This window comes from Spermophilus citellus, assembly GCF_964194105.1.
Source record: "Spermophilus citellus genome assembly, chromosome: 7".
Classification (NCBI taxonomy): Eukaryota; Metazoa; Chordata; class Mammalia; order Rodentia; family Sciuridae; genus Spermophilus; species Spermophilus citellus.
In genome coordinates this window covers 68,853,271-70,006,703 of record NC_138188.1, presented here as the reverse complement: position 1 = coordinate 70,006,703, position 1,153,433 = coordinate 68,853,271, and the positions used below count along the sequence as shown (strand labels likewise).

The following is a 1,153,433-nucleotide window of genomic DNA, read 5'->3' as shown; positions in this document are numbered from 1 at the left end:
TTCTTATCCTGATGTTTTAATTAGGTACAGTTTTGAAATAGAGAAAAGTAAGATGACTACAAGAGGTGTAATTTGGGCATTCTTCACTCTGGTACAATTTCCATTTATTTTAAAGTTTTATTTAGTTTGAGTTTTTGGCTGCTTTCTATATTTAAAGCTGAGTAGTCTTGCCAGAATAAATCTGACATATGAAATAATTCACATTTAATATTTGCTTTTGATATTGTTTTCACGATGATAAAATACACAGTTTGAAATAAAAAATAATTTTGCATGACTATTAAGAGAAACAAATAATATGATTAAGATTTGTAAATACCACGTGTATACTAATTATGTCTGCTTCAGTATCACCACAGGTACTTATTATCCCATTAGCTCTGCGTTCACCTTGACACTGTAAGATTCAACTCAGTGAATAAATATTTAAACTTTGTACTATGTACAACATTATGCTGTGTTGAGATTATTGATGGTGTTCTAATTTTGACCCAGAACAAAATCAATAAACGGATGCTGTGAATTAAATGGTATACACCTTTGCACAGGAGTGCACTCCAATCATCAGGGTAATAATTGTCTTCACTTACAGAAGTGAAACATCCTTCACTTGAGCTACATCCAATAATAAAGGTTAGAATAAAAAGGAGGAGCTACTTTTGGAAAAAAACAGAACTGTTTCACAACAGATGGAGAGCAGGCTGAAGTCTCCAGCCTGGTCAGTCCAAACCATAAGCACCTTGGAGTTCTTGGGTTCAGTGACAGGTGAGCTTATTACATGCAGTTGGTAGATGTCCAGCATTTCTTTATGAAATATAAAAATGAATTATGGGCAAAATTAAAAATTTAAACTGTCATTCATTTTAAAATGACAAATTATTTTAATATTCTAACCATGATATCCAAAGCATAATCATGTTTTTAAAATCAATTCAATATCTTTGAGGTTTTTCATGATTTAGAAACTCAAATTAAACAGGAAACATATTTCTTTTCAAATATTCAAGTGCTTCCAAATGTGGAAACTATGGTAATATGTTGTGCATGATGTAATCAAAGGTATATTTAAATATGATGAAAAGAAACAAAAACAAATTTTGATAAAACTGACAAATAATAAAAGGAATTACCAAAAAGTTGCATTTTTATAATTATATATAATAGTGGGATTCATTATGCCATAATGAATTTTGTTTAATTTTGATATAAATCGTGTGGTTTGGGTTTTATCTTAAACCAGCTAGCAGAAAACCTTATGTTTCTAAGGGGAAAAAAAGGGAACAAATTGTAAGGCATTTAGATTTACACCTATAGAATAATTATGGTCTTCTTAATCATTAGCATAGTTTAAAATCATTAGCATTTTAAAATTTTTCATATATAGCTGTGTGTGTGTGTGTGTGTGTGTGTGTGTGTAGCATGATACCAGACAATGATGAATTGATCATGGTAGATGTTATTGACAAAGAAAAAGAATGTGACAGTCATTGAATTTTTTGTCACAGGTACAGGTTCTCCTTAAGACGGGTTTTAATTTTCTGCAACATGGGCTGGCCCCATCTTTCTCTGCTTCTTTTGTCTGTCTCTTGTCGTTCCTCCAGTCCTTAGTATCTTCTACCTAACTGGCTTCCTTCCAGCAGGGCATTTGAACATTTTGTTTCCAAAGACATATTCCTTTTCTCCTTGCCTATTTAGTCAAGCCCATCCTTTGGATTCTAGGAAACCTCTCCTACCCCCATTTTTAGATGATTATTAATTGATATTTTAGTCCCCATTAGAAACCTGCATGTCCACAAAAGAGAATATGCAGATTCTATTCTTGTTTCTCCTTACTCATAGAATTGCATTTGAAAACATTTTTTTTCATTTAAAAAACATTTCTACAATAAAAGAATGATCTATTTGCACTGTGTATAATATCTTTTCTTAAATCTCAAGATCAGAATTCATGTAATATTATCATATTGCTTTATTGGTTGTATGTCATTTTGCAAAATTGTCTTTAGAGCAGTGATTTTTTTCTTTCTTTGATTAGTGCATTTGAATTATACAGAACAATGGCTTCATTGTGGCGTATTTGTATATGCACAAAAAAGACTGATCACATCCATCCCCAAATTACTCTCACTTAACCTTACCTCCCCTTCTCTATAATTCTTCAGGGCAGTAATTTTTAACACAGCACAAAATATTCAATACCATTTGAGTTTTAACTGCCAAATTTAAATTAGATAAGAAAATGAGATTAAACTATTAAAATTATGCATTTTTTCCTAGGATACTGGTCAAGTAAATAAAAAATCTATAATTCTTCGGCCAAAATCAAGTGTTCTTTCTGGAATCTTTCTTTTTTTCTGAAAAATGACAAAAAAGTGAAAAAAAATCCAAATATACTTAAAGGACTGCCCTACTGAGGCAGGAGCTTCACCTTGAGAAGAAACACTACAAAATACCTTAAAAAAGAGAATGCAAAAGACAAAACCTCAAAAGTTGTGGCCATTCAATATCTATGAGGTTTTATGATTTAGAAATTCAAACAGGAAACATATTTCCTTTCAAATATTCAAGTGCTTCCAAACACGGAGACTACCATAATACGTTGCACATGACATAATCAAAGGTATATTTAAATATACTGAAAAGAAAGAAAAACAAGTTTTGATAAAAGTTACAAATAATAAAAGGATTACTAAAAAGTTGGGTTTTATCATTAAACATAATAGTGGGATTCATTATGCCATAATCATACAAGCACATAACATAATTTAATCAATCTTATTACCCAGTACCTTCCCTTTCCTCCTCTCCTCCCTTCCCTTGATATACTTGCTCTACTCTGCTGGTTTTCCTTCTATTATTATTGTTGCTGTTGTCATTATTATTATTATTATTATTATTATTATTTCAGGTAGTGTATTATCTATCTCTCTATAAAGCATATATATACACATACATAGACACACACACACACACACACACACATATAAACAAGTGTATGTGATTCTTTGTATTATATTTGTACATGAACATAGCATAGTTGGCACATTTAATTCCCAGGTTCTTCCCCGAGTCCTCCCCTCCTCTATCCCTCTGTGTTGAGAGCCACAGTGAAGGGGCCCCAGCAAACTTCCAGCTGCCAGCAAACTTCCAGCTGCCAGCTGATGATTGGCTCACAGAGGCCCCAGCAACTTCTAGCTGATTGGCTCCTCTGCGGTGATGCTCATTTGGCTGTTTCCCCGCCTTTTCAGACTACGGAGCTGCTCATTGGGGGACTTTTTTGGCTCCGCCCATGCGACCCAGCCAATCGGCCTCAAGAGCAGGAGGAGTGGGGGAGGTTGAGAGGCTTGTGAGAAGCCGGTGGTGGCAGTTGGGCTCTGAGGGTTTTTCCTGAGGAGCTGTGTGGTGCAGTGTGTGGTTCTAAAAATAAAGTTCGTTTCTTTTGACAAGTGGCTCCTGAATTGTGCCCAGCCAGACTGCGGCACCTCTGGATCCTCTTCTTCTACTGTATTGGCCTCCCTTCTATTTTGGGGAGATCTCCTTTTTTTTAAAATTCAATTTTTCCTTCTCTCTCTAGCTTTCCCATGTGAGAGAAAACATTTGAGCCTCGACTTTCTGAGTCTTCTTTATTTCAATTAATATGATGTTCACCAGTTCCATCCAATTACCAGCAAAAGAACTAAATTGTAAAGTGAAATTCCTGGTTATCTTAGTGTGTTTCAAGAATGAGGAATTTTTTTTTAATGCCTCATTCTTGAAATGAAAAAGAAAGAAAGAAAGAAAGAAAGAAAGAAAGAAAGAAAGAAAGAAAGAAAGAACAAAAAGCCCACTATCAACTGATGTAGTGAAAATGGTATGACTACAACAAATGATCATGATCTGAAGATTGGGTACTTTCGATTTTAATGCTTTTCAAATATAAGAATAATGACTCTACTACAGCATTTTGGATTACAAGGAAGTACATAGAGATTTTGATCTCTAAAGAAATTTCTAGTCACAAACCAAAAATATATGTTCTTAATAAATTAACAAAACATAGGAATCCATGAAAGTTGAAATAATATTTTAACTCTTGACATCTTGACTTTTAACAAATTTTATAAGTGGTCAGAAATGTAAATTTGTCAGATTGACTACAACAAATATAATGGGAATGAACTAAATAGTACCTTGTTCATCAACCATTGTTTAAAACAATATATTTTATGTAATATTATGGCCAACCTACATTCAAACTCCCAAGTTTATTTCTCCATGCATCCAATGATGGAATGTCATTTCCCCAACCACAACAGCCTGGGGGTGGGGGAATGTTAAATAATAATAAAGAGGTTGAAGGAGACACACAAAGGGAGGCCCTTTTCTTGTAAGACAGAGAAAGTATGTTCAGTTCCATTATTTCTGCTGTAAGTTTATTTAGTCCTCTCATAAAGCACAGGGAGATAATAACCATTGTTATTTCTACTTCAAAGGAACTAACATTTACATAGATAAAGAAACTCCTCCAAGAAAATTTGTTATTGTGTAACAGAATAAATATGGGTGGGCGAGTAGAGAATTTGTAAGACTCTAAAGCACATACATACATAAAACTAATTTCTTCTGTATTTTGACAAAATAAAAAGTTTTTTGAAACAAATAAAATAGATAGATCTATAAAACATAAGTAGCATTTCCCACCCACTTTGATACATTTAAGTAACTAGTGGGAACTGTCCACTGTAACCTCCCATGCCTTATTTAAACTCCAAGAATGGGATCATTCATTGGTCAGCATAATAATTTAGAAATAATTTTACATTTAATGTTAAAGCATTCCATTTTTTCTTTTCTTTTTTAACCAGGGATTGATTCCTGGGATACTTACCTACTTACAGCCCCTCTTTTATTTTGAAACAGGGTCTCACTACATTGCTTGGGGTCTCACTAAGTTGCTGAGGCTGGTCTCAACCTTGCTGTCCTACTGCTTCCATCTACTGAGTTGTTGGGATTACAAACGTATTCTACCACGCCTAGATCTGTCTTTTAAATACAACATGTCTTTATATAAAACAAACATCTACAATTATTCAAATAATTTCTATACTTTAATAATATTCTTAAGTGAACTTTGTGATCCTGGGCCATTTTTATAAAATTTCTTTTTTAAGTGTTTTGTACCTTTTGAAAATTAATAAATTTGTTTGCAAGTTTTTTTGGGAAGGGTACAGGGGATTGAACTCAGGGACACTGAACCCCTGAGCTACATCATCTCTCTAAATAAAATACAATATTTTGTATTTTATTTAGAGAGAGGGCCTCACTGAGTTGCTTAGCACCTCACAGTTGCTGAGGCTGGCTTTGAACTTGCAATCCTCCTGCTTCAGCCTGCTGAGCTGCTGGGATTACAGGCATTCACTACCTAGCCTGGCTTGTTTGCAATTTTAACATTTAAATATTCGTGATAATAAAAAGTAAAGATAGAGATTTTTTAAAACTTTCCCCTAAATCTATTTACCTTACTTGTTTATTAGTTGTAATAGATGTTAGTTTCCCAGATATACAATTGAATAACTGAAAATTCTCTCTTCTTTCCCAATATTGTTGCATTTTATTTGTATATATGGTGATTACATTAGCAATAATCTAAAACCCATTAATGAATAAAAGACATGATGGTTGACATTTGTATTACTTTGCTTCTGTTATAATGGCAAATGCATTAATATTCAGCCGGTATAATGAAGTCAATATTAATTTTTATAAAAAGATTTTATCATATTTAGGTAGTTTTTCTTAATTTATATTGCCCTTAGATTTTAAAACTCTAAAGTGTCCATGTATTTTATAAATTACTTCCAATTTTCATGTATATATTTAGGTGTTTGTATGTTAATTTGATGTTATAATAGATTATCCTGATGGATTTCTAATTTTCTGTGTTTCCAATATGAACCTATTTTTCCATCACCAGCACATACTCTACTAAACCTGTTATTAGTTCAATATATTTTACTTACATTTTATTTATTTAAAATTAAGAAGTTTTACAGTGTCTCTGAATTTCAAACATTAACTGTAGTAAGAATGTCTAGTATAAATTCATATTTGTTTAAAAATCTTCTGTTCTATGTGTTTTACTCCTTTCATGTCTTGACTTTATATTTTTGTTTTGTGTTTTAAAGTTAAGGCATTTTTTTCTTCAAACTTACTGTATATGTGTTTTAATATTTTCAAGTTTGATTGTATTTATCCTTTCTATACATTTAGTTTTACATAAATTTTAGTTGTGTCTTTTTAATTATTTCTACTTTCTTTTACTTTATTGCAATGTACTATCCTGGTTTAGTATAAGTTAGAATACCTATATTACTCATTTCCTGGCAATTAAAAAATAAATATATGAGATTACATACTTTCTCTCAGTACAGCTTTAAGCTATATATAATTGGTAATATATTACTTTACAATAAAATATTTCATTTGTCATTGTTCCAAATTCCTCAAGGTGAGAGTTTAGTAGAAAAATGTTGACTTACTTTGATTCCACTAAATTGAACCTAGAGGTTATTTTTTTATGTTGTCCATGTGTGTGAAATTAATAATTTCATAAAGATGAATAATGTGCATTCATGTTAAAATTTGAATAATGATAGTTATAACATGCGGCAGTCCGCTGCAGCAAAATAACAGGGGGGGGGGGGAGGTGATGAGCAACTTGTGTACATTGATTCAGCAGGAATGGGAGCCGTTTATTGTAGGACAACAGAGGTTTTTATACATTCCACACAGCTTATCTTAATTAGCATAAACTAGATACATCAGTCAACCAATAAGAAATCTCCACACTTAATGGCTCGCTGGCCTTACTTCACAAACCACTCCCTCTGGCATTTTGCCAGGCGCCATCTTGACTTGTTTACAGACCCTAACATTTCTCTGGCAAAATGCCAGGCGCCATCCTGACTTGTTTACAGACTCTAACATTAACATATATTTTATTTTCTATTGTTAATTTTCTCCTTTAACTACCAGCAATTAATGTCAATAAGCAAATATACAAATTTCATATTTCATATTTCATATTAATGATAAAATCAGGCATATATTTATTTTAAATTTTTACATTTTCTTCCTTGTAAGTATTTATTCTGCATGTTTTTAAAAATAGAATTTTAAAAAATAAATAAATAAAAACAGGATTTTAATACACATAGTTTTCTACATCTTAATTTTCTCACTCAAAAAGTGCTACATGAAGACTCCTGTATGAGTAATTATGGCATATGTCATATTTTTGTGGCTGTAGGATATTGTATGATAAAGTATATTAATTTATTCTAACCAGCAACTTCCAACAATAGACATTTATTTCCAAACTTTTGCCACTAAAAGCTTTACCACAGTAATCATCACTTTACATGTATAATACATACAAATGTGCTTCTAATACATTTTTGCTATGCAATAGAGTGCCTGGGGTGAAACTTTGTAATTTTTTCAAGTTTTTGAATATTTACATATTCAAAATGAGACATCTTACCCAAAACTAAACAAAAAAATTCCTTTGTTTCATATATATCATATATATATATATATACATATATATATATATATATATATATATATATATATACACACACACACACACACACACACTATACACACACACACACACACACACACATATATGGAATATATTTTAATATGATTTGTTTAAAGAACACTTATTAGGGTACTAGATAAGTTATTTATGGTCTTATTGGTGCATTACAATTATTAGTGTGATTCACTGTAATATATTCATATATGTATATAATATAATTCGATCCATCTTATTCCTTGTACTTCCTCTTTCACTTCCCTTCTCCCTCCGCTTACCCCTTTATTCTCCTCTACTGGCCTCCTTTCTAATATTACTTTTAAATTAGTGCATTATAATTATAATTTATAAAAAAGGGATATAAAAACATTATTGGGATATATTGGAGTTTTACTTAGCCAGAAAAAGAATGAAATTATATCATTTATTCTTAGATGATGGAACTAGAGAATATCATGCTAAGTGAAATGAGCCAGACTAAGACAGTCAGGGGTCAAATGTTTTCCTTCATGTGTGGAAGCTAAAGAGAAAAATAAAAGGAATAAAAGAGTATCACATGAAAATAGAAGGAAGATCAAAAATAGTAAGGGAAGGGGATCAGGAGTAAGGGAAGAAAGGAAGACATGGGAATATAGTGGGGAATCAAATCAACCAAATTATACCATGTTTATGTACAGCATGGAGAGGATATGCTTTGATGAAGACCCATTACTTGAGTTCAGGTGTGGAATTTTCCACTTGCATCATGTCAGCACCCAAATAGTTTCAGATTTTGTAATACTTTACATTTCAGATTTTTAAATTAGGAATTCTCAAACTATGAATTAAAAGAAAAGTAAACACACTTCAAATAAATAGCAGTTGAAGGACAGAGCTAACTTTGCAAGAGTAAGAAAGATCTAATAATGTCTGTGATATACTATCAGACGATTGAATATTTAGAATATATGACAAGCAGTTTACTAAAGAGGGTCAGTATTTAATAAAAAAGTTGCAAATTCACTGACAAAGTGTAACAATTCTAAACTTGCATGCTTTTACCAACATAACTAATCTATTTAATAATGGCCCAGCAACAAATGGACAAAAGACCTGCACAGGTACATTGCACCAAAAGAATCTGGTCAAGCAAATATACATAATAGGAAAATGTTCAAACATTTTGCCGATTAGGGAAATACAAATAGAATAAAATGACTGGCATAAATGAAGAAATCTGATTATATCAAATAGTGGTAATGACATGGAACAATTTTAGCATTGCTGACTTGGAATATAAATTTGTACAACCGCTTTGGAAAAAGTATCCTACCTGTACAGCAGAGTGTAAGCATAAATGATTACCTTGTAATTCAGCACAATCTTTAAGCTGGAAATTCTGGAATGATACAATTCCCGATTTTACTGTCTAAAGTGGCTCCTGAGCATAGCATAAAAGTGTTGCTAGTGTTCCTAAATGCAAAAATGCCTTGATGTATTTTACAGAGAAAATGTGTATGTTAGAAAGCTTCATATATGTAAATAAACCAATAATGTATATTAAATAGGGTGTCTTTAAACAGAAACACTGTAAAACAGGGTCATGCATTGATTAGTTGATGAAAATGTTGTGACTAGATGTTACAAGAACCTAACCTCAATATTCACTAATTAAGTGTCCTAGCTGAATTAAAAAAAAAAACACCATATCTATCATGAGTAATAAGAATCAATTGCATTTAAGAATATCATAGAGGGCTGGGGATGTGGCTCAAGCGGTAGCATGCTCGCCTGGCATGCGTGCAGCCCAGGTTCGATCCTCAGCACCACATACAAACAAAGATGTTGTGTCCACCGAAAACTAAAACATAAATAAAAATTCTCTCTCTCTCTCTCTCTCTCTCTCTCTCTCTCTCTCTCTCTCTCTCTCTCTCTCTTAAAAAAAAAAGAATATTCATAGAAGGACTGCCTACATTAGAAACACAAAATGGAAAAAAATTGAATACCCTAGATACAAGAAAAGTAAGTCTTTAGTGGTATACTCACACTGTAAAATATAACACAGCTGTGAAAACTAACTTCTGTTACATGCAATAATATGAATGACGTAAAGATACAATGTTCAATGAAGGAAAAACGAGGACCAGGGGGAAATTAAATGTGATTATAAAGTCCAAAAGCATACAAATTAATGTTTTGCTTAACAGCAAAAACATGTTTCCAACCATGAGCAAGGAAATGATAAAAGCCAAATGCAGAATAGAATCACTGCAGGACCAGGCGAAGTCAGAGACATATTTGAGGAAAAGCATTAGCATAGGTATGAATTAAGTAGTGAGTGGAAAAGCATTCGTGGTATTATTAAAATGTAGAGGCAAAAGGATGATATCTAACCAGATAAATGACAAATAAAGACAATTAAAAATCAAGAATTTTTACAAATCTGATTATATATTACACAGGGTTTTTAAAAATGTTTTAGTTGTAGTTGGACACAATACCTTTATTTATTTATTATTATTTTTTAATTTGGTGTTAAGTATCAAACCCAGGGCCTTGCACATGCTAGGCAAGTGCTCTACCACTGAGCCACAAACCTAGCCCTACATATTCCACAGTTTTAAAAATTGGAAATTTACCTATTAAACATTAAAATAGAAATATATTGCTTATTAACTTTAGTTCATTTTTTAATAAACATTTTTCTTTATTGACTTATATGATAGAAAAATTTAAAATTAGAAGACAATTATTTGGAAATTTTTTTTTTTTTGGAATGCAACTTTGAGAAGTATTAACTTGAGGTATATGTTAACCAAGATTTAGTGAAAGACAAAGATCACACATATGGAATATTATCAGAAAAGAATACTGATATATTATTTTGTGATTTAAAGCTTCTGCAACTCTTCTCTATATATCGTCTCATAAATCTATTCTCACGTATTATGATTGATAAAGAAAAGATCTTTGAGATGTAAAAAATAAAATCAAACTACAAAAATTAGGAATCAGATTCCAAACTGTGTTTGGAAGATTTTATTTCATATGATCTAATAATATGAAACTCACATAAAATGAATACTGGCTATGACTAAATCAAAAATAATATATGCAAATTGTTTATATCAAATGTTGAACTAATTCCAAAGATCATTGTTTTCCCATTGATTGACTAAAGGCTTGTCACAATGAAACCAACAAAGTTCCCACTATTTTTCTGTTTAAAATATATTTAAATCATTGAAGATTTTATTAGCCATGAAACTTCAATCAGTGAAGAGCACTGATTCACAATTGGTCAATTACCATGAGTTAACCCTCAACTAAAAGTATTTTATATGTCATATAAATCCAAGATCAGCTTCAAATGCCAAAGTGGCTATCAACTATATCAAATCATTAGATCATAGTGCCTAGTCTGTCAGGAAATGGAATACAAATGCTTTGCTCTGACTATAGCCAAATGATGAGACTGCTGTACTCAAGTAACAATAAAGGAGATATTTTTTCTTTTTTTCTTACTGAATTAAAAAAAAATACGAGTCATCTAATATTTCCAATTCCTTCTTTTTTAGGAGGTTGTCTGTGGACACTGGCATTTACTGAGCTAAATAGTATTGTTCTAAGTAAAAGCCTCAATAAATTACTGAAAACAATGTTAACATAAATGAAACTCAGTAGATTTACTGAAAATATTTTTTCCTTCACTTAACATGGTGATACAATGTGTCAATTATCTAGTCATTTAGAATTCTCAGGGAAAAAAAAAGGAAACAACTTTCTCTATAGAGAATCAGTTGGCTTTCATAATACTAAGAGAATATTTGCATAATAACACTGCTACAGCTGCAAGGTTAAATCCATTAATTTATTGGGAACAGAACAGGCTGTTCTGGTTGGCTGTTGCAAAAATTGCTTTTTGCACTTGTCTTCTCCACCATCAAGTATTTGCTGGGAGCACACAATTACTGCAGCAAAGCCTATGTTGCCAAGCAAGGAACCTTATTTAACATGGAAAGTGGCGAACACTTCACTTTCTGAAAATGAAAAAAATTAATCTTGAAAAGCTTCCTAATTAACATTTTCTCCTTCACCAGTTGTTTCATAGGATAAAGTAGAGGATGGCAATTTGGAAGGAGGTTAACTGGGTGAACCCATTGCTGCAATAGCATTCAAGTACAAGTGTCATGCCTGAGCACTCTCTTCTCATAACGAGGAATAATCTCAAAGTTTCCTTGGGTATCTTCCCCCATAAACTGGTAAATTTAAAATAGAATAGTTATTTCCAAAATTCACAAATGTGCAAACTATCTCTTGAAGTTAATTTTATACTGAAGAACTGCTGTTTAATAAAGATAAGACAAACTTATAGCATTTTATTAATTCATAACAAAAATCATTAAAAAAAGAAAACATTAAATCAAAAGTTAAATCACAACTTGAAAACCAACTGCATTCAGCCTAACATCATTAATGTATATAATCTAACTTAGATGAGAAAATTTTTAGTATCCAGGATTAAAGACCAGAGGAAATAAAATTAATGAGAACATTAATAATTTTTTTTAAAAAACTACAGAATGTATAATGTTTATCTTGTTAAAGAAAGAATTAACATAAATATTAATTTATAAAAAATTTTAAATTCAAGTCATGGAGTGAATTCTGTGGTGAGAGGAGAGAGAATCAGATAAAATAGCAGAGACCAAGAAAGAGTAAGGAAGAAAAAATTTGTGTTTCAAAAGATGTTTAACAGACATACAAACATCAATCAAGAAAAACAAACAATTGCTAACCTACCAGAATGGCTGAAATAAAAATCCTGACAATGTCAAGTGCTGAAAAGGAAGTGACATAGTTGGAACTATCATATATTGTTGCTTGGCAGGTCAATTTAGAAAACTCCCTGGTATCTTTGAAAGCTGAAAATACACATGTAACCAAGATTTCTCCCAACATGTATACCAAAATACATATAATGCTCACTGTAAGACAGACACACAAATATTCAGAACAGCAATATTCACAAAAACTATTGAATAGCTGAAAACATGATAAATAAACTTGTCTATTCTTTCAACATAGCATGTGGCCATGTAATAAATGGACTATCAATCTAGCAGAAATGTTGCATGAATCTCAGAAACATAACTTTAAACAGGTGAGGTCAGATAGAAAATACATATATTGAAGGCTGAGGATGTAGCTCAGTGACAGAGTGCTTGCCTAGCATGGGCAAGGTCCTGAGTTCTATCCTTCCCTCCACTAAAACATAAAAAAGAATATATATATATATACACACACACACACACACACATATATATATATAATATATATCGTATATATATAGTTATATAGATATATAGTTTATATAATAACATATATAGTTATATAAGCTATTATATATAGTTATATATATATATGTATATATACATATATATATATAAATGAGTCCATCTTTATAAAATTCTATAAATAGCAAATCCAGGCTACTATGTTACACATCAGGAAAATGGTTACAATTTGAAAAGAAGAAGGATTTTTGGAGCTACTTATATTCTGTTTTTCTGATGGGTGGAAGTTATTTGAGTATAGTTTTTACTTTGAAAAGATCAAACTCACACTTTTAACACCATGGACTATATGAAAGTTATATTTCACTAAAGTTTTTATTTTTTTAAGTTTACTTGCTGTCTGTGAAAATGGAGCAATCTGTGGAAACCCAGAAAATAATTTCTATACTTTCTCATGTAATCCATAAAACAGTTCAGCAAAGGTAGTTCTAGTCCTTGCAAAGTGTTGGAAATATAAAACATTAACACCTGAAGGACCATAGAAATCATCTGCCACAAATTCAGGAGTGGAGGATAAGAGAAGAGATAAAGGAAAGAAACTGAGGCCCAAAGCAGCTATTTCTCCTAAAGTACATCAGTAACTAAACATAAAGCCAGTCCCAAATCCCAGGTACCTGACTCCTTATCTAATGTGTTCCTTCTACCTTTGATATCTAGGATTTTCCTTTCATAATTATAGATTTTTGTTCTATTTGTTTTTCCTACTGTTGGGAGCAAATTTCCACTTAATGTTCATGACAATTCCAGGGAAAATGCTTTTCCTTTAATTTGTGGATCTGAGAAGTATAACTCTTTCTTCTCAAGTCTACTGAGAAGTACTGCATAAATGTTCAAGACATGGACACAATTTCCACAAGACTGAGTTTACAGTCTACCTTGAAGTGAAAAATGGTGCTGATATTTAGAAAATGAAAAATAGTGAGCTAGCCTTGTGGCTGAGTAACTGAACGTTCCACTATGACACAAGTTGCTTAGTATGCTATAAATTCTTCCACCCTAAGCTCTGAAAGACAGAATGAAGACCTGGGGGACTTTGTTGGTTCTAGTGATCTATCAAATAACTTCAGGAAAGAGGAAAATTTTGCATCATTTGGCATGTATAATGCCAGACACATTCAAACTAGGGAGATAGTAAATCAATATTCCTCTTAAATTATGAGACAAAGCAGCAAGCACAGAAGCATAGCACCTGCCACAGCTAAGAGCCCAAGCAGAATTATCAAACGATATCAGAAGCTAAATGTTCACACCATTAATACTACCCATTGTCACACACTAAACAGATAACTGGTAAAACATATATAGGTTTACACATCTAAAAATATATATGGCATTTAACTGATGCCACTAATACAAGCACTGTATTTTAATAAATTCAAAGTTTTAGAATGAAAGATTTATGACTGCATCATAAATCTGGTTCTAGTATTTGAAATTAATTATTAAAAATAATTAAGTACTTACTAGTATGAGACCCAGTGCTCTTAAAAACCCAAAGAAGGATTGAATTAGTTCAAGATTTATGTTTTGATAAAGTGTCAGTAAATATGAGATTGTTTGCTTAATCACAATTTTGCCATCTTAAGGGCAATATATGAGGAGAGAATAAGAATATGTAATTGAAGTTTTGAAACATTTTTGATACTGAAATATTTTAGAATTATGAAGAAACACTATCACTTGCTAATTGTCTTGAAATTTAATTTATGTGTATTTTTCCATTTAATTACAATTACTATTTCTCATGTTAAGATAGTTTCCCAGCAACAGTGTATTTCTCACTTGTAACAATTGCAGAGCAGTAAGCTGAATTGCAGTTGGCCAAGAAACACAGAGAATATTCAAACAAAAGTCTATATTATTATTCAGTATTATATTCACAGCGGATATATACTATTTTAAAATACCCAAACTTATAAAGATTTCAATTCACTTCAAATTTTTAAAAGGAATTGAGATAATGTGTTTTTTCCAATGATTCACTAATGTATTGGATTGATATTTATTTTTCACTTTTTCAAAGTAAATGAATCAGTTATTTTTAATGGTAATGGAAGTATCTTTAAACAAGTAATTTACATAAAGATAAAAAATTTGTAAATGATTATAATTTCTATAGAAAATTTTAGTTTTAGATAATAAAATTATAGCAACATTTCTTTACCTCAAAATCTCTCTGGTTTTGTTAGATGAGTGCCACCTATGTAAAATGTATAGAATAGATTATCACTTACAAGGTTGTGAAACTGAATTCTTCCTGAGATCTGTGACTGTCCCAACTGTAATAGCATGAATCATATCCAATGGCCATATGTAGTGGTCCAAACACCACGGCAAATAATTCAAATGTAAGAAGACTTAACACAGCCAAGCTAAATTTTCTATAAGAAGAATTTCTTCATACATCATAAATTTAGGATTTTTTTTTACTATTTTTCTAAAGACCACCTCATCACATTAGGTTTTCATTTATCTATTCTTAACTTTTCTCTCAGCAGGAATGTTTTTATTAACTCCAGGCAGGCTATCTTGCCACATCTATTTCTCTGTTGGGGTAAATATTTTTTCGAATCTCAACAAGCCTCAGGACACAATCACATGTGAGCAAAATAATTGAAATGTTTCAAGTTTTTTGAATGACTAAGAGAGAATTTTTAATTACACAATTCAAAGTTTTCCCTATGAGTCCTCATGAAGAAGAAACTATACTTTTGATAATATGCTTAATAACATTTTGGTAATAAATATAGAAGGAAATTTTATTCTGCTCATACTCTTCATTTCAAGCTGAAATAATAACACTAAGCAGGTCAGCAAAAGAAAATCTGAGCTAATTTTTAAAATATGTATTAACTGCAAAACAATAAAATTGATTTATATATTGAGTATTTACAATACACAAGCTACTATGCTAAGAGATTTTGATAAATTATTTAATCTTCATATACAAAATATACATAAGCAAATTGTGGCTTTCTCTGAGTTTTAGCTTATGACATCATAATTACTATGTCTTCATACTTGTCAATTTAGAGGGAAGTAGAAAGACCATGGAAAAGCCCCAGGGCCTCTTATAAGAAGTACAAAGTTCCCAACCTGCAGATGTGCTTTATCTGGAGGTGGCTTTTCTCCTTCCTCTAAGTCACTATTGTAAATGTTAATGAATTGGAGATTGTTCTGTCCCTCTGCTTTGTTAGGTAAGAATAATGTTAGAATCAGCATGAAGAACTCAGAAAAATTAATAAACTGCCTATCAGTCAGCAATTATCTTTTGAGATTAAAATCATAAAAACAACTCCCCCATTTGCAAAAATCAAACAATTATATATTCCAAAAATTAAATGCAATGTTCAATGTTATTGGTTAAAAAATAAGTAGATGGACTCTAAGGTTAACGTTAAAGACCTTTAATCAACTCCCATCCTGAAGTGGTGCCACCTGAGGTAGTAACTGTGAAGAAGGCTGAGTTTCCTCATAAAATAACTATAGGTATGTTCTGATCATGAATGAACAACTTAGTTGCCAAAAACCTTAATTAAGCTGAATTTTTAATTCAAACATACTAAATTGAGGGTAAGACCTCTATACATGTAGCAGCTACACTTTTCCCTATCGAATAACCATCAATAATGATACACCATTTTTATCTTACTCATAAGTGTTTCAATATTGATTTTCTTGACACTTCTAAATAATGCTTTCACATTAATAACCTTGAAAGAAATTACAGGCTTTCATATAATGATTCTTTTTAAGATAAACTAATTATATTTATAAAAGAGCCTCTAGGTCAATGGCTTTTTTATTTAACCCAGAATATTACTGCTGCTGCTCCAAATATGAATGCACTTTGCTTTAACAATAAAGAAAAAATTATGTTCTTCTTGTTTATTAAAAAGTATAACTTATTTTCTTTTTAAATAAGTGTAACTTATTTCTTTTTTCTTATTAAAAAGTATAACTTATTTTCTTTTTAAATAACCTTCTTTCAAGGTTATTAATGTGAAAGCATTATTTAGAAGTGTTAAGAAAATCAATATTGAAACACTTATGAAATTATTATTCATTTCAGATGAATTTCTCATGATGAGGCAGAAAAAAATAAGAAATGTCTATTACCTTTTAAAATTGTAACATTTGTGATAAATCATCCTTTACATACTCAGAGATATAGCTCATTGTTATTATGATAAAACAGGTATCAAGATAGCTGAAAATTGGTATTAAACACTAACATAAGCTTTTAATAAATATTATGATTTTGAGCAAATCACTTTATATCTTGGTGACTTTCTACATCTTATGTGTGTATATATGTATATATGTGTGTGCATATAGTATATATATATAATGTATATATGTGTATATATATGTAGATATATAATGTGTGTGTGTATGGAGGATTTTACAATATAAATATGACCAATCAGGGAAAATGGTGATCCTCGCCTATAATCCCAGCAGCTTCAGAGGCTGAGGCAGTAGATTAGTGAGTTGAAATCCAGCCTCAGCAATTTAAGAAGGCACTAAGCAACTCAGTGCGAACCTGTCTCTGAAAAAATGCAAAAAAAGGCTTGATATGTGCCTCAGTGGTTAAATGCCATTCAATACTCAGTACCGCCCCCCCCCCAAATAAGATAGATAATCTGGTAATATCTCAAAATCCTATAATAAAAAAATAATACTGTTGGAGTGGTGTCTGGATTATGGGTCTTGAACTGTCCTGTGACAGAGGCAATGTCTCTCTTTGGAACTCTCAGTGCAAAGGCATGGTTCAGACCTCCCAATTGCTATGGTGATGCCCTGTTCAATATAAGGTTCTGTGTATCAGCCACAGAGCTATTCAGTTCTTGACTTTGAGGTTCAGACACTGCTTAGGGGGTATAAAGTTATGGACACAAGTTGATAATCATAAACAGGGTGCTTATACCTATGATATTTGTTCTGCTTGCTTTGAAGAAACTTTCTCACAATAACCCTTTCGATGTTAAAACCTATATAATAAATGTGCTAAGCTGGCTCTGAGTCATCCATCCCTCATAAAGGTATGGAGAACCACCAGGCCCCAGCTTTTTCTCTATTTGTGTGTCTGTCTGTCTTTTCTCCATCCACTCATTGCCCCGTCTGGTACCTGAATTAACAGCCATGCAGGTCTCAGCACAATACATATTTTAATATTGGAAAAATTATCTTTATCCAGTGAAAATTGCATTTTGTTGGTCAAAAGAGATAGCATAAAAAACATTGGGGAAGTAAAAACATCTGGCTAATCAAATTCACACAATTTTGAAATAAACTTTCCTTCTATTAATATTTTAAAAACAAAACAAATATATTTTCCTATGATAAAAATGATTTGTGAATATAAAATATTTCAGAAAAGTAGCTACATAGTAAATTCCTAATGACTTACAGTTCATGAAATGCATTTTTCTATCATCTTTTTTCAAATGAAAATGCTTATTGAATTCTAAATATTCACATTCTAAATCCATTTCAAAATATTGTCTCAAAGAACCTGGATGAATACCAACTGTTTCCAGGGATGACTGGAAATAAACAGAGGCCATACTCAAAGAGAGGTGAGGGGTTGCTTAGAGGAACCAACAGTGAAGCATACAGGGACTAACCACAATAAAAAGGACAAAAGTGAAATATTGTATAATGAGGGTTAGTAGTGAATTCTTACAACAGGATGACTTTCCCTCTAACTGCATTTATATATTTTTTTGTTATTTTTAATGCTATATTCATCAACTAAAGGACTCCATTAATTTCAGATACACCATTTTTTATGTACCAGTATAAGAATGAGAAATGATTATCAAGCCATTTTACACTGTTTTCTATCATTCATAATTTTCACTTTATATATATATATATTTAAAAACTATTAATTATTCATAATTGAAATCTCTCTAAATATAAAATATGTAAACATCTCTAATTTTCCACACAATGTTCTATTTTATCAAATGCAATGAAAATGATTGCAAAAAAATCTGATAAAGGATTTTTATGCAAAATATACAAAGAACTCTTAAAATTCCATGATAAGAAAATAACCCAGAGAGACATACAGATGGCAAATTAGCATATGAAAAGATGCTCCATATCATATGTCCTTAGAAAAGTACAAAATAAAACAACAAAGATATCCCACTATACACCTATTCTAACGGCAAAAATCTAGAGACTAGCATCAACAGATGTTGGTGAGAATGTGATACAATAAGAAATCTCACTCATTGCTGATTGGACTGCAAAATGGTACAACTACTTTGGAAGACAACTTGGTGGTCTCTTAACAAAATCAAAACCACCCTAAGATACCATCTCACTCCAGTAAGATTGGCAGCCATTATGAAGTCAAACAACAACAAGTGTTGGCGGGGATGTGGGGAAAAAGGTACACTTGTACACTGCTGGTGGGGCTGCAAAATGGTGAGGCCAATTTGGAAAGCAGTATGGAGATTCCTGGGAAAGCTGGGAATGGAACCACCATTTGACCCAGCTATTGCACTTCTCGGACTATTCCCTGAGGACCTTAAAAGAGCGCACTATAGGGATACGGCTGCATCAATGATTATAGCGGCACAATTCACAATAGCTAGACTGTGGAACCAACCTAGATGCCCTTCAATAGATGAATGGATAAAAAAAATGTGGCACCTATACACAATGGAGTATTATGCAGCACTAAGAAATGACAAAATCATAGAATTTGCAGGGAAATGGATGGCATTAGAGCAGATTATGCTAAGTGAAGCTAGCCAAGCCCTAAAAAACAAATGCCAAATGTCTGCTTTGATATAAAGAGAACAACTAAGAACAGAACAGGAAGGAAGAGCATGTAGAAAAGACTACAGTAAACAAAGACGAATGGGGGGAGAGAAACGGAGAGAGAAGGGAAAGCATATGGAAATGGTAGGAGACCTTCAAGGATACATAAAATTATAAGAGGCTATGAGGGGCAAGGGGGAGGGAAAAAAAAGGGAGAGAATTGAACAACAGCAGGGGAGGTAGAGAGGGAAGATGGGAGGGGAGGGGAGGGGAGGGGGGATAGTAGGGGATAGGAAAGGTAGCAGAATACAACAGACACTAATATGGCATTATTTAAAAATGTGAATATGTAACAGATGTGATTCTGCAATCTATATTTGGGGTGAAAATGGGAGTTCAAAACACAATTTGAGTCTAATGTATGAAAGATGATATATCATGAGCTATGTAATGCTTTAAATAATCAATAATAAAAAAAAAACTAAACATACTCTTACCATACAACCTAGCAACCACCACCCTTAGTTTTTTCCCGAGGAATTATAAACATGTCCACAGAAAAATGCATATTCATGGAAGTTTATGGCAGCTTTATTTATCACAACACAAAAGTGAACCCAAAGGAAAACTGTGAACTTGTTGGGTGATAATGACATGAATATGTAACTTAATCGATTGTAACAAGTATACTGCCCAGCTGTGGGGGTTTGGTTTGGAGGAGGCTATTCATTTGTGGGAGCAGGGGATACATGGGACATTTCTAATTTTCCCACAATTTGGCTATGTACCTAAAACTACTCTAAAAATAATGTTTTAAAAATCCATTTGTGGGGCTGGAGTAGTGGCTCAGTGATAGAGTGTTCTCCTAGCACATTCAAGGCCCTGGGTTCAATCCTCAGCACCACATAAAACAATAAATAAACAAAATAAAGGTATTTAAAAAAATCATTTGTAAGAAAATTAGGTAAACTTGAACTCTGGGTATTTGATTTAAGGAATTTTTAATAATTTAACCATGGAAATTTCCAAAATAAAAATTAAAAATGCAAAAAGGGAGCTGGTGGAAAGGAAAGAAGACAGGAGAGAAAATGGAAACAGCAGACAAAATACAATGTGCTTTAAAAAATAACTTTAGGGAAGGTTATATTGATTTTTTTTATCATATCCATGAAAAACTAAACAGTTTATCTGTAATCTTAAAAAACAAAAACAGAAACAAAAAGACTAAGTAATGCTGAGAATGAATTTCTGAAAAATATGCTTCCCTTTTTTCTCTGGGATTTTCTTCAATGTGTATTTGACTGTACTCATGTTTGCATTTATTCCCAATTAAATCACATCTTGCTGGAAGTAAGCAGCTTCTTCAAAGTAATTAGGAAATTTGTTAACAGAAGTTCAATAACAGGCAGAATGCATGAATCAATCATATTATACTGCTCTGAAATTTATTTTATCTATTGTGAGGGATTTAGCAATTTCTCTTTTTTTCAGTTCAGTTTTTCTGAGCATCATGGGTTTGAGTGAATCTTAGAAACAAAATGTAACAGAGATTTGCCTGCTTCGGGGTGTTTTTCTTTCCTGATCTATGTAAAACACTTGACAGTTGCTTTGCAAGGAAATTTGAACTTGTGTTTCTTCCTCTAATGGCATATATTTGCTTCACTGATACGTATGCAGAATTACTCTTTTGCTGTATCTTTCCATTTACACAATTTTTCCTTTCAATGCCAAATCATAGCGTTATGTTGCTGAAGATTTTTAAATAACAATTAAACTCAACATGTGTAGAACACCATTATACACATAGCTCAATTGTAGTGATGATAACGTGAACAGCTACGACAAGTTTATGCATGCACTGGCAGGAACGACTATATTGCCACTCAGGCCTAGATGCTAGTGATTGTAAAAGAATGCCCTGGCTTAAGAGTATTGAAATGTTTAAAAACATTTGTATTTTAAAAATAATAAAATAAGGTAGCATAAGTCTTCCTCATTAGTTATTAGTTGACAGTTTTATGATTAGACATATATTTCTTCAATATACAGCAAGTCATATTAAATTCTCTGAATTTCTCTATTTTTATATTAAGTGCAGGTTATGTTACAGTTAAGTTTTTGTAAAAACTATAGAATTTTAGTTATTTAATTTGAAAAAAAATATTCAAAGGGACATACCAATGAATGATTAAAACATACAGCATTTGCTGCTTACAAAAGCGCCTCATTATTAATTTTCCATGATGTAATATTTTCAGAATCTTATTTAATATCATAAAAAAGTCCTTTTTGAGAGGACACCTATTAAAATTTCCCTATCTAGAATTCCAATTCTAAAGCAAATATATAGTGATTCTCTAATAACATCAACCACCACTGTTTAACTGACTGATGTTATTGTTCTAAATGTATCAAGGAATCCAAAAACTTACTCTTTGGTAGTTATTACTACCTTATAATGTCTTCTCAGATATGCTGAATTTCCTTTGATGTAAATTCTGCCAATTTTAAATTAAAAAATAATATATACGCAGTCAATCAATTTAGTACTAGGTGTGGTAAAATAAAATATAAAATGATGTTGAAATCTTATAAATAATGTAATTAGAAAGTTCATAAATTGGTCCTGGAATTAATTCAATTTGAGCCACAGGAAAGATAGTGGGACATAGGAGCAATTCTCAATTTGAGATTTTTGAAGGACAGCAATTACTTAGATTCACATGTCTGACATGCTTACTAAAATATCAAAAATCACTTTTATTTATTTTTTTGCCAGATCTCATGTAGCTGAAAAGTTTCTGCTGGTTATTTCAGAAGAATAATTGTAACACTAGAGAGAAACAACTTTAAGTGCCATTTTAAATCTTTCTGATTCAATATGACAACAAGATTCTTAATTAATTTTAGGATGGTCAATTCTTTCATTATAATAATCTCTGATTAATCTTAATTTTAAAAATGAAATAACCAACAGCTTTAAAAGATAAAGCTTTTATAATTTTTTATTTCTACTATTAATTTTAACTTTTATTATGATAATACTTATTGGATATTCAAGTATACTTTACTAACTCAGAAAAATTATGGCACACAGTGAGTTTCTGAGGCTGGCTTTGAACTTGCAACCATTCTACCTCAGCCTCTTGAGCTGCTGGGATTACAGAAGTCAAGTGCATCACCATGTCTGGCTGTTTGCAAAATTCATGTCAAGATGTTTGTTGAATAGTTCTCCTCTACTTTTTAGCTGCTCTGCTGTTGCCCATGCACATAAATGCTATTATTGAGTCAAGGATCAACTCATATCCTACCTCCCCTGTGAAGCTCTACCCAGTTTCACAGTGAGGAAAATTGCTTCTGTGCATGAGTTTCAACCTATCTCTCAGTACTTACACATTATACCTGATATTAAAGTATTTCTTTTACATGCTTCTCTCTCCTACCAGCTTAAAATTTCATGAACAACAGATAGAGATCCTTACATAAAGATCCTTAAAAATTTATCCCATGGATTGATTGCCCTATTCACTTACAAAAACAAGCAAAAAAAGAACATGAGAATGAGAAAGAGCCCAAATATAATAAAAACTAAAACTAAAACAAGGAGTGTGTATTTTAATTATTCACATCATTCAATTGTGTGAGTCATCATTATTTATTTATTTAATATTTGACTGTGGATGGACATTTGGGTTGTTTCCAGTTTGGAGCAATTAAAAAACAATACTGCCATGAACATTCTTATATATGACTTTGGAGAAAATGTGTATGTGGAACTTAGGATATGCCATATTTATGTATTGTATTTCCAGTTTTCCCAAATGTGTTATTAATTTATACTTCCTCAGGACAGTATGAGTTTCAGTTGCTCAATATCCATGCTAACATTTATTGTCTGTCTTTTCCATTTAATCATTATTGTGAATATGTAATGTCTTAATGTGGTTTTACTTGCTTCCCTTGATAACTACTGCAAATGAGCAATTTTTTTTTTTCAAATTAATACCGGCTACTTAAATATTCTATTTTCTAAACTATCAATTAAGTCTTCACATTTTTAAATTGGGTTGTTATTTTTCTTTCTGATTTTAGAAATTCTTTACGTGGGCTACATATGCATGATTTGTGGATTCTATAATCTAAATATCTTCTCTCATTTAGTGGTTTTCCTTCTCACTCTCTTAGTAATATCTTTTAATTTATTGTTCTTATGTGATTCATCTTTTTTTTCACTTTATACTTATTGTTTTCAGTATCCTAATTAAGAAATTTTGACAAAAAGTCATGAAGTTCTTACTGTGAGGTGCTGTCATGGCCACAGATCTCCCACTCTGAGGAACACAATTAAATGTCAGCCCAAGCTGTTGTACTCTGATGTATATCACTGTATTTAGAGAGGCCACTATTGTCATAGTGTAGTTCCAGCCAATGACTGACTGGCAGGGATACTAAAGCAGACCTGCTCCTGGAGCCATGAGATTCCTCTGGTGGGTGGGTTAATGTGGAGGACTATATCAACATTGCTGATTTCACAGAACTACACTGACTGCTAATATTACCCCACCCAACATGCCTTCTTTCCTCAGGTATAGTGACAGGGACTTCTGGAATACTACAAACATACTCTTTCTTCATTTGGGTGATATATGATCTTCACTGTTTTATGAAGTGAGCTGTAAGAATTTTTGTTTTTACCTTCTTATACTTTTACATTTGTTATATTCTAATATATAAATTCAATTTAAATATTCATTTAAAATAAAGATGGGGCAGAAGGAGCAACTAATTCAAACTTGGAGTGACTAGAAAATATGTGCTTTTCATATAATTTGAAAGACACAAAACTTCAGAAAAAAAAAAAAACACAAATAGGAAGTAAAATATTTCAGTCTGAGCTTTATCCCTTTATGAATCACATGTTTGGTAAATCAGTGCCCCAGTTTTTTCCTTTCAAACAGAGTAATATGGCCTAATATATTGCTTTAATTAAAAAAGAAAGAAAGAAAGCAGGTTTTAAAGACTGCCATATAAATGCAACAATCTATCAGCATAAGACATTCAAAAACTATTTTTCAACTTTATTTCAATGACTTTTCCTATCATTGCTTGTCCATATGCAGTATCGACTGTACTACAGCCTGCATTTATCTACCCAAGGTTTAGTTTGCCTCTTGGATAGACAATACTATTCCCCTTAATTGTTAACATTCTGAAGGGCTGAGATGAAACATCTAATAGCTTAGATGAAAATAAAGGTAGGCATTAGACAACAATTGTTGTGTCAGTTACTAAGAAACTTAATTACAGGCACTGATATCAATGGAGCAGAAAATTTTGGTTCAATGATACCACTAGAACATATCATCAAATTTCATGAACAATAGTCCTTAAATTATGTTCTAAATAATAGCATTCAAAGTGATAAAATGCTAAAAGAAAAAAAAAGACATATGAGCAAAAGTTACAAAAAGTAGCTTTTTTTGTTTGTTCTTTTTATGTTTTTGTTTCTGAAGAAGGTAAAGGTATATAAAAGATTTTATTAAAGAACCTGATCAGTTCTTTTTTTTTTTAAGAGAGAGTGAGAGAGGAGAGAGAGAGAGAGAGAGACAGAGAGAGAGAGAGAATTTTTAATATTTATTTTTTAGTTCTCGGCGGACACAACATCTTTGTTGGTATGTGGTGCTGAGGATTGAACCTTGGCCGCACGCATGCCAAGCGAGCGAGCTACCGCTTGAGCCACATCCCCAGCCCAAACCTGATCAGTTCTTGTGGTAGAGATGAAAAAGGAAAGAAGGCCAAGTGCAGTGGGAAGAAAATAATTAAACTAAACATAATGAAGTATTTTATTTTACTTTTGCAGGGAATCACAAATGATCAATCAATTTTGCTAAGACATTTTTGTTTAGGTCTTCCATATTTTGCATCCTTATTTTTGCATTGTTAATTTCTTCTACAAATAACTTATATTCTCCCTACTCATCATCCTATAATATAAACTAATTTTTCAAAAACAGCCAGAAGTTACAACCATTTGTTACACATTTGCTGCTACAATAACACTAAAAAGAAGCAAAAAAAAAAAAAAAAAAAGAGTTCACCATCAGAAAACGCATACCCTCAAGACTGACTTTTATCAGTGACTTCTCCTGCACACTAATTCCAAGACATGTTAACACATCTATTAAGAGTCAATTGTCAAATACCGTAGGTGAAAAACTGGGTTAAATTCAACAACTTCTTAAAATATTGGTAGATTTTCTGAAAGGTCTTAATATATTTATATAAGCTGTGAATCTAAGAAAGGAAATGCATATATAGTCTGTTGCATACTTATTTGATTACCTTTTTCATGGAGCATCTGGGAGAATTTTATTTAAGAAACCATATATTATAAATATTCAGAGTCCCTCATAGCAATATCAGAGACAGGGATACACACAAATAGGTGCTTAAAACTGAAAGCAACTTTTGGATTAATGTTTAAACCAACCAATCCTACCTGGACCATATACCACCACCATAAGAAAGTTCAGTTCATATACAGGATGTATAAAAATAGTTTTAAAAAGATTTGTATCATAGCTATTATTATTGTCTTATTATTACTGACTTGAAGCTTCTGTTGAAATAGCTTTATTACAGTGATTTTATATATTTTTCCTTCATCTATGTGATTTTACAAAGTATCTTTCTAATTCTCAGAAAATGTGCAAGAATAGCTTTGTCATACCTAAGACAGATATAAGCAAAGTCTTGCCTGAGAGAAATGCAAAGGTTTTAATATTCAGTGTAAAACAATGTACTATTGATGACTAAAAGAGGCCCAAGAAATGAGAACTCTAGGACTCACTTTCAGCTCATGCATGACACTTGAGGAAAAAAAGGGACTAGAATATACTCCACTCAACTGTGTGTGTGTGTGTATGTGTGTACATGTGTATGTGTGAGGATAGTGTATTCCTTTCTGTCATTTTTTCCCCCTGTCTTTCTAGCATATTTTCAATAATAAATGTTATGGTGCCCACAATAAAGATACTTTTAAAATTATTGCAAGTACTTTAACATGAATAATTTAAGTAATCAAAAGATATGAAGAGCAAAGATTTTATATATGTATGGTTTGTATAAACATGTAATAGAAGGGTGTATAACATAAAGGTGCATTTATATAAAATATAATTTTTAAAATGGAGCCAAAGAAAACTGTAAGTACATCAATCTACTTATTAAGAATATATCAAATCAGGTTCTGATTTCTTCAACATAAAGACAAAAAAAAATTACATATGTTATAGTTGGTTTTCATCATTGGATCTAGTGAAAGTCATTAAATGATGTAAACCAGTCTCTTCCTATGCATACACATGCACATACACACACACGCACACACACACACACACACACACACACACACACAATCTCTACAGATACAACCATGCAAGAATTAAATATACAGAATTTCAACTTTTAATGTACATTTCATATCTTCATATTTCAAAGAGAAAATGTAGTTTGGATAAGAGCATATGTACAAAAGCCCACTATGACATAAAACAATTTTAAAAAGTATTGTCAGAAAATATACAAATTTAGAAGATACAGGTTGTGATTAAGTATTAATAACAGATGGTAAATCAAGTGTTATCCTAATTTCATGGGAAAAAGATAGTACTATACTAAGCCATTTGTTTTAATAAGTTTTTTTTTTTTCCCTCTTTAGGGTTATCTGTATGAAGAAGAAAAAAAAACATTTCTAATATATATTTTTTTAATTTTATTGTTGGTTGTTCAAAACATTACATAGTTCTTGATATATCATATTTCACACTTTGATTCAAGTGGGTTATGAACTCCCATTTTTACCCCGTATACAGATTGCAAAATCACATCGGTTACACATCCATTGATTTACATATTGCCATACTAGTGTCTGTTGTATTCTGCTGCCTTTCCTATCCTCTACTATCCCCCCTCCCCTCCCCTCCCCTCCCCTCTTCTCTCTCTACCCCCTCTACTGTAATTCATTTCTCCCCCTTGTATTTTTTTCCTTTTCCCCTCACTTCCTCTTGTATGTAATTTTGTGTACCCCTGAGGGTCTCTTTCCATTTCCATGCAATTTCCCTTCTCTCTCCATTTCCCTCCTACCTCTCTTCCCTGTTTAATGTTAATCTTCTTCTCATGCTCTTTGTCCCTACTCTGTTCTTAGTTACTCTCCTTATATCAAAGAAGACATTTGGCATTTGTTTTTTAGGGATTGGCTAGCTTCACTTAGCATAATCTGCTCTAATGCCATCCATTTCCCTCCAAATTCTATAATTTTGTCATTTTTTAATGCAGAGTAATACTCCATTGTGTATAAATGCCACATTTCTTTTTATCCATTCGTCTATTGAAGGGCATCTAGGTTGGTTCCACGGTCTTGCTATTGTGAATTGTGCTGCTATGAACATCCATGTAGCAGTGTCCCTGTAGTATGCTCTTTTTAGGTCTTTAGGGAATAGACCAAGAAGGGGAATAGCTGGGTCAAATGGTGGTTCCATTCCCAGCTTTCCAAGAAATCTCCATACTGCTTTCCAAATTGGCCGCACCAATTTGCAGTCCCACCAACAGTGTACAAGTGTACCCTTTTCCCCACATCCTCGCCAGCACTTGTTGTTGTTTGACTTCCTAATGGCTGCCAATCTTACTGGAGTGAGATGGTATCTTCGGGTGGTTTTGATTTGCATTTCTCTCACTGCTAGAGATGGTGAGCATTTTTTCATGTACTTGTTGATTGATTGTATATCCTCCTCTGAGAAGTGTCTGTTCAGGTCCTTGGCCCATTTGTTGATTGGGTTATTTGTTACCTTATTGTCTAATTTTTTGAGTTCTTTGTATACTCTGGATATTAGGGCTCTATCTGAATTGTGAGGAGTAAAGATTTGTTCCCATGATGTAGGCTCCCTATTTACCTCTCTTATTGTTTCTTTTGCTGAGAAAAAACTTTTTAGTTTGAGTAAGTCCCATTTGTTGATTCTAGTTGTTAACTCTTGTGCTATGGGTGTCCTATTGAGGAATTTGGAGCCCGACCCCACAGTATGTAGATCATAGCTAACTTTTTCTTCTATCAGACACCATGTCTCTGATTTGATATCAAGCTCCTTGATCCATTTTGAGTTAACTTTTGTGCATGGTGAGAGAAAGGGATTCAGTTTCATTTTGTTGCATATGGATTTCCAGTTTTCCCAGCACCATTTGTTGAAGACGCTATCCTTCCTCCATTGCATGCTCTTAGCCCCTTTATCAAATATAAGATAGTTGTAATATTGTGGATTGGTTTCTGTGTCCCCTATTTTGTACCATTGGTCCACCTGCCTCTTTTGGTACCAGTACCATGCTGTTTTTGTCACTACTGCTCTGTAGTATAGTATAGTATAGTTTGAAGTCTGGTATCGCTATACCACCTGATTCACACTTCCTGCTTAGCATTGTTTTTGCTATTCTGGGTCTTTTATTTTTCCATATAAATTTCATGATTGCTTTCTCTATTTCTACAAGAAATGCCATTGGGATTTTGATTGGCATTTCATTAAACCTATAGAGAACTTTTGGTAATATCGCCATTTTGATGATGTTAGTTCTGCCTATCCATGAACAGGGTATATTTTTCCATCTTCTAAGATCTTCTTCTATTTCTCTCTTTAGGGTTCTGTAGTTTTCATTGTATAAGTCTTTCATCTCTTTTGTTAGGTTGATTCCCAAGTATTTTATTTTTTTTTGAGGATATTGTGAATGGAGTGGTTGTCCTCATTTCCATATCAGAGGATTTGTCGCTGATATACAGGAATGTCTTTGATTTATGCATGTTGATTTTGTATCCTGCCACTTTGCTGAATTCATTTATTAGCTCTAATAGTTTCTTTGTAGACCCATTTGGGTCTGCTAGGTAGAGAATCATGTCATCTGCAAATAGTGATAATTTGAGTTCTCCTTTTCCTATTTTTATGCCTTTAATTTCTTTCATCTGTCTAATTGCTCTGGCCAGTGTTTCGAGAACTATGTTGAACAGAAGTGGTGAGAGAGGGCATCCCTGTCTTGTTCCAGATTTTAGAGGGAATGCCTTCAATTTTTCTCCATTCAGAATGATGCTAGCCTGAGGCTTAGCATAGATTGCTTTTACAATATTGAGGTATGTTCCTGTTATCCCTAGTTTTTCTAGAGTTTTGAACATAAAGGGATGCTGTACTTTGTCGAATGCTTTTCGTGCATCTATCGAGATGATCATATTGTTCTTATTTTTAAGTCTATTGATGTGGTGAATAACATTTATTGATTTCCGTATATTGAACCAGCCTTGCTTCCCAGGGATGAATCCTACTTGATCATGGTGCACAATTTTTTTGATATGTTTTTGTATCCGATTCACCAGAATTTTATTGAGGATTTTTGCATCTAGGTTCATTAGAGATATTGGTCTGTGTTTTCTTTCTTTGAAGTGTCTTTGTCTGGTTTAGGAATCAGGGTGATGTTGGCCTCGTAGAATGAATTTGGAAGTTCTCCCTCTTTTTCTATTTCCTGAAATAGCTTGAAAAGTATTGGTATTAGTTCCTCTTTAAAGGTTTTGTAAAACTCTGCTGTATACCCATCCGGTCCTGGGATTTCCTTAGTTGGTAGTCTTTTGATAGTTTCTTCTATTTCCTCAATTGATATTGGTCTGTTTAGGTTGTCTATATCCTCCTGACTCAATCTGAGCAGATCATATGACTTAAGAAATTTATCGATGCCTTCACTATCTTCTATTTTATTGGAGTATAAGGATTCAAAATAATTTCTGATTATCTTCTGTATTTCTGAAGTGTCTGTTGTGATATTGCCTTTTTCATCCCATATGCTAGTAATTTGAGTTCTCTCTCTTCTTCTCTGGCTAAGGGTCTGTCGATTTTATTTATTTTTTCAAAGAACCAACTTTTAGTTTTGTCAATTTTTTCTTTTTTTTCGATTTAATTAATTTCAGCTCTGATTTTAATTATTTCTTGCCTTCTACTTCTTTTGCTGTTGTTTTGCTCTTCTTTTTCTAGGATTTTGAGATGAAGTATGAGATCATTTATTTGTTGTTTTTTCTTCTTTTTTTAAGGAATGAACTCCAAGCAATGAATTTTCCTCTTAGAACTGCTTTCAATGTGTTCCATAGATTCCGATATGTTGTGTCTGTGTTTTCATTTATCTCTAAGAATTTTTTAATTTCCTCCTTGATGTCTTCTATAACCCATTGATCATTCAGTAACCTATTGTTCATTCTCCAAGTGATGCATGATTTTTCCTTACTTCTTTTATCGTTGATTTTCAGTTTCATTCCATTATGATCAGATAAGTTGCATGGTATTATCTCTACTCCTTTATATTGTCTAAGAGTTGCCCTGTGACATAATATATGATCTGTTTTTGAGAAGGATCCATGTGCTGCTGAGAAAAAAGTGTAACTGCTTGATGTTGGGTGGTATATTCTATAAATGTCAATTAAGTCTAGGTTATTAATTGTGTTATTGATTTCTATAGTTTCCTTATTCAACTTTTGCTTGGAAGATCTGTGCAGTGGTGAGAGAGGTGTGTTGAAGTCTCCCATGATTATTGTATGGTGGTCTATTAGACTCTTGAACTTGAGAAGAGTTTGTTTGATGAACATAGCTGCACCATTGTTTGGGGCATATATATTTATGATTGTCATGTCTTGTTGGTGTATGGTTCCCTTGAGCAGTAGGTAGTGTCCCTCTTTATCCCTTTTGATTAACTTTGGCTTAAAATCTATTTTATTTGATATCAGTATGGACACTCCTGCTTGTTTCCGAAGTCCATATGAGTGATATGATTTTTCCCAACCTTTCCCAGCCATTAACATTTAGGGTTATTATTGAGATATGATTTGTTCTTCAAGCCATATTTGTTTATTTATGTTACTAAACATGGTTTGTTTTCCTCTTTGATTATTTTCCCCCCTTTACTGTACTACCTCCTGTTGTTGGTTTTCATTGTTATTTTCCATTTCCTCTTCCTGTAATATTTTGATGAGGATGTTTTGAAGAGATGGTTTTCTAGCTGCAAATTCTTTTAACTTTTGTTTATCATGGAAGGTTTTAATTTCATCTTCCATCCTGAAGCTTAATTTCGCTGGATACACAATTCTTGGTTGGAATCCATTTTCTTTTAGTGTTTGAAATATATTATTCCAGGATCTTCTAGCTTTCAGAGTCTGTGTTGAAAGATCAGCTGTTATCCTGATTGGTTTACCCCTAAATGTAATCTGCTTCCTTTCTCTTGTAGCTTTTAAAATTCTCTCCTTATTCTGTATGCTGGGCATCTTCATTATAATGTGTCTAGGTGTGGATCTCTTATGATTTTGCACATTCAGCGTCCTATAGGCTTCTAGGATTTGGGATTCTGTCTCATTCTTCAAGTCTGGGAAGTTTTCTCGAATTATTTCATTGAATAGATTGCTCATTCCTTTGGTTTGGACCTCTATACCTTCCTGTATCCCAATGACTCTTAAGTTTGGTCTCTTTATGTTATCCCATATTTCTTGGATATTCTGTTCATGGTTTCTTAACAGTCTTGCTGAGCTCTCTATGTTCTTTTCAAGTTGAAATACTTTCTCTTCATTGTCTGATGTTCTATCTTCTAAGCGTTCTACTCTGCTGGTAGTATTCTCAATTGAGTTTTTAAGTTGGTTTATTGCTTCCTACATTTCTAGGATTTCTGTTTGTTTTGTTTTTTATAACCTCTATCTCCCTATATAGTTGATCTTTTGCTTCTTGGATTTGTTTATGTAATTCATTGTCGAAGTGATCTTTCATTGTCTGATTTTGCTGTCTAATGTCTTCCTTGAGACTCCAGATCATCTGAAGCATGTATCTCCTGAATTCTTTATCTGACATTCCATCTGCTGCAGCTATTACCTCTTCTAAAGTTGAGTTGACCTGCATTGCTTGTGGTCCTTTCTTTCCTTGTCTTTTCATACTGCCCGCGTTTCTTTCTGCTTGGTGAAACTGTTGTGTTATTGAATTTTCCCCCTATATACTTATATTGCTCTTGTATAGTTGAAAAGTCTCCCTTGCAGGGGCGGGCGATGGCTGTGCTCCTCCTCCAATTGGGGTGATCTGTCTACCACGCTGACAGGCCGCTGGGCCTTTTCTGCCGGTTGGTCGCAGGTCTGCCTACCTTGCAGGCGTGGGCGGCAGCTCTGCTCTGCCCTTACTCCAATTGGGGTGATGTGTCTACCACGCCAGCGGGTCGCTGGGCCTGTTCCAGGCACTGGCAGCGGCTCTGCTCTGCCCTTACTCCAATTGGGGTGACGTGACTACCACGCTGGCAGGTCGCTGGGCCTGTTCCGGGCGCAGGCAGCGGCTCTGCTCTGCCCCTACTCCAATTGGGGTGATGTGTCTACCACGCCAGCGGGTCGCTGGGCCTGTTCCAGGCGCGGGCGGCGGCTCTGCTCTGCCCTTACTCCAATTGGGGTGACGTGACTACCACACTGGCGGGTCGCTGGGCCTGTTCTGGGCGCGGGTGGCGGCTCTGCTCTGCCCCTACTCCAATTGGGTGACATGTCTACCATGACGACAGGTCACTGGGCCTGTTCTGCTGGTCGGTCGCAGGTCTGCCTACCTTGCGGGCGCGGGCAGTGGCGGCGGCTCTGCTCTCCTTTTCTAATATTTGGAAAGTAGATTCACACAAGGAATAGGACTCTAAGGAGCCATATTACAAAATAGCTATACAGATTCAAAGCAATCCCCATCAAAATTCCAATGACATTCTTTACAGAACTAGATAAAAGAAGTTCTGAAATTCATTTGGAAAACTAAGAGACCCAGAATAGTTAAATGTATTCTTAACAAGAAGAGGGAAGCAGGAGGCATCACAATACCAGACCTCAAATTATATTACAGATCTCTAGTAACAAAAAGCAGCATGATACTAAACATCAAAATAGGTATGGTGACCAATGGAAGACATAAAGACAAACTCATATAAATATAGTTATCTGATACTAGATAAAAGTGCTAAAAACATAGTTGGAGAAAAGATAGATTTTTTAAATAAATGGTGCTCAGAAAACTTGCAATCCAAATGTAGAAGAATGAAATTTAACCCCTATCTCTCACCCTGTACAAAACTCATCTCCAAGCAGATGAAAACCCTAGGAATTAGATAAGAAATGCCACACTTTGCTAGAAGAAAATGTAGGCCTCGCTTTCCATCATATTGGCACAAAAATTGAGTTCCTTAACAAGATTCCTAAAGTGCAAGAAATAAAATAAAAAATCAATAGGTGGGTGGCATCAAAGATTCTGTACAGCAAAGGAAACAATCAAGAATACAAAGAGAGAGCCTACAGAATGGGCGAAAATCTTTGTAACCTGCTCCTGAGATAGAACATTAATATCCAGGATATATACAGAACTCAGTAAACTTAACACTGCACAAATAAATAAATAACTCAATAAATAAATGTGAAAAATAAGTAAACAGATATTTCTCAAAAGACATACAAATGGTCAGCAAATATATGAAAAAAATGTTCAATATCTCTAGTAATTAGGAAAATGAAAATCAAAACTACAATGAGATTTCATCTCATTCCAGTTAGAATGACATATTATAAGGAATAAAAAAAAATGTTGGTGAGGATGTGGGGAAAAAGGTACACTCATACATTGTTGGTGGGACTGAAAATTAGTGCAAACACCATGGAAAGCAGTATGGAGATTACTCAAAACACTAGAAATGTAACCATCATATAACACAGCCATCCCACTCCTTGAGATAAAAATTAGCACACTACAGTGACATAGTCACAACAATGTTTATAGCAGCAAAATTCCCAATAACCAAGCTATGGAGCCAGACTAATTATATCTGAGCCAGAAAATGTGATATATATATATATATACACACACACATACATACACATACACATAGAATGAAGTATTACTCAGCATTAAAGAATGAAGTTATGGCATTTGCTGGTAAATGGATGGAACTGGGGGCTATTGTGCTAAGTGAAATAAGCCAGGCCCCCCCAAAATTGTCAAAGATAGATAGAATATTTTCCCTAATATGAGGACACTAATTTGAAATAAGGGTGAGGATTAAAATCAGTAAAGGAAAAGAAAGGTTAAAAAAAAAGGAAAGGGAAATTTCATCAAAATAGAGGAAATGTCAAAGTAGAGTAGACAAAGGGGATTAAAGAGGAGGAATGGATGAGAAAAGGGAAGAACAGTGGAATAAATCTGACCAAATTTTCATATGTGTATGCATGGATATGGCACAGTTTGTCCTGGAATTGAGTGTATCCACAGAACACTAAGTGAAAAAAATAAATAAAATAAAATGTAAATGGATTGAAGAGGGATGAGTAGAGTGGAGGAGGAAGGAGAAGTGCTGGAGACTGGATTGAAGCTGGTGGTGTTCCATGCTGGCAGTGTTCCATGCTTATGTGATTATGTCAGGGCGTATCATGGTCTTGTATATAACTAAAAATAATTTTTAATAAGTTGAAGGATTAAAAAAACAACCTAAAGGTGAATCTCAAGAACCTAGAAAAGCAAAAACAAATGAAAAACCCCAAATTAGTAGAAGTAAATAAATAAATTCCCCCAAACTGATCATGGACAAATATTCTTACACAGAGTAGGTAATTTTATACTATATATATATATATATATATATATATATATATATATATATATATATATTTATTTATTTTATATTGCTTTCAAGAGGGATATATATATATATATCCCTCTTGAAAGCAATATAAAATTCTGTGAATTATATTAAAACCTATGAAGATGACTAAATTCAATGATTGATATTTGTTTCATTACCATTATGGTATATTGTATAAATTCTTTAATTCTTTTGTTTAATCACAAATAGTAAGGAGCAATTTGATTGCAAAGAGAGCCATTTATGAAGTATTTAATTTCAATTTCCTTTGTAAACTAAATCCAAACATTTTATTTATTTATTATATTTGATGTTAGATAAATTTTGCATAACATTTATTAAGAAATAATAATGTTTAAGTCAAGGACTTAATATTTAAATATCATAAACATCCATTTTTATGAGTATGCAATGGTTTACACAAAAATATTATCTAGTAATATTTTCAAGACTATATATATTCTGATGAGTACAAACTCTCAAATCCAAACCCAGAAGCCTGACACATGAGGTTGGTCCTAAGATATCATTTCTCCTTTTATACTTATACAACCTGCAACTACCCAGACTTGGTAAACAAGGAGAAAAAACATAGATTTATAAATATGTACACATTACAGTTTATATTTATGTAGTAGTCCCTTCATAGACTAATTCATTTTTTACATGTTGTTTCCCACACACACACACACATACAAACACAAATATGTGATTCCTGATTCTGCATAATAATAGTGATACACACAGTAACATTGTTGACATTAGGAAGTAGTTACTGAAGTTGAATACTAATTGTATCTGAGCTTTTGACAGCCAAGAGAAGAAGGAAAATGATGCTGGGTTCTATGCAGCCATCATTAACTCTTTGGTTTGTCATTGTCATTATAATCTAAAATATTTTACAGATTTCTGTAAGCATTCAGGCATTACAACACTGTTCAAAGTTATTGGGTATTGCCTACAAAATACAGACAGAAACAACAATTCAATAATATTCAGGTAATTGTTTAAAAATTATTAGGAGAAGCAGTCAAAATTAACACAAAATGATTCCATAAGTGAGTTGGTGATAGAAATATTCTGATTTAACAAAAATGGGTACGTTTCACTTCTATTTGTTCTAGAATCATACTTGATTTTGTGGGTTTACAACCACCTGCATCTGGGTAAAAGTAAGTAAATAATAATTGCTTGTTACCTTGCAGCCTGTGTGAGGTATTTACATACTTGTAGTCAACACCATACCAAGGATTTATGAGGAAAAATGAAAAATAAACAAAAGATAATTTCTGCCAAAAAGTTAGTGTGCTATTTGAAAGGTTTACCTTGTACATTATGCAGCTACTGTGAAAAACAATATAACAGTTGCTCAAATCAACTAAAAGTAGAATTAATGATCTCATGATATAGCAATTCCATTAAGAGTTTATTCCCAAAGAATTGAAGTCAGGGACTCAGATATTTGTATCCTGATGTTCATAGCAGCATCATTCACAGTAACTAAAAGTTACCTGAACAAACCAAGTGTTCATCAACAGACAAATAGACAAACAAATATGACAAAATATTATTTGGATAAATATGACAGAGTATTATTCAGACTTATTGAATAATGGAATTCTTACCTGTGTTACAATATAAAGAAGACATTACATAAAGGGAAGACATTATATAAAGGGAAATATGTCCAACATAAGAACATAGAATAATCAAACTCATAATACATAAGATAAAACTGAGACTGCTACAAGATGGGAAGGAATGTGGGAGTGTTGTTCAATGGGGTACATAGTTTTAGCTTGGAAAACAGAAAAAGTTCTCAGATGGATGGTGGTGATGGATGCACAGTAATATAAAAGCGTCACTAGACTGTAGAAATGGTTATGTTATAATGTTATGTTATGTATATTTTATCTAATTTTTGAAAGATAGAAACAGAAAAAGAATACTGTATATTCTTTTGTACTTATTATTCAATATTTGATAGCTTTGAAAGTATCAATGTTTTCATGTGCTCCTTCAACCAAAATGGGTTTTAAAATGAAAGAAAATGCTCTTGTTTCTGTTGTGTTTCTATTTCTAGCTCATACTCCTCCATGACCTCATTTAGTAGTGATTTCTAAACTGGATTTATTTCAAAAATTGTAGTATTCAAGTCCACCTGAGAACTATAGAATCAGTATTTTGAATGGTTCTACCCAATATTTTCCTTTTTAAACTGCCCAGTGACTCTGATTATAAATCTCCTTGGAACTACTTTAGTATTTTATTTGGTGTGTGGTTTCAGCTGAATGATGATAAATGAACTTATTCATGAGGGCTGTTGAAATACCACATTCTAACTTTTGCTTTAAAAACAAACACATTTAGGAATGAGGAAATATTCTAATATTTCTTTCCACATTGAATAATATAATCTGAAAGCTTGCATTGCCTGTCATCCACTGTCTGGGCCCTTGTCATTAGCAAAAGGAAATAACATATTCATTTTATACCTAAGGCCTTTATAAGAACAGCATGGTTCCAGAAAGTGTAATAATCTCCATTGATCCATAAAATTTGATGGCAGTATCATTATGAATCCATCCTAAACTGTAATTCCCTTTAGAATATGCATAAATTATATATTCCAGACATATAAGGTTGAAATTATCTTAGGCTGATATTGAAAATTATACCTATTTAGCTTATAAAGTCATTGCAAATATGTTTAAATTGACCGAGGTTTTTATAAAAATTATCTTTAAAAGTTCTAGAGTATATTAGAAAACTATCTTTCTATAGGGAAAAAAATGGCTTTTTGTAAGGAGACAATATTACCAATTACATAGGCATAGGTCCTAAAGTTTCTTCTCTTCCAAACATATTTTTCACAGAAATATCAAATAAATTTTCTTGATATACCACTGAGTAAGTCATTCTTGTGATTCAAACTACAACATGAAGAAAAACTACTAATTCCTCAGACCTTTTATCTGTTAAAACCAAGCCCACACTCCTTAGTCTGACAGTAAATTTGTTAAAAAAATCTGACCCCAGCTATGTTGAAGACCACATTGTATTTCAATTGTTTATTATATCAATGTCAAAATTATAAGACACCAAGAGGCTGTGTTCTACTTTTCATTTAAACTTTCCTTAATATGGTATCCAGTAATCCCCAGATATCCCAGCCCTCTTCCCACCTTCTATGAACCTGACACCAGAGCTGGAGCTGCTTTCTGCACAACCGAAGAATGGGCCAGGGTCCCCTTGCTTTATATCCCAGGCTCTGTGAGACTGACACGGTGAGAGAGACGGTGTCCTTTCCTTTCATTTCTTTCCAGATGGCCCAGAAAGTGGTTCTACCTTGGCATCCAGTCACAACTCTTTGCCCAGAGCTTTTATAATGTGTTTGAGAAATGTAATTTTTAAGTATAATTGTTAAAACAAGCATAACTTTAAAACTAAGAAGTATATTCAACATGGAACGTGCAGACAACACTTTTGCAGATATAAGAATTATTTTTGAACTCCCATTTTTACCCCGTATACAGATTGCAGAATCACATTGGTTACACATCCACTGATTTGCATATTGCCATACTAGTGTCTGTTGTATTCTGCTGCCTGCATTCATAACCCACTTGAATCAAAGTGTGAAATATGATATGTCAAGAACTATGTAATGTTTTGAACAACCAACAATAAAAATTTTTTAAAAATCGAAAAAAAGAATTATTTTTGAGAAGAGGCACAGGTATCTTCAAAAACCTTACATTTAAAAAAAAAAGAAAACCACATATTAGGTAACAGCTTTAAAAATCCTGTCTTCATCTCATAAGGAAGAAAAAACATTATATGGAGGGTCTCATCAACCATAGTATCACCTAAACTTCCCCCAGTTTTTTATATTCTTCCATGTATCACTTCCACTTATCACTGCAGGCATGGTGGCTAGTAGATACTTCCTTGTTAACAGATTTGCACTTCATAACTACATATTAATCTCACTCTATCTGAACCTCTCCACTGGTATCTCTGATAAAACAATCCTCCTTAAGGTCTTTCTCAGTCTCTTCCCTTCCATGATCCTTTCTTTGGTCTTTCCAACTGGAAATAAGCTCCCCCATCTGAAAATTCTTACCACATTTTATTTGTGCCCCCATTTTGAGCCACATAAACATTATCTTACTTGGAACAAAGAAGTTTGAATACAGATTGCATACCATTGGCAATTTATAATCTCACTGAATGCAGACATCTTGTATTACTTATTTTGGCCAATTCATACCAATATATCATCAATAATTTTGGTAAATAAATGCAGGAATGTTTAAAAAGAAGTTAATCCTAAAAAGTTAATCTTATTAATATCAACATGAGTGGATCTTTTAAAAATAGAACAAAATTATATCATGAACTACTGCTCCTGTAGTGGTAATCCTAAATTTGATACACATTCATAAACTAAGCTAAAGGAAAGTGTCTGTGATCTGTAATGAAATTAAAGAAATACAGAATCTCTTCAACTCTTGCTCTTTTTCTCTATAGTCTTTATTAAATATTCTGCTTGATTTAACCACTGTTAGTTTCAGAGACTATCATCATTAGACATTCTGTGACTTCATTGTTGTAGCTAAATACCAATATTACATTCCAATCCTTCAATACCAAAAACTTGGAATTGACTTCTAATTCTGATTATGCATACACAATAATGGTTATTTCCAAAAGTGATGTGCAGCAACAAAACCAAATCATTTTATAGACAATTTCTAATATTCTAAAGTCAAGACACTATAGTCTTTTTCTATGTTCCCTTCTTCAAACAATACTTAAGTAAATATTATCATATCTTTCAAATAATTGTTTGATTTTATATTGTCTATTTTCAACTATATTCACTCAATCACCACATTGCTACTAGATTGTAAGTTCTATGAGAGTAGTGATTCTAATGCTTAGGCTGAAAAACAGTGTCTGACATTACAAGAACCAATGCATAAACTTGAATGATTGCATACTATAATGAACAACTTTCTTTGTTAAACTAATAGTTTCATGACTCTGAATGATACATTTATTCAAGAGTTATAATAATATAAATGTCTTTTATTGAATCAAGCAATCCATACAGCAAGAGTTCTTTGTCGGTGATTCTTACCCCAGGGAAGAGAGAGGGGAAACACAAGAAGCTTTCGAAATATGCTTTTGCAGGTGTTCATCACTCAGGGAGTTCAGACTGTGGGCTGGATGTGGTATGTGTCTGTTTGCATATTTTAATAGCTCAGGGTCAGAATTTGAACCCAGGAAACATCATATCAATAGTTAATGTCCTCTCCTGTATATGCCATGATTTTAGTCTCCTCTCCCATTAACAGCAAGTAATGTCCAGGCCCAGTAATTGTCTTTCCTATACTGAAGGCCCATATGCAAAATTCAGAACATGTAGATTCCAAGATCTGGCCCTGGCATTAGAAAAGCTAAAGGCAAAAAAAATCCTTAAGTACCCCACATGTGGGCCAGGTTGGCTCTCTCCAGGCCCTTGTGAGAGTCCTATCTTGAGAGGAGCCTTGGGGCCTTGGCCCATATTGGCTTAGCCTAGCCAGCTGGTCCTCATTATCAAGGCCAAGGTGGTTTGGGAACAGCAGAAGCCCATTCTGTAAGGCTCCCTGTAGGTGCAGGTCAGGTGTAAGATCATTCATTACCCCTCCTACACACTGGTCAGTCTTTTATAGAAACTCTGGATGGAGCATGCCTATTTACAGATTATAGGTAACTGATGACTAGTTCTTTATACATGCTTATAGAATCCCTGGGACCACACAACCTTTGAGAGTTAGACATCTTTTTTTTTTTTTTTTTTTTTTTTTTTGCGGGGGTGGGGGCGGAATTGGGGGTTGAACCCAGAGGTAGTTAATCACTGAGCAACATCCTCAGCTCTTTGTATTTTGAAACAGGGTCTCATTAAGGTAATTAGGGTCTTACTAAGTTGCTGAGGCTGACCTCAAACTTGCAATTCTCCTGCCTCAGCCTCAGGAATCACTGAGATTATAGGTGTGCACTACCACATCTGGTAGGGTTGGACCTCTCTTACATTTCTCCTCTGCAATAGTGCTAAAGAATCCATTCTCTCTTTCCTAGCTGGGTACCCTGTAACACACATTGGTATACATAAGAGGCAGCTAAGGGCATGGACTAAGAACAGGGAGCCAACTAACTACACAGGATATTCTGAATCATGATTGAAAAATCCTGCAGGGGCATTGGAATTACTTAGTGAAATCAGATTGTATACTAACTTTCCTCCTAACATGGTTTTAAAAAGTTAAGAAATTAAAAAAAAAATCTTGGTAGGTGGTTACCAAAGGAGAGTCTGAGAGAGAATAGTGAGATTTTCAATACAGAAGCTTCAGATGTCTAACATAAGTTTAGAATAAAAGAAGTGCTAAAAATTCCCAGTTGTTAAGGAACTTGATCAGGTATTTTTATATGGGTGATGGTAGAATCAATTTACTCTAATATTTAGATTCCATTGTATACAACTAGTAACAATATTGACAATACTTAGGAATTATAACCTTTACCAACAATAAAACTTCTGATGAAAAGTTTAGATATAAAGTATAAAATATGTAAGAAGGTATGTGATTTTTCAAAATTCTTTTAGGGAATACATGAGCAAAGCCAGTTGAAGGGGCTGGGGATGTGGCTCAAGTGGTAGCGCGCTTGCCTGGCATGCGTGCGGCCCGGGGTTTGATCCTCTGCACCACATACAAACAAAAATGTTGTGTCCGCCAAGAACCAAAAATAAATATTTAAAAAATTCTCTCTCTCTCTCTTTAAAAAAAAAACAGTTGAAGATTACTAGACCTTAATATACAATTCTCATTTCTTTTTTTTTCCTGCATACTGAAGGAAAAAAAAAAACAATTAAAATAATGTGCTGAAAGACATGTTTAACCACCACCTCTCTGAGGGATGGGGGAAGCCCCAATTTCTTAACACTTCTACCAAGGTTAACTTCACATTGCCAGTATTATTATGAGCATGAGATCACTGTACAAAGTTGGGAAAGGACTCACATAATGAGGTCTAGTCACCTGGTACCAAATTGTTCCCACACATCCTGGGTTCAAGATTGAGTTTTATTTTTACTTCATGATATGGAAATTTTCATTATAAGAAAAAACTGTGAAATATATAAACAAACATAGGTAAATATATATATTTTTAAAAGCATCATGATTATCTAGAATTAATTCATCCTGGGATATCACACAAAACTAATCTAATAGAAAATAAATTACAAACATGGCACCATGGTGCATGCCTATAATCTCAGCTACCTGGGAGGCTGAGACAGGAGGATCACAAGTTCAAAACTAGCCTCAGCAACATAACAAGGCCCCAAGCAACTTAGAAAATCCTGTCTCAAAAATTTTAAAAGAATGAAGTTTTAAAAAAAGGACTGAGGAGGGCTGGGGCTGTAACTTAGTGGTATACATGTGAGGCATTGGGGTCGATCCTCAGCACCACATAAAAATAAATAAAGATACTGTGCCATCTACAACTAAAAAATATTTTTTTAAAAAATAAAGGACTGAGGATGTGGCTCAGTGGTTAAGCACACCCTGGGTTCAATCCCTGATATTTATCAATCAATCAGTCAATCAATAACAAATTAAAAAGAAGGTTTTTAACCAATGAAAGGAATTGTCAAAATTTTCAACATTGATAAAATCATAGGTTCTAACTACATGAGAGAATGGCTACTAATCCAACAACAACAAGTGCTGGCGAGGATGCGGGGAAATGGGTACACTTGTTCATTGTTGGTGGGACTGCAAAATGGTGCAGCCAATTTGGAAAGCAGTATGGAGATTTCTTGGAAAGTTGGGAATGGAACCACCATTTGACCCAGCTATTCCCCTCCTCGGTCTATTCCCTAAAGACCTAACAAGAGCATGCTACAGGGACACTGCTACATCGATGTTCATAGCAGCACAATTCACGATAGCAAGATTGTGGAACCAACCTAGAAGCCCTTCAATAGATGAATGGATTAAAAAATGTGGCATTTATACACAATGGAGTATTACTCTGCAATAAGAAATGACAAAATCATAGAATTTGGAGGGAAATGGATGGCATTAGAGCAGATTATGCTAAGTGAAGCTAGCCAATCCTAAAAAACAAATGTCAAATGTCTTCTTTGATATAAGGGGAGTAACCAAGGACAGGGTAGAGACGAAGAGCTGGAGAAGAAGAATAACATTAAACAGGGATGATAGGCGGGAGGGAAAGTGAGAGTTAAGGGAAATTGCATGGAACTGGAAGGTGAGCCTCAGGGTTATACACAATTACATATAAGAGGAAAGGAGGAGTAGGAGAAAAATTATATAAGTGGAAGAAACGATTTATAGTAGAGGGGATGGAGAGAGAGTAGGGGAGGGGAGGGGAGGGGAGGGGTGAGGGGACAGTGGAGAATGGGATAGACAGCAGAATACATCAGTCACTAGAAAGGCAATTTGTAAATCAATGGAAATGTAACTGATGTGACACAGCAATCTGTATACGGGGTGAAAATGGGAGTTCATAACCCACTTGAATCAATCTGTGAAATATGGTATAATAAGAACTATGTAATGTTTTGAACAACCAACAATAAAATAATTAAAAAAAAAAAAACAGATACAGGACTACTAACCAAAAGGGAAATAGAAAATGGGGAAAAGTGCTATCTATTATAGGAACTACAAAAATTAGAGTAATACAAGACCATTAAAAGAAAAGACAAAGTGTTCTAGCTATCTAAATAGTCCAGGAAGATGTACTGTGTTATATATAGCAAAGGGTAAAACAAATATTTGATAATTATACCAACTCCAAAATGTCTAAAACAAGCAAAACAAAAAAATGGGGGTCACGTTCTTTATACCATGTTTAATACAGAAAAGAAATAGTGAAACATTTGTATCAAGAATGAATAAATGATGGCACATGCCTGTAATCCCAGCGGTTCGGGAGACTGAGGCAAGAGGATTGAGAGTTCAAAGCCAGTCTCAGAAAAATCGAGATGCTAAGCAACTCAGTGAGACCTTGTCTCTAAATAAAATACAGAATAGGGCTGGGGATGTGGCTTGGTGGTCAAGTGCCCCTGAGCTCAATACCTGGTATCAAAAAAAAAAAAAAAAAAAAGAATGAATCAATGAAAGAGTCTCTTAGAATATTCATTCATGTGGGAAAATTTCCTTACAAATATTTCTGAAGTACAGTTAATATGGAATATGCTAAAGCATGCTTTGGGTATTGCATCACACCTTATGCATGGGGGATAAGTTCTAATGCCCCAGGTGGTGCCTGAAGCCACAGATGGTACAAAACCCTATGAATGCTATATTTTTAGATGTGAATTGGTTTGAACATACTTTATATATAAACAGAGATATGAAAATTGTGCTCTATGTGTGTAATAAGAATTGTAATGCATTCTTCTGTCATTTAGTTTTTTAAAAAAATCAATAAAAAATAATTGTAATGTATTCTGCTGTCATGTATTTAAAAATAAAATCAATTTAAAAAATTAAAAGCTATTCCTACATAGTCTCCTTAACTGATTGTACTTAAAAGTGTTCATAAGATGGTGTGGACAGCAGTGATTTGAATCAAATCATGACCTCTGACTCTCTCATGGTTACTTTTGCCCTGGGAGCTGACTGTGAGAAAGTGCAGATAGAGATGTACCAGTTTCTATGGTGATACTGGCCTGAAAAGGCTCTGTACAAAAGTACACACCTGTTATCACTGGAGGAATTGAGTTCAGGCACCAACTCCCTGGGAGAGTGAATTCTGAGCAAAACAAGATGACTCCAATGTCTCACCAGTCCTTCATCCTTCAGATTGCCTGCTTTGCTGAAACTTTCCCACAAATAAACGTTTAGATGAAAGCTATATAATAAATGACTGAACTAGCTCTGGTGTTAGTCTTCCCCCTTCAGGGGTTGATTGAACCACCTGGCCCCACCTTTTTCCCTATGTGTGTCTGTTTGTCTTTTCTTCATCCCTCATCACCCCTCTTCTGGCTTGAATTAAAGCCCAGGCATGAGGCCTCAGCAAGATGGCTTTCGTTTTCTAAAATGTGTGATCTTCCTTCTTAATAGCACTTGGTGCCATGGTTGTATCTCTACTCATGCCACTATCTGTAGAGAACATGCCCCTTACATTTCCTTCATCCTTGATGTACATTAACAGTTTCAGCTTAGAGGGATCATTCTGTTTAGCTCTTCTTGGTGACTCCACCCAGAGTTAGGATCCTTTGTCCCTATGTGTACTTCTAATATTTTAATGATGAAATACTAAATTACAAAATTGGTGGTCATCAAATTGGTGGCCTTAATAAAAGACAATTCTCTTTTTTTTTCTATCTCAGCAATCTATACAAGAACCTGATATAAACTAGACACTCCATAATTACCTACTGAATGAAAACCATGCAGAAAAGTCTTCAATCTTTCCACTGTGAAAAAAAAAATAATGCAATAAGCTCATATTGTGCAATTTAGAAAGCAAAAACACAGCAGATATATTTTATTTGAATTTCATCTATATGGCAATAAAAGGCAGTCTCTTTGAAGGTGTGAAATTAAATCATCACCCTGTTACTATGATTTTATTTGAAAATGTATTTATTTATTAAATATAAATATGAGCATTTTGAACATTTAGTAATTTAAAAACTGACTACTCATGTAGATTATTCTGGCACCCTACTCACAAAAGAATCATCAAGATATTACAACAAAGCAATATTATATGAAAACATAATTTTAAAAAATAAAATTATTTACAGGAAGAAATCAAGTATAATTTAGGTTTATGAAACTCTGAAATATGTGTATATAAATGTGTATGTGTATATATATTTTACAGAGATATATAATTTTTAAAATTGAGGCCAAACTCCTTCAAAAGACTCTATTACTGTGCACAGTAGTTTCAATGTAAACTTCTACTCTCTTTAATGTATCAGATGATTTTTTTGAATTAGACAGATATCTGAAACACAAGATTGTGTAGGTAGAGGTTTAATATAATTACTTCCAGAACTATAAACTACTTATGATAAAAAGAAAATTCTAAAGAAGAAACAGGAAAGGCTATTAATATTTCCTGGGTCCCTTCTGGAACTGGTATAGGAATTGCAACAGCTATGCTTGAATCTCAACAACTGAACACCTACATATTTATTTTGTAACTTGAGATATTTAATTCATCTGTTAAATAGTAAATATTAATTCTTTGACATCAAAAAATAAGGTCCAGATCTTTACATATCATTTAATTGTCTGAAAAACTCAATGAAGCTACACTTATTATTTTTATTTTACAGGTAAGGAAAATGAATTCCAAGATTCTATTGGATAATTTATCCAGAATCATATAACTAATAAGTAGTAGAATCAAACGCAGATCATTTTATCTCCATGTCTATGATGTTTATAATGTACCCCACTGTCTCCCATATGGAAAAGCACATACTTGGCAAGACTCTACATTGAATGATGAATGATGGACAAAAGCTCATCAAGGAAACTCTTTCAGCATGTAAAGCATCAGGATTCAGTAACCAATCACATCACATCAAATCTCACAACTCTGGTCTTTCTGAGGAAACACTGGCTTCTGGGGGTAAGGCAGCAGATCCCAATGTAATTTGCCTCTAAAAGGAAGTAGTCTATTACCTTGCCTTAAATAATGCAGCATTCAGTTATTACTTCTCACCAGAATGACAGTTTAAGCACAGGGCATTAAAAAACTGTTTTCTCCTGTTCTAGCTGTCTGTTATTTATTGCCTCATACACTACTTGTCTGGAAGTGATGGATAAATATTTGAAGGGAAAGATGCATCATTCTGGATGTTCCATGAAATTCAAAGATGGATAAAAGTCAATGTTTCAGGCTCATCTATTTTTAGCTTTTATTTTCTATAATAAGGTAAAATCAAACTTTTTAAGACTCCTTTATTAAAAATAAAATATGGTTTATTAGTTCCTATATTATTTTTTAAAGAATAGTTCTATTCCAATATGTTAAGAAAACTTTTTCCTTAGGAAAAAATGTATTTGAAGCAATTAGGTTATCTTTTGGATCATAGATTTTGAAAATATGTTTTATTCTTGAATTATGTTTTCACATGACAAATGACAATAGAAGAAACCAAATAATGATAGTATCAGCTCAGCGCATGCCATTTCTATTTTACAGAGAAAAACCACAAAATTTAATATCAAAAAATCTCTTTTTAAAACCTAGACAAAGCTGATTTGTTTTTAATAATACCTATTCATTAAACACTTACTGAAGATTAAGTCAACAATTGAATTTTTAAAAAAGTAAAATACATTTAAAATGATAGTTCTTCCCTCTGAAGTCTAGTACTTCCCTTTAGGTCTTCATTCAAAATTACTGTCTCAATAAAACTTTTCCTTATCACTAGACTTAAAATTGCAAAAGTTCTTTCCCAGCATTTTCTTTTGTTCTTCATTTCTTTGTTTTTGTGACATTTACAAACATCAAACATAGTATATATTTTACAGATACACTTTTTTAATGCCTCTCTCTCCAAATTTAAATGTAATTAACCATAAGAATTCAGATATTTTGATTTTTTATTATTAATAAGTAAATGCTATATCCAGAATGTTTGTTAACAGTCCCTGGCCTATAACAAGTACCCCAAAATATTGTTTTAATGAACGTATTCAGTCTCTTTGCAAATAACCCTTTGTGATAGCATTAATTAATCTGGTTAAAGAAACTAAAGCTGAAAAGATAAAGTGACTAAACAGAGTTATAAAGCAATTACTCACTAGGTTTGTGGACCCTCAAGGTCAAGCCTTTCTATTCAACTATATTGCTAGAAAAAGGAATCACCCCATTTGTGTACTTGTTCTACAGATTTATCTATCTTTAAATAAATTCTGAGCTGATATAAAAACTATAGCAATGAAATATACCTTTTAAATACCCTTCATGACTGGTTCTCTTTCAGAAGGTCATTCACTTTGGATGAGCACATGGCTCTGGAAGGGACATCACTGGGGTGGTAAGGGAGACTGGGGATCAGCTCAGACCATCTGTATCAACCCTGGAAATCAGTGTGTTGACAGATGTCACAGCCAGTTTTCCCTCATATCCAGTAACCTGAATGTCATGAAACATTTGCTAAGACAAAATAAATTATACACAATATTTAAATTTATCTAGGGACATTATCTGAAAGAAAAATAGTGAAAAACAACAGATCTTTGAAGTCTTCACATCTCATATATTTATTGATATTTAATGATTTAATATTTAATGATACATAGACTTACTCTGCAACCTATGTTTAAGTCTTGTTCATTTCATTTTTTCTACCTTTATTCCACTAGCCTATTTTGAAAATAAAATGAAATAATTCCATTTCCCATTACACACACTACACATACACTTTTATTCTTTTCCCCTCCCCCTATTGACTGCTTTCAAACAACAATCAGCAAGTAGAGATTAGTCTGCATTTGAGGAACTTGATGAGGAAAATGCATTTTGACAGAACAGAAAGAGAGAAACTCAGCACCTAGTTCAAAGTTAATATCTTAACCATAGGGAATGGGTGAAAGAATAATACTTGTCTTACTGCTACTACTGTTTACTTCCAACCACTCCCATATACTTGAGTGACAAGGGTATGATAAAATTGGTGGGGATTTTAATAATTTTATAATTAATACAGTTGAATAATTTGCATAAATTATTACATCTATTCTTTCATATACAAATGCTTCTTTTGTTCTTTACAATCTATGGCTTAAATCAGAAGTAAAATTTACCAAGATACATAAATAATATATAATCCCAAGAAATAGCATCTGGCCAATAACGGATGCTGATAATAAACCAGGGTTCTATGATAAGTGAGAATGATTATCAAGTAGACTTTACACCAGTAGACCAGTTACACAAATGAATATCATGCCATAAGAAACTCTTCTGGAGTAATGAGTACAAGGTGGAGCCAAAAAGAACCCTAAACTCCTTCTGAGAGTGAAAGGAAGTTGAATGAATTCTTTACCCAGGAAAAGTGGAAATTATGAGGCTACCCCCAAAGCATTTTTACCAGGAAGACTCTTATTTAATTTTGTGAGCTAGTAGATCTCACTGGAAGCCCATGGATCTGATTGTTAAAACGAGTAATGTAAGGACAGATGAAGACAGGCTACAGCTTCCAATGTCTGATATAATTTACCTCCATTATTCTGTTTAACAAAGTCTTCAATAAATACAGACAGAACTATTGAAGTGATAAAACAATTATTTGTGTCCCTTGTTCATTCCTCCAACTGACTTATTTATTTAACACTAAATTTGGGATAAGTGAAAACCTTGGCCAAAGTGGTAGGTGAAAATATCAAAGAGGAATACAGTCTTAAAAAGGAACAGTAAACTGTGATTCCAATGTTTGAATATTTTCTTCTACTCTTGCCTTTTGAATAGGGTAAATATCAGAGGAAGTGAGGATATATTTTTAAAGCATAAATGTATCAAAATATACATAGGAATCATGTTAGATTTTAAACAAGTTTTTAAAATATATTTTCACATTATAATATGGCAAAAAATGGTATCATAATATCATATGGTAAAAGTGACCCAAGTTTTACCCAAGGTAAAATATGTATGAAATATATAAGTAGTGACTTCCTGGCAAGTCACTAAATGACAAATAATGAAAATCATGATTTAATAGTAATGGTTTTAAATAGTATTATGTTTTAATCAACAAAATCAAAATGTACAAAAACATTTGTTCCAGAGATAAATGTAGTTTGGTTTTTAAATAAGTGTTATAATGTATTATCTTTCATCAACACCACAGGAAAAGGTAATTAAAATGTGACCACTATTACATAATGTACTTAAAATCTGCTCCAAATGGTGTACTATATTCAAAGTTTGAGAGTGACTTCCACCACATTCCTTATGCATAGTATTATGCTAATAAGCAACTACACTTTGAACTTAGAATTTCGGAGCTAATTGTCACTTTTGGTTCAGGGTGAAATTGCTCACTCTCTTGCAGACTTATTTGCATGCAAAGGATTCATATAGACTCTGTAGCATATGCATATGTAAATGGGTAAGAATGGATGAAGAAAGGGAACCTTAAACCAGATTATATAAGCTCACTATAGAGATAAGGGATAGACCCTGCAGAAGTGAGTGGATATTAAATTTTAAAAAAAGATAAAATGGGATCAGATTTAGTATCTGAGAACATATGCCTTATTCCTAAAAGATGATTGTTTTAAGTGATGATTATTTATTAAAATTACATTATAAATATACTACAGTATAAAAGAATGCTTGTTTCTTCCTGTCTCTTCATCTTCAACCATACAGACATTTATGACCAATTAACAGAAATCTTACAGATGCCCATAAGAACAGACTCACCTCTCCCTGCACATAAGAAAGTTCCATGGACAGAGTATATATAAGTCAGAAGAATTAATGGGCAATGAAGAGAAACAGTATGCTTCAAAAGGAGAACAAGGTAAACTCTCAGAAATAATGCAATAGTGTTACAAAAGGTTGAAAGAAGAAGAAGTAATAACAACCCTATCACCATGTGTCTTTCTTCATAACTATAGGAATACCTTCATAGGTCAAAATATAGGTATCATTTGGGAATACAGGAATGAAGGTTTTAATCCAACCTCTGAAATTAACTCAAAATATAGTCTTTACTAAGCCATTTACTGTGTTCACATCACAATATTCTTATTTGTAAAATGAGGGGCAATAATAGGCAGTCTTCAAGATAATATTTAACTCTATGATTTTTATCTTCAAATGAAGGTTTCTTTTTTTAAAAATTAATGTTTGTAAGGAGAAAACTTCTTTTTGCACATAAATTTAAATGCCCTCAATTTTGAGATCCTTTAAGTAATAAACCCCAAACCATAGACTGATACTGAACAAAAGAAAGAGAAAAGGAAAATAAGTGCAAATAGTTCTGGGAATAAATGAGTCCAACTTTGTAAACTGTACACATTTGGGGATTCTGCAATTCTTTAAAAATTATCACATATACTGAAAAATTATATGTGATGAATTTGAATTTTGAGTCAACAATTTTAAGAACATTATTTAAAATTTGGTATTAAGAGTTCTGAAAGTGCTGGGCACAGTGAAGTATGCCTATAATCCCAGCCACTTGGGAGTCTGAGGTGACAGGAAGATCAAAAATTCGAGGTTAGGCTCAGCCACTTAGTGAAACTCTTAGCAACTTAGTGAGACCCTAACTCAAAATAAATAGATAGATAGATAGATAGACAGATAGATAAACAAATAATAATAAAGGACTAAAAAGGGCTGGGGATGCCATACAGAGGTAAAGAGCTCCTGTTTCAATACCCAGCACACACACAAAATAGAGTCCTGAAAATAACATAATATCAGCATTTTTAAATTCTTACTTTACTCATTTAAGCCACAGAAATTTCAAAGAACTAAAAGCCTTATTGGTTAAAATAAAATACAAAAATACTAGGATACATAAGTAAAAATTTTTGTATAATCTGGTGATAATGGCTCTTTGAAACCTCTTCAACAACCATGAAAAGCTTCACATATTTAAATATTTAAAATTTTCTAATATCTGTATGAGAAAATGCTGGTATAAATAAGGCTTTAAAAATAAAAAGTGGAGAGCCAGGCATGGTAGGGTACACCTATAATCCCAGTGGCTCAGAAGTCATGTAGGAGGATTGCAAGTTCAAAGCCAGCTTTAGCAAATTAGCAAGGCACTAAGAAACTTAGCAAGATTCTGTCTCAAAATAAGAAATAAAAAAGGCTGGGGCTGTGACTATGTGTTTAAGCGCCGCTGGGTTCAATGTCTGGTACTAAATAAATTAAACAAATAAATAAATATCATAAAATAATAAAAAGTGGAAAAATGAGCTCACTTGATAGAAAGGTTTCTTCCCTGTAAGATGATAATAAAATGAAAATTTAAAAGACTCTTGTAAACCAATAGATAAAAACTCAATATACTCATTGGAATTAGGTAAAGGCATAAATAATTAAGTCATCAAAAATTCTGGACAATTAATTAAATTTAATTTAACTTCATATCAAAGAAATAAAATTATTTCCTTATCACACAAAGATGAAAGTATTACAATACTCAGAATTATTGAACACACGATAAAATTATGCAGAGTTGTTAGAATTTTTTAATACTATATAATACCATGTATGCAGTATGTTCAAATTCAAAGTTGACTTTAGCATTCTGACCCCAAATTTCATTACTAAATCTAATAATCTCACAAGTGAAATGCCCATCAAAGGGAACTTATAGTAAATTTAAGAATTTTCAATGCAGTATATGATTGTTATTTTGATGAGCTGACGAATAAACACTAGATGTACATACATATGATATAGGTATCCAAAAGTACAGAGTAAATATGTTTGAATCAATCAGATTAATTTTTCATATTTAAAAATATTTTATAAAATATATAAATTAATTTTAATTATAGTAAATTTTAATAACATGTAATAATGTAAATGATGAAAAGACCTAAACTCTTAAGGATGTTAACTTTATGGTTGGTAGTCTTCCAGCCTTTTTTCAAATCAAGTGTGTTTGTGCACAGTTTGAGTACACTGCACAATGATGGGGATGTTTGAGAGATGCACTGTTAAGAGATCTTATTGAAGAGACATCACTGAATGTATTTACATGAAGTGTGAGATGTCTGAGGCTGCTACTGATGCAGCATGATGTACTGTTTTACAGTAAACTTTTCAATAAATGTAATACAGCCTAAAATATCAATTAAAAAGTAAGTAAACATATAAATCAATACCCATCATTTATTATCAAGTACTACACATATGCATAGGTGCTATGCTTTCATAGTACTGACAGAAGTTTAGTTCACACCAGCATTACCACAAACCCATGAGTAAAGCATTGCACTTCAATATGATGATGGCTGTGACAATATTAGGTAACAGAAACTTTTCAACTCCTTCATAATCTTATGGGACACTCTGTAGTCCACTGTTGACCTAACGTCCATATGTGTCACATGACAGTATTCATATAAACCACAATTGTAATTAGATGTACATGTAGTTTTGCATCATCTTCTAACATAACATATTGTGAACTTTTCTTGGTTATAAAATAGTCCTTAAAAGTTTTATTTTTTTAAATTGGATAATTTTCATCATATAGATTTACTGTTAATTATTTATCTGTTATACCTGGAAATTTTTTACAAGTATACATATAAACAAATAACATAAGCATGTTTGCATATATTTCTGATTACTTAGGATAAAAACAATTTATTTTAATGTTTAAAATATTTTTTTAAATATTACTAAAATTAGTTGTAACACTTGGATTTTTTCAGGGTAGCTTTGTTTTAAAAAGAAAATGTCCTCAAAGGAAAAAAAAAATGAGACCAATTTTTCAGTATTCTATGGACTTTTGTTTCTAGTAATGGTAGAAATTTGATAGCTGGTAAAAAGTAAAGATTTAGAGTTTCCATTTACAAGCATTAAATTTAAAAAGATTGTAGAAATAAAATTCTGAGGATCTTATCTAGATAATTCAATCTATATATATTAACTACCTCAGACCTTATATGAAAAAGTTGTTAAAAGAGAAAGACTTTTTTAAAAGATTCCAATAACCTACTTAGTACCTAGTAGCCTGGAAAAGAAAGTAAAGATTACCTCCAAAAATCTTATGACTATTATATCAAGGCACTTTTCAAGCTAAATTATATAAATCATGTTCTTATCTGTCAAAGTCTGCAATCCAGGTAATTATTAGTCATTCCAAAATTAAGAGTTTACGCTTCTGACATAGGATCAGAGTAATACCTTATCCACAGGATGTCTATGTTTTTATATCTGATGTTCAAAGTGGAAAAATTATCATGGAATGAAATAATACTGTACTTAGGAGATCAGAATCAATATAATTCTTCTAAAATGGCATCTGGCTCCTTATGTATTTCTTTTTTCTTTCTTTCCTATTTTTTTATTTTATAAATGCTTAGAATTATATTATTATTATTATTATTATTATTATTATTATTATTACTATTACTACTAATAATAATAGTAATGAAGAGATGTATATGTAGAAGTGTCTCTTCAATTGTAAAATCATAAAAAAGGTAAAGCATATTTAAAATATCTTGAAATAAGTGTTTTCTGAATATGTCAAACTATGTTCAGTGAAATATTACTAAAAGTGAATTAATTATATTCTAATTTTCATTATTTTGTGTTAAACACAACCCTAACCCAAATTTACAAGTATATAGGCCATTCCATTTTTCAAGTAAATTTCAATAGATTGCACTTATAAAATTTTGTGTAAAGTAATTTAGTTCTATTTCCATTATAGAAGGATATTTTTAATCACTTTCTATAAAAAATCCATTAATAAGATCCTTTAATCAGTTACAAAATTGATGTTAAAAATGAAAATAATATTGGTTTATAACGAAATCAAAAAATATTCAAGAAGTTGACTACAGATTTAGAAGTCAGAACAATTTAAAGAGACACTTAGAATCCAAATATTAATGCTCTTCTCTGTACTTAGCAAATAGTTACTGTGATAAAATCACATATGATCTCACTTAATCCTCTTATTGGTCCAAGAAAATAGGTATTATATTCAATTTAGAGGTGAATAAATAAAGGCTTATGTTAAATGAGTAATATAGAGAGCTATGTGAGAGGACATAAATTGCCTATGTCATTGTTTCAAGACTCTGTACTAAGAGGACCCTATTTTATCTTCTGTAAGTACATGTGCCTGGCTAAAGGACAACATAGCCATGATTTAAGTTACAGCCACTGACTATAAGATGATGGTGCATAGAACTTCAGGAAACCTCCTGTAATGGGTCCTGGACAGCTGTGTCCTGCTTTTTTTCCTTTGGTGGACTCCAGTCTGAGTTGGATGGTGAGTGCTTGAATCAAGATCAGATCTTGAGAGTAGGATGAAAAGGACTAAGAAGCAGAATGCTGAAAGCTAACAGAATTATGAAGCCACTTTACCAGAAGAGGTCTGCAACTTTCTGGACTTCTTTCTAAAAACAAACAAACCAAAAAACCCCCAAATTTTTATTCTATCTATATTATTGGTGTTTCTTCTACTAACAGTAAATGTGACCAATAAACTTATTATATAAGTTGACCTAAGTACTTTGCCTATATTGTCTCATTTTACTTTTCTAGCTAGGGAAGCAGAGGCTCAAATAGGTTAAGGACAAGTTTAAGGTCATACTTTAATAAACTGCAGAAAGTAAGGTTGAGTTTATATCCTTTTAATCAATGTGATATTTCCCATAATTCCATTATACTCCTTCACACATACTTATATAGACCTTCAGTGCAATCATGGATTTCACGAATACTATTTTCTCCTACATATAATCTTCCTAAACAACCTTTCATATTTTCTTATCCTTCATTCCTTCAGAAAAGTATAGTTAAATCTTAGCTCTGAGATAATGGGAGCAAGTCCCAGTGCTAATCTCTTTAATCTTTTAGATAATGATCCAACTGCTATTTTCCATTGATTCTTTTTTTTTCCTTTGAAAGCAAACTTGTGCAATAAAAATTCTTCCTCTTGTCAACAAATCCTCTTAGCATCACATAATCATCTTTTCATGAAAAAGTAGCTAAGGAAACACTGTTAGCAATGTATACATGTTCTAGGCCTCAAATTATTAGAAAAGCTTGTGGCAATTCTGAGCTAGTGGACACTACAAGTGACTAGACACTGGACTGTCAAATATACCTCTCCCTCACACTTACAGGTATTTTTCTATTAGATGTCTACTCATCTACTGAAATGCTATAATCACATTCTTCAGGTGACAACATAATATGCTCTTCCTATTCAGTATATTCAGTTTGCCTAAGGTTAAAGATGGTAGAAAAAAGCATTGAAAAATGCCATCTTCAAACTAACAGTATTGATACCTCTTATTTTTATTAGATTTAAGCCAAGTTATATAATTAGCTCACTAAAAGAAAAGCAAATTGACCTATTTTCTAAAAATCTTTTACAATGTGAATTCAATTTATTATCCTGAAGCCACTCAATCTCATTTAAATGATATTTTAAAACCTTTGTGAGTCAAATGAATCAGTATTTCTCTGCACCCAATTGGATTTCATTTTCATAATCAGTTTCATAGTCCATGTTGTTCTTCTGCCCTGAGATCCTACAGTCCCCTAGTTCATTTTTGTTTTGGGGTTCTTTAATTGCCCTGATAAAAAATATCAAATTGCCAGACGTTCTCAAACCTCCTCTGTTCATGGCATCATTAACAATTTTTTCATAGATCCAGGCCAAAAAAAAAAAGTAAATAAAGGTTCTATTATTAAGAGGTTAGGTCTAAATAACTTGAGAAATATTAGAGTTCATTTGAAAACAGACACATAAATTGAATGTTTATATATACATTCGATGTTGATGTGTGTCTCATAATAATTTTAAAATTCTTGTAGCACTTTGTACTTTAATTTCAGTAACTGAAGTTACTTGGTGCACACTTTATTATCCATGGTCTTAGATATTGTTAATATTTTTATTTAATTCATCTGTGAGCATCTTGAGGGAAATGACTAGATTCATACACATTTGTATTCCTAGATCCTTGACAATGTCAGGGACATAATTGATGTCAATTAATATTTTCCAAGTGAAAGAGAAGTGAAGGAATGAACAAGGGGATTAATGTTGGTTTAAGTAAAATCATTATCTGTGGATGGGGTACCTTGTACTATAGCACAGTGATAAAGAATGTGGGCTCCATCACTTCTGATTGTGCTTCTCTCATTTATAAAATGTGAATATAATAGTATCTGCATCATAAAATTAACAGGAGAATTAAATTAACAATTCCAAACATAGTGTAAAGTACCTCATATAAGTATTTGGTAAATGATGCTGTTACTATTGTTCTGCAATTTTATGCTTCCGATAGGACATTCAACTCCAGGAATAGTGGATAGAAACAGAATAAAAACTGAAATATTAAGATGACCAGTGAAATAATTGTGTTTTAAATGCCAGATGTGCTTACCAAAAAAAAAATAAATAAATAAGAAAGGATGATTACTATGCTTGGAAAACACAGTCAAGCAACAGGCTTCTGGTGGCCAGACTCAGGAAGCTACAGTGTTACTAAAATTTGTAGTCTGCCAAAAGTGAGACAAACTCAAATTCCTTCATTTCATGGATTGAAATTGAAGATCAAAAGCATCTCTTATTTCTAATCACATTCCTAATTACAGAAACACAGGCTAGCACCCCTGTTGTATAAGGGGCTGCCAGTATTTCCATTATCAGTTCCCATTTTCAGGGTTTATTACTAACACACACACTCCAGGGAGACTGTTGGCATAGAGGATCTCAGCATGGAAGAAAACGTGTTTTACAAAATTTGGCATCAACTTTTCAACTGTAAATACAAAAAGATAGAAAAGCAACAATAAAGTCAAGAAAACCCATGGTGCTGAGATTGGAAAGGTTGTTCAAGCTAATTTCAAATGTAACTTATAAATTAAAACCCAGCTTAGAACACTTAAAGAGAAAATACATATTTGAATTTAAATAATTTTACCAAACATCTGAAATAAGAGGATGGAAATAATATGATTGACCCATCTGTCTCCCATTAGTAAAAACTAATTTAATTTCAATATCTTTAAGAGATTGCTTCTGCTTCAATCCTGGCCAGAATATTGAAGGAGGTAACTTTTGTTATTGTTTTGAATCATCTTCACATTAATCTTTTAAAGAATTAGACTCAGAAATCATTATTTAATTGCAAGCTTTCTGTCATATTCATTGAATGGGAAATGTACTTATTTTAGTCTCTTAAAAACCTTTGCTTTGACTTTCATTTTACTAAAAATGGTTGTTAGCTTTTAAAACTGTCATTAATACAAGAGGTTGTTACAATTACTTAAGCCAATGTGCACTTTTAACAGTTGTTCTTATAACCAAAATAACTTATGAAAATGAAGTCTTAATGTAGAAGAGAAGAGATATTTTTAACAAATTATACTGAACCATTCAAGGTACTTTGAACTTTTATTTGATTATGATCACCAAAAAAGTAGAAGATATAAAGATGGCTTTAAAAGTTTTGGCTAAAAAAAGAAAGAAAGAAAGAAAGATATCTACTCTTCTTAGCTATAAAACTAGAAACTTTCAAGTGCTTCTTGATATTTTTAAGTGGATCAACCCAAGATTGAATCCTGGACTTGTTGGTTCATATATTCCTTAAGGCAAGAAATAATTGCTTTAACCAAAAAGGGTTTTTTTTTTTTTTTAGGTACTGCTGTGTTACAATAAACAAAGGTGTATTCATGTCTGAAATATTTTACTAAACACAGTAAGTGAAAAAAAAATTAAAGACCCATAGATGGAGATCATGGAGAGTTGATAAGACTTTAATATTTTGGTACTTTACTCATACCTTCTTGCCACAGTACAGCATCCCTGAATTTATGAGAGTCTTTATTCAACCTTCTCTCGAGGAAATATAGCAATTTACTAAAAGTGGACAAGCAATTTATGGAACAAATTTAAAAATGTGTAATGAAAGCACAGAATTATGGAGCAGTATTGACCTCTGGAAATCTGTGTATACCCTTTGAGAAATGACTATACCTAAACCATCCATGTTGAGTTACTACTATCTATTACATTCTTAGCGACATCCAGAAAGAAAAATGTGAAAGCTTTTTAGATAGTTAGTTTAGGAATTAATGCTGTCAAGAATTTCCTCTTTATGTCTAAACCAGTTTTTTCTTTCTACAATATAAGATGTTCTCCTCTTCTTTTAACCTCAGTGAAGATGGAGACAAGTTAATTACAATCCTTTTTAGAAGATAAGTTCATATCATAGTTTCCATTTTATCAGATCAGATTCTGGACTGTATAAACATATTTATATACTAATTGCTTTTAAAAAATTTTATCTGAAAAGAAGAAAATAGATCAACCCCACCCAGTTTATAAATTACCCTGGTAAATCAGCCCTAATTCTTGCACCTGCTAAATTAGTAGTATTTTATGCAATGCCACAAATGCCTATTTCATTTAACTCTTCAGTGGACAACAGGATTCCCTGCTATCTCTTGTAGAAGAAAAACAAGTCTGAAGACATACTTCTAATTAATAGTGTCAGAATTATTTCTTTTGAACGTCATTTAATTCCATTATTTACATAGAGCTTATTTTCAGTACTTCCTCAAATTGAATTGACAGATACAATCAATCCTACACTATATAAAACTCCTTTCCAGGTCAGGCATGGTGGTGCACTCCTATAATCCCAGCTGCTTAGGAGGCTAAGGCTGCAGGATCACAAGTTCAAAGCCAGCTTCAGAAAAAGTGAGATGCTAAGCAACTCAGTGAGACCTTGTCTCTAAATAAAATACAAAATAGAGCTGGGGGCTGGGGATGTGACTTGGTGGTCCGTCAAGTGCGCATGAGTCCAATCCCTGGTACCCCCCCCCAAAAAAAATACTTTCCCATAAAGAAGCTTGTTTTACTACCATAAATGTTCTTACACTAAATAACAGTCTTTCCACAAGTGTACTTGTATTTCCTATTCTAATAAAATCCTACATTGAAGAGAGTTGTATGATATTCCTAGAACTAAACTTATGATTTTCTTTCTGGTTAGTGTTCATTTTAAGGTACAAAGGCAACACATATCTTAGTACCATAATACATAATTTATTTTTAAAATACATTAAATTAATTCGGTAAGTAAGGAAAAATACTCTGAGTTATGTGGACTACATTTAGTCAATCAAATTTACCTGTTCAACAAGTTAAAATGATAAAAGAAAAGATTTTTCCACTAAATTTACTACTTTAATGCAAGAGCTATATATCCTTCATTTTCATATTCCTGGGTAGATAGTAGCCGAATATCTGACATCCCTAAGAAGTTGACTAAGGGAAAGGAACCAAAAATCAACATTTTATTATTTTAGTCACTTCTTTAACCTTGATTTTGAGACCAACTATTATTTCCATATGATTAAAATGTGAATACTAAAACTATAACATGGGTATATATAATTAAGTCTAAAAAGATAAATTTAAGTATCCTTAAGTTTTAAATATCTGTACAAATAACCAAGAATACCAAGATACCAAGAATAGAAACCATTTTTTTTTAAATGGGAACACCTAAATTTTATACTGCAATCTTTGGAATTCACTTTTCCATCATAGGGCTTTCCTAGCAGGATACTTCCTAGTATCTTCTTTTTCAGCACTCTCCAAATAGTGACGTAACAGATAAGGAAACTCATGTGCTTTTGGCATCAGATTTAATATGCAATCAATGTGTACTCTGGAGATTCATTCAATGAGGGAATATGCACACATCACTTAGTAACCGAAATTGCTACTGCCAGCTGAATTGAGACCACCAGTAAACACATGGTCCTAGAATAACTTGAAAAAGTCTAATTTGCTGCATGAACAAAATGCCACAAATATACTTTGCTATTCCTAATCAAACAATAAACATGCAATTGCAATAAGGTACAGTACAGAAAAATCTCAATCTACTTCCAACTTCACTTTAAACTACCCTATATAAGTATCCTTTCTTTTATAAATAGAATCTATAGTATTTGAAGAAATTCTTTAGTAAAAAGCAGTGTTAAAGTTAATGATCATTTTATATTTCCCATGTGGCCTATTTATGCCTTTAACAAACATGTTCCTCCTTACATTTGCAAAATCAAGTACTGTGTTATATAACATGTGGGCACTCCATAAAAACTCTAAGACTGGCATCTGGGTACAGGAAGGCAAAATAGGTACTCTTTGAGTAGAGAATAGTTCCCTTATATTCACATGTAATTTATATTGTTAATAAACAACTGTTTCAAGTGCAACATAAATTCGTTATACTTCCTTCTGTGCTTTAGGATTAATCTTTTACAGAACTGTATAAGATTTTAGTTCCATATTTCCTAGATCATTCTTCTAAGATATAGAGTCTTGATTTGATTTCATAAAATAAAATCTATGGTTCTGTTTACTCAATTATTTAATATAACTACTACATATGAGGTATTTAATATAAAAATGTATATTTCAAAACCTATAGACATTTCTCAAAAGAAGACCTACAAATGGCCAATAGGTATATGAAAAAATGTTCAGCATCAAATCATTAGAAAAAATGCAAATCAAAACAACAATGAAATCTCAACTTACCCTAGTGCAATGGCTACTATAAAAAGAAAGACTAAAGATAACAAGTTCTGGCAAGGATGTAGATAAAAGAGAATCACTGCACACTGATCATGGGAATGTGAGTTAGTATGCCATATGGAAAACATTGTGACAGTTCCTCAATAAATAAAACAAACATGATCCAGCAATTTCATGCCTCCTTCATATACATATATGAAATTAGCTGTTGAAAAGACATCTGTATTGACATGTTCATTGTCACTTTTCACAATAACCAAGACATGAAAACAATCTATGTCTATGAACTGGGAAATGAATAAAGCAAATGTGGTTCATATGCACAACAGAATACTACTCAGCCATAAAAAATGAAGCTCTATCATTTGTGACAACATGGATGGAACTAGAGATGACTACATTAACTAAAATGAGCCAGGCACAAAAAGATGAGTTACCACATGATCCATTCATTTGTGGATTCTACAACAGTTGATTCCATAAAGTTGAGAATAGAATGGTGGTTCCCAGAGACTGGGAAAAGTAAGGGAGAGGAAAGGATGGGGAAAGGTTGATCAATGATATAGTTAGAAACAAGAAGTTCTAGTAAACTATTGCACAATAGGGTAAGTGTGAATAGTTTAAAGAGTTAACCTGTACATGTCAAAACGCTAGAAGAAAGAATAAAGTTTTTATCGTAAAGAAATATTAAATGTTTCAGGAATCTTTAATTTGATATAAATATTACATAATGTATGCATGTGTCTAAACATCACATTACCTCGTTAATACACATAATTGTGAGATTCTTATGGATGAGCTAAAAATGAAATTAATTAGATAAAAAAGTGATGATAAACTTTCTAACACTGATTCCATGTGGCTAAGAGAACAAAAAAGAGAAAGACATAAAGATAGAGAAAGAGGAAAAAGAAAAAGTCAAAGAAAAATGGCTGGAGATAAAAAGGGGAAGAGAAATGGAAGGAGGGAAAGAGGCAGAAGACAAAGAAGGAGGAGAGAGGGAGAGGGAAAAAATAGCATACACAAAGGGATTCAGGTGACATAAGATTGGCTAAAATAATCAATGATATACATTAGGTCCCTAAGAAAAGCAAACCAGACTCCTTTGTAATATTTTTCTCAAGTAAATAATTTTCCTTAATACTTCAAAAGATTCCCTTTAAATCTTTTCAGTGATATTGCTTTTTTTTTTTATTCTTCTCTACATTCCCACAGTCTTCCAACTCATTTTTGTCAACAGAGTGGAGGGAGAGAAAGCCAGCTCTAAAATTGCTGCCAAAAGCTACATTTCAAAGTCAACCATCAGCAGAAGAACTTAGAGCAGAAAAATTTGTGGATATCTGTCTACGCTATCACTAGAAGATGGCCCTCCAGTCCTCAAAGGAGAATGGATCAGGCTTCGGTGTTCCCCTTAAATATGCGGCTACACATTTCATTCTTTTTTTGATTCATTGTACATAATTTCAGCACAACCTTTCATTTCTCTGGTTCTATATGATGTAGTGTCACATTATATGTGCAGTCATACATGTACCAAGGGTAAAGATGTCTATCTCCTTGCCTACACATTTCTTTAAAGTCATCTAATAGCTTCTCCTACCTCAGCTACAGTTGGATCTGTTGGCAGCCCTTTTCTGGGTTCACTTTCTGATGAACACAAACCTTCTTTTCTCCTACAATAATAAAGAAAAATTTCCTTGACCTATGTAACTTTGACTGAAACATGACCTACAGCAGGAAAATAGTCCCCAGTACGAGGTAAATGCACTGTTATAGAGTACTAAGTTATTTGTAAAATTACTCCTTTCAGGTTTCTAATAATTGCCTATGTGGTTTAAAGAGTTAACAAACTTTACAATAGTATAAAATTCCCCCAACCCAGTTGAATAAAAATCCTTTCATCTTTGAAACATTACTTCAAAGGGTAATGATGCTCTAGGACAAAGATAACAATACTCCAAGGATTCCTCATATATAATAAAAAATGTACTTCATCACCATACTAAAGATTAAAAAGCTTTGGGGACAAGAGCACAACTTAATTTCCAAATCAGTAACATCAGTAAAAAAAAATGTCTTAAAAATAGTCTGAAATTTATTTCACTGAAACATGGTTAGGCATAGGATATCGAGTGAGGCATTCATCAAAAGGTGCTATATCTTATCAGGAATAGATGGTTTTTTTGGAAAAAATATACATGCTTATCAAAAACAATACAAAATATTATAAATAATACTATTCCTACTTTCAATTTCTTCCAGTTAGCACTGCATTCTTAAAATTTCTGTCAGGATTAATGTTCAACCTTGCAAACACTTTTGTCCTTATTTGTCCTTTTCAAAGACTTACTTCGTCATCAATAATGCCCAGTGATAACAGAATATAAAAGCTGACTACAAATAAAGCATGAAGGTTTTCATTGGCTTTTCAAGTATATTTTTTAAGGTATATGTTGACAGAAGTGGTCTTCATCACACCTAGAAAATGATTATCACACACTTTTTTTTTGAGGTAGGAGAAGAATAAAGAAGCATACTATGTGTAAACATACGGTGCATGAACATAAGAAATAGCCTAAAGGAATTCCCATTCATATAAAGGAGAAAACAACTCAAAGTTATATTTTCCTCTTTTGTTGAAAACAATCAGGTATCAGTATCTCCAATGATGTAGTTTTGCTTACAAAACAAAAGGAAGAAAGTATTCATTCACTTTCTCTTAAATGCACTTTCATATACTTAGGAATGCATACTTTTTGTTAGTGGACAGACTCACCCTCCCACACACACATACACACACACACACACACACACACACACACACACCCATACACGCTTGCATATAGACATTCCCACACAGACACTCCTCTCTCATGTTTATGTCCTTTGTACCAAGGGCCTATGAATAATTGTGTACTGGGGGAAAAATCAATTTTTTTTCATCATCTAAAAAGTCGGTTTTCTCCTATTTAGGAATATTTTGGCAGCCTAATTTAGAGTAAGTAGCTGTTAAAAGATATCTACTTTGAAATAAATTCCATCTGCCTATCATAGCTATCAGCCTTGTTGCCACCCTACTAAAACTATAAGATCTACTACCTGTTGATGAGTGAAAGCACTGAGTCGAGCAATCCACAACTGGAGAGGATTAGCTTACAACTGCTGCCACTATCAGCAAAACAGCAAGAAGCAGACAGTTCATTTTACAGAAACTTAATGGAGTGTATGGCTCTGGCTGTTTAATACAAGCACTGTCAAGGCATCTAAGCAAAAAGTCTCAGCTGTCATCACTGACAAGCTGAGTGGAATTATTTGTCACAGTAGACCAGATAAGGCACCATTAGAATGGCATGGTGCCACTACCATCATCTCCATAATTTAGCCAGAGACAACATGCTCATGGTTATCACATACATATGACATTGGCATGTTCCCCAAAGACTTTTCATCATGTAATAGATATGACAGTTAATATTCCACCCTTAGCATGACAAAAATGACAGCAACATTAAAAGCTTGTTAATATCTTCCTAAGAATATCCATTTGCTAAACAATCTATATATTTATTTTACATTTATAGTGAGAAATTACACAGGCATATACATACAATCATATACATAATCTAACAATGTCTTTGAGTAAGGTTCTCTTTGGGGAACTTTTGGAATCTGAATATAAAAGCCTTTGATTTAACTATTATTAAGATAAAAACTAGTTACTTCTGAAGACCTGACAAACACTAAAAATTGTTTATCATGAATAAATTATATATTCTTATGGTTCTTCATCAGAACCCTGAGAGTATATATCTTTGCTTAATAATGATAAAAATATCAAAATACTGCTTCAGATAATTAATTTGTTTCTGATATGAAGAAATAACAGTTTCTTTGGCTAGGCAGAAATCTACCATTTTTCACTTATCTTAAAAATAAGTTCTGTGTATATAATTTAGCAAAGCACTAATTAGGCAACACTCTCCATTGAAATGTGGTTTTAGAAGGAGAAAATGAAAATAAAAACCTCTAAATACTTAAAAATTGATGCAAAGAGTAAAAACAAATGCACTTAGTTCTAGTTTCATTAACTCAAACTATCTGACTAGACCTTTTAAACATTAAGGACTTGTAATTAATTTCCACTTAAATTCCTTTTTTGCTTCCTTTAGTTTATTTAGATTTTGTTCTGAATAATATTTACATACTGCTACTCAGAAAATTAGATAAATAATATTTCAGGATAAAATATAGGCCATTAGTTTTTACTTTTAGTTAAGTTCATTCTTTCATTCAACTTATTTATTGAAAGCTGAGTGCTAAATGTGGAGCTATTCGAGATAAATTTGAGGAATAAAGACAATGAGAGATGGATGGCTTCTTCAAAAAGCTTAAAATACAGAGATAAGACATGTACACAAAAGGCTATAATACAAGAGAAGTGTTAAGTGTTTCAAGAAGAAAACTTCAATTGTTCAGACAGTTCAGTGTCAGTGCATATATAAACTCTGTCTAGAATCTAAGCAGCATTCAGTGGGGAACTCCTGAGAGTTCTAAAGTTAAAATAAGTGAGTGGATATTTTATGTTACAAACTCAGAGCCCATTAATTACAACAACTATTATAATCTCAAAGACTTCTTCCAATAAACCCCTTTTCTGTCATTTATCAGGAATTAGAAAAGAGGCACTGCAAGGAGTTTTAAGCTAAAGAAGACCAGATTTGTATTTTAAATGCCTCACTCAGCTGCAGTTGTGAAGATGGAATGAGAAAATATATACATAAAAAAGCTCTGTAGAAGGAATGTAGAAAAGAGTTACCATTACAGGCCTGAAACTGCTGTTCTTACAAAGGACTGCTGGACAGTTTGTTCCTTGCCCAGTATCTAGTAAGTTAGATTTCAGAACAATTCCCAATATGTCTTGATAAGTATAGTTCACTGTGCCTAAATGATTTAAGCAAAATTGTTCATGGTGAACACTGGTTTCCTTCTTATAGACTAGAATTTTGGTATGTATTAGGCAAGGAGGGCTGGTTTGGATCTGGACTATCCCACAAAAGCTCATTTATTGAAGGCTGGGTCCCCACTGCAGCAATGTCAAGAAGTGGCGCTTTTGGGAACTGATTGGATCATGAGAGCTATGATCTCATCAGTAGATTAATCTGTTGGTTGCTGAATGGCCTTCTAGGAGGAGGTGGAAACTGCAGGCAGGTGGGGCATGTTTGAAGGAAGGAGGGCATTGGGGCATATTCTTTGGGACTATATCTTGTCCCTGGCCCATTTCTTTCCCTCTTCTCTCTCTCTTCCTCCTTCCTCCCTCCCTCTCTCCCTCCCTTTCTCCCTCCCTCCATCCCTGCTGCCATGAGTTATATAGCTTTCCTCCACCACATGTTCAGCCACATCACTGGCCCAAAGCAGTGAAACCCATTGTTCATTTGAGCCAAAATAAACCTTTTCTTCTTTACATTCTTTATGTCAGGTATTTTGGCTAGAGCTAAGAGAAGCTAACAGGTCCCTATGCTATGTTATCAGACTACACTGAAAACCCTGGGCACTGAATATCCAATGAACTTCTATCTGAGCATAGTTACAACTCATTGCTGAAAGATTAAGCATGTGTTGTGTGAATGTGCTAGTAATGTGTATTTGTGCCTGGGTTCATCTAAACCAGGTTCAATTTACTTTTTGCCAGTATGGATTTTGTTTGGTATACTTTCACTGTAATAAATCATGACCATAAATACAACTATATGTTGAGTCCAACAAGTCCTCCTAGAGAAACTGGACCTGAAAATAGAGTTGGGGATTTCTGGTGCAGAAGACTTCATCTTCCCAAAGATGAAGATTTGAACAAGGCAAATCATAAAGAAATAAGCAGCTGATTATGGGTAGTGGTTAAAACAGGAGCATTTGAATGCAACAGACAGGATTCAAATTTCAGTTCCACTACTGCTTGTCCACAGGCAAGACATTCCTTAGGAATTTTTAATAGGAGATTTTCAGCACATAGTTGATTATTCTAATCTGAAGTTGTTCCTGAGGATGAAAGAGGTAAACATTTTTAGAGTTAGACAGTATAATCCATTGAAATCATGGAAAAAGATGAGTTCACCTAGACAAAATACATTTAGTGACAAGAATAAACCTAGATATAAAGTACAGACCAAGTTGGGAAAAGTAGAATAGGAATTCAAGATGGATTTAGAACAGTTATTCTTGATGTATAGTTCCTAGGGCAGCAGTATCACCCAGAAAATATATTTTCATTTCCTAAGGTATATAGAATCAGAAATTCTAGGATTCAGCAACCCAGGTTTTAAAAACCCTCTAGGTGGTTTAGTTCATGTTAAAATTTGAGAACCACTAATACCATATGAATAACTCCAACAGATAAGTCTGAGTCTAAATAAAAACTTAGAAAGCTAAAAAAACCCAGACCAATTATGTGCATAGAAATGGGTAAGAGAAAATGGTCATGGAAATTTGGATTGCCAGTGTAAATAGCAGTAAAAGGATTTTTATGTGCCTAATGTATTTGGTAGTTTGTGACATTACCAAAAACAATTTCACTAAAGTAGCAAAAGCAGAAGTCAAATTGTAGAGGGAAAGATAAAATTAAGGGTGGGGAAATTAGAACACAAAAAACGAACTATTCTATCAAGAATTTTAATTGTCAAAGAATATAATTCAATGAAATTCTGAGACAGTCATGGTGGTTTTTTATATAATTTTAAAATTTTATTTTAAATAGGGGAAACCTAATGACGTATTAGATCAAAACAACAGAAAGAAAGATAATAAAAAGATGTAAATATAAACATACTTATAAAGTCATGGATATAAAGATAACATAAAGAGGAAAGTAAGAGGCTAACCTAAAAATAGAAGACAAAGGAATCTATAGAAAGATGAGATAAAGAAAAAATTAATAGGAAGTACTGGAAATTTCAAATGCAAGTGTCAAACACTCATTTGCAAGACAGTCATTTTTTCCCCATGTTGTCTAAATTTTGATCTATGTTGCTCATCTGGCCAGATACAAAATACAGAGGTTATCTGTGAAACAACGGGGAGAGAGAAGAAAGAGATGAGGGAAGGATAGAGGAGAAAGGAGGAAAGATAATGCTATTGTATGTAAAGCTAGTTTCAAAGGAATGGCTTCCTCCAGCTCATAAGAGCTGGATATATGCATCTCTTTCCTAACTGTGCATTCAGTAACAGAATTTGGTAGCTTGAGATTGATGATGGTGAGTATATTTACACCACAAAAATAAGAAAACATAAGGTTTGCTATTCTGTAAGCCAGTTGTTAAATCTTACCAGTCCAACACTAGGAAATACTAAGAAGTGGTACATCAATGAAGCAAGAAACTGACCATTTAATGTTTGTTTACTCTGGACACCATCTGCAAAACTGACAGCTGTACTAGGCAGTTATAAACTAGGACTCAGAAAGTTAAATAAGCACACATCTGATAGGTGGCACTGGGGTCTTGATTCAGATTACCAAGTCTTTCGTTTATTTCCATGTGTCTCATGCTAACATTATCACCAAAATCATCTAGACTTTTGGTTAAGACATATACTCCTATATTTCATTCCTGGTCAAATTATTCAGAATCTCTAGGAAGGGCCTGGAAATCTATATGATACTTATTAGCAGGCAAGTCTGGAAAATCCTATACTACATCACACAGGCTCTTCTTTGGTTCACTAGTCCAAATTGCTAGCTGAAGAGCACTCAGAGCCACACCAAATGTGAAATAAAAACTAGACACTGGGTATAACATACATTATAGTCCTCAGTAAAATGACATACATAAAGTAAAAGGAAGAAGAGCCTATAAATGTCAAGGAGAAATTGCCTGAATTAGGGGTCCTTCTCCATGTCCTCCTTTGGTCAGAGGTATGAGGAGTTACAAATCCTCCTAACAATGTCCATGAAATCATTTCTGTTTCACAGTTGAGGAAAAGAAGGCTAGGAAGATTTACAGAACCTGCTTGGAACCTCGTGAAGATAAATAATGAAAACGAATTATACTGAATAACTCCATGTTCCAACTACTTCACCAGGATTTTCATTTCTTCCTTTCATGGATTAAAGTTTTAGAAAACAAATTTCGGTACTGGCAATGATTACATCAAAGAAAGTAAAACTGGATAAGGAGTTTTTCTCCTTTAAGCTGTAATCTAAGGCAGCTGATCAAATAAAGAAGAAAAATCCTAAGTAAATCTAATTAGATATTTGCAATCTAAAACAAGTGAATCAATAAACTTAGATATCCATATTATGGAATCCTGTAAATATCACAGTAAAATCAAGAAATCAGTAAACTACTTCATCAACTACAATAGCAATAACTATTTAAAATGCTAGAGCTCTCAGAACACTGCTGGCATCTGGCGGCAATTTTCTTTAAGCCTTCATGTTACTCTCAAGTATTGTTTATCCATCATTACTATTTAATGTACTAACATGTTGCCTATGCCCTCCATCAATACAGGAAAGTGTGTTAGGTAATGAGGTATAATTAGTTCACAGGCACAGGAGTCCATGGAAAAGAAAATGTACTACCCCAAGATAGGATATATACAGAGGATATCTGATCATGAATTTGAGTGGTATTAATGAAGAATGGAGTATCAACTTCAGAGTAAAGTCTGGGATCACTTTAAAGGTATCTCTAAATAAGAATCCAGCATTACATACTATAAAAAAATCAGCTTTCTCCCTTTATTCAGGAAAGAAAGTTAAGATAATAGTTAAGATTGAGGGCTCTGAAGCCAGACTGTTTGGGCTTTGAATTTCAGCCCTGTCATTTAATAGCTTTGAGATCTCAGGAAAATTTTCTTTGTGCTCCAATTTATAGCAACACCATTTCTCACAAGCAAAGACTGTATTAACTAAAACTCATAAAACACTTGTATCAACATGTTCTTGCCAAGTACCAACCACAATGAAAAAGTTTGCCAATAGCTACTGTATTACACTGGCAAAAAAAAAAAAAAAAAAAAAAAAACCACTGTCCCTGAACCTAATTATACCATATGAATTAGAAAGCTACAAAATAAATTAGCAATTTACAGTTAAAATAATTCTTCAGGAATATTAATAAAGGAAGAAGTTCTTGAGAATGTACAGGTTTAGTATCCCTACCTGAAAATCCAAAATCCAAAATACCCTAAAACCTGAAACTTTTCCAGCACTACCATGACACCACAACCACATTTGAAAGAAAACAGTCAAATTGCAGGCTTACCACACAAGTTTTGTCAGTGTTCCCAGGGGAAAGAAGACTCTCTCACCCTTCTGCTGCTGCCATGTGTCTCTCCTGAGCACACCCAGATGCCCAGGCACAGCATGCTGCTGTGGTGCTTACTAACCTGAACATGTTATTTTTTTTCAGTTATTATTGGGATGTAGTTGTTTTACTGTTAAAGACTTATGTGTGAATTATGTAAGGATGTTATTGTTTATTAGTAGTATATAAATTCAGAGTCAGAAATGATGGTGATGCTGCAGGTGAACCACAGACTCTCCATGTGAGTGACTGAGATAGTGACAATTTTCTGGCAGTTCACTGTAAAAAAAACTTGGTTTCATATATGATATTACTTAAACTATTGCATAAAATTATTCTAAGTCCACGTAAATAATGTATACATGAAACATAAATATATTTTTTGTCTAAACTTGGGTATCCCCAAGATATCATATATATATATAGATAGATAGATAGATAGATAGATAGATAGATAGATAGATATGCAAATATATCAAAAAAATTTTAAAAATTAAAATCTGAAACACTTCCATTTCCCAACCTATAGTAAATTACCTTTTAAGACCCAAGAAAAATATTTGACTATTCAGATTGTCCTACAGAGAATTTGAAAACCTTGAGTACAGTGAGAATAAACATTCTATAGCCTCCTCACCTGTTATCTTATTGATTGCTTAGAGTTGGTGAAATTAACTGCAGGAAACCTGAAAAATCCCTTCTCTGCCACTCTTTTCCTCTCTCATTCTCTCCCTGTATGTCCATCTGTTTGTCTGTCTCTCTTAATACAGCAAATACAGTTACAGTTAAACACAATAAAAAGAAATATATTGCTAAAAATTTACAGTTGAAAGAAAAAAAAAATAGCAAGCCATAAACCTACAGGGATGGTTTAGACATAGCTCTCAGGGCTTATGAATTCTGTTGTTTTAGGGTCATTGTCATTCAGACAATTAATGGAAATAAGCAAAGATCTTTGGTAATGAGGAGTCAAATTAGATAACTTTGCAGTTCTAAAATGAATGTTTCATATGTTACAATTTCAAATATTCTCTCTAGATGAAATCAAATTAATGTATTCACCTGATTAATCACCTCAAGACAAAAAAAAAGGCTCTCAGGGAAAATCTCATGATATCAGAATTATGTAAATCATTCTTGAGCACATGCTAACTACAAATTCTAATTACTTTCTCAGGTATTACTCCTTCAGGAGGGTCTAAAAAACAAGCCTATTGCCCCATGTTTAAAAAATGAATACTCCATTCTGAAATTTAAATTCCATCAGTCCATATAACATAAAACTCGAGGCCATTTGTTCTTCATGATGAATTGAAAAATATCTCTCAATAAGTCAAATTACATAATGAGGATTAGAGAGTGACATTATTATGCCTATCATATGCTAAAATCTCATTTTAAAAAAATAACACACAGGTATGACTCATTCCTTAAAAATATTATTAAATCAACAATAAAATGTTTAAAAATATTTAACCTCATTTCAGCAGAGAAAATAAATATCTTGATAATTGGAGAAAAGTACACAGAGAATGTCTAATGGGACATTATTGTCAAGAAAAAGTAAAAATTCTAGAACAACAACAACAACAACAAATCCAAAACACCCAAACTCACAAACCAACTAATCAGCAAAAAAATTAAAGAGAGTTATTCTTTTTCAAAATATATTTATGTATTTTATACTAACATTTCATTCTAACATAAGAATTAAAGACTCATGTATCAAAAGACTGATATCAGTTGCTGAATTCATATTCAAAAAGTGCAACATGTGTTATATTACAGCAGGAGAGTGTTCAGAATTCCTGTGAAGGCCTTTAAGTATGCAAGGTGAAATTTGTACTTCTATCTTGGTGCATTTAACTTATCCAATATCATATGCCCTTATAAGAAAGATAATGATAAGTTTTCAATCCCATGCTCCATCCATCAGAGGTGCTACAAAGTTCAAATGGCATGGTTTCCTTCATCCAAGTCAATAGAGATGCCATCTGAACCCATTTTGCTGTGTCAGACAGTAATTTTAAAAACTCATACAAACACATTACTATAGAACCATGAGTTGGGAAATCTTTTTATACGTTACTGTGTTTTGTTTTGTTTTTTATATCATGGACTGTTCTATTTGTCAAGCCAATCTAAACACAATTCCCTATTTAACCTTCTCCCTCTTAGAGACCTAGGAAATACATATAAAAGGTAAGGTAGATAACAACATACTGCAAGACCCTATTGTCAGAAGACCTCTTGAAGGTACATGGAGGCTTGCCCCTCTAAAGATTAATGAGCAAAATTATTATTGAATGTCTTTCAGTTTTCCTATCTCCAGAGAATCAGACAAGGTTCTTAGTCTATCAATTTCCTTCACAGCCTTCAGATAATGAATAACGCCTGCAGAATCAGGGAGTCCCCACTTGAAGAGATGTTATTCTGCTTTCTCCTCAATCACAGCTGCTGTTGCTATGGTTGTATTATTAGGAGGGGAAATCTGTTCACCTTTCTGGATTCGGTATCAGCAGCAACTGTGGAGAAAGGAAACACATGATACTAATGCAAACCTGTTTGTAGTTTCTATTTTCTTTTTTTTCCCTACATTTCACTGCAATTGCTATGGCTAGTATTTATTGAATATCTCTATCCTATTAAATAATGCTGAATGTTTCCATGCATTATCTAAATTAAATTTTTACACTCAAAACATCAACAGCAGCACTAACAGATAAAAATGGCTTTATATTAGAGACTTTCCTTTGAAATAAAACAATTTCTGGGAGTTAGTTTGTAGGAAGTTAAATTACATACTGAATCTTCAAAACAGATTGCATTTGCTTGTATTTCTTCTTTGCCCTACACTTTCTGACCTTGTCTAAGGTAATAGTGGTATTAAAATATGAGCCTAGAAGACTAAAGTCAGAAATTAAGAACCCAACCAATATTGTATATTACTGAAAGGGGTATAGTTACTGTTCCATTCAGTTATGTAATTGTGAATTTTGTGTTGCTGACATTCAATAAGCCACAAGTGCCACTTTTATTAAATGTTGATAAAATTAGATACAATGAATAAGAAATTGAAGTTATTCTCATGTAACTTTTAAATACTTAGATAATTTATAAATTACTCATATTTTTTTCTGAGTCAAAGAATCCAATAAAGAAAAGCCTTACTTGGTATCATTTAAATCTAACCTATTAGATAGGTAGTAAATACTACATTCTTTAAAATTCCTAGTTAAAAAGTAGAGTTGTAACTTTATACTTCTACATGGCCCCAATAATGTATTTACTGTGTTGTCTTTTCATATTTAACATAGGATGAGAAGGATATAGTTTGATTGATTATCAAAATTGCCCTTTGAAAGAAAAAAAATCTATGGCTCTTATTAATTAATTTAGAAGGAAGACAAAAGAGAGAGGGAGACAGGATCAATATTACAGACAATAGGGAGCTTTAGAAAATAAACCTAGTTTCCAAGAAATGAATTTTGCTTTTTTTCCTTTATGTTCTAATTGCTAATCTCTCCGTTAAAATGGAAAAATCTAGCACAAACAATACAAAATTGATAATTAATATAAAAATACAAAGAATGCTACAATCACTAAGTCAAACTATAGGATTTTTCATTTCTCATTTTCAAATATGTAGATATGTACTTACCTAAAACCACCCTATGAGGTAATACAACTGTTAAAAACCTATCATGGGCCCCAATGCTGAATAATCAAGTATTCTACTGGCACCATAATGAAAATATTTTAGAGCATTTTGACTTATTGATAGATTTTCATTGGCTTTTCTTTTCTAATGCCACATCTTGTATGAAATGCTGAAGTTGTCCCAAAGCTCCTTTTGGCTCAATCAACTGCACTTGTTAAAAATCTTTGCCTTCCCTTCTCATTCACTGCTGCTGTAACAAAACTGACCCAACCTTCCTAAATGTTAATTGTCAGTAAAAGATAAAAGCCTTTCAAATCTGTGTACTTTTCAACCCAAAATTTTCTAGAAATCTGTCATAGATGTGTACCCATAATTAGCTACATTGTTGTCTTATTTATAATATTTTAAAAACTAGAAAAATGTCTAATGTGTACCACTACATAGTTGATCAAATAAAATGCAGTACAATATGGATAACAGACTATTCTATCTTTAAAGAAGTTAATGCAAAGTACAGTGCTTATCCCACAGGCAAAAAAGAAGCAGCTAATCCATAGATTAATTAATAACCATTGAAATCTATGGAAACAATTTTAATTTGCTTGAACTGACTTTATCCAATATTTGTTAATTGTGTATTATTAACCTAATATAGCTATCATGTATACTATGTGCAAGCTGCTATTTCAATAACATTATGTATATATTAATACATTTAATCCTCATAACAATCCAATAGAGATAATAGTATCATTACCCTGACTCTATAGTCTAGAAAATAGAAGCTTAGGAAGGCAAATAACTTCCCAAATCTAGCCCATGGCAAAGTGAGGATTCAAAACTAGGCAATCTGTCTCCAGAGTCTAACCTCAGACCAAAAAATATGTTTGTCTGAAAGTCTGTTCAACAAGACAGCAATGTCGTTATTTCTGCTTCTGAGATCACTCTTATTACTACTATTTACTGATATTTTCTCACTTTCTACCATAAATATGAAGTGCAGAAAATATTTTTGCTTATTAAAAAAAAATTACTACTATTACTACTATTTACTGATATTTTCTCACTTTCTACCATAAATATGAAGTGCAGAAAATATTTTTGCTTATTAAAAAAAAAGTCTTTTGATTGCATGATGAACTATAGTCAAGAACACTATGAAGTTTCTAACTTAGAATTACTAACACAGACCCAGGGTAAGCATTCTGATATTGCATAACTTCACATTTTAGATGTCTCAAAATTGACAATGAATCCAGGCAATGACTCCTTCTGAAGCTTGTTATCTCACAGGATAGAAGAAAACTATTTTTCTAATCTATAAATATTGCTTACTTGCTCATACCCAGTTGAAGTCACATTACTCATGTCTATTTTCTCCATTAAGGGTAGTAGAAATATTTTTATGCTTCTGCCCTGCCTTTCACTAGCAGAAGATCATAATTGATATCAATATTTTTGTAGATTTCTATGATATCATGAGCTTATCAGGTACTCCTGTAATATAAACTAATGGAGTGGTCCTCAATACAGGCATTTGATTTTTAAAAACATTTCACAAGTGACTCTAATGCATAGCCTGGATCAAGAGTTTCTCCAGGGTTTATATAATAGGACAGCTTAACATACTACTGTGATACTTCAGTGATCAGAATCATGGTATTACTAAATGAAATTGAGTATGTCAAAGACCTGCATGCATGGCCATGTCTACTGCAACACCACTATAGCCAAGATATTGAATTAAGTATCTATAAATGGATGAACGGATAAAGAACTTAGTAAAAAGTGGTCTATTATTAAGATATAAAAAGCATGAAATCCTGTCATTTGAAAACATGGATAAGCCTGGTGGATATACTGCTAAGTGATATAAGCCACCCACAGAAAGAAAAATATCACATGTTCTCAATCATATGTGGAAACTTAAAATGTTATCTCAAAGAAGGAGAGAGTAGAAAAATGGTTACCAGAACCTAGTAAGGGAATGGGAAGTGAGGGATGGGAAGAGGTTTGTTAACAGGTTCAAAATTACAATTTAACAGAAGAAATAAGTTTTAGTGTTCTCTATACTTGTAGAATGACTACAGTAAATGATAATTTATTGCATAATTTAAAATAGCCATGAGAGGATTTTGAATGTTCTTACCACAAAGAGATGATAAGTGTTTGAAGTGATGGATATGCTAATTATATATACATGTCACTCCATAAATATGTATAATAATTATGTATCACTCAAAAATACATTTTTTAAATTTAAAAAAAAGCCTAGATAAAAATAGATTTGGATCAGAGATTTTGCCTTTAACATAAAAGAAAAAATTCTGGGAGAAGGTCTGTAGGAAATTAAATACCAAATCTTCAAAACAGACTACGTCTGCCAGTGTTTGTTCTTCACCTTACACCCAGTGACTTTTTGTGTCTGTCTGTGTGTATTTACTTGCTTTTCATTACTTGGGTTGATAGTTTAGTTAAAGAAGAATTTCTCTGATCACCTTATTTTTGAATATATTCTTTTCTATAAATGCACACATGCTAAGTTCTTCAACCCCTCCACCACTTGCTCTTTTGTACTCTTTCTCAGGTTATTCTTTTTTTTATTGATTTTAAAAAATAAATAAATGACATCAGAATGCATTACAATTCTTATTTCACATATACAGCCACATTTTTTCCTATCTCTGTATATAAAATATGTTGACACCAATTCCTGTCTTCATACATGTACTTTGGATACTGATGTCTCTCACATTCCACCAAACTTTAACTGGGGGGTGGGAGGGTTAGGGAAATACTGGGGAATTGGATTGGCCAAATTATAACATTATATTTTGTGCATGTATGAATATATAACAACAAATCCACCATTTCTTACAACTATAATGCACAAAAAATATGAAAAAAGAAAAATAATTTAAGAGGTTATACTTTATATCTTAGACTGCACCCTAATGATAGTCATTATGCCTGTTATCTGAGAAAAAGACAATCACCTTATTAAAATATGCTTTTTTAAAAACATAATAAAATAAATCAGTGAATAAAATTGTGTCGAGTTGAAACCTTCTTATGGGAAAAATAAAAGATGTGATGTTCATTAATTTTGAAGATGGGACTCAAAAGAAGTACATGTGGTCCTTGTGATGTGTCTCTTGCGTCCAAAGACCTAAAACATATGGAAGATTATTCCCCTTTCTGTAATCTCCCATTAATTTTTCTTTCATATGATGTTCATTTCAACCTTTAAAACTAAGTTCTAAATATTCAAACAAAGAGGTGTGTAAGTTCTTCCTTTTCCAAGTAATATGTAGACTGTAGACAAAGCATTAAAGGAGAGGAAAAAGAAAAAACATAATAGCATTCAACCTCTATGTGTACCCAAAATGCTACAGCATTACCATAATGCCTCTATTATGGCAATTGCTAAAATTAAATGCCTGTGGATTTGACCCTAAGGAGTATAGGGCAGTGTTTGCTGTAATAAAACACTGTAAATGCTTAACCTTAAATAGGTTCTATATGCATACACTTCTACAATAGCTATTCGACCACTGCCATAATATATTTAATAATTGGCCTATTGAAATATCCCATATTACATTTTTGAGTATCTGGAATACCTTTCTTCCTACTTGGAAGTGTATATTGTTTTCCAGAATATTTATTAAGATTTCCCATATACTATAAAATACAAATGGCATGGTACTTTTATTAGTATTCAAAATTTAAAGAATTTGATGACAAAAATTATTCATGGAACTGCATGTTTAAAACTATACACAGATACAGTTTCATAGATTATATATGATTCAAAATGAAAAATATCATTGGCCTCAATTATTATAGATTCATGCTGGTCTTTACTATCATTTTGTATTACTGTTATCTCAACTGATCACTATCAGTATATCATTTTATTTTATTTACAGGTAGCAACCAAAAAGATAAACAATAATAACAGGAAATGTGTCTAGCTTGCAGTTTGAATGATATTTGTATTGTTATCCAAATGAAATATAGATATTTCCTGTTTCTAATCTTAAATCCAAATTTAGGAAACTAAAAATACTTTGAAAAGTAAAGAAATATAGAAAAAAAATGCTGAATTTATGTCATATAAGTTAAACAGAATTTGTGAAGGAAGTCAGAAATGACTGCAGTCCCTATTACCCAATGAGAAGTCTTCATTTCCTAAGGCTGCTTGTATATTAAATTAAATGCAACCATGGGTTTGTGTATAACTATTAAATGCAGCCATAGATTTTTTTCTTGTTTGCTATACATTCATTTCACTTTCTGGTAATATAGTATGTACAATTTTCTTAAAATAAAAGTATATATACTTGCATTTTGCACCATCAGGTATTCCATAGTCAACTACTATACTAATTATGCTGCTGATTTCAACACTAGTTATCTCTACTTCTTTATCCCCCATGTATTCTCTGGTTCATCAACATACTTTACTTCCTGAACATTTCACCACAACCTTCAGGATCTCTTTTAAAAATCACAAATGGCAATCTAACTATTAAGTTCAGTGACTAAATCTTTATATAACTCATTAGCCTGGATTTCTCTTTCTCCCTCTTACTTCATGTTGTTAATAAATTGCAAAATCCTTTTGATTTGATAACTTTACTATCTATCTCAGCCGTAAGAGATTTAATTGTGTTATAATCATCATGGCTTAACACATAAGATAATAGTCATTTGGAAAACCAAATACTGTATCTACCATACTGGGTATTACCTATCACTATGACAGAACAAACAGAAACTCTGAAGAATTTTGTATCAGCATGCAAGGCTCCAAGCCAGTGATGAAAAGCATCAGTCTTTGAACAATTCATTGACCAAAATCAGTAATAAGATTCCACTAAAGCACAAAAGACAAGAAGAAGTATAATTCTATCCTTTACCTGGAAAGGAAATGAGAAGGGGGAGATCTGTATAGATTTGACAGAGGCTACTAATTGTAACATATCAGTGCTCAGAATAGTTCAATGCTCCTTACTATGACAAAATCAAATCTATTATCCTATTCATTATTTCTTTTCTGATTTCTTCCCCTCCTTATTCCCTTCACTCCCACCACTCAAAGTCTGTGTTTCAGTGACACTGAATTACTTGCAGTTTCTTTAGCAAATGACATTCTCTTGCATGCATGCATCATTTTGTATGTAGTATTCCATCTGCTCCTCTGCTACTAGAAAACTATTCATCCTTCTGATTTTATTTCAAAATATATCCCCCACTGAAGTCTTCCCTGACCCATTTATATCTTGTTTCCCATTTTGTACATATTTTCATTTCTTAAAAAAAAATATGCTTTGAACCTTTTACACATCTACCTACAGGACACACTAGAATCAAGAATACATCATTTCAAATATAGGTTATCTGGCAACTGAGCTTGAACATAAACTCAAAAACATGCCATGACTGAATTCTACCTGACTTCTCTATCATTTAACCTATTTGACGATAGATTAAAGTTGTTTGTTGAAACTATTTCTACTCTTGGGTTCCGTGACATAAATTTATTTATATATTCTTCCCATCTCACAAACAGTGAGCTTCCTAAGTTTATTGCTTCTTTTTCAGAGTGGAAATAAATCATCCTTTAATGACTGACACAAAATGGAGAACTCTAACCTCATGCTTTCTAGAATGGTCAATACCAGTGACTTCAATGATCATCTATACATATACAGATGACTTCTGAATCTAAATCACATGTCCAGTTATTTTTCTTTCATACAAAAATGTATATTAGCAAGTAATAGGCATTTTCATTTGGTCATTCCACAAGTAAAACTGATGAATTCAGTCTTATCCTTGAATTCATTTCTCTTTCTTCCCTTTCTCAGTTTATTATCATAAACTTCTACATATGACTTGAGCCAGGACCTGGGAGTAATCCTATGCTCCATCTTCTCTCTCTCTCATCCCAATATTCATTCAGGGACAAATGACGCTGATTTTACTTTTTTAAGTATCTCTTCTATTCTAGGTCTGCTACTTCTTGCTTACAGGACTCCATCATTTCTTGCTTTACCACTTATTTTCCTAATATATCTCTTTATTTTCAGTTTTGACCCCTTCCTATTCACCCTTTCCTCTGCAGATTTCTTTAAACAACAAGCTGTATCACTCCTGTTTGCAATCTACCAGTGACTTGTGGGTTTACCCTTACACCTAAGGCACACCTGTCCAGGTTTTAGCACACTAGTTCAAATGACTTGTTGGCAAATGAAACTATCTTTTTAACCCTCAGTGCCTTTTCATGTGATATTTCCCAACCTTCTTCTGTGCCTAAGAAATTACCACTTATCCTTCACAATTCAGATCTAAAGTTCCCTGTTCAAAAGAACTTCTCCAAAGAACTTTTAGTTTACACATTTCTCTACCCTAGACAAAAAATTCCTTAAGAGATAAAGGGTATAACTCCTCAGTGCCTACATAGCACAATGTCTATCTTACAGGAAATTTTCAGAATTTTAAATACATTTGTATGCTATGAAGATAAAAGCATTGATGCAAGAAAATGGTCAAAAGGAAAATTAAGAAATATGACAAAAACATTAGAAGACTATGGAATAATATCATAATTCAAAAAATGGCAAATTAATGAATAAAGTAAACAGATGTTATTTTCTTGATTTAGATTAATTAAGGCAAGGACAATTATATAAGAAAACCAAACCAGGAGGAATATGACAGAAGAATATCAAAATTGATCTTGACAAATCAAAATGGGAGAAAATCATGTAATTTTATCTTAGATTATGCTGCTAAGCAAAAATGAAAAAATATCAAACGCTTTTTAAACTGAAAGACCAAAGAGCAATATTATGCTTGCATATTAGTACTGGTGGTACCAAATAGCAATAATAAATCTTTTCCTCTCCTGACAGAGTTAAAGAAAATATTTTTTTTTAAGAGTCAAAACTAGTGAAGTCCAAACATCATGAAGCGATTGGCCATGAGAAATTTAAGAACAAAAATCAATAAAAACATTTGGATCTTAATTTAGAAAACAAAGTCTTCTATTGCCTCTTATTAAAAAAAAAAGAACTATAAACATAAAGGTAAGATCAGTGGCCGTAGAATGAAAAAGCAAAAAGTCCAAACATACAGGAACAAGAATATATGTAAAAAATAGTTCACATAAAACTAAAAGTTTGGGGCTGGGGATGTGGCTCAAGTGGTAGCGCGCTTGCCTGGCATGCGTGCGGCCCGGGTTCGATCCTCAGCACCACATACCAACAAAGATGTTGTGTCCACCGAGAACTAAAAAATAAATATTAAAAATTCTCTCTCTCTCTCTCTCTCTCCCCCCCCCCACACTCTCTCTAAAAAAAAAAAGTTTGTTGGAAAGATATATTTATTTTATTGAAGAGATCTGCTCAGTTGTCAACAGGGATAATATTTCAGGACTCACTTAAACTGTTTGAAATACCCATGAAAGTATCTACCAAAGAATTTGAAGTAAAATCAAATATATCTGAAACAAACAAGAAGATATTCAACTCCAAAGCACATAAAGATATTCAACTTCATGTAGAGAAATGTATTTGAAATCTATAACAATATATTATTTTCACATCTACTGATTGGCAGAAATACAAAGTTTGACAATACACTTTAAAGGCTTTGTATGAGAAAGCAGGCAGTCTCATGCATTGTTTGGAATTATATAAATTGATATCACCAGAAAGAGGCAATTTGGTAATATCTATCAAAAATGCAATATACTTTGAATTAATAATCCTATCTCTGGGAATTTATCTTACTGATATACCTGGCATGTATTAAATAATATATGAACTTCAAAATTGTTTGTAATGAAAAAAGATTTCAAACAAACTAAATACCTAGAAACAAGTACTGACAAGTTAACTGTAATATAGTTATATGCATACAATGAAATATCATGCTGCTCCAAAAATAAAATATTCTGTTTAACAATACAAAAAATCTTTGAAATGCATTATTAAAAGAAAAAATAGAAGGAATGGACACATGCTTTAGTATGCTGACTTTTGTATACAGTAGGGATAGATATAATAAAATACATTTTATTTCTTGTATATGCAGAGAGAAACTTGGCAGGGAACCTAATAAAAGTGATACCATGACAGTGACAGAGAGTCTGGATGAATGAGTAATGGTGGAAGCAGACATTTTATTCTGCTTTTTATTAGAAAAAAAGCAGCTTTTTTTCTATTTGATTTTGGAACCATGTAATCATTTTACTTATTTGAAAAATTAATTAGTAAAGAATAAGTAAAAATAAGAAAAAAGTAATTTACTTTTGCCCAAATTCTTTACTTCCAAAGCAACATTCTGAATCATCAGCTTTCTAGATAAAGTAATACAAAGTAAGAAAGTTCTCAGAGAAGACTGATGCCTCTGTTTTAATACAATACACAAATTGGATGTTTACTTCATAAGCTTTTTCTAACTTAAATATTTGATAGATATGAATCTGACTATGTAACACCAATCAACACTGGGAAATTGATGTGACACAGCTCTAGAGGTACAGGTATAGAATTTTCATCAAGATAAAGCTGAACATGCTGAACCCGTGAGGTTTTTTGAATAAATAGCCATTCAGACTTAATCTGTTATCACTCAGAACAAACACACATATATCTAGTTAAGTATAGTTATTGTTGTATGTACAAATCAAGTCCATAAAAATTGTTAATTTGAACTGTATAGGAGCATTTTTACCTTCTAAATGCCTAAATATTTGAAATATAGAAAATTAAACTGTAAAGTAAAATCAATTGTGTATTTAAAACTGTTCGTTTCCTCTTCCATGGAAAGGATACTGATGAAGGGCATAAACATAAGACTTCATATTTAAATTTAACCAAATCTGATTTGTTTCTGTAAACTAACATTTCTCCTTTTTCTTCAACCTTTAGATAAAATCTAAACTTCAACCAGGAGCTATGGAGCACTCCTAGAATCCCAACAGCTCATGAAGCTGAGCAAGAGGATCATGAGTCCAAAGCCAGTCTGAGCAACTTAGTGAGGCCCTAAGCAACTTAGCAAGACCTTGTCTCAAAATAATAAAATAAAATCACTGTGGATGTGGTTCAGTGGTTGACCCTTGTTACAAAAAAAAAAAAAAAAATTAAACTTCATTTTTATTATTATTTAATTTTATCTTCCATTATTCTCATTTAGTGCAAGTTATAGAAATTCATCTTCTTGTTTTGTAGAAAATGGCTTTAAAAATGGCTTAAGAAAAAAACTTCTTCAGGAAATAATTAAATATAAAGTACTCATATTTGCAACTAGTTATGAATAAGTAATTGCCACACTGTGGGACTAATCATTATACAGCTTTGTTGTATGGCAATAACCTCAATTTAAAGCAAATCAAACCCCAATAATTATAAAACCTAAATAAACTTCATTAATGTTATCACTTTTTTAAGTTAAAATACCTCTTCTGAATCTTTCTAAAATTAGTTTTGAGGTATAAGAGAGATGTTTATCTAATGCTTTGCAATATATTTTAAGATTCTTGGAGGATAGGAACCCTTATAGGTATGGATACACCAAGCAAAAATCAGCAAGAGACAGGAGTTTGTCTGCACCACACACCACCTGATCTCATCTCCAGACTGTGAATGACATGAGGCTAGCCCTTCTGTAATACACAAAAAGGCCACAGCTTGCTCACACCCATCCTGTGTTCTACAGTGAAGGAGCTTTGTTTATTGATATTAAGCAGAGCAAGAACCAAGACAAAAGACTGAAAGGTCTCCCTTACTTCTCTCCATAAACCTTGAGCAAAAGCTGAAAATGATTTCTTCTTCTTGTATAAAATCAAAATTTTAAAAAATATATATTTGATTATGGAAAGTCCATGTAAATTCTGATTTTCCCTAAAATGCCTAATCATTTTACTTTAAAACTTTTTAATGTTTTTTTCTTATTTTTTATTTTTAAATTTTTATCCAAATTACTTCTGTACCTATTCCACATAGTGAAGACATTCAAAATTGTTTTTCTCCTTTCTCTCAATGAAAGACCATAGAGGTGAGAAGAAAGGAGGGAAGTGGGACATAATTTTTAAAAGCCGAACTTCCACAGTGAATCTGCATTCCTTCTGAAAAAAAAAAAAAAGCAGTGGGGTAAAAGTACCTTTTCTTAAGGAAAACTTAAAAAAAATTAATCAGGCTTTTAGAATTCTAATATAATATGTATGGAGTTGAATGAAAATGATGGAAGTTTTCCAATTATAACTCTACAAAAGCTCACTTTTTATTAAATTTCACTTATACTATAACTATTATTTAAATTGCCAAACAAATGGGATTAAAACAATACAATAGTCCAATGTGTTTATGGTAAAGGAAATGATGTAAGGAATCAACATGTCAAAACAGAAGAATTATCGATTCCTTCCAAAGCCTAATTAAGTAGTTAATTGGGTAGTTAGCTGACCAATAAACTACCTAATATGATTTATTTACTGTGCTTTTTTTAAAAAAAAAATTATACTGAAACACACAAGCTCCTTAAGATTTGAACCTCTGCTCTGTCAGCATTTCTTTCTAAGGAAATGTGGTTCTGCTATATTACTCAGACTGGCTTCATAGATCTGTCCTCTTATTGGATCCTCCCATGGAAGAAAGGGAACGTAAGTTCTATGCTGTCTTGTTTAAAAGGGCACCAACCCCATTTGTGAGGGATCTAATCACCTTCTAATACACATCAGGGTGATGAAGTTTCAGAGTATGAATTTGAGGGGATGACAAAAATATTCTGACCATAGTAGCACGATAGTCAAATTCCTTCCAAGGAATCCTTACCTCGGATTTCTCAAATGGGAGAAAATTAAGTCAATAAACACACAAACCAGAAAAGGAAAAGAAAGAAAAACAGAAATGTACTAAAAAAAACTTATAATTTGTTTGACTATTTAATATGTAGTTTTGATTTTTTATATTTCTAGCTAAATAATCTATCAACATCAATTACATTTTAGGGTTTTAATTCCTTATATTTCATTAAAATATTTGCAACCTAGCATGATTCATTCCTTTGAAACTTGCAAAAGGCCTTCATTTTCTTGCTAGAAAGAAAATTACATTGTAACTTGTATATATAGCTACTATATTTCAAAACAATCTCATTGTCCTCTTAAATATAAGGTTCAGTTTTTGAAAAGCAATAAGCAAAGATACAAATGATATCTGCAATATTTTAAAATAAAATATTTTTAAAAATTAATTGCAGTAAAAGAAATTAAAACATAATCCAAAGAAGAAATAGCAATTTTTTAGAAAAAAACTAATAGAAGAAATTTTACTATCTTCTAAAGTGTTAGAATAATATTACATACAAGAAAAACTACTTATATTAAACAAAATTCAATACTAAATGATCTACTTTCTCAAATCATGAGAAAAATACAAACAGCAATGGAAGCAAATAAATAGTACTAAACATAATTATGTCAAAGTCTCAGTTAATTGCCATAGATACCTCCAAAACCTCCAAAGCAATAAATTTTTATCTAGCAGGTAAAATTCTGATTTGACTTTTATATAATACTCATATTTCAATGTGAACAAACACAAAAACCTCAAAAATTTGGGATATCCAGATCACAAATCCTGCCATCTTAACTGAGACATTTTCTCAGGTCATATTTCTATTTGAAGTTCAGGGTTTAAATGACTTCAGGAATAACGTTACACAAATACACAAACACACACACACACACACACACACATATATATGTTATATATATAAAATGCCATAGCTATCTAACATGTATTATATGTGTGTATGTATGTGTGTATATATATATATATATATATATATATATATATATATATATACACACACACACACAATGCTATAGCTATCTAAATACAGCCTAAATAAAAATAAGTAAATACGACCTACATCATCTCATTTAATCCTCAGAACAATCCCATGGTGGTAAATCAATTTGACTCATTTGAAAAATAAGTAAACAAATTTGACACATTCCATAGTTCATGGGCTAATGGATATGATATGAATTCAAGAGATACAACATTAAGCTTTACCTTTCAAATCTCATGATCTATTTCATTTATACGTCTCATTATTCCCATATTGATTGCTTTGGAATGGTACTCTAGTTTTGTTTTTCTTATTCTCATTTATTTGTTGTCATTGTTTGTTTTTTCTTTCTTTTTTTTTTTCCAAACTGGGACAAGCCTCAAATTCCTGGATTTGAGTTACACTCCTCATCAGCCTCTTGAGTAGCTGGGGCTAGAGATGCATGCCACCACACCAGGCTGGAAAATTAGTGTCTTAAAAATATCTGATCCATGGGGCTGGGGTTGTGTGGCTCAGCGGTAGAGCATTCACCTAGCACATGAGAGGCCCTGAGTTTGATCCTCAGCACCACATAAAAATAAATAAAATAAAGATATTTGTGTCCAACTACAACTAAAAAATAAATAAATATTTTTTTTAAAATCTGATCCATGAGAATTTAGAGTTATGAAGCTTACAAAAAATAACTAGGGTTTCTCTGTAAATCTCCTTTACAGTTCTAAATAGTGTACATTTGAAGGTTGCATAGGCTTTTGGGCTACTCTCAAAATATGACCTTCTGGAAACCATCAATTTTCAATATTACTATCTAATCATGATAATGCAAGGATGTGTAGTAACTACTTTTCAAATTTTTTTCTTTTGGGAACCACTTTTAAAACTACTGAGAATCCCCAAAAGTTTTTGTTTATGTGGGATTTTTCTAAGGATATCTACCATAATGGAAATTAAAGCTAAGAAACTAAAAACATTTTTGTCATTTTAAGACAGCAAAGAGAATCTAATTCATGTTAAAATAAATCATACAAAAAATAAACAAATAAAAAAGAAATATTGGATACACAATATCACAGAGATAATATTCTGAAAAAATAAATCATACATTTTGATGAAAACATTTAGTAAGAAGTATGGCACTGATTCATAATTTTGCAGATTTCTATAATAGCTAGCTTAAGAGAAGACAGCTAAATTCTCATGTTTGGTTCAGATTCCGTCTGTTGCAATACATTGAAGTATGTATTTTAACTGTATCCCATATGTTCAAAAAGTTAAGGACATTGGAAAGTATATGAAAGGGCACACATCAAACTTCTAGAGATAAAAACTGCTATATATGAGGCAAAAAGTACAATTTATGAAATTATTGGCATATTAGACCTACCAAAGAAAATATTAGCCAACATAGGAACAGAGAAATTCTAAGCAGAAAAGAAAATTTCAAAAACAATTAATACAGCATCAGTAAACTGAGGGTAACTCCAGGTCAGCTAAACATAAAAACTGAATTTCTCTCTTTCAGTGATGGGGATTTTTTTTTCAGTAATGAGAATTGAACCCAGGAGTGCTTTACCCCTGAGCCACATCTCCAGTTCTTTTTATTTTATTTCTTTTTGAGATAGGGTCTTGCTAAGTTGCTTAGGGCTTCACTAAGTTGCTGAGGCTGACTTTGAACTTGTGATACTGGGATGAGGCACAGCCTCCAGAGCTGCTGGGATTACAGGCCAGCACCACTACACCCAGCTGAAATTGAATTTGTGAAAGTAGAGAGAAAAACAGGTATAAAGATTTGATAATTTGAAAAAAGTTTTGAAAAAATAATGGCCAGAGTTTTTCCCAAATTTTTAATGAAATCTATAAACCCACAAATCTAAGATGCTCCAGAAAGGAAGGCACAAGAAATAGGAGGGAAAAAAATAAACAAATGTATTAGCAAGCTATAAGAAGTTTGATGGCAGCAGGATATTGGCAGCCTGAGAATGTATGGGAGAAGAGAGCACATGGGAACTCAATATACCTTCTGTTCAGCTTTGTTGTGAAACTAAAACTCTTCCAGAAAACAAGTCTACTTAAAAAAAAAAGAAACAAAACCAAACATACAAAAACTATGAGAACTGATTATATGTTAGAAAGATTGCAGGATACAAAATCAATATGAAAATTTATTTCAAAATACTACAAACAATTAAAATTAAAATACCATTTAAAGTAGCATCAAAATGTACAATATGCTGGGGTAAAGCTAATAAAAAATGTGAAATACCAGTATGCTCAAAATTACAAAGCACTGCAGAAAATAAATTAAAATTACCTAAATAAATGAGAAGACATTTTGTATTCATGGGTTAGAAAAATAAATATTCTTAAGATGCCAATTCTCTCAAATTGATACATAGATTCAATATACTGCCAATAAAATACCAGAAGATATCTTGTAGAAATAAACAAACTGATTTTAAATTTCATATGAAATGGAAACAACCTAGAATATTCAAAACAGTTCCAAAAATAATAAAGTTAGAGGCCCAATATTACAGGATTTTAAGATTTGTTATAAGCTACAGTAATCAAGATTTTGTATATGGTCATTAAGATTAAAAAATAGTTCAATGGGAGAAAACAGTCATAAGTTGACCCACAAATTTATTAACAAAATTATTTATGCCAATGCTGTAAATATAATTCAGTGAATAAATAGTTATTTGATCATACGAATACACAATTCCATAACCATATGTAAAAATTAACCTTCATTTATAATTTACACATTATTTTTAAAATCTGTTTAACTTGGAATCTAGTCTAAATTTAATATAAAATAGAACCTTTGATATTTTGGATTAGGCAAAGACATAAAAATAATGATCAACAAAGAAAAAAAATGATAATGTGGACTTCTTTAAAATGAAATACTTTCTTCCTCTTGAAAGATGTTGTTAAGAAAATAAAAAGACAAGACACAAAACCAGGATAAAATACATGCAAAGTATGTATCTGATAGAGTACTTATGCCCTGAAACAAAAGGAATATTCAAATGCTAATATCAAGAAAACAACATAATTTTAAAATGGGCAAAATTATTTACAGACTTTATCCAAGAAGATACGCAGATGGCAATCATATGAAAAATATTCAACACAATTATAATTAAGGAAATGCAAATTAAAGCCACAATGATACATCAGTGCCTCTAGTAGAATTGCCAAAATTAAAAACACTAACTGTAACATATATTGGTGAAGCTGTGGAAGACACGGAACTCATACACACTTCTTTCTGATGGGAATGTAAAATATTTCAACCACTTTGGGGAAAAAAAATTATTTTTTTGCCCTTCCCTAGACATAAACCTACCATACATACATCCATTCCAATCTTGGGTATTTCACTAAAAAACATAAAAGAAAGTGTATATCCATATAAAAATCCTGTATTTAACCAGGCATGGTGGTGCATGCCTGTAAACCCAGTGGCCAAAGAAACTGAGGCAGGAGGATCATAAGTTCAGAGCTAGCCTCAGCAACTTAGTGAGGCCCTTAGCAACTTAATGAGAACCTGTCTCAAAATTAAAAAAAAAAATCTGAAAAAAGGCTGGGGATGTAGGCCAATGATAAGCACCTGTGGATTCAATCCCTGATATGAAAAAAAAATCCTGTATTCAAATATTCACAGTCCAAATATTAAAATAACCAAATATTTCCATAGACATATAGATAAACAGTTGCGGCAAGTGTACAATGCAATACTACTTGGAAATGAGAGAGAATGATGTACTGATATTTACAAGAACAAAAACGGAAGGAGGAAGCAAGATAAAAGTGTGTGTGTATTCATTCATATATATATATATAAGAAATTATATATCATATAGTATACTATATGATTACATTAATATCAAATGTCAGGAAAATGTCCATAGTGACACAAACCAGAGGAGGAGATGATGCTGGGGGATCAATAGGTGGAAGAGGGAGCATGGGAGAGAAGGATTAAAAAGAGTGATGGTCATGATAATCTTTACTGTAGTGATGATTTAGCAGATGTGTACATGAGTTAAAATCACAAATTGTACCTTTAAATATGCACTATTTGAAATATGCTAAGTATTCCTCAATAAATCTTTTTTTTTTTTAAGTTAAGTGGATTTTCTAATGTAAAACAAATTTAGCCATACATTTGTTTCTCATCTTGGAAATATTTTTGACATAATTTTTAGAGGAAAATAGCAATTATTAAAATCTGAAAGCTTTTCCACATGAAAAAAATATTACAAATGTTTTAATAGAGTATAACTTTTTGTTACCATGACTACTCAGTAGCTCATAAAATGTTTTTTGTTAAATGTACTTTCAATTATATATGTCTGCAAGATTAGATACTTGTGTTTATATCCTTACAAATTTCTCATTTCTTGCAGGAAAAAAAACGTCCAATACTCATCAATGACTTCAAACAAGGATGTTTTCAATGTTCAATCATTTTAAAAATTAATAGTTTCATTAATCTACTCACGATTCAGTATAAACTGCATGAATAATTATCTCAGTAAAAATAATCTGTAGAGAAATTAAAATTTAGTATCTAAAGCTTAACTTTTCTGATTGTTTTAATTTTATTTGCTTGAAGGAGAAATATATATAGATTAATTATTTCTGAATCACTCTTCAAGGTGAAATGTCATCTTAAAACTAAGAAATTAGTTATTTTATGTTAACACTTTTTATTAGAGTAAAAAAAATCTAGAAAAACAACATCGTCTAATCAAAGTTAACTTGCATTATATAGAGTTCAAGATCATCCTCATATGAAAATAAAAATGTAATTAAAAACTGGCATCTTGATGTTCAAAAAATGATATACAAGCAGTTGTAAAACCTGGGTGAAAATCAATTGTGTAGCATGCATCGCTAAAAGGATGATAACGAACTATTAAGAATAACTAATGCTCTATCATCTTACCTTTTCCTTTTAATTTTCAACTATGTGTCTGGATTCAAATCAGTACAATAATAACACTGAAAATTGACTATTTTGGGTACCAGTTCTGAGGTACAATAACTTATTGTTAGGATTATCATGATTTCAAAATGACTTGTGCATAGGTTAGCTACTTGTATGAGGTTACTAAATCCACATAAGAGTCAGAAAAAACTTCTAAGTGAAATCTTATTCTATTCTCCATCCTCTTGGCCTTCTTTACCATTGATATTGAGACACACACACACACACACACACACACACACAAATGATGACACTTGCTGCTTTCTTTTAAATTAGGTGGCCAGTATAAATTAGGAACAATAAACTTTTAAATGGGTATGAGTAGGTTTTCAAGTGAAATTGTTTTATAATATGTGGAAATGTTAGATAATTATCTTTAAGAAAGAAATTACAATTTTATTTTTTAATCTTATTGGACATACTATCAATAGAGCACATGGGCTTCTAGCTCTCACACAATGTATTATGTTTAATCAAGGACAGTTAATAAAGCCATATCTAAGGATATGAGCTATGACTCTCATCCAATATACCACTGAGTTGTAAAATATTCATATGTTTATATCCAGGCACTGTGACAATTTTTTTTGCAGCAATCATTTCACAAAATGGTACTTCGGGGGATGTTTAACATTCTTTTTTATTTATTTATATATCTTTTTTCATGTATATTTTACAGTGAAAGACCAAATGTATGATTTGATGAGTTCTGACAAGCACATTGTCCATGTAATCAACATACCTAGGAACAGAGGCATCAGCCATAAATTTCCCTCATGCCTGTGTATTCTTCACTGGCATTCCTCTATGCATACATGCATTTGTAGAGTTCATCATAGGTTATATTTGCATGTTCTTCAACTTTATATAAATGGAAAACAATAAGTATTCTTGGAGGTCCAGTTGCGTTTCTTTAACCTCATGATTCTGACATTCATCAATATGTTGCATTTATTAGGAGTACATTTCTTTTTACTTCTGAGAAATTTCCCAGTGCATGAATATATGACAAATTGTTTATCTTTTCTCCTGTTTAAAGATATTTGCATTGGTTCCAGTTTAGGATCATTACCAGTTAAAGCTGCCATGAAATTCATGTACACATCTTGTGGTAGATATAATTTTTATTTTTCTTGAGTAACTGCTTGGGAATTACTGTTCCATATGATAGGTGTTTAACTTCATAAGAAAATGCCACCACAGCACTGGAAGGCATTGTACTGTATTACCCTCGCATCAGCAACCAATATTTGGTGTTGTCATTCATTTCTGCCATTCAAGATGTATACAGTTTTCTCTACATGATTATTTTATTTCCCTGATACTGACTTTATATATGCATAGTTTTCTTTGTAAAGTATACATTATTTGGAAATGAATCCTTTGTCAAATATGTATCTTGTGGCTACTTTTGTCGAGTTTGTGGCTTTCATAGTCACAGTTTATTTCAGTGCTGTGAATTGAACTGAAGGTCTTGAGCATTGCCAACCCCTATTTTTCTTACTAAAGAAGGTCATGCTACGTATCCAGGCAGACCTCCAATTCACAATATTCCTGCCTTAGCCTCCCAAGTAGCTGGGACTACACACACTCATCACCACACCCAACTTACTTTTGAAATGAGATCTTTGTATTTAGTTTTGATGAAGTCTAATTTAGATAATTTGTGTTCCTGACACTTTGTGTCCTAACTAAACCAAGTCAGGAAGTATTTTATGTCTTTATATGACTACTAACGAAATTAAGACTGCTATTTTATATTTTATACTTACATACAAAGTACCTACATTGTAATTATTCTGCTGCTCTTCATTATTTCCTGTAAATCAAAATTACCCTCTGTCATCAATTGCCCTCAACCTGAAGAATTTCCTTTAACTTTTCCGAAGGTGCAGATCTGCTCTTCCCAAATCAATCAGCTTTTTAAAGTAAAAATATTTTTACCTTGAAGTTGAAGAATATTTTTACTGGTATATGACCTTGAGGTTGACAGATTCTTTTTTTCTTTCAATACTTAAAATGAGTTCTTCCATTGTCTGCTGCCCTCCTTTTCTCCTGATGAAAAGTCAGTAGTGACTTTTATTATCTTTTCCCTGTACATAATGCCATCTTTCTCTAACTATTTCAATATCTTCTCTTTGTTATTTGGTTTTTAAAAGTTAACTTATGATGTCTATAGGTGAGTTATTCTTCTTAATTAATTTATTAGTGCACCTGTTTAATTTGAACACTCTTTAATTTTTAAACTATTTCATTTATTTATTTACTTATTTATTTTTTCATTTATTTATATTTATTATATTTATATTTATTTATATTTGATACCTGCTATCAATGTCATTTTCTACACTACTCTCAGCAAAACTGTAACATCTCTGTTTATAATAACATTTCTTAAATAAATATTCCTTTTAATTTGTATTAAACAGATACTTGATTTTTTAAAAGAAACTAATAGAAAAAGAAAAAAAAACATTTTTTAATGTCCCATTCTTCAGATTTTTCTAATCAAATGTGCTATCCTATATACATTTTAACATCCAAACACTTTACTTTTCACTTTTCACCAGAGAGTTGACTGTCTAATCATGGGCTAACGTTTACAGGAGACCACAGGAGGAACTTAAGCATTTATCCTGAAGCTCACTGGAATGTTTTTATACTTTCCTTATGACAGGCATATCTCCATTTGAAAAAAAAGTCTCTTCTGATTAAGAAGCACTCTATTTTACTTTCTCACACTGAAGAATGCAATTGACTGTCACAGTAAAGGAAATGGCATACCAATGAAATGAGAACATAATTATTTTTAGTTTTCTTAGAATATAAAGCAGGCTATCATTTAAACCTTACATCAGATATATTACATTTAACAAGTTCTCTTGAGAATGTGGTGGCAAAGCTATTAAGCTATCAACCCAACAGAATGGCTATGTTCCCTGACTGTTCGTTTAAGTTTAAAGTAGATAAAAATTGTAAAGAAATATAACACAATCAAGTAAAGAATGCTCAGGATACCTGTTAAGGATTCAGCAGTAAATATATATGAGTACAAAACTATTTGAAACTGTATATGTATATTGGTTATACAGTTAATATGTAAACAGAAATATTAAATATATATTTTATTTCACATAGTTCCTTAATTCTTAAGGAACTCAAAACCATTTTATTATTTAGACACACACATTAGACTTATATAAACAAAATACTGCCATGTTCCCCTTACAATCTAATCCAAAAGTATATCTATAAAATATATGCACAAATTAAAAGTACCTCCTGCATATAACACTAGCACATAAATTTTCCTTTATAGTGTTTATTTTAAGTTCTTATGTTTTGCTTGTATGTCTGTTTCTTTCATTTTCAGGTATTCTATTTTCCTTTTAGCTCAGAGAGCAGATATATTTAATTCAACAATCTATAACAAATGCCTGATTCACTATTGGGCATATAATAGGCATGTAATAACTAAACACTGAATTACTGAATTAGTCAACAAATAAACACATGGCAACCTACTTTTTTTCTCATATATATCCCTTCCAAATAATCTTAGATCATTACTTAATCACAAAGGGCATATGTAGGTTTAGTTACTGTCACTAAGCTTAGAAGATTCAAATCATAACATTTCTTGAGATTTACATTCATTTTTTTTCTGAAATTTCTGTCCATTTTTGTGCAAAATCACTAACTTATACATCTTTTTACAGTATTCATGAACGCTTCAAAATTAGACGAGGAAAATCACATATTTTTAATGATATAAACACCCATAGAATCAGAACTTTTAGGCCAATCCATTCAATCCTTGGGTTTTAAACCACATAATCAAATAGACATATGGTAAAAAATTGGCCACCAAGTCCCAAGCCCATTGAAAATGCTAAATGACTAAGGAGAAAGTAACTGAGTTCACTTAGTGATTTTAGACAGAAATCTTAAAAGTGATTACTATCGTTTTGCTAATGATATAATTTTGTTGTCCTCTGGTAGAAATAAAGACTGCATCTTTTGAATTTTTTCTCACATTAAAAGAAAACCTCCTGAAATTTCATTACTAACAGTGATGTTTGCTATAAGATTTTGGAAAATATATGAAATTAAGAATGTTGCCTTGTATCATAGTTTTCCAAGAGTTATTATGATGAAATGCTATTCAATCCTATCAAAATTTATCAAGTTCCATTGAAACTGCAATATTTCTTGTTCTTTTAAAATATTATTTGAAAAAAATCATCTTAATATACTTTAAAATATTAAAACCTTTTGGTTCCTAGAATGAATAGAATTCAAGAATACTGGATGTTTGGCAAAATAATATTTAGAATTCCTCTATGTTTATTAATAATTTTGTTCTCTAATATTTTCCTTGACCAGTTTCGCTATTACAGTTATACTAGTATCAATTAAAGAACTAGGCATCATTTTGTATTTTCACTTTCTACAAAGTTAGCATTCAATGGGGTTAAATATTCTTTGACGGTTTAAAACTTGTGGTAAAACTTCTAGAACCTAGATCTAGAGTTTTTAATGATGAATTCAATTTCATTACTCTCTCTATGTCATTCCAAATGTATGTGTGTGAGTGTGTTGTGTGTGTGTAAAATCCCCTACACATCCAGCACCATCTCATATTAAGTATGTTATTTCTGTCTATATGGTCTTATCTTTGTTGCTTGAAAGCTAAACAAATAATGTTATGGCTTATTGTCCAAATTAATAATGCCTCTGGCCTTAGAAAAAATTCAAATGGAATTATTTCTACCTTTTCTCATCTTCCAGGAAAGATTATGAAGATACTAAAAAATATGAAAAATATTGATAAAATAATGTTTAGAATTCACCTATCTTCATTGGTGAATTTGGCAGGTATTCTTGTTTATACTAATGTTCTTGCCCAGTTTTGCTATTAAGGTTAGAATTGTCTCATAAAAGAGATGGGCAATCTTTTTCTAATTTTGTTACCCTATTTTTTTAACCTGGCATCAGAAAATATTATCAAACTGTTCTATTATTACAAGGTGTTATTTTGTGCCATGTAAAAAGACTCCACAGTATTTCCCAAAATGACTGTATAGATCCGTGCTGCTATTCAAGGAAAGCAATGACATCATGTGAAACCTAACAAGAAATGTAAACTCTAAGGTCTCACCCCAGTCCTACAGAATGGGAATCTGCACTTAATAAGATCACCAAGTGCTTTATATACTAATAAAATCTTCAGACACTATTATAGATAACTAGATTCACCAGGTTATATTCTTAATAAGCATTGAGTCAACAAGGATTTGTGGCTGAAATATACCAGAGAAATGCTGAGTAACTTTAAGTTAAAGAATATTCTTTACTATGGTGCTTTACAAACACATCTAATGTGGGAAAAGAAATCATACAGAATTACTCTTTCACAAACATAATTCAAAATCACAATATTGAAGTAGGCAAGATGGAAATATGATTTCTTAGAAATGGGGTCTTAGAAGATGTCTTTATAGCAGAATTGAAGAGGAGTAGTATCCAATAGGAAAAGAAATACAGAAAGAATCCTTCTTAAAATTGTAACCCTAAAGGCAAAGTTCTGAAAGAGCTTTATATACCTAAGCTATACATGTAATTAAAAGCTACGTTCTACTTTTGAATTCCCTAATGTGCTTTGTGTGGGCTTAAATACATGTTATTCCACTATTTAATTTGACAAAGAACTGTAAAGATTCCAAGAGTTATATTAACACTTTTTGTAAATTTTTTATACAAAACAATCTAATAAAGGACTTATATAAATATTAATCAACCTATCAGGTCCTATTTATTTATGTCATTTTGGGCTCAATTTAACCTATACTCAGGTAACTATACTAATATTATAAGCACCCACATTTATCAATAAAGCATGTTTTTAATTTAAAAAAATAATGGTGATCATATGCTATAAACCAAGAGAAAGTAAGTAAAGCCAGACTTGCCCTCCCATGGTTACAAAACAAAGCAAAGCAAAACAAACAACAAAATTCATTTGGAAAAAAAAAAGATTTAAAACAAATTATTTTCAAATACTGACAACAGGCAGAGCAGGACTGTGATCCCTGAAAAAAAAAAAAAATACAATATGATCCAATAGTCATCCTAGTATTCTGCCTGCAAGCACTTCCCAGATGCAGAGAAAGCAGTCTCAAAGAGTGGAAGAAACAGAGGTTTGGATTTGGGGAGGTTGAGGAAGTCAACATGTGGAAGGCAGAGTACCATAACTGATGCAGCTACCCAGAGAAAGAGCTCTAGGGGAGTACACAACAATGAAGCTTTCCCATACAGGATGGAATTCAATGAGGCTCAGCAAAAATGAGGAAAGGAGAGGCAGATGTAGCTCAGTGGTAGAGCAGTTGCCTAGAATGTGCAAGGCCCTGGATTCTACCCAAGTACCACAAAAACAAAACAAAGAGTTATAAGCTGAACAATTCCCAAAGCACTGACTAGCCTAGATGTACAGACATCTGTGAATACCTACACCATTCAGTTGAAAACCCCAAAGCATGGTATTTTAGCAGTCGAAGTAACCTTGCCTGAAATAAACTACAGTTCAAACCACCTGTCTAATACAGCTGATCATAAAAATTCAACAATCTCTAAAACAAAACAAAACAAAACAAGCACTCAGCAATTTATCACTCACATACACACCTAATCAAAGACATCAGACATGTGAAGAAGCAGGGAATTAAGATTCATCAGACAATAGAAAGAGATCCTGAAATGACTGAGATGAAGTAGCTCAGCAGTAGACCACTTACTCTACCAGAGGATTAGCACAAAACACTTGTAAATATGTGGTGGTAGTTATCACAGTACACATATTTACCAAACTTCATTCAAATGTAAACTTAGAATGGGTTCTTTTTATATGTAAATTATTCTTTGTTCTTTTAACTGAAAGGCTAAATACTTTTATTGTCAATTACACTGACAATATTATTCATTTCACATATTGAAAGAATTAAGCTTAGATCAATACCAGCTCCTTATAAAAGGAGAATTTCTTACAAAGTATGATATACAGATGTATTTTATTTACAAATATAATGTATATAATATGTACTTTTCTGAAAAAAATTTAGATGAACTTACAATTTTGCAGTTTTTATATAATCTATAACATTCATGATAGCTATATAATCAAGGATAATAATATTTTGATGGATGAAACTGAGTAAAATTCATTATTAGACTATAGAGATACAATATAAAAGGTGTAGCTTACATTAAACAATTTTTGCACAGGAATGATGTAACATACTTAGAAGCATTTCAGAAGAGACTTAATAATAGTGTAATTTAAGGGAAATCCTGTGTTAAGTTTATTTTTATCCTAGAAACATGTTTATCTTTTTTAAAAAGATATATTGTAAATGAAGGAATAACATATTTGATATTGCTAACGAAACCACAAAACAAGACACAGCTTCCTTCTCTGAAATGTTAAAGCCTGATAATGCATGTTATCATTAGTTAAGACATGATAATGAGCCCCTTTCTGATTGTTTTACCTTTTTTGGACTGTTGCCAAAGCACTTATTTCAATTAAACTATATGGTCAGAACAAGGATATATTTCATGGTAAGAAATATGATATAATAAAAAAAATTCATTGAAACTAATTCTTTAAAAATTAAGCTCTGTGAGGCACAGAGGCATACAACTGTAATCCCAAAGACCTGAGAGGCTAAGACAGAAGGATCAAAAGTTCCAGTTTGGCCTAGCAACATAGCAAGGTTCCTAAGCAATTTTGCAAGATTTATCTCAAAATTAAAAAAAAAAAAATTAAAAGGGCTGGGGATGCAGCTCAGTGGTTAAGCACCTCTGGATTAAATCCCTGCACACACACACACACAAAGAGAAATTTTAAAAATGAACAAAAAATAAAGCAAAATAAAGTTCTAGTTCTAAACCAAGTTGCTATTCCACTAACAAATCTTCCATGCACTTCGAAAAAGCATGTCTCCTAACAATTTGCAGAACTTGGGATGTTGATCTTTTTTGTTTTCAATTTTTTTTTGTTTTAATTTGTTATACATGACAATGGAATGCATTTATGCACTTTGATATAGCATACATAGATGGGATATAAGTTCTTATTTTTCTGAGTGTGCATGTTACATAATTATATTGGTCATGTATTCATATATATATATATATATATACACACACACACACACACACACACACACACACACATTATTACTGTCTTTGATTATGTATATATACATACAGTAATAATGTCTGTTTCATTCTACTATCTTTCGTATCCCCACATTCCCTCCTCACCCCTCCCATCACTTCCATCTACCTAATCTAAGGTAAGGCCATTCTTCCCTAGTGTCCCCTGCCTTATTGTGAATTAGCAACTGCATATTAGAGAAAACATTTGGCCTTTGGTTTTGTGAGATTGGTTGATTTCACTTAGCTTGATATTCTCCAACTCCATCCATTTACTGGTAAATGCCATAATTTCACTCTTCCTTAAAGCTGAGTAATATTCCATTGTGTATATATACCACATTTTCTTTATCTATTCATCTAGTGAGGGACACCTAAGTTGGTTCTATAGTCCAGCTATTTTGAATTGAGCTACTATAAACATTGATGTGGCTGTGTCAATATAGTATGCTGATTTTAAGTCCTTTGGGTATAATCCAAGGAATGGGATTGCTGGGTCAAATGGTGGTTCCATTTCCAATTTTCTGAGGAATCTCTATACTGCTTTCCATAGTGGTTGCACCAATTTGCAGTCTTACCAGCAATGTATGAGTGTACCTTTTTCACCACATCCTCGTCAACATTTATTGTTGCCTGTATCCTTGAGGATTGACATTCTGGATGGAAGTTAATGAAATTTTAGAGTAGTTTTGATTTGCATTTCTCTAATTGCTAGAGATGTTGAACACTTTTTCATATATTTGTTGATCAAATGTATTTCTTCTTTTGTAAAGTGTCTGTTCAGTTCCTTAGCCCACTTATTGATTAGGTTATTTATTTTTGGTTTTTTGGGTGTTAAATTTTTTGAGTTCTTTATATATCTTAAAGATGAATGCTTTATCAGGGGTGCATATGGTAAAGATTTTCTTCCAATCTGTAGGCTCTCTCCTCATGTTATTAATTGTTTCCTTTGCTAAGAAGAAGCTTTTTAATTTGAATCCATCCCATTTACTGATTCTTGATATTTTACTTCTTGTGCTTTAGGAGTCTTGTTAAGGAAGTCAGATCCTAGGCTGACGTGGTGAAAATTTGGTCCTATTTTTTCTTCTATTAGTCACAGGGTCTCTGTTCTAGTACCCAAGTCTTTAAACATAATTCATCATATTAATAGACTTAAAAACAAGAATCATGTGATCATCTTAATAGATGAATAAAAAGCATTTGACAAAATACAGCACCTCTTCATGTTCAAAACACTAGCAAAACTAGGGATAGTAGGAACATACCTCTCCATTGTAAAAGCTATATATGCTCAACCGAAGGCCAGCATCATTCTAAATAGAGAAACATTAAAAGAATTCCCACTAAAATCTGGAACAAGAAAAGAATGTCCTCTTTCACAACTTCTATTCAACATATTCCTTAAAACTCAAGCCAGAGCACTTAGACAAGAGAAATTCAAGAGATACACATAGGAAAAGAAGAACTCAAACTATCAATATTTGCCAAGGACATGATTCTATATTTAGAAGATCCAAAAAATTCCACCAGAAAGCTTCTAGAACTAATAAATGATTTCAGCAAAGTATCAGGATATAAAATCAACACCCATGAATCAAATGCATTCCTATACATCAGTGATGAATCTACTGAAAGAGAAATTAGGAAAACTACTCCATTCCCAATAGCCTCAAAAAAAAAAAAAAAAAAAACCTGGGAATCAATCTAACAAAAGAGGTGAAAGACCTCTATAATGAAAATAATAAAAATTACAGAACACTAAAGAAAGAAATTAAAGAAAACACCAGAAGATGGAAAGATCTCCCATGCTCCTGAACAGACAGAATTAATATTTTTAAAATGACCATACTATCAAAAGCATTATACAGATTCAATGCAATTCCTATTAAAATCCCACTGCATTCTTCATAGAAATAGAAAAAGCAATCATGAAATTTATTTGGAAAAATAAGAGACTCAAAATAGCTAAAGCAATCCTTAGCAAGAAATGTGAAGCAAGAGGCAATACAATACCAGACCTTAAACTATACTACAGAGCTATAGTAATAAAAACAGCATGGTATTGGCACCAAAATAGACTTGTGAACCAATGGTACAGAACAGAGGACACAGAGACAAACCCACATAAATACAGTTATCTCATACTAGACAAGGGTGCCAAATACATCCATTGGAGAAAAGATAGCCTATTTAACAAATAGTGCTGGCAAAACTGGAAATCCATATGTAGCAAAATGAAATTAAACCTCTATCTCTCACCCTGCACAAAAATCAACTCAAAGTCTGATGGTGATTTTTTACAGAGTATGTTTTCAATCAATATGTATATGATTCATTAAATTATTAATTGTTGCACCAGTAAATTGAAGTTAGTTTTGACAAATTAAAGACATAAAATAAATTAATGTATTTATGAACACTAGATCCAAATGAATCTACTTATTTTTCCAAGATGAAACAAACTGTAGCTCAGATATAAAATACATACTTAAAATACACTCACAGGCAGATACTACTGCATCATAATTCTAACATAAAAGGAATTATACCAAATAATAGCTATAAATGCCTACTTCCAACACTTAAAAATTATATTGAATAAATAGCAGTAATCGTTTTTATTTTGTGTTTTGGTTTATGTAATAGATTTCATGTGCCCTTCAAAGGAAAATATTCAAATGATGTAAAAATCTTATGCCTTCTCTGAATAATAAAAATAAAACAACTATCACAATTGCATTTATTGAGATAATATTGTGTACCAAGTACTATGAAAGATTCATTTTTTTCATTTTGTATTAACACCACAATTCTTATCTTATAAATGACAAAACTGATATTCAAAACAACCAAAAAAAAAACTGACAGAGAATTATAAGTATTTATTTGCTTATTTTTAAAAGTAGTATGGTTTAAATCTAGGCCTGAGAGCTGAGGGTGTAGCACTGAGGTAGAGTGTGCCCAGCAAATATGAGGTCCTAGGTTCAATCCCCAGCACCGCAATAAAAAGAAAAATATTTTTAATAATTTTTAAAATAATCAAACTAAGTCTAGGTCATTTGACTATAGTTGACTTCCTCTTAATATTATTGTCAAATTAGATAAAACATATTATTAAATATGAAATAAATCAAAATATGTATTATTCTCAAAATAAAATGGGCATGACAATACTTGAAACACATCAGAAATAAAACCTACAGTAAGTTTTGCAAGTCAATTAAGCATAAATATGAGCAATTAGGGAAAAATCTCTAATCAGAATATTAGTGTCTGATATCTTATTATAATTATAAAATTGATAGAGTGTACTATATAAGCAATAGTTATGTATTTATTTTTTAATTACTAACTATTAATATTTAAAAATGAAACATTGTAGAAGAGGAAACCCAATATTGATTTAAAGTTATTAATTTTTCTTTAATATTACTTAAAATATACATAACATAAATAAACATGTATATATTTAACTTCGTCTAATGCATAATATAATTACAAATGTTAACACCAATTGCCATAGGTCATGTCAAATTGGATTAGCTATTTTATTCTCTGAAGATTTGACACAATTATCAAATTATTTGTGGTATAACATAACCTTAATATACTTATTTCTGCCACACTTCTTTTATATTCTGGAAGAAGAACCTAAGTAATTATGGTACATAATAATAATAATATAATATGCTCAATTTTCAAAGCATTGGAAAATAAGATGGATGTTGAAAGTGGACACAATAGTGTTTGTATACTTGTATGTACCTAAGTGGAATTTAAGGATGGGGATAGTCTGTTATCAGTAAAACATACCTTTGTTTGGTTGCTTTTTAAACTAATTATATAGTAGAATCATCAAATCATATAATAGATGTCCAAAATATTCAATATTTGAAAAAATAGAACTTTTGGAAATAAAAACCATTGAAAATAAAATAAAAGTTGTTCAACAACATATTAGAATTGAAGAAAGACTCAAGAAGATAGAATGGAAGAAACTGAGCAGTTAAATCACAGAGAATGCTATGTGTCTACCAAAAGTTTGTATGTTGCAAACTTACTCTCCAAATTAATAGTATTTGGAGATATAGCATTTGGGAGATAATTAATATCAGATAATATCATATCTCCATAATGACATTAGTGACTTTATAGGAAAAGGAGGAGAACCCCATTTGGCACACTTTCTCTGTCTTGTGATACCCTACATCATGTTACGATAATGCAAAAAGTCCCTCACCAGATATCTGTGTCATGCTTTTGGACTTTCCAATGTCCAGAGTATGAGCTAAATAAACCTCTATTTTTTTCAACAAATTATCCAATCTGTAATAGTCAGTTATGGCAACAGAAAATGGAATGCTGCAGTCTGGCTGGGCACAAAATCACGAGCCACTCAAGCAGGAACAAACTTTATTTCTGAAACTGCCGCCAATGCCCCATACGCTCCTGGGGGAAAAACTGCCAATCGACACACTCGGCATTCTCCCGGACCCCAACAGGAAGTCCCTCCTCTGGAATTCCCTCCTACTGCACTTCCCCAACCAATGGGAACTCTCCAGGAGTCCTTTAGCAGGCCGAGGTGGACAGCAGGGGTCTAATATCCATAAGAATGCAGATCTTAACATAATCATATCATCTCAATGGCTTGCTGATGTCACCATTCAACCAAAAATGTCATGCATCATACTACTTGGCTATGGCTCTTAGCATCTCCCCCCTTCTGTTTAATTAAGCAACAAGCAATGTGGCTAGGTTGTTAGGTTGTCCAATTCAACATATGGTTCTTACCTGTCATCGGATGAACTGACCTCTAGGCGTCAGCCTCCTATCTTAGGTTGATACCACTGCAGTTGGATCATACCCGTCACTGACTACCGGTCTAGCATATAGCCATACTTGTGGATAGGCCTATGCACCAGTGGGGGGGTGAGGTTCTTTGCCTCACCTCTGTTGGCCCCAAAATTAAATCATCACTAGTAGAAGGGAGGAGGATACAGAAATGCCACGACACCAAGCCAATTGATGGCTCCTTTGGAAAAATTGCATCACTGGTGACACATCAGCAAAGATACGCCAGCACTACCATAATTCGCTGCATTAACAGATAGTTCACAATGCATACAAGTGATACATAGTCCAGGCAAGTTCTGCAAGCAGTTCAAAGCGGAGGAATCTATCAATATGTCCATTTCCTCCCAAAATAAATTGACTCCTTGATTGAGCATTACTTGTTAAGTTACTATTCATTGATGCATCAGTTTATACAGTTTGTTGTGATAACTATCGAAGAAGCTGTAGTTTGGTTTCATCTTTGTCTTTGCTGGCACTGGGATGAAAATAGGAATTCTGATTGTCTGGAGTCGGGGTTCTGTTTGTGTGTTTCCACAGGGAGAACAACAGCCGATTTGGATTCCAGAGAGACTAACCAAAACAATTTCTACAGACCAAAAAGAAGATGATTTGACTCAAATCCATAACAGCTGATATCCAGAGCTCCAGCTTGGCTATTCTTACATCTTCGACAGCGATTAACCAGGATGCTTTTTTCAATATCTATTTTATTATTGCCTTTTCCCACATCATAAAGTTCTATTTTATTTTTGAGCTCATACAGACCTAGGTTAATGATTTTCTGATCAGTTTTATTTTTTGACTGTGGAGTTTTTAAACATTGCAATGGAGATTTCACCTATGTAAAGCTACAAGGCCTTTACTATTGTCTTATGTGTTGTATGTTATGTGTGCACACTTCTGTTTTGTGTTGTATGTCTGTTTTTGTGTATGTCCATATATCATATATGAGAGCGCTCATGAATAAATGGATCTGAATTTTTTTTATTATTCACGTGATTTTAATGGTTTAATTTAAATTGGGTAAACAGCTGTTGAGGATTGTTTTAATCTGTGAACAAATAAGGAGGTTAACAGATCTGTTTGTTTACTTTCACCTTTCCTTTTCATTATATTTAATGATTCTGTTCAGGATAATGTAAATTGTTCAGAAAATTGTTTTCTTAGTATCTGTTGAAATGTTACATAATTTTTTTTTAGCATCATTGTCAGAATTCCTATTTTCATCCCAGTGCCGGCAAAGACAAAGAGAGATATGCTTGAATGAACTATCCTTCTGGGAAGGTAAAATAAAATTTAAAATATTTATAATTATAATAATTTTTGTTACAGAGATATTTTAAAAGAAAATGAAATACAAAGAAAAAGTGAAAATTTCAGGTTAAGAATAATTCTCACCTCTAAATATTCTAAGATCCTAGTCCTAAATTGCCATTTAGCTTTAAAATTTAAGCATGTATGATTATTGAAGAATAACCATCAAAATAATATTTATATAGTGCATAAATTCTAAAACAAAGGAGGGAGAAAATGGAAAAACAATTATACTAAATGAACAACAATAACAAAAAAGACTAACAGAAATAGCAGGGCATATGGACAGATTAAAAAGGACAGGATAAGATGAATAACAAGAGTCAAAATAAATATATTTTTCCTTTTCACAAAAGGAAATGTCTGATTGGATATTTTTAAGATTCTTAGTAAATTCCAGAACACTGAGGCCATCAAATACTGGAAAGATATAAAGTAAAGGGAACTCTCGCTCACTGCTGATGGAAATACAGGATTACAGTCATTATAGAAGGCAGCTGGGCTGTTTCATATGAAATTAAGCAAACTCTTACACATCCACCAATCTTACTGGTATTCAGGATAGAACATATAGACTCAAGAATGAAACCTACTATAAATTATGGAATTTAGTTTATAATAAGCTGTCGGTATTGGCTTATCAATTATAACAAACGCATTAACCCAAGATGTTAATAGGGAAAACTTGAGGTAGTGAGGTGATGTATTTAAACTGTACTTTTCTCTCAAATTCCCTATAAACCTAAGCTTTTCCAAAACATAGTCTACTGATGTTTAAAGTACATAAATAAATAAATATAGCATTTTTACACAAAAATAATCCAGCTCTAGCAATTTGTAATGTAGGTAAAATACATAGATTTTGAAACTCTAGGGGAAACAGATGGAGAAAAAACACAATGCAAACACAAAACAAAGGAAATCTAAAATATCCAAATATATTTCAGACAAAATATAATCAAATTCTTACCAGAAATTAGGAAAGTATTTCACTGTAAGAAATCTTTCAATTCACTAGGAATATAAAACAATTTTAAACTACATGGACATAATTAATTAAAGAGTCCCAAAGTAGATATAGTTAGCATAAGCTGAGGGGGAAAAAAGGAGAAATTGAGAAATGATTGGGGGAGATTTACCTGCCTCTTTTAAATACTAATGGGATAATTAAATTGATAGTTATAAAAATTTACCACAATAAAATTAACAAAATTATTTTAATGAATTTCATTAAAATATGCAATCGATTATCAGGAAATATACATTATTTTTAAGCATTGTAGGGCTTTCAGTCACCCACATCTACCTCTCCCCCTCCCTGAAGGCCTTCCTCCTTTCTTTCTGTGTTCTGACCTAGAAACCTAGAATGCCTTGACAGCTCTGAGACCTCCCAACTGCTTGTTTTCCCCATGTAGGCTGGAACCCAAGACTAAGCCTTGAAAATTTCTATGCACTTAGACTTTCCCCCACAAAAACCTTAAGAAATTGTCCCTATTGCTAAACAACGTGAAACTATCTTTTGAACTAAGACAAATTCCTTTAAACTCTCATATAAACTTCATAACCCAAACCTCTTGTGTCAGACTCACCTAAGTAGAATATCTTTCTCTCACTATCTGTGGCAAGGATCAGTGGAATGCCCTGTCAGTGTATTTCCCTAATAAATGCCTTTGGTCTGATCTCCTAAGTGTTTAGTGTTTCTTTGTTTGGAATCCCAATTGGCCCCAGGTCTGAAATGGTCAGGACACTCACTTATGGGAACTCTCTTGCAGCCACTTTTGGTGCAACTCCCACCATGGGTTTAGCTGGACAGAGCAAGCATACACATAATACAATCTTTGACCAGATACTAGGCCAAACAGATAGTCTCAAGAAATTTCAAAATATATGAAGCTAATCCACCCTCTCTGACAATAATACACTTAAATTCGGGTGTGTAAAAAATAAGCAAACCTACAAACTACAAACATACATTTTGAAAAAACACATTTGAATAACACATGGAACAGAAAATAAATAAATCATACTAGAAATTTAAAAATACAAAAAATTAGTAATGAGGAAAAATAACTTGTAGAACATAGCTAATGTGGTATCTAGAATGATTTTTGTAACTTTAAATGCTTGTATTAATCTTAAATTTCAATTAGATACAGTTTCATAAATTAATTCAATTAAATCTTTCTAACCTCCAGAAGAAAATTTCCCAAATTCCTTTGGAATATCATTTGGATTTATAAGTAATGGTGGCTGATGAAATAATATCAGTATAATTCAATTTTTATTTACCATGAAATTTCTAAGAGTACATTATAAACTTATTTGTTACTAATTTTTTTTCTTTTAGGATATGTGTGATATTGCCAAAATACATATTCAATGTACTCACAAATATCTGGGAAAGAAATGTGTGCTAAAGATATGCCTAATAGGCAACTCCAGAAAAATAACTGTAGGATAAGCATTTACAAATAAGAAACTAATATTCAAATAGATAAAATAAAAAAAGAATCTTAATATTACAGAAACCCTTTATATGGAAAACTCATGGGGGGGGTAATTAACATTTAAGCCAAAACAATATTTACATAAATGTCTATTTTAATCTGCTATGAAAACTACTACATCATTGTAAAAATTAAGTTGTTATATCTTAAGGTATTTATTCTGAGTTTTTCAGAAATGTGACTTTGTGCTTTTGTATGATAATTAACTATGCCTGAAGATAGAATAACCTTAGTCACTACCAGCTAGTCAAATGGTAAAACATTTGGGTCATCAAATAAAACTAGTTCCATATCAGTAGTAACTGAAATACTTATAATTTATATAGAATTGTATCAACTTTGTATATGTACATGTATCAATATATATAGTATGTCACCAGATGTCAAACAAAATCACATTTTCTGTCATCATTGCTTTTCTTTGCATGGGGCCAGGAGATAATATTTACTTAGACTGTATGGAGAATGGGATTGATTGTAAATGTAGCTCAGAGGTAGATGGTGTGGTTAGCATGTGAGGCCCTGGCGCCACATAAAAGGAAGGAAGAGAAAGAATGGAATACATTGAAGTGTGTTATAGTCCTTCTGATAGAAATCTTTACAAAAGCAATGAAAATGTATTATTGATTCTAATTATTAACAAATTCAAGCATGAGGAACATAGACATAAATTAAAATCATCGATCTACCTAAGCTCTTATATCTTACATTACCACTGTGTTATGACTGTGGCTCCACTGGAAAATATGCTTCCTATTTCACATATAATCCTTTTTCTTTTCCTTTTTCTTAAACTTAATAATTCTTTGAAATCTTTACAAATGATGTAATATCAACAACGCACCTTTAAGTTTACAAGTATTTTAAATTACAAACTAATCTAACACCTTCTTTTATAAGCCTATAGCATCAAATTTGCATTAGATTTTATCCTAAAACTCCAAATTACATGGTAGTTAAAAATGTCTCCTTCAAATAATACTTAGTAATTAAAAACTTAATTAACTTGTTAAATATGATATTGAAATTATAAATACATGATTCTAAATTATAGTTTCACTGTCAATAGACACTATTTTAAGTATAGAATATTTTTCAATATGCAATTAAATACACTTTTAAAAAATAATTTAGTAGGTACTTTTAAAATATCAGTAATTTAGTTATAGTGATGACTTTCCATGTTACTGTAGAAAAATATTTTGAAAATAAAATGATTAGAGAAGAATCTTCCAAAACAGCCAGAGAACTTTTGGATAAAAATAAATTCTCTAAGTGCACTTGATGAGCTATACTTTAAGTCCAGCTTACTGAAAAGAAAATGTCAGTACAGGATATATAAAGCATTGTAAGAAATAATAAAATAGCTCCATAATTCTCTTTGATTTACAAGAACAATTGAACACATTTTTCACCAGAGTGGTCACCAATCTTCACTGAAAATGGAAAATTGCTTCATCTTACTCTATCATAAGAATTTCTTTGAAATGGTGCTGTTTTGAAAGCTTCTTTCTCCAGGATGGATGAGAAGAGGTACAGATGTACTCTGTTCTAGACCAGAATGGCACCTGAAAGCACACCAGTAGTCCAAATACACATCATAATTTACCAGGGTATCTCTCGTACAGGAAGAAAGAGGAGAGGAGTGGCTAGAATAAAGGCAGAAATCTTTCTAAAGAGAATAGCCAAAGGCAGGTCCTATATGAATCAGAAACACTAAAGATAACTGCAGAAACCTTTAATCAAAATACAGCAAAATAGCAGAATGAAGATTCTTTGAGGTCTAAGTTCTCAAACATTTTTGTTGAATGAGATAATGAGTACTTTGCTGAGTTGAAAAACTATCATCTAACATTTATTGAGTCATTCTTATGTTCCAGTCACTAAGGATAACAACATTAAAAAAAAATCTGTATTTGCTCTTAAGAACTTCCTGTCAAGTAGTTAGAAGAAATTATATTCTATTTAGGCTATACTTTGTATTAGCTATGCATTTATTTACAAATTGGTTATTCTATCTAAATTATCATGCCCTCATCTGTTAAATGGTGAATAAGTATTTGCTCTGTCATCTTTCCTACCTATGGTCATTAAGGATAGGGAGTACATGACTTAATATTTTCCTCTGGATTTTTGCTATAAAAAACACAACTTTATATTTGGAACTTAAAATCATGAAAGTAGGAAAAATTAAAATAGAAGTAAATTAAGTGCACTAGAAACCTCTGAGGTGCATCTACAATAAATTACTATTGGGAGCTAGAGAATAAAGCAATTTAAAAATCCCATCATTCCACATAAACCTGGATACAAATGCATATAAAATGTATATAAAACAAACAACTGGAGAATTAGAGGTTATTTTCAAAATTATCTAGCACAGCTTTTATTTAAGATTTAAGATAGAAGAAAACTCAGATTTGGAAAGGTAAAGGTGATTTGCTCAAAGACTCAAGATTACAAAGTATTACAACAGTCTCAATTTTTGTGTCCCCCTAAAAATTCATATGATGAATTTCTAACCCTGTTTGATAGTATTAGCAAACAAGGTTTTTGAGAGACATCCCATGTTTACTGTGTTTCTTGATTGTATCATTTTCTCTTGTGTTGATTTGATCTCATGTTGTTTTGTTTATCATGTTCCAAGAGCAATGAACTATACCATACAACCTAGGGGTGGGTAGGTTATACCATCTAATTTTTTGTTAGTACCTCTGATGGTCACACAAAAACAAAGTTGCCTAATGACACAATTTGGGGGGGGGGAGGACCAATTGCTTCTCTGAGAACATTCTCTCAAACTGACCTTTTATCAAAAGTTTGAAGGTAAAATGATAACAGTGTTTGAAAAGACTGATGAAAAGATTTCAGAGGAAATGAGCACGATATAAACAACGTTGTAGACTGTGCAAAAAAAGAGAGTTAATTTAGCTGACCTGGTTGCTTTTCTTTGAAAGCGCTGGCACAAGTTGGCCCTTGATTGGCATCTGGGAATTTGGATATCATCAGGACTCTAGCTATTCCCAGAACTCAGAAGAGTGGGCTCATTTTGTGCCTAAACTATTAATACAAACAATACAATTTGTGCTGAATGCTTGCAATTTTTCTGAGAAATTGGAATGTGGGGACACACAAGACAGAGGGTACCTAAAAGACCACCTCTAAAAAAAACACCTTGGTACTCTAAGACACATCAGTGGTGGAAACATTTCACACTTGTCACAACTCATTGACAGAGAATATATCCTTCCTGTGTCACTCCATGGAGGGAGAACTCTGAAAGTTTGTGCCTGGTTTCCCCTAGGGGATATTGCCCTATACCCACTTTTCCTTTTGTTGTAATAGATCTTAGCCATGAGTATAAAAATATGATGAGTCTTAAGAATCCTCCTAGCCAGTCATCAAACTTAGGGGTAAAATTGGGGTCCTCTCAAAGGAAACATTTAAAGAGGGAACACAAAAATTGATTCTAGTGGTGCAGATTATTACCCTCAGGATGTTAGAAATCAGCTAATGAGTGAATGAAAACAATTCTCCATTGAGAAAAATGTGACAACTTAAAAAAAAAAAGTTATATTTACTAAAAACCGAATGAAAATATACCTCTTAAAGGAGCCTTTTGAATTAAAAAATGTACATTATGGAAAACAATCAAGGAAATAATTCCCAGAGTTTATAAAGATATCTCAAGGAACCAGGTACTGTGGTACATGACTGTAATCCCAGCTACTCAGGAGGCTAAGGTGGAAGGATCAAAAGTTCAGGGTCAGCTTGAGAAACTCAGACCCTGTCTCAAAATAAAATAGAAAGAACTAGGAATGCAGCTAAATGGTAGAATGCTTGCAATAGCAAGCATGAGGCCCTATTATCAATCTCCAGTACTATACACATATAAAAATTAAAAAAACTAGCTACCTCAAATTTTATCATAGATACCTTTTGTAAGATGATAATCAAATCCATCAAAAGTGCAAGAAAATTTTGAGATATTGAAAAATAAATTTAACAGATATATCCAAGATGAAATTCACCTCCCCAAACAGCTAGGTGTTATATTTTTAGTGGTAATATTCATAGATTTAAAAATAGATTTTTTTTTTCAAAGTGAACACAAGAGTGTTGTTTGCTTATAGATTAATGATTAAGAAAATCAGGGCTGGGATATAGTTCATGGGAAATTGTCTGCCTTATATTTGCAAAGCCCTGGGTTTGACCTTCAGTTCAAAAAAAAAAAAAAAATCAAGTTTCTGTTATTAGGATAAGATGGTCAAAACAGAATGTATGATTCATAACATGTTTTAATTATTATTAACATTTTAACAAATATAAAAACACATGGATTTGAAAGTTGTATTCATAGAGAAATTATAGACTATTATACAACAAAATATATTTCTAAAAAATAAATTTTATAAATTACCTAATTTGTAAATATTTGTATTTCAAAAACACATTCTTATAAAGAGAGCTTCAGAGATACCATGGTTTCCTTAAAATAAATTATTTACTGGAAGAGTAAAATTTACACAAATCTATAGTGATATTTTTTATATTATGAAGCATAACTGCCAGATTTGAAAGCCAGATCAATATCTTAAAACAGCTTTAATTTCTTAGTCATGAAAATACATACTTTTTTATTGAAGAAACAGATAAAAGTATTTTTTTTCACAATTATATGGAACAAGCAAAAGAATAAAAATTTCCCTATCTTTCGGACACTAAAATATTCAAATAGGGAATAATAATACTAAAACCTAGGCCAAAAAAAAAAATTCAATTGCTACACATACATGCTAAAGATACCAGAATATTCTATATAAGTCTCCCAAATATTCAAAATATTTATTAATATAAAGATAAAAAGGAATTTTGGTGGTGAATCATTCCAATTCCTGCCAAGGACCTCTTTACCTGAATTCCCACAGATTCCTTTTCCTGATACATAAACTGAATATACTTATGATTCCAAATAAGGCAAATCACATACTGAACTGCTCAAGATTTCAAAAACTGCAATCAATTATCATCTTGAATTTGAATTGTATTAAGAGAAAACTTTATTTAACTACTGTTACATATGACAGAGAAAATAAACTATTAAAATAAAAATATGACTTGATGGAAAATTTATGTTAACTGTCTAGAAACTTACAGAGGCTAGGGCTTACAAGACTTAAGGCAGGAACTCTGTTTCCTTTTTTGCCTCTGGAGCTTCTTCATCAATGATAACAATTTCTCTTTCAAGAAATTTTCTATTCAACCGTAGTAATTATACTATTCAATTACAGTGAAACTATTTTTTCTTCAAGAAAGGCAGTATACTTACTGGTTAAGACAACAAGCTTAGAAATCATAGGCAACTACCATTAAATCCCATCTTTAAGCCTTAATTTTAGTTTCTTTATCTGTGAAACAGGATAACACCTGTAGCTTCTATGTCATAAGTGAAGTTTAAATAAATAAAGCTTGTAAAGCACTTAGAAGAACCTATGAAATTCTGGGTTTTGTTGTTGTTGTTGTTGTTTGGTACTGAGGATTGAACACAAATGCACTTTATATCCCCAGCTTGCTCTATCTATCTATCTATCTATCTATCTATCTATCTATCTATCTATATTTTGAGATAGGGCCTTGCTATGTTACTTAGGCAGGCTGGAACTTGAGATTCTCCTGCTTCAGCCTCCTGAGCCACTGGGATTACAGGCATGTACCACCATGCCCAGCTAAAACTCTGTTTCTTATGATTAGCTGATAACATTATTATAGTAGCAATATCTGGAGTATCAAAGCCTAGTCCAGACTAAATTCTATTTGGACCAAAGTGTTATATTTCTAAAGATGAATGTAAATGCTCTTCAACTTACAATGGGGTTACATCCTGATAGACCCATGGTAAATTGAAAATATTGTAAGTCAAATGCATTTAATACACTTGACTTACCAAACATTATGCATTTAATACACTTGACTTACCAAACATTATAGCTTAATAATACAGTTCATTTTAGGATATCAATCTGTTGATCACCTGGCTGACTGCTGGTTGCAGCTCATTCTTGCTGCCCAGCATAATGAGAGAATACCATACCAGCATGTCACTGGCCTGGAAAATATTAACATTCAAAGTATAATTTCTGCTGACTTTGTGTCATTTTTGCACAATATTAACATTGAAAAAATTCTAAATTAAACCATACTAAGTTGGGGACCCTTTTACATGAAATCAAACCATGACAGTAGTAGAAGGAAAACACACACACACACACACACACACACACACACACACACAGGATGAAGCTTCTCTAAGCATGAAGCATGATGTCAAAATCTAATAGCACTGATGGGGTGCAGAAAAATGCTAACCATAATATGGCTCCTTGGAAAATGAAAAAACAGCAAACACAAGTTTGTTCTCTAACTTCCTCCTACCTTTCATTCCTGAAATCTAACCATAAAATAATTCTCTTACCCCCTTTGAAATTGTGTCATAAGACCCTCCTTCCACAGGGTCCTGACCTATCTCTAAGGGAAGGAATTTTACACAGAGAGGCCAATAAGAATTTGGACAGGCCTTGATAAGTTCCCTAATTTACTACCATTAGAACATACCATTTTTTACTCCAATAATCCTTTTTCACAATTTCTACAAAAAAAAAAAAAAGTTTTCCTTGAATCTTTGAGTCTTCATTTCAGAATGCTCCTGTGTCATGCAAAATTTACATTAAATAAATTTATTACCCTTTTCTATTATTAATCTGCCTTTTGTTAAAGCAGTCTTAGCCAAGAATCTTACAATGAGGAAAGAGCATATATTTCTTTTTTTTTTGTTATTTCTGTGGGCCAAATATTTATGTGTCCCAAAATTTTACATGTAGAAAACATAATCTCCATGATAGTAGTATTAAAATGTGGGACCTTTAATAGGTAATAGGGTCACAAAAGCAGAATCCTTATGAATGGGACTAATGCCCTCCCTTATAAAAGAAGTTCAAAGGAGCCTTTTTGACCCTTTATGCCATGTGAGGAAACAGAAAACACCATCTATAAAGAATGGGCCCTCACCAGATGAAATCTACTGGTACCTTGATCTTGTACTTCCCAGCCCCCAGAATTGTAAGCAACAAATTTAAGTTGTTTACAAATCACCTTAGTCTAAGGTGTTGTGTTATAGCAGCCTGCGCACATTGACACAACCACATACCATAAAAATGGTAGATATGACTACACAAAAATAAATATTTGAAATACAAAAAGCACTATAAATACAGGAGAATGATTTGGAGGAAAATGCAATAGTACTTTAAAATACCTTTAAACTTGCAGACTCTTTAATTTCTCATTTCACATTTATAAAATTATTGTAGAAAAATAATAAATAATGTGCACGTAAATTTTAGTGAAAAGAAATTGTCTCATATTTTAATGGAAGGGAGGAAGGAAGGAAGGAGACAGCTTCAATGTTCAACACTAAAAAATGAGGTAATTTGTGAAATTTATTCCATAGTGTATGTATTAAATTGCAGCCATTAATTTATATTATAGAATACTAAATAATATTTAAAGATATTTATAATGTATTGTTAACTTAAAAAGTCAAGTAACAAAGTCAAAGATATATACTCTTTTTATATAAAGAAAGACTAAATAAACATACTAGTGGATGGTGGAAAATAGGTGATGTTTCTTTTTCCATTTGCTTTCTAGAGAAACTATAAAGTTTTAAAAGATATTTGTAAAATATAATGTGAGTGCTGGGCATGTGGCTTAGTGGTACAGTTCTTACCCTTCATGTGTGAGACCCTGGGTTCTATCTCCAACACTGCTAAGGAAAAAAAAGTACACACACACACACACACACACACACACACATATACACATATATACACATATATATACAGAAACACACATATATACATATATATGCATATATACACATATGTATATATAAAATAAGCCTTATCTAGAAAGAAAAAGTAGTCATATCCAATTGTGCAATTGCATAAACTGTCAGTTAGAATTCTTCTAAAACACAGAGATTTGTATTTTGCGGGTAAAATATTGAATGGAAAAAAAGTTTTCAGCAAAATTAAAATGATAATATTTAGCAATTTTATCATACCTAAGGACAGAAAGTCTGAAAACTTTAAGTGTAAAAGAAAAAAAATTCCCATTACTGCAAAGAATGTACATGGGAAGGCCAGGCCAGTCATTTCCTGAATTACAAGAAAAGAAAAATGACTCCAACTCCAACATAGACTCAATTTTTTTCAGGAACAGATGAAAGCAAAGGAAAATTTTATCTTCTTAATGTAGTATGTAACTAAGTATCCTGGATGAAGATAAATACATCAAAGGTTAAAGAATATTATTAAGACTCATTAAATCTAATTCCAACCAAAACATAAGTGGAATAAATTATGACACAGAAGTAAGTTATCTACTTTCTAAACATAATGAATACATGAGTGATTCCACTAAACCTCAATACCTAGTTATATTATCTTGCGTAGGCTGGAACTTATTTATCTTAATAAAATTTTTAGACCTGATAAATATGTGTCATACAGAATGCTGAATTGCTAATTATTATTAAGAAACTGAAATTTCCTTGTGCAAAGAGCAGAAATCTAAAATTAGACATCTAGGATCATATTTTCACTTCATAATTTACTAGTTATTTGAGTTAATCTCCCTGTTACCTTCCTCATTGTATACAAGAGGCACTAAGAATAACAACAAGATGACGCTCAGAGCTTTGGGCAAAATTAAACAGGTTATATAACAGCAATTGAAAAACTAATGTAATATTATTAACTTTTACTTAGTTATTATAGATTATCAGTAATCAAAATGGCTTTCACTAATATAATGATGACTTATCTAGAAGGCACTATAATGTTTTATTTCTATTTTAATAAATCTGAAAGACAACTTCAAAAGAAGTATCAAGATGAGTATTTTTTTCTTTTTTTTTATTGGTTGTTCACAACATTACAAAGCTCTTGATATATCATATTTCATACATTAGATTGAAGTGGGTTATCAACTCCCAATTTTACCCCAAATGCAGATTGCAGAATCACGTCGGTTACACATCCATAATTTTACATAATGCCCTATTAGTAATTGTTGTATTCTGCTACCTTTCCTATCCCCTACTATCCCCCCTCCCCTTCCCTCACATCTTCTCTCTCTACCCCATCTACTGTAATTCATTTCTCTCCTTGTTTATTTTCCCATTCCCCTCACAACCTCTTATATGTAATTTTGTATAGCAATGAGGGTCTCCCTTCATTTCCATGCAATTTCCCTTTTCTCTCTCTTTCCCTCCCATCTCCTGTCTCTGTTTAAAGTTAATCTTTTCTTCCTGCTCTTCCTCCCTACTCTGTTCATAGTTGCTCTCATTATATCAAAGAAGACATTTGGTATTTGTTTTTTAGGGATTGGCTAGCTTCACTAAGCATAATCTGCTCTAGTGCCATCCATTTCCCTGCAAATTCTATGATTTTGTCATTTTTTTAGTGCTGTGTAATATTCCATGGTGTATAAATGCCACATTTTTTAATCCATTCATCTATTGAAGGGCATCTGGGTTGGTTCCACATTCTAGCAATTGTGAATTGTGCTGCTATGAACAAGGATGTGGCAGTATCCCTGTAGCATGCTCTTTTAAGGTCTTCAGGGAATAGTCCAAGAAGGGCAATAGCAGGGTCAAATGGTGGTTCCATTCCCAGCTTTCCCAGGAATCTCCAAACTGCTTTCCAAATTGGCCGCACCAATTTGCAGTCCCACCAGCAATGTACAAGTGTACCCTTTTCTCCACATCCTCGCCAGCACTTGTTGTTGTTTGACTTCATAGTGGCTGCCAATCTTACTGGAGTGAGATGGTATCTTAGGGTGGTTTTGATTTGCATTTCTCTGACTGCTAGAGATGGTGAGCATTTTTTCATGTACTTGTTGATTGATTGTATATCCTCCTCTGAGAAGTGTCTGTTCAGGTCCTTGGCCCATTTTTTGATTGGGTTATTTGTTATCTTATTGTCTAATTTTTTGAGTTCTTTGTATTTTTCATATGGAAAAATAAAAGACCCAGAATAGCAAAAGCAATTCTAAGCAGGAAGTGTGAATCAGGCGGTATAGCAATACCAGATTTCAAACTATATTACAGAGCAATAGTGACAAAAACAGCATGGTACTGGTACCAAAACAGGCAGGTGGACCAATGGTATAGAATAGAGGACACAGAGACTAATCCACAAAGTTACAACTATCTTATATTTGATAAAGGGGCTAAAAGCATGCAATGGAGGAAGGATAGCATCTTCAACAAATGGTGTTGGGAAAACTGGAAATCCATATGCAACAAAATGAAACTGAATCCCCTTCTCTCGCCATGCACAAAAGTTAACTAAAAATGGATCAAGGAGCTTGATATCAAATCAGAGACTCTGCGTCTGATAGAAGAAAAAGTTGGCTCCAATCTACATATTGTGGGGTCGGGCTCCAAATTCCTTAATAGGACACCCATAGCACAAGAGTTAATAACAAGAATCAACAAATGGGACTTACTTAAACTAAAAAGTTTTTTCTCAGCAAGAGAAACAATAAGAGAGGTAAATAGGGAGCCTACAACCTGGGAACAAATTTTTACTCCTCACACTTCAGATAGAGCCCTAATATCCAGAGTATACAAAGAACTCAAGATGAGTATTATTGTTCTCGTTTTTCATATTCTAAAATTGAAGTTCAAGCACTTATGAAACTTCTCCAAGTATACATAAATGTAGCATAGAAGAATTTAAACCAATAACTATGGATGCCAAAACACATGCTCTTTCCATCATATTGGATTATCAAAATAGAGTACAGGCATCTCCAACTGAATGCTGGTAATTTAGCTCCTAAAAATGAGCTATGAAAAAGCTAAGTGGATATTTCCTGTTGCATTAAATAAAAAATATTAGTATATATCATACATTAACCCTAATATGCAATAGATTTCATAAAGCACATTAAAATCTAAGCATCAAATTATAAAATTTGGATATAAACTGCTTAAAATGCTGCTTCCTGATCAATAAACAATATGGTAATCAGCAAGTACCTGAATTGGATGTAGTAGTGTGTTCAGCCTGGGCTTTAGCCACACAAAGCATATCACTTTTGTTTATATAAAATTTGCTTTTTGAAGAGACTACATCTGAATCTGACAATCTAACAACTATATCCAACCCTTTTTCATACATTATTTTATTTAAAGTATGTTGTATTCAGATAAATAATTTTTTCAATATAAACATTGGTTGAAAACTCTATATAAGAAATATATATATGAAGTCTATAACTTCTGTAATATATTAGTTATCTAACCATATATTAACTTTGGAGATGATTTATGGGGGTATCTTATATGTCATACATCAGCCCCCAAAGTTAATATTATTAAATAATACACTAATAGAAAACCAAATGAACTTATTTCCATTTAAAGGTAAGGACAGACTGAAATCATTTAGATTTATGAAGAAAGCATATAATGTTTAAAATATATGTACACTATGGAATTCTATATTCAAGTCATAGCTTTAAATGGTAGGTCATAGATAAAACTACAAAGAATGGCAGGTGTGGTGGCACATGTCTGTACTTCTCAGCAACATGGAAGGCTAAAGCAGAAGGATTTCATGTTTGAAGCCAGCCTTAACAATTTAGCAAAACCCTGTGTTTAAAATAAAGAACAAAAAGACTGAGTATGCAGCTCACCTGGGTTCAACCCCAGTACTGAAGAAATAAAAAACAAAAATAGACAATGTACAATATTAATTTTATCACATATATTTTATGATTATTTAAATGCTATAAAGTTTATATTAGAATCCCTACTTATTTTAAGGGGAAAGGGTAATATGCACCCCAGGAAGATGAACAGGACAGTCAAATTTCTTTTCTGAAATATAATGCTTAATTGGACACACTGTAAGCACATTCTAACCTATCTTATACCTCATTAGAATTAAGATTTAGTTGAATATCTCTCTTTATCCTGGATAATAAGAATCGATGGTCTAAAGATAAAGACTTAGAACTGGGCACGGTGGCACCTGCCTATAATCCCAGCAACTCCAGAAGCTGAGGCAGGAGGATCACAAATTAAAAGCCAGCCTTAGCAACGAAGCCAGGCCCTAAGCAACTTAGCAAGACCCAGTTGCAAAATAAAAAATAAAGGACTGGGGATGTGGCTCACTGGTTGAGTGCCTGTGGGTTCAATCCCTGCTATCAAAAAAAGAAACAAAGATAAAAAAATAAAAACTTATTTCATGACTTATTTTCCACTGTCTTCTTTACATAAAATAAATTTCATTTAAAGAACTCTTGTTTCCCTTTATATACAGAAGAAGTAAAAGGAGAAAAGCAGGAAGGGAAGAAGAAGAAGGAAAGAAGGAGTTACTTAATAAAGGGGAAAAAGCATTTTCACCAAAGGAAAACAAGTCCCAGTTTTAATGTAATCCTTTCCTTGAACTATGTTGCTGTCTGAGATCATTTGAAAATATTTGTTTTGATTTTGTAGTTTTTTTGCTTTGATGGTATAAACAAATTAAACCTGGAGATAAATTCAGAGCTTTGAGAAGATCAACAAACAGGAACATAGTCACATATCAAATTTGGGCCAGGAGAAACTAGAGTACGTGATAATTTAAAAAAGCCTTATCCCATGGCCCCTTATTTGACCCTGTCATCTCAGTGGATGAAATTTAGATTTGTCTAAGTTAAATCTGTATTAAAAATAAAAAAAAACTTACTTGCAAAATTATAAACTAATAGATAATAATAATTAATAATGAATTCAGCAAGATCAAACATAAGATTCCTTAATCTGTAAGAAGTTATCAAAATTAGATACAACTGTCTGTGTCCTTTAGTTCACCATATCTCATAAATGAAGCTATGGCGAAGGTAATTCTTGCCTCTGATCTTAGGCACTATTTTAACACTGTTGTTTAATGATAGTAATTTTCCAAAATTTCATTAAAATCATATAAAATGCCAGCCAATATGTTTAATAATTCCATTTTTAATAGCATAAGCAAGGTTTTGGCCCTGGATGCTTAAAAAATTTTTGCATAGCAATTACATTAAAAATATATACATAGTTGCATCTATTAAATATTTCTGAATATTTTATTTCACCGTTATAAAAATTAAATATTTAATTTGACCAATTTATCTGTGCTTTGAATTTAAATTTTATATATGTTTTAAAATACTCATGCAAAAATATTCTGTCATTAAAAATTGTATCCATAGAACTGGCAGGGCAGCTATAAAATCTCTAGAAGAATTCAGTATAGTTGAAATTAATATAGGTATAAATTTATATCTAGATCCTACCCATTTCATTACATTTCAACATTATGCACGCATCAATTCTTATTTTCTAAAGATTTTTACAGATGCTGCAAAGTGAAACCAGGTGTTTAAAATCACTGTAATTAGTAATTAAATTACATAAAAATGACTGTTTACTTAGGAAAATATCTAAAAGCTAGATCAATATTAATTATAGGAAATCAGGATGATTTTCCTTCTTACTTTTTATTCACTTTTTTTATTGACTATTTATTAGGTGTATGACCCAATTAGAAACCTTCAGCTTTTCCCACCTAAAACAGTTGTCATTAGAAATCCTTTAGTAAATTTTTTATAAAATATTTCAGACAGCAACTCTAGCATATAACTCATATTTATACTATACAATATACAGCAGCATCATGAATAAATTCATTGGTGAATGAGATATAGAAGATGGGAGAATGGAATCATAAAATTAAAAAAAGAGGGCAGTATAAATATAGTCAGTTGCTTACCTAAATTATAAAATTGTTAATAATAATTCAGTATAGGAAAGAGCTCAATTCTATGCCATTAGCTCTATCCCCAAATAGTAATGTGAAGGTAGAAAAGAAACAAAAAAAAGTAAACTACACTTAATTTTACCAGCAAGATACCATTTTTTTCTGTTTTTCTTTTAAGTATTTTTAAAAACTATATACTTTTCATACTATTAAAGTGATATATAGTTGTTTTAAGAAATCTGGAAATAATAACATCCTAGAGAACATTTAAAACATCTTTAATTCAACAATCCAAAGACAAAGACAAATCCTATCTATAGTTGTTTCTTTCTTCTATTCATTTTTCTATACAAAAAATATGTAAATTATAACCTACTTTGTAGTATGCTATGAGTAAAATTTTCTGTGTGCTTCTTTCATTTATCAAACTACATATTCCATATAATATTTAGTATAATATTATACTTTCAAAACATTTAAGAGCTATATAATACTCTATCCTATTGCTTCATCATAATTTATTTAAAAGTTATTTCATTAAAGGAATTTAGGCTGTTTACAATTTTACACTTGCATAGACAATGAACATCATCATTTTGAAGATTTATCTTTGTTTTTTAATACATTTCAGATTTCCTTCTTTAGAAGATATTTCTAAGAATAGAAGTCTTCATTAGAGGTATCAGTTTTTTAAAAGGCCTTTGATATGCACTGTCAAACAATTTTCCCATAAGTTTGTACATATTTATGATTCATAAATTTATGAAGGTTCTTAATCATGCTCTAACTTTATGCTTCAAGAGTGTGGTAACATCAGCAAAATACAATCTAGTGAAGCAATTTTAATGCCTTTGCAATTTAATATTTTTATATTTAATTTAAATGCCATATATTGAAAGGCTTGAGAGATCCTGTCAAAATGTATTCACAATTGTTATTTCCTCTACTTTTCAGTTAAAAAAAAAAAAAAAAAAACCTGTGACTATCTTCTCCAATTTTATCAAAATGCCACTTGACTCAGAACTGTAGCTCCACATACAAATTAAAAAAAAAAAAAAAGAAATGATAATATCAGAAAGTGTAGGATTTAGGCTGGGGCCAAAGCTCAGTGGCAGCACACATACTTAGCATGCATGAGGCCATGAGTTCATTCCCTACCACAAATGAAAGAGGGAGGGGGGAATCAAAGAACAAAAAAGGAAAGAAAATATGGGATTTAGAATATTGGAACTCAAAAAGTAATACCCCAAAATATGACACTTCAGACTTCCTGCTTAAAGTACATGGGGAGCAGCAGATGCATGGGAGGGCTTTCTCTAAAGTCCCCTTATCAACCAAAAGACATTGGCAAAGATCTTGTCTAGCTAGACACAACACCCTGGGTTGGATCCCCAGCACTGGGGGAAAAAATCTCTTAGGGGAAATACATCACAACAACATTAGCAACCTACACTAAAGCCCAGAGGACTGTTGTTCTAGGCCATTGTATTTACTTTGGTCCCTGTTACAGTTTATATATTAGATGTCCCCCAAAAGCTCATGTGTGAGACAATACAAGAAAGTTTAGAGATGAAATGATTGGGTTATAACAGCCTTAACCTGATAAGTTTGTTAATTTCCTGATAGGAATTAACTGGGTGGTAACTGTAGGCAAGTAGGTTGTGGCTAGAAGAGATGGGTCATTGGGGACGTGCCTTTGGGGTATATATTTTGTTTTTGGAGAGTGGAAGTGTCTCTGTGTCTGCTTGCTGGGGCCATCTCCCCAGCTGTTTCCTCTGCCAGGCTCTTCCATCATGATGTTCTGCTTCATCTCAGACACAGAGCAATGAAGTTGGCCATCTACTGACTGAGACATCTGAAACTGTGAGCCCCCAAATAAACTTTTCCTCCTCTAATTGCTCTTGTCAGTCTTTGGGTCACATTGGTAATAAAATCTGCTAAATGGTCCCAGTGTTTCACCATAAAAATCATTCACTAACCTCTGAAAATGCCCACATACCCAACTTCCCAGGATGGCCAGAAATTTCCTCACAGGAGTTTGAGAAGTAAATCAGAGGGGAAAAAATCAAAATAATAATGATAACAATAACAACAGAAAATTACCAAACCATAGATTAGCTTGAAGAGACACACAAATATCTAGAAAAGAGATCATAAATTTTTATGAGAAAAGAGACACCATCAGAATGGCCTTTGACTTTTCAATGGAAATATTATAAGAATTATAAAGGCTTCAAAATTCTCAGAAGAAGCTGCCTATGTTCAACAAAACCATCAATCAAGCATCAGGGCAAAATAAAGATGTTTTAAGCCTGTAAGGAGTCAAAAAACTTTCCCAGGCTTTCTTTACAAAAAGTACTGGATGCAGGTGACATAAAATCCTAATACATAAAAGCAGAAAAGTTCCAGGGTGACAGTTATGTCTGGCCTAGAAACAACAGATGAAATTGGTGCCAGACAATGAAGAATTACAACAGGAATATCTCCAGGCCAAAAACAAAAACAAAATCATAGGATGGTTAATATAGCTAATAGATTACTGTATTAAATAGATAATTTAGAAAATTTATTAACAACCATTTAATAGTTTTGTTATATATGTTATAGGACATTTGGGAACAAATAGCAATAGATAAAATAGATATACAGAAAACAACAACCACCAACAAAACAAACAAACAAACAAAAAAACCTAGGAAAATATTAACTCCAAAATATTTTTTAAATGTGTAAGAAAGAATTTTTTTTTAATTGTTTAAATTTGTTCTAATTAGTTATACATGACAATAAAATGCATTTTGATACATCATACATAAATGCAGTGTAACTTCTCATTCTTCTGGTTGTAGAATCACACTGATCATGTAGTCAAATATGCACATTCTACTATCCTTCCTCCCCTCCATATCCCCTTCCCTCCCTTTGATCCCCTTTACCTAATCCAAGTTTTTTAAAATCACAATACATGTCTTGTTTCAAACAACAGTCATATAAATATTAAAAATATAAATACCATTAATTTCACAAACAACTGTGAAATCTTCGTAAGTAAAATACAAGAAACATACCTGGGACTGCTGAGTGTGACACCTTAAAAAATTAAATTTTCAACCAAGAAAACAATTCATCAGTGAATAATATAAACCCTTTCAAACAAGAAACAAGAAATAACTATAAAAGCACAGAACTGACAGCAGAAAAAAAAAAGAGCAGTTAAAAATGGTAATTATTAGGAGCAGAATTGGATTAGGGTGAGGAGAATAACAGAGATTTTAGAAGCCTGTTTCTTTTCATTCTTATTTTCACTTTAAAACTATATCTATATAATACTTCTGTAAAATAATTATTTTTTTTAAATATCTTAATAAATCCCATCCTAAAATTTTATTCTTTTATAAGTCAAAATGGGAGAGAGAAGGACAGAGAACAAAGGCAAGGGAAGTGACAGGAGGGGGAAGGAATGAAAGAAAGCAGAAGAAAAATAGGGAATAGTCTATAAAACATCTTAGAAAGCAGCTTTCTTAAAATGTTTTTAATTAAATGTAAAAGAGGTAATCAAAGTAATTTAACCTGATTGCTAATTACTGTCTCTGGAATGAGTTAATTGTTGTACTATATTTGTAAATAAGAAATAAGTATCAGTGAAATATAGCTTAATTACTTAGACTGTAGGTCTTCATTTACTCACCCTATCACCACTGTAATTCAGTCTACTTCATCTCGTGCATAATGTCCACAACTACTAAGCCAAGCATCCTGCCTCTACCCAGCTCAGGTTGATTTCTCAGAAAACCATGTAATCAAGATGGCACTCCCAGCTTAAGTATCTGCAACAGTCCATCCCCTGGGTTTAAAGGTACAGCCTGGCTTTGAAGACCCTGACTCTACCTACTTCTCACATCAGATAAATCTGAACAAATCCTTTATTCAAGTCATTAATGTCTTCTTCTTACACTGTCATTCTCCCTAACACAACCTAGAAAACAACCTCTATGGATCATGATGTTTGGTCATCACAGAAAGTTTTCTATTTTTCTCTTCAATCTCCCTAAATTCTTCCCATCTATAATAATCCAACTCAAGTGTATCACTATAAGATGTCTTCTATGAAAACTATACTGCATATGTTTAACCCTTTACTAAATTACTCACAAACAATATCTTCTCCTCATAGCACCTATTTAAACATGCTCCTATTCTCTAATTTTGTATTGTCTTTTCACTATTTTATTTTCTTACAATTGTGAACAGTTGTAGATAGCAGGAAACTTAATGAATTCCTCTATATTCATAGAGATTAAAATCATAAATGAATCTCCATTAATGCTTTCTGATTAACTGTTTTTTAAAAAATGTTTCATGAATACAATGCATTCTAGTGCACATGCCACAGACTCTGGAAATGTTGAATGATTGATTGATTAACCCACTTTAAATTTATTGAATAAACATATTATACTTATAAAGCTGTCAGATCCCTTTATTATAGCCTTCATGTTATTTAACCATCACTTTTCATCTTTCTGATATGAATCTTTGCTTTAGCACATATCAAGATAAGTTGTCTCACATTCCAATTTTCCAATTTAGAAGAAAATAAATCAGTACATAAAAATTCTTAAAAGACTATTTAGATATATGGGTAATAAAAACGTCCATACCAGAATTTGTCACTAAATTTTCTTCATAATTTATCTCTCACTTTATTACCAATTAAAATAAAATGGAATTTAAAATGTGGCATAACAAGTATTGAGAGAAAGGGGCTTCATAAAACATTTCTTTGAAATTCATGTTACATGAATTTTAATATTTCAGAAATAAATATTCAAACAGAGTTTTGAAATCAAGAAGAATACTATGATAAGAAAGAAATGTCAGAAAAGCTTTGGTTTTACTGGGTGCAAAACTTTGTTTCCAGTAGAACAAATATGTTCCCCAATCAGAAACTGTCATTCTAGTTTTGAGGGATGTTTTATTCTAATTCTCCCCTTCTGTCTCCATATGACAAAAGTTACATAGATGGGTTGTAGCTACTTAATCTATTTTAGAGAAATTAAAAATATCTCTCATTTAGAAAACTGGCATGTAAGGTCCCTTGTCTCCAGGCAACAAGTTGTCGGGAGTCACACTGTCTTTCTGGAAAGAAACTTTGTCCTAAAGCAAAAGAACTGTTTTTGTCTCAGTTCCTGGAAATTTACATAACTATATTAGGGAAAACAGAAGCAAAATTGAGTAAATTAACAGGAATAGAGTGGAGAAGATTTATGTCCCCTTGAAGAGACAATTAAAAACAAAGTTTTTTCTTTGTCAACAAGCCAGCTTCCATGTTGTATATAAAACACACAATTCTTCCTGCTAGTAGTGTACTTGACTACCGTAGCCTTCATAGAGCAGTCTTGTTTTGTCCCATTTGCTCTGCACATTTTTTAAACAATTACCTGTAGTAACTTAAAGAGAAAATTTGGCACAGAAAGTTTGTTAAAATGTACATTGAGTCTTCCTGCCAAGGAAATGCTATAGAACAGGTGCTGTCAGAGTCAGGGGGTGGAAGCAAAAGAAGGGAACTAACAGACAGTGTAAGCATAGGAAATGACCCCAAGCAAGGGAGTCTGTGCCTCCTACTGCTCCTACCACCTGGGCCCAGCCATCAGCCAGCCCTGACCAAAAGCCCAACTCACAGGTGTTTACAGATCCCTCTGGCAGGACTGGCCACATCCTCTGCATTTTTCCCCCCTTTTACTAGAAGACACTATTTTGTGAACTTGTGGTTAAATTTCCTAACCAAATGTTGAGGGAATTAGTGGGGATTTTCTAATTTGTTTGAACTCTTTTTTTTTCTTTTAAGTAAGTTAAATAATCGTTTTTGTCTTATATATTACAAATTCTTATTGAAAGGTGTCTTATCTGATGAGATACTGTAATTTCTGAATGGTTTATTTGGGCTCTTTTACATTAAGGAAATAATCGAAGCTTTATTTTAATCATTAAAAGTCCATATTTAGGGCTGGGGATGTGGCTCAAGCGGTAGTGCGCTCGCCTGGCATGCGTGCGGCCCGGGTTCGAGCCTCAGCACCACATACCAACAAAGATGTTGTGTCCACCGAGAATTAAAAAATAAATATTAAAAATTCTCTCTCTCTCCTCTTTCACTAAAAAAAAAAAAGTCCATATTTACTTTTAAAGACAAAGGGTCATGTTTTTGCTGAAAAAAAATGTGGAATTTTGAAAATGTTCCAAATGTCACTGTAATTTGAACTTTCTCATTTGTAAGTTATTTCACCTGGACCAGCTATTGACAAGAAATGCATTGCAGTTAATAGATCAGATGCCATGCGTTAGTTCAGACCAAGTATTGATTTTGGAAGGATAGGGACAAACTCCTACACCAAGTTTTCTTGGTAAAGTCCTCAGTGCTCACTGTGACTTTGCGTCATGGAACACTAGGTAATTGACACAACCTGGTTCTATTATTCTTATTTCTGCCTCCTTTTTTACTTTATATTACACTTTTAAAAACCTGGCAGTTCTAATCTGTATTTTAACTGATTGCAAGCCAAAAAATGCCCATTATTCCAAAACAACAGGCAACATGTCTTTCAGAACTGTCTCCTCTTCACTTGGCAAAACATTAAGATTACCCCTGTGAACAGCAGGGCAATGATCAGTTACTCTAAATTTAACAGATGCTTCTTGGCACCCTTGTTCATCTTTTCTTTATTGCTTGAATAGTCTATACATCTAGGTGTTTTGTTTTTAAGAGTTATTTGCCTTTGGAGAACAAAATATTTTAAGTGACCTTCCAAAACTATTGAGTTTATTGAAACTACCAGCTTATGACTCTTTATCCCTGTGCCACTAAAAAAAACCTGAGAGCTGATATGCTATTTTCAGCATTCCAGGAGAGAGTTCACAATCCTTCCAGAAATTAATGTGCATGCATACACACACACACACACACACACACACACACAAACACACATACACTCTAATGGTTTCAGGGAAAATCTGGCAGTAAGGTGGTCATAAAATAGAATATTTTAAAGAAATAAACCCAGAAAACTGTGTCAGAGAAAAGTCTCTAGAATGGAGAATTTTACATGGTCAGAAAGATAGGGTCCACACTGAGTTTAACTAAACTCAAAGTATTCACACTATGTAATAAAATAATTTTGTATTTCATGAATTATAGTACTATATTTTTAAAGGCTAGTCATTCAATTATTTTTTATAAAAGAAGTTAAATTTATCTGCTCAGCCTAATATCTTATCATATCCACTTAATGATCATTACCCTTTCATCTTTGTATAGAAGAAAGCTTTTGTTACTTATTTTTACTATGTATTTTTTACTATGTATTTCTAGAGTGAGTTAAATATAAAAATTAGATATACTGGTTATTTCTTCTTTTGCTAAAATTACCTCCAATTATTTTTTGTTTCCTCCAAACTCTTTTCACTTTAAGAGATCTTATTGACATATAATTATTTTTAAATTATTTTAATTGAATTTTTTATTCATTTTCTGTGGTAGAGATGCTCATTGTGAATCTAAAAGTAAAGAGGAGATGTGGAAAGGAACTTTGCCATTTGTGATACCTGATCAGAGATAGGAGAGTACAGGTCATATGTAGTCAACTTTGAGGGAAGTTTAACCATAAAACTCCATTTTATGGTTCCATGCTATAAATATTGAGAAGCTGCTATGTACAAAACACTGCAACTGCTCTTGGGAAACCAAGATGAATTAGACCACGTCCCTGCTCACACAGACCATATATCTAAGAAATAGATTCTATTTATATTGGTGTAAAGGAGGAAAAGTAGCTCAAATTTCCTATTTATCTATCATAAGCTGGAACCAAAAATTTCATCAGTCTGTCTTGAAGTCTTTCCAGTTTACCTCCCAATGTTCATGATAATATCTGAATTCCTATATATGGCTCATGAGGATGTGATTTTCCTTTCCTTACTTCTTCAGATAATGTTCATTAACATAACACTATACTTCAGATATCATGATCTACTTTATAAGCAAACTTTAATATTATTCTACCTTCCTGTCCCACATCATACCCAGCCTGAGCAGGGATCCCTAGACAGGATTAGGTGCCAAGCTCATTTCTCATATCCCATATTATCCATACTGTTTTACCCATCATGCTATGTCTTACATGCCTCTTTTCCTGACTGATTCCCACTAGACTAAAAAAATTTGAGATGGTTAATATTCTTCACAATTGCATCCTCAATATAAAATACCTAGCACTTAATAGTGCTCAATAAATATTTATTGAATGAATGAGTGAACTGCTTTCACTTCTGTTTTCCAAGAGAAGACAATATTGCTAATTAGTCTATTCCATGATCTTTCAAGTTAAAAGTAGTAAGCTAAATAAATCTCAAATGATAGCACAATCTATAACTAATTATATTGATTAAAATCTCTTAAGTATAATTATAGGAAGATTTAGTTTAATTTAATATTCATAATAAAAAACTGCTAGCAATTTCTAATTAGTTTTTTTCAAATCCATATTAACTTAGGATTCAAACACCACTGTGATGCATTTGCATAAACTAATTCATACAATTTCTTAGCAGAGTATATGGCTCAAAGTCTTCAATAATACTAGTATAATAGCTATAGTGCTAGTGTAATGGTTTACAATAATGGCAATGATGAATGTGTATCAATTAAATTGATACAAGCTATAAGAATTACATGTATTCAAGATGAATTTCCACACATATTAAGTTCTTTCAAAATATAGGAAAAGAGCCAAATGTCTTCTTTGCAAATAATACTGTTATTTGTATTATAAATTAAATATAATATCAAACTATTGTATTGGGGATAAGAATATAAAATACAATTGTATAATTTTCTGAAGCTTTTTAATGCATGGAATAATCCCCCTAAATGACCAAATATATAATCAAACAATTGACTATAAATGCTTTTGGCAAAAACAGCAGTTACAGAGAGTAAAAGGAAAAAAGATTTCATTTTCTGTAACTGTTCAAATATCTTTACAAATATTTATAAATGGTCACCAAAAGAGGACTTACCTGGGGTCACATGGAAAAGTCCCTACACCATCAAAAGTTATTTCCAATGTCCAGCTGGGAGATCTAAAATAGAGAATAACAAAGACAGTTTGTGACAAAGCTGACACACAGTATTCTGGAAGAAGTGAAATCAATTGTGACATTTTTCATTTATTTGTAAATGCCTCTTTGGCAGTACACTCACTCAAAACGACAGTTGCTTCTTGCAGAAAAAGGGAGGTGATGGTAAAATAGAGGAATCCTGACAGATGCTTTAATGAGATTCTGCATTAGGGCTATTCTAACACTGTCACCCAACAAGGAGCTTGCCCTTCATTTTCAATATCATAATTCAGTAATTTAGAAAATGTTATCTCTATAAAAACTAAGCCAGCCAGTTCTTAATAGCCACCACTAGTTTATTTCCCAATATCTTTCAATTGAAGAAAACATCCTAAAGCAAGTACCTAAATGACTGTCAGCTACACAGACTAATTACCTCTTCTCATTAAAAGACTACTCTTTATTAAAAAGAGTAATATGGAGTGTGACTGAACAACTGAATACACACTCTCCAGTAATGCAATATTTTCTTAGAGGTATCTTTAACGCCATACTTTCCGCAAAGGACAGATCATCCAGACAGAAAATCAACAAAGGAACAAAGGAGTTAAAATACCTCTTATACCCAATAGACCCAGCAGACATCTACAGAACTTTCCACCCAAAAGCTGCTGAAAATAATTTTTTTCTCATTAGCATATGGAAAGTTTCTAGGATAGATCGTATGAGAGGCCACAAAAATGTCTCAACAAATTTTAAGAAGCTGAACTCATATTTGGTATACATTTTAACCACAATTAAATATAACTAGGTATCAATAACAAGAAAAATTGTGGAAGCTATACAAATGCATGGACATTAAACAACTTACTTTTGAAGAAACAATGAAGGAATCAACAAAGAAAAAAAGCCTTAAAATTTCTTGAAACAAATGGAAGTGGAAACACAGAATACCAAAATCCATGGGCTAAAATAAGAATAGTATTAAGAGGGAAGTTTATAGCAATTGTTGGCCCTAGTAAAACGGTAGAAAGATCTCAAACAACCTATCACCACATCTCCAGGAACTAAGAGAAAATAAAAGTAAAACAACATTGGTAGAAAGAAATGAATAAAAAAGATCAGAACAGAAATAAAAGAAACAGAGACTAAAGAAACAATACCAAAGATTAATGAATCAAAAGGAACAAGATTAGAATGTTGAAAAACTATCTTCACTCCTATGTTTGTTGCAGCATATTCACAATCACCAAGAAATGGAAACAACCAAAGTGTTCATCAGCTAAAGAATATACAAAGAAAATGTGCTAGTAAATATGAAGGAACACTATTCAGCCCCCAAAACAAAACAAAACAAAACAAAAAAATGTGAAATTCTGTCATTTGCAACAACATGGACTAAACAGGAGATCATTATGTTAAGTGAAATAAACCAGGCACAGGAAGACAAAAAAAGCATCATATAGTCTCACTCATATAAAAATCTAAAAATGTTGATTCCCTAAAAGTTGAAAACATAACAGTGGCTGGAGAGAGTAAAGGAGGGGAGAGGGTGGGAAGGTATTGATCAATGAGTCCTGAGTTACAGTTGGGAACAAGAAGTTCTGGTGTGCTAATTCACAGCATTGTGGCTAGAGTTATCAATAGTATACTGTACATTTTAAAAAACTAGAAGGAAGGATTTTTCACCATAAAGAAATGACAAAGGAGATGGAGACTAATTTAAACAATATACAATGTATACATGTATTGAAATATTAAATATTTAATATTAAATATTAAATATTACTCCAGTAATATTTTTTGTTTACACATAAGATAAAATTAAATTTATAACAATTTTAAATAGCATCTTGACCAAATACAAGAACAAAAGTATCAACAGCAGTAGAATAAAGAAACTCTGTCTTTAGTTCTATCTCATCCAATAATGGATTTTGTAATTGAGTTCTCTTATCACAAAAATGAGATTAGCATTTCTTCCTTAGTAAGTAGAGCTATTAAAGCTGTTTTGATTCTTAAAATACCTGAGTATCTTATATTCTCATAATATTTCCAATAAATATGGCAATAAGCACAATTTTATTTTCATAGATTACTTGTGGTCTAAGATGGAGTGTTGGTAATTTTGCTCTACTAGTCAATTGGCTAATTTTCAAAAATTGTTCAGTAGAGCTCATAAACAAAACTGCTTGAGAAGCTCAACGTGTGCAAACTCACAAAGGTCCCCAATGCCTTATGCTATCTTCAGTTTACCTACAGCAGTAATTCTCAAACTTACCTATACATTAAAATTACAAAGAACAATTTTATAAATCTAACTGCAGACCAATCAAATCAATACATATTTTTAAGAGCACCCCAGGTGATTCTCATATACATGTAGGGTTGAGAATTATTGACCTAGAGTCTGATTCTATTTCCAATAAACAGCTTCACACTGAAATAATTTGTCTTTGCTTGGCAGAGTCCTACTTCATCCTCAAATCTTTTTTCTTTTTCTTTTTTTATTTCTTTCTTTTTTTTTTTTTTTTTTTTTTTTTTTTTAACCAAGCAACTCTGAAGAGGAGGACCACATGCACAGATTCAGGACAATCCTGATTAGCTCAGCCAATCAGTGGTATCATTTTCTCTGCCAGGAATTGATTTAGGGGTATATATGTTAACTGCATCTAGCCAGTGATTTTCTGGGGGTTTCTTACCAAAGTTCCCTACCTTCTAACAAAACCTTTTTGCTCTTGCTGTTGTGTACGAATGTAATGTGTGGAACTACTCTAGCCACCTTGTGAGTATGGATGAAGTTGGTCTGAGGACAAAACTAACACTGAGGATTCAAAGGAAAAAGACAGAAACAATGGACTCTGCAACAAGGCAACAATGTTATACAGTTACCAAATTAGTGTATCCCACTTCTGGAATTCACACACTACAAAGCACTTTGAAGTTGGAGAGCATCCCAAACACTAAGCCAGAAAAAAAAAAGTAACATATCTCCAATAGATTTTGCTACAGGACTTTAAAAATAAAAAGACTCTACACATACACTCATACACAAAAGGACTATATCCCAATCCTATGTTAAGTCAAATATTTCTTTTTTGTTTACACTTTGAAATATTAAAGTATTATGCAAACTGATAAAAAATTGTTCACTTTTTACTACAAACTGAATATTATCTTTTATTTAATTGATACTATTTTTTACTAAGAATATTGTATATATACAATATAAAAAGTTTAGTAGTATTTTCAGTCCTATATTTTTTTCAGAAGTACTACTTTGTTCTAATATATGTATGTGTGTGTGTGTGTGTGTGTGTGTGTATACACACACAATGTACATTAAAATATTTTCTATGGCATACAGAAATACACCCATTTGATTTATGAAATTTTTACCATACATATAGTTTGGTTGGTTTTGTTTCTGTATCAGAGATTGAATCCAGAGGCTCTCAACCACTGAGTGACATCCTCAGCCCTTTTTATTTTTTGAGACAGTCTCACTAAGTTGCTCAGGGGTGGCTTTGAACCTGCCATCCTCCTGCCTCAGCCTCCTGAAACACTGAGATTACAGATATGCACCATTGTTCCCAGCAAATATGGAATTTTAAAGTGAAGAGAAATGAGTTTTAAAAAATATTTTATCACAACAATCTCATGACTTCATAATAATCTTGTTTCTAATTGATTCTGTGCATAGCTTGCATTTCTTTAAGTAGTATGTTTTATTCTCACATGTCTAGATTACAATTTTGTTTCTGAAATGTATTCTTTTCTTTAAGCAATAATTTCTTGGATCAGACAACACTGAGGATACTTTGAAATGATGCTTTATTATAAACCACACAGTTGGGATGAGATTAACTGGAATTTATTCTAAGATCTACCATGAAGTTTTAAAATGGTATATACACGGTACTCACCATGTTCTAATTTGATACTATAAATCTGTTTACTTCCAAACTCTGGGTTCCTTTGTGTTACTTATACCTCTCTCTACATCCTCTGTGATTCCTATATTATTTATTTAATAATATAAAAAAATTACCAATATTTTCATGGAGAAAGAGGAGATTAAACTACCTTTGGTGGATGGGATTCTTTTTATAGAGCAGAGGACAACATGCATTAGGAATAGTAGAATGTACAAGTAAATAGAAATGATCAAACAGGGAAAAATAGAAATTGTGAGGGAATAGTGAGAGGTCTCCATGGTATAATGCTTTCTCCCACAACCCATTAAATTTTCAATTAATTGATAAATTTATAACTGTCATGAAATGTTTAATGTGACAAGTTTCTTGCAAAAGACAAATGGGGAATACAGTTTGGTATAGGACCAACTGAGGGTGGAAAGATTAAAACTAAGGAGGTACAGTGAAGAAGAAAAACAGTGTTGGGAAAAAAGAAGGGCTGAAATTCTAATTTTTGTGTGTGTGGCGGGGGGACTGGGAATTAAACCCAGGAATGCTTAACCACTGAGCCTGTCCCCAACCCTTTTTTATGTTTTATTTTAAGACTGGATCTTGCCAAGTTGCTGAGGCTAGCTTTGAACTTGCAGTTCTCCTGCCTCAGCCTCCTGATTGGGCTAGGATTACAGGTATGCACCATCATGCCATGCTAAAGTTGTAATTGAGATTGTAACTGAACCTTGGATAGGTCAGGATGAGATATGGGGGAGGGGGAGGGGGGTTGAGTCAAGTGAATTTTCACACAGTATAATTTTAGAAACCTTGGTGTACATTTCTGTCTCCCTTACTATTCTATAAGCACCCAAGAATAGTGTTGCATCATTTACTCTTTGAATTATATCAGAATTCAATAAATGATTGAATTTGAGTAGAAGAGACTTTTTAAAAATTAGTCAAGCTCTATGACCCATTTCCTTTTCTATTCAAGTATTTATAAAACTTCTCAGTAATGATAAGGACTTCTAAGAGCTTGAAATCTCATGAGCTGAGTTTGGTTTGGAATCATCTCTGTTTTTGGATCACTTTCTTCTATGCAGAGGTTCTAGGGTCAGCATCCTACTTCTCAACTTCTATTCATTAACACTGTTTTGGCAAAGATTACTAATTAATAAGACTAAGAGAGGTTCTATAAATTGGAAATATTCCAGTATATTTTCTTGACCTCACCTGGAGCTCTGAGCTCCTTTCTGGTATTCTTCCCACTCTTAAAAAAAAAAGGAACTATTATGACATAGAAATAGATCTCCATGCTTTAAAATTTATAAGTGTTCATTTCTGACTTCAATCCTCTTCATCCAAGGACAGGGACCTTACATTATATCTACATACACCCTTACCCAAGGCTGAAGAGGACTTTCACAAAGTAGAAACATAATAAATGTTTGGTGCATTGAACTAAATTATAAATGAAGTACCTACAGCTTGTTCTGTTTCTATTATACTAAAACTACCCTTATAATGATTTCATCTACTTTTTGGAGCTTTAAAGTATCCATTAGAGTCAGATACTTTATATCAGAGAATAGAATGAAAACTGATTTTTAGAGTTCTAGGAATTTTTAAGAAGAATTTAATATTTGAAATGTATTTCTAAAGGTAAGTCTTTATTTCTTGCGAATCCCATGTCATTCATAGAAATATATGAAAAGTCTTAAGAACCATCACCATTTCAATTGTAAACATTAAGGAATATTGCATTCCAGTATAGATAGGTAATTTGGAAGCCCAGAAGAGCAATAATGATTAACAACACACTCTAGAGGGAGTATAAATTTTAATGGCGTAACTCATAAAATCCATGTTTCAAAGGTTACAAAACAGAATAAAATTTACCAAAAAGCAAATAAATCATTTTACTTTGTGGTTTCTTTCTTCATCTCTGATTTTTAAATAATCAACATCATCCCCCAACGCAAATTAACTATATTTACCTTCAAATAAAGTACAGGAATTTCTGAATTGATTAAAAAGGACTAATTCTCAATTAATTCTCTTCCTGGTAAGTTCTGCCCTCAGTGTTTATTCAAATTTACTTTTAGGAAGATAAAGCAGGATTTAGGGAGGTAGCCTTTACAAGAATTTTATTTGCTGATGATAAGGATTTTATTTGCTGATGATAGTGATGCATAATGCCTCTTGAAAGATGATGAGTGAAAAGGTAATCCCAACATCACTCTAGCATTGATGGAAACTATTTAAGTGCTGGTCTCAATTTCAAACTCTGAACCAATAACAAAGAGAATGGAGAAAAAAAAGAAAAAATATAAAGAAAAAATGCAGAAAGCCATGAAAATGATAGAATAACAACTAAAAAGACTAGAATTTTAGAACTAAATGAGCAAACATGAAAGAAAATGTAATGAACATTGGGAAAGAATACTAAGGATAAACAAACATCATTCATATAAACACAGGGCCAAATAATCTCAAACATCAATAAACAAGTTTTTTTTTAATAACAGTAGCTAGATGATGTTTTTGATAACGTATTTGTTTAATGCTTGGTAATAACCTCAAATTGTGTTCTTTAGGTCACATGAACTATGAAAGTCAACGTGCCTTACCTCAATAAATTACTTAAACAAATTTAGTCAGTTTCACAAAATAACTAATCATACAAAAGTTGAGCAGTTGTCTGGTTTCAAAGTTTAACTTGGTTTCATATTTTATAGTTTATATGCCTACAATGCCAGGAATACTGTGGAAACCCATAATCTGAGAGAACAGAAAAAAGTTAACATGCATGAAAGAGTAAACAGGCTTTGATCAGTACTATTGATGCTGTTTATAAAATTTAGAGGGGAGAAGGAAATCTTTCCTACAGAGAAAATATAAAACATCAATTTGAAGTAACCTCTCATGTGTGAATTTCGATTTGTCTATTCAGTGATTGGCAAACTTTTCTGAAAAGGCTTAGAGAATAAATGTTTTTGGTTTCTTGAACCATATGGTCTTTGTTGTAACTATTCAGATTTACCACTGTAATGTGAAGACAATATTAAATAAATGAGCAGGGCTGTGTTCCAATAAAACTTAAAAAAAAAGTGATGGGCCAGATTTGACCTGGGGGCCATAATTTGCCAAATCTTGGTCTAGATCTTCAATTTGAGAAATGATACATCATATTTTCAATATGAAATAGGAAGAAACAACTCAAGCCATGTATGATTTTTGTAACTATATCCTGAAATCTCAGATATTTCAATATTACATTTCAATATAATTTCAAACAAATGTGATACATGTTTGTACTGCCAGTTGTTTCATATTCATATAAATTCTTCATTCCATTAGTTAGATTGTTTAGAATCTGCCAACTAGGCAAAGCTTTTCTTATCTTTTGTAATATATCACAAAACATTAAAAATCATGAACAGAATATGTTAGTAATTGCTGTGTCTCTCAGTTATTTCAGCAATAAACCACCTATAGAACTTTCAGTGTTATAAGATGTAATTTTAAGCATTAGTGAGCAATTTTTAAAAATTAACTTAGTAAGACCAACTTCTTTTAGTCATGACTAATAATATTAGTATATAATGATTTATATACCTGGAAATATGTCAAGCGTTATACATCTATTTAGCTATTTAATAGTCAAAGCAATTGTATATAATGTCGGTATTATTGTTATAGTTACGATACTCTAATGAGAAAACTAGGTCACAGAGAGATTATACAGCATGTCGAAAGACATACAGCTAGTTAGTAGCAGAGCCAGAAATTAAAAGTTGGTGTTGTAGGCTTCAGATGCTAATGAGACCAAAGCCACGATTCAGTATTTGCATGGGCATGATTGTGTACTGGTAGTCTGTGCCCTATACTATGCCTGGAAACCATCATTGCTAGAAAAGATTATGGTGAAAGAAGAACTGGAAGTCAATGCAGTCATACAACTAGTGGGCGTTAAGGGAGGGAAAAGCTCCTGAAAACCTTATACTTAAGGATCCAAAAGTCATCCATTCAACAAATGCTACAGTAAGCACTCCTTACAGACATGGCAATTACACTGATTTTAGGCTCTGGAATCTGATCAATCTATGTTTAAATCCTAGCTCCACTATCTAGTAGTTTTAAGACTACTAAAAATTATTGACACTCAGATACCTCTTGTATAAAATTAGAATAACAATCCATATCCCAGGGTTATTATCAGGTGAGCTATGAGGGCTTGGAACATCATGGATGTCCCCAACATGGCAGCTGCTATTATTATTTGGAGTTTTATCTGTTATTAATTATAGAAGTGACAAATATTGACCATGTTAACAAGTCAAAAGATAACAGCCATCTGATTAAAAAGATATAAATTTATCCAATCATCTGAAGGACTTTTCTATTTGATTTGAGGCTTCTCAAAAATTACTGATTGTCTACCATGTTCTAGAAAACTCATTTGAAAACAAAGAGTGATGATTAATCATAAAGACAAACTCTACAGGTGATGGACTAAATTTCTCACTTTCATTTGAAATCATCATATGTGCATAACTATTAAGGCATTATTTTTTTCTTCATAACTCTGTATATAAAGTATGTTCACACCAAATTATGCCATTATACATGAGCTCTCTCTTTTTGCATTACAACTCTTCATACACCTTTATACCACAATTTATCATATCTCTGTTTGTAAATAGGTATGTTGACACCAAATTCACATCTTCATACATGTATTTTGTATAATAATGACCATCTCCTTCCACCATCCATTGTTGAATGGATGACTTTTGGATCCTTAAGTGTTAAGTTTTTCAGGAGCTTAAACCCCACTAGTTGTGGTACATGTCTGCATTCACTTCCAGTTCTTCTTTCACCATACTCTTTTTAGTAATGACGTTTTCCAGGCATAGTATAGGGCACAGACTACCAGTACTCCCTTTCCCTCCCACCCCTATTCCCTCTCTAGAGGTAATCTTCCCATCTGCTTACTTCCAATTTAAAGCAACTTCCTTCATCCATTTCCTGCAGTGTTTCATATAAATATTATCATTTTATAATTTTCTGTGTGTGACTTAATACACCAAAGTTAGAACTGTATTATTGAATGGCATCTTACATTAGTTATTAAATGACAATCATATTTTAATGTAACTAAATCATACTTCAATACAATTTTTAACATGATATTAATAAGTGGACAAACTTTCAAGGAGCTTTTGTTAATTAAAGAGCAAAGATAGAGACATATATATAGGTCAAAAAATAAGAAATAAAGAAACCAACCATAATCATAGAATTCTTTTAATTTTTAAAAATTTTTGTTAAGCAAGAAAATGAGGTACATATCATAGTTACTCTATACATTCACAATCTGAATTTAAAAACAAGTAAAAAGCAAAATGTTATACAACCATTAGATTATGATAAATAATAAACGTAATAAAATAAAAATAATAAAACATAATTATGATGCAATAATTAAAAGATAGCAATGATCTGGCTAGCAGTTTAAGAGTAGAAAAGTCATAAGTAAGGAAAAAGATATTCCAACAGATGAAATAAATAAACCCTATAAGCCTCAGGTGGGTTAAAGTTAATGCACTTCATTCCAGTAGGCAGCACAATCCCACGAGACAGGCTTTGTATTTCATTTGTTTTCAATCATCCAGCCAACACTAAGCAGTTAGTCTTCATGTCACCCCATTGTTGTCCTGTATATTCTGTATACAAATTTAAACCAACTTACTATATATCTTTGTTAGAGGAAAGCTTAAACAAAGTATATTTGTATAAGAGACATAGACAAAAATTTCAGAATATTTCATTTGTCAACTAACATTGAACTCTGCTTTTAATGAGGTCATTTTATGTAAATTAAGCCAAAATTACACTGAAATGATTAAAAAAGGAATGTGTATATAAAAAGCTGTATTTATTAAATAGAATAAGAACTAATGTATACAAATGAGTCTAAATTGATTCAAATATACTATTATTTTATAAGTATTTTAAATAAAACAAATGAGAGTTTGTTAAACAGCAGTCTCATCAAATGACAAGGTTAGCTGTCTCCAAGTTAAAGGTCAGTGTGATATGACTATCAAAATAAATTGTCTTAGTCTGTTTAGGCTGCTGTAACAAAATACCATAGATTACATTGTTTATAAACAACAGAAGTTTATTTCTCACAGTGTTGGAGGCTCGGAAGTCCATGAGCAAGATGGCAGCAAATTTGGTTTCTGATGAGGGCTCACTTCTCGTTCATAGGAGGTGCTTTCTCACTGTGTCTTCACATAGTAAGAGTGAAGGATCTCTTTGGGGGCGGGGGTATTTTTCACAAGGAAACTAATCCCATTCATGAGGGCTTCCTCTCTAATGACCTAATCAACTCCTAGAGCATTCATTTCCTCACACCATCACCTTGGGGGCTAGAGTTTAAACTTATTAATTTTGGGTGTTGTAAAATATTCAATATGTTGTACCAGCTAATTCAATTTTTGAGTTGAATAAAGCAGGGGATACAAGATATATATACCTCTCCACTCTGGGTGACATATAGAGTACTATTGGAACATGACCTTTTTTGAAAGAGAAGTTGAAAATAGGAGGGTAAGAGAAGGTCAACAGAAGAAAAGAAAATTTTTTTCAAAAATTCCTTCATTGACTCACTTCAACAACTTTGCTGAGTGTTAACTTTGATCTTAATGTTTAAGCTTTTGCATTGTCTTGTGTTTCAAAGACCTAACAGAAAAAGATTTGTGTTGAAAATGCTATCCCTGCATTTAAGAATATACAATCTGTATATTGAGCACAATCACCAAATGTTGATTTGAACAATGATTATTTCTTCCAATAAAAAATCTTTTTGATAGTTTTTTTTATTTTTTTTGATGTGTATGTGTTATAGGTGGTGGGTGAGAAACAGAGATGAATAGACAAAAGGATATATTGCTGTCTTAAAGAAATAATGATATACTTTCATAAGGTAGAGAGATTTTTCCATTCTGGGTAACTCAAAACACTGAGCCTTTGCCTTGGAAAAAAAAGAAAAAGAAAAAACCCACAAAATACAAAGAGATTTATGGTCTGTGAACAGATACCTTTGCTTTTTTAAAAAGTAAGTGGAGTCTGGGGATATAGTTCAGTAACAGTGTGTGCCTAGCATTCTTGAGGTTCTAGGTTCAAACCTCAGCATCCCTACCTACCCTTCAACACCACCAAAAAAAAAAAACAAACAAAAAACATTGAAAAGACTTCTCATCTTTAAAAAAGTAACTATGATATGTGCTCGATGAAATTATAATAGATTTTAAATGTTAATAGTCTACTTACTGTCTTCTTCATATATCAAAGTGACCCAGAACAAACAGGAGAAGAGGCCTGCCCTGGAGGATAATGTTTATAAAGGCCCATAAACAAGAAAATCCAACTGTTGATGGAATTCATCTGGCTAAAGCATGGAGTATGAAAATGAATACCAAGATTTGTAGTTTAACCTGTAACAAAAGTCTAGATAACAAGGGAACTTAAAGAGCCTGTTAAGGTGATTAGATTTTATTTTGTGATTAATGGAGAAACCTTGAAAGATCTGAAGAAGAACTGTGTTTACTTCATATTTAACTCATTCCTCTGTCTGACATTTGAAGAAAGAATTTGGAAAAATCACAAGCAAAGAGGCCAGTTAGAAATCGGTAACATTCATTTGATAAAAGATGTATTTAAAAAGCTGAAAAACAAAAAAGAAAAATGTATGTAAAAATTGTTTTGTATTAAAAAGTATTGCTTAACTCTTACTACATGGAAAATTTTATTTTATGACAAACATTTAAATGAAAGATTCTAAAGCCTTTTGCTCAGAGGTAGCTGATATGCCAGTATAGGTTCATAAATTATTTATAACAAAAATTATTTGCCAAAAGAACTAAACAGACTCTTCTCAAAAGAAGAAATACAAATGGCCAACAAATATATGAAAAAAAAAATACTCAACATCTCTAGCAATTAGGGAAATGTGAATCAAAACTAAACTGAGATTTCATCTTACTCCAGTAATAATGGCAATTATCAAGAATACAATTAATGTGTTGATGAGGATGTGGGAGAAAAAGTACATTCATACATTGCAAATTAGTGCAATCACTCTGGAAAGCAGTAGGGAGATTTCTCAAAAAACTAGGAATGGAACCACCATATGACCCAGTTCTCCCACTCTCTGGTGTATATCTAAAAATTTAAAATTAACATATGATAGGGATGCAGCCACATCAAAATTTATAGCAGCACAATTCACAACAGTCAAGCTTTGGCACTAATCTAGGAGCCCCTCAACAGATGAATTGATAAAGAAAATGTGGTACATATACACTGAGCCATAAAAACAAATGAAATTATGGCATTTGCTGGTAAATGGATGGAATTAGAAACTATCATGCTAAGTGAAATAAGCCCTATACTGAAAGTCAAAGGTTCAATGTTTTCTCTGATGTGTAGAAGTTAGCCCAAGATAAAGAAAAAGGAAAAGAAAAGCAGAAGATTACATCAAAATAAAGATCATTGGAGCAGAGGAAGTGGCTAGAGGAGGAGGGAGAAGGCATAGGATAAGGGAAGGACAATGGAATGAATGAATCAGACCTAAGTTTTTTTATGTACATAAATGAATATACTACAATGTATCTCACCATTATGTGTATCCACAAGGCATTAAAAAAAATGTAAATGAATAGCAGAAAGAGCAAAGGAGTGGAGGAAAGGGAACAGGGGAAGGGAGGGAGAGGGGAAATACTAGGAATTGAATAGAGCAAATTATATTTAAGCTTTTGTGATTATATCAAAATGAAATATAGCATTATATATAACTAAAAGAACCAATTAAAAATAAAAAAAATAAAATAAATATTTGCCAAACTTTAAAAATCAAGAAAATAAACCCATCCTGATATCAAACTTCTTTAGATAACTATAATATTTGGATTTCAAACTTCACAAAATTAGCAAATACAAAATCAGCTATTCATTAACTACCTACCCCATGTAGATTTTCTTCAGATATATTTTTTAATTAATCAAGGAACAGTATAACACCCAAGGAAAAACAGAAGCACTTGCCATTTTTTATTAGCTTGCTAGAAAAGCATCTTAATATATTCATCAACACTATTCTAACTTAAATCTAACAGGCAGTGGGCTGGAGGTGTTCTCAGTATTGATTACTTGCCTAGCATGCAAGAAGTTCTGGGTTTGATCTCTACCTCTGAAAAAGCAAAATAAAATAAACTTAATATGCAAGTATAATTTCACAAAATATGAAAAGGATGAATAATTAGTTAGGATGATTTTTTAGAAAATGTCATTTAAAAATGAAAATACATAACACTTTATTTAGGCAAAAGAAGATTTCTTTGGCACAATCAGTTGTTTCTTTTGCAGCATTATTAATAATCAGAAGATAGTAAGTAAAAAGCAATAACCAAAACAAGCAAAATACTATCACTGCATCACGAAACTCAGAGTATTAAACTTAGTTCACTTTCTCTAAAAAGAATATAGAGAAATCAAATAAAATGCAATCTTCTTTCACATCATAATCTACACTGAAAATGTTTTATTACATGAAAATAACATTCAATTAAAATTAATTTTAAAAGTAAGTACATATTAAAATCTGTTTTAAAAGCCTGAGGAGTAGTTTAAATGTTGCGGTAAACATTGTCAGATATTCATTCATTCAAATTCATTAGTTTTTTTATTTACTTCAAATTTCTTAATTTTTTTTCAATTTTTTTTAAAATATCACTGTTCTTTGAGTGAACAACACCATTACAGAAATTACTTAGGTTTGAATTTTGTTCTCATTACAGAACAACTCTTTCATGATTCTTCTCTAACTTTCATAGTGAACAAAGTAATAGAAATATGGCAAAAATACTACTATATATTAAAGGAATGGTTTTAAGCAAAAGTAATACAAAAATAAAACACTCTTTTAGACAAGAGTCTATAGATCAATTTTTATAATTTTTGTTGAATGAATAATTTCACAGTGTGTCTTTCAAATTAATCCCAATGCATTCCACTAAGATATAAATTTAATGTGATTTTCCTAAGGCAACTGTGAGAAATAAGTTAGCAGTTTCAGTCAATTCCTAAAGGCCCTGTGAGTTCTTCCAAAAACAACTGTAGGCTAATAAAGGAGAATTACCAGGTAGAATCAAAGTGTCTACAAACAGAAGGTGAGTTACTGTGTATCATGAGAAAGCAGTAAGCTTACTTCTCTCCTAAGAGGAAAAAGAGAGTGACACTAGGTAGGTAGTATTTCTTTCCATAAGTACAGTGGAAGGTCATATGGGTACCTGCTTAACTGATATCTGAACACAGATGAATTTTTAAATGAAATTATTAAATATCATTAACAAGTAAAATTGCCATCATAACACTGAAAGAATACAGTGGACAAAAACATGCTTTCAGCATTTTAAAAGAATTTGCTCCTAGAATATAACATTTATAGCTCCACTAAGAGAAAACAAAGGGAGATAGTATGGGAAGTCTAAAATACTATAATGCATTTCTGTTTACAAATGTACTTGTAGTTTAGTATGAAAATTAATAATAAACATATTGTGGCATTCTGGTAGCAAGAGACCCTTGGATCAACCTGTCATTTTTATTTGTTTTGTTTTGTTTTGTTTGTTTGTTTTGTTTTTTGTTTTTCTTTTGCTTTGTTTGGGGACAACATCTTACTATATTGCCCAAGATGGTCTCAATTTGCCAGGCTCAATAATCTGCTCAATCTACAGAGTACCTGGGATTATAGGCAAGAGCTATCTTGTCTGCCCTTCAACTGCCATTTTATCTCTATTTGCACTCTGATATACTTCTTTCTCCTACTCCGTTGACTTCTTTTTTCTCATCTCTTCTGTCCATACTTAATGTCTTTTGTTATCTCAGCCTGTTATCACTCAACTAAACATGGTTCTTCCCTCTTTCTAAGTATTTTATTAAACAATTTCCTGGGTAATCTTAAACAACTATTTCCAGCAATGTTCCCCAAACAAAATTCTATTATTCAGAATAATTACATCTTCCCTGAACTCTACTATGTTTAAAATTTCCCTCAAATTGTCATTTCTATGATTTCCAGTAGTTACTTATCCAAAAGTTTCTCTAATTACTGTGCTATAAAAATCAATTGCATACATGTATTTATCAATATGGTGCCTAAAGTAAAAAGGTGTCCCTTTCAAGAGTTATAGTCTAGCCAAATAAGCACTATAAAATGTGCTATGTACTGTTTACATACAGTACTCTTATTAAAAATTACAATGTGGGATCCAACATGGCCGCCGGCGAGGAAGCAGCGATTCCAGTGTCTCCACATTAACGGGATCAGAAAGACCCATTGGAACAGCGGCAGTCTACCTACTGAGGAACTTCTAGCAAAATTCCGTTAAGAGGGGACCTGCCGGGAATTGGTAGGTTTATTAGAAGTGTCAGTTTGTCCCAGACAAGTGGATCTTGGCCGGCCACGCAGGCGCGGAGGTCCAGTCCCGCAGTCACCAGCCGCTTCAGAAAGCGGCCGGCGGCCCCGAGCGGTGCGGCTCACCCGAACCCGCAGACAATACCCGCCATTCCACCGTTCCGGGAGGCCCCGCTCTCGCTCAGTGAACGGCCACCCCGCCCGCCTGGATCTTAGCCACGCGGCTGCAGCTGCCCGGCTCTACAGGCAGCCCCCAGCGGCCCGGCGCAGTGAGAAGTGTCCCCACCTGGCCCAGCAGACAGCCCGTGCCCTCCCGGCTCTACTAACAGCCCCGTCCACCCGGCGAACGGCTCCCCCCCCCCCCGAGACAGCGTGAAGGGAATCTAACCAACCCTTTAGGAAATAGCGAACTGGGAACTAAAACCAGAGATTGTGTTAGACCAGAGACAAGCCAGTTCCACCCCTCCCTTCGGACACTCCGGCAAGGAGCCAGGGGCCCGCCATAGCAGAGAGGGGAAGTCAGCAAAGTTCGGCCAAAGAGATTCCTTCCCAGCGGAATCTACTTTAGCAGGAGTGTGACTCCCACCCACACCAGATACAAACAACCAGGAAACTTCAAAATCTCTCCGTGGGCGTGACCGTAAGGGCCAAAGGACTCTCAACCCCCAACTCCCCCTACTGCCAGTGACGAGGGCGTGACTGTAGGGGCAGAGGGAAGCAGAGAAGACTCCCCACCCCCAAATCCCCCAACCGCGAACTGAGAGGGTGTGACGGTAGGGGCGGAGGGAAACAGAGGACACTCCAGACCCCCAACTCCTCCTACCGCCAGCAGTGTGGTTGTGACTGTAGGGGCTAAGGGAAGTAGAGGGGATCCTCAACCCCCAACTCCTATTACCACCAGCAGCAACACCAATGGTCTTAGCTGCCAGATTCCGAAAGTGTGCCCACCAAAGGGGTCCAGAAAAATTAAACAATTGACTGCCAGACACAGCTCCACAGCACTGGGGCTTAGATGAATGACAGCAAGAGTGCTCAGTAGTTAGGGAAATAGAGCACTCGGTGGGGCTGAAAGTGTAACCAAATCCTTGGGGAACTGCCTCCGGTGAGCAGGACCTGGCTGGCTGGCAGGAGGAAGGGGAGGAGGGGCCGTAGAAGTGAAACGGCTCTGGACCAACAGGATTGAGAGACTCCCAGGAACCGCCTTACAGGGATTGCTGTTGACACATTGAGGGCAAAACTCAGCCCAGAGGGCAAAGCTTTGCCTATGGGAAGAGAAGAAAATGGATCTCTAAGACCTAATTTTATTTCCTATTTCGTTTTAATTTTTTCTCTCCCTTTTCCCTCTCTCTCTCCCCTTCCAAGTTTTACTGCTCTTCCCATTCTCCTCTATGCTATCTATCTCCCTCTCCTTCTTTCTTTTCAAGAGCACCTACCTTCCCCTTCCCCCCAACTTTCATCCCAAGCATTACGTCCTCCATTTCGCGTAACTGTCTAAATACAAATAGGTGTGCGCCCTCCCACCGCGCCTGCAAGGTAGCCAGACCGGCAACCCACCAGCAGGTCAGGCCCAGCAACCTGGGAGTGGCAGAGCCGCCCCACGCGCCTGCAAGGTAGGCGCACCTGCTACCAACCAGCAGAACAGGCCCAGCGGCCTGCAGATGTGGTAGGCACAGTGCCCCAATTGGAGGAGGAGCAGAGCCCCTGCCCACGCCTGCGCGGGAGACTTTGCAACTATACAAGAGTAATACAAATATATAGGGGGAAAATTCAATAACACAACAGTCTCAGAAAGCAGAAAGAAACGCGAACAGTATGAAGAGACAAGGAAAGAAAGAACCACAAGCAATGCAGGTCAACTCAATGTTAGAAGAGGTAATATCTGCAGCAGATGGAATGTCAGATAAAGAATTCAGGAGATACATGCTTCAGATGATCTGGAGTCTCAAGGAAGACATTAGACAGCAAAATCAGACAATGAAAGATCTCTTCAACAATGAAATACATAAACAAATCCAGGAAGCAAAAGATCAACTATACAGGGAGATAGAGGTTATAAAAAACAAACAAACAGAAATCCTAGAAATGCAGGAAGCAATAAACCAACTTAAAAACTCAATTGAGAATACTACCAGCAGAGTAGAACACTTAGAAGATAGAACATCAGACAATGAAGACAAAGTATTTCAACTTGAAAAGAACATAGAGAGCTCAGCAAGACTGTTAAGAAACCATGAGCAGAACATCCAAGAAATATGGGATAACATTAAAAGACCAAACTTAAGAGTCATTGAGATACAGGAAGGCACAGAGCTCCAAACCAAAGGAATGAGCAATCTATTCAATGAAATAATTCGAGAAAACTTCCCAGACTTGAAGAACGAGACAGAATCCCAAATCCTAGAAGCCTACAGGATGCCGAATGTGCATAATCATAAGAGATCCACACCTAGACACATTATAATGAAGATGCCCAACATACAGAATAAGGAGAGAATTTTAAAAGCTACAAGAGAAAGGAAGCAGATTACATTTAGGGGTAAACCAATCAGGATAACAGCTGATCTCTCAACACAGACTTTGAAAGCTAGAAGATCCTGGAATAACATATTTCAAACACTGAAAGAAAATGGGTTCCAATGAAGAATTGTGTATCCAGCAAAATTAAGCTTCAAGATGGAAGATGAAATTAAAACCTTCCATGATAAACAAAAGTTAAAAGAATCTGCAGCTAGAAAACCATCTCTCCAAAAAATCCTCGGCAAAACATTACAGGAAGAGGAAATGGAAAACAACAATGAAAACCAACAGTGGGAGGTAGGACAGTAAAGGGAGGAAAATCATCAAAGAGGAAAACAAACCATATTCAGTAACATAAATAAACAAATATGGCTGGAAGGATAACCCATATCTCAATAATAACCCTAAATGTTAATAGCTTAAACTCACCAATTAAGAGACACAGGCTAGTAGAATGGATCACAAAACATGACCCAACAATATGCTGCCTACAGGAGACGCATTTGATAGGAAAAGATATACATAGACTGAAGGTGAAAGGTTGGGAAAAATCATATCACTCATATGGACTTTGGAAACAAGCAGGAGTGTCCATACTCATATCAAATAAAATAGATTTCAAGCCAAAGTTAATCAAAAGGGATAAAGAGGGACACTACATACTGCTCAAGGGAACAATACACCAACAAGACATAACAATCATAAATATGTATGCCCCAAACAATGGTGCAGCTATGTTCATCAAACAAACTCTTCTCAAGTTCAAGAGTCTAATAGACCACCATACAATAATCATGGGAGACTTCAATACATCTCTCTCACCACTGGACAGATCTTCCAAACAAAAGTTGAATAAGGAAACTATAGAACTCAATAACACAATTAACAACCTAGACTTAATTGACATATATAGAATATACCACCCAACATCAAGCAGTTACACTTTTTTCTCAGCAGCACATGGATCCTTCTCAAAAATAGATCATATATTATGTCACAGGGCAACTCTTAGACAATGTAAAGGAGGAGAGATAATACCATGCATCTTATCTGACCATAATGGAATGAAACTGAAAATCAACGATAAAAGAAGGAAGGAAAAATCATGCATCACTTGGAGAATGAACAATATGTTACTGAATGATCAATGGGTTATAGAAGACATTAAGGAGGAAATTAAAAAATTCTTAGAGATAAATAAAAACACAGACACAACATATCGGAATCTATGGGACACATTGAAAGCAGTTCTAAGAGGAAAATTCATTGCTTGGAGTTCATTCCTTAAAAAAAGAAAAAAACAACAACAAATAAATGATCTCATACTTCATCTCAAAATCCTAGAAAAAGAAGAGCAAAACAACAGCAAAAGAAGTAGAAGGCAAGAAATAATTAAAATCAGAGCTGAAATTAATGAAATCGAAAAAAAAGAAAAAATTGAAAAAATTGATAAAACTAAAAGTTGGTTCTTTGAAAAATTAAATAAGATCGACAGACCCTTAGCCATGCTAACGAAGAGAAGAAGAGAGAGAACTCAAATTACTAGCATACAGGATGAAAAAGGCAATATCACAACAGACACTTCAGAAATACAGAAGATAATCAGAAATTATTTTGAATCCTTATACTCCAATAAAATAGAAGATAGTGAAGGCATAGATAAATTACTTAAGTCATATGATCTGCCCAGATTGAGACAGGAGGATATAGACAACCTAAACAGACCAATATCAATTGAGGAAATAGAAGAAACCATCAAAAGATTACCAACTAAGAAAAGCCCAGGACCGGATGGGTATACAGCAGAGTTTTACAAAACCTTTAAAGAGGAACTAATACCAATACTTTTCAAGCTATTTCAGGAAATAGAAAAAGAGGGAGAACTTCCAAATTCATTCTATGAGGCCAACATCACCCTGATGCCTAAACCAGACAAAGACACTTCAAAGAAAGAAAACTACAGACCAATATCTCTAATGAACCTAGATGCAAAAATCCTCAATAAAATTCTGGCGAATCGGATACAAAATCATATCAAAAAAATTGTACACCATGATCAAGTAGGATTCATCCCTGGGATGCAAGGCTGGTTCAATATACGGAAGTCAATAAATGGTATTCACCACATCAATAGACTTAAAAATAAGAACCATATGATCATCTCGATAGATGCAGAAAAAGCATTTGACAAAGTACAGCATCCCTTTTTGTTCAAAACTCTCGAAAAAATAGGGATAACAGGAACATACCTCAACATTGTAAAAGCAATCTACGCTAAGCCCCAGGCTAGCATCATTCTGAATGGAGAAAAATTGAAGGCATTCCCTCTAAAATCTGGAACAAGACAGGGATGCCCTCTCTCACCATTTCTGTTCAACATAGTTCTCGAAACACTGGCCAGAGCAATTAGACAGATGAAAGAAATTAAAGGCATAAAAATAGGAAAAGAAGAACTTAAATTATCACTATTTGCAGACGACATGATTCTCTACCTAGCAGACCCGAAAGGGTCTACAAAGAAACTATTAGAGCTAATAAATGAATTCAGCAAAGTGGCAGGATATAAAATCAACACGCATAAATCAAAGGCATCCCTGTATATCAGCGACAAACCCTCTGAAATGGAAATGAGGACAACCACTCCATTCACAATATCCTCAAAAATAATAGAATACTTGGGAATCAACCTAACAAAAGAGGTAAAAGACTTATACAATGAAAACTACAGAACCCTAAAGAGAGAAATTGAAGAAGACCTCAGAAGATGGAAAAACATACCCTGTTCATGGATAGGCAGAACTAACATCATCAAAATGGTGATATTACCAAAAGTTCTCTATAGGTTTAATGCAATACCAATCAAAATCCCAATGGCATTTCTTGTAGAAATATAGAAAGCAATCATGAAATTCATATGGAAAAATAAAAGACCCAGAATAGCAAAAACAATGCTAAGCAGGAAGTGTGAATCAGGTGGTATAGCGATACCAGACTTCAAACTATACTACAGAGCAATAGTAACAAAAACAGCATGGTATTGGTACCAAAACAGGCGGGTGGACAAATGGTACAGAATAGAGGACACAGAAACCAACCCACAAAACTACAACTTTCTTATATTTGATAAAGGGGCTAAAAGCATGCAATGGAGGAAGTATAGCATCTTCAACAAATGGTGCTGGGAAAACTGGAAATCCATATGCAACAAAATGAAACTGAATCCCTTTCTCTCGCCATGCACAAAAGTTAACTCAAAATGGATCAAGGAGCTTGATATCAAACCAGAGACAAGGCATCTGATAGAAGAAAAAGTTGGCTACGACCTACACACTGTGGGGTCGGGCTCCAAATTCCTCAATAGGACACCCATAGCACAAGAATTAATATCTAGAGTCAACAAATGGGACTTGCTCAAACTAAAAAGTTTTTTTCTCAGCAAAAGAAACAATAAGAGAGGTAAATAGGGAGCCTACATAATGGGAACAAATCTTTACTCCTCACACTTCAGATAGAGCCCTAATATCCAGAGTATATAAAGAACTCAAAAAATTAGACAATAAGATAACAAATAACCCAATCAACAAATGGGCCAAGGACCTAAACAGACACTTCTCAGAGGAGGACATACAATCAATCAACAAGTACATGAAAAAATGCTCACCATCGCTAGCAGTCAGAGAAATGCAAATCAAAACCACCCTAAGATACCATCTCACTCCAGTAAGATTGGCAGCCATTATGAAGTCAAACAGCAACAAGTGCTGGCGAGGATGTGGGGAAAAGGGTACACTTGTACATTGTTGGTGGGACTGCAAATTGGTGCAACCAATTTGGAAAGCAGTATGGAGATTTCTTGGAAAGCTGGGAATGGAACCACCATTTGATCCAGCTATTCCCCTTCTGGGTCTATTCCCTAAAGACCTAAAAACAGCATGCTACAGGGACACTGCTACATCGATGTTCATAGCAGTATAATTCACAATAGCAAGACTGTGGAAGCAACCTAGATGCCCTTCAATAGACGAGTGGATAAAAAAAATGTGGCATTTATACACAATGGAGTATTACTCTGCATTAAAAAATGACAAAATTATAGAATTTGGAGGGAAATGGATGGCATTAGAGCAGATTATGCTAAGTGAATCTAGCCAATCCCTAAAAAACAAATGCCAAATGTCTTCTTTTATATAAGGAGAGTAACTAAGAACAGAGTAGGGAAGAAGAGCATGAGAAGATGACTAATATTAAACAGGGATGAGAGGTGGGAGGGACAGGGATAGAGAAGGGAAATTGCTTGGAAATGGAAGGAGACCCTTAGGGTTATACAAAATTACATACAAGAGGAAGTGAGGGGAAAGGGAAAAATAATACAAGGGGGAGAAATGAATTACAGTAGAGGGGGTAGAGAGAGAAGAGGGGAGGGGAGGGGAGGGGGGATAGTAGAGGATAGGAAAGGCAGCAGAATACAACAGACATGAGTATGTCAATATGTAAATCACTGGAAGTGTAACTGATGTGACTCTGCAATCTGTATACGGGGTAAAAATGGGAGTTCATAACCCACTTGGATCTAAGTGTGAAATATGATATATCAAGAACTATGTAATGTTTTGAACAACCAATAAAAAAAATAAATAAAATAAAATAAAATAAAGGGCTGGGGATGTGGCTCAAGCGGTAGCGCGCTCGCCTGGCATGCGCTGGGCACTGGGTTCAATCCTCAGCACCACCTAAAAATAAAAAAAATAAAGATGTTGTGTCCACCGAAAACTAAAAAATAAATATTAAAAAAATTATATCTCTTAAAAAAATAAATAAAATAAAGGTACTGTGACCAACAAAAAAAAATAAAAAATAAAAAAAAATAAAAATTACAATGTAATTAACATACTATTTGCATAGTTCCATTGTTAAAGACATTACAGGTATCATTTCATTTCATCCTTAAGGTGGGTAATCTTCTCATTTTTAAAATGGAGCTTGCTCAGCATCACATACCCAGTGCCAGTATACAGTAAAGAATTTGAAGTAGTATTTGTTTGATTCGAAACCTAGGTTTTTAAAGTTACAACTCTTAAAAGAATGACTATAAGCCCAATGCAAAAGGGTTTATCCTTTTCCTATACTGTGCTCATATCTTCCTATTTGCCTTCTTCCCACCTGAACATTTATATACAACATTCCAAATACACTTCACAAATCTCCCAATTAATACAGCATCAATATGATTGCTCCATTTTTCTCTCAAATCTATTCAAGGGATTAAATTTAACTCATTGTAGACATTCTTTATAAGTAACTTCAGGGAGGGGAGGGGGGATAGTAGGGGATAGGAAAGGTAGCAGAATACAAGAATTACTATTAGGGCATTATGTAAAATTGTGGATGTGTAACCGATGTGATTCTGTAATCTGCACTTGGGGTAAAAATTGGGAGTTCATAACCCACATCTAATGTATGAAATATGATATGTCAAGAGCTTTGTAATGTTGTGAACAACCAATAAAAAAAAAAGAAAAATTAAAAAAAAAAAAGTAACTTCACAGGTGAATATTCTAAGACCTCTACTCCATATTAACTCCCTTGGAAGGTGGTGGCAAACCAATATTTCTTTCAACTATCCATATATACCTTATGTAGTAATTTGCTAATAGTGACATACAGGTAATTCTTTCTGGAGCACAAGTCAATGAAACAGCCTTAGGGTGAAATACAACACTGCTGTTTTCCAAATTGTCTTTATTTATTTTTGGAGAGATTGATAATGAACCATCATGTGCAGATGATCATAAGACCATTTATAAAATCTGAACAGATAAACAATAAAACAAAAGTAAACATATGTATGAAAAAGCAGTATGCCAACCTTTAAAAAGATCAATAATAATTTAACATATTCATGTGTACATTTTAAATTTAATTTCCCTAAAAAAATACAACCACTTAATAACTATTCAATGACTAAGCATACTTTTGATAGACAAACAAGCAAAAACATAGATAATCCTCAATTAGATTCATGGGTATAGGTAAACATATAAATTTTATATTTATGTCTTAAATCAGAAATTTTACATAGTATGGGTTCTATATTGCTGATATTTTTCATGTGACTGTTAATAAGATTTTTTTTCTTATGAAACTTAAATAGCAGAAGTTTGCTGCTATTCTTGCCCAAGGGAATGCTAAAGATAGCAGTTTCTGAAGTGCCAACATGGTCACTGAACCTCAGAATGATATAAAATTAAAAGGCAAAATACAGAGCATAATTTTATAGAGGTAGTGGTGTGGATAAAAAGGTTAACAATAGGAAAAGGACCATTCTTACAGAAAGAATTAACTTAATTAGAAAAAAGGATTTGATAATTCACTTGGGGCAAAAGTAGGACCAGAGGGTCTGATATTGTAGGTTCTCATATCAACAAAAAGACAGTTAAATGTGTCCACATTAAAAAAATGATAAAAACTTAAATGGGGTGGGGGTATACTGGTAGAAAAAAGACTAAGAAGGGGAAAACAGGACAAAGGATACTGGCAATACTGAATTAGGCAAAAGCAGGACATGAGTCAAAAGGATGTAGTAAAATAAACCTTTGTAGTTGGTGAAACAGAAGAACTTTCTAAAACAGGGATGTGTCATATTTCATGTGAAATTATTTGTATTGATATTTGAAATTATTTGTATTGACTGTGCTGTCCCTCCAAACCATATATTAAAGAAAGTTTAATTTCATACACCTTTCATTAGCAGATTTTGTAAATAGGATAAGTTTTAAATCTTGGGACAACACAATGGTGAAAACACTTAGCAAGTACAAGATGACAAGGGAATCTCTAAACTGAATTTGTTCAGTAAAAGCAAGGGCTCACAGAAAGAAAGAATATTTATAATATGAAACATCTCTTTCATCCCACATCTACAAGAGATTTTGTACCTCCTAAGGATGATCTGGGGCTCTAGTTGTTGTGATATATATATATATATATATATATATATATATATATATATCTCACACGCACACGCACACACACACACACAGACACACCCCTTAAAGAATATTTGAAAGATTCTAATTACATAAATACAAAACTAAGTAAAATAAAAATATAATACAAATATTGATATTTATTAAACTACATAAAATAATAAGATGGGTAGAATATTACAGAATAATAAATAAATGAATTAAATATATACTTATGATGAATAATCCAAAACCAGATGTGGTATATAAAGCATCTGTGTACCATTGGAATTCAAATGTATTTTTTGGCACTGGACATTTCTGTTCAGAAATTACAGATTTCTATTTCAATGAAGGTGAAGCAATAAACACCAGACTTATATTCCCACCTGTTATGGTTTCGTCATGAGATGTCCCCTAAAACTCATTATTAGGTTGTGAGAGCTAAAACAGAGTGGATTAATTCACTTGTTGGATTAATAATCTGAAAGGACTACTATATTAGGTGATAAGTACAGACAGGTAGGGTATGACTATTGTAAGTGGGATACTGGGGACATGCCTTTGGGGCATTTATTTTGTCCCTAGCTCCTCACTTTCTCTGATTCTGGGCTACCATGAACTGAGCAGCTTTTCTCTGCCATGCTCTTCCTCCATAATGTTCTGTGTGGTTCAGAAGCCTTTGGAATGAAGTTGGAAATGCTTGGAGATTAAGCTGGAGAAGTATTAGAATGTTATAATAGAAATTAATAGGCAATGGTGGTGGGTACTCAGAACACCAAAATGCTGAAAGAAATGCAAACAGTAAAGTCAGTGTTCAGGAGGGTTCAACGGAACAAGGATTGTATTGGGAACTCAACTAGAAGACATTCATGTTAGATCCTTGCAAATAACTTGCCTAGATTTTGCTCATATCCTCAGACTTTGTGTGATGCCAAATTTAAAGTGATAGATTAATCTGATGGAGGAAATTTCAAGGCAGCACAGCATTCAGGTAGTGGCAGTGGCACTGTTTGCAGTTTTTAACCAGGCTTGTTGTGAGAATTAGGAGCAGAAAGCAGATAAGAAAGATTTTTAAAACTTGCAGTTTGAACAGAGAAAAAGCACATGTGAAATTAGGAGCCAAGGAAAGTATGGTTGTTGAAGAGGTTATCTCCACTACAGAGAAGCTAAATACTTTGCACACAGATAATCAGAAAGGTTTCTTTAGGGCAATTCTGATATCAGCATGATCACACCTATGAAAGGCTCAAGGTTTAAAAGTGAAAACTCCTTTGAGAGGATCCCCTGGGGTTATCCTGCTCACACAGGGAAACATAAAAAGCTGTTTACTCACAATTTATTTCACCATGATACACCACCCAGGTACTCAGAGGCCATTACAGCCATTGTTCAAGTATGCAAGTCTACTCCTTAAGCTGACAAAGACCTTAATGTCATTCAGGTGGTCCTTTTCTAGCAGGATCTGAAGTTAGGAGGTCACTAAGGCTTCCACTGAGGTTTCAAAGGAAGGCCTGGGAAACCAGGCAGAGCATAGAAGAATAATACTTCCTCAGAACAGCCCTTGAAAGGGAGATATATAAACCTGTGAGAATGAAGCCAAAGCTGGAATAAAGACTTCAGAGATTAAGAAATGCCAATAATATGAAATGTCTTCCAAGGAAAGCTTCTGGCTGTGGAAAAAGCCAGCCTAAGAACTGCTATGTGGATTGCAATTTTGTAAGACTATAAGGATGGGGGGGGGGGGGAGATTGCATCTCCTTATCAATTCCATGTGCTTCAGATACAACATGGAGCTACAGGGTCTAACGTTTGCCCAAGTGGGTTTTGGTCTTGCTTTAGTCCTATCGTTTCTTTCCATGCTCCTAATTCTTTCCTTTGGAATGAGAATGTTTACTCTGTACATTATATATTGGATCTATAAATTTGCTTTTGATCTTTATAAGGGCACACAACAAAGAGTTTAAACTTGGACTTTTGAGCAATTTTGGAACAGTTAGGAATATGGGTACTCTTGGATATAGACTAAATGTATTTTATATTGTGAAATGAACATGCGTTTTGGAGGCCAGGGGTATGATTTTACTGCCCCATATGAGATGTCCCCTGAAAGCTCATAAGGAGATTATAAAGCCATAACAAATCAGTGGATTAATCCATTTGATGAATTAATAATTTTAAAGGACTACTGTACTGGGTAATAACATTAGGCAGAAAGGATATGGCTGGAGGAAGGTCCCTGGGCATGACCTTTGTGGCTTATACTTTGACCCTGGAACCTCTGTCTGTCTCTCTCTTTCTCTGCTTCCTGTTATAATAAACTGAGCAACCTTCTTCTGCCCTGTCCTTCCTCTGGGTTACCTCACCTTAAGCCTAGAGCAATGCAGTTGGCTAATAATACACTGAACCTCTGAAACCGTGAGACCAAATACACTTTTTCTCCTCTTAGTTATTCTTGTCAGGTAATTTGGTCACAGCAATGAGAAGCTAACACACAACCCTAAAGTTATAAGTGAACCAAAAAAAAAAAAAGAAAAAAAAAGAACCATAAAAATACCGTTTTCAGACACTGAATGGGTAGTGCTGCATGTTATTTCTGAGAAAAGGGAACCAAGAAAGATGAATTCCCTAGGATTGTACCAGTTTGTTGCCTTAAGGCAGTTACCTAGGGGTAGCTTATCAAGAAGCCAAAAAAAAACTATATCACTGAGTTGGAGAAAGAGAGATTAAATTAGAGATTCAAGAGGCCAAGGCAGCTAGAATCTGTGTGAAACTATACTGAGGATACCAAGGCTGTAAAAGTAGGGATATGTCTTTTAAAACATGCATGAAGCTCCTTCTAGGCATTAACTGAAGTGAACTTTCCATGTATTAATAGAAATCACTAAGGAAAGAGTCACTGGAAAACAGCAGGACAAACTATTTTCAGAGCTCACAGTACTTTGGGAGAAATATTTTCACCACTTAGAAGAGAGAGACATCAAGTAAAACCTATGTAATCTCTGAAAAATGTATAGTTAACAGCATTATTATATGATGAAATGCTGAAAATAATAAAAGAAAAAAACAGAATTTGGCAGAAAACTTCATTAAAAAATAAAAAAGGTAATGCAGTGGCCCCCAAGGAATCTACAGAACTAGTAAGTAAGCTTAATAAGTATACAGGATACAAAGTTGATATGCAAAAATCAAAAATGTTATTTCTATATGCTAGCAATAGATATAAGAAATTAAAATGTATAAAATAACCACTTCAAATAACATCAAAATCTTAGGGAAAAGTATTTTTAATATATGCAAGATTTATACCCTCCAAAACTTTATACAAACAATTTTAAGATGATCTAAATAAATAAAGGATATACTATGTTCATAAATTAAAGGACACAATATTTTTATGTCAGTTCTCCCAAAATTGTTTAATTGATTCAACAGAATCAAAATTCATATTTCAGCAGGTTGTTTTGTAAAAGTTTATATTAATCATTATAAAGTACAAGTTAAAAAACACAAAAAGAAACCACTACATATCCACTAAACAGGTTAAAAGTAAAGATAATGACCATACTAAGAATTGGCAAACATGTGAAACAAACTAGAATTCTCAGACATTACTAGTGAGAATGCAAAATAGTATAGACACTAAAGAAAACCATTTGGCAGTTTTTTATAAAATGATACATGCAAACATAGACTTACCATTCAACTCAACAATTCTAGTTGTTATTTACTCTGGAAAAATGAAAACACATTCCCACATAGAACTGTATGAAAATTTTCACAGCAGCTATGTTCATAATAGTAAAAATACTCAGCTAAATTCATGGTACTGAAATGTCCATATTGGAATGGATTGAAAAACTCATCCATATAATTGAATACTACCGAACAATAAAAAGAAAAAAAAAATCATGGATAAATCTCACAAATATTATGCTTGGTTAAAAAAAAAAGTCAGACATAAAAGACTACTTGCCACTATCATTTCATTTATATCAATTTCAAGAAGAATATAAACTACACTATAAAAACAGCAATTGTTATCAGAGGCCAGCAGAACAGTAAACTTTTCTGCAAAAGCACATGAGAGAGGCTGGTGGGGGGATAGAAATATTCCCTATTTTGAATATAGTGGTAGCTACATAAGTATTGGTGCTTGTATAAAAATTATATTTCAACAAAAATGATTCAAAAATCAAGAAGAAATTATATTAAAATGTATTTTTTAATTATTAGAAAAAAATCACGTTTCAATAGCAGCCCACGGCAATCTATAAAGAAAATCTAATTGTTTAGCTTAAGTTTTCAAACAAAATGATCTAAAGGGACATCATACCTAAACCTCCTTAGAATATAATTTGAACAACTATTATGATAATTAAGGCCTTTAAAATCAATAAGGAAGGATAGGCTATTCATTAAGTCATACTGTTATTGGACATAATCATGCATAAGAATAAATTCCTTATAGATTAAACCATTAAACATCAAAAACATAACAGAAGAAAAATTTAAATAATGTCATTTATTTACAAAAATTTAAATAAAATAATTTAAATATAACTTTGTATAAGAAAAGAATTTGTAACTATTACTCCATAGTCAGAAACCAGAAATAAGGAAAAGATTAACAGATATTGAGGGGAAAAATACTTATAATTGACAATTCAGAAAAAAAAAAGATTTAAACAGGTGGGGTTGTGGCTCAGTGGTAGAGCACTTGCCTAGCATGTGTGAGGCACTGGGTTCAATCCTCTGCAACACATAAACAAATAAATAAATAAATAGTTAGATAAATATCATTTTAAAACAGGTATGATAAATGATTAGTATCCTTAATAAATACAAAAGCTTATTAAATAGAAATGATAAAAGAGAAGACCATGACAATAGAAAAATGGGCAAGAAACATGAACTAGATAGTCACAAAAGAGAATGTAATGTCTATGAATATTTGAAAATGTATTCAACATCACTAATAAGTAAATTGAAGTAAAAATCCTAATAAAATATACTCTTATTGTAAGATTGTGATAAAGGTACACACTTTCAAATAATGCTGATAGAAATATAAACTTCCATTTTCTAGGGAGTATTTTATAATAATTATTAAATGTCTACATTTTCAATGTTTTTACTTAAAACTTTTATTCTGCAACCTAATAAATATTGAATACTGTATTTATTTCAGAATTGTTTACATGGTGAAAAACTATTCTAAATGTTCATCCCTGTCAGAAGTTACAAACACATTATGAAGTCTTTAAAAATGAAGATGTAAACCAATACTTATTGACATAGGTAGATGTCCATGGCAATATGCTGGATGAAATATGATTATATTTTCAGTGTAAGTTCATTTTTTTTAAAAATCAATTTTCCTACTTATATCTACCTATCCTTCTCCTCCCCCCCTCCCTCCCCCCCTCGCTCTTCCAAATACTACACAAACACACAGATATACACAAGCGTCTGGAAATTATATGCTAAAAGATCAATGCAAGTTATCCATGAATAATAAAATTAAGGGAAAGATTTGTTTTCTTACATTTCTCTACATTATATGAATTATTTATATGTGAAAAGGAGTTTTAAAGACTGCTTATAGTATAATTTCAAATTTGGTAAGAGAAAGTAAATTTGAATGTCTTCTAGAAGCTAAAAAAATCAGTTATAGCTGGTTGTCATAATTAATGTTTACTTGAGATCTAGAGTGATTGTTTTAAGCTTCAGAACAAAATACTATGAAAATTCATTGGGGATGCTACTTAAGAACCTGTTAAACAATGTCCTTCTATTACCCTTATTCCAAATGTCTTACCTCATGATGACTTTTTATCTCCAATAAAAAATGGAACCGGAGCTGGTGTTGTGGCTCAGAAGAGCACTCACCTAGCATGTGTGAGGCCCTGAATTCAATCCTCAACACCATGTATAAATAAATAAAATAAAGGTATTCCATCTAACCACAACTAAAAAATAAGTATTAAAAAAATAACAGGCTTGAAATTTCTTTCTTTGAAAGTTATTTTTTCTGCTAGATTTTAGGACAATAAAGTGAAACAGTGGTTTGTATCTTATTTGAGAAAGACAGATAACCTTGAATCTTAAACCTTCTCTGGCATTTTCTTGATCTTCACTAACCATGACCAAGGTTGAATGGTCTCATCTGCAAATTACTAAAAATAATCAGCTCTGAGAAGTGACCTTGGATGAAGCAATGTTAAATTGGCCAGGAAATTTTTTTGAGGCATCACTATTATTAACTCGCAATTTTTTCATTTCACTTTGCCACTGATGCTTGGCAGGTTATAATTTTTCATTTTCGCACTTGGATGAAACCCAGTGAAGTAGAGATTATGGAGATAGTGGTGAAGAATTTTTACAAAGGGATTTCCCCCCTCACTCCATAATATTAAGATACAAAATGGATCTCTATTTGAGACAACTTATGAGCTGAAGATACATAATCAGACTCTTAAAGATAACAGTAATGACTGACACCATATTTTAAGTTTTTTAAGCTGCTGCACTCTGTATACAGAGTTGATGTTATGACCAATTTATGTACTTGGAAACATTTCCTTTATAGAGATGGTTTAGGATTCTCCTTTGATAACTCTCTGCCTTCAACCAATAGTTTGCTGGGATTAAAGCAAATGTCCCTGAAAATGGAAAACACTTCTCTATCAAGATGTGTCCAGTGATATATACTGGAAATAATCTCACACTACTATTAATGAATGAAGAGCTAGCCTGTTATGTATCAGATGTGAGGAGTCCCTCAAAAGCTTATGTGAAACAATGCAAGAACATTCAGAGGTACAATAACTGGATTATGACAGCCTTAAAACAGTGAATTAAGCCCTTGGTAGGGATTAACTGAGTGATAACTGAAGGTGGACAGGTTGGGGCTGTGAGAGGAGGCTCATCGGAGGCATGACTTTGGGATACATATTTGGTGAGCTGAGCTCAATCTCTCTCAGCTTCATGATCATAATGTGAGCCACTTCCCTCTGCCATACTCCTCTACCATGATGTTCCCGTTCACCTCAAGTCCCAAAGAATGGAGCCAGCTGTTTATGGACTAAGCCCTCGGGAACTATGAGCCCCCAAATAAACTTTTCCTCCTTTATAATTAGTCTTGTCAGGTCTTTTAGTCACAGAAGAGAAAAAGCAAATTAAAACAAAGTCCTAGGTAGTTGGCAATTGTTTTCAATGCATCATGTCTCCTCCCTCACCTCTATAAGACTAGTCCCAGTGCCACTAGTCAAGTATAGTGATGTCCACCTATACTCTTATGGTTTCAGAAACTCCTTTCAGGATGCTGCTTACTGACATGCTTATAGTAATCATTGATTAAGTACATTTTTCATTCTTCAACAGAGGATAGAAATACAATTCATATTACAATAGAAGGTACAGTAAATTGAGAAATGCAATAACAAATGTGAGGAGTTCTGCAATGATTCTCTGAAACAGAAGACAATATATAAATAGTTAGGATTGAGACCTACAGACCAGTCTCCTTTATTCTGAAGAAACTAAGAAATGTCCATTTAAATCTCCAATTCCCTTATTTTAATTCCATCAACAGCATCCAACTGCATGTAGGGTAATGTCAATTTTGAATACCAAACTAGGAACAACTAATTGCTACAAAAACTGCTAAGTATCTACAATGTATCATCGCCACATAAGGGAAAATTAAATTACTATTCTACCCACAGAATTTTTTGCATTTGGGGGCTTTGATCAAATTACAGAATAAAATAGTTCCCTTAATAAAATTGAACTATATATTATTTCAACATAGAATGTTATGATTATCTCACAACAAAATTGAATCAAGTAGAACATTCAATGAACTATTATTTATCCAAGTATTCCCAAAACTAGTAAACTTAGTAAAATGGCAGAACAGCTACATAGTAAGAGTGACATTACACTAGAATTAATATCTCCTCTATTAATCTGTATATTTTAAAGGCATCATTGCAAGAAGGGTTCATTATATTCTAAGAAAAGAAAAATTCTGTCAAAACTTGAAAATTTTATATTTTTACAAAATTAATAATATTTGAGGTAAACCTATTTTATCATTCTTATATTAGAAGACAAGATTTTTTTTATTCATATCAAGCCTGTAATCTATGTTTCAGAAACATAAGGTTTAGAAAAGTATGTCACTGAAAAATTAGAAAAGATTATTCTCCCTTGTTATCAGGCTGTCTTATCTAAAATAGAGAAAATTAATAGCATACAGGCCAACCACAAATATTCAGAGTAAAAACTAATGAGAAACCTAGTTTAAGAAAAGAAAATATATGGAGTAATTTAATGACCATAAATGATATGCATAAAAATACTGTATTAATATTTATTAAGTCATAGAATATATGTATTTACTCTAGAAGTCAAAGTACTCCAGGTCCTTGGGAAAGCTGAAGAAATTTGACACAGTTAAAACAAGTTTAAAAGAACTGCCTGAATGTTGGCAGTTGACACCAACTATCATTATATTTTATACAAAATAATAAGTGTTCATTTAGATCAGTGTTCGTTCTCTAACATAGCTAATTTGAAATAGAGAGAATATACACTTTGTAGTTAGACAGAGTACGTTTGTAACAGTGGACTGTTTTCAGGCCAGCACTGGAAGGTGACGTAGGGAAAACACTCATCTGCTAGCATATGCTACAGTCTTTAATTCTGTTCCAGAGTAGCAAAGAGTAACTTTCTCTTACTGTTTCTATAGTTCTCTTCTTAACCTACATCAAACTCAACATGACAACAAAATATATTTTATAGAGTAATCTTTAATTTTAAATATTAAAAAATTCTATAAAAAACAAGAAACAAGTAAGAAAGCAGGAAATTAAATACATAAAGATTCATCTCACTCCAGTCAGAATGGCAATTATCAACAAAACAAGTAACAATAAATGTTGGAGAGGCTGTAGAGGGAAAAGGTACACTCATAAATTGCCGGTAGGACTGCAAATTGGTGCATCTGTTATGGATTGCAGATGAAGATTATTCAAAAATCCTGGAATGGAACCACAATTTGACCCAGTTATCTCACTTCTAGGTTTATAAACAAAGGACTTAAAATCAGCATACTACAGAGACGCAGCCGCAACAATGTTTAGAGCAATTCAATTCACAATAGCTAAACTATTGAACCAACCTACATGCCCTTCAAAAGATTAATGGATAAAGAAAATGTGAGATATATATGATGGAATATTACTCAGCCTTAAAGAAGAATGAAATTATGGCATTTGTCAGTAAATGGATGGAATAGAGAATATCATGCTAAATGAAATAGGCCCATCCCAGAAGACCAAAGGCCAAATGTTTTCTCTAATATGCAGATGCAATTCACAACTAGGGGTAGGAGGAGGAGCTAGGGAAAAAATAGAGGTACTCTGGATTAGGCAGAGGGGAGTGAAGGGAGAGGAGGGGGCATAGGGGTAGGAATGACAGTAGAATGAATCAGACACTGTTACCCTATGTGCATATATGATTACATGACCATTGTTATTCTACATCATGTACAACCAGAAGAATGAGAAGTTATACTCCATTTAGGTAAGGTGTGTCAAAATTCATTCTATTGTCCTGTATAACTAGTTAGAAAAATAAAAAATCCAAATTAAACAAAAGAAGTGAGATAATATACATGAAACCAATGAAGCAGAAAAAGAAAACAATTGATATGAAAAAGAAAACATTGATATCAAAATCTAGTTCTTTGAAAAGATAAAGGGGTAAAAGATAAACTTAGAGCCAAAATGATTATAGAAATACAGAGAAGACACACATTACCAACATCTGTATAAAGTAATTATACCATAATGAATAGTTAAAATTAGAGTATAAATAAAATACTATGAAAAACAGTATGCCAATAAATTCTACAAATTAGAGGAAATTTTAAAAATCCTTCAAAAACACAAACAACCAAAACTCATTTTACAATCATCATTTATATCTCTGCCTTTTAGAGAAATTTGAATTTATAGCTAAAACTTTTTCCACATACATACACACATAAAAAAGTACAGACCAAGATAGCTTCACTGGAAAATTCTTCTAAACAGTTGAAGAACAAGCAATACTAAATTTCAAACCTCAAAAATCTTTCAGGGATTCAAGATTGTAGCTCAGTGCTATTGCACTTGCCTAGCATGCATTAAGCCCTGGGTTCCATCACTGCATTGCTGGTGCAGGAAAAGAAAAAAAAAAAAGTTCCAGGAAACTAAAGAGGGAGGAATATATCCCAATTTATTCACCAAAGCCAACATTATCCTACTACCTTACAGTATAAGAAAAAAGCAACTTAGGCAAATATGCCTTATATAAATAAATGCGAAAAATAAAAACAAATTTTGGTCAAAACAAATTTTAAAATTCAATAATATACATGACCAAGTTACATTTATCCTAGAGTGCAAGATTAGCCTAGCATTCAAACAGTAAAATATGATTCACTATCTTAACAGACTGGGAAAAAAACATGCAATCATTCCAATGGAAGCAGAAAAAAAATCATTTGACAAGATACAATATCCATTCATGGAAAAAAAAATCTGAGCACAGTAGGAATAGAAGGGAACTTCCTCAATCTGAAGTTCATTTTAAAAAAATCTCTTTTTCACCATAATATTTAATGGTGAAATATTGAATGTTTTTCTCCTAAGATCATGAACAACTTAAAAATATCTGCCTGAGAACTTTTATACAACATTATAATGGAGGTTCTTTTTTGGGGAGGGAGGGGGTGTACCTGGGATTGAACTCAGGGGCACTCAACCTTAACCAATGAACTACATCCCCAGCCCTATTTTGTATTTTATTTAGAGACAAGGTCTCACTGAGTTGCTTAGTGCCTCCTCGTTGCTGAGTCTGGCTTTGTACTCTTGGACCTCCTATGTCAGCTTCCTGAGTAGGTGAGATTACAGGCGTGCACTACCACTCCCAGCAAAGGTTCTTGCCAGAATATTATCTGGATGTCTGTTTGAGGTAGTAGAGACAGAAATTTAAGATTTGGAAGGAAAAACTAAAATTGATTTTTATAAATGATGGCATAGAACATGATTATATAGATAATACAAGGGAATTTACCCCAAAAAATGCAACTAGAAAAAAAATGAGTTTCAGTATGATTGCATGATATAAGATCAATATAATACATAATAATTTCCAAATAATCAGAAATTCAATCATAAGGAAAAATGCCATTTAAAATCTCTTTGAAAACATGAAACTTTTGGGATAAATTTGACAAAAGACAAATGAGACATATCAAGTGAAAACTACAAAATACTGAAAACAGAAATAAAGAAGATATAACAGGTATGCCTATTCATAGGTCAGTAGATTCAATTATGTTAAGATACCAATTCTATTCAAAGTGATTATAGATTCAACATATATTAGACAAGTTCCCAGAAGAATTTTTGAAAAAAATTTAAAAGCTGATGCTAAAACTTATATAGAAATTCAGAGGACCTAAAATAGCCAAAACAACTTTGAAAAAGAATAACAAATTTTTATGGCTAACTGTATTTTATTAAAGCATTATAAAGCAATAGTATTCAACAAAGTACAGTGATGACTCAGAGATAGCCAATTGGATTGATGGAATAGAGATTCCCACACATATACAGACAGACAACACATGTTTAGCAAAGGAAAAATAAGCAATTCAATGGTGATAGTCTTTTCAACAACTGATGCTGCAACAACGGAAAATCCATATGCAAACAAAAAAAGAAAAAGGAACTTAATTCCTATCTTACTACATAAAATTACTCAAAAATTGACCAGAAATCCAAGTTAAAACTCAAAACTATAAGTCCTTTAAAATAATACGTAGAAGAAAACATTTGTGGGGTGGGATAGACAAAGATTTCTTGGTGTGATGACACAAAAGCACAATCCATAAAAGAGAAAGATGACAAATTTAATTGCATCATAATTTAAAATTCTATCATTGCTATAGACTGGAGATATAGCCAAATGGTAAAATACTTGCCTAGCATGTATGATGCCCTGGGTTTATCCCCAACACAACTATAACAAAATAAAACAGAAGACACTGTTAAACAAGAAATAGGCTATGGGAACATATTTGCAAATCACACTCCTAATAAAGAATTTGGAACCATAATGTACAAAGAACCTCCATATCTCAATAATAAAAAGAATTCTCAAAAGTCAACAAAACTTGACTGAAAATTTGGTAAAACATTGATAACAGATACTCATCTAAGAAGATATATGAATGAAATATAAGCCAATGAGATGATGTTCAACATCAATGATCATTAGGGAAATGCACATTAAAACCATGAAACCCCTATTTTAATGCATAAAATAGACCATAGGAAGTCTTAGCAAGAATGGAGAGGGCCTGAAACTCTCATTAGAATGTGATACAATCATTTTGGAAAACAGGTTGTCTTTAAAAGTTAAAAAATAATTATAAACTATGCAATCTAACCACTCTGCTCATATGTATTTCCCAAAGAGAAATGGAAGCAGAGGTTCCTATATAATTTACATGAGTGTTCATAATAGCTTTTGTTTGTGAGAGTCCCAAATATTTATCAACAAAAATTAGAAAAATTATATCTTATCCATATAATACTACTCCACAAAATAATAAATTATTAGTACAGTATGCATGAATCTCAAAACTATGATTACTGAAGCCATAAAAACTATATAATTCCATCTACATAAAACCATAGATATGAAAACTAATATATATTAATAAAAGATCAGGGTTTGCCTGAAGGTTAGAGGAAGGAACCAGAGGGATGGATTATGAAGAGACATTAGTAAACTTTGGGGGGTGATATGATACCGGTAATGAGAATCAAGGCCAAGTCGGATTTCCCCAATGGGATGATTGAATACGCCAAGTCAAGTGCAGAAAGCAGGTTTTGTTTAAAGGGTAGAACAGAGATAGGCTTCTCTGAGAGGTACCAGAGCTGGGTGTCCAAAGAAGTGGGGGTGTCCTGCCCCTTTTATACATTTTAGTTTCCTTTGTTCTCATGCTGCCTCCTGCCACACATCCTGCCACTAGTCATAGTGACCAAAAGGTGGACTAAAACATGGAATGATCCAAGGGCAGGAGCCAATCAGAGGTAAAGGCAGGATAGCAGTAGCCCAAGAGGCATTCATTAACAATCCATTTCAGGGAGGAACAATTCCCTGGAGGCAAGTAACCTTGACATCATATTGGAGGAGAAGTGCTTTGAAAGTATTAGCATTTTATTTCCTTTCTTTTTGAAATATGGGGGAAGAACCCCCCCCCATATATCTGATCTGATCCAATCGTTTATTACCAATACTGACTGTCCTTTTGTTGCCTCTGCCCCGCATCTCAATTACATGTTCACTGGATTGATTATGGTGATGGTTTCATGGGTGTGTATGGGTGTGTGTGTGTGTGTGTGTGTGTGTGAGTGTGAGTGTTTTGGGCCAAGCTATATGGGCAATGACTGAACAGATTCCATTTTTCTCTTAGACTCTATGCCATGTAAGAAATGCTTCTCCCAAAGGAACACCCCAATTCTGTAGCTATCAATAGTTGCTTAGCATAGCATGTCTGGCAACACAAAATGGCAATTCTTATATAATGTAAAATTGTTTTCTTTTTGGTTCTCATTTTTCTTGGACAGTGTACCCTGTCAGAGAATGATTGTCTAGATGTTAGTAACCATTCTTTAATTTGTACTCAACTAGGGTCATTTTGACCCAATTCCTTTTTTGCTTATGATTTGAGATCTTATGATGTTTGTTTATGGTCTTGAATCATAGCAACAGCCACTTATGATTAATGTACTGACATGCTTTACTTATAGTGTAAAAGACATACTCAAACTCCAGGAGGGGGTAGAAGAGCTGCTTGGCCCACCAGCTGGTGAATCTGGACCCCAGCTGGTGAATAAAGATGGTTCTGTCGCATGCTTTAAGATGGACTCAGTGATTTAATGAAATCTCACATAACATATATACATATATACATGTATATATGCTATTATGAGATTGCATATATGTTACAGATATATATGTGTGTGTGTGTGTGTGTGTGTATGTATGTATGTATGTGTGTGTGTATATATATATATACATATATATATCGGAACTTCACAGATTGTATACCCTAAATACATGCATTTATTTTATGTCAATTGTACCTCAATAAAGCTGTTGTAAGTGAGAAAGAAAATAAAGCTTCCAAAATGTTAGCATCTATCATGGTTTAGAAATGAGATATCCCCCCAAAACTCATGTGTGATATAATTCAAGATGGTTTAGAAGTGAAATGATTAGGTTATAAGAGCCTTAACCTATGATCAGTGAATTAATTCTATGATAGGGATTAACTGAGTGGTAACTGAAGGTGAGTAGGGTATGGCTGGAGAAGGTGGGTCCCTTAGGGTGTGCTTTTGGTGTTAATATTTGTTCTTGTTGAACAGAGCTTTCTGCTTCCAGATTATTATGTCTTGATCCCTTTCCTCCACCATACCATTCCACCATGATGTTCTACCTCTGAGGTCTGGAACTAGCTGTCTATGGACTGAGACCTCTGAAACTGGAGCCCCCAAATAAAATTTTACTTCTTAAAATTCTTCTTATCAGTTCTTTTGGTTGCAGCAATGAAAAAGGCAACTAAACAGCATTTGATGATTTTTACTTGAACCAACTAAAATGTTTAAATTGAAAATTATTAATTTTATTCAAAATATACTACTTATCAGGTTTATCTGTCATATTTTGATATTAAAGACTCTAGCACTGAAAACTGTTAGAATTTAAAATATTGGAATAGCAGATGGGAAAAGGGGAGGGAGGGAAATGATGTTGTCCATATTATATTGTTACATTATGTGCATGTACTAATATGCAACAAGAAATCCCACATTATGCATAACTATAATGCATCAACCAAAACTATGGAAAAAAAAAAGAAGAAAGGTTGTGGGTGTTCACATGCAAAGCAAAGAGAGATCAGTGGAAAAAAGGAAAGGACAAGGGAATATGAGGAGAACAAGGACAGAGAAGTTCTGGGGAGGGATACTGACCAAATTATTTTTTAATATTATGTACATGTACTAATATGTAGCAACAAATCCCACCATTATACACAACTATAATGCACAAATAAAAAACTGTTGAAAATTTTTAAAATAAATAAATATATTGACATATATTTTATTCAAAGCCCTTTAATCCAAAACCATCAAAAGCAATCAACAAGGAATGGAACTATCATTCATTCATTATGAAATATTTAGTGAGTGTTGAGAATCCATGCTAAGTTCAAAATATAAACAGATAAATAAGAATGCTTCTGACCATAAAGAATTTCATGCTATATCAGGGAAAATAAACATTTATGAAGATAATTTTCAAAGGACATGGGATGTACAAAATATAAAGAAATAGAGGTATGTCCAAGGCATAAGATGACCAAGAATGAAGCATACCTAGGGAGTTCAGGGTAAGAAACACAATGTGGGATAAGGGAGTATAATGACAGCATTCATAACTAAAGAAAATGGATGGTTCTAAAAACTCATTTGTTTACATACCATCTGTACTTTCAGAATATTAAAATATTGGACAAAATAGTTGTTATGCAAATATTAAGAGAAGATATAAGAACCCAATGGTACAGGATTTCATAAACAGCTAGCTTAAATAGATAATCACACTTTTTAATTGATGAACATGTAATGCCATGTACAAATAGTGAGAATAGAACAGAGAATGCATCTGGATGCTGGCTGTTATTATTTTTATAACTTATGATGAATTAATTAATGCACTAATGAATATATTCAGTATAGATCATATTTCTGAAAACATTATATTTAACTTGATGTTTTACAGGCTTCAAAGAGTTTCCCAGAAATTGTCCAGGTTAAAAAGTTAGAGAAGAATAGTTATAGAAGTTTCCTAACACAACTGGGTGTAGTGTTATTTAATTATTCTGTCATTTCATCATCCATCATAATAGAAGAACTGTGAATGACCATATCAAAGTCAAGAACAGCAATAAGCTAAGATGAAAACTTTTAGGATTTAACATTGCTGTAATGGAGGATACTCTAAAGATGGATAATTCCAACCTTGAGATTTGAACAGAAGAAAACATAAATAGGAGGTCGAATAATCTTTTCCTTTACCTAATTCTTTTATATAGAGATATAAAAGATAATATATATAAACATACACATGTGCATGAAAACATAAACTGGCATAAGAATTCACTAACCTATAATCCAGGCAAGAAAAAAATGAGCCCCCATAGGTTAGATCATGAAAACAACCAAAAAATGACCAACTATATTAATATCTAATGTTAACATAGAGACAGCCAAAGTACTAACAGAAGTTATATTTTCTTTTTGAAACACTCAGGACTTTGAGATGTACCCATTTTTCATAGTATGTCAAACAAGAAAACTTCTGAGTAGCAGAGCTATAGTGTGTACATAGACTAAGCTAGGAAATACTAAGGGATGCCTAATGAGGTCAAGGAACAAATCAACACAGATAGCCTGCTGACTGTTCATTAGCCACCCTGGAAGAGCCAAAGGTGCCCCACCTCTAACAAAACAATAAGAAAGGACCACTGGAGTTCAAGCATGAATATAAGGACATTTTCGACCTGAAAATTCCCTAAGAGGTCATGTAGTTCAGTGTGCACAAATCGATAGACTATTAATTCATTTCAAAGGTTGCATGAATTTTTGCAAGTTTTTGTGTGAGCATGATTAAAAACTGAGGTAATGAGGGGCTGGGGATGTGGCTCAGGCGGTAGCGCGCTCGCCTGGCATGCGCGCGGCCCGGGTTCGATCCTCAGCACCACATACCAACAAAGATGTTGTGTCCGCCGAGAACTAAAAAATAAATATTAAAAATTCTCTCTCACACTCTCTCTCCTCTCTCACCCTCTCTCTCCTCTCTCACTCTCTCTTTAAAAAAAAAAAAAACTGAGGTAATCAGTCACTCATTTAATGGATGCGAAAACCGTTTCAATGAGATTGAATCACCGCTAAGTAGTTCTAAATAGAAGTGGGATCGCTATTTGTCTTTGCCATTACACTAAGCAATCTCCTATTAGGTATTAAAACTATTAACTATAGCAGGAAAAAGACATACACCTGGGGTCTCCAATCCCTGATTTTCTAAAAGACTTATCATCCCCTGTGTAACCACTCCATAAGATCTCTGTGAGCCCATGTAAAGTGCCCTCCTTTGTCAAAGTGCCACATATAATCTCTGTGATGTCTATGTTCTGGCAACCCTTACAACTGAAATAATTAACTCATGTCCTACAGATATCTGAGAAACCAAAAGTAATCTACCAGAATACTCAAGGGGGAAACTAGAGGACATAAAAATATTTTGAGAATATAAGTATCTAAGGACAAGCCTATGTAGTTACTTTACAATGCCTAGTATATAGTTGGTGTTCACCAGATGTTTGTTGAACTGAATTGAACTGTCATATAAAGCACCAAAAAGACTCTAAATGAGGAGACATTATTACCCAAGAATTGCTTTCCTACTGTTAATCACAGTTTCCTTAAACAACTCCAAATATTCATCAATCTTTCAGTTATTCTAAATGGCTTTAAATTTACAAATAGATGTCAGCCTTTTTATATGCTCAATAAATTAGTGCAAGACTGTCTCTCAATGTTTCTGTTATAAAATTAATATCTCTCCAGTAAGATATTTTGGCTAATGAATAAGAATCTCTCATCAAATTAATAACACCATTAGATTCACTTTCAGATGGTTTAACAGTGGTCTTTGGGGTCTAATAACATATTGCTGGCTTGGGCAAGCTGCCACTGGACTGAATATGAATTTGTACTAGGCAAATTCTCCATCTGAAAATTCCATAACTACCTGAAACTAATTGTACAAAAATCTAAATAGTTTTCTCCTGCAAAACCTGTTTCTTTTCCTATATTGCCATTTATAATTAGCAGCATTATAATCTAACCATTTCCCCAATCTAAAAGGCTTATAAAACTTTCTTCTCCTTCAATGAAAATATCCAATTAATAAAATATCCAATCAAATACTAATCTTATAAACAAATATCATATTAATGCTTTCCTCTTATTCCAATGCCCATTGCCTCATCACCTTGTGCCTGAGCTCACAGTTCTCCCTATTTCTAAGTGCTCCCTATTCTAGTTTTAACTTCATATGACATCAAATCCATGTTCAAAAAAAATCAATCTGATCATTTCCCACTCAAACTCTTATCAGTGTCATCCTACTGCACTCAAGGAAACTTGGATGTTTACCTAAAAATACAAGTCTTTTGATTCTCATCTCCAGGAACCCCTAATATCTCCCCTAACATGCTCCTTAAAGCTCCTATTTGACAGATCTTATCAAGGCCTCCATGCACTACTTATTTTTTGTTTTGTTTATTCCCTTAACTTTGATCATATATTGTCGACACTTTCTCCATCTGGCATGGAAGTTACCTTTCCTTTAAGCTAAATCAAAAGCTGCAAAAATCATTTTGTCTGCCCTATATAAATTTAATTGTTTGCTCTCCAATTTGGCACATCTTCCCCATATCTGTATCATAGCATTTTTCAAACAGATTTGTCTAGTTTTTTATCTCCACCATTTCAGTCTGGCCTTTTCAAGGGTATAGAATCTACCAAATTTACTTTTTTGCTTATGATATCTAACAAAATAATTAGTACATAATAAGCATAAATATTCACTGAAGAAATAATGAATGAATGAAAAAGTACAGAAGAACTAGGTTCCCCCTCCTTCTGTTCATATAATTGGTATAATCATATGAATTTTTCCCTTTTTTACTTTCTAGGCCTTTATAAGATATTTGTTCCTACATACTTTAATCCAATTTAATAGAACTAACTTGCTATTACTGTCACAGGTGCTAACTTGCTATTACTGTCACAACAAAGTATCACAAAGTAGGTGGCTTAGCAACAGAAATTTATTTCCTCATATTTGTGGAAAGTTCAAGGTCTCAGTTTGGTCATTCTGAGAGCTTTGTGACCTTCTTTTCTCCATACCTTCGCATTGCCTTCAGTCTCTTCCCTCTTTCCATTCTATGGTCCATGTCTAAATTGTCACTGCTGCTGGTTCTTCTTTCCTCTTCTTCCTCTTCTTCCTCCTCTTTCCCTTCTCTTCCTCTTCTTCTTCCTCTTCCTATTCCTCTTCTTCTTCTTTTTTTATGTTGTTGTTTGTTTGTTTGAGGATCAAACCCAGGGCCTTCAGAGTGCCAAGTAAGTACTCTTCCATTGAGTTACACCCCTATAGTTTTTTAAATTTATTTTAAGGCAAGGTATCACTATGGTATCCAGGCTTGTCTCAAATTTGCAGCCCTCCTGCCTCAATCTCACAAGTAGCTGGGATAATAGGTATGTGCCACCAAGACAAGCCAAGTAGCCTCTATTATAAGGACACCAGTCATACTGAAAATGGGTACACCCTAATGACCCCATTTTAACCTAAGCACTTCTGTGAAGAATCTATCTCCAAATAAGATCATATTCTAAGGCACTGAGGAATAGAACTTCAACATGCTTTTTTTTTTTTTTTGAGTGGTGGGGGCACAATTCAGCCCATAATACCTATCATCATTCAAATTTAGAAAAACTGTTTTGATTATAGTTTTCAAACTTTTCAGAACACTTTTAAGTAATGTATATTTTCAGAATATTTTCTATTACCTTTAAAACATTGTATAGGAAAAATACCTAAAATTTATAATAGTGGTTTTGAAATTCAGTCTTTTCATCAAACACAGATCTTCAGATAAAGCTAAATAAAAATTAACTGGACTGATTTTACTAGTGTCTAAGACATTGACTATTGAATTTTTCCTGAGCACAGAAGTTAAATTATCACTGCTTCAATTCCTTACCTGGAAAAGTGGTATGTGTTGGATATTTAGAGGACTTCAAAGATCCATGGAGTAATGGCTTATTCCCTAGGGTTCAGCTATTAAAAGGTTGTAGATAATTTAAGAGGTGAGACCAACTGAGAGGTCTTTAGTTCATTGAGAACATGACCTAGAAGGGGACTACCGGACCCCAGCCCCTTCCTCTCTTTTGCTACCTGCTTCAACAGGAGGTGAGCAGTTTTTCTTTGCCATGCACTGCCAACATGATGTACTACCTCATTGCAGACCCAAAAGCAATGGGGCCAGTTGATGATGCACTGGAACCCCTAGAGGTGAAATCCAAAATAAACCTTTTATCTTATAAGTTGATTATCTCAAGCATTTGGTATAGTAACAGCTGACTAACATTAAATATTTGTACTGGGAAGTAGGATCATTGCTACAAATATAGGTGATAATGTGGAAAAGATTTGGAATTGGTTCACAGGATGAATCTGGAAATTTTTGAAGGACCAAGCTAGAAAAAGCATGGAATGCTTTAATGAGAACTTAATGAGCAGTTCTGCTGAGGGTTCAGAAGACCAGAATGCTGATAGGAATGTAGTTATGCTGATGAGGTTTCAATGGAAATAAGGATTCTACTAGGAAACAGACTAGAGGAAATTCTTATTATGACATAGCAAAGAATTTGAATGCATTTTGTCCATGACCTGGGACTCTGAGATGTTGAGCTTAAAGGTGATAACTAGTTTATCTCGCAAAGGAAATTTCACAGCATTCATGTAGCAGCATGAGTATTAATAATTGCTTTTAACCAAATATACTGTGAGAATCAGGAGCAGAAAGATTTGAAAATATTGCAGCTTGGAAAGAAAAGGAGCATGCATAAAGGTACACATAAGGAAGAGACAATTATTATTGCTGAGAGTACAACTATAACCACTCATTTTTAAAAAATCCAAGTGCTTTGCACCAGGACCATAAAAAAAGATGCCTTGAGGGCATCTCAGGCATCTGTAAGGCTACTCTGACCATCACAGGCCCAAATGTGTAGAAATATAAGTTTGTTTCAAAGACTTTGAGAATAGAGCTAAAGGAAAACCAACATGCCTGAAAGCACCTCGGTATTTATTTCCTTATGTTCAGATGATAAGGCACTCAGAGAAAACTGCAGCCATGGTTCAAGCAGGCACAGGTACATCTTATACTAGTGGCCAACAATAGCATTGTGTGAATAACATTAGTTTCGCAAGCATGCAGAATACAAGTGTCATGGGAGCATAGCTGCTTCCACCTGTTATTGCTTAGATGTGAGGTATTCCCCAAAATCTCATGTGTGAGACAATGAAGAAGGTTCAGAGGAGAAATGATTGGGTTGTAAGATACTTAACCCAATCAGTGATTTAATCCCCTGATAAGGATTAACTGAGTGGTAACTGAAGTGGTAGCCTGTGGCTTTGGTGTATATATTTGTATCTGGAGAGTGCAGTCTCTCTCTCTGCTTCCATATCACCGTGATGTCAGCTGTTTCCCTTTGCCACACTCTCCCACCATGATGTTCAGCCTCACCTTGAGCCCTTCTATAGACTGAGACCTCTGAAACCTTGAGCCCTCAAATAAACCTTTTCCCCTCTATGGTTGTTCTGGTCAGATCCTTTAGTCACAGCAGTAAAAAAGCTGACTAAAATACACCCATACTTCCAATGAAAACCTAGGAGGTTATTGTGTTGCAGTTTCAGATTCTCTGCAAGCAGCCCCTGAGAGGGTCATCTGTGGAGCTATAGAATAATAAAGCCAAAGTTAAAAAGGGTGTCCCAGGGAAACACAGAAATGCCAAAAACATGGAATGTCAATAAAGGGAAGCCACAGACAGCATGTAAAGCCAGCCCAGTGAGTGATTACATGGGATGCAACTAGCAAAATCATAAGGGCTGGGCTATCCAAGTCCTTTAGAACCTAAATCCCACCACAGTGTGCCCAGGATGATGGTCATAGTGCTGTAGGATTTAATGTTTACGCTGCTGAGTTTCAGTCTTGCTTTAGACCAATCCCTCAATATTTTCCTATTTCCCCCTTTTAAAATAGTAATGTTTACCTTGTGACTGTCCAACCATTGTATCTTGGAAATATGTAACTTGTTTCATTTGACTTTTATGGGGGCTCAAAGCTGAAGTGGCCTTGAGTGTCAGAGTTGGACACAGACTCCTCATCAATGTTGAAACAGTTAAGACTTGGGAGACTCCTGGGATGGGCAGAAAGCACTTTGCCTGATAAGATGGACATGAACTTTTAGGGTCTAGAGGAAGATGCCAAGATGCTTAAGTATTACTCAAAAGTCTATGTGATAAAACCTTGTTTCCCATGGCTACACTATTAGGAGATTGTTGAAACTTTAAGAGGTGGAGTCTAATGGTAGGTCTTTAAGTCACTGGGGGTGTGCTTTATTTCCGAGTACTGGATATTGAACATTGTGGCACTTTATCACTGTGCTAGATCCTAAGCCCTTTCCATTTCTCACTTTAAGAACAAGTCTTGCAAAACAGTTAATGCTGGCTTCAACCTGCCATTCTACTGCCTCGCCTCCTGTGTATCAAGGATTATAGGCATGCACCACAACACCTGGCCCAGAGTTGTACTCTTGAAGGGGATTAAAGGACTCAAGCCTCTTCCTCTTCCTCTTTTGCTTCCTAGTTTATTATGTAGTGAGAATTTTACTCTGCTGTGCACTCCCACCATATGTGCTGCCTCATTACAGACACAAAAGTAATGAAACCAATTGATCATGGACTTGAACTTACAAAACAATGAGCCAAAATAAATCTCTAAGGTTATTAGCTCATATATTTGTTATAATAACAGAAATGTGGCTAATACAAAAGTGAAGTGGGTTAGACTGACTTCCTCTATGATTGTAGTCTGCAATTCCAGGATCAAAAATTGATTCTAGAGAGGAGAGCTGAAGTATCCACCGCCACTCTCTGACAGATTGCAACAACAAAACAGGTGTGTGTCACTCAGTTCAGCCCCCATACATAGGGGGATTTCGCATAAAATCTCTCCTAGACTTTCAGGGGAAGGGTGTATCACAGTGAGCCTGCATAAAGACTAAAGGAGAACTAGAGGCACCTGACCTTCAACCCCCCCTCCCATCAGCAGCCAAAACAAAACCTGTCTAGCCAGCGCTGGGGGAGGGACAAGCAGAAAAAATCAAAACCATAGAGTGCCGGGGATCCCAAAAGCCAAGGGTGTGACCCCGGAGATCCAGGCTGTCTGATTCGCGCGGCCTGCCCCACAGCTACAGAAGGCGTGGCGCCGCAGAGAAGGGATTAACTGGTAAGCAGGGAGATAAGTGGCTGCGACACGGTGGTATCCCACCAGCCAAGCCCGCACTGACCCCCGGGCTGAGTTCGGGATTGCAGACGGGGAAGGAAGCGGTACAGTCCCATCCCCCACAAGGGACACTCCACTAAGCCAACCACACTCCACTAAGCCAACCACGGCCACCATCTTGGAGATCTGAAGTATCCACCGCCACTCTCCGACAGATTGCAACAACAAAACAGGAGAAACCAAGACTAGCAGGGGAAACCAGGAGACTAGAGGCAAGGCCCTCGCGACTGGGCAGCTGTAAACTGCAGGCCCGCCGGCGACAGTTCACCCACTGCCCACGTAACTGGGCGGTAGGAGAACGCTCATATGATAGGAAAAGACATACACAGGCTGAAGGTAAAAGGTTGGGAAAAATCATACCACTCACATGGCCCTCGGAAGCAAGCAGGAGTGGCCATATTCATATCGAATAAAATCAACTTCAAACCTAAGTTAATCAAGAAGGATAAAGAAGGTCACTATATACTGTTAAAAGGAACCATCCACCAACAAGACATAACAATCATCAATTTGCATGCACCAAACAATGGAGCTGCAACGTTCATAAAACAAACTCTCCTCAAGTTCAAGAGTCAAATAGACCACAACACAATAATTATGGGTGACTTCAACACACCGCTCTCGCCATTAGACAGATCCTCTAGACAAAAGCTGAATAAAGAAACTATAGAACTCAACAGCACAATCAATAACCTAGACTTAACCGACATATATAGAATATATCAACCATCATCAAGTGGATACACGTTCTTCTCAGCAGCACATGGATCCTACTCAAAGATAGACCATACATTATGCCATAAGGCAACCCTTAGTAAATATAAAGGCGTGGAGATAATACCATGCACCATATCTGATCATAATGGAATGAAATTGGAAATCAATGATAAAAGAAGGAAGGAAAAATCCTACATCACATGGAAAATGAACAATATGTTATTGAATGATCAATGCGTTATAGAAGACATAAAGGAGGAGATGAAAAAATTCTTAGAATCAAATGATAACACAGACACAACATACCGGAATCTATGGGACACAATGAAAGCAGTTTTAAGAGGGAAATTCATTTCTTGGAGTTCTTACCTCAAAAAAAGAAAAAACCAACAAATAAATGAACTCACGCAACACCTCAAAAACCTAGAAAAGGAAGAGCAAAACAACAGCAAATGTAGTAGAAGACAAGAAATAATTAAAATTAGAGCAGAAATCAACGAAATTAAAACAAAAGAAACCATTGAAAAAATTGATAAAACTAAAAGTTGGTTCTTTGAAAAAATAAATAAGATAGACAAGCCCTTAGCCATGCTAACGAAAAGAAGAAGAGAGAGAACTCAAATTACTAACATACGGGATGAAAAAGGCAATATCACAACAGACACTACAAAAATACAGAAGATAATTAGAAAGTATTTTGAAACCCTATATTCCAATAAAATATAAGATAATGAAGATATCGATAAATTTCTTAAGGCATATGATTTGCCCAGATTGAGACAGGAAGACACACACAATTTAAACAGACCAATAACAAAAGAAGAAATAGAAGAAGCCATCAAAAGACTACCAACCAAGAAAAGCCCTGGACCGGATGGGTATACAGCAGAGTTCTACAAAACCTTCAAAGAAGAATTAATACCAATACTTTTCAAGCTATTTCAAGAAATAGAAAAAGAAGGAGCTCTTCCAAATTCATTCTATGAGGCCAACATCACTTTGATCCCAAAACCAGACAAAGATACTTCAAAGAAAGAAAACTACAGACCAATATCTCTAATGAACTTGGATGCAAAAATTCTCAATAAAATTCTGGTGAATCCAATACAAAAACATGTCAGAAAACTTGTGCACCATGATCAAGTAGGATTCATTCCTGGGATGCAAGTCTGGTTCAATATACGGAAATCAATAAATGCTATTCACCACATCAAGAGACTTAAAGACGGGGCTGGGGATGTGGCTCAAGCGGTAGCGCGCTCGCCTGGCATGCGTGCGACCCGGGTTCGATCCTCAGCACCACATACCAACAAAGATGTTGTGTCCGCTGAGAACTAAAAAATAAATATTAAAAATTCTCTCTCTCTCTCTCTCTCTCTCTCTCTCCTCTCTCACTCTCTCTTAAAAAAAAAAAAAGAGACTTAAAGACAAGAACCACATGATCATCTCGATGGATGCAGAAAAAGCATTTGACAAAGTACAGCATCCCTTTATGTTCAAAACACTAGAAAAACTAGAGATAACAGGAACTTACCTCAACATTGTAAAAGCTATATATGCTAAACCTCAGGCTAGCATCATCCTAAACGGAGAAAAACTGAAGGCATTCCCTCTAAAATCTGGAACAAGACAGGAATGCCCTCTATCACCACTTCTATTCAATTTAGTTCTCGAAGTACTAGCCAGAGCAATTAGACAGACAAAAGAAATTAAAGGCATAAAAATAGGAAAAGAAGAAGTTAAACTATCGCTATTTGCGGATGACATGATAATATACTTAACAGACGCAAAAGAGTCTACAAAGAAGCTGCTAGAGTTAATAAATGAATTCAGCAAAGTGGCAGGTTATAAAATCAACACGCATAAATCAAAGGCATTCCTGTATATCAACAACAAAACCTCTGAAATGGAAATAAGGAAAACCACTCCATTCACAATATCCTCAAAGAAAATAAGATACTTGGGAATCAACCTAACAAAAGAGGTGAAAGATTTATACAATGAAAACTACAGAACCCTAAAGAGAGAGATAGAAGAAGATCTCAGAAGATGGAAAAATGTACCCTGTTAATGGATAGGCAGAACTAACATCATCAAAATGGCGATATTACCCAAAGTTCTCTACAGGTTTAATGCGATGCCAATCAAAATCCCAAAGGCATTTCTTGTAGAAATAGACAAAGCAATCATGAAATTCATATGGAAAAACAAAAGACCCAGAATAGCAAAAGCAATTCTAAGCAGGAAGTGTGAATCTGGAGGTATAGCGATACCAGAGGTCAAACTGTACTACAAAGCAATAGTAACAAAAACAGCATGGTACTGGTACCAAAACAGGCAGGTGGACCAATGGTACAGAATAGAGGACACAGAGACTAATCCACAAAGTTACAACTATCTTATATTTGATAAAGGGGCTAAAAGCATGCAATGGAGGAAGTATAGCATCTTCAACAAATGGTGCTGGGAAAATTGGAAATCCATATGCAACAAAATGAAATTGAATCCCTTTCTCTCGCCATCCACAAAAATTAACTCAAAATGGATCAGGGAGCTAGATATCAAATCAGAGACACTGCGTCTGATAGAAGAAAAAGTTGGCTCCGATCTACATATTGTGGGGTCGGGCTCCAAATTCCTTAATAGGACACCCACAGCCCAAGAGTTAACAACAAGAATAAACAAATGGGACTTACTTAAACTAAAAAGTTTTTTTTCTCAGCAAGAGAAACAATAAAAGAGGTAAATAGAGAGCCTACATCCTGGGAACAAATTTTTACCCCCCACACCTCCGATAGAGCCCTAATATCCAGAATGTACAAAGAACTCAAAAAATTAAACAATAAGATAACAAATAACCCAATTAACAAATGGGCCAAGGACCTGAACAGACACTTCTCAGAGGAGGACATACAATCAATCAACAAGTACATGAAAAAATGCTCACCATCTCTAGCAATCAGAGAAATGCAAATCAAAACCACCCTAAGATACCATCTCACTCCAGTAAGATTGGCAGCCATTATGAAGTCAAACAACAATAAGTGTTGGCGGGGATGTGGGGAAAAGGGTACACTTGTACACTGCTGGTGGGGCTGCAAAATGGTGAGGCCAATTTGGAAAGCAGTATGGAGATTCCTGGGAAAGCTGGGAATGGATCCACCATTTGACCCAGCTATCACACTTCTTGGACTATTCCCTGAGGACCTTAAAAAAGCGCTCTATAGGGATATGGCTGCATCAATGATTATAGCGGCACAATTCACAATAGCTAGACTGTGGAACCAATCTAGATGCCCCTCAATAGAGGAGTGGATAAAAAAAATGTGGCATCTATACACAATGGAGTATTATGCAGCACTAAGAAATGACAAAATCATAGAATTTGCAGGGAAATGGATGGCATTAGAGCAGATTATGCTAAGCGAAGCTAGCCAAGCCCTAAAAACCAAATGCCAAATGTCTGCTTTGATATAAAGAGAACAACTAAGAACAGAACAGGAAGGAAGAGCATGAGGAAAAGACTACAGTAAACAAAGACGAATGGGGGGAGAGAAACGGAGAGAGAAGGGAAAGCACATGGAAATAGTAGGAGACCTTCAATGATACATAAAATTATAAGAGGTTATGAGGGGCAAGGGGGAGGGAAAAAAAGGGAGAGAATTGAACAACAGCAGGGGAGGTAGAGAGGGAAGATGGGAGGGGAGTGGAGGGGAGGGGAGGGGAGGGGGGATAGTAGGGGATAGGAAAGGTAGCAGAATACAACAGTCACTAATATGGCATTATGTAAAAATGTGAATATGTAACAGATGTGATTCTGCAATCTGTATTTGGGGTGAAAATGGGAGTTCAAAACACAATTTGAGTCAAATGTATGAAAGATGATATATCATGAGCTATGTAATGCTTTAAATAATCAATAAAAAAAAGAAGAAAAAAATTGATTCTACTTTATTTTGCAATAGCGATTGGCACTGATGGAGGTGATTGAGAAACAAATGAGCATTTATTCAAATGAAGAGAATTTATATAAATTCAGTTGAGTTTAAAAAAGTTTACACAGGGGCTGGGGATGTGGCTCAAGCGGTAGCGCGCTCGCCCGGCGTGCGTGCGGCCCGGGTTCGATCCTCAGCACCACATACCAACAAAGATGTTGTGTCCACCGATAAAATAAAAAATAAATAAATAAATAAATATTAAAATTCTCTCTCTCTCTCTCTCTCTCTCTCTCTCTCTCTCTCTCCCCCTCTCTCTTTAAAAAAAAAAAGTTTACACAGCTGAAGACCACGAATTTACAAGATTTCTTAGCTAAATTGCACCAACTCTCTGTGGACAGACTGCTTTGGGAATTATAATGAACACTGATGATGCTTTCAGCACACAAAACCAAAAACCTATGGTAGGTGTCCCTCATGGCAGTACCTTGTACTACTTCAAAATTATACTGTTCAAGGTTGAATATTATAGCAGTCTTCTGTTTCTCAAAAATCAGTCTCAGAAAAATTCTCACTAGATTCTATAATAAAATCCAAAGCTTCTAATTTTTCACATACTAAATGTTGTCCAGTTACTCTGAACTAGTGAATTTAAAAAGTCACACATCACTGTATCTATTTTCAAGTACATTCCCAAATAATAATAAAAGCATCTTTATTAATACAGTAAAAACAGATATACATTTGAAAATATTCATTTTTTTCTTAACAAAAGTATTTTTAACACTCAGATAAAAAATGTACCTACCATAAGTTTTGGGGAAAAGTTTTTGAAGAGAATGACTCCTATAAGAATTTCCTATGAAAAATAATTATGGAATATTACAATGCAGACTGCAAGATATGTTAGGAAAATTTAATGTAACATTGATGCTAAAACAAAAAACTACCAGTATTTCAGAAGATAGTTTGGAAAAAAAAGAATTCCTTAGAAGGATCATCTTTGCTAAATTACCAGCTGAGACAAATTTCTGATTTATATGCCAAGCTAACATTCATTTATTTAAACCTATGCCTCATGTTAGAAAACAAGTAAGCTGACATTAAAATATAATGGCTTTAATATTCAACACTTGGCAATGATGATGATCCATTATTCAAAGTCCTATCAATGTGAAACATTAAGAAGAGTATAGAACACTTTTATAACAATGTTTTCAGTATATTTATAGAGTTGTAAAAATCAACACAATAAATTTTAGAACATTTTCATCATTCCCAAAAGTAACCTCATATGTATTCACAATCACTAATATTCCCCCTTCTCCTAGCACTTAGAAACTAATAATTTACTGTCTCTGTAGATTAACTAAATCTGGCCATTTCACATAAATGGAATAAAAAAAAGCCAGTCCTTAGTGACTGGCTTCTTTCACTATTATGTTTTCAATGTTTATCCATGTTGTAATTTGTGTTAATACTTTATTCCTTTTATGACCAAGTAATATCCCATTGTACAGCTACAGCAAATTTTGTTAATTCATGAGTTGATAGACAATGGAATTGCTCCCTTAATAACTTAAAAGTTATTAATAATAATACTATGGCTGGACATGGTGGTAAACACCTGTAATCCCAGAGGCTTAGAAGACTGAGGCAAGAGGATGGCAAGTTCAAAGTCAGTCTCAGCAACTTAGTGAGGCTCTAAGCAATTTAGTGAGATCTTGTCTCAAACCAAAAAGAAGGTGGTGGGGGTGGCAGCACTGGAGATATTACTCAGTGTTTAAGCTCCCCTGAGTTCAATCTTTGGTACCAAAATAATAACATTTATGTACAAGTCTTTGTGTGAATTTTTATTTTCCTTTTAGATACATACCTAGCAGTGGGACTGCCAGGTTACACTACATATAGATTTACAGATTTAAGGAACTATCCAACTGCTTTCCAAAATAGCAATTGCAATTTACATTACCTTCATCAACATACGTGGGTTCAAAATTGTCTGCATCTTTATCAGCCCTTTTTAGTACCTGACTTTTTGTGACCCTATTGAGTGTGAAGTGATAGCCACAATGCTTTTGACTTGCAATTTCCTGATGTGCAATAATGGTGAGTTTATTTTCTTGTGCCTATCAGCCATTTGTATATCTTCTTTTGAGAACTCTCTACTCAGATTTTTTGATAATTTTGGTTATTTCATTTTTTTAGTACTATGAGTTCTTTGTATATTCTAGATACAAGTCCCTTATTTAATGATTTGTAAATATTTTATCTTATAATGTGGGTCATCTTTTTACTTTTTTGATGGCAGATTAATAACACAAAATTTTTTATTTTGATATATTTTTATGGACAGGATATGAGGTGTACCCCCAAAGCTTCTGTTAATGCAGGAACATTCTGAGGTGAAATGATTAGATTATGAGAGCTGTAACCTGATCAGTCCCTCTTAGTTTGCATGCACTGACTGGATGGTAACTGTAGGCAGGTAGAGCTTGACTAGAGGAGGTGAGTCACTATGGGAGAGAGCTGGAAAGGTACATCTTCCCTGTGGGCCTCCCCCTGCTCTGCTTGCTAACTCTGCTAAGACCTGAGCAGCTTTTCTTCACTGGGCCCTTCCTCCAGGTTGTTTGTTCTGCCTCATCTTGGACCCACAGCAATGGAGTCAGCCTCTCACCAATACCTCTGAAACCATGATCCCCAAATAAACATTTCTTCCTGTACATTGTGCTTGTCAGGTCTTTTGGTCACAGCAACAAGTTGACTAAAACATGCACTTTATCTATTCTTTCTTTTGTTGTTTGTGCTTTGGAGGTCAGAACTAAGAATCCACTGCAGAACCCAAGATAATAAAAATTTATTCATAGGTTTTCTTATAACAGTTTTATACTTTTTATCTTTACTTTGAGTTCTATGATCCATTTTTAGTTAATTTCTGTGTATGATGTGTGATAAAGACTCAACTTCTTTCTCAGCATATGGCCATTTAGATGCTTCAGTATCACTTGTTAAAATAATTTTTCTTTCTGCATTGAATTATTTTGGCATCCTTGTCAAAAAGCAACTCACTATAACTTTGCATTCAATAATACAGAATTTATTGACCTGGAAAATACAGAAAAATGTGACTTGGAAAATTTCCAAGATATCCTATAACCATAATCTGATAAGATTTAGTCAGACAGGAATAAATTAGAGAAACACCTGGCCAAATGTTACAGTTTGTATCTTAAAAGTCCCCCAAAAGTTCATGGGTTAAAGACTCAGCCACAAATATAACAGTGTTCAGTGGTAGAACCTCGGGCAGATGATTGAATCATAAGGGCTCTGATCTCAGGAATTGATTAACCTATTTATGGATTCATCATAGCTTAATGGTCTTTTAGGTGATGCCTACCCAATTTTAAGAGGTGGGGCCTAGTAGAAGTTTATAAGTAGCATGCCTTTAAAGGGCATATTTTGTCCTCAGCCCTGTTCTCTTCCTTCCCCTCTCCATTTCCCTCCTCTCCTTTTTGGCTGCCACAAGGCAAGTAGCTCTATTTCTACTCTCATGGTGTGCTGCACACCATGATGGTCTGCCTCACCACAGGCCCAAAAACAATGAAGTCAAGTGACCATAGATGAAAACCTCTCAAACCATGAGCCAAAATAAATCACTTCTCTTTTTAAGTTGACTCTTTCAGGTATTTGATCACATGAATGGGAAGCTAAAAAACACCAGCATACAGAATACAGACACAAAGGGGCAGTGAAATATGAATACTGTCAACATTGATATCAATAGCAATAGTAATGTTGACAATAGGTTCGGAGCTGCAATATTGCAAGTGGGCAATTATATCATATGTTTATAAGCCATGGTAATGACCAAAGTTTAAGCTGGTTTCTGTGGAGTGATTTTACATTATCCATCTAGTTTGAAGATGTATGAAGAACAGCCTTCCAGAGGTAGTGGGTTCTCTGCAGATGTGAAGGAACAGACCTAAGCAACATATATGGAAACCACTTGCTTGGTAGGATGGTTCAATATAGGGTTCAGATGCAATGAAGGATGTGCATCAAGAAATAAAGGAAGAAAGAAAGTTACACAGACAAAGTAAATATGACACAAGTTTGGAGAATGACATACAACTGATTATAAAGATATAGAGTAATATTTGCAGAAAAATGGACAAAACTTCAGGGAATTGTGTTAAACAAAGTAAATCAGACTCAGAGAGTCAAGGGTCATATATTTTGTCTCATATCTAGAAGTTAAAGAGAAAGAAGGGGGTAAGATGAAGGGAGATCTCATGAAAATCGAAGGGAAACCAGTAGAATAGAAAAGGAGACCATAGAAAGGAAGAATAGTGGAGGAAAGGAAGAAGAGTAGAGGAAAGGAAGAATAGTGGAGGAAAGGAAGAATAGTGGAGATAATGGAAAAGGAAATGGACCAAATTATATTACGTGTATGTATAAACATGTAAAAACAAAGCCTACTATTAATGGATAATTATGATATATAATAAAATGGAAAAAATGAATAAAAAAGAAATAAGCCAAGAATGTATCACAGATATACAAGATAGGAAAGTTAGAAGTCTTCACGTACCGCATCCGTGTGGATTGGCTTATGGAACTGTAAAGACTTGGATAGCACATGCCCACAACTAAGCCTTATTGAGATATTGTACTCAAGCATTCTCTCAGGCACTATTTTAGTAGCTTTATGTATACTGTCTTGCCTAATTGTTATGAATCTCATGAAGATTGATTCTAGTATATTCATACTAGAGGTGACAAAACTAAGATTTTAAAAAGGTTAAGTGTCTTATCCACATTTCACAGCTATAAAATAGCTCAATCTAGATTTAAAACCAGATCTAGCTGACTTAAAATGAGGTGGTCTTTCATCACAGTAGGTAAAATGAAGGGAAATTACATCAGAACCAAGTTTAGTATTTTACTTAAAGTAATGTATAAGTGGTATGTGACTTGGGTGCCAAAGGCTAGAGGTTGATAAAATTTCTAATTTTCAGTGGTTTATTGATATTACTATCAACTAATAACCCAGGTAGAAAACTTCTGAGCTATCTCTGAGCTCTTCTCTCAAAATATCATTTCTACTGGACATATATCTCCTTCTTTCCATTCCACATTCATACATCTATTCTGGTTCATAATTAATATCTTCCAAATTGATCTCTTTATAACTTGCTGCTACATCAATCAAGCTGATTACTTCAAAACTACCCTGAAATACAACTCTGGTCATAATCTTTCCATGCTCAAAAATATTCAGCACTTTTCTCTGGTATTTATCAAATATAAGATACATAATTGCCTTTCACATTTCAGCCTCTCCATAATATAGCTATTAACTTCCATTCTGGTCTAGACACTCCTACCTGCCTACAGCCAAACTGTGCCACTTAAAGTTGTTGAAAAATAATCCAAGTTTTCCAAATGTAATGTATTCATTCTTTTGTCTGGGCATGGAATTTCTCCCTCATATCTCCCCACTAAAATCTAATCCACATCAAATGCCACTTCTCCCAGAAAAACTATGCTAGTTTTTAACATGATTATTGTCCCCTCTTTTTACTACTTTATAATTTTTTGTATTCTTCATATGTCTCTAAACATTTTAGCTTTCTGAGTTTACCTATTTCCCTTTCTCGACTTCAAGTTCTATTAAAGCAAAGCCCACATATTAATCTTCTGTTAATTCTATGAATGCCTAGCAGATTCTTTGAAATCACGAGATTAAAAATCATTGTTGAGCTAGGCATGATGGCATACATCTGTAATCCCAGTGACTCAGGAGGCTGAGGCAGGAGGATCATAAGTTAGCCTTAAGCAACTTAGTGAGACCCTATCTTAAAATAAAAAATAAAAAAGACTGTGGGTGTTGCTCAGTGGCTAAGAGCTGCAGGTTCAATCTCTGGTTACTCCCCCGCTCCCAAATTAAAAATTGTTGGATTAAGTTTGGTTGGTTTGTTTGTTTTTTCAAGGGGAGGTGGTACTAGGGATTAAATGCAGTGGAGCTCTACCACTGAGCTACATCCCCAGACTTATTTTTATTTTTCATTTTGAGATAGGGCCTCACTAAATTGCTGAAGTTGGCCTCAAACTTGTAATCCTCCTGCCTCTTCCAACCTCCTGAGCAAATGGAATTTCATGCATGTGCTGCAGCACCTAGCAGGGCTAAAATACTGCAGTCAAATTAACATAGTGATGAATTAATCAGAACAATCTTGGCTGTAAATGACATGATCCATTTGGCTTAGGAAGAAATAAAAACTGAGGCTCCTATGGACAAACTATGGAAAAGGAATGATAGAGCTGAATTCAGAATGACACAGGGATATCTAGGACTTTCTATCATGAAGCTATGCTTTTCCTTCAGATTGGCACTATTTCTACTTTTTTAGACTAACTTTGGCTATGCTATCATAGACATGACCACAGCAGCTCCCAATTTCCATCCTCTATGCATCAGAATCAGAGAGAAAAGGATGCTATCATAATACTCCCCCCTTACTTCCAGCACCTGATTAAAAATAAAAAGAGAAGATGAAGGAGAAGGGGAAGGGAGAAGAGAACATCATCTATGATAGGCTCAGGTTGTACAACAGAATAATAACTGTTACCAAAGACTTAAATAAGAAGATGGTACTTCCTGTTCAGACTGCATGGATAAACTGAGACATTCTTATATGTGGGTTTGGGGTTTTTTTAATTGTTGTTGTTGTTTTGAGTTATGATTTTCTCAGAAAATTAAGAGAAGGGGTATTATATGAATAGAACATTTGATATCCAAAAGAGGTAGCAAATAGTTTCACTGGTAATAACTAGTCAATGTATAGTCAAAGAGGCGGGTGGAGGGGAAGAAAGAAGAAAAGGGACTTCTGATTTCTGGCCCAGAATATAAGAAGCTTAGAAGTTACCACTCCATCCCAACAAATAAAATGTTAAAATAAATAATCAGGAACTCTTAGATCTGTCAGAGAAGTGGGATTTATAGGTTAAACCACTGCCCCCAAAAGTGGAGAAAGAGACAGATGGATATAGATAATTACAATTTACTACTTGCAGAAACTTCCATAAGAACCAATGCCAATATAGGAAAACCTGAACTGAAATTAGCAAACTTCAAGAGGCTCAGTAGGAACAAGTCTGAGAATTAAAAACTACAAGAGGACTTAATCATCCAAGGGCCATCATACCTTCATGAGTTTTAATTTCTAGAACTCTATCAATTCTCAGAATAACAGTCAAAGGGTGGGGAAGCCTCATCTTCAATAAAAACGAGAAGAAAAAGAACCATTCTGAAATACATCAGAAAAGGCATGTCCTCAGGAGGGAATACTTCAGAGGTTCACCTTCAATGACTCACCTCCTCCAGCCATACCCTATCTTCCTATAGTTACTACCCAGTTAATCCATTCAAGTGGATTAATGCATTGATTAGGTTAAGGCTCTCATAACACAATGATTTTACCTTAAAACTTTCTTACATCATCTCACACATGAGCTTTTGGGGGACACTTCATATCTAAACTATAATAGGGAATTTTATATTACTATTGAAATCCCAGGACCAATTGCTATGAAGAAGTAACCACAAAGTAAATATAATCCAAATAAATAGTATTAAATATCAGCTAGATACTATTGCCTTTTTCTTTTTTGATGATAAACAAGTGGTAGACACATTTCATCACTAAAATAAGACTTCTCTATTGACTAATCAGAATTGATTAAGTGGTTAATGCTATTAATGTTATTTAAGTATGGCGCCATCTTCCACTCCACTTAATCATGCATACCACCAATAGCAAGAATGCTTCTAAGTTATACATATTTGTAATTCCCCAACTGACTACACACCAAATATTTCCATTGGCTCCCTTGAGATATATCCTAAGAAATAAAGAATCAGAATTCCGGGGATAAGATCTAGAAATGTGTATTATGAGGACTTCCAAATTAAGAAGCTTCTAGAGATGAGAGAGGACACTGCTTTGAGTACCTTCCTTACACTCCGTCCATTTCTTTTTCCCTCACTACCATAACCCTCTCACCTATTGATAGAGAATGACTCAACCCAGCATCATCCAACTGCTTTGACCTTCTGCTGAAGAGACCCTGTGAATCTGCCACACAGACCTTTCAACTTCTCTTTCACTGTCCAAATTTATCTGCTTTCTCTCTCATTGATTATTTCCTGCTAACCCATTCAATCTACAAAAAGGTTATCGGTCAATCATGTTAAAGGATTGTCCTTAAGGCTATTTTGAGAAGGCAGGTACAAAGTCTCAATCCCTAATACTAAAGCTAATACCTAATAAAAAGTATTCACCATGTACCATATTCTGTGCTTTTAAAAGAAAAATGTTGTGTCCTAATTACACAGAATGATCAGTTTCATGGCATATTTGCTTATACAGTATAAAAAACAATTTTGATCATTTCACTCCCCAATACCACCTGCCAACCATCATCTCCTCTCATCAACCCTCATCTCCCTGTATCATAATCAGCTCCCTTCTACTTTCATGACATGCCTTTTTCCCCATCTAACTTTCCACATGAAAGTAAACATAATATTTTTCTCTGTGTTTCGCTTATTTTGCTCAAAATTATGGTCTCCAGTTCCACCCATTTTCCTGCAAAACACATAATTTTGTTTTTCTTTAACACTGAATAAAACTTCATTGTTTATACATACCACATTTTTTTTATCCATTCATCTGCTTATGGACACCTATGCTGATTTCAACACCTCTTGTTTTCTATGTAAGAGAAGGGAAATATTCAATTCTCCCTCCAGATATCCTTCCCCACATAGGGGAATACTAGAGAAACCAAGAAGTACTTGTGAAGTTCATATTCCAGAGGCAAAATCTTAATGGACTACTCAGATCTAATCAGAGGAACAGAGAATACTTGCATTCCTTCTACCTCACCACCGCATTACCAAAGGCCTTTTGTCCAGTGCAACAGTTCTTTTCCCCAGTACATTGTGTCCAGCTTTGAAGTAAAAATTATAAGAAATACCAAAAGACCTAAAACACAGGCTGAAGAGACAAGAAAATATCAGAACAAGATATGAATAGGCATAAATGTTGGAATTATCCCACTGGGAATTTTTTTTAAAACTATGATTAATATGCTAAGTGCTCCAAAAGATAAGGTAGACTGCATGCAAAAACAGAAGGACAATGGAAGTCAAGAGATGGAAATTAGAAGACAGAACCAAAAAGAAGTGGCAAAACTCAGAAACACTGTAACAAAAAATAATAATGCCTTTGATAAACTCATTAGCAGATTACAGCTGAAGAAAGAATCTATTCACTAGAGGGTATCGCAATAGAAGTATTCCAAGATGAAAATGAAAGAAATAAAAAAGAAATAACAGAACATCTAAGAACTGTGGGACAACTACAAGAACTATAAGTATACAGAATAAGAATACTAGAAAGAGAAGAAAAAGGAAAGAAACAGAAAAAATATTTGGAAAAACAATGACTGATAATTTATACAAATTTTTTTCAGACATCAAACCACAAATCCAGGAATCTCAGATAACATATTGCAAGACAAATGCCATAAAAAAATTACTTAGGCATATCATTTTCAAAGTACAGAAAACCAAAGTTGAAGAAAAAATTCTGAAAAAAGCTGGAGTTCGGGGAAGGCACTTTATTTATAGAGGCATTAAGAATTACATACCACTTATTCTCAGAAACCATGCAAGAAGAAAGTGGAAACGAATATTTAGTGTTGTGAGAGAGAAAAAAAAGAAAACAACCTAGAATTTCATATCCTTAAAAACTGTCCTTCAAAGGTGAAGAATAAACACAGGCATTCTCAGACAAAAAAAAAATATGAGAATTTAGACTGATGCCTTCCAAAATATGTTTTAAAAAGGTCTTTGAAGAGAAAGAAACTGATATTATTCAGAAATTTGGATCTATATAAAGAAAAGAGAATCCGTAAAGATAAAATAAAAGTTTCAATTTTTCTCATTTTAAATTGATCTAACAGATAATGGTTTATTCAAAATAACAATATAATTGTTGATATACATCTGTGTGTATTGTGCATATGGATATATGCATATACACATAAATGCTTATATATAAATAAAAGGAATAACAGCAATGGTATAGGAGGAGAGACGAATTAGAATATTTTGCTATTATAAGGTACTGGCACACTACCCATAAAGCAGTATAATATTATTTGAAAGAAAATGAACTAGTTTTAAATGTATATCCTAAACTTAAGGGCAACAACTTAAAATTTTAAAAAACAGAAAAACAATTGGTATATTAAGAGGAAAAAAATTGAGTGCATAATTCAAATGCCACCACAAAAGGCAGGAAAAGCTGGGTATGCAGTTTAGTTGTAGAGTGTTTGCTTAGTATGTGTGAAGTTCTGGGTTCAATCCCCAGTACTGGGGGCGGGGCGGGGTGGAAGGCAGTAAAAAAAGAGCAGAATACAAAAATAAGAACAAAGAACAAGGGCAAAAACCAGAAAACCAAAACAAATATGGCAGACATTAATCCAACTACATCAATAATCACTTTGAAAATTAATGGTTTAAATGCATCAATTAAAAGACAGACTGTCAGATTGAGCAACTATATGTTGTCTACAAGTAAATCATGTTAAATATGCAGACACATAGAAATTAAAAGTAAATAGAAGGAAAAATACATACCATGCAAATAATCAAAAGAGAGAGCAACTGTATTTATTTCAGACAGAGTAGACTTTGGAGTGAGGAAAGTTATCAGAGATAAGGTGGAACATTATCCCAGAAGACATAACAATCTTAATGTGTATGTACCTAATAACAGAGTATCAAAGTACAGGGCTGAAAACTGATATTACTGAAAGGAGAAACAGATGAATCCATACTTGGAGACTTCAAGACTTTTTCATCATAAATGGATAGATTCAAAAAGAAGAACATCAGTAAGGATGCAGTATAACACCAGTATTGTCAACTGGATATACATGACATCTGTAGAAATTTGCTGTTAATCCAAAAACAGCAGAAAACATATTCTTCTCCAGCTCATATAGAATATTTACCAAGATATACCATACTCTTAACCATTAAACACATCTCAAAAAATTAAAAATAGTATAAATTATACAATAATGTCTTTTTAGACACAATGAAATCAAACTAAAAATTATATATATATATATATATATATATATATAAAAGAGAGAGAGAGAGAGAGAGAGAGAGAGAAAGAGAGAGAGAGCTAGAAAACCCCAAACTACTTGTAGATTAAATAATACACCTCTAAATAATACATAGCTCAACACAAAAATCACAAATAATTTTAAATTATTTTGGTAAATTGATTTTTGACAAAGGTATCAAGAACACACAATGGAGAAAATGATAGTTTCTTAACAAATGGTTTTGGGACAACTGGATGCCCATTAGGAAAATGAAATTAGATTTTTATTCACACCATAGATAACTATGGGGACCAAATGTAATTTTTATTTATCCCTTCTTCTTTATCTTCACTTTCAAAGAGTTAAATGTTTTGGCAGAAGCCCAAGGTATATTTGAGTACATTTTATCCACCAGACTTTATTATGTTTCAAAATATGTAATAAAAGTAAATACCCTCAGTAGATGCTTTAATTATATAAAATTGTCTATATTTAGCATTTTGGGGCCTACAAAAATGCCAATTTCATGTATTCGATAAAGGAATAAATCAATAATGTAACAGCCTTCCCAAAGACAAAGGAACAGATCCAGATGTATTTTCTGGTAAATTCTACCAAACATTTAAGGAAGAAATCACATGACATATCAACAAAGAAATGACACTTTTCAAAATCCAACAACCATTTATAAAAAACTCAGTGTGTTAGTGAGCTTTTTGTTCCCATGACAAAATATCTAAGAAAAATCAACTTAGAGAAGAAAAGATTTATTTTGGATCACAGTTTCAGAGGTTGCTGTCCATGCTAGGCTGGCTGTGTTTCTTGAGCCCATGCTGAAGCAGAACATTATGACAGAAGGATGTAGTAGAAAGAAGCTGCTCATCTGATAACAGACTAGAAGGAGAAAGAGGTGGGGGAGGGGCCACAGACAAGATATTCTTTCCAGGAAACAGCCTCAATGATCTGATTTGTTTAAGGAGGCCCCATCTTCTACAATTTCCACCAGTTCCAGTAAGTAGTCCATTCAGCTATCAATGAATTAAGCCACTTGTGAAGTCATGTCATCTGCGAACAAAGACAGTTGAACTTTTCTTCCTAATAAATTTATATTTTATTTCTTTTTTCTTGTCTTATTGACTCAATCACTTCCCAAGAGCTCCACCTGTGAATATTACTGCACTGGGGATCAAGCCTTCAACACATGAGTCTTTAGGGAACATTCTAGATCTAAAACATGACACTGGAATAGAAACTGCCTCAGCTTGATAAAGTATATTTTAAAAAAATCTAACATCATAATTACTGGTGAAAACTTTCATTTTTCCCACTAAGAATAGGAATGCAATATGATATGTCAAGAGCTTTGTAATGTTTTGAACAATCAATAAAAAAAGGAAAAAATTTACAAAAAGAATAGGAATGCAAGGGTGTGCCCTCTCACTACTACTTTTCCAACTTGTACTGGAATTCTAGCTAATGCAATAAGACAAGATAAAGAAGTAAAATATAAATTTATTAGTAAGAAATTACAACTGTCTTTGCTCACAGATGAAATAACAGTCTATGTAGAAAATCTGAATTAACAAAAACAACTAGAATTCAGGAGTTATTATAGCAGGGTTGTAGGATATAAGGTTAACTTACAAAATAAAGTCAGTTTCCTATATACTGGCAATGAACACACAGAATTTGAAATTAAACATAACACTTCACAATGGCTTTCAAAGAAATTAAATACTTCAATTTAAATTAAAAAATACACATATAGATAAGAATAACTTCAAAACTCTGAGGAAATAAACAGGACAACTAAATAAATGATGTGGCATTACATACTTGAATAGAATACTCAATATCATTCACATATCAGTTCTTGTCAACTTGATCCATAGCATCTAATGCAATTCCAGTATGTGAGATACTAACATATGATTTAAAGTATATAAGTAGAAGCAAAAGACCCAGTTACAATATTAAAAGAGGGAAAAGATAAAGGACTAACATTATCTACTTGCAAGACTTACTATAAAGGTACAGTAGTCGAAATGTTGTGGTATTGGTTAAACAATAGACAAATAGATCAATGGAGCATAAGAGAGAGTCTAGAAGTAAATCCATATAAAATCAACTGATCTTTGACAAAGGAGCAAAGGCAATACAATGGAGAAAAGAAAGTCTTTTCAACAAGTGATACTGAAACAAGTGTAGGGCAAAACCAAATTGAGGCAGACAGACTTCTTACTTTTAAGAAAAATTACCTCAAAATTGATCACAGATCTAAATGTAGAACACAAAACTATTAAGGTATTAAAAGATAACATAGGAGAAGATGTTTTTCTATCATAAACATCACCAAACATAGTATAGTATCTATATATACATTTTTAGATATGACAGCAAAAGCAAGATCAATGAAAGAAAGAATTGATAAGCTATTCACCATTAAAATAAAAAATTTCTGCTATGTGAAAAAATATCTCAATGGAATAAAAAGATCAGTGACAGACTGAGAGAAAATAGTTGCAAAAGATATACCTGAGGAAGTACAGTTATGTAAATTATATAAAGAACTCTTAAAACCCCAAAATAAAAAAAAAACAACTATAAAATGTGCCACAGACACCTCAGAGACACCCCACTAAATAAGATACATAGATGGAAAACACACCTTACAGTTTTCAAAATTCAGAACACTAGCTAGCAACACCAAATGCTGGCAAGATGTGGAGAAACAAGAACTCTCATTCTTTGATAGTAGAATGTAAAATGGTTTAGAAGATAGTTGGGTGATTTCTTATAAAACCAAACATAGTCTTACCATAGGATTCAGCAATCATGTTCCTTAGATTTACCTAAAGGAACTGAAATCTTATGTAAACATAAAAACCTGTTTTGTTTGTAAAGCAGACTTATTCATAATTACCAACCCCTTTAAACAACTGGGACTTTCAGATGGTGAATGGATAAACTGGTAAATTCAAACAACTGAATACTATTTGGTGCTAAAAAGAAATGAGCTACCAAACAAAGTATGAAAAGACAAGGAGGAAATTTAAATATATATCACTAAGTGAAAGAAGCCAATCTGAAAATGTCATACTGTATATGACATTCTGAAAAAACAAAACATGGGAGCAGTAAAAAGATCAATTAATGCCAGAGGTTAGTGGAGAAGATATGATAAACAGGGAGACATAGAAGATTTTTAGGGCAGTTAAAATACTCAGTAAGATAATATACTTTTGGATCCATGTTCTTACACATTTGTCCAAATTCATAGAATATACAATAGCATTCTATGAGTGGACCCTAACATTAAATATGAACCTTGATTGATATGATGTGGCAGTATAGATTCATCAACTATAGCAAATGAAGGATTCTGTTAAAGGATGCTGAAAATGGGAGAATTTATGCACATGTACGAGCAGCAAGTATATAGTAAACCTCTGTACCTTTACTAATCTACTCAATTTTGCTGAGAATCTAAAACTATTCTTTAAAAAATCCTACTTTAAAAAAAAATTTATATAGTTGTTGATGATCGAAGTTTGAGAGCTAACCCTAAGGACTGAAGAGAAATTGTATACTATAGTACAAAGAAATAGTTTATCTGTAATGTTTTTATTGTGTTCTTTTAAAAAGAGTAAATAAACAAACAAAAAAATTCTACAAGTGTCAGGATGAGCCAGATCAAGCTTACCAAAAGTTTGTAAACAATTAGATTCACCAGGATATGACAAACAACTGTGGCATTTCAGACTTAAATAATGCAAAGGAAGATGAAAGCTTATGGGAAAATAAGCAAAAGAAATATAGATGGAGTAAGATAATAGGACGCTTCTCTTCTAAAAAGATTATGCTCTTTGAATGCTCAGCTTTAAAAGGGTTACTCAACTCAAGAATCACTAAAGAAGAAAATCCAACAATCAGCCAAAATATCAGTTGAAATCAGGGAGTACCCCTTTCTTAATTTAAGATTCAGTAGTATATGCAGACAACCACTTGGTTGTAGTACTGGTTAAAAAAAAAAGTCAAAGCAGAACATTAGATATGTCTGGAAGAGGTAGGGCAGAGGTCTAGGCAGGCAAAGGGTCAATACAAGGGATATCTCATTAAGCTGGTAACAGATAGTCAGCATAAGAAGTAGAATTCTAGGACAGGAGTCCAGTGCACAAAATGACTAGGAGAGAACAAAGGAGAATCCTGTGGTTGAGAAACTAAGGCAGGGATACAATCACAGGAACTCAGTATTAAGAAATAGGACAACAGTCAGACATTAGTGCCAAAGCAGAAGGTCAAAAAGGGAACAGTGAATCAGCTTTGACAAGTCAGTGTGGTTCAAGCTTCTTAAATTCTTCCTGACAATAGGTCAGAGTGGAGGCTACAGGTAGGGAGCTGTAAGTGGTTTGAGCTGTGGGAATTAGAGAACTTCAGAGGCACCTATCCAGGAAAGTCACCACACTGTACTAAAGTTCATGCTCTCATATAGTGTTGTACTATACAGATTAGCAAGTCTTGAACAGGGCACAGTATGGAAAAGGGATGTCCCAGGAGTCTATCCAAGTAAGCTTGTTCTTCAGAAAATAAAAGCACTACTGTCAAATTGTCACTCTTTAAAAGGTACTTCACTGAGGTCCTCATGAATAATTGCAAGATTGAGCATATGGTGGTAAAAGGACTAACATTTATTGAGTATTTACTGTTACATTTGTTTCATACACTCTGCTATATTGAAAATATAAAACGATTTTATTAAATAGGTGTTAATATCTCCAATATGCAATTTAGGAAATAAGTCAGGAAGGACACAGCCCAACCCAAATGACAGATGTTTGAATCATGACAGTTTGACTCCAAATCTCATATTATTTCACTATACATGATTAATTATTTATAAAATGGTACACTGCTTTATAATAGAACTGTTTTAAATTGGGGGGACTCAATTTTTACTTCTTTGTCACTACTTACTAATGCTAGAATATTTATTTTCATTTTTAATAATAACAATAGCCACCAGAAAAGCAAATACTACATAGTGGGACCCATAATGAAAACATACTTGCACAATAAATTAATCATCTAACATCTCTGTGCAACCTGTGGAGGTAACCATTCTTTCCCTCTTCATAAGATTAGAAAACTTAGGCTCAGAGAAGATGTACCAAAGATCTTGTAATCTGTTCTACAGGCTTTTCCCTCTTAGGCACACCATTCTTACCATGTCATCTAACTTTGAATTTGTCTTTGGTCCTTTTTTGTCCTATTATTTTTATTGCTATTCTTTGCTTACAGTAGTACTTCTGGGTTTTTATATCCTCTGTCCAGAGGAAAATGCTGCTTATCTTATGATAAACAAATAAAATTCTATTTTATTTCTGATACATAAAAACTGTTCTTAACAGTGGGGTACCACATGATATTTCAATACATGTATGTATTGCCTAATGTTAAGTCAGGTTAAGTGATAACTATCTCTCAAACACTTATCATTTATTTATGATGTAAACATAAAATCCTGAAGTTTTTAAGTTAAGATTTTCATTGTTTCGAATCGTTGAGACGGCTGAAGCAGTTTGATCCTCAATTACTTGAGGGTAACTTTTAAGTTGTGAAGTATCTGATGCTTTTGTAATTTTACATTTAAGGACTAATTATTTTGCATATATAATTATTTTCATTACCACTATGATGGTTAATCTAAATGGTCAACTTGATTGAATTGAGAGATGCCTAGGATTAAGAGACTTCTAGGTGTATCTATCAGGGTACTTCCAGAGACATTGCAATGTGAGACAGAAAACTTGACAGGAGAGAACCACCCTGAATGTGGGCAGCACTATCCAATAGGCTGGTGACCCTGATGGAACAAGAAGCTGAAGAAGGAATCCATGGAGCATGCAAGCTGGATTCTTCCTAATCAGGTATGTCTACTGATGTAGCCATCACCTGTGGCCTTTAGACTCCAGCTTCTTCACACTTCCAACATGAACTCTCACCAGCTACTCTCCAGGGAGTTTCCTGGCCTTCAATTTCATACCAGGACTAAATTATTGGCCTTTCCTGTTCTCAGTGTCTGGTTGCTCTGGCTCTCCAAAGTGCAAATAGGTATTGTTGGACTGTCCAGCTTCTGATCATGTAAGCCACCCTAATAAATACCCTTTAGCATTATACATAAGCATATCCTATTTGTTTTGCTCTTTTTGAGAATCCCCACCAATAGACTATAAACCTTATTCTCTTAGTTATTAGTATGACCTAGAGTCACACCAGTTACCAATTATGGAGAGGTTGAGGAAACACTAGGTATATCTCAAATCAGTCATGAGGAATAATGTAATCCACATTTACCTAACAACAAAGGATAAATATTTTAAGTGGATTAAAAATTATCTCTTTAATAAATCACTTTTGATGAGGCATAATGACATGATTTCTTAAGTGAGAAAGAATGAGATAGTATTAGACTAACTTAGCCCACAGCCTACCATATACTACTATAGCCACTAATCTAAATGTAATAGTGGACATGTGTTCCATATGTGAATGTTATATGTTGCACATCTCAAAGTATAAAGATTGAAATGCTCAGTTTAGTCCAGAGATAATCAATTCAAATATATCCAGAGTCAGATGGAGATGTAATATTTGTGAGGCTCTTGACAAAGAAACAAGGCAGTCGGGAGGGTAAAGCTGTGAACTGATGAGCATATGTACTGGTTCAAGACTTTCAATACCATTTCATTTTTGTTTTAAATACTGGCAAAACAAAATAAAATCTATAAATCAGATTTGCACTGATTCCTCAATGAGGAGCATGTTTATTCTATGCTTGTTCTTTAGTTTCAGTAATAAAAAGAAAATGAATCAGTACTTTCTTTCTTTCCAAAATTGCAGTAGCAAGAGCCTCCAGTGGGCATTCATTGTTCTGAACCTATTTCGTCTGATTAGGAAATTTCTTCTTCTCCTCCATCTTGGTAGGAGCTGAGTTCACCTTCTACTTAGAAAGACTAGATATCGGATATTTTCTGAGCCTTTCTACATCAAGGATATGTCACAAGAGCTTACAAGGGTAAAATTCTTTTAGGAAACACATTTTCCCAGAATTAGGGGAACCACACAGGAAGACTCTACTGGCAGCAGCAGTGTTGACTATGTCCACTTAGAAAGAATTGTATTACACACTGAACAGAAAAAAAGTCAACAGATCAAGGCTTAAGACTGCCATTCTAAAAGTCTGTAGAGGTTAGTCTGTGGCTGGTATCTAAGAACTTGGATCTCAGAAAGGTTCCTCCATTCCCTAAATCACTCTGCCTAAACTGTGCACACAATATGGTTTATGCTATGAACCTGCTTTCCTCCTGGGGTCTGGAATTTAGCCATGTGCCATACAGAAGATGCTTACAAGAATAGCTCCCAATAAAAGCCCAGGCTACAGTCTCTAATGAGCTTTCCTAGTGGACAGCAGTTCACACGTGGTCAAAATTTCTTACTAGAGGAAATAAAGTCACCCTGTGTGACTGCACTAGTAGAAGGCTCTTAGAAACTTGCACCTGGCTTCCTCCAAATATTTTCCTATGTGCCTCTTCCTTTTGCTGATTTTTTTGGGGGGACTGTACTAAGGATTGAACCCAGAGACAGTTTACTACTGAGCTACATCTGCAGCCCTTTTTATTTTATTTTATTTTTTTTTTTTTTTTTGAGACAGGACTTAACTAAGTTGCTAAAGCTGGTCTAGAACTTGTGATCCTCCTACTTCAGCCACCTGAGTCACAATTAGAGGTATGCATCACCACACCCAACTTGCTCATTTTTTTTTGTATTCTTTGACTGTAATAAATCATAGTCACAAATATAACTGTATGTTAAGTCCAGTTATTCCTCTGAGCAAAAAGTCAAAACTGGGACTGAAGTGAGGAAATCCCCAACACAGATATCAATGGCATTGGTAGACTCAACAATATATATAAGTAGATTAATTTGGCTATACATAGCTGAATCTATTTTCTGAACCTCCTGGGAATTTTTTGACTTATCTAACACTATTTAAGTATTCTTCCACTTATGCCAGTAAGAATTTATTTATGTTGCTTGAAATTTTAGAACTACATCTGAATCAACCTCCAAATTAGTTTAGGATCTCTTCACTCTACTTCACTACTATAAAGCCTCTCCCATTTCAATTTCCCTACTCAGGAGTATACAGTGGCTTCATACTACCTATTGATGAATCTTCATGTTCTATAAATAAATTTGTAGGAGAATTCCTATTCTCCAAGAACATCCCCATAACAATTAGGGATGTACTCATTATGAACTTGAATTATTAACTGAAAGTTATTAAGGAAGCCCAAGAATTCATATGGTAAATGAAGATATAAGGTAATAGTAGAGAGAGACATGAGAAACTATCAAATTTCACAGTGGATACTTACATAAAAATTATTCTAAGTGTAAGTATATTGTTGAAGATTTTACATATGCCTAGAGCAAAGTTATGCATAGTATTAAATAAAACTACCTATAAATGCAGGGGTACCAGGAAACAGAAAAGGTAGAAAGCATAGTCTTTTGAAGGAGATGGGCAAGGTAGGACCCCACCAAGGGAAGAAAAGAGCTAGAATCTATAGCTAAATATCTATCAGTACATCAATTCATGACTATACCCAATAGAATGGCTTCAAGAAATGTACATCAAGGCAGTTCCACGGCAGATTTCTACCAAGTCCCATGAGGAGCCTTCCCACATCACTTCATATGCTTAGATATTCAGATGTATTTTCTGTAGCAAAGGCTCCATTTAGTGTTTGCTTGTTTTGATCTTACCTTAGACTTCATCTTCTCTCATATACTTTCCTTGCTATTCTTTAAGTGAAGAGTAGAAGAAGCAATAAACCCTCAAACTGGAAAGGCAAGCAGCAGCCTTTTTATTCCTATTTAGACTAAGTCCTTTACTAACCAGTTTTACAGTAGTTGCTATTTAAAAAAAATAACTTTTTAAGTGACTGCATTTGTTTGTAAACCCAGAGTACTAGAGATATATCTAATTCACTCTAGTAATATTTCAGTTTTTAAAATTCTATCATTATAAAGTTCTCAGAATATGATTTAACAATATGTCATATTCATTTGAAACAAAGGAACTGGTTCTTCTACTTACCCATATTGTCAACAATAAATAATATAGAAGTATACACAGAGTAAGCAGTTAATTTTAAAAAATCTTGACCATCCTCTCTATGAAGTTGGATGGAAATCATGCAACTGGCTATTCACATTTGGCTATTAGAACTAAAGTACTTTTCACAAGCACAGAGAAAATATATATTAGTTAGCAAACATTATGAAGCATTTGAAAAAAATAACAGTAAGATAAACTATTCTCACTCCCAATGCATACCCTCCTACTTACCTTTAATTTTTTTTTAGTTGTAGTTGGACACAATATCTTTATTTTATGTATTTGTTTTTATGTGGTGCTGAGGATCAAACCCAGGGCCTCACACATGCTAGGTGAGTGCTCTACTGCTGAGCCACAATCCCAGCCCCACTACCTTTAATTTTTTTGAAGCTGTTTTGCATTATGGGTAAGAGGTGTAGGTTATAGAGTCAGACTGCTTTGTCAAATCCTGTCTATCAACCTTAATTATTATTAGGTCTTCAGGAAATTTACTTAACCCCTCCAAGTCTAAGTATGTGAAAAATAGGGATAATAACATTTTTCTGGTACATCTGTTCTAATTTACAAATAGGACAATACTGAACATATTATTTGATCCAATTTGAGTACTCAATAAAGGTTATTATTGTCAAAATGTTTGCAAATTATTCATTCAGGAATTAGGAAGAATAATACATTAAATTTCAATTAAATCTTATTCAATTTTGTTCCATCTCAAAACTACCTTTACTCCAAATACATGAACATTAAAAAAAATGACTATGAAATAAATGGCATATCATTAGTTTCTCTTGGTAAAAATACTTTCATCAAATATTTTCTCAGCCAAAGTATAGGGAGCATATATATATATAAACACTAAAGCTTGGAAGACTGAGGAAAGAGACCCATAAATGATTTGAGCATTCAAGATAAAGTTGGTCAAATTCAAAATTTAAGACTTTGGACAAAATCAGCCATTGCACATGTATTTCAAATAAACTGATATAGAGGTCATACAAAAATAAAATTTTCTTTTAATAAATACTAGTGTGCAAATGAAAGTACAATGGCATGAAACTTTCATATACATTCTTAGAAAATGAACAAAATATTAAAGAAAGGCAAAAGTAAAGCTAGAATCTATTAATCAATGTAAAATAATTATCCAAAAGATGAAAGTAACTTCCCAGAAAAGAAAATCAATATGATAAAAAGATTCTAGGACTTTTTAGAAAGCAATTTAGGTATTCTTAACAATATTTTAAAAGAACACAAAAGAAATATGGCATTTAAATAAAAAGGTAAAAATATATTAAAAATATAAAAGTACATAAAAATACAAAAACATATTTATTATAACTACCTATCAATACTATTGATTACAATACAATTGTTGTATAATATTTATTTGTTACTATATCTTAATGAGGCCATCAAGGAGCAATGTAGTTTTATATAATTTACGGGGAAAAGGTATCCCAAAATTATATCTGACTTCTAATACTTACTCATTTTAACAGTTAGAATAAATAATATCATACACATTATTCTTTTTATATATACCACAGTGTACTTAAATAACAGAATGGTCTCCAGATATTTGTGTATTTGCATAATACATAAAATTCCATTGTTTTTCTTATGCTTAGACTCACAGAATCATTGTTAAATGCTGTCACTAGGGGGAAGTCTTGTTATCCAGAGGCTAAATATAAATTACAATAAAGCCTACAAGTACACATTTTTCTAAACTAAAATATATCAGAAGATATAACTTGAAGTATAAGACAAATACTTCTCCTTTGAAAGCAGTCATATTTCTGAAACATACCCAGCCCATATTTGTAAAATACATTAAGGATAATTTAAATTTTGCATCATAAACAGACCACTTACTTGTAAAATGAAAAAAGTCCCATTTTACTTTAAGCAAAAAATAATTGAGGCAAATGGGTATTTTCCTTTTTCAGTTAAATGTAGAAATGACCCAATTTCCTATAATACTCTTCCTGCCCACACTGATTTTTCTCTATTAATCTATAAAATCCCTTTTTTTCACCCAACATCTTCATACACTCAGTTGTTCTTCAAGAGTTCCTCTAGAAATTCTCATGGATAACAGCGAAAGAAAAATATTTGTATAGTACTTAGGACAATTATTCACCTATTTTCATGATGTTTATAAACCAAGAATCTAAGACTGTTTAACTCACTGACATTCCAGTTTTAATCCTTCCCCAAAGGAAATCTATATGTGGGTAATTTTTGCCCTATGGCTCTTGCTTAGATTGGTTCCTGATAACAAGAACTGAACAGCTAAACTTCAGCATGCAAATTCCTGCTTGAAAGCATGATTTTTAATGCTGAAATTGCTATTATTTCAAAAACAAATTAAACAAGGGAGTTCTGTAGAAAGCCAATTAACCAATTTAGGCAGCAACTTAATGCAAATCAATGCCCCTTACTTTCACCCAACATGATGTTTTGTGATTCTAGGATGTCAGTCTCTAAGTGTACATCTATAGCAAGTGAATGTTGAAAGTAACTCAAAGTTCCTATACAAGCATTCCATTGGGATGCCTGGGTTAAGTATGGACTTTATTTTAAAAATCTACCCTGCACTGTACTATCATTCCATGTTGTTGTATTCCTTCCATATCATTAAAAATACAATTGGAAAAACATATAGAAAGAGCACAGCATTAGGAATCATGAGAGTCTAACTCCAGCTCTATAGCAAGGAAATATTTGGTCCAAAGTCCAGTTACAAGACAAAATAGCACTAAGGAAAACTCTTTTATAAATTTCAGACTTTATACACATTTTGAAACAATGTTAATGTGTGCAGATGCTTTTTCTATTTGTTTTGTCCTTTAATTTCCTTCCACCTTAGACTTCATTATAAGCCAGCAGGTGTCAATTTCAACAAGAAACGTTTAGATACTTATCTTAAAAGATACATGGTCCAAGTCTTTTACATCTCCTGTTAACAGTTATTTAAGAGTTGCCACCACTCCTCCACAGTCTTTCTTAAAACACTTAGGTTTGTTGAGTCAAAGTTCAGTTGGATATAAATGGACAGAATCACTTTAGTTGATGCATAATCATGTATCCAGTGATCAGAAGGAAAAAATAAGCATAAGAGATAACTGACATTAAGAAGCACATAATGATTGTTTATAAGAATGCTTATTTTCCAGGCATGGTGGCACATACCTGTAATCTCAGCAGCTCTGGAGGCTGAGACAGGAGGATCAAAGCTAGTTCAAAGCCAGTCTCAGCAATGGTGAGGAGCTAAGAAACTCAGTGAGACCCTGTCTCAAAATAAAATATAAAATAGAACTGGGGATGTGGCTCAGTGGAGTGACCCTAAATTCAATCCCAGATTTAAAAAAAAATGCATATTTTTCTCAGAACCTAGTTGTTATTATTAAACTACTGGCCTTAGCTTTTCCATAACATGAAAAAAATGTGTAATTTATTTCAAAACTATGTAGCACACAGCACATTTTCAGAATTGTAGCCATTTCTGAGCATTTACATCCATAGGAAAAAATTTTTAAGTATAAAACTGAATGAACCATTTGAATAAACTATGAAAAATTTAGAACTTTATAGTGAAACATTAGAGATCAAATTAATAATAAGACAGAAAACTAAAGAAAAGGGGAAAACTGAAAATAAGTACAAAAAATATCCACAAGAAAAATAAGCAAGTATCAAGTGAAAATAATAGTACAACACAGGAGAATCACAATATAACAAATCTATAAAGTTCATGGATAGTTTGTTCCATTCCTCTGCACATGCTTTATTCTATCAAGAACAATTCTGCCCTTTATGACAAACACAAGATTGTTCCTCTATTTTTAGCCTTTGAAAACCACTAAAAAAAAAAAAAAAAAAAAAAAAAAAAAAAAAAAAAAAAAACAGATGTTTAGCAAAATCTGATTTTACTTTACTAAACTTGTAAGGGGTCTTTCACAATTAATGATGTTGTTCTCATAAGAATTTTCTCACTCCACTCATTAAATATTACATTTGGAAAGAACAACATTTCTAATTGTGTTGAAAGGGTAAAATTTAAATAAATAAAATACGTTAATATTTTAGTGCTCATTTTTAAGGTCTTCCAACACAATGTCTGTTTTCCTCTCAAAAATCTTAAATATATTCTCTGGAATGTCATCTACCCCTTTGAATCTCTTAACCCATTTCCTCCGCCCATCTCCTTAACTAAATTCCTTAATTGTGAGAAGCCATTCTCACATGTGATTTGAGTCACCTCCCTGGCTGGGTGTGAGGCACTTAGACACACTGTGTCAGAGCCTTCCCCACCCTGCCCCAGGTGCCAGGGCTTGTCTGTGTGGGGGTGTGCCTGACCACTGACCTGAAGACCAATCACTGACCCTGACCTTGGAATGCTGCCCCCCTTGACCTTTATTGGATGGAATTTTCCCTAGAATTTTTTGTTCCCCAATAAAAGCTCACTCCCTGGCATGTTTCCCTCTCTCACTGGCCTCTCTTGTTAACCTCGCTAGAGCATTAGGTAGCTGAAGGCAGGAGCTAGGAGGAGCAGTCTCTGAGCTGGGCAAATAAAGGTAACTGAGAGTCATGTCTCTTTAATTTAAACTCACTAGTTAATTTTTATGCTTTCAAACCTCTGTTATGAAGCTAGCGTGCTGGTCGAGTGGCTGACTTAATGACAGTATCACTTTCTATCTTAATATCCCTACAACTACCAAAAGGTTCAATACATTCTAGAAATTTATTGAATGTCTGGAGGATAGATAAATGGGTGGAAGGATTGGTGGACTATCCTTAAAGAAAAAGAGAAAAGGAGAAAAAGAACTATCCCCCTTGTAAGGTGTGAAATCCTTGAGGAAAAGCATTATAAATATTATCATTTTAGCAATTACTGTGCTGCCTGGAACATATTAAATCTTTAAATAATGTCTGAAGAATGAATGAGTACTTGATTCATGTTCACAGAGTATGTGATTTTTTAATACTCTGTTTATATCATTAAAATTAGAAATATTCTCAATCCTTTCATAAACAAATTACTATTTTCTGTTCGAATGTTAGTTTCTATAAATGGATTTCTGTGAAACTAAAAGAAACTAATTTCCTAATTACATAAAATATTAGAGTCACTATTTTTATAGTCATCACATATTTTATTCATTCACTAATTAAAATTTTTTCTGAAATGTATTTAATACATACTGCAGCAACAGTATTCTCCACTTTGTTTCCCACACAGTTGTTTGACTTTTGAGTAGAAATGCTTTTATTTCATCAAATTAGTCCATATATTCCCTAATAATTTATTCCCTTCCTCTTAGATTTTGAAATTCTTTTTCTTTCCAGATATTTGCTAATTTATTAAATTTTACTTTCTAATTTACATGGCCTTTTAAAATTTTACTACCATAAAGTTAGAATTTATTGTGATATATATATATATATATATATATATACATATATATATATATACAGTCAGTTAAGAATCTAAGTGTGTTCCTATGCCATAAGAAAAATTCTGAACACTGTTTATTAAATATTATTTCTCTCCACAAATCTGAGATGTCTCCTTGATAATATATTATATTTTTACATATAATCAAATCTTATTGTAAGGTCAGTGTGTATCAGATTGAAAATGACAAGACAGGAAGTTTTGCCTATGTTAACACTGTGTTGCAACTAATGCAATGGAATAAACAGTTATACCCTTATTAAATATTTTCTAATAATAAAATTCTCAATTGCTATACTTGCTTTGAGACTTAAATATAATATTGGAAATTCATTCATAGTTATCCTATAGTACACTAGAAGACCCCTGAAAGCAAAGCACCCTGTCTGACTTATTTTTATGCACTATATTCTTGGCACAGTGCATGGCAAAAAGCCTCAAGAAGCATTTGCTGAAATACACAGAACTATGGCAAGACTGAGAATCCCCTGAAAAGAACTATGTTTTGAATGCAAGAAAGTGGAAAGTAATGAAAGAAATAACAGAAGAAGTGTCAGAAGAACTTTTCCACATTTTTTATTGGTGCATTATAGTTGTACATGATGGTGGGATTTGTTGTCACATATTCATGCATTCATACAATATAACAATGTAATTTGGACAGCAGCAGAAGTTTACAAGAAACACAGAACTATAGAAGTATAGATTTTATCAACTTTCTACTCATACCAATTACTATGTAGATATTATTTTCAAGTAACTTCCTTTATAGGTTAGGTTAGGTTGGTTCACACTTTTAGTAATGACAAAAATCACCCTTGTGGCTCAGCAGTAGAGCACTTGCCTAGCACAGAAAGGCCCTGACTTCGATCCTCAGCACCATATAAAAATAAATTAAATAATTAAAGATATTGTATCCAACTGCAACTAAAAAATAAATATTTTTTAAAAATCACCCTGGCAAAATATATTCCAATTCTCATTTCTCATTACTGTATACTAATCCTTGAGTCAAATAGTTTTATTTCTAATATGACTTGAGAATGTTTCATTTATTTAAAAAAGGAAACTTGTGACTATAAATTTCAAACTCTGAAAACTCATGACTATATTCAGTGTTTAAAAGGAACCTTAATTACAACTTTGTTAATAAAATCTGTAAATCAATAGCCTGAGGAAATTTTCACCAGAAATGTTAAACCAGTTAGACACTGTGTAGAGAATATTATATAATTTCCACTAAATTGTAAAAAGATGAAATGTTATATTAGTCACAAAATTGAATTTATCAAGACAATCTTCATTTTAAATAACATCTAAATAAATAGTGAATTATTTAAAAACTGACACATTTTATCTTTTTTAATACAAGGTTAATATTATAACTATATCACTCCTCTTTCTCCACCTTTGGAATAAAAGGGGAAAAAAAGCTTTGCCAACTTTTATATCATTCTCATTAAGTAAGGTAAACTCTTAATTATGAACATAATTTAAAAGGCTGTTAAATATGCCTAGGCACAATGTCTTTTCAATAAGAAAAACCGGTTGGCAAGTAAAGAGTGTAATCATGAAAGGGAAAGGATCCAAGTCTTTCAACTTTGAAACCAAATTCCATTGACATAAAAAAATGAGAGTTCAAGGGGGAAGAAAAAAGGTTTAGTTAAGAAGGTTAGGTGATTCCTATTATTAACCAGAGGAAAAAGACATATGGGATAGTGACTCTGGACACTCTAAAAAGTGAGTATGGAAAAGAATAATCCTCTATAGAGTTAACTTACTGCAGCACAAAGTGGTATTTTCTTGGAGCAGATCATCTAAAACTGTTAGAATAGCTTACAAAACTTAGCAGTCCTCAACCATGAAACACAGGAAAAAAAATCACACAGCTAACTAGAAAAGTTTATCAGGGCTTAAACAGAAGTTTCTTATTCCAAAATGTATGCCTTTCCACTGTACCCCATGAACACAATTCTGTCATTAAAAAACCTATGAAGTCCTAAACAGACAAGTACCAGAAATTGAAACCCATGTGATACTTTCACCTCTCCTATGCATAGAAGGTAGTGATATTGGAGGAAACACATAGAAATATGGAAAAGTAAAAGGAATAGCTGGTTGTGTAGATGGCTTTATAAACAGCAACTTCAGGTTATGAGCAACACTGGGATTCATTCCACTATAAGACGCAACTTAACCTAGTGGTATACACTGAGAATATCATGGTTGGCAAAATGTGAACATCATAATTTAAATCTCAAATTTCAGGGAAAAATTAAAATCCCAGATGAGAAAGAATATATGTAATAACAGCAACCAAAGACAATGCAAGTACTATTAAGAGTAATTATCAATGAACATGTCTCAGAACAATGATTTTATCCTCAGGTTTAATGAAATACTATATTAAAGCAAAGAAACAAAGTGATGTTAAAATTTTAAAAGAGAAATATTGTAAGTAAAGCTTTGTATCCTTCCCTCATTTGCCAATACTTACCAATTCCTCCTACACATTATACACATATATATACTCACACACACTCTGGTTGTCTCTGAGTACAAGTTTTATTTCTGCCAAGCACCCAGAGGAGTGCTGTAGACTTAGCTGTTCAATAAATACTTGCCAAATGAATAGAAATAAATGATAGAGAATGTGAAACTATTCGATTTCTATTTAATTCTACCATCTTTAAACTGGAAAAGTTATAATAAACATGGTTAAAAGTTTACTGAAGCCTAAGATAGATAGAGACAATAAGAATGCCTAGCTGTCTTACATGAATGATTCTAACTCTTCAGTCTCAGACAAATTCTAACCTAGAATTTTCTCATGAAGTACAGATATGATCACTGACAGTGCCAGAGGGTTGAGACTGGAAAATAAATCCTGATTTTCAAAAAGATTATAGGATAGAAACTACAGAGAATGGAGACTTATGTAAGCCCTGGAAAACCTTTAGAAAACATTCTTTTAAAAACAATTCTATAAGGGCTGAGGGTGCAGCTTAGTGGTACAGCATTTACCTAGCATGCTACAGGGCCTGTGTTCAATCCCCAGTACCAAAAAAAAAAAAAAAAAAAAAAATTAATGGATGATTTTTGAGCTCTTATAAAAGGAAGCACTGTTCACAGAGAGCTATCATGAGTTCATTATGAAGTCATGACAGGTTTTAATTTTCTTCTTTATTACTGGAATTACAAACCTGCAAACTATGGACACATCGAAGTTATTAACAGTAATAGCTAATACTTACTAAGCTCTTACTTTATGCCAAATATTATCTCATTTAATTTTAAAACTAATACTGTGAGAAAAGATAGTATTATTGCCATTTTAAAATGAGGGATAAGAAGATTGATGCAATCTGTCCAAAATTTTGAATCTAATCAATCATGGGACAGAAAATGAAATTGAGAACTGTCTACATACAGAGGTCTTATTTTTATAACCACTATGCATAATGCCTCATAAAAATACTTGGAAATATTAGATAGCCTCATAAATTCTTGTGAAAAAGAAAATGACGAACTGTACAACCTTTCAATAAGGCTATTTCAAAATTGGGTAAACATATATGCCCAAATCTTTAATTGATTAGTAGATTATTACCAATGGGGAGCAATGTTTCAAGTATCATGTCTCAAGATTTGAACACAAAATGTTTATAACACTGTTACTAGGGAACAACAAGATGTAATAGGTTTATAAATAATAACTCTACAAACAGCATAAATTTAGAGCTCTATCTTATTTTTTTAGAAAACAGAGTAATGTAAAAGGACTCCAGGTTTTTAAGGAAGAGCTTATATTTATGTTGAGACATAAAATAAATGAATGTAAGGTTTTAACATTGTTATAAAAATCAGTTTTGAAAATATAAGTGAAAAACAATTAGCATGTCATATTTAAAATATCAAATCAGTAGACAATGCAGAAGAAGCAACTCTTGAAGGAACCTGGGAACTTTTTATGGCAAGATTTTTAAAATATGTTGATCCTCTGATTCACCAATCCAATTTTCAGAAATGATCCATGAGAAAAAATAACTAAGGATGTTTGAAAGTATTCAGCTGATTTATTTGTAACAGCCCAAACTAAAAGCAAAATGTCCAATAAAATGGAAGCATTTAAACCAATGACAGAATCAATTAATGATAGAGCAACTATAAGTGACAATCTTCTTAATTTAAAGTGCCTCTGGTGACAAAAACCTGCCATAGAAAGATATTCACAACACAGCTAAATGAGTAATCGTTATGAAAAGCATGCAAAATAGGATTTCACTTTTGTAAAAGAGAAAGGAAGGGATGAGGGAGGGAGAAAAGAAGGGAGGCAAAGAAAGAAAGAAAAGGAGATAGTAAAGAGGGAAGATACAGAAAGAAAACAAAAAATATGAAAACGATATTCTTTTCACTGTGATCACTTTAATACATACATTATACGTATAGATGCACTCTATACATATGGGTCAACTCTATGCATATATAAAAGTACTTAATTAAAATATTTTCATAAAATACTTATCTTTTCTTCATGCAATGCTATACAATATTTTCCATTTTATATCATTCCATTTCTTTTTAAAAAATGCTAGTTTTTAAATTGACTTTGCAAACTAACAAAAGGTAGCATCCTGAAGTCTGAAAACAATGATCTAAAGAATGTCTGCAAGGAGGTAAAACAAATTATTAATAAAGCCTGTATTTGAGTACTATCTGAAATTTCCTTTATTTTCTAAAATTTTGCACGAATTAAAAATAAAAGAATATTTTATGCATAAAATTTAGAAACTTTCAGAGATGATAATTTGAGATGATAACAACACTTCATGTGAAAAAATACTAACAGTTCATGTGGAAAACATATAGGTCCATCTAATGGAACTCAATTCAAAATGAGACAACAATGTTTCTTAGATGCCAAAAGAACTAACTTAATCCTAGTCAGAATTAAAATGTGCAAACACACATGCAGGCACTACCTAAAACAAGGCCTGTGAGAACTCCTCTACCTTTTGTATACTTAGATCGTGTCTAGAGACTGTACTTTTTTGTGCATAGCACATTTCTTCTTCTTCTTTTTTTTTTTTTTTTTTTTTGAGAGAGAGAGAGAAATTTTTTTTAATATTTATTTTTCAGTTTTCGGTGGACACAACGTCTTTATTTTATTTTTTTAATGTGGTGCTGAAGATCGAACCCAGCGCCCCACGCAGTGCACAGCACATTTCTAATGGAAAACAGCCAGAAGAAACACAGTATGGAAATTATATCATACGAAAAACAGTAAAAGAAACAAAGAATCTTTAGCCTGATGTCTTTTCAAAGAAATAAAAAAGGCTTTATTTAAATAATGGTCATAAAACAGAGTTAAGAACCATGCATGCAGAAAAGTCATGAAAGGGGTAAGTCTGGGTAGATTTTACCCTTATATAAAGATGAACTCTAATACTACTTAGCAATGGAATGCAATGCCACAAGTTGGAACAACATTTATATTATATTTCTTTATACCAACATTCCTTAAGACAATTTGACCTCTTATTTCAAGGAAGCATTTTGAATTCTGTGTATCTCTAAACTCATAATATCCAGTTTGTAGCCCTCTATCCCATCCTAGACATTTTCCTTGGGTTTTCTTACTATAGGTAACTAAACAGACAGGTTATCTCAGGAAGATAATGAAGTCTTCATCAGTAACAGTTTTCAGACACAGGAATAACCAAATAGCAAGGATATGATGAAAGAGAATTATATAATAGACTGTTGAATTAAACACCTAGTACTATATTTTTCTAAAATAAACACACTATGATTTTGTTTTATTAAAATCTCCTTACTATAATAAAATATACATAATTTCATAAGTATAAAATTAGGATTCCTAAAAGGAAATTTAAAACATAATTCCTAAATAAAAATATTTTGGTTCTACTATAATTATTTGGAATTATATTATATTATATTATATTAATATATTAATTATATTATAGATACTTGATAAAGATATATATGTATATATAAACACACAAGTGTATATTAGCATATATTATTTTATTACCTTCTTTTTACACAAAGAGCATATTATAACATATTGTTCCACAACTTTTTTATTTTTTCTTCACATAATAAATCTTAATACATTTCAGTATTTAAACTGTTTCATCACCATTTGATACTGCTATACAACATTCCATTTTATAGAAGCACCACTACTTATTTAACTATTCCCTAATCAATGTTTTAGGTTGTTTCTAACTTTTCCTATTATCATCAATTTTGCAAAAATAATCATATAAATACTTCATGCTTCGTATATGAGAATACCTGTAGAAATAGAAATGCTGTATTAAACAATACATGTGTTGGTAATTTTCACAAATATTAACGAATAGAACTACAAAGTACTGGTTCATTATATATCCACCAGAATATATGAGAGTCTTTGAATATCTTCAGTTTCAACAATGCAGAATTCAGCATTATTTTAATCTGAAAAGCCTCAAGTTTCAAGAGAGAAACAAGGAAATGAAAGGATTTAAAGATGAGTTCTGGGCTGGGTGTATAGCTCAATGCCTAGCATGGTGAAAAGTTCCTGCCTTTGATTCCAAGCACAGAAAAATTAAAGAAGGAAACATAGATGCCCTGTGTATAAAATCCCATCTCCCTTAATAAAACTCAAGACCAAATTCTGTTAAGGTTGATAATGAAAGGAAAGTCTTTACATGAGGAAGAGTTACCTGGGCCTTAAACACAAATACCATTTCCTAAGATTTAATTTTCTCATTGGGAGTCCTACTAATTAGGGTTGAAACACCACTGTGCTAGGTCACAGCAGGCACATTCCAAAAAATAAAAATAACAGGAATATTACATTCTTCCCTTGATCCCTTCCTTAATTACCTCATAGTATAAAGGAGACAAAAATAAGAAACAGCTTGATATAACTTGAAAGCATTGTGGCATCCACTAGTGGTCACCTAAAATTCATTTTCCTTTCTTTTGTAATAACCATTTTACTAAATAAGTGGTCACTCATATAGAGATTGTATTTCCAGACTTCTCGTATAGCTATTATTGCCAAGTGAGAAAGTTCCAACCAATGGAATGTGAAATTTTTGATGACAGGCATAAAAGAAAGTTGCTTACCTTTACTTTTGCAATTTATTTATTTTCTCAAATTAGAATGCAAATCCAGCAGTCACACAAATTTAACCTTGCAGACAAGGACATCAACCTAGGAGACTGCAGAGCAGTAAAGACTTGAGATTGATAACCTTGTGAAGATAAAAACTTTGGCAGACTGGACTTCTAGAAATGTTGTGAGAATGAGAAACTTCTATCATATTTAACTGTGTCTTGTATCATATATACAAGACAGCCTTTATAGTTGTATCTTTGATACAGCAACTTTTTCTCTGTAAACATAAACATAGACACATAGCTATATGCACACTGAAGATTGGCGATCATGGTATTAAAATAAAAACTTGCATGTATCATTTTGTCAAAATGAAGCCAAATACTATGTGTAATTATAATTCTCAAGAAAGAAAGAAAGAAAGAAAGAAAGAAAGAAAGAAAGAAAGAAAGAAAGAAAGAAAGCTTGAAGAATGCATTTTTAGGCAAAAAGGTATAAAATTGTAAAAAATAAAGATAAGCACAAATTAATAAACAGAAAATATTAGAGAAATGACTAAAATAGAAAGCTGATATAAGAAACAATATTTCCTATGCCTAAAAATTGAAATTGCATTGCTAAAGCATTAGAATAAAAAATATGCTGCAGTTCAGACATCCTGTTTTTTACTTAAAAGATTACTTCTCACAGGAGAAAAGCATTACAATTTAAATATGATTAACCACTATATATGGAAAACATCTAAATTCATTTAACTTTTCAGTGGTTTACATAAGAAATTTGGAATATTAGCTTGAATTAAACAGTGACATATAACTTTATAAGAAAAGGTGTCAAAACTCATTCAGTAAACACTGAATATGTACTCTGTACTAGACATTGTGCTGGACTCAGGAACACAAAGGTGAATACAATTCAATCCCTGTATGGGAGAAGATCACTAAAAAATTTCATTAATTGTGCCAACATGTACATATAAAATATTTAAAGTTCAACTGTGTCAAAGTTACTTTTTTCCAACATTAATTATTTGAATAATTATATTTAAAATATACCCACCTAATCATATATATATACAGTAGTCCCCCTTTCCTACAAGGGATATATTCCAAGACCTTCTTCAGGCACCTGTTTTTGTTGTGCATAAAAATAAATTTCAAGATTAAAAAGAAAATCAATATAATGGACACTCAACTTTACATATACTTTAAAATTCCCAGTATCTTGAAGACATTAAAGCATTGTTCCTGAAGTAAAACACCTAAGTTGTTTAGGCCATTATACAAAAATCATCTCCAAAATAACAATAGTAAAATACTTTAACATGGCCACCAACCTCTTCCCTGATATTATGAATAAATTCATTCTGATTGTTTGAGGAAGAAAATATGGTGTAACACTTTCATATTATATTTCATTTAACATTTCACTTGAAGAGGGAATAATAAAATATCTTAAGGAGCTATTGTCTATCCAAAAATGACAAATATTTAATCCAAAGAAAAATAATCATATATAAATTAAATATTCACCACATTCTGTCTAACTCAAACATTTTATTTATTTTAATTAACTTTAATGTATTATACTCCTGGAATAACTAGCTGTTACATTACACAAATTCTGCCAAAATTTTTATTCACTTAAAATAACTGAAGCTTACAAACCACTTCTGGACTATCCTGCCACTGTTACGTGAAAGAGAAATAACTTTCCACTTTACTTAAGTTCAGGTAAATGGCTTAATGATAGGACCCTTGCCCCACCTCCCAGAAAAGTTACTGTATGCCAGAAATTACCATATGTATAAAAAATTACAATAAAATTATACCAAAAGTTAATACATCAACTAGTTATATAGATCATTTCAGAGCTTAACTCATGGATAAAGGTATTGTACAATAAAAAGAATTATGGTTTAGGCCAAAAAATTATCACCAATACAGTTGAAATAAGATTAGAATATAAGGTTAGAATACTACAGTTTTATATGCATTGTTCCTACAAATATAAAGCACTTCAAAGGGGCTTCAACATTAGTTTATACAATCAGCTCCAAACTAAAGACAATAAGGCCTATATATTTTTTTAAAAATGTTAACACCAAGAAATATCATAGCTCAAAAATAGTAAAAGGATTATAATTACAGTATAGCATTCAGTTTATTATTTAGGACTCACAAAAAAGAACTTAAGATAATTTTCACTCAAACTAAAGCCCCCTTCCCAATTGATAGTTATTTCTTAAAATAAAGAATGTAGGCAAAATCAAATCAGTTTATCTAATTACCCTTCAACTTGACTCCAAGTTTTTCTATCAAGCTTAACTTTAACGGTCCTTCTCATTTATATGATATTTTCCATTATTCTTTTATCTTTTCTCTCAATGTTCCAACATTATTACTGTTTCCAGCAAGTGGAGAGCTTTCTTAGGACAAAAGCATACTAAGCAGAGATAGTTAAGAACCATAAGCAATCCTGCTGGTTCTTCCCCACAGGAGATATGTGGTATAATGCAGATTGCTTGACTTTCTATAGAATCTCACAAAAATCTACAAATTCCTCCCTGCAGACCCAGCAACAAAACTATTTTCTTAACTGGCTCCTAGTTTATATAATGGTTTATTTTATGTAGCATTCTTCCAAAAAAAATGGTGGTTCACTGCATAGAAGTTATCTGAGGCTGAATAATTACTTGTACTTTTAAATTCGGCATATTCCTATGGCCAATAAAAGCCAAGAGAAATATAAGCTGTTCACAAGTAGCTTCATAGTAATATGAGAGAACACTGATAATAAAGCAAATGGGATTACTGAATTACCATTTTTATAAAGTCTACTAGTGTCTCTATTTTATACTCAATTAAAAAATAAACAAAACCTTAATTTTGTAAGGACTTTTCCTATTCTAACTATATAGTAATATGAACTGGATTACTTTTTGCTCAGTTCATTCAGTGTTATACTTTTCCAAATGGTTCTTTAACCTTTTCCTACTTCCACTTCAAGACAATGCTGTGAGACCTATTATCTCCTAACTCAAACGTGCACTTAATGGCCTCTCTACCAACACTAAGTTAATTCTCTAAATTAATTCTTCTCAATTCTAAATACAGATGTATCTTTATCTTTCAGCATATCAGTCATTTTACACAGAGTATCTACAATAATAAAGATTTTTGCATTTCACTTTAACAATATTTCGCTGGTTTTCATATTACTTCCATATTTCTATCCCTAATTTTTTGAAAAAACAATCCATATATACTCTATTTACAAAATGTTTTGAAAATCACTTTACCATTAAATCAACTTTAAAAAGACAGACATTATTAGAGAGAGGGAGCATGGAAGGAATAGATGAACTCTAGGGCAAAGGGGTTGGAGGGGAAGGGAGGGAACATGGGGTTATAAATGAGGGTGGAATGTGATGATTATTATTATCCAAAGTACTGTATGAAGACATGAATTGGTGTGAATATACTTTGTATACAACCAGAGATATGAAAAATTTTGTTCTATATGTGTAATAAGAATTGTAATGCATTCCACTGTCATATATAAATAAATAAATAAATAAGACATTATTACCCTATTCACATATATGATTACACTACTGGTGTGACTCTACACCATGTTCAGCCAGAGGAAGAAGTTGTGTTCAATTTGTGTACAATACGTCAAAATGTATTCTACGGTTATGTATAACTAATTAGAAAAAATTAAAAAATAAAATTTAAAATATTTTAAGAATTAAAAAACAGAAAATAAATTTTAGTTCTGACTTCAACGATTTGTGAAAACATTTATTCTAAATTAACTTCTGTTTATATAGATGGTGGCTGCATCAATTTGTTCAATTACTCAGTAAACTGTTTTGTGTTGATTTCTAAAGAATTTTGCAACAACCAAGAACAAATGCCCTGATAAAAACCATTCCTGTATAGAAATAAGTAATAACATTTTAAGAATTAATATTTAAGAAAATATACTCAAAATAAAATAGAATTCACCTATAAGCAAACATTTTTCTTATGAGTTCTTTATAAAACAATGGCATTAAATGAACAGATTATTAAAAATTAGATTTTTTTCAATGAAAAACATTCAGAAGAATCAATGTTTTTATAATAAAAATCCCAATATAGTCTAAGTAGAATATGCCCATAAGAACACATAATTTCTTATTTCCAGTTCAATTATTCTTTTAATGAGATAAAATTAAAAGTATATAGATGAAAACTATGCTATTTATGCTTTACAGTGATTTTAGATATTCAAAGAATAATAAACTTATACACATGAACACATATATATCCACAACCATACCTGAGAGGTGGGGAAGACAAAAACAGTATTATCTTAGAAGCTTTTTTAAATAGATAAGGAATTCACACTAAGAAGCTTTAAGTGATTCTATAGATTTTAATTAATGATATTTTGTGACTTACCAGAAATAATTTTAACAATTAATTAAATTTTATTTCATGTTTTTAAACAAATCACCATAAAATTTAGGAAACAGATGTTAAAAGAAATTTTCCAAAGAAAAACATGTAATCTTAACAATCTACTTTTATACAAAGTAGTAGTATCTTTCCAATAAAAATCAAAACAGCTCAAATCCACATGCCTGAAAGGAATCAAAGACAAAATATTTTGTTCAATACTCTTGTCCAAAATACTATTCATCTTTTTCTATAAAGTGATAAATTGTATTGAAAAGAATATAATTACTAAACTCAAATGTGATTCAGATAGCCAATAAGATGTTTATAATATAATACTAAGAACTTATACTCTTGGGGTCAATAAAAAGTAAATTATTCATAAAAGATCAATACTTGTTTCATAGAGCCATCACTATTAATATTGGCATAAAATACTCCATTTTGAATATAACAAAGGTAAAATGCTTCATGAAAGAAAAATTTTAAACTGTACAGTAAGTCAATACTATTTCATTCCCTACATGCTATTTAGAGTTCTGCCTCTATTTTCTCAAAGTATGTTTATAATTCTCAAGGTGCCCAATGATTCCTATTGAGGTTCATGACAACTTGATGAAAGGAGCCATGTATACTTTGTCTATGTGCAATTGCAATATATCCATTACAAAGTAAGGGGAAGCTGTCATAGCAGTTCTATATAAACAAAGGATTTTTCAGGTTACAAAGAATAGGTAGAGAAAATTTCCAGGAATTAGCTATCAGGTAACTAAAGGAATGGAAGAAAGAAGGGAATGTAATCTCAAGAAAAGTCTTTTCACTAAGGTTACTCAACTGAAGAAGAAAGCTTGAAGAAAACAAACACATTCATTTAAAGATTTAATATTTGTGTAAATAAATGCACAATGACATAGAAATACTTAGGTTTATTATGGCCCAGTAGATGGTCTTTAGATGATATATTTTTCAACCAACAAAAATTATATTTATAGGGCTAGGGATACAGCTGGGTGGTAGAATGCTAGCCAAGCATCAGCAAGGTCCTGAGTTCAATCCACAGCACCATGAAAAAAAATAAAATAATAAAACTTAAAATACACAAGATGTTATCTATAAATTATGTTTTAAAAATGCAATTTCTGGTAGAATCTAAGAAATGAAAGAGAGAGAGACAGAAAGAAAAAGGCCAGAAGGAGAAAAAAATGTCTAGGACATCTCTGGATAATATGTTATAGGTGTTTTATTTCATTTTGTTTTTCTATTTTTCTATATAGTTCTAGGCTGTTTATATGTTCCACAATGATGGTATGTTATTTTGATATAAAAACACTATAAATGTAAACATTATTTTTCAAAGAAAATATTCTCTGAAAGTCAAATTTAAATTAAGGTAATAAATAATCCTGTATTCTTAAAAAAGTTGTACTTTTATAACTGAAAAATAACACAAACAAGTTGTAAATATATGATCTATATCATTTAGATCTTTCTATCCAAATTTCTTCCAATAGCAATAAACATTGGGTGCAATGGTGCACCCCTTATTATCACAGAAACTCAGAAGGCTGAGGCTGAAGGATGGAAAGTTCAAGGCCAGACTTAGCAATACAGCAACTTAGAAAGACTGCCTCAATATATACAATTAACACCCATGAATCAAATGGGTTCCTACACATCAGTGATAAATCCAGTGAAAGAGAAATTAGGAAAACTACCCCATTCAAACTAGCTTCAAAAACAATAAAAATATTTGGGAATCAATCTAACAAAAGAGGTGAGAGACCTCTGTGGGAGTCCATCCTCTCACATGATTTGAGTTACCTCCCTGGCTGGGTGAGAGGCACTTAGACACATCTGTGTTAGAGCCTTCCCCACCCTTTCCAGGTAGGAGGGCTTGTCCTTGCAGAGGTGTGCCTGGCCACTGCCCTGAAGACCCCAATCGTTGCCCCTGACCTTGGGATACTGTCCCCCTTAACCTTCATTGGATGGGATTTTCCCCGGAAGTTTTTGTTCCCCAATAAAAGCCCACTCCCTGGCGAGTTTTCTCTCTCTCCCTGTCTGTCTCTCTCTCTCTCTCTCTCTCTCTCTCTCTCTCTCTCTCTCTCTCTCATCTCTTCTGTAAACTACCGCAGTAGGTAACTGGAGGCAGGAGCTAGGAGAAGCCATCCTGGAGCTGGTATTAAAGGTAATGAGCGTCTTGTCTCTTTAATTTAAAAGTCCCTAGCAATTACTTATGAATCGAACCTTCTTTCATGAAGCCAGTGCTGGTCACCTGGCAGAGACCTCTACAATGAAAACTAAGAACACTAAAGAAAGAAATTGAAAAAGACCTTAAAAAATGGAAAGACCTCCCATGCTATTGGATAGACAGAATTTACATTGTCAAAATGGCCATATTACTGAAAGCATTCTACAGATTTAATGCAATTTCTATTAAAATTCCAACAACATTATTCAGAGAAATAGAAAAGATAATTATAAAATTCATTTGAAAAGATTAGAGGCCCAGAATAACCAAGCAATCCTTAGCAAGAAAAGTGAAGCAGAAGGCATCACAATACCAGAACTTAAATTATACTTCAGAGCCATAGTAACAAAAACAGCATGGTTTTAATACCAAAACAGATATGTAGACCAATGGTAAAGAATAGAAGACACAAAGACCAACCCACATAAATATAGTTATCTCAATCTAGACAAAGACACCAAAAACATACGATGAATAAAGGACAGTCTCTTCAATAAATGGTGCTGGGAAACTGGAAATTCATATATAGCAAAATGAAATTAAAACCCTCTCACCCTGCACAAAAATCAACTCAATGAGGATCAAGGACTTAGTCACTAGGACAGAGACTCTGAACCTCAACAAAGTAAAAGTAGGCCCAAATCTCTACCATTCAGGCTTAGGAACTCAATTCCTTAACAAGACTCCTAAAGCACAAGAAGTAAAATCAATAATGGGATGAAATCAAACTAAAAAGCTGCTTCACAGCAAAGGAAACACTCAATAACATGAAGAGAGAGCCTACGGAGAAAATCTTTACCATATGCACCTCACATCGAGCATTAATCTCCAAGATATATAAAGAACACAAAAAACACCAAAAGAACAAATAATCCAATCAATAAATGGGCTAAGAAACTAAACAGACACTTCACAGAAGAAATACAATCAATCAACAAATATATGAAAAAATGTTCAACATCTCTAGCAATTAGAGAAATGAAAATCAAAATTAAACTGAGATTCCATCTCACTCCACTCAGAATGGCAATTATCAAGAATACAAGCAACAATAAATGTTGACAAAGATGTGGGGAAAAAAGTACACTCATACACTGCTGGTGGGACTGCAAATTGATGCAGCCACTATGGAAAGCACTATGGATATTCCTCAGAAAACTTGAGAATGAACCCAGATTCCTCAGAAAACTTGGAAATTTGACCCAGTATTCCCACTTCTTAGTCTATATCCAAAGGACTTAAAATCAGCATACTACAGTGATACATTAATGTTTATAGCAGTTCAATTTACACTAGCTAAACTATGGAACCAACCTACGTACTCTTCAACAGATTAATGGATAAATAAAATGTGGTGTATATACACAATGGAATATTACTCAGACTTAAGAAAGAATGAAATTATGGAATTTGCCAGTAAATGGATGGAATAGAGAATATCATGCTAAGAGAAGTAAACCAATCCCCAAAAACCAAAGGCCGAATGTTTTCTCTAATATGCAGATGGCAATTCACAACTGGGAAGGGGGGTGCTAGGGAAAAATAGAGGTACTTTGGATTAGACAGAGGAGACTGAAGGGAGGGGAAAAGGGTATGAGGTCGGAATGACAATAGAATGAATCGGACACTATTACCCTGTGTACATATATGATTACACAAGTGGTATAACTCTACATGATGTAAAACAGAAGAATGAGAAGTTATACTCCATTTATGTACACATGTCAAAATCCATTCTACTATCAGTATAACTAATTAGAACAACAAAAAGATTGCCTCAAAAAGAAAAAAAAAGGCTAAGAATATACCTCAATGGTAAAGCACCCCTGGGTTAAATTCCCAATACCAAAATAAATAAAGGAATAAATGCTTCCTTGTATTTATACATGAACAGAAAAGCTAACCAAATATAAAACTGATCTTCGAATTATTTTTTTTCTTCCTAATCCAAGAGGAAAACACATTTACAGTTTAATGGCATATTTAAAAACTAGCTTTTGATGTGCATCAGCCTATATGTTTAATTCCCAATAATTCATATTTGTTGGAAATTATTTATGGATTTTATTTGAGAGAGGGAAGATCTTTTTTAGTTTGCTTTGTTTTTTCATTTTGTCTTAGCAGCATGCATTTATGTTCCTAAAAAGTCAAATCATCTTTAAAGCAAGTTTCATCTTATTCTTAACAATGTTGCTAGTGTTGTATTAACATGTTAAGCCAACTTTAAAAAAAGTTAAATAATTTTTTCATATCAACTTATAATTACAGAGCACATACAATTTAACATGCAGGTGGTTATGAAAACATGAAAAAAAGCAAGATTACTATCTGTCAGGGGGAGTTGTAATTCTACTTTATAAGGCTTCAGTTGAATACTATTTCAAAGACTGTATATAAGTAAAGAAACTATCTTTGAAGCTTACAATTGTGTATTTTAGTTGAGAATTCCACAGTGCTTTAAAAATAAGCCTCTGTAATTCTCATTTTGAGGGTGAAGAATCTACTGACTCCATAATCAGTAAGATTACTTAATGCATACAGGGCAGACTCCTAGAATTCTGAATGAACATTCATTTGAGTCACTGTTCTCTGTATGTTCTTCACATTCAGTCTTCACAAACACTGAGAAAATCAACTAAACCAATAGCTTTCATTTTCATTTTCCCACTTCCCCACTGTCCTCAAACCTGACATTTTCTCCATTTTAAAACACATCATTCTTTGAGCATGTCTCTTATTTCGGGCAGCTAGTCCCTAATATTACCAAGTCTTCTATTAATAGGCTTCACCTAGGCCTTTCTCTCTAAAACCTACTGCATATTCTAGATAGTCATTCATAAAGTTAAAAACAAAGTAAAACAAAAAATATGAAAGGACCAATAAAATTTACCAATTTTGTCAATATATTATGAAGAAGATTAGATTAGATATAATCACAAAATAAAAGAATAGCCAACTCACTGGAAAATAATTATTTTCTCATTCTCTAAAAGACCAGAGGAAGCTTCCCAAAGAACTTGGGACCACTTTTCAGGACCACCCCTTCTATCTAACCCACCTCCTTTCTCTCTCTCTCTTGCCCATTCCCCCAAGTTCTCCTCCAATCTGTAAAAGTGTTAGCTAGCTATTGTTATCTTTGCAGTTGCAAGAAATATAACAAAGGCTTGCAGAAAATACTAATTAACTTGGAAAGCAATTCTGAGTAGTTTAGCACCTCTATTGGAATAATGTGAAAATAATAAATAAAACTGTACCAGCATTGAATGAAAAGGCCATTACTTGTGACAAGTTTTTTCAAAAAATAAATTTTGTTTTAACCAAACCATGTATCTGGATATCAGCAGAGACTAGGAGTTAGACACCAATTTTCAGTCCCAAAATGGTTTCATCTCAACGGGATCTATGTGAATCTGAGAACATCATTTAATGTTTCTTTTTAAATAGAAAGGGGAAGAATAGATTATCTTTTTATTTTTTTTCTTTTAGTTGTTGATGGACTTTTATTTTATTTATTTATATGTGGTGCTAAGAATCAAACCCAGTGCCTCCTCACTCATGCTAGGCAAGTACTCTGCCACTGAGCTGACCCAGCCCCAATGATCTCTTTTCTGTTTGTGTTATTTTTTCCATATTTTATTGTACATTATAATTATACATAATGGTGGAATTTGTTATTACATATAAGTTCAGTGGTAGAACATTTGCTTCTCCCCTAGCACCATGAAGAAAAAAAGTTACTTATACCTAAAAATATAAGATCCCTGTCATTTATGGTTAATAGAATTAATCAAATGTAAAAATTGATTTTGATTTTTTACATCCCAACACTTATACTTACTCATTTTATTCAATAGTTACATATTTCCAAGAAGTATGTGAAGCACACATAAAATAAAGTTGCTATAACAAAGAAGTTATATTCAAAAATGTAATACTTCAAACTTACCAACATCATTTTTCACATTCATTTGTTCAATACCAATAGAAGAAATTTTGAAAAAAATGCAAATTGGAGTAGGCATAATAAACTTTTGAGAAGAAAAACCTATATTATATGTTACACATGAAAAATAATGTCAGCATCAAACCACCATCTCTGATCTATGAAATAAAAGATAGTCTCAGATAAAAACATAGTTTTGAGGATTTAAAAAAAAAACTTGCCTTTCTTATCTTTTAGTAATTGATTTGTTTTCTTTTTTCATTCTCTAAATTACACCAATAATTCTGTGAGGGTAAAATCAGGATCCATCTTATTTATCTTTGTTTTCCTCAGCAAAGATAGGTATAAACAGAACAAAACTGAATTGAATTCTATACCAACATGGTCTCCAATAATTTATAATCAGTATAAAAATTCCTGATTTCCTGGACCCATCCATCAACCAAATTCCAGACCACATATCACAATATTTATTTTAAGAAAAACATGACTTGCTGATTCAATCTTTCCATTTCTCTAGTTTTCCCCATGCCACCCTATTGTGCAGTATAATTCAGCAACATTAAGTATCCCAAAAGGTAAGCACAGGTCCAATGGATGGCATCTCTGGAGCCTACATTTGACCTATTTATAATTAAGTTAAATACCAATTACGTTACTGGTCTTCACTCATTCCTATCTCCAGTGGCTTAATACAACTCTTGAATTCATCATTCATACTTTCAATTTTCCTGCTTCTTAACCCACAAAGTTCTCTTTACTTCTGTATTTACTTCTGTATTAGTCTCTGGGAACTATCTAGAAACAGATTTCCCTTTTTATGACTTGGATTCTTCATCCTCCTTACTCCTACCCTGCCTACCTGCTCTGCTCACCTTTATGTACAATGTGCGTGCTGTCCTCCCTAAGAAGCTTATAAACAATCAAAATCAGGCCTTATCAACTATTCTCAGATACTTTCAGGTAAGATAAGTCCTTATTTCCTATCTATTAATCCATCTTATTTTCTAAATATACCAACTTTGTTTAAGGAGTAAAAAGTCATTACTTTTTACAAGACAAGCTATGTCTTCAGCACCAGTCTTACCTGTTGTTAGCCTAGGCACTTCAGTGTACCTGATAAGGCTAAGAACAGGATATGAAGTTATAATATATTTGGGGATGAACATTTTCACAAGAACAGCAGGCAACTGGGAGTAGCTTTGGTTTGTGCTGCTCTGTTATAGAACATTGTAGGGTATTTATGTTTGTCATAAAGACAAATTCACTTAAAAAGCATATTCTGGGCACTCCAGGTACTGTAATTAATAGAAGCTAGATGAGAAAAAAATACAGAAATTAAAAGACACTATCTCTGCCTATGCAGCAAATAGGAAGTGCAGGGTGGATGTGAATGAAGAAATAATAATAACTAAATAATAAATATAAAAATGAAGATAGGACCATAGCTGAAGAAGTGTGACTGACTTGGGTAGGAGGCACTTATAAAAAATAAATATACTTTAACTGAATCTTGCTGGATATATAGGCATTTGTCATTTAAAGAAGAGAGAAAGGCATTTCAGGCAACAGGATCAAGTAAGTGCAAAGACTCCTATTGTATTTGTGGTTGGGATCCATTGGGATAGATCAAAATGTATGTTTAGTCCTGGGGAAGGGAGATGAGGTTGCAGTCTTCAGTAGAGGCCAGATTACATCCAACCTCATTTGAGGGGTTAAGAAGTTTGGCTTCATTCAGAAGCCACCATGGATAATTCAATAGAGGAGGAACAGTATCCGAAGACTGGATACCAAACATCTTGTAAAATCATTTCAAACTTTCATCACAAAAATATACCCTCACTTTCTGGGTAAAGACATAACATTCTTACCTTACTGATCCCCTTGTCTTTCCTTGAGGCTTGCCATAGAACAGAAAATGAAAACTGGTTTCATCCAAACCCATGTCTGATCTTACCAAATGCCCTTCCCGGCAATTGAGGAGAATGAGAAAATGGTGAAAAGTGACATGGAAATTAAAGGGAAACAGCATTTATTGAGTATTAAATGCCATATAATATATTTTACATACAGTACTATCTAATTTAACTTCAAAACAATCTTCCGAAGTAAGAAAAGTCATTCCCAGTTTAAAGAGGCTAAAATACAGGTAAGCCAAGTTATCAAGAATCACAGAGAAATAGAATACCCAAATAGGACACTGGGATTTAAACCCAGACCTAACTCTAACAACATGAACATATATAGCATAATGCATTTTCTCACATTCCACCTTAATTTATTCTTACAATAATGCTTATGTAATATACTATTATTAATATCACTTTAAATTCATTAATTAGAATTCTGAAAGGTGATCACACATATGATAAGTGGGTCAAGTAAGAAACAAGGTGTGAGACAAAAATCAAATGTCCTAGCAGGGTTCCCAAACGCTTAAAAGTGAAATACCACAATGCAGATGACAAACTGACAAGTATCTGTTAGTCTGTCTTCCTTAACTGCTTCACTATCTTCACTATCTGCTTCTTTTATAAACAATGTTTAACTGGTTTTAATGCTATTTTTGTGTTTATATTAATGTGAAGGACAAGCTATGTAGACAATTCATGTGTTGTGAAAATGGATAAAGGTTTCTTTTTCACTATCTCCAAAAATGTGTAATCCAAAAAAAAAAGGCATGTGAGATAGACCAATGTCAAAGATATAAACTAATACAATGGCAAGTCTTTTTTTATCAAACATTAATTTACAGGTTTTGTAACTATTTTGTTCTGAACACAATGTGATGGGCTTTTTATCATAAAAATGCTTAGAAGAGTTCAAATTGGATACATACTAAGAAAATGTCTAGATTATAATACAAACACATCTAGCTTCTATTATGTAGCTTTCTGCTTGCTTTAAAATTGAATTCTTGGTAACAATGATGTGAAAAATCACACAATTAGATTTTTATATTTGATATTGAGCAAATAAAAGAACAGCTACTTTTTTATAGATACATACCAAGCAGCAATGAAGTCAAGAGTAACTTTCACAATTAAAGGGAAGAACTGGTGATGATGAGTCACTTGAATCACACCAATGTCATTATCTCTCAAACATTATCAATAAATTAAACTCTTGATATTAGCAGAACCCAAAGTAACATCCCCAAATTGAGGTTGATACAGATGTTAGAGACAGATGGCTGCATATCATGTTATACATGGTAAAAGTAAAAACTAACCTACCTTTTCTCTCTGCGTGTATACAATTTCAGGATTTTTTTAACTTCAAAAAATGTCCAAGATTTAATAAACATTAAAATAAACTGATTTTTCATTCTAAGTGAAATTAATAATAGGGGGTATAAAATTGAACCATATGCAATTGATGAGATAAAACAAAATCTATTGAGAAGACAAATAGGCTCATTCATTCTCTGCCTTGCCCTTCCTATGCATCTACTTCAAAATTAGTAGAGCCAATGAAGAACACTATATGCTTATTTATACATATATTTCCGCTTTAATGACAGAAAACTGATAAGAATAATGAAGATGATGGCAATGTAGAACTAATGTTTAGATATCATAACAATAATATTATAAGAGACATTCAGATAACAGAGTAAAAACTGAAAAGATAGATAGGAATTCTGTGCTGTATTCAGATAACCTAAAAAGGGAAAGTACTAATGGAGAGATGGCCACTATTATTATAGTTGCAAGTTTCAATAGTATTTTAAAATCTCCAAATAGAGATCCAGATAGAAGACAGCTATTTCATATATTAACAATCATGAATTTTCAAATAAAGCTAAAATATCTTGTAAGGTATTAAAATTTAGATACATATAAGCTGTGCTTTAACAATATATTTATACTGTTCACACGACAATAGATGAGACTAAAATCCCAGATCATGATTGCCTGGAAATACCTCTGAGAAAATCTATCATGAAGTGTTTCTCAGATCTTGATAGTAGAATAATTACCCTCCTACAATATTAACTAAAGAATGATCATGATGTAGTCTGTAGACATTAACAGTTACAAAATTAAATGTGGTACTATGCCATTAATAATACTTTTGATGATGCTGAAATGTTAACTTTCCTCCAACTCTGAGTTCCAATAAAATGTAAGGCTGCAGAGGTACTTAAGACACTCAACAAGACTCCTCTATTTGCTCCCCCATATTCTCTGTTGTTTCGACTAGTAATTCTAGCACATATATAAAGACTAAGTCACAGATGGACAAGATCACATGATATCTCCTGTTTCCAATCTTGAAGCATATTAACATCCAGCTTTCCAAAACAAAGATTCTAGATAACTTGAGATTGAGCCTTCAAAAACTTCTTTCACAGATGACTTCAATAGTTATACTTATTTAACTATTTAAGCTCTCTTGCATTCTAAAGATAACTTTATCTTTTATGATTCAAAATATGAAATGATCTAGTATTTACATAAAATTTTTAAAATTAGAATAATATGAATAATCCCTTTGCTAAGTTCAAATACCTCCGATTCTTGTAGTATCTTCATTTTAGGGTGGTATAAAAGGTACTTTTGCGGTGATGGAATAGTTTTGTACCTTGGATATGTTGATAATCACATGAATCCACATAAGATTAAAATAACACAGAAACATGCAATACAATATCATGGTTTTGATATTGTACTAAAGTTATGTAACATGCAACCTAAAGGGAAACCTGGGTAAAAGATAAACAGTGAATCTCATATTATCTTTGCAAATTCTTATGTATATCTATGGTTTTAAAATAAAAGTCAAAAAAGGAGTGGGATTGAGCATCTTGTGGAAATTATATATCAATGCCAGAAGAAAATAAAGAGGGAATATATTTCCACAAACTAAGAGATAAGAATGGGCAAATACCAGGAAAGCGAATTAAACCAAAATGTGTGAATAGTGGTAATAATCTCAATGGCATGTAATAAACTTAGTAGTGTAAAAATTACATGAATATGACAGCTAAACTACCTATTTTTTTACGTTAGCTATATCCTTTCCTGGAACTTGAAAATATAGTCTATAGAGACACTCTACAAGTAAGAACTATTTTTAATTTTAAATTATTTCAGAAACCATGTTTCTTACATTGGATGTCATATTCACATCCACTTATGTTTTTAAATATTTAATTTACCTGATAAATTACTTAACTATTTTCCAAAAGAAACATTTTTTTTTTGTTTTCTTTTGTTTTAGTAAATTTGACACTCCAAGACAATGGCTCATATTTATGCCTGGCTTTGAGCACTCCAAGAAGCATCATCTTATTTTCTAGCTTCTAAGTAGTGGCTTACAAAGAATTTAGCTGGCCCATTTTGAAGGATCCTCTAATCCCCTAACATCTAGGCTTTCTTTGGAAAAATTCTTACAAGATGGATGACTGCTAGCATTCTATTATTACCAACAATAGCTTACTTAAAGAGTTTATCTAGGTAACTTTCATCTCCTATAAAGAGAAATTCCATAGGAAACAGCACTTATACTTTCTCATCTCAAAAAGAACCAGTAAAGTCTTGAGGCATTTTCATAAACATGCATACCAGAATAGGCATAAGCGATTTTGCTTAAAAATACCTGGCTCTTATTTTTTCAAATGTTCTGGACTCCAGCAAAAGCTTAGGAAAAGAATCCAAGACCACAAGCTTTCTCAAGTTTGCCCCCAAATTTATCTCTTTAATAATATCTTCACTGCTAGAGAAGGTCAGGTAAAAGAGGCTTTTATCACCTAAATGTGATTAGCAATTTCAAGCAATTCCTATGACTAAAAAAGTGTTATAGCGCCCCAGGGGTGTTTACTTCTGTTTAAGCACTCTGAGAGTTCAGAAATCTATGAAAGAATGTTTTCAGGTTTGGTTCAGTGTTTCAAAAAACCTGAATGGGGCCCTATAGAGCTGAATAGGATACAAGTGCTTTTAGAACCAGATATGTTCCAACATATTATCAAATTACTGGATGATATATAAAATGAAATGAAAATACATATACACACACACACAAAATACAGAATATAATAAGTGTTTCTTCTAGATTTTATCTCTAGTTTCTAAGCATAAAAAGATAAAGAGACCCCAAACACATTTAGAAATGTACTGAAGTCATCACCAGTGATAACTATACACAATGCACAGGAGTAAAAGAACACAGTTTATGCAAAGTTATCAGTTTACCAGTGTGGATTAATAGAGTCCTAAAACTGAAGACATTTATGAATAAATTTGTATGCCAAGATTATAAAAAAGCAAAAAGTCAACTATAATATAAAAATGTGCTCTTATATTCAATGAAAATAAATATGAAATTTTCATTATGTTTTTAAAACATAGCATTTCTAAAGTTTTTCATGACTGAACATCAAAAACTTAACATATCTGTAATATATTCCTATTGAATCATACTTTGGTAATTAATACTGTGAGCATAAATTCCCATTAGGATAAAAATGTAACTTTACAAAAAATAATATAACATGTATATAGCAAGTAGTTAGGAAAAAACATGCTGAGCTCAAAATACTAGGTTTTTATGCAAGATGAATCTCCTTTCTTATCTGAACTGTTCAGATCAAAATGTCAAAACAATTAAATTACAATTTTGTCTGACATCAATAATCCCATGCAACAGTAGAAAACAGACAACCCTGTTTCAGGCATACTGTTTGCTTTTAACTGGCAGACAAATTGAGCAATGAATCAAATTTTGCTAAAGAAAACATGAGACACACTGCCATAACACAGAGGTCAAGGAATTCATCAAGACTTACTTTCCATACAACTGCATGTTTCTGGTTGAGGGGAAAAAAAAATCTCTTATTTTGTACAAATACAAAACCACACAAACATAGGGAAGATGCTTATTTACCTACATATCAAAAACGACTAATGCTTCTAATAAATCACACATAAAAATAAATCACAGTGATTTTATACTTATATGTACTAGCTGATATTTATGTTTACACATATTTGTATGTTTATGTGTGTATACAGAAGGGGAGCTTAAATGTTTACCTTAACAATCCTACTTTTCCCAGATAGCTATTTCATCTATTTCTTTGAATATACTATGTATAAAATTACACAACCATATTTTTGAGCCACAGAAGTCTTAAAGATGATCTAAGCCATTTCCTCACTTTTCATAAATAACTTAAGGAAGGCCAGGAGAAGAACTTGAGAACAAAACTATTTGGGAACAGAACTGGATCTAGAAATTTGGGCCCATAACTCCTCATCTTTTGTACAAATCATATCATATATTAAAGAGATGGACTCTTGAAATCTGTATTGTCAGCAGAAACAATGATAGAATTCTATATATCATTTATATATGCTTACTTTTTGAGTTTCTGCTTTCAAAAATCCACTGTTTTCTTAAGAAAACGATGCTGTATTAGAATCTTCTATCAAAGCAACATATTCAACTGCAACATACATTCAGGATTGATCAGCATCTTAAAGCTTTTACACCTAAAATCACAATATAGGGCCTTTCTTGAATACAAATAATTGATGTACAAATTACTGTTCATTCTGTGATTTGCTGAAATTCTTTTAATATATACTTCTTTTTCTATGTGACCAAAGATAATGCATCATTATGATTAAGAATGTGGCTGCTGGAGGTGGGGCTGGGGTTCAGAGGCAGCGCACTTGCCTGGCATATGTGAGACACTGGGTTCAATTCTCAGCACCACATATAAATGAATAAAACAAAGGTCTACTAATAATTAAAAATATATTAAAACAACAAAAAAAGAATATGGTTGGTTGCTGAAATAGTACTGCCTAGCCCCATTATTTACTGTTAACTTGAGGAAGTTATTTACCCATCTTATGCCTTAGTTTCTTCACTTGTAAAAATAAGAGAAACTATTCTCTAGGGTTTTGGTGAGGATTAAGTAAATTGTTCCATGCAAAATATTATGCTGGTACTTAGTAAATGCTTAATAAATATTAATTACTATTACAAAGTTTTAGTTTACCAATAGATTAGCATTATTGGAGCTGATGGAATCTCAACTCTTATGTAGAATAAGGGTTGAAAGGCATTTTGTAAAAGGCCAGATACTAAACATTTTAGGATTAGTCCCATGGACCATAGTTTCAAGCCCCTTAATGCAGAATAACCACACTTTTCAGAGAATGAGAGTGAAGAATAGAAAGATGGAGTGACAGAAAGTTATCCAGCAAGCCATTGACAGATACAAAACTAGAACCAAGAACTCAACAATTCTCTTTAATGTTCTGTTTTCTTTTTATCATGGAGAGGTTCCAAGAAGTCTTCCTGTCCTGAACTACCAACAGAAACAATGTCTCCTTTCTCTACACTCTCACAACATATAAGATCAGCAGAAAACTGATAGATTTTGAAGGGCAATGAGTACAATGGGATCCATTAAAAGTTTCTCTTTACTTTTGAATTTCTAATAATTCCCATAATAAATTTTTTAAACCAACAACTTTGAAATATTCAGTACTCTTCATAAGTTATTTATCAATTATATCAGAATATTTGTATATACTCTTTACCAGAAATGGTAATGTTGAGGGCAGAGATGATGTCATTTAAATAGCGGTTATCATCATCCCTTGCTAAAACTTTATATAGATCCCTGTGTTATAATAAAGATTCAACAAATAAATGGTCTCTAAATAACTGAAGGAAAGTCACCTCAAACAAGTTATCTTTTCCAACTTTAACAGTTCTCTCCATCTTTATCCAATATCCATGGGCAATGTTCTCAAAATGCTATATTTTTCTATAGCCTACTTGTTGCCAATCCAGTCTTATTTCATTTTCAAAAGCCAATTTAAAATGTAATCCTGCTAATATTTCTTCCCAGACTTAAACCCACCTCTCTCTTGTTAGATTCACTACCAGCAATAACACTGTTTTCCATTTCATCACACTTAGTTATTTAAATCAAGGGTCTCTTGGATAATGACAGTATTGTCCTAAGAACTTTGCTGTAGTTATTCACTACACAGGAGGTGAGATTCAAAGATATCATCCTTCTCATCAAAGGTTTTCCCAGATTTCACATTAGGATTCAGCCTGCCTTATTTCTTCTCCACTGCCCCCAGTTAACTTTTATCTTGTAATTTCAACTTGTTTTCCAAGTCTTCTCCAGAATAAAACTCAGGGAACAAATTTCCCTCTTCTCTCCTCAGAAAAGACAAAGTTCTTTTCATCAAGAAATTCTCAGAATCTCGACGTATTCTTTCATCAAATTTCTCTGAAAACAATTTTTAGGAAAATCAAACAATTCCTATAAATTACTCATGCACCAGGACTGTCAAGCAAAATATGAGAAAAGTGATCCAAAGTAAACATCTACATTCTCCACCTGGATGTGTCCACACACTTTGCCTTTTTTTTTTTTAATTACTAAACACCCCATAATCCTAGACACAGATAACCTCTCCTGTAGAACATAAATACCCTCTTTCACCTACTTAAAAATACTGCTCCCTCTCTCCTACATCATTAACTCTTCCATTTCATTGGATTTCTCATTAGTACAACAACATAACACTGGTTTTTAAAACTTTATTATTATTTTTTATTTGTTCTACTTAGTTGTACATGACAGCAGAATGCATTTCAATTCATCATACACAAATGGAGCACAACACTTCAATTCTCTGGTTGTACACAATGTAGAGATGCACCATTCATGCAATCATTTGTGTACCTATAGTAATGATGTCCATTTCATTCCATCATCTTTCCTACCCCCATAACCCCTTCCCACCCTCTCCTTTACCCATTCCAAAGTTCCTCAATTTTTCCTATGCCCCCCATTATAGATCACCACCCACTAATCAGAGAAAACATTTGGCCTTTACTCTTTTGGGATTGGCTTACTTCACTTAGCATAATAGTCTCCAACTCCATCCATTAACCTGCAAATGCCATGATTTTATTCTCTTTTAATGCTGAGTAATATTCCATTGTGTATATACACCTTAGATTCTCTATCCATTCATCTACTTATGGGCATCTATGTTGGTTCCACAGTTTAGATATTGTGAATTCAACAACTATAAACATTGGTGTGGCTATGTCACTATAGTATGCTGATTTTAAGTCCTTTGTAGAGTGGGATAGCTGGATCAAATGGTGGTTCCATTCCAACTTTCTGAGGAATCTCTACACTAGTTTCCAAAGTGATTGCACCAATTTGCAGATCTTCCAGCAATGTATGAGTGTACCTTTCTCCCCACACCCTCTTGGAAGCATTCCATCTAAAAGCAGGAAAAAGACAGGGATGCCTTCTTTCACAACTTCTATTCAACATACTCCTTAAAACTCTAACTCTAGCAATTAGACAGACAAAAGATATTAAAGGGATACACATAGGAAAAGAAGAACTCACACTATCAATATTTGCCAAGGACATGATTCCATATTTAGAAGATCCAAAAAATTCCACCAAAAAGCTTCTAGAAATAATAAATGAATTCAGCAAAATAGCATGATATAAAATCAATACCCAGAAATCAAATGCATTTCAATACATAAGTGATAAATCCATGAAAGAAAAATTAGGAAAACTACCCCATTCAGACTAGCCTCAAAAATATAAAATACTTGAGAATCAATCAAACAAAAGGGTGAAAGACTTCTGCAATGAAAACTACAGAACACTAAAGAAAGAAATTGAAGAAGACCTTAGAAGATGGAAAGATCTCCCATGCTCTTGGATAGGCAGAATTAATATTGTCAAAATGGCCATACTACCAAAACTGTTATACAGATTTAATGTGATTCCTATTAAAATCCGAATGACATTCTTCATAGAACTAGAAAAAGCAATCATAAAATTCATTTGGAAAAATAAGAGACCCAGAATAGCTAAAGCAATCCTTAGCAAGAAAAGTGAAGCAAGAGGCATCACAATACCAGAAGTTTTACTACAGAGCAACAGTAACAAAAACAGCTTGGTATGGCACCAAAATAGACATGTAGACCAATGTTACAGAATAGAAGACACAGAGACCAACCCACATAAATATAGTTATCTCAATCTAGATAAAGATGCCAAAAACATACATTGGAAAAGGATAGCCTCTTCAACAAATGGTGCTGGGAAAACTGGAACTCCATATGTAACAAAATGAAATTAAACCTCTGTTACCATGCACAAAACTCAACTCAAAGTAGATCAAGGACCTAAGAATTAGACCAGAGACCCTGCACCTAATAGAAGAAAAAGCAGGCCCAAATCTTCATCATGTTGGATTAGGCCCTGATTTCCTTAACAAGACTCCTAAAGTGCAAGAAATAAAATCAAGAATCAAAAAATGGGATGGATTCCAACTAAAAAGCTTCTTCTCAGCAAAAGAAACAATCATTGATGTGAAAAGAACCTACAGTATGGAAGCAAATTTTTACCACACACACATCAGAGCACTAATCTCCAGGATACATAAAGAACTCAAAAACCTTAACTAAAAAAAAAACAATAAATGGGCTAAGGAACTTAACAGACACTTCTAAGAAGATATACAAGCAATCAACAAATGTATGAAAAAGTTTTCAACATCTTTAGTAATTAGAGAAAAGCAAATCATAACACTGTTTTGCACATCTTTAAAACTTTTTTTCCACAAAAACCTTGAAGTCATGCATACTATCATCCTCTACAATTTCTCTCCTTCTACTTGGTCACACACATTACAAACAAGCTTTCACTCCTATCATTCCATGAAAACTGCTATCATTAAGGTCATCAATAATTTCTTTTGCTAAATCCACTCTCAATCCTCATCTTTAAAAACAGCACACCAGCCCCCTACTTCCAAATACCTCCTTATTGATTTCCAGGATTCCACACTCTTGCTTTTCCTCTTACCTCACATACAGTTCTTGTTTAGACTCCCTTTACTGGTTCTGCTTCATCTCGTAATGTTGAAGTGCACCAAGGCTCAGTCCTTAGTCCTCTTCAAATTTTTAAACCCACAGGCTTTTGATGAATTCATCTAATCTTTTCACTTTTATAATAATCTATCCAATAAAGAACCCTAAATGTATATTGTTAGCCTGTCCTTCCAACTAACTTCCTTCTGGACATCTCCACTTGAATATTTAAAACATGACTAACACTTAACGCACCATGATCCAAATTCTTAATCCCACGAAATTTTCCTCCTGCATCTTGTCCATTTCAGTTAATTAAAATCTGTCTGTTCAATTGTTCAGGCAATTAAGTTTTCCTTAATTTATTTTGCTCTCACACTTTATACCAAATCCATCAGCAAATTTTGTACAAAAATATGTATCTTATACTCTCGAAACATATCCAGAATCTGAATTTTCACCACCTCCACTATCATCCAAGTATAACCCACCATCATCTGTCACATGGATTATTATAATAATCTAATGGTGTCCCTGCTTCTCTTTATTTGCTAGTCTGTGTGTCTAGAAAGCTCTTTTCCCCATAAGATTATGGCTCACTCCCTCACCTGCTTTAAGTCTACTGAAATGTTACTTTCTTCTAAGGAATCACCTCAAAACTGTATTCAAATTTCTAAACACACAAAAAATGTTTTCCTTGCTTTATGTTCGCCAAAGTTCTTATGATAGTATCACTTCATATTTTCATTATTTATTTTATATAGTATCTCCCTCCTCTAGGATACATATTTCAAGAAGGTAGAAATTTGTTCTTCACTTTATTCAGAGTTAAGAACAGTGTATGGCATGTCGTATGCACTGGATGTTTGTTAAGTGAATAAATAAGCCTTAAATTCTCTATGCGAATCTGATAACGATTTATGTAAGCAACTAATAATTCATTTCACTCTTGTTGGTTCTGTAATAAAAGTTGAAAATGTTTTTTATGTGGTCTCTGAAATACATTAGTTCAACCTTATCAAGAAGAGTTACTATCATATTTCGCAGGAATTTTGAGATCAGGGATTATGGACTGTAAAGGAGAAAAGTCCTTGAACAGTTTAACACTTTCATCTTAAACTGGTACTAAAAGAACCTCTTTGAACATTAAGAATGTTTAAAGGAGAAAGAGAAGAAATGGGGACAATCCTATTCAATTGCCAGTTTAAAACCCAACCCTTTCTTTAACCCCTCCCTATTCTCCCAGTGCTCATAAGTGTTCCTTCTCCTGGATATAGAATCTGGAGGACGAGAACACAGTCTTTTCTTTTAAATCTGTCACTAATTAGCTCTTGACAGACAAAAGCGCCGCTACTGAATTGTGCTGACCAGAGTAAATACTACAGTAACTTATTGCTTAACTGCAACAGAAACTACATCTTTACCTAGGTTTCTAAGATGGTTTCAAACAAATCCATCTTCTCTGTGTTCTGCAAGGCTAACTTCAACCCAGTAACTTTGTGTACAGTTGACTACAGTCCTCAGGATGCAAAGACCAATTATTTAAAAAGAGAAATGCAAAAGATACTATACTACGTGTATTTGGTATTCTAACAGTGAGGGACAAAAGAACACAAGATACTACTAAAAGATAAGCTACCCAATAAAAAGGAAAAAGGAAACATGGGGAAAGGGGAAGGCGAGTTATGGAACAATGAAACCATAGGGCAACTGTAGTAAGCAGACACTGGGATAAAAGCAGCGTAGGTTCTAATCACAGGCTGCTGTTTTCAGAGCTTCTCATAAACTTCCTTGAAAAGCTGTCCTGCACGTCCTCTGGAGCTGCATTCCACCCGCGGGGGCGGCAGTCGGAGCGAGCCTTCCTAAAGCGCGGGTCTGCAGCGCTGGAGTGTTTACCTGAGTCCCGCTAGGGAGCCGCATCTGGCAGCCCCGCGGCGCGGAGCGCGTGCATGTGTGGATGTCAGAGGCCAGCACTTGGAAGCTACAGGGCTTGGCTCTGAAGACAGCCAGCTTCGGATGGTGGGCGGGGGCCTCCCCTGGGCCCCGGGACTGCAGAGCCAGGTGCCCAGCGCGCCACCCCACGGGGTCGCTCGCGCCCCGCGGTTGCCCTGGCCCCCACGGCCCCGTTACTTCTCGCCGGATCGGTGCCCGGGACCCAAGTAGCTAGCCCAAGCGGGAGGGAGAGGAGAGGAGCGGAGCGGTGGAGGGCTCGGCTGAGGCCGCGTCGCCTCAGAGTGCCGCGCTGGCTTTGACAAAACTTTGGAAAGAGAAGGACTCCGATTACCTGAGCGGCGCGGGCGCGGGCTCGTCTGCGGTACGGCTGCCGGGCCGGGCGGGTTTGCAGCAGCCGTAAAGCGGGAGCAGCGGGCGCGAGCCGGGGCGCGAGCCCTCGTCCACGAGCGGCAAGCCCGGGCGCCTCCGCCGTGAGCGTCAGCCGCTTGGCCGAGAGAGCGGGCCGAGTGGGGCTGAGTCATAATAAAAGACACGTTTGCCGAGCCAAGTGGGAAGAGGGGCCTCGGGGAATTGGGTTAAGTGGCAAGAGGGTCAAAAATGGCGAAGGCATGTTTTAAAAAGTGGTCAGAACTGGAAGCTTGCCCCATGGTGTCTCATCAAAGATAGGAGTTTCCTTTGTAATGTGCATACAGTTTGCAAATATTCTTTGTATCGAAAAAAAAAAAAGTTTCTTTTCTTAAATGCATTGCTTTCGGGGCTGAATTCCGGGTATAGCTTTGTCGCTTACGCAGGTTACTTGAAATTTGGGTATTTGTTTCTTGAAAATTTCTTATTTTTAAACGGAGGAGGGAGATAGTGAAGAGAAGCTTAAGTTTATAATTTTAAAAGAAGTCCCACAATGAAGCAAGGATTTTTTTTTTCACATCGCTTGATTTAGATAGATATCATAATGGAAGAGAAGATATTGGAGCCTCCCAAGTAACAAATGACACTGAGATGTAACTGAGGTGAAAAAAAGGGAGGGAAGGAGGAAGTGGAGGCTGGGGAAGAAGGATAAAAGAATAAACTAGGCTCAGTTCAAAGCGGGAGGAGGAGAGAAGAAGAGAGAGAGGAAGGAAGGGGGGAAAAAAAGAAAGGAAGAGAGGGAGTTTAGAGATGAGAATATAACTGCTCAGTATCAGTAGCTTAAGAACAGAGGAATATGTTTACTCGCTGTTTAGAAATTCATGACAAACTCCATTCACTGAGGGAGATTTTTTAAGTATGTAAACAGATAAACAACTGTCTAAAAATGAGCCCCAAATGAGAAGCCTTTGCTCCAATGAATGAGATTTGACAGTTCTGCAAAAAGAGAAAATTCTTCCTTCTGCTACATCTTGAGGGGTTGAGTCATCAAACACATAGCAGAGATTAGTGGGCTGGATTCCTGAAAGGCACACCAGATGGATACATTCTGGTTAGTTTTAATAACTGTGTGATGTTGCCTTCTGTAGTTCTGTCAATTTTAGAGGAAGGGAGTCTGAATAAGGATTTGAGGAGTGAACTTGAGAATAAAAGTCAAACTTGTTACTTAATATATGAGTTTCCACCCACCATAAGCTTACAGTTAAAGATTCCAAAACACGTCACCATTTCTCCCACTTTTCTCTCCTCTGTTTCTGCTTTCACTGTATTTCTTTTTAATCTACTTTATTACATTATTTTTTACAGTGGAACAGCCTAAGGAAAAGGTGGTTTTAATTAATATGATGGAATGAAAGGAATTTTTGCTAGGTCTCTCTAGGGTAAAACTTTTCGAAAATGGGTTTTTAGCTAGAATTTTAATGAGAATGAGAACAACTTGACAAATGTAAAATTAGAAGACATTTAGACAAATAAGAAAACAGTAAGACTGGAGTGAAAGGGAAAGGGGGTAGAGATTAGAAACAGTCCTATTTCCTAATTACTATAAGAACCAAAGACTATCAGACAGAAGTGAGTGCCTGCCTCCACCACCTAGCCCTTCAAATTAAAAGAAAGAAAATGGAGGGGAGGGTATCTCAATCAAAATTTTTAAATGATTTACATCTCTCTAAGGGGTTCCTGCAGGGCAAAGTCTTAAAGGGCACCTCTTTCTGCACCTTTTGAGGTGATAATTTTTTGCAGGTGGGAAGATAAGAATCCCATTTTGTTTCAATTTTGCTAAACCTTCAGACTGGGGCTAACAGATTGTCATTGAACCTTTATTAATGTGAAACAAGGAGATAAGTTCTTAAATGGAAGGAACCCCTTAACTGAAAAGGAGGAGAACACAAAATGGAGTTTCACAAAACAGAAAAAGAGTTGTGGATGCTTTTCTGAAGAAAACAATAATATATGTAGAAAGTAAAAATAGCAAAATTCCTGAATAAATGAAATTTAATTACTACTTAATGTAAACTTGATATTCTGTTGAAATTTTCAATTTTACTGTAAAATGAATATATTTCATTTACTATAAACAAATAGTCAACACAAACTAAAGCTAGGAATCAAGAAGATCTGTTTAGATCAAACAAAAACTCATGTTACCTGAACAGTTTTTAGTTTAAGAAGAAAATTCCAGTTATCTTAAGTGGAAAATAAAAACTTACCACCTGATTTTGTATGCCTATTAAACACTCTATCACCTGAATCTCTTTGGGGGAACTTTAGCATTCTGTAAACTGAAACTTGACTCTAGATTTGAGCCATATATCTAGCCCTTATTTATATTTTGTTAGACACAGGGTCTTGCTGAGTTGCTCAGGGCCTTGCAAAGTTGCTGAGGTTGGGTTTGAACTCTCAATCCTCCTGCTTTAGCCTCCTGAGTCAAACATGATTACACTCATGTGCCACTGCACTGGGCTTGACTCCAGGATTTTTGAGCATGCAGTGAATTTTGACTTATACATATTGCTTTTAGAGCTCTTAAATCCATAATTAATTAATGTTAATATTTAAAGCATAAAATGATGGGCTTTGGAAGGTGTGTTGTAGATAGAACATGGATCTTTATTCTGTCAATTTGCTAATCTACAAGCTCCTTTTTTACTTATACAACTGAATTTAAACAATATGCTGATCTGATTTCATTTAACACTTCAAAGAAGATTATATTGGAAAACAGTTGTTTAGATTTCCAAAGAGCATATTTTTTTTTTAATTTAAAACCTCAATGTGGCAAAGATTCCCTGCCACATTCCTTAACAATTAGTTACATTACCTGTTGCTAATTCACTCAGTAGAAAGAAGCGATAGTCTAGCCAAATAGCCTCAGCAAATTTATAGTTTTGGAAATAAATTTCAGGAATGCTACTGAAGACTATATGGAAGCTGAAGTGTTGTTGTCAAGCCAAATGTGAGTTTACAAGATTGCTAGAAAGGACAGTCTTAAAGATGTAGTTTAAACCCAGATCCTCACACATGCTAGTCAAGCACTCTACCTCTAAGCTGCATCACCAGCCTTAGACTATTGTGATTATTTTTGTTCTCTGTCAACAACAAATGTACTTATGGAATCTGTTGTATATATCTTAAAAGAAGTCTACTTGACACTTATTCAAAGGTATAATACTTTCACTTTTTAGACATTTAAGATAGGTTTAAGAATAATCACTTTATGGTTTTAAAATATCAAGTAATTTAAATTAAAAAATTTTATTACAATAATTTTATTGTAAATTTTTTGAAAACTCTTTTCAACTTTTTATTATGATGAAATGCATATAATATTTACCATTTATTTTTTTAAATATACAATTGTATGATGTTAAATACATTCATAATTATTTTACATACATCATCACCACCTATCTCCAGAACTCTTTTCATCTTATAAAATGAAATTCTATATTCAGTAAACAACTCTCCATTCTGTTCCCCTAGTCCCTGGCAATCACCATTCTACTCTCTATCTTTAAGAACCAATCTAAGTAAAATCACAGTATTTATCTTTCACTTTCTGCCTTAATTTACTTAGCGTGTTGTAGCTTGTGTCAGAATTCCCTTCCTTTATAGAGTTGAATAATATTCCACATTATATACCACATTTTGCTTATCCGTTCATCACTCAATAGACATTGGATTGCTTCTGTTTCAGTTATTATGAATAAGGTGCTGTGAACATTAATAAACGAATGTTTCTGAAGCCCTGTTGAGTCATTCTTACAAGTTAATTGAACCCAAGGAGGGAGTTATAAGAACCCTAATTTATAGCAGGTTGCTCAATAGCACAGATTATGATGTGTGCTTGTGATTGACATCTGGAATGAGGGGCAATCATGTGTGACTGAGCCATCAACCTAGAGGATCTGACTCCATCTCAGGTAGATAGTTGCAAATTTGAGTTCAATTATCAGTCACCCTGTTGGTGTCTGCTGCAGAATTGATTGCTTGCTTGATGTGTGGAGAGAAATTCCCACATATCTTGGTAAACAGATTTGAAGTATTCTGTGTAATATTGAGTTATGAGCAAAAACTACATTTTTTTTCTGATCTTATACTGGTATAGACTCCTTAGCAGTTACAGATCTATTCAGATTTTCTTTTTTATCATGGTTTAATCTGCATAGGTTTTATGTCTCTTCCTAGACATAATCCACTAAATCCACTTCCTCTAGGTTATCCAATTTGTTGACATACAGTTATTAATAATACCCCCTTATGATTCTTTTTATTTCTGTAAAAACAATACTAATGTTCCAATTTTCATTTCTCACTTAGTAATTTGAGTGTTCTTTTTATTTTATGTTCATCATGTTTGAGTTTTCTCAATTTTGTTGATCTTCAAAGAATCAACTGTGGTTTTCTCTATTATTTTTCTTTTCTCTATTTGTTGATCTGTATTCTAATCTTTATTATTTCCTTTTATTGTTAGCTTTGAATAGTTTGTTTCAGTTTCTTAATTTGCAAAGCAAGTTGTTGAATTAAGATCTTTCTTGTTTTTTCATGTAAGCATTTATACATATAAATTTCCTTATAAAGGTTTGTTTTCACTGTATCCCAAGAGTTTTATAATGTATTTTCCTTTTCACCTGTCCTTAAGTTTTTCTAATTTCCTTTGTGATTTCTTGGAGTCTTTGATTTTTTAAGAGTATATTTAATTTCCAAGTATTTGTAAATTTTCCCATTTTAATTCTGTTCTTGATTTCTAACTTCATCCTGTTGTTGTTGGAGAAGGTATTTTGTCCTACCTTATCTTTTAAAGTCCATTGAGAATTTGTGTCCTAATATATGATTTTACCTAAAGAACTATTCCATGTGCACTTGAAAAGAGAGTGTATTCTGGTGTTGCTGGATGGAGTGTTATGTACCTGCCTTTTAGATCAGTTTGTAATGCTAAGTCTCCATTCCCTTATGCCATGGAGTTGTACTATCTATTATGGAGAGTTGGGGTGTTAAAGTCTCCAATTCTTATTGTAGAACTGTTTCTCCCTTCAATTCTGTTATTTTTTGCTCTATTTGCTAATCATTTTTGGTGTGTAAATGTTTGTCACTGTCATATCTTGTTATATTTAACTTTTAATATATAATGTACTTCTTTGTCTTTTAAACATTATTTGGCTAAAGTCCATCTTGTCTAGTATTAGTAGAGCCACCTTGTTCTCTTTTGGTTTCCATGAAAGACTTTTTTCTCTTTTCGTTTTTATTCTTTAGGAATGCACTGTTCAAAGGCAGAGACTCTGAAAAAAAAAATATATTGTTAAGTGATTTATCATTATGCAAATGTTATAGAGTATACTTATAAACTTATGTGAATTAAGATTGCTATGACATCATCGCTCATATCAGCTTATGAGATCACTGTCATACATGTGATTCATCACTCACCAAAATATTGTTATCACATGCTTGACTGCATTTGTGTCTTTGTATCTAAAATGGGTCTCTGGTAGACAACATATAGGTGGATTGTTTTTTTTTTTTTTTTTAATCCGTTCTGTCAATCTTTATCTTTAGATTGCAGAGCTTAATTTTATTTAAATTTAAAATAATTAGGAAGAGTTTCTGTCTGTTTACTATTTGTTTTCTATTTGCCTTATATATTTTTGGGCGGGAGGGTTGTACTGGGAATTGAAGACCAAAGTGCTTCCACTGAGCTACATCCTTGGTTTTTTAATTTATTTTTTATTCTGAGACAGAGATTCATTACATTGCTGAGACTGGCCTCAAACTTGGGTCCTCCTGCCTCAGCCTCTCAAATGGCTGACATTACAAGGTATGTGCCACCATTCCCAGCTGCCTCATAGATCTGTTGTCTTTCACTTTCAGCAGTACTGTCTTTGTGTTTATTTGACTTCTTGTAGTGAAACATTTAAATCCCTATCACATTCCTTTTTGTATATATTCAATCATTAATTTCTTTGTGGCTATAATGAGGATTACATTTACCATTCTAAAATTATAACACTATCATTTATAAGAGCTTAACTTCAGTAGCCTATACTTTACAACTTCAAAGCTTGGTTCCCACATTATTTTGTTATTTATGTCACAAAATTACATTTTTATCCATGGTATCACCAAAATATCCCAAAAAAATGCAAAAAAGGAAAAGTTGGAAAGTTGTTTTAAAATTGTTGATATCACAAAATTACACTTTAATACAAGACATGACCAAAACATCTACAAAAAGAAAAGAAGAAAAAGTTGGAAATTTATTTTAAAATTGATGATGATGGTCTCCTGTCATAATTCCAAATGACTAAATGAAGTTCACTAGTAATTCCTGCTTGAAGAACCTGGCATGTTGGCGCTTGCTTATAACCCCAGCAACTGGACTAAGGCAAGAGGATGGTAAGTTGGAGGCCAGCCTCAGCAGCTTAGCAAGACCCTGTATCAAAATAAAAATAGAAAGGACAGGGGATGTAGCTTAGTTATAATGTGACCCTGAGACAATCTCCAGCACCCCCCCCCAACAAAAAATAGAAGAAGAAAACAGAATTTCTGCTTGGAAACTAATACATGGATTCTGTCTGTTTTGACTTTAAAAATACAATAGTATTTGAAAATAACAGAGAATCTTTCACTGATATCTCACACATAGATTATATTCAGTTTAGATTTAAAGGTTCCAAAAACCAGATAAATTCTTGCATAAATTACAGGGTATTGTACTAATAAATTGCCCAGAATTTCTACAATTCACTGTTTTTGCTGAAAAAAAATTCATGGCAGCAAGTGTTAATATTTTAATTCTATAATAACTAAAAGAAAATAATTCTTATATTAAATTACCTTTCAAGTACAGGCTGTAATTATTAGCTATGTGAAGTTCCCCCCTAGTTCCAATGCTTTTTGGGAAATTAATGGCCTCAGTGTGAGGGATCCAGTGGGGGAAAAACAAATATATTAGAATGACTATGCTTGCCAAGTATTTTGAATTTTTGCAAAAATGTATTTGTTTAAAGAAATTACTTAGCTGAGCAAGTGGTATGCAGGAGGTGTTGAAAATGTGTATATGACTTCCTGAAAATTAAATAGCATGGCAGAAACTATAAATCTCAATAATATCTGTGTACCCCATAGATTTCTCAGCCTTCTTTGCAGTTATGTTAGTCATATGACTAGGTTCTGGTGAGGGGAATATGGACAAATGTATGCAATCTTCACTGATTGGTTGAAGAAATTCCCACAGAGGATCCTAAATACTGTATCTCTCACCACCAAGTCAGGAAAAATAACTATGCATCTTAGTCCAAAAGAGAGAATTTAATATCAGGACACTAATTACACAGATGTATAATCTTTGAAGCTGAGGAAGCAAAAAGTGAATTTAGTTATTAAATGATAATTTTAGGAAATAGCTATTACTCCTAAAGCCAGGTATAGTAGAGAGTTTACTAAATGGCCTCTAAAACCCTTACCTCCAGGTATTCACGTCCTGTGCCATACCCTGCCGTTGAGTATGGACTAGACCTAATGAAGCTTCTAGTGATTAAAACCAAGAAGATATAATTAGATGTCAGTTTCCATATTACGATATTAAAAAAACTGTGGCTTCTCTTGTGGCACGTTCTCTTTCATTCTCTATTGGATTACTCACCCTGGGGAAAGTTGGTTGTGTTAATAAGCAGTCTGGTATGGAGAAATGGTCACATCGAGAAAGGAACTAAAGACTACTAACAAACATATGAGAAAACTTGGAATCTAATTTCTCTTTCCTCCTGTCAGGACTTCAGATTACACCACAGCCCCCATCAACAGTTTGTATGCAACCTCACAAAAGACTTAAGTCAGAGGCACTCAGCTGACTGACACTCAGAAACTGAAATAATAAATTTGACTTTAAGGTATCAAGTTTGGGGTCATTTGGTTTGCAGCAATAATAGCAAATGTGCTAGGGAAAACAAAAAGGAAAAAATGGGTTACAAAACCAAGGAACTCAAATAATAACCATATATAATTTGATCAGCCTTTTGAGAAAGGGCTATATGTTATAGTTATTCATAAAGGTGCCATGGACTTTCTCTCAATTATAGGTAATATGTACAAACTTATGAACATACCAGAACAACTTGAGAAAAGTGTATTACTCATGAAGGGACACCTGGGGCAGAAAGAACAGGAGTAAGCAGGCCTTTACTGACTTGAGTGAGGTATAGGGATTTGACTAGGCCCTCAGAGTGGCTAGGGAGTGGAACTAAGGGACAGTTCCTAAGCATGGGTTGGGAGTTTGCAAAATTTGAGTTTTCTATGATTTGGAGGGAGGAGGCATACATGCACTTTCTTTCTTTTTCTTTTGGGGTGTGTGTGTGTGTGTGTGTGTGTGTGTGTGTGTGCAGGCATGCTAGGAATTGAACCCAGGGGAGTCTTACCACCAAGCTACAAACTCAGTCCTTTTCATTTTTTTGTTTTGAGACAGGGTCTTGCTAAATTGCTGAGTGTCTTGGCTAAATTGCTGAAGCTGGCCTCAAACTTGAGATTTTCCTATGTCAGCCTCCCAAGTCATTAGGATTTCAGGCATGTGCCTTTGCATCCAGTCATACATGGGATATCTTATTAACATAATCAGATGTGTAGCCAAATGGGAAGGAAGAAGCGAAGCTAAAAAGAAGACAGACGTCACATCAAAAACTGAAGCCAAACTCTTCTTCTACTTGTAACTCAGGAGCTCAGAGAAGAAAAACAAAAGACAAATGAATATCTAACTGTTGCTGCTCAAACTGTACTGACACGAAAATGGAAGTTCTCTGTGTCTTCCAACTGCTGAGATACCTTTAGTGATACCTATTATCAGAAATTAACAAGTTTCTCAGAAATGCTCTCCTGTCCTACAGATGTTCACCTAGCATTACAAAAGACACTATGGAAGGGTAGATTTGAAACAGTGAATGGACATATAACAAGCATATCTTTTGCCTTTGTTATTTAAGCACCTGTACATATATCTATTCATATTATGAACTTCTGTAGCAATAGTCTCTTACTTGTGTATTTATTCAAGCAACAACAACAATAAAAAGAAAAAACACTCTCACATTGCTAGTTAGGATCTGGAATGTTTCCCATAGACCTTTATGTTAAAGGCTTAGTCCCCAGCTTGGCCTCAGTAGAAAGTGGTGAAACTTTAAGAGGTGGGGCCATCAGGAAATATTTAGGTCACTGGGAGCACATCTTCAAAGAGAATTGTGGGATTCCAGTCTCTGTCTCCATATCTTTTTTTTTTTTTCTTTTACTTTCCCATCATGAGGTTTGGCTCTCTCCCATGTTCTGCCATGATGTGCTGCCATGGGCTCAAAGCAATAGAGTCAACCAATCATAGACTGAAACCTCTTTTTAGTCTCAACTCCCTTATCTAAACCATAACAAGGATAGAAGGGAAACACTATGAGTAAAGTTTCGAAGGTCATTGTTTCTATAACTAGTCAAAAGAAAAATTTTTTATTTTTTTTTAATTGTAGTAGGACACAATACCTTTATTTTATTTATTTTTTTAATGTGGTGCTGAGGATTGAACACAGCGCCTCGCACATGCTAGGCAAGCTCTCTACTGCTGAGCCACAACCCCAGCCCCCTAAAGAAAATTATTAATTTCTTCCATTGTCCATTGTATGTTTTTTGATCTCAGTCATTGCTTCTGCTGGTCAGTTGTTGAAGATTATTTGAATCTTTATTCCTGAAGGACCTTATGACTCAGGCATTCTATCTTTTTTGGGCTTCTGTAGTTATCCATTAATTTTTAATATTAAATATTTACATGTTAAAGGTTACCCAGAGAATCCACTGATTTCCAAACATAGTCTTCAACATGCTTATAGTATAGCAATAACCTAATTTCTCCCTGATAATCAAGATCTCTTCAACTAATAAACTATTTACGTCCCTGACAGTTAATTTATGAAACATTAACAAAAAGTTCAAAATGGCCGGGTGGCAATCTCAAATTCCAATTCAAAGGGATAGCAATTTTGTCACCTGGTGAGAACTTCCCTTGGTTCCTTGGGAACTGAGATCACTAAATCAGCAGAGTCCAAAGTTTCAGTGATGGACAAGAAACTTTTTTAATGGACAATTAGACGTAATAGTAACAGAAACCACTCATATTTCTGTCATTTGATTCTCACAGTCATAAATTCTGGCTTTGGGAAACATGGCATGCTGTGTGTTCAAAATGTACTTTAAGCTACAGAAGAACATCCCAGGCACTGACATATGTTGGAAGACCAGTGAATGCCCTTCTGCCACACTTCTTTTGCTGTTAAAGTGTTGGATGATTTAGCTATTCTGTGTCTCTTATTTTTCCAGATGAATTTCATGATGCTTTTTTCTCTCTCTATGAGGAATGTCATTGGAATTTTTATCAGAATTGCATTAAATCTGTAAAGTGCTTTTGGAAGTATGGTCCTTTTGATAATATTAATTCTTCCTATCTGAGAGCATAGCAGATCTTTCCGTTTTCTAAGGTCTTCTTTGATTTGTTTCTTTAGGGTTCTGTAATTTTCATTATATAAATCTTTCACCTCTTTTGTTGATTCCCAAGTATTTAAGCAGGTGACATCACTATACCAGACCTTCAACTGTACTACAGAGCAATAGTAACAAAAACATCATGGTATTGGCACCAAAACAGACTGGTAAAACAATGGTACACAATAGAGGACACAGAGACTAACCCACAAAACTACAATTATATTTGACAAAGGTGCCAAGAACATACATTGGAGAAAAGATAGCCTCTTCAACAAATGGTGCTGGAAAAACTGGAAATCCATATGCAACAAAATGAAATTAAACCCCTATCTCTCACCATGCACAAAACTCAACTCAAAGTGGATCAAGGACTTAGGACTATAACCAGAGACCCTCCGTCTAGTAGAAGAAAAAGTAGGCCCTAATCTCCATCATGTGGGATTAGGCCCCAACTTCCTTAATAAGACACCTGTTGCACAGGAATTAGAATCAATAAATGGGATGGACTCAAACTAAAAAAATTCTTCTCAGCAAAAGAAACAATCTGTGAGGTTAATAGAGAGCTTACAACTTGGGAGCAGATCTTTACTCCTCACACATCAGATAGAGCACTAATCACTAGGGTATATAAAGAACTCAAAAAGCTAGACACCAAAAAAACAAATAACCCAGTCAATAAATGGGCCAAGGACCTGAAGAGACACTTCTCAAAAGATGATATACAAACACATGAAAAAATGTTCATCATCACTAGCAATTAGAGAAATGCAAATCAAAACCACTCTAAGATTTCATCTCACTCCAGTCACAATGGCAGTAATTATGCATACAAACAACAATAAGTGTTGGCGATGATGTGGGGGGAAAGGTACATTCATACACTGCTGGTGGGACTGCAAATTGGTGCAGCCAATATGGAAAGCAGTATGGAGATTTCTTGGAAAATTGAGAATGGAACCACCATTTGACCCAGCTATCCCTCTTTTTAGTCTATACCCAAAGGACTTAAAAACAGCATACTATAGGTATACAGCTACATCAATGTTTATAGCAGCACAATTCACAACCAAACTAGATGCCCTTCAGTAGATGAATGGATAAAGAAAATGTGGTATATATACACAGTGGAATATTATTCAGCAATAAGAAAGAATAAAATCATGGCATTTACAGGTAAATGGATGGAGTTAGAGAAGATAATACTAAGTCAAGTTAGCCAATCCCCCCAAAAAACAAACGCCAAATGTTTTCTTTGATATAAGGAGGCTGATTCATAGTGGAGTAGGGAGAGGGAGCATGGGAGGAACAGATGAACTCTAGACAGGGCAAAGGGGTGGGAAAGGAAGGGAGGGAGCATGGGATTATTAATGATGGTTGAATGTGATGATCATTACTATCCAAAGTACATGTATGAAGACACAAATTGGTGTGAATATACTATGTATGAAAAATTGTGCTCTATATATGTAATATTAATTGTAATGCATTCTGCTGTTATATATAAATTATAAATAGATAGATAGATAGATAGGTAAATAAAAAATAAATAAAGTGTTGGATGAGACTTCAAATGGCAAAGTGAAGTTTTGAATAGGAGCATCAGTGGTGGTGTTAGACAAAACATTGTTGGCAGGTAAAGCAAATCCAAATCTAGAATAAATATGCATTCCTGTGAGATCAAATCTGAGACTCCTTCATCGACAAGCCTCTAAGTGAAGAAGCTCTCTGTCCATGAGTTCTTAGAAGAGAGGCACTAGGACAGCTGCTGAATCTACAAGATTTGCTTTGGACTCTGTGTTTGAGGAATAAACATTTACTGCAATAAGCTATGGAGATTTGGGTTGTTTGTGTTAGTAGTTTCTTCAACTATTCTGTTGAATCCAAGCAAGAAATTTTTCTTCAACAAGAAAATTTTAAAGATCTATAAAAAAAATATTACTTAACAATTATGCATAACTATTTTCCTTTAACATATTATATTTAAAAATGCATATTTCTATATATGATATACTAGTTGAACTATCTTGATTTATCTTTTGTTTTTTTATTTTATTCTCTTTTATTTTTTATTTATCTTGATTTATAAATTATTTTCTGTCTGAAATAATGAGGATGAATTTCAAATTTTCTTCCTACCATTATTGCCAGTAACACTTATATATTTAATTTTTTTAACAGTTAAAGTGTTTCTCCTTTTCTGTCTAAAATTCATGTTTTATTTTTTTTATTAGTTTTTAATATTTGAGGACATTTAAAAAATTAATATGTTGGTTTGACCCAATAAAAACACTTTATATTTTAGTCTTACTTTTTTTTTTTTTTTTTTTAGTTTTTCACCAGTGTTTATTGAATACCTACTTTGTTCCAGACACTACGCTAGGTTGCTAAGGCTAATTAAGGTAACCAGAGAACAAGAAGGTTGCTTCTCCTTCCCTGAGCTCTGTGAAGTTCAGGAAACAGATTTTAAGACCTGGAAGCCATTATTTAATTACAGCCGCCTTATGTCCTACAAAGGAAAACGTAGTGTGTGTTAATACAACACACTGGAGATGGGGATTTTAACCTGGTATGGAATAGTAAGACCGTCGCATCCCCAACTCTGGGCTTACACCAAGTAAGCCATTGACATTCCTTTGCACAGTGAGTGAGTGAATGAATGAATACTCAGCCCTGGCTAATGTTCCCTCAGTCCTGTTTGCTTCAAGGGAGGCAGAAATGCCATTCAATTCTTTGAGTGTCTACCAAATAGATTACAAGCAAAAATAATAATAATTATACAATGGTCCCTGACTTTGGGGAGTTTGTAATCCAGTGGGAGAGGCATTCCCAAATTAGAATCAGATGGAGCTAACACTTAACTGAGGGCTGACTCTACGATGTGAACTTTTTTGCTTTTCCAGACAGCATCCAATCGCATGAATCCCATCAGCCCAAAGATTCTTCAAAGAAAATTACATTCCAAAGCTTAGCTCTCCCACTGTAGCATTGGCTGTTAAACTGCAGCTTCGCCATTATTCCAAGAGGCAGATTCATTTTGGGAAGACTTAGGATTTTTCTTGTCTTCACAGTTTTGCTTTGCTTTGTTTTAATTTTGCAGTCATTGGGATTAGGTTGGCCGTTCTTCTTCTTCTTTTTTTTTTTTTTTTTGTATGTTCCATGCACACTCCCTGGGAACTCTCTCTCCCTCCACCGGGCTCCGCCCGCGCTCTCCCCAAGGAACTCCCCAACGAACTCCACCATAACTCCAAAATAGCAGGCGCCCAGGCAGCAAGAACCGCCCTATTGCACACATTTTAGAGTTAACCAGAAAACCTTTTCCAGATGACAAAAGGGAGCACTAAAAAAGGTTTTGTTAATTGCCCAAAGTCAACCTATTAACTGGTGAAAGAATGATCTAGAACAAAGTTTTTCTTTCTTTCTTTCTTTCTTTCTTTCTTTCTTTCTTTTTAATTTATTGTTGGTCATTCAAAACATTACAAAGTTCACTTGAATCAAATTGTGAAATGATATATTAAGAACTTTGTCATGTTTTATTTTTTAAATTAGAAAACTATAAGTGAAATCAAGATTTTATTTATTCAAAAAATTAAGACAAGTGTTCTTGCCTCCAATGTCTCCTTTTATGCATAGTATAATTTTCTTCTTTCCATGTCATTTTCTCATCTTCCTAAGTTGTTTATTTACAAAAAGGATGAATGTATGATTGCCAGTTTTCTTATTCATCATGTTATGAAATCTTTAAAATATGATAACATCTCAAAAATGCATTTTTTACATGAATTACAGATAGATGACTAGATATAAGGTGGAAAAATACTTAAAATTTATTTTCCTTCTGCATTAATATACCAAATCAACCAGGAAAAAAACATTAAATAGTATGTGCAGCCAAGCCCTATTTTGGATGGATGACTTAACGTGAGTATCCATAAGGAGTTTTTCATACTAAAATGTGTCTCAAATCACAAGAGCAAAACATTCCTAATTATGATTTAAATTCCATTGAGACATAGAAATAAGACAGCTGTCTAATGATTAAGAAAAATGATTACTACTTGTGTTTGCTTGCCATCATTATAACAAAATACCTGAGAAAATCAATTTAGAGAAGAAAAGATTGATCTTGGCTCACGGTTTCACAGCTTTCAGACATGGTTAGTTGGTTTCATTGATTCTGGGCACATGGTAAGGCAAAACTTCATGAGATAAAGGAGGAAGAAAAAGAGAGAGAGATATAAGAATATACCCTTCAATGGCATGTGCCAATGACCTACTCCTGACACTGGGCCACACCTCCTAAAGTTTTCATACCTCTCAGTAGTGCCACAACCTGGGGACTAAACCTTTAAGATATTGGCCCTTTGGAGATATTTCAGATCTTGTCTCTTATATTATTAGGGTATAGAATGGTTTCAATGACAAGAAGTCTAATACAAAGACAAAATAACTTTTATCAGACATTAAATAAATTTTCTTCTTTCTTCATATAGTATATATATTTGAGGTTTTCTCAACTTGTCACCTTTAGGATTTTCTCTAAGATTTCACCTATTGATATAACTTTCATCTGTTCCATCCTAGCATTACATTCTGTGCAATGGACATCTGTTAACATTTATTTTCCTCTGCCATACCTTCTCGCCTTTAGGGAAATGGTCTTCCACATTTCATATCAATCTGATCATATTATCACCAGAGGAGTTCACAGAGAAGTGATCTCCACTCAGGACAGGTGGAGTATGCCATGGTGGAAAAGAAATTCAGCATGTGTCAGTCAGAGACATAGACAAATTTATTTAAGAAAGCAGATAATTAAGATATTTAAGAAAGACAGATGTCTTTTGGAGTCCAGTAAAAAATACACATTCAAGGGGAAAATTCAGTTTATATCAAGGGAGAGAGATGTCTTTTGGGATAAAATGGGAAATACACATTCAAGGGAGAATGCTAGTTATCTTGAAAGTGAGAAGTTTTTGAGGTAAAACAAGTAATACACAAAGGCGAATGTGGACCACCTCCAGAGGACAGACAGTGACTCCTTGGTGTGGGATGTTACTATTTATAGAGGGACAGCTGACTAGAGGAGGAGTCAGAGTAGAGTTACACAATTTGACACCAACTTTTTCAAGACCTAGCACATTGCCTTCATGTTACATTTTTCAGGTGAGGGGCAAGGTTGCAGGTCAAGGTCATAGACTAAGAACATGGTTTGGGTTGTTCACCAATGGTTGCTTTGCCTTTCAAAGGTTCATATACCATGAACATTTCCTACATTCCAAAGAATTGTGGTAGCTTTTCTTTGGAGATTCAGTCTAACTTTTTCTGTATCTCCAATTCCTATCTCAAGACTATCTAAAAAAGGGTTTTACTTCTAGTACAATTCTTAGGGGAGAGAGTTTCATGTATCTGTAAAGCTGTACAAGTTCTAGACCCAGAAAGCTGACTGCCAGCTTTCTCATTTTATGGAGTGATTTCTGTGGAGAACTGTTGGTCCATCTTTTGTCACTCTGATTAAAATACTTGACAAGAATGACTTAAAGGAGGAAATATTTATTTTGACTCAAGGTTTCAGAGGTTCAGTCCATAATCAGCCAGCTCCATTGCTCTAGGCCCAAGGTAAGGCAGACTACCATTGTGAAAGGTCCTAGTGGAGGGAATCTAATCAACTCCTGACACCCAGGAGGCAGAGAGAGAGAGAGAGAGAGAGAGAGAAAGAGAGAGAGAGAGGGGGGCCAGGAAGATTCCCAAGGGCACACCCACAGTGACCCACTTTTCCAGCCATTGCGCATCCATCTTCAGTTACCACCCAGTATAGTAGATCCTTCAAATTATCAATTCATCAAATGTATTAATCTACCAATTAGGTTATAGCTCTCATTTTGCCTCTAAACATACCTGCATTGACACAGGGGTTTTTCAGGGAGACCTCATATCCAAATCATTATAGGAGCTGAGTCATGGCATAGTGTTCTGATGACACTTTATTAGCCCTCACTGGGCCCACTATCTTAACCTCCTACACAGGTGAGTCATATGTGTCCTATTTTTCTTAAGCTAAAAAAAATGAGAAATTCAGAAGAATCTCTCTTGCAACCAAGTCTTAAAATTAAAACCTTCAGTTGTCTCTGACTACTTATGTCACCATGACTTTTAAATTATATCTTAGAATATTTTAAAATAAAATGGAGGCAAACCAAAAATCAATGTAGCAATCAACAAAAGAAAAAGTTTTGCACAGCATTGTCCAAAAAAAAAAAAAAGAAAGAAAGAAAGAAAGAAAGAAAGAAAGAAAGAAAGAAAGAAAGAAAGAAAGAAAGAAACGAAACCTAGAAGTACTTTCATTAGTTCCAGAATATGAAGAGGTGGGGTCAAATCATTGTTAGGTATAAGAGACCAATGTTGAGTATATTCACTACTACTGGGCTCTCATCACTTCTAGGCCCTCATATTGTCCAGAGCTCTGATTCTAATCCAGTGCCACATGGTTCGGTCGATAGCCTTTCTCTCCGTCCATCCACTCTAGCATGCCTATCTGGTTTGGGTACAACATTCCTAGCCTATTTCCTCTAAGCCCTCTACCCTGTTGACTATGGCTCTACCAACCCCTTAGATGAAATTAAAAGGCCAAATAGGACTGGATTGGGATAGAGTTGTCCTTGTTATGGAGAAAAGTCTGGGAGGGCTTCACAGTGGATTCTCTTTCTTTCTCATTAACAATTCCATGTGGAATCTTCCTCAGATTCTTCCTGCACGGTGCTGATGCTGATGGTGTTACAGAGTCCTAGACCAGAGGCCTATTTTGGGGGATACAATAAATCTGGTCTGGCTACTCACCCCAAAAACCAAACAGGAAAGGAACATTCATCAGTTTAACCAGCATAACTACACGGGAAGACAAGGGGACCCATGCCTTTAGCCTTGACATTGAGGGGCTAAAAATGAGGTTTGGTAGAAAGGGGACTAAATAAGGGCAGGGGTGGTGGTGGGGTGGGGTGGGGTCTGCATAGTCAGAAGGATTGAACAGCTGTCAAAGCAGGTGGTTTAGGTCAGGTGTGGACTGGTGGATCTTTATCTCAGATTTTGTTGGGTGGGTGCTGGTCAGGATAAGAAAGTTCCTCTTGCCTAGACTATAGTTTTGACTCTTACGACAGGATATTTATCAGGCCTCTTGTCACTGGAATTCAATATGATTACAGAGGAAAATGACTCAAAACAAAGTCAGAAAGGCAAGATAGAGTCAAAATGGAGTTAGGTCAGTCACTAGGTCCTCCTTCTTAAGTCCTTGTTACAATGGGTTTCCTGAGTAAGAGACCTAAGAATGTGTGCGGCCTCTCCTATAACAGCAACTCTTGGAAGTTCTTCATTCTCATTCCAGTATGCACTAAAGCCTACAACAATTCATCAGAAATATTGTTTAGTTCTGGGGGTGTAGCTTGGTGGTAGAGCACTCCCCTAGTATGTGCAAGGCCTTGAGTTAAAACCTCAAAACCACAAAAGAAGGAAAGAGAGGAAGGAAAGAAGGAAGGAAGAAAGAAAGGGTACACACACACACACACACACACACACACACACACACACACACATTCTGGCTCCTGCTCCAGAGAAAATGATGATAGTTGTATCATTTCTCAGAATATACTTGACTGAATGGATTACAGTGTGGTCGTTTGCCTTGTGTCTTCTTCCAGTTTCTCAGTTGGGTCTAAACTCCCCAATCACTTTTTTTTTTATTTGCTATTGGTGTTTGTTTCTTCCTAATTAAAAAAAAATCCTAAAATTAAAGATATGATTATAAAACTAATGCATTTTTATTGAAGGTATTTTAAAATACATAAACAAAAAGAAAAATCAAAACCAGCTACAAATCTGATATGGGCATAAAACAATAGACACATTTTTATATCTGCCCTTTCAGAAGTTTTTCAAAATATTAGTTCACTTACCAATGTCATGGGAGAAGGTGTGTCTCTGGAGAAATTTCTGAATAATTCTGGAGAGAAGTGGAAATAGGACTTGCAGGATCCTTGGTTTATGTGACAGAAAAGAATTTCTACATTCAGGCCATTCAGAGGCATAAATGGATTTGTATTTAGGAAAACAGATACACATTCAAGAAAGAATGAGAGCAATTCAAGAGAAATGCCTTTGGGGAAAAAACAGGGAATACACATTTAAGAGAGAATACAGGCCATCTCCAAAGTGGGAGATGCGATTTGGGGATTTCTGGCTTTTCTTTTAAAAGAAAACTTAGTGAGTAGTGGAAATAGGAACTATGTAGGAATAATATCAATCTAATAATATCAAGATGGTTTATGGCATTCTGCTCAGCATCAAAATAATTTTCTCATAATATTATATCTCACTTTACCTAAACTATTTATTGGGGGTTAAATCTACAGTGCATAGGTAGATTTAGAGATTTACCAGGAATCAGGAGTAATAGGCATGGGAATGAGACTGGTTTGCAGTGACATACCTGGAAAACTTACAGAAATTCTGAATTTAAATTTTATTTGCTCATCCTTTCTACCAATTTCTATATCTTCTATTCTTCCTCATAGAGTATAGAGTGATGCTTCCAGCTTTCCATTGGCCTGGGAAAATGCAAAAAAAAAAAAAAAAGTCTACTTGGAGCAGATGCTTGTGACCCCTGCCCTTTCAGTTGCACATATTGGTCCTACAGGCTGAGCCTGAGAGCATTACCCTGAGAGCTTGGGCATGGTGCTTCTTGAAACTATGTGTTGGAAACTATGTCAAGAGGGAAACAGCACAGGGCAGGTATGCTTCATTATGAGAAGGACAACGTTTGTAGAACCAGTTTAAGCGTAGCAATGGGGACAATGGCAAACATGCTATGGAGTCTCTTAGGTGAATGGTCACACTTTCCATTTCTTTTTCTTTCTGGATCCTTTGGACAGTACATGAAGGGAGGGAAGCTTTAAAGGAGCTCCTGAACTTGGTGATAATGCGTGAGTACTGGAACCCTCAGCAACTAATTAAAATGAAAAGTTTTGCTGCCAGTTGTTCTAAGATTAAATGGGTCACATTTATGGCTGGATGCTTTTCTGTTTTTAATATTTGTAAAGTCTTCTAAAAAGTAAACCCATGCCTAGATTAATAAAAGAAAACTTTTATAATAAATTATTGAAAAAGCTTAAAAATTATAAATAGTAGAGAAGATCTCATAGCCTAGAATTTCAGATTTTGTTTCTATACCTAGGGCAAAGAGAAGTGATAAAAGGGGAGGACACACACACAGATATGCTTATGAGTTACTTCACTGGTCAACTCCCAAAGGGGACCTTTATGAAATAGTGTACGGCATACCTCATACTTGATGGATGAGGAAGCTGCAGTATTTTTCATCAACACCTCTCTGTGATTGGTTGAAAGCTACTTCTGTGGAAGGTTACTCCCTGGTCCTTCTAGACTACTGTATGCATAGGTTAAGAACATGCCTGTGGAACTCGGGATGAAGCTCAGTGATATAACACTTGCCTAGCATGTCCAAGTCCCTAGGTTCAACCCCTAGCACTGCAAAACATGTCTATAACTAGAGAAAACCAGATATTGCAAGAACTTGCTGCAAGAATCATCAAGGTAAAATGAAAAGCTGAATACCTGCAGAGGAGATATAACTGGGGAACCAATAGCATCTGCTGAACATGAGATATATAGTTTCCCAGCCCAAGTTCTACTACACAGGTCTGAATGGGAGGTTGGACATTGGCTTATTTATAAATAAAGTGCTTCCATTTGGTTTTGTTACTTTGTTTATAAGTGTCTTGCTTGGAAAGGCTTATTGCCAGCTCTGTGCCTGGATAGAGACTGTTTTCAAGTATATGGGTAGACAGCAAGATTTCCCCAGATAATTGCCTTAATAAGGAGAACTTCACTCTGAAAGTGAAAGTTTTTACTTTAATTTGTTCCTGGGCAGCATGTCCTTGTTCCCTCTTTCAATCCTAAATATCTCTGAGTCTGTTATAGAGGTCTTGAATTACCTCAAGTTTCTGTATGCATTTCTCTTAGGACCCAACATTGTAACTGGTTGTCCATCACTCACAATTTTCCCTTTCAGAGAGCCTATTTTCTGGCTTTATCTTGGAGGCCAAAGTTCAGCTGCTTTAATTAAATTAAATTAACTATGTAGTATGTCAGGTAATGATCAGTTATATAAAGAAAATAAAGCAGGGTAAGAAGGAATGTGAGTCTCACTAATTCAGAAACCCAACACACTCATGTATGGCCAACATCAACATTTTCCTCATGGTTCCACTTGTTTCTGAATGCCAATCTCAACAGGAGCTAAGATTTCTGGCCCTCATTGCCAGGTTCTGTTTCAGAAATGCCTGCCAACAGAAAGAGGAAGATGGGAAAGAAGAAAAAAGGCACCACTTTGGTGTTCTCCCCCAGAACCCTGAATTATTTAGATTGCAAGTCAGGCTACTATAGCAAAAGGCCTAAGAAGCTTCAACAAGATAGAAGGTTATTCCTTACCCATGTAAGTAGGCAGTCTTTGTTATGCAGTCACCTCTGTCATGTTCAATTTACGGCCTGGTTGTCTACATACTACTTAGGGAAGATACTGAAATGATGGATTCTTTATTTGGAGGAGGCAATCGCCCCTAACTAGCCAGGTTTGCCCCAGTCAGTTCTATTTAGCCCCCTTAGTCCTTCATACACATATGCAGGACAGACAAAGAAGGCACATTGCCAACGATTACATAAGTGGGCACATGCTCACAAGCAAATAAGCTTTATGAATACATAAACCAAATTAGGGTGTTCATGACCATGGCTACAGGCTAAAAGTACAGCCCACTGGAAGCCTAGGTAAGGGAGCTGAACTATAGTCATTTGGGCCTGCCCAACCATCATCCATCCCTTTAGAATTCCTTGCCATACAATCTACCCATTTGAAGTCTTCAACAATGATCACTCAGTAAGGAAGGCAGAGCCTTGCATCCACAGCCATAACAACAATATAAGTTGCAACAACATACAACCAAAAGACAAATCCCATCACCTAGGATTACTAAAAACCATTGCCAGTTTCACTCCATATTGAGGTGGGCAATAAAATTCTCTTGTAGCATGTACAATTATCCAAGGACATAGTCTGGCTTTACCATGATAGTCCTGCAACAGAACTCACAAGCACTTCAGTACATACCCAGCAGGCAGAGGTGTTTGCTACTCTGGTGTAGGTGTGTGTCCAGTCCCAATGGTATGAGTGAAGACAGACCTATGAACCAAAGAATTGAGCAATTACACAGGCACTAGGATAGGTAAATCACATCTGTTCAGGAGAATTCATGCCAGTTTTTAGTCCCAGGAAAGTACAGTGGTCCTGGATGGTGATACCACATTTGTACAGCTTGATTTTGTACTTCAGCAGGCTTGGTGTGCACCAACACTGGGCTTACTCATTCTTGGTCAAAGGGAAATAACAAATACTCTGTTAAAATTTGTGTCCCATCTGCAGGAGCCCAGCCTTGGGCTCACATGTACCCATGTGTCACAAGGAGATCAATTTTAAACATATTCCCCATGGGGATAATGGGGCTACTCAAAATTCAGGGGCCTTTACTGTTTAGGGCCATGTCCAATCCATAGTTTGCCCCCAATTCAATGCAGTAGGAGCAGGTAAAAGGACATCCCCTTACCTCCCAAACCCAGATGTAAGTATAACATTCTCTTTCATCACCTGAACCTGTACTGGTGCTGTTGTGTGTTACAATAAAGCCTCCACAGGAGCTGGTCCACCTCGTCAAGGACACTCATTCAGAGCTCTGGAAAATTCCCACCCTTCCATAGAAGATGAGTTGACTTCAGTCCCAAGTCCTTGCTTAAGCAGGCCATTATTTCTCTCTACCATGACTGCAGCCTGTGGGTGGTATGGGATGTGCAGCTTCCATTAAATCTGTAACCAAGCTGCCCATTGCTGCATGTCTTAACTGTGAAATGGGTACCTTGATCACTTTAAATTGTAATGGGATGGCCATAGCAGGCCATCAACTCCATTAGGACATGAATCATAGTACACCAATTCCCTTGACAACCTGGCTAGGCAAAAAATAAGCCTTTAGCCATATTCACTGCCATCAAAGCAAACATGGTCCTTCTGACCTTGGTAAAGGGCCAATGTAGTCAACCTGCCATCCTGTCAAGGGGAAGCATCCATGAATCCATTGCCTGGCCATCTGTGGCTCCAAGGTGTCAGGGGTATGGATACTTCTGAGTACAAACCACACGTGCCTGGCAGGGCTCTACAAGGGCATGCTACATTAATGACAGACTTCATCTTTTGACTACGTTTCACATACGTTTCATCTGTATGTCATAGAGAGCAGTGCAGTTAAGCGACCAGGTCAGTGGGAGGCATCTGCTCTAACCACAGCACCTTAGCCAAAGCATCTGGTTCTTCATTTCTGAGGATAGTCAGGGGGCATGACCAGTAACATGTCCCCAAATCACCTGTTCCTGGTGGCTTGTCATAGAATTTCCCCCCAATACACTGGACAACTGTTGTACATATTGCTATGGAGAATACTTTATTTGCTATCACTATTTAGCTTAGCTTACTGGCTATTTCGTCTTATATTGGTATCAAACCAGACAGTGCCTATCTCAGGTGCCATAGCCACCACCATCAACACAGGCTGGAGTCATTAGTGTAATGAGCACTGTCCAGTAAAGGGGACTTACCTCCAAAATTTGGGCTTGTTTCTTGTTCATCTATGTATGTAACAGGCCCTAGCACCTCCTGAAGTCTCTTGGCCCTGCTGGCACACAGTGCACTTGAGCTCTCTTGGCCCCTGTTGGCTCCTAGTTCATTTGGGCTTTTTCTTGGTCCCTGAAGACTCTTACCACACTTGATCTCTCTTGACCCCTGCTAACTGTTAGCACATCTAAGTCATAGATTTTCAGGATAAATAACATGTAGTACATGGGGTGTTTTGTCTCTGTTGGTTCCTGACACCCCTAAATACCACAGGCATAGCAACAAAGTGGTCAGGGGCTCTCTTGGTCTCTGTCCAAATTATTTTCCCAAGTCTACCAACTCTACTTGACAAGTGGAATGTGGTGAGCTTGGTTACCTGGTCCAGCCCTGACAGTGCTGTCCACCAAAGCCATCAGTTGCTGATATTTCATTTTGTGCATTATGACTGGGCAGGTTTGCTGGTGTTAATCTTTCTCCTCTTCTTTGAACTCCATCAGCATGAAGAGCAAGGCTGAGGAGTGTTTTCAAGGTATAGAGATCCAGTGACTATACCCTGAATTTCAAGTCCTCTTACTTATCTTGCAGTTCCCTCATCTTGGTAGCTTCTCATACATCTGCATCCATTTCTGCTCTCAGAACTATAAGGAGCACCCATTCCATGGCCCCAGCAGCTGAGTGTGCAATTCCTCAGATCCTTTCTCCATCTAGTTTGCACCACCACTGCAATCTTTGTCCTTGGCCATAGGCTGGCACCTGGGCTCTGCCACTGTGTTCCCAGTCCACCTCAGGAGATCTATTATGTTCATAGTCTTCTCTATGCTCACGAGAATGCATCCATTTTATCCCAACTCTCCACAGGAGTCCATGCTAATAGGACTATTGAAACAAATGCACTACATGCTGCTTAGTGGTCACAGGTCTCCCCTGTGTGCTGGGGTTGAGGCATCTCTCACCCACTTGACATCCTGTTGACTATGCCAGTTGTCAGAATAGAGGATCAGACCCTAGAAAACAGATTCAGGATCCTGGCAGGTGAATGAAGATGCGAGGTGAAATTGGGATAGTATACATTCTTTATTCAGAGGTGGAAATAGCCCGTAGCCAGCCCCAGTTTATTTATGACTTTGAGTACATACACTAAATCAGGGTGTTCACGATCTTGGCTATATACAAAAAATGTAGCTTGCAAGAAGCCTCAGTGAGAGAGCCTAACTACAGTCATTTGGGGCCTGCCCAACAAGAACTTATGCCCCACTTTAAGTTTCAAATTCAATGCTCATAATAGTTCATGGTCCTTGTGGGGTTTTGTTTGTTTGTTTGTTTTGTTTTTTATTTAACCCAGGGACACCTTACCACTGAGCTATATCCCCAGCCCTTTTTGTTTTTTTTTATTTTGAGACAGGATCTTACTAAGTTGCTTAGGGCCTTGCTATGTGGCCAAGACAGGCCTTGAACTTGGAATCCTCCTGTCTCAGCCTCCTAAATTGCTGGGATTATGGGTGAATAGCACTATGACTGGATAGTTTTTTTTTTTTTTTTTACATTAACCAAAGTCTTGTGATGTGGCTACCCTTAACTATAATTCAGAGACTGTAATTTTTATTACAGGAATACATGTGGCTATTTTTCACTCTATTATATGTAAAAAAATAAAATGGATAGAAATAGACAACTAGTAATCAGTTATAGATGTCAACAGAGACAGAGGCTTCACCAGCGAATTATTTGAAATAATTGTTTAAGACTTGGAGTGTAAAGTACAAGAATGTGTAAAATATGTAAAATGGCAGTTAGGCCACTATGTTCCTTATGTTATCTCTTTATATCTGTGGTGGATATTAGGAGAAACAATACATAAAAATATCTTGATGATTTAAAAAGTGACAATATTCCATATTGTAGCTCTTTGAAATTTAGGAAATTTCTACTAATAATCATACATGTCCACATATTTGCAGAAGGCTTTGCATATAATCATGGGTACCAAAAAGAATAATTTCTTTTTGCTTTCTTTCTGTCTTTCAAATCTTGAGCAAGTTTGCCTTGTTAGAATATAATCACTTTAGAAAGTGTTTAAAAGGGAATTTGGGAAATATTGTTTGTGGTGTTTCTAGATCTAGCAATGGGAGAAAGAGAATAGCGGAGAGGTGCAAATGTTTGTTGACTAAGAAATTAAAAAAAAAGCAAATAAAAATGATAACTAGCACATTGCCAATGAAAAAAGGGATTTAGGAAAAGGAAGAAAAGTGCCTACAACATCAAATAATATAGAGGTAAAATATGAGCTGGAAGGTGGTCACTAAAATTATGAACTAGAGGGGTTACTGGAAATAATATTTCCCCAAATTATTATATTTAAAAATTACATATGGAACTCTTATTTCAATGTTAACATGAAAATGAGAAATGCAAAAGCAGAGGTCACTCTTTCAAGATAAGGATAGAAATAAGTATAAAAAGAGAAAGAAAAGGAGTGGGAAGGAAAAGGAAGACATGATGAAGGATCAAGAAAAGAAATTTTAAGACGATAGAGACTCACTCATGTTTCAGGCATAGAGGAAGTATAAGGAGGAATAGAAAACCTGATGTTATCAGTGAAAGGACACAATTAGTGTAGCAAATTGTAGGAGAAAATGCATATATGTAATAATCAGCTTACAAGTAGCAGGATAACCTGGAAGAGTAGGAATGTCAAATCCTTAGAGAATTAGAAGCTTGGAGGAAAGAGATGAACATGAGAGAAATTGTAGATGACCTTGTAGCTATGGAAAGGAAATAGTATTTAAAGAATTTACATACAAATGTATGTTTTACTCAATGAAAATAAAGTCAAAATTATCTGCTCATCAAATGATCACAGGAAAAAAAATGAATGATTCTTAGCTCTGGTAAGGGTATTTTTAAAACTGGAATCTTAACATACTATTGTTGGGAATATACATTATTTATTTTTTTCTGATAATAATACAGCAATTTGGATCAAGAATCTTATGTAACCTCTCTACAACTGGGCCTCTCTCAGTCTCTGCTCTTGCTCTGAACCTGCATTGAAGGCATTTGTAGCATAGTCTTGCTAAGCCCAAACCCAAGGAATCTAATTACAAAAGCATTGGAGGAATCCATAAATAACAAAGCAAGTACTAATGAGGATTTGAGAATCACAGTTTAAAAACTTCCTAAAATTTTTCTGGTTTGGAGAAGGCATGAGGAGATCCCATATGAATCTTTTAATGCTCTTTGGTTTTGTTACATATCTTATGAATAAATACATATGAAAGAAAGGAAAGTCTGAGTGGTCATATAATGTTTATTTCTACTTCCTCATAGTATTCTTGAAGAATTTAGCATTCCCAACTTCAAAATATAATCATCAGCCTAGGTCACAGTCTTCTGTCTAGGTTAGCAGGCAGGTTTTCCAGACCATTATGAATTCTGGAAATTCCTGGATGACATACATTGTAGATGGAGGAACTGGTCTGAGAATTTCTCCCTGACTACCAGACCATCTATAGCTCCACTCGTAGGACAAATGTGGGTAAGGGAGACTTAAAACAACAACAAACAGCATTAATAACATTGAATGTTCTGTGCTCATTAAGAACTATTCTAACACTTTATATGTGTTAGTTCACTTATTTTTTTTAAAATAGCCCCATATTTATTAATATCATCTGCATTTTACAGATAACAAAAACTGATCCACAGAGAAATTAATTAACTTACCCAAAGTTATGCACTTAGGAAACACTGGAGAATGCTTTAAAAGAAAGGGGAAATTTTATTATGGAAATTAAAACACACAAAAGAAATTGTATATTGAAGCCCTACATATCATTTACTCTACTTCAAAGACTGTCAAATTCCACTGCTTTGTTTTATGCGTATCCTTCTACCATTAGCTTTTTCCTTTCTTTCCTTCACTTCTTTACCCTTTCTTTTTCTTCTTTTCTTTTTTCTTATCTTTCTCCTTTATGCTTTCCCTCCCTCCCTTCTTTTTCCTTGTTGAGGTATTTCAAAGACAATCTCAAGAATTATATTCTTTCCCGGTTGGAATTCAGCACAGATCATATTTGTCACTGGTGCATTCACCTTTTATGAGCTGTGAGTGTTGGCTAACTTAGCTCCGTCCTCCTTTAAAGAATTGCCATTGCTCTTTTAAGGTCTTCAGGGAATAGTCCAAGAAGGGCAATAGCAGGGTCAAATGGTGGTTCCATTCCCATCTTTCCCAGGAATCTCCAAACTGCTTTCCAAATTGGCCGCACCAATTTGCAGTCCCACCAGCAATGTACAAGTGTACCCTTTTCTCCACAACCTATCCAGCACTTGTTGTTGTTTGACTTTTATGCTTAGTGAAGCTAGCCAATCCCTAAAAAACAAATGCCAAATGTCTTCTTTGATATAATGAGAGCAATATGAACAGAGCAGGGAGGAAGAGTAGGAAGAAAAGAGTAACATTAATCAGTGACATGAGATGGGAGGGAAAGGGAGAGATGAGGAAAATTGCATGGAAATGAAGGGAGACCCTCATTGCTATACAAAATTACATATAAGAGGTTGGGAGGGGAATGGGAAAATAAACAAGGAGAGAAATGAATTACGGTAGATGGGGTAGAGAGAGAAGAAGGGAGGGGAGGGGAGGGGGGATAGTAGGGGATAGGAAAGGTAGCAGAATACAACAATTACTAATGGGGCATTATGTAAAATTGTGGATGTGTAACCGACATGATTCTGCAATCTGCATTTGGGGTAAAATTGGGAGTTCATAACCCACTTCAAACTAATGTATGAAATATGATATGTCAAGAGCTTTGTAAAGTTGTGAACAACCAATTAAAAAAAAAAAAAAAAGAATTGCCATTGGCAAAATGGGAGTTGCCTCCTTTAGGAGTCTGTGTCTTTCATTAACACCCACCTATCCACCAATATGGGAGAAAGTCCTTGAAAGACCTAATGACTGACTGGCAAATAAATTAAAAACTTTCTCCAGAACTTCCTTGGGCATCAGATGGAAGCTAGTTCTTATCCAGGAGCACATTTTTACTTCTCCATTTCCCAGTGGTTTATCTTGCTCTCTTCCAAATACTTACTCAATAAAGATTTGGATGCAGATCTTTGCTCCAGGCTCTGCTTCTAACATGAGCTATGACAATTAGTGAAAACAGTTGTCCTGAGAAGCAGATGCTGTGTCTGATTTTCTGCAACTGGAGTGCTCACAGCTGAATAGCAAAGGGAACCCCATCAGGGGTGGGAGATTAAGTATTTTTATAGTAATATTACTGTTAAAACTTTCACCTGTGATAAACTGGGATGATAGAGGGAGATGTACCAGCTGGTATACTGTCTCAGGAATTTTAGAAGTATGGGATAAATAACTTGTCTGGACACTAGAATTGGATGGCTATTATTGAGTGCCATTTATGTATTGAAGAGAGAAAACGGACAGACTGAAATCAATTAATCAATAACTGAAAACTAATTACAGGGATCACAGGGTTTTCTTGGTGGCTTTTAAAGAAACCACTCATAGGCAGCCAGAGGATGGACAAAACTGAAAAATAAACCTAAGGCTTAATTTTAAGAACTTCAGAGAAGGCTGATTCATGTCTTATGTGGATTTCCTACATCAAATTCAGTATTTTGACAAAGAAGTAGGACCCTGATAGTTATCATCTAGATAGACGAAGTAGAAATATTTGAATAACCCAAATTTCCTTGAGCCCTCTTGGTTGCCTAAGTGCTTATTGCATGATAGAGATTTTGGTATGCTTAAAGGTTGTACAGAGGCATAAAATGAGACCTAATTGCATCTACTGTGCCAGCTGTAGTATCATCCTACAGAAGATTATAAGAGTTCCTAACTTACACAATTTCCGATCCCATAAGGAGAGGTGATCAGGTACAACAGGCATTCATTGAATGGACACAATCTATATTGGTGTTCAGTGTTATGGTGATTCTCCTCTCTGTCTTGTGTTTCTCCTGTTCTCAATACAAATTTGGATAATGTGGACATATCACAACACAATAAATTGGTTCATTCGATTTATTGCATAATGTGATTTGTACTTGATAAGAAAGAAATGGTAAGTACTTCATATGCCTTGCTAAGACATGCACTCTAACAGATGAGAGATAAGCACTATAATGTTTCAGGGACCAGATACTTCATTGAAGTTTTTAGCATAGTATAGGGTGGGCTAGGGAATCTGTTCCAAAATAAATAATAAGCTATCATATGGTTTACCAATAAGAAAGAAATGCAAAGCTTTATAAATTCACTTGAGCTTTAGAAGTTAACATATTCTTTACCCATACTATTTCACCTACATGGTTAGTTGGATGCTGGGAAGGCTATTAACTTTGAATGTAAACTCAGAGAAAGAAAGAGCTTATAGCATGTCTTAGCTATGGTATAAGAATAGATCTACTTGGACCAGCATACCCAAAAGTATTAGAGAAAGACATTCTTTGTAAACTGTGTCAGACATAAAAAGAAGGGTCAAAGTGTAGACTTCTGGAGCTGGCAGTTTGTTTGCTCTTAGTTCCAGATTTGTGTATTTGCCTGCCCTGCAGTAATGGATGTGAGCCCTTTAAATATCATCTTTTGGAAGTCAGCACTGAAGTGCTATCAGTTGAAAGCATTCGTGAGACACTACAAAGACCAAATGTGCTTCCTGTTTCCATGCCTGATGGGTTTCCATGCACTCCTGTAGTGCACCTAGCTTCCCCTGTGCTACTGTAGTATGTGAGGCTTTCTCTACCTCCAAGTTCTTGTAGCACGTTGCTTCGCCAGTACCCAGCTTCTTCTGGGAACATTGGTTATCATCACTCAGTGGCCAACAGCTTCCCTAGTTCCCTTGTTTAGAGAGTTTGTAATGAATTACCTCCAAAAAAGACAACTTTTCATTCTGTGCATTTAGTAACTAAGTCCTCTGACTTTGACTCCTGTGTCTCATGTTGGCTGCCAGCATTTAAAAATCTTTTTTGGGCTAACTTCTTAATTTCTAAAGAAGAAAAAAATGTCACAACCTCATTACTTCCTGATATAGGGCGTGGATCTCATCTCTGGGTGGAAAGTGAGAGTTTCCTGGGTACTTGATCTCAACCCTAGTGATAATTAAGGATGCTTCTTATATATATTTGTCATTCTTAAAGTCTTATAACAAATTACTTATTAATAGCCAATCTCTTGTTACTCTAATCCCCTATGTTGTTAATTCTTTATATTAAACATTTTTATTCAAATTATTCTATTATTTTTCATTTGATAGATACAAATTAGCAAATAAAAGTTGTACACCATTCAAAGAATAGCTCCTAGCATATTAATTGTAATCAGCTTTCCATCACTGTGACCAGAAGACCTGACAAGAACAATTTTAGAGAAAGAAAATTTTATTTGGGACTCATGGTTTCAGAGACCTCTGTCCCTAGACAGTTGACTCTACTGCTCTAGCCTAAGGTGTGGTAGAACATCACGGTGGAAGAGTGTGATGAAAGAAAGCAGCTCAGAACGTGGCAGCAGAAAGCAGAAAGCTCTGCTTAACAAGGGCAAAATGTATAACTGAAAGGCAGGCCCCCAGGGACCTACCTCCTCTAGTCACTTAAGGTTACCATCTAGTTAATCCCTATCAGGAAATTAATGTACTGATTAGGTTAAGACTCATATAACCCAAGCATTTCATCTCTAAACTTTCTTACTTTATCCTACACATGAGCTTTTGAGGGACACCAAGTATCTATCTAAACCATAAAATTACTGAACTCAGAAACTGAACTTCTGACCTGAGAACACCAATGGCCATGTAGTAAAAATTGTCTATCCTAAGTTGTGTCAGAACCATCAAGTCATAAAACTGGGCATGTCCTGTAGTGTTCAAATATGTCCAGAGAGCATTAAAAAACTATAAGAAAGATGGATTAGTCCTTCGTCTCACAGCAACTGTTACATTAACAATTCTCCCTCTGCTTCTTGGGAAGGGGTTCTTCATTACCAGCTGAAAGAAGAAGAAAATTTGAACTTGATCCAAGCTTGGATTGGCTTGATATACAATTTAAAGGGAAAATGAACTGCTGTTTTTACTATGTTCCCAAATTAGCAATGGCCCTTATAAACACCAGTGAGAAAAATCCTCCCAATGAACAAAGCATTAGAAAGTTCATCTGGTCATATGCTTTGTGTAGAGAAAATAAATGGGTCTACGTTAAGCCTCCTCATGGACTCTTATGCAGTGGTGAGTGATCCAGCTATTAGGTCAGAAATCTAGAAGGAGTTAAGATTGGAAAGTTGGGACCCAGTAGGTCTCAGAATGATGCATGTGTTTAAACCTAAGGGAGGGCGCACACAGTGTAAGATTATTTGTATTGCACACTAGCACGTGCATTTATATGCCATTTCTCATTAAAGCCCACCAGATCATTGATACTGTAGAATCTCTAACATTTTTTGAATGCACTGATTTTGTAAGCATGGTATTAATAAACACACTCCTCTACACCAACATTTTTGCAAAAACTATGTATGACATTTGCAATAATCTGGCAGTAAATGCAGGCTTCATTAGATTCAGCTTTGTTTTTTCTCTTTTTTTGCAGAAATAATGAACCAAAGGAAGTATATGATATGTGCCTTCTATTGCACTCAACAGGAAGAAAATAGTATGATTGTCATATTTTATTTAGGTTAAGACTGATTGAGTATTATCATCCACCCATTAAATATTTTTTCATCAATCTTTCATGTAATAGTTTTAGCATTTATCATTTCATTATGTGTTATAAAATGATAATGTTCCAGTTTTAATATTCTTCCTGAATTTACTATTCATCATGTCTATAAAGAAGAAATGTCATCATTTCTTTGAATATTCTCACATATAGTGTGAACAAGAAAAGCAAAACAAATATTTGCTTTGTTATTATTGTAGTAATGAGTTCCTGTCTTAGCAACTATCAAAGATGACCATTTTTAAAATCATATATATAAGTATATATATATATATATATATATATATATATATATATATATATACATATCTTGATCTATGACAGTTGTTATTTATTATTTATAAATTTATTTATTACTTTGTTCCATGTTTGGAAAATGTACTGTTAGAAACAAGCAAATCATAAATTCGTGAATTATTTTACTACATTATTTAAATCTGTTACTTTGAAATTTTTTTTCTAATGATATAATTATTCATTTATTTTATTCTGTTATAGGTATGTACATATATAACATGTGAGAGTTTTAAAATAACAATATGAATATACCAAATACCTACACAATGACACTAACACCAGTACTAACAACAGTACCACTGAATTTCAGCCTTTTGTTTTTTTGAATTTGTTTCCCTTAGGATCCAAGTACATAGAGTTAAAATACTGTGTTTTAAAATTATTTGAAATAACTATTGTACTGGCAGTTATGATAACAACTGAATATATACTGAAATTAATTTATTTCAACTCATTTTAATTTTTATCATGATTTGTTCTGATATCTTATTGTTGAAAACTATGTGTGGCATTTACATGATTCTTAAATTAAAAACAGCTTCCACCCCTGGGCTATCTTGGTGGTTCTCTCCTTTGTTATATAGAAAAATCTGTAATTTTTTTCTCATTCTGGATCTTCCATTCTTTTGGATTTAAACCCAGATAGTTGAATCTATGATCTTAACAAAATGTTACACTGAAACCTTAAGAATTACCAAACCTTTTTTTCTTAATTGAGGAAGGGTGTAGTTGAAAATTACATGTATTTATAGTTATATCTTTAAGATATAAACTTAGAACATATTCCAAGGCTCTCCACAAGTCCCACCCCACCTCCATCCCTGCACCCTCCAAATTCAAAGCCACCAGGCAACAGCTAAAAGCCTCTTTTAGGTTTTTTTTTTTGTGTGTGTGTTCCAAAAGCTTATAGCCTTAACCCAGATGCCTGCTTTATAGTTTCATAGCACTCAAGCTTTGCAGAAATTCTTTTGAAGTTTGCATTTATAAGCTTTGTGTACTAGCCTCTGTAAATTTCCATGTGACCTGCCTGAACTTCTTGGAGACAGAGTATGAACAAACATTACAAGCTTTTTGTGAAAAAGAATGTAGGTTCCATATAAAAGGTTTCCCCTAAATCCTATTATATCCCTCTAACCATTCCTGTTCATCCTCACCATGTTTCACTACCCCTGGTTCTATCCTTTTTCTCCCCTTTCCCACTTTTTTTTCCTACTCCTCCCAGGGTCTCTAACTCTAGGTTTCTCTAAAAGTCGCCTAAGTTCACATGGCCTACTCTGCATAATAAAAGCCTGAGAACTGGTGGGATAGCTGTAGATAACAAAAGCACCACAGCCAGGGTTTTTAGCCACAGTCTGACCAACTTTTGTTATTTATGAATGCTGGTGGGGAGTCCTTAGTTTATTGGTTACACTTCAAGTTTTTCATGACCTTTGACCTAAAAACTCTTCTCTGGGGAATCCAGCCTAATGGAATAATTCAAACTGATAGGATGAATTATGCTAAAAAACATACTTTGTAATAATAATCATAAAAGTTTATTATAACCCAAGTGTCTAACAATAGGAAGCTGGTTAAATGATGATACATATTTATACTGTACCATTAGGAATTAGTTACATTATGCCATAAAGATGGCATAGCATCTAAAATATTTTAAGATATGCTGTTAAGTGATTAAGTATTTTTAAAAACTGAAAATAACAAAGCATTAATAGTGTTAACAATGGCAATCCATGTATTTTTCTACTTTTTACAAATAAGAATATATTACTTTTAATAATACACAGGCACACAGACACTAACCAAAGGAGTGTGACATTGAGCTAGATGTTCAAGGTCTCTGTGACTGTAAAGAGATTGAATGGAAGGACATAATCTACAGCAGAAAAAAATGAGGCTTATGGAGTGTTATGGTTTGAAGATGTAAGCTTCAGAGAATAAAAGGCAGACAAACTCAAGATCTGGACCCAATAATGAGATAATTCAGCTTACACCTTGACACCTCCTGGCCCTGTGGTAGCTGGAACATAAAAGAAAGCAGAGCACAAACTGGAGAAAGTGGCAGTGAAATTAGAGTTTTCGATGGAAAAATCAAATTTACATTAATGTTGCTCTAAAATTTTATTCATCCAAGAATTTTGCCATTTCTACTTTCTGCATATATTATTGTTTCCTTGTTGTTTTTTAAAAACTAGGCTTTACCATCTTCTTTGTTTTCTTCAAAACACTTCTTTCAAGTTTAACCTATATGACAATATATGTGCAAACATGACTGTGATGCTTAAAATATTACTGTGAAAATTTAATACTTATCCATAAATACCCTGAAATCATCTTTGAGAAACATTATTTTAAACAAGAACAAAGAGAAACTTTCTATGAAGGGATTGAATATGCAGGGGGGCGGGGGGGGGGGAACTATTTCACAGTGGAATAAGGCCCCAGAGAGAAAAGAAGAAAGGGTTTAGAGGATGGTCAACATCAAGAAGATGGAATATAGCTTGGAATAGATGAAGTAAACTGTCAAATGAGAGAAAATGCCAGAAGAGTCTACACTTCAGGTAGATAAGAAGCACAAATTCAATTAGATCATCTCTAAGCATTCAACTTTGCTTATCTTGAACACTCATAGGTCTAATACAGGGATCTGGGACCCTGCAGAAATTAAGTCCTTAGAGTACAGTGGGAAATGACTTTGTGGCCCAATTGTATGTTGAGTCCAGGAGGTAACTGAGCCCTAAGTGAGGTAAAATTCCACCCTGGTTCAGAAGGCACAGGCTCCTTCAAATTTTCTCCTTAGATATCAGCAAAACTCTCCATTATTTCATAACATAGCTAGGGTCAATTTTTACTTGTCCTCAAAAAACATGCAGCTAATTTTGAAAGGGAGAGAAGAAGAAGGTCACACCTACCTCCACGATTCACCAAAGGTGGTGAAGGTTTCTGGATTTCTCTATCCTGTGGTGCTATTTTACACAGGTACATGAAAGATAGGAGGAAGGAGGAGGAAGAAAATGAAGGAAACTCTCCATATTAGATAAAAATGGTTTTTAAAATCATTAATAAGATTTGTAGATACCTTTTCATAAGGGAACAAGCAATTTAATTGGCATACCCCCATAGTCCCTCAGCTTGAAAGGATTAAAAAACATCATGAATGTTGATAACTCACTGAAAAAAAAAAAGGAATGTGAAATTGTCTCTGTCTAAAGCCCTCAATAAATATTTTCAGGAATGCCAGGACTGTTCAAAACACTTCCATACCTGTCAGGGTACCATTTTGTTCTTTACTATAACTTCAACATGAATTTCTCAGTGTAAGTGACTCAAATATTCTCATGTCTCTGGTCATCGCCACTTTGGCTCCTTCTAATATAGATTTTTCTCTCTTAACATGGCTCACATTTATCCCTGAATATTGCACTGAGTCCCTGTGTGCTTTGGGCTCAGGACACAGTCATTCTCCTCTCTGACTGGTAAATTGGCCCAAGCCACTGTATTGTAACTGGGCCACATAATTACTTGACTTTTCTCAAGGCTGTGAAATTTTTATCACCCATCTGCATCTCAATGTCTTGGAAAGGGTGAGTCAGCCTGTCCTCACTTTAACAGGCTTTGGAACATTACTACTTTTCTCTTATTTTTAACACCCTCTGCTTTGACTTTCCTCCTGCAAGGCTGAGGACTAATTCCTGGAACACTTGTTTTCCATTCGTTCAATCGTTAGGTCGACTAACAAATAATTATTTATTGAACCTCTTTTTTTTTTCTCTGAGTCAATTTGTCTTTTAGGCACTGAACAGATACCAGTCAACAAGATAGACAAGTTCCTTGCTTTGATGGTTACTACATTTCTGTAAGCAAATAAATAACAAACAAAAGATAGTAGGACCTGTAAATTGTTAATAAAGCAGCTATTGTAATAATCTCATTGCCTTTTATCTATTTGACTTTAATTTAAAAGTTAGTAATAATTTTTAGATATAGATGGACACAATACTTTTATTTTATTCATTTATTTTTATGTGGTGCTGAGGATCCAACCCAGTGACTCTCATGTGTGAGGCAAGCTTTCTACCACTGAGTCACAACCCCAGCCCCAAATACTCATCTTAATATGTATGAGGAGACTGAAATCGGTGAGACTAGATGTGTCCCTCTACTTTGACCATGTTGGGACTGGGCTTTTCTTCTTCATATTTCTATTTATGGCCAAACAGGCCCTTTTCTTGGCAACTGGAGGTCTACTTCCCCAAAAAGTTATTCTGAAGACAATGTTTTCAAGATCTTTCTTTTTTAGCTCTCTGTGTTGTGACAATATCCACAGGTCCTAGGATTTCCATTGCTGGCCCACACAATATATTTATAAATTTAATTTTCACAGTTCTGTTAATGTTATTTGGCCCTCCTGTCTGTTAATGTTATTTGGCCCTCTGCAGCTCCTCTTTTTGTTTCTGGTTTAAAATTTCTTCTTTTGAATGGAGATTCATTGAGATGCTTTTCCTGACCAGCACCTTTTTAAAGCATATTCTAAAACCAGAAAGAAGTATTATGGCCCAATTATTGTCATAGTGTCTCCATTTTCCACTGAAGCAATTATATCCTTATTGAATGTTTATCTCTGTGAAGAATACCTGTTATCTGCATCAAATAATTTGAAGGCACATACTAAGCAGCACTGGTTATTGTGTTAGACCAACTAGGTTCAAATTTCATTTCTACCACTTAACAAATGTATAAATTTGGATGAAAAAAAAAAAAAACAATTCTTCAACCTTACTTCCCTCACCTATAAAATGAGATATACAAGCCCTGAGAAATAGTGAGCTTTCTTCCTGTCCCATTCCAAGTACAGAAGAATTCCTGGGTAAGATGAAAGAGAAGTAAAGGAGTTGAGAATAGGCAGGAGAATAGACCTGTCCTGCTTTCTGGGCAAAACCCCACAAGATAGTGTTCTTGTTGTACGTCTGATCATTTGTGCCCCTGACTGTACTCAGGGAGTAAACTTCACCCATAGTGACAAAGACAAATGCATACTACCCTGGATCCTTGGCAAGGCAGAGAAATAGAAGGGTATGATTTGACCTGAGAAGTCAAGTAGATAGCACTGAGACCTGGTGGCGACACCTGGATGAATACTGTCCTGATTATTTGATTCAAGATGACTTTGGCTTTCCTCATACCCTTCTTGCTTTAACCAACACTTGAGTATCCATCTTTGAGAGGAAGACTGCCTCAGTTTGGGTTTAGGATTTGTCACTTACTGGTTCTGTGATCTTAGGCAAGTGATGGATTCCTTTTGTGCCTTGGCTTCCTCATTTAAAAATAGGAATACAGCCAGGCCCAATGTGGCACATACCTGTAATCCCAGTGGCTCGGGAGGCGAAGGCAGGAGGATGGAGTCAGCCTCGGCGATTTAGTGAGCTGCTAAGTGACTCCGTGAGACCCTGTCTCCAAATAAAATACAAAATAGGACTGGGGATGTGGCTCAGTGGTTGAGTGCCCTGAAATCAATCCTTTCTACCCCACTGTCCCCCATAGGAATACAAATGTTTCTCAATTTCAATGGGGTCATGTCCTGATAAACTCTGAGTTAGCCGATGATGCATTTAATACATCTAACCTATGGAACATCATAGCTCAGCTTAGCCTACCTTAAATATGCTCAAAGGACTTAACATTAATTAGCCTGTAGGCAAAATCATCTGACATAAATCCTATTTTATAATAAAGTGTTGGATATCTTAAAATTTATTCAATATAGAATACTGTATCAGTTAATTACCCTTGTGACTGCATGGCTGGTATTTTTGTTGTTGTTGTTGTTGTTGTTGTTTTGGTTTTTTTTTTTTTTTTTTTTTTTTTTTTGCTGCTGCTGCCCAGGCTCTCAAGAGAGCATCATAGCACATATTGATACTGGGAAAAGTTCAAAATACAAAAAGTTGAGGTATAATTTCTACTGAATGCATATCATTTTTTGTACCACTATTAAGTTGAAAATTCATGAGCCAAATGATGGTATGTCAAGAACCATCTGTTATCATATTCCCTACTTGAAATAGTGGCTATGTGGCTTAAAAGTTAATATACCTGAAGTGCTTAGATGTGGCTGGAATATAATAAACAACACATAAATGTTAAGTACTGTGTTGGGGGCTCCTGAGGTCATTCTCAGGACTCAAAGGAGTTGTTCCTCTTACCGTTACAATTTATTAAGTAAAAGGCAAGAGATGAAAATCATCAAAGGGAAATGTTCATAGAGTGAAATCTGGGAGAAACTAAGGGCAAACTTTGACAGATCCTCTCCCAGGAGAGTAGGGTGAGAATGATTCTTTCAGAAATAATATATTGCCGTACATATCAAATGCTGCAAACTTGGGGAACTCTCCAGTACCTCAGTATCCACTGTTGGGATCAGACATGTAGGCATTCAGTGACTGTGACTCACATCAGATACTGCAACTCCAATAACCAGATCGAACATATGTTTTTACCATAAGTTACATTTTTAGCATAAATATCCAATCAAATGGTTAATGTCTTGGCCAGTGTCAGATATATTCATATAAATATATATATGAAATCATATATGTCAACTTGTTGCTGAAAGCTTGGTTCTTATGATACCGCCGGTTATCAGGGATGAATTTGGCTTCCTCAAATGTTGAAGTTTGAACATTAGAGAAGTGGCCAAGGCAAGCATAGAAAGCAGGTTTTATTTAAAAAATAGTAAGACTTCTTCCAGGAAGGAGAAGGGGGTTATAGCTTGGTATCCCAAGAAGTGAGAGCATCCTGCCCCTTTTATATATTTTAGACTTTCTTTGTCCTCCTGCCCTCTTGTCTCTTATCTCTCTCCTTCCTGCTTATGTGACTAGGCCCAGAAGGTGCCAGTGGAATGGCCAAAAGATGAGAAGCAAGTGGGCTTGAAGGGTCAAGGTGCTGTGATCAGTGCAGGAAGAGAGCAGCAGCCCAGGAGGCATTAATTAGCTGTTCCCTGTCTGTTCAGGGGGTGCCTTATTAACAACCTTCTGGGAGGGGCAATATAGGCAGGTATTCTTGGTAATCAAAGGGCTCTGGAGGCATTAACATTCCCAGTTTCCAACTTCCTAAACCCCAATCATCCTCCATTTTCTGCATCTGAGCCAATTACCTATCTACACTGACTGCCTGGCTTTAATTTTTGCTTCACTTGTTCCTGATGACAGTCCAATAATAAGGACATGGTTTTTGAGAAAAATGAAAAGGAAGGTATTGCTTTGCTAGCAAAGGAGAAACGCAGGGGACTCCTGTCCCAAAGGCTGTGATTCTGTCCATCAGCTGGAACAGGGGGCTTTTAAAGAGGTGACTCAAAGGCTACATTCCATGTGTGTTCTCTGTTGGAGTTGTAATTCACTTGTTAATTTGTGGGAGAGTCATTTCTGAGATCTTCTCATACATCCCCTAAATCTGGATTACTTTGTTCCTATGGTAGGTGTATACACAGGGACAGATAGCTTTGCTTAGGATGGGGAAGAAAAGTAATCTTGTTTCTCCTGAGATTAGGGAAGGGGAGAGTTTAGGGAGGAGCCGAGAGAGAGGAAGAGAAAGAACCATGTCCATTTTAAAAATAAGTAGCAGTGGCAGAGCAGCAAGCTTATATTCAAGTCATAAAGTGGACCTCTGTTACACACAAGAAAACGAAGAGGAATCTCTCAAGGGGTCAGAGCTCATCTATCAGGAGTTGACCAGGGGTCAGTCCTGGAGATGTTTTGGGGTTAAGAGCATTGCAGAGCTACAATTTCATTCATGCAGCCGATTTCCTGCTCAGTTATTGTTATTATTAATATCATTATTGCTGCCACAGTGCTAGCTGGAACTTAGTCTATACCTTGAGGAAAGGGGAAGTCTCCAAGAAGATATTATAAAATTCTTGTCACTCAAGTGGCAGAAATTATAAAACATATACAATTAGAAAAAAAATACTTACAGGTTGATGAATAATTAACTGCTATATAAAGTATTATAGTTTTTAAAATGTGAGCTGTTACAAAAACCATTATTAATGATATTCAGAACACATTACTCTGCTTTTTAAAAACATCTAAGATACAGAATCCTCAGAAAAACTTCCAGTAACAGGGCTTATATATTCCAAATTACTCCATCTCATACTGGGAAAAGGGACAAGATAATTTTCCTTTGTGGATGCTCAGCTTTCTCTGGCCTGAGGGTCTTTGGGCATAATATTCCATCTCTCAGTTCTTTCATTGCCTTATTCTGTTAGAATGGTAGATTGTTCCTTGAATTTCAGATTTTGGCTTTAGGGAAAATTTCCCTGACCATCCTTGTCATAATTCTTTTTTCCTCTATCTTGTGTGATTCATACCATGTATCATCATTTGTACTTGTATACTTATTTGATTGTCATCCCTCTTCCAACAGATCCATGAGGCCAGAGAGTCCATTCTTTTTCTCCTCTCTCAATACTCAGTACTTAGCACAGTACAAGGTAAGATACTCAATAACTCTGTTCATGTTTATAAAATAGGATATAGGGAGTAGTTCCAGGCCATTTCATTAATGTGAATTTGTATATCTGGCCATTTTTTTAAATCATAGAAAAGAAAGACTAGTTTAGCAAATTCACCTACTACATTATCAATACATTCAAGAGAGAAGTAACAGAAAACAGAATCAGATGACAGTTGGAGTTTAGAAATTCTGTTGAATTAATATATAAAAGGTAGAGTTTTCCTACATAAAATATAGCAATTTAGTTGCCAATGATGTAGGAGCAATGCCTGAATTTGAAATACAATAAATAAAGTCTTAAGGTTATAGTGTTGCTTAAAAGTGTAATATATTTGTATAAGGAGGAATTTTCAAGCTAGCATAATTTTACTATCAACTGGGATATCTGTAGAATGTTTAAATTAAAAATTTTCATCAAGGATTAAAGAAAAAAATTAGTCTATGGATGGCAAAATAGGTAAACTATTAGTGTTTTTTTTCCTCTATAGCTCTTAGATTTGTTTATTTTATTTTATTTTATTGTAGTTGTAGATGGACAAAATGCCTTTATTTTATTTGATTATTTTTATATGGTGCTGAGGATTGAACCCAGAGCCTCACACATGCAAGGCAAGCAATCCGCCACTGAGTTACAGCCGCAACCCTCATTGTTTATTTTTATTAGCAAATATTGGTGAAAACTATTAGTGGTATATTAATATGTGCCAAAGTCTTGGCTGGGCACAAAATCACGAGCTACTCACAGCTTTGCAGATTCAAACAGCAATTCTTTATTCCCGAACTCACACCGGCCTCTACACACATGTTCTGGGGAAATCCAAGTTCTGCCCCACAATTCACGTCCCAAAATACTTTCTCAATTCCACGAGAACTCAACGGGAACTCAGGCAGCAGGATATGCCCTATTCCCAGCAGCAATAACCTTAAACCTGGAACTTCCCTAAACCCAGATTGTCTTAAACCGGGAACGCCTTAAACCCAAATTATCCTAAACCGGGATACTTCCTAAAACCTGCAGGATACACCCTAAACCTGGATCCACCCTCATCCTTGAGCAGGGTCACCTTTCTCAAACACACATGCAATGTCACAGCGAATTTCCAAGGCAAGTCCATTTAACATGGGGTATGCTGGCAAGGAAATTTCGATGTGTCATTCCTACTTGGCAATGGCCCTCAGCAAATTTGTACTTAAAATTTCTATTTATTCTTTCTTTGATGTATTAAATTACTGCTTGGGATATAATCACGATATAAAGCACAAGACATTACCAGAAGTTCCTGTGATTTTTAGATAACAAGAAATAAACTTTTCAATTGAAATGTCATATTTACAGTGAGGCCTTTTTTCATTCTCTGTTCTCTTTATGAGAACAAAGCACTGAACAGCAATTGCAGGCCCAGGTCACATCACCTCCCTTAGATTCATATTGTACAATTGGAGCTCTGTAGTCACAATCCTGGGAAAATAAGAAAGAAGCAATCTGAGCTTATCTTTACAAGTCAAGGATAAATACATCTTTTGCATAACAATTTTAATTTTTCTTGAAAATTATAACGTGAAAACTCTGAAATGATTTTTTAATGGGAAAAAATATGATGTGTTAGATCTCAATTTAAGAGAATCAAAGAATGTATTTAGGGGAAAAACATGTTAATTAAGCAACCAAGGCACATTAATATAAATAACACTAAAACGTTTAAAGGTAAATATAGTTTGTATCTGAATTCAATAAACTGAGGTTTATTGTACCTACCAAAGGAGGGAAAGAAAACTTGATAAAATTTTAAAGAAGAGTGTAAAGGAATTATTCTTTTGTAGATGAATACTTCTATATTTGTTGTGTTTTTGTAATTGTTAAAAACCATTTCTTAATTTTTTAAGGGTTATAGCTATTGCATAAAACTCCACTTAAGAGTAAAATTGTGGTTCAATCAAACAATTTTAGGACCAAGAGATTTAAGAAAGAGAGGGTCAAAATGTGAATGTTAAAAATGTGAAAATAACCCAAGTGTTCAATAGACTAAAAAGCCAAAGAAGATATTACTTTATTCCTTTTGAGTACATCCAAACATAGCACACAATGCAAATTTATCCATATAGTATTCTCTCACTAAAAATGTTGTGAAAAATTAGTGTCTTTGCCTGAAATCATAGTTGAAATATCACTTTGTGGAGAAATTCATTTTTTGTGTGTGTGTTTTGAAAAATGTGATATTGAAAAAAAAGACATTATCTAAAAAGTGGTATGAATTTTCAAAGATCTTGATGAATGTGGTCAACTGCACAGCCACTATGAATGGCTAAGTTTGCAATTTAATACTAGTCTCTTTTATAAATTTCTATCTGGAGAAAAAATACAGACCTTGTCTTTTTTCTCCCCATAATTCTGGGGATCAAACCAAGGGTGGTAGGAAGACAGGCACTTTCTGAAGCTACTTCCAGGATTAAGGATGAACCTCTGCTCAGATTCTTTACTTCTAGAAATATAAACATACATGCTCCCAATCTGACTGTTGAACAAAATTCTGCAAAGAAAAATCTCAACAGTCAAAAAAGAGAAGCCAGATTTGATACCAGCTATTTTTTATGTCCTCATTCCATGTGACAATAGACTCAGTCACATCTCTTGGTATTTAAACATGACTTCAGTAGACATATCCTACATTATTTTTCTGTTTGTATTAGATTTCCATATAATATTTACTTGTATAGAAAAACAATTTTTTCCTAGACATAGTAGGACTTTGGGAATTTGTACTTACAATGCTTTTTCATTTGAGTTATCTACTTGCAAGTTATTTGACTTCTTTATGCCTAAATTTTCTTATCTGTAAAATGGAGATGATAATATGTATTTTGTACATATAAGGGATAAAATGAAAAAAATGCATCAAATGTTTAAATTTGTTCCTGACGTGTATAATGATTTTTCACACACTGTCCATCATTAAGCAAAAATTTTATTTGACTGACTTATTCGTAACAAAACTTACTGCTTTTCTTACTTATTGGACAATTAACTGCTTAAGTTAAATTGAGTTTGGCTTCTACTAAGAGCATGGTGGTTGTTAATAACCAAGGGATGAGGACAAGAGATCAACATTTTGTAGACTGTTGCAAATATCCTTGTAGGACATACCTTAGGCATTCAGGAGAAAAGGCAACTGGATACTGAAGAGTCTTTACAGCTTTAAAATGAGAGTCTTTAACAAGTTAATCTCTCTTTTTCCCTTTGGCCTTCATTATAGATTATTTGTGAAAATGGAAGATAGCATTGGTCAACCAGGGATCACCAGTGGGCCTTCCATAAGTACGACTGACTCATCTACAAATTATACTTGTGGTTTTCAATTCTATTATATCCTATGGCTTCCCACCTAGCAATATTTTATAATGTGTCCTTATCACATGAAAATTAAAGTCAAGTTTAAAATAACCTATCTACACAATAATTAAAATCAATCAATATATTTTAAGCAAATTTAAAAGAGGGTTAAAATAATTTGATAAGACATAGTATGGACTTCAATATGTAAATGTTCTATCACTATAGTTACTAGAACACAAATAAAGTGGACAAATGTTGTGCCTGTGTATGCAATCATTATGAATGCATTAACTATAAATGTGAACTGATGAAAAATGGTAAAATGCCAAGCCAAATGGTACAAGTAGTATTGATACTGCAAATTTCATCAATGGTGAACACTCTCGGAAAATGTCTCAATTTACAGTCATTGCTTTCAGGAAAAATTCAGTGTATGTTAAACCTTGCAATAAATGTACATTTTAAACATGTAAAATCAAGTTAGGTTTCAGGTGAAAATTGTTCTAAAGATATTTTTTCATCCACAGAAATATGTGGTAGGACATGTTAGATAATTCCTGGTGGCATCTAACAGACTGACTTTCACTAAATGTATACCGGTAACATCTAGTATTGGTGACAAACAATACTACTTTCTCTGCTCTCCTCCCACTCATCTTCAAAACAGCTCCTAAAACACAGTACTGACCTCATGGAAAATGATTTTAAACATTAGGGAAATCATAATCTGATAGGCAAGCTATCCTATAGAAAGAAAGATAGTATTTACAAACTATACATCTGAAAAGGGATTAATATACAAAATATATAAGTAACTCCAAAACCAAAAGAGCAAAATCCCAAATAAACCAATTGAAAAAGTGGGCAATAGATCTAAATAGACGTTTCTCAAAAGGAGACACATGAAAGGCCAGCAGATATATATAAAAAAATGTTCAACATCACTAAACATCAGATCAAAGCTACCATTAAATACCATCTCACCCCAGGAAAAATGGTTATTATCAAAAAGACAATAACAAGTGACTTGGAGGCTATGGAGAAAAAGAACCTACATACACTGTTGGTAGAAATGCAAACTATTATGGAAAACAGTATGGAGAGTCCTAAAAAAATTAAAAACTAACATATAGTCCAACTATTCCACCATGGATATATAGCCAAAGAAAATGAATGTAGTATGTTGTGTGGAAGAACATCTGGCACCTTCTTCCCTTAACTTTACATCTTTTTAAATTAAAATATATTGATACTAATAACAATATATTGATACATAAAACAAAAATTCTTGTATGTATTTATGCAGTGTTATATAGCTTTTTGAAATACACAGTACATTATCTGTACTCTATTCTCAGTAACCAAGAAATGGACACAACTGTAGGGTCCATCAACTGATGAATAGTTAAAGAAAATGTGGTGCATATACACAATGGTATATTACTTCACCATTAGAAAAGAGAAATCCTGTCATTTGCAACCAATGAATGGAATTGGCTCTCACTATGTTAATAAAATAAACCAGGTACAGAAAGACAAGAAACACATGATATCACTTAAGATGTGGAATCTGAAAAGCTGATTTCAGAAAGTGAGAGTTGAGCAAAAAGCTAGAAGAAAGGATTTTGAATATTTTCATCATAAAAAAATAATGTTTGAGGGGATAAATATGTTTACACAAATTTAAATATTACACAATGTATTGATGTACCAAAACATATAACACTGCATAAATACATACAAGAATTTTTGTTTTATGTAACAGTTATCAATATATTTTAATTTAAAAAGATGTACAATTAAGAGAAGAAAGTGCCAGATATTCTTCCACACAAGAACATCATAGGGACTAATGGATCTCTTCTTGTCATTTTTCCTCACTGTGAAGAAGAAACTATGAAACACATCACATGACATCTAGATGTCATCTTGAAGAAGTGATAGAAATGGGAACAAATATCTTAGAAGCTATTTTTTTTTTTTTTACCTAAAGGACCAATGATATTATTTAAATTATTACATAGGCTAAAGTTACTATGTTGGACTTATTTTTACCTATTTGATTTACAATATTCCAAACAGCTTTTTTGTTCCCAAGGAGTAGTTAGGGTAGTTTGAAATGTCTCAGGGAATAACACCAAGGCTAGTTATGATATTGAGACTTCTTCTGACCAGAGGAAAAGCAATCTTCATGGAGTAGTGTGATGCCTTGAGAGATGTGCTTAGACATGAGGATGTGGAGCCAAGGAAACATGGCTCTCAAGAAGAAATATGAGAGCATACTAGCTGATGGGCACTAAGAGGTAGAGAACGATACTTTGGTTTTGAATATGGAACAAAAAATGTATTGATATATTAAGAAGAAAAGGTCATCAGAGAGGTTGATATAATGGAGAATAGGAATGATAATTAAAGTATGCAAGCATTCCTTGGAAATATCTTAGTTGGATAAACTTGAGAGTCATGGTGAAGAAATTTTACTTAAACCACAAGAAGAAGTAGCCATGGGAATCAAATCAAAATATCCAGGATTTTGAAATGAAATAAAAGGGAAATCTTGGGAATTTTTGCCTTTTATCTAAACTATTTAATCATTGAATTTTAATTATATTTTAAACAGATCTTCCAGGCATCTATTAACTTAGTTTTAACTAATTCTTCATAATTGAATTGGTTAAACATTTAAATATAACACACATATACAAAATTGAATAAACAAAAAAGCACATCTCAATCAAATTTCATAAATAAACAAACCCAGGTAAATACCAATCAACCCAGTAATAGAATTGTACCAGCACCCCAGAGATGCTCTTTTGACTTCTCCCAACCAAAACCTCCCCTAAAGGTAAGCACTAATCTGACTTTTATACCATACACTCGTTTTGCATGTTTCTGAACTTTGTAAAACTTATGGATTCCTAAAATGCATACATTTTTCTGATTTTCATAAGACATATTTTTGAGATTTGTTTGTGTGGCTATAATTTTTTTCATTGGCTGCATATTATGCTGTTGTATGTGTATATACCCAATGCATTTATCCATTTTACCCTTGATTTGAATTTGGTAGTTTCCAGTTTGGGATGTTAAGAATAGTGCCATTATGAACATTTTTGCTCTTCTTTTTTGTTTTGCACATCTGTACATTTCTGTTGGGTGCAACACTTAAGACTAGAAATATAGGGTAAATTGGTTTTTTTAACTGCCAAAATTTGTTGGGCCATTTTACTAGCATAGAGAAACAGTGACATCTGGTGTATAAAATAATGAATTTCAGGTCTTATTGTATATTTTAAAAATTTAAAGCAATCCATTCTTAAAGCAAATCTGAGGTGTTACAAGAATCCATATGTAGAGCAAGTTTATAGCTCCTATCTTTATGGTTAAAATTAAAGTTGGCTCCCTTTAGAAATGAAGGAATGGTACAATTCTTGAAATAAAATTATGGATCCAAGTAATTAAATAAGATCAATATTAACAAAAAAATGCCATTTTGATGTGTAGCAATGATACTAACTTTAAATGCAAATCATTAGCTTTAAAGTTGCCAATAGTGAAAGACTTTAAGAATTTGCAACCTACAAAATTTGTTTTCTACACCAAACTTATGAAACCAAATGGAATCTGAAAAAATAAAATAAAATACAAATGTACACAACCAGAATTTTTATAAGGTAAAAAGAAAGTAAAACAAATTCACATGCTGGAAATTTTTTAGAATTCAACTAAGGGAGTTCTTTTTGACTTTTCCTTCTCTGCTGATGTGTCTAGACTTTTGAAAAATATAGTATTATATAATTAAGGAACATGTACGTGTGTGCATCCTACTTTGTCATGTTTGTACGTGATCTTCGCTGTCAAAACATGGGTGGATGGGTTAGGTCAAGTATGTCCTTTGAGGCATTATCAAAATTCATGCCTACAGGTCTAGAAGAATAGTACAATGTTCTTCTTTTACATTATTATGAAGCTCCCAAATCAAGGTCTGTCACATTCAATAACTGTTCGAACATTCAATCCACAAATGGTAATTGAACCTTTAATCTGCCATGCTTATTAGCGAGTGAAATTCTGGATGAAGTCCCCTTTTTCCTTTGTCCTCTCTTATCTTCTTCCTTTGTTTAGCTCTTTCTCTCCTTTGTCTCCATTTAATATGGAATTAAACTGAGTATAGTTAAATGCTGACAAAATACTTGATCACAGCTGTTGAAGACACATGAGAGAACTGGAGGGGTTGAGGGAGCAGAAACAGAAGAAAAGCAAAGGAGGGAGCCATTGACTTTATTAAGGTTTGGATATATGTTGTCCCCTAAAAGCTCATGTGTGAAGCAATGCAAGAACATTCATAGGTGAAATGATCACATTATGAGAGTTGTAACCTAATCAGTGGATCAATCCACTAATATGGATTAGCTGAAGGCAGGTAGGTTTATGGTTGGAAAAGGTAGGCCACTGAGAGCATGAAGCTGGGATATATATTTTGTCACGGATGAACAGAGCTTTATGCATCCTGTTGATATGCCCTGGGCTGCTTTCCTCTTCTACATCCTTCCTCCATTATGTGCTGCCTTATATCTAGCTCAGAGCAAGGAGTTGGCCATCTGAAACCTCTGAATTGTGAAATCCAAATAAACATTTCCTCCTCTAATTTGTTTTTGTCAGTTCTTTTGGACACAATGATTTAAAACACTGATTAAAACAACCCCTTTCTAATTGTGTCAGGAAAAAAAGGAAGAAAGACCAAGGGAGTGTAAAAATGAAAGTAGAATGATGGGAAATTGAGGAAGATTTGGTGAATGCCTTTTATGAGAACATGTTCTGAAAGTGACATTGGAAATGGTATCTGGGTAGTGTGAAGAAAGTTTGTGGTAGTGATTATTGATAATTAGAGAAAGTGGATACAACAAGAAGAAATATAGATTTCTGAGGAGCACTGAAAACTCAGTTGAGGCAAAAGATCTTTGATTTTAATGATGTCAATAATTAGCAGTGTTAATAGAGCAAAGTTCAGTCAGGAAGAAGGAAGATAGGTGAGGGGAACTAGGTTGTGCGTACATACAATGGAATACAAATGGGACGGAAGAATAGGGTCTACCCTAAAGGATGATTATGGAAGTATTTTATGCAGCTATGTGGCCCTGGAGATGAGGTGTTTTAAAGAGAGATTGCAGATAGATTTTTGTTTAGAATACTGATGATTGGCAAGTAGGAGAAGACAAGATATGGTAGCAATGAAGCAGAAGAGCTGGGAAAATGAGAGAAGTTAAGGTTAGAGGGGAATCAGTAATGTAAGACTTCAAAGCCTTTGCAATGATGGTTGAGGCAGAAGGAGAGTGGTAAAAATGAAGTGAACGTGAATGTAATTGAAAGTGAGGAATTCAGTAAAATCAGAGGCAAATACACAAGATGAGCATTGAGAGATAACCAGAATAATTTCAAAATTGAAGTAAGTCCAAATTATTTTACAAACCCTTTAAGAAATGAAAGACCATGATCAGAATGTTAATAGATGAGAGTAGTAGTGGTGAGAACCAAAAGTAAATGGTTGAAAGACAATAATAATATTCAATAGGAAAATAATTGATTAATAAACCTATAAAATATTGTCTAACTTTCACATTAATAAAATAACTAAATTGAAAAATGAGAAACCATTTGTCTATGAAATTAGCAGAGATATGAAAAAATATCTGTCAAAGCTGTAATGATGCATACCCTTTAATAGTGATCAAATATTTTTATCATTTTCTTTTCTCCTTGAGATGGGGTTTCACTAGGTTTCTCAGGCTGGCTTCAACTTCCTGGACTCATGGTGTCCCCCTGTCTCAGTCCCCCAAGTAGCTGGAACTATAGGCCTGGCTCATCTCCTCCTACTTCTCTATGCAGTGGTAAGGTATCAAGAACTCCACCACTGAGGTACACCTTCAGTCTCTCAAGCATTTTTTGAGACAATTTAATAACATTTTGAGTTATATTATAATAGAATTTAGAAGTGAAATTTGATAAACAATTCTAAAGTTATTTTTGAGGAGTGACCACAACAGGAAAACACATACTGTAAAGTATGGCAAAGGCTATTGGTAAATATCTATTAAAATTGTAGGGGATTAGAGGTGTAGCTCAGTGGTAAAATATATGCTTAGCATGTGGGAAGCCCTGGCATCAATCCTCAGCATAAAACAGATTGTATATTTAAACCTTTTGACAGAGGAGTTCTACTTCTGGAACTCTAATCTACAATATACATAGAAAAAATGCAAAAGGTATATTTATAAGACTATTTATCATAACAACATAATAGTAAAATCTGCAAGTGACTGGTCCTGAGGAAAACTGTGTAACGAAACACTATGCAAACACTTAAAAGAATGATATGTGATATGTAACATTGATGCAAAAGTTCCATAAGGCATATTGCAGCTTAAAAAATAGTAATTCTGATGTATTAGTGAAAGAGTATGAGATTCACCCTCTGATAATAGCAATTATTAAGTCTTGGGGGAAATGTTAAAAACAGCATTTGTGGAAAGCAACCCAAATCAGATAGAAACTGGAGGCAACCCTGTGCAGATTGCAAAATCTGTATGGCTCTTTCTCTGAATTCTTAAAATTCCAGGTGTATTGGTTTACAGTCTGTATCTGTTCAACTCCCTGATCGTTGAACTCTTTTTGGGTTTGCTGTCCTTGCCAAAATCTAGGAATAAGTTCCAATTGGAAAGCCAAGGCAATAAGATTTACCTTCTTTGACTTTTTGCATTTTGTTTTGTTTTCTTTATGGCTGAGTCCTATGCTGCTTAATTCACTGTTTGGAAACAGTTGTTTTCTGTAAATTTTACATTTTCTTTGATAGCAAAAAAGTAATTCTAGACCATCTTATTCCCTCATGGATATCACTGGAAATCTCACCTGGAATTCTAGATCCAGCAAAAATATTTTTTGAAAATGAAAGGAAAATAATATGTCTTCAGAAAAATGAAAGCCAAGAGAATTTGTTGCCAGCAGAATATGCCTTTGTAAAGAAATGCTAAAGAAATGACTTCAGACTGAGAAAATTGATACCAAATGATAATTCAGATATACTGGAAGGAAGGGAGAATACTGGAAATATTACATACATGGACAAATATATTATCTTTTACTTTTTTCTTAAAACAAAAGTAAAAAGAATATATCATGAAGTCTGTAATGTCTACAAATATAATATATGATGGTCCAATAGAGTATGGAAAAGGAAATTGAATTTTACTCCAGTTTTTAAAATTATTATTTTAAGATAGGATCTTGCTGGTTGCTCAGGCTGACCTGAACTCCTGGATTCAAGTGATACTCCTGCCTCCTCCTCTTGAGTAGCTAGGACTACAGGTGAGTCCCACTGTGCTTGATTCATAGTATTTTATATTATTCAACAAGTGGCTTGCTAATTTAAGAAGACTTTGAATTATTCAGGGTGCATATTATAACCCACAGAGGAAACATGTTAAAAATCCCCCCCAACCTGCATTAACTGAACAGGCAGTAGAGGAGAGAGTATGGGATATTAAACATTTTATTAATCCAAAGGGAGATAGAAGAAGAAGAATAAAGGAACTAAAAGCAAATAGATATCAAAAAGCATTATGGTAGATTAATTTTTTTGTTATATCAATGATTAAAATTCAAAGTTTATCAGACTGTGCAAACCTCAACTATTTGCCTTCTGCAAAAGATCCACTGTAAGGATATAATGACAAAGACTGATTGAACATTAAAAGATGGAAAAGATGCACCAGGCAAACACTAAGCAAATGAAAGCTGGTATGTTCTGTCAATGTCAGACAAAACTGACTTCAAGACCAGAGCATCACCAGACATAAAGAGGGTCATTTCACAATAGCAAAAGGGTCAATTCATCAAGAAGACACTGAAATCCTAAAGTGAATATACTTAATTACCATACTTTAAACTACATGAAGCAAAAGGTACAGAATTTAAAGGAGAAATAGATAAATCCACAAAGTTGGAGCTTTAAATATTTCTGAGTAGTTGATAAAAAAGTAGTCAAAATATCAGTATAAATTACCATAGACAATTTAAACAACACTATCAATCAAATTGATATGATTTACATTTACCCAACTCCATATCCAACAACTGAAGAATTCCTTGTAAGAGTACATGAGACATGTATGAAGATATATCACAGGGTGAATCGTGAAACAAAATGTCAACAAATTTCAAAGCTCTGATGTCATATTCTCTGTCTACAAACAAATTAAACTAGAAATTGAAAAGTAGCAGAACAAACTGTATGGTATGATCCTGTGTATGTTAAATGATATTAATCCAGCAAATCAATCACTATTGACTGAACATTTTTAACTCCCCAAATTCATTTAGTGGAAGCTCTAATCTCCAAGAATCAGGAATGGGACCTTTGGGAGGTGAGTAGGTCATGAGGACAGAGCCTCATAAATTAACATCTTTATTAAAGATGCCCAATAGAGACTCTCACTGCTCCCATCAGGCAAAGATCTCTACCTAGGAACAAGGAAAAGGCTCTATCCAGAAACCAAATCTTCTGGTCCCTTGATATTGAACTTCTCAGTTCCCAGAACTGAGAATCATATTTTCTGTTTATTATAAGCCAGTTGGTATATGGTATTTTGTTGTTGAAGTCTGAATAGACTAAGACACCACATTTTGCAGATACACTTGTTTCTCAATATCTGTAGGGGATTGGTTCCAGGGCCAACTCCCAAGGATCCCCAAATCTGTGCATGCTCAAATCCCTTATATAAAATTGGTATACTATTTGCATATAACCTCTGCACATTCTCCCATATGTTTTAAATCATCTCTACATTATAATACCTAAAACAATATACTGCTGTGTAAATAACTAGAACTATATTGTTTTGGAAAAATTTATAAGAAAATTTTGTACATTTTTAGTACAGATGCATTTTTTAAAAATATTTTCAATCTGCAGTTTGCTGAATCCACAGATGTGAAATCTTCAGGTATGGAAGATTTACTGTATCCAGAAACATGTGTACCTACATAGAAAAAGAGCTGGAAGATTATAAATCAAAGATTACTTCTTAACAGTCAAATAGGCATGGAAAAGGGTACTAAAGAGAGACTTTCATGTTTTATATGTATGCAATTATTGTTCACTTATTTTTATTCAAACACTACTTATGTGTTTAGGGTAAATAAAATAAACCTTATAGAATAGATTTGTGAAGTGTCATGAAAATTTTTAAGTGAAAGAGTCATAAAGAAGGACTTGCCCTTGCCCCTATCAAAAAATTTTTAAGAATATATTATTTTTTAGATGTTGATGGACTTTTATTTTTGTATGGTGTTGAGAATTGAACCCAGTGCCTCACATATGCTAGGTAAGTGGTCTACCACTGTGCTACAACCTCAGCCCCTCAAAAATTTTATATAACTATGGCAAAATTACAGGAAACAACAGATAGCTAAATAGAATAGAATATGGTCTAGTAATAGACTCATTACATGTGAAGAAAGTTTAGGAGATAATAAAGGGAATATTTAAAATTGCTGAGCAAAGGATATAATATTTAGTGAATGTTTTTTGAAAACTTGACCAAGTGCTTGGGAAAAATTAGACCCTGAGGTAGTCATGAGTGCTATCCATCATATACTTTTAGCTCCAAGTTTTGAGGCACATGTAGAGCTATATTTCATCACCATCTTTGAATTTAGTGTGGCCTGTGACTTGCTTTGGCCAATGAGATGCAAGCATAAGTGACAGGGGTTACTTTCAGTTAGAAATAAAATATATCTGTTCTAGGTCACTGATGTGCAATACATCTTCTTTTCTGCTGTTGCAGTGATAACAGAAATGGATATCGAGTTAAAGCCTGCATCAGAATGACTTTTTGAGTAGCACAATAAACAGGACATTTCCTTCCCTCCTGCACTAGACAGAATTCTCAAGAAAAAAAAAATAGATTTTCCTTGGGGTTAAGCTACTAGATTTTTCCAGCACAGCATAACCTGATTAATACAAAATTTGGTATCTGGTGTTTTGGAGATATTCTAAAACAAACAAATCTTACTTTAGGAGAGAGGGTGAAAATGAGGTGAAAAGATAATTATTATTGGAGGTTAACTTTCTCTATGCTTGGCAGTTGAAAAACTGTTGTAAAATTGTCCCTAATCATGTGATGGCTATGTCTAATTAACTTTTTATCCTGGGGGAAATGATTTCAAAACAGAATCAGAGTAACATACTTTGGTTGTCATAGTCTTGCTGTGTCAAAACATTGCAAGGAGGTTAGTCCAGATAGAAATTACCACTTTATAAACTGGATTGAAATATGCTATAAGAGAGAAAATTTATGAATTCATGGGTTTGTTGGATGGAAGAGGCAACTGTTTCTGCACTTCACATAGTTCAAAATAATCTTCACAAGGAATTTGAAAAACAGAGGCAGTTTTTAAAAAACTCTTGTTTATTTGAAACTACCAAAGACTGGAAATAACTCAAATGCTCCTCAGTTGGAGACTAGTTACACGTACATGATCAAATGATTGATACATTAAACAACATAAAAGAATTTAGTCTCAAAAGTCTATCTACTGTGTTATTCCACTTATATGTATTATTTGCAAAGACAGAAGTATAGGGACAGAAAACAAATCAGAGATTGTTGGGAGCTGGGAATAAATGCAGAAATGTTTTGAGCAGTGATTACATTGTTATTTATTTTTATTGTGCTTTACATGACAGTATACATTTGTCTAAACCCCTGATACTACACACTAAAATAAAAGTAAATCTGGACATGTTTGTGAGTCCAGGAGGAGTCCCGTTTTAATGATTAAACAATTGAGCAAGAATGAAAGATATTTGATGATAGTAGAGAAGGTGGGAGAAATCAGCTTTGCTAAGGAGACAATTTTTTCCTCAGAGATAAAAATAAAAGTGAGCAATTATTGGGCACCTATGATACAGCAACTAGAACCAATCTATTAGGCATACATAAAGTATATCTTCTGAAAGAGAGATAGTGATAATTCTTATAGCATCCTGTGGGAAAAACATTATTATTTCCATTATAATGAAATTGAGGATGGAAGAGATGAAATCATTTGTACAAGTTTGCTTAGCTAGTAAGAAAGAGAGCTGACTAGATCTGTGTGACTGTCAAGCCAAGGCTTCTGCTTCTATGTAATGCAGAAAATAGATTCTGATGTTAAAGATTTTTAGGAGGAAAAGGAATGGAGGGAATTATATAATCAGGAGACTGTGTTATGGCAAGGTTATAAGATTGGACTGTGGAGAGAAAAATGGTGGACCATAGGATTCCAGAACATTGTAGTAGCTTCTCAAGAATAAATTGAAACAGCAGTTTTGTAGGGGCAAACTGAGATAGAAAGATGGTAGGAAAAGGCCAGAGAAAGGGCACTGAGAAAGATACAATGAATTGACAAAATATATAAACTAGAGAGAACTCTGAGCAAACATATACTGTTGAAAATACAAGCCAGTAGCAAACTCTATAAACTAGCAGTCAGGAGAAAAGTAACATAAGGTTGCAGCAATGGCTGTGTTGTCACTCAGTGGGGAAGGGTAAACTCCCTTCAACATGCCAAAAGACATCATCCCACCAACTTTAAGAAAAGCAGATGCTGACCAACAAATTTGCACTCTGTGCAGAAGATAAACTCAGAAACATGAGCTAAGCCTGCTCAGAAGGAAGTCCTGGTGTTCTCTAGAGGGAAAGAGCCCTGGTATACCCCAGCAAAGGTGGTTGGAGCAGGGAAGCAGTGATAATTTAGAGACTCTTTGGATTTCCCAGTGGCAGACCAGGATCCTTTCAGTTTCCCTTTATTCTTAAGATTTTGCTAGTTTTTTATTTTTCTCTATTTTTTTAAATTCTTATTTTCTTTCCCTGTTTATAGTACGCTTGCCATTTGAAAACCAAAATCTAAACAGACAATTAGACTCTGTTTTAATTTATTCTTGAGAAGTACTACTTTTCACGTGTCAGTAGAAGACCATACTGTGAGAACCCTGTGCACAGAAGTGTCTCTATAACATAGACTAAAAACACAGACTAAGGAGAAGCACAAGGTGATTGGTTGATCAATCTGCAGAGAAAGGAAGAACAAAGATCATCTTCATTTAAAATTCATGGTCTGATCTTTGGGATAAGGAGCCTGGCTGACAAGGGGTAGGTGACTGGAACAGATCAAGGAGAGGCAGAAATTGGAGACCCCTTGTGCACACACCTACACACCTCCCCCAAGCATCACCAGAGGAGGCCAGGTAAGGAGGGGAAGGAGCTCAGTATCAAACTCCCTTAAAATGTTTGGTCAGTTTGGATCAGAGCTGAGAACAATAAGCAACATGATATTTTTATCACCCAGACTTTCTCATAGTTGGGAGATTCCAAAGTTGAGACCACAGAAAGAAAGTTCTCTGGGCTGGGGTTGTAGCTCAGGTGGTAGAGTGTTTACCTTACATGTGTGAGGCACTGGGTTCAATCCTTAGCACCACATTAAAATTAAAAAAAAAATTCTTTATTTCAAAAACCTCAGCAAGCAGAAAGCCAAATAGTTATTGCATTAACTGATTGACATTAAGTGATAGCTAGTGTTTTCAAGAATATGTGTTTGGTCACAGTTCTCTATACTTTTATATATTTTGTCAATTAATTGTATTGTTTTCAGAGCCCTTTCTCTCCCTTTCATCTTCATTATCTCCCTGTCGTACTCTCTTTCATCTATGTATTCTCCCGAATTTAACTTCTATCTCCCTTCCCTTCCAAACTATTTTTATTTTACTCTTTTTTCTGATTTCTTTTATTTACTTTTTTATTTACTTATTTATTTTTAATCTTGTCTTCCAATTCAATTTAGTAGATTATCATTAATGGTTATTTTTTCAGCCTATTCTAAACTAATTCTTACTCACATTTCTCCTTGGTTAATAGAGTTGTAGACACCATTAGTAATAATATTTGTAGCATACAAATATTAAGTTGCCATTGCTACTTGAGGTTAAGCTCTCCTTTGAAAAAGATATTGGGCATTGAAATTAACCCCTTGATTATGCTGGTGGAATGTGTTGAAGCTCATACCCTCAGCCCAGGACTTACTGAAAAGATATAACTTACTCACTAGGAATACATCAGATGCACAAATAGGAACTCAGGAAATGTGAGGAAAAAGTCAACAAGATACCTACAAAAATGTATAATCCCCCAATAACAGAAAATAGATATTGATAGATATTGATATGGATAACATCTCAGAAAAAGAACAAAAATCTGATTGTTAAAATGAACAACAATGGGGCTGGGGTGTAGCTCAGTGGTAGAGCATTTGCCTTGTAAGCATGAGGTACTGGGTTCAATCCTTAGCGCCACATAAAAAGATAAACAAAAATATTTTTTAAAAAATGAACAATGAACTAAAGAAGATTTATGGTGTGAATTAAGAGGGAAAACACAGAATGTGAAAGGACATTTCAACAAAGAGTTAGAGTTCTAAAAAACAACCAAACAGAACCCCAGAAAATGAGAGACACAAAACATCATATGACAAATTCAGTTGAAGGTCTCAAATTAGATCATGTAAGGGACAAAATTTTTGGTCTTGAAGACAAAGTTTATGAACTTGAACATTTAGTCAGCAATAAAGAAAAAAACAGCAATCATGATCAGGGTAGACAAGAATTCTGAGAAAACATTAGGTGACCAAGCATTGCAATCAAGGAGGAAATTGAGATACAAGCTAATACTATTTATAGTCTTTTAAGAAACATAATAGCAGAAACATTTTCGAACCATAGGTTCAAAATTACATCCACATACAGGATCTTATAGAACCTCTATAGAAAAATTCAAAAAAGAACCTTCCCATAACACATTATAAATAAAATGTGTAACACAGAGAATGAAGATAGACTTTTATGACCTCAAGAGAAAAACATGAGGTCACATTTAGAGGTAAAACATTAGGATTGACTTCTGATTTCTTAGCAAAAACTCTAAAATCCAGGAGGGCTTTGAAGGAGATATTCTAAATTCTGAGAAATGACTACCAAGAAAGTTGTTATAAAAAGTATAACTTTTAACGGGTGTGGTGGTACATGTCTGTAATCCCAGTGGCTTGGGAGGCTGGGGCAAAAAGATTGTGATTTCAAAGCCAGCCTCGGCAACAGTGGGGTGCTAAGCAGTGAGTGCCCCTGAGTTCAATCCCCAGTACCCTCTCCATCACAAAAAGTACAGTTCTAGCTCCTCTCTGGTGTCTTATATGCTATGTGATCTCTCCTTACTTCTTGCACATACTTGCATCCACCCTATTGTGATGCACATGGAAAGTTATCACCAGATGCTGAATAGAAAGGGCTACCCAATCTTGAATTTTCAACTTCCAAAACTACTTAAATTTGTTCTGTGTGCAATGATGCAGAGGACGAAATGGGGATTTGGCCTCAGGCATGCCTGAATTTGTACTCTAGCTTCTTAAAAATAACCCCAATATGCTAATTCTAGAGTCTCAGAAGTCTAAAATCAAGGTATCAATTGATTGGATGTCTGCCTAAAATGAAGATATGATGGCTAGAACTTTAGCAACTACATTGCACGGAAACTACATATTATAGTGGCAGGGCAGAAAGTTTAAAGGATACTTGGTTCCCATATGACTGAAGTATAAAGCTGTCATATTGGACTTAGACCTCCTACCTTTTGCATTTGTCTTAAGTGGAGAGGAATAATACTCGTTTTATTTATTTCCTAAAAAAAAAAAAAAGAAAAAGGAAAACAACTACCACTGAACACTGCAAAGCTGTCCTTCAGAATCAAATACAAAATAAAACCTCTCCAAGATAAGCATAAACTAAAAGAATTCATTATTATCAAACCAGTATTACAGAAAGTATTTAAAGAACTACTACACAAATAAAAACTTAAACAGAAATGCCAGAGCTCAAGAAAGGATGAATCTAATTAGAAGAGTGTTTAGGCAAATGATAATTAGGACTCAATTGAACATTAGAAATAAATCAAAATGTAGGAAATAAAAAACAACTCTCTATAACAATACTGAATGTGAATGCTCTCACCTTTTAAATTAAAGGATACAGGTTAGTGGAGTGAATTTTAAAAAAATCAAAACCCTACTATGCATTGTTTGCAATACACACACACAGAGATTGAAAAATACACATTTTAAGGCAGAATGGATCATACAAGAAATAAGCACAGAATTTTAAAAATGTATTCTAGAGTCAAATGAGAATAGAGCTGAAGTAAAGTCTCTGGGACACTATAAAAGTGGTTTGAGAAGAAAAGTTGATAGTATTGAGTGCCCATATAAAAATAAATTCAGAAAGATTTAAATAAAAAACCTAATAATGCATATCAAGGACCTAGAAAAAAGGAACAAACAGATTCCCAAAACAGTAAATAATTAAAATCAGAGCCCAAGATGATGAAATAGAAAATAAAAAATACAAAGGATTAAGGAAACAACGAATTGGCTCTTCAAAATATTAAACAAGACTTATAAACCCTCAGCCTAACTAACCAAAAGAAAGAGATTATCCAAACAACAGTAAGTGTTGGTGAAGATGTGGGGAAAGAGGTACACTGCTGGTGGGGCTGCAAATTGGTGCAGCCAATATGGAAAGCATTATGGAGATTTCTTGGAAAATTGGGAATAGAACCACCATTTGACCCACCTATCCCTCTCCTCGGTCTACACCCAAAGGACTTAAAAACAGCATACTACAGGGACACAGCCACATCAATGTTTATAGCAGCACAATTCACAATAGCTAAACAGTGGGACCAATCTAGATGCCCTTCAGTAGATTAATGGATAAAAACTGTGGCATATATACACACAATGGAATATTATTCAGCAATAAAAGAGAATAAAATCATGGCATTTGCAGGTAAATGGATGGAGTGAGAGAAGATAATGCTAAGTGAAGTTATCCAATCCCCGAAACCCAAATGCCAAATATTTTCTCTGATATAAAGAGGCTGATTCATAGTGGGGTAGGAAGGGGGAGCATGAGAGGAATAGATGGACTCTAGGTAGGGAAGAGTAGAGGAAGGGTAAGGGAGTGGGTATGGGGTTAGAAATGATGGTGGAACAGGATGGACATTAATATCCAAAGTACATGTATAAAGATATGAATTGGTGTGAATATACTTTGTATACAAACAGAGATATGAAAAATTGTGCTCTATATGTGTAATAAGAATTACAATGAATTCCACTATCATATATAAATTAAAAAAGAGATGACTAAGATTAATAAAATCAGAGATGAAAAAGGAGATTGCAGGCATATTTGAAATCTAAAGAATCATTATGGACTTTTTTTAAAAAAACTTTTATTCTAATAAATTGGAAAATCCAGAACAAATGATCAAATTTCTACACACATACAACCTACCAAATTTGAACCAAGAGCATATAGCAAACCTAAACAGATTATTAAAAACTGATGAGATTGAAGCAGTAGTAACAAGCTTTCCAACAAAGAAAAGACCATATCCAGTTGGATTCTCAACTGAGTTTTGCCAGACCTTTAAAGAAGTATTAATGTCAATGGTCTTCAACTTATTCCAGAAAAAAGAAAGAGGGGGAACACCAAAAAGTGCTGAAAAAATTTTATGGTTTCACAAGTGTGAAAATCCTCACAGAAGTATAATTAAAGAGTTTGTCCAAGGTTAAGGGCAACGATATAGGATGGCAAAATAATAATGAACAGGCCACAGTGAGAAGCCAAATCTGCTTTTTCCTATAGAGACAAGAAGAAGGAACGTGACCCAGAAATGAGTAAACTCTGTAGCAATGGAGGAATTCCTGCCCCACGGGAGCCATGGCCACAAGTAGAAGTAAAAGTAGAAGATTAAAACTTCTTTCAAGTACTAGAGACAATGCTTAGTGATCAAATAATTGACTAGCATGTGATACTGGGTTTGATCTCCAGGGCAAGGCAAGGCTTCAGTAGAAAAGGAAAAATGAATAAAGTTGTGATGATGTTGATAATGTGTTCTAGTCTTATCTTTACCATATTTATTTGACTAGTAGGCAAAAATTCTTCTAAAGATGCAAGAGACCCATGATATTATTCATTGAGAGTGGATTATTGGAAGAATTACAATTTGAGAATCTCGGGGTTTTTTGGATATATTTTGTCTGCAATTGAAACAATAATTCTACTTTGTATCACATCCAGGGATAGCTGGGTATAACCCAAAAATACCATGCAAGAAAACTGATCTGTTCAAATTAGAAGTACACAGGTCCCTTCAGGTATTTTAAGCACTTAAAATATACTGCTAGATATAAAATTTGATGATATATAGGGGAATATGATTGTGCTATTCATAATGTACAGATAGTAAGTATGCTACTTTTTTTTTAAGAGGAGGGAGAGAGAGAGAGAGAGAGAGAGAGAGAGAGAGAGAGAGAGAGAGAGAAATTTTTTTAATATTTATTATTTTTTAGTTCTTGGCGGACACAACATCTTTGTTGGTATGTGGTGCTGAGGATCGAACCCGGGCCGCACGCATGCCAGACGAGCACGCTACCGCTTGAGCCACATCCCCAGCCCATAAGTATGCTACTTAATATTAAGAAAATCATATAGAGAATCTCAGAAAGATTTTTTTTCATTTTTCTGGCTGTTACAATATACATTTTCCTCTCAGGGATACAAATATGTAGCATTGTGTAGTTCACAAAATAAACATAGTCTGCCATTTAATTGAAATTGAGTATTTTTTAAGAATTTCCAAGTATTGATTCTTTTTTTAAAAAAAAATGTTCTAATTAGTTATACATGACAGTAAAATGCATTTTGACACATTATGCGTATACATTCTCATTCTTCTGGTCGTACATGATGTAAAATTACACTGGTCACATAGTCATATAGGCACACAGGGTAATAATGTCTGATTCATTCTACTATCCTTTCTATCCCCATACTTTTTCCCCTCCGTCACTCCCCTCTGTCTTATCTAAAGTAACTATTCTTCCCTAGTTCCCCATCCCTCTTATTGTTGAATGGGCATGTACATATTAGAGAAAATGTTTGCCCTTTGGTTCTTAGGGATTGGCTTATTTTGCTTAGCATGATATTCTCCAGCTCCATCCATTTACCTGCAAAAGCCATAATTTCATTCTTCTTTAAGGTTGAGTAATATTCCATAATCTCTTTATCCATTCATCTGTTGAAGGGCACTTAAGTTGGTTTCATAGCTTAGCTATTGTGAATTGAGCTGCTATAAATATTGAAGTGGCTGAGTCACTGTAGTATGCTGATTTTAAGTCTTTTGCATATAAACTAAGGTGTAGGATAACTGGGTCAAATGGTGGTTCCATTCCAAATTTTCAGAGAAATCTCGGTGGTGCTTTTCAGAGTGGTTGCACCAATTTACAGTCTCACCAGGAATGTACGAGTGTATCTTTTCCCCCACATCCTCACCAACATTTATTGTTGCTTGTGTTTTAGATAATTGCCATTCTGACTGGTGTGAGATGCAATCTCAGTGTAGTTTTGATTTGCATTTCTCTAATTACTAGTGATGTTGAACAAATTTTAAGTATTTCTTGATTGATTGTATTTCTTCAATTGTGAACTGTCTGTTCAGTTCCTTAGCTCATATATTGATTGGTTTATTTGTTCTTTTGGTGTTAAGTATTTTGAGTTCATTATATATCCTAGAGATTAACTTTCTATCTGAGGTACTTGTAGTTAATATTTTCTCCTATTCTGATTATTTTATTTGCTGTGAAGCAGCTTTTTAATTTGATTCTTGATTTTACTTCTTGTATTCTCGGAGTCTTTTTTATGAAGTCAGTTCCTAAGCTGACAAGGTAAAGATTTGAGCCTACTTTTTCTTATATTAGGTGCAGAGTCTCTATTCTAGTGCCTGAATCTTTGATCCACTTTTTAGTTGATTTTTGTGTACAGTGAGAGATATGATTTTAATTTGATTTTGTTACATATGGATTTCCAGTTTTCCCAGCACCATCTGTTTAAGAGGCTATCTTTTATCCAATGTATGTTTTTGGTATCTTTGTCTAGTATGAGATAACTATTTTTATGTAGGTTTTTCTCTGTTTTCTATTCTGTAGTATCTGTACAGATACTGTACGTATTTGTTTTGATGCCATACTATGTTGTTTTTGTTACTATGGCTCTGTAGTATAATTTAAGTTCTGGTATTGTGATGCCTCCTGCTTCATTTTTCTTGCTAAGGATTGCTTTGGCTCTTCTGGGTCTCTTATTTCTCCAGATGAATCTAATGATTGCTTTTTCTATTTCTATGAATAATATCATTGGGACTTTAATAGGAATTGCATTAAATCTATATAACCTTTTCAGTAGTATGGCCATCTTGACAAGGTTAATTCTGCCTATCCAAGAGCATGAGATATCCTTCCATCTTTTAAGGTCTTCTTCAATTTCTTTCTTTAGTGTTCTGTAGTTTTCTTTGTAGAGATTTTTTTTTACCTCTTTTGTTAAATTGATTCCAAAATAGTTTATTTTATTTTTTGAAGCTATTGTGAATGGGATAGTTTTTCTAATTTCTCTTTCAGTGGATTCATCACTGATGTATAGGAACAAATTTAGACACTCTTTTATTTTGCAAAAAAACAATTCTTATCCATTTCCAGGGTCCCATTAATTTCTGTGTTCTGTTTATAAAGAATATGTTATTGAAATGATTACAATATATTTCTGCGGGCAGGAGAGTAATTTGAATTACAGAAACGAACTGTAATTTGCAGATGATTGTCATACTTATCTCTAATATATTGATTAACCTTCATTTCACATAGCATCTCTAGGACCTCAGGAAGAAAAGAAAAGGAAAAAAACCCAAATAGGTCATTTTCTCTTAGTATCTATTATTCTTCTAAAAATATTTGTATTGCATTTACATATTCCTTTATCATTTCTGATACTGTTCCTTCAAAACAACAAAACCGAAAATATAAAGCCTCTGTGAATAGTGATATGAAAAATTGTTTTAAAATACTATTGCATACATTTCATATTTGTTAGCTTTTGAGAAAACATAGTGTACTGGGAAGAATAAGTTAGTAGTTGGAAGATGGAGTTCTGATATTACTGTCTTCAGGATTCCACTGACCTACTTTTTTAACCTTGATTTCTCTTAAAAAATAAAAATCTGACATTTTTGAAGTAATATTAAAATAAATGAAATTTTAGATATATAAGTAGAAGCCTTAAGTTGTATAAAAAATTCTTGAAAATTATGGGATCTCTGACCTGGAACGTGTTATGGAGAAGACAAGCTATCAGTCTTGGATGGTATTGAGAGGTTTTAAGAGAATATGTAAATCTGGTAGTCTCTAGAGTTTTCTCCAGATCTATAGTATATATCCCCAATGTAGTAGGTGAAATATAACTTCACATATGAATGCTTGTTCTTACAGGTTCATGGAATTTTACTGCATTGCTATTACTTTACATGTGTGCCATAACATTGCAAATGTAGCACAAAATCTGTAATCAGATGAACTATTGAACTTTTATAAGAAATTCATCTAAATTGAGCTGAAATGGGTAGCAGAAAATTAGTATTTAATGTATTATAGCTGGTGTATATTGGTTAGAAGCAGAGCCCTATGAACATAGTTAAATTTTCCAAACAGAGATAACTAATGAAATGTGTGTGTGGGGAGGGGGGCACCTTTAGACATAAAAGGTTTTTCCTTTACCCAGGAATGATAATGACAACACTACTGCTCTTTTACAGTCTCCCTGGGAGTTTTTCTCACCAAGGCAGTTACAGAAGAATGAAAGCTTCATGCTTTGGGAAGGCTGAATTTTTATGTCTGGAGCTGTCCCATTAGGTAGCACTGTTAAGGCACAGCTCTCTCCTAAGGGAATCTTTTCCTGCTTCGTAGCAACCCTGTTTATTCTGCTTACAGCTGCTCTGCTCTCCTGTACTCCATGCAGACCAACCTCATTAAAACTGGGTATTAGTGGTTTCAATGGAAAGTGCAGCATTATTGGGTTAACCATTTATTTTTTACTTATTTAAAAAAGAAAATATACTTCTGACTTCTAGAAAAAGGAGTTTATCTGGATATCTCTATGAATGAACTGTCATAAAACAGTACTGATAGGATTTTCACAGCATGAATGCTTAAAATGTATAAACGTGGTACTTACTTCCTGGAGGCCATAATGTGAAAAGTCCATTGTACAAACTACATTCTCATTTACCTGTATTCCAACAACATCAGGACCCAAAAAGGGCTTAACGAATATGATGATTCTGCACTCTATTCAATTTTCAAGTACGTACTTTTTTCTTTCTTTTCTTTTTTAGTTATTCAGGATCCCAAATATAAAATACCATCTTGACTTTCTTCAGTGAAATGTCAAAGGGAATTTCATTTAATGGAATGCTAGTTCTTTTCCTTTATGGTTTGGTAAGGCAATTGCACTTGATCTTTTTCTGCCCCAAATCTGAGCTTTTTTTGGAAGCCTGGATTAGTCTCACAGATACTAAAAATATGTATGCATCTCTTATTATCATGAAAATGACTTCTTATTTACATATATATTCTAGATGCTTTTTAAATGAATGGGATAGTTCAAACATGTCCCATAAATCCACATCAGCACCAAACTACTTTTGTTGAGCCAACCAGCTGTTGGAAAAACTCACAAGGGGATCTGAGTGGTATAAGCCACGCCATGGTTCTCCCTTGAGTAAATAGAGAGAGATAGAAGAAAATTTCCCTTCTTTAGTAGAATAGTTATGAAGTATTGACTAATCTTATTGTGTAAATCCTGTAGACAGTTTTCCCTACAGAGTTTCACAAATTTCCAGATGGAAAGATGAGTATCTTTGTTGAAAAAGTACTAGTCTTCCTCATCTAGGAAGGAAAACAAAATATGGATCTTTTCTAACACTGGACTAAAGTCTGGAAAATGCAAGCTTTTGCACAGGAAAAATACAGGTATAAATAAGTTTTCCAGATACCTTTGAGACTGACAACCTGCTGGAGTGGTATGTGCTAATACCTTTCTACACATAGTGTGGTCCTTGATACCAGAAAAAATTACATATCTGTGAGCTTAACAAAAATGCTCAATTCACCCCATCCCATATGTACTGAATTAGAACAGGTGACTCACATGCACATAAAAATTTGAGAGGTCTACAGATGCAGACACAGCTGCATCTCCCTTCAAAAGTGATATTATCACCATTAAGGTAGATTAACAGCTGGACCCAAATCCCTCTGAGAAAATAAAATTCTTAGTAATGGTGGCTCTTCACCAAATATTGCTAGGGAAAACTGAGAATGTTAGTGTGTGTATGATATTGAGAAACATGATGTTTGAGCTAAAAATATTAGTAGATAACTTTGAAACTAGATATGAATGAAAACAATGTAATAGAAAATTGTGAGGTAAAAAATGATCATTGTTAAAAGACTTGAACTAGTATACTCAAAGATTATGGGGAAGAAATGTCTTAAAACAAAAGAAAAAACACAAATAAATGGAAATAATGAGAAGAAATCATAAAATATAATAAATTCAGGAATGTGAACTTTCAAATAATGTGGACTCTTGAGGAAGACAAAGAAATTGATGGAAATGGGGAAATAATTTCACAAGCAAGAGATGAAAATGTTATATTTTAAAGATAAATTATACTCCATTGATTAAAAGGGTTTAGGAAATTCCACACAGGCTGGAGAACAAAAGATAGATCATACATAGTATTATAAATTCCTCAACTCTAAGAATAAATAGAACATTTTCTAAACTACAGATGGAAAGAAAAAAATGTTTACCAAGTAAAATAAATCAGATTGATATTAATCTGCTCATTAGCAGGCATCTAGTAAATGGAAATGTCCACAGAAGAAATGTCCACTGGCCATTCCCATACACCAGCTGTCTCTATCCATAGTGATTCCACATGCAGTGACCCACATGCATCCCATGGACGGCTTGTGACAGTATACCTTGGAGAATTTTTTAAAACCAAAATGAGAAACCTATAAACATGTTGAAGGAAAAAAATCCATGTTTAACTATATAATTTTGAGGCAAATTGCCTAGAAAAATAAACCACAAATAATGTTGGTAAGCAAACTATGTAGAGTAAAATATGTGAAAGAAATATAGAAAAATCAAAGAATTCATATAGATTAATGATAAGAAAACAGTGATTTCAGTAAAAAACCATAGGAATATTAAAATACAATTCACAAAAGAGTATATCTAAATGACTGTTAAAATCAAACATTTGCTGAATATTTTAGATATAAAAAATGAATGACTTTATGACTTTTGCCTATAAATAGATGGATTTGGAGACTATCATGTTACTAGAAATAACTCAATCCCTCAAAAACCAAAGGTCAAATGTTCTCTCTGATATGTGGATGCTAACTCACAACAAGGGTGGTGGCAGGGAATAGAAGTTCACTGGATTAGACAAAGGGGAATGAAGGAAAGGGAGGAAGGATAGGAATAGAAAAGATAGTGGAATGAATTGGACATAACTCTCCCAGATTCATATATGAATCTCCACATCACATATAACCACAAGAATGGGATCTGAATTAGAATAAGATATACTCCATGTATGTATAATATGTTAAAATATACTCAATTATCATGTATATCTAAAAAGAACAAGAAAAAGAATGAAAATGCAAAGTAAAGAAAAAAAACAATGATCTATATCATTGTTTAACACCAACTGATAAACTTCAAAAATGTTTTTTTTATTGGTTGTTCACAACATTACAAAGCTCTTGAAATATCATATTTCATACATTAGATTGAAGTGGGTTATGAACCCCCAATTTTACCCCAAATGCAGATTGCAGAATCACGTCGGTTACACATCCACAATTTTACATAATGCCCTATTAGTAATTGTTGTATTCTGCTACCTTTCCTATCCCCTACTATCCCCCCTCCCCTCCCCTCCCATCATCTCTCTCTACCCCATCTACTGTAATTCATTTCTCTCCTTGTTTATTTTCCCATTCCCCTCACAACCTCTTATGTGTAATTTTGTATAGCAATGAGGGTCTCCCTTCATTTCCATGCAATTTCCCTTTTCTCTCCCTTTCCCTCCCATCTCATGTCTCTGTTTAATGTTAATCTTTTCTTCCTGCTCTTCCTCCCTGCTCTGTTCATAGTTGCTCTCATTATATCAAAGAAGACATTTGGTATTTGTTTTTTAGGGATTGGCTAGCTTCACTAAGCATAATCTGCTCTAGTGCCATCCATTTCCATGCAAATTCTATGATTTTGTCATTTTTTATTGCTGCATAGTACTCCATTGTGTATAGATGCCACATTTTTTTTATTCATTCATCTATTGAAGGGCATCTGGGTTGGTTCCACAGTCTAGCTATTGTGAATTGTGCTACTATGAACATCAATGTGGCAGTATCCCTGTAGCATGCTCTTTTAAGGTCTTCAGGGAATAGTCCGAGAAGGGCAATAGCAGGGTCAAATGGTGGTTCCATTCCCATCTTTCCCAGGAATCTCCAAACTGCTTTCCAAATTGGCCGCACCAATTTGCAGTCCCACCAGCAATGTACAAGTGTACCCTTTTCCCCACATCCTCGCCAGCACTTGTTGTTGTTTGACTTCATAGTGGCTGCCAATCTTACTGGAGTGAGATGGTATCTTAGGGTGGTTTTGATTTGCATTTCTCTGACTGCTAGAGATGGTGAGCATTTTTTCATGTACTTGTTGATTGATTGTATATCCTCCTCTGAGAAGTGTCTGTTCAGATCCTTGGCCCATTTGTTGATTGGGTTATTTGTTATCTTATTGTCTAATTGTTTGAGTTCTTTGTATACTCTGGATATTAGGGCTCTATCTGAAGTGTGAGGAGTAAAAATTTGTTCCCATGATGTGGGCTCTCTATTTACCTCTCTTATTGTTTCTCTTGCTGAGAAAAAAACTTTTTAGTTTAAGTAAGTCCCATTTGTTGATTCTTGTTATTAACTCTTGTGCTATGGGTGTCCTATTTAGGAATTTGGAGCCCAACCCCACAATATGTAGATCGGAGCCAACTTTTTCTTCTATCAGACTCAGAGTCTCTGATTTGATATCAAGCTCCTTGATCCATTTTGAGTTAACTTTTGTGCATGGTGAGAGAAAGGGATTCAGTTTCATTTTGTTGCATATGGATTTCCAGTTTTCCCAACACCATTTGTTGAAGATGCTATCCTTCCTCCATTGCATGCTTTTAGCCCCTTTATCAAATATAAGAAAGTTGTAACTTTGTGGATTAATCTCTGTGTCCTCTATTCTATACCATTGGTCCACCCGCCTGTTTTGGTACCAGTACCATGCTGTTTTTGTCACTATTGCTCTGTAATATAGTTTGAAATCTGGTATTGCTATACCACCTGATTCACACTTCCTGTTTAGAATTGCTTTTGCTATTCTGTGTCTTTTGTTTTTCCATATGAATTTCATGATTGCTTTATCTATTTCTACAAGAAATGCCATTGGGATTTTGATTAGCATTGCATTAAACCTATAGAGAACTTTTGGTAATATCGCGATTTTGATGATGTTAGCTCTGCCTATCCATGAACAGGGTATATTTTTCCATCTTCTAAGATCTTCTTCTACTTCTCTCTTTAGGGTTCTGTAGTTTTCATTGTATAAATCTTTCACCTCTTTTGTTAGGTTGATTCCCAAGTATTTTATTTTTTTTGAGGATATTGTGAATGGAATGTTTTTCCTCATTTCCGTTTCAAAAGTTTTGTCGCTAATATACAGAAATGCCTTTGATTTTATATCCTGCCACTTTGCTGAATTCATTTATTAGTTGTAGTAGTTTCTTTGTAGACCCTTTTGGGTCTTCTAGGTATAGAATCATGTCATCTGCAAATAGTGATAATTTAAGTTCTTCTTTTCCTATTTTTATGCCTTTAATTTCTTTCGTCTGTCTAATTGCTCTGGCCAGTGTTTCGAGAACTATATTGAATAGAAGTGGAGATAGAGGGCATCCCTGTCTTGTTCCAGATTTTAGAGGGAATGCCTTTAACTTTTGTCCATTCAGAATGATGCTAGCCTGAGGCTTAGCATAGATAGCTTTTACAATGTCAAGGTAAGTTCCTGTTATCCCTAGTTTTTCTAATGTTTTGAACATAAAGGGATGCTGTACTTTGTAGAATGCTTTCTCTGAGTCTATCAATATGATCATATGGTTCTTAATTTTAAGTCTATTGATGTGGTGAATAACAATTATTGATTTCCTTATATTGAACCAGCCTTGCATCCCAGGGATGAATCCTACTTGATCATGGTGCACAATTTTTTTGATGTGTTTTTGTATTCGATTCGCCAGAATTTTATTGAGGATCTTTGCATCTAGGTTCATTAGAGATATTGGTCTGTAGTTTTCTTTCTTTGAGGTGTCTTTGTCTGGTTTGGGAATCAGGGTGATGTTGGCCTCATAGAATTAATTTGGAAGAGCTCCCTCTTTTTCTATTTCCTGAAATAACTTGAAAAGTATTGGTATTAATTCTTCTTTAAAGGTTTTGTAAAACTCCGCTGTATACCCATCCGGTCCTGGGCTTTTCTTGGTTGGTAGTCTTTTGATGGCTTCTTCAATTACATCCATTGATATTGGTCTGTTCAAATTGTGTGTATCCTCCTGACTCAGTCTGGGGAAATCATATGACTTAAGAAATTTATCGATGTCTTCACTATCTTCTATTTTATTGGAATATAGGTTTTCAAAATAATTTCTAATTGTCTTCTGTATTTCTGTAGCATCTGTTGTGATATTGCCTTTTTCATCCCGTATGTTAGTAATTTGAGTTCTCTCTCTTCTTCTCTTTGTTAGCATGGCTAAAGGTCTGTGGATCTTATTTATTTTTTCGAAGAACCAACTTTTAGTTTTGTTAATTTTTTCAATAGTTTCTTTTGTTTCAATTTCATTGATTTCCGCTCTGATTTTAATTATTTCTTGCCTTCTGCTACATTTGCTGTTGTTTTGCTCTTCCTTTTCTAGGGCTTTGAGATGAAGTGTGAGCTCATTTATTTGTTGGTTTTTTCTTTTTTTGAGGAATGACCACCAGGTGATGAATTTTCCTCTTAAAACTGCTTTCATTGTGTTCCATAGATTCCGATATGTTGTGTCTGTATTTTCATTTATCTCTAAAAATTTTCTGATTTCCTCCTTTATGTCTTCTGTAACCCATTGATCATTCAGTAACATATTGTTCATTTTCCATGTGATGTAGGATATTTCCTTCCTTCTTTTATCATTGATTTCCAGTTTCATTCCATTATGATCAGATAAAATGCAAGGTATTATCTCCACCCCTTTATATTTACTGAGGGTTGCCCTATGGCATAATATATGGTCTATTTTTGAGAAGGATCCATGTGCTGCTGAGAGAAAAGTATATCCATTTGATGATGGTTGATAAATTCTATATATGTCAGTTAAGTCTAGGTTATTGATTGTGATATTGAGTTCTATAGTTTCTTTATTCAACTTTTGTTTGGAGGATCTGTCCAATGGTGAGAGCGGTGTGTTGAAGTCACCCATAATTATTGTGTTGTGGTCTATTTGATTCTTGAACTTGAGGAGAATTTGTTTTATGAATGTTGCAGCACCATTATTTGGTGCATAAATATTGATAATTGTTATGTCTTGTTGGTGAATGGTTCCTTTTAACAGTATATAATGTCCTTCCTTATCCCTTTTGATTAACTTAGTCTTGAAGTCGATTTTATTTGATATGAGGATGGCCACCCCTGCTTGCTTACGAGGACCATGTGCATGGTATATTTTTCCCCATCCTTTCACCTTCAGCCTGTGTATGTCTTTTCCAATCAGATGTGTCTCCTGGAGGCAGCATATTGTTGGGTTTGTTTTTTTAATCCATGATACCAGCCTATGTCACTTTATTGGAGCGTTTAAGCCATTAACATTCAGAGTTACTATTGATATATGGTTTGTACTTCCAGCCATGTTTGATTATTTATCCTTTTTTTAAAAAAAATTAGTTTGTTTCTCCATGATTATCATTCCCCTCGTCCTCTGTCTTTACCGAGGCACTTCCTACTGACGGTTTTGGTTATTGTTTTTCATTTCTTCCTCGTGTAGTGTTTTGCTCAAAATGCTTTGCAATGCTGGTTTTCTGGCTGCAAATTCTTTTAACTTTTGTTTATGATGACAGATTTTTATTTTGTTGTCATACCTGAAGCTTAATTTTGCTAGATACAGAATTCTTGGTTGGCATCCATTGTCTTTCAGTGTTTGAAATACATTGTTCCGTGACCTTCTTGCTTTCAGTGTCTATGATGAAAAATCCATTGTTAACCTTATTGGTTTACCCCTGAATGTAATCTGTCTCCTTTCTCTTGTAGCTTTTAATATTTTCTCTTTGTTCTGTATATTGGATATCTTCATAACAATGTGTCTTGGCGTTGGTCTACTGTGATTTTGTGTGCTTGGTGTCCTGTATGCATCTTCAATTTGTATATCTGTTTCCTTTTTTATTTCTGGAAAGTTTTCTATAATTATTTCATTCAGCAGGTTACTCATTCCCTTGGTTTGAATCTCTGTACCTTCTTCTATCCCAATGACTTGTAAGTTTGGTTTTTTTATGTTATCCCATAACTCTTGGATGTTTTTCTCGTGATTTTTTACCAGCCTTTCTGAGTTGGCTAGACTCTTTTCAAGATGATATATTTTGTCTTCATTATCTGACGTTCTGGCTTCTACTTGCTCCACTCTGTTAGTGATACTCTCAATTGAGTTTTTAATTTGGTTTATCGTTTCCTTCATTTCTAGAATTATTGTTTGATTATTTTTTATAATCTCTATCTCCTGATAAAGATGCTTAACTTCTTCTTTTATCTGTTTATGTAATTCATTCTCAATGTGTTCTTTCGCTGCTTGAATTTGCTGTCTTGTATCCTCTTTAAGGTTCCATTCCATCTGTCTAAGGTGTTCCTTGAGTTCTTTATGACCATTTTTCTGATGACTCTAGGTCCTCCTGAATATTTAGGCTGTCCTGCATTGTTTGTACTCCTTTTCTTCCTTGCTTTTTGAAGCTGCTCATGTTACTTCTTGTTCTGTTTGACTGATGAGTTACTGTTTACTCCTATAAATTTATTAGATGCTGTAGCCGCAGGTTTCAATGAAGTTATCTCCTCCGCCGCAGTCTGATGACCTCAAAAATGGTTTTAACCCCTAAAATTGTTAAACATGAGAGGCAAAAGCAATATTCATTGCTGTTGGAAAAGGGTTTTGGTCTTTTTGGAAACCAAAGTAGAAGTAGATTTTAAATAAAAAACATGATCTAACATTTTTTTTTTCTCTTGGAAATTTATACTATGAACATTTGTTTTTAACACTATATATTATTATAGCATATTTCTTAATTTAAAAACATGGAAACAAGTAAATGTCCCTAATAGGAAAAACTTCAAATTTTAACAGAAAGTACTTAATTATAGAAAGTTTGAAGCACAAACGAAAGTAGATAGCTTAGTATAATGAATCCATCCATTACATTAATATTATCAACATTTTTTTTTTCGATCTAATTTATGTATCTACCTTTGGCTTTTTTTCCTCTGAGACTCTCAAAACATACCCTATCATTGATAGCATTCCATTCATAAATATTTTAGATAAGGATTCCTTGAAATGTGCCAATTTCATCATCATAGAAAAATCATCAGTAATGTTTAATACCTATAAATACTTGGTGTCCAAATTTCATCTGTGATCCAAAAATGCACTTTTTACATTTGATTTATTGAATCAGAATACAAACAAGATCTCTACATTGTACTTTTTTGGTATATTTCTCAAGTCTCTTAGTCTATAATGGTCTCTTTTCTCTCTTTTTTCTGCCATATATTGTTTAATAAATTTTGTCATTCCAGATTTAGTTGTTATATACTGTGGTTTTATTTAGCAATCTTCTTGGTACATCATGTTTTTACTACATACTGGTAAAACAGTGGATACTAAGTGTCTACTAAAGTTTAGGTAAAATATATAGTTAAAATGTTTAATGAGTGGTACTAAATTCTTCATTACACTGGTAAGTATATAATGTCATGTTATTCTACTTTTCACAGTTAGCTTTGATTAATGGGTTCAGGTGTTGTCTGATCACTTGTATATTGATCACCCAAAGGGTTTAACATCTATTGAAGATCATTGCCTAGATTTATTATTTCATTAGGGCCTTAGGGTGGAATACATCTTTATACATCTATACCATTAAGTAATATTCTATAGATATTATAATAGAAATAACTAATGGTTTATAGAGCTTACTTTGAGTAAGATACTATTCTAGGTATTCTGTATATATTAATATATTGTGCCTAATAACAACGCAATGAATGAAGTACTGTAAGTATCACCACTTTACAGATGAATACTTAAGATACAGAATGGTGTGTCTGAAGTTATAGCTACTAAGTACTGAGTTGGCACTCAAAAGAATAAGTGAAATCTTTACCAATTGGAAAAATAAAGACAAGAATTGTATGTAAGATGGTTGTGCTTTTAAAAAATAAGCACTGGTAAATTGATGTGTGCACTTGTATGAAAAGGATAGGTACCACATTATGAATTGATTATACATGGTCAGGGAGGGAGATGTAATATTGGAGATGTATAAAGATAAAGTGTGGGATTAAAAAGAGAACTAAGTCACTCTTTGAAAGTCAGTGTTTAAAAATTTCAAGATAAAATATCATACATGATATGAGTTACTTTGTATAAAATTATAGCTATATATACATACATATGTATACACACAAACTTACAGATATATGTGTATGGGTTTATGTTCACAGTAAAATGCATGAATGTATGGTCACTGAATAGTTTTTACCTCAGGCTAGTGGAATTTTACATGATGCTTAATTTCTTTGCTTTTTAATGTACTACTCAACTGTTTTACAGTAATCATGTATTAATGTAACAGAAAACATGATTAATCTGTTTTCATTGTGGAAAAACATTAAAAAATGTTAGGATAAAAATTACCATCTTAACCACTAATATATCAGTTTTATAAAGGAGAAATTATTATAATAAATAATTAACAGAGAATTTGGACTGGTAGTAGAACTTCACTAATTAATATTATTTGTCAAGATCTATCTAGATTCATGAAAGCACTGAATTATAGAATGAAAAAAAGAAATATCCTTTTAATAGCTCCAAGCTATTTGAGTTATAAAATAAAGCATCAGTCCAAGTAGAGTAATTACATTTACTCACTGTACTATATAATTTATCAAAAGAGAATAAGACTTTGTGCTGGTGTTTTTCAAAAGGGAGATTTTGCAACCTCCCTGAGATCAAAACAGCAGAACAAATTCCCACAAAGAACTTATGTTAACTAAAGTTTAAGAATCACTGTATTTTTGCATTTTTAAAGATTGCCTAGCACATCTAAATAATTTAAATATTGAAGCCATAGAAATCCAACTTGGAGAGATATATGGCTGATTTGCATCATTGTTTAAAAACTTTTAATTTTTATTTCATGGTTTTAATTAGATTTTAGCTTCATTAGTCCAAAAGACTGAACTTTCATAGTTATGAACATATCTGGATCTGAAGAAGTTTCTATAAATATTAAGGGCTAATATAGTTCTGGGCACCATTTAAGGACATTGAGTGCATTATCTCTAAAATTTAAGTGATATAATTTTAAGGTAGTTATTTTTACCTTCATTTAACAGAAGAGAAAAATGAAGATTCATAGAAGTGAAATAGCAATGTTGGGAAGTGATTTACATTCTTCTGTCACTCATCCCTTAAGGGCCTCTTAGATCCTACCTTTCCACAGGAAAATGTCCTGAAGCACTTTCTCTATGTCCTCATCTACATTGGACAATATTGTTTAATAACCCTTATGAATTGTATAAATTAAAATGATGTCTGGCTTACTTTAGCTTGTAATATAATTGTCATAATCTTGCTACCATGTGTATATGCATGCTAAGCACATATACATGAGTATGTATGTATGTATATGTACCTATATATACGTTCCATAAATTCTTTTATGCCACAACTGGGAGAATAAATAAATCGAATTACACATTCTGTATTTTTCCCCAGATTTATGTCTGATTTATTGTTGGCTCTCCAAGCAAGGTGATTGTTTGCTCCCTGGTTTTCTCTTTAGTTTGGTTTCACTGCTTTTCTTGATCCAGAATCTAATTCTGCCTGCCCTTAGGCCTAATGATGTTGGGCCATCCGGGTACTGAAGCTACTCAAGTGAGCCTAGATTGTGGAGTTTTATGGACTGCCACCCCTAGCAAGGGTGTATAGTGTCACTCTTCTACACACCAGGATATCAGAGCTATATATCTAACACTGGTCATACGGGGTTATGACATATCCAAAGCTCTTGTCAGTTTGTGTACTTAAAGTAAAACTTTAGGAAAAAAGAAAGGATGGGAGTCTTATGCCTTTTCTCTTTTGGAAATGTTATATCTTCTGTCTTTTAAAAATTCATGATTGGCAACCTCAAAAATTTGGGGTCTAAAATTTCCCCGGTGTGCAGAGAAGTAGAGAAATAACAATTATTGTCTTGGGAGCAAGACAGGCCTTGATTTGTATTTGGGTTCTATCATTCACTAGCTATGAATACAACTATTATGTCTTTTTTTAATCTACAGAATGGGGGACATAGTTATTCCTATAAAATAGATTTACTGAAGGATTAAATAAATAATGCATATAATGTACAAAGCATGAGTCCTAGAATTTATTAAGATATTAATTCACATTTGCAGTTATTATTCAAGTCAAGATTATCATTTCAGGATTCTCATTGCTCCTATTGTATTTAAATCTTTGTATTTTCTCCTAATTTCTAGAACGTAACTTTAAAAACTGTGCCATTAATTTTATGTTAGAAGGCAGACATTTTTATTCTTTCATTATTCTATGCCTTTAAAATAAAGGGTTAGAAGGAGTTCCACCTGAAAAGTGGGAATATTTCCAGATCTTCTTTTAGATATGACAAGTACCTGTAACTGGATTAAGATGAACAAATAATAAATCATGCACACACATGCACACACATACATAAACACATACAGGAAGAAAGATTCTTGATAAACCCACAAAGAAGAAAGAACTGGAAAATCATTTGAATGTTTCCCTGAAGTACTCTGCACTGTGATTATTAGTGCTTTTCCAGGTCTATATTGGACTTTTTGTTCACAACTATTCTTTTTGTTTACAACTGTCTTTGTTATTAGCATTTCAAAATGTTAATGATATTATTATTAAGTGATACTGTTAACAGTGCAGTATCTGTACACTTATTGATTATAGGCTTTATTATTGCATTAATCAATAGACATAAATATACCATTGGTAAAAATTTTTGGAAATATAAAATATACAATGAAGAAAATAAATATCACTATATTTTAACTACTGAAAGACAATAGAACAAATATTAATATTTAAAACATTCATATGCCAGATACCGTCTCTTGGGAAATGATATGCTAGGCACTGGAAAACAATACAGATACTTCATAGCATATCTTGGTAAAATTTCCAAGTTAATATATGCAGATAAACTTTAATATCTATTCAGCATGAGTGCATCTTGCTTAACCATTCTTACCTTGTAAGAGATGAAGTCTGTTTCCACAGCCTTTTTGTTTTTTAAAAAAATTCTCATTAGTTAAGAATGCAATATCTATGAGGTCAGAAGCTTTTTCTATTCTGTAATCCCAACTTCAAATAACATATGTGAAACTTAGTAAGAAAAAAATATTTACTTACATTGTTGTTTGTTGAATGAAGAAGTATTCTTATACTGCGTATCTTTAAATGAAACTCCATGTGCATTTCTGATTATTTCTCTGAGTTTTTCTAAAGGCAGAATTTCTTGGTCAAATGCTAACACCTCCATATCCATTCCTCACTGTATGCATTTTCCACTTTTTTAAACTCACTTAAATTTTTTTATATGACAACATAAAAGTATTCATGAACATGGTAAAAATGCATGTAACAATACATTGCTATCTACCTGAGTATAAACTATTTTCTTAGAGTTTCTTATTTATGCATGAAATTTTAAAAAGTTCCATACATTATTTATATAAATTTTAAATTTTTAAAGCAAAATATTATTTAAAAATGAGAAGTAAAACACATACAAGGAAATAAGAGAATTAAAGAGCTAGAGTATCAGTTCAGGGAGAGCAGGACCCAGCTAAGAGAAATCAAAAGAGAAAATATGGAATTCATAAAATGCTATTTATAAGATGCCATACACAAAGTTCCCAGTATAAAGACACTTAGCATCCCTACTATGACTTTAAGACTATTTGTTCCAGTATTCACTCAACAATCTTTCCTCCTTCAACATTTATGCTGTATTTAGTGAAATTCTGTATTAGTGCACAGGGGTATATTTTAGCTCCCTGCCTTTTATTAATTTTATTAATTTATGATTTCTTTGTCTTTCACCCTTTTTATCCTCATTTCTGCTGCCCTCTAAGAAATTTCTTTCTTCTACTTTTAGCTTCTCTCCACCTTATCTGGAGATACATAAGCAGAATTGAGAACGCTATTCTTTAGGATTTGGTTACCCAAGTGGCACCATTTTCTCCCAACTTTACTGCAGGAAAACATTTCAAATAACTTGCAAACTTTCACTCATTCCAAGGATATCTGCTCAGATCATACTTTTCCATTATTTATTCTTCTTATCTCTCTTTACCTAAAAATTGCTTTACCTGGTTCCTAAAAGACATATTCTAAGCAGAAGTCCGGATTCAAGAACAGAGAATATAATACAGTTGAAGATCTCCAAATTTGTGACAAACTACAATTCTGAACTCTTGTCTCAAGTGGCAAGCTCAAACATTCCACTGTTCCCTCCCTGTTCATTAGGCATTCCCCAGGTTCAAAATCGCAAACCAAATTGTAGGCATTATTTCTCTGGCCCCTAGCTTCTTTTTCAACCATTCTTATCTTGACTAATTATACTCCTGTTTCACTCACACTCTTTCTGTTACTAGAAAACATCAACCTTCAAACACAGGTCCTTTACACTACCTTTTCTCTCTGCCTTGAGGACTCTTCCCTTAAATCTGTACCTGGTTGGCTCCTTCCTTAAAGTTTTGGCTCAAACATATGTCCTTAAAGGGCCTTCCATGACTAAACTACCCAAATCAGCCCCCTTCTCCATTTCTCTCTGACTACTCTGCTGTATTTTATTATCAGTAATTCACCTTTTTGATTTTTATCTTATTTGGTTTTTTTTTCTGTCCCTATTCACTATATACATGCTCCATGAGAGGAAGGACATTATCTGTCTTCTTCCCCATGTATATTTAGGCAAAAGGAAATTATTTTTTGGTACATGATAGCTGCACAGTAAAACTTTCTTTTTAACAAATGACTAGATGACACCATTTTTCATTAAGTCCAACACTTTTTTCCTATCATTGTTTTTGGTGCCAAATATCCAAAGAACTAGTTGGCTTGAGTTTAAAGGCCATGCTGTACAAGCAGTATGAGTCTTTAATCTTTAGACTCTTATCCAAGGTGATAAAATGTGGCACTGAGGATTTGACATCCACAGAGAAAAAAGCAGGTTCGTATATTTTGTTCTCTCTAACTCCATAGTATATGCTTGAGAGGAATGTTAGACTAAACTGATTCCATTATTTAAGCTGTTTTTCTATCTCTTAAGCATGAATGTATGAATTAGAATATATTGTACTCATGAATGTGTACTTCCTCCCACAAAATTTCCCTAAGTTTATCTTTTGGGAAGGAATTTATTAGAAAGCTAACAGACATGATTTCAAGCCACCACGTTCTAGACATTCTGATTCCTCCTTCCAAAGATAGTCTCCAATATTTTCTTTTTTTTTTTTATTGATTATTTAAAGCATTACATAGTTCATGATATATCATCTTTCATACATTTGACTCAAATTGTGTTTTGAACTCCCATTTTCACCCCAAATACAGATTGCAGAATCACATCTGTTACATATTCACATTTTTACATAATGCCATATTAGTGACTGTTGTATTCTGCTACCTTTCCTATCCCCTACTATCCCCCCTCCCCTCCCCTCCCCTCCCATCTTCCCTCTCTACCTCCCCTGCTGTTATTCAATTCTCTCCCTCTTTTTCCTTCCCCCTTGCCCCTCATAACCTCTTATAATTTTATGTATCATTGAAGGTCTCCTACCATTTCCATGTGCTTTCCCTTCTCTCCCCGTTTCTCTCCCCCCATTCGTCTTTGTTTACTGTAGTCTTTTCCTCATGCTCTTCCTTCCTGTTCTGTTCTTAGTTGTTCTCATTATATCAAAGCAGACATTTGGCATTTGTTTTTTAGGGCTTGGCTAGCTTCGCTTAGCATAATCTGTTCTAATGCCATCCATTTCCCTGCAAATTCTATGATTTTGTCATTTCTTAGTGCTGCATAATACTCCATTGTGTATATATGCCACATTTTTTTTATCCATTCATCTATTGAGGGACATCTATGTTGGTTCCACAGTCTAGCTATTGTGAATTGTGCCGCTATAATCATTGATGCAGCCGTATCCCTATAGAGCGCTCTTTTAAGGTCCTCAGGGAATAGTCCGAGAAGGGCGATAGCTGGGTCAAATGGTGGATCCATTCCCAGCTTTCCCAGGAATCTCCATACTGCTTTCCAAATTGGCCTCACCATTTTGCAGCCCCACCAGCAGTGTACAAGTGTGCCCTTTTCCCCACATCCCCGCCAACACTTATTGTTGTTTGACTTCATAATGGCTGCCAATCTTACTGGAGTGAGATGGTATCTTAGGGTGGTTTTGATTTGCATTTCTCTGATTGCTAGAGATGGTGAGCATTTTTTCATGTACTTGTTGATTGATTGTATGTCCTCCTCTGAGAAGTGTCTGTTGAGGTCCTTGGCCCATTTGTTAATTGGGTTATTTGTTATCTTATTGTTTAATTTTTTGAGTTTTTTGTACATTCTGGATATTAGGGCTCTATCGGAGGTGTGGGGGGTAAAAATTTGTTCCCAGGATGTAGGCTCTCTATTTACCTCTTTTATTGTTTCTCTTGCTGAGAAAAAACTTTTTAGTTTAAGTAAGTCCCATTTGTTTATTCTTGTTGTTAACTCTTGGGCTATGGGTGTCCTATTAAGGAATTTGGAGCCCGACCCCACAATATGTAAATCGTATCCAACTTTTTCTTCTATCAGACGCAGTGTCTCTGATTTGATATCTAGCTCCCTGATCCATTTTGAGTTAATTTTTGTGGATGGTGAGAGAAAGGGATTCAATTTCATTTTGTTGCATATGGATTTCCAATTTTCCCAGCACCATTTGTTGAAGATGATATCCTTCCTCCATTGCATGCTTTTAGCCCCTTTATCAAATATAAGATAGTTGTAACTTTGTGGATTAGTCTCTGTGTCTTCTATTCTGTACCATTGGTCCACCTGCCTGTTTTGGTACCAGTACCATGCTGTTTTTGTTACTATTGCTTTGTAGTACAGTTTGACCTCTGGTATCGCTATACCTCCAGATTCACACTTCCTGCTTAGAATTGCTTTTGCTATTCTGTGTCTTTTGTTTTTCCATATGAATTTCATGATTGCTTTGTCTATTTCTTCAAGATATGCCATTGGAATTTTGATTGGCATCACATTAAACCTGTAGAGAACTTTGGGTAATATCGCCATTTTGATGATGTTAGTTCTGCCTATCCATGAACAGGGTACATTTTTCCATCTTCTGAGATCTTCTTCTATCTCTCTCTTTAGGGTTCTGTAGTTTTCATTGTATAAATCTTTCACCTCTTTTGTTAGGTTGATTCCCAAGTATCTTATTTTCTTTGAGGATATTGTGAATGGAGTGGTTTTCCTTATTTCCATTTCAGAGGTTTTGTTGCTGATATACAGAATGCCTTTAATTTATGCGTTTTGATTTTATAACCTGCCACTTTGCTGAATTCATTTATTAACTCTAGCAGCTTCTTTGTAGACTCTTTTGGGTCTGTTAAGTATATTATCATGTCATCTGCAAATAGTGATAGTTTAATTTCTTCTTTTCCTATTTTTATGCCTTTAATTTCTTTCGTCTGTCTAATTGCTCTGGCTAGTACTTCGAGAACTAAATTGAATAGAAGTGGTGATAGAGGGCATCCCTGTCTTGTTCCAGATTTTAGAGGAAATGCCTTCAGTTTTTCTCCGTTCAGGATGATGCTAGCCTGAGGTTTAGCATAAATAGCTTTTACAATGTTGAGGTAAGTTCCTGTTATCCCTAGTTTTTCTAATGTTTTGAACATAAAGGGATGCTGTACTTTGTCAAATGCTTTTTCTGCATCCATCGAGATGATCATGTGGTTCTTGTCTTTAAGTCTATTGATGTGGTGAATAGCATTTATTGATTTCCGTATATTGAACCATCCTTGCATCCCAGGAATGAATCCTACTTGATCATGGTGCACAAGTTTTCTAATATGTTTTTGTATTCGATTCGCCAGAATTTTATTGAGAATTTTTGCAAAGTTCATTAGAGATATTGGTCTGTAGTTTTCTTTCTTTGAAGTATCTTTGTCTGGTTTTGGGATCAAAGTGATGTTGGCCTCATAGAATGAATTTGGAAGAGCTCCTTCTTTTTCTATTTCTTCAAATAGCTTGAAAAGTATTGGTATTAATTCTTCTTTGAAGGTTTTGTAGAACTCCGCTGTATACCCATCCGGTCCAGGGCTTTTCTTGGTTGGTAGTCTTTTGATGGCTTCTTCTATTTCTTCTTTTGTTATTGGTCTGTTTAAATTGTGTGTGTCTTCCTGTCTCAATCTGGGCAAATCATATGCCTTAAGAAATTTATCGATATCTTCATTATCTTCTATTTTATTGGAATATAGGGTTTCAAAATACTTTCTAATTATCTTCTGTATTTCTGTAGTGTCTGTTGTGATATTGCCTTTTTCATCCCGTGTGTTAGTAATTTGAATTCTCTCTCTTCTTCTTTTTGTTAGCATGGCTAAAGGCTTGTCTATCTTAGCTGCAACGTTCATAAAACAAACTCTCCTCAAGTTCAAGAGTCAAATAGACCACAACACAATAATTATGGGTGACTTCAACACACCGCTCTCGCCATTAGACAGATCCTTTAGACAAAAGCTGAATAAAGAAACTATAGAACTCAACAGCACAATCAATAACCTAGACTTAACCGACATATATAGAATATATCAACCATCATCAAGTGGGTATACGTTCTTCTCAGCAGCACATGGATCCTACTCACAGATAGACCATGTATTATGCCATAAGGCAACTCTTAGTAAATATAAAGGTGTGGAGATAATACCATGCACCATATCTGATCATAATGGAATGAAATTGGAAATCAATGATAAAAGAAGGAAGGAAAAATCCTACATAACATGGAAAATGAACAATAAGTTATTGAATGATCAATGGGTTATAGAAGACATAAAGGAGGAGATGAAAAAATTCTTAGAATCAAATGATAACACAGACACAACATACCGGAATCTATGGGACACAATGAAAGCAGTTTTAAGAGGGAAATTCATTTCTTGGAGTTCTTACCTCAAAAAAAGAAAAAACCAACAAATAAATGAACTCACGCAACACCTCAAAAACCTAGAAAAGGAAGAGCAAAACAACAGCAAATGTAGTAGAAGACAAGAAATAATTAAAATTAGAGCAGAAATCAATGAAATTGAAACAAAAGAAACCATTGAAAAAATTGATAAAACTAAAAGTTGGTTCTTTGAAAAAATAAATAAGATAGTCTCCAATATTTTCAACTTAGGAAAGAGAGAATCATGACTTATTTGGGCCTCAGGTTCCTTTGGAACCATATGGTTTAAAGGTAGTAACTTTGAAAGCTACTGCACATGAATTGATGTCTCTGGGAGAGATCCCCTTGGAATCACCTCAGCTAAGACATAACTTTGCATCTATTAATTTACAGAGATGCCAGAATTGACAATTTGATATTCCTTCTCTAGTGTCTACTATCATCTGATTCTCACCCCAGCTATAAGGTCTTTTGTTTATTTTTATTTATTATATGCAAGAGCATTGTTATTGGAAAGCTTTTTACTTTTCTTACTGAAATTATTTGCATACAGAATTATATTCAGAAGTTAACACTTTTCATGAAAATGTGAGCAGAAATATATGAAAAATCAATGCTCAGAATGCTGGATATAATGATGGTACACACAGTACAAGTTATAGCAGAGGCATGAGTATACCCGAGTGGTACCCCACCGGATCCACTGGGGCCATTAGTGTTTTTTTTTAAATGCATATGAAATTAATTTAATAAATAAATCTCTATACACAAAAATGAATACACCTATAGTACGCTTATATGAAGAAAGAAGTAACAAAAAAAAAAAAACTAAAGTGTTGTTAAAAGTGATACAAGTAAATAATTTACAAAATTCCAAAAAATGAGATAAAGCTGCTCATGCCTGATTTTTCTCATTTGGTTGTCAGAGTTGAAATATGAATTTAAGAGGTTTAGAATGTTTTCTTTAAAAAAGTAATATATTGGGGTTGTGGTTGTAGCTTAGTGGTAGAGCACTTACCAGGCATGTGTGAGGCACTGGGTTAGACCCTCAGCACCACATAAAAATAAATAAATAAAATAAAGGCATTGGATTCATCTACAACTAAAAAAAATCTTTAAAAAGTAATACATTAAACTTACACACAGGAAAATTAGCAATACAGAACAGGAAGACAATTTGCAAAATATTTTTTAAAAAACATTATTATTTATGGACACTCATAATCCAAAAATACTGTAGACCTTAAGAAACTGTCTTAAACAGCTTATAGTCACACTCCTGTATTTGTTAGCTTGGTGATACTATGACCAAAATACCTGAAAAGAACAACTTAGAGAAGGAAAATTTATTTTGGCTCATGGCTTTAAAGACTCAGTCCATTATTGACTGATTCCATTGCTCTGGGCCTTGATAGGCAGAACATCACAGCTGAAGGGCATGACAGCAGGTAGCTACTCCATTCACAGTGGCCAGGAAGCAGAATGAGAAAGGGGAAGAGGCCCAGAGGAAGTTGTAACCTTCCAGGAAAACGACCTACCTCCTCTAGTTATGTCCCACTTAAGTACAATTACCAACCAGTTAGTGCATTTCAACTAGGATAAACAAATTGGGTTACATCTTTCATAATTAAACCATTTTCCCTCTGAGTATTTCTGCATTAACACAGGAGTGTTTGGGGGACAACTTATATGAGACTATAACAACACCCAACCATTTTTGTTAGTGACAATATAATATAGTTAAGTAGTCTTTCCATTCTCTAAAGTAAGCTTGACTTTGGAGCACAATTAAATTTTAGGTAGATTTTTAAACATGAGAGCAACATGTAAGAAAACAATTTCATCTGTCCAGTTAGTACTAAGAGAACACAAAGTTATAGATAATTAGATAGTTCTTCATGCTACGCCTTTTTTTTTTTTCCCCCTGCTGGTTTCAGGACAAGTTCTTTAACAAATTCTTCTTTATTTATTTTTAATCCTGAGGTACAGTTCAGTAGATTCAGCTATATTCTCAAACCAAAATGACATAATTCCAATTAAAACTTGCTCATAGCAAGTATAGGTCTATAAATTTTAGTGTCTATCATAGGACTGATGTCATCATGAAGGAGCTTCTAGCTGCTTTAGATCTTAATGTCACAGTTTGAGTTACAACATTGCCATTACTAACTAGAACACCTGAAGACTCTACCTGAGGAGACTCTTCTTTCACTTTCAATAAGGTAACATAGCCTCAGAATATGAACTTGAACTATGTTTAACTTTGAATTCTTTCTACAAGCATTAGGCTTTTAATTTTGTTTGTTTGTTGGGAGTTACTGGGGATTGAACTCAGGGGCACTTGACCACTGAACCCCATCCCCAGCCCTATTTTGTATTTCATTTAGAGACAGGGTCTCAACTGAGTTGCTTAGTACCTTGCTAAATAGCTAAAGCTGGCTTTGAACTTGCCATCATCGTGCCTCAGACTCCCAAGCCCTTGGGATTACAGGCAAGCACCACCATGTCTGGCCACTTGTTTTTAATAACAAAGATTCTTCTGTATTATGATCCTCTTCTAAAACAATACTGGATGACTACAGCATGATCAAAGGAAGACTTTTCCACAGGAATAGATTGCTGTTCCTCTAATCTTTTTTTCTCAATTTGATACAAATAATTGTTCATATATAAAAATTATAATAAACATTCATCTAACTTAGTATTATTCACCAATATTCCATTTGGTTGAGGAAGAATGTTCAATTTTCTTTTGAGTTCTTGAATGTAGAGCAAAATTGCCATATAATTCCTTAATACAGTAGATTGCGCACCTATACCACTGTTTTGCCAACTCCATTGTTGTTCTTATTACTTTGAAGTGGGTGTGAATGGGCCTTGGTTAAACTCCTCTGGGTGATAAATTGCACTAAGCAGCCCTTAGTTCTATCGAGTTCTATACATTCTATGAAACCTAATTGTAATTTCCGTTTTTTAAGTTTTTGACTATGGAGTGAGGTGATTTTAGATTTTGGGGATCTAGACAGATAAAATGAATTTTTTTTTCCAGGAACTAAATCTCAAGACCTCTTCTCTGATCTTGCTGAATATTCCACTTGTTATGTTTGTGTGAAGATCAAGGAGTACTTTAGAATAAACATAAGCATTTTTACCATAGATAAGATTCTCCTTAGGAATATCTTTGTGTTGTTTTGTAAACTGACTTGACACTCACAGCTAGTTCTGTGTTCTTCTGTTGAAGAGAAATAATTTCACAAAATATTAACATCTAATAATACCATTCTGTGACCATAATAAGTCAAAACAAAAATAACACTCTTCTGAAATTGCCTGAACACAGATAAAGCATGAACATTTTCAAGTTATAAAATGCCAAATAGCTCACTCTTTCAGCCAATATGACTGACTACTGTGTATATGTTTTCCAAAAACACTTTAGCCTGATTGTATTCTTCTATCCTTATGAGTAAGAATTATTAAGGCACCCAATTATAGAATTATTCCAGTTTTCTGACAGTACCCAATTTGAAGCAAGGCCCTATTTTCCCAAAATATTTAAACCACAGCCAAAATCCTTTAATAAGTTCTTCTGACACCATCTTATTGTGATACCCAGGATTTCTCATGATGTGTCTTCTCTCTTGGAGCAACAAGGAATAAATCCAACTTGTTCAATTGTACAACAACTGGGTTGTACAACAACTTCCTTTAACTGGGAGGCATTTACAGTTCATCCTACCTATGACAACTGGTAAAATCTCATCTAAACCCAGGTAAACCCTGTATAATGAGAAACTGTGCAACTCCTCTCTGGGTTACTTGACATAGCAGTATGTATCATACAATTATGCAGAAAGCTGCAGTTGACAAGATATGCTGTTGAAAATACTATTTCCTTCTCAAAAGACCACATGTCTAAGGGCAGGACACTCAAATTGTAATGTGTATGTGAATCACCTGGACATCTTGTTAAGAAAATGCAGTTTTCTGTTTAGTAGGTCTGAGTGAGATCTGGGATTCTGCTTTTCTAACAAGCTCCCAGGGGATGTTGAGAATTGAGAAGCAAGTTATTAAAGTACTCACAGGCTACAGATCTGAGTCTTTATTTCCCTCTTTTCCTCATTTAAGGAGCTCAGATGACCACCAGCCAGGTAAGATGTGGGATTTATCCTGAAGCTACAAATTTCTCCTGTTCTTCCTCTCTTGAGCCACGGGGTGAAAAAAGACAGACAACTTTGCATTAAATTTAGCAGTGTATACATGTCCATGTTTGTTATGGTTTAGATATTAGGTGTCTCCAAGAGCTCATTGTGAGACAATGCAAGAAGGTTCAATGGTGAAATGATTGGGTTATGAGAGTCTTAAACCGATTATTGAATCAACCATTTGATGGGATTAACTGAGTGGTAGATTAAGAAAGGTAGGGTGTGGCTGGAGGAGGTGGGTGGCTGGGGATGTGCCTTTGGGGTATATATTTTGTACTTAGTGAGTGGAGTCTCCCTCTGCTGTTTGATCATCATGTCAGCTGCTTCCTTCCACCACACTCCTCCACACTCTTCCCTTCAGCCCCAAGGAATGGAGTTTGCTGTCGATGGATTGAGACCTCTGAAACTGTGATCCCTCAAATAAACTTTTCTTCCTCTAATATTGTGCTTTTCAGGCCTTTTGGGTGTGGAGGAAGATACCAGGTATTGAACTCAGGAGCACTAACCACTGAGCAACATCCCCAGTCCTATTTTGTATTTTATTCAGAGACAGGGTCTCCCTGAGTTGCTTAGTGCCTCACCATTGCTGAGGCTGGATTTGAACTTGTGATCCTCTTGCCTCAGCCTCCCGAGCTGTTGGGATTATAGGTATGTGCCTCTGTGTCCAGCCTATTTGTCAGGTCTTTTTGTCATAGCAGCAAGAAAGCTAACTAAAACAGTGTTCTTAATCTTTAGGCACATCCAAGTACAAAGTGTTTGAGATGCATTTGTTATCAGATTTATTATGGTTTTTGGATGACCCCTTCCCAGATCAAACACTGAGACAAAGATTTGAGAGTGAGTACATAATATAGGGAAATTCTTAGCCAGCTCAGACTGCTATAATAAAAATACTGCAGTCTGGTTTATTTATAAATATTAGAAATTTATTTATCATAGTTCTGAAGGCTAGAAGTCCAAGATCCAGTTGCTAGCATGGTAGGCTTCTGGTGAATATCCTTTGCCAGGTTGCAAATTTTAACTGCTTGGTGCATCTTTACATGGAGGAGTGCAGAGCCAAGCAACATCTCTTGTGACTATTATACAGACACTAATCCTCATTGCAAAAGCTCTATTCTTGTGACCTCAATTTATCCTAATTACCTCCCAGAGGCCCTACTTTTTAATGCCATAAGATTGGGGATTAGGGTTTCAACATACATATTTTGTCGGGAACACAAACACTTATCCATAAAAAAAAAAATAGTGATGTGGGGAAGGCAAGGAATTCAGTAGAAGGTAAATTATTAAGCAAGTTATGATTGGGAGCAATTGCAATTTAATCCCTTTGGGGAAGTCTGGAAGTCTGTATAGACAATGCCTTAGAATTTTCTCAAGAACGGAGAACTGCTTCGTTGGTGGAGACCTGCTTTGTGGAGCATGAATGCTATCACTTTGTGTGTGTGTGTATCTTAAGCAACAGGAATTTATTTGTTACAGTTCTAGAGACTGAGAGTTCAAGATGGAGTTGTCGGTTGTGTATCTCCTGAGGCTTCTCTCTGTGGCTTACAATGGCCATCTTCTCACTGTGTCCTCATATGGCCTTTTGCCTATGCATGTGCATCCCTGTTATCTCTCACTCTTCTTACCAGAACACAAATCCTGTGCTTGTGATATTATTTGACCTAACTACCTCTTTGGAGGCCCGGTCTTCAAATGTTGTCACGTAGAGACTTAGGGTTTCAACATAGGGAATTCCTATTCTTTTTATCTAGCCTTGCTTAGCAGATCTATCTGGCCATAAAGCCAGGAAAAAAGAAAATCTCCAGTAGGCAGTTGAACTTTTTTATAGTGAGTAGCCTTTAGCTTAGAGGTGAACACTGAAAAGATATGAGTGGGGCATGAACAGTGATGGCTACTTGAGTAGCACATAACTTTACTGATACATGGGTATGAAACAATTCATCTATTTCCTCAAGAAACTGTGGAAGTTTTTGATGGATAGAAGAATATCTTTGAAGCTAGCTTCTGTCACAACCAACATTTTCCACGTAGGCTTGGTAGGTGGACTTCCTGAGAGACTCCAATGCATCACCTCAAATGGACAAAAATTTGCCACTCAGACAAAAGCCCTCTTCTCTTTATCCTCATCAGCTATAACTGCTATTTGGTAGAAACCATTCTGCAAGTTTATCAAGGTGAACTCTAGGTATTCTTTCTAAGCACCGTATTGATCACTTTTAGTTCAGGAATTAGCAGTATGATAATTCACACTCTCAATTCTTTCCCGACTTATTTTTCACTACCACAACTGGAGAAGCATATGGGCTATGATTCAGTAATGATCCTATTAACCAACAGTTCTTCAAAATGATCCCTTAGGTCATTAATCTCCCACAAAGCAATCCTCCTATATTGTTCTGGAAATGCCCTTGAGTCATTTAACATGATGGTGTGCAGCTCCCCTTGGGCACATCCCAGAAACCAGGCATACGGGAATTGACTTCAGTTTTCACCTCCACCTCTCCTTCTACTCACATGCTAAAGAGACCACAAAGTGCAAGGAGGCCAACCTTGTTCAAGGGTATTTAAAGGACAAAGAACAGGAGGAGGGAATGAGGGATCATTGTATTTTCTTGTCTCCATATTTTATTAGTTGTATACTACATGTGTTTCATGTAGCTTAGTGCTTAATGCTGGCCTTGCTGTGATGGAAGCTGTAGAGAGAGTTCTCCTGCAAGGGATCCACTATGATCAAACTCTGATGCAGGATAAATTACATATCTGCTTACTACTTATTCCTTTACAATATCTTTAGGGTGTTTCAATATCATAATACTGCTCCTGGTGAAACTGTTTCTTTTTGCCCAAACTCAATCTAGGGGGACTAGATATTAATTCTAGGATCGCTTAAACAAATATTTATCCAGTTTCACACGTAACATGCTTTTTCTTTCCATCAAATTTCTGGGATGTATGTAGTTCCTGAGGGCAGAGGCAACAGTCTGCCTTGAGTCTATCCTCAGGAGGGGTGGGGCACTTAGTTTCCTGTTGAACTCATAGGTGATTATGTTACCTGCCCCCTGGAGCCTTGATACTGAGAAGATGGAGCCCGGTTGTTATAGATCATATCAACTTCATTGAAATTTTCCTATGTGTCTAATAAGAAGAAAAATTCAGAGGGACTTGTTAGGGCTTCTTTCTTTCTTTCTTTCTTTCTTTCTTTCTTTCTTTCTTTCTTTTTTTTTTTTTTTGTTTTTTTGTTTTTTTGGTAGAGATGAGGGAAAGAAGGGAAATTGGGTTGTTTGGGGGAAAGAAAAGACTGCCTGGTGACTCACTTCCATAAGCTTCTTTGCCTTTTACTTGATTCCAGGAAATAGGTAAATTCCCATAGAACTGCCCACCACCAATGTCTGTACTAGGAAAAAACTACAACTTCAGTTTTGCTCTTGGTCCCACAAACTTCTTAAGTTGCTGCTTTTCCCTTCACCTTTGGAGTAAAATTCTTAATTAGTGAAGAATCCAGGGAAAGTGGTCATTGCCACATCTCATGTACTCTAACACTTCTGAAGTTTAAGTTCCTTTAAGAGTGCCTATTTTTCCTGCTCTAAATGGGGCTGATTGTTTAACTTTTTTCTTTTTCTGTTGACTTTTACAACATCTTTTCCAGCATAAATGTTGAACTCCTTTTTTTCCTCCCTAGAGATATTGTCATGAATTAAACTTTCAGATTCCTACCAGTCTTATAGTAATTTTTATTTAGTTGGTTCACCTTGTTTTAATCAGCTATAGTCCTAGAGTTTTCAAAAGGTGGCCCCAGTCATCCATAACACATCTTATGTGGAGACTGAATTCTAACAAGTTCTTGTGCCTCTTTGTGGCAGTTGTCTGCTGTGACAGTGAGGATTCTTCATTCTGCTGCTTGTGCTACTGTGGCTTCTCAACACCCTGCATACTAGGTTGTCACCTCCTGCTCTAAATGGTCTTTTCTATTTCTATATTTTCCCTCTTTCCATGTAGCTGTTCATATAGAAAAAGTGATGACTCAAATGATTTATTTTTCAAACATTAGCCAACCATATTTCTGTTTTCAACCTGAAACCTCCATTCAGCTTTCTGGCAAATTCTGTTTTCGGACATTTAGCCTGCAAATAGAGTTGGTACTATCAAAAGCACAGCTATGCTTGCTTAGCCATGTAGCTGGCTCACACTCTTCCATTTACTTAGGGTGCCTAACTCATCTGTACCAATTAAGGTCCATTGTTGTATCTTCAAGAACATCCATATTTCCAACATTTTCATCACAGTTTTCTTTTTTCCTTGAAATATAGTCTGATTCACCGCCTCCCCCAATTTCACATTGGTAGCAGGAACAGCAACACACATGTAATATAATTCAACTTTTATAGGTAAAGATACTGAAGCCTAGAAAAATTGTGGACTTAGGAAAGTGGTAAATAGCTAAGTAGTGGCAGCACTAGGATTTAAATCCAATATACCAGAGTTTGTTGAATGTTCTCTCCTCAAAGAGAGAAGAAGCCTATAGAATGTAAGGACCTGACCTTTTGTCAACATATAACACATCACATTTTGCTGGTTTCTTTTCAAAGTTTTCTTTTGTTTTTGTTGTTTGTAAATATCCGTTACATTGTAAGCACTTCTTAGGCAGAGGAAGTGTATCATTTGTCTCTATATTTCCTTTATTACTAAGCACAGTGGACTACACTGGGAAACAGCTGGTGCTCACTAAGTGTGTACCCAGTAAACAGTGCATGAGCAAATGAGTGAATGCTCGTTTGCTATATGTTATAAGGCGATACAGTTTAATTGGAAGAAGTAATGGGTGGTTTGGAATGCCAGTTGTTTTGCACCATGTTACCTAAACAGCTGGTTAATTTAAAAGTATGTAATATGAGTCAAACCAATGTTCTGCCACCACATAGACAAAAACTAGCTCATTAACTGGATTGTTCACTTTCCAGGCTATGGCTGTGAGATCATGTAGACAGAAATTCATAGTGTTTTATCTTCTTCCCAGATAAAGCAATGTTTAATTGGGCGATCTTGACCAAGCAAATTAAAATCCCCCTGGGTCTTCTCCTCTCCATCTGCTAAAAAGTGTAGTCAAGTCTGTCTGCTTATTGCCTCACAAAGAAATTGTCATGCCAATATTTTTATTAAAGAGAATTTTATGGGGAGAAATAAAAGTCCAAGTGGCCTAATTCCAATATTCTTTCTAGGAAGATTTTGTAAATGAATGGTTTTATTGTTCCTCAATGCATCTTTTGTTAGAGTTATGGCAGTTTGTAAGATGTGAAAATCCTCAACATCATCTTTATTTTCACAATCTCACTCTTTATTTACCAAGTAACATGATTGCAATAATTATAAATAAGACACTTGTTGGATATTCTATGATTTCTTAGTCTCTATGGCTCCTTGGGTTCTCTCTCTCTCTCTCTTTCTCTCTCTCTCTCTCTCTCTCTCTCTCTCACACACACACACACACACACACACACACACACACACTCTGAGCAAAAGAGAAAGAACAAAATATTTACTTTTGAATATCTTCAAGTTCTTTAGTTGTTGAATTTTTGTTCAACAAATAAAATGGAAAGAAAAAACATAAATATGTTATGTTAAAATAACATAATTTATTCTGGTGTGTTTTCCAAAAAGAGAAAGTTTTAAATCTGAGTTTGATCAACATCTTATTTAAAAAGGATATTATTTTATTATTATTATTATTATTATTATTTGTACTAGGAATTGAACCCAGGGACACTTAACCACATCCTCAGCCCTTTTTTATAAATTTTTTTAGAGACAGGATCTCGCTAACTTGCTTAGAGCCTCACTAAATTGCTTACAGCCTTGCTAAGTGGATGAGGCTGGCTTTGAACTCACAATCCTCCTGCCTCAGCTTTCTAAGTCACTGGGATTACAGGTATACAACACTGTCCCCAGCAGAATATTCATTCTTGAGACACAGTCCTCCTTTTTCTTTATAGCTCATAATAAATCTGTTGAGTCTTAATCTTCTCAAGCTTTTTCTGCCTCACTTTTCTCCCTCCCTCAAATCATTATATACACACCATGGAACTTGTCTCCAAAAATCACTTCTTTGGTCAAATCCTTATTAGGCATCTTCAATCTCTTATTGTAGTAGGGGTTCGAAAACTAGGGCAAGTGGGCCATATCCAATGTTGTATTTGTTTTCATAAGTGAATTGATAGGAACAAACACATATGTATTCATTTACTTATTGTCTAGGGTTGTTTTTGTGCTACAAAGGCAGAATCGAGTAGTTTCTATAGAGATCACATGCCTAAAAAAGCCTAAACTCATTACTTTCTTGTTATTCACAGAAAATATGAAAAATGTTAAGTAGCCTCTGGACTACAGAATAAAATAAAAAATCTGCACCCTTGGCATTTATGGTTTTTCATAAATGGTATTAGGCTTTAGTAGATGAGCAATACAAAATAAGCTGGATGAAAATTTAACCTAGAAAAATAACTCCACACCAGGCATGGTGGTACATGCCTGTAATCCCAGCAGCTCAGGAGGCTGAGATAGGAGGATCACGAGTTCAAACCCAGCCTCAGGAATGGTGAGGCTCTAAGCAACTCAGTGAGACCTTATGTCTACATAAAATACAAAACAGGGCTAAGGATGTGGCTCAGTGGTTGATTGCCTCTGAGTTCAATCCCTGGTACCAAAACAAAAACAATAACAACAACAACAACAACAAAAATGACAACAAAAACTCTGCTAACAATTCCTAGTAGTCTCTCAGCTCAAGCAGTGTCCTGTCCTATTAGGAAAACAGCCAAGTGTCAGGCTACACATAGCCTCTGCCGTCAAACTTACCTAGTGTTAGTCTTCTTTTCTGAATATTGTTTTCCTCCTTTATAAAATTATTTCACAGGGTTTTAAAATAAAGTTATGACTTTAATTATACAGTTAGTATCTGAAATATAACAGTTCATGCGTAAGAAATGCTATTGCCTAGTTTCTTTTTTTTATTGTTGGTTGTTCAAAACATTACATAGTTCTTGACATATCATATTTCACATTTTGATTCAAGTGGGTTATGAACTCCCATTTCTACCCCGTATACAGATTGCAGAATCACATCAGTTACACTTCCATTGATTTACATATTGCCATACTAGTGTCTGTTGTATTCTGCTGCCTCTCCTATCCTCTACTATCCCCCCTCCCCTCCCCTCCCCTCTTCTCTCTCTACCCCCTCTACTGTAATTCATTTCTCACCCTTGTATTATTTTTTCCTTTCCCCTCACTTCCTCTTGTAGATAATTTTGTATAACCATGAGGGTCTCCTTCCATTTCCATGCAATTTCCCTTCCCTCTCGCTTTCCCTCCCACCTCTCATCCCTGTTTAATGTTGATCTTCTTCTCATGCTCTTCGTCCCTACTCTGTTCTTAGTTACTCTCCTTATATCAAAGAAGACATTTGGCATTTGTTTTTTAAGGATTGGCTAGCTTCACTTAGCATAATCTGCTCTAATGCCTTCCATTTCCCTCCAAATTCTATGATTTTGTCATTTTTTAATGCAGAGTAATACTCCATTGTGTATAGATGCCACATTTTTTTTATCCATTCATCTATTGAAGGGCATCTAGGTTGGTTCCACAGTCTTGCTATTGTAAATTGTGCTGCTATGAACATCGATGTATCAGTGTCCCTGTAGCATGCTCTTTTTAGGTCTTTAGGGAATAGACCCAGAAGGGGAATAGCTGGGTCAAATTGTGGTTCCATTCCCAGCTTTCCAAGAAATGTCCATACTGCTTTCCAAATTGGCTGCACCAATTTGCAGTCCCATCAACAATGAGCAAGTGTACCCTTTTCCCAACATCCTCACCAGCACTTGTTGTTGTTTGACTTCCTAATGGATGCCAATCTTACTGGAGTGAGATGGTATCTTGGGGTGGTTTTGATTTGCATTTCTCTGACTGCTAGCGATGCTGAGCATTTTTTATGTGCTTGTTAATTGATAGTATGTCTTCCTCTGAGAATTGTCTGTTCAGGTCCTTGGCCCATCTGTTGATTGGGTTATTATCTTATTGTCTAATTTTTTGAGTTCTTTGTATACTCTGGATATTAGGGCTCTATCTGAATTGTGAGGAGTAAAGATTTGTTCCCAGGATGTAGGCTCCCTATTTTCCTCTCTTATTGTTTCTTTTGCTGAGAAAAAACTTTTTAGTTTGAGTAAGTCCCATTTGTTGATTCTAGTTATTAACTCTTGTGCTATGGGTGTCCTATTGAGGAATTTGGGACCCGACCCCACAGTATGTAGATTGTAGCCAACTTTTTCTTCTATCAGACGCAGAGTCTCTGATTTGATATCAAGCTCCTTGATCCATTTTGAGTTAACTTTTGTGCATGGCGAGAGAAAGGGATTCAGTTTCATTTTGATGCATATGGATTCCAGTTTTCCCAGCACCATTTGTTGAAGATGCTATCCTTCCTCCATTGCACGCTTTTAGCCCCTTTATCGAATATAAGATAGTTGTAGTTTTGTGGATTGGTTTCTGTGTCCTCTATGCTGTACCATTGGTCCACCCAACTGTTTTGGTACCAGTACCATGCTGTTTTTGTTACTATTGCTCTGTAGTATAGTTTGAAGTCTGGTATTGCTATACCGCCTGATTCACACTTCCTGCTTAGCATTGTTTTTGCTATTCTGGGTCTTTTGTTTTTCCATATGAATTTCATGATTACTTTATCTATTTCTACAAGAAATGCCGTTGGTATTTTGATTGGCATTGCATTAAACCTATAGAGAACTTTTGGTAATATCGCCATTTTGATGATGTTAGCTCTGCCTATCCATGAACAGGGTATATTTTTCCATCTTCTAAGATCTTCTTCTATTTCTCTCTTTAGGGTTCTGTAGTTTTCTTTCTTTTTTTTTTTTTTTTGATCAGTTTTTTTTTCTTTTTTTTAATTGATTATTTAAAGCATTACATAGCTCATGATATATCATCTTTCATACATTTGACTCAAATTGTGTTTTGAACTCCCATTTTCACCAATTGTATAAGTCTTTCACCTCTTTTGTTAGGTTGATCCCAAGTATTTTATTTTTTTGAGGATATTGTGAATGGAGTGTTTTTCCTCATTTCCATTTCAGAGGATTTGTCGCTGATATACAGGAATGCCTTTGATTTATGCGTGTTGATTTTATATCCTGCCACTTTGCTGAATTCATTTATTAGCTCTAATAGTTTCTTTGTAGACCCTTTTGGGTCTGCTAGGTATAGAATTATGTCATCTGCAAATAGTGATAATTTAAGTTCTTCTTTTCCTATTTTTATGCCTTTAATTTCTTTCGTCTGTCTAATTGCTCTGGCCAGTGTTTCGAGAACTATGTTGAACAGAAGTGGTGAGAGAGGGCATCCCTGTCTTGTTCCAGATTTTAGAGGGAATGCCTTCAATTTTTCTCCATTCAGAATGATGCTAGCCTGAGGCTTAGCATAGATTGCTTTTACAATGTTGAGGTATATTCCTGTTATCCCTAGTTTTTCTAGAGTTTTGAACATAAAGGGATGCTGTACTTTATCGAATGCTTTTTCTGCATCTATCGAGATGATCATATGGTTCTTAATTTTAAGTCTATTGATGTGGTGATTAACATTTATTGATTTCCGTATATTGAACCAGCCTTGCATCCCAGGGATGAATCCTACTTGATCATGATGCACAATTTTTTTGATATGTTTTTGAATTGGATTCGCCAGAATTTTATTGAGGATTTTTGCATCTAGGTTCATTAGAGATATTGGTCTGTAGTTTTCTTTCTTTAAAGTGTCTTTGTCTGGTTTAGGAATCAGGGTGATGTTGGCCTCGTAGAATGAATTTGGAAGTTCTCTCTCTTTTTCTATTCCCTGAAATAGCTTGAAAAGTATTGGTATTAGTTCCTCTTTAAAGGTTTTGTAAAACTCTGCTGTATACCCATCCGGTCCTGGGCTTTTCTTGGTTGGTAGTCTTTTGATGGTTTCTTCTATTTCTTCAATTGATATTGGTCTGTTTAGGTTACCTATATCCTCCTGACTCAATCTGGGCAGATCATATGACTTAAGAAATTTATCGATGCCTTCACTATCTTCTATTTTATTGGAGTATAAGGATTCAAAATAATTTCTGATTATCTTCTGTATTTCTGAAGTGTCTGTTGTGATGTTCCCTTTTTCATCCCATATGCTAGTAATTTGAGTTCCCTCTCTTCTTCTCTTTGTTAGCATGGCTAAGGGTCTGTCGATTTTATTTATTTTTTCAAAGAACCAACTTTTAGTTTTGTCAATTTTTTCAATTGTTTCTTTTGTTTCGATTTCATTAATTTCAGCTCTGATTTTAATTATTTCTTGCCTTCTACTTCTTTTGCTGTTGTTTTGCTCTTCTTTTTCTAGGATTTTGAGAGGAAGTATGAGATCATTTATTTGTTGTTTTTTTTCTTTTTTTAAGGAATGAACTCCAAGCAATGAATTTTCCTCTTAGAACTGCTTTCAGTGTGTCCCATAGATTCCGATATGTTGTGTCTATGTTTTCATTTATCTCTAAGAATTTTTTAATTTCCTCCTTGATGTCTTCTATAACCCATTGATCATTCCGTAACCTATTGTTCATTCTCCAAGTGATGCATGATTTTTCCTTCCTTCTTTTATCGTTCATTTTCAGTTTCATTCCATTATGGTCAGATAAGATGCATGGTATTATCTCTACTCCTTTATATTGTCTAAGAGTTGCCCTGTGACATAATATATGATCTATTTTTGAGAAGGATCCATGTGCTGCTGAGAAAAAAGCGTAACTACTTGATGTTGGGTGGTATATTCTATATATGTCAATTAAGTCTAGGTTATTAATTGTGTTATTGAGTTCTATAGTTTCCTTATTCAACTTTTGTTTGGAAGATCTGTCCAGTGGTGAGAGAGGTGTGTTGAAGTCTCCCATGATTATTGTATGGTGGTCTATTAGACTCTTGAACTTGAGAAGAGTTTGCTTGATGAACATAATTGCACTGTTGTTTGGGGCATATATATTTATGATTGTTATGTCTTGTTGGTGTATGGTTCCCTTGAGCAGTATGTAGTGTCCCTCTTTATCCCTTTTGATTAACTTTGGCTTGAAATCTATTTTATTTGATATGAGTATGGACACTCCTGCTTGTTTCCGAAGTCCATATGAGTGGAATGATTTTTCCCAACCTTTCACCTTCAGTCTATGTATATCTTTTCCTATCAAATGCATCTCCTGTAGGCAGCATATTGTTGGGTCTTGTTTTGTGATCCATTCTACTAGCCTGTGTCTCTTAATTGGTGAGTTTAAGCCATTATCATTTAGGGTTATTATTGAGATATGGTTTGTTCTTCCAGCCATATTTGTTTATTTATGTTACTAAACATGGTTTGTTTTCCTCTTTGATTATTTTCCCCCATTTACTGTCCTACATCCCACTGTTGGTTTTCATTGTTGTTTTCCATTTCCTCTTCCTGAAATGTTTTGCCAAGGATGTTTTGAAGAGATGGTTTTCTAGCTGCAAATTCTTTTAACTTTTGTTTATCGTGGAAGGTTTTAATTTCATCTTCCATCCTGAAGCTTAATTTCGCTGGATACACGATTCTTGGTTGGAACCCATTTTCTTTCAGTTTTTGAAATATGTTATTCCAGGATCTTCTAGCTTTCAGAGTCTGTGTTGAAAGATCAGCTGTTATCCTGACTGGTTTACCCCTAAATGTAATCTGCTTCCTTTCTCTTGTTGCTTTTAAAATTCTCTCCTTATTCTGTATGCTGGGCATCTTCATTATAATGTGTCTAGGTGTGGCTCTCTTATGATTTTGCACATTCGGCGTCCTGTAGGCTACTAGGATTTGGGATTCTGTCTCATTCTTCAAGTCTGGGAAGTTTTCTCATATTATTTCATTGAATAGATTGCTCATTCCTTTGGTTTGGAGCTCTGTGCCTTCCTGTATCCCAATGACTCTTAAGTTTGGTCTTTTAATGTTATTCCATATTTCTTGGATGTTCTGCTCATGGTTTCTTAACAGTCTTGCTGAGCTGTCTATGTTCTTTTCAAGTTGAAATACTTTGTCTTCATTGTCTGATGTTCTATCTTCTAAGTGTTCTACTCTGCTGGTAGTATTCTCAATTGAGTTTTTAAGTTGGTTTATTTCTTCCTGCATTTCTAGGATTTCTGTTTGTTTGTTTTTTATTAACTCTATCTCCCTGTATAGTTGATCTTTTGCTTCTTGGTTTTGTTTATGTAATTCATTGTCGAAGTGATCTTTCATTGACTGATTTTGCTGTCTAATGTCTTCCTTGAGACTCCAGATCATCTGAAGTGTGTATATCCTGAATTCTTTATCTGACATTCCATCTGCTGCAGCTATTACCTCTTCTAAAGTTGAGTTGACCTGCATTGCTTGTGGTCCTTTCTTTCCTTGTCGTTTCATACTGCTCATGTTTCTTTCTGCTTGGTGAAACTGTTGTGTTTTTGAAATTTTCCCCCTATATATTTATATTACTCTTGTATAGTTGAAAAGTCTCCCTTGCAGGGCGGGCAGCGGCTGTGCTCCTCCTCCAGTTGGTGTGACGTGTCTACCACACCCGCGGACCCCTGGAGCTGTTCTGCCGGACGGTCGCAGGTCTGCCTACCTTGCAGGCGCGGGCAGCGGCTCTGCTCTGCCCTTACACCAATTGGGGTGATGTGTCTACCACGCCGGGGGGTCGCTGGGCCTGTTCCGGGCACGGGAGGCGGCTCTGCTCTGCTCCTACTCCAATTGGTGTGACGTAACTACCACGCCGGCGGGCCACTGGGCCTGTTCAGGGTGCGGGCAGCGGCTCTGCTCTGCCCCTACTCCAATTGGGGTGACGTGACTACCACGCCAGCGGGCCTCTGGGCCTGTCCCGGGTGCGGGCGGCGGCTCTCCTCTGCCCCTCCTCCAATTGGTGTGACGTGTCTACCACGCCGGCAGGCCACTGGGCCTGTCCCGCCGGTCGGTCGCAGGTCTGCCTACCTTGCGGGCTCGGGCGGCGGCTCTGCTCGGCCCCTACTGCAGTTGGGGTGAAGTGATACCACGCCGGAGGGTCGCTAGGCCTGTTCCGGACGCAGGCAGCAGCTCTGCTCTGCCCCTACTCCAATTGGTGTGATGTGTCTACCACGCTGGCAGGCTGCTGGGCCTGTCCTGCTGGTTGGTCGCAGGTCTGCCTACCTTGCGGGCTCGGGCGGCAGCTCTGCTCGGCCCCCACTGCAGTTGGGGTGAAGCGATACCACGCCAGCGGGTCACTAGGCCCACTCCGGGCGCGGGCGGCGGCCCTGCTCTGCCCCTACTCCCATTGGTGTGACTTGTCTACCACGCTGGCAGGCCGCTGGGCCCATTCCGCCGATCAGCCGGTGGTCTGCCTACCTTGCGGGCTCGGGCGGCAGCTCTGCTCAGCCCCCACCGCAGTTGGGGTGAAGTGATACCACGCCGGCGGGTCGCTGGGGCTGTTCCAGACACGGGCTGCAGCTCTGTTCTGCCCCTCTGGCCCCCACAGCACTCAGCAGGATCCGGACTGAGAAGCAGTCTCCGTGGGTTCCTCAGCCCTGGGTCAGAGCAGCTCCGGGAGCCAGAACTCGGCCGCTCTGGGCTCTGTGCATGCCCTGATAGGAGCAGGCTCCAAGAAGCAGCCTCCGCGGGCTCCTTAGCCCTGGGCCAGAGCAGTTCCGGGAGCCAGAATTCGGCCGCCTCGGGCTCCGTGTATGTTCTGATAGGAGCAGGCCCCAAGAAGCAGTTTCTGCGGGTTCTTCAGCCCTGGGCCAGAGCAGTTCCGGGAGCCAGAACCCGGCCGCTCTGGGCTCCGTGCATGCTCTGATAGGAGCAGGCTCCAAGAAGCAGCCTCCGCGGGCTCCTTAGCCCTGGGCTAGAGCAGTTCCAGGAGCCAGAATTCGGCTGCCCTGGGCTCCGTGTATGTTCTGATAGGAACAGGCCCCAAGAAGCAGTTTCCGCGGGTTCTTCAGCACTGCACCTGAGTAATTTGTCTGTGAGACGCAGGCGAATGGCAGCCTGAAATTACCTGTTCTATGGTTGAATGGGCTGCAATCAGTCGAAAACAGGGATGATGACGTCAACTCTCCAAGATGGTGGCTGCTGTCTTCCTCTGTGGTCTGACCGGTGGAGAACCGAACTAGACCGCTTCCTTCCCCGTCTCAAACCCAGAATTCAGCACTGTGTACAGTGATTACACAGCTGGCAGGAGCCCACAGAATCCACAGCGCTGTATCTTTGCGTTGCTATCTCTTGCTTCCCAGTGCGTGCCACAGATTCTAGCCACGGGGCGATTTGCTGAATAAGCGGCGTGACCCTCCGTGCGGACAAATCGCTCGCGTTTGAGCCCCTGTAGCTGATCCTCGTGCGATGAAAATCCTTCCACTAGGTTTTGGAGCACCCCAGTTTTGCTAGAAATTCCTAACAAGATAGTTTTTAGCTGTTCTAACTCATCATTCTTCCGAACAGTGACGCGGTACATGGGAGTGATGCACTCCCTTCACCACCATCTTCCCCCTCATTGCCTAGTTTCTTGATCAGTCTAGGAGGTGGGACAGCCTGGAAATCACAGTAGGTTCACCTATTTAGATTGACGTATCAACATATCCCAGAATAGGTGGCTTAAATAAGAATAGTCCTGGGGCTGAGGTTGTGGCTCAGTGGTAGATTGTTTGCCTTGCATGTGTGAGGCACTGAGTTCTATTCTCAATACCACATATAAGTAAATAAAGGTTCGTTGATAACTAATAAAAGTATTTAAAAAAAAATAAGAATAGTTCTTGAGGTAGAGGAGTCCAAGATCAAGTTCCTGGCCACTTGGGTTCTTGTTAGGGCTTTCTTCCTGGCTTCTTGGACAACTGCCTCTAACAGTCCTCATACAGTGGAGAAAGAGAGAGAGAGAGCAGGCCCCAAGGTGCTTTATATATTCACATACTTGTCCTATTGGGTCAAGGCTACAGCTTAATGACGTCACTTAACCTCAACTTTCTTCTGATAGACTCTGTATCCAAATCTAGTCATTTGGGGTAGGATTTAGAGTACCAGCATATGTATTTAGGGGAACACAATTCAGTCCATAGCACATGGTGTTGAGAGAGTGGTGGTTTATTATTTGTTTTGCACTTGTCAAATTGGCCATTATTTCTCCATCAGAGTGGGCTGCATCTTGAAATTTCAAGTTGAGTGTTTGATTTTTAAACTTCAAACTCAAGTCATCTTATTCACATAGTATGACATTTATATGTATTGTTAAGCCAAAAAAGCGTAATATAGAGGTACATATATAGAATGATTGCATTTTTGGTAAAAACACACAAAAAATGAATTGATGTGTATATTCCCATAACTTCACTAAAACTATTGCTAGATGATAGAATAATGGCCATTAAGTCTCTTTTCATTTCTCACTTATGATACAATGAATATGAAATGCATCTAAAATAAATATATAGATAATACATAAAACAGACTTAAAACACAAACATATATATTCTATCAGTGTCCATAACTTTTTATTTGTTTATTTATTTATTTAACCTTTAATTAGATGAGAGATACATAACATAAAATTAACCTTTTTAAGGTATACATTTCAGTGACATTTAGTACATTCAGATGTTGTACAATTGCTTCAACCTAGTTTCTGTCCATAAATTTTAATGACAACATTATCACATTATAACTTACCTTTTATAAAATTCTTTCATCTAAAATACACATTTAAAAGATTTGTGTAATTATACAGGTATGCAACCTTTAACACAATCAAATTGTAGAACATTTCTATTATTCCAATATGATTCTTTGTGTCTGATTAGATTTAACCTCTATTTAACCTCTCACTTCTACCCCAGATAACCGCAACTTTCTCTTTCCTTAGATTTGCCATTTCTAGCAGTTTCACATCTTTGAATTCCTACAATAATCTTTTGCTTCTGGATTCTTTTACCTGGCATAATATTTTGGATGTTCATCCATGTTGTGGCATTTAATTTCTATTCATTCTGAGAATATTCCATTGTGTGAATATACCATATTCTGTTCATCTACTCATTTATGGACACTTGGGTAGTTTCTACATTTTGTACATTGTGAATAATTCTACTCTGAATATTCACATGCAAGCCTGTACAGAAATGTGTTTTCATTTCTCTAAAGTAGTGTGATGGTTAATTTTAGGTTTCTACTTGAATTAAAGAATAATTCCTTGGATTAAGGAATGCCCAGAAATCTGGAAAATCATCACTTTGGGTATGTCTGTGAGTGCGTTTCCAAGGAAGTTAACACGTGAATCTAAGTGAATTTAAATAGAGAAGACATACCCACAGTGAAAGTAGGCATTATTCAATAAGGAGAGAATGAATACTGACGGTGAATTGGTCTCTTTCTCTGCAAGCTAAAATACACTTGTCTCATGCATTGGCATTAGAATTCCATTCTTGCTGGTTTTTGGACTCTAGGAGTGACATCAGTGGCCCTCTCCCTGGGTTTCCAGGCTTTTGGCCTTCAACAGAGTTACACCAATGACTTCTCTCATCCTCAGGTCTTCAGACTTGGACTGAGCTACACTACTTACATCCTAGGGTCTCCAGCCTGAGGATGAGCTATTATGAAGAATGGAATAATATTGTTAATGTGATACATGATTTTTCCTCATTGTTGTGTTGTAATTAGCCCTTCTCAGATGCTGATAATAACATGAGCCAATTTCCTAAAAAATTCCCCCTATTTTATACACACACACACACACACACACCTTATTAATTTGTCTTTCTTGAGAGCCCTGAGTACTACAAGTGGGATTTTAGAAATGAAACTACTGGATTGTGTGGTAAACTTATGTATAACTTTTTATGAAACTGCAACATTGTTTTCTTCATAATTTGGTTTTTGATTTATACAAACATGTAACAAAAACAACTACTTTTTGATTTTCATAAATTGCATAACATAGGGAAAATTTCTTATGTTCTCTACTTTGTTCCTTCATCTATAAAAGGAGATACCAATAAAAGTTATTTCAAAGAGTTATTGTAGGTATTGAAGATATTATATGTAAGACACTACTGTGATGTATACACACACCCACACACACACACACATATAGTATGTATATATCCATTCATCCCAAGTAAGCATTAGTCATTTTTATAGAGTGTGTTCAAATGATAGGATCACATATCAAACCATTGCCAACCTTATTTATTTAGTTTGTCCCAAAGCATTCAACTTAGTTTTTATGGAAATTAGTCTTCATAGAGACACAAACTCATTTATTTTGTACCTGAATATCATGTTCATCCTTCTCTAATTCATGCAGTTTGGTCATGAGTAAGTTTTTTTTAATTTAAAAATTTTTATTCTAATTTGTTATATATGACAGCAGAACGCATTACAATTCAAATTACATATATAAAGCACAAATTTTTACATCTCTGGTTGTATACAAAGTATATTCATACCATTTGTGTCTTCATCCATGCACTTAGGGTAATGATATCCACCTCATTCCACCTTTTTTGTTTTCTTTTTTACTCCCATGGACCATCCCTTTCCCTACCACCACTTTGCCCTATCTAGCGTTCATCTAATCCTCCCATGCTCCCCCCTCCAACTCCATTATGAATCAGACTCCTTAGATCAGAGAAAACATTCGGCATTTGGTTTTTTGGGATTGACTAACTTCACTTAGCATTATCTTCTCCAACACCATCCATTTACCTGCAAATGCCATGATTTTATTCTCTTTTATTGCTGAATAATATTCCATTTTCTTTATCCATTCATCTACTGAAGGGCATCTGGGTTGGTTCCACAGTTTAGCTATTGTGAGTTGTGCTGCTGTAAACATTGATGTGGCTGTGTTCATGTAGTATGCTCTTTTTAAGTCCTTTGGGTATAGACTGAGGAGTGTGATAGCTGGGTCAAATGGTGGTTCCATTCCCAAGGAATCTCCATACTACTTTCCATATTGGCTGCACCAATTTGCAGTTCCACCAGCTATGTATGAGTGTGCCTTTTCCCCCACATCCTTGCCAACACTTATTATTGTATGCATTTTTTTAATATTTATTTTTTAGTTGTAGTTAGACACAATACCTTTATTTTACTTATTCATTTTTATGTGGTACTGAGAATTGAACCCAGGGCTTCACACATGCTAAGCGAGTGCTCTACTGCTGAGCCATGATACCAGCCCACTGTTGTATGTATTCTTAATAGCTGCCATTCTGACTAAAGTGAGATGAACTCTTAGAGTAGTTTTGATTTGTATTTCTCTAATTGCTAGAAATGTTGAACATGTTTTCATATATTTGTTGATTGATTGTATATCATCTTCTGAGAGGTATCTGTTCAGTTCCTTTGCCCATTTATTGACTGGGCTATTTGTTTTTTTGATGTTTAGCTTTTTGAGTTCTTTATATACCCTAGAGATTAGTGCTCTATCTGATGTGCAAGTGGTAAAAATTTGCTCCCAAGATGTAGGCTCTCTATTCACCTTGATTCCTTTGTTGAGAAGAAGATTTTTAGTTTGAATCCATCCTATTTATTGATTCTTGATTTTAATTCTTGTGCTATAGGAGTCTTATTAAGGAAGTTAGTGCCTAATGCGACATGATGAAGATTTGGGCCTATCTTTACAATGAAAACAACAGAATGCTAAAGAAATTAAAGAAGACCTTAGAAGATAGAAATATCTTCCTTGTTCTTGGATAGGCTAAATTAATATTGTCAAAAATGACAATACTACCAAAAGCACTATATAGATTTAATGCAATGCCAATCAAAATCCCAATGGCATTCCTCAAAGAAATAGGAAAAGCAGTCATGAAATTCTTCTGGAAAAATAAGAGACATAGAATAGCTAAAGCAATCCTTAGCAAGAAGAGTGAAGCAGCTGGTGAACCAGACCTTAAACTATACTACAGAGCAATAGTAACAAAACCAGCATGGTATTGGCACCAAAATAGACTGGTAGACCAATGGTACAGAATAGAGGACACAGAGACTAACCCATATAATTACAGTTATCTTATATTAGACAAAGGTGTCAAACACATACATTGGAGAAAAGATAGCCTCTTTAACAAATGGTACTGGGAAAAATGTGCTTAGTAAGTTTTACAAAGCAAACTAAAATTTCTGGTAAATCTGATATTTGGTAGAGTAGTGTCTGGAGGAATTTCTACTCTAAAAATTAAGGAAGAGGAAATGACAAACATGCTTTACTCCTTCTCCTGCAAAATTGAAATAGAATTTATCATATTCCTTTTGTCAAATACAAACAGCCATGAAACAATATTTGCCATAATTTTTATTGCATAGGAAAATTAAATATTAAGATTAAATAATTAATACAAATAAGTCAAGAAAAGTGGCTCTAAATGATAAAATTAAATGTTGATCTTTTCTTTTCTTTTTCTTTTTGGCACCAGGCATTGAACCCAGAGGCTCTAAACCTCTGAGCCACATCCCCAGCCTGTTTTTATCTGTTTATTTTGCGACAGGATCTCCTTAAGTTGCTGAGGCTGGCTTTGAATTTGTGATCCTCCCGTCTCAGCCTGCATAATGGCTGGGATTACAAGTGTGTACCACATGTCTGGCTAATATTTTCTCAATGTCTCTGTAATTTTCTCTATTGAAATTTTCATAACACAGGAAGTTACAGATTTGATAAATAGACAAACTAAAGAAAAACACCTGGTTTCAACTCTGACATGTGAAGAGTTTGGAAGTTCCTACTCCCGTCCTTGAAACAAATATAACAAAACCTCCCCAAAATGGTAAATCAACAACTTTTCTTAAACCTTTTAGAGAACTGAGATAATTAGAGAAAATTAAATTTCAGAAATCTGTAAACAAATCCAGAGTCTGCTTACCTTGAGGAGAAGGAAGCAGAAGCATAAATTGGTTGGAATGTTTAAATGATAGTTTAATGGGTTGCTTCAGGGTGAGTGATCACACAACTTAACCTGCACTTGAATATTGACAGTAGCCTTTCTCGTAATCATCAAAGCTGGAAACAACCAAGTTACTAATGGACAAATATATTGTGGTGCATCATCATAATAAAATATTATCCAGCAATGAAAATAAATGAGCAACTCAAAACAATAAACAGAAAAATGAGGGGATTTTATGAAAATAGAAAGGAGATTAGCAGAATGAAGGAAGGGGACCAGGAGGAGGATGGAGCAGAGGGAAAGGGAGAACAAAATTGACCAAATTATACTGTTATATTGTGTGCATGTACAAATATGTAACAATGAATTCCACTATTGTACATAATTATAATGAAATAATTTTAAAAGAAATGTATTGAAATAACTGAGTTATGAAGCCATAAATATATCAATAAATATTAATTATGTACATTACTAAATTAAAGAATCTCATTTCAAAAAGCTATAGACTGTATAACTCCAATAATTTTTTTTAAGGAAAGACAAAGCTATAGCAACAGAAAAATATCAGTGTTCTTAGGGGCTTGACGGGGTAAACCCAGAAGACACTTTCAGTATGGTGAAACTATTTGGTATGACAAGTTAACAGTAGAAATATAAATTTGCCCAAATGCCTAGAACTTAAGAGCATAAAAAATGAACCTCAATTTATATAAGTTTAAGATTAAAATATAAGGAGGTTGGTAGATTCCAGGAACAATCACCAACTATAACGAAAAAGTTTGACTTTATTACAAATGTGTCTAATAATCTCACTAAATAGGATGGGGAAAACGTGCTGACCTAAGTACTTTGGAAATAAGCCAGTCTGTAAGACCAACAGCAAATAGAACAGCACAGAAGCACTGTATTCTAGTTGGTCAAGTCATTTCCCATGAGGGTATGGGTTAGTAATTGTGAAACTGCTACACTTATATACCAGAATTAAACAATTAAGTAGGGAGATGCTGTTCAATGGGAGTGAGATTTCTTACTGTTATAAAAGAAATGTACAGTTAAGCAAAGAGAGAAAGCTGGAATAATCCTTGTGGTGGTTAGTAACCGACTACAGACATCATATGAACTTATATTTAGTTAAAACATGTATAGTTACATGTAAAATATTTAAAGCTATGTATATTTATATATGGATGTATATATGTTTGTATATGTATATACACATAAATAGTGTATGTACATACATTTCCTTGTTCTGTCAACTAAGAAAATATGGAGGCAATGACATAACTAGTAATCAGATATAGATATTGGTTTCTAATAAGGGTCTCACAAAAGCATCCAGTGTGCCTGGAAATATGGTTTAGCACTAGATGGGGAAGATTACTATCGAGAATCTATAGTACCAGAAAGAAAAGAAGTGTTAAGAATGAAAAACAAAAAAACCTCATAATTAGCAAAGTTTGCCAATGAGACACAGAAACCAGCTGAACAATCTGAACTTATCAAAAATAAGTATAGTGGTATTGGTTTATAATCCAATGTACAAAATAAATATATATAAGCCCATACCAAAATAAAAACATTTAAAAAATAAATAGAAAATTTGGGGTGAAAGAATAAATTACAAAGCCCAAGGTACAGTTACTTGGAAAATCTGTAATATTCTCTGGTATTCCTGTGGATTAACTGATTATCTTCTTTGACTTTCCCAGGACACCAAGGAGAGAATGGAGTTGTTACAAGATTCTCACTATACATAAGGTCAGCTCTTTTAAAAAATAAGACACAAGACACACTCTTTATTGTGCCTGGAAATATGGTTTATTCTAGCACTAGATGGAGAAGTAAATATATAAGATATATAAGATAAAATATACCATCGAATACTATCAAATGCATATTTACATAAACTTAAAACATATTGTTTTATAATATAAGCATTAATAAATGTCATTGACTCTATGCTCAGCAATATTCTTAAGCCAGGTGCAGTGGCACACACCTATAATCCAAGCAGCTCAGGAGGGTGAGGCAGGAGGATCTAAGTTCAAATCTAACCTCAGCAATTTAATGAGGCACTAAGCAATTCAGTGAGACCCTGTCTCTAAATAAAATATTTTAAAAAAAGGGCTGGAGATGTGACTCAGTGGTTAAGTGTCCCTGAGTTTAATCTCTGGTACCAAAAAAAAAAAAAGTATAAAAAGCTTTAATGACATCTTTCAATATAGACTAGATAATAAGAATGATTTAATTATTTTTTGGCACGTGTAGATGATAATGTTTACAAATACTATCGAATGTATGTTTACATAAACTTAAAATCATCATTTATTTCTGAAAGAGATTCTCAAAGTCAAGATTCTTGAAATCATAAGTGACAGAAAACTGGCAAAAATTAAGAAGTTTAAATATGACTTCAAATTTTATTTATTTTTACAATTCTGATTATTTCATGATAATTTTTAAAAATTGACTTCTTAAAAATACAGATATCTAATTTTAGAACTGAGGTATACATACATTAAGATCTGAGGTTCTGGTATTAAGCCTTCATTTTAATATTATCACATCCTATTCTAGTTATAAACCTCTATCTTCAGTTGCTCACACAGCTTCAAATGTAAGCCAGAGAGTTCCAGATTTATGTAGGATAGGTATTTATGTATTAAAATTCATGTGTTTTTAACAACTGGCAGCATGACTCTGAATTTTGTTTTCCCCCAAGATTGGTTTGACTTTCTACCCTACTGGAGTTGTAGAAGTAAGCTGTAAAATGACGTTGGAAGTGGTCAATTGGCACCCTACAGTGCTCACTTCCACAGGAAGATCTCAGAGCAGCAGTGGGGTGGCTTACACAACATTAGGTCTAAATAGAAAACCAATCTATATTCACCCCCATTGAGGATCCAAACAGGAAGGGCTAATTTGTTCCAAGTGGGGAAGAAACACTACAGACTCCCTGCTCTAGGCTGTGGGTTCTTATCACTTGGCTCATCATGGGGCTTTCACAGAGGCTGACCTGAAATTCTTTTGGAATGGGACTACAAATACAGATATCAGTGGTAGTGCCCTGAGTAACTCTTCCTATCAGTCACATTTAAATTGAATTATGTTTAAATAATCATTTGAGCATTATTTGTGTCAATAGAAGTGCTGTTTAATTTGCAACGCTTTCATTTCCTGTAACATTCTATCCAAAATTGGAGGCTGTATCTAAGGAGGTGATTGGCAAGTTGACTAAGGCTCCTGTTCTTTGTGTTAAAAGACTAAGACCTACATGCTCTTCACTATGTAATTTAGTTGTCTATGATTTTGATGATTGTCTTAGATCCAATCATTTTGTCAGGTATCAAATAAACTCTAGTAAAACTGAATATTACCCTCTTGGTGTTTGTCGGTAGGGTATTATTTAATTTAAGATAGCTATAGCAATTCCCTTTTCAAAGCTTCAGCAGATACTTTAACTGGGAAATCAATTTTTCAAAGTATGTCCTTCCCTTCATCAAATTTATGTTATTGTGTAATTTATTTCCATGGGAATACATTTCTTCTAATATAATTGTGCTTTTTAAAGTGCATTATCATTTGGGGACATCTTTTCTCAGCTATTACCTGAGAATCCGAAGACAACAAGATAAAAATACCAGCTTTATTTGTAAAGTGCTTACATAAACCTAAATATTTATATTTATACAAGGTCCTTTTATATTTTATTAATGAGCAATAATACACATTACAGTACATTAGAGTGGTATAGGGAGATTTGGAACATTGTACTTCTGTGCCTTAAGTATGCAATAGGCAAAATAGAATGACCAATATAAAAAGCATTTATTTAACTAAGGTGAGAGGAAAATGATAACAATATAACTTTTACTGGGGAAAACATGACTCTAATGGGGGGATTCAATTTAACTGCAATTATTAACAGATTCCAGGCAGGTATACATCTCTTCTTGTGCCTTCTATCTTTAGTTGTCTGCTGGTTTCTTCTCCTATAAACATTAAGTCATTCTGGTTCAAAAAACAACTTCTTTTGAAACTCTCCCATTTTTCCTAATACATTGTAACCCTCCTTCTATTTACTGGTAAACATAGTGAAAAAACAACTTACCTAACATTTGTTTCAATCCTTTGCAACCTGTCATTTGCAAGTGTTTTTGAATCATTATATGTTATCTTTACATGGTCAGATAGATCTCCTTAAATTGTCATTAACTCTGCTCTGCATACATACTCCAACCCCTTCCCACATGCAATGTCTGTCTCCTTTTTCTTGGTTTCCTAGATAACACTCTATTTTGTTTTGTTCCTACTGAAGGTTTTTTAGTGTAAATGCCTTTTAATCTATTTTTTTCAATGCCTTCTCTGTTTCCTGACCCTCAAATATTGGTTTGTTCCCTTCAGCCTTTTTAATATGTGCTTGTACCAAATGATTTCATCCATTACCGAGGCTGCTGCTTCCATTAATGTGCTGATGAATCTAAAATCTAAATGGATCAGACAAAGAAAAGTTGGACTATTACAAGAAGAAAAAGTGGAAATTTTGGGTAATAAAAGTGGAAAGATAATTTCATACAGATTATGAAGGAACACTCAATATACCTGATTACAAAGTAGATTTATAGGCTCTAGCTATTAAAGAAGAAAATTAACCCAAAGTGCTGAATTCAGAGAATGAAGAAGATAATGGAATTACTTATAGTAAGATTAAACAGTCATAGTATGTAAGAGCTCTCAGACGCTCCCCCTCCTTGTCTGGATGGATGAGGAATTATTGTCCTAGAGTTTTTAGGTAGCGTGTACTCAATACCAGAAAATATCATATTATGAAATTTTCTTACCATGGAGCTTTTGAGGTAGGGGAGGAATTAATGAAAGATAGCACCAGAGTTTGAGAATCATTCATAATATATGTTATTGTCACCTATCAAAGTGGCAAGATGTTAAGAGTAAGCAGATAAAATCTGGAGGCAAAAGTTCCAGGACTTCATCATTCATTTACCAGGAAGTTTATACTGAAATTAAAGCCTGAAAAGATGGAGTCAGAAACAGATTTTGTGGGATCGCAGCAGAATGTAAAGGTGTGAAGGGCAGCTCAGGGACATACCCAGGGTTGCATGAATGAGACATATAATACAGACCTTGTATTAGAATTCAGATTTCTGTCTTCTGGGTCATCATACCAGGCAGTCTCCAAAAATGAGGAGGGATTAGAGAAATTTAAGAAAGTCCTTTCTATTTGAAAACCACTTTAGTAATGCTTTGCTCCAACTAAGTAAACATTGTTTATTAAACAAAGTGCCATAATTCCCAAGGAAAACGGTAAGTTTTGAAGAGTGCCTGACAAATGTCTCATTACTCCTTCTAATGTTTTGCTCCCTGGAGACTGTTCAGTATTGTTGGCTGCAGGTACAATTCTTTTCAAAATTCTCTGAATTTAGAGTTGAGCTACTCAGAAAAGCATTCGTCACAAATAAATGAACAGTTTAGTTGTTATTTTCAAAGCATCAAAAATTTTGGATAACAAGCTTTCTTTGAAGAACATAAGGTCCTTTCTTTGTAGGGCTCACCAGCTTAAAAGGTGACTAAGCCTCTGTTTTAGACAACTCATGGCCCATTCCCATTTGAAACATCAAATAGATTTTTTTTTTCAGTAGGATTATATTTTTCATATTTTTCTTTCTTATTTAGTTTGATTCTCAGTAACTTAGAAACATTTAAAACTGCCGAAGATGATCCAATTTAATTAAAAATAAAACATAGAGGCTAGGGCTGTAGCTCTGTGGCAGAGTGCTTGCCTAGCATGTGTGAGACACTGGGTTTGATTCTTAGCACCACATAAAAATAAATAAATAAAGATTGTGTCCATCTACAACTAAAAAAAAATTAAAAGAAACATAGATGAGACTTTTTAAAAAAAATACTTTTTAGTAGTAGATGAACACAATATTTTGCTTTATTTTTATTTATTTTTATATGGTGCTGAGTGTCGAGCTGAGTGCCTTACATGTGTCAGGCAAGTGCTCTACCACTGAGCTACAACACCAGCCCTGAGACATATATATTTGAAATGAGATTTTGTAATTACAGGAATTAGAAATGCACTATTCATACACAGTTCATGAATATGCTGGCTGCTTTCCTTTGGAGCTTTAAGGGAATAGGCCACATTTATTTGCTTTCAATATTTGTTGTTTCTTTTCATTTTATTTATTATGCTACCTGAAATTTATATAATTAAAATATTTGGGCTCAGAAAAGGAACACTGCAATGAAATTGCAAAAATTTCTGGGAATATTAAAGGGCTTATAGGTATTTTTGTGTTACTATAAATTAATTTAACAAGATTGCTTCTCCTCCAAAATCATCAGGCTGTTGATAACATGAATGTTATTGGAGAAAGAAAACTAAAGAATTTGAAAATATAGAACACTTGGGTAGTTGTGGACTAGGTCTAGGTGGGCCACATGATAGTACAGGGAAAGATGCTGAAGACAGATTTGATTTATTTTAAAAAGAAAAGTTTTTGAAAATAAAAAAGTGCCTTTGCCTTCTTTGATACACACACACACACACACACACACACACACACACGCACACGCACACACACATACACACACATACACACACACAGAAATTATATAGTTGTTCCCCCTCATTCATGATTTTAGTTCCTTTGGTTTAAGTTACCTGTGGTCAACAACCACAGCATGAAAAATTAAGTGGAAAATTAAGTGAATCTTAAACTTTGCATCATTCTGAAATAGCAGGAGTGAATACCAGGTTTTTTGCAAGGTTGTGACTCCTTTTTCCAGTCTATTTATGCTGAATTCACTGCCAAATCATTAATTCTTCAATAGACCTCTCAGTCATCTGAACTGCTGTCAAGTTATTGCTATTTCTGTGCTGAAGAATCCTTATTTTACTTAGTGGCCCAAAGTATCAGAGTAGTAAGTGCTGCTGGCAAAGAAATATTGTACAGATAATCCATGAAGTGTTTATTTTAAGTAAAAAGGTGAAAGTTTATCACTAACTTCAGATAGTACCAAACATATAGTTATATATATTCGGTATATTTATTTTTGGATATATAAGCATTTGGTACCAGCTGAAGTTTCAGGTGTCCACTAGGGATCTAGTTTTTATGAAGTGGCCTAGACCACCATTCTGAGTTTCAGATTATGGACAAAAAAAAAAATGACCATTGTAGGATAATGGGATTATACATTTTAGGTTGGACAATATAAGTAAAAGGAGAGTTCCCTAGATAATGTTTTATATGCTAACATTATTTTTAGAATTTCATAACTAAAATGATTCTCTCTCTCTTGAAGAACTGGAAATTTTCCTTTAATCAGGCTATAAGAATTTTATAACTCTTGTTCTGGCCTCCAGCAAATTTAAAGTTGAGGCCTCTTTATGGTTAAGAAACCTGGCCCTTTTGTTGGCTTTTATTTCTATTCCCTTCTTTTTATTTATTTGATTTTTATTTCTTTATAGGCTATCTAATTATAAGCTGCCTTAACTTTAGAAAAATATGGTAACTAAGAAGGAATAAGAAACAGAGTGGTTTTATGAATTATGTGCCAGGTTTTATACATGCAGTGTCTCACTTATTCCTCCTGGTAGCCTGATGACATAGGCCTTAAAATCCCACTTTTATAAATAATGAAGCTGGCTGGACCCAAAGCTATCTGAAGTGACCATCAAATTTATCCATATATAATTAGTTAAATGGAATAATATTCTGCTGATTTCTTATCAGGACAGAGCTTTAGTTTTTTCCTTTGTTTTCATTAGAAAAAAAATCCCTTGGATCTCTGTATTTTTTGATTGGCTCTTAGATTAAGGGTACTATTTTTTTTCAGGTATTACCAAGTCTAATTCCTCCTAAAGCAAAGCTTCAAAAACCCAAGCAGTTCAGAATTTTCCCCCTCTCCCTGCTGAGGTCTGAGGTGGACATCAGGGATCTTGCGCTTGTTTTATTTATTTATTTATTTTTTTGAGTGGGGATGGGTATCAAGGATTGAACTCAGGGGCACTTGACAGCCTCCGCCATTGCTAAGGCTGGCTTTGAGCTTGGGATCCCCCTGTCTCAGCCTCTGGAGCCACTGGATTACAGGTGTGCACCACCGTGCCCAGCAATCTTGCCCCTTTTGTTCTGTTTCTCTGGAGTTTTCCTTTCTCTCTCTCCACTTACTTTGCCATTGGCCTGTCTAGAGTCGGGGGAGGGTGGAGAGGGATGGGAGTAGGAGGGAAAAGCAATATCTCCCTTGCAGTAGTCTCCAGCAATCCATCTGCCAGCATCTTCTGTAATGGCAAGCTTCCAACTGCTGACTGATACTTGGGGTTCTCTTTCTGGCTGACTTCTTTAAATTTCACTTCCTGCACTGTGAGACTCATTTTCAGCTTCTTCCTATGGGATACATTTTTGGCTGGGGTCCATCGATATATATTCAACCCTATATTCTAAGGAATCCATTTGGCACGAGGGAGTTCAGACACACTTGTTCTGTCAAACAAGGATGTACTTATGTGCAGTCTGAAACCTTTGATGTCCTCTCAAATTGCCTTGCCATTTAAGTCAGTTCGATCATCCTCCCACCTTCAGCAGTCTCCAGGTAAGTGACAGGGACTCTCTCCATACTTGTATATACCCGAAAATCATGTCAGTTTCTCCCAACTAGTCACCTAGGGAATGAGATGCTATTGTACCCTTTTATGCATGCATAATACTTACACTGCTCCTCCTTGCATTCCTCTCACTTATCTTGAGGTGTGTGCATACACCTCAAGGTAACTTTGCCTTGATGAACCAGTCTTGTTTTATATAGTTAGGCTATTAGGGTCAGTTTCTGGAAAAAAATATTCTGCCTTAACTTAGTCCCACAAGTGTGTGTCCAACCTCTGTCTTCAGAATGTAGGAGAAACTATCAGCTCTTTTTCTCAATCTTGAGGTTTCAACTGAAATTTAGAGACAATAGGACAAGCCCCATTTAACACAGTTAAATTGTTTTTAAGAGTTCAGAATCTTTTCAGTATAACATACGCTGCCCCAAATTTACCTTAGGTGTATCTACCCACATGCTTCACACGTCCTTCCACTGATTTAAATGTTCAATATGACAATAAACATATGTTAATATACAAAGTCAACACACTTTATACTGTAAATTTCTCTTTTATCTGATGTCTTTTAAGAACATGAGCTATATTTTCTGATACAAATGTCATACTAAATTGCAGTTATATTATGAAAACATAAATATCTGCCAAACTCGATAATATTTCTAAGGAAATAGCAAGCAAGCACTAATGACTTTGCCACTTGTTTCTGTTTCCTACATGGCCACTAGTTGAATAGTTGAAAACATTTTGCAAAGAACAATTAATTGGAAAAAAGGTGCAGGTCTTATTTTGAGCCTTAGTACTGCATAGCTGTCTGGACTTGGCAAATATGTTAACCTTTGTTTCACTCAGTATTTCTATAATTAAGGATTCTTACTAAGTAATCTTTACAGCCACAAAAGGTTAACCATGCACATAATGCTTAGATGAAGCACTGAAACCCTTCTAAATAAAATCAGAGCCATTGAAGGTACTTACTAGAAAATAACCCTTGACTGATAATATGGCTGGACAAGCCATTATCCAGGATGGGTTCCTTTGATTTCAGTAAAGCAAGGTGCTAATCTAAGCAGTTAGTTCTTTAGAGCTTCTAGAGACTAAAGGAGATGCAGATCAAAAAATAAGCACATTTACTTATGTGCAGTCTGAACACTTTGTTAAGGCACCACTATAGTGTATATTAAGAATTTACAAATTAATCAATATGAAATATTCTGAGAAAATGTTCATAAATAATAAACTAACATTTGTCTATAAGTATTCCAAGAATACAGAAGTACAGTCATTGGTTTCAGGATGAAACCCCATAGCATCCCACACTAGAACCTCTATGACCTGACCTTGGGTGCCTGGCCCTGACTCAAATCTATCTTTTGACCACACTACACGGAGATACTTGTTCTTGCTCAGAAACATCATAATGTTTTAAGTCTCCGTAGCTGTCTATTTTTCTAGTTATAATCTTCAGGGTAATAAATTTTATCAGCACTTAGAGTGGTCTTGGAAGTTGACAGAGCCTAGGTGGTCCTTGCTCAATGGGCTTACTCATAGGGACATATTCAGTTGATGACTGGAATGGGAATTAGACGTCTAAGTCTTGCTAACTTACATGTTAGTTGCCTGAACTTGAAAGACTCAAAAACTCATATTTAGAACAGTTGGAGCTCTTTGGACATCTTTCCTTGTATGGTCTCTTGACATGGTCTTTCATGCATAGCGGCTTCAGCAAAGTCAGAGTTCTGACATGGAGGCCCAGGACTTCAATAATGCATGTCTCAATACAACAGGGGAGTCAGGAGGACACTATCACCTTTTATGGCTGGCCTTGAAAGGCATGCAGTGTCACTTCTGCTGCATTCTATTCATTAGGGAGTAACTCAGGAACACCTAGGTTCAAGAGGAGGGGAATTAGATTCCATCTGTTGAAGAGTGGGATGTCAAAAAATGTGTGGGTGTTTTCCAGTCATTGTGTGGATAGCAAACACCTGTTATATTTTGAAATGCAGCTCAATAGTTATTTCTACTGTATAGTTTCTGGACCATGTTCATGTTTTATCTCACCCTTTTTATTTATTTTTTTTAATTTTTTTTTTTATTGGTTGTTCAAAACATTACAAAGCTCTTGACATAGCATATTTCTTACATAAGCTTTGAGTGAGTTATGAGCTCCCATTTTTACCCCCAACGCAGATTTCAAAATCATATCAGTTACATATCCCCATTTTTACAAAATGCCATATTAGTAACTGTTGTATTCTGCTACCTTTCCTATCCTATACTATTCCCCCTCCCCTCCCCTCCCCTCCCATCCTCTCTATCTACCCCATCCACTGTAATTTATTTCTCTCCTTATTTATTTTCCCATTCCCCTCACAGCCTCTTATATGTATTTTTGTATAACAATGCGGCTCTCCCTCCATTTCCATGTAATTCCCATTTTCTTTCCCTTTCCCTCCCCCTTCATGTCTCTGTTTATTGCTAGTCTTTTCTTCCTGCTCTTCCTCCCTTCTCTAATCTTAATTGCTCTCATTATATCAAAGAAGTCATTTTGTATTTGTTTTTTAGGGATTGGCTAGCTTCACTAAGCATAATCTGCTCTAGTGCCATCCATTTCCCTGCGAATTCCATGATTTTGTCATTTTTTAGTGCTGCGTAATACTCCATGGTGTATAGATGCCACATTTTTTTAATCCATTCATCCATTGAAGGGCATCTGGGTTGTTTCCACAGTCTAGCTATTGTGAATTGTGCTGCTATGAACATTGATGTGGCAGTATCCCTGTAGTACGCTCCTTTTAGGTCTTCAGGGAATAGTCCGAGAAGGGCAATAGCAGGGTCAAATGGTGGTTCCATTCCCAGCTTTCCCAGGAATCTCCATACTGCTTTCCAAAGTGGCCGAACCAATTTGCAGTCCCACCAGCAATGTACAAGAGTACCCTTTTCCCCACATCCTCTCCAGCATTTGTTGTTGTTTGACTTCATAATGGATGCCAATCTTACTGGAGTGAGATGGTATCTTAGGGTGGTTTTGATTTGCATTTCTCTGACTGCTAGCGATGGTGAGCATTTTTTCATGTACTTATTGATTGATTGTATGTCCTCCTCTGAGAAGTGTCTGTTGAGGTCCTTGGCCCATTTGTTGATTGGGTTATTTGTTATCTTGTTGTCTAATTTTTTGAGTTCTTTGTATACTCTGGATATTAGGGCTCTATCTGAAGTGTGAGGAGTAAAAATTTGTTCCCAGGATGTAGGCTCCCTATTTACTTCTCTTATTGTTTCTCTTGCTGAGAAAAAACTTTTTAGTTTAAGTAAGTCCCACTTGTTGATTCTTGTTATTAACTCTTGTGCTATGGGTGTCCTATTAAGGAATTTGGGGCCTGACCCTACAATATGTAGATCGGAGCCAACTTTTTCTTCTATCAGACGCAGAGTCTCTGTTTTGATATCAAGGTCTTTGATCCATTTTGAGTTAACTTTTGTACATGGTGAGAGGAGAGGGTTTAGTTTCATTTTGTTGCATATGAATTTCCAGTTTTCCCAACACCATTTGTTGAAGATGCTATCCTTCCTCCATTGCTTGCTTTTAGCCCCTTTATCAAATATAAGGTAGTTGTAACTTTGTGGGTTAGTCTCTGTGTCCTCTATTCTGTACCATTGGTCCACCCGCCTGTTTTGGTACCAGTACCATGCTGTTTTTGTTACTATTGCTCTGTAATATAGTTTGAAGTCTGGTATTGCAATACCGCCTGATTCACTCTTCCTGCTTAGTATTGCTTTTGCTATTCTGGGTCTTTTATTTTTCCATATGAATTTCATGATTGCTTTATCTATTTCTACAAGAAGTGCCATTGGGATTTTGATTGGCATTGCATTAAACCTATAGAGAACTTTTGGTAATATCGCCATTTTGATGATGTTAGTTCTGCCTATCCATGAACAGGGTATATTTTTCCATCTTCTAAGATCCTCTTCTATTTCTTTCTTTAGGGTTCTGTAGTTTTCATTGTATAGGTCTTTCACCTCTTTTGTTAGGTTGATTCCCAAGTATTTTATTTTTTTTGAGGATATTGTGAATGGGGTGTTTTTCTTCATTTCCGTTTCAGAAGTTTTGTCGCTGATATACAGAAATGCCTTTGATTTATGTGTGTTGATTTTATATCCTGCCACTTTGCTGAATTCATTTATTAGTTCTAGTAGTTTTTTTGTAGACCCTTTTGGGTCTTCTAGGTATAGAATCATGTCATCTGCAAATAGTGATAATTTAAGTTCTTCTTTTCCAATTTTTATGCCTTTAATTTCTTTCGTCTGTCTAATTGCTCTGGCCAGTGTTTCTAGAACTATGTTGAACAGAAGTGGTGATCTCACCCTTTTTAAATTGGATCATTTGCTTCATTGTATCTCTACCCTTCCTGTACCTGATTCTATTATTACAAGTATGATATCTTTGTTGTTGTATTTATTTAAGTTTGGCCTATTAAAATGTGAATATCACTGGGGCAGCAAATATTTCTATATTCTCTTCTTCAGCCCCGTGCTAGCAAAAATAATGTTCTGTTGTATAACTAGTGAATGGAATAAGATATTAAATAATAAGTGAGAATATACAAGAAGCTTATATATACACCATATAATTATTTATTACAAAACAGATTTTTTTTAAAAATGATGCCAAAGCATCTCTGTCAATGCTAAGAACATTTTCCTTTGGCCATTATGGAAAAACTTAATACTTTACATGTGTATATTGAGCAAGAGGGGACTGGACATCCTTTAGTTTTTTTTGTTCTTGCCAGAAATATGGTCACTCAAAAACGAAGTGTCATGTGTCTAGATTATGAACTTCTGCTCTTAGTTTTGAAGGACTGAAAAAATGAGAGGATAATGTAGAATATATTCATTTTCTTAGTCTCAGAACTTTAGTATACTTTAATCTTGTTCTCCCCCAGCGCTGTTGTGAGAGCTGTCATAAGTCTATGAAACTCCAGTAAAATAATGGAAGAAGGAACTTTTCCAAAATGAGTTTAAGAATTAATAGATTTGCAAAATATAATGATTAACTTCCTGGCAATTGTGTAATGAATGATAAGCAAAAATTAAGCAATGCACTTCTATTTGCTTTAGATTTATATGTTTGTCTTTTGGATACACACAGGCCAGTGAAATTGACAGCATTAATTTTTGGCATCTTCGTTTCATCTCCATTATAAAAGCTAGTTAAAAAAGATGTTGTAACTCTCACCCAAATTAATGGAAGCAAGATTATTTATATTTAATTTTCCCAGGAGTCAGATTTTTACCTCCTATGCATTGCTATTATCAATATTAGCACTTTTCATGTTGAGAAATTTGAAGAGTTGAATAGTTTACTGGCATATTTTGGTAACTCAAGATCTCTGCTACCCGCAATTGCAATTGCATGGGGAGTGGGTGATTATTCTTTAATAGTAGAAGACTAGTAGGGGTCACATTTGGCTCAGTGTCATGGCTAGTGTTGTCATTAAATATTTCCCTGTAGTCATTACTCACTGCACATTTTAGCAAGGCAGTTGATGAGGAAGGACGACAGAAACAGGGACATTGCCATCAACAAGCAGAGCACGCACAGGCTCAAGAGTGTAATTTGGTTGGACTAGTACTTGGAGACACTTACTGTCACATTATGCCACCCTACAACTAGAAAGAGTTTAGAGGAGAAAAACTATTGTTTAGGGAAAATGTGTGGTTGTCTGATGGCACACACTTCAAATTCTGTTCAAATAAAACCTAAGACAACTGAGAGGTTCTAGAATTCTATTGTGCCTTAAACGAAATTCAGGACATTGAATTCTTTGACTGCATAACGTTTCTTTGGGTGCTGTATGTAGTAGTGTCCTTCACATGAGTCAAGTGGTGGAAAGTAAGGGACACTACCGCATCACTGTACCCAAAGACTTAACACAAGGGGAAGGGGAGGGAATTTCTATTACTGATTTCTCATGCCTTTAAATATTGTATAAAGATTCAGGGGAATGGTATTGGCCAAATTATATTGTTATATTGGGTGCATGTATGAATATAGAACAACAAAGCCCAACATTATGTACAACTATAATGCACCAATTAAAAAGGTGGAAACAATATTGTATGAAGAAAACTTCTGCACTTGATTTCTTCCCTTGCTGTTTTAGTTTATATTAATTTTTGTTTTTATCTTCACTCAGATTCATTTTTAGATTTTTTAATCCTACATCCTCACCTCATTACCTTTGGTGTATTAATAAAGTGATCAACAAAACCCCAATCCCAAAATCCCAGGTCCATGTGGTGTGTGGTATCAGGACACGTAGATGACATGAGATTTTCCTGTTTTACCATGTCTATCAGCCATGCTTCTCTCCTCAGGCTTCTCCAAAACAAAAATGCACTCCAATAATACAGTGAACATGCATGGCAGACACATCTCAAATGCCTGAGACCCTGATTCCAGCCACACTCTGGCTTTTAAGTTCTTTCTGTAGAGAGATCCTTCAGTTGCCAGTGGTTGCATTGCTTCCCTTGAAACATCTGCTTCTATAAAAGCCTTCCAGTCTGGAGATGTAGCTCAGTGGTGGAGTGCTTGCCTAGCACATGCAAGGCCCTGGGTTGGACCCCCCAGCACTGCCAAAGCAATAGCCACAACAACAACACGTTCTACTTCTTCACAGAAATATTTCACAGAGAAATTATAAAGTCTAAGTATTTTTCATTTGTAATAACCTATTTAAATTATGACAAATAGGCTGGGGTTGTGGCTCTGTGGTAGAGCTCTCCCCTGGCAGCACCACATAAAAATAAATAAAATAAAGGTTTTGTGTCCATCTACAACTAAAAAAAAATTATGACAAAAATGTATAGTCAGAATTCTGTTAGTCCCTTAACAGGTTGGGGGCAAAAGTATCAAAAGAGAATAAAAGTACAGATAAAAACATTTCTATATAATAATAAGGTCAATATTAAATAATTTAAGAAAGCTTTAGGAACTTACCAGGGCAGGGAGGATTTTCTTTTTTCCTTCATGCTTATACTGGTTTTTCAATCTGCAGGTTGAGTTATGGTGATGAATGTTTATGTATAATTCTGGTGGTTGGGTAGGATCTTTCTATCTCATTATAAGGGAAAAATATGAAACAAGGCAAAAGGTTCACTTCAAAAGAGGGATCAGGATTTTGAAATTGACAGATAACAAACATATGCCTGTCCCTTTACCATATCTGCAGTTGTCCACTGCAGTTATCTTTCCCATTGATTGCTTATTTTTAATTTGACTTCTGCCTTTCAGATAATTGTAACGGCTCTCTTTTAGTTTCTCTGTATTGACCATTTAGTCTCAGTACTGAATCGCATTGAACCACATGCCTCAATAATATAGCTTTAGTTGGAAAAAGAAGTGACTAAATATAATGAAATGCATAGGTACTTCAGAAGACACTTGCATACACACCAAGCGTAATAAGAAAACCGGGTGTGGTCAGTTCTATTTTTTGGGAGAAGATGGGAATGTCTTCAAGATGAATTGAGAGCTCATCCAAAAAGTCTAAGTGGTGCCACTAGTTAGAGAGACGAGAGAGAGAGAGAAAGAGAGAGAGAGAGAGAGAGAGAGAGAGAGAGAGAGAGAGAATCAGACACCAGAGAGAGAACTATTTAGTCAATCTCCAGGATATTGATGAGATTTGGAACACCTTCTTTTAGGTGAAGCAAGAGGAAATAAGACTGGTGTACATAAACATATATGTAAGGTATAGAGAATAAATGAGAAGTGATGAGTGGCCTTAACTGATGGTCTCTGTTCTTTCCAGGAGATTGGAGGGAATGGTTGATGACAAATCATAAATGTGGCTCTTGGACAAAGAGTCAAGGTGGGTTTATATGTGCTACTGAGAAAATGACCAAAATGTACCAAAGTATGTATTATGGTTTGGATGTGAGGTGTCCCACAAAAGCTCATATTTTCTTTGTACCAAAATAAAAAGACAATGCAAGGTTTGGAAGAGAAATGATTGAGTTAAATGATTGAACTAATCACCTGACTGGATTAATTGAATGGTAACTGAAGGTAGGTGTGATGTGGCTGGAGGAGGTGGGCATTGGGTGGCATAGCGTTGGGGTATTTATTTGTGTCTGGCAAGTGGAGCTCTCTCTCCTGCTTACTGATCATCATGGGAGCTGCTTCCCTCCACCACACTCTTCCACCAGAACATCCTGCCTCACCTTGAGCTCGGAGGAAAGGAGCCTTCTATGTATGCTCTGAGACCTCTGAAACCATGAGTCCCCAAATAGACTTTTCCCTCTCTACAATTGTGCTGGTGGGTCTTTTAGTCACAGTGGCAAAAAAATCTGACTAAAACAGTGTTTCATGTTTTCTTAAACACAGAAATAAAAAGCACTCTGTTTTCTTTGTTACCATAGAAGTAATGAGAGAAGATTGCTATTAAAAAAAAAAAAAGAAGGAGCACTGAACTGAGAATTTGGGGAGTTGGCTTCTGTCTAGAGTTTGCCCTTGTCCAGCTGGCATGTGAGACAAGCCAATTTAACAGGTTTTGCCTCTCAGAAAGGAAGAATTGAACTAAATGACCTCCAAACATCCTTCCTCATACAATCTAACTTTAACTGTTTTTATTTTGATAAAGGCAAATAAAAAAATGTAATGTTTAAGCCACCGTATTTTGTACATTCATACCTTGCTGCGGACACCTGGGAGCAAGAGGCTGAAACTGTAGCTTTGGGTTTGGGATAGAATTTTTTTTTATTTATTTAAAAGCTATTCATGGCATTCCTACTTTGAGTCAAACAGTGTGCTAGGTGTTGTGTGAATAGAAAGATGTATTAGATAGGTTTGGGCCCTCAAGGGAGCTCACAAAGAACAGAAAGAGTGGAATATACATCTTTCAAATGTTGAAACTATAAAACCAAAGACATGAAAAGACAATAAACATTCCAGGACTGAGCATAACGACATAGATAGTGTTCGTTCCCAGGCTGTTTGTTAATTGCAAGAGACATTTGCTGTTAATTGGCCAGGACATTTTCCAGTTCAGTTCATGTGATGTGCTGCTAGTTCCCTCTTGTCTACTAAATCTGTTGCCACCATAGCCTGGAGAGATTCTAAAAGTACTGTAGAAGACTGCAGAAATGTTACCTCCCTGCAGAGGGAATTGGTTTGGGCATGAACCCATGAGCAATTGAATGTCATTCAGCTTACGTTGTGTGTTATCCTTGAGCTAACTAAACTCTGCCATCAGATCTGGGGTTGCTGTTTGAGATCTGGGGTTTGGAGATGTTAGGAGTCATATTCTATTAAACTTGGTATTAATGCCTCCTTAGCATATCTAAAACCAAATGAACCTTAAGAGCCAAACTTTTCTTCCTTTTCACCTGCCTTTTCTTCTTTCTTCTGTTCTTTCCTCTTTCTCTTTATTCTGTCTTGTTTACCCATCTAGTTTATAAATATTATTTCAATTTTACTGGACCCTATAGTAAATGATAAGACACAAAAGTAAAAAGCATGATTTCTTTTCTCATAGAGTGGATAGTGATGGGAAGAATACACAAAAAATCAGTAATAATATGCCATAATAACTATTTATGGATTTTATGTAATAAAGAGTCAGAGGAATGACTCATCTGGAGAGGAGGGAGGGAAGGGGTAATTGTCAGGGAAACAGGGAAAGCATTTTGTATTAGGTCTTGATACATAGTTGTGTGTGTGTGTGTGTGTGTGTGTGTGTGTGTGTGTGTGAATGCATACATGTATACTCAAATTTATCTCTGGGGAGAAGTTACTACTTGTTCAGAAGTCCTGAAGCAAGAAAGTACTACACATGGGATAGTCTGACAGAGGGCTGAGCATTTCATCTCTGCTCCAAATGGTGGAAGAGAAGTCATGCCTCAACCCTATTTCTGCTACTCACTTGCCAAACTAAAATGTATCCCTGCTTCTTTCCTATCCTAACACATCTTTCTTCTTCAAATGACAGTTTCATCAAAGAACAATTCCTCAACAGATACATCCATAGGTATCAGTGCTTGTCTTAATCTATTTGCACTTAATCTATTTCCTTTGTACCAAAAGAAAAAAAGAAAAGACACAGTTTTGTAGAAAAAGTGACTATGAGTTTTTATCCTTTTTTCCTAGTTAGGTTCCTGATGATAACAGGACAATGCCATTATGGGAAGTTCCAGTGGTTTGAAGAGACTGTGGTATACAAAGGAGAGTTAAAGGTATGAGATTGGAAATGCAGATGGAGTTAGAATTTGCAGGAATTAATATGCAATTCTAAAGAGAAGACAGACACATTTAGATCTATATTTTATGATGAATATGATTTCTCATATTTTATAGTGAGTAGAAAAGGATTTAGTCTTACCCCCCAAAAGACTTTGCTCTCAGCCTCTGAGAGGTAATTCATATCAAATATGATAGGAGTATCTTTGCTTGGGTGAGTGTGGGCTGGCTTACCATATCTTAAGTTGGAACAGGATATTGGATACTCAGAGTGGGGGTTAGCATTGGCAGAAAGAGCAAATATGTGCTTAGTATGAGGGCTTTGTTTCATGTGAGATCAGTCAACCTAGAGGCTGAGATCAAACAAATGGGCAATCAACCTATCAAAGAATGCCTGTAAAATGGAGGCTGTTTTAGCTTTTCGTCACTGTGGCCAAAATTCCTGGCAAGAACAATTTAGAAGAAGGAAAGCTTATTTGGGACTCATGGTTTCAGAGGTCTCAATCCACAGATGGCCAACTCCATTGTCCTGGGCCTGAGGTGAGGCAGCACATTATGGAAGAATGTGGTGGAAAAAAAGGAGCTTAGTTTATGCTCTCACAATCCTCTCTCTTTACCTATAAACATTCCTGCATTAACACAAGAGCTTTTAAGGTGGCCACCTCACGTCAATGCATAAGAAAGCCTCAGTGAAAATTCTGCCTTCTGAAGCTTGAGTGCATTTCGATGGTTGGTATGGCTGCACACATATCATCATACATTGATGCCAGGAGAGTAATGCATCCCGACTCCATGGGAAGATAACAACGGAAACTCACATTTGGAACTCTCCTGAACTCTGCCCTATGCACGTCTTCCTTTGGCGGATGTTAATCTGTATCCTTTCCCTGCGATAAGTCATAACCATTAGTATAATAGGTTTCAGAGAGTTTTATAGCCCTTTTAGTGAATTATTGAAGCTGAATATGGTTTGGGGAATCCCCCACCTCAACTTGCAGTTGGTGTGTCAAAATTGAGCATAGGCTCGGGGGCTGTGCCCTCTAATTTTGTAGTCAGCTGAAACTTCTTGTACATAATTATAGGTAGAGACTTTGGAGTCAGACAGATCTGGGTATAAGTGATAACTCGGTTCCATTGCAATCTGTGTTACCTCTCAAAGCTGTACTTCCTTTATCAGTAGCAGATGTCTTTCATGCTCTGTGTCACTCTCTGTGGCTTATCTTAGATTTAACTGTGGCAGTGGTGAATAGTTCCTTGTTGGGCTTAGACTCACCTGTCCTGGCAGTGGTTCCCTTAAGTGTGTGCTGTGTCTTTTCACTTTCTGTTCCTGGGCTGTTTAATCCATGAAAAACAGCTCCTTAACACTGAGAATGCAGCTATAGATAAATGTCCCAAATGCTCATATTTTGGATAACTGTTTCTTTAAGGCACAGTGTGGATTTCTCAGATGTTCCAGCCCCTGTTGCCTATGGCAGAAAGCATGATATTGGTATTGACTTTTTCTCCCCATCCCTTTACTTTTGCCTCTTCCCTAAGCTCTTTCCTCACTCTTTAGTTGAGAATCTAAACTAAGACACCATCATACGCCTACCATGAGGCTTATATTTACTTAAAAGAGATCAATTTATTGCTAAGTATATAGAGGCTGCTGTTAGAAAAGACATGGATCTTTATAGTGATGGTGAGAACAGGATTCATTTGAGAGAACTGGGAGATTCATCTGAGAGTTTTAGGATACTGGATGGGTATGACAGATGTCTATGTGTGCTAAGGAAGAGAGAGAGAGATGTGAGGTGACTTCGATTTCTGACTGCCATTCTTTGAGAGTTTATGAGAGAAACATGGTGAAATGAGCTAAATTTAGTAGTTGACATATGAAGCTTGATGTTTTAGTTAGCTCTTTTGCTGCTGTGACCAAAAGACCTGACAAGAACAATTAGAGGAGGAAACGTTTATTTGGGGGCTCACATTTTTAGAGTTCTCAGTCAATTGACGGCCAACTTCATTGCTCTGTGCCCAAGACATGGCAGAATATCCTGGTGGAAGAGTGTGATGGAGGAAAGCAACTCAAGACATGGGATCTGGAAAGAGAAAAAAAGAAGAGTGAGAGCAAGAATGAATGAAAGAGAGGGAGAGAGAGAGAGAATGCTCTGACCACCAGGAACAAATATCTCCTTCAAAGGTATCCCCCCCCCCAGTGACTTGCCTCCTCCAGCTTCACCCTACCTGCCTACAGTTATCAGCCAGTTAATCCTTATTAGGGGATTATTGTACTGATTAGGTTAAAGTTCTTATAACCCAGTCATTTTACCTCTAAACTTTTTTTTTCATTTTTTAAATTTTTAATTTGTTAGTACCTCTAAACTTTTTTACATTGTCTTACACATGAAGTTTTGGGGGATATCTCATATTTAAACATTTAACACTTGATATTCTTATGGGAAAGCTAGTGTGATTGTCCTTTATGATTCCCTTTTCATATCTAGTAGCCAAAGTGACAGGCAGTCTAAAAAATATGCTGCCACTGCTCCTCAGTAACCCTCAACATCATCAGACAGATGCACCAGAAGCAGAGGTTGGAAAGCACACTTGTGGTCCAGACCCACAATTCTATTTTTTCTGTTTTAGACTGAGTAGTATTTTCCCACATTTTGAAATATTTTTTTTTATTTTGTTTGGTTTATTTTTAATCATCTGTTAAGAAATTTTATATAAAAATCAAGATTGACAGTGTTCCTTAATAGAAAATCAGATGATCTGACACCACTGAGTTGCACTTCTGAAAGGCAGCATTCTGATGGTTCTGAGAGGCTTAGCATCTTTATTAGCACAGGGCAAGTCCTCTTCCATCTACCACAGACCACACAATTTTCCCTACATTTAGGGCAATTGCTGCTCAGCAGGAAGGTGAGCACATCCTTCATTTTTGATATATGTTTTTCTCCTGTGGGTATTTGTGATTGAAATCTCTGTAGAATAAGGTAGTGGAAACTGAGGAAAATTCTGGACAAGCATTATATTTTAATGTGAAAGAGCTTTGAAGGAGGATCTAAGGAAGAAGCCTATATGGGGTTGAATAATGTTCTGTCAAATCCATGTTCAGCTGGAACCTATACGTGTAACCTCATTTGGAAACAAGTCCTTGGCAGATATAAAGTGAAGTTAAAATCATGTTGGAATAGGTTGACCCTAAATCCTTTATGACTTAAGTCTGAATAGGAAGAGGGAAATTTGGACACAGACACACAGATACACACAGAGAACCCCATGTGATGATGAAGGTTGAGATTGGAAGGAGGTATATGTAAGGAAAGGAATGCTACCAACTACCAGGATTGAGGAAGTGTAGAGGAAGGGTCCCTCACTAAAGCCATCATACAGAGCATGACTCTGCCAATGACTTGATTTTGGGCTTCTAGCCTTTGCAATTGTGAGAGACATATTTCTGTTGTTTGTTTGTTTATTTATTTATTTATTACCAGGTATTGAACCCAGGGGCATTTAACCATTGAGCCACATCTCCAACCCTTTTTTATATTTTATTTTGAGACAGGGTTTTGCTAAATTGCTAAGGCTGGCTTTAAACTCACCATCCTCCCACCTCGGCCTCCTAAACTTCTGGGATTACAGGTTTGTGCCATAGTGCTCAGTGTATGTATATCTTTTGTTTTAAGTCACCCACTTTGTGGTCCTTTGTTATGGCAGCTAATAAGGATAAGCCAGAGAAGATTGCGGATGGACCGGAAAGCCTGTTGTCTTGGGAAACAAAGGAAAATAATGTTATGATCCAGTGCTAAAATATGGTCAAATAAAATGAGGACTGAAACTGTTGAAAGTGACAAGTAAAATTTTAGTAAAGACAGTGGAAAGAGAGAAGCCAAATCACTTTCCAGGGAGTGGTGGGAGTAGAAACCAGATGGAAGTGGGCAGAGGAAAGAATGCAAAATTTAGAGGTGGTGACAGTGAGTGGATTCAAGAGGTGTCTCTAGGGAAGGTCTGAGAATGAAAGGGCAATGGTGTCATATGGGACTCCTAAAGATTATTTTTTAAAAGAGGGAAATATTTACACATGCCTGTACTGACTAATTGGTGGGAATCTCTACTCATTTACTCAGCATCCTTCTTCATCCACTCCATCAGAAGCTGATGAATGTGAAGTAAATTGACGGTATCTTCTTGCTCCCTGACTTATAGTTGGGTTTGGTCAGGGGGAAGTTCCAGCAGAAATGAACTATTGTCAAAAAGTTAAGTCAGGGTATTCATTGTCTAACGTTCATCTGGGATCATGGGCTGGGAGTAGTTAATTTCTCAACGGTTTGGTTTTTGTCTGATGGCATTCTCTCACAACAGTGGTTCTCTTTCTGGGTTCAGATAATTGCTCTCCAGGTTTAAGAGTGGGCACCTGAGAGCATCATTTTCTACTGCTTGTTAGTGTCTTTTTATTCTCTTCAAATCTTTTATTAAATCTCTCCATTAAATGTTCTCTAGTGACTCCATTTGAACATGTCACCTATTGCGAAGAATTCCCTGAAAAAAGGTAGCTGATACAGGATTGAGACAATAATTGACATAGGAAGATAGATCCTGACTTGCTGAGAAAACATGAATTTTAAAATCAATTTCTACCTACAGATGGCCCTTCACACTGGCACCAGAGTGATACCTTTAATAACATGAGTCAGATCATATCATTTCTCTGTTACTCCAACCTCTCCAGGGACAGCCATGCAAGTCAGAGTGAAATCTGCATCTTCTCCCGTGGCAGGCATGGCCTATATTATGTGACTTTTAACTTTCTGATCTGATTTCCTTCGTCACTACAGTAACCTCTTTGCTTTCCCCCTTACTCTCTTAGCTGGCTTCCTTGCTACCCCAGGAGCAGACAAGCATACTCCCCCTTCATATCATTTACATGTACTCTTCTATGCCTGGGATGCTCTCCACGGATATTAAAGTGGAGAATGTCCTCACTTCATTCAAAATCTCTGCCTATTGTCACCTTTAGAGACAACTGCAGTGACTACTCTTTAAAATATCATCTTCCTGCCCCTATTATTATCACCATTCCTGTTCAGCTTTATTTTTTCTCTGTAGTTATCTCTCCACTAAACTTATCCTTGAATTTAGTCTCCATGACAGATGGTTCTTGGTACATTTTGGTTTTTGCTCTATACCTAAAGACTACAGTTAGTGTTGGGTATATAATAGATGACCAATAAATATTTTTGCATAAATATTTGGATAAATGACTTTTAATAGTAATTCCATCATCCACTGAGATAGACACTCATATGTTTATAAAGTCAAATTTGTTATCTCACCCTCTCTCTCATCTCTAGAGTCCAGTAAACCTTTTTAGTATTAACAAATCCCCAGACTTTATTATTCTCAAGATGAGTATTGTCCTATTTTACTGTAAAATATCAATTTCAGGACATTGTGAAATACAGAGTCTGTTTTAGTCAGTTTTGTGTTGCTGTGACCAAAAGACCTGACAAGAGCAGCTTACGGGAGGAAGAAACACTTATTTTGTCTCACAGTTTCAGAGGTTCAGTCTGGTCAGCTGACTCCATAGCTCTGGGCTCAGGGTGAAACAGAACAGCATGGTGGAAGGGCATGGTGGAGAACAGATGCTCAATTAACAATGCCACAAAGTGAAGTGGGTTGGGGGAAGAGATCAAGATCCACTTTCCAGGAACAAAGTATAAACACCAAAGCCATGCCCGTAATGACCTACTTCCTCCAGCCAAATCCTACCTGCCTACTGTTACCATCCAGTTAATTCATTCAAATGAATTAATCCACTGACTATGTTAAATCTTCCATAATCTAATCATTGCATTTATGAACTTTCTTGCATTGTTTCACACATGAGCTTTTGGGGGACTCTACATATCCAAACCATAAGAGAGGCCATGAAAATGCCTCTCTGAGATTTCCAACCAGAGAGAACATAATTCACATGTGGTCCCAGCTGCTGCACTTGGAATTCAACACAACACTCATGACAATACAATATTTTCCAGATACTCTCCCAGCATATAATATAACTGAGTGCAGTAGGAATACCAAGGCAATACTAATTTCTGGGGAACATGGGACTCATTTGATGGGCAACTTTGGTTTGGGTACTTCCCATCAATATTATTGAACATTTTTATAAGTGTTCCTATTCTAATATGCTCCAGTTCTACTTTAATTTATTTCCTGTCTCTTTTATAAAAGCCATATTTTTATTGAAGTCCCTTGTCCTTCCAAATTTCCTCAATTTTCTCCTTTCTGTCCCTCACAGACTCTCCTCCTTATAAACATTTTTAGATATTTCCTTCTGTGTTGGTGTCTATTTCTTGCAGGACTTGTACTTATCCATAAAAAGATACTTCTCCCCAGGAACCAAGATATGTAGTGTCTCTAGTTCAGGCCTCTGCTTTCTTAGGAAGCAGTTTGACCATAAATCCAAAAGTATTCAGAAATTCACTCTCCAAACAATTACTTCTTCACATTTTTTTTTTTAGCTAGTGCCATTATTCTATTTTCTGATCCTCCTCCATACTATTTATATTTCCCTTTCTTCTAGTGTAGTTCTTTCTGCTCCCAGAGAAAACAAAGACCTCCACCATACATATAAGATATGATACTTGGCCTGAATGCTTCCTCGTTTGAAAGCTAGGCAGCAAATTATCAACAGGGCATGGTGAGTTAAATACACAGGACACAAACTTATTGAATGTGTGTATATATGTGTGTGTGTGTGCATACGCTCATGTGTGTTTATGTGTGTATTTGTTGACATATATATCATATATCATATATATGACATATATATCAGACAACATATAACTCTTGATTATTTCCAAAACTCCAATTTGGATTTTATCCTTCTTTCTCCTGCACTTTGGGTTCCTTCTTCTTATCTTCTTTGGAGGTCTCACTTCCAAGTTTTCCCTCCCTACAACATACTATATCTGCTGCCTTTCAAATGGGTTCCTCCTGAAGTATATATTCATGCTTATTTGTATCACAATTAACCAAACAAAACTCAGGAGACCATTCCTTCTCTATCAACTTTGCAAGAATGCTATGGGCATGGAGATTGATTGCAAATTCCATGCAAGTAGGAATTATGTTTGATTTAATTTGTGCTATATCCCTAGTCCTTTGCCTGGTGTCTGAAACATGACAGAAAATGAATGAGTGAATAAATGAATAAATGAATATATAAATAAATAAATAGTTTAGTGGATAAATGAAATAACACATGTGATTTTTGAAAGTCAGTACACGTTTTAAAAGTGATGTGCAATAAGGGTGTATGTCATAATTAAATTTTATGTTTTATAGTAAGCACATACATACAATGTAGTTAAGGTTACATCTTGGATGGGGGAATTGCTGAGTCTCATAGGGTCTTCTTTTTTGTTTTTTAAGGCTATGTATTAAAGTGCCTGTTGTAAACACACCAACATTTTTATTGAATAATCCAAACTTCACTCAAGCAAAATGAGTTCAACAAAAGGTGCAAAATATCCAGGGAATCCCCAAAATATAGAAAATAATTAAAAGTAAACATAAAAATTCAGCAAGCATAGCACTTGATATTCAAGCAATTCTATATACATCAATAACTCTAGAAGTATGTTTTATTTTATGACCCAGAGAATGCACATGAGGAGGTCATTAAGTCATCAAAAGCAAATTGAATTGGCAGTAGCACATTTTAGCAAAATTTTAATCAAGATATTAAAATATAATCTGGATCTTAATGAGAAAAATATTTAGCAACATGGGAAAAATCTGCTTTTCTAAGGAATATAAATATTTTATTTAGAAGAAAAAGAAGTATTTTTTATGATGAGAAAAAATATAATGGGAGTACTTAAATTACTGTTATCATACTTTAGTATATTTCATGTACCTTAAATATGTATTTTACAAGGACTTACACATAGAAACCACTTAAATATATTTGTTATATTCTTACACTGTATATGATAAATATATATATATATATATATATATATATATATATATATGTATATATATTTTTACACACACATATATAAAATAAAGTACAGTATAAGGACTGTCAGTAAAATATATTGGTTGAATGTTTATTTAGCCATATAATATGTATTATGCAAATTTTTAATCCATTTACCTACATTATTAAAAGTTCTTATTGACCACACATGGTTCCAGTGATGAACCGTGATTAGTTTAAGCTGTGATCTTTGTTCTGATATCAACAGAGATACCATATCTGCATCCCTAGGGAAGTATTGGCTGTTTTCTCTGGATACTTACCTAGGTGACCTGATGCTCTTTCATTCAACTTTCACTGAAAGGTGTCAGGAAGGACAAGAGAGAACAAGACTATTATATTATTAGAGAACTATACCTGTCCCCTGGTTAGTTCAAAAGGACATTGTAAGAATTAATGAGATGATATCATTGAAATACTTTTAAATACTGAAAAAATTCTAACTACATAAATGGTTATAACTTTAAAATGATCACCAAAGGTATACTTTGGGAATTTGATTGTATTCCATTCAAAAATTATTAAGTCAATAAATTAGCTTTATAATGTCAGTTTTTACTAAATTCAAAGGGTAGATCCTTGAGCTAATTTACCTTTTGTGAGAGAGACCTTTTTACAAGACAGGGTTATTCCAGTTGCAAGTCTGAAAACCCAGCCCAAAGAAGTTTAACTATTCAAGGGATTTGATTGGGTCAAAGAACAGAAAAACTTTGGGTGGTTTTGCTTCAGGCATGGTGGATGTAAAGTCTCGAAGAATAGCAATAGGAATGATTACTCCTCTCCTCTCAGTTCTTTTTTCCCCTCAGGTTGTGGGAATTATCAGGTAAACTGAACAAAACTAGAAAATAGTAGCTTCAGAGATTTTTCAACCCATGAGGTAAGGAAAAAGAGCTTATATCTGCCAACATTTTTATAAAAGTTCCCAGCCTATGATTGGCTCCAAATGGCAGTATAGTCCCACCATAGTCAGTGAAATGTGGTCTGTTAGCCAGGAGTGGGTCACTGGTGTTTCTTAAGTGAGGAGGTGGTTTCAGTATTATATGTTTCTGTTTGAGTGTTCCTATAAGGTGTTCCCCAAAAGCTCATGTGTGAGACAATGCAAGAATGGTCTGAGGTTAAATAATTAGATTGTGAGAGCTGTAACATCATCAGTGGACTAATCAGTGGATCCACTGATATAGATTAAGAGGGTGGTAACCATAAGCGGGTAAGGTGTTGCTGGAGGAGGTAGGTCACTGGGGGAATTCCTTTGGGGTGTATATTTTGTCCCTGGTGAGTGGAGATCCATTTCTCTGCTTCCTAATTTCCTTTTCCTGACCTTCTGTCCTCTTCCACACCCTTCTGCCGTGATGTTTTGCTATCACTTTGAGCCCAGAGAAATGGAGTCAGCCCTCTATAGACTGAGACCTCTGAAATTGTGAGCTCCAAATAAACTTTTCCTCCTCTAAGTTGTTTTTGTCAGATATTTTGATCACAGCAACAAAAAAAGATGACTAAAAGAGTTGCATACATTGAGTAGGAAAGGACTGACTTCCCAAAACAGGATCTGGTGCTTCTATCAAGGGCCAAGGCTAAAAAGCAAAATCTGCAAGGGGCCACATTTCCTTTATATCTGTGAGAAACTGTAGTTCTGGATGCTGAAGTCTGTCCTCAAACCCAGTTTTATTTTCAAGTTTCTTAAAGATTCATAAACTATGTAGCGGTTTGTGTAAATGTTCTACTACTATAAATTACCTCCTGGGTTTAGCAAAACTACCTGTCAAAACCTTATTGACTCTGCATTTCAGAGGCTCATTGTTACCTTTTCCCTCAATGAGAGCACAACTGTACACTTGTTATAATCAGGCTATCTGGGACCTGTAATCGAACACTTAATGAATACCTAAGGTAAAATCGTATGACCCTGTCACGTCTGAACACATTAATTAAGAAACTGGGAGATTTTGGAGAGTCAGTGACATTTTGGAGCACCAATAGTAGGGGAAAATCAGGAGACTGATCAACCTGATTTTATCTGTGGAAGAGACTCTCCACAAATAAATAATTTAAAGGGGGGATTTAGAGCCTCGGGGGGAAAAATTAAAGATCTTATTGAATTGTAGGAGAAAGTAACAAGGGCAAAGAAAGTCAGATTACAGCAGATGTACTTTTTGGTGGGTCATTTGAATTTAGCTGGCGGGGTAACCCCAGCAGGAGGGGTATTTTCACATCGTTTAGCAGAGGCCACAGCAGGGATGAAGAGTTCTAATCACTTTATTAGACATTAAAGGAAGCTTGGGCATGTGGGAACTATTTATAGAAATATTCAGTGAAATGCTCGTGTGGCCATGAGAAATAATAGAAAGTGGATGTTGCTCATAAACACATTAAAGGAAAAAAATGGATTTATTTTGACTGAATAAACGAAATCACGGGATTCTTTTGGTGAGGAAAAGAATTTTTCTGAGAATCAGACCTTAGGTTGTCAGCTTTAGCACACAATCCCAGACCATCAACTCTAATTAAGTCCTTTTTTTCCCATTTTGGTAAGTGTGGTTAAAAATATTAATCTACTTGATAGTGTCGATTAAAGCATATAAACTTGGATTCAGTTCTTTAAAATTAGAGGAGTTTTGATCTACTTGTGGCTTTGCTATTCCTATTAATGATTTCTTAATTAAATTTTTAACCTGGTCACAACAGATCTTAATGATTCTGAATCCAACTCTGATATGTAAAATATGGTTTATGACAACACAAGCTTCCAGTTTCATTCATATGCGTGATTCTGAGAGATCAAAACATATATAGAAGTGACTCTCTTCATGTAACACTAATTATCATAAGGCAGAGTTGTTTTTGTGCAAATTGGGTGTGTGTTAGTTTTCTATTTCTGCATAACAAATCACTGTAAATTTAACATCTTAAAATAAGATTTAGATGTATTAACTCATAGTTTTATGTAAAGGGAAGGGTTGGGTTCTTTACTTATAGCTCTGTAAATCAAATCAGGCTGTTGGGTACCTGCAATCTTATTAGGCTTCCACATTCCATTGATATGATTGCCCTTATTCAGTGGTTGCGGTTGTAAGACTGCTGTCCCTGTTTCTTAGCTGACTGCTGGCTAAGGGCTGCTCTCTACTTCTTAGGATTGCTGTATACCTTGAACCTTAGTCTCTTTCACATTCAAATCCAGGAATGGAAAGTCTTAACAAATCTCTCTAAAACTTTTTCTTTGACTTTCTATGTTGTAAGAGAGCAGACTTCCATTTAAGGGCTCACCTGATTAGGTAAGTCTCACCTAGGATAATCTCTGTTTCTTAAATTCTGTTCTCCTATATCATATATCCTAATCATGGGAATAAAATGCATCATATTCATAATTTTAGGGTTACACTGACTCTGTATAACAGGGAGTGGGCATCTTGGAGGTCATTTTAGAGTTCTGTCTAGGACATGAATTCCTTGAATTTAAATGTGGATGGCCAAATATACACAATGGTCTACATTTCAAGCAAAGAAATAATTTTTCAACACATTTCAACTTGTTGCTATTTTTATTCGTCATTGGTCACCTCACCTCTACAACTATGAAAATTGCCAAACTATGATAATTATATCACTAGGCAGTAGTTCTCTAATTAAGTATGCATGAATGTCCCAGGGAAATTTTTGTTTGTAGATTGCTGAAATCCTAGCTCAATAGGTCCCAGGAAAAGCAAAGGAATGTACATCTTAGCAGTAATTCTGACATATGCAGTCAGCCATATACAGGTTCAGAAATGTCATTGCTCCAGAATCATTATACTGATTCTGGCAGTCTTATGTGGATGCATAAGTTACTCAGAGGATTATATTCATGGTGCCATTGTTAAAATGAAAATTAGGATTTCTGAAAATATTTAAGAACTAAAACTGAGATCCACTAGATCTAGTCCTTGAAAATGGCAAATTGTTTACTGTAAACATTAAGTGTTCCATTGATTTAATGCAAACTTTGGACATGAAAGAGATAACAGGGATAAAAGACAAATATTACAGAAGAATTACTTTTCTCAAGAAATTTAAGGTATGCTGCTCCAAGTGTTATCATTAAAAATGTCCTCTTTTCCATCTGTGCTGCGTTCTGTGAGATTTACATTAGTCATCCTTCACAAAGAGGAGTTCTGTGAATACTTATTGCACTTTGTGTTTATTCATACATAATGACCATGAATCAAAACATGGAAGAGGGATATGCCCTCTATAGCACACTGAAATATACCTTGTAGCTTGGGATCATCAGATGCAAGTCTAAACTCAGAACCAAAGGCTTGATTTGTGAAGAGAAGTGAGAAAAAAAATGAAAACATGCTAGTATCTTAAAGGACATATGTAAAAATAATGCTTTTTACAGATAACATTTTAAAAATTATTCTGAATACAGGATAGTTTGAAATTGTTAACATTCTCATCACCTCACTTAATTCATATTTTATTTGGGGGCCTTCATTTCATCACTAGATTAAAATTGATTTGTCTTTGGAAAGTATTCAACACTTAATAAAGAAATCTCCACCAAGTCATTTGCAATCAGACATGCAACAAATTCCCTCATAATCACTGTTCTAAAAAACAATGCAGGAGATACAAGTTCAGATATTCTTTGTAGAAACTGCAACTCATATTATCTGTTTATTGCTTTACCTGGTAAAGTGCAAGTACATATTTTCAGTTGCCATCAGTAGCAATAATTTTGGTAATAAAAGAATATAAATATTCAACTTCACTTTTACTTGCCCCTTCAAGTAAACCGCTATAGTATCAATTTGTCACATTTTCATGACTAATTCTCCTGTTAGATAAAAATCTTGTTGTGTTTTTTTTTTTATAAAAGCAGAGTTAAATTTGATATCTAAACATTTTATATGGTATTATAGTATTATTTCCAAAGTTAATACAAAATATATATAATGATAATATGAGAATGATGAAAGCAAGTGATTTCTAGAATTTACTAATTTGGCCAGTCTCCTTGAAAGTGTAATGTAATATATGTAAGTGTGTGTGGGTCTACATTTCAAGTGAGTTCTTTTATTGGAAGTAAATTTCTTTTTTTTTTTTCAAAAGAATCTATCTCCTTCAAAGTCATAACTCAATAAATTAAAATATTTTTTCCTCCTTAACTTTACTTCAGATCTTTCTACAGTATCTCCTTTAAGCATGTTCTACTTTCATTCCTAGATTCTCTTCCCTTTTCTAACTGGGTTTAAATTCTCTAGGATCTCAGATTTTACTCAGCTCTTGAGTGGTAAATGTGGTTTAAAAAAAAAAATGGATGGGCATGGTGATACACACCTGTAAATCCCTGTATTCCTAGTGATTAGGGAGACTGAGGCAGGAGGATTTCAAGTTTGAGGCCAGCCTTGACAACTTAGTGAGATTTTTGTCTCACAATGAAGAATAAAAAGTGCTGGGGTGTGGCTCAGTGGTAAAACACCCCTGGATCTCTAGTACTACCCCCCACCACACACCCATGAACAAATCATACCTTTGGTTGGTATGAATGCTCCCTCAAAATCCATGTGTTGAGCTCAACATTTTTGTGGTGGCATTGAGAAGTGGGGTCTTTGGTAGAGAGATTGTCATGAGGGCTACATGCACAGGAATGAATTTGTACCTTGTAGAAGGGCGGCAGAGATGTAGCTGAGACCATTTTGGCTCTTGCACTCTTCACCATGTGACAACAACACGTACCTTTCTCCCTTTTCTTTCTTCTGTCACGTGAGGACACTTAGATGGCAGTATCTATGAGGGTTAGGCCTTCACCCAAACTGCTGGCATCTTGATTTTGGATTTTCCAACTTCTAACTGTGAAAACATAAATTTTCATTTTTTACAAAGTACCCACAAAGTACCATATTCCATTATGGCACCACAGACAGATGAAGATGAACTTCATCCTCTTTCTTATGACCCTTGTCACCTGAAGACTTGGCTATAATCTTCCTCCAGGTTTAATGTGGAAAATCTAAGTGCTCTTCCAAAACCTTCCTCTTCCATAAACTTTTCTCCATGTCTGTTTTTATAGTATATCCTGCATGTCTAACAGAAAGAAGACTTGATCATATTAATGCTTGACTTTGACCCAGATTCCAAATGACCACATCTCCACTGAGAACTATTTATCACCACCTCCCTTGGTGGTGATAAGTTTTACTAAAACCATTTTCTCCTCCTTTAAACACCCTCAAGCCTCCTGTAGTCATTTTCTTTAACAAAGAGTCAAGCTATCTTGACACTGCCAGCTACTCAGGCTACCACCAAATTTTCTTTCTCTTTATTTTTCCTTTCCCCTCTCCCTTTCTTTCTCTCTCTCTTTTCCTTCTTCCCTACCTCTGTTCCCTTCCCTTCCTTTCCATTTCTCCTTCTTTTCCTCCTTCCTTCCTTCCTTCCTTCCTTCCTTCCTTCCTTCCTTCCTTCCTTCCTTCCTTCCTTCCTTCCTTCCTTCCTTCCTTCCTTCCTTCCTTTGAATCCAGAGGTATTTTAACATTGAGCTAAATCCCCATCCCTTTTGAATTTTTTAAAAAATATTTTATCTTAAGACAGATTCTCACTAAGTCTCTTGGGACCTTGTTGAGTTGCTGAATCTGACCTCAAATTTGTGATCCTTCTGCCTCAGCCTTCTGAGCTATTGGGATTACAGGTGTGTGCCACCATGCCCAGCCTACAAAGTTTTCTTAAAAGAGTAATCTCTATGAACTACCTCCACTTCTGATCTTTAAATCAGAGTCCTTTGTATTCTGGGTTTTCCTCTCATAAACTTTCTATTTCGTTCTGAAACATTAGTTTTTCCAGTTTTCCCTTCTGTCTAATCATTGTTCATTCTGATCTTAAAAACCCTATTTCTTAGGAAGCTTTCTCTTGCATACATTTAGATGGTATTCCAGCATTTTGTCTCTTTTGGATACTATTTTCCCATCACTATTCTAATTTAGTTTTCTGTGTGTAACTTTAGAATGTATACTTATAAATACCAAAGTTCTGCTTTTCTGTCTCTGAGTGTTGCTCCTTCTTCTATTCTCTTTCTTAGTTATTTTATATATAACAACTTGGCATATCACCTCCTAATTAGACTTCTCGAAGCCTTATTGCTCTCTTGAATTTCAAAATCACTGTTTAAATTGTCATTGAAATTTCCACAAGGATATTGTACCTCAATCAAAAAGTTCACTGTCCAGAATTGCCACTATTATCACATGGCCCCATCTCTTCTTCAGTGTGCTCCTTCTTCCTGTAATTACTTATCTTTATGTTCATCATGCTTGCCTCTGGGAAAAAGTGATACCGCTGTTGACCGGTGACGAGTCCTTGCTTCCCCAATGTTGAAGAATAACACCAAAGAAGCACGCCGAGGCAAGGTCAGAGTAGAAATTAGAAGTTTATTAAAGGACAGCAGAAAAGGCTTCTCCCGGAGGAAGAAGGGGACCCAAGAGGTGGAATCCGCGGAAGTGCGGTTGTTTCCCCTTCTTATAGTTTTGGTGATGGAATGTAGGTGGGAGGGGTTGGGACACAGGTGGGCCAAAGAAGTCATCTGGGCAGGAAGGACTTCATTATCACTTCTTTGGGATGGGGTATCTTTAAGTTTGCTGGGGGCTGTTTATTAACACTTCTTTGTGATGGGCTATCTTCAAATCTGTTGGGGGCTGTTTCCTGGGCTCCATTAACATTCCATTGTCCTGTGTTTTTCCTGAGTCATTCTCAGCATGGCCCCCATTTTCCATTTCACTTGATGTTAGACCCGATTTACCTAACTACACTGACTACCTAACTTTAAATCTGGCTTCAAAAGTCAACATATGCTGAATGAATAAGTTGCCCTCTGTCTGCCAATGGCCTTTCTATTTTGCCTGTGACTTAAATTTAAGGCCATATATATTTTTAATTTGTCCTCTTTCTAACCATCCATTTGAAGATAGATCCTTCCAATTCAATCTCTTGCGCCGTCAGAGATTTGTGCTTCCCTCTACAATTGCCAGAATATAATTCATAAGAGGGCAGGAAATTTAGAATATTTTGTTTATTAATATAGCATAAATACCTAGAATGAATAGCACATGGAACATTATCAGGGCTCAAAAACTATTGTTGAATTGAATGAAATATATATATATATATATATATATATATATATATATATATATATAGTGTTGACTTCTAACTAGACTCCCTGAATCTTATCATTCCTCTAATGCATCCTGCAAGCCACTGCTACTTACATGTTACTACTCTTCTGCTTTTGTATAAAACTTCTCACCTCCCTGAGGAATATGCTACACTTCAATTTGCCTCATGGCAAATATTGACAGACTTCTAGTTATTCGTCAACATATATATAAGCCTCAGATGCATGAAATATATTTGTCTTCTCCACCTCAAATTATTTCAACCCTGTGGATACAGATGCATATGTATCTGTGATACATCAAATATCATTTTTATTGTTCTCTATACTGATCTTCCAAATATGAGAAATGCTTGGATATGTTTTAAGTTGGTGAAAGTATACAAAATATACATACGCTGAGGGATATCTGTATATTTTAGTCTGCCCATTATATTTGTAAAAATAATTCCCCTTAACTTCATAAAGTTGCTTCAACAGCTTATATGAGATTTTTCATAATCCTTTGATTCCATGAAAACAAACTATTCCCTCAAGACAGTGCCCCATTTCTTTTGTATGGGAAATTGCAGGATGGATCAAGAAGCTCATTTTTAGTAAAATTACAAATTATTAACTCAATATATTCAGAAGATAATATTCCAGGGGGCTGGGGATGTGGCTCAAGCGGTAGTGCGCTGGCCTGGCATGCGTGGGGCCCGGGTTCGATCCTCAGCACCACATACCAACAAAGATGTTGTGTCCGCCGAGAACTAAAAAATAAATATTAAAAATTCTCTCTCTCTCACTCTCTCTCCTCTCTCACTCTCTCTTTAAAAAAAAAAAAATTGAGTATGTTTCCCAATTCCTAGTCTTCTTCTTCTAAAAAAAAAAAAAAAAGAAGATAATATTCCATAAATGATTTTGGTAGACATTAAATAGGATTGGGTTTTTATGAATAGCTCTTGTGGGAAAAGAAATTATTTTCTGTATTTGAGTTGCTAGTCAATTTATATTAGTCTATATCAGAATAGTGAGCCTTTACTTTTTATTTTACTCTTTGAATGTTACCTGAATATACTATTATTATAAAACATTATCTTTTGATGGCTTTTATAACTGTGGGATGCATATGGGTATTGCTTTATGGTCCAATTCTGTGTTCTGAAAGTAACACATATATGAAATATACACTAGGATTTAAAGTCTTGTTAGTGTTTACTTCTATTCTGTTTCCTTCTCATGGAATAGACTTCTGTTGTTAACAAGTAAAATATGTTTCTTAAAATTATTTCCCAAATTTTAATTAAATATGTATGATTTTTTGGAATCACATACACTATAAAACAACCCAGAGATAATTTCCTTTCCATGTTGAGATTTCATCTTTTTTTTGTAATCAATGGTTTGAGCTGTCATCTTGACAATTTTTATTTGTTCTTTTTATATAGATGTGACAGTAGAGTGTATTTTGAATTTTTTATTATTTATAAATGGACACAATATCTTTATTTTTATTTATTTATTTTTATGTGACGCTGAGGATCAAACCCAGGCCTCACATGTTCGAGGCAAGCACTCAACCTCCGAACTACAACTCCAGCCCAGCAGAGTGTATTTTGACGTAATATAAATAAATATATATATATATATATATATATATATATATATATATACATACATGTAGTATAACTTATTCAAATTAGAATCTCAATCATCTGGTTGTACATGATGGTGGAGTTACACTGTTGGTGTATTCATATAAGAACACAGGAAAGTTATGTCTGATTAATTCTACTGTCTTTCCTATTTCTATCCCTTCTCCTTTCCCTTCATTCCTGTTGGTCTAATCCACAGAACTTCTATTCTTCCCTCTCCCCTCCCTTGTTAAGCGATAGCATCTGCATATCAGAGAGAGAAAATTTGACCTCAGGTTTGCTTTCCTTGATGAGAAGGGTATGTTATATATACATGGATTCTCTATTGTTCTGTCTAGAACTAACCAGCAAAGAGAAAAAAGAAAAAAAAAAAAAACAACTTGATTAAAAAATTAAAGGATTGTTTGCATTGGAGTTCAAAAGACTCTCAGCTTTCCTTCTCCTGACATGTTAAATAGTGTGTCCTGAAGTGTGATATCTGCTCCACCCTCAGGGTGGGGTCCAGGGAGTGTGAAAGTAAATCCTATAGGTGGAATTCCTGGAGGCAGGGTTTAAGCTTAGCTAAGCTCCAGGTTCTTTGTTGAATGGTGATTATTCTAAAGATTTTAAATCAGCATACCTCCAGGAACCAGCAGTTACCAGTCCACACTGGGAGGCTGCACCCCAGGGATCTCCCCTGGGTTTCACTCATGCAGTGGAGGAGCTAATCCTTAGTCCCCTCCATCATCCATGAATGCTCCTTTTCCTGATCTCTTAGGTTCAGTTTCCAAACTTGGTCACTCCGACCCCCGCTCTTTCTATCACTCTTTCTAATTCCTGGCCAGAGGCCAGCATGTCTTTCCCAGCTGGTTCTGCTAGTCATCAGACTCCAGGGGGGCTGGGAGCCAGGTGGGTTTCCATGACCTGTAAATCCTTCTCTCTGTTTGGTTTTCTCCTGGTCACTTAGGCACTGTTTATGTCACATGGTGTGCGTATTAGCAGCTTGTATTTGGGGCTTAGTTTGGGGTTGCCAGGAATCAGTTCCCCCAGCTGTGGCCCCCATGCCACAGCTGCAGAATGGCTCCTTCCTTTGTCCTCCATGGGCAGGAGAGATGTGGTTTCTTTCCTACACTAGGCTATGGTGCCGCATGCCTTTCAGGTTAGTCTGGCAGTGTCTTTGTTCTCTGATCTCTCTGTACCTGGACACGTCTTAGGCCTCCTAAAAACATGGGCTCCTCTTATTCCTTTATTCTTCCACTTTGCTTGTGGGGAAACCACTTTGACTGGTGCCACCAGCGGCAGTGGCTGTACAGAGGTTTCTTCCTCATTTTTTTACAACCAACCTCCTGCATCCCCAGTCTGCTTTGAATGAATGTCCAGTATAAATTCCCAGTAAACTTCTCCCCTCCCCTTTTTTTTTCACCCACTTTGATGAGAAGCTACCTATCTGCTTTCTTGTTTACATGCCTTGGAGCAGGTAGAAAGGTGACCTCCTCTATTCCACCACTTTGTTGGTCACTTTGAAAGCTTGGATTGGAAATATTATTGAAAAATAAATTTGTCCCCCATCTCATCTGACATCAGCAACCATATCCTGTGTTAAAGAGGATGAAGCAATTTGAATGCTTTAACTTTAGCTTGACAGATTGAGTAACAGCAACGATGAGTTACCTAACCCTAGTTAAAAAGAAATACTAACAAAATTAAAGTCAAGTAAAAAGCGGACAAAAAACAAGAATTTTTACCAAATTAAGTTATAATTAAATGGATGATTTTCTGAAAAAGCAAAAACTGAAGTTTGAATTAAATACAATCAAAAATATAATTAGAACAATATGTGAAGATGTAAAATATTATAAAACAATCATTTCTAGTATATGACCATATCGAGATGACTTAGTAATTCATTGAATATTTTAAAAAGTATAATATTCATTCCATATAATATGTTAGATGGTACATAATAAAAGATAAAATGATCCAAATTGACTTTCAAAACTTGAATGCCCTGACACAGAGTAACACAAACTCAACATCAATATCATTTAAAAATATGTGTAGATAAATCATAAACACAATTTTAGCACTTCAAATTTAGCTGTATATTGAAAAATATCACCTAGCAAGATAAACTAGGATATATTCCAGGAAATTCCAGATGACTTAAGCTTAGGAGACCGATGAAAATAATTTGTCACTTCAAATTTTTAAGGGAGAAAAACTGATTTTCATCTCAACAGAGTCCAAGAAATTTATTTCCTGGAAAATGTCTCTAAGAAAACTCACAAAGAAAAATACTTATTTAACATCATAAACAATATCTGCTTTGACTAACAATTCATGTCCTACTTAAATGGTGAAAAATTTTCATGAACAAGGATGGCTTTTGTTTGTCACTTATAAAGGAAAAGACAGCCTAGATCCCTGTCTTCTAATTTCTTCCAATCATGGGTAGTTGATGTACTTGCTGATGCCCATCCTTTGTTTCCACACATGAAATACCATAACCACCCTGACACATTTTCTGGTATGCTGTTGCTTCAACTATGTTAGCACAGTGGGAACACGTGTGGATCTGATGCCTCTATAAGTAGAAAAATCATCAAATACGCAGGACTCAGTGTTATTAAACCACGTACATTAGATAAAGAAGAGAGGATAGATACACACTGGGCAAGGAAAAAAAAAAGAACTAAAATATTAGTGACCCCTCCCTACTCATTTCTATTAGTTTAACCTATGAGTTAGTTGGAGTAGTCTCAGGTCTACTGTGAGAAGAAGTTAACCATGAAATCTTAGATACTTAAAATGACAAGTTTATTTCTCTCTGATGCTACATGGTCTGTGAGGACTGATGTGGAGTACTACTTCTCCTAGTTTCATAAGGAGCTGACTGATGGTGGCAGCATCATCTTTACCTACATCATCTGGTACTCATAATCTCTTCAGATGACTTGGCCAGAGAAGACAAAGGCTGGAGAGTCATTATTGGTTTTCCATTGTCTCAGTCAAGAAGTAATATATGACAGCTTCAATCATATTTCGTTAAATGGAAACTGTCAGGATCATTTAGAACAGCAAGTGGATATTTGTTGAGTACAGATGTCTATCACAGATCAAAACTGGCCTTCCTCATTGGTCCTCAGACTATAGCCAGTATATAAATGAGATCACACTGACTGGGATGGAAAAAAAAATCAGAAAAAAAAAATGAAGTGATTAGTACTTCAATGATTTCTTGTTTTAAAATCTGTGACCTCCTAGGTGTTACCAATGGATTGATTTGAAATGTTCATATCAAATAAACTCAATAATTATGCAGGCTGTTTTAATTATTTTGTTGTTGTTGTTGTTGTTGTTGTTGCTGTGATGAAAGGACCCAAGCAGAGGAGGAAACATTTATTTAGGAACTCTCTGTTTCGAGGTCTCAATCCATAGAAAGTGAAGCTGAAAGGAAAGTGACCACAACACTCGGAGCGACCAACAGATCTTTATTGCAGCAGTGCAACAAAGAGAAAAGAAGGAAAGGAGAGAGAGAGAGAGAGAGAGAGAGAGAGAGAGAGAGAGAGAGAGAGAAGAGATGAACAGGGAGAGAGCAAGAGCAAGAGAGAGACAGAGAGCGCGCATAAGAAAGATAAAGAGCAAGAGAGAGAGAGCAAGAGAGAGAAAGAGCAAGAGAGAGAGGGGCCTGGCAGGAGGAAGTTTTTATAGCCCAAATCTAATGGGGCCTCTGGGTCTGCAAGCTGCCTTGTTGGCCCAAGGGGGGTCGAGTGCTCAGCCTTGAGCGGGACTTGACACAAACAGGTGATAAAGGACCAGATAGAGGGGGGTTTGAGTGTGTGGGCTATCTTGCAGCCAGCATCTGTTCAGCCTGCCCTGCAGACAATACAGTTCAGCCTGCTCTGCACCCAACAGAAGCCAGATTTAAAATTAGGTAGTCAGTGTAGTTAGGTAAATCGAATCTAATATCGAGTGAAATCTAAAATGGAAGCCATGCTGAGAATGAATTCTGGGAAACGCAGGACAACTCATAGAATGTTAATGAAGTCCTGAAAAAGCCCTAGGCCCAAAGTCCATCCCAAAGGAATGTTAATGGAGCCCAGGAAACAGCCTCCAACAGATTTGGAGATAGCCCATCCCAAAGAAATGTCAATGAACAGATTACTTGTTTGGCCCACCTGTTTCCCAACCCTTCCCACCTACATTCCATCACCAAAACTATAAAAAGGGGAACGTTCGCCCTTCAACAGATTCTACCTCTTGGGTCCCCTTCTTCCTCCGGGAGAAGTTTTTTCTGCTGTCCTTTAATAAACTTCTAATTTTCCACTCTGACCTTGCCTCGGCGTGCTTCTCTGGTGTTATTCTTCAACATTGGGGAAGCAAGGACTCGTCACCGGTCAACAGCGGTAACAAAAGCAGGCTCCATTCTTCAGGATCAAGGTTAGGCAGGGCATCATGGCTTAAGAGTGTGTCAGAGGGAAGCAGCTTGCATGATGATCAGCAAGGAGAGAGAGAGAGAGAGAGAGAGAGAGAGACAGAGAGACAGACTCCACTATCCCGATATGAAATATATACCCCAAAGTCACACCACCAATGACCCACCTCCTCCAGGCACATCCCACCTGCCTGCAGTTACCACCTGCCTGCAGTTACTACTCAGTTAATCCAATCAGGAATTCATTCGCTGATTAGTTTAAGACTTTCAGAGCCTAATCATTTCCCCTCTGAACCCTTTCCCTTTGTCTCACTCCTGAGCTTTTGGGGGATACCACATGGAAATCATAACACACGTTACAACCAATGTTTTCTGCTTATAGATAAGCCATATAAGATGTCAATATAACCTGAAGTGATCTCAGACCTAGAAAGAAGAACACAGAGAAATGATTTTAATTTAAAATACTAGTAACAGTCTTAAAACAACCCTTACTATTCATATTCATTTTCTATAGTTGCATAAAAATTATCACAAATAGTATCTTAGTACAAATTTATTATCTTACTTTCCATGGGTTAATAATGCAAGTGTGGCTTAACTTGGTCCTCTGATCAGGGTCTCTCCAAGATCACATCAGGTTCTCAATTAGAAACTTCTTTCAGCAACCAACTGAAATTGATTAAGAGCCTTAAACACTGGAGTGATATCACATTCACTGGTTCTTGCCTCACTCCAGGGGAGGTGACTATACAGAGTGCACATGAAGAGTGGGAATCTTTGGTGTCAGATTGGAGTTCTCATTGAAGCCAGATTTAAAGTTAGGTAGTCAGTGTAGTTAGATAAATCAGGGTCTAATACCGAGTGGAAATCTAAAATGGAGGCCATGCTAAAAATGATTCCAGGAAACACAGGACAACTCATGGTAATCAGACAGCAATATGCTCCACTGACAGAGATAAAAAATGAGACTCCCCAATAATTATGATTCATTACTTTTAAGATTAAAAGTAGTCAGAAAAAGGAGTGGGGAATGTAAGGGTAAAATTTCTAAGCTGATTCTAAACTGCAAAATTAACATGTAAAAGACCCGGGCATCGCAAAGTTCCTCTGCTACACCCAGAACCTGAAATTCCTGAGATAGTTAAGACAACGCCCTACTGGCCATTTAGCCTAGGGCCCTGTGCAGTTTGTCACAGGGCCCGAACCAATCAGTTTAAATATGTACCCCGCTCAGGAGTAACCAATCACCCCGGCCCGCTCTGTTCCCGCCAATGAATGGACTAATCATGTATCAGAGTTGTTGTTCAATTTTCCTGCGCCTCATGATGATTTGTTCTGATGTATGCAAAGCCCCCCCCCACCCCACCCCCCACCCTCCCCAAAAAGTGTACTTAAGCTCTGCTTGACCTCTGCTTTGGGCTCTGGGCTGCTCTCCCTTCTTGAGTGAGCAAGGAGCCCCAGCGCGCTGGAATGGATCCCCAATAAATCCCCTTTTGCCAATTGCATGGAGCCAGCCTCTTGTGTGGTCTCTTTCTCCGACGCTCCGCCGGATCCTTACATCATCAGTATACTGTTAATGTTTATTGAGTCCATATTTTGTGTCAGGCATTATGATAAGCATTTTACATGTTCTATTTTATCATTTTTTTTTTGCAAAACTGTATGAAGTAGGTGTTAATATTTTTATTTCTATAGATGAAAAATTGAATATTCCAAAGAAGCTTTCTCAATGTGTCAAAATCTGCAATCATGGAGCTAGAATTTGAACTTAGGTTTGAAAGCCCCAAAGTTAAATGGCTTTACCTCTACACTACATAGTTTTTCCTTTTGTTGTCAACTAGTTAATAAAATAACTGTTGGGTATACCATGACCACTGCTCTGGACATTGCTCACCTTGGTGTTTGGTGCTTTGTTTTCTCTTCGCGTATCGTTTATGACCACATCTTCTTCTAATGACATATTACTTGAGATTTTTAAGGCCATGTGCTGCTGGCCTTAAAGTCACTCTGTTTCCTTGATAGAGTTTTTGTCATCGCTGTTCTGGACCATCAATTTTTAATGTCATTAGGTAACTTCCTGAAAGCCCATATATTTCATCATGTCCCAGGCATCCCCTGTAGAGTTTGGTGAGGACATGAAGAAAAATTTGGGGACTGGAGAATCTCCTAAACATTTCCAATTTCTTTTTACATGAGAGAAATATACAGGCATAATCCTCTGAGTGAGAAATATGTCTTCTTAAATAGTTATTTTTAATTCAAGGATATGGAAATACTAGTTTTACAATTTATCTTCTTTGGGAATGTGTTAGAGTTTACTTGTGGTAAGCTTGGAAGAAATGGTTCAAAAAGCTTGGAGTCATGTGGAATTTTGATCTTGAAGCCTTCCTTTTTTCTCTGTATTGATTTGCCTGCTCCCGGATATAATCAATCATTACTTCTCTGATGTGGTATTCAGAGTGATGATTCTCAGGGAGAAGGGGAGCATCTGCTTCAACCCAGGGTACATTTTTTAAAGTGCAGAATCCTTTCTTCGTTAGACATCCTAAGAAGAATTATCCTCTGTTTATGTTTCATTTGGTACCCTTGAATCAGTGCTGTTGTGAGTTACATTACTAACTCGATAGTATCTTTTCAGTGTATTGATGTTGAAAAAATGACAATAATTAGTCTGAAAATTATGATCTGTGTTGGAATCTGTGACTCAACTTTTGAGTGGAGAATGCTCTTGCATAGATTAATGGCTCATAATGCTGTTACTTTTATTTTGGGACCAGTTATGTTTTTGAAAGTCTGTGAGTGTGTCGCTAAGATATTCTTAAGTAAAAAGTAACTTGGACTTTGGAAAACAGAAGGCTGGTAAAAAAGCCTTAGAGCTGAAAATGTCCAATTTTGGAGGCTCTGGAGGAGCATCTTAGCTATAGCAGCTGAGAGAAAAATATAGACTCCAAGATTCTCCAAGTAACAGAATATAAATGACATGAGGAGAATGATTGCTTCTGAACACTTAGCTATTTTAAAAATACATGTGAAGGTCAGGCATGGTGGTACACACCTATAATCCCAGCAGCTAGAGAGGATGATGCAGGAGGATTGCAAGTTCAAAGCCAGCCTCAACAACTTAGCTAAGCCCTAAGCAACTTAGGGAGACCCTGTATCAGAACAAAAAAAAAAAATTAATAAAAGATTAGGAATTTGGCTCAGTGGTTAAGTGCACTGGGGTTCAATCTCTGGTACCAAAAACAAGCAAAACAAACAAATAAATAACACAAAATAAAACCTGTAAATGGAGTGGCTTAGGTGATTTGAACATTAGATGGAGTTTGAAGCTTTTAATTGTACAGTATGGAGTAAATCCTGGATGTTATATTATTTGATTTGAGTTATTACGCAGGTCCACTTCCTCATTTACTGGATGAGAAAACTGAAGCAAGTTCCTTAACCTCTGTGTTTTCTAATCTACACAATGTGAGTAATAGTAGCATCTACTTAATAGGGCTATATAAGGTTCAAATGGATTAATGTCAGTCAAAGTACTCACATAGTGCCTGACATAGTAATTAATCAATGTTGGCTATAAACACAGCCACTGGAGGAGTAAGACAAGAAAGCCAGTTGTATTTAGTGAATTAGGAATAGTGCAGGAGTGAATGCTAGTCTTAGTGTATAAGGTAAGGTGAAGTCACTGGAAATACTTCACTGAGTACTGAGCAGTGTCAAACAACATTTATAAAAGACTTTATGCTAGAAGTCCCTTTCCGGGGACCCCCCCACCCCTTTGGAAACCCTGCTTTCTGTTACTCTAAAAAATCCTGTTACTTTGCTTCACCCTTGTGCCCGTGGATTTTATTCTTAAAATTAATGAAACAAAGTATCCAACCCCACACTCTGTGCTTTATTAGCCTCGGTGCCATTTTCAATGCCACCATAGATAGATTTAGCTTCATGTTCTTCCCAGAACTATATAAGCCCCATAAACTAGCACACTAAAATGGGGTTTTTCTGCTGTCTGGCCCTCTCCTGCCTGGTAGGAGTTCTTTCTCTTCTTGCTTAAATAAATACTGTTTCTTAAGATTACTCTTCCCTTCTGTTATTGTCCAGATATTTTGTTCTTCAGATTTTGTGAGACAGGACCCAGAAGGAAATTGGCAAAGTGGGGAATCTAGTCTCATCTCAAAACTCCAGTTTCATAACCACAACCAGAATCAAGAAGAGAGCACAGTTAGCATAAAGAAGCTTGTCCATGCCTGTCATCACCCACTCCTCAAAGGCAATCACCATCCTGGCTTATATTGCATTGGATAGTTTTGCTTATTTTTTAACTTTTTATGAGGAAAATCACATTGTAACCCTTTTTTTTTTCATTTGGCCGCTTTCACTTAATATACTGTAACTATGGTTCATTTTTCCCCATTGTTATATAGCATTCCATTATAAGAATATCTCACAATTTACTTATTCTACTCTTTATATACAATCTCAACCTTCGATTTATTTTTTACAATCACAAATAGAGCTGCTACTTAGGTGAACTTATGCACCTCTTTGTGTTGAGAGTATTCCTTTAAAAAGTCTCACTCAGAATATATATTCCAGATGGATTCAAGAGTTAAAAGTTAAAATTAAACTATACAAATGTAGGAGAAATTGCTGAGTTGAGGGACTTTTGAAGTTAAACATTCTTGTATGGAAGTCTTTTCTCTTCCGCTCTTGGTAACACAGAGGAAGTCTATGCCGTGTTGCCTTGGCAACCTTGCTCGTGTTCACATAGACCACTGGGGTAAAGGCTTGAACCAGTGTGAACTTGAATCTTGACATCATACCATGTGATCCTTCCAGGGAGGGAGAGAATGAGAGGCTTGTTAGGAACTTTTGTGAGGCCATCTCCCACTTGCCTGTCTCCTGAGAGGCTGTGAAGAGACAGTTTCTCACCATTTCCCATCTCAAGTTTGATGAAGTATGAGCTTTCCTTTCTCTCCCTCAGGGTGTTGATATAGACACACCCACTTAACTGTCTAAAGTTGTCTCCTTATCCATGGCCTATTGTCGACTCACACTGTAGTCACCCTTTCCTTTTTTTGTTTTCTTATCATCCTTTTTGCTATGCAGAATAAAGAGCCAGGGAGTTAGCACCTTTGGCTATGTTTCCCTTCACCTTCAATGCAAACAATAACAAACTCCAAATCTAACAGTGATTCATCCTATCTTTACTGACTGAGCCAACCAAGTCTTGGACTTAGCCCTTGCTTTGGCCTCATTTGGCATTTTGTGCAAGTCTGAACTGGCATTTTCTAGTCTCACAGGCTGCCTTAGATGCCCACCACCTTGAGCTAACATAATATCCTAGGGACACTGGACTTTTAACAATTAATATATAACCCATCTACACCTGCACTGTTCAGTGTAGTAGCCATTCACCTGATGTGGCTATTGAGCACTTGAGATGTTGCTAATGTGAATTAGGATAGTACCACCTGCAAAATATATGATAGATTTCAAATTTTTAGGATAAAAAAGTATAAAATATTTTATGAATTCTTTAAAAATATCAATTTTGTGTTTAAATTTGTATCTATTAGGTTAAATAAGGTACATTACTAAAATGAGTTTCACCTGTTTCTCTAGTTTTTATTGAGGAATAAAAATTGTTCATAATTAAGGTATAAATTTAACAACTTTATTTCACAATAAATATATTGTGAAATAATCACCACTGATACCGCTGTTGACCGGTGATACCGCTTGCTTCCACGATGTTGAAGAATAACACCAAAGAAGCACGCCGAGGCAAGGTCAGAGTAGAAATTAGAAGTTTATTAAAGGACAGCAGAAAAGACTTCTCCCGGAGGAAGAAGGGGACCCAAGAGGTGGAATCTGTGGCAGTGCGGTTGTTTCTCCTTCTTATAGTTTTGGGGATGGAATGTAGGTGGGAAGGGTTAGGACACAGGTGGGCCAAATGGGCAGGAAGGACTTTTGGGATGGGCTTATCACTTCTCTGGGATGAGCTATCTCCAAATCTGTTGGGGGCTGTTTCTTTGAGGTGGACTTTGGCCTAGGGCCTTTTTGGGACTTCATTAACATTCCATGAGTTGTCCTGTGTTTTCCCTGAGTCATTCCCAGCATGGCCTCCATTTTAGATTTTACTCGGTATTAGACCCGATTTACCTAACTACACTGACTACCTAACTTTAAATCTGGCTTCACTTTCTGCTTCTATGAGTTTTTTTTTTTGTTTGTTTGTTTGTTTTTAATTTTCACATACAAGTGAGATCATGCAGTATTTGTCTTTCTGCATCTGGTTTATTTCACTTAGCATAATATCCTCCAAGTTCATTCATGTTGCAAATGGTAGAATTTCATTCTTTTGTTAGGCTGAATAGCATCCATATGTCTCAAATTTTTATCTATCTCATTCATCCACCAATGTACAATTAGGTTATTTTCATATTCTTGCTACCATGAATAATGTAAAATGAACATGGGGGTACAGAACTTATCAATGTCCTAGATTCTTTTTTGCTATGTACCCAGTAGTAAGATTATTGTATAATGAGAGTTTTATTTGTAATTTTATTAGAATCCACCCTAGTGTTTTCCGTAATACCTATACCAATTTCCATTTCCACCTCCATGTAAAGTGTTCTCCTTCACTCCCCATAGGTACCTTCACTTAAATTTTATTTTCTGATAGCCATTGCACTAGATGTGAGGTTTTTTCATTTTTGGGTGGGTTTGATTTGCATTTAACTGAAGAGTAGTAATGTTGAGCCCCTTTTCACATACCAGTTTGCTATTTGTGTGTCAAAAAAAGGTCATCTCAAAACAGAAAAAAAAATTTAACAATGTTCAACATCAATTCAATCAATTCTGAATAAAACATCCAGAACTCATTTAATCTTATGAAACTGAAACTCAATACACATTAAGCAAAAACTCCAGATGACCCTTTTCCCTGGCAACCACCATTTTATTTTCTGTCTCTATGATTTTTGAGGTTTAGGACAGAGATAGAGACACCCACTTCTTAACTCCCCCTCCCACATGAGTGATCCCATGTTTCAAGGTATAGATAACACTTCATTATAAACATGAATTTCCCACCACATCACTGAGTGGCTAACATGCTATACATTAGGTTTTGACTTATTTGAAACTGCTGTATTTCATTTTTCTCTTCAATGTTGATATAGATTTTAGTCATATTAATAATGTTCTATAGCGAAACCACATAGTTGAGCAAAGCCTCTGCTCTTAATAAAGCACACGACTGGCTTCAGTTCTCAGAATATTCTGTTGTTGTTCAGTTTCCCTCAGTGAAATAAAAGACAAGAAGATTTTATGGAAGAGGTTCAGAACAGACAGTGAGTCAAAGGAAAAACAAAAGAAAGAAGTCTAGGAAAAAAAATATATCAATTGCTCATTGCATACTATCAACCTCCCACAATCAATGCATATTTAAAGTAATAAACTAATTTTTAATATTATTTTTTAATTTGATTCAAACAGGTGTCCAAGATAATTTGCATCAACCTATTTTAAAAGATTTTTCACCTAATATTTATATGCTAAAATCATAGTAAATGTATTAATATGAAATTTATTAATATCTAATTTTGTAATAGGGTTCTCTAGAGAATCAAAGGCAATATGTATGTATGTGTACATATGTCTATATTTGTATGTTTTTGTATATATGTGTGCATATATAATACATATTATATGTATTATTATATATTATAATCCTTATTATATATGTATACGTAAGTGTGTATGTGCATGTGTGCATGTGTGTGTATATATATATATATATATATATATATATAGAGGGAGAGAGAGAGAGAGAGAGAGAGAGGATTTATGCTGAGGAATTGGCTCAATATGTAATGGAGACTTAGAAGTACCACAATCCAACTCTCAGCAAGCTGGAGACCTGATAAAGCCAGTGGCACAGTTCAGTATGACATCATAGGTATGAGAATTAGTGGGGTCAATGGTGTAAGTCAGTCCAGGAGCAAGAGAAAACCAGTGTTTGAGATCAGGCAGACAGTCAGAAGGGTTAAATTCTCCCTCCCTATGCCCTTTGTTTGATTCAGACCCTCAACAGATTAGATGAGGCCCCCTACTTTGGAGGACATGATCTGCTTTAATAAGATATCAATTCAATTACAGATATCATCTGGCAATGACCACAGATACATCTAGAAATGAAGTGCAAATATCTGGACACTCCATGGTCTAGTCGAATCAACCCATACAATTAATCATCAAAATTTGGTACTAGAAAGGCCTTTGTGTGTATCTATACAAACACCTATGCCTTTTATTTAATTTTTACATGCCTAATTTGGCAAGTCTTTATTCCTACTAGTCATAAATAGTGATGTGTAGCTATTTACAACAAAATTCAGCTTGTGTTTAATTTGGATAACATTAATACATGCTTCTTTTAATGATAATTCCAGTTGATACTCTTTCTTGAAAAATGACTAGAATAATCCCACGTCTAATAATGTAACAGAAGCGTACCTGAACCAATGATTCCACATAGTACCAAGAACACGGATATATGTACTCTGTCTTTATGTCCTCCTTTTTACAAACTTTTGGCATTTATAGTTTAGAAAATACTTTCACATATGTATTTTGCTCGATTAGTCTTCAAATTCATATTATTCTTCTCAGGAATCAGAGATTCAGAAAAATTAAGAAACTTCATCAACATCACTCACTTTAAGTTTATGGCAAGGAACTGGTTGAATTCTGGTCACCCAAAAACATATTTTACATATGACTTGTTAGGGATGTATCTGTTCAATATATATTTTATAAAATATCTCAGCCTTTAGAAGAATAGCCAAAGTGTCCTATATTTCCTTGGAACAAGTCAACCAATCCTTAATGACAATAGACTGTACCTTGGCATAAAGAAACTTTATTGTTAAATCTAAGATAATTGACACTTCAATTGTCTCAAATCCATAAGCTTACACAAAGAAGTATTATTAAGTCTTAGGAAAGATTACAGAGTCTACTTGTAGTATCATCCTGGATTGGCATAGGACCAACAATATTTTAAGACTGCTTGCTAAATATCTCCAGATTATCAGCACATATATGCTAGATTATGTTAGAACATAGATATCCTAAATCACTATTCTCTTAAGCAGTAATTTCCATCCTTACTTCACCAAGATCCCTTTCATAATTAATTCCTCCACTAATGATTCAAATATTTTCTCTTCTAAGCAAAACTTTTTTATAACAGTTTACTATGGCTTTCAATTGGGGAAAAATGGACTTTTCATTAACAATATTTTTTCAAATATATATATATATATATATATATATATATATATATATACTTTTTCAAACATATATAATAAGTATATATTTGAAATATATAATAAATATATAAAAAGTATATATATATATATATATATATATATATATATATATATATTCAAATATATAAGTTAGGGACTGCTGTGACAACTACTTGGGTGTTTATGTTCCAAGAATTCTGGGCTTTTTCTTTTTTATTATTTATTTATTCTTTCAAGATATACATGACAGTAGAGTATATTTTGACATATTATTTCTACATAAAATAAGTCTAACTTATTCCAGTTATTATTCCCATTATTGTGGTTGTATATGATGTGAAGTTACATTGTATGTGAATTCATACATCAGAATAGGAAAGATTTGTCTGAGTCATTCTACTATTTTTTCTATTCCCATCCCCTCTTCCCTTCATTCCCCTTTGTCAAGTTCAATGAACTTCTAATCTTTACCTCCCTTGTTGTGGGTTAACTTTCACATATCAGAGAGAACATTCTGCCTTGTTTTTTTAGGATTGGCTTATTTCACTCAGCATGATATTCTCCAGGTCCATCCATTTATCAGGGAATGCCATAATTTCATTCTTTCTTGTAGCTGAGTAAAATTCTATTGTGTTTATCTACCACATTTCTTCATCCATTCATTTGTTGTAGGGCACCTAGTTTGGTTCCATAGCTTGGCTATTGTGAACTGAGCTGCTATATATATTGAAGTGGCTGAATCACTGTAGTATGCTGATTTTAAGTCTTCTGAGAGATGGCTTTATGGCCAGTCCCCATAGCCATACTCAGATTAGCCATCACCTCCGTAGTGGGATTAGAGTGTTATCTCTAACTCTTTTTCTGATTGAGAATTCCCCTTACTCAAATAATCCTATATTGTCACCACTGGCTTAGGTGAATTCAGTTTAGGCTCTAGAAAGGTCTTTTTTTTTTTTTTTTTTTTTTCAGTCCAGAGCTTGATCTGAGTAAAAGGACGCTGAGCAAACAACACTGGGAGTTAGGGATGGAGTTCCTGGGTATGGAGTTGAGGAAAATCAAAGGAAGTTGATTAAATGAGAGACGTTAGGATGTAACAAGTATTAGGCTAAGGAGGCTGTGGGAAGCTTAAGAATGACCTGGAAATGCTGCCTGAGTTAGATTCCTGAGAGGTGACGGAAGGCAGTGACTCTATGATAACTGGTGTTGCTGTTGGTTGTGCCCCATGCTAGCACAGACCATATCTCCTTGCATTTCATTTTATTAACCTCTCACAAAAGCTACAAATGCAGCAGTCTCTAGAAAACATTATTTTTCCTCTTCTGCTTTTGTCTTTTCATATTTATTATTTGGTGTGCTGTAGGTGGAATAAGAATTTCCTGATACCTTGGGCTCAAGTTTAGGAGTGTTAAGAGTTTCAGCAATTGTATTGAACTGAGTTTGTGGATGTTTATTAGCACAAGTTAACTCCTTAAATTAAATGAATTATATGGATATTCAAATAGGATTCATCTTAGGTTGTGTTATGATATGAGCACTACTTTTGGCCTCAGGAATAAAAGAATAAAAATGTAATAACCGATTTTCTAGCTTTGTAGTCAGGTATTTAACCCTTATGCTGTCTGAGCTTTAGTTTGGGCTCCACATGATCCTGGACTGGAGAATGCTCAAGAAGTTCTCCAATAGTGTCATCTCGATTTCAGGGAGTGTTCTTGGTAATTCATTTGAGGGACCTTATAGAAGTTGAGCTCAAGGAACTGATTAGGAGAGGCAAAGACATGTTATTATGAGAAAACATAAAGCTGACAAAAAGATTTACAATATAATTGTGCTCAAACCAAAAGTTTCACTTGGAAATATTAACTGAAATTGGCCTCATCTACAATTATCCAGATGCTAGAAAATTTGCTTCAAGTATGACACCTTTAATGAAGAAATAAAATAGTGTGCAAATTGTTTGCATATAAAGGTTCCATATATACATATATATGTATGTATTTACATATAAAACATTTTTTAACAGTGTTGAAGATTCTGGTCTACCTCCTGTTTTAGATTGGTCAGAATATAGCTAGCAAGTCAGATGAAAGTCATAGTCTCTTGAGACATTGTTCTACTTAAAATTAAAATATAATTTATAGATTTAAATTATTATTTTTTAACTTTACTCTTAAGACCATAATGAAAATTGACAAGTCACATAAAGATTTTTAAAAGTTGTAAAAACATGCATTCAAAAGGTACAAAGAAAAATGTATAGCTTAGTGAATCATTGTGAGTGTAAACAAGAGCATAGCAACCTCTCAGTTCAAGGAAGAGAATCCTGTCAGCACCTAAACCCCTGGGACCCCTTCCCAGTGACAGCTCTGCCTGTCTCTTGCAAGGGGATTTTAAGCCAGTTTCTAGGGATTGCACTTTGTTTTATCTTATGAATGTAACACCAAAACATGTATTCCTAAACAATAGGATTTGGTACAGTTTGCTTAAGAAAACAATGTACTTTTAGCCAGGAAAGATTTAGCATATGTAGAAGCCAGGGTCATTCCCACTCAGTATAGATTAAGCACAGTCAATATCCACTGACAGTATAAGACATAGGTGTGTTCCCAAGAAGCTTGGCCATTTCTCTATTAACGAGGAGTTACTCTATTTTAAAATAAGAGTTTTCTTCCATTTTTAAGTCATTTTCATCTTTAGTCCTCTGTTTCATCTCCCTGTCCCTTTAAAAACATCAAGGGAATAATGTTAAAACACATATGTCATAATAATAGAGCATTTTTTTTTAAAGTCCTGGTCTATTTCTATACAATCATGGCTGTAGGGTGTTCCAACTATGACTTAGATTAAACTAATCACTGCCATTTGTCACACATAGAAGTGTGATTGGCAGAAGCAGCAAGTATTGATCAGTTCAATCTTGCTGATGTGTATAAAGACTGTTGAGCTGTTTGAAAGAAAGTTGTGGCTTGGACAGCTCTAAGAAACGTTCTTCTATCTCCTGTGTAGACCAGTCTATTGATCTCATAAACCTATGGATGTACTTCAAATTGTTTTACTTGTACAAACCAATCTTAGAAGAGTTTAGCCCTTTAAAAAGCAGCTGCCAGGCATAGAGAGGCTAAGAGTTCAATGCCTCAGAGTATTTGGGGCTAGAAGAAAAAAATGAAGTTATTTTTCTTCAGATCAAAAAAGACTAAAGGGACAAAGAATCCAACACATTAATAAATGAGACATGACCCTTTCCACTGATCCCAGATATTAAAGTTGCTTTTCTAAAGTAAGAGTTTTATTTTTCAAGAGAGACAGGGTCATGTGAGAAAGAAAAGGATCAGAAAATGAAAGGTGATGTTACATCAGAGTAGTTATAATTAATAAGTGCTATTGGAAACATTGTGAGAAATGTCACGAAGGCAAAAAACACAATTTTAAGTGGCTATTGTAACTAAAATGCTGTTTCAAAAGAAAATACTTTTAAATGTAAATTTTTATGTTTCTCTTATCAGATTAGTCACAATTAGACTAAACACCAGATGCACACCGAATGATTTCAGGCATACTAGATTAATCTCTTAGTTTAATCATATAAAAAACTAAGCTTCTCTGTGGGTAATGTCTCGTATTTTGGGAATGTTATGCAACATCATGTTAAAAGAATTTTAATGGAAGACTTAAAATATATAAAAAAATAGAGTGATATAATTGCTTCATGTTTTCATTACCCAGTTTTAACAATGATCAACTTAGGACCAATGGTACCTTACCTGGACACCATGCCATTTCATTAGTAAATAACATTTTAGAATATATCTTTAAATACTGGGGTATTTATGGCCATTTTAATAATTGTCACTGAGGTTTTATGCTTGGAAAATCACCTCTCTCATAATAATTACTTTTTCTGTCCCTTCAGAGTGGTCTTCAAACATTCATATGGGTGAGAATTGCCAGAGAAGCAACTGAAGTAATATTTAAACACACATGCTCAAAATTTTTATATTGTTGATCTATGGAACACCCTTTTAGAAATTAGAGCTATAGAAATTCATACTAGAGTTTCCGAGGCATTCAATGAAGTTAGGAAATTGTTTCACATGAAGACCAATTTTTAAGTTTTTCTCCATGTCCATAGTAAATATTTAGAACTCACCAATATAAGTTGTTTTGTTATCTCCCTTTATGTTCATTGTACATTTGTTTTTTTGTTTAATAATTTTAAACTTGACATAAGTGAAATCTAGGTGTTAATTCTAATATAAATTGAGAATTTATCACCTCTATTTGAAGTGCTTGTGTTTAAAGCAGTTGTTGCCAATCCTGTCTATCATAGTTACTATGAGAATTACTACATGTATATTTAATATCATAAAATACACATCTGAAGTGCTCTTTGAGAAGAAACATTAGGGTTTCCTTAAAAAAAAACCAATAAATACAAAAAGGCATTCCTCTTATCTGAAAGTAGAAAATAATTTTTCCAGTAAAGAAATGTTGGGAGTCTCTGGTTCCTTTTCCTGATCTGGCTGGCAGAAAGAGTGGTGCAAAGCTTAAGAGCCATGCTAACCAATGGCCAGAATTCTTGGGAATCGAAGGATCTTTGTGAGGGAGAGATGGTGCCTTGTGCACATTGTAACTGAGAGATTATCACTTGAGAGACTCAAAAGCTTTCCCTTTCAAGAAAGTATAAAAAAACCTTGAAAAACATTCTAAACAAGCATTCTTAAAAGCAATTGGGTTCTCTATTGGCAAAAAGAGAAATTCGACCAGAAGAGATAGATATATCACCTCAAGAGCACCTTTCCTACCCATACATGACCTTAAGGTTCTACCTTCCTCCTATCTGCCCACATAGTGAGCCTTCTTACCAAAGATCTACACTTTTCCCCAACATTGCAATAGAACGTATTCAATCTCTTTTTCTTCACTTTCTCTTTTCTGATCTCAGACCAGATACAAATAAATTCTTTTTCCATGTCTTCATCTGAGGACATAATTTTAAGATCTTGGGAATATGATTCTGCAAATCCCCTCTCCAGCCTGAACTAATGAGTACATAGGCAAAGAAGGGCTAAAGAAGTAGCTGGATCTCCTGCCCTAAGAAATCCAGGTTGACTCAAACTAATTACCCACACCCTTTCCCAGGTACACAGGAAGATGGATTTCTACCTGCAATATTTAATCCTCTGTCCCTACCGGCAGGACACATCAACGTGGGCAGCGAACCTAGATGAAGAGGAATGAAGGGACAAGAGACACGAAAGGTGACAGCAAGACAGGAGTCTGATCAAGCTGCAAACTTTTATTGTTCACACAGGGGTATTTATATGCTGGGGATGGGGAAGCTCTCTAATCAGCAATTGCTGGATGTGGGTGGTAAAACTGCCAGCTGCAAGATGTCTGATGATCCTGATAACCGCAGGATGTTCCAGGGAGATAGGTAGCTGCAGGATGCCTCCCATGCAGGATGTCTCCCAAGGGGCTGTCAGGCTAATCTTTGAAGGAGAATTTCCTTCTAGTCCCCGACAATCCTCTAGGAGGTATTCCAAATATCAGAAGGATAGGGACGTTTACTAATAGTGTGCTAGGAAAAACATGTTGCAAAAAGCACCACTTTGTGTGTGACATGTGATAGAGTTCCATCTTGCATCATTCAATGGGAATTCTGGATCCTGAAAAAGAGTGTACTTATGAATGATGTCATAATTATGCCTGACCTACAGGAAGAAAAATGGAGTTATTAAGAGATACTAATTTTTATTAGATCACATTCTTCTACTTTTAGCAAGAAAGGATGTAAGATGTTACAGGACATCTAAAAGTATATCTTAGACATTGGGCCTGGTGCTGCTTCATGTGATTCTTGTATAATTGACAGTACATTTGGGGTCTTCCTAGTTATACAAGTCAGCTGGAGATTATTAGAGGATATGAAAACTATACATGGCATTGAGAGTTGAAGGAAAGCATTCAGAATGTAACTCACAATTCCCAGGGAATTACTGGTGTAGGAATACAGGGAACTATATTCAATTCCACAATATTGAGGTGGATGGGCCAGGAATGTGCCACTAAGTAGTATAGGAATATAGACTCTCTCATGATCAGTGGCTATGCTTCCCACCACCCTTGGTCTGTGATTTATGGGTTGAGGATTTGTTAAAGTAGCCTGTGAATTCCTTACACAGTATCATTACTAACCAGGGGATGTTATAGAGAACCATGCTCTCATTTTAGAGGGTCTGTATTTGGCTGTAAAGAGTCATAATATTGAGGTTGCCGGGGCGGGAGGGGGGCAGTGCAAAAGGACAGTCAGTGTAGGTAATGAATGATTGGGTCAGAAAGATGGGGCCTGACTCAGGAGAAAATAAAATGCTGATACCACCAGAGCCCTTCCCCTCCTCCACCTGTTGTCAAGGTGACCTGCCTCCAGGGAATTGTTCTTCCCTGTAGGTTGTTGTAGGCTTGTTAATGAATGCCTCCTGGGCTGCTTTCTTCCTGCCAGTACCCCTCAGTGGTCTCATTCTACCCTTGGATCATTCCAGCTTTTGGATCCCCTTTTGGTCAACAGTCACTTAGGCAGGATGGGGAGAGGCAAGAGCTTGAGAACAAAAGAAATCTAAAATGTACAAAAGGGGCAGGACACCCCCATTTCCTCGGACGCCTAGCTCTGGGTCCCCTTCTCATTGGAGAAGTCTATCTCTGTTCTCTCCTCTGAATAAAAACTTGCTTAATACCCTTACCTCTGCGATTCTCAGGTATTCAATCTTCACATCAGGGAAAAGGACTTGGCCCTCATTCTCATCACTGGTATCAGTATCTGTAACTTACATTTCAATAGTTTACTTAAAAGAGAGAGAGAGAGAGAGAGGTAAAACAATAAGTGTGACAAAGGCATCATTCTCTCACTGCTTCCATGGATTTAGAAAATTTTTAAATTAGAGAATAAAAGAAACAAAACAAGCATATTTATAAATATGGGGGCAAACAACCCCCAAAATAGTGAACAGAGAGGAAATTGATTATTTCTGGAAAGGAAAATGTAATAATAATGGATGATCACTGATTCTTAGTTTTATGACTTTTAATACTATTTGAGAATTTAAACCCTGTGAATGTTTCACTTTGACAAAACCAAGCACTGACTTAAAAAGAAAAAGAGACAACACATTACGAGATCGAATTTCCAGAGGATTCATGGAGTCAGCAAAGCTTACTGGTGACATGAGAGAACAGTTTTATATGCATATATAAGGAAATAAAGTACACCATTTAGATGAAGAACAGTGTTCAGGAGAGATCAGGAGAGGCGGCCCACAGTCTCCATTGCCACTCAGGTCAGTCTTTCTTAAGAAGTAATGAGAAACCAGCCCCTACCTCAGAGCAAAGACTGTCCAAGGAAGGTGGCATGACCCTTGTACTTGGAAAGACCCAAAGAGCACTACTAGGCACATACCCACCCTGCTGAGTTGTTTATTTACAAATAACAGGAGAGATCTGTGGGAGCCAGGTGTCCCTGACACAGTCAGGCTAGGTGAGGATCCATAGCAACCCCCTAGCAACCACCAATCAGCAAGAGACAGCGAAAATACCTGGGATGCCAGATGACCCTCCCAGTAGTTTATGGTGGATGATAACGTGTTGGGAAACCACGTAGTTCAGCACGTACTCCCCTCGTGGCTTAAACCAACCATTTCAAACAAATCCCCCTCTTGTACTAGCCAATCACCCTTACCCAACTTGTTGAATGTGCTAATCATGTTTTAGAGCTGTTTTATGATTTTCCCGCAGTGTGTGATGATTTGCTAAGAGATGCTATGATGTATGTGAAGTCCCTGCCTTCCCCAAAGAGTGTATAAAACTGCTGAAAACTCTGGGCTCGGGGCCTCTCAGCATCACCAGTTGCTGTGTGCGCGGAGGACGGAGCTAGCTGGAAATAAACGCCTCTTTGCTGCTTACATTGATCTTGGTCTCTGGTGGTCTTTGGGGGGCCCGAATTTGAACATAAAAGTAACACAAGGTGATGTATACATGAGGATTGTGTGACCTTTGGCTCCTGTCAAGTGACAGCACTAGATACTTTGACCATCAACACATCTTGAAAGTAGTCCTCCACTCCTCAGCTTCCTGGATAGCAGGTGAGCCCTAGAAAACTGGTTTTCTTTCCTTTTTTTAAAAAAAATATTTATTTTTTAGTTTTAGGTGGACACAACATCTTTATTTTATTTTTATGTGGCGCTGAGAATCAAACCCATTGCCTCACACATGCTAGGCGAGCACGCTACCACTTGAGCCACATCTCCAGGCCCAGAAAACTAGCTTTCCAACTAAAGATTCTGATTCAATGCATCAGAAATCTACAGAACCTCTGAGGATAAGATCTTTGCAAGTAAAGGAACACTGGGGACTGTCCTCACATTGTATGACTGATGAGAGAAGAGCTTATCTTTCTGGTGTTTGTATTTTTATTTAACTATTGCTTGTTGAACAAAAACACCAGGCTCTTTGGGGGACATATCTTTTGGTGATGCTTCTTTGTGCCCCAAAGCTTACTTTATTTATCTTAATGTTTAAAAAGATTTTTAACTGATACTCAAAAACATAAAATTGTACCTATTAATAGGATACCATGAAATGTTTTGATACATCGATACATTGGGTAATATCTAAGTCAGGTTAGATGTATCTACTTCTTCAAACATTTATCATTTCTCTTTGATGAAAAAAAATTCAAAATCCTTTCCTTTAGCTTTTTGCAATGCACAATTCACTATTGTTATTTATTTACCAAACTGTTCCACAGCACACCAGAGTCTCCTGTCAAGCTATAACTTTGTCCCCATTGATCAACCTCTAACCCATACTCTTCTTAGCCTCTAGTACCACCATTCTATTCTCAACTTTGGTGAGCTCCATGTTTTAGTTTCTACATATGAGTGATATCTTATAATATTTGTCTTCCTTGACTGAATTCTTTCACTTCACACAATGATCTTCAATTTCATTCAGGTTGCTACAAATGACTATATTTCATTCTTTTTATGGGATTCCTGAAAGGAAAGTGAGGAAACTTGAGATAGGCGAACAAGAAATGAAAAACGGAGACAAGGCAGAGATACACATGACAGTTTATTTGTCAGAGCTGACAAATAAAGGCACATCCCTCCATAGTGGAGAGAGGCAACACAGGCTTGGGGTTCCAGACTTTTATGGGGGAGGGTCAGAGATTAGAGCTGGGTAGGTCCTAATGTGGGCCATTAAGGGTGGGGTTGGTATGCCCTTGGGTGGGAAGAATGCAGGTGGTTAAGGTTGGGGCTGGTATGAAGGAGTGGTGAGTTTCTCAGAAAGCCCATGGGATGGGAAAACCTTAAAATGGCAGCTGTCACTTAAGATGGCCACCCAGATGATAAGCAAGGGCCTTACAATTCCATTGTATATATGTACCATATTTTCTTCATGCATTTATCAGTTGATAGTGTGCCCCAAAGTTCATATCCACATACTGTCATCACACTTGGTCTCTGAGAGGAAGTAAACTCTCAGTTAAGAACAAGCACTCATGTCCTGATTGGTTATATGGAAGTATTATTCACTATGGAATAGAGCTGTGTGATCTCTGTCTGAGAGCCCTTCCTTGCTGAAAGAGTATCTGGAGACTTGGCACAGGTTTAGCAAGAGACATGACTGTGGACTTGAATGGGCAGAATTTTTAGGCAATGCTGGTGACATGTGTTAGAAGTGACACCAGTATGTTCCAGTGTGCATTGCTGCATCCCTATAAAGACTAGTGTGATCCTATGTAGTAGCCAGAGATTGCTGTGGACTACTGAGTAATTAGAGCACAGGGCAAGTAACAGCACTATGAATTTGACATGATCATTTCATATGATTTAGAGGGATAATCAACAAGTTTAATAGGACTAAGGTTTGGGCCACATTGCTGCTGTATATTGCCAAATCTTGGGGTTAGTGGACCTGGGATCCTAGTTTTTCTTCTCTACTCCATTATTGCAGTCTTCTTGTTCCTGGATTACTCACCAGAATTGCATGGCCTCATTGGTCACTGTTCTTACCTTCTGTCAGAGATGGTAAATGATATTAGTGGCCATCTTATCATAGATTGTCAGAAGCTGTAGCTCAGTTCTGATCTATCTTGGAGGCCATGTGGTTCAAACAGCGTTGCTTTAAGGTGAAGGACCGATCCTGACCCACACCAGACGTTGTGCACGTGGGGACTAAATATTACATTAGGCCACTGGCAGTTTGGTGGAATTTTAATACATCAGCTACAGATGATTATCCTAAATATGATTTGAAGGAAATGGAAGATCGCCAGGTCCATGATGATTCAGTAAAACAGCATCAGAAACTTCAATGCCCCTGGCAGGATAAAGATGCTGAGTTCTAATGTGAAAGCATGGATCTACAGCTGTGGTTAGATTGAGGTCCTGGCTGGCAGCATTAGGTGGACTTTAATAGCTGCCATGTTCAGGTTTTATAGCAAATCTCAGCTGCTGCTCAGGATGAAAAAGTTCCCTCACTTGAGAATGTTCCTACAGGGTATTCTTGTGTGTGGGCCTGAGATAACTTCCTGAAGATTCCTCAATAGAGGGATATAAAATAACTGTTTTGTCTCCAATCCTGGGTGAAAATTGATGCATCATTTAGTGTTGGTTCATATCCATCCCCACCCTTCTCCTCCTCTACTCTATATCTTTAAGAGTTGCCCCCTGCTGGTTTCCATTTGGTTCAACCAATGGAGGGAATTGGCAGAAGATTGTAAGCCAGAGAAGTCAAGAAGTAAGAGGTTTCTTCCCCCCTCTCATTCTCTGACAGGGTAGCACCATCTGGTTTGTGGAGAGATCAGGAAAAGATTCTTGGTGGAGTGGAACACTGAGGGAGAAAGATGTTTCTTATGGAATACTCTCATGAGAGCTGTTAGGTAATGACATGCATATGCCCTACCACACAAACCTTGTTGTGGTGTTTCAGTTTTGAGTAGGCATACTTGAGAAATTCTCAGGTAGCTAACTTTCCTCTAACTGACTAAATAGCAGAACTTGTCTCTGGGTTGCATAAGTTGAATAAGTATATAAGTTGCATAAGTTGAATAAGTATACTCACCATTCCCCCTGATATCCAGAGTGAGACCTGGAACTCAGTAACACAGAAAAGTTATCTGGGGGGAATGTCTAACTTTAAAGAAAAAGCTGCTATTCTAAGGTCAGCTTTCTGTTTCATCCAGATGGTTTGCCTTCTGGAGATGGTAAGGCCCATATGCAGATTCTGACCCACTTGCTAATAAAGGGAATGTGTTGTGCCAGGGCCTAAAAAAACATGGATTCAGGTTCACAAATGCAATTACTGAGGTAAAACAGTCATAAATATCATTAAGCTAATAAAATTTTCCTTTTTTTTTTTTCTGAACACAGTGAAGCATTACTTAAAAGGTAAATGTAATTAGCATTGCCCATTAATACAACGGAAGAGTATTTATCAACTTAATTATTGATCACATGTGAAAATCACTAGATTCTATCAAGAATACTTAACATAGACTTAACTAATGTTCATTTTTATTTGGTGTTATTTAGTTAGTGTTCCAGTACAATCATTAAGCAGTCATTTAAAAACTACTTTAGTCAAGTTCATTACATTACACTCCATTCTTCAAATATGAGTTAAGATTACATTTTCTTTAATTAAGTGCATGTATATGTTTGTCAAGAACCAATGATGCCATAATAATGTTCTTTAAAAATCAAAGTAGTATAAATATCCAGATTTTCTGCTGATAGAAAGTTGACTATTCACTCTGAAATGTGAGAGAAAAAGGAAAGAAGAAACTGAACTTAAGAACTCTGAACTTAGATTTTCTCCCTAACGTTTTTGCACAGAAGATATAACTCGTTAAGATATAAATTTAAAGACCAAACAAACAAAAAGCCACTCCATTTCTTTGTAGCGTGTTTCATTTTATGTGTTTTACAACTTTTTTTTTTTAAGTCTAGAGTGGGAAGAGCTTTTTTTTTTCTTTTTTTATTGGTTGTTCAAAACATTACAAAGCTCTTGACATATCATATTTCATACATTAGAATCAAGTGGGTTATGAACTCTCATTTTTACCCCAAATACAGATTGCAGAATCACCTCGGTTACACATCACATTTTTACATACTGCCATATTAGTGACTGTTGTATTCTGCTACCTTTCCTATCCCCTACTATCCCCCCTCCCCTCCCATCCCATCTTCTCTCTCTACCCCATCTACTGTAATTCATTTCCCTCCATGTTTGTTATCCCATTCCCCGCACAACCTCTTATATGTAATTTTGTATAACAATGAGGGTCTCCCTCCATTTCCAAGCAATTACCCTTTTCTCTCCCTTTCCCTCCCACCTCATGTCTCTGTTTAATGTTAATCTTTTCTTCCTGCTCTTCCTCCCTGCTCTGTTCTTAGTTGCTCTCATTATATCAAAGAAGACATTTGGTATTTGTTTTTTAGGGATTGGCTAGCTTCACTAAGCATAATCTGCTCTAGTGCCATCCATTTCCCTGCAAATTCCGTGATTTTGTCATTTTTTAGTGCTGTGTAATACTCCATGGTGTATAAATGCCACATTTTTTTTATCCGTTCATCTATTGAAGGGCATCTGGGTTGATTCCAAAGTCTAGCAATTGTGAATTGTGCTGCTATGAACATCGATGTGGCAGTATCCCTGTAGCATGCTCTTTTTAGGTCTTCAGGGAATAGTCCGAGAAGGGCAATAGCAGGGTCAAATGGTGGTTCCATTCCCAGCTTTCCCAGGAATCTCCATACTGCTTTCCAAATTGGCCACACCGGTTTGCAGTCCCACCAGCAGTGTACAAGAGTACCCTTTTCCCCACATCCTCGCCAGCACTCGTTGTTGTTTGACTTCATCATGGCTGCCAATCTTACTGGGGTGAGGTGGTATCTTAGGGTGGTTTTGATTTGCATTTCCTTGACTGCTAGAGATGGTGAGCATTTTTTCATGTACTTGTTGATTGATTGTATGTCCTCCTCTGAGAAGTGTCTGTTCATGTCCTTGGCCCATTTGTTGATTGGGTTATTTGTTTTCTTATTGTCTAATTTTTTTGAGTTCTTTGTATACTCTGGATATTAGGGCTCTATCTGAAGTGTGAGGAGTAAAAATTTGTTCCCATGATGTAGGCTCCCTATTTACCTCTCTTATTGTTTCTCTTGCTGAGAAAAAACTTTTCAGTTTAAGAAAGTCCCATTTGTTGATTCTTGTTATTAACTCTTGTGCTATGGGTGTCCTATTAAGGAATTTGGAGCCCGACCCCACAATATGTAGATTGGAGCCAACTTTTTCTTCTATCAGACGCAGAGTCTCTGATTTGATATCTAGCTCCTTGATCCACTTTGAGTTGACTTTTGTGCATGGCGAGAGGAGGGGATTCAGTTTCATTTTGTTGCATATGGATTTCCAGTTTTCCCAACACCATTGTTGAAGATGCTATCCTTCCTCCAATGCATGTTTTTAGCTCCTTTATCAAATATAAGATAGTTGTAGCTTTGTGGATTAGTCTCTGTGTCCCCTATTCTGTACCATTGGTCCACCCGCCTGTTTTGGTACCAGTACCATGCTGTTTTTATTATTATTGCTCTGTAATATCGTTTGAAATCTGGTATCGCTATACCGCCTGATTCACACTTCCTGCTTAGAATTGTTTTTGCTATTCTGGGTCTTTTATTTTTCCATATGAATTTCATGATTGCTTTCTCTATTTCTACAAGAAATGCCATTGGGATTTTGATTGGCATTGCATTGAACCTATAGAGAACTTTTGGTAATATCGCCATTTTGATAATGTTAGTTCTGCCTATCCATGAACAAGGTATATTTTTCCATCTTCTAAGATCCTCTTCTATTTCTCTCTTTAGGGTTCTGTAGTTTTCATTGTATAGGTCGTTCACCTCTTTTGTTAGGTTGATTCCCAAGTATTTTATTTTTTTTGAGGATATTGTGAATGGAGTGTTTTTCCTCATTTCGGTTTCAGAAGTTTTGTCGCTGATATACAGAAATGCCTTTGATTTATGCGTGTTGATTTTATATCCTGCCACTTTGCTGAATTCATTTATTAGTTCTAGTAGTTTTTTTGTAGACCCTTTTGGGTCTTCTAGGTATAGAATCATGTCATCCGCAAATAGTGATAATTTAAGTTTTTCTTTTCCTATTTTAATGCCTTTAATTTCTTTCGTCTGTCTAATTGCTCTGGCCAGAGTTTCAAGAACTATATTGAATAGAAGTGGTGATAGGGGGCGTCCCAGTCTTGTTCCAGATTTTAGAGGGAATGCCTTCAATTTTTCTCCATTCAGAATGATGCTAGCCCGAGGCTTAGCATAGATAGCTTTTACAATATCGAGGTAAGTTCCTGTTAACCCTAGTTTTTCTAATGTTTTGAACATAAAGGGATGCTGTATTTGTCAAATGCTTTCTCTGCGTCTATCGAGATGATCATATAGTTCTTATTTTTAAGTCTATTGATGTGGTGAATAACATTTATCGATTTCCGTATATTGAACCATCCTTGCATCCCAGGGATGAATCCTACTTGATCATGGTGCACAATTTTTTTGATGTGCCTTTGTATCCGATTTGCCAAAATTTTATTGAGGATTTTTGCATCTAGGTTCATCAGAGATATTGGTCTGTAGTTTTCTTTCTTTGAGGTGTCTTTGTCTGGTTTCGGAATCAGGGTGATGTTGGCCTCATAGAATGAATTTGGAAGAGCTCCCTCTTTTTCTATTTCCTGAAATAACTTGAAAAGTATTGGTATTAATTCTTCTTTAAAGGTTTTGTAAAATTCCACTGTGTACCCATCCGGTCCTGGGCTTTTCTTGGTTGGTAGTCTTTTAATTGCTTCTTCTATCTCATCCATTGATATTGGTCTGTTTAAATTGTGTGTATCCTCCTGGCTCAGTCTGGGCAAATCATATGACCTAAGAAATTTATCAATGTCTTCACTATCTTCTATTTTATTGGAATATGGGTTTTCAAAATAATTTCTAATTGTCTTCTGTATTTCTGTAGCATCTGTTGTGACATTGCCTTTTTCATCCCGTATGTTAGTAATTTGAGTTCTCTCTCTTCTTCTCTTCGTTAGCATGGCTAAAGGTCTGTCGATCTCATTTATTTTTTCAAAGAACCAACTTTTTGTTTCGTTAATTTTTTCAATAGTTTCTTTTGTTTCAATTTCATTGATTTCTGCTCTGATTTTAATTATTTCTTGCCTTCTGCTACATTTGCTGTTGTTTTGCTCTTCCTTTTCTAGGGCTTTGAGATGAAGTATGAGCTCATTTATTTGTTGGTTTTTACTTTTTTTTAGGAATGACCTCCAGGCGATGAATTTCCCTCTTAAAACTGCTTTCATTGTGTCCCATAGATTCCGATATGTTGTGTCTGTATTTTCATTTATCTCTAAGAATTTTTTGATTTCCTCCTTTATGTCTTCTGTAACCCATTGATCATTCAGTAACGTATTGTTCATGGTCCACGTGATGTAGGATTTTTCCTTCCTTCTTTTATCTTTGATTTCCAGTTTCATTCCATTATGATCTGATAAAATGCATGGTATTATCTCCACCCCTTTATATTTACTGAGGGTTTCCCTATGGCATAATATGTGGTCTATTTTTGAGAAGGATCCATGTGCTGCTGAGAAAAAAGTATATCCACTTGATGATGGTTGATATATTCTATATATGTCAGTTAAGTCTAGGTTATTGATTGTGATATTGAGGTCAATAGTTTCTTTATTCAACTTTTGTTTGGAGCATCTGTCCAATCGTGAGAGAGGTGTGTTGAAGCCACCCATGATTATTGTGTTGTGGTCTATTTGATTCTTGAACTTGAGGAGAGTTTGTTTTATGAATGTCGCAGCACCATTATTTGCTGCATAAATATTGATAATTGTTATGTCTTGTTGGTGAATGGTTCCTTTTAACAGTATATAATGTCCTTCCTTATCCCTTTTGATTAACTTAGTCTTGAAGTTGATTTTATTCGGTATGAGAATGGCCACCCCTGTTTGCTTACGAGGACCGTGTGCGTGGTATATTTTTTCCCAACCTTTTACGTTGAGCCTGTGTATGTCTTTTCCAATCAGATGTGTCTCCTGGAGGCAGCATATTGTTGGATTTGTTTTTTTAATCCATGTTACCAGCCTATGTCGCTTTATTGTAGAGTTTAAGCCATTAACGTTTAGTGTTTCTATTGATATATGGTTTGTACTTCCTGCCATGTTTGATTATTTTTCTCTTTTTTTTTCTAATTTAGTTTGTTTCTCTATGATTAGCTTTCCCCCCGTCCTCTGTCTTTACCGTGGTACTTCCCACTGAAGGTTTTGGTTATTGTTTTTCATTTCTTCCTCGTGTAGTGTTTTGCTCAAGACGCTTTGCAATGCTGGTTTTCTGGCTACAAATTCTTTTAGCTTATGTTTATCATGAAAGAGTTTTATTTCGTTGTCGTACCTGAAGCTTAATTTTGCTGGATACAGAATTCTTGGTTGGCATCCATTGTCTTTCAGTGTTTGAAATACGTTGTTCCAGGATCTTCTCGCTTTCAGCGTCTGTGATGAAAAATCTGTTGTTAACCTAATTGGTTTACCCCTAAATGTAATGTGTCTCCTTTCTCTTGTAGCTTTTAATATTTTCTCTTTGTTCTGTATATTGGATGTCTTCATAACAATGTGTCTTGGCGTTGGTCTACTGTGATTTTGTGTGCTTGGTGTCCTGTATGCATCTACAATTTGTATATCTATTTCCTTTTTTATTTCTGGAAAGTTTTCTGTAATTATTTCATTCAGGAGGTTACTCATTCCCTTGGTATGAATCTCTGTGCCTTCCTCTATCCCGATGACTCGTAAGTTTCGTTTTTTTATGGTATCCCAAATCTCTTGGATGTTTTTCTCGTGATTTTTTACCAGCTTTTCTGAGTTGGCTAGACTCTTTTCAAGATGATACATTTTGTCTTCATTATCTGACGTTCTGGCTTCTACTTGCTCCACTCTGTTAGTGATACTCTTGATTGAGTTTTTAATTTGGTTTATCATTTCCTTCATTTCTAGAATTATTGTTTGATTTTTTTTATAATCTCTATCTCCTGATAAAGATGCTTAACTTCTTCTTTGATCTGTTTATGTAATTCATTTTCAATGTGATCTTTAAGGTTCCTTTCCATCTGTCTAAGGTGTTCCTTGAGTTCTTTATATGGCCATTTTTCTGATGACTCTAGGTCCTCCTGAATATTTAGGCTGTCCTTCATTGTTTGTACTCCTTTTCTTCCTTGCTTTTTCAAGTTGCTCATGTTACTTCTTGTTCTGTTTGACTGCTGAGTTACTGTTTACTCTTATCAATTTATTTGATGCTTGGGAGAAGAGATATTAGAAGGGGAGGGAAGAAGTCACTAAATAGAATGAGTGTAGGCAGGTAGAATTCAAGGAAGGGGGAATAAGAAAATTGAAAAGAAATGAGAAGACAAAAGAAAAAAAAGTGAAAAGAAAGAAAGAAAAAAACGAAAAAATAAAAATTTAAAACAAAAAAAATTATAATGATAATAAAAAAATGGAAATTAAAGTTTAAAAAATAATAGTAATACTAATAAAATAAAAAGAATTTTAAAAAATTGAAACCATTAATAAGAAAGTTAAAGAACAACAACATCAACAACAAAAAGTGAAAATAAAATAAAGTAAATACTAATAATAATCATTAAAAAAATAATAATAAATGCAGTCATAGAGCTCAACTAACTTCTCTTCCAGTAGGTGGAGCTATGCCCACTAGGCCAGGCTTCTCTTCTTGATAGGTGGGAACCAATCACTGTTCCTCAGCTCTTCTTCCTAGACTGTGCGGGTCTCCAATCTTTAGTGCCTAGGGCCTTCTCTTGTGGTTCCTCAAGCCAGGCCCCGCTCACCTGTGACACTCACCACAATACTGGCTACACGCTGGGTCTGCTGCTCTTGGGAGCCCTGTTTTCATGGGTGCCTGGGCACACCCTTTCTGTTTGCCTCCCTCAGACACTAAGTTTGTAGGACTTGGGGCTGAGGACCCCCAGTGAATTTGTTTTCCCTCAGGTAGCAACTCCCCTGGTAGCTGGTTCAAGGGACCTCTGTTGTCAGCACTGGTGAGAGCGATAGCTGGGAGTTCTGCGCCGCTAGTCCCGGGTCACTCCTGATTCCCTGGGTCTGGCTATGGTGCTCAGTTGGCTTTTACCTCTGTAAGTTCAGGTGGGCCGACTAGTTATTTCAGCGGGATCATTAGTGCTGAGTCACAAGAAGCAGGCGAATCGGAGCTAGAATGCAGCCAATTCGGGCGCGGTGTGTTCTGAGAAGGCTAGACCGTTCGCCCAGGGTCCACTTCAGCTCAACCGTGCCTAGTGGTCCTGAGCAAACAGTATTTTGACAGTTTACTTCTCCCTATGCCCGCACAGCTGAAGGGGTTAGAGACTTGATCTCTCCGCGTCTGCCGCCATGTTGGATCACTTAGATTTTAAATTGTCACTCATCTTATCAGCTGTTCCATTTTACTCAGCAGCTCACTCACATGGTGAAGAGTCTGTTCTAAGGTGTTCCGCGGGAAGCGGCGGTGGCGGCGGCGGCGGCGGCGGCAGCGGCCAAGCTGTGGCCTTCGGGACCCCCGTGGAGGGGGTGGGGGCTGGGGGAGGGGAGGCAGCACCTTGGGGCCCGTGCGGGCCTGGTACTGGGCACGCGAGAGAGCGGGTAAGGTGGGGGAAAGAAATTGAGATCTAGATTTAGGGAGTGAGCGTGGGAGGAGAGATGTCGGGGGAGAAGCAAATTGGAAAGGCGGAGAGGAGAAGGAGAAGGGGATGAGGGAGCCGGGCAGCTCGGGGGCTGCAGCCTTACTGCTCACGCTGAAGTTGTGATGGACTCACTCCACCTTGGCTGGAGTCGTGGCGGATTCACTCCACCTAGGCCCTTTTCTTGACATGGTGCTGAGTCTTTGTCGACAGATCTCCTTTAATGATCTTTACTTCTTCTTTTAAGATGCTGCAACATACGCTGCGGGCGCGGTGGCGCGGAGCACAGAGAGGCTCACTCACTTCCCGCCGCCTTCTATGTGTTTTTAAACTTAACCAAGGTGTATGTACTCGCGATGGAAGAATCGTTCCAGATTGCTTGCACAATCCCACTCAGGCAAACTGGGTCAAGGAAGTAGGCATGATTGAAATGACAAATGATTCTAGTCCTCTTTTAATTCTCTCACCACTCTATCTACTTGTCTCTAACCTATCATTTAAGGACAACTCAAATCCCATTTCCTTTATATGCATTTTCTTTTTTGGAAACTGTCTGCCTCCTCTACCCTCTGGTTTTACTGTTTATAAGGTGGAAAATTACATTACACGGTGGAAAATTTATTCCAATTTTTTTCCCTTTGCAAACCTACCATTTTTTTTCCTTTAGACATGATGTTTACACTGAAGAAAATTCAGGAGATCAATATATGCATGTTAGATAAAACTCAAATTATACCAAGAAGTGTAGTTAAGATGATGAATCTTTTTATTGTTTTTTTTTTTCCTCTAGGGCATTCCCTCCCTGATGCAATGACCTTAATTTGACAGTTCTTAACATGCACACGTTGATGCCTTTGTGCCATTGTTTTCTCTTAATTCTTACATTTTTCTACCCATCTCCCAAGACTTAAAAGTAGCATGCTCTGTAAGCTCCTCCTTTCTGTCCTTCATCAGCCTTCACTCCATCAGTATGCTGCTTATTCTTCACCTGTATACTTCATTATAGTGCTATGTGCTTTTCTTGAGAGAAAGAGCCTATTTTATTCATCTTTGTATCTTTCCTATTATATATTTAAGCTTAATTGAATATATATAATATGGTATATTCCTCATCTATTTTATGCAGATTTGTCACAGCCGAACTGTGAACATCTTTGAGGCAGGGGCTAAAATAGTTTGGTTTTGTTGTCTAATAAAAATGGCAATAATTCAAATTTTGTAACCATATCTTTCTGTAGTACTATTATGATATGAATCTCTCTCCAAATTTGTATGTTGAGATTTAATCCCTGCTGGGGTGGTTTTAAGAGCAGGGTTTTATTTTATATCAAGAAGCTTTTTCCTCTCAAATAGGTCAGTAATTTATAAGAGTGTTTGAGAGGGTGGATTGCCTCTCTTCTTCCATGTGAAGATATAGCATTTATTTCTCTTTTGATCTTTCCATGACTTCTGCCATTTGAGAACATCTATATGATGTCATCTGTAAAGATTGAGACCCTCACTAGACGATAAGCCTGCTGGTAGCTATGTCTTGGATTTACCTCTGGAACTATAAAACAGAAATTTCTGTTGTTTATAAATTACCCGGTCTAATCCATTGTATTATAGCAGTATAAATAGGCTAAGACAAGTGTTCTGTTTTGATTCAAAGCATTTTCATTTACATAAATGCCTCTGAATTTCCACAAAATCCTATATTAGGAGCTCCATTGGTTTGGAGAGGCAAAATACGTGGGCTTTGGATTCAGATAGACCTGAATTTGAAGTCTTTCTCAACTATCTGCAGTCTATAAGATTTTGGGAAGCTTCTTTGATATTTTCAATTCTTAATTTTCTCATATTAAAGACGGAACCTTAAATTTCTGGAAGGAATGTATAACCTATACATGTAAATATATTTGATATATAGTAGATATTTAATAAAAGTGAAGGCATCCTCCTCATCACCTCCTCTAGAAAACAGAAGCTTAGATAGACTTGATGATTGTTCAAGGCCATGTGACTGGCAAAGGGTTACAAATGGTGGCAAAGCCAGCACTGAAATCTACAATCTATCAATATATACATGCCTGTCCCTATGTGCCTAAAGTCTGGGCTGGAGTTGAAAAACCTGCTATCGTCTTACTATATGCATACTGCAAAGCCTATGATACCACAGTAGGCTGCTGACTTCTAGCAGGATAAGAAACAGGTTTAGAGAAATTGAATGACTTGACAAAGATCAATCCATGATCTAGAAGCCATGTATCTGTCATTCTCCATACTCATTCTTGGCCTGGATGTGACTGAAATTTCATGGTTTAGTCTGCATTGACCCTTTGAGGAAGAAACAGAGCAGCAAAAATAAGATCAGCAGCACCAGGCCTGCCTGACTCCAGAATGTGATAGACACCCTGGTACTGTTGTGATGTGAAATGATAAATACAATCAATAAGAGTGTAAGTTATAGGTTACACATTAGTAAAATAATATAGATTATAGACATAAGATTTTGATAAGTGAGATAAGACAATTATAAGGCAAGAACTGTCATAGGAAGGCCTAGGACTCTGGTTTTTTGCCACCAATACAAAATTGTTGCAGGACCCATTTCTGAGAAAACAAAACAAAAAAAAAGCTGTTTTCTGCTAAATTAAAAAAAATATATATATTGTCTTCTGTACTTTGTACCCCACAAAATGTACTCAATCCAGGATATGGTGGTCTTTTTTTTTAATTTTATTTTTTTTATTGGTTGTTCACAACATTACAAAGCTCTTGACATATCATATTTCACACATTAGATTGAAGTGGGTTATGAACTCCCAATTTTACCCCAAATGCAGATTGCAGAATCACGTCGGTTACACATCCACATTTTTACATACTGCCATATTAGTGACTGTTGTATTCTGCTACCTTTCCTATCCCCTATTATCCCCCCTCCCCTTCCCTCTCATCTTCTCTCTCTACCCCATGTACTGTAATTCATTTCTCTCCTTGTTAATTTTCCCATTCTCCTCACAACCTCTTATATGTAATTTTGTATAGCAATGAGGGTCTCCCTTCATTTTGATGAAATTTCCCTTTACTCTCTCTTTCCCTCCCATCTCATGTCTCTGTTTAAAGTTAATGTTTTCTTCCTGCTCTTCCTCCCTACTCTGTTCATAGTTGCTCTCATTATATCAAAGAAGACTTTTGGTATTTGTTTTTTAGGGATTGGCTAGCTTCACTAAGCATAATCTGCTCTAGTGCCATCCATTTCCCTGCAAATTCCATGATTTTGACATTTTTCATTGCTGCGTAGTACTCCATTGTGTATAGATGCCACATTTTTTTTATCCATTCATCTATTGAAGGGCATCTGGGTTGGTTCCACAGTCTAGCTATTGTGAATTGTGCTGCTATGAACATCGATGTGGCAGTATCCCTGTAGCATGCTCTTTTAAGGTTTTCAGGGAATAGTCCAAGAAGGGCAATAGCAGGGTCAAATGGTGGTTCCATTCCCAGCTTTCCCAGGAATCTCCATACTGCTTTCCAAATTGGCCGCACCAATTTGCAGTCCCACCAACAATGTACAAGTGTACCCTTTTCTCCACATCCTCGCTAGCACTTGTTGTTGTTTGACTTCATAGTGGCTGCCAATCTTACTGGAGTGAGATGGTATCTTAGGGTGGTTTTGATTTGCATTTCTCTGACTGCTAGAGATGGTGAGCATTTTTTCATGTACTTGTTGATTGATTGTATATCCTCCTCTGAGAAGTGTCTGTTCAGGTCCTTGGCCCATTTGTTGATTGGGTTATTTGTTATCTTATTGTCTAATTTTTTGATTTCTTTGTATATTCTGGATATTAGGGCTCTATCTGAAGTGTGAGGAGTAAAAATTTGTTCCCAGGATGTAGGCTCCCTATTTACTTCTCTTATTGTTTCTCTTGCTGAGAAAAAACTTTTTAGTTTAAGTAAGTCCCATTTGTTGATTCTTGTTATTAACTCTTGAGGTATGAGTGTCCTATTAAGGAATTTGGAGCCCGACCCCACAATATGTAGATCGGAGCCAACTTTTTCTTCTATCAGACGCAGAGTTTCTGATTTGATATCAAGCTCCTTGATCAATTTTGAGTTAATTTTTGTGCATGGCAAGAGAAAGGGATTCAGTTTCATTTTGTTGCATATGGATTTCCAGTTTTCCCAACACCATTTGTTGAAGATGCTATCTATCCTTCCTCCATTGCATGCTTTTAGCCCCTTTATCAAATATAAGATAGTTGTAACTTTGTGGATTAATCTCTGTGTCCTCTATTCTATACCATTGGTCCACCCGCCTGTTTTGGTACCAGTACCATGCTGTTTTTGTCACTATTGCTCTGTAATATCGTTTGAAATCTGGTATCGCTATACCGCCTGATTCACACTTCCTGCTTAGAATTGTTTTTGCTATTCTGGGTCTTTTATTTTTCCATATGAATTTCATGATTGCTTTATCTATTTTTACAAGAAATGCGGTTGGGATTTTGATTGGTATTGCATTAAACCTATAGATAACTTTTGGTAATATCGCCATTTTGATAATGTTAGTTCTGCCTATCCATGAACAAGGTATATTTTTCCATCTTCTAAGATCCTCTTCTATTTCTCTCTTTAGGGTTCTGTAGTTTTCATTGTATAGGTCGTTCACCTCTTTTGTTAGGTTGATTCCCAAGTATTTTATTTTTTTTGAGGATATTGTGAATGGAGTGTTTTCCTCATTTCCGTTTCAGAAGTTTTGTCGCTGATATACAGAAATGCCTTTGATTTATGCGTGTTGATTTTATATCCTGCCACTTTGCTGAATTCATTTATTAGTTCTAGTAGTTTCTTTGTAGATCCTTTTGGTTCTTCTAGGTATAGAATCATGTCATCCGCAAATAGTGATAACTTAAGTTCTTCTTTTTCTATTTTTATGCCTTTAATTTCTTTTGTCTGTCTAATTGCTCTATCTAGTATTTCAAGGACTAAATTAAATAGAAGTGGTGAGAGAGGGCATTCCTGTCTTGTTCCAGATTTTAGAGGGAATGCCTTAAACTTTTGTCCATTCAGAATGATGCTAGCCTGAGGCTTAGCATAGATAGCTTTTAAAATGTCAAGGTAAGTTCCTGTTATCCCCTAGTTTTTCTAAAGTTTTGAACATAAAGGGATGCTGTACTTTGTCGAATGCTTTCTTTGCGTCTATCGAGATGATCATATTGTTCTTATCTTTAAGTCTATTGATGTGGTGAATAACATTTATTGATTTCCGTATATTGAACCATCCTTGCATCCCAGGGATGAATCCTACTTGATCATGGTGTACAATTTTTTTGATGTGTTTTGTATTCGATTCGCCAGAATTTTATTGAGGATTTTTGCATCTAGGTTCATTAGAGATATTGGTCTGTAGTTTTCTTTCTTTGAGGTGTCTTTGTCTGGTTTTGAAATCAGGGTGATGTTGGCCTCATAGAATGAATTTGGAAGAGCTCCCTCTTTTTCTATTTCCTGAAATAACTTGAAAAGTATTGGTATTAATTCTTCTTTAAAGGTTTTGTAAAACTCTGCTGTATTCCCATCCGGTCCTGGGCTTTTCTTGGTTGGTAGTCTTTTGATTGCTTCTTCAATTTCATCCATTGATATTGGTCTGTTCAAATTGTGTGTATCTTCCTGACTCAGTCTGGGCAAATCATATGACTTAAGAAATTTATCGATGTCTTCACTATCTTCTATTTTATTGGAATATAGGTTTTCAAAATAATTTCTAATTGTCTTCTGTATTTTGGTAGCATCTGTTGTGATATTGCCTTTTTCATCCCGCATGTTAGTAATTTGAGTTCTCTCTCTTCTTCTCTTCGTTAGCATGGCTAAAGATCTGTCGATCTTATTTATTTTTTCGAAGAACCAACTTTTAGTTTTGTTAATTTTTTCAATAGTTTCTTTTGTTTCAATTTCATTGATTTCTGCTCTGATTTTAATTATTTCTTGCCTTCTGCTACATTTGCTGTTGTTTTGCTCTTCCTTTTCTAGGGCTTTGAGATGAAGTGTGAGCTCATTTATTTGTTGTTTTTTTCTTTTTTTGAGGAATGACCACCAGGTGTTGAATTTCCCTCTTAAAACTGATTTCATTGTGTCCCATAGATTCCAAATGTTGTGTCTGTATTTTCATTTATCTCTAAGAATTTTTTGATTTCCTCCTTTATGTCTTCTGTAACCCATTGATCATTCAGTAACATATTGTTCATTGTCCAAGTGATGTAGGATTTTTCCTTCCTTCTTTTATCTTTGATTTCCAGTTTCATTCCATTATGATCAGATAAAATGCATGGTATTATCTCCACCCCTTTATATTTACTGAGGGTTTCCCTATGGCATAATATGTGGTCTATTTTTTAGAAGGATCCATGTGCTGCTGAGAAAAAAGTATATCCATTTGATGATGGTTGATATATTCTATATATGTCAGTTAAGTCTAGGTTATTGATTGTGGTATTGAGTTCTATAGTTTCTTTATTCAACTTTTGTTTGGAGGATCTGTCCAATGGTGAAGAGGTGTGTTGAAGTCACCCATAATTATTGTGTTGTGGTCTGTTTGATTCTTTAACTTGAGGAGAATTTGTTTTATGAATGTCGCAGCACCATTATTTGGTGCATAAATATTGATAATTGTTATGTCTTTTTGGTGAATGGTTCCTTTTAACAGTATATAATGTCCTTCCTTATCCCTTTTGATTAACTTAGTCTTGAAGTCGATTTTATTTGATATGAGGATGGCCACCCCTGCTTGCTTACGAGGACCGTGTGCGTGGTATATTTTTTCCCATCCTTTCACCTTCAGCCTATGTATGTCTTTTCCAATCAGATGTGTCTCCTGGAGGCAGCATATTTTTGGGTTTGTTTTTTTAATCCATGATACCAGCCTATGTCGCTTTATTGGAGACTTTAAGCCATTAACATTCAGAGTTACTATTGATATATGGTTTGTACTTCCAGCCATGTTTGATTATTTATCCTTTTTTTAAAAAAATTTAGTTTGTTTCTCCGTGATTATCATTCCCCTCTCCCTCTGCCTTTACTGAGGCACTTCCCACTGAAGGTTTTGGTTATTGTTTTTCATTTCTTCCTCGTGTAGTGTTTTGCTCAAAATGCTTTGCAATGCTGGTTTTCTGGCTACAAATTCTTTTAACTTTTGTTCATCATGAAAGAGTTTTATTTCGTTGTCATACCTGAAGCTTAATTTTGCTAGATACAGAATTCTTGGTTGGCATCCATTGTCTTTCAGTGTTTGAAATACATTGTTCCATGACCTTCTTGCTTTCAGTGTCTGTGATGAAAAATCCGTTGTTAACCTTATTGGTTTACCCCTGAATGTAATCTGTCTCCTTTCTCTTGTAGCTTTTAATATTTTCTCTTTGTTCTGTATATTGGATATCTTCATAACAATGTGTCTTGGCGTTGGACTACTGTGATTTTGTGTGCTTGGTGTCCTGTATGCATCTTCAATTTGTATATCTGTTTCCTTTTTTATTTCTGGAAAGTTTTGTATAATTATTTCATTCAGCAGGTTACTCATTCCCTTGGTTTGAATCTCTGTATCTTCTTCTATCCCGATGACTCGTAAGTTTGTTTTTTTTATGTTATCCCATAACTCTTGGATGTTTTTCTCGTGATTTTTTACCAGCCTTTCTGAGTTGGCTATACTCTTTTCAAGATGATATATTTTGTCTTCATTATCTGATGTTCTGGCTTCTACTTGCTCCACTCTGTTAGTGATACTCTCAATTGAGTTTTTAATTTGGTTTATCATTTCCTTCATTTCTAGAATTATTGTTTGATTATTTTTTATAATCTCTATCTCCTGATAAAGATGCTTAACTTCTTCTTTTATCTGTTTATGTAATTCATTCTCAATGTGTTCTTTGCTGCTTGAATTTGCTGTCTCGTATCCTCTTTAAGGTTCCATTCCATCTGTCTAAGGTGTTCCTTGAGTTCTTTATATGACCATTTTTCTGATGACTCTAGGTCCTCCTGAATATTTAGGCTGTCCTGCATTGTTTGTACTCCTTTTATTCCTTGCTTTTTCAAGTTGCTCATGTTACTTCTTGTTCTGTTTGACTGCTGAGTTACTGTTTACTCCTATAAATTTATTTGATGCTTGGGAGGAAAGGTATTAGAAGGGAAGGGAAGAAGTCACTATAGCCACAGGTTTCAATGAAGTTATCTCCTCCGCCGCAGTCTGGTGACGTCAGTTCTCTGCCATGGTGGTATCTCTTGCAAATGGCGACAGTTCGTTTCCCTTTGCCGGGTGACCAATGCAACGGGTGGGTCCTTACTGTCTCTCCCAAGCCCCATTTCAAACCTGTGGCCACTACCTATGAAGGCTCGGTTGGCATTTACCTCCGTAGGAACAGAATGGCCGACCAGTTGTTTCAGCCGGATGGATTAGTGCTGAGTCACAGCTGTTTGTCTGCGGGAAGCAGGGGAACGGGAGCTTGAATTCAGCCGATCCGGGCTCAGTGTGTGTTCTGAGAGGCCCAGACTGTTCACCCCAGATCCACGTCAGTTCAGCATTGCCTAGTGATCCTGAGCAAACAGAATTTAGATTGTTTACAACTCCCTATGCCCACACAGCTGAAGAGGTCGGAGACTTGATCTCTCTGCGCCCACTGCCATGTTGGAATCGGATATGGTGGTCTTGATGACCCAAGACTTTGAAGTAGATTCTCGCCCCCACTAACTACTACCTGCTCGAACTCAGGATACAGTTGTCTTAACACCTGCTCAAACCCGTGTGATTGTCTGAGTTGCTCTGCTAACTGCAGAGTTAGCTTCCATGATTGGCTTGCTTGCATTACGCTAAGGAAAATCCCTGAGCTGTGGTTTTCATCCTTAAATTTCTAAGACACAGGCCAGGAAATTGCTGTTCTCCCACTGAGCTTCAGTCTCTACAGGTAGGTGATAGCCCCTGGCCAGGTATTGTTTGAATTCGGACTTAGTGTGTTTTCTGAGGCAGCTCCATATAACAGTACGTATTAGCAAGTCAGTCTCAGAGACTGTGCTGATAGTGTGACAAGGAGGGAGAGGAGGAAGAAAAGGAAGACAGCCAAGACTCAATGGACAAGGCCATGCAGGAAACAGTGAAGTGAGTGATCGTAGTAGGGAATCATGTGTGGGGAAGTCAATATGGTGGCTATGGAAGATAATAAACAGAAGCAAGACCAGTGAATGATCAATGTGAACAAGGCAGGATGGCCTTTGGGAGACTCAGCCCAGTCAGACCCTCCCTACAGAACCAAACGATGGCTTTTTCTTTAATGCAGATTAAAATAAGAGATAACACTAGAGCAGAAACTTCTGCTCACCTGCTATTTGTGAGGAAATGTCACACCCAAGCCATCACTGAGTAAGGACATGTAGATCATAAAATAGTCAGTAACTTATTAGACTGTACCATTTTATCTGTTTCCCATGAGAGAATGTCTAGTTAACACAAATTGGCTAAAATAATTATCCAATATTTGAAATTATTATCCGTGAAGTAGGATCAGAGAGAAACAGATATTGAGCCTCATGTTCTACACTCACTTGACTTATTCTATTTTTAATTGTGCTGCCTCTCCCTTCCTCATTAAGATTTGTACACATTTAAACAAAGTCAAATCAAGTTGAAAGAAGAGGCAATATGGCACATGTATATCAAGCAAGAAGTTTGTTTTGTGAAAAAAAAATAGGCCCTCACATAATTCAATCACTGTTCTCTAGCCTAAGGAGCTTGAAATCCCTTTAGTTGACTGGCTATTTATGATCATGGGAAAGTGATCAGAGAGGGTGAAAGAAAAAGGAAACTTACAAGGGCTTAAGGTCTTACAATGTCAAGGAATGTTTGTAGGAGGATGTTGGGGAAGTAAAATTAAAAGCAACTGAACTGAACTGGATATGCAAATGCTAATTCACAATAAGGGAGAGGGGGCTACAAACGAATACAGGAGTGAAGGGAGCAGAGGAGATATGGGGGGAGGAATGAATGTAATATTGTAGAATGAATTGGACATTATTACACAATGTGGACATATGATTACATGACCTGTGTAACTATAACATATATAAACAGAGGAATGAGCAGTTACACACCACTTATATATGATGTCAAAATGCATTCTGCTGTCATGTATAACTAATCAGAACAAATAAAAAATATTAAAGGCAACTTCTGAAGTTTATATCAGAGAGTCTCATGTTGTAATGTGAATATAAATCACCTAAGGATATTGTGAACATGCAAATTCTAATTTAGTAGGTTCATGGGACATCTCTAGGACCTCCATCTATGATGAGCTGTAGTTGTGTTGAGGCTATTTGCCCATGGACCATACATTCAGCAGCAGGATGTTAGACCATGTTGACTATTTTAGGATTGCTGAACCCTGAGAGCCCCTAAATAACTGTGAATATTTGTGTTTGGAAAAAAATGCAAGGCCACAAAAAACATGTAGAAAATAATAGCATTCTTATCTCAACTAATGATGCTGGAGTGCCAAGGCTGGGTCAAAAGCAAACCCCAGGACAAGCTTGATTTGTCTTGAAATCAACCTCAGAACTTGTTTTAATCCATATGAAAAATACATTGTCTCTTATGGCTCTGAGAACTAAATCCAAGGTACTTGATTGATTTGCAAATAGTAATGATGGACAATGTTGGTCTCCTAACCTGATTTATCTGGGTTTTCACTCAGTTATTTTTCTCTTGTGCTGATCCGTTCATTCATTATTTAATAGCACCCAAGTATAGCCCAAGAGACCCTTGCATAGTGGTATGTGATTTTTAAGCTCTGTGCTTTCAAAGTCTTGTCAGATGGATATTGGGGTAAATATTGAAATCTCCAAGTTCTTTACAAGAGAACTTCTGGAGAAGATTTGCAATGGTATCATTGGTTAACAAGATTGGACTAATGTGGCTCCAACATAAAAAAGATTATTATAAGATTTGAGAAATACATCCAATTGAACTCAATTTATGGGAATACTTCTATTATTCCTTTTAATAATAATAAAATGTCCATTTTTCTCTCATCTCATGTCAATTTGAATTATGGAAAGATTGAACTATTCTGTATGGCATATTCCATTTATTTTCTTTTAATAAATGATCCCCAAATATTAGGGTTTAGGAATTTGACCAAGCACCTTCGTACACTTTAGTGAAAAATTCTGCACATTACATACCTTATATACAAACAGAGATATGTAAAATTGTGATATATATATGTGTATTAAGAATTGTAATGCAAAAAAAGTACATGTATAATGGCATAAATTGACCTGAACATACTTTATACACAGAGATATGAAAAATTGTGCTCTATATTTGTAATAAGGATTGTAATGCATTCCACTATTGTTGTGTATTTAAAAAATAATAATATCAATAAAAACATATTATATATAAAGAAGAAGTTAAGCATCTTTATCAGGAGATAGAGATTATAAAAAAAAATCAAACAATAATTCTAGAAATGAAGGAAACGATAAACCAAATTAAAAACTCAATCGAGAGTATCACTAACAGAGTGGAGCAAGTAGAAGCCAGAACGTCAGATAATGAAGACAAAATATATCATCTTGAAAAGAGTCTAGCCAACTCAGATAGACTGGTAAAAAATCACGAGAAAAACATCCAAGAGATTTGGGATAATTTAAAAAAATCAAACTTACGAGTCATCGGGATAGAGGAAGGCACAGAGATTCATGCCAAGGGAATGAGTAACATGCTGAATGAAATAATTACAGAAAACTTCCCAGAAATAAAAAAGGAAACAGATATACAAATTGTAGATGCATACAGGACACCAAGCACACAAAATCACAGTAGACCAACGCCAAGACACATTGTTATGAAGCTATCCAATATACAGAACAAAGAGATAATATTAAAAGCTACAAGAGAAAAGAGGCAGATTACATTTAGGGGTAAACCAATAAGGTTGACAACGGATTTTTCATCACAGACGCTGAAAGCGAGAAGATCCTGGAACAACGTATTTCAAACACTGAAAGACAATGGATGCCAACCAAGAATTCTGTATCCAGCAAAATTAAGCTTCAGATACGACAACGAGATAAAAATCTTTCATGACAAACAAAAGCTAAAAGAATTTGTAGCCAGAAAACCAGCATTGCAAGGCGTCTTGAGCAAAACTCTACACGAGGAAGAAATGGAAAACGATAACCAAAACCATCAGCGGGAAGTGCCTCGGTAAAGACAGAGGATGGGGGGAAAGCTAACCATGGAGAAACAATCTAAATTAGGGGGAAAAAAAGAGATAAATAATCAAACATGGCAGGAAGTACAAACCATATATCAATAGTAACTCTAAACGTTAATGGCTTAAACTCTCCAATAAAGCGACATAGGCTGGTAACATGGATTCCGAAACCAGACAAAGACACCTCAAAGAAAGAAAACTACAGACCAATATCTCTAATGAACCTAGATGCAAAAATCCTCAATAAAATTCTGGCGAATCGAATACAAATGCACATCAAAAAAATTGTGCACCATGATCAAGTAGGATTCATTCCTGGGATGCAAGGATGGTTCAATATACGGAAATCAATAAATGTTATTCACCACATCAATAGACTTAAAGATAAGAACCATATGATCATCTCGATAGATGCAGAAAAAGCATTTGACAAAGTACAGCATCCCTTTATGTTCAAAACATTAGAAAAACTAGGGATAACAGGAACTTACCTTGACATTGTAAAAGCTATCTATGCTAAGCCTCAGGCTAGCATCATTCTGAATGGAGAAAAATTGAAGGCATTCCCTCTAAAATCTGGAACAAGACAGGGATGCCCCCTATCACCACTTCTATTCAATATAGTTCTCGAAACACTGGCCAGAGCAATTAGACAGATGAAAGAAATTAAAGGCATAAAAATAGGAAAAGAAGAACTTAAATTGTCACTATTTGCAGATGACATGATTCTATACCTAGAAGACCCAAAAGGGTCTACAAAAAAACTACTAGAACTAATAAATGAATTCAGCAAAGTGGCAGGATATAAAATCAACACACATAAATCAAAGGCATTTCTGTATATCAGCGACAAAACTTCTGAAACGGAAATGATGAAAAACACTCCATTCACAATATCCTCAAAAAAAAAAAAAATACTTGGGAATCAACCTAACAAAAGAGGTGAAAGACCTATACAATGAAAACTACAGAACCCTAAAGAAAGAAATAGAAGAGGATCTTAGAAGATGGAAAAATATACCATGGATAGGCAGAACTAACATCATCAAAATGGCGATATTACCAAAAGTTCTCTATAGGTTCAATGCAATGCCAATCAAAATCCCAATGGCATTTCTTGTAGAAATAGATAAAGCAATCATGAAATTCATATGGAAAAATAAAAGACCCAGAATAGCAAAAATAATTCTAAGCAGGATGTGTGAATCAGGTGGTATAGCGATACCAGATTTCAAACTATATTACAGAGCAATAGTAATAAAAACAGCATGGTACTGGTACCAGAACAGGCGGGTGGACCAATGGTACAGAATAGAGGACACAGAGACTAATCCACAAAGCTACAACTATCTTATATTTGATAAAGGAGCTAAAAACATGCAATGGAGAAAGGATAGCATCTTCAACAAATGGTGTTGGGAAAACTGGAAATCCATATGCAACAAAATGAAACTGAATCCCCTCCTCTCGCCATGCACAAAAGTCAACTCAAAGTGGATAAAGGAGCTAGATATCAAATTAGAGACTCTCCGTCTGATAGAAGAAAAAGTTGGCTCTGATCTACAGATTGTGGGGACGGGCTCAAAATTCCTTAACAGGACACCCATAGCACAAGAGTTAATAACAAGAATCAACAAATGGGACTTTCTTAAACTGAAAAGTTTTTTTCTCAGCAAGAGAAACAATAAGAGAGGTAAATAGGGAGCCCACATCATGGGAACAAATTTTTACTCCTCACACTTCAGATAGAGCCCTAATATCCAGAGTATACAAAGAACTCAAAAAATTAGACAATAAGAAAACAAACAACCCAATCAATAAATGGGCCAAGGACATGAACAAACACTTCACAGAGGAGGACATACAATCAATCAACAAGTACATGAAAAAATGCTCACCATCTCTAGCAGTCAAGGAAATGCAAATCAAAACCACCCTAAGATACCACCTCACCCCAGTAAGATTGGCAGCCATGATGAAGTCAAACAACAACGAGTGCTGGCGAGGATGTGGGGAAAAGGGTACTCTTGTACACTGCTGGTGGGACTGCAAACGGGTGCGGCCAATTTGGAAAGCAGTTTGGAGATTCCTGGGAAAGCTGGGAATGGAACCACCATTTGACCCAGCTATTGCCCTTCTCGGACTATTTCCTGAAGACCTTAAAAGAGCACAGTACAGGGATACTGCCACATCGATGTTCATAGCAGCACAATTCACAATTGCCAGACTGTGGAATCAACCCAGATGCCCTTCAATAGATGAATGGATAAAAAAAATGTGACATTTATACACCATGGAGTTTTACGCAGCACTAAAAAATGACAAAATCACGGAATTTGCAGGGAAATGGATGGCACTAGAGCAGATTATTCTTAGTGAAGCTAGCCAATCCCTAAAAAACAAATACCAAATGTCTTCTTTGATATAATGAGAGCAACTAAGAACAGAACAGGGAGGAAGAGCAGGAAGAAAAGTTTAACATTAAACAGAGACATGAGGCGGGAGGGAAAGGGAAAAAAAAAAAGGGAAATCACATGGAAATGGAGGGAGACCCTCATTGTTTTACAAAATTATATATAAGAGGTTATGAGGGGAATGGGATAACAAACATGGAGGGAAATTAATTACAGTAGATGGGGTAGAGAGAGAAGATGGGAGGGGAGGGGAGGGGGGATAGTAGAGGATAGGAAAGGTAGCAGAATACAACAGTCACTAATATGGCAGTATGTAAAAATGTGATGTGTAACCGATGTGATTCTGCAATCTGTATTTGCGGTAAAAATGGGAGTTCATAACCCACTTGATTCTAATGTATGAAATATGATTTGTCAAGAGCTTTGTAATATTGTGAACATCCAATAAAAAAAAATAAAAAAAATAATAAAATCAATAAAAACATATTATATATAATGATTTAAAACTTAGATTGAAATAATCATCAATGTAATACAAATAGTTTTATGATGGTATGATTAGCCTTTGCTAATGCTTTGTATTGTCTTCCTCACAAGATTGCTGTGAAGGTCAAATAAGATAGTGTCTTTGAAAGTGATCTGTAAAGTTTAGATGGTATTTATGTCTTATCTTCCCCTCTACCAATTTATTTTACAAGGACACCAAATTAATCTCCCTTTTTAAAGAATTTTATTTTGTATTTTATAATTCAATTGATATACAAAAGCATAAATTGTACATATTAATGAGGCACCATGTAATGTTCAATACATGTATACATTGTATAACAATTAAATCAAATTAAACAGATTTATCACCAAAATATTTATCATTTCTTTGTACTGAAAACTTTTAAAAGTCCTTTTTCAAGTTGTTTTAAATGCCAGATTAATTTTAAACCATCACTTTGATTACATTATTTCCCAGCTCAAATACCTTTAATGTTCATTCCAGCATCCTTTGGATGAATTGGGTTTGGATTCCCATGGCATTTAAGAAACATCACACTACCTCTTTAATCTCTCCCCAGCCAGTTTTCTATTCTAATCCCAAGGCTACTGTGTTACATTCTAACTTTCCTGAGTTCATGAACCAAAATTTCAGTTGTTTCCTGAGTATCTCTATCTGGTCGTTCTTTAGGGATTCTAATATTGAGCATACCCCAAATCAGGAACATAAGCTTTATTTATATGTTTAATATTATCCATTCAATTGTCCAATCCAGAAAATAAGAATTTTGTTTGTCTCTACCTTGCTCAGAATTCACTTTCAATTGGGAATGGAGAGTTTTTCTTTACCTGCATTTCTTCCTTAACTCACCTTCAATCTTTATCTACATCAATTAATTCTGTCAGATAATTATCAGGCCTAATATTGAGTGGATTTTTTCTTTGAAAAGATATTTATAGAGCACCTGTTATAGCTGGCTGCTGCACCTGTTCCCTGTTGCTGCTGTAACATATTATCATGAACTTGTTGCTTTATTTTTTTTTAAAGAGAGAGTGAGAGAGGTGAGAGAGAGAGAGAGAGAGAGAGAGAGAGAGAGAGAGAGAGAGAGAATTTTTTAATATTTATTTCTTAGTTCTCGGCGGACACAACATCTTTGTTGGTATGTGGTGCTGAGGATCGAACCCGGGCCGCACGCATGCCAGGCGAGCGCGCTACCGCCTGAGCCACATCCCCAGCCCCAAAACTTGTTGCTTTAATATAGCTTATTTATTACCTTGCATTTCTGGAGTTCAGAAGTGAAAATGAAGCTCACTGGGCTAAAATCAAGGTGTTGGCAGAGCTTTGTTCCTTCTGGGGGCTCTAGGTAGGGATCCATTCCCTATTCCCTGTATTTTAGAGCTGCTAGAGGCTGCCCACATTCCTTGGCTTTTATACCTTTTGACCCATCAAAGCTAGCAATCACATCATTTCAACTTCTGCTTCTATTGTTGCGTGTTCTTCTATGACTATCCTGCCTCTTTTGTTCACTTATAATAAGTCTTCTGATTACATTTATGACTCATCAGGATAATCCAGGATTATCTTCTTTTATTATCTTCTTTTCACTGTTAATTTACACATATATGCAGTCATTTTTGCCATCTCAGATAAAGTATGCACCAGTTCTGAGGTTAGGATGTGGGCATCTTTGGCAGAGGCTGGGAGAGTAGTGGTAGCATTATTCTGCCCATCACAGCTGTAACTTTCTATGCATATTGACACAAAAGTCAATATGATGATATGGTTCCTGTTCTCAATGAAATCAGACAAAGCAGCCAAATGAGCAGGCAGCTGCACTATACCATAGTCACTGTTGAAGTCTACATGAACCTCTTTGGGGATCAGGAAAGTCTTTGAGAATAAGTGAAATTCAAGATATATGATTACAATTCTACTTGAGTCTCTCTTGCTATGTTTTGGAGGCAAGAAAAATGGCACCGAATTAAATTGGTGCCATCATCCAGGCTCTAATAGTATCAATCAATCTGATCAGTTTTATAATGGTGAGCAGGCTGCCTTAATATAAATGTTAATGTAAAAATTAATATAAACATTACTTTTATAAAAATTTATATAATATTTACTCCAAAGACATAATAATATGTTTGTATATATTTTGTTCATCTGCATATTCTTTGTGTATATATTATATACTATTCAATACATACATGAGTCACAGAACAACATATATGTGCATGGCATTTTTTATGGGCAAAAGAAAATAGAGAAACTAGGTAGAAGTTTTTTCCCTCTGAGAACTCAAAGTGTAGGAGGAGTAAAATTCTTGGGCATAAATATTCACAAAAATGTGAAGCAAAAAGAGATGGCTGTCATTAGAGACATACAGATTGGGCGCTGTGTGCATATGGGGCTGAAAGAGAATGTTTTCAGCTTAGAAGAAGTAGGAACACTTCACAAGTAATGTGTTGTTTGAGCTATAGTCTCTAAGGATGGGTGATTGGGCTTTGGTCACGTTGGTGATGAGAGAGAAAAAACATTAAAAGGGCACACATCTCCATAGTGCTCCTGGGTAGAGGGAAAAAAAGTTCCTGCTAGACATCTTTGAGTCTTTGAAAAAGTAGTAGAAGAGATGTGAATTTTAATTACAATTTCATCTATACCAAACAGAATTATTCACATGCTTCTATTATTCCCATCAACTCTTCAGAAGGCTTTCTGCTGCAGTGCTATAAGGGAAATATGTAGAAATAAATCACATGCTTCCTTGTTAGAGTGGGAAAGATGAAGAAATTCACAAGGGGGAAAAGTACTATGATAGCATTTTTCTACAGAAAATGCAGAAAAGTTCATAGGTTTGAGAAATTATTTCACAATAATTCACTCAGTACATAATAAGCACCAACTCTGCAAAGCACTGTGATAGATGATATGGGGAAAATGAAGGTTTTAAAACATAGTCTCTATTTTGAATTCATCTAATATGGGGAAAGAAAAGCAATTGAGTGCACACTAGAAAGCAGTTATTATTCATATTACTTGATGAAGGTGTAGAACAGTGGAAATTCAGAGCAGTTCTAGAGGAAATGCTCATGCAAGTGATAATACCAAAATCTTGCCTGCAAGACTAAGCTGGACTGTGATACATCTAGATGTGTCCATTGGGTTGGTATGCGAGTAAATTTGTAGGGATGAAATTCAGGCAAAAAGAGCAGCATAAGAGAAATCATGGAAATAGGAAAATCAAGACATTTTCAGGGAACATACATGCCGATTTTTTTTCCAAATATGAATTTACCAGTAGTCATAGAAAGTAAAACAGCACACAAGATACTTCCTGACTTAAAGGAACTTGCAGTCTTAAAGTGGGTACAAAGAAACTGACAATCAAAGTGTGATTTATGTTGTGGCAGAGACAAAACAGAGGGCCAGATTTTGCCTATCCTAGGAGTCACTAAGAGCAGAGAGGCTCTTCGGAGAAGATGCCATTTGAGCTGAGTCTTTGAGGGATCACATTGAGTTAGCCAAGCAAAGATGGACGAGACTGTGTAAAGATCCAGAACAGAGACCAAGAGTATAATTCATTTCAGGAACTGCAGAAAACTTTCTTTGTGGTTACAGACTAGGCTGTATAGGTACAGACTAAAGAAAATTATGGATATAAACAGCAGCTGGGTCACACAGGAGTTTTGGAAACTAGGTAGGAGGCAGGTTTAAAATCTGGCCACAGTGGTTGAGGCATTGAACTATGAAATGGAACTGGGGACTAATACCAAGAACAATACAGATGAGATAGATATGGGACACGTGGGATGGAGATTTTCCCTAGGTGGAGTCTAATTGGGAGGGATTTTATCATAAGAGGTCTGCATAAATTTAATACTACAGAGAACTGTCTTTTGTCTTGTCTCCAAAACTGTGTTAAAAACACAGTTCTCTGTAGTAAAGCCATGGGTACCAGTTCAGAGAGGCTAGAAGGTACATTCAAGGAGAAAGTAAAAATAAGTTTTCAAATAGGAAAAATGAAACTGGAAGTGGGACATAGAATACAGAAGTGAGGGAGGAACTTGGGAAATCCTGGGTTTGAAATGAAGTTCTCTTCCTGCACAGAGGCTATTATAGACAAGATGACAAAAGATTGCATTTGTAATAAAGTCACCTTAGCTAGGTAAATTAACTTGATCAGTTTTTAATTTAATATACAGAAATATGATGAGTTTATTTGGCCAAGATCTTTAAGAGTGAATCCCCGCAAGGAAAAAAAAATCTCACAGACCTCAAGTTATCTCTCCATATTGGAGTAATGTTGGTCTCCATTGCAACAAGAGAAGGTTATATTTCCTGGCATGTGAGCATAGTTACCTCCATGTTAAAGATGTACCAATCTGTAGTTTTTGGTAAGAAGAATTTTCTGATTTACTACAGGTAAGGAAAATGTAGTGTAATTCAGGATTTTAACTGTGCAAAATTCACAAAAAAATTGGCAAGACTGACTCCTATTGATGAATATTATCTTGGTGACTGTTTCTTTCTTCTAGAACTTTTTTTCTGCAGATGATTTCTGCAGGTTCCTCTTTAGCATCTAGGGCCTCAATCTTTTCCTAGGGCTTTATAGCCCCTGAAACAAACATATGTGCTTATTATTCAAGGAACTTTGTGGTTATTAGAGGAAAGAAATATTTTTAGTTTTCTCTCCTTAACACATCTTTTCATGTCAACTGTAAAGATTAGTTCTCTCCTTCTTTTATCCTTCATCTAATTCCACCCAAATTTCTTATGGAAAACTGCACACATTGCTAAGCTCTTTTGTCTTGTCTCCAAAACTAGTCTTTGTGTAGAAGGGAAAACTGATTTAGCTGTAAGATATACAAACTTTTGTTAAGTATATTTTGACCACTAAGTAAAAGCTGTCTCTATATAGTCTGCCCACACAGAGTCCAATTAACCTTCTATCACCTTTTAAAACATGCATTTTCATAACACATCCATCTTTGCTAAAAGCCTTCATAGAAATCTAGACAAAAGTAATTTCTGTTTGCTATTCTTCAACTTTAATGCAAAAACTAGTTTCTTTTTATAGCAATTCAAAGGCTCTGGAGAGCTTAGAATAAGAAGATAGAGAAATAAGTCATGTATCAGAATATGAGCCCCAAGTATCAAAAAATGATAACCCAAGAGCTACAGATACAGTAGAGGTCTTAGGCAATGGAGAAGTTAGGTAGCTACTTTAGTGAGATCTTTCTCAACAACAGATCAGTGAACTAATTATTCCACTGCTCCAATCTGGGAAGAAACCAAGACCACTAAGTAGATTATCTTTATAATGCCAAGACATCTACTCTTGTCTTAAGGATACCACACTTGGTGAAAATCCTTGGCAATCCTACAGCAGCACCTGTCAGGCACTTGGCTGAGGTCTGGAGTCCAGGGGCAGGTGAAAGTGTACATTTGTTGTTGCTCTTCTATGACTCCAACCTAAATCAAAAGACCCCATTATCATAGTACCTTTAATTCTATTTTTTTCTGATTACAGAGCTTGTGAACTTTTTATTGTAGAATTGAGTAACCTCACAGAGGTAAAAGAAACACTTAGAAGATTTTTTTAGAATAATTAAAATAGTGGTTATTAGAGCCTGGGAAGAGTATGAAGGAGGGCAGACAAAAGAAAGGGTGGTTAATAGGGGCAGTGGTGAAGTTGGACATGAGGAATAATTTCTGTTTGCTCACATAGTAGGATAGCTATGATTGATAACTGTTAATCCTATATTTTAAAATAGCTAGCAAAGAGGGATTTCAAATGTTCTCAATAGAAAGAAATGATAAATATTTAAAGTGATGGATATACTAATTCCCATGATCATAACATATTGTATACATACATTGAAATGTAATACTGTACCACATAAATATGTACAATTATTGGGTGTAAATTAAAAATTTAAAAAAACTATAACCCAGTCGGAAGATGTGAATATACTTTATAATTCAGATCTATGAGAATACTGATGTGCAGTCAGAGGCCATCCCTTACTGGTTGAATAATTTTCAAACTTCTTGGGATAGTTTGGAACTGGATGTTACATACTAGGAGGGCAGGTAGATTTCAGTTATAGACATGGAATAAGACAGACGGAGGTAGTAAGAATCCTCAGGTTGTTTGGCTAGCATCATGTTCTTCTGTAGTTTCGTAGAATTCAGCAGCTGAAAATAAAAGGCTCCGATTTACAATAAAACAATCCATTTTATTCCTGTCTGAGTTTTAAGATGTTGAATTTTGGGGAAGAAAATAAACCTAAATTCCCCATCCTTACCTGCTCTATCATTATAAATTGTAAATGAATTAAATATTTTCCCATAAACACTGAGGCCATCAGTACAGAAGAAAATATAAGAAAAAAAATATTTGGAATGGAGGAAGTCTTTGTAAGCAAGAAACATACCCCAGAAAACATAATGGAAACACTGATACATTTAAATAATAGAGGGCAAGCATTTCTGTCCAGCACAAAATAACAAAATTCAAAGAAAAGGTGATCAAAATTATTTACAACACATATGTCAAAATGTACTGATTTTATTTGTCTATAGAGAGCTCTTATAATTCCATAAGAAGAGATTAAAAAAACAAATAGAAAATATATACAAAGTAAAGGAATACATTAAATATAAAAAAGAAATACAATGGCTTATAAGCATAAGAAAAGATGCTTTACCTCAATTTAAAAACGCAAATTAATATAATAATGACATTCCATTTATCTTAAAATGGAAAAGATAAAAAATTGAAAATCACATTTTTGGCTATAGGGTAGGCAAACAGGTTCTCTAATACACTTGGTGGGAATGTTAATTTGTATAACGTCTTTGAAAATCAATCAGGAAAAAGTTATAAAAATGAAAACACCCTTTGATTCAATCTGTATTTGTAAGAGTACTAAAGAATATCACTTAAGTATATTTTCATTCATGTGCACGAATACATATCCGAGGCTTATATTTGATTTCCTACAGTACTTTTTGGTTTTCTCTGTATTAACAATTACCATTTTGTTTGTTGTTTAGCTTCCTACATCTTTTCCAAATTGAGCAAGAAAATTCTAAAATCCATACAAATATATGTATTTTTTCCACATGTTGAAATGCATGGGATTTCCTATCAGGTTCTCCTTTGTTCTAGAGAAATGTTCTCCGGGTTATCCAGGTTCATAGCTGTTCTCATACCTCCTGGTCAGTGGCCTGATTTCCTTCTGATTTTTCCCTGGATCCATGCCTTCTTGGATGATGGATACACTGGACTCAAATTTTGCTTTGATATGAAACTCCAAGTTGGTCATAATTTCCCCTAAAACTATGAAGGGGTTTATTTAGTGTCTTCTAGCCTTCAGAGCTGCTGTTGAGAAACATTTGTGTCTCTCTTTGGAAGCTTCGGGAACTTTTCTTCTTTTCTGATGTCCTGACATGGCTTCCATATAGGTGCATTTTCTGCCTATTCCTCTGGACAATTGGCAGCCCTTTCAATGAACAGTTATTATATTATTTAGTCTGAAACATTTAATATACTATTTCTTTTATTACACTCTATTTATTTTATTGTGAAATATAACAAGTACAAAAAAAAGTTATGAAATAAATGTTTGGTTTAATACATCATTGTACTCTAGAGAAAAACACCCACGATAAGAAATAAAACTTTGCAAGCCACCCTCAAAAGTCCTCCACATGTACCATTTTAATCACGACTTCTTTCCTCCCCCATAAATAAACACTATTTTGGGGCTTGCTAGCTGGCCTTACTTTTCTTTATAGTTTTATCATTCAATGGTTCTTCCTAAAGCAGGAAGTTTTCAAAAGTTCTTAAGTTTATTTTAATCTAAACTTTTACCATCATTTTTTCCTTGCAATTAATTTATTAAAGAAACCAAGAAATTGGTAAAATCCTCAATAGTCTGATTGTTGCTGATTTCATCTTCATGATCTATTTTAACCTGCTCTTTTGACCCATGTATTATTCCGTCTCCAATATATTTCCTGACAATGAAATCTAGAGACTATATTGAATAAAGGTTTGTTTTGGTGTGAAGGACTTTTCAGAGGTGGTCATATCTACTTCCTTCTCAGAGTCACACAACTACTGATTGTTTCTATTTTTGTGATGTTTCCAGCCATTGACACTTAATAGCTAGACCTACTGATTCACTAGGAGTGACAGGAGGGTGAAAATCGAACACAATGATCGCTTCTTCCATTAGCTGAAATACTTCCAAAGGAATTAAAGTTGGCCTACTACTGTGTTTCATGCATACCAATGTTTATAGCAGTGTAGTTCACAATTGTCAAGCTACGAAACCAACTTAGGTGTTTGTCACAGATAAATGGTAAAGAAAATATGGTGTATATATGCAATGGAGCTTTACTCAATTATATAAAAAAAAAGAACAAAATTATGTCGTTTTCAGGAAAATGGATGGAACTGGAGAACATCATGCTAAGTTAGGTAAGCCAGATGTAGGAAGTCAAGGGTCATATTTTCTCTCATTTGTGGAAGCTAGAGAGAAAAAAGGAAAGAAAGGGACCTCTTGAAAATAAAATATCAATAGAGTAGTAGAAGAAAATTGGGAGAGGGAAGAAGGGAGAAAAAGGGGAGGTATAAAGAGTGAAACAGACCAAATTATACTGTGTTTATGAACAAATCACAATGAATCCCACTACTGTGTACCATTATAATGTACCAATAAAATTAATAATAAAAAAGCTAAAACACTTCTCAAAGAATAAATTCTCATGGACTGTTTGGCTGCTTAGCTGTATCAATCATAGAGGAATAGCAGGATAAATACTTCAATCTTTTTCAGTTTTAAAAACAATGAATTGTATTTCAGTTATCTTCCATAAGAAAAAGATGAGTTTTTTTCCTTTAGTCATTATTAACTTGAGAATTTAAATTTAATTTGTTTTAATCAATTGAAATTATTCTTATTGATGTACAAACTTTCCTGTCTTTATATAGTGGAATCTTCTTCAAGTTGTTTCCTGAATTCTTTAGATACATCCCTAGAAATCTTTGACAAGATGTTCCAGGTTTGTTTTGTTAAGTTTGTTCCCCAGACTCACAAACACTTATCTCCATCTCTCTCTGTCCCTCTCTCTCTCTAGCTCTGTCTTTCTCTGTATGGGTTTGTGTCCGTGGTGTGTGCATTTTAAAATGGGGAATGTTATTCTAAGACTACAATCTGGGTCCTAGATATGCTCATTGCCACTGGCTTGGTCACTGTTTGTATAACATTTTAGAGTTTTCACTTTAAAATCCAAACCACACTTATACAGAACACTTAGAATATTTAGCGTATTTTCCCTAAGATTGTTGGCTCTCAAAGACACTAGGAATGGTAAAATTACACATCACTGTATTCCTCATTTGCTGTATTCCGTTGTTCGAGAGAAACCAGTCTCTGAGTAGTGACAGCACTACTACCTCCACAAATATGACTGTTAAAAGTAACTACATAGGGAGGGCAGCAGAATACAACTGACACTAGGATTGCTGTATGTATACACATGGATGTATAACCAATGTGATCCTGCAATTTGTGCACGTGGAAAAATGAGAATTCACACCCTATTTGAATCAAATGTATGATATGTCAAGATCATTGTATTGTCTTGAGCAACTAATAAAAAAATAAAAAAATTAAAAAAAGAATTAAGTCATCACAATGGAAAAAAAATTAAAAAAATAAAAGTAACTACAATTTTGCTTGTGATTTTCCTATCGTCTTCCTATTTCTTTTGGTAGTACATGTCCATGTTGCCAAAGCCTATAGCTATGGTATATTGTACTCACTATGTTAGTCTTAATCTTTAAGTAAGTGTGTCTTCAGTCCCCATCATTAGTGCTCATGTCAGTGTCACCTTTCAGTTTGTCTGATGGTCTTTTCCTGGTAAATTTTCCAGGAAGCACTCTTGGGAACAATATTAATTTGCCTATGGTCTTCCTACTTAGAGAAAAGGTAGGGTATAGCTGGATATAAAAATCACTGGATATAGCTGGATATGAAAAATCTCTTTCATTGAGTATGTTATGTATGCTACTTTATTTCCCTAGATTTGGAAGTCTGTTATATAATCTAACTATGTTATAAAATATCTCCATTCTTCGGAGATTTGGTCTTTTTGCTATGGTGTGACTGTTCAAAGGCTTTTTTCTTTGATATTTAATTGGGATATTATTGGGAGATGTCTTGGGGTTGGTCCTTTCTGGTGAGTGTCCTCAGATCGTAAGTATAGCCTTTCAAAGTGTAGCATCATTACCTTGTGCAAAGCTTTTTGAATTACAGTTTTTATTGTATTTGTTCTATCCTCTCATTTTGGCTCACTTTTTTTGGATTCCACACACATATACTAAATTTTCTTTGTCTCTCTGGTCAGTTATGCTTGAGTTCTTCTTCCTTTCTTCCTCTCTCTCTCCCTTCAGTCCTTCTTCTCTCCTTCTTTCCCTCCTTATCTTCCTTCCTTTTTTGACATTTGGACTTTTTCTTTGTTTCATCTTCTATTTCTATTTAGTTATTTTCTATGCCTTGCATTTCTTTCAATTTAATCTCCCTTCTTGAAACTATATATATATATATATATATATATATATATATACACACACACACACACACACACACACACATATATATGTATATATAATTCTTTCTTGAGTTCTATTAAACATCACTTAATCACTTAACTTTTCCAATTGTAATTTATGTTTTTATTTCATAGGTTGTATTATATTCTTGACATTCTTTATTTTATGTAATTTTTATCTTTCCCAAACTTAAAACTTCTCAGCTGCTATCTTCTCTTCAATTCCTTTCATTCTAATGGGTTTCCATATTTTTAGTCCTCTTATAGGATTTGGGAGAGGAGAAAAGCAAAAAATGTTTTAATCTGCAATACTTTACCAGCTTAATTTTTCTTGTGGATTTGTTTTTCCTTGCTGATTTACAGAAGTTCTCCATTTTAACTCATTAATTAGTCTTTCATTGCTAATGGGTGCTGCAATCATTCAGTGTTTGTAGATGCTTGTTGTCATTTTAAAAATTCTTATTACCTTATATATTGATATTTTAACTTTTTAGTTTTTCCCTTTATTGTTTTATCTCATTTAACTCCGTCACTACTTCAAGAACATGACAGTGTTTCCCTCTGTGTTCTAAAATAGCTGAAATTTGTTTTTCAAGTTTATATTTTTATTGGGGTTAAATTTTGTATGTATTATGACATAGGGCTACTTTTCCCCATGTGGATAGATATTTTTAGCTAGTGTCTATCCTCTTTTCTTGATTTGTAATGCCACTCTCGCATATAATAAGTTTCCCTTTCTCATAAGTTTGCTTATGCTTCACTATCATTCTCTATTTCCTTCTCTCAATATTGAATTGATTCACACTGTTTTAATAGCAATAGATTTACAGTTACCCTTGAAGCATGGTTGAAAAAGTAGTTGCTCCATATTATTTTCATTCAAATGGTCTTGGTTATTCTTGATCTGTAGCTATCTCAGGTCTATAAACAAATTTTGTTGAAACTTTGATTAGAATGGCCTTGAATTTAAGGATAAATATGAAATTTTGTTGTTGTTGTTGTTCCGGGGATCGAATTCAGGGTCAATGAACCATGGAGCCACATCTCCGGTCATTTTTAAATTTTATTTAGAGACAGGGTCTTGCTAAGTTGCTGAGGCTGGTTTGGACTTGTGATACTCTTGCCTCAACCTCCTGAGTCACTAGGATTATAGGCATGTGCCACCTCACCTGGTATATTTGAGACCTTTAAATTTACTTCTGTTTTCTCCATAAGGCTGACATATATGTTCTCACATAGAACATTTCCAGATACATTAAAGTGAACATATCATAAATGCCCCCTACATACATACACAGACAATACATATTTGCATGTATTTGCATATGAATAGGATACTTGTAGAAATATCTATAAAAGTTGGTAACAGTCAATGTCTTTAAGGAATTGAGACTAAAAGATTAGGATCTGAAGTGTGAGAGATGTTTATTTTTCACTATAAAAGATTTTATATCTTTTCTTTTTTTATCCTCCCCCACCCTTTCTCTCTTTTTACCTTTCTCTATATCTTTATTTTTTTCTTTCTTTCCTGTCCTGAGAGTCAAACCCAGGGCCTGGCATATACTAAACAAGCTTTCTACCAGTGAGCTATAGCTCTAGGACATGCTTTTGGTATTAAATAATGCAATTTGAAGACTATACTTGGCTGGCCTAAATGAACATCTTCAGTGTGACAGATGATTGCTGTGAGAATTCTTTTTCTGTGATGTCTTTTGTCATATAATATAAGGCATTGGTGACACAGAGATGCCCAAATAGAAAATCTAAAGTAATTATGCCAATTATCTTACTAAAGATGACTATGGTGGCACTCGAATATTTTAAATGGAAATAAAAGGATCCTGCAAGTGTTTTGATAGTATCTCTTGTAAAATGTTTGTAGACAAAGGAAGATAAATTAGTCAGCTGCTAGTGGTATGAGAAAAGAGACTACATTCTATTCACTCTTCCATCACCAAGGGGTAGTTCATCATATAAGGTAATAATAATAAGTAGTTTTTAAAGACCAAATTAGTGAATTATCATATCAAAAGTAGTCATTTTGACAGTGGTGTGTAGTGTTTTTTTGTGGGGTGTGACATAGAACCTGGGAACTAGGAAGTGCTCAGTAAATGTTAGCTCTTGCTCTTCTCAGTCGTACAGATACCGCCTCCATTATTATTTCTCTAGAGCTTCATCTTCAATCTGATTCTGTGTGGTATTTTTTGATAATTATGTGGGTAAAGACAGAAGTTATTTATCAACCATGAGATTCCATTTCTCTAAGGTAAAAAAGGCTTTAATTGGCTGGAATGATACTCTGAATCCAATGAAGTATTATTTCATAACATTTAATATCTCTATATTAGGAAAATGCAAATTATAATTTGCTTGGCAACACATGTTGAAAATTTAAGAGTTTTAGTAAGGAATAAGAGTAAATCTTAATTAAAAGAATTCTGTGTCCACTAAAAAAGCCAATACTATCATAAGTTATATTAAAATAATATTTTATAATAAGGAATTTGATAATGATACTCCATTAGGCAAAGGTCAGCTATACTTAAGGGTTTATTGTGGTCAATCCTGATGTACTTCCTAAGAAACTTTGGCTTAAAAGCATTTTTGAGGAACAGTGATTGAAATGGAGAACACACTCAGCTATTTATATTGAAATTGGGAATATTTTGCCTTGAGCACAAAATGACTTATGGAAGACATGACAGGAGTCCTCATATATTTAAGAGTAAGTCAGGTGATGGAGATTTTATAACTATCAAAAGAAAAAGTTCTGAAATAGATCATCATTAAGAAGAATTTCCAAAACATCTAAAATGTAGCCAGGTGTTTCAGAATTCCAGAACTGTGGTGGTTCATAACCACAAACTGGGACTGTGGCAGAGCTTAAGGAATCAGTTAACGATCTGGGTGAGATGAACTTTAAGCTGGACATTTCATATTCTATGATTGATTTTGTGATAGTATAGCATAACTTCAGATATGGCCATATTTATTGCTGGGATAGATCACTACCACCTGTCCTGATAGATGGGTTTGATCAGAAAATTCAACTAATACTGCTTTGAACCCCCAAATATCATGTTTTATGTGTAATTTTGAGACATATAAGATGAAATAGGACATTATGCAATGATTTGCTACAATGGAGAGCACAGAAAAGGATCTGAATCAGTTCAAGTTTTTAAAATTATTCCCATAGTTATATATATCAGTGGGTAAGCCATAGCAGTGGTCCATGCATTAACATCCACCACACTGTCTGACACATGGTAGGCACCATTGACGAAGGAATGAGTGATTAATTCCTCTCATTGCTTGATTCATGTAGTTTCTAATCTGCCCAAAAACAGAGGAAGCATTCCCAAGGCACCAGTTAGATCGCCTTTTAAGACTTGGCTCACAAATTCCACACATTTGAAAAAGAAGAAGATATAAATAGTAATGAGACAGTTCATGGAAATAGAAGCTGTAGTAACTGTTGGGAGGATCCCCTATGGTGCAGAGGAAGGCAGCTCTGGGAGTGAAGTTGAGTATTTTCAGGGGAGATAGAAATGTTTTAAAGAGATATTCAAAGCGACTCGCTAGAAATGTGGTAGTAGGAAGTACTTCAAATTATAGCACTTCACTGGAAAATTCTGCTTTTACATAACATTTATAGAATATATTTGGGACTTTTTTTGAACTCAGAAATAACATTCTGCAAACTGTAAGAAAATGTAAAAATGCAGTGAAAAATGTATTCATATATAATGACACCAAATTCTACAAAACATCAAAACTCTCTATTATAGAAAGTGAACTCTTGGAATATGTTTTTGAATCATTTAATTTATTTTGTACCGATGTCCATATGCAGCCACAGAGATCTGCAAAACAGCATCACTTATTTTCTTTAGCAATTGGGAAGCATTGATGTTTAAGCCATGTATGGGAAAATTTCATGATGTCCTACTTGTTTTCTGGGTTACACAGATAAAAGGTGGCCATATATAAAATGGTTTTCTCTTCTAAGGTCATTACTGATTGGATAGTACAAGATTAGAAATACGTTACTCCAGGTTTTAATTTTCTTTATTTCTAGGGACAAAATTTGACTGAGACTTGGACCAAGGATTAAGTTTAGTGCATTTTCTTACATGTTAGTAATCTTGTTCTCTATGATCAATAAATTTATGCTTTAAAGGGATTTATTGAAATCCTTTGTTTTCCTTTTTATAAACACATCCCTATTTATTGAACCACTCCAAGGGAAAAATGACTTCAAACTGGGAAGTTTCTCTTGGCTCCTCATTGTCTCCTTCCTTACTCCTGCTTCCCCTTTTCTCTCTTCTCTTCTGACAAGTTCTGTCCAAATTTCCAAACACGATTCTCCATGTTCTTTCCCTGAATCCACCAAGAGATAAACAGAACATAAGCCTATAATTGTTTCCATCAAATCAGAACCATCATCACACATATGGGGGATATCAAGAAGTTGTAAGGGAACATTGATCTTAGAAATGCTTTAGGGCATGCCAAGCAGAAGAAATTATTTCTGAATTTAAAAATAGTCAACACAACTTGGAAAATATGATAATATTTATTCATGATAATAAATGCATTTTAATGAAAGCCATGGATGTCCAAACACAAACTGAACCATGACAACCCAATGGCCCTTTTTTTTTTTTTACAAAAACCATGATATATGACGCATTAATTTGCTAATTGATATGAATGTAGAGAAAGAATGAATCAAAAACACTAAAACTTTTAAACACTTCATCTAATATAGATATCAGCTCTGAAACTGGCATTCAAAAATGGTCCCCTTGTTTGAACTTCAGCTGCTGAGTTTTCGTTATTGTGTCTTTACAAATCTCTTTAAAGCTTTGTTATCATTTATTTCAACACAACACTTCTTGTACTTTGGCTTGGCTTTCCATGGAATACTGAATCCTGTCATATTATTACAAATTTAGGAAGCTATACAATGTTATTTGTAAATATATGGATCTAAAAGGGCCATCATAAATTTCCTATGAACCATGTAGTATATAGATATATGTATGATATAGTACATAATGGATGGCCAGAAAAATTATATATGTATCTTATTTATGTTTGTTCCTAATAACTTCAGACTTCTAAATTAAATTCAATATTTGGAAACATTTAAAAGTTTGTTAGAGATTGAAGTTTCTGTTCTTAAGTACCATCAAATCAGATGCCTAAAGAGTTATTATGTTTCAAAAAAAATAATGACTTCATTCTTTCCAAGGAGTCATTTGTACCCATTTGATATCCTACAAAACTCAAATTAATTGCACAATTTCCAAATAATATTTTCTTATTAGCAATTGTAAACCTATTCATTTAAGTTGTTTTTAAAATCAAATTAATCAAAATCTGTAAATTAAAAAAGTTAAGTTTTATAAATAAAATTCCAAAAGGAAAAGGCACTTAGGCTCTGCACATGGTTATTTCAGTTTATATTCTCCATAACCCTAATCACATTAATTAGGGAATTAATTTCTGGCCTGCAGCAAATACAGCAAAGTGCCAGATTAAAACCAAATTGAAATGCTGATGGAAAAGAATCAAGTCGGTCACCTGAAGTTTCTAAGGAACTTTGGAGACTGCAATGGAAATCTGAAGTGTATATTGGTATATTGTCAATATCAAGTGCAGGAAAGGTATAAGGCTATTGCAGACATTCTGTTACTTTATTGACAAAAAAGCTAAAACGATTGCTGTAACAGTAAAGCTTGGCAAGATAATTAAATGAATGATAACAAAAATCTCAGCAGGGAAGTGCCCATTAATTGAATTTATTTGGGAGCATGTTTTCACAAGTATAACCAAATTATCTAATTTTCACTCACATTAAAAAGTGATAGTCTGTAACAACTAATTACTGGAAATGAAGGAAAAGGCCAGTACTTTGAATCAACACCACAGACAGAAATAAAATTACTAACATCAAAGGATTTCTATGATGTTTCACAACTTCCTAAAAACTCCACTCATATTGTCCCGTGAAAGTATTTCAGTGAAACTCGCCAAGGAAAAGAATCCCAGTAATTTCTATGTAGTAGTGTCTTTAAAGCTGGAACATATTTACTACATTTCTTCTATCCTTTCTTGACAATAATATGCATTTGAATATGAATATACCAACAGGTGAAATAACTGTCATTATCTAACACTTTTTACATACAGCCATTGAAATTTGGCATTTCATTTCTGTAAGAAAATTATTGCCATCTTGTTTTCCTGCTTAGTAAACATGGTTGATATATATATATATATATATATATATATATATATATATATATGTTGCTCTTTTCAGGTTATACAGATTAAGAAGTCTGAAATAAAGAATTTTTTGGTCAACATTTAAATTCTATTGAGAAATGAAATTATCCACACTCATTTCATTTGAGTTGAAAAGATGTCTCCAAATTGGGTATTTGTAACATTTTAGCAAATTATGCTCCAATTTGCTAAAATTAATGATGAAATTTATTAAATACCTGTAGTAGTAAATCAGATTTTGTTCATAGTTTAATAAAAATTTAAAACTATGAAATCTGTCATTTTAACATTTTTAACCTCATACTCTAAAACAATATTATTCTAATAAATGTTTGGCAAAAAGTTTATAGAAAAACAAAACAATAAAATAAAGTTCATTTTGGCTTAATGTTTATATAAATTCTAAGCAGCCTTGCTTAGGTTACAATTTAATATGAATCAAGAAAATCTGAATTAATAAATAATGCCAAAATATTCTTTTATTTTTAGTACTTACTTTTTTTCCCTAAAGGAGGCTATTATCTAAATAAATAGATTTTAAGCATATTGATTAAAATTTATTAAGAGTATTCAAATTAGTTCTTGCATTTAAAAATTTATGTTGCAGCTTTGAAAACAGTTCTTAATGTTCTGCTTAATGTGGGATATTGTTTCTCATCCAGAAAACTAGAGGCTGTGATTATAAAACTAACAACTAACACTCATTCACAATGACTTTACCAATTGACTTGAGAAGAGCAATAAAACCTGGCTGCTCTGCCTTCTGCAAAGTTGATGCTACTTAAATTTTAGAGAAATAAACAGGGCAATGCTTTTTCCCCCAATTTTAACATGAAGTAGATGTCAGATACGTTACAGATAGGCAGGTTTACAGATAAAGGTACAGTAGGGAGAAATTTGGCCATCAGTACAACATAATAGAATGTTTGGTTTTGCCAGGTGGAAGTAATGCCTATGAAGGTATTCATATATTGTCTTACTCTGCTGTCATTTCTAGTTCTGTTTTTATCTTTTGTTTACTCAATATAGTAAAAGACAGTCTTCTGATTAAACAATAGTTCAGATGCTAAGCAATTCCTTTTATTGGTTTACATTGGCAGTTCACAGTCTAAAAGCATAACCACATCAGGCAAAGACTGAATGTAGACCACTCTGGATTTTGAAGACTCTGGATTTTTTGGCTTCTAACAGAGATTTTTATTTGAAATTATGGAGCCATATCTGCATTTTACTGAAGGTTCATAATTGGGAGGAGAAATTGTAATCAAAGAAATCCCTTGAAATAAACTTTTATCTTTTAGTATAATTTAATGTCTTGCACAGCAATTGTAAGTTCTCTTTCAAGGATAATTTTCTATCTGCTACTTTATGACAACTTAATTACCCTTATATTATGAACTTAAATTTTCTTTCTTTCTTTCTTTCTTTTTTTTTTTTTTTTTTTTTTTTTTTGGTGCTGGGGATTGAACCCAGGGCCTTGTGCATGCAAGGCAAAGCACTCTACCAACTGTACCAACTGAGTTATATCCCCAGCCCTGTGAATCTAGATATTTATATTTCATGAATTTTTGCACATTTCTTTCCAAAAGACCTTCTCCCTGATGATCAGAATTGTAACCTGTGTTTCTAACAGAAAACAATTGGCACTTTATTTCTAAAACACCTTCACAAAAGGGGTATTTAAAAATACAAAGCTAATATTTTTCAAGAGTTTCTGGAGCTTATAAATCCATAATGTTAAAGTTTCAATCTTAGACAAGAATTGACTTTAAACACAAGGTCATGTTTTTCTGTAGAAGTTACCTGTGTGTCTTCAAAAACCCGACTGGTCTAGAAAAATGACCCTTTGAGACAGTCATGTTTCTCTTGTTTTTGTTTTGTAAAAAAAGACAAAACAGCAATAAACATTTTAGCTCTTTAATGAGCAAAGATCATGTCTCTTAGCATTTGACTAATAGTCATTATCCAGATTATCTTTATTTCACGCAATGACCAGTGACATGGCCAAGATGTACAAAGTTGTTTCCATCAAGTAGTATACAATTTTTTTCTTTTGTATAATAAGCTTTCATTCTTGAAAAAGAGTAACTGAAAAGAAAGGTTTCTGTTACTGCAGTTAGTTTGTCAGAGAAAGTTCTTTGCATTATCTTACAAACTATCAAAATTGCTAGTCATCTGAAAAAATGTAAAAAAAAATCACATAACTTTAGTCTAATAGAAATATAGTACAGGTAAGAGAGAAAGTATTTATCAGGATGTGCTCTTTAAGTCCATCTCATTGTTTTAATATAAATGTACATCGGATTACATATACAAACATTTGGAAAGGTCAGTGATATACTGATATTACTGGTAAACAGGGGGATGAAGAGTTTCCTGTGATCTTAGAGTATTCATTTAAAATCACACACATGTGTAAGACTAAAATCCTCCAGGTGTTGACTCTCCTAGGTTCTTTATCTATGTCGCACTCTACTGAGATTGCGTGAGTAAATTCCAGTGAATGAACCTCAGTGAGAAAGATAAGTGATGTGAAGAGGGACATAACTTTATATTGAATTATTATCGGTAAACATTTTGCCATGCAACATGAGTAAATCAATTAACTGAGAACTGTCATCAGAGTGGTAATATTGGGGCATCTTCATATCATAAAAGACTGTTTCAAACAACTCTTTGGACACACTTCACCTTACCAAAAGGAACAAAATACAGAGTAACAAAAAAACACAGCAAATTAGAGAGCCAGTAACACATGTCCAATTAGGGTTATATTTCTATAAATTATTTAGATGGGAATGAAAAGAACATTAAAAACACAGGAAATTTTTTTTCTGGGATTCATATCAGCGAGTATTCACCACTATACCTATATTTCTTCAAATACCTTTAATAGCTAATTCCTTCTATTATTGAAGCTACTGTGAATTATTTTACTGTAATTACTTTTGCCCCTTAAAAATCTTCTTTAGGTTCTGCCAATTGATGGAGGAAGCTTCTATTAAAAACTCCAATGGGATGAGAAGAATTTTAATTACGGCTTAATCAGCAGCACAGCCACCAAGCATATAAATTATCATGCACATCGTGCTAAAAATATCCAGTTTCCTTTATCCCCACAACTTTATACTGACAGCACTTATGTGATAATGTTGTACCTGCCAGTCTTTAAACTCCTTTGTTTTACTGGCAAATTTCAGCATGAGCCTCCGCTAAGGCCATTAACAGCATTGGTGCTTTGTGTACTTATCCAAATATGTAAATATGGTCTACACAATAAAACAGCTCCAAATAAAAACTGGTGAAAATTATCTGACATTCCATTGGTGTGTCCCTTGTGCATATTCATAGTTGTTTTTAAATTTTTTTATATTTCGGACATAGTTCTTTCCTGTTTGGTGTTCCACATGCCTAATTCCATTATGCAACTTAAATCTTCAAAAAATTAATTCTTGAATGTGAATGAAAAAGTATCATTCAGAACAATTGCTTCAAGCAATTGAAATTTGTTTTTAGAGTTGATTTGTGTATATATATATATATACAATTCATTTTTTTCAAAACCCCCAAAGTTCTTGATATGTATATTCACGTAATATTCCTCCTTATTTAAATAGTGAGAGTCTTGTAGGTTGAAAGCCAAGGAATCTTCAGTAATTTTGTTTTACTGCAATCCATCAAAAAAAAATAGTTTGTTTCTCTTATCTGGCTATACCCTGGTTGTTGAATGTGAATGGGGGTGGGGATGGGGGTGGGGCAGAGTATTGTTCTGTCCTCCAGTAAATGTATTGAATGTGTGTAAGGGTTGAATCCCTGGTATAGTGTTGGGAATCATTGTAATGGTGTTGGGTGTCATTAAGGGAACATCATCAGGTGACCTTCTCATAGCTAGTGTGTAATCTGGGGGGCAGGCGGTCCGAAGAACCACCTCATGTGGATGGATGGACTCACATTCATGATCCAAATCAGTGTGCTTCATTTGGAGGGACATGATTTCCTCTTCTTGTGCATGGGTCAGATCGTTGGTGGTAGTACGCTGAGGGCTGCACCTCCTGTGGACATCGTGTCTCCTCTTATCCTTTTTGTAGTACAGGGCTGCAAAGGCCAAGATGTTCAGAAACAACAGTGATGCTCCGACTGCAATAGTGACGCTCAGCTCTGTTGAGTAGTCCCTTTGATCCACTGAAAATGGACTTGGCTGTTGTTTGGGATCATCCTGCTTGGCAGTGGGAAAGGCTGATGTGACAGGTACAGAATTTTTTCTCGTGGGTCTGAGAGTGATGTCAGTTGATGGCACTTTAGTTGTTGTCGAGGTATACTGAGAAATGTCATTGAGATTATGCAGATGAGGTACCAGCTCCAACCAGAGGTTCACCTTATTGGCCCTGTAATGCTCTTTAACTCTTGGTTTTAATCCAATATGGAGATAAAGTTGGTCTTTCTGGGAATATCTGGTCCATGCTACTTCTTCAAAGCGGTTGGGTTTGGTATGGATGAATTTTGTGTCTTGAGGGACTGGTTGATTGGGGTCACTAGGAAAGAAAAAGAATTTATGAGAACAAGATTGTTTTGTCCATAGTCAAAATATCAGTACTTTAATGTCAAGTGAAGAGGTAACACAACAAGGCTTTAGGTTGTGTTTTAACATTAACTTGGGTCAATTTAGAAATTTAAATCTCATATAAGAGGCAGATTTCTAGATGGTTGAAAATACAAAACAATAGGTCTCACATTCTTGCCCTCTATGTCCACTAAAAACAGGCTGCTATCTATTCCAAGATCGATCGATCTATCTATCTATCTATCTATCTATCTATCTATCTATCTATCTATCTATTTTTGGTACCAGAGATTGAACCCAGGGGCACTCAACCACTGAGCCATATCTCAGCCTCTTTTTTTTTTTTTTTTTTTTTTTAATTTTGTGACAGGGTCTTGCTAAGTTGTTGAGGCTGACTTTAAATTTGCAATCCTCCTGCCTTGGTCTCCAGAGCCAGCTGAGATTGCAGGTGTGTTCCTCCACATTCAGCTATTCCAATATTTTTTTTAAAAATTTATTTAAATATTTATATACATATGAGTTATCTTATAGGAAATCTATATAGAAATGGTATGGAAAAATAGAAAGGAAGTACTTGAGGTTTGGGACTGGCAGATAAATATTTGAGTTATGGTGCTGCTACATATCAGAAATATGAATATCTATAAGAGGCTCTCAGAACCTCAGGACCCCTCTGTGTAAAATAGGATTAATAGTATCTGACTTTGTCTCAGACGGTTTTAAAAATATCAAATAGCGCACAGTATTATGAACTGGAAAAACTATGAAATAATATTTTGTACTAGTAAATAGTAACAAAAATAAGTTCTTTGTAATACAAAAAACCAAAAACATAAATAATTTTTCAGCAATGCAATAGAGACATAAGCCTTTCTTAATAAACTTTTAAAAAACAAGACTAAAATAGTAATGACTTTTTGAAACATTATAATATAGAATTAATTTTTAACAAAAAGAAATTGCTATATTGCTGCTATCAATTTGTTAAATTATTTGGGCACAAAATATGTATTGTTTTTAAAAATATTTAAAGGGATATATTCTACTAAAATTCTAGTAAACATCACTCCTTAAGTACATACCCAGTTTTAGCAAAGTTTGTCCAGTATGTCATTACGACAGCACTCAGCATCACATCATTTTTGGAGAAATTGCAAGGAAATAACTCTGTGGGACCAATCATGGGGATTCCCAATACATAGGGAACCTCATCTCCATGGGCTGCATCAGCCCAAGCTGGAACCTGATCTGTTTGGCAATGATGGTAAAAGGCGTAGAAGTATGTAGGTGAACCAAAGTTTGAGTGAAGATCTGCTGTGGCTACAGCTGGTGCCACCCACTGATGGTCAGTAAATAATGCCAACAGTGTCTTCCTTCTGGTTTCAGGGTTATGCCGATCAGCCCAGTCAGTGTACATGAATTTAATGGTTTCTCTCAAAACATCTTTGCCTTCAGGATAGCCGTATAAATTATCAACAAAATTGGAAACAGCAAAGTCAAAGTCACTAGCTGATATACCATCATCACTATCTACTATATTTTCAACAAATTTTAACCCTTCCCCTTGGTTAACTCCTAACATTATGTCATAGTTGAGAAACTCTCCTTGCTCCATCAATATCTGGGGGTCGTCTGGTATGACATCACCATCGATCACAGGTCCAAAGGCTATGTGGTATCTGGCAGGCTGAATATCTTGATCAACAAGTTCTTTGTAAGGCTTCTTCTGGAGGCATTCCACTAACTCTACTGTATCTGAAACATTGCAACCAACTTTTGTGGCCAACATTCTAGCATATTTTGCAGGTTGGAAACTAACAGCCCAGCTGGAAAGGGCTGTTCCACTTTGAGCTATTGCTCGTTGAAAAAGTCCTATGGGAAAATCAACAAAGAGTTTCAGGTAACCTTTGAAGAACATCGTGGCAAAAAAAATAATAATAATAATAACATCTGACCTCTGAGACACGTATATAAAAACCCAGATACATATCAAGAAACAGAGAGAGACATTTGGCCTAATAGAGAAAGTACATAAAGTCATCCCCAGGGTATAATGAATCAGAGATGTAACTAAGTCTTGGGCTTTAAGTGACACCTGTTATAGGGATTAATAGTTCTAAAGTTTTGCAGTCTCAAAGAGGCAGTAAGCAAAGAGAAGAGAAGTTGTAAATACTACAGTAAAAAAGCCCCCAATATTATCTTCTAGGAGCATGTAAACACAGTCAACACCAACCAGAGGGGGCCAATCCTCTCTCTTTTGACTCACCATCAGACTGTATTGTTTATTTGGGATATTTTTTCCAAATTGATTTTATCTGTCTTCTCTCAAAATAACTCTGTGTGTTGATTACACTAGCTTTATTTTGAAAAAGACTTGTAGTCTCATAAAACTACTGGGGTTGGGAATTTGTTAATACCCTGGGGATGGCCTTAAAGTCACACAAAACAAAGTATCACTTTAGACATACTCATTCCAGATCTTCATGTCAGACATAGTAAGCTGAATATTTTCTTTCAGAGAAGACATAACATTTGAAGTGTCTTCACTAAGTTAAAGAAAAAATTATGAGCAGAAAGATCCAGTTGGGGTGGGTGAGTAAACATCTTCCGCAGTTGAATGTAACTTGCATTATTCTATCAGAAAATGTGAAACATACATGGTCCACTGCTTTTTACTTAATTATGTTTAAGAATTGTAAATTATGGCCCCATAGGTAGCTTGATAAGAGCTGCATGTCATTCAAATTTACAAATGCATTTACCCTAATCTACTTAATAGGGTACTTTGTAATGACATTCTTGTTTTAAACTATAATTTGTCTATTTTCTTTTAAATTTTTACATTTATTATCAATTCCAGATGCAGCTTTGTAGTTCAGTTATTTAACAATATGCTTAATTATTCATACATGTTAATGAGAAAATAACTCCTTTTATAGTAACTTCTTTTACAACTGCTAAAGTGGTTCTAAATTAGAAGAAAAGTGTTTTCCAAACATGCATATATATTAAAAAAATGTCTATAATGTGTTCCTAGATAGTTCTAAACATTTTTAAAAGTTAAACAATTTTACTTTCTGACTCTTTGGAAACATATTTTTACTTTGATAAAACAAGGTGTACTAGAATAAACAATACAAATACCAAAAATTTTAAAGACATATAGGCCGCTGTCAAAATTTGCTTGAAGAAATACTTTATGAATTAAAAATTTTACAATTAAAATAAACCTAGTGACTTTGATGATATTCTTTGAATTTCCAGGACTCAGTGATGTTAACTAATTATGCCCCAAAAAGATTTAGTGAAAAATGCACATCATGTTAAATATTGCCTGAAATACCCCAGTTAGATGGTCTTGGGAAAGACCATTTATTTTATCACTATTGACAGTGCTTGTTGAACGTACTGGAGATGTAGCTCACTCCTGGGGTCACAGCCTGCACACTGCTGCAGCCCTTTATGGAGTTTACAGACTTTGAAGCCAATGATTACATCGGAGGCAGAATCCTTTGGATTATTTCAAGAGTTTTGAGGCTGTCTTGGTCAAGTCTGGCAGCACATCCTGGAGATGGGTTTAAGAACAAACCTACCTCTGTCTCTGGCCAGAGCTTCCCTTGAATGGTGTGATGGAAGGTTATATTTTATACTATTTGCAGAACTATTTGCCAGTGTTCTTCTCACTGCCAATTGTTGAATAGCAATGTTGATTGATAAACTAACTTATTTTTTTAATCCAATGCTAGTTTGATAAGCTAAAACTAGCTTTGGTACCCATTTGTGTTAAAATGAGGCCAAGAAGTCTATTCCAGTGATATCAGTAATGTATGTTAACTTGCCTAAATATTGGCACAAATAAGGTGCTATATCTAGAACAATCTAATCTTTTTAATTAAAAATCCAAAATCTGTTATTTCAAAATAAGCCATTTCATTTCAAAGCAAAATCTCTATGAATTTTAAAGTATTCTCAGCTATATAATTTTGTCATCTCAAATCAGAATCTTACTAATATAAATGAGATGCAATATAAAATATGTTAATAAATTAAATAAAGCAAAATTCTCTCTATACACTCATTGATTGGTTTTTCTTTTAGAATTCCACCTTAATGTATCTTTGATAACTAAAACAAATATTCTATGCATGATGCTCAACCATAAAAGTTTCACAAAATAAGATGCTTCATAAATTTTGCTTGATAATATATACTTAGGTTTTCCATATATATAAAATGAGAATTAAGAGACATAAAATAAAAAATGGGCTGTGTTGATGCATATTCTCTATTTTCCTATTATACATAAATAATGGAGAAAAATATTTACTTTCCAGACTTCTTCAACAAATCTTTTCTGTTCTTTATTGGTCTTTCACGTTTTAAATTAATTATGTAGGTAGAATGGGTTCCTTATCACATGGTAAAATGGAGCCCATAAAGAACAACATGAAGAGCCTTGAACAGGCACTTTGGAAAAAGGATGTCAAAGCTAAAATGTAAACAAAAATATTTCATAGTTTTAAGCAGCTTTAGTGCTCCATGCTGCTTTGCCAAGCTTTAGGGGAAAAACACTTTTGGAGTTGAAAATAGAAAAAGTCACAAAATCAAGTATATTTTATTTTTTAACCAAAAACTCAACTAGTGACCTTGATGCTTTGACAATTTTGGATCATGCATGCAAAATAATCAAATATCCATTCTTTTCTCAGACAACAAGTGAAATCTTATGATTCCAGAAAAACTAGTTTATGACTGCTCCATTAGTTTCAAACTACTAAAGGGCTTAAAATGTCTATTGTCTTGAAAATATATTATATACAATCCCTGTGCTAAATAAAAAAAAATCTTATTTGATTTTGATTACTGAATAAGCAAAGAGGACAAAACTGCTAATGTCTTTGCCTGATTTTCCCCCAAATCATCCTTTGAAGAAAAGAAAATAACTACAATACTAGCTACTCTGAAGTGTGCTTGAAAGGGCATCCTTACCAAGCTCCACAAGAGACAAAGAAGAGTTTGACAAAAATTTAAACATGCATAGAAAGCTGAAGAAACATAGTTTTAAACAGTTATTGAATTCAACCTCACATTCAGTTTGAACAGAGAAGTATATACAAAGTATCACATATTACTGATGGTGGTGGCATGCAGACACCAAAATTGTCAAAATTTGCAACCTGCATAATACCTTTGGTTGAATTGCTCCAACGGTTACCTTCAGAATAATGGGATAAAGTCAGCAGATTGACACATGAACCCCCAGCGCCTGATCCAAAAACAGTGATTCTCAAGGGGTCACCACCAAAGAATCCAATGTTCTCACTAGTCCATCTTAAAGCCTGTATGAGATCAAGAAGTCCATAGTTTCCTTTTGCGGCCTGATCCCCTGTACTCAAGAAACCTGGAAAATAGAAATGGAAAAACACCTTAGAACACTTGTTTAGTTGACATTAACTGAACAGACATCACATTTAAATGCAAATGAAGCCTTCATTAATCAATGTGAGCATAAACCAAGGTTTTTAGTAAAAATTATTTCCCACCAGAAAAAATGATTTATCTTAGGAAGAATAGTAGTGATGAAAACCTGAAACATGCTGTTTATCTTCCTCAAAGGCTTCCCAAGTTATCCAGGTAACAGGTCCACAGGTTAAATAAAGGAAATAAAAGCATTTCCAGAAGAACACAATGGAAAAATTCCAAAGGTCAAGTTGTCTGATGGAGACATTTGGGAAGTACTATGAGAATACTCGAAAATTAACTGCATGAAACACCATATCAGTCCTCAAGTTGCTTATGGTTTCTCCGGGACAGAATTTAAAATATGTGTAGCAGAAAGTAAGTATGGCTGTAGAGAAAAGACATTTTCCAAGCCTTGTGGGAGAAGTTTTAGAAATTCTGTTAAATTATATACAATTCTTTTCATGCATCCATTTGAACATTTTTTAAATCAATTTTGGCCCATGATCAAGAAAGAATCATTGTGCTAGAGATAATTTGAGACCATATTTTGGAATACCTTAAACACTAAACTGAGGATTGTTGCTCAATTAGTTAACAGTATAAATAACTAAAGTTTTTGAAAAGTTCAGATTCAGATCATTTCTGGGTTGTTCAAAGCTCTAGTTTAAAGCTGATATGATAATGAGGAGGAACACAGGTTGAAGAATACAAAGAATAAAGATTGGGGAAAGATTAAACAGATCTGAACTGACAAGGGCGATAGAGATTGAGAAAGGAAATGAACACAAAAAATTGTGGCAGTTAAGAGCTGAGTGATTTGGAAGATTGTGGAGGGAGGAGTCAAAGATATTACTTTAGTACCACTTTAGCCATATTCATTTTTTTTCTGCAAAATGAATTTTTTGTAATGTATTACAACTTGTAAAACATATATTTGTTCTCTATCATAATACTGCAATTTTAATAAATCAGAAGAGTAGAATGTGGTTCATAAAATATTACATTTTATGGATTATTCATATCATATAGAAAATATATAGGGTCATATTACATGTAAATTGATTAATAATACTCAGGAATATAATTTCAAATCTCAACAAGTTCATAGAACTAATTTAAAATTACTTCTATCTGATATTGTAAGTACAGTAGAAACTACACATTGATTCAATGTTTAAATAAAAACTAATGATTTTCAATTTAAAATATACTTCATTTTATAAAATAAGTGATGAAATCAACTGGATTTCTGAAAGTCAGACTATGACATTAGTACCTATCAGTTGAATAAGTAAATTCATAACCAAAATGAATGTGTGGATGAGAAATTCTTTAGGATTATTGTAGGGGGGAAAAAAAGATTAGTCCTCCCAAATAACTTTAATAAGGGTAAAGAATTGAAAGTGGTTAGTCCTTTTCCTACAAGATCAAAAAAATGTAAAAAACATAAATTCTATCTCTAGTTCACTCTATGAGCACATGTGCACATATGTGTATGTGGTCCAGGAAATATTAATTATTGTTAAGTTTGAGGATAACATTTTCCAAATATATTTTGAATAAACATTTCTTCCTGCTCATGCCCATTACCTGTAATTTAATTTGCATAATAATTTAAGGAAATTTTCATGGTTTCTTCTTACATTGAAACATTGTCAAATACTCAATTATGGCATAATGAAATTCAGAACTAAAGCATAGCAGGGGATTCCTTTATCTTTCCTAGCTATTACATGAACTTTGGTATAAGACAGAATCATTTCATTCCTAAAGAATTCAGTTATGAATGTTTTAATCTATAAAGATAGACTGATGGCATAAACCTGGAAAACAATATTATAGAAAGATTACTAATAATTAGTTAAAAGGACTCTGAAAGAATAAAGGATGGATATATATATATATATATATATATATATATATATATATAGAGAGAGAGAGAGAGAGAGAGAGAGAGAGAGAGAGAAGAGAAGAGAACAAGACAGTACTCTAGGTAGTTTATTACCTATAAATTCTGTATCACAACATTCAGTTAAAATTTGATTCCTGAGTATAGCTTAAGCCACACAAGCATAAAATGAGGATTTGAATTTAATTCCTCTTGAAATAATATTGAATAACATTATTTATTTTCAAATGAGTCTTTACATCCATACAAAAAAACTTACTACTAAAATAACTATTATTCAATGTATAGCATGTAGAGAAGCACAGTAAATTCTACCTTAACTATTAAGTAACTGTATGCCCCCCCCACCACTATAATTTTACTTTTGGTTGTACCATTTTCACCACTCAGGTGGATTGGCCAACTAATTTTATATTTACATAACAATAATTTTAGAATATATCAAGTCTCTGAAGAAAAACTGCTTTATACATAATTAAAAGAATGTTGCAACATCTTCCAGGAAAAGTTTTAAACACACCAATTTGATTCCCAAATTATACTATTAAATTAAAGTATGGAAGTTGATGAAGTCCTCTGGTAAAAGTTATGTCTTAGTTATGTCTTAGAAATGTCCAGGATTACTCTTAAAGCTCCATTTTTGATCTTCAATACTGAATTACCCTCACTCTTAATTCTATTTCATAGGTATGAAGAAGTATCCTTCTACCTATTCATTCATCTGTCATCTATCTAGTCTATATGAAGCCAAATGATCATTATAGTGAATATAGAGAACAACTTTAGGTTTTATATTATGGAGAAATAATAGTTACTGTCATTATTAAGTCCAGTCAACCAATCAGATCATCTCTTCAGACCTGGGAAGAGCCATACATGCTTCCATGAATTCCTTGATTCTTATGCTGCATTCAAATAACATCCTATGGCTCAGCTAGGCCCATGATATGAGCAAAGTTAAATAAGTTACTGCCTCAAAGGAGACACAGTTTGCTAATTACCCAAGAGATATACATTATTTATATCTTGCTATCCAGTGAAGTATTCATCCAATTTTTAATTGACTTAGTTGCTACATTCTTAACAGCAGAATAATTTCAGATCACTCTATTTGGAAATTTATACTGAATTATTCAACTACAGTCCAACCATGAGGAACCCAATTTTGTAAAACCTGAAAGTGCCATTTACCTTCATGATCATTTGGAGAAGAAAGATTTTTCCTTCATGTCATTTAAACCAGTCATAACAGAAAGTCACAAACTTTATCCGGCCCTCATTTGTAAGCTTCTAGACTGTGTGATTAATTTTGTTACACATTCATAATAATATGGCATATTATTATTTTCATAAGACAGAATAATAGTGACTACAAAAAAAATTAACTTTTCCCTTTTCAGGAAGAAGCAGCAGAATGTTCCAGGGAAAATCAACTATTTAGTTTACTTGATTCTCGACTACAAAATATTTTAAAACATTAGTACTTTAAAATTGATGGCTAACCCAAAAATTCATTATTGCCATTATACTGAGAACTACTTCATTATTTCATGAATCCACTACAGTCATTATTCAACTCTTTGTTCAAATAAAATTTATTTAATATCATACTTCCTGCCTAAAAATTAGTTCTATTGAAAAACACTTCCAATTGTTGTTCCTACATGGAACAACTAATTCCACTGATCTGAGTAAATCTACTGAGAAAGCTGAGTTTTAAATCATAGTTTACCTGATCTGGCAACTATGATTGCTTTTCCATAGTTAAGGAGAAACCAGAAAATTGAGCATAGCTCCACAGGTCTTTGGAATGGAAAACTCAGATCAGGCCTAAAATAAATTGGGCAAGGGAAAAATAAATAAAAGCAGAAAATTACTGTGACAGAGATATTGGCTTGGCCTACTGATATATACTGAACTCACATGAGTCTCTGGTAAGCAGGTCCTAAGTAATAGGGGAGAAGCTAAGTTTGGTTGTCAGGCAGTAGCCTTGAAGCTTATTCATTGACCCAATCAAGTACTTAGGTTTCTAACAACACAACAATGTACAATCTATTCCAAATGTTAAAACAGAAAAATTGGGTGAGTCTTACTAAAAAAACAATGACAAAAAGTACCTCAGGAGGAACCTTGGACCAGGAAAAACAGACCACTTACATTTCAATTTTTTTTTAATATTCTTTTAGTTGTCAATGGACCTTTATTTTATTTATTTTTATATGTGGTGCTGAGAATCAAACCCAGTATCTCACACATGCTAGGCAAGCGCTTTACCACTGAGCCACCACCCCAGACCACTGCTTACATTTTAGACAACATATGGAATGTCAGAGATTTAAGATGTCAGTGATTCTATACTGTAGATGTGTGTTTTGCTTTTTTTGGGGTGTGGGGTAGGGACCATCTTCAAATATCTATTGTATAATGGTTCATTTCTGGAAATATTAAATATTATATAATAACCTTAGAGTCTGTATTGTGTATCAGACTATAAAGAAGTAGAAGGAAATTGTTAGTGTTTATTCACGCTGTTGCCTGGTTATAGATGATGTGATTGACTCTGAATCAAAATGATAAGCCTTCAAATAGAGAACATTAAGGAATCAGCCTTGCAGACATGACTCTTTGAATGACAGTGAGGCATACTTCCAGGGGCCTGGGTATATGAATTGAAAAAAGAACTAAGTATAGATATTTCCTTGTAAACATAACTGGATTTTAAACTGTAGAATTAAATTCTCAAGTGATTCCAATTAAAAATCCAACCAGAAATCCCATGTTATAACTCTCGCTATCTGCTCAGTTGCCAGGTCTAATCAGTTACCCTGCACTCTTGTCTATTTCTTGTTTTAAACCACATACCCCTGTCTTTTCTTTCAAAACCCATGAAATCTTTCTAATTAGTCATTTGACCTCAAGAATGCCAACAAACAAGTCTATCTTTTATTCTCACCACACTCACTTTTGAAAAAATATTCTATTCTAGTAGAGGGATGCAGCTCTATGAAAATCTTCATGAGAAGTCATGATTAAATAATTTAAATTTATTTCTCTTTGAGGCAATATTGTTCAAAACACGGTGTTTTATTTATTTTTTTTTAAAGAGAGAGTGAGAGAGGAGAGAGAGAGAGAGAGAGATTTTTTAATATTTATTTTTTAGTTCTCGGCAGACACAACATCTTTATTGGTATGTGGTGCTGAGGATCGAACCCAGGCCGCACGCATGCCAGGCGAGCGCGCTACCGCTTGAGCCACATCCCCAGCCCCAAAAACATGGTGTTTTAAAATTCACCAACCTGGGCATATATGGCTAAATGGTGCCAACAATAGTGCCAAGACTCCACCATGGGGAAAAGTAATCTCACTAACATATAATTTGAGGAAAAAAATGGATATATACATGTAAAAGAATGAGTTTGGACCTTTACTTTCCATTATATATAAAAAACAACCCAAAATGGATTAAAGGCCTAAATGTGAGACCTGAAATGACTAAACTTTTAGAATAATTCAGAGACGACTTCAGGTTATTGAATTTGGTGATGATTTTGGGGGCTTTATACCAATGCTCAGGCAACAAAATAAAAAATAAGCAGATTGGACTCCACCAAACTTAAAAACTTCTGCATATCAAAGGAAAGAATCAAAAGACTAAAAAATCAATCCATGGAATGAAGGGAAAAAACTGTTAAGTCACATAACTGATAAGGTATTAATATCCAGAATATATAAGGAACTTTTATAACTAAATAAATAAAAAGAGAAGATTCTACGAACTAATTTAAAAACATACTAAAAATTAAATAGACTTTTTAAAGTTAATTTATGTCTTCTAATTTGTTATACATGACAGCAGGATAGATTTCAATTCACAGTACACAAATGGAGCACAATTTTTCATTTCTCTGGTTGTACACAAAGTGGAATCACATCATTCATGCCTTCATACATGTACCTGCAGTAAAGATTTCTCCAAAGAAGATATTGAAATAGTCAATAAGTACATGAAAAGATGTTCAACATCACTAATATTTAAAAAAGTACATCAAAACCACTGTGAGATAGCACCACACACTCATCAAGATGGTCATAACCAAATGAGCACTAGACAATAAGCTTTTGGCAAGGATGCAGAACATTTGGAATCTTATGTTGGTAGAAATGTAAAACAGCATATCTATTATAGAAAAGAGTATAGACTTTCCTCAAAAAATTTAAAAATGGAATTACCATATGCTCTAGCAATGGCTTCAGGATATATATTCAGAAGAACTCAAAGCAGGATCATGTCGCAAACCCATGATGGTCACTGTGCTATTCACAATAACCAAGAGGTAGAAATGACCCAATGTCCACAGATATAAACTGATAAAGAAAATGCAGATAATGAAAATGTGCATATGGGGCTGGGGATGTGGCTCAAGCGGTAGCGCGCTCACCTGGCATGCTTGCGGCCCGGGTTCGATCCTCAGCACCACATACAAACAAAGATGTTGTGTCCGCCGAGAACTAAAAAATAAATATTAAAAATTCTCTCTCTCTCTCTACCTCTCTCTCTCTCTCTCTTTAAAAAAAAAAAGAAAGAAAATGTGCATATGATAGGATATCATGCAGCCTTAAGGAAATCTTGTCACATGGTACAATGTGGATAAAACTCAGAGATATTATGCTAAGTGAAATAAGCTGGTCATCAAAGGGTGGATATTGTTTAATTCCACTGATATAAAATATCTAAAGTGGTCAAAATCATAGCAACAAAAAGTACAAGGGTGATGACTGATGACAAATGAAATGGAAGGGTAATTTAGTATTAATGGGTATAGTTAAATGGCGTAAATTAAAAAGTATTAGAGACCTTTTGTAAAACAATGTAAAAATAATTAATAATAATGAACTTAGTACTTAGTGAATTAGTCTATATTTAAAAGGGTTATGATGATAAATTTAATTTGTAGCTATAAAAATCACATTCCCCCAATGGGAAAAGTCGGGGTCCTTTTAGAAAACAAAAACACCCATGGTACTACTTAATTAGCCATCATCTACAACTTGCTTCCTGCTTATTGTGTTCCCTTGAAAGCTAGTATCTAAATTGTTCTTAGAAAGCAATGAAAGACAAAATTAAAATAATTTCCTTTTTGTATGAATCTGTTGGGGAAAGAAACTCGTTTGGAAATAGGACTGATAGCATTATCTTATAACATGAGGTATTTCCAAAATTCAGTATTTTGTTGACTTTATTTCTTCATTATTTTTTTGTGAGAGATAATTTGCTCTCTAATGACTCATCTTTGGGAAGAACAAACTGAGTTACTGGCCAAGGCTTCTGATTACTGACAGCTGGACATGGAGGCATATGCTGGGGAAAAAGAGAGGAACTGCTAACAGATGTAAGGACAGAAAACACCTGTAGATTTTTGTTGTTATTTTCAGTTCACAAATTCCCAAGTGTCACCCTTTTCAAGATAAGCATGTCAGATTGATCTATCTCAATCAACATTTTGTGACTCCTTCATCCAAAAAGACTGAAAATTGATTTCAACCAGATTTCTTTTGAATATAGATGGTGACATAGAGAAAAAAAATCATGATTTACTTAGCTCTTAATCATGTATCTTATTTTCCTTTCAAAACTATTCTTATTGACAATAAATATAAAATTCAAAAGAAGAAAAAGAAAATACAATTTTAAAGGTTTACAAAGTTAAACACTTGTAACCTAGACAACAGAGTTAAATTTATCATGGAGGTTTTAAAATTGTTGTGCAGGGAATAGCAAGGAAGGCATTTCAAAACACACAGGTTGCTCCTTAGGTAGTAAAGGTATTGGTTATAATGTAAACAAATTTAAGCTATCCTATTTAGAGTAGGAAACATATTTGTATTCACTGTGGGTAGCTCCTTAGAATTCAAATCAAAGGATGAATTGGCATGTATTGCAAAGATAACAATTTTGCAAGCCAAGATACTCTGATGATGAAGTATAAAGCTTCATCATGTCTTCATTTGCTGATAAATCATTATGTTAAAAATAGCTAACAAAATTACTAACACTTGTTCATAACACATTTTTGGGTTGTAAGAGAAAAAAAAAGAGAGAGGGGGGGGGATTTGAGCAATATGACCATTATAAAATGGGCTAAAATGGGCAGCAATAGTCAATTGCACTTAGCTGGGGCCTAAGTGGGTAGGAAGGGTGCTGTGTTCTTCAATCTCACACTAGCTGGCGCTTGACAAAGATACAAAAAGTAAAAAAGGAAGCATAGGAGTTAAGTTCTGAGTAATGACTAGTGACAATATCAGATGATTTTATGTATTTATTTGTAACATCTGAGGAATTTTTGAGATGATAAAAGTTACCCTAAGGATTAACATGTAAAATCTGGTATTCATAAAATGCTTTTATTCCATCTTTCTCTATTAAAAACTAATCTGACTTTGTGACTTTAAAGCTTTTTATTTTTGAGTACTTTCAATATGACAGAAATATTTCAAAAATAGTACAAAGAACTACCATATATATACTTCAACTGGATCTCCCACTAATAATATTTTAGTATCCTACTTTCTTTTTTCCTTTGTTTTTCATTTCTTCTATCCTTCCCTCCTTACTTTCTTTCCTTCTCTTTCTCTCTTACATCAAATCTGAAATCACATATTAAATTTAGTTTTCTATTTATATTCATTAACTTTTACATTTGTTGGTCTGTATTCATTTCTTGATTTTGACACTTTCTTAAGAAATACAGGTTAGTTATTGCATAGGCTGTCCCTTAATTAGTGTTTGATATTTCTTCATGATTATATTCAAATTATAAAATTCTTGGTAAATGGCCAGAGAAATAATGTTGTGTTATCTCAATCAATCAGGACATGAGGAACATAATGTTAATGTCTCCATTGACTATTTGGTTAGAGTGGTAATTTGCCAGGTTTCTCCACTATAAAATTATAATTTTTTTTCCCTTTGCAGTAGATAAGTAAGTATAAAGTAGACAGATATATGGAGTTTATGTGAACATCCTGATTTCCATCACTTTCACACACCTATTTTAATGTCTATTGATGGTTATTATCTGAAACAGATACTAATTTTCTCCTTTCCCCAATTTGTGTTCACCCACTCATTCATTCATTTGTATGACTATGGACTCATACATTTGTATTTTACTCTAGAAGTTATAATTTTTATTGTCATTCTACATTCTGATTCTTAAACTGTCCCCTGCTTGACCACAGAGAGCCCCATAAAAGTCATTGCAAGGAAAAGTAGCCTGTTGGATTCCACCACTTCCTCGCTCTCTTTTGCAGTCTTCTCTGCAGAGTCCTCTAATTTCTTGGCTGACTAAAGGTTCAACTTCTACTCAGTTCCTAAGGTTCATTTTAAGTGTTATTGTTAGGAGGACTTGAAATGCAGTTCTTTCACCTTTTAAACATCTACTTTAGACTGGAGAGTCTTTTGTGTAGGGACTGAATTGCAACTTTTTTTTTAACCCTAACCCCAGATTAGCACAGTGATACACATATAGTAAGTGTACAGTAAGTGCTTGTGGAGTTAAAGGTGACCATTTTGAAGCACTTTGGATTCCATAAAAAAATTAAAAACATGTATAACAAGAGATAATTAATTAATAATTTCATTTTATGCACAGCCTAAATATGTATATACTTCGACTATCCTGTATTTACAAATATCAGAAAAATATAACACGATTCCTGGTTTTATACAGACATAATTGCTAAGGTAAAACTAAGTATCTACAAGATAAACTTAACAAAGGTGAGATGTTTATTTTCATCTAATACAACTGTCCACGATTACAGTTACCATATTGTTAGTTGCAAAGGTGAAAACCAAGAACGTTGTGAGAAATTTTACTAAAAATAATATGAAAACTCATATAGAAAGAGAGAGATTGTCATATTAGAATAGTAAAAATTAAAATGCAAGCAAAATTATATTAAACTACTTCCCATAATCAGATGTGATAAAACTTAAATGCCAATTCAAGTTTTCACTTCTCCAAAATTTAAATGACAAATAAATTTTTAAAATAACATTTCCTAAGAAATTTCAGTTAGTATTTCTTAAAAGATAAGCTTATGAACCCTCTATTTGGGCCATATGTTATGCATTTAGGGCAGCTGCTTAGCGGACATAAAGGCAACGGAAGTGGGACCTAAAATATCCTGAGGCAAACCACTAATTCTAGAGGCCAATGTTAATAGCACCAGCAACTAGCCTCAGGGACTCTAGTTTACTAGTGCTGAAAGGATAGATGACAGCTCTGAATTAACTCTAAGCAATTAATCTACCTAATATTGAAAACTTGGATAAATTTTGGATTCTACTCAAGTTTAAGTAACACGGTGATATTGGCTCCTGCAACCCATTGGAAGCCTTGGCTGAAGCACAGAATCTATTGCTGTGTTAACCAGTGAAGGCTCACAAGGAGAAAATTATTCATGTGAATTGGCCTTCAGTTAGAGAAAATTTTCAGAAGTTTTCCTAGCCCTGCAATTCCTACTGTAGCTATTATGGATCTTCAGCTCAGAGGGTCATGGGATGCTATTCAATAGCGAAGGAAATATTGAAACAAGTAGAAGGTCAATTTAGAAGAAGCAGTGATCTGAATCTCCCCCAGGGTGCCCTCACATTAAGTTCAGATTTGTAATTGAAAATAAATCTTTCATGTCCGGGTGACAAGTCTGAGGTCCTGTCCTGGGTGCAGTTTTCACTAAGCATTATATTTTCCAGCTTGAAGTCACTGTCCTTTTCAGCTGATTTGACCTGTAATGCCACAGTTGGATGTTGGCTGCCAAGTGATTAGCTATTCAAGAAAAAAGTGAAACTAATCTCTGTATTAATATACATGAGGTGAAATGAGAAGGAATCTGAGACTTGAAGGCACAGAGACTGATGTTACAAGCTGTGCAGCGAGGCATACTCCCCCAGATCCAATAGCAGAATCAAACCCCAGAGAAGAAGGGTGACATTTGGCAGAGGTGGTGCAAGAGACAGCTGCTGTGGGTTGAAGTGACAATTTGATTTTCTGGCACTTTAATGTAAAGAGTTGGTCTTTTTTGCAGAATAAAAAGAGCATTCCATTATTATGCCACTTATCAAAAAAAAAAGTACAAGTGCAGAATTCACTTCATTTTTTTTTTCCTCTTACACTGAGGATTGCAGGGGAGCTATGTTGAAGAGAAGATAGGATTTTTAATTTGTGAATGTTAAAAAGCACTTCTATATCATTTTCTATCTACTTAGAAACCTATTTTCCTTCTATTAGAAATATCCCTTCTTTCCCTGAGAGAATCGATAATAATGAATATCAATTAATATAATGAATTTGAAAGAATATCTTAATAACACATGGTTCATTATGTCAACATTCGTTACATACCTACTTTTTGCCAGTTAGTGATAAACAAAATCTAATTAAGACATGTCTGCTGTACTCCAGGAAGTTTGGTTTTATTCCAGTTTTTCTTCAACTTATATTCCTTAGCCATCCTGCAATCTCGTCGTGGAAAGAGTGTGTGAAAAAGTTTTTTTGGACCTTATCTAAGGAATCAGTTTCTAGACAAATCCCAGAACCCCTGGGCTGGAATTTGCATTGTTAATAAATTTCCAGGTGATTTCTATGTATGCTAAAACTTGAGAACACTGATGTCTTAAAGAATGAAAGGAATTCCTACAAAAAATATTAGGGCTGGAAGGACTTAAGTACCCAGTGTGATATGTGACTTTACAACTGGAGAAAAAAGAGAGGATCAGAGAAGGAATACAATATACCTGATGTCACACAGCTGGTTAGGATCCCAGTTTTCTTTTAGCCCAGTTCTTAGAAAGGGAAAGAAATAGGTTTTGGATTTCATTACTCAAACAACTCACTGCCCTGTGTATGTTCAGTATCATGTTTGCTTTACTAATTAACTGTTTCTATGTAATGGTGTTTTCTTACAGGAACAGGCTGGCCAAAGTTTATTTGAAACTATCTGCTCTGTTAACCTTGCCTGCAGCCACTTTTTATCCACCTTTAACTTTTCTGGAAAAACAGACATATTTTTCTCTGAGTAAAAGTCACAACTAGAAATTAATGTACACGGCCTATTCTATACACCTTCATTAGTTTTTCTTACACTTTAAAATGCTGATCTTATCTACAAATTATTCTTATATTTCTAAAGGAAACAAAATACTGGTTTTGAAAATGTGGACCAATAAAATCCTTAATCTTGCCTTTAAGGTTCTATTTACCTTGAGAAAAATTCCTTTATAAACTAATTTTATGATTCTCTCAGCTAGGAAATTCTTTCCAGAGCTGAAATATCTATGCAGCTTAAGCCAGTTTCCTTTTCTTCTGTGCTAGGAGAAGATGGAACACATCTGGCAGTTTCCTCTGGCAGGATATTTAAGGCAAATACTTTCCTACTCTTCGGGAAAACTAATCCAATTTTTTTGTCTGCATTGTAGGGAACTAACTATGTTCCAAAACTTACATAAATGTATAAATAAATAATGTAGATGGATATTTGTTGATCAGAGCCAAGTGCAGCAGTTTAATTTGCTATTTATTTGGATAACGACAATTATAACAAAGGCAATGTTACCAATTCTACAGAAAATAATATCCTTTTTAGTTTTTTTCACCTGTTGTCTGTGTCAAAAGAAATATCATGCAGTACCCTAATTGTTTTTTCCTAAGGAAAAAAGCCTACTGGCATATCGCAATTGACAAACTTTGCAAAGCTGCCCTAGGGTAGCCCATGGTTGAGGAGAGTGTCAGGCATGTGGAAGGTGGCCTGCAGCAGGTGTCTTTTTAAATTGCATAAAGTAGCCTTATGCATTAGTGTAGTTCACTGAGATGGTCACTACAAACCCTGGCCAAGTGCTAAGATTTAGATTTGTATGTAAATAGGCTTATTTGGTATTTTCCCCCCCTAAGATGTTGGAGGAATGCCAACCCACCGTTTCTTACAAAGAAAAACTATTCATGATATAGTATAAATTGCTAACCAGTCCAATATTGAATAATCAGGATTTGAAAAGTTTTTATTTCTCATTAACCATTTCTGTGAACATTTTTAGGGTTTATAATTGTGGCAGTTTCCTATATTTATACACTTTTTTAAAAAAATTTCAGCAGATTGGTATTGCTGTGATTCAAGATGGATACTACCAAAGCACATGATAAAAGTTGGTCAGTACCAGGTATAGGAGCAAACGTTACCATCAGAGCAAACCTTTATTTTCTGTTAGGCTGTGTAAGTAGTAAGTATGGTGATACTTTACTCAAAAAAAAAAAAAACAAAAAAACAAAAAAAACAACCTTTCTTATTCAAAACAGCATGTCATGTCAGATTCTGCCCAAAGAAACCTTACTCAGAGGAATAAGGAAGGCTCGAAGGGTAGAAAGGGTAATCAATATTTGATTACCTATATATCCTAGGTCACAGCTGCTGCTTCTCCTGAGCTGGGCCATAGTTCTTCTTGAATTATTAATGGTCAGAAGTAGAGAATGTTAACTTCTCAAACTTGGCTCCAAGGCCCAGCTCCAAGTCTGCTTCACTAAAGTAACCTCTCTCCCTCTTTCATCCTCTGCTTCTTTGATTCAGGCAGGTTTTTTTGTTTCTTTCTTTTCCAGACCTCAGAGTCTATCTCTAGGCATCCAGTGATGCCAGTATCCTTCTGCTTTGTTTCCTTTGCCATTTTAAATTTTCTCTACATCAGATTCGCAATCCTTAAATGATATATTTTTTCCTTTATAACTCTTTTTAACCACCCCCCGAAAACCACTCCTTAATTCAAATCAAATAAATAGAATTCAGACAAAAACCAAATTTAATGCACACGCAGTCATGTTTCACACGGAGGTCCCATAAAATTACATTACCTAGTGGCATTGTGGCTGCCAAGTTTGTTGCGAGTAGACATGATGATGTCAAATCACCTAATGAAGCTTTCATCTGAACATTTCCTTATAGTTCAGCAACATATACATATAAAGAACACAAAATATAGATGACTTATATAATTTTATCAATGCCTGCTTTTTTACAGCAACTAATAATAATGATGATTTGTCCTGTGTGATATACTAAGAAACTTATTCTGTGCTAGGCACTGGGCTAAGTATTTTGCACACCATGTTTCCTTGAACCTATATAATAGCTTGATTAGTAGATAAGAGTTTGAGGTCAGCTAGTGAATTAATCACAGGGTGAGACCAAAGGGCTTTGTCCTGAAATTTTTCATATTTTAATAACGAATATGACTTTTTGTATGATCTTTTTTAGCAACAAAACATTCCTCCACTATAACAACCTAAAGGGTGACTTTTCCTATGCTTCTAAGCTCATCTCTTCTGTCTCTTCTGAACACTTAAGGTTTTTCTCCCTTAACAAATCCTCCAGCCTCCAACCTTCTATTCCTTGATAATATAATCTTCTCCTTTCCAGAGGTCACACGCTGGAACAAATGTGTGACCCATTTGTGACAATGAAACACAGCAGCCTCCTTCTTTCAATACAAAGGCACAATCAGAGAAGAGAAAAATAACTAAGTAAAAAAAGGGAGTGAAAGAAAACTCGCCTAGTTTTAAACATAACTCAATAGAAAATTTGTCTTTCATCAAAAGTATTTTCAGGCTAATGACTTGTGGTTTCTTGAGTCTTCATTTAAGTGGAATAGGACTCACTTTTCATAAAGTGGGTAAGTGGATAAAGGACTCATTCAATTCTACATTAATTTTAAAGGGGATAGGAAGTAGCTTCAGCTGATATGAGTACTCATCTCAAAGAAAGCCAGCTGTCACTTAGAGCTCCCGGGGACAGAACTGCCTAGTCTTATTTCAAGAAAGGGCCATGGTCCCTGGTCATGCAACTTAGAGACAGTGTTATTGGATCTTTGCCCTGAACACTCTATTCTTCATCTCTTCTCTGAAGCACTATAGAGTTCTAAGGGGGTGGGAAAAGTCTTAATTATATTCAGAACATATGCTACTATTCAGTTCAAAAGAAAATTCATTGACAGCATGTGACAGACATTATACAATGCACCATGTTTCTAATTCAACATGTGAGTGAGAGCTATCATACTATGATGAAAATAAAGGCATAAATGCAGTTCTCAGCTTCTTGCTAAACAATAAATGAAGCAGCAGCAGAATAAAAAAGGTAGAGAGATGTATACCCTATAATAGGTATTTATAGGAGGTATAAGTTAGTGTGGACATCATTTGATTCAAAATCTAAGGTTGTACCATTGAGATGCATAAAAGCAGCGATGAATCCAATTGTTTCATCATCTTTAGGAATCCTTACAGATATCATCTCAGACTTTTTATCATTACAAGTCTCTTGGACCTGGAGAATCCACAGAGAAGAAGGGGTTGAGAAGGTGACAAGATGGAAATAATAGAAAAAACTATAATATGAAGATTGTATATTGGAGTATAGTGCCCGGTTTTGGTGTTATTCTCCCACAGTATCATCCAACATACACTCTTTATGCTTCTTTATAATATGTCCCTATAACATTATTTACCATGTCTTAACAATGGAAAATGCTCAACAAATGTTTATGGAATTGGAGATAATGCATACTTATTGAGGGTATTCTTTGCAAACAATTATCCATGGGTATGACTTTGTTTCTTATTAGACTGTAAGCAGCGGAGGAGATGGAGGAGACTGGAAAACTTCATCTTTGCATCCCCTTCAGCCTCTAGCACACAGGAAGCTACCTATACAAATTTATAGAATAAGAGAATTCATAGAATGAAAGAACAGATTTTGGCTCTCAGTTTTCCCCTCCACAGGTCCTCTTATGTGATCTAGCTCCACTGGCAAATCTGAAGGCAGACCAGAAGTCTATTTCCAAAGCTGATTTGATTGTGCCATGATCCACATCAAGCACTAACATACCCAATATGAATGAATTAGTCATGCCCAGACTGCCTATTTCTTGAGTATGGACAGAGGCTAAAGTTATGTCTTACAGAATACTATTTTTTCCCAAGAATCTGTAATTAACATACATTATATATCTGCAAATTTTCCAAGCAGATCTGCAGATACTCTCAGTCCTTATTCCAATGAGGTCAGACATCTGGACAAAGCAGAGCAGCAGCCTGCTTTGTGAAGCCTGAAAATGTCTATCTTGCACTGCCAGGGTGGTTTCCAGCTGAGATGGCAGCTCCTGACTTCCTGAGATAGCTATAATGGACAGTTGGTTTAGGCTGTCTATCTCGTCTCTGAGCTGGGCTGCTTGATTAGTGAATGATGAATGCAAGGTTCTCTAGTTGACAGCTGCCAACTACTGAGGGACTATAGATAACTGTAAGTAAAGTGAAAAGATGGGAGAGACTTCTTGGCTGCACTGATGATATCATTTAGATGAGAAGTCTGCATAAGAAGTAGACTTGTGAAAGAGAGCAGGCATAAGAGAGACTGTCACAATGTCCGCCATAAGGGTTTTGCGGGATAGAATCTTAGCAAAAAAAAAAAAAAAAAAAAGAGAGATGGGTTTTTCTCTCAGAGACATCCTGATAGACCTCGTACCAGATAAGGATGGAGAAGCCATGTTAAAAGGAAGCTCCCTGAGTGGTAAGCCTGTTGATGTCAAGGACTATTATTATAGTTTGTAGGGGTGTGTGTGTATCACTAAGACATGACACATGGAAGTCATTTAATACATGTACAGTGTCTTCAACTGAAAGTGGACACAATATTGTTGAGGCTAGAGAATAACCTTTGATGTTGGCCTCCAAATAATGCCCACAAAAATGATGAAGATTCAAAAATTGTATAGATATTATTAAGAGGCACATGCATTCTTCCCTAATGGATGATTGAGTCACTGTAAGAGAATGGTTAAGGGGCAGGGGATGTGGCTCAAGCGGTAGCGCGCTCGCCTGGCGTGCTTGCGGCCTGGGTTCGATCCTCAGCACCACAGACGAACAAAGATGTTGTGTCCGCCGAAAACTAAAAAAAAATAAATATTAAAATTCTCTCTCTCTCTCTCTCTCTCTCTCTTTAAAAAAAAAAGAGAATGCTTAAGAGGTATCAGCCTTCACATTTGTAAATGTTTCAATTATGAAGTTTCTTGTGTTATTCATTTTTAAGAATTATTCTGTTCTACACAGAGACAGACTCACAGATATAGTCATGTGATCCTTGACAAAGGTGCTAAAAACATGTTGGAGAAGACAGACTTTTCATCAAGTGGTGCTGGTGAAACTGGTTAATGATATATAGAAGAATGAGTGTAGATCCTTATCTCTCACCCTGCAGAAAAGTCAACTAAAAATGGATCAATTACCTGGAATTAGACCAGAATTTTTGCAAGTCCTAGAAGAAAATGTAGGTTCAGCCCGCTAACATATAGACACAGGCCATGATTTCCTCAAGGGGATTCCTAAAGCTCAAGAAAAAATATCAAACATTAATAATATGGCATCAAATTGAAAAGCTTCTGTTCAGCAAAGCAAACAATTAAGAATTCGAAGAGAGACACTGGGTACAAGGACACATGCCTGTAATCCCAGAGACTTGAGAGGCTGAGACAGGAGGATTGTGAGTTCAAAGCAGTCTTGGCAACTTAGCAAGGCCTTAAGCAACTTAGTGAGACCCTGTCTTAAAATAAAAAACTAAAAAAAGCTGCGAATGTGTTTCGTTGGTGAAGCACCTCTGGATTCAATTCTCAAGTACCCATAAAAAAAAAAAAGAATGTGAATAGACAACTTACAGAATGAGAGAAAGTTTTTGGTAGCAACTCTTCTGATGAAGTATTATACCCAGAATATTTATAGACCTAAAAAAACTTACTGACAAAAACAGTTAACCCAACTAATAAATGAGAAAATGAACTAAAAAGAAACTTCTCAAAGGAAGAACCACAAATGACCAGCAAAAATATGAAAAATGTTTCATGTCTTTAGCAATTAAGGAAATGCAAATCATAGCTACATTGATTTCATATCACTCCAGTTAGAATGGCAGTCATCAAGAACACAAACAATAATAAATGCTGGGGAGGATGGGGGAGAAAGGAACACTTTAACACTGTTGGTGGGATTGTAAATTAGTACCACCACTATGGAAATCAGTATGAAGAAATGGAACCACCATAGGACCCAGCTATACTACTCTTTGGCATTCATCCTACAGAATTAAAATCATCACACTATAATGATACATACATACCCATGTTTATAGAAGCACAATTGATAGTAACCAAATTATGGAAACAGCCTAAGTATCTGTCAATGGATGAATGGTTTAAGGAAATGTGGTATATATGCGAAATGGAGTTTCACTCAACCATAATATAATGAAATCACGTCATTTGAGGGAAAATAAATGAAACCTGAGAACGTTATGTTAAGTAAAATAAGCCAAACTTGGAAAGTCAATAATCATACTTTTTTTTTTCCCCATGTGAGGAAGCTAGAGTGGAAAAAGGAAAAGAAAAGTGGGTCGTGGTAATCTCATGAAAACTGATGGAGATCAGTAGAGTAAAGGAAAGGTACTGGGGGGACAGAAAAAGGGAGGAATGGTGAAAATACTGGGGAATGATATTAATCAAATCATACTGTAATATCATGTGTATGCATAAATATGTAAAAATAATTCCACTATTATGTGTAATTATAATGCACCAATAAAATGCAGAAAAATTCCCAATTCTGTTGCCTACCTAGTTCATAAAATAACAAAGTTAAGTATCTATAGGCAGTTAGTGTAGAATAGTTCAATTTACTAGTTACTTTCCTACCACGGACTAGCTATTCTCCCTGGGTCCTGTTGATTCAGTCATCAGTGTGGCCACCTTATTAGTGGCCATTTTTGGTTCAAATCTCATACACTATAATCCAACACACAAACTTTACAGTTCTTTATTATACAATATGTCTTTACAATAATAAATGCTCAACAAATGTTTGCTGAGTTGCTGACATTACATATTTATTAAGAGTAATCTTTTAAAATAAGTATCCCTGTGTGTTACTCTCTTCCCTATTAGATATTAAGCATTTGGAGAGATTGAGGTAAGAGAAAAAAATCAAATATGATTTTTTGCATCTTATGCAAACCATTTTTCTCCATTACAAACCATTTAACTATGCATCTATGGGTGAATTTGTTTCCTCTAGGATCCAGAAAATGGAAGTAGGAAAGTTATATCATGTATTACTTAAAAAAAGGAACAAGGTTCACCCAGTGAACATTTGCTAAAGCAGATTAGCCTTGCCTATTTCTTCAACAAAATCTTGCATGTGTGCATAAATATGGATTTGCAATGAAAAAGAGCTGGATTTAAAGATAAGATCATATAATGAACAATCAGTATGATGAAAATTAGTGATTTCAATCTCATGAAACTTGACATAGGCAAAGTGAGAGCATGGTGGGAATCTTGCCATTTCTATTACTTTTTGATCTTTCTTCCCTGTTCTAGCTTCAGCAGTGGTACAGTGTTATTCAAGACCAACAGTACCATTCTTGTTCCCAGAGTATTTGTTTTGAGACTAGCCAAATAATCTGATAATCAAAATTATGCTAAATTATTACTTGATGGACAAGATCAGGCAATGTGTTTTCCTAGGGCTTGCCATACAATAGAAATTTGGTAAATATATGTCAAATTGAATTGAAAATGTACACAATTATGTGAAGACTAGAGAGTCACCTTTGATAGTCTCTACATAAAGCCAGTTAAGTTCCATATGAAGTTCTAAGCTTCCATAATAGGTAAAATTATCACCTAAGAGACATTTTGAACTGAGTATAGGTCTTTAGAATGTGAAAAGTAATTGAGCAGAACATTTGAATCAAAACAGAAATTATTCAATATGTTAAAATAGAGCACTTAGAAAATCTACTTTTAGAAAACACCAAGAGTTATATAGAAACATATATAAATATCTTGATATCAAGAATGTTGATTTGTAACATGGAGAATTGGGAAGCAATTTCATCAGCACTTTGTAGTTTTTGTAGAGATAATTTTACCTGCATCTGTTCAGTTTCTGTGTGATTATACACCTGGTTTATTATCTTCATGACTTTTAATTCTAAGTAACAACTACTAAACCAAGAATATTTTACCAAATGATACTCATTAGGAGCAAACAAAACAAGATATTTTAAGCATTGCCTATTAATATTGAACAGTCATTGGCATTATGCTCTTTCAACAATTTTTAAAATTGATAGGATGGAATGTATAGTGTTGAATTTCTCATGTTGCCCTTCCCCCAATCCAGACTGAAAACTTAAGTTTTCTATATCAAAAAATAGCAGATCTTTAGAAGAATTAGTTTAAAGAATAATAGTGGTGGTTGCCTTTTGAATTAAAAATCACAAAGACTCCAAATGCCACTTTGAAAAAAATGAATGCTATTAATCTCTACTTCCCAAATGGAATCTGGGGAGATTAAGCTACTGCTGGCTGCACATCTGTTAACAGAGAACAGCTGCATACGATGGGTATAGATTAAAATAGAAATAGATGGTGTAGATGCTCCTTTGGCTCCAGCACATCCTTATAAAACACCTAGTCACACAGAGTCTCCCTCTAATTTTCTAGCAACAATTTAAATAAATACAAGATGTCAGACAATAGTCCCAGTTCAGGGGAAAAAGGGCTTCAATTCTACCCAAGTTAATTGAAGCTAGACTCATTCCTGCGACATCTATGGCAATTTCACATTGGTGCACTTCAATTAAGGAATAATAAGAGTGCAAAGTAATTTATACTCATAGATTAGATGTCGTCTGTGAAAAATTACCGATTAACTTGAAGGCAGTCTCTGGAGTGCTCACTGAGCATTTTAATGGGGGTCTCTCTGTCACCTCTTGTCCTAATATCTGGTAAGAAACTAGCAACACTCTAAATTTGCCTTTTAAAGGACTCAATATGCCTATTTTACATGACCATGACTCCTCCTTTTAAAAATCCCCCCAACCATGACTGTTTTGTAGTAATAATTAATTTTACTCTCTGTTTTTGTATTATTTACCTACATTTTTTTCTTATTTCATTTATTTGTGTTGTGCTTGCCATTAAAGGGCATTTTCTTTGATAAAGTAACAATACACAGCATTTTTTTGAAAATATTGTTACTCAAATATTCTGTATTTTATTTCCACCTCTGTGAGCATGCATGATTTTCAACAATGAGAAAATGTAGTGGGTTTTTTTTTTTTTTTTTGTATAATGAGACAAGATTCTTAATTACTGTTTTCCCCAAACTAAAATTTTAAGCCTTAGTAGCTGACAAGCATCACACAAAAAATTTTGTGCATGATATTTGACCTTTTTAAACTCCCACAAATTAAGCAGGAGGATTATTATTTAATCATCTGTTCTCAAATCGTTAGTTTTTTTCTTTAGATGTCTAGAAGACATGGCTAAGAAACATTGAATTAAAAAATAACTAAAATAGATCAATTGAAGTTATTTTCCTTTTCCTTTCTCTAGTTGTTAGCTGAAGAAAAAACAAATGGAACCATTAAGAAACCCACATTTATCTTATTAGGAGAGAAAATAGTCTACTTTCAGTTATGAGCTATTTATTCCTAGAGATGAGAGACCATATCAAAACACAAGCAAAATAAGTTTGCCCTTTCCCCTTTCTCTATGATGGTGAATATGTTAGAGACCTAAAAAGCTTGGAAGATCTGAATTCTACTGTGAGTTCTGCCATTTTGTAGTAGTGTGAGTTTGGAGTGAGCTCAGAGAATAATTTGAAACAGTGCTCTCTGTAAAACAGGGCAGAATTTCAATAGGTTGTTGTATGAACTAAATTTTAACAAGTGTTGACCATGACTTCTCAGGATGGATGGCATTTTTTTTTAGGGTCCTATGAAAATAAGGTGCTGGAAGAACTTCTAAAATGTTTTCTCACTCTGTAATAAGTGTGATCTTTCTCTTTAAGGAATTGCATTGAACCATGTATAACTTCATAGGGACAAGTCCTCAGATGGCATTGTTAGGAGATCTGCCATGAAAAGTGTGCTTACAGACCAGGAAGGCCACCATACTATCGAGGTTATCTTATGGGGGGACCACCCTAGTGTGTGCATATGTAGTTCATCCTTAACTGAAACGTCATTATGTGGCATATGACAATGTATTGTAATTGGCCTAAACCTGCACTATGACCAACCTTATATGACTTTCAGAGACTGTATTAGGAAAGTATAAAAAGAAGTTAGGATGGGGGAAAAAATTACAGAGGGTAATTTTTAAAGAGCTTTAAAGAAAGAAAAAAAAAAAAGAGTAGGATCCTAGTGAAATGTATGTTAGGTAAAATCTTCTGAGCTTACAGTCTTTAAAATATGGTTTGGTTTGGTTGAGAAGCCTGGCTTTGTGGTAGCAGCTTATTTATATGCTGACACTGTTTATCTGAACCTGTCATTGCTATAGTGACTAAGTCTCCAGCCTGCCCTCCCACAAGCCTGAAAAGCCATGTTAAGTCATTCTATGAGCCCTGGATCTGGGAAGAAATACATGTTTGAAAGGAGTAATTTAAATATGATCTTCTTCCTTGAAGCAAAGGGTTATCAAAGCAACGTGAAAAGGCATACATTATAAATGTCTGTAAGTGAACATACTGGGGCTCAGTTCTGCTTATATTCTCTATTCAGCTTCACAAGGCTTGTGATTAAAAACAGTATCTGACAAAATAACTGCAGCGTACCCTCTCTCATCTTTCCGCGAATAATTAAAAGAATGTGTCAAAAACAAAAACTTGAAGTGGCAAAGGAAATCAAAGCTTGGAGTTAAGCTGTGACAACAATTTTGGAGGAGGACTTAGAAGTGATCATAAAGTAGATCATGTCGGATTTCATTCATTTAACATCTATACATCATTTTTGGTATACTAAGCAGTCTGAGCAATTCACAAATATTTGCCCCATCTAATCATTACCTCATTAGGTCGGTATCATCATCTCCTACTTGGAATCACACAGGTAGGCAGTAGAACTGAACCTGAACATGGAACTTCCATGCTCAAAACCATCATGCTGTTGTCCTAAGGTGAAGGAGGTTAAGGACTACTTCCTGAAACGAAGAGGCTGCACCCTGTTGGCCCATGTCCATATCAACAAGGAGTGTGTGTGTTTACTGCCTATCTCCTGGAAAGATACGAGATGCAAGAGCATGAAGACCAACTTGATTTTTTTTTTCTTTTACGTGTGCTATGTACCAGGAAAATGTTCATATCTCTCTCTCTCTCTCTCTCTCTCTCTCTCTCTTTTTTGTATTGGTAGATGAGCATGCCTGATGGTGGCTAGAGAACTGTTTCCAAGATGCCGGGGATTCAGAAGTCCTAGGTTAGCACCTGCTTGGGCATTCACTTCTCTACAGTGTGACAGCTACTTTTAATTTTTTTTTTACCAAGCCTGTCATTGTTTACTGTAAAAGTATTGAACTTATAAAATTTGAAAACTAAAAATGAAAACAAAAATGCAAAGTAGATAAAAAATTACTTACTTCATTTTAAACAGAAAATAGTGATGCAGATTATGAAATAAGAATTAAAATAGTATCATGATCAAATTTCCTAGAAATTTAAGTGATTACAATGAAAACTTTATTCACCTCTGCTTTTCTAGGAAGCAAATAAATGAGAAAAATATCATGCAGTGTGCCAATCTATGTACAACTCTTGAAACTATGTTCTATCACTGTTAGCAGGTATTAGATGAGGAAAACATCTCTTATTTTGAGTGGATGTCAAATAAGTTAAGAGAGGTCATATCAGTGGTAAAGTAGAAGATGTGGCACAAAGAACACATTTGGAAATGGATGAAGGTAGAAGGAGAAGAGAAGCAGCTGATCAAAATAATAGAGTTCTGTGTTTCCCCAGGATCTCAGAATTTCCTCCAAGTCTCAAGAATTTCCCCCAGCAAGAAATGCTCCACTAAGTTCTGAAATCAGGGTCAAAGAATGAAAAGAGGTACAAATTTTCTTCTGTATGCACTATGCTTAGGTCTTTACTTCTGTTTCAAGATAAAATTCAGGGATGGTGTATATTCTGAGCTTTTGAGTATTTCAGAATAATGATGCTACTGTATATAATGTCTGTGATCATGTTTCCTCCTGAAGCTCTGTGCTGGTTGGTCGTATTCTGGAAAAACGTTGGAGGCTGTGGCCATTGATGGGGAGAGTGTGCATTACTTATTCTTTGCAATTCAAAACAATTTTCAGGATTTGTCTAAATGTGGATATTTCTTTTCAGTTCTTGTTCATTATAAGGAGAACTTTTTGAATTTGGATACTCGGGCCATTTTTTTTTCAACTCCAGAAAATTCTTATGTATTACATTGTATTACATTTCTACAATGTTCCTGTCCAAGAAAACTCTGCTGTATCAGATCTTCATATTTTTAATGTAATACCTATCATTTTCTTTATCCTCATTTTGACTCTATTTTCTTCTTTTGGTCCCTAAGTTTTGGGTGAGCTTCCAGAGTCTGATGACCAAATAAAGAGTTTAGTTCCATACTGGACTGATTCTCCTCTTTAGTTGCCACAGTCATTATGGATTTAAAATCTGTAAATTAATTCTCTTTTTTAAAGATATTTTTTAGTTGTTGATAGACCTTTATTTTATTTGATTATTTATATGTGGTGCTAGGAATTGAACGTATGAGGCAAGTGCTCTACCACTGAGCTACAACCCCAAACCCTGTAAATTAATTCTCTTGCTATACTTCCTTATCAGGCCCACCTATTAAAAAAATATCAACCTGATGTCTTATTATGTAAATCTGTTTTCTAAAAGTTGATTTATACCTCTGTTTCAGAAGTAATATATTGTACATTCTATGGAGTGTGTCAATTTCTGAAATTTTATTCTGGGTCCTCTGTTACTTTCAGAAGTCTGATTTTCTCTTAGTGAAATTATTATCCTTTTCCCTTGCTTGGTGATATTTTTAAATAGGAAATTATTATTTTCATTTTAGTATTTTATTTTTTTCTTCTTTCCATTGAATACATATCCAAACCTGGAGTTTTTCAAATTGTAAGGCTCTGTTCTCTGTTCTACTTACTTAGACCTAATACTATATTGCTGAATCACTCTCCCTAATTCTATGTTTAGTATCTAAAACTCTGATGAATATCTATCCTTCTGATGTACTAAAACATGTAAAGAGGTAATATTTTGTTTGTTTTATTAAATATTCTTTTAATTGATTTAAATTAATTTTTAAAAAATTCAAATGAATCAAAGCAAAAATCAGCAACAATAATAAAAAAAGAGTTTATTGGGTCATTGAATAAAATAGCTTAAAGATCATCAGGCATGGCTGGATCCAAGTGTTTAACACCTACTGTAGCACCCTCTCTTGCATAAGCTCTAGATTAAAGAGGCCCAGAGATATCAGTACAGTACAAACATGCTAGATATATGCATGCATGTTCTTAGAATTAGGAAGAATAGCATTCTGCCATTTAGCTGTAAGTATAAAGAGTGGCTCCTACCACTCTTAGTCAATGATCAAAGTTAATAGATGATAAAGACAATGTGGTACATATACACAATGGAATATTACTCATCCAAAAAGAAGAATAACTATGACATTTGACAGCAAATGGGTGTATCTGGAGACTATCATGCTAAGTGAAGTAAGCAAGTCCTCCAAAACCAAAGGTCAAATGTTGTCTTTGATATGTGGAATCTAATCCACAATAAGGGGGAAGTAGGTGTAGTGGAAGAATAGAAGTACAATAGATTAGACAATGGGGAATGTATACAAGAAAGGGTGATAAGTAAAGGAAAGATGGTGGAATGAATCTGATGTAGTTTTCCCATGTACATATATGAAAACAGCACAGAGAATCCTACCACCATGCAAATCCATAATAATGGGACTCTAACTAGAATAAAAATCTATGTTTGTGTCATTGTATCAAAATAGATTCTGCTGTCACGTACAACTAAAAAGAACCAATACATTTCTAAAATATTTTTAAAAATTAAAAAAATTAAAATTTTGACCAAGGTTGAAAAAAAAAGGTATTCCACCAACCCTATTAAGTAGAAGCAGAAGTCAGTGTAGAATAACCTTTCACTAGAGTAAAAGCAACTAAAAAAAGATAGAGAGAAAAGAAAAAATATATATATATTTTTTTCTTAGTGTTGATTCATCATTAAGTCTGCTAGAATGCATAGATAGATAGAGAATACAACAGACAGTGAGTTCTTATCTCTAAAAACGATTTATTAGAGGGATGGGCAATACTATTTTTAATCCTCTGTAGATTTCAAAAATAGACAATATATGGATTTGAATTTGAAGTAATAAGATAAATTAAACCCTGAAGTGAGAACAGAAAATTGAATGTATAAAGGGGAAAAAATTTAAAACTCCCATAAGAAAAAGTGAACATGAAGATCAAAGGTAGAGCATGAGTACGTGTCTGTCTAACAGAGTGAGGGATACACAATCTGAAAGAAGACAGTATTGGGGTAGTGGTGGAAGAGATGAGTAGCAAGAGCACATCAGCAGGGCAAGCAGACAAGCACTTGGGTGACATTTAACCTGAGTTAGAAACCAAAACAAGCAGTCAGGCATAGAGGTAAAGGAGATCTCCTATTTCAGTGGTCATTATGAAAAGATACAATACGTAGACACCTAATAGAACACAATATGTAAAGCACAAGAATAACTAATACATCTTACTCTCAACTATACTGGTAAAAATATTGTCTCAAAGGAATAAAGCAAAAACTTCTTTGCAACATGAAATATCTGGAAACATTAGCAAAGGTGCCACAGATTTTTCAGGGCAGGATATCAACTTATGATCTATAAGTTTCATACAAGCCAAGTGTTTATGCACATATGAAAATAAAAGAATGATAATGTCAGAAATGCTTGGCTTAGAGAACAGTGTACAGCTTGCAAATTTTATTTGAAGATGCATTCCAGCGGACTTAATGATGAATCAACACTAAGAATTTAGGGATAGGAAAATTGTGTCCTTAAAGAGTTGATATGATGCCAAATTATTAAACATAATTGACAGTCTAAGTAATTATAGTTTTGGATAGATAAATGAATAAAACCTAAAGCACTGTATTGAGATACAGTTATTTAAGCCACACAAAAAAAAACTAATGCAAATTTTCTGGTGTAAATATTTAGATTATATTAAGAAAGCCTTTAAATCGGGAAGACAGAGAATAAAGGTGAAGATAAAGTTTGAAATTACTTACATTGAATTAGGAAAGCAAAAAAATCTCATTTTTAATTTCACCAATGAATTAACTATAAGAAAACAATAATTTCTAATTACTTAAAAGCAATTCATTATAAGTTCCATATGTTTCATGTTTTATTCACATCTCAATTACTATGAACAGTAAATATTAGTAGATGAATGAATTAGTGAGTTTACATGAGAGAAGAACAATATATGTGTGTTTGTTTCTGTGCTCATGCATGTGTGTATGTGTGTGTGTGTGTGTGTGTGTGTGTGTGTATGTGTTTATTTTTATCAATTTGGAAGCAGTTGTACTAATTAGGAAACTAAAAGTGAACCCATGGAATCCATATAATAAAAGGAAATTAAGATAACTGCCAATCAGGAAAAAGAAAAAGAAAATAAAACTAAAGCAAGGTCAAAGAGAATTGTGATGATAACAAATGTAAATGGTATAAAATCTACTCTTAAAAGATGAAGAATTTCTGGCTAGTTAAGAAACAAAGTTCAATATCAATATTTATTCAAATATAAATACATGCTTCTTGAAAACAACACATTAAAATATGTGAAAATCACTGGGTGAAGTTTAACAAGTACAAATGCTCCTCAACTTGCAGTAGGGCTATGTCATAATAAACCCATTATGAATTGAAAATGTAGTAAATTGAAAACTCATTTAACACATCTGCTGAACATCATAGTTTAGCCAAAGTGTACACTACAGATTACTGTTCACCCTTGTGAATGCATGCAGCTCACTACCTCTCACCTATCATCACAAGAGAATGTTGTGCTTATATTGTTAGCCTGGAAAAAAAAAAAGTTCAAAATATGAAGTATAATTTCTGCTGAAAATTTTCAGACTGTTGCAATGTTGAAAAATCATGAGTCAGACCATTGTACAATGAGTACTATCCATAGACACAAACTACTAGCAAATATTAAAGATAGCACTAAATCTATATATTTATTTATTTTATGTCTTTTGAGACAAGGTCTCACTCTGTTGCCCTGGCTGGTCTTGAATGGCTGGGCTTAAACCCTGCTTCTGCATCAGCCTCCCAAAGAGCTTGGGCATAGGTGGCATCACCACCTCCAGGAAAGTATTAAATCTATACAAGTAAAAGTCAAGAAAAAGCTTCCTAAACAATTTAAATGAGTATTTTTCTCCTAAAGAGTGGCATCTGTATGGATCAGAGTAGACAAGTCTCATTTAACTCCCATTTCATTGGGTTAAATGTTACTCTAGAATGTGGGACTACATGAAACTTTAAACTGTGGAACATATGAAATCTGAACCTTAGCACATCTGTTGTGAGGCTGAGAAGAAGCAGATCAAGTCTCTGCATGTTGAATTTGTGTTGTGTTAACATTACACCACACCAGCCATCAGTAGAATGGGGAGATCAGTGAGATCTTTTTTATGAAGCCTAGAAAGATGGGATAGGAACACATGCACAAAAGGGGAAAAATGTAGTGGGAAATTACCAACAAAATCAATATATAAGGTAATGTTGGGTAAGAACTTTTTAATATGATATATTTAAAAATTAAGGTTATAACTCTACAATTTTGTTTTACATGAATGTGATTCTAAAAGCATAACTGAGTGATTTAGTATAGAATGACTAAGTTCCTTATTCTTTTATTCATATGGAACTTAAAATAGGTTACTGAAAGGAACTATAGAAAATTAAAGTTTAAATGCTTATATAAAGAATAAAAGGAAAAAGAAACTACAAGTCAACATGTCAAAGGCACCAGAAATAAGATAGAAATTAGCATGTAATAAATGTTGAATTTCCATTATTACTAAAGAATTAAGTGGTTTGGAATATTTGATGACGACTCATCAGAGATTTCATCCACTGAGGTGAATTAAGTACTATCTTCTGAAATTCTCACACATGTAAATCATTCCTTTGGCACAAGAAGATGCTCATTTAAATGCTCAAATATCACTATCCTATAAGGTTAAGAAATGTGAAACTTCATGGTTATATAAAACCAAGACTTAGGCAAATCAATGCCTGCAATTAACCACCAAGAAGGTACCCTTGCAGAGTGGAGTCGCTGTGAGAAATGAGGCAACTGGGAAGCCTGCCAGCCCCTAGCCAGGCCGACTTGATCTGGGAGCAGCATCCTGGGCTGGGGTTCAGGGCTGACAGCAAGGCGTGAGAACCTGAGAGTTCAGATATCACGAGCCTGGAGATACCTGAATTTGAGGCAGCTACTGAACAAAAAAGGAGGAAATACCAGTCCACCAGCTTTATTGCTCCTCCAATGCCAGTCTTGTTGCCAGTCTGTAATTTTGACCCCAGACACAATGCCTTAGAAAACTGGAGGAGAGCCAAGGGTACTTAAATGTCCCTTTACTTCCACCATCAGCATTTCATGATCTGGAAGTAGTCTTCTGTATTTTAGCATCCTAAGGCCCTAATTTCCTCCATTCCCACTTGGACACGCATGCTCAGTAACAATTGGAAAGACTTCAATAAATACCAACCCCAAATTAAATCAAACTTACTTAAGTATACATTTTGGTGCACTCTGGTGCAAATAAGATCCAGTATTCACAGGTCAACAATGAACAGAGCAGTATTGTTTCCTCCAGGAAGCAAAATACAGTATGAAATGTGTAAAGATAGAGGGTGTGGAAAATAGAGAGATGGAATGATGAACTGAGAAGGGCTAGAGAAGGCTTCCTAGAGGAAGCAATGCGACTGATTTTTACAGGCTAAAATTTTTTTAAAAAATGTAATAAAAACGAAATCCAGCATTTCTCTCTAAGATATATTTGTAGGATTATATATACGGGGGATTATATTTCCACCAAACCAGGATCATTTTTGTGAAAGGAAGTATTAACAATTATGTCTAGGCAGTAGGTGTAAACCAAGAGTCTCCAGGTAACTTGGTTAAACTAGTTTCACAAAAATGGTGGTATATTGACAGAGAAGTAATTTGGAAATGGAAAGGAGAGAGACATCTCAGAATGCCCAAGATACAGGTGACCAACTCTTAAAAACTGCCTACTGAATACGAACTCAACCTATGTTTTTTTAAGTAGAGGGAATGTGTGCATAATTTCCCAGTTATGTCTGGAATGTTTAAAGCTATGCAATATATGAGAGAATATCAGGAGGCATTCTACAACAAGGGATATGATTTCCCTTTGTGAATTATTAGGAAACTTCCAGCCATGTGGATGAGGGATAAAATGAATTTCTATAAACCAAACATATGCTAATATTTAAGAATAGTTTGATGTTTTATAATTTCTTATGTAATCGTATTTCCATAGTTTAAAAAAATTTATATGATTATAATAGCAATACATGCTATTTTTTAAGAATTAGAAAAAGAAAAAATGTAAAAATGAAAATAATCATCACCCATGGTTTCTTTACCCAGTTATCCATGATTGAATGATATGTGATTGTTTTATGTTTATTATGCATATTATGTACAACTTTCATTTGGGTTTTTCACTTAAAATTTCATCATAAACAATTCCCCACATTATTGAAGTCATTTCACAATACAATATAAAGGATAATGCTTATAAATGTACTATATTAATTATTTCTTTTTCTTGAATATTAGACTGATACATTTTCACCAAGATAAATAATGCAATAAATATTTTTTCTAATATTCTAATTATTTTTAGATTTTTAGGAGCAAAAACACTGGGAAATGTATTCAAGTTAATACATGTCATTAAATTTAAGAAAGATAAATCACTTTCACATCAATAGTTGTAAATGTTGGATCATTTTTATTATATTAGTCTTAGTACTGGGTATTATACTTTTTGTAATCATCTTTGATCATTTTATGGGGGAAAGTGGCGTTTCTTGTTATCTTATTTTGTATTGCTTCAATTTCTTACATCCTGAATTTTTTCACATTGTCTATGAATATGCTTAAGCTTTCCTGACTGAAATCTTCCCAGGAAAGTATTTTTCTCAATTCTCATTCATCCTATAAAGTTGAATGTGTGCTTTTCTGATTGTGTACTTCCTCTCCAAGTGCAGGGCCTCACAGGCACCTAGGAAGATGCCCTGCACACCAAGAGTGCTCAGTACCTATTTGTATGAGAACCTGGGCTGTACCTCAGTACCTTGCCATGAACAGACATGTGATGCTGCACTTATAGGAAAATTTTCCTACAAAAATGTCTCGAAGACCATAGTGATTTGGGAAAAAAAATGTTTTTGATGAGAAGAAATATAAGGATTTCTCTGACCATTTAATTTATGAATTTGGAATAAGCATATTTTGAAGATGTAGTTCACTGGTGGAGTGTTTGTCTAGCAGGTGCACAGCCCTGGGCTTGATTTTTAGACACACACACACAAACACACACACACACACACACACACACACACACACACACACACAGGATTTCAGGCTCAAGTGTTTTCTGCTCAGACAGAAGTGGAGAGACCCCATTCATAGTCAATAGTCAATGAGCAACAACAACAATAACAGGCTTATGTAAAACAGGCCTAAGAAACGGCAATTCCCTCCTACCAAAAGAAATCCTTTCAAAAGCAGCATCACATAATCATGATTACAATATGATGGAAATTTACTGTACACTCTTGCTTTCTTCTTATTGAAAACCTCTTTGATTTAATTCAACAAAATTCCAATCACATTTTAAAGAGATTTAAAGAATCTCTTTAAAGAAAATCCTACACATACATTTATTTGCCACTTCTTTTTCTTCTTATTTCTTTGTATTTACTATTCATTAGCAGAAGAACTTTACCTTTGACAAAGACAGGAGGGGGAAAAAGTATATAATGCTTCAAACCAAGCAAACAAAACAAACATGTTGCTTTTATTAATTGGAGAATGGCATAATTTGATATTGGTACTAGTTGTAGTGTTTTTAAAATCAGAGTTTGAGAAGGCCACATGGGGAATGTGTACTATAAGCCAGGGATGATATATATCATCCCTAATTTTAGATGAGGAAAACAAGATTCACAAATTATAGAAAACTTGTCCAGCATCACTCAACTCCAAATGACATAGAGAAAATCAAGAAAAGATTAACATTAAACAGAGACATAAGATGGGAGGGGAAGGGAGAGAAAAGGGAAATTGCATGGAAATGAAGGGAGACCCTCATTGCTATACAAAATTACATATAAGAGGTTGTGAGGGGAATGGGAAAATAAACAAGGAGAGAAATGAATTACAGTAGATGGGGTAGAGAGAGAAGATGGGAGGGGAGGGGAGGGGGGATAGTAGGGGATAGGAAAGGTAGCAGAATACAACAATTACTAATAGGGCATTATGTAAAATTGTGGATGTGTAACCGACGTGATTCTGTAATCTGCATTTGGGGTAAAATTGGGAGTTCATAACCCACTTCAATCTAATGTATGAAATATGATATGTCAAGAGCTTTGTAATGTTGTGAACAACCAATAAAAAAATTAAAAATTAAAAAAAGAGAAAATCAATATTTCCTTGTTTCTACTTCTATCTGGCACCAAAGACCATGTTCTTTCTATTTCACTTTCTGCATACAGGATTCTGTTTTAAATCCTTTAGAATTAGTAACTCTTTTAATTTTCTGAATCATTCTCTGACTACTACTATTTAACAGTAGAAAAATTAAAACACAGAGAGGTAGAAGTTTACCTGGGGTCACACAGCTAGCAAGCAACAGAACTGGGAATCTCAGAATCAAATTCAGACAGTCTGAGGCCAGTATCTGTACCTTGAACCATCGTTTTACCTCTTCACATTTTAAAAATAGATAGAATTGCTCATCTAATCTTCACTGTGACCATGACACCATAGTCTAATTTCTACAAGTTAGCGCTCTTCAGGAACTTATCAATGTCTACTTTATAATCAATATAATGCAACAGTCTACTTACCTGGTGCATCTTTGTATTATTTCTTGGTTTCTAAAGAAAGCTGGGAGACCGAAAACACTATATTATAATCACATCACTAGATTTGTATAAAAATGCTTATTGGGGGGCAGGACATACTGTAAAGAAGACTTATGAAAACAAAGGGTGTATTTCCTATCATTTAAAATAAAACTTTTTTTCATCTGATGTGGATAAATGGTAAATGGAATTTTATTTTCAGGAGCTTATTAGCATGGAACTAAAATGACAACTTTTTAGTCATCTAGTGCCAAATATCATCTATGTCATTTCTAAAAGATGTCTTATGCCACCCCCGCCTTGTATGTGCAGTGGAGAAAATACACTGATGTTTGTAGTTTCAGTTTCTTATTCCCAACCACTTGGTAGATGCCCTGCAAACATACCTTTGGGGATGGAGGGAAATGATTTATGCTAACAGAGATGTGATTGAACTCATAATTGAGCCAAATCTCTGTTACATGTAACTGTGTGCATTTGATTTGCAAAATTGTTTCTTCTTCCTTTATGGGAAGATACACTGATGATGTATCATTTTAATTTCTTTCATGAGCACTCACTGGAAAAAAGTAACAAATGACAAGGTTGTTTATTTGTCACAGTAGTGCTCCTCCAAAATCAAAGGAACAAAAGGTAATCTTAATTTCATGAATCAATTATCTTAATAAATACCTCCAAAATTAACTGGAGAATTCCCTTTGGAAGATCTAATTGAGAAATGATTTTAATGTCGAGAAGTAGAGAGAGAAAAGCATACTAATTCTGAACTAAAACATGATTTTTCAGCACTATCAAATATATAAATTTTCCTAAGAATACAGACAATATATAATATTTGTGTGTGTGTGTGTATCACTTAAGCATACATGATGAACAAAACTGTCAGATTTGATTCTGTTATTTTTTTCTCTTACAATGGCCCACTTAGAGAAAATTCACCAAATTATTAATTTTATTCATTTGGTATATTTTATAAGTAAAATAACTATTAGATTATGCTACATTAACTTTTTTTCTTTATCTTTTTACTTGAAATGTACTTTCACTCAAATTAATTAAGTAATGCTATTTAAAAAATATCTTTGAAAGATTATCCAAAATCTAGGTCCAAAATACTTGGCCCATTTCCACCAGTCATTTAGTAATCTTTAGAATTTCTTCTTTTTTTTTGGTCACAATTTTCTCCTCTGTGAAATAAAGAGGCGGAACAAGATGTATTCTGCAGCTCAATTTTTCTCTTACAAAAATTAAATTCAGATAAAAATATGACTTTCTTGATAAGTTATAAAATAATTGGAAACAAAATTAAAGTAACTATATTAAGTGGCACGGCTATTGTTTGTCAAAACAAAAATTAAGATTAAGGAAGTGAAGAGAGTTTTGTTTGAATCCCTGTTGTAATTCTTATGAATGGTGTGACCTTTGAAACTTCTGCTTCCCTGATTCCTCATTGGGGACATGAAGATGGGAGTAAAACCCTTAAATATTTTCTCCCTCATGTGTAGCAAAGTGGTAATTCCCTTGTGTGGTGGTTTTTTGGTTCTTTCAATTCCACAGGCACTTGGATTAATGTAATGAATGTGTAAATTGCCTTAAGTGTTCAATTAGCTAATTGTACAGGTAAAATGATATGGCTTTGTGCTTTCCATGTAGCATCTACGTGGAACTGGCAGACAAGTAAAATGATTGCTCTTTCTTATTGCAGTCCATGCAGTTAATCCTTATGACTTGAGTGAATCACCTATTATAAACCTTATTAAGGCTTAGAATTATTTTTAATATTAGGATCACTAAAAGTCAAGAATCCCGTGTCTACTTGCTTTGTTTCTTGTTTATGAGCAATAAATAACCAGCTCTTTAAATACAGCTTCACTAAAACACTGTACTCATCTGCAGCTGGGGCAAATGAAAGAAGTCTCCACCTCCAATAATTCCCTAAACTGCCAATTTGGATAGTATGGCCATAATCCAGGCAGCCTAAGAAACAGGGGGAATATCCACAAAGGAACATTTCAGCAAGGCATTATTTTTCTGTTTAGTGTTGTTTTAAATTTTAGTGGATAGTATATAGCTCTTTTTAATTAAGTAACAGACATATAGCACCTGGTTCTTATGTCATACGGTACTTAAAGAGTAGAGGAAGTAACACTAAAATTTAATGCATCATGAGTCTTGTAAAAGCTGAGTTCAACAAAAACTAGCCTAAAAGCATCTTATATATTGTCCTTAATAGCACCCCAATGTTTCAGCAATGTGGAAAGCCACTTATTGACTAGAACTTTAAAAGAAAAGAAAAGAAAAGAAAAGAAAGAAATCCAGACAACTTTGGAGTAGATCCTTCTTAAGTGATTACCTGCTCATTCCTTCATAACAAGCTAAACCAGGTTTTCACTGTGTGAGACAAAGAGGGTCAGGGAACATTTAGAGAACCAAAGGGGAGTAGTTAGTGTTCTACTCATCCTCCTGAGAATTCATATGTGCTTTTAGAAACCATGTATTTTCTTGGAACCCACAATTTCTTTCTGGCTATGCTCACAAAAAGCTTCCGTGCTCTTTTCATAAGTGAGCCATCTTCAGGCTTCTGTCTCTTAGTCATCTCCTTAAACAGATTTTTGAAGATTCAAGTTATCACTGACTCTTGGTCTCCATTGGTAAGTTTTAAAGTAGGCTTATCTGGAAAACATCATATTTAGGACAAAAGAGAAAACTATGGAAATATGAAATCATGTTCATACAACCTCTGATAAAATCAGATTCTCCTGCTCTTTTACTATATCTTGTATTAGAATTTCTGCCCTAGAAATCTTTTCCTTGAGCTATTTTATAAACCTTTTTTTCCTGTAGAGTTTAACTGAAATGATGCAAAATGAAAACAAAATCCACCAAATACTCAAAGATGTGAAGGCTTTTAATTATAAACCTTGATTTCCCAACATTTCTGACATACAAAAGTAATCTAAAAAGTACAGGAGTAAACCAAGAGCACAAGGCATATTACATGATGTGGAGCCCAGGCTGACTGTTGTATTTTTCTCTTCTCCTTGTTTACCATAGAAAAACAAGTGCTTTTAGGGATGAGATTGTTTTCATAGGATTCCTAGAAGGGTTTAGTGGAATCTGGAAAACTTTAATATTTGAGGCATGTTTTTATCTTCAGAAAGTGGTCATATTTTTCATTAGTATCTCAAAGAAGATTAAAGACTCCTTTCTTGGAATTATTTGAGAATTTTGTACTGTGACTGTTCAAGCTTCCAGGCATACCTTCCCAATACAACTATATAATTGTTGAGATGCTTAAGATTGCTGTCTTTTTCTCTTCTAGGGGAGAGAAGAAGAGCAGGAGAGATAAGGGAAGAGCCCATGTTGAGCCCAATATAAGAGAATGGATAAAAGTAAACACCAGAAGTTTGGATTTTTCTTTTAACTCAACCTTTGATAAGCTTCAGAATTTGGACCCATTTGTTGACCCCTCCTGGTGTCAGATTTCCTATTTTTTTGGGAAGGAAGTACTGGGGATTGAACTCAGAGGCACTTGATAACTGAGCCACATCCCCAGCCCTATTTTGTATTTTATTTAGAGATAGGGTCTCACTGAGTTACATAGTACCTTGCTTTTGCTGAGGCTGGCTTTGAACTCCTCCTGCCTCAGCCTCCTAAGCCGCTGGGGATTATAGGCATGTGCCACTGCACCTGGCCAGATTTCCTATTTCTTAACTGAGTTTGTTGGACTATATCAGTATTGATTTCTTGAAATCCTGGGGGATCTGGAAAATTATTTCAGTGAGCCTTATACTACAAACTCTCATTTAGCTTCATATACCTCTTCATGTACCTCCTAAAGGTCAGTGTAGTAGGTGACCGGTGAATGTACAGATTCACTTCTTCAAGCGACCTTTGAGTTTTGTTAGGTGGTTGTTTTGGGTATGCATGCTATTCATTTCTTTAGATGTTAAAATTGCTCAAACCGCCATGAGAACATTTTCCCCATGGTATGGTAATTTTTATACAATTTTACTTCCACTAGTAGATTGTAGGTAATTTAGAAGAAGTATTATTTCTTGGCCATCTCTAGAGCCCAGGAAGTAATTCTGACATGGAATGAGAACAATAAGTTAATATGGGTGATAAAAAAATAATAGATATATCAATATTGAAGAAGGATTAATATTCATGATACAAATAAGAGGCACAAAGAATGGTCTAGGCTGTTGTGTTATAATAGTACATGAAGTGGGATGGAGAGATGAGGTGAAACTAAGTTATTAGGACTTTGTGGCCATCTTTTTGGGAAATACAGGAGATTGGAGTGCAAAGTAATTTCCAGATTTTTGTATTGGACTCTCACCAATCAGGAGAGAAAACACAGAAGAAAGAGCAATTCGGCAGGTAATGATGATTTGTTAGATTTTGGTTATGCTCCTGAGAGCACCAAGTCATGCGGCCCTTTTGTGCCTCTGGGCATACTTGGTAATTTCAGATTCAAAAGTACACTCACTTCTGTGGGCAGCAGCCAGAAAAGTTTAGAAAGACATTTCTTAAAGACATCCACATAAGATATTCAAGTGCAGTTGTCAACAAAGTGCTTGTTCTGGATCTAGGTTACACATTTAGAAAGTCAGAAAAAGACATCTAGCTGCAAACACTGATTTGAAAGTAGCCAGTGGGCAGGAGTTAGCTGAAAACAGGTGAGTGGGAGAGATTAGCTAAAGGAAAAATGAGGAGGAAAGAAACCCAAGAGAGTTCTGATATCATGGAGCAAACAGAAGAAAAGATGATAGGAAAAGAGACTAGAAAAGTGTTCTGAAAGCTAATGGAGAAGACCAAGCTTGTCAGGAACTTAATGCTATGTGATACTGTGCTTGGTTTAGTGCCAAGAAAATAACACTTATTTAAGGTTTCCCTGCGGAATTCATCATCAAGGACCAAAACACCATTGACTAGATTAACAATAAACAAAAAAGTAAAATTGGCACACTAATTTGGCACACAGGGAGGGCAGGCTAGATAGAGCACATATTTAGGCAAAGATGCTAAAGGCACCAGAAGTGGCAGGTGCTTCAGGAGATAAGACAATGCAACTTGCCAGCTCTCCAGTGATCACTGTGAGAACCCAGTTAGGAGAAGGTAAAATATCCTCAGTGATTTACAAAACAGAAATTTACCATCCCTGAAAGAGTTGAGATGGGCTATTGCACTCTGGTGCCCCAAAACACATTAAGATTCGAGAGAAAGAAGAGGAAGCATGAGAACGGATTTTGAAAATGTGAAAAAAAAATTAGCAGTAGCACACTTTTAAAAGTACAATCTCTAAATAGTAAAAATGTACAGAAAAAAAGCTGTAGTCTCAGATAAACACTTTTTGCTGAACTTATTTCAGAAACCCCTTGCTGTGAAATCGATACTAACAACAAGTGGGATGGTCTAATCAACACCTGGGAAGAAGGGCAATAGAAACCAACCAGTGGCATGCAGAAGGGAGATGAGATTGACATGTGTTTTATGAACCAGGAAAAGTGAAAGAGAATTACTCGCTCAAAGAAAGGAAGACATTCTTACCCAGTTATTTGACCAGATACACTGACTTGAGTTGAATCTAATGAGTTCATGTGCCAATGCAAAATAGACCCAAACCTAACCTCAGAATCTCTTGTTCTCAAAAAAATGATTAACTGAGAGAGAACTATGTGGATTGTGAACTAGTAAGTTATTTGATTATCAAACAAGATAATACATGTGTTCACTATATGAAAGAATGTGTTCATAAATTTGGGATGGGAATAAAACTCCACTTTCTAAACTTTCATTTCCATCTACCATGTCTCTCTATAAAGGAATAATTCTTAACTCTGTAAAACTATTGTTCATTAAAGTATTTTGCAAAATAAACTATAAGAAGTAATTATAAAGTCTGCTTTTATTATAACTACGCACAAGGTATCAAGTGAAATGAATGCTTGTTGCATAAGTTAATGTGACATAAAATCAAGCCAAGTGTACCTGTATATAATACACATATGCAATCGCCCACGAATGGAAAGTCTTCTGATTTAAACTATGTGCATACTTACATCATATTTTGAGATAAATACTGAGAGTTTGGGTATATACTTTAATTCTCCCATGGGAGAGGGTAAAATATCCCCCCCCCCCCAATTCACGTTCACAGGAACCACAGAATGCAGATTTGTTGGAAAGAGGATCTTGGCAGATATAATTAGTTAAGTTAGGACTAGGGCATATTGGATTAGAATGGGCCCTAAGTTCAATGACAGGTTGTTAAAATGAGCAAACTTCAGACACAGAGAGGGGAGATGTTCATTTGACAATGGAGGCAGAGATAGGAATGAGGAACACCAAGTGTCACTGGAAGCTGCTGGAAGCTAAAGTGAAGCAAGAAAGAATTATCCCCTAGAAACTTATGAAGGTACAGGCCCTGTCCACAGCTCAGTTTTGTGTAACTATGAAAACTTTCAAAGAATACATAATTTTGAGCCATACAATTTGTAGCAATATATCACAGCAGCCCCAGGAAATAAATACACCCACCTTGCTAAGAGAAAAAAAAAAAACATTTATGCATGCCTAGGTATGTACTGCTCATCCAGCTTTAAGGCTTATTCATGACATCAAGAAGTTGAGTGTCCCAAGGTCATTTGGTAAGGCTGCGCTTTTGTTGTGACTGGAACCCAAGACCAATACCTGTTTGGAGTCTTTGCTGTAGTCACTGTCTCCTACTGCCGGAGGCTTTATGAGAATAATTCTATAGGAAAATGACTCCTGTAAATTCTGCCTCCCGTCAGTGGGAGCTGGCAAAGTGCTCGTGCTGATGGCTTTCTTGATTAGAATGCAGGGCAAACAGCCCTACACTCTCGCTTATAAAACAAGCCAAAGTGTCGCCTGCTTCCCCACCTCATCATTTTCAAATGGTACTTATCTTTCAAGCCACAAAACAGTGCTGATGCCAAGGCCATAAAAAGTATTATATGGTTCTGCCTGCCATCTTTTCAAGGTGGGCTGGCAAAGCAGAGGACCACAGACAGAAAAATGGAGTAATAAAGTTTAAATAGTAGGTAATAATATTAATCTGCTGTGCTGCAGTGCCGATTAAGAGATTGAACCAACTCCCTGCAGTTCTAATTGGATTTTCCTGTGTTTTCTACAGCCCTTAGGGCTCTCTCCTGATAAATCCTATTTTTGCTTGCCATTTATTCTCCATGAATGACTCAACGTAATGGACTTATCTGTAAAAACGCACAAATACTTGTGTTGTCATAGAATTCTCTTTGTGGTTCTCTTTGCAGATTGCTGGCACATTACTTTCTAAAAGGCAAGTAATTAATACACTTGAATCACTGGGCTAATTGCTGTCTAAATATTTCATATGTATAATAAGATATAAGTCCATAACTCAGGCACTGGGAAAACACAACCATTTCTAAAGTGATGCTGTAAAATTATTATCATATTAGAACTAGAAAAATGGATCTATACATTGTGGTAATAAAATGTAAAATAAAAGTGAACTACAGCTTTATATATTGACATGTCATGTGTACTTCTCAAATCTTTAAAGTCATTTGCACAGGGTCAATTCACTATTTTTTTGAAATAATACTATAACTATCTAAATTTGTCTTTGAGAATACTTTGTCAGGATATTTCTTACATAAGGATCTAATCACTGGTTATGATTCCAATAACAATATTGTTAGTTCTAGTTTTAGAACATTAATTATATACTCCTAGGTCCAGATAAAAATGCTTGAAATAGGGTACCAATACATGTACTTCTGTGTTAGAACCAAAAATCTTACTCCTCTGAGCTGTTCAATTTGTCTGATTTTATCATGAAACTCGTGAAACATCTATTTTCCTTTGCTTTGCTTTTAGTTTTGATTTAGTCTAGTACTTTCCCTCAAACTAAAGAAAGTAGGTTTTCTCACCAGAATCTTCTTTCACAATCCCAAACTCAGCCAGGTGTTCAAATTTTCTACTTCAGATTCTCAGGGGGAGGTTTCTGTCTCCCGATTGTGATGTTTTGCTCTTCAGACTTTGGGGGCACAGTAGTTCTGATTGCAATGGATTTTATATCACCTCCTTGCTTGGTCTCTTCCTGCTACAGTATCTATTATATTTTCTTCCTTCTTCTGATTTCCCAAATTCTTATATCTTTGTGGCACCTGGCATCAACTCTTCTGTACTATTGTTGACTTTTGGGAAAACACAACTACAGTCAGACATCCTGCTTATTTTCTGATGATGTATCTTGCTTGTATTTCCTGTTTCACTTGAATCAAACATTCTCTGACTCTTCCTGGTCTTTGCTTCCAGCTCTAAATAGTAATTTCTAACCATCTAATCAATGAATAGTTATTGAGCATCGGCTTTGTGCCAAAGATACAAGAGCTAAGACACACCATCCCTGTGTTTAAGGAATTGATGGTCTATCCATGGATTTGTCTATTTGTTGTACTCTTATTACGCACCAGGCTGTTTACATTGAACTCTTACAGAGATTGTTCTCCAAGCTGGGTAGGCTTGGTAATCATCTAGGGTGTATGCTAAAATATCAAGAGTTCTGGGCCCCTTTCCAGATTTATTAAATCGGTATGTTCAGGGATGGGGTCTAGGATCTGGCTTCAGTTAGAATGCCTGTAGCTGTGTGGACAGATGCTCCAAGAACCAGGCCTTGAGAAACACTCTATAAGAGCTATTCTATTGAGTAGATTTTTAAAAATCCCTGTTTACACACCAAGGTATGAAAGACTGGAAAGATATGTAACTTTCCCATCCAAACTCAAAGTGGCCCGAAAATCGTTGCCTATTTTTTTTTTCTTTTCAGAGAACCTCATACCATCTTATCTTTGTCTTTCACAGGCCCCTGGCTCCTATCCCAGGGTGGACTCTCAGACAACCCTTTCTGAGTATGGACTAGCTGGTGGTCTGGACAGCAGTTGCCAATATTTTAGAAAATAGGGAATCATTGTTGGGATATCTTGAGAAATTGCCTGAAATATATTCAGCTATTTTGTATCTTTTTTTTTTTTTTTAAAGAAGGAAGGCTGGTAATGAACAAATATGGTGGAGAATGATCTAGGTCAGAATGAATCACCAGCTGAACATAAACCAGGATTGCTCTGTCAGAACTGGAGAATCATTCCATTCTCGATAAATGGCAACAGCAGCCCGGAGGCAATCCTCCCACTTCAGGGAACTCATGAAATGATCTCAAACAATAGAAAATGGGCTACTGTCAGCTGGATCATTGAGCAGAGTGGGAAACTTGGGGAATGTCAAGAACCAAGAAAGTAAAATTCAAATGAAGCTCACAAGGGGGAAAAAGCTTGAGAAATGTGGGTTACTTATCTGATATAAAGCTCAACAAGCAAGGCCTCAATTTAGCTATTCTGATGCATTTCCCTGCAGAGTGGTCTGATTCAGAAGGGATGCTTTGGCTCTCACCCAAGATTTTTCCAAAGATGAGGATGTCTCATGCTAAAGGATTTTGCAGCATGAAACTTGCAATACCATTATGAGATGAGGTTCTCAAGGACATGAGTTGTTTATTTAAAAACCAACTCTCTGCATGAGATGAAAAAATATATGTACATTTGTGGTGGAAAAGTTTGATTATACCAAGAAAAACATATGACTGAGTGAAATAAGGCAGCATTGTGCTCAAACTTCTGATTACCTTCTTCCTAATCCTTAACCTCCCTCAAGTGAAGATGCTGCTGCAATACAACCAAAAAAAAAAAAAAAAAAAAAAAAAAAAACTCCTACTGGGAACATTTTTATTCTCTGCCTTAAATCCTCCCTATTAAAATTTTACCTTATTACTCTTGGGGAGGTAAGGGTAATCAATGAATGACATTAGTCATAGTTTTCTTAGTAAGCTATAATCCCCGGTGGCAGCTTCTATTACCATGAATACTCTCTTTTTAACCTTGCTTGATTATTTAAAGGGGACTTAAGTGGTATGGATTCCACTTGTTTAAAGCATTAATTTTTCCAATGAAAAACCTGGAATAAGCCATAAAAGAGCTGTGAGAAAGCCAAAGACAATTTTCCAAGGAAATTATTTATTGACTTAATTTACTTTAAATTGCAAAACTCTGTTTCAAAAGTTCATTTATTTTCTGGCCCAGGCAAACTTAGGAAGTAGGTGAAGTTTGTCTTCCTCACGCTCCCCCCCCCCCGCCCCCCGCCAACCCATAGCTTTTGCTGGCATGTTCTTTGGGTGCGCTTCCAAATGCCTGGCGTATGTATGAGGACCTCTGGTTGGCCAGCAGTTGCCCCTCCAGACACCTGGAGCCTGCCATACCGCCTTCATTCTGAGCTTCTTCACTTGTCTTTCTTCCTCTCTCATCCTGTTCACTTCACAAAAGCTTAGTTCTTTTATGTATCACTTTTCAGGGTTTTCTTTCTGCTAGGTGAAATCTTGCTAATTTGATAGAGTAGCTCATGTATTAATAAAAACTTGCTAATGTTTGAATTGTAGTCCCCCAAAAGATGCATTGAAGTTCTCATCTCTATGTTATGGATTGAATGTGTCCCTTCAAATTCATATGTGATCTCACAATGCAGCGGTGCTAGGGGTGGGACTGAGGCAGGGAGTGGTCTTGAGGATGAAGCACTCATGAATGGAATCAGAGACCTTGTCAAAGGGATCTCATAGAGCTCTGGGTTTCTCTTTCTGTCATGTGAGGATACAATAAGAAGTCAGCAGTCTGCAATGCCGAAGAGGGCCCTCAGCACAACCTGACCCTGCTGGTACTCTGATCTCAGAATTCCAGTCCAGAAATGTGAGAAACACATTTTGAATGTCTGTGAGCCACTCAGTGTTGTCAGAGCAGACTGAACTAAGACAGCCCACTACCTTGGAATATGCTTTAATTTAGAAATAGGGTCCTTGCAGATGCAAGTTTGTTAACATTAGATCAGATTGGATTAGTCTGGATCCTAAATTCAACATGACTTGGTCCTTATAAAAATAGAAGAAACACAGATACGCAGGCGGAGAAACATCATGGGACATTGAAAGCAGAAGCTGGTGTTATTCCACTACAAATTGAGGAACACCCGAGGCTACCAGAAGATGTAAAAGGGACCAAAAAATCATTGTCTAGAAAAAACTTTGGAAGGAACATGACCTGATAACATCTTGGACTTGTAACCTTCAGAACTATGAGAGGAAAAAGTTTTGTAGTTTGAAGCAATGAAATTTAGGGTACTTTGCTATGGCAGCCCAAGGAAACTAATACAGAGACTAGCTTGTTATTTCTGAATATCTTGCATGTGTCTATTATAATAGAGCTTTGGGTATACAACGACGTAGCAGAAGCAATACCGCTAATGACATGACTCAGGTACCTGACAGGTCAATGAGAAAGGTATTTTGAGATGGAAAGGGATATGTGACATCCATCAAGTTCATGACAGATTGTGATTTTAGGGTTCTCAGAGCTGACCCAGTATTACAATCTGACATCCAAACTGTCCTGGTTCAATTTCTAAATAATGCAGATACAGAAACAGACATGGCCAAGAAGACAATAGTTGGCTAAAAGTCTTGAGAATCTGGTAGACACTTTAGTTTGGCTCCTCATACAGTCTTCTCCATGTCAGGAAGAGATCTTTCTATCTATCATAAGGCCAATGGAAATGGAAGATGAAAGAACTGCTTTGTTGTTGTTATTGTTTGCTCTTGAATTCTTAGAGATCTGCATAGTTTACAAAATACAGTATGTGTTTAACAATTATTTTAAAAAATGACTAGAATAATGATTGGTTTATAGAGTCTTAACAGGCTTATCTTTGTGATAGGGAGTTACTATATGTTATTTCATGGGTGCTGTGCCGAGGACTCCCTGTGCTCCTCTGTAGACCTCTTTCACTTTTCTATGAAAACTCAGTGTATCTTAGATGGAAATCCACTTGCTGATGACATGGGACACAGAAGGTGATGCTAAGTCATCACTAGGAGGAGTCCACATTTTCCCCTCAACTCAGCAAAATAAGCAGATATCCAAATCTGGAAAAAAACATGTTTTAACAGAAATTATTAAAGGACAGACAGAGTAATGCAATTGAAAGTAGAATGGAAATCCAGTGAAATTGGACTTCTAATTTCTACTGCCCAAAACTTCGCTATTGCTGTTGTTGTGAATCTCCTATGGACTGCATTCTTTTGTCTGGGAAAAAAATATATAGATATGTGTGTGTGTGTGTGTGTGTGTGTGTGTGTGTGTGTGTAATTTATTTCATACTGGGGGTTGAACTCAGGGGCATTCAACCACTGAGTCACCTCCCCAGAACCCCTCTCCTTTTTTTTGTATTTTATTTAGAGACAGGTTCTGAGTTGCTTGGTGCCTTGCTTTCACTGAGGCTGGCTTTCAACTAGCAATCCTCCTGCCTCAGCTTCCCAAGCCACTGGGTATTAAGGAGATTGATATTTAAGAGGGAGCAGGCATAAAGCCATTTGCCTCTGTGGGTGAGGAGGTTTAGAAGGGTGAAAGGAATGAGGGAGGAAGTTTGTCATGCTGGAAGGCTCTGGTGTAAACATAAAAATACCATTTTATTTGGAGCCAGTGATGAGTGTACAAATCTTTCCTTCTACTGTCCTCGAGTATGTTCTTTGGCAATGCACTGTTCTTGTGTTAGATTCCCATGGTCTTCTGTGACCTACATTTTCTGCGGTGTTTTACCAACACCTTCATTTGAATTAGCTGCTTTTTTTATATGTCTCCAAATGCTATTATGAATCATTGAAGCTCAAGACCATCTATCACAGTTACAAGGCACATAAAAGATGACAATCATCACTCAAATATCTTCACTCTGCCTGAAACAAAATTTTCTCAGTACAAAACTTTCCCTCCTGCTGGATTAGCTAAGATTTATACTCATAGTATGCAAATAGTCTCCAAAATTTCAGATAAAGGGAAACACTCAATATCTCAACTCACTAATAAACAGAAGATACAATTTTCAATAGGTATTTCTGTTTGAGGCTTATCCATGGGCTACAAAAGTCACATTTTGGTTAGGGAGACAGCTAATGATACCATGTGTGCTTAAATATTTCTCCAAAATTTCTCAATGTCTTCAGCACAGAAGAAGTCTATATAATATTTAAATATAAATATCATTCATGTCTTAGGTTAAAATGAAAATGTTACAAAATAAGAAAATGTAAATCATAATATATTACACAACCATTGAATTTTTATATATATATATATTTTAGTTTTCGGCGGACACAACATCTTTGTTTGTATGCAGTGCTGAGGATCGAATGCCGGGCGGTACACATGCCTGGCGAGCGCGCTACCAATGAGCCACATCCCCAGCCCACAATCATTGAATTTTTGAACTGGAAGAATTAAATCATAGTTTACACATAGAATATCCTCCAAAGACTCATGTGTTGAAGGCTTGGTTCCCAGCTAGTAGTGATATTCAGAGATGCTGAAGCTTTAGGAGGTGGAGACTTATTGAATGAAGTAGGTCACCAGGCACATATCTCTGAAGGGGATATTTTGTGTTTGACCCGTACCTTTCTCTCTCTCTTTTATCTTTCTCCCTCTCTCTCCATCCTGGTTGGTCACCATGAAGTAAGCAGTTTTGTTTCCCCATAACATCCCTGCCATGATGTTCTGACTTACCGAAAGCTCACCACAAATGGGATCATGACAACTGACAAAAACCTGTGAAATCATAAACCAAAAAAATATTTTCTTCTTTAAGTTGATTTTCTCTGGTATTTTTGTCCCAGTCTTGACTTTGATTTGAGCTTTCTTTCAATTTCATGAATTCTGATTGTTAAATAATTAAACAGTATGGCAAAACTCTTCATTGTCAAAGAATATTCATAGATTTCATTCTGAGTAGCAATAATACATTCAACTAAAAAAAAAGATTACATTTCCTAAAGTAAAGTTTAGACAATAAAATACAAATTTAAGTGTTTGGTGAAATTAAAAAAAATCACATTGATCAATAAGATGGCCTTGAAGAAGTAACCCAGGCTAGGATTATAGAATCCTTGGTCATCCTGCTGACCACTCATGATTTTTTTTTTTTTAACTTGAGAAACTAAAATCACCAATTTTAAAAGACACTTTTATTTTGGGTTTTCTGTAATATGTATAGCCAATGTTAATCCTAACTGTATACAACTTATTGTTATTTTTTAAGAAATAGAAAAACAAAACAAAAACCCAGAAGGTTTATATTTGCTATCTGGAAAACCAGAAAAGGCACCAAAGGGACTTGTAAATAAGGGCACATTATTAAGGGTACAGGCATTGTTTAAGAAGGACCACCTAAAGGAATGCTTGTAAATATGTAAAGTGCTTATTAACACTTTTAATAAGGAACACTGTTATTGCATGGGCAATGAAAGCTAAGAAATCACTAGTAATTATTTCTATAAACTTATTTCATAACAACTTACTAAGCATATCAGAAAAAAATAATTACTACAAAATTCAGAAGCTCATCACATGTCAATGATAATAATTCTAAAGACACAATGAAAAGAGTGTAAATGTTTAATTCCTGAGAATACAATGGTCATTATTTTATTTCATTTCTGATAATCTGGATTCTGATCTGTGTTGATAGAAAGAAATTGTGAATATTCTAAAATTTACAAAACCATAGCTAACAAATTTAGGAGACACGAACAAAAATAAACTTTAGAGTCAAAATCCTTTGAGTAATATTGTTTTAAATGATTTCTTGATAAAGAGCTAAAAACATCTTTTCATATATGTGATCTCTTTAATTCTTTGGAGAAAAAAAAAATGCCCTTAAGAAAATTGATTGAAAATTAAATATGATAAAACTGCATCACAAAATAGTACCTTATTCCTAATCTTAAATCCAAGTGAGACAAACTATGAAATCATCACCTACAAATGTTGATAGTTTTAAAAATGTGTTATAAACTGAAAATAATTCATAATTTTAATTCAATAATCCTACCTTTAGCATTTATTCTGAAATGTTAAGAAAAAATATCTATAACTTGGAAATAAATATAGATCTTGTCAATGTCATTGTTCTGAAGGGTTCTTCCACAGATTAACAAAGTGTCTGGGGGGTCGGGGCTATAGCTCAGTGGTAGAGGGCTTGCCTAGTATGCATCAGGCCCTCGGTTTAGTCCACCAGCACTGAAAAAAAAAGATGTGTATAAAACAATATACAATGGGGACCATGAAATTAAGATCTTATCTAGTAGATTTCAGTCTGGTAGAAAATATCAACCCCAAAGGTTACACTTTTATGTACATAGAGGAGATTAAACAGTTTTGTCTCTTAATATTAACAAAATTATTTCTTTACTAATTGGCTATATGAATTTCTATGCTCATATACTCCTTTGAACCAATCTTCACAGTTCCTTTATTAATAAATTGAAATAAAATCTTTGATATGTGTGGATCTTAAACTTACATGAAAGTTCTACTTCTAGCATTCAGAAAATTATCTTTTAACAAAAGATTGGATATGAGCTAATGTTTCATCAGAATTTATTAATGCCAAAAATTTCCCACAACTCAAATGGTACCATATATTACAACATGTAAACCCCGTTTCTTTTGGGAGACGAAGATGTGTGCAATTTTGTTGTTGTTGTTGTTTCTTATTCTTGTGGTAGGCAAAGTAAAGGCCCCCAGTGAAGTCCATGTCTGAACCTCCAGAATTTGAGAACATGTTCCTTTACATAATAAAGAGGAATTAAGATTAAAGATAGAATTGATAGCTAGTTAGCTGACTTTCAAATAAGGACATCATTATCCAAATTGGTCCAATGTAACCACAAGGGTCCTTGAATGTCAAAGAGGAAGACAGAGAAGGTCAGAGTGATGAGACATAATGTGAGGTGAAAAGAACCTGATAGTGTTGATGCCTTTGGAGATGGAGGAAGGAGACATCAGGCAAGGAGATGGGCAGCTAAAAGATAAGGAAGGTTAAAAAAATAGACTCCTCTACAGCCTCAAAGAGGGAACATAGCCCTGCTGACTTCTTATTTTAGATTAGTGAGAACTGTGCTAGAGAGTTCAGGCTTGCACATTGTAACAACAACAACAAAAATCTTTGTATTGTTTTAAAATGGAATAATTGTGATAGCTTGTTATAGCAGCTATAGAAAACTAACAAACTTCTCCATAATTTTAAAATTGCTACTTGCTATAAGGCTAGTAGAAGAGTGCAGTTTAGATCCCTGAGCACTGAGCAGATGAGGGAGGGTGGGGAGAGGGAAAGCACTAGAAAGACATTGCATCTGTCTCTGTTTTGCTGGTTATTAACAGAGAGACTACAGATCTCATTTTCTTTGGGCCTCCAGCTTTTTGCAGCTTCTAAATTCTGTGACATTTCAAGGTCTTAGCGATGTTCTTCTATACATTGACCTGAAGCATGTATAATGCATAAGCTTTAAAGATTACAATAAGAAAGAAATAGAGCAATAGTGCAGTCATGGAAAATATGCAGTGGACACCTGCCCATCACCACTGACACCAGTTACATTCACTAATGCTCTGTACAATAGACTTTGAAGGCATGTCAATTCATCCCACAAATATTTGTTGTATACCTACTGTGTGCTGGGCACATATCCATGGGCTAGAGATAAAACAGGAAACAATATAAAGAAGGGCCTTGATCCCTTATGTCATTTGCAGTGGGGAGAGAGAAATACACAGGAAATAAATAAGAAAATAATGTGATGAATTCAGACAGTGATTCATGATATGATACATTATTTTTAAATAAGGGGATGTGAGAGATGAAAACTGAGGGTAGAGTATGGAGACGTGATTGGAGGATATAGCTGATGTGAATTTTACGGAATGGTATTTGAACTCAGATATAAATGTTAATGGGGAACCTACCATAAATGATCTGTATAGAGAATATCTCGGAAAATGCAAAAGAAAGTCTTTAAGACAGGAGTAATCTTGGTGTGTCTAGGAGGAAGGAAAATGCCAGGGTGCCCAAGACATGGTGATGAGGATGAAGGTGAAATGAGACAAAGGTAGAATGGCAGATATGAAGCCAGAAGTAGACAGGTGGGTAGGTGAGGGCCAGATTTAGAGAATGGAGGAATTGAAATGATAATTCTTTCAGAGCCCTTCCTCAACTCTTACCAAGATAACCAGGCTGCCTCCAACCTGTTGCTAAGGTAACCTGTTCCAGGGATTGTCCCTCCCTACAGGGAGTTGTTAATTACACCCCCTTCCTGCCCCTGCCTATCACTCCTCCCTGGACCCTTCAGCCCACCTGATTCCTACCTTTTGCTATCCCACATTTCCTGGACCTATAATCACATATGCAGGAAGGAGAAAGATAAGGGGAAGAGAGCAGGAGAACAAAGGAAGCCTAGAACATATAAAAAGGCCAAACGTCCTTACTTCTTGGGATACCAGAGTACCAGCTGTGGCCCCCTTCTCCCTCCTGGGAGAGGACTGTGTGACTTACCCCTTTTTAAATAAATCCTGATTTATATGCTTGCCTCAGTGTGCCTCTCTAATGCTGTACTTCAACATATGAGGGGGCAGAACTCGTCACCGGTAGCCAGCGGTATCAGATAGGCACCCAAATAGGCACTGGATAGTTATTAATGTGGCCAATATTGTTCTTTCTCCAAAGTGACAATATATGTCTCATCAAATAAACACATTGTTCATCTGACTTAACCAGTTTATTAGGCGTTTATGTGCAGGAATTTCCTTGCCAGTGTGTGGTGGAGAAACTAGCTGAAAATATGTGATGAATAATTATTTTTATGCTAAAATGTACTGAAAAACCACAAACTCTGAGATGCTCTCCCAAACACTGATGTGAAGCATGTATAATGAATAGCACTAAAGATTACAATAGGAAATACAGTAATGGTGCAGTCAGAAGGAAAGATGGAGGGAGGATTTAACAAATCATCAAAACAAAAGGAGCTGTTCCTAATTGCTACCTGCCTGTATCACTAGGATTAGACACATGTTTTTCTCTGCTGCTGGATATTGGAGACCCTCACAAACAGAAAAAGAAAGATGAACATTCACTACTTTTGGGTCTGCTGATGATTTCCTTTGGGCCTTTGCTGATTGAATTGAGGATCTAAGCACTGTGCTTAATTTCAGGGCTCTCTTGGTTGATAAATTATCATTCTCCTTGTCCCCTGTAATGGCACTATCTTGCAATAATGGTATACTTTTGAATGGTATATGGATAGGCTGTCAGATATATAAATGCAAGCTACTTAAGGTCAGCAATGTGCCAGTAATATTAGGGATGGTTTGGGGAACTTTCAGTGAAAACCTGCACTGTATATGATACTAGACTTAACTCTCTAAGGTAATGCTGATCAGATTTAAATTGGGTGTTTGAAACGAAGGTCATGTCAGTGACATTAATGGTGAATCATCTACCTACGAATACCATTTCTATGACCAACTCTTCTTGTCCGAATAAACTCCTGTTAAGCTGAGGTAACAAATCATATCTTGTCCACCCTGGCTCTTAGCTTCACATATTTGGTCCAACTTTGCTAAAGGAAATAAAATTTAACCTGATCCAATGCAACCATCCTTCCTCTCCTCCCACAGACTAATCTCTATGTAAAATGAGAATGTAAAGTCAGACGTCTCCTTTCCTTTGGGTGACCATGCAGGAAGCATAGAATTGGAAATGAATAATATTTTCATGATCTAGAAATAATGGGGAGCAGATGCCCATTTTACATCACTCATTCATGTCATTAAAAGGCATTCATAAGAAGTCTCTGTTAAAACAAATGGATTTGTCTTTTGCTAAAGCTTTGTTTTACAATGTGTTAAGGGCTTTGAAAAAATATAGGCAGTATTCAAAGAAAGCAAAGCAAATACATGCAGTGTTTTCATTATTTACTAATTAAAATTTGGCAAGCAGTTCTAGTTTGCATACATTTAGATTAAGAGAAATGCATTTGTATATCTCTAATAAGAATGTTAATTCAACTTTTTACTAAAGGCCTAGAATGTGCAAATTTCTATGCTTGGTGCCATGAGGGGTTCAAAGAGGAATTAGAAATTGTAGTCTGGTGAGGCAGCATGATATACAAGCAAAAAAATATTAGTAACTATATAAGGATACAAGCAACTGTCTTTGGGGACAATTATCTCTGACTGTCTTATTTGAAGAATATGATAAGAAAAGTGTTCTGGAGTAATAAATATCCTCAGAGTGGGAATTTTTCATAGCCTCTGACATCCATATGTAGGAGCCATCCATATGTATACATTTGGACTGACATAAAATCTATTCACCTCAAACAATTGTTTTGGCAAGATGATATGAATTAATTTCTTTATAAAAAACACTCACTTTATTTCTAATTGAGTTAAGAACAGCTTTACATTCTTTGTGTATCCTAGCAGTGATATATTCAACAGATAGATATGGTCTGAGTGTCTACTGTATGCCTCATCCTTTGTCTGTGGCTTAAGAATCTGCAAGAGTCTCATCCTGCATGAGAACTGAATGTTGCAAGAGAAAACATAATAAGGTACAATGACCAAGTGTTCTGTTGCTACTTCTTAGCACTTTTTGTTTCCAAACCTAGCCTTCGGCCTTGTGAATGAGCTACACAAAACAATGTAGAGTTGTCATATATCCCATCTCTCTCTGTATATAGTCTAACCACTAACACACTAGACCTGAGCATCCAGATATTTCTTATTACTGTTCTCTCCACTCTTCTTAGAATCCAGTTAGTTTTTCAAAGGTGCAAAATGTAAGCACTATTCAGTTGTAAAAATCTCAACACTGTGGAAGAAAAGCAGAGAGCAAACTTTCAATATCTTTTCCCTTCTCCCATGAAAAGCTCCATGGGCACTCTTTGGGATTGGTGGGATGTTTTGCCTGTCATGAGTCTTTGCCCAACTTGTGTATGTTTCTGTTGTAACCTTGAGACTAGAGCAGAGTCTGGAGAAAGGAAGGATAAAGCAAGTATGCAGGACATCATACTTCAAATTTTTAACCACAACCAGGCTATCTCAGACAATCTAGGAGGCTCATGCCGATTGAGATTTGTTTTTTTTGCCAGCCCCTTTCCGTGGTGTTGCTAGGTACACAAAGGCACACCTCTGTCTCAGAGAGGTTATCAGTTTGACAATGACGGGAACATATGGTGTGGCCTGAGTTCTGATGCTCTTTACCCCACTCTGCACATTTTCTTCCCACTGCCAGTTCTGAAGGGAAGCACAGCAAGCTGTTCTCAACAAAGCACTTGTCAATCATTCTTTGAGCAGGAGCTGAAAGGAAAGCCTGCTGAGACCCTAGAGGTCATGTCCATGGAGCACTGTCTGAAGAGCAGTGAGGGGCTGAGGGTGGACCACAGGCAGACCTCCGTGTGTGGGGGTGAGGTCCTCAGTAGGCAGCTGTCATGGACCTCTTGAGCAAGAGAAGGATTGAGGGGAAGCCTGTGAGGAGAGGCTTTTCTTTCTAGAAAGAGGGAAAGGTGCTGGAGCTAAAATGATTTCACAGTTTTGTCTCCTTGGCCCCAGTGGCTGGAAGCTAACATGAACCCCAACCCAGCACCTGATTTTTCTCCTGTTACTGCAAACACAAGGAGATGAAATGAAGAAAAGAATACATCTTCTCAGGGCTTTAAAGACCCCTGCTTAGGAGCTTTTCTATGGTTATTCTGATAATGCATAAGGCAGCTTTATTTGAAATCAGATCAAGTGCACTTATTTTTGGTTTGAAACAAATATCATCATATCTACAAAGTTTTGCTTAATTCATTTGGACTTTAACAATTGAAGTATTTTTTTTTAGTTGCTTGCTTTGTGTTTGTGTTCCAGGCCGACCAAATTAACTATCAAATTTTCATATCAGATGCATCTATATTGATTAGGATATTTAGTGAAAATAATAATGGCCACTGCTTTGGGTACCAGATACCAGGCACCAAATGGAAGCACTTGACATGTAGCTGTTTCAGAAATCCTCTCAAAGATTTTTTTAAGATTGACCTTAGAAGTTCTGGGATACATTCTTAAAAACAGAGTCTTTCTTTGTACTACAGTGTGGAAACATTAAAATTAAAGCAGCATGCATTCTCTAATCAGAACTTAAATGCCACTGTATTTCCTTTCTAAAAATGCAAACAACTTTGTTATCTTTCTCAATAGTTTCTATATAGATGCAAAAAAAAAAGTCACAGAAATTAGGAAGCAGGACAGAGCTAGAGGTAGTTTAGCCCACTTTCTTGCTGCCATGAAGCTTATGAATTTATAAAACCTATATCAATGCTGTTAAAAAATTCAAAAGCACCACACATATACAGATATTATAACTACAAAAACATATAAAAGTCCAGAAGTGTTGAAAACTTTAAAAACAACTACCATATAAAGCATAAAAATATTCTTTTCAGTATGTACATATATTTTGATTTTTAAATGTTAACAGAAATTAAAATTTTCTTTTTGTATTAAATTTGAGAGTTGTAGAGATTTATTATGAAAGAAGTAATAGTAAGTAATGGAATTCTAAACATCTCCATTTTCTTTTTGAAAATTATGATGTTTTAAATATTTAGCTTTAACCTCAGGCTAATTGTATTCTGAAAAGGGAATATGACAGAATCAATGTTACATCTTCAAGTGCTTTGTTTTGAATATCTTAGCTTTCTTAAGAGGGAAATTTTGGTGGATTCCTAAGGGTAGAATTACCACAATTATATTTTCATGTCACTTGAGATATTTGTTAAGCATGTAATTTTAAATTTTTTTTCAGTCAGATTGAAATTAATAAATGTGCCACAATAGTTTGCTAACTACATTGTGTTAAGTACTATTACATAATTTCTGGATGAAGAGACTTCATAACCTCATGACCATGTGACTAGTTTTCTATTTCTGCCAACTCATTGCTGGCTATCACATTTAAAGCCTTTTTTGAATAAACCCCTGCAGACTAGGATATGATATCCGAAAATGAGTAATCCAAAAGGATTTACAGGTGGCATCTCCAAAAAAAAAAAAATGTTTGAAGTTTAGTTAATATGCATTTTAATGTTTTACCTGCCTAGAAATTCAAAAGCTGGAAAATTGTGCTAGGTGATACAATAAGCTGTCTTAGAGGTGAAAGAGAATACATACTGACAACCAAACTTTTCATCTGTGAAGCTTTTCTAGGGCGTTAGTCATGGAAACACTACAATCTTCTATAATTTACCATGCATAGATACAAATCCTGATAATCTGATTATAGTTCTGCTTCTTCATGAGCTTATGCTGTCTCAGGACTTTCACCCCAAACTTCATTATTTTTTAAAAATCCTATGTTTAGTGAAGCACATACCAACATAATCTGGCACACTCCACTGAGAACACACAGGACTTCAGTAACTATCCTCGGATCAGTTTATTTTATGCTCTAATCCAGTGACTGATCGGCTGGCACATTCAATAAAAAGTTCTTTACATCAGTGGAAACACAATTAATCCATGCTTTTGCTTAATTAAATTTTAAGTTACTTTTTTTTTTTTGTTAAGCAAAGAAATTTTTTTTCGGGAAACAAGTCTAGAGTGTTGCAGAATATTAAAATATATTTCGATTCATTGTTTATGAAAGACAATAAACCTATTCTGGTGTTAGAGGCTATTAAATTATGGCTTGAGGTAATTATAGTCTAATTTTTACAAAAATTATAAAAACAAGACAAAATACCCCACTTCTCTAAAGGAATAATTAGATACTTAGAGAAATAACCCATAGTTCCTTAATAATCACCATAGAATCATGATTAAATTTTACTTATGTACATACAAATTTGTTGTCTCTTATGTTCAATCCAAAGATACAAACGTATTTTTGGTAAGAATTTCTTTCTAAGAATGTTAATATTAATGCTTTCAGCAAAGTCTCTAGAATCGTTGTAATTTTAAAACAATGAATCCAATAGAAATTCTATATTATATGAATCAAATTATAACATCTAGGCAGGAAATCTGTTTTGTGTCTGGGTTGCTATGGAAATCTATATTTTTGTTCATAGAGAATGATTGGATTAAGACTCTAATAATAAGATAGCCATAGCTATATCATTCAAATCTGGAAATTCTATAGACATATGCCTTATAAAAAAAATCTGCCTGTTTTAAAAGAATCCTACTACTACAATTCCACAACTCCTGTGGAATACTCATGTAATACAGAATTCTGTGTTGAAGATGCTGGAGGAACAGTAATGGGAAGATGTTCTCTGGTTTTTCATCTATTTTCTTCATGTATTTGTGTACCTATATATATCAGATCTATATCTTCCTACTGCAGCTCAAGCAACATAGCTGATGATGGAATAGCAGTGCACTGGGCAAAAAAAGAAAGTACTGAGACAGAACACCTTTGGACAGCATGTTTTCTATGGTTTCGCTTTCTCCTAAAATACTTCTGCCTGGAGCTGTCCATGAACAAATGTACCACCAGCCAATCTGGAAGGGTGAATGTCTGTATTTCAAAGAAACAAAGATTACACTTTCACCAGTCTTGGCTACCCCAAGGTGGACCTTCCAATAAGAATTTTAAATATCTTTCAGTGAAGTAATTCCTTAGTAACAATTGGAATCGTAACCTTTACCAGACTATACAGGCACAGAAAATTACTCTTCTTGTGTTGGTCATTGAAGCATTAGGGAATTTCTGCTAGTGTCAGAGGTGTGAAATGGGGGGTAGACCTGGCCAAGAACTTTCATAATCATAGAAGAGATCTTAAGTGCAGGCTTCAGTAAGCAAGGACATCGCACAGACATTCTGATCAGGCACCTTTTAGTGACATGTTCAACTCGCTCAAGAAAAAAAAAATTGTAAAGGCATATTTCCTTTTATAGAAAATAGTCCAGAATTCTCATGGAAAAATAAGGCAATTTACTGGACCAACATTTTTCACTGCTCACTGAGGGTTAGCCTCCTGCCCTCCATCAGCTGTGCACAGCTCCCTGACTTCTGTAGGGAAGAGAGAGTCAACCTTTATTCTACTGCCGCTGATATATATTCTTGAATAACAGATTCTTGCATGAGTCATGCCTAGGTTCTCCTTCATTTTTTTCCCACAGTAACACCAGAAATCTTTACTTGTGTTTCCGTTGCCATGGAAAAGTGAGCATTCTGAAAAGCAGGCTTGATTGTGAGTTGAAGCAAAATCTAATAGCAGGGGAGGGAGAGAACCCAGGTTGAACACATGCACACACCACAGCTAATATTGCAGAAAAAACAGCAACTTAACAAGAGAAAGAAAGAGAATTCTTTTCAATCTTTGACCTTTTGGGTAAAATACTCTGAGTTTCAAGACTATTTTTTTCTGGCCTTTAAAAAAATTTGTTTTTAAAGTAGAAAAACACCCTCATGCTTAGGAATAAAGTAGATGCACTATTTTTACTACCTGGTGTGTGGCTGGCAGATACAAAGGCAGTTGAGCACCAAACAGCAGATAATTGGATCCTATCTACACTAGGAACCGGCTACATCATTAGCAGACTTTTCATTTGGAAATAGACATGGCTATTTCAAAGAGGCAGAGAACAAGAATGACATACCAACCCTTGTGTGGTTAACTTAGTCAAGCAACAGGAATTACATTTGGATCTAGGTAATTTTATCCTAAATACCTTGATTACCATCAGTGCTCTGTACAGAAAATGTAATCCCAGGGACAGAAATAAGAGGTAGAGAGAGACAGAGACAGAAAGAGACATATGTGTCAAGGGGATATGATAGAAGAAAGAAGAGGATTGAGAGTACAACAGGAGAAGGGAAGAAAGATGGGAAATGAAATGGAAACAGAGGAAAGCAGAAGAAACGAGAGTCATCAAAGCCTGCCAGAGAGAGAAAACTAATGCAGAGAAATTTGAGCAAATACAGAAATCACAAGGGGAAAAAAAATCTGCCTTCAATTAGCTGGTTAGACCTCATCCATTGCAATTCATGGATCTCCAGGCTGTAATTTTCAATTCTTATCCGTGGGATGAGAAAGCAGTAAGTGACCTGTCATTTCTGAGTTGAGGTGATTTGGAGCAGTTAAGAGAAGACAGAGCTGGTAGGTGGGAGACCTGGAGTCAATCCCAGCAGTACCTCTCAGTAAATGAGGCTTTAGATGAGGCCAAGAACAAATCAGGCCTGATTTCCACCCCGGGATATGCACACTTGTAGATCCTGAGGACATTACTTCTCTAGGTTAAGAGAAAAAGGTTAGCTGTACTTTCTACTTGATATGATTGGACTATTTGTGCCTGATGGCCAAAGAGAATACACCGTGATGGGAGGACTAAGTGGTCTGGTTAGGATCAAGGAAGATGAAGTTGCTCAATTCAGTGGCTGACAGGGAGGTTGGGGTGAGACTTTAGTCTCAGGTAAAAGTGTTTTTATATAAAAAGAAAGATGTTGTTAATATTGTTGCATTGTGAGCCTTATTCACTGAACTTAATCTTCCTCTGCTTAACATACAGCATCTTCTCTGAAGTATATTCTATGGAAGCATTCTCCACTTTATACTCTAGGTACCAGTTTTTGATGGTCAGGCCACATCTTGTCCCAAAGCATCTATACAAAACCTGTGTACAATAAGAATGCAGTTTATATTTGGTATAAAATAAGAAAAAAACAATGAAGGAAGTCTGTTTTTAGGTTGGGATGTGGCAATTTTAACTTTAGCTATGCACTAGTGTTTGAACAAATTGACTGAGGTCTTCGTATTTAAGTCTCAAAAATTGAGTAGCCAGTATCTGAATCATTAACAGCTATTAATTACTCATTGCATACTCTGTGCTAGGAATCTTCGAGTGGTTACTCTTCCTCCTTGCATTAGCTCCAAGTAGCTGCCATCTCTCATTTTACTGATGAGGAAATAGGATTAAGTAATTTGTCTCAAGTAACAAGGACAGAGGCATAGGGTTCAAATTCAATTCATGCATTAGTATTACACATAAGGTCAGATCAGGAGCTGTAAAAATCCTTCCTGAAAATCCAGTCTTCAGGGAGAGTTCTGCATGTAGAGATATCTAGTAAAGTCTATTGTCAAGAAAAAATGCCAGACTGACTTTACTATAACTATGGGCAAATCCTTATGGTCCTATCATGTTTATTTCTTTCTTTGCAAATGCTACTCTATAAAAGTATCACTTATTTTTTATCTATTGGATATATTTTCATATAAGTTGCTTCGAGATGTTAGAAAAACTTCTAGAACTGTGTGTGGCACATCAAAGTCACCTAATGAATGCCATTTGAACTTGAATTTCTATGGAAGTAAAACAGTCGAATTTGTAGCACCAGGATGATAATTTAGAGAGAGTTGCTTTCCATGAATTTCTCAGACCATGTGTTTGACATCTCTTCTACCTTGGACCCTAACTGTAAGGCATACCTTCTCTAATCTTTATCTGCCTAATGAAGTGATCATCTGGAAATGGACTTCCAAAACTTTTGAGCTCTGGAACAGCCCTCCATCCTGTCTAGGCTTGGTCCCTTCTTTAAGTTAGTTCACATCTTTTAGAACTTGAAAACAGTGCTTTTTTAAAAAGATAACCTTGGGCTATAATCTCAACTCTACTGTTAGTAGCTCTTTGACTTTGGAGAATTTCACCTCTCTTGGCTGTATTTTCCAATTTTATAAAATGAAGCTTCATATAGAGTACTCTACTGAGGGTCTAATTCACAGTCCATGCTCAAAAACATTAACTATTTTATTTTTTTTCCTCTGTTATATTTCTTACTAACCTAAATGTATAACAATGTGGAATGAATACACTATATATCATCATCTGCTTAATGGAATTATGTTTTTGAAGACTAATCATGTACAGAAATAATGATCAATTAAGTAACAAATGCACATACAGGAGTATCTCAACTTTTACTTTAGTGTCTGTTTATATAACTGTATGTATAACTATTTGTAAAAAGGAAAAGAAAAGAAAAATTCTCAGGATGGCAATACCAGATAGTTTGGGATTATAAGTGACTAAGTTTTTTTTCTTTCTTTTTTTTTTTTGTATTTTTCGAATTCTCTATAGTAAATGTGACATTTTTTATAATCAGAAAAAAATGTGACTTTAAAACAGTTTTAACCACAGATTGTTTTACTCCACTAACACATGCACACTTCCTCTCTCTCTCTCTCTCTCTCTCTCTCTCTCTCTCTCTCGATGTTTGTGGGATTTTGACTTCCCATAATCTATTTGTAGTTCCTAACAATGATCTCTAGTGCATTTAGGAAACCTATATTTTCCTTACTCAGCACAGACTGGCACAATTGTATTCTAGTCACCCTTCTCTCCTAGCCAAGAGATTGTGGTTGTTGTCCAAATCAGGCTAATTGGGTTCTGCATTTTTAGAATTTAAATCTTGAATGCAGCTACAAAAAGATTGAAAATGTTTGGAATCTATTCATCTTCGTATGAATACTGTGCACTCTGCCCTGATATAAATAAACTGTACATGTAGTTCTGCTTTCCTCCTTCGCCAGACGGCTTGGTTCCTGTTAATTTCCAAGTTTGGTTCTTTACCCTGTGTGTGATTCTGTGACTTTCCACTTCAGTCTCAATGCATTTCCTTTTGTTTAAGGAAGTCTCTCTTTTCATGCCTTCTCAATAGATTCAGCACCTAGATATTTCTCTAATCCCCTACTAAGTTCAAGTCCAAATTCAGAGAGAATGTGGCTTGAGGAATAGATAGTCTTACCAACAGATTCATCTCTAAACATCTGCCAGTTCTTTTATTGATATATTGTTCTGTTTCTTCCATATTGTCTCTCTGAATATTGATATAATTTAGCCTTAATTATTCAGATGTCTACTTCCTGGATCATTTAAACTTAAGTTTTACCAAGGCAATGATAAAATTGATGTTAAGAATGATGTCTGAAATATCAAAGATATTTTTAAAAGATTACATCTTCCAAAAGAGAGAGATTATAAGGTTGAGTGATGTTCTATTTTGAGCATCACTTTTCAACAATTATTATATTCGAAGGAAAGGGAATTAATCTGAAAGTCAAGAATTTTGTGTTTGGGTCTAGCTGTGTTTATGAATAAAAGACATGACCTTGAGAAGTACACTGAAACTTTCTACAAGTAATTTCCTTTATTTTTAAAGTGAGGAGGTTATATTTTTTTTCACCAAAATTTCTTTGGGGTTTAAAAGTTAATGTTATAACTATATCTATGTACTTCTTTTTAAAGAAACATAACCTTTTCTCTCTGTGTCTCTTTTAATTGGTTTTTGTGTATTTAAAATGCATTTATCAAAATTTAATTCTTCTTCCACAAATAGCCTCATTATTTTGTACATCTGGGTTTGCTTTACCTCATACTAATCTAATTATCTTGCCTTAACTGGAAATATTGAAGAATATCCATGTAGAGTATATAGATAAAAGAATAATGGAGAGTGTTTCTCCAGCTTTGATTAAGATGTTGGGCTTTTAGTAATTTGGAAAATGTTGTGAAGAGTGAATTTTATCAGCACTTTGTGTTTCCTTACTTAGTACATAAGTAACAGGAGTAAAAAAGAATCATAATCAAGTGAACAAAAATTCCATTTAGGTGGTACATGCCTGTAATCCCAGCAGTTCGGGAGGCTGAGGTAGGAAGATCATGAGTTCAAAGCCAGCCTTAGCAAAAGCAAGGTGCTAAGCAACTCAGTGATATCCTGTCTCTAAATAAAATGCAAAATAAGCTGGGGATGTGGCTCAGTGGTCAAGTGCTCCTGAGTTCAGTCCCCAGTACCAAAAAACAAAACAAAACAAAACAAACTCCATTTAACCATCATCAACTGGCATGGGTTGCAATTAATTATGTAAATGAAGATAAACAACAGGAAAAAATAAAATGTATTCTAACCTCTGGGATGACTACTGACTTTAAATTAATTTTTAATGTAAATTAATAGAACAAATGAAGAGTGTAATGACATTATGAAACAATATCAGGGAAGAATTTTCAACACATGATTTCTGAACCACAGCTTTAAAATAGTAATCTTATGGACATAGCACAGTGGTATTACACTTAGGAATGAAAAATGGATAATCTTTTAGGTTTTATCTTTATAAAAAGTTATTCATTTTGTCTTCCCATATAGTCATCTCTACTATTTTTCCCATGGTAATATGGAATAACCTTAGCCACAGCTTATTTCCTACTTAAAAACAATTTTTTTTTTTTATCCCTTAGGAAAACATTATGAAGAGGCACAGGACTGGAACCAGTGGAGTGGCCCAGAATTTCTTGCTCATGGAGTTAAGAAAACTCTTTTTGCCCTTATTTTTTTGCTACTGCCTAAAACCTCACAGTTCAAAACTTACTTCTTTGGTTCAAGGTAATATATCTCTTACTTGATTGCAGATACTTCTGGAAGGAGTATCATGGGAAGACCCATGGTCCCTTTCCCAACTGTAGCATGGAGGATTTTAAGTCAAAGAATTTTGAGGGGGAAAGTATGTAGGAAAGTTACTCCAAGAAATCTGAAAAGCAGAGGTAGGCCTTGAAACGGAAAAATGAGAGGGAAGCAATCACAGACAGAATTATACTGTTTAATTGTATGGTAATGATTAATTCTTGGACAAAGCGTGAAATGTACCCAACTTTTTTCAATTATTATATATCATCTTATTTGCTCCTTTGTACTAACTGCTGTATGTCACCTTAAAAATACTTATATGTATATATTATATTAATATGCGTTAAATGAAATAATATATATGAAATAAATATATTTTATATTTATTTAATGATATAAATATATTATTTATTTAGTATTATAGTAAATTTAAGTCTATAAATGATATAATCTAATAGTAAAAATTCATATTACTTATTATATATTTATTATTTTAAATATAAATTTATAAATAAATATATGCTTACTATATAAAAATCATATAAATACATATACCCTATAAAATTGTTTATTTGTACTGTTACATGTCACCTTAAAAATGTTTATATATAAATTTGGACATAGCTGTGTCACAACATAAAATGACTGATTTATCAGTAGATCTCACCTTTTGTCATCTTGTCATCAACTCTTCATTTCTCCCTAGTCTGTAACCCTTTTACTTATTTCATCTCTCAATTTATCTTTCACCAGAGATGTGAGTCATTGATGGCATGAGGATTAGGAATTGTGCTGTATATAATAGACTGAAATTGAACCCCTATAGCTTACCCTGCACAAAACTCAACTCTAAGTGGATCAAAGACCTTATACATTAGACCAGAGACTCAGAACTTACTAGAAGGAAAAGGAAGCCCAAATCTCCATCCTATTAGCTTGGGAACCAACTTCCTCAACAAGACTCCTGAAGCGTAACAAGTAAAATCAAGAATCAACAAATGGGATGGTATCAAACTGAAAAGCTTCTTCACAGCAAATGAAACAATCAGGAATGTGTACAGAGATCCTGCAGATTATGGGAAAATCTTCACTATCAGTACCTCAGATAGAGGCATTAATTTCCAGGATATACAAAGAACTCAAACAACTTACACCAGAAAAATAAATAACCAATCAATAAATGGTCAAAGGAACTGAACAAACACTTCACAGAAGAAGAAATAAGAATGGTCAAAAAATATATGAAAAAATGTTCAACATCTCTAGCAATCAGAGAAATGCAAATTAAAATTACACTGAGATTCTATCCCACTCCAGTCAGAATGGCATTTATAAAGAAAACAAGTAACAATAAATGTTGGTGAAGATATGGGGAGAAAGGTACTCTCATACATTGTTGGTGGGTCTGAAATGGTGCAAACCTCTGTGGAATGCAGTATGGAGATTCCTTAGAAAACCTGAAATAGAACCACCATTTTACCCAGTTATCTCACTCCTTGTTGTATTCCCAAAGGACTTAAAAATAGCATACTTACAGTGACATAGTCACATACATGTTTATAGCAGCTCAACTCACAATAGCCAAGTTATGGTAACAACCTAGCTGTCCTTCAATGGATGAATGGTTAAAGAAAATGTGTCATATATACACAATAGAGTATTATTCAGCCATAAAGAAGAATGAAATTATGGCATTTGCTGGTAAATGGATGAAGTTGGAATAATCATGCTAAGTGAAATAAAGCCAATCCCCCAAAATCAAAGACCTATTATTATCTCATATTTATGGATGTTAACCCCAAACAAGGGAGGTTAGAGAGAAGAATAATAGAAATCCCATTGGACTAGACAATGGGAGATAAAGGGAAGGGAGGGTGAAAGAGAGTAGGAAAGACAGTAGAATTAACTGGATATAACTTTCCTAACCTTGTATTTGTATACAGGACCAGGGTAACTCCACATCACATACAACCACAAGAGAGGGAGCCTAAATAGAATAAGTTATACCTTACATATGTGCAATATGTCAAAATACATTCTAATGTCATGTATAAATAAAAATAAAAAAATAAAAAAAGAATTAGGTATTATGGATGGATACCTGTTTTTAACTACCTGATAAATGAAAAAACTGAGACATAAATATTTCTACCATGCTTTCAAAATTACCCTGTTATCAAAATAACCTATGTTATACAGTTGGTGATAAATAGGGGATGCTCGACATATGTGTTTCAAATGTAAGAAATAATAACTGTGTATATTGTGTGTGTTTCATAAAATAGATTGGATTCAACACTTACTGAATATCTATTAAGCAGTAGGCATTTTCTTGGGTACTGTGAATACAAAGACAGAAAAAATCAAATCAAACTTCAAGTAGCTTACAGTGGTCAACGATTAGTTACACAGCAATGAGATAAGTGCTGTAATAGTGACATGTTTGAAGTAAAACCACTTCTACGTGGTCTTGGTAGAAGAATTGTTAATGGATAGAGGGAAATAGTGCACAGTTTTAGCAAAAGTTATGAATACTCAAGGGCTGGAGAAGGGGAAATGCAAGTCAGTGTGGGGAATGGCGAAGAGTTCTATGTGCACAGAGTGAAAGAAAGGTCCCTGGGGATGAAGAGAGGGTGAGAAAATAAATGAAAGAAGGAAGGTCATAGCTCAAGCTCACCATTGATAAATAAAAAATGTTTATCCATGAAATTCTTCATGGAAAGTACATTGGGGACACATGCCACCACATAAGCATCCCTATGAGCTTTTAGGCCTGGGGAGAAGACAAGACAAAACACACAACCAAGCAACAGTGAATCATGGCAGGAACTACATGTCTGTGTTCTATGTGTACTTTATTGGGAACTTTGTTCAGTCCCCAGAGCAGACAATCAATAAATGGATATTGAGCATACATACAGAAGTATCTTTGCTTTGTTAACTTGTTAGGAACAAAATACATGAGTTATTACATCTGCACATTATCACTGACTTCTATAAAAAATTAATCTTCTCTTAAATTTCATCTTACATGGAACATCAAAACCACTAGTTGAAAAGGTAATGTTCATTTCAAGAAACGATTAGATATTAAGCAGGTTAAAATCCTGGTTGCTTGATTGAATTCACTTTTTATGAACAAAATTTAGGATAAACCAGTTTTATGTTTAACATTTGTTGAAGATAAAATTTAGCTAATGTTTTTCAAAAATCTTAGTATGGTATATCTCTCATGATTTTTTTTTCCAAAACAAATCAGTGGTTTTTAACCTAACACTATCAGAAACAAAATATATCTGTTTTAGGTATCCTGCAACTTATATTAAAATTTCAGGGAGTTTGGCCTAATCAATTAATTGAAGTGTTATTTTTATCAGCTTTGAATTAGTTACAGTAATAGTTGCTCATTTGTTTTTATACACCTCAGTCAAACAGCCTAGACCAGAAGTTTTAATGGACCTCATTTACAGGATGGAATGAGGAATCTACTTGAAATAATTTCACAGATAGGTATAATGCTAAAACACTCAGATTATTTTATTTGAAATTAAATCTTTGAAACAAGCAAATAAAAACAATGCACCCAAATCTGAAAGTGTATGTTCAAGCCCCAAAGTCTAGGATATAGTGCGTGAGTGTTCTCAATGATTCCACTTCATGATGCCTTGTTACAATGGTAAATTTTCAAAGCAGACAACACATGTCAGAACTTTTTTCATAGCTTGAACAAGGTGGCCTGTTCAAACAAGTATAAGAACATGATCAAACGACATGTGATTTGTAGTTTCATTTTTGGCAAGATACCTACTTTTCACAGAATGACAGGTCATGGAGTTGCAAGCCAGCCTCACTCTTTGATCTCTGTCAAGAGAAAAACTAGGGAGCAAAAATAGCTTTGCTCATTTATCATTAGCTTATTAGCTGTATAATCTGACTAACAGCTTAAAAGCAAACATGGTTGTGCCACTCCACTATGTACTAATAAACAACTACTTTCTGTACTTTGATTACATTTTTCACATGTATAACAGAACACTGTTTGTGACATTAACTGCTACGTTCTAACAGCAGGTGCAATTCTGGTAGCATATTTTTATATGTTAGGGATATTACTATACAAGTCTCCTAATTTGCATAAAAAATCTCTTTATAATAAACTGGTGAAGAGCAGAAAGTGGATTTCTAAGAAAGGCTGGAGTCATGAGTGAGTCCAACAAGCTTGGGAATTGGATTTGTTTTACAATGACTGCCATTCATTCCCTATGAAAAGGCTTCTACTAACTGGAACAAATGTAATCTATGCAGGGCGTGGAAAATAAGAGTTACACACACTTTCCTGCATACATATTGCTGTCAATTGAAGGAGCAGAGAACAGAATACAATCTCAGGTATTAGAAATCACTGCCTCTATGAAACCCTTCATATTTTCTCTAGGAAAGATACATTTTTTAAAAAAAGATATCGGAAGTTTTTGGCTACATGAAGTAAAGGATCAAATATGACATTTCTTGTTCAATCTAGGTGGTGATTAGTCTGTTTGGAAACAAAAAAAGGATTCTAGAAGTGTGTGGTTAATATTATTAAAGGAATGCAAACTTAAGATGGTCAGTTTTTTAGTCAATATCGTACAAATGTAAACCACCACTCTGCTGGTACATGACCATAAATAAATTTACTCTTAAATGTGTATGCATGCATAAATGAATATATTATTTCAATAAAGTGTTTTTTTTCATTTAAATTCAAATTTTTTAAGACAAGATCTCCTTAAGTTGTCTGTGATGCCCTTGGATTTACAATCCTCCTGCCTTAGCCTCCTGAGTAGCTGAAATTACAAGCATGCACCACCATACCTGGCTAAAGGCTTGATATTATCTTGATTTAAAAATTTTGGGTAATTTATATGAAAAAATTAAATTATCATGAAAATACAAATTAAAAACACAGTGAGATATCACCTTAGTTCAGCAAGAATAGCTATTGTCAAAATAACAAAAGATAATAAATACTAGCAAGAGTGTGGAGAAAACACAGCCATTTCACATTGTTGGTGGGATTGTAAATTAGTATGGTCATTAAAGAAGAGAGTATGGAGTTTACAAAACAACAACAACAACAACAAACAAAACCCAGAACTACATGTGATGCAGCAATCCCACTACTCCTGGTTATAGATTGAAAGGAAGTGAAATTAGTAGGCTGAAGAGACACCTGCAGTCCTATGTTTATTGTAGTATTATTCACGGTTAGCGAAAAAGTGAAAAGAACTCAAGTGCCCATCAACTAAAGAACAAATAAAGAAACATGGTGCATATACACAATGCAATACCATTCAGCTACCAGAAAGGATGAAATCCTGTCATTTTCAACAACTTGGATGGAACTGAAGGGCATTATGTTAAGTGAAATTAGCTAGACACAGAAAAACTAATGTTGCATGATCTCACTCATCTCTAGACTATAAAAAAGACCTCAAAGAAGTTGAGTATAGAATGGTGGGTAACTGACTGGAGACAGTAGAAAGGTAGCAGAGTGGGAAAGTCAATCAATGGATAAGTAGTTAGAGTTAGTAGGAGTACAAAGACCTGGTGTGTGATTGCAAAGTAGGGTGACTATAAAGCAAAGTGTACTGACATTCAAAAAGCTAAGAGAAAGATTTTGTATGTTTTTTAAAATCATAAAAAATGATAAACATTTAAGGAAATACGTACATTTACCCTGATTTCAATACTACACAATGTATACTTGTATCAAACATTGCAAGGTATCCCAAAATATGTACAATTTCTATGTGTCAATAATTAAAAAAATTAAGCTAATTCTGTAGCTATATCTCAAAGAACAAACATTTAAGTCTTGGAATAGTTTAAATAGGTGCCTGTATTCATCTTTTTTTTTTTCCCCTTAAACTAAAATGAGCCATTGGTCACCTTTTATAAAACTGGAAGTTTCACAATGGGATAATTAGCAAATGTACATACTTTGCTTTTTAAATCATTCAAGACATGGTATGTGCATTATGCACTTGCTATGCTCTTTTTAAAAAAATATGGAACACATAGTACATTTGAATCACAAGTCTAAAATTCTTATTCACTTTGCTGCTTAAATCCACTCAATATTGTAGGGAATATGCTTTCTAAGTTACATAATAATTCACTTTTATAAACTGAGCTGTAGCACAGTGCTCAAGTATCGTACCTTTTCCACCCTTAAGTCCCAAGTGGCATTATGTTCTCATTTATTGAATGTCCCTGATATTCAAGCCACCTAGCTATAAATTGGCTTCCCTCCCAGCCAAATAACTTGGAGACTTTTTGTAAAACAATTGTAATATTAAAATTCAGACAAGTGACCCAAAAATGGCCCTAGAGGGCAGGCCTGCAATTTCCTGATTTGCACTTTCCTTATTCCCTCATTTGTTAAGTTTCGCAACATCAATTTTTATACTGTTGCTGTTTTATCCTGGCCAAATGGTGGTTGAATGTTAATGAACTGTCTTCCTTTGACAAATGAGTTTTTGTTTGATATATTACATTAGGGATATAGAGAATAAACTACTTATGGATACCAGATATTTGGATAAAATACATTTACATAATAGTAGACTATTAGTGTAATGAGTTTTATTAGTTGTAAAAAATACCATCCACATCAGAGTTTGGAACATGTTGAAGAATGATGGACACAGACATAATTCAAATCCCAGTACCTTAAATGAAATGGCAAGTATGTTTACTTTTTTTTTTTTTTTTTTAGAGAGAGAGAGAGAGAGAGAGAGGAGAGAGAATTTTTTAATATTTATTATTTTTTAGTTCTCGGCGGACACAACATCTTTGTTGGTATGTGGTGCTGAGGATCGAACCCGGGCCGCACGCATGCCAGGCGAGCGCGCTACCGCTTGAGCCACATCCCCAGCCCAGTATGTTTACTTTATATAGCTTATATAGTTTTTTTACCCTTTTAATAGTGCTAGGGAAATTTTAACTTTCATGAAATAGATTTGAAAGATGGGATAACTTTCTCAGATTATTAACAATTACTCAAATAACGTGGTAGCTTATTTCATTATCAGTGAATTGAAATAGATGTTGATGAGTAATTTACGATGTTGAAAACACTAGAGCTCCCCTTCCCTCATAATTCTTCCATCTTCTAGGAAAAGGCAGTATGATTTTTTTCTCCTGTCAGAGTGTAGGGCTTAGTTGAGAGTACTCTTTGCTCTTTGTCTTCCATTCAGACTTGATTTCAAAATAATTTACCTAGACATTGTTATAGGAAAGGAAAATATTTAAATCAAACTCCCACATATTCAGACACTAAATCGCCCAAATGTTCCAATATCCACACTGTAAGAATATTATTATATGCTAATTATGTGCATGATGATGAAGCACTTCAAGAATCTGAAGTGCCTCTTTAATCATTGTGCAAAGAGGAAATTATATTTGGTACGACTTTCATGTTAAGTGTACGTATGTTATTTCATTCTAGCTACAGTAGAAACTTAACATACTCCAAATATAATAATTTTCTCCTAAGAAGAATATCGAATTACCATTGGTGTAAGGTGGTGATTAAGAATCTTGCTGGCTCTTTGAAGTGAACTCAAGTCCAAAGTCTATTAGGCAGTCTACTAGCTTTGTATTAATGGGCAAAGGAGCCAAGATTCTGTAAGCCTCAGCTTTCCCATCTAGATAATGAAACCTACAAATTTGTATTGTTGTTTTGAGAATAAATGTTGAAATTGCAGAAGATTCAATCTCTGGAACAAAGAATGAGTTCATAAATCATACTCATTGTTAATTTGGACCGAGGAGGGAGGTTAGCAGAGTGGTCAAGACCATGGACTGCAGGGTCAGACAGAAGTGGGTCCAATTTTGCTCTTGTTATTTTTCTGCTGTGACATTCTTTCTAAGATTTCTAAGTCTGAGTCTCTTCCAGTGCAGCAGGGATCAGGCATTAATAGTCCACATTTCATAGAATTGCTGTGAGGATTAAATAAGTCAACATGCATAGAGTACTTACAATAGTCGCTACGTTCCAACTCATGATTTCATTATCACTGTTATTGATTTCACTATTACTGGCTATTGTTTTACATCTTTTCAGCTCTCTAAGTATTCTGAGTAAAAATATTTTTATTTTACATAAACATAAATATACCATATTATATAATCATACAAAATACAAAACTAAAGGCTGAAAAAATATCCAAAATAACTTTAGAAAAGTATAAAGTGTTTTCCAAATATATGATGATGTTATCATGTTATGTTTTTACTAAAATAATTCAGCAAATGTTACTTTCATCTTCTTCAAAATTTTATTTCTTTGATAAATATTAATATTAGGTACTAACATTATGGAAATCAAATAGCTAATTCAAAATTATTGTATGAGTCTTAATTTTAGTGTTAGATAATCACCAGAAAATAGTCACATAACATGTTATTGATTGACTGATTGATTCAAAAAATATGTACAGTGTTCTTCCTCTTATCCAAAAAATAGTACACTGTTCTCCCTCTTATCCACAATTTTACTTTCCTGAGTTTCATTTACGTTGGTCTGAAAATAGTAAAATTTCAGATTTAAAAATGTCTTAAGCTTTAAATTGTGCCATTCTGAGCAGTCTGATGAAATCTCAGGTCATTCTGCTTCATTCTAACCAGGTCATGTATCACCCTTTTCACTAATGTATCCACACCATATGTGCTTCCACATTTAGTGACCCTCTCAGTTATCAAGCTGATGGTTGTGGTACCACAGTGTTTGTATCCAAGTATCCCTTAATTTACTGAGTGATGCTTGATATCTTGTCTATACCAAACTGAACCCATAAAGGGATTCCTTCCCTTTCTCTTTTAAGGAAAGGATACAGTTATTGACTTAATAAGGAAAGAAAAAAATTATACACTGCAATTGCTAGATCTATGGTAAGAACAATTCTTCTGTGAGAGGGCCAAGAAAGAAAAAGAAATTTATGCTAGTTTTGCTGTTGCACTTCAAACTGCGAACATTGTGGCCTAGTGCATGGCAAGTGCTTAGATAAAATGGAAAAAGACATTAAATTTGTAAATAAAAGTTATGAATAGAAAATATGTTTATATTGATGGCAATAGGTTGCATCAGAAAGTTAAGATCTATAAGAAAATTTAAGCAAGGGATCCCCTAAAACTAGTGACACCAAACGGTTCACTACAAGGAATAGTTCTACAGGTCCAGGAAAAGGTTGGGACTGAAAAATCTAAAACTTACTGTAGAGGCTGCATCTGCTATTAGAAAAACTGTTGCCTATTTCCAGCAGAGTTGTAGAAGTAGATTAAGGAGAAAGAACCCTATCAGTGCAAGTCTTCAATTGCAATGAAATCAGCTTGTGTGTAGGTGGATAGGGATGTACATACATATTGTGGGTAAAAGAGCATAGATATAGGTTTCAGTGATGTCTGTAGTTTCAGGCATCCCATATAGGCCCTGGAACATATTCCCTACAGATAAGGGGGTTACTGTATATTAAGAGTAATATACAGTATTACTGTATATTAAGAGCTGTATTTAGTATAGAGGAGACAGAGTTAACTAAAACCCATTCTGGTGTTCAAGAGTCCACCATCCCAGAAAATCCACAATATTACTATGAAGAATGAAAAACACTGTGGTAGAAAAGAAAAGAGAAAGGGAGTGATTATCCCAGAAACCCATCAAGTGAAGCTAAGACTAAGAATAGCTAATGCCATCGCTGACTTCAAGCTCTCCATTTAGAGATTTCACCATAAACTCTCCAGGTCTTTTCAAGACTCTGCTGGATCTGCTTGATCCTCTACTATGGTTGTTAAATCCCCTAAGCAGCTCTGGGCTTACAATCCTCAGTCTTGATTTGAGTTAGTAAATGTGTCTGTAGAATGGGATTTAGATGGTCTTCTCTTTGGCCTGCACTTTGGCTCCCATATAAGAAATAAAATACTCAACCATTATCCCTGCTGCAGGAGAATTTCATGAAGAAATTAACCTAATTTGGGATACTCAGGATTTGCATTCCCATAGGTAGCCCCAAGAACTTTCCCTGTAGCCTTCCCTTTCATCCTTTGACATGACCCTTTAGAGACTTTAAAATCTTTACATCATCCCTTCTCAAGGTATCTAGCATTATTGCTATGTACATTTTAGGCACTTCATATTTACATATCACACTTATTAAGAAAATAAATATTTTTCAGTCTTCTGTCTTTTGAATTATTGTAGTTAATGTCCTTGTCTTCATACCTGGCACTATTTAAATATTTAATTCCTACCAATCTTTTATTCTCAGATAGAATCCCACTCATCTATAGAGCAAAAGCACTCTCTCTCTCTGAACTCTGAAAGCAGTTTGCTTTGTACCAAGCATTGGCTAAGTGTTTTATAGTGCGCCAGAGATAGAACAATGTTAATGTTTGAACATGCTTGGCCTCTCTTTCTCCACCAGGAGGTTTTGCTTTCTTCAGATTATAGTTCAATAATCAGCTACAAAAAAAAAAAATTTCTTCTTTCAAATGTAAAGCTCAAAGAGGCTAACATACCTTGTTTAATGTCAATAACTCCTAATATGGGAACCAAGAAATAAATTCAAGACTGTTCTAAACCATTATGTAATACTTAGCAATTGGTGTTTTGTAACTATTTTGTTTTTGTTTTTGTTTTCTGTGTGTGTGTGTGTGTGTGTGTGTTTATGTATGCACATGTGTGCACATGTGCACATATTTGTGTTATCTTCTAGGACAGATATATTATTTGAAGTCAGGTTCACCAATGATTTATCTCCCTTGAGTATGTAACACATGTACAGTTAATGCTCAATAAATACCTTTGGAATGATCAGGGAAAGGGGAAAAAAACGATAAAAATTGAAGCCAAACTTGGCATTTCTCAAAGGAAAGGTAAAACAATCCCTTTTGATTTAATAGGGTAAAAAAAAAAAAAAAAGAAAAATCTATGCTCTCAAAAGCAACATCAGCTGACAAACAGAAACCAGACTCTGTAACAGCTCAAAAATGATTAATTGGATATGCTAGTCAACATGGTGGGTCTGAAGCAGGAGCATTAGGCAAAGCTCCAGCAATTTGTTCTGATTAGTCTATGGTGACATTTTTATACTTGCATACTGTTAACCACCTACCATGAGAAAGTAAAGAAAATTCCATTCCACTATTTAAAGGTGATGGAAATATTAAAAGAAAACTGTAAAAAAGCCAAAGAAGCTGAAACTAAATTTAAAAACTAAAAGCAATGTGACGTATAGAATGGTGGGAAGGGGGTAAAGAACATAAGACAATTGCAATTTTATTTTAGGAAAAAGCTATTTCAAATAATACAGGTTTCTCAAATACAAGGCAGAAACACACACATAAAATGCTGCAGAATGCTTTATTGTTCATAGTCTCTGAGGGCCCTTGCAGGAGCTGTCTTTCTTTTCTGAAAATCAACTGTGTTAGTTTCATTAAAATAGATTATTTCTGGTTTTACTATTAATTTCATTTTTCCAATATTATTGAGTACCTATTCTGTCCTAGGCTTATGCTGGGAGGGACCACAGATCCAGTGAAAATAGATTTTCCTGTTCTCTTGGAGGTTACAGTCTAGTATGTGAAAACTTAAATATGATTAAAACATTATAAAATACTCTGGAAATGTAGTAGAAAATATCAATGTATAAAGAATAGAGAACCTCAGCATTTCCACAGGTCTCTTTAGACTAATTCTATTCTAGGCCACCAGTGGCAATATTTAAAAAAAAAACTACATTCATGCCACACTATTTTCCCTTCTCATATTTCATTGTTTAAGTGTCATTAAAATTTGTTATTTCCATGCATCTGGTCTTTATTTTCATTACCTTGCCAAATACCCAATGTGAAAAAATATTGTAGATTAAAGAACAAAAACTGAAAACAAAAATACCCAATGTGACCCACTCAGACTTGGCCACTTATTAATTGAACAAAACCTTATTCAATTCACATTATGATTGACTCTGTTAAGATATACAGATGGCATTACACAATTCTCACCCTCAAGAAGGTGAGCACCTAGAAGAACACTAATATGATAACCATTATCTAAATACAGTAACAAAAATTTTAATTTAAATATATCATAATTAAATATAAGGAAAAAAGGAGTTAATATAACATTAGTCATATTTCAGGTATTCACTAGAAAGATGTAGCCAGAAGCTCTTTTATTGGACAACTCAGATACATTATTTCCATTACTAAAGAAAGTTCTATCGGACAGTACCAGTTTAGAATATGTGTAGGACAAGTGGTAGGACAAGTTGGTGAGCTGAAGATTATGTGTAATTATGATGTATAATTATGGCATAAAGATGATTATTTATAGATGTAAAGTGAAATGGAAGTTGGAAATAGGGAAAGGCTTCTCAGAAGCAGTAACATTTGTCTCTCAAAGAATAAAATCAAGTGGGTTCATGGAGGCTTAGAATAACATGATATGCTCAGAGACCCATACACGGGAGCCTTTGAACACACTTGTGTATGTTGTGCCCATCACAATTTTAAAGGGTCCTGCTAAAGGTTTGGATATTCATTGTCCACACCAAAAACATATGAGTCAGACCATTCAGGAATGTTCAGAGGTGAAATGCTTATGAGAGAAGTAACCTAATCCATTTGAATTAATCCATTTGATGATTAGTAATTTGAATGGATTACTGGGTGGTGACTGGACAGGTGGGTAGAGTTGGAGGAAGTAGATCATTGAGGACATGTCCTTGGGATTTATGTTTTTTACCTTGCTTTTCTCGCTCACTCTGCTTCTTGGCTCCCATGAGCTGAGCAGATTTTCTCTGCCATACCCTCCTGCCATAATATTCTGCCTCACCTCAGGCCTAAAGCAATGGAGCCAGCCTACCATCAACTAAGATTTTGAAAGCCTGAGCTCCAAATAAACTTCTCTTCCTCTAAATTGTTATTTTTAGGTATTTTAATCACAGTGATGAAAAGCTGATTAACACAGCTTCCATCCCTACCTTGAGTGTTATCACGGAGACCTGGCCTTGTGCCACTCACATTCCTGCCCCTTGATTGACCGTCATGCTTTTCCTTGAAAATCCAAAGAGCTTTACAACTTCTCCTATCTGTTAACACTGACTTCACTTGGTGTCTAGTTCCTTCTGATGTCTTTTTGATCTTTATCCACCCAATCTGTAAGACTGTGCCAAAATTGTGGAACTCCTCTACTCAGGCCTTATAGAAATTGCATTTGGATGTGCATGATACACAGGCTTCCATAGTTCCTCACTGATGCTCACGTATACTTCAGTGCTCAAGAAGGTACACAGAGTCCATGTCCTGCTTCTTTTATTTTCCTCAGAGCAGTGCTGAGCATCTACGCAAATGTTCTGGAAATTTCAGTCGATTGATTCATATGGTGCTTACTATAGCCCATTTTTATTCAACACCAGTATACATTCAACCTACACCCTTGTAGGCACTCTAAAGTAGTGAGGATAAAAAGATGAAAAAAAAGATAATATAGAAAAGGTATTGCTATTCTGAGGTGAAGTTAGATTATACATATTTAATTGCTATAGATTTGAAAGAATCCTGAAGTTAATGTTTATGTAATGTGATAGTATATTTTACAATATGTATGATTATATTGATATTTCTTTTTCTACGTACATTAATATTTGACTTAGTGGTTTTGTTTTTGATGAGATACACTTATTTTTAATCATTTCTAAATTACTTTTATATTAATGATGTGAGATTTCTAAGTAATAATAATTCTAAAAATCTAATTTACTCAGTGCAGATGACAGGTAGTCATCTGTTTATCATTCTGCCAAATATTTTGACTTTTCTATTTTTCTCTCAAGCAATGCTATAGAGAAGATTCTAAATACCTCCTTCTCTTCTACCAATATGTTCATATAGGTGGCTTTCTCATAAGTTATGAGGTTGCTCTATTTATATTCAGGATCATCTTTGAATTGTTCCCTGACATTCAGGGTTGATCTTTGCTTTCAACTGAAAAATAATAATTCACAAATGTTGTCTGTAAGCACAGTCATGCCATCTGTAAATAGGAGGAACATAAACTGCTCTCACCAAGAGACCTTCCCTCATTTCAGTTCAATCCAGTATCTGAGACATAACTTCTAGTACCAAGGCCCACAGTGAAGTGGCATGACAAGGAATATTCACACACTTTTCTTGTTCTTTCTGGGAATAAGCTGAAATTTGGTAAAAATTTTGGGGGTCAGTTTAAATGATGAATGTGTATGCTCAGGGGAGAAGTGACTTAACATTTAAGTAGTAAATACTCAGCTTCCCTCATTGCAATGTTTCTTAGTGTTTTCCTCATCTATCTGCTCTTTCCTCCTCTTTCTCCCTAGCATTTATATCTGCAGTGCATTGAAATTTCATCATAATATGCACTGGTTTGTTTATTATTGCTGTCATAAATTATTTTTGAGCCAGGAAAGATGTTTGTAATAGCTAGTTAGGATTTATTTATTCATTCTCTAACCTGCAGCTATTGAAGCATCTTCTATATTTTGAGCATAGTCTTATGGGTAGAAGATGCAAACAAGAGTGAGATTCTGATCCTTCCAAAATAGAGGCTCATGTGGGAGTGGTGGAAGAATACAGAAGAATTCAGTTTTTGTGCTACAGAACTCTTAGCTCTGTCAGTCTGGAGCAAACCTTGGGGAGGATGGGACATTTGGGTTTCCACTGAAGGATGGGTATACTTTGCCCAACACACTATGGGCACAGGGCATCCCAAGAAAAGGTCGCGGCCTATGAAAAGCAGAGGGAAGCAAGAGTGTAGTGAAGTCAGGCTGATGCAGGTTACACATGGTGGAGCTGATGGCAGGTACAACTGGAGAACTGGCAAAGGCAGGTTTGGGAAGGGCCTTCAAGTTTGGAGCTCCAATGGCAAATAATGGAAAGAATTACAATAACTTTAAGCCAAAGAATGTCAAAGTCAGAATTTTGGAAAGAATTATCCAAAGGTACTTTAGAGGATAAGCAGAAAGGGTTTGGTAGAGAGAGTGACAGTGTGAGATTGTGCCAGAAAGAATCAGGAAGGCTTTATTAGAAGAGGTGGGAAATGAGACATGTTTTAAAAGTTGACTTGCAAAGTACATGAATAAAGGCAAAAAACAAAAAAAAATAAGAATAACGTTACCTTAGATTAGATAGAGGGAAGTGAAAGGAGGGAAAGGCAGGGGATGTGGAGATAAGAAAGATAATAGAATAAAACAGACATTATTACTTTATGTATATATGTGACTGTATGACCAATATGATTCTACAATATGTAAACTCAGAAAAATGAGAAATTATATCCCAACTATGTATGATATATCAAAGCATATAAGTGCATCCTACTGTCATGTATAACTAAATTAAAACAAATATTTTTTTTTTAAATGATATGGCAGTAGGCCTGAGCTTGGGTGTCCTCAGTGCACATATATCTTTCAACCTCAATATTTTCCTCATATCACCTGCTTCCTCCATGAAGCCTGCCTGCTCTTAGAATCTTTACTGGCAGGACAATTCAAGATACTTAGTAGGTTTTAATAGCTTTCTACTCAAATTGAGGTCCATAGACCAGCAGCAAATACAACACCTGGGAATTTGTCGAAAATATAAAATCTCAGACTTCACCCCAAACCTACTGAGTCAGTATTTTACTGAGATCTCCAGTTGATTTGTATACACAATGTACTTTTAGCAGCACTATTTCACAAGTCTCCATGCCCACATTATAATGTCCTGGAGGTAATTCCCACGCTCTGATTCTCCTGACTCCCTCAGAGAACAAAATAGAGTCGAGAGCATATTGTAGGTAGGCAGGCAGCAGGTACTTGCTAGTTGATTTATTTTCAAAATAAAGAATGTTACTTTAAGAAATTCAGCCATTTCAACTTAATAGACATTTATTACAAATGGGAGACTGGTTAAGAGGTTACTGCAATATTGTCTTGGTGAAAAATGAAGTTCTGCATTAAAGCAATGATCATGGAGATGAAAAAGCAGTAGAAACGGAATAAAAAAAATTACAAGAAAAGAGTGGTAGGCTCCACTAATTGAGCATCTGAAAAGGGAAGGATATGAGAGATAAGTACAGGTACATGGCTAAGGCACACAATCACCTGCTGATTTTATTGGCCAATGAAAGATTGGCTGATATTCCAACTTTATTCAGAGACCTACCTCTTTACATCTTTCTTTTTCTCCCAGCCAATAGATATTAATTAATCAGGACCTTCTATAGGGCAGGCTCTGTTCCAGGTGTTCTAATATTATAGTCTTTGTCCTCAGGAGCATATAAAGTAGGACATAGAAACAAACTGACAACTGAAATAGTTGGAAGTACCTGTATGATAAAGGTGATAGCAGTGGGTCCTGGACCCTGAAGAGAAGTCCTGGGTCTAGGCTGGAGGTGTTGGCATGAGGCAATACTTTTCAAACGAGGGACTCCACAATGTACTCTTGAAGCTTAATAGGCCAGGTGCATGCAGGTATGTTTTATGGATAGAAAGGCAGGGTGGGGGTTCACTTCCGGACACAAAAGGCATAGCATACAGAACAACTGGATGTGTGAATACACATGATTTATTTTGTGAATTTCTGTTCTAGGAGGCAGCAATATTCAGGGCCAGGAGGAAATGTGCTGTATTGGAAAAATACAAGAAAATAATATCATAGAGTACCATTGATCTGGTTGGTTATTGCATATCAAGGTACACAGGAATTCATGTCTCCCCATGGAAAACATGACAATATTTTTACCTTTATTCTCTTTCTACAATGATGTAAATCAAATTTAAATATGATTTTTATACACACTCCAAATACTTGTTTCAATCCCACTGGTTTTCAATACCTCTGTCTTTTCCCTCCAAAGAAGCCAAACACTCTTCTTTCTCCCTTTTCTATAGTTCCACGGTTTTTGTACCTCCTTGTTCAGGGATTGCCCTTTCCTTTTATAAAGCTTGAGTCTGTGACTTGATTGCAATCTCCAGGAAGTTAAGAATTTTATCTTTATCTTTATAAACATCTCAAATGACCATGTTTGGCACAGATTAAACACAATAGATTTATGATCTCCAACAAATTAAATTGATTTTTAAATTATTGAACCAAGTAGAAACTGATAATGAGTTATTCTATTTAAAAACATGAACTCAAAAGTAAGTTGTTTTCCTAGACTTGCTTCATATGTATAAATCATTAGTAACTCAGAACTAGCTTTAAGGAGGAAAAGGCTAGCACCCCTTGCCCCTCATCAAAGTTATTTGTACCCTGTAAAATACTTCTGGACTCCACATCTGGTTTTGGTATAATTATGTGACATTTCTCTGTAAACAGCTCAAAAATAAAATTGCACTTGTTTATTCGCTTTGTTAGCTAAATGCAATCATTCAGCTAGATCAGCCTCACACTAAATTGGACAATACACTGTAGCCTACAGGAAAGAGAAAGAAAGTGATGAAGCTATGAACCTTCCCTAAATTACTGGCAGTTTCTTTTTGAGAGGGAGTCATTGCCAGCTATATCAGTGTCCTTGAGGTTTTACTCTCATCTCCCTAATGTACGCTAAAAGGCACTCTGGCTTTTGCATTGTGTCTAGTTTTTTTTTTTTTTTTTCATCTGCAACTCTTCTGTGGCTCTTCTGCCTCCATACTAAATTGAAAGAAAGGGCCATATTCTTTTCATATAGAAATGGCAGCAGGGAGCATAAATAGAAAAAATAGGTGGTCTCCCTGAATCAGTTTGGGATTCTGTTGCTAAAATTCTGTCCATGTTTTGGAAACAATGTGTCTTATAATTCAGGGCACCATCAATAATTAACTATGGAGACAAATCTCTATGAGGGCTCAGGGGGAAGAGGGCACAGATTAAAATAATGTAAGGGAGAGTAGATTCATGAACATTGCTTCTTAGAGATGGACTTCAAATTAAAACTCTCTTCTAAAATTATTAAGGAACCTGTGAAAAAGGTGAGATCATGGTTGGATAGGAGTCTGGGATAATCATCTCCAGAACTGTTCAAATTCTCTATAGTTAAAAATACCCCTTTGTTTAAAACAGTGTGTGTTCTCTTATTTGGAAAAAGATTACTCATTGCCCTCCGTATTCTTTATACATTAGAGCAATTCATAAGCATCTACAAAATAAATATTTTAAGGTTAAAATACATATATATCATACTACACTTTCTTCTTGTCACTATCACACAAACAACATTAAGAGAGTTGCAATTTCAGTCAGTGAGACTACTACAATCTACTTGATATTTGACCTTAGCTATGCATACATCAGAAACTGTCTGAATACTGTTTTTCATTATTCAATTGCAATGCTACAATATGTTTTTTCTCCCAAGAGAAAACATATTGCACCCAAGGACTCCCACTTTGTCAAATTCATGGTCAGTTTTACCTATCCATGATTTTTGTGTGTGTGTGTGATTCTTCTGTTTCTAAATACTCCTGCAGGTGCATGTGGACCTTAGAGGGTTTTTCCTACATAATCAAGAATTCAATTTAATCTTATCTAAGTTTTAACTTGTTAGTTTAAAATTGTATTCTATTGTGAGGCAAACAATTCATTTTAAAATAAATATGGCATTTCTTACATCATAATCCTGGCTCAGCAATTGTTGAATAGTTAAGGAATCTAATGACAAGTAGTGGTTTATCACTATGATTGTCCCAATTCCACTGGCAATAATAATCTACTGCCTTAAAATATAATCTGAAAAAAAGATGAAGTGATACTTAAAATAAGTTGAAATCACTGATTTAACTTTAGAGTCTTCCCAGAGCTACCACAGAATGATTTTATAACCTTGGGAAAGTTACTGAATCTCTGTATGCTTCTGATCTCATCCCTTTAAAGTAAAGACAATAACTTCACCTTATTATCTATTTCATGATGAAGGTGTGAAGACTAATAATTATAAAAAGCACATCAGGCTTTCTGGAAGCTACATTTATGAAATGACATGCTATATGTTTGTAAATATAGAGACCAAGGCTTTAGACTTTTTCTTGAATCAACAAAATACATAGGGCAAGAAAATCATACTTCAATATTCATTTTTCTAAGGTCCTCCTGTGTCCCTGATAACCATGCATTATCATTCCATGTGAAAGACCTGATGAAGTTTGTATATGGTTGCACTTAGCATTCAGCCATGGCTCCCCCTTGCTAGGCAGTGAAATACTCATCTTCTACTTGAAACGCTGGATTTACTGCTCCTAATGGGAGATTTGCATTTGTTCTGAGATTACAAATAACAATGATGCCAAAGCAATTACTCTTAACCTCAATTTGTAGCTCTTGCTTGCAGCAGCGCACTTTCATCTGTTCCATTTATTTTCATTCTCATTTTGGCCTGGAGGTATTTCTAAATCAATCAATCACAGTAGATGTTGGAACAGGTCTATTGAATAACACCTAGGCTGACTACACACACTGTGTGGAGGATACAGAAAATTATAACCATAATTCAAGCAGAAAAAGGAAGCATACAGCTGGGGTCAGTTATCTGAATAAATCAAGGGGAAAAGCTTTTGCCTTGGATTAGCTGGAGTTTGCTCTCCTTTCCACTCGTTTTTGCACGTATGGAGATAACATTTTATGTTGCAAGCATAAAATAAATAATTCACTGTCTACTTCATAAATACATTGTGAACATACCCTATAATATGTGTGAAGGCCTGCTCCCAACCACCATAATTAAAGGGGATCATGAGTTATAATATTCATTAATCTTCATTCTGAATTTCCTATTGCACTTTATCTTTTTTTAAGTTCCTGTTTTATAGATGAAAAACAAAAAAAAGTACTGAAGCAAGGAAAGATGAAAGAATTTGCTCAAATTCATACAGATAGCAGCAGAATTAAGTGTCCACCTTAGGCTTGTCCTTGGAACCCGTGACCACATCGCTGCTTCAACCTTCCCACAAGCAAGATTGTGGTCTGGGTCACACTCACAACATGGATAAAGACCAATTCCAATATGAAATTCCAATATGAATATGGAAAAAATAAAGGGTTGGCATATTTCTTTACTAATCATTTTTCAAATATTTTAATGAGAAAGTGCTTATTGCTGCAGCATAATGTCTGTATACTCAAAGGCCATGGAATGGTTTCCAGCTTACGAGGTAGTGTGCAAAGAGTTAAGTAGTGTTAGTATGTTTCTTCTAAAACATTAATTCTGTCTTTTTAAAGCATCATTTAAGATTAAATGTTTATCTTGTCAGATTGGAAAAGACTCCCGCTCAGAATCTAACCAGATAGCTCTTTGACATTATCCATAGAATTTACCACTGCACCATTCTGAGTGTACCTGGGTTAACTCCAAATGTTATGAAAGTTGAGACCGCCCCTTTCCTTTTTCCTTGTAGTTGAGGCAATTCAGACACATTCTGAAGAACTCTCTTTTCTATCCCTAAGTAATGCAATCTAGTTATGCTTAAAAAATCAAGCCAGATAACACCAACTGTGCTAAGTGTCTGTGTGGTTGCATACACACATGTTTAAAGATATATGCTTCTAATTTTTAGGTCCAGATCAGATGGTTTTACTGGCCATTGTTCTGTTCCCTTTTGATAGCAGTCTATATCACGAAATCATTATTCACTGTTCTTTCAGTGAAACAAACAGAACAATTTTCTATCCATCTAAAAAAGTGCAGAGTACTAAGCAATAGGGGCTCCCTTGTTCCCAGGGAGGGTGTCTTCTCAGTAGAGGAAGAGAGTATCACATCTGATGGCCTGAAGGGAAGCTGTTTACTGTAAATGCAAAATCCTATTGTTTCAAAATACATCAGTGTTGGAACTTTTAAAAGTGCTACAATAATTTATTTTATTTATGTCTATATATGACTAAAGTTAACCAAAGACTGTAAAGATTTAAACAATTTAAACATTGTTTGAAGATCTTTATGGTAAAAATCCTGAGTGTTGGTACAAGTGAAAGAATTGAAGAGAGTCTTGTTTGAATACTTCCTATTTTAATTTAATTAAACATACCGAAGGAAGCCCCCAGATAGGTACCTTTAAGGTATTTTAAACTAAAGGGCATTTTAAATTAAAAAGTAAAATTATTGGGTCCAATTTCCCAGTATGACTTGTAAATCACATAGTACAGTGTCCAACAAACTTGATTTCAGGGCCAGAAACTGGACCTGAAAATAGAACTCACAGATGTGTATTAAAAACAAAAGTCCTTCTAATAATGCATGTTTTGAGCTGCTTATGCATGTGTACAGGGATTTAATGTGGAAAGCATGTACTTAGTATGGTGAATGGGAAGGTCAAATCTAATATTTGTGCTATAGATGGTAAAAAAGAAATATCTCAAGGACACCCAATAGAAATCATGCCAGTGGTGAGCATGGCAGTGTTATTGAGAAGGCAATGTGATATCTTTAGCTGAGAACACAACATCAGTGTAGTTCTTGACTATATTTAAGTGAGATACATAAAGATATATATAGCTACATTTTCATGAGATGTGTATGCATGTGTGTGTGTGTGTGTGTGTGTGTGTGTGTGTGTATACATGCACACACTTTGGGCAAGTCTCTTAACTTAGAATAAGATTCTGTGTCTCCTTTCCCTCATTCCAAAATAAATTTGCAGGACCTCACGTACTTCAAGAATACTTTTATTTTTTATTTTTTTTTTTTACATTTTTTTTATTGGTTGTTCACAACATTACAAAGCTCTTGACATATTATATTTCATACATTAGATTGAAGTGGGTTATGAACTCCCAATTTTACCCCAAATGCAGATTGCAGAATCACGTCAGTTACACATCCACAATTTTACATAATGCACTAATAGTAATTGTTGTATTCTGCTACCTTTCCTATCCCCTACTATCCCCCCTCCCCTCCCCTCCCATCTTCTCTCTCTACCCCATCTACTGTAATTCATTTCTCTCTTTGTTTATTTTCCCATTCCCCTCACAACCTCTTATATGTAATTTTGTTTAGCAATGAGGGTCTCCCTTCATTTCCATGCAATTTCCCTTTTCTCTCCCTTTCCCTCCCATCTCAAGTCTCTGTTTAATGTTACTCTTTTCTTCCTACTCTTCCTCCCTGCTCTGTTCATACTTGCTCTCATTATATCAAAGAAGACATTTGGTATCTGTTTTTAAATAATTAACTGTTGTGCTATTTTATAAACGTTAAAACTCTCTGCATGTGTGAGCTTGAAAGAGCTAACAGATATTATAGGATTCTGGGAGTAAAATTTTAATGCTAATTTTTGAAGCAATACCCTTGCCATTAAAGTAGAAGGTGGATATTTTAAAAGTCAGGAGAACTTCATAAGAGAATTTGACATGATGGACAAAATCTTGGGGAAAAGTCTTGGCACCCAAAGAGCTAAAGTTTTGAGTTTAAATCCTATCTAAGGGTTACATTAGAATTTGGAGCTTAGCACGTGAATAGGAAGGTGATTATTATATTAACCAGAGTGATCAATAAGCTGGCAGAGAAATACAAATTTGGAAGGAGGAATTAAAAGGGTTGAATTACTGTCACCCAAGCTAACAGAGGAATCATTGAGCTTTTTAAGGCTGCAAAACTTGAAGTGAGAAGTGGGAAATTGGTGACAAAGAAAGGATTCTGGGACTGGTAAAGATGTTCATTGATGTAACTAAATATTTCCCATTTTCAGTGTATGAAATACCTGAAGATTTGAAATTGCAAAGGCAGATATGATTTGTAGGGCTGGTATTGTGTGCACTCAGTAAAAATGCTTATGAAATCATTTTACCTAGTTTTATTAGCAGCTTCAGAAAGAAATTAAAGACCCTAATATTTATTTTCCAGCATTAAAGATCTCTTTAGACATTAAATTACTTATTAGAAAAGGGTAGAAACTAGTTTACAAGCTCATATTCCAGATAGGGTTTCTCTTTGCCAATATCATAAAATATGCCACTATTTATTTTTAACAAGTAAATGTTCCCTTTTAAAAATAATGTAGAGGGGGTATATTCAGGATAGAAGTAATAACAGGCTTTTCCCTAAAATTCACTTTGTTTATGATGCTATTTAATTTAAGATAAAGAAGAGCACTGTAGCCAGCCAATTTTTTAATTTATTTAATTTATTCAAAGCCCAAGTTTTCCATAGAGCTCTCTAATGATAACCTATTAAATTCTTGATTTTTAAGTTATTTTGAATAGAATTGGATTAAATATTTATTTAGTGTGTACAAAAATATCTGACATTTCTCTCAAAAATATGATATCTCTATGTATTTCAAATTGATTTTAAAGAAACAAAAAGGCAAACTTGGAGGTTTAATTATTTATTTGTCCACATATTCTTTCAATGAAGTTGTTAAAATTTTGCTGAACATTAAATGTGGATAATAGAACCCTTAGTAAATGCAATACTTCCTAGATGTGAATGCAAAATTTCATTTCATATTTTACATGTGTAAACATATAAGTGTGTACATTCAGGTTCAGTGATAATTCTGTTATCCAACAAGGATACATAATGTAGAAGACATAATGTAGCATGTGGCTAGTTAAATATTTGGATTAATAAAGCAATAACATGCATTATTAGAGAACCAGAATGCACATATTATAAAACCTATTCTGATACTATTTGAATCTTTTCTTTGATTCAGAAGATTTAGGAAGCTGCAGAATATTGTGGTCACTGTTATGCACATCAGTTAATATCATACTTCTAAAATGAAAGGAGAATTCTATCTTGTAAACCAAAAACATTTTTTGTGGCTGCTCTCACATGTTGGGAATTCAAGACTTCTGAAATACATAGCGAGTTTCCTTACTCATCCATACCCTTTCAAATCATTTTTTCTTTCATTAGAACTAAAACAATTTATGAAAAAGGCCTGTTTTAAGCACTTTTTTTCCTGTCAGCCCGTAGGCTGATGATGTAATACAATAATCCATCATGGATCCAGGGTCCCTGCTGATGGATTACAGCAGGGAACATCTACGTGCTGCTGTGCTCTGTAATGCACCATTACTGGCACATGAAAGCAAAGTAGCTTTGAAAGAACTAAAAGTTCCAGGAAAACCTCGGTTTGGATTTTTTTTAAAGAAATTATCAAAGAATGGGGTTGATGAGAAATGCTAAGGGACTCCCTGAACAGAATTTAACATTGTCACTGATGAGAAAATAACAAGTTTTCTATGTTCTGATTCACATGCAAATTTACTTTATATAGTAGAGGAACTACTTGAGTTTCATAAGTGAGATTGGGTTGAGAAATATCCATGGATGGTAAATGATGATCTCATGAGAGGAGAAAATTTTTTAAAAAGGTAACTTCCTAATCGGCACAAGAATGTTGGTACTTGACATAGCTGTATCTGGTGGATAGCAGTACCTTGTAGTTTGTAATAATCTTAATATAGGTAACACGTATTAATGAGAACTCTCTCAATGTCATCTATCGTCCACTTTAAGAAGGAGATTCAGAGAACTTGTGAACACATAGCTGACAAATAGTGGAGGAAAGATGTGATGATAAGTCTCCAGGCTTTAAATCCAGCATGGTAAAGTACACAAGAGAGCAGATTCAAATCAATCTTCTCAGGATGGAGTGTCAAAAAAAAGTGATAATCCATATACCTAATCCTGCTTAACAGAGAACAACTGGAGATCAACTGAATCAGAGATCAACTGAATTAAAAGTGATCTCTTTCTTTCTGTTCTCTTGACTTCATTTAATAAGATGCCTCTTCCTTGAGCCACAGGCTACCATAAGCTCACTCCAGGTGAAGCCATGGAAAGCTTGCATATTTTCAAGATGACAGAACTGTTATGAGAAAGTTTTAAGGTTGTCTCACCTCTTGCTGCAGATTCATGATCAGGAACCACAGCCATTCTCTAATGGAGGGCTACATAACAGTTTCTTCAGAAAACAATGAAGTTGAATTTAGAAGAAATAATACAACTCTTAATTAAATTTAAGAAATCAATTACACTATGCAGAATTAAATATAATGCAGTTGCTAGAAGTAGATTTTAGAAAGCAGAAGAAAATAATGGCTATATTGATCATTTTCTTAATGAATGAAAAACTGTGAAGTACCTCTTCTACAAGTTAGGCAAATGGCAACTTTGTGAGAGATTTTAGAGCCACAAAAGCCAATTTCGAGACCTAGATTATGAGTTTATGGTGCATGCTTCATTTTGACAGACTAAGGAATGGAAACACAGTTGAAAAACATCTCATATTAGTAATGGACAGAAGAATTGACTAAATAGAGCCTACAGATTAAGTTTAAACCTAAGAGGAACCCAGCAGTTATTTCTATGATACAGCTATGTTTATATTTCTTAAAAAGTCATAGCTAGGACACAGAATACAGGACCCTGAGAGGCCAAATCAATCCTTAGTTTAGAAATTAAATTGTCCAAAAGTAGTTTGGGCCACTTTTTATATGACTACTGAAGGATCAACTGTCATTTTCTGTTGAACTGAATGCTGAGTATTCCTATACCGGTTGGAACTTGCATGAGCCACCAGACCCCTCTCAAATCCAGGGTTCCTGCTTTTGTGGGGGAAGATAGAAACTCTGAGGTTCACAAAATGAAAATCTTGAGGCACAATGAACAAATTTCATATATGCCCATATAAAATACACATATTTATTGAGTACAAAGTAGGTAATCAAATATTTTGTTCTCTTGATTACTTTCAGAAGCTCCATGGAGATACTCCTTCTGTCTAGGTGAAGCCAAAATGGAGTAATCGTTTTCTTAAGGAATTGTTGTCATTCTGAAATGTGAATTCTGATAATAAGTGATGGTTTTCAGGTGAATTGTTTTGTTGCTATTGAATTTATGATTCAATTTATGATCCATTAATCTGAATATTATTAATAGAGTTTTCCATCACAGATTTGGAGCTGATTTCACAGTATTTTACTTAACTGCATAGAAAAAAAAATAAAGAAAGCACTAATCAACATTATCAAGTTGTTTGAAATTTTTATTTTTTTATTTTTGAGGGGTTACAGGGATTGAACTCAGGATCACTTGACCACTGAGCTAAATCCCCAGCCCTGTTTTATATTTTATTTAGAAACAGTGTCACACTGAGTTGCTTAGAGCCTTGATTTTTGCTGAGATGGGCTTTGAACTCAGTATCCTCCTGTTTCAGCCTCTGGAGCCACTGGGATTATAAGTGTGCACCACCATTCCCGGCACAAGTTGCTTGAAATTTGTTCACATTTTCAGTATGAATATGGAAGTATATAAGACATACTACATATTAATCTAGCTAAATGTCAGTTTTTAAATATTTCATGTATAATATATTTTATATATATAATATTTCTTATTTTAACATTTCATTCATATGTATTATGTATGAATTTTATTAATATCACCTAGATTATATTCCATATAAAATGTTAAAAAAATGACATTGAGTTAAGTTCATTGCTAAGGGCACCCTAGTTTTAAATGTAGTCACTTTGACCCATGGAATTATAGATAGCATTAAAAAGAGTTTTTCCTAATAATTGATGAAAAACCAAAGATATTAAAGTTAACAGGCAATAAAACAATAACATCTCATACAGGACTTTAATCTTTACAAGGTAATATTATCATTTAATGGATAGACTGACTAAAAGGAGAAATAGATCCCAGTCAATAGCACTATTGGAGTAAAAAGATGCTGAGCTGGGATACTGTGTTTACACAGTGTTCTGAGAAAAATAATCTGGTAACATTGTATAGGAAGATTGAACAGTGGCAGAAGAAATTAAACTGCAGTAGTCATGCTACAATGCTAACATGATGTGATGAATTCTGGCTCTCAACTTGTGGCCATATTAACAGGAATAAATGCAATTATAAAAAGCAATTGGATACATTTGCCCAGGAACAAGGTGGACGGGACAAGAAAAAAGAAAAAAAAACATGAAGGTCACTCTAATATTGAATGCGGCTAAGAGAATAGAACACTACCATGGAAAACAGTAAGGAAATAACAGAAGGGCACAAAAAACTGTTTCAGGTGAAAACGAACAAGAACCCAAACAAACAATAAGGGCAGCTCTAACAACACTTACTATCTGCCTAACACTGTTTTATGTTTATTAACATACTTAATCTTCACCAAAATCTTGTGTGGTAAACGTTTAGGTTGCCATAATTTAGAGAACTTAGAAACACAGGTGTTGTTTTGGAATTTGACATTTACTGTTCAAAAAAAACCTATGTGAGTTTTTCAGATGCCACTGTAAAAGGTTTCTGTGATATTGATCTGCAAGTAGGCGATGGGAGTAAATAGGTAAAGGAAAAAGCAAATGTTCACATACAAGGTTTTGGCCCTTGCCCTCTTCTCCAAAATACTGCACAGAAGTGTGAGGTTAATATGAGGAAATGAGATGGCAGCAACTCAAGAAATCTCTTGTGGAAAGAGAAATGCTAAGTGAGAAAGATGTTCTACAAGCTCTCATTATTTTGCAAATTAGGAATTCCTTGTCAGAGGATGCCAAACAATTTTAATAGAAACAATGTTAAAATAACTGATACTGTGGTTATGTAAAATTATTTTTTTGCTCCTGTTTTTTGTTTGGGTTTTGGAAGGAGAGGAACACTGACATATTTAAGGGGAAGGGATCATCAGCATCTATAGTTATCCAACTTTCTCACAAACTGCTCAGAAAAACAGAAAATGCAAACGTGGCAAAATATTAACATTTGAAAAACCTAGGTCAAGTTTTTGTATAATTTATAAGTTCTCTGCCAGTGTTAAACTACTCAATGACACAAATTAAAAGAGAAAAAACATTAATAAATTCTGTTTGGTGTGTGTATGTGTGCGCGTGTGCATGCATTGGGTTCATGCTAGATAAAAAGGAAGAGAATCCATGCTAAAATTCAGGAAACAAACTGAACATAATGCTTTGCATGAAAAAGAAAATCCCATAAGAAATTGATTTATCTTGCCCACTCCAATATTCTTGAAATGATGTTGCTGTGCCTAAAATATTGCATCTAAGACAGTGAAATCAATTCCCTGTAGAGGCTGTCAGAGAGGTCTTGTTAAATGCCTACCGAAGGTTAAGTGTAATCAGAATAGTCAGAGAGCAGGGGCTACTGGATCATTGCTGAAAGGCTCATTGGAATTTCAAAGACTAAGGATAACAGGTGATAACTTACTTTGATGACTCTAGTACAAATAAACTGTGGGATTGGAACAGCCGCCTAACTTGATTAACACATCAACCTCATAGCCTAGGGAGCTTGTCTCTTGCTGCCTCTCTAAATTCCTTTCTCTCCCGCATGAACTTCTCTTTATAAATATTTCTTCATCTTTCCACCTATTTTAGAAAATCTCTGCCTTTCATAACCTTTTTTTTTTCTTTCCCATCTCTGGCCCTTGTTATCCTATCTCATCTGTTACTGACTGTATAAACTGTAAATAATCAGAATACATGGTGCTTGATAAAATTGAGATGTTGCATTTCATAGACACAATGCAAGCCTTATGATATCATATTTAAAGATAAAGTTTTAATATTCCTCTCAACTAAAAACAGTCATTGCCTTTCCCTTGGACTTGTCTCTTTCTTGATTTTTTTTTTTTAGTTGAATTGACACTCAGCAATTTAGAAATGGACCAAAATTTAACCTTAGTCACCTAGGTATAGATACCAAGGGTGAAAATTTTCACAAATATCTGTTTCTTGGCTTTCAGAGTACCATGAATTCAGACAACTGAAGATAAAGAAGAAGTCATTTTACTTCTTTAGTAGCGGCCACTCCAGGGAGCTAGAGAAGATATTTTACAACAGATACATTCCTCTCCAGTGCATACTAGATGTGCAGCAGCCTGGCTATTCCTGAGTTGACCCAGTTGTTATTCAGTAAAAACATTCTTCTCTACCTTGCAGAAAGGAAATTTTTATTTCTCTTCACATATACTTTTAAGACTTCAGAAACATAATTTTAGAAAGGGAGACTAAAGAAGATGAGGCCCCCAAAAGTTTTGAGGAGCCATTACCCATGGCCTGGATAAACACAGATAGGCTTGAAGACTGAAGGCAGGAGGCCCACAAGGTGGAGTTCAGGAGCTGGGGCAACTGATAGGTACACTTACTCTTCATTGTCTGATTGTGGTTCTTTCAAACGTCTGTACATATGTTCATCCCTGCCTCCTCTCAGCACCCTAACCCTTTGCAAACACACCTGTACCCTCACCAAAACAAAACAAAACAGTATTCTAAGTAAGTATGTCTCAAATATTAAAGTACACACAGTCACTTGGGGACACTTTGGAAAAAAATGCAAATTCTGATTTAGTGGATTTGGGGCAGGGTCTGAGATTCTGCTTTTATAACAAACACCCAGGTACTTTTCTGTAGACAATACTTTGAGTAGCAAGGCTCTATACCACAATGAATTTTTGGTGGATTTCAATTAGATTCCGTTGCATGCAGTTTCTAATATTGATATGATTGTAAATGCTATCACTCCTTCTTACCAGATTTATAAACTTTTGGAAATTTGGTTTCTACTTGTATTTTATCCTCACATAACATACATTAGAGTTCCCAGATACAGAGGGTGGCATTCAAGGATACCACATTCAGTTAAATTCTATTTTAAACTGTATTATTTTACATAATCTTTAGATAAAATTTTTCTTTTTCAATATAAGAGAAACTCATATGTGAAAATTTTATTTGGTTATCACCACAAAATAGAAGCAGAATCAGATTATCATTGATCTGTTAAGAGAAAACATACTTCACAAGGTAAATAAACAGAAACATTTTGCAATTCTTCTGTCCATTCTTATTGCCATTTAATTTATAAGAGGTCTTCTTTCCCCTTTCTAGGATCCTCCAGTAACCTCAGAAAAGAGGGGACCAGTGAGGGGGAGAATGCACTTTGTACTTAAAGGCAAAGAAGCAATTGAAGGAAGAAGTTTGACATTCTTAGATTTTAAGGCTAAAAAATAAATAGTGAAGAAAATTGGTAGAAGTGAGTAATAGTATTCTAAGGGGGAAAAAGAAAAGAAAGGAAATGATCTAAGAACACATCTTGCAGACATTTTTGGTATTTTTTTTTTTCTATAACCTCTTCTTCCTTCCCAGCTCCCATTCTGGTTTCAGTCTCCTTGTAGAACACTTTCCTTGATTCTCCCCCTTGCTTGGAGACAAGGTGGCTGGAAATTATAATCAGGGCAATCTAATTCTAAAAGGGAAGAAGAGGTCTGAGTTTCAAGTAAAAGTTTCCAAGTTTACTCAGAGTCCAGAGATTTGCAATTACTTTATTCAAACTCTCTTTTACAACAAATACCTAACTTGATTGTTGTGCACTACCAATGCTACTAGGCATTGGTTTCCATTCAGCTTTTTGTGATGAAGGGGAGTTTATGTCAGCTATTGTTTGTGGGAAAATTCCAAGCATATTTTACAAAGTGAGTATCTAGACTGTCTAAATCTATGGAAAAGAGAGTGTTATTTAGGGGAAAAAAAATCTTCATCAATCAAGTAATATGAATTGAAATATTGCTGATAAGCAAAAGTGTATACATTATATAAAAATATACTATATTGTTTTATCTTTAATATGTTAATACACAGCAAGGTGAAACAAAGGCTTTAAAGGTACTAATTATGCTGGTCCACTTGCCTATGTTTTTAGTTAAATAGTCATTCTGATAAAGGAATCCTTGAATATAAATGATGTAAAATTGTTGTTCACACACTTTGGTCAAATTAGCTTTGTGGTAAATCCTGTATTTTCTCTGAGCACAGCCACATATCTTCACATCTATCACTTACGGAGTGCTTTTGAAATTCGTGGGTTAATGTAATGTAGAATGAAAGCACAGAACACCTGCATTTATGTAAGGAGTGTATACAGAATATATATGGTCTTAAAATATGTTTATGTTACTGGGCACAGTGGCACACATGTGTAATCCCAGTAGCTTGGGGGGAGGGAGGGCTGAGGTGGGAGGATCATAGTTTAAAGACAGCTTTAGCAACTTGGTTCAGCCCTAAGCAACTCAGTGAAACCCTGTCTCTAAATAAAATATAAAAAAGGGCTGTGATGTGGCTCAGTGGTTAAGCACCCCTGGGTTCAATCTCTAGTACCCCTCCATACATATATTTATGATATACATAAATATGTGTGTGACTCAAATACAACTATATATATAGTTTAACTTTTAAAATCACATGACTTAAAATTATTTAGAGATATTTCTATTTACCAGTGCGTGTGGTGCTGTAGTATTGAAATCAAATTTGTGTAATTAATTTGGCTGGCTAGTTTTGTAATGACATTTGTTTTTAAATTTTGACATTAACTGTAAATGTTGTGTGAAAATCTGGCTTAGTTTTTTGTGAACAATTATACCCATCTTTTCAAATTTGCATATTATATAATTTATCTTTTAAATATAAAGACCTTATAAAGTGATATAACCCTTTACTCCTACTATTTTAAACTAGTATCTTTCTTAAAACATTATCCTTTGATATATTAAATATTAAATCTTATTCTCAAACCCATAATACAATTTTACAGGAAAACTGCACTCTCCTCATTGACAAAATGACTAATTATATAAAGATGGTGAGTGAAAGTGGTCTCTAAATATTCCATTCAATTTCATCATCTTATGTTTATTTATAAAATTAGGAACATTAAACAAACAAAACAACACGAAGCCAAACATTAGGTTGAAAAGAACACACAGGCAATAGGGATGAGCATATTTCTGGAAGCCTAGCTCACCCTGACGGAAATATCTATCTCATAGACAGCTTTTCTAGAAAAATAAGGGGAAAGTGTTGGTTTAGAAACATTTATTACAGTATTAAAGCAGCCAATCGGCTCAAATGGTATTCCTAAAGTCACTATCAGCAAATGACATGCTTCATCTACCTTTGTGCCATGCAGGCTTTTGAGCAGAAAAGAAATGCAATAAATGCTATTTATTGAAAACAAAACCCAAAAATAAACAACAAAAAAAAATATCCAAGTCTTCTACCAAGGCTTTTTATGCCTTGACTAGTTAAAACTAGTAAATGATCTCTTCACAACTCATGTATAAAGCTACCTAAAACACCAAACATGTGCCTCAAATTTGAGCTCCTGCCAGCGTATGTTACCTTGGAAAGGTATTTTAAAGTATTAAAACTATATTATAAATGAAGATAGAAATACTTGTTCAGAAAAAAAGCATTACTTTCTTTCCTTCCTATAAGACTTATAAAAGAAATATCACTAAGATCTCCTTTGCTCTCTGAAGACACTGAAAAGACTTTGTTTATATTAAAAAAATAAATGTGAACTCCCGCTCCGGACTTGCCACCCTAATTTCCTTATTCATTTTGATACCTCTTTATTCACTTTGCATGCTCTTGCTTATTTTCATTGCAATTTGTGCTATATACTACTTCTATAATATAAAGCAGCTCCAGCCAGGGAGCTGTTTCTTTGTCTGAAAATAAGAACTAAATGAAAAAAAAAAAAAAAAAACAAACCCATTACACCCTGAGTAGCTATGTTATTTGACATATCATTGAAACCTGAAAAACATACCGGTATGATTTTCTTATATTGTCTAATGAAAAGTTTGCAAGCATATTTTCACTATATAGTGTTCACAAATGCTTCATTGTCCCCTGACAAATGGTCTGTAGCAAATCTCTAAAATCTTCTCTCACAGTACTACAGCTTAAAAGATTCATACCATCAAACACTGCACCTCAAAGGCTAATGTCTACTCTCCAAATTTCAAATACTGTAGCCTAATAAAAATTTAAAGAGTCCGAGTGCCTCTCTGGGGAGGAGCTGTCAAGCATCTCTTGAAAGAAAGAAACATAAACAGCCTCTACCTAGAGTACCAATGTCTAGTCTTTGAGAAAAGTAAGGGCAAGCATTTCTAATAGAAAAAATTCAAGTGATGTTATTTGATGTTAAAATGATAGGCTTTTGATCTCTCAATAACTATGTATCAAAAACATTCCAAATATCTCAGATTTATTTATGGAGGAAAAACTAAAATCATATATATGTGTGTATACATATGTACATACATACCCATATGATGAGTTACATGCAACCAAACATACACATACATATACATATAATCTACTTTTGGGATACTGCAGATTTTTTCTCCTGAATTGTTTTCATCATCAATTTTCTGTGCAAAGTCTGATTTATCCTGTTTATTTATAGCTGTATGCATTAAGTCATGACTGCCCCGGAGACAAAACATAGTTCATTTTAGTTCAGTAGCTTTTCATGTTTTGCTCTCCTCTCAGCACATTTCATCAGTGATCCTTCATTTACAGTTTCTGGTTCAGTAAAATTCCTTGTAGTAATATTCCTTCATAAAGGTTTGATTTGAAAAATCCTGTGTAGAGAGGACCAAACCACTCACTTTATATCACCTAAGGAAAAGTTTGAGGACACAGCTCCTTAGACTAAATTGGAAAGATCATCACTTTCTTCCACAGAAATGCAATTTATTATTTTTCTATTACAGCATCTTAAAGTACATTTATACTATCACTCTAAATAATAAAATTTATTTAAAATAAGTTTAGTATTGCTTTTCATAAAACAAAGCATATAATATCTCCTTTTGTGATCCACTTTCTGCCCAAATGCCTTCTGCACTCATTTGCTCTGAGAAGAAAAAAAATGCTCATCTCAAAGAAGAACGAGTTCTAGACTCCCTCCTGATCCTCTAATAGCCTAATATAATTCAGGGAAGATGAGTTACCTTCAAATTCTTGCCATGGGCCATTAGCCATATATGGAAATAAATTACAGTACATTTTGTTTACATTTGATTCACTTTTTTGAATGCCAAAGACAATAGAATACACAAATAGAGAAAATATGATCACTTTGAATTGGCTAATGCTTGGAAAATACAACTGCTTTAAGGGGAAAAATGATAAATTCAATTAAATCATTCACATTTGTATATTTACCGGTATTCAGTGGTTAAATTCATACATATCCATAGGTTCTTACACAAATTCTCTTGATGACTTGAATGTGTCCCAACATGATAAGCTATTATAATCCTGTACTGCTTTTTAAAAAAATATACTAATTTTTATTAATTGAAATTAAAAATATGACTTATTACTAAAACCATTTCAATTTATCTTAAAAACATTTAGAACTAAAATATAACTTTAAAAAAACATGAAAAATCTGCTGTTGTTTTATTGTTTTATTCTGCGATGATGTGACATCTGTAACTCAGTGTAAATTTAAGACAGTCATAAACATTTCTAAGATGTTTCAAATTTTAAAAATTATGAATAAATCAAAGGTAGATATAAATGTGATTATTAAGTTATAAAGTTGATGTTAGAAAGCAAGAAAATAGTTATGAAGACCTCTAGGCAGACTCTGCTATTTTCTGTATTGTTTGCCCTACATGCAAATACTATATATATATCTATACCTACAGGTATTTTAAATGTGTGTTAGAAAAAAAGAGTAACAACATGCCTATCTTCACATTTTTTATTTTCAAGTGAAGGGGACTTGAGTTTAACATTGTCCTTGAAAGGTTACCTTGCTTTCATTAGGTACAGCCATCACACTGATCATAGTTCTGTAACATGTAATTGTTGCAATGTGTCAAGATTGCAGATTGTGGCAAAATCTCAAAAGGTTGAGAAAGAGATTAAAAGGCAACATCCCTTATTTAAGCTTCTTCAAGGAAGGACCATTTATTTAATCAAGACTTGAAGATACAGAAGTCAGTCCATAGAGGAGCCTGGCTCTTTGTGTGGAAGGCCTGAGCTGGTATTTTAAGACTTCCTGAAACTTCATGATAGAAATGAGAGGCAGGAGGGGAAGCTGGAAATGTAGGCAAGGGCTACAGTGTACAGAATTTAGCAGAGAATGGAAAGGAATATGCAATTTGTTTTAAATGCATGCAAAGCCATGCTATGGTTTGGATGTGAGGTGTCCCTGAAAAGCTCACATGTGAGACAACGCAGGAAGGTTCAGAGGAGAAATGATTGGGTTATAAGAGTCTTAACCCAATCAGTGAATTAATCCCCTGATAGGGATTAACTGAATGGCAACTGAAGTGGTAGAGTGTGGCTGGAGGAAGTGGGAATTGGGGTGTGGCTTGGGGGTGTATGCTTGTATCTGGCAAGTGGAGTTTTTTTCTCTCTCTGCTTCCTGATCACCATGTAAGCTGGTTCCCTCTGCCACACTCTTCCTCCTTGATGTTCTGCCTCACCTCAAGCCCCAAGGAATGGAGCTGGCAGTCTAGGTATTGAGACCTCTGAAACTGTGAGCCCTGTAATAAACTTTTCCTCCCTTAAAATTGTTCTGGTTGGGTCTTTAAGTCACAGTGGCAAAAAAATCTGACTAAGACAGACCACTGGAGGCTTTTAAGCAGTGAAATTAGATGATTTTTAAAAAAAATTTTAAAATGATCATATTGGCTTCTAAGCAGATGATAGGCAGCACACAGAAGCAGGTGATTTAGGATTGTCATATTAAGGTTTTGGTTATCTTAGAGATGATAATAAGGTTTCCCTATAATAAGATACTACTCACCAGAGGCTTGATAATACTATGTGTTGGCTTAAATAACATGTCATTAAACATTAATATAGTTGATGAGCAAAGTATTGCTCATCTTTAAATATTTTATGATTTCATTGAAATTGAGAATATCTGCTTTTCCTCATGAAGGATCCTAAATATGTCAAATTTCATTCCGATGATATTTATGCATATAGATGATTAGACGGTTGTAAATATGTACATATTATATCCATTTAAAAACCTGTGTGAAGAGTATATATCACCTGTTGGATAATATTAGATAAAAATTTTTCTTCAAATATCTTAGCCTCAGTTATGTAATTTTTATTTCTCATCATTATATTTTGAAATTCAGGAGAAGACAAAAATCATACTTGTTCTGATTAAGTACTTTTGAATATTTATTTGTGATTGAAGCCATTTAATATGGTTTGGACATTAGAACTGATACACACAGGTGTTATGTGCTTGTTCTTTCCTTAATAGCCATTTCTTTTCTATTCCTATAGTGAAGTACAAAGATGCTATATGAATGCTCATCACATACATTTTTTCTCAGTTAATTTTAATACACAAATGGTTCAGGTAGCACATTTGCTCTAAATCATTCAACCCTTAATGCAGAAACCTTTGTAAAATCAGCCTGGCTTGTTTTAGTCAGCTTGTTTGTGAGGTTTTGAAATAAATCTTTTGTCCATTTGTAATGTGGGCATCACTTAAAAAGCAGAAAAGGAACTCTGCTCCAAAGACTTTAGGAATATCTGTCTCTCTTTTTAATACACAAATGGTTCAGGTAGCACATTTGCTGTAAATCATTCAACCCTTAATGCAGAAACCTTTGCAAAATCAGGTTGCATGAAGGAAATTCATCAATAAAACACAGTAATCTGAATGAATCTGTACCAAGCTGTGCATGTTTCCTGAAGGCTCTGTAAAGGTTGACAAAGAACAAATATTTTAGAGGCTCATGGGGGCTTAATTTGTCTGTGATAAGTTCTTAGGCGTAATTTATTTGGAAACATAAATATTGTCTAACATCGGGGCCTAAGGACAACTCAACATTCCAGAGAATTACAAACCCATACTATAGCAGAGTTTTCAGTGAGGTTTTTAAAAATTGGGCATATGGCCAGTATGTTCAGTACAATAGCAATTACTTAAATGCCCACAGAGGCAATCAGGAGGTAATGATGAAAAAGAGTATAATTGAAGAATATACGAATATAGGTTGTTTGATTGATGGATGGATAGCAACCTTTCTGTTAATGAACATCTTTTCCTATGTTATAATATGAAAACAACTTTTTAAAGCTTGCACAAGTGAGAGTGAGTGAGTTAGTTTCTTTTATATAATTAAATATTCCAAAGTGAAGATTATTTTTGTTACTTTTTATGCGTAAAGTAACAAAAATTTTTCTTTTTCAATATGATATTGAAGCACTTATTTGTTGGGTATACATATTTAGAAGGGAAAGAGAAAATTTTAGCAGTAGAGATGTTTCTGGACTTGAGGGAAAAAGCCTATGACCCTGGGAATTCAAAGATAGAGGAGTATGTCTACAGTGGGAAATTTTTATTGGAGACCACTGCCTACAAGATTGAGTCCTGCTATTTGGAAATGACTGTTAGATGGCACATCTATTGTACTACAATGTCCAGCGTGCTGGACAATTTATTTTTGTCTTAAATTTTTTTATTGGAAATAAATTCATCTTCGATTATTTACTTTTCCATGGTTATATATTCTCCTATATTAGATATTTCTATTTTTTTCCTTTCCTATACTTTCTGATCCAAATAAACCTAGTGATATGTCATCTCTTCCTAATATATACTCCCTGAATCTCTGCTAACCTTGGTCATGTCCTTTAAGTGCAACAGTGATCAGATCAGAGAGTTCAGTATTCATATGTTTATCATATTGTGTTATGTTGTGTGACTTTGCTAGTTCTGGTTCACTTACAGCCCTAGCTCCCAACATACCCTGGAAGCAGAATTGGCTCTAGAATGAATAGTGGTTCTCATCTAGGGGCAATTTAATTTATAGGATATTATTTGTCAATGTCTAGTGACATTTTCTGTTGTTACAGCACTGAGGGTATAGAGGTCAGCAATGCTGCTAAATACCCTACAGTCCTCAAGACAGCCCTCTACAACAAAAAATTAATTTGTCACAAAATGTCCATAATGCTGTGATTGAGAAACCCTGCAAGAGAGGTATAGGCATTTGTTTTGCAATCAATTTTGTGGAAACACGTTAATCTCAACATAAAATAAATCATTTAACATATCAACAATGTCTACTATGTAGACTTATTTGTAATGTTTTAAATTTTCCAGTACATGTATGGTCCAAGTTATTAGCTGTGCTCCTTCTACAATTATAAGTAAATTGTGAGTGTTTTGCTAATTTCTATTACTCTAATAAGACAGGAACAAATAATGTTTTAAGAAAGGCAACAAAATGGTAGAGATTATCAATCAATAAGTGTTTATGTTGGTCCATGCACTGAATATCCATGTCTTGTGTTCATTTCCAGGAAAACATGAATTTATAGGTCACCCCTGAAAAAAAATGCAATACCTATGTAATTCAATGCATTTTTCCTTTTTTTGCCTATATATAGAAAGACTCTCAAATGTAGCTTCCAACCATGGTGTTATGCTTATCTAGATTTCTCCTGGTATCCAATTTTGTTTTCTTTATCCTTTTAGTGATCACATCATTTTCATGCAGTGATGATAGATTTGAAGACCATAAAAATTAAGAACTTCAATGTCCTTACATTCAAGAATGCTTAAAAATCAATGTGTAAGTTGAAAAGCATAGTAAAAAAGAAAAAAAAGAAAAAGCATAGTAATAACTACTGAACAAAGCAGAAATGTTCCCCCAAATAAGGACAAAATATAGAAGTCACTCCTCTTTGGAGAGTACAGGAGTATGAAGGCTTTAGGATAAAGTTGGTTACTGAAATAGAGGTTCTTATTAGGTGAAGTTAGGAGAAAAAGATATTTCAAAGGAATAACATGAAAGAGGTATAGAATTAAAAGAGAATGATTAAGTTGGGGTTATAGTAAGTAGTTTCGGCAGACACTGTTGATAGCTTACTCAATAATTCTGGTTAGGTCAGGACTTTGTGATCCAATTCTGGCCAATGGAACCTTGGGGAACTTTGGCAATGGGTTAATGCTGCTCTGAAAGATTTTCTTCTTTATTAAATGTAAAGGTATAAAAGCAAGATGGGGTAACGACTTAAGCACTATTTACTTGATAAGAGCTTGTTCATCATGTCATAAATTTATGACATTAACTTGATTTGGTAGGCTTGCAGAAGGTCTATGATAGCAGAATATAATTGTGGAAATGTGTAGTATAAATAATAAATGCTTCACCTTACCCTTCTATCACTAATATTTACACGTGTGCTAGGCATAAAGTGTTAGATAGATATTTGATGAATAAAATGAAAGAATGAAATCACAAAAATAGTTATCATGGAGGCTTCAAGAATTCTTAATGGCTTATTACTATCTTTGATCCCCTTCTTCATAATACTATTTAGAGTTATAGCAAATAAAACTTTGTAAAATATATGTAAACGTGCATGTGGCATATGTTCCAATCAGATCCATATATTTTAGTGGGAGGGCATGATGAAGTCCCAGTAAATTCAGTTATGATGCTTGAGTATTAATTACATATTACTCAAAATGGATTTAAAGGAAGATAGGCAAGAGAGTTGGAAGAAGAGAGAAAAGGTAAACATAGTCATAGGATCATGCCCATTTGGCTTATATTTCTAAATTAGCAGAGAAAAAAATGTTACATTCTTATGTTTATTCATATACCCATAAGTAACAGAGAAGGACAAACCATTTAGATATAATTGCTTGTACCCTACCACTTGTACCGCTAATTTTAAGTCTTTTGCAAGATTTTCAAGAACATATTGCGTCTGCTTTTGAATGTAATATAAACTACTAAAACTGAACAGAGAATTGACACATTCATAAGTGACACATATTTCAAAGGTCCTTCTTTTGTTTTTAACCAGAAAAATGGTGCAACATCTACCAATGAGAAAACACCTATACTCCTAAATAAATTGGAGAATAGCTAATGTTTGTCACTGATCGAATTAAAAATTCATTGTTCAGTTTAGTAGCTTGAAACTGTTATGTCACATTCTTCATTGAATGACATACATTCTTTTGTAGAAGCATTCTTTTGCTAAATGCACACCAGAATGTTGGTAATTGGGGCATGCAAATTTGTTCTGCAACTAAGAACAAGAGGAGGATTTAGAAGCTATTTAAATGTGGTGGTACATTTATGTTTAAAGTACAATCATATTCATGTCATTATCATGTATTATTCATATGCAGTGTTTAAAGTGGAGGTCTTTCCAAATATATTAAGAAACTCTTATTCACAATAATCTAATGAATTCTCACGCCCTCTATTCCTCTGGTTTCAGCAAGCATGAATCTTCAGGCTAAATTACATCACAGGTTCTTTCCTGGCACCCCATGGGCCAGATCCAGCCAGCAATGTGTTTTGTTTGGTTCACACAGTGTTTAATTTTTAAAAATTATTTGCCAGAATCTAAAAATAGGAGCTATAACACAAATTTTTTTTTTCAGATTTTCAGTTCTTTTGAAAAATAAAAACCAGAAGTACTGGCAACAATGAGCCTACACTTCTGTGTGACAATAATTTGCTGTAGTTGGGTAGACCTGTAGATGGGGCTCGTGCTCTCTGATTTCATGCCCCACACAATGACTTGTCTTCCCTTGGTCTAAAGAGAGCTTCTGGGATCTGACACAGTGGTTTTTTTTTAAATTTCTCCCTATGGGGGTTCATAGGAGGAATTCGAGATTGAACCAAGGTCCTCATGATGCTAGGCAATTGATGCTACATGCTTGTAATCTCAGCTACTTGGAAGGCTGAGGCAAGAGGATGACAGTAATTTAGGGAGACCCTGGCTCAAACTAAAACCAGCTTTGGAGGCAGGGGCACAGTTCAGTGGCTGAGCATACCTGAATGCAATCTGCTCATGCAAAAACTAAAAACTAGAGATAAAGCAAGAAAGAGAAAGAGAACAGAGGACTTCTGACACTTGGGAAGATTTACGAATGTTATACAGGGCATCCTTACAAACCCCAATTCAATTTGATGCTCTAGACTTTAGCTATTGCTGGCATTAAGGAAAAAAAAAATATCAGGAGAATGCTATTTCTATAATGGAGTAAATACAGAGGTGGTCTTACCTTTTGGGGGTTCACTGAGTATCTATGTACATAAACTATCTTGAAGAAAAGGGTTTTCAATTCTTCTTGAAAAGGTATTTTTCACTCTTGTTAATGCATGGTTTTCATGAATTAAAATTTCTTTTTTCCCCCACAAATCTGTTTTATGCAAATATCTCATAATATTTGAAGGAAATGATATATACTATATTATGGATTATTTTGAAAAGGTCTACTTTGCAATTCAGATGTGTTAGATATTTTGTAGCAAATTTTATTTAAATGATTTTTAAATGTTCAAAAGTATTTGATTTGATTTAAAATTAAAAATAACACTTTTTTGATAGCTAAAATTTATTGAGCTGTTACTATTGATAACAAAACTGCTAATTATTTTTATACAGTTGCTCCTCCCTCACTTATTCATAATGTATAAGGGTCCCAGTGGATTCCTAAAACCACAGATAGTACTGAACTCAATATACACTATGTCTTTTGCTATACATAAATACCCATTACTATAGCTTTTTCTGGTGAATTGCTAGCATCACCACTATTGTGTTTTATAGCTATTATTAATTAAAGTAAGGTTGACATGAACACAAGCATCAAGATACTGAGCCAATGAATCTGAAAATCAAGACAATTATTAAGTCACTAATGCACAGGTAACATCTACATGAAGATATGCGAGACTAAGGAACAACTCATGTCCCAAGCAGGACAGAGTCAGTTTTAGTTTTCATACAATAAGTTTTACCCAGGTATATGCATATTTTAGTGGTAAATGTTAGTATGTATACATGTGTGAGCATGCATAGGTGTGTACACACACACTAGTAGTGATATATTTTTCTTATTATTAAATTTGGTCAAAAAAGTTTAAAATTACTGCACTTTGATAGCCTCCTATTACAGTTTGTAGTAGTTGCTGGACACAGGAGTGCACGCTTATAATCCCAGTGGCTTGGGAGACTAAGGCAGGAGAATTGCAAGTTTAAAGCCAGTCTCAGACCCTGTCTCTAAATAAATAAATAAATAAATAAATAAATAAAAGGGCTGGGTGAGTGGTTAAGTTTCTCTAGTATCAACACCGCCCCCCCAAACAACAACAACAAAAATTTGTAGTAATTAATGAAATTCTGTTAATATTTTAAGTAGAAATGAAGTTTAGATTTGAGCACCTTTTTAAAGTATACCCCTGTTCTTTTAGCATTATAGTACAACAAATACTAATAAATCAAGAATGAACTTATAAAAATATATTTATAAATCAAGAATAATGGTATTATCTTAGATTCTTATGGAAAATCTAGTCTTATAAAAAGCACAATTGTACTGGAATACAGTTAAATGTGTTACAAAATGCAAGTAACAATGTCAGAGACAAGATAGATGACTCATTTAAGAAAAACAAAATGCAATGTATGTTTCTTCAATGCCAGTTTGTTTAATTATTTTGTCTAATTATTTTATCTTAAACACTTTATTTCTTTCTATAGATATAGAGTAAACACACTAATTAATCAGGCAACATTGCTTTATTCATCTTTGTAGATGTTGTTTAATCAGTAATTAATTTGGGCCCTGAAGAATTTGTTAACAAATCCTAAAGAGGAAAATCAACACATTGGAGGCTGAAATAACTGACTTGAGTTGCACTTAGATTTATGCCTGCAGTTGGACCAACAGGCACATAGTGGTGTTGGGCTTTAGAATCTCCATCAGCATCTTACCTGTCAAGCCTAAATGAATGAAGAATATTAAATTTTATTGTAATATAAGTCTGCTCCACTGGGTGCAACTTGGCCAGCCTATCCCATAATCTGGGGCTGCTGCTCAGGCTCCACTAATTTGTAGACCACTTGCAACTGAGATCATGAGAGGTGACACCTTGAGAGAGATCAATCGTATCCTATCTTAGAATAAGAATTACGAAGTTATAGCCAGACATCAATCATAGCACCTTTGCATTCTGTCACTTTCTTCCCTTCGAGTTAATAACATGAATGGGATTTTTGTAATAAAATTTTCCCAGTGGCTATCAGTGGCTTTAGTTGTTTGCCTATACTTTGTAGCCTACAGCAGTTTGTAATTTTTTACTGAATAGTATCTATATAATATTGTATGATATAAATAATTATAACTCAAAATAAATGTGCATATATATGTAAGATATCAATAATTAGATGAAATGCATAAAATTGTATGCTGCTACCTATCACTGGTTCAAATATCTGATAAAGCACTATCTGATTTAACCCTTTCTTAACTTTTAGATTTTTTTCCTCTTTCTTAAACACACAAAGCTCTTCCCACCTGAGGGCCTTAGCATGGATTCCTTTTGTGTGAAATGTTCTACTTCCAAATGCTCGCATTTCTTGGGCGAAACAGTATCTCTAAGTTTAAAAAAAAAACAAAACAGAACTGGATTTGGAAAATTTGAACTGATGTACCTCATAACTCAGAATCTCCACACCTAGGTACACACCCATATAGAACTACCTGCACCTTTGTCTCAGGATAAAGGTATGAGTAAAAGATGATCAAAACTGTTAGCAATAACAGCAAGCAAACAGAAAAACAACGTGGAAACAACCCAAATGTCGATGGAGAGCAAATTGGATAAACATACTGTAATGGATTCACACAGTAAAATATTATATATAAGATTGAAAGTAGATGAACATATATCATCATGCACTAATGTAACAAATTGTAGAAACAAATTGTACAACTAATGAAGCCACTTACAAAAAACAGGTAAAATATTCAGTACATGAAATGTGCAAAACTGAACTACATTTTTAGATATATATATGTGGTAAAATCATTAGGAAATTAAGAAAATGATGAACACAAAATTTAAAATGGTGGCACCTTCTGAAGGTGAAAATGGGAACAGGAGTTTGGATCAGAAAGGCACATGTGGACTTCAATTTTTTTTTTCCCCTTAAACTAGATTTGAAGAAACTGTGTTTTAGGTTTATATGTGTGGTATGTACATGCCATTTACATATAATATACACAGTAGTATTTAATACTATTATTTTCATTTTTGCAGACCATCCTTCTTTATTTTCACATAGCTTATCATTATCTGAAGTTACCTTATTAATCTACTGCTGACCTATTTAGTTTTCATCTCTCTGTATCTCTCCACCAGACTGTAGGCTCCACAAAATCTAACACCTGATCTTCTTGGTTCAATGCTTAGTATAGGAGAGTGTCTAGCCATTAGTGGGGATGTTATTTACTGACTTAATGAATCACCAGCATTGTTCATTACAAATATAATTCCACAGTGGTGCAGGGGAGTCATTTTTGAATATGTATGCACTTTTCATAAAGGACTTAGATTTGAGTTGGATTTGTTTAACATGCTATGTCTTCAGGGAATCCAGCCATTTTCTTATCAAATGTAGTCTCCTGTACATAAACCCATTGCCTTTTCTAGCATACCTGACCACTGACTTGTGTGATTTTATTTCTCCACAGGAGGCATTTTGAATTTTGTTATTTAAATGAATTCCAATGTGACAAGATGAAAGATTAGGAAACACTTGAGCAACCCTCCTCTCATCTATCCTATCAGTGGATAGGAAAATTACTCATAAATTTCTTGAAGGATATAATCCTATTCCTGTTAACTGCTTGAAAAATAATTTGCTTGTATTAAAGAATGTCTTTTTCTTGTTAATTTCTTAATGAAAAACAGTGCAAAAAATATAACTTAAACAGCATGAGAAAAGCCTGAAGTACTTAATCTGATGTGAAACCAGATAAATGTTAAGTGAAGTGTAGCAACAATTATAAAATAAGCTAAGAAGCCATTAAACAACATTGAACATACATACTATTTTAGAAATTTGCCTTTACACAAATCATATTAGTTGACTTCTAATTGTTTTAGAAATAATAAATAATAATGTTTTAATGTACAGATTAAAAATAATTTCCTAACATCCTTACCAGAAATTGAACCATTACCTAATACATATGCATATTAATAATAAATATATGTATATTTTTATTTCTAACCACAGAGCTATAAGAAAATAATTCAACTTTTGAATGACTATTTAGGAAAAAAAAACAAGTTAATTTGAATGATACCTTCCTCCCCAACTCCCCTCAAAATTTAGTATTTGTAAAAGATCACTAATTTGTTTTTTTCCCATATTTTTATTGCTGCATTTTAGTTGCACATAATGCTGGGATTTGTTGTTATGCATGTATACATGCACAACATAATAATATAATTTGGCCAATATTACTTTTCAGTATATCTCCTTCACTAATTTTACAAAATAATACTTTGCAAGATAGGAAACTGAAGGAGATGTCAATCAAGAACAATCCAATAACTATAATGTCCCACATATATAAACATGCACATTTGTAAAAACCTATGGAATATACAATACCAAGAGAGGACCCTATGTAGAGTATGGACTTTGGGTATGATGTGTCAATGCAGCTTCATTGATTGTAAGAAATGTACTAGTGTGGGTCAGGATGCTATCGTGGGGTAGTTATGCCGCTGTGGGGTCAGGAGATATATGAAATGCTGTACTTTCAGCTCAGTTATATTGTGAAGTTAAAACCGCTCTAAAAAAGTATCCTATTTTTAAAAAGTATCTGTTAGGTTGATATTGTCTAAGCAACATACATAGATGTAATAGTATATAGATTCTATTTTTTCTGCTAAAGATTTTGTAATTGGGTTTTAAAGTATGTTTGGCCTGCATACTCTTAGCTACAATTATAAAATGACCAGAGAATTAATTTCAAATAATTTTTTTAAAAATTTACTTTATGGAATTAATTAATAAACTCAGATGATTTAATTTGATTTTTACTTTCAGCTCCTTTCCCTTCTTTTATTGCCATTCTGTGAACAGTGAAAAATGAGAAAATAATTACTGATAAGTGAAGTGATGTGTTCAGTATCTTATAAAAGATCTAGAATTATACAGCTACGCAGAATGAACTCAAGTTAAGAGTATTATAGGAATTAATAATAATAGTGAATGTGGAATAAATTATAATAAAATAATTCAATTAAGTCTTAAGAGGATAAAAGTTACTTTATTAACTATAATTTGCATAAATTTGGCAACTCGAATTGAGCTACCAAGGGGCTCTATGTTTTAAGATTAAATCTCAGTACAAAATTTCAAGTAACGTTAGTAGTATACAGTAGCTGAATTGCTAAAAATTCAGCAAATACAACAAGACCAAACTTGTTATCTGTTAAACTACTTATTTACACTAATGTGAAGTTTTACATTTTAAGCATTACGTTAGATATTGGAGAACCTGAAACTACCCAATACTTGTCATGATGTTTATAAGCTAACAGGAGGCATGGCTAGAGAACACTACCAATTCTAATCTTGAGTTTAATGTATTAGCAGTGAAACTGGAGTGGTCAATTTATTGTTTACTGATGGTGTAAAAAAGTAAAGTGACAGTTGACCAAATGTTACCAGATAGATGGATTTCAGAACAATTTGAATGCCATACGTGCAAGTAGTGTGTGTGTGTGTGTGTGTGTGTGTGTGTGTGTGTTTCTTTCTAGAAATCAAGAACTAGAAGAGATGGTATTGCCCCTTAGGCTCTGGAATGGTTTGGATATGTGGTGTCCCCCAAAGCTCCTGTATTAGGAATGTTGAGAGTTGAAATGACTGGATTATGAGAGTCCATCTTGATTTGAATGGATAGGCTTGGTTGTGATTGTAGGCAGGTTGGACATGGATTGAGGAGGTGGACCACTGGGGCCATGACTAGAAAGGGTAAATTTTCTGTGTGCTCACCACTTTAATCCTGCCATGAACTGAGCAGCTTTCCTCTGCTAGGCCTTTCCCCCAAGATGTGCTGCCTCACCTTTAGACCAGAGCAACGGAGTTAACCATCTATGGGCTGAGACCTCTAAAATAGTAACCCACAAATAAACTCTCCTTTCTCTAAGTTATTCTTTTTAATTTTTTTTATTTATATATAACAGTGGAATGCATTACAATTCTTATTACACATATAGAGCACAATTTTTCATATTTCTGGTTGTATACACAGTATATTTACACCAATTTGTGTCTTCATACCTGTACTTTGGATAATAATGATCATCACATTCCACCATCATTGATAACCCCATGCCCCCTCCCTTCCCCTCCAACCCCTCTGCCCTATCTAGAGTTCGTCTATTCCTCCCATACTTCTGCTCCCTATCCCACTCTGAATCAGCCCACTTATATCAAAGAAAACATTCTGCATTTGGTTTTTTGGGATTGGCTAACTTCACTTAGCATTGTATTCTCTAACTCCATCCATTTACCTGCAAATGCCAAAAGCTGACAAAAACAGGATTTATAAGACCAAAAGTAGTGATTTTACTTTTCAGTATTTAAGTTGCCCCACATGAAAAATAGTTGAAATAATAGCAATACATAGGCATTTTTTTTGCCAAAGAAATGCCAAATTTAATATGGCTATGTTGATTAGTTTATGCATATTTATAATCTTTTGTTATCCCTGGGCATTAAATGACAGTATTTCTGTACCACATAATGATAATCCCTTAAAGTAAGACTTTTAAAAGTTGGTTGATATTCATTACCTTATTTGAGAATTCTAACAATTCAGCAAATACAACAAAATATATCTTACTATTCCCATAGAAAAGATGAAAAAATGGGATTTAGAGAATTAACATGTTTCTCCAAGGTCACATGACCAATAGGTAATGTGAAGGTTAAAACCTAGGTATATGACTCCCAAACCAATCCCCTTTCATTTACAATGATGTTGAGTTTAAATTTTAAATAGCCTTAGGAAACTGTATAGAGGGTAGAATAAATAGTTATGAATTCTTATGTTTTTACTTGCTTGTATGTTTCATTTTATATTGGATTAAAACACATATAAACATATTCCAGGAAATATTATTCTAGGAAATATAATTTATGGCAATATTTTCTTGTGTACAATGTAACACATGCCCTGTGAAACAAAATTAATAAATGCTCAACACAAAATAAGATTCTATAGTCAAATTTGTTTGGGAAATCTGGCACATGATCACCTTTAGAACAGGAAAACTACTGATAAGTTTTGCAGCAAAATTATGTGTTCACCACCTTTGTCACATATTCTTTGTATAGTGTTCAACATAAAACAAAGTGATTTCATCATCAGCCCTATTGTTATAGAATGAACTAGTATATAATTAACCTTGGAATAGTTTGTTAGAGTTACTTTAAAATAAATGTAATAAAATATAAATTATTATAGTTTTCTTTAACATTACATTTTCTGGTTCAAGTATCGACTGTTCTAATTTTGGTGACTAAATTATCATCATTTTAAGTACCCAGAGTATGAGGACTTGACTTTACATATCCTCTTATCTCCTACTAACTAATAATTTTGGAGCAATAGAAGGAAACATTATGATTACAACTACTCAGATATTTATTGAGTAGCTATGAGGAAATGCTATTTTGTTAAGGGTAAAAATAATTTATAACCAATTTGTAGCAATTTTCCAAGAATGAGGAAATAAATGATGAAGAAGAAAGATTAAAGCTCAGGCTGTGAAGTCATTCTTCTTTCAAAGGAGGTTACAAATGCATACCACTCTTTGACAAGGAATAGAAAACAAGACAACAGTCCTATTTGCCTGCCATCTTTCCACTGGAATACTGGAAAATTGGTTCCACCTTTGACAAGAAAAATCATAATCTCTCTTTTTCTTTCTCTCTGTCTAACACACACACACACACACACACACACACACACACACACACACACACACTTTTTAAGTAAGATAAAAGCATAGAATAACATTGTATGGAGGGCCATGCAATGAATGGGATCCTTTCCTGATAAACAGTGTGTGGATCTTCCAACATTAAATACAGTCTTTTAACAGCTTTTGTGGGTTGTTATGACTAAACAAACCCCATGGACACAGAGACTATTTCCCTCCCCATGCAGAACCTAGAACTTGACTGACAGCTGATATATGGAACATTTTCTGAATGAAAAGATGAATGAGTATATACCTGATTCTCTGTTTGTAAGTATAATTTGATTACCTTTCCCACTGGGCTAGAAATTTAAGAGTACTTTCATTTAAAAACGTGTACACTTTTATTCTTATAGTTTGATTTCCTTGAATAAATTTGAAGAAAAATAATCTCCAACCAAAAGTTGAAAAGCAATGACTTAACTGTATACCTGCTTAAATCCTGGGGCATTGAGGTACATAGCACAGTTACAGAAATAGATCACCACAAGCTATGCTAGTGCCTAGTGTGGGCTGGGGCCAAAGTGGAGGATAGGTGATATTACAATTCAGAGCAATGCCCCTCTTCAGCAGTTACTGGCTGTAGAGAAGAATAGCTAAGGAGCCCATAGGGGTTAGCCTGGCTCAGGATCCCAAGTCATAGTCCTGAAGTTTCAAGCAAACTGCTGTCAGCAGAACTTCCCAGAGAAAGCATGCTTTCAAAAAGAAGAAAGTTCACTTACCCTTTAGATAAACAAAATCGATTCCCCTGAACCTAATGAAAAATGTCAGGGAAAACATGTCTCGTCCCTGTCTCTAGTAAAATTCCTTCCCTAGCTTCCTCTTGATAATTAGATGTTCTATTATAGACATACTTTTCTTAAAAATATATAATTGGATAATTTTCATTGGCAAAATGATGTTGCTCTGCTGACTGCAATTTGTCAAGTTTTCCCCTATTATCTTATATGGCTTTGAGGCCTCATAATACAATGACCTATGTTCAAATTTGATAATATAGAGACATATCAGTTTAGGGTTAGTGTACATGACAACAAGTTTGAGTATTTATTTAGAATTGATTATTTTCTATGATATTGAAAGCAGGAGTAACCAACACCAATAATATGACATGTGGCTATGCATCTTTAATTTTTTCTGTTCTGAATATTAATGTGAACATCTCACCAATATATCAGATTATATATTTTTGGAGCTTACAGACATCTGCTGTATCCTTTGAGCTGCAGATTGTTCAGTTATTGAGGACTGTTCCAATCTTGCAGTTTTAAAATAATTTCCAGATGAAGCAAAGATCAAAGCCCTCCACATGTGTGCATAGTTTTAAACATACTAGAATAGAAACTAAACCATGTTTGGAGAGAAAATAGAAGAAATGTGCAGAATTTTGAAATTTAAAAACAGTTCTCATGAACATGATAGTTGGTTTTCATTTTAGTATATTAAAGATTAATTTCCAATGATATGTTAACAATTTCCGTTTCTTTATTTCACCAGATTCTATGTAGGTCTGGAATTTAATAATGGAAGCTTTCCAAGTAGATACTCCTTTTTAAAAAATGAGTATTACTCAGTCAAGATAGTTCTTGATCCGGAAACTTTGTGCTACACACTTAACTGCAGTGTAGATAAACTTCAATGTTTTTTAATAAAGCTAAATCAAGAGACCACAGTGAGGGAGGCAGCACTGGAGTTGTGTAGTCCCTGGTATTCTTTTAGGCCATACATCAAACCTAGTTAGTATGTACATTCTGTGTCATGAAGATCTGGGGATGACAGAACATACTTTTAAAAGTCAAAACTGTTAGAACTTAAGGTCCATTTACCAAGACTAGAGTGAAAAAAATGAAGTTTGCTATTTTATAGATTTATTTGGGTTATTAATAGGCATCATTAAAACATTCTGTAGGTTTGAGAAATATTTGCTTGAGCGCACATATTTCCCAGCCAACTACCACCCTCAATGCATCTTTGACACTGTTTACCTTGAAGCACAGGTTACACCATCATGTGATCTACTTGTCATTAGGATGTAACTAAAAATGACTCAATTGTATGCTCTTGCTAACTACTCACAATTTTGTCAAAAAAAATACAAATAAACGTTTTATCTTATCCATTTCCTTAGTATTTTCAGACATTTACCTAATAAACTACTTAAAATAAAGGTTCTGAGAAATATCTTTGTGAAATTGCCTTAAAAGTGGTTAACTTAAGAAACCAAGTGTCTGATTAAGATGCATTGGAAATCTTAAGAAACAATAATGTTCCATGTGGGATGATCAGAATGATTGGTATTATAATAAAGACATTAGGGAAATGGTTTTAATAATCTCAGAACTTGAGCGTAACATTAAATTGCCTTTTTTTTCTATATAGGAGGTAGCTACAATTGTTTCTGAAAAGAAAGTCTACATATCAGACAGGGCACCAGCACCTGCAGGAGCACAGTAGAGAGAGACTCAGCCCTGGCTTCCTCTCACACACCATTCTGAGAATCTGGTTTATACCCCAAAAGGCAGGATTCAATGCTGGCCTCCGCTTTCACTGTGTGCCCTGCTGTAGTTCCACTGGTCAGGGAGTGTTCTACCATGTATGATGAGTTCATCTAGTCTTCACTCCCATGGTGACTTAAGACAGATTTCTCAGAATTACCAGGGCCATCCAGTTTCAATTCATTTACTTGGAAGCTGCAAGTTCCTTTGGGGCCACGGGGAATTATCGGGATGAAACAACTTTCTCACATGCCTCTATTTATTTAATATCATCTTGAACACTCATAACAGAGCTGATTCTTAGCTTCTGGGTACAAATCAGGAAGGGAACAATGTATCTCATTCAGCTTCAGAAAGAAAAAGAGATTTTCTATTCTTAAATCCTTAAATAAAACTTAAACTATAAAGCTTGCTAAAATGATTTATTTAGTTTTTTTAGGTAAATGACTTCATACATATAATAATCAAAAAAGATGGTCCATGTTGCTTTTCCATTTCTCTTTCAGTTTCACCCTTAGATTTTATAAAAGCACTGCTGGATTTCAAGTCACTTTTTCCCCATGATATAGTCTCTCCTTAGAGTTTTGTAAACTGGCTCTTTCACATCCACCATTTTCTAAAATGATCCATTTGATTCTTTTCTTACTCTGTTGACTTAGTCACCCTCCTATTTCTGTCCTTTAATCACAACTATTCCTTTTTGCTCTTATGGCCACAATAAAATAAAACTTGTTCTCTTCCTTTACCTTCCAGATTGAAACTGGAGGAGGAATGCCTTGCCTAAGAACTTATTAACATCATAGGATCTTCTTAGCAGTGGGTTCAAAGCTTTTTCTAGGTATTGGAATGATTAAGAGGGTTAATGCTAATTCTTAAAAAGTCTCAAATAAAAAGTGTTTGTGTGTCTGCCTATTTGTGTGTGTGTGTGTGTGTGTGTGTGTGTGTGTGAATATGTGTGTGTGTGTGTGTGTTTCCTGGAGGTGCAGTGGGAAAAGACATATCATGGTTTTATATGATAGGAAGAAATACAGTAGTCTGTCCATATCTGTGGAGGATTGATACAAGGACACCCATGGATACCAAAAATCTGTGAAAGGTTAAGTCCCTAACATAAAATAATGTAGTGTTGGCCTATAAACTATGAGCATCCTTCTGTATACTTTAAATCATTTCTAAATTACTTGTGATATGTAACACAATGTAAATATTATATAAAAAGACAAATAATTGCTATTCTTATTACTTATGGGATAATGACAAGGAAAAAAAATATGTACCTATTTAGTATGCCATTTCTTTTCTGAGTGTTTTCAATTTGCAGTTGAATAGATACATGAATAAAATCCATGGTCAAAGAAAGGCAGATAGCTTTGCTAACTAAGAAGGTAGTGTTGTTTTGGATCTGGCATGTCCCCCAAAGGCAGATACTTAAAGCCTTGGTCCTCAATTGCATCATTGACCAGATGTGGGGCTTTGGGGGAATTAATTGGATCATGAGTGTTCTGACCTCTTCAGTGAATTAATCCATTGATAACCAAATGGACAACTGAGAGGTGGGACCAGTTGAAGAAAGTCGGTCACTGGAAGCTTTCCCTCAAAGGGTTTATGTTGTCCCTGGCCCCTTCCCCTCTTTCTCTTTGCTTTCTTGATGCCATGAGCTGAGCAGCTTTCCTCTTTCATGCCCTTCTGCCATGATGGTCTGTCTCACCTCAGGCCCAAAGCAATAGAGCCAGCCAACAATGGACTGAAATCTCTGAAATCCCGAACCAAAATAAATCTTTCCTCCTCTAAATTATTCTCGTCATATATTTTGGTCAAGCCATGAAAAGTTGACTAACACAGGCAGTTAGAAAAAGATTCTGCTTATGGAATTTTGAACAATCTACCTGTGATATATAATGTATTGCTGTCTTTTGGAAGTATGTTTGTTTACTATTATAACCATAGGAATAATTAAGAACTTTCACTCACAATCAAGAGAAAACTTTCAAGGAATGTAGACTAGGAGATCTCATCCACCATAAACTATTTTGCTTGGCTCAAGTACCAAAGCTTCTTCCCTCATCTTCCATCTCCTTGGAATCATCCTATCAATTCTCTTTCCTCCAAACCAGATTTGGGTTTGATTTAAAGGGCAGAAGACCTCCCAGGACTGACTGGCAGATAATCCAGACATTAATTAACACTAAATTTCTTAGATTTGGGAGTTGTACTCTTGGGAAAGAAAAGGATACGTCCTGAAGAAGAGACTAAAGGGGTGAAGTTGGAAGTTTAGACATCAAAGTTTAAAGAGAAATTTTTCCAAGAGAAGTTTTACCTGAAGACAAGAAACAGATTATCTGGAGCCTTCTATGGAGGAATGAATAACTTGTGAAGATTCAAATTTCTTTGTACATTTTTTTTTGTTTTTATATTTCTCTCTTTTTTGTATATAATTAATATTACAAAGCAAGTTAGTGCTGAGGAAATTGTGATTAATACAAAAGTGCTTGTAGTTTTCATGTGAAAAAGAAAATGGGTCTAACCTGACACGGATAAGAACCAGCTACTATGGAGAAATGATCAAGGCTGAATTAATTTGCTGGAAGTACGTGAGGAGCCTGAGGTGATCATGAGAATCTGTGACACCCAAGAATTCATAGCAACCTAGAAGAAGGTGCTGGACATTCCACAATCATGGAAAAAGGATTGAGCCTAATTTATCGGTGGCCAAAGGACAGAGTGACCCTAGCAGGTCTTTGGATTACACTTAGCAAACGTTGCCTATGGTACTGTCAACCTACATGCCCTTTAAGCAATCTCTTTCACTCTCTTGGCAAAGCAGTCTTATACCTTGGACATATTCAATCATTTGTTAGATTGAATTTCCTTGTCGAGATCACATAAGATAATCTCATTACTGGATAAAGAACAGAATCATTTTGCTGACACCCGAGGCACTGACTGAGTCTACCCCGGACACTGTTAAGCCCACTGTGACTGTAGAGTACCTTGAACTCTGGGAAGTGCTTAGTAAATGTTTATTGATGATTAATCCAAAAGGTTCCAGAAGCTTTACAGGAGGTTATAAACAGACTGGGGGAAAAAAATCCATAAATCCCTCAAGACAGAGCCAGAACTTACAAGAGTATTCAAACTGTTTTCTCTGAAGCAGTTTTAAAAGAAAAGAATACAAAAGGGAAAATTCTCAATATTCTACCTTTATGACAGGAGTTTGCTAAATGCAGTCAGAATGCTAAGTATTCATGTGAAGGGTTGGATTTTTTTTTTTTTTTGGTGTAAACTTCTTGCCTCTCCATTTTTATTGTGAATAATTACAAACAACAGAAAGATGGAAGAATAGTAAAATGGGAAATCTTATTCCTAATATTTAAATGCAAAAATTATTAATATGTATCATTTCTCTCTCTCCCTTTATCTCTCTCTTTCAGTCTCTCCCTCTTTCTTTTCATCTCTTATTTTGAAATGTATTTAAAAGTTAATTTCTTACATGTCTTTCTCCTAAACAATCCAGTACTTCTCTCCTAAGAATAAGCAAATTTCCTATGGCTTACTATAATTTAATTATCATAGCTAAAAATTAATAATTCTCAGGACTGGGGATATAGTTCAGTGGTAGAGCAATTTCCTGGTGTTGGGGGGCCCTGAGTTCAATCTTTAGCAGCAAATCCTCCCTCAAAAAAGAAAACAACCAATTCTTTAATATCATATTCATATAGTTTCAGTTATTTCTAAAATGCCTCCCTTAGCTATTTTTTCAGACAAAAAAAAAAAGAGAGAAAACCTTCTAAATTATGTTCATTTCATAAGTGTAGAGCAGTCCCTCATCATTGATTCTTCTTGCCTTGACTTTTGTTTTTTTCGGGGATGATTGCTATGGATCAAACACAGAGCCTCATACACTCTAGGTGAGCGCTCTACCACTGATTTACACTTCAGCTCTTACCTTAATTTTATGAAGAGATTAGGCAAGTTGTTTTGTAGAATGGTGCATAATCTGGATTTCTCTGATTGTTCCCTGCTGGAATTTGTGAACCTGTTATTTGGTTCTCCATATTTCCTATGCACTGGACATTTGCTCTAAAGGCTCGATTAGATTGAAGTTAAGTGTCTTGGCAAAAAGACTCCACATGTGATACTTTGTATTTCCCATCATATCAAATCAGATGGCACTTAATGTCAGGTTGTTCCACCATTTGTGAAGTTAAATTTGATCTCTTGATTAAGATGTTCTCACTGACTTTCCCCACAGTAAGGTACCTTGTCCCATTTGTCATTTATAATTAACTTATAGTATAATATTTGAAACCTTGCAATTACTCTGTTTCTCCAAAGCTTTCACAGAAAGGTTTTAGCATTCTTTAGTAACTATTACTAAGTCAATTATTTCATTTGTGGTTATTCTGCATTTCTCATTACTACTATAAATACAAGTTAAATGATATTCCAAAGGAAGTACAAAGAGGAGGTCAAACCATTCATATAAATGTTTCGGTCATGAACTTATTTTGAATCCTCCAGGTAAGCATTAAAATAAGCAATGGACAGGATATGTTGAAAAGATAGTGGAAGTTCCATGGAACAAATATATGAAACATAGTTCAAAGATTTAGCAACATTTTAAAGAGGATAATCTAATACATGTGGTAGTCTCCATCAATTGTTGGTACTCATATTAAGAGACTCTAACTATTTGTACCACAAATCATGAGTGGTAAAAGACACTTCATACCAATAAATAGCTAATATTAGCAATTAGAGTTATACATAAGAGACATGGGACTAGTATAAACAGCATCAGTGAAGTTTGAATAAAAGAAGTAACTTATAAAAGGTAAAGTCAATTAGAGAGACCTATGATTATCTCTAAGAAGGAATCCCTTCATTTCTCCAGTGCAGATCATGTCCACTCTTTAACCACAATTAAATGAGCCAAAGGGATGGGAGTTCCTTGAGTCATTAAAAGGCATGGCTTATCGAAAATTATAGATTTGTGAATTCAAGTTACCCAAGTGGTTTGTCAGCCTGTGCATTCACAAGCTTATTTTCCAGTTCTTTGATTTCAGATGGAAATATAGCTTTCCCTTATTTTTTTGCAATATAAAAGTTAAATACACAAATAGTAAAAGCATGCAGAATTATAGAGAAACTTAATGATCATCCCTAATTATATTGTCAAGATATCATCTTTTAATATTTTATTGTATATTATTCAAGATGGTTTTCTATGCATATATTTATATTTTATAAAAATATACTCACAGTGTCACACTGTTTTTAAACCTGCTTTTTATCTAACATATATTCTGAAATTCTTTCTGTCAAAAATACAGTTCTATACTATCACTGTGATGGTGTCCATGAATATGTTACTATATATAACCTAAATCTGACTAATTTTATTTTGCCTAAATCTAGTTTTTAAAACAATTTCTCATCCTATCTTATTTCTTTAGAGTCTATAAACTTACCAGTAAGGTAGCTATAACATCATCCTCCATGTGTAGCTTTCTTAGAACTGCTTTAGGCTTTAATAATCAGAAACAGGTGAGTCCTATCCATCACCAGGCTGCTAGGTGGGATGTTACAGTGAAAGCAAGTGTGAGACCAAATTCTTTCATGAGGGTTGATTAGCAAGCAAACACATTTTCCTTTGTCTTCTTGTAAATTCAAGGGAGCCCATACCCTCTGTCCTCAGGAACTCTGGAAAATACTTTGAGTGAAAATTCCTTTTCTGTTCCATCCTGGGCAGATACAATGAAGCAAGACCTGCCAATGTTTGATCTGGATCAGACAACAAAGAGCTGCATGTAATGTGGTGACACTGCCAAATGGGCATCCAGACCATGAGCAAGCACTGTTCTTCAGGTATCAAGCTGTCAGGATGTTTGCATTTTCATGCCTTGTTTAAGAAGGAATAATGTTGTCAATGTAACTTGCTAGTCATTGACAACTTTCAATCACTTGCCATTTCCACATAGACTTCCACATAGACTTCTAATGTCTCTTGTGTTAACTGATAAACCCTCTAAAAATGTAGTTTCCCAAATGTGTTTGTATCCAACTATACGCACGCACAGTACACAGTTTAATTCAGAATTTTTAAAAAATAAATTATTTTCAGGTAATTAATCAAATCTCATTATTTATTGTTATTGCTATTTATGTTATCACTATTATCCCATTGCTATTATTCCTATTTTCCAAATGAGAAAACTGAAGCTCAGAAACCTTAATTGACTTTCTCCAAGTCATTCAACTAATATGAGAGACACTTTCTAGCTATATAAATCAGAACTCAGTTCTCGGCTTCTTGTAATGAACAATAAAGTGGGAAATATCATAGATTATGTAGCTTTCATATTGCTAATAGAAAGAACCTAGAGAACCAAGACAAGGGTGTGAGAAATAATTTGTATAAATTCTTTTGGTTGCTGCAATAGATGATATGCTTGCTATTAATGGGTTGAGAAAAGCAGAAATATCCCGATGGCTGATTATCTCCTAAGTTAACTCTCACACAGAGAGTTAAAGAGCATGATGATATTTGAATGCCTCCTGGTGACCTAGTTAAATACAGAGATAAAGTTGAACAAATGGATAATTAAAATATCCATTGCATTATTTTTTTCTTCTTAGGAAAGGGGTATAATGAATATGAGTCACATAAGAATCTTTCACAAAAATGCCTGTGCCCCTGTGACAATTTATTAAAATACTGTCTCAGTGAGTACTTGGCAGAAACTCTATGCCAGACATCACAAAAACAATTCCAGCAAGTAGTTCAGAATAGATATTTTCTGCTATTGACTGAAGAGTGATCTGCATGCTCTTAACTTTCAGCATAAAAATCAAATTTCTAAGTTGCTTTGTATCTTCTTGTTGCATTTCTCCTCACCTTATGCTCTATTTTTCTGCTATCATGAGAGACTTAAACTCTCCTAATGAATAGTCCCATCTTCCTGCTTTTGTTTCTGTTGCCTGCTCCGCCTATCACATCTTCCCCACGTTCTCTCCTAGCCATCATCTTCCAGTACCACTTTTGTCTTTGTATGTCCCATATATCATGTTGTCTGATATATCAAGTCCTCAAGACTTGATGGAATATAAAGACATAAATGCATTTATTCATTTTTAGCTAAGATATTATACCTGGCTCACTTAGATTTACCCGGGTTTAGAGCTTTTAGAAAAGAAAAAATTTTATTTTGGAAATTGGAAAAAGGTTTAGAGGCATGCAGGTGGTTCTTCAACACAGTGATTTCATGTCAGTATGGTACTGTTTGCCCTCTGCCCTGTTTTTCAGTCTCTTTTTTGGTGTGGGCTGTAGTGCCATTCTGCACACTAGAGACAGGCTCCTACAAATGCTGGTGGCTACAGGAGAGATGGATATTCAGTGACCAACAGAGTCCTATCAGTAGCAAATCTAGAGGCATTGTTTACTTGAAAATTACACATGAACGTTCAATGACCAATGTGTTAGAGCAGACAATGAAAAATTATACTCAGTCTCCATTGAAACCCACCTTACATTTCAGGATCTTATTTTATAAAGCACATTAACTATTTCATGTTTGCATGCCTTTTAGAAGTTATTACTAAATGCAAATTTCCTTTCACATACACAATAATATGGATTTAACTCCCAGTCTTAAGCATAAAGATAAAGCTACATCATTTCATTGTTTGGGGCATCCCATTCAGCAATCTAGCTGAAATCTGGCCAGAGAAAACTTGAAAGAGTGAAAGTCTTCAAAGCATCTAATAAGCCTGTCTTAACCTAAGTGTCATATATACCTTGACTGCTAAATTCACCATTAATGTTCTTGGGAAAATTCTCAGCTTTTTTAAATAAGTAAATGCAGATTGTGATCATGGGTATTTTCAGCCCTACATTACACTTTTTATTAGATGTTATGGAATGAATGAATGAATGAATGTGTGTGCGTGTGTGTGTGTGTGTGTGTGTACACAATGAGTAGAAGGAGCAGCAGATGACATATTTAAGCACATTTGTTCATCTCTTTTATATCAACTGCCTGAGACTCTTCATTCTTTAAATTCTGAACAACAAAAACAACAACAACAAATGTTTGAGCCAAAAGAACTTATGTCTTAAAGGTAGAGGATAGCAAAATTTCCCCAAAAGAGTCTTTTGAAACCAAATAAGAGCTCAGTAAGGAGTGGCAAGACAACCACATTTATATGAACCTTATCTGCTTATATTAGTTCTCTCATCTCCAGATTGCACAAGGAGTTTACCATATATGCTTGGGCATGTTTTAATGTTTTAATTGAACATTATTATTCCTTAATTGTCCAGGTAATAACTATGATCTCAAAAAGATATTTTGCTATTCACAGGACGAGGACACATTCTGAAATTTCTCTCTCTCTCTCTCTCTCTCTCTCTCTCTCTCTCTCTCTCTCTCTCTCTCCCCTTCCCTTTTTTTCCCATTTCTATTTTGATTTCCTGGGCCTGCTGTCTTTGGCAGGCAGACACATTTTCCAGATGAGGCAGTGAGGAAAGCAGCAATCAGGACATGCTTTATGATGGTCGCTTCAGGTTGCTTTATGCAGCACCATATCTAAAGAACCCAGCTTTCCTGAATGTCCAGGCAGGTGGCTCTTTTGTGAAACCCACTGAAATAGCTTGTCCCAAAATGGACAAGGTACAAGCTACCAACTAAGCAGGTAAAAGCACTGCACTCTGGGTTCTCTAAGGTCAGTCAGTTTGAATAAATGTACAAAGATGAGAACTACATGATTTGGGGGCTGCTTTAAAAATGGGTCAATAAATAATCACCATTCAATCAGAATAGCAGTGAAGAAACCGGATGTATTCAAAGGCAGTAAAATAGAGGTGAAAGCTACTTTCTTTCCCTTTAACTGAGCTGTTGTAAGGATCAAGTGAAAATCCAAATGAAAATGCTAAATGTAATTCCTGTCTATTCTACACATTATCGTTTCAAATACTATTTTACTATTTTTCTTGACTTCAGTCAGAGAGGAACTGGAAGTCAATTTTGAATTATCACCATTTATAAAATTATTAGAAATGAACTCCCTTTTAGAAACTGAACACAGGATGGGTGGAAAAGCACTTTCTTTCAGGCCAAATTTTGTCTATACATCTGTTTGTTTAAAACAAACTTTTCGTTTCAGTGGATTAGGTATCGAAATTAAAAATTTAGCATGTATTCAAACATACTATTTGCATTTTTTTTGTATTTCTTTTTCCTTTTTGAAATATCAAGAAATTTAGCAGCAATAGGATCCCCGTTACATTAATTAATTTGCTCATTCATTCAACAAATCTGAGAGATAGGCATTGAGAAGATGACAGAATGAAGTCTAGCTAAATCCAGCTAGAATTGACTGGGATGTTTCCCTGCATGAGTTTTGTGCTCTAGTTTTATCATAACCCCCACTACCTTTGTATTATATTTTGACTAGCAGACTCACTTCACTTGTTGACTTTAGCTGCTGTATCCTTATAAACACTGGTGTTGAAGATGCATGGAATATATACTTGTACTTTTCACATATTTATCAAGTTCTCAAATAAACAGACCCAATTTAAGTGGAGGAAAAAAAATGCTGGCTATTATTATCCTCAGCTTTACTGAGTACCTGCTTTGAGCACTTTATTTTAGGGGGCAGTGTTAGAACTGAGCTTTGAAAGAGTGGAATCCATATAGTCATACACATGGCTGGGTCTGAACTTCCTGGGCTGTTTGAGAATGTTGAAGAGATAAGTTCATAAGGAAAATGGGATGAGAGAGGAAGTACTACTGCCTCAGAGCCCTCCCTTAATGCAAAAGGTCCAGATGCTGTTGTTTCTAAGTCCAAAGACTTAATTATCAGATGTACATAAATCCTCACAATATAACAGAAGGATAATATAAAATCAAATGATTTCAACATATATTAAAATTATTAAATAAAAGAAAGTGATTATATGCTTGAATCATACATTTCTTACTCTACTCGTAAAGTTTTCAAAATGGGGAAAGAGATGATTTAGAAGCTTTTAAATGCCTGCATTATTTGAGCTTACCAAATTTCTAAATACTTGGGTAGAGTGAACCATTTAGATAAGATTTCTCATATAGTTTTTCCAGATATTAAGCTTGATGAGTCATGAGGGTAAAAAAAACATATTTATTAAAACTTGGCTTCAGTCTAGAAAACATTTTTAGCTTCTTCCTGTGTCAAACATAACCTCTGAAATCATTTTGTTGCCATGATATATTTGGAAAGAATGATAAGATATGCCCTATTGTGCATGTACATAATATATATTATATACACATATACATATATATGTATATATATGTGTATAAATGGGTCAATAAATAATCACTATTCAATCAGAATATATATCATATAGAATATATATGTAATATATATATATTATATATATTATATATATATATATTACAAATTGAGCTTAGAGCAGCAGTTAAAAAGTTAGAATGCCATACTACTGCATGACATTTTGTAATTTTGAATAGAAAGCTTCTAATGTCTTTGGAGGCCAAGAAATCTCCTCTTCATCAACACCAAATTTATTTATTTTATGTTTTTAAGTACTGTGTAAATACCATGTGCCTGGTGGTAGATTAGGTCCAATGAAAATGGGAGCTTAGAGAAATCACAGATCTTGTCCTCAAGGAGCTCGTGATTTTCAGGGGTCTAGTTTTCTAATGTGGTATTTGCACAGGTTTAAGTAAAGGCAGAATATCTCATTCTCTATTCTCTTCTCAGTCCCAGGGTAAGTTAAGTTTTCATTATTGGCAGTGGATTGATTCCCAAACTATATTAGCAAGTATGATGTTGACAATTAACTGAGGAAGAATGTATTAGTGTCCCAAGAATGAAATCTCACAAATATTTATTTAATCTTAGTCTCTGAAATACAATGAACTTAAAGGGACCCACAGAAATAATAAAATCCACATCCATTTAACACTTGGCTCAACATCTGTACCTGTCACTCTACTAGACACTTCATGGACATTATAATTTTTTAACTATGACCCAAGTCTGTCAGGTTGCAAAGTCTATTTTGTCTCCTTTACACTGTGCTCTGGTGCTTGCTCTTTGGGGAACTCATAAATCTCATGGGAGAGACAAGGCTACCACACACAGAGCAATAAGAGAATAAACTAAAGGTACTTTTGTGGCCTTGGATTTTAAGGTCCAAACAAGCAGCAATGATGAGGACAATAACAACAAAACAACACAGAACCAGCTCAGGAAAACGAGAGGTGGTATGGGTTTAAGTGGCAGTGTACGAAGTGCAGGGTTCCACCTCTCCAGGTTGATTCCTGCATTTGAGCTCAGATTTTCCCATGACACTTGTGTGGCCTGGATCTCTTATGCTCGGGTTTCTTCACCTACGACAGGACACTAATACCTACAACATTGTAAGAATTAAAGATAGATGAAAAACATACTGTATAGTATCTACCCAAAATAGACCCTCTGAGTTTTTTTGCTAAATTAAAGGACATCTTCTTATTTGACCTCATCATAGTTTTTGACAAGATTACCAGTAACTCATCTTTTGAAATACCATCATTCCTTGTGGCCTGGCATTTCCCAGTCTTAAAAAAAGTTTTGTTCCCATCTTATTAGATACATTGTAGAATTTTTTCCACATCTCAGTATTAAGCCTTACCTGATTACTTTATCATATTAACATATATTTATAAAATCATATTATATAAAATCATATTATATAATCATTATTTCTATACATATACATGTAATCTTATGTATAACCATAATACATATAGGTATATTCTGAAAACTCGCTTGGTGATGTTGCAGACTATGTCTCTTTTGAGTTACAAACTTCAACATGCACCTTCCCATCCAACCTCACCTGACCATCTCACCAGCATACTAGGGGAATACAGGCACACTGTAAATCTTTGTATAACACCTTTTCCCCTGCTCAGCTCTCTTCATCTCTGCTCCATTCTATCTTAGAAGATCAAGGATGATCCTCTTGTTGTTCAGGCCTCACATCTAGGTGTGATCTTTGATCTTTCCCTATGTGCATGCCAATAAATCACCAAGTCTTTTCACAACTTCTTCTTATTGTTGTTTTATTTTTTTTTAAAGAGAGAGAGTGTGGGGGGGGGGGAGAGAGAGAGAGAGAGAGAGAGAGAGAGAGAGAGAGAGAGAGAGAATTTTTAATATTTATTTTTTAGTTCTCGGCGGACACAACATCTTTGTTGGTATGTGGTGCTGAGGATCGAACCCGGGCCGCACGCATGCCAGGCGAGCGCGCTACCGCTTGAGCCACATCCCCAGCCCCTTATTGTTGTTTTAAATCAAACCTCAAATTTTTGTTCTCTCTCTTTGTACCCTAGGACAAGTGAACCTTGCCTGTGCACTAAACTATTAAATAAATTTTACCTAGTCTTGCTACATCTGAGTCATCCTATAGACAGTCATGAAAAGTTCTTTTAATATTGAAAATCTACTTGTTTTAATGGTGTTCCAGTGTTCTTAGAATAAACATACAAATCTCAACCTTTGTCTACAACCTACATTATAATCTGGCACCTGAATTTTTCTTCAACTTTATCTCATGTAATTGTGTACTCTCATACAATATTTTCCAGATAGAGATCCTTGGTTACTTTTTGTTTTGGGTACCAGGGATTGAACCCAGTTGCACTTAACCACTGGGCTTCATCCCCAGCCCGTGTTTATGTTTTATTTTGAGACAGGGTATTGTTAAATTGCTGAGACTGGCTTTGAATTTGTGATCCTCCTGCCTCAACCTCATGAGCCACTGGGATTACAGGCATCTGCCACCACATCTGGCCTTTATTATTCTATTACATTCTTGAAATGCCCCAATCCTATTCCTAAATCAAGTTCTTTGCACCAGCTGGATCTTATACCTCTGCCTGATCAATTCTCAAACTTTAAGTGGACAGTAATTTTTTTCAGAGAAACGTGAATTTCTCCATTTTAGCACTTAGCAATCATAATAAGAATATATATATATATATATATATATATATATATATATACACACATACAAAATATGTAACATATTTATTCCATTTCCATCTCCCCATGAAGACTATGACTCTGGTGGTTTCACTTACTGTTGCTAGTATGTTCTCATGTAATACAGTGGAATGTACAAAATAGATGCCCAAGAAATATATTTGCATGGATAAATATTCAATATTCCATTGATTAATGCTTATATAGGAATTTTAAGTAGAGCGATAACAATGACTATATTAGTGACAATGTATATTAGTTGGCTTGGTCTCTCATAAAAAATACTATAGACTGGGAAGCTTCAACAACAGAAATTTATTTTATCACAGTTATGAAGTGGAAAGTTTAAGATTGTGGTGCTAAATAGTTTGGTTGCTGGTGAAGTCTCTTTTCCCTGGTTTGCAGTTAGCCACATTACTCTTGTATCCTCACTGTTCTCTCTCTCTCTCTCTCTCTCTCTCTCTCTCTCTCACACACACACACACACACACACACACACACACACACAGAGAGAGAGAGAGAGAGAGAGAGAGAGACTCTTTGTTCCTCTTTTTATGAGACTGGGTTCCTATTAGATTAAGAACCCACTCTTACCACCTCATTCAACCTTGTTTACTGTTTTAAGACCCTAAGTCTAGATATAATAATACTGGCTTTAGGTCTTCTACATAGATTTTTTTTTTTTTTTTTTTTTGGCAAGGGATCAATTCAGTCCATATCACAATGTCTTATAAAAGAGATATATAAATAAGACTTGAAGGGAACAAAAGTTTTAAGGAGGCAACGGAAGTACCTAGGGTGTGTGAGCAGAATGCTTTAAAAGCTGAGCAGAAGCATTGATTAGTGCAGGAGGCCTTAGGATATAACAGTAGATTCTTCAGCTTTGAACCATGACCAATACAAGTTCATGGGAAGATAGCAAGGGCTGCTATGGATCGAATGGATTAGATGAGCTATAGCCATGACGCATGAGGCATATAACCAAGAGTTTCTGTATAGTAGTGGGAATAGATGGATGGGTTCATTCCTGGAGAATTCCATGGAAAGAACAAACAAGCTGACTTTTGGGATTAAAAGATGTATTTACGTCTCTATGAAGCAACAGAGTCACAAGAGCACTCTAAGAATGGGAAGGCTGTGAAAGAATTTTTTTAAACCAAGGGACAGACACCCAGACAAGATTGTAAACAAAGTAATACAAAACGAAATAAGATGGCCACTTAAAGACAAACTCAGCATAGGTCACTTCCCATGCAGAAATCTTTGGGTTTCTCACTAGCTGTGTAAGATCTTAATTGTCTATCTCCTTAATTTACTAGAAACAAATACCCAAATTCCATCTATGTAGGTGACCATTTTTTTTCTTGTCACTGGTTTTCATCAAAACCTGACTGCAAATGACTCTCTGTTCTTTGATTTGGGATTCACAGTTATAAATCCTGATGAATTGGAGTCTACACTAGAGAGCCTCTTGTTAGGTGAATTTATCTTAAATTAAGAATCCATAGTTGCATTTGCCTTCTATTTAAATGCACAGCTGGTAACATCTGGCATCCCTAATCTAGATGGTTCCAAATCATACTTAACTACCAGTGGATATTTAAATATATGCATATTAACCTAAGCAGCTTTCTTGGATTGGGGGCACAGTTCAGCGTCAGAGCACTTGCCTAGCATATGTGAGGCCCTGGGTTCAATTCTCAGCAATGGAAAAACTTATAAAAGCTTTCTTATCTCATCTCAAGGAGGGAAAGCTTTATTTATTGGTTTGTCTGTTTTTAAATAGTGTGCTGCTGAAACAAATTATCTTTAATTGTCTTTGCAAATCTCTTACTACCAAATATCCTGGGGAAGGTAGGAATAGCAAACCCAGCTATAAAATAAACCAAACCTCTCTCTTCTCTCTGTCATTTAAAAACTATATAAAAAACCAAGCATGGGAGTGATTTTCCATGTGAGAAAGAAGCCAGTGCAAATGATCTTTGCTTTGGGAGGTCTAGCTCTAGGATTTGGCTTAAACACAGTGTCATTGTGAAATCTGAAGGGCAAATTTGCCACATGATGATCATGGGGATGTCGTAAATTGCCTTCTTTCCTTCTCCCTGAAGAGGTTATTATAGAACCAGAATTATTTTGAAAATGTCATCAGAGAGGTGGAAAAAAATAATCTCCCCCTCTAGGTAGAAGATAATAAAAGACTAAGGGATCCTGGTGGATTTTCAGCTAACAAAGGGCATAACCTATCTTTCAGTTAAAGCGAGAAAGGATATGGCAAGGTTACATTTCCTTTGAATGACCCTGCTATTTTTATCTTATCATTATTAAGCCTTTCCTTCGTATTCAGCCTCTTATAGAACATGCAGAAATCCAGTCTTTAAGATGGGTTAAAACTGTAAGTGAACAAAAGAAAAATCTCTCAAGGAGGTTACCATCTAAAAAGAAGACCACAATTAGATGCAGGTAGTATTGAACAAACTTATGGTGTTTTTATGGTTGTTGAAAAGGGACAGAATGACTGGGCTTGGGAAACATGTTTACTCGTTTTTCCTTTCATCTATTTCCTTAATTCTACAGCACACTTCAAGGTGGTGTGATCGAGAGACAGTCCACAGGTGAAGGGATTTCAAAGCAGAGAGATGAGCAAATTTTCCACATATATGAAGTAGAGTAAAAGAATAGATGGAGGAGAGTGTGGGTGTAAATTAGAGGCAGAAATTTCTGCTTGATTTAAGGGAAAAAATGACATGTTCAAGAAGGATGAGTTTAGCTTCTCATATTTATATGCTCATGTAGGCTCAGCTTGGTGCAGTAAAGACTCCAGAAACAGATGTTCTGTAGGGGATTCTAATTATGATTTAGTCCCCATAAAATCCTGTGTTCCTTAAATGATAGGTGTTTTAATATGTGGGCATTGAGTTCTCATTGTGTGAGATACAAGAGGTATAGGAATTTGAAAGTAAAATCTAGTTGTTTATATTTGATGAAGAATGGTGGTGAGGACTGGATTTGAACATCCAGAAGTGAATCTATTCAGAGCAAATTTTATTCCCATAGCTAGGAAGCAAAATTAAAAAAAATAAATCCAGGTATGGTGGTGCACAGGAACAACACCTATAACCCCAGCTACTTGTGAGCCTGAAGCAGGAGGATCACAAGTTCAAAGCCAGCCTCAGCAACTTAGGAAGGCCTAAGAACCCTGTCTCAAATAAAAAAATTAAAAAAAAAATGAAAAGGTCTTGAGATGTAGCTCAGTAGTAAAGTGTCCCTAAGTTTGATCCCCAGTACCAACAATAATAATAATGATATTAATAAAATTAATTAGTTATTTTTCTTTCCCTGTGCTGGAAGCCTACCTTAGAATTAATTTCTACAGATACTTAAAACTCAAGCCTCAATTGCTGATTGCATTAGCTAATTTCATAGACTTGCCAGCTTGTCTAGAATACAAATGTGGCCCAATGTGGCAGTGTCGCCCCGTGCTCTGCACACCACTCTCATACAAAGCACAGGTCACTATCGTGGGTGGAAACGTGTCTGGTCAGTGAACTCAAGGTAAAATGCTCCTGTAGACAATGGCGCTCTCAAGCACATTCATTTCATTTAGGACCTGTGGACAGAGAGGAGGTCAAGTAGAGTTGAAAAGGTCAAGTGGCTCTCAGACAGAACTAGCTGCTTTTGTTCTTTCAAATGCTGTCAGCAGTCACTGCTCCAAAGTAGCAGAAATAATGAGCATATGGGCTCTCTCTGAACTCTTGATGTTTTACCAACTATAGGGCACATGCACAGCTACCCAGTTGACTCTAAAGGTATTATTCAACTTAGGCTTGAATTTCCCAGGCTCTAAGGTAATTCCCAGTGCATAAGTTACAAGAATTTGAAAGCTGCAGACTATTAGGTTACTGAAGTGATTGGCTACCAGAACAAGGCTGACTGCTCTGCAGATTCAAATACTGAGAGTCACATAGTGGCTGCTGGGCCTCATTTTACCAGAAACAGGGAACACAGATAACAGTGGAGGAAAGTGAAGCCCCTATTCAGGGTCGGGTAGCTATGAATTCCAGTCTTGATTTTAATTATTTACAGTATAATATCTTGGCCATGAGAATGTATTTGAAACTTAAAACTTTACCTTTGGGGGTCTTAAATTTCCTTTGTCAATCTAATCTCCATAGTACTGAGGGAGAGAAAGAGATAGGAAAGAGAGAAAATGTAACTAAAATGTAACTTAAAACTCAAACATGACCATATCTTGCTTTAAAATCAATTGTTTCTCAGTGCTAAGTGGTAACATTCAAATTCCTCAGAAAAGCAGAGTGAGTCATTGGCAATTATTTTTTATAGTGTCAAATTAATAAACAAATAAAAGGGAGTATCAGGTAAGTGGAACTAATAAGATGACAGTCTTTTTTTCAATATTTGCTATGTGCTTAATGCCAAGTTAATTATTTCACATCATTATCTCATTTAACCCTTATCACAACTTCACAATTATTTCTAATGATATTTAGCTCTAATATATTATGATATTTGGACTTTAGATGTCAACGTTCATTATTTTTAATACCCATGGCTATTTGGTTAATGTATCTAAACTTCTGTAAACTGCGAATAGTAGTATTTCCTGAGACACCGTTATTGCTATAAAAAGGGCTTAACATTTATTTTAGGCAGCTTTTTCACTGCTGTGACTAAAAGACTTTGAATAATGTTAGAGGTGGAAAAGCTTGTGTGGGGGCTCATGATTTCAGAGGTCTCAGTCTATAGACAGTTAGCTCCATTCCTTTGGGCTTAAGGTAAGGCTGAACATCATGGCAGAAGAGTGTGGTGGACAGAAGCAGCTGTGAATTTGACACTAAGAAGGAGAGAGAGAGAGAGAGAGAGAGAGAGAGAGAGAGAGAGAGAGAGCGCACTCCACTCAACAAGGACAAAAGTAAACCCAAAGACACACCCGCAGGGAGCCACCTCCACTAGTCACACCCTACCTGCCTGTAGTTACCATTCAGTTAATCCCTATCAGAGGATTATTTCATTGATTGGTTAAGGCTCTCATAAAACAATAATTTCACCTCTGAATGTTCTTCCATCATTTCACACATGAGATTTTGAGGGACACCTATCTGAACCACAACAGCATTCCTATTAACAAATGCTAGGTAAGACAAGGACAGTTTCTTTACTACAGGAACTTTCTGACCTTTGATATACGTCAGGGCAACATGAACATCCAAAAGGAAGTAAGGTAGAACTACGTAATTGGGCAAAGGAATTCCTTTTGGTTCAACACCTCTTGAAATAGATATAATAGCATTTCACAGAACACAAACTAGGAGTTCTGATCTAGATAAATCCTAGGGTGGTGAGTCCTCAGAAAATATTCCAGAGTACTTTCTAGCCAAGAGGGCTTGCTGCTCCCCAGGGCTTGGTGTCTAAGTCAGTCCTGAGTAAACCTATAGTTTTCTAAATCTAGGATGACCCTTGTTCTGAAGCTATTTTAGAGCTCCTAAAACACGTGGCACAGAGCAGAGGGCACTGAGTGTAAGTCCACAGGATAATTAGGTATGTGATGGAGTTTTCGAAGGTTTATGTGAAGTTAGAACATTAAGACTTTTTTAATGGGTTTGCACACAATTTCAAGACAAGGAGGATTTAAAAATAAATCATAGTAAATCCAAGCTATGGAGTACTTTCAAGTGGTTGAATAGAGTGAGATAAACTTATGTGTACTGTAGGAGAAGTTGTCTATGGCATATTATTAAATGAAAAAAATAAATTTGCAGAGAATGCATTGAAGATTCCATTTATAATGTTAAGAAACATGTACATTTAGAAACACATTGAAATACTTGTACAAAACTCTCAACGGTGACTTACATTTAAAAAGTGAATTGTGAGATGATGACTGGTGGGTTGGGGAGAACGTTCAGCTTTTATGTCAATAACAGTATTTTTTGAGATTTCAATAATGATACATGTTACATTTGCAAGGCAGTCATTTGTTGTTTAATGATGGGAAGAAATTCTGAGAATTGCATTGTTGGGTGATTTCATCCTTGTGTGAACTTCATAGAGTATACTTAACACAAATCTATAGGGTATAGGTCAGCCCCACACTGGATAGACTGTGGCCTCTTGATGCAATTGAGAGATGCAGTAAACATGAATTGTGTGAGTCTGGTGTTGGCATAACACAGTATCTGATTTTATAATAAACATTTTTATGAACAGAAGAAATACACTCTAAAAAGAGTAATTTAGTAAATATATAAACCAATAGCACAGTTGTTTGTTATCATTATCAAGTATATTGCTGTGCAAAATTGTGTATGCTATACTTTTATACAACCAGTACTACACAGTGTGTTTCAACAGAAACATGTGAATGATGCACACTATGAAGACATTACTATGGCTATGCCATAACTAGGCTATAGGAATCTTTAACCTATACTGTAATCTTACAAAATCATCATCGTATATATGGGCCATTATTGATAAAAACATCAATATGCAGCACATGACAAATTTTATTTTAATTGAAGAAAACTTATTCTAAACTTGTATGGAAAACATAATCCCATGATTTGTTCCTATACTCTGCCTTAGTTAGAGTTGTAATGTCAATTACTGTTGTTTAAAAAAAAATTACAGTAGGACTGGAGTTATGGCTCAGTGGTAGAGTGCTTGCCTAGCACATGTGAAACACTGAGTTCCAGCCTCAGCACCACATAAAAATAAATAAACTAAAGATATTGTGTCCATCTACAACTAAAAAAAAATTACAATGAAGAATATTGAAAGTACATGTATATTTTCTGATAGATGGATGCTAACACATAAGTGGGGAAGGAAGAATAGAAGTTTGTTAGATTAGGCAAAAAGGAAGGAAGGAAAGGGAGGGGAATGGGAGTAGAAAAGACAGTAGAATGAATCAGACAGAACTTTCCTATGTTCATATATGAATACACGACCAGTAAAATTCCACATCATATACAACCACAAAAAATGGGATCTTAATTAGAATAAGTTATATTCCATGTATGCATAATATATCAAGATTCACTCTACTGTCATGAATGTCTAAAAAGAACAAATTAAAAAAATTTAAAAAAAGAAATCATCTGGAGAATGACAGACAATAATCACATTCAGCTACTTAACCTGGGCAAGTAAGGGATGAAAATAGGAAGAATCATATTATTGCTTTTAGTGGGAAATATAAACTTACCAACCCCCTACTTTGCATCCTGCTTGTACACAACATCTTTGCCCCAAATTCTCCCAAATGCTTAAATTTTCTTATGTCTCTTGGATCATGTAGTTAGGCAAATGCTAGAAATTTCTTCCTACTCCTCAACTTACCGCATGTATAATTATTGAGCATCTAAGAATCCTTCAAGAATAACTTCAGTGTTTTACTTCTGTGAAACATCTCCTCACTAGATCCTCCTTCTCCACTACAAATGAATGAGTGATGTCTTTACAAATTAAACCTTATTAGCAATTGTTGTAACTTTAGCTCCTGTCACTAATTTTGTACTCTTCAAATCACATCATCATTATCTTCTTTTTTTCCCCCTACTTGCCAGAGTTTGAGTAGAACACGGTTCCTAGTTAATGCCTGACTAGCATATAGAAAATAGATGATTTGGGGCCAGGTGCAGTGGCACACACCTTCAATTCTGGAGGCTGAGGCAGAAGAATTCCAAGTTTAAAGCCAACCTCAGCAACTTAACAAGACCCTAAGTGACTTAGCAAGACCCTGTTTCTAAATAAACAATAAAATGGATTGGAGATGTGGCTCAGTGATTAAGCACCCCTGGGTTGAATCCACCAGCTGGAAAACTCTGAAACCCATAAAAAGATGTGATTGATTTAACCAAATGTTTCACAAGGAAAAAAAAAATCTGAGCAGTAGTAAATGGTAACAGCTCATTTTCTGAATTTTAAAATAAAAATAAAAGAAGGGAAATGAGCAATTTTTAAAGTACATGAAAAATTAACTAAAATAAGTATTAATGACATGACCTTAAGAGAGAGAGAGAGAGAGAGAGAGAGAGAGAGAGAGAGAGAGAGAGAAACTTTGTGAAGCAAATTTATTCCCTGCTTATGGAATCTCTTTGTTCTCTTTGAAGCCAGATTAGTTCAGATCCTGAAATAGAGTATTGGATTTGAGGGTCTGTTAAGATTATATGTTAAATAAAGGACATTAGTAATGGGCAATACAGAAAAAAATCTACAAAAATGAAAGTATTAGAGTTTCCTTCTAATCTTTAGTTAAATCAATCACATCTTTTTATGGATTTCAGAGTTTCCCAGCTGGTGGGCAGCCACAAAGCATCGAGTTGCAAAGAGGTTGCAGGTATATTAGCTACTGACCTCTTGTGACCCTCGTGGCCATTCCTCACCAGCCATAAGCAGGCTGGCTCATTTATCCCAGTGATTTTCTTTGTGTGCTACAATATAAAGACCTTGAGAAACATTGATCTACTGTTATTTGAAATTTTCATTCTTTCACATGAACCAGCTTTTGGATAGCTGCCTATTACAGATGGTAATGTCATGGAAGGGAATGGCAGCAAAACAAAATAAAATAAAAAAATTTTAAATGATTTATTATTTAAAATTCAAAATTAACTACAACACATGATTTGCATTCTTAGTTTGCTTGTCCATGAAATAGATAAAACAATCCTGCCAAACCTCCTTTCATACAATTGTTACAAAAAATAAAGTAAAATAATGGATGTGAAAGTCCTTTGAACCCGTCAATGCCAGCATCTACTTCCCCACATGAACCAGAAATCATTTTACATGCATCATTCTATTAATTCTTCTAAGAAATAAGACAGCAGAATAAGTGAAAGTCATTTTAGAACTGAAATAAAATTTAACTTGCACTTGGTCCATATGCCTTCTGCATCAATTGCCATTATCTTAGAATATTTGCATTCTACGCTGGCACCAAGTTAATAATAAAATTGAAAAATCAGCATTCAGGGTTCTTCTGTCTAAGTGTAGAATTTCCAGATGCTATGTGGCCTGTGAGTTTCAAAAAGCTTGCATATCACAATTTATAGTGGAGTATATGGAAGTGGCATCCTTAAACATAAGATGAACAATTTTGATGATGACAGTGGTGGTGGTGGTGGCCAGAAAGATGGTGATAAAAAAAATGTCATATGTTTGACTAAACTTGCTACTTTTAAAGCCCTTCTATTACCTAGTGCACCACCGATAAAATTATATGATATGAGTTCCATGGAGCTTATCTAAGTTTGGGTACTGAATGCTTAATAGTTTTCTTTACATAATGAACTTCCTGGAAGTTTAATATTCCCTGAGGGTTTGATTGTGAAGTTTTAGGAGGTAGGTGGCATGGACACAATTCCCTATGGGACATTTTACTCTCTCAACCCAAATCACCAAGAGGAATAACTGCTTAATGGAATATACTTTAGGTTGCTCCAATTTAATGTATAGACACACACACAACCTTAGCATTGGAAGTGACTACGGGACTTTTCATCTATTTCAGCAAACTTCCTAAGAATATAGGACATTGAAATGATGCCTTTGAGCCTACCTAGCAAATTAGTGGTAAAAGAAAAATTGTAGTCCAAAGTTCTAAACTGTAGGGCACTTTTCATCACAACATCTAAGACGGATGAATATTTTCAGATCTCCTTTATCTCTACCCAATCCTTAAGAAAGCCAGCCACCCTTTCCCTTGTCATCTAGTCCTGGACTGACTTGTACTTTTCACTTCCTAGATCAGAGATCCCAAGGTTATGTCCATGACTCCAAGTCTAAAGACCTCTCTATGAATCACTTATCTTTATACAGATTCTGAAATATGGTTTGACATATCTGTTTAGCAGAGAAGGAAAATAATATACAGAGGTAAAATCTGTATAATGTCTCGTAGCAGTTAGTGACATGAGCACCCAGGGAGTGAGCCTATGTGGTGCCTGATAACCAACCCTATTTTCCTGCAGTTTTCTCATTCAATCTTCTCAACAAGAGTAAACACAGGTGATTAAATCACTTTCCAAGTTCACAGAGCTAGCAAGTAGCCATGCAGAACTTGTACCTAAATCTCACTTCAGTACACTGTTCCACTTATAATTCTCTACTGACTTTGATTTTTTTTTAATTTTTATTGTTGGTTGTTCAAAACATTACATAGTTCTTGATATATCATATTTCACACTTTGATTCAAGTGGGTTATGAACTCCCATTTTTACCCCATATAGAGATTGCAGCATCACATCGGTTACACATCCACTGTTTTACATATTGCTATACTAGTGTCTGTTGTATTCTGCTGCCTTTCCTATCCTCTACTATCCCCCATCCCCTCCCCTCCCATCTTCTCTCTCTACCCTATCTACTGTAATTCATTTCTCCCCCTTGTTTTTTTCCCCCTTTCCCCTCACTTCCTCTTGTATGTAATTTTGTATAACCATGAGGGTCTCCTTCCATTTCCATGCAATTTCCCTTCTCTTTCCTTTTCCTTCCCACCTCTCACCTCTGTTTAATGTTAATCTTCTTCTCATGCTCTTCCTCCCAACTCTATTCTTAGTTACTCTCCTTATATCAAAGAAGACATTTGGCATTTGTTTTTTAGGGATTGGCTAGCTTCACTAAGCATAATCTGCTCTAGTGCCATCCATTTCCCTGCAAATTCCGTGATTTTGTCATTTTTTAATGCAGAGTAATACTCCATTGTGTATAAATGCCACATTTTTTTTTTATCCATTCGTCTATTGAAGGGCATCTAGGTTGGTTCCACAGTCTTGCTATTGTGAATTGTGCTGCTATGAACATCAATGTAGCAGTGTCCCTGTAGCATGCTCTTTTTAGGTCTTTAGGGAATAGACCGAGAAGGGGAATAGCTGGGTCAAATGGTGGTTCCATTCCCAGCTTTCCAAGAAATCTCCATACTGCTTTCCAAATTGGCCGCACCAATTTGCAGTCCCACCAGCAATGTACAAGTGTACCCTTTTCCCCACATCCTCGCCAGCACTTGTTGTTTGACTTCAGAATGGCTGCCAATCTTATTGGAGTGAGATGGTATCTTAGGGTAGTTTTGATTTTCATTTCTCTGAGTGCTAGAGATGGTGAGCATTTGATTTTTAATTTGCAGTAAAAAAAAATAAAAAAAATTGATGCTTTAAAGAGGACACAATCACAGGACCATTTTAGATGCAATATAGTCAACAGTCCTTTGCTAACCAGGCATCATGGATATTGCTTTCAAGACCTGGAAACCTGGGTTTTAATACAACTGCTACTCTTTATTGGCTACATAGTCTTAAACGAGTTAACTCTGGGTCTTGGTTTATTTATTGTTTATAGGTGAATAATAATGCCTACTATTCTATGGAACAGTTCTGAGATTAAGGAACTTGAAGAATCAGAGATTTTTGAGATTTGGAAGACCATGATCTTTTTGAGAAGAGATCTAGAAATCTTGCTACGAATCATCAATCTGGGGTAAAATAAACATCAGGGAGGAAGATGCATTTTTCTGGGTATATCTGTGAGGTAGATAACTGTAAAACCACCTTATGGATAATGTTCAAATTCATGTGAACTGTGTAGCATTACATAAAATATGACACACACTACTAGAGGTATGTGAGTAAAATCCTACTTAGCAAATTTGTAATTTAAGAGGAAAAAGATTTCAGAAGAAAGAAAGCATTTCATTTTTGTTATTGTTTTGACAGATTAATTATTTTTCTGACTTGGTCTAGCTAAAATTTAAAGCCTCATTGAGTGGGAAGCATCAGATAAACAGATATGAAGCATCCACTTTACAATATTTAACGTACTCCTCAGAGTTTTGGAATTGTTTATATGCCATTTTAAAACAAGGGATTATGCATAATGAGAGAAGAGATCATTTTTACAACTTCAATCATATTACTGAGGGCTTTCAGTTGATATTCATAGATTGGTGTTTTAATGAATTACATAAAGTCTCCCTCTTAATATCTATCACACGTTTGTTACTGCAAGCTGTGGTTCTAGGAATTTATATGTCTAAATACTTCTAATACTCTAAAAGCCACATGGGTAAAGACAGCCAAGAAATACAAGTGGGTTGGATCACGTGGAGTAAAAAATAAAGGGTGTAACATACACGCACAACATTGAAAAGTAAACTCAGGACTTCAGCCTAAATAAATATAATGCAAAAATATTCTTCTATTATACCAGAGTAGTTTCACCTAACATATCCTGGACATTGAAAAGCTAATCTTCATGCCATTTGATATAAAAATAGAGGAAAGATAAAGTCAGAGAAGAGAGCTCCTAGTAGAACAAAAAGTTATCTTTCTTGGAGTGGCCCCGAACTACTGCTATATTATTGTTAAGTTTTTGTCTTTGCTAATGTTATAAATCCTGGTTTGCAGATATTTCTAGTATGACTATAAAAAGGGCTTATATAAAACTTTCAGATCTTGGCCTTTAAGATTATAGTTGACTCAGGGCTAATCACGATATAAAATGAATATTTTAAATATGAATATTTTCTTATTATATTACACATACATATATATGTTATATATATTATACTATATAATTATAATAATATAATTATCAAATTATTCTAAATATAAGGCACTATCCTAAGACTTATCCAAGGATACTTCTGCTAAATCTATACAGCAAGTCTATCACATAAGTACAATTTGCATCCACATTTAGAAAAATTGAGACTCAGATAAGTTAAGTGAATATTCCAAAGTCACATGGCTAATAAGTAGCAAAGCCAGAATACAATCCCAGGAAGATTGACTCTTGGCTTCAGGTGTTTGACTACACAGAAGTTAAGCTCATTAGTTTTTACTACCAGATTTGAAAAAACCCAGAGCCTCTCCAGTAGTTGCAATAATTGTTGCAGAAACCTCAGGATAGAAGGGGATTTAAATTCGTTTTAGCTGAGGGATATGAGAATGATAAGAAAATTGTAGTTCTACAAATTTTAAATCACTTTTTACTGACACTGTCCCCTAAGTACCACAGTAGAATATATTTGAATTGAATAGTGAATAATATGTTTCATAAAATTTTGTCTCATTTTGGAAGCAAAGCATATTTTCCTTTTTGCATTTGCTTTCAGCTCATCATTTTCCCCAAGAAATATCTGGAACTCCAAATCACTGTATGTTATTGTTTGATTCTTTAAAAATCAATTTTTTATTTGTTCTAATTAGTTATATATGACAAGAGAATGCACTTTGACACACCAGACATAAATGGAGTATAACTTCTCATTCTTCTGGTTGTGCATGATGTAGAGTTTCACACGTCTAAGGTAATAATTTCCAATTCATTCTACTATTCTTCCTCCCCTCATACCTCCTCCCCTCCCTTCACTGTCCTCTGCCTAATCCAAGGAAACTCTATTTTTCCCTGGTCTTCCCCCCTTAGTGTGAATTAGCATTCATATATCACAGAAAACATTAGGCCTTTGGTTTTTTGGGATTGGCTTATTTCGCTTAGCATGCTATTCTCCAGCTCCATCCATTTACTGGCAAATGCAATAATTGCATTCTTCTTTAAGGCTGAGTAATATTCCATTATGCATATATGCCACATTTTCTTTATCCATTTATCTATTGAAGGACACCTGGGTTGGTTCTATAGTTTAGCTATTATGAGCTGAGCAGCTTTAAACATTATAGCAGCTATCCCACTCCTCAGTTTATACCCAAAGGATTTAAAATCAGCATACTACTATGACACATCCACATCAATGTTTATAGCAGCTCAATTCCCAATAGCTAAACTATGAAAATGAAATTTACCATTTTAATCTATTGGCATGTGAAAATATGTCTTTTGGAGATCACATGTTATTAATAAACACTCATAGGAGTGATTCTTCAAATAAAGCTGCCAAAGTGATATAAAATATAAAGAATAAGATTAAAATCTAGCATGAAGTTGAGATTTTTATTTTAAGAATTCTACTCTTCCCTTATGAACCTCTTATATAGGAGAATATTAGTTTTCTTAAAAATTGAAACATAAAATTATAGAGGATACTATGTACATGTGGGTATATGTATTTATGTGCATAAAACATTATAATATATACATATGTGCTTCTGTTTAGCATAAAGGTTTGTTTTAGGTCAAGCTGTTTGAGAATCAATTAAAGTCTAAGTCCAAACTCTTTATTTCATTCAAGAATTCAAGACTAATCAATACCTGGCCTACATAAAAAATAAATCATATTTGCATTTCATTCTAACATATCTTTTAAAATATGATATTATTGGCTTATAAAGAAGGAGTTTGAAATCAATTTATTCAGGTCTTCTGTTTGAATCTATCATTTTAACAGAGAAGCAGAAGTAATGAGTGACATTTTAAAATGACTTTTCAATACAACTGAAGATATAAAGTACATTCTGCATCCAACCTGAGCAGTTAATCTGTGTTGTGGATCTATTGAACAGTGAGCAGAATAGAGTGGTATTAGCAAATATCTCTGAAATGGCACCGAGTCAGAAAAAGAGAAAGAAATTGCAGGGATCAGTTCAGAATAATAACAATAATAATAGTGACTTCTCTCACATTTACTTTAATGATTGTATCCATGATGTTCAAACTCCATTTTGTGAATTTGTTCTTATATTCATAACAATGCTCTGAAACACAGGGAAGGTTTTTATTTTCAATTTACAAGTGTGATCATGGAGAAAGAGTAAATGTTCATCTATCCATTATTCTATCAATAAATCAACATATCTATTCCAAATCCAAGTGACTCCATGTTTCCACTGGATGTTTTGACTTTGTGCAGTTCTGTGTGCAAGCTACTCATCCATCCAGGCTCAGTTCTTACACTTCATACTCACCAAACTTCCTAAGCTACTACAGCTTTTCCAAAATTCATGATCCAGTGCCAATTAAATATGAAATAATTTTACAATTATTTGGATGTCACTTTAAGACATTTCTTGAGTCCTTGTGTCGATCAATCCTCTGAAGCACAGGGAAGGGTTTTGGTTTTTAAAAAATGTATCTTTCTGTCTTATGTATTGGCTTTTTGCCCATATCATCATCTTGCCAGTTAGGTCCTTCCCTGAGAACAGAGGGATTTGTGATTCCAGGGCTAGGTCCACTGGTACATCCAACAGTGTGTTTAGGTTGGTCTAACAAAGTTTAATTAGACCTAATATGCATAGAATTGATCTCTTTTCCATGATATGCTCTCCTTATAGTTCATGCATAGTTCTTATTTAATGATTTCTCATTTAATTGGTTGTCTCTAATAATGTAATAGAATTTAATTACCCTTCATTCAGTCCATAAGGCAGAACTTTACTAATAACTTGTATCTATTATTTCATTCCTTTCCTTCCCCCATCAAATACAATTACCATTCTGCATCATATGTTCATTATTTCCTTGTTTTCCTTTTTCTGGAGTTTTATTGCAAATATATATGTATTCATTAAACTAGGTTTTATAAATTTAAACTTCACAAAAAAAAACCCACAAAGAACAATAGGGCAATGTTAGCCTCTTCTACTTTTCCATTTAGTATTTGTTCGCTTAATATATTGTGAAGTGACATCAGGATTTTGCATATTCTTGAAGTTTCATTTGCTTTGGTCACACAGGACTTAAAAGCTTGTGAAATAGTTGCCAAGATTTAAAAATTGGGAGCAGACATTTCATTAAAAAGTCTAAAGTTCAGGTTTAGGTTAAATATGGTAAGTTCTGGAGATACCGGTCCTCATTCTTACATGAAATGGTTCAGCAGTAAGAAGCAACTGTGGCTTTTCCTGGAGACTGTGCTTTCTGTCCACACCACTTTCTATAACCCCATTCCCAGTCTATTTAGCTAGCTTCCCCGTCAAACTATGGAACAGGATTCCTCCTGTCTTAAACTGTTTGTTTAGTTAGCAAAATGCAAAATTTAGTAGTTAAAGAAATTACAGAGCCACAACTCTTTTAAATACCTTTTTAAAATTAAAATGATAATTGAAAAACAGGTGATCCATGAGAACACAGTTACTGCTCCTTATTGCTAAAGGGTGCTCAAGCATGTATAAGAAGGACTGACAGTAAGTATTTCTCAACACTTGCCTTGGGTGTTCTGAATGTGACCTTTAAAAAGCTGCAGTAACTATTTACCAAAAGACATAGACGAATTGTTCTCTGGAATAACATATTTCTTATCTAGTGCTTTAAATTTGTTTAATCCATCCACATTTTACCCTGGGTACCTTTAGATTAAAAGAAAATACTCTAAGGCTTTATGTTTATATATGCAAAATATATGGAAAAATCAAGGCATTTATTCAGATGATTTGGTCAAAGAGTCATTATTTTGGGAAAATAATTTCTTAGTTAAGTTTAAAAATCTTGACAGTCTAGGTCAAGCAAATATTCTCTCTTATTATTATTGTTTTGCTAATATATTTGAATATCTTTTAGTACCTATTAAAGTCAGTCCTCTGTATCTATGCACTCTGCATCTGTAAATTCAACCAACCACAGATCAAAAATATTCAGGAAAAAAAATGTGCCTATATTGAACATAAACAATTTTTTTTCTGGTCATTATTTTCTAAATAATACAATATAACAACTATTTGCATAGCATTTATATTGTATTAGGTTGCCTCAGTCTGGCTGGTCACAGAATCACGAGCCACTCAAGCAGGAACAAAACTTTATTTTTGAAAAAGCCGCCAATACTCCGTATGCGCAGGCAAGCCAAAAAACGGTCCACCCACGCGCGCGCGTGGGGGGGGGGCGGACCTCCCCCGGAATTCCCTCCTACTATCCTTCCCCAACCAATGGGAACTCTCCAGGAGTCCCGTAACATGAGTCCGGTAGCAGGCCAAGGTGAACAGCAGGAGTCCAATTTCCATATGAATGTAAATCTTAACATAATCATATCATCTCAATGGCTAGCTGGCGGTCACCTTACAACCCAGAGTGCCATGCATCATATTATTTGCTTGTGGCTCCTAGCATTAGGTATTACAGTAATCTAGCATTTAGCCTATGCACAGTAAGGTGTGCATAGGTTATATACAAATATTGCACTATTTTGAATAGTTAATTTGATCATCTGAGAATTTTAGAATTTATTCAGTTTGCTGAATTCATCTACCATCTATGCTAAGTGATGACTGCATATTCTAGGTCTTGTTCTTGGTGTTAGTTTCATAACAGCTAGATCTTTTGATAATGTTAATTAATTTTTCAATGTATTTAACCCAAAGAGGGTTAAATGCTGTAGAGTCTGTAAGGAATAAAAACATTTAATTCCTGAATATCACCTTTATCAAGCTTTTATGAATTTTTTTTGGAAAAGAGACCCTAGCAACAACAGTAACAATATTTTACCTTCCCTGAAGAAAACAAAAGGAAATAAATATCCACTTAAAGCAGATAGAAATAAACCCAGAAATAGTAATAAGGCAAGCAACCAAACAATGCTCTGATGAGTTCACTGGAAGGTAGGGATGTGGAAAAGCAAGCACAAACCTACAGGGAAATGTCTCAGGGTACCCAGTGGGATAGAGAATTAAACAACTACAAATCAGGGAAATGCTCACTGAGGAGAAGTCACCCAAGTGAACATCTGTAGTTTCAAGCTTTAACAAGTCTGAGGAAGTATGTGCTGGCAGAATGTTCACTTCTAAAAATGACAAATCAAGTGTACAACTCTGAAAACCAAAAACTGTATAGAACATTCCACAGAATTCAACAAAGACAGTATTTTGGGTTTTTGCAGTTCTTTAAAATGTCTTTAATTCACAAAAGGGCCTTTTTCAATGGACCAAGCAAGACATGGTTTAGGAACTTGTGGATAGCTTTCTGGTATCACTTCAGATATGAATAATAGAGCATCAACATACACTGACTCCAAATTTCAATTTCAAAGGATTTGTTCCTTGAGAGTAACATTACTAAATGTAATGCTGGAAAGAATCTTAGAATATCTTAGAAAGAAGCTTAGAATATCCTCACAGCTATGCTTATCATAAATATCCCTGTGAGATGTAGCATATTGCTGTCTAATATTTTTTTCTATCCTGAATAAAAATTCTAGTAAAACAAAGTAAAGATAAAATATTTTTTTTGTTAATTTCTTTTTCAAGTCCTAAGTTTAGATACAGAGAAAAATATTATTAAAAGAAAAGAAAGAGAACTGTTTGGCAATATAGGTCAAATAAGATGATTATAAACATTATGTGATTTAATAAAAGGTGCTTGTTCAAACAAGAGGAGGAGAACCTCATAAGTTAATTATCGAGAATAAAAATAGAGAAGCAACTCCAAAAAACCATAATGGACATTTGGCAGTATGCAGTAATATGTTTGCAAAGGTAACTGAGTCCAAACTACAAAGTGGTACACAAGAAAAATAATGCATGGTAAACAGGAGGATATGTACTTCTTTGAAATAAGCACAGAGGAAATGTACTTCTTTGAAACTTAGACTAAGGGAACTTTATTATTTTGAATAATTTCCTATGAAAATTAAATCATCACACAATATAATAATCTTAATTTAAAATTATTAGAAGGCACTTATTTGTAGTTTATATTATTATTTTTTTTATTTCTCTTTTCATATAAACCTATTAAATCTTTAATTTTAAGTATTTCAGATAAACATTAATTTGCCATAAAGTTTATCTGAAATACTTAGCATATAGGAAGGGTGTTTTTAAAGAACATTTTACTGTAAATATCTCTAATGCTTATATTTACAAAAGTTCATAAATTTACTCAATATTGAAGACATTGCTTACATTATAGTATGCAAGAGTTATAGGATTTGAAAAGTGAAAAGAGGGAAGACCATCAGACCACCTATAGGCCTCAAGCCACAGAAATGCTATGATGGTAACAAAGCCTCCTGGATCCAAGGAGTCTTTTACTCAGGCTCCTCAGAACCCTCTTCTCCCCTAGGTGTGCCTCTGTCAGACCTACATTGCCTAGTTTTAGCCAGAACCACATAAAGACAGTAGAGAGAGAAATCACCTAGCTCCTGATGTTTTTTCTTAACTAACTTCTATCTACTGACCCCCACCATGTTCCCTGGCTAGAAATCCCCACTCATCAAATGCTGTATTCAAAACTGAGCCCAGTTCTATACTAATGTCTCTTATTCACTATTGCATTAGTTCCTAAATGAAATGTTTTTAGCATTTTACTACTTTACTGTCCAGTTCAGCTTTTTCTTTTTTTATTTTTACTTTTTACATACATGACAATAGTGGAATGCATTACAATCATAATTATCCATTCACAGCACAATTTTTCGTAACTATGTATATAAAGTATGTTCACGCCAAATTATGCCATTATACATGAGCTCTCTCTTTTTTTTGCATTACAATTCTTAATACACCTTTATACCACAATTGATCATATCTCTGTTTGTATATAAGGTATGTTGACACCAAATTCACATGTTCATACATGTGTTTTGTATAATGATGAGATCTCCTTTCACCATTCTTGCTATTCCTCTTCTCTCTCCCTTTCCTTCCCACCCCTACTCCCTATCTAGAGGTAATCTTCCTCCCTTGTTCTCCCTCCCCACCCATTTTGTGTCACCCTCCCCTTATATCAGAGAAGACATTTGTTTTTGTTTTTTTTGTGTGTGGGGGGGGAGGGATTGGCTTACTTCACTTAGCATAATCTTCTCTAATGCCATCCATTTCCCTGCAAATGCCATGATCTTATTCTTTTTTATTGCTGAGTAGTATTCCATTGTGTATAAATGCCACATTTTTTTATCCATTCATCCACTGAAGGACATCTAGGTTGGCTCCACGGTTTAGCTAATGTGAATTGTGCTGCTATAAACATTGATGTGGCTGCGTCCCTGTAGTATGCTGTTTTTAGATCCTTTGGGTATAGTTCAAGAAGAGGAATAGCTGGGTCTCAGCAAAAGAAATAATCTGTGAGTTGAACAGGGAGCCTACATCCTGGGAACAAAGTTTTACCCCTCAAACATCAGATAGAGCTCTAATCTCTAGGGTATATGAAGAGCTCAACAAGATAAACACCAAAAAATCCAATCAATAAATGGGCCAAGGACCTGAACAGACACTTCTCAGAGAGGATATACAATCAATCAACAAGTACATGAAAAAATGCTCACCATCTCTAGCAGTCAGAGAAATGCAAATCAAAACCACCCTAAGATACCATCTCACTCCAGTAAGATTGGCAGCCATTATGAAGCCAAACAACAACAAGTGCTGGCGAGGATATGGGGGAAAAAGGTACACTCATACATTGCTGGTGGGACTACAAATTGGTGCAGCCAATTTGGAAAGCAGTATGGAGATTCCTTGGAAATCTGGGAATGGAACCACCAGTTCAGCTTTTTCTAACAGTGACACCATTGTCATCCTATGTTTTCATACAACCCAGGCATGGAGGTGAAAAAGTACACAACCCCAAAATGTCAGCAAGTGAGGATAAAGAAAGTCCCCCCAAATGCCTGCTTCCCCTCCTTCAGTCAAAGGACCATAAAGGTGGGCAGTGTAGCACGAAACAGAAACCTAAGTTTCACATCGTATTCAAAAATTAATTTGAGCTCACTGGCAAACTTAAATATAAAGTGTAAAACTGTAAGACATTTAGAAAAAATGCAGGATAAAATCTTCAGTATAAAGGGCTAGACAAAATGGTCCTAGATATGATGACCAAAGCATGGTCCATCAAACAATAAAATGAATTTTATTAAAATTTTAAAATTTTCATCTGTGAAAGATGCAGTAAAGAGGACAAAAAGACAAGGTAAAGACTGAGAGAAAATACCTGTAAGCCAACTATCTGATGAAAGACTGGCATTTGGAATATACATGTATAAATTCAGAAATTCAATGGTTAAAATAAGCAAATAAATCAACTAGAAAATGGCCAAAAGATGTGAAAAAATGTTTCACTGACGAGGATGTATAGATGGCAAATAAGCATATGAAAAGATGTTCTTGGACATTGAAAAATTAAAATTAAAACAAGAAGATATCACTATCCCCACCAGAATGACTATAATAAAAGAGTTAAAATAGCAAATGCTGTCAAAAATGCAGAGAAATCAGATTGCTCTTACCTTGCTCATGGGAATTCAAAATGGCACAGCCACAGCTAGAAACAATATGGCTTTATTTAAAAAAAAATAAACATTTTTTATCTAAAAAACTAAACATGTGGGCTGGGGTTGAGGTTCAGTGGTACAGCACTTGCCTAGCACATGCAAGGCCCTATGTTCGATCCTCAGCACCACATAAAAAAAAAAAAAAGACCTTGTGTCCATCTACAAATAAAAAAATTTAAAAAAAAAAACTAAAAATGTTATGGTTACCTAACTTAGGAATTGCATTCTTTAACATTTTCCCCAAGGAAAATGAAGGCTCACATTCACTAAAAAAACATGCACATAAATGTTACAGCAACTGAATTTATGATAGCCAAATTCGGTAAGTCTCAAGATGTCTTTCAGTGGGTAAAACTATGGTACATCACACTGTAGAATGCTACTCATATTATAAGGAAAAACTAGTGGTTAAACACAATCACTAGGATGAATCTTCAGACAGTGAATGCCAATCCAAAGCTTATCATGTGATTCCACTTATATAATCTTTCAAAATGACAAAATTATAAAAATGAAAATAGATTAATTATGGGCAATGTGGGGGAGGAGAAGGTGAAGTAAGGCTATGTGGCTACAGAGGGATAGCCTGAGGGATCCTGTCGTGATAGAACTGTTCTTGACTGTGGTTATATCTGTATCAACACCCTGCTATGATTCTGTACTACAATTCCTCAATGTGTTAGCACTGGGAAAAACTATGTAAAGCCAGCATGGAATTTATGATCATTAATTTCATGTGGCAATGTGCCTGCAGTAAGGGATGAATAGGTAGCTAATAAAACACTATTTCTAAGAGCTTCTGTGTGGGCACTTCTGGAAGAAATCAGCATTTGAATCAGCAAACTGCATAAGGAAGATCTGTCTTCACCAACATATGGAGGCATTGTCTCATCCATTGAGGGCCCAAACTGTAGAGAAAGGGAAAATCTCTTTCCCTGCCTGGAACATTCAATTTCTCATTGGAACTCCTGGCTGCTGGGCTTTCAGACTATAGCTGCATTACACAACTGGTTCTTCTGATTCTCTAGCGTGCAGAATTTCTTTTCTCCATGATCATGTGAACTAACTTTCATAATAAATCTCCTCTTATCTATCTCTGTTTCTGTCTGTCTGTCTATCTATCCATCTATCTCTATTGCTATTTATCCATGCTGTTGGTCCCGTTTCTCAGTCAGGGAGAACCATGACTGATATAGGATTCTCTGTATTATTTCTTACAACTGCATGTGTACCTACATGTACATCTAAAATCATCTCAAAATAGAATGTTTAATTAAAAATATGACATACAGAAATTCATGGCCTTCAATGGTTTTGAATAAGTAAAATATAGTAAAGGAATTCTCAAAATTATCATGAAGACAAGAGAATATTTTGTTGTGGAAACCTGAATATAGAAGGTTAGAAGGTTTTTATATTTACTTTAGATCCTGAAACATTGAGAGAAAAGATCATAAGGAAAATCTCCAGGTTTCTTTTGTAATGGAAAGTATAACTCCTCCTGACTTTATAAGAAAATATTATACATAGGGCATAATGTCATGTACTTAGAGGGGGAAGAAATCCTCTATCTATGAAAGGACTCTCTAACTTCAGGAAGTTAACAATGAAGTTTATAAACTTTACTCAAGCTCTGAATTCCAACATAAATTGAAATCCTTCCTGCATGATTCTAGTTGAGACTTTGATCAAGAGATTTAACCTTTTTGAACTGTATTTCACTCATCTGTGAAAGGCAGCTTATAGATGGATCCTACCAAGGAGGGAATGAAATGTTTTTGTTCAAAGATATTAATGCTGGGTCAGGTACAGTATGGGTTCCAATCAATGGTAGTTGCCAAATTATTTTCAGGGATTGAAGCTTACTGGGCGAAGACTGTTCCCGCACCCTCTTGAGCATTAGTGTACCTATATGACTTAACAAATTTTATGACCATAAGATATTATCACCCTTCATACAATGGCTCTAAAACCAGCATTGTGATAATATATATTTCCATGTGTTCTTAAATGTCTTGCATATTAGTATTATCTATTAGGTGATTGGAATGCATTAGGTAAAAATTTAAAAAGTGGACATTCTAGAAGAATCAGAGAGAGAGAGTTGTATATGTTCAAGTATTATAATAATCCCTAAATATGTTGAAGACACTTGCCCAGAAGAAACTGTTTTGGTCACTGATTAAATTAACAGTCAGACCTTTGAGCCAATTTGTAAAGCTAGAAACTCGGTTTCAGTTCCTCCCCTTTTTCTCATCTGCCTCTTTGTCTCTCTTTTTCCTTAGCTCTACCCTACTTGCAAAACTATATTTTCACCTACTTTTATGCAATATCTCACTCAACTCTGTTGACTCAGTCTTTTCCACTCTTGCAGCCACTTATAATTGAGAACACATATTATGTTGCTCATCCTTTCCTCCATTTACCACTAGCCATATCCTGAAAATTCACTTCAAGCCATGTAACGACTTGATTGGAGAAAATCTGGGTCATTATTCTAATTGACACCAGAATAATGGCTAAACTCCCCGGCAGGGCACTCCATAATATTTATGATCTGACCCTAATTTTATGCAGTACACCTGACTGAAACCAATGATATTGCCAAAAGAAACTGCTGAACTTCACCCTGCTGACTTGCATCCCTCCATGATCCTGAGCACCTCTCCACTTCTCCTTCACTTACCAAAATTCCTCTCATCTGAAAGATTGTACTCCGATGCCATGTCTTTTCATAATCCCCTTTTATTGCTGACTTAGCATAAAAACAGCAAAAAATCCCTTAACTCTTTATGTAAACTAACACAGTTCATCCAATGTGTGTTTGGGGCTGGGTGTGGGTGGTGGCACATACCTTTAGTTCCAGCTACTCAGAAAGGTGAGATGGGAATATTACTAGAGCTCTGGAGTTATAGACCAGCCTAAGCAAAATAGCTAGACACTGTTTCAAGGGGGGAAAAGAACATCAAAAAAAAAAAAAACCTAACAAAGCAAATATATGTTTACTATATATGATTTATTTCATTCTTATTTAGATTATATTTATTGATATGGGTCTAATTTGTAGTATATGTCCAGTTTCCCCAAAAGTATCAAAAAATACAGGCAGAATCTATGCTTAAGAGATTATTTCCTGTATACTGTTAAACATATGCAGAACACTCAGTTCTAAACATCTAATAGATATTTGTAAAGTAGATAACTAGTGAAGGCACACATCTACCCTGGTGTTTGAATATACCCCAGTGCCATATATCTAATAAGCACTCAATAAAAGCTATTTGAGCAAAATGGCTTTGAGTGAAATATTATTGTAACATTTTTAGAGCTCACAGTTCAATTCAAGTGACAAATTGACCTGTGAGCTTTAAAGCATTACTATAATTTTTTTGAAACTCAAATAACCAAGCCACAGAATATAAATAGAAGGACAAATAACCAAATAACTGCAGAAGAAATGACGAAATAACCAGGGCTTCCTGAAAAAATGATTTGTTATCTGGAGGAAGAAATGTAAAACTTCTATAAAAGACTGGAAGAGATCTGGCGGGGGAAGCACTGGGGACAAAACTGATCAAATTGTTATTACATATTTAGGAGTATGCCACAATGAAACTACCATTCTGTATAATTAACATGCACCAATCAGAAAAAGGTTGGAAATGGAAAATTATCTTAAATATATGAAAGTAAGCAAAAGATAAAGTGAACTCATCCCTTTATGTAATGAGAAGTATGTTTTTATTTTTCTGTAATAAACTAGTAAATGTTATCAGTAACCGGCATGTAGATAAAGGAAACTAATATGTAAGGTATGTAATGTTAGGTATTATGGAGAAATAAGAAAATAAAACAAAAAGAATAGATCTTATGTATAGAAATATAACAATTTAATGTATGGCTATGCCACAGCATAAAACTACATTTGAGAATACTGGTGGTGAGAAATTCAGGTCTGATTCTTATAGCTAATAACATTTTTATGTTTTATACAGCAGCTCACCATACCAGTAACAGACTGCAACATAACAAACACCTCTTATGCAAAGGCATATTTTTATATAATGCCATTGTGTTATGTTATTTAGCTATACCATAATAGCATATTTAATAAATGTCCATTCACCAGACCATTAAATTGCCAGTAAAAACCCATTCTCCCATCACTGTGTTTAAAATAAACTCTGCCCCAGTTCTGAAAATTCAGATGGGAAGAGTTTCCAGCTAAGTAAGACTGTCATTCCTAAAGAGTAGTTTTAATTTGAGGAAAAGTGGATATCTGAATAAGCAAGAATGAGCCTTTATCTATAAAATTAACTACTTTGAAAAAATTTAAAAGGATTTTTGAAATGCAAACAGCAATTATTCCTTTTTAGAATATTCCCTCTTTCCAGTCCAAAAATTTTTGAGGAAATTGCTTTTTATCTCTAATCAGTTTTATGCTTAATCAAAACCTTTCTTGAAACATTTCAAGAATGTGACACACCAGGAACTTCTATGCAGAAAAATGAAATGTTACTCACTATGACTAACTTCTAATGCAAATAAACCCAAATGTCAAAACAATGCAGAAGTTATAAGTACCACTGCAAGCTGAGGAAAAGATTTACAGTTCTTCCCAGTCCCCCATTTATTTTATAGCTGCCATATGAGATTTTATTTCTGGATGAAAGCTGCATTGATAAAGAGGTTTAATTGTATGTCAGTATGCCTTATGGTGAAGTTGCTTCATTTACTTCAAGTCTGAATCTCATTACCAGTTCAAATCTCCAGGCTCCCCTCCATCTTAAGGCGGAGCTTAATTAGTGTAGCCCTGGTGATGAAAGCGCATGCTGCCTGCTTTCTCTTCCCAGTCCCCTGACGAATCTAATAGACTATTGATTTTCCATCCTCAAATAGATCAGGCACCACTCAATCATGATATTAGCTGTCCATTAACTTGAATTCCCCACTTTCATGAGCTGTCAACACCATCAGGACCATCCAATCAACCATTCAATAGTCAGGTAGCACCTGCAATTGAAGATCTCTTTGAAAACCATGCCTACAATTCTGTTCTTTGTTATTTTATTTTTCCCCCCTCCGGAAGGGCTTCTATTCCATCATCATTTTTTTCTTATTTAGCATTTGAATAAAGCTTTCATTTCCTAACAACTATACTTGGAAAGAGGTGTTTGCGTTTGAAAGGTTGATTGTGTTATCTGCAGACAAGCCATAATTTTACTCAAAACTAATTCTACCCCTTTTCCACATCTGTAATATTTTGAAAATAATCTGACACTATAAACACTTAGAACTTGTCAAAGCAAATAGATCCTTCTAATTTTAGGGGGAAAAGATCTTTATTAATTTCAACTGTAGTTTTAAGAAATGATTGTTATATTAAGAAGCAAAGAGAAAAAAAATATTAAACATCTCACAGCCCCTACCAGATGTGTGCGTGTACACACACACACACACACACACACACACACACACACACCCCACAAATGTGCAACAGCTTAAACCAAGTGGGAAGGAAATAAAAGTCTGCTGTGATTTTTTTTTCAATTAAATGTCAACTCAAGATGCACACTCAGCAACAACTTCATTGACAGAAAGAATGGCAACCACAAAGACCTGCTGAGTATGGGAAGTATGAACTTTGATGCATAATTTTATAAAACTAAGGTATCACAGTGCAATGAAAATGTAGCAATCATGCCTTCTGGACTTTTCTTCCCACACCCTTGTATGTGATGAAACCCTATGCAGATGCAATTTTCTTTGTGGTAATTGCCTGATCTTCCCAATGGAAACAAGGAAGATTTCTCCACTTTTTCCTTTACTCTGTATTTATGAGGACACTTAGAGCACACAGCTTGGCACATTTTGGAAGCACTTTTCTTCCCTTCCACACAGGAAATAGATCTTCACTCTCTTAGTCACTCACTCACTCTCTTTTCTAGTTATACATCCATTTGAAAGGTATTTATGACAAATCTATAATGTGGCAACTACAGCTGTGCCAGAATCCAAGGAAACAACAGATAAAAGGCAAGCACGAGACTTTGGCTTTAAGAAGTAAACAGGCCAAGAAGGAGGTGACACAGTTACAATGCAGTGGGGTCATTTAGTTAAAGAAAAGAAGCTATGATTTATTTATTGAGAGTTGGTAAAATGATTCATTGGGAGGCCATTAGTTTGAGGTGGCTTCAGCACTTTGCATCCTGAAACCCAACTTAGAATAAATGGTAACAGAGAATCTCAGCTGAACCAATCAGAAATCACAAACTAACTTCTAAACTTGGGACTTTACCAATCAGAAACTATCAACGAATATCAAAGTAGGAACTTTCAGGCTACCGTTTCACATAAATCACAAATATATGCTTGATCTTGTTTCTTCCAATACCTTGTTAACAGTTTTTCTCTGGTGCCCTTATGATGGAGCCCAAACTGATTTGGCACTGCACAATTCATGAACCACTACCTGATCAAGTAAACTCTTTAAAATTTTAATGTGCCTATCTTTTAACAGAACCTGCAATCTACTAGGCACTGAGTCATGTACTCTAGGTGCATGTCTGAATTTAAAATCACAAACAACCAGAGGTTAGATATCATTATCCCAATTTTATAGATGAGGAAATTGAGCCAAAATATCCATTAACTACCTATGTTCACATCACATAGTTGAAAGAAGGTAAAAGTTGGTTTTGAAACCAGACCTGGCCAACTTCCAAACAGCCATATTCTTGGCCTCTTAGTTGCTGCACAAAGGAATATGGAAATTTTGAGATAGAATTTGGGGATACAGAAAAAGATAGACAATCTCAAAATAGAAGTGCCCATGAGCCTTTGGAATGAAGGAAATGGCCATGGTCCTTTGAAATACAAAACAAGTATTCCTGAGTCAATCTTCCATGTTCTTAGCCCACGCCCTTATCTGCAAAAAAAAAAAAAAAAAAAAAAAAAAGTAACGTGAGGGTAAAACCCAAGCTCAGAAGAAACTGGTGCCATATTGTGTAACTCTGCCCTGGCCCCATTCAGGACCTATCAAACGTCTCTCTATAAATATTAACATTCCCACACCAAGGGGTGGCTATGTCTCCCCCTGGAGATGACCCACATTCTCCTTGGAATGTGTATTCCTTGCTTTACCCCCAAAGCTTCTTACTCTTAAGATGGCCTATTTTTGTTCTTGAATATGTATTTTTTACTTCACTCAAAATGCATCTTTCCCCTAAGATGGCCTGCATTCTCCCTTGAATGGGTATCTGCTTTCTTAAATAAATCTGTCTTTATTTTGGCACATTCTAAAAATCATGTACACTGAGGAATCCTGCTTGTTCTGAGTTGGGTCCCCCTTTCTGGGAACTCCACCAATGATGCCTCAAGAGATATAATATATATGTCACGAGTTACTGAAACAAGGTCAGTATGGTACATAGAGAAGGAAATGGAATAGAGAGAAATTAGATGTAAGTCATTTATTTATTTTTTTAATGCGGTGCTAAGGATCGAACTCAGTACGTCACACATGCTAGGCAAGCACTCTGCCACTGAGCTACAGCCCTAGCCCAATTAGACATAAATCAAAATTGTTCAGGAAACTTAATCACTAACTAGAAAGGGCCCCTTGACACTTAATGGAGATTTTAAAAAGTAGGATGCAGAAGGTGATTTATTAACTGAATTTCAGAAGTTTGAAAGAAAGAAGCAAAGTGACTTTTTAGACATAGGCTGGGTAAAAGCCTTATGGCATGGGAGAAGATGTCCCCAAGTGATGGGGAAACAGGGAAGAAATCAGATTGTAAGTCAGGTAGTAAAGGCTAGATCTCCTTGTGGCCTTGTGGGCCAGACTGAGTAGGTTCTACTTTATTGAAAAGCTGTGGGAAAGAAAGCCACTGTAGGACTTTAAGCCAAGAAAGACAAAACTAAAGTACACTGAATGGAATTAGGAAAAAAACATTAATGATGGAAATTATAGAATATGTGAAGTTAAAATGAAGACTTTAATCATTAGAATTTGGTGGTTCTTGCAAAACTAAAGCCATGTTAAAAGATTCCTTAGTTGTCTAGTGTCTCTGGCATCCCGGAAATGGAAGCAAAAATAACAGCATGAGATTACATTGTGGGTTTTCATTTCTAGTAAAACACTTAAAACCTAAAGATTTTCTTCACATTTTTTTGCTTAGGAACACAAACCCCATATTCAATAATGCAAATCCTAAACAAACTAAATTATACCTTCCATGCAATTTCCACAGAAAAGTCTAGGAGCCAACAAGGGTCACAGGAAATGTTCCAAGGCAAATCTTTAAACTTGATGTATCAACACTGACAGTTACTACTGCAAATCCATGACTCAGCGGAATTTCATCCCATCCCTAAACCCATTGCCCAAGAGAGAGAATTAACTTCACAGATATTTTCACAGCTTACCTCTCTTTGAGATACATGAATTAGAAAACAGTAAGTTCTTTTCACAAGGTCCTGTGTTTTGCACTAACACATATTTTTTGCTTCTGCAATTAGTAAAACTTCCATTTTAATTTCTTTCTTTTCCCCCTCCCCCTCCCCCTTCCCTCCCTCCCTCCCTCCCTCCCTTCCTTCCTTCCTTCCTTTTGCTTCTTCTTTTTTTCCCTCGGAGATGGGCTATGTTGCCCAGGTTGGTCTTGAACTTGTATATCAAGTGATCTTTCCAACTTAGCCACCCATGTTGTAGGAGTACTAGTGGGCCGCCATGCCCAGCTCCCATTCCTTTCATTACCATGTTGTACTAAATGGCTAGAATGATGACCCATATGAGCTAAGATAATCACTGGCTATCTATCACTAAAAAAAGTTTTAATCACTTTCTATAACTATTTACAGATGATGGAATTCTATTCTCTAATGCTCAGAACTACAGGAAAAGACTTCATTAAGATCTAATAATACTATCGCACATTTAAATGGAATCTGTGCAAGGGGAACTTCTAAGCACATTCTCAGGTAAAACCAGATCATTTTAAACAGCGCAGTGACAAAATTGACCACCTTCTTCCTCACATATCTGAAAACTGGGAGATCATAATCAAACCTAAAAAAGTTAGCATGTGCCCCAGTATGACCTATATCATGGCCTGGTATGTGTAGCAGGAAATAACAATTGCAACTGAAAGCCGTCGTAAGTATAAGTTATAAATTATTTAAGAATACTTACATGTGAAATATCATATTCAGACCTCACTACATATTTAACATCTTTAAAAGGTGTTTAACATCTTCAATTTATAAATAAAGAAAGCTGGTTCCATGGCAAAGCTCGAACAAAATCTCTTTCATAGCTTCTATTCTTTTTCCTCATATACTCACTTTTTGATTTATACATTTGGCTTTAAAAACTCTCTTTAGTTTTAATAGAAATGTCCAGTTTTAACAAAGTAATTTATCTTTAATATGGGCTCAGCATTTCATAGCAAGGAACTCACCTTAGTTGACATCTTCATTTTGTGGCATTTTCATTCATGAAATGAAATCTTATTAAGTTAACAAATCTAAATTTCCCAATAAATGCATAACCAGGCTCCTAAGTGATGATTTTTCTAATGGCTTCTTTATTTCTCCCTTTTTATCTTTAGTTAAAACATTAGTTCTTTTATACTTAGTTCTTCAAACTGGAAGCAATTCTACCTATCAGTAGTCCAATAGACTGCACTGTTGTACTCTTGCTTTTTTGATTGATTAGCAGACAAGTAGCATTTGTGGGATATGGTTTGAAATGCAGCCGCTGTGGCCTAACACTGGACTTATTAAATGGAACTGGAATTTTAACAAGATCCTCAAGTAAGAATTTAGTTGCACTTGAAAATCTAAGAAGTAATTTACCTTTGAACAACAACAACAAAAACAAACAAATAAGGTTAAGGATGCAGACCTACACATAGTTTGAAAATCGAGGTATAAATTTTGTCTTCTCCAAAACTTACTAATAGCCTGCTGTTGAACAAAAGCTTAAGCACAGCATAGATGATTAATTTGTTTTAGGTGTTATGTGGACTATATATGATGAAAATGTGGGAGAATCATTGAGAGTTCACATTTTGCTTTCATATATACTTTACTAGATTAACTGCTCACAGAAGGATGATTAGCACCACACCACATTTTAAGCAGTTATAACACTTGAAACTCATCACAATGCCAACACAAGGTGGCAATGAAATTATTAGAGTACTACAGTAATACAACAGTTAATTTTATGCCATTATAATTTAATACCACGTTTTGTGTTTGTTTATGTTTTTTTCCTCATGTGCATGGTATCATGTATAGTCTATAAGTATGTGTTAAGTTTCAATAAATTTTAACTTTTTGTAATAGATTTGTGTATTTTAATAGTGCTAAATCACAAAATAGACTATTAATTTCATGTATCTTAAATATTTTTCACATAACATATTTTAAAATGTTTTGATATTTGGGGGCCACAGATTCATCTAGAAGTTTTTACAAATTGTCTAAAATCTCAAACAAACAAAAAAGCTACATAAATGTGGAACCCTGTAGCTCAAACCCATGTTGTCCAAGGATCAACTGTATTATTCTATACTCCATTTAGTGAATCATTCCTGAATAGGACTGCAAACAGTTGAAACTTCTCAGACATCTGATGTTTACCTAGTTTCTTAACTGTCTACCACACATAAAAAAGCATTTGTGGCACCATATTTCCTCATTTAGGTTAAAAAATTTCTCTATTGCCCCTGGTTTTATCTTCAGTAAACAATTTGCCAGGTGAATATGCAGGCAAATGAACATGGACATATGGATATTATACAAAGAAATTTTGATCATGCACATAATTACTTTAAATTTCTTTCTTTTATTTTAGGAGCCAACTTTACAAATTTGCAAAAATTATGCATTACAAGATGTGAAATACAGATAATCAACTATAAGTACACAGTCATAAATGAAGAAAAACTATTTGGGAAAGCAAATAAAACTCTCAATGGAAACAGGCTAATCTTATTAAGAGCTTTACTGCAAGTAGCAACAAATTAGCAGTATTATGAAGGCGATTTGTATGTAAATTTCCTTTTTACTTTCCCTGTGAATGTGTTTTCTTTGGTCCAGCATTTATGGGGAAATGCTTTGATTTTATCAGATGAATATTAATACCACCTCAGTGACATGCTGCAGAGAATGTACCTAGCAGGAGAGACTGATAAAGCAGTTAATCCAGACACATGCTTAGAGCCACATTAGTTAAAAGGTGGGCATTTATGCAAGAAACTATGCACCACTCACTCACTGACAATGAATCACAGCTGTATTAGAAGGAATTGGTGTGGAGTGATAATGAGCAGGTGTCCTTGTCACTAATTGGAGGCAATGCCACACCCCTGACCACTTCTGTCAGGACTTACTCTCTCTCAAACTGCAGGAGCTATTCAGTAACTCTTAATTTTATAACTTCTTTCTTTGTAAACTCAGGGCAGAGATTTTTCCTTTATATATTATGTCTTTATTCCCAGCTAGATACACTGACTCCAAAACACTATATAATTGTGCCCTATATTCATAGCAATTAAAATAATTTTGGATTAAAAGACTATTAAAAAGGTTTAGTAGGTAAATAAGCTGAATTATCTGCTGTTCACACAGACTTGATAAAAGTGACTCAGTTACATTTTTTCTAATACTTAAAAACAATTCTTCAAAGATCAGGAACCAAATAATTTTAAAGGCTTCTTTTTTTGACCAAGAATATCTCAATAGACAATCTCCACTAATCAAATAAATTGAACAACTGCCAGTTTTTCAGTTTGCTGTTTGATGGGTAGATAGTTCGAAGTTATTCACATTCATTCACTAATTTTTGTCTTAAGGAATAAATATGAATGATATCTAAAAGTGATTTGAGTTCTAAGCAGAGCTACATTGAAGTTTTGAATAGTTACAAAAGTGAAATGATTAAGTATTTAAAATTCCTTGCCATGAATGGAAATTTCCCATCTGCTTATTAAGAAAACATTTAGAAAATTGGATAATTATAATCATTTATATGTAGCTACCATCTTTTCCACAGTGGCATTCATAGCCATTGTCTCAGTAACCTTCAAATCATTTTAGGGTAGGTAAATAGAAACCCTCAACTATTCTGTGGTGGTAAAAAAGCTACAGTTATTGGTTAAAAAAATCATACACATATGATCTCCTCCACTGCCACACACAAGCAGATGTATACTTATTTATTTTCTGAACTTTTACTTCAAGGTGTTAATTCCAGAAATTTATTATCTTGTCTTGTGAGGTCAGTTATGAAAATCTGTTATCATTTCTACAAATTCAATTACATCTTTAAAAATATCTAACAAATATTCTACAATAAGAAAAGCAATAATAAAAGTACCCACTACAGCTATATATTTTATAAGGTTTCTGACAAATAATCATGCCTAGCAAACCCTAAATAACATAAAAGAAACAAGGTAGTTTTCAATGGCTATAAATTATAATTTGTTATTTTAAAAAATTACAAGTTTTCTAGAAATCGTGAGATTTCTCAACCAATGTTCATCCTTCATAATCTGGGCATTAATTTGGAGTTTTCCACATTTAAAACTTAAGTTATTTTCAAACTAAAATTTCTACCTACTTTTATCTACTGTTGTAGAGGTATATTCATAATCTCTTACCATTATCTCTGTGGCATCTAGAAAACCAGTTAGGATACTCCTGATCAAGCCACTGTGTTATAGGTCATTTTAAAATTCACATGCTTATTTCGGGAATAAAGAAGTCTGAGATATTAAACTATTTTGTTGAAATTAATACCTATTTATTAATCATTGTGAATTAATTTATCAGATGATCTGACTCTCACCTGGCCATCTGGGTTGTAAAAAAAGTAAATAAGTTGGGCACAGTGGTGCACGCCTGTAATCCCAGTGGCTCAGGAGGCTGAGGCAGGAGTATCCTGGGTTCAAAGCTAGACTCAGCAAAAGTTAGGCAGTAAGCAACTCAGACCCTGTCTCTAAATAAAATACAAAACAGGGCTGAGGTTGTGGTCCAGTGGTAGAGTGGCCCTGAGTTCAATCCTTACTACCCCACAAAACAAACAAACAAATAAATAAACAAATAAATCTGGATAAATGAATGTGAAGTATGATGGTAGGAAGTATCACAAATTTCTTTCTTTCTTTCGTTCTCTTTCTTTCTTTCTTTTTTTCTTTCTCTCTTTCTCTCTTTCTTTCTTTCCTTTCTTTCTTTTTTCATGCAGTGCTGGCAACCCAAATCTGGGCCTCCTACATGCTAGGTAAAGGCTCCATCACTGAACTCTACGGGAAGCCTGAGAATGACCTTTCTGGACAGTGGTTCTCAGAGACAAAATGGAATAAGTATGGGGACATCTGTCTTTCTGCTGTCTCACAAATACTTGAGGTCATTGTTTACCAGGTGCATAAGGAACTTGTGCCGCCTTGTTCCCCAAAACATTTATTTACATACTTATTTATCAAGACTGCTGTTTGTTGGCATATTCTCAGTTTGTTCACTCATAAAAAAATAACGTTTCAATATTACTGTAAAATTGAGAGCTTCCTATTAGCCACAGGCTGTGTTAGACTCTAAGAATCTGCTGATAATAGATAGTACATGGTCTCTGCCTTTAAGGAATCTGTACTTCATCAGGGACCATGTGAGAAGCATTATGACAGTGTAAGCATTATGAGACACAGGATGAGAAAAAGAGAGGCAGCTGATCCTGCCTGGGGGAAATAGAGTTCATAAAACCTAGTGGGGTGAGGGTCAAGAGAAGGGCCCTGTGTTGGTCAAGTAAGATCTCCCTTCTTACCTACAATCACCTTACCACTTCTCAGCAAAGCAAAAAAGGACATGAAACCAAGAGTTCCTAACTGTCAGATGGTTCCTTAATGTTCCAGTTCGGTTATCCTTTAAATCTTGTCCACACAGAAGCAGAGAGGCAGCACTTAAATGTAACATGTAGCTGATGACAAGATGCTGTGTACTGGTTGAAAGAATTTGTCAATATCATGAAGGGAAAAGGTTGTTTTTTTTTTAATTGCTTTACATTTGTTTTTTTGAAATGAATAATTTTCACATAACAAACTTACTATAAATGTTATTCATCTGAAGAAATACTCATTTTTTATAATCAGCTTTCATGTTGATTTTGAAAATTCATATTTTTTATAAGTAATGATAATTAATAATAATAATTAGTCTCTTGACATATTCTTCTCTTTGAATTTACTTTTTATTTCCAAAATGTCTACTGAAATGCTTTATTGATACATATAGTGGCTCTCACTTTAGGGAACCTAAAAGAGTATATTAATGATAGTGGCTGAGAAAAGAAATGAGACCCAGGTTTCAAACAAGCCACCTATTCTCTATTAGCTTTCTGTGGCCATATTCTAGACCACTTTTACACTGTATGCATCTCTGATAGTAGTAATCAATCCACACTAGGAAGTCTATATAGGTTACTTTATTTCTAAATATAATATGGTTCTCTATTATGAGATCTGTGTGAATCCTGTGAATCTTTAAAAAGAAAGCTAGTTTAGCCAGGTGTGGTTGTGCACGCCTATGATCCCAGTGGTTTAGGAGGCTGAGCCATGAGGATAGTGAGTTCAAAGCCAGCCTCAGCAAAAGAGGGGCACTAAGCAAATCAGTGAGACCCTGTCTCTAAATAAAATACAAAATAGGGCTACAGATGTGTCTCTGTGATTGTGCCCCTGAGTTCAATCCCTGCTACCTCCCCCCTCCCCCACTGCCCAAAGAAGAAGAAGGCTGCTCTGACTGACTTCAGTAGTCTCCTGACTCCTGTCCCAGATTCCCCAGTTGATTTCTAAGGGAAAGGATCCTTTCTAATCCTGGGGCATGAAACATTAGAAGGGGTGGATTTCATCTTTTCTCTTTGAGATGGAAATAATAGAATGAATTCTAAGCTTCCTCCTGAGTCCAGAATGTGTGGCCAGCTCTGCCACAAAGATCTTTAAATATAATTGAAGGTTACTTTGGTAAAATTTCCAAAGAACAGCACATTTGTGTATTTACAAATTACTTTGATTTAATACATTGAGTAGCTCAGAAAAAAACAGCATTCCCTAGTTGTATGATTTGGTCTTCTGTGGTCTCCTTTCGGGCTGCTCTGACCTTACATCATTGTGCAGGTAATGAACTCTGTCATAACACCTGTGATACTCTCTGTGACCCTCATGATAAGCAGCACATAGATAGATATGTCACCCATTCAAGTTCCTCGAAATAGAAATTGAATGCTAACTGCAGAGAAATTACTTGATCTTTAATGTCCATGTCTTCCTAGGAAAATTCACAATAAGAATAAAGTCACTCTGGGCCTCTTTTTCCTTAAAACCATGTGACAAATTTCCCTCAAAACAAAAGCCTTTCAGAATCCAAGAATTCAATAAGTCTTGGAAAAATATTTACATACTTTCTAGTCTGTTGCTTCCAAAACAAACAAACAAAAAAAAAGGTGTTGGGCCTTCATAAGGTAAATTAATGCTCTATTGTATGACATTGCCATGATTATATTGTTAATTAAACACATTTTAGAAAGTCTTATACTATTACAATATGTAGGCTGCACTTATTTGCACTTTTTAAAATTAGCCCATGTTCTGTGGAGGACCCTTCAGGGGCTATCAACAGAGGACAGACAAATTTGTGGGGTCCCCAATTCTTTCCCCATAACAGAATATAATGTATTCTGCAAATCCCAGGCAGGAAGGGTGTTCTAGTACTAAATCCTTCCCTTTTCTCTCCCATAAACTTGTTTTATGCTTGTATACATAGGCACCCACACAGGTGCTGTGTATATGCCACAATGTTTTAATCACATTACTTCCATTTTTACCTATCTTATATATTGTTTCCATTTAAAATGTTACATGAAAACTGTCCTACTATTAAAACATTTAACTATTCAGTCTTTGCATGTGAGGCTTATAGCAGTATTTATGATTTAAAAAATAAGTAAAAATAATCTTATTTTTAATTTATACACACACACACACTTTTCAAAGAATACAAGAAAGTAGCTTCCTTATCATGTGTGCAAAATCTGATTTAGCATACTTCATTCCGATTGCTAGTGACTTTCTGGAAAGGCAATCCACAAGATGTGTGAGGACTAGGCTTAATTTAATTTTTATTGGCTACCTATCTGTTACTAAAATTAGATTTTTTCTTCTTAAAGTAAATCCAATTCCATGCCCATGTAATTTTTTACAGAACACTTTTATAACTTCTATTTTTAAAACTTCTTCAACAAGTTCAAAATCTATTTTTCAGGCCTTGATAAGCAACTCTTAAAATTATTTTATGTCAGTTGAGATGACAGTGAAGACAAAGTCATGCAAGGAGTGCTGAGGCTGGAAAGGGTATTCTGGTTCTAAATTTCCCACTTATCCCTATAATCCCCCCCCCCAAAAAAAAGTGCCCTGAGTATTTATGAAGGCTGACTCCGGAAGAATTCTTTGGCCTTTCTGGGGCAGAAAGGAATGACCAAGTGCTACGGGTAAATTTCTCCTCAGCTTAATCCCCGTGCCTTTTTGTACTCTGATCAGGTCTATTTTAAAAGTAGGGACTACTGCTGTTCAAGTAATAAAGCTGCTGAAATTAAAAAATATATAGTTATAATATTTGTGACCAATAGTTATCCAGACATGCTCAACTCACTTGACTCCCCTGTCCCTTCTATCTTTTTTTTAATATTTGTTTAGATGTTGACGGACCTTTATTTTATCCATTTATTTATATGCAGTGCTGAGAATTGAACCCAGTGCCTCACGCATGCTAGGCAAGGTGCTCTACCACTGAGCTATGACCCTAGCCACCACCCCCGCCATCTTTTTTAAATGGAGCAAGCAATGCCAAGTAAGAAAGCAATTTGTTTTTCCTAGAAACACAGGAGGAGAATATTTATCAATGTTTAATAGGATATAACAAGGGAGTCCTGAAGAATAAATAATAGATACTGTTTGTTTGTTTTTTTTTTTTTTTGGAGGGGGGTAACAGGGATTGAGCTCAGGGGCACTCAACCACTGAGCTACATCCTCAGCCCTATTTTGTATTTTATTAGAGACAGGGATGGCTTTGAACTTGTGATCCTCCTGTTGTAGCCTCCTGAGCTTCTGCGATTACAGGCATGTATCATCACGCCCAGCTAGGTAGATACTATTGTTTGTACCTTCAAGTTTTGAGACAGAGAAGAATCAAAGGTTTTGATTCTACGAGTACTTGTAGATTTTGTAATGATAATATTTGAATGATTACCAAAATGCAACTAATTTATAAGACAAAGGGTTTGAAGATTTTTCAGAAAACAAAGTTGTAAAAATGTCATCATTATTAAAAATTATAACTCAGCTCCACAAAGACATATAGAAACTACTGAATCTTAGGATAAGTCAATAAGCACTTAGCAGTAATTGACCACGTGTCTGTCAAGGTAAGAACTATGATAACTAAATGAATCTCTTCCCTTAAGATTTTTATAATAAATGGAATATGGTTATGTAAATAAGAATGAACAAAACCTCTGACTCTGTGGATACTAGTGAGGAGTTAATGTTGCTTTGCAGGTAAGAGATCATTTAAAAATAAGAATGAATAAAACAGATTTTCAGAGGAAGAAATCGGATGTAGAAGGTAAAGAAGATGAAGGACTTAAATATGATTCCCAAGATTATACTTAGACTAGGAAGTGGATGGAGTCATTGGAAGAGACAGGCAGTATGTAAATATTAACAGGCTGGGTGAAGAGTACAGGGAGGAGAGAAGTAATAATGAGCACGTGTTAGTCAGCTTTGCATTGCTGTGACCAAAAATATCAGATGAGAACAACTTCGAGGTGGAAACATTTATTTGGAGCTCATGGTTTCAGAGGTCTCAGTCCCTAGATAGCTGATTCCATGGCTCTAGGATGATGAGACAGAACATCACAGCAGAAGGGCATGGTGGAGTGAAGCTACTCAGCTTATGTGAGGGGAGAGCACAGAGAAGAAAAACCCCTGGGCATGCCCCCAGTGGCCCATCTCCAGTCATGCTGCACCTGCCCAAACTTACCACCCAGTCAGACCATTCAAACTAGGATGGAGTGATTAGGTCAGAGTACACACAACCCAATCTTTTTACTGTTTACAGAACATTCCTGCATTAACACAGGAACTTTGGGGTGCATCTCAAATCCAAACAGAGCATAAGGCAGGCTGAGCTTAGAATGTTGCAAAAGATCCACAGGAAGATGTTCAGCCAGCATTTAAAAGCACTCAATGCAATTTTCTGAAATAGCTGGTCCTTTTTTCTTTTTTTCTTTGCTTTTTTCTCTTTTTAGTGGGGCCAAGGAATGCTCAGCAGGAGAAAACTGTATTTTAAAAGGACCATTTCTTACCCTTTCTTACTGTTGATCATCCATTTACTTAATGGGTATTTATTGAATGCCTTCTGTGTACTAGTCCTACACTTTTAGAACCAAGGAGATGGACAAAACACATATAGTAATTTTCTCTTATGATTTAGATATGAGGTGTCTCCCAGAAGTTCAGATGTGAAACAATGCAAACATTTTCAGAGATGGAACAATAAGATCATAAATAGTGCAACTTAATTAGTGGATTAATCCACTGATATGGATTAACTGGGCAGTAACTGTAGGCAGGGAGGATGTGGTTGGAGGAGGTGGGTCACTAGGGATGTGCTCTTATGGTTTATATTTTGTCCCTGGTGAGTGGATCTCTCTCTGTCATGGTTGCCATGTCCTCTGCTGCTTTTCCCCACCATGGTCTTCCATGGTAATGTCCTGCCTCACCTCAAGCTGTTGGCTGTCCATGGATTAAACCTTTGAAACCATGAGTCAAAATAAACTTTACCTCCTCTAATTAATTGTTCTTGTCAGGATTTCTGGTCACAGTGATTCAAAAGCTGACTAAAATACCTTCTCTTGGGGAGTTTAATTAACTGGAGAAAGCAAACAGCAAACAAGTAGAGAAACAAATATATAATTACAAAATGAGACAAAGGCTATGAGGGGAAAGGAAAGAATAAAATGGATGGGATTTTTCTAAAACTTGGTAGTCAGATATTCTCTTGAGTGAAGTCACATTAGTCAGCGGCCCCCAAAATGAGAGAGAACTAGACACTCAAAATTTATTTATTTATTTTTGGAACTGGGGATTGAACCCAGGGGTGCTTAACCACTGAACCACATCCCCAACCCTTTATATATATATATATATATATTTTTTTTTTTTTTTTTTTAAGAGACAGGGGCTCACTAAGCTGTTTAAGGCCTCACCAAGTTGCTGAGGTTGGCTTTAAACTCACTATCCTCCTGTCTCAGCCTCCAGAGCTGCTGGGATTTCAGGTGTGTGCCACCGCACCTGGCCTCAGAGTTATTTTTAGCAAAAAGAATACCATCTATGAAGATCTGGAAGCCCAGAAGAACTTGTCTATTAAAGAGCAGTTGATGTGAGATGAAATTGGGAGATATGTTAAGTCTGCAAGTCTGTATCGGTAAACTCTGTCTGAATGGGTATGTCAAATATTTGTCAATTAAGAAATAAGTTTTGTCCAGTGACCAGAAAGAGGAGGGAGGTTTACTAATAACACGGGACTTCTTGAAAAGGTTTCAGATTTCCATCCAAGACATTGATCCTCTTACCCTTTTAAAGACTTTTAATAAAATGGATAAGATTTTTAGTAAAATGAATAAAAAGAAGGTTTCATTAAAGAAACTGCAGAAGCAATCCTTCATCAGAGAGTAGGGAAGGTAGTATCAAATAGAAACTTCTTTTGAGACTGAAAAGGGTCAAGCTGTTTGTTTAGAAATATTACCTAACAAGAAATAGATATTAATTAGATTTATTATTTATAATGCAAATGCAAAATTTCAAGTTAGCTGTTCAAGTGACAAAGTAAAACTGACAATAGTAATTTCTCCAGTGATGTTACCAATTGACATATGTAGCACATTTTACAATTCATGAAGAGCTCTTTACACATCTGTTTTTTTTCTTATAATAATCTAGTGAAATAGATATTATAAATATTATTTTTCTTTTATCAAAGAAGAAATTGAGGCTCAGAGAGAAGGAAATTGACTACTACATTATACTCATAGATGGATAAAGCTCAGACAGTCCTAAAATCCCACATTTATTCCATGAAATTTTCAAGGAGAATCTTCCTTCAGTGGTTTGTTGCAGATTAATAAACTATAACCTTCAAATATGAGTTCAATCAAAATGAAACCAACGGATACCTATTAAATTTTGATGGCAAGTGGTGATAATAGACCCATTTCACATATGGGAAAACTAGTAACATGACCTGAGAGGACTTGAGCCACATCCATACAAACATCCATCAAGCATCTTTGACACTTTCAACAGGCTATGTGGAAGAAAGCATTATACTGAAGAAAGCATTATTCTGAAAATATGTATGTTGATTGCTTGCATTTATTTAGCCATTACTGAATTCTTTAAAATATAAATTTATTTCAGGTAGATATCTCAAGTTTTTCTTTTCCTTCACTGCTGAAAAATTGTGTAGGATGGTAGCTTCAACTTGTAGCTACAGGTCTCTCAAAGTGGTAATGAGTCTTTAAAATATAAATGTTCAAACATGTTAGAAAAAATTTGGGAACTAGTTTAACTTATGCTTCTACACAATGCTATTTTGAGGTTAAAACTTATAAATTACCCTTAAAAAATCAAATGAATGGGCCAACGACCTGAAAAGACACTTCTCAGAAGATGATGTACAATCAATCAACAAATACATGAAAAAATGTTCATCATAACTCGCAATTAGAAAAATGCAAATCAAACTACTCTAAGATTTCATCTCACTCCAGTCAGAATGGCAGCTATTATGCATACAAACAACAATAAGTGTTGTCGAGAATGTGGGGGGAAAGGCACACTCATACACTGCTAGTGGGACTGAAAATTGGTGCAGCCAATATGGAAAGCAGTATGGAGATTCCTTGGAAAATTGGGAATGAAACCACCATTTGACCCAGCTATCCCTCTCCTTGGTCTATACCCAAAGGACATAAAAACAGCATATTACAGGGACACAGCCATATCAATGTTTACAGCAGCACAATTCACAATAGCTAAACTGTGGAACCAACCTAGTGCCCTTCAATAGATGAATGGATTAAAAAAATGTGGCATATATACACAATGGAATATTACTCAGTAATAAAAGAGAATAAAATCATGGCATTTGCAGGTAATGGATGGCGTTGGAGAAAATAATGCTAAGTAAAGTTAGCCAATCCCCAAAAAACAAATGCCAAATGTTTTCTTTGATATAAGGAGGCTGATTCATAGTGAGATAGGGAGCGGAAGTATGGGAGGAATAGACAAACTCTAGATAGGGCAGAGGGGTTGAAGGGGAATGGAGGGGGCATGGGGTTATTAATGATGGTGAAATATGATGATCATTATTATTCAAAGTGCAGGTATGAAGACACGAATTGGTGTAAATATACTATGTTTAAACCACAGATAAGAAAAATTGTGCTCTATATGTGTAATGAGAATTGTAATACATTCTGCTGTCATATATAAATAAAAAATTAAATGATACATCAATACTTTGTAAAGTAATTAAATGTTTAAGAAAATATATAAAACTACCTTTTAACTGCTAGCTTTAGGTTCAGGGCCACTACTTCTTTGAATATAGTCTATACCATAGAGAATACTAAAGTATATACTTTTAATTTCTTGGATAATGTTCAGATTTGTAGATTAATATACCAAAGACACATTTCCTCAAATTAATTTCAGTGGAAAACAGAATTTCCTTCCTTTAATTCTAAAATCTTAATACAAAATTTTAAATTTCCTTCATTACATACATGAAAATCAATAGAAGAAAGATCATTGGGGAGAAAAATGAAAATTTATCAAAACTTTAGAATGGGTATATGTGGTGGTGAGAAGCAAAGAGACTCAATCTTTAGGTACATCACAGGTACTGAATATTAACTAAATTTGGTGGCTAAAAGGATTACCTGAATATTAAATGTACACCAACTAGCAGAAAATTTATAGTAGGAGTGTGAACAATTTAATTATAAGGTCAAACTTTGGAAAGAGGCAATCACACTTTCAAACACATACCTTAAATAAATGTTTCCCATGGCCTCATTTATACCAAATAAGTTAATGTGCACCATTAACCTATTGCTTGGCATTAGCATTATTGATGAGTTTGTGTGTAACCAGTATTAATCAATTGGCTTCAGAGAGACAAACTACTGTTTTAATTTGTTTTCTTGAATTCATGGAGATTTGCTTTTACTGCATTCCTTTAACTCATATCTCACGGACTTTGGAAGGCATTGCAGCTGCTTAGCTGCAAGCCATGTGCCTCTAAAATACCCACATTTCCAATAGAATATGTGGGATCTTATTAAGGAAAGCACTGTTCGGAAAACATGTATATTTATTGTTTGCACTTATTTGGCTATAACTGGATTCTTGTATCTGGTTAAATTTACTTCAGAGAGATATCTCAGTTCTTCCTTTCCCTTCTCTCCTGCTAAATTGTGTTTGCAGAAAATAAGGCTACATGTTGGCACACTGCCTTTCTGGCTAATGCAAATAAATGGAAGATTGTATTCCTTTAGATCCCTAAAGTGCCAGGCAAGGTTAAAGCTTCTGTCTCATAAGAAAACTAAGCTTTTTAAAGCCCTCCCAGAGTTTGATTTATTCTTTGTGTTCACCATTGTTAGGTGTGCCCCATGGGATGAGCTAACTCAAGGGAATAACAATGAGCCCAGGGTCTGCTCTCTTCCATCATCCTGCCATGGATTCAGTTCATCTTGATAATGGCTTAGAAAATTTAAAGACTTGATGGATTAAAGATTTGAGGGAAGAGAGAGAGAGAATACATTTGAAGTTAGAATCTATAGTTTATATTTGAATTGGCAATTGTCCATAATTTTTGAATAACCATTAAGATGAATGTTCCTATTCTCTTTAGGGACATCAGGATTTAACTAACTATATATCTTCATATGGTGACCAGTATTGTCATGCATCAAAGTGCTTATGCAGCAACAGATGAGCATTAGAGATCTACTTTCCCCTCTGGAATGAAAACAAAAAATGAATAAAGAAGTGTTATGAATAATGTCACTCTGTGGTTTGTCTTAAAAATGTGAAATAATAATCTGTCATTGGTATCACTTTTATTTTGTTTTATTAAACAACAACTTATTGTGAAAAGAGTTTTAATAGGAAGCAAACACAGCTCCTGAAGAGTACATGGATAAATAAAATCTACTGATGGCCTTTCACTTTCTGTAAATTTTCTCTTATTACAGAAAATTTTAGTTCAAATAAAAACAAATCTCATCTTTGTGTACCTAAGGTACCTGCTCTCTATTTTTTGTGTGTCTTTAAAATTACTGTCTTCTTTTGCCATCAACATGGGTATCATCCTCCACATCTCTCCCCTACCACTAGCTCTAAAGAGCCCCTATTTCTAGTGACTTCACAGAACAACTCCACTTTATTTATTAGAAAACTGAGGAATGTTTTTACACAAGATATATTGCTTTTATTTCTATTTTCACACAAGTTTATATTCTTTGCAACTTTATTTTTAACTATAATCTAGAGGCATTTGCCCTACTGTATGTTGATAGATATATGAGACATGATCAGAGATTTTTTTTTAAAATTTATCTACTCCACTAAGGTAGCATAGTGCTCTTAAAATAGATTCAAATGATTTGTTTACTCTTTATTTTGGGTCTTGATAAGAAGGTTTATAACAGTAAACAAATGATCAAAGCCTATATGGCAGAAAGAAGCAGAGGAACTGTTAATTAGTAACTTATGAATTATGAATTATCTTTTAAAAATATTCATAAATTTTACTGTAATTAGACTTTGTAGTTTTATAGTATCGTAAAGACAAAAACATCCTCAAAACAAATAAAATGTTTTACTTTCATAAAAAAATTCAGGGGCCAGGGTTGTGTTTCAGCAGTAGAGCACTCACCTAGCACGGGTGGGCAAAGCTCTGGGTTAGATCCTTAGCACCACATAAAAATAAATAATTAATTAAAGATATTGCGTCCAACTACAACTAAAAAAAAAATATTAAAAACAGTCAGTTCCAGAAGAATGTATTTTGGTCCCCACCAAAAAAAAAAAAAAAAAAAAAAAAAAAAGAAGGATTCATCAAATTGTGTTAAAGAATGATTCCTCTGGATTAAAAGTCATTGTAACCACAGCAGGATCTCTTGGTTAGTTTAAAGAAGAAAGCACTAGGAAAGATCAGACAATTGTCTCTGGATTTGTTTTAGATCTAGCATGACCCCTGGGTTGATATTATACTATACAAGTTAAAGAAAATATTTGTGCCTTGGGTAAAGTTCAAAGGCAAGCTTATTAATTTGCATTTTTTCTTTTAACCAATTGAAAAGTATCTTTTCAGTTGAATACGATCATAAATTACTCAAAGCAATTTTGAAAAATCTACAAAGGAGCATATATTCTATGATTCTTAAATAAACATAGAAACCAACTGGTGTTTAAATGAGAAAGCTATAAAAACAAATAGCTCTTTTAAAATGTTTAATGAGAGATGATAGATCACCTCAAATTTCATTTTGCCTTCAGAATCCAGGTTAATTTCCTTCAGGCAATGGGTCATCTCAGATCAATCATTGGTCTGGGCAGGTCAGCAGAGCTGTCTGGAAGAGAGAAATTCTCCCCCATAGCTTTAGTACCATACTTCCTCAGGCTACAGTGGCTGATGGTCTAGCAATGCATCAGTGTCACAGTGCTATTTACAGTCCTGAAAAAGCCAGTAGGGGTGGCAAATGCTTTTGAAGGCTAAGCTTTATTTCTCTAACTTTAGAGTAAATAAGAATCACTGGGATGATCCAGAATAAGGTCTAAGGTTGGCATTTCTAAAGAGCTCCCTTATGATGCCTATGTTATTGGTCTAAGGACCACATTTTGAGTAGCAGGAGACTTTCTGAAAGATTGCTACAATATGCTGAAAAACAGTCTTTGATCTCTTAAATCTTACCATGTATCATGCACAAATACCATCATTTCTTTTGGATTTTTGATCCTTATGTACCCTGTATTCAACCTGAGTTCTGCTGGTGTGATTACAGAGAATTCTTTTTCACTTTGGTTCTTAAATAACCAGCTCTCTCACTCTATACAAATTGCTCCAAGTGTTTTTTTTTCCTTTGAGATATTTTAGTGGCCTTTTAAGAGCAATTTCTTAATCTCTTTCTCTTTCTTTTTTCTATTTAAAATCCTAACACAAAATAACATAAAAATAGTGCATTTTGCTGGTTCACACACTAACCAAGTGATTGTACATGGGAATATGTGCTCTTTTTTTAGGACAGGTGGAGTTGCTAACTTTAACAATTTGTTCTGTCTTACATGCAAGAAAATTTTTCTTCTTCATTCCTCACATCACCTTGCATCAGGTGGAACTCTATGTTGTGAGACAAATAGTATCAGATTATTTATTGAACTGCTTTTTTGGCTGTGAAAGAGATAATGGGTTAAAAAAAAAGTAACAGTATTTAGTGAATACATCAACACAAAAACCTACTTCTGCTGCATATTATTTTGAAAAAAAAAACTTCAGTCAATGTATACAGTCTCCAAGGAAAATACTTTGCCTACTGAATGCATTTCGGAATTTTCCTTAGAAATTCTGGATGCCTATAAGGGAATTACTTCTTGAGCTTAATTATATTAAATGGATCTGCAGCGCACTCCATGTGAATACACTGCAGAGCTCTCTTCAATGAGTTATTGGTGGCCTTACCCTTCATAATAAGAATAAAAGTTCTGCTGAAAGGTCTTCTGGATTAATGTATATTAACAACATTTTTATTTTATTTTATTTTATTATGTAAGCCCTGTTACCTCAAGCGATCAGAAACACAAAGGGTGAAAAATGTTTTCAGATATCTGGGAAAGCTTGTTTGCCAACAAAATCATATGTTTCTTTACACTTACAGAAGTCTAAATGTAAATATTTTTGTACCATCTTTTATTTCCAAACAAGTCTGCTATTTCCTGCTTTTATTTCCAAACAAATCTGCTGTTTCTTGAACTCTGAGCTGCATGTCCTCAAACCTGAGGCAGAGACCACAATTTCATAATATTCTGCCCTACTTCTAGTTGAAAGAAGAAAAGCAGTCATAAAGAGCAGGCTGGAGGAAGAAACACATACTGAAAATGGCTAAATAAGTTTCCAGGGAAAATATTTTAAGCAAATGGCACCCAAGACAGGTTATATGTTTATTTATGGGAAAAACTTCCACATCTTCCATTATGCTTTGAAGCGAATGAATGCTGATCATGTTCCTGTCCCTGGAACTATATGCATTTAAATTAAAAATATAGAAAGTACAGTATACACCGAGGTGGGATCTATTGACTCTGTCAGTAATAGCAGCATTTTCATTTTTCCTTTTGTAATAGAAGTCATTGTGTGTGTTCAGGATGGATTCTTGGTCTTTATTAATCTCAGCAGTGAGAGCATTTGGGATTTTAAAAGCTATTGATTTTTTTTTAAAGAGGCCATAGTGTTTTTCTATGACATCCTCAACTTCTATTTCAAAGCTGTCATAAAATGGGTACTCTGTGCAGAGGAGACCAACATTGGGTGATGCATGCATTTGAGGCATCTTCTTTAATGTCTCAAAATATTTGAATACTTTACTATCTTTAAAAAGTAAAAAAAAATATTTTGATTAATGATTTTTCTTCATATTATCCTCTCCCCTTTCTTTTGACAATTTGATAACTCAATTGTGGCAATAAATGTTGCAAAATAGAAACTTGCCATGTGTTCCCTATTTGTATTCATTCTCAAGGCCTCCTAAGTAATCTATTTTTGCTTCTAGTCACTCTTTTATTTTCACTTGTGTCTGAATCTTACTGCCTTTGTCCTCAAGTATCTGAAACTTTGCTGGCCTCTGGAATGGGATGCATATTATTCTGTAAATTAACCATTCCATGATGTTATCATTTGTCAATACATAATGAATCCTGAAAGAAAAAAAATTTTCCATTATTTTATAATACAATTATATATGATGCATTGGTATTTGATGGAAAAACACAATGTATGAAGGCAAAATATAGATCTTGGAGCAAAACCTAGTAAAACATGGCTTGCTTTGCCCTCCCCAGCAAACTGTCACAATGCAGGAATACAAAGCAAAAGATAACAATGAATAGTCTTCTCTAAAAATAGACAGCCTATTTTCTTACTTCTCCTGATATGTCACTTGGGACTAGGAGAATCCATACATGACTTCAATTCTTATTCATAACTAATTGTTCAAATGAGAAAAGCATGTGGGATTAAATTCTTATGATCATTTTAAAAGGGCAATATAGAACATGGTTAAATACGAACAAACTAAAACCAGTTTTCCTGTGGCCAGAAGTGTAGCTCTGGCACGGACTTTTGTATGACTTTTAACAACCAGGACGTACAGTTATGAAAAAGCACAGATAATGTATGAAAGAGGTAAAACCCAAGTTTTGGCTTGGAATTAAGGGTGAAAGGGTGGGACAGAGTTGATAGTAAAAGTTGTCTAAAACTTGATAAGTAAGTATGGATATATTTTCATGTTATCATTGTGGCTTAATACTTTTTTTAATTTACTGTTTTGTGAAGCAGAATTTATGTATGCATTGGCAGCTTTGTAATTTTGTAGTTAAGTACTCTAGAAAATTGCATCAGCTTGTTCGTAATAGGCTAGATATGAAGGAAGATGACTATAAGGAAATGAGCATTTCAGAGAACCTCCCCTATTTTTGTTAAAAACATAATAATGGTTTGTCTCTGAAAAAATAATAATGTTCTTTAGAAACATTTTATACCACACCTTCAGATTAATTGGATGCTAAAGAGACTAAATCTTGTCTTTGGAGACTGAAAATAAAATGACATTACAAAACATAAGCTTGAATTATTTATTTATTTTTGGCACCAAAGATTAAACCCAGAGGCACTTAAGCACTGAGCCACATTGCAGCCCTATTTACTTTTTATTTTGAGACAGGGATTTGCTAAATTATTTAGGATTTTGCTAAGTTGCTGAAGCTGTCCTTGAACTTGCAATCTTCTTGTTTTAGCCTTCTGAGTTGGTGGAATTACAGGTGTGTGAACCTGTACCCAGCAAAAACTTGATTTTATAAAGATTTTGCTATAACCTGTTGACTTATAAAAAGAACAAAATGTATTCCAATATATTAAGATTGCATTATTCAACTATGTATTTTGAATATATGAATGCTGAATATTTCCAAAGGTTTTGGGATTATTTTAGGAGAGCTAGGAGAAAGAAAAATTCCATAAATTTTACCACAAAGGTACAAAGACCATTGAAAACTTTTATTGAGATTTCTTTTCAATTTGCTTTATTTGAATTATATAGTTATTTAAAGAATCTTTTAAAATTGTATTTTTATGAACTTTAACATTAATTCACATTTTCATATTTCTGCCAATGTTTTTTATTCTAACATTTCAATGGTCATAATGAATATTTTTACACATAAGATTTTTCTTTTAAGACTTCATATAAAGTTATTAACAATTGAATTAATGTCTCAAAATGAGACAAAAATAATCAAAATACTTTGTTTGGCAAACACTAAAAAAATTGTACATAATCATATATACATATACATGCTTCATCAAATATTTGGGAAGAAAGAGCATTGGTGGTTGTGGTAAGAAATAGACAAGATAGATATTTGATACATTTGCTATGTATAATTGGTCAGAAAAGAATAATTTTTACATGTACGTATATGTTTTTATACTATTTGACTTTTTGAAAAATCATGGTGATTAATGATTTTATCCAAAAATGTGTTCATTTTATCAAAAATTAATTGACACCTATGTTCTTATATGAATACACAACCAGTATAACTCCATATCATGTACAACCACAAGAATGAGAAGTTGTACTCCGTGTATGTATGATATATCAAAATACATTCTACTGTCATATATAACTAAAAAGAGCAAATTTAAAAATGTAAAAAAAAAAAGTAGGAAAAAAGAACCAATTGGCAATCATTATTAAAATGAAAATTTGAATTCTATTTTAAACATTCTTGAATATGGTAGGCACTCAATAAAGTTAATAAATTCATTTTTAAAAGTTGAATTTAGAGTTGTGTGCATTTTCATATATATTTGCTGCAAACTAAGATATTTTACTTTCTAAGATGTTTAATGACAGTTAAAACGAGAATTTTACCAATTACATTTTTAACTCAAGGAAGAAAAATGTGTCCTCTTTCCTTTCTTTCTCAGGCTGCAATTTCCCAGTCTGTAATCCTCTGCCATGAACAAAAAAATACAAAGAAACTTCCCTTAAGAATGCTTAAGATACAATGAACACAATACAAGGTAGAATGTAGACTTTGCCTTACAGAGAAGATCTACATGTGATGAAAATTCTTAGCATGAGTTTTTGAGCACTAGACCAGAAGGAAATTTGAATACAACTCACAGAATAAAAGTGAAATCACTCATATGGCCTAGATTTCCCAAGAAATGAATTTAATTTACACTCAACTTATAAAGATACAACTCCATGAAAATAAATTCATAAATGAGTGGTAAAGGAAAGTTAATTCGGTGAAAGCAATTGAAAATCTAATATATGGTCCTTTTCTAAATTTGAATAGGATTTTTTTGACTGCTTTCCTCTAAGGAACATATTTCCCCCAACATTTTATCTGAAAAATTTCAAATATGCAACAGAGTATAGAGAATACTATACATGTTCATATATCAATTATACTAAATATTTTATTATACTGCCTTATCATATCTATCTACCCACAAGGAGCAGATTTTAAGAATTAAATTTTACATTTCTATAATTGTAACTTATGTGAATTTGAATCTCATTGTATAATTGTTACATATTTTAAACATAGTGTTTGTTTTTCTTTCAATGATTGTTACTAACATAGGAAGGATTCTTAAATGCTTTGTAATTGAGGAAATACAAGCTCAGGTTTGAAAAAAAAGATAAATTAGCATATTTTACATTGTTTAAATATTTGAGTTCACTTTAGCAAGATATAAAGGCTGAAGCTCATCAGTCCAATATAACAATGAACCATGATTGAATTATGAAAGAGCAGACTTCTGTAGCATATAAAATAGTGGGACAAAGATTATAGAAAGAATTGGGAGCAGTAAATGTCAGAACAGCATTTTCTCAAGGAAGTTTTTAGCAGGTTAACATCACTATATCCTCATTTAGACCATAATAATCCCTCTTGTCTTGCCTTTTGAATACTGATCAACAAAACTATAATCTGTCCCTTATTTTATTCAACTATGTTCATTTGTATTTTGAATTTTTAGAGGAAAAGAAAATAAGAATATAATTTGCACATTGAGTCTCTATTGATTCCTCCCACCTTGTTTTAAGTTTGTGATATCTTTCCAAGAGAGTAGAAAAGTGTTATGTTAAAAAAAGAAAAAAAATGTAATACCTGGAAAAAGTTCTATGTGAAGAAAAAAAAATTCCTGGCCATCTACCTATTAATGAATCTCTTCTTTAAGAACTACTATTAAATGAATTGACTGTAATTGTAATATAAGTGCCTGAACAATATTAGAAAAATATATGAGAAAGTCAGAAAAAAACTTTTTAAAAATGATGTGGAATTTTTGTATTGGCATTTAATTATCTGAAAATTTTAAGGAATCAGCTATTTTATGCAATTATTTCTTCCCACAGTCCTTCCTACACAAAAGTACTAAATTAAAAAAAATCTATCTAAAGTGTGTGAAAAAATGTTCTTGCTTTATGAAATGGTGAACTCTAATTATAACAATGAAAAAAATTTAGCAGAAGCATCACCTTTTTATATTCACTCTACTGTAAAATACAAAATGATACTTTGCTCTCAGGGGCTATTTGTCCCTCTACAGACTGAAAGAGTCTTGGTTCCTGGTTGTTGTGTTTTTTTTTTTTTTTTCATAGTGTACATCTGGTGTGTGTTCCCACTGTCCACCTTTCATCTCCATCTTCTCTCCTGTGTCATAGAGACTACTTCTAATGACTACCTTCTTTTCATCTGATATTGAGTTTTTATGTATAGAAGGGTAAACGTCCTCAAATTAGGAGGATATGAGCAGTGGGTCCAAAATAAAAAACAATCATTTGAGAGAGTTCAAGAGTATTAAAAAAAAAAAAAGAATTACATAAGCATCATTGTATGAATTTTTTGACATCTCTTTTTTACATATTCAGACTTAAAATTCATATATTTGGGGCTGGGGCTGGGGCTCAGTGGCAGAGCACTTGCTTTGCACATGTGAGGCACTGGGTTTGATCCTCAACACCACACATAAATAAGTAAAAAAATAAAGGTCCATTGACAACTAAAAAATATTTTTTTAAAAAAATTCATATATTTGACCAGGTACTAAGTAGTTTAGGATGTTCACTAAGTGTTGTGTTTTGGATATAAAATCTCCTTCAAAGACTCACGTGTTGAAGACTTGCTCCACAATGTTGCAGTTTTTAGAGGTGGACCTTTGGGGAAGTAATTAAATCCCAAGGGCTCTGACCTCATCAGTGGATTAATTCCACTGATGATTAGCTGAATGGACTACTGGGAGGGGTTAAAGACCATGTGAGACATGGAAGGAGGAAGCAAGTCCCTGAGGACATGCCCTTGGGGATTACTCGCTGTTCCTCCCCTTCTTCCTCCCCCCCCCCCCTTTCTCTATTTCTCTCTCTATATGCACACATCTCCATTGTTGCTGCCTGCTCCTTGGCTGCCATGACCTGAGCAGCTTTTCTCTGTATACCCTTCCTCCATGATGTTCTGCCTCACCTCAGATCCAAACACTGAAGATAACTGCAACCATAGACCAAACCTCTGAAACCTTGAGTTGGTGTGAGCATATTTTATATACAAACAGAGATATGAAAAATTGTGTTCTATATGTGTAATAGGAATTGTGATGCATTCTGTTGTCGTGTATTTAAAAAATAAAAGCAATTAAAAAAAAATAAAATAAAAATAAACCTTTCCTCTCCTAAGTGTTTTTTCTAAGGTAATCCTCACAGTAAGGGAACACTAACTACAAAGTAAGTAACTCTAATATATTAGGCATTAACTCTGTTTTATAAATTAAATTCTAGGTCATTCCAGGACAACTATGGGTTTTTAAAGACTACAGAATGTTAGGTTGTCCTCAATTTGTTATGTGTTTTGAAATATAATTTAGTTGTAGTAACTACTATGTATCACCAACTTACTAGACACCACTATAGTTCCTTTGTATATGTCAACAACTATTCTTCATAATAATCTTAACTCATAAGTTAAAATCTAGTTATTTCCATTTTACAGATGATGAAATGGAAGTACAGAAAGTAGAGACAACTTGCTGAAGGGAAATCACCATAAATCCAACAGTTTGGGTATGGTACCTACAGTGCTTGATCACTTTGCTATACCAAACAACTTCATATTAACATGATCATCTATGTATGTTATTTTCTAATACATGTATGTCATATATAAATATAAATATCATATGTTACTTGTTAGATGTTAACATCTAATATATAAGAATATAATTGGTTCAGTAAAGAATAATAATGAAACCAAATATTTTGTATAAATTAATACACACCAATAAAAATTAATATTGTAAATGAATTGAAAAAATGTCCAGAAATTCAACCTCAGACATGAAATGCATACATACTTTTAATATTTTGTTACATTTTTTGTTTCAAACAGTTATAGATTTTTTTAAACCTTCAATCATATTTGATACATATTGTACATTCTTTTATTCTATTTACTATTATATATCTTACACTCTTTGCCGTTGTATTACCTAGTTCTTTTAATCATTATTTTTAATGGATAAATAACATGCCAATATATTTTTTCATTCAAAATGGTTTTGTGTGAAAACAAAAGTCACAGAAAAATTATTGATAAAGCTAGCATTAATAAGCTTTAAAATGTCTACCATACCTCTTTGAATTATTGCTTCATTTTTTAATGAAATTTCACTTGCCTAATGATCTAAATAAGGTCTTAGATAAAATATTTGTGTGATGGTCAGGTAGCTATATCACAAGAGGAATTGCTAGATGTGGTGCCATACACCTGTAATCCCAGCTATTTGGAGTCTGAGGCAGGAGGATCACAAGTCTGAAGCTAGCCTGGGCAACTGAATGAAACATTGTCTCAAAATTTTAAAAAAGGGCTGGAAATTTATTCATTGGTACAGTGTCCCTGAGTTCAATGCCTTATTGCCCAATGCTGAAAAAATAAAAAACACTACTGGGAATACTCATTGGTATATATATATATATATATATATATATATATATATATATATATATATATACATTTATTTATATATATATTTATATATATAAATAAATGCTAGCTTCATGAAAGACTCTTCAAATAGAAGGCCCTATTAAAGTTGCTTGATATTTTCTCTTTAAATAAAGAAACTGGAACAAAAGACAAAAGTATAATTTGAAAATTGAAATAAATTTCTTAGATCTTCATTTTAATGCACATCATCCAGCAAGAAATAGTAATACTGTAACCATTGCACATATTTCAGTGTGAATACCTCCTCTCAGAACCCTCCACTACTGTCTTGTATGGATAAGTGGATAGTAGAAGTGTCATCGTTTTGATTAAATAATTCAAGGTGAATGGTAATGCCTGAATGTGGTGTCCTCCAATATCCAAATGTTCCAAACCTAATCAACAACATGGTGGTAGCAGGAGATGGCACCTTTGGAAGATGACTAGATCTTGAGGGTGGAACCTTTATAAATGGAATTCGTGCCCTTAGGACAAGGGTCTCAGAGAGCTCCCTTGTCTAATGAACTCTTTTGTGTTTCCTCGCTGAGCAAGCTGTGCAGACTCAGGTAACTGTTGTGACATAACAAAATAGGTGTTTTCAAACTTTCTTTCAAGAAATGATTTGCAACCCATGGTGATGATTCTATTGCAACATGAACACTAAGAATTAACTAGCAAAATGATCTGTTGTATCTATGTTGATATCCTTTAAATCCTCATTGAACAGCAGCTCCTTTTTATATTAAAAAATATAATAAAGGCATCAGTGTGATATTTTTTAAAACATTCTACCTCAGAAGTTTTGGCAATATTTTGATTTATTCCCTTTATAGACAAAAGACTATATGGCATATAGATAAATATTAACTGATGGTTTTGTTACTTCCTCCTGAACCCCCATTGGATCAACTTCAGGAAACAGTGTTATAATTCATTAGAGGGAAAGATCACATCTGTGAGATTTCATCTGTTTTGTTTTCATTTCCTCTAGAGACCAATTTTTATATATATATATATATTTTTGAGCTTCACAGTTGCATGCATTCTTGTCTGATTATTGTTAACAAAAAAGTTGAGCAATGAAGATAAATCTAAATATATATATATACTTTTTCCTGTTGTCCGAATATTTTCTGAGCATCATTTGCTACTATCTATGCAATTAGTTTTACATTACCTACTCTATTATCACAACCTTAGAAAGTAAACTGCTTCCTTTAAATGAGACAAGTTTCACTTAAAAACCAAGTTAGTGGAGCTATTTCGCAGATTTCAGTGTTTTAGTGGTGCATTAAACTCCTGTAAAATTAGTCAGGGTATCTAGGTTGAGGCATTTGGATCTTAATGGAGCTTCAATTTCTAAGTAGTGTGTGACTTCATTTCCTCCCACAGCATATTCTCTATAATCTCATTTTTTAGGGTAGGAATTGCTATTTTTTTTCTTAGAAAAAAATATATTTTTCTGTCATTTGTCACTTCCTGTGTCCTTCAGAATACCGATTTAGCAGCAAAATATGCAGCTATTTGAATTAAATTTTCTTAAGGAAAAGCAGTTTGATAATTCTCATTATTTAAATAATTTAGCACTTATAGCTGTAGATAATTCTACATGTTATTTTTTCTTTAAGTCATACTATAATTTAAATATGGGGATCTCCTCTGAAACTCATGCTGGAGAATAATCTCTTTCATGACACAGTAGGATGGTGGAAACTTAATCTGAACATGGTGTTTAGAAATGAGAATTTTGAGAGGTGATCAAAAGTATATAAGGTCATCATATTGAAGACCCATGATGGAATACTGGTGGCTCTATAAGAAGGGACAGACCAATAGACAGACACACACATACTCCCTGTCTCTTACTATGTGATGTCCTACAGCACCTCAGGACTCTGATAAATCATCACCCCCCTTGGCATTGGATCACAAACATAGCCAAAATGAATTGCTTTTCCTTGTACTTTCCCAGTCTATGGCATTGTATCATTAGCAACAGAAAATGGACTAATAGCTGTACATACCTGGAGCTACCTTGGATTAAAAAAAAATTAGTTATTTAGGCACCATTGTCAGTGATTTCAAAGGCCCCCAAATAATCTCACCCAGATGTGGGTAATTTTGAAAGGCAATGGGGAATAGAGATGGAATACATTAACCTTCTCTTGCATCTAAAATATGCAGTCATCTGGAAAAGAGGAAATTCTATCAAGAAATATTTTTGATGCTCATACTTGTTTTTTTGTTTATTTTTTTTTATGTGTGTTGTGTTGTTTTGTTTTGGTTTAGTTTAAAATATCCTGTGCTATTTGCCAGATTTCTTCCTGGTATTTTCTCAGAGGGTAAAGTAATACTTTGAGTCAAGAAAGGCTGTCTTTCTCATCGAAATGGAACTTAGAGGTCCTTCCTTACAAGATAGAAGCTTCCCTTATAGGACAGGATTTTCATTGCTATTAATGAGAGCTGTCAAAGGTATATTGGCACACATTGAATCTATTCCATGGCCCCACTTAGAATTTTGAAAGAGAGATGGTCAGATGCATTTCTCAATTTTTTTAATCAAAGGTATAAATAGTACTAATGTCCATGGCATCATTTTTGATTACCTGCAATAAATGAAATATTAAATATATAAATCATATCTAGTCTTTCCCAAACACTGCCAGTTACACAGAATTATTTAACATGTAAGAATTTCACATACAAGAAAATAATAAATCAGAGACTTCAAAAAAGTTATTATGATTATACCAACTAAAAGAGCCTGGAATAGGAGTTGAACTTTGAATTTTGATTTGCACGATTTCAACAACTTTGCTTTTTTTCTGCTACAGTGTCTTTCTTTTTCTATTTCTAGAAACTTCACCTTACAAAACTCACATATGAGCAGGATACAAGAAAAAAAATAAGGAATTTTAGAGTTCTAGTATGGGCACCAGCAAACCATGGAGACCCTACTAAAAGCAGTAGTAAGTGAAAAACAAATGACAAGCCCTCCTAGCAGTTCAGTGATTTGTTCCTGAATCTGTTTAACTGTCAAAAGAAGGTTTAGGTTTTTATGATGCCTGAAGTTTACACAATTTGTGGCACCCTTTGAGAACAAGTATGAAAATCCAAACACTAAATTTGGTAGGGAACATTTATTTAGAATAGGGAAACAAAACACAACAAATATTAAAATTTTGGAAAGTCAAATGCCTTAATTTTGAAAACTCCTTATGCATTTTACCAGAAATCCTTAGGAACTCATGAACCTGCTTGCCCTTCTCAAACTAAAACACTATATACCTTACACTAACTCATTGCACTTACATTGTTCAGAGGGAGCTATGCAAATAAAAGATTGTGAATATTTTCTTTTGTCATTATGTACATTGTGCTTCAGCGTGGATGATCAAAATGTACTTCAGTAATATTGCAAGTTATTCCCACTGATAAATATTTGGGCTGTCACCCTTACATCCACAACTACTGATAGTTTACAGAATACATGTGTATACAGATACATGTTAACCCTAACACACACACACACAGACACATACACACACACACACACACACACACACACACATATATACACACTTTATAGTCCCAGAGTAGGGTGGCACTATTATTGACTCTTTCTGGAAGGTTCAGGAAGGTTTTCAAAAAAATATGAAAATTTAATTGGGTTGTGAAAAGTATATAGGAGTTTGTTAGTCAAAGAGAATATTTAAAATCATTTTCAGATGAGCATAGTGGAACACTGTCTGGGCCTTCTCTGATCTATAATGAATCCCCAGAATTTGGTATATAAGGGAACCTACTATGAGTATTCAGAAAACCTCACTGAGGATTGAATAAAGTGAGGGGAAGTAGGCTAAAGCTTTATTTCTACATGCCTACAAAACAGCTAAACCAACAAGTGAACCTGGATCTAATGGTTAAATATCAAATCCTAAACACATTTTAAGGTCTAAAATTATGTGATTGCCAGTATAACTTCAAAAAAAAAGAACAAAATCCATTTGAAAAAATATTATTTTTTCAAATTAAAAAACACTTTAGAATTACTTGTCAAATTTTAGACACAAAATATCACATAAATTTGATTATTAATTAATAAATAAAAACTATGATCAGTGAGTTGGCAATTGTAAATTAATTGATGTTATAGTGTGGACAGACATAAGTAAAATGATGTACTGGTGCTTAGTTTAATTAATAAGTTGATATTTTTGCACCCACAATGATTCTTCATACAATAATATCTAATGTACACTTTTAGTATTAAATTAGTTTTTATGCACAATTTGAACTGATATAGTTAATTAAAGCAGTGAAATTAAACCATTACTAGCTTATTTTCAGTTCCACTGAAATTTATAGCTAAATACTATTATCCACAAGAATCAATAATTAACAAATGGATTGTTTTTATGCCTTCTTTTTCTTTCTAGCTCTATTAATAAAGAAAATATCTTAAAGCAAAATTTATTTTCCCTAAGACATTCTTTAACACAGGAATGCCTACAAGGCTTAATGTTAAAAACCAAAGAATGAGTCATCTTAATTTGCAGAAATAGCTGTTCTTAGGTGACTCCATTCTGCCCTCAAGGAGAATCTGCAATTCCTAGGCAAGTCATACTGTCAGTTTGAACACCTAAAGTAAATTTTGATTCACTTTGTGACATTTTCAATCACTTCTGGCATGTACTTTAAAGTATCACTTAATCAAACTTATTTCTAATCTAGGAGCTTCACTTATCATTTAAATTGATTCTCAATTTATTGATCAAGTTTCAATCAATATTATATGACTTGAAATTATTATCTTCATAACTTCTAATTGTCACAAATTTTACCAGATCCTGAGATTCACAAATGTATTCCTTTTCAATCATTAGTGGGATTCTTTCAATTTATTTTTAGAAGGATTAGGAATTAATTTGAACTACTGTAGGAATATCTTTTAAATTCCATCCAAATCTGACATGCAAATTCATTAGATTTTCTACTCCTTTATCAATAGCTTCTAAAGCTCATGCAAGGGTCTTTCAGTATCACTCTAACAGAGATTTGGCTAAGTAAAACTTGCTACGGTTCCATAGTGCTATTCATAAATATACATGGTCCAAGTGGGATAATCTTGGGAAAGCCAACAATGGTAGATTGAAAATTTATTCAGAATTAATTGAATGAGTTACTTTCATACACCCACATTCATATTGTGGGATATATAACCCAAAGATAGTCCCTGCCTCAGGTGCGACTATGGACAGCATATATCCAGGTAAAACTATGCTTAGACCTTGTAATTTTAAAGTTGAACTTCCTGAACTGATGTGACTCTTAATTATGGAGCATCATGTAACAACCACATTTACACTAGTGAGTCCTCAATGGGAAGCCCATAAGCTTACATTAGTGCTTGTCATATAATTGTTGCTTATTCTCCATGTCAACTTTGCTGACTTCCCTTTCAATCCTTTAGGGAAGAAAATTAGTATAAATTGCTGAAGTAACACTCATGTCTGATTATAAATATTATGACTTGTATTTATTCCAGATTTTCAATGTTTTCAACAAGAAAATAAATAATACTCTAGAAATTGAATACTTTTTTCACCTCTTATTTTTAACTATGAGGAACAGTTTTGAATTAGATATTTCCTTTTTATGCTTTTTTCGACTAAAACAAATAACATTTCAGTTAGTGTGAAATTATATTCACAAATAGCACCTAAACCTCAGACGCTTAACCATAAGCATTAGTACCCCAAGATCTTTCCCAATAGGAACTGGGTAATAATTGTGATTTATAAAACCTGTTTGATTATTTTAATTTTTCTAGGTATTTCAACAGAGCCAGTCTTAGGGAGAAGCATCTATGAGAGTTACCATTTATTCCCTCAGTCCTCCATATGGACTTAGATCATTTTATTTTGAGATGCTCCTTCTACATTGGATACAAACAAGCTTATGTTGTAAACATTCTCAGAATAATTCTGTTCCTAACCATTCCACTACTTTCAACAAAATTTCTTCTTCTTTTTTTTTTCTTTTTGATGCTGAGGATTGACCCCAGAGTCGCTGGCATCCTAGGTGAGCTCTCCTTCTGAGCTACATCCCTGGTCCTCTGCATTCAATTTGATTCACACCCTTTCCATTTATAATTTTGTCCTGCTTTCTGGTAGTTTATCTGATAAGTCAACTGTTTTTATGTTACATGAAAAAAATAGTCAATTTTTTACCTCATTTCTAGCAGTACTTACATTTAGGTCAATTTATTCTTGATTGTTTAAAAATATTCATTATTTTTTAACTAAAAAGACTGCTTTATTCTTCTGCTGTGGATCTTGTGTTTTAAAAGATTTTAACTAACATTTTATTTATTTATTTATAGAACCAAAAGCTATTGAGGTGGGTACTCTAATAACCAGACATGTGACTCAGGTAAGTTTGCCTTCCATCAATTACATCTTAGAAGCATAGGCAGTTTCAAGAACAGTTAATCTAAGCCTCTGATTAGCATGAAATTAGGATTTTGATACTTTCAACCAAATGTGAAGAAATAAATGAGGGTTTTCACTAGGATATCCAAAATAATCTTTCAGGTTTCACAGTTATATACAGATTTTAGAATGAGGAGAACTGAAACAGAGAATCAGTAATGTAATCTAAGGAAGTGGTTTCAAGGTTTAGCATTCTTGCCCAGTGGAGGAAATAATTGTAGGTAAATCTCATCAGCTCTAGGTGCAAAAGTAATGCTTTTAAGTTTTTGTATTGAAACTATTTAGATATTCTAAATGGCCCCCTTGAAAAATTTTAAAATTCTATTTTAAAAGATGCTGAAATATATGTAATATAAACTTCTAGATAATATTAATAAAATATAATACTGAAATATGCAAAAGCATATAAACTTTAAGGTTGAATGGAATGTTATTTGATATTAAAGAATTGACCTCTGTTCCCCTAACATAAATTGATTCTATTTTTTTATTTGAAAACAAAAAACGTCAGTCACTAGAAAGGCAATTTGTAAATCAATGGAAATGTAACTGATGTGACACAGCAATCTGTATACGGGGTAAAAATGGGAGTTCATAACCCACTTGAATCAATCTGTGAAATATGGTATATTAAGAACTATGTAATGTTTTGAACAACCAACAATAAAATAATTAAAAAAAAAACAAAAAAAAAACAAAAAACAAAAGATTAGATAAAAAATTTCCAGGTTCAACTTTAAAAATATGATTCTGGAACTCATTAAGTGTGTAATTTTACTTTTATTGATGGGGTTATTCTCTTAAGATGATTAGATGGTTAAGCTACATAGTCTGTTAATAACCATCCAAACATGATCTGAGAAGTTATTAGCTAATGAAGCCAGTTGATACTTTCGTGCAATTCTATTCAATTCCCAAAAGACATGTTTACTCAAACTTTCCCTTATTCATAGTGAATAGGATACTCTTTATATTGAGTGCAATGACATTATCTTAATGTCTTCAAGGGAGTCATTTATGTTCCAAACCCTCTTCATGAGTATGAACATATTAATACTGGTAATGATTCTCAGCCATTCCTGTAATGGCTCACATTCCATTAGCTTTCTCTAGCTACTCCACCATTAATTCATCTTGAGTTCCATGGTCATTTCCTCCTGAAGGTCTGTACGGCCAATCCTTGATCCTTTATCATTTGCTAACATGGCCAACAATTCTGTTGTATCCACATTGTCTTCTTGGTCTATTCCTACCTGGAACTAAGAATTGTGTGGGAAGCAATTAACACTTTATAGATCCACCCAGCCTCAGTTTCATGTTGACCAATTTCAACTTAGATCTCACCATTGTACAACTATCCTCTATTTTGCCATCTGTGCCCTTGATGTGACTTCTACTTTCTTAGTTTTATTAACATAAATTATTACCTCCTAACTCCTGTGTCTGCAATTTTCAATCTTCTTTTGGATGTTGTACTCAGTTCCACAACAATCTCATATCAAACTATTCATCCTCAGGCCCAAGTTAGGTCTCTCTTGTATTTCTCTGGTCCCTATCTTACAACGCCATCATTCACCTCAGTCAAGATGAAAGTCTCTTCTTTTTCCCAAGGACATAGTCTCTCTTTGGGTTTGGGAATCCTCAGATCATTCTTTTTAGTTAAGTGGTTTTTAGGTGAAGCAATAAATTATCTGGTACTCATTTGTAGAAAGAAAAAATAAGAAACTCGGTGAAAATGTGAGGATAAATGCAATACTGTGAATATTTTTTTTTAAACTGGAGATTGAACCCAGGGCTTCCTGCATGCTAAGCAAGTTCTCTAACACTGATCACACCACCAGCTTTTTATTTTTTAGAAACAGTGTCCTAAGTTACCCAAGCTGGCCTTGAACTTTCAATCCTCTTGCCTTAGCCTCCCAAGTAGCTGGGATTGCAAGTATGCACCATTGTACCCAACTTCAACATATTTTTCTTACTTTAGAGTTATTTTTCAAGGATTCTCTTTTCTGCAAAACAATTATGCTACCATGTACTTCTTCTCTCCTTTTATTCATTCTGCACATTGCACATGGACTGTCTTTGAATCTCCACTTGTATAAATTTCCTTTCTTGAAAGCATCTAAAAGCCAGTTCCTTCAGAAGGCTTTCCTGATCTTGAAACTAGATCTAACCTGTATATAAGCTACTAGGAAGCAAAAATTACCTACTCTTGCCATGAATTCCACACAACAATACTAAATTTTTATCTCCTCTCCATAATCAATTCTATTTCCCCACCTTCCTATGTCTTTTAATGTTCCACCAACATTTCTCTACCTTCCAGGTTCAAGCATGTAGTTGACGTAAAAATATTCTTAACAAATGACAAAATAACAAAAGCCTGGAATCTTTTTAAGTTCACTGTTATTTTTGCATATGGTCACCAAGGAATTCAGACATTTTCCTTATACACAATTCTGTTGTTTTTGTTGTTGTTGTTAAATTGTATCTTAGATTTGCCCTTTACTCTTAATGAGTATCCCCAACTCCCTAGTAATATATCAGTTTTTATTTTTAGCCAGTCCTGACATTCTAATAAAAATAGTTTTAAAATTAATGTTGTAATATTTAATACATAAACTTTTATATTAAAATGTCAGGGACTGTATGGTATATGTTAGAAATTATCTGGCAAATAATAACGAACTACAATGCATAGTTGCAGGCTTATATCTCCAATGGGATAGAAAAATCTTAGGTAGGAATCAATCTAGGTTCATTCCAGTTTACTGTTTGGTAGCCTTGGTTTTCTTCTAGAGAGGCAGAAAAACATCAGACTTCTGACATTGCTTCTAAGTACATTCCAAGCATCCTTCTATGCTCATTTAGTCAATTTATTCCTACAGCATCATAAGAATAACAACAAAAACTAAATTTATTTGCTTGCTAATTACTCCATGCCAAATGCTACACCAAGTATTGTATACTAGCTGTCTCATTTATTGCCTGCCATCACTCTTTAGGGTGTTGTATTATTTCCATTTTACAGGTGAGGACACTGTGCTAGCAATGCTTATCATTCACCACAGGTCACACAAGTAGTAAGTTTTAGAGCTGGTACTCAAAACCTGTCTTTTCTTACTCCAAGGACTATGTTAGCAACCACTTTACTGTACAGCTTTCCAGAAGTGACATCAAGTTTGAGGATCAATTGCTTTTCTGGCATTTTTCTGACATCTTGAGATTTTTTTTCTTGTTTAGTCTTCTCTTGACCTCCAGGCCAAAAGCTGTCTAGACAGTTGAACAATCCATGACCTCTACACTGTCCCCTATGTGTTCTGGCTTCATACCTCCCTGCCCTGCCATCCATAACCAATTGGTTCTGTTTCTTCTCCTTCCAAGTTTAAAGTGTTTACTTGATCTGGAAGAAAAAATGTTTATGGCATAGATTTTACTTTTACCATACAAAGGTGGGTAATCTATGACATATATGTACCTTACAGGTGTTTTAGCCTCTTCTTCTTTATGTACCACAGTTATGTTAATGAGAATCTCATTGATTAATGTTTAAAATTTTCTCCCAGGGAATATACTTCCTTTTCATTTCCACCACGATCATCTCTGGTCAATGCAAAAGCCTTCTAACTGGTCTCTCTAGTGTGTTCTCTTTCCATCTAATCTGGATTGTGAACAGTTATCAGAGTTACATTTCCAAAGTGTCAACCTGATTATATTACACCCAGATTCACAAACAACAGGACTAAAAGATTCAATTATGTGACCTAGAATTCAAGACATTTAAGTCCTTCCTATGCATTTAACCTCACTTCACCATGAGATTCTGTAACAAAAAACGTATTACTTATTCTATGGCTTTTACAAAACCATGCTTATTCTGGCTTCTAAACTATGGGCTCCTCCTTTCACTTCCAGGAACATTAAACCCCATTATTTATACTTGCACATGCTTCTGTCATCTAACATGACCCCTTTCTTTGAAAGTCTGATATCCTCCTTGATTCCACCATACATTTAGTACAGATTTACATACTACTATGTATAACAGTAACTTTTCTCCTGCCAACTTATTTCTCTCCCCAGGCATAAATATTAAATAATGTTTAGAACCATCCCACCTCAGCCCCACACAAATTAATGTGGAATATATTCTTGCTATTCAATTCCTGGTTTGAATTTTTACATTTAAGATTTAAAAATCTACTTTTAATCCATCTATTATCTAGAAGAATATGATGTTAAAAGTTTGAAAATGAAACAGAATGTGATTAAGATTGATTGAAGTAAAATTATGGCTCAGATCATTGCTATATCAAATAACTTCTTTTCCAAGCACATTGATGTTTTCTAAATCCATAATATTTGAAAACAAATTTTAAAAGCCTGCAAATAAAGTCAGCCTAAGGTGAATATTTCTGTTAAGCAAATACTTTTTTTTTTCTAAATCTGAATATAAAATGGGACTTTACACGTTCAAGTCAACTACATATGTGGTTTAGGAAGGAGCAGTGTAGAGATCAGAAAATATCTAGCATGTTGGGCTTATGGTGGCAGGCTGAAAGGGAGCAGAACTGACTGGAAGATTTCCAATAAGTGCCTATGTATTTCATATAGCATTTGCATTTTATATAATATTTTGCTGTGCCTCATGACTTTTTTTTTTTTTTAAGATAGGAGGTGCTTAGAGTGCTTAGACAGAGCAGGCAGCCACTTGCAAATTGAACTTAGAGGTGTTCTAAGAGGCTACTGTACTAACAGTTTCTCTCTTAGCTATATTCACAGATCCTGAAATGCTAATCTCAGTTAGTTAAAGCAAAAAAAGCCCAGTTAAAATGCAAATGAACCTTCTTTGCTAGCAGGAATGACATAAGGAGAAAAAACTACTCAAACCTCACCTATTTTTCAGTTCTGCCTCAGGTCAGCCTGCTAAGAGGAAATCTATATAGCAGCAAATTAAAGAACCAAGGTCTACTATTCCTAGAACAAATACTAGAACACTTTGGTGTTCTGATTCCCAAAAACAATTCTCTGTATTTTAATACTCCATGTTTTACTTTCTTTAATATTTTATTTCCTTCTGAGTTTTCCTCCAAATGCCCCAAACTATTTTCTTGAAATAAATGGATTTGATTATCTTATTTTCAAAAGTGGGTCTATGTTTAGTTATCTGGAGGTCCCTAGCACAAGGTTTAGCTGATGACTTAAACTAAGAAAGAGAGCTGGTCTGCACAGATTCATAGCAACTTTGCCAAATGAGATTCCTCCTGTAGAACAAAGAGAAGACCTGGGAACAATTATTTCCACCGAAATCTATTCAGATCTGCCTACCTTAACAGCAATTAAAACTTCATCTAACTCAGTAATGTCACTGAGAAGAAAGACTCTGACTTTCTATGCAGATTTCAAAACTCCCTTCTCTAAACAAATGACTTTGTTAATTTATTCTCTACTTTAAAACAGAAGAAAATCAATTCTAGATATTGAATTTGCAATTATCGATTTATCATTTCTAAATTTCCATTGAAGAAAAATACTACAGTTCAGATGTACTTTACAATCAGTAATAATACAATCCTAAAATTTATTCTAGCTTTACTGAGTTCCCGTTTGTATTATGATTAGTTTAAGGGAGGTTAGGAGGTAGAAAAGTAGATTTATGACACTGGGTGTAACTCAGGGGTAAAGTGTGTGCTTAGCACATGCAAGGTCTTGGGTCCCATCCCCAGCATAGGGAGAAAGGGAAAGAAAGGAGAGAGAAAAGAAATAGGAAAAAGACAGATTTAACAAATTGATTTCAGTCTGTCAGCAACAACAACAACAAAATTTGATAATTTTTATCTTTTACCATTGTCTCTGTTTTTTTTTTTAAATCTAAATAGTTACTTAAGGCAATTTTTCTCTATGAAACAATGAAATAGTGGAAATATTTAATAAGAACTGAGAAATCCAGGAAAGCAAAAAAGATTTGAGAGCTTAAATGTGTCAAATGTTTTCTTGTGTTTTTTTCTTGTTTGTTTGTTTTCATTTTTAATCGCCAAGAACATCAGTCTGAGAAAAACTTGTAAATCTGTGAATTCAAGTGAGAATATTTGAAGAACTTACTTGCTATCAAATCTCTCTTCTACCAAACAACACAACAGTCATTTTGACCAGATGGTTTCATATTCCATGTATAGGTTAGAATTTCCTACACAAATAAGTCCTTTCAATTTAAAATTCTATAGAAACACACCTTGACCCTAGCAAGGACTCATTTAAGTTGAACATTTATAAAAGAAAACATATCACAGAGACATGATTTTATTCTAAGTCATGTAATGCATTCTTGTCAACAAGATACTGGTTTACTTCTCTACATTGGACCTACCAGAAAGCTAAAAACAACCCAAATTATGCGTACATACACACCCTTCATAGAGCTGTGTTCTAGAATCCATCCAAAAACTGCATTCAGATGGAACAGATATGTGAGTCAAAAGTGAAAGCTAAATAGAAACCATTTTTTAAAAATAATGCCTAGCTAATTTTACAATATGTTGATAGTTTACTTAAAAATCTTTGCAATTAACTGACTGGACTCCCATACCTTGTCTTATTACATAACTTTAATTTTTATATCGAAACAGATCATTTTAAAATCATTTTTTAAGAAACAGTTTATATAATTTTTGAGTCACTTTAGTTACTGATCATTTGTTCTAAATGAGATAAATAAAAAGAAAAGATGATGGATAAAAACTGCCTCTGCAAATTCACATTAGTGATATTATGAATAATTAGCCTACAAACTATTTGTATAATGGTGAAGTTGGCAATATGTCTGTGGCAATGACCCTTTTAAGATCTCAAACATCTCATTAAGGTATCAAGTCATCCAAATTTGTCTTAAGAAAAAAACCTTCTCATAGACCCAAATTCATTAGTAATGCTGTGCAATGAATTGTCCCAAACTGCAAGGCTTTAAACAATAATGTTTATTATCTTGCAGTTTCTATGGGAAACAAATTTGGTACTGGTTTAGGGTCTCCGATAAGACTTCAGTCAAGGTGTAGGTCAGGAGTCAGACATCTTAAGGGTGCAACTATGGAAATCTACTTCCAGGCTCACTTATTTGGTTGTTCCTGGTGGGTTGTAGTACCACAATCTTCAATTATCACAGGCTTTTGGTCAGAGACTATTGTTAGTTTCTTATTTCAAGAGCTTCTCCTCAAGGAAGGTCATAACATGTCAACTGGGTTCCTCAGCCCAAGTTAGAACAATCAGAGAGAATAAGGGTAAGGCAGAAGTCACATTCATTTATAACCTAACCTTAGAAGTGACATCAAATCTCTTACACCATATTCTGTCCACTAGCAGCAAGTTAGCAGGGCTTGTCCACATATAAGGAAAGGGATTACATAAGAACACGGGTGCAGATCATTGGGAGCCATTTTAGGAGTATCCTTCCACTCTTATTCTTACCATTCCTGTTTTATAACTAAAATTTATTTAATCATTGGTACTTCAGGATTAACTATTCATTTATTCAATCCATTTATTATTAAAAATTTCAAAACTATGGAAAAGTTGAATGATGAAAGTAATTAATGCCTACAAACTCATTTCCTAAATCATACACATATAAACACACACAAATATACATATTCACAGATATATCCTATCATATATGTACATATTATAATGTCATACATCCCATATAGTTAATGTATCATATAGTTACTGTATTTAGCATTAATGTAATTAATAGGGATTATAATTAAACTCATTTGAAACAAAAGCATAGAAGAAGTAAGTAACATGTCCAAGATTATATCTCTAGTAACTAGTGGAGTCGAGATTTAAATTCTCTAGTAACTAGTGGAGTCGAGATTTAAATTCAAGCTGTGAATTGACCATTATGCTATCATACAATTATGAAAACTATATGAACTGAATTAATAATTATATGAATGATAACGACTCAGAATCATTTCCCTTTTTAAATATCTATTTTCTCATCTGTCAAGTTCCTATTTTTTAATTAATTCATTGAAAAATATTTTACCTACTAAATTGCAACATTATATGAGGTGCTAGGAATAATTAGGTATAACTGTTGTCTTCATGAAGCTTCCAATATGTATTTTTTAAGATATTCCCTTTTCTTTCCTTTTTATCCTTAAATATGTCCAGTTGTTGCTACTTTAGAATCTGCTATTATTTTTATTCCCAGAGCTTTTATTATTAAACTTTTCAAAATTATAGAAAAGTTGAAACACTAATGCAATAAATACCAATAAATATTTTTTTCTAAATTAACCAACTGCTAAAATTTTACTATAACCTCTTTTCCTCTTAATCTCTGTCTCTGTGTCTTCATTTATGTTTTTTTTCTCTCTCACACACATAAACACTATGTTTTCACTGTTTGATAAATTTCACTACTTCTTATAGAATATGAAAACCTCCAATAGAGTTTTATTTATTTTCCCATCTTTATGTTAATGTTGTCATTAACATAAGGAAAAAATTACACATAATATAATTATTATTTTAAGCAGATAATAGTCCTACAAAAATTAAAATGAAGTTATTATTCCTTCTATTTATCTCAAAGATTACCATTTCTAGTTCTTTTCCTTCCTTTATACAAATCAGAATTTCCATATTATATACTTTAGCTTTGAATATTTCTTTTACCATTTTTTATAGTTTAGGTCTACCAGAGATGAACATTGTTAGCTGTTATTTATTTTTTAAAAATAGATTTCTTTAATCCTTAAATGTGAGATTTTTCTCTGGAAATAAAATTCTGAGTTCAAATTTCCCTGCCTTCAACATTTTTAAGATGCATTACATTGTTGTCTATATTTCATCAGTGCTCATGAGGAATCAGTGTTTTTCATATTATTACTCCCATATACATAATAATATTTTATTTCACCCAACTCCTTTCAGGATTTTCAGGATTTTCTCTTTAATGTTGGGATTTAGCTGAAATCCTAAGTATATAGATATAACAGCTAACCCAAAGTCATTTTAAAACTAATTTTAAGCTATAAATAACAAAAATCTGTTCCTGTTAATTGCCATTTTATCAATTTTCTGTCATATTTCCCTGTTTTTTCAATGTTCATAAAATTTTTAATTTTTACACTAAACATTAGGGACAATGTTACTGAGATTCTAGATTATTTTTAATATGCATAATTATGAATTTAACTTTTTTCCATACACAGTATCTACTGAAAATGATGGGATACCCTTATATTGAGCTGTTTCTCATTTCATGGTTGTACAGCACTCAGTTATGAGAGTGTATTATAGTTTATGCATATTTTGTTTCCTAGGAAATTAACTATAATTTCAAATCTGTTTTATAATCACTTTAGAGAGCTTTTCCAAGAGGTGTTATGATTTTTAGTTTCTTCTATGTCAATGGATATATTCTATCCATTTTATTTTACTTCTTTTCTCCCTTCCTTCCCTCCTTCCTTCCTTTCTTCCTTCCTTACTTTTCTTTCTTTCCTCTTCTTCCTCTTCCTCCTTCTCCTTCTTCTTATTCATCATAGAGATGGGTCTATCCAATTGATGTTTCAATTATGAACATTTTTTTTCATTATTTATACTCTTTTCCCTTTTTTGGTTAATTAAAACCAGTCTCTTTATTCACTATTTATTTTCTGTTCTTTTTGCTTAATTTATGTTTCTATCTCTTCCTTTAAGGAGTAAGATATTAATTAATTTACATTATTTTAAATTTATGGTTGTAAACATTAAACCTTCTGAATTTTTCGAGCAATAATTTACTTGTATTACATAGGTTTGAATATGTGGTGTTTAGCATTCATTTTTGGAGGTTTTGAAATTAGGATTTGCATTTCTCTTTTCCTCAGAAATTGTTGTGATATGCTATTATACAGTAGGGTGACTACTGCTAATGGTAATGTGCCATATATTTCAAAATCTAGTGAGAAGAATTTTCAACATAAATGAATGATACATGTTTGTAGAGATAGATATGTTTATCTGATTTAAATATTATAAAATGTATACATGTGTTAAAACATTACATGTACTTCATAAATATGTACAATTGTATGGTTTTATCAATCAGTTAAAATAAATTTGGAAGAACTGTTTAATAGAGTTTTAATATTGCTATGTAGAAAAGTCTTTTTAGAAAAATTAATTTACAGTATTCCTGAGTATTGATAAGAAAACATTAATATTGAAACTTCATGTATAATACTGAGATTTTTTTTAAATCTGATGAATGTTAAATTTTCATGAGTGTTCCAAAACCACTTGAGAAGAATGTATAAGTTTTATATCATGGTGTAAATTTTGGTATATATTCCTAATATCTGTATTATGAACCATGTTGTTTAGTTCTTTTATATCTCATTTTGTCCTATCTTATGATGAGATTGGTTTATTAAAATCTTCTTTCATTTTCCTGTGCAATTTTAAATTCTCAACACTATGGAATTAAAATGAAACACTTATGTCTTTCAGAGAAGCTGGCAGGCTCAAATGCTAAAAAATTTTGTAGTAAGATCAAACTTATCTACTTTTGTTAATGCATTCTACAACGTTTTGAAATTCTTACTCTGATACTAAACTTACTTGCCACACCCTTTCTGTCATTCCTTCCTATTCCATGGGTTGATTTTCCTTGCCCAGCAAGCATGCAAATAATTTCTATAAAAAAACTATATATAGGTATCTTTGTATCTTAAATTATATCCCTTATTACTTTAATGCTTGGTAATATGAAACAATCTTTTGAATAAAATTATCATTAGTCTCTAATTTTCTCTCACTTCTAAACCAAATATTTTTACAAAGTCAATTTTCCTTTTTTCAAAAAGAACTTTTAATCAGTTTGGAACAGCAGATCTGAGCCAAGTTGAAATTCTTAATAATAGTCTTAGTTTTAAAGTACATATCTTAATGACTTTATCTTTGGCTGAAGTTCTTTCTTACCTTTCTAGGTACCTATCCTGAAAGCCCATGTGTGAGTTCAGGGAACACATTAAACTAGTCTTATAAAATAACTAGACTTCCAGTTTATTTCCAAGTAAAATTCAGGGTTGACTTAAGTCAACAGATGGTTTGGGGCTTGTTTAAAGAAGAAATTATCTCACTCCATATGTAAGCTTGTAAGACATGCAGTCAACTATTGCACTTTTACATATACTCTCTTCATCCCATTTTAAGAATCTCCACCCAGGGATTATTCAATGGTGATCAAGTACTTTCAGAATTTCTCCCTTTTTATAAAGTAGCCAAGCCTTTGTTAACTTACCTTGTTGATTCACTCTAAATAAATTGGCTTGAAGCTACTATTTTGATGTTGTTTTTATCTTAACTTCTGTTAATGAATTCTGTTTATAGCTATTTTAAGCATTTTAATCAGCTATTCTTGCCAGTCTGGACCCTTGAAGCTAAAAACAGTCCTGTATATCCTTTACAGAATTAAAGTAATCACTTATGCAAAGTTCTTTTGAGACAGTTATTTCATATGGTGGTTTGACAGTATTTCTTATAGCAACAACAAAGAAAGCCGATATGCTTTATCCCTCTGGTTCTGTTCTTCTTTTGGCTGGCCCGTCTACAGTGCATTTACCAATTCCACTGGCTTTCCTCAGTGTGTAATGACTTTCCTTGTACTCTGTTAAAAATATATCCCCACAAATCAAGAAGAAGCAGATTCAGACTAAGTGGCTGAGAAGATTTACATTCTATTGCTAACCCAGTTATTACTCTGCTGAAAACCCCATAGCATCAATATAATGAATCCCTCAACTTCTGCAGCGAGCACAGTTTTTCTTCCCAACCTCATTGGCTCCCAACTTTCTGCTTGACCTTTTACAATCTGTGTGCAGCAGAACTTCATTACAACCTTTTAATGATGCACAAATGGCACACAACACCAAGGTCACAGAAGATCCCAGTGAAAACTTTTCAAACACCATCAGAATAGTTATGAAGACCTCATTTAAGAAGCAGAATAACCTTTTGGAGAAATTATATATCTTAAGATTCTGTATGTTCCCAAGGACCAATAACACAAAATATTGACAATGTGGTAAGTTGAATAACTACCCTCAACAAACCTTTCTAAAGAGGAAAAGAACCTGATTTTCCAAACTATAAATGGCTAAGATATTCTAAATGGCTCCTTTGGTGTCCCATCTCAGGGCTAAAAGGATAATAGCTTTCGGAGTACAACCCAGACAGGTTTCATTATATAACTCACAATACTGATGTAAGCTCAAGAAGCCAACACTTTATATATATATTTTTTCTTATCAGCTTGAGCCAGCAAAAAGCACCTCAAAATCCCATTGTAACATAAGTTGAGAATGTGAAAAGCACAAAATTACAGCATGGCTCTTCACATGATTGATTGACTGGAAATGGAGGGATCTTGAAGGTGTAGGAGTAAGAGAGTTGAATTGTAGGGCAGGATGGGATGTGACAAGAGAATGGGAAGGAGAATTTGATTCCGATCAGCAATCTCCTTCGAGAAAACGAATATTTTCTTGGGGAGGGAAAGAGTGAAAGGAAAAAGTTTAGTTCCATTTGCTTTAAATACTGCTCAAGGAGAATAAAGGGAGAAACACAACTTCATTCTTCTTTTGGCGGTTTTTATACCAGTTCCTGAGTTGTTTCACGTTTTCTCTTTCCCTGTCCTCTTCTTCTTCTCTGTTTTTTTTTTCCACATTAACTTGAAAAGTCTGTTATGCAGAGGTGAGATTATGTAATATGTTAAAGCACGAGGTGGACTGGCATGTTCAGTGTCATGTTCACTGGGAAAAGAGGAAACATTCCCATTTACTTCTCCCCCACCCAATTTTCATCCACTCAACACAAGTTTTTAAAAATAATTATTTTAAAAATATTTACTATAGACTATTCAGGAAGCACCATGTGGAACAATCACAAATTTAAAAATATACCTGAATTGAAGACCTTTAGAGGAGCCTTTTTCCTACCATGATGACTGGCCTCAATGTCCTTGGAAAAGCTGTCATTTCTATGTGTACCCTTCTTCCATCCCACAGATTCACCAGTATTTTTTTTAGAAGGTAAATATAAAAATCCAGAAGCTACAGAAATTAGTTTCATACCAAAAAGGGTCTTGGACCTTAGATGTTGTGCATATAATGGAATAAGAATGTCAGTTATGCAGCCATATACAGCCAGTTTCAAATTTCCAGTTCAGAAATTTCTAGCCATGTAAATTCAACACTATTACTTAAACTCCCTAGATCTCAGTTACTTCCTGTCAACTTATAACAGCATCTAACTTGAGCAGTTATTTGAAGAATTAGATATCATATAGAACTTTTTGCATAGAGCTTATCACTTAATGGATTCTCCATAAATTATAATTATGATCATCATCAAGCATACAGCTTCATTTAAATATTATGAGTAGGTTTGGAGGTCCATTTCCACCAAGAAAAATTTCAATGACAATGAAAAATGTCTATCAGCTTAAAGAGCAAGTGTAGTTTTTCTAAAGTTTTTATAGGAAAGGCCATTTGGTTTGATTTAGCTCACTACTTGATAGGGAATAAAATTGGGAGGAGCTGACACATTTCATATCCCATTCACAATTTTTTTTTTTTGCACCAGGGATTGAACCCAGGGGTACTTAACCACTGAGCTGCATCTCTAGCTCTTCTTATTTTTTATTTTGAAATAGATTATAACTAAGTTGCCTAGGGCCTCATTAAGTTACTGAGGCTAGTTTTGAATTTGCAATCCTCCTACCTTAGCCTTCTGTGTTGCTAGAGTTACAGGTATGCACTACCATCCCCTCCAGCCCATTCACAAATTTGACTACAGAAGTCCCAACCCTCTACCCCAACCCTTCATTTATGGCAATTTCACTATTAAGTTGTTTAAAGTCATTGAAACTGAAGCCACTGTTGAGTGGAGTTCTAATTCACTATCCTTCCCATGCGAAATTACCTTTGAGGCGGTGATAACCCACAGTTTTATTTCATAGTCTAAGCCAATGCTGGAAACAGAGTGATCTGTTTACTAGATTAACTAGCCAGGCTAGTTCAGAGAGAAATACTAGATTGCACCATTTACCCTGTCAAGCTTTCTGCCGTAGGCTCCAAAGCCTTAGCAGTATGATGGCTGGCAGCTTTGGTAGTGAGCACAGATGGAGAGTAATTGAGGTGCCCAGTTAGCACCAGGCACATTGTGGAAGCTCAGAGAAGTATTAAATAGCAATGGGAAACTGTTCATATTCTGTCTACATACAGCTGTTATACACATTTGTGAATATATTTGTAGAACAGATTACTCACATTTCATCCTCAAGCCTGCAGGGTTGAATGTAAAAGAACTGGCATTTGTTTTAAGAGTTCTCAATATCTTGTTCAAAGAAATGCTGAACCTTTGGCAATCGAAATTATCTACAGACAAAAGACTACTGACAAATTTACTGCTTTATGTATTAATGCCTAGAAATTTGCCTCTTTAAAAAAATCTCAAAAAAATGGGCTGGATTACTATAAGGAATGTGTTTTTTTTTCGTAATTATTAAGCACAAAGCTCATTTCTACAGCAAAACTATCCTTGCATGTTCAGGAAGAGGTCAGTCAGCTAGAATTAACGATAATATATTTAACAATATTTTTATAAATTTCCAAAGTATGCAAAGTTGATATATGATGAAATTTCCTTAAGTCGTTTTAAGTTAGTATTAAATTTATTTATGTACAAATTCTTTAATTAATATATGAGTACCTGTGTATCTTGTTTCAGGCATTTTGAGAAGCACTAAGAAATGGCAAGAAAGAAGCAAGATGAAATATAAGAATCTCTCTATTTATGTTGTAACATAGCACTCCTCATGCTCTTTTCCAAAATCTGTAAAAGTGAGATTCATTTGCAATGAAATGGGAAGTGTGTCCAATTCATGCACTTTTATCTAATTTAACCGAAGCAGGTACTCTCTAGTATAAATGCTTTACTTTGCCATAAAATCTCATTACAGAATGTGTCAAAACAATATAAAAGCAAATGGAGTTAAAGAAGTTAAGTTTTCATAATTCTAAAAAGTCAACTGTGAAAATAAAAACTGCCTCTCTGGCTAATTCCCCATGCACAGACTTCTTATACATGAATAATGATATAAAAGGCTCTAAACTCACTCACTCGACAAAGGAAGCATAAAAAAAAACCCAATACTGGTAAATATATTCTTACCTGCCTTGTTACCACTTGTCTTCTGTACTGTTATTTCATTTCTAAAGTCACTTCTCTGCAAATGCAAAGAAATCATCTTAGCTACAACTGTGTCTTCCTTCAAAATCATAACCAGTGCCCTGGAAGAATACCAGTCTTAGTCTTCTTCTCTCCCTTCAACATCTTGCTTCACAAGGACTCCCCTTCAACATCTGAAACTATTTTTCTTCAACTGTAAATTTCTTTTCAACTGTAAAAGAGGTAGAAGGACTTGGCAAATTAAATGAAATTATATACCGCCCACAAGCAGAACTACTTTTGAAATCACACTCAGGAAACTCGCCAACTTGAACTCCCTTGACTCAACATGATTTCTGCTCTATAGGAAGAAGGTCATCCTTTCGAACTGAGCATTGGGAAAGATGTAAAGTTGGGGACTGAGGGGAAAGGACATAGGACACTATTTAGCAAGTCACACTGAGTAAAATAAACTCTGGAGAAACGCTTGGTGATCTGGATGGCAGTCTGTCCTTTCATCAACACTCACACCCACTATAGCAGTATCAAAGTTTTTTTCAGCCAAAGCTGGCTCCTGAGCCACAAAAATACATCTGCAAGTTTAAATGACTTTGTAGAGGGGATTCCTTAAATCTAGTTGCAAAGTAACTCATTTTCTTTTTCTTTCTTTCTTTTTTGTTTTCTTCTTCTCCTCCTCCCCCTCTCCCTTCTCTTTCTCTCTCTCTCTTTCTTTCCTTTAAAGTTACTCATTTCTATGTCCTATGCCTTTCTGGAAATTTTTGTTTATGTAGCAAATTATACTTTCATTTTTCTACCTGGTCACCTAAGACCTAGGCCTGTATTGATAATAGAGCATCTCTCTGATGCCAAATTCAGGCTCATAAACATTTCCACAAGTGCTTCTTCTTGCACTAAGCATTTCAGTTCACACATATCTAATTACCTGGAAGTTTCTCCCACCCCTATCCAAAACAGTACCCTGCTGGATCAACGCCTCTAAATTTTGTTGTGATAAAAATTCTTAAGTTATGACTTACTTCTCTTCTCCTCTAATTATAATTTAAGGCCAATTTAAAACCAATTAAGATCTTGTTTTTTTTTTTTTTTTCCCTCAGTCTGCCATTAATAGGTTCTAAATTACAAGAATATAAGAAGCTTTGGAACATCAATCTACAGTCACAATACTTTCAGTAGAGTTGTCATGAAATTACAGAAGGATAACTAAATGATTAGATGTAATTAGGCGGGAGGAAAATAAGACTCAACTCAAAATGCCGATCAGCAAGTAATTAATCATAGTGTAGAAAAATTATATATATATATATATGACTTAAAGTCTTATTAAAAAACTGTATTCCCTAAAGAAATGAAAACACTGAAGACGAATTAGAAGCCCTTTATTAATAACTTGATTGAGTTCATGTTTACCATAATAAGTGACAAGTCTTTTCAATTTTTTAAAATTGCCTGTAAGGAGAATGGTTTTCTTAAGTTTAAATATATTGCTTGAGATTACTGTCAAATGACATATAGCAATCTAATGTTTTATTAAATGGCTGCTGCTGAGGGCCATTACCAAGTAGGAAATTTCCTTGCCAGCGTACCCCATGTTAATTTCGCTGTTGACATTGCATGTTAGGTGACCCTGCCCAAGGACGAGGGTGGATCCAGGATTAGGGTGTATCCTGCAGTTTGAGGAAGTATCCCAATCCTTGGGTTTAGGGCGTTCCTGGTTTAAGGCGTTCCCAGTTTAAGACCTTGGATTTTAGGGAAGTTCGATGTTGAGGATTATTGCTGCTGGAATTAGGGCGTTCCTGCTGCCTAAGCTCCTGTTGAACTCTCGTGAGATTCAGAGGGCAAGAAATAGCCTCGTGGAGTAGGTGAATTGGGTGGCAGCAGAACTGGGATTGCCCGAGAACGTGTGTGGAGGCCGGTGTGAGTTCGGGAATAAAGAATTGCTGTTTGAATCGACAAAGCTGTGTGGTGGCTCGTGATTCTGTGCCCAGCCGAGACTGCGGCAGGCTGCTTACAGAAAAAATACAACCAGAAATGGTGATTTATCTTTAGTAGTAAATATAAAAATCCTAATATGTGCACTGTTATTAGAGAACTTCAGTGAAAACTTTGAATTTTCCTTTGTGCTTAAAATAAAACCAGCTCCAATGAAAAAGTCAAAGTTTACTCACCCTTTAAGGAAATTATGACCTTGGGCTAATGGGAAAAAATAACAAATATGTCTGTCATAATTACATGAGAATGATAACAATTTTTATATTATGTATAAATCAATAAAAAGGATAGTTAATTATTTCCAGGAGAAAATAAATACTAACAGAGAAGCTCTTCAAGTCTAACTCTCCCCCCCCTCAATTCCAAATACTCTGCTTTCACATCCCTAGATTCTGAGTTTGGGAATGGGAGGAGAAAATACCATTCTGTTCTTAGTTAAAAGGCACAGAATCAAGCATGCAGTGTGGGGGAGGGGAAGCCAGGAGAGATCACCCAATACAGTCATTACATCACTACATGACAGCTAAAATGATTTTGGGATAAAATAAATTTTACAATGTCATGGTTGAGAGTTTGATTTCTGGTGATAGACCTATGCTCAAATTCTTTTTGGGCAAGCTACTTAAGCCCTCTATGCTTTCAATTCTTCATCTTTAAAAAGTGGATTATAAAAGTACCTGCACTGTGAAGGTGTGAGGATTAAATTGTATAGGTAACGAATGTAAAGCCCTGAAAACAATACTTGTCACAGATTCTGCTTTAAAAATATTTTACCTTTTGTTGGAAAATACAATTTTTATTTAGATTTTGCTGGGACCGAGACAATTGGTTATAACCTACTTCTAAAAGTATCAAATACAACAAATTCAAAGTACAATTTTGTTGGGTAGACATATCTGATATTAAAAAATGTTGTGAGTCTATTCCTAATGAGATTGAGGAATAAGAAGTATGAAAACGATGATTGACAACACTTATTGAGTGCTTACAATGTCTCAAGCATTGCTTTTTTTTGAACATACTGTCATTTAATTCTCATCAAAAGCCCTCTGATAGGTTCCATGCTCACTCCTCTGTTTATTCCACCAGCTGTTTGAAGATGGGGATTGTGTTTCAGAAACAGGACTGAATTTGGTTATAGCTTAGGAGCTGTGGACTGAACCCATGAATGCATCCTCCCAAGTTCCCTCAAACCAGAATTAGGATCTCCCTGTTCTGTACTGTCACAGCCATTTACATGTCCTTTAGTTCATTTGCTGGTTCATTGATTCCATTCATTTATTATTTATTCACTTATTATTTAATGTAAGTAATTAGACTTGAAATGTCAATAGTAGCCCACAGGCACATTTAAGCTGGAGAGAAAAGACAAGCTTTGCCTTTAGGGAGTCTATATTCAGAAAAGTGACCCCACGTGCTCAGGTCCAGGTATGCAGAGGATATGCATGGTAATGAGGCTTCAAATTAGTCTCAGAAGGCTTTCTGGAGGAGGTGACTCTTGTTCTGTATCTCTTACATAAGAAGGAGATCAATCCAAGGGAAGAAGCCAGGTTGATTTTAGGAAGGAGAATCCACAAGGGACATGGCAGAGGGAACCCTGTTTACAAACTGCCTAGTAATTTAAGGGAATGTTATTTTAAAGTGTGATCCAGTAACTTGACGGCAGCTTCTCCATAAGAGGTAAGTCTGGAAGTCGGGAATAAGGTTCAGAAACTTTTGTAGAAATTGACATGGATGTGACTTCAAAGCCTCAGTAGACTCACCATTGCCTCGAGTCTGGTCTGGACCAGTTCTTGAATTGTGATAAGATATGAATAGTGCTAGGCATGACCATTCAGTGGCACTATGTGTGCGTTCACAGTGGATCCGCAAGAAAACGAACAAAAGCACTGGTCCTTCAGCACAGTTTGAGAAGTACCAATTTAGAAACACAGGAGGGGGAATGGCAAGAAGCTGAGAGAAGAAAGGGAGGGTCAGATCATGGAGGATTATGGGGGCCAGCAGAACTCAATTCTTCCTCTTGAGACTATGATGGTTTTATTTTAGACACCAGTGCATCCCTCACAACTTTCCAGGTCTTTACTACCACATAATTGTGAGGAAAATCACGTGTGTGTGTGTGTGTGTGTGTGTGTGTGTGTGTGTGATTTGCTCTAAACAGGAGTCTAATTTGGCTCCACATAGCAGCTGAGACTTTCTAGAAGCATTAGTGCAATCACATTGCTTCTTGGAAACTCTGAGTTAGGTTTACACCAACTATGTTAATTTTTCATTTTGTTTTGTAGTTACTCCATGCTCCCAGCTAGGTACCAGGAATGCCTCTGTGCCTTAGATCAAGCCCCTTCTCTCTAGTTGCTCATTCCTCAGGCAGTGGAAACACTTGAAGACTGCCTACCTACAGTTCACAATAAATCTATATCTTTGAACAAATCCACTTTTTACAAACACCTGGCAAGTTGCTTTAATGTCCCTAAGAGTGCCAGTCATTTTTTCAAGACAATTTAAATTTTAGGAACTTGTTCAAATTCATACTAGATGAGGAAAAAATATTCAAGAAACTTGGCATAAATATATTCCCTGTATTGAAAATTTCAGAATTTTCAGTGATAGCAGAGAAGCCAAATGTCTTAATGCCATCAATTATAGGCAATGCTGTGAATAGAGAGTATAGACTGGTTTATTCTAGGGAGAAAGGGGAAGAAAAAGAAAAGTCAAAGACAAAAAGGGCAATCATTGCTACAGATTACATCTAAAGGTCCTTGAAAATAGAGCATTACCTTTCCCTACTGCTTTTTTTCCAAAAGACCTATATTGACACTACTGAAGCAATGATTTCAAGAGTATTAAAAAGGATTATTTGGAATGGATTTAGACTAATAGAAATACAATAAAACAATTGAAAAAAAAAGTGTGGTCAATAAAATAGTCTATCATCAAAAACTGTATATATACATATGCATATTTATAGTCAATTGACTATAAAGTTAATAAAACTTCATGTTCAGGGCCACTACAAATATAGATTTAAAAATATAATAATAATGATAGGTTTCTTTTGCCTCATGGTTTACAGCACCCTTTAACCTTCAACACCCTATTTAATTATCTTTCCAGTCCAGAGACCTGATTCCAGTAAGGAGATTAACACCCATTTTCTGGATTAACACACTGAAGTTCAGGAATACTAGGGGATTGGCACTAAGTCACATGATATTAATTCAAACGTGAAAGGCTCATTTTTTCTCTTACTTAATTTTTTTAAATTACTTTCTTATTTTATTCTCTGGGGACTTTTTTCAACAATATACTATCACCCTAAAAGGAACAGGCTTTGATACAATGTAGTAACTCTAGAAATCCTATGCATGTGCTTTGGGGGTAGTTTGAGCATAAGCACAGTGTACAAATAATCTCATTCCATTATAGCCCTCACTGAATAAGAGAGCAATTATTTAGCTATAAAATATTTACTACCATGTTTATTTCGTTAGAAGCATTTTTTGATAGAAATAACGTGGTTACTCCTTCTACAAAGCGGTTGGCACTGTGAAGTAATAATCTCTACTGATTAAGCCAAACTAAGAATCCTCTTACAAGTCTATTGATTGTGAATTTTGTTGTCATATTTGCAGGATTGGAAATCAGACAGATCCCCACTATTAATGTCAGTGACACAATAATACTGTACACTCTAATAGAAGCACCTAATCTTCTCACCTTTGTCCTGTTAAAGACTAATAAGATGAGACTTTAAATAAATGATACACTAAAATATTAGCCTCAAGGTTCCCATCACATAAATTTGGTTCATTCCATTTGATTTTTATTGCCACATTTAAACACACCTGTATATCACCCTGTTTAATGCGTTAAAATATATGCTATTTAGGAAGTAGGACCATTCACTGAAACATTCAAGTTAAAAAGTGAGCAGTTCATAATAAACTCTGCCTCATGTTTTTTTTTAAAGTGTTGATGTTTATTACTGCAATTCATGCACTCTCAAGTATATTCCTTGCTTAATAAAAAAAAAAAAAAACTCAATTGTCTTGTTAACTCTTCAAGGAAGTCTCCAGAGAAAATAATTAATATTCTCATGAAGTAGAACATATCCAAAGGGCCTGGAATCATCTCAGAGTGTATCTTACACATCCATGACTTGAGTATTGGGTCCTACCCAATACATGCCCTGGCCTTCCCCTCAGATGGAAATGACAGCCTCATTTTGCATTTCCCACCTGGCTCATTCAATAAACTGGTTCATGGAGGACAAAGCCCAGCAACATCTTAGTAGGAGTGTGGGCTGCAAGTAAATCAGGAAATTAACATTCTCCCTAAGGAATCACTTGGAGTTTGTGAGCCTGGAGCTAAGTGTTAAAACAGATTATGCTACATGAATTACTAATTTCTCTATAGAGCTGAGGGGAGAGCCCTTTACTGAGGATTGTAAAGGGGTAGAGAACCCAACTGCCTAGAGCTATTACTGTCAAGCATGTAAATCTTCCTTTCTTTTCATTGTATTGCATTATATCTTTATTCAGAGAAAGAGAGAATTAGAGCAAAAGCACTTGAGCCCCATCTGCCTGCCAGGAATATCCTTCTGCTTCTGGGTAGGTGGGGCAAGAATTTTAATGGCATAAAACATAATTCCACTATCGTTTTTGAGACTCTCACACAAGCAAATGTCATCTGCTCTCATTTTATTAGTTTGATCCCATTAGTTCTCCCCATATCCCTGAATACCATAAGTAACCTCTGCCTTCAGTTTATGTGACATGCCTTTCTTTATAGGCTTTTCGATTCCATTCATGTCCTTCAATCCCTGAAGCATCCTCCAGGCATCCATGTAGAGTTGATTGCCATACATAAGGGTAAGAGAAAGTCAGAGCCATCCCAAATTGATTCTAAGAAACCTGCCTTGCAGTTAGTTCAGAATGTTACAGCAAAAGCCAATGCGTGGAAAGCAAGTGGAAGCTCTCCTAGAGTCTACTTGAGGGTCTCTTCACAAATCAGCAGGACAACCATGGTGGGCTGCACACTGGGATGGGAGACCAGAAGAAACTTGGGAGGCAGACTCTTTGCCTTCATGAGTACCAATGGCTTTATCTGAAAAAAATATTTTTTAGGTGCAAAATAAGAATTCCTAGTGAATTATATCTGGAACTCCATTGCATCCAAAAATAAAAGCAGAGCTGGTATAGTAGGACCAGTATGAGGGATCTGGAGACTCTCCTGCTTGATCTCTTAGAAGCACTAGAAGGACATTCTTTAATGTTCACTGAATGCAGGATTTCAAAGTTAGTCAAGCCTTCTTCCGATCCAGCTGCTCAGCCCCAGGCTCTCCTCTCTCTGTGTCCAGACAACAGACACAAGGGACACTTCTTGCCCCTAGAAAAACACTCTAGTTCTTATTTTACCATTAGGGCTTCACTCCTACAATTCTAGGATGTTGTTTAGCATTCATGACTTACTTTAACCTTAAGGGTATTATTCGCTGACTGGAGAAAAAGCATTAAAGACATTCTAGGTAGAGAGAAGGAAAGTGGCTAGGGTGTCTTGTATGAGGTTGAGGAAAGGCCCAAAGAGCAGTCTAATTAACTTCTCATCTTAATCCAAATCAGACTTCTTGTCTGCACCAGGTTACAGCACAGGTTGTCAAACTGTAATGGTATATTTTATGCTAAGTAATGCACTCTCTTCTAACAGTTCCATACACCTAATCCATCAAAAATGCTAGATTAAGCTGGTCTGTAATTCTGGACTGAAAAAAGATGGAAAATAGTTTTCACAGGCCACATTTTGCTGTTAGAGTTTTTTTTTTTTTTTCCAAGGTATAGGTATCAACTGAAAAATTCATCCTGATGTGGCTTTTAGAGGCATGTAATGTGTCTATTCCTAATGTCAATCCCATAGTAGCCTAGAACTAGGTCCCTTCCATGGAACCCTTGACACTTGACTTTGATCACTTGAACTCTGCAATTCTAATGACATCATTACTTTCTTCTAACAACTATCAATTTATTACCCACACAGCTTTCAACATTTTTCTCTGCCTAGTTTTATTTATTTTCTTATTTTTTAAAATTTTGACAATTCTAAGCAGGAAGTGTGAATCAGGCGGTATAGCGATACCAGATTTCAAACTATATTACAGAGCAATAGTAATAAAAACAGCACGGTACTGGTACCAAAACAGGCGGGTGGACCAATGGTACAGAATAGAGGACACAGAGACTAATCCACAAAGCTACAACTATCTTATATTTGATAAAGGAGCTAAAAACATGCAATGGAGAAAGGATAACATCTTCAACAAATGGTGTTGGGAAAATTGGAAATCCATATGCAACAAAATGAAACTGAATCCCCTCCTCTCGCCATGCACAATAGTCAACTCAAAGTGGATCAAGGAGCTTAATATCAAATCAGAGACTCTCCGTCTGATAGAAGAAAAAGTTGGCTCCGATCTACAGATTGTGGGGACGGGCTCAAAATTCCTTAACAGGACACCCATAGCACAAGAGTTAATAACAAGAATCAACAAATGGGACTTTCTTAAACTGAAAAGTTTTTTCTCAGCAAGAGAAACAATAAGAGAGGTAAATAGGGAGCCCACATCCTGGGAACAAATTTTTACTCCTCACACTTCAGATAGAGCCCTAATATCCAGAGTATACAAAGAACTCAAAAAATTAGACAATAAGATAACAAATAACCCAATCAACAAATGGGCCAAGGACCTGAACAGACACTTCTCAGAGGAGGATATACAATCAATCAACAAGTACATGAAAAAATGCTCACCATCTCTAGCAGTCAAGGAAATGCAAATCAAAACCACCCTAAGATACCACCTCACCCCAGTAAGATTGGCAGCCATGACGAAGTCAAACAACAACAAGTGCTGGTGAGGATGTGGGGAAAAGGGTACTCTTGTACACTGCTGGTGGGACTGCAAACGGGTGCGGCCAATTTGGAAAGCAGTATGGAGATTCCTGGGAAAGCTGGGAATGGAACCACCATTTGACCCAGCTATTGCCCTTCTCGGACTATTTCCTGAAAACCTTAAAAGAGCGCACTACAGGGATACTGCCACATCGATGTTCATAGCAGCACAATTCACAATTGCTAGACTATGGAATCAACCCAGATGCCCTTCAATAGATGAATGGATAAAAAAAATGTGGTATTTATACACCATGGAGTATTACGCAGCACTAAAAAATGACAAAATCACGGAATTTGCAGGGAAATGGATGGCACTAGAGCAGATTATGCTTAGTGAAGCTAGCCAATCCCTAAAAAACAAATACCAAATGTCTTCTTTGATATAATGAGAGCAACTAAGAACAGAACAGGGAGGAAGAGGAGGAAGAAAAGATTAACATTAAACAGAGACATGAGGTGGGAGGGAAAGGGAGAAAAAAGGGAAATCACATGGAAATGGAGGGAGACCCTCATTGTTATACAAAATTATATATAAGAGGTTATGAGGGGAATGGGATAACAAACATGGAGGGAAATGAATTACAGTAGATGGGGTAGAGAGAGAAGATGGGAGGGGAGGGGAGGGGGGATAGTAGAGGATAGGAAAGGTAGCAGAATACAACAGTCACTAATATGGCAGTATGTAAAAATGTGATGTGTAACCGATGTGATTCTGCAATCTGTATTTGGGGTAAAAATGGGAGTTCATAACCCACTTGATTCTAATGTATGAAATATGATTTGTCAAGAGCTTTGTAATGTTGTGAACAACCAATTAAAAAAAAAAGAAAAAAAATTTTTGTATAGTTTTATGGGGTACCATGTGATGTTTCCACAGAGGTATATACTGTGTAGTATTTAAATCAGGTTAAACATATAGCTCAAGCTTCTATCATTTCTCCATGCCAAAAATATTCAAAATACTTTCTTCTAGCTTTTTAAAAATATACTACTTTGTCATTATCTATAGCTACCCTGCTGTGCAGTAGTACAACATTACTTCTTACTTGTATCTGTAATTTAGTATCCTTTGATCAACCTGTCCCCATACCTCCCTCTACCACCCCCACTATCCCAGCCTCTGGACTTGTCTTTGAAATGATGTTATTCTGTAATGCAACTGCATATGTATTGGTTATTTTTTATTTAAAATTCAAAATGTATACCTATATACGTACCTATTTTCATATCTCTTTTCATAAGTGCAACAAATTGCCTTTAAATTTGAGGCAAAATTTTTGTTAATAATATTTTAATAATGAATAGTGAAATTCAAATACTCACTAATTCTCTTATTTAACATAATAACACTCTTTTATCTGTTTTAAGTCTGAAATGCATTGTCTACTTCTATTTCTCTTTCACTCCGTATTCTTCTATCAATGTCGTTAACCCTCCACATTAAACACCATATTGATTATCTTGCTTCTTTCCCTCTCAATACTTTTTAAACATTTCTCTTGTGATGGCTAAGCACATTCATCATTCTGCATTCCTCTTTTATACATAATGAATAATCATATTTACATAGTGTCCAGTTCCAGGGAATTAAAGCACTTTAGATTACCTTGGGGAAATATGCATAATCAATTCTGACACAGCATCTCTGAAACAGGTAGAAGCAAAACACCATAATCCACTTTACTAAGTAATAAAGATGGCGCTGGACATAGAGAATTAGACTTAGGACAACACTGTCATTTACCAGTAGTGACAAACTGACATTCTGTGGCTGGCCAAATTTGCTAGCCCTCTTGATCTTCCTTTCTCCATTTCCACTGTGGCTTCCTCTGTTCTGGCCACCCACACTGTCAGCATGACTAGACTTCCTAATGAGAACTCCCATTCCAGACTCTCTCTGTGCTCTCCCTTTGTCCTATCCATTAAGTTAGAGGCATCTTGCTTAAGAGCTTCTTTGGTCATGCCACTCACTGGCTCAGAAACCCCCAACAGCTTTCTATCATCCAACATATTAAATACATCTTTTCTCAAAACCCAAGGATCTCAACCTTTTTCAAAAATACCAATAGTTATTGCCTGATGTGTACTCTAGATGTCCTGCAGTGACTAGCTCTCCTTGAAAGTCCTTCTTCTATCCTTTGCCCCTGCTGTTTCTGATGCTCCAACACACTTGCCTCACCTCTCTGATTTAATCCTATTTCTTTGTTGATAATTTCGAATTTTTCTACTTCTATGAACACCTTACAATTTGCTAGCCAAATATAACCTATGTTTTTCAAAGATAGAGAAATTTTTGTTTATCTTTTGGCATTTATGATAGCCTGGCTTATCCTCTAGCTATTTTTTGATTATGTTATTACTTTTATAAAATAAATAAAATAAATACTTCTGAGAACAATACTGTAACTTAATGTCTTTCAGAAATCTTCTGCTATACCTAGCATCTATAGTTACAAACTTTAGGAATATTCTTTATGTGTTTAATTTGAATGCACTAATTTTATTTTATCATACTTACTTTTGTGTCTTATCCTCATGTATCATTTCATAATACAATTCATGTAGGCATTTTTTCATTAAATCTTTAAATTCTTTTTTTTTATACAGGGCACTAAGTAACTTCCCCATCCCTTTTCTATATTTTATTCAGTGGCAGAGTCTTCCTGGGTTGCTCAGACCCTTCCTAAGTTGCTGAGATTGGCATAGAACACCTGATCATCCTGCCTCAGCCACTTGAACTGTTGGGATTACAGGTGTGTGCCACCATGCCCAACTTAAATTCTTGATTTCTGTTTTCTTCTATCACCAATCCTTTTCATCTCTTGGCCCTTAATTCTTGCAATTCTTGTAGGTTGGCTCTTGCTTTTTGCCTTTATAGTCCCTCCAGGATAATTTCTTTTTTTCTCATGCTAATTCATTATGCATGATACTGACCTGCACATTTTTTTTTCAGCTCCCATCAATCTCTATTGTCTTTTCCCTGTCTCCTTAAAGTTTCTTTTAGGATGTCAACTTATCTGTAAGCAAACTCAACTCCAAATTCCTCCAAACCTCCTTTCTCTCATTGCAAAATGATTCCACCTCTCACTGGCATTTAAACTCTAAATTCCTCCTCTAGTTCATCCAGTCATTCTTTTTTCATTGTGCAAATGATGAAGCTTAAATCTTAGAAAGGGCAAGGGACAGGTCCAAAATTACATATCAGAACTGATCTCCAGATCAAATTAACAGTTAGTCGGCAATCTATCTGGACAGATGTCATAAAAACAATCCTGTGAAATTTACTATGTTTACAGCAGTGCAGTGTTGATGATGTTCACTCCCATACAAAGCTTCTCTTCAGGATAGAAAGCATTTCTCTCCTTGTTAAATAATAAAACAGAAGGATTTCTCTTGTGGAATTGCCTCATTTAAGCTTAAAAATGACTACCTTAATCAGATCTCCTTTTTATTGCCTTCTAGAAAACTCAAACCTAAGATTTCTTCGTACCTTAGCAACTGTCCCTTTCTTTTGGCTTTAAATGACATTTTATTACAACTTTTTCCTTTTCTTTCTTTCATTTTTTTTTCTTTTGGTACTAGGGTTTGAACCTAGAGGTGCTTAAACACCGAGCCATATCCCTAGCCCCACCTTTTTGAAAATTTGAGACAGGGTCTCACTAAGTTGCTTAGGGTCTTGCTAAATTGCTGAAGCTGGCTTTGAGCTTGCCATCCTCCTGCCTCAGCCTCCTGAGTCAGAAGGATTACAGGCATGTACCACACATCCCATCAATTTTTTTTTCTTCATATAAATTTCATCAATTACCTTTGTCTCTTATAAAACTCGTTAATTCTTTCCTCCCTACCTTTGGAATAACTCAAAAATTGGGGGATAATAAATAAAGATAAAAATGCTTCACCAAAAACACATAAAACACTGATAGGAAGAGGAATCAATAACAAAATCTCAGATTCCCAACAGCACACATGTCTTTTCTGGCTGTTTTTAAAATGTGCTGATTTATTTTGTGTTCACTTGATATGTATCACAACATATACCTGTGTGTGGGTTGTGCATGTGCGATTAAGATGTACTCATTTGTCTCATCTCTCTTATAAGATTATAAAAATCACCAAGGACAGGAATTCTCTTAAAGTATTTCTGTAACTTTATCAGGCAAATACTTTGTGCATATGGTAGCAACTTAAATGGATTTGGATGATTCTAAATCTATCCCTAAATCCTGAATCACATCTCAATTCTCAGTCCTCATCTCTCTTATATACAGAATTGTCTATCTGACCTTGGCTAAAACTATAATTCCTTTCTTGATAGAATAGATATGTAATCTCAGGGTTTACCGTAAAATGAAGTTCTGTTAATGGATTCTTGTCTTCTCACTAACTTGGGGAAAATGAGAAAATGTGCACCTCATAAAAATATAATGCAGTCTGTATTTTAAATTATGGAAGAAAGATGCTATTACAGTGAATATTAATATTTAGATTTTAGCAATGTTATTTTGTGCTTAAGTAAGTTAAGTATATGAAATATAGTAACTGAAGTTTGAGAAAATTACAAGAATCTCTGATATAATGAACATCTTTTATTCTCTTTTAAATACTGACTTGAAATTACAAATATTTAAAACTTTAAAACTCTCACCTATTCATCCTTGATAACTTCACTTAACAATTTTAATTTTGTATTCAAAGTAGAATTTATTTTTTTCACTTTTTAATTCTAATTTATTATTATGACAGCAGAATGCATTATAATTCATATTGCACATATAGAGCACAATTTTTCACATTTCTGGTTGTATTCAAGTATATTCACACCATTCATGTCTTCATACATGTACTTAGGGTAATGATATCCATCTCATTCCACCATCTTTTTTTATCCCCATGCCCTCTCTCTTCCCCTCCCTCCTCTTTGTCCTATCTAGAATTCATCTAATCCTTCTATACTCCCCCTCAAAACCCCACTACGAATCAGTCTCCTTATATCAGAGAAAACATTTGGCATTTGGTTTTTTGGGATTGGTTAACTTCATTTAGCATTATCTTCTCCAACTCAATCCATTTACCTGCAAATGCCATGATTTTATCCTCTTTTATTGCTGAGTAACATTCCATTGTGTATAAATGCCACATTTTTTTTTTATCCATTCATCCACTGAAGGGCATCTAGGTTAGCTCCACAGTTTAGCTATTGTGAATTGTGCTGCTATAAATATTGATGTGGCTGTGTCCCTGTAGTATGCTGTTTTTAAGTCCTTTTCGGTATAGACCAAGAAGGGGAATAGCTGGGTCAAATGGTGGTTCCATTTCCAGCTTTCCAAGGAATCTCCATATTGCTTTCCATATTGGCTGCACCAGTTTGCAGTCTCACCAGCAATGTATGAATGTAACATTTTCTCTACGTCTTTGCCAACCTTTTTGTTGTTTGTGTTCTTAATATCTGCCATTCTGACTGGAGTGAGATGAAATCTTAGAGTAGTTTTGATTTGTATTCTCTAATTGCTAGAGATATTGTACATGTTTTCATATATTTGTTGATTGATTGTATATCATCTTCTGAGAGGTGTCTGTTTAGTTCCTTGGCCCATTTATTGATTGAGCTATTTGTTTTTGTTGGTTTTTTTTTTGGCGGGGGGTTAGCTTTTTGAGTTCTTTATGTACCCTAGAGTTTAGTGCTTTATCTGACATGTGAGTGGTAAAAATTTGCTCCCAATATGTAGGCTCTCTATTCACCTTATTGATTGTTCCTTTTGCTGAGAAGAAGCTTTTTAGTTTGAATCAATTCCATTTATTGATTCTTGATTCTAATTCTTGTGCTATAGGTGTCTTATTAAAGAAGTTGGGGCCTAACCTGGCATTATGGAGATTTGGGTCTACTTTTTCTTCTAATAGGTATAGTGTCTCTGGTTTAATTCTTAGGTCCTTGATCCACTTTGAGTTGAATTTTGTGCATGGTGAGACATAGGGGTTTAATTTCATTATGTTACATGGATTTCCAATTTTCCCAGCACCACTTGTTGAAGAGGCTATCTTTTCTCCAATGTATGTTTTTTGGAACTTTTGTCTAATATAACTGTAATTATGAGGGTTAGTCTCTGTGTCTTCTATTGTGTACCATTGGTCTACCAGTGCATTTTGGTGCCAATACCATGCTGTTTTTATTAGTATTGCTCTAAAGCTTACCAACCAAGAAAAGCCCAGGACCAGATGGATACACAGCTGAGTTCTGCAGGACCTATAAAGAAGAGCTAATACCTATACTTTATTATTTTGTGAAATAGAAAAAGAGGGAGCACATCCAAACTCATTTATGAGGCCAATATCATCCCAATTCCTAAATCAGGCAAAGACACATCAAAGAGAGAAAACTTCAGACCAATATTGCTAATGAACATAGATGCAGAAATTCTCAGTAAAATTCTGGCAAATCAAATACAAAACATCTCAAAAAGATAGTTCACCACAATCAAGTGTGGTTCATCCCAGTAATGCAGGACTGGTTCAACATACGGAAATCAAAAATATATAGTTCATCACATCAAAGGACTTAAAGATAAGAATCATATGATCATCTCAATAGATGCATAAAAAAATTCAACAAAAGATAACATCCATTCATGTTCAAAATACTAAAAAAACTAGGGATAACAGGAACATATGTCAGCATTGCAAAAGCTGTCTATGCTAAGCCCCAGGCCAACATCATTCTAAATGGAGAAAAATTGAAAGCATTCTCCCTAAAAACTGGAACAAAACAGGGATGCCTTCTTTTACCACTTCTATTTAACATAATTCTTGAAACACTGGCCAGAGCAATTAGACAGACAAAAGTAATTAAAGGGATAAGGATAGGAAAAAGAAAAACTCAAATTAGCACTATTTGCTGACGATATGATTCTATACATAGAAGATCCAAAAAAATTCCACCAGAAAATTTCTAGAACTAGTAAATGAATTTAGCAAAGTAGTAGGATACAACATCAACACCCATAGATTGAAGGCATTTTGTGTATCAGTGTATCAGTGACAAGTCCTCTGAAAGGGAAACAAGGAAAACAATCCTATTTACAATAGCCTCAAAAAAAAAAAAAAAAACTTGGGAATCAACCTAACAAAACAGGTGAAAGACCTACATAAAATTACAAACTACAGAATGCTAAATAAAGAAATTAAAGAAGACCTTAGAAGATAAAAAAGATCTTCCTTGTTTTTGGATAGGCCAAATTAATATTGTCAAAATGACCATACTACCAAAAGCACTATACAAATTTAATGCAATTCCAATCAAAATCCCAATGGCATTCCTCCTAGAAATAGAAAAAGTAGTCATGAAATTCATCTGGAAAAACAAGAGACCCAGAATAGCTAAAGCAATCCTTAGTAAGAAGAGTGAAGCAGGTGGCATCACTATACCAAAGTAGATTTATTTTTAATACTTCAAAACTTTAAAAACAATTTCTCTCAATTGTATTGTACCACACTTATAGCTATTCATTATTGCCTTTAAATTTGTTGTATGAATGATACTGTGGTAAATAAAACCAAGGAATGAGAAAGCAATTTTGTTTTTAGTAGTAGCATCTACCCACTGACATTTTACAAAATACATGTATTCATTTATACATTATTTTACTTAATCCTCACCTTAATTTTATGAAGTAAGTAGTATGGGTGTACAGAGCCCTATTATCAAATAGAGATATGTATCTATGTTTCCTGTGGCAGAATCTTTAGGAAATAGATATAGATATATATGAATCTATGTATATATATGTATACATATATGTATACATATATATATATATATATATATATATGTATATATTTGCCTTGAAGTTGTTATCTTTATACTGTGTAAGCACAGAAATGCATGTATTCCTTGAACCTAGCAACTTGGGCTTCAACACAGAGATAGGAGGTAGCTGGAGTCCAACAAATGTCTCACAGAGAGGGACTGTGCTTGTAAAATGAGAAGCAAATCTTGGAAATTCTTCATAGCCCCATTTCCCATGCACTAACACAGAAAGTTGTAGGATGGAAAAACCAACAAATAAAAAAATACATTAAAGTTTTAAAGTCTGTTTGCTACCATTAGAGGCATCAGTGCCAGTTTTTAATAAAGCCAGGGAAATAGGTTATTCTGCCAATGTTCCGTTTTCCATTATTATTTTAAGAACAAAACCCTTGTATTCAAGTCCATTGAGGAAATACTATTGTCATCGTTTTGAATATACAGGCAATTTCAAGTTACTGCTAAATTACATTTAAGAAAATATAGTACGGAGTCTCAATTTTTCACATGCTTTTGCAAAATAGCAGGCACAATTCTCCTTACTGATACACTGGCAATAAATCTCACACATATTGAGATAACACCTCTTTCTTTAGGTCATTTTTGAAACACAAGCATATAATAACCAAATGTTTTCCAAACAAATAGGCATGCAGTTTTCACCCTAGCAGTACTCTAAATCATAACACCTTTCTTCAGACTTCTTGAAACTCAGATAATCTGATTTGAGATCAGAACTCTCATAGAAATTATTTCAGAGGACTGAAAGCCTGCTTTGTTTCAACTGATAAGGAAAACGAATTTTAAAAGCTCAGCTTTTCATACTTATTCTCGGCTACACTATTTTTAATCACATTTGCAAGCAGATTTATTCAAATACTGTCAGTAAATTATAAAGGATAAAAACATAAGTCATTAAAGATAGTGAGTTACCATTTAAAGGAATACAGACTTGCAATTCTCCTTTTCTCAAGGTAGTAGGTAAGTCCCGATATGCCTATTTTCTACATAGTGAAAGCAATTTTAACTAATGTTCCAGTCGCTTTCTACCAGGTAAAACATCTGGCTCATTGATTTTCATTACAGGTCAACATAGTACACTGGCTGAGAGCAGTTTCCAGATTCAGAGAGACTTAAGGTCAAGTTCTGTTTTTGTCACTTTTGAGCTGTGTGACCTTGGCACATTATTTTGCCACTCTGAGCTCATTTTCTTATCTCTAGTGGGCATCATAAAAGTGGTTACTTGATAGATTTGTTTTGAAAATGGAATGAAATAATCTATGCTGAGACACTCAGCACAGTGACTAGTAATTTTTGGAAATTTGTAGCAATATTTGTCATCAGTCACAAATTGTAAAATAATGCAAATAACCTTTTTCAATCAAATGGGAATCTGGACTTCTATTGCTTGGTTTAAAAACATTGAAATCTTAATGATTTCCATTGAGTCTTTAAGAAGAGCCAAAGCAACTCAATAGAAAAAGAAAAGTATTTTAAACAAAAGGTAGAAGAATAATCACATACATATATGGGAAACAATCTTAACAACTATTTCATGCCATAGGCGAAAATTAATTTGAACATTGGGCCCACTTTAAAAAATCAAAACTCTAAAATCATGGCATTTGCAGGTAATTGGATGGCATTGGAGAAGAAAATGCTAAGTGAAGTTAGCCAATGCCCCAAAAAACAAATGCTGAATGTTTTCTCCGAAATAAGAGGGGTGACTCATAGTGGGATAGGGAGGGAGAGCTTGGGAGGATTAGATTAATTCTAGATATGGAAGAGGGGTGGGAGGGAAAAGGAGGGGGAAAGGAATTAGCAAGGATGGTGGAATGTGATGGTCATCATTATACAAAGTACATGTATGAAGACTTGAATTGGGTGTCAACATACCTTATATACATAGATATGAAAAAAATCAAAACACTGTATCTTCTTGAGAACAACACAGACGGCTATCTGCATGATTTGGTGATAGATTTAAAAGTTTCTTAGACAAATCACAGAAAGAAATAATTATGAAAGGTAAATTAATTAATTAAAGTACATTAAAACTTCTGCTCATTAACAGATGCCATTAATAAAATAAATAGCAAAGATACCGTTAATAAGCTTGATCCTCAAAGAAAAAAAAACCATTGAGAGCCAATGAAAAGGCTTCAGGAATACAAATATTCCAATACTCAATTTTAAAATACTCTAAAAAGAACTGATGTGAATGTGGGAGTCTTTAGTCCCAGCTACTCAGGAGGCCAAGGTGGGAGGATTACTTGAGTCCAAGGGTTCAAGACCAGCCTGGGACATAGAGTGAGACCTCCATCTCCAAAGAACACAAAACAAACAAAATTTAAAAGGATCAAAATATTTGAACTGACCTTTCAATGAAATGACATACAAATGGCCCCAAAGCACATGAAAAATACTGAAAATCATTAGTTATTTGGAAAAAGAAAGTTAAATCCATGAAAAATGCCATTAGGAACACCACCAGAATGACTAACATTTTAAGACGGACCATGTCAAATTTTGGTAAAAATGTAGAGTATTGCAGCTCATATATATTGTTTTTAAAAATGAAAAATATTAATAGACTCACTATGAAGAAATATGTTCTAGAAATTCCTATCTTTGCACATGATCAAATATATATTCACAAAAGTATTGTACAAATGTTTGTAACAGTTGTATTCATAATGCCTCATGCTGTATATGGCCTAAGCATCAATTATTAACAGAATAATAGAAATAACAAAATATAATAACAAAATACAATACTACTCAACAATCAAAAGAAAAAAATACTAATATATCCCAAACATGGCTAGATCTCAAAATAATTACGTTGAGTAGAAGAAGCCTTACAGGAAAACATGCACACTGCTTGATTTCATTTGTAAGATCTTATGAACACGCAGAATTAGACTTCATATTATGAAAAAAATATATTACAGCAGTAGTTACCTCTTGGGGGATGGGCAGGTAAGGGCTGTGAAAAAGTTTGATGGTGATGACAGTGTTCTGTATCTAGAAAGCAACAGGTGTGTTTGCATTTTTCAAAACTCAGGAGATAATCACTTAATATCTGTGCCTTTCATTGTACACATACATATATGCGTATGTATATGTATTTTATATCAAAAGAAAATGCACAGTTGGCAAATATTGAATTCTCTCTAATGATATGCATGCTGAAGTATCTGGGGAGACATGTACTCGTATATGCAATTTACTTTGAACTACATTAAAAAACAAGATGAATGGGTGAGTGGATAGATGGATGATATGTAGCAAAACAAGTGTAATAAAATGTTGATGATACAATTTTGGAAGTACATATATGAACATTCACTGAAAAATCACTTCAACTTTATTGGTATTTGAAATTTTTCATTAAATGTGTTGAAATGTTGAAACTCTCTGGAAAAAGAAAACTATAAATTCCTACCTAAAGGGTTTTTTTTTCCTCCTGAAGTGAAATGAGACTCTGAGGTCTCAGATTCTTGTGGTGCAAATAGTTCATGTCCCCTACCTGTGGATTGCCTATCATTTTCTTGGTGGTATCTTTTGATGAACAAGTTTTTAATTGCAATGCATTTGTTAATTTCTTTCTTTCATAATGAATGAAAAAATGTGTCCTATACAAAGTTGTTCTTTACTGAGTGTCAGTTCTTTTATCCTTTGCCTCACCTACAGTCAGAAGCCCCACAAAGGCTCTAGAATCATCCATATGTACCACCTAACATTCACTTCTCATGCCTCCTGTAAGTAGTTGCAAAATATTGCCTTGCTCAGAGTTCCTTCTTAAGGATGTCCTTGACCTCTTTTAGAAATAGACTTCTCTCTCCCTCACCCCTCACACACACTGAGCAAATCAGATGTAGGCTCATGGTGGACATTTCTCCCTCCTTATCCCCCAGCCCTTTTCCCGAAGAGAAGGAGTAGGCAAAAAGAAAGACAACAGAAGCACTTATTATCTTGGATGTCAAACTAGAGATAATCATGAAAGTGGGGAGCAAGCATCAAATGCCACCAAAATTCAAGGAGAATTTGATTGGGGGAGAATGCCTTTGAATTGTGAGAATTTGAAATATTGACCTCAGAAAGATAATTTTCAGGAAAGCAGCTGGGACATCAGAGGGTTGCCCTCATTTCTATTTCGGGCTTATCAGTAGCTCAACTTGGACAAGCTTTTCAGCTACCTTTGCTGCAACATGAAGGTCCTACTTATTTTACTTTAGTTTCTCACATTCTTAGGCAGAAAATTGTTACCTCTCGGCATTTCTTATCTTCCTAAGCACAGGCAGTCACAGGCTTACAAAGGCACCATGAACACAAATGACTGTGAACACACCATCCACCCCACCTTGCTGCCAGAAACTGCGCTGGCTCTGGAAGCCACTCAATTGCTGTTTTCACTTTGCAGGTGTATGTATTTTGTCCTTTGCAAGGAGTGAGCTCCAATAGCTTCACTAACTTACTAAGTCTTATCTTCCTTACCCAATGCCTTTGAAATGCTTCATTCTCAATGGGGAAAAAAAAATCACCGAGAATCAATGAAAAGGCTTTAGAAATAAAAAATTTACCTAGGGATCTTGGACAGCTCTTTCCAGAGATCACTTTTTAAAAATTTTTTTAGGTAAAAATTTATGTTCTGGGTCTAAACAATAAAAAAGTATGAAACATCTGGTACCTGGGACCCGGATGCCTTGTTCCTAAAAAAAAAAAAACACAAATCTCTCTTGTTTTTAATGCCTGGGGAGTCTCCTGCTATAGGCAACAACTTCAATTGGATTTAGAGCTAGCTAAGTGAATTACTTCTACCTTCAATGAGTAATTTTTGATGCTGAAGCCTATAGTGGGTCCTGGGGAACTTATCAAAGGAAAATTCCACATGTTCTTTTCCTCAAGAGTTATGTATATGAAGCAATTAAGGAACAATTCAAACCACAGAATAGCCAAGCAGGAAGGAAAGAGAGTAAGAGGGGTGGGGCACATTTCCTTAGTTCTTCAAGTTTTCTAGAAAAGAAGGAAAACTGCTTCAAAAAATCTCTGGGGTTTATATAAGGCCAGCTGGACACTCAGAAAATGAACCAATATGACATTTAGACTGCTGTAGACTCAGAGCACAATTTTTTTTTTTCACCCGAAGTAAAGATTTAACTGTTTGAAGTAGCTCTTTTTACTTATTTGGGAGGAAGGCGTTACCTTAGGTTAATCAATGATGAACTCAATGTGTAAACTTAGAGGAAAGATTCCATAAGATGTAGCACATAGAGGAATATTCTTAAGGCTCCTTGTGGAAGAAAAATGTGAGAAGTTTGTCATTACACTTAACTTAAGGATGTACTTGGATGATGCAAAGACCACTCCTAGGATAAATTAGCAAAGAGACTTACTTCTGTGAATCTTTTTTGCAAAGGTGTTTCTGGTACAGTTCATGACCCATGTCACAAGGAGGAAGGATATAGTTATATGCCTTGTCAGAATAGTAAATGAATTGAGAACTGAGTAAGAGATGGAACGTCTGACATCTAAATGATTCAGCCGGGTACACTGAGTTAGAAATGCTGTCCACTGGCTACACAGCAAATAGTCATGGCATTAAAAATTTCAGTTTCCACCCAAATCTGACAATTTGGTGGGATCCTGATGTTCCCTGATGTGCTCATAGAAACCAAAGGAGATTTACAAAGTTAAAAGCAAAACCCAGATAAGAATTATGTTGTTCAGATGCACACTGACTGCCACATTCTCCCTCTTTATTACCTTATTTTAGTTAATATTCTTCAGGCAGCTTCATGCCTCATAACATTCTGTGAATAAGAAACATAATTTTCCATATTTGCAAATATATTTGTGTCATAAAATTCATTCAATATATTTTTATCATTACTGGAGGCATTAACATCAGGCTCCATCTCTGCCCTCACTTTTGCATCAACATTTTCTTCTTCAACCTATTCAAGTCACAGAACTCACGAAACACTCCTTCAATAAATCTGTTTCACCACACTGTCAATGGTATTTTTTATTGTTGACAGTTCTCTCCAACTAATATGCTCAAAGTCACTGCACTAACCTCTGTTTATGACTATTAAGTTACTGTTTTCATATGCTTACCTCAGAGGAGGCAAAGGGAGAGCATGCAAACTTTGCATTAATGATGTTTATTCTTAAAATTAATTTTCCTGTCTTAATACATAACAAAATCCAGCCCATTCTTAGCTATTGGTCTTAGCTAATAGCTAAATAGTTGTGCTTCTTATTTCCTCACCTGTGCTTATTTGTAAATAATACTCTCTGGGCTGGCACTCTCTAAATGGGCTGGTTCCTTGTTGCTCTGTGTTGTTAAGACTTTTTGCTGTGAGGGATATTACATTGCCTGGCTTTCATAAATATTGTGATCTCTGTTGTCAAAAGATGATTTCCTTGAGATTAGTCATGCTGGTACAGAGCAGACCCCTTGAAGTAAGTAAGGTGATACACTTATTTTCTCAATGGAGCATTTTAAGAAAACACTAATGAGAATTAGTTTTGAAACAGAAGCAGAGGTGAACAAAAATATGCCTGTGCAGCAGAAGATATAATTTAAGGCCTCTTTACACAAATACTTGACATCATCAGATAAAATTTTTTGGGATTTTGCTCTCTGATTTTGCTTCCTTGGAATCCTTATAGACTTATACTTTAAACTTTCTCATGCATAATGTAGGTTAGGATTATATTATTGTGCTTTATTTGTATAAAAGTGCCAGCTGAAAAGTGAGGTAATAAGGCTTATATAAGAGAACCAGTGGCTCTGGAGGTTGAGGCAGGAGGATCCCGAGTTCAAAGCCAGCTTCAGCAACACAAAGGTGCTAAGCAAATCAGTAAGACTCTGTCTCTATATAAAATACAAAAAAAAAGGGGGGTTGAGGATGTGGCTCAGTGGTCAAGTGCCCCTGAGTTCAATCCCCAGTACAAAAAAAAAGAAAAACTCCACAAAAAAAGGAGATATCTGGGGACCTTGTTTATCATTCCAAGTCAGTGGTTTAGTTTGCATAAAAGTAACCCATAGAATTTGTTAGAATACAATAATAGAATAGAATAAGTATTGTATGAGAGTATGTCACACACAACTACTATGTATAAAATAAAAATTCAAAAGCCAGAAAGTATGGAAAAGACCTGTGGCATTCATCTCCACTTTTTCTTTTTTCTTTTTGTTTTTATTGTGCTTTAAAGTTTGATCTTGGTTTTACTCTCTAAAGTCCTCAGTTGATTGGCAAATTTTAAAAACAATAGTAATAGTTGTAGCATTCGTGTTTAGGTTTCTTATACAAATTAGTAAATTGCTATGTAATTTAAAAAGACAACAATTATCTCTTTTTTGCAAAGACATAAAAAAGTGCCATTTTTCACCCCAGACCAAATAGCATGTTTTCCACTTTGTGAATGGAGAGTATATATAACTTTTGGTCCAGAAGGTCATGTAGCGAGGAATGAGGCCAGTAGCCTTAAACACTGATGTACAGGACAGTGATAATTGGATGTAGATTTGCTAACATGTGGATTTCTTAGGCAGTGTCACCGGCAAGACCATCAGCCCGTTTTATTATTAAATGGAAGTGCAGATCACTGGCAACAAGACCCTGGATTCCAGCCAGCCCAGAGCACTGAAGCCATGCTCCCTCCAGCTCTGCTCTGCAGGATGAGATGTTTGTGGTTGATAAATGGTAGCAGGACACCAAGACAGGAGCTGCATTTAGTGGAGCAAACCTAAACTTGGCAGGCAGATGAAATGTGTTAAGCATATACCAAACACAACATCAAATCATGTAGAAAACTGTGAGACACTGGGGAAGTAGCAGAAATTGCCACCAGGATTATGTATGACAGAGACCACAAAGCATCAGTATCCCACAAGACAAGATGGTCAGAGACCACACATAACAGCATGCTGGTATAAAAGATTCTGCTGACCACAAGTCCTGCTGCGTATCTTGCTTACCTGGAAACAGCAACTGTACTAGCACGTGAGTAGACTCATGAAAATAATCAATGCAATACAAAACCAAATGACATAATTGGGTACTGAGTTCCTGTTTACAGTTTTCAAATGCTGATTTTTCTCTTTGTTGCTTCAAATGTAATTTATTTAACAAAAGGGGAACAATGCAGAGGTCATTTTTCACATTTTATTAATTCTCTTATATTCAGACATAGAGTAAATGCCACCTACCAACTGTATTTTCATGAGGACTAAATGAAGTAATATAAGTGAAAAAAAAAAAAAAAAACTCTGTCATGGTATTAGACACACAGCTAGTGCTTCATATGCAATATCCCTCTTAACTCCTGATAATCTCCTTTGTTCTTAAGTTAGATTCCTCTGAAATTAAAAGAGTGCTCCATTTTTTTATTAGGGTTAGCATGGTGTATCTTTATCCCTTATCTTGTAACCTATCTGAATCTTTATATTTAAAAAGGATTTCTTATAGACACATGTATTTGCATCTTGTGTTTTATTTTATTTTTTTAAATTTTTTTATTGGTTGTTCAAAACATTACATAGTTCTTGATATATCGTATTTCACACTTTGATTCAAGTGGGTTATGAACTCCCATTTTTACCCTGTATACAGATTGCAGAGTCACATCAGTTACACTTCCACTGATTTACATATTGACATACTCATGTCTGTTGTATTCTGCTGCCTTTCCTATCCTCTACTATCCCCCCTCCCCTCCCCTCCCCTCCCCTCTTCTCTCTCTACCCCCTCTACTGTAATTCATTTTTCCCCCTTGTATTATTTTTCCCTTTCCCATCACTTCCTCTTTTATGTAATTTTGTATAACCCTAAGGGTCTCCTTCCATTTCCAAGCAATTTCCCTTCTCTCTCCCTGTCCCTCCCACCTCTCATCCCTGTTTAATGCTAGTCATCTTCTCATGCTCTTCTAACCTACTCTGTTCTTAGTTACTCTCCTTATATCAAAGAAGACATTTGGCATTTGTTTTTTAGGGATTGGCTAGCTTCACTTAGCATAATCTGCTCTAATGCCATCCATTTCCCTCCAAATTCTATAATTTTGTCATTTTTTAATGCAGAGTAATACTCCATTGTGTATAAATGCCACATTTTTTTTTATCCATTCGTCTATTGAAGGGCATCTAGGTTGCTTCCACAGTCTTGCTATTGTGAATTGTACTGCTATGAACATCGATGTAGCAGTATCCCTGTAGCATGCTATTTTTAGGTCTTTAGGGAATAGACCCAGAAGGGGAATAGCTGGATCAAATGGTGGTTCCATTCCCAGCTTTCCAAGAAATCTCCATACTGCTGTCCAAATTGATTGCACCAATTTGCAGTCCCACCAACAATGTACAAGTGTACCCTTTTCCCCACATCCTCACCAGCACTTTTTGTTGTTTGACTTCATGATGGCTGCCAATCTTACTGGAGTGAGATGATATCTTAGGGTGGTTTTGATTTCAATTTCTCTGACTGCTAGCGATGGTGAGCATTTTTTCATGTACTTGTTGATTGATTGTATGTCCTCCTCTGAGAAGTGTCTGTTTAGATCCTTGGCCCATTTGTTGATTGGGTTATTTGTTATCTTATTGTCTAATTTTTTGAGTTCTTTATATACTCTGGATATTAGGGCTCTATCTGAAGTGTGAGGAGTAAAGATATGTTCCCATGATGTAGGCTCCCTATTTACCTCTCTTATTGTTTCTTTTGCTGAGAAAAAACTTTTTAGTTTGAGCAAGTCCCATTTGTTGATTCTAGATATTAATTCTTGTGCTATGGGTGTCCTATTGTGGAATTTGGAGCCCGACCCCACAGTGTGTAGGTCGTAGCCAACTTTTTCTTCTATCAGATGCCTTGTCTCTGGTTTGATATCAAGCTCCTTGATCCATTTTGAGTTAACTTTTGTGCATGGCGAGAGAAAGGGATTCAGTTTCATTTTGTTGCATATGGATTTCCAGTTTTCCCAGCACCATTTGTTGAAGATGCTATCCTTCCTCCATTGCATGCTTTTAGCCCCTTTATCAAATATAAGAAAGTTGTAGTTTTGTGGGTTGGTTTCTGTGTCCTCTATTCTGTACCATTGGTCCACCTGCCTGTTTTGGTACCAATACCATGCTGTTTTTGTTACTATTGCTCTGTAGTATAGTTTGAAGTCTGGTATCCCTATACCACCTGATTCACACTTCCTGCTTAGCATTGTTTTTGCTATTCTGGGTCTTTTATTTTTCCATATGAATTTCATGATTGCTTTCTCTATTTCTACAAGAAATGCCATTGGGATTTTGATTGGCATTGCATTAAACCTATAGAGAACTTTTGGTAATATCGCCATTTTGATGATGTTAGTTCTGCCTATCCATGAACAGGGTATATTTTTCCATCTTCTAAGATCTTCTTCAATTTCTCTCTTTAGGGTTCTGTAGTTTTCATTGTATAAGTCTTTTACCTCTTTTGTTAGGTTGATTCCCAAATATTTTATTGTTTTTGAGGATACTGTGAATGGAGTGGTTGACCTCATTTCCATTTCAGAGGGTTTGTCACTGATATACAGGAATGCCTTTGATTTATGCGTGTTGATTTTATATCCTGCCACTTTGCTGAATTCATTTATTAGCTCTAATAGTTTCTTTGTAGACACTTTTGGGTCTGCTAGGTATAGAATCATGTCATCTGCAAATAGTGATAATTTAAGTTCTTCTTTTCCTATTTTTATGCCTTTAATTTCTTTCGTCTGTCTAATTGCTCTGGCCAGTGTTTCGAGAACTATGTTGAACAGCAGTGGTGAGAGAGGGCATCCCTGTCTTGTTCCAGATTTTAGAGGGAATGCCTTCAATTTTTCTCCATTCAGAATGATGCTAGCCTGGGGCTTAGCGTAGATTGCTTTTACAATGTTGAGGTATGTTCCTGTTATCCCTATTTTTTCGAGAGTTTTGAACAAAAAGGGATGCTGTACTTTGATGAATGCTTTTTCCACATCTATCGAGATGATCATATGGTTCTTATTTTTAAGTCTATTGATGTGGTGGATAACATTTATTGATTTCCGTATATTGAACCAGCCTTGCATCCCAGGGATGAATCCTACTTGATCATGGTGTACAATTTTTTTGATATGATTTTGTATCCGATTCGCCAGAATTTTATTGAGGATTTTTGCGTCTAGGTTCATTAGAGATATAGGTCTGTAGTTTTCTTTCTTTGAAGTATCTTTGTCTGGTTTAGGAATCAGTGTGATGTTGGCCTCGTAGAATGAATTTAGAAGTTCTCCCTCTTTTTCTATTTCCTGAAATAGCTTGAAAAGTATTGGTATTAGTTCCTCTTTAAAGGTTTTGTAAAACTCTGCTGTATACCCATCCGGTCCTGGGCTTTTCTTAGTTGGTAATCTTTTGATGGTTTCTTCTATTTCCTCAATTGATATTGGTCTGTTTAGGTTGTCTATATCCTCCTGTCTCAATCTGGGCAGATCATATGACTTAAGAAATTTATCGATGCCTTCACTATCTTCTATTTTATTGGAGTATAAGGATTCAAAATAATTTCTGATTATCTTCTGTATTTCTGAAGTGTCTGTTGTGATATTGCCTTTTTCATCCTGTATGCTAGTAATTTGAGTTCTCTCTCTTCTTCTCTTCGTTAGCATGGCTAAGGGTCTGTCGATCTTATTTATTTTTTCAAAGAACCAACTTTTAGTTTTATCAATTTTTTCAATTGTTTCTTTTGTTTCGATTTCATTAATTTCAGCTCTGATTTTAATTATTCCTTGCCTTCTACTTCTTTTGCTGTTATTTTGCTCTTCTTTTTCTAGGATTGTGAGATGAAGTATGAGATCATTTATTTGTTGGTTTTTTCTTTTTTTAAGGAATGAACTCCATGCAAAGAATTTTCCTCTTAGAACTGCTTTCAATGTGTCCCATAGATTCCGATATGTTGTGTCTGTGTTTTCATTTATCTCTAAGAATTTTTTAATTTCCTCCTTAATGTCTTCTATAACCCATTGATCATTCAGTAACCTGTTGTTCATTCTCCAAGTGATGCATGATTTTTCCTTCCTTCTTTTATCATTGATTTTCAGTTTCATTCCATTATGGTCAGATAAGATGCATGGTATTATCTCTACTCCTTTATATTGTCTAAGAGTTGCCCTGTGACATAATATATGATCTATTTTTGAGAAGGATCCATGTGCTGCTGAGAAAAAAAGTATAACTGCTTGATGTTGGGTGGTATATTCTATATATGTCAATTAAGTCTAGGTTGTTAATTGTGTTATTGAGTTCTATAGTTTCCTTATTCAACTTTTGTTTGGAAGATCTGTCCAGTGGTGAGAGAGGTGTGTTGAAGTCTCCCATAATTATTGTATGGTGGTCTATTAGACTCTTGAACTTGAGAAGAGTTTGCTTGACGAACATAGCTGCACCATTGTTTGGGGCATATATATTTATGATTGTTATGTCTTGTTGGTATATGGTTCCCTTGAGCAGTATGTAGTGTCCCTCTTTATCCCTTTTGATTAACTTTGGCTTGAAATCTATTTTATTAGATATGAGTATGGACACTCCTGCTTGTTTCCGAAGTCCATATGAGTGATATGATTTTTCCCAACCTTTCACCTTCAGTCTATGTATGTCTTTTCCTATCAAATGCATCTCCTGTAGGCAGCATATTGTTGGGTCATGTTTTGTGATCCATTCTACTAGCCTGTGTCTCTTAATTGGTGAGTTTAAGCCATTAACATTTAGGGTTATTATTGAGATATGGGTTATCCTTCCAGCCATATTTGTTTGTTTATGTTACTGAATATGGTTTGTTTTCCTCTTTGATTATTTTCCCCCCTTTACTGTCCTACCTCCCACTGTTGGTTTTCATTGTTATTTTCCATTTCCTCTTCCTGTAATGTTTTGCTGAGGATTTTTTGGAGAGATGGTTTTCTAGCTGCAAATTCTTTTAACTTTTGTTTATCGTGGAAGGTTTTAATTTCATCTTCCATCTTGAAGCTCAGTTTTGCTGGATACACAATTCTTGGTTGGAACCTATTTTCTTTCAGTGTTTGAAATATGTTATTCCAGGATCTTCTAGCTTTCAAAGTCTGTGTTGAGAGATCAGCTGTTATCCTGATTGGTTTACCCCTAAATGTAATCTGTTTCCTTTCTCTGGTAGCTTTTAAAATTCTCTCCTTATTCTGTATGTTGGGCATCTTCATTATAATGTGTCTAGGTGTGGATCTCTTATGATTATGCACATTCGGCGTCCTGTAGGCTTCTAGGATTTGGGATTCTGTCTCATTCTTCAAGTCTGGGAAGTTTTCTCGTATTATTTCATTGAATAGATTGTTTATTCCTTTGGTATGGACCTCCATGCCTTCCTGTATCCCAATGACTCTTAGGTTTGGTCTCTTTATGTTATCCCATATCTCTTGGATGTTCTGCTCATGGTTTCTTTACTGTCTTGCTGAGCTGTCTATGTTCTTTTCAAGTTGAAATACTTTGTCTTCATTGTCTGATGTTCTATCTTCTAAGTGTTCTACTCTGCTGGTAGTATTCTCAATTGAGTTTTTAAGTTGGTTTATTGCTTCCTGCCTTTCTAGGATTTCTGTTTGTTTGTTTTTTATAACTTCTATCTCCCTGTATAGTTGATCTTTTACTTCCTGGATTTGTTTATGTATTTCATTGTTGAGGAGATATTTCATTGTCTGATTTTGCTGTCTAATATCTTCCTTGAGACTCCAGATCATCTGAAGCATGTATCTCCTGAGTTCTTTATCTGACATTCCATCTGCTGCAGATATTACCTCTTCTAACGTTGAGTTGACCTGCATTGCTTGTGGTCCTTTCTTTCCTTGTCTCTTCATACTGTTCGCATTTCTTTCTGCTTACTGAGACTGTTGTGTTGTTGAATTTTCCCCCTATATATTTGTATTACTCTTGTATAGTTGCAAAGTCTCCCGCGCAGGCGCAGGCAGGGGCTCTGCTCCTCCTCCAATTGGGGCACTGTGCCTACCACATCTGCAGGCCGCTGGGCCTGTTTTGCTGTTTGGTAGCAGGTGCGCCTACCTTGCAGGCGTGTGGGGCGGCTCTGCCACTCCCAGGTTGCTGGGCCTGACCTGCTGGTGGGTTGCAGTTCCGGCTACCTTGCAGGCGCTGGGGGAGGGCGCACACCTATTTGTATTTAGACAGTTACGCGAAATGGAGGACATAATGCTTGGGATGAAAGTTGGGGGGAAGGGGAAGGTAGGTGCTCTTGAAAAGAAAGAAGGAGAGGGAGATAGATAGCATAGAGGAGAATGGAAAGAGCAGTAAAACTTGGAAGGGGAGAGAGAGAGGGAAAAGGGAGAGAAAAAATTAAAATGGAATAGGAAATAACATTAGGTCTTAGAGATCCATTTTCTTCTCTTCCCGTAGGCAAAGCTGTGCCCTCCGGGCTGAGTTTTGCCCTCAATGTGTCAATAGCAATCCCTGTAAGGCGGTTCCTGGGAGTCTCTCAATCCTGTTGGTCCAGAGCCGTTGCACTTCTATGGCCCCTCCTCCCCTTCCTCCTGCCAGCCAACCAGGTCCTGCTCACCAGAGGCAGTTCCCCAAGGATTTGGTTACACTTTCAGCCCCACCGAGTGCTCTATTTCCCTAACTACTGAGCACTCTTGCTGTCATTCATCTAAGCCCCAGTGCTGTGGAGCTGTAGTCTGGGAGTCAATTGTTTAATTTTTCCGGACCCCTTTGGTGGGCACACCTTCGGAATCTGGCAGCTAAGACCATTGGTGTCGCTGCTGGTGGTAATAGGAGTTGGGGGTCGAGGATCCCCTCTATTTCCCTCAGCCCCTACAGTCACAACCACACTGCTGGCGGTAGGAGGAGTTGGGGGTCTGGAGTGTCCTCTGTTTCCCTCCGCCCCTACCGTCACACCCTCTCAGTTCGCGGTTGGGGGATTTGGGGGTGGGGAGTCTTCTCTGCTTCCCTCTGCCCCTACAGTCACGCCCTCGTCACTGGCAGTAGGGGGAGTTGGGGGTCGGGAGTCCTTTGGCCCTTACTGTCACGCCCACGGAGAGATTTTGAAATTTCCCGGTTGTTTGTATCTGGTGTCGGTGGGAGTCACACATCTGCTAAAGTAGATTCCGCTGGGAAGGAATCTCTTTTGCCGATCTTTGGTGACTTCCCCTCTCTGCTATGGTGGGCCCCTGTCTCCTTGCCGGAGTGTCCGAAGGGAGGGGTGGAACTGGCTTGTCTCTGGTCTGACACAATCTCTGGTTTTAGTTCCCAGTTCGCTATTTCGTAAAGGGTTGGTTAGATTCCCTTCACGCTGTCTGGGGGGGGGGGGAGCCGTTCGCCGGGTGGGCGGGGCTGTTAGTAGAGCCGGGAGGGCACGGGCTGTCTGCTGGGCCAGGCGGGGACACTTCTCGCTGCGCCGGGTTGCCTGTAGAGCCGGGCAGCTGTGGCCGCGTGGCTAAGATCCGGGCGGGTGGAGTGGCCGTTCGCTGAGCGAGAGCGGGGCCTCCCAGGACGGCGAGGTGGCGGGTGCCGTATGCGGGTTTGTGCAGGCTGCGCCGCTCGGGGCCGCCGGCCGCTTTCTGAAGCGGCTGGTGGCTGCGGGACTGGACCTCCGCGCCCGCGTGGCCGGCCAAGATCCACTTGTCTGGGACAAACTGACACTTCTAATAAACCTACCAATTCCCGGCAGGTCCCCTCTTCACGGAATTTTGCTAGAAGTTCCTCAGTAGGTAGACTGCCGCTGTTCCAATGGGTCTTTCTGATCCTGTTAATGTGGAGACATTGGAATCGCTGCTTCCTCGCCGGCGGCCATGTTGGATTCCCACCGCATCTTGCGTTTTAATCCACTCTCTCGATTTGTCTGTTAATAGTCTGTTTAGACCATTCATCATGTGCTTCTTGATTGATATCTGCCTAGTTTGTAACTCTTCTGTATTGGCTGCATTTGTTATTTGTTCCTCACCCTGTGGCCCCTTTCCTTCTCTTGTTTCAAATAAAAGACGTGGAGTTCATTTTGTCTCCTCTTGTAGTTTATCAATTCTGTTTCTTTAAAGAAAAGTAGTGGTTGCACCAGAGTTTACAGTATACACTATTAACTAATTGGAGTCTCCTTTGAAATTTTGTTAACCACTTCATATGTAAACAAGTGACCTACAACAGAGTATTCCCAATTCCTCCTTCTCACTCTTTGGGACAAACTGTCATTCAGTCTACTTAGCAATATGCTATAATCACTCAAGACATTGTTACTATTATTGCTATAAACCTCCATCATTTAGATACGCTAGAAATAGGAAAATCAAACTGTTTTGACTTTATGTTTTTTCTTCCCTAGTGCTCTTTTGTTTTTTATGTAGAATCAAGTTTCTGACATGTATCAATTTCTTTTTGCCTGCAAAACTTCTTTTATTATTGCTTATAGAGAAGATCCACTAAAATATACCTCCATTTTAGTTTTTCCGAGAAAGTCTTTAATTCTTTTGCCATTGAATAACAATTTTTCAGATATAAAATTCTAAATTAGTAGAGTGTTTTTCTCTTTATTTTGGCACTTTGAATATTACACTTTACTTCTTGCTTTGCATGATTTCTAGTGAGAATATGCCTTAGTTCCTGTCCTTCTTCCTAAATATGCCAGGCATTTTCTCCTCTTACTTTCAAGATTTTCTCTTTGTTTCTGGTTGTCTACAAAATGAAATATATTCCTAGTTGTTTTATTTACTTATTTATTTGACATTGGTCCTGCTTGGTCTTCACTGGATTCCCCAGATATTTAGTTTGGTGTCTGTAACTAAGTTTTTAAAGTTTTATTTTATTTTTAATTTACAAATAATTATTGTGTATATTCATGAACTACACGGTGGAGTTTCAACATACATATGCATTGTGAAATGAGCAAACTGGGGCACTTGGCATATACATGACCTCAATGTTTATCATTTCTTTGTGATAAGAATATTTCCAATCCTTTTATAGCTATTCTAAAATACACAACACATTATTAGTAAGTATAGTTCCCAGGCTGTTCAATAGAATAAAGGAACTTATTCCTCTTATCTAATTGAAACTTTGTACCTGTTGATCAGCTCCTCTCTTTTCCCCATCTATGCCTTCCTCAGCCTCAGGTAACCAGCACTATGTACCTTCTTCTTCTAGGAGGACCATTTTTTAGATACCACACCTACTGTAAGTAACACTATACAATATTTGTCTGGGTCTGGATTCCTGTTGTCTCAGTGAAGAAATTTTCTAGTTTTTTTTTTCCTTTTTTAAGTCAAAATAGTATCCCACTGTGTATATGTGTGTGTAAATATACATACATATGCATATACATGGAGTTTTTAAACCCATTCATCCATGGATGGACATTCAGATTGTTTCCACTTCTTGGCTATTATGAATAAAGTTGTAATGGACATGAGAGTACAGATACCTCTGCCACGCACTGATTTCAATTCCTTTGGGAATATACTCAGAAGTAGAATTGCTGGATCATATTATAATTCTATTTTTAGTTTTTAAAGAAACTTCTATATTCCTTTTCCAAAATGGAAAAACCAGATAAGGACTTCTTTTTCTCTATATGCTCACCAAAACTTAAACTATGATTCCCCCCTTCTTTGGTACTGGAAATTGAACCCAAGGACAGTTAACCACTGAGCCACATCCCCAGTCCTTTTTATATTTTATTTAAAGACAGGGTCTCACTGGGTTGCTTAGGGACTCACTAAGTTGCTGAGCCTGGCTTTGAACTCTCAATAGTCTTCCCTCAGCCTCCAAAGCCTCTGGGATTCCAGGCATGTGTCACTGTATCTGGTATCTATCATCTTTTTAAAAAAATAAATTTATTTTACTTGTTTATTCTTTCTTTCTTTTATTCATTTCTTTCTTTCTTTTTTTTTTAATGTGGTACTGAGGATGGAACCCAGGGCCTCACACATGCTAGGCAAGCATTCTACCACTGAGCCAAAACCCCAGCCCCACCTCTCATTTTTTGATAACAGCCAATCGATAATATTTTATTTTGTTTTTTAGTTTGCATTTCTCTGATGACTGGAGACATTGATCACTTTTTATTGTATCTGTTGGCCATGCACATATCCTCTTTTGGAAAATGTCTAAGTCATTTGCACATTTTTTTAGAAATAATAATCCTTTCATGCTATTGAGTAGTTTGAGTCTGTCATATATTTTGAATATTAACCCCTTAGCCACTTAGCCAGTGTATGACTTGCAAATATTTTCTCCCAGTCTATGAATTGTCTTTTCATTCTCATTTCCTTTGCAGTACAAAAGCCTTTTCTTTGTCACATTTGTCTATTTTTGCTTTGTTTGTCCTTTCATGATGTTATCCAGAAGACTACTTCCTAGATCTATGTTGTGAAACTTTTCTACTAAGGTTTTTCTAGTAGTTTTATAATTTTAGGTCTATGTTTAAGTCTTTAATCCATTTTAAGTTGATTTTGTGTACAAGGGGTGAAATAAGTATTCATTGTTATGCTTTTCTATATGGATATCCAGTTCTCCAAGCACCATTTATTGAAGAGACTGTCCTTTCCCAATTGTGTGTTCTTGGCATCTTCATTGACAATCAGCTGACAACAGGCATGTTTTTTATTGCTGGGTTCTATTCTGTTCCATTGGATGATGTAACTGTTTTCATGCCTGTATCCTGCTGCTTTGATTACTATTACTTTGTAAAATATTTTGAAATTTCATACAATCATGCCTCCAGCTTTGTTCTTTTGGATGGAGATCACTTTAGCTACTTGGGTCTTTGTGGGTACATACAAATTTTAGGATCATTTTTTTCTATTTCTGTGAGGAATGAGATCGGAATTTTGGTAGGCATTTGCACTGATTCTGTTGTCACTAATTGTGTGAAGTTCTTCATCATATTACTTCAACAATATCTTCTCTTTCTTCTTCTTCTGGTAAGTAGTTACAAATATGTTACAACTTCTAAAACTGTTCCTAAATATTTTGGATGTTCTGTTGTTCTGCTGTCTAAATTCTTTTTCTTTTTGCATTTCAGGTTTAGAAGTCTGTGGTCACCTCTTTCCAAGTCCATTGATTCCTTCCTCAGCCATGACAAGTCTAATGAACCCATCAAGGATAGTCATCATTTGTCATACAGCATTTTTAATTTCCATCATTTTATTTTTGATGAGAATTTCCATTTCATTTCCTGTTTTTGCATGTTGTCTAATTTTTCCACTAGAGCAATTAACATATTAATCATGATTACTTTAAGCTTCTAATCTGATAATTCCAATGTGTATCACATATAAATCTTGTTCTCATGCTTGCTTTCTCTTTTCAAACTCTCTTCTTTTGCCTTTAGGGCTACATACATTTGATTTTTTTAAAGTCAGTTATGTTTTATCAGATAGTAGGAACTCAGTAACTAAGTCTTTAATAAAAGGATTTATAAAAGTTTGGTCTTTATTTAGGTATGTTTAATGTGCATGTTTTATTTGATGTTTTTTGTAGTAATAGTGCCAAGGACTTCAGATTCCTCTACCCTTTTGTCTCCACTCCTAATTTGGGTTTCCCTAGGCAATCCTCAGGGAGTGTCTGTGTGGTGGTGCCTCTCTTAGACACTCAAGGAGTGTCTGTGTGGAGTCCTATTGGTGAGGTGGTGCATGAGGAAGCTGAGTAATCTATAATGAAATGAGGAAGTCTCAGTCTTTGGGTGAGCCTGGATCTCAACACTGTGACCATCACTAGTGATTCTCCAGTGACACAGATTTTATCTTTTGTCCCCTAGTTCCTTCCCTGGGTACAGCATGCCCAATCTATTCCTTGACTCCTCTTGACTCTGTCCTTCCCCTTCGTCCATGAAATGGGAAGAGGAGCCTTGCTCAAAGTAGAATTAATGCCTTTCCTCCACTGGAATAAGGCTCTGACAAAGTCATTTCTGACAAAGTTGTTTATTTGGAAAATTGGTCTTTTTTATGGAAGACTCTTGTGTTCTTAGAAGATTTTTTCCTTCATTTCAGCCTGCTAGATTCACAAGGGCATTTTCTTTAAATCTTCATAGTAAGATCTTGACAGGGTTACTGGAGGTAAAGTCCACAAAAGTATGGAGCTCTCCCTACACTTCATTCTCATGAGTTTACCCCTCTTGCATGGCTCCATACCCAGCTTCTGGCAATTCTTCAAAATTACATGTAAGTGTTCCTGCCACTGGGATTTTGCATTTCTGACCAGTTCCAAGGTGATGTAAATGCTGCTACTCAGGGATCACATGTTGTATAAGATTCTACATGAAGACACTTCTTAGAATATGATATAAAACCAATCAACAAATATATGAAAATATGTTCATCATCGCTAGCAATTACAGAGATACAAATCAAAACTACTCTAAGCTTTCACCTCACTCCAGTTAGAATGGCAGCTATTATGAATACAAACAACAATAAGTGTTAGTGAGGATGAGGGGAAAAAGGCACACTCATACACTGCTGGTGGGACTGCAAACTGGTGCAGCCAATATGAAAAACAATATGGAGATTCCATGGAAAGCTGGAAATGGAGCCACCATTTGACACAGTTATCTCTCTCCTTGGTCTATACCCAAAGGACTTAAAAACAGCATACTACAGGGACACAGCCACATCAATGTTTATAGCAGCACAATTCACAATAGCTAAACTGTGGAGCTAACCTAGATGCCCTTCAGTGGATGAATGAATAAAGAAAATGTGGCATATACATGTACACAAAAGAATAGTATTCAGCAATAAAAGAGAATAAAATCATGGCATTTGCAGGTAAATGGATAGAGTTAGAGAATATAATGCTAAGTGAAGTTAGCCAATCCCCAAAAAACAAATGGCAAATGTTTTCTCTGATATAAGGAGGCTGATTCATAGTGAGATAGGGAGAGGGAACATGGGAGGAATAGATGAACTCTATGTAGGGCAGAGGAGTAGGAGGGGAAGGGTGGGAGCATGGGGTTAGAAATGATGGTGGAATGTGATGGACATTATTATCCAAAGTACATGTATGAAGACATGAATTGGTGTGCATATGTTTTGCATACAACCAGAGATATGAAAACTTGTGCTCTATATGTGTAATAAGAATTGTAATTCATTCTGCTGTCATATATAAATAAAAAAATTATAAAAAGAATTCTAGATTAACATTATCACACTAATTACACCTTAATCCCCTGAACAACCTTGAGAAAATCGATGCCTAGGCCATTCCCAGATTTTCTGATTTATTTCATCCAGAGTGTTGTCAGTATTTTCTATTTTAACTATTTTTTCATATTTGTACATCTTTTAAAAAATATAACTTAGTTGTAGATGATACAATATATCTATTTTATTTATTTATTTTTATGTGGTGCCAAGGATCAAACCCAGCGCCCACATGTGCTAGGCAATTGCTCTACCAGTGAGCTACAACCCCAGTCCTATTGTAACTCATTCTTTAAAAAAAAACTGCCTTAGTTGTAGATGGAATATTTTAATTTTTATTTGTTTTTATGTGGTGCTGAGGATCAAACCCAGTTCCTCAAAAGTGCGAAGCAAGCACTCTACCACTAAGCCACAACCCCAGCCCTGTAACTCATTCTTGAAGACACTGTAGTACACAACTGAAATCCCAGCAGCTCAGGAGGCAGAGGCCAGAGGACCACCATCAAAGCCAGATTCAGCAAAAGCAAGGCGCTAAGCAACTCAGTGAGACCCTGTCTCTAAATAATATACAATATAGGGCTGGGGATGTGGCTCAGTGATGGAGTACCTGAGTTTAATCCCTGGTGCATCCCCCTACTCCAATAGACCCCATATGATATTGCCATATCAGATTTCCCTCCCCATTAAATTGGACATTCCCTTTGTCTCTCCGTTGTGGATTCTGTCATTGGATCTGGGTTTTCACATTTCTTGGTTTACCTCCTTATTTTGGTGGAACACGACCTGCTCTAGCAGTTTCTTATGAGAGTTATGAGAAGTTACATTCAAATTACATTTTTGAAGGTTTATGTGCAAACCACACACACACACACACACACACACACACACACACACACAGATATATATTAGAGAGAGAGAGAGAGAGAGAGAGAGAGAGAGAGAGAGAGAGAGATAAAATTATTCCTATATTCTGTCTTTTTAACTAATGAATACTATGCCTGGTTACAAAGTACATTGTTTCTTAGAATTTTTTTTAACTTTGAATTTTGTTTTTAAATTTTTGGTGATGCTGAAAAAAATGTAATAACCCTTTGTTCTTTATTCCCATTATTGTCTTCTTTTCTTTTTCCTGGAAGGTTTTAGAAGTTTCTGATTGTCTTCCCATATTCTAAAACTTTATGATGTAGGCTTTGATGATTTTATGGAGGGTAAGAGGCACTAGATGGTGCCTCTTTGATCTGCAGCCTCATGTTCTTAACTTTGGCAAATTTTCTATAAGTCATTTGAATTATATTCCCCTTTGTTTCCTCAATTATTTATTTCTAGGACTACCATTGTTATTCTACTTCCTGAGAGACTTCCTTGACTTTATATTCTATTGAATTTTTCATTTGTTGATTTTTAAAATTTTTCCAAGTACTTTTATTCTGTGAATATTCCTTTTAATATCATAGTGCTTTAATTCTGGATGCATTATATCTTCTTGACATCCCTGAAGATATCAACAATAGTTTTGTGTAGCTTTCTCATGAAAAATTTTCTTTAACTTTCCTCTTCTCTATTTGTTTGTACTTTTATCATAAAAGCTTACCTCAAATATCTATTGACCCTTGGCTTTTTAACAGTTACCAACAGAAACTAAAATTTGTTAGAAAGCTCAGTGGATGAAGCTTGTCAACTGTGGGCTTCCTTTTAGGATGGATCATTTCAATAAAAAACCTCACTCTTGATATTTTTATGCCTTTTTTTCTGCTTAGATTCTTCCAAAGCAGGATTTTCCATCCATATTTTGAGAGAATCAACTTGACTTCCAGTGTTGGGTCTTGCAAGTAAAGGAATGTCCAAGGTTTAACATTTTCATGTCTGAGCTTCTTCTTAAACTCTGTCATGAAACCAGCTATATACCAGTATCTGAGGAGAGATATGCTCAAGTACTTCAGAAATATAGAAAGGCTCCTGAAACACTTCTGAAGAATTTTAACTAATATTTCCCTCTTTAGTTCCTAGTTGATCTTCACTTCTGGAGATGCCTAGTTTTGTAATTTCCTGATTCTTTGGGAGATTCTGCAATGTAAATTTGGTTGCTCTTTGTCTTAGGTTCAGTTTCCTTGGTACTGTTTTATCAATTATAATTTGTCCATCTGTTTTCTAGCTCCAAGTATTCTATTATTATTTTTCCTCTACCACCCCGAAACCACTTGTGGATTAAGCATTATTTTTAATATCCCCTTACTGTTATTTTAATGAAATTTCAGGAGGGAAAATAGATAAATACATGTGTTCAAACTGTCACCTTTAATCAGAAGCCAATTCCTTGGGATCAAGCATCATAATATTATTATAAGTATGTGGTTTGGAGTCAGATACACCTAACATGGAAATTCAACTTGTACACAATTACCCAAATGCTTCTGAACAAGGTACTGAGTCCTAAGGTTCTCTTCTTCAGGACCTAACAGGAGTACCTAACTTAAAAGAGTGGTTATAAGATTCAGTGGTATAATGCACATTTTTTCCAGTGTCATAAGTATCTCATTAATGATCACAGCCAACATCTATTATGGTTTTGCTGTGAGCTATGCACTGATCTATGATTTTTGTGCAAATTAACTCATGAATATGATACTTGAGTATCAATGTACAGCATCACATTCCCTCATCCTCAATTTCATAAGCTGAAAAGTTGTAAATGTTAAACTTTTACAAACTCATTTGACAGTAAAACTTGAGCCAATCTGAATGCATTTGTGGGCAAAACTTGACCTGAACTGAAAGGAGCCTGTATCCCTCTAGTGTCTATATTCACATTTTGTGGCAGAAATAATAATGTGTCATTGTTACATTAGTGCTATCTAATCCCCTTAGAAGTATTTCTTATGTACTAAGTTTATTTCTAATGACTGTAAAATTTGGAATTTCAAAACACATCTGGCTCCAAAGGGATTGTGGACCTGAGTATGTGTTTATAACCTTCCCCCTGAGCCCCAGCTGTTAGCCTTTTGTTTGGATGATGACAGGCCCCAAAATGAAAGAGTTAGCTATGTTAGGAAGAAAAACTAAGCATTTAAAATCCAGGGAAGAGAGTGTGACAAAGAAGGATGTAAGAGAGTCAAAGAAGATGAATTTTGGAAAGGATTTTCCAGAATGATTTGGGCAAACAGCTGAATAAAGAACGTTTTTAGGATTCCTTCTCTGTGTTATACATACTATCTAAAACTTCAGTACGAACTTATATTTCTCTAAAAGCTTGAAGATATATTTCTGTTTTTAGATTGTTCTTACTTTTTAAAAATGGAACTGGACCTAACTTAGCCAAGCTTTGTTTGGCTTACACTCTAGCCGAGATCTTCTTGAACACCTAAGATAATCAATCTGTCACATGCAATTGCTGCCTAGTGAAACTCTTTGAAATGAATTACAATAATCCTTACAGCATGAATATATCATGTAAATATTTAATATAAAAGCATCATTAAATGTAGAAAGAGATCAGATTAGGAACAGAAACCCTTGCAACTTTGCTTCAAGTTCTGCCTTTGTTGTTAGCAAGTTGTATGATAGTTGTTTCCCTATTAGAGACCTGTGTGAACCATTCCTGGCTGTTCAGGGCATGAGATCATCAGCATTCTCAAACCCTACTCAACTTTTATTTGCTTTCCCCTTTTGTTCCTGACTACCTCTTTCATCAACCCCAGCCCCACCTCTACCCTGTGGTGTTTAGTGTGTGTCTTCAGTTAGCCTTCTTCCATTACATTTGTAAAATATGTAGTAATGTTGAATGTTTAACTGCTTTTATTTATATAAATGATGTTTGCACTATATACATTTTAGTTGTTTTTTAACATATCATTTTTAAGATTTTCCTTGTGATTATATGTATATGTTTGCTATTATTAGTTTATATATAACCATCTACATGATTTTTTGAATTCTTTTAATCATCCAGAACTATTTGTTACTATCAAAAACATTCAAGGTACAATAACATAGTCTTTGGCATTTTGGCACAAAAACTAACCCATGTCTGAAAAAAAAATTAATTTCAATTTCTAACAAAAAGGGTTTGACATTTAAAGTGGTCCCCTTTCCCTTATGTGTTATAAGACATCCTTTCCCACGAAACACAAACTACTGTTTTTATTTGTGACGTTTTTACTATATCAGTTTTTCAGAGCTAAGTTCCACCATGTAGTCAATGCCTTAAAGTCATATCTCTGTATCTCAGCAGTGATACCCTTTTCTCCAGAATGACTATTCCAGTTTACCTTAGCATCAAGGGAACCCAAGTGTTTCCAGTTTCCCAGACTATAGCAGTCCTGATGAATACTGACCTTTCTAACTTTTGCCAGGGCGTGGCTTTAATTTACATTCTTCATAAAAACTGAAGAGTTTAAACATCTTTTCCATTCATTTTGACTTCCCTCTTTGCATCTTTCATTTCTTCATACTTCGTCCATTTTCTCTTGGAGTCCACGACATGATTGTTGTTGATGTGAGTACCTCCTTCGTATATGCGATAGCATAGTCTCCTTTAGCAATTCTATATTCTGAATATATCTCCTGTTAAGCTGTCATCTTTCTGTTACCTTTGTGTAATACAATCTTCAATGAACAGAATTTTTTTTTTCATTTTATGTTTTGTCATTTTCTATTGTAATTTTAAGTGAAGATCAGGTCATGTTTTTGTAATCATTTTTTTTTTTTTTAAAGAGAGAGTGAGAGGGGGGGGAGAGGAGAGAGAGAGAGAGAGAGAGAGAGAGAGAGAGAGAGAGAGAGAGAGAGAATTTTTAATATTTATTTTTTAGTTCTCGGCGGACACAACATGTTTGTTTGTATGTGGTGCTGAGGATCGAACCCGGGTCACACGCATGCCAGGCGAGCGCGCTACTGTTTGAGCCACATCCCCAGCCCCGGTGTTTTTGTAATCATAGACTCAAAAAAAAAAAAATTACAGGCGAGATATTTAGCCATTCTCAGCCCTAGTGACCTCATTTGGGAATTTCATGTTTGCTCTAGATGCTTATTAATCAGTTATTTAAAGCTAAATTTCTAGAATATTCTATATAACTTTATGATTAGTCAGAACTGAGAAATACAGATAAATGAAATAATATAGGCTTAGCACCTCCATTTACTGATCTGTCATATTTGTATGCTAAAACCAGTTATTACTATTAGAAATAGCTAGACAGAGCTAGAGAAAGAACAGCCTGTGCTCATGAAAAATGATGGGTATGATTTAGAGGTAGACATTTAATTTTTATTTGCTTGGCTTGTACAATTAAATGCTGATAAAATTGAATGTGTTTTTTTTTTAATTTTAAAAATTCAAAGTAAAAAATGCAACAAAACCCAAATGGCATCACTATAGAGCCAACTATTTAATGATAGCTAGATTGCCAATGCAGTGGTGATTTTATATTATCTATAAGCAGATGGGAGGATTCAAGGAGTCATTAGTGTTCATGAGAGACTCATTCATAGTGCTTCTTTGGTGAGCAATCTTACATTTTCTCAGCCAATTCAATGTTTCCAATAGAAGACTTCAGAGTCTTCCGTGACTAAGAACAATGACCATTTTTAATTTAATTTTTATTTTTTTGCCACAAACACACCAGGTGAATTCTATGGAAGGCTACATACAAATGACTGTCTCAAGTAGGAGAAAATTTGTTCTTGTTCGATACATAAACTGTAACTCTATTAATTGTTATACATGGACCTTAAACCTAAAGAATTCCCAATCCTCACTTATTTTCATTCCTTAAAATGTAATTTATCACAACAAACAGATAACCTATTCTCTTTAAGAGAAATGTAGTATTCCTATGTCCTCATATTATTCATTTGGCATGCTAAAACTTACTCAAATTCTTAGTTATCTTCTCTTGACCAATATAATCTCCTTAACTAATTTTCTAATTCCTTATTGGCAAGAATCATGAGATCTTTATCTTTCTACTCCCCACAATACCTGATGTTCAAAAAATTTGCTAACTTATGGATGGTCTATGCTGAACTGTGGCAGTTTAACTATGGCCTCATCCATGTTGTTTTTGTAGTGATCCTGAGAACACGAGGGAGCCATGAACTGGAAATAGTGGATGAATCCCTGTGTTGCTGTTTGGATTCCTGCAATGGAAATGAGCCCTCTCTTCTCTATATAGGCATCCACATGTACCTACTTGCACCCTGTGATGTTACAAGTGTGGATTATTTCCTAAGCTTCCGCATGTGAGGAAAGGTGTACAAGGAGAGGGGAGATGCTCTGAACAAAAACCCTCCTGAGGTGTCATTGGCAGTCAGCTCTTCCCATTTTCCGGATCATCCTGCCCTTCCCATAAAATCCACAGCTGCTGACTGCAGGCCCTGTCACTGTTACCACTTCTGCCTCTTCATCACACAGTCAGCATGACTTTTTTTGCTCAATCAAACTTACCCCAACTCAGATTGTTCCATTGGAGTGGTCTGGCTGCTGCTACTGCGATTTCCCAGCTATTAACATAGGCATTACAGTGCTCTAACCACTCAAAGAGTGCAGCAAGCAGCCATCCTGGACCGCAGCCACTTCAGGGAGATCTCAGACAGATGGCTGTTTGCAGAGGGCAGAGAATTTAACAGCAGTGCCTCTCCACACTGCGATGATGGATTTCCACCTCAAAGGGAGGAATGGGCATTAATCCCCTTGAGATTTCCCGATATTCATTCTGTGCCTTTCTACCCACATCCCATTGCTCACCCTTGCAAATAGCAAGCAGATGCCAGCATGTTTTGGAAGCCTGAGAAGAGGGAACTCCAATGAGTTACCAACAAGAATCATATATCCTGGGGAAGAAACTGGTCTCCAGGTGGACTCCCAGCTCTTGCAGACACTAAATTGTGATTATAGAATCATAAAACTTTGCTGAGGTCTCAGTATTTTATTTATTTTTTCCTTTTATCTGCAAAATGGAGAATATAATGTTTAACTCAAAAAGTTTGGGAGAGAAATAAGTGTGTGGGGGGTCATATGTACAGAACAGAGGATATCACCCCTCCCCCTGCTCTTGATACATGCATAAGAAATGTGAAAAGCAACAGGGAGCAGAGTGCTGTGGTGCACTCCTGTTATCCAGTGGCTGGGGAGGCTGAGACAGGAGGATTGAAAGTTCAAGGTCAGCCTCAGTACCTTAGCAAGGGTCTAAGCAATTTAAGAAGATCCTGTCTCAAAATAAATACAATCAGTATTTACTCCCGGTTTTTCCATCTTCCCTCTTTTTATTTCTAATAACATACATTCCCCATGTATCTATTAATCTATTATATTGACCTCAATTAAATTACAAAACTTCCTTAATTCAGGTTCAAGTAACATAACATTTACTGTTTTTTTTTTTTTTAATTTTTATTTTTCCCCCAGTGGGGACTGGGGAAGTGGCTCAGTGGTTAAGTGGGAAAGGATAAAAGAAACTAAAGTTAAAATGTAAAGGACCAGGTATTGTAAAGTTTCTAAGCTACACTCAAAGCCTGAAATTCCTGTAGCTGTTAAGACAATTCCCGGGACTTCCCATTAGATATGTGTAGGAATCCCCCCTGACCACTTAGTTGCTTAACAACTTGGACCCAGTGCAGCTCAGCACGTAGGCACCTCAGGGCCTAAACCAATCAGTTTGAATGTATACCCCACTTTAGGACTGACCTATCACCCCCGCCCGACCTGTTCCCGCCAATGAATGTACTAATCATGTTTGAGAGTTGTTCAATTTTCCCGTGCCTCATGATTTACTCTGATGTATGCAAAGCCCCCGCCCTCCCCAAAAAGTGTACTTAAGCACTGCTTAACCCCTGCTAGGGGCTCTGGGCGGCTCTCCCTTCTTGAGTGAGCACGGAGCCCCAGCGCGCTGGATCTTTAATAAACCCCTTTTGCTGTCGCATGAGACAGTCTCTTGGTGGTCTCTTCCTCCGTCGTTCACTGGTCCCTTACAAAGTGTGCCTGGGTTCAAAGTTTAATTCTCTAGTATCCAAAAAAAAAAAAAAAAGCAACAGGAATCTCCCTGGTGGCAATGATAAATTACTTTCCTTTTCTTCTATTTCTTTTTGCCTTTTCCTCTTAAGGACTCCATCTTCCACTAATTTATGTATGCTCCTGACTTTATTTATCTATTTTTATATCAGGTAGAAAGAATTTCCTCTAAGTAAAATCTCATTTAACATATAACATGGAGAGAAAAGTTCCCACACCCTAAGTATATAGAATAATAAACATTAGCAAAGTAAATAAATTGGAATAACCAACACCTATATCTAGAAGAGACCATTGTCAGCACCTCCCGAAGCCCCTTTGTGTCCCTTTCAAGGGCTCATAAGGTTTTGAAGGACAATAGTGAGCCAGAATGTACAAATTAAAAGGATCTTGGAAAACTTTGTCCCAAGGACAAAAAATACATTCTATATCAAATGAATATTCTTGAAGAGAAGATCTAGAGCCACAGTTTCCATAAGTCAGTGTCTAAGTCTACCTTGGTACTTGTTGGTAACTGTTTCAACAACCAACCCCAGGATATCCACTTCATAGATTTCTTTCCTGATTTCCCTGAGTCAATATTTATGGCTGCATTTGAAAGATGACACTCTCCTTCATATTCCACATGCTCATCCATAAACAGTGTCTTGGAAAAGCAAACTTTATCTGTTGAGAGGTAAGATAACTTACCACAATCCAATACTATTGGTCTTATGGCACTCATCAGACAAGGATATTGGAATTACGCTGTCATATAGCTCAGAAAAAAATAGAACATCTCTAAACATCAGGATTTATTTGTGCAGATAATCTTAAGATAACTATGATGTATATACTCAGATGTGTCAGACCAACCCCAATTATTCAGTTCAATTTGAGGTATGGTCAATGAAAATGACTGAAAAATTTAAATTTTAACTATTACTACAGTGCATGCATAATTACCAGTGTGCTGTCAGGTTACTTCAGATGGTGTTTTGATGTTCTAAAATTAACATATCAATTGATTGTATGCAAATGCAGGTTAAAGGGCTTCAAAAATTGCAATATTGATTTAATAATAATACTTCTTAATTTTCCCTGTCAATAGTTTCCCTTTAAAAGAATGAAGATATATAAATGTATAATAAATTCTCTGACTTTTTATAAATTGTATATTATGGGATTGGGTATATAGCTCAGTTGGTAGAGTGTTTGCCTCGCTTGCACAAGGCCCTGGGTTCAATCCCCAGCACCACTAAATAAGTATATAAATAAATAAATAAATAAATAAATAAATAAATAAATAAATAAATAAATTTATGTTACATGAACCCGAATTAAGGAAGGTTTATATTTTAATTAACTTCAATATAATAGATCAATATGTATATGGGGAAATAAAAGGAGGTAAGATGTAAAATGGAAATAAAAGGAGGTAAGATGGAAATAAAAGGAGGTAAGATGGAAATAAAAAGGAGGTAAGATGGAAAATGGAAATAAGTACTGATTATATTTTAATGAAAGATTCCCTGGATATTTTCTCATATAAGTACATGACGATGTGTGAAAATCATGAAGAACCCTCATCTCCTTTCTGTATTTGAAGTTTTTGTAAAGCTAAGAGTTCAAACATCTCTTTCCAACTTGCAATTCTAGGATTTTTTAATGTGTATGTCACATAACAACAAGTAAACTAAATTTCTATTCAGTTACGAAGCAGACTCTGTGTAAAGCAAACTAAATAAAGAAGCTGCTTTATTCCAGTTGAGGAGAGACCAGGGCTGTCCACCAACTGGCAGGGAGTGTCTAACATTAAAAGGAGATTTACTCTAGATGGAAAGCAACTAAGCATTCTTCAAGAACTTGATAGATAGTGCAGCATGAGAAATTTGGGATGGCAGCCCAGATCTACACCAACTGCAGGCCACCCGAAGAACACCAGGCCTGGAGAGGGGAGAAGCAGCCACACTGAGTTTGCCACCTGAGCCAGGTGGAGATTCTCACTCCTGCATGTCACTGCAGGCTTGACTATTGAACAAAAAGTTCAATGACCCTTCAAGGGAGCTAGACCTGGCTTTTCTAGAAACTCCTTTGTGTGGATGCTTTGGTTCCTTAATTACAGAAACCCAACTCTAACTATCTGAGGCAAAAAAAAAAAAAGGTGTATTATTTCATATCACGAAAATCAAGAGAAGATAGATAACTAAAACTTTTAGAAGTCTCTCTCTCTTCACCTCTCTTTCTCTCCTCTTTTTCTCTTCACACAACTTTCCTCTCAGATCTGTTTTATCCAAAAGGCTAGAAGCATGGTGGCCTGCAGCTCTTGGACATTCATCTCTGCATCTTTATCTCATTACAGAGAAGAATTACCTTTATTCTCTTAGTTTCTGTTATCTTACTGGGCTGCAGATGTAGGTCAGTGGTAAGAGCACCTGCCTAGTTTCCTAGCATGTTCAAGACCCATGTTCAATCCTCAGTTTAAAAAAAAAAGAAGAAGAAGAAAAAAGACATTCCATTACATTGCTTCCAGGATTGTTGGACTTTTTTAGAAAAGTAAAATGAAAAAAAATATATATATATATATTTGGAAGGCCAGTCCAGAATTTCTATCTTCTTGGTTTCTCCAGAAGAGATATTAAACAAACAAACAAACTAACAACAAGAAAAACCCAGGCCACATTTCTTATACTAACCCAATTTTATTATGTATGAAAAGCAATATTTTGAACTAAAAAAAAAAGAAAGAAAAAAATTTATAACATGAGAATTAAGGATAACTCCTTAAATTGAATATAGTTAGCCTTATGGAAACTTTATTACATTGTTCTTATGTTTTCCATTTTACTGGACACATTATCACTGACCAACATAGTCTTTGTAAATCTGGGTTCAAAGGTACCAATATTTATCTTGCAGTACTAATAAATTGCTGTCTCCACACAGTCTTGGTTTTAGTTTCTCATCTTTACCACCAGCCACCCTACTCAATCCATTAGTTTACCATAGACTAGGGCAAGGAATTAAAGAGTTAGAATTGATATTCTCAGTCGGGAAAACCATTGGATTGAACCAATGAAGCCCCTTACCCCTTTCTAGGCTAGGTAAACTTAAACTCTGCCCTCTCTTTGAATCTGCTACACAATATAAAAATGCAGACCACACCCCTAAATCTTTCCTTTCAGCACCCTTTAGATGGCATACAATTACACTTGGATTCCAAATATCCACATAAGAATACACACTAATTTTCAGGTATTGTTTTCTAATTGCATTTTGCCCATCCCTTTTGTATGTTCATAAACATAATGAGATCATTAAACTGGAAGTTTTTTCTCCACCATTAAAAAGCACAATACAAAGTGCTATACTGAATTATATTCAGTCATTCAAAAACAAGCCAAGCTATCAAATTAGCATTTGCATTAGTGAATGACTCAGATATAATATAAAATTAATCCTTTACAAATTTATACAGGCTTCCTCAAACTGTTACTGTAATAGATTTCCTTATGAAAGCACATTTAATTACATCTTTTAGGGAAAGTAGTACATCAAGACCTAGACACCAATGCTTAAAAAATTAGGTAAAATTACATTTCTAATGAGAAAAAAAATTAAAATGCAAAAAATAAAACAATACTAAAATTAGGTATATAAATTCTAATCTTCACAAAGAACTGATACAGATCCCCATCAATCACTTGGTGACATTTTTGGCAGGAAAAACATTTGTCCTTCCAAGGCAATGCAGTTTTTGCTCATTCAAAACTCAATCTAAAATTTCTCTCTTTGACAAAGAATCAGATCATATTCATTTCACTTCCTCAAGCATTTATTACAGAGAGAATCAATTAACAGTAAAGTTAATTGCAAACTATAAAATTGCTAATTGAGACAAATTACACATGATGGCATTGTAATTTGGGTAAATGACAGGTTCCGATGGATGTGTGGCCTACAAACTTATGTTATCAAAGATATTCATCTTTTAAAAAATATTTAAAGAGAAATGTGCATTAAAATACAAAAGGAGCAGAATCTACTATAATATATGATAGCACAAAATTCAGTAATAGGAAGTCTCCAACCTAGAGGTTTTATTACTTTAAGTTCCAGAAGCAGGTCATCAAACACTGTTGAACTCATCTTGTAATCTTGTGACATAGACTGGACCCTGAGGGTCACATCACAGTGAGAGTTAAGATATGCTGTTCAATGGTTTCTAGCATGCTTGCTATTTATGAATTATTGCTTTAATTATGATCAATCATTTGTTCTAGTACATATCTATGTAAGCTGTTTAAACCAAATGCTCAGAGAAAATACTTTCTCATTGTGAAAAATAATCTGAACTCCCATTCTCCTCAGTAGCAAGGCTATATATTCTTTGTAGAAAACTTAAATGAATATGAAGAAAAGCAAAAGTCTTAAATAATATTATCATTGCCCTTTAAGATGTTGGTGCCTTTCTGTCTACCTGTCTCTAGCTATTGTTGCCTATTTGAAAATTTTACTTGCTACTAAATATGATATCATAGCCTACACATAATTCTGTTATTTACCCATACAATATAGTAATATTATTAGGAATGCATTTCCTTGCCTAAGTTCAATAATATGTATTTTTATTACATCCTTATATTTGATGGTATTGACTACATGATTTAATTAACACTACATGTGTGACATTTAGAAATTGCTATTTTTCTACAACAGTGTATATTGATCATTATCTTATTAGCTAATACTTGTTTATATTCAAGGCTATTTCTCGGTTTTTCTTTGTTATACTCCAAAATATACATATACATTTATATTGGTTGTATTATGTTTTTAAAACATATGGCATTAATGTTAAACTCATACATACCCTTGTGAACACACACACACACACACACACACAAACACACACACACAGTCATTGTGGTGATCTAAGTTATACATAGAACTATTTGGCTAATTTTATCAAAGGTAACACCCAATCCCAGTCTTTCTGGTGTGAAAGTGGAATTGTAGAGAAAAAGGGAAAGCAGCAAAACTGATGAGCCTTACCTGACTGTATCAAGGACCTAAAAGGAGAACCCTGGGATGCAATTTCCATTTCATTTTAAGAATGTTTCTAGATGTAGCTATGGAATCTCATTGCTTAAGAAGCTATGTAGAACCTTCTCAACAAATTCATTCTAAAATAACCACTAGCTCTGCTAATCCCTAGGATTCCACTAAAAATCCCTGTAATTCTACACAGCAAGAAGGCAGTAGTCTGCAAGGCAGAAAGAGCCTCACCAGAACCTAACCATGCTAGCACCCTGATCTCTAACTTCCAGCCTTCAGAACTATAAGAAGTAAATTTCCATTTTTTTGTTTTCTTCTTTTTTTTTTACATTTGTATCAGATGGGATATTATTTCTCACTTTTCTGAGTGTACAGGTTGCAGAATCACATTGGTCATGCAGTCACGTATATACACACAGCAATAATAATGTCTATTTATTATTATCAACTAGTCAGTGGTATTTTGTTATGGAAACCCAACCTAAGAAAAGTAGAAAACAAATTAATAATAGATTCTTTAAAAATACATTATGGTGTTTCCTAACTGATTAAAGGAATGCCATATGTATTTTATCATAAATAAGAATAAATATAGCAAAATGTAGCTTATAAAGACAAAACCACCATTTGAGGCAGAGAGTAAGTACAATTATACTGCTGTCTATATGAGCATCAGCCAGATCCATGCACTGGGGGAGATTTTCTCAGCTGCTCAGTTTACTTGCCAGCCCTACCCCTATTGCCCATTTCCACTTTCATTGTCTCTCAGAAGGACTTGGAAATGACTTCTCTTTCCACACCCCTTCCTGAAGAGTAATGATCACTATTTATCAAGCCCATACTCAGGGCCAAGGATTGTGCCAAGTGCTTTCAATGACATCTCACTCAATTCCTATAACAACCTTGAGAGGTAGGTTATTACCTTCCTCTTATAGAGAAGCAAAGAGAGCATCGAAGAGATTGACTTGCTCGGGAACACAACACTTGTTAGCTAAGACTTAAAGTCCTTCTGTGTTTGGTGCCAAAACTTCTTTCTTTTATGACACATTATTAGAAATTCAAGGAAAGGGATGAACATGATCTCATTTCCTTGGAAACCAGCAGTTCAATGAGTGAGATACATGTAAAGAATGCAGTGTGATCAAATAGGAAGACATTAATAAGTATGGCAAAAAGCATTTAATAGAATGTAGTAAAGTGTACTTAGTAAAGGTTACTAATTGCTGAGTGTGGTGGTTTACGTATGCAATGCCAGTGACTCAGGAGGCTGAGGTGGGAGGATTGCAAATTCAAAACCAGCCTCAGCAATTTAGCCAGATCTCGTCAAAAAAAGTGGATAAATATTTTAAGTAGAGCCTTGAAGATGTAGAATATTGACAGATGTTGACAGATGACAGAAAGTAGAGAACACAAGCAAGCAATTGTCAGACGTGGTCAAAGCTTAATCAAAATATGGGAGAATCTGAAAAATCAGAGTGAAACAATGAAATTTAAATAGTGTTTTAAGAAGTCTGTTGTTTATTATGTAAGAGGCAAGGGATAAATTTATGTTTACTTATTAACAAATAACAATATAATTTACCTATTCAAAGTATTGGAAACTACTTGTTTGTTTTTTCTTTACTTATTACATTGGGCTTGGGTTGTTTCTAACTTTGAAAACCTTTATTAACTGTTTTGTTAATGTGTGAACATTTGCAAAATCTTGGATAAAGTTTAACTTCACTTAAAACCCATGGCAGTACCAGTCATACTTTATACTATTAATAGGTTCTGCAGAAAATACTAGATTCCAGATGAGACTAGAAAAACACTGATTTTTTTCCCTGATGTTTTCTTTGGCTTAAAATGTATTTAAGGTATCACATCTGCTTAGATTTTATCCATTTAAGTTCTAGTCAATCACCAATAAATTTGAAAAATGACTAGATGACTTACTGGTTAATTTGAAGTTGACATCATTGTATTGAATTTGATCCTATAGAAGATAGGTTCTCACAGACATTGACTCATTGACTCTGAGTTACTGAAATACTATTATTTTAGCATAAAAAGTTATACTAAGCTTTTTTTATGATTTCAGCAAATTGTTAGGACATTGGCTTTAAATGCATTTTGTGTCATTATTTTAAGGGAAGAAACAATTGTTTGCAAATCACACAAAATTCTAATGCTTTATAATGAAATATTAACAGGGCAAGAACAGTTAGAATAAGGACTTTACTTAAGAACACTCAAAATTGCAATCTATTATCATCCCAATTAAAATACCCTTTGCCAAGAATTCACTCAAAGAGGCACTGCTTTGTACAAAATGTGAAGGCACCATTTGAAAGACCTCACTGCCATGCACATCACAGTTTAAAGTGATTCATATTAGGAAGCATATTAGCTTCTCACACTTTTGCCAAAGCTTCTTTTTGTGTTTAAAGATCACAATTTTGATGCTTTTATTGTTCATGCATACATATCAATACAGCACCTGCTTTCCTTCTTTACTATCTGATCCACTTTCCTTGCTCTAAGTTTTGTATTCTGCTTTGATGACTTAACATCAGATCAAAAAATCCTCAAAAGAATGAAAAGCCCTTGGTTAACCCACATCCAAATCTAGCAGCTATACTACATCCCTGGAAACTGGCATCTATAATCTCAACCTTTTACCAGAAATATATGGATTATGGCAAAGAGAATTCAGTCTTCCTTGAAGCTAGATCAGTAAAACGGTACAGACCATCTAAGACTACTATCATCTTAGAACTTGACTATAACCAAAATTTGATGCTAAATTTCATTGAATATATGATGGTGAAGATAGAGGACAAATCCTCAAGTAGTTGATTCCAACCAGGAAGCTGAGGCAAAAGTTGCAGGACAAACTAGTAGAACTCCTCCACTGGAAGAGAAATCTTAAAGAGGACATGGACTGGACAGTAACCCTGAACAGTATTAGTCAAGAGTAAATGAGATCCTGGTGTGGTGGCTCATGCCTGTAATCCCAGTGACTTGGGAGACTGAGGCAGGAAGATCTCAAGTTGGAGACCAGCCTCAGCAACTTAGAGAGGCTCTAGGACTTCAGGGACTATGTCTCAAAAAAAAAAAATGCTGGGGATGGGGCTCAGAGGTTAAGTAACCCTGGATTCAATCCCAGGAACCAAAAATTAAAAGAGCGAATGAGATAAAAATCAAAGGGAAATCAATAAGGGAAAGGGATCTGGGGTAGGAGGAGGTGAGAGAGGGGGTAAGTGCTGGAGAGTGACATTGGCCAAATATTATATTTATATTGTGTGCATCTATGAACATGTAACAGAAAATCTCATCATATGTACAACTATGATGCACCTGTAAAAAAAATATGGAAAGAGGAAAACAAAGAATGAGAGAGGATGCATTGTCATATTCTGCCAATTGTCCTGTCAAATGCTTAGGGTAAAGGCATCTGCCCTGTGATTGAGAAGTGGAGTTTCCTGTGAAGCCAGAAAGATTTTTCCACATTTATACTAAAACATTTTTAAAAAATTTAAAAATTGATTTAAGAGACAGAAACAAAACACTAGAAAAGTGGACCTCATTAAAAAAGAGTTGGATATAAACTACTTTCCTCCGTTCTGGGCAGGAGGACAGTGTGGACTTGGCATTTCCAAAGGCTGGAATATAAATACACTGGTGGGTGGGGGAGAGGACCATTTGGGACCAACCAGGGCAGGGCTATGTCAAGCACAACTTCAGCAATCTGGACTCTTGTCACGGTGGCATGAAGAGGGCAAGAGAGGGAAAGAACTTGAGCAGACAGATTCTTTGAGCTGGCTTTAGACTGCTCCTTGGAAACTCTGACAAGTCCTGGAGGAAGCTTCCGGAGACGCTTTGGTTCCACATCTATCAAAATTTGGTATTTAAAAGAAATGTCATCTAATTTTATAGTCATAGACTGGAAATGTCTGGGAATAGTGAGCACCTACTCCATACAGTAAAATCGCATTTTGTTTTCTTATATAATAGAATGTAAGTCCAGAGAGAAAGGATCCTTTTTTTCTAGATTTTGTTCACTGATTCAATCTGTGCCTAAACCAGTGTCCAGCACAATATAAGCCTTAATGAATATTGTTGATGACATGATATTTTATTACACCTTACAATCACCCTCACAGTAGATATTAGTACCCTATTTACAAATTCGGAAATAAAACTTTGAGGAAGTGAAAAAACAGCCTCTACCTCAGATCAGAGCCTGTCCAAGGAAGGGGGTGTGACCCTTGTCCTTGGAAAGACCCACAGAGCACTCCTAGGCACATACCCACCCTGCTGAGTTGTTTATCTACAAATAACAGGAGAGATCTGCTGCACCAGGTGTCCCTGACTCAGTCAGGATAGGTGGGGATCCATAGCAACCCCCTAGCAGCCACCAATCAGCATGAGACAGGGAAATACCTGGGATGCCAGATGACCCTCCCAGTGGTTTATGGTGGTTGATTACATGTTGGGAACCATGTAGTTCAGCATGAACACCCCTCTTGGCTTAAACAAATCACTTCAAATGAATCCCCCTCTTGTAGTAACCAATCACCCCTACCCAACTTGTTCCCGCCAGTGAATGTGCTAATCATGTTTTAGAGTTGTTATTTGATTTTCCCGCGGTGTGTGATGATTTGCTAAGAGATGCTATGATGTATGGGGGGGGGGGAATCCCTGCCTTCTCCAAAGAATGTATAAAACTGCTGCAAACCCTGGGTTCGGGGCCTCTCAGAGTCACCAGTTGCTGTGTGCGTGCGGAGGACTGAGCTAGCTCGCAACACCTCTTTTCTGTTTACATCGATCTTGGTCTTTGGTGGTCTTTTGGGGGTCCAGAATTGGAGCATAACAGAAGTAAGACCATAGTAAAGCCTCCATAGTTTCAGAGACAGAAAGAAGCAAAGTCTACATTTGAACCCAGGTCTCTTAATTGCATTTACACAATTAGAACTAATTCAGCATAACTATGCATCCATAAAAGCATAAACTAAAATCTTGACCATAATGGAAGGTTTAACCCTACAGCTTATTTAGATTTTGTGTATATACTCACTGCTCTGAGTTGAAACCTCGAATATAGGTACTTTTTTTTCCTCTTAGTAGTACCCAGAAAATGAAAATAAATGGACCACATTCACTAATGTGAAATTGGAACCATTTTCTCTCCAGTCCGTTAAAACACGAAGGGACATTAAACAATACAGAGAAGCAAGATGACCGAAAGGAGGGGAAAAAGCTAACAAACACTAAAGCCAATTTATTGTTCCAATAAATGTCAGGGCAGTAATTGTGTGGGATGTAGATTAATAGTGAACAGAATAGATTTGTGTCATTCTTAAAATATAAATATGAACGCTTTTGACCACAGAGTTAATAAAAGTATGTTGTCCACAGTGACTGGTAATTGATGTGAAACACTTACCTTTACTTTATCCTGCAAATGGCAGGAACAAAGCTTGCACTGAGGGGGCTGTTCACACGTAAATTGTGTTTAATGGTTTCCTGTTAATGTGTTCTATTTCTACAATGAAAGTCTTGCCAAATTATAGGAGAGATGCTCTTAACTCCTTTACTGCTATCAAATTGAGCAATAATTGAATCAGGCAAGAAGTCCCTTTTTGACCTTGAAGCCTGAAATTTAGATTTTTACCTTTCCATCCCATCATCAAAGTTGAGAGAGACACAGTATTAAGTTTTTAGCCTTTTGCATTTTATATGGTAACCTAATGGCACTAAATAAAATGCTTTCGAATGTAAAGTGCAATGAATCATCAAGAAACTCACCAGTTTTTCTGCAGAAACAAGAAATTTTGATGGAGTCTAGCTTAAATTCACTAATTCAAGCTTTCTATTCAGCATCTTGCCTGCTATATAACATTAAACAAAGGAGCAATTCAGACATTATGTAAAACCCATCACAAGAAGAACTGTGATTATGGGCAGAATATATATAACATTAAATCAGGAAAAAAAATGTGCTGTATAGAATAGACAACATTCTGCATAGGTGCCATGACACAATTATTTCTGAGGCATTTCAACAATACTTAATGAAAAGAGTATTATGCCATTGTATTATTATGTAGTACATTTAAAAATCAAATTGACAGTCTTTGGCCAAAAAGGTGTTAATATTGGGGGTCAACATGTTGAAAAGGCTGACCCTTTACATAACTGAAATGATTTTCAGGTGAACGTGATTTACATGCAATTGGCAAATTACAAGCTACATTAGACAAATCTGTCGCTATTTTAAGGGAGCAAATGGCTAATTGCATTTATGCTCATTTGAACTTCAGAGACTGAATTGGCCTGAAGCATTACAGCTTGTCTTCAGAGGTATTATGTTTTGATTAAAATATTTTTTGAAGTCCTGATTTTCAGCCTTCCTTAAAACTGTCATTCCACATTCCCTAGAATACCCATTAAAATACTGATACTGATTTAGCAGGGAAATAGTTCCCTCTTGACTTACAAGTGTCCAATTTTTACTATATAGAGATTAAGGTCCTCGTGATCCCGCTATTCTATTCATGCACTGTTATCCAGTCTGACCCCTTCCCTGTGCATGGCCACAATTCGCTGAGTGTGCTCAAGTCATACATGCTCTCTGCCTACCAAACTCCTTCCTACTCATTCTTGACACCCTGCAGACAGCCATCACCCTTTCCATGAAGGCTTCCCTTATTCTCCTTCTGCTGTCTTCTGGAATCTATCTCACCTGCCTACTTTTCCTTTTTCTGCTATGAAGCTTAGATTTAAATATCTTATTTTCTTCTTTATATTTAACATAGATATATAGAAAGTCTACTTCTACTCAACTGCCAATTAGATAATATGGTCCTTGAGGGAATATACCACCATGTATACTACTCAGTGATGAAGAGCTGGGTTCAGAAGTCAAATGGACCAGGATTCATGTCCCACATCCATCAGTTTCTGGTTGACTGTGACAGTTATGTAACCTCTCTAAGCCTTTTCTGCTCTACTGTGAAATGATGGTGTCGAACTATTTGGTATTTTGTAAAGAAGAAAGAATGAATCTTGTAATGATTATGATGTCTGATTATATATATATATATATATATATATATATATATATATATATATATATATATATATATATTATAAATACTGAATAGCTATTAGATATTTTTATTAATAATTGTTATGAACTGAGTGCTTATATACTCACCATCCCCATTTATATGTTTAAACCCTCCCCCCTAACGTGATGGAATTTTGAAGTTGGGATCTTTGGTAGTTAATTAGGGTTAGATGAGGTCATGGGGGGACCTCATGAATGTAGTTGGTCCTCTTAAGAATCCCAAGAGAAAGCTTGCTTCCTCTTTCTGTCGGGTGATCATACTGCTATCTATGGACCAGGAGGCAGTCCCTCACTAGACACCAGATCAAAATATCAGGCGATCTTGGACTCCCAGACTTCAGAACTGTGAGAAGTATGTGCTGGTTAAGTCAAACTATGGATGGCACTTTTTTTTACAACAGCCCACGCTGACTGGGACAATAGTTATTTATTTCATAGTCAAACAAAGAACACCTAATAGGGGAGATGCTCAATACTGTTAAATGAATGATCAAAGAAATAAATGAAATGAAAACAATAAAAGAAAGAAGGAAAGAAAGAAAAGGCTCTAATTTGAAAGGATTTTTCACTACTTTCTATAAACACCATCACCACATCTGAGATTATAAAAAGACACAAAGTTTCAAGAAGATGTCTGCTCCTTATTGTGTAGCTGACTATCTGGGGAGTTGTGTCCCTCATTCTCCTGCCCTGTATTGGAGCACCATCTGCTCTGCAGAATGAAGATGAGTATTTGAACACACTCAGGACACATTCTCCTCCTCCAACCATGGCTTGTCTGTACAAGTAAATGTGAGTACTTGCCTGAAGAGCCAAGAAATCTTGCTATGGGTTCAGGGCAAGGGCATAGGTGAAGAGCAAGTTGAAGAGAACTGGAAAGGAAATAGTGGAATGGGAAGCAGTGCAAATGTAGAAATTGTCTCTACCTGCCTTAATTTTCACATATTTTCCTCAAAATTAAGATGTATTTTGATTTGGAGCCCCTTTATGTAGTAGGAGCACAGTTCCCATTCCCAGGGACATCAGGCTAGGCTTTGTGATGTGCAGATTTGAACAGTAGTGACATATGCCATATCTGAGCAGAGCTTCAGGAGATAGTGTGCAGTCCTATCATTGATTTTTTTCCTCTACCTGATGTTTGCACGACAGGGATAAAGAAGAAGTGGCACAGCAGCCCAGCTAAACCACAGCCTGTATTGTTGTTGCTAGGATGGAGGTTTGGGAGGTTATTGCCACAGCACAAGCCAGCAAAAGCTAATACAAAACTCTTTTGAGAGTTTTTCTTGGGAAAACTAAATCCTCCTACAATACCCCAGAGCAGCTTCCCTTAAATCCCACTCATGCCCCACCCTGCAAACACACAGGAACAGACAAGTCTGAACCAGCAAAATCAACTGGACTCAGATTTGATTGCTCCAGAGGATTTCGTCTTGGGCCTGCAGATGGCTGCCTTCTCTTTTTGAGTTCACATGGTCTTTCTTCTCTGTGCAGTCAATCCTGGTCTCCCCTTATAAGATTTGAGTTACATCACATTAGGGCATAGCCCAACAACCTCATTTTAACTTAATTACTCCTTTAAAGGCCCTCACTTTCTACAGTCACATTTGAGACACTGATGATCAGGAATTTGAATTTCATGTAGAGTTCAGTCCAGAACAAGGTGAGTAGATAGAACAAAATAAAGGCTGGTTGGCTACTTGGAAGAACTGAAAATCTGTGATCAGATGTGGAGCAAACAATTAAAACTGTGGTTTAGAAAGATCATGCTTGAGTATTGAGTGTATAAGATTAGGAGAGAGAGTGATACATATTTTCTAATGCCGGGGCTGATGACCTGATTAAAGAATGTTACAATGGGAATTGAGAGGAGGGGAAGAATATGTGAGACACAATGAATAAGTCTTGGGTGGGGGACAGGTAAGCAATAAGATAAATGTACAACCGACTTTACTTTTGTGACTGGATGACCACGTATTGATGACCACCAAAAGATGATACTTTTGAAACAGAATTATGGAAAATAAAAAGAGTCTAGAGAGGTATAAGGAGGACCTAGAATGATCCATAAAATTGGAGGAGGAGAGTTTTACAGTCAGTATTCGGGGCTTTATAAATGTTTATGAAGCAGAGAGATTGAAAACTCTGAGAAGGATCATTAGCTTTGAGGCTGGGGGATCTAGATGCATGGAAGAGTGTTTTCCTAACATGCACAAGGCCCTGGGTTCAAACCCTAGCACTGAAAAAAAAAACTGACAATAATAACAAAACACATTAAATTTGGCAGCCAGAGGAATGGATATTGGTAACCTTATCAAACAGTTCAGAGGAGAATCAGGGAAGGGTTTGGAAGGAGTAAGGTAAAGGCAGAAGTTGGCAGTAGGACTGCATATAGGTCAAAGGAATATATAAGGTCTTAAGTATAGTAGAATATATAATAATAAAGTTAATTTTGTTTAGCTTTTGATTATCTATATTTTAATTCTTTTGGGGGGACGGCGTGGTACCAGGGATTGAACTCAGGAACAGTTGACCACTAAGCTACATCCCCAGCCCTATTTTATATTTTATTCAGAGACAGGGTCTCCGTGAGTTGCTTAGTGCCTCACTTTTGCTGAGGTTGGCTAACTCCTGATCCTCCTGCCTCAGCCTCCAGAGCTGCTGGGATTACAGATGTGCCCAGTTTATTTATATTTTATAATACCTTATGAATAGAGGCTGTCATAATCCCCAATACACACAGAAATGGAAGATGAAACACACAATGGAGATGATTTTTTTCATCTATTACATATCTAGTAAATCAAAAAGCTAAGTTTAACTCCAGGTACTTCACTTAAGAATGCACATATTTAACTACTATTTTTTTTGTATCTTAATATGAGCTTAGTTTAATAGCAAAACAAACAAACAAAACACAACAGAAATTGATTTAAGCTGTCAAGAGAAGCCTGAGCAATTGCATGTATAAGCACCAGATGGTCAGGTGTATGGGGATTGAGGGACTGTGTGCTATGAAGTCAGCAGAAATGTGGCAGAGGGCTTGCACTGAGCGCTCCTCCTAAGAGGTTGCACAGAAGGAAGTTGATGGAATAAGTAAAGATTACTTATTTGAACTTAGCTGAAGGAGGTACTTCCTAAGTGGAAGAGTCATCAACTATAATTCATCAGTACATTCATTCATTGAATATTTATTGAACACTTACTACATGCCAAGCACTTACATTGGAACCTGGAGATGTGATAGGAAACAATACAGACAAGGTCTTAGAACTTATGGATTATCCAATTAGTAACACTGAAAAGGATCATCAGGAATTTAATGAATAGTAGAATTAGCTATTTGATATCAGAGGTCATAGATTATAATGAACTGTCTTTATAATTAATGGAACATACAATTCAAGGAATGTCAATACACCCAAGATGTACCAGTTTTTCCAACAATGTAACAAAGATCAAATGATAACAGACTATTACATCTTTGGATAAAAGGCAGCTGAGAGAGGTAAAGTAATATTAATAAATGAAGATAGCATATTAAACTATATAATAATAAGACAGCTTCATTTTATTTTCATTAAGGAAATATTAATTATTAGATTTGACCCAGGAAGACTTGTTATTTTAAATACACTGAATAATCTTTAGAAGCTTTTATCATTTTCTTCACAAGTAATAAAGATATAATTTATAAAATCCTAAGTTAATTAAATTAAAAAATTTTATGGTGAAATTATATTTTGATTGAGATTTTAACATGAACATAATTTAAGAAATTATTATGGCTTCCATAGTAACCATACCTGGCCACCCTTCATGGTTTTGCTACAACCATTTAATCTATTTAAACAATAGATGTTGATATGTGGACAGAGTTGTTCTCTGAACACATTAGAGTGTTTCTGTGTATTTCAGTCTTGATTGTCTGAATTCTATTTTAAAAGTTAAGTGGAAATATTGTTTTTCCTATCGCTTACCAAGTTAGTATCTTTACATTCAGAAAATAGCAAACTGAACCAAAGAAGCCCACACAAATTCAATTAAAGCCTTTTTGTAAACTCATCTAATTTTGTCCATTATAGTTAGCATACTGATAAGTCAAGATAGAGAATATTTTTATTTCAGCAGAGTAGTCTTTTTGACATTTTGGTATATTGTTTAAATAAGGATTAAAGGGTGTATGAAATTTGAAGATATAGCCAGGTGCAGTGGCACAACTCTGTAATCCAGCAACTGGGACGTTGAGGCAGAAGGATTGCAAATTGAAGACCAGTCTCAGTAGTTTAGCAAGACCCTTTCTCAAAATAAAAGAGTAAAAAGGACTGAAGATGAAGCTTAATGGCAGAGTGCCACTGGGCTCAATCCTCTGTATCAGGAAAAAAAATTTAAGTGACACAAAACCTGAAAGGGGAGCAGTCTCAATATGCAAATTTATCTTGATAGATACTAACAAGCTAGTCTAAATCTAAGCATCCCATAAGTTGGTAACCATGCTTCCTTTATATATATATATATATATATATATATATATATATATATATATATATATGCGCCATTTGAACAACTCTATCTTGGTATAAAAAACTTTCTTAGTAAGAATTCATAGAAAAGCAATCAGAAAATTTTGCTTAAGGAAAAGTTATTTTGTTAATGCTCCAAATAATGTTAACAGAAATGTAGTAACAACAAAGCTAACAAGAATCTTTAGGCTATACAAGTCAAAGTACATGTTACAGATAATTAGAAGTGATCCTTGCTTGAGGATCTGCTAATTGATGCAATTTTGAGGATCATAGTTTAAGAGGCACTGATAAGCAAGATCCCAAAGACAAAGAGGAAGCAATTGCAGAATTAGATGTGAATTATTTTATGTCATTAAGAAAATCTATTCTAGAACTAAGAATTCTATGACTGCATGCAAAATGTGAACTACTCTAAAGTATCAGAAAAATCCCATTGAGTACACCACATGTAATCTTTGATTTCTATCCTTCCAGTACTTTGTTTTGAAATTATTACTATTTTGATAAGTTCAATTGCAAAACAATACAAGTTCTTATGATATTAACTCAGGGGAAGGCACACAATCATTTTGGCTTTGCAGATAAAACAAATAAATGTTTTACTCCACAGGGTCTAACTTTTAACCCCAATTTTTGGAATAAGAATGAATTCTATTTTTATATTAAAATATATGTAAAGAGGTATGTTATAATTTTAAAATATTCTTTCTAAATTCTATAGGAGAACATATTTACTAGATAAAAAAATCTTTTAAAACTGTTCCCAGGCTGAGCATAATTTAGAATAAAAAAATAAATGGTTTGCACAAATCATATGGCTTAAATGTACACCTACCTACTAAAATCTGGACTTTATAATTCATAGCAGAGCTTCTCAAATTTTAATATGTGTAATACACCTGCAGATCTGGAGTGGGCCTCAAATTAAGCACTGCTGAAAAGCTCCCAGATGACACTGATGCTGTTCATCCATGGACCACTCACTAAGTTGCAAAAATTTGAAGAACTCTACTTCCCTGATGCTATCAATGATTTGAAAGCAATACCCACTAAATAAACCAGGAAAAAATAAAGTTACTTTTAAAAATGAAGAAGAAACATGGCAGTATTCACCTCCATGGAATTCCTTGCCACTTCTTACACTATTCTTCTTCTGAATAATGTGACATGAAGGTCTTCTTCTTTCCACCTGCCCCACTGAAAGTGTGAGGTGCTTTCTCCGCACAAGGGCTCATGACCTTGTCTCTCATTTGCTCAACACCACTCTGCCACCGTAGGACTCTCGGGTCAAATCATACATTTTCTTTCGTACCTCCCATATCCATTAAAATCAACACATTACTGCATTTGCATTGATTTCATGAAGCCTTCTCTTCCCATATCCTCACAGCAAGATCTTTCTTTCTTTTACTTTTACTTCTCCTGAATTCTCTTATCTTCTATATGGTTTCATCCCCTACTCTTTTACACAGACCTTTAAGGTCTTTAATTTCCTGTAACTTAAACATTGGTGATCTGTGTATAAATAAATGAATGTTCAGAAGCTTTTACCTTATTCTACTGCACAATTTTAATGTGTAAAATAATTTCTACTTACCTTGAATGGCAAGCTTCCAACAACCTGACCTAAACAGAGCCATGAATGAGAAAAACTGGTGCAGCTCTGATTAGCATTGTTTGACTATATTCCTCCATTTCTCCCTCAAGCTTCTTTCCAATAGAAGGTATACAGTGGCTTCCTCACCAGGCAGAGAAACTCACTGTGAACTTCAGAATCGGTCTGTTTGCAAAGAATAAATCTTAAGGTCCAATTTTATAATTTCTTCCATTTATTAGTAATTTCAGTGGGGCCCATGGTTCTCAAATTGTAGTACCATTAAAATCATTTGGAAACTGTTAAAAATTATTGATTCCTGGAAGTGTCAAAAAATAGTGATCTCAGTAATGACTACTGATCATTAAGTAAAAATGATTCACTCAGCATTAAAAAATATTGATTCTAAGACACTCTTCCACAGAAGTCTCATTCTATTGGATATTGCCTGAATGTTGGTATTTTAAAAAAATTCTGTCTAGGTAAATCTATTTTCTTAATTGAACCCACTTTCCTCTAAAACTCCCTGACTTTTATTTCTATGACATCTTTTTACTCACAACACAATATTTCTTCTACGTCAGAATTTCTCAAGTGTGGATCTATGAACATTTAGAACTGGATAGTTTTTTTTTTTTTTTTTTTTTGCTTTTGAGGTTATCCCATACATTATAAGATGTTTGGCTTCTATGATCTTGACATTACATTACCCATTTTGACATCATCTGTCTCTAGACTTGCTAGATGTCCCCATAAGTAAAGCCACATTGAAAACCACTGCTGTCCATCATTATCACTACATTTCCACTGTCACCAAAACGATCATCATATTCCCCACTATTTTTTACATGGCAGAATCCAGAAAATGGTGGTATACAGATTGTCTACTTCATTTGACCCTCAAAATACAGTTATAAAGTAAATACATAGTTTAGTGAGGAGAAAACCAAACCTCAGAGATGTGAAAATGATAGAAAAATTGTAGCCGGTGAATACAGAATACAAACCTATGGTGATCTGCCTCTGATTCTGGGGACTATGTGCTTAACCCCAACAACACACATTACTTTGTAGACTCTTAGTTTATGTCTGTTTAAGATTATTAGCCATCTAGAAACTTATCATATTATGAGTAATCTATTATTCCTACACAAAATAGGTACTAAATTAATATTTGTCAAATGAAATGGTACTTAATAATGAGTGTTAGGTTTTTATTGCAGAGAACTATATTTTCCTTTTATAACATATTACATTCTGAATAAAGACAAAACTTTCTAAAATCTGGATTTTTAACTTATTAACTTACCAGTACAAATCATTTTATCATGACCTTTAAGGATAAAACAGAATATTTTAGCCTGGGACAGACAACATGGCGGCCAGCGAGGAAACAGCACTGTCAGTACCTCTGCTGTAACAGGATCAGAAAGAATACACCCACAGGCGTCCTACTGAGAAACCTCTAGCAAAATTCAGCTGAAAGGAGACCTGCCTGGAACTAGTAAGTTTAAGTGGAGGTGGCAGCGTGTCCCAGACGCCTGAACCTCGGCAACGCAGAGCTGGGACACAGTCCCGCCGGCTGCCGCCAAATGGCGGCAGTCCACACGTTGCGGTAAACAGAGAAGCGGGCGCTGTCTGCCTAGTCCCACGCCGGCGGTTCTGGGAACCGGCCCCAGCCGCTGGCTGCAGCGACCTTGGGGGCGGGCGCTACCTGCCTGGACGCATCCCGGTGGCTCGGTGAACTGGCCTTGGCCGCTGGTTGCAGCGACCTTGGGAGCGGGAGCTCCCTGCCTGGAACCAAGCCGGTGGCTCTGGGAAACGGCACGGCTGCTGGTTGCAGCGACCTAGGGGGCTGGCGCTACCTGCCTGGTCCCACGCTGCGGCTCGTTGAACCGGCCCCAGCCGCTGGTTGCAGCGACCTTGGGAGCGAGCGCTACCCGCCCGGACACACGCCGGCGGCTCGGTGAACCGGCCCCTGCCGCTGCCCATACGTTGCAGTGATTGTGGGAGCGGGCGCGGCCTGACTGGACCCGCGCTGGCGGCTCTGTGAACCTCCGCCAACAGCTGCTCACATGTTGCAGCCAGTTTAAGAGCGGGCACTGCCTGCCTGGGCCCCCGCCCATAGGGCTCTGTGAGTGGTCGTCAGCTGCCGCCAAACGCCCACTGCCCACACGTTGCAGCGACAGTGGGGACGGGCGCTGCCTGCCTGAGCCCGAGCCCGTCCAGCTCTGTAAATTGACACCAGCCGCAGACAGGCGGCCGCTGCCCACATGCTGCAGTGAGTGGGGGAGAGGGCACTGCCTATCCGGCTCCAGCAGGCCCAGATCTCTGAACCCCCTCTGGCGGTACAGGGCTCCAGACGACCACATCCAAACTGCCAGCCCAGAGCCACAAACGACCCCCGCCGGGCTAGGCAACGGGCCCCGCCCACAGGGCGAACAGCAGGAGTGGAGACCCGCCCAGTCCGGGTGGAAGATCTGCTGCACAGAGATTGAATCCCGACCACTGAGAGGAGGATCTTGGCCCGGTGGCCACAGCGCCATCTACTGGAAGAACAGTTAATCGCACTCTAGGGCTGCATTTATAAATTTTTTTTTTCTTCTTTTTTTTTTTTTTTTTTTTCTTGTTAATTTTTTTTAATTTAATTTTATTTTATCTTATTTTATTTTTTTTTATTTTTTTTATTTTTTTTTATTAATTTTTTTATTATTAGTATTTTTTTTTTATTGTTACTGTCTTTTTTAAATGATATTTTTAATCCATTTTATCTTATCTTATTTTATTCCATTTTTAAACTTCATCTCTCATTTCTATTACTATTATTTGTCCTTAAATTCTCTTTAATTCTCTATCCTTTTCTCTCTTTCCTTCTTTTCCTCTGTCTTTACATTTCTTTTCAATTTTCTTATTCCCCCTTCCTTGAATTCTACCTGCTTACTCTCATTCTCTTTAGTGACCTCCTCTCTTCCCTTCTAATACCTTTCATCCCAAGCATCAAATAAATTTATAGGAGTAAACACTAGCTCAACAGTCAAACAGAACAAGAAGCAATATGAGCAGCTTCAAAAGGCAAGGAAGAAAAGGAGTACAAACAATGCAGGATAGCCTAAATATTCAGGAGGACCTAGAGTCATCAGAAAAATGGTCATACAAAGAGCTCAAGGAACACCTTAGACAGATGGAATGGAACCTTAAAGAGGATATGAGACAGCAAATTCAAGCAGCGAAAGAACACATTGAGAATGTATTACATAAACAGATAAAAGAAGAAGTTAAGCATCTGTATCAGGAGATAGAGATTATAAAAAAGAATCAAACGATAATCTTAGAAGTGAAGGAAACTATAAACCAAATTAAAAACTCAAATGAGAGTATCACTAATAGAATGGAGCAAGTAGAAGCCAGAACTTCAGATAATGAAGACAAAATATATCATCTTGAAAAGAGTCTAGCCAACATTGATAGGACGGTTAAAAACCACGAGAGAAACATCCAAGAGGTATGGGACAACATAAAAAAACCAAATTTAAGAGTGATTGGGATAGAGGAAGGGATAGAGAGTCAAACCAAGGGAATGAGTAACCTGCTAAAAGAAATAATTACAGAAAACTTTCCAGAAATAAAAAAGGAAACAGATATACAAATTGAAGATGCATACAGGACACCGAGCACACAAAATCACAGTAGACCAACGCCAAGACACATTGTTATGAAGATATCAAATATACAGAACAAAGAGAAAATATTAAAAGCTGCAAGAGAAAAGAGACAGATTACATTCAGGGGTAAACAAATAAGATTAACAACGGATTTTTCATCACAGACGCTGAAAGCGAGAAGATCCTGGAACAACATATTTCAAACACTGAAAGACAATGGATGCCAACCAAGAATTCTGTATCCAGCAAAATTAAGCTTCAGGTACGACAACGAAATAAAAATCTTTCATGATAAACAAAAGCTAAAAGAATTTGTAGCCAGAAAACCAGCATTGCAAAGCATCTTGAACAAAACACTACACGAGGAAGAAGTGAATAACAATAACCAAAGCCAACAATGGGAAGTACCTCAATAAGGACAGATGGTGGGGGGAAAGCTAACCATGGAGAAACAAACTAAACTATAAAAAAAAAAAAAAAAAGAGATAAACAATCAAACATGGCTGGAAGTACAAAATATACATCAATAGTAACTCTAAATGTTAATGGTTTAAACTCTCCAATAAAGCGACATAGGCTGGTAACATGGATTAAAAAAACAAATCCAACAATATGCTGCCTCCAGGAGACACATCTGACTGGAAAAGACGTACACAGGCTGAAGGTGAAAGGTTGGGAAAAAATATATCATGCACACAGTCCTCGCAAGCAAGCAGGCGTGGCCATCCTCATATCGAATAAAATCGACTTCAAGATTAAATCAATCCAAAGGGATAAGGAAGGACATTATATACTGTTAAAAGGAACCATTCACCAACAAGATATAACAATTATCAATATTTATGCACCAAATAATGGTGCTGCGACGTTCATAAAACAAATTCTCCTCAAGTTCAAGAATCAAATAGACCACAACACAATAATTATGGGTGACTTCAACACACCTCTCTCACCATTGGACAGATCCTCCAAACAAAAGTTGAATAAAGAAACTATAGAACTCAATATCACAATTAATAACCTAGACTTAACTGACATATATAGAATATATCAACCATCTTCTAGTGTATATACGTTTTTCTCAGCAGCACATGGATCCTTCTCAAAAATAGACCATATATTATGCCATAGGGCAACCCTTAGTAAATATAAAGGTGTGGAGATAATACCATGCACTTTATCTGACCATAGTGGAATGAAACTGGTAATTAATGATAAAAGAAGGAAGGGAAAATCCTATATCACATGGAAAATGAACAACATGTTACTTAATGATCAATGGGTTACAGAAGACATAAAGGAGGAAATCAAGAAATTCCTAGAGATAAATGAAAACACAGATACAACTTATCGAAATCTATGGGACACAATGAAAGCAGTTTTAAGAGGGAAATTCATCTCCTGGAGGTCATTCCTCAGAAAAAAAAAAAACCAACAAATAAATGAACTCACACTTCATCTCAAAGCCCTAGAAAAGGAAGAACAAAACAACAACAAATGCAGCAAAAGGCAAGAAATAATTAAAATCAGAGCAGAAATCAATGAAATTGAAACAAAAGAAACTATTGAAAAAATTAACAAAACTAAAAGTTGGTTCTTCGAAAAAATAAATAAGATTGACAGACCCTTAGCCATGCTAACGAAGAGAAGAAGAGAGAGAACTCAAATCACTAACATACGGGATGAAAAAGGCAATATCACAACAGATGCTACAGAAATACAGAAGATAATTAGAAATTATTTTGAAAACCTATATTCCTATAAAATTGAGGATAGTGAGGACATCGATAAATTTCTTAAGACATATGATTTGCCCAAACTGAGTCAGGAAGATACACACAATTTGAACAGACCAATATCAATGGATGAAATTGAAGAAGCCATCAAAAGACTACCAACCAAGAAAAGCCCAGGACCGGATGGGTATACAGCGGAGTTTTACAAAACCTTTAAAGAAGAATTAATACCAATACTTTTCAAGTTATTCCAGGAAATAGAAAAAGAGGGAGCTCTTCCAAACTCATTCTATGAGGCAAACATCACCCTGATTCCGAAACCAGACAAAGACACCTCAAAGAAAGAAAACTACAGACCAATATCTCTGATGAACCTAGATGCAAAAATCCTCAATAAAATAATGGCAAATCGGATACAAAGACACATTAAAAAAATAGTGCACCATGATCAAGTAGGATTCATCCCTGGGATGCAAGGATGGTTCAATATACGGAAATCAATAAATGTTATCCACCATATAAATAGACTTAAAGATAAGAACCATATGATCATCTCAATAGATGCAGAAAAGGCATTTGACAAAGTACAGCATCCCTTTATGTTCAAAACATTAGAAAAAATAGGGATAACGGGAACTTACCTCAACATTGTAAAAGCTATTTATGCTAAGCCTCAGGCTAGCATCATTCTGAATGGAGAAAAATTGAAGGCATTCCCTCTAAAATCTGGAACAAGACAAGGATGCCCGCTCTCACCACTTCTGTTCAACATAGTTCTAGAAACACTGGCCAGAGCAATTAGACAGACGAAAGAAATTAAAGGCATAAAAATTGGAAAAGAAGAACTTAAATTATCACTATTTGCAGATGACATGATTCTATACCTAGAAGACCCAAAAGGGTCTACAAAAAAACTACTAGAACTAATAAATGAATTCAGCAAAGTGGCAGGATATAAAATCAACACACATAAATCAAAGGCATTTCTGTATATCAGCGACAAAACTTCTGAAACGGAAATGAGGAAAAACACCCCATTCACAATATCCTCAAAAACAATAAAATACTTGGGAATCAACCTAACAAGAGAGGTGAAAGACCTATACAATGAAAACTACAGAACCCTAAAGAAAGAAATAGAAGAGGATCTTAGAAGATGGAAAAATATACCCTGTTCATGGATAGGCAGAACTAACATCATCAAAATGGCAATATTACCAAAAGTTCTCTATAGGTTTAATGCAATGCCAATCAAAATCCCAATGGCACTTCTTGTAGAAATAGATAAAGCAATCATGAAATTCATATGGAAAAATAAAAGACCCAGAATAGCAAAAGCAATACTAAGCAGGAAGAGTGAATCAGGCGGTATTGCAATACCAGACTTCAAATTATATTACAGAGCAATAGTAACAAAAACAGCATGGTACTGGTACCAAAACCGGCGGGTGGACCAATGGTACAGAATAGAGGACACAGAGACTAACCCACAAAGTTACAACTACCTAATATTTGATAAAGGGGCTAAAAGCAAGCAATGGAGGAAGGATAGCATCTTCAACAAATGGTGTTGGGAAAACTGGAAATCCATATGCAACAAAATGAAACTAAACCCTCTCCTCTCACCATGTACAAAAATTAACTCAAAATGGATCAAAGACCTTGATATCAAAACAGAGACTCTGCGTCTGATAGAAGAAAAAGTTGGCTCCGATCTACATATTGTAGGGTCAGGCCCCAAATTCCTTAATAGGACACCCATAGCACAAGAGTTAATAACAAGAATCAACAATTGGGACTTACTGAAACTAAAAAGTTTTTTCTCAGCAAGAGAAACAATAAGAGAGGTAAATAGGGAGCCTACATCCTGGGAACAAATTTTTACTCCTCACACTTCAGATAGAGCCCTAATATCCAGAGTATATAAAGAACTCAAAAAATTAGACAGCAAGATAACAAATCACCCAATCAACAAATGGGCCAAGGACCTAAACAGACACTTCTCAGAGGAGGACATACAATCAATCAACAAGTACATGAAAAAATGCTCACCATCTCTAGCAGTCAGAGAAATGCAAATCAAAACCACACTAAGATACCATCTCACTCCAGCAAGATTGGCAGCCATTATGAAGTCAAACAACAACAAATGCTGGAGAGGATGTGGGGAAAAGGGTACTCTTGTACATTGCTGGTGGGACTGCAAATTGGTTAGGCCACTTTGGAAAGCAGTATGGAGATTCCTGGGAAAGCTGGGAATGGAACCACCATTTGACCCTGCTATTGCCCTTCTCGGACTATTCCCTGAAGACCTTAAAAGAGCATGCTACAGGGACACTGCCACATCGATGTTCATAGCAGCACAATTCACAATAGCTAGACTGTGGAACCAACCCAGATGCCCTTCAATAGATGAATGGATTAAAAAAATGTGGCATCTATACACAATGGAGTACTATGCAGCAATAAAAAATGACAAAATCATAGAATTTTCAGGGAAATGGATGGCACTAGAGCAGATTATGCTTAGTGAAGCTAGCCAATCCTTAAAAAACAAATACAAAATGACTTCCTTGATATAATGAGAGCAATTAAGATTAGAGAAGGGAGGAAGAGCAGGAAGAAAAGACTAGCAATAAACAGAGACATGAAGGGGGAGGGAAAGGGAAAGAAAATGGGAATTACATGGAAATGGAGGGAGAGCCGCATTGTTATACAAAAATACATATAAGAGGCTGTGAGGGGAATGGGAAAATTAATAAGGAGAGAAATAAACTACAGTGGATGGGGTAGATAGAGAGGATGGGAGGGGAGGGGAGGGGAGGGGGGATAGTATAGGACAGGAAAGGTAGCAGAATACAACAGTTACTAATATGGCATTTTGTAAAAATGGGGATATTTAAATGATATGATTTTGAAATCTGCGTTGGGGGTAAATATGGGAGTTCATAACTCACTCAAAGCTTATGTAAGAAATATGCTATGTCAAGAGCTGTGTAATGTTTTGAACAACCAATAAAAAAAAAAAAAAAAAAAAAAAAAAAAAAAAAAAAAAAAAGAATATTTTAGCCTGGAAGTTCAAAACCCATTTTAATTTTGTTCCCATCTGCTCTTCCATCTATATTCCACTGGAATGTTTTTCAAAAGTTTTTGTGTGCGTGTGTTGGTGAATACTCTATATAATTAAATCTTGCATTTAAGCTCGACAAGCAAAGTAAATTGAACTATGTGTGTGTTAAGAATAGGTGTGGGGGCAGGTAGTATGTGTTAAGCTGGAGTACCATAACCTAGAGGATATATAGATGGTACTTTGCTGGGTTCCCAGGATATCCTGGGGTTCAGAAGAGGCCAAGGGAAGCACTGTGATCAGTCATCCTCTTATTCAGCATAATATAATTCTGGCCCACTGCTGAGCACACCTGATGTGTCTGCATGTGCCCGTGTTGCCACAGTAGGACTTCCGGGTCAAATCATACTCTTTCTTTCTTACCTCCCATATGCATTAAAATCAACACATTATTTAATTTGCATTGATTTCATGAAGCCTTCTCTTTCCATATCCTCACAGCAAGATCTTTCTTTTACATCTTTGCCCTGTGTAGGACCATCACAGTGAGTGCTCACCACATTTCATAATATACAGGATGCACAGACAATTTGTTAATTAATGCAGTAGGGTCTACATTAGTAGGTCCAATTAACTTTGATTTAACCAGCTCCACTGATTCATCAAGGCTCTCTGTTAAAGCTTTCCAATGCCTATGAAATTTGGGAGTGGGTAGGATTGCCTCTGATTCACCATTCATTTTTGGTTTGACCACTGGAGGTTTCTGCTTCCCAAAATTATTCCTGACATTGTTCATACTTCTGAATTTGTTCACATATATTAAATTATTTAGTTCTCACAAAGATAATAATGAACATGAATGGATTCATTATCGTGAAAAGCAAGCTGAATGCTATAGGAAAAATAAAAGTTGCCATAAATTAGCTATGGAGCTATAACAATTAAAAATAGGAAAAAATCATTGGTGAGAAATTTTCTTTAAGATTTCACTCCACAGTAAAGAAATGGAAGCTGGAAATCTCTATTCAGGATATTACAGAGAAAAAAAAAAGAAAAGAAAGGAAAAAAAGTAAAAGAAAGAAAGAAAGAAAGGAAATACCATCAGTAAGCCAGTTCCCAAATAAGGCACTTGCTCTTACTCCCAGAAATCTGTACAATAATGCACATTTACATGTTTAGGGATAAGGAAATGTTTAAAGTATCCACACAACTCTTGATTATGATTTTTTACCTTAATGGGATTTTTAAGATCTAGTCATATCAGAAAGAAAATTCTCCATTATATCTTCAAATTAATAAGTCAAGAAATTCAGGCAATTATCACATCGTTCAAAACAAATCTTTAATATTCCTTTGGAAATGTTGTACTTTGAGAAGCTTTGACCTGTGTACTTACTAGCAACAAATTTTCATTCTTCTAGGGTGGAATCCATTCTTTGGAATCAGTTAAATGTCAATTGAAGCTACTTCTGTGAATAAAATAGTTATCATGCTGAGTAATACCAGCTCTGGGAAAAAATGAGGTATTGCTAGAAAGAAAATAGATCTCTTTGTCTTATAAATTGGCTCTGAAGGCAAATGAAGAGTTCTCAAAATGTTATAAGAATTTTAGAAAAATAAAGTGGTGGTAGGAGCATAAAGGTATCCATCAGCTATAACTCTTGAAAAAATTAAACTAATTCTTTTAATCAGCGATTTTATTTTCATTTTTCAAATATATTCTATGAAACTTCCACCATTTGTACCATCTCATTCTCAATAAGTTTTCCATTAGTACAAGATATACAATTAAAATTATGTTTCTGGCTTTATACAACATCGACTCAGAGGGTTCAAAGGTAAAATCATGTCCTAGAGTTCCTCTAATGTTATTTATGATCCAGAACTTCAAATGAAATTCACTTCTAGAATTTCTAAAATCTTGCTGCATAGAAGTTAGGGGAAAATGTCATCTAAAAGCTTTCTTGAAAACTCCTTGAAATCCCTTTTGGGACAGATTGTTCTTTGTTCTGGGAAAACCACCAAATGGACTCTGGACTTCTGTCGTGAAACATTACCCTTTTCAGAAATGGCTTTGACTAGTCAATTGCAGATCTACCAAACTCAACTGCCATCAGGGAATAGAAAGCTTATTTTATGGGTAACTCGGAGTTGCATTTCATTTCTGGAGACAATACATTTATAGAGAACGTTTATAAGCATTGTGTGTACATAAAGATTATTGCTGGCCCTTACAGAAATAAGTGTAAGTCGGTGCTGTTATGGTTTAAATGTGGGGTGTTCCCCCAAAGCTCATGTGTGAGTGCAAGAAGTTTAGAGGTGAAATTATTGGGTTATGAGAGCCTTAACCCAATCAGTGACTCAATCCCATGATGGGTATTAACTGCGTGGTAACTGAAGGCAGGTAGGGTATGGCTGTATAATATGGGTGCTCAGGTGTATGTTTTTGGGGTTTGTATTTGTCCTTGCTGAGCAGTGCTTTCTCTCTGCTTCCTGGTGATTATGTCCTGACCTGCTTTCCTCCACCACACTCCTCCACCATGATGTTCTGCCTCATCTGGAAACAAAGGGATGGAACCAGCTGTCTATAGACTGAGATCTCTGAAACCATTAGCCCCCACATAAACTTTTTCTCCTCTAAAATTGTTCTTGTCAGGTTTTTTAGTCACAGCAGCAGAAAAAGCAGACTAAACCAGCTGCTGAATCACATTCCTGCAATCCCAGAAACTCAGGAGGCTGAGACAGGAGGATCGCAAGTTCAATATCAGCCTCAGCAAATTTGCGTGGCCCTAAACAACTTAGCAAAACCCTATCTCAAAATAATGAAAAGAGCTACAGGTAGAGCTCAGTGGTAGAGTGTCCCTGAGTTCAATCCCCAGTAGTGAAAACAAAACAAACAAACCACAACAACAACAAAAAACCAAGATCCTATTTCCCACTACTGCCAAGAGTTTACAAGCTGAAATTCAACAGCTAAAGGAGTTGTTTAAATATAGGAGTCTATATTTAATAGACTGCTATGGGTAATAATACTTTCAGATCCAAGGGATAATAATATTCAGCCTGCAGTTGAGAGTGCATTTAAATGAATGATGTGCCCTTCATCCTTATTCAGATCCAGAAAACACCCCAATATCTCAGAGGTTGGTAACTTTGAGAAATTGGAATCAGTATGACAATTGGTTCTCCTTTCCTCCCTCTTTCTCTTTCTCCCTCCCTCCATCTCTCTCCTGCATTTCTTCTTTCTTTTGCCCATTCTGAGAATTGAACCTAAGAGCACTCTACCACAGAGCCATACCCCAGGTCCTCCATTTTTATTGTTTACTTTGAGACAGGTTCTCGAAAAGTTGCCCAGGCTGACCTTTGACTCCTGCCTTTGCCTCCTGAGTAGTTGAGAAATCAGTTGTGCGTCATTGTGATGGTTTACCATTAGATCTCAAGGAGATCAGGACAGGCAGGACAGACAGCGACTCCCTATTAAGAATAAAACACTGAAAGTACACTTAATTCTCAACACACGTCAACATTCCAGATACTTGGTGAAACAACTGGACTACAGGTAATAAGTTACTAGAAGGCAATAAAGAGGTAACGGTGTCATAATTTGGAGTTTTTTGTTTGTTTGTTTGTAGCTTTTTCTTTGCCTCCACATTTTTTTAATTGCTGAATTCTAGCTGTACATAACGGTGGGATTTATTGTCACATATTCATACACGCACACAAGATAACAATATAATTTGGCCAATATCCCTCCCCAGCACCTCCCCTCTCCCTCTCCTCCTCCAACCCACTGATCCCTTTCCTCCATTCTACTGATCTCCCTTTGCTTTTCATGGAATCACATCCCATCTTTCTTTTCCTTTTAGCTTCCTAACTTTCACAGATGAGAGAAAGCATGTGATTCCTAATTTTCTGAGCTTGGCTTATTTTGCTTAATGTATTCTCCCAAATTCCATCCATTTTCCTGCAAACGGCATACCTTCATTCTTCTTTATGGCTGAATAAAATTCCATTGTGTAAATATACCACATTTTCTTTATCCATTCATCTGTTGTTGGATACCAAGGTTGGTTCCATAGTTTGGCTATTGTAAATTGTGCTGCTATAAACATGGATATATATATCGCTATCGCCATAGTATGCTGAATTTAATTCTTCAGGGTAAATACCAAAGAGTGAATAATTTGGTTTTTATGAAAGTTTTTTATTTGATACATATAATTAACAAACCCTGATATTGAAGTTATATTGTCCTATTTCTTTTTTATGTATTTCAACTACTTAAATATATTGAAAGAGTAAATGGAATTAATGTCTCAGAGACAGGTTGTCCTTGGGTAAAAAGCCTGCCTGTCATTCTTACAGCCCATGAAGCCTGACTACACCCAAATCCTTGGTTAATCTCAAGTGTGGCACAGTCCACAGAGAAATTTGTACTGATGTCATTAAATTACCCACAGGAATAGTAGTTGTCAGTGTATTGACAATGACTGAGTCTTTTGGTCAAATCCTAGCTCAGTGGCAACAATATTAAACTAACTGCAGATCACAATACTAGTGCTGGATCTGCTGAAACTAGGAGCCTGGTTGTAGCATTTTAGTTTATTAAACCTAAAATGTCTCCTAAATTAAGTGGTTAGATTAAATCAGAGTTTTCAAAAAGTGGGTTGTTTTAAGCTTCAGTGTAGTGGTGCTTTGAGAAGTAGCTCTGCTATAAAGGCTTCAAACACAATCTGGAGCCTCGGGTGACTTATTTGAACTTCCTGCCTTGCTTTCCTCAACTGAAAAATTAGGGATGATGAAATTTTCATCTTCATAGGATGAATATTAACACATATAATGCTTAGATTAAAGTTAGGAAGAGTAAGAGCTCACACTACTAGTCTAGAATTCATTTGATAAGAGCTCTAATTAAAGTCAGATGAGGGGCCTGAGCCCTGGAAATTTCCATTAAGACCCTTGGCACCAAACATAAGTTTGCATTTTATTTCCATTTTAAAATATGACAGTGTACATTTACACCAGTTCTTACACCGATACTCTACACTTCTTGGACATTCAATAAATATTTGCTGATTTGTTTTAAATAAATTAAAGTCACGGTTATGGCTGAAAGCAAAACATTAAAGAGTCTACCATTAATAGGGGCATTTTAGTATATCTGATCAAAAGTTCAATGGAACCTGTTCCTAATTCCATTCTCAATCATGGCAGAAGGTCCTTGCTGGCCATTTTATACAAGGACATGCCATTCAGACACATTGGATTGGACCAGGATGGGTTGGATCTATTTCAGCTCGTTTTTCTTTTTAGAAATTTGGAATTGGGATTCACAGAGATTCGTTCATTCCCCCTAGGAAAGATGAATTCTTTGGTTAAAAAAAAATCCACAGAAGAAAGCACATAAAGAACTGAGAGACAAATATAAATAGAAACTTTTACTGGAAGTCAATATTTTTTGTATAAGATGATTTTTGAAGGTTTGGTGCCAGACTCCCTTAGCTTTCATCCCTCTCCTTATGTTTCCTCTTTGCAAGGGTAAAGTTTCAAATGTTTCCTCTGGAAAGCTGTTAATGTTGGTCTAGCCTTCTGCTTTGTATTATTGTAATTATTTGACATTTGTGAAGTGCTCATGGTGTTCCAAAAATTGTTCACAATTTTTAAAACAAAAATATCATTCCCCTTCAGGCAAAGCACATGTCCCTAATTTTAACCTAATGCCAAGAAATTAGATGTTGGTAGAGAGAAATAAAGGATTAATGCAGTCACTCATTTTGCCTGGATCTTTGCTAAACAAACTGTTTCACTGTAAAAAGAGGCAAGATTAACATGTGAGCTTCATATTATGCCATGAGATGTGAGCTGCAGAACTAAATTTTAATGGATTTTTAAAAGAGAGCTAAAAGGATTACTAATTAGTCTTTTGTTTTTTTGGCTTTTTACAAAGTTAAAATGAAAATTTTCACACAAAAGATAATCTCACTAAGAGATATCTACCAATAGTCTTTTTATTTCTCAATTTTAAATGAAATATAAAATCCATTTTGATCTAATTTATTATATTTTTTCCATGAAAGTTAAATATTCAAAATCCTCTATGGCAATCCACTGATATTGACTGATTTGAAATAACTACCTACAGTGGCAAGAGAAACAAAAATGTGTTTGCCTAAAATTGTTTTCCTCATGACTATATATGTGTATCTGCATAAATATATACATACCTACATACATGTGTTTCTGTGTGTATCCGTGTATTTTACTCTGAGATTACGGAATAGAAAAGCTATACTACTCTTAGTTGCCCCCAGAACTCCTTCTATTTTCAGTTTTGAAAAAAGCAAAGTATCCAAAAGAAAACTAAAATGTCTGGGACCTGCAACTCCATCTACTGACCAAAAGTTACCATAACATTCTTCTTAACATTTGACCTAACCATTAGTAGCTCTATTTATGTCATGCTATGATAGCCTATACCTTCTCTGCAACAAGGAGAATAATCTTATGTCAAAATTCGTTATGTAAAAACAGTACAGATGGAACCCTTTAGTACATACAAGGTGTATATTTTACAAACCTTAAGTAGAACATGAATTAACTAAATTGATAAATTGTCTTGGTCACATAAAGTAATGCATGAAGCATTGCTACCAGGACATATTTAATATATTTTATAAATATATGAGATTACTGAGTACAAAATTCCAACTGTAGATAGGTCACTCATTATGAGAGTATTAAACTGTGTCCCAATAACATAAAAATAATGAAAATGCCTACAAGGTACCCCTCTAATATTTATTTACATATTTTAACAAGAAACAGGAGGATAATAAATGATAATGAAGAATCATTTATCCCCCAGGGATTGAATAGCCTCTTGTCTTATTATGCCACACAATCATTAATTTTAATTGCTTCAGATTTGTAACCCACATGGATAAAATTAAGATCCATTTCAACAGGAGGAGAAAAAAAAAACTAGTATTGTTGTAAACAGAATTTTCTTCCAGGCTACTTTTCAATAAATACACAAAATAGTATTGTAACATTTGGCATAATGGTGTATAATAATATTTAGTTTCATATAATGAATAGAACTATAGATTATATGTGTGCTTTTAATATTGTTTTGTCATTTCTGTGTTTATAAAAATATTATAAAGTACCCTGATAGTGTGTTAAAACTACTTATTTAATTTTCAGCATAAGAAGTCACTACAATATCTATTTTGGATAAATTCAACATAATATTTAGAAAAGATAACTCTATTTTACTTACAAAAGTAATTCTTACATGGGATTTTTTTTTATGGCAGTCTATTCTTGAATCACTTAAAAAAATGAGCCACTGGTGCATTTGTTGAATCAGAAACTTCTTAGCCCTGGGGGTGGGGATGGTGTCCACATCTTAAGACACGGTGGACCAAAAAAGCTTTCTGCCCTCATTTCCTCTATGCCACTGCCTTAAGGTCCCATGTGGAGTTGCAAGGCCTATATCATCATTGTGGAAAACCTCTTTTCATTTGAGTCTTACATATTGTTGAATCATGAATCAACTTAAGGGTCATTCAATGAATTAAAATAGAATGTAATTTAAAGGATCTGAGTTCATAGAAAATATGTAAAATATATTTATTACACTGTGCATTTACACATTTGTTCCTATGTATGGGTGTATATGTATGGATGTGTACATGTGCTTTCAAGATAATAATAATAATTTTTTTCAAGATAATAATAATAATCCTGGGTGTTACTCAAAACCTACTGATCCAGCATCATCAATAGTGAGAATCTTCATGCAAAATCAGTTCTCCATGTAAATTTTCTATGTCCTGAAGTGTTAGGGCCACCATTCTAGACAACATCTCTACACTCTGAGAAGAAGCATTCAGGGCCATCAGTAAGATTGCGAAAGAAATTTTTTTTGTTCTATTTTATACCTCTTATAGATCTATACTATCCTATAGAAAATCACTAGTTTTTGATTAATTAAAATTTAATAAAACTAACAAGTAAGTTCCCCAGTTACACTCATCACATATGAAGTATTAAATAAGCATGTGGCTAGTAACATTGTATTCAACAGAGCAAATATAGAACATTTTTATTGCACAAAAGTCTTGATGGGACAGACCTATTCTGGAAGTTTTCAATGAATTATCCATAAAACTTGGCACACTTTGTTTTAAAAATAAGTGCCTTCATATTAAGTATAGTATATTTAGCCACATACAAAGTATAAGGTAATATATGCAGCATATATGAAACATTAAAAAGAAGGGAAGGATAGATAGGTGGAACACAGATTTTTATGACAGTGAAGCTACTCTATATGATGCTTTTAGGCTGCATACATGTCATTATACCTTTTCCCAATTTATAGAGTGTGCAACACCAAGAGTAAACCCTCAGGTAAATTATGGACTTTGGATAAAAATGATGTGTCAATGCAGATGCATCAACTGAAACAAATATACCACTCTGGTGGGGATATCTAACAGGATCTGTGGGGTAGAAGGCTATGGAAAATATTTGTATCTTTTGAAAAATCTATTTAAAAATCTTAAAATCCACTGAAAAATCAATATATAATTAGAAAAAGTATTGTTAAAAAACTGAAACACAAATCAAAAATCAAAGTAGTTTTATATTGTAATATTCTGTTTTTTTAAAAAGTAAAAATATATTTTATTAAGATAAGGCATTTATGAATATTCATAACTGCACATGTACATTTCATACTAAAACAGCTGTGTGTTGTTTACTAACTTTCCCTCTAAATTATAATGACACTATCTTAAGAAGACACATACTGCTAGAACTGCTATTACAATGTGGAATAATCATGTTGCCAATAGAGTGAACAACTTTTAGGATACTAGTGCATCAAATAATACTTGAAATAGGTTTATGCCCTCTGAAAAATAAAATTTTAAGGAGTTAGAACTGAAGTTGTTATGCAAGTTATATGCAAATATGCATTCTTATTTGTAAACAATTTCAAATCAGCTGTAGTCTTCAGTTAGGTTTATGTCAGAACAAAATGACTATAGGGATACGGCTGCATCAATGATTATAGCGGCACAATTCACAATAGCTAGACTGTGGAACCAACCTAGATGCCCTTCAATTGATGAATGGATAAAAAAAATGTGGCATCTATACACAATGGAGTATTATGCAGCACTAAGAAATGACAAAATCATAGAATTTGCGGGGAAATGGATGGCATTAGAGCAGATTATGCTAAGCGAAGCTAGCCAAGCCCTAAAAAACAAATGCCAAATGTCTGCTTTGATATAAAGAGAAAAACTAAGAACAGAACAGGAAGAAAGAGCATGAGGAAAAGACTACAGTAAACAAAGACGAATGGGGGGAGAGAAACGGAGAGAGAAGGGAAAGCATATGGAAATGGTAGGAGACCTTCAAGGATACATAAAATTATAAGAGGTTATGAGGGGCAAGGGGGAGGGAAAAAAAAAAGGGAGAGAATTGAACAACAGCAGGGGAGGTAGAGAGGGAAGATGGGAGGGGAGGGGAGGGGAGGGAGGATAGTAGGGGATAGGAAAGGTAGCAGAATACAACAGTCACTAATATGGCATTATGTAAAAATGCGAATATGTATCAGATGTGATTCTGCAATCTGTATTTGGGGTGAAAATGGGAGTTCAAAGCACAATTTGAGTCTAATGTATGAAAGATGATATATCATGAACTATGTAATGCGATAAATAATCAATAAAAAAAAATCAAAAAAAAAATGTTTGTTTTTGTAAAGGTACTGTTGACCTATTCCTTTTTAAAAATGTTTTAAATTGAGAAAGGGAGAGTAAAGAAAACAGTCAACAAGTCCAGATGAGAGAGAGAAAGCTAATGTAAGCAGTACTTGGGGAGAATTGTGAGGTTGCTTAGCACCCTAAGCACTTGCAAATAAACTTCCATTTGCCTAAGAATATAAATGTATAATTACCTCATGGGGTGTGTTGTGACAGTCAGCATTGACAATCCATTTATCAGTCATTCCCACTTCTTGCTTGCTAAGAGAAAATTATCCTCTATCCCTATCCAGGGCAAGGTAATCAGCTGCTGAGGATGAAAAATGATTGCTTTAAGTCAGCTATGCCAATCCTGTCCTTCTATGCCAGTAATCTGTCTAGAGGTGAGCTGGTGATCATGTCTACTCAAAGAAATGTAAACTGGGAGGAAGATCTGGGCAAGGTTGGGTGCAGGAGTGGTTCTGGTGAGAGACTCCCTTCCCTCCCTTCTTGATTTGTATTCTGTTCTGTGAGGATGAATCCTGTGATCCAAAGCCCAAACAACTAAATGTGGGGAAAAAGAAGGGTGGGGGAGAAAGTCTCCCAAGACAGAACTGAGCTTGCTGCACCTGCCCTGAGGTTGTCAACTCTCACACTTCTTGTTAAATGTTCTTATAGTTTAAGTCACTGTAAATGGAATTTCTGTTCCTCTTGGCTGAACACATTTTAACTATTATAGTAGATAAGATCAGAAATATGTAAAGTTATCTTAAAATTACTGATGAAACCTACATTGAACTCTATTCGACTCAGTGCATCAACATAATTTAAACAACAGCAACAAAAGAATGTGTCAATCCCCCAAAAGGAGGCTGTGCAGACTTGCAAGTATCAAAAAAGAAACATCACTTAGAAAAATAAACCCTGACTTGCCCATTCAAAGGTTGCCTGTTGGAGAGGGAATTTTAGCAACAGACTTGAAGTGTTATGATCCTCTTGTCAAAGTTATCTCTACAGTAGATGAGAGTTTTTCAAGCTCCCTTAGCTGAAGATCATTTCTAAAGAAAAAGTGTCTCCACTCGTTTTGAGTATAAATATGTGATTTCCCATGTAGATCTGCCCAAAGGGTAAGGTACAGAGAAATCATATTGATGCTGCTCTATCAGTCGATGGGACCGCTATGTTTCTCTTTCTAAAACAAATGCCTTATATCTCCAGTACTTTGGGGTGTCGTTAATGAGCAACAACCTGTGAGAGATGTGAGAGAAACTGTGCCAAAACCTGGTAAATTCAGCAAATTAAGTGCCACCCTGTGAAGATCTGCCCATCTGCTGGCTAGTCTCTCTCCTGCCTTATCTTTCCTTCAACATTCCAAGGGAGAAAAACAAAAGTGGATTGGGTAACAGAGATGGAGAGAAAGACAGCAAGGTTGAGAGGTCATTAAATAACATCACAGGGGTAGTAATTAGGGATGACAGGCTATGGTATTCAGGAGAGAGAAGTGGTGCTCTGCTAAGGGGAGAAGTAAAAGAGGTAATGTTTCATTGAAAAATTATAGTAGACTCAGTTCAACTGAAGAATCTACTAGATAAAAATTATTCAGGCATACATAAAATTTTAAAGCAGATCTGATGGTGCATGGAATTCATGAAAATTGGGCAGGAAACAAAAAAGAGAAGGTTAACTTTTGTCTAGATGGCTCTACATCCAGGAACCATTATTACTGATTGGGATAAATATTAGTACTTCTCAGAAGTCATAACAGGTAGCCTTATGCTAAGAAGACAAGACCCTTCCAGCCTGGTTCTTCCAGTTAAGATCTGATAAAACTCCTCTTTTTCTTCATTCATTGAGCGGTTGGCTAAAAATAGCAGCTATGAGAAGTCCTAAGAAAATACAGATTATGGTGGTGGTAGGGAAATGATAGAAGAGAGAAAGGAAAACTTTGCATCTTCATCTGCTTTGTTAAAATGAAAACTTACATGGAACCTGTACTCACACAGAAAAAGAGCATTTTAACTGGAACTGCCTGTGTCGTAACTCTTACTTAACCCACAGAAGGAAAATGGATGACGTTAGGTTCCAGCCCCCTGACTAGGGCCTTCAGACTAGACAGATTATATTTTATGGTCTTGTTCCTGTGTGCTCCAGTGTTCATGCTCCTAGATCTATTATATATTTTGAAATAAAATAAGAAATGTACTTGAAGTAGCCAAAGTTACAATTCAAAAGTGAGCACATTCAATGATCAAGAATCCTTTTACTTTCGCTGGTAGGAAAAGAGAGATCTTTCCCCAAATACATCTTCCCTGTTGCTCAAGTCACAAGACTAGAATAGAAATTATTTACTTTACTAAAATGAAAATGTACTTTAAGATATTGGCATTGTGGATGTGTAACCGATGTGATTCTGCAATCTGTATACGGGGTAAAAATGGGAGTTCATAACCCACTTGAATCTAATGTATGAACTATGATATGTCAAGAGCTTTGTAATGTTTTGAACAACCAATAAAAAAAAAAGATGTGTGTCCGCCGAAAACTAAAAAATAAAAATATTTAAAAATGCAAAAAAAATATATTGGCATCTGGAATATTTGACACTAAAGCCATATTAAAGGTGGCAATTTCATCAATTCTCAGTGCAAGTGAGAAATAGGAAGTAAGAATTTCCTTCTTGAAAAAACAAAATGAACTAGTTACTTGTTAAGTCCAACTGAATTACAGTATGTATGTTCTCAATACTATAATAAATAGCTAAGGGGCAGAACTGGGTCAGCACATAACCCTGTGCATAACTTCAGGAGGATAAGGTGCTAAACAACTGTTTTATTGCTGAAAATGAAGTAAAATGTGGTATTGCACATGATAATACTACTTTACTAACATGAGCTGGATTATCAGGTATAAAGAAACCATAAACAGCAACAACAAAAAAAAAAAAAAAGAAAAGAAAAAAATGCAGCAATTTTCACAAAGTTTTGGATTCAACCTCTAATATTTTTCATATTGTAATTATTACCATATTTTTATCAACCCACATATATTAAGAATAGTGCTAAATAGAAGTTAAATCTGGGCACTGAATTCCTTTACTAACTACAATATAAAACGGTGATTTAATTTTCCCTATTGTTGCCATTCTCACAGTTGATTCTCTCTGATTTGGGTTTCTTGATTCAATAACATGGCCAAAGTCAATTTGAAGTAACATCTGAACTAATTAGTGACAAAAGCAATTTGACTTTTCCCTTTGTTACAAGAGACATTTTAAAGTTCTGGCCTCTTGGTATTGGGCTGAAGAGGTATAAACTGCATTAGGCCAATCCTCAAAGAACAGAGATAATGGTAGCAGTAATTTCCGGGAAGATTTACTGCAATTTTCTATATTACCTGCTTCTAACATCCACTTTAAAAATCTAGACAGTTTTGACCAAAATGTTGCTTGGTCAACCATATAGGGCTATATAAAGAGAGTTTCAAAGTGATTTCATTGCCTTTTATCTTTCCAAATATTTGTGATTTCTTCCTATCTTTGCTTATTATAGTTGGGAGTAAAATATACTAGAAGAGTAAAAGAAGGTTCACCAAAATGTCATTAAAGGATCTACTCTAAGACTTGAGCTAAACCAGTTATTCTAGGACAGAAGAAGCAAAGATGATATTATGAGGAAAATTGCTCCTTGACCTGCTCTGCTCCAAGATCCACTCAGACATCTGCTGGTCTGGAAGGAGAAATTTGTCTTGTCAATCGTTTAGTTGTCTATATAGGACCCAGAGACCTGATTTCAGCATTTAGACCCTGTATTAGGTTGCTAGAGGTGACGAAACAAAGCATCACAAACTGGGTCACCTAAGGAACAGAAGTATATTGTGTCACTTTTGTGAAAATCAAGATGTGGGTCTGTAAAGTTGGCTTCTTTGAAGAGAAAGCGTCCATTGTAGGTCTCGCTCCTTGATTTGTTGGTAGAAGTATTCTCCCTCGGTTGCTTTCCATCATCTTCTGTCTGTGTGTGTTTGTCTTCATGTCTTAATTTCCCCCTTTTTATGAGAACTGGATCAGGGGTCCACCCTACTCCACTGTGACCTCATCTCAAGTAATTACATCTACAATGACCTCATTTCTGAATAAGGTCATGTTTTGAGGTACTTCCATCCTGGGGGGACAGAAGTCATCCCCTAACAGACCCAAATAGTTTCTTTTTCAAAGTCACTTCCTTATCAGATTGATGACTTCAGGGCTACATGAACTTTTTGAGTAGAATCATTGAAATCATCACAAGTATGGCCATATTGTGTCAGTGATAGTCAGATGGAAGTTTCTTAAACTCCTTGGTTTGGTTTTGCAATATATGTTTTGCATAGAGAAAAACAAAAGGCTCTTTGTAACTCTAGCCACCTGGCCCAAGAAGGGGTTCCTCCTCCCAAGATAAAATCCTCTTGGCCTGAATCCCTTAATCTTGGTGTAATTTCTGAGATTTAGGATTATTGAGATAGACTAGGGGGTCTGATCTAAATAGAATGGCTCCAAATCCTGTGGATGCTGACAGTGTTTTCAGTATGAAGAACATTAAGATTCAAACATTCAAACAATAAGATTCAGTTCTTTCTTACTGAAGAAAGCTCTGAGGGGTGCGGTAGGGGGGTATGCAGAGCCTCTAGGATAAATGGTAAACATTCTTGAAATGTGGCACCAGATAATTTTGGACACTAAAACCAAAAGATAACTTTGGGATAATTCATTCCAACATTTTTCACACTGAATTTTGTGAAATAGTAGTTCACGGTTATTGCAGGATAAATACTGTGGTCAGATAAATTTGATGAATGCTGAATAAAATGAATGTAAAGTTATTTATTTCCCAAAGGATTTTCAGGATTTAGAAAATGCAAATGTGTATTGTAAATCCCCAAGAGAATGATACAGTAATTTGAATTTCCTGCATTTTTTGTTAATGTAAACTTCTGAGACTTCTTACATTGTTCTTTGTAAGCCGAAATTTAGATCTCAATGAATTAGCATTTTATAGAACCTTACATGTGAAGTACTAATTTAGTTTCATTTTCTTGTTTTTAGATATATAGAAATTTAGTCCCTAAGAGGTAGAATATCTTGGCAAAGTCCCTGAAGTTTATAATCTTTGGTTGTTTGGTCAAACAAAGACAGACACAAGTTAAGCTCGCTGAACCAGAATCCTAAACCAAGATCTTCATCCCAGCTCTGGGAACCTTCACACTGCCACAGGGGTTCTCCATGCACTGGAGTACTCTGGAAGGTTTCTGTTAGATTTCATTTGCCTCTGAGAACTCCTGCTTATCCAGAAGAGCAGAAATTACCTGAACCATCACTTTGTTGTGGTTTTAATTGAGAAACATACACTAGTCCTGAGACATCCTCTAGCACAATGGTGTCAAGTTTGAAGGTATGTAACAGTCACTTGAATTTTTGATAAAACATTCAGTTACTTATTCCATAAGGATTTACTGGAGCATCTTCTATAAATATAGCAATGAACAAGACAGAAAAAAAAGTCACTCTGCTAACAGAGTTTCCATTTTATAAAAAGAGACACTAAATGTTAAACATAAATGCTATCTGATAGAGCTTGATACTTGGATGAACATGACACTTATTATTAACAAGGTAGAAATGTCATGGTAAGGATGGAGGCTCTTAAGGTTTGGATGTGATTTGTACTCCTCAAAAGCTCATGATTCAATTCAATTCAATGATAGCACTGTTTAGAGGTGAAATGATTAGATGACGAGAGCTATAACCTACTCATTGGATTAATCCATTTGATTGATCAATAATTTGAAAGGATTATACTTCCAGGTGGTAACTGTGGGCAGGTGGGACATGATTGCAGGAATAGGTTACTGGGGCATGCCCCAGAGATTATATTTTGTTTCTGGCTCCTCACTCTCTCTCTCTCTCTCTCTCTCTCTCTCTCTCTCTTTCTCTATTTCTCTCTTTGATTCCCCACTGCCAGAAGCTGAACAGCTTTCTCCACCATAGCATTCTGCTGCAATGTTCTGCCTCCCTTCCAGTCCAGAGCAATGTAGTCTGTTGACATGGATCGAACCTCTGAAACTTGAGCCCAAAGTAAAATTTGCCTCCTCTAAGTTGTTCTTGTCATGTATTTTTGTCACAGTTTCATAAAACATTGATTAACATAGGGGTTTACTTTAGCTTAGGGAGTCTGCTTCATGGAGGTGACAGTTGAACTGAGATGTGAATGAGAGGGAACCATTCATGAGAAATTTAGATAATGGATGAACCAGGCATAGAAAGAGTTGCATGTAGTTCTATAGTGGAGATATATTTGGCATGAGTCAGAGATTAAAAGAAACAGGAGCAAAGGGACAAAGGGGTAGGTAGAAAGATGGGCACTGAAGTCAAGTTCCTGGGATAAACTTAGGAATCTGATTTTTAAGCAAATATCCAGGGGTTTCTGATTTAGGAATTCCATGGAAAACACAGTAATTTTGCACTAAACTTTTGGGTATACACTGGATTCAAAACCGAAATCTAGAAGTGTTTTTCCTAAGAGAGTGGGATCAGTAGTCACTAATCACAGATCATATATAAAGGGCAAGTTTGGAACAACTCAACAAATAATTTGAGGATGTATGCTGGAGTCATGTATACAAACAGTAACCTACTAGTCCTCCTCTAGCACATAATTTAATATCTCATGTTGCCTAGTAATGCCAATTGAGAGTGAACCCTGACATTCCCTAGTAAGACTAAGTAATGTGCTGTCCTTGAAATATAAACTGAAATGAAAGAAAATTAAAAATTCTTATAAGAAATGTGCTAAGGATCTTATCCAAAATAACAAAAACAGAACTATTAATAATGCATATTTTAAAATTTCATTATTAATGTATTTAATGTTTTTCTTTAAAGAAAAAGAATTAGGGTAACATGCAACAACAATGCTTTTCTGAGGAAAAATGTGGAGTCCCAATAATCTCTCCATCATCCTAACTCAATGTGTAGATGACTATCTACATTCTGCTCATTTGTCTAATGACCGATACCTTTGGTATGAAGGGTGCTTGGGTATAGAGGTGCACCATGGTTGCAAAGCAGCCAAGAAAAGTTTGTTGGCACCTAGGAAATGTAACACATGACCCTGAATGTGGACCTTATATATTTTAAAGTAAACTACAATAAAAACTTCAAACAGAGAGTTCAAAAAGTTACTTAAATGTTACATGTCAGTGACTCTGTCTCTGAAACTCACAGCAAAAATAGAGATGAAAACCAGCTCTCCCTCACCATTATGACAGGTAGCAGTTTGACTCAGAAATTGATACAGGGTAGGTCTGGCTGTGACCATCAGTCAATTCATTCATTGCTTTTCATCCTTAAATTTTCTTATTCTGTAAAATGATCAATAGTCCTTCACCTTATAGAGCTAACTGCCTTTATTCTAAATTTACAATGTCCATTTCATCCTCTGGCTCCTTATCTGTGGACTTTTTGTTTCTGTGGACCAAGTATTTAATCATACATGGTAGAGTTAGGACAGATTAGTGGCGCTTCATTTTTTTATCTTCCTAAAAGTATTTTCATCATCTAATTTTTTTTCTTCGTCAAGGAAAATAAGCATATGTGGAATAAATAAATGTTAAAATGTAAATTCTCCAGTTTCTTACATTTTCTTTATTATTTTATATAAACCTCCTAGACATATTTCTTTGACTCCTCAGGAACCAGGGTGGATTGCTATTAGTTAGAAACCTAGATTCTAGCCTTAGTTATTTCAGCTAGTGACCATATAGAAAGTAATTTAATGCCTTGGAATATTAGTTTTCTCAACTTCTTTAAAATTAAGACACTAACTTCTATTCTGTATTCCTTATGTATTCAAACTGAATATAAAAACAGATTTTTTTTTTCAAATGTGAGAGTGAAGGTATTTCAAAAATTATAAATATAATATAAAAATGTCTGCTATTATAATTATTTCACTAGAAGTGAGAAGAAAGGAGCACGGCAGTTGATCACTATATTATGACACTCATATGTATATGACGAGTCAGGCAACATTTTTTAATCCAAGAGAAAATGAATGCATGAATGCTCATGAGATGCTTTTTAAATTGTAAAGTACTATGTCAATATGTATGTTATTGTTAGAATATGGTTATATATGAGAAAATATACTTGGCACCATTATTAATATAAAGAGGTATCCAACGTAAAGAGCAAACATGGCTATGTAGATGTAAGTAAATCACACACACACACACACACACACACACACACACATATATATATAAATATATATATATATATATATATATATATATATATATGACAACCCCAACAAAATTAAAATAAGCAGCACATCAAAACATGTCTTTGCACAGCAGTATTGCAAACAGAAGTCGTATTCAGTCAACATCGTGGAACATCAGCTATAATCACTGCACGAAATGAAATTCTGGCTTTAATAAAATAGAGAAATAGTTGGAATTATGTGGCATGTCAGTGATATCTGTAAAACATGTCCTCAACTCTCCACTACTTTGAACTAAAACAATTTAATATAGATATATGAGGTTTTACTATTCTATATTTTATTCCTGCTAAGAAACCATCTAAAACACTATTAACTCAAAGAATTTGTGAATCTACAAGAGGATGATACATATAAAATAAAAACATAAAATAAAATCAACAATCTCAACTTGACTGATCATCTAAATCAGCAAATACTGAACTTTGTTCAGCTCAGTGCATAAGTACTTTACATTCAATGCTCACACTACTGTCATGCTATTGTTATTCTTATGTCCACAAGTTTAACTTACCAATAGGACATTAGAAAGACAGAGCTGGACTTCATCAAATCAAGTTACCTCTGACTAATGCCCATAGTCCTGGCCACTAATATATTCTAAAGTACAGGGATAGATAGAGATTCAATTTGACTTTAATAAAATTTATTATGTAGATTGTATATAAAAGAAACAACTAAAATGATTGTGGAAGTCTGGATTGAAAAAAATATATGGATCAAATTATAATAAATTGATTTCTATGAAAAATAACTTAAATTGATAAGATTAACTGATGTTCTTGAAGACATGTAGGACAATAATAGCATTCAAATTTTTCAAGATCATGAACTCTAATTTAAAATAACTCCCATCCCGAACTGTTATGGTTAGGATATGAACTGTCCCCCAAAAGTTCTTGTTAATGAAGCATTATTCAGAGGCCAAATGTTTCGACGATGAGAGTTGTAACCTAATCAATCCATCCTAGTTTGAATGGGCTGACTGGATGGTAACTCTAGGCAGATGGGGTATGACTGGAGAAGGCAGGTCACTGTGGGCATGCCTTGGAAGGGTGCATCTATCTGCCCCACAGTAGTTTCTCTTTCTCTGCTTCCTGGCCCTGGCATGAGTTGTGCAGTTTCCTCTAATAGGTCCTTTCATCCATGATGTGCTGCCTCACCTCAAGCCCAAGAGCAATAGAGTCAGCCATCTGTGGACTAAGACCTCTGAAATTGTGAGCCCCAAATAAACTTTCTCTCCTCTTAAGTTGTTCTTATCAGATATTTTGGTCACAGCAATACAAAAGCTGACTAAAACACCTCAAATTTAAACAGAAGTGCCAATATACATATATCAAATTAAGAAAAAAAAGTTTATAATTGATACTGGTAAAAACAAGTGTGAAGCACAGTTATTATCGCATTTTATGACATTTTTTGGGGAAAAACATAACAACATTCATGTGAATATCTTTATCTTGTGATCTAGTAATCTCAGGCATAAGTATATATCCAAAGAAAACAATCCAACAAAAAGAAAAACTATAGTACCAAAGATGTTCATTTAGCTATTGTAATTAGGAAAAACATAAAAAAGAAATAAACTAAATTCCAAACAAAAGGGGAATGACTGAGTAAATTATAAAGAGTCAACACAGTGGCTGCTCAGCTCATGCCGGGGCCATTTATTTATCATGCAATCATTACGCATTATAAATAAAAAGACTGCACAGTGACATGTAATAATTTCATGATATAACAAAAGAAAAATGTTTTATTTATACTATAATTAAATAATAGAAAATGAACGAAGTCTAAAGTACACAAAGAAACTTGAAGAACATATTTTAGTATGGTTGTTTATCCTTAAACTTCATATTCTTATATTTAGTGTTATCAGATAGGTTTTCAGGTTCATTGTCCAGTGTTTTATATTTGTCCAAGAGGTATGACTGCCAGGCACAGCCCACTTTATTTGTAGTGAGTACAAGAGGTCTGGACAAGAGGCAACATCATACAACTTTAAAACCTTAAATTCTTTAGCCAACATGCCTCAACCCAGCAGATGGAATATAATTCCTGCTGTTGATACTTTCTGGGAACTACAGATCACCTCAGAGGTGCAGATAGAGAAGTCATTAAGGTGACAAATAGAAAATCTAAATTCAACTCATTAAATTATTGAGTATTCTTATATTTAAAACATTTTGGTAGACTCAAATAGGAGGAAGTTCTAGGGGCTCATAATCTAGACTCCTCTAGACTGAGATATAATCATTCAATAACAGGATAATATAGTGACAAGACAAGAATAAGAATAATAGAAAGGATCATAATTGTATAGTATCACAATAGTGTGTTGCACCTGTAACCTTGAAAACACTTTCAGTTCTATGGTAATCATGGAAACTTATCCATGTGAACCAGGTTTAGCGTGTTCTAAATAATCTTTAGGATAATTGGTACTCAATGAGACTAATCACATCTGTTGTTAGCCTTATTGGTTCTTTGAACTGGCAATTTTTAATTTCTTACCCATCAACCTTATCTTATCCTTATACCTCTTCTAGTTACCCTAGATTCTATCAGCCATTATCTTAATATACTCCCAAGTTTAATAATCCTCTAACCTTATTATAGCTTTCACCCATCTCACAGTGACCTGAATTAAATCCCTTTCCATTTCTTAATATCTATTATTTCATATGCCTTTAATTTCTCTATCTCTTGGATTATTATTATTATCTTCATTTAGCATGCTCACACATTTCTCAACAGAGACACCTTTCTGTACCTACTTTCTCTTTTAGCTATTGCTTTCTTTCTTTCTCTTCATAATCAATTCTTCTGGAACAGTTACATATATTCACAATCCACATTTCTCACTTCCTGTTTCCCCATTTACTCCTTAATCTACTCCAATCTGACTTAATCCCCACCCTTCCCTGCGCCTTTCTTTCTGTAGCGCAGTGAAACAATTCCTAAAAAGACCATCAGTGTCTTTTATTGATAATTAAAATGTATTTTACCTGACAATTTGATCATTTTTATTTACTTGATTCTTGGGAGTATATGATAAGTTGGCAATCTCCTTTTTCTTGAAATCTCTTTCCCTTGGCTTCAATGAAATCACATTCTTTTTTTTTCTTCTTTCTGACTCTTACATGTTGATTTTCTTGTTTGCACCTAATTCTTTAATGCTGGAGTGTTTCAGTGCTAGGATCTAGACCATCTTTGCTTTATTTATTTGCCCATAAAGGGAAGTCCATGAACTATCACAACTTTGACACTTTCTTCAATTTTAACTGCCTCTGTACCATGTGTACTCAGATGAATCACCTGTCTTTCCAACTCAACATACCTCTAACTAAACTGAAAGTTTCCTTCCAAAATTGCTGTACCTTTGTATTATTCATTTTAGTGAACAGTATGAGATATAATCAGTTTCACAGGCTGGAGTCTAGGATCCATCTTTTATGTCTCCTTATTTCTTATTTCCCTACCCAATCAACCACAGGCAGAGCATGGAAATATATGGTCCTTAGTGGTATTGTTTGATCATATTTCCATGATGCCAGACTAATGCTGGATATTACAATTACCAGAGGCAATAAATGTTATTTATTTATGACTTGTAAAACATAAGAGTCATGATCTGTTCTCACTTGCCTAGTCTTTCATAAAGGTTGACACTACTGATATTTTTTCCTACCTTGGACTTCAAGACAATTTTTTCTTGGTTTTTCTCTTCATTATATTCTATTCACATGCTCATCCTCCTTCAAGCCACAAAATTTTTGACATTCCTCTAAACTTGTTCCTTCATCCTCTCTCCTTTTCTCACTTGATATTTTCTCCCTGGGTGATCTCATTCATGCTCACAGATTCAATTATCATCTAGTCACAACTGATTCATACAGTTATATCTCTAGGCCATAACACTCTCCTGAGTTCCAAATTTGTGTAACCAACTGCCTACAGTACATCTCCTCCTGGGTATCTTAAAGATGTCTCAAACCCAACGTGGATAAAATTGAATGCATTCTTTTCTTTCCTTCCTCCTTCAGAATCTAGACTCTGTCCACTGTTCCTTATCTCAGTCGGTTTCCAGGTGCATGATACAAATTGTTGAAGCCATCCTTGACTTATAGTAGCTATCTTCCATCTTCTAATACAAAAATTTTAAATGCTTGCTTAATAGCTTAGTGGCCTATTTCTTTTGTAGTTAAAGAACTCTTTAATATGTTCTACATGATTCTGTATGATCCAGCCTATACCCACCTTGTCAACTCAGATAAAACTCTCTTCCAACCATTTACTCTAATTACACTGTTACACTTGTCTTCCGTCCATCACATGTATGATCCCTCCTATCACGGATTCTTTGCATATGCACCTTGCTCTCCATTCTGCTTCCATCTGAGGCATGCTTCCTTCCCTTATTTGCTTAATTACCATCTGGTTGTGCTTCATATTTCAACTGAAATATTTATTTTTCTCAGATAATCCTTTCCTGACCTACTTGGCAATGTCAAATTGTTCTATCACAGGTTCACAGGAAGCAAATATCTTTCTATTGTATTTGCCACAGTTATATTTTTTTTTTTTGTGTGTGTGTGTGTCCCTTCCACTCTGTTAGTCTGTAAACTTAATAAAGGAAGTACTTAGACCACATTTTTTCACCATGGCATCTGTTGTACCTGCTATACTGCCTGCACATGGTAGGTATTCAATACATGCTTGTTAAATGAAAGAAGGTACGAAGAAGAAGAATGAGAAAATTCCTTAGCCTTAGCAGCTCTATTTGAACAGGGTTTAATACACTTTTCTACACTGAGTAAATAATATGTACACTGAATAAGTTGGCAAGTTTCTAAAATGTCAAATTATTAGGAGATTGAAAAATATCTATGAGGAAAGATGAAAAAGAATGGTTGAAGTTTCCACGTGAAAATGACAGTTAATAAACATGAGAGGACATATATTACTTAAAAATGGATGTCAGGGAAAGAATTACTGGCTTGTAGGATCATTTTTTCAAGATAACCTGGAAAAATAAATGGATATGCTGGGTGTGGTGGTCCACACCTATAATCCCAGCAAAGCTCAGGAGGATGAGGCAGGAGGATCATAAGTTCAAAGGCAGTCTTGGCAACAGAGCAAGGCCCTAAGTAACTCAACGAGACCCTTTCTTTAAACAAAATATTTTAAAAAGGACTAGGGATGCGGCTCAGTGATTAAATACCCTTAGGTAAAATCTCTAGCATGAAAAAAAATGGCTATGAAGAAAATTAGAGAATCCAACTCATAATAAGATACATTTATTCATGGGAGAAAAGCAGTAAGATGATTACTATAATAGTTATTTGTACTAGAAAAAAATGCTGAGAACCAGTCCCAGCTCTACTATCACCTCACAGCTTGATTTGTTCAATTCCTAAAGTATGCCAAACATATTTGAATCCTCAGTGCATTGTCTGTAATAACTCTAAAATTCTGATTCTGTTACTTCAGAAGAGTTTTACATGCAATTAGACTATTAGCTACCCAAAGGAATGGACCATATCTTACTCATTGCTGTACTCCTCAGGGTCTAGCGTGGACTTTTGTATTAACGTAGACTGTGGGGTTAAGCCTGTTAAATTGTTGATTCTATAACGAACCATTAAGAATATCCTAGGTTAATAAATCAATTATAAAAGTGTATGTAGGAATTTTGACCGTGGAAATATATAGGGAAGCGTTCCTTTGTTGAACAAACTCTCAGGGGGGTAACAGGCACTCTTATTTTCCATGCTTGGAAAGCTAGGCAGTTTCTCCTAGAAGCTAGTAAGACAACTATACAGGTGCAAGATCTAGTTTCTCTGGTAATGTCCTTCATGAAGAGGATCTATGCTAGAGTCTTATCAGCCTGGACCTTGATTTCATACATTCAGCTCCTAGGAATAAAGGAATACTAAACAATAATGTAGTCATGGCACTAATGACTTAATGTAACCTTTTAATATAAATAAACATGACAACTTGGACGAGCAGCCATCTTTTCTGCCTCTGCAACTTGTCTCTGTGACTCTTTTTATTTTCCTTAAAAGTGTATGTAAAATTTTGTGTGTAGTTTGGATGTTTATTTTTCTGTGAGTGAGAAAGAGCAATAGTTTTGCAATATAGTTTGAATGAGAGAACAAAAGCTACAAAGGTGGAATTTTGGAGTATTGACACTATCTTCATAACTCTTGTTGCACTCAATGCATGTCATTCAGTTGGAATTGGCCTGATGCATCACCACCTAACACACTGTGAATAGTGAATCAGTAGTCAGCTAATAAATACGTATTATAGATCTCCAAATATGGTACCAGATGTTGAGGGTACAGTATTAGTAACTGTTTTAGAAACAGCAGTGAACAATACATATAATTGCCCTTAAGAGATTCAGTTTCTAGTAGAGAAGATAGTGAAACAAACATGAGAAAATCAATCTAATAATGACATAAACATAAAAATTCAACAAGAAAGTGGTAGAGAGTAATGACTGGGACAAAACAGTACCTAGGCCAGGAAGGAGTTGGTGGGGTGGTCAGGCAAGTTCCAGTGAAAAGTACACTAAATGAGGTGTCAAACGTTATTTTTGGCCAGGCACAGTGGCACACACCTGTAATCCCAAATGTCTCAGAGGCTGAGGTAGGAGAATCGCTAATTCAAAGACAGCGTAAGCAACAGTGAGGCGCTAAGCAACTCAATGAGATCCTGTCTCTAAATAAAATACAAAAAGGGCTGGGGATGTGGCTCAGTGGTTGAGTGCCCCTGGGTTCAATCCCTGGTAACAAAAAAAAAAGTTATTCTCTCAAGACAATAGCTCACATAAACTGTGCAATCTTGGATAAGTCACTTACCCTGTCTGAATCACCATTCTCTCATCTTTTATAAGAAATACTATACTCACTTTTTATATATCAAAGAACTGTTGTAAATGTTAGTGTTAAGGCATTCACCTTCCTTGAAAACTGAAATCTTGTTTTGTAATCAGTGTTATCTCTTGGTGTCCACAGCACCAAACTGTCAACTTCTTCTGATGCAATTTTCCTTGCCTTGTTCTCTCCTTCACACAGCTCCCTCCTCCAGCCAACTAGGCTTCACTGATGGGGATGGGGGTGGGGGTGGGCAGGGAGTGGCAGACAGGAGTGGAGGGGGAAAGAGGGAGAGATTTGGAAGAGATGTCCAGTGTTGAACCTCATATACCAAATCTCCACATAAACTCATTCCCTACTTTGCCTGAAGCCCCAGATTGGTGAGATGTAAGCTGGCATATATTTAGCTCAAGTCATCTGGGAAGAAATAGTGAAAGGCTATAAAGACTGCTAAAGGTGCAAATGTAACCATTTTTAAGAAGTAGTAAAAATCCATTTCCATGATGTCGGCACCACTTCAAACACCAGTCCTGGAATCCCCAGTAAGTCAATGTTCTTTCTTTTCCTAAGGAAATGTGACCTTGGATCAACAATTTTGAACAGATTGAACATAATAATTATTATTCAGGGTGGCATGTGAAAATAAGGTTATTGGTTCTTGCATCAAAATAAGAGTTGAAAGCATAATATTTATGATTTGTGATCTATGGCTTTACTTCTAGTTTCAACCATCTAGAAAATAAGACAATGAGACTATAAAATAAAATATATACTTTCAATTATAAAGATAATGCACTTGGTAGCTGGGCACACAACTGTAATCCCAGCAACTCAGGAGGCTGAGGCAGGAGAATTGCAAGTTCAATGCCAACTGCAGCAAAATTGAGGTGCTAAGCAACTAGGGCTGAGGATTGAGGATGTGGCTCAGTTGTTGAGTATCCCTGAGTTCAATCTCAGCACACACACACACACGCACAAAATTCTACCTTTAAATATATATTTCATCTGTATCTTTCTAAAAAAGCTCTCATTAATCACTAAATTTTGAAAATAATGTGTTCTAGTTTTCCACCAGACTATAATTTCAAAGTCCAGGATTTGTGACTGTTCTCTCTCTCCTTAACTGTTTTATTTAGTCTTGTGCATAGTAAAAGTGCCTAGTCAGTGGTTGTCAGATGATGAGTAAATCAAAGTTCAAGAGCTCATTTAAGTTAAAATGAATGTGTTATAAAAGAATACCAACATACAGTGAAGAGTTCTACAATAAATGTTTCTTAAGCAATGTTGAAAAATATACATGATAATTCCTTATTTTCACAATTCAATGAGTACTCCATGATATTAAAATTTGGGGGGCACGAAGTAAATCTTTCATCAAATACCCTACTAAAACTTTACAATTTCACCTTTCAGCCTCTCTTAATCCTAATCGCACAATCAGACTTTTATTAACTCTAATTGTTCTTTGATCAGAATTTTGATTATTTACCCTGAGGCTACATTGCAGATTTCAAGTTGTTCTGCACAGTTGTAATTACCATATGTTTTCATTAATCTAATTTTGTTAGCTGACTGTTTACTGAGTGGTCTTAGTGTCAATCAATTATCCTGCTAGCCCATGCATCACAGCAATTAGAATAGGGTTTAGTTCTCAAGGTGTAGTCATTAGAGTATTTTTTTTTATTGATTGTTCAAAACATTACAGAGCTCATGATATATCGTCTTTCATACATTAGACTCAATTGGGTTTTGAACTCCCATTTTTACCCCCAGATACAGATTGCAGAATCTCAACTGTTACATACTCACAATATTACATAATGGCATATTAGTGACTGTTGTATTCTGCTTCCTTTCCTATCCCCTACTATCCCCCCTCCCCTCCCCTCCCCTCCCATCTTCCCTCTCTACCTCCTCTGCTGTTGTTCAATTCTCTCCCCCTTTCCCCCCCTCCCCCTTGCCCCTCATAACCTCTTATAATTTTCTGTATCATTGAAGGTCTCCTACCATTTCCATATGCTTTCCCTTCTCTCTCCGTTTCTCTCCCCTCATTCGTCTTTGTTTACTATTAGTCTTTTCCTCATGCTCTTCCTTCCTGTTCTGTTCTTAGTTGCTCTCTTTATATCAGAGAAGACATTTGGCATTTGTTTTTTAGGGCTTGGCTAGCTTCTCTTAGCATAATCTGCTCTAATGCCATCCATTTCCCTGAAAATTCTATGATTTTGTCATTTCTTAGTGCTGCATAATACTCCATTGTGTATAGATGCCACATTTTTTTTTATCCATTCATCTATTGAAGGGCATCTAGGTTGGTTCCACAGTCTAGCTATTGTGAATTGTGCCGCTATAATCATTGATGTGGCTGTGTCCCTGTAGTGCGCTCTTTTAAGGACCTCAGGGAATAGTCCGAGAAGGGCGATAGCTGGGTCGAATGGTGGATCCATTCCCAGCTTACCCAGGAATCTCCATACTGCTTTCCAAATTGGCCTCACCATTTTGCAGTCCCACCAGCAGTGTACAAGTGTACCCTTTTCCCCACATCCCCGCCAACACTTATTGTTGTTTGACTTCATAATGGCTGCCAATCTTACTGGAGTGAGATGGTATCTTAGGGTGGTTTTGATTTGCATTTCTCTGATTGCTAGAGATGGTGAGCATTTTTTCATGTACTTGTTGATTGATTGTATGTCCTCCTCTGAGAAGTGTCTGTTCAGGTCCTTGGCCCATTTGTTGATTGGGTTGTTTGTTATCTTACTGTTTAATTTTTTGAGTTCTTTGTACATTCTGGATATTAGGGCTCTATCTGAGGTGTTTTATTACAAGTTTCCAGCCTATTAGAGAGTAACCAGAAGAAGATAAATAGGAGATTTTCAAACTCAGTTTTACACTAATACTACACATAGAACTGGTGGGAACTCATCTATGTAGTTAATATTATTATCAAAGAATTTGGGCCCTAGAAAATATTATTGAACAACTGGGAAAATGAAGTCATGTAGATCTAAATAAATTTTTAAAAAAATAACCAATGAAAACTGACATTTCTTTCCAATGTACTGGAAACCAAGATTTAGGAAATATAGAAATTCTCTTTTACAAGACCATTATATTTGATATGGTTTCCTAGCAATGTTCTTCAAACTTCATTGAAGCATTTAAAATGCTTTTAAAAACACAATCTTATCACTCAAAATCAGTTATCGTATGTTTATTCAAAATTTTTATGATTTGACTAATTCTATAGATATTGTTCTGCACACAATATTTTTCTCCTTCCTTCATTTCTTCTTCCCTTCTTCTGTTTCTTTCATCAAACACCTCTGACCATGTGTCCTACACACCTGGAGACAGTGTGAAAGAAGGAAAAGATTGCAAGACTCCTGGGTGAACAGTATGTGGTAAGGGCATCAATGATTCCTAGTCACTAAGGGGCAATTGTCACAAAGCACAGTACATCAGAGTAGTCAGAAATACCATTTCTTTTATGTTTATTTAGCTTTTTAGCTCATTCTCCATAAATATAACAATAAATGACAGTTGCTGAGTACACTCATTATGCCAGAGACCACTCTACAAATTTCAAGTGCATTGACTGATATAGACTTTACAATAGTACAATGTGTTGATGGCTGCTAGCAGTGATCTTCCTTTTAAAGATGAAGAAACAGAGAGTCAGGTAATTTGCAATATAGAATTATTAAATGTGTTCTGTAATTTAAAATACAGAATGTATTGAACTCTAGATAGGGCAGAGGGGTGGGAGGGGAAGGAAGGGGGCATGGGGTTATAAATGATGGTGGAATGTGATGGACATCATTATCCAAAGTACATGTATGAAGACATGAATTGGTGTGAACATACTTTATATACAACCAGAGATATGAAAAATTGTGCTGCATATGTGTAATATGAATTATAATGCATTCCACTGTCATTTATTTTTAAAAAATCAATTAAAATTGTAAAAAAAATAAATAAAAAAGAAAAGAAAATGCATTTAAGTTAATCTCTAAATAATGACAAAATATATTTTAATTTGTTGGAGAGTTATCGAGAGCCATCCACGTGCTGTGTGTGGACTGTATCAGCTTTGCAGTCTAGTGAATAGAAACTTCTGGTGTTTGGGAAGTTCCTGTGGGAGTGCCACAGAGTGAGATTGCCCAAATGCATGTGAATTTCTATTCCACTCTGCCTGGTCCCACATAGCATTGGAGATGGGTGACCTACTACAACCACCAGCCACACAGAATCTCAGAGTTGGGTGGGACTTGCCAAGATGTCAATCAACCTGTTGATTGCAGGACACCATGAAGCAAGACTCCACCCCTGAGACCTAATCCCTGCCTTTGATGTATCCCCTTCAATAAACCACTGGAGCCATTTTACAGTTGTCAAGCTCCAGCTCATGTGTAGGATGAACCTATCAGGTGCTCTAACCTTCAAAACAAAAACAAAACAAAACAAAAATACGGAATGTATACTTTTAAACCATTCAACTCTTAGAGTGGATTTAAAATTCTTTAGGGTGAATAAGAATCACCAGAACTTCTTTAAACAGACTGTTGGGCTCTGTGCCTGAGTTTCTGAGTCAGTAGGTCTGGTTGGGGCCTGTGAATGTCCTAACAAGTTCCCAGAATGTTCAGAGGGACCTGTGAATTTCTAACAAGTTCCCAGAAGATGTTAATGCTGATAATCCAGAGACCATACTTTGAGAACTGCTATAGTCTACTCCAAACCTCTACCAGTCTCTTTAACCTTCCAACTTACCCAGTACTCTTAACTCTCCAAAGGGAAGCTCATCAATTTCCAGAGAAAATAGATAACAGCATGTCAAATTTATCTCAATTTATTTCTGCTTTTCCACCTTCCCCCTCCAAATAAATCTTGTCATTATATTCTCTTATTCTTATATTTTTCTCTCTTATAATTGTTAAAGTTTGCAGTTCCAGGTTAGTATTCTTAAAGGTAGATTCTACCCACTCACATTCCTTTGGGTTCTTCTTCAACCATATGTACCAGTGTGCTGAATAATCTTCCTTGTGCTCTCTAATTTTTTTAATATTTATTTTTTAGTTGTAGATGGACACAATATCTTTATTTCATTTTTATGTGACGCTGAGGATTGAAGCCAGGACCTCACATGTGCTAGGTAAGCACTCTACCTCTGAACCACAACTCCAGCCCCCTTGTGCTATATAATTAAAATACAATTTAATAATTTTGTGTTCTGCTATTTTTATTTATTCAGTGTGTGTGTGTGTGTGTGTGTGTGTGTGTCCTATGCCACCATTTCTGTAGTATCCAAGAAATATCGTGACTTTTCTGCTTGTAAATAATAAAAAAAAATCACTTTAAATGACATATTTAAAATATCACTGAATGTTATGGTTTAGATATGAGGTGTCTCCCAAAAGTTAAGGCACGAGACAATGTAAGAATGTTCAGAGGTGAAATGAGCAGATTAACCTAATCAGTGGATTAATCCACTAATGTGAGTTAACAGTGTGGTGAAATATGGCTGGAGGAAGTAGGACATTGGGGGGAGTATATTTGGGGTTTATAGCTTGTCCCTGGTGAGTGGAGCTCTCTCTCTCTCTGTCTCTCTGCTTCCCATTTTCCTGAGCTGCCTTTCTCTGCCATGATCTTCTGCCTCACCTCTGACCAAGAACTATGGAGTTGGTGACCTTCTGAGACGATGAGCAAAAAAAAAAAAAAAAAAAATTCTTTTCTTCCTTTTAGTTGTTCTTTTCAGGTCTTTTGGTTATAGTGACTAAAAGCTGATGAAAACACCAAATCATATACTAGTCATAAATAGTAATTAATATTCAAGACTTTCTAAGTTGAAACTTCTACTGCTGAAGGCAGGCAGCTCTCCTCCAGGCTACCACATCACGGAGGGGAATGTTGTCGTCTTACTTTCTTGTGACTTTCTTGTGCTCTCCTTTCCCATTAGGAAAGGGAAGATAGAATATTGTTAATTGATTAATGTTGTCTTAAGATGCTTCATACTCTATAGTTCTATAATGTTTCTAACACTGACTCTTTCTTAGGGACTTGTATGGGTTCTTCAGACATTCCTCAGTTAGATACCTTGCACTGCAGCTTTCATGATGTGGCCAAGAAATTGCTTCCGTCTGACCTCTGATTTTCTGGGAGGGTACTCCACACAGACATCTTTATCTATTTATTATTGTCCCAGGCAGTCCAGTTGGGCAAGAGTGAGAAGGACAGCAAGTCATTCTCAGCTGCAGTCCACCATATCTTATTCAGAGGTAATTCTCCCACATCCTTGGTCCTGGCAAATTCCGGGAAGGCACTTTCTTTTTAGATATGCACAGGAAGTACTCACTTAAAAAAAAAAATTGAGCGTGTTTCAAGTGGTACTTAAAAATATTATTAGAGTAACATGAAGTTTTAGCACTTGTGAGTTAAACACACCAGTCTTCCATGCCCTCTGACTGCAGGACACCCACATCATGATCCCAAAGAAACCCAAGAATTTGAAATTGACTTTTCCATCATCTTAAGGCTCTGTTGCCTCATTTTAGAATTTCATATGTAGCATTCTCAGAACTGGAGTGGAAATTTGCAAATATAATTTGTCACAAATTATTCATTATTTCTCTGGGTGCTTATTCTTCTTAGCTCTTTCCTTGTGCTGTGACAATTTTCTCAAATGAAAAGTAAAAAACCATACATCCTTAACCTCTCCTCTCAGCAACATTCTTTTCAACCTCTTCCTCTTTTTAGCCAAATTTCTGCAGTCTTTCTCCATTTCTTGCTGCCTCAATCACTTCTTAATCCACTGAAATTTGATTTTACCCCTTTCTGTCTCTGAAAGTTGTCCATGACTTCCTACTTCGCTGTTCAAAATCTGTGGGTATTTCCCAGCCTCATCAAAACAATGTGCTCATTGGCAATCAGAATTATAAAGAATTCCCTTGCTGGAAATCATTTTCCTCCTTGGGCCTTTATGGCACCACTTTCTCTTAATTTCCTCTCTTTTTGGCTCCCTGTCTTTCATTCAGGGGTTTCATTCTTTTCTAGTCTATTCCTCAAATATTATTGAGCATACCCATCCATGTTCTCTTCTGAGACAGTTTCATCATTCACATACACATTCACCATTCAACACACCAGCAGGGATGACTCACAGACTGATCTGGGCTTGGTGGCATCTCCACTTGCCCTTTCCAACTCAGCACATTTGAAACACCAAACTCCCAAACCCACTCTTCTCCCTAATATTCCCACTCAATTCTCCAGTAGCATGCTACTCATCCATTACCAACAGTGTTCAGCCTCTAATTCCATTTTTTTTTTAAGAAGTAGAAGTAGCACCCAGCACAGCAACAACAACTTCCATTTATTGCCTAGTAACGATGTACCAGGCAGGTACTTTGCAGATAAGGACACTTAGGTTTAGAGGTTAAATAACTTGCTCAACTCACATAACTCTTGGTTGGCAAGCCCAAGATTTAAACCCAGGTCTATGCAGGTCCTCTTAGCTACTATGCTATGCGATGTTCTCCTAATAGCTCTGGAAACTACCCCACCATAAATCCTCAAGCTCTAATTCACATCTTATCACTTTGGATAAAATCCAACTTTCTTTCCTTTGTTAGCAAAACCCTTCATTATCTGGCTCCTGAATCCCTTCCTACTTAATCTCCTCTTACCTACCCATAAAACATTTGGACAGTAGCCACACTGAACCTCTAGTATTTGAAATCCACTCTCTTTAAGTGCATTCCTTCTAGCTAGAATCCTTTCCACTGACTAACAACTAAATAGCCTTCAGGACTCAGACCCATGAGGTGACTTTCCTTTGTTCTCACAAAGTACCGTAGACATTTTCCCTTACAGCACTTACCAGAAAATATAATGAGTCTTTACCAATATTTACTTGTCTTACCTTCCACTAAATAAGAGGCTCTTTGGTCTTTAGCAACAGGATTGTGCTTATTATATGGTAGGTGTTCAATAGACTACAGTCTGTTTTTTATGGAACTTTATTAGGAAAATACCAACTCATCAGAAAATCCAGCCCCAAAATGAACTTACAGAAAAAAAAAAAAAAACCTTTTAGTTTAAGTGAGTCCCATTTGTTGATTCTTGTTATTAACTCTTGTGCTATGGGTGTCCCTTAAGGGATTTGGAGCCCGACCCCACAATATGTAGATCGGAGCCAACTTTTTCTTCTATCAGACACAGAGTCTCTGATTTGATATCAAGCTCCTTGATCCATTTTGAGTTAACTTTTGTGCATGTCGAGAGGAGGGGATTCAGTTTCATTTTGTTGCATATGGATTTCCAGTTTTCCCAACACCATTTGTTGAAGATGCTATCCTTCCTCCATTGCATGCTTTTAGCCCCTTTATCAAATATAAGATAGTTGTAACTTTGTGATTAGTCTCTGTGTCCTCTATTCTGTACCATTGGTCCACCCGCCTGTTTTGGTACCAGTACCATGCTGTTTTTGTTACTATTGCTCTGTAATATAGTTTGAAATCTGGTATCGCTATACCGCCTGATTCACACTTCCTGCTTAGAATTGCTTTTGCTATTCTGGGTCTTTTACTTTTCCATATGAATTTCATGATTGCTTTATCTATTTCTACAAGAAATGCCGTTGGGATTTTGATTGGCATTGCATTAAACCTATAGAGAACTTTTGGTAATATCGCCATTTTGATGATGTTAGTTCTGCCTATCCATGAACAGGGTATATTTTTCCATCTTCTAAGATCTTCTTCTACTTCTCTCTTTAGGGTTCTGTAGTTTTCATTGTAATAGGGAGCTTACATCATGGGAACAAATTTTTACTCCTCACACTTCAGATAGAGCCCTAATATACAGAGTATACAAAGAACTCAAAAAAATTAGACAATAAGATAACAAATAACCCAATCAACAAATGGGCCAAGGACCTGAATGGACACTTCTCAGAGGAGGACATACAATCAATCAATAAGTACATGAAAAAATGCTCAACATCGCTAGCAGTCAGAGAAATGCAAATCAAAACCACCCTAAGATACCATCTCACTCCAGTAAGACTGGCAGCCATTCTGAAGTCAAACAACAACAAGTGCTGGCGAGGATGTGGGGAAAAGTGTATTCTTGTACATTGCTGGTGGGACTGCAAATTGGTGTGGCCAATTTGGAAAGCAGTATGGAGATACCTGGGAAAGCTGAGAATGGAACCACCATTTGACCCAGCTATTGCCCTTCTCGGACTATTCACTGAAGACCTTAAAAGAGCGTACAACAGGGATACTGCCACATCGATGTTCATAGCAGCAGAATTCACAATTGCTAGACTGTGGAACCAACCCAGATGCCCTTCAATAGATGAATGGATAAAAAAAATGTGGCATTTATACACCATGGAGTATTAGGCAGCACTAAAAAATGACAAATCATGGAATTTGCAGGGAAATGGATGGCACTAGAGCAGATTATGCTTAGTGAAGCTATCCAATCCCTAAAAAACAAATACCAATGTCTTCTTTGATATAATGAGAGCAACTAAGAACAGAGCAGAGAGGAAGAGCAGGAAGAAAAGATTAACATTAAACAGAGACATGAGGTGGGAGGGAAAGGGAGAGAAAAGGGAAATTGCATGGAAATGGAGGGAGACCCTCATTGTTATACAAAATTACATATAAGAGGTTGTGAGGGGAATGGGAAAATAAACAAGGAGAGAAATGAATTACAGTAGATGGGGTAGAGAGAGAAGATGGGAGGGGAGGGGAGGGGGGATAGTAGAGGATAGGAAAGGTAGCAGAATACATGTGGATGTGTAACCGATGTGATTCTGTAATCTGTATTTGGGGTAAAAATGGGAGTTCATAACCCACTTGAATCTAATGTATGAAATATGATATGTCAAGAGCTTTGTAATGTTTTGAACAACAAATAAAAAACCTAATAATTTGAAAAAAAATGAACTTACAGTAAAAACAAAGCTCAGCTCACTTCAGTCAATTTTGAGAGGCTGCTCAAGGAGCAGGCTAATCTTGCTTATAATCCTAGCAGTTTTGTTTTTGTTAAGTAAAATTGTCATTGACCCATTTTTCATAACTAGCAAAATTTTCTGTTGAATACAAGTATTTGAGGAATGTGGGTATAGAAATAACTGTAGCCATAGATTTATCCTGCATTCAACTTGTTAAAAGAAATTTGGCTTAATTGTTTCTGAAAAGCAAGACCCCAGTACTTGTATGGAATGTAAAGTGGTAATTCAAAATTAAGTCATTATTTAACAAATTCATTTTCTATAGGGTAAAAAGGTGTTCATTATTGTAACTAAACCATATTGGGTATTGTGGAATTGAAAAATGTCAGCATAGATTCTATATAATAGTCCAAAATTTAACAACTGAAACGCTAATTTTAATTTTACACTTCATTATAAATTAGAGAAAAGCAAACACCAGTGTGAATCCTTAAGGAACCAAGGTAATTTTGAAAGTCCCAGCAAAGTTCTGACTGTCTCCTATGAGTTTTGTATATTACTGGGACACCTGTCATTTACCATCAAAGCTAACAAAGCCCTGTGTTCAGACTGCTTCATGGGAGAAACAGGAACTTGAAAATGTCATAAGCAACTTTGCTAGTTAGGGAAAACATGGTGCTGGGGATGAATTTCATGTCAAATTTCTCAGGAAGAAAAGTTAAATTTGGAAAGAAAAGGGAAAGAAAAAGGGAAAGAAAGAAAATTCCAGGTGTTCACCTGACCTCTTTCTTTGTTTTCTGGCACCTATGAAGGTGTTCATGGCACTGAAAAGTTAATAGATAGGACCAGGTAGAGGGAAATGGGGTGAAGTGCTTTTCAGAAGGACTGAGAATAATAGCAGATCTTGAAAGCAAGAAGTAAGGACAACAAGAACATGCTGAAGGACACAGAAAGTAAACAAACATTACTGAGGAAATGAATTTTGTAATAATATGAAAACTTAAAGATCGAGGACACAGGGCAGTTTGGGGAAACATAACAGTGCAAAAAGGGACCTGTGAGGATGCCAAGTAGAGATTTTGACAAGAATTCTCGTTCTTTAGCAGAAATACTTTTGTGTTTACATTATTACAATAAAGACCTATCTACATCTATTTTAAAAACAAAGCATGCCCTTATGCCTCTCTATAGAATCACTTATTAGGGTTCAGGCACGGGTCCTAAGGTTTGCATGGCATGGTCACTAGCAGGGAGCCACACAAGTTCTGATTGCTGTGCACCAGCACGGTCTGTTTGCTGTATCACTGTCCAGCAGTCAGAAGTTACGCCACATTGCTTAAAGGCCTTGGAGTGCTTCTTTTGCCTACTGTGCTCACAATCACTCCATTTCAGCTAGACTATCAGCTGCTTCGCCACCCTGCTGTTATCCATCTTCCGCACATGTCCAGCCCAGTAAATATGAATTTCAGGGAGCTTGACTTGCATGCTGATGTCCCAGGATCCTGCTGTTGTTGACCTTGTCTTGCCATTAGCTACTAAGTATGACTTGCTGGCAAAGTTGATGAAACTGTTCTAGAAACTCTGAGGGTTTCTCTTTATTTGTTTGTTTATTTATTTATTTGAGATGTTAGTCTTCATCTACTAAAGAAAACTAAGGCTTGTATCATTGAGAGCTTTCTCTTTGAACAAACCCAAATGCTGGGTTCATCTCATAGGCTGCATGCTTACTTTCAATGGGGGTGTTCACCAAGGTCTACTATCAAGATTGCAATGCATTACAAGGACACTATCATAAGGCAAGATTTTTCTCTACTTTTATATAATGTGCTGTTTGACTTTGGTCTTCTTAAATCTATCAGATTACTCAGGCTGATATTGCTGAGTGAGCAAGTATCACAACTCATAAAGCCTACTTATCTGTAAGTCTGCCTGAGATAGATGGAATTGGACTACAAAAGGTTTTGTGTACTGTCAGCGACTAGCTGAACACCTCAACATCCTTAAATTGGCATGTGCAGTTTTACATGTTCCTTTATGCAATGTACAAACTTGGTACTCACATAATTTGTGTGCTTTCTTAGTTCTTTTTTCAATTATATTTATGTCCTTTGATAGAATAGTATTATCTGTCTCTGATGCCAGCCCCTTTGAGACTGCCCTTCTACTTCACAACAGCATTTCAAATCAAAACAGAAAACAATCTGTCCTGGCATCTTTAGATTAGTCACATGTCATGGATATTTTAGATTTAGGAAAATATGCTATCACCTGCAAGAGGAATGTACTGACATGAGCTTTGAAAGGCAGAGCTGTGGGCTTTTGACTAGATCAGATGTTAGGCATGAGAAAGAAGGGTTTCTCCCAAAAGGTCACTGGCTCTTATTTTTACAGAGATGGACAAGGTATCAAATAGTTATGAATATATTTATCTTGAGTATCCACTGATAAAAATTAAAATCTGTCCTTCTCACAAAGAAGACAAGGTATATGTTAATAAGCTGTACAAACTTGAGGCATTCCCAAGATATGAATAAACCTAACTAAAAGAACAGTATTATGCATAATGGCATCCCTCCCATGCAAACAAATACACACATGGTTAGATAATATAGGAATATATATATATATATATATATATATACATATATATATATATATATACTTTTAAATTGCTTTTCACAATGTCATTATTGATATAATTTATATGTAACAACAAAATATGTTGCTTTTCCTGTAGTTGTTTACTTCAACAGTTCCTTTAATCCAGTAAATGTACCTTTACTTCAGGGGAAGATAGACATTTATATTTAAAACAACAACTACAACAACAACAACAACAACAACAAAACTTGAATACTGAATAAAAGATCCTGGAAAAAATATATCTAACATAAGAAAATGTTCATTTAGTGGAATGCTTTTATCTTTGAGATAGTAATAGCTATCACACACACACACACACACACACACACATATCAAAACAAAAACCAAGAATAAAACAACTCAGCTTTTTTGTTTTAAAAACTGTGGAAAACATAGATTCAACAAAGTTAAAAGGGTGTTGTACTCTAGGTATGTTAGGCCTTTTACTCTGCATTATGAATTTTTTAAGCAGGGATGGAGGGATTCTATAATAAAAGCATGGTACCATTAGAGCAGAGACTGTTAAATTCAAAGACCATCTATGAACAACTCAGGAAACAACTTGGCGATCTGGAAAACAATGGCTGGAGGTATAATCCAGGAAGCCCTGATAACCACCCTTTGGTTGTCCCACCAGCTATTCATGACTGTTTATGTTCTCTCTCAGAATGGCCTTGAAGAGCTCATATCTGGACAGCTATGCAAAATCCAAAATCTCCCCCAAAATCCTGGTCCATGTGGTTTCCAATTCCAGCTTCATTTAGTACTTGAAAATGTTTATTTTTGATACTAGCTTTTCTAAGTAAATTTGCATACAATTCTAAAATATATAATGTTATCTGGATTCGGAAACATAAAAATAAAAGATGATTATGTAAAATCAAACTGCCATGTATTTATCCTGATGGGTTTTTTTTTTTTTATTCACTTAGGAAGAACCATCAGTAAGATCTAAAAGTGAGATACAGGTATCAGGAGTAGTGTAAGTTTCAAAAACAAAATGAATCAATTTTCAAGCTTCAATCTTATATAAGGTAACATCAATATTTAGGGTGCTGTCAAGAAGTGCTTTGACATTCTATTACCAAAAAGCATATAAAAGACCAAAAAGCATAGTGGTCTTGCCTCTGCCCCTAAGTAGCTTCCTGGCACTAGATAAGTCCTCATCTTCCTAAATGTACTAAAATGTAACAGGCTCAGTTTGCAGAAGCTAACCCCAGGGCCTCTGCTATCACTGACATTATATAATTTTTCCACAGTAATGAAATGAACCTTAGAACTTTATGTTGTAGCTTATTATTCAGCAGTCAATGAAACAGAAGCAGCTTCTTGTTAAAATTTTGGCTGATACTTGGCAAATATTTGTCAAACTAGAAAAAGTCATGCTGTGGGAGAATAAATTGTAAAAAGATTGTCCGTTCTATTCAAAATAACTAGAAAAAGAAGCCCCCTTGGGGAGTAGTAACAGGAAGCATCCTCTTTACAAGCTGACCTGGCTTGGCAAGCAAGCCCCAGGCTGGATCTCAGCATCCAGTCTCCCCTCCCCTCCAAGAGCATAATATCATCTTGGCAGAAATCTTGGAATAGACTGTTAAGATTTGAGCACTGGACTTCAAGCTCCTATTCCTAATCATCCATCTACCTATGTTTCTACCTTCTTTCTCTCCATAGGTAAATGTGTTTAAAACTCTCTAAAAGAACTCCCCTCTTGATTTCTAGAACTGACTTCTTAATCTCTACACACACTGGCTTCCATAGTTTCCATCTGCTTCCTCATCTACCTACCTCCCATTCACTCCTGGAAGAAACAGAGCACTGAGTTTGACCACCTTGACCACTAGGAACAGATGTCTCTAACTAGTAAGCCCATTAGAAACTTTCAAGCCTCATCTTACTTGACACCAGAGATTAACCTTTTGGACTGTTCTTTAGGTCATAAAGTCTTCATTCTGTTATTACTGGTGATAACATCCTATCCCAATTCTCTTATTTCAAATTATGATTGAGATATCCGTGTTTCTCAAATTTTATCCTATGACTTCTACATCTACAATGTGATCCCTAAATCTCCGGGGCAGCATATAATGGAAATCTACCACACATGTTAAGAGTAAAGCATGTGACATAGAATTGATTTTTTATTTTCTTCTGTGTTTTACTGTATCTTTCCAAATCATTTAAGGCACACATGCACTACTAAAACAATTTAAAAACCTAGAGTAAGTGTTACTTACAAGATTTTATAAGCTCTTTAATTAATCTTTCTAACTGCCTCTTTTACCCAATTGCTCAACCCCTTGGCTCCTGTCCTTTCCTTAGTTAAAATCATCTTTTTTCCCCCTCACTTCAGCTGCTTTAACTATAGAATTGAAATGATAATTCTCTCATATAGTTTGCAGCATGAATCAGATGAGACAATGCATTTAAAAGGCCTGGAAACACAGCAGGAGTATAATAAACGGTGGAATATTATTATTGTTGAAATTATTATTTTTATTACTCGTAGGATTATGAGGTTCCATAAATTGCAACTTGACCATAACTACCACTAACTTTATTTGCAATAATAATACCAGCTTAGGACTGAACTTGATCTGATTTGCTAAATTAGCATTTTTTCAACTACTACATAGCAGTGAAAGAAAGGTTATAGACTGACTCAATGTAAGAGATTCCAGTTTAATTTAGAATTGCAGACAGACATGGTATACTGAGCATCAGCATTCAAAATTTTAATTAGAAATCACCCTTAGGCTACTCTGCATCAAAAGGATAACTTTTCACTTACTGAGTCAAAACCAAGAATATATTGTTAGTAGAACTCTCGCCTTTATATTAACAGAGAATTTTCTAGTTTATTACATAGCAAATTCCATATTCTTTCAGAATTTCACTCTTTGGCTCTAAATCTTCCATTTGAAAGAATAAATGACTATTTGGGAAATATCTGAGTCATTGTAACTTTTTTGTCCTCAGGCTCAAGTAGTAAAATATTCATGTTGAAACCTTCAACTAAAATGTGACAGTCCATGGTATAGCTTTTACCAAGCACGCATTCAAAGCTACTAAGCCCATCTTGAAAAAGTGTTTGACCTAATACATTCTATTATGAAAGAGAATAAAATTCTCTCTTTGTGGGGTTTCCAACTTAAGGCAGTGCTTGACAAAGAGCATCTTATCTGGCCTTTCCCTGTGATGACTTCTAAAGTGCTTCTGAAGGTACAGAAAAAAAAATAATAATCCTCACCTAACACCCAGCCTGAAACCTACATTCAAATTGCCTGAATATGGATATAAATTCTGCCAATATTTGATGGAGGGTGGTAAACAAACATATATATATATATATATATATATATATATATATATATATATATATATACACACACACATATATATGTATATATATACACACACACATACATACATACATACATACACATGCACACACACACACTTCAAAATTCACTATGTTGTAAACTCACTGTCTTATGCTTGATTTTTAAGATTCAAATTCACTTATTAAACTTTCTCCCAACTAAAAATTGTTCATAAATTGAGAATAAAGATTTGAGGCTTTTGAAAACATACTTACAGATTTTTCTATCTCCCTTAACTTTGTACTCAGAGCACAGTAAGGAATTAAGAAGCAGGTAGAAAGAATAAATAGCTTGAGGAAGGCTGCTGTGGGTGACAGAATAGGTGGGAGTCACTTTGGGGTCTCAAAATAGCAGAGTACTCAGTAGGAACCACCTTATTACACTTTAAGTTTGAAATGGATGATGAAGCTTCTCTAACTTAGGGTGGCTTTTATGAAGTTATCTTCTCAACTCTTTGGTATCAAAGGAGACAAGAATTATCAGAAGCCTGAATTCTCAGAACTTCCATTCAGGTGAGGGTCTGATCTTCCCCATCAGCATGTGGGCACCATCCCGATTGCTGATATACTCTTGAGTCTTCTGTCCTGTTATATGATTTTTCTTAAAACTTACAGAGAATTGTACCTACTAAATACTTAATATCTACATCTAATGTACTTTCCTGCTACAGTCTTAAGTAGTTTATAAAAGTGAACTAGTTGCATATGCATATATTCCAAATAACACACATGACTTGTCTATTTTATAATATTTTTGAAAAGTAGTCTCTATGCATAAACAATATTTTATAGTATTCTTAAATCAGCTCTAGTTTGGAGGAGGAATCAAATTATTTGCTGTGATTTGTAAAAATAGAAATCAATTCAACAAGTCTCCTACACCCAAGCTCTGCTAAATATCTTTACTGTGTGTTGTTATTTTTGCAGGTTCTTCTTCAAGTGTCTCTACCATATTATCTTTCTACCTTTATACACAGCCAGCAGGTCTAAAGGGGTAAAAATATGAGAATGAGTGGAGAAGGAAGTTAAGAGATTGGCAAATGAACAGGTAGATATACCCACACACATATATGTCCATATGAACATATATATATATATATATGTTTCTACTATATATCTGAGGAAAGTATAGTATGCTTAGGAAATTGCAAAGAAACACAAAAATGAAAAATAGGTTATCAAAATGGTTCACAAAATTAAATCCAAATGCTATCCCTTAAAACTAAACCAAAGAAATAGATTCAAGATTAGAATTTTTTAAAAAAATAAGAATATGTTTTTCATATTTGATATAATTACAGGGACCACAATAGTAGAAATTTAGGTAGTATATTAGACATTGATGTTGCATTATTGACAATGTGTACAATATATATTAAAGATTGATGAAACATAAAGTTCAAAAATGAATATTTAAATGTACAAAGAAGAAACTTTTAGAAGTTCTGTGGCAGACAGAAATGTTAAAATAATGGGAAAAAATAACTTGCCTCTCTATTTTAGCTTACATATGAAATATGTAAAGATACCAAAAATCTGAAAAATAAAAAGAATACACATGTTATGTAGTTCTCTAGACATAGTTTATAATTAAATGGTATGTCCAGTATGTACATTTCAAAATTCCATGAAAAAAATTTTAAACTCACTGTGTATAGGTACTAAAGAACATCAATAAATTTAAATCTCCAAAAGTAGAGAGACCATTAACCACCTTCTCTGGATTTAATACTCTAAAAATCAAAATTAGTAACAAAATTGGAACCAAATTCCCTGAATTAAAAAAAAAAATTCTTCAAAGTAATGTTCGGGCAATGGAGAAATAAAAATTCCAATTGGATGTCAGTAGAAAAATTATAGTGAGAATATTACATATAAAAATTTTCGGGACAGGGTCAACAGATGATCAGAAATTAAAATTTTATTTATAAATGTTTTTATTATTAGGCAACAAAAGCTAAAACTAAGGGAACGGCTGACCAAATCAAGAAAGGAAATAAAATAAAAACAAACAAGTAAGGCTGGAGGAGAGCCTTTGCAGCAAAAAGTTAATTTTCAAGCAGGAAAAGTCCATGGAAGCTACTTGAGAAGGCAGTCAAACAAATTTCTGCCTTTTATAATACAGAGAGGACAAACAAAAAGAAAACTCAAGAGCACTCTGTTAAGAATGAAAAAGAAAATACAAATTCTGAGAAAAAATTTGAGACTGTGATATTCAAGTCTGTCTCCTATGATATACAAAACTCATTATAAGGATGATTTTCTAAAAATATATGGTAGATCAAAATTGACAAAATGTAGGGAGTTTTAGAATATGTAATTACAGAAGAAACTAGAATAATAGGCAAAAATATATAGGACAAGAGTGGTTTAAAAGACCCTTCTTTCAAGCTTTTAGAAAACCACTATCTTCCTGACATATGAATTAGGCAGGAATATAACAATGTGAGAAATTCTGAAAATTATTTTATGAATCCAACATAAGTATGATATGAAAAAAAAATTAAAGGAAAATTTCAATGTTAATGGGTTTTTTTGCACTGATGTAAACAGCCTAAGTAGAATAGTAGCATTTAATTTATTGCAAAGTTGATCAAGGAGAGCTTATTTCAAAAATGAAAGAAGATGTTCATTAATTAAAATTAATATTCAATATTCATATAGTTCCTCAAATCATTAGATTAAAAAAAACTATATAACATTGTTCATAGATACAAAAATTTCCAAGTTTGCCATAGAACAGAAAAAAATATTTATTGTTCATGTATCATTTTTAGTTCAGGGTTAAAGGGTGACTCCAGTCATGAGGGAACAAGATGCATTTTTTGTTATTCTGATTTCCCCAGGTGTTTCTTCCTTCTGATTGGACAAATATGGATCCCATCACATGGATACCCTGGTAACAGGATGGGGCAGAAAGAACATGGGAGGCTTATTCCTTCTCCTAAGAGCTCAATTGGAAAGAGGCATAAAACACTTCTATTTATGTCCAAGTGGACTAGAGTTATGCACATACCCTATTTAAAAATTACTTAGCTGTTTAAAAATTATTTTCTAAGTATAAATAATATGTATTTTAGCCTTTATTTTGACAAAAAATTCCAGATTCATCAAGAAGGCAAGAAGGGATATATATATATATATATATATATATATATATATATATATATATATATAAACATGTCAGTATTTAACTCTAACTCATGAGAGAAAAATAGGCAGAGCAAAAGCATAATGCTTTAAAAATATCCACTGGACTATAGTTATCTAAAATATAATAAGATGTGATATTGTTATCTGCATTATGATATACAGAGTCTGAGAATCTGTTTGGGAGAGAAAATATTCATTTTGCCTTAATGTAGGAAATGATTAATCAGTATTGATTTATCCTAAACAAGTTATCCATACAAATAAATATCACATTTTCCCTAGAAATAAATACATTTTTAATGCTAAGATATTTAAAACTTGCCTTAAATACAATTTAATTCTCAGTAAATCATTTTAGCCTCCAAAGAGTTCTTTTGTCTGCAATTTTATAACATAGATCATAGTTCTGTAGCTATATATATAATATTTTTGTTATTGATAGCTATTCACAGAGATGCCTAAAGTCACCATTTTATGATGCTCACCATATTATTAACTCATTAAAAAAATATCCAGCTCTGCAGGAAACAGTGAGTTCTCTGATGAAAAGAGAATCTACCATATGGTCCCATCAGTGGGGAAAAATGAATTTTTGCATCCCTATAGAAATCTGTGTGGTCTTTCCTATGCAGGATTTTATGAATCTTCTTTAGGAATCATGGGCAGGAGGATTAAAGTTAATGTTATTTATCAATAAGTTTTAATCGTGAACAATATCATCCTTTGTTCTATTAAGAATGTTTACCCTGATAAGTCTTTAAATAGTTATCAAAAATATAAGCCATAAGTGTAAGTGCATTCATTATGTCATATGTATTCAAATGCAGGATCCAGACCACCATGTGGGAGTTAATGATTCACAAAAATACAATTTAATTGTGAATATATAAAATACTTTTTAAAGGGAAGTAATAGCACAAATAATACTTAAAATTTATTTTTCAAAGAGAATTACAACTGGCTTATTAAAGAAGAGAAAAAAGGAGGAGAGAAGTAATGGAAAGAAGAAGAAAGATGTTAATAAAGACTGCCAGTTTAAAACATGATAATTTTCTTTATTCAGTTTACAAGCTGGATTTATTTTACTTTCTTTTGTTGTGTAATATTATAAATATGAAAAGAAGATTCTTATTTTAATTTACCACAGTTTTTTGTGTAACCTTAAATAAGTCACTTTGCATCTCTCTGCTTAATTGCTTGTTTTATTTGACAACCATATGATACAAGGAAGGGTTTAAATCTCATCTCATCAAATTTGGATGTTTTTATTTTAATATCATTTAAGATTTATATAAACTTAAAAAATTATTTGATGTAGTTTTGTGTTAAAAAATAATGTACTGAGCTAGCAAATATAACTTTAATTTTATTTGTTGTTAATAGTTGGCAACATATTGTGAGTTCTCTTTCATATAATAAAATATATTTATTCTTGAATACTTTCAATCGTATCTAATTGTATTAATAATATATAATATGTTCAAACTGAACTATTTTAGGTAAACAAGGAATTAAAATGATATCAGAAATTTCCATAATACTTTCTCTCATAATTAGATCATATCTAGGCAGTTATAAAAGGAATAATTTTAGAATCATTTCTAATATATTCATATGTTAGTAATATTAGTAATATTATTATTTTTCAACTATTTTTACCTACAGTTTAAGTCAAGCAGTCATTCTCCATTTTCCTGTTTATATCCCATATTCTAACCTATCAGTCAAAATTGTGATTATGCCTAGACATGATGTCACACCTATCTATAGTATTATTTGATTGGCAAGGAAGCTGGTTATACATGAAACTGACATCATATCTTGCACAATAAAGCACTTTTCTGACAGTGTATTTGCCATGAACTATTTATGTAAAAACCAATTTGAAACTCCTGTGTTTATAGAATTTTCTCAAAGCCATAATAATCTGCATTTCCTAAGAGAAGAAAAAATATAGCATCTCTTCTCAGACACATTTATTATATTCTCCTTGATGCACATTTGGGGAAGTTTGCTGATTTCCACACACAATTCTGTATTATTGTTTTGCTTTCTAATTAACAACAGTATACTTTATGACAGGGGTCAAGAAACTATGGCTCACAGGTCCAATTCAGTTCATTGCCTATTTCTGTGTAAGCTGTATAGTTTTTATATTTGAAGTGGTAGAAACTGAAAGACATATCATATTTTATGATGTGATAATTAATATGAAAATAAAATTTTGATGTCCAGTATTGAGTTTGAGGGGAACACAGCAATTTGCTCACATTTGTCTATGGTTGCTTATGTGCTACAACCACAGAGTCAAATAGCTGCAGTCCAGGTCAAGTGCTTCATAGAGCCTAAAACATTTTCTACTATGCCCTTTACTAAAATGTTTGTGGATCGATTCTCTATGATCTATCAATGGATAATGGAGATTTCACAGATCCTGCAAATACCTATTATCATTTCCAGATTTACTGCATGAGTCTCACATTTATGAGTCAGTCCACTACTTTTGTAGGGGTGTACTTATGATTATTGACTATCTAAGATAATCCAAACAAAAACATGGAAATATATGAAGAAGGAGAATTTGGAAAGTACAACCTTTGTTTCAGTTTGTCCTCTGTGTCTGAACTCTACCTTAGTGACCATATGAATAATGATCCAACCTAAATAATCAGGGATTGTTTCTCTTATGGTTTCAGAGATAGGTTATGGGACGAAGAAAAAAACCAAATCAAGGAATTACATTTGGAATATCTGACAGATATGAGGACATGCTGATCACACTCTGCCTCACAGTTTATTTTGGAAGTTAAAAATAAAACACTTCTTGCAAAGCAAATTTCCTGTACGTTTTAAATGCAGGTTTCACAATGACAATGGTTACACGTCTGTGCACTCCAATGATAATGATAATAACAATAATAACATTTTACATTTCTCTCAAGATTTACAGTTTAGAAAGATCTTCTTAGTGGTGACTACTGAGGTAGATGATTAATAAAGAATGCTTCACTTAGCACAGAGTCGAGTTAGAGGATACATCCATATACATGAACCAGTACTGCCTGTGGGTCAGACTTGATTCTCGTTTCTGAGGAACCTCACTGAAGGTTAAGGAATAAAGCAAAATTTTTCAATAATTGTACATGTTTATTTTATTCTTACCGATTAACTAGAGTCATATATTGATAATAATATTTTACATTTTTATTTTAAATTTTAAAAATTGTTTTCCTATACAAACTTTGTGATCATGATTATATAATGCCTTTCAGGTACATCATTTATTAGTAAAAATCTACAAGTTCATCACCTTGCCATTTTGCTTTAACATGCAGCTTCAAGTTATTTTTGCTGGCCATACCTGAAGCAACCTTAAATTTTTTTCTCTAAATTGGAATAATTTTGATAGTAAATGGAGGACAATTGGTTATTACAACAGGAAAACAGGTATAAATTAAAATAGTCCCTAGTAACCTAGGAATGTTTTTCATTAACTTTGACATACAGCATACAGTCTACCTTAGTTTAGTGCCTGTTTGAATAACAAGCAATTCTAAATATTAGCAAAGTTTAATCTCTTAGTACTTCAGGAATTAATTTTTTTTCTTTTTAGGGAAGTCTTTTCTGCAAAACAATTGGTAATACATATATTTGTTTTCACCAAGTTTATCTTTCGGTAAAACAACTTAAGTGGTGATAATAAGGTTTGACAATCATTAGATTAAAAAGTCTAGTAAAATAATCTGAATTGTAAACATGAATTATTTTCTCTGCTAGTTTCTTATATATTTAAATGCAATTGATTGTTGTTTATTAGTAACTTTTAAATAAATATTTTGAAGCCACTCTGAATTGTATTAAGTAGCAGAGTAGATAATTAATCATTAAAAGATATAAGGTTAAAATTTTACATATTTTTAAAATAGTATTAAGATTTAAAAAAGGAAAGAAATAAAGACTGATGATTTATTCTGATGTAATAAACATGGGTTCTCTGAATTGGATACCATATAAGGGTACACAGATCAACTGATTTCTGTAAAGGACATCTTGGACCTTTTACTTTTCCAGTTTCTTGCTTGTGGATAAAATAACCACAGTAAACTGTATTAAACAGTCCTCTTTGGTTGCAAGAGGTATAAATTCAACTCAAGCAATCCTAAGCCAAAATAAGGCTATTAATTAGATGATGTAACAGAAAAGTTCAGACTAGCACTAGATTAAGACAGGATTTAACAATCAAGAGATGCCACATCACATCTTCCCTGCTCCATCCCTTGGATCCATTCTGAGGCAGGATCTCTCCACTGGAGGGTAATATGGCTGCCACTAGCTCCAGGTTCCCATCTCAGTGATTCAGTGGAAAGAGTCAGACCAAAGTCTGGAAACTGGGCTCATTAAATTTTGATTCAGTGACTGTGCCCATTGTTGAAGGATGGAATTAATTGATTAGATAGGCCTGTACCATCTGCTATGGTATGGACCTCTAAAAAGGCGTTTGCCTGAAGTACATGGATTGTTGAAGTAAATAAATGATATTTATTCCTCTCTCATCCCTCAAAAAATATATATACACAATGGAATATTATTCAACATTAAAAGAGAATAACATCATGGTATTTGCAGGTAAATGAATGGAGTTGGAGAATATAATGCTAAGTAAAGTTAGCCAATCCCCCCCAAAACTAAATACCGAATGTTTTCTCTGATTTAAGGATGCTGATTCATAATGTGGTTGGGGGCGGGGCATGGGAGTATTAGATGAACTCTAGATAGGGTAAAGGGAAGGGAGAGGAAGGAGGGGATGAGGGTAGGAAAGATGGTGGAGTGAGATGAACATCATTACCCTAATTAATATGTATGAAGACACGAATGGTATGACTCTACTTTGTGTACAATACAACCAGAGATATGAAAAATTGTGCTTTATATGTGTAATATAAATTTTAATGCATTCTGCTCTCATATATAACACATTAAAATAAAAAATAAATTAATTAAAAAATAGTATAAGGACAAAAAGATAAGGAAAACAATGCTAGGTGGAATGTTTGATGTCCACCACAGTATTCCCTTGTTCACAGATATAAAGAATTTCTATTGCACTATACGTGAAGAAATACACAGACTTTATACTGAACTGTGCGTGGAAGAATTAAATAGAGGAGCTTAACATTAAACCATCATGAAATTATGAAATTATGTGAATACCCAAGGACATGCATTAAAATTTACAAAAATGCAGTGGAATACACACACACATATGTATATATACACATATATATGTTGTTTTTACTATTTGGAGGGCACCAAGATAGATGATAAAAAATACAAAGATATAACTTGCTTTTTGTAGAGACTACATATAGTAGAAAGAAAAAAGGTGGGACATGTTATGGCTTCGGGATAATTAATATAGAAATTAAATTTTAGTCACAGTCTAAATTTATCAGAGAATATACATGTATGAGATTTATTTTGATAAGCTGTGAGACTACCACATAATTTTCGAGCTAAAACTTTCATTTCACTTTTACAGTTAGATCAAAGTATAGTTCTATTTGAATACAAGTTATATATCTCATATATGTATATATACACACACATATAAGGTGTGTGTATATATATATATACACACACAGACACACATATATATGGACCTTTGAAAAATAAGGTTGAACATTAATATATTTATTTAAGTCTCCTTTACATAGAAATGTATGTAATACAATTAAATTTTCAGCATATCCTTAAGTGTTCCAATATCAGATTTTTTTTGTAAGCATAAAATTATATTTTATATTTCCAGTAATTTTATATTTATATCAGCAAATGAGCACATAATTCTAACATGAGACAAAACAAACTTAGTAAATGAAAGTTTTACATCCTGAGACATTTCCAAAGCATTTTCTAATGGTTCCATTTGTTTGAGTTTAGAAGTTTATAAATAACTCTATTAACTATTCTTTGAAGTATTCATAAATGATAAAGAAAACAATAATTTTATAAAATTCTTCCATTTCCTTTAGCTACAGAAAGATCCTTGTCTCAATATAAAGGTGTTATGGTTCCTACACTTGTTTAAGCAACAGTAACCATACAACTATTACTATCTTTCAGTTGTTCACACTTAATAATTCAGTTGAAGCATTTTCCATATATATAAACAGAAATCATGCCAGAAGCAGATGGTTAAATATCCATCAAAATCAGAAGACAAAATTTATTAGCAGTCACACAGGTAATTGACTCAGCAATGCAGACATAATGATTTCCTCCTGTGATACTTTAAAGTCTGGCAACACTGGTAAACCCAATGTAGTAAAGTCCTATAAATTCTACTTTTATTTAATTTTCATTTTAGGATTATTGAAATGTTATGCTTCACTTTCTGATATAATATTATGCAGATTTTTTTTACTATTTTTACACTGAATGTTTATGGGACAACTTCATTTTTTAAAAACTTGGTTTTACTAACTGGATATTATTTAACAATTCATCATATTCCGTCTGAGGTAGTAAAGATGAGTTCTCAAAAGAACAATCCAGATGCCTCCTTTACCCAAGAGTCTATAAATTGACATTTATAGCATTGGCTATTAGGGAAATTTTTCTGAAAGTATAAATAAACAGAAGTAGAACTTGCAAATGCCTTAAGCCATACAGGAAGATAAATCTTTCCAATTATGTCTTATTGACTGTTTTTCTCTTTTCTCCCCTGTAGATTAAGAAGTTTTATATTGCTTAAACGAATTACTTCTGCTAGGAGAGAAAAAAGACTGATGGCTGTATCACACATGAAGCCCTTTTACTGGCAGCCAATTATTGAAATAACTGAAGAATGTTTTAACAAAAGTTATATATGATTATTTTCAACTGTAATAGAAGACATCTAAAAACAGGCTGTCCTTACATAAAGGGAGTTGTATGTCTGGAAAGAATGTACTAGGTGCTGTTTTTCAAAATGCTTGATTACCTAATTATTTAGTGAGCAGCGTTTTTTAATGAATAAATGATTTACATAGGGTGGCCATGGTTAAAAACAGGAGAAGATCCAGGTTTGGTGGTGCACGCTTTTATTTTTTTTATTTATTTTTTTATTGATTATTTAAAGCATTACATAGCTCATGATATATCATCTTTCATACATTTGACTCAAATTGTGTTTTGAACTCCCATTTTCACCCCAAATACAGATTGCAGAATCACATCTGTTACACATTCACATTTTTACATAACGCCATATTAGTGACTGTTGTATTCTGCTACCTTTACTATCCCCTACTATCCCCCCTCCCCTCCCCTCCCCTCCCATCTTCCCTCTCTACCTCCCCTGCTGTTGTTCAATTCTCTCCCTTTTTTTCCCTCCCCCTTGCCCCTCATGACCTCTTATAATTTTATGTATCATTGAAGGTCTCCTACCATTTCCATATGCTTTCCCTTCTCTCTCCGTTTCTCTCCCCCCATTCGTCTTTGTTTTCTGTTAGTCTTTTCCTCATGCTCTTCCTTCCTGTTCTGTTCTTAGTTGCTCTCTTTATATCAAAGCAGACATTTGGCATTTGTTTTTTAGGGCTTGGCTAGCTTCGCTTAGCATAATCTGCTCTAATGCCATCCATTTCCCTGCAAATTCTATGATTTTGTCATTACTTAGTGCTGCATAATACTCCATTGTGTATAGATGCCACATTTTTTTATCCATTCATCTATTGAGGGGCATCTAGGTTGGTTCCACAGTCTAGCTATTGTGAATTGTGCCGCTATAATCATTGATGCAGCCGTATCCCTATAGTGCGCTCTTTTAAGGTCCTCAGGGAATAGTCCGAGAAGGGCGATAGCTGGGTCAAATGGTGGATCTATTCCCAGCTTTCCCAGGAATCTCCATACTGCTTTCCAAATTGGCCTCACCATTTTGCAGCCCCACCAGCAGTGTACAAGTGTACCCTTTTCCCCACATCCCCGCCAACACTTATTGTTGTTTGACTTCATAATGGCTGCCAATCTTATTGGAGTGAGATGGTATCTTAGGGTGGTTTTGATTTGCATTTCTCTGATTGCTAGAGATGGTGAGCATTTTTTCATGTACTTGTTGATTGATTGTATGTCCTCCTCTGAGAAGTGTCTGTTCAGGTCCTTGGCCCATTTGTTGATTGGGTTATTTGTTATCTTATTGTTTAATTTTTTAAGTTCTTTGTACATTCTGGATATTAAGGCTCTATCTGAGGTGTGGGGGGTAAAAATTTGTTCCCAGGATGTAGGCTCTCTATTTACCTCTTTTATTGTTTCTCTTGCTGAGAAAAACCTTTTTAGTTTATGTAAGTCCCATTTGTTTATTCTTGTTATTAACTCTTGGGCTATGGGTGTCCTATTAAGGAATTTGGAGCCCGACCCCACAATATGTAGATCGTAGCCAACTTTTTCTTCTATCAGACGCAGTGTCTCTGATTTGATATCTAGCTCCCTGATCCATTTTGAGTTAATTTTTGTGGCTGGCAAGAGAAAGGGATTCAATTTCATTTTGTTGCATATGGATTTCCAATTTTCCCAGCACCATTTGTTGAAGATGCTATCCTTCCTCCATTGCATGCTTTTAGCCCCTTTATCAAATATAAGATAGTTGTAGCTTTGTGGATTAGTCTCTGTGTCCTCTATTCTGTACCATTTGTCCACCTGCCTGTTTTGGTACCAGTACCATGCTGTTTTTGTTACTATTGCTTTGTAGTACAGTTTGAACTCTGGTATCGCTATACCTCCAGATTCACACTTCCTGCTTAGAATTGCTTTTGCTATTCTGGGTCTTTTGTTTTTCCATATGAATTTCATGATTGCTTTGTCTATTTCTACAAGAAATGCCGTTGGGATTTTGATTGGCATCGCATTAAACCTGTAGAGAACTTTGGGTAATATCGCCATTTTGATGATGTTAGTTCTGCCTATCCATGAACAGGGTACATTTTTCCATCTTCTGAGATCTTATTCTATCTCTCTCTTTAGGGTTCTGTAGTTTTCATTGTATAAATCTTTCACCTCTTTTGTTAGGTTGATTCCCAAGTATCTTATTTTCTTTGAGGATATTGTGAATGGAGTGGTTTTCCTTATTTCCATTTCAGAGGTTTTGTTGCTGATATACAGGAATGCCTTTGATTTATGCGTGTTGATTTTATAACCTGCCACTTTGCTGAATTCATTTATTAACTCTAGCATCTTCTTTGTAGACTCTTCTGGGTCTGTTAAGTACATTATCATGTCATCCGCAAATAGCGATAATGTAATTTCTTCTTTTCCTATTTTTATGCCTTTAATTTCTTTTGTCTGTCTAATTGCTCTGGCTAGTACTTCGAGAACTAAATTGAATAGAAGTGGTGATAGAGGGCATCCCTGTCTTGTTCCAGATTTTAGAGGGAATGCCTTCAGTTTTTCTCCGTTTAGGATGATGCTAGCCTGAGGGTTAGCATATATAGCTTTTACAATGTTGAGGTAAGTTCCTGTTATCCCTAGTTTTTCTAGTGTTTTGAACATAAAGGGATGCTGTACTTTGTCAAATGCTTTTTCTGCATCCATCGAGATGATCATATGGTTCTTGTCTTTAAGTCTATTGATGTGGTGAATAGCATTTATTGATTTCCGTATATTGAACCAGCCTTGCATCCCAGGAATGAATCCTACTTGATCATGGTGCACAAGTTTTCTGATATGTTTTTGTATTCGATTCGCCAGAATTTTATTGAGGATTTTTGCATCTATGTTCATTTGAGATATTGGTCTGTAGTTTTCTTTCTTTGAAGTATCTTTGTCTGGTTTTGGGATCAAAGTGATGTTGGCCTCATAGAATGAATTTGGAAGAGCTCCTTCTTTTTCTATTTCTTGAAATAGCTTGAAAAGTATTGGTATTAATTCTTCTTTGAAGGTTTTGTAGAACTCCGCTGTATACCCATCCGGTCCAGGGCTTTTCTTGGTTGGTAGTCTTTTGATGGCTTCTTCTATTTCTTCCTTTGTTATTGGTCTGTTTAAATTGTGTGTGTCTTCCTGTCTCAATCTGGGCAAATCATATGCCTTAAGAAATTTATCGATATCTTCACTATCTTCTATTTTATTGGAATATAGGGTTTCAAAATACTTTCTAATTATCTTCTGTATTTCTGTAGTGTCTGTTGTGATATTGCCTTTTTCATCCCGTATGTTAGTAATTTGAGTTCTCTCTCTTCTTCTTTTCGTTAGCATGGCTAAGGGCTTGTCTATCTTATTTATTTTTTTCAAAGAACCAACTTTTAGTTTTATCAATTTTTTCAATGGTTTCTTTTGTTTCAATTTCGTTGATTTCTGCTCTAATTTTAATTATTTCTTGTCTTCTACTACATTTGCTGTTGTTTTGCTCTTCCTTTTCTAGGTTTTTGAGGTGTTGTGTGAGTTCATTTATTTGTTGTTTTTTTCTTTTTTTGAGGTAAGAACTCCAAGAAATGAATTTCCCTCTTAAAACTGCTTTCATTGTGTCTCATAGATTCCGGTATGTTGTGTCTGTATTATCATTTGACTCTAAGAATTTTTTCATCTCCTCCTTTATGTCTTCTATAACCCATTGATCATTCAATAACATATTGTTCATTTTCCATGTGATATAGGATTTTTCCTTCCTTCTTTTATCATTGATTTCCAATTTCATTCCATTATGATCAGATATGGTGCATGGTATTATCTCCACGCCTTTATATTTACTAAGAGTTGCCTTATGGCATAATATATGGTCTATCTTTGAATAGGATCCATGTGCTGCTGAGAAGAACGTGTATCCACTTGGTGATGGTTGATATATTCTATATATGTTTGTTAAGTCTAGGTTATTGATTATGCTGTTGAGTTCTATAGTTTTTTTATTCAGTTTTTGTCTAGAGGATCTGTCTAATGGCGAGAGCGGTGTGTTGAAGTCACCCATAATTATTGTGTTGTGGTCTATTTGACTCTTGAACTTGAGGAGAGTTTGTTTTATAAACGTTGCAGCTCCATTGTTTGGTGCATACAAATTGATGATTGTTATGTCTTGTTGGTGGATGGTTTCTTTTAACAGTATATAGTGTCCTTCTTTATCCTTCTTGATTAACTTAGGTTCGAAGTTGATTTTATTCGATATGAGTATGGCCACTCCTGCTTGCTTCCGAGGGCCATGTGAGTGGTATGATTTTTCCCAACCTTTTACCTTCAGCCTGTGTATGTCTTTTCCTATCATATGAGTCTCCTGAAGGCAGCATATTGTTGGATTTGTTTTTTTGATCCAGGTTACTAGCCTATGTCTCTTGATTGGTGAGTTTAGGCCATTAACATTTAAGGTTACAATTGAGATATGATTTGTACTTCCAGTCATGTTTCTTTATTTATTTATTTTAGTTTGGCTAGTTTTACTTTTTGGTTACTTTCCTCCCCTTTTACTGAGATACCTCCTGCTGTTAGTTTTGGGCACTATTTTTCAATTCCTCTTCTTGTAGTGTTTTGCTCAAAATGCTTTGCAGAGCTGGTTTTCTTGCTGCGAATTCTTTTAGCTTTTGTTTATCGTGAAAGAGTTTACTTTCATTGTCAAATTTGAAGCTCAATTTTGCTGGATACAGTATTCTTGGTTGGAATCCATTATTTTTCAGCGTTTGAAATACATTGTTCCAGGATCTTCTCACTTTCAAAGTCAGAGATGAGAAATCGGTCGTTAACCTAATTGGTTTTACCCCTGAATGTAATCTGCCTCTTTTCTCTCGTAGCTTTTAATATTCTCTCCTTGTTCTGTACGTTGGCTATCATCATAATTATATGTCTTGGAGTTGGTCTATCATGGTTTTGAATGTTTGGGGTCCTGTAGGCTTCCAGGATTTGGCAATCCATTCCATCTTTCATCTCTGGGAAGTTTTCTAGAATTATTTCATTTAATATGCTGTCCATTCCTTTGGTTTGAATCTCTGTGCCTTCTTCTATCCCTATGACTCTCAAATTTGGTTTTTTTATGACATCCCGTATCTCTTGAATAGATTGCTCGTGGGATTTAAGCATCTTTTCTGTGTTGACTATATTCTTTTCAAGTTGATAAACCTTGTCTTCATTATCTGATGTTCTGACTTCTACTTGATCAAGTCTATTTGTAATATTCTCGTTTGAGTTTTTAAGTTGGTTTATAGTTTCCTGCAATTCTAGGATTATTGTTTGATTTTTTTTAAGATCTCTATCTCCTGGTAGAGCTCGTTCTTTGCCATTTGAATTTGTTTAATTCATTTTCAAAATATACTTTTATTTCTTGGACTTGCTGTCTCATGTCTTCTCTAATATTCTTTTCCATTCGAGTTAGGTATGCCTTGAGTTCTTTCCCTATCCCTGTTTCTGATGTTTCTATGTCTTCCTGTAGAATTGAGTTGTCTTGCATTGTTTGTAATCCTTTTTTCCCTTGTTTTCTCATGTTGTCCACATTACTTTCCAGCTCTATTTGATTGTCGTGTTTCTGCTCTCTTCTATAGATTTGTTTTGTTCCTGTATTACTCTGATGTCTCTCCTTTGTGTTGTTAAACTATGCCTGCTAATGTGGATTCCGCTGGGAAGGAATTCCGACGTCCGAGCTCCAGTGACGACACTACTCTGCTATGACGGGCCCTAGTCTCCTTGCCTGGGTGTCCTAATGGGGGGGTGTGACTGGACTGTCTCTGTTTGGTTTCAGCTCCCAGTCACGGCAGGCGGGCGGTCTCCAGCCACCCAGTATCACAGGCTGCGGGCAGGTGATCAGTCGCCAGCAGGTGGGCGTTCTCCTACCGCCCAGTTACGCGGGCAGTGGGTGAACTGTCGCTGGCGGGTCTGCAGTTTACAGCCGCCCAGTCGCGAGGGCCTTGCCTCTAGTCCCCTGGTTTCTCCTGCTAGTCTTGGTTTCTCCTGCTAGACCAGATTTCCCCTGAGTGATGGTTCTCGGCAGTTCAAACTGTACTCTGGGCCTGCCGTTTGTTGGGTGTGGAGGGTGGCTATTGGGAACCCCGGCACTCTATTGTTTTGTTTCCTTGGGGGGGATAGAACTGTACCGCTTCCTTCCCCGTCTGAAATCCCGAACTCAGCCCGGGGGTCAGTGTGGGCTTGGCTGGCGGGATTCCACTGTGTCACAGCCACTTTTCTCCCTGCTTGCTAGTTAATCCCTTCTCTGCAGCGCCACGCCTTCTGTAGCCATGGGGCAGGCCGCATGAATCAGAGAGCCTGGATCTCCAGCGTCACACAGTTGGCTTTTGGGATCCCCAGCACACTATGGTTTTGATTTTTTCTCTGCTTGCCACTCCCCCAGCGCTGGCTAGACAGGTTTTGTTTTGGCTGCTGATGGGAGGGGGGGTTGAAGGTCAGGTGCCTCTATTTTCCCCTTAGTCTTTATGCAGGCTCACTCTGATACTCCCTCCCCCGGAAAGTCTAGGAGAGATTTTATGCGAAATCCCCCTATGTATGGGGGCTGAGCTGAGTGAGTCACACCTGTTTTGTTGTTGCAATCTGTGGGAGAGTGGCGGTGGATACTTCAGCTCTCCAAGATGGTGGCCGCTGATTGCCTTAGTGGAGTGTCCCTTCCACGCTTTTAATTTTAATGACTCAGGAGGACTTCAAGTTCAAGGCCAGCCTCTACAACTTAGCCATACCCTCGGCAATTTAGTGAGACTCTGTCTCAACACAAAAACTGAAAGGCTGGGGATTCAGCTCAGTGGGAAAGTTCCCCTGAATTCAATCCCCAGTACCAAAAAACCAACCCCACCCCCCCATAAAAAAGAAAAACAAAAAAAAAAGTTTTTAAAAAACTTACCAAATTTTATCTTCTTATTAAAAAACTATTTTTAAATACATTTTTACAAATTCCTCCAAATCATTTTACTTCCGCTAATCTTTCTGGACACCAATGAATAGTCAACTGAAACTTCTAGTCACAGAATCGTTTTAAAACTTTAAGTATAATCCGGATAAAAAACATAAATATTTAATGTTTGTAAGAACAGGTAGATATCAGAGTTTTAGAACCCTAGACCCTTTTCCTTCCCACTTTTTCAGGGGCTATCTTTCTCCTAAAATTTCTATCTCCAAATGTTAATAACAATTAATTCCCAATCCTGTTCTTTCTTCTGAGTTACAGGCAAACAGAACTACTTGTAGTCTAGTCATCTCCATTTTCTCTTCTGCAGAGATCTCAAAGTCAAATCCTGACACATCAGCAGAGCCCACACTGGAAAATCTGCCGTTGTTGTAAATTTTAAATCAGCAGCCAATAATTCAGTTATGTGCCTGTGTTCCGGGCTCTGCATTCTGTGCTTGACATTCCTTATCTCAAGCAAATGCTTTTATTTTATAAACAAAGCAATTAGATGTGGAGAATGTAAGTGACATTCCTGGTGTCAGTTCTTAGAGGCAGACCTGATGTGTAAGAATGGTTGTTCTGATATTGAATGAGTGCTCATAGCCACGACAGTAAGCTGTCTCCCATGTCTCACAGAGATGCATATACTGATATGAACTTTAGAAAGATATCACCCATCTCCACTTTAAACCCAATATTAGGCCACTGGAAGCAAATGAACTTCATTATTTCACCTTTCAGTTGTTTGATCTCTCACAGCAGCAAAGACTATAGTTGAATGAAATAAAGACATGGATCATTATTTGACTAACAGATGGACACTTCTATTACTTCAATTCTCTACATATTTGAATAATTCTTTATTTTATTTAACTTGTTTATTCCAAATTTAGCAATGGGTATTAAAAGGGATATTGAAACTTGTTATTTCAATAACGGATATGTTATTTACAAATCTATTTTAAATATCCATTTTTCTCAGAATTTCATCTTAGTCTAAAATAATGCTAAATTGCCATTCACAATATTTAATGTATGTATTGCATATTCAAGGAATTTGATGTTAAAGATTTGAAGATGTTTTGATAAAATTACTTTTCATCTGTAACATTAGTCTACCCAATCTTTTGACAGGACAATAATTACAGAATAAACCTTAAAGTTTGATTATCTAACAGGCATTTTGCTAAGAGCTTTATAGATAGCTCCCTAGTACAGTAAAATTATTAGTATATAGAGAGTGCTTAAGGAAAGTGCTTGGCACACAGTAAGCAATACCAAAGTCTTATGCTATTATTATTGTTTTTAGTATTATTATATGCAGGACTATATTAATTCTACCAACTGTTAGACAGATTTATCCTGAAAACCCTTTCCAAAAGTGGAAAGAGAGTGTCCACTCTTGACCACATTACATAGATAAGATAATTTTGAGGCAAAATGAGTTTGTGAAACATTGTGGAGCACCAAGTCATCCATCTCCAGAGATCCCTCATTAAAACACAACATTGAGATGCTATGTAGGTTGAATTTTCCTGCTTAAATGAAAAAAAAATCATTAAACATACAATGGAGCATTTTATTTCACTAATTAAAAATACAGGCTATAGAAATAATACATATAAAATACCATATTTCTGTGATAAAAACAATCTATTCTATACGTAGATACATACATATACCCACACAACCATTCACAAATCCTTAGATAAACCCCAAAAGCAAAGTACTAAAATATTAGTTATGCTGTATAGTTTATTAAAAGACAATTTATATTTTTTCATATTTAATGTGTTATTTCCATTATTAGAAAGAAGAAAGATAAGCTTTTTAAAAAAATCTAATTTAACAAAAGGAAAAGTATTAAGTGGGATTTTTCTATTTTGTTAAGGTGGGTCTGTGTGGAAGAGGTCAATGGCAACTATAAGAAGAGGAGCAGATGAGACAGTCCCATAAATAAGTGCTCAGCATCAGTTCATGGCACAAGGCAAAATCATATTCTATTTGACTCAAAGCCATGTGTTAAGACCCGCCCTGACAGCCTGGAGATGCTTCCATTAAGAAGCCCAGATTACTTTCACACGGAGATTGTAACTCATCCTTGTTCTTTCCTCACAAATGTAATATATAGAATGGAAGATTGACAGCTTGTTAAAAGCTAATTAGGAAGAATAGGAAAGAAGCAAGCCTTGTGCGACCAAGTGGGTGCATTTCCCTCCTTCAATTATTCAGAAGACTAGACCTCTTGTAAATGCAAATGGGGAAAAAAGTATATTTTATATACTGAATACATAATGTTAATATCTGTTAAGAGTAGAAATTCTGGATTCAGAAAAATAATATATGTGTAAAGTAAACAACTTTTCATTGGCATTGAAAATATGTGCATATTTCTTACAGGGGAAAATGGCATTCCAGCTCATTAAATTATGTCAAGAATCATAGCTAAAACTCAACACAGACTGTCACCATGCATCACACAAATAATACAGCATGGGTTGGCAGCTGAATACTACAGACTGTGCAAATAATGACAAGGAAAGCCTTTATTCCCAAACCACTTAGTGCAGATTCCAACCAGCTCTGCGCACTCCAGAGGCACGAGCATTGTGCACAGGAAAATTAGGTTTACACCCACATAAAAAAATGCATTTGTTAGAATCGAAGTGTAGGAGGAGACATTGAGAGCTGCACAGATGCAACCAATGACACCAGAGAGCACAGTTGCAAGTTCCTGCTCCCACCCGGCCCAGCAAAGGGAGACCAGATGTGAGGGAAAATATGCATATTTCTCAGAGTTTCCAAAAGACTCCTGAAATCAAGCAGATGAGCATAGATTAGAGCCTTCTATCAGACTCTGTTATTGACTTTCAAATCAGGTCAAATGAAGCCCAGATTGGATGAAAGCAATCCAATCAAATTTCCATTTAAGTCCAGGTAAAGGGGGCTTAAGGGCCTAAATTATTCAGAAAGTAGCCTCTCTCTCATTTTTCTCTTTACCATCAAAGTTTGTCAAATATAGTTACCCAAAGAATTCTAGCCAGACAGAATATTTTTTTTTATTAAAACTCTTCTCTTTATTGATATATAGCTATTTATACAAATAATTAGTACTAAATGCCAAATCTGGACAACCATTATGATTTGGCATGATCATTATCTTCAAGAAACTAAGTAGGATGAATGAAGATACAAAACAGAGCATTGTATTATCATGGAGCATCATATTAGGTTAGAAAACAATGGAAAGGAGAAAAGGTGTAATCAAAGATGATGTATCCTTCCGGGGGAGCCTCACTTTCTAGCTGAATCTAAACAGATGCTAAGAATAGTCCTTGGGTCAGTGGGAGCATCCTCCTTTCTATCTCAAATCACCTCCCCCTTCCCTCTTTGCCTTGCCAGTCTGACTCCACCTTTTTCATTGGCCATCCTAATTCAGAAGAGTAATAACTGGTCGCATTGTACCACAATCCACTTTTTCAGAATCAAAGAGAAGCTGTATGTCCCAATTTCTCTCTGCAGTGCCAACTTAGAGCCTCAGGTAAATGAACCAGTGAAGGTTCCCATTGACTTGGTGTTGACAGTGTAAACAAAGCTGCACAGAAGTTCAACTTTTGTCTTTTTTTAAAATGGTATTTTTCCTCCACATGTTTCATTTAAAATGAATCCATATGATTCATTTTAAGTGAGCTCAATTTGGAAATATAAAATAAAGTATGAAAACATATTATATTACAGGGGCTGGGGTTGTAGCTCAGTGGTAGAGTGCTTACCTAGCACATGTGAGCCTTGGTTTCAATCCTCAGTACCACAGAGAGATAAATAAATAAAATAAAGGTATTGTATTCATCTACAACTACAAAAAAAATTTAAAAGAAAATGTTATATTACAAAGACATTTCTAAGAATGTACAATGCTTTTCTCCTAGAAGCATTTTAATCCTACTTGCACAGGAACCAAAAAGTTTTGTTAATTTGTACTGGACATTTAGAATGAGGCTTTATTATGGAAAGTAATAATATGCTTCTGTTCTTTATTTTTCATTTTGCTTTCTCTAATATTGGCTGGCACATTTGTATATGTCTGTCAAATATTCGCTCATTATCTGCATTTCTTGTCACTTCTCTTGGAAAATACAAGCAAACATATTTATTACTAATGATGTTAGGAAGAGATTGATTTTCCTCTGTTTTACTATTTAGTGAATAATTCTTTAGCAGCTGCAAAACATTAAATGTTAAGTAGAAATACAACATTGCTTCCTGAAGTGGTTTTGGAATAAAAAAAATGTCACTCTTCACACTTGGGAAGCTTTGTTGGGCTCTCTCAATGCTGTTCTCACTGTTATAAGCAATAATACTAGGAGATGTGAAAAATCAGATGGCAGGGAAGGGAAAGGGAATTTGCCTGTAAAGCACAATAGCATAAACCTCCCAAACCTAAGAAGTTAAAGTCCTCCAAAACCTTTAGTCACTAGTTCATTATCAAATCTTGGAGTTCCTTAATAAAAATAAATGGTACTAAATGTCACACAATTCAGGGGTGAGCAGTCTCCCTTCCACACAGTGGAAACAATGCACATGTAATTGATGATGAGTGGATTTTCAGTGGAAAAGAAGTGAAATTATTCTACTCTAAGGCTTTCCTGAGCTAGTTTGTTTTCCAGATGAGAGTGGCAGGTATTGCACTGAAGCCTAAGAAACTGTCTGATTCTGAAATCCAAAGAAGTGTAAATAAACTGTATTTGAAATTGAATTCGTATATGAAATTTCAGTTTTGCCATAGACTCACAGGTCTGTATTTTTTATATTTTCCTTAATGTCATGAATATTATTTTAATGGGAAATTAAGTCAACCCTACTAGGTAATATTTGAGGTTGTTATAAACTATTTAAGAAAGGAAAATAAGTACAACTTTGCTCCCATAGGTAAAAGAAACTTGCATATTTCTTTTTATTGCAATTTTCTTTTAAAGAATGAAAACCTTTTTCCTTTCAATGCAAAAGAAAACCTTAAAATTAAACTTTGATCTATAAATATAAAGTTCATGCTACACTTTTAGTAGTTGTGGTGCTACTCTGAGATCAGAAGATACTGGATCTATGGTAAAATCTGAATCATATTAGAATTATCTGAACTAGCCTAAGGCATCATCTCATCCTCATCCTAACAAGGGCTACTAGCCTAGTCTCCACTGAATGATACACTAATAGTTTATGTGTTTGTTTTTTTCCTGTTTCAAGCTAACACCATCAGAGTATGGCTCTATTTCTGAAGTTACTTTTATGAGTTAATTAAGCAGATGTTACTCTAAAGTTGACTGACCATAGAACGTGGCTCCAAAACACTAGAGCAATCAGTATAAGCTGCTCAAAATACAGGCATTGATTTACGAATTGTGTGTGTGTGTGTGTGTGTGTGTGTGTGTGTGTGTGTGTGTGTGTGTTAGAGAGAGGGAGAGAGAGAGAGAGACAGACAGACAGAGAGATCATGATCCTTCATGCTTTCCTGGAAAAATATTTAAAACCCAAGAAAACACTTGTGAGTTGATAGGCTGGGAGCATGAAATTCTTAAAAGTGTGGCAGTGCAGACCTTTCCCTTTGGGCGTTGGTGTTCTAATTGGGAAATCAGCATCCCACAGCCTCTGCGGATGCCTGTTATTCCTAAATAGGATGTTTTTATGATGGATAATGCACATGCATCCATGATTAATTAGACACTCATTATGGCTTCTAGTAAATAGTGAAATGGCCAAAATTGGAGAGGCCAAAGTCCAAATAATTCATCAATGTATACTAGTTCCTTAATAATCTTAAATAATTAGAGATGGATACTGAGTTCTAATTTAAGCTTGTTTTCCTTGGGGAAAGGAGAGAAAGAAAAGATAAGAAAAGAAAGGGAAGGGAAGGGAAGGGAAGGGAAGGGAAGGGAAGGGAAGGGAGAGAGGAAGTAAAACTGTCAAGGGCACACACTCCATTCAGATATTTTTAAAACTTCTATCTATCTTTCATTTATAGATCTTTCTATCTTTCTATTTATCCATCTATCATCTATCTTTCTATCCATCTCCATCCACTTAAACAAGCCCTCTCAAGTTTTTTGGCTTTTGTTTATTTGAACACGCACATAATACATTTTGATGTGTTTAATGTAGTGCATGGAAGTGAAAGTCATATCCAGTCAACCTTTTAAGCCAATTGTTTTGTTTTAGGCTTCAAACCATTAGGGGGTCCAATAGGATGATCCAAGCTGTCACTCTAAAACATTTAGAGATGCCTAATTCTAATTAAGCATTTCAACTCTGATGCCTGACTTCAATGAGACAAAGGGTGCCATCAATTTGATAAGACTCTGCTAAGCAGGGTTTTAAATTAATTCATAATTTCTTTTATGTTTGTCATGTGTTGTGAAAATGAACTGCCATTCAATTTTTCAGAAGCCATGCACAAGCAGGATATTTAATTTTAGGCAATGTTTTGAAAGGCCTGAGTAGTTTGGGGAGCAAATTATGACTTCATACTGTGATATTCAGATAATTAGAGCAGCAAGCAACTATTTGGCATGCAGGTATTGACATTCACACTTAAAGTCCATACACATTTACACACTTAAAGGAAATAAGGTTAGAGTCATGAAGTTTTAGAAACAGCAAATATAAGTGGTTTCTACTAAGCAATTTATAGTCAGTATTCACATGATGCAGTATAAGTTTTTTACTGTCATTTATTTATAATAATAAGTAGCTGATTTGTTTCAAAAATCCTGATTGACAAATGCACAGAGAAATACAACCCTCTTAAAGCACTTTTGAGAACTCTGTCACTATCAGATATAACATGGGCAGAAATTATCAGGCAACTTTATAAAACCAGGAAATAACAGGATACTATTATTGGAAGATCTCAAGAAATTTTATGTGAGATATTCTCTTTACCCCTATGTGCAAGTGTTCTCAGGTGGGTCAGTCTTGCACTCTCTCTCTCTCTCTCTCTCTCTCTCTCTCTCTCTTTCATTGGGACCTTCATTTTGGAATTTATTTGGGTCTGCATTGCAGAGTGAAGCACATCAAATCTATAGTTTTTATAAACATTAAAGGTTCAAGACATAACTCAGGAGGGACCCATTCATTTTGATTCAATTAATGGATTCCATTTATTATTGATGTGGGGACTAAATATAATATATACTATAGACTAGGAATCTGCAAGATATAACTATCAGTATGAAATTTTTAAAGGTGAGTTTTAAATCACTCATGTTTTTATTGTCTGTTCCTAGTATGGTGCCATAAACAAATTTCAATGTATTTCAGCCGAATACAAACAATGTGATTTTTGTTTAAGACCAGATAATCACTTTTGAATTGGAGATGTGCTGAACTATTTTTTTTTAAATCCTAAGCTAAATATCATCCAACTTCTTTTAGGTGATAGAAATGGACTTTTGTTTGAATGCTTTAGGCATTAGCAAGTTGTGGTAGAGAGTACTCAACCTAGTAAATTTCCAAAGATGTCAAAGGCCTGCATCATGATTATCTGGACAAAAAATTGAATCATCTATTAAAATAAATTTTGAATTTCTTTTTTCATTTTTACCATCATTATAGTGCAACAAGGATAGTGAATATAAAAATCAAATGTTAAAAACATTTTTCTGCCAGCTGGAAAACCTTATGTCTGTTTTGACAATCCTATCACACATATACAGACTGTCACAAAGGGAAAATCTTTCAGTTTCCTCTTAGGAAGATCATTATGAGTCTTTTTTATTGATTGCTTCCTGTGGTATGTATAATCCTCCTTGTGGTTTTGTGCAATCCAGGGAACCTGTTGTGTATAAACAACCACAGGTGATTAGCGATCAATGAATGATTTTAACCTACGAGATAAATGCAACAGGACACAGACCTTCATGTAAAGGGCTGTTTAGCTTTCATTCCCTACAGATTTAACTTGATTCTTTTCAGCTGAAGGGAGAAGAACATGAAAAATCAATGCTGTTAGTTGAGTCCAAAGCTGTTGAGCTCTGCCGACAAGTACTCTGTTAGACGAACATTTCCAATTGAAATTTTAAGTTGATTTTGTGAACAGTAGTTTTTCTTCTAGGTGCACATTTTGCATTTTGGGTTATGCTTTCACAAATATTCTTCTCACAATACATTTTAAAAAGACCATTTTGCCTAACTCACACCATGAGTCTCTAACTTAAAGAAAAATGAAATAAGGCACTGAGAAGATACATAGGCAAAGTTATTTAATTGTCAAGAATAAACAGATGGTAGTTGCATGAAGAACAAATAAAAACATCCTATTATTTTTGTGAACATAAGATTAGAATCACATAACCTTAGAGCTGAAGGGATCCTAGAGTTCACCTGTTACTAGAGTTTCCAGTAGACTTACAGACCATCAGAATTACTTGAATGTCTTCTTAAATATGAGTATTTCTGTTTTTTTTTTTCCTCCAGATATACTAAGTAAGATGACTGGAGGCCTGTACGTAGCTTTCTAAGTCTTTTTCCTCCATGCTGGGGATCAAACCAAGGGCCTTGCACATGCTGGGCACCAGCTCTACTGCTGAGCTCTATCTGCAGTGTTGATAATCTACACTTTCAAAAAGGTCCATAAATAGATATGCATTAAGAAGAAAGAAGCTACATACACAAAAGTATCATATGTAAATGTACTTGTACAAAAAAAACATATTTGAAGTTTATACAACATATATATATGTACATACAAACATAAAAATATATATGATTAATTACTTATTTGATATACACATTGTAGACTGGAATAATATGCCCAGAATGTCTTCCTCTATGCCTCCTTGTTATTTTATACATAATAGCAGTATTATCAATGTGGGATAGATTATATTGCAGTAATAAAGAATCACAAGATCTCACGCTTAATACAACAAACATGTATCTTTTGGTCCTTATCATGTCCAAAAAAGATCACCAAAAGGCTTCTAGTCATTCTAGTCACTCAGCCTGAGGCTGTGATGTTCCATGGCAAACATGCTTCTGGGTTTGGCATTGACAGTGAGATGAGAAAGGGTAATGCTGAATCATTTGGGACTTAAGGTTTCTGTTAGGGTCTGACCCTTTGCTCATGTTGAATCAGCTAAAACAAGTCAAATGGCCACACCTAACTTCAAGGGAATGGGAAGGACATTGTACTCTGGGCCTGAAAAGAACATTGGAATTTTTGTGAACAAAACCATTGATGACTATGACCACACTCAGAATATAATGCAATATTATTTTTCTGTTTTCCAAATGTGAAATTGAGCTCCTTGATGACAATCATCTTCTTTTAACCCTCTTTTGTCCCCAATGTTTGACAATTAATAAGATGCTCAAGAAATATTTAACTTGACCTTTTTATGTTTAATTGTGTGAGATTAACCCTTGAAGAATTTTTTTGACATTAGAAAAACTATACTACACATCTACAAATATTAGTTTAAATTTTGAAATGCTAACAGAGGTTCTCAGATTAACTTTGTAAAATGTAAACACTAACATATATCCTCTTACATAATTGATCAAAGCAACTTCTTTGAATTTTTTGATGGCACACATTTGCCTCTACTAACCTATCTTAGGACAGTCACATTCTGATAATATTGCAATGTCTTACAGAGATATAAAGCAGATGCTACAGATGACATAAAATCATTCATCAAGTGATTAGTAGCCATTAGTGATTCTTCTCTAACAATTCCTTACTAAGGGATATGTCAAGGATAAGTCACAGATTATTTGCTTCTTCCTGCATGCTAGACATTATCATTAATTAAAACATCATTACAAAATTCAGGTATTTATTTCTTAGTGGTAGTAAATCACTTGAAATATAAAGACTTGATCAAATTACATCTATTTTTTGTCGTGTCATCATTTTCTGGACTTAACAATAAATCATGTCACTACAAAATATAATGAAGTTTATTGATTTGCTTTACAAGACATTTTTTGTTTCATTTGTACATATCTCAACACCTCTCATTGATGGGTGTTGAGGTAATTCATAAACTCAGTAATCTGGGGTCTAGTTGGTAATTAAACAAAAATTGCACTTAAACAGCTGATATAGTCGCAAATCCCATCCTCTAAATCGTATGCACTCTTAACCAGCAGGTCATGCCCTTATTCTGAGTCAATACATCCTAATTCTGGTTGCATTTCTAACAATCTTTTCGTCTGGTTGCTCACCAAATGGTCTGGGAACTCTAGGATGAATTCAGAGGAAACAGATGGAAATGAGAGAAAGTTATTTTTCCACAATTTGAAATTTGATATTACAAATTAATTCATAAAAGTCTCATTGTTTCTGTATCTATGTGTTCATGTGAATTTTATTTTACATGATCCTACTCTGGTTAGGAAAAAAGACCTATTTTATTTCCTGTTATATTGCTTAGCAAAGGAAATAAGTATCTTAATCCAGGATAATCACAATAAAACTGGAATCATTTCAAAGTCCTCCAAGTTGTTAATATACTCATGGTCCCAAAGGATGATGAATGCTGAAGCATAGCTACCGATATTAGAGTGAAAACTCAGGCTAGAAATCTCCCTTTGTAGGCTGTAATGTTATAACAGTGTGGTACAATAAAATAAGGCATATACCTTGAAGACCTAAAAAATGATGGAATCAATATAGTAATTGATGAAAGCTTATAGAAGTTATTTCATTTTAAAGGTCTTTTCTTCAATCTTGTATTACTCTTTCAGCTGAGAATTTCAATTTAGAAACTTGTGAAAATGCTGCAGGAAACTGCAATAATCATGCCCAAGGGTTGCCATCTGCCATTGTAATATTGGTCATTCACACGGATTCACTATGGTATCATACTACTTAGATATAAGAAACTTTACAATGCTAGTATGAATGAGAAAAATAATTTTTATCGTGTTTATTAACTTAAAAGTCCTAAGCTGATGGCCTAGGGGGATAAAAAAACAATGCAGATCAAATATGCTGTTAATCAACATGTAATAAATGGTACCTATGAGGAAGTGTAAGGCATCATGAAAAATGGTGCCCTTAAGGAGAAGAAGGATATAGAGACTGGACTTACAAACTATAAAACCAAAATAAGTGTCTAAAATATATAAAAAGAATACAAAAACATTCATTTGGGGGCTATTTTGTGAGAGCTGTTACATAGGATTCTAGATCTGATTTAGCCTTAAGATATCAGAGACCACCCAGAATTTTAGTAAACACAGAAGAGAAAGATGAAAATTCTATAATTATTATGAGATAGAGTAGTATGTTCAGAACTTCACTCATCATATTTGTACTTTACAATAAGCCAGTGAGGTTGGTATAATCCCACTCAGTGAATAAAACAGATCTTACGTCAGGCATGTACAGAGTCAAAGTTCATATCATTTTGATTATGATGTATAGCGTGAAGAACATTTTTCTTTAAAAATTAGATTTCTGGAAACTTCTTTCCACAGAGGCTGTGTTTATAAACTTTACACTCAAGAAAATGTTTTTTAGCCTGGTACAATGGTGCACACCTGTAATCGCAGTGGCTTGGAAGACTGAAGCAAGAGGATTGTGAGTTCAAAGGCAGCCTCAGCAAAAGCAAAGCGCTAAGCAACTCCTTGAGACATTATTTCTAAATAAAATACAAAAAATAGGGCTGGGGATGTGGCTCAGTGGTCGAGTGCCCCTGAGTTCAATCCCTTGTATCAAAAAAAGAAAAAAGAAAAAGAAAATGTTTCTTGTGGTTATGTCTTTAGTCATCATGGTGGTTGAAGTTACCAACTTTTCTGATTTAAAGAGAGTACCACGCCTTGAGAAAGGGCTGAAAATTTCAAATAAAAGGAGGTTCAAATTTTGGATAAAAGTGAAATGGAAACTTGGCAGTTGAAGATAATTATGGAAGACATGGAGGCATTGTTTGAGACCAGAGTTTGGTAAATTTCACTATAAAAGTCCATATATTGAATGTTTTAAGTTTTATGGACCATAAACAAACTACTCAGTGGTGCCATTATAGCACAAAAGTAGCCACAGGCAATAAGAAAGGAACAAGGATATGCTCCAATGAAAGTTTGTTATGGACACTGAAATGTGAGTTTCACATAAGTTTTGCATGGCTTTATATTCTCTTACTTTGATCTTTATTTTACCATTTGAAATAATTTAAATTTTTTTTTTAGTTTGGAAACTATACAAAAATGGACAACATGTTGCATTTGGCCTGTGGGTGATAGTTTGTTGACCCCTATATTTGAAGCTCCTGCTTCTAGAAATTCCTATACCAGTATGAAGGTGACAATAATAAATGTTCAAAAACTAATGACAGGAAAAGAGCAAACTATCTAAAGGGTTAATATTATGCAACAAAATGGCACATAAGATCATGAAGGAGTTAATATAAAAATTCAAAGGTGTTTATGAAGTAAATGACAACTTTGTCTAATTATCTGAGAAGTTTTTGCAGGTACTTCCATTTTCTCCATGAGACCTTATCCTTGAAAATATGCTTAAGAATTTTTAAGTTGTTCAAAACAGCTTTTGCTGGAGGCTTTATACTATCCATGGGGACTGTATGTCTTTGGAGTCTAAAAATCCCTATTAGGTATCAACTTCCTAATGGTATGATACAATATTTTCTCTTAGTTTACAAATACTAATATTTGAGCACTGATTACTTAAAATAAAATTTATTTCACTAATCATTGGTTAAATAGTGTTAAAAATGTATACAGACAAAATGGAACAAAAACTTAGAATTATCTAAATTAGTCTGCTTACAATATAATTTCTGGTTTGGGTTGATTGTCTTTCTCTGACTCAATTTAATTGTGTGTGAGTAGTGTGTGTGTGTGTGTGTGTGTGTGTGTGTGTGTGTGTGTGAGAGTGTGTGTGCAGGTATCTATGTAGACTCCATATTTTTGGGACAAATGGGATCAGTTGCTTTGAACTTCAAGGGACTGGAAGTTGGCTAACTTTGTGTAGGAGTGGCATTATTGGATTTTTCATTTCTCCTGGGTTCTAACAAAACTATCATCTCTTGACCTTCAGGGCAGGGAAAAAATCCATATTTTTATTCTGCACTACACAAAGGAAAAGTTTTAGACTGGACTTTAACTATTGATTCTTGTTCTAAGATTTTTAACTAAGAATTATATTCACTAGGTTATAGTTAAATCTCATCTCTGATATTTTTTTGGTGTATGACCTTAGGCAAGTCTTTTAGTCTCTATAATCCCCACATAGTTAACTATAAATTAGCTGAATTGAACAATATCAGGAAAGGCTTTGCTTTCTAGAGAACTAGTTAGTATTTGATGCAAAATGATGAGGGCCTGAGCCAAGGGAGTGGAAATAAAAAGAAAAAAGTTTCATAGCTCCCAGAAAAGAAAGGGAGTTAGCACATAAATTAAAAGCAAAGACAAATCTGAAAAAAAAAATGTTTTTCTTGTGAATAATGCAGTTGCTTAGGGTACTTGTTATAATCCGTCAGCCTCCTTTTTCTCATAGTATGAGGAACATAACAACTCCTATCTCACAAAGTTGCTATGAGCACTCAGAAAAATCCTGAAATTAAGTCATCCCTAGGACAGGGACTGTCACTGATGCCCTTGCCCCAGGTTTGCTGAAATGTCTGAAAGGACATTTATAGGTTTGTAAAACAACCTTATCAGACTTTTTAACAGTGACATTTTGGTGACAAAGCTATAGCCTCAAACTGCCTTATAATTTTTTCTTTACTTAATGGCTAAATTTTTGATCAAGGGATCTACCAAATGGTTTTATGAGAAAATACTGATTTAAAACAAATAGTTACACATTTTCAGAACATGTTTTCCAGGGTGTAAAAACTAGGGGGAAGCTTTTAGTTATTAGCAATAAAGATAAAGTGTACAATATAATCCCTACTTCAAAATAAGGCCATAAAGCTGAGGAGTCCAATGAGAAGAAGATAGTTACTCAAAGTAATTCTTATCTCCCTTGAAAAACAATACCAATTTTAGTTTTATCATAATAATAGTGAAATACGTGGTTAGTATGGAATAAAAAATATTTGCTTAAATTCAAATGCAAATCTGTACTACTAATGTAATGACCCACCGTTTTTTGCAATCTCTTCACAACACAACAAAGTGGAATGAGCAACTTAGATATCAATTGTTTTATTTAATGTGCCACAAAATGTAAGACATCCCAACTTTTTTTTATAATTCTGAAAAATTGTTAACTATTATTTCAAATTATTTACTTATATTTGCTTTATTTGTACGTAGAATTTCCTCCTAATGATTTTATAAAGTTTTAGAAAGCAACCCAATTTCTTTTTGCACCACCCCTAATACACAAAAGCATGTTGTGCATCATTCAGATGTTAAACACTTTTCCTTCAATGATTAGAATATTTGTTTATTATATTGTTACTTAAGAAAATTCCCAAGAACATAAAATATCTGAAGAAAAACATCTATCAAAACCCAATTGAGCCTTCAAAGTCTGGAGATGTGTAAAAGATTAACATGTATGGACTAAACTGAGTCTGGTTAATGTCATCCAGAACACAGAGAGCAGAGTCATTGTCTAATGGGATTTGTTTCTAAATTACTGGAAAGTAAATAAACTATCACAAGAAATCTCAGTTGACATATCTGATAGTCAGTAAGCCTCCTTTTCCTCTTAGTATGAGGGACATAACAGGCCAGATGGAACAGGACCTCCACCAAACATGATTCCTCCCAAAGAGCTTGCTGTCCTCTCAACCCCTAGCAGGTCTGAGGCATCTGTGATTTTGGTGGTTAAAAAAAAAAAAAAACTGTCTGAAATTAGTCTGTTCTCTTTTTTATCACCCAAGACACACAGCCCTCTGGTCATTTTTCTAACTCTTCTTCCTATTGCAGTCTCGAGACTCCCCATCTGTAGTCATCTAATTCCCTGAGTTATTGGTGGAAATGTTTGTTTTCTCCCCACAATGAGGCTTCTGAAATAGCTACTTCTCTATTTCTCCAGCCATTCACTGAACTTCTGATCTTCACTTGAGGTGCCACTGTTACCAAAGATGTTGACATCTGGTTCCTGGTCCCTACTGATCCAAGAATAATTTCTCTGGATGACTCCCTTATTCCTCTGGATGTACAATGTGTTTCTCTTGTTATCTTGTTCACCAATGACTCTGACTTTCTTATTTGAGCACTCAGTGACATCCATGGTAATTTTCATACTTCACAGTGGATTCTCCTTCATCCTACAATCCCCTGAGTTTCCCTGATGCCTGTTCCTCTTAAAGTTTTGTTGTTTAGGACTTCCTATGATTCTCTGAGCATCTTTTCAAAAAAACCACCCTCTCCCCCCAACCCCTACCAGCTTTATTGCTTAAATTAATCCCTCTCAATTTCAGGTGACTTATACCAAAAGAACCTTAATAGGTAATCTCATACTTGCACCTGAGCTAAGCTGTGACACAGAAGTTCCCTGAGGCAGCCACAGTCTTGGGTAAGTCACATCTACCTGATTTGTTACATATACACATCTGTCATTTCCTGGTCCCCAGACACTCAACCAGCCAACAAGGCTTCAAGATTGCTGAACTCTTAGATACTCTGTAACCTTCTTGAAATTTGGTGAAACCAAAACTGTAGTCAAAATAACAAAGAAACCTCATTTTAGTAACTCTGTCAGTTTAGCAAATAAATTCCTCCAATCCCTGCTCCCCAAATACATACCTCTCTACAGAACCTCATCTGGTAACATACTCCATCTCCTCAGGCACCACAAGTGACATGCCTTCTCAATGGTTCTGTTGAACAATAGCACCGGAACAAATTTCTTCCTTTGCATTCTTCTCCCAGATTTAATTTGGAGATAAATCTTGAAAAATCCCATGTTTTGGCCTTTTTTTTGTTTGTTTTAAATATATACCTCTCTTCTCTCACAGACATATTTCCTAGTTGAAGAGTTATTCCCTTTCCAATGACACACAACTTGTTCTCAAGCATGTTTTAACTGATCATAACATAGCAGAATATTTTTCTTATACATATAGAATATAGTGATAACTAACAAGAATGACATGGAAATAGGAATTACACTTTGTTTCTTATGAATCAACTTTAAAAAAAGAGCCTAAAGACTAACCTGTGGTGTAGTGACAAATCCTTTTAAAATTGTTATCACTTTTAACTTAATAACAGTTGGAATGGGTCAACTCATCATAAATAACTAGATAAAAGCAACCAAATAATTCATCTAATATTCATCTACATGCCCACAGGCATAATTAGACACAAACACATTTAAAAGGAAGTGGGCAGCAAAAATAGACAAACAAAACCCTCTTCTTTCAGTAATGGAAACACAATCCTTCCATTAGGTGAGCTTCACCCTGAATCTTTTCTGTCACACCTCTCTTCCAAACTATGAACAGAAGATTTTGACTGGGTCTCCAAAGACAAGTTAGAATCTTAGTACTTCTCATCACCCTAGTCTTACCTCCTCTTTCCAACACAGTATCTTCTTTCATTTGATTTATTATAAAACAGTCTTTTAACTAATCACCTAACTCATTAACATGGAAGCCAAAATGATCCTGTTAAAATATGGTTCAAAATGTGTTACATTTTCTGTCAATAATTTCTAGTGATTTCCTTCTTTCTATTCATACAGAATGAAAGGATAACATTTTTCAATGATCGAAGGTCCCTATGACTTCTGGCCTCCTATTCTCTGACCCCTTGTATATCTACTCCGATCTTACTCTAATCACTCATTAATCTTCCTTGAATGTCTAGGGAAAGTCTTGTAATGGCCTTTGTACTTGCTGATTCCTCAGACTGGAATGCTCTTTTCTAGAAATCAACAGGATTTGCTTCCTCACTTCCTTCAAAGTCAGTCTTTAAATGACTTTTCTTATTGGGGTCTTCCATGACCAATCTATTTTGAAAGTACTGTATCCTCACCTCCACTCCCCCTCTCTGCCACCCTTCATACTATTTGTGCCACTTCCATGTTTTATTTTATTCCAATCACTTCTCACCTAACATTTTATTTTTAATATAGGTATTATGTTAATTTTCTTGTTGAATTCGTCTAAATGAAACAGAGTTTCCTTTAAGTTGGAACAGTTTTTTTTTCTTGATTTTTCCTGAGCCTCTAGAATGATGCTTAGAATATCCAAAGTCCTCACTTATTAAGAGTAAAGTGAAACTAATCTAACTTAGAGGTATAAGGCTCTGTAAATATGCTGAAATGAATATTAGGGAATTATAGCAATGAATAGTTTCATGGTTCTTTTATAGTTTGCAGACTATTGTGATATTCCCTCTGTCCATCTTTGTCTCTGACTCAGTCTCCTTAGGAGGAATATATGTGTCAGGGGACAGCATTCTTCTAACTGAATAGGTAGGAGTCTACATCCAGAGACCTTAGTGACTTCCTAGAGTCTGCACAGATTTGAAGGAGCAGACCACCTTGAGCTCTCATGTGCTATCTCCAGGAGACCATGGTTCCCCACCTCTTCCAAGGCAATACTCTACAGACCTTCAAATCACCTCCAAATTCATTTGATGAGAGTATGTCTAAGAACACTATCATCTCTTGTATTCCAAAGGCTAGACTTCAGAGACACCAGGATAAATATGACAGTTGAGTTGACTCTGTTTGTTTAATTAATATTTTAGGGTATCAAAGGCATGTTCTAAACTTTATCTTCCCTTCTTAGATGATCTCATTCTATCCTGCTTCCTTAGCTGAGGTGAAATAGCTTTTCACCTGCTTGTATTACATTACCTTAAGTACTTAAATTTCATTTTCAATGAAACCCTGCTTAATGAATATTTATGAGTATGTCCCTGCAGTGTTCATTCAATGTGTGGAGTTTCCTTCACAGCAGGCTGCAGTTTTACATTTTGCTTTTTAGTGCTAAAATGTTAGCCATACAAATTGATGTCACTTAGGAAATATGAAAATAACAGTTCCTCCTCTAGTTTGAGCATTTTCAACAGAGTCACCAGAACTGATGCTATTGAAAAATAATAAACAATAATAATTAAAATAATTGGACCCCACCTGGAATAATATACAATTTACATTTTTGATAAATGACATTAAAGTATACCTCTCCCAGTAGGTACAAGGTTTCTAGCTAAAACATTTATCATTTCTCAAAGCATCAAGTACAGATGCTAAAATGAATCTTCTCTTCTCACTGTAAGTGATACTCACTATTTCTTTGGCCATCAGGCATCATATGGTGGAGTTCCAAGGAGGAAGTTAGTTGAGAAAGATTATTGGATAGATATGTGTTTTAATAAAAAGGTTCGTTTCTCTCAGAAAACATTTGGAAAATTTTAAGTTGCTCTTATTTTCTTCTATTTTATTTTATAATAAATGACAGTGATCATCTGTAAAAAGTTCCATTGTAACTATGGAATAAAACACACACACACACACACACACACACACTCATACTCACACACACACACACACTATCTATCTACTCAGCAAAAGGTAACTCCAATTAAAACTCTCAGTGGGTGGCCTGACTTCTGATCCGGTGTGGGCAAATCTGACAACCTACCATAGTCTTTGAATTATTTTATGGTGATCATACAACTTAGCTGGTAATTTGCAAGAAAGAAAGAAAAATGTGAAAGAAAGCAAAATGTATGACATCATATTGTATACCCGCCCCCCCAAGACAAGGAGATAGTTGTTCATCTTGCAACTGTTACAAGCTTTTCTTCCTTCTAAAGCCTTCATGAGCCATTGAATTATGCAAGTAGCACTTTGCTCCTTTCAAGTCAGGGAAAAAGTCAGAACTTCATGTAACTTCTGTGCAGGAAATATGTATTAAATGGGACGTGTCTAATTTGTCAAATTGATACAAAACCTTTGGATTAGATATGTAGAATCTATTTTGCCAGAAAATTTGGAAGTTTTAAAATACAGAATTCTATAAAATTAAGATTGGTAATAATTGACCATCTATTTTTAAACATCAGTTCTCTCAAAACTTAACTATGTGACATCTATTATTAGATTACCTCTAAATGTGACTTTGTTAATGAAAGAGTGAGAAATCCAATCAAATGTGATGTTGAAAATCAAGGTCAAATTTCTTTTATTTAAATCTGTGAGATTTAATTCAATTAAACCCAAATTAAGTGCTTTTATGTGTCATATACTATGTGACATAGTCCTTGCCCTCAGGAATTATAGATCTTAATTATCCCAATAAATCTGTGAGGCAGGTGTTATCATTTTAACAGACAAGATAATTGAGATTCAAAAAGTTCAAGTGGATTCTCCATAATCACTGAGGACATTGTCCCACTCCACTGGGGCTCACATCACTTTTTACAAGGCAAAATGGAAAGTTCCTGAAGTTTGACCAGCTTACTGAAGAATCAATAGGATGATCCCAAAGAACAAAGGATGAGGAGGTTCTGTCACAGTGTGTGAATCTGGCAAATCATCTAAGCTTTTTGTGTATGGTTTCCATATATAAGAGAATAGGAATATTAGCTAATTCAACTTGTAACTCAGGGTAGAAACTGATACATTTTGTATTGAACTTGTTTAGCATCATCATAATAACTTCTTCTTGGTCATGGTAATAAAAGATAAAAATGGGGGCTGGGGTTGTAGCTCAGTGGTAAGGTGCTTGCCAGCATGAGTGAGACTCTGGGTTGAATTCTCAGCACTGCATATGAATAAGTAAAATAAAGTTCCACTGACAACTAAAAAAAAATTAAAAAAAAATAATTTAAAATGGGGCTGGGGATGTGGCTCAAGTGGTAGCGCGTTTGCCTGGCATGTGTGTGGCCTGGGTTTGATCCTCAGCACCACATACAAACAAAGATGTTGTGTCCGCCAAAAACTAAAAAATGAATATTAAAATTCTCTCCCCCCCCTCTCAAAAAAAAATAATAATTTAAAATGGAAGCCTATCTACACTCACTATATTTCAGAAAAATCCAGGTAACCCTGAGTTTTGGAATCTCAACTATTTAAGAAGGGGTTTACAATTCCTACATAAAAAGCATTGTACTGGACACCACCAAGTCTTCAGGGAAATTGTAAGGCTCTTGTCCTTCTTCTTATCACTGCACAAATAGTACACAGATCTCAACTTGGTAACTACTCTCTGATTCAGAATGAAGCAGGGCTTTGACATTTTTTTGACTTACTAGAGTGCATGTATGTTAATGTACATGCATGTGTTTACCCATGTACAGGTGCTATGATTGACAGTGGCAGGCCAAGATACCCACTGTTTCCTCCAATCCTAAAATGAGACTGTCCTTGAAAAAATGCACAAATGCTAACAGATCCAAAGGAGGTCATTTAACTTCATGTCCCTCCTATTCTTCCTCTCTATTCCTTAGAAAGAGCCACAAGTAGTACAGTGACTGAAAAGAAATATACAAAGAAGAACAGAATATATGATTAGTTGTATCCTATTCCACCTACTCCCTGATAAGTTTCTGAGCCTAGGTAAGGTGTGGGTTGGGAGAGGCAAGTATTTACACTAGATAAGAGATTTCAGCTTTGACATCAGACTGTATCAAGCTTTTAAATAGTAATAAATAAGACAATTCACTAATTTACAAAGTGTCTAGAAAAACCATGAGGAATTTTTCAGAATATGAACATTAGGCATCTCCCAATGGAGAGAACCAAATTGATTTCCCTGAGCTGTTTGAAAAGGAAACCGAAAAGAAAGACTCAATTGGCTTTTTGCTTACACCTTATTAGATCACCCCAACCAATAGTGCAGTGGTATTATTATGATAATATTTTACAGATGATAGAGGATTGCCCTTGATTTTGCTAGCAATGGGTTAAGATTTATATTAATAACAGGACCAGTAAGGCATCTTGCCCTTTTCTCAGCAACGCCCAAAACAGTATCTTAAAATTTCTAGCATGGAGATATTCCTTAACTTCCTGTAGCATGTAACCACATATATACACAGAATGTAAAAGAATTTAGAAGACACAATATATGATAGGAAAGGAGATTGACTGTGTACTAGTTCAGGGAGGTAGCTGTTTTAAGGTGAACAGAATTGGGACCAGTGGTACAGAATGGTAGATGAATGGATGAACAAAGCAGGCAGATTTGTTTGAAGCAGATTATTCTCAGGAGTTAGTAAAAAGTATGACTGGGATCAGACCTTACAAATCCCAGAAAACTAAAGTGAACTGGACTCTTTATGAAAAGCTGCAAATTATGTTTTAAGTTTTTGGCTAGAAAATAAAAATGATTAATTAAAACCCATCATCTTAAAAAAACTTACAGTATAGTTAAAGTTCAATTAATAAAATTCAATTATCTTTTCCAGAATGTAAAGAGAAAGTAGTAGAAGGGTAGTCTTTTCTGACACACTGAGGTTTTTCTTCACAGTAACATGAAAAGAGAACAAAAAGTACCATTTAAAATTGTGACATTATCTTTTTTATTGTATCTTTAGACATGAAGATCTAGAATTATTTCATCATCACATGGAATATTTTTAGATGAAACTAGATTATAGTAAAATCTGGATTTCTAGTACTCTATGGTTCTAATGAAAATGATAACACTAAAAATAAGAATGAGTGGTAACTTAACATGTTTTGAATGATTTTTAAAAATCTTTGCATCCTAATTGGAGGGGAAGAAATAAGAATCATGGCACAGATGTTAATTTAAAAAGAAAAAAACTGTGGTGTTCTATTTCTTAATCTGGTGCAAATGTATTACTATTATCTATACATATATCATATTTCATACTTTTATATCTATGGATATTTTAAGTGATTTTCTTTTTGTTGGGTACTAAGGATTTAACCTAGGGATGGGGAACTTTATCACTGAGCTACACTCCAGGCCCCTTTTATTTTTTGGTTTTGAGACAGGTCTCCCAAAGCTCCTTCCCTACCCTGCCTTGGCTCTGGCAATAGTCCTTTCCTTCATATCATTTGTTCTACATCGAGAAATCCCCAAACAGGACAGTGCAGAATACCTCCAGCTCTGGACTTAGCAGCACACAGCTAAGTAGTTCTATGGGGTAGGTGGCTGGAGAAAACTTCTGGGCAATAGAAGTTGTTGCTGCTCTAGGTCAAGTCCAGTGGGATGACTTTTTCATTGTTCCTCATTGTGAAATAAAAAGCAGCTGGAGCCAATAGTTCATCTCCTTGTAACCCCTGTAATGGGCAGGTTTGGCAGCCAGGGAGTTCTTACACTTTGAATATTATTTTTAATGAACTATTTTATGTCAAAACACTGTGAGTCCAAAACTCTCATCAAAATGCCAGCATCTCAAAAGACCTTCAAGGTTTATTTGCATTATCCAGGTACAACTTTCTAAAATGCCACTTTTTAATTAAGTATTTAAAGTGGATTACATTATTAACAACTACAAAAGGGAATTTTCTAGTATACTAAAGAGTGTTTTAATTAATATCCCTGTATTTTTTCTTTCCCCACCTCTACCCCCACTAAAAAAAAAAAAAAAAAAAAAAAACAAAGTTTAGTCCATGGTATATTTCTATGTATGTGTGGTTTTATTTATGTCTTACATTTTTAGACAAAACATGAAGTTGCTAGAAAATAAAAATGCTAAATAGAAAAACAAAACAAAAACAAAAAATCTTCAAAACCCTAATATCTAGAGTAATTCTGGATAAGAATACATATAAACTATTATGAAATGCATGGAGTAACTGTGTTTCAATCTCAAAATAATCACATAATCTTAGAAACAGATGATTCCCTGAAATTTCCCTCATCATGGATTTTCAAACATTTTTACCGATATGTCATTCAAAAGAATACTTTAAAAACTATGTAGTTTTGAACTTTTAATATCTGAATTGTTTTCTCATAAATTTAACACTTGAAAAATATAATTCTCAATATACCGTAAATATTATCATTGAAATAATTTTCTTAACTCTTGGTGTTTGTACCTAATTGATTCTAAAGGCCATATTACTTGATCTTTGCCATTCTAAATTACAAAAACAATGCATCAAAAGATTTTGCACAACTAAATTATGAAGCATCATATCTCTTTCTTCTTCACCTTTTATTTTACCTGTCCTACAGCATTGTAATGAATTATTTTTAAATTTGAAAGTTTCTGTTAATAATCTCCTTATAATTTTGTGTAACAAAAATATGTATATAATAGAAATTTAAATTTAGAAGTTTCCTAGGATTATGAGAATCTAAGTGTTATTATATCTCTTCCAGGTTTTTAGTATAATTACTATTGATATTCTATTTTTCAATTTTTTTTAGTTGTAGATGGGCACAATGCCCTTATTTCATTTATTTTTATGTGGTGCTGAAGATTGAACCCAGTGCCTCACACATGCCAGATGAGCACTCCACCATTGGGCCACAACCTCAGCCCCTACTATTGATATTCTTTTGATCAAAACAAATAAATATATTTAATAATTACTAACATAAAAGTAAAAAAAAACATGTATTAGGAAGTAATTTGTTAGTGAGATTGATGTCCTTTGATTTTCTAATCAGTTTTTGTATTCATGGCTGGCTCTTTAAATCATATAAGATAGTGTGAAACGAATTTTATTCTTACTTTTATTTTTATCATTGTCAGTGTTCAGAAAACTGACTCACATAAATAAGTAAATGAGAAAGGAAAGAGTTTTGTTCAGAAATGTCATTCGATTCTTTGAACTCCTTCAAAGTTATATGCCAAAAATCACAGAGATCTATGATAAAAAATACTGTTAATAATCTCTCAGCTGACATCTCAATTTACATTACCTTCAATTTTTTTTGAAAAGAAAGAACTAGAACTTGAATGACTTGTAAAAGAGTTTTTGACTCAACTGATCTTAGTTTGCAAAATAACCACCAACATTCTATACTTCTATACTTTTTCTTTGTTTAGTGCTGAGAATTTTTTGTTTCAATATATTTGTCAGATTTATACTAAAGGTTTCATGAAACATGAGAGGCTGATTATATCGCACATTACTCAGAAAACTTTAAAACTATTTCCTTAAGATAGCTTTATCTTGGAAGATGTTTAAACCGCAAGGATCAGCAAACTTTAGGAAATGAGAGATGTGTGCCTTCCTTTATGAAGTCCCCTTTTAGAAGGGAGCAGTGCTTGAGACGTTTTCGAGCAGATTCATCTCAGAGCGGAATATGTATGATCATTCAGAATGTAGATGGGGCTTTCCTTCGAAGTGCTGATTTGGAAACCTGTGGAAATTCCTTTTGAAATATCAGAAGTTTGCAGTTTAGTTTGAAGAATGTGGTTGAGAACCAAAATGATCCTCTACGAACAGATCAATCTCTACTTCTTTCTCACAGACCTTAACAACCATGGTGCTGAACTGACAATTTGTTCCACTTCCCAAACTCCCAAACTATTAATTTTTTTGAATTAGATCATCTATCTCAACTTTGTGCTTTTTAGTTAAGACTGTTGAAAAAAATAAGAAGTGATATGAAATCACAATCACAATAATAGCAGTTCTATAACATTACTTTGTGCCTGTCATAGTGAGAAAAGCTTTCCCTATATTAATTATTTAAATCTCAGAACAATTTTATGAGGCTGGCAGTGTTACTCTTCCCATTTTACAAATGAGGAAACAAAGAACTAAAAAGGTTAATCAATTTTCTCTAGAAATTTAATTCTAAAAAATCTACTATGACTGTTCACTTTTCAATATCCCATAAAAAATATTCCTGTTAGTTAGTAAACTTACTTTCCAGAGAGGATACATAGAATTAGAAAAAGGCAAAATGAATAGTTATTTCCAATAAAGACCTTCAAGATTCATTCTTACAATTACATTTACCAAAATCTGTCTTTTCCTCTATTCTGAGAAGAATAGCAGTTCTTAAAGTATGAAATGTATAGAGTTAATATAAATACACCAACTTAGAAAAATTTAGCCAAAGCCCACTTTGGATGACATTTAAGTGATCCATAAAAATATTTATTTGAAAATATCATTGCAATAATAATATGCAATAAATTTATTTTTTCCCAAGAAAACTTCTTATATTTAGAAAGTGAAAAAAAATCGTGAGTAAATGAATTTTTTTTTTTAAATTTGAGCTATATTTCTTAATTATATAGAAAAAAATGTTGTGTAATAATTAGCCATAGGCCCTAAATAATGAAGTGATTGGGTTTTTATTTGTTTTTCCTTTTTTTTGTTTTTCTCTCTTTTAAAATTTCTATATATTTTATTGGTGCATTACAGTTGTACATAATGATGGGATTTGTTGTTACACATTTATACATGCACACAATATAATTTGATAAATATCACTCCTCAGTACCTCACCCTTCCTTCCCTTCATGTTTACTGTTTTGTAAGTGAATGAGGTGGTATTTATAAGACATTCAATTTTTCTATGATTTTTTTATTAAACTACGTTTTCTGTTAATGTACATATGAAAATTATAATTAGTTGAGATTGTAAAGTGTTATGATTTAATAGTTGTTAAATGGTCAAAGAATATATACAGATCCTTAGCATTTATACATCATTATTAAGTAGTACTAAATAAGTAGTACTTTATAAGGAAAAATATAATGAATGCTATTGCTTATGTAATTATGACATGAAATCTTTCTAAATCACTATAGCACTAAAAACAATTATTTTAAAATTGTAATATTAGCTTGCACATATCCAAGTTCTACTTTCTTTTACTTATCCTATCACATTGAACAGCTATAAAAAATCTGTAGAATATGGTTTATGTTTATTGCTCAGAATTTTTTAGTTTTGGTCATTTTTCATGTCATTATGGGTTAATGTTCATAAACAGGACCAACCACAATTATAATAATTACATTTAAATTTATATCACCATGACAACGTATATTATGTGAAATTAATATGAATGAGCCCTTTAAAAAACAGATTTTTAAATTTATTAATATTTTGTCAAAGTAAATAATATTGTATTTCCTTGAATTAATAAGTCCATAGTTTTTCTTAAAAGAATGAGAAATCAGAAGAAGACTGATAGGTTCACAAAATCAAATGTTAAAATGTTTGAAAGTTCAAGCACACAAAAGTTTTAAGCCAAAATGCCTGTGGTGACCAGGAAAGTAACAGGTGTGAAGAGAACTAGGTACAGAGTATGGGGAAAAAATTGTTCATTTTCGGTCTAAAAGAGTCAGGTATTAATCAGGTACAAGTTATCATTGCCAGAGTTTCACTTTGCTAGAAGAAATACATAAGTATGTACTATTTGGGGATAGAGTCTTCTAGTTCTTCAATATTGTCAATTAACTTCATCACATTTTAGGGTACCATGTTAGCATACCTCCAAGATGGCCACCATCAATTCGTTAAGCTTTGTAAACACATACCACTCTTTCATGTAGAGTGAGCCACAAGTGACATTGCTTGAGCAGCAGACAATGTCTTAACAGAGCCACAGCCATCTTGAAGGGCATATTACCTGTGCAGTTTCAAAAGACCCCATACTTAGAAGGTCCCCCACTTGGTTTAATATTCTGTTCTCACTGTATTGAAATTTTTAGTAATTGTGGAATGAGGACCCTGAGTTTTTATCTTGCACTGGTTCTCACAAATTACAAAATCGGAGTTGAAGAGGACAAGTCATTCTGTTTCTTCATTCTTATCAAGAAGTCTAGATTACTCTGCTGGAAAGCATGGCTTCTTAGAGGAACACTGTCTATAAACATCATGAGTAAACATGCCATTTTTTTTATAAACTAAGTAATTTCTTCAGGTGATCTGAACTAGAGATACCCACCAAATACAAGAAAATTTACGCGATACGTAAGTAAGGACCAACTTGTTGAGCCCAATCAGCCATAACACCAGGAAGCTAAAAAATGAATTGATATTTTAAGGCTGTACATTTTGGGCTGGTTTGTCATGCAGCCATTGATAAGCGGAACAAGCAGTATGTTGGCTATACAAACAGAGCTACGAGTCTTAAGTTTATGACACTGCTTCACTGGCCTCTGGCACATATCCATTAGCCCACTGACCACCAAGTTGATCTGCTACTTAGAATTTTTCATCAAAATATATTTCTATGGATGTTTTAAATGGATCAGTAGATTAATTGTATTGTTTAAAGAATGTTTCAGAAAATAAAATTTATTTTCTCATATGGAGCTATATAATATTAGACTAAAGCACTGGAATATGATTTACATTATTTTAAAAGTGCTATAACTTGACAATCACTTCATATATATTTGATTATCAGATGTTGACAATTCAGTTTCTTTTTTTTTAATTTTTTGTAAGATAGACACTTAAATTGAAATAATTGCCTCATTATTGAGTTGCTCCATACAGTTCTCACAAACACATGTCTATCAAGTCATCAATCTTCTCCTGAGTTCCAAGTTCCTAAAAAATATCTAATATTGTTACATTCTTTCATGAAGCAATTCCTTCAAATCTTTTGACCATATATCTTAAATTATTTATTTGGAGGTTTTATGGAAACAAGTGATTAAGTAATTCTCTTCAAATCTTTTGTAGTAAACATGCAACTAGAGGTACGGTACATTCCCTGAACTAATCCTGCATTTTTTTTCTCTACTGTGATTGACAAATAATTTTTGTCTTCTCCTTTCTATTTGAAGTTCAAGGATATTTATTCATAAAAAAGATCAAAAATAGAAAAAACACACATATTTAATTCTTTATATAACTTGTTATTCCAAGTCATAAAATTTTTTATTATTATTTCTTTCTAAATATTTCTGGTAATATTATCCTAGATCAATGTGACGGTTTCAACTAAAACATTATATTGTAAGTGATAAATTTAGCGAAGAGTTAAGGAAAGCTACCATCTCCACCAAAGACCCCAGGTAAGATGTAGGAATGTGTGTCACTGCCCTGACTACTAAGGTCCTGAGTTTGGTCCCGCTGTAGCCATTAGTATAATGTATTCTGAATGGCACAAAGAAAAATGTTCTGCTTAGAAATTGAGTAGCGGATAAGAAAAGGCTTTCTCTGTGGGTCTGTGTCAATTAATCAAATGATTCACATAATCCCAAGTACTACAATTAGCAGTGATCAACACCACTTAATTCTTTCTAATGTCCATTTCAGATACTTATATTGTTAGAATTTTATATACAAAAGAAGGGACATCATGGTGGGAGAACACACTAGCTGCCGGGAGCGATCAGCTTTCTTTCTAGTTTTGACACTTCTTTACAGTATGATTTGGGACAGGTCACAGCATTCATGCATACTTTAATTGCTTTCTTCAATGAGAATAATGCAATCCTGTTGGGAAAATGTCTTGAAAATCTCTTAAGTAAAGTGAAAATTCATATTCATAAATTCAATTAAATTTCAGTTAAGAATTGGCTATTTTCCATCATTTAAATAAATGAGATTTGATCCCAGTCAAACAAAAGAAACGAAGCCTTCAGACAGACGCAAGAAAACTATTTTGAATGTCTCTAAATGCATTCTTGGTATCATGTGAGACTGAACATGGAGAAAATGAATGACTACAACTGAAACAACGAATTACTAAAGTCAACTGCATTATTTTCTTCTGTACTTGCATTAAACATCAAATTGAAATGAAATCTATTGCTGTGAACTCCGTGTGAATTCCAAGCTGCCTTAGAGGATTTTTAGATTTGAGTTATTTAGATTCTTGAAACTTGAAGGCAACCTTAAAAAGGAATTTAGAAAAGTAAGTCAACAAAAGATCTTGAAATTGAAGCACATCTGCTGAATTCTAACTCACTTTAATATTGTGTTCCTTGAATTTAGAAATTCAATATTCGAAATTGTAAGTTTCTAATTTTAAACATGTTTATATGTTTGTCAGCCAGTTATAAGGTACCGAATCAATGATTTTCAATTTTTTCCTCTCTCCTATCTCTCAATCAATGAAAACAAGTTAAAACCAGAAAATCTCTGATTGGCAGAGGCTGGGTGCTTGGAACATGTATGTCTTTTGTAACCTATTCTTTTTTTTTTTTATCACGAGGCTCTGCAAAGTAAATCTGTACAAGTTTAGAAGCTAGAGGTTGGGCTGCATGTTGACAAACTTTTTAAAAAGTATAATGAGCTAATGTTTCCAACTTTGTGTTTCAGAAGGTGCTCAACAAATAAGATGGTGCATACACAATCTCACTAATTTGAGGATGACTAAAGATGAAAATAGTCAGTTAAAGTAGCATCTGCCTCTAAGTCAAGGAACACTGCACTTGTGACATTTGGGTAACCTTTGTGCAAGGCGGTGACTTCTATTTTTTTTTTTTTTTGGTATGATAAGATACAAGATTTAGCCCAAATCTGAAGGGAATAAAAGGTTAGAGTGCTTAGCTTTAACTTAAAATAATCATATTTTTCATTATTACATGAGTCCTCTTACTGGTGAGATAACATTTGCATTTCTACCCTCTTTCTAACACACTTGCTTTAAGAATTTATGAATCTTTCAATTCAAAGTTTCATTCCTTAGGTATAATTATTTGGGAAATATTGGCAGACTAGGTTTCTGCATATGCAAGGTAGAAAACCTGATAACCAAGATTGATAATCCAATCATCCTTTATTTGATTTCTATTTTTCCCTGGTGTCCCTAAAATTATTTGTGTCTTTTCTCTATTTTCAAACTGAAGATCAATATTAGAATTTCTAGATTCATAAGATACAAAGTTTGCTCCTCTTTTTTTCAATGTTTAATTCCTGCCCTGGGTAGATGTAACCTACTGTCCTACTAAAATTTAAAAGTAATAAATAGCAGCTCATTATTCTCATTTGATTAAATTAAATACAAAGCTTATCATCATCCATGTATATTTTAATATTGATTGCATATATTCTAAGATTTATGCAAATCTAAGAAAAATAATTATCCATTAAGAAAAAAGTTTTCTCCATATCAAAACCATGAACATTTATTTTCTAGCTGTATATTTACTAGACTATTTTTCCTATTTGCATATATTTTTCTTTTTGAGTTCAGTAGAAGATAAAATCAGAGAGACAGTACCTAAGCAATTAGTCACACAAAGTACAGAAGTCTTTATAGATTTTATTTAGATTTTAGGAATCCTTTTAAATTGTACTAGTTGGGACAACACATTGAGTTTTAGATAGAGCAGGATGTAGTCAACAGTGTGGACTTTGGAGTTGTTCAGGTTTATTCAAGTTTCTTGATTCTAGCATTAGCTGCTTAACTTTGGACAATCTGTTTTAGGAGTCCTGTTTCCTCTTCTGTGAAATGTATATAAAGCATCCTTCTTAAAAAATGGGTGTGGTTTAGATAATTTAATAAAATCATGTAAAATATCTTGCACAAATTCTATTACATGGTACAAATCTAATAAAAGCTTTCAGCTGCTATATCCCCTTTGCAACATGCTTATAAAGTAAAATATAAAAAACAAATTTTAATCTTTCCCTTAATGTGTTTTATGGCTTCAAGGGGAGAACTAACTTTTTCTTTCAAATTCTCTGCAGTAGACAGCAAATGGACTCCTAATGATGTCTATGTTTTAGTCCCCAGAATCATGAGTATATTATATAACATGTAAGAATGGATTTTGGAGATGGAGGTTAAAGATCTTGAGATGGGGAGATCATCCTGAGTTTCCAACAGAATGACAAAAGTCCTTATAAGAAAAAGAAGGAAGCTTGTGAAGGAGAGTGAGAGAAGGAGATTGATGACTAAAGCAAAATTTAGAGGGAGAAAATTAGATTTTAAATGCTGGGATGTATTGAAAAGTAGCAGAAAGAGCCATGAGCCAAGGAATGCACCCTACAGACTCTTTGCCTTAAAGACACCCAGAACTTAAAAATAATGTTTATATGGTCTAAAGTCATTAAATGTTTGGTAAACGGTTACAGCAATAGTGGGGAACTGCTATAATCAGTGAAGACAAGAAATGGATCAGGAGATGTAACCATTCTGTTTTAGAATCCTGGCATTTGATACCCCTTGGAGAAGTGTCCCAAGCTACAGAGAACTGTGATAGCTAGGCCATATCACATTGCAACACGTTACAAAGCACTAAACAAATACAATTAAGAATCCAAACAAAATATATTGAAAATACTATTTTTGGAGACATTAATAAGTAATAATTGTTTCATTTATATTAATAAATAATTCACAAAATTGGCTGAACACTTAATAGAAGCCAATGTGACAGTTATTTTATATGCATTTTCTATTTAATTCATGAAACAACATTAGAGTTGTATGCTCTTAATATAACTTTACAGATGAAGAACTAAATTTTTAAGTTTAACTTGCAAACAGACAAACTGTAAAGTAAGAGTTTGAATGAAAATCTTTTGATGAAAACCACATGCCAGTGTGGCCCTGGTGGCACAGGCCTGTAATCCCACCTCAGCAACTGAGTGAGGCCCTAAGCAACTCAGTGAGATGCTGTCTCTAATAATAATTATATATATTATAATTATATATATATATATATATATATATATATATATATATATATATATATAATTGTTGTTGTTGTTAAAGAACTGGGAATGTGGCTCAGTGGTTAAGCAACCCTGGATTCAATCCTCAGTACCAACAAACAAAAACATGAAAACCAAATGCTGTTCACCAAAGATAAAGTAAGATAAAAGAACACACACACACATACACACACACACACACACACAACACAGAAAGGAAGACAGAAACAGATGGATGTTACCTAGTAAGAATTTCAGCGTGCCACTCTGATTTCTGAGGTGTGTCCTATCTTAGACATAAGGCTTCTTAATCAGGTGAAAGCAATAAGGTCCTCTGACCATTGCTCCAGAATTTCTGCCTTACATTTGGTCTTCACATCTTCCAAAATAGGGAGCAATTGATCTAACTGCAGCTAGAGTACTTAGATCTGTCCATTTTAGCTCAGGGCTTACAAAAGCCTAGATTTTAAAGGGTATATTTACTTTTTTGCTTTACAGAAAAATCTGCTTCTGGAATTCAACATACTTGAGTCTTGCTATTTTATTAACAAGTGGCATATTAGTATCTATATGAAAACTTGAGATAAAATTAAACTAATATTTAATGAATTTTAATTTTGTGCCTGGTATTATGCAAGATACAATCACATATCACATTATATATCATATATATTATATTGTATTATATATGTATATATACACATTTACATGTATTAAATATACATATATTTATTATATATGTATACATATATATTCACAAATATTCTCATTTTTACCAAAAAAAAAAAAAGCAACAAACATTTACAAATTTTTCAACAATTACCATGATTGTAATGCCAGGTGTGACTGATTTTAATAGTCATGATGAGTATAAATCCAGAGAAATGTAAAATACTCCAAGAGATTATGGTTTATTTGGAATCTTCTTTTGTGATAAAATTCCTGAACTTCCTTCTTATTTTCACTTGATTAAATAGTATGGAAAAATTCAGCTTATTCAACATCAGCACTATGTGGTTGAAGGGAGGGACACCAAAACTGACACTGCTTTCCTGCTCTCTGCTTCTTTTGACAGTTTGGTCCAATTTGAGGAAAACATTGAGAAAACTTCATTTGCTTTTATATTTTCAAAAACTTATGCTGATGAAAGTATTTAAGATTTCTTCTCAGCATTCACTAGGAGCTGGTCTGTCCTCAACCTCACAATCCTAGGATATGTTGTAGATTCTAAAACATCCATCCTATATTGTGGTCTAGTTAATTCAAGCTCTTGGATGAAAAGGTGGCTTCATTTCCACTTTTGACACTTTTTGTGTAATCTTCACTACAATATAAATCTCTTCAAGCTTTACAATAAATAAAAATATCATTTGAAGAGCCATGACATTTCCAAAATCCTGACATTTACCAAGAATTTTTTCATGTACCCAATTATTTGATATCAAATATTATAATTCAACTATTGCAATTAGATATGTCTCCTATATATTTTTAAGCTAGAGCTTATTGCTTTTGTGCTTCTAGTATCTCTCTACTTACAGTGATAAGCAAATGAATGAGGGAATGAATGAATAACATATTTATTTCATGCTACATATGTGTTGTAACAATTGTGTTTTAGCTGTATACTGCATTAGAGGTCACTTGTTGACCTCGGAAACAGTGGGGTGTCTGAAAGGCAACCTGACTCAGACCTCTAAATATCTGATTATCACAGTAAGAAATAATAATCACTCTTTTACTCTGTGTTCCATGCTAATACTGTGCTAGTTTATACAATGTGCTTGTCTAATCTTTTTCTCAGAAAAACCTAAGACGAAGTGAAAGTGAATCATTACCTGGATTTTACAGATATTAAAAACTGCTCATGATTACTCATTTGGCAAGAGACAGGGCCTCCTTGATGCTTCCTATTAAAGCCCATGATCTAAAGGCTGCTGCTTTCACTCATAATCTTGATTCAGCTGGAAAAGATGTTCTAACCCATAAAGAAATCAGAAAAAAAGGTAAAAAAGTCTAGTGTAGGCTTCAGATCTGAGTATTAAGCTTAAAAAGAAAGGAAGAAAGAAACTGCATAGGCTTTGAAAATAAGAGAAAATGAAAACATAAACACTATGGTTCCTGGAAAAATATATATATATATACACATATTAAAAGACTAATCAAAATCCAAATGACCGGGGCTGGGGACGTGGCTCAAGCGGTAGCGCGCTCGCCTGGCATGCGTGCGGCCCGGGTTCGATCCTCGGTACCACATACAAACAAAGATGTTGTGTCTGCCGAAAGCTAAAAAATAAATATTTAAAAAAAAAAAATCCAAATGACTGAATAGGAAGTCGCGGATGGCAAGAAGGTTGTATGACCTGAACTTCTAAAACTCCTGGTTGCCATGGTTATTTCCAGCACATTTACTACAATTCACAACGGTATCAATGTGGCTTCACAGATGAATTTGGCCTTCTTTACTTGGTTACTCTTAATAAATTGTATCACCAATGGTGAAAATTATTCTGGAAGCTCCCTGATTAGTTGTAAGTTAAAGCATTCTTAGAAGGAGGGTACTTCTTTTCTCTCTCTCTCTTTGCATGCTCTTGAAAAATGTTGAAAAAGCAACTGGAGGGCTGGGGATGTGGCTCAAGCGGTAGCGCGCTCGCCTGGCATGCGTGCGGCCTGGGTTCGATCCTCAGCACCACATACAAACAAAGATGTTGTGCCTGCCGGAAAAAAAAAAAAAAAAAAAAACTAAAAAATAAATATTAAAAAAAATTCTCTCTCTCTCTCTCTCTCTCTCACCTCTCTCTTAAAAAAAATAAAAAATAAAGACTTGCTGACTTACATTACCTGATTTAAAAACAAACAAAGAAAAACGAAACTGGATATTATTCAAGAGGAATACATTTCCTGCCTACAGATATAGACTCCAGTCTACTGATCTGTCAAGAGAAAACAATGTTTTTAATGTCAATTTATTTTATCCTGACATCTCTGTAGACAGTTGTGTTTTAAAATGAATGAATTAATTATGTCTTCCATATGCAAAGATACTAGATTACACATGAGCTATAAATCATAAAATTTGAGTTTTTTCCAATAGGAAATCAATTCCCATTGATTTGTTCACATGCTCTTACAAAATAACCCTTGAGATTAGAAGAATGCATTTTAAACCTGGCAGGTTGGGGTTATATTTACAATCCACAATTGTGGCCTGCATTCAGATTAGTCCCATGAAATTTGTGCCTGTGATCTTGGCACTGCTAATATGGTGCCCAAAACAGCTAATCTAATGTGCAAAGGTAAAACCAAAAACAAAAATGAAAAAATAAAATCAAGTATCCTTTAGTAATTTTAAGGATTATTTTAAGAGGCACAAAGATTTTATATCATTCAAATGCCAAATTCAAATACCAGCACACCATCTAATGAATACCACTACACAAAGTATGACACTCATTTTAACTTAAAGTCTGAACAAATAAAATTGAAAAATTTATTGATTTATGGAAGAGTGATCTCTATAGCTGACCTAGCATTAGTGTGAAGAGCTTATATTAGAGAACTCAAATCGTTATTCCATTCAACCTGGTGATTTTGTGTTATTGATTCATGTTTGCTTTAGTTTCTCCCTGTCTGACTCTGTACTTGCACTTTTCCATAAAAACCCCACTATCACCCCACACAAAAACACCTTTGCACACTCCCTAGAATTTCTCTACTTTGTGCTTTTTTTTTTTTTTTAGGAGTATGCAGGAACAAGTGTCCTCTCTATACAATTTCTCCTTTCCCTTTTCCCTATTCAAGTAGTCTCCATGCTTCATTGCCTTTGGGGAAGTCTAACAGGAACCACAAATCAGGCAGAGTCTGACAGTCTTTGCTGGCTTTTGTCTCCCCAAAGCGTAAACCCTTTCAAGAAGAAGCAAAGGGAGTGTCAGAGGTTGAGATGGAGTAGAGGATTCCTTCAGATTCAAAAATGATTTCCCCAAGGATTTAGGAGAAGGGAGATGTTTATGGTTAAAACATCAATGGGAACTTAGCCACATGCTATAAAGCAATGAGAACTCAGAGAGAGAGAGTTCTTGAGGTGCCTAGGGAGGCAGAACCACAGTCCAAAGATAGCACCCATGCATCATAAGGAAGCATAAAGCCACCAAAGTTTACCAGACTACCTTGTCTTGTTAATAAATCAAACAACGGCAGCCATACTTGACTGGAGGTTGAATACCATTCATTTATTTTGAATATACCATGTAAATCTCCTGTAGTGTTGTGTGATTCAGGATTAGGGAAAGGACCCTGACAGTGAATGAGATAAAATTATCACTGACACCAGCAAGATGGAGTTTCAGTCTGTATAGGAATCTTTCAGAATATATTTTTCTGCTTTAAAACGGCAACAATAAAATATATTGGATTTCTAAGTAAAATTGAGGATTGTCTCATAGTTAGAAGTGGAGAAGTTGAGATAAGAATAGCATAATAAAGGATCAAGCAGTTTTCTTTGACTTTTACTGAGTTCTCCTGCTGGACATAACTTTTTGCATGAAGTGAAATGTGGCCTGTCCTTGCCAGAGTAGACAATAGTGCCTGGATGCTGGCCAGGGTACCCCAGTTTTGAGAGAGGAAAGCATGTCAGCATTCAGTGGAGACCTACCCAGCTGCCTGTCTCTGTCAATTCCTTCTTATCTGTCTTCCTCATTCCATCCTGAGCTGTCAGTGCTGAGCCTGGCACTCAATGAACTGCCAACTGCCACTTAAAAAAGGCTCAGCTAGAAAATCATGTGTCTCTTAGTTCCTATGGTCATTAGTTTCAGGTTATTGAACTTTTTGTCCTATGGAAAAGACTTCAGCTGGACTTACAGCTATTCTTCCGTATGCCAGAGGCTCAAAGGTCTTAAGCTTTAATTTGAACAAAAATGCATTCTCAATGCTAACCATATCTTTTAATCAACCTTGAAAATTGCTTTCACTCCTAGTTTTTTTTTTTTTTTTTTGTATGTTTGTTTGTTTGTTTCTCTTACTCTCTCTCTTTGGTGCACAAACAGGAATTCTTTCAAACATGGATTCTTTCTTATGGATTCTTTTCTGTTTCTCACTTGAGGCAACACTACTCAGAGAACATAAAGGAAATGCACAAAAGTGTTAGCAGAAATACATTGGAGTTACTGCTGCCTCTGCCACTCATGTACTTTGAGTGAATGGGTATTCTTAAAAGAAAGAAGAAGAAGAGTTCAAGGGCTCAATCTAGTAGCTGTTTGTTGGTGGAGGCCATTGAAGGTGCTCCCCTCACCACTTCAACCTCCACACTCTTTTTTCTATTATATATTTTGATGGAAAAGACAGCAGTGTGTCACACAGGAGATGTTCTATATTGATGGGGTAATCACTTGTAATCATACTAGCTATATTATTTTCATTGAGCAAATCACCTTCTTTAGACATGCATATTTTATACAGTGATTGTGTACTATAAAGTCTAACATTTTACTTCTATTCTTTGTAATTGTTTATTTTTTAATACCATAAAAATTCCCCCATAAGGCAGTTTTTTTCTGGGGGTGTACTGGGGGTTAAACTCAAGCACTGAGTCACATCCCAGCCCTATTTTGTATTTTATTTAGAAACAGGGTCTCACTGAGTTGCTTAGTACCTTGCTGTTGCTGAGGCCGGCTTTGAACTCGAGATCCTCCTGTCTCAGCCTCACTAGCTGCTGGGATTATAGGCATGCACCACTGCACCCAGATCATAAGGCAGTTATTAAATAAAATATTTAAATGATTATATCATATTTAATTCTGTCAATATATCTAATTTATAAGAATAAAATTTACTAACTCATATTTCTAGTTCTGGGCATATATATTATTTCCAAGTGTTTTGTCTTATAGATGATGCTGTACTGAGAAGTACTACATATTGAAAGCTTGCTTAGATACACAGGGCAGATTCCAGATGCTTAGCACACATGATTTATAAGGCTCCCAATCACCTCACCAGTTAGGTGGATACTCTCAAGTCTGCTTTACAAATTAGGAAACTTGAGGCTCATAGAAGTAAAATATTTCCCCAAAGGCATGCACTCAGCAAGTGGCAGAACCAGGATTTGAAATTCATATCCATCTGACTCCAAATCTCCTTCTTTCTCTCCTATGTCATAAAACTATTTCTTTGGTGAAATTTCCCCCAAGATAAAATCCCAAGAGTGGAATTGTTGAATCAAAGAGTGTGACTATCTCTATGGCACTGTTACTTACCCATCAATGAAAATAACAGTGAAAAGGAGACAAGAAAAATTATGTGCAAACCTATTGTCTACCTTCCCTAAAGATCTCCTATTTCAGATCAGAAGGGAGCACTGCCAGCCATTTTTTATATTTGAAAAAATTATAGGCAGGGAGATTTAGTTACTGGCTCATATTTCTTGCAACTACAGTTCTCATGATCTTATGAAAAACACGAGGAAAAAAAAGGAGTACAAAATTTAGCACATTGTAAATAAAATATTATGATGATAAAAGATTCAAATATTTGTTCACAACTCTACTGGCATAGATGGAATTCTTAGTAAATAGAGGAACACATATTTAATCCGTGAATAAATAAGGGGCCTTTGTGTAACAAAAATTGGAGGGATCTCTTTAGCCAGAATAAAAATAAACGTCAAGGAGACAAAGGGATGCTTTCATGGTTTGAGATACACTATTATTATTATGCCTTTTCAACAAGTATCAATGCTCTCTCTTCCTTTTCACTGGGAACAGTGGAACCTTTGCTGAACTGACAGTCAGTTAGAGCCAGTCAACAGAAACTGCTCTGGGTCACATGGCACCAAGAACTGTTGTTGCCATCGCAACTGCACTATGATAAATTAGCCTGTCTCTGCTAAGTGTTTGGTTTGCCTACATGCCCTAGAAGGTGCATTTTGATATTCTCCTTGACAGTTTGGAGCTAATCTCTGATTCAGCCTTTCCACAGGCTTGCTAACATTTACATATATTGAAGGAGAGAAAAAGGAAATTAATATTTTTGACTCATTAGATAGATGCGTCAGTGTTTCTGCATGATTATCATACTTAAGGAGTATTTTTGCATTCTCATGAAGTTTGATCATTGTTTTAGAAACCATTATATGCAAGGTTAATATGGATTTATTTCACCTTTTAGATACTTACATATTGCTGTCACTTAATAATTGAGATAAACTACTAGATTTAGCAAAGGTAGGGGGGAAATGTGAGCTATAAAAGCACTGGAGCTTGTAATAGCTTAAATAATTATTTCTCAAAAATTAGTACATTTTTATTGTTGGGGGGATTACTTTCCTAATAGATTCTGTGTGCATATTATGATAGTTTGTTTTCTTTTTAAAGGTACAGTGAGTTTAGGAGTTGTCTAATGAGTAGCTTGTATTTAAATTGAATAAGATTCATATTTATTGGTTTGCAAAGTCACCAATAAAGCATATTGTGAGTTTAGGCAAGCTACAATAAAGTAAATAAATGATTGATATGGAGCAGTTATGTAAAGTGATTTCAGTTTGCAAGATGTTCTTACATGAATTTTTTCTTTTTTAATCTTCAATATCCCCTGATGTTGCTATCATACCCATTTTACAGATGTTTTCTGAAGATAAGAAAATTGCCAAAATAACCATGAACTTAAAATAGCCTGATCTAATTGGGTAGAGAGGAGTGATGGGAAGGGAGGGGAGGGGAGGGGGTGAATGGAAGGACAGCAGAGTAAAATAGACATTATTATTGATGTGTGTATATATGTGACTGCAAGACCAATGTGATTCTGCAATCTGTACACTCAGAAATATGAGAAATTATATCCTATCTGATTCAAATGTATGATATGTCAAGATCATTGTACTGTCATGTATCACTAATTAAAATTAATTATAATTTTTTTTAAAAAATAGCCTGATCTAAAAATTAAGTCTCTTACTCCAAATAGAGTTGTTTTTATATTATATCATTATCAAAATTTCTATTTCTCTTTTCCCAAGCAAGCACATTAGTATTTACTCATTATATACATATATATGCTGAGAATATTACATATTAGTTATACAATTCATAATTTATAGGCTTAAGGGGTTCAGTGGAATATATATGTCTTAGTTGCATGTAACTCTGCATCTACTAGAATCTTACTAAAAGGATACTGTCATGTTTGGATCTCAGATATGTCCCTCAAATCTTGTGCTCAAATCTTGGTTGCCAACCTCAGGTGCTACTGAGAGGTGGTAGCAGCTTAAGGAGGTGGGCCTGGGAAGGAAGTTAGGTCAGGGGCATGTCCTTGAAGGAGATATTGGGACCATGGCCCCTGCTTCTCTCTTTCAATTCCTGCTGGCCATGAGGTAAATAGGTTTCCTCCAACATGTGGTTTGCACCATGATGTACTGTCTCGCCACAGACCCAAAGTGGCAGGGCCAAGTAACCAAGCACTGAAACCCCTGAAACCACGAGCCAAAATTAATCCTTCCTCCTTTTGAATTGTCTCAAGCACTTTGCCTCAGCAGTGAAAAGCTGATTCATATAGATACCAAGAAGTACAAGTTATATTAAGAAATTATCTACTTGATTATTCCCATTTTATCTTGTGTGGGATATGAAAAGAAGAAAGAATGAGGGAATAACTTCAGAGCAGAATAAAATGATAGAAATTCAAAAGTTCAAATATCAGACTTAGAATGATCATACAGATTACTGGAACTGGCAATGAAGACTTATAACTAGATTGTTTTAAGAACAGATTGCATTTTCTTCTCCCCTGATCCTCACCTGGGCTCTTTCCTAGTCTCATGCTACCAAAGGTATAGTCAATAGATAAGCAACTCAACCAGCATGCCCAAAGAGCTTGTTAAAAGAGCAGAATCTGAAGTCCCATTTAGCTTTACTGAAGGAGAATCTATATTTTAGCAAAATCCCGGGTGATTCATGGGTACACTAGTATTTAAGAAGTGATTCATCCATTAGAACTTCTGCCAACCTTCAGGGAGGAGCAGAAAGAAATGGAACATCATAACCTAATAGTTTCCAGTACCTGACATCAAGGTTGCAAGAACTTTAAGTTCTAATACTTGGAGACCTAGTTTAAAAATATTTCTCCCATTGACCTAACATTCTTTGCAATGAGATGTTTTGGGAGGAGAGAGAGTGTATTCTCAAAGCATACCTTTGAGGAATCCACATTAAATGTCAATACTGGCCAGTGAGACAAAAACCAGCAACCATTAGCACTGTGGTTGCATAGTAGTGGAGACTGAATGAGTAGTTTTGATTTGAGATTGTAAGGTCTAGGATGACAGGAATGGTACTTGGCACAGAAAACACACAGACACACACACACACACACACACACACACACACACACACACCATTTGGAATTGAATTTTGTTCAGGGAAAGTCCCAAAACATAAGATGCTTCTATTTGGGAAAGTCCTAGCATGAAGGATCATTTCCAATATATCAATTTATCAATAGGTAAAAGATGAACAACACCCCCTGCTTACTGGTCAAGTCCAGCATTAAATCAAAGTTTGATTTGCTTTCCCTCTTTAGGTGCCAAACACCATTATCTGGGGATTTTCTTTATCTTAAAGGAACCTCACCTCTTCCAATCTTCTACTTACCTTGTATCATTCAATAAAACTTTCCTGACTTTAAGACGAGCTAATATAATGAATTGCATATGGTGTACCTTCCCCCAAAGTGAATAATATTAATCTTGAGAGATGATGTTCTAATACAAAAGTGTGACACTAATGGAAGAGTGATTTTTTTCCCCATCTCAATGTAGAAAGATATACTTGGAGATATTTTACACAAATGGTAATTCTTGAGGCACTGAGTGCAAGCTACTTGAGTCTGGCACTGCATTTTACTATTTAGAGGAAGTAGTAAAGCTAAAAAAATTCCTTAGCCTGCCAATAGTTCTCACTAAAATATTTGTACAGACATTAAAATTATGTTAACACAATTTAAAATGAAAGAAAAATAATTATTGCATTATCCTACTATCTCAACAAGTCAAATCAGTTTAATTTTTCTATATTTCCTTCTGGTTGTTTACAAGCAGTATCTATTTTTTAATATAATTTCCAAAATATCATGGATACTAATTGCCCCTGACTTAGTCAGGTCCCCTAGAGTCACAGATATCTGTAACCAGTAGTTTGCATTCAGCCTGGGAAGAGCTAACTCTACACTAGATGGGCTTCAAAATTAGCCTGGGAAGGTGGTGTTATATTGTGGGTCTGAAATGATGTGGTCAGAAATTATTGCCCATTAAATATATAGACTGTTTAAAATCTCATGTATAATAAATTACTCTGAACTCTTCTCATGTAGCTTTTTAAAAAATTACTTGTTTAATTTACCACAAATTTATTTTTTTATTTGTTGATTTTAGATATACATGACAATATATGCATTTTGACATATTATGCATACAGGAATCATAATTCCTTATTCTAATTTGGATTCCATTCTTACCACAAGCAAATTTATGAGGTTTGAAAATGAAAAGATTTTGTGTAGCTTTTTTAAACATATTATAAAAATTATTTTCAAAATGCATTTTTAAAAATCCATTCCTAAGAATTTGGGTAGAGGGGAGGATAAATTGCAAAAACGTCCCTGGCAGTTCTAATACACAATTCTCAATTGAGAACCATTAGATGAGTGTTTGTTTTCATTGCAGATAAATCAGCGTGGATATTATCATTTGAATATTGTTTTCCTAATTTGGTACATAGAAATGATCTGTTATGCTTTCCTTATATTTAGGATTTTAACTAAAATGCAGTTATCAATATTCCCATAGAAGTCGTCATGTTTTCTATCTTTAGTATTTCAACCTATAGCTAGGTGAAAGAAAAAAATCAAAGCAACTCTAAGTTACACCTTCTCTAAGATACTTCTTTGATAGCCACTCTCAACTCTCTGCATGGAATAAGAAAAGAGAAAAAGACTCAGCTTGAAGACAGAAATATGGGGAAATGGGAAAGCAGGGGTGCTTGTCCTTGACTGTAAAGAAATTATCTTCTGAGTTCTGGACTCTGTAAATACCATCAATGTACCCTTCTCCAACCTGAAGTAGCTGTCCATATTTTAAATGGTGCCTCACAGTAGGAGAGTATCAACCTGACATAACATCTCAATCTCAATAACAAGCAGTTGCTAGGCAAAAACTAACACTAAAATATCCGTTCAAAAAAGGCTATGAGATGTGCTGGTCATTTCATGACTCTATAATGGAGCAGAGCTTTGGGCTTCTTGGGTTTTGAATCCTTCCTGCCCATTGTTCTGGACCAGAGACAATGATATGTAGATATTTCATGCCACCAATTCTTCTTTAGATTTTAGTGCTGACTAGGGCCAGAAGATTGGAAAGACCTTCAACTTTTCCTAGAAGGGAACAATGCCAAAAGCTGTAGGAGAAGATGATTTTCAATTTACTTAGTATTTGAAGTTTTCAAATACCTTTGCAAGCAGTCATAAAATTAATCAAAGAGAACTGTAGTAAGATGAAGAGTCCTAATATTTAATAATAAGAAAAAGTAAAGAAATACTATGTTATGGAAAAAGACATTTTTAAACTTGATGAATCAGCCACTGATTGCTTCTATGATGGAAATGATGGAAAATATAGTTATAATTTATCATAAATCTGTTTACAAAAAAGTGATAGGTTGACCAGAAAATTGGCAGTACAGTAAAACTACAGAATTTTTAAGGGTAGGAGTAATATCACCTTTTTATCTCTACAGACAATCACAAAGTAGGTACACAGTAAAGATTGTAAGACATTGAATCTTATCAACTATTAAGTTGTCATAAATTGGTTTATCAGATCCTTACCAAGTCCAAAGTGGCAGAGATCGGATTTCAGTGGAGGAAGCTATTTGGTCAGTGAATTAGATTGGGAAGTGAATCAATGATTTAAGTGGTAATTTAAAAAAGCAATGCTATTTGTGCACAGAGCATATGGGCTCGGGAGCCAGACCAAGTTGGATTCAAGTTCTGACTGTGCTACTAGCCTAGCTGTGTGGTGTGAGACACATTACTTAAACTCTCTCCTTTCAGTTTCTTAGTCTATAAAACGATTAGTAATAACAACAGAAATATTATACTTTTATTTCCCCAGAGTACCGGAAATTAAACTCAGGAGCACTCAACCACTGAGCCACATCCCCAGCCCTATTTTGTATTTTATTTAGAGACAGGCTCTCACTGAGTTGCTTACCATCTCTCTTTTGCTGAGGCTGGCTTTGAACTTACCATCCTCCTGCCTCAGCCTCCCAAGCCACTGGGATTACAGGTATGTGCCACCGCACCTACTTAAGACTCCTTTCCCCTTAAAAATAATGAGTCCCAATTCCTCAGGTTACTCAGTTTCCTCAACTAGAAAACAGCCATATTGGGGCCAGGACCATAGCATCAGCTCTCCAATCAAGAGTCCTTTCATTCTACACTCTATTTGCATAGCAGAGCTTAATTTCCTTAGTAGACCAGAGGGATTCATTCTCCCTGATCAAGTTCAAAGGACCACCCACAAGCTTATAAAACGAATTTTCAGATCTATAGGACTAAAAACCTCAGAATCTACAAATTCTATCATGTCAGTAACATCCATTTTGCTTCAAGGAAAGGTTATGCCCTGAGACTTCCTTTGCGATCTCAGAAGCGAAGCTATTAGAAAAAGCTGCTGGATCCATGTCTTCTGTTATTTTTACCAAACATTTCTGGGCTTGTTTGAAATGCCCCAAGTGATGTATTTCTTATCACATCCATCGTCACTGGCAGATCTTGTAATATAACTCACTGCTAGAGTCCAACAGGCCGATGTATGCCCAAGGGAGGGCCACATGAGCAGTCTGTCTTCCTTGCTCTTAAAGATTTAGCATAGGGCTAGATCAGGAATGGGAAATGTCAGGAACACATGCCTGTATAAACCTCCCGTGCCTATGGAACAGATCCCTGATGGACTGAGATTCTGTCTCACTGAACCAGCAAGGAGTTTCAGAATTTTCCTTAACATTGCTCTAAGCAAGCAGTACAAATTGAGGTTGGATGTTAATATGAAATCTTTGATTTTCTACGCTCTACAGTCTTTTCAACAATTAAGCTGAAGTTGCAAATTCAAACTGTGAAAAATAATAATAAAGAAATGACCAAGATGCTTGCAGTGGTGTTCATCTGTACAAGAAATTTTAGAAGTTGGAAGCTGTAGTAATAGACTTCAGGCAGGCCTGAGGCCTCATTCTGCCATGAGGATGGGCCACGTGGGAAAGTGAACTCAGCAGACACATAAAGAGATGCTGAAATTGTCACCAGTTATTTGCATCAGGCAGGTTGTCAGGACTTGATTGTCTGGAGAAGACACAGGGCTCAAAACTCCAGGAAACTACAAAGAGAAGCTTTTCCAAAGTTCTGAGAGGATCCTCACCTCCAGAGGATGGTATCTTTAGGAGTATCTTTAGGAGGAAAAGCCAGGACAGCAAGGCCCCCTCCCTGGAGGCCCTACAGCATCTGGGGCTGTGTGAGTCAATGTGTATCGCTGTGAGTTTATCCTGCACCTATATGAAAGGAACTCTCTTGTTCTGCATCCATTGACATTTTGTTCAGATCTCCTCATTGCTTTGTTGACTAAAAAGCAGAGCCACAATGCAAACACATTTTTGTACAGTCAGAGCTGATCCAAGGCATTCTCTCACAGAAGGGAAAATGGAACAGATGAAGAAATAAAAAGGTACATCTACAGCCTCCTCCAACTGTCATATTGAAGATGAAGACATTCAGTGGGGGTAGATATCATGTGTGTGAGTTGGTACACTTAAAACTAGGTGGGAAAAAAGGCTTTATTCTAACATATATACAAAAGTATAGTCGGTTTAGAAAAAAAATTGCGAGGAAAAAAAACGAAAGAAGTGAATGTTAAAAGGAGAGAAGGAGAGAAAAAGATTCTAACCTCTTGACAGTACAGTCTCATTCTTTTTGTGTTTCCAGGGCTACCATGATGTCTTAAATGTAATTATCTTAAGAATAAGTGTTTGTTGGCCCTGAAACTGGAAAGAGGTAGAGATAAAAGGACACGGAAGGAAATTAGAAAGGGAGATTTTTGTATCATCCCTCTTTTATGTTAAAAAGGCCATGCAATAATGAAATTATGTGTGCTGCCCAAAGAAACCTACAGAAACCCAAAGCTTCAGATGTATTTTCAAAAAAATTAAAATAATTGGCAGCCTAAAGTCACATAAGTTGAATAAATTATAATGTTCTTAAAAGTTTAAATTGTGCAATGTTAGACAGAAGTCCTTCATATTTTTCTAGAAGAGTCAATCTCTACATCAAAAGTAAAGTTTGTAGCTACTTGGAAATAAAAAATAAATTAAAAAAAAGAGTTTTAGTCTTCAGAGTCTATACTGGGGAAAAAAGACTACAAGTATTTTAAAGCCAACTTCTAGAGGGCACATCAGGATTTGAAAGGATGTAATAAAAGATCCCCTAACAGCTCCCTGATATATATGACAGTATTTCAAGGAATTTGGCTGAGACTGACATCAACTCTCATTTGAGACTTTAAAATAGAAGACAAACTGTCCCAGCTTTCAGCAATCACTTCATTGTTAAGAGGCTCTCTATTGCTCCTGGCCTGCAGGTACACTTCCCTACCTTCTCATGTGTATCTTATACCTGGTATTCAGTCACCTTGATGAGGTAAGATGACCACAGCAATTCATACGGCTTACTTTTTAACCACCTCCTCCTAATCTGCATCTGCCACCTAGCCCCTCTAGTAAGCAAATAGGTAAATGCAATAGTAGAGACCTTTATTTGTTAACTATTTTAAAGAAACATGTTTATATTTTACATAAACACTGTATATACATTATATATATATATATGTGTGTGTGTGTGTGTGTGTGTGTATGTGTGTGTATGTATGTGTGTGTGTATATATATATATATATATATATATATATATATATATATATATAGTAAAGGTCTAATCATTTTCACCATGCAAAAATTCTTTAACATAAACACATGACCAGAAGTAAAGCATCATCATCTGTCCATCCCAATATTAACCTTAATGATCCATTTCTTTTGTAACTCAGTCAGTAGCCCAGTCTGATCTGTTCTTTGTTCAATGTATTCTCTTCTCCTCATTCTAATTTCTTTTTCTCAGATACAAACATCCCAAATTGCTGCAGATCTGACCTGATAAGGCCCTGGCACTCCTGAATGTCCATCAGTGGTATCATTCCCCAATAAACTCCCAATAAAGTACTGTCCTTCCTGGCCTGCCTACTGTTTACACTATAAGTCACTTCTCCATACTAAACTTTTCTAGGCCTTCACATATGCTACTCATGTTACATAGAAAGTCCTGATACCCTAAAGCTAAGGTGAAAAATCCTAGGATGCTTAGATTATTTTTTATAGCACCAATCACACAGTATTCTATTTGTGTATACCCTTGAGAGTTCTTTAATCTGAGTAATGAGTCTTACTCATGGTCCAGTCCCAACACTGGAGCAGTACCTGGCATATAGTCATAAAACACAACTTTGCTAAAAGGATATTCTTGATACCATCTTTAGACTTGATGTGGTGGGTTCACAGAATAGTTGTTGTTTAGTTTTCTATAATTTCAATCATGTTCTCATTTCACACAGATACAAGCCCAAATGTACCATTCCATGCCTACTCCATGGTTACCTCCAAGTAATGAAAAAGAATAAGATTACATAGTCTGTTGAAAGAAAATATGATCTAATATTAAAATATAATTAACAGAGTCTTGCCAACTTAAAAACTGGGTTGAGCAGTCACTGGTTACTCAAAGTTCATTGTAACAATAAATATAATTTCAAATTATCCCATCTTGTGGAGGAAAAAATTCTATATAAGAATAATTACTATGATAGTACGGGATAGGAAAGGTAGCAGAATACAACAATTAGTAATAGGGCATTATGTAAAATTGTGGATGTGTAACCGACGTGATTCTGCAATCTGCATTTGGGGTAAAATTGGGGGTTCATAACCCACTTCAATCTAATGTATGAAATATGATATGTCAAGAGCCTTGTAATGTTGTGAACAACCAATAAAAAAATAAAATTAAAAAAAAAGAATAATTACTATGAAATGTTGCTCTATGAAATTAAATCAAGATGTAAATTTAGGTTATTTTATCTTTCTTTATTCTCATACAGTCTCTTAAAATCATAGTTCCAGTTCCAAAGTCAGCAATTTCTATGTCAGTTCTGAAATCCTCACCAGTAGAAGGTGTGGGGGGGGGGCGACATATGGGCCAGGCCTGTGTGTTCCTGTGGGGAGGCCAAGACCACAGAGGCCGGGATCCCAAAGTAGACTAAGTTCTCTTTCAGGGTCCTATTCAAGAGGAGCAGAAAAAATCTATGGGATTTTGACAAGTTAAAGAAAAAGCATCCAACATAAAAGAAGGCAAGAATACGGGATATGGCATAGTAAGGGAAATTAGGTTTCTTAAAACATGGATGAGAACTGATTAGTATCATCAAATCACAGTCTGTCAAGGGCTATCGGCATAAGGAACCAAATTTTGGATGCCAGACAAAGTACAAACTTGTCATAATAAAATTCACATCAGAAGATCTGATCATTAGTTTTTATACCAGCTTGCCATTAAAAATGACTTAAATATAAAAGTTGTATTTTAGACAAGCAAAATGTATCTGAAGTCCCAATATATACTGTGTAATGTTGTGAGACAAATGGCTTCAGCTCTGACACAGCAACTGCAGTACGTCCTTTCAATTCAAATTTCTTGAAGGGCAGTGCAGTGATTCTCAGAGTAAATCAATAAAATTCCACAGCATTTTAGGGCCTATTCTTGAAAAAGAAATTAAGCCCTCTGTGTAAATTCAGATCGTTTCCCAATAAAGTTTCCAAAATGAAACGATCAAATCAGAATGACTTGAGTACTGTGGAGAGACATACAAACCATTTCATACTTCAGCTTTGCAAAATAGAATCTTTTAGCACATTGCATGGAATCTTAGAGATGAGGATCACAGATACCTAAGTTTTACATCCAGAATATGCAAATTCTCAGTAAGTGAAATAAGAAATATTCTTTAGGGGACAGATAACAAATGGAATAAACTCCAAAATGAGATTGCAAACAGATTTAGGCATAATTTTACATTATTCAAATCTAATACACAATAGAGAGAAATGCCAAGACACTGAAAGAAAACATATGCTTTTTAAAAAAAAATCACACAACCAACCAAAGAAAAGTACTAGCTTAATAATATTGTGTTTCTATTTCTATATTTCGCTGGCTTTGGAAACTGATCTATGTATTGAATGTTCTTTTTCCTACCTCTGCCCTAGTGAGCCATGCATAACAGACATGTATCCCAAAGTGTAATCCATGTAAATTCCTAATACTTTCTTGGTGAAATACCGGGGAAGATATTTTCCTGGGAGATGAGGAAAAATAAAACTATATTCTCAATTTTGATAACTCAAATAACATTAACTGAACATCATTTAAGTTAGAACATGAAAAATTTGTGAGAACATTCTTAGGTGCTTTTCCTGAACTCTACATCAATCTTCTTGAAGAATAATTTTGAAAGATATGAGTTTAGAGTTAGAAAACTTGGTTATAAAGCCTGACTGTTAATCATGACTTTTGTGACTTTGAAAAAGTCATTTTATAATGATATCTCTGCCTGTTTTAGTCAGCTTTTTGCTGCTGTGACTGAAATACTCAACTAGCACAATTGTAGAGAAGAAAAAGGGGGCTCAGGGTTTCAAAGGTCTTAGTCCATAGAAGGCTCAGGGTTTCAAAGGTCTTAGTCCATAGAAGGCCGGCTCCATTCTTCCTGGATCTAGGTAAGGCTGAACATCATGTTGGAAGAGGGTGGCAGAGGGAAGCAGCTCACATCATGGTAATCAGAAAGCAGAGAGATAGTCCACTCTCCAAATAAAAAATTAATTAATTAATTAAAAAAATATATATGCATATGTCCATATATATATACATATATACATATACATATATAGTTAATTTATTTATTTTGGATATATATACATACCCAAAGCCGTGTCCCAATTACCACCTCCTCCAGCCATACCCTACTACTTCAGATACTACTCAGTTAGTTAATCCCTATTATCAGGGGACTCTTACACCCCAATCATCTCTCCTCTGAACCTTCTTGCACTATCTCACATGTGAACTTTTGGGGGGACACCTCACATCCAAACCTTAACATTGTTGTAATATTGGGAAGATATCACATATCATTCACCAAGGCTCCTATCAGGTTAAAATGCTAAACAATTGGTAAGTGAGTCTAATTCTTTCTTTTAGTTTACTGATTTTTATTTTACTTATAAACTAGGATTATTCTATTGGTGAAAATGAATGTTGCCCTATTCCAGTATCAATAGCTATCTCCCTGGATTTGTTTATCTTCCTCCGAAACTCTGAAGACCTCAAGGTAGCTTGGGATTTAGACAGATAATTCTAAGTAAGTCTTATCTTTTAAAATTTGGATGTTAGATTCCTTCTCTCTCTATCCTCATATTTATGAAAACCTAAACAGGATGGAAATGAATATAGAATTATTTTAAACCACATTTAGTAACATAAGAAAAGTAATAAAAATGGGTTTATGAGGAAAATCCATAAGTTTCTCCAAATCCATGTTTTTCTGTTTGCCCACCCTGAATCTAGAGATAATTATTTTCTTTCTCTCAGTTTAATTACCTGCATTTGTACCTAAGCAGGGCAAATGGCATGAGATCATATTCATATCTTTGTTATAGCATATGCATTCAGAGCTATGGTCAGGCCCCTCGGAGGTCCAGATAATTCCATTTGTCTGAAGTTCTTGGTTTTGGAAAATGAAATAATGCCAAAACATTCAGAGTTCACATTTTAGAAGTATGCATTTGACAAATTAATGTTAGCACTCAAAAACAGAATAGGATGTAATTATGAAGTCTCTGTCCTGAGCATTATCTTTGTTAACCTCTTTTTAACAGTTCCAAAGCTTGACCCTTTTGTCCTTTGTGTTCTGGTGAGAAAAGAGCATGAGGAGCAGAAGATTCACCAGCTGCTCAGGAGCCTTTGGCTGGGGCCAATTGAGAGGAAACTGGAAAATCTGAACACATAATCTGTTAGGAACTCAGCTGATTGCATATGCCCTATTTCTTTCCTTGTTTACAAGTCTCGTAATTAACATGTGCAGCTCTTTGATATCCTTAAGAAAATAGTTGATCTTGAATTTGAATCAAGTCAAAGGAATGCAATGAGAATATCAAATAAAAGAAAAGCAGTGCTGCTTAGTCAATGAGTCAGCAAACTTTTTTTCTATAAAGAAACAGACAGTAAATATTTTAGACTTTGCAGGCTATATAATATCTGCTGCAATTATTCAAGTCTGCCATTGTGGCCTGAAAGCAGCTGTGGATGACATATGAAGGAAGAGATGAGAATGTGTTCCAATAAAACTTTATTGAAATCTGAGTTTTCTATAATTTCACACATCACAAGATATGGTTCTTTAGATTTTTCTTAACCATTTAAAATATAAAAATCATTACTAACAGAGGAAGTATATAAGTCAGGTGGTAGGTCAGATATGTTCTACTGGCAATAGTTTTTCAAGGCCTGGTTTTAGCTAGCTAGTCTAGTTTATCTAGATGCTGGGGCGGGGGGGGGGGGTGAGGGAGTGGCCAAGGTTTACCTACGTTCCTAACTGAAAGTTTTACTAAAGACACATCTTAGACTTATTCAAAGTGCTCCTTAAGGACATTAAATTTAGTCTATTAATGAGAGTCACTCTGAAATAGATTTTAACAATTAGTCTGAAAAAACTTTCAATGTGTTAATTTGAATTGTAAAAATCATCAAGGCAAGACTCTGATTTTTATATCAAGTTCAGCAATATTTCTTTTACCTGATAATTTTCTTTAGCTCATCAAACATATATACCTCTAAGCCCCGAAAGTTTTCTGTTTCTTCTAAGCCAATAGAAGACACAGTTTGATGGAGGTAAGAATGGAGCACAAGAAGAAAAGTAGGAGGAATCGAATCCACCTTTTTTTCCTATGCTATTTTGATAAAAGATTCAAAGATGTATGAGTTTACTATTCTCTAAGCTGGATTACTTTAATACAACATTTTCCAAAAAATTTATTGTTCCTATAACCAAACTGAATCAAACTTGATTTTTATTGCTACTATTGTTTTTAATGTCTCCTTAAAACTATCTAAATGGCCCATAGGACAATTCCATTTTTGCCTTAAAGTTTAGTTTGTTTAAAGTCATCGGGACAACTTTAATTTGATATAGTTTATGAGTTCTCTTTGAGAATGTGTTGATTCTGTGGCTGGCAGTCCAGTGACTGTTTGTGATTACTGCCTTGTCAAAGTAGTATGCAACCCCACTACTTAAAAGGAATTCACAGTTCATAGTGACAGTTTTACTACAGAAATGGGTAAGTCCCTAGTTAACTATAAAGCAAGCATGCGCATGTGTGTGCACATGCACACGCACACGCACACACACACACAAACACACACAATAACAAAAACAACAAGTCTGTTTGTTTCTCCAGAGCTCACAGCTAACTATATTGTTATGGAAGCTGTATCTATACTAATATGTCATAAAATGCTTATACCAAGCTCTGGGGAGAAAAGTTGTAATTTGCAGCATATGCTGGCTTCCGTGGTGTGAATAATATCACCATGGCCCATTTCTAGCTAACAGTGTGACATCAGAATGCAAAATGGGAAGAGAAACCCACTTTTGGTTCTTTTAAGCTGGCATGTGCTGGCTTCAGCGTCTCTCTGACTGGTACTATAGAGAGAAGCAGTAGTGATTTTTCTTTTGATATCTAATAGAGAAACTACAAAAAAATAAAATAAAATAAAACTCCTTTCTATGTATACTTTCTTCAGTATTGTATATTCCTACAATAAAATAAAATTTTCTAAATGATAAAAGTTTTGAAAAACATTGAATTAAAAATACATCTTTAAGAGAACATAAAAAATAAAGATCTTGACACTAGCAAAATTTGGTATTGTTACATGTAGAGGGGGGGCATCTAGAAGGCAATGATCATTTATAAATGTTGGTGAAAGCTCATTTTTAAGGCATTACCTTCTATTAGATGTTTTTCTATCAAATCATGGCAATTCAAGTACAATTGTGAAATGCATTTCTTTTATATGTGGCTTTAGAATTCTCTTTTTATTTTTTCCAATATTAACTTTTACAGTACACCGTGGCTTTTATGAATGCAAATCGGATTGATTGCAATGATTCATGTAGTCCAAAGGGGGCAAGAACACCATGCTATTCTATTAGTATCGATTTGTAACATGAGTGGTAGATGTTCATGGCAAGGAGAAAAGAAATCTATGGGCTCACGTGTAGAACTATGTCCCTAAAGCTTACCCAGTTCAGTGAACAGAACTTTCCTATTGTATGTATTGTTTATTTTGCCTTCAGTAGTTACAGAAATAATGCTTTACTTGTTCTGCCTTCAAATGAAAGTATCAGTATATTACTTTACCTATCCTGGACATAATGAAATCAACATGTAAATTGTCACTGGATTAGATATGTAAACTCTACAAGTAAAATTGCTTATATGAGGTTAAGCCATACCCGACTGAGAGTACACTTAGAAGTTTGACACTCATCACCCTTCTGTGGTCCTATTTAGATCTGAATTTCGGGTTCAAGAAAGCTGTGGAGGGCATCAGGCCAGGATGTTTGTTTAATAGAAGATTTGCAGGAGCTGAAAAGTGTAGTGGCAATATGGCCAAGTATCCTTCAAGGGAAGATACCAAATTTCAATACTTCATTTGAATGTGATGATTATTTAGAAAGTATAGGTGCTTTATGATTTCATCACCCAAGCATCAAAGTGTTATTTAGGTGATCATCTTTACCTAGAGTGCTCTAAAAGGAAAGAAGTAAAACTGAAGCTCAGGAAATGTTCCTCTGAGGCAGAAGAGTCACAAAGACACTAAGGAGTGGAAATGCCTGTGGAAACCAGAGAAGTAAAGACCGGGGGTTTCAAGAAGGAAGTAGCTAAATGCAGAAGAGAATTAAGATACATAATTATGGATCAAAGAACACTGGTTCTGATGATGAAGATCTTTAGAAACACTGAAAATATACTCGGTAAGAAATAAGAGTAATTTATGGTGAAGTGGTAATGGGGTAGATTTAGTAGTAGCTTTGGGAACCAAGGCAGTCTTGGATCGATAGTTAGCAGCAAAGTTCAAGGAAGAGGAACAGGGAATGTGGCAAGGAAGGGAGTTTAAATGTGAGTGAAAGTCACCTTGAGAGTGAAGGTGTTCAGCTGAGGAAGATGAGTGGCGGGGAAAAGGAGAAAGAGTGAAGCTAATTAAGAAGGTGATGTTGAAGGAGCTGGAGATTTCAGGGATGGGTGGCGCTTTATAGCAGGACTTGCAAATGTGAATAAAAACAGCAACAGATGTTGGAATAGAAGGAAAAATGAAAAAGCAGAGGGAATGTTATGGAATATAGACTGATAGGAAATATAGTGACTTTTTCCCAGATTTTTATATTATGTAAGATCAAACTAATAGATGTCAAATAATGTCCTGAATTACTATGCAAGTGAAATAATTTCCCAGGGAATTAACTCACCTAAGCAACCCCAAGACCTCTTGCTAAAGATGCAAGTCTATTTCTAGTTTTTTTCAGAAACTGCAGAACAGCATGCTTAGAAGAATCAATCTGAAAGAAGATATCTAGTTTACAGAAACAGAGATACTTTCATTCCATATATCAGGGGCCTCCCAGCTCCCAAAAGCACCAGCCAGACAGTAATGCTTTGGTTCTACATATGGTAGGTAGAATAATTCTCCCTAAAAACGATCACATCCTATCCACAAAAATGTGTAAATATGCTACCTTGCAGATGAGATCTCTGGAAGAGTCCAATATAATCACAGGAGTCCTTAAAAGGCTATGTTCAGAGACATGTGAGAGGAAAGAGGAAGCAATTCAAAGTGAATGTGGGAAGCTTCTAGAAGCTGGGAACAGCCCTATATCCTACTACTGCAAGAAACGGAATTTGACTAAAAACTCCCCCCAAACAAGGAAATAGATTTTTCTGTCATCTAGAGCCTGAAATATGGAATGCTATTACCCCAGAGATACCTGTGTCAGATTCTGTAATTATTTAAGTCTAAGATTACACATATATGTCATTTTAGTTGCCAAATTTGTGGTAATTAATGTGGAACAATAGAAAACTCATACATTATGTGATCTGAAATATCCATGAGAATTGTATTTTTAGTAAATATCAAAGAATCCTACTAATCAATTTATATAATCTTACATGAGAGTGAATGACTTTACCTAGATGATTGGAAATGTTGCCAAGTACCAATGGAACCTCTTTGGGTCCTATAAACTTATGTCTGGAGGTGAATTATGCTTAGCAATTAGCACAAGTGCTTTCCTCTTGTATCTTGAAAAGTTTCTGTGCCCCATTGGTTCCACCAAGGCATCCACTTGGGTTTCTGCTTGGTAGTATGCTAGATGTTGACATCTAGTAGGACTAAGCAGGCTATGTAATGATAATAACTCCAATGCAACATATTGTGATAAATGCTATGAAGAAGTTGGTAGAAATTCTAGGATAGCATCAAACAGAAAGCAAGCAGCATACCCTAAGTGATGTGAGGGAAAAGGAGGTGGAGGTGTTTCCTGTTATTAGAATTGGTGAAAAGGAAATTAAAAGTTGGACAGTTAAGATGTTTCAGGCAGAAGTAACAGCACAAATAAAGTATGCAGAGGTGAAAAGATTTTGGCTTCTTCTCATTCACATCCTGGATGAATGGGAATAAGGGATGTAAATGGCAGGAGGCCAAAGATATTGTTATACAATATTCAGGGTTTATATCATGTAAGACTTTCCATGACTTAAAAAGGAGTTTGGGATTTATAAATAATAGGCCAGTACCAGCAGAATTTTAAGCAGAAGAAAACAAAATTGTATTTATTCTTCTGGGGCAGCATGAAGGACAGACGGAGGTGGGTTAAGAAGAAAATAAAGAAATAGGTCAGGAGCCCATACAATAATAATTATGCAAAAATTAATTAGGGCCTAAGGCAAAATGTTAGGCATTAGGAGAAGATATGAAAGTATTTAGTTAGAAGGTGCTGAATTGGATGACCTTTTAGGTGAAGGATGGTTGAGGAAAAAGTCAAGGATCAGCATTAACCATCATGGTCATCCCCATAATTAATTTTTGCTGGGTCATAATACAAGTGCCCTGCTGTGTTAACTACTTCACTTGGATTTTATCAGGTGACCTGAACAATGATATCATGACAAAAGGTTGATTGTTATTTCCATTTTATTAATGAAAAAAAAAACTACAACTGAAACTTAGAAAAGTAACTTGAAGTCACACTGTTCATGAGGGAGCTGCAATCCAGACCCTGCCAATTGATCCCAGGACCCTCTTACCTCAGAAGCTGTACACCTAACCACTATAGCATCACCTCTCAGAGGCTCACACCCAGGTTTCTGGTTTGGGTTGAGTAGGTGGGTGAGACACCTCTGGTGGAAAGAGAGAGAGAGAGAGAGAGAGAGAGAGAGAGAGAGAGAGGAAGAGAGATGAATAATCAAAGGTTGGGAATACATTCAATTGTGACATTTGGGTTTGAAGAGCTTATCTCTGAGTTATCTAAGTACAGAGCCAAAGGGCTCCTGGTTTTTTTGAGCCTGGTTTCTCTGTATAATATAGATAAGAAACACCTGTTTCTTGTCTGGTTCTTACACTGGGTCAAAAGTTAATGTAACTAGCAAGTATACAAGAAGACAGGCCAGTAGATGCATAACTGTACTGCAGATTAATTTCAGGGATTAACAAAAGGAAAAAAAAAAAAAGATGCTTCCCCAAATATCCAAGGTAGTACAATATCGCCACCTACTGTAATGCTGCCAAAGACAATACATCTTCTGAGTCAGCTTAAAACCTAATTGTGGGTTCTGGTAACACCTGTTGGGCATACCTTACTTGTCCCCTCCACCTGCCATAGTCGGCTTCCTCTATTTTCTCACCTTTCTTTGCTCTGTGGCTTCTGAAGCATGATGGGATACACAGCTGGGCAGGAGCCCCACCAGCATCCAGCAATTAGATCTGTTATTCTTTTTTTTTTTTTTTTTTAAAGAGAGAGTGAGAGAGGAGAAAGTGAGAGAATTTTTAATATTTATTTTTTAGTTCTCGGCGGACACAACATCTTTGTTGGTATGTGGTGCTGAGGATCGAACCCGGGCCGCACACATGCCAGGCGAGCGCGCTACCGCTTGAGCCACATCCCCAGCCCTATTCTTTTTTCTTAACTGTCTCTGACTGTTTGCTTTGTCTTCTCCTGGTTCTGCATATGGAGCTCTCACACTTTTTGCCTATAGAAAGTTATACATTGTTTCAGACTCAGTTTACTCATCTGTCAACTGGAACTACTGATGTCTACCTAACAGTGCAATTCTAAAAAGAAAAACGGTGTATATGAAACATACATGGGAAAATCTTAATTAGGTTTTGTTCCTTCTAATCCATTTAGAAAGAATAGCATATATAATAAGAAATTGCATAATTTCATTTCTAATAAGCAATGAAAACAGAAAGGCAAGATTTATCGGAGAAAATGACATAGAGACATGTAAGCAATGTATATTCACAGGCTCCAACGAGATAAAAAAGGAACTTAAAGTAAGGGATTGACAAAACTTGCATTTAAATATGTGATGACAGAAAACATATTTAAAAGAAGTAAATACTGATAAAGATGGTTGATTTCTCTGAAGATAGAGCTTCCATGACAAATAAAACCACTTCATTTATGTGCTTAAACAGAAGAGGGCTTCAGATGATAGCTACTTTCCTGTGACTCTGACTTCCAGAACCATAATTGTTCTGACCTTGGCTGTAGATGTGCATTCTGCCATTTAGTGCACTTTCTTGGATATTCATTCATCAAGTATTTATTACTCACTGCAAGGTGTGAGGCAGTGTGCTAGAAGCAATTTTGTCTTTTCTGCATGATGGGCATTATTGTGACTTGATTAGGACAGAGCTGGAGGGTTTATTTAGGGATGGTATAATTAGATTTCATTTGAGCACAGAATGTGAGAAAGTCCCAACCTTCTAAATTTGAATTTGTTGGATTTGAGAAGAGTCCCAAGCTGGATCCCTCAGTGTGGCCACTCATATCTAACTGTCCTGTTTAGTTTTGGGGTTGTGCTAGAGAGGTTGGCACATGGCCCTGGACATTGGCCAGGAGTAAATCAATTGCACCGTTCAAGGTTTGCAGATGTCTAGGCTAAAGAAAAATAAGTTGGGGGATAATAAAGAAAAAGATAAAGGTCAAATGAGGCATATGGAGGAGAGAAGTGTCCTGGGCAAAGGTCATAACACATATGAAAAAGAGGAACTATTTTAGTATTGCACTGTGATGCATACTCTGAAGGGATTTGATAAATTCTTTGCAGTTTAAATATCAAAAAATAATTGGTTATGAAGAAAGCTTAAAATTTCAACAAAGCACTATATTAAACTAAATAGACTCTAAAGAGATATTGCTATCAGCCAACAATGCTCCTAGCTGTGTATTTGCTGTTTTCGATTATATGGACAATTGCATGTGATGAACAGTTTAAAAAATGAGCAGCTCCTAATGTCACTGTTGTGTCTAGAGTTCATGGTGCTTTGCTGACATTACCTGTTAACCTTTCTAACCTCTTTATGTCGTATGGAACACACACGTATCAGTCTTGTATTATCCTGTTTCTTCCCAGAACCAAGTGTGGGTGGAGAAATGTCTTGGTTGGATGAGGGCTACTTTTCGGCAAAGCATAAACACAGGAAGGTCACATTCCTTGATCTCCATTGTTCTCTTCTCTAGTCCATACATTATTTCCTCTAACATAAACACTCGATGGTGAAGGATTCAATATTTAATTTCCTTCTAGCTTTCTCCCAAGATCACTTAATTGAACTCTCATTACAGGTGCAACCAATTCTTTTTCAATTTGTAGCTGAAAATTGCCATAGCACACAGATTCCAGCCATATTTTAATGAAGTCTTTTATTAGAGCAGTGGCTCCTACTGCCACGTGTGAAGGAGCTCAGATTTTCCATTAGAGGCCACACTTTGGATGGGTTTATAACTTGGAAGTAAACCTTTTCATCAGGTTGAAGTAGGGCAAAAAAGGTTTTAGCCTTAAGAGTACTTTGTTATTTCATAATAATAAATCAATTTTCCTTCAAGATCAGAGTGCAATAACAATTTTCTTCCAATGCTATCTTCTTGTATTTCTCCTGGTTTATATAAATGACCGCATTTCACACATTTATATCTCCAGAAAGCGTTTGGTTGGGGTCAGCGAAAAGGGTTCAAGAGTGAGGCAGTTGAACATTTTGTGCATGATGCTAATGCAATATCCATAAAGGCCAGTTAGGTTTTGCAGTGAGGAGAATCTCTGTATCAAAGGCACAGACTGTGTCTCCCATCTGAGCAGGCTTTTCACAAATGCATGCTGTTGGTCATCTAGGGACTAGAGGATTGTGTGGGGGTGGTTCTAAACAAACCTCTCATCATAAACTGAAAAGCAACTAAGGGGCTCGATTTCAGGAATGAGAATCAGTATTATGGTCTAAATATATAAAAGTCCTCTATGTAAATAGCAATACTTTCATTTTTATAAGGGAACTTCCTCTTAAAGTCCAGGTCAAGGCATTTAGAATTTTAAAGGGAATTGTATTTGACTTCAGGTTCTTACTTCTATACTCTTTCCAGCTAAGTGGTATATCTTAAAATGATTACTGGGTCACCAGAAAGTGCTGCAAAGCCTAAACCCACTCATGTAATTTTGCCTAATTAAACACACCCATAGGTACACACACACACTTATACAAACAGTAGAGCTCTTTATTCTTGGTGAAATTTCTACTGATTTCTACTTTTTTTTTTTTTTTACTTTCTTTCCTACATCTATAAGCTTGAACAATTTCAATATTTTCTTTTTATCTGAGTCATTCAGAATTGAAGTTGGTGGTGGTGCTTTTTAAAGTATAAATTTATGCACCATATCTCTTTTGAAGGATGCGTATTTTATTGAATGCATCTGAATTAAACAGCTTCTCAACCAGTACAAGTAGTCCTTATTACTGTTGTTGGCAGCCAAACAACTATCACGGTCGTTGCCAGACCTTATGTTTGCTGTGTTCTTTTATTTCTTTTCATGTATCACTTTCTTTCAGTCTCAACCATCATAGGTGCCTTCTTTAACATAAATTGGATGGGATTTTAAAACATCATTTTTTTAAAAAAAAAACAACCAAAAAGAAAAAAAAGCCTTTTTTACTTCTTGACAACCCAGAGAAATGGATTCTTCTAAAAGAAAACAGATTGCTTTAAAAACGACATGTCACAACTAAATGGTCATGCTACTGAGCTTTATAATAAAAGGTATGAACCCCTTGGAATTTCTACACTGACCTCCATTTTGCTCTCTTTGTCACAGTTCCTATAAAGGTACCTGGCTAGAGGCTACAGTTATGCAGAAAGACCACAGGAGCAAGATGGCTGCAAAGATGAGCAGTTTGCCTCCCCCTCCAGTCTCCCCCGCCCAATAACCATCTTGTCATACTGCCTACAAGCAAAGCTTCTTTTGCTTATATGCAGCTCTGAAAATTATGCTTATTATTGCCATGATCTCAAAAAGGAAAATTATTATTATTATTCATTCCCATGGCCTACTTTCACACTGAACAATTATGACTTCAGATGAGAAATAACAGTTTCATGTCAAAATGCTCATACATTTATGGAAATACATAGCTGTCATTCTGCACAAAATTAGAAGCCTTCAATTTTCATTTCAAAATCATTCTGCATGCAAATAGTGAATACAAACAAAATAACTTGTAGAGCTGGTTTGAAATGTAGCTTTCTACCCTAATAACAGAAAGTTTCCAACCAAAGCAGTTAATTAACAACTAAATCAAGATAACTCTATCTTTGTGCATATTATGTAAGTAGTGTGCTGCCAATAGGTCATATTCAGATTACAAAGAAGTTAACAAAATGAGGACCTCTGAACCTTGATTTTAATTGGGATATTGTGAGGCTGAAATTCTACTAAATTCTTAATGCTTTCTTCAGCAGTTGAAAAAAATCATGTAGATACATAAATGTAAGGGGAAGAAAACATGCCTCACAATAAGCTTTCCCTGATCTATCATTTTAGAAAAAATTTCTAGGTATTCAAATATTTATATAAATAAAATGCCCTAATATAATCTAGAAAATTATGTATTCAAAAGATTAGCATATCTTAAAATGAGCACAACATAAAAAGATGTTCACTGCTACTCAGTTTAATATGTTTTAGAAGCACTTCAAAATCTTATTGTGCTTTAAGTTATTTATTATTAAATAAATTATCTATTGACTGAAAAGTTCAGATAGGCCTATAATTGAGAGTCCTGGGAATAGGATAAAGAGATTATTGTGATTCACAAAGATTTTACTGCTTCCCTAACGTGTGTGAATCTCGTACACCAACATGTTCTACTGTCATTTGCAATAAGCTTTTCCTGTTGGTAATAAATATTTTTAAGGGATGAAATGCAATTAGAAGATCAGTTAAAAGTCATTTAGAAATCTCTAACTACAGTGCATAAATCATTTCCTTGAAAAGGACTCATTTTAATTAAGATGGTAATGGTAGAATTGTTTCCTTTTATGTTATTTTTGTTGTCAAATATTCGGAGTGAAAATTTTATAAATACAAATTGATAAATCCAAAAAAACAGTTTTTAAAAACATGATAAAGCTTTGGAAAGACTCATTCAGAGCTGTTTATTTTTAGAAAACAAATATGTTTCAAATTAGTTTATTTAAAAATGATTGCGTTTTAAAATCAACCATGGAAAATTAGAATTAAAAGTATCCTAAATAGCAGCATAATATACTGGATAAAGACGGGAACATGAGTCAAGAGACTAGAGGTTTTTCTTAGAACAATGTGCCTCTAATTCGTTGTGGCCATTCATCAAATCACTAAAAACATTTTCAAAATTTTAGTGGGTTAGAGAGTGGGATTCAGATAATATTTTCCGAGACCACTTCCAATTCTAAAATTGAAAACAGTTCTATTTAGACAAACTGTATGAAACAGTCTTGGTATTTTATGACTACTGAAAAATGGTAAGTTCATATTTCAACTGGACTTTGTCTTCACCATCAATTGTTAGCTACCATGGTAAATGAAGTCAAGGAAAAAAAATAAGAAAGGAAGTATGCATTCTGAATTCTGAACTATTTGGGTTTCCAGAACCATTGTGGTCCAAGAAACAGAGCTAGAATCACTCCCAATATGCAATGGTCATCATTACCCTAAGTACATGTATGAAGACACAAAGGATGTGACTCTACTTTGTGTACAACCAGAAATATTAAAAATTGTGCTCTATATGTGTGACATATGAATTTAAATGAATTCTTTTGTATATATAACAAATTAAAAATTTAAAAGAATTTTAAAAATAAACAAAAAAAATCCCAGCAAAGTAAAATGGGACCTCAGTTGAATGTATTTAAAGCTGTTTTATGATAAGGTTTATCTAAAATTGAAATATGGAATTAAAATCAGTGAAAAAAATTTTTAAAAAGCCTTTTTATTGTAAACAAGTGGTCAGTTTCTGAGAATGTAAAAGATCAATATCTTCATTCTTTAATGGTGTCTATAAGATTTTAAAAAACAACATTTAAGGATTACAGAGGTCAAATGAGAAATGCATTTTGTCTCAGATGAGGTGAATAAGCTATTCCTTAAAACAGTTAATGACAATGATGAACATTGACTGTTCAAATTTTGACTTATGTTATGAAAGCTGAATATTTCAAGACATGACATAGAAGTGCAGAGATATTCTGCCCTTGACAAATTGTGAAATCTAATCAGATGAGAGCCATCTATTTTTCCTCCAACTCTTACATCTACTCTGTTTCATTGTACTAGAGGAGTCATAATATGGAGTGATTGTAAAGGCAAAAGGTTAGTCCATGGTTATTTCTATCAGCTTCTATGGTCTCTGGTCAAGCACGTATTATATCTCCTATGGATCAGCAGGCTACCTTTTCCCCAGGAATGCCTGAGTTGAAATAACAGGGCAATATTTATAAAACTTAAGTATTTGTCAATTATTTTGATTTTTCCACTCATCCATATTTTTTTATTTTATTGGTAAGTTGCATTATTTGAATTATTTTTGCTCTTAAAACATTTTCATTTATATACAATGGAAATGCTCATATGTAAAAAAACTTCCTTTTACTTTCCTTCTATACCATATACGTGGGTATAAATTTTCAACTGCTCTCTACATATGTAGATCCTTATTAAGTAACCTGAATCAGAATTTCCCATCAATCACTTTATCAATTATGAACTATAGAAATACAAAGAATCAGAGAGAAGTTTACACTTGGCTCTTGTTGTATATGCTTTGTCTTCATAAGAAGAGAAAAATAATAACTAGCAACATTAGTGAAACCATTGATTAAAAATGTAGAATGCACATTAGATTATTTCTGTCTAAAGAGGAAAACTTCAATCATTTTTATCTTGTATACCTTAACTATTTTTTAAACTTAAAAAGCAATGATCTTATGATAGTAATTGGATGATGGGGAAAACAAGAAAATTATTCACAGTCTCTCTTTATAATGCAAATCATATAGTAATTTTGAAGTTTTTACTTTTGTTTTCTTTTACGTAACTGTGGTCATATTGGCTTCCACTGTACATACCCATTGCATGATTTTCATTTAACCATATACAGGAAACATGATCTTACATGGTCCTAGTGACCATTATTTATAGTGGTTGGATAATAGTCTCTGTGACTGTACCATAAATTATCTCAGTATTTCTTGAACTATGAGCCTCTTGGCGATGTAAAATATGTGTTTTAAATAACAATCTAAATGAACAGCTCTATAATGTAATTTTCTACATATTTTTATTCTCCTATTAATAGTTTCTTTGTAAAGGAAATATTGGCCCAAATAATGTTATCATGCTTATATATATATTTCTAATAACTTTCTAAATGTTTTTACCATTCAAAATGCAACTCATAGCATAATAGTTGTTATCCTTTAAACAGTATAAATTCCAGATTGGAAATACATCTTCAATGTCATTTTAATTTACATTTCTTTAAATTAAAGAGGGGTTAAATACTTTTTATAGATTTATTTACTACTCATAGTATTTTTCATAATAGTCACTTCATGTCCTTGTCCATTTATCTCCTAGGGGTTTTTAAACATAGTTACAGTATTTATGAATGCTTTAGGTAATAAAGATTTGTATAATTTTTCATTGCTTAAAATGATGTCAAGTTTTAAAATTTGTCTTCCGTGTAATTTATGTTTTCTTTATGTTTTCTGTTTCTTGTTTTGATGTTTGGTAGTTTAAAAATATTGAAATGTCTAAATATTTAGTGAGTTGATAATTACAACATCAGAAATTTTATTTCCTTTAGATACTTATGACCTACCCACTTATTGAATAATGTTCTTTCCATTAATGATTTATAATTTTTATTTATCATATAATGTATTAATATATAGTATTTGTATATGTAGCAAGATCTATTTCTAGCATAATTACACGGTACTTACTATTTAAAGTATTTTAGTTATATACAATATCTTAGAGTCTTTTGCTTCTTTTACTATTCCAATGTGGCAGTGACAGTAAATGACTTGAGGCAATTCTTTTCATGTTTAAATATCTGCTCTATCTAGCACAGGTATTCTGTGTTTAATTTATAGGAGGTGGTCAAATGAGCTAGGCAGATATATAGTATGTATGAAAAAATAGCTGGGCATTTCATATGGTGAATGTTTTGACGTGTGAAGAATTACCATAAAATACATCAAATGATAAAATGAAGGATGGGGCAAAGTGTACAACATAATTTCACAGAATAAAATAATATTTGCTGATTCCTCAGGAAAGAGCCTCAGGATCCTTGGAGATAATGACATTTTAGCAAACTCTTAACATATTGTCTGCTGTTGTCTGGATGTGTCCTCCAAAATTCATGTCTTTTTTTTTTTTTTTTTTTTTGGTTTGGGTAGGGTTTTTTTGTTTGTTTGGTTAGCGTAGAAAGCGAGTATTATTTAAAGGACAGAACAGAGATAGACTTCTCCTTAGAGAAGGTCCTCCAGAGCTGAGTGTCCTCCTATGTTAAAATGTAACTGCCAAAGTGATAGTATTAAAAGGTGGGGACTTTAGAAGGTGATTAACTTATGGGAGTGGAGACTTTATGGATGTGTTAAGTACCTCATAAAATGCCTGGAAAGGGCAGGTCCCTTTTTCTGTCCCCTGCCAATGGGGACACAGCTTTGTTCCCTCCAGAGGATGCAGCAACAAGGTACCAACATGCAAGGCAGGAGCAGCCCTCACCAAAAGCTGAAATTTTGATTGGACTTACTGGCTTCCAGAATTGAAAGAAAAAAATTTCTATTGTTCAAAAATTGCCAAATCTGTGGAATTTGTTATTGCAGTACAAATGGATGAAGATGTTGGTAGATTATAGATACTCCTCTAATTTTAACCCATCTGAGATAAAAAATAAATATATAGACATAGAGCCTAGGGTCCTAAGTAAAAAAACTTCCTTTTACTTTCCTTCTATACCATATACGTGGGTATAAATTTTCAACCCCTCTCTACATATGTAGATCCTTATTAAGTAACCTGAATCAGAATTTCCCATCAATCACTGACAACAGTGTGTTAGTGGATACTACAGAAAATGTTATATTTATTCTTCTTTCTTAAAAATTGCTATGAACAGATGTAGGACACGTAATGAATCTAAAACCACCTCAATTCTTACTGTGCCTCATTAGAAGAAGCACATAAAGATAAAACTTTAAGACTAAGGCAGGATGTTTGAGCATGTCCCAAAATGGAAATTGGGCTCTGGGAAATAAAGTTGGAAATTGCAGTTGATCCCTTCCATCTGACTTTTCTGCCTTACTTAAAAAGAAAATTAAACATCTATTCATAGTTTTATCTTTCCAAGAGAATTCCTGTCATTTATAGGGCAAAATACTCCTTCCAAAGACAATATAAGTTAGTAAAGCATTGTAAACCAAAGTTTGGGATTAACATTCTAAAGGGCAAGAAATACCTAAGATGATTTAGTTGCTCATGATTCCTTTGATTTAACTTTTTTTAAAAAAGAAATGTCAGCAAGAAATCTTTAGTTTTGTCTATTCTAAATGCAAAGGGTAAAATATATATTCAAAGAGGAAGATAATTCATTAGAATTGGACACTACTATTCAAAAAAAGAGTAAAAACACTGAAACAGTTTTTTATGTGGCAGTGTCAATGTGTTTGGTCTCCATCATTATTGCTGATAGAGTTTTTATCTTTAAATATCATATAATTTAAAAAGTTTTTTTTCCTTTAACGAAAGCTAATGAAAGATTTTGAAAATACTATGATCTTGAATATCAATAACAACAATTACTATTCAATAATATATATAGTAGAGGCATTTGAATCATAAAGTAGTAATGACACAATGCATACATATTTTAAAATAGGTTGTATATCATAAATACAATTTATCAATTACAAATAAATAGATAAAATGACAATATTGATAAAATTGTTAGAAAATATCTACATTTGCCTCTTATATATTCTCTATTGTATAGTCAATCATACAATTTACAAAGAGCTAAATGTTGCTTTAGTTGTACTTCATCTGATTAAAAACATTTGTGATTTGGTTTGTTAGTTCTTTATCTAAATTTGTTATTTTTAAAAATGTTGATCTATTTTCCTGAGGAATGAAAGCTCAGTGGTGGAGTGTTTGCCTGGCACATAGGAGACACTGGGTTCAATAGCCAGCTCCAAAAAGAAAATCAATTTAAATAAAATTATGCTTCTCATCATTGCCAAGTGGCTCCTTTTGAAGTAACTGCCCCACAGATGACAACTATAAATTCTGGAAAATACAAAACTCTGAAGACACTAGATAATTGCCCCAAACAGGTAAATTCTAGAGGACAGCACATAGGTTTGTAGAATATAACAGAATCTACAGTCTCTACAATGTATTATTCATGATGTCTAGGATATAATCAGAACTATATTTTTAAAAATAGGAAAACAAGGTCAATATTGAATAGGAAAAAAAAATGGTTTGAAAGTGACCCAGATGCTGAAGTTGGCAGACAAAGATCTTCCAAACCTGTTACAACTATGCTCAAGAATGTAAAGGGACAGTATGCCTGGTGTTAATGCAATGATATTATATGTCTTCAGAGTTTTGTATTTGAGAAAAAAAGAAACTGTGGTAAAAATGAAGTTTTTAGAACTGAAATATTTAATATCTGAAATAATATTTCAGTGGGTAAAGTTAACAGCAGAAAGTAGACGGCAGAAGACTCAATGAACTTTGGTAAATGGACAACAATTGTTTAGACTGAAGAAAAGAGAGAAAGAACTTTGAAGAATAGTTCTCCAGGGCTCTCTAAAGCATTTTTTTAATTTTTTTTTTAGTTGTAGATGGACACAAAACCTTTATTTTATTTATTTAGTTTTATGTAGTGCTGAGGATCAAACCCAGTGGCTCACACATGACAAGTGAGTGATCTACACTGAGCTACAGCACCAGCCTTCTCTAAAGCATTTCTGATGGGACTGACCATTGTCACAATTTATGTGAGTAACAATATGATGAGTTAAACATTGTAACCATCCATGTAACTAATGACTTTGCAATTCCATTTCCAGGAATTTATCCTAAGGAGGAAAATGAGACTCTTGAGGGCAAGGGCTGACTCTTTTGTTCTGTGCTAGATTCCAAGCTCTTAGAGCAGTATATGGCACACAGTATATTGCATAAATATACATATAGATTCATATATACATATAGATTCACATATATTCATATATGTGAATGAATAAAGGATGAAAAGATGCATGAATGTATAAATGGAAAATAACACAAAAATGCATATATGAAGATCTTCATAATAGCAGTTTCTAAGAAAAAAAACCCAGTTTGTCCAAACACAGAAACCTTTTTATTTGGTCTAATTTATTCATAGAATTACATGTTATTCATAATAAAATGATCCAGATGAGTATTTATAGTAATGGAAAGATATTCATCATGGAATGTTTCATGAAAAAGCCTGTTGCACAATGATAGTACATGTCATGTATTTTAATAAAGTGCTATGATTAAAGTCTTTTTAAAATATTAAAATAGAGCAAATAATGATGCAGAATACAGAATCCCTTCTATGTAACCTCACCTTATCTTTTATTCTAAACTCTCACTCACTTGATCCAGAATTATTTTTTAAAAATCTAACACATTCTGAAAAGACATACATTTGTGAACATTCAGGATATCCCAAAAGATATGCTTCACACTCCCAAATAAATTCTTAAGGTATTTAATGCAAAGGTATATCATTGTTGTAACTGCTTTCCTTATTGGTAAAGCTGTTATTCTGGAGACCTTTAAACAGTGGTTAGGAATATTCATTCTAGAGCTAAAATCCCATATTATTGTCTCAGATCTAACAAATATTGTGATCTTGGAAAAAAATCTATCCACTCTTTGCCTCAGTTTTTCCCCTTCTATAAAATGGTGATGCTTTAGCAACTACAAGAAAACATTGTAAAGGTTATGTGTAAATATTACATATTTACAATATATGGAAAGCATTTAAAATAGTGCCTGGCACATATTGCTATTTAAATGTCAGCTGTTAATTTACAATCAGATTTGTACATTTTATTATAACAGCTCTTACTTTTTACCTTTCTCTGTTAAGATAATTTAAGACTTAGAAGTGCTGCAAAAATAATTGGGAGAGTTCAAATATTCTTCCCCAGGTTACCTTTATCAACTTACATAACCACAGGCCATTAATCAAAACTAAGAAATTAACCTTGTACAACACTGCTTGTACAACACCTTGTACATCACCTTGTATAATACTTAACCTTGTACAACACTGATTGTACAATGCCTTGTACCACACTTCAACTCAAGTGTAGAACTCATTCAAATTTCTGAAGATTCCCCTGCCCCATGTATATTTTATTCTAAGATTCAATGCAGGACGCTGCTTTGCATTTAGTTACCAGATATCCTTAGACTCCTTCAATCTCTAAGAGTTTCTGAATCTTCCCTTGTCTTTTACGACCAAGTAACTTTTTTTTTTTTCAGTTCTGAATATTGAAAGTAGTATACTACTACTGAGCTACATTCTCAGGCCTTTTTATTTTTTCATTTTAAGGCAAGATCTTGCTAAATTAGAGAAGCTGGCCTGAAATTTGCAATCCTCCTGCCTCAGCTTCCTGGTATTATAGGCATGTACCACCAATCACAGCTATGATCTTGTAATTTTGGAATAGCAATAGTTATTTCATAGTCTGTCCGCACTTTGACTCCGTCTAATGCTTTCTCATGATTTGATTGATTTTACTTATTACTGAGAAGGAAACCAGAGGAATAATGTGTCCTTCTCAGGGCACCATATAAGGGAATACATTGTTATCAATAGGTATTACTGATACATCCAACTTAATGGCTTAGTCAAATGTAATGTGTGACAGGATTCTACACTGTTTATTTGACTCTCTGTAATTATGCAGTTGTGGAGGGGATACTTTGAGTCTATGCAAATGTCTTCTGTGTATTTATAATTTTACTCACCAATTTTAGCACCCATCAGTAGATCTTGACTAAAGTGTTTTAATGGTGATTCTTATTTCCTTCCTTCTGTTTTATATATTGCAATTATTCTGTAAGGAAGAGTTGTCACTTCCATCCCATTTATATATTCATTCACTTATGTATTTGTGTCAGTATGTATTTATAGATATTGTTTCTAATATGGGAGATAACCTAAAATTTATTTATGTATTTTATGTATTTAATTTTGCTAAGTATATTAAGTTCTTACAACTTACAACTCTCTCATGTTAGCTCCTATGCCTTTTTGATATACCCTACTTTAAAAAATGTGTTTATTTTCTATCAACAAGAGACTCCCCAGACTTATTATATATTTTTCTGCTCCAGTCCCAGAATCATATAACAACTATTAAAAATCACACTACTGGGGCTGCAGTAGTAGGTCAGTAGTGGAGCACTTGCCTTGCCTGGATGATGCACTGGGTTCTATCCTTAGCACCACATAAAAATAAATAAAATGAAATAAAGATATTGTGTCCATCTACAACTAAAAATATTTTTTTAAAAAAATCATACTATTTTTAACAATGCTCCATGTTTCTCTCATAGTAATATAAACCAATATTATCCCTTTAAAAACATCTAGTTTTTATAAAATTCTTGTCTCTTCATTAACTATTTTGAACTGCAAGGCGCGTTACTTCACTTTGATAAATGTAAGCAAACAAACCCCTGAACATTGTTTGAATTAATTATAAGTAATTAATTCCAGCTAAATTTTTTAAAACAAAATTAAGCACACCTAATGTTTGAAACTATGGTTATATAAACATTCACTGGTTAAGGTACCAAGGGGTAAAAGCATTTTGTTAAAACTAATTGACCTGTTCTGACTCACAACCACTACAAATGCACTGTCAAAATTGCCACTTCCACAGCTGTCATAACCTACTGTTCAAAAATTATACATCTTGTTTCCTCTAGGAACCCCTACCAACTTGACATTTCTTAATATGTTCCTACCTTCCAGGGGAATCAATTTGATTTTTTCAGTTCTTTATCACTGTTGCTATACTTAGAATCCTATCACATTCATCAATCACTAGCTTCAGTTTTAAATTTTCTCAAGGATTTTTCTTGAGAGGCTTCTAAAGTATGTGTTAAGCTTTTAAAACTCTTATCTACCCCAGCCGGATCCACACTAAACTCTTTGTAGTCATCTCTTAAGTTCTTTCTGGATAGTTAGATTTAATTTGCTAAGTCATATCTGAGGTTTTGCTATGAAAATAAATATCTGTCATTAGACTTAATAAAATATTTAATTAAACTCTTACTAGAACTTTAGTGAAGAAGCTTCCCAAAGACTCTATCCTGTGAATTCTATTTAAAAAATAATAATAAAGCATGCCTTCATTAGGAATGTTATTGACGAAATGTTTAAAATCATAATACTTTCTCATTTAAAAAAATAGTGGTGGCTTTTTGTTTAAACCTATTTAGCATAAGTAGGAAGTCTTGGTACATTAATTTTCAGTTCCAAGTACAATGCTCAGTATGTTTATTTTTACTGTCATATTATTGCCTTAAGTTTGCATTGCATTTCACAACTTACATTTAATGGCCTTTTGCATGTATTATTACATCTGATGCTTGAAATAAGTCTTTTTAGAAAGCAGAACAGATATTTCTATTACACTCTAAGTGAATAGACTAAAGAGTGAGGGAAATTCAGTGGCCAATGGCAAGGACAAGACTTGAGTACAGATCTTATGAATTGAGCGTTCAGATGCAGATTCTGCTTGGCAACTGCAGTTCTGAAGGGCAGTGAGAGGAAACTGGAAATCATTGTCAGGTGCAGAGCTGACAATTCCCATGGCTTCATCAATTTCTAGGCTGACCCATAGACACACAACTTCTGTGCTGACAGTGGTCAGAAACCTTATATGCTGTTCTTTGCAATGGTCATGTCTAGATGGCAAAATCTGAGAGGAGGTAAAGAGGATTGTGAAAACTCTTTTGTTCTGCTACAGGAATAACAAAAGGGATGTGTTTTACAGCCTAGATACCACTTTCCTTTAAAATCCAAGAAGCCGAAAGACCTTCTAGAGTTACTACACTTGACTAGTTGCATTGCCAAGAGTGCACACCTTCCCCTGAGCGCCTAAAATTCCATTAGTTTTAAAGGGCAACTGTCTTAGGGCTCAGAATAGCTTTTTTTCCATCTTTAATCCCAGATTACTCCCTCTTCTCACAGTCCTGCAAATACAAACCAGTCACGAAGGAGAATGATCAAAAGATGGGATAACCTGTGAAAACTGATTACTCAAAATGCACATCCTACTTAGTGGTCTGAAATTCTAAGCATTTCATAACAAGGAAATATGTTATTGTTACTGCTCTAAGGAATTCTTAACTTCACTCTGTGAACTTGGGTGAGGAGAGAAATTGCATGTTAATCCACAGTAACCTCTCACTGAAAATGTGCATTTCCTTTGATTTTGAAGGCAGAAAATTAATGAATTAAGCAACAATAGTATTAGCAGCACTTGTGCTTTTCATCAATAGAAATCACAGATATTTTCACCTTACATTACTATCATTATAGATGTCCCAAAATATTATTTATGCTTGTCACTAGTTTGACATTAGACCTACTTGCTAGATAATATTAGTCACTATGTTAATAAGTATGACCTTATAATCTTAAGCCTTACATGTAAAAATATTTTGATACTTATATTTCCATAAAATTGATTCTTTTGTAATTTATGTATTTTTTATGATGTATTTAAAACATCATTATGAGAAGAGATACATAGGATTCAACAGTCAACCCAAAAGGTCTGAAGCACAAAATACATTTAGAATTCTGATAAATGATGCTCACCTTCAGGGTGAGGGTAAAAAGTCTCTTGAATTCCCCAAATCAGAAGACAGTCATTGAAATAATGCTTAATGGCTGCCACAACAAACTACCATAGTCTGGGTGTCTTAAGCAAAAAATAATAAAAAAAAAATATATATATATATATATATATATATATATATATATATATATATATGTTTATATATATGTAATATTTTTTAATTTTTTTCTTCTTATATTTCAGGAGACTGGGAAGTCCAGGATTAAAGTATCAGCTGGTAGGGTTTCTTCTAATCTTGTCTCCTTGGCTTATAGGTAACTACCTTTTCTTGTCCCCACATCAGCACCTCTTCGATGAGTTGTCTGTGTCCTAATGTCCTCTTCCTATAAGAACAATATTCCTATTGGATTAGAGCCTACTCATAAAACCTCTCTTTACTTTAATTGCCTCTTTTTTATTGGCGTATATTAATTATAGAGCAGTGGATTACATTGTGGCTTCACATACTTGTGTATCACATAAATAGCATAATTTTATCAGTTTCCTTCCCCTTTCTCTCCCCTCCTTCTTCCTGCTCATCTGCTTCTTCTTCCCCAGTGCTCTGCCTTCTACTTACATGTCATCCCTTTTTATCTTTTTCTCTCCCTCTAGCTTCCACATATGAGACAAAATTTATGACACTTGTTTTTCTGAGTCTGGCTCATTTTGCTCAACGTGATGCTCTCCAGTTCCATCCATTTTCCTGCAAATTGCATAATTTCATTCTTCTTTATGGCTGCATAAAAAATCCATTGTGTATGTATGCCACATTTTCTTTTTCCATTCATTGGTTGATGGACACCTAGACATAATTAGGCCATAGTGAACTGAGCTGCAATAAGTATGGGTATGCATATATTTCTAAAGTATTCTGACTTTAGTTCATTTGAATAAAGATTGAAGAGTGGTATATCTATATCATATGGTAGCTCCATTTTTAGTTTTTTGAAAAACCTACACACTAATTTCCATAGTGTTTATACAAATTTATACATATCCACCCAGTGTATAAGGGTTAAATTTGCTAGGTGCAGTGACTCACACCTGTAATCCCAGTGGCTCCTGAGACTGAGGCAGAAGGATTGCAACTTCAAAGCCTGCCTCAGCAATGGTGAGGCACTAAGCAACTCAGTGAAACTCTGTCTCTAAAAAAATACTAAATTTGGTTGGGGATGTGGTTCAGTGGTTGAATGGCCCTGAGTTCAATAGTTGTTCCCCCGTCCCCCCACAAAAAAAGGAGTTGCATTTTCCCTACTTAACAGTATTTATAATTATTTGTATTCTTGCTGATTGCCATTCTGACTGGAGTGAGATGGAATCTCAATGTAGTTTTAATCTGCATTTCCCTGATGGTCAAAGATGTTGAACATTTGTTTTCATGTATTTATTGGCCAATTCTACTTCTTCTTTTGAAAAGTGTTTCCTTCATTTGTGCATTTATTGAGTGGGTTATTTGGGAGGTCAGGTTTTTTTTTTTTTAGTTCTTTATATATTCTGGATATTAATTCTCTGTCAGAAGAGTAGCTGGCCAAGATCTCCCATTCTGTTGATACTTTCTTCACTCTTTTAATTGTTTCTTTTGCTATACAGAAACTTTTAAGTTTGATGCTATTCCATTTATTCATTCTTTGTTTTGTTTATAGGATTTTATTCAGAAAGACATTGTCTATGTGTATATGTTGAAGTATTTCCCTTTCTTTCTTCTAGAAGTTGCAAAGTTTCTAGTTTTATACCTAGGTCTTCTTCCATTTTGAAGTGATTTTTGTGAGGGAGTTAGATCAATTCCATTCTTTTACATATGGGCATCAGTTTTGCTAGCACCATTTGTTAAAAGAGGCTGTCATTTCTCCAATGTATATTTTCAGCACCTTTGTTGAGGATCAGATGACTGTAACCGTGTATATCTTTCCCTGTGTCTTCTACTCTATTCCACTAATCTACATGTATGTTTTTTATGCTATTACCATGAGGATTTTGTGATATGGCTCAGTAATATAATTTGAAATCAGGTATTGTGATGTCTCCAGCATTGCTCCCTACCCCCCAGGATTGTTTTGGGGGGATTGTTTTGTTCTTTGATATGAATTGAAGGATTTTTTTCCTAGTTCTGCAAATAATGTCATTGGGATTTATATAGGAATTGAATTTAATCTATAGATCATTTTACTCTGATCATTTTAGCAATATTAATTCTGCCCCTCCATGAACATGGGATGTCTTTCCATCTTCTAGTGTCTTCTTCAATGTTTTATAATTTTCACTGTAGAGATCTTTCAATGCTTTGTTGGTTAGATTTATTTCTAGGCATTGTTATTATTGTCATCAAAGCTATTGTGAATGGAATTATTTTCCTGATTTTCTTCTCATTGGGTTTATTACTTGTGCATAGAAAAGCTATTGATTTTTGGTATGTTGATTTGAATATTTCTTCTTTGGTGAGTTTGATTATTAGATCTGTAAGTCCTAGTGAAGCCTTTAGGGTCTTCTAAATATGGGATCATATTATTTTCGAATACAGATAATTTGAACTCTTCCTTTCCTATTAGTTTCCCTTTTATTTATCTTTTCTTCCCTAATTGCTCTGGCTAAAATTTCAAGTACTATTTTGAATAAGAGTGGTGAAAGTGGACATCCTTGTCTTTTTCCTGATTTTAGAGCAAATACTTTCATTTATTCAGTGTGATATTGACTTTGGGATTGCCATATATAGTCTCTATTATGTTGAGGTAAGTTCCTTCTTACCCTAGTTTCTTCGAAGTTTTTATCATGGAGTTGTATTGAATTTGATGGAAAGTTTTTTTTTCTGCATTTACTGAGATGATTATGTGATTTTTGTCTTTTATTTCTATTTATGTGGTGTATTACATTTATTGATTTGCAGATGTTAAATCATTCTTGTATTCCTGGGATGAATCAAGTTACCCAGGTGTTTTTATTGTCTTTTAAATTTTATTTGCAAGTATCTTATTAAGGACATTTGCATCTATATTCTTCAAGGATATTGGATTATGAGTTTCTTTCCTTGATGTGTCCTTACCTAGTTTTGGTATCAGAGTGATACTGGTTTTGAAGAATGAATTTCTTCTTCATAGAAAAATTTCAAGAACATTGGTGCTAGTTCTTTTTCCAAGATTTGGAAAAATACATCTGTGAATCCATCTGGTTCTGGGCTTTTCTTTTGTTATTGTTCTGAGGGATTTTATTACTGTCCAATCTAATTGTCTGTTTTCTATTTCATCTTGGTTTAATTTTAGCATCTCATCTGTATCTTAAATACATCTTCTTCCATATTTTTTGGAATATGAGTTTTCAAAGTGATTTCTAGTGTTCTTCTGGATTTCAGAATTGTCTGTTGTAATATTTCCATTTGTAGCTCTAATTTTATTAGTCTTATTCTATGAGTTTTCTGTGTTCTAATCTACTCTTTCAAGAACATCAATTCTATTGGATTAGAACCCACTCATATAGCCTCTTTTTAACTCAATTACTTCCCTAAAAGTTCTATTTCTAAATGCATCACAATAAGAGGTATGGGGGGTTAGGACTTCAACAGATGAAGTATTCAGGGGAACAATTCAACCAATATAGTCACTGTTCAAAGTCTGTCATCCATAGAGACAAGCTGTGTAGATAAAAGAAGAAACTACCATGTCCAAAACCAGGTGATGACAATTAATAGGCCAAGTTTTTCTTAATGGCAAGGCCATTCTAACTTGAGGAAAAGACTATTCCAAAGATAGTTACAAAATATGTAAACCTAGAAGAATTAATAAAAAATTACATTGAAATACAATAAAAAATTTAAATAATTTCTTTTTCATATAAAGAGAAATCAATCTAGGCTTACAAGTAATTTTGTCTGTTAAACAGTATATATTTAAACTTTTGAATTAGAGTTTTTCTTTATATTGACCAAAATAACTGTAAAAAATAATCTTCTTAGCTTAAAATCATGATAGTTTAAAATCCATAATGTATGCATCCCTTCATTTAGCAAGTGGTGATTGTGTTCCTTCATATGGCAGCTGTTGTTGACTTGGGTGCTAGGGACATTTCATAGTAATGACAGTGTGTATAACATCATGCCATTAAGCTCTAGGATCCTTTCACTTTCTCACCTACTTTTTCTACATTCCCTCTGTCTCCCTTATGTGATAAAGGAAAACAAAAACCAAAACCAAGAAACAAATAAACAATAAAAAACAATGCTATCATAGCAGGGGAAGTGAGGAGGCTATAGATATTATAAAAATAAAAATTCTTTTCTGCAGAAAAATACTTACTGAGGTTAAAAGCTTTAAAAAGCACTTCAAAACTTTACAGTTAGATAAGCCAAATAGAAACTGAAAATGAAAATCCTTGAATCAAGGGGCAGGGCCTCAGTGGTGGTGGTGGTGGGAGCTATCATTCTGGTAGCCCAGAAACCACTTAAGCTTACTCCTCACTCTAAAGAATCCTATGAAGTAGGGCCTCTGTTTAGCCTAAGGGGGTCAAGGCACTTTGGAGGGCATGGGTGTACAGACCACATACACACTCATGCATCCCAGTTTAGAGATTTTTCTATAGTAAAAATAGCAAAGAAACAAATTTCCTTGAGAAAAATAAAAATCTTGGTTTTGTTAAGATATTATTGGATGAGTCCAGTGATCAGCTAAGTATAATCCTAATGCCTGAAGAGATAAAGGAAGAGGGCAGTTAAGTCATTTGTAATTCTAGATTTTTTTTTCTTTGCTTTAGTTTTGAGAGCACCGCAGTCTGAATCACATTCACTCAATCACTACCCTGCACTGGAGACACTAGAGACCCTCCCACTGCCCACATGCTCCATTTAGACTAAATAGCTAGACAGTCAGTCAGTCAGTCAAATCTAATTGTTCCTTTTGCTCATTTAGCTCAAACAATCCATCCACAGACCAGGGGCCTCCCTTGTCCACTCTGCCCACTTCCAGTTCCCCAAAGAGAAGCAACTTCCATTGCCCTTAGCCAGGTGAGGTACACTGTCCTGTTATTCTCTACCAAATTTTATCACAGGTAGCACTACCTCACCTCCTGCCTCATGGCCAATCAGTCTTTGTTTATTGGTTTATTCCAACCAGACTTTGTTTATTCAAGTTCTCAACCAAAGGTTCTGTTCAATAATTTATATTTCATGAATTCTACTTAACTGCCAAATGTGTTGGAAAATGAAAGGTCCTATGGATAATAAATATTTCATATTTTTTGAATGTCACCCAAGTGTTTTTTTTTAAATTTTTATATCCTAAACAATGTTTAAAAGGTCCTGACTGAATCAAGACAATGTCTGAATATCTCATTGGTTACCTGAAGCACCAAGACAGCTCCTATGACCTACATCTACCCATCCAGTAGGTGAAGAGTACCAAAAGCAAGAACTCACAGAATCAACCCAGTTGTGAGTTTATTTTTGTAATTTTCAAACTGTTCCAGGCATGGTTCTATTTCGGGATCTTAAGAACTATTTCTAGGTTTCTGGGATCATATTTAGCTACTAGTCGAGCTATACTCCAGAGGGCTAAAACCAGTGATCTATCCCCAACTTGGTTTTAATTGAATCTGAGACATTTCAATTCAAGGACATTTCAAAACAAGATCCTCTTGTTTGCTGGACATTTTGCTGAGTCCTAGGGAAACAAAGATCCAGAAGATCTTTCTGCCTCTGGTGGCTCCTTCATGGAAAATTCTCACAGAGTAAACATTTATTTGCACAATCTTACTCATCACTGAGGGTTAATACAAGAGACAAGGAGATTGTTTTTGTCCCTTTTGAAAAACCTGTGCTTTCAATTATATTCGGCTTGATGCCTTCTTAAATTCCGAACCAGAAAAATCTCTAATCCTGGTTACTCCTCTTGGTGGACAATCAAAACAAAATGTAAACAACTCTATTTTTTCTTTCTTTCTTTCTTCTTTTTTTTTTCCCCCTGGAACTATTACAAAGCTCTAAGTTAAATTTAATGATAAATTTATGATCTACTTGTTTTTAAATTCCCCAAGCTGTCCCAACTAAGCAAGTATCTGTTTCTTCAACAAATAGTTATTAAACACCAGCTAGGGAACATGCATGTTATTAGGTTTTTGTAAAAATGCAGTCTTAAATTTCACAAAATTTATGGGTTTTGGTTTTGAAAACAGGATCAAATACACACAAATTAATTTATTTTAAAACTAGGATTTAAAATAACAAAAATTAATGGCCCCAAATTGTTGTGCAACTTAATAACAGGTCTTAACAAATAAATGGTAAAAGTTATATTAAGTAGTAAGGTTATTTAATACCAGACCAAGAACTTCTCCTAAACCCCAGGAGATCTTCTTTGCATATACTTTCTGATAATCCAGCAGACTTCACACACGGAAATGCATTTGTACTGGTCAGCATTTCTTCTCTTGCAGCCTCTAGATCTATTGCTGCACATCACAGCTAGCAATGAAGTCAGCCGTGTCTAGAATAAAAGACTTTCTTTCAAATGTGTGCTCAATTTATCTGAATCAGATGCTTCTGCCTGCTGGAATTCTTGATACAGTCTGAAATTATAATTTGTCCTCTATTGAACATCCAATGCAAACAGCAACAAAGCACCAAAGACAATGAATTAGAGCCTCATTTCTTTGATGTGTGTGTGTATGTATGTATGCATAAGTGTATGTATGACTATGTATATATATATATAAAATCTAGTAAGAAAAAGAGAGGTAGAAGTGGAAGGACACACTCCCTTTTATTCTATAAGGTTTCTATTACCTTTGTGGCTTTCTTTCTCCAAAATCCAAGAACCTACATTTCCATTGATGTGGTTAGGTTAGGTTACTGACCAGCAGCAGATGTAGCTTTCTATAGACAATTTTTAAAAAATATTTATTTTTTTAGTTTTTTTTAGGTGGACATAATATCTTTTTTATTTTTATATGGTACTGAGGATCAAACCTAGTGCCTCACACATGTCAGGCAAGCGTGCTATCACTTGAGCCATATCCCCAACCCAGACCAATTTATCTATTTTATATTTTAAAAAAATAGAAAAGGTGTCTGCTTAAGAGTAGATTTGGGGCATTCATTTTAAGAGAACTTTAAAAATGCATTTTCCCTCATAATAAAGGATAGTAATTTATTTACATGTGGTAACAAAACCAAACAAACTTTCTATAGGCCATTACTAAGCCTACTTACATAAATGATTACACTAAAGATTATTTATAAACTTCATGATATTTGTGGTTATTTTTACTAATATTTTTATAAGTAGAAATTATAAAGACATCTATTGATTTCTATATTAATAAAAAGTTTATTTTTTATCAAATATAAGCAATTACTAATTGAAAGGAATTATTTTTGTTTCATTCTAAATTGGATTAACAGTTTCAATAGCAGTGCAGGGTTCTACATTTAAACTACAAAGTTCAGATTTAATGCTATTCACTATTTACCCACACTTAAAAAAATATAATGGCATAGCTGAATAATATCCTCTGCAGTTGGAATTAACTTTCTCTGATCTATTGCTATGTTCCTTAAAAGTTTCAAATAGCACTCAGTAAAAATATATTCAAAATATGAAAAATGGCATTTAAGTTGAGAAGAGACAGAGTCTTATGCTCTTTAAGAATCTACTGATAGTTTTTGCCTTTCAGTCTCACTCTGAATGCTTCCAAGGTTTCTTTTTTCTTTCTGCCATTGCTATCTCCTCTCTCTCTCTCCCCCACCCTTCTCTCTTTCTCTTTCTCCCCACCCTCCTCCTCACCCTTTCTCCTTTCTCTTTTTCTTACTTTCTCTGTCCCCTTTCTCTTCCTTTCCTTTCAAACACATCATATAAACATTATCAGTTTAGGTTCACCTAGAGACCTGAAACACCAGCCTTAGACCATTTGAGGGGCTTGTTGAAAGGCAAATGTGCATCTTCCCAGATCCAGTTAATCAGGTTGTTGGTGATAGGGCCCTAGTAAGTCCACATTTTACCATACCACTATGCCTAGTGAGGCTTGAGAGCCATTAGTCTGGATTTCCTTTATGAAGAATTTTTAAGCAACTAGATTTTGCCAGATTTCTGGTTGAATACCTCCTTTCACCATAACTAGATTTTAATCTCACCAAAGGAGTGGAAACTGTGATTATAAGGGACAGAAGATATTGGTGTGCCTCTTTATTCACTAATGAGTGAACACTGGTTAGTGTAACTGTACTTTGTGATTTATTGAATTCTAATTTTTGAAAACAACAATCCACATAAACTCTATGTTATGCCATATATATCTCTGGATAGTTAAAAACCAGTATTTTTTAGCTTCCCAATTATATTAATATTGACATAATTGTTAACTAAGCATATATAGATAAAATAAGATATTACTGTTTTCAATATCTTTCCTTAGCTTCTTGGTTACTTACTCCCCATAAATTCTTATATACATCTTCTCTAGTCTCTGTTCTCACTCACTTAATTTAAATCTCCTCTACCCAGTATTTGGTCAAGAGGATTCACTAAGTGCTGGAAAGCACAGAACTTCCCAACTATTGCACTTCTACTATATACCAATCACTGATGTGAACAGAAAAACATAGACAAGAATCAGATACTATTTGCTAACATAAGAGGGAAATATTAGAAAGTTACAGGCTTGACTGGGCCCACTGGTGCATGCCTGTAATCCCAGCGACCATGAAGGCTAAGGTAGGAGGATCATAAGTTCAAAGCAAGGCTCAGTAACTTAGCAAGGCCCTGTGCAACTTAGTAGGACCCTGTCTCAAAATTTTAAAAAGGGCTGGGGATGTGGCTCAGTGATTAAGTGCCTCTGGGTTTAATCCCTGGTACCCTCACCCACCTCAAGTTACAGGTTTGCAACATACATTAAAATGCTAAAATATATAGAATATCTGGAACTTTGTCCATGTGGGGATTAAGGTTTAGTAGAATGAGTAATTTTTTTAATGGCAATGAGTCACAAGAGAACATTCTCCGGGGCTCAAGTTGGTGTAGCTAAAACTAGTTCAACTCCTCACACCAACAAAGGAATCAGTACCCTTCCTCACTTTCGAAAAAAATATATATTTATATATTTATTCTTAGTAAATAAATTTGAAACTTCTCAATCTATCACATCACATATCTTTTTGTCTCTTCAGGCGATTTTTCTAGGAGTCAAATGTACCTATGTAATTATAACTGAAAAAGTAATCGAAGTGTGCTTCCTTCCACCATCACATATTAATTACAAACCACCTTTGTTTAATGTTTATTGGTTATCAAAATTGTGTAGTAATTAATATTAGCTAATATTTTAACTTACAAGCTATAAAATTAGAGAATGTAGCCTGGTTATATTTTTTGTTAAAAACTGATATATTTTAATTAACTTTTGGGAAAAATATTCTTAGTATTTAGATTTGAAGAAGAATTATTCATAAAGTAAATTACCATGAAACTCAAATTACCTATTAAAAATAGGCAAGTTAGAACCATCTAATAAGTGACACAAAATGGCAGTGCTGTTAACCCTGTATAGTAACCTTGTACAAAGAAGTCTAAGTTACCAAAGACAGAAAAATGCACACTTTGCTTCCTCTAATATAGCTAGTTTACTAGACATATGAAATCAAACTCTGGACTATGACTTTCCCTACTTTCTGATTAATATAGGGAATGTATTAATTGCCAGGTTGAAACTAAATTTAGGAGAGACAATTGACTGATTACTGTACTAGAGTTTGATGTCATCTCTGCAAATTTTGGTTAGGAGAACTTTGCATTTTAAATTTAGACAGTATTTCTAGAAATCTGTTTTGAACCGGAGAAATAATTTATTGGTAGATTGCTTGGCAAGGCCCTGGGTTTAATCCCCAGCACTGAAAAAAATAAAACATAAATCAGTCTTAGGAATGCCTAATTGATCAGGAAAATGATCCCTAATATTAGATCTTCCTAGTAGTGTGGTGTTATGATTTAGATACGTTTTCCCCAGAAGCTCATGTGTAAGATGATGCAAGAAAGTTTAGCAGTGAAATGACTGGGTTATGAGATTAACCCAATCAGTGAATAAGACCCCTGATGGGGATTAACTGAGTGGTAACTGAAGGAAGGCAGGGTGTGGTTGGAGGATTTGCATCATTGGGGGATGGCTGGTCTTTGGGGTTTATATTGCATTATGGTCAGGAGAGCTCCATCTGCTTCTTGGTGGCCATGTCCTGACCTGTTTCTGTCTGCCACACAATTTTGCCATGATGTTCTGCCTCATCTGGAGGCCTCAGGAATGGAGATGGCTTATCTACAGAATGAAACCTTTGAAACTGTGAGCCCCCATAATAAGCTGTTTCTCCTCTAATTGTTCTTGTCAGGTCTTTCGATCACAGGAGTGAAAAAGAGGACTAAAACATGCAGACACATTGATTGTGCTTTTGGAAGGTAGCACTGTGTCATTTATGGCTGATTTTAAGCCATAAATGTTTAAAATTTACAGACTGAAACTTAATGTTCTGAACAGTTTCATATTTTAATTTCTATCTGTATTTTATTTTTTACTCTTCTCTCCACATAAATACATTAGAAATATCATAATCTTTATGGAATAATTTAAATATTATTATGTTTAACTATGGGAGGATGACCATCCCCAAAACACTACCACCATATAAATTCCCACTGCCAACCCAAAGGATATATTCTTAAACCAGGAAACATGCTTTGTTGAAAATGTAGTCTCTTCATTGGTGGTATGTGATAGACATCACATCTTCCTTGAGATTCCTTTTTTGTCTAAAACCAACAAATCGTTGGAATGCTGCTGAGGTTTCAAATTTGATATTGATCAAAACTTATTTGAGGATATAAAATCAACTGTATATAAGTCAATTGTCAAAAATTGAATTTCTAAAATAGTTTTACTTGAAATAGATTATAGCAGACACATGGTCAATTTTTCAACAAACATTGTTATTCTTTATTTCTTTAATTCATTCATTCATTCATTCATTCATTCACAGAGAAAATGCACTAGTTCCTCTCAGGTAAATGATATGGAAAGGACTCACTAGCTATCTCATTACTGTCACTCCTGCTTTCAAATGCCTGCCCCCAACAATGAGAAATTCTCAAGGTAATGAGCTGTCCTTATTACCTGCTTGTGAGGCATTCTACAAAGATATTTTTGCAACTACATACTCCCAAACTACAAGAATAATCTTAAGAAAGAACAGGTACCAGGCAAGGCAAAGAAGCAGATGTGGTCACAGGTATTTTAGTTTCTTTTGAGGGGGTTCTGGCAACTGTGCAGGCCTACTTCTTCTGAATTAGAGTCCCTTAAAGAGGGAACCTGCTGACCCTTCTTCTCAGACTCTGGACCCGTCTGCCTAACAACAGAAGACAGCTCTTACATGTCCTTTTCAGGGAAAATTGTGAAGTAAGCATCTTTTCTTTCTCAGTTGTTTGCCATATATTTTCCCCAAAGAGCATTTTCTCTTCCAGTGTCAAGTTTATATCCGTCAAAGCCTTCTTTCATGTCATTCATTTTGAAGCAGAATAATGTCTAATAACCACATTTAGAGTAACCCTTCCAAGGAGTATCTGCATTTTTAAATATCAAAGCTCTGTCATGAAGATTTGTGCAAAAGTCTTTGGGGTAAGCCACATGGATATAAACCCCAACTTCCCAGCTGGGTTTCCTTGATCAAATTTCTTCATCCTTCTCTACTGAATGTTTGTATCTTTAATATTTTAAATATAGTAATACTGTTATGCTAAATACATAGTATTGCTATGTACCGAGGAATAAATTATTTAGGGTATATAGAGCACTTAAAATTGTTCTTGGCGCATAATTGTACCCAACACATTTTGGCTGTTATTACCTAGACATAAAAACTAAGTACAATGTCCTGTGATGTGACATTTTGAAGGTGAGGAAGTTCTGTCCTTAAAGGCACAGAAATGATCATACCTACTTGAATACAGAATGCACCATTCTGTTGAGAATTGGGAGATTAAAGAGCTGAAATTGACTTCAAAATTATAGAGTTTTGTTTTTAATGGAAATAAACATAAGAGTAAACATGAAGTTTTAACACAGTGAGATGATATTTACTTCTCACCAAATCTCTAAACTAAAACTGAAGATGTCATCTAATATGGCGTAACATTCATTTTTGACAAATACACAGCTGGCCCCACAACCTTGCCTTAAAATTAGTATCAATTCACCACACCATTCATTTGAAAGTCTAATCAGAAATAATTTAAATAAAGTTTTATTAAATATGATCCACATATACTTTCTGTTATATTCCCAGCAGAAGCTTATGGAAAGCTATCACATATACAATCAAAATGATGTTTTTTTCCTCTCAAAATGGCCTCTCAAACTTATTCTCTTCTATTTTCATGCCCTCTCAACCCAAATTTTGAGAGTTCCTCTATAAATTAGAGCTATGTGCTTTAGCAGTTTCATCATGAGTAAAGAGATGTACATGCCAGGGTGAGGTGACTCCTACCATCAGGGCTGATTAGAAATGTTTACACCCTGCATGTGGGTTTCAGTTGCATATATAAGCAGAACCCAAATCTATATCAGTGTTTCACAGCATGACAATAAAATTAATGACAAAATAGTTATATATTAATGTAAGTAGACACAATAAGAGTGTTTTGGGGAAGGCAAATGTGCAAAGATTTGACACTTAAAATGCAAAAAAAAAAACCTTATTTTTTTAATATGTCAAGTACTCTGAAAATTCAAAAGTTAAATGATTCAAATTATGAATTCCTGCTTCATGTAATAGTTTTGGTAAAAATTGCCTATGATAAATAAAGATTTTGCTTAAGGGAAAAAATTTGTCATCCCCGATGTAAATAGATTAAAGACAATGGAAGATCAGATTCTAATTAAAAATGTGACAGTAAATGATAATCTACTAAGCAAATTGCCAATATGTACATCCATTAGCTGTCACATTCATGAACCAGGACAAATTTATAATATGTTACTTATATTTCATTTCTAAAATGGAGACAAGAGGTTATTTTTCCTGTCATATTATGCTTATAAAACTAAGGGTTTATTATCATATTTCATGAACACAACTCTGAATTCTTGCATTTAAATAAGCCATTCAACCTCTATTATTTGGTTGGCAACTTTATTTATAATAAAAGCAAAAATGTTTAAATTTTTACTTTTTGATCACATATGTTCTGTCTGAAACACATCATTATTCTTCCAATTTACCTCTCATCACCAATCATCTAAGTATCGGAAGCTGCTTTGTCAAATCATACTTTGTATCTCTAAAGGAGGATTCCTTCCTCTTGATGAACAGGAAATGAAGGCCATTGTGAGCTGTCCAAGCTCTCTTTTGCCTGAAAACTTCCAGACCTCACCTTCCAGGCTTCTTTACCATGGTCGCCATCATTTTGTCAAATGCCAATCCTACTAGTATCATGATTGATTTGCTTGACCCACATCAGGACAGGGAACCAACTTAAGAATCTAATGTAGATTAGACTTTTTTTAAGAAAAAATTATTGCTCTGCTTATTAGAATTCTGCGATCTAAATGTAAGCACAGATTTCTGTTGCTATTTTATTGATACAAAGGATGATAATGAAGATGCTTTAGAAAATTTATTACCCATTTTGGAGAAAATGGCTTAACTATGAACCACAAAGTAAAGCAAGTACATGTCCTGGAGAAAATATAAGAGTCACAGATGAGGATCATCTTTTAATCTTAAGTCAAAACAATCTGGAGTCAACTTTTTTAAAAATAGTAGTTTAATTTAAAAAAACGGAATATTTATAAGTGATTTTAAAACTACAGGTAGGAAAATAATATAAGAAAGTAAATTATCTATTAGCTATCACTCACATTGCTGTCGGTGAATTAATTTCTATTTATTTATTGAAAGTTATTCATTATTTCTGGTTCATGTAGAATATTTAACAAAACAATAGCTTTAATCCATAGCATGCCTATTGTATTTTAAGCAGTTTACTTACATTCATTAATTCACCAAGAAATATGAATGACTTTTATGCATGTAAAGGGTAAAGGCTATCCCGTACTGGATATAACAATTAGACAGCAAGACAGAAAGAATTCCTGCACCCACAGAGTGGACCACTTGAACAATAGTAATTCAGAGTAAATAGATCAAATTCAATATCATGCCATCTAAGTGATCTAGGATTATAAGTTTTTTACTATTAAAATTTTATTATATAATTATTCTAGTAGTAGTGAAAAATTTATATAAACAATTTGAATGAAAACAAAATAAATCACTAAGTAGTATTTAGTTATTAGTTTGGTGTGTCTTTTTGTATATTTTCCATGTATTGAATTAATACAGACATATGCACACTTAGTGTTTGTACAGACCTGGAATATATAATAGATAAAATTTTACACACATACACACACACATACACACACACACACATATGTAGCTTCTATTTTACTATGTGTTATAGTATATTTGCATATCAATACATATACATGTAGTTAATTATCTGAACCATACTCCTTTGCCAGATTATAGAACAGCTTTTGAATTATTGTAAATTAAGCCCATGATGAAATATTTTCAACCACATAGATAAGTATGCAAACTTACAAGTTCAGAAAAACACATACATATCCCAATCCAACATCTTCAAAATTTTCTACTTGTACTAGCTCTGTTAGTAACCATTTTCATCATCATTATTATTTATTAACTGTGATCATCACTATAATTCAAAGTATGTATCCACATATATTCCAGTTACTGCAACTGCTATCTCCTCATACCATCTATTAGCTTACCAGTATGAACAGTGAAGAATTTTGGAGAGTAAACATTCTTCCTCCATCTCCAAATCTAGATTCAGTTATCTCTTGAGTTTTTCCACCATGTTTTTTAATTTCTAATTGTTGACATAAGGACTTTAAGTATTATACTTTCATACACTTTTCTTGATTTTACTAAAATAATATATTGAAAGACAAGGGGAAATTACACACCTGGCTTTCTTTCAAACTCTCATCTCTTTTTCACCATCCAATTTTAGTTAGTCTATGCTTTGTAATTATTGCTGTTTTTATGTTGTCAAATTTTAAAGCATGAGTTTAAATTTTGAGATAAATGTATTCTCTGATTTTATATTAAGCTAATTTAGAAAACCTAAAATGGATAAACAGAATTTAGAGTATTGATCATGTACTATGATTGAGAAGAAAATATAAACCTATATTATAAAAAATTTGTTCATTCAAAATGTCTGATACTCCTTGGATGTTGATTTATGTTTATGTTGATTAGTATAGACATGTGCCATGGATTTTTCTGATGGTCTTATTAGCATGTATCCCACAGGACTATTCTTTGAATGTTCTCTCTGACTGAGGTAAACACAAAACAAGTCATGTCAACAGGCAACCTACTACCAAATGTTTTTATATAGAGGTAGCAGATAGGCTAATAGAGTCAGATACTATGCTTTAAAATCAAGGTTATAATGAACTAAAATTATTCATATTTCATTCCTCAAGAGAGCAGTTCTCTATGAGAGAATACAGGATTGAGCCCAGATTCCCCTGCCTTTTGAATTCTTTAATAAATCAACCTGATTGCATTGTTCATTGTTCGTAATGGTGGTTTCTTTGTTCTATTAAATATATTTTATCTAATCTTCTGATCACACTCATTTTTTCTATTATATTATTTACATCTATATATTTCTGTATTAATTTTAGAAAGTATTTTTTACTCCCTAGAATAAAATAGGTAATCATTTAATAAATACAATGGGTCACTAAAGGAAAATTTAACAAATATGAAATAATCAATAGCCTATGGACTACAATTAGAAAAATCAATATAAGAATTTTAAAAGTAGCCCAAAATTTTCAGAAATTTGGAACCCCAAAACACAATTTTAAGTAATATATAGGTCAAAGAAGATCTTATATGGAAATTTCTAAATATCTAGAACTGAGCAGTAATTAAACACTACATATAAGAATGTTCAGGACACTTATCAAACAGCATTTTTGGGAAGAGGGATAATATTAAATGTTTAATTAAAAAATAGAAATTAAAACAACAAGGGCTGTAGAAGAAAACTAAAATATAACCAATTAATCTTAATAAGGAGGAAGAAAAATAAAAATAGGATGACTATTAAAAAATAAAATAGGATTAATAATATTAAGCTGATTTTTGGTGAGTTTTATAAAATAAGTGAATTTTTGACACCATTATCAAGAAAATAAGAAACAAGACACAAATTGTTTTTTTTTTAATCTGTAATAAAAAAGGAATAGGAATGATTTAAGGGATTTAAAATATAAGAATACTATGAAAAATTTTTACACAAATTTTAAAATTTAGGTAAAATAGACCATGTGTAGTTTTTAAAATTTATAGAAATTCTTAAACAAGAATTTTGAATTTGTAAAAGTAGCAACTACACCTAAATATCCTGTTAACTCCTTTTCTATACAAATGCGAAAACTGAGACTGAAAGTGAAAAATTCAGTTTTCCAAGTAGGTAAATTAAATATCTGTGTGTTTTAATTAACTGATTTTATTTACTATATCAATGTATTCACACAGTATTATCAAAATATCCCTTTAGGGAAATAATGACCATTAAAAACATTCTTCTAAAATCCTACAGGCTGGGCAGCTTGCTGAATACACTTGGTGTCACCTGCTTCTGAAACAAATACTGACAAAACACATCACACACTTTTGCCTGAGACAGAGAAAAAACCCACAAAGGCACAAATGCAAATTTTTCAGAATGCAAACAGGAAGACAGTAATTTTTTAAAAATTCTGACTAGGTTATAAGCTTTTTGAGACTATGACATAATTTTCATAGCATTGATTATTAGGAAAATGCTTGAAATACTTCATTATTTTACTGTGAGCCTGAACAAAAATACTAAATTTTCTAAACTGGAGAATCTTCCTTTCTTTTCTGTCTTTCTTACCTTTTGATTTTTCTTTCCCCAAAGAATTTAAAACTATTTTTTTTTTATTTCTATTCAAAGTAAGGCAAAAAAAAAAAGAAGAAGAAGAACAACAACAACAACAGTGAAACCAAACCATATTGAAGTAGAGTATTCAATATATGTATTTTAATCAGGAGAAAAGTGTAATTAATTTATATTGATTTTTTTCAGTCCAAAACCCCATAAAGTTTTATTTTAGATAAAAACTGTACAGACATTTTCAAACTAAGACATGATCTATCATTTCAATTAACCACTGACATTACTGGTGTGGTTTCTATGATTTTGAAGACATGAATAAATGATTTGAAGATCATTTTCAGACGTAGGATAAGTATTGTGCAGGGATGTCGTAATAATGAAAAATACAGAGCTACCTACGTGAACTACCCATGCAATTTAGAACTAATGATGAGTAAGGGATATCAAATAAAAATTTCATCTGGTCTCAGTACTTTTAAAACTGACCTTCCAAATGAGATGAAACCAAACAATGTGTGAGTTATGAATTATCTTGGGAACCCTCCATACAGATTTCTTTTGATGTTAAAGTTGTATGTTTACAATGGGATAGTCAATGGTAGAAATTGTGACCCATTTTAATCGACAACTGCACTAAAAAGAGAGTTCAGAAATCTGAAGCCTATCTAAATGGCAGTGCTTCCCAAAATAAATCAAATTTTAGTATTTTACCCAGGCCCTACATAGGCTTGATTACTAGGTTATAATTCTAAAACAGAAGATAACTGTTTTTTCAGACCTTGAAAAAGGTGTCTGAAATTAAACATCCCAGAGCAGGAAATGACAAATCATCCTACCCTTCTGTTTTGTCTGATGTATGGATGTAGGAAAAATATATGACCCAGTCCAAGGCAGAGAAATCTGACAGAGCTCATTTTTCTTCACTCATGCATCTTTTAAAATCCAGCAAAATATTGCCCTCTGAGAATTCAAAATGTAAAAGAAGAGGCTAGAAACCTCTTTCCAGACTCACTGTGCATGTGAAGATGCTAACAAAGAAGTAATGGCAAAATGAGGGCATTTGAAATAACAAAGTTGAATATAGATGAGCGTGTGTGCGCGCTTAACAAACAAATGTTTTTACATAGGATAGTACTAAGATTTAAACAGATTTTTTTTTTCATTTTATTCTAGGTATCAGCTCTTGGTCTTGGATAATTTAGTAATTAAAAAAAATGCTTTGGGCTGGGGATGTGGCTCAAGCGGTAGCGCGCTCGCCTGGCATGCGTGCGGCCCGGGTTAGATCCTCAGCACCACATACAAACAAAGATGTTGTGTCCGCCGAGAACTAAAAAAAATAAATAAATAAATATTAAAAATTCTCTGTCTGTCTCTCTCTCTCTCTCCTCTCTCACTCTCTCTTTAAAAAAAATAAAAATAAAAAATAAATAAATAAAATAAATGCTTGGCATATAGAATAAATGTATTCTGTAATTTTAGTAAAGTAAATAAATGGCAATATCCTTAATATACTCAATATAGCCTATAAATGGAATCTATTTCAGCATCCACAGTCTTTAACTCCTTTTTTCCTTTTAAGAAGGTGGAAACACAATTGTGTGTTTGTGTGTGTGTGTGTGTGTGTGTGTTGTACTTACAGAGCAAGCATTAAAGCTTGCTCAATATTGTTACTGCCAATTCAAAAGTGTTTATTTTGTGCTCACTACATAAGAAACAGAAATGGAAGATACAGAAACACAATGAAAATTGGAAGCTGACTTGAGTTTTGATAAAGGAAAGATAAAATCTCAAAGGTAGACATGAGAGTGAGTTTTAGGTTGACAACACTGTGTACAAAGCATGAAGTGGGAGATGTTCAGGACATAAAGGAAACATGAAGTAGTCTAGAATTAAGATTTATCACAAAAGTAAGAGTTTCAAGTCAGATGTCAGGTAATCAGAATAGCATAACATCTGTGCCCAAATAATGAGCTCTTAGCTTCCTTCCATCAGCTTGACATAAGGACAAGCTACCCTAGGTCCCACCAAATTCAAAGTCTGCTATGGTTCCGATGTGAGGTGTCCCCCAAAAACCCACCTGTGAGACAATGCATGAGGGTTCAAAGGGGGAAAATGATTGGGTTGTGAGCGCCTTAACCCATTCAGTGAATTAATCACAGGATGGGATTAACTGAGTTGTAATTGAAGGCAGGTAGGGTATGGCTGGAGGAGGTAAGGTGTTTGGGGCGTGGCTTTGGGTATATATTTGTGTCTGACAAGGTGGAGATCTCTCTGCTTTCTGATCATCATGTGAGTTGCTTTCCCCCACCAAATTCTTCCTTCATGATATTCATCCTCTCCTTCAGCCCTGAACAATGGAGTCTGCTATCTATGGATTGAGACCTCTGAAACTGTGAGCCCCTAAATAAATGTTTCCTCCCCTAAATTTTTTTTAGTCAGATCTTTTAGTTGCAGAGGTGCAAAATGTGACTAAAACAAAGTCTTTGTCAGCAATTCCTTCAAATTTCTAGGTGAAATTCTTCTTGTGCACAAGAGTCCTAAGTAAGAATATAAACAACATGAGAAATCTTCATCCCTCTCCCCTGCCCTGCCAGTCATGTTAAGCTAATGGCCACTGAAAATGTTAAAGGTGCTTTCCAGCATCTGAAATGCCCAGTGTTCCAGGAGTCCAGGCACTGTTTGATTCTGAATGGAAGAACGAACGGTGAATCTATCCCTTCAATTTGTACTTCCCTGTTAATCTGAACTGAAATGTTTAGTCCTATAATGAGTCTCACAAAACCTGTTATAGAATGGTAGCATCCACTTCTGGGTTTAAGATGATAATTTGGATCCCATCCCATTCATCACATTCTCTAGTCATTTACTACTTCTTAAACCTTTCTGTAAAAAACAACTCAGATTTTCTTTAGACTCCCTAACCAATAGTCACCATGCATGTGAATTTATGCAAATGACTCCCAGGAAGAATCATCAGTCTTAGTTTTCCCAGATTCAGTTTTGAGTTCTAGCTTGGACCAAACTGTCACAAGTGCCACATGTATTATGACTATTGTTCTTTCAGAACAGTAGCTTCTGGTTAGGAAGGAAGTTACTGATGAAAGAAATATATATATGTTTTCCAACCTCAGACAAATGTAGCTAGTAAATATGAAACTCTGAAGTCAGATAGTTTTTACCTGAGGGAGATCTGCTTTATATTCCTGGTTCAACTATGTTTTTAAATTTGTGACTTGCTGATAGATATTAAATTTCTTCAGAGCTCTGTTATACCTAGTTGCAAAGTAGAAGTAATACCACTTGTACCACAGTTATTTTAAAGATTAAATAAGATAACCTTAGCAAAGTTCACAGGTCCATAGTTAATGCAAAGTAAAAGAGCTATTGCTATTGTATTAGTGATATTATGACTACTGCAAGGCTTGAATATTGTACCAATGACACTCCTTAGAGATGAGGTTTCTACAACATTCAGAAAGTGGCTTTTGCATCTATCCACACTAAAAAAGGAAGCTGTACATTTGACAAAATACCCCAAAAGGAATCCCGCGTGGTCCTGATACACAGCTGAGTAACTTGGAATGCTGTTGTCAGAAGATTCAGAAATAGCTTCTTTGCTTCTTGCTCTTAGAGAGAAAATGAGACTTGGTAAAGCAGATCTATGGAGAGGGAAGATTTCACAGTGCCATTCTGTCATCAAAAAATAACTAATGTGATGGGGAAACCTGAAATTAAATGGTTATTTAAAAGGATAGCAGTGATGTTGAAGACTATGATACCCATGTGCAACCTGGCCACCATTAACACTTTAAATTATAGAAGGCTTGGTACATTGATCATAGAGGTAAATTGTTATATTGTCTTATCATTACTGAGGGCCATTGGAAATACTCAGAATTATTTAGAATTTTATATGAAAACTAGTTATAGACTGCTCTAGATGCAAATCACATATGTTGAATAATAGAGTTATTTTTAGAAGTGTTAGTATGGGTGACACTCATTGAACAGTTGTGGTCACCCTTTCTACTTTGTTGATGCCATATCACTTGGTTTATGATACTTAGAAAAGATTCCAAACTGTGGCACATCTTGCAAGATTATAAGAATACATTATGTTGCCATAGAGGCATCTAAAATTAGTGTTTCAAATATGTAGGACTTGGTGCAATGTAACTATTTTTTGCCAAGTACATCTTCTTAAAGTAATCCAGAGCACTTTATCATTTGGCTTCTACATAATTTACCAAAATGGACATTTGTAACAGATTATTAGGAATATAATTATTTTTAAAAAATTTAAATATCTTATGAATGTTTTAAACTTATAATTTTAACATATTTAGACCTACATGATTTAATGACAGCACATAAATATTCAGAGAAAACAACATGAACAAAGGAAATGTTTTCACATTCATTGTACTATAATTATCCTTCAAAAGATTCCCTTTTAGTCAGTAATTTGGAATCAAATTCAATAGAACTAAACTTTAAAGTATAAGTTCTTAATATCACCACTCCTAAGAACACCAAAATAAATTGTTAATGAAAATGTTCTTAAAAGAACTCATCTACATTTTGGCAAACACTTGAATTATATGAAAAAATTCAAAATGATTGTGTGACATTTTCTTTTATTCCTTTTTTCCAATAGTGAAAAATGTGGAATGGTGCAAGAATATATAAAAGACCAAAAGTAATGCACTTTGGCCTATCAAAAATATTTTTTAATGAATTTGAACAAAACATTTATTGTCTTTGATTTTATTTTTGATGCAAAAAGAAAGCTTGGTAGATCCTAAAGCTTTGTGTTGAGCTTTTCTCCCCATAGCTGTAACTAGGCATGTAATTTAACTTTGCTGGACCTCATCCTACAAAACGCTATGCCTTTTGCCATTTCTCTCTATATTTCAGTGTTTTATGTCCTCTAGACTTTGGTTCAGGTATATACCCCCCTGAACATCCATAGTATTTTATTAGCTAGTAATTTCAGACTTTACCATGCAACTTTCTTCCTTGGTTGCCATTCTGACCAAAAAAGGAACAAATATAAACAATGATTTTTTTAAAAGTTAAACATGTTATTCTTTATATGGTAATTAAGGGAGAGATCAACCATCTTCCTTGGTTATACTGTAAGTGGGTATTATGTAGGACACAGTTGTAGACAGCTAAGAATAGATTCAATATAACCAACTGTCATTTGTTTATAATTTTCATATATGTGCCAAAAGAAAAGGTTTTCCTGGGAAAAGCCAAAAAGAAGTTGGGTTTATATTAGAATTCTTGAACTTTTTTCCTTTTTATATAATGAGTGGAGGAGTGGTTATAGGCTATTTAATTTAGGTAGCAAATATAATGATAACTTCAATTAAAATGAGTTCCTAAGTAGCTATCATTTTAAAAAGCTGTACTGAGCTTCTCTGCAAAGGAAATGGGTATTTGAATTATTGGCAGGGACTTTTCCTTTTTTTCCCCATATTAAAGGTGCACAGTACTTAAAAAAAATTAACATAAAATTCTATACTACAAAACTAATAAAATGGATCAGCTATTTTAATTTTATATTTCTTCAATGTTTAATGTTGGTATATTATAATTAACATTCTAAAATATATTAAAGATATAATATTTTTATATATAATCAGTAAAAACATTGGGGAGAATATATCAGTTGCATGAGGCAAGACAGAACACCATAAAAATATATGCATTTTGATACAAAGTTTGTAAAATGATTATCAGAGCAATTTTAATTAAAACTCAAAGAAGATACTGCTGACCATGTGTTCCTGTCACTATAGAATTTCTTACTTTGATATTTCAGTCATGACATTTTGAAAGGCAGAAGCAGAAAATATAATGCTTATAAACATTTTTAAGTAAAACAAATTTTTAATTGTGTTTGTTCATAAAAAGACATATTTTAGTACAAAATCAAACTAATTAGTAAAAATGCACTTATTAAATGCACAAGGAAAAGTAGAGTTTCATTGAATTCATTTGTGAAATTTAACCACTATTCATGCCTCTGTATAAATACACAACTTTCCCACAATCACCCAACATTTTGGGCACTTTGTGGTATACTTGTTATACTTAATTTTATTATTTTTATATAGGACATTGTGTTTTACATGCAGAAGTACTTTACTTAAGAAGGTTACTGATTGGGGGTTGGTTGGAGAAATAAAATCTATTATTTAAAAAATATTATTTACTTTGCTTGAAACAAAGTTCATCCTGTTTTCTGCCTCCAGATGCACTGAAGCTTTTCTAAAAAATGTTCCTACAAGGTTTGAGGGTACAGCTCAGGGGTGGAATACTTGCCTAGCATGGGTGAGGTCCTGGGTTCAATCCCCAGTAGCACACAGAAATTAATAAGATAAATAACAATTTTAAAAATGGGAAATTTCATACATATTTAAACTTCATTCTTTTCTTTTAGTCCCATAAACGTCAGGAATGGGAACGCCATGAGTGTATGAAAGAGAAATATTTTTCTGTTCTCTACAAACAGTTTGCTATGTACCAACCTTATAAAAGTATAATTCGTTAAACTTTCTGTGTTGGCACCAGGATGCTGCCAACCTACACCTAAAGTCAAAGCCATCTGAGTTGACTAATAAAGCAGGTTATAAATGATCATGTCGTGTCTCAAAGACAGAATAGATCGCAAAGTGAAGGACACATGGGTATAAATGTGCAGAGGATTCCATGCAGTTCTCTTTAAATCTGTGATCAACAATTGTATTTAACTGGCAATGTAATAGGCAGATTGGAAGAACACGTATAAAACCACTTGAAAGTACCTGGAAACATCTTGTTGCTCCATCATTATCAACATGATAAGATAAAAGCATGACTTTTTCAAAGTAAAATGGTACTGGTTTTCTTTTTATTAAAATCCCTTCATCTTTTGTTTGTTTGTTTGTACTTGAAATTGAACCAAGGGGCACTTAACCACTGAGAAAAATCCCCAGTACTTTTTAGTTTTTGAGACAGAGACTAGCTAAGTTTCTGAGGCTGGCTTTGAACCTGCTATCTTCCCATCTCAGCTTCCCAAATTGCTGCAATTACAGGCAAAAGATACCCTGTGGGACAGGTAGATTATTTTTAATTATTTCAAGAATATAAAAGACTTTTATAAGTTTAAGCAAAAAATTAAGGCCAATGGAATTCCATGAAAAGTAAAGAAAAATTTCTCTTTGTAATGAGTATCACGTCAAGACCAAATGGGGTTTACCTTAGAATTTTAATAGTAAAGGTTTAGAAATTTTGTATAATTCACCTCAAGAAGCAGACTTATTCTGAAGCTTATGACAGTTTAGAGTGAGTCCTTTTAATATTTCCATGTCCTTGCAAAGAATTTTATATTGTCTATTCTAAATAACTACTTTTAGTCTTAGTTTTGTATTAAAAATTCTTTTCTCAAATTGCCTAAGTATTAGGCCCCATATATACTGGAAACACTCTTATTTGCACCAATAATAGATGAAAAGAAAAAAAAGTCACATGATATCAAAATTGTATTTGGTAAAATATGAAATCTATTTTAATAGGCTTTTAGAAATGTATTGATAGTTCTTCAACATTTTAGCAAAGTGCATTATGACTGATCAAAAGACAGCAATCAAAAGATAACTATTAAATATGTCCTTATTCTTAGTGAGTCAAGACCATCCCCTCCCACACACTCATTACTTTTTTTCTTCATCTTTTTTTCCTAGATATTTTCATAAGTTTGCTTCTTGGACAAATATTAGAGCATGTATTTGAGATAGTATTCCTTAAGCATTCCATGAAAACAGATACAATAGAAGATTGCTCTCTCCCTTATTTAAATCCTAAGCCATTGCTACTACATACAATTTTAAAGATTCTCAAATATCTACTGAACGTCTTCTAGGTATCTGGCATTTTTAAGGGGAAAGTGATATTAATATCAGCAAAACACATCTTAGTCTGGTCCTCAGACAGTTAATTGTAAAACTTTGATTCTTTAAGGTGATTCTTTAAGATGATTCTTTAAGTTGGTTGTTTATGAACTACTTCAGAAAAGTGACCATTTGTAAAATATAATTTCAAATGTGCCTGTAACCAAAAGTATAAAACCACCCAAGGAATAATTATAACCCAAATTTATATGACCTAGATAAATGTGTCCACTGAAATATACATCAAAGCCTTGAAAATAAGATAGTACTTGCTCTTGGAGATGAATGGCTTAACATTTTAAAAATTATTTATCTTTATGAAATTAAGTTATGCATTCACTACAAAAGATAATTCTATTAAGAATTTTCAGAGCTTGAATTTGAATAACTGCTCTAAAATCTGTTCAGAAAAAAAATGTGAAAAATAGGAAAATTAATAAAGAAAAAAAGAAATGAGTTTGTGTGGAAGTAATCGTGACCCCTAGGAAATAAAACGCAATATAAAACTAAATTTAAATTTTCCCTGATGAAAGTAACATAGATTAAAATAAGTGGAAAAGCAAAGAGATTCCAGAAAAAGATCCAAATAAATATAAATGTTTTAAATTTAATGTGTGCTTCATACAAGCATTTCAAATCAGTAAAATTTTTTGTTTCAACAAGAAGAGTAGAGATAACTGACTGTTGATTTAGTAGGGATGTCTCAACTCATCCAGATAGAGTAAAAAATCAAATACCATTCCACCCCCAAAAATGCACAAAGTCAAATGTGCACAAAATGCTGTTTGATGTAATATATTATATGTACTAAAGCAGGATTGTATCTTGGAAGAAGGTCCACCAATGTATTTCTAAAGGTTGCCTAAGAGTGGTAAGACTTCTAGACTTTTTATAATCTTTACTATAATTTTTTCTTTATTATTTAAATTTTCTATAGCAAGTATTTCATTTATATAAAGAATATGTAGATATGTATTAGATTAAATTAAAGCAAATACGTCATAGAGAAAACATCTCAGAAAATATATTTTGCTTTAGTACATACAACTCATCACATTTGAGTTCAAATGTGCTTCATGGCTTCAATTCATGAGTCATACTTTTGAAAGAACACATTTGTCTCTTAAATGGCTAGATTTTCAGAGTCATGGTATCAGAGAATTACATCACAGTAGAGGAACATGAAATCATCTTCTCTATCATAATTTTATATACGAAGAAAAAGCCTCAGATAGCTCAAATGAATTACCTGAATTCACACTAGAGGCTAAAGCTAGAAACAGGGATAATTTCCTAGCCAGTGTCATTGAATTCATATCACTTTGTTTTCTTCCCCTCTTTGCACCAATGTCCTAGAATCCTTGCCTAGGACAAGTAATTAGCATAGGCTTAAGTGGTGTTTTAAAGCAGCAAGGGACTCATACCTAAATGACACTTAGTTACTAATTCTAAAAAATACTTAGCATTTTCCATATCATAGACTTTGTATAGTAAAACAGAATGGGGTTGATGTATAGCTCAATGGTATAGCATTTGCCTGGTATGCATGAGGCCCTGGGTTCAAGCCCTAGCACCTCAAAAAATAATTTAATTTAATTAAGCTAATAATTTAATTAATTAATTTAAGTAGAGTGTATTTACAAATAAGCATCTAGTAACATTTGACAACTATTTGTAGGTTGTTCAACTACATTCAGATGGAGGTACCACTGTTACTCTGCAAGCTATTGCTTTGCCTAATTTGTCTTATATTTTACATGAATGACTGACATACACAGAGACCTGGTTTATTGAAGAGTCAACTTAAGATTGAGTTTGTCAAACCTTTTATTCCTCAATGCCCTGAAGCTCAGTAGAGTCTGAAAAGTGACTAATCAACATGAATTAAAATGAAATGCAAATCTATGTGGTACTGCATATAGAATAGGAATGTAATTCAAAGTAATGATGACTATCAACTGGAAGGGAAAGAAATAATTGCTTTCTCCCTGCAAAATAATTTCTTTCTTCTTTATATGTAGTTATTGCAAAACTTACACAATATAGATTGAGAATCCCTTATCAGAAATACTAGGGATTAGAAGTGTTTTGTATTTGGGATTTTTTCCAGATTTGGAAATATTTACATACATATAGTGACATATTTTTGGAGATAGGGACCAAGTCTAAAGATGAACTTCATTTGCTTGATATATACCTTATACTCATACCCCAAAAGTAATATTATATAATACTTTTACTGCTCCTGCATTTTAACTGTAACCTGTACATGAAGTCAAGTATGGAATTTTTCACTGGAGTATTGTACTGGTATTCCAAAAGTTTCGGATTTTGGAGCATTTCAGATCTTAAATTTTTGAATTAAGGATGTTCAGTATATACATTTTAAAAATTATCTTTAGTTCAAAAAATTAGTGATGAGCTTATGTTAACATTAGACATCCACATTGTGTATAACATTGTATGTTCTGCATCTCTGATGGTTAATGAAGTCTTCGACTGATTTCACATTCATATGCAATACTCCACCCCAACTCCCCTTATGCCAAGAAAATTGCTCTGCAATTCTTTATGAGTTTTGTTTAAAAATAAATCTATTTCAGGTGATTATAGTTCATTTCTAGTGTTTATAGATACTATTTAATTTTATAACAGATAGAAAATAAAATAGTTCACATCGCATTAAAACTCAATAGGAGGTAAATCAATTCACATAAAGATTAAATGAAAAATTAGCTGAAGAAAAATCAACAAAGCATTGCAAATTGGAAGGTGACTGTTCATACTTCAGTAAATGCAGGCCAATATTCTAAAAGGCCTATTGCTTGTTTTAAATGTTCCCTTTCTTAGCAGTTCAGGAGAAAATGGCGTTACATCCCTGTTGTTTTTAATACTAACAACAATGAAGTTGTAAGACATTTTGGCCATTACAAAGATGATATTGTCAGTAGAAAGAAAAAACAATATAGTTTTGATCATGACCTTATGAGATAAATGATATGAAGACCTCTGAATGTTAAAATTAATTTGGGCACTGGGGTGAAGACCCGTGGAATGGGGAAGGTGGTGATCTCAGTATGTGGAGTATGTGATTGGGACTGATCCCGGCCCTGCTCTAGGTTACAAACTTGGGAGAGTAATTCCACATTGTTGTCAGAGACTATGATACTTCTCTTGTAGATATGGAAAGGGGATTTGAGATATTAATAGCCAATATTGATTTCATGCTTAGAGTGTGCCAAGAACTTTTCTAGGATCTTTACCCTTATCAGTTCATTAAATTACCATACTACATTAGCTACTATAATAATCACTATTTTACAGAAAAGGAAAAAAGGTTAAGTGACATGCTGCAGGATTCACAGCTAGTGTCTGGAGAATGTTTAATCTGAACCCAAGTAATATTGCTTCAGAAATCATGTGCTGCCATCAAGAAAATAGCAAGCAGAGAGTAAATGCTCAGTAGAGGAAAAAACTAATATACTCATTTATTATTAACTCCTTCATATGAGCTTCTGGAGAACAGAAATGCCTCATTCATTGAATAACTTTTATTCATCCATGTGACATTACATGCATTGAGCCTGTTGCAAATTCTCAATGAGTTTTGTCAAATTACAAAAATAAATAGCAACAAATGTAAGCTTTTCTACCATCTTCTCATTGGTGGAATGAAAGACAATAACAATTACTCTTAAGTGGAATAACTGCTATGGTTGAATTTTTTTGTTTTAAACTTTAAAACATGTGCCCCTGCAGCCAAGTCTGTATTTTAAAGAGATATATGAAAAAAAAAGTAAAGTGAAAGTAGGTGAATTTTATAATATAGTGAACTCCACAATATATATTTTTTTATCTTTTGATAATGAAAACAACATTGAGTTTTTTTATTTCTTATTGGAATAAACCACATCTCTGAGGCTAAAATTTTTAATATAGCTGATAGTAGTCATTGTTGGAACCATTTATTTAAAGAATTGAGGACCTGATCAAAATGTCTGTTTCTCTTTGTATTTAATTTGCATATGGTAAGTAATATTGAAAAAAAAACCTATCATCTTTAAGATGTGAGAAAAATGCATTGTGAGATCTAAGTAGTGTATAAACAGACTTTCTGGGGGGAAAAATGGGATAAGAGAGAGCAAACAAAGCTCTTCATCAGCTGTCATCTCAGAATGCAGTCCCCAGATCTTTTAAACACCTTTTCATTGCACTATTTCTTTAAAGCAAGAGCATATTTAACTATCTTTGGCAAGTTCATCATTTCAAACAGTGGTTCCTTCAAACATTTAATCAGATAAAAGAATACATGTAAAAGAGGCACCTTTAATATACTTTTTAAGGCAACCACATTGGAATATTAACATCATGGGCAATTTAGCATTTTATTTCCTTGTGCATTCATAAAACAGTAGGAAAGAAAATGGTATTAACTAGGAGAAGCTTAAGTTTTTTTGACTATTTATACTTGAAGGAAATATTTATGAGAGTGGTTCCTGGATTCACTTAGAGTGCTTATCTCTTCTTCACCTGGCTATTAAAGGGAAAGCTTCCACTTAATTTAATAACACAGAGGGCAGAATATTATATTGCTGTGGGTCCAGTGGTACACATCGAAGACAGGGCTGACACATTGGTATGAGCACTGTGAGCACAAATAATTCAGTTCACCCTTAAGAAAATGATTTGTTTTTTCAGGTTTCACGTTCCTCCCCAGTGAGGTAAGAGACCATCATCAGTCCCTCCCCAGCAGGATGATGTATGGTTTACTTCAAGACATTTGTGGAAATGGGGGTGGGAAGGATAGATGGTACTCAACAAAACCAGATTCCTTCATCTCTCCAGGTCAGTGTCCTGATGGAAGAGTCAATAGAATTAAGAGACTTCCAACTTACTTTGGTGACATCATAATCATTGTGCCACCTTCCCTGATCCACTCAGTAATCCCATCTTTGCTCTTAACTTCCATTCTGTACCACTGGGGTTTTGTTCCTCAGGCACAGCCCTGAAATTCCAGGGCCAGCACTGTACACCAAGCAGTGGGCCTTGGGGCATCTCTTATCTGCTGAGTACATCATTGTAGGCCCGAGAATATCATAGTTAGGAGAGCCTTTTCTGTCCAATAAGGCATCACTTTATAATACCAGGAGAAGTTTTAAGTGGAGAATTTCAAAGAGATGGTTTGTCCATTTGTATATACGAATATTTTCAAATCATCATCTGTTTTAATAAATGTACTTATGCCAAGGAAATGAAAAAACAAAACACATCTCCTGCTCATCAAGAAAATTACCCTCCAAGGGAAGCAGTAAATAGATGGTAAACAGACAACAGACGGCTATATGACATGAAGAAATGTTTAATTAAAGAAAAAAATACATTGTCCTTTATAACCTACAAACTAAGTATTATTGAAAAGTACAACAGGCAAGAGAACTGGATTCAAATCTTATTTCACTAATACCCCAAATCGGTTACTCACCTATAAAGTGAAAGAGTTGGATTAGAAAATTTCTCTTGAAGTCCCTATTAACTCTAAAATTTTATGTTTCCTATTAAGTTGCTCCTGGAATAATTCATCTATATGTCTGTCTATCATTTATCAATATTACTGAATGCTAAAGACATATTTGAAAAGATTGAATTATTTCTATGCAATTACAGATTTTTCTCACTGCATTAAGATATTCTGGGTTATTTTTTCAGTTTATTTTATTTTGTTCTTTCTTCCCCTCCCACCCCAGAGGATCATTAACCCAGATTTTCTGTAGTAGAAAGTGGATGGCATTTGCTCTACTGCCTTAGCACACACAAGGCATACATAGGTGGTCCGAAAAAGCAGGCCCTATTATATACTGATGTTGTAATGAAACTGTAGGATTGGATCACTGAGGCAGATTCATTGCACACATTATGGGAGTACATACAAAATGTATTTGTTCCGCATAAGTAGCCTTATAACCATGCTAATAATTTAGAATTTGTTCAACAACATCAGCAGGAATAGTGGACACATGAAATAACAAAATAAAGAGTGAGATACTATATTATAAAAATCACCAGTGGTTTCTTTTTTGTTTGTTTTTCAGTACTAAGAATTGAAATCTGGAGAGAAATCCATCATCATTCTATTCTACACTCCCAATTCTTTCCTTTTTTTTTTTTTTTTTTGTTAACTTTGAGACTGCATTCTACTAAGTTGCCCAGAGTGGCTTTGAACTTTCAATCCTCTTGCCTCAGTTTCCCTAGTAGCTGGGATTATAAGTCTGTGCTACTATGCCCAGCTGAAAGCCACTAATCATTATGATAATTGATACTCTTTTCCATCTAATTCCAGAGTGTTTCCACAAAACCTGTTTCCTTCCTAGAGATACCATGTTAAACTGCATGGTACTTTCCTAGTATAAATAACTTCCAAGGATCACAAAATAACATCTTAAATCAGATGTTGGAAACTTCTCTGCATTTTAACTGCTGGCTATTTTAAACTATGAGACTGACCTCCTTGAATTCAAAGACTCTGTCTTTTCTCTCTTTTACAGAGGCTAAATGGTGGAGGCTCAATAAAATTTGTCACATGAATTGGAAAAGTTGATAAATGATCATGCAAAAACAAAGTTTAGAACTCTGCTTACTCTATTAAAGGCACTTCTACAAGGAAATAATCAAAACATTATTCATTGTTTCTTCCTTACAACAAATCAAAAAAAGTCTAAATGTAAAAAAAATATTTTTATTGGAGTTTGAGGAAAAGGTACTCTGATTCTAGGCTTATGAACTTCAGCCTCTTCCTCATTTTTCACTTACACAACCCCTTAGCAAACTTTTGAGTGTTTTTTTTTTATTATTCTCATTTTAACATCACTTTAAAATACAAATACTCCCACCCACATATGAGCAAATCTACACACATCACATAAACAAAACTAAACAAGTCAATACCTTACCCTGGCTTTGTTTTCCCTCAAAATACCCACCTTACTCTACTACCAAACTGCTTGAAAGAACAACCTATAAGGGCTGGGTTTTTTCCCATTAAACATATATGTCTTGACCTTTGTCATTGAGTTCTGTCCCTGTCATTCTATAAAAACTATTCTCCAATATCTCCCATGAGCTGGGAGCAGTGGCCCATGGCCTGGAATTCCAGCAGCTCAGCCGGCCAAGCAGGAGGATCCACATTCAAAGTCAGCCTCAGCAATTTAACAAGGTCTTAAGCAATTTAGTGAGAACCTGTCTTGAAATTAAAAAAAAAAAAAAAATGGAAAGGGCTTGGTATGTAGCTCATGGTAAAAGAGCACCCCTGGTTCAATCTCCAGTACCAAAAAACCAAGAACTCCCTGCCAACCCCCCCCCCACACACACACACACAGTGTCACCTGTGAATTTCCAAAACACCAACATTTTACCATTGCCTCCTTGGGGACTCACCTTCCTCTTCCTAATCATATTTTATCCTTCGGTTCTCTTGTGCTGTTTTTTAATCACTTTTCAGCTACTTCTTTGTTATGGTGATCTATATTCTTTGCTATGATTACTCTATTCCATAGCTTTCTGAAAGTTTCTCCATTTAATATAGTATGTTCTCTTTTTAAATATTTCTTTCTTAGCAATTTCATTTGCCCCTGAAACTTCAGCTATGCCCTCTGCAGATGATACCATCTAAATGTACATCTTCAACCAAAAGCTCCTACCAGAACTTCATGGCAGGGTTTCCTATTGCTATTGCTCTGGATATTTCCACCTCACTATCTCATTACAAATTTAAATCAGCAAACACAAATATGGCTGGACACATTGTCTGCCTCCCTGAACAACCTCTTCCTGTAACATATTCTGTGAAGGCCAAGACATACAAGATTAATTATCTTCATGTCTATAGCTATGTCTAAGCATACGAAATTAAATACCAATCCAATGTGATAATTTCATGAAAGTCTGCAAAACTACTTGATATATATTGTTATTTCTAATTTAGACTTTTCCCACAAAATATGGATAATTTAATAAGACTTTGACATCTTCTTCTTGAATGAGCCCATATTTGTCTGTTAGGCAGCTCTTGAGAAGTTTCGAAGCAGATGAAATTGAGACTTTGACCAATAAAGTTTAACAATAGCACCTGGGATCATATATAGATTCCACTGTAAATTTCTTGGATATGTTGATGCTGCAATTTATAGATAGCATAGTGGATAGGGTGGAACCTGTGGCTCAGATTGTCTCAGAGTGTTTAGAGTCTACACCTGTTACCTTCTAGTTGTGGGAATATATCAATTTACTTACATCTTTCTGTTCCTCTATGGCTTTACCAGTTAAGTAGGGAAAATCACAGGAGGGTTGTTAACTATATTTATAATGCCATGTTTCTTGATGTGAGGTAGCAATTCTGCCTGTCCTTTTGAATTTCCTACCCCTTGACTGTCCCTGATTGGGTGCTTTAAGCATGATCTACGTGGCCTTTCCATTAAGGCTTAAAGTGCACACTAGTTTTTAAAACACTTCAGAAGAGTTTTAGATTCTCATCTTGCTAGGACTTGGCCTTGTTAATCATTGGAGAAAACTCATCCGTTAAGAGTATGATAATTTTGTATGTGCATAAGCATCATAAATGCTCTCTAAATTAACTTGAAATTAAAATCAGTGGGAAAAATGACAGAAAGGGTAATGACTATTTTGAGGATGGTCTTACATAAGTTTAATGGATTAAGAAAAGGATGATGGATTTTTTCCTTGTTTACATTAACCAAAGATGAAGTAACCTGTGGTATCAAACCCAATCTGTAAAAAAATAAAAAGTCATCAAATTTGAGCAATTAAAGAGAATATTATGAGGGTCTAGTTTTTTCTTTAAAATTTAGAAATTTGTTTTTTCATGATATAAAGACACGGGAAATGTCTTTCTGAATAAAAAAAATAATTTATACATTCTATCATCTTGAATGCAACAAATATATACAGAAGAAAAATATAGTTTGACATCAGTAGGACTTTTTTTTTTTTCTGTGAAGCATCAGTCAAAACTAGATGGCTTGCTCATCATATTTTCATTCCCACTCTCAGGATTCCAAACATAGGGACAATTTCACCCTATGAGTATAGAATCCATTGCCTCAGCAATCATAAGACCCTTTCTTTCTTCTCCTCTCCTCTCCTCTCCTCTCCCTCTCCCTCTCCCTCTCCCTCTCCCTCTCCCTCTCCCTCTCCCTCTCCCTCTCCCTCTCCCTCTCCCTCTCCCTCTCCCTCTCCCTCTCCCTCTCCCTCTCCCTCTCCCTCTCCCTCTCCCTCTCCCTCTCCCTCTCCCTCTCTCTTTCTCTCTTTCTCTCTTTCTTTTTTAAATTTCTAAGCAATTCAGAAGTACTTGGAAATATTCTGAAATTCTCCCAAAATCATTACCTGCTTTTCTTGACAAGATCCACAGGGGGAAAAAAAGCAGTCATCCATTCTTTCATTCTACAAATATTTCCTGAAAGGCTATTGTGTGACACACAGGGACTTAGGGGCTGGGAACCAAAACTGAATCAGGCAGATAAATCCCCTGCTCATATTAAGTATATTTTCTAGAGGTTTAGGTTTAGAACTTGAGACTAAGTTTGGTAAGCAGTATTTATTGCATTAAAGAAAGAATGTATATTTTCAATGATCTACAAAATTATCTAGTGAATTTTTTACTTTTTAAATCAGTAACTAAGCAAATCTCTGTATACAGCCTAAATGTTAACTTTCAACATAAATTATTTCAGTGACCCTGCAGCTGGTGAAACAAAAAGCAATACAAATATGATACATTTAATTTATTCAAAATTGGGGGACCATTGTTTTACAAGGCTATCTACTTGGCTAAATTTGATGTTAAAACATGTAAATATAAAAATTGGTTTTTATATACTACATTATTAAACCATTTCTTTCAATACTCCCTGTTCAAAATAGCAATTTGACCAGGTCACATAGTTCAGTGTTCACACTAAGCGAAATGCCTGTGTTAATCGGAACCTGTGTAAAGGAACAAACCTTGAATTAGCAATCAAAAATGTTTGCTCTAGACTCAATTCTGCCATAGCTTACTTTCACTTACATATGAAGAAGTGTTTCCTATTCCATAAAATCAAAGTTAAACTAGTTAAATTTCCTCCAGTTATAGGTGTGTCATTTGTAAAATTTAAAATATAAAAAGTTGAGGGGCTGAGGATGTTACTCAGTAACATAGCAGTTGCCTAGCATACACAAGTCCCCAGGTTCAATCCCCAGCACTGCAAAATAAATAAACAAACAAATAAATATACAAGTTGATTTAGTGACTTCTGAAACTACCTAAAACTTTCAGAGCAGTAGCACCTATGGTCTTGAATTGTATATAACCTCCACCCTTTCTCATCTCCCTCCCACTATGCACACACTAAAGTCACCTGCAACATTTTGGCCGAGCTGCTTATCCTTTCATATTTCCATATTTCACTGCAGTTTAAAATTAATTTAGATAAATATTTAAGTATGCTGGGAAAACACTTTGCAACATTAAGACTTAATTAGCATTCAAAGTATGGATATCCATGAAGAACATCTTATATAGTAGAGTTGGAATTTGCATATTAGGCATGTCACTGAGTTTGTTTTTCCATGCTGAGACTCAGTAACTGGAGTCTACCTCAGAAATACACCAATTCATTTGTACTGTGCATTAACAAATATCATTATGGAGGAGGAGGTTGAGTTTTCAAAATTTTTAATAGTAGATATTCTTCAGAATTTCAAATTGTCTCATAAAGAGCAAAAATTTTAGCAATGTTTACTGCCCAAAGCAAATTTTCCTTTATTTCTTAATTACTATTATGAAGTCATTTAAATTTAGATAAACACTCTTTTAAATAAAGAGAACTGTTACCTTAATTTTATGTGAATTAAGAACTCTAGAAACATCTTTTTGTCTTTATAAAATTAAGTAATTGTGGTCTGAGTCAGCAAGGTGATGAATTAAAAATGAAAATGGTATGCTCTTAATTTTTTCTTTCTGATCATTTTTTTTTTATGTTTAGTTTGGGAAAAAAAGAAGAAAATTGTTTCTTCAACATACCATTTAAGAAGTATTCAACCCATTGTGTAAATATGTAAAAGGGATTCAAAAGTTCCAAAAAAAGATATTAACACCTATTTTGTAAATATATTTTAAATGATTTTCATAACACACATTATATTGTTTTTCAAAAATGAATATCATGTTACCAAGGAGATTGATCTGGAGCCTTTAGATGAATTTAGCAAGTAATTATAAATGCAGGTTCCCTTTTCCCATATCAGCATTATCATCTGTTTGATGGCCTTAGAAAAAGACAAATCGGGAATGCTCAGTTTAGTTTGAAAGTATGTAGAATCCCACCAGTGGGACTGTCCCACACTTTCTGACCATAGGGAAATTATGACACATAGATAGGGGTGAGGGTCTGAAACTTTTCTTTTTCAGCAATCAGAAGTGGAGTTTAACAAGTCTAAGAAGTTCTTTTCACAAATCCTAATGCTACTTGTAGTATAAAACGAATAAAGTCAATTAAATTTATGTTGCCTGGACATAGTTGTTAAAGAAAATTCCATAAAACCATAATTTATTTTCCCCAGTTTATCTTATTCCATTGGTGAGAATATATTATCAGGATTTTAGACACTTTTTTTAAAGTAAAGTTACAAAATTCTCTGACTTGCAATGTAGAGTAAGGTCCATAAATCAATAATTATTGTTATCTTTACCTTGTGATTATTACTGTTATAGTATTACTGGTAATAACAATGTGAATTTCTTAATATGAATTATACTTCAAAATTCTAATTTATGTTTCATAATAATGTTCTAAGACTGGGGTCATTATAAAATTGTCATAATGGTTCAGATTTGATATATAAAGCTGTACCTAAACTCTATTGTGTTTTTAATATCCCTGATAGTCAGGATGACAGATTTATGTTATAGATTTATCATGACCATTTGAAGTTACACTTTGTGTGTGTGTGTGGTGCTGGGGATTGAACCCAGGGCTTTGTGCATGGAAGGCAAGCACTCTACCAACTGAGCTATATCCCCAGCCCTGAAGATACACTTTTATCCTGAGTAGGATGTCTGGTTGCAAGTTCTACCTAGCATGCAATTGAGAATCCTTACCAACATCACTGTGTCAGACATTCCACACACAAAATAGAACTTATAGTACTTATAGTACCAACTTTTAAGTGATTTTATGAACATCAAGTGAAATAAGAACTGTGAAAATAATTCATAATGCTATTATGATATATATTTGTTTTAATATCATTAAATTTCTTGTTTATGTTGATTCTGTTATTCATTTCTCACTGTCAAGATTCAACCGATATCTACCTATCTTTGCCTCCAAGAAAGAAACATCTAGTGTTCATAGATTCATCAATTTCATGCAATATTAAAAATTTTGATTTTCATATATCAGTTGTGTCCAAATGTTATTTTGAATCTTCTTAGAGATAGATCAAAGCATTGAAGAAAAGAGTGTATATGCATGTGTGTGTGGTGGGGGGGGGTGATTATATGTGTGTAGTACTGAATATATTGTATGACAGCATATGTAATATATGTAAATACGTATATCGTCATGTAATGTTTATTAAAATGAGTATCTCTTTGACTTAGATTATTATCAATGAAATGTGTTCTCATGGAAAGCACTTAGACCTTAAATTTTGTTGCAATTTAAATTATCACATCAGGAAATTTTAGCAAGGAAAATGTTATTCACTATCAATTTCAAGGTGAAACAATCTATTATTGAAAAAATTCACCTCTTTTTTCCTTGTCTATGCACTATCAATACTTCCTATTTCTTGTATGACATAATAATGAAGCTTCATGTGGAGGTGCAGAAAACATTTTCAAACAACGTTTAAAGCAAAGTAGTAAGTTTCTGGTAAAATATTTATAATGCCCAGTCAACTAAAAATATCACTTCAGGTGAAATTATGACTGTATGAAGAGACAAGCATAGTAGGGAAAATCCCACATATGGTTATAAAATGTTTCCTCCTGTGATCCATTCAGCATGATTATTAGTGACCAGAAAATTCAGGTGAGCATCCCCTGCCAGAATTCGGCAGCCTATATAGGTTCACTATAAAGAGAGCAATGGATTTTATTCAGGTTTGTTGCTGGTGTGATGGACAGCATACAAATAGGCCTTTTGCTAGGAGAAGTTTACGGAATTTTTCCCTTGCTACATCTTCTATTCTCCCCACCCTTGATAATTAGGAGTAATCAAATAGATAATTTTATAAATTGAGTTTTGCACAGTGAGAGAGGGCAAGAGCCTTAAATTCATGTAGTCCTAGGTTGTATCATTAGCAATGCCTCCTACTAACCCTAGAGAAATGTGTTTCTTAACTTTTCTGATGTTCAATTTCCTCACTTATTTGGTTGCCTGTGGTGTAAGAGTTAAATGAGATTATATGTGTAACAATGGTTGCACAGTGTTTGGAAATGACAGTGCTCTCTCTTCATTGATATCATTATTATTAGAGAATTTAGAAGATTTTTCTAGAGATTTGTAAATGCGGGAACTACCAAAGAGGTTTTTTTTTTTCCTGAATAAATGGAAAACCAGTTATGTTTTCTAGCAAATAACTCAACATTACAAAAGATCATTAAGTAAATATTTAATGGAAACTCAGGAAAAATATGGCAAAATTTTAGAACTATTTGAATTTATTCTAAAATGCATTAAAAAATATGGGAAAGGCCAGAATTTTCCAACAAATAAAGAGCAATAAGGCCAGGACCTAGGCATGCCTACCATCAAACTATGTCATAAAATTACATTAATTAAATAAATTTGTAATGGGTATATGAATGCACATTGAATCTAAAGGAAGGAAAACTATCCATAATACCATGTGTGTGAATATAATACATAGCTAGATTATAAAATATTAAGATTTTAAATTAGTGGGAAATAGATGAATCGATCAATAAATGACATTGGGTTTACCATTTGAAGGAAGCCTAGTGTTGAGAGAAAAGGCTTAAATATTATTTTCCATAAAACAAAGTAACCTTATTTCCTGTATACAAAAATAAATCCTAGAAAAATTACAAGTTTAGTTTAAAAATAAACCACAAATGAATGAAATTTTTTTAAAAAAACAATTTTAGAGTTTAAAAGACTTAATCATCTTGTTTTTTAAAGTAAAATGTAGAATTTTAAAGTCACAAAAGGAGGAAAAATGTAGCTGACTACATAAATATTTTAAATTATTATTTCTTATGGTTTAGATGTGGTGTCCCCAAAAGCTCACCTGTGAGACAATACAAAAAGATTTGGAGGAGGAATGATTGGGTTCTTGCCTTAACATAATCAGTGGATTAATCCCTGATGGAATTAACCTTTCCTCCCCTAAAATTATTCTGGTCAGATCTTTTCAGTCAAAGGAGTGAAAAAGCTGACTAAAACATTAAATAAGAAAATATGCCATAAAAAATAAGTCAGAATATAAACTATGAATACTTACAGCACGTGTAGATGAAGAAACTATAAGCAAATTTATTTAGTATAAATAATTTTTTTAGAATTTTAAATATAATCTAAAAATATTTAAAAACTGACAAAAGCAGTCTATGGGGATCAAAAATCTTAAATCCATAAAGACATACATATTTCCCATAATTAAAGAAATGGAAATTGAGATTTTTTTTAAGCAAAAGAATTTCAAAATATACATTAGATGTGTTTGGGGAGTCAGGTACACTCATGTAGTGTGAGTGTGTAAGTTGATTTAATCTCTTTGTAATGCACTTGACCAATATATATGAAAATTTTAAATGTATATATCCAATAATATAGTGATCCCATTTCTAAAAGTTATTCCTAGATACAGAAGTTTGTCTAAATATAACATACACGAATTTTTTTTTAATTCACTGTATTGTAATAATGTAAAATTACCTAAATGGTTACCACCTGTAAGCACAGAAGAAATGGAATGGCTCTATTTTTATTGACCAGGAAAGAAAGATCTCCATTATGCCTTGATTGAGAAAAAAATAACTAGGTCTACTTGTACAAGAATTTTCTGGATACAAACAAATACTATTTTTTTTTTTTTTTTTTTTGCCTCTTGAGAGAAGAACTGTGAATGTGGAGTGAAAAAGAGAACTCACTTTTTCTTTTATCTCATTTTTTATGGGATTGGGAACACTGGGAATTGACCCCAGGGTTCTTTATCACTGAAATACATCACCAGTCATTAAAAAAAAAAAAAATTGGGAGGGTGTACAGGATCTCTCTAACTTGCTGAGGCTGGCCTCTAACTCATGATCCTCCTGCTTAAGTCTCCCCAATTGATGAGATTATGGGTGTGCAATACCACATCAGCTCCTTATAGTTTTTTTTCCTAAAGTTTATTCACTTATTTATTTTATTATCACATGAATTGCTTTTTAAATAAAAATTAATAACATTTTAATATGGATGAAAATAACTTGTTATTCTTTCCTAAATTAACAAAATTTAACAACTAAGGAAATATTAGCTTTAATAAGTCATGGTTATCTTTTACATCTTGAGTAGTTTTCTTGCTCTTTCAAGGGAGGTACTTCATACATGACTTTTTGTTTTTAATGTTTATTTTTAAACATGTCTATCAAACATCAATCTCAATTGAGATTTTTATGCCTTTTGCAGAAGTAAAAATTTAAAATAGCATAACTCAGAATAGCATGATATAAAGAATAACAATTTATATTATATATTAGAGAACTGAAGAGGAATAATGAAGAAAATATGCAAAAATAATAAATTGAATAGATAATGTAATGGAAGTTTTTGACTGCTAATTCTATATTAGATATATGTTGGAAGATACATGAGAATTTTAGTGATTTGACTGAGAAATTACTTTTTTTTTTTTTTTTTTTTGGTACCAGGGATTGAACCCAGGGGTCACTTAGCCACTGAGCCACATTCTCAGCCTTATTTACTTTTTTTAAATTTTGAGACAGGATCTTGCTAAGTTATTTAGGACCTCTCTAAGTTGCTGAGGAGAAATCACTTTCTTTTAAGAAGCAAGGAGAATATAGACTGGGTTGTATGAAGCATACTAATAATTAACTATGGGCTGGCTACTCACTTTCTAATGTGAATAAGGAAAGCTACATAGAGAAAAAAAAAAACACCTAAATATTTCTCTCCAGATTTTGTATAAATCACCATCATATTATAAAGAATGATGTAAAATCATTTCTAGATCAAGGACTCACAAGTTAAAAGTTTCCCAAAATTATGAGTATACTTTAAAATGATATAAAGTGGGATAGACAGCCGAACACTGCATGGGCCTGTCATAAAAATGAAAAAAAAGAAAACAAAACTCTTCTATTTCTATACAATAATTAAAAAGAACAGTTTGTGGTACTTCGTACAAATTACAACACTTTGTTTTATTTGCCATTTTATCAAGATGTGTATAGTAGTTCAGAAATGACAACCGTTCAACAATACACAGGTAGCATCTGAGCCCCAGCAGGAGCAGGTCATGGTCTAGAGTTTGGGTCTGCCCCTACAGCCGCTCTGTGCTCTGAGCATGCAAAATGCATTTCACCACTTCATTGTCTTGTAACATAGTCCTAATAAAAAATGTGCAGGTCAAAACACATATTTCTTTACTTTTTTTCCCTCTTATTTCTTCTTCAATTTTATAGATAAAAAATTAGGTTGATAAAAAATTTTAAATGTATTGTTGTATAGTTAATACAATACTAGACATATTTTTTCCAGAATACTCAGGGGAATTACAAAATGTTAGTTTTAAAGGGGGCATTAAATAGAAAATTATAACTCCATATGAAGTTCAAAACCATCTGCCTGCTTCTTACTGGAGAAGGTGAGAGGTCAGGCATTTATTCATTGATGGTAATCTCTGTTAGTCTCCTTCAAAGTCCTTAACTTCAAGCCTTATGTGGAATTTAGAATAAATAAAGATATTGGTGGGGAATAGAAAGTAAATATTAGCTAGTTACTCATACCTATCTCTAAATGTCTCCAAAGTGTTTGCTGTACTAACATTTATATTCAATACATGCTTATGACAGTTAATGTATAATTTGCATTATATTCATAATGTACATAACAATATTGAATAACAATTGCATAGATTATTTTGAGTCCTAGAAAATTATATTTTATTATTTCCTAAATTGCAAATAGAGCTTTCCACAATATAGTTTTAAATAGTTGTGTTTCATTCATTATATGGATTCAGTTTCCTCAATATTTCCTACCTATATGGTATCATCATATTTTAAAAAATAATAAAGCAACCATGTGTTCTAAATAAATGCATAGTGCCAATCTATTTTGTTGGAAAGGACATAGAAATGAGAGTCATATATTTTCACGAGGCTCATTTCATAAATAACTTGCCTGTTGGGCACTGCAGTTGATGCTGTAGGCATATCAAACCACTAACCTATTGTTTATTATAAATCCATTTTGTCATTTTGATGGTACAGATTCGAGTATGGCAATCTTCTTTCCTCTCTCTGCTTCACTGGCAACATGACTTCCCTTGGCTAAGACCATATCGGAACATACACTTGAATGTCATAAGTTATGACAGCCTGGGAGCTGAATGAGAATCCTATTAACTGATCTATGAAATTAGAGAATTATAAATCTTGGTGAATCCAGGTTGGGCTGTGTATATATAGCTTAGTGTATTAAATACGTATCTTTAACATGCTCAAATAAGTCCAAGTAAACATAATTTAAACACATTGAAACAGACTGATAAATTGATTGAACATAAAGCCTTTTTTTTTTTCAACCCACACACTGTTCTCCTGATAATTCTATAACTTGCTGAAAATAATCTGGTAATATTATTGTCACTCAGTGGGGCATCCTGGAATCAATTAACTATTTACTGTAGGTAAAGAGGAAACATAATAGATAATTTTGAAACATTACAGACTTGACTATGCTCAAGGCCAATAGTAAAAGGGGCTGAATGTTAACCACTAGACTCTACTAGGGCAAAAGAATAAACAAAAATCTGAATGAAAGAAATTTGAGAAAACTAATCAATATCAATCTTACCAAAGAATAGGTGTTGTTCAAAGGGTACAAACTTTCAATAGAATAAAAATACTCTATTGTTTACTAGAAGTTTGATAAAAGAGCAGATTTTAAGTTTTCTCACCACACACACACAGTAGTAATTGTAGGTAGTAATGAATGTGTTAGGTTGACTATGGTAATTAATATACAATATATATGCATATCAAAAGATCATGCTGTGTACTATAAAATGTACACTTTTTTGTCAATTAGATATTATTTTAAAATAATAATTCACACCTGAAACTTATACATGTTTAAATTAGGGAATTCTCTCTAGCCAGACTACTTCCCTAAACCCCCAAAAATGAATCCAATTACCAAGTAAAAATCTCTTCTTTGATATCTCACAGGCATTTCAAATTTCATGTGTCCAAAACTGAGCTGCTATTTTGCCACCTCGAAGTTATTTCTTCTATTACTGTCTCCTTCTCAGCACATGGAAGCTCCCTCTTGCTGTGACGAAGAGCATCCATCCTTGATTGATCTCATTCACCCTTTCAATTTCTGTAAACTCTGCCTTCAAAACATTCAGCATCCCACCACTTTCCACTGCCTCCACACTGCCCACCCTCATTCAGGCCCTGCGGTATTCTGCCTAGACTATTTCAGTTGCGTCCATTCTAGACTCTTGCTCCCTTTAACACAAAAGTCCAAGAGAGTACTGTTTGGAAGCAATTCAAGACATGGCATTATGGTTCAGAATCTTCAATGCCTCTCCATACTAGTCAGAAAAAAATGTCAAAATTCTTTGCAGTGTCAACTCTACATCACCTACCCTCATTCTCCATAGTGTAATTGACTTCAGGCCAAGGTGCAGGTTCTCACATACACTAGTCACTCTCTTGCTCAATTCCTTTGCTTTCCCCTCTGCCTAAATCACTCTTCCTCCAGATACAGAAATGGGCTGGTCTTTCAACAGACTTTTCTTTCTACCCTGTGCTATTCCATTTTCAAATTTCCTGTCCACCCTCCATGACTTATATTTTCCTTGGAATCTGTCACTTTAAAACATAATTTACAATTTACCTACTTTTATTTGCCCTTCTCTTCTTATTAAGAAGTACAATAGGTAAGAATTTTTAATCTTCTATTCATTGCAGTGTCTCCAGTACCTAGAACAGTACCTACCTTGATAAGGTATTCTGTGAGTATTTGCTGGATGAATGCTGAAGAACTCTTACTACCTAGGACAGTTCCCACTCATTTGCTTTATCACTTAGAAGGGACCCCTGTTTCTGAACACATACCTTAAGATCTCCTAAATTCACAAGGGATTACAAAAATATTCTAGTTATAATAAATATTAGTGCATTTGAAAAACAGATCTGCAATGTTAAAATTAATAAATATATAAATAAGTGCCTACATGATGTGACAGCTAACCAAATTTTGACTCTCTATGTGTGTATGTGTGTTTGTGTTTAATAAGTAATTTCAAATCCAAGGAGTAAAATAAATCATTCTCTCAAACTCAAGATCATAAAAATTATAAAACATCCTTGGATTTTCTTTTTGTTAAGCAAACAAGATATTAATTTGATATGATGGTTAATTTTATTTGTCAACTTAACTGGGCTATGTGATAACCAGATAGCTGGTGAAGAAATATTTCTGATTAAGCCTGCGATTTGTTTTTTCAGAAAAGATTAGTATTTTCATCACTGGAATGAAGAAAGAAGATCTGCTTTCCCCTCTGTAGGCAGATATCATCCAACTTGCTGTGGGTGTAAACGGGAAAAACCATGCAAAGCAAGTCTGCTTGAACTGGGTTATCCATTTTCTCTCAATCTTGGGCATCAACACATGGAATTCTGAGACCTCAGACTCAGGCTGAATTACATCACCATCTCTCCTGGTTCTTCACCTCACAAATGACTGATGGCACAACTTCTCAGCCTCCATGATCATGGGAGTCAATCCTCACAGAATCTCACAGACACACACACACACACACACACACACACACACACACAACAAAACAAAATTTTTAAGATTTTTGTCCCTTTCTTTTCCATGCTTTCAAATCTGTGTGAGTTAAATATATGTTCACCATTACCTTTTTCTTATTTTCAGCTCTGATAATAACATGCTGCTTACCATTTTCTCCATGTCCTGACCCTGGACACTTTGGGCCCCGCTGACTCATACTCATTCTTTATAATCCAGCACAGCGATCCTCTCCCCCCAGGCAATTTTCCTCACTGATCCTCTGCCCTGCCTGACTCTCAGATAATAGCTCCAATTTGTTGACCTTAAATACACTGTGTTTATTTGGATCTCTTCACTAGAAGAGTCAGCCTACAGACTTCACATAATCTGGATTTCGCTTTCTCTCCAACTTCCCCCACTGGCTCTGTGCTCCAACTGGCTTCCTTTCTGTGGTCTAACTACTTACAACATTAAGAACCGTGGCCCATTCTTCTCTCTTCCCCTAGAACACTTTGTCTCCTTATCAGATCTTGAAGTGGCTGACTCCTTAGGTAGTAACATGGTGGCCTTGATGCTGGACCATTTTTTCTGACCACCTAATCTAAAATAGATTTTCTGTCTTTGTATCTGGGCATCATAGTATTTTATTCACAGTAATTATCATTCTCTGATGTCACGCTGTCTGTTTCGTTTGTTTCCTATACATTTCCCGGATTCCCACATGGAATATCGTCACCACAAATCAGAAACATCTTTCCTGTTTACTGGGCCCTAAGTGTGTATTACAAGATCTGGCCCCTAATGAGTGATAAATAAATATTTGTTCAAAAAATAGGAGAATGAATGTACCTATTTGATGTATGCGTTTACATGGTTCTTAACACTTTAGAGTGGAAGGACTGTGTGTCACTGATCTTTGTATCCCAAATGTCAAGAATGGATGAATTAAATACTCAGTAATTATTTTTTGAATAAATGAGTATCCATGAATCATCAGGAATAGCCTCAGTAGAAGCCCTTATTTTCAAAACACTGCAAACTAACATTTCCAAAAACAACATTTAGTTAGAATCTCCAAATGAAACTCTGAGAAATGAGACACAGCAAATGTAAGTATTTTGTGGATGATCAAATGACAAAGGCATCGTGGCTGAGATGGCAATGCTCATGTCATAGTCTGTATGCTTCCCTATGTGCCCAGCCCTCTTGCAGTTAGCTGGAACTGTCCCTCACTCTAGCCAAAGCTCTGGGTTACTTTGGGATGCAATGAAAAGGCAAAGTGCCATCCTGTGTTTACTCTTCCTCTGCGCTAGGAAGTGAGAAGGCCAGGTATTGAGAAGGCAGAGACATGGGATCAAGATTAAATCCCTGACCTAGAGAACTGGCACATGAAGGACAGTTGAACAGGAGAGTTTTCTGTATCTTCAAAAGAATTGGAATGAACAAGAAATAGTTATATTTTTTGGTCATATTTAGCTACTAACATTCTGAGTTTATTACTCCTACAGAAGAACTTAGTCTGTCCTAACAGAGAGATTCATTCCCTTTAAACACATGCTTGAAGTCAATGAACTTCTTGTTTTAAAAACACTACATATGTATCAATTTTTATGCTGCTACTATAACAACACCCTTGAGGTCAGCTAATTTTATAAAGAAAATAAGTTTATTAAATTCATAGTTTCTGAATATTCAAGGATATAGAGCTAGCTATCACTTCAGCTCTGGAGTGAATGTAAAGCCAGGAACATGTACAGGAGGAAATTATCATACTGCCAGACATGAATCCAGAGATCAATTTAAGGGTCAGGCTCAGGTTTGTATAACAGCTTTCTTTCATGAGAATAAATTCAATAAATTCAATCCCATGAGAACTAGCCCAATCTCTTACAAAGGCAGCACCCCTAGGAGGACCAATAAACCTCCCATCATCTTCACATTGCCATGTTACAGACTAAGCCTCCCATGCTTGAACCCATAGGGCACAAACCACATCAACACTTCAGCAAAATTTATATTCAGATTGTAAATTGCATTAATTTGTCAGTTTCTTTATGTTTGTGTGTGTGTGTGTGTATGTGTGTGTGTGTGTGTCTAAATATGGCTCATTGGTCAGGTGTCAAGAAAATTAGGAGATATTTCAATCTGAGCTGTGACTCAAAAAGAACTCTACTTTACTCTATGACACACCAACTTTAAAAACCAAAACCAAAGTCTAGGATTAGGCTCTCTTAGTTATCTAGAAAGAACATATTTTATAGCAAAAGATTGCTACTATTTTATCTGGTAAACTCTAAACATTTAGAGTTTGAGATTACAAATAAAAATGAGGATATGGTGTTGGGTGTGCCTATGATCCCAGCAAAAATGGAGGCTGAGGAAGGAAGATAGAAGGTTAAAGGCCAGCCTCACCAATTTAGCGAACCATGTCTCAAAATTTAATAAAAATAAAAATAAAAAGGTTGGAGATGAAGCTCACTGGTAACCTGTCCTTGGGTTCAATCCCCAGTACTGGGGGGAAGAGGGGAGTAATATGGTGATTTCAATTACATCATTTCACAGAACTAATCCTCTTAGATCTACTTCTCATTAGTGGGAAAGAGCATATCAATCACCTATAAATAAAGACTACGTTAAACAGAGATGAGCATCCAACTAATTTGGCAGGGAATTTCTTGAGCTTTGAAGAATATGGTGTAAGTATCAATTATTTGTCACAATAGAAGGTCTTACATGTTAGAAAAAATGAAATAAAAGGGAAAACCTTAAATAATAATACATTTTAATAATATTAGCTAGTCTCTGTCAAATCTGAGCAAAGGATATGAAAATCACAGTGAAAGTTGAAATAGAATAAAATGGCATATTCTTTCTTTTCTTTCTTTTTTTTTTTTTTGGATGCAATACTGGCTATTGAACCCAGGGGTGCTCTATCACTGAGCTACATCCTGGATCCTTTGTATTTTTTTGAGACAGGGTCTCTCTAAATTGCCAAGGAACTTGAAATCCTGGTCCCTTAGCCAGGAGTAGCTGGGAGTACAGGCATGCTCCACCCCACCATCTGCTAAAAATGCATAGTTTTCTTATGTTTTTATCCCATAAACTATAAAAGGGACACACACACACACACACACACACACACACACACACCTGTATCTTTTAATTTGCTCAGTATTGTCTTTTAAGAATAAATGATCAGACTTTAAATTTATTTTTAAAAATAAATAAGTGTAATCATGCTCTCAGCATTTTAAAACATCTCTTAAAATATACTTTTGAAAAAAAGAATTCTCAATAGTCTGAAATGTCTAAAAGTACAATTTTAATTCTTATGAACTGAATGAAAAATGAAGAATATATTTTACATGGAGATCTTAATTTCTCCACTCTTTTATTTGTTCTTTGGTTGGCAGTTTTCTGTATTCTTCCCTTGGGTGTGATTGAGTCTAAGTGGCTATTTGGGCCCACTTTAAGACTTCCAGATTGTTGGATAGGGTTTTTATGCTCACAGAGTTGAAAGAACCACATAAGAGTTTAATCTGCTCTAACAAAATCATGGAATTCATTTGTTAGTCAGTGAAAAATATTTTCAGAGATGTATTAGACATATTAAAATGGCTACCAACTGTCAATAAAGAGAAAATTCTCAGACTGTAATCTTAGTACATAATGTCAGCCATCGATAGTATTGACAGTCTTTACCCCAGGGTGACATACCATGATCCTTAGGAATGGGCCAAGGAAATGGCAAAATCTACATTTATTCTCTCTTTTTTTTAAAAAAAAAAAATTTTAGTTACAGATGAACACAATATCTTTGTTATTGTTTATTTAATTTTATGAGGTGCTGAGGATCAAACTGGGTGCCTCACAGGTGAGAGGCAAGCGCTCTGCCACTGAGTCACAACCCCAGCCCTGTTTATTCTCTTTTTATAAGAGAATAAAGAAACACAGATTTTTAAACTCACAGGGTGAACCTTTAAACTTCCCTGGGTATGTAAATCAAACATGTCATTTAATCAAGCACTTTAATATACACCTGTCATATATGGTGCTGGAGGTCTCCCAAGTAGGCAGGACTTGACTCAGCAGCCTGTACTGCCTGCTTGGCTTTCATTGTTCTAAGGCATACTTAAGATTACATGAGCCTAGTTAAGTGGATTTAGTGTCTATGTTAGCTGATTTTAATAAAACTAGCATTCACATGGGGGCAAGTAGCTTCAAAGGATCCTTGCAAATAAACCACAGATTGAAGATTTTATAAGTACCAATGAGTCATATAAAAATGGCAAAGCTGACTTTTTTTTTCTCTTTGCTTTTAAAAATGAGCTTGTGGCCCACAATATTACAAAGTAGAAACCATGACAATTTAATCCTATTTGACAAGAATTCAGCCCTCAGAATTATCAAGAAGACTATTATATAGATTTAAATACACTACGATTAACAATGAACTGCTTTTTAAATGTGTTACTGCACTTCTGTGTCTGTGAGAATTGTCCTTTTCAGCTGTAACAACCATTAAAACCAAACATTAAACTGCTCCTAAGTCTTCCAAACCTCTAGATGACAAAATGAAAAATGAATATCTTAAAAACAATGGAGATTTTTTCCGAGCACATATATTTTAAAAAGAGTATTTGTTTTAAAAGTTATACTATAAAGCAGAATTACTATTTTAAAATACTAATTCCATCTTTAAATTTGTATCTTCCATGTATATATATATATATATATATATTATATACTATATGAATGATATGGTATATTATTACCTTGGTAAATGTATATACTTTACAAATGCTTCTGTGAATTAAGTGTTCTTGCTTCAAATATTTCTACTGACCGATGTAGGTAATCTGACATTTAATTTTAACAGTCTAGAACTCTGTGCTATTCAATGTGGTAGCTACTAGGCACAGGTTACTACTGAGCACTTAAAAGGTGGCTCATATTACTGAGGAACTGCAGTTATAAATTTTATTTCATTTTACTTTATTTAAATTTTTAAAATAAAACAGTGCAAATAATGTTTCCTGTTATACACAACTGTACTGTTTGATAGAGTGATATTTTACTTCAGCTGTGGAAACTTAGCATCTGAATTGAGATGTTCTCTAAGTATAGACCATACTTCAAACTATAAAAATGCAAATTATCATATTAGTAATTTTATGTTGATTCAATTTAGAAATATTCTGGATATATGAGCTTGAATGGGATAAATGTTTAAAGTTAATTTTATCTACTTCCTTTGCTTTTCTTTAATGTGACTATTATATAATTTAAAATTATATATGTGGATTGCAGTTTATTTCTATTAGCTAATACTGGTCCAGAGGCAGCAGGTGATGGATAGAAATATTTACAACAAGAATATTTAAAAGAAGAGATTCATTACTTATTAAAAGATTCAAGACTAGACTAATAGACCAATTTTCAACTTAAAAGGTGTACATGTGCAAATTTTAATATAAAAATATTTTTAATTCAGATTCATTGAACTCAACTAGGAATTTCTGTGGTTATCTATGTACAACATTTGAGTTACACACAATTAATTAATTATTTGGGCAATAAGTTGCAGTTATCTAATTTTAATTTTCTTTCTAAAAAATAGATTTTTTACAACTATATGAAGGCTGGAACACAAGCAAAAGATAGGAAAATGATGATATATTTAAGATATATTTTAAATAATATTTTAATAGCTCTTTTAAAGAGAATAATAGGAAAATTTTGGGTTTCTTGATCATATGATACTAGTGTTTTTAAAATATCCAAATAAATTATCCTTTTCTTTTAAGGATAGCTGACAAATCAGGCTAACTACACAGAACTACTTTTCTTTTTAATCAAATTCACTGACTCATTCCTCACACTAATGGGGCAGAAAAGTGAAATAGTCAGTAGTTTTCTCATACAATACAATATCAGTTAGAAAATTCATCTTTGGAATACACACATATGGAGAAAAGACCTCTATGTAATACTTTTTATAAATCGCCATCTTAGGTCTCTTGGCCATTGGTTTATCTAGCAACCCCATCTGGAGGCTGACACTGGGAATAAGTAGAGAAAAGGTAACTCATGGGGTATTGGTTCTGGTGAACAGAGCATATTAGAATCTGGGTCATGAATAAGCTTGAACTACAGAGTTGGAACTATTTCTATCTTAAAGCATTTACATCATAGAATTCTGTTTTTCTAATTGTCCCTTAAAATATGAAGTCTTACATGAGAAACTTCTTTTGAATGCTTATGGCTTAGAATACCTTTGATTTCTCAGGAAAGTTGCTCTATTTCACATCCCTTCTGATGTTAGAGTTTCTGCTGCAAGTCTGCATGCATCAGCTCTGGAAATGTTGAGACTTTTTATTCTCGTTCTCTTCTACCTTCCTTAGCCTTGATTCATTACTTACATGACCATAATTTTATTGTATGTCCTCCCACAAAACTATCACAAATACTCTCTGGAAAAAGGATAGGCAAAAATAGGTAAATGAATTACTTATTTAATTACTGCTATAAATATAGAATTATATAGACTGTGGTGAAATATTATTTAAGAGATATGTGGATTTTATTCTAACAATGCAGGTTAGCCTAGAATCAGATAAAAGCAATGGATGCCTGATATGTGGTCATTCTAAACATGTTCTTTCAGAAAATAAATCCATCATTGCTAGGTATGATGGTGCACACCTGTAATCCTAGCAGCTTGGAAGTCTGAGGCAGGAGGATCAGTAGTTCAATGCCAGCTTTAGCAGGAGCAAGGCACTAAGCAACTCAATGAGACCCTGTCTCTAAATAAAATACAAAAAGTTTGGAGATTCCTGGGAAAGCTGGGAATAGAACCACCATTTGACCCTGCTATTGCCCTTCTCGGACTATTCCCTGAAGACCTTAAAAGAGCATGCTACAGGGATACTGCCACATCGATGTTCATAGCAGCACAATTCACAATAGCTAGACTGTGGAACCAACCCAGATGCCCTTCAATAGATGAATGGATAAAAAAAATGTGGCATCTATACACAATGGAGTACTATGCAGCAATAAAAATTACAAAATCATAGAATTTGCAGGGAAATGGATGGCACTAGAGCAGATTATGCTTAGTGAAGCTAGCCAATCCCTAAAAAACAAATACCAAATGTCTTCTTTGATATAATGAGAGCAACTATGAACAGAGCAGGGAGGAAGAGTAGGAAGAAAAGATTAACATTAAACAGAGACATGAGATGGCAGGGAAAGGGAGAGAAATGGGAAATTGCATGGAAATGAAGGGAGACCCTCATTGCTATACAAAATTACATATAAGAGGTTGTGAGGGGAATGGGAAAATAAACAAGGAGAGAAATGAATTACAGTAGATGGGGTAGAGAGAGAAGATGGGAGGGGAGGGGAGGGGGGATAGTAGGGGATAGGAAAGGTAGCAGAATACAACAATTACTAATAGGGCATTATGTAAAATTGTGGATGTGTAACCGACGTGATTCTGCAATCTGCATTTGGGGTAAAATTGGGGGTTCATAACCCACTTCAATCTAATATATGAAATATGATATGTCAAGAGCTTTGTAATGTTGTGAACAACCAATAAAAAAAAAATAGGGCTGGGGATGTGGCTCCTTAGTTAAGTGCCCCTGAGTTCAATCACCAGTACCAAGAAAGAAAGAAAAGAAAAAAGAAAAGAAAACCATCATGAGCCACAGACTGTAGACTATTTAGTAAATATGACACAGATTGTCTAGAACAAAAGGGCCCAAAACACAATCTGAAAAACAAATTTCTTGTGACATGAAGCAGATACAATTGTGGTATATTTCAAGGGAAAACACTATCAATTGAAACAATCTATTTTTTTACTCAAATTTAATAATGAATCTTTCTTAAATCTTATTTTCATGTAAAGTAAAAAAAAACTTCAGTATTTTAGCATAATTAAATAATATAAAATCACTACATATCTTTTTCTCAGAAAAAAAATGTTGCTCCTGATTATGGTATTATTACCACAAAGAATTCTTTTAATAATTTCTATTTGAGTGTGTCACATATTTGCCAAGATAACTGACTTCTCTAGGAAATACACCTTTTATTTTCTTTCCAGAGCTCAAATGAAAGAAGCCAGCAAATACTTTAACACAAATTAATACTCTCTTGGATATGTCTCATCTCAGTGACATGCCTTGGCTCTTTAGAAAGCTTTTGAGAAGGTGACTTTACCAATATGTAAGTCAGTTGGAAAATATTACTTGTTTCAGGTTCAGGAAATTTTTCTAAAAATAGCAATTCATTTTACAGTCCTCACTGTATATGGTTCCATTAAAAGACATGGAACAGAGAGGTGGCAGAGAGGGCAATCAAGAGTTAAAGATCTCTTGTACCAAACTCAGTCTATTTGTGACAGCAGTTGAGCACCTGTAATTCAATTCAAGACTGATGAGGTATCAGAAGGAAAAGTTAAAGAAACTACAAAAAGGATTTTCTTTTTCCTCTTGTCTTTATAAAAGAGCAACCTTGAGTCTGAAAATCCTTTAGGTACCAGAGTCTATTATATATATTGTTCCACTACAAAAGACACTTCTCTAAAGGACTTGGGAAGATTTTTACTACTTCTAATGGAACAAATGGGGGGTACCATTAACAAGGTTTTATCTCATTTATGTGAGACCCGAAGTGAGGACTTTGTATACAGATGCCTAGTTCAGTTACCTACCAACATTTTCCACCACTTCTTTTCTCTGTAACCCTAGACATACTTACCCTGAGAAGAGGACACAATGCATTAATTTACATGTTGATTGATTACTTCTGTGTACAGAGTACCCTGCCAGTCTTAAAGAAATTGGATAACTAGATAAGTTATATATAAATATAAGATAAATATAAGATACTTATATTCTGGTTTAGGTGGGAAGACATTGGCCATATTCAGCAGTTAATATATATATTATATATAATATGCCAATATCTGGAATTGGCTTCATGCATGCCAAAGTGAATACTAGGCTGAAAGAAAGAGAACAGAGGAGTCAACTGACCCCAGGAATGAAGGTAGGGTGATATTGGGGCTATGATGACTCAGATGGATATATGTGGAAAGTAAGTAGTTGGAATGAGCCTGGTAGGTGGTAAGAAGTCTAGCCTGGCATGAATGGAAGAGGCTTCACAGAAACCAATAGGTCTTATGGTTCGGGTCTTAAGTGTCCCCTACAGGGTTGTATGCCAGCCTGTGACACGATGTGGCAGAATCTTTAGGAGTTGGGGCCAGTAGATGAATGGGGGCAAGCCCTAGGAGGGGATATTGAATTCTGACCCTTATGCTCCTCTCTCTTTGATTTCCAGTCACCATGAGATGAACAATTGTTTCACTATGCAGTCCCTGACATAACATTCTGCCTTGCCCTATACCCAAACAATGGGGTCAAACAATTATGGGCTACAACTTCTGAGATTAGCAGCCACACAAAATCTTCTTCCTTTTAAGTTGATTTTCTCAGGTATTTTGTCACAGAGACAGAAACCTGACTAACAAAGAAGTGAAAGGTTGCTAAGAAAAGGAACAATGCTTTTAAAACACATGGAATGGCAGGAAAGATCTAAAAAGGAGCCCAGATTCAGTAAGAACCATTTAGTAATGGGGAACAGAGGAAAAGGTAAAGAAAATACATGCTCTTGTGAATTTTTAAAGTAGATTCCTGGTTGTGATGTGAGATGGAATGGCTTGTGAGTAAATTTGTAGGATCGGGGCTCAGCTAGAAGCCCATCTGGTTTCCTAAAGTGAGGAGGTAGGAGCAATGGGAATACAGAGAAGGAGACTGATAAAAGGTATTTTTTTTTTTAAACTGAACAGTACTAATTTAACCTAAAAAGACAAAAACAAAGGAGCAATAGCTAAATGTTTACTCAGTAAGTAGTTCAAAGAAACTCTTCAGAAAGGGAAAGAGAAAGAATAAACAAGTTGTGCTGGCAGATGAAGTTGCAGTCTATTTTTAAGGCAAATCAGCCACAGTGGGTGGAACCCCAAGGATCATGGTACTAGGTCAGGGCAAGGTGGGGAGTCCTGCTGTTTCTCTTGTTGAGGAAGCATCACAGGACAGAAAAAGCTATTCAAACACAGAAGAAAAGGGGCGGGGGAGCAGGATCTATGCTGTCATTTTCTCATTGTTTGGAATAGAAGGGAAAATTGACCTTGCTTGAGAAAAAGACCCATATCTTCATTTAGGGAAAAAAAAAAATATGTGTAATTGTTTACTTTTCATGGCTTTTTCTTAGAACCAAAAGATGAGAAGGAAGAGAATCTGTATGCTGTCTATAAAGACGGAAAATGACTCTCCTATTTTCTTGGTCTATAGATTCAGTATCTAGGTAAGGGCTAATGATCTCCTCAAACCCTCTTCCTCTGTATTTCCCATTTCAAAGACCACACTTGCAGGCTGGGGTTGTGGCTCAGTGGTATAGCACTTGTCTGGCATGTGTGAGGCATTGGGTTCAATTCTCAGCACCACATATTAAAAAATAAACAAAATAAACGTCTATCAACAAAATATATATATTAAAAAAACCACATATGCTCATTTCACTTACAGAAAGCATTTTGTGTGTGTGTGTGTGTGTGTGTGTGTTTTGCAGGTGATCTCTCTATTTGGAATTTTGCATTTTTTAACCTCAGCTGCTTGTTTAACAATTTATCCAGTTTCTAATTATCTTGCTGCTTTTTAAATTGTTTTGAAATATTTTATCCATATTTGAATATTTAACTTTGCAAATGCACAGGTAAAAATGTCCCCCCAAACTCCATCAGCATGAGAAGCACAAAAAGAGGCCTTTCCTTAAATTCTCAGTCTATACTTAACCTCTACCAATATTTGTAGAGGTGAGATTTTGTCTTAGCATTCCATTCTTTAGGAAATACAACTTAACAAAATTTATATTAATGTTTAATGTTTTTTCTCACTGTGAATTATAGAGACGGATTGAGTCTGATTTTTTTCAACATTGTGAACACCAACTACTTGAACCTTATAGCAGGCACTTAACAAATGCTTGCAGAATTAATGACTGACACATGAATGAATGTGATAAAGGATAACATCTTCAAAAATGAAAGAGAGAGAACAGAGGAGTCAACTGACCCCAGGATTGAAGGTAGAGTGATATTGTATATGGTTTTCTTGGTTGCAATCCTTTGTGTACCTTGAAACAGGTCTTCAGTTCTGACCCCAGAAGGATGCTTCACTAGGAATGAGGAAAATTTATTTCATGTTGTATAACTTTATTCAAAATAACTGATATTAATAACTCAAGAAAGTCATAAACCATAGTCTCCCAACTTTCTCTAAGAATTTGCACAAAGACTATTTAAGATAATTAATAAAAATGCATCTTTTGTTAGGACAACTCAGAGAGCTTAAATGAAGCTATTTTAATAACAAAGAAACATTATAATGTTAAGAAGACATCATAGTAGAGATTCTTGCATTATGATCTCTTATACCAGCCAGCCTATGGAATCATATGAATCTTATTGATCTATAGTCATTCGAGGCAGAAATTTAAATGAACTTTCCATACAGCTGTTTTGATTAATTCCATTCTCTTGTCAAGATCTCTGTTGGTCTATGTCAATGACAGATTCCCACACTCACCTGAGCCAGCCAAGATTCTATGAGCTAAATTCTGCCTCAGATACTGATGAAAAACCATCTCAATTTAAGGTCTAGGCTTTTTGTGTCTTTAACAGAATGTCTACTTTGATTAAGGTCTAGGCTTACCTGAAATTAAAAAAAAAAAGAATCTTGCATTAATCTTCTCAATGTCCTATAATTATTTCCCATTGTTCTTAGAGATACTAAATCTTTAGCAAGGTGCCACACAGGTTACTATTTATGTCTTCAATCTTACATAAGAGTGCCCATGCTTTTCTCACAGTATTCCAACTGGGTTTGCACAGGTCCTTAACAAGCCAGGACTCCTCTTTCCTCTGGCTTTCTTCAGTACTCCCTTTTTTGCCTCCTCCTCCTCTCTATGATCACATTGGATCAACATCTGTTGATTCTCCAGATCCAGTTTAAATTCATTCCACAAATATTTTCTGAGCAAATACCATGTGCCAGGGACTGAAGGAGTCTTTAGAGAGTTAAGACAATAATAAAACAAACAATACTAATATAAACAAGAACAATCAGGGATGATAGATATAGCATAGAATTTTAAAAGGAAGATAACTTGTGTGACATTTTGGCTCTTTTTCGATTGAACATAAATTGCCTCTGAGTAGATGATATCCAAACCACAATCAGAAAAATAAGGAACTGGCCCTACAAAGATCCAGGGTGGAAAGAACAGCACATATAAAATACCTAAAATGGAATGAGTTTGGGACATACGAAGAGTTAAAGATTGTGCTGGAACAGAGAAAAACATGTGAGATGAAGTGAGAGATCCCAGCCAGGACTTGTTCGTGCTGGGTTTTGCCAGACAAGGCAGGAAGGAAGTTTAATTTTATTTTAAGTGAATAATGGGAAGCCAATGGAGGATGTTAAGCAAAGAAGTGAGCTGGTGTAGTTCATGCTTTTAAAAGATAATCTGATTTTGCAATGTGGAGAATGAATTACAGGTAGACAGCAAAAATGAAAGAGGGAGACAATGTAGGAAGTTCAGGGAGATGTGGCCGAGTTTGGTAAAGGGGGAAATAGAAAGAAGGACAGCTCCAGGATTGTGTTAGAATAATTCAATAAGAACATCTGATGGACCGTGTGTTGAACATGAAGAAGAGAGCTGAATCAGAAAATATCAAGTTTTTCTGGATGGTCCATATAGATGGCAAGGCAATGCCACCCACATAGCGCTGTGCTGAAGAGAAGGTTCACTTAATATTACTTGATTTGAATGACTGACTAAGATACTTAGCTTCTCTGCTTATATTTTTTTATTTTGCATTTATAAAATCTGGAAAGTTGCAACCTTACCTCATATGGCTTCTGTGAGAATTTAATATTGTTGTTCATGAAAACTGCTTAAAACAAGTTTTGGAATATAATAAGTCCCACATGAATGTGGCTATTATTATTATTGCTGTTGTTGCAATTATTATTATAACCTGTTATTATAACACAGATATGGAAGGCAATGAAATAAGGGAGCCTGAGGAATTCAGCACTTTCCAGCCACATTAAGATTGAGATATTCATTAGCCATCCACCTGGGGGTGGGAGGCAGAATCACAGGAAAGACTGGTGTTCTGAGGAATGGTCAGTCCTGAAGATGCAGTTTTTTCAGGCGTAGATGTAGAAAATCACTTCTACAGAGAAAGACTGAGAGAGATTAGAACAGAGAAGCGGCTATGGAATTGGCAATCTCGAAGTCCTGAGGATTCTCAACAAGGATTTTCTCAGTGGAGTCTAAGAAATGGAAACCTGAATGTCACCTCCCCAGGAAACCTTTTTTGAAATTCTGGAATAGACTAGCTCCTTTTTCATTGAACTTGTCTTTTCTCTAGAATTCATATCAGTAATCTCAAAGGGAGCTGGGAGTTGACTTTTCACTAAACCGTTATCTATGTGCCTTCTCTAATTGCTAGTAAGATAGCAGGGACCATGTCTATCTTGTTTTTCATAATAATCACAATAATTAATAAAATGTCTAGGCATATGATTACTCAATTTATAATGAACAAATGTAGGTAAAACACATTTTTTTCTTCTTTTAACTAATATCAACATTAACTAATGTACTTACTTTCAGGTTATTTCTAAATTTTCAGAATAACTAAATAGTTGGCTGTGTTCCAAGCCTCCTAATATCATTTTGGAAGGAGTAGATGGAAGAAAAATAATGAACTGATGGTTTAGTTTGCACAGCATCATTACCTATCTAAAGTTCTTTTTTCTTTTATTCCCACACACACACAAAAAAAACCAGTATCTACCCTCAGGGAGCTCATTTTAACACTCAATCTAAAGTTGATTACCATCTAATCATTGACAAAAAAAAAAAAAAAACCCAGTTGAGACAACTGTTAGAAAGAAATCCATGAACCAAATTAATGTCCATTTTTCTAAATTGGCTTTGGCCTTATCTTAATAAAAGTGAAATCACCAAATATCTTAACTCTATTGCATTGGTTAGCTATTTGCTGAAATGACAGTATGAAAATTGTAAGCATTTATTATTATTATGTTTGTGATTTTACGGAGTGTTGCTATGAATAATCAGACACTGAAGGCATTTTTGCATCTTCTAATAACATGAAGACTACTAGACAATCCCTTTATTGTTCCTGGTTCCAAGTAAAAACAATAAAACTCATGAGATACATTTGTCTGTATAGTGAGGGTAAACATTTGTTTTTTGATTCTTATGTATGTTTCTTCATATGATATTGACAATTATGATATTCAATTTAGTCTCCCTTTTACTGTGGTCCTTGAAAACTCCAACCTTACATGTTCATGGCCTAAGTCTCTGGGTCTTTTTCTATTTTTTATATATAACTATTCAAATATGGTTTTTGAAACTAAATTATTTGTGTATGCATGTGTCACAAATTACTTCCACTTTCTCAAGATAGAAGGAATATGAATAAATTAAAGAGAGGATGTCCTTCAGTCTTCCCTCTGGTCTCAGGGATAAACCACTCTTTGTGGTCTTGTTCAACTGCTACCAATTCCAGTAACCCATATTAACTCCAAGGACAAGCTAAAACCTTCTCCTTTTATGCCCCAAGATCACACTGGGACACACTGTAGGATATAATCATCATATAAAATCCAATATTTGATTGTGTACTACTCTTAAATATAAGGTCACATTTGAGTGTTTTTGTTATTTTTCTATAGGTTTTGATTTTTTTTATTTTATAATAAGACAGAAACAAAAATAATGCAAACAAGAATAAAAATTATTAAAATTTTATACTGCTTGAGGAAATAATATGCTTTGCTTTTTAAATCATGAGCAATATACAGATTTTACAAACCTTGCTCCTAGGCTGTTAGGATTAAAATATGAAATTTCAGTCATGGCATCCCCATTAAGCTATTTGGTATATTCTATTTTTCTTTCCATTTTTTTTGTTGTTCTGATTCCTTTTCTTATATGCAAAGTGACTTTATAATATAAAGGAATTAATAAACATATTAGAAACATATATCAGAATACAATTACTACATTCTACTGATGGTTTATTTCTCTCTCAATTAAATCAAAAGCTGTTTAAAAATAAGGATAGTGTTGTCCTTGCTTTTTATCTCTCATGCAAAATATAATTGCTGAAACAAGTGTTATTTGGTGACAGATCACACCAAAGTTATAGTTATTTCTGTCATTTGTCTGATAAAACTTGTAGCATTACTACAACCTAGTTATAAGAATCAACAAATGTCACTAACTAAGTCTAAGAGAATAAAAATAAATTTAGAAGTTTATTAAAACTGATAGGCAGTAAAGATAACAGACTATTATTTTAAATGATTTAGCCTTATATGACATTATAAAGTAAACTAAATGAAATTTGTCAAATACAAGTAGATGGGATACGGCTTCAATTTTTTTTTTAATGGGTGGGTGATGTGGATACTGTTTTATTCATTAAAATATTTGATTAGATCTTTTTTAAAGAATTTGCAAGACTTCCACATATATATCAGTAGCTTTGAAATATTTAAAGGCATATTTTCTATAATAAATAACATGGGCTAGAATTACAAATTGTATACTTGCCTCCAAAATATCCATATCAGGACAAAAGTGACTCATTACATTTCCAACAGATAAAGAATCTTATGTTTGCCCAAGTTAGATCCTTAGAGTGATGTTAAAATTTTTCTAAATTACTCTAAAATAACTTATAAATTTATTCTAAATATAGAGAGGTACTCAAAATAGTTTTTAATACTAAATTACTTAATGCATTTTTTTTCATTTTTTTGAGACTTAAAAATACATTATCATTTAAGTAGTTTCTATTTTCAAAAAAGTTTAGTGCATAGTATCTCATCCAAACAGTAAATGATTCATTTAATACTCTCTTTCAATTTTGATCTGATCCAAAGGACCCTGGAGGAGGATCCAACACTGTCCTCATTTATAATCATAAATCATAAATTATAGTTATAATCGAGTTATAATCAAATTATTAGATATTGATTCTTTTCTCTTTAAGAACACATAATCAAAGCATTTCTCCCTAAGTTACCAAAATGATAATCTTTATTAATCATACATTAGAATATTAAAAAGTATATACTAACAATTATTCTAAATACATTTTAAAGGACTATGTAATGATAGATTAATTACCAGATGGTAAAGAAAGCAAATATGGAAAGAGTTTATACAAAACTGGCTAAAGACAAAAAAATGTATATAGAAAGTAGCAGAAAAAATAATCAATACTCAGTGTATGAAACACGGCCAGCCAGAACTCAAACAAGACTTAGGATAAAGTGGAGAAGTGAGGATGGAGCAGAGTCCTCCCTTGCCTTTCCTTTTTTGTCAATTTATGATCAATTCTTATCACCTTTTGGGGAGGAGAAAACATACATAACACAATAATAGTCAAACACTGTACATCACTGTTCTAAACAAAATCATCAAAGGTGGAGGACTCAACTCTGTTCTCATACTAGATCTTCACATCAAAGCGTTTTTTTTTTTCTTTCTTGTTCTTCCTACTTTGTAATGAACAAAAATTTCTTTTTAAACATAAAATGCTTTAAACTGGATACTTGACCACCAGATAGTGGTATGAATTTTATTTCTGAAACATTATTATATTTCTACTTATCACCAAAAAAGTAAAGAAAAACAAGAAAGCAAAATGTGCAAGACTTTCCCCCCTAGGATGGCAAATTCAAAGCAAGACTAATTACAGTATCTGTTCCAGACATACTGACATGTTGCCAGTTGCCTTCGAGCAATAGTCTTACAATTAGTTTGTTTGTAGGTTGGATCCCCCAAATTTGTTTTCTTCACAACAAAACAACCAAATCAAAACACAGTTCAGGATTTTCTCTAATGTGGGTTCAAATCTCATTTTCTGTGTAATTTACCCAAGTGCAAACTAGACAGCAATACTTTTGGAACCCACGCCGTATAAACCTTGGCTTACCTTGTTAGTGTTAGAGAAAACAGTCATAAAAACAACCTCATAACTCTACAGTGCTCATTGCTGTGGTCCTGGGAAATGAGCTGTTGATCTGTTTTAGAGCGCCACTCATGCAAAGGGTGCTGAAACAAATGTTCTGATAATTTATTTTTCATGAATTAATCCACTTACGTGTGCTTTCACAAGACCCAACACATATTTTTGGAAGAAAGTAACCAGAAGTCATCTAGAATTAATGTCTTAAGTTATGCCTCAAAGTGTTTCACTGACAAGGTTTTGTACTTTGTCATGTTGAGGGGTCAATAAAGGACAATTTTGGCTGAGTATTATTACGTGTGTTTAGGAGAAAAAAAGAAATCAATATGGGTAATACCAAGAATTCAGTAGAGCCAGAACAAGTATTTAACACTGAGAAAATCACCCCTCGTCAACACTTACAATGTTTACCATTATACAAAGAACTCTTCAAGTTCTTCATCTGTTCTGCAATCCAACCATTTAGTGTGGCACATAAAGATAGATAACGGGCATGAAGGAAGGGCTCAAATTGGATCAATGTCCAGTCCTCACCACTTTTGAACACAGAAAAAGAAGAAAAGAAAGAAAAAGAGGGGAATGGGGGATTCAGAGAAATAGCAAGGTATAGGGAGGGAAGAAAGGAAAGAAAGAAAGGGGGGAAGGAAGGAAAGAAGGAAGGAGGGAGGGTGGCAAGGAAGGAAGGAAGGAAGGAAGGAAGGAAGGAAGGAAGGAAGGAAGGAAGGGAGGGAGGGAAGGAGGGAGGGTGGGTAAGTGGATAAAGAAGTAAAGCTTCTATCAACAAAACAACAAAGTTCATTTTTGCAAATTGCATTTTATGTTGGTACAGCCAATGAAAGAAAAGGGCAACATAATGTGTGGCCAAAGAACTTAAAATAAATACATATATGACTGGCTGAACATCCAAATCCTTGAAAACACTGTTACCACTATTGATATTTAATTTTAAATTCTTCCTCTGCAAACTGGTCACTGCTCAGGATTTTCAACCTGCACCATTCAGAAATATATGAGCATAATAACCAATGAAAATAACTCAATCATAAACAATATCATAAATTAAGTTAAAGTATTGAAGATAAGTGAAGACCCTTACATAAAGTGTTCTATAGGAAACAAACAAGACTTAGATATTTAAGAAAACTAGAAACTCTTCTGTATCTTGTAATATGCAGGGTTTTCATCGATGAGAAGACACTCATCCCTGCCTATTGAAACTATAAAACTACTGAATTGATGCAGAACTAGACACTCGAACCATGAATACTTGAGCAAAGCTACAGAAATATTTCAAGCCTACTTTGACACAATGTATCTATGATATCACTCACCACTCTTTAAATTTCTAAATAGCAAACTAGAAAAAGATTAATACCTCACCTTTACCCAAGACATATGAACTTGATTTACAGAAAATTAATGTATTTTATATTTTGTGATTAGCATAAATGTGAAATTATGATTTCACAGAAGTTAGAATACTAATAGCTTCTACCAAAGAGGAAAAAACTTTTTTTCTCAATATGGTTGGAATATACAACATCAAATGATCATAAAAGAGAAGGTATTCCAAAATATTTTTTAAATATTTTAGAATAAAGAAAGTGTGATATATTTTTATTTGTCCAAAAAATTGATAGATTATACCTCTTGAATCTATATATCTATAACTTTTGAGAACAATTAATATTAAAAAAATAAAAACTTTTGAGGTCAAATTATGCTTTTTAAGCAAATTCTGTTAATGAAAATATCATAGAGATGTTTACTAAATGACATAGAAATTTTACTCTGAAAACTATAATAAAATTGGAGCAAGTAACATTAAATTGGAAGGTTAGCACATTAGTTTTTTTTTAAGTTTATTACATAAAATAACATGCCTACCTTAGACTACCTAGAAAGACATTTTATAAATAACATTTCTCTATACTTTTCTTCAAAACTGAGGATCTGTATGTTGTATTTATTTTATAGTTCCTTGGGGAACAGTATGCATTATTAAACTGAACTATGTCATTTTATGAAATCAATGTATGTTTTTCTAAAAAACCCAATCAAAAAACATTGAGAACATATTTCTAATTATTATAGGACCAAAAAAAATGCCTGCACAACAATAGCAAACAATCATTTCTCAAAGCCAGCCCAAACACATAATCAAGGAGAGAATATAAAATTGATTCTAAGGTCACCGCAAACCTCCAGCAATTTTATAGCATTGTAAAAAAGAAAAGTAGAAGAAGGAAAAATTCACCCAGGGACCAACTTTTTTTCCTAAGGCCTTGCCATTGTTACCTTTCACAGTCCTATAAAGCCAAACCAGGCAGTACATTCTCCAACAATGTGAGTGATTTCATTACCTTTTAGGTTCACATTTAAAAATCTTCCATAGCTATTCTTTGTCACATAGCTTGTGAACATTTATAGAACTCATTAGAACTATGAAAAATATTGGTTCATAAAGATCAACAAACACAGAAGGATTGAAACAAATCCAAGCAAAACAAAATAAGTCAATAATAAATCAAAAACCATCACATACTTCATGTATTAAATGTGAAAACAAAAAAGAAATTTCTTACCAAGTACCCCAAGCCGATAGTTGACAGTGATGACGATCACATTGCCATAGCTCGCCAGCACACTCCCATCATATAAATTTCCCGTACCTTCCATGTATGAGCCACCATGGATATACACCATCACTGGCTTGGGACCTCCACTGTCCCGGATATCTGAAAAACAAATGGTTGGCAATTGTTCTTACCCTCAAAAAAAAAAAAAAAAAAAAAAAAAAAAACCCACAAATAACAAAGCAGAGAGTACATTTTCATTTTAGGGGCAGAGGGCATGATTTTAATATAGGTCTTTAAATTGCTGTTTTTCTTAAAGTGTTTCTTAAGCAGCTCATGTTAAGAACCATGGAGCAAGAGAACAATTGTCTTCTATCTGAAATTTAGTTTACAAATTAGAAACTAAATTAGAAACTTGAACAAATTGAAAGTGGTATGAATTTTAATGCATTTTAATTGATTCCAGAAGTGACAGTAAAACCAAAAGAAATAACCAATTGATAATGGCTCTTGGACTACTTTTTAAAACTGATCTCATATAGAATTTATGAACCATAAGCTAAGGATGATGGTATCATTATTATTGGGAATAAACAATGTTTTTTTTTTCATTTTTTATTTACTGTAGACCTTTGTATCAAATGCAGTATGATTACATTAAGTCATTTATGCTTCCATTTGTGGACATTATTATAGTATTATACTATTCATTGCAAGAAGTTTCATTTTACTCTTTGCATAGTATTAAACAAATGTTTTGGCAGTGAAGTCATATGCATCTGAGCTTCTGTCACTGTTGTATTTAGGGGGAATGCCATTTAAATGATTTTTTTTTTTTTTTAGGAAGTTCTGACCATTCACTAATTCCACCTAACCTGAACCTTTGGGAGAACAGAACAACAAAATGATAATTTTTGCCTCTTTCTGTAGCTAACGTACTCTTCTTATCCCTACTTTGGTGCTCAATTTTAATCATATAACCTTGAAATAGGAGAAAGCTTAGTTTGAGTGTAAAGTGACAAAATTTATGGTGAGCTTAAAGTGATTTCTATAACTTTGAATTTTGTCCAAGAATGTTTACTTTTCTAAAATGCATTTCTCACAATTATGTAATTCTCAATAAGGTTATAGGAATAACATATAAGGGAAATGTAAGAGAATTTTAATTAATATTATACATGCACTAATTTCTATAGGAAAAAAGCTAACATATTACGGTTTCATTATGTAGATTAAAATATGATTTTGAATATATATATATAAACAAAACATTATTATTACATAGTAGCCCATGAGGTCTAATATCCAAAATTAAAATTATATCAAGTATATTATCTCTATTTTTATATAAATATTAAGTGTATCATTTAAGATTATGGTTTTGTTCCTTTGCTTCTAAAAAAAAGTTTTAATCAAATTAAATTCTCCTACAACTTTACATTTGAGGCACTAGTTTTCAGAATGAACTAACATGATACAAATTCATTGAAAGAACTGGTGATTATTTAGAGATTGGCTTACATTTCTTGTGAAAAATAATGACTAATTTGAATCCTTCCATTTTTCTACCATAATAGTAAAATGATTTCTATAAATGAAAAGTCCCTCAGGAGCAGAATTTTAGCTCAACTTGTTTGTCCAGATTTTCAAGTTGGAGAAATGTCTCATGGCAGAACTTAGAGACTTAATTTTTTAAAAAGACTATTTTAAATTGACTTAAAACCAGTGGAAAAATTTACCTCCCCACTCCTTTCCCCAAAGATGCACTTGAGAAGATGTTTTGTTTTTAAGTGGTGAAAGGAAGATATTTTGATATTAAAATCATCTTCTAGATACAACTACATTTAAGAGGGAAAACCTGGATTTATTTTCTCTAGGAATCCTTGGGAGAGAAAATGGTATTCATTCCTATGTAAAGAATTGGGGGCTTGTGTTGTGGAGAAATTAGATTTACACCAAGGACATAATCCTTTTGAAATTGCTAAACTACAAACCTTAAATGCCTACTTTATACATACAGTTTTAGCTTCTTATTTTTCTACAGTGGTTTGCACTGAAGAAGCAATAATAAATTATTAAACTGAAATCATTAACTGACTGTTCACAGCAGACGTTGTACTCTGCTAATTGTATGCTTGGAGGTAGCACAGAGGGAGGCTGTTTCAGAATTCTTCTTTAATTAAAATTACATAGAATTACAAAGCACCAACTGTGAACAGTAATGAAATCTTGGTAGAACCATCCAGTTCACCTGGAAAACAATACAGAGAAGACCTGCCACATTTTATACCTAATAACTGAATGAAGTGGACATTGTTAGGAAACACTGAAAACATGACAAAAGATTTTAGAAGCTATTTTAAGAAGGATCTCTTTATTTTTACTTAAAAATTAGACTTGAAAGGATTACAGATAGCTTGGATTAATTTTAATTTTTAACTTATCTTTTCAAACTTTTCAAAGATTTCAGCCTTGCCCAATAATTTATATAGAGTAGTTCTTTTCTAGAAAGTTCTATAAAATTCTAATGCTGGGTTCTGAAAAATACTTCTTTATGCTTGAAGTAACTTTGAAGTTAATACTTTAAGGAATATTAATTACTAAAACAGATAAAAGTCTTAGACATTAGAATCTTTAATATTGCTAATAAAATTTGGGGAAACATCAGAATTCTGAAAGAGCTTCTCATACAAAATAATTGTAATTCTTTGATAGTGTTTTATCAGAATGATCCATCTCAGACTTTACTTCCTTGCATAATTGACTTTTTTATGTTAATAGAAAATGTAAACAGTCCACTATTTTCTTTAAAAAAAACTAGATTATTTATAAATGAAATCGATATATCAGATAGCATACCAATGAATATTTTAATAATATTTTAAGTAATTTTTAATTTTTAATATTTGTAATATTTTTATCATATTTTTAATAATCAAATTTCAGGGGTACATTTTTCTTCAGTGGGAGTATATTCAATAGACTTAAGTAATTTGTATTGAATTTATTAGAGCCAAATCATCCTTGCAGACCATGTCTTTTGTGTAACTCCTTTAAATGAGGTGCAACATGTGAACAATATATTGTACTTAAGATCCCTTATTTGCCTAAACAGTTGCTACTAAAATCATCAAAACATTCTCAGAGATCTTCAAACACTAGCTCAGTTTCAGTACATTATAAATGTTCATCAAGCATTTTCTGTTTTTGCAATTTTTAAAAAGCTTGCTAACTTAACATATGGCTTTGAAAGGAGTGAAATGTTATTGGAAAAATACTACCTGAATAATTATTTTCTTCTAAATTTTAATAAAGTATTTTAATTTTTCAAATTAATAAAATAACAAACTTGGAATCTGAGTATATATCATGATTTTAAACTTAGGAACTATTTCATCTTTCTGATAAATCAAAATTTTATATCACTTTAATAAGCATCAATAGATCTAGAGTGTTTAGTGGGAATTTATTTGTGCCTGACAAACAGGATTTGGGATCACAGATCCCTGTAATGACCCTAGTAAATAGTTAATAGTCACATAACTCCTTAAATATGTTTACTGGTTTCCTTCTTCTTAAAGGACTCACAAAGTGGTTAATTGACCATATTTTAGAGTTTGGAGCATTTAAGGGTTTTAAACTTTTGAAACATTGCCTCAAGTAAATCTTTCTCCAACATATAAAGGAACATTTCACAACATTTTGTGCTTTCTACTCGTTTTTATGGAATTTGATTATAATTCAGAACTGCCAAAATAATAACAGTTGGTTGAATTTGTGCTTGTTAACCTGGATATAACACAAAGTACATTTTTAGTTTTAAAAGTATACAAAAATCTATGAAGCAAGTTTAAGAAAGTTCTCTGTAGAATTTAAAATTGCATTTGAATATTGAAATGTTAATATTCAGATATTCTTAGCATGATTAACATACTTTTAAAGTCTCCCAAATTCCTAAATGAATTGGGGGATATCTGGGATGTTGCTTTTAACTATTTTTATCACTTCAGTTCTTTGTAAACTATGGAAATAGCCTATAAAATATACAGCTCTTTTGGTTATCATAAACCATACATGAAAAATGATACAATTGTGTTTGGTTTAGAGACAGCAAAAGGGCATTGGCTCATGAGATTAGAGTAAAAGCAGTTCACTGAGAAGTCTTCTGAGAGCATCAGTGACCCAGGAGCAAGTTGTGGACATAAGAGGTTAGTCTCAGAATGCAGTGGCTGATACAGTACCTTCAAATCAAGTAAAACTATCAAGGTGTCACAGGTATGGCAAAATAATGGGGGAATTTCCTATAAATGAACAGAAAACCTGACTTCTGAGTGAAGTAAGCAAATAATTTATCAAGTAGTTTCTATTCTTTTATGCCCACTGTTATTGATTCAATGTTTGAAACAACTAAGTCTGAAAATTAGACTCAGTTTTTAGTCCTACCCACATCTACAAAGTGATTCTAAAAGACATTGAATAGAAGATACTCAGAACTTTCCACAATATCTGTTCCTGTAGGATATTAGAATTCATCTTTCTTCTTTTCAAAACAAGTATTCAGTAAAACACAGAGGAACAGACTGAACTAGAACTGGCAGCTTTGACATTCTACACTTTTGAACATTTAAGAAAATTTATGGATTGATAACTCTTGTGATGAGTGGCTTCGTACATAACTTCAATTCTACCTGCCGATTCAAATAAGGGTTTAGGTTATTTTTAATGGCCAATTTAAAAATGTTAGATGGGCTTCACAATAGATCTATAAAGTAGATTCACATCTATAGGACTTAACTTACAATGGTTGTCCCCAGGTATTTATTTTAAATATGTAAATGCATTACTCGGTGCTGTTTTACCAAAAGAAAAAACGAATCATATTAAATCAGAACCAAAATATTTTTAAAACAGGGAGGTGATGTATATTATCTTTGTGATTACATTGGAAAGTTATAGACTTTGGAAAGTTATACATTAAGAAGTCCTTTGTACTCACTTTATTGTTTAGATAACAAATGAATAGGTTTTAGAATTTTCAGAGAGCTCAACAAATTCAAAATCTATAAGTGGAAACAGTCTTCATTAGAGCAGGGAGAACAGTAACCTTGCCCTACAAAGTCAAAAAATGTTCTGTTTAAATATATCACACTTCTAACACTATTTTTTCTAAATCTCAATTTGTATTTTGATATTATCTTTATTTTAGACATTTAGCATTCATATTGATAACTTTTGAGCATGTATAATAATTTATTTAAAATATCAATGACAGCTTTGTGTTTAATCTTTAATTTTCTGCTTGGGTTCATTAAATGAATTTTTATTAAATATCATAAATTTCATAACCAAAATAATTCTTAAGGTTATAAAATATTAATAATCAAATGTCACTTTTAAGCTTTCAATAATTCACTTCTATAGTTTAATTTCCTACTGTAAAGGGGTTTGTTAAATATGTTAACAATTGATATTGAAAATGAAATGAGCGCAAATTGTTTAGTAAATAGTGAGTCACTGGTGAAGTCCTTGTAACTTGTTCACCCCTTGTTGCTGCTGATTATTTTATTTTGGAAAATCTATCTTATTGTATTAATAATATCTTTGTGAGATTTCAGTTTTAGGCTTCAGGGAATTACTTTTAATCTTGGATTACATCAGTTCCCTCTATTACAGTTATATCTAGGATAGCATTTAAAAAAGAAAAAAAAAAAAACAATGAAACCAAAACGAGCTGAAAGAATCAATAAGCCTTTCTAGATACTAAAAATCAGGTACAAGTACAGTTGAATGAGAAATTTCAGATCAGTCTTTTGAGTACTTAGGTTTAAAACATAAATCAGAACTGTATGTGTTAAGAAAGTAGGAAGGAGAAAACAATTCTGATATTAACAAATCAGGAAATATCTTATTGCTCATAGTTGGAAATTCTTTCAAAATCAGAGTAATCTGATTTATTTGCTAATCTACAAAGTGTGTCCTTTTGAAATTAACAATCATCCATTTCATCTTTTTTAAATAATATAAACTTCACTAAAAATATTACTATAAGCTCAATGGGACTTCAGTGATTAGGAATTAACCCAAGGGTTGTGTTGTCTTTTCTTACCTACAAAATTTTATTATTTATATTATATCTCAGCAAATCAACAGGCAGTGGTATTCTAAAATCAAAATATATTGCTCAAGAAACACTTTAAATCAGCTTTTAACTTTTCTTTTTATTTAGTGTAGGGTTCTTTTTAAACAATGTCAAATGTGAAAAATGAAACACATTTTTATATTGGCTAAAATAGTTACATAGATTAGAAAACATGCAAAATGGGCACAGAGAGACTACAAGGGAAAGATTGTTAGTTCAAAGAATGTGGACGCATTTGTCAAAACGTGGGATGAAACATATCAAAAGTCAGTTCAAGAAAATAAAAAAAAAGCCCCTCTTTTTAAAACATTTTAATGGTTGGCATCAAAATGTAAAACTTAACACTCATTTTTTGAAAAAAATTAAAAATGCATATTTATATGTAACAACAAGCAAGAAGACAAAACACATCAAAAACGGGAATTCAAAACAACTTTTCAAAAAAAGACAAGAAGTAAAAAAATAGAAAGGGGTGGAAAAAGTGATTGAGTCCCTTGTCATGCAAATAGATTTGGTGGAAAAAATACCTTCATCTTCAGCACCGTCATTATCACCTAAATCATCTGTCTGTTTCTTTGTAAGGGGACCTAGGATTGAGAATGGAGAAATGGAGGGAAAAAAAAAAGACAATTCAAGAATAAACAAGACTGAGGGCAAAAAGTTAAATGTAAGTACTAAAACTCTCAAGGATATTTCAAAAAGAGAGGGGAAGTGGTTACATCATAGTTGATTATCTATTTTGGTTGAGAAAAAAAATCCCTTTCCCCAAAATATCTTATAAAAGATTGGCTTGTGAACATATCCAGCATAAAAAATACATTATGATTTGAAAGTCATAAGTCATAAACCACAGAAATGATCTTTAAAAAAAAAATACCCAGTGCAAACAAAAAAGTAAACAGTTTTATTAGCTGAAAGAACTCAATTTATTCAGTGTCTTTTCTAATTTAAATTGGTGACAAAAACAAAGAAAGTAGGTCAAGTTCATTCTTTAATTTGGGACAATATAATAACATTAGGGAAAATAGAGATATGAACATTTTAATTTGTTCTTTTTATTTTTTTTTTCCTTTTTTAAAATAAGAGCATTAACACTTGGATTACATAAACTTTAAATTCATACATTTTAGCTGTGACTTTTTAAAATTACTTCTCAGTAACAAATATTTCCCCATAGGTTTTCATTTAAATGTATGCTGTGGATTTAAGACATTTGTCACCTGCACAAATGTATCAACGGATAATCTCATCACAAAAGGTCCCATTGATAGGAGCTGGTGTTTAGCTATTAAGGTAGTTACAAAGTCAGGGCTTATATTTCATAATCACTTTAGTCATATAATGGAATTATGCCCTCTTGCAATTTCATGCCCAGAATGGTTATTTATAATAGGATCATGTTTTAGAAGAATAATTATATTAAAACACTGTGAATGTTTAATAAATGTTTTATTATACTTAACAATGCTAATTTGCTAGAATAAAAGAACACACCAAAGGGGAAGTCAAAGGCCAGATGAAAGTAATTTTAAGTGTCACATAATTGACATACTCAGCACACAAAAAAGCAAGTGAAGCCCCACATTCCCTTTTTATTCCACAACCATTTAGTCTGTATGACATTTCATAATTCTCATGCAAAAGCAATCACTATGAACACAGGACACTCAAGTTAAAAGACAGCCAACCACATAGCAATAAGCAAGAAAATTTTGTCATGCATAAAATAAGTCATAGAAAAAGGAGGAAAAGAGGACTGAAAGTCATGATTTCAATAACATAAATAGTAAAGAAGCAGGCTTTAAATCTAAGCACACTTCTGAGGGAAGGACTGTTAAACATTTTGAGAAAGACTTCTAAGTCTTTTATAGAGATTACTTTGCATTATGTTTGTAATTCAAAACTAAACCTTCTATAACAACTCTTGAAGAATAAAAACACCATCCAAGAAACAAAGGGGAAAAAAGAGATATAATTATGATTCATCAGCTCAGAGACAGCCTTGAAAAATATCAGTGATTAGCAAAGATCAAAAGATTGGAAAAACAGAAATTGCTGATATAATTGAAGGGACCATGAAATATTCAATTGTGATATCATGGTTTCATCATTGCAAATAGAGACATGGGAACTGTACACAAAAAAATTAAGCAATATACTTTTATAATCACACCTTCAAGCAATCATTCCATTGAGAAAACCTAGATGAAAATAATAGTTTATGTTAACTGGCATTCATTTGCAAGCTCATAGATAGCTGCATTTCTTTAATATGACTCTACTTAAATATAAAAAGCACACTTATCTCATGTTCATGTAACAACGATGCTACACCTGCTAAAAGTATAAATTTTACATTAAAATTTAAAAATTGCTGAATCAGAATACTATATTTGAAATATTTCAAATTTTAAAACACTTGAAAATATTAATGATAGACAATTGTATTTGATTATGTTATAAGCTTTTAACTTTTCTGCAACTACCTATTTCCCAGGCTACTGGATAATTATGTTCTTTTGTTGCTGTTGTTGTTGCTGCTGTTTGTTTGTTTTGATAAGTAATAGAAATTTAGAACAGTGATATTTATTGCAGCCAAAACCATCATCTATTTTCTAATTTCAGTTAAACTGTTTAATTGCTTAGTTCTTGGCTCTTTAAGAAACTAGAAATCTGACACACACACACACCCCAATTTTTTTTCTGAATCATCAGTTCACTAATATTTGGGGGCAAAACCAATCACAATTAAATAACTCTTCAATTTTCAGGTGGAAGTATATTTCTTCCTCACCTAGGCTATCCAAAGCAATTTACATGATTTCTACTGGAAATCATGTAGGTTTTACAGCCACCAAGCCAGTGGTTTTACATACTTTACATGCTTACAGAATTGTCAGCTCTTAGGCCTATGTGAGAAATAAGAAAATTTCTGTTAAACATAATCTTCCACTTTGCATGTGAACATAATTCTCAGTTGCTCTTTGGCTCTGGGTGGGTTTAAGTTAAGAAGTCATGGGAAAGCAATGGTGTTGACAGAGAATTTTTCTATGGATGAAATAGTTGATTGACCTAGCTTTTTGCTGTTTTAGTTTTTATACCCATCCTTACTCAGGAAATTGTGCCTCTTAACTGATGTATGTGTGGGGGGAACAGATACAAATATAGATTCAGCATAATAAACATATGGAAGCATCATTAACCTATAGGAGAATTAAGTTGAATTCTCCCAACTAAAGAATTTCATATATTGATGCTAAGTAAAGCTTTAGAATGAAATGGTATTGTTACCATAGTAAGCATTCCAGCAGTATTTTAGTGATTCCAGCATAGCTGGATTTTCTTAACCTCAAGAGGTTTTTTTATACATCTGATTTTTTCAGGTTCCCTGGGAAGAAGAGGATTGATAATAGATTTTGGCAAAAGTGATTATAAAAAGAAAGAAAACAGATTTCCTTTATCTTCATGCCCAAAGGCACTCAGAATAAATATCTAAGAGGGTTTAGGGTTATGAATTGAGAAACTCAATCTTGGTTCATGTGAGGACGCCTGAATGGAGTTAATTCGTGCTTGTGAATTACAGAGACAGATCATACCTGATCTCAAGATTCCCTATTGCCATGCTGCAAACAGAACAGCCCATCACCTTAGCTTTGCTCCCTCCGTACACCAGCAACTATAGCTCATTTTCCATTTATTCTAAAGTGTTAACGTACTTAATGATGTTAAAACATTTTAAATACAAAGAAAATATCATAGAAAGCAGTTGGCATGAATTTTCTTATGAAAATTAAATAATGACATTTTAGGGATCACATGTCCCTGTAAGTTAAGCAACATGATTTTCCCAAGGGCAAAACATTTATCCTTTGAACAGGTATAGCAGTCATTAACAACATTCCAACCACAGCTTATGTTTCTTTTAAACAACAAATAGTGCATTTTCAATACCAGCAGTTTGAAATGGCTATCTTCAATCATCAAAATATAAAACAAATGAGACCACTAAACCCTGAGTGTAGAAGTGATTTATTTTACCTTGAAACCCGATTGGGTCCTCTCCTCCCTGAGGAACACACACATAACTCTCATTAGAGTTAATAGGAAAGTAGACCTCAAGTCATTTTGAAAGGGAGTGAGAGTAATTACTATATTTTATATCTCCTATAGGCAATAAATAGATTCAGTGGTAAAACAACAGGACTAAGCAAGGTAAAGGGAACTTCTGACCATGAACTTCAAACTCCTTTCAGTCCAAAATAGTTCCTTTATCATTAACATAAGCCATAATTCAAAGTATTGGCCTTTACAAAGAACCTGTGATCCATTCTTGCGCTTCAGAATCTGACCACGGTGCCTTTTATTTTTTAAAAGAGGAATAAAAATATCAGCATTTCTCTCTAGTTAACTGGAGAATAATTATAAGCTCTGAAATAATTACTATCCACCCATATTAATGCTGCTTTTTATCATTCTCTTTGATGAAGGGCTAATATACTTTAGGTCTCAAATACATTAGAACTGATTATAAATTCCTTCATTATGGGTTCAATTCAGCAGAAATTATCCCTACTTTGTGTCCCATGTATCTGCAAAAGGCAAGTAGGTTGAGGGTATTATTAGCTCTTGACTTAGAAAGCTGGCCTGAGAAATGTGCTTCTATCAAGGGAAAAAAACTCTGATATTTTTAGGATTATTTAGAGCTCCAGGTTCCAGAAGGTCCCAGCATGATAGATGGGAAGCCCTAGCTAATGACCTTGTTCTCCTCTTGCTCCACCCTCTCGACCTCGAAGCCTTTAAGGTAAACTGACATTAAAGAATTCCTCAGGCCCATTTCCACAGAATGAGGGGATTTAAAGATATTGCCAAGGTTGTTCTGGAGCAAATGAAGACAGGCTAAATATTTTGAGGGATGTATTCTCCTGAGACAAAAGTTAGTTTACCAAGTTTGTATCAAGGATAAAAATCTATGCTTGTTCCATATTGAAGAACAAAGTCAGAATTCAATGCATTTAAAGTAATAACAATTTTCTTCCCAAATGACAAACATTAAAATTTAATGACTTTATAAATTTATATATCATAATGGTTGGTATTATTATAAACCTATTGAATTTTACCCATTGAAATTTAGTTGATTTTATAAAACTAGAATGAATACACACCTCTTTAAAAAAAGGAATGAAAGTGACTAATTTAGAATATTACCAATTTGGTATTTCTGTATTTGTTTAATAAAAAGTTATTACATTTCTTAAGCAATTAACTCTATGCTCAGATGTAAAGAAACTGTAATAATGTTCTTTCTGGAAAACCTCATTTAAAGAAAGATAATTCTTTGAGCAATATCATAAATTTGAATTACACTAAAATAAAAATATAATGTGAACCATCGTGATGAGGCACTGGAAGTAAACTTTGGAATAGTTGATCTTTTCAAGAGAATTCCTATCAGTGGTGGTACCCTGCTTGCAGAGTATCCAGGCATTGTTTGGGTGAGCTTCCTGTTAAGACTGAGGGCTCATGTGTATACATGCTTTGGGAGGGACCACTCTCAAGGGTCTGAAAGTAGCAGGTGTGCTCCATGTTTATCTTTGTATTGAAAGAAAACACCTACATGAACATCAGACATCCATTCCCTTAAGACAGTTCTTCAGAGGTAGAGCCTACCTTACACTTTGGGGAGAAGGGAAATCTGTTGTTCAAAGTCAGGAAAGGGAGAAAGAAATTTTCTCTTGTCTAGGTTATGGAGAAGAGCTCATTTATATTTATAAGAGAAACACATTTTTCTTCATAAAAATTACCTTGATTACAACACTTTGAAGTCAAAAGTCATCCTGTCTAAAATAAAAGTGATAGGATCTGGAAGGAAAAAAAAATCAAGTAGATAAAAAGCAAATAAAATAGGTTAACCCCTAATCTAAGCATCAACAGATTTACATAAACTCATTATTTTTTAACACTATATTTGTTTGATTTTTTAATGAAAATGCAGTATTTCTACCACATGAAGAATATCAGTATAATGTTCCCTTCTCATCTGAAGGAATGCTGACCTATACTGTATTATCCAGAGATGCACTTAGATCAGGCATATGGTAAGGACAGAGGTGTCAAAAGATGTCCAGAGCTATCTTATTGAGGAGGGGATTGGAAGGGCATTGACAGTCTGACCTCCTTCACATGGTTTTAGTTTTCAGTCATCCACCCTTTCAACAAGTATACATGATGCTAGGTGCTCAGAATGTGTGGCAAGCCAAACAGACAAGACAGCTGCCTTCTTGAAAATTAGATCTTGCTGGAGAAACATTAAACAAATAATCACACACAGAAGCATGTAATTACAAATGTGAAAGTGTCAAGAAAGAAAAGTCTTGGTGCAGTGAGAAGTCATACAAGGTGACCCCAGACAGGCCTGACAGGTCTTTGGCCAGTAGGTGCAATGCAACCTGTGGCTGAAGGAGTACACCGTAAGCAGGCCAAGAGGCTGGGATAGGTAGTATGGGAAAAAATTTCAGCCAGAAAAATTAGAATGTGGAAAGGCCCTAAAATGATAAAAGCCTGAAGGTCAAGAGTGGCTGGCATAGGGGCTAGAAGAGAGTACTGGGAGATGAGGATGAACAGCTAGACAGGCATTGGTTGTAGAAGACAGTGCCTCCAGTCTGAAGATTTTTGTCTTAATCCTGAAAGCAATGGGAAGCCATTTGCAGAGTTTAAGCACACACTGATAAACTCTGACCTAGCTGAATCTTAAGCAGAAAAGTCAGAAAGAGGCAAAGTCACTCTGAGAATTATGGCAGGAAATATTTTATACAGAGGCATACATTATGTTCTCATCAAACAAGAACAGGTTTATTGGAATGAAATAAGATGATGGGAAAGGAACCTAGGAGGAGTCTTATTCCACTTCTGTTTGCAAATAAAATATTACTGAAAAGCAAAATCCAAGACTTGAGCACTTCTGAAATTTTACAGTTTAAAAGTTTCTATTAAACGTGTTTAAATTCACTTGCTTGAGAATTAACATATCCTCAGGATTCTCACAGTCATACATCCAATAATAAACTGTTCCACAGCTATTTAGATCTGTGTCTCCAGATTCTCAATACTCAGGAATGTTTGTCATCTCCACTTCCAAAGCCAGCTTTACCTCCTGACATAGGTTTTTTTGGAACCCTTCCCTCTGTCCCCAAACCCAAAATATAAAATAATCTTTAACTCTTCCTTCTTTCTCCCTCTGGTTTCCGCTGGATTACATCCAATTTCTAAGAGAAGTCCCATTCCTGTCACTCTCTCAATATTGTCTGCTGTTAGCCTCTGTCCCTCATCTGGGTCCACCATCACCACATACCAGAATGATTTTAGTAGCCCCTTGATTGCTCTCACCATTGCTCAGACTCTCACCTGTCTCCTAATCCCCATTTTATATATCACAGTCTTTAGAAGTTGCACTTAACCACAGTGGTAGACCTCAAGAGAAAATTATTAATCATTACACATTAACAGCAGCTAAAATGTACACACATTCAATTCCTTCTAAGACTAAAATTAAAATGGCAAGCATTTTAAAGGAATAGGAACTTGAAAGTATGAAGTCTTGCTTAGGCATGATGAATCTTGTGAGTTTCAAAATAGCTCTAAGGAGACAGATGAATACTAAATATGGTTTAACACTGGATTTGACGTTTTGGAAAACCATGAAGGAAGCTCAGATATTTTATATCCCAAATGGAAACAAATCATTTAAAATATTTTTAATGAGATGGACATCATTACTCTAAGTACATTATGAAGACATGAATGGTATGAATATATTTTGTAAACAGAGATATGAAAAATTGTGCTCAATATGTGTAACATGAATTGTAATGCATTCTGCTGTCATATATAACAAATTAGAATAAAAAAATTTTAAAAATATTTTTAAATGCAGTGAGGACTGGTATTCCTTAAACATCACTTTTGTTGACTCACTACTCTTTAAAATTTTTTACTGCCTCTTTATTCCTGTTGTTCTAGAGTAAATGTCTCAGCCTGACCACACAACTGCCCTTCCTAGGGCAATCTTATATGGTGAGATTGTGTCCCTGAGATGAGATCCTGAGGGTTTCTGGTCTCTAAACATCTGGTTTCTGCCACCAAACATCTCCATCCATGATGAAGCAGTTTCACTCTTTGTGTTCTGAGTATTTCATCATGGAATGATTCTCTCTTATAATGCAGGTGAAAATTCTGTTGGCTACACAATTTTGTTTTCTCTCTTTCTGCCACGCTCTCACCGGATACAATAAATGTTAAGCATAGACAACCTACTAGAGAAACTTTTGTGAATCCATTGATGATATGACCAAATTCATAGGATGTTAGTGTCACCTACAGAGTGACTATTGAGTCTGCCACATTTCATTGGTGAGGAAACAGAAGTGGAATGTTGAACTGATTTTGCCTTGGACTTACAGCTAGTTAAAAGCAGACCTAGCTAGATCTCGGCTTTTCTACTAAGGCACATAGCAGTAAAAGAAAACTCCTCTACAATAAGGCACATAGCAGTAAAAGAAAAAGAAAACGAAGAATTGGGTATAAGGATATCTGATGTAATGTGGCCCTAAACAAAACATAAAACAACACTCTACATAATTGCATTAGAACTATAAAGTCTTTAGTACTCCTCTAAGCAACATTTTATTTAGATGTGATTAAGGTTAAATTTTAAGTAAAAGGAACTATCTGTTGCAGCACTTTTAAAAGGAAAAAACAAAACAAAACAAAAACTAGAAGATGAATTTGGAAGGACAAAGATCCTGGGATTCAAAGAAAGTAACTAACACCAGTTAGAAGCGATAATTTCTTAGTAGTGCATATTATTAAACTGAATGGTGTTTGGAATAAAACTTGGAAAAATCAAATACATTACCTGATTTAAAAGAAGAACAAGAATAGCTAGGGCTAATACAGAGCTACATGGGCCAATTAAATAGTAAAGTGCTCTGGACAGTTTATCAGGTTATAAATTAATTATTGCCCAGAATGTCCAGAGTTCCACAATAGCACTGAAGATGTTTTATCTGGTTCCCTTTTCTAAGATGTCCTTACTGGAGTAAGATTAAAAATTAAACCAGCTGCACACCTGTAATCCAGCAGTTTGAGAAGTGGAGGCAGGAGGATTATGGATTCAAAAACAGCCTCAGCAACTTAGTGAGACCCTAAGCAACTAAACTCAGTGAGACTCTGTCTTTAAATAAAATACAACCACTGTGGCTCGGTGGTTGAGACATCCCAAATTCAATCCCTGGTACAAAAGAAAAAATGAAGTAAAGAGTTAATATTGGGCATAGCAGGTGGTTCCCGGCACCCAGTCATACTGACAAAGACTTATGTTCTTTCTAACTAGAAAATTTATGTTTTTAATATAAACATAAATTTTTTCCCAAAGAAATGCCCAAACCTAAGTCTAAGGCTCTAGAATATGTTTCCTAAAATACATATTAATACTACTTAATATTTTGCCCAAGTTGTCATGGATTTATGCTCAGATATACATAGTTGTGGATATCGGGGTCTTTGACATACTGGTTGTGTAAACTTGGACATGATTTTTAATTTCACAGAGTATCAAAGGATAGTGCTGTCCCTCCTAAAGACATAACTATATTATTTAATCCTATCGACATAAAAAAGTTCAGTTAAATTTTTGTTTTATCCTTTATCTCTCTTCTGTCCATTGTTTCAAACAAAAACTATAACACACAAACAATCACATTCACTCATACATCTATCAGGATAATATGTATTGAAAAAAAAATTAGAATCACATTGTCCCCATTCAGACACCTTCTAGCTACTAGCTTTGGTGGTTTTCTTACCATATTTTTCATAGGTTTTTTTTAAATGTAAAGTAGGATTATTCCCACATAACAAAACTCTCATAAGTATGCAAGATTCTGAATGTCAAAACCTAGTATCTGCCTGATCTATAGAGTACAATGACAGTAATGATAACTATCACTAAATTGTGAATTCCTTAATACACACAAACATTTATTATATAAGTAGATAAACTTCCTACTGGGTTTGTATATTTGATTCAGTCCTCCATTGTTCAGTTCACAGAAATATTAGGTTGAGTTGAATACCTCAGTATTCTTTTCAAATTATCTATCACTAAAATGTCCTGGCCAAAAAAAAAAAAAAAATTCACTTTGAAAAGTATTGAAATTTATCTTCTACAAAATATTCATGGAAGGAAAAGTATGCAAGCTTCATGAATTCTCCTGAGCACAAAGCATCCTATAAGTCATGTAGCAGTAGTTAATTAACATCAACATTACTTTCTACTGATGACTTCAAAAGAGATTTTATTAAGGTACTTTTTCACTCAGGAACATTTTTCCTATTACACACACATGGTTCCATTTTTTTTTGGGGGGGGCAGTGTTGTACTGGGGATTCAACTCAGGGACACTCAATCACTGAGCCAAATCCCCAGACTTATTCTGTATTTTATTTAGAGACAGGAATTCACATGTGTTGTTTAGTGCCTCGCCATTGCTGAGGCTGGCTTTGAACTCTCAATCCTTCTACCTCAGCCTCCCTAGCCTCTGGGATTACAGGTATGTGCTGCTGTACCTGGCAGTTCCATTTTTTTGACAATGGCAATCTTGCAGAAAAAAACCTATGTAAATGAGTAATGAATTAATTTTATAGGTCTACCACATGATAAATTTCCATATACTTTTAATCATCAGGCTAAGCCAAGAAATATAGCATAGAGATTAAAACTATAAATTCTAATATCTTCTGGTTTCAAATCCTCCTCTGTGATCTTAATTTCTCTATGTCTCCAATTTTTAAAAAATCATTATATTAATAATGATACCTTCCTACTAAATCAGAAGAAATACATTAGACAATATACAAAATTATTTAGAAGCATGCTTGGTACAACATGAATGGTCAAGCAAAGTGTTGGTTTTCTCAGGAGGTAGATTGTAACATTTTCATCTTATAATTAGGGAAGAGAAATTAATTAATATGTTACAAAAAACTGATTCAATGCTAACTACACAAATTGGATAATCTCATCAAACTTTTATGGTTATTCCAAATTGGAGGAGCCCAGAAAGAATCAAGCACTTAGAAACATGGTAAATTTGTCTAATATCTCCAATCTAAAAAAAAAAAAATGGGGGATTTGGAATGTACATTCAGCTCTGTATCATTCTGGAATGATTTATCTGCACAAATACTCACACACACAATTAAAACATAGTCTTGCTTCTTTATCTGCCTGCTAATAACACAGGTTTTAGAGTCAGAATTCTTGATTTTTGCATCCTGGCTATGCCAGTCTACTTGCTGTTAGACTTTTGACAAGTTACCTAACCCTGGCTCTCAATTTATCTGTCAGTAAAGTTGGACTAGAAATAACTTCTTCCAATTTGTTTATAAGATAAAAGGCATTGATGTTTGTGCAGCAATTTGAACAGAATTTGGTATACATATTAAAAACACAAATACTTGGAATTATTATTATAATATGGCAAGGGGAAACTAAAAAAAATGGATTTGTTAACATTAGAACAATTGCAGGAGATAAAATAAATATTTCATGGTGTCTTTAAAACAGTGAAGTTTCCAACTGCATTTAGTAAAAAATTGGCTGGTCAGTTTACTATTTAATATTTAGTTGTTATAAATTTAGAATTCTTAAAAGATAAAAATAAACATTTTTTTCACAAAATATCATATCATTTTAATATAATATTAAAAACCAGAAAATGTAAAAGCAAGAAGCCATAGGAATACATTATTTTCATTGGGACAATACTTATTAGAGAGAGAGTTGAGAGGTTTGGGGTAAACTAAGATTTCTAATATTTTACCCTGTTAAGATGCAAAATAATTTTGTGGAAAAAAATATTTTGGAAGAAATTATGCTTACAAATTATTTGAATATTAAACTATTTTAGCAATCCTATCACTAATTAACTTTGATATTAATCAGTCAGATTTTTATAATGTGAGATAATATACAAAAGGTATTTATGTTCATCAGCCCTGCAAGAAACAGCCACCTGAGGATAGTCCCACCCACAATGCACCTTTGCTTTGTTCGGCTTAAAAACATGCCGGTAGGAAACACGGCCACTAAAAGCTTACCTTCTGTCCTGTGTATGAATTGTGCTTGCGAAACCCATGAGCAAAATTAAGGTATTTGATCTTCAAAATATAAACGTGCCATCTTAAAAGAGGCTTATCTCTCAAGTATTTAATGGTTGCTGGATTACAAGAATCAATATGGGATAAGAAGCCCCATGCTTTATTGATTTCTCTCGCCTTACATTTCCATTCTTCCCTTTAAGCTATTAAAATGTCTCAAATCAAGCTACTTTTTATAAGAGAGACCAGAATAATAATATTTATCAAAGATAGCATATTTAATACGAATATTTAGCTACAGGCAGCTAAGATTGCCTTTGAAGAAAAATATCTCTACCAATATAAATGCTTTTTCATTTAGTCTCCTATATTTCAAAAATGAAAACATATTTTAAAAATATGAAAATCACATTTGATTTTGGGACAAATTTCACATTTAGATAAAATAGTCATGTCCTGAATATCACAGATTTTTAATTTTAATATAGACCACAAGACACAGATGTATTAAAATTTAAAAGCAATAAAAATATGCAATAGACTTTAGGCAAGAGATGTGTTTCAGAAATTTGCATATGAATCAATGTTTGTTAATTTTAAATACATTAAGAGAACTTACAGTGTTGAGCACCCTGTGGTGAATTATTTGGATGAATAAATCCCTTTTTGAAGGAAAAGTTATCAGTTTCCAAAGTTACCATTCCTATGCATATTCCTTCTGCATATGAGTGTCTAGTAGTAAAACTCACCTTTTCTGAATCATATTAAGAAATGATATCTATTTTTTTGCATATAACTAGCTAGAATTGGTTCATACGATATTACATAATAGAAGTGTTTGATTTATAATTATGAATACTATTTACCTACAGATGCATGTTTGCATATGTGTCATAGGCATCTACGCATATAATACCTGGGGTAACTTTATGATTCAGCCTAAGATAATTTTTCACTAAGAATGAAAGATCTTCCACATTATTTTGTTGAAATGAAGTAGAAATTTTTCTATAGACAGCTTAATAATCCTGGGCCTTCTTTGACAAGCAGCAGGGCAGTAAGAAAATTCATAAGAGAATAGAATCTCAGAAAGAAAATTGGTTCAGTATTAAGAATATATATGTATTTTTTTAAAGAACTGGGCTGACGAGCTGGGGCTGTAGCTCATTGATAGAGTGCCTGCCTTGCACATGTGATGCACTGGATTTGATCTGCGGCACCACATAAAAATATATAAACAAAGATATTTTAAAAAGAAGAAGAAGAAGAAGAGGGCTAAGTGTAACTCAGTAGTGAGCCTAGACAGTAGTGCTGGCCTAGCATGTTTGAGACTCTGGGTTCCATCTACAGTACCTTCCAGACCTCCACAAAAGAAGAAGAAAGAAAACTGAAAAGATATTCAGGACAATTTCAAAGTACAAAATTCACAGCTGGAATACATTTCTCAACTACCCTTCCTCTGTATTTCAACATGCTTTTCAAAATAAATCCCTGTACAAAAATCAATAACATTCTGTGCTTCCAGACAGGGCTTTTCCAACACAAAAGTGCCTCCCCAAATCTTGGAAATTATTAAAAACGGCAATTCCTAAGTTCCTTTCCCCCTGAGACTGGTCAGGGCACAGCCTCGAATTCACGAATAAACAATGAATGAGGTCTATGAACCATATTTTAAGAAGAACTTGGGATCCAGACTCTTCTCCTGTGTTTAGGATCCTGATCCTTTCCTAATTGAAAAATGAAAAGCTGCACATGAGTATATGAAATTGTTCGCATTGTATACTTGCTTAGCTAGGACATGCAACAGAAGTGTTTGTGTGACTGCAAGTTCAACACAATGTTGTCATTTCCTTGAGATAATGCCTAGAAAAAACAGCATGGCCTTCTCCCAAGTAAAACTTTGTTTTATGTGAATACTTTATACAGATGATAACTAGATAGACAGACATACACACATATATACCATGTGTGCAAAGCCATTTGTACCTACACACACAATATTAAATATATGTATATACCATTTAAATGTAAATAGCTCTATCCCTTTGCTTTCAGATTAGAAGTCCAGCCAAAAATACATTCTCCCTCAACATATCTCAAATTATACTAGTCTAAAATGTATTTAATACTGAAACTATTCTAGGTTTTTCAAGTTCCACCTGTTATCAAGAATATCCATCTTACTATCTTATATAATGATATATCAGACTTCCATGGGACAGGCTGAAAAAAGGAAAAATAATTTTTAGGTAAACCAATGAACCCAACCAGAAGAAATTCAGAATTTAATTCTAGTAAAATTAAGAAATCTGAAGAAGATGTGAAAATTATTAAAAATGTCCAAGAGGAATAAATGTCAGAGTGAGAGAAATTTGCATCCCAGAACATGATGAAATTTTAAAAGTAGAACAATACAGTAAGAATGCAGCACCATGATCCAAGGTAGTGGCATCCTCTGTGGCCTGGGAAACAAGGAATTCCAGCTCCCTGCCTGGTGCTGAAGCCAGGGAAACACGGCAGGTTTTGAACTATTATTATAGCAAGAACTAGCATCTTACTCTTCTTGTCTTCGAGCTATGAGCATCTGTGTCTCTCTTTGTGTGTGGGGATGTCTATCTGCCACTGTGTATGCATTCTCTTATGTGAGCTCCTGTGAGTTTTCTGTCCAGTTAAGCATAGATTTCACTCTTCCTTTGCAGAAGTACAAGCAACTCACTTTGTTTTGTGTGTAAATGTCTCTGAATGTGTGAGCCTCTCTACCCAATTATATCTAGCAGCTGTTTATTTGTGTGCCCTGCTCTGTTTCTTGTCCCTTTCTGATGAAAGGTACGATGACCCCCACCCCCAATCGGTTGCATATAGTTATGTGTCACTCTTTTATAATTTTTTCCTTTTCATTTATGAATGTCTTTAATGCTCTGTGTCTCATTCTCCCTATAGTATTTTGTAAAATTTCTCTCTCCCTGATCATCCCATTGGATTAGAGTCGCCACACCAGATGCCTTGGGGTTTATTTTTGAGTTTTCTCTCTCTCCTGCTTCTGGGTGTGGTCTGTGTGTCTCTTTATGCCAGTTTATAGGAGCATCACAGAATGAGTATCTCAGTGTGCCTGCTTCCCTGGATGTCTGTGGTGGAAGCATGCCTGTGGGAGAAGAGGCTGACAGGAGAAGTTCCCATAATATATACCTTTTCTCTGACCCAGTCTGTAAGTAAAACCACTCAAGGAAATTACCTAGATCCTTAGTGCTTCCAGACAGAGATACAGCTACTGTGATCCATATAGGGATGTTAATATTCATCCTTCTTACCTTGCTTGATATATTCTATTAACACTCAAGTTTTATACTTAGATTGTCTATTCCAGATTCTAAAAATCTCTAAGCCTTATTTTCCTGAATATGAATGGGGATAAAAGCACCTTATTATAGTATTTTTGTGAAAACTATAGATGTAAAGTTTCTAGTACATTACCAAGCACTTAGTACTCTGTACATTCTATTACTCTTATCAGTGCATATTTTCTGGGCTACAATTTTGTTGAAAAGCTAAATCACTTTAAGAAACCCTGTATGTACTCAAGCATTTTTAAAGAGAGACTGTTTTATAAAATGCTTGTACCTTTAAAAACTACAACTAGAAAAACACTATTATGTGGACTTCTCCAAAGAAATTGCATATTTTGGATGAAAAATACATTAGAACATATGTTTTCATGCATCCAATGGCCTATGGAACTAATCCAGTTATTCTAAATTATGCATAATCTTAGATCAATTAAAAATAGCTCAGAATCCAGATCCTCAGGAGATTAATGCCAGAACATGGCATGCCTGTGTGACCAACCTGGGCATTGTAGTGATGAAAAAAATATTCAACATCTCTAGAAATTGTAGAAATGCAAATCAAAACTACACTGAGATTTCATCTCGCTCCAGTCAGAATGGCAATTATCAAAAATACAAGCAACCATAAATGTTGGTGAGGATGTGGGGAAAAAGGTACACTCATACATTGTTGGTGGGACTGAAAATTGGTGCAACCACATTGGAAAGCAGTATGGAGATTTCTTAGATAACTTGGAATGGAACCATCTTTTGACCCAGTTATCCCACTCCTCAGTTTATGCTCACACGACTTAAAATCAGCATACTATAGTAACACAGCCACACCAATGTTTATAGCTGCTCAATTCACAATAGCTAAGCTATGGAACCAACAGATGAATGGATAAAGAAAATGTAGGATATATACACAATGGGATATTCCTTAGCCTTAAAGAAGAAATTATGGCATTTGCCAGTTAAATGGATGGAGCTGGATGGAGCTGGGATGGAGCTTATTTCACTTATACTAAGTGAAATAAGCCCATCCCAAAGAACCAAAGGCCTAATGTTTTCTCTGATATGCAGATACTAATTCACATTGGGGGGGTAGTGGCTAGGGAAGAATAGGGATTCTTTGGATTAGACAGAGGGGAGCAAAGGGAGAGGAAGGGGATGGGGGTAGAATGGATAGTAGAATGATTAGGACATTATTATCCTATGTACATATATGATTACATGACCAGTGTAACTCTACATCATGTATAACCAGAAGACTGATAAGTTATTCTCCATTTATCTATGATCTGTCAAAATGCATTCTACTGTCATGTATGTCTAATTAGAATTAAAAATTTAAAAAAAATAAATCAAGGAGAAAAGAGACTCCTCATATCAAAGAAGAAGAAGAAGAAGGAAGAAAAGGAGGTGGAGGAGGAGGAGAGAAAAAGCTCAGAATCATACAACACAAAATAACCTGCTCCTTCTCATTTGAAACACTGAAGTCAGAGAGACTGAGAGTCTCAGTGATGTGTTCTAAGTTTCTTAAGTTATAGGCAACAGTAGCAAATATACTACAAAACTATCAGGCCCCTCATGTTTACAGGGTGTATTGTTTCCAATGAATGTGTTTCTTGCACTGTGGATTTAAAAATGTTCTTTCATGTAATGATGTCTTCTGAATATGAAATTCATTCATGAAATTGAAAAGTCTAGCAGGGCATGGTGGTACATGCCTGAAATCCCAGAAAGTAGGGAGACTGAGGCAGGAAGATCACAAGTTCAAAGAAAGCCACAGCAACTTAGCAAGGCCCTAAGCAACTTAGCAAGAATGTCTTAAAATATAGAAAGACAAACAAATAAACAGCTGGTAATGTGGATATGGTTCAGTTCCTTGGTACTGGGGGAAAATATAAAGAAGAAAAGAAAAATACAAATAACAAATATCAAGGTACAACAAAAAAATCATGTCTCTACCTCACTCATATTTAGCTCCCTGTTCCTATCTTTCATCCCCAAAGTTATAGCTTACTTTTTAATTTTTTTTGTATTGTTTCCTTGTTCTCTTTGTAAAAAGGAGGAAATCACTTTATTGACTTGAACAATGTTTATATATGTATATGCATTCTTATTCCTTTCCTTTTTATATACAAAAATAGCATTCAACATTCACTGCTTTGCAAAATTTTGCTGTTTTAAACTCAATAATATCTGGGAGATCTTTTTGCATTAATATACAAAAATCTTCATTCTTTTTTTATACAGTTGTATAGTGATGTCATATTTCATTAAAAAAATTAATCAGCTTTACACACTTAAACCAAGTGAAACATGGTAATAAGATATAAATCCGTGGTTTGAAAAAATTACCATCCCAATTTTGATTCACAAATGGCAAGAACAGTGCAAAGAACAGAGGCAAAGGCAAGCTTTGAGCACACAATAAAAGCTGTATGGACACACCTGTTCCTTTTCCTGTTCTCCTAGGGGCTGCCTGAGGCATTGAATGAGTAGATAAAATATCTGCAGTTATTTTATTGTTTACTCCCAGGAGCAAAAGTCCATAAAATGCAAATATTTATAAAATAGGAGCTGTTACTGAGGAATTGAACTTTATTTTGAAATATGCTGTACTCCAAAGTACTATATTAAGTTATCAGTTTTCAGGACACAGATGTGTGCAAGCACTCATAGGTGTGCATGTACACACACCACACACACACCCCCCCCACACACACACATTCTTTCAACAAGATTTTTATAGTTTTATAGCAAAACAAAGTATTTTGCTGTGATTTTTTGGTTTTGCTTTGTTTTTTTACTATAATTGTATTACCCACTGCCTTTACTAAATTCCAATTAATGTGTTCATCTATGTTGTTCCCAGGAATTGATATTTGATTGTTCATGAACATGTCAGGAATATTGTTAGGTATTGTACATACTTCTTCTTACTTCGCTTTTCTAGACCATGTGTTCTTCAAATTGCTATAGCAACAAAATTAGGTTCCGTGTCCAATATGTCTTATTACTTCTAATCCACAATATGCATTATATAATATATAAGTACATTTTTTTCTAAAAAGAAGAATGATTTGGTGGGACCTACAGGGCCAGGTGTAATAAAAGTAACTAAAGAAGTAAGAAGAGACAAATGTGTCTACTCTGTATTGCCTATTACCCAAATTTCCACTTTCTATAAAGATCAGATCAAGTAAACCTAATACAATGAAATTATCTTAAGTTCCTTTTCTATGATTGAGGCATATGACATTGAACAGGTTTGAGCTAATAGCGTATGACTCTACCAACAGTAAGAGTGTTTAATATAGTTTCATGTTTAAGAAAAATATTTTCATCTTTGTAAAAATACTACAACATATATTGTTTCACTGGATTATTCTGAGCACTTTCTAAGTCAGGGATTGAGGTGCTGTTTACAAAAACATATCTTAACAATTACTGAGACATGGGTTATTAGCTCCTAACATCCACAGTCATATCAGTGTTGGTGGCACCTCTATTGCCCACGTCTTAATCTAATACTTCTCAAAAAGAACTAAGCTATCCTCAGGTTCCAAAATCAACAACTATCTTTGATCAGAAGACATCTTGTAAGTCAATGAAGATGGATATGATAAAAGCTAAATGCAAACTAAAATAGTTATCAAAGTTAGCCCATAGCAGGAAACCAATTCTATCTTTTGTGTTTATTAAAATGAATTAGGTAGACTTATGTATTTTGACATTAAATATTATAAATCACAGCAAAGAGAAAAAGATAAATTTCAGAACAATATGGAAAATATCCTATTTGTGTAGAGAAAGGACTGAGCATACCATGGTAAATATTTCTTGGAGAAATATTCAATAAACTATTATAAATTATTTTCTGTAGGGAATGAATATAGTATATGGTATGGGAAAATGGGTTGAAATTTTACTTTCTTGCTTACACCTTTTTACAAACCATGAAATATATTATCTTTATCACTTAAAATATATGATCAGAACTTTTCTGTTGCTGTTAACTATGGGAAAAATCATCAAAATATGCAGGCAGACACTTAGATATCTGCTTCGCTTCTATCAATTCTTGTCCTGTGACACTTTGACTTTGCTTGTGCTCAAATCTCTATTGACTTTTAGAAAAATACACTTAACTTCTCCAATTAATTACAATACTCTACTGAGATAAATGTATTAGAGTTTTGTCTTATCAATGAAATGGCCACTAAGAATAGCAATCTGGTAGGATTGAGGAAACGCAAGCCATTGCCCTTGTCAACATTGCCTGTGGCACTAAGGGTAGAAATGGACAATTCAGAAGTGTGTGTTTTTATGAAACGTTCTGTGAAATTTACCAGCTATTAGCCCTTGTCATAGCAATTATTTTAGCTGTTGAACTATTGAGTCCTCTTTGAGATCCACATTTTAGATATAATGGTAACATTTCTAACCCATTTATGACCGCACTATGTCAATGCATGTACAGGTAAGCCTGTGTTTATCATCACACAGGGAGAAACATGTGTGAGTCATCATTAAATATATGAACCAAGTGACAGCAGTGGTAACTGTAGATTAATACAACCTTTGACACACAGTATTATGTAGGCAAGTGAGAAGCACTGCAGCGTGAACTAAGGACAAAGTGTCAACCTTAAGTTTAAATATGGACTTTGCAAAGAACAAATTATATATTCCATGGACAGCTGTCTAGAAAATGTGTTGTTTTTTTATGCATGTGATTTTGAAATTCTATTCATGTTTTTTAATTCTTGACTCACAGACCTTGTAAGTCAGTGCCTAGTACTTTCTGGCAAAAAAAAAAAAAAAAAAAAAGAACTGACAGAACTGGAAAAAATGTATAAAAGAAGTTGTAAAATAAAGAGTCCATTTATGACCATTTTTAAAAAATCTTACAAAAATTGTAGTTGATGTGGGGAAACCAGCAGAACATCTTTCATTATTTTACACCATATTCTTCTTCTTATCTGTACTGTCTGTTACTCAGTGCATACGACCTATACAGTCAGATTTGCAGTTGACAACTCTTTTCAATATCTACTTATCTGACACACCATGTTCTATTTTCTCATTTATTGTAATATCAAGATTTATCCTATGCTACAAAGCAGTAGTTCAAACCACATTAATGGACCCAGTCACACTTCTTTCAGTTGGGTGGAAGCTTGTCCAGTTTGTTCAATAAATTTTGAACATCCCATGAGAAAGACCACAGCAAATCCATCCTTATTCCTGAAGTCAGTGCCCATGATTTGATTTGATACATTGTAGAAGTCAACAAATATATCTCCAGAGATCTAACTTGAATCAAAAAGTAATCCTCCATCTAAACCCGGCAGTGGTGAACATCTGTGGTGCACATCTGTAATCCCAGCAGTTCTGGAGTCTTGAGGCAGGAGACATGAAAGTTCAAAGCCAGCCTCAGGAAAAGCGAGGTGCTAAGCAACTCAGTGAGATCCTGTCTCTCAATAAAATACAAAACAGGACTGGGGATGTGGCTCAGTGGCTGAGTTCAATCCCTGATACTTCCCCCAAAAATGTAATCCCCCATCTAAAGCATGCCCTCTGAAGAATGAACCAAATCTCTTCTCCCTATACGTTTATGTAGTTACAGTTACCATCCAATGTAATCATACTTGATATCCAAAATGTTGATCCTGAAGCATGTAAGACATCTAATGTAAGGGAGAAAATAAAATGAAACAAAAAAGCTGTCTGTGCTGAATACAGTAAATTCACTAAGAAAAATTAAGGATTTTTTTTTCTTAGAAAGATTACAAAAAAACTGTTAAAATGTCAGGAATGGTGGCACAAACCTGTACCCTCAGCTGCTCTGAAGGCTGGGGCGTGAAGATCACAAGTTCAAAGCCAGACTCAGCAATTTAGCAAGCCTCGGCAATTTAGTGAGACCCTGTCTAAAAATAAAAAAATAAGAAATAAAATGGCTGTGGATGTGACTCAGTGGTAAAATGCCCCTGGGTTCTATCCTTGGTACCAAAAAACAAAAAAGTAAAAATAAAATGATTTTTAAACTAATATGTAACCAACCATAAAATTCAGTCTCAAAGTTGTTGTTCTTCTCTTTCTACAACCCAACCATTTATTTAACCACAGATTTTAATATAGAATATATCAAGTACAATGAACTCTTATTTAAAGAGTATTCTATTTTCAAAGTAATTAACACTTTTTATTTAGAGTGATTGACATTTTAATTAATAAAACGTTAAATGTGATACTACCCTACTCAGTTAAATTTTTATTATAAAAGGATATATTATATATGCAAATTAAATTGAAATATTATGTATCTATTTTTATTCCATAAGAAAAATTTTACCACTATAAATTATTAGCTAAATTGTCAGCATACACAGTCTTTTTTTCTCTCTTTTTTTGGAGTGTTATGGATTAAATTCAGGGGTACTCAACCACTAAGCCACATCTGCAGCCCTATTTTGTGTTTTATTTAGAGACAGGGTCTCATGAGTTGCTCAGTGTCTCACTTTTGCTAAGGCTGAATTTGAACTCTCAATCCTCCTCTCTCAACCTCCCCAGCTGTTGGGATTACCGGTGTGCAAAATCAAACCCAACTAAGATTTCAAAATCTTTGATTATCTCCATTAGTTACCCATATTATTCTTTGTATAATTCTAAATTCTACTTTTGAAGACCTGAAGTGATTTAAGTTACTTATTGGAGGGAAAAAAAAAAAACTCCCAGTTAAAAGTAGTTTTTGCCATCCATTTTTGGAGCATTAACATTATTGTTAAAAAAGAAGTGAATGACTAAAAGACAAAATTCACTCAATGACTGCACATATTTTTTCATAAGAAGCACAAGGAATAAATGTTATCTTTGTTCAGCAATTTCAAGGTAAAAGAAAGAAAACATGTTAATAGAGAATAATAGCAATAATTCATTAAGAGAAATTAGCTACATATTTCATATGTCCTTAGAGAAAAGATGGCAAGCCTGGTGGCTTTCCTCTGCCCTTACCTTCTACCAGCAAGAGTCATCTCTAACAAGATAGAAACGTTGGCTCGCATGAAATATCCAATTCTGTTTCCTAGAACCACTGCCTAATAAAGTCTTCTGGAACTTTCCACGAGTCTATGATTTTCCATTTTTCTTATTTCTAAACAATGGTAAGGATACTGAGGCATTTTTTTACATATTTGTGGGGTACAATATGATGTTTCAATATAGGTATGCATTGTGCAATATTCAAATAAGGGAAAACGTATCTCCTCAATATTTATCCCTAATTTTCAGTAAAGCATTCAAAGTCTTTTCTTCTAGAGCATTATCACTATCTACAGCCACTCTTCCCTGCAACAGAAAACAAGAACATATTTCTTTTATCTAACTGTTATTTGATATCTATTGATCAACCTTCTCCCATCCCTCTCTCCACTCTACTCTGTCCAGCCTTTAGTAATCAATATTCTACTCTTAACTCCTATGGCATCCACTTTTCCAGATTACACATGAGTGAGATCATAGGGTATTTGTATTTCTGTGTGACTTGCTTATTTCACTTAATAAAATGATTTCTAGTTCCACCCTTGTCACAAATAAGAATTCATCTATTTTTTGTTGCTGAGTAGTATTCCATTTGTATGTATACCACATATTCTTTATCCATTCATCAACTGATGGACATTTATATTTTCTTTTGCTCAATTTGTTGTTTAAATTTAAAGATAAGAGGTATCTAAAACTGGAAAATATTATAGTGGATTCATATGAATAAGACTCATATTTGCAAATAAAACTGTATAATCATAGACAATGAATAAAAGTGATTTGAAAAACAAGTTAAAAAAGGATAATAAGGAGATTAAGTGCTATTTTAAAATACACTTTAACCCTACTCCAAATATCAGGAAATGGCCTTTCAGGTGCCAAAGATAAACTTTAACACTTCTGTTGGAAAGTTAATTTGATTAATGCTTCATAGAATTATTGCACTTAAGGAATATGCTGAAACAGAGATGTACCACACTTAACCTTGGAGAGCAAGGAGAGTTTAATGCACTAATCATTCTAATTACTAGTCTCAAACTCTTCATACTATCCATATCTATCTGAATCCATTTGTTTTTATTTGTATATTGTTTATGTTTAGCTTAGGGGCTCCCTAAAAAGAGTTGATACAGATTACATACAATTAGAGGTAGTAAAACATTAAAATTTCTATGCAGTTTTTTTGTTTGCCATCCAAATGTTTTCAAGAAGTTGCACTTATTTCGAATTGTACTCAAAACCCCACAACAACTAGCAGGGCCTTTCACCAGGATGTTTTTGTAAAGAAGTGAAATGAAGTTCAGGAGTGATACAGGTTGAATGGACAAGCTAATAATGTTGGTAGAAAGTGAATATAATGCACTGTAAGAACTTCAGCAGAAATCTGAAATAGGTAAGGGTTAATGTTTTCATACCTGAGTAATAAACATTTATGATTGTCCCCTTTAACTTCTTTGCTGAGTACTCCTATCAGGTGTTTGCTGTGTCTTTTTCTGTGTCCCTTGTTTTATTCCGTAACTATGTAATTTTTCTTTTGACCTATGCTAACAAAATGTGTCACTCTAGTATTATGTGGTTGTTCTTTTGGTATTTTATTTTTGCACTCTGCACTACCATAAAAGGAGAATTCAAACATAAAGACGACTGGAAATAACCTATTCTAGTAATAGAAGTGAGTGCAGAGAACCCACAAGATATCTATTTGGGGTATGATCATAGGAGTGGTTGTGGAATCCTTTTAAATGCTCCCGCCCTCCTCTTGGCCAGACAAACAGTAGAAGTCCCTCTGTCTCTCTAAAGAACTTTGAAAATAGGAGTTTGTGATCAAAAGATAGGATCAGTAGTGGCCAAAAGTTTGGAGGCAGATTAACTAATACCATAGACAAAGTATTGGCTATTACAGCGCCTTGCCTGGTGGAATACCCTTTTCTTCCCTCACTTACATTTAACATGAGAAATTTGGTCCATCTTTTCTGCCTTTTGTGAGCCACCAACAATTCTTGCCTTGGTTCTCTTAGGAACATTGTAACTCGAGTGACCTTGTATCAAGGTCTGCCTGCGATAACTTTTGTTTACAATGATTAAGTCACTGTTTTGCTTAAAACCTTCTCATCTCTTCGTTTCTTCCAGTGAAATAAAAAAATACTTAACCATGGCCCACATGATCTTCTCTTCGAATGAGTCTAACACTTTGTGCCTTCCTTGCTGTTCTCAGGCTCTGCTGTCTTTCTGTTTCTTAGACATGCAAATGTATTCCAAATTTATCACTTCACATGTGCCCCTCTCCTTGACTGGAATGTTCTTTTCCCTGTTCCCCACAAGACTATTTTCCTGTTATAATCCCACTGAAATGCCAGCCCTTTAGAGAAGCTTTGTCTTCCCTATCTACCTCAATCACTATTACATTACCATGTTTCCTTTCTGTCCCAGCACTTACCAACTTGTGAAATCATTGTTTATCTATTTTTAAGTGATGAAAGTATCAACTCAAAATTTATCACATGCATATATTCATTGAAAACATTGCAAACAGATCAGATCAAATCAGGAATGACAAAAGTATCTTCTTTCAACATACTAATATGAAATTTTTCTGTCTTGGATAAGAACAAAACAAATATAAGGTAAGCTAATGAGTCACCCATGTAAAACTTTCAAAGAAGATGACCAAAGGACTGTTTGGTGACACTAACCCAATACTAACCCTAAGGGAATAAAAGATTTATGGAAGAAGGTATTTTGAGAGGGACTGCTTCCAGGGAAGCTGTGACTAACTTGAAGCATATTTCCTCTTCTCCACACAGAGGAGGAGAGAAGGATGCTTAGTTTCACTTCCAGTCCAGTATGAGTTGCTCCAAGGAGTTGACATGGACAGCCCGATATGTATGCCTAGCAGTTTCCTGAGCACAGTGACAAAAAGGTAAAAAGGTACTGACAAGTGCTGAGGGACGTGGGTCATGATAGGACAGCCATGCAGGACCTCGTACTGTGATAGTAACTGCATTTGCAGTGGAGGAACAATGTTAAATATTTCTGGGAGGATGGATATGGAAGTCTGGGGAGGGATGCTGACCTGCAGTCATTTGAAAAGAACATCCACCCAAAGGAGCTTCTGCCAGAGTAAGAATATTTTTCTAAAAAAGAGTCTGAGAAGATATCTTGGATGCAAAAGTGAGGGATATTATAGCTTGCTTGCTGCAGGAGACGAAGCTGCATTTGTAGGAGCCAGGGAGCCCAGGAAGAACAAAAGAAGAAGGCAAGTGGGGAAGGAAGATCAAAGACATTAAAGAGCAGGACTGGAAAGGGAAAAGGCCCACCATATCCCATTCTCTGGTGCAGGCTTCTTCCCAAACTCTAGTCAATGGAGGGAGGACAGAAGCTTAACTCTGAATAAAGTGTGGGGTTTTCATCACGAAAGTAGAGTGTGCATATTGGGATTTTGTTATTGTTGTTTTTATCTAGGGGTGACCTGTCAATGGTCTTATCCAAAGGGCCACAGATGGGCTAAGAGGCACAGACAGGAAGAAAATTTCATTTCTGATTACAGTGTAAAGAATCATCTCTATCCCTGATTTTATTCCATATTGGGGGACTTTATGCCACATACACACATGCACACTTACATATGCAGGGGCCACCTGCCCTGCCCTACCACCTCCCAAGAAATAAAAGATAATCTCCAAACTGCTTTCCAAATTGGCCGCACCAATTTGCAGTCCCACCAGCAATGTACAAGTGTACCCTTTTCTCCACATCCTCGCCAGCACTTGTTGTTGTTTGACTTCATAGTGGCTGCCAATCTTACTGGAGTGAGATGGTATCTTAGGGTGGTTTTGATTTGCATTTCTCTGACTGCTAGAGATGGTGAGCATTTTTTCATGTACTTGTTGATTGATTGTATGTCCTCCTCTGAGAAGTGTCTGTTCAGGTCCTTGGCCCATTTGTTGATTGGGTTATTTGTTATCTTATTGTCTAGTTTTTTGAGTTCTTTGTATACTCTGGATATTAGGGCTCTATCTGAAGTGTGAGGAGTAAAAATTCGTTCCCAGGATGTAGGCTCCCTATTTACCTCTCTTATTGTTTCTCTTGCTGAAAAAAAACTTTTAAGTTTAATTAAGTCCCATTTGTTGATTCTAGTTGTTAACTCTTGTGCTATGGGTGTCCTATTAAGGAATTTGGAGCCCGACCCCACAATCTGTAGATCTGAGCCAACTTTATCTTCTATCAGACGCAGAGTTTCTGATTTGATATCAAGCTCCTTGATCCATTTTGAGTTAACTTTTGTGCATGGCGAGAGAAAGGGATTCAGTTTCATTTTGTTGCATATGGATTTCCAGTTTTCCCAACACCATTTGTTGAAGATGCTATCCTTCCTCCATTGCATGCTTATAGCCCCTTTATCAAATATAAGATAGTTGTAACTTTGTGGGTTAGTCTCTGTGTCCTCTATTTTATACCATTGGTCCACCCGCCTGTTTTGGTACCAGTACCATGCTGTTTTTGTCACTATTGCTCTGTAATATAGTTTGAAATCTGGTATCGCTATACCGCCTGATTCACTCTTTCTGCTTAGAATTGCTTTTGCTATTCTGGGTCTTTTATTTTTCCATATGAATTTCATGATTGCTTTATCTATTTCTACAAGAAATGCCGTTGGGATTTTGATTGGCATTGCATTAAATCTATAAAGAACTTTTGGTAATATCGCCATTTTTATGATGTTTGTTCTGCCTATCCATGAACAGGGTATATTTTTCCATCTTCTAAGATCTTCTTCTACTTCTCTCTTTAGGGTTCTGTAGTTTTCATTGTATAAATCTTTCACCTCTTTTGTTAGGTTGATTCCCAAGTATCTATTGCCCTTCTCGGACTATTCCCTGAAGACCTTAAAAGAGCATGCTACAGGGACACTGCCACATCGATGTTCATAGCAGCACAATTCACAATAGCTAGACTGTGGAACCAACCCAGATGCCCTTCAATAGACGAATGGATAAAAAAAAATGTGGCATCTATACACAATGGAGTACTATGCAGCAATAAAAAATGACAAAATCATAGAATTTTCAGGGAAATGGATGGCATTAGAGCAGATTATGCTTAGTGAAGCTAGCCAAACCCTAAAAAACAGATACCAAATGTCTTCTTTGATATAATGAGAGCAAGTATGAACAGAGCAGGGAGGAAGAGTAGGAAGAAAAGAGTAACATTAAACAGAGACTTGAGATGGGAGGGAAAGGGAGAGAAAAGGGAAATTGCATGGAAATGAAGGGAGACACTCATTGCTAAACAAAATTACATATAAGAGGTTGTGAGGGGAATGGGAAAATAAACAAAGAGAGAAATGAATTACAGTAGATGGGGTAGAGAGAGAAGATGGGAGGGGAGGGGAGGGGGGATAGTAGGGGATAGGAAAGGTAGCAGAATACAACAGTCACTAATATGGCATTATGTAAAATTGTGGATGTGTAACTGACGTGATTCTGCAATCTGCATTTGGGGTAAAATTGGGAGTTCATAACCCATGTCAATCTAATGTATGAAATATAATATGTCAAGAGCTTTGTAATGTTGTGAACAACCAATAAAAAAAAATAAAAAATAAATAAAAAATAAAAATATAAAAAAAAAGAAATAAAAGATAAAAGAAGATTCATATATTAAGAAAAAAAAAGACATACTTTCAATAACTGCAAAAACTACGAAAATTTTACAGAGGACTCAAAGAAACAATGTCATGCTATATAAATGATGTGAAGAGGTTTGACACAGAAAAAACAGAAACTTTAAAATGAAACAAAACAAGCAATTAGAAAACATGACGAAGAAAAAGTTCTTCAAAATAGTAACTGAAACTATAAGCTATGCTTAATTCTATTAAAAATTTAAAATGCATTATAAATAAACTATTAACTTACTGAATAGTACAAAAACATAGAAAAAGAAAAATTGCAGGGTGGTACGTATCAAATATATATATATATATTTTTTAAAGAGAGAGTGAGAGAGGAGAGAGAGAGAGAGAGAGAGAGAGAGAGAGAATTTTTAATATTTATTTTTTAGTTCTCGGCGGACACAACATCTTTGTTGGTATGTGGTGCTGAGGATCGAACCCGGGCCGCACGCATGCCAGGCGAGCGCGCCACAGCTTGAGCCACGTCCCCAGCCCCTCAAATATATTTTAAAATATTCATAAAATGGTGTTGCAATGACTGCAAATGTATGGAAAATGACGCAGATATATTGATCATAGCAGTTGTTTTGGGGAACAGAAAGAAATAGGGTAAGAGTCAAGAGTGACTCCAATTTTAAGATACAAACACTTATAATCATAATAGAATCATATTGTTTTTGTACTTGTAACCTTGAAAAAGCAAGATAAAATAAGGAGCTTCTATATTTGAGAATGTACTGGATTTCTAAGAAATAAATTAAACATATAAGAAAATTTGATTTTGTATAAATTGGAGAAATATAATAATTATAATTTTGCTTCATTAGTTTTTTTCATACTCCATTTTAAACTTAATACCTTCTTAAATTTCATTATTCAATATGAGAAATGTGAACAAATTTGATTTCTGCTTCATTAAAATGAAGTGTTTTTTCAAGTCAAAAAAACCTACACTATTTAAGGTGAAAATAAATTAGAACTTTGATTAAAATATGCATAAGGGAAAATGGAAATAATCCAATAACCTTTAAAGTTTCTTCATTTCTCTCTTTAAATAATTTTAAAATGTATTTTTGTGACGAATAAAAATGTTCTATGGATTGTGCTTCCTTTTTGGTAGATAGAAATGGTCAAAGGAATTACAGAATTTTTTAACATAAGGTTTTGTTTATGTTTTTTTGGTTATATTCAAGATTGAAAAAAAGACTTCAAGTTAATTATATTAAAGCTGGAAAGATCAGCTATTTCAATGATATATATGTATTCACATATATATATTTTTTAGTTACATTTTAATTTGTTTCCCCAGATGCTTCTCAAAAAACTTTTACACTAAAACACAGCATCTACTAAAATGTTTGTATAATATATATTATACAAACATCACCATTATACATACATATATAAAGTTTTTAATTAAAAGCCAATATAAACATATTAACCAACAAGTCTAATGTCAATACCATATTTTAATAATGTAGAATTCTTGCAAAATCAGCCTTAAAAAATCCTTAAAGTTCTTGAGTCCTGATAAAGAACTCAATATCTTTGAAAAAAGCCTGAACAGATAAATGAATAAACCTCTAGATTTCTGTATTTACTAGCTCTTATTTCAAAAATACAGTGGTTTATAGAACCCACCCCACCTGCACATTTCATGTTGTTATGAATTTTGTTGCGTATTTACTCAAAGAGCATTTATTAACACCCTAACTAAAAATAAGTAAATTTATCATTGTTCCTCAGTCAAGAAAATTGCTTCCTTTACATTCTTCTCAAATATGATATTGCTCACTATGAGCAGATACCATAATTATCACATCTGCATTTAACTTTATAGATTTGGCTAAAATGGTAGCATAAGATTGCAAAATTAAGACAAGTCACAAAAATAATGGAGTTTCTCCATTTCTATTCAGTTTCGTTTGATTTCAGAAACAATTTTGTTAAGAGCCTACTATACACAATAATTGTGCTAATCATTCCACAAATGCTCACAAATCTCATCATATAAGGGAAAAACAGACATGGGGACAATTTTAACATCAGGTTGCTTGAAATAAATGATTTAAAAGTGAAAAAAAATGTAAAATACAATAATGGAAAGGGAGAGATGGGGGAAATAAGATTTCTCTTTGAGGTCTCAGTGATAGATTGTTTGTAGAAATGCATCTGAGATGAATCTTAAAATATCTTAGGGATTTTGAGAGGTGAAAGAGTACTGCAAGTCAAGGAAAGGACTTCTACTTTATAAGCTGAATGAACTCTGGGTCAGCTGTAATAGGCTATGATATTGACAATATTTTGCCTATTCACAAACTGTACACGAAGGTTGAAGGTTGTGTTATTCCTCATGGAAAAATAACACAATTTTTTTTTATTTTATCGAGCACTGATTCCATGTTAATTGTATCACATGTAGTACTCTATTCAATTCCCTTGACAGCCTTTCATGGGAAGAACATCATCATTCCATTTCCCTAATAATAAAACTAAGAATTAGAAAAGAAAATTAATTTGTATCAAGTAGTTTTTCTTACAAGCAGAGGATCAGAGCTGCAAATCAAATAGATCTCACGCTAAATCCCATTCTCTTTGTCATTATATAGTATTCTCTTTCAGAGAAATTAAGTCTATGAGGACCAGCACTGGACTCTAATTTTAGATATATCATAGTAAATATTGATTTAATACTCTGCCAAAAGAAAAGTACACTGTCAAGGTGATACAAATATAGTAATTGAAATATCCATATATAACTAAGAGTTCACAAAAGCTTTTAAAACTTTAAATTTAGAAAATATAAAGGATAGAAGTTAGGGCAGATCATATGGATCCTATTCTTTGGATCCATCACCATTAATTATCTGTGCAGGTAACATTGGGGAAACAAACTCACCTCTTTTGCTCAAGTTCTGTCAATATTTTACATGTGTATTTATTATTATGTTATAATTTCTTCTTAGACTATGAACTCCTTGAGGAGCAGCATGCTTACTAATTTTTGTCTCAGCACCAGGCATTTTCTTGGCCTGTTACTCCACGGACAGGAATAATAAGCAAAAGATATTTCTGTACTAGAATGTGTCATTTTCCAGAGCTCCTAGAAGAGAACATAATTTCTAAGTTTTGCTTTATCTTTGAAATACCTTAGGCACCTCATTAATTTCTTTAAGTTAGATTCTGTAAGTAGAAAATATAAATAGGAAAGTCCCCAGACATTATCTAGTGTCCTAGAAGGAAAATGTTATCTTTTTGATATTTCCAATGGGGTAGGCGAGGCAAGAGAAGAGTGTACCAGAAGCTAACAGACTCTAAACTCTCTTATAGGTATCTTAAGTAAATAATAACCAGTAAGACCCTCCCTGTGCATTGCCATATGAACAAAGAAAGCTGTCCAGTAGTTGAACTTAACCTTAAACTCTTCTGTTTTCAATTAACACCTGTTTCCAGCTGAAATCCAACTCCAATTCTACCCTCTTTTATGTCATGCACTGGATGAATTGTCCTAAGTACAGGATTTTAAAGATATGAACCCACCTTTCCAAGAGGTCATACCATAGAAAGGCAAACAGCCGCACACACAGTGTGCATTATTTCAAACACACACATGATTTTCAGGGAATCCCGTGCTGAAAAAGTTCAACAGAGATTCCTGAAGTTAATTGTGGGTTATGAGGAGGCCTGTGACTGGCAGGAAACATACAACTCTAGTTTGTATGTTTGGGGAACTACTGGGAGATAATGTGTGTATTTATTTGATAGTTAAGTCGATTACAGTCACTTGAGCAGGTAGTATACACTCAAACGATGGTGGAAGATGAGGAATGGGATGCACTGTAAATGACATTAATTAGCTTGGTCTTTCTCCTGTGGGAACCAGTTGCCCAGTGAAGGATCACTGGCAGGGGAGTGTCATAATAAATTTGATTTTCTGGCAGTTGTAGAGAAGATGGACATAAGCAGGGGGAGGCTCATTATTAATACCTCTAGATTGTACCTCCCAATTTGGACTTTCTGGGTCCTGAAGATTTCATAGAAATGGAAGCCCATCTAGGTCAATTAAGTGTTGGTTTTGATTTGGGTCCTGTAATAATTTACTCCTAATATTAGACACACCCAGCTTATTTCTAGTTGACTAGTATATGTGTTTTATAGGTAAAAGAATAAAAAATAATTACAAAATACAACTTGATAGAAAGATTATATATTTACATTTCATACAAGATCTTAGGAGGAAATAATGAAAAGATAACCTGGAGGAAATATTTACCATACATAATATTGAAGGTGTAAGCTGAAAGGTGATCATTCTGTGTGTTTGAATATTTTTGAAAGCAGTACACTTGGGATGAATATCCCAAGATCCTGAGAAGCAAATCTATGCAGGATTATATACTATGGTATCCACTGATTCATTAATTACTTACTTGTTTTATGAATTGTCTCAGCATTATTTTCTCAGCTCTTATTGTACCATCTCAGGCAAATGATAACTAATCAGTGAATCTATTATTAATTAGAAAAAGACTTTGCAAAGATAGTCTCTATCTTCACATAGTAGGAATTGCTCTTTTTCAACATTAAAACCAGCCTCTCTAGTTTTGTTTGATTAAACTCAAGTATTAGAAAATAAAATCACATATATTTCATATATATAAATTACATATTATGTGTGTATGTATACATATGATACATATATGGGTATGTATATGTATGTGTATATATACATATACATAAATTTCCTAATTTCCAGGTCCTAAGTATTTAATGAGCACATATGAGTTTGAGAGATAATTTTAGGTAGGAAAAATACATGAATCAATGTCAGGAATTTGTTTCTAAATAATTATCGTACTTAGGTAATATTGAAATGAACTGAGATTTAAATAAAATTAATTGTTATATTAAATTATAATTTAAAAATTAAATTTTAAATTGCAAATATTGAATATTCCAAGGTAGAAAATAAATTAATTATGGATGAATTGCATCAAAATATGAAGGTTCTTTTCATTGTTGAATTTTAATAAATAACTTGATTTGTCTAGCTTCCAGATCTTAAAATTATCCTATATTTTGAAGAAAATTTTAAAGTATATTAAATGAGAATAACAATTAATGTGTGTCTTATTAAGATTTCTCCAAATGGAGTCATTATTGTTTACTCTATATTTACTTCTTACTTAGTAAATAATGAATTTCTATCTATAAAACAAATTGTATGATTTAGTGAATTAACTGAATAATTTAAACTAAATAATACATTTCTCTGGGAGAATTCTTAAAGAGTTAGAGTATCTTAAACTGTGTGGATAATTCTCGAGTATTGCTTTTTCTCCTATTTCTTTCTGTTGAAAATGTTTGTTCCTGTTAAAAGAATGTTTTTGTACTTCCAATATTTGAGCCATCATTCCCTACCCAAAAGAAAAAAAATTGTGCTAAGTATAAGCCAACTATCAATTTATGCAGTCCATGATTTATTTACCATATATCAGACACCAGTTATGTATTAAGTGTTTGTTAGATTCTCCTTATTTAAAGAAGAAACAAGTGTAATTTGATCATAAAACATAAGTATTGCCTTTAGACCTAAAGTATTGTTGTAAGTACCACTTGCACATTTGTGATTCAGTGTTTATTAGAAGACAAATATTCATTATTGAAGGAAAATATGCCAGTCCCTTCTCTTATATTCTAGGTTATTAACTTATTTCCACATTATAATTACACATTAAACATTTACAGCTACTTATAGTTGACATTTTAGAATATACTATCAAGAAAAACTATAATTACTATTTATTTTATCATTACTAATCTAGAGAACGACACATCAGTGAAGAAGATAATTTTGAGGAAAAATGCAGCAGCTAATTCTTAATCAAATTTTCAAAATCACTTATCTAGATAAAAATTTTATAAAAATTATTTTTCATATTAACACATGAATTATTTAATGATACTGTCTATATATGATAATATTCATAATGTAAGTTTTAGTATAAATCTAGCCTTGATTTATAATGTTATTATTATATTATGAAATGGAAAATGTTAATTATTATTTACATATTCAAAATGATTTTTCTTTCATTTCAATCAATATCCGTTGGGGGCTGTTTTCCTAAGTTTGTAACTTTTTAAAATTTTAGTCAATATTATCCTGACTCCTAGAATAATTCAGCAGAGGCCATTGTTCTTGCAACTGCATGACTTAACCTCTTTTCTTAACCCAAGTAAAGTGGAGAAATACTAACACCATAAGGCTATTTGTAGGATAAAATATAGTGTATGTAGGATATCAAGTGTGCACCTCATACATAGTCAGTGTTCAGAAAGCAGAAGCAGAACTATTATTACTGCTACCAATGGAACTACTACTTCTAAAATAATAACAAAAGGAAGAAGGAAAATAAGGAAGAATAAGAAAATAAGGAGAAAAAGCATGAGGAAAAGATGGCAAAAAAGATGATTCTATGCATGTTTGTATGTATATTTATCTATGGGACAATATGTATATACTAATTTAAAAAATAGAAATTATTTCTCCTCTACCAAGTCTTAAATTTGCCATCATAACAGTGAGCATCCTGTTTCCAAAGACCATATGAGATGTGGGAGATGGTAGGGGATGAGGGGAAGAGGTGGTGAATGCCAGAAAGGGGTGATGGAAGTTCCCTGAACCACATCAGTATGTATCAGAATAAAATAAATGGAAAGAAAATGAAAGGAATTTAACTTGATATTTTCATTGCATAATGTAATATTAGAACTCCATATGGAACTAATGGCCATTCCAAAGACCCAGGTATGGAAGTTAATGGAAGTTAACTTGATTATATTTAAAGGTGCTGATTGAGCCAGGTGCAGTAGCGCACACCTGTAATCCTAGCAGCTCAGGAGGCTGAGGCAGGAGGATGGCAAGTTTGAAGCCAGCCTCAGCAATTAAGCAAGGCCTTAAGCAGCATACTGAGACCCTGTCTCTAAATAAATACAACAAAGGGCTGGAGATTTGGGGTTCGGTGGTTAAGTGCCCCTGGGTTCAATCCCCTGGGCCAAAAAAAAAAAAAAAAAAGGAAAGGGAAAAAAAAGTGCAGATTGGACCAATGGGATGCAGAGGTTGAAAAGCATATAAAATTCTCTAGGAGAAAATGTGCTACTCTACCCATGACACTACCAGGATCTTTTAGGTTCTAAAGAAAGGAGAGGAGTGTAAGAGGCAAGAGTTCAGTCTCAGAAGAGGAGAAGAAATTTCAGTTCCTCTCTTTCTTTCTGGTCCTACTAGCAAATTTTTTCTTTGTTTCTTTGCATATAATTTTACTGTCTCTCCAAAAAGTATATCATTTGTTTCTCTCAATCTGCTTAGGTGACATTGGACAAAAAGATCTTGCCTATTTGGTCAATTACCTTTACTCTCAAGCCAATAGTTTTTTTTGTTTTTTTTTTTTTTTTTTTTTTTTTTTTTTTTTTGCATTTTAGACTCTGATGACACGTAGTTCTGTAGATCTTTCTTTACTAAGTTAAACTTTCCCTACTGCCCAAGGTTTGTTGTTTCTTTGAATTTTTCTTAATCCTCATGAACCAGAAGGAATTCTATACACCAGAAGTAATTCTATCCCTGTATAAACAACCTCCCACACACAAATGTATGTGTTCCCACACCCACATGTGCAATTGCTGGCACCTTCCTTAACTTACCCATTTTCACTGCCTAATGATGGACTTAAAAATATCTTTTCCTAATGAATAAGACATAGAACTTATTTGCGGAGAAATATCAGATGGCATCCATGTAGTATGGTAAAAATAATACAAATGTCTGATGGGTTGACTGACATAAAGCAATAAAAATTATTCTAAGAAAACTGAACTAAGATGTTTGCTAATAAATGTGTCTTTTGATCATCTGGAGAACTCTATATAACTGTTTTCTATTGTTTTGCAGAAAATTGTGTTGTAAGGTTAAAAAGAAAAAGTCAAAGAAATCCTCTCATTCAACTCCTTACCTAATGATTGAATACTTTCAACAGTACTTGTACCAAGCAGTTTTCCAGATAATGCTAATTGTTTCAGGTGGTGCTGTGACAATAAAAGTTTTTGGGTAACCCAATCTATTATTGGTCTATGCAACTTTCTGCTAAGATGAACTGGAATAAACTTCTCAGTCTTTATGACCAACTCATGGAACCACAGGAACAAATGTACCTCTTTCACCCTACAGACCTTCAGATATGTAAAGGTTATACTTATAGGATATGTATTTGTATATTTATTTGTAAATTCCTGGTTCTTCTCTTATTTGTATAATTAGCAGATGAGCCTCAAAGGAGGCAGTAACTCAGACTCCTAGTAACACTGCCTTAAAGAGAGTGTTGGTCTGCTCATGGCCCTCTATGGCATATGTAAAACCCAAGGTAGGTCTGATCAGATATACTTCCATATCAGATAAGATCATGTTAATGTTCTTGGTGACCACATCCCTGTCTTAACCAATTTGAAAGGACCCTTTCTACTGTAGTTCAATCTCTTACATCATGAGCTGATGTTAAAAACCTCTCCATGGTGAACGGAAGCATTTTGTTTGTGTAAAGGTCATCTGTGACAATATAGAATCTCCACAGCAACTTCAAAGATTGATCATGACCAATGAAAATGAGTTTTAAAAGCAGTGGAGGAATAGTATTTTGTAAATTTTTAAATGCAATATCTTAGGTATTTGTTAGCATATTAAACACAGTGAAGATTTTCTTACCTCATGGGAAACAGTGAATTCACTTTATGTTTAAAACAATAAATGAGTTGTTGGACTGTTTCTGTGTTTAGCATTTCTGATGTTGCTTTCCTGCTTTAAAAAGGCTTTATCTTCCTTTTTTATACTCTTCTTTCCTCCCTTTTATCTCTTTCTTCCATTTTTTGTGTTCCTCCTTCAATTTTTTTCTTCCTCATATGTCCCCTTTTTCTTATCTCCTGAGGCAGTAAAGAGAAGAGGCCACAGGAAGCTGAAGACAGGTGATAGTTCTAGCCTCAGTTAATGGATGCCAAGCTTTTTTAACTATGCCATGTATGCAAATTAAATGAGGAACTTCATAGTATCTGATAAAAGTTTCATAGGTCTAAAAAAATTCATAATAAATAAGAAATAAAACAAAAATCATAAATGTCGTATTAAACTAAAATTATATTTGTATAACAAAAAGCAAACTCATGAATTCCCATTAGGTTTTTCTTTTATCTTTTTTTTTTTTCCACAAGGAAAAGGAGTATAATTCTTTTTTTCCCCATCCTCTGCATATTGTCTGGCACATAACAGATATGTGAATAAATATTTGCTGAATGATGAAATAAATTCAATCAAACAGAAGGATATGTATTTGTAAATTCTAGGGAAGCAGAGTCAAAAAAAAAGGACAGGGACTTTCTATATGTCATGTGCTAAGATAATGTTTCTCAAACAATCAACAATTAGTTGTCTGTCTCTGTTCTTGCAGTATATGAAGTATGGGCAAATTTTCTGACTTAGTAAGTTCTAAACAGATTGGGGGAAAGAATGAAGAAAGTCAAAGTTCTCCAAAACCTTGTTCATTTCTTCAGTTATTTAAATTTAATCATTCATTGCAGTGGGAGTAAGGCTGCTGTCCAGAGAAACATGAAATCATGTGCCTCCTGCTTGTCAAAACTGTCTCTGTGTGTTTGTGTGTGTGTGTGTGTGTGTGTATGCACGCGAGTGTGTGCAGAGACAAATGTACACATTCTTATGAATTGGAGAATTCCATCAGAGTTATTAAAATGGATGCCCAAGGGCGTCATAAAATTAGTGTTTGGTGTTTTGTTTTAATGAGTTCAACATTTCCTCTTCTCTTCTTGCTGTGCTTCCTTATATGCTCCAACCCCCACACCAAACTTCATCCTAATCTTGGCAGAATCAGATTCAATGAAGACGCAGTCACTTTCAACGTCTAAGTTAACTCTCTTGCAGAGAGCTAAGCACTTAAAGAGATGCATTAACTTTCAGGCCGCTTGGGTACTATTCAGAGTAATGGTTTATAACAGTTAATAATGTATAACATAACTAGAGAATGCCTGAGGCAGGCTCATTGTGTAGTAAACATAATAAAACAGTTTCTTTTTAGTATCAATTGGAAGTACATTATTTCCCCCTACCATTAAAGACATAGTAAATGAAGGAAAAGATCATATCATTTGCATATTTATACAGCTATCATATTTCATCTCATCGAAATTTTAATCACTCTAATGCTTTTTTGTCCACTTCTTTTTTATTTATAATATTTTAAAGGACAAATATTTGTTTGTAACCAATATGATATGTTTCATTTTTAGCAAACCTCTGTTAGAGTAACTGCCATTTCTTTCACTAGAAAACAAGAACCTCATCATCAGAGAAGGCAAGTGAGAACCAGAGTGTTAGCTTATCAGAGAATATGTTTCTTTAGAGCTTATCATCACCACTGTACTGCTATTAGTTTTCCTTCTTGCCAGAACAGTTACTTCTCTGCCTCTCTCCTCTAAGCTTAACCTGCCTTTGAGTTCTTCTTATCCTGGAGGAAATAAAATCATCAGCTGGAACAAGAATAATGCTTCAGTGCTATTGCATAGTACTAAAATTACTAATAAGCTATAAGATCCAGCCCCTGCAAACCCGTCTAACGCTCCAGCTTTTTATCTTGAATTATTCCTTTTCCTTAATCCTAAAAACTAGACACTTTGGTTACTCATTGCATGAACCGAACTGAAGATTTAATAGTGGACTGATGATCCTTGACTCATTTTCATTAGGTTGGCCATGTCACTGATCACTGATTTTGTTTCTGGTAACCAATCTACTTTATCTGTCACAACTGAGAAACTTAAATCAGAGAATAAAAGTAAGAAGGATAAGGAAAAAACAATTAATGCATCCAATGATGATAGTCAAGAACTTGTATCATTTTCCAAATTTTTTTTTATGGTATTGAGGATTGAACCATGGTCTCATATGCATACTTCACAAGAACTCTGCCACTGAGCTACATCCTCCGCCCCTCATTTTGCAAATTTTCAGAGTCACCAAGTTAGGGAAAAAAATGTTTCTATTGGAAAACCAGGACATTAAAGAGGAAGTTGATTCAAACATTAATGGAAGGTTCTCTATCTCCGAAATTTAATGAGAAACATCAGTATGTGTTTCCAATTAAGCCAAATAAGCTAAAGGTAGCTATGTTCTATAATTCATGCCAAACTCTGCATCCTTACAATCCCTCAGCTTTTGCCCCAATTCAGCTACACTTTTGATTGACATTTGATTGTTGACACTGGCTCCCTGACACCTTACCCCCTGACCATCTGTCATATCCTCAAAATGCAGCTTATCTGACCCACATTTCTTCCTACTCGGGGAACATGCCAACCTCCAGGGAGACAGCTTCTTTCTTTCTTCAATAGTAGAGAAAATAATGGGTCACTCCAGCAGGCATCGAGCTCTCTACTGGAATAAACAAGTTAGGATTTTATTTTTTTTAAGCATTAAGAACTGTGTCTCAGTATGCTTTGTCATTACATGCTAATTTGAGTATTAAAAGTTATTGCATACTAGTTTATCTTCAGCTTGTATGCTGACTATAGAAGAGAAAAAGGACAAGACTGAGTCAGCGCTCAACATTTTTTAGCATACTACTCCAAACAGATGGAAATGAAGCAGAATTTCCTTTTATTTTACCCAGAGGCTACCACAAACAGTTCCTCTACTAATAGTTATAGGTCCAGAGTTAAAACTACATGATTTTAGGTAGTGCTAGGTAAACATCTGTTAATTGCTCTATTTTGCTGACCTGACTATCATGATTTGTATGCTATCAACACATCGATGAATTAGAAATTTTAGTTCCAGTGAGTGTCTTCTGTGTTATTATGTTACAGCAAAATCGGCATCTCAGAAGCTATAATGAAGAACAGAAATAATAACAAGCTGTCCTTTATAGGATTATCTCTGGTTGGGTTTAATATCAGTTTCCTGGATCTTGTAGGTCTGTGAACTAACTCATCTAGGTCATTTATGACTTTAATAAGAAGAGATACTAAATAAAACTAAATTTAATTGAACTACTGGCCAAGTGTTCATAGTATACAATGAACTGTATGTATAAGGGGCTAATCTAAATTTATGCATCAATGATTAAATCACTATGATATTATGTAAATACAGTTTCTTGTTTTCACTTCATTCATTACAGCAAGAAATTCTGAAGTAAAACAAGAATAAAACTTGTCACATCTTGTACAGAATCAGCCTCACTTTTGATTTCTAAAATTATATTAAACTACTAGGGTTTTTGCAATTTTTATAAAATCATTAGTATATTCATTCAAAAACTTACTTTATTCATTCATTCAGTAACTATGTAAGAAACTTCTAAACTGCTTCAGGATTTTCTTCATCTATTTTTATCTTTACAACCTCCACAGTTTGTTTATATATAACTATAATTCTAAGTCAGATGTGGTTGTTGGCTTTACAAAAAAAATAAATAAATAAGGCGCTTTGTGATCCCAGAGCAAGAAGACAGGACTTTGAACCAGTGAAAGGGAATTTATATAAATGCAAAAATTTAAAGCCACTGACCAAGAAGTATAGCTTAGATCATAATTTACTATGGAGTGAAATGGATCACTAAGGAGGTTTTTCAGTTCATTTCAAAAGGATAGTCTAAGTTAGTAAATGGATTTTACAACTGACTATCCTATGAAAGAAAATGTATCAAATCCCTGTCTCACCAAATTCCAGTTGACTAAAACAATAAAAACCTAAAAGACAATGGGGAGATTGTATCTACAGTCTAGATATTTTAAAGTCTTGTATAAACAATACAGAAAGTGTAGGGACCATTAAAAATGAAAAGTATACATATACTACATAAAAGTTTAAATTTGTATATGGAAAATATAACTTAAGAAGTGAATAAGCAAAGTAGACTGGGAAATAAAAATTTCATAATAAAAAGTGCTATTATAAATCATATGCCAAAAAAATGAAAACTGATAAAAAGACTGACATTCCAAAAGAAAAGTGAGCCAAACAATTTGAACAGACAATTTGTAGAGCAAATCAAGTATTAATAGATATGTGGAAGTGAGTAAAATAGGGAATGAGGAAAATAGACATGAAAGTAATTGTGAGACAGAGCTTCTTCTCCCAATAGATGGGTATATGGTCAGAAGCATGTGATACAACATATCCCCTATAAAAAGGTACGTTCATACATGAAGTAAAGAACATACCACAAACTTTGGGAAAGCAATGTGAAAAGATATGATGACATTAAAAACACACATTGTGATTCCACTCTCATAGAAGTAAACTACTACAGCACACTGGAAAGAAAAACTGGAAGTTTCTCAAAGGGGAAATTGTTAGATGGATTATGTTTTATCTTGTCTGAGAAATATTATAAAGTTATTAAAATGAGTTAAATATCTATCAGCTGAAATGGAGGGACTTCTGTAATGAGCTTTTAAGTTTAAAAAAAGCAAAATGTGTAGACATATAGATGAAATATTCTCATTTTTTAAATCATAGAGACTTAAAATTGTGTTTCTGTATGTATAATTACATAAATTAAAAGAATGAGGAAAAACGCATGTTAGCAAGTTAAATTTGAGATCCTTGGTGTACATGAAAACAAAGGAAGTGGGAAAAGAAAGGAAATATGGAAGGTAAAAGAAAAATAACTATATGTATGAAACAAACATTATGCAAGTCCTAAGAGCAAAACAGAATTAATCAATAAAGGCAGTGCAGCTTGAGGACATTCCTATAACAACATGCTCCTGGCATGTGTTCCACAGAGAAGGTCTACAGCTCTACCAGAAGGAATCCCTTAGTTACACTGATTAAAGATTATCACCAGGTTCCTAGGAAGGAAGACCTGAGGGCTGATGTCAGAAGCTACACAGCTTTCATTTACTGAGCTGCAGGTAACTGAACATAGTCACTATTTAGTCATCTATTTTATTTAAACATAAAAATAGAAATGATTTTAAACAATGAATATAAATATAAAAGGAGAGGGCATATTTTTGTTATGTACAGTTGATCTATTTTGATTGACATATAAGGATACATTAGAGAGAGCATAAAGGCATTTCTGGAAAGATTCATTTGGCATTTACTTATGGAAAAGATGGCTGGCTAAACAGCTTCGGCTTCCTCCTCTAGACTCTTAAGTCCTGTGAATGATCTATGGGTGTGAAAGCTACAAGATCAGATTGATCAGGATTAGAGAGCTAAGAGTAAGAAAATGAAATATTTTAACTTCGAATACAATAATATTTTATCCTTACTGACAGAAACTTTCAGCAAAATAATTTTATTTCCAAAATACATGCAATTAGAGATACTAATATAATAAATTATTTTGGGGCAATGGTAGCAGGGATTGAACTCAGGGGCACTTAACTACTGAGCCACATCCCTAGCTCTATTTTGTATTTATTTAGAGACAGGGTCTCACTGAGTTGCTTAGCACCTCACTGTTGCTGAGGCTGGCTTTGAACTCACAATCCTCCTGCCTCAGCCTCCGGAGCCACTGGGATTATAGGCATTTGCTACCTCATCCGGCAATAAATTCTTGTGTGACCATTTTCTTGCTGGTGCTTCCATAACAAAATACAGAGTGAGTAGCTCTTTCAGCACTGATTTATTTCTCACAGAGGAGGCTGGGAGGTCCAGGACTGAGATGCAGGCTGTTTCAGTTTCTCATAAGGACTCTTCCTTCTTTCAGACAGCCAACTTCTTACTGTACACTCATGTTAGCTTTGCTAATTACATGTACAGAGAGCGGGAAGGAAAAAAGGAATTCTCTCTTCATTTCTTCCTCTACTTTCTCTTCTCATAAAGTTACTGTTAGTGTCAGAAAGGTACCCCAGCTTTAAAATCTCATATGAGCTCCTAAAAGCTCTTTATCTGAATATGGCCACTTTGGGGGTTAAGACTTAAAAATATAAATTTGAGGAGAAAGAAACAATTCAGTTGACAGTATTCATCTACCAAGTTCAATAAGTATCAAGATTTGGCCACTCTTATATCATGCATTCTATGTCTTCATTTGTTATAAAGTACTTTAAAACAAGTCTTAAATCACATCATGGTGTGTGTGTGTGTGTGTGTGTGTGTGTGTGTGTGTGAAAGAAAGAATTTTGAAATAAATTGGCTTTTATTTACACAGATACGTAGCTGTTTTTACACCTAAAAAAACTAATAATATTTCCTTGACATAATCTAATTACCAGAGCATTTTCAGTCTTCTCTTACCATTTATAAAATGTCCTTTTTTTTCTGTTTTGTTTGAATCAGGACATGAACAACTGTCTGCATATTGTCATTGATTGTTATGCATCTTAAGTTTTTTTAAGATAACCCCTTTCTTCCACCCACCTTTTTTATCATTAGCTTAATTAAGAAACTGAATTAGATTTTTTTGTACAATGACTTGTATTTTAAATGAATATGTTTTATTATTGCAGTGTCCTTTAATTTATTTCTCTGTCACCTGTATTTTTTGTAAATTGTTAATTAACTCTAAATATTTGAGTATATCTAGGTACTTTTTATGTTTTTCAAGAATATTTCATAAGTGTCTGTGTTTCTCTTTGCCACGTTTCAGAGTTAATATGTTGCCTGCTTTTAGTGATTCTAAGGTTGAACATGGGTCAAAATGGTGACCTTGGATTTTCCATTAACTTTTCATGTAAAGGTCTCATTCATTGCTGGTTGGCGACTTCATTAGGTATGGCAAAAATACTGATTCTTCCTACTTATGTCATCTTCTACAATTTATATACAGAATTATTTTTTAAGAATTTCTTTTCTCATCAACTATAGATGCTTAATTCTTTTCTTGGAACTGACAATTTTTATACGAGTCAGTGTCCTAATTACCATCAACATGTTGATATTTGTTGGTCTGCTGCTGTTCTTTGCTTTCTCTTTTGTTAGTGTCATTTTGAACTTTTTGCTTGTTACTTATTTGAAGTGCTTGGATCAACAGAGTCAATTTTCTTTTTAAGAAACCGAAAGCATTGGCCATTGTAACTGCTTTCATGTAAATTTCATTATTATTATTAGTAGTAGTAGTAAGTTTTTCATATATGTATCTGTATTTCTCTGTTTTTCCCTTTTTATCTGTTAGTTAGTGTTTGACATTTTCTTTGCTTCCTGACACAATAAATGTCCCTGACTCATTTTGTGCATATCTTGACTCATATCTGCAATTAGCCATTTTTCCAAGAAATTTTTTCCTATTAATGATAAAGGATATTTAGAGAATACAATTTCTATGCTCATTGATTCTGCTATGCCATGATTTCTAGGCCCTTTTTCAGTATATTTTACAAGCACGCACACACACACACACACACACACACACACAATTCATATCTCCAAATACATACTCAATACTTCATTGAAAAGGTCTGTTTTGAAACTTGCATATTCTTTTTTATATACCAAATATTTTGGTTTATAATAACATTAGTTAATGAATCCATAACGTTTTTCTTTTTGGTTAAAATTATATTCCATGAAAAATGAACCCTAATATCATTTATAATTGATATACTAATAAATATATTTTTTAAAGATATATATGTATCTTATCAGAAAAAGGTAAACTAATATCTATGTTCATAATTCTATTTTAACATTAAAAATTAATATTTCTTTGATTTTTATAGTTTTACCACTTTTCTATTAGAATAGATTTCTTATATCCATGAATAGGAAAATAAGTGCTATTTGTTTTATCTCAATAGATGTAATAGCTATCTATGTGATTATGACTGTACAAAAATCTAACAGCATTAATGCAAGTAATACTAACAATAAGATTACTGAATGAAATTTAGGATTTTTTTGTAACTCTATTTGTAAAGATATTTTGGGATAAAAGAAGTCTAATTAAAAAGTATATCACCTATAACACAAAATGCCTTTGTTATTAACATAACATTTTATTGGTAGATAGAATTGATCTTGCAGTTCAATCAATATGTATTATCATCAGTTTAGGAGGCAGCATTTTAATTAAAGAATACATCAATAGAAATCTGCTGGGAAAGCTGTTGATGTACTTAAATTTGCTGAACACCTAACAGACATGTATTTGCTGGACATAGGCAGCTATGCCTTCAATAGCAGTCCTCAAGAGAGCCTGAGGAAAGCATAATATAGCCATTTTACAAATTATAGCCATTTTACAAAACTCTTGGCATCTTGGTTTCGATCTTTCCTCATTAGTTATTAATTATTAGTCGTTTCCTTTCATTTGCCCACTCATGGTGGGGCAATATCCCTACACTGAAAGAATGAACCCCAACCTTGCCACTCAGGTTTACCCTAACCACAGTACTTGCCTTGAACATCTGCATGCTTCTGTTCCTCCTTCAAAGCAGCCCTAATTTCAGTGCACTTTCACATTCTCAAAGGCCTTCCTTAAAAATTGGTCTCAAACTACCTTCAACATGTCAAATATCAAATCAAATGTGAAGTTATTTTAAATTTTATGTCTTGTCTTTAAAATACATAGACTTGGCACACAGTGATGCCTCAGTAGGGTTTTGCACAAAAGAGTTCATATTTTAGCACTAGATCTTTCTTCAAATTAGTTAATAAGAAAGACCATATTATAACCTAATACAGTAAAGATTTTTATCAAAAAATCAATACATATATTCTATTGCAAGTCTCTCAACTCCTGCAATACAAAACATTTTAATTTTTAATGTTTTTTAAGGCAATATTATCTAAGAAATTTTTAACGGGTATCCTTTCCATTTTACATAATAATCATCTGAAGCAAGCAAGCAAGCACTTCCTTGACATGATAGTCCCCTTCTGAAACAGATTTTAAGCCCTACCTTTCACCTGTAGATGGCATTTCATAGAAAATCCTGTGATAAGTGATTCAAGGTGACACTGAAATTAATGCATATATTATATAAAATATAACGAATGGAGTGTTAGCATAATAAAGCATTAAAGAAAATGCTGACTTTCTCTTCATAGTCATGTATGATAAAAAAGCAAGGAATAAGGAGAAAGGAAAATATTAGTGTAAGATGCAGGGGTTTAAGAACATTTAGCATGATCTTTAGTTAAGACTTGGATTATATATTTGAATATTTGTTTCCCTGCATTTGTTGGATTTGTAAACAAACTATCAATCATTTTTTTCCACAAATGTATTCATTCACCAAATATTTATTGAGTGCTTACTATGTGCTAAGAATTATTGTAAGCCCAGGAGATACTGTGCATTGAATAGCCAAAAATTCCTACCCTGATAGAAACTCTAATGGGGAAACTAATAATAAACCAAGTCAATAAGTGAACTCTGGGGTATTTTAGATGGCGACGAGTCCTCTGAGGGAGGACTGAGATGAGATGGAGAAAGGAGGAGAGAAATTGTTTGAGAAAATGGACATTGCAAATTCTCACAGCTAATTAGAGAAAGGCTTTACCAATAGGAAGACATTTTAGGGGACACTGAAGAAATTGAAAGACTGCATCACACAGATACTGAAGGAAGAGTTTGCTTTGCTGAAAGAACATTTCATTTTGTTTGAGGAAGAATGAGGAACTGAGAGAGGCTGAAACACTATGAAATAACAGAGAAAGCAGGTGACTCAGGAGTAACAGGGCTTGGACTTGGTAAGTTCTTCTAGGTCACTGTGTAGACTCTGGCTCTCGTTCCAAGTAGAAAAGGAGCAATTAGAGAGTTTTGTGGCAAGAGATAATATGATCTATGTTTGATCATAACTATGACATGTTTATCTGGCTCCTGAATTGAGAATAGCTATAGAGATACAAAGAGAAAAACGGAGAAAAACAGTTTCTTTTCTCCAGGTCAAGAGGATCCTGATTTGCTAATGGATATATTAGGAAGAGATTAGATCTCGGACACACTGCTATTTAATTTTAAAACAATTTTTCCTAATTAATTAAATTTACTTCAAATAGTACATAAAACATAAAAATATACATATTAATGGGATAATTTGATATTTTTATATAATGTATACATCTATGTGTGTGTGTGTGTGTGTATATATATATATATGATATATTGATATATATCTAGTTAATGTATCTTCTCCAAATATTTATTATTTATTTATGGTAAGAACTTTTCAAATCTTTTATTCTAAAAATATCATCAACACAATTTTTAGATAAATTAGATTCAAGTTATAAAAGAAAGATGAGAATTAAGGATGTTCTCAAGGTTTTTGGCCTACACCCTGGAAGTTTGGTGTTCCTCTTAACGGAGAGAGGAAAGATCATGAAGGAAGAGCGGTTTGCACATGTTGAATTTGAGATGACTATTGGACACCTGAGGAGCGGTGGAGAGTGTGCAGCGAAACATTCAAATCAGAATTGAAGGAGAGCCCTGGAGAGGAAAGATAAATATAGTGATCATAAACTCATAGATCATATTTAAAGGGAAGAGTCTGAATGAAACAAATAACACAGTAAGCATAGCTTTAAAAGAGAAAAAATTTAAAGACTGAGACGAAGGGTTTTCATTGTCCTGTTATTGTCCTTATTCATTGTCCTGTTCTTGGCACATTAGAGCCTCACTGAAGCCTGGTCTTAACAATCCAGCAGAGAGAGGAAGTAGATGGTATGAAAAGGAGGCATGTGTGTTATGTTCTGGAATAATTCCCATGAGTTTGCAAACGAGAAGGGTGTGCACTATACAAATCAAGGGTTTTCTCTTCTGGGATGGAAATAGGTGGTGGAGAAAGAGAGGAGACTGGAAATTCTCTTTTAACTGCTTCAATGTTTTCAATGAAATCAGAAGCAAAATAATCAGAAGTGAATGTAAAGGTGAAGATGTAGTTAGACAGGACTGGATTGGATTAGATCAACTAGGGAAGAAGAATGAATAAGGGAACTACTCAGCAATAAAAGAGAATAAAATCATGGCATTTGCAGGTAAATGGATGCAGTTGGAGAAGATAATGCTAAGTGAAGTCAGCCAATCCCAAAAAAACAAATGTCGAATATTTTCTCTGATATAAGGAGGCTGACTCATAGTGGGGTAGGTGGGGAAGGCATGACTGGAATAGATGAATTCTAGATAGGGAAGAGGGGTGGGAAGGAAAGGAAGGGGGTAGGGGATTAGCAAGGATGGTGGAATGTGATAGACATCATTATCCAAAGTAGATGTATTTAGACATGAATTGGTATGAACATACTTTATACACTGAGGTATGGAAAAAAATTGTTCTATATGTGTAATAAGAATTGTGATGCATTCCGCTGTCACATATTTAAAAAATAAAACCAATAAAAAAAATTCAAACTGGAAAAAAAAAAGAATACAGGAACTCTAACCGAACCGAACCATTGGGCAATCTGAGAGCCACTTGAAGTTGATAGTAGATTTAGAGTGGTGGCAGTTCAATGTGACTTGACTTCTCCTCCCATACTTGATATAATGAATAGAAAGCAGAGAATCAAGTTCTAGGAAGAGAGAGGTGCCAAGGAATTAAGTATAAACACAGGTAAGTGATAACGAAGATCAATGTTAAGCTATCTAAACAGAGCAAAGAAATATTAATGGTATGAGAAATAGGGAAATGTTAGTTGGGTAAAAAAACATAATTCTGGAAACAACTTACACTCATGAATGAAAGATTGAATATGAAAACAGTACACATGGTCCATAAAGCATTTATCAGAACTGTCGGGAAAAGAGATCGCAATTTTGCCACTTTCAGAATTCTGCCACTTTCCTGAGAATTCTCTTCTCCCACTATACTAAGCCACTATACAATAAAGGCAGCATTTTAACAATCATCAGTCTTGAAGTAGAACAAGATTGGAATTATAGATCCATGATTTCTTGGCTGCATTAATTTGTTGAAACTATTAAATCCCTTAATCCTTAGCTTGCTATCTATAAAACCAGGAGAGTAAACTTAATTTGAAGGGTGGTTGTAGGAATTGCATCAAATTACATATATATATCATATATATACGATAATATATGTAAAGCTATTAGCCTAGTGCCTATGATACTGCTTTGTAGCTATGATTATATTCTATCCCCCAATCCTTTTAAACTCACACATCCATGACTTTGCTTCTATTGTGTGTCTTAAGGATAAGCTCATCCTTTCTTGTATACAACAAAATTGTTAATTTGGTTTTTTTAGGTTGTTGAGGCCTTGGCTGGAAATCTTCATCTTATTCATTGTCCTGTTCTTGGCACATTGGAGCCTCATTTGTAGAAGTAACTTAAGTCATACCTGAGTGAATTAGAGATATGGATGCAACATATGTGCCTTTGGAGAAAAGTGATAAGAATACTCATGCTTTTGATTTTCCAAAAACATATATCAAATAAAGGTGGACTGAAGTAAAATTACTTTCTTGTAGTCTAGAAAATTAATATCTGTGTTAGAGATTAAATCATTAAGTTATGACCACCATCCATCTACTTTTATGATTTTCTGTGACAAGAAATAAGTAGAAATAAAGAATATGTAGGCCATTGAAATTGGACCATGAAACTGGATCATTTCAAAAAGGCAATGGTCTGCCCTTGCACAAATATTACTGTAAGTAGTCTTATTATAGATATGTCCCTCCTCTGGAGACACTAGAGTCATATTCTTTAATATGAAACTATACGTCTATAGTTTGTGAGCAGAATCTACCATTTCAAGGAACATATTTGTCACAGGGTTGAACACCTGGCCTTCCAATTGTTTTTTGTAACAAGTTCTTCTGCAACTATTATGATTAATGTGATTGTGGCCCCAACTGCCACAGTTAGCACTTCTAAAGCACTATTCCTTTTGCCAGAAATTGAGTGTTGATGAAATGTTCTAATGATCCCAGGGTCAAGAACATTACAAAGAACTTTTTTGGCATTAGATTTTCTTCCACACATCATAACACTCTTGGAGTTAAAACCTCAGTGTAAACCACAGGAAGACTAGCATTTGCATAGAAGGATTATGCATCATCTAAAAAATTAACTACAGGGAAGTTGATTTATCTGCCTTCCTATCAAAAGAAAACTCTGCTAACCACTATTTCTGCAGTGTACAACAATAATTAGTGTGCATAATAATTCCTTTGAGGCACAGGAGTGCATTCTGAATTCTCAATAGGTATAAAATTATTTTAGTACATATTCACTACTACTATACCAAACTGTGTTCTATATGTTAGAAAATTAGCAAATCCCATTCAACCTGTAAGCTAATGTTTTTAAAATATTCTGAAGTACAAAACATACTATTCTGACTATGCCAAGGAAAAATTTTCTAAATTCAGTAATCTCCAATTTGTAGAGATAATGAAACTAGTGACATGTTCAGACCAACAATTTAAATATAAGGTAGCACAAGATTTAGGCTTAAGGTATGAGAAAACCTTAATAATTTATCATTAATATAGAGCAAATGTAAGTCATATTGCCTGAATAACATGAAATAAGTTTCAGTAAAAACCCTAAAAGATGAGCAAGGTTACCAGGGGAAGATGGAAAGAATAGGCCTGCCTGTATGAAAAAGATAAGGGGCTGAGGAAGATTACTTTGGTATAGGGAAAATCAAGGCAGAACAGATTCTGCATTCTTGAAAAAGGCTGTAATGAGATGTCAGAATCAACACAGTCTAGGTCGCCAGATTTCCAGATGGACAAATTTCCAGGACAGAGGAAAACCACAGAAGTAGGAAACTGGAGACAGACTTCATTACAATTTTACTTTTAGTTGAGAAATATTTATCTTCACCTGAGAAAGAATAAATGAAAACGTACACAGAATGTTCCAGGAACATTTCTGCCACTCAGGGAACTTAATTCAGCTTGTGAAGGTTTTATTTAACATGGCCAACTGGCTACAAAGGGAGTTATTCTCAGATTACGAGGTAATGGAAGAACAATTCATTCTGGTTTTACTTAATGTGTAATGGTCATCACTGAAGAGTGACAATAATCCTTAATGGGTTTCAATAATCTTTAGTTGAATGAGAAATGTATAATGTGCATGTTAATATCATTGAATTTTCTGGGAGGGGTGGATAGAAACACAAGTTAAGTGAATAAGAATCTCTTGTATTGTCTCAAAATGGAAGACTGAACTTTCATTTTGGAGGAGGATCTTTCTAGTTAATTAAATCAATAGTTAAGGTTTGATTAATTGACATTTAAGTTGTTTGTTTACATCGCTTAAAATTTTCAGCAAAGTGCCAATTACCATGTCGTGTAATTAAATATAAAATGGGTAATATTACAATTAGAAGAGAAAACTTGAGATAATTCAGCTAGGATAATATTCTCATTTTACAAGTGAGGAAATCAAGGCCCCAAAAGGAAAAAAAAAAAAAAGACCACTCAGGGTGGGCCAATAGGACTCTTAACATCTGCACAATAGTTCTTTGAACTATTTGATTATAAGAAATATGATTCTGTAAATCTAGCAGGTTATAAGTTATCTTGTTATTTTCTACCATAACCTTGCACCAAGTTTTCTTTCTAAATTATAGAAAAATAGTGCTTATATTTAAAGAAGAAAAAAAGGAATTAGTGAGATAAACATTTTTGAAGACAGGTTGAATGTTTAATCCAATTATAGAGTTCTACACCTTATATTTTTACCTTCACTTTTTAGTCTTTGAATAACTAGTGCATATTAAGTTTAATAAAATAGAGACCACTTGAAGCTTTTCTTTTTCTGCTATAGCATTTTCTGCTTCCTAGAGAAAGAAATCAAACAGAAGAATGTTGATGAATAAATACTAGGAGACAAAAGGAAAGAAAAAATATACCCAAGAGTTTGACCAGGAAAAGAAGGTCACAGATCTAGATCCAATTAGGTATCCAAACACGTTATGCAGTTGTAGGTATTATTTCATGAACCACAACCTTCCAGTGTGCAGATATTTGCTTATGTATGATGGCATCAAGCACATGGTAGATGCCACATATATGAAAATAGATATAAACATGCATTTAAACACATCTGCTTTTTTGCATTCGCAGTGAACTCAATCATGCCATATGCATATCATGACTTCACATGTTTTGCAATCACAAGACTACTAAACAAACTTGGATTCTTTACACCCAGGGGCAGGGCCAAAAGGTAGAGATTTTATTAGTTCAACCCATCTCTCATTGCTACACTAAATACTTTTCCAAATAAATAAGTGATCTTACTCAAATCCTAGGCCTGATCTATAAATGTAGCTTTCAGATAAGTAACTCAGACAAATATCTTCCAAATTGACAGACAAGTAGATGTCTATGCAGCTGGATAAACTAGATGAAAATTAAAAAGCACCAGGTCATGGTGAAGAAGTTTTTACCACTTAATGGGCCATCTTACAACGAAAGGTAATTTTTTTTTTAATATTACATCTGAATTTTGAGAAAATGTATACTTAGTGACCATGAAGATATGAGCAGGTAAACAGTGTTTATAAAGATGAAAAGTCAGGTCAGCTTCTTGCCACTTGTATTGGACAACCTGGGGGATCCTCCTCTCCTGCTACATTTCCTCCAGAAGTCATCTTTAGGAGTCCAAGATTATCCTGCAATGCTAGTAAGTGCCATTTCTCCACTGTGACTTCCTCTGTCCCTATAGATCCAGGTGTAATGTTCTGCCCATAGAAATAGGGCAGTTTACGGGAAGAGTGAATCTAAACCATAGTCTGTTTCCTCTTGAGATTTTCTGTTACCTGCATCCTTGCAGATGGAATGTTTCTTATTCTTACAACAAAAGTAGAACCATGTAGTCTTTTCCAGATCAATACCATATTAACACATGACGTGCTTTTTAAACTCTCAAATATACATTTTCAGAAGAAAGAAGGTTTATTCAATAACTTCATATCATACTCCAATATTTGTACATATCCTAAGAATAGGCTCTAAATAAATCAGACAGGAATGGCTTTGGAGCAAAGACTGCTTTGTTTGTGTTGGGATACTCAGTCAGCAGGTAACATGTACATACATACATGTGTTAATGGGTGAATGAGTACAGAAAAGATTTGGAAGAGAGTGTGAGTGAATGTGCCCTTGAGAGTAGAGCAGGACTCTCATTTGGTATTCATCAGTGAAAGGACAAGCCGTTCTAAGAGCCATTGATTTATCCAGACATTTACCAAATAGTTACTGAAGGCCTTAATATATATGTGTGTACTAGTGATGATGTATTGAACAACAACAAAAAGAAACATTATCTCTGTTTCATGGGGACTCTGATAAAAAGACAGATCTTGAGTATATAATTTCATAAATAACTAAATTGCTATATCTGAGATTATAAAGGGCATGTCAATATTCTATAAGAGCATATGAGGAATGAAACTTAATTGAGAGTGAATGGTCAGGAAAGTTTACTAGAAGGGTGTTAAGATTAAGACCTGAAGCATGAGTCAGAACTAATGAGTATTGAGAAAACAGCATGTAGAAGTCATGATATGAAATGGAATGGGGCAAAGATTATATGGCTAGAGCCCTATAAGTAGGGATAATGGATTGGGAGATGAATCAGAATTGCTAGGAGGTAAAGGCCAACCCTAAAAGGCCAGGTGGATTCTAATTGGGGATTTTAAACTTATTTTGAGGATAATAAGAGAAAAGAAAAGGTTGTAATGAGGATCCTTATAACATGAGATCAATTTTTAATAGATGATTATAATAATTTCTATATAACCATTTCTTTCATTGGCTAGGAATCAAGAAAACAGGAGGAGAGAGAAAATCTTTGTGAACTTCTTCATAATCCCCTCTCTAGTGTAATGCCTGGCTTAGGGAAGGCAGTCAGTGAATACCAAGCCGATATTGAGCAAGTGTCTTGCTTGCAACCCACATATGCACTCTTGGATAAGTGACTATAAAATTGTAAGCCTCAGTTTCCCCATTATGAAGTGAATATGTCTGACTTATTGTTACTGCGAGATCTTTTTTGAAGTAATAATCTGTGATATAAATTAGCTTTATTCAAAGACAAATAAAGACTGCAAATCCATTCTGATTGGAACTAGGTCACTGGGTCTCCAATGGTCATATCACATTATGTCCAAACATCTAGTCTAACACTTGGAGATTCCCCTAAATACCAGCAATATGATCTATGGCAAGTCACATCATCTCATGTATAAAACAAGAGGTGTGGATTGATGCTATTGAAATTCTTCTCAGTTCTCAAATAGTACATCTTATTCACCTCCCTATTTTTATCACTGAGGCAACTCAGGGAGTTTTAAGTTTAAGCTTATGTCTATTTAAAATAAATAAATGCAAAAATAAGTAACTCTTTCTTATAAAAGTTTTAGGTATATTTATGCAGAAAATAAGATGATTGACTAATTAAACTAAGAAATTGCTACATGCTAATCCAAGTAAGCAAAAATTATGTGGAAGCTCCTTTTAAAAAAATGAAGTCTAGTAACATATTTGAGTACATACTTGGAGATAAGAAAGGGAAAATAATGTTCATCACTGGACAGGGAAAGCTGTCATCTGCACCTCATTTCTCTTTTTTTACTTCATTCAAGGTGTAATAAGGATATTAGTCACAAGTAAGGCATCTTTAAGCTTAGGAAATGTGGTTGAGAGCTGACTTATCAATCACTAAGTTCTAGCAACATTTCACGGTAGCTGATGAGAATGACTGCCATTGTGCTTGTTTGCCATGGTCTGCCCCATACATAGGGCTCATATGCCCTGGTTAGAAATGAGCCATAAGCATGTGCATCACTGAGCCTACTGTAACTCCTAGTTTCAATTTAGCATGAGCAACGACAGGTGGCCTGTTAACAATGCTGGGAACATCTGGAGTTGGCCATGTGGACAAAGAGTGATTGATGTGAGTCTGCTGAAGGATAGAGAGATTTTTAATTGGTACATTAGTAGTGGATGGAGATATATCAGACCTATCCCAGTACAGCAATGAAGAAGCCAAAAGATGAATAACAGCCTCTGCAGTATCTCTGCCAACGGGTGGATTCCATAATACAACAAATGCTTAGGGAAAGGTAGAGGAGCAAAGAGGATGGGATACCCACAAAACATTCAATGATGTACATAATTTGGGGTGACTTTTACTTCTCTGAAAAAACGCTGAGAAGAGACTTATAGTTTATGCAATCATGCTTTATGATGGTGATGATAGTGACAATTATGATGATGTTCACTATAATGGCTGTTCACTCTCCTCTTTGCTTAGTCATTTCCTACTTAATCTCTCTGACCTCAGCACAGTTGTCACCTTTTCAGAGAAGCTCTTGTGACAGAGCTGAAAGCTTGCTAATATTTGCTCTCTCGTGTGGCCCTCCCACCTACAAGACCTTTTCCAGTGAGAGTATGCCCTGGTTTGTGTGACTATTTCTTTACTGTAGCTTTCCCCATCTGGCTATCCACGTCTGGTAATCAGGTAGGAATCTCCTTTTGCTTATCAATCACTGTCCTCCTAAATCTCAGCAGTGTCTGGGACTCAATAAATGTATATTTAAAGGAAGGAGCCGAAAAGGAAGGGAGGAAAAGAATCACTTTGTGCACACTGGCCATATAGCAACCATTTTCCTGATGTGTTACACATTTCTCATGATAACCCTTCAGGGTAAGTCCTGTTTCCATTTTGTTCAGTCTCGGAGAATGAAGCAAATGGTCTTAGGTTCCCTAACTAACATGGATGCAGTGCAGATATAAACCTTGATTGGTTTGGCTCCAAATCCATGCATTTTTCTACCATCCCTTACTATATCACATTGCCTCTTTATATAACAGAAGCTTAACTGAATTCCTAATTAGTTTTTAAATTTAAAAAAAAAATGATGATATGCAGTATTCAGACATCTGACAGTTGACAACTCCCTCATCTGACATGTTTTACTATATGAAACACTTAACTTATGATAAATGAAATCTGAGTATCTATCTGTGAACACTGGATTCTGTAGCAGTTAAAGCATCTGTGTAGCTGGAGCTAACCCTGAGGGAGAGGCAGAGAGCTCTGGGGCCCAGAGTCACAGTCAGTTTGTCAGATCTTGAATAGTTCTATTCCCTTCCTATTCAATTGCCCAAAGAGAGGCCAACAGTTTGCTTCTTCCGTTATTTTATCCTTGTTTATTCCAGCAAAGAGAAAACATTTTTCCCTTAGACACAGAAAACAAAATGTTATCAATACCAATTTTTTTAAATGAAGGGTAAATTTAAAAAATAAATATATAAAATAAAGATCCTGTTTTTTCTTCTCAAATTCCATGTAAAGGAATAAACACTATGATCCATTTGCTAGTACAAAGCACTGACACAGAAAAAATATGAATAATAAGTAACAGCTGTTAGAAGAAGGAAATGTAATATGATGGAATAAATGGTGTATCTGTCCCCTGAGCTGGTGAGTACTTAGTCACTAGGAAATCCTTCTCACAGAGAGCATAATTTAGTCGACACTCCAGGACAAGCTGCGCCGGATTCTATGGATGACACTATTCATTAGATATTCACACGTTTTTAAATATTAAACCATTATCAATTATTAATGATAAAAATAAGCTAATTTTAGAATGTATAGCTCAACTCTTGTCATCTATTACTAAGTGTGAGTTTATCATGTCTTTAAGAGCAGAAGACATCTATCTGAAGGAATAGCTTAACAGCCAACCCACAAGTTGTGGTGGTCATAGCACATTGAGAGAATCAATAAATCACCTTCACTGTCATCCCATAACAAAGCAGTTGTGTTAAGACATGTATCTAGACAGCCAAACTTTATATCAAAATTTAGGACAGGGAAATGTGTTCAAATGCAAAAAAGATGAAAATAATTTTGTACATATCAGATAAACACCTCCTACAAGACTAGAGAAATAATTTATTCAAAATAACACAAATATATGTTCTGCTTTTTTTTATATTAGGGATGACCAGATTCCTAAAAACACAAATAAACTGAGAAAACCAAGAGTCAATTTCATGGCAAAAATTCAGAACTTTTGCTGTCTTACCAAAGAAACTAGCACAAATCAAGTAAAGGAGAAATATATTCCTGAACTCCCAGGGTGAATTTGTTCTATCAGTACATCATAAAAAAATGAAATCTTCATTTTCTTATATGGCAAATCATGTGTTATAAAGGGAAATACAAGATTTAGCAATACTCTCATAATATGTCTGGTTGAATCCTTAAAGAAATATTTTAATCTTTTTTACAATGTTTCTACACCTGTAAAATGGGAATATACCAGCTATCAAAAAAAAAAAAATCATTGTTGCCAGGCGCAGTGGCACACATGTGTAAACCCAGCAGCTCAGTAGTTTGAGGCAGGAGGATCTCCAGTTCAAAGCCAGCCTCAGCAAAAGTGAGGTGCTAAGCAACTCAGTGAGACCCTGTCTCTAAATAAAACACAAAATAAAGCTGGGGATGTGACTCAGTGGTTGAGTGTTCTTGAGCTCAATCCCTGGTACTTTTAAAAAAAAATATATTGTTAAGTAAAATACGCATATAAAGTGTGTAGTATGTAATAAGAACTTCAAAAGCATTATTTCACTTTTATTCCATTAAGGAATACAAACAATTTGGAAAAAAGGTGTTGATTAAATTTAATCAATTGACATAAAATGATAAACTATTATCAGCCATGATATTGAAATGGAATTTGTTCTTCTAATCACACTCCTCACTCTTCTGCCTCAATGTCTTTGAAGACTGCATGAGTCTAGTTTGAAAATAAAACAGTTAGTAGCCTCACCACAGGAAAATAGGTATACTATATATTCCTAAGAAGATCTAATATAGTTATCTTTAGAGAGAAGGAAGTAGAATGCACTACCAGTAAAGGGGAGAGTAGAAAGGAAAAAAAAATCTTATTTACGGGATACAGAACATCCAAGAATGAATTGCCATTCTTGTTACTTGGTTGCTCTAAAAATTGAAATGAGACCACTCCTGCTTTCTCACTAGAGGGCCTAGAGGGAGGGGGATTCCAGCTTCCACCCAGAAAGCATGAGTTAGCAGGGTGCAAATTTCCTTAGTTTTCTCAGTCTTTACAAGTTTGGCCTTTCTTTACTACATCAAGACCATGTTTCTATGAGTCAGAGAACTAATGTAAAAGGCCACAGTAAATAGGATGCTAATGAGTCTACTTATGTCATTTAAAAGAAGGTCAGTCCCTTAGAACATCAGTGTGTCCCTTTTCTTGGGCATACAGTAGGTAAGTAAAAAATATTTGCTGGTCATAGATCAATAATCACATCTTCTCTGTGAAGGCACTGAGCTGGAACTTATTTATACAATAACTCAAGAACTTGCTATTGATTGCATGACATGTGTCAGATACTATGCTAGACAAACTTCTGTTTAGTTATTCTCATAGATAATTGCATACCTATATGCCAAATTTTTGCAAATCAAAGAGCTAGCTTGCTTTTGCATGTTAATAACACATTATGTGTTTTCTAAGGTCAAAAGTGGTTTTTCTATAGGTCATGAAATTATCCCAGAAGATGATCTGACTCCTTCTTGACTTTGATCTCATCTACTTTCATTTGGTTTTTCTTTGTCAGTACTCATACCTATCTTTTCTTTCTTATGGGCAGCTTTTCCAGTTTGGGTGAATTTTATTATTTATTTATTTATTCTTTAATTTATTCTTTAATTTTCTCCTTCAATTCTAAAATCTGTCATTTTCCAAGAATTAAATGTACAGGTTCCATCTTACCTATGAACTATGGTCTGAGCAAAACCAAGCACATTTTCATTTCAGATGTCATTTTTTGTCACTATAGCTTTTATTTTCTATATTCTCCATTTTCTAAACCTGTTTTTATCTCCCATACCCTATTTCTTTTTGTCTATAATTCATTTTCTCTTCCACTCCCCCCCCCAACACACTATTTATTTGGAAAAGTGGATGGAGAGAGGGTTGAAGAGAACTTTGTCCAGGATATAGGTTTGATGTTGGCACATTCTGACTTTTATTTACTCTGTGTATCACGCTGACCTCTAAGGTGTCATGTGCAAATCCTCGAATTGTAAAATTCATATAAGGAGGTACTGAAAGTGGGAATCTAGTGTTAAAAATATATATATAATTTTTCTATCACCTCTAATGTGTTATTAAACCTAAGTCTTAGTAGTACAAAAACCACTAAGTTCCTTCCAACTACCTAGTTCAATGCACAGCACTTTCAATAGTTTGGCCTCTATGGGAGCCTTCAGGAATAAGTACTATATGTTAATTTACTAGCTTTCATATCACAGTGAGTCAGACCCATCTAGAAGGATAAACTGCTTTTGAATCACAACAGTCTTCTCAGACTACATTCTCAAAAGCCAAACTAGGTTGGTTGGGTTTTTTTTTTCTTTTCTTTTCTTTTTCTCTTTTTAATAAAGGACAATAAACTAAAGAAAATTGTATGCATGTGCAAACATGTAATAACAAATCCCATCAGTATGTACAACTATAATGCACCAGTAAAAAACATGGAAAAATAAACTAGAGAAAATGGGAAAGTAGTTATGATTATTTTATCCCCAATATATTTTAAACTCTCTGTCAGGGAGTACATCACTGGTGCATCAGTCTTCGGCATTTTCTGCATTCTTCCTATCTGGAGGGAAAGAAGTCCACCCAGAATTTGGGGATTTCTACAAGCATTATCTAGTCAAGCAAAGCTGAGATGTATCCATTACCTTTGTTTTGTTAATAAAGTTTATTTTCTGAGGCTGATGATCTGAAATCCAAGCCACTAGGAAGAACATTAGTTTTCTAAGAAATAAGGCATAAAAATATTTTGACCAGACATTCATGTTTTGTCATTTTCCAAGCACAGTCATTTTTTCCCCTCTGCCTTTGCCATGATGTGACATTTAATTATGGATTCCCCAGAAACCTTTCCCTGAGGTCTTTTACATCAGAAGTACCTTTTTCCAGGAGGACTCCAATGGCGTTTTTCATCATGACAGCTGCTCCCTGTGGCTTAGCTTGCTATTAAATCCTGAATTAATATAAGCAACCCCCTTCCATTGACACGATAAACAATGTTTCCTTTTGTTTTCTAGAAAAGTATCTACTAGGCTGGTTGTCACACTCTGTATCTTTAAGAGGCTGTAGCCTTTTTGGGGGATGGGGTGGTTAAATCTGTATAGATACACCATTTCCATTTAATAGATTTTACAATCTGGATTGCAACACTTATTCAATGAAAACACTAGGGAGCTTCTGCGCTGCCTACCCAAGTAAAGGCTAAACTGCTGTCTTCTTAGGCCCCTACAATATTGTTTCCTTTGTTGAACTTCCAGCTGAATGTATGATTAATTCCCTTCAAACATCCTCTCTTCTGCCAAACTGAACTACTTGATGCTCCATAAGTATGATCTATAAGTTTTCCTTCTCCATAAGCTTTCCTTCCTGCTTTGGATGTTTTTGTTCATAAAGTTATTCCCATCTTGAGTGTTTCAACCTATGTCCTCTTTTCCAACACAAGCCTGATAAAATCCAAAGCAACCTCAAAGTCTACATACACTTCTTGAACAGCCTCCTCCATGATATTTTTTTTTTCCATTCCAATGCACAAAATCTCCTTCTCCTGGGAACCTGCGAGGGGTTAATCTTACATCTTACATTATACATCTTACATCATGTATCTGAAGCTCCCATATAATGTTCAGTGTCTTCACAGTGAGTGGTTCTGCCCCTTCCAGTAAAATATGAGTTACATCAAGGCAGAAGTTTGTTGTTATCACCCTTGAATTTTATGTATAACCTACAAAATGACATTTCTTAACAAATATATTATAATTTTGTGGATAAACAGATATAGAGAAATCTATACCTATGTCATATCTTTATCTAGCTCCATATATTTTACCTTCAGTGGAAGCAGCAACATCTTTCTGGAACATGTGGTTTCAGATTTTCAAATGCTTTATTCTGGCTACAATCTGGTGCTTTTGATTGACATAATTTTCATATTTTATATTTCTCTTTAGCCAGGCAACTAATATACAGGGGGTATATTCATCCATTAATATTGTGGATGAAAATAAGGCAAAGATAGACACATAGCTTGTTTTTTAAGTGATCTATATTTCAGTCTGTTTTTTTTTTACAAATGTGCACTGTAAGGATGCTCCCAAACAAATCAAGCAACATAAAAATTATCACTTGCTATGACCAACTAAGATTTTTTTCCATGAATACAAGGCTACTTTTACATTCAATTAATGTAATATATCATATTAATAGCATAAAGGATAATTTTAACACATGATGACTTTGGTAATTCTAGAAAAAGCCAAAAAACTCTTCATGATAAAAACACTCACACTCAACACATTAACAAAAAGGGAATGTCTTTAATCCAGTAAAGGTCATCTATGAAAAACCCACATCTAAAATCACCATTTTAATAGTATAATACCAAACACTTTCCTCAAAAGCTCAGGAACAAGCAAGGATATCTATTCTTGATAAATATATACAATAATAGATTGGAGGATTTTGCCATATAGGAATGTAGGATATATAATGAAATAAAAAGTTCCTCATATTAGAAAGAAAGAAGTAAAACTATCTACTTGCAGATTATATATGTTTAAGAGCCTTTTAAAGAGTTTATACAAAACAATATTAGAACTTATGAATGAGTTCAGCTATTTTACAAGCTATAAGATCAAAACAAAAAAAAAAACATAAACAGAAGATAGAAAGACCTCCCATGTTCATGAATAGGCAGAATTAATATTGATAAATGACCAAGAGCAATCTATAGATTCAGTGCAATTCCCATCAATACCAATGATATTCTTCACAAAATTAGAAAAAAAAAAATCCTAAAATTTATATGAAAGAATAAAAAACCTAGAGCAACCAGAGAAATTCTAAGGAAAAAAAAAAGAATCCTAGAGACATCATAAAAACAAATTGTATTTCTAATGCAGTGAATAATCAGAAAATGAATTTAAGAAAATGATTCTGTTTTTGGTAGCAAACAATAATTATAAGCCAGACACGGTGGCACACACCTGTAATCCCAGTTACTAGGGAGGCTGAGGCAGGAGGATTGGGAGTTCAAAGCCAGCCTCAACAATTTATCAAAGCTCTAAGCAACTCAGTGAGACCCTCTCTCTAAATAAAATTAAAAAAAGGTCTGGGATGTGGTTAAGTGGTCCAGTGTCCCTGAGTCCAATCTCCAGAACTAAAAAAAAAAAAAAAAAGAAAGAAAAAAAAATTATTAGGATAAAACTTATGCTTGAAAACCATTATTCTAAGAAATTGAAGACTAAAATAAAAAGAAAGCCATCCCATGTTTCCCATTCATAGTTCAGAATACTTAATAATGTCTAAGATAGCAGTACTTTTTAAAGTGATATACAGATTCAAAATGTTCCACATTAAAATTCTAGCTTCTTTCACAAATTAACAAACTGACCATAAAGTCCATATGAAAATTTAAGAGATATAAAGCAGCTAAAGCAATTTTGAAAACAATGTTGGAGGCCCAAATTATATTAGTGTTTTCCTAGTGCTGGGGGCAAGGTTGGAAAGAAAAGGGTAATGACTACTAATAGATTCAGGGTTTCTTTTGAAGACAAGAAAAGTATTCTAAAGTGATTGTATGTTGGTCATACAACTCTAAATATACCCAAAACCCTGGCATGTGTATGGTGCTAGGGATTAAACCAGGCTGCCTTGCATGTAAGGCTAACACACTAACACTAAGCTATACCCCAGACTCCAATTCATGCACATTAAACAGATGAAATGTGTACTAAATGAATTATATCTCAATAAAGCTGTTATATTTTAAGTAAGGATATTGTATATTAGCACCATAAATAACACTGGAAATTGCCCTGTTTTTCTTTCTTTCTTTTTTTTTTTTTCGAGAGAGAGAGAGAGAATTTTTTAATATTTATTTTTTAGTTTTCGGCAGACACAACATCTTTGTTTGTATGTGGTGCTGAGGATCGAACCCAGGCCGCACGCATGCCTGGCGAGTGGGCTACCGCTTGAGCCACATCTTCAGCCCCTGCCCTGTTTTCTTGTGTAGAAATTCAGCTGACACAGGTCACTATTTCTTTAAGTAATGGAACCTAAATTCCAAACCAACTATCAGTACATTTTTGCTTTTTCATCTACCACCTGTTTTACTAATTCAAATAGGTTCTGTTCAGTGATATGGCTATAACTACAAAGATTCTTTGTAAATATAACAGCCATTTTAGAGTAGGCAAAATGAAATCATAAACAGGTTCTCTGATTTATTGCTTGTTGTGAAATTTTCAGATAAGCTTTTAAATTTACTATTTTACCACTATTGCTCATTATTAAACAGGAGAGTTATACAAAATTTTATAGCTTTCATTTATCAATAATAAGATTTCTAGGCCAATACTAAGAGATATATGCATGGAATCTATCCATTATTGTATCTATGTATCTATCTATCCTTATTTTGTACTCATAATCCCACTGCAAATGAATTACACTGAAGTTTAAAAGTCATTACATAGTCTAATGGTTTACTAGCATCTTTAAATACTTTGTAGGCTCTTGAATTTCCAAGTGAAAATTCAATATTGTAACTGCAATGGCTCTCCTATCAGTGTAATCCTACCCAGCACCCAAACCTCCCTCTAAGAAAGGGAGTACTGCAGGGGAGGTGGCAAAGGAACCCTTTTTGTTCAAAAGTGAAAACAAAAGGCAAAAGAGTCAGTCCCATCTTATGACTGTATTTACATTCCTTCCTGTGTCTGCACTTGCTCTTCATGCCTTAGACATTGGTTCTGCACACCTGGCTGTAAATCATGCACCTGGACTTTATAGTTCCCAGAACATTACACACGAACTATACATGAAGAATCTATATGCTGTTCCCAAGCTCAGTGATCATATTTGCAGTGCTGATGAAAGGAAGTAAGGGGCAGGAAAAATTTCTTCTTCCTTCAAGCACAGAAATCAGTGAGCAGTTTCAAGTCTGTGGGAGCCGTGAAGAAAGAAGGAAAGGCAGAGAATTGGAGGTTGGTAGAAACCATTCCAGGTTCATACTTTTCATTAAGTAACCCATATGAAGCTGAAAATGAATCAAGCTAAATTCACTTTTACTCTATTCACAATAACAATTCTGTTATCTCTAACTTAGGACATCTACTTCCTTCATTCTATGTCTTTATTCCAAATTTCAAGTCTTCCAACATTTCTGTGCTTCCATCTGCTTCATGATTGCTTGAGAGAGAAGTTTCTAAGAGCTACTCCAAAACCAAAATCATCCTAAAGAAGAGCTTGTGGATACAAAGATAAAATATATATTTTTGTAACATATTTGAATGACTCATAACACAGGAAAGAATTTCAAAATGCCACCTGTAATTGGAAAAAATAATATTTATATGCTGAAGGTATTTTTAAAAAATCATGTGGACGTCACCATTCCCCTGTGCAATATGAGTCAAATTTGGCCTTGAGAGTGACAAGCCTAACTGAATTGCCAATCTTTAATGTTATTTCAAGACCCTAAGGCAGAAAATTATTATACATCCTCCTGCGAAAAAAGAATAACAGAAATAGCAAAAGCAAATTTCATCCCCAAAGGGACTCTACTCCTCTCAAAACTGTATGCAGATTTGAGACAGAAGCATTAGTCTGGTGTTCAAGGAACTAACCATCTGACAGCAAGCTTTGTATGCTGCAGAAGATCAAAAATTACATATATTTCATGAACTGGTAAGAAATTTTAGTCTTTCTTATAAACTTGCAAAAGATGACTTTTTCCTAATCCTTATAGTTTGATTTGCAGCACTCTGGAATGTGAAATGGAACTGCTTCATTAGTATTTTACATTCTTCTCTAGTTCTGCAATAAATTTAAGTGTCCAAAGATATACTGAGAAAGGAGAAACTTGTTTCACCAGTTCTGATGTGCAAGACCCAGAGGGAGAAAGAAAATAAGCATCCATGTATAAAAACAATAAAATATTTACTCATTGTACCCAAGACTGTAAGAACTTTTGGATTTCAGTTGTTATTTTTTTCCAACAGCAGTTGAGTTTGAACAAATTATTTTCACTTTTTATATCTTATGCCCACACAATTACTAGTACCTAGAAACTGGAATATGGATATGCAAACCAATGGAGCTCACTAAGCAAATGAACTTCATTACCTTTGTCAGAGCCCTAGCAGATACTTATTTGCATAGCCTAATTGACCCATATTGAATTGTTAAGTTTTAAAGGGAAAAGGAAAATCTTTGTAGAAAGGCTGAGAATACAGGTCAGTGGCAGAGTGCTTGTCTAGCTTGTATGTTGCCCTAGGTTGATTTTCAATATTACCAAAAAAAAAAAAAAAAAAAAGCCACAAAACCACCTGTGCTGGTACATGCCTATAATCCTAGTGGCTCAGGAGACTGAGGCAGGAGGATCACAAGTTCAAAACCAGCCGCAGTAAATTAGAAAGGCCTTACCCTAAGCAACTTAGCAAGACCCTGTCTCAAAATAAAAAATGGAAAAAGGCTAGGGATGTGGATCAGTTGTTAAGCACCCCTGGGTTCAATCCTTAGTATCAAAGGGGGGGGGGAGAATCACAAAATCCACAATTTTGTAGAGAAGGATGTGATGCCATGCTAATCACACAATGAAGACTTGCACATAAACCTAGAAAAGGTCCACTATTTCATTCCTTTTACTCTGCCATTACAGATACCAATTGGCCTGATCACTTTGAATCAGAGTTCACAAAGAAATTATTACAATAATTGGTTGAAGACATTAACATTAGTAGGGAAAATTCCTACTAAGAAAAAAAAAAACAGGAGAAAAGGGACTATTTTTAGGGGGGAAAGGTGATTTACTCTGATTACTTATAATATAAAGTGAATTAACTGTCCAGATAATTTACTTATCTGGTATAATTCACAATGGACTGAGAATACAGTGCACCTATTACTTTAGAGATATAAAATGGTTGATCATTCAAACTAAAATGTCAGAAACCTGACTTTCCAAATAAATTAGATTCTAGGACCTTAACATTGCAATAATCCTAAAACTATCAACATTACAAAATCAAATGTTATTTAATAAAACAACCAATAAAGGAATTTTCTAAAGCAAAGAAATGTTATAAGCTGCTTTCTGATTATTTCTGTAGGAATAGAAGACCTACATAGTAGACATACAATGATTTCTTAGATTGAATGTTTAGTAATTACAATAGTGGTTATTTGATATGTTCATGGAAAGAAATAACACTAGACAACCAGAAGTAATGTATCTTTTGTTATTTAGATTTTCATGCTCATATACTGGAATTAGTACATATAAATGAAAAATGCACCATTTACCCAAAAGCAAATGTTTCTTTTGTAGTTGTTGTTTTGTTTTCTTGTTGAATTTGATGCAATGGGCAAATTCTTTTTCAGTAGTATTCAGAACTTAAGTGTCATCCCTCCTACTGTGACAAATGCCAAAGGCCATAACTTTGTTACCTTTGGGACTCCATCTATTTTGAAGACTTAGGAAAGTGAGTCACTATGAGGAGATCTGCATGCTATAGACCACAGGCAAAAGAAACCCAGGCATAGAAGAGTGAAAAGTGGAGCATAAACATACACCAGGATTTCAAGGTAAAGCTTGAGAAGCTCCTTGAATCTCACCCAGGTGAGAAAATATTGCACATGCAGACAACATGCCTGAAACTCCTCCTGGATACCTGACTGCAGAAATGATGCACTCCCACTCCCACCATCCAGGTGCTCTGCTTTGGAGAAAAGATTTTATCCTTCTTCCCCCAGGGCACAGCTGCCAAAAGCTACTCTAGAACAGGGAAGGATGATTAGAGAAAGGAGGAAGAATAGAAAGAGAGAAAGGAGTTCAGTTATGAATTTCAGTGATAATTCAGAAGCCCTAAATAATATTTTCCCTTCTAGAATGTAATGACCTGTATGGGATAAAAGAAAATAGGAACAACCATTCCTGAAGATTTTGCAAGATTAAAAAAAAAAAAAAAAAAAAAAAACAACTCTGCTAAGTGCACTTAAAACTCAAGCACCACCTGCTGGTTCAAACTGGATCTTCCCACTCACTGCCCAATTCCAATTCTATTTGCATTCAAATCAGCCAAGAGGACAATTCATTTTTCCTTAGGAATAAAGCTAGAGTTCTACTGATTTTTAAAACCAGATAATTTAAACCTTTGCTAAAATTTATAACTAGCTTTGTATTTTTATCTAGTATTTAAAGGGAAGCCCACTGATGGTGACACATTAACAATAGACTATTACTGGAACTGACAGCTAACTTGTTAATGAGAGAGATATAATAACCTATAAACATAATGCTGAAATTTCTATGTATTTCTGTGGTTCAACATCAAAATTCTCATAATTGCTGTTACAAACATTTCTGCTAATTTTTGTACTAATATGATATTTCTACAATAATAGATAAAATTTTCAAAACCTTAATACAAATAAACCGTGATGTGTTTTTAACAGAGACCAAATAAAAATCCATCAATAAAAGATATTATCAGATGAAGCAGCTTATAAAAATGACTCACTGTGATTTAGCAAGTTACCATTTCCAGTACTTCAACAACAAATATTATATTCTTTGAGAATGTGTCTTAGAATTAGGTCACTGAATCAATTTTGCATTTGTTTTAAGAAACAGTCACTTTTTGCCTCTCAGAGAAAACTAGCCTCAACTACAATAAAAATAACTATTTTTCATATAACTACTCAAATATACATCTGGTTAGTTCATTAATCAAAATGCACCTCCCCAAGTGTCTCTGTTAAATTTCCCCAATTTATTAAAAGCCACTATGTGCAGCAGTTACAGACATGGCCTCAAAGCTTAACTGGTAGCAGCATCTTAGGGCTACATTAACGGTGTATCCTAGGCAACCAAGTCATGGCTAAAGCACCACAGTGTTTGTTTAAAACGTGATGTGGAAAGCAATCAGAGTAGCTTCAATTCCAGGGAAATTCCTTTTCAATGTAAGCCTGAAATTAGAGTGGTGCTATTTGCGCCATTATAATTAAGAATGTGTCACCATATTCATTATTTTCAAGGGTTTGTAACTGAGCTGTAAAAAATTAGTCATAGTAATTAAAAGATGGAAAACATCTAGTTATGTTAAGATGTCCTACTGGGGCACTTAGGGTCCTAGTAAAGGGGTTTAAGTAATTTAAGTGACAGATAATATTTTATCTTAACTAACTTAAAATACTATCCTAACCACTGATAAATTGCAGATGTGTATAATATTAAATTTAAACAAGCATTTAGTCTGTCCTTTTCACCATATGATATATATCAGCTATTCAAAAATTACTCTCATCATTCTTTTATGATTCTTAGTTAATTCTCACTGACTTTAATGTTTTCATTAACCTCTTGGCAAGGAGTGGTATGTTCATTTCAAAGAATTCTTAATTTTGATTTTTGTTTTTTTGATTACTTCAAGGAGGCAGTCATGATGCAGGAACCTAAATTCTTTTTATTTTGCATATCTCCCCTCTATATGTCCTGGTAAACTACAGCTCCCGGTTTTGCTTTTGACGTATGATTTTTTTAAGTTTTTTTATATATTTCCTTAAATAAGTAAAGAAAGTATTTGATTTTTTTAAAAGAAAAATAAGTGTTAATTGGAGTAAGGGAGAAAGGGTAACTAACTGCTACAAAGAACCCGTTGAAACATCCACACAAGGTTCTACACCACTTGAATAATTTTAAACAGTTCTACAGGATAGGTAGTACTGTTCTTATTTCCCAATGACTAAACTCATTTCCTAATGGAACCCAGAATCCAAAGTCTATGCATTGTTCATACCATTTGTGCATCTCTAAAATAAAAATTTTATACTGGACATAGTTTATATCATGTTTAAAGATTTTTTTAAAAAAAAATATTAGAAACAAAATTATAAAGTAAATCCATCTTTTTATTCATTCTCCAGATTTCATTGTCATATTTAATTAGTGAATGTTTAAAACTCCTCAGAACCCAGGGATATCATTAAGGTAACAATGGGAAAAAAAAAACTATTTCCTTTAAAAAAATCTAGTAATAATATAATCTAAATTATGCATAAAATAGTATTGAATTTTTTCAGAGGAAAAAAAATTCATCTGATTCTCTCTGTGGATGATATTGAAATTAAAACTGTCACAGGTTTTATGGAAAAATTATTCTGCAGAGTGGTTCCAAGAGGAAGAATAACTCCTTAGTGATGACCATGGAATCTCTCAAGGCACATATAATGGCTGCTTTGAAGTCTTTCACAAATTCATACATTTGTTTTTTCTTTGCATTTTCAAACTTACAAAATATTATTTGCCCAATTATCTTCAGAGAGAATATATCAGAGATTTTATTATTCCATTCTGATTCCAAAATTTATATTCTTATAAGATCTGCACACTTTATTTTATATTTTTAAATGCCCTTCTAATAAATAACTATGCTTTGTTTTCACATACTTGGAGAAACTGTTGAGTAGACCTCTTTGCTTTTTCACCCATTTTTTTCATTTGCAGAATGTTGGTGGGGAATACTGGAATAAACAATATTTCTATTTCAAATGGAGAAGGCAAGGAAAAAAAAATGAAAGCATTCAATAGTCACTGTCCAATACAGTAACCACTAGCCACAGGTAGCTGCTCAACACCTGAAATGAATGTAAAATCCTCATGGTAGTTCAATGCTTGGTGCAAAAAAAGGAATGCAAATCCCATTCATAATTTTAAAATTATTTCTTGTTGAATTGATAATATTTAGGAAATACTGGTTAAAATAAAATATACATTGACTACTTACTTCAACAATTTACTCTTTTTTTAGTATGACTACTAGAAATTTAAAATTACATGTGTGGCTCAAAATTTATAGTTCATATTCTGTTATTTGAATAGCACTGTGTTAAGCCATGAGGCATGGCAGTTTAGATCTGGAATCACTGATGTTATCTAAAATATATTTTCTATAACAATTTTGTTTTGCTGTTTCAACTTATATCATAGTTTTTCTCACATAACTTAAAAAGTTATCTCTTATAATTACATAAACTTAAATATACACTCAGTTTTTATACTCTCCTATTCAATGTTGTTTTCAATTTCTAGAACAGTGTCTGGGCAATACAAACACAGTAAATAATTGTTGACTTATTTTGAATTAATGCATTTCCCAGCACTATACACAATGGAGGGAAAGAAAAAGAAGAGACTCTGTTTCACTGACCCTATTCAAAAATTCTAAATCCCATAGATAAGATATTTGGGGGAAAAAAGGATATGCAAATGAAAGATGGACTTTTTGAGTCATTTAAAATGATATTGAAGTTAGCAATAAATAAAATTTTTCTATGATCAGAATATAAAACCACCCATTTGGGTTCAATAGCATATACATTTATATTGTGGGTTATCTAGAAATATAATAATGTATTTACCTTTAAGGTAAACTGGCTATGAAAGGCATTTTTAATGTCCCTATTCCATGTTGGCAATATTTCTTTGTAAAAATGTGTTCACTTACCAATGTCCATCTTTTATGAACACCAAAAACTCCAAGGTACAGATTTGTATCCCATCAAAGAATAATAATGAGAACAGCTTAAATATTTTGCATGTTGCTTCAAAATGCCTTCAAATTTATTGGGAGTGTCTCTATTTAAGCCACCCACACAACTTATGTCTTTGGTTAAAATCATTTTAGAAATTATAAAAATCTTTAGAAACCAAAGCTTGGAGAACTAGGGAAGATAAATACAAAATGAAGCTCTTGTAACCCCTTAAAACTCAGAGACCCACTAGAAATCCAAGAAGTCATAAACACAGGAATAAGACCTTAAGATCCCTTAATCCAACAAAAAATGTGTGTTTTTCAGAGAATTTTTTTAAAAGCTTAAGATACCTCTCTTGTGAGGCTCTTATCAGCTGAAGGAGTGACCAAACATAACTTGCTTGATAGTTTTTGAGTCCCACTGCTATTTTAAGAATCCTGGTTCTACTGATTACTAACATTATGACCTCAGGAAAAAAATCTAGAAAACCCCAGGTGTGGTGGCACATGCCTGTAATCCCAGTGGCTGGGGAGGCTGAGGCAAGAGGATCAGGATTTCAAAGCCGGTTTCAGCAAAAAATGAGGCACTAAGTAACTCAGTAAGACCCATCTCTAAATAAAATACAAAATAGGGCTGGGGGAAAAAAGTCTTGACAGCCTCAGTTTTTTATTTACCAAGTATGTAACAATAGTCTCTACAACATAGGTTTCCATAAACTCATTTGTATACAACACTCACGATAGTGTCTACCAATAATGACAATTTATATTTCTTTCTGCAGTAATATATTACCACCAACTTAGTGGCTTAAAACTCGAGACATCTGTTCTCTCACTGTTCTGGTGGCTTGACACCTAAAACTCATCTTACTTTACTAGTTAAATCTACAAGGACTTGATCCCTAAAAAAGTTCATATTTTGAGGTTCTGAGTTATTAGGAATGTGGAAAGGAGCACTATTCAACCCACAACAGATACTTGATTAATTTTAAAGCTCACATGGCTTTAAGCAAAATAAGAGAATGTTCAAAAAAATAATGGAATGTAAGAGATAGTCACCTCTGCTATGTATTGTCTTCTCTCACACACACACGTACACATGTACGTGCATGCATACAAAGTCTATTTAGATGTGTAGTGTAAGCATATTGCTCATCCACATTCCAAAATTTCCCTCTACTGAAGTCTGTTTTTTTGTTTTTCTTAGGATTTACAAAGTTTTGTCCTATCTTACCTGTTTGCAACCAACATCTTGTCACTAAGTCTAGTCATTTTTCCTTAATACACATCTCTCGCATCCATTTCTCCATTTTACTTGTATTTAATTCTGCTCAACCTTAGAGGTTCACACTCACATGAATGTAATCACCTTCAACACAACATTTGCCTCAAAATTTTTCAGTCATAGGGCAAATCATCATCACTTTTTCCCCATAGAATCACATGATCGTTTAACCATCAGTGACTCTCCATTTTTTAAACTCGAAGTTCCTCAAACCAGCTGGAAAGATATTTATGATCTGGTGCCATTCACCTACCCAATTATATTTACTTCTACAACCCAGCGGGAAACCTCATCTCCAGTAAATCTGAATTCATTGTGTCCATCAGGCTCTTTCGCTTCTTCTTGTTTACAAGAAGAAGAAATTACAGAGATTCTTTCTCAGAAATATCAAAAAATGAATGGAATAATTCTGGCTTCATTTCAAAATGTACTTTAAACCAAAGTTCAGAGGTATAAAGGATTTGTCAATGGACTGGAATATCTTTCTTGAATGAAGGACAAAAAGGGAAGATATACATTTATATAGGAGCCCACAGGCCATGCCAGGTGTTGAAGCTTTTGTGGAAATAAAGACGATAAAATGGGTTGAGCTAGGCCTAGCATGAAAGATTAGGAATCAACTGTTTCCAAAGTGAATTTCAAGTGAAAGAAAAATATCCACTTGGAAATACCTAGTAGATATTAAAAAGCTAGCCCAGGCTGTGTCATTAACATTTCTAGGAGATCAATGAAGGCACTGGAAGGACATAAAACTAATGCTAGATAGGTTGGTAACAGGCAAAATGGAAGATATTGGCAAGCCTCTATTATTTTTAGAGTGGTATTGGAAGATGTGTATGATAAATGTTTTTCTACTTTTTTAATAACTGCAAACTAGATATTGGTCTTCAATGAAAAATATGTTTCTCCCCTGGGGAAGTCATCTCTGAATACTACAAAAGATTTTTGGAGATGGTCAATTAAGTTTGCCACTTTCCAATTGACTGTCCCATGAAATACATGAGGTGCCCAGATTTGCTATCTCCTAATCAGTCTGTTTTCCCCTGATGATTCACTATTGCTTTCTCCAAAGAGGGATATGGAAGCTTTCAGTGGTTGAGGAAACATCCAGATCAAGCAAATCCCCAATTCTGTTCTCAGCTGAGGAATGCTGTCTTCAGTTAAAAGTTTTTAAATTTTTCTGTTTTGCCCCCACCCCCATCTTTTTTTGTAAAGAGAACTCCCCTGGTAAAAGCACTAGAAAGTTTTAGATATTTTTTGTTTTTCATTTTTTTTAAGTAAGGAAATAGAAAGTGAGTTGCTTCTGAAGCAAGGAATATAACTTTTATTATCCCTATTCCCTCTTACTGACTGTTATTAATTTTAAACTTGTGTTGCATTTTTCAGGTAATAAAAAAAAGCAATAAAGTAGTCCTTTAGTACAAACTGTACAACACTTGTGATTTGTTTTAAAAATCAAACATACTTCATAAAGGAAGGTAAAACTATCTATGGCTCCCAAGATGAACAAAACTAGTTATAAACCAAATGGAGAAAAATATGCTTAAATACCCTTTATTCATTCAATGAGTATTTGAGAGCTTGCTGGTAAAAAGGTGAAGGCCAGAAGCCATTCATAACACTGCTGCTTTCTCCCAGACAGCCAATGCAGACTCAGAAGACCAGAGAATAATCATCATAATAGAGATTTCCATCTCATAGTTTTATGCCATTTTATCATTTTATAGCACATAATTCAATTTTTTTCTTTTTCTTTTCTTTTCTTTTTGTATTTTATTTAGAGACAGGTATTTCTGAGTTGTTTAGAGCCTCACTAAGTTGCTGAAGCTGGCTTTGAACTCATGATCCACCTTTCTCAGCCTCCCCAGCCACTGGGATTACAGGCATGCACCAATGCACCTGGCTCAATTTTCAGTAGGTGATTTGATATCATGTTCATGAAAGCCCCAGGACAAAAAAAAAAGTGCTGGAAATATACTGTCATCACCATTTTGAAGATGGGAAAACTGAGGTTCTGATTACTTTGTCATGTTTCCCTAATGAAACTGAAAGCATTTAAAAATGGTGCTAGAATCTCACTTTCAGCCTACACTCTCCTGTTTGACAGTAAAGAAGTAGAACAAAAAATTGTCTCTTTTTCCACAAACCCCAGGCTGTGGAATAATGCCAGGATAAGAAGAAGATAAACAGGAGGATACACGGAAAGTTACCTCCAATAAATCAGAACTTTTTAAAAATATAATCCTTTTCCTTTCAGCATGGATATAACAAATGTGTAGCTTCTAACCAACAGAGTCTGACAAAAAATGATTTTACTCCCTTGATAAAGTTATGTTAAATGGCAAAGGTGGGGGGGGGTTACCATCCCTTGATTACATCATATTATAATACAACTCCATCTGAGCAAACTGGAACTTGAAAGATTCTTCTGCTGCCTTTGAAGAAGTGGCCATGCTACAAGCTGTCTATGGAGAGGTCTCTGCCTAGTGTCCCAAACAACAGCCACCAAGCAAGTGGGACCTCAGCCCTACACCTATAAGAAGGAATGCAGCCAACACCTTGGGGCCTTTAAAGTAGATCTTTCCCCACTCAGGACTCTGGTAAGAGAACAACCCCAGCCAACACCTGAATTGTTGCCCAGTGGGATCGCTAAGGAGAAAACTCAGTTAACAGTTTAAACTGTACCAGGTTCTTTGATCCAGAGAAGCTGACATAATAAATGCATGTTTTAAGTTACTGAGTTTATGGTGATAAAATATCAAAAATTAATTTAGCACCTATATCTTTTTTCTGAAAGCTATAATCTGAGCCTTCTAAAGGTAAGAGTGATAAAAATAAATCAAGGAATATTTGGAGAGAGGGAATCTTTCAATAACAAAAACTATCATTTTTTGAGTCCTTCGTCTATGCTAGGCATGGTCGAAGGTCTTTGCACATAGGACATCAAACAACATAGTCCTTGGGACACAGTTCTCCTCTGTTCCCGGTCCACTCTAGCTTTGTGTTTTTCAATCTGAGGAATATGTAGTCACACTGGTTTTTGAATAAGGAGAGATTGATGAGACAAGAAAAACAAAATGTATCGCACATATAAGATGAAGTTACATGAGCCAATACATTTTTCCCAGTGTTTGTTTGTGATATGGTGAAATAAAATGTAACTTTAGGTGTGACTGCAAAGCACTTCTGTAGGTGATGCCATCCTCTGTCATAGTATTAAATATCAATACTATAATGCAGTCATTTTAAATCAACTTTGTATCTTCAGACTACATCTTTTGTGAACTTCAGACTCATTTTCGAACTGCCCAACCCACTTCTCCATTTTACTGTGTAACAGGTAATTCAAAGGTACCATGTCCAAATGTAGTCTCCTGACCTCAGTGGATTCCAATCTATTCCTCTACAGTCTTCCTCATCTCAAGGCCTAAACCTAGAAGTCATTCTCTAATACTCCACATTAAATATCAGAACTAATAGAAAAAAGAAACCCTACCAATTCTCTCTTCAAAATTGATTAGAAACTGACCATGACATACCACCATTAACCTACCATTTCTGAACCAAAGTACAACCATAAATCTAAATCATCATTAAGATAAATATGGCCAGCTCTCTCTACCTTTGCTCATTTCTTTTCATGGCAACAAGAGCAATTCCTTAAATAAATCATCATACCTTTTCCCAAGACCCTCTTCTGACTTTCTGACTAATTCATCCATACCCCATATATAATTTGTGTGTGTGTGTGTGTGTGTGTGTGTGTGTGTGTTTGAATGGCCATCTGTCCAACCATGAATAGAAGATACTATTTTATATTCACTGTTGGACAGATGGCCATTGTCAGTTGGTAGTCATTGTATGTGACAAACTTGGTCATAGCTGCTTATGGTGTCATCAGTACATTTGCAGCATAGGCACTGTTGGGTTTTTGTTTAGTACTGTAGGGACTGACTAAGGGTCTCGTACATGCTATGCTAATTCTCTACCACTGAGCTATACCCCAACACTTTTTAAAATTTTATTTTGAAACAGGGTCTCCTGAAGTTGTCCAGACTGGCCTTGAACTTGTGATCCTCCTGTCTCAGGCTTCCAAGGAGCTGGGATTACAGGTGTGTACCATCATAACCAGCTGGGATGACACATCGTGTATTTAAGGTCTTCAAGTTTACACTATGATTCAACACTGAAATGAGAACTTACTGTGTATGTCAAAAGAAACAGATGTAGGCTCGCAGGGCATGTTAAAGAACTTTTGTCCAAGTAAAACAAAATGAGTTATTTAAGTAAATACAAAATTCTGTGTGATTAAAATGTACTGAACTGGACTAGGGACATAGGTCAGTGGTAGACCCTTTACCTAGCAAGCACCAGACCCTGGGTTCTAATCCCTGGACTTGTCAAAAAAAATGGAATTGTGCCATCAGTTACCATCATTTACATGGCAACATTTTCTTAATTATACATGGAATAAGAGTGAAGCTAACAATCTGAAGTGTTCTCAATTTGACAGTACATAGCGAAAGGCAGCCCAGACAAGGTTCTACAAGGTCTGTATATGCTCTTACTTTCCTGATTTACTTTTTCATTTATCTCTGAAAATTCTCCTCTTCACTCTCACAGCTCTAGACACAAGGCCCTCCTTGCAGTTTGTTAAAAATATCACAAACTTGCTTTTGACTCTGCTGTTCCATCTACCTGAGATGTTCCCACTTACCTCCCATTCTAACTTCATGACCTCCTCACCTCATTCAGATCACTATTCAAACAGCATATCATCAAGGAGGCCATCCCTCACATGCTATATAAAATATTCTTTCCCTTTTCAAATTAATTTTTCTGTGTGCTTTATATTTCCCTATTCTTCTATTTATTGTCTGTCTTTCTTTCATTGAAATTATAGGTGGCTAGCACTGGTCTGTACTCTCAACCATGCAGGAAGCTAAGACAAGAGGAACACGTATTCTAGGCCAGCCTGGGCAATTTAGCAAGACCATATCTCAAAACTAAAATAAGTAATATTTTTTTTAAACAATTGAGATGTAGCTCAGTGGTAGAGCATTTGCCTACCATGCACTAGCTCTTGGATTCAAATCCCAGAATTGCAAAAAAAAAAAAAAAGAAAGAAAAAAGAATGTATCTTCACAATTTTATGATAGCTGTTAATATTATCATTGGTAATGATATAATTATTTTAATTACACCAGTGAAAAACAAAAGTGAAGAGTTAGGAAGCTATTTGGTCAGGGTCACTAGGTCATATATGTGACAGGCCCTGGATCTGTTACTGCAGTGCCTGCACAAGGAACCTTTCTTTGGTATTGTCTCCTAGGTACCAGTGCAGATTTGAGGTCACTAAGAAAATAAAGAAAGAAAAGCTGTGAAGGTTAATGGCTTTCACAAGCCTATTGAAGAACTTGTTTCTAAGACAGAAAAGGCTATCAACCTGCTGTGCAGATATCAACTTTGGAGCTCTTTTACAATCAATTCTGTTATTTAACTAACTCCTCAGAGGTGTCATTGTTGAGGATATTTCTCCATTCTAGGGCATTTACAGTTTGGTAGAAGACTCTTGAAATAGACAAAGACACTAAAATTCTATTAAATAGGTACCTTGTCTCCTTTGGGGTCCCTCTTTTACCCAGCAGATATCACAATGCCCATCATATCACACAAGTTTCCTACTCAGCACTAAAGTATACCTGCTTGGTATTTTGGTATTTTATCCTAGCAAAATGGTGGTCACTTTCTCAGTTTATTAAATGATTAAATGACTGTGAATGGCAAAGAGGAATCCATGTTTTAGTTCATGTAATATACTGCAAAGATGCTTAAAAACAACAACAAAAAACCTTATAATTTTCTTAGCATTAGAAAACATTTTCCTGCTTTAAAATTTCCTGGTATGTTCCAGCTTTCTGTAATAATCTCCACAAATAATTACCTAAAATTTCTATAGTATATTTTGCCTTTGAAAAATTCATTGCTTATTATAAAATGCAAAAAGACAATTTATAAATATAGTAAGAGCAGTTCCTGGTACAGAGTGAACACTTTGAACACATTATTGTTATTATTATCATTACTAATGTTATGATTGTTATAAATTATTACATGTTGAACTGCAGAGACTGGTGACCCAAACAGAAATTTGAAAGTAAAATGTAAAGAAGGGATCATATGCAATTAAAACAATAAAGTTACCTTTGTAATGCCATTAATTTTTTTAATTGGCACAATTTGAATTTTAATGAATGCTTTCATTGTTATAAAATTTCAAACACATTTTTCTTTAAAAATGTGTTAAAGAGAGCTTTTTCCAAGGCATCAGAAAAAACACTCAGGCTGGCCTACCTATCCTTTTGGATAAAAGAAGTCAACAAATGATACTAAATCTGTGCTGAACTTTTGATTTGACACAAAGCTACATGGGTTAGGGCAGTGAACACTAAGCTCATTTTTTACCTGGTGACTTGGAACCATGATGCAAAACGCTCATGTTTAAAGTACGTTTTCCCTAAATAACTTGTAAAAATGTTAATAATTTCATTGTTGAGTGTTAGAGCTTCTTTCAAAAGAAAATTAATTCTTTTTTTTTTTTTTGTACCACAGATTGAACCCAGGGTCACTTAACTACGGAGCCATATCCCCAGCCTATTTTTATTTCTTTCTTTATTTTGTTTTGAAGGTGGGTCTCCCTAAGTTGCTTAGGAAGTTGCTGAGATTGGTTTTGAATTTGCGATCCTCCTGCTTCAGTCTCTGGAGCCACTGGGATTTCAGGCAGGCACCACCATGCCCAACTCACAAGGAAAATAAGGAAGACTAGGATCTTTGCCAGGCATGGTGGCGCATACTTATAATCCCAGGGGCTCCGGAGGCTGAGGCAGGAGGATCGCAAGTTCAAAGCCAGCCTCAGAAAAAAAGTGAGGTGCTAAGCAACTCAGTGAGACCCTATCTCTAAATATAATACAAACTGGAGTTGGGGATGTGGCTTAGTGGTTCAGTGGCCCTGAGTTCAATCCCCTGTACTCCAAAAAAAACAAGGCTAGAATCCTGCTTCATTTGAGCATCCAAAGAACAGTATTTAAAGAATGAAGGGATAAAACCTTCACTCATGCTGCTGCCTCTGCTGAAAATGCTCTACCTGTGCTTTGCCTGCCTGGTGGGCTATTTGTCATTCATTCTTCATGACTGTGAATAAAATAATTTCTCCAGGCACCCCAAGGCTGGAGTGGGATCCCTGGTCCATCTCTGCATACCTTTCACTTCTCATCACAATACTTAGTATTTAAAATTAATTTTAAAAGATACATTCTCAGAATTGTCAAAAACTACCAGAGAACAGTTATCAAGTCTACAGTATCTTCAGATTTACCAAGATGCCTGCTACAGGCATTCAATATTATCATTTTATTTATTGGTACATTCAACTCTCAATTACCCTTGCTAGAAGAGAGATTCAAATGGAAAATATAAAGGTCTAAAATATATTTGCCTATAAATACAAATAAAACACTTAGCATTATTATGTTTTCCTTAGTGGAATTACCTTTCTAATAATGTATGGTGTAATGAAAGATTTCTTTTTAGACCTTAAGTAAAATTAAAACATCATCCACTCCTACTCTCTCATTTAATTTATTTTGTCTTTTCTAAGCAAATAATCTGTGATTTACTAAAAGCCTGCTCTGTTTAGTATGTAGGAAAACTATTGAAAAGCCTTGATAAGTACTCTAGAATTCTAAGTTTCTATTTATTAAACTTTGTTCTAACATCCATTTTTAATACAGGAAGAAAAACAGGTAACCTTTAGGTGACTTAAAGAGAAAACAAACCATTTGTAAATGAGTTATTATAAACACTTTTTAACATGAAAATTTATTTAAAATGGGGGTTTCAGCTTCAGCACTTATGAATATCATTTGAGAGTTCATTTAAAAATAAAGGTTTCTGGTTACTACATTCAGGAATTTCTGAGTTAGGTTTGGACTGATTCAGAAATTGGCACTCATTAAAAGCATCAGAAAATCTACAATCATAGACTGAAGAAACCCTCTCCTTAATCATAGAAAGATAAATATATCATATATATATATATATATATATATATATATATATACATACATACATATACATATATATATGTACACACATACACATACACACACACACAAACATTTCAACGCCTTCAGGATTCCTCATTAATTTATGACCCTAGCATAGTCTCAGTATTTTCTAAAGGAAGTTCAAACAGTAATCATATGAGGTTACTTGTGGGAAACTGAGGAGATGTCAACTATGAACTTTCCCATATCTTTTAAACAGTGCTGATAAATTCATCATCCAATATGAGGACATCTACCACAAGGCTCTGGTTGAGATGTAAATTGGCCCAGAAGCAGTTACACTATAAGCCGTTAATGTGATTTATTCATTCCTTAACATGAATTAATTTGTGTAACTAAATGATGTTTCAGGAACTGAGGAGACAGGTCAGTTTTCTGAGGTCAATGTGAAGAGGAAGGTCAGGAGTTCAGAACAGGCAATAAAACTTTGTTTTCAAGTGACATGGTACCAATGCCCACTTGTAATGCAGGAGGAAAAATAAATGACCTTGGGATCACCTTAATAAAGATGAAAATGAAACTTCTTATTTTCAAACAAGTTATTACAGACATAAAAATGTAAAACTTTAAAACATTAAAAAAATTTAAAACTTAAAAATTGGGTCTTCAACTTTAGCATGCATCGGTATCATTCGAGAGAGTTTATTTAAAAATAAAGATTTATGTTTACCACACTCAAGAAAGCCAATGGCAATCAGGAAACTAGACTATGTATATGTGTCAACTAAGGTGATTAAGTCTAGTAAAAACTAGAAGAAAGAAAACCAGAGATACAAGAAAATTTTGTTATTTCTTAGCTACTTAGAGGAAATCTTACTAAAACTAACTTGTTCATCTTTCTATTCATTTATATTCATAGAATCAACAAAATACTAATGAGTACCAAGAAACTGCCTGAAATAACGCTTTGCTCTGAGGTTAAAAAACATATTCAATAGGGCTGAAAGACACGAATTGTCTCTATCCTCATGAAGTCTCCACACCAGCCTCTTCTATCTTGGAGACCACAAAAATGACAGTATGTAAAACAGACCTCTTTGCATAAGTTACCTTCAACTCTGGTTCACCAGTAGAAGAAATTGCACTTAGTGGCTCAAGGAAAATTTTTCACTTTTAGTTCAGCAATCATCAGACCAATATGTAATTATATAACAACAGTAAAGTCTCAGGCATTTTTTAAAACATTTTTGGTGATTATTTTAAAATGTATCTTAAATTCTTTTGTTAGGACTTATTTTAGGAAAAAATTGCATCACACAGAGTCATACACTCAATGGAAATCTATAGGTAAACCACGCATCCATCGTCTGATCAAGGTACCCTTTTCTTAGTTCTGTCCTATGACACTTGAGGAACATAAACTGTTGCATTTTCTATTCAAAGTTTTCATAACTGAAAGTAACTTTTGGAAGTTTATTCTGTTTCTATTTCCCTTCTAAGCTACATATACAATTGTGGTTGAAGCATTATTTTACAAACTGAGACCAATTCATAGGTTATGAAGCCAGTTTACTAATTGGTGACCAGCATTTCTTTTCTTTTTGTTTTTATTAGTTGCTCAAAATATTACAATGATCTTGACATATCATATATCATACATTTGATTCAAATGGGGTATGAATTTTTATTTTTCCCACGTGTACAGATTGCAGAATCACATTGGTTATACAGCCATGTTTATACATACTGCCATTTTAATCAAATAGTATAGGATAGAAATTAAATTTTATTGGTCATACTGAATTTCTTATCATTTTGTAAAACTTTTGTTCATTTTTGATCCTATAAACACAGGTCAAATATTTTACTATGTGCCTTAGCCTAAATAATTTAAAAGTCTTTTATCAAAACCAATTTTCTACCTCTCATGCACTCCTAATATTTACTGGCTTAATATGTATGCTTCTTTTGTAGAAATGGAAGCAAATAACCACCAAATCATGTGTTTCTCTTAAAGAGATTTAAACAGCTTTACAAAATTAAAATTATTTAACTTTATACTTTTTCATAAAAATTCAATCATGTTAAAGTCTGGCAGAAGATGAACATGATTTTAGAACAAATCACATCAAATTCAATTAAAGACCAAAGTTCGCTATCAAAGTCCAGTGACTAAGAATTGCCCTGGGATCTTCATACCCCATTGTCTGGTAGAAGTTTCCTTTGCTAGATGTTTTCTTAATCAACTTATGACAATGCAGTGCAAGGAAGGACTTAGAAATAGTTAAAAGCCATCTGCTAAAACAAGAATCACTTTTAAAAAGTAACTTGTCATGGTTGCTGGAAAGGAAATCAAATACTAGGAATGAATTCAGTGCTAGAATCAAAGCTGCAGTTTCATCGATTAATGTGTCAGGATAATCCATCTGAGGCAGCACCTGCCCCCCACCCCCACCCCCAGAGCCCTCAATGTATTCTGGTTGCTATGACATCTTCATAAAGATACATGACAATTATTCACCTTGGAACAGTAGGTAATAAATGAGTATAGAAAGGGGAAAATCCTAATTAAAAGGGCAACTTATCAAATAATAATCTAAGCCACATTACACTTCAGCCTGATTGCAGCGTTCGCTCTTGGACTTAAGGATACATTTGGCTCCCAGCAACACTAAAGCTCATTATAATCATCATTAAAATAACACTTTTCTCAAGCCAGCAGGAGTTGGGTGTCTTGCTGAAGCTGTGCGTTCAGTCCCAGGAAGAAGGAGTATCAGGCAGTGCATCAACTGACCCCTTGGGATAAACCTGAATGGGCTCTGATGAGCTCCAACAGGGTGCAATCGAAGGTCTTCTTGACGGGAAGACCCTGCTGCCTCTTGCTTCCTGTATATTAGCAGCACTTAAGCTGCTGTAAAAGACAGACTGGAGTTTAAATGAGTCACATTCTTACAGATTATAGGTACATGATGTTCATATGTAAGCCTCACATGAATGATCATATATATGAGGTGTGTCAAATTGAGGTGTAGATGTGATGTCTTTATTTTATACATAGGTTCATAATATTAATAATCATTCATATATTCAAGTAAAAATGAATATATACACAAAATCTGTGACATCTTTCCAGGAAATAAAAGACTTTAGTTAAATGCAGAGACTAGAAATATTTATAGTGATTAATTTTTTTAAATACCTTCTGTAAAAGTGCAAATTCCCTGTGTCTATTATCTCTTACATACAGACAGTTATGATAGGAAATCAATAAAGTGGTAGACTTGATCAATTTTGTTTTGTGAAATCACTCCAAGATTTTTATCTTAATCGTGGAATTGTTTTCTGTATATTTCTGGCCATTGTAAACATGTTTATTTATTATGCATTTTAAAAATATTCTGAATAATTTATTATACAACCCTCTATTATTTAAATGCCTTCTGTTTTGCAAGAGCTCAAGTACATTATTCAAAACCTAAATAAAGAAATAAATTTTTTAAAAAGGCTGAAATTCTGTTTTCTTAGTGTCATGATAAAAAAAAAAAAAAAAAAAAAAAAAAAAAAAAAAAAAAAAAAACAGGACAAGGATTTGACTTAAATTATCAACCAAAACTGTGTGTGGAATAGTCATATATTCCTGACTAAAAAACTTTCTATCCGAAGTCAAAGGGTGCTATTTAAGTAATTTAATTTTTCTTCTCATAAAGTAATATCAGGAAGCATGATAAGAACTTCAACACACTGTCCAATGGGCAGAAAATGAGCAGAAAACTAGAGTCAAGTTTTCTTAAAATAAAAGGAACACAAAACCTCCCCTGATGTACAGAAATAGCTCATGTAGTCCCCTTTTGCAACCTTTATTCTGTAATAGCACAAAACAAGACCCCCAAACTTTAAAACTTTTCATTGAGATGAATCACACAAACAAAAAATTAAAAAATAAACAAAAACGACAAAAAACATTCATTACTTTCAAAGCACAGAGAACAGATGTAATATATTTATTTTGCTTACTATTCTCTTGGTTTTGAAGCTACAGACTTCACAATAAATTTCAAGTGGAACTATTAATTCCACATGATAATTGTGGAATTGAGCATGAAAGATGCTTATATATAGGCCATCGAACATGAGAATTGTAAGTTGTTATTGAACCCAAACAAATCACTAGGTCCAGGTTTGTACAAAGGAAGTCAAGTGAAAATGTGTGAAGTAATATGTAAATGAAGGCCTCCGCCTGAACCCTAGTTTAGAGAAGTGAGGATCCATCAGATCGTCTTCATCCTGCCTATTTTAATCAGCTTTTTTGCCACTGTGATGAAAGGACCCAACCAGAACAACTGTGGAGGAGGAAAGGTTTATTTGAGGGCTTAAGGTTTCAGAGATCTGAATCCATAGACAGCAGGCTCCATTCCTCTGGGCTCAAGGTGAAGCAGGACATGATGGCAGAAGAGTGTGAAGGATGAAAGCAGCTCACAGGATGATCAAGAAGCAGAGAGAAGGACTCCACTCTCCAGATACAAAATATATACCCCATAGCCACACCCCCAACAAGCCACTTCCTCCAACTTCACCCCACTTGCCTCCCTTACCACTCAATTAATCCCATAGGGATTAATTCACTGCTTAGGTGAAGGCTATACACCAATGATTTCTCCTCCAAACCTTCTTGCATTGTCTCACATGTGAGATTTTGGGGGACACCACACATTCAAACCATAAAACTACCCGAACAGAGTCTATCCACTTCTCTCAACTTCAATTGCCACGTCCTGTTTGGGGAGCTACAGCCACTTCCTGAGTGGATTTCAGAAATGCCTCTGGAGGGTCTGCCTTACAAGAAACTTTGCCCCCCTCCCTCCCTCTGCTCTCCCAGCCCTATCAAAGGGAAGAGAAATCTTAAAGCCTTGATTTAATCATGTGATTATTCTGAGGAATCCCTGGCAGCTTAAGCTCCTAACACAAAGTGAAAAGCCTTCTAATCTTCCCTTGCTCACTCATTCCTGCATAGTCCACCAATTTCCCCACTTTCCTCAACATAGTACCAGATTTTTCTCCAGCCATTCTGAACGAGTACTAACTATTAATGTTGGAAATTAAATTTGAGCACCAAGGCATCTGGTACTAAAGTCTATCCTCTTAAACCACTTTTTTTTTTAAGTATAACAAAGAATTTGAAAATGAGTGAGTGAAAAGTTTGTAACCCTAAAACTATCAACACTTGCATTTCCACTTCCAATATTTCCATTGAGCCAGCAACGGAACATGAAAAATGAGTATGAAAAAGATACAATATGTAAATCAATGGAAGTGTAACTGATGTGATACAGCAATCTGTATATGGGGTAAAAATGGGAGTTCATAACCCACTTGAATCAAACTGTGAAATATGATATATTAAGAACTATGTAATGTTTTGAACGACCAACAATAAAAAAAAACAATCATTGCAACCAATTTAATGCTATAATTTGAACCTAAGAAAGTTAAAATCTTCAAAAGACATTATCTTCTGATAATGTAGTCTCTAGTTACCAATGTATTTTCATGACTTTTTGTATCCATACATTTATTCTCCCCTCTGCTTAGTCTGGTTTTTCCCTCCTCTTTCATGTCTGTATCCTTGAGCCATCTTGAACTTTTTTGGAAGAAAAAGCTATGCAAAGCATAATTCTTTAGGAATAAAGTTATATGTGAAATCAAGTATCACATAAGTGTTTTATAATATCTGATATGTGTATATGTAATGCACTTTATATAGAAAGTAAAATAAAGAATATGATCATGCACATAATAGCTACTGCTAGCAAATAACATTTGTTGAGTACAGATGGCTATGAAACTCTATTCTAAACACCTTGCATATATTAAACTACTTAATTCCCACAATGACCCTGCATTATCATTAATCTAACTACCTTAAAGATGAAAAATACAGAAAGGTCAAATAATTGTCTAAAACCAGTCATATCATACAGATCACAGAATTATTGTAATTTTAAAAATGGAAATTGCTTATAATTCATTACAAAAGCAAAGTATTTTCATGTTTCTGAGATGAGGTCACCCGAGGAGTTAAAGGGAAAAAGCAAAGTATCCTCAGGTGCAGTGGTGCACGATTACAATTCCAGAGACTTGGAAGGCTGAGGCAGGAGCATCACAATTTCAAAGCCAGCCTCAGCAACTTAGCTATGTCCTAAACAATGTGGTAAGATCCTGTCTCTAAATAAAAACAGAAAAGGGGCTGGCTGGCTGGCTGGGGAAATAACTCAGAGGTTAAGCACCCCTGGGTTCAATCCCTCTTATCTAAAAAAAAAGCAAAGTATGTGTGGTCTAAGTCCCAACTCCCAACTTTGAAAACATAAAGCTAACATTTAGTGTCATTCTTCTACTTCCCTTAATGCTTACTCTGGCACTTTGCTACTCAGAGCACTAATTATGGACTAGGTATTATTTGTCTGAGCACTTCCAGCATATTAATTTTAATGACAAAAGAAACCTAAGTTACAATTTATCAAGCCACATGTCTTTGCAATGTGTAAATCAAATAATGCAAATATCTCAATGAGTTAAAAAAAACTGACGACTTATTTATTTTCATATATTTTTGCTTATTTTGGACCTAAGTCTACTCTTTATTCTGATACCATACTATCTCAAAGTGCCCAATGATACTGTGAGAATTATTTCTTTGAAAATTTAATTTTGGTTTCTATCTATGGTATTATAAAGAAGGATGTTTTGATGTTGACTAAAATTACAAAAATGGGATTTTGTTTAAGGGATAGTTAGTTCATTTGAAAGCAGTTACTTTAATTTTTAGATGAGCATAGTCTTTGGAATGTCTATTTGCCTCTTTGTCTTTAGGAATATTATTCTCTGACATAGCTGCCTTTGTGTCTGTCTCTCTCATTAGTTTATTGTGCTCTTTTATATTAATTTGCACCCTTAGCCTGCTTTAAAATTTAAAAATTAAATTTGTATTTAATAGGTTGTATATTCATCATCTTAACTTTGAAAACACAAAGTTTAATACATTAAGTTTTATGGGGAAAAAAACAATTAGTTCATCTATTTATTTATAAGACTGTCATTTAGACCTTCCTTGTAGGATGGTGGTATACAAAAACTAATGTCGGGTTTTTTTTGTTTGTGTTTGTTTTTTGGTCCTGGGGATTTTTTTTGGTCCTGGTTCTTTTTACTACTGAGCTACCTTCCAGTCTTTTTTTCATAGCTTACATTGAGACAAGGTCTGGCTAAGCTGTGTAGGGCCACACTAAGTTGCTGAGGCCGGCCCTGAACTTATGATCCTTCGGCCTCAGTCTCTCAAACCTACTATTTATAGAGCACTAATACTGGAGTAGACATCATTTTGTTTGAGCACTTCCCGTGTACTAATTCATTTTAAACTAATGAGACACCCCTCAGAATTAAAATATGCTATCCTCATTTTTCAGTAAGACATCTAAGGTTCAAAAAAGGTAAAATAACTCCTTTAAGGTCAAACAGACAGTAGGTGGTAGAGTCAGAATATGAGTGCAACAGCCTTGACTAGGTCCCAAATCTCATATGTCCATACAAGTTAGAGGTCAAGAACCTTAAGCCATAACTAACTGTACTAATCAGAGCTAGGAAGAAGCAGCTGGTTCAGGCTTTGAAATTAAACAGAAACAGCTTTGAAATCCTCTTGTACTATTTTCTATCTATGTGCTCTTTTTGCATCTTTTCTTCTCTAAGTTCTAGTTTCCCCATCTGGAAATCAAAATAGAACAGTTACCTCACCAAGTTAATGTAAGAATTATAGGAACTAATTAAATACGTAACAACAAAAAAAATCTAAAAAAAAAACACTCGACACGGTAGTTAACACACATGACATGCACCATAAATTATGATTAAGCAGTCACAGAAGTGTATTCTTGTATTTCCTGCTCGGTCTTCAGTTCACTTTTTAAAGCTTCCTGAAAGCAGGAACAAAACCATGGCTCTTAACAAATGTCAGATTCAAAAGTAAAATGACCTATGCTGCTCTGTGCCCTCAGTTTTCTTTTGCTCACTCTGACCCACTCAGCAATTAGCCTTGGTCTCTGTGCCATTTCAGACTTTGAACAAGTCGTGCCCCTGTTTCAGGGCAATGAAGGGCCTGTTGCTCAGTTTGTTGAGAGGCATCCAGACAGTCTTGTTGCCAGTCAGGTGCTGGTCTCTAACCCTAACCCTGATGGTAGCTTGCTTTTAATTCATGGGGGTTCATCATCAGCTGGGTAGGCCAATTCCAGTAACAAACAGAAGCAGTCAGTATACTCCTCTGCCTCCCTAAGGTGAGAGATGAGAATGATGGAGAGACCCACCTGCAAACACAGAAGTTCCTTAAGCATGCTTTTTCCCTTTAACTCCTTGGGTGACCTCATCTCAGAAACATGAAAATAATAAGCCTTGCTGCTTTCATGCATTAGCAAAGGAAACAGAGATGCAGTAAGTGTTGGCTTTCACAGTTAATCTTTGGTGTTTCGCTGGGGACTTCTTTTCTTTGTACTCTGTTTCCACTTTAGAGATTGCTCTACTCCTCTCTAACCCGGAAAGCAAGTTCCATACTAATTTTTCTCCCACTGTTACCAGAACAGAACAAGTTCACACTCTTGGTTCTTAGCCTAAGGCATCTAAACTGAAATATCTATAAAATATCCTGATTCATTTAAATTCAAAAAGATGGCCCAAATGAGCTTAACAAAACCATGTGCCCATCATGAAATACATACTGTTATTCTTCCTGAGAATTTTTGAATCTTGATTTTATGACTTCCCATTTACAAAACTTAAAGTGTAAAAATTTTGGAACTTCCTGCCTGGATAGACAAATATTGAATAATAAATGAATAAACATAATACATAATAAACAAGGATCTGAGTTCTGGAATCACAAACTGACAGGTGTGAAGATCTTGCTTTCAGAGTCTTTAATTTGGCTGGCACAGTACTTTAAAATAGATTTAATAGAATGCCTTTAAAAAGAACATGCATTCTGATGTCACAGCAGGAACCACAAGTCTTTATTTTCTTATAGACCACCTGATTTATTTTTATGGTATTTAGCTGGTTCTTAATATGCCTGAAGTATACTAAGCCTAACTTAGATAGCTCCAAAAGTATGTGTTGACTACAAAATGGCCCAAGTAAAAAGTGACTTCATTCTTAAAAAATCCAAAGTTAATGAAAAATTTACAGATGCAATTAAAAGTTTAATTATTAAGATTTTATTAATTTAACAAAACCCCTGCTATCAGAGACATTACCCTTATGTGCTATGGGACATTCAATGGATGAATCAAGTATTCATATACTAAATCTTAGACAATTAAATTACCTTTAATCAATATGACTCAAACTTAGTATGTAAATATTGAAAAATAATTTGGAAACTTACCTTTAATCAATATGACTCAAATTTAGTATGTAACTATTGAAAAATAATTTGGAAACATTGCATTTAATATGTAATTGTTGAAAAATTAAGGTTGTGATATATAGTCGAGAAATACATGAATCCTGGGAAATCTATGTTAAAAATGTTTGCATTAATGTGAGTTTGAATATAGCTAACAGTAGAAAATTAAATGAAATACTTTATGTGGCAGCACTATTAAGGTTATCTAGTATCTGTTGAGATACATAGAAGTCAAGAATAACAAATTGGGTAACTTGTTGGACCTTTTCTATTTTATATTGTCTAATATCTTCTACTGTGTCTTTGGTATGTTCATTTTAATTATCTTAGAGTTTCAGATTTTATGTATATACTTATTTATTAAATACTTGAAAGCTCTGTAAGTAGCATGTCAACTGGAATTCAAACTTAAAGATCTATTCATCATCAGTTTAGCATGGCATTTTAAAAAAGCTAATGTTAGATGAATAATATACTTAAATCATAAATATGTGGGTATTCTATTAGGTATTTATACCTCTAATGCTCTCTTACAGCCTTACTTTAAAAAATATTGCACAAATACTGAAAAAAAAAAGTTCAAAAAGTATATGCACACTTGTATATAATATATAGGATTAGTTGTTCATTCTGTTCACTAAGTATTCTAGTTCTGTCTCCTCCTGGAACACAAGAATCATCATGACTGATTTTTGTTAATGAGTTACAGATATAAGAAATAAGTGTCCCTTCTGGGATGAGCATATAGCAAATAATACAAGGTTTATCACAGTTCTCCTTTCTTTCTTTACTACAACCTGTAAGAACAAAAGAGTGACCAATTGCTCCATCAGCCCAAATCCCAGAGTTTGAATGGTCATGATGCCAAACAAAGCCCTGGACTGATTCCTGATAGAAGTAGTGCAAATAAGAAATAAAACTCTGTATTTTAAATTACCAAATTGGTGTGATTGCTACCATAGCCAAACATAGACTTGCCTGATCAGTGCATACACCACACTCATGGCTGTAGCTATGCTTATGTATAAATTATTTGCCATGGTTTGTGTCTTTATGAACAGAACCTGTATATAAGTTATTTCTCAATCACTCAAAGCCCAACAATATGTTAAAAAGCAAGCAATAGCAAAACAACAGAAATCTTATTATTGAGAACCTTATTTTTAAAACAAAACTAATATACTAAATAATCCATTGATCAAATATAAAGCTTTGCTTTTCCTTGAAGAATATGTTTAAGTTCAAGGTATTAGACTTATTAGCACCATTTAAATATTTGTGACATTAATGATGGAATCTCTGAAATATATGCAAGTGCTTAACGTATGATACTGAACCATCTCTACAAGGTGTCTCCTGTACTTTAGAAGGTTTCATTATTGCTCTCCGCCTTTCTCCTCAGGGAATAGAGTCTGCAGGACCAAATGTCTACCTGCAGTTTACAATACCATTTGAGTCTATTCTCCAGGTAACCAAGACTCTGATGTTTCTTGTGCTATAGTTCCTGAGCCCAATCCAGGGCCCATACAGGCCTTTTTTCTGGTCTTTCTTGCATATTTAGACCAGAAGATTGGCCAAAACACACCCATTTAAGATGGTTTTGACTGGGCATGGAGGTATGTTCACTAGAGGTGGAGCAAAAGTTCCATTGTGCCACAGTGCTCAGCTGAGGGTTGAAGGAAAATTGATCAGGCATCAGGTGAGAGTCTGTTCTTCAACCAAGGCCTAATGTCATAATGTAAGGGTCAGAGGATTCTAAATTCAAACCTGGGGTACTAGGTCATTTTGGAAGCATATTTATCAAGGCAGGGGGGCACAACATATTTAATAGTTTGTTAGCACATTTTATAATTTTTATATATTTGCCCATGCCCCACAAATTGTTAAAGGCTGGACTACATATGATTAGTACTCTTGGCCTCAGTGTGATGATCAAAATATAATTTCTTATATAATTGCTAATATAAATTCACTCTGACTGTAAGGAATTTTACCTGTCACTGTTAATTAAAACTGTGCTTTGTCACCTGTGATGAGCCATTTACTACAGTAAAGTAGTTCATTTCTGAACCAATAACAAATTACAAAATGTAATTGCGAAGGCTGTTTTATTTCTAAGGATAGGTGGCAAAATCACCTTAATATTCCACAATGGTGAGGTAATTTTTGAGCATTACCATATCCCTATCTCACAGTCCATTGGGTTTAGTATTGGCAGCAGGCAAGCTATAATTTTTCAGTTTCTTAATTAGATTTAGCCATTAATTTAACTATTCTATCATATAGAATAGAGAGTATAACCCTATTTGAGAGCTGATTTTTCTTTCTGCCTTTACTAAACAATCTCTGAAGGACGCATATGGTCACAATATTTGCGTCTGGAATTTGGTTATCTATCCAGTTACTTAAGATTCATATATCATTGGATACACTTTAAGGTAGAGAAATCAGTCTTCTTATTTACTTTCCACCCACATAAAAATTTAAAAATCATAGTTGTAATAATAATTTGTATTTGCAGAAAAATTTACATGTCAAGCATTATCTTGTTAATTCTTCATTACTACTTTGTGAAGTAAGGTATTTTCTTCATTTCATAGGTGAATTAAACTGGGGTTTACAGAAAATGAAGAAGATCCTCAAAGTCACACAGTAATTTAGTGGCAAATTCCTTGACTCAAAAGATTCTCAGGATCTTTTCTAGAATAATTTCTCAAAAATTACTCATTTTATAGCAAACCACAATGGAAATTCACATGTATACAACACTGACTTAGTACCTTTCCCAAATCAACAAATATTGCCAAATTACCAGATAGCCTTGGATAAAAGATAGGTAAGACATAGTTATTGGAAGCAAAGGACTTCCCTATGAATAATAGAGCTGAGATAGGCCTAAGTAAATTAAAGAAGAGAATAGGATGTGTCCGAGAAGTACACAACTTAGAAGGTCTAAGAGAGGAGGTAAGATTTCCTACAGGAGCAATTATAAACAGATTTATCTCAGGAGGAAGAGTGGACTCTGAGCTCAACTTCCTAGGATAAAAAAGGTAAATATGGAGAAAGCAAAGCTTTTAATGGATTAAACAGTATAAGCTAAAGTTTATTAATGGTAAAAAGACAAAAAGGTGTGTGACTTTATCTAGGTCTACATATATGTTTATAACTACGTCAATAACCATATGTCTATGTCTACTTCTATGTTATTTCTATATAAATGTATCAATTGACATCTATAAGATATTTATAGCTATTCATTTGGTAAATATGATGGCCACAAAGATGACCAACCTAATAATAAAAGGCAGAATATTTTAAAAACTATAAATCACAGAGTAAAATTAAAAATCCATTGTTCAGAGCAATGTTACTGTAGAACATGGAAAGCATTCTTTTCTCACCTTAGTTGATGTGAGTGTAAGGTAACATTGTCAACCTAAAATACCTCTGACCCAGAAAATCTACTCCCAAGAACCTACACTAGTGAAAACATTGAATGACTATGTAAAGACACATGAAGAAGATTTGTTATGGGAGTGTTGATAACAGAGTAACACGAAAACAGTTCAAATCTTAATCATATGAAATTGTTTAAATAAATTATAGTAGATCTATTTTTAAAAAGTGGTAGATATAGCCAGGGGTGATGGTGCAAGCCTGTAATCCCAGCAGCTCTTCAGACTGAGGCAGGAGATTGCAAGTTAAAAGCCAGCCTCAGCAAAAGCAAGTACTAAGCAACTCAATGAGTCTCTAAATAAAATACAAAATAGGGCTGGGGATGTAGTTCAGTGGTTAAGTGCTTCTGAGTTCAATCCCTGGTACCAAAAAAAAAAAGTGATAGATCTAGATGTATGTGTTGATAAGACATTTTTATATGATAAAGTAAATAGAGAAAACGATAGAACAGTAAATGCAATATGCATATACTTAGTAAGTATACTTACCTTTGCATAAAAAGTATGCAAAGTAATGTACCAAATCATAAGCTATTTTATCTATGAAAATAGAACTATGAGGAAATTTCGTTACATGTAACACTAAAATTTTTAAAGTTATTGCAAGGAGCATGCAAATTATTTCTATTTTAATATTGAAACTTTAATTGTTCAAAGTTTAATTATTGTCAGTTGTTAACTTATAACATAGTTTTCTCAAACCCTGCTAAATTTAAGATGTAAATTATTTAAATAATCCCAAATTATTTTCCCCTTGGTTATATTTGATCTTCTGAAGACTTACAGAAACAGCATTTCTACAACTGATTTTCATAAGTCCTAGACAAACCTTGAATACAAAAGAAGGGTTTTTTGTTTTGTTTTGTGTGTGTGGCACTCAAATGCTCAAACCGTCATGAACAGGTTTAAAAGATCATGCTATGAAAGGAAAGTACTGTCAAACATTATAGAAAAAAATATAGGATCAGTAGGCCAGGCTTCCTCCATGATAGAATGAGTGTTCCATTCATTTTCATTACCAGAAAGAGTCAAATTATTTAAAATAAAACTCTACCTGCTAAGATTTTTCCTGGGTTTTCTATTTTCTTCATCTCTTTTCCATTAAAGGGAATATTTCCTCAATTAATTTTTCAACGATGTTTTATTTGGCCAAATTCTTACATAACTGTAAACCCCTCTAGGATATCAAAATCTCAGTATGTTGCAAATCAACATTTTTGCCCATTTGTAAATGATTGCCCAAAATGGACTCTACCAGGTAATGCAAGAGTATATTTTGTTTTTCTGTGCTCCCCCGATCTAGGGGAAGAATTTAGACAAAAAAGAAAAATAAATCCAGAAAACAAACATCTTAGTACCACAGTTTCCTATGAAAACATTTTCACAATGATCTATTTCTTTATATCAAAAATGATATACTCCCCACCAGTGTTTCACTATGGATCCTGCAACATCATATGACATTTTTCAAGCTTAGTTTCAAGTGTGCCGCTAGTTGTAGGTCATAAATTCTCCAACTTCTATTATTTCAGTTAAAAAAAATGTTCCCAAAAGATATTAGTTGAAAAAAATATTGATTTGTACGTGTATAGGTCTAAGGTTGTCAGTGTCTTTTTTGGGGTGGATAATGTCTGACACTGTAAATTTGATTGAAGATGGTGTGACAATTAGAATCGCAAAACTCCTGTGCAAAGTCATTTTCCACTAAAGAAAATTGTCAGGAATGAAAGTACCCTGTTTCATGGTAGCAGTTGCTTCTGCATAGGGTAACTTGTACACATGATGATGCAGAAAGGATAAAGCAGGATTGAGTTCAAGTCAAATGCAATAATAGATACCCAGAGTTTTCTGTAACTTGATGACAGATTGCTGGAAATGTGACTACCAATCCGTTGCAATATTTGGCAAATAACTCCAAGGTAACCTGATGTTCATAAGCTCTTCTAATACAGAAGTAACAATAATTCTCCATCAGCATTAAATTACTAACAGAAATCTCATTGAGCCCTTCTGTGTCACGAAAAAGGTAAGCAGAAAAAAATAGCCAAAAAGGTTCAGCCAATATTTCCAGTATAACATGCTTGAAACTTTCAACATTTAAGACAACAGGTCTCACCAGTTGAGTCTCAGACCTATTGTATAAACTGAAATCTTTCAGAATTGTTGATTTCTTTTACAACTGTTATGAGTACTTTTGAAATTGTTCTTCTCTTTATCTTATTGGGCAACAAGTTAATTTCCAACTGACTATGCAAGGCAAATAAATTATTCTGGTTGAACAAATTCATACACACTAAAAGATTATAGTTTGACCATCAACTCTGACCATACTTTTAAACAAAGAAAGTACCCTGTCACTTCAGAGAATGGTTACAGATGTCTATTCTATATTTGAGATCATAATTATTTGGGGACAATGTCAGACATCAGGACACACTGCCATGTGCCACTCTTACATAACAACATGTTCATCTCCCTAGCTTATGCCTCCCAAACCGAGTGTCTGCATTGGCTAACAATTACCCTGTGTACTTGCAAGTAACTGAAGCATCTGCATCTGCTCCTGCAGGTAAAAAAATAAAAAGCAGGCAATAACACAATATGTGTGTGATTTAAGGAACAGTTCTGCCACCGCCTATAATTGCTCTCAGGATCTGAATTGGCAAAACCATAAGACATTCAACAAAAGGCTCTATGCAGGTAGGCCTATAAAACCTAATTATTTCTCACAAAGCAGACCATTCCATTTAAAATAAAAGAAAGCTATGAGCAATAAAGACCATGCCATTAACAATTAGTCTTCTGCACACATGATTAGACTCAGAGAGATAAAGAAGCCTCTAAATTTAATGATGAATCCCATATTTCTGGCGGGGTTCAATATTCTGTGCTAATTATACTGAAAGACCTTGTGCTACTTAAAAGTACTTAGACTGCAAAGTATGACACTATCTCCACGGATTCACTATTAACACTTAACATTTAACTTTGAAATTAAAATACACTTGAAGGTAGGAGTTCGGGAGTAATTTTTAAATTTTTAAAAATATTTTTCTGCCTTCCTAAAACTATTTTTAGAAGTTGGTTTAAGCTTTTGTCAATTATAATATTTACCAATACATATGTATTTCAGCATTTGCAGAACTTAAAAAAAAAAAAAACACACCCTAGTGAGTTAGAGAATCTTAGTTTAAGGAGGAATTTAAATGAATCAAAAATCACAACCAGTAAATAGAACTAGTATTGAAAGAATACATTCAGACCCGAGAATATTATCAGTTGATTTACCAATTTAAAAAATTATATATGCATTTAAAACTAATGATGTTAAAAAGGGCAGAATGGACCCATCAGAATCCAGGAAACAAACATTAATGCAGAATTTTTTTTATTAAATTGAACCGGCATGCCTCTTGTAAGTAGAAAAGATTTGTTCTCTCACATGGCCTTGTACTAATTTGATTCTATAAAGGGTACTTTCCTACTTGCATGCAAATGTAACTTCAGTTAATATAAATGGAAGTTATCTGCACACCACAGCTGTGCAAAAGACCAAAGTAGAAGTTATTGGTAGTGCTTAATGTGTAAGTTATTTTAAAAAATCTCAAGTAACATAATACCAAAAAATTCTGATTTATAAACCACACAGAGGAAACACTATCTTCACCATTAGACAAGGATGGCTAGGGAAGATCTCATTTTCTGTTGGACTGTATTTAATTTGTAAATGTATATAGTCTTTGTGAAATAAAGGAAAATTCTATTGGCATTCAAGACATGGTCCTCAAAAAGAAAACCATTTTAATTTTATTTCTGACGATATGCAATAGAAAGACAAGTAAAAACAGTTTTAAAGCCACAGGGAAGCTGAGGAATTTTTTTTTCCCCTTTCTCTCCTAACTGCACAATAGTTAGTGTCTCCATAGAAACTGATGGCATTGCAGTGAAGTGTTATCAACAAACCTGGGCTTTTAAAATATACACAAGTATGTTTCCAAAGACATGGAAAACCACATGTAGACATCCTTCCCCAATTAAAAGGAGATAATTACATCTATGCAAAATAAGAATAACGGCTCAAAGTCGTATCATGATCTCTTAGTGACATTAACTGTTTAGATCATCATTTTATTCAAAGACTATATAGATTAAGAGAAAAGTTCCATTTATATAATGATCGAAGATGCCTTTGCAGAATTTTGCCTATGCAAGTATTTTATTAATTATAATTATATTTATTTATGTTTATCTTCCCAACAGGTACCAAGTGGGCAGGGGCCATCCCCAATGGGTTCACGGCTGATTGCCTCCTCTGGCTGGAACTTCTCAGGGCATGCAAAATTATTGTGCTAAAGTGGTCCTTCCCCACCCTTATCCCCTTTTCCTCTCACACATTTTGACTCCTACTCCTTATATGAACATTAGAAAACACTTCTACAGCACTGACTTTTTGCATGCAAGTGTTTTCATACCATGAATCTGAGGCAGTCTAGTTGAAATTAAATATTAGTCATCTGAGTTTAGACTCAGCTCTATTACTAGCTAGCTGTGCTAATATGAGCAAGTCATTTATTGCCTCTGGTTCTATTTACTGATGTGCACTGGACTTGTATCACCAAGGTGTATTCTAACTCTGCGTTAGAAAAGGACTAAACTATATGTGGATCACTGCATTCTAATTTAGACCTGACAGTCCTGTTATCTAAAACAAAAGTAAGACCAAGTGTGCATTTGTTTCACATTAATAAATGAATATAAGTTAATGGTTTAAAATGACAGAAATGTATTCTCTCTCAGTTCTGAAGGCTAGAAGTCCAAAATCAATTTCATGAAGTAAAAAGTGTTTTCAGGGCTACATTCTTTTGGGAGGTTCTAGGGAAATCAGTCTCTTACCCTTTTCAACTTCTTTAGGCTGCTTGTACTCTCTCCTTGGATTGTGGTTTCATCTCTCTAACTTCTGCTTCCATCAATATTCTTCCTTCTCTGACTCTGCCCCTCTCTGCCCCTCTTTTATAAGAAGGCTTGTGATTACATTGGGACCTCCCAGATAATCCAAGATGATCTTCATATCTCTAGACAATTACATCTACAAAGTTCCTTTTGTTATATAGGACAATATGCTTTTTGATTCCATGAATTAGAGCATATGTTTGGGGTTTTTTTTGGGAGGGTTGTTTTATTTTGTTTTTGATGGGAACATTAATCTACCTACATGCTTCAGAGAAACTTTAAAGTTTAATTATAATTTTTCTGATATTTCAGAGAAATCTACAGTTTAAAATATCCATTAAGCAATCACAAATACATTCATTAGCATTCTACTCTGGCTTCTACATAATTGGTTTGTGCTGCCATGTATCAGTTATAGCTTCTGGAGAAAAATCTTTCACATGCAAAGAATAAATGTGACAGAAATTAGATTCAAATAATAGACACCCAAAACACAAATGCTGGCTTTTGCCTAAAGATGATACTTTGGAGAAGAGAAACTAAGCATTTAATTATGTGAAAATGCTATGCAAACTCTATGAAAATGTAACAGAAGCCCTGTATTGAACACAAAAATCATCATGAAAACAAACCAGTATCATTCAGCTTTCTTCATATAGTCTTAATGATGGTAGAATTTGTTTGCACCTATTGAATACAAGGCACATTGTAGTAATACAGAGATCTGGATAACTTTTCTCACCTTGAGAAAGTCAATAAGCAAAGTTCACATAGATGACAAGCCTGTTTTCTGTAAGATTTAATTAAAGTGAATTAATCTGACACTCTTGATTGCTTTCAAAATTATCCCATATTTTTCCAAGAAATGAAATGTTATAAAAAGTAAGAAAATATAGCATATCTGCAGTAATGATTAACATGAGTGCATTTATGAGATTTTTTTGTAGATATACAATTAACAATAATATTTTTACTATATTTCCCAGGAGGATGTGGTTTTTGTCATTTGGGGAATAAATTTCATTTTGCTGATTTACTCCATTGCCCATATCTTACCCAGTTATTTCCCAAAAGATGAATAACTAACTATACAGGGTCTTGTCCTTCTGATGGGAAGAATGTAAATTTGCTCAGTTTGGTAGGTAAATTAGCTCTTTTTAGCCGCAAAGGTCCACTTAATAAATTATGCTCCAGTGCACTGTGTAAAATTATGCTTTTTCTTTTTCTTTTCCCATCTTCCTCTTATCTCCCAGTGGGGGACAATTTTTTCCCCACTGGTTGGAAAGGAAAGCTGATTTACTTGTGAGGTAATGTGAGGCATAGAAATGTGAGGCATTTCTATTAACCAGTCTTAAAAAAAAAAAAAAAAAAATTACCTGCTGCCATTTCTATGCCTTTCCATGTCCTTCTCTCCAAACTTTAGAATGCAAATCAATCAGTGTCATATTACAATATTTATATTTTCAAGAGTAGGAACCAAGAAGTTCAGGCCATCAAGACTGAACAGTAACTTAGTGCTAGAGACAGGGACTCAGATCAATGACTTTAAAAATTTCCCTTTTGTTGCTTCATTCAGTGAGACAGGAAGCTTATATTTGTATTCACTGCAAGGGGCAACATATTTCAAATAATCCATAAGAAAGCAGGACAGTTTTTACTGCTGCCCTGAAAAAATGAGGCCATCTGGCTGCCCTCATGACACATTTGGAAAAGAATATCAGGGTGGAAATTTAGGTCAAACCAAACCAAGAGAGAAGAGTTTGACAAGAGTAAGGCTAACATATTTAATGTCAAGTTGATTTTGGATTTGCCCTAAAATTTATGGATGCACGCTTTTAAGCTATATCAGTGACATTTAATTTGGATTCTTTTATTGTATATTCATGCTTGGGAAATCATCATGAAATTTGGGCTTTGAAATGGAAAAATAGATAAGGTAGATGGAATATAGAACAGAATTAAGATGGAGATTATACCTACTCTAAAAATTGTTCTCTTTTTTTTCTTAGAAGAGTAAAGAAAAATGCTCAAATTCAGAAAAGTAAAAAACAAATAAAAATGTTACAAAACAATAACTACTAAAATATCACATATAAATAGTTATTCATAAACAAATTGTCATAGATTTTTAAATGAGTTATACTATATATGTGTGTGTGTGTGTCCTTCTTAGAGTAATTTTATGTTTTAATAAATGAAATATTTCATACTTTCAAGGTCATATCCTATTTTTAGAAGGCAAATGAAACATCCACATTACTATCATTTTTTATTACAACTGTAAATGAAAGTTGACAGATTAGACAAGTGCATATAAAACAAAAAAAAAATTTTTAAATACGTTACAATTTACAGTAGTGATGTCATTTGTGGATTTTACAAATCATGTAAGAGTAATCCAAATAAAAGAAAGTTTAAGTTTAGATTAATCTCCTTCAACTAATTAATAGGAAATATTGTGACAAAATAGTCACCAAACTAAGCATACATAGGATAAAAAGTAATTCTACAATTCTAGTGAAAATATATTTGTTAGCCTTGTAAAATTAATTCACGTAGGACTGTTATTTAAGACTGGATTAAATACATGCTTGCTTTAGTTTTCTTATTTTTACACTATAAAACAATGAATAGATGTTCCTAAATTTGGCTTAGGTTTTTGTGTACTGTCAAGTTGATTAGTCTTATGAGAACTTGTTTTGACATGATTAAAGGTGAGAAAGGGACCTAGTTTTTTGATCTTCAGTAATTAAACAAATCTTCCTTCCTACTTGCACAAGATGCAGTGTTTCTCCTCATTGCATCATTGATATTCTCCCAACTCCAAGGAGATAATTAATACCAAGAGAAAACAAAATTAAGGATTTTTTAAACGAATTATTCATTAATTGGGGAAAGCTTGTTTTGTGTATGTGTAGACAACAGAAACAGAATTTCATATTTTTCCATAAAATATGAAAAAAAAACTAGAAAATTTTTTGATGTGGTGATTTTGGGCAGAGATATGTTCTATGTGGCACAATATATAACAAGACATATACCGAGAACTGAACAAATGTGGTAACCAATAGATTTAATAATTTTAAAGCACTTTACAAATAGTTGATGAACCTTTATGAATCAAAAAGTGATAAGATTATTCTCCTATTAGAAGTTGCATAAACCCATCAGCTAAGCAGCACCTATATGATGGAGTGGTTTGAAAGGCCCCTATCTCCATTAATAGAAGAATCAGCGTTTGAAAGAATACCTGAACAGACAGTGTTTTTCTTCTAGTTGCATAAGGGAAAAAAATTTTCCATTTGATAATTAATATGGCAATATGATGCCTCTCTTTCCTTGATTTCCATCTTTTGGGGAAAAATAGCAATAGCATTATCATCAAGTAGCATTTATTGTCTAATATTTGCAGAACAGAACATAAAGCTCCACAAATCAGCCATCTTCTGCAAAAAAAGCAGTGATTCTTCATAGGATTTATGAGTCTAGTAAACTGAAACATGGGAAAACAGACCATTTTTTAGCTATCTTGGAAATGAAGCACAAAAAAAGAGATTTTTACTTGTTAAGCTTTGTTTATAATGCTTTTAGGTCACTGGTTACAATTCAATACATGGGAGCACACATTTGCAAAAAACTGAAGTACCTTTAAAAGGTAAATAATCTGCCCCCAAATCATAGAAAGGGTCTTATCTATATAGAAGAAGAATCAGAATAAAATTACTACTAGATTCAAACTGTGACTTTGTCTTTCTCCCCTCCTCTCTGAAAAACATGTAGACATTAGTATGTGGCTTTCTTATTCTTATTAAAACATTCTGTAAAATCAGATGACAAAAGATGATAGTGGCCATCAATTCATTTATCATTACCTCTGTGGTCATTAACTTCTATTGAATCACAATACCAAACACTTAGCATGCATTATGTATTTAAACTTTACAAAAGATCTTATAAGGTAAGCATTTTCATTATCTCCATTTACTTTTTAAACAGATACAGAAACTGAGACTTGGAAAGATAAAATAACTTGTTTAAGAATACATATTTTTTATATACAGATAAACAAAACAAATAAGATTGAGTCCTACTCTGAGGCCTGCTTTTAAACCTGTGCATCTAACACAGAGCCATGTTAACATTCATCAAGTTTTCCTTAAGGTATCTATGCATTTTTCCTGCAATTAGACTCCATACCTATATGTTATGGAATAGCACAACATAAATACTTGAGGGAAGTGTTTAACATTCCCCAGGATCAAAACATATGCAATAGGGGCTGGGGATGTGGCTCAAGCGGTAGTGCGCTCGCCTGGCATGCGTGCGGCCCAGGTTCGATCCTCAGCACCACATACAAACAAAGATGTTGTGTCCGCTGATAACTAAACAATAAAATATTTTTAAAAAATTCTCTCTCGGGCTGGGGATGTGGCTCAAGCCGTAGCGCGCTCGCCTGGCATGCGTGCGGCCCGGGTTCGATCCTCAGCACCACATACCAACAAAGATGTTGTGTCCGCCGAGAACTAAAAAATAAATATTAAAAATTCTCTTCTCTCTCTCTCTCCTCTCTCACTCTCTCTTTAAAAAAAAAAAAAAAATTCTCTCTCTCTCTCTCTCTATCTCTTTCGCTCTCTCTTTAAAAAAAAAACATATGCAATATTACTTCTGCTCTTGTTTTAAAATTATATGAGAAGAGTAACATTAATATTAATAGTCAATAACAATTATTACTTTGAGGCTTCCTAGATAAGCCATAAAGATAAAGAATGGATAATAGAATAGAATATCCATTCCCTAGAAAAACATAATTTTTCCAAATAAAAATCTTAATAGAATTTAGCAATATACCTCTGTGAAGCATACTAGTGTGTCAGATGTTCATTCCAGAATGCCTGCAGAACATCTTATAGGAAAATATAGAAGACTCTTATGTAATCATGGAAGTATGGCTAGTTTTCAGAAATTTGTAGTTTCTTTTATATGTAGGGCAACATATCTATGTGTTGAAACTCATAAGAAACAAAGAACCAAGCCTAACAGAAGTCCTTTCAATTGCCAATGAACCAAATTCTTCATAGATAAATAAAAAGGAGAAGGAAGGTGAAGTCAAGGGGGAAAAGAAAGAAAGAAAGAGAAATGTATAATAATAAACAGGGTTGTTCTCCCAGCACTGTCTTATGGAAAATTCCAGAAATGTCACTCCACTCTGTCTTCACAGAAAGTTACCATGTGAATCTCTACCTTAGTTGAGGATGGCTCCATTCTTGGGCTACACATGATTGGTTTGGCAGTGGATGGGTCACCTGAATCAACAGAACCACTTACAGTTCTTTACCAAGGTTTGAAGAAAGTGTCTTGGGGGGGGCCATACTATACAATGTGAAATTTGAGAACCTGAGATAGTCATTTTCTACTGTGCCATTGGGAGAAGCCAGAGTGCTCAGGTAGGCATGGAAGTAAAGATACCAAGACAAGCAAAAATGAAATATTGAGAGAATGGTGTCACCATTGAAATCTAGTAGTAGTTATTTCTGATAGTCAGTTGCTCCTATCTCAAACCACAGTTACATCTTTTTTTCTGAACTGTATAATCTAATACATTTCCAGTTTTTTAAAAAAATATTTATTTTTTAGTTATAGGTGGACACAATGTCTTTATTTTATATTTATGTGGTGCTGAGGATCGAACCCAGTGCATCATGCATACTAGGCGAGCGTGCTATCTGAGCCACAATCCCAACCCCACATTTCCTGTTTTTAGTCAACTTATTTGGGACTTTGTTTCCTCATGGGCACCATAATGAATCACAAATAAATGACAAACACATATTGGGCATGTCACCATGCTAGACACTGTGCCAGGCCCTATACAAACTTTATCCCTGATGCTCACAGACATCCTATGGCATAGACATTACTCTCCATATTTTACAGGTAGAAAAACTGAATGAAAGAGAGATTCAATTGCCTGAGGTTTTATTGCAAAAAAAAGTGATGAGGACAAGGTTGAGTTGTCCTTACAGATAGGCTTCTTATGCTATTAGTTTGGAGAAAATCTATGGACCACAAAAAGTAAGAGATTAAAAGTCAAAATAAATAGAAATAAGAACTTTTAGAATTAGCATGCCAGTGTGAAGGGCATTGTAATAAGTTCAAAAGATCGAAATATGAGGTTCAGTTTTGCAACTAAAACTCTGCAATGACTCAGACTAATAAACGGGTGGTAAACAAGCCTAGGACCGAATGTATCCCTGTGGGTGTATTGTTCTATAGGAGGATTCTATGGATCAGGCTGGGTAACTAAACACCATCTCCTACATAAAAATATATTTTTTTAAAAAATTTCCATGCTATTGACTAACAAGTGTAAATTAGAACACAACTCCTTTGAAACTTGGGGATTGATATGATTCAGTTTTATAGACTGTTTAAAATTACAGAATGACATCTTCAAAGTACATCTAGGTACTGGAGATAGATAATCTTTTATTTTCTCCGAAAAAGTAATTCTTCTTGCAACGAAATATTTATTGGCAACTTTATTCAAGCCTAAAATGTAATTTTTTGAAAAAATGGACTAATTAAAAATTCAACTAGAAATTCTTGACTGTAAGTCCCAAAATATCTACCTAAGTCTCTGGAAAAAGGCTCAAATACCAAACCTAAAATTTCAAAACCATTACTGAAAAATTGAGGCCAAATTGAGTTAATCTTTGAATTTTTTAGTGGAATCTGACAAATATGGAAATTTTCAACATGTCAATTATTTATCTACACTTTAACGAAGAGCTAGCAGTGCATCATATTTATATTCTCCCCCTTTTAAATTTGTTTCCCTGCTAATATTATTTGCAGGAATTAGCTGTGTACATGCTGAATGTGTTTGTATCATAGTAAATAAAAGCAAGGTGAAATTTCACATTTGAAAAAAGTCTTGCACTGAGGAACATTGTATCACTAGGCTGTGAATCCTAGGTTAAGGATCTTACTTTCAAATTTACAATCAAAACTAGAGTCTGTCAAGCAGGTTATGTTTAATGCTGCCTATGCAAAAATGACAAGTTTTCACTCTGGATAATGGAGGCTCTGCGCAAAAGCATACATCTCACCATAAATCTGAAAGACAACTATAACCTTGTTCAGTGTTGCTAACCATTTTTTTTTTCTGTAGCAGAAGGCAAAATGATGAGAAAATAAATCCTATTGATTCAATTCATAGCTCAATTTATTTGAAGCCCATAATGATATACACATAATTATATCTTAGGAATGGATCAGGGAGACATTAAATGAAACCTTGCCATTGTTCACACGCTTTCAGCACCTCATTTGACCCCTATATGCCTGAAATGTCTTCCGTTAGTTTAGTAGCCCCCACATAATGTAATGTTTTATTTGGTGACTATTCTTGTCTTATCTTGTCCTAAGCACTCCACAATGGATCATTGACTTAAACGTAGAAAAGAAGAAATATAATTGACAATAGGTCTTTTTAAATTCAGAGCACAGAGAGAAAAAGACCTATACATCCATAACAACCTCAACTAGCAACAAGCAATAATCTGTCACACAAAGTCACTAATAGCCTCACAACTTTCTGTTGACACTCTGGAGTTCAGTTTCTGTGCCAAGTATTATTTTCTTCTTATTATTTCCCCATATATCCCTTTTATTTCAATCTATCACTATCAGTGTATTGTCCTTAAAGAATGTTCTTTTATACTTTCTCTACAAATTGTATTCTATGGTATGAATTAAACTAATATCTCCATATTAAACATTTTTAAAAATCATTTTAATCTTGTTTTTCTAATCCACTAACTCCAGTGTTTGTTAAAAATATTTGCTCTGAATAACCCAGAGATCCAAAATAAACACAAGAGAAACCAATATTCTTGCTACATTTAATAAATTTACCTTTATTTTTCATTATTTACTGACATATTTCCCTTTGGTTCATTATTATGTGTATTATCTTTGTCCCAAATATTACTTATTTATTTATGATTGTGTCCCACAGATAATATTAGAGAGAAAAACCTTTTAATTCATGTAATTAAATTGGGAATAAAGGCTAATATAAATTAAAGTTCTAATATAACATGCACATAGCCAGGTTGTAAATGTGATGTGCAGTAAAGGAAATTCTCTTCAATGGACCTATAACTTTAATTTACAAATGTCATCAATACTTTAAGGAACTTCTTCTGTGAAGTATTTATGTTTTGTATCTGATGTATCTCCCCAAAACACCTGTTTTGATAAAGGAATATTCAAAAGTGAAATGATTGGATTATGAGTGAGATAATCTAATGGGTCCATCCTAGTTTAAATGGTCATGTGGGGGCATAGCTGAAGGACTTAGGTCCCTAGGGGCATGCCTGGGTTTATTTTCCCTGTGGTCCCTTCTTCTCTCTTTCTTTCTCTGCTTCCAGGCTGACAGGAGGTGATCAGAGCTCCTCCAATATTCCCTTCCACCATGATGTTCTGCCCTTTCACCACAATGTTTTGCATCACCTTGGGACCTTAGCTATGGCCCCTGCCAATCATGGATTAAGTCTCTGAAACCATGAACCCAAATAAACTTTTCCTCCTGTGAGTTTTGCTTATCAGCTGTTTTAGTGCCAACAATAAAAACTGACTAACAAGGTTTGAAGGTATTCATGAAGTTTGAGTTTCTTTTTGCATGCTCCATTAGTCTCCAAATTTTCTACTCTCATGTTATATATTTATGCTACTTTCTTACCCATGAGGAACTTGTCATAACAACATTTGTTTTCCATAATTGGTAGGTAAATTTCATTTCAATTTCTACTCAAATTTCATGATAAAACCAAATTCCCACTTTACAAAAGTATCGAGGAATAATTTCTACAGATGATTCTCCAGTCATCCAAAATATTGCTTCTAGTATCCAAAGATCCCCAGCATTTTATCTCATTCTGCTTTGAAACATCAAAATCGCTTGTTCTAACATTTTTCCACAAAAGTACCCATACAAAGTCCTTTAGTCAGCTTCTTAAAACTGTTTTTTTATTCTCAACCTCAATGTAAAATTGAGGAAATCATAGATCAACTCTCTTTAAACAAAAGGCCACAAATTTGAACCATGCAAAACAGCAAGGATACCTTGACTGAACCGTCTCACTAGTAGAGAAGATATTTGTGTAATCTGCTGTTTCTGAGATCAGGAACACACTTTTGACTGATGCAGTACCTTTTAATAGGAAAGTGACCTATCCTTATTTCCATCAGTGTTCTTTCCAATTCATTTAACCCCGTTCACAGAAATATTCTGAGGATTATAGGTAACACAGCTAAAGACTCATAAGTATCTTGGAAAAAAAAGTCAGCTTTTAAGTATAAGGTATTATCATTTTATTTCATATTAAATTCAAGAATTTCATCTTTGCCTTCAGGGTTCTGTAGTTTTCTCAGCACTTCCAAATCTCAGCTATCAAACACATTCTGAAATACTCAATATAAACGTTAAAGTGGCATGTTACCAAGGATTTTTAACACCCACTGCAGATGTTTGATAAGTCCAATCTTACCTCTGAGCTGCAGAGAAATGTAGTTAAAAAAGTCATACTTTGCATTTATATTGTATTTTATATTTTAAAAGACATACTTGATCACTCACTTTATTTCATAGTAATCACATGGCATTTGGGAGCTGTGGAGATAATTATCAGTTAATCGTCATGCCACAAATGTGAAATCATTGATTTTTCTTTTAATTGAGTAGAAATGGACTTCTGCCATGTAAAGAGAAGTGATAACTGCTAAAGAAAGGTTTACAGCTTACTCCTTTTATAGCTGAAGAGACAGGGACTATATAAGTAAGTGATGCCATGATGCCTTAATAGATTAATAGTAAAATAACATAATGCTGATTTTAAATGAAAATTTTAAATAACAACTAAATGTAAAAGAATCATAGTTACATATTTTGATATAAGGAGTAAATTGATTTAATTTTCTGATTATTGCTACCTGAAAAGTTATTCTACTATTACTCTACTAAGTCCACAGTATTCAAGATGTTATGTGTAACTAAGGGCAGCATGATTATTTTTTAATTATTACAAAAAGATATGTTATGCTTGAGAATCCTGTCTTTCATGTAACTGAAGTCCTTCCACAAATGGCAATTTTTAAATTTTTTTTAATCTGCACCCATAAACAAACAACTGTCTTTCAAAAATATTATTAGTGAAAGCATTTCAGTTGTAAGAAGTATTTCTCCTTGTTGTTTAATTTTTTTTTTTTTTTTTTTTTTGAAGCAAACCAACGTCATTCAGAACCAGGCACTTGAACAAGTTAGACAACACCACCAGGGATGACAAATGTGATGAAAACCATGAGTGCTGATTTCTTTCTTTCTTTCTTTCTTTCTTTCTTTCTTTCTTTCTTTCTTTCTTTCTTTCTTTCTTTCTTTCTTTTTTTTTTTTGAGTGCTGATTTCTTAGAAGATCCCCCAAACAAGCTAGATGGAGTTTAAAAGATCATAGCATACAACCCCTGTGCAAATACAACATATTCCATGTGACATAAATAACAACCTCGGCACTACTGAACAAGACAACATTATTTAAAAATATAAAGAGTTAGTTTAACAATATAAAGAAGAGAACTAAAAAGGTACTCAATTTTGTAGTTTTAGGCAATAAAAACAGGATGTGGAAAGGGAGAGAGAGAGAGACAGCAAGATGGTAAGCTCAAGCATTGACTGGAATCATCAGAAAAGCATCAGAGATGGAGAAACATGAAGTTAAGTCTCAAAGAAATGGGCTAAAGAGAAGTTGGAAGGAAAGGAAAAGAAATCTCCCAGATGGGAAAACAGCATGAGCAAAGGACAGGAGGAGGACTATTATTCCCTAAATGTTTTTTCAAGTTCCCCTTCTTAGAAGCTAACAATGGATCCCAATTATCCCTCAAATAATTAAGACTCCTAATCACTGGCTTCAAAGCTTCCACTCTCTCACCCCCTAGACTCCCCAGCTACCACTTCAGTCAGTCATGCCAACTTAATGTACTCCACACAGAACTTGAATTCATCCTTCTACAACTTCTGCAATTTTTACAGCTTCTCCTAAGGCGCTTTCCCTGAGGCACCACAACCTGTTCAGCCTTTACTTCAAAAATAGCTTAAACTCAAATCTTTCTGCCTTTGGCTCCCTTCACTAACCACAGTAGGCTCTTATTTCCCCATATACAAAGCATAATTAATCAGGAATCCATGTTTCTTGTGGTTTTTAATCATTTTTTTTTAAAAATCTATGCTTCCTTGTGCTTTTATGCTCACATGCCTTCAATGCTTCTGTAAATAAAAGCAGAAAATATATTATTCATTGACTAGATCAGATTATGGGGTCGAACCATTTATGTTCTACGAGTTTATAAAGAATATAGAATCCTAAATTTTAGTTATATGCTTTATTTGTTTATTTACCAAATATTTGGTGATAACAGTAAGCAAAGTATATATGTGTGTGTATTATATATATTTATTATATATAGTTCATATAATATATATATATATATATTTTTTTTTTTCCAACTCAGTTGGAAACCAAACAGGCATTCCAGCAGTATGTGAAAAATGCCACATAAAGTAATTTAAAATCCTAATATCAGTTTATTTCTACTGTGATCATTGGGGTTAGATTTATAAATAAGAATATGTTTAAGCATGAAAAAAAAATTATGCCTAGAAGAGAGAGATGACATTTCAGGAATGAGAAAAAAAGCACAAAGGTATGAAAGATGTAATTCATGGGGTGGTGAGCATCCCAGTTTGGTTAGGGTTATAGAATATTATTTAATATAAAAAACCCTAACCTGGATCCATGGCAGAACCATTATTTTGTTTCATCTTTTAAAAGTATAATCTACAAAATGGGTTCACTCAGTAAGAATTCTGGAGCCCTGCCTTTATTTCTGATGGCTAGTAATTAAATGATTAATACTTATAAAGTTATATATAAACCAAAGACCAGAACCACCCAGTTCCTTCAAACTTCCCAGTATTTGCAACCTTGGTATCCTGTATTCTTCTTTCATGACACTAGTGTCATCTATTCTATTCATACATACTTATGATCATTCTCTACAAGTAGAATGTGGGCTCCGTGCAGGTTAGGGATCATGTCTATCCTCTCTACTATTGTTCCTTAATGTCTACTTTACTGAGGGATATGTTTTGAAAAGTATTAAAGTGCTTCTCTAGTTTACATTTTCAAGAAAAAGATTTTTATTGTAGTTCACCCAAGGTACTCAACTGAATGGAGCCAAATAGAGTGGGAGGATTAGAGTTTGTTACAGACAGAATGCAAAAAGGAAAATATCAAGACAAAATTCAGCTTTTGATAGTCACAATTTGATTTTGCAGCACATAAAAGCCTTGCAAACCAGACCACTAACATGAGAAATATTGTCAAAATTCTTTTTTGACTCTTCTGAAATTCAGGCTAATGAGGGTCAGATTTGGAAGTGCAAATTGGGAAGAGCTGTGGGTCAAATGCCATTCATCTATTTCTGACCCACAGGATACTGGAAAAGGAAAGGAAAGGATAGCTGAATGGCCATTCTGGAATGGGGGCTGTAACTTGACTTTTACAGATTTTCCCAAGAGATGGGTAGAATCAGGGAAGTAGAAGTAAGCTTAGAAGCAGACTGGGACTGACTCCCCCGTGGCTCTAGTCTACACACTTCTGGAGGAAGCCTCCTTACAGGATAACCCACACTGTCTTGTGGTTTTAAATCAATTTCAATCTCACGCTCCCAGAAGCAGAGGGAGTTAGAGAGGCGACTGGGTTTGGTTTTTCCATGCTTCAAGTATAATGACATACGGAAAGGAAGTCACATTGAGAACCTGAGGCACACTTGTGATGCCATCCACAGGGTCATCAAGAGGTACCTATAGAAGTGGCTGACTGTGATTCAGAACAGAACTGGGGTCTTACTTTCATGGAACCAAATGGAGCCAAGGCAGCCAGTCAGAGCAGATCAGGATCAAATCAGAGCAGAGCATAAATCATTTTTCAATCATAAATAATCACCCCCAAGTTACCCCCGAATGGAAGGTCCAAGAACCAAATGTGACAGTTGGATGCTGAAACAAAGAAACTCAACTTTTTGCTGCAGTCTTATAGGTATCCCCATTCTCAAATATTCCCCGATACCATTTTAGGGAGAAATAGGTCAATAGGAGCAGGATATTTCAGAAATTAGCAATTTCATGCATGAGATTTTGAAGAATAACTTTGGTGAATGGAAGGGCTGTGTATTTTGTAGTATTTTACCTAAACTTGAATACTGACTGGACACTTAGCTCTTGTACACATTCTGTTAGAGTTAGACCATGTGAGTTTCCCATGAGATTTTTAATAACATAGTGTCTAGCATAGGTTTGGAGTTTGATAAACGGTTTTATTTTAATGACTGAGAGCATTAAAGAGCTGTCTAACCCACCATGATTCTTTGATTCCTCTGTAATGTTCTGATTAAAAGGAAATGTGAATGGCCTTCTCTACTGACCAGCCACACAAAACTGAAAGGAATTTCAAAGTCCTAAGAAAACAGCATTGTTTCCTGAGGCTAAAACTCAAAGCCTACTGAATCATTAACTTTCTCTAAACCTACTTAAATTTATTATTCCAGGAGAGCAGATTAAATAAAAAGATTCCATTTTTCCTCAGGAGACATTAACAAATCCTGTGTCAGTATTTAAGGAAATATCCATAATAGCACTGATAACATTCATAATTGGCTTTGCAGTTTACAAAACATGTTCATATACACTGTGCCATGGGACTCACAAGTAGGAAAAACACGTCATATCACTGAATATTTTTTTAAAAAATGGGCTTTGACAATTCAAGTCACAAGTTCAGTAGTCTCTCTCAGATTTAGCCTTGTCTAGATCTATAATTCAATTGGATGCACATATTTTTCTACATACTCATATTATCAGGCATATTGAATATTAGTGTTTTTTCTTGTCATAATTGTATATGATATTAGAGCTTTTTAGGTAACTAATTTTTCTAAAAATTTAATCAAGATTTTAAAATATTGGACATTAGATTACAGCAACAATCCTCACCTCCAGAGGCTTAGCCTTTAAGAATGCTATTTAATTAAATTAATTTATTTACTTGCATTTTTATATGGGAGACTCCTTCATTGATTGTTGGGTATTAATAACTAATTAAAACAATTTAAAAAATTTTAAAAAAGAATTATTCTATATCTCATGTAACTTTCAAATACATTTCTGGAGACATAGATATATCTCCCTATATAGATATAGATATACATATGTCATACATACTTATACATGTATACATATGTGTGGGTATGTGATAAAACTGTTTTAAATTATTTGAGCCTATGGCCCAACTCTTCTTTGCATATAACTATTTAAACACTATATTTTCTGTCATTGTTTAATGTAAATATGAATTATTCCCAAATTCAACTCTTTTATAAATCCAAGGAAGTTTTTGTTTTGTTTTCCAGAATTTGAAATATCAAGAGTCAGTCACCATTTAAGAAAATCAGCTGACCAACAGAAGAACTATTCTTGGTGTTTGAGCCTGAACAAACTACATTTATATCAGTTTGATTGTTAGTCATTTTTCTCAGTGATTCTATGAATAGAAATAAGTATCTGAGTACTTCATCATGTATCTGCTAGTGAAGCCATATCCATGCATTTACATAATAAAGAATATACTTTTTAAATTACTTTTAAAAAATCACATGTGTGGGTAGAGAATATCTTCTATTAACTTCTATTTTAGAAAAAGTGCATTACAAAAGATTTTATACAAAAGAGTTATTGGGTCTATTATATTGAGAACCACTGTTCCAGGGGAATCAATCCATCATGGTTCTACAAACATAAGATTAAGTCCAAAATCTGAAAAAAATAGCCTAATCATGGATTTTCCTCAGAGATTTTTTTTTTTTACAAACTCACAAGAACCCAGCAGATCCTAACATAACTCTGGTGTAATATTAAGATAAAGGTGAAACCGGAGAAATTTTAAATATCCTTGTCCTAGTGCTCACACATTTTACCTACAATTATCATGCCCCCCCCCCTTATATAGCTACTGTACCACATAATTCAGATGTAACAGGGATTCTCCAGAGCCTATTTACATACAGGATGTAGGAGTGGGGGTTACCAATCTTCTCTATATAGCTAAGAGAAGCATGGATAAGCAACAACATACCTATAATTAGAAGATGGAGATATCTGCATCATGATGAAGACAAAAATTAAGCATCCTTAGAAATCCCCAAAGAGTGCTGTGTGATTAAATTCCCAATAATCTTTCATTTCCCTAACTTACATCCTATTAGATTCAGTCCCCAGATTCCTAAACTTTGAAGTAATTCTGATTTAAAGATAAGTGCAATAAAATAAAAATAAAACTTCATTTTTTTAAAAAATGAGAAAAAAAGGAGAGAAAATAAAAGATATTTTCCTCTATGTGGTGTTATTTTATTTAGGATTTGTAGGTTATTTTATTTTATTTTATTTTATTGCCAAATATGTGTTTGCTTCCTCGCCTTAGTCCAATATTAAGAGAACTCTAAATTTAGCAACTCAAAATTTTTCCATTTCCACCTTTGTCTTAATATTACTCCAGAGTTATGTTATGAAAAATCAATTGTACACAGTGACCAAAAGAACAAGCTCTGATCTTGGGTTTTAACTCAGTGTATTTCCTCATAAAATGGCTTTAAGTTTGGAAACCCACTCGTCATTAGGAGGCAGTTTTTCCTCTAGGAATGAGCACTTTCTGTGGTCATTAGATTCTGCCTAGCCTTTCTTTCTCCTCATCACTCTCACTTTGGGAGTTAGGTTTTGATCTTCTCAACCACATGAGAAAAGTGTTAATTTTATTTTAATACAACAACATCTAGGGAAGAAGAATAGTAAATGACCTGTGTATGCTCACATAACCCTCCCAACTTACCATTTTGACACTGCAAATCCCCAGTCTCTGCTTCCAAGTCAATGAGGGCACACAATCTTGGTATATTAAGGCTGATTTACTAAATTCCCTGGAGTTAAGTCTTTACCTGACATAGTTATCACCCTGACCAATCAACTTAGAATCTGCCATCTTGAATCACTCACTTGAAGCTTCTCTCTTATAACTGAAACTTAACAGTTCTTTTTTTCTCCAGGTTTCATGACTCCCTGGCAGTTTTTGCTCTATTCAGGAGTTAAGGAGTAACAGTGTAACAAATAACTTATGGCCTCAAAAATCACCCAGCAATATCGTTTGGGTAGGAATCTTGTGAGAATTTTTGTGTTTAGGACACTGAAAATTTTTGATTCATTTACAATATTTAGCTTTTAATTTTCATAAGATATTAGTAACCTCAACCCACATAGCTCATAAAACCTGGGGACATGTCTTAATCACACATAAAAAAATTACTCAAATATTTTCTCTTCATGTCCACAGGGCTCTTAATGATTTTTGTCTTATAACTAGCAATTACCAATAAACTTCATTTTGTGTCTATTGTAATACTGGGAACAACTTATTTAAATTGATTTTCAACTGAAGCCACAACTTGATATCCTGTGATTATCTTTAATGTAACATAAACCATACATTATTAAATGAGTTTCTATTATTAAAGAGAAAGGCAGTTAGATGGTCTAATAATGAGGGCTAACCTCATGGTAAGACTCATCTTCTGCTATGCGGGGGCAGAGAGGATTAAGATGGCACAAATTAAATTCTATCAGTATGAAATAATATATTATCTATAACATAAAAGAACTTTATTAAAAACAATAATTTCTGACTCATAAAATGTAGAACAAGGATTATTTACCTTTAAAGGCTTTTGGAATAACATTCTTTTATTCCTTTGTTAAGCTTCAAAATAGCTTAGTTATGATTTTAATTGGTGGGGCCCAGAAAATATCAAATTGAGATGAATATATGGTTAATTAAAATAAGGTACAGCTTTCAAACTTCAACCATGGTGCATTTTATGTAAATTCTCAAAATGTAATTTTAAAATCCACAACAAAGCAAACAGTAAACTGATTTAGTGACTGACACTTCCAATATGCTCTAAATTAGACATCACATGAACTCAAGGATCTAGTGGGACCACTCTAACACATTTTAAAAATTGAGTTCTTTGGACATCACAAGGATATCTTCCTTTGGTCGAGTTCTTCAAAGCCAAAATATGTAGAAAGCTAATGGCTTGTGAGTAAATTAAAGCAATAAACATCTTTTGCATCTATTAGTCACATACACTTCAGACTCCCACTATTTTGAAGACATGAAAAGCATACTATATAAGTTCTGACTTTTAACTACATTCATTTTTGTCCAATATGCTTCATCTATTTCCTAAGCTCAAAGTAAAAAGGCACGGTAATGGAGTATATAAAAACATATTTCTGGAAAGTTGCATCCTTTAAAAATCACATTGTTTCTTGATTACACTGGAAACAAAACATTCTAATAAGATGGCATTATGTGTCTGCAAAAGCAAAGAATTATTTTGAAAAGTCAATGACCATTCTAAATTATTTTGTTTCAGCAAGTTTAAATTTCAAAACACTCAGTAAAATAAGGTATACTTTTAATAAACATAGTTAATAATACTATCTGATGTTTGCATATCCCAATTAAGACTTTTTTAAAAATTAACTTTGGAATTAGCTGTATCTGAATTAAAACTTAAGTCTTAATATCCTTACATCTGTATCTTCATTTGAAAAATGGTGATAATATGTATCTCTTAGAGTTTGAAAGCACATGCACACTGTAGCATATACTACTTGAACAGCTTTCCCAATGTTACAGCTCATCTTATGCCTTCGTGTACATTATGTTATTTGATTGCATCAATTCAACAAAGGGAGCACTTGAGGTTTAATTGTGTGGGTGAGATCTGAGGTTAAGTAAGAGTAAATGATTTGCCCATGCCAAGTGATTAAGTTGTAATTAAATAAAGATTTCTGATTATTATGAAAATAAGGAATGAGAGAAAGAGGATAGGTAAAGCGTGTTGTGAATTATTACCTCTAAGGTATCAAATCCAGTCTTTTCTATAATTTACACATCCCAGCAACGGGTACTGTTCTGTCACTTGGAGATCCCCCAATTTGGAGTCAATTCCACATCTCCAATAGTGACAGGCTATGGAGAGCTTAGTGGGATCTGGAGAAATTTCAACTCTATTTCCCAGAAAGATAAGACCAGCACTCACTAAACGTGATGATTTCAATATACAGTGCAGGAGGCAGTATTCAAACACTAGGGCTAGGGGAGGGGTGAGGGAAAGAGGACTTGAAATATACAGGAAAAAGAGTTTCTTCCACTGAGAACACAGGGGATAAAAATGAAAGAAAAGCAAATCAAATGAAATCTCTGTATTTTAAAAGGAGCAAAAATAGCTACTTATACATCATTTATAAATATATGCCAGCTGCATATTAATACTAAATGGAAGGAAGCAACATTTAAATTTATTTTTGTAAGACTAACCACGAAATTCATGCTGTATACACAATGTCCCATAATAAAATGCACAGCTTTAATCTCTGTCAACTATTGCAAGAACAGCAACTTATAAAGGATGACAATTTAATAAAAATCTGTAAATATTCTTTCATGCTGGAGTAAACTTCTTAAATTACAATAGCTTTGGTGGTTTTGTTCAACTAAAGAGATATCTAAATTTGATATAAACCTCAGATTTCAACATGTTTGACTTTCTAGTATTAATTCTTTGATACCTTAGTCAGTTCTGTTGTGTATCTTGGACAGAAAATTTTGTGAAAAATTTCAACGTAATATTAATAATAGCAATAGTGATAATTTTTTAATCCGTATGTCAACCACTGTGTGAAGAATGTGTGTGTGTGTGTGTGTATTTCCACCTACTTCTTTCAATAACTTAAATCTCAGAATCCTTTACAAACACTGCATTCAAGTGTTTTAAAAATAAGGAAGTTGACTAGGGTAGTTAAATGGTGTCTCAGATCATCATAATACATACAATAACAAACACTAATTCCTCATTTACAAGCACAATACTTAGGGTATCACATGCATACACACTCAATTTGAAAGAATTGCTATGAGTTAGAGTTATTATCTGTCAACAGTCTCATTCTCAGAGGAGGAATCTGATCTAACTCTAATAACTTGCCCCAGTCATACACCTAACTAGTTGCTTGCAGCCTGAGTCTTTAGCCCAAGCACTTAATCAGAGCACTAAAATGTTCCTTACTCAAGAGTCCCTCTCAAACACTTTGCCAGAAACAAGGTGCAGGTTTCACTCTGAGAGGTAGGGACTGCAGAGAAGCAACAGATGCCCTCCTTGTACACATCAGCCATGGAGCTGGAGAGGCTAAGTTCAGATTCATCATGCAGGCTCCAGAGGACCGACTGTCACAAAAATACCTACTTACAATTACTGATAACAGCTTGAGCTGCAGAAATATATTATTTAGAATGACAGCAAGGAAGCATCAGTGCAAATTCATCCTTGCCTTTAGAAAAGTGAGAACAGCTAAGAGTCAATTATTATCCATCAAAACATCAATCTCCTTATATTCCTCTTTCATATCCAAACACTGACCATGAAGTCATTTTGTTACCTTAGCTTAGAGCAAACATTTCATACTTCCACTTCCTTATAATATTAAAAAATAGTGTTCAGCACATAAAACAACTACTGCTTATCTCAGCTCACAGGACAGAAAATTTTGCATATATTTTGAAAGTAAACTGAACATAATATACGAAGTCTATAGTTAATTCTGTAAGCACACATTGGGAGTCTAATGAATTTTGAATAAAATCATATAGCTAAAATTCCTACTGCTAAACATTATCTTCTTGAAAAAATATATTTTTAATATAAAGCAAATGGATAATCTTTAATATTAATTTTTCTTTTTTAAAATGTAGCCTGAAGAAAAAAGAAATTCTAACAGTTTCCCATGACTCAAATTGCAAGTCCAAGTCTTTAAGGAGTTTAAGTTGGAACTAGAAAGTATGCATTTGCTTCAGTTTTCTTTAATCTGATACGTGTGTGTGTGTATTGAGTATTCTGCTTTCAGAATATACATATATATATAACATATTACCTATTATACTATACTACAGTATACACTATATACTATATAGATCTATACATATATATAGTATACGGCATATATAGTTTCAGGTAAAATGTCAAAGAATTTATGGATCAAGAACTTAAAAAAGAAATTATTTTAGTCAGATATCAAGGCTTCTTGAGTTTCCATGCATGTCTTCTAGTGATGGAGGTGTGACTTAATTGTCAACCAATATGCTCTCCTCCAATTACTTGCCATTAGCACATTTCAAAAGGTGTGCTGCAATTTCATCACTGTCGTTAAATGGTGTTACTTGAGCAAACACAAGGATTATGACTTTGATCCATATTGTTGCTAGACACTCAAAGAATGGAAATTAGAGGGGATTTTTTTAATTTAAAAAATTTACCATCTTCACAAAACAAAAACATTGTTCTAAAAACGATTACTATGTTTAAAATTAATCTTAAGATTGCAAATATTATATTTTAATCTGTTGTTACTTCAGGACTTTCTAGAACTGCAAGAGTAGTGATTTATATTAAATATATATTTCTGATCATCCCTAAGATGATATCTCCTTTTTCCATTGATACTGTTACCAATAAACAAATTACTTCATCTAAAAAGACATAATACATAAATAAAATTCCTAAGAAAACTGAAGTATATTAATATAAATTAGCACAAATTCAGCATCTTTTATTGAATTCTTCATAAATTCTAACTAAACCATCTTCCACGCATTGTCTACACCACTACATCCAACATAACAAACCAACAGCAAAAGCTCAAGCAGGCAGCGGGTGTAACACACAGGTAGTGTGTGTATTTTTTGTGAATGAAGCCCTGGTTCAGTCCCTATCATCACACACACAAAATGACCTCCCTAAAAAAACAAAGAAATAAAAGCCAAAACAAACCTTCAAGACCTCACTTATTCTACAGGATAAAGTCTTTCTACCCTCCTTTTCTGTTCACCGAAGCTCGAAATATTTTGTAGGACATTCCCTGATTTCTTCTCCCAATCATAATAATTTCCTCAGCAGCTACTTTTCAAGGAATTCCTACCATAAAGTATGCCTTATAACTGAGATGAAGAGCAGGTTTTCTATGTTTCACTCATCCATGGCTAATATGTAGTCATGGTACACAGACAGTTGGATTTTCATGCCATAACAATTACTAAAATCTGGCGACTACCCCAAGCATTTTCCTGGTTTCTGGCTTCAACTTAAGGAATATAATGAATTTATGCTTAGATAAGTCTTCCCTCCTTAAGACCAATCCAATTTAACATACTACCCCCTAATTTTCTGCTCCTTCCTTTAATTTTTTTTTCTTTTTCTGACTTCCAGTTCATTCTATATTCATAGAAACAATTAGTTCTTGTTTTACAGTCTCCCTCTCCAACCAAATTCATGTAATAATATTAAGGAAATGCAATTCATAGAGATAACATATTCAATTTCCTAACTTCTCAGTTTTATAAAAATTCTCCTCTCCTATAATAACTTTTATCCCCAAATTATTTCAGCTATCCAATAATATAACTCTAAATTGTGGACTATCATATGACTCAGAAATAATTCTTCTTACAAAATCTTTACACTAGTTTCAGTTCCTTCATTCCTTTATCTTTTTTTTTTGAAATCTCAGAGCCTCTAATTTTGTGTTCTGTGTATTTTTACTAATTTATAAATTTTTCCCTATTCTCATCTTTTCCTTTGCATTATTTTATATCATCATCATCGTCATCATCATCATCATCATTATTTGCAGTGGTAGGGATTGAATTCTGGGTCAGGTACTTGTGAGACAAATGCTCTACCACTGAGCTATAACCCTCACCCATGTCTTCATCTTTTTTAACTCACCTAGTAAGCCACATTTTCCTCTCATCATAAATGATAGATCATTTCTAAAATCTACTTGATTATATATATATTTGCATCTGGGATTTATAACAATAGAATAGAAGTCCTCCTACTGGCAAACTGATTCTAATCAGTAGTTTCCAGAGTATTCTCAATCCCAACAACATACATAAACCAAACTCGTTTAATTCCCACCTAAACCCTGGGAATTAAACGAGTTTGTTTTACGTATGTTGGTTTTATTGTGTATGTTTGGTTTATGAATGTTCTTACTCCGTTATCTCTATTAATGGAAACATCCAGTTACTACAGACTCTCTAGCTCCATATGTTATAAAACAACAAGATCTCCTAAATATCTCTAAAAACTCCCCTCTCTTTTCAATTCCCACCATCACTGCCTTGGTTGAAGCCTCTATTTCTCAAGTAGATTATGTCTGTGGTCCCTGTTCATTATTCTGCTTTCAGCTATTCTCAAATCTATTATCTATGTTGTCAATAGGACCATTTTGATATTTATCTTAACCACATTACTCTTCCAATAAAAAAAAATTAGCTCATGAGTAGTTTCTTTACCAGTAAAAGTTTAATACCTTGGCTAGCCTACAAGTTCCTTTAAAAATCTGACTTCAGTGTACCTTTCTAAACCTGGCCTTTAGCTACTTCCTTAATTTCTTTATAGTCACTATAGCAACAATGAACTATTTGTAGTACTCTTGCAACTCCCGTGACACAAGTCCTTCCGTTTAGAATGAACCCTAGCGTATGTCCTACTACTCCTTCCACATATAGGTCAGGCATCAGGTCCTTTATGAAGCCTGCCCTAGTTTCCCTACAGCTTCAAAATAACCAGCCAAAGTTGAGCTCTCCCTTCTTTGTACAACCAAGGACTTTTTCTTTTTCCTCTGCCACTGTTTATGCTCGCCCTCTATGTGTTAATCATTTCTTATATATCCCCATCACCAGTCTCCATTTCTTAAAATAAAGGAGTCAGTTCATGGTATTCCCAGTCCACAGAACAAGTCCTGATAAACAGCAAGCATGCAGTACATGTTTTTTGAATGACTACATCAGAAAGCCTGTGAGAATAACTGTCCTTTAAAGACCTGTGGGCGCTAAGGTTGATAGGAAGAATCGTATTTCAATTCGTAACCTTTTTGACACCTGATACCATAAGTGCTTCTATTAAGAGCAAGATAAAAACAAACTGAGGAAATTAAACATATACTCTTCCCCTACAGACCCAGACAGACAGAAAGAAAATTGCACCTGTAACTATAGATAACAGAAAATTAAATTATATGATACTAAGTCTTTTTTTCCAACTGAAAATAGTTACTTGGTGTCTCAGAATAAGTAGGACTCTGATGTCAGCTCTCAAATATAATCCCATTTCCTGTATTTTATTTTTATACTCAATGTTTTCAAGGTTTAATTTCTATGCCTATCAAGTGTGAATATAAATACAGAATGCTGGGAGGATTGTTCTGAAAATTTTGAGCCTATAACACATAATGCCCAATTCACTGTGCTTATTCAGTCTAGTTCTTTCTTCACAGAGAGCTAAATATCTACCAATGTTTAAAATAATTCAATGCAAATTTTGAATGCATGAACTTCATAGATCAATTATAAAGTTTTCAAATCTACATAGTGATCTTAGAAAAATACAATTGCTTTCTATCTGTAAAGAAAGTATCCTCATCTTAAAAACTGCTAAAGAATTAAAAATGAGGGATGGGGTTATAGCTCAGTGTTAGAGCACTTGCCTAGCATGTGTGAGGCACTAGGTTTGATACTCAGCAACACATATAAATAAATGAATAAAATAAAGTCCACCAACAATTAAAAAAAATTAAAAATAATTAAAAATCAATTCTGTCTTCATCAATGTATAGGTGGCTTCAAGATTTTAAGTGACAATTTATTATTAAATTCAGACAAATAAAACCCAAGCAGACAAAATAAGTATAAATGAGATGCACTGAGTCACATGCAAAAATGGCTTATGTTGTGTACATATCTGTTGACTAGCCTGTACATTGGAAAGACATTCAAGCATCCAGCTCCAAGTAGGTCTCCAAAAAAATAACACTACATGTAATTGGCTTCCAGTTAGTCTTCCTAGGTGTGACTTTGGGTCTCCAGATCACTTTTCCAGCCAGATGGTAGCCAGCTCTTACTCTATAGCTGCCAGAATCCATCTACAGCTTGTTCAGCAAAGCTCTTGTCTGAGGACTACACAGATAATCTTCCCCAGGTCTCAAGTCCTTCTTTCATTTACTTTGAGGGGAATGGAGAGGAGTCCTTCACTTCTGACTTTGTTGTCCTCCCCTGGAAGTTTCATGTGCCTGGAAACTTTTCCACACCACAATACCAAATACCAACTTCCCACTAGTCCCTTTAAAATTATCTCAACAAACATTATCTAAGCATCTAATATTTGCATGGTATTAGGACATTGATGACTGGCATAACAGAATAGTGGTCAAGGAAGAAAAGAGATACCAATAAATAAAAAAAAAATTGTTGCATAATTCTAGGACTGAATGTCTACTCAGGAGAGAAACATGTGGACAAAACATATTTGGAGGAAAACATGACAGTTGTGTGGTTTGGAGTATGTTGAGCTATGCAGTAAAAGTTTAGGCATGTGTAAGACTAAAGAAGATATTTACTCAATATTCGAAGTTTGGCTACAAGTTCAAAATTTTAAAAATTGTATTTGAAATGTATATATCATCCCATTTGTGAATTTACATGAAAAGCACATCAAAAGTACACAAAACTGGCTATTCATTTACCATATTCCCTTTATCAATCACACAAAACTTCGTATTATCTGGAAAATGCAGCATGTATGTTCTGTATATTTTTCTTATCTTTTTATTTTTGATGCATTGTAGGTATACACATGCATATTCATAAATGCATATAACTTAGTTTTCTCCATCTCAATCCATAGTACTGTCTCCTTCACTCCATTCCCCTTGTCTCCTTCCACTACTGTATTAGTCTTCCTTCTTTATTCATTTATTTATTTTAACTGGTGAATTATCATTATGTATAAAATTGGAATGCATTCATACATGTACATGGCATAAGTCGGTCAACTTTATTCCTCAGTTCTTCCCCTTTGACTTCCCTTTTCCCTTTAGTTCTTTGCTTCTATTTTACTGTTCTCCCTACTATTTTTATGAGATCCCTCTTTTATCATTCCTTTTTTTTTCTATCCTGGCCCTGTAGGAACACATTCAACCCTTGACTTTCTGAGTCTGGCTTATTTTGCTCAGCATGCTGTTCTCCAGTTCCATCTATTTGCCAGCAAATGACATAATTTCATTCTTCTTTATGTCTCAGTAGCACTACCTTGTGTATCTATACCACATTTTCTTCACTCGTTTGTCTATTGATAGACACCTGGGCTGGTTCCATAACTTGGCTCTTAGGGATTGTGCTTCTTATAAACATTGACATGCATCAGTGTGCTGATTTCCCTTACATCTTCACCATCAATCACTGGTATTTGTTTCTTGATAATTGTCATTCTGACTGGGGTGAGAGGTACTCTCGGTGCAGTTTTGATTTGCTTCTCTCTGATTGCTAAGGATGTTGAACTTTTTTTCATGTTTTTTTTTTGTTACTTATATTTCTTCTTTTAAGAAATGTGCTCTTAGAACTTTTACTTACATATTGTGCGGGTTATTAGTTTTATATTTTAGCCATTACTGGGAGCTGCATGGCCACTGTCATGTACTAGCTAAAATTCTTCATGTAGACTATGTACTGATCCAAAGCATAGCAGGACACTGGTCCCACTGCCAGAGCTTATTTCTTCTTTTACATCTGGACCCATTAACCTCAACTCATATTGATTCTACAATCTGTCAAGGACATCACCACCTTGGGTTGTTAAGAAAGAAGGGAAGGTTAACAGGCCCCATTTCACTGAAGCTTTCCCTTTCCAGGTTCCTTTTGCTATGAATAATTATTAATTATTACTATTGAACATTTTATTTTGATATATTTTCATATTCAAAGCAGTTCTATGGTATATTTCAGAGATCCTTTGCATTATTTACTCAGTTTCCCCAAAGAGCAACATCTTGCAAAACTATATAGCACAATATCATAACCAGGATATGAAAAAAAAAATACGATCCCCTGACATTATTCAGGTTACTCCAGTTTTAATTGCACCATCACTTGAGGTAATTGTGCTAACAGTTCCATAATGAATATCCCTTGTGCTGCTCTTCTATAACTGCATCCACTGCCCCTTTCCCCACCTCCCACACTCACCCATATCCCTAGCAACCATTAATCTATCTTCCATTTCTCCATTTTGTCACTTCAAGAATGCTACATAGCCAGGTGTGGTGGCTCATGCCTATAATATAGGTATTGAGGAGGCTGAAGCAGGAAGAGTGCAAGGTCAAGCTTAACCAGGTCAACTTAGTGAGACTCTTGTCTCAAAATAAAAAACAAAATGGAATGGGGAATTAGCTCAGTAGTAAAGTGCCCCTGGGTTCAATCCCCAGTATTGGGTGAAAAAAAAAATCAGGGTGAGTAATGTTATTTAATGGAATCACACAGAGTGTAATCTTTTGGGATTGGCTTTTCATTTAGCATCAACCCCTTGAGATTATCCAAGTTGTTGCTTGTCTCAATAATTCATCCCTTTTCGATTGCTAAATAGCATATCATATCTTCTACTATACTGCATTTAAAAGTGACAGAATAGAAGAAATTATAGGTTTTGGTATCAGGCAAACTCAGGTTCAACACCAAGCTATGAGATCTTGGGCAAGTAATTGAATCTTCTTTTTCACATGTACATAAATATTAATTTTTTACCATTAAATTTGATATTTACAAAATACCTAGCATGATTTCTGGCATTTATAAATGATAACTAAGTCAGCATCATCAGCCATTAAACATAACAATGTATTAAAACTATTAGGCAGAGTTACACTGACCTTACTTACAGCCACATTTTCCTTATTTACCTATGGTTTGATATTCAGATGAATTCTTTTATGTAAAACTTTGAGGGTTGTTCTGGTTTGCTTGTTTGTTCTAGTAAATTGCTCTGTTTACATCTACTGCTTGGAAATTCTAGATGCATTAAAATGATTAGTTCTGGAGATTGAGCTATGCTCAACTAAAAGACATATATGCAATGAAATGAATTGCCTAGAATTCTGGTTCTTAAAAATAGATTGGAATTTTAAGAATCAACTACTTTGGAGGATTTTCTGGAAGATCAAAGGGAAAAAAATATTTTATTAACATTCATCAATGTTCAGATAAATGTATTCAGAAAAATCCACATAGGTTTATCCTTCCAAATAGTGTCCATCCAAACACTTAACAGGATTTCTTCCCTTTTGTTGTATGTCTGTTCCTACATATAGAACTTTATATTATTAAAAATTAACAACTATCATGAATAATCCATATATTTCATAAATTTAAAGTATATAGCTATTAATAATATGCCTTGTCAGCGTGGGAATAATAAATCTATCAGGCTGCTTGATATAATTTGAGTTATAAACAAAGAAATATAGCTATCCAGAATAATCTGATCATTCAAAAATGTGAAAAATAATTAAAAATTTTATATGATTAAAAATAGCTCTTAATCCCTATTACTCAAGTTACAGATTCCTGAGGTCCAGAAAACAGCCTTGACTGCAGAATGTTCTCCAAGTTTGTAATTCTATGTCTTGTCCCAACTGAGATGCTCTAAATTTTCTCACCTAAGCTTGGAAATAGATTTAGGAAACATCTTTCCACTACAAGTTTTGAAATCTACTATAATGATAAATACATTTAAATCCTTAATATACTAGTATCCTAATTAACTTCTTAATATTGGTTTCTTATACAGAAAGAGTCATCCATTCGTTTCTGAAAGAATATTCTGTATTTCTCTAACAAATTTTCCTACAGCTTTGAATAATGTGTTTAAATTTGATCATGACACTTTTTTTTCCTATACTGCTTTATTCCTTCAGGACTTCCAAGTTACAGCGTAGTGATTAAGGGCCTAGACATTGAACTTCTCAAGTTTGTCTCAAATCTTAGCTTTTTCCTTGGGTGAGTTATTTAAACTCCCTAAGCCTCAGTTCCCTTATCCATAAAGTTAGAAGATTAATGTCAATTCATAGGGCTCAATACACAATAAGGGCTCAATAATTTTTTAAAAATAATTTTTAGTTGTAGGTGGACCCAATACCTTTATTTTATTTTTTATTTTTATCTGGTGCTGAGGATCGAACTCACGTGCTAGGCGAGTGCTCTACCACTGAACCACAACCCCAGCCCTCAATAATTATTCTTAATAGGATGGCTAATAATGCATATAGGAAATAATTGAATTTTAGACAAGATCATTCTGCTACTGACTATTCTTAATATTTTCTTTCAACTTTTATGGAAATCTGAGGGAAAAAAAACCTTACGGTTTTGTGTATTTTCCATCCAGCTTTTATTACTTCATAAAATAAAACAGTTTCATTCCTTTAACATGGATCTCAAGACACTAATGATAATTAGATGACCACATGTAATTAAAAAAAAACATGGCTTTTAAAAGTAGTCAGATAAAGATTTCATTCTGGTGTTAATGTAGTTAGTTGGATAACACTAACAGGATGCCCTCTCTGTGGTCTAGGATCCTCATGTGCAAAATAGGATAATAATACTGAGCTCACAGGGTTATTTTAAGAATTAAATGAAATAATGTAGGTAAGATACGTGGGGCCATGCTCAACACCCCCATTTATCCCTACAAAATTTACATTTTAATATAAATGCAAAAATTATGGTCAGCAGAAGAGACTTTGACAGAACAGATCAGTAAAAACAATAATTTAGGCTGTTTTATAATGCCTCGTCTCTTAATGTATACCCTAATGCTCTGATATTACCTTCAGAATAAATATGTAGGGTTTTGCCATAGCAGATAAGCAGTGGCTTCCTATGTGAATGACATGCTCATATCACTATAAATTAGGAATTGTATCAGGATTAACCAGTACTGGTACCCAGTTATTGCTAAGGTAATGACTTAACATGAATCATGCTCAAAGTATTTTAGTGTTTTACTATTTTACCCAAGAGTGCATTTCATAGCATCAAGGAAATGCCATCCTGATCATGTATAGTTATCACATTATCCATTGAGGGGAAAAAATGGTGGCGATAACATAAATTGCTGAATTACCCATATAACTTCCTGAAGTTGTCCATTTAGTGCTTTAAAAAAAAACTCAATCTTTATCACAAACTAGCACAAACCATTATAGTTTTAAAAAAATACAACTCAGTCATTCCAAATCCCTTTACTCTAAGAGATCAATTGTCTATTGACAAGGCTTAAACTAGCAAAAATCTACAGTGGTTCCCTAAAGATCTGCCTGATAAAATGTTCCCTAAATTATGAGTAATACATAATCACTGAGCTGTTATAAAGTGACAATGACCTCTAGTTTTCAGAAGGGAAATAAAATAATACAATTGAAAAAGATACACTGTAACAGGCACTTCACCTCAAGGATAAAACTATAAAATATAATAAATATGGTAATGAGGTAAACAGTAACAAGACTTGATTGAGGCAACAAAGCTGAAATGATAAAGAAGTGTCTTAAGGTGGTAAGAAGAAGAGAGAGAGAGAAGACTATGTGTTCTTAAATATGCCAGTATTCTCTTAGGCAATTCACAGATCTCTTCAATGTAATTCTTATGTCAACTCTGTCCTAAAAGTGTTAACAATGTCTACATTGTACCCATGAGGCAATGAGGCTCTCAGAGGTTTAATAACTTATGCAAAGCCATGGAGAATTCAGCAAGAACTTTACCTTCACCTGTCCAAGGATTTCTACATCATTAGGTGTCAGAATAGATCCTATTATTTACACCGACCTTACAGAGAGCTCTGAAACATTAAGACTAGTCTTCATCTGCTAGGATACCTACCTTCTGCTATCTCATAAGTATACATCGATAACACGAGAAAAAACTTCTTATTCTCTTTGAAAGGAAGATAGCACAGAAATATCAAGTATTACTCTGCGATAGCTTTAAAAATCAGTATAGCTTCATGACTATAGATAAACTATAACTTTTGTGCTGAACTCTGATGGATATAAATCCCTGTTCTGCTAACTACTATGAACTACAGTGGAGCACCGACCTTTGTACATCCAAATTCTAGTTCCAGGATTTCTTTTTTTTTCTCTCCTTTATTTTTCATTTATTTATCTTTATGTGGTGCTGAGGATCAAACCCAGGGTCTTGCACTTGCTAGGTGAGTACTCTACGGCTGAGCCACAACCCCAGCCCCTAGTTCCAGGGTTTCTTAAGCATTAGCCTGTGTTTGCCCTTGGGTCAGAAGCTTACAATAACAGAGTTTCCGTTTCCTCACTTATTCCAGGAGGTTTCCTTTCTACTTTATCTGGTGTTGGAGAAAAAGGATAGAGTATATATGGAAGTGTTGGCAAGTTGAACAAAGCGCTGAACATAAAGCGGTAGAAGTGTCATCACATGTACAACGAGGATTAAGTATAATGTCTCTCTTCCATTGTGGTTAACCACAGTAAGGTGAGATGACACAACTCCCTCATCATTTCACTAAAGGTTGAAAACTATTCTCTCATATTACTAAGAATTGTGCCAGGGAATTAAAACCATAATTGCCCAAATATTTGAATGGCCACATATGTATTTAAAAATAAATAGCATGTAGAATGCAAAGTGTACCAGTAATATATCATTTCTCAATCTATAGCAATTAAAAGTCAGCATAGTTTTATAAAAATACAATTAAAGAATCTACCATGATACTTTATGAAGTTTTCTGATTTCCATGTTATTCTTAGGTATAGTCACTTATTTGATTACTTTTAAGGTACACTTTGAGTACTGTATTTTCTTTTGTATATCTCAATTTACAATACAATTGACACTTTAATTTTAGTCTTTATTTTAATGGTAAGCACTTCTGACATTTTAAATCTCAACACTGATGATTAACATTTTTGCTTAATGCCAGAAGCTAAAAGCTGATAGGCCCCTGCATATAGTGACACCTCTCAGGAGCCACACACTCCAGCGCTTACTAATTTTCCAAATCAGTACCTGGAGATGACATTTTGATAAATTTGCAAAGGACTTTGTGAACTATTTATTAGTTTAATATATGAAAAAGTACACCTTCAGTAATGACATTTTGTTCCCAAAATAACTTCATACACTTTGCCCATTTTTTATTTTTAAATAGAGCTACTTAGAAAATTTTGAAAAACCATCAGTAACTCCTAATTAACAAATGGGTCATTTCTATTTTTCTTTTTCGTCATGCTCAAAAGTACTGAATTTTTTAACTCAAAATTATTTTTTCAGCAAATATAGGTAGGAAAATAACCATAATGCTTCATAATTATTGTGTAACTCACACAATAATTAATAATTGTAGTACATCAGTTTTTCATCCTTACTCTAAGTTAAAATATGACTAATGCACGTTAAAGTTAAATTTCAGCTTAAGCAATGGCCCAATGGTTAAAATGAAAATGGAATGCATGCAGTAATATAGTTCCATGCTCTGCCTACTGTTCATGTCACATTTGAGATGTGATATGAATAATCATTCCAAGGTACCAAGCACTCCTTAAGCTCATTCTATGTGCACAGAATAATAATAGTTTTCAAACTGCCTAGAAATCAAGATCAAGGACTCAGAGACTTCAATTTTAATAAATCAGCTGATATTTGGGATTTACTTATTTTCTTCTTATTTATAGGAAAAATTAATTTAAAGACAATTTTGGGGAGAAAATGTCCATAATCATACCACCATAATAAACAGATACTTTTTTAGTATATTAAATCTTACATAAGGCATATACATGTATATGCCTTATGTAGTGTTAATTATGCTGTAAACAATATTTTGCATTTTGCTTTTGTCACTTAATAGTTTGAAAATAAAAAAAAAATAGTTTGAAATTGCCTTATCCAAGAATGAATGCATCCAATAAACAGAAGTTATGTACAGTCACACTTGCCCAGGATTTGAATGGTGAACTATGTTTTTAATTAGCACCAATGGGCAGAGTTAGCTAGTTCTATTACAAAACTTATGACTAAATGTAGTTAAGAGTTCTTATCTGTAATTGTGAATTAGCACAGTGCTGGGAACACCCAGAGAGGATCATTTAACACTGAAACCACAAAATACAAACTTATGGGTTGAAAATTTTGTACCCCAAAGTTTGCGTGTTAAAACTCTAATTCCAAGCACTTCTGAATGTGAACTAATTTGCAAATAGGGTTACTGCAAATGTAATTAATTAAATTAAAGTGAGGACATATTGGAGTAGTTTGGGCTCCTCAGTCAATATGATAGGAATATTCTTATTTAAAAGAAAAGAGCCCCTGGGCACAGTGGCCCACACAAGCAATCCCAACGACTCTGGAGACAGGAGGATTGCAAGTTCAAAGCCATCCTCAGCAATGTAGAGGCACTAAGCAACTCAGTGAGATCCTGTCTCTAAATAAAATACAAAACAGGGCTAGGGATGTGGCTCAGTGGTTGAGTGCCCCTGAGTTCAATCCCTGGTATTAATTAATTAATTAATTAATTAAAAAGAGCCATGTTTAGAGACAGTCATACACACAGAGAGATGTTGCTATGTGAAAATTGGAATCTCCTGCCTCACTGAAGTATGTATCAGAAAATAGAAGAAAGACCCGGAACAGATCCAGAGGGAATGTGGTCCTGACAACACTTTGATTTCAGACTTTCTGGCCTCCATAACTGTGAGGCAATAGATTTTCATTGTTAAGCCACCTAATTTGTGGTACTTTGTTACAGCATCCCTGAGAAACTAATAAAAAGAATAAGGTTTAACAAGATTGTACCATATTACCTTCTGAACGCCCAACCAATGGAACACCTTTCTAAGAATACTCACTGCCTCTTAGGTGCCTTCAGGTCATTCCTCAAATTGGTACCACATTGTTCTTTCTCAAATTAAGAATGTAATCATATTGCTCTCTTGCTTGAAACCAATAATGACTTCCAAATGTGTACAGGGAAAAATTGAATGTTGTATGCAAACATTAACAATGATAGCCTTAATATTTATGATACTCTACCAAGGACTATGTTTGAGGGTTTGCCACATCTATTATACCTCTTAGAATCCCTTTGAACTTTGTATTAGTATTCTTACAGTAAGATAAAATCTCTAAGACTTAATGAGGAAATGAATTATCTAGAGGAATAGCACTAAAAGAATGGCCCAGCTATGATTTCAACCAGGGCTATCTTTCTTATGGACACACATAACTAACCACCTTATGAAAGCTACAAAGTGCCTTCTTGATACAGTTCTTTTTAGTGTATACTTCTATGTCGTTTCTTCACTTTACACCAACATTCCCCATTACTCTTTGTCTCAAAATGCACCCATTTTGAATTTTAATTATTAATTTAATTTTATTCTAGAAGATTTTAATTAAGGTGGACATTCCCCTGCTCATTACTTCGCCTTATACCCTTTCTCTTGTCTTCTGTCTTAAAAAGCCCAGTCAAAATGAACACTTCCTTTTAATATTTAAGATCTGACCATTGCCTTTCCTTCTGTGAAGTCTTGTTAAATATTCCTTAAGGAAAATTAGATCACTACCGAGTTTCTGAATCCATGATAATATGGAAAGACACCAATTATTGCATTTAGACAATCACTTTATTCATAAGTCTATTTCTCCTACTAGACTGTAAGCTTCTTCAGGAAATCACATTTTGCTTACTATGGATGATAAAGATTTGTAGATTACATGAATGAATGAATGAATGAATGAATGAATGGGACATGACAGAGTTTTATGTATTCCCATGTTTTTGCTATTACAGCCAAGCTACAACATTTTTATTAAGACGTAAATCCTTATTTTTTTTACTTCCTCTCCTCTAAAGCCAGAGAAGGGAGCTTTTCTTGGCTCTACAGTAGCTGCTCAATAAATGTGTTGAATAAATAAATGTTGAATCATAAGCATATGTCCTTGAATTTATGAAATATTGTCCTATAGATTGAATAAAATATATGTATCAACACTGATAAATCTAAAAGACATAATGTTAATTTAGACAGGTAAACAAACAAGTAAAAAATGTATACCTACAATATGATGTGGTTTAGGTAAAAAATTTAAATGCATATTTTATACTATTTGCAATTATATACATATGCATGCATATAATTAAAAATGCATGAGAAAGACAAATAGCAACTTTTTAGAGAAGGGAATTTGTGTCTTTTATGCTCTTTTTAAAAATCAGAAGCAAAGTAAGAAATCTAAAGTTAATAAACCAAATATTATCATCTATTTTACCAGAGTGAATAGTTCATATATATCTTGAATTTTTTTCCTGCATGTTCCTATTTTTAGAAATATTCTATAATTAAAAAACAAATCACTAAAAAGTATGGAATATCAATACAAAGGGAAAGAGGGGAATAGAAAATTCACTATTAGACAGACATCACAGTAATGACATGATAGCTGAGAAGATTCAAATCAAGGATGCTAAATGGAAGAAGCAAGAGATAAGAATAAATAGGATATTTGCATAGTCTCAAAGTATCACCTCCAAGATACTTATTAATCACATAGGGAAATAAAAGAACTTTATAGTGGAAATCCACCATTGCCAACTTCACCATGTGTTCAAGGTCAACATCACCAGTAAGACAGGGACAGTACCCAACCTTAGATACTAGCTCTATGAAGGATGTAATGTGATTTCTCTCATATTCTTACCAAAAATGTATAACAATATTTAAATCATAAAAAAACAGACAAACCCAAATTGAGGACTTTCTATATATATATATACATTCTTCAAAATTATCAGTCATGAATACAAGGAAAGATTGAGGAATTGTCTCAGGTTAGAAGAGACTTAGGAAAAACATTAACCAAGATAGGAAATTACACAGAATTTCCATACAGAAAAGACATTACAGAAAAAAAAAAAAAACTGCCCAAATTTGATTAAGATTTGCAGTAAAGATGAGGAGCATACCGATATAATTTTTTGGTGTTAATAATGGAACTATAGCTATGCTAGATGTTAACATCAGATGAAGCTTCCTGGTAAATGTTGGTGTTATCTGTATTACTTTTGTCAAATTTCTGTAAGTAGAAAATTAGTTTTAAAACATTAAAAAGAGAAGTATGCATGCCTGTTGATGCTACAATTTTTCCTGTAGAAACGTATCCTAAATAATCAGGAAAGTCCTTAAAGCCATATTGTGAGTGTGTGTATGTGTGTATTTGTTAAGATAAGGTTTTGAAATTTGAAATGATAATAACCTAAAGATGTAATGTTATGGTTTAGATATGAGGTGTTCCCCAAAAAGTTTATGTATGATACAATTCAAAAAAGTTTAGAGGTGAAATGATTGTGTTCTGAGAGCCTTAAAGTAATCAGTGCATTAATTCCTGGTTAGGGATTAATTGGGTGGTCACTGTAGGTAGGTAGGATATGGCTGGAGGATGTGGGTCATTGGGGGTGTGCCTTTTGGGTTTATATATTTGTCAGTGGTGAGGGGACTCTCTCTGCTTCCTGGTGCCATGTCCTGAGCTGATTTCCTACGCCACACTCTTCTGCCATGATATTCTGCCTTACTTCAGAGCCCAAGAAATGGAGTAAGCCATCTATGAACTAAGACCTCTGAAACCAGGAGCCACTAAATAAACTTTTCCTCCTTTAGTTGTTCTTGTCAGGTCTTTTGGTCATAGCAGAAAAAACAAAGCTAACTAAAACATGCAACAAATAAATTACATTGCATCCACACAAAGCTACACACAGCCATGAAAACTATGATATCCCTTTAGATTTATTGAGATAAATGAGGGTTTGCAGTCTATCATGTTAAAAAAGTAAAATTAAATACATGTACAGCACAATGTAATTATTTTACATACATGTATATTTTTCCACTTTCTGTATGTTAAATCTAAGTGTTAATATTTCTGTATGTACGTAATGGAATTGATCTTGAATCATATAAAATATTAACATTTTGCTTTTTATGAGAGGATAATGAATATTGTTTGCTAATCTGTATTTTCAATAGTTCTAATCCTGCAATTATCAATAATGTTGCTTTCAGATTTCAAGATATCTTAGTGTTGGGTGCCATGAAAAACAAATTAATAAATGAAGCTTCTCATCTTTATTATCATTTCAGTTAGCATTCACTCAAATAATTTTCTTAAATTTGTCACCATAGTAGAGAGGTCACCTTCAGGACAGCAGTGAATCTATGACACATCTAAAAAGAACTGGGTTCATTTTCAAAGAAAGAGAACATCATCAAGAAAGTCATTTCCTGTTAGGGAATGACTGATCTGTTAATCATATCTCTGTGCAGGAGAAAATATCTTTAAACTCTGACATCCCTTGATTAAAACAGAAGTGTATTGTTCCCAACAACATGGTTTCTCTTCAAAAACATTAAATTTCTTTAACACCAATATATTAGGTATGCTGCTTTCAACTCTTTTTGTCTTATAGCTTTTACCTCTTCTCAAATAAAATTCATTTAATATGACATGCACATGGGGGAATGTGTCTGAGAATATGGTTTAGTCAAGAGTTATATCAATCCTATCAGAGGATCCTTAGGCTTGTGTTTACCCATGTCAATCAAATAACATTTTCCGAGTTGGAAATAGCATATGATGGTACTAGTACAACTCTTCACGATATTATTTATCAGAATCTCACATTTATATGCATATGTGTGTACATATATGTACACAAACACACACACACACACATATATATATATATATATACTACACAGTATGATATTACTAAAATCTCAAAGTTTATGAATGTGTGCATTATATATGTTTGTGTGTGCATGTGTCTATATTAAATATAAAAATGATATTACCTATTAAGAACTCAAGAGACAGTTAAAAGATGATTTAAAGCTAGAGTTCCCATTTCAGGTATGATGCTTTTTCTGACTACACAACAATTTGCATCTTCAATCACATACTATAGTATGATAGAGTATGAATTTGTCCATTAGCCACCTACAGGAATACGAAGTTGAATAGCCTGGTTCTGCTATTCAGATGTTCAGGAGAAGAGGTCAGGCAATATAAACAATATGTATTAGGCAGTACTTCATTATAGCAGCAATGAAGGTGAGGCACTAATGCTACTTATGAATCCAACAAGCATGAATAATTATAACAATCCTCATATTGTAGAAACAGTCTGCCAAATGGAGTTAGCCACTGCTATTTTAGATCTTTCAATAACAGTTTTTCGCTTTCCCCCTGTACATTAGGAAAGGTACATAACCACATAGATAAAATGTAAATATTTTCCTCTGATACATATACATATACATATACATAGATATAAATCTTTATATATGTGTGTGTGTATATATAATCTTTTAATTTTCTTATGTTATCCTAGACATCTATTTCTAAACACATAACCAAAGAAATTTTTGGTACTGTCAATCAAATAGACAGAAGTTAGACACTATTTACACATTTGAAGTCTGTCAATTATATAAACCTTGTCACTTCAGCAGAAATATAACTATGCATTTATATAACATCAGTCTTCAGAATATCTAAATTATTTGACAGGTATGCTGTTCTACCACCTTTGTTTGACAAATGGAGGAAGATATAGTTCTTTTATGTTTTCAATGTCAGCATGTATGTAATGAATATTTATAGTAATCATCAACCCTATGCCAGTCATTAATATGGAATACTGATGAGCACAGGAAAATGCCAAATCATTGTCTTTGACATTGATGAACTCATCTAGTTGTGGAGATTCAATGTGGTCTGGGAAGTGTTCAAATGAAAACATAGAAACCAACAATAAATAATGTAAAAAGTATGATTTCAAAGGAAAATCATTAAACTTTGGAGACTTTCACATCTGGATTGGGACTCAGAACTTCTACTCACTGGTTGGATGGGCTTTACTTGTCTTTGGCTTAACATTCTCATCTAAAATATACACATAACTCAGTTCCTTACTTAGTGGCTCTGAGGATTCCATGAGGACGTGTGTGAAGGCATCAAAGGAGCACTTTCTACATAGTGGCTACTCAGTGGAAACTTCCTTTCTCTGTGCTTTAGGTTCACAGCAGAGGGAATTTTTCATCCTGCCTAATGTTGATTTTTAAATACTTTTAATTGTTCCTTTACCCAAGTTGCCCATTTCTTAATCATAAAGAAGATGCTCTGCCATATTTATTCTAGGAGAATCTTCATGCACAATTAAGTGATTCTGTATTTCTAAAAATTAGACACTGATTTGATTTCGGTGTTCATTTCCACAAAGAACCAACTTTGTACAAAGACAAGAGATGCTGAATGTAGCCTGATCCACATAAATGTAGTGGGCTTTCAGAGAACCACTGAAGATTTTCAAAAGTCCATTTTAGGTCCAACCAGGAGAATAGCCCTTAAAAATGTACTGATAACAATTTTAAGTATGTGTTTTGCTTTTGCAAAAGGGTGTGATCTTTATTATTCAGAAAATACCATTCTTTTAGCTAAGATATATGCATAATTCAATAGGGATCCAGTCCAATTGTTTCATTTTGTGGAGAAGTACATTTCTTAACAATTCATATTGTTTTGGCACAGAAATAAATTACAGTGCTGAAAGGCCCAGAATAAATATAATGACAGCATACCTCATGCTGAATACTCCTCCATCTTCCCAACAGTTTGCTGAAGGAGAAAAACACCTAAGAAGTACTCCATGGTTCTTTCAAACAATGTACTCCTACTCATCAGGCAGGATTCCTTTGGGGAAAAGACTGCTCATAATGCAAAAATAATCATATATTCATGGTTTTAACTGATGATTTCCAAGGAGCTGGGCTTTCAGAAATCAATGAATTCTCTGCTCTATTCTTGACCATTTTCTGTAAGTTACTGAAGATACTGGACATGTTAGAGCAGAAAAGATGGAATGTTTAGACATGAGGCATGTTGAAAATTGTTCCCACCTCAGCTACAAATACACTTCTAGTCATCGTTCAACTGTGGCTTTTTTTCTGATTCATTTGTGGGTGGTTTAAATATCTTTAGGAGCTTCTCTTATTCGGCACAATACTTTACAGTATCTTTCCAATGCTATTTATTATTTTGGCACCATCTTCTATATATGCAAGTACTTTCTGTTTTATAGCATATGAAATTGGCTTTTTGCACATATTTTTAAATGGCAAAAAAGAAAAGTTCGTAAAAAGTTGTTTTTTGTCCTATTTTTTCCTTGTTTCAACAGAAGCATTTCTCAATATTTATTTTCTACTGCAAAATCTTTTAAAAGTTCAACAACTTCATACAAAGAAAACTTTGACTCATAGATTTTTAAACAAATCAGTTAACAAATTTCATACTTCATTAAAATTTTCAGTAATATCATCATTGTCACGTGTCAAACAGCTTCAAGTCATGAGCACTTAATGTTCTATTTTGAGTCTTACAACAATGAAAGGAAGATATAATTAAGCATCTTTTCAGATGAGAGAATTAAGACTCAAAGAAGAAAAATAAGTTTTCCAAGGTCATAGAACGATCACATGGTAGAATCACAATATGAACCCATGAATATCTACCCCACAGCACAGTCCATGCTCCTACTATGTATCCCACTGACTTCCAAATACTTCTCAATAGAAATTTTAAAAGATTATTTACTACTATCTAATGCTTTACAATCCCTAATAAAGTGATTGTTATCTTTTGTCTAGAGTGTGCTTTATAATATTCAGCATAAATATAAGTCTCCCTGAGTACTCTAAAGTATATATTTAGTTTAGAGTTTGTTTCTCTATTCTCTGTATAGAGATGTACTCTTGACATTTTGGGCAAAACAATTATTTGTTGAGCATACAGGACTGCCCAGTGAATTTCAGGATGAAAAACAGTATTTCTGGTCTTAACCTATTAAATTCCAATAGTATCCTCTAATTTTTGACAATAAAAAAAATGTTGTGACATTGCCAAATATCTATAGTTGAGAACCATGAATTTAGTTAAAGAAAATTAATAAAATCCAATACTAATCTCTAAAAAAGATTACAATTCTCCATGAAAAACCAAACATCTGTTATTTTATAAGGAATGAATTAGGATAGGATGGGATAAAAGAAAATGGGTATTGAAAATAGATAAGTTCTGAATCAACCCTGAGTTGCCCAGGATTGATTATTATTCCAATAATTTTAATGTATATTATAAAATTAAACTTAATTCAATGAGCAGGTCTTAGGATATCATGACTGAAAGGCACCTTAACTTATACTACCTTTGTATTTCATATGTAAAGAAACTAACATAAAGTAACTTGGTCAAGGATAAAAATTTAAAAGAAAAATAGCAAAGTACCAGAATTATGCCTCAAATTAAATTATCTGATTCTCAGATAACTATTCCTTTCTCTTATCGACTTCAGGATTCAATAAATAAGCCCACAAGGGTCTATTTGACAATGGAATAAATAGTTAAAATTTTTCTTGTTTTTCTTTGTAAAATTTTCTTTCTTATGAGTTTACCTGAGCTGAAAGTCTTCATAATCCAGGGTTAAAGGGAAGGAGACTTTTAAACCATGCAATGAAGAGTAAAATAATTAAGCATATTTACCATGTGCAAACACTTGCATGAATTTTGTCATATGAGTTCTGACAAGCAATTCCTTCAACAATCAACCTCTAGAAAATTAATTAATAAAAAATTGCTTTCCTCTGATTAGTCAAAATCCCAAGTGCTACTGCATGCCCTGCTTCATGTTCTGATTTGCTGTGTTCCCAAGCACACATCACAAATAGATCACTGTTTATATTAAATATATTGGTAAAGTTCTCCAATGAAATGGTATTCTAATGAATTTAAGTAGCAAAAAAATGCTAGATTTTGTTATTTGCTTAATGATTCTAGATCATTTATAGTCATGAATTCTAGTTGCATCAAGAGATAGCTTAAAACAGGGAACAGTAGCCTTTCTCTAAACATAACAACTTATGTCTGATGAACAGTTTTAGCAACACCCACCAATTATTTAATAAAAGGAGAGATTAATTTTTTCAAGTGGTGAAAGAAGGTTCAATTTTCTACTCTTCTACACCCAGGCTAACCACTCTGTGGTGTACACAAACACATATCTTACCACTTAATTTGGAAGGTTTCTTCACTTACCAACGGGAAGCTGGAATTCAAAGTCAGATAGATGTAGAGTCAAACCTACAATTCCCCATCTATGAACCACACAAATCGAGGCAGAGTACTTATAGTCTCTGAACTCAATTTCCCATCTGGAAAATGTAGATAATACCATTCACCTATTATTAGGACCCAATGTAGTAACTCTTTAATAGACATGAAGTATTATAATTATCATAGCATCACAAATAAATTTCTGCTCTGGGATTCCTAGATTAATTCTAAAATCTTCCCAACTCACTCACAACTCTACTTTGAATTACACTGACCCTATTCATCATTATTTCTTTAATTAGCTCTATTCATCATTATTTCTTTAATTAGCTCATGTCCCTTCATTTCTACTGCTCTCATTCTGAGTGAAAGACATGAACATTCTCAAGTGGACTTGAGAACACTTAACTGGACACTTCTCACTCATACTTGCTTTCCAGTCCTTTCATATAGTTATCTTATGAGTGACCTTACACTCTCTTGGTTTATAAATAAGGAAACTAGATGAGTTCATTAACTTGAGGCCACACAAAGAGGACAGAATTGAGTCTGAATTTGAACTAACCCTCTCAGGACAATAGTATCCCAAGTTTAAAATGAAGAGGATAATCTGGGAATCACTCAGATAAAATATGACCAGCATTTTCTCATCAAAGGAACTTTAGGTGGAGAACATCATGTGTTTCAGTCCTCACTCCATATTTCAACTAATAGTGAGATTTGAGTGTTTTAACAGTGTCATAGCTAAGAAATAATACATCAAAGAAGTTTTTGTCTCATGTAATTGTTTGGTTTTTACCTTCAGGTTATAAAGTTGAATTGGTATATAAAACATATTCTAAAGATCACTCAAAATGACATACTCATATTAATTGACTATAATTCTTTTGATCTTCAATCATCCAGGGAATTTAAGTTTCAATAACTTTTGAGAGGTTATAATAATGCAAATACATTCAGGAACTTATAACACATTTGAAAGTTGAGGGACATGAGTTTCAATGCACATAACCAGAAAATGTGTTCAATGGACTCTTTAGTATTTTTTTTTAACTTTGGAAGAAAAATAAAGGAATGATTGGCCCACTGTGGTAGTCTGTCTGACTTTGATAACCATATTCCCATGCCTAGCAGCTATGATAACTAAAACAAGTGTGCCTTGGATGTCAATTGACTTTAATGAGTGATTCACTGCACAATGGAAGCTACTTTGCATTCCCTCTAGATGCTTTCACTGTATAGGAAAGATAAAATTCTATTTCACTTGAGGCTGACATAGTGGAACATAATTTACCTGCCTCTGCTGTCTCTATGTCATGGAGGTGTCTACAAAATGGCAAGAATGACTACTCATTTTAGTAGAACAGGTACCACGTTTTCTCTTATTCTGTCTTTAGAACAGGAGACCTAGCCAAACCAAAAGAGTAAAGAGGCAGAAGCCTGCTTATCTATCAACTGAGAACAACTAAATGAATTCAGAACAAAACCCGTATTTTTTTTTTCGGGCAGCAAACTAAGCTATCAAGCTGAATATTGGGAAAGAAGTCTATAATGATATGAAATTTTGACAAAAGGTACAGCCACAAACTTGTAATTCCTAGTTAAAGACAAACATAAGCACATACATGAAAAAAAGCAGTGAAGAAACCACGCTCGAAAATGACACTCAAAGAAGCCCCGAGAGTCACAAATAAGTAACAATAAGACACACATCAAAATCTGAGGCTAGCAATGCTCTAACATCTTGAAATCAGGATCAGGGCATCAAGAAGTCCCTTTTATATAATAAACTCAATATGTTAGCTGGCAAAGGAGACCCTTTGGCCCAAGGCTATTTTTTAAACTGCTGCTCTGGAAGTTTCTAAGTGTTACATGGTTCTGGTCATACTTACTTTCTTTTTAAATGACTCCCATATGATTAATATTTCTGACATAACCTAGTGTACACTAGGTAGACGGTTATGTCATACACTGATTATCATTTCAGCTGTCACAAAGAGTTGACAATTCAGTAAAACAGGAATCAACAATAGAAAAGTGTTAGAGATCACCATTTGCTTATTAGAAAAAAACTACAATAGAAGTGAATTTTCTTTAATCTGTTTTTTTTTAATAGCTTACCTCATCACCATTAAACACGAGAATGAATGTATCTGAATTTGATGCTCTCTTGAGCTCTGAAATTCTTCTACATTTGTGCTTTATTTTCACTGGATATTCAGTTATTACTTGCATTAGCTATTGCTTACAATGATGTTAATGGTAAATTAATATTCTTGGTTTAAAATATAAAATTAGAGTCAATGGAAGTCAAATGAGATAACTCAAATAAGATAAACCTTGTCTTCAAGTTCCTGGAGTTACATTTCTCTATTGGAGAAGTAAGAATTGCAATAACTGTGTGCTTGTCTTCATAGAGGCATCGAATAAGGCTATCTGGTAGACTCCTCTCTTTTAATATCATATTCTATGGAATAATTTTACCTCCATTCTGAGGATGGAGCTCCATTTATGTGTGCATATAAGCCATATAGATAAATAAAATGGTATAAGAATAAATTATATTGTACATTATACACCACCCAAAAAAAAGGAATTTTGGTTCAGCAGATTGTTTGGGACCTCTGCTTAGAGATTACCATTCTGTAGCAGAGCAGACAGCACCAAGACTATACACATGGGAAATAGGGTGTTTGAGGAAGACTGGGGACATTAACAAAGTCTTCACAGAGAAGCACCTTTAACTTTGAACCATAGCAAAGAAGTAAAAGGACTTTGAAACCATCTTCATCCTGATTGTTTTGCCAGCTCTGCAAGACCATGTACCACCAAGAGTGGGCACATTAGAACTCCTCTGAAAGAACAAGATGGTTCAATGCTATTTCCAAATGAAGGTTAAAGTAATCATGATGTTTCAGTAGAAAAATGGGAAGTAGAATTGCATTACTATGAAACAAATTCAGATTATCATTTTTATATATCACTCTCCTGGATTCCACTATAAAGCACAGATTGCTCTTCTTATTTCTCATCAAATTCTGTCTACCTCCAAGCAATTTCTCTCTCCTGTAAGACAATTAATAAAGTTATACCCTATAGAGAGTCAATGAAACAGTAATTTAGGTTACTATAGCTTCCCAATCACATACCTGGTAGTAATAGACCTGCAGAAAATGAGAAGTTTAGCCCTGTATCTACAAAAGCCCAACAGCCTCCTGATTGTTAATGGTTGTATCATGTGTTATCGTGAATTTATGGTATAAATATATATAGCCATAGCATCTACTCATAATACATACTGTTACCATGTCTATTAAATTTCTCTTAAATATGCAAGCTATGCCATTTTTCATCTCTCAATTATCTATGTTTTTTGACAGGATTGCTGAATCCTAAATTTTTCATGAGTCCCTTTACTGGATTTTGTTCAACCTCTCTCTGCATTTACAAACATAAGGTTATCATTTTTCACAGTATAATCAGACATATATCTATAGTTACATTTTTCAAATCATATAGAAAAGCAATGTTGCAAGAAATTTTGGGGAAGACCATTTTTAACAAAGATTATTATCCTGTGCTTTTCAAAATTAATATCCATTGCTCATGATTCCCTCTTTCAGGAATCCTTGGTTTATTTACTTGTTTATAGTTACTGAGAAGACACTGAATCTGGGGCTTTGAACAATGAATAGGATGACTCTGATTTTTTTAAGTTTAAGGTAAAATGTATGCCCCTTATTTTAAAATATCCTAAAACAGGAGTGTCAATCAAGTTTCCAACCAATTATTTTAAAGAGAAAGCACTTATATTTTAGAAGAATAATTTCAAAACATAAACTTTGGATTAGTAGACCTGCTTACTGCTCAATACTAAAATGACAGCAAAGAAATTTTTGAAAAGGTACAAATCTTACAATAACAAAAGAAGGGAGTGTTGGACATGCAAAAGGGCTAGAAGCTCCTTAACTAAGAGAATCAATTCCTAGGTTGGCTGTAGAGTAGGTAAAAAATCAACTTAATTTGCACTGTAGAACTCCAAATTACCTCACGAATGAGCAGCATAAATAGCTGGAAGGGTGATGAAGTAAAGTCTAGAGACAGCAGGCATGCCTGAAGATCTATTTAAGAAGTGGAAGGATCCCCAGATTCCCTCAGCTCCTATGCCATAACAGAGCCTTATTAGAGTTAGATTATGAAACTATGTGTTTTCATTAATTATGAAAACTGAGTCTTATGTTTTTATTTTGTGGTATTCAAAACATGTTTGCATTTATTGTCTGATGTAATCCTCACAATTCTCTCTGGTAGTTAAAACAAAATGATTCTCTTTTAAGTGAGAGAGAAACCAAGGTGAAATTATTTACTTATTAATTATGACGCCTTGAATAATATCATACAAAGTCTTCAAACTTCAAATTCTTTGTAGCTTAGATTGCCCCTTGATCCCTTCCCATTGGTCTTCTTTCCTAAGAAAGTGATTTGCCAACTTTGATATTCATAGCAGTCCTTTGAGGAGATACACTAAAATAATTCAGTCCCAAAGATTCTGTGAGTAATACTGAGTCCAACACTTTAACAAATTGTTCACGTTTCTGAGGCAGGTGGTGAGGGATTATCTTTAAAAATACTTCATTAACCATTTTAATTGTTCCCAGAGTGGAAGGCAACATAACTGGACCACATTAGCCAAGTTGCCCCAAAAACAAACATAAAATAACCAAAAACCAAAGACCTGCTCACACTTTCAATTAATGATATTAGCAAAATACATCTTAAACCTTTACCAAGTGGTTTGGGATATGATAAGCATCTTTGCATCTTTTACAGAAGCTCAGTAGAAGATATTGTCCCTGTACAGGTAGAAATCACAAAATAAACACTTTTCAGAAACCAGGACAATGAAAAGAAAATACTCATCAGTTCTACTTAACTTGTATTATTTCTGTTTAAAATCAGTACTCATATTTACCTTGGCTCTGAGGAAGCTCAAAACTAAATTTATCATTACCAACATTTTAGGATTATATACTTTTCCACTGAGAACCTCAGCCTCTGTATAGTTTTGAGGTATTTTTTATTTTAATTGTCTTGTTACACATGAATTTTAAAAAGCTGTGTTAAAATCATTTGTGAAGTAGAAAGGGAATAAATTATAAATAAATTGCCCTAGAGAAATGTGAAGTATACAAATTGATGCAAGAAAATTTTCATTATGAAGAAAGGACAGGGAACTAGAAATTTGAAGTGGCAGATTTTTTTTTCAAAACATAATTCTTTCAGGCACAGTTGGTAAGTACACCTGTCATATATGCTTCCAAAAATGTAGCTCAAAATTATAACACACTGGGAGAAAAACAAATCTCAGGAATACAAAATTCATTTGTTATAACCAGTTTTGCTTACACTTTCTGAAAATAGCCATCTGTGATAAAATGTGTACATAACAGAATGACTTGCTGCAATACAGAAAGGTCCATATATATTTAGATTCTAGAACTTTTAAAGGCTTGAAAACTTTTCAGAAGCACCTTTCAGACTTGCTACAGAGATGCAAGTGTAAGTGAACAAGATGTAAAGAAACAGCAGCTGCTTAAATAAATTCTGCTACAGTTCTGTTGGTCCTATTTTTCTTTCTTTCTTTTCTTCCTAAAATACTTGTTTAGCTCTCTTGCTCTTTCTGGGGTACACTTATGCCTTTTAGTTTTATTTGCATGATGCTTATTATATGAAATTAATTTTCTGTGTGCTTTGTAAGGACTCACTTGTTTACTACTCAAGCAAACAGTAGGGTAGGTAAAATTTCCCAGTGTCACATAGATATCATGGAATAGCTGAGACACGAACCATGAAGTCTGGTTTCAGTATCTGATCACTGCAATCTCTACTGACTCTGCAATATAAATACACAGATATAGTTGAAAAAAATCAATGGGGAAAATTTCAAGTAGATAAAAATGAACAGTGCTGTCCATTAATTTCTTATCTCTTAGTCAAATTGGTCCTTCCTATCTATATTAGCCATTTTAAACAAAATGCCTGAACAATCTTCTTGCAGTTATTGGACATCTATATATGCTAATCTTATTTCAGAAGGAAAGGGAAAAGATTTTAAGATGTATACATAGCTGCTCAATCCTGAGATATTTCATTGATTTGTTAACAGCTTTTGGGCAAGAGGAAGAACACTATATCAAGCATATCTGTCAATCATAAGACACATCCATCCAGGCACAAGGGCCCATGCCTGTAAGTCCCAGTTGCTGGGGAGGCTGAGGCAGGAGGATCTCAAGTTCAAAGCTAGCCTCAGCATAAAGCAAGCTGCTAAGCAATTCAGTGAGACTCTGTCTCTAAATAAAATATTAAAGAGGGCTGGGGATGTGGCTCAGTGATGAGTGACCCTAAGTTCAATCACTGGTAACCCCACCACCACCACAAAAAAGGAAGCATCCAATTGGTGAAATATTAGAATGTTAATAAGATAAAACTCAGAACCAAGAAAATAATGTAATATCAGAAACTTCACTCCTTTTTATAGCTTTCTCCTTCAATTTTTTTATAACAAGGACCTAATGTGTTGATAACTTTTTAACTCCCTTGAATATTTATTTGAATTAAACAAAATAAAAGTAATAAATTGTTTTTGTCAGAAATCATTCATTCTACTGAGACAAGTCTAATGCATGCCATTCAGGATAAATTTTTCAAAAGATGTTGCTAGTATTGTTGACATGTTTAAGGTAAAATATTTATTTAAATAGATTATACAGCAATCCTTCCTTTTTTAATAGAAAAGGGTAGGTAAATAAAAAATTTAAAAAGTCCACAGTGGCATGGAGCAAGGGAGAAAGTTAAAAACATCACTCCAGTTTTGATTCTAAGGTAATTTCTTAGGCTTAAAATGAAAATAAAATTTAATAATCATATGCTTTTCCTTTTCATAAGTCTACAATTTGAGTAGGGCTTGGTAGGGAGGACTCATCTCTACTCCATGCATGTAACATCAGCTGGGTAACTTCTTTAAAGCAAGAGGATCCATTCAGAACACTCTTTCATATGACTGTCTGGTTGGTAATGGTTGTTGACTGAGTCAGAGTTATTGACCAGTAGCTTTGGTTTATATTAATGTGGCTTATCTGTGAAGCTGATTGGATATCCTCAGAGCATGAGTCTGGTTCCCAAAAGGTTCCAAGAGTCCTGAAAGTATCTGTTAGAATTGTTCCTGACATAGCTTGTAAGTCCCAGAATACTACCTCTGCTGAATTCCAACAGACAAGTAAGTGAATAAAACCAGTATAGATTCAAAGGAGAGGAAATTAGGCTGTGTCTTGATGCATGGAGACTTTGCAGCTATCTTTAATTTATACATAATATCAACATATGATCTGAATATGATGTTAATAAAATGTTTTCATTTTCTTGGGCTAAAAAAACGGCTGCTAAATTTAATATATGAAAATAAACATTCAAGAATAGCTAGAAAATTACTAGTCAAGAATAACAATGGGGACACTAGTTCTGCCAGATATAAAAACACACTCTGTAACCTCTCTCTGTAAACCCAGATGAAGCTTTTTCAATGGAACAACATAGAAGATCAGAAATGTTTTCAAGAATATACAAGAACTTAGCATCTGTTAAAAAATAGTATTTCAAATCATTTTGGAAAAGAATCAAATTGACACTTTTTCTAAAATTTCTCACCACAATAAATTTCAAATGAAATAGTAATTCAAGTGAAGAAAAAAAAATATTCACCACATAGACACTGGTAGTATAGCTGGGAGACTCCTTTTTAAACTGAATGTGGGGGAAGCTTTTTAAATCATAACCAAATATCCAAAAGAGTTGATAAGTTCAACAACAACATGACATAAAATAGAATTTAAAAGTTCATGTTCTATAGTAAACCACAGGCAAATAGAAAAAGCAAATGATTATCTAGATTAACATTATTTGCAATTTGTCACAGAATATTACTCTTTCTCTCTATATAGAAGTAGATCTTAAAAATCAAGATACAGGGAGAGAGAGGCAGAGATGGAACATGTAGATATTGCTGGAGGAAGTGTGAAATATAAGACTACAAAAGTGAAATTTTCTACAACAAAGTTAATTCCCTTTCTTGAAAATTTCCCAGAAGCTAAACCTCCAAAAAAGCTGTGAAAATTGATTTATTCCACCATTGTTTGCAATGGGGGAAATAATAAAAACTATTAATAGAATGCCATCCATAGGAAATTAATTTGCATAAAGAATGATATAAAATTATTATAAAACTGAGAAATAGATGAGGAAGATATCCATGAACCCTGGGTTATATCCAAAGTAAAACTTTAACTTATATATTATTAAGTTAAAGGAGTCTTAAGGGTAGATCTTACACAGTATATCACATTTTGTGTAAAAGAGAGGAAAATAAGAAATGAAGCTAGGTGTTGTGGCTCAGGCCTGTAATCCCATTGACCCAGATGGTGAGGCAGGAGGATCGAAAGTTGGAGGCCAATCTGGGCAAATTAACTAGACTGTGTCTCAAAATATAAAATAAAAAAGGGCCAGGGGATGTAGCTCAGTGGTAGAAAACCCTGAGTTCAATCTCCAGTACTGCAAAACAATAAATAAGTAAATAAAAAGTATGTGCATACACACACACACACACACACACACACACACACACAGTTTCTTTTTGCAAAAAGAAATAAACAAAATGATTTCCTATGCAGGAAAGTGGGACTGGAGAGTGAAGAAAATGATTTTGGGAGAAAGGTTTGAGTATATATTTTCATATAGTTTTATTTTGGGGAGCATGGTACCATGTTACATATTAAAAAATTAAATAAAACTGGATCAAAAGAGACAAGCCATAAAAGTCAATACATATATAAACCAATGCGCCCTCCTCAACACCAAATTTATAACATTACCATACAAAGAAAAAAATAATTATTTGAGCAAATTGAACATAGTTTTTAATTGAATGCCTTTAGAGTGCTTTGAAAATATACATCACAGAACCAAAAATGCTACAAGAAATCTTTAACTTTACTTATTTGTTTCTAAAAATAAAGGTATGATACAACTATCTTCCTAAAGTGCTCACTCCCTCCCTCAGTTGTGAGAACAATGAGCACATGGTTTTCTCTCTTTAGGAATAGATTTCAATAGGAGAAAAGGAAAGTAAATATATGGCATATGAAGAGTTAAAAAAGAATCCTATGATATTTTATTTTAATTTGAAGTAAAATGAACTCAGCATTTTTAAACTGCTTTTGTGAGCTATAATTGACATACAGTAAAGTGGCTGTACTAAAATGCATAATTTGATAAGTTTTGACATATGCATATGTGTGTATATGTATATATAGAGACATTTAACTGTCACTAAAATCAAGATTGTGTCAATATCTGTCACTACCAACAGTTTTCTGATATTCTTTGTAATCTCTCTCCCCTCTCCTCTCCAGTGCCTTTCCCTCAAAACACTCATGTTCTTTCTGTGACTATGGATTAATTTGTATTATCTAAATATTTATACAACTCTAAATCATTTATACAAATGGGATTATTCAGTACATATTTATTTTGTGATGGAGAGAGTCTGGCTTCTTTCATTCAACATCGATACTTTGAGATTCATCATATGCATATTATTGCTTGTATTATTGAGAGTTTATTCATTTTTATTACTGAGTGCTATTCCATTTTATGCTTATTCCACAAATGTTTTATCTGCTCATCTGTTGATGAATATTTAAGTGGTTTCAAATTTTTAGCTCATGAAAATAAATATTCTATGAACATTCAATATAAATATTTACTATACACATGCATTCCTTTCTCTTGATTAAATATCAATGAGTGGGATGGATTGTATAGTGGGATGGAGTATATATTGTAAAAAATATAACTCAAACCTTTCTCCCATAATTAAATATAAGAATATGTCCAAATGTGTCAAAAATATTAGTGTACAATATTTTAGATTTCTCTGTATTCTCTACTGATTTGTTATGCCTAGTCATTTTAACTTATATATTCTAATATATGTGAAGTAGTACTTCATTTCTGTTTTAATTTGTATTTTCTCAATGTGTAATAATACTGAGATTTCTTTATGTGCCTAATTCTGATCCCTTATTTGTTTTGATCAAGTGTGTGTTCAAACATTTCAAACGAATTTTTATCTGTATTTTGTTTTTCTAGTTCTGTATTTTGAGATTTTTGCTACTTATCCTGAATGTATATTGCTCATAGAAATATGATTTTCAAATATTTTCTCTCACTTTGTGTCATGTTTGTTCACTCTCTCAAGAGTCCTTTGATGGAAAAATATTAAATATTTGGTGAATCCAATATATCAGTCGTTTTCTTGAAATCAGATAATGTCAGTTTTCTTTTTAAACTGTTTTGGGAATTCTTGGTTCTTTATAGTTTCACATACACTTGAGACCCAGCTAATCAATTTCTTTAAAAAAATGTTTTGAGTTGAGTCTTTGAAAAAAATAAACAAGATTGATAAAAACTTAGCCAAACTAAATAAAAGAAAGAGAGAGAAGACTCAAACTAATAGAAGCAAAAAAAAAAAAAAAGGAAAGAAAAAAGAAAGAAGAATTTGTAACAAAAGATACCACTGAAATGGATAAATAGTGGATATTTTGAAAATTTATATTCCAATAAATTGGAAACTCCAGAAGAAATAAATATACTTCTAAATATATATGAACTACCAAAATTGATCCAAGAGGATATAGAAAACCTAAACAGACCAATAACAAGCAATGAGAATAAATAATAATAAGTAATAATAACCTTTCAACAGAGGAAAGCCCCTGAAACCAGATTAATTCATAAATAAATTATACCAGAACTTTAAATAACGGTTGTCAGTGCTCTTCAAATTATTTCACTAAATTCAAAGAAAAGGTACACTTCTCAACTTACTCTCTGAAATCAATATTACCCTGATACCAAATTGAGAAAATCACCCAAGGAAAAAAAGAAACACAGACCAAAATCCTTGATGAACATAGATACAAAATCCCTAATAAGATATTAGCACGTCAAATTCAATAACACATTAAAAAGATTATACACCATTACCAAATTGGTTTCATTCCAGGGATGAAGGAATGGTTGAACATACATATGCAAATCAATAAATGTAATAAACCACATAAGTAGAATCAAGGTAAAATGACATGATAATTTCAATAGATGCACACACAAAAAAAGAAACTTTGAAAAAATTCAACATCTTCATAATAAAAATCATGAAGAAACAGTGAGAGGAAATAATCTCACCATCAGAAATGCTATATGTGACAAACTCAAAGTCAACACAATACTGAATGTGGAAACTGAAATCACTTCCACTAAACTCAGGGACCAGACAAGAAAGTCCACCCTTGCTGAGGGCCATTGCCAAGTAGGAATGAAGCCTTGAAATTACCTTGCCAGCATACCCCATGTTGCTTAGAGGACATTCACTGGGACATTGCATATATGCTTTAGTAAAGTGACCTTGCTCAAGGACCAGGGCGGATCCGGGTTTAGAGCTGATCAGGTTTTAGGGAGTATCCTGTCCTTGGGTTTAGGGAAGTTCCAGGTTTAAGGTGTACCCTGTGGGGGGGGGGGGAATAGGGCGTATCCTGCTGCCTCAGGCACGCGGGATCCTTGAGTTCCCGTTGAGTTCTCCTGAGATTCAGAAAGTATTTGGAAAAAAGCCTCCTGGAGTAGGTGAATTGGGCGGCGGCAGAACTGGGATTTCCCCAGAATGTGTGTAGAGGCTGGTGTGAGTTCGGGAATAAAGAATTGCTGTTTGAATCTACAAGGTGTGTGGTGGCTCATGATTCAGTGGCCAGCCAAGACTGCGGCACACCCTCACCACTTTCATTCAATATATTACTTGAAACTTTAGCCAGTGTAATTAGGCAAGAGAAGGAAAAGGATGCAAATAGGAAAGGATGAAGTCAAATATCTTTGTTTGAAGATGACACGAATCTATACTTAGAAGGTCCTAAAAGCTTTACCAAAAAATTCTAGAACTGATAAACAAATCCAGCAAAGTAGCAGGATACAAAATCAACATACAGAAATCATTAGATTTTTCTATATATCAATAATAAAATCTTCTGAGAAGAAAATCAATAAAACAATTCCATTCACAATAACAAAAATAAATTTAGGAATAACTCTAACCAAAGAGGTGTTAGACCTCTACAATGAAAAATACAGAACACTGAAATAGGAAATCAAAGAGTTCCCATGCTCATGGATAGGCAGAATTAATGTTGTTAAAATTACTATCCTAACAAAAAGTGATCTACAGATTCATTGCAATTCCCATCAAAATACCAATGATATTCTTCTCAGATCTAGAAAAATAAATGTCCAAAAATTCACATGGAAATCTAAGCAAGAAGAGTAAAGCTGAATAAAAAATAAAAGTCACAATAGCTGACTTCAAATCACACTATAGAACCACAGTAACAAAAATAGCTTGGTACTTACATAAAAATAGACATGTAGATCAATGGAACAGAAGAGAAAACTTAAGTAAAATCTGTTTTCTATTTTCTTAGTTTCAAAAATGGAAGGTGATATTTTTGAGAACATCCTTCTTTTCTAATATAGAGTTTTATCATTATAAGTTTTATCCTATATTCTCCTGTAGGGGCAGCTCATAAATTCTGACATTGCATTTTCATTTTCATTCAACTTAAAAATATTTTTGAAAGTCCATTCTGATTTGTTTTTGACCCAGGTGCCCAGATCTGATGTTATTTCGTTTTTAAGCATTTGAGGATTAGAAATATTCCGTTGTTGATTTTTAATTCTGTTCCATTAAGATCAAAAAGCATACCTTTTAAATATACTAAGATTTATTTTATTACCCACAAAATGGTCTTTTGTATCAAATGTTCTATATATTCTTGAAAAAAATGGGCAAACTGCTTGTATTAGGTGGACGGTTCTACAAATATAAATTAGGTCAAGTGGGTTATTAGGAATGTTCAAATCTTCTACATTCTTTATTTTTATGTCTACTGGGTCTATCAATTATTGAAACTTAAGTATATAATTTCTCACTATAATTTTGTATTTATTTCTCCTTAACATTTGATCAGGTTTTGATTTATATATTTTGAAGTACTATTTTTGTAGCACTATTATTAGAGGCATAAGGATTTAAGCTTGCTATATCTTTATGAATTAACTTCTTTAGTATTATGAAATCAGCTTGACAGGAAAAATTCCTTACATAATCAAAGCAATATTATTATTCTGAAATTAATATAACACATATAACACATAATTGGTACAAATTTAGCCATTGCGGGTTTCTTTTCACTATTGTTAGTATGGCATATATTTTCCCATACTTTTATTTTTAACCTATTTGGTGTCTTTATAGTAAAACATGATTCTTTTAGGAAAAAAAAAAGTTTAATTTTCCTTGTTTTCTCCAATCTAATAAAGCATACCTTTTAAATTGGATGTTTTAGACCTTCTTCCTTTAATGTGATGTTAACGTGGTCAGATTTACTCTGCCTTATTATGCATTTTCAATTTGATCCATCTTTCTACATTCCATTTTTCCTCTTTTTTTTTTTTGGTCTGCCTCTGGATTATTTGAACACTTTTTAAATTCCATTTTATTTCTTTTGTTGTCTATTAGGTACAGCTTTCACTTTGGTTTTTGCAGTCATTGATTTCAGGGTTATATTATATACCTTTCACTTATCACAGACCACCTCCCAGTGATATTGTACAACTTTCTATGTAGTAAAATACACAACCATTTCTTCCCTCTGGAACTTTTGTTTTTATCATACATTTTATATATATATATATATATATATATATATATATATATATACTCTCTAATGTTTTATATAAGTCCTTTTTTCTTTTCAAGATACATAAATAACAAGAAATCTCATAATAAATTTATGTTATATTTCTACTACCTTAAGGACTTCCTTTATCATTTCTTATATAGCCTTCTTACCTGCAATTAATTCTTTCAGATGCAAAAGGTCTTAAAATTACTACAGTTTTTAAAATGTATTTTATTGAATAGAAATAATTTCAGGCTGATAATATTTTAATAAATACTTTGAAATACATTGCTCACTGTTTTCTATTTTTTTTTTTACATTTTTTCTGATGAACTTTCTATGGTCATTATTATTACTTTTGGTATGTCCAGTGTCTTTTTTCTCTTTGTTGCTTTTAATACTTTTTCATTACTACTACTTGTGAGCACTTTGATTATTCTATGCTTTGTGACATTTCTTTATGTTTCTTGTCATTAGGGCTAATTTAGCTTCTTGGATCTATAGTTTTTATCATTTTAATTACATTTAGAAAATTTTCAACAATTGTTTCGTCAAATGTCTTTTCTGTAACTCCTTTCTTCTCTGCTTTGGAAAATCCAATTATGTATATATTATGCTTTTGGGAATTTTCTCACAGAGAACCAATTCTCTGTTCATTTTTCTAAATTCCCTTTTATCTCAGTTTTGCTTTAAATAGTTTCACTTGCTGTCTTCAACTTCCTATCTTTTCTTCTGCAATGCTAATATATCATAATCACATTCAATGTATTTCATTTACATATTGTATTTTTCATGTTTAGAAGTTAGTTTCAGTTTCTTTCTTTCTCTTTTTTCTTTCTTTTGTATCTTTTAGACTGTAATTTTGTAAAATATTTCAAACACAGTTTAAAAAACCTGTTTTCATATCCTTGTATGTTAATTCTAACATCTTTGTCATTTCTTTCTTTTTTTCTTACTTTTTTTTTGTTTGTTTATTTCTATGTGGTGCTGAAAATTGAACCCAGTGCCTCACACATGCTAGGCAAGAACTCTACCACTGAGTCACAACCACAGCCCTCTTTGTCATTTCTTGTTCAATGTCTTTTGACTTATTTATTATGTTCCTCACTAAGGATCACAAATACATACTTTATCTTTGCATCCTTGACAACCTTTGATTGGATCCCTAACATTTGGAATTTTATTTTATGGGATATGTTTCATTTGCCTTCCTAAACATATTCCTGAGCTATTTATGGATCTACATTAAGTTACACGAAAGCAAGTTTGATCTTTGGGGTCTTGCTTTCAAAAGGATTAGGTAAATACAAAACAGATATTAGTCTAGGGCTAATTAGTTCTCACTCCTGAGGTAAAAGCTTCCTGAGAACTCTAATCTCCACCACGTGAACTATGATTTTACCAGTTTAGTTAGTCAAACATGCAGTTTTAGTCCTGTGTATGCATCATACACTGTGCACTTTCTAAATAAGTCTTTCCCTGGCCTCTGATCATTTCCTCATATGCATGTTTTACTCATTATTCTGGATACTCATTATTCTTCTGAGGAAAGCTTGGGGCTTCTCTCTCTGTGCGGCCTCTTACCTCTGTATCTTACAGCCACCTTGATATTCTACTGCACTCCATCTGCCCACCTACGGGGCAGCAAGAGTCCATCTGAGTTTCTTTTCCATATGCTGTGTTTTAGAAACCTTCTTGAAGGTTATAGGGTTCACTCTGTTTTTTCTTTCTCAGGATTGTTCTCCTTTGTCTTCAGCCCAACAGCCATAGTCTTGAAACCCATTGTTTCATACACTTCGTTTATGTACGTTAGTTTAGTTTTGTCCTTTGGTTATTTCAGTCAGGAGGGAGAGCTAGTCTCTACTATTCCACTTTGGTCAGTAGAAAAAGTAAAGTCAAATTTTTTTTTTTTTTAAAGTATATGGTCATGTATGAAGATGTGAATTTGGTGTCAACATATCATATATACAAACAGAGATTTGATAAATTGTGGTATAAAGGTGTATTAATAATTGTAATGCAAAAAAAATTAGGAATGTAATGCACTCCACTATTGTCATATATATAAGAAATAATAATTTTTAAAAAGTATATGGACAATCCACTGAAAGTATTGAGATGAGAGATTGGCAAACATTTTTTTTTTTTAAAGTTCTGTAAAGGGTTATAGTTAGCAAATATTTTTGGCCTTGTGGGCCATATGGTCTCTGTGGCAACTACTCAACACTGCCACTGTAGTGTGAAAATAGCAATAGATAACATGTAAACAACAAAGCATAACTCTTCCAACAAAACATTTTATATAAAACCAGGAAGCAGACTGGATCTAGCCCTGGTTTACCTATTTCTGATACAAATCAGTGTCACCCTTATAGCAAGGGTTAAACTTAGCATGAACATCTTGCTTTCAAAATACCATATTTAATTAAAATAAATGAGGATTTCTTCAGAAATGTCTTAGTTGGGTTCTGAAGCAAGAAAATGAAACCATTTTTTTCTGGTACCAAAAGCCAAGATGTACTCAGATATTTATGCAACTGAAAAGGCCCACAGGATCTGAATGAAGGAGATTCCAGTGGCCAATTTTAGAAATTAAAGTATAAGAAAGAATAATGATTATAATTTACTACAACAAATTGAATGGCTTTAAAAAGCATCAAGGTGATGAGAAAATTAGAATTTTTCATACACTAATGTAATGATTTATTCACTCAAGGATTACCAAGGATGCTAGGAGAAAATATTCAGACTATCTTAGAATACCTCAAAAACCTCAAAACATTACTCCACAATGTACTTGCTAATAAAGAGAAAAATATACTTGTTCACTGGTTATATATGAGGGACAATGTCTTAACCAAGTGTTTAGATACATAGTGTCATCAATAACAGGAATGGTGATGTTACTTGCCTCCTGATAAAATTAAACAGCATCTCATAGGAAATATTCTTATGTGTTTCACCCTGACCTAACTAAAGATGAACCAAATAGTAAATACCGAATGTCAGTTCTTTTGAACCACACTTGGAGAAACCATTGAAAGATGTCTGTGTTATAAAATAATTTCTTGAAAATCAAGAAATTAGAAAATGGAACAATTAGGTAAAGATATATAAATGCAGTACTTGTGATTTATGAATTAGTTCCTGGTAAAAAAAATGGAAAGATTAAAGTTACAAAAAACTATTGGGGTCAATTGCACAAATATAAGCATGGACCATATATTAAATTATCTTATTGAGTTAATATAATTTTCTTAAATATAATACTCAACTTATTATTCTTAAGATAGGAATTGAAACATTTTATTGTGAAGTGTTCAGATACCTACAAGTGAGTTTCAAATAATTCAAACCTATATTAGTAAATAAATATTATATATTAAAATATATTGGATAAAATTATTTATATGTAACTAGTAATAAGTGATGAATTCCAGTTAAAAATATAAATGTTTGAAAATGCCCCAAATTGGTTTTTTGTTGAATTGTAGATCTCATAAAATATAAAGTTTCTCTCCTTATTTAAACATAGACTTCCAGTGACTAGCTGTAGACTCTATGTCATGATTCGACTGTTTCATTGGATAATTTTCCTGGAAACTCTTTTGGAAATAAGTTGTAATTTATCCTTTATATATAACATACTTGTTACATTATACAATATTTGCATCAATATATACTCTATTGTCCTTGAAAAATGACACCTTAAACATCATACAGATAGATTTTTAAAGTTTTGTCTTTTTTTTTCCCCAAGAATGAATTAGAAGCCAGGTGTGGTGGCATGCACCTGAATACTAGCAACTTGGGAGATGGAAGAAGAAGGATCCTAAGTTCCAGGCCAGCCTCTGAAACTCAGCAACTTGGTGAGACTGTGTCTCAAAAGTTAAAAAAGAAAAATTTAAAAAGAAAAAAAAAAGACTGTGGATGAAGTGCAGTGGTAAAGCACTCCTGCATTAATCCCTAGCATCAATAAAAAGAGAGAGAAGAAAAAAATAAATGAAAGAATGAGTAGATGAATGAATACTGAGTTTAGATCATTACTAAAAGCCAAACATAGAAGGAGGAAATGAGAAAAAGAAGGCAAGTAGCCAGTTGCATAGTGAACTTTATAAAATATCTGTGGCTTCCTGAAGGCAAAACTTTTTCATATCCCGAGCCTGGGATTCCAGTTGTGGACTCACTCAGCTGTGTTTTCTGGCATTTACCTAGACCTTTCTCTAGAAAACTCAAAACTTTGAATTCAATAACTCAAGAGAATCATTGTTAGGTCAATGCCATTGCTAAGTCCCTTTTAAGGTCTAATGACCTTAAATGTTGTCTAACTGCACTTCTGCAGTTACAACCCCAGGACAATTCTCCCTGTCTAGCTATGTGCTGAAAACCTGTCCATTCTATATGAATAGATGCCAGTCTCATCCCACCTGCTTCCACAAGACCAGAGAACTGAGAGGCCACCCAGCAGGTGTGGTAGGCTCAGTTTTCCCAGCTGCCAGTGATGTCTCGACCATTTGCTTGTTTGGTATGTTGCCTGTAGCCAGACTTTCTGTACTCTTTACTTCATTTCTTAACCCAAATTAGTCACCTGCCTGGTTGAGCTTCCAGAGTGAGAGGCCCCAAACTGCCTCATGATGTTACTACTTAGCATCATTTCCCTAGGATGTGAAACCAGAGCCAGAAAGATAAACAAGCCAGGATAGTGTTTATTTATGACATATTTTACACTTATTGATCAGATATTTTATACATGTCCCATTCATATTCAGAGCGAGGAAGCAAATATGCATGGTGGAATAAAATTCCAACAGTTGGAGCATCTTATACCAGAGATTCAAGCTTAACAATAGTACTTTTCCCTTCAGTATTTTTGTTTGGTGCAAAACACTGGCTAGAAATAAGTCAGGCATCACAATCCTTTTAAAGTCCTGTTAAAGTCCCCACTTTATTTTTCTATTTTCATATGCAAGTCTACTTTATTCAACAAATTAAATACTGTAATACTATAATACATGAAGGATTCATCTTTAATAGCTATGTGTGTGTATGTGTATATATGTATGTATATATAACTTTTATATATGTATATCACACAAAAATATATATATATATATATATATGACTTTTTAAAAGTTTTATTGGTATAAAACCTAGAGCTAAGATTAAACTTTCCCTTTAATTCTCACTTCTCTGAGTTCTTTTTTTAAGTAAAGTGTTATTTTATTATAAATTACAATCATTTACACAGTAAGATAATAAATGCTTATTATTTCCAAATATAATGAACACCCACACACCTACCCCACAATCTAAGAAAGAAAATTTAACATTTTGAAGCTCCCTCTGTATCTTTCTCTAATCAATAGTATCATTATACTTTTCTCAATTTATGTAACATTTAAATGATGAGAAGCAATACCCTCCTATGCTACCTACTTATAGGCTATTGCCTTGGAATTAATAAATGCCTCTAATTGGTACATAAAAATTAAAGAAAATAATTTCTCCCGCCAAAGTAATTCTGGATATTTCTCAAAGTGCTTTTATGGAGAAAAGTATTGCGTAGCTATGAGACTATAAGTCATATTTTTTTAAACAATTGATATATCTATAAGGAGATCTCCCCTCAGGGAGATTCCAACTCTTATAATATAATCTGTTACATGAAAGGGACCTTAGAGTTTGAGGGTGGGGGTTACTGGAATTGAACTCAGGGGCACTAGACCATGGAGCCACATCCCTAGTCCTATTTTGTATTTTATTTAGAGATGGGGTCTCACTGAGTTGCTTAGTGCCTCTCCATTGCTGAGGATGACTTTGAACTTTCGATCCTCCTGCCTCAGCCTCTAGAGTTGCTGTAGGTGTGCTTGCCACCGCGCCCTGCAAAGTCAAAACTTTTTACATTTCTTAATCACATGGCTCATGAATCCTTTAGCAGAGGGATATCATAATTTTAATAAGTAAATAAATAAATAAAAAATATCAGGAATTGAGAGACCTAGCCTTGCATACTTAGTGGGCAATGGGAAACAACTCTTGAAAAATAAAAACAAACTATTTATACACATATTATCTTAACTCTGATTTTTAAATTCTCCATTTATGCTTCTTTTAATAATGCCAACACACCTGCAACTTTATTGTCTTTTTAATTTTATAATTATTTTTGCATAATAACCTTTTCCCATTAAAGAATAAAATCAACATCTGTCTATTGAAGTTGACTGAACCATCAAACTCATTTTACACCCACTTCACTTCACAGCTACAATTATATTTTCTCAGCTTGGAACATCAAAACAGAGGCATAGCTAAGCTTTTTCACCTTTGTGGCAACATTAAAGAAATATTCTAACAAATGTGTGCTCCCATCTATTCAAAGAAAAAAATATATATAAAGAACTGTTACTGACAAATGAAGTGGTAAAACTCAGAGATTTTTCGTGGTGGAAAAAAAATCATATCTCAAGTTTTAGATCTCTGAGGGATTTGGGGAAATCAAATGTCTTTGTTTATATCTACCAATAAAAAATAGCAGCATATATCTTCAATTGAAACGAGTAGTTTACCATCAAAGTTTCAGAACATTTTACCTCTAAGTTTTGAAAGGTAAAAAATGAAATAGCATCTCTGATGATTGTTTTTAACTTGGGTCCAGAGGACCAAATCCAAACAACAAATACAGAGCATCATACATACCTGTTTGTGTTTTTATCATATATGACCTATGGATGTTATGATGAATCAGGCACAAAGGGAAACATTCTTAAGAGTTCTGCATAATAGTGTAGGTTGGCCATGACCCATATAATTCCCCTTGGTCTTCTCATCCACAACTCCTTTTTTATTTTAAGACATCTTGGAAGCTTCCTTTAGTTCAACTTTTACCTAACAATTATCTATGCTACATCTCATGACATCACACTATCTCAATATCCTAACTAGAAAATAATGCCCCAGAATGCAGTTACTGGTCATACAAACCAAATTCTTATTATATTAGGGGATGTAAAAAACATGTTATTTGTCTATTTTCAGGAATGATTACTTTCATCATTTTATGATAACTAAAAGAGACAAACACATACATATGAAGGAATAGTGATAAAAATAATTTTTACATGATTCCTGCCTATTATAGGTCATTTGATTTGACTACTATTCAGGTGAAAATAATAGACCGTATCTATTATTATATTATGTATTATATATATTATATTATATTATGTATTATAACAGCACAACAGATGCAAAAGCAAGGAAAAAGTAAAATTATTCTCAGTATTTCAAATTGTGCACATTTCCAAAGATATGTTATGTTAAACTATCACCAGATAAAGTTGCCTAATCACTATGTGTATAATATGATAAGAAGTCTCAGCAGTTCTCTCATTATTTTCCTTGACCTTCAGAATTTAAAAAACAGGTGAGTCCCTACAGAAAAAGAATGTTCCGTATCACCCTGTACTTGCTATTCAGTCAAGGTAACAATTTTCTTATAAATTTATCACAACTCAACTTAAATAATTTTATTCCCTACTAAATTAACATAAATTAATGAAATAAAATTCCCACAGTTTAATTTATTTCAATTTGCACTTTGAATAATAAAGGCAACAGCTAAGAACATATTTATTTGGGGGGGGTACCTGGGATTTAATTCAGGGGCACTAGACCACTGAATCACATCCCCAGATCTATGTTTTTATTTTATTTAGAGACAGGGTCTCACTGAGTTGCTTAGCACCTTGCTTTTTGTTGAAGCTGGCTTTGAACTCAGTATCCTCCTGCCTCAGCCTCCCCAGATGCTGGGGTTACAGGTGTGCACCAGGCCCATATTTACTTTTTGTTAGTTTAAGCACTATAAGATGATGTCCCAACCACAAGAATGGGATCTTGATTAAAATAAGTTACACTCCATGTATGTATAATATGTCAAAATATATTCTACTGTCATGTATATCTAAAAAGAACAACAACAAAAAAATGTTCCATTTTCTTGACCTTATTTTTTTACTACAACTGATATTCATCCTAGTTCATTATATTTCTAATTTTATTTGATATTATCCTCTTGTAATATGTATTAATGGTCCCAATCACGTATAAATCCAAGAGAAATGTGAGAGTCATTGTGTATTACTGAGGGCAACTCTTCTATCCATCCTTAAAGCTGTAACAAGTTAACATTAAATGCCATAGATCTAAGAATAGAACCACTTCCCAGCTAGTCCCAAGAGTAGGCAAAATGTTCAAAACAATCATATGTTGAAATTCTAGACCACAAAACCAGGGCTGTCCGCTTGGGAATTTGTGGTTACAATATAACATACCAAAGAATGCCCCAGTTTGAAGAGCAAAATAAACACTACACTAAGAGTGGAACAAGGAGGTATTCTGGTTAATAAAAGTTACAAACAAGATCATGAAGTAGAATTTTTAAAAATATAACATGAAAGGAAGGAAAGGAGAGAGAAAGAGGTATGCCACCAACAAACTGTGACCCAAGGGAAAATACCCGACTTCGGAATCTGTCTCTTAACCTCTACAATAGCTTTAATCTCCTCAAATGAATGGAACTAGTTACACAGTGGAAAAGGCAGTTTGTAGAAGTGATATTTTTCCTTTTCTCTTTTGGCACTGGTGGAAAAACTCAAAAGGATATGACCAAGATTAGGGTTCTGCATAGGAATGCAATGGTAGGGAAGAAGCAATCACAGACAATTTAAATGTGGCATTTTCCCCTTTCACAAACTAATTACATTCTACCAGGCAACACATTGGTTCATAGCAGTATTCTGTTATCTTTTCACTTATTAATAGAGACATAGAAACTAGAGGAAGCAATGTACCAAATTAAAATCATTTCAAAGCTGGAAATAAAATAACTGCCACCCCCAATGGCACAGCATATACTATAGCTCTCAGCGGTGGAATTGCAAATCAGGAGCCAGTATAATGTTCTCAATCCCTATCTTCTTCCATACCTATGTATTAACATACTTGTAGTAAAAGAATTCAATAGAATTATGAGTCTCATTTTACTGAACATAAAACTCACTCCCTTAAAAGACTTTTCATCCAATTAACTTAAGTCTTCATAGACATATTCTCTAACCATTTTGAGGACGAAATAATGATATTTCAAGCTTTTCATTGATATAAAATTTATCTTTTTAATTAATAACAGTAATGAGAAAATGACAATAGAGGCGAATTATTTCCAAGTAGAGGAAGCACCCAAAGGAAGAGAATTCAAATTTTAGGGAATTCTTCAAATGGCCTGGTGAGCATTTATTTCCAAAAATATGACTTCTGAAATAGTTATTTTTTTAAATTTTCTTCAGGAAAAGTCATAAATATTCCTATTAGAAATAAAGTTCAAACACTACGGTAATTGTGGTTGTTTTTCTTTTTTGACAGAGAAAATATGAGTTCATTTCAAACCATAGAGGTAAAAATGTCTGTTTGTTTGTTTGTTTGTTTGTTTCAAAAATAGATGGTGGACTCGGCTATTGCTATTATATTACATTTCATATGTATTGAAGAACCAATCAGAACCAATACAGCAAATAGGAGCCTCTTTTTCCTTGTCTGCAGTTTAATTCCAGAAATAACTTTTCATACTGAAATAATCTAATATCTCTCAGCCACGTGTATATGAAGCAGAAGTGATGATGTCTCTCTCACAATAGACTGTAGGCAGTGGAGGGTGTGTGGGTAAGAAGCCAATGACAGATGGGCTCACACAGTAACGGGTAGATATTTTTATTATCCTTCATGTCATAGAAGGCTATTAGAGTTTTTATGCAAGTTAAGAGTTCCTAGACCTATAAAAGCAAAGCAGTATTTTATTATTAACAACTTTGTTTTTTAGTGTGTTGCATTTTAGAAGAGATCCAAAATTAAATTAACCTGCCCACCTGCCATAAATGCAACATTTCTGCATTGTTTAGCAGAGCATTCTCCTCTTGCCCTTTACAAATCTGCTTGGAAGTTCTGTCACTTCAAGGACTCCTCCTTTGGCTGTGCTTGCTCCACCTCTGGACATCAGTGCTTCCTCTCTCCAACCCTGGTCCACCTCTCTCCCTCTCAGATTTAGATGAGGAAAATAAACAGTAGTTCTTCCCATTTCCAATTCTTCCTAAATGCTGATGACAGAACAATCTTCCTATAGCATAATTATCATTGACAGTAGTAAATCAAATGAATAATACATGTAATAAATAAAATAACAATACACACTTTACAATACATTTGAAGGTGGAATTGATTAGATCATTCCTCCTACTACATGCACATTAAAATTAGTTAAAAATATATGCATGAATGATGTGGGAAGAGGTGTATAATTCATTATTAATTGAAAAGAAAGAGATTTCTTAATAAAGTCTGATATATCACTCCATTTTGTAAGAAAAGCCAAATTATATGCTTATGGATATAAGTATCCAAAATATTTATGTAAAATATATTATAGGGGACAAAGTAATGTATATAAATAAAAATCATCATGAATTTGTTCATAGTGATCACATATTTGGGATGAGATTGGAAGAGCATGAGGAAGGAGATTTTATTTACCTATTTATTCTATGGGAGATACAATGGGCATGTCATTTAATTTTCATTTTTGTTTTGTTGTCATCTGTATTTTATACATACTATCAAAATTATCTTGTGAGTTTGAAGTCAAAAGTGATTTTTCACTTATTTTATCCAAGAGTGCATTGTTTGCTTATTTAAAGAAAGAAAGAAAATGTGTTTCCTTAAAAATTAGAAAAAATTAACAGCCCATAATATTTTTAATTAAAATGTGGATTTAGGCAAGGTTATCTTTATTGGAAGATACAGCCTTGAGTAGATTGTTTTTATTCTAGTAGGGAATTACTTATGCAAGTTGTCACTTATCACACCATCTCAGAATTCTATTAAAATGGGCAACAGAACAATGCCTTGCAGTGATGTAAGTATAAGCTAATATAAGTGGATTATATGTAAGAGATTTAACAAGCTATGGGATCAGAAAGGGTTACAGAAAAAGAAATCCAGCCCAATAGATTCTCTTTTTCTATAAATACTGTAGTGCTAAATGAGAATTAGAAGATAAGAAGATATCACAAAGTTTAGTTTTTTGCTAGTCCTAGAAGTCTAATATTGTTCAACTGATAGACTTCACCAGAAATTATTTTCTCAGAGATGCTTTATTTCAGAGAAGCTCAGTGAATCTGGGCTACTTGGGGAAGCAGCAAAAATACTCTGTTTGTCACTGGAGGTATCCATGCATGATTATTTTTTAATGTTTTTGTAAACAGTTTAAATTAGGACCTCCAAGGTTCTCTCTACATTCCCACATAGAGAGTCACAAAATTCCTTGTTTTAGGAACTTACAAATCCTTCATTTCCTATGAGAACAGCTTTAAAGATTCAGCTTGTTACTTAATGATATGAAGGGCAGGTTTATGTGGCTAAGAGCTTGCAATAAAGGAAAGTGCCCTGATAAGGGGAGCATTAGAAACACTTTGGAGAGAGGAAATGACTTCAGCATACAGCACACATGAGCATGGGGTCAGATAAAGCCAGAAATGCTGGCAGAGGCTAAGATTTTACATGAAGAGCCATTGAAAATCACACAAGGATTTTACCTGGCTATGAGTTATGGAAATTAGGGGAAATTATCACCATCATGATGTGAAAATGCATCTGGTGATAGTGTTAGGAACAGACTGAAAGGGGGCCAGCATATCGGGTCATTCAGACTGACTCAGGTCAGTCCTCCGCTAACAACCCTACAATCTTTATCTGAAGCAGAATCAAAGTTCAAGTTCTTACAGCTCCCTGCAAGGCTTTCTATGAGGAGCCCATCACCCATTTCTTAGACTTTTAGTTGCCACTAACCTCAAATACATGAAAAGTATTTTCTGGTTTCAAGTCAAAATTATTTTGAGGTCAAATTGAAGCCAGAAATTAGACAGGCAGTCAGTATAGATAGGTAAATCGAGTCAGGTCGATTCAAGGAGGCCACTTTTGATAGAGTTGGAGACCATCCCCAGAGGGATTGAAATGTTAATTCCTACAGAGCCCTTCCTCCACCCTTATCAAGAATGAAGTTTCCCCAGCTCCAACCTGTTGCTAAGGTAATCCGTCCTGGGAATTTCCCCTACCTACAGTGAGCTATAAAGTTGTTAATGTGTCCTTGGCTGTTCCATCCTGCCCTTCCCCCTTCAGCCCACCTGTTTCCCACCTTTTGGCCAGCCCATGGTGCATTCCTGGGCTTAGACACTACACAAAAAGGGGAACTATAGGGGAAAAGGATAGGAAAACAAAGGAAGCCTTGGACACAAAAAGGGGAGAACATCTAGCTTCTGGGGATAGAAACCAGCTATGGCCACCTTCTCCCTCCAGGGAGAAGTCTATGTTACCCCTTTAAAAATAAACCCTGCTTTATATGCTTGCCTTGGTGTGCTTCTCTAATGTTCAAAATACAAGCATTTGGCCAATGAAATAGCTTTCTCAAAGCAATTATATTCATGGTTGCCCTAGAGAGCACATATCATTTAGAAGGCCAAATAAATAAATAAATAAATAAAATTAAAAAAAAATAAAAATTCTCAAGAATAACAACTTATCTAGATTTTATCTTATAACTTATCTGTGTTTCTAGTGAATCCATATTTTTGAAATACAGATGTCTGATTGTTTTCCTGGACTTTTAACCTTATATACGCAAGACTGGAGGTAGGGTCCAGTAGCTGCAAGAAATGAAAGAAATCTAGCCTGTTTGAAGTTTGCAGGTGATACTGCTGTTTGAGCTCCCAGCTGGTATTCAAATATCTGAGGATTGACTGACTCCTCTGAACTGTCCCTCACTGTAGAGAATAAAGAGGCAGTGCTGAAAGTAAAAGTCATTTTTCTCCTGCTGCATTTAGGCCATTCTTTAAGTGTGAACATATGGGCCATAAACACAAGCATCCCTTCAGATAAAATGTGACTTTAGGCATTTTTCCATGAGAGTTGGACACACCAAATTTTTTGAAAGGGAAGCAAGATAAAAATTTTCACTCTATCCCTAGAGATCTCAGAGATACTTTTTCCAGACTCAGGGAAAAAAATGAAGCAGAATGAATGTTTATACAACCACCAATTGGGAAGCCCCATGTTGCAAGAAAGATATAGAACACAATTCAAGATCTCTAAATTGATATATAGAGCATACCAAACCCATTTCCACTGATGCTGCCTTAGGCAAATGAATGTGTTCTCTCTCTGTGTCGCTTTCTCTCCGTCTCTATCTCTGTCTCTCTAAGAGTGCAAGAAACTTCATTCCCTACAATCTGGAATGCTCAAAACAGACACTGTAGATATGTCTGAAAACAAACTTCTATGTGGTCAGCAAATCATGAAGACTGAAGGTTACCGCCCAGCACCACTGGATTTAAACTATGGCAGCAATTTTATTATAAAGACCCTCTTCTAAAAGTTTATAATCCAGCTGTAAAAACTCTGCTTCAGAGTCAAGTTCTGGAGGTTTAAGAAAGAAAACAATATTAAAGTTTATTATAAAACAAAAAACGGGCATAAAATTTGTCTTCAAAATTTAATTTTGTGCCACCACTAATTTTGATAATCAATACAAGAATAATAGTGACTAGAAATATATCAGATGGAACCCCATCTTCACCAATTCTGAATACATCTTGGAAAACAATTTTAAGCAAACGACCATGTCATTCAAGGTAGATTTGACATAGGTAGGCTTCATTTACTCTTGTTCTGATTAGAGGTAGTTATGAATATCTATACTAACTGAGTTATCAAATGATTTTATACTTCAAAACTCTGGGGCAGAAATCTACATTCATGGAAAACAAAGACAGATGTGAAGTAACCTTTTTTCTTAGATAAATACATGTATATTCACTCAAACACTTGTTATCTTCTATGGCCAACACACACACACACACACACACACACACACACACACACAGCCTTTTTTTCTGTTCAATTTTAAAGGGGAAAGTTAAGTCCTAAAATAAACTGGAAAAGGAAAAAAGAAATGTTAAACCTTACTTTTTAAAAATCTATGCTTAGAAAGAATGTAAATAATGTCATAAACATTCTTTCCCAAGAATCTATATTGTATGCATTGTGACAATCTTGCCCCTGCTTGTTTAGCAAAATGCTCCTCACTTGGTGGTCATTATTGTAATTGGTGGTTATAAAGATAATGATTTGAATCATAAATTTGACTGAAAATAACCATTTTAGATAGATATGTTTCTCCATTTACATGAAAACTACCTACCCAGTGAACAACCCAAAAAGGTTGGCTGGTCACCTCAAACCTTCAATCCCTGGAAAGACAAGTTCATTTCTGACTCACATCTTGAAACTTTCTGTGAAGACACATCTGAACAAACTTTCTCCAAACCACACTGCTTATCTCCTTCACTTTCTCATTGCAATTCTCAAGTCTCATCTCTTCCAAGAGTGTCTCCCTCCCCCAAATCCCATAACTCATATTTGCATTCAATGTTAATTGGGTAATAAAGCCAAAAGGTTTATGGCACTTGAAAGGAAATTTAAGCAAAGCAGAAGGGATGTTGTTCTGTATTAAGGAAACATGTTAAGGAAGGAACTTTTTAAAAAATATTGGTACCTAGTAACAGATGTCCTTGCAGACATAATAAATAGGCCTCACAAAGCACTGAATTCCTCTTTGTGGAAGAGAAGAAATTTTGAAGGATGATATTATTAAATAAGAATGATGTTAAAAATGGATTACTGAAAAAAGTGAATCTAATTTTAAAAGGTCAGTAAGATTTGCCTGAAAGGGAAATACTGAACTACTTGATCTTAAAGGAAATGAAGAATATTAACATCCACATATATTTTTAAATAGATATTAAATTTCTCTTTCTACTACTATTCTTCTTCTTCTTCTTCTTCTTCTTCTTCTTCTTCTTCTTCTTCTTCTTCAATTCTTAGGTTATACACAGCTTTATAATGAAATGTCCTTTGGTTTCTGTCTTCTTAATTCTGCTGTAGCAAACTTCACTTTCAAATCAAAGAAAATCATGGAAGAATGTGACTATTCATTTAGGGATTATAGAACTTAATGTTCACTATTTAAAAATTATCTAAAAATACAGTCATTTATATAGGGGTATTTTGATTTGGATCTTTAAATGTCCCTCAAAATACTAATATATTGAAGACTTGGTCCTCAGTCAATGGTGCTTTTGGGATATGGTAGAACTTATAGGACATGGGACCTAATAGAAGGAAGTGAGTCACTGGGGACATGCTAGATATTGGGACACTGGCAGATATTGAGGACCACAGACCCTAATCCTCACTTCCTCTCTGCTTTCTGGTTGCTATGAGATAAGAAATTTTCCTCTCATACAGTCTCCCACCATGATATTATACCTAGCCATGGGACCAAAACCAGGTGATCATGGACAAAACTTCTGAAACAAGGAATGAAAATAAAGGAGTCCTTCTTTTAAGTTGTTTTACTGAGGCATTTTGTCACAGCAATGGACAACTGACAAACATTTGGTGGAGAGATTAAGTTAGTACCTTGAAATTCTTCCTCATACTTTGGAAGGCACACCAGACATTTAACTGTTTCTCTGAAAATACTTTTTTCTGTGTTTTATAGACTTGGTAATAACTTCCAAAATAGTTTAGCTTCCCAATTATACTTGACTGGTTCTACCTCTGTTTACTATCCCAGGCACATCTCATAAGTTTATTCTGAAAATGTACACTTTTTTCTCTTCTCCTTTGTCTTCAAAATAGGAAATCCTTCTCAAATAACTTTCAGTATTTTTCAATTCTCCTGAATTTCTGGTAGGTTTATTTTGTAAAAAAACTTTTCTATATAGGTTATAAAAAGGATTTATTGAATTTTGAAGACTTTTTCAACTGAAGTTATATGCCTGATAGAGCCTAGAATGGACATTGATTTCTTTAGTGTTTTAACACAGTCAAGTATCTCTCTTTTTCAAAAGAAGCAATGAAGGAATACACATTTATAACAAGAATATTAAACAAGATGCTGAGGAGCTGGAGATAAAGGGATTAGTTATGCATACATGATTCAAAGGAAGTTGTCTAACAGAAACTTTATGTACAACTTGCCAAAAGCCCTTTATCTAGGATTCCTAAGTATCAAATAAGTTTCACTGGATATTATATAACCTATTGTCAAATGCTTTCCCTTTAAAACTAAATATTTTTTTTCTTTTTAAAATGATAATTAAATATAAGTCTCCAAATAAAAAATGTCTCTTTAATTTGAAATGTATTTGTTAATTAATAAAGTTAACTGATTTTTAGGAAGCTATAAATAGTGTTTGCCAACTTAATGAATATTGAATCAAATCCAACCTGGGAATGTGGTCCATGTACAAGACAATCAGATCCTTCTATCTAGAAGAGTTGATAACAATTAAAAAAAAAAAAAAAAAAAGCAATGTGCCCAGAGAAATGGTGCATGCTTGTAATCCCAGCAACTCTGGAGGCTGAGGCATGAGAGTCCCAAGTTTGAGGCCAGCCTCAAGAATTGAGTGAGACCCTGTCTCAAAATTTTAAAAAATACAATTAAAAAAAGGGTGGGTATATAACTCAGTAGCAGAGTGCCTTTAAATTCCATCCCTACTACCAAAAAGAAAAACTAGCAATATATTATAAAATTCAGATATTTCTCTTCAACATTGTGATTAAAATGAAGAATGAAGAAAAAGAGAAGGACTATAGGTATCCTTAAATTACTTATATAGTAACAAGTTATTTGTATAATGCTCTATAATGTAGAAAGTGCTTTGACGTCATTGAAATAAATAATTAAAATATTACATTTAGCTAATTATGGTAAAATTTAAAAGTTACCTCAGACTTTAAAAAAGCAATTTTCCTAAAAATTTCAGGATATAATTTAGAGTATCTCTTAAGATTTTTTCCACGTTTATCAGTAGCCAACACTTACTCACATTGATTCAATATACATTTAAAACTCTAATTTGTAGAATCCTCCAACTTCTCTCTTTTATGTGCGTATTTATACTGACTTCCTATATTTAGCCAATATATGCCTTTGCACAACTTGAATGCTTAATGACTACAGTTAAAAGGCAAAACCTAGGGCATTTTCACATATATAATAAACAGAAAACACCAATAACAAAGAATAAGAGAGATGGGGATTTTTGTTATCCTCCCCTCCCCCAGCTCACCCTAAGGTTAATGTCTAGTGACAGTCTCATGCCTCCAAACAAGAACAGAAAATAGTCTCGCTAAGAAGAGCATGTTACAGAGCAAGGTCATCCCAGAGGTGAGGAATTCAAGCCCTCTCAGATGACCACAGGGCATCTTGAAGCATGCTTACCAGGGCAGGCCTGGTAAGACTATTTTTCAGTGCTTAACTCTCAGCTATGCAAATGACAGATGAGGAGAGCAATATCTGCCAGGAAGAGAAGCAAATATTCACACTGAAGTGAAAGTTGCAAAAGAGAGAAGTTCAATAGACAAATATTAGTGTCAGGCACAATGTCAACATAAACCTTACGGGAAGACAGTCAGACAATGCATACAGATTTCCAAGAATGACTGCTTTTGCTGTACAGACAACATGTTAAAAATGAAAATTCACCTGGACGAAATAGGCAGTCAGCTGTTTGAATAACTTAAAGTATGAGTCTTGTAAGAAAAAGTATGCAAGATAAATAGGCACCTCCCAAAAGATTAGAAAAAAACTAAAGCTGAGATTTGGAAAATCAGAAAAGAACAGTGGCTTTAAAAGTAAGACATTTCCCACCAAGGGCTGGAATTAACTCATTTGCTACAAACAAAAGAATGTGCAACCAGTAGAGATGATGTAAGCAACAAGTAGAAATTTCGCTCTAGGCCTAATATGCTGGAAAACTGCAAATTTCAAATGTTTCCATATAATATATTCAACTTAAAACTATAACAGATTCATCAAACATTAAAAATAGGACTACCATATGACCCAGCAATCCCACTTATGAAAAAATAGCATATCTATATATACATACAAAGGAAGTGAAATCATTTTTTTTTTACAGGCATTGCTGACCTTTCATTCACAATAGCCAAGGCAGGGAGTCAGACTGCATCTGGTGATGGTTAAATGGGTAAGGAAAATATGCTCAACATCCACACATGTGCTTGCACACACATACATACACACACACACACACACATACACACACACTGAAATATTAAAAGGAAGGAAATACCATCATTTGCAAATACATGGACGAACCCGGGAAATGTTGTGCTAACAGAAGCTGAGCACACAGAGATGGGGACTTCATGATTATACTTATATGTGGTATTTTAAAAAGTCAAATGAATAAAAGCAAAAAAAAATAGGATGCTATTTGCCAGGGGCTGATGCATAGGGAGACAGGCATATGTTGTTCAAAGGGTATAAATTTTCATTACACAGAATGAATAAGTTCTGGAGGTCTAATGGACAACATAGTAACTATAGCTCATATTGTTATCAATGAACATTGCTACAAGTGGAGATCTTAAATATTCACAACACACACACAAAAAGGTGATTATGTAAGATGGTGAGTGTGTTTATTACCTTGATTGTGGTAATCATTTCACAATACATACATTCAGGAAACCATTATCGTGTGTGTGTGTGTGTGTGTGTGTGTGTGTGTGTGTGTGTTTATTTGCCAATTATACCTCAATAAACCTCAAAAAAAAAAACCAAAAAAACCCAAATGATAACAAAGCCAATGTCAGATCAGAATAAAGACAAGACTAGAAGGCAGGGCGAAATTGCTTCTGATAACAAGAGTTTACTCATGAGCAGCCTTATGAAAAGATCTCTGTTTCCCAGTCAGTGACTTTCAAGAGATCCCAAGGGAAATATACCTTTCTCTCTTGCTGGGATAGTTTTCTCATTTTTGACAATAGCTTGTTTGCAAAAAAAAATGAAGAATAGATTATAAATCATCAGCAAAAGTTATAATGGTCAATTTAAATTCCCTAAAAACAAAAGCCATGGTAAATTTGAAAGTATAAAAACAACTCATAAAAATAGTTCCAAAATGGTGAAATCATTTTTCCTTTACTAGAATGGTTGGAGTATGTGGCCCACAGTTATATGCCCCTTGCAAAAAAAATTGGTAAACACTATTCCAGAAACAAAAAATTATCATAATAATTCTTTGCCACATTCTCTCTCTGAAAGAATATTAGCAAGAACATCCTAAATGAAATAGCTTTTGATGAAATAGACTATTTTAAAGGATTTTTGTTTTAATTTTGAAATACTGAGAATAAAATTTCAACAAAAATATCAAACAAAAATTTCAACAAAAATAGTCAGAGCAGATATCTCTGACTACAGAAGGTTCTTTTGGATTACACTGACCTGCAGGTTTTAAACAGAGATGTGACACGATATATTTGAATGTATTGAGAATTTCTAGTAGATATTCAGTTGTCAAGGCTAGATCTCTGGTGGGAAGAAAAATCACTCACAATAAATTTCAAAGATATTTCTATCACCCTTTATATTATAATAAAGTGCACAGCCTTAACAGTGAGTTTATTTGAATTTGTGCTGAGCTCTTCAAACCAGAAATATGGTAAAAGACAAATTGATTCACATATATAAGCTTCCTGAAAACCTCTTTTATTACATTAAACATCCTATGATTTTCTAGCTGATTTAGGTGAATAGGTCCAAGTTGAATTCTTTAATAACCTTACCATTTTATTATTTAATAATTCCTTTCAATGTTCCTTGAATGTAGTATTTAATCCACAAATAGTTCATAATAAGTATTTAATAAACAGTTAATGATTTGTACCTTGAAACAGATATGCTTTTTGTTTGTTTTCCCAAAGAAAGAAGCGAAGACCTGGACTTTCTCAAGCCCATACCACACCCATTTGGAAATTATTTAGGAAAAGAGGCAGAGGCCCACCCAACTGAAGATGTCTCTATTTAATCAGTTTCACTAAAATTGGCAAGCAAGTCCAACTTTGTTATCTCAAGTGCAATACAAGCAGATGTGTCTGGCATGTATGTTGGAGGAGGGTAACGTTCTGATCTGTATGATCATAAAACGCATAGACACATAACAATGCTCCTCTACTTCATTCCTAAAGCCCCTATTGAGGACATTTCCCCTTGGTTGTCTAAGACCATTCCTCCTTTTCTTCACCATTTTAGTTTCTATGCCCACAATTTTTGTAAAATTAAAGAGTGCCACTTCTAATAGTGGTATCCCCAATCCCTTGAGGACTCAAAGTCTACCTGCTAAACACTATGTCAACATAGTAAAGCAAATCCAGACACAGCAGGTTCCTTCCTAACAGAATTAGAGAAATGGCAAGTTAAGAATTTTTGACTCATCCATTTCTCTACATCTGTTGGACCAAATGAAACATGGATTAAACCTCTGACAATTCATGTAAAGTTCAAGTAGACTCTCACCCTCCTCACAAACCTTTTATAAGCTCTCTGGAAGTCTCCCAGGGTGGGGAAAAATATATATGTATGTATATGTATATATACATACATACATACACATAAAAGAGAATTATACATCTTACCATCTTCCAAAAAAAAAAAAAAACAACCATGAATGAAAAGTGAGTCTGGCAAATACTGTCCTTGGTTGTCTAAAACTCTACTAGAATTAAGTACATTAATTGAAATAGTTTCTGCTTGTTCTTTCTGCATGTGGTTGCTGTCTTACATTCATGTTTTTTAACCACTACACAGTATAGCTAGATGATTTAAATTATTCTTGGACAGTTAAAACTAAGATATAGCAAGATTATACCATAGATAATTTATTTAAATTGGTGCTTTACATCTTCTTAAATATAAAGAAGAAAATGTCTCCTTAATTCATTGTAGGGCGAAGAAGCAGACATCTGCAAACGTTTAGCATCTTAGGAAAGGAGAAAACACAACAGTAGCATGACAAGAAAACATTAAAGCTGGCATTTAAACTGTTACAAGAAATGAAACAAGCTCATGCTACATTAAATCTATGCATGAAGTCTCTAAACCCATCCTCCTCACTAGAATTCTGGGCAGTTCTATGAAATAGGCAGAGAAAAATGCAGATTGATACTAACCCTGTTACTATTTCAATTCCCTTTGTTCCTTTAAAGAACATCAAAATGTGAAATCTGCCACTGTTCTGGAGTTTAGGTAGCTGAAACTGTCAATTCACATAAGTGAAAACGGGTCCAGAGGGTAACACGACTTGCTCAAAGATGCACAGCTGAAAGACCCCAGCCCCATAACCTAAGGCTTGATTATAAAAAGTAGAAAGTATGTAGTAAACAGGTGAGCTCACCACATGACCTGTTAGAAAGGGCACCCTGACCACATCACAGGACATGCTTGAGCAGACTGGGATCATAAGCGGGAATAGGGAGGAAACACAATGTAAACCTGTAAGATTGATGAGTTTTTCGGGAACCTATAGTGAAAAACAAGTTTATCATAGTGAAAAACAAGTTTACCCTTTAAGTGACGTGTATGCTGGATTCAAAAACACCTGTTATTGTGCTAGGTGGAAAACAACTCCTTTTTCCCTATAAAAGATCTGTACCCCAAAGCCCGGTGTGCCAGTTCACCAAAGCTTCGGCTGAGGTTTTGCTGTGCACCCGCAGGCGCCTGTGTATTAATAAACTTGCCTCTTGCTTTTGCAGCCAGTGTGACGCTAGTTCTTTTGGACGGGGGATTTGAGGGTCCGGGGGTCTTTCACAGCAACTCAACAACAGAACTAGAGCAGGTAGTCATGAATCCATAGCTCTTTCCATAACTGTTCTGTTGGCTGAAGCCCAGAAGTCCTCGCCCCTTTCTGAGGGAACACCATCTGAACTGAGTGTAGGTTCTTCTTTTTTTGCATAAAAAAGCTAATAATGCTTTTGTATTGCCAACCCTTTGGAGCCTTTGAAATAGGTAATCAATAAGACTGCAAGAAATTTTAAATATTTATAAGATTTTTTAAATTACTGATCAACTTCTTGTAAGATGACACAATTGCAAAAGCCTAACATTTTTCCCCAAGCCCCAGCCTCTTGCAACATCAATCTATATAAATACAACTGCCAAATTAATCTTCCTAAAACAGTTTTAATCATGTCACTCTCTTATGCACAAACATCTGGTAGTTCCCCTTTGCCTACCAAATTAAATGTAAAATCCTCACCCTGGCATTCAAAGCCCTTTACAATGTATCCCAATCAATCTTTCTGTACTAGTACTCATTATCTACTCCCCAGCCCAATTCCAGCCATTTAGTAGTCACAGTCCTCCTTCTCCCTCACCTCCATGCTTTTATTCACCTATTCTATTCTGTTGTTACACACTATCATTCCTTCCATATCTACCTGTCAAATGTCTATATCATTCACTATCACCTTTAGTCCTAGCATTTTATGACTGGTCATTGTAACCTTACCCAGAACACATACACAAATTGGATGTCACTTCTCATTCCTTTTAATTCTCCAAGAATATATCTGTTCTTCTTTCATGAAAATTACCACAGTGCTTTATAGTTATATCAAATATGTACTTTCCTAACATACTTCAGACTGAGCTACCTTGGGACACAGTCAGTGATCTCCATTGTTGCAGGAATCCAATTGCATGCCAGAGAGTTTTAAAGATGGAGCACACAAGAATTACTTGACATTCACTAAGGTGAACTTTCAATAAGGTGTATGTGGAAGTCCTATTAGAGTCAGGCCACCAACATGGACATGCCACATGTTTTCATCAGTTTTTGCATCACTGTGACCAAAAGACCTGACAAGAACAATTTAGAAAAGGAAAAGATTATTTTGGCTCACTGTTTCAGAGGTTGAATCCATGGCCAGCTAACTCCATAGCTCTTTTAGCCTAAAGTGAGGCAGAATATCATGGTGGAGGGATATGCAGAGGAAAACAGTTCAGAATGCAACAAACAGAAAGCAAAAAGAGGGCTCTGCTCAACAGGGACAAAATATATGCCCCAAAGCACACCCCCAGAGAACCCCTTCCTCTGTCCATATTGGTGGATCAATCCACTTATTAGGTGATTGCTCTCATAATCTAGTCATTTCATCTCTGAAAATTCTTGCATTGTCTTACACAAGGGGGACACTTCATATCTAAACCATAACATGGTACAAAATGGACTGAGGAAAAAAACATCATATGTTGCTACATAATGGTGATGGAATAGAAAGAGGATATTGGCGATTATCATTTCAGGAATACTCCCAGCCCAGTTTTTCATTCAGACAGGATTCCCTGGGACTCAACACTCCCTTGGGGGTGTGGAATGCATTTAGAAGCTCTGTTAACTCTTTCTACATAATTAGTGCACTGAAGAAGTCAATTGCTCAATGATCTGGAAGGCAGTGTGCACCCTCCCTAAGGCCAGCATCTGTTATTGGGCAGGAAATATAGCAACTTGATGTGTTTACTAATTGGGTCAGTTAGTAACTTTAGTCTGTTTCCTCTTTTACAGAAATGCCAAGACAATAAATGATTTTCCTTGTTGAATCATATTATGAAAATGTATTGATATCTTTCCACAATTTGTGCTTCAGTGATAATTCTTGACAATGCTAAATGTCTTTTAAGAGGTCACTGTCCCTTTTGATTGTATAGAGTAAAATAAAATCACTTCTTCAATGCAGCCCCGGCATATCTGCCCGATTACCTTAAAAATGTGAACTTAAATTCATTTTGCTAAAAATCTATAAATGGGTTTGATCCCCCTCCCCCCGCCTTTTTATTCCCCTGAAATAGTTCTATTCTTCCAGCAGGTCAGCATCAAAAAGCAATTTGGGTGTTGTATTATGCTTTGCTCTTTCCAAATATTCCTGCCCTTGCTTTAGAAAATTTTCTACTTCATGTCCCACATTCTGTGTTTTCAGTCTTTCTCTGAGGTTTCTGTGGTTTTAATGATCTCAGTGTATGAGTTTCAAGAAGAAACCTCCCCTGTCCCATCTGTACTTCTCACAGCAAGGCATGTGGCTTCCTTGCTTTTGAGTTCTTTGGGTCCTTTCTGCTTCCATGCAAATAAACCCAGCACTGATGGGAGCAGTTAAAGAGCCAGAAAAACAGGCTGGGGCTGTGCAATTGTCCTTGTGTGTGTTCCTCAATCCGGCTTGTCACTGAGAATTATGCTCTTACAGCCATGGCAGAGGGGGGCCTTTTAAGAGAGAAGTATCACGTCTCCTGTTCATTCTGCTTTTGCAAATCTAGAGCTATGCACAGCTCAGAAATGGTAGTAAAACAAAATCTCAGTGCAGAAGATACATCACCTCTTTTTCTTTTCCTTGGTGAAAAAGCTGTGTAGGGTTTTTCACAGCATTTCTTCTCATTGGTGAGGTTAATATTTTATTTGTGTCCACATCAAAAGTAGACTTTCTTTTTCTGGGATCATCATGTTAGGTTGGTAAATTCATTCACATAATCAATTTTGCTGAAAATTTCATAAACTCATCTACCCCTGGAATAGATTTGGAAATATGATTTATGAACAGCATCATCTTCCTCCCAGCTACACTGGCTCCAATCTGTTGTCAACCTTGCCACTGCCTCTTCCCTCGCCATCTACTCCCTTAGACAGCCACTTTCCAGTTCTGCTTTAAAATGTGTCTCAAATCTATCATCTTTTCTTTGCAACTGTCAGTCACTTTTCATACAACTAGAAGACCATGACTTCTCAGCCAGGCTCCTTTCCTATAATCCATTCTCCACCCTTCCCACTTCCTGGCTGCTCTGTGCTGAAACCATTCTTCTTTTTATCCCCTTGCACCAAAATCATGAATGCATACTTTGACAGTAAAATTCCTCATCTTTTAATTTTGAAGGCTTTGAATAATTCCATATTTTCTGTGACCTAACCAACTGGACACTTGTCTCAAGAACTTTCTAACTGCAATGCCTTCCTTTTGCAGGACAAAGGTCCTACATCTCTGATTGTTCAATGTCTACCCATCCTTCAAAGTTGATCCAAAATATTATTTCTTTAAGAAAACTCCCTGATGTGCCCCTAACCTATTGAGTGAATTTGTATGGAGATTTATAGCGACTCTTCCACCCGGATATCTTTTCTGATCTTATAGTACACACATTTGACTATTTATAACCTGCCTTTAAATTAGATTTTAAGTACCTGAGTGCAGTACTTGCATGTCTATGTGTCACTAACCTGTACAGACTGGATTTGTAGTAAGAAGCCCGCCACATGGTAAATGTTAAAAAAAAATGCATGTTGAATTCAATCCATATATATTCTATGAGTTACTCATGTTCTGAAAAATTATGCTTATTTGTCTAGTCATTAATACAAATCTACATAAATTATGTACCTGTCTGTTCCTCTTAGCAATCTGCTTTTGGCTAACCGATTTTGCTTTCTTTCCCATTGACAGTTTGTAGTTTGCTGCCTATGTGCTTCTTTCTCCTCATTTTCTAGCGTGTCCAGTCAAGGGTAGGTAGAGTCACAATTCCTTCTTCCATCTTGTTTCCACCTTTCACTGGTGTGCCTCTGTCCTATTCTGACATACCTCTCTCTCTCTCTCCCAAGTTGTTCTTTTTTTTTTTTTTTTTAATGACTCAGTAAAATACATCCAATATACATGATAGTATTTTCAGGCATTGACCACATAACCAGCTTATGGGTTATTTAAAAATTCTTTAGTATTCCAACCTGCCCTTCAATTGCTTTCTGGGGTCTTCTCCCTTTTATCTCCTCTGCTTTTGAGACCTCTGCTTTTCTCCAGTTTAATTTTCTCTTACCCCAACTCAGTCACTGTGCTATCCTTCCTGCTCCAGTGAAGCCAGGTCACAGAGGCACATGAAAGGAATTAAGGGCAGCAGGTCAGAAGGATGGCAACAGTCAGTGAGACATCTTGGAGGCCTCTGAGGTTACATCCCTTTCTCAGCCCTCTCCAGCAACCAATCAGTCCCCAGCCCTACCATGCTTCCAAGAAACATCTCATTTTTCATTTTTTCCTTTGCATCCCACAACTATTTCTTTGGTGAAGCCCTCATTACATGCCCATGGTCAGCTTGTAACCAGTCTCTACATAGGTTCCTTCTCCTTAGATTCTTTGCACGGAATCAGAGAAAACATTCTACAGTATGCATCTGATCACATCAAGCTGTACTTAAGTCCTTCAATGACCTACCTGTGCTTAGGGAAAAATGCCACATCCTCACATGCCAAGATCTGGATGCTGCCTGGAGCACCAGACTCATCTCTCACTGCACCTCTGATCACGTCCTACTCTCTTCCTAGTGGAGCTCTCTTCCGCTCTTCCCAGGCATCTTCTTCCTCAGTGGATGGGCCACTTCCCCTTGCCTTACAGTCCATTCCAATCATGATTACCACGACAACCTTTTCTCATCAGTTCTCATCCAAGACAACTCTTGGCCATCCTCTCTCTTGGGCAACTAAACAAACTTCACTAATGCTTGTTACACTCAGTGGCTAAGAGCACAGTTAATGGAGCTGGCAGCCTGGCTTTGCATCGAGGCTCTGTCCCTTCCTAGCCGTGGAAACTTAACCTACCTGTGCCTCACATCTCTTCTCCAAAAGGAGGTGATCCTCATTGTCACTGTTTCATAGGTGTCTGATAAGAATGAAACAATACATAAAACCTTTAAAACTGTGGGACTTATTAGATACAGTTTGATCATAGAATGAGCAAACGCATTTTAAACAAGAAGAATGAGAGGAGAACAGATTTTGTTTGTTTGTTTGTTTCCTCCAAGTTACAATCTGTCTGTTTTTTATTGTTCCTCCTTAGATATCAAGGGAACCATAATGGTCATAGTGTTTTAGTTGAAAGTTTCAATGTAATGATTCAACAGGCACAGGGTAGGGTGTCTATTCCACCACCTCTCAGAATTATATGAGCACCTACTGTTGTGCTTCAGGAGAAAATGCCCAAAAAACCAGGAAGCAGGTTTGGCTACATAATTTGAAGGGCCCGTTGTAAAATAAATACGCACAGGACCCTTTGTTCAAAACTGATTAATAGTTTCAAGGTGATGACAGTATACTGTTTAACCAAGTATGGAGCCATTCCAAGCTCAGGTATTGGTTTGTCTGCACGGCTCACTGGGCCATGAAGCCAGCCCTGGCAGAATTCTAACACCCTATTCTCTATCAGTTCCACATGTATTCTGATACACTTATCTAGTTTATTTTATTGACAGATTTATCTCTTGCACCTATTATCTGGAGGTTTGAAGTCAATGATGTTCTCATCACCACTCTCCAACTGTAAGTGTCCAGAATTTGGTCTCTATTTATAAGAAAATCCACTAGTCTCTCCATTTATCTCAGAGATCCAAGCGGCGGCCCACTCTCTGCTGTGCCCCAAATCAACATTTGCTACGCAATAACCATGTTTTAAAACTCTCCCTTTGTGCTATGCATACAATAAAGTCTCAATCTCTGGTTTGCTCTATTTTATAAAGTAATTTGTGGCTTTCCCTAGAAAATCTTGTAGTTAATATCTAATAAAAGAACATCAGGACAACGTAACACTGACACATCAACAAGGCAAAGATGGACTGAAAGAATGACCAGGAATGAGATCTCCAGCCCAGACCATCAAAGGGGCTATAACATGGCATATAGAAAGCCCCTTCAATCAATCCACCTAGCACAGTATTCAGATTCTGCCTTTTCCACAATCTCAATGAGAATGCCTCAGATGAAATAGTGGAGAGAAGTCCTGTCACAGTGGTAGATGGTAGAACAATGAGAAAGTAAAGAAAATAATTAGAAGAGAAGATATATTTGTCAGGAGAGGGAAACTGGTATAGAGTAAGAGGAAAAGGAAATTAAAATAGAAGGTTGGAAAGGAAAATGAGGCTTCTGACCTGGAAAAGGAAATTCATTCTTAGTGCTTCCATTACACAAATGCATTGTTGGCATCCTGTATTAAAATATGAATTCAGCATGGAGGCAATAAGGCTGGCAGTAACATGCACAGGCAGAGAGCCAAGAGCCTCGGCTGCTGGCAGCCACTTGGCCTCAAGGGCCCCTGCGACAGCGTCCAGGTTATATCTGTCAGACAGCGAGCCATTGAACACTGTTATTTCTTAGTTAAGGACTCTGATGTTGGATTTGAAATTTTCTTCATTTTGGGGGCACTCTGCCATAAACAAATGGTGATTGCATAGCTGAAAGAAACAGCGTTGACTCTGTGTGGTGAGGAATGATAGCAGGTGCTGTGTTACTCAAATAAATGCAGGTTGTGGAAGATGAAGGCTCTTTCCAACAAAGTGCATTGCTTCTTAAGGCTGTTTGTGTTTTCAATGAGTATTTGTTGAATCCCTTGTGAGTGCTGGCGATTTATCAGTGAACAAGAGAAATGTTCTTGGGTAGACAGAGAGTAAACATCTAAGCAAATAAGTGAACATGATGGTTTTATAGAAAGGTAAAAATATAATGAAGGAAATATGAAAAACTAACAGAAGGAAGAGGGTGAAGTTGCCTTCATTGGGTGGTCAGACAAGGCTATTTTCACAAGAAAGTACTTTGCCAAGACTATAAGCCAGACATGAAAAGAGGTAGGTATTGTACATTAAAGATGAATGGTAAGTGCAAAGGTTCTGGTTAAGAAAGAGTTTGGGCTATTCCAGTAATCCAAAGATTAGCAAAGATGGAATGTAGAGGGAAGAGGAATATATATATATATATATATATATATATATATATATATATATATATATATATATATATTAGGAAGGGGAGTGCAAAAATGGGACAGGAGTCATCATGTGGAGTCTTGTAAGGCACGGTAAGTTTTATATCTATTCTAATAGCAACAGGGACTCCTTAAAGGAATTAAGAAAAGGATGATATGATTGATTTTGTTATAATGGTGGCCCAGGCAACAAATAGGAAAAGCTGTAGGTTAGAGTAAGGAAATGGATAAAGAAGAAAGGATGTACCAATGGGGAAGACAGTATCTGCAGGTGTCCTGAGTGACAGGATAAGCAATGCCTTTGCCATCTCTCTGAGATGTTCCCTCACGAATGTCCTGTAGAGTTTCCTGAGGAGTAACAGCCTCATTTGTTTAATGTCTATCTCTTTAGCAATCTCAGTTACTCAAAACATAACACTTAAAATGTCACCTCTGAGTAAAATCTATAGACTTAAGCTATCATGGGATATTCACCATGGAAACTCTCATGTTGAGCCTACTGCAAAGTTGACTTTTATCAAGTGTGTATGTGACATTTTCTAACTCATGGCAGATCAGATCTGCATCTCAGAAGTGGGCAAGTAGTGTTTCTAATGCTGGATAAAGTTAGAGCACTAAGAGGAAGCAATTGATATCTGGAGAGAAAGAAGTGTGTTGGGGGGAGATTCACACATATACATGCTTCTACTCAAAGAAATCCTGTGCTCAAAAATATTTCAAACTGGAGTTAACAGGAACATGGTCACACAGCATCTACTAGCCTTGAAGGCATGGAGACACCAGAGTATTCATCCATCAGTGCTCATGTTGGGGACAACCTTCTATATTAAAGACATTTCTAAATCAAAGACTCCTATGATGCCCCTCCACCCTGCCCTGCCTCCCTTCCTCGGGGGCTCTTACACATTGATTTTTGCTTTGTGTGTGTGTGTCTCCCCCAGCAGTTAGTGAGCTCTCCTGAGGGTAGCTCTTGAAAGCTTTTTTCATCTCAGTATCTTTGGGGTCTGCCCAGGGCTTTGCACAAAAGGAGAGAAGAACCCTGAGTGGTAGCTGTTAATTTACCTCTGGAAGCAACAGCCTGTAATCAGTAATTCAGCAGCTGCTGCATCAGTAGCCAAAGCCTTTCTGAGCTTTAAAGAAATTTATGCAGGTATGGTATAGGCTTTTCTAAAAAAACAAGCAAACAAACAAACAAACCAAATGGATACAAAGTTTTAAACCACTGCTTCTTGGCAGAGCAACTAAGGTGGGCTCAGGCAACAAGACTGATATAATTATAGTTTTGGTTATGCCTGATGTGTTTTATTCTGATGTGCATATTTCGTGCTCCATACACATTTAAAGATTTAATTAAATGTTTTATTATAGGGAACACAGTGCCAAATATCAGCATCATTACCAGTTTTTTTTTTTTTTTTTAACAGGAGCAGCTATTCTTTGGCTTTGAGGTTTTAATACATATTAAGCTCACCTTTACTTGATAATTGTGACAGGAACCTCAACCCAAACGTCTTGTCTTGTTTCTTGTTACTGGCAGGGTGTCATGGAGCTGTATCCTCCCTGAGGACAAAGGACATGGCTGCCCAGCTGAGCCTCTAGTGAACAGGCAGGGTGTTCTGACTGCAGGAAGCTCTCTGGCTGAGAGACAGAGGGGGAAATACTAGGCTATGAAAGCTGAGGTAGTGCTGTCAGAACACAAGGCAGAGCAAAGCACAAGTGACACCAAAAAGAACAATAATCTATGAAGAAAGAAAAATCATGCTTGTGATTGTTCAAGATTCTACTTAATGACAACATGAGGCCCCAGTAGGTAAACATTCCACAGGGTTTCATGTTTTCCTCTGAGAACGCTCTCTGCTAAACTGTACAGGCAGCCAAAGGTCTTCATAAAAGACAAATGGGGGAAAATTATATACATAATATGATTATATAGATGATCATATATACACACACACATATATATATATATATATATATATCATCCCTACTCTTTCAGAGTCACTTGTAATACAAAACATTGAACGTGATCATTATAGAATAAAATCTATCCTCAAAATCCAAATTTATTTATATTTTAATTTTCACTGAAACAAAGTTAATTCCCTACTAAAAAAAAAAAAAAAGTAAAGCAACAGAATCCCCTTTGCCCTACTTTGCAAAAAAGGAGAAAGGGAATCCTTCTATTGTAAGTGGAGCCTCCATCTATATGTACACAGAGGAGTTGAGTTGTCCAGGTGGTGCCCGGTACAGGGGAATCTGGGCCATGTGATGGTGGGGAGGCTGGTAAGTGAAGAGAGGCACTCACAGGCTGCTTGGCTGCCTAGTTTAGAGTAGCCCAGAAGCTTTAGGATCTGCTTGGATTGCAAATTAGCGTGCCACAGAAAGATACCAATTCTTCTTGATGGAAGTGTTGAGGGAGGCCTGACTGCTCACTGGAGGAACGATGGTGAGCTGAGGTAGACAGAAGGTGGGAACTTGGGAGCAAAGGACATCAGAGCTAGCGATGGGCATTACTGTTCCCAGAGATGCCCCACAGGGACATAGCTGCTCCGGGGAGGCCTAGAGTCCAAATTAGAAAGCATACATATGTTGTTCTTATAATTCCTCAGCGCTCCCTCTTCCTTTCCCTGGAGCAACTTACTACTGCAATTTGGCAGAGTTACACTTTTGTCCCAGTGTCACCCCTTTGTTTTTCATACTTATGCCCCTATTCCCTCCTCTTCCTTTTACCTTCCTGTTTTAGTGAGATTCTTCAGCACTGTGACCAAAACACCCCAAAAGAACAATTTTAGAGGAGGAACAGTTCTTTGGCACTCAGGGATTCAGTCCACAGATGGGCTACTTGATTGCTCTGAGCCTGAGGTGAGACAGAACATCAGGCAGGGTAGGAGGATGTGGAGGAGGAAAGCTCCTCAGGAAACAGAGAGAGAGAGCTCCAGTCTCCTGGGACAAAATATGAAAACCCTAGGTGCACCTCTGCAGTCACATCCTACCTGCCCACAGTTAGTACCCAGTTCATCCACATCAATGTATTCATCCACTGATAAGGTTAAGGCTCTCATAACTCAATCATTTCACCTCTGAAAATCCTCTCACTGTTTGACACATGCAATTTGGGGAAAACTGGGTATCTAAACCGTAACACTTCCCACTTTGATGAACTGGGACAGAAGGTTCTAAAGAAGGAGTCCAGAAGGTTTTGGGGAGAACAGAACAGGAACTCTCTGGTGAGAAGAAAAAATAAATAAATGGAAGATGTCTGGGGCATCCTTCCAAGACTAGGAGAGGCTATTTCATTTCCCTTTGGGGGTAACTATTCAGATGACCTTTGCCTCAAAGTAAAGGGAGGAAGAGTAAAGTGGAGTGTAGACAACTATAGCCATTGTTGCCTCATTGGATTTTCTACTTTTGAAAATTGTAATTACTGTAACAATGACTCCAGATCCTTTTCTAGTTAGATTATTTTTTGTCATTGTTTAAATCTGATTTTTGCAACATTTTATAGGCTTTAATGAAAATTATTCATCATATTTCTCTAATGATCTTGTTACCTAGATACTGAATGAACAGGATTAGAATAAAGAAACAAGTAGCTCTTGGATTAAAAATTATTTTAAAAAGAACTTTGTCAAAATTACCTCATTTTGATAAATGAAACAGAATCGAAAATTAATGCTACAACAGTTTTACATTGATAAGATCTTAATTTTGACTGAAAACAACTTTGCATGTAAGCAACCATCTGGATAAAATGTTTAAAATTCAAAAATGTAAAAAAAATGTGAATCACTTTGTCTACACAAATTCAATTCTTGAGTATTTAAAAATATATTGGACTAATCTTATCTTGATGGAAAAGTACTTAGAAAGAAATTTTAAAATTTTGGAGAGCAGAGAGAATCCATGTTTGTCAGAAGGAACGTTGTGGTGAAGATGGATATCACACAACATTTGATTTTGATTTGAACAGGAGCTTCAGCACACCAAACTTGGACAAGCTATTGAATCTTAATAAACAATAATGTTTTAACCTTTAAAAATAGGCACAATGATTGCACAATTTTGAGACAGTTATGGAGCTACAGTAAAAAGCCAAAGTGTCCTTGGTGTCTTAAGAATTTAAGCCCATTTTGATCCTCAGAACATGAAAATTCTGCTCTGTGTTCATGTTCTTGAATGTTTCCTTTGCTGTGAAAAAGATTTTTAGTTTGATAACATCCTGTTTATTCTTTGTTTTCCCTAAATTTGTGTGTTCTAGTCCATACAAATATTTTAGAATATGCCCTTATTTGGAAATAGTGTTGTTGTGATGCATTACAAGAGGAGGCATTAGAGAGTCAAGATGAATTGGGTTCTAATTAAATATACCTGGTGTCTTTATTTTTTAAAAGGTGGGAGAGCAATAATTTGAACACAGGCCTATGAATGCCACGTGAAGAGATAAAAAGAGAAGAGGAAACCAGAATTAGACAGGCAGTCAGTATAGATAGGTAAATCGAATCAGGTGATTCAAGGAGGCCAATTTTGAGTGAGTCTGGCAAGTTGGAGACTGTCTGCTGAGGGACTGAAGTGTTAATTCCTTCTGAGCCCTTCCTCCACCCTTATCCAGAACCCGCCCCTGCTCTAACCTGTTGCTAAGGTAACCTGTCTCAGGAGTTGCCCTTCCCTACGAGGAGCTGTAAAGTTGTTAATTAATGCATCCTGGGCTACACTATCCTGCCCTTCCCCCTTTAGCCCACCTGTTTCCCACCTTTTGGCCATCCCAATGAGCATTCTGGGCCTAGTCACCAATGAAGGAGGGAGAAAGATAAGCAGAAGAAGGAAGGAGAACAAAGGAAGCCTAGAACATATAAAAAGTGCAGAACACCTGCTTCTTGGGATACCAGGATACCAACTATGGCCTCCTTCTCCCTCCTGGGAGAAGTCTATGTTACCCTTTTTAAATAAATCCTGCTTATATCAGAGAAAACATTCTGCATTTGTTTTTTGGGAATTGGCTAACTTAGCATTATCTTCTCTAACTCCATCCATTTACCTGCAAATGCCATGATTTTATTCTCTTTTATTACTGAGTAATATTCCATTGTGTACATGTGCCACATTTTTTTAATCCATTCATCTACTGAAGGACATCTAGGTTGGTTGGGGTAGGAAGGGGGAGCATGGAAGGAATAGAGGAACTCTAGATAGCATAGAGGGGTAGGAGGGAGAGGGAGGGGGCAGGGGTTTAGCAATAATGGTAGAATGTGATGGTCATCATTATCCACAGTACATGTATGAAGATATGAATTGGTGTGAATATAATTTGTATGAAACCAGAGATATGAAAAATTGTGCTCTATATGTGTAATATAAATTGTAATGTTTTCTGATGTCATTAATTTTTTTTAAAAAAAATCAATAAAAAATAATAAACCCTGCATTATATGCTTGCCTTGGCGTGCTTCTCTAATGTTCACACTTCAACATGTGAGGAAGCAGAACTCGTCACTGATAACCGGCGGTATCAAAAATAGCCATCTGTGAGTCAAGAAGGGAGACCTAAAATTATTTTTCTCCATATCCATTAGAAGGTAATAACTCTACTGACACCTTAATCTCAGATTGTAACTTCCAAAACTGTAAAGCAAAACAAATTCTGTTAAGCTATGCAGGTTATGGACTTTGTAATGGCAACCCAGCCAACCAACCCAGTGACAAATTAATATAGATGTTTTACAAATGCAATTAGGGTGAATTCATACTGAATTCGGGTAGTACCTAAATCTAATGATTAACATCCTTATAAGAAGACCATGTGAATATACAAGACACAGGGACACACATAGAGAAGAAAGACATGCGACTATAGAAGCAGAAATTGGAATGGTGCAATTATAAGTGAAGAGGCACCAAGTTCTGCTGTCAATCATCAGAGGCTGCAAGAGGCAGGGAGATGATCCATCAGAGCCTCCAGAAGGAGTCAACCACTCTTAACTCCTTTACAGATATCTCAGCTAAATAACTGGGAGAGAATAAGTCTGTTGTTTTGTGCCACACAATTAGTTATGGTGACCCTGGGCAACTAATGCAGGAAGTCTTCCATTATGTATCCTGTTCACTTATGAAGGGCTATGTGAAGATCAGCCTGGCCCAGGAAGACACTTTGTGGTACCTCACAAAGCTGAGCTTAAGAAGTAAAGAGTAGAATGGTGGTTACAAGAGGATGCGAGACAAGGGAGATGGGGAGAGGTGGATCAATGGGCACTAAGTTATAGTTAGGGGCAAGAGGTTCTGGTGTGTTATTATTGAACAGAACTGTGACTATCTATAAACAATTATGTATTAAATATTTCAAAAAGCTAGAAGAAAGTAATATGAATGATTTAACCATAAAGAAATGACAGTGTTTGTGGAAATAGATAAGTATAACCTGATTTAAATACTGCATAATGTACACATCTATCAAACATTGCATTACTCCATGTGCAATTTTATCTCTTTATGTATCAGTTAAAAACAAATCAGCTTAGGAACCTACTTCCTCAATAAGACTCTAAAGCACAAGTAGTAAAATAAAGAATCAATAAATGGGATGGTATCAGACTAAAAAGCTTTTTCACAGCAAAGGAAACAATCAAGAACATGAACAGAGAGCTTACAGAATGGGAGAAAATCTTGACCACCAGCACTTCAGACAGAAGAAGAAACACAAATGGTGAAAAAAATATATGAAAAAATGTTCAACATCTCCAGCAATTAGAGAAATATGAATCAAAACTATACTGATAGTCCATCTTACCCCAGTCGGAACTGCAAGTACCAAGAATATAAGCAAAAATAAATGTTGGTGAGGTTGTGGGAAAAAAGGTTCACTTATACATTGCTGGTGGGACTGCAAATGGGTGCAAGTTCTATTGAAAGCAGTATGGACAGTCCTCAGAAAACTTGGAAGGAACCATCATTTGACCCAGTTAACCACTCCTCAGTCTATACCGAAAGGACTTAAAATCAGAATACTACAGCCACTTCAATGTTTATAGCAGCTCAATTCACAATAGCCGAGCTATGGAACCAACCTAAGTGCCCTATAACAGATGAATGGATAAAGAAAATGTGATACACACACACACACACACACACACACACACACACACAATGGAATATTATTCAGCCATAAAGAAGGATGAAATTATGACATTTTCCAGTAAATGGATGGAACTGGAGAATATCATGCTAAGTGAAATAAGCGAGTCCCCCCAAAACCAAAGACAAAATGTTCTTTCTGATATGTAGATGCTAACCCACAACAAGGTAGGGGAAAATTAGAAGTTCATCAAACTACACAAAGGGGAATGAAGGGAAGGTGGGGGGATGGGAACAGAAAAGACAATAGAATGAATTGAACATATCTTTCCTATCCACATATATGAATACACCACCAGTATAACTCCTCATCATTTACAACCATAATAATAGGATCCTAAGTGGAACAAGTTTTACTTATTCTATGTATGTGTAGTATTTCAAAATATACTCTACTGTCATGTAAAATATTTTTAAAATAAATATAAAGAAACAACAAAAAATTAATTAAACAAAAAATAAGATTTATTGTTAAAAATCATGCTTCCACATCTAATCCAGAATTTAATAATGTCCTAACCCAGAAAGAGTTTGTATGGTTGTTATCAGCAGAGTTTTTGAAGTTAGTCATGTCCAAAACTACTTCATAAGGTACCACCATCAAGGAAAAAGGTAAAATGTATTCATAGGAGAAATTTATAAAAGTCCATAAAATTATTAATAAACCCTTTTAGAAAGTACCATAGAAGTCAGTTAAAGCTAAGACTGAATCACAATTATTAAGCTTATAGTATTCTCTATGAAGACAATATGTAAGGGAACAATATTGCACAAGATACAAGAAAGACTAGTTTCTACAAACGATTTATTTTATAGTATAACTCTTTTTTTCTGGTGGCATAAGTCTTAAATGTTTTCAATGTCAACCCTAGTTTCTATAAGAAGAAAGTATCTATTCTCTGGAAAAATTGAGTTGGACACCTATAATGCTCTTTTAATCATCTGATTCAAGAAACTCTCTCTGCCTGTCAATAAACAATGGAACAATTGATGTTGTTCTTGTAAAACTTTACAACCCTTTAGATCTACTTCCTTTCAGAGTTCCAACTTAAGTTGTTCCATGTGCAGAAAACTAAACCATATCTGTCCATAGCTACTTCAAATTCAAATTTGAAGTCAAATCTTTGTTTTCCCATTCATCTTCAAACCCCAAGTGAACCAGATTTTACAACTATTCAGTGTGGGGTGATTTTTCTACTAACAAGTTGGCCACTGATTTCTATATGATCTGCAATCCCAAATAAACAGGATTGGGGTTATTTCTGTTGTTCTGTTTTTGTTTTATTTTAATTCCTCCATTCTAAAGTAATCCCCTAAAAATATATGTGTAGTAAGTTGGCCAAAACATTATGAATATCTGAGCAAGATACTTAACTTCTTTGGTCCTCCATCTCTCCATCTGTAAAGTGAGGATAAGAATCTCACAGGATTGTTATGATTTTAAATAAATTAATATGGCCAAATGCCTAGAATATAGTAAGAGCTCACCAATGTTAATGAATTCTAGCACCTTTCCCCTTAATATTATATATTAAAGAATATCAAAAGAAACAGATGAGAATAGAATCACACTACCACTTCTATCCATGTATTCATGTACTGTGCTTAGCAACATGTTAATTTAAAGTATGTGCCCATGTTCTTTTCAATCCCAAACCCCAATTTTGTGCTGAATCTCATCTTTATCATATATACAAGGATATTTTTCCAGAAGTTCTGCCATCTTTATCCTATATTTTCTTATTTTATTCTATATTTTAATTTTTTCCTACTCCACACAAATATTTCTTTACTTCGTCCATCTTAACCTACAGAAAGGAAAACAAACTTTATTGTCTTCCTCCCTCATTTTTTCTTGCTCTCTTTTAAAACAAAACTCCTTAAACTAATTATTTCTGTGCAGCAGCTCCAAAGTGTCTTCCATGCTCTCTTAGGCCTACTCCAGTGCGTAAGACCACATCACGCCCCAGTTCAATTGCATAAAGTTGATCACCACATCTGCTCTAATTCATTTTCTTCACTTAACTTCTAGGCCAACAAAAACAACAAAAACTTAGGTCTACTTCCTGTTACAGTTTGAATCTTAAATGTGCCTCAAAGGACTCTATGCTAGAGGATGAGTTGCCGGCTGGTAGGAGGTGTTGATGAAAGAAAGTCAGATGATTGGTGTATGCCACTAAAGGGAATACTGGGTCCCAGCTCCTTCCCTTCTTTCATTTCCAAGATACCATAAGGTGAACATGATGCACTCCTTTAGAACTGGCACAAACTGGGCCAAACATGGCTGAAACCTCTGAAAATATGCATATATTCATACACACACACACACACACACACACACACATTTATTCCCATTCAACCTCATGACTTTAAAATCTTTACCTTCTCTGTCACAGCTACTTCCAAATTTATATTTCCTGAACTTGGTAGCACAAAGTTGCTTCAGGACACTGGTTTCTTGACATCTACACTGGAGTGTCTAAATAGCATCTCAAATTTAACATGTCCAAAACTAAACTTACCACCTTTCCACTGAACTAGTTCATAAATCATTTTATATTCCTTTTCCATCCTAATTGATGGTAAATGTATTCTTCCACTTATTAAAAAAAACAAACTAGAATTATTTCAGAGCCTGCATCAAGTTGATCAAGAAATATGATATTCACAATATGTGGAGAATCTACCACTTTCATCATCACTAGTGTGATTTGGGCCTGGACCATGATCAGATCTTGCTGGAATATAACCTTCTTCTCCTGTTTTCCCCATTTCTCCATGTTCTCCCATGACCTACTATCAATACACTGGCCAGTCTCTTTTTAAATCGGAGCATTCTGAATCTTGTTCTCTTTCTCTCCCCATCCCTTTTCCAGATATGATAGACTCCTAATTGTTATTTAAATGTGCAAGACAGAATGACACACTAATAGCCTTCCACTAGTTCTCAGTTTTGCTCTGTCCCCAGATATCTACCTCATTTCCTTCATTTCTTTCTCCAAAAAGGACTACCCTGACCACATTACTTAAAATTACATTCAGCCTCCACATAGGCATTCTCTTTCCTCCATACTCTTGTTATTCTTCACCCTATAACACCTTTTCAATTTAGTTGTTTATTGTGTTTATTGGTTATAATCTGTCTTTACACACTAGGCTATATGCTTCAGGAAGACAGGGATTTTTTTTCCCTCTTTTGTTCAGTGATTTATCTCTTAGGCCTAGAGTAATAATTAGTACAGAGTAAGCACTCAATAAATATTTGTTAAATGAATAAATAAATTAGTTAGAAATGTACGAGCCAGAAAGAAGAGCATTCTGGAATATAACCCCCTTTAAAAAGCCAGAACACCTTGACAGTGATAGTAGTCATTTTACACATATTTAATTAGGGAAAAATCAGTCCCTGTGTTAAACAAACAACCAAATAACTCCTAAATTTGTGGGAAATATCCTGAGCAAGTTAAGTGTCACCTCAAATAAGGATGGTTAAGAGGTTAAAATACTCCTGAAAATCAAGAACAAAATGCTTAAGAAGTGCTGAATTACACCACAGCCATCTATAAACATTCCAACTTTCTGAAAAATAAAAATTGGGGTAAATGAAAGAGTGGGTTAAAGTCTCACGACTATGGAAATGAAAGTCTGCATTCATTTCAGAAGATATATGCAAATAATAGTCAAAGTGCTGCAGGAATACAAGGCTGCACAACTCTGAAGTATCCAGGAGCCAATCAATTTGTGATTCTCTGGGTCCCCTGTTCCTCTTTCTCATGTTTACTGCCAAGTATTTGACCACCTTGCTGTTTGTCAGCAACTCTCACAAGACAGCAACCTGGAGAAACAAAGGGAAACTTAGACAGCTAAAGCTACTCCTTGGTAGTAGCCCAAAAGGACTATTTGGAGATTTTAGTCCAGAGAGTAATAAAAATGTCTGTATATTAAAAGCATTCACTAAAATGGGTACCATGCATGCTTTTGGAAAACAGTTGCTCAGCATGGCTTGGCCCAATTCAATCAAGGTGAACTTTGAGTCTGTCTAAAATACTGTCAACTGACAGAATAAAAAGAACTCTTGATGTATTTGAATGTGCAAAGGAAGAAAGGAAGAAAGAAGAGTGGAGAGATCCATGCTTCTGCAACAGGATTATCTACAGGAGTAAATTTAACATAATGGAACCTTTTCTAACATGGGCAAGATTAAGGTATAAGAATATACTTCTACTTTATTAAAGTATTACTACTATTAAGCAGTAGAAACTGGGTGGAAATAACCGCTTCTCAGAACCTATTTACTTATTCGTAAAATGCATACTAATATACTTTTCTCACAAAGTTGTTGTAATGCTTAAATGGACAAATTATGCAAAACACCTAGTATATAAAGGCAAATATCTTCCCCATCCAAATTTGAGTTTCTATAATACTATCCGCCTGTTTGTGCAAGTGTTGATAGTCATCTTATTCTAAAAATTCATTCTACTTTTCAATTTTGCAAGGATAAAACCCTGAAGAAATATCGAGAGGGTAATTAACATATGGCTAAAACTATCATGGGAAATATAAAAAGATAGATTAAAATGTGCAACTGGGACCTGTTTTAGAATGAGAAGCAATCTATGGATAAAACTGTTTCTTTTCTTCAAATGCACAGGAAAATATTATAAAAACTCTATTTAAAAATTATAATATGGCATCTTGAATGAAGGAGAATATTTTCTTCCTTTTGTATAAATCAGAGTGCAGAAAATGCATGGCTCTTTGTAAAATTACTTGAATGTAAGTTCCAGGGGAAGAGGATTCTTTTTGTTTGTCTCATTCATTGCTGACTCTCCTGAATACTACAAGGGTTATAATTGGCAATTAGGAAGTAGTTCTGAATGAATTCAGATGCACACACTATAGTGTACTTGGCACAGGAATAGGGGTCCATCTGCCTCTTGCAAATGACTGTACATACTTTACAAAAAGAAAGGTAAATAATAACAAGCCAGAATTATTGGCATCAAGAAAAAGGACAGCACAACTACTCTCACAGTTCCTGAACCACCATTTATAAACATCTGGAATTCTGCTGAGGAACTAATAATCCATATATGGTATATATTAGCATATGCATAAATGGATATGAAATGACTAATAATTTCTTGAAACAGGAAAATAATGATTTCTGGAAGTGACCAAAATAGACACTTCATAGTAGAGAAGAAAGAATAAAGATTTGGGCAGAAAAACTTTCTGCTACTCTAAAGCCAACTCTGAAGTTGGTTATTATGTATTTTAAAAATGCTATTTGTATGGAAAAAACATATTTAAATTCTTTGCTTTTCATATTTGGATAATACACAAAGAGCAAATAAGTGACCAGAACCTATTTAAAGTAAAAGGATATATTAAATTCTAAGCAAAATAATTAAAAAATGTTCAAGTAATAATATATAAAAACACAATAGTTTTGGACTGTAAACCATAAAGAGTCAAGCAGGCATCTATAGATATTGTCCTCAGTCCAATTATAAATTGGTTCAAAGTCTGCCAAGATAAATAATATAGCCTACACACCTCTTTGCCAACTGTCTTATAAAGCAGATGGAACCAAAAATCCAAAGAACAGTGAAACATTAAGTTTTAAGAAATCCTTTTCTCTCTGAAGTTGTATGAGAGGAAAGGTCACTTTCTAACTTACTAGCTTAACTTTTGATGCCCTTATCTTTTTCTTGATCATACATATTTTTGTGTATTATGCTCTATTTATGCATTCTTCAATTGCATCTTTATTTATGACTTTGTGAATCAACATCTTTGTGATAGGAGGTGAAAGTCACTTAGCTAATTACACATGCCTGATAAGCTGCATAATAATAACTACTGCAGTATTGTACATTAGTCGGAGGCATGTAAATTACTGCAGTTATTTTCATTGGGGGAAAAACAAAAGACTTGTTTTTAGTTGTTTAAAACACCCCTGTTGCCTTCATTTCTACCTTCATAAGTGTACTGTGCTTTTAACCCAAATTATGGCATCATTTTTAAAAAATGGAAGTTAAATTCCATTCTACCAGTAGTACCAAAGAAACAAGAGCAAGAACAAGACAAATGTCGATTTAAGGCAAATACTTCTGATCCCAGTTGAGAATTTTGTCATTTGAAGTGTCTTTCACATAATGCAATTCCAGGAAAACAGAACAGTTTAGACCCTCCCTGCCCCACAAGAATACAGTAATGAAATCTGACTTGGTCCAGCCCGGAGTTTGGAAGTGCATAGAGGGAGAGAGAGAATGTGCAGCACTAGAATATTAATATGACTTCTGTATGAAGATTGGAAATTCTACAAAGTTATGAATAAGGTCAAAATAACACTTAGGTGATTTACTGTCATAGAAAATCTTCCTCTCCCTATGAGTGATTTACGGAATGTTATATAAAAACAGAGTGTGGACCAGCTACATTCAGATGGAAGCTTGCAGCTGTCAGAGTCTACATTTGCTCAATCTGGCTAGAGGATGATTTGAAGGTTGATTTGATTGTAGCTTCTGAATCATGTTCTTCTCTATGTTTTAAATTGTTTAACATAAATATAAAAATGTTAAAGTAATTTGAAGACAGTCAATATTAAATATAAAAATCCCGTTCCCTTTTGGAATTTTAACTGCAAATGAAAAGGCTCTTGGAAAAAATATTACTTAATAATGCCAATTGCCCAAAATTATGGCAAATTTACCCCGATGAGGAGAAAGTTCATAGGATGTTAGAAAGGAGCTAAAAATAAACAATAAATAAATAAAACTCGGTACTGAACTGATGCATTTGAGGAGGAACACAGATCTGAATCTCTTTAGAAAGAATTCAGAGGTCAAAACTGATCAGGTATTGGGGAGCACTGTGTGTGTTCCTTGCAGGCAACACAATACCCTGAGTATCTCCTTCCCCATAAGCAAACTCAAAGCAGAGATTGAATTCTTGCCGATGCTACCAGCACTACAACATAAGGCATCATCAATGAGCTATGCCAATGTTATTTACTCAGCTGGAGCTCTCCTCAACCATCTTCCTATTCCCTGCCGCACTTCATCAAATTCCAAATATCACCTAATCATTCACTTCCCAGCATCAGCAGATCATCCTTACAGAAGAGAGTGTCTCATTCTTCTTTGGTAAGCTTTTTACCCATTTTTTAATTTTCACTTTTATACATACCTCCTTTTCTACATATTTTCTTGCCGGGCTTTCTGGCACATTCCTTGGATATTCTTTTTACTGAAAAATGAATAGAAGACTAGAAAATAACATGGCGCTCCATCACAGACCGCCGGAACATGCAACACCACTATCTATCTTAATACGCTCCTGCATTTACTGAGTGCGAAAGTTCCCCAATTTGTTGAGCCTGCACATGCAATGAGGAAATGTTGATGCATCTTCTCAGAAGTCATTTGGTAGGAAATGGAAATTAGGAGCCCATTTCTACCTAAATATACGTGCTGTGGAGGTAAGAAAATGAGTAGGCACAGGAAAAAAAAAATAACAGATATATTGACACACATAGACAGAAAGAGCGGCATGCAAGCATGTAAAATATGTCTACATGCTGACAGGAAAAGCCATGCATACTACCAGTATACATCAAGTAATATTGTTAGAATAGAAAAAAATATATATCTCTATGTATATAAATCTCCCTGTTTTTCCTGCAAAAACTCACCATCCTCAGTTGGGACATATATGTTTAAATAAAGGCAGTCTTCACTCTGGTCTTGTACATACGAAGAAACCACATCCAAGTTATTGGTAAACCACACAGGAAGCATGACTTCTGGCAACCTGCCATCAATGATATTCTGGGGACACACAGGAGCAAACTGAGTGGCATTCCTGACATCTGACCAGGGAGACGGTGGTTCTGGAGGCTGAAAACGATGTTCTCCTGTTGGTGGAGCTGCATACGGAACTCCAAGAAACTGAATAACAGGCCCCAAAATTTCATTATTGAGTTCTTTCTTAATCCCTCTTATCTTGCCAAAGTTGGTTGTCACCAGTGGGTCCACATCATCCAATTTTTGTGAGAGCACGTGGGCAGCCTGAATTAAACATCCCAACATACAGAGAGTCAACGAGGCGCCCAATCCCCTGTGTACCAAGCATGCCATCACTGCTCTCCAAACGTAATCTGGCCACATGCATCTGGGCCGTGCCATGATCCCACATTAGTTGTCTAGCTGTCTGGTTACAGTGAGGCAAATGTATTTATATCCACTCGAGACGGACTGTATAATGGTGGAATATGCCTCCAATTCCTCAAAAGTGAGCTGGTCGGGAAAAGTTCAGAACACTCTTCATGCAGCAAGTATCTCCCATTGATTTCACATGTATTGAGGCAGCATCTTCAATCATCTCTATTTATCAGACCATATCCTATTGACCATTCTGTTTTCCATAGTAGCAATTTGGTGAGGGTGGCCATTGACTGTAGATTTCCCTCTTATAAATCAAATCCAGTTAGCTGCAGGTCTATATCCTAGAGAAAATGAGAATAAATCATTAGTATGAACAAGCTGAAATAGACAGAGTGATAACTAGATGTTGTATAAGCTATAGAAATACATTAATAGTGGCTAGAGTCAGGTAAGTTAAATGCTACCATGGGAAAATTATGGTTTGATGTGAGATGACAAGTGAAATAACTGATTATTAGATTACTGAGAGCTTGCCTGCTGACTTTATACACACCGAAATGGAAGTAGGTCTTGTCAAAATATATGGTTTTAGAAGCATTTCACAGTGAAGTATTTTTAAAATACTGAAGGTTAGGTGTGAAATTTCCCCTTTATTGATAATACAATCACTTCAAGTGACTACAAAATTAATCAACAAACATGTTCAAAATTAGAATCCAATAGCAAACAAAAAAAAAAATTAAAAAAAGTTGGTAGCATATAAATGGAACATAAACTCCCTAAGAATAATTGTACATATTGAAATACAAGCAAAACAAACTAAAGGTGCTTCCCAATCACCATGCTTAGACAAAAACAAACAAACAAACAAACAAACAAACAAACAAAACAAAGGTGATGTCCAAACAGGAAAACAAACGTGAGTTCAGCTATGATTTTAAGTACAGCTACCTCCTAAGGTCAAGTTCATTGCTCTCTTTCAGAAGTCTGCATAAAATATTGATCATTGAGCCTCTACCGTTTATACAGACTCAAGAATTCAGAAGAGAATATGTCACTGGACACAATTCAAAGAAGGGAGAAAAAGTTAGCATCATTTTTTTTTTTTGGCAGACCAAAGTTTCGCCAGCTATCTATATATATTAGGTAACAATAAATTTGCAATGTGTAAATGAATTTTTGAGTCAAAGTCAATATGTTTTAAATTACAAATTTTGTTCTTACCATTTGCTAGAGATCAAAGGAAGAATATTTTAAAAAGTGTCGTAATTCAAAAGAACAATCATGCTTAATCATGGTATCTTGCATATTAACACTAATCAAACACCTAACACTGTTTACCCAGTTCAACTTAAAATGCATCAGAATAAGCTATGACATTCCGTGAATGCAATTCACAGGATAGCATGCAGCTCAGAAAATTTGTCTTTTCTTGTTCAAGCAACCCCTTAGAGTGCTTACTTTGAAAATAATAGTGTTGATTCGTATTAGAGGTGGTTCCATCCTGTCATATTATGGGAAGATTCCTGAAGAACTGCTGGTTTAGCAGTGAGACTACCCTGACTTTGTGTTATTTAAAAGAAGATTGTAATAACTATATAGGGCATCAGGAGATTTGGTTCTGTCCTGGTGTTCCTTTAGCTTTGAACAATCCATCACAGAAGGCATAAGAAGATAAATGTCTTTCTTCGAGTATACTTCAGTCTGTGTCAATTCTCATACTTTGGCTGTGAAAGCACATTACCATACAAAGACAGGCTTAGACCCATCCTTCTTATGTCCCAGAACAATGGCATTCATGGAAGAGTTAGCTACGTAAACCTAAGGAGTATACTATGTTTACTCTTGTTCAGGGTTTTTTTTTGGGGGGGGGCGGGCATAGCACAACTGAGTCTTTCCTATTTACCTTTTGGTGTTTAAGAATAACCATCTTAACAAATAAGATAGAGAACCTGCAGTGAAGCCTTGAAAGTCTCCATCAACTATCTTTTAGTTAGCCTGATTTCCAAGTACAGCGATTTCCAAAAGTTCTTGACATAATTGGCATCTCATTAATGATAAATACTCATAGTTATTGACAAAGTAACACACCATTTCCAAATACTCACAAATCCTGAACTGTGTTAAAAAAAAAGAAGCTCTTGTTTCTCACTAGTATAAGATCTTAACACAAATTAAGGAGGATTGGCATGGCATGGTGAGTTTTCAAATTGTTGACTCTGGCTTCAGAGGTTACCAAAATATCCTATTTTACATGCATATACATAGAGAGAACTATAGTATTTGCCCCAAAAGTTTTTCTAGAAAACATTATTTGATTCTAAAGTATTTAAAATTGAATTACAAAAATGTTTATTTATGTATATTCAAAATATAGAGGTTAGTAAATATTCTGATAATATTATAGAAACAGGAAATGTTAAATGATCTACCCTATTCTTCCAAGTCTAATGCAGAAATATGGCCTGCTCTTCCTGGCACAGTAGTGCATGCCTGTAATACCCAAGGACTCAGGAGGCTGAGGCAGGAGGATCACAAGTTCAAGACCAACCTGAGCAACTTATTGATTTGCCTCAAAATAAAAAATAAAATGGGATGGAATGTAGCTCAATAATACAAATACCTGGGTTCAATTACCAGTACCGGGAAGAAAAAGAAAAGGCCTTTTTAAATTACTGAAATATTAAAACATTACATGCCTACATATAAAGACTCTCCAGTTTGCTCACAGTTTCTATTTTTTTTTCCTATTTATTGGTGTTTCCTAAGTATATTCCACATTCTTAGCTTTCATGCATTCACATTTAGTTTATAACAATCCTATGAAATGGGTTCAACTGTTATCCCCTTTTTACTCATGAAGAAATGAAACTCAAATGTTAAATGCCAAGGTCTCTCAACCAGGCAAGAACAGATCCAGGAGCCAATTACCATCTGATTTAATAGCCATTTCCTTGATCATTTTATGATTTGGTCTCTCAATTTACAATTATCACTTTAAAAAAATTTGATTCTAGATAATAACCTATCTAAAAAGCTTACAAATAATGTTTATTTATGTACATTCAGAATATAGAGTTTAGTGAATACTCAAGTAATATTATAGAAACATGGAATTTTAAATGTTCTACCTTATTCTTAATGGGAGTATCAATTTGTGCTATTTTTTACCTTGTTTTACTCTAGATCTAATACAATCATATATGTGATTATACAAGATCATGTTAAAAATAATCTATATAATTATTTGGTTGCTTTTAGTATTTCAAAAAACCCTCAAGACCCAAATTCATGACAACCTAAATATCATTAATATATATTTTTAAATGAAATATGAAATATTTTCTAATTGGAATTCTATTGTCACTGAAAATAAAGGATTGAGACCTAAAATATCAGCATAGATAAATTTCAAAATTCTAGAACAAAATGAATGTAAGATTAGATTTAGTAAAATATTATTTAAATAAAGCTTAAGGTATACAAAATAATACTATTTATTATTCACAGATACATAAATACATAATAATAAGAGAGTTACCATCCCCAGGTAAGTGAGGAAAAGAATGATATTAATTCTTACAATTAATTAGTTAATTGACATATAAGATGAATAGCCCATGGTGAGGCTTTGAAAGGCCTACAATGAGCTACAGAAATTTTACAAAATCTTAATTTTTGATAGTGTTGGTGATATATACAACACACACACACTCACTCACTTGTATCGTAATTATTTTTTTCTATATTTTAAATATTTTTAAATACATAAAAACAATGGGATCAGAAAACTGTGGCTCTACCCAGCCAGGCAATTCTCATATTACCAGTGGATTGGCCTATCAATTACCAGTGGATTGGCCTCCTCTGACTTCACAGTGAGCAGAAATACTAGCTCATATGTTCTTCATTATTTCTGCCCTTGAGGTAAAGAATGCATGGTCCTATTAAGATGATAAAATAAATGATAAATAATATTTGAAAGATCATCATAAATTGCAATATACTGACTGACTTGCATTAGCTCATTAAAATAGCTAATCCCTCAATTAGTTTGTTCCTTGGTGACCCGGATAAAAAGTAGAGAGAACCATCTAGAACATTAGATAATTGCAGTGAGTAACCACATTCATCCAATCTTTCATTCACTCAATGAAGTATTTATTAGGAGTTTACAATATGCAAGTTTTTGTGCTAAATATATGGAGAATTTAAAGACAAATACAATCTCTTCATTGCTCCCAGGTAGCTTGTAATATTATAAAGGAATAAGTCCCATGAAATAATGACCCTAATGCAAGATAGAAAGTGACATGTGTTGAATAAATACATGATGAAGGGGGGAAAGCAAGACCTAGCAGGACTTTATTTTACAATAAATATAAATATATAAAGTCTACTTTCTGTAGACTCATATGTCTTTTAAAAAATATTATCTACTTATTCTCTGTTTTATTTTCAATATTTTTTATCTGTTTGATTTTTGAATCCAGCATTTCCTTACTGAATTTTCAAGGATTTTGCCTATGTCTGTGTTTTTATATATTTATATTTATTGTAAAATCTATGGAAAAATGCTATACATAGCATAAGCATGGTTAAATCTCAGTTGGTTCGGATTGAACAAGGTTCATCACCAGAGACACCTGAACTTGATGGTGACTCTCAGCCAGTTCTTTGCAATATATAGTTGATCCTTTTTACTCATAGTGGACATGTTTTAAAAAGTCGTCATGAACAATGAATTAGGGAATTATTGCTCCTTGGGGACAGCTATATGTATGTGTGTGTGTATGTGTTTAAATTAACATGTGTATGTACATATCTCACCCAGATTTTAAATTATAACCTTAAATGTTTAAAGCAACTCATCCCAATAGACTTCATCTTCTTTATTTTACAAAAGAAAAACCAAGGTTCATAAGTGCTAAGTACCTGAGGTTACCCCACTATCAGGTGTGAGCGTTGGCATTGAAATCCCCTCCAACTGGCCCCAGAACATAGTTCCTTGCCTTGCACTGTGCTGCCCCTCTACCATTGCCCTCCTCCATTTGTGGACCTGAAAGAAGCATGCATAGCATGACCTTGTTTGACCTCACTGGAAATGGGCTCATAGGGCAACTCAAAGATTTTGCTGCTTTGTCATTTCTATGGAATGACAGAGAAAATGGTGTGAGTTTTGATTTTAGTTTTCCAAATAAATTGTATTGCATATGCAAATTTGCAAATACAGAAATCAGAAATAATGAGGATCAACTGTAATAACTAAAGAAAAATAATGTTTTATACCTATGGGTCTATGAGTTCTTTTGAGGTCAGATGACACTAGCTTACCCTTGTCAATAGGGCTATGTAGCAACAATTGGATTTAGTAGTGGTAGTTTAACAAATAATTCAATTTAATAATAAATATTTTAGTGGAGAGTCATGGTTTTCAATGGTCAAATCTGACCATACAATGTGAATGTGCCTATGTGACCAGCTCCCTGTGTTCACTTGAGCACTGAAGATTCTGGTTTCCTATATCAAGATGCTTTGAATGAACCCTGGTAGTGTTTCAAGACCTGGAGACAAAGGATCTCCTATGGGACCGAGTAATGGAAGAACAAAGAAATTTGAGTCTGAAATTTTCTATTTAGTGTATATCCTTTTCTTGTTGTTTTTGTACTGCATTCTAAACTGTTTGAGTCCTTTGATCAACTGAGCACTTGGAGTAACATGTAAAACTAGTTCACATATTAAGTATTTAAAAATGGGATGATTAAACACATGAATGTAATTTTTAAAACATGTTTGGTATCAAAAGGAGAGATGGGTTCTTCCACCTGCTGGATGAGGAATGAGTCCATGAACCGGAGGAATTTAAGATGAGCTTCAAAGACTGAATATTATGGGGACATGTGCTGGTGTCCCAGTGGACATGTTTTAAAAAGTCATTATGAATACTAAATTAGGGAATTATTGCTCCTGGGCAAAGCCATATGATGTGTGTGTTTGTGTGTGTGTGCATTAACATATATACGTACATATCTCATACAGATTTTAGATTATAATCTTAAATGTTTAAAGTAAGCAAATGTTGGGTTCAACAATAAAACAGAAGGGATCCCAAGAAGAGGGCAGATGTATTTGAAAGAATGTGCAGTGAATACTGTGGTGTTCCCACTCTTTGGAGGCAGCTCACATCCCAATGATTGGTCCCTGGTCCCTATGCAAAGGTCTGGCCTTCTCTCCTAAATGAAAAACAAGGGCCATTCCTGCCCCAACGCTCCCTATGGGAATGGGCAGAGGTAGAGTTGATGGAAATTCCCTCACTCCCTGCTGCTATTCCCAATGGCACATCCTAATAAGCTTCTTGAAGACAATCCTTTTTCTCAAATGTTTATTTTTTTTTCCCCTGGGAAACCTGACATATGATAGAAAAGAAAGAAAATGTGTTGTTTGAGGAGGGTGTGATCTAGTTTGGCCAGAACACAGAGTAAATGAGGATGAGCATTGGATGAGGCTGGAAAGGCAGGCTGGAGCCAAATCAAGCAAGCCCTTCATTAAGAGGCTAAAGTGTTTGGATTTTATTCACTGAGTGATGAAAAGCCATTAAATATTTCCAGCAGGGGAAGAACATTATCAAATTTATTCACAGGAAAATTAAACTGGCAGGATTGTAGAAAAGGGATCTCCACAGCAGTGTGTCTCTATTCCACCCCAAGATGATTCCGATGAGATGAGGGATGGAAATATTTGAACTTCTATTTACCATTCTTTGTTACATAAAATGAAATAAGAAGGAAATTAAGCTTTGCTAATACAAGTGTTTGATTTGATACCAGCATGTTCTCATGGTTATGTGATGCAGGGCACTTGAGGTGTCCTTTGCAAGATGGTCTGTCCTTGTCATCAGTGGCCCTTAATGGTCGGCATTTCATCCCAGTGTATAGTGGTGTGTTGGAGTTGAGACCATTGGACAAACAGAACTATACAATTTTTATAAAGCTGTGGTTAGAGTGTCCTCACAAAGTGGGCTAGTGGATTGTTTTTCCCATGAAATCAATGTAAATTAAAGGAAATATTAGTAAGTATTATCAACAAGCCAAGAATAAGAGTAGAAATAAAGCTTTTGCCTATTTTCACTAAAAGCTCTTCCTCACCTACATCCCAAGATTAAGAACAATGAAAATGTAATCAGATATAACAACAAATTAAGGAAAAAATTGGAAAACATCAAGAAGATAACTTGAAATATGGATTTGTCCATTTCATTAGTGTGAACTGCGTTCCAGGAATCTCTGTGCCTTGAGATGTTAGTCAAAGATGCAATTAGGGCATACAGATTTAAAAGACGTGTAAAAATACTGACTTGAAACTTCTTTATTTAAAAAATTTTCTTATTAATTTTTTATATATAACAGAGGAATACATTACTATTCATATTACACATAGAGAGCACAATTTTTCATGTCTCTGGTTGTATACAAAGTATATTCACACCATTCTTGTCTTCATATATGTACTTTGGATAATGATGTCCATCACATTTCACCATCATTTCTAACCTCCCGCACCCTCCCTTCCCCTCCAACCCCTCTGTCCTATCTAGAGTTCATCTAGTCCTCCCACTCTCCCCTTCCTTACCCTACTAAGAATCAGTGTCCTTCTAACAGAGAAAACATTTGGCATTTGATTTTTTGGGATTGGCTAACTTCACTTGGCATTATCTTCTCCAATGCCATCCATTTACCTGCATGAGTTTATTATCTTTTATTGCTGAGTAATATTCCACTGTGTATCTATGGCACATTTTTTTTTTATCCATTCATCTACTGAAGGGCATCTAGGTTGGTTCCACAGTTTAGCTATTGTGAATTGTGCTGCTATAAAGATTGATGTGGCTGTGTCTCTGTAATATGCTGTTTTTAAGTCCTTTGAGTATAGACTGAGGAGAGGGATAGCTGGGTCAAATGGTGGTTCCATTCCCAGTTTTCTAAGGAATTAAATCTCTATCTCTCACCATGCACAAAACTCAACTCAAAGTGGATCAAGGACCTAGAAATTAAATCAGAGACCTCACATCTAACAGAAGAAAAAGTAGGCCCTAATCTTCATCATGTCACATTAGGCCCCAACTTCCTTAATAAGACTCCTATAGCATAAGAATTAAAATCAAGAATCAATAAATGGGAAAGATTCAAACTAAAAAGTTTCTTCTCAGCAAAAGAAACAATCTGTGAGGTGAATAGAGAGCCTACATCTTGGGAGCAAAGTTTTACCCTCACATATCAGATAAAGTAGTAATCTCTAGGGTACATAAAGAACTCAAAAAGCTAAACACCAGGGGCTGGGGTTGTAGCTCAGTGGTACAGTGCTTGCATCGCAAGTGTGAGACACTGGGTTCTATCCTCAGCACCAATAAAAATATAGATAGGGAAGAGAGGTGGGAGGGAAAGAGAGGGAGAATGGGAATTGCATGGAAGAAGGAAGGAGAGCCCCTTCATTACACAGAATACAGATATGACGATGTGAGGGGAAAAAAAAAAAAGAAAAAGAAGTGGGTCACATTAGATTGGGTAGAGAGAAGTGATGGGAGGGGAGAGGAGGGGAAGGGGGAATGGAAGGACAGCAGAATAAAATAGACATTATTATTGCTGTGGGTATATACATGACTGCATGACCAATGTGATTCTGCAATCTGTACACTCAGAAAAATGAGAAATTATACCCCATCTGATTCAAATGAATGATATGTCAAGGTCATTGTACTGTCATGTGTGACTACTTAAAACAAACAAAAAGAAAAAAAAAAGATGATACTCAAATAAATGGACAACCTGTATTTAAAAAATAAAGAGAGAGATATATATAAAAACACCAAAAAAAAAAAAACAAATAACCCAATCAATAAATGGGCCAAGGATCTGAACACACACTTCTCAGTAGAGGATATACAATCAATCAACAAATATATGAAACTTTCTTTTTAACGTCCGTTTTTGTGTGTTTTACAGTTTGGTGATACAGATATTTATGAAGACCTATATTTGTTGATTTTTATATGTTTTATGATTTATTAACAAAAAATACAGATCGTATGATCACAAAGATATGAGGACCATACACTTCGTTAATGGATTCTGGGGGGAAAAACAATTTTACTCTCAGGTTCAGTTTGAAATATCAGCTGGGTGCACCCACAGCTTCCTGAAATGACAATGATGACAACTAATATTAGAAATCACCAACTACTTGCCAAGTCCTGTCCAAAACACTTGACATACTTCATGTCATTTGGTTTTTTCAAGAGTTGATAAGGTAAGTATGCTCATTTGAGATGAGAAAAACAAGGCTTTAGGTGCCTAGATAACATTCACATGTCTGCAAATCCAAGAAAAGCAGATTTCAAAATCAAATCCAGGACCTCCTAACTCCAGAGCACAAGCCCTGAACTGTTTTGGTACAGGATCTTTTGTTTTGCTTCCCATTGAGATCAATTCAATGAAGCCATATGCTCATCCAGGCTGAGGATTTGAGGAGAGTGGAACAGACAGAACATCAACAGGAGGGAATAAAAAAGGCTGCTGATCAGCTTTCTGGGGTTAATTAATAGGTATAATTTGCAGTAGCTCTGAATAGTGTGACATTAAAACTTTTTCCAACAACACTCTATAGCTTGAGGCAGACAGTAAGTGATAGAAACCAGGATTGGGGCAAAGGAAGTCAAGAATGATAGAATTCCAAGGGGCAACGTTTCCAAGAAAATTTGAGTGTTGAGTAGATTATCTGATGGTGGAGGCAAGAAATTCCCGAAGGATAAAATAAATGCATACATCCTGCCATAAATATCTCTATCACTAGAAGGAAAAAAATATCAGTTAGGAATAAGGGTATACTCTCAGATGGGACTATCAAAGTTCAAGACTTTGGTTTTGTAGAAGTTTGAGAGATGCCATGGATAATGTAGTGTCATATGAGCATGTACCTACTGAAAACTGATGGGGTGACAAGTATATTCTTCCATGGCCATCATTTAGTAATAACTGGACCAATGGCAAACACCCAGGGAGCATGTGCTGAGGCTGAACATGAAACTAATTCTATTATCTCATTTAATTTTGTTCTAAATACCATGAAGTAGAGATCATTAGCATCTCCTTGTAACAGATAATTAAATCCAAGACAGAAACACAAAGCTACTGGAACATTCTTCAACAAAAGAAAAGCACAGTTTATGGATGAGGCAATTTCCCACAAATAGAAGGAGATATGGTGGATGAATTATCTTTAGAAAGGCCCTAAAGATAAACCTTGCCTCCGTCTCAGTTTCGCCCAGAGCTGCCTTCCAGGAGAAAGGGTGAGCAAGCCTCAGTAATTTCCCAAAGATATATATCCCATTCTCAATTTCTCTGCAGAAAACATAAGTGGTTCTATTTGTTCCCTTTCCCCTTGGGCTACTTCTACTCTAAATGTACCTCTCCTGTGATGTAAGAAAAAAAAAAAAAAGAGAAAATCCAAATGTTATGGGGGAAAAGGCAAACTAAAACTTGACAGTAGCAGGAGAAACGAGTTTGCCAACAAAATATTTTAAACAGTAACAAAGAACACCCAAAAGTACATTGTAGAGTTCATTCCTGGTAACAAACTCTTTGTGAATAAAGAATATAGACAAACCAGACACTATTACCCTATGTACCTATAGGCTTACACAATGCGTGTGGTTCAACATCATGTCCAACCAGAGGAACGAAAAGTTATACTCTATTTGTGTATGATGTGTCAAAATGTATTCTACTATCTTGTATAACTAATTAGAACAACAACAGCAACAACAAAGAATATAAACAGATGGCCGGGGCAGCGCAGGGAGCAATGCTTAGTGAATGGGGCTCAACTTGCTCACTAGATCCTCCTTTGGAGAATACTCTCCCCAACAGTTCTTGCCTGGAAGGACCCCAGCTGGCAACCCTCATGGCCTGCCTCGAAGGTCAGTACTTTCCTCCCTGATCTTTCCAGACATAAAAATGCTCCCTTCCCTCAACCCTCCTAGCATCTATAATCATTGTCCTGCCTGAACCCACAGTGCTTTTTATCCCAGCAACTGATAATCTCAGGTTCCACCTGCAGTCTCACAATGGCAGGTTTATAGTGCCAGGCATTGGAGAGGCATCGTGAACAAGATAAGGAGTGGTGCTGGTTCTTATGGGGGCTAAAATCCAAAAGGCATGCAAATGTTATGTAAATTACTTGCACACATAACTGTTCAGTTACAAATGCGGTATTGAGAAAGATAAGTCAGGTTGTTCTAAGGGTAGATTTAAGAGTCCGCAGTGGGAAAGTTGATCAACTGGAGGAAATGATCTATCAACTGGGTTTTGAAGGATGAGTAGGAGTTGGCAGGTGAAGAACAGGATATCAGACAGAGGCAACTGGACACCCCAATGCTGAGGAGCCTGTGACTTTCCAAAGAGACCTGTGTGACTTGAGAGAAGAAAGGAGCATAGTCCCAAGAAGAGAAAGGAGTTGACAATTGAAGAATCTGTAGGCCATTTTAGGGCTATAAGATGTCATCCCAAGTATGATGAGAATAAGGATAATCACAAAATAGACATAAGATTTGCCTCACTCTTTGAGAATAGAGACCAGGATTATTGAATTGTTGGAATTTTAAAAATCATCCACAGAACAAGATATTACATTGTAGGTCCTCAGAAAATGTTTCTTGAATGAGTGACCCATTAATTCACTGTATTATTTTTCATCAATTAACACAGCCCTCATTTTGTTTATCCATCTGTGATGCCTGATCTCCATGGAGGCATGAGCTTAATTAGACTTGCGGCAAGAGGGGGAAGAGAAGAAGAGGTGGAAAAAAATTTCAGGACAATGAAAATTCCTTGCCATGCAGGGTGTGCACAGAAGACCGGATAGATCTACTGGTGACTGATTCCATTATTATTTGGCCAAAAACAGAATTAAAACATGCCATAACAGCCTTTCTGACAAAACAAAGGAAAAGAGACCAAAGGGAGAGCTTTTCCTTCTGTGTTACACAACTGGACATTTCTGCTGTGACCATCCTTACAGCTAATTGCTATGTATTGAGAGTTTCTTGTGTGTCTGGATTATTTGGAGGAGGAGATAGGGGCTGGGAAAAAAATGCTATTTAACATGACCTGTGTACAATAAATTTTATTTTCCATTCACTTTGGATCTACTCTCAGGTAGACTCTCAAATGTCAATTGCTAAGTCTAGAATCTCCTTAGGAATCCTGACTTCCAAATGATTAGGAAGGTGAAGGGGATGAGAGGGGCAAGGATGGATGAGACAGAATGTTTCTTAAAAAGTCATGGGCAACAGATTTAAAGTGTATGTAAAATACTGCAGCACATGTTTTTTAACACCAACTGGCGACCCTGTGCTCCCCCAGAAGAAAATGAATAATCACTCAAGCGTTCGGGAAAGACAGCCAGGTAGAGCTGATTACTTCTCTTGATATTAAATTGATGCTTTTGTCTGAAAGGGGCCACCTTTGGGTCACAAGTCATTGCTTCCAGAAGCAACTTAATTATGCCTGCCAGTACCCTTATAGAAAAACTAGCACAATGTAAGAGCAGTGCCACATTCTCAATCACCTTTGAAGCTTATTTTGGTTTCTAGTGAGTTGCTGGTGCCTGGGAAGAGTGGAGAATTGCCATTCCTGTTGCCCTGCTTAATTAAAGCTCCTCTTTAAAAAAAAAAAATCCCTTGTTGCCAGAGAATAGCTACAACTTTGGCAGAGGCAATGCTAAGTTTCTGCGTATGGCTCTGTGCCAGGGTGTGTCAATCTTGACCCCTTGGAGGATGATTAGCAGAGAGAGGGTAGTTAAACCTTTGTGCCCATTCAGTCCCAGGCTTCTGCTGGAATTGGCAAGTACTATAGTGGCTATTGTGTAAGGAGTAACTGTCTACTAGGAGCTGGGCTAAGACCACCAACTCCTTTTACGTGAGGCACCAAACAGCAATAATGGCTTCCTGTCACTCCTGATCTAGCACAGAGCTCACCAGTGGCCAGTAGGGGAAAGGATATTACACTAGCAATCTTCTTCAGATAGCTACCTCTTTTATTTCCCCTTCATGTTACAACTCCATTAGAACAAATAACAACAGAACTCAGAGTAATGCCCTGTTCATGGGCCATTTGTGTAATACACCATTAATAAATAGAATATTAACAAGAATTTAGCATATGCGTGGAATATTCGTTGCTAAATGAACTCACCATTTAAGCCAAGTTAAATAGTAGGGAGTTTGCAATACTAAAATATTAAAGATGAGAAACATTTTTCTAATCTTAAGATCTTAAGTGATTTAAAATCTTAAAAGTTTAGGTGCTATGATTAAAATGTCAAACTTTGTTATGTTGTACAACTTATCTCAAACTGTGTTATATTTTACATCTCATGGTCTTCACCATTCATGTCCTACCTATATGAAATAAGTTTCGGTAATTTCAAAGTTGCTGGAGATATCACATTTTCCTCATGTACCTTTCAGTAAATTATAACAACAGAAATAACCCTATTACACTCATAAGTCTTACTTATATAATTTTTTTAAGATAAAATATACAAACTAGGCACAAAGATTACTAAAAAGTTTCAGTTATGTATCTTTGGTTAAAATTCAGTATTTAAAATATGATCCTTTCTAATTTTAAAATACTGTACATTACTTCAAACTATCTGTGAATGCAAATAACTATCAATTTTATGCTTTTAAAAAAAAGCAAAAATGAAGAGACTAAGTATTAGTGACATAAGGAGGCTGCATATTTAGTTGATAACTGTTGTGAGTGCTAGGGATAAACACATACAGTTTTGAACAAATCAGACAAAATTCCCATGTCATAGTGGAGGTTATGTAGACTACTATCATAGTAGCAGGAGAGTATTTAATATAGTCTCATCCTCATTCTTGTTATTAAAGATTACAGCTCTCAATAGTAGGAACTTTTGGCATGAGTCTCATGATAACATATGCATTAGAACACTTGGCACAGTTAAAGAGGTAATGAAACTGGTGACTTTCTTTTTACCCCTAAGAAAAAGGATAGATAACATTGTCACTTGTGTGTAAAGTTTTGGACAGCTAAGTAATATGGATTTAAATTAAAAATGACAGCTGTACTGACTTGAAACATAATGGTTGCTGAAGTGAGCCTTTCTTTCTTTTAGCACTATGGTTTACTATTAAATGGCTCAAGTATTATTTTCAGGTGTGACTATTGTGACACATGTTCGTCAATGTCATATGCACTGACATTACTGTTACTGTTATATAACAGTAATTACTGTTTTCCTGCTTAGTTTTGTCCTGAGTTAGGGGAGGAGGACAGTGGTTGTCTTGTAGGGAAATCTTACAGTTGTGACAATCACAACTTGGTTTTTATCAAATAAGTATTTCTTGATTCCCTTGGTGACCCTGTGGAATTTCCAAGCATAGTGAGTATTTCATATGATCATCGGAAAGTATTCCCCATGACTATTTTAAAGAAAAGCAACAAGAATTTTCATTTTACTGTAAGACATTGCAATTAATCTTTCCTCCACTTAAAAGTCCAACATGGATTGATTGGGTCAAAAAGAAAGATAGAATCATTACTGTTATACCTAACTGATAACACATCTGTATAAAGAATAAGTCACTATGTCAGTTGAATGTGTTCCAAAAGGCAGCTGTTAGGAACATATGAGAGAGACCTTCACCTCACTGCCCAACTTCTTCACTATTTCTAGAAAGTTATCTGTTATTTAGATAAAGACGTAAGAAAACCATATTCCAAGGAAATATTTGCCTAATAGTCTATCTTCTCCACAACTTCTCTCTCCCCAAAAACTGCTACCACAAAATAAATAAGCAAACAAATAAATAAATGTACTTATTTTCTAAATTATGAAAAAATAAATAGAATTATAGTTACAGGTAAATTAATAGATATGCAATTTTCTTATTAAATCACCACCCAAATGGATAGCAATGGACTCCAGTGAGTAGTGCTAATTGTAGAAATATGTCACATTAAAAGCAGAATACAGAAAGAGTTACTGTGTGTCCTGTCAGAAGAGAACTGGTATTATGTACAAAAAGTGTGGCTGGATACAGAATTAAAAATTCTAACAAATATTGCTATACAAATCATGGAAAAGTAAAAGTGTTCTAAAAAATGTGTGTGTATGTGGTGTGTGTGTGTGTGTGTGTGTGTGTGTGTGTATAAAACATTTTTTTCCTACTTCAGAAATCAAATCTAAAGTCATCAACTTAAAGCCAATTCCTGAGATGTCAACTGCATTTGCATCAAGGTACATTAGGTCTAGTTTCAGACTGGAACTTTATTTCCTATGATATATCACTGTGGTTTTTGGTTTTACATCTGTAGCACTAACTTAACTTGCATTTGTTCCAAAATGAATTTCATGCTCAACTTGTTTTTCTTAATTAAACTTCCTTTAGCAGTTCCTAATATGTGTATTATTAAAACTCATTAGTCCCATTCACGCTTGCCTGTCATTTTCTGGCTACACATTCATATATTGAAGTGCTTTGTTGCTATATATAGGAAGAAAATTAAATAATAAATATGGGACTAGAACATTTTATGAGTGTCAGGATGAGAGAGTGCCTGCAAGGCCCATAAGGTTTCACACAAAAGAGGCATTACTGCTAAAGCCAACATGCTGACACATCTCTGATCTATAAAGTCTGCGGTAATGGCAGCAGTAAAGCGTTTTGCCATTGACTAGAATTTCTCTTACATGCAACAGAAATAGGCACAGAAGAGATTATATTGACTGTTATAAAAAGAATTCATATAAAAATCTCCCAAAAGTTTAGTGTCTAATAATTTCAAATGCCTGGAATGATTTACTAGTTTTCTCTGACTTCAGTTAAGCTTAGAGTTGGCAGTCTTTATCTTTCTCAGAGATGTACTGCTAAACGGGAATGTGGGATTTCTGTTGTTGGAACTGCTTGTTCATTCCTTTCATTGTTTCCTTTGGGGGGGGGCAAGAGAGCACTAGAAATCAAAGATAATGTACATCATTTTATAGAAACACAGCAATATTTGACATTATCAACATGAGTTCACTGATAATAGAACCAAAGAAACCAAACAAAACTTGATAGAATAAAAGAATCATTCCTCTTGGAAACAGTTGGGTATGTTGCTATCCTACAACATGAAGAGACTTGCTACTTCAAGATGCTTTAAATTATCCTTTAAAAAGCAACGAAAAAGATACCCTAGATTCCATTAGCATTTGTTAATTTAATTTTTTTTGAATTTTACAAATTTGAAAGATCAAAAATTCAAATTTTAAATTAATTGAAAAAATTGTTTAATGTCTCCACATATCCAAAGAAATGGAAGATTTGCACTTTGGGATTCCATATATATAAATTTCAACAAATCATTTTCAATAGAATTCCCGCCCACCCCCAGATAGAATTTCCCTTATCGTTTTGATTTCAATTAAGAGCACATGGTAACTTTATTAAAAATCAGTTAATGTAAAAATAACATTCAATGTTGTTGATCATCTCAACATCATAGAAGGAAACTGTAGTGAATGGACTAGCTGTTGCTGAACGTGAGGCCACTTAGAACCCATGGAAGGCTTTCACTGTCAAGTAAAGCTCCAGTGACATAACATCAGTTTTTCTATAGTGATAAGTCTTGGGAAAAACTAATGCCCTCTCTTGTCAATGATATTAGGAACTATGTTTGCAATTAGCAGGGCTAATTGAGAGCTTCTGTTCTTCTACCCCAAACTACCACATTTTGTGTGTTACTCTGAAGTATAAAATTAAAACAACCCATTGAAGCCACCATGTTCTGTTTAATAATTATAACTAAAAATATGCCTTGGAATAGGATAGAGCAAAATATAATTAATTTTCTAAGTGAGCTCTTCAGGTTTTTCAATAGTTCTTTAAGTGGTCTCCTCTATTAAATAGAGCATTTATCTAACAAACTAGGTAACTTGCTCTTCATTTACAGGCTACAGCTGTTAAAACTTTTGTGGTGGGTTGTTCTATAAATTAACATCCCCACAGTTATTGGCCTTCTAAAGTGAATTTACAAGTTAAAGGTTGACCAAAGTTTTGGATAGGAACTGCTATAGAAACAGAATACAATTCTTCCAACTAGATGACACAAAAGAGTAGGTCAAACTTCGCCTCTTTCAATGGCACCATCAAAACAGAATGTAATGAAGGAATAGAAACATCAATTGTTTCCCACAGAAAAATATTTTCTGGCTTCTAAAAAGTATGTTCAGTTAAGTCTTCCACTTTAACACTATGGTACATGTAACAATGCTACTTAGTGCTTTCAAAATATGCAAATTAACTTTAAGAGGATCTCTTTTTTCATGTTTCAAATTCTTCATAACTTTTATATTAATAGTTATATTCTTTTTGACTAAAAAAAAAAAAAGAAATTCCAGTTCACCTACCACTCATCTTCATTATTTATTTGCTATAATCATTTAATGTTCTTTGCTAGCTGCCTTTGGATTAGCTTAATCTTTGAAAAAAAATACGTTAAATGCTATCAGGAATAGAATGTGTCTAGAATGTACCAAAACACAGAACATCCATTCTTCTAGGTTCAGTCTGCACAGGAACCACGTGACTGAGAGCAGAGCAAAAGAGAGGCAAAGCTGGCCTGGAAGATGTCTGCTTGAGACTGACAATTGGGCTTGTAGAAACCATTTCTTGCTATTTCTATAGTCTTTAGAAAATCTTACACAAAGTCTTCAGAAATAAGAAATAGCTAACTTCTCCCCTTTAGAATTCCTGGGAGACAAAAGTTTTATATTTTGCTATTTCATCCTGAAAATGCAAGTTCCAGGTGCTTGCTTCAGAATTTGGTTTAAACACACACACACACACACACACACACACACACACACACACACTTCAAGAGGAAAGTTTGGTGAGATTCATCTTTGAAAGCCAGAATGTCTGATATATCTGGAATTCCTGAAATAAGTGCTGGAGGATGAATGTGCTTCAGATGACATTGAAGAGTTGCCTCCCCATGAGTTTACTCATCATGGAGAGACTTCGAGGCTACAATCATAAAGGTGTCTGAATACATTTCACAATCTGTAAACAGAAACCTCTGGAAA

At 34.5% G+C, this 1,153,433-nt stretch overlaps 1 protein-coding gene and 1 long non-coding RNA gene across 5 annotated transcripts; both read right to left on the bottom strand.

Moving 5' to 3' along the window:
* Positions 1–72,649: 72,649 nt before the first annotated feature.
* On the bottom strand, positions 72,650–242,238 carry LOC308653620. Its single transcript, XR_014023079.1, has 3 exons — positions 242,090–242,238; positions 131,398–131,460; positions 72,650–73,568 (listed from the first exon to the last, which is right to left on the bottom strand). It is a non-coding gene; the product is annotated as an uncharacterized lncRNA (long non-coding RNA).
* Positions 242,239–455,062: 212,824 nt separating this feature from the next.
* Positions 455,063–1,135,295, bottom strand: NLGN1 (neuroligin 1; the record flags this gene model as incomplete). Of its 4 annotated transcripts, none has more annotated exons than XM_081302242.1 (6): positions 455,063–455,885; positions 456,997–457,786; positions 461,103–461,315; positions 931,918–932,070; positions 1,134,298–1,134,357; positions 1,134,803–1,135,295. In XM_081302242.1, the coding sequence occupies 6 exons, from the start codon at positions 1,135,293–1,135,295 to the stop codon at positions 455,063–455,065; spliced, it is 2,532 nt and encodes an 843-aa protein (XP_081158368.1). The 4 variants fall into 4 exon arrangements, with proteins under 4 accessions (XP_081158368.1, XP_081158367.1, XP_081158369.1 ...); XM_081302241.1 differs by lacking the exon at positions 1,134,298–1,134,357 and adding an exon at positions 938,575–938,634; XM_081302243.1 differs by lacking the exon at positions 1,134,298–1,134,357.
* Positions 1,135,296–1,153,433: the final 18,138 nt, after the last annotated feature.